The sequence below is a fragment of the Ranitomeya variabilis genome, chromosome 2 (assembly GCF_051348905.1).
Source record: "Ranitomeya variabilis isolate aRanVar5 chromosome 2, aRanVar5.hap1, whole genome shotgun sequence".
NCBI lineage: Eukaryota > Metazoa > Chordata > Amphibia > Anura > Dendrobatidae > Ranitomeya > Ranitomeya variabilis.
In genome coordinates this window covers 132,179,691-133,333,123 of record NC_135233.1, presented here as the reverse complement: position 1 = coordinate 133,333,123, position 1,153,433 = coordinate 132,179,691, and the positions used below count along the sequence as shown (strand labels likewise).

The window sequence follows — 1,153,433 nt, the reverse complement described above, 5'->3', positions numbered from 1 at the left end:
GTTTCATCCTCGATTTTCTTCTGGTCAGTTGGAATCTTCGGATTGTCCTGGAGTGGATGCTGTGGTGGAGAGGTTGCATCAGATTTGGGGGCAGGTAGTGGACAATTTGAAGTTGTCCCAGGAGAAGACTCAGCTTTTTGCCAACCGCCGGCGTCGGGTTGGTCCTCGGCTTTGTGTTGGGGACTTGGTGTGGTTGTCTTCTCGTTTTGTCCCTATGAGGGTTTCTTCTCCTAAGTTTAAGCCTCGGTTCATCGGCCCGTACAAGATATTGGAGATTCTTAACCCTGTGTCCTTCCGTTTGGACCTCCCTGCATCTTTTTCTATTCATAATGTTTTTCATCGGTCATTATTGCGCAGGTATGAGGTACCGGTTGTGCCTTCCGTTGAGCCTCCTGCTCCGGTGTTGGTTGAGGGCGAGTTGGAGTACGTTGTGGAAAAAATCTTGGACTCCCGTGTTTCCAGACGGAAACTCCAGTATCTGGTCAAATGGAAGGGATACGGTCAGGAGGATAATTCTTGGGTGACTGCCTCTGATGTTCATGCCTCCGATCTGGTCCGTGCCTTTCATAGGGCTCATCCTGATCGCCCTGGTGGTTCTGGTGAGGGTTCGGTGCCCCCTCCTTGAGGGGGGGGTACTGTTGTGAATTTGGATTTTGGGCTCCCCCGGTGGCCACTGGTGGAATTGAACTGGTGTGCATCATCCCCTCTGTTCACCTGTTTCCATCAGGATGTGGGAGTCGCTATTTAGCCTTGCTCCTCTGTCACTTCCATGCCGGTCAACATTGTAATCAGAAGCCTTTCTGTGCATGTTCCTGCTGCTAGACAACTCCCAGCTAAGTTGGACTTTGTCCTCGTTTGTTTTTGCATTTTGTTCCAGTTCACAGCTGTAGTTTCGTTTCTGTGTCTGGAAAGCTCTTGTGATCTGAAATTGCCACTCTGATGTTATGAGTAGTGTTGAGCATTCCGATGCTGCAAGTATCGGGTATCGGCCGATACTTGCTGTATCGGAATTCCGATACCGGGATTCCGATACTCTTGTGGTATCGGGTATCGGGTATCGGAACAACATTAATGTTAAAATGTGTAAAAGAGAGAATTAAAATAAAAAATATCGCTATACTCACCTGTCCGACGCAGCCGGGACTTCAGCGCAGGAACCGGCAGCGTTGTTTGTTTAAAATTCCCGCTTTTACATGGTTACGCGAAGTCCCGGCTTGTGATTGGTCAGGGCGGCCATGTTGCCGGGCCGCGGACCAATCACAGCAAGCCGTGACGAAAATACGTCACGGCTTGCTGTGATTGGTCCGCGTCCCGGCAACATGGCCGCCATTAACCAATCACAAGCCGTGACGTCACGGGAGGCTGGAAACGCGCTCATTTTAAAAAGGGCGCGTGTCCAGCCTCCCGGCTTGTGATTGGTTGACCGCGGCGCAACCAATCACAAGCCGTGACGTCACGGGAGGCTGGACACGCGCCCATTTTAAAATGAGCGCGTCCAGCCTCCCGGCTTGTGATTGGTTGACCGCGGCGCAACCAATCACAAGCCGTGACGTCACGGGAGGCTGGACACGCGCCCATTTTAAAATGAGCGCGTGTCCAGCCTCCCGTGACGTCACGGCTTGTGATTGGTCAGGGCGGCCATATTGCCGGGACGCGGACCAATCACAGCAAGCCGTGACGTAATTTCGTCACGGCTTGCTGTGATTGGTCCGCGTCCCGGCAACATGGCCGACCTGACCAATCACAAGCCGGGAATTGACGTAACCAAGTAATAGCGCGATTTTTAAACAAACAACGCTGCCGGTTCCCTCGCTGAAGTCCCGGCTGCGTCGGACAGGTGAGTATAGCGATATTTTTTATTTTACTTCTTTCTTTTACACATTTATATGGTTCCCAGGGCCTGAAGGAGAGTTTCCTCTCCTTCAGACCCTGGGAACCATCAGGAATACCGTCCGATACTTGAGTCCCATTGACTTGCATTGGGATCGGGTATCGGTATCGGATTGGATTCCGATACTGTGACGGTATCGGCCGATACTTTCCGATACCGATACTTTCCGATATCGGAAAGTATCGCTCAACACTAGTTATGAGTTAATACTAGAGTCTTAAAGTAATTTCAGGATGGTGTTTTGATAGGGTTTTCAGCTGACCATGAAAGTGCCCTTTCTGTCTTCCTGCTATCTAGTAAGCGGACCTCAATTTTGCTAAACCTATTTTCATACTACGTTTGTCTTTTTCATCTTAAATCACCGCCAATATATGTGGGGGCCTCTGTCTGCCTTTCGGGGAAATTTCTCTAGAGGTGAGCCAGGACTATATTTTCCTCTGCCAGGATTAGTTAGTCCTCCGGCCGGCGCTGGGCGTCTAGGGATAAAACGTAGGCAACGCTACCCGGCTACTGTTAATTGTGCGGCAGGTTTAGTTCATGGTCAGTTTAGTTTCCATCTTTCCAAGAGCTAGTTCTTATGTTTGCTGGGCTATGTTCTCTTGCCATTGAGAACCATAACACTGAGGCCTTGTATTGATTATCGTCTCCTGAATAAAATTACAGTCAAATATCAGTATCCGTTGCCTTTGCTGACTGATTTGTTTGCTCGCATAAGGGGGGCTAAGTGGTTCTCTAAGATTGATCTTCGTGGGGCGTATAATTTGGTGCGAATTAAGCAGGGGGATGAGTGGAAGACCGCATTTAATACGCCTGAGGGCCATTTTGAGTATTTGGTAATGCCTTTCGGCCTTTCTAATGCACCTTCTGTCTTTCAGTCCTTAATGCATGATATTTTCCGTGAATATTTGGATAAATTTATGATTGTGTACTTGGATGATATTTTGATTTTTTCTGATGACTGGGAGTCTCATGTTCAGCAGGTCAGGAGGGTTTTTCAGGTTTTGCGGGAGAATTCTTTGTGTGTAAAGGGTTCAAAGTGTGTTTTTGGGGTTCAAAAAATTTCATTTTTGGGGTATATTTTTTCCCCTTCTTCTATTGAGATGGACCCTGTCAAGGTTCGGGCTATTTACGACTGGACGCAGCCTACTTCTGTGAAGAGTCTCCAGAAATTCTTGGGCTTTGCTAATTTTTATCGTCGATTTATAGCTGGTTTTTCTGGCGTTGCTAAACCTCTGACGGATTTGACTAAAAAGGGTGCTGATGTTGCCAATTGGTCCCCTGCTGCCGTGGAGGCCTTTCGGGAGCTTAAGCGCCGCTTTTTGTCTGCCCCTGTGTTGCGCCAGCCTGATGTTTCTCTTCCCTTTCAGGTTGAGGTCGATGCTTCCGAGATCGGAGCGGGGGCGGTTTTGTCGCAGAAAAGTTCCGACTGCTCAGTGATGAGACCTTGTGCGTTCTTTTCACGAAAATTTTCGGCCGCCGAGCGAAACTATGATGTTGGTAATCGGGAGCTTTTGGCCATGAAGTGGGCATTTGAGGAGTGGCGTCATTGGCTTGAGGGGGCCAGACATCAGGTGGTAGTTTTGACTGATCACAAGAATTTAATTTATTTGGAGTCTGCCAGGCGCCTGAATCCTAGACAGGCACGTTGGTCGTTGTTCTTTTCCCGGTTTAATTTTGTGGTCTCGTACTTACCGGGTTCTAGGAATGTGAAAGCAGATGCTCTTTCTAGGAGTTTTGAGCCTGACTCTCCTGGGAATTCTGAACCTGCTGGTGTCCTTAAGGATGGAGTGGTTTTGTCTGCTGTCTCTCCAGATTTGCGACGTGCTTTGCAAGAATTTCAGGCGGATAGACCTGATCGTTGTCCGTCTGGTAGACTGTTTGTTCCTGACGAGTGGACCACTAGAGTCATCTCGGAAGTTCATTCTTCTACTCTGGCAGGTCATCCGGGAATTTTTGGCACCAGAGATTTGGTGGCTAGATCCTTCTGGTGGCCTTCCCTGTCTCGAGATGTGCGTGTTTTTGTGCAGTCTTGCGATGTGTGTGCTCGGGCCAAGCCTTGTTGTTCTAGGGCTAGTGGGTTGTTGTTGCCCTTGCCTATTCCGAAGAGGCCTTGGACGCACATCTCTATGGACTTTATCTCGGATCTCCCTGTTTCTCAGAAGATGTCTGTCATCTGGGTGGTGTGTGACCGTTTTTCTAAAATGGTTCCTTTGGTGCCATTGCCTAAGTTGCCTTCCTCATCTGAGTTGGTCCCTCTGTTTTTTCAAAATGTGGTTCGCTTGCATGGTATTCCGGAAAACATCGTTTCTGACAGGGGTACCCAGTTCGTGTCTAGATTTTGGCGGGCAGTCTGTGCCAGGTTGGGCATTGATTTGTCCTTTTCGTCTGCATTCCATCCTCAGACCAATGGCCAGACGGAGCGAACTAATCAAACTTTGGAGACTTATTTGAGGTGTTTTGTGTCTGCGGATCAGGATGATTGGGTTGCCTTTCTGCCGTTGGCGGAGTTTGCTCTTAATAATCGGGCTAGTTCTGCCACTTTGGTTTCTCCTTTCTTTTGCAATTCAGGGTTTCATCCGCGTTTTTCATCTGGTCAGGTTGAATCTTCGGATTGTCCTGGAGTGGATGCGGTGGTGGATCGGTTGCATCGGATTTGGGGACAAGTGGTGGATAATTTGGAATTGTCCCAGGAGAGGACTCAGCAGTTTGCTAACCGTCGTCGTCGTGTTGGTCCCCACCTTCGCGTTGGGGACTTGGTGTGGTTGTCTTCCCGTTTTGTCCCTATGAGGGTTTCTTCTCCCAAATTTAAGCCTCGGTTCATCGGTCCTTATAGGATTTTGGAGATTCTTAACCCTGTTTCCTTTCGTTTGGACCTCCCGGCATCTTTCGCTATCCATAATGTGTTCCATCGGTCGTTGTTGCGGAGATATGAGGTACCGGTGGTTCCTTCTACTGAACCTCCTGCTCCTGTGCTGGTGGAGGGTGAATTGGAGTACGTCGTAGAGAAGATCTTGGACTCCCGTATTTCCAGATGGAGACTTCAATATCTGGTTAAATGGAAAGGCTATGGTCAGGAAGATAATTCTTGGGTAACTGCCTCTGATGTTCATGCCTCGGATTTGGTTCGTGCCTTTCATAGGGCTCATCCAGATCGCCCTGGCGGTTCTTGTGAGGGTTCGGTGCCCCCTCCTTAAGGGGAGGGTACTGTTGTGTATCCGCTTTTTGGGCTCCCCTGGTGGTTGCTGGTGGTACTGGTGACTTGTTTGCACTTTGCTTCTTCTGTTCACCTGCTTCCATCAGTGTTTGGGAGTTTCCTATTTAGCCTTGCTCTCCAGTCATTTCCTTGCCGGTCATCATTGTAACCAGAGCCTTCGGTTGCATGTTCCTGCTACTAGTCTGCTGATCAGCTAAGTGGACTTTGTCCTTTTGTTTTGTACCTTTTGTCCAGTTTGCAGTTTTTGTAATTCTCTGTAGCTGGAAGCTCTTGCGGGCTGAAATTGCCACTCCTGTGTCATGAGTTGACACAGGAGTCTTAAAGTAATTTCAGGATGGTTTTTGAAAGGGTTTTCAGTTGACCGTGAGGTCCTCTTTTGTATCCTTCTGCTATCTGGTAGGTGGACCTCTCTTTGCTAGATCTACTCTCATGCTGTGTGTGTCTTTTCCTCTTAGTTCACCGTTGTTACGTGTGGGGGGCTGCTATCATCTTTTGGGGTATTTCCCTGGAGGTAAGCCAGGTCTGTTTCTTCCTCTACCGGGCGTGGTTAGTCCTCCGGCTGGCGCGTGGCATATAGGAAGCCGTAGGTATGCTCCCTGGCTACTGTTAGTTGTGTGGTAGATTTAGCTCACGGTCAACTCGAGTTTCCATCACCCGAGAGCTCGTTCGTTACTTATATGTTTCTTACGTTCCCTTGCCATTGGGAACCATGACAGGTTAGGCTATGGGTTGAACTAGATGGACTGAAAGTCTTCCTTCAAACTTAATAACTATGTAACTATGTAACTATGATGCCACACAAAGAAGCAGTGTGTTTTAGGTGTGCATTGGAATACATTATTATTATTATAATTTATTATATTAGCTCCATTTATTCTATGGCACTTTACATGTGAGGAAGGGTATACATTATAAAAGACAAGTACAGTAATATTAAACAATACAAGTCACGACTGGTACAGAAGGAGAGGACCCTGCCTGCGAGGGCTCACAATCTACAGTCCACACTTGTGTCTCTAATTAAATCAGATGCTGCCAAAAAATGTTTCAGACACTTCAAAACACATGACATCATCATATGAGCAATCCAGAATTGTTTAACCCCTTCCCGACATCTGACGTTATAGTACGTCAGATGTCGGGTCCCCTGCTTTGATGTGCGTTTCGGCGGTGAGCGCACATCAAAGTCGCGACATGTCAGCTGTTTTTTACAGCTGACATGTGCGCGCAATAGCGGCGGGTGAAATCGTGATCACCCGCCGCTATTAACTAGTTAAATGCCGCTGTCAAACGCAGACAGCGGCATTTAACTACCGCATCCGGCCGTGCGGCCGGATATGAGCGCATCGCCGACCTCCGTCACATGATCGGGGGTCGTCGATGCTTGTATATTGTAACCATAGAGGTCCTGGAGACCTCTATGGTTACTGATCGCCGGTGGCTGTGAGCGCCACCCTGTGGTCGGCGCTCACAGCACACCGGCATTTCTGCTGTGTAGCAGCGATCTTATGATTGCTGCTGCATAGCAGAGCCGATCGCGTTGTGCCTGCTTCTAGCCTCCCATGGAGGCTATAGAAGCATGGCAAAAGTAAAAAAAAAAAGTTAAAAAAAATGTGAAAAAAATAAAAAACATATAAAAGTTTAAATCACCCCCCTTTCGCCCCAATCAAAATAAATCAATAAAAAAAAAACCCAACCTACACATATTTGGTATCGCCGCGTTCAGAATCGCCCGATCTATCAACAAAAAAAAAGCATTAACCTGATCGCAAAACGGCGTAATGAGAAAAAAAATCGAAACGCCAGATTTACGTTTTTTTGGTCGCCACGACATTGCATTAAAATGCAATAACGGGCGATCAAAAGAACGTATCTGCACCAAAATGCTATCATTAAAAATGCCAGCTCGGCACGCAAAAAATAAGCCCTCACCTGACCCCAGATCACGAAAAATGGAGACGCTACGAGTATCAGAAAATGGCGCAATTTTGTTTTGTTTTGTTTTTTGCAAAGTTTGGAATTTTTTTTCACCACTTAGGTGAAAAATAACCTAGTCATGTTAGGTGTCTATGAACTCGTACTGACCTGTAGAATCATAATGGCAGGTCAGTTTTAGCATTTAGTGAACCTAGCAAAATAGGCAAGCAAAAAACCAGTGTGGGATTGCACTTTTTTTGCAATTTCACTGCACTTGGAATTTTTTTCCCGTTTTCTAGTACATGACATGGTAAAACCAATGATGTCGTTCAAACGTACAACTCGTCCCGCAAAAAATAAGCCCTCACATGGCCAAATTGACGGAAAAATAAAAAAGTTATGGCTCTGGGAAGGAGGGGAGCGAAAAACGAAAACGGAAAAACGGAAAAAGCTCCGGGGGTGAAGGGGTTAAAGACATAGTAATCTTTGTGTATGTAAACCTTTGCAGTAAGTAATAAAAATGCCTTGAAACATTCTCTCTCATTATTCTGACATTTGGCAAATATTAATATTTATGGTAATCCTAATTGACATAACATGGGAAAAATGTAATGATTTCCTGTCAGAAATTGAGAAAAACATGCATATGTGTCTTTTCATGTAGTGTATGTAAACTTCTAGTTTCAACTCTAGGTCCATCACATCAGACCACTACCATAACTTTGCCTGTAATTTTCTTTGTAATGGCCAGGGATAAAGAAGGTGAACAAAACTTTGCCAGAAAGGAAACAGAAGGCTGTACCACTAAGGCAACACTTCCTAAAAAACTGACACCTTACGAATGCTGTCAGTCATAATGCCAAATTAAACTTTTGTTCAAGAGCAAATATTATCAAAACAAGAGTTAAATGATAGTTATACAACATCATAGAATAGAACCATGATAAAATTATAGACACATTATAATTTGTTTATAATTATATATACATAACAATATTGTCTTTTTGAATTTAAGAAGGAGAATCTCCCCAAAAAGTATTATATTTGAGGAGATGGAATAACAAAGGAAGTCCTTTTTCATTATATTTTTGGTCCATGTAAGTTTCATTTAGCAACAGGACTGACAGATCTGTATAAAGTTTCAACTTTTTATCCCTTCCTTTTCACTTACACTGGTTAATGATGTCTAATGACAAAAAGGATATTTATACATAGGATCTCTGACACCCATCAGCCTATGGTGATATTAATCATGGCAAGATCCTAGCTACACATATAAATGTAGGCTATCATCCCAGGAGAGGTATCATATTAAGTTGGTTCCCAGCAAAGATGATCTGCTTGTCGTTGGCTGCTGGGCACACGTGAATTGGCCAATTTATATGCTTACGACAGTCGGGTTTCACAAAACCCGACTCGACCCTAAAAAACTAAAGGTCGCTCAACCCTAGTTAGCGCTATATAAAAAATAAAGATTATTATTATTATTATTATTATCCAGTGTATTCAAATCTGTCATCTGTGTAACAGTGGGAGAAACTCCTGCTCTGATCGTCAGTAAGTTCTTTACTGTCGGTCATAGCGCTGATACTCCCACACAGTCACACAGATGACATAGTGTGAGCCAGCAGCTCTGAAAGGCGATAAAAAGGTTACTGCTGGTCACAGTTGTTGGCTGATGAGAGTACAACTCTCATCATCATAGGCCTGGTCTTGCTGATAGCAGCGAGAACAAGCTTATGATGATGAGAGTATTCACCAGCCTGCAGCTGTTCAAAAAATAAATAAATAAAAGACAAAGCAACTTGACAACAAATGCAGGTAAAGCTGACAGCACTCAGCTGTCAGCTTTATATTGGCTGGTTATCGAAAATAGAGGGGTCATACGCCATTTTCTTAATTATTTAAATAAGATTTAAAATAACAGAGTGGGATAGCCCCATTTTTGACAACCAGCTAAGCTAAACCAGACAGCCAGGGGCTGAAATTCTCATACTGGTACAGGGCCATGGATATTGGCCCTCCCCAGCCTAAAAATAGCAGCCCGCATTCACCCAAGAAAAGGAACATCTATTAGATGTGCCAATTCTTGCACTTTGCCCGGCTCTTCACACTTGCCCTGTTGGGGTGACAAGTGATCTAATATTTGTAGGGTTGATGTCAGATGACATCAATCCCACAGCTTAGTAATGGAGAGGTGTTTATGAGACTCCCCATTACTAACCCCATAGTCAAATGCAATACAAATATACACAGAGTATATTTGTGTGTTTTTATTACATTTGATTGACTATAGGGTTAGTAATGGGGGTGTATTATCCAGACAAATCTCAGATGCCCTTTAACTCCTGTATAGGGATCTGGTTTTACAACAGGACCCAGTGGAATGCTACCACAGAAGGACTGATATGAAAAGGCAGGAATAGTATCCAAATAGGGTCAGAACGGAGAGATCACGTCAAGGACAAAATCAGGATCCATAAGGATAGTCAGAAACATAAGCGTAAGTGGAAACAAGAAAACACTAAAACCAAGCAGGAGCAGAAGACACACATAACCATGGAAGGACAATGATATATCTGGCAGTTTTCAGCAGCAAACTGTAAGCTTTAGTAGGGCGTGGTGATTTCCAATTGGCTGGAACAGGGAGTTGATAACTTCAGCTAGACAGCATGCACAACCACACTGTCACACTGAACAGCATTGCAGGTGGCAGGTGCCATCCACGACACTTATATGGAGCAATGACCTGCTGTTTTTTTAAATTAGTCTTTTATAGTGGACATCATTGCAAACTATAGGATCTGATCTCCATCAACTGGTTAACTGATACTAACAAGATCTTAACTAAAAAAAAAGATGTATTTTGGTGAGTTAATCATTTCACCTATAACTAACAGTAGCTATAAGTGGTACTACTAAATGTGGTAGGTCCTCTGTAACAGCCAGTGGCACATTTAAGCAGTTAAGAACTTATATGAGGTCCTTTCAACCTATATGAGGTCAATGGATGATGGTGCAGTATAGGACACAAATATGGCATGAAAAGCAAAGAAGTTCACTTCAACTGAGTCAGGAAAGTACAGTATAATGGCCTATCATATGATGATGTACATCTTAAAGGGTTTTCTATTTTCTAGAAAATTGCCCAGGCATGGTTTGTTATAAAAAAAAAGCAAATGGTGTTTTACTGCACTGCAGATAACAACGGGCAGCGGGGCTAGGACTGAGACAGTGCAGGACACAGGGAAAGTGCATATTGCACAGTTGTTTTATTGTAACTAACTTCACATGGTAACCCAATTTTCCTGTACATGGAACATTTTTGTATTAACTAAACATCAGGGTTGAAATAGTTCTTCATGGATAAACTTCAAATTTGAGGCACTAATCTTTGCATAAGCACAATAATTGCGAGTCAGCGATAGCAGCTTAAAAGAACAATCTGTTGAGCACAAACAGCAGACAGTTTCTGCTTGCAACAAACACAACCCAGCAGCTTTGGGTCCGAAGCAGTTATAAAGAAACAATTTGCACTAAATGATACCCAGAAAAATTAGTAGCTGCTCTCTCATAGTAGTAATCTGTAGTGATGAGTAGGGTTGAGCGAAACGGATCGTTCATTTTCATAAGTCGCCGACTTTTGGCAAAGTCGGCATCTCATGAAACCCGACCCGATCCCTGTGTGGGGTCGGCCATGCGGTACACGACTTTCGCGCCAAAGTCGCATTTCAATGACGCTAAAAGCGCCATTTCTCAGCCAATGAAGGTGGACGCAGAGTGTGGGCAGCGTGATGACATAGATCTCAGTCCCCACCATCTTAGAGAAGGGCATTGCAGTGATTGGCTTGCTTTCTGCGGCGTCACAGGGGCTATAAAGGGGCGTTCCCGCCGACCGCCATCTTACTGCTGCTGATCTTAGCGTAGGGAGAGGTGCCGCTTCGTCAGAAGCAGGGATAGTGTTTTGCAGGGTACATTCACCCCCAAACCGCTTGTGCTGTAGCGATTTCCACTGTCCAACACCACCTTTTGTTTGCAGGGACAGTGGAAGCTACATTTTTTTTCCTCAGCGCTGTAGCTCATTGGGCTGCCCTAGAAGGCTCCCTGATAGCTGCATTGCTGTGTGTGTACGCCGCTGTGCAAACCAACTGCTTTTTTCAAAGCACAAATCCTGTTGTTCCTTCCTTTCTGCACAGCTATCTTGTTTGTTTGTCCACACTTTTGTGTGCAGCAGTCCTTTTTATAGCTGCCTGCCATACTTTTCTGAGATTACTGCAGGGAGATAAAGATTGGCAAGTCTGCCTCTGTGCCAGTGCTGTGTGTGGCATCTGTCTCTCATTGTGTGCCACAGAAAACCTAGTGTGTAATACTGGCCCTTTTTTTTTTTTTTTTTTTAATTCTCCCTGAAAAAAAAAATAAAAAAATAGTGGGAGATAAAGATTGGCAAGTCTGCCTCTGTGCAATTGCTGTGTGTTAATGTCAGCTTGAAGAGTGTAACCCAATGTATTAAAACATAACTTTTACTAACATCATTAAAATTGGACAAACAAAGAAACACAAAAGTGCTCACGCCGATAACAGTGCAGATAAAAATCTGGTTGAGTCTCACCAATTGCAGACTGGGGATACCCACGTAGATGAAAGAGGGTCCCAGGGAGGGTCCAGAAAAAATGGAGCAATGTGTGAGGGGGTGGGGACCTACTTCCTACTCCCCTGTCGTGCCCCAGCATTTACTCCTGTCCTAACAAGGACAGGCCCAGATGAGCCTTACACTGGACACCCCCCACCAAATGTGTTGTAGCAAATGCCTCCCAACGCGTTTCTTCTCCGATCACGGAGATTCATCAGGGGAGTTCCATAAGTCCATGAGCTCGATTTTGCCCAAATACACAGAGTTGAGGATATCAGCAGTGGCTGTATGTCCTCTGATAATCAGAGAGATTATGTGTGGCCATCTGCCACAATCGGTGAGTAAACCAGAAGTGGCACCCGCTGTCTGTTTATAAAGGTAATGGGCAACAACCCACCAGGAAGTTACAATACACAACCCCCTGTGTCGTTCCCCCATGACTCACTGTGCCTCGCTGTGCTCCACACTCCTGGAATGCATGCCGGTCCCATACTCATGCCTAACATCCGGCCGCCGCTTGTTCCCAGCGTGCCGGATGACCGGAAGTACCTCGCTGCGCTCCACATTCCTGGAACGCACGCCGGTCCTGTACAGATGCATAGCATCCGGCCGCCGCTTGTACCAAGCGTGCCGGATAACCAGAAGTGCCGGCGCCATATTGGAAAAACAACTTCCGGTGCGCCGATGCTAATATGCGTTCCAGAGAGGAACGTACAGCGTGACGCTGAAGTGTATGCGCCAACTAAATATCTGACTGGCGGTACCTCCCTGTTGTTGTGCGCTCCAGCCTAGGACGCAGTAGCGAGATGCACCTGAGAATATGTACACCGCCATCTGTCTCACTATAAAGCGCCACTGATTGGAACATCAAACAGCACCAAAATGGTGGCAAAGCTTAAAAGGTGGTACAGTGGTACAATGGTCCAGACACAGCGGTACAGTAATACAGATGGTCTAATGAAAAACACATTACCCATAGCCTCAAAATCAGATGGGGGCAATACAATGGTACAGATACAGCGGTACAGTAATACAGATGGTATAATGAAAAACACATTACCCATAACCTCAAAATCAAATGGAGGCAAAAGATCACAAGAGGGATGTTTCATTAGCAGCATTTACTGTAAGGCCATTAATATATATACCATAAGGTGCCGATATTTGCATACCCATCCATACTCTTCAGAGACCCTAAATGGCTGGAAGTGTCCAGATCAAGTATATATATATCTGACGAGTACACATCACATCAGGGATTTATCTAGCGGCAAGAATGGGGGAAGAGGGAAAAGGGGGGTGTTTCATCAGAGTAGATACATGCCCACAAAGAAGCAGATAAAATAGCAAAAAATGACAGCAACAATATTACTCATTTGTCCAAAAATAGATATATGCATCCCTCATCCACTGGAAAATATCCCGATGTAATTAGCAATGTTTATTGCCCATCGGTACCAGACTTATTCAAAAGAGGGAAGCCATAAAGCAGAATAGTGATCCTGCCCTGTCAAATTGCAAATGTTTTGTTTACTACGACCGTTTTAAAGGACTGGTCCAGACACTGGTATGCATCAATCAAAGTAATAGTGGGTAGATGCAAGTATGAGGATATCAGAATAAAGGACATATGGTAAACAAACCACAAGAGAGAGGTAAGATACTACATCGGGGAAAACGTGGGACAGAAAGGAGGGCACTATGGGGTACATATCAGACCTACAAAAAACAGCCAAAATTGAGCTGTTCATTAAGTCCATGCGGATGACAGGTGTCCAACAAGAAAATCCATCTTGCCTCTCTTTGTAACAAAATTTTGTCAAAGTCACCTCCCCTGGATGGAAAGGACACCTTGTCAATCCCCATGAAACCCATAGCCTTCACATCTCCACCATGCTGGGTGTTCACATGTCTGGCAATGGGGGTATCCCTCTGATTACAGATATCCCCCAGATGCCCCCCTACCCGTCTTCGGAATTCACGTGTAGTTTTGCCAATATAGGAGATACCACAAGTGCACACAGCCCGATACACAACCCCTTTGGACTTACAGTTGATGAATTCCTTGATGGTATATGTTTTCTGCATGCGAATATTATGGAATTCCTTGGCCACCTGTATTGATTCACATGCAACACATCTACCACACCTGTAGCAGCCCCTGGGCCTATTGGGCAACCAGGTGGAGTGAACAGGTGTAGTAAGATGACTGTGTACCAGTCAATCCCCTAGTGTTTTACACTTTCTGTAAGTCACCTGAGGTACCGTACCCACCGCCTCCTTAAGGTCCTCATCCATCGCTAAAATGCCCCAATGCTTATTTAGAATGGCTCTAACCAGAGGGGCCCCATTGTCAAATGCACAGACCATTCTGATAATATTAGAGTTATTATTCTCCCTCCTTCGTGGTATCAGAAGATCATTTCTGACCCTAGTCACAGCATGCTGATATGCCTCCCTCAGCACCCGATCAGGGTACCCTCTCTCCAAAAACCTGGATCTGATATCCCTTGCTTTGATCCTAAAGTCAGCCTCGTCAGAGCAGTTCCTTCTCAGGCGGAGGTATTGGCCCTTGGGGATGCCTTTTTTAAGGGAGTATGGGTGATCACTATCCCATCTTAATACAGAGTTCGTGGAGGTAGGTTTTCTGAAAATTGTGGTATCCAAACCATCCCGACTATTTTTGGAGATCAGGATATCAAGAAATGGCAAACTTTTTTCTTCCAGCTCCGAGGTGAACCTTAAACCCAGATTGATACGATTTAGTGATGACAAGAATTCATGGAAGGTTTCTTTGGTACCCTTCCACAAAACAAAAACATCGTCTATATAACGGACCCAAAGGTCAATATAGACGGTAAAGTGTTCATTAGCCTCGGTGAATATGGTAGTGTCCTCCCACCAGCCCAGGAACAGGTTGGCGTAGCTAGGTGCACATGGGCTACCCATAGCAGTGCCCCTGAGCTGGTGGAGGACCTTCCCGTCAAATAGGAAATAGTTGTTATTGAGGACATAATCAAGAAGGGTCAGCAAGAACTCGTTATGAGGAACGAACTGTTGTCCCCTCGTCCTCAAGAAATACTGTACCCCCTGTATCCCACAGTTATGTGGGATAGAGGAGTACAGTGACTCCACGTCAATACTTGCTAAAAACAACCCAGGTTCAACAGAGTTCCCCTCAAGTCTGCGCAACAAGTCCATGGTATCCCTGATATACGAAGGGAGGGATATCACAAATGGTCTTAGAATCTGATCAATATAGGTGCCCACATTCTGGCATATACTGCCTATCCCAGACACAATCGGTCTTCCCTTTAAAGGAACCGTGCCTTTGTGAACCTTTGGGAGGGCACAGAATGTAGCCGTGGTCGGGTGCTGAGGGAGGAGAAAATGATATTCCTCTTGGCTTATAAGGTTATCAGCTCTTGCTTTTTGTAGAATACTTTCAAGATCTCTAATACACCGTGCTGCTGGATTCTGCAAGACTCGAGTATAAGTGGTCTGGTCGTTTAATAGGGTAAGACACATATCCTTATATTGTTCCACATCCATAACTACCACATTGCCCCCTTTATCAGAGGGCTTGAAGATGACTGTCTTATCTGTTTCCAGATTGTGGAGTGCTGTAATCTGCGCTTTACTAAGGTTGTGCCTTGATTTATTACCCGTCAGCTGTTTGATGTCCCTAATAGCCAAATTAAGGAAAACGTCAATGGCTGACACATCCGCCCCCACTGGTGCCATCCTCTTACTTGGGTTCCTCAGTTGTGTAAATGGGCCTAACCCCCTTGAAGTTTAAGTTATAGACTCAAGACCCGCTAGTAATTGGATGTCTTGTATCATATCAAGAGGGATCCCCAAGTCAGCTGCAGTTTTTTTGTCCTTCTGTTTAAAGAGTTTGTGCCACCTTAATCTCCTGACAAAAAGATGTAAATCTTTTACCATGTCAAAAAGAGCAAAATTAGTGGTTGGTATAAAAGAGAGTCCTTTGGACAGAACTGACATTTCCATACCATCCAGATTTCTACTAGACAAATTAATGACCTGTGGAGCTAGTCCCTGTTGTATGTGTTGTGACTCCTCAATTGGTAGGGACGGTCTAAAAAACCAGGCCTTGGTGTGGTAGAATGAAATCTACCTACTCTCTGATAACCCCTGTTCCTCCCTCGTTGTCGTCCTCTGGATGATCCAACCCTGCCCTCAGTGTCAGACAGGTCAGTCTCTGTAGACGAGAAGTCCGTCTCCCTATCCACCCTCTCCTGTCGTTCAGCCACCACCTGGTATATTTTATTGTCCTTAAAGTCTTGTAGGTCTCTAAGATATTGTTTGTGTTTCCTTTCCTTGAGATTATATTGAAATTTTTCAATTGTATTCTGTAACTGACTCTCCTTAGTAACAAAATCACTTTCTGTACTAAATTTTTTTGTAATCTCAATTTGATCTTTGAGTTTGAGATTTAGTCTCTCCAGGTTGGCCTTTTCCTCGCTCACCAATAATTGCATAAGTCTAAGGGAGCTGAAGGTAGCCTCTTTTTCCCACAGACTCATAAGTTGTGGTGTTCTACAACGTGCAGCCGGTAATAGTGAGATCCGGAGCCCCCTGGGTACAATGCTATTAGCTAAACAGTTCTCAAGGCTTTGCAGTTCCCACCATGAAACTATCTGTTCTTTATAGGTTCTGGTGAGATCCTTAAAGACCGTATTGTACGTAGGTGTATACTTTTTCTGAGCAAAAGTTTTCTCAGAGAAAATATCTTTGGCTTCTGTCAGCCACAAGTCAGTGTCTGGCCCTGACGCCAAAAAAACCAGCCATAACAAAACTGAAAATATAGATATACAGCTGCAGCTTGGAACAACCAAACTGTTGCACAACTCTTAGGGAAAACAGTTAATGTCAGCTTGAAGAGTGTAACCCAATGTATTAAAACATAACTTTTACTAACATCATTAAAATTGGACAAACAAAGAAACACAAAAGTGCTCACGCCGATAACAGTGCAGATAAAAAACTGGTTGAATCTCACCAATTGCAGACTGGGGATACCCACGTAGATGAAAGAGGGTCCCAGGGAGGGTCCAGAAAAAATGGAGCAATGTGTGAGGGGGTGGGGACCTACTTCCTACTCCCCTGTCGTGCCCCAGCATTTACTCCTGTCCTAACAAGGACAGGCCCAGATGAGCCTTACACTGGACACCCCCCACCAAATGTGTTGTAGCAAATGCCTCCCAACGCGTTTCTTCTCCGATCACGGAGATTCATCAGGGGAGTTCCGTAAGTCCATGAGCTCGATTTTGCCCAAATACACAGAGTTGAGGATATCAGCAGTGGCTGTATGTCCTCTGGTAATCAGAGAGATTATGTGTGGCCGTCTGCCACAATCGGTGAGTAAACCAGAAGTGGCACCCGCTGTCTGTTTATAAAGGTAATGGGCAACAACCCACCAGGAAGTTACAATACACAACCCCCTGTGTCGTTCCCCCATGACTCACTGTGCCTCGCTGCGCTCCACACTCCTGGAACGCACGCCGGTCCCATACTCATGCCTAACATCCGGCCGCCGCTTGTTCCCAGCGTGCCGGATGACCGGAAGTACCTGGCTGCGCTCCACATTCCTGGAACGCACGCCGGGCCAGTACAGATGCATAGCATCCGGCCGCCGCTTGTACCAAGCGTGCCGGATAACCAGAAGGTGCCGATATTTGCATACCCATCCATACTCTTCAGAGACCCTAAATGGCTGGAAGTGTCCAGATCAAGTATATATATATCTGACGAGTACACATCACATCAGGGATTTATCTAGAGGCAAGAATGGGAAAAGAGGGAAAAGGGGGTGTTTCATCAGAGTAGATACATGCCCACAAAGAAGCAATTAAAATAGCAAAAAATGACAGCAACAATATTACTCATTTGTCCAAAAATAGATATATGCATCCCTCATCCACTGGAAAATATCCCGATGTAATTAGCAATGTTTATAGCCCATCGGTACCAGACTTATTCAAAAGAGGGAAGCCATAAAGCTGTGTGTGGCATCTGTCTCTCATTGTGTGCCACCGAAAACCAGTGTGTAATACTGGGCTATTTTTTTTTTTTGTAAATTCTCCCTGTAAAAAAATAAATAAATAGTGGGAGATAAAGATTGGCAAGTCTGCCTCTGTGCCATTGCTGTGTGTGGCATCTGTCTCTCAGTGTGTGCCACCAAAAACCAGTGTGTAATACTGGGCCATTTTTTTTTTTTTGTAAATTCTCCCTGTAAAAAAATAAATAAATAGTGGGAGATAAAGATTGGCAAGTCTGCCTCTGTGCCAGTGCTGTGTGTGGCATCTGTCTCTCATTGTGTGCCACAGAAAACCTAGTGTGTAATACTGGGCCTTTTTTTTTTTTTTTTTTAATTCTCCCTGAAAAAAAAAAAAATAAATAGTGGGAGATAAAGATTGGCAAGTCTGCCTCTGTGCCATTGCTGTCTGTGGCATCTGTCTCTCATTGTGTGCCACCGAAAACCAGTGTGTAATACTGGGCCTTTTTTATTTTTTTTGTAAATTCTCCCTGTAAAAAAATAAATAAATAGTGGGAGATAAAGATTGGCAAGTCTGCCTCTGTGCCATTGCTGTCTGTGGCATCTGTCTCTCATTGTGTGCCACAGAATACCAGTGTGTAATACTGGGCCATTTTTTTTTTTTGTAAATTCTCCCTGTAAAAAAAAAAATAAATAGTGGGAGATAAAGATTGGCAAGTCTGCCTCTGTGCCAGTGCTGTGTGTGGCATCTGTCTCTCATTGTGTGCCACAGAAAACCAGTGTGTAATACTGGGCCATTTTTTTTTTTTGTAAATTCTCCCTGTAAAAAAAAAAATAAATAGTGGGAGATAAAGATTGGCAAGTCTGCCTCTGTGCCATTGCTGTGTGTGGCATCTGTCTCTCATTGTGTGCCACCGAAAACCAGTGTGTAATACTGGGCCTTTTTTTTTTGTAAATTCTCCCTGTAAAAAAAATAAATAAATAGTGGGAGATAAAGATTGGCAAGTCTGCCTCTGTGCCAGTGCTGTGTGTGGCATCTGTCTCTCATTGTGTGCCACAGAAAACCTAGTGTGTAATACTGGGCCTTTTTTTTTTTTTTTTATTTCTCCCTGAAAAAAAAAAAAATAAATAGTGGGAGATAAAGATTGGCAAGTCTGCCTCTGTGCCATTGCTGTGTGTGGCATCTGTCTCTCATTGTGTGCCACCGAAAACCAGTGTGTAATACTGGGCCTTTTTTATTTTTTTTGTAAATTCTCCCTGTAAAAAAATAAATAAATAGTGGGAGATAAAGATTGGCAAGTCTGCCTCTGTGCCATTGCTGTCTGTGGCATCTGTCTCTCATTGTGTGCCACAGAATACCAGTGTGTAATACTGGGCCATTTTTTTTTTTTTGTAAATTCTCCCTGTAAAAAAAAAAATAAATAGTGGGAGATACAGATTGGCAAGTCTGCCTCTGTGCCAGTGCTGTGTGTGGCATCTGTCTCTCATTGTGTGCCACAGAAAACCAGTGTGTAATACTGGGCCTTTTTTTTTTTTGTAAATTCTCCCTGTAAAAAAAAAAAAATAAATAGTGGGAGATAAAGATTGGCAAGTCTGCCTCTGTGCCAGTGCTGTGTGTGGCATCTGTCTCTCATTGTGTGCCACCGAAAACCAGTGTGTAATACTGGGCCTTTTTTTTTTTTTTTGTAAATTCTCACTGTAAAAAAATAAATAAATAGCGGGAGATAAAGATTGGCAAGTCTGCCTCTGTGCCAGTGCTGTGTGTGGCATCTGTCTCTCATTGTGTGCCACAGAAAACCAGTGTGTAATACTGGGCCTTTTTTTTTTTGGGCTAAATTCTACCTGAAAAAAAAAATAGTGGAAGATTAAGATTGGCATTTCTGCTTGAGTGCCGGTCGTGTTTGTGCCATCTGTCTCAAATTATTGGGGCACAGAAAACCTAGTGTGTAACATTGGGCCTGGTTTTCCTTTCAGTGTCAGCCACCTATAAAGGTGTATATAAATCCTACAGAAGTTAGAGTTCACCTTATAAGTTGTTTTACAGTAACAAATACCGTTACTTTGGTTATGTTTTGCAAACAATGAGGAAGTCTGGTGGAAGAGGTCGTGGCCGTGGGCGGTCATTGTCAGCTGGTAATGATGGTAGTGGTGGTGGAGCATCAGGTGGTCGTGGTAAAAGCAGTACAGCACCTAAGTCTCGAGTTGTTGAGCCAGGTTCGTCGTCTGGCTACACAAGGCCTCGAACGCTCCCTTTTCTGGGAGTAGGAAAACCGCTTTTAAAGCCGGAGCAGCAAGAACAATTTTTGGCTTTCCTTGCTGACTCAGCCTCTAGCTCTTTTGCCTCCTCTTCTGAAAGTGCAAAATGTAAAAGCAGCTCGTCGTTAGTGGATGTTCATGGTCAGGGACAAGTCGCTTCCTTGTCTTCTTCACCCAGAACAAGAGAGAAGGATGCGTCAGGAGACACAACGGGTTACTCCATGGAGCTCTTTACACATACTGTTCCTGGGTTAGACAGTGAAACAGTTAACAGGCCATGCCCATTAGAAGTTGAATCGGACATGGAGTGCACTGATGCACAGCCACAGCCAGATTACTATGCTGTTCCTTTGACTCAGACCAGAACATTGCCCTCGCAGTGTACTGAGCCAGAATCAAACCCAGCTGAGACTATGGTGCCCCGTCACGAACGCTCTACCACCGGCTTACACGGTGACACAGACGAAGTTGCACACGAGATAGAAGAGGAGGTCATAGATGACCCAGTTGTTGACCCCGATTGGCAGCCATTGGGGAACAGGGTGCAGGCGGCAGTAGTTCTGAAGTGGAGGAGGAGGAGGAGCCGCAGCAGGCATCAACATCACAACAGGTTCCATCTGCCGGGCCCGTATCTGGCCAAAAACGCGTGGCAAAACCAAAACCAGTTGGAGGACAGCGTGGCCATCCGGTTAAAGAAGCTCAGTCTGCAATGCCTGAAAAGGTATCCGATAGTAAAAAAAAGTGCAGTCTGGCATTCTTTTAAACAACATCCAAATGATCAGCGCAAAGTCATCTGTCAAAAATGTTCAACTACCTTAAGCAGAGGTCAGAATCTTAAAAGTCTAAATACAAGTTGCATGCATAGACATTTATCCACCATGCATTTGCAAGCCTGGACTAACTACCAAACGTGCCTAAAGGTTGCAGCACCCTCGGCCAATGAAGCTAGTCAGCAACGCTACATCCCTTCCCTCACTGTAAGCCCACCATTTCCCGCAACACCTGCAGTATCTGTGCAGCTTTTGTCTCTAGGCCAAAGCAGTCAGGGAATCACCAGGTTCGTAGTAGGAAACACTGCATGTAGGGCACCGGCAAGAATACCATCTCCTACCCTCTCTCAGTCTGCCATGTCCACCGGCACCACCGCTAGTTCCACGATCTCCAGCTCTCCAGTCCAGCTCACCCTACATGAGACTCTTGTTAGGAAAAGGAAGTACTCATCCTCGCATCCGCGTACACAGGGTTTGAACGCCCACATTGCTAGACTAATCTCATTAGAGATGATGCCCTACCGGTTAGTTGAAAGCGAAGCTTTCAAAGCGCTGATGGACTACGCTGTACCACGCTACGCGCCACCCAGTCGACACTTCTTTTCTAGAAAAGCCATCCCAGCCCTCCAACAGCATGTTAAAGACCGCATCGTCCATGCAGTCAGGCAGTCTGTGACTACAAAGGTGCACCTGACAACAGATGCATGGACCAGTAGGCACGGCCAGGGACGTTACGTGTCCATCACGGCACACTGGGTGAATGTGGTGGATGCAGGGTCCACAGGGGCCAGCAATATTTGGACAGTTCTGCCTAGCCCACAGTCAAGGAAAGAGTTGGCTGTAGGCGTTCGCCCCCCCCTCCTCTTCCTCGTCCTCCTGCAGAAGCGAGAGCTCATCCACAGACCGCAGTCGCACATCCACTCCATCTGCAGCTGCCACTGTTGCACACCAGGGGTGCCATTATGGGACAGCTAGTGGCAAGCGTCAGCAGGCTGTATTGGCAATGAAGTGTTTGGGCGACAACAGACACACCGCGGAAGTTCTGTCCGAGTTCTTGCACCAAGAAACTTAGTCATGGCTGGGCACTGTACATCTTGAGGCAGGCAAGGTAGTGAGTGATAACGGAAGGAATTTCATGGCTGCCATAGCCCTTTCCCAACTGAAACACATTCCTTGCCTGGCTCACACCTTAAACCTGGTGGTGCAGTGCTTCTTGAAAAGTTATACGGGGTTACCCGACCTGCTCCTCAAAGTGCGCAGATTTTGCTCGCATATCCGCCGTTCGCCCGTACACTCCAGCCGTATGCAGAACTATCAGCGGTCTTTGAACCTTCCCCAGCATCGCCTAATCATCGACGTTTCAACAAGGTGGAACTCCACACTGCACATGCTTCAGAGACTGTGCGAACAGAGGCATGCTGTTATGTATTTGTGGGAGGATACACGGGCAGGCAGTTGGATGGCAGACATGGAGTTGTCAGGTGTGCAGTGGTCGAAGCTACAAGACCTGTGTCAAGTCCTTCAGTGTTTTGAGGAATGCACACGGCTGGTTAGTGCAGACAATGCCATAATAAGCATGAGCATCCCCCTAATGTGTCTGCTGATGCAAAGTTTGACGCACATAACGGAGCAGGCGCCTGCACCCGAGGAAGAGGAAAGCCTTGATGACAGTCAGCCATTGTCTGGTCAGGGCCGTGTAGAGGACGCGGTAGCGGGCAAAGAGGAGGAGGAGGACGAGGAGGATGAAGGGGATGAGTACTTTTTTAATGAGGAAGCTTCTCCTGGGCCAACAGAAATTAGTGGCGTTGCAAGGCCGGGTTCTGTTTTTTTAAGGGAGACAAGTGAAGTAGATTTGCCTGTAACTGCCCCTCAAACCAGCACAACCGCAGATTTGACAACTGGAACTTTGGCCCACATGGCGGATTATGCCTTACGTATCCTCAAAAGGGACCCACGCATTATTAAAATGATGAGCGATGACGATTACTGGTTGGCCTGCATCATTGACCCTCGCTATAAAGGCAAATTGCAAAATATTATGCCACATGAGAACCTCGAACAAATATTAGCAACCAAACAAGCTACTCTTGTAGACCGTTTGATTCAGGCATTCCCAGCACACAGCGCCGGTGATGGTTCTCACACGAGCTGCAGGGGGCTACAGGGCAGAGGTGTTAGAGGTGCACAAATCAGAAGTGGCGTTGGACAGAGGGGTTTTCTGACCAGGTTGTGGAGTGATTTCGCAATGACCGCAGACAGGACAGGTACTGAAGCATCTATTCAAAGTGACAGGAGACAACATTTGTCCAGTATGGTTACTAACTATTTTTCATCCCTTATGGATGTTCTCCCTCAACCGTCATTCCCATTTGATTACTGGGCATCCAAATTAGACACCTGGCCTGAATTGGCAGAATATGCATTGCAGGAGCTTGCTTGCCCAGCAGCTAGTGTGCTATCAGAAAGAGTATTCAGTGCTGCTGGTTCAATATTAACCGAAAAAAAGGACTCGTCTGGCTACCCAAAATGTGGATGATCTAACCTTCATTAAAATGAACCACTCCTGGATTTCAAATTATTTTGCCCCACCTTTCCCGGCTGACACCTAGCTTTCCTATAAAAAGGTCTTGCTTGTGGACTGGTCTTACTGAGTGTTCCAATCTCTTAATTTGCAGCAGCTGTTTGTCCAGCATACGACATGTTTACACCTCCCTCAATGGGAAAACTCCCCCCACGGGGCCGTGGTCTCGCCACTTGGCGCAAGCAACCGTTAGAGTGCCGTTTGTCTGAAGAGGTGGGTGTGCCCGCTTTTGGTCGATGGCACTGCCACTGGGTCCCTCATAGTACAATAAAGTGTCTCTGGCGGTGGTGGCGCGCACCCAACGTCAGACACACCGTTGTAACATGAGGGGCCCTGGGACGGTACCGCCGGCCACAAGAGAGTTCACCCCCCCCCAGCTCAAACTGTGCTCTACTGTGCTCAAAATTATCTCTCACAGCTCCACCAATGTTTAGTCTATGCGCTGACATCATTCAATGCCTGGCACTGACAATACCAATTTGTTGACATCTATGATGCTAGTTAAAGTAGTCTGGGTCAGTGTCCTATATTGGCACCAGTAAATACTTACTGCCAAATTACTATGTCAGAAACTCAGCAGATGAGCCCACCCCTGTACCTAAGTATGCCAATTTATTTTTTTGTTGTTGTTGTTTTGCGAGACATTAACATCTATTTATTTTTTGTGAGTACTAACTGTGTCAGACACTCCTTGCAATCGTCCTCCGCTGACCACACCAATGCTGCCTGTGTACCCCTGCGAGATAACTTTAAGTGCCTTGAGCCTATATTTAGCTATTTTAGGCCTAGTAAGCCTGTCTGCGGTCCCTCCTTGCAATCCTCCTCCACTGACCACAATGCTGCCTGTGTATCCATGTAACCTATTTAAAACTGCCTTAAGTCTATTTTTAGTTATTTTAGGCCTAGTAAGCCTGTCTGCGGTCCCTCCTTGCAATCCTCCTCCACTGACCACAACAATGCTGCCTGTGTACCCCTGCGAGATAACTCTAAGTGCCTTGAGCCTATTTTTATTTATTTTAGGCCTAGTAAGCCTGTCTGCGGTCCCTCCTTGCAATCCGCCTCCACTGACCACAACAATGCTGCCTGTGTACCCATGTAACCTATTTAAAACTGCATAGAGCCTATTTTTATTTATTTTAGGCCTAGTAAGCCTGTCTGCGGTCCCTCCTTGCAATCCTCCTCCACTGACCACAACAATGCTGCCTGTGTACCCCTGCGAGATAACTCTAAGTGCCTTGAGCCTATTTTTATTTATTTTAGGCCTAGTAAGCCTGCCTGCGGTCCCTCCTTGCAATCCTCCTCCGCTGACCACACCAATGCTGCCCGTGTACCCCTGGAACCTATTTAAAAGTTCATAGAGCCTATTTATATATTTTATTTAATATTAATAAAGCCATGATGGACTACGCTGTACCACGCTACAAGCTAACCAGTCGACACTTCTTTTGCGAGAAAAGCCATCCCAACCCTCCACCAGCATGTAAAAGACCGCATTGTCCATGCACTCTGGCAATCTGTGAGTACAAAGGTGCACCTGACAACAGACGCATGGACCTGTAGGCATGGCCACGGAATTTTACGTGTCCATTACGGCGCAGTGGGTTAATGTGGTGGATGCATGGTCCACAGGGGACAGCCTACTAAGTCTGTCTGCAGTCCCTAATTCAAATTGTCCTCCACTGTATAAATCTGAGCTTCAACCTTCTGGCTCTCATTAAGTGCTTTTTAAAAAAAAATTGGTGGTTAGGGCATACTAACGGTGTCTGCCGCTCCCTGGTGTTGTCCTCCACTGTATAAATCTGAGCTTCAACCTTCTGGCTCTCATTAAGTGCTTTTTAAAAAAAATTTGGTGGTTGGGGCATACTAACGGTGTCTGCCGCTCCCTGGTGTTGTCCTCCACTGTATAAATCTGAGCTTCAACCTTCTGGCTCTCATTAAGTGCTTTTAAAAAAAAAATTGGTGGTTAGGGCCTACTAACGGTGTCTGCCGCTCCCTGGTGTTGTCCTCCACTGTATAAATCTGAGCTTCAACCTTCTGGCTCTCATTAAGTGCTTTTTAAAAAAAATTTGGTGGTTGGGGCCTACTAACGGTGTCTGCCGCTCCTGGGTGATGTCCTCCTCCTGAGTGTTCTCCTCCTCCTTGGTGTTCTCCTCCAGGTTGCCTTGTCTGAGCTTCAACCTTCTGGCTCACATTAAGTGCTTTTTTAACAAAAAATTGGTGGTTACGGCCTACTAACGGCGTCTGCCGCTCTGTGGTGTTGTCCTCCACTATCTAAATCTGAGCTTCAACCTTCTGGCTCTAATTAAGTGCTTTCTTTAAATAAATTGGTGGTTAGGGCCTACTAACGGTGTCTGCCGCTCCCTGGTGTTGTCCTCCACTGTCTAAATCTGAGCTTCAACCTTCTGGCTCTCATTAAGTGCTGTTTTTTAAAAAATTGGTGGTTAGGGCCTACTAACGGTGTCTGCCGCTCCCTGGTGTTGTCCTCCACTGTCTAAATCTGAGCTTCAACCTTCTGGCTCTCATTAAGTGCTTTCTTTAAATAAATTGGTGGTTAGGGCCTACTAACGGTGTCTGCCGCTCCTGGGTGTTGTCCTCCTCCTGAGTGTTCTCCTCCTCCTTGGTGTTCTCCTCCAGGTTGCCTTGTCTGAGCTTCAACCTTCTGGCTCTCATTAAGTGCTGTTTTAACTAAAAATTGGTGGTTAGGGCCTACTAATGGTGTCTGCCGCTCCCTGGTGTTGTCCTCCACTGTCTAAATCTGTGCTTCAACCTTCTGGCTCTCATTAAGTGCTTTCTTTAAATAAATTGGTGGTTAGGGCCTACTAACGGTGTCTGCCGCTCCCTGGTGTTGTCCTCCACTGTATAAATCTGAGCTTCAACCTTCTGGCTCTCATTAAGTGCTGTTTTTCAAAAAAATTGGAGGTTAGGGCCTACTAACGGTGTCTGCCGCTCCCTGGCGTTTTCCTCCACTGTCTAAATCTGAGCTTCAACCTTCTGGCTCTCATTAAGTGCTTTCTTTAAATAAATTGGTGGTTAGGGCCTACTAACGGTGTCTGCCGCTCCTGGGTGTTGTCCTCCTCCTGAGTGTTCTCCTCCTCCTTGGTGTTCTCCTCCAGGTTGCCTTGTCTGAGCTTCAACCTTCTGGCTCTCATTAAGTGCTTTTTTAACTAAAAATTGGTGGTTAGGGCCTACTAATGGTGTCTGCCGCTCCTGGGTGTTTTCCTCCTCCTGAGTGTTCTCCTCCTCCTTGGTGTTCTCCTCCAGGTTGCCTTGTCTTAGCTTCAACCTTCTGGCTCTCATTAAGTGCTTTTTTAACAAAAAATTGGTGGTTGCGGCCTACTAACGGTGTCTGCTGCTCCCTGGTGTTGTCCTCCACTGTCTAAATCTGAGCTTCAACCTTCTGGCTCTCATTAAGTGCTTTCTTTAAATAAATTGGTGGTTAGGGCCTACTAACGGTGTCTGCCGCTCCTGGGTGTTGTCCTCCTCCTGAGTGTTCTCCTCCTCCTTGGTGTTCTCCTCCAGGTTGCCTTGTCTGAGCTTCAACCTTCTGGCTCTCATTAAGTGCTTTTTTAACTAAAAATTGGTGGTTAGGGCCTACTAATGGTGTCTGCCGCTCCCTAGTGTTGTCCTCCACTGTCTAAATCTGAGCTTCAACCTTCTGGCTCTCATTAAGTGCTTTCTTTAAATAAATTGGTTGTTAGGGCCTACTAACTGTGTCTGCCGCTCCCTGGTGTTGTCCTCCACTGTATAAATCTGAGCTTCAACCTTCTGGCTCTCATTAAGTGCTGTTTTTAAAAAAATTGGAGGTTAGGGCCTACTAACGGTGTCTGCCGCTCCCTGGCATTTTCCTCCACTGTCTAAATTTGAGCTTCAACCTGCTGGCTCTCATTAAGTGCTTTCTTTAAATAAATTGGTGGTTAGGGCCTACTAACGGTGTCTGCCGCTCCCTGGTGTTGTCCTCCACTATATAAATCTGAGCTTCAACCTTCTGGCTCTCATTAAGTGCTGTTTTTAAAAAAAATTGGCGGTTAGGGCCTACTAACGGTGTCTGCCGCTCCCTGGTGTTGTCCTCCACTGTCTAAATCTGAGCTTCAACCTTCTGGCTCTCATTAAGTGCTTTCATTAAATAAATTGGTGGTTAGGGCCTACTAACGGTGTCTGCCGCTCCTGGGTGTTTTCCTCCTCCTGAGTGTTCTCCTCCTCCTTGGTGTTCTCCTCCAGGTTGCCTTGTCTTAGCTTCAACCTTCTGGCTCTCATTAAGTGCTTTTTTAACAAAAAATTGGTGGTTACGGCCTACTAACGGTGTCTGCCGCTCCCTGGTGCTGTCCTCCACTGTCTAAATCTGAGCTTCAACCTTCTGGCTCTCATTAAGTGCTGTTTCTTAAAAAATTGGTGGTTAGGGCCTACTAACGGTGTCTGCCGCTCCCTGGTGTTTTCCTCCACTGTCTAAATCTGAGCTTCAACCTTCTGGCTCTCATTAAGTGCTTTCTTTAAATAAATTGGTGGTTAGGGCCTACTAACGGTGTCTGCCGCTCCCTGGTGTTGTCCTCCACTGTCTAAATCTGAGGTTCAACCTTCTGGCTCTCATTAAGTGCTGTTTCTTAAAAAATTGGTGGTTAGGGCCTACTAACGGTGTCTGCCGCTCCCTGGTGTTGTCCTCCACTGTATAAATCTGAGCTTCAACCTTCTGGCTCTCATTAAGTGCTTTTTTAACAAAAAATTGGTGGTTAGGGCCTGCTAACGGTGTCTGCCGCTCCCTGGTGTTGTCCTCCACTGTATAAAGCTGAGCTTCAGTCTTTAGGCTTTCGGCCTATAGTATCAGATATTAAACTGCATTTGACCTTCAACTTTGGTTACGGCCTACTAACGGTGTCTGCCGCTCCCTGGTGTTGTCCTCCACTGTCTAAATCTGAGCTTCAACCTTCTGGCTCTCATTAAGTGCTTTCTTTAAATAAATTGGTGGTTAGGGCCTACTAACGGTGTCTGCGGCTCCTGGGGGTTGTCCTCCTACTGAGTGTTCTCCTCCTCCTTGGTGTTCTCCTCCAGGTTGCCTTGTCTGAGCTTCAACCTTCTGGCTCTCATTAAGTGCTTTTTAACAAAAAATTGGTGGTTATGGCCTACTAACGGTGTCTGCCGCTCCCTGGTGTTGTCCTCCACTGTATAAAGCTGAGCTTCAGTCTTTAGGCTTTTGGCCTATAGTAGCAGATATTAAACTGCATTTGGCCTACTAGTGTGGTTGGGCCCTTAAAACAGTGTCTGCTGCTCCTGGGTTTGCTACTCCACTGAACAAAGCAATGCCGCCTGTTTAGTCCTGTTACCAATTTTGAACTGCATTTAGCCTACTTTATTCTTTGGCACTATATCTGTGTTTCCTCCTCATCCTGCCCATTGCCCAGCCACTGCTAGATGAGTCTGCTGGTACATTGACCTAGACCACTACATTCCCCTTGCACTCTACACAGCCAGAATCTGACCCTGCTGAAAGTAAGGTTCCCCTTCCTGCATGTTATACCACCTTACACAGGGACAAAGAGGAAGGTGCAGATGAACGTGCAGGTTCCTTCATCAGGTGGGGTGGCATACTCGTTGGTGACGTCACTGGCACAGGGCCCCTCAGAGTAAGCAAAAGTGTCGCTGCTGGTGGGAGGCGCCCCCGCCGTGCAAACACACCGCTGTACTTTGAGGGGCCCTGTGCCAGTGCCAATGCCAACGAGTGGGCCCCCCCTGCTTGCTTAGGATCACAGCACTTGCAAACTTGACATACTTACCTCTCACTGCTCCACCGCCGTGACGTAGTCCACGTTTCCTGGGCCCACTAAAACCTTGAACCAGCCCTACCCCCCACAACTTTTGCCAAATGACCCCCAATTTCCAATGCCCAACTATTATTATAAAGTTAATTAAGATTGACAAGCTTCAGAAACAAGAATGGATGTTTTTGGCATTAAAATGGGCACTGTAGGTGTTTTCCTGGCCTCCACTCACTGCCGACTATGCTTCCCCATTGACTTGCATTGGGTTTCGTGTTTCGGTCGATCCCCGACTTTTAGCGATAATCGGCCGACTGCACTCGACTCGACTTTGGACAAAGTCGGGTTTCGCAAAACCCGACTCGATCTTAAAAAAATGAAAGTCGCTCAACCCTAGTGATGAGCGGTATCATTCGAGTATCTGCATGCTCGGATGTGCTCAACACTGGACGAGCATTGTCTGGTGCTCAGATATAATGCTTGAATCCCCTGCCCGCATGTTTGGTGCTTGTCACACAGCTAATAAACATGCAGGGATTGCCTGCCAGTCACCGTAATGCCATAGTCATCTTGGTAGTGGCATTACTGTGATTGACTGGCTGCGTTGCCTCATCAGAAATTGTAAAAGGACTGGCACTGCCACACTCGACACACTGATGCCATTACACATCTCAGGGGCAAATCAGATTAGAAGGAGAGAGCTGTTGTCCAGGTACAGTTCAAAAATCAGAGTCCTCTAGTAGTGATAATGTTGCTGAATCACCATACTTAAAGTCCTTCTAAGTGCTATCCTTGTTCTTTTCTGTCTCAATGTATTATATCCTGCATTTAGCCTAGGGACAGCTGCTGGAGTAGGGAAAGTGGATGAATACAGCCTCTATGAAAGGCTTATAAAATACAGTTTTTGTAAGACAATAAGACGCACTTTTTGCTTCCAAAATTTGGGAGGAAAGTTGGGGGTGCATCTTATAGTCCAGATGTACCTTATTTTATAGTCTGGCCCTGGATGGGGGGCAGCAGAGGCAGAGCAGCGGGTTTCAGGAAGCAGGAGTCGGCGGCTACAGCTAACACTGTGCCCGCTGCTAAAGAAAACAAATATTCACTGCTCCCTATGCCCATAGTCCCTCCCACCTCTATGCACTGAAGATGGTGCCGAGGTGTGAGGGACTATGGGTGGGGGGATCATTGAATATTAACCCCTTTCTGACCTCGGACAGGATAGTACGTCCGACGTCAGAAGCCCCGCTTTGATGCGGGCTCCGGCGGTGAGCCCGCATCAAAGCCGGGACATGTCAGCTGCTTTGAACAGCTGACATGTGCCCGCAATAGCAGCAGGTGAAATCGCAATTCACCCGCCGCTATTAACTAGTTAAATGCCACTGTCAAACGCAGACAGCGGTATTTAACCGGCGCTTCCAGCCGGGCGCCCGGAAATGAGCGCATCGCCGACCCCCGTCACATGATCGGGGGTCAGCGATGCTTCTGCATTGTAACCATAGAGGTCCTTGAGACCTCTATGGTTACTGATCGCCGGTAGCTGCGAGCGCCACCCTGTGGTCGGCGCTCATAGCACACCTGCATTTCTGCTGCATAGCAGCGATCTAATGATCGCTGCTATGTAGCAGAGCTGATCGCGTTGTGCCAGCTTCTAGCCTCCCATGGAGGCTATTGAAGCATGGCAAAAGTAAAAAAAAAGTTAAAAAAATGTGAAAAAAATAAAAAAAATATAAAAGTTTTAATCACCCCCCTTTTGCCCCAATCAAAATAAATCAATAAAAAAAAATCAAACCTACACATATTTGGTATCGCCGCATTCAGAATTGCCCGATCTATCAATAAAAAAAGCATTAACCTGATCGCTAAATGGCGTAGCGAGAAAAAAATTTGAAACGCCAGAATTACATTTTTTGGTTGCCGCGACATTGCATTAAAATGCAATAACGGGCGATCAAAAGAACGTATCTGCACCAAAATGGTATCATTAAAAATGCCAGCTTGGCACGCAAAAAATAAGCCCTCAACTGACCCAGATCATGAAAAATGGAGACGCTACGAATATCGGAAAATGGCGCAATTTTTTTTTTTTTTTTTTTTTTTTTTTAGCAAAGTTTGGAATTTTTTTTCACCACTTAGATAAAAAATACTGACATGGAGAATCATAATGGCAGGTCAGTTTTAGCATTTAGTGAACCTAGCAAAAAAGCCAAACAAAAAACAAGTGTTGGACTGCACTTTTTTTGCAATTTCACCTCACTTGGAATTTTTTTCCTGTTTTCTAGTACATGACATGGTAAAACCAATGATGTCATTCAAAAGTACAACTCGTCCCGCAAAAAATAAGCCCTCACATGGCCAAATTGACAGAAAAATAAAAAAGTAATGGCTTTGGGAAGGAGGGGAGCAAAAAACTAACACGGAAAAATGGAAAATCCCAAGGTCATGAAGGGGTTAATTCTAATTAATAGCACGCACATTGGTATCCGCAGCTGAAGGCTTCCTGCAGGGGCTGGGTGATCACATATGCATATTAAAGAGTATGAATATTCACTCTTCCTCATGTACATGGGAGTGAAGAGCAGTGAATATGCATTCTCTTTAATAGCGGAAATACGTGATCGCCCTAGCCGCTGTAGGAAGCCAGTGGCTGTGACTAACAGTGTGCCCCCTATTAAACAGAAAGAATATTCACTGCTCCCCATGCCCATAGTGACGGGTTTGGGGAGTAGTAGATATTTCAGCAGCTGATCTCAGTGTGTGAAGGCGCATGGCAGTGATGATAAAATCAGCTGGCATCAGTGTAGGACACAGCACTGGGAGGGACATGAATACCAGGATGGGAATGGGGCCATGTATACCTGGATTGAGGGCTATATATACCTGGGTGGGGACACATATTCCAGGATGGGGATCATATACAGGTCCTTCTCAAAAAATTAGCATATAGTGTTAAATTTCATTATTTACCATAATGTAATGATTACAATTAAACTTTCATATATTATAGATTCATTATCCACCAACTGAAATTTGTCAGGTCTTTTATTGTTTTAATACTGATGATTTTGGCATACAACTCCTGATAACCCAAAAAACCTGTCTCAATAAATTAGCATATCAAGAAAAGGTTCTCTAAACGACCTATTACCCTAATCTTCTGAATCAACTAATTAACTCTAAACACATGCAAAAGATACCTGAGGCTTTTAAAAACTCCCTGCCTGGTTCATTACTCAAAACCCCCATCATAGGTAAGACTAGCGACCTGACAGATGTCAAGAAGGCCATCATTGACACCCTCAAGCAAGAGGGTAAGACCCAGAAAGAAATTTCTCAACAAATAGGCTGTTCCCAGAGTGCTGTATCAAGGCACCTCAATGGTAAGTCTGTTGGAAGGAAAAAATGTGGCAGAAAACGCTGTACAACGAGAAGAGGTGACCGGACCCTGAGGAAGATTGCTGAGGAAGCAGTGGACTGAGTCTGGTGTGGAAACATCCAGAGCCACCGTGCACAGGCGTGTGCAGGAAATGGGCTACAGGTGCCGCATTCCCCAGGTAAAGCCACTTTTGAACCATAAACAGCGGCAGAAGCGCCTGACCTGGGCTACAGAGAAGCAGCACTGGACTGTTGCTAAGTGGTCCCAAGTACTTTTTTCTGATGAAAGCAAATTTTGCATGTCATTCGGAAATCAAGGTGCCAGAGTCTGGAGGAAGACTGGGGAGAAGGAAATGCCAAAATGCCTGAAGTCCAGTGTCAAGTACCCACAGTCAGTGATGGTGTGGGGTGTCATGTCAGCTGCTGGTGTTGGTCCACTGTGTTTCATCAAGGGCAGGGTCAATGCAGCTAGCTATCAGGAGATTTTGGAGCACTTCATGCTTCCATCGGCTGAAATGCTTTATGGAGATGAAGATTTCATTTTTCAGCACGACCTGGCACCTGCTCACAGTGCCAAAACCACTGGTAAATGGTTTACTGACCATGGTATTACTGTGCTCAATTGGCCTGCCAACTCTCCTGACCTGAACCCCATAGAGAATCTGTGGGATATTGTGAAGAGAAAGTTGAGAGACGCAAGACCCAACACTCTGGATGAGCTTATGGCCGCTATTGAAGCATCCTGGGCCTCCATAACATCTCAGCAGTGTCACAGGCTGATTGCCTCCATGCCACGCCGCATTGAAGCAGTCATTTCTGCCAAAGGATTCCCGACCAAGTATTGAGTGCATAACTGAACATTATTATTTGTTGGTTTTTTGGTTTGTTATTAAAAAACACTTTTATTTGATAGGACGGGTGAAATATGCTAATTTATTGAGACAGGTTTTTTTGGTTATCAGGAGTTGTATGCCAAAATCATCAGTATTAAAACAATAAAAGACCTGACAAATTTCAGTTGGTGGATAATGAATCTATAATATATGAAAGTTTAATTGTAATCATTACATTATGGTAAATAATGAAATTTAACACTATATGCTAATTTTTTGAGAAGGACCTGTATACCAGGATGGGAACATATATATACAAGGATGGGGGATATTAGTACAGAGTTGGGAGACATTAGCCCTATAATAATGTCAGCAGCAGATATGTCCCCCACAATAGTGCATCATGACCCCATATTTTGCTTCAATATTTTTCCCTCCTAGGTGTGTCTTATGGTCTGGTGCATCTTATAGTCCAAAAAATATGGTATAAAGCTGCTGCAGATGACTACATTTTGATTTTTATTGTGAAAAATTTGACTATATTGTCATCTATACAGAATAACCTGCTTTGTTTTAAATTACAGTGGTTTTAGAGTAAAAGAAAAACGCTTTGCCTGCTGAAAGTTGCCAATTTTTTTTGTGAAAAAATTTACTGCATTGCCATCCATACAGTTTAACCTTTTTGTGTTAAATTACGATGGTTTTAAACTAAAACAAAATGACTGTATTGTCATCCATACAGTTTAACTGCTTTGTGTTAAACTATGGTGGTTTTAACCCTTTTACCCCCAAGGGTGGTTTGCATGTTAATGACTAGGCCAATTTTTACAATTCTGACCACTGTCCTTTTATGTGGTTATAATTCTGGAACACTTCAACAAATCTCTGTCATTCTGACAATGTTTTCTCGTGACATATTGTACTTCATTGTAGTTGTACAATTTATTTGATACGACTTGCGTTTATTTGTGAACAAAACAGAAATTTGGTGAAAATTTTGAACATTTTGCACATATCCAAATTTGAATTTTCATGCCCTTAATTCACAGAGATAGCCACACAAAATACTTAACAAGTAACATTTCCCACATGTCTACTTTACATCAGCACAATTGTGGAACCAACATTTTTTTTGTTAGGGAGTTATAAGGGTTAAAAGTTGACCAGCGAGTTCTCATTTTTTACAACACCATTTTTTTTTAAGGACCACATCACATTTGAAGTCACTTTGAGGGGTCTATATGATAGAAAATATGCAAATGTGACACCATTTTAAAAACTGCACCCCTCATGGTGCTCATAACCACATTTACGAAGCTTATTAACCCTTCAGATGCTTCTCAGGTATTTTTGGAATGTTTAAAAAAATGAACATTTAACTTTTTTTCACAAAAAAATTATTTCCGATCCAATTTGTTTTATTTCACCAAGGGTAATATAGAAATTGGACCACAAAAGTTGTTGTACAATTTGTCCTGAGTATGCTGATATCACATATGTGGGGGTAAAACCACTGTTTTGGCGCATGGCAGAGCTAGGAAGGGAAGGAGTGCCATTTGACTTTTCAATACAAAATTGGCTGGAATTGAGATCGGACACCATGTCGCGTTTGGAGACCTCCTGATGTGCCAAAACAGTGGAAACCCTCACAATTGACACCATTTTGGAAAGTTGACCCCCTAAGGAACTTTTCTAGATTTGTGGTGAGCACTTTAAACCCCCAAGTGCTTCACAGAAGTATTTAATGTAGAGCTGTAAAAATTAAAAATCATATTTTTTTCACAAAAATGATCTTTTCGCCCCCAATTTTCAATTTTCCCAAGGGTAACAGGAGAAATTGGACTCCAAAAGTTCTTGTCCAATTTGTCCTGAGTATGCTGATACCCCATATGTGGGAGTAAACCACTGTTTGGTCGCATGGCTGAGCTCGGAAGGGAAGGAGCACCTTTTTACTTTTTCAACGCAGAATTGGCTGGAATTGAGATCAGATGCTATGTGGCGTTTGGAGAGCCCCTGATGTGCCTAAACAGTGGAAACCCCACACAAGTGACCCCATTTTGGAAAACTAGACCACCAAAGGAACTTATCTAGATGTGTGGTGAGCACTTTGAACCCCCAATTTATTCACAGAAGTATATAATGTACAGTCGTGAACATAAAAAAATCATTTTTTTCCAGAAAAAATTATTTTTAGCCTGCAATATTTTAATTTCCCAAGGGTGAAAGGTGAAACTGGACCCCAAAAGTTGTGGTTCAATTTGTCCTGAGTATTCATGATACCCCATATGAGCCATGAGCACGGCTGATCACACGTGACGTAATATTCCATCCATGGGGTTTAAGTGCCAGGTCACAAGGACGGAATAGTACATCGGATGGCAGAAAGGGGTTAAACAACACTAAAAAAAATGCTTTGCCTGCCGGAGGAGACCATTTTTTTGTGAAAAAATTGACTGTATTGTCATTTATACAATTTAACCTCCTTTTTTTTGTTCAATGACTATGGTTTTAAACTAAAAAATAACCCTTAAAAATTTACTGTTTTGTAATCCTTACGGTTTAATCTGCTTCGTGTTAAATTATGGTGGTGCTAAACAAAAAAAACTTCAAAAAAATTGTCATCCATATAGTTAAACCAGCTTTGTGTTAACTTACAGTGGTTTTAAACTAAAAAAAAAACACTTTGCAGCAGGCCACATTTTTCATGTGAAAAAGATTCAAAGGATTGTTGTCATCCATACAGTTTAAGCTGCTTTGTGTTAAATTACGGTGGCTTTAAACCTAACAAAAAAAACCCTCTGCCTGCTGCAAGTGACCAAAGTTTTATTTTTCATAAAAGAATTCTCAATTAATCAAGGAAACTTGGTTTCCAGAGATCTAGAAATTAGAAAATTTGTAAGGTGTGCGGCAAGTGATGAGGAAGTGGAAGTGCTGATAATGGTGCATGCAGATATCGAAGACATGGGGTAGGTGTTACAGCTCCTGTTGCTGTAGCACAAGAAACACATTCATCTATGGCACATTACTTTCTGTCCAATTTTGCATAGAGGCACTGGACATCACTTCGGAAGCCAGACCAGTGGGAACAGGTGGTTGGTTGGATAGAAGATAATGCTTCCAGCATGCTTGCCAGCCCCATCCTGTCTTCCACAGTCTCACCACCTAAGAGTCTGGATCACTAAATCCTCACCCAGTCCCAGGAGAACAGTGATCCCACACTAAAACACTCCGAGGAGCTCTTTACATCATCATTTCTTGATTGTAGTCTCTTGTCCTGCATGTTCCAAGAGGGACAAAAGGACATGCTGTTTTGTAATACACAAAACTTAGTGCAGCCTTGGTCACAGAAAGATAATGGTGGGAAATAGAAAATTTTGTCTAAGGAGGTAGATGATGATGAGACACGGTTGCCAATCAGTCATGTTGTTGTTAAACCACCAAGTCAGGAGGACCAGGGTGTGGCGGTGGAAAACAATGTGGTGGATGACAAAGTTACTGATCCAACCTGGGAAGATGGCATACAGAGTGAGATCAGCAGCACTGAAGGGGAAGAATAAGCAGAACCAAAAAAAGCCAGGAAGACACAGTGGGGTGACAAGAGGGAGAAGGCGGGCAACTATTCTGCAGACATGTGAATTTATCCGCTAAAGCTTTAGGTGTTCCTCAGTCTGGGACTTTTTTAAAGAAAGTTCTTAGACAAAAAAAGTGATAATTTGCAACATATGCCTTGCCAAAATCTGCAGGTGCCTGACCACTAAGAGACTAACCACCACCAGCATGATCTGGGTCGGACTGGCCTGGTGGGGTACCAGTGATTTCCCCGGTGGGACCTCCGCTATGGGAAGGAGAGGAGGAGAAGAAGAAGAAGGATAAGAAAAGTCTGCAGTTTTTAGGGGCACAGGCCCTTTAAAAGCACAGGCCGCGTATGTGCAGCGGCGCAAGCACACAGCGTTCATTACCTGAACCGCAGCCGCACACATCCTGATTAATGAAGAATGTGAGCTCGTCGTCACTGGCGAATTACATCAGTGTCATGCGCCGCATGTGATGGGCGCACTCATTCACCGCCAGCCTCTGCTATGTCGATGGCCATTTTAATATGAGCGTGCCAGACCTGCAGGGGAGGATGGATACACATACGGGGTACAGGATGGATACACATACGGGGATGCAGCAAGGATACACATATGGGGGAGCAGGATGGATACACATACAAGGGGGCAGGATGGATGCACATACAGGGTGCCAGGGGAAGGACAAAAGGCCCGGATGAATACACATGGGGGGCCAGGATGGAGATATGGGGGGCAGCACAAGGGTCCCAATGGATACATATGGGGAGTCAGGATGGAGATATGGGGGGCAGGGCAAGGGGCCGGATGGATACATATGGGGGGCCAGGATGGATATATGGGGGGCAGGACAATGAACCAGGATTTATGGGGTGCCAAGATGGATATATGGGGAGCCAGGATGCATATATATGGGGGGCAAGCATGGATTTATGGGGGACAAGACAAAGGACCAGGATGCATATATATGGGGGGCAAGGATGCATATATATGGCAGGTCAGGATTCATATATGGGGAGACAAGGATGGATACATGAGGGGGCAAGGATGGATATATGGAGGATGGGCAGGATGGATATATATGAAGGGGCCAGAATGCATATATGGTGGGCCAGGATGGATATATGGGGGAGGAGCAAGACAAGGGACCAGGATTGATATATGGGGAGGCAGGATGCATATACAGTGGGGAAAAAAAGCATTTAGTCAGCCACCAATTGTGCAAGTTCTCACAGTTAAAAGATGAGAGAGGCCTGTAAATTGACATCATAGTTAGACCACAACTATGAAAGTCAAAATGAGAAAACAAATCTTAATAATAATCTTTATTTTTTTATATAGTGCTAACATATTCCGCAGCGCTTTACAGTTTGCACACATTATCATCTCTGTCCCCAATGGGGCTCACAATCTAGAATCCCTATCAGTATGTCTTTGGAATGTTGGAGGAAACCAGTGTACCTGGAGGAAACCCATGCAAACATGGGGAGAACATACAAACTCCTTGCAGATGTTGTCCTTGGTAGGATTTTAACCCAGGACTCCAGCGCTGCAGTGCTAACCACTGAGCCACCGTGCCACCCACAAATAGAGAAAATCACCTTGTCTGCTTTGGCAAGATTTATTTTGGAAATTGTGGTGGAAAATAAGCATTTTGTCACCTAAAAACATGCAAAATTTATGGCTCACACATACCTGTAACTTCTTCTTTAAGAGGCTGCTCTGTCATCCAAGTATTACCTGTAGTAATGGCACCAGTTTGAACTTATCAGTATAAAGACCACAACCTCAAACAGTCACACTCCAAACTCCACTATGATGAAGACCAAAGATCTTTCGAAGGACATCAGAAACAAAATTTTAGCCCTCCACCAGGCTGGGAAGACTGAATCTGCAATAGGCAAGCAGATTAGTGTGATGAAATCAACTGTGGAAGCAATAATAAGAAAATTGAAGACATACAAGACCACTGATAATTTCCCTCAATCTGGGGCTCTAGGCAAGATCTCACCCTGTGGGGTCAAAATGATCACAAGAACGGTGAGCAAAAATCCCAGAAGCACACGGGGGACCTAGTGAATGACCTGCATAGAGCTGGAACCACCGTAAAAAAGGCTACCATCACTAACACACCACGCCACCAGGGACTCAGATCCTGCAGTACCAGACGTGTCCACTTGCTTAAGCCAGTACATGTCCGGGCCCATATGAAGTTTGCTAGAGAGCATTTGGATTATCCAGAAGAGTATTGGGAGAATGTCATATGGCTTGATGAAACCAAAATAGAACTGATTGGTAGAAACAAAACTTGTCGTGTTTGGAGGAGACAGACTGCTGAGTTGCATCCAAAGAACACCATACCTACTGTGAAGAATGGAAGTAGCAACATCATTCTTTGGGGCTCTTTCTCTGCAAAGGGACCAGGACGACTGATTCGTGTACATGAAAGAATGAATGGGGCCATGCATCGTGAGATTATGAGTGCAAACCTCCTTCCATCAGCAAGGGCATTGAAGATGAAGCGTGAAACGTGGATGGGTCTTTCAGCATGATAATGATCCCAAGCAGTGTGTGCCAACCTTGTGAAGACTAGTGTTGAGCATTCCGATACCGCAAGTATCGGGTATCGGCCGATATTTGCTGTATCGGAAATCCGATACCGAGATCCGATACTTTTGTGATATCGGGAATCGGTATCTGGATCGATATTAATGTGTAAAATAAAGAATAAAAATAAAAAATATTGATATACTCACCTCTCCGACGCAGCCTGGACCTTACCGATGTAACCGGCAGCTTCCGTTCCTAAGAATGAGCGCTTGAAAGACCTTAGATGACGTCACGGCCTGTGATTGGTCGCGTGAGTGGTCACGTGACCGCCACGCGACCAATCACAAGCCGTGACGTCATCTAAGGTCTTTCAAGCGCTCATTCTTAGGAACGGAAGCTGCCGGTTACATCGGTAAGGTCTAGGCTGCGTCGGAGAGGTGAGTATATCAATATTTTTTATTTTTATTCTTTACTTTACACATTAATATGGATCCCAGGGCCTGAAGGAGAGTTTCCTCTCCTTCAGACCCTGGGAACCATACAGGATACCTTCCGATACTTGGTGTCCCTTTGACTTGTATTGGTATCGGGTATTGGTATCGGCGATATCCAATACTTTTCGGGTATCGGCCGATACTATCCGATACCGATACTTTCAAGTATCGGACGGTATCGCTCAACACTAGTGAAGACTGACAGAAAATGTTTGACCTCTGTCATTGCCAACAAAGGATATATAACAAAATATTGAGATGAACTTTTGTTAAGGACCAAATACTTATTTTCCACCATAATTTGCTAAATAAATCTTGCCAAATCAGACAAGATGATTTTCTGGATTTGTTTTCTCATTTTGACTCTCATAGTTGTGGTCTACCTATGATGTCAATTACAGGCCTCTCTCATCTTTTTAAGTGGAAGAACTTGCACAATTGGTGGCTGACTAAATACTATTTTTCTCCACTATGTATTGTACAGCCAGGATGCATATACAGTATATGGGGGGCCAAGATTAATTTATGGGGGAGGGGAGAAGGACAAGGGACTAGGATTCATATATATGGGGGGCAGGGTGGATATATATGGGGGAGCCAGGTTGCATATATGTGGGGCCAGGATAGATATATGAGGGCAGGACAAGAGACCAGGAAGCATATATTGGGGGGCCAGGATGGATATATGAGGGAGACAGGACAAGGGACCAGGAAGGATATATGGGGGTCCAGGAGACATATATGATGGGGCAGGACAAAGGACATATGAGGGCCATTAAGTATAGCTGGGGAAGCGGCATGGATATCAGGGGGCCAGGCTGGACAAGGGATATAGGGGGCCAGGCTGGGGCATATTATAAAATAAAGGGAGCCAGGCTGGGGCATTTTATAAAATATAGGAGGACAGGCTGGGCGAGACTATTAAATAATAGGGGGCCAGGAATGAGGGACTTAATTACTGTTCGAGGGCCAGAATGAGGAAAATGCTATATTTGTTTATGGTGACAAGTGGGGAACATAATTTCCTTAGGGTCCAATTAGGGACATTATTACTACTGTAATATAATTTACTTTTTAGGAAACGGTTTGCCATGGAGCAAACAAAATGGGGGTCCTGTTACTGTGCAGGGCCGAACTGCGTCGCTTTTCTTCTTCAACTGATGTAGTGTAGAAGTGAGGGAAAAAGTAGGGAAAGCGCTTTGGAAGCAATCAGCTATTGATAACTTGTGTTATTTTTTGCAGAGGCGAGTCCTGGCTGGAAGAAGTGATGGCAGTCTGTGATGGTTGAAGAAGAAAAGCGAAAATGAAGGACTTCAACTACAGATGTCACTGGTGAGTCAGTGTATTACAGGATTACATGTACATGCACACTTTACACTATTTACTATGTACAGAGCTCATGTGTATAATGTCACTTACTCACTGGTGATCACTGTATTGGCTGTACACCATATGATATATACAAAGGTCCTATGTATAATGTCACCGGTGATCACTGTAGTCCCTGTACACTGACACTATATACAGATCTCCTGTGTATAATGTCACTGGTGAGCTCTGTATTACCTATACACTGACACTATATACAGAGCTCCTGTGTATAATATCACTGGTGATCACTGTATTACTTGTACACTGACACTATATACAGATCTTCTGTGTGTAATGTCACTGGTGATCCCTGTATTACCTATACACTGATACTATATATTGAGCTCCTGTATATATTACTGGTGATCCCTATATTACCTGTACACTGACACTATATACAGAGCTCCTGTGTATAATATCAGTGGTGATCACTGTATTAGCTGTACACTGACACTATAAACAGAGTTCCTGTGTATAATGTCACTAGTGATCAGTGTATTATCTGTACACTGACACTATATAAAGAGCTACTGTGTATAATGTCACCAGTGGTCACTGTACAGTATTACCTGTACACTGACACTATATACAGAGCTCCTGTGTATAATGTCACTAGTGGTCACTGTATTACCTGTACACTGACACTATATACAGAGCTATTGTGTATAATGTCACCTGTGATCACTGTATTACCTATACACTCACCCTATATACAGAGCTCCTGTGTATAATGTCACTGGTGGTCACTGTATTACCTGTATACTGACATTATATACATAGGTACTGTATATAATGTCACTGGTGGTAATAACAGTGTTGTTAGTATTGTGGTTTGTATTTATAATCAGTGTTGTAGTATTCGGTCAATATGTGGTGGTAGGGGATTGTGTTGTGTATGGCGGTCATTTGTTCTCTCTGATATTAATTAGGAGAAGATTATTTATTTCCATTAGAGCTTAAAGGGAACCTGTCACCCCCCTCAAGCATTTGTAACTAAAAGAGCCACCTTGTGCAGCACAAATGCTGCATTCTGACAAGGTGGCTCTTTTAGTTATGATGCCTGCGCACGCTGAAATAAATGTTTATAAAATGTGCCCCCTCATACCGTGAAACCGTCCCGGAGGTGGGACTTTCCTTCCTAATCAGCAGCAGGACAGCCGTCACTCCGGGCCAGTGCGCGCCGGGCGCCGCCTCCTCTTGCAGCATTATCATCCCCGGTGCCTGCGCATTAAGTTTTTTCGGGCATACGCAGTTGCGCTGCCCTTTGTACTTACAGCGCCAGTGCCTGGGATGATAATGCAGCAAGAGGAGGCACAGGCCCGGAGAGACAGCTGTGCTGCGTCTGATTAGGAAGGAAAGTCCCGCCTCCGGGACGGTTTCGCAGTATGAGGGGGCACATTTTAGCCATATCTGGCTGTTTCCATTGTTCTCCTCTGTACACGGATGGCTGCATCAGTAACCAACAAGGTAGAAGCTGTGTGTATTGTGGAACTGTGGCTGGCAGTGGTTGCATTAGATTCATGTCCATGGGTGCGTCGTATCACTGGTATCCATTTAGGAGTTGCATGTACCTGTAGGGGGATGTACGTAGTAGTGGCAGATTCGGGTGCTGATCCAGCGCTGCATGTCCAGAGGCAGTTGGTTGTATGGATGAATGGTTTCCGCCTTCCCACAATGGTCTGTCATACAGGAACAGTGTGATCCACAGAGTATAAACCATCCATCAATCCGCGGTTACAAATTAGGAGTCCATAAAGGTACCAAATCCAGTAGAAAGTCCAAACGAAAGTCCAAAAGAACAGACAACATACAGAGAAAAAAGAAATGAAAGAGTAGCTGCTGCTGCTGCTGCAATGGGCTGCCAGCAGCATGGCGCTGTGTTATCATGGTTGGACCTAAGTGATCACCCATCCTGTAGAGCCCATGGATCGGTGATAACTTGTTTTAGCCAAAGAACCCCATTAATGGAAACTATCATAATTATACATCCCAGTTATGGGGGCGCACAGTAGATGTGCAGGAGCCATCTATGTTTTACAACCAATGCTCCACTATAATGGGGATAGTGACCAACAGATATTTGCATATAGCTGTAGGGTGGGCCCCTAGGGTCCATTCCCCCCGTGGGCCCCAGACACCCCAGTCCGACCCTGTGATCAGGTACATGTCATCTAAGCACCTGACTAGGTGGGCCAAAAGCCTGTTGATAGCACTGCCTCTTCCCCTGTGCTAGTTGCAAATTCCCTATCCATGACACTGGCACAGATACCTCATGTCCTGCACCTGTTCATGCACATTCTGATGCAACATCATTAGGCACTATTAAATCTTTGTCTCAGCAAATAATTCAGTTGTCTCTACGCCAGGCCTTGGAATGAAAAAGAAAGTTCCCAGCGACCTACAGGCCCAAACACTAAATAGTCACATTTCCAGGGTCATTACCATGGAAATGTTGCTGTTAGGGCTTGTGGTCAAGGAGGATTTCCATTGATTCATGTTGGCAGCCATTCATCGGTATTTGTTAAATTCATCTTGGCTAAAAAAGAGTACTTGTTCACCATGCTAAACACACACTACAAGGAGAAACTTGTAGAAAGGTCTACTAAAATGGTGCAATACCAGAAGGCCATTGTGGAAAATATGTTAAAAAAATCACAATGCTAGCAGCAGGAGGCAAGCTTCCAACAAAGGAGGAGAGGTGAGTGAGACAGACACCATGCACAGCCAATTTCATGACACCCTCGCCGTATCCAGGCCCTGATGACCGGGTATTTTTGACAAGGAGGGAGATGTTTTTAAAAATGGTCAGGCAATACCTGGCTGTCCAAACCAGCATACTCCATAATTTCTCTGTGATCTTCAATTATTGGATCCCAAAGCTGGACATCTGGCATGTGCTGTCCCTCTATGCCTTGGAGGTGTTGTGCTGCCCTGCAACTCGCACCTTGTCTGAGTGGGTTTTTAGTGCTGCAGGGGGGTCATAACAGACAGATGTTTTAACCTGTCAACAGAAAATGCTGACATGCCCACTCTGATACAAATGAACAAAGCCTGGATTAGCCCCACTTTTCCACACCAGCCATGGCAGCAGCACATAAAATGTTTATTTTAATGTTCAATATTTGAATGAGGCCCTCCATATGTTACCCTCAAGGGTCTATGGATGACCCTGCTTGTAATTTTTGACTGGTTTTGCACTGGGTGCAGAGCCTTTATGAGTATAGGTGTACCACATCTACACTTTCTTCTCAATGTTTAAATTATGCCCTTCAGTTGTTATCTTTAAGGGTCTATGGATGATTCTGCTTGCAATTTTTGTCTGGCTTTGCACAGGGTGGAGATCTTTTATGAGTGTAGGAGTACAACAACTACACTTTCTTCACAATTTTTGAATGAGGCACTACAGTTGGTGCCTTTAAAGTTAAATAGATGACCCTACTTGTAATTGTTGGCAGACTTTGCAAATAGTGCATAGCATTTAGGAGTTTAGGAGTACCACAACATGACTATTTGAAAAGAATGTGTATGAGGCCCTCCTTTTTGTCTAATGCAAAGTGTATCTGAGTCCCTCTTCTATCTAATTTTTGGTACCTCTTGCTTGCTTCATTCAAAAATTACACCGAACACTGACGTTTCTAGTTTTTTAACCCCTTAATCCCATATGACGTACTATCCCGTCAAGGTGACCTGGGACTTACTTCCCAGTGACAGGTTAGTACGTCATATGCGATCGGCCGCGCTCACGGGGGGAGCGCGGCCGATCGCGGCCGGGTGTCAGCTAACTATCGCAGCTGACATCCGGCACTATGTGCCAGGAGCGGTCACGGACCGCCCCCGGCACATTAACCCCCATGTACCGGCAGTACAGGGAAGCATCGCGCAGGGAGGGGGCTCCCTGTTTGCTTCCCTGAGACGATCGGTACAAGGCGATGTACTCACCTTGTACGGAGCATCTCCTCCCTGCAGTCCCCGGATCCAAAATGGCCGCGGGGCTGCATCCGGGTACTGCAGGGAGTACTCCTGGGTCCACAGCAGGCGCTGGTAAGCCTGCAGCGCTGTCAGTCAGATTGCTGATCTGACAGAGTGCTGTGCAAACTGTCAGATCAGTAATCTGTTATGTCCCCCGGGACAAAGTAAAAAACTAAAAAAAAAATTTCCACATGTGTAAAAAAAAAAAAAAAATCCTAAATAAAGAAAAAAAAAATATTATTCCCATAAATACATTTCTTTATCTAAATAATAAAAAAACAATAAAAGTACACATATTTAGTATCTCCGCATCCGTAACGACCCAAACTATAAAACTGTCCCACTAGTTAACCCCTTCAGTGAACACTGTAAGAAAAGAAAAAAAAAAACGAGCCAAAAAAGAAAAAAAAAGATGGATATAAATAACCATGATACCGCTGAAAACGTCATCTTGTCCCGCAAAAAACAAGCTGCCATACATCATCATAAGCAAAAAAATATAAAAGTTATAGTCCTCAGAATAAAGTGATGCCAAAATAATTATTTTTTCTATAAAATAGCTTTTATCGTATAAAAGCGCCAAAACATAAAAAAATGATATAAATGAGATATCGCAGTAATCGTACTGACCCAACGAATAAAACTGCTTTATCAATTTTACCAAACGTGGAATGGTATAAACGCCTCCCCCAAAAGAAATTCATGAACAGCTGGTTTTTGGTCATTCTGCCTCACAAAAATAGGAATAAAAAGCGATCAACAAAATTTCAAGTGCACGAAAATGTTACCAATAAAAACGTCAACTCGTCCCACAAAAATCAAGACCTCACATGACTCTGTGGACCAAAATATGGAAAAATTATAGGTCTCAAAATGTGGAGACGCAAAAACTTTTTTGCTATAAAAAGCGTCTTTTAGTGTGTGACAGCTGCCAATCATAAAAATCCGATATAAAAAACGCTATAAAAGTAAATCAAAACCCACTTCATCACCCCCTTAGTTAGGAAAAAATAATAAAATTAAAAAAATGTATTTATTTCCATGTTCCCATTAGGATTAGTGCTAGGGTTAGGGTTAGGGCTAGGGTTAGGGTTAGGGCTTGGGTTGGGGCTAGGGTTAGGGCTAGGGTTAGGGTTAGGTCTAGGGTTAGGGCTAGGGTTAGGGCTAGGGTTGGAGCTAAAGTTAGGGTTAGGGTTGGGGCTAAAGTTAGGGTTAGGGTTGGGGGTAAAGTTAGGGTTAAGTTTGGGGCTAAAGTTAGGGTTAGGGTTTGGATTACATTTACGGTTGGGATTACGGTTAGGGGTGTGTCAGGGTTAGGGGTGTGGTTAGGGTTACCGTTGGGATTAGGGTTAGGGGTGTGTTTGGATTAGGGTGTCCGGTAGAATTGGGGAGTTCCCACTGTTCAGGCACATCAGGGGCTCTCCAAACGCGACATGGCGTCCGATCTCAATTCCAGCCAATTCTGCGTTGAAAAAGTAAAACAGTGCTCCTTCCCTTCCGAGTTCTCCCGTGCGCCCAAAAAGGGGTTTACCCCAACATATGGGGTATCAGCGTACTTGGGACAAATTGTACAACAACTTTTGGTGTCCAAGTTCTCTTGTTATGCTTGGGAAAATAAAAATTTGGGGGGCTAAAAATCATTTTTGTGGGAAAAAAATGATTTTTTTATTTTCACGGCTCTGCGTTGTAAACTGTAGTGAAACACTTGGGGGTTCAAAGTTCTCAAATCATATCTAGATAAGTTCCTTGGGAGGTCTAGTTTCCAATATGGTGTCACTTGTGGGGGGTTTCTACTGTCTGGGTACATCAGGGGCTCTACAAATGCAACGTGACGCCTGCAGACCAATCCATCTAAGTCTGCATTCCAAATGGCGCTCCTTCCCTTCCGAGCTCTGCCATGCGCCCAAACAGTCGTTCCCCCCACATATGGGGTATTAGGGTACTCAGGACAAATTGGGGAACAACTTTTGGGGTCCAATTTATCCTGTTACCCTTGTGAAAATACAAAACTGGGGGCTAAAAAATCATTTTTGTGAAAAAAATTTATTTTCACGGCTCTGTGTAATAAACGGTAGTGAAACACTTGGGGGTTCAAAGTTCTCACAACACATCTAGATAAGTTCCTTGCGAGGTCTAGTTTCCAATATGGGGTCACTTGTGGGGGGTTTGTACTGTTTGGGTACATCAGGGGCTCTGCAAATGCAACGTGATGCCTGCAGACCAATCAATCTAAGTCTGCATTCCAAATGGCGCTCCTTCCCTTCCGAGCTCTGCCATGCTCCCAAACAGTAGTTCCCCCCCACATACTGGGTATCAGCATAATCAGGACAAATTGGACAACAACTTTTGGGGTCCAATTTCTCCTGTTACCCTTGGGAAAATACAAAACTGGGGGCTAATAAATCATTTTTGTGAAAAAAAAGAAAGAATTTTTATTTTCACAGCTCTGCGTTATAAACTGTAGTGAAACACTTGGGGGTTCAAAGCTCTCAAAACACATCTAGATAAGTTCCTTAGGGGGCCTACTTTCCAAAATGGTGTCACTTGTGGGGGGTTTTAATGTTTAGGCACATCAGGGGCTCTCCAAATGCGACATGGTGGCCCATCTCAATTCCAGTCAATTTTGCATTGAAAAGTCAAACGGCGCTCCTTCCCTTCCAAGCTCTGCCTGTGCGCCCAAACAGTCGTTTACCCCCATATATGGGGTATCAGCGTACTCAGGACAAATTGCACAACAACTTTTGGGGTCCAATTTCTTCTCTTACCCTTGGGAAAATGAAAAATTGGGGGCGAAAAGACCATTTTTTTGAAACAATATGATTTTTTATTTTTACGGCTCTGCATTATAAACTTCTGTGAAGCACTTGTTGGGTCAAAGTGCTCACCACACATCTAGATAAGTTCCTTAAGGGGTCTACTTTCCAAAATGGTGTCACTTGTGGGGGGTTTCAATGTTTAGGCACTTTAGGGGCTCTCCAAACGCAACATGGCGTCCCATCTTAATTCCAGTCAATTTTGCATTGAAAAGTAAAATGGCGCTCCTTCCCTTCCGAGCTCCGCTATGCGCCCAAACAGTGGTTTACCCCCACATATGGGATATCAGCATACTCAGGACAAATTGTACAACAACTTTTGGGGTCCATTTTCTCCTGTTACCCTTGGTAAAATAAGACAAATTGGAGCTGAAATAAATTTTGTGTGAAAAAAAGTTAAATGTTCATTTTTATTTAAACATTCCAAAAATTCCTGTGAAACACCTGAAGGGTTAATAAACTTCTTGAATGTGGTTTTGAGCACCTTGAGGGGTGCAGTTTTTAGAATGGTGTCACACTTGGGTATTTTCTATCATATAGACCCCTCAAAATGACTTCAAATGAGATGTGGTCCCTAAAAAAAAATGGTGTTGTGTTATGACCCCAGTGGACAGGGTCTCAGAGGAACGTGTAAGTCTGCGAGATACAAAAATCCAGCTCATAGGGCTGTGGTAACTGGGTTGACCAAATAGCTACTCCTAACGCCAACACTAGAAGTAGCCGGGGATCATGCCTACGGTGATCGCTAGATGACTCGCGCCAGCCGGAGAATCTAACTACCCCTAGGAGAAGAAAACAAAGACCTCTCTTGCCTCCAGAGAAAGGGACCCCAAAGCAAGATACAAGCCCCCCACAAATAATAACGGTGAGGTAAGAGGAAATGACAAACACAGATATGAACCAGGTTCAGCAAAGAGAGGCCAGCTTACTAATAGCAGAATAAAGCAAGATAACTTATCTGGTCAACAAAAACCCTATAAAAATCCACGCTGGAGATTCAAGAACCCCCGAACCGTCTAACGGTCCGGGGGGAGAACACCAGCCCCCTAGAGCTTCCAGCAAAGGTCATAATACAGATTGGAACAAGCTGGACAAAAATACAAAACAAAACAAAAGAAAAAGCAATGAAGCAGACTTAGCTTGAAAAACAGGAACCAGGATCAGAGGACAAGAGCACAACAGATTACCTCTGATTTCAACTATGCCAGGCATTGAACTGAAGGTCCAGGGAGCTTATATAGCAACGCCCCTAACTAACGGCCCAGGTGAGGATATAGGAAAAAACAGACGCTCCAGAGTCAAATCACTAATGACCACTAGAGGGAGCAAAAAGCAAAATCACAACAGTACCCCCCCCCTTAGTGAGGGGTCACCGAACCCTCACCACGACCACCAGGGCGATCAGGATGAGCGGCGTGAAAGGCACGAACTAAATCGGCTGCATGAACATCAGAGGCGACCACCCAGGAATTATCTTCCTGACCATAGCCCTTCCACTTGACCAGGTACTGAAGCCTCCGCCTGGAGAGACGAGAATCCAAGATCTTCTCCACCACGTACTCCAACTCGCCTTCAACCAACACCGGAGCAGGAGGCTCAGCAGAAGGAACCACAGGCACAACGTACCGCCGCAATAAGGACCTATGAAACACGTTGTGGATAGCAAACGACACAGGAAGATCCAGGCGAAAGGATACAGGATTAAGAATTTCCAATATCCTGTAAGGACCAATAAAACGAGGCTTAAATTTGGGAGAGGAAACCTTCATAGGAACAAAGCGGGAAGAAAGCCACACCAAATCCCCAACACGCAGTCGGGGACCCACACCGCGGCGGCGGTTGGCAAAGCGCTGAGCCCTTTCCTGTGACAACTTCAAGTTGTCCACCACAAGATTCCAGATCCGCTGCAACCTATCCACCACAGAATCCACCCCAGGGCAGTCAGAAGGTTCCACATGACCCGAAGAAAAACGAGGGTGGAAACCAGAGTTGCAGAAAAACGGCGAAACCAAAGTGGCGGAACTAGCCCGATTATTAAGGGCAAACTCAGCTAACGGCAAGAAGGTCACCCAATCGTCCTGATCGGCAGAGACAAAACACCTCAAATAAGCCTCCAAAGTCTGATTAGTTCGCTCCGTCTGTCCATTAGTCTGAGGATGGAAAGCAGACGAAAACGACAAGTCAATGCCCATCCTACTACAAAAGGATCGCCAGAATCTGGAAACGAACTGGGATCCTCTGTCTGACACAATATTCTCAGGGATGCCGTGCAAACGAACCACGTTCTGGAAAAACACAGGAACCAGATCGGAAGAGGAAGGCAGCTTAGGCAGAGGAACCAAATGGACCATCTTGGAGAAGCGATCACATATAACCCAGATAACAGACATGCCTTGAGACACCGGAAGATCAGAAATGAAATCCATGGAGATATGTGTCCAAGGTCTCTTAGGGACAGGCAAGGGCAAGAGCAAGCCGCTGGCACGAGAACAGCAAGGCTTAGCTCGAGCACAAGTCCCACAGGACTGTACAAATGACCGCACATCCCTAGACAAGGAAGGCCACCAAAAGGATCTGGCCACCAGATCTCTGGTGCCAAAAATTCCTGGGTGACCTGCCAACACCGAGGAATGAACCTCGGAAATGACTCTGCTGGTCCACTTATCAGGCACAAACAGTCTGTCAGGTGGACAAGAATCAGGCCTATCAGTCTGAAATCTCTGCAACACACGTCGCAGATCTGGAGAAATAGCTGACAAGATAATACCATCTTTAAGAATACCAACAGGTTCAGCGACTCCAGGAGCATCAGGCACAAAGCTCCTGGAAAGAGCATCGGCCTTCACATTCTTTGAACCTGGTAAATACGAGACAACAAAGTCAAAACGGGAGAAAAACAATGACCAGCGGGCCTGTCTAGGATTCAGGCGTTTAGCAGACTCGAGATACATCAGATTTTTGTGATCAGTTAAGACCACCACACGATGCTTAGCACCCTCGAGCCAATGACGCCACTCCTCAAATGCCCATTTCATGGACAACAACTCCCGATTGCCCACATCATAATTTCGCTCCGCAGGCGAAAACTTCCTAGAGAAAAAGGCGCAAGGTCTCATAACAGAGCAACCAGGGCCTCTCTGTGACAAAACGGCCCCTGCTCCATTCTCTGAAGCATCCACCTCAACTTGAAAGGGAAGCGAGACATCAGGCTGGCACAAAACAGGCGCCGAAGTAAATCGACGTTTCAACTCCTGGAAAGCCTCCACGGCAGCAGGAGCCCAATTAACCACATCGGAGCCCTTCTTGGTCATATCCGTCAAAGGTTTCACAATGCTAGAAAAGTTAGCGATAAAACGACGGTAGAAGTTAGCGAAACCCAAGAACTTCTGAAGACTCTTAACTGACGAGGGCTGAGTCCAATCAAGAATAGCTCGGACCTTGACTGGGTCCATCTCCACAGCAGAAGGGGAAAAAATGAACCCCAAAAAGGGAACCTTCTGTACACCAAAAAGACACTTTGAGCCCTTGACAAACAAAGAATTTTCACGCAAAATTTTAAAGACCATCCTGACCTGCTCCACATGCGAGTCCCAATTATCAGAAAAAAACAGAATATCATCCAGATAAACGATCAAAAATTTATCCAGATAGTTCCGGAAAATGTCATGCATAAAGGACTGAAAAACTGAAGGGGCATTAGAGAGCCCAAAAGGCATCACCAAGTACTCAAAATGACCTTCGGGCGTATTGAATGCGGTTTTCCATTCATCCCCTTGCTTAATGCGCACAAGGTTGTACGCACCACGAAGGTCTATCTTGGTAAACCACTTGGCACCCTTAATCCGGGCAAACAAGTCAGACAACAGCGGCAAAGGATACTGAAATTTGACAGTGATCTTATTTAAAAGCCGATAGTCAATACAAGGCCTCAAAGATCCGTCCTTTTTAGCCACAAAAAAGAATCCCGCACCAAGAGGGGAAGAAGACGGACGGATGTGTCCTTTCTCCAGAGACTCCTTGATATATGAACGCATAGCGGTATGTTCAGGTATCGACAGATTAAACAGTCTTCCCTTAGGAAATTTACTGCCTGGAATCAAATCTATTGCACAGTCACATTCCCTATGAGGAGGCAATGCACTGGACCTGGACTCGCTAAAGACATCCTGATAATCAGACAAATACTCCGGAACTTCCGAAGGCGTAGAAGAAGCAATAGACACAGGCAGGGAATCCTCATGAATACCAAGACAGCCCCAACTAGACACTGACATAGCCTTCCAGTCAAGGACTGGATTATGGGTCTGTAACCATGGCAGCCCCAAAACAACCAAATCATGCATTTTATGTAGAACGAGAAAACGTATCACCTCGCGGTGTTCAGGAGTCATACACATGGTAACCTGTGTCCAATACTGCGGCTTATTTTCTGCCAATGGCGTAGCATCAATACCCCTAAGAGGGATAGGATTTTCTAATGGTTCAAGAATAAAACCACAGCGCTTAGCAAATGAAAGATCCATAAGACTCAGGGCAGCACCTGAATCTACAAACGCCATGACAGGATAAGATGACAATGAGCAAATCAAAGTTACAGACAGAATAAACTTAGGATGCAAATTACCAACGGTGACAGGACTAACAACCTTAGATATACGTTTAGAGCATGCTGAGATAACATGTGTAGAATCACCACAGTAGTAGCACAAGCCATTCCGGCGTCTATGAATTTTCCTCTCATTTCTAGTCAGGATTCTATCACATTGCATCAAATCAGGTGTCCGTTCAGACAACACCATGGGGGAATTTGCGGTTTTTCTATCACATTGCATCACATCAGGTGTCTGTTCAGACAACAACATGAGGGAATTTGCGGTTTTGCGCTCCCGCAACCGCCGGTCAATTTGAATAGCCAGGGACATGGTATCATTCAGACCTGTGGGAATGGGAAAACCCACCATAACATTCTTAATGGCCTCAGAAAGGCCATTTCTAAAATTAGCGGCCAGTGCACACTCGTTCCAATGTGTCAGCACGGACCATTTCCGAAATTTTTGGCAATACACCTCAGCCTCGTCCTGGCCCTGAGACATAGCCAGCAAGGCTTTCTCTGCCTGAATCTCAAGATTGGGTTCCTCATAAAGTAAACCGAGCGCCAGAAAAAACGCATCAATATCAGCCAATGCCGGATTTCCTGGCGCCAGCAAAAAAGCCCAATCTTGAGGGTCACCCCGTAAGAATGAAATAACAATTTTTACTTGTTGAGCAGAGTCTCCAGAGGAACAAGGTTTCAGGGACAAAAACAATTTACAATTATTCCTGAAATTCCTAAACTTAAATCGGTCTCCTGAAAACAGTTCAGGAATCGGAATCTTGGGTTCAGACCTAGGATTTCTGATAACATAATCTTGTATACCCTGCACACGAGCGGCAAGCTGGTCCACACTTGTAATCAAGGTCTGGACATTCATGTCTGCAGCAAGCTTAAGCCACTCTGAGGTAAAGGGGAAAAGAAAAAAAAAAATGAGAGAGGAAAAAAAAAACTCAAAATTTTCTTTCTTATAATCCCACTTCTGCAATGCATTAAACATTTAATACTGGCCTGGCATACTGTTATGACCCCAGTGGACAGGGTCTCAGAGGAACGTGTAAGTCTGCGAGATACAAAAATCCAGCTCATAGGGCTGTGGTAACTGGGTTGACCAAATAGCTACTCCTAACGCCAACACTAGAAGTAGCCGGGGATCATGCCTACGGTGATCGCTAGATGACTCGCGCCAGCCGGAGAATCTAACTACCCCTAGGAGAAGAAAACAAAGACCTCTCTTGCCTCCAGAGAAAGGGACCCCAAAGCAAGATACAAGCCCCCCACAAATAATAACGGTGAGGTAAGAGGAAATGACAAACACAGAAATGAACCAGGTTCAGCAAAGAGAGGCCAGCTTACTAATAGCAGAATAAAGCAAGATAACTTATCTGGTCAACAAAAACCCTATAAAAATCCACGCTGGAGATTCAAGAACCCCCGAACCGTCTAACGGTCCGGGGGGAGAACACCAGCCCCCTAGAGCTTCCAGCAAAGGTCATAATACAGATTGGAACAAGCTGGACAAAAATACAAAACAAAACAAAAGAAAAAGCAATGAAGCAGACTTAGCTTGAAAAACAGGAACCAGGATCAGAGGACAAGAGCACAACAGATTAGCTCTGATTTCAACGATGCCAGGCATTGAACTGAAGGTCCAGGGAGCTTATATAGCAACGCCCCTAACTAACGGCCCAGGTGAGGATATAGGAAAAAACAGACGCTCCAGAGTCAAATCACTAATGACCACTAGAGGGAGCAAAAAGCAAAATCACAACAGTGTTGTAAAAATGAGAAATTGCTGGTCGACTTTTAACCCTTATAACTCCCTAACAAAAAACAATTTTGGTTCCAAAATTGTGCTGATGTAAAGTAGACATGTGGGAAATGTTAGTTATTAAGTATTTTGCATGACATATCTCTGTGATTTAAGGGCATAACAATTCAAAGTTGGAAAATTGCAAAATTTTCGCCAAATTTCCATTTTTTTCACAAATAAACGCAAGTTATAGCAAATAAATTTTACCACTATCATGAAGTACAATATGTCACAAGAAAACAGTGTCAGAATCGCCAAGATCCGTTGAAGCGTTCCAGAGTTATAAACTCATAAAGGATCAGTGGTCAGAATTGTAAAAATTGGCCCGGTCATTAACGTGCAAACCACTCTCGGGGCTTAAGGGGTTAATAAGAAATTCAATTTTTGTTTATTTACATTTTATTTTTTAATTCTTGTTAAATTTTGCCTTATATACAAGTCATTAATTATATAAGAAAAAATGTTTCTTAACATTTTCTTTCCTATAAACTCCAATTTTTCTTCGATTTTGAATGTTTTAAAATCAGTCCTTAAAGTGGAGTGTGTTAAAGTGTGAAGCTAAAGTGTGACACCATTGTTCTCAGCAGTGATCTGTAAGTCAGAGATGTTTTCAGGTGTCTCCTCCATACTGTTCTCTTACTAGTCAGAATTTTTTCCATCAATTTTATTATTTTCACTGTCCTTCCAAAGCTTCTTGTAGGGTCTTGTAAAATGCTCAGATTTCTCATTGACTACCATTGCACTCGTTACTTGAAACGACCATCTGAGCATTAGGAATTGCTTGGTCAGTGTTATGAGCATCCAGGCATTTTAGTGCTCAACTATCACTAGGAATCTATAATATTTAGTAATAGACAAAGGGTAAAACAGAACTTTGAGATGCCGAAACTCCCATCAGGTCTTCTTTATTGCCTCAGGCCATAATAGGCCCACAGCCCAGGCCACAAATAACTTCACAGTGCCAAACTACTTAATTGACTACTGGTATCAGCAGTTTATCGTTTAACTTTCACCATTACAGACACTGTATATAGTCTACAATCAGAAGTGACGCTTCTCAGCACATGATTTGTGTGTGGGGGACACACATCTGACCACAGAGTGGTGTTGGGGAAATACATTTGAGTGTGCCCTTAATCAGGTAACCATGCTTATCACTATGGTGGAGCATCATAATGTTGAGTATAATGGGAACCTCAGTAGATGACTATGTTATTACTGTCAATCAATCACTATACAAAGGCCAACACTGATATAACTGCCAGATTGTGACTGTATAGTGGTAGATACCAGTTCTGCAAAACATGTAAGAGATTACAGCAAAGTTATAAATAGTGACTTACAGCTGTCGTTCTAACTGATGGAGTCATTCATGTTTCCCGTCTTTTCAATTTGGCTCAGACCGCCATGACAACTTCTTCATACATGACTAATCTGCAGAGTTTACAACAAAGATACATGTGACTTTTCATATTTCCTTCACCATCCATATTTTTTCAACCTATGGAAACTCAGCATCCTACTGTCACTTGAATGCTAAGCTTTCAGATGCTGTACTTTGTCCTGTTCCCAATGGCAGGGAATTAAACACATAACACGGGCAAAAACAGGACGAGCTCTAGGGTGATGGAACCTGAGCTGACCGCGATCCTGAACCTCAACACTCAACTAACAGCAGCCGGGGAACGTTCCTGGGGGGACTCTAGACGTCTCGCGCCAGCCGGAGATCTAGCTACCCCTATCAGAAGAATCACAGACCTATCTTGCCTCCAGAGAAATACTCCCACAGAAATAGCAGCCCCCCACATATAATGACGGTGAAATGAGAGGAAGGCACAAACGTAGTCATGAAAACAGATTCAGAAAAATGAGGCCCGCTTAAGCTAGATAGCAGAGGATACAAAAGGTGAACTGCGCGGTCAGCTTAAAACCCTTCAAAATACCATCCTGAAATTACTTGAACTCATGTGCCAACTCATGGTACATGAGTGGTAATTTCAGCCCACTAGAGCAACCAGCAGCAGAGAATTACATATCTGCAAGCTGGACTAAAAACATGAAAGCAAACATGAAACAGGGAAATCCAGACTTAGCTTGTCTTGAAGGCCTAGGAGCAGGTAGCAAAGGTAACAGAGACACACTGATACATTGATAGCCGGCAAGGGAATGACAGGAAAGCCAGGTTAAATAGGAAACACCCAGCCTCTGATGGACAGGTGGAAACCAGAGACCGCAACCCACCAAAGTCACCCAGTACCAGCTGTAACCACCAGAGGGAGCCCAAAAACAGAGTCCACAACAGTACTTGTCCTTGTTACCAGACATGCTGTATGGCACCAAATCAGTGCTTCTCTTAGTGACCCAAATATTAATTCCCACTCCTGTGCCATGCCCCTTACAAAATAAAATGCCTACCTTATGCCATCTAGATTGTAAAATTGCCTCATAGAAACAATTAATACCGTCTGCAAGTACCCTAAAAATCAGTACCAACATTGTGCCCCCCTCAGAAAGTAATGACTTCCCCAAAACTATAATACTTGTTAAGTACCCACGTAGTATGTAAATGTCCCCTGATTCCCACCCATGTACAGCAATAATATCTCAGGAGTCACCCCATGTGCAGCTCTCCTATACACAGTATGATGCATTGATAGCTCCTAAACTAAATACAGAAAAAGGGTGCACCACTATCACTAATGTATTTGTTACTAATCCCAAATGAGGTGCATAAACTAGTCTGTGAAAACTGAATAAATCGAACAAAGAGAAAAGACTAGACTAATAAGGTACGTTCATCCACAATATAATGACAAAAAATAGAACAATCTTTATTTACACCTCAAACAAGACAATATTAAAAACCATTAAAAGGACATATACATATGACCAATCAACAAACACCCTCCAGGCTATATGAGCCATAAATATAACATTGCACAGTTGGCATAACGAACTAACTACAAGTATAAGTATAAACACATATATATGATAGATTGTAGCCAATGGGAACTGTGTAAATTGTTCCCACAATTCTAAGACACACTAAATTGCAATAAACTGGCCAGCAAAATAAGTAGAGCCTATAATGAGGTACAATAAGATATAATAAATCCCATTGCTGCAATAAATATCCCTATTACTGTGGAAAAAATTCTCCCACAATATCAAAAGCCCATGCAAACAATTGGCCACAAGGACGTATGTCAAGAAGTATGTCAAGATGACAATAATATCGCAAGCCTGGGAAGATGAATCAAAGCAGACATCCTGACCAACAATCACTGAATGTGATGCAGAGCAAGAGAGGCTGCAATAGCCTATAGGCTGTCCATAGATTTTAAGTATAATACCAGTCCTTAAAGTGATGAATAAAGCCAAGTTGACTTAGAAGATTCCAAAATGGAGGAGTGAGGTAAAGACCCCACGCGTATCGCTGCTACCGCAGCTTCATCAGGGGAAGTTAACAGAAGGAGACCTCATGAGGTATAAATAGAAGTACATAATGATTGTAGGTATCCTACCGGTGTGGGATCATGTGAGGAGGGGAGCGGAGTATCCACGCCAACAATCTCAGAACGCCAGAGCGTTTGTAATGGACCCGGCTGAAACCCGGAAATGTTGCCATTGCCATAGCGCTGTATGCGCATGCGCCGTACCAATGTCACTGGCTGCAAAGTACAACACTCAAATCTATTCAAGTAAATTGTCAGGCAGCAATACAACTATACAAGGGCAATATGTACTGCTGCCGAATGTAAGGTTTAAATTCAGAATAATATTGCCGGTACCATTGCGCTACATGAGCATGCGCAGTGACAATGTCACTGACCATACAGCACAAACATTGATACCCATGGAATAGATAATCAAGTTGCAATACAAGGGCAATAATGCCCGCTGTCATATGCAAAATAGGGGGGTGAAAAGAACAGGAGCCGCAACAGGCAAAAAAACATAAATGTACACCATGACAAAGTCCAGAGAAAAAAGCCCAAATAGTATTTGTGTAATGATGTTATTTGATCAGTGGCCACTGAATGTATGGAATGTGTGTGTATGATGTCACCAATAGATATAAAGGAAAATAGAAAAATTATATCCTAAAAAATTCTGGTACTCTGCAGTTATTTATTCATCATTGGATTGACGTCCAGTATGGTAATTTTCAAAAATCATAACGCTACTCATAAGTAGTGTTGAGCATTCCGATACCGCAAGTATCGGGTATCGGCCGATACTTGCGGTATCGGAATTCCGATACCGGGATTCCGATACTTGCCGCGTATCGGATACCGGAATCGGAAGTTCCCAGATTCAAACTGCACAAATTCAGCCAATGAGAATGATTCCAAGTGTGGGCACATCCTGTTCAGCATGGAGGGCATGAAACTACTGGCATGGCTGTGATTGGCTGCTGAAATGATGTCATGATGCAGTTTAAAAGTCGCTGGCGCCATTTTGCGCTCACTCTGCTGTGAATTCAGTTAGTGAAAGGACGCTGTTTGCTGACTGAGGGCCAGTTTAGAGATAGCGATTTGCTTCTTTGTGCTTTTCAAAGGCTAATTTAGCAACCGCTGTGTTCACGTACTATTCACCTTGCTTTTGCCTTGTAGCGCTGTTTTCACAGCGATCTGCAAGGTCTGTGTGTGTGTGTGTGTGAGTGCAGCCCACTCTCTAGTCTGAGTGCAGCCATAGGCCATCCATAGCTGGTTGCATTCAGTTCAGGGAGGGTGGTTCATTGCCTCATACTGTTTTTTTTTTTTTTTTTTTCAAGTAGTGTAGTCTGCTGCTCATTTTTTCAAAAAATTCCTATTAGTGTCTTTCCACCCGTCTCCAGCTAACTTGTGGAAAAACACTACGTAGGATAAAGTAGAGGAGGGTTTTTGGGCCTTGCAGCGCCGTTTACGGCTGTCTGCACGGTCTCCGTGTGACTGCAGCTCGCCCTGTAGTCTGTGAGCAGCCATAGCCTGGTTGTCTCCAGCTCAGGGTTCTTCACTGCGTCATACCGTAAAATCAATTTTCCTTTTGTTTTAAGTAGTGCAGGCTGCTGCACATTTTTTCAAAAAATTCCTATTAGTGTCTTTCCACCCGTCTCCAGCTAACTTGTGGAAAAACACTACATAGGATAAAGTAGAGGAGGGTTTTTGGGCCTTGCAGCGCCGTTTACGGCTGTCTGCACGGTCTCCGTGTGACTGCAGCTCGCCCTGTAGTCTGTGAGCAGCCATAGCCTGGTTGTCTCCAGCTCAGGGTTCTTCACTGCGTCATACCGTAAAATCAATTTTCCTTTTGTTTTAAGTAGTGCAGGCTGCTGCACATTTTTTCAAAAAATTCCTATTAGTGTCTTTCCACCCGTCTCCAGCTAACTTGTGGAAAAACACTACATAGGATAACGTAGAGGAGGGTTTTTGGGCCTTGCAGCGCCGTTTACGGCTGTCTGCGCGGTCTCCGTGTGACTGCAGCTCTCTCTGTTGTCAGTTCAGTCCCCAAAAAATAAATAAATAATGAAGTTCACCAAACACACCAGTGACACCACTTAACATTTGTGTAGGCCACATTAGCTCATATTAAAATCTAGTCCACACTTTAGAAAATTAGTGTTTCTTATACCTGTTAGGAGTTGTTCAGGAATAAGCACACAAAGCCTTTAGTACTTTTCTGCTTATCTTTATCAGTCAACCAAGATGAAGAAGGCAGTGAGTAAGGCACGTGGGCGTGGGCGCGGAGCAGGGAGAGGATGTGGGGATTCTGTGCCTGCTGCGGGCACCGGTGACTCATCAGCACCCACTTTCACCAGGGAACAGTCCTTCATGCGCAGCTTTGTCGCAGAGCGCCGTACACCACTGCTGCGTGAAGAACAAATTGAAGCCGTTGTCGGATGGATGGCAGCTAACGCATTGACTTCAATTAGTGCCACATCCTCTCAGGCACAGAGCACTGGAGAGCACCCATCTGTCTCTTCACCACCTGCCAAATTACCCAGGCAGTCAGAGAGCCCAGGACAGGAGCCATCTCTACTTCTGTTCTCTGAATCTCTTGGCTTGGAAACAGGGGGCCAGCCAAGCAGCATTGGAGAAATGGAAGAAGAGGCAGGGTGCAGTGATGCCCAACAGCTTTTTCTCTCTTCCTCTGAAGAGGCGGGTGGGCCAGTGCTTCCGGTCACCACATCGCAGGCCGCATCCGCTGATGATGACACTCAGGTGCCACTTTCTGGTGCGTGCTCTGCTCCTGAGACTACCCAGGAGGAGCAGTTGGGGGCAGAGGGTAGTGTAGATGATGAGGTCCTTGACCCATCTTGGCGTGAGGGACAGGAAGGTGGTGGGAGCAGCTCTGAGGAAGAGATTCCCCGTACGGCCCAAAGAGGGAGAGGGAGGGGGAAGACTGCGGATCCTGCAGCCTCCGCTTTGGCACCCGTTAGGAGCATGTCTCTTCCAAAAGCCAAAAAGGGCGCTCCCAAGACTTGCAGTGCCTGGTCCTTTTTTGACACAGTTGCAGATGACATTTGCTATGTCAAATGCAAGGTGTGTCATCACAAAGTAAAAAGAGGTCGAAATGTCAGCAACCTCAATACCTCCAACATGTGGAAACATGTGCGCAACAGGCACGCGGCGGAGTTACAAAAACACACTGAAGAGCTAGGCCAAACAACAGCGGCAGCTACCACCTCTTCAGCTCGTGTTGCCTCTTCCTCCAGCTCACACGCAGCTGGTTCGGCTTCCTCCCAGGATCGCCGTGGAAGAACCTCTGGCCCTGTTGTCCAGAGACCCGCTGTAAATCCACCCGCAGCACCACGTTCCCAGTCATCCACACACTCCCAGCCCAGTGTACAGCCATCGGTAGTACAGGCATGGGAGAAAAGGCGGCCTTTCTCGTCAAACCACCCATGAGCACAGGCTCTGACTGCAGGCATTGTCAAACTTCTGTCACTGGAAATGCTGTCATTCAGGCTGGTGGAGACTGACAGCTTCCATGACTTGATGTCATTGGCAGTCCCACAGTACAATGTGCCCAGCCGCTTTTACTTCAGCAGGCAAGCCGTCCCTGCCCTGCACAAGCATGTGGAGGGACACATAATACACGTGCTACTGAATGCCGTCAGTAGCAAGGTCCACCTCACCACAGATGCATGGACCAGTCAACATGGACAGGGGCGATACCTTTCCCTCACTGCCCATTGGGTTAATGTCGTTGAGCGGGGTACAGATCGTGCGAGTGGCGCAGGACGTGTCCTGCTCACTCCAAGGATTGCAGGAATCCATTCTGTACGCATTGACTCCTCCTCTTACACCAGTTCCTCAGAATCATCGCTGCAGGAGCCGTCACAGTCCACCTCCACATGGACCCGTGATGAACGTTTACCTGTTATGACCGACATGAGCACAGCCATGGCCAAACGTCAACAGGCCGTCTTGAAATTAATTTCTTTGGGGAATCGAAGCCACACAGCGCAGGAGCTCTGGAATGCCATCAAGCAGGAGAGCGATGTGTGGTTTGTGCCAGTGAATCTCCAGCCAGGCATGGTAGTGTGTGATAATGGCCGAAATCTGGTGGCAGCTCTGGGCCTCGGCAACCTCACTCACATCCCATGTCTGGCACATGTGCTCAATTTGGTCGTGCAGAGTTTTTTGAGGGACTGTCCGGATCTTGATGCACTGCTGCACAAGGTCCGCCTAGAGTGTGCTCACTTGCGGCGTTCCAGCACGGCAAAAGCGCGCATTGCGGCTCTGCAGCGCCGACACCACCTGCCGGAACATCGCATCATATGTGACCTACCTACCAGGTGGAATTCCACGTTACATATGTTGGAGCGGTTGTGTGAGCAGCAGCAAGCTGTAATGGAGTACCAGCTGCATCAGGCGCAAAGAAGTCGCACTCCGCGCCGTTCAGACTTCACAACCACAGAGTGGGCCACTATGAATGACGTCTGCCAGGTTTTGCGTCCCTTCGATTATTCCACGCGGATGGCGAGTGCAGATGATGCACTAGTCAGCATGACTGTCCCCCTTATCTGCCTGCTTGAAAAATCACTGCAAGCGCTAAGGGATGATGTTGTGGAAGAGGTGGAGGATGAGGATTCAACATTTCCATCATCTTCTGGACAGTCAGCGCCACGTGGTTCCTCACAAACGCGTAGGCAGGGGACAGTTTGTGAGGAGGATGAGGAGGAGTCAATGGAGGAGGAAGACATCCGTCCAGAGGAGGGAGTTACACAATTGTCCAGTACTCAGTGTGTACAGCGAGGGTGGGGTGATGATGAGCGGGCAGAGATCACGCCTCCAGCAGGGGACAGCGTTTCTTGGGCAGTTGGCAGTCTGCAGCACATGGTGGATTACATGCTGCAGTGCCTAAGAAACGACCGCCGCATCGCCCACATTCTCAACATGTCTGAATATTGGGTGTTCACCCTCCTCGATCCTCGCTACCGGGACAACGTAGAAAGCCTCATCACACCGTTGAACCGGGAGCGAAAAATGCGGGAGTACCAAGACACACTGGTGAATTCCATCATCTTCTCCATTCCAACTGAGAGAAGTGCTGCTAGTGCATTACAAAGCAGCTCAGTGCGGCCAGGCAGTGGTGGAGGCTCTGCACAAAGAGGGAGCAGAAGCAGTGCCTCTGCCCAAGGCAAGAGCAGTATGGCCCAACTGTGGCACAGTTTTCTGTGCCCGCCACAAAAGTCAACACCATCACAGACGGCTCCAGTCAGCAGGAGGCAACGGTTCCGTCAGATGGTGACAGACTACATGTCTTGCCATCTTGCTGTACTCCCAGATGGCTCTTCACCTTTCAAGTTTTGGGTCTCAAAGCTGGATACATGGCCAGAGCTAAGCCAGTATGCATTGGAGGTGCTGGCTTGCCCTGCGGCTAGTGTATTATCGGAACGCGTCTTTAGTGCTGCAGGTGGTGTACTAACTGACCGTCGCATGCGACTATCCTCCGATAACGTTGACCGGCTTACTTTCCTGAAAATGAACAAGGCCTGGATCTCGCCGGAATTTGCCACTCCTCTTCCTGATTAAATAATTAGGTGACTGTCTACGTTATCCAGGTCTCCTGTTGTGTTCATCTTTCTACCACCTGAACTTAAATTCCTGGGCTCCAACACCGCCAGTTTAGGCTCAGAAGTGCCATCTGCACAGTCAAAACATATGACCCAGTGTTATTGGGTGTCAGTAACGTCAGCTGATCCCCAGCTGTGTAGCCGGCAATGTGTCCTGCGACCGCCACGCTGACACAACAACTGAAATGTAAGGGAACCTGTCCCCCCCCCAAGGCGTTTGTTACTGAAGGAGCCACCTTGTGCAGCAGTAATGCTGCACAAGGAAAAGGTAGCTATTTTTGTTTAGCTCCTTGCACACGCAGAACTTAACACTTATAAAATGTGTCCACTGATACCGTAAAACCGTCCCGGAGGTGGGATTTCCTTCGTAATGTGACGCAGCACAGCCGTCATTCTTACCCCCCCGGCGCGGTGCGCCGGCTGCTCAGCGTTGTTTGATTCCATCCCAGAGCCTGCGCTGTTATGTTATCCCTTGGCCAGGCACACTTAGCGCTGCCCATCTTCTGACATCATTTGTGTCAGGCTGGCTGCGCCTGTGTGGCCGCGCTGGCCGAGAGCCCGCCTCGCAGTGTCTTCTGATTTAATCCCACTGGGGGCCTGAGATCCATGGACATGCGCAGTGCATATCTGAACCTCCACCTCTCACTCATCTCCCTACGGCTTCTTCAGACTGTGCGGTGTCAGCTGGTCCCTAATAGCATGCCACGGCCGTGACACCGCACAGTCTGAAGAAGCCGTAGGGAGGGGAGTGATAGGCAAGGATATGCACTGCGCATGGCCATGGATCCCAGGCCCGCGGTGGGATTACATTAGACGACACTGCGAGGCGGGCTCTCGGCCAGCACGTCCGCACAGGCGCAGCCAGCCTGACACCAAATGATGCCAGAAGATGGGCAGCGCTAAGTGTGCCTGGCCAAGGGATAACATAACAGCGCAGGCTCCGGGAAGGAATCAAACAACGCTGAGGAGCCGGGGCACGGCGCCGGGGGGGTAAGAATGATGGCTGTGCTGCGTCATATTACGAAGGAAAGTCCCACCTCCGAGACGGTCTCACGGTATCAGGGGACACATTTTATAAGTGTTCAGTTCTGTGTTTGCAAGGAGCATAATGAAAAGAGCCACCTTTTCCTTTTGCATCCTTTGTGCTGCACAAGCTGGCTCTTTCAGCTACAAAAGCCTTGGGGGGGGTTAAAGGTTCCCTTTAGACTTTCTCCAATCAGGCTTCGGCCTACACTGTGTTCCTCTCCTCCTCCTCCTGTCCCTGGGCTCCAACACCGCTAGTTGTTGCCTGGTAGTGCTGTACGCACAGTCAACAGTCGCTCCTCTGTTATTGGGGTTCAGTAACGTCAGCTGATCCCCAGCTGTGTGTGTGGCAATCCCTCCTATCTCCTCCACCTCCTCCTCCTCCTCCTGTCCCTGGGCTCCAACACCGCTAGTTGCCGTCCAGAAGTGCTGTACGCACAGTCAACAGTCGCTCCTCTGTTATTGGGGTTCAGTAACGTCAGCTGTTCCCCAGCTGTGTGTGTGGCAATCCCTCCTATCTCCTCCACCTCCTCCTCCTCCTCCTGTCCCTGGGCTCCAACACCGCTAGTTGCCGTCCAGAAGTGCTGTCCGCACAGTCCCTACAGTCCCTCCTCTGTTATTGGGGTTCAGTAACGTCAGCTGTTCCCCAGCTGTGTGTGTGGCAATCCCTCCTATCTCCTCCACCTCCTCCTCCTCCTGTCCCTGGGCTCCAACACCGCTAGTTGCCGTCCAGAAGTGCTGTCCGCACAGTCCCTGCAGTCCCTCCTCTGTTATTGGGGTTCAGTAACGTCAGCTGTTCCCCAGCTGTGTGTGTGGCAATCCCTCCTATCTCCTCCACCTCCTCCTCCTCCTCCTGTCCCTGGGCTCCAACACCGCTAGTTGCCGTCCAGAAGTGCTGTCCGCACAGTCCCTACAGTCCCTCCTCTGTTATTGGGGTTCAGTAACGTCAGCTGTTCCCCAGCTGTGTGTGTGGCAATCCCTCCTATCTCCTCCACCTCCTCCTCCTCCTCCTGTCCCTGGGCTCCAACACCGCTAGTTGCCGTCCAGAAGTGCTGTCCGCACAGTCCCTGCAGTCCCTCCTCTGTTATTGGGGTTCAGTAACGTCAGCTGTTCCCAAGCTGTGTGTGTGGCAATCCCTCCTATCTCCTCCACTTCCTCCTCCTCCTCCTGTCCCTGGGCTCCAACACCGCTAGTTGCCGTCCAGAAGTGCTGTCCGCACAGTCCCTACAGTCCCTCCTCTGTTATTGGGGTTCAGTAACGTCAGCTGTTCCCCAGCTGTGTGTGTGGCAATCCCTCCTATCTCCTCCACCTCCTCCTCCTCCTCCTGTCCCTGGGCTCCAACACCGCTAGTTGTTGCCTGGTAGTGCTGTACGCACAGTCAACAGTCCCTCCTCTGTTAGTGGGGTTCAGTAACGTCAGCTGTTCCCCAGCTGTGTGTGTGGCAATCCCTCCTATCTCCTCCACCTCCTCCTCCTCCTCCTGTCCCTGGGCTCCAACACCGCTAGTTGCCGTCCAGAAGTGCTGTCCGCACAGAGCCAAACACCTCGCCAATGTGTTAGTGGGGTTCAGCACCGCCAGCTGTTCCCCTGCTGTGTATATGGCAATGTGTACTGTGACCGCCACGCAGGCACAACAAGTTAAATTTAAGGGAACCTGTCCCCCCCCCAGGCGTTTGTTACTGAAGGAGCCACCTTGTGCAGCAGTAATGATGCAAAGTGAAAAAGTGCCTCTTTTCGTGGTGCTCCTTGCCCATGCTGAACCTAACACTTATGAAATGTGTCCCCTCCTACCGTGATACCGTCCGGTAGGTGGAACTTTCCTTTGTGATGTGACGTAGCACAGCCGTCATTCTTACCCCCTTGGCGCCGTGCGCCGCCTCCTCAGCGTTGTTTGAATCAGTCCCGGAGCCTGCGCTGTTAGGTTAGCCCTTGGCCATGCACACATTTTGCCCTGCCCGTCTTCTGACATCATTTGGTGTCAGGCTGGCTGCGCCTGTGCGGCCGCGCTGGACAAGATCCCGCCTCGTAGTGTCTTCTGATTTAATCCCACTGGGGGCCTGAGATCCATGGACATGCGCAGTGCATATCTGAACCTCCACCTCTCACTCATCTCCCTACGGCTTCTTCAGACTGTGCGGTGTCAGCTGATCCCTAATAGCATGCCACGGCCGTGACACCGCCCAGTCTGAAGAAGCCGTAGTGAGGGGAGTGAGAGGTGAGGATATGCACTGCGCATGGCCTTGGATCCCAGGCCCGCAGTGGGATTACATTAGACGACACTGCGAGGCGGGATCTCGGCCAGCGCAGCCGCACAGGCGCAGCCAGTCTGACACCAAATGATGTCAGAAGACGGGCAGCGCAAAATGTGTGCATGGCCAAGGGCTAACCTAACAGCGCAGGCTCCGGGACTGATTCAAACAACGCTGAGGAGGCGGCGCACGGCGCCAGGGGGGTAAGAATGACGGCTGTGCTGTGTCACATCACAAAGGAAAGTTCCACCAACCGGACGGTATCACGGTAGGAGGGGACACTTTTCATAAGTGTTAGGTTCAGCATGTGCAAGGACCATAATTAAAAGAGCTAAGTTTACCTTTTCCAGCATTAGTGCTGTACACGATGGCTCTTTCAGCTACAAACGCCTGGGGGGGGGGTTAAAGTTTCCCTTTCAACTTGCTCCAGTGCAGGCTTCGGCCTACACTCTGCTCCCTCTCCTCCTCCTGCTGACCCTGGGCTCTAACACCGCCAGTTGGGGCCCAGATGTGCTAGCTGCACAGAGCCAAACACCAGCCAATGTGTCAGTGGGGTTCAGCACCGCCAGCTGTTCCCCTGCTGTGTAGCCGGCAACGTGTCCTGCAACAGCCATGCAGACACAAGAACTGAAATTGAAGGAAACCTGTCCCCCCTCCCCCAGGCGTTTCTACGTTTTACAGCCACCTTGTACGACAGTAATGCTGCATGTGTGCAAGGTGGCTCAGAAACTTATTCTCCTTGCCCATGTTGAACTGAACACGTCTAAAATGAGTCCTCTGCGACCATTAAAACGTCCCTCAGGTGTGATTTTCCTTTGTATTGACACGCAACAAGCTCCTTGGTAGCGCTGCCCGTCTTCTGGCATCATTGTTTGGCTGCCTGCGCCTCTGCGGCCGCCTTGCCCCACACAACGCCCCTCGGTGTCTTATTTATTTGGACTGCGAGGGTGTGATTGATGGGCATGAACGGTGCATTTCTTCGCCTGTCCCTCATCTCCTTCCGCCTTCTTCGGACTGTGCGTCTTCATGGCCGTGGCATGCGATAAGGGATCAGCTGACGCCGCATAGTCTGAAGCGGGTGTAAGAACCCAAGCGAGAGGCGAACATGTGTACTGCGCCAGGCCATGAATCCCAGCCCCGCAGTGTTTTAACAATGTTAAGACACTGCGGGGCTGGGATTCATGGTCATCGCAAACCGCAACGGCCGACATTACATGATGTCAGAGGATGGGCAGCGCTAACAGCGCAAGGCCAAGGGATAACACGAAAGCGCAGACTCCTGTGCAACAAATAACGATGCTCAGGAGGCCGCGCAAAGCACCAAGGTGGCATTTTTGCCAGCTGTACTGCGTCTCTTTACGAAGGGAACTCACGCCTCAAAATCAGTTTGACTGTGTAAGGGCCTAAATGTTATACGTGTTCCTTTCAGCGTGTGCAAGGAGCAAAATTAAAAGAGCAACCTTTGACTTGTGCAGCATTACTGCTGCATAAGCTGTGGCTCTTCTAGTTTGTAACACCTGAGGGGGGGTTAAAGGTTACCTTTGAAATTGGTTCAATTAGGCTTCGGCCTACACTCCACTCCCTCTCCTCCTCCTGCTGACCCTGGGCTCTAACACCGCCAGTTGGGGCCCAGATGTGCTGGCTGCACAGAGCCAAACACCTCGCCAATGTGTCAGTGGGGTTCAGCACTGCCAGCTGTTCCCCTGCTGTGTAGCCGGCAACGTGTCCTGCAACTGCCACGCAAACACAACAGACCCAAAGCTGCCGCCAGTGCAGGCTTCGGCCTACACTCTGCTCCCTCTCCTCCTCCTGCTGACCCTGGGCTCTAACACCGCCATTTGGGGCCCAGATGTGCTAGCTGCACAGAGAAAAACACCAGCCAATGTGTCAGTGGGGTTCAGCACCGCCAGCTGTTCCCCTGCTGTGCAGCCGGCAACGTGTCCTGCAACAGCCACGCAGACACAAGAACTGAAATTGAAGGGAACCTGTCCCCCCTCCCCCAGGCGTTTGTATGTTTTACAGCCACCTTGTACAGCAGTAATGCTGCATGTGTGCAAGGTGGCTCATAAACTTATTCTCCTCGCACATGTGGAACTGAAAACACGTCTAAAATGTGTCCTCTGTGTGACCATTTAACCGTCCCGGAGGTGTGACTTTCCTTTGTAATGACACGCTGCAACCCCCTTGGTAGCGCTGCCTGTCTTCTGTCATCATTGTTTGGCTGGCTGCGCCTCTGCGGCCGCCCTGACCCACACAACGCCCCTCGGTGTCTTATTTATTTGGACTGCGAGGGTGTGATTGATGGGCATGAGCAGTGCATAAGTTCGCCTGTCCCTCATCTCCTTCCGCCTTCTTCAGACTGTGCGGCTTCATGGCCGTGGCATGCGATAAGGGATCAGCTGACGCCGCACAGTCTGAAGCAGGAGTAAGGACCCGAGTGTGAGAGGCGAACCTATGTACTGCGCCAGGCCATGAATCCCAGCCCCGCAGTGTTTTAACTATGTAAAGACACTGCGGGGCTCGGATTCATGGTCATCGAAAACCGCAACAGCCGACATGAAATGATGTCAGAAGATGGGCAGCGCTAACAGCGCAAGGCCAAGGGATAACACGACAGCGCAGACTCCTGTACAGCAAATAACAATGCTCAGGAGGCTGCGCCCAGCACCAAGGTGGGATTCTTGACATCTGTGCTGCGTCTCATTACGAAGGGAACTCTCGCCTCCAACACAGTTTGACTGTGTAAGGGCCTAAATGTTATACGTGTTCCTTTCAGCGTGTGCAAGGAGAAAAATTAAAAGAGCAACCTTTGACTTGTGCAGCACTACTGCTGCATAAGCTGTGGCTCTTCTAGTTTGTAACACCTGAGGGGGGGTTAAAGGTTACCTTTAAAATTGGTTCAATTAGGCTTCGGCCTACACTCTGCTCCCCCTGCAGAGCCTGGGCTCTAACACCGCCAGTTGGTGCCCGGTACTGCTAGCTGCACAGAGAAAAACACCAGCCAAAGTGTCAGTGGGGTTCAGCAACGCCAGCTGTTCCCCTGCTGTGCAGCCGGCAACGTGTCCTGCAACAGCCACGCAGGCACAACAGACCCAAAGCTGCCGCCAGTGCAGGCTTCGGCCTACACTCTGCTCCCTCTCCTCCTCCTGCTGACCCTGGGCTCTAACACCGCCAGTTGGTGCCCGGTACTGCTAGCTGCACAGAGAAAAACACCAGCCAATGTGTCAGTGGGGTTCAGCACCGCCAGCTGTTCCCCTGCTGTGTAGCCGGCATCGTGTCCTGCAAAAGCCACGCAGACACAAGAACTGAAATTGAAGGGATCCTGTCGCTCCACCCCCAGGTGTTTGTGTGTTTTACAGCCACCTTGTACAGCAGTAATGCTGCATGTGTGCAAGGTGGCTCATAAACTTATTCTCCTTGCACACGTGGAACGGAACACGTCTACAATGTGTCCCCTGAGACCATTAAAACATCCCTGAGGTGTGACTTTCCTTTGTAATGACACGCAGCAACCCCCTTGGTAGCGCTGCCCATCTTCTCACATCATTGTTTGGCTGGCTGCGCCTCTGCGGCAGCCCTGCCCGACACAACGCCCCTCGGTGTCTAATTTATTTTGACTGCGAGGGTGTGATTGACGGGCATGAGCAGTGCATATCTTCGTCAGGCTATCACTCATCTCCTTCCGCCTTCTTCAGACTGTGCGGCTTCATGGCCGTGGCATGCGATAAGGGATCAGCTGATGCCGCACAGTCTGTAGCAGGTGTAAGGACACGAGCGAGAGGCGAACCTATGTACTGCGCCAGGCCATGAATCCCAGCCCCGCAGTGTGAAACACTGTAAAGACACTGCGGGGCTGGGATTCATGGGCATCGCAAACCGCACTAGCCGACATGAAATGATGTCAGAAGATGGGCAGCGCATGGCCAAGGGATAACGCAACAACGCAGACTCCTGTACATCAAAATGCGATGCTCAGGAGGCCGCGCCAAGCACCAAGGTGGTATTTTTGCCAGCTGTGCTGTGTCTCATTACGAAGGGAACTCCCGCCTCCAAGACAGATTGACTGTATAAGAGCCAAAATGTTGTACGTGTTTCATTCAGCTTGTGCAAGGAACAAAATTAAAAGAGCAACCTTTGACTTGTGCAGCACTACTGCTGCATAAGGCGTGGCTCTTCTACTTTGTAACACCTGAGGGGGGTTTAAAGGTTACCTTTAAAATTGGTTCAATTAGGCTTCGGCCTACACTCTGCTCCCCCTGCAGATCCTGGGCTCTAACACCGCCAGTTGGTGCCCCGAAGTGCTGGCTGCACAGAGCAAAACACCAGCCAATGTGTCAGTGGGGTTCAGCACCGCCAGCTGTTCCCCTGCTGTGTAGCCGGCATTGTGTCCTGCAACATCCAGGCAGACACAAAGCTGCCACCAGTGCAGGCTTCGGCCTACACTCTGCTCCCTCTCCTCCTCCTGCTGACCCTGGGCTCTAACACCGCCAGTTGGTGCCCGGTACTGCTAGCTGCACAGAGAAAAACACCAGCCAATGTGTCAGTGGGGTTCAGCACCGCCAGCTGTTCCCCTGCTGTGCAGCCGGCAACGTGTCCTGCAACAGCCACGCAGACACAAGAACTGAAATTGAAGGGAACCTGTCCCCCCTCCCCCAGGCGTTTGTATGTTTTACAGCCACCTTGTACAGCGGTAATGCTGCATGTGTGCAAGGTGGCTCATAAACTTATTCTCCTTGCACACGTGGAACGGAACACGTCTACAATGTGTCCCCTGAGACCATTAAACCGTCCCTGAGGTGTGACTTTCCTTTGTAATGACACGCTGCAACCCCCTTGGTAGCGCTGCCCGTCTTCTGACATCATTGTTTGGCTGGCTGCGCCTCTGCGGCCTCCCTGCCCGACACAACGCCCCTCGGTGTCTTATTTATTTTGACTGCGAGGGTGTGATTGACGGGCATGAGCAGTGCATATCTTCGCCTGTTGTCACTCATCTCCTTCCGTCTTCTTCAGACTGTGCGGCTTCATGGCCGTGGCATGCGATAAGGGATCAGCTGACGCCGCACAGTCTGTAGCAGGTGTAAGGACCCGAGCGAGAGGCGAACATATGTACTGCGCCAGGCCATGAATCCCAGCCCCGCAGTGTGAAACACTGTAAAGGCACTGCGGGGCTGGGATTCATGGTCATCGCGAACCGCACCGGCCGACATTAAATGATGTCAGGAGACGGGCAGCGCTAACAGCGCAAGGCCAAGGGATAACACGACAGCGCAGACTCCTGTACAGCAAATAACAACGCTTAGGAGGCTGCACCCAGCAACAAGGTGGGATTTTTGACATCTGTGCTGCGTCTCATTACGAAGGGAACTCTCGCCTCCAACACAGTTTGACTGTATAAAGGGCTAACTGTTATACGTGTTTCATTCAGCGTGTGCAAGGAGAAAAATTAAAAGAGCAACCTTTGACTTGTGCAGCACTACTGCTGCATAAGGTGTGGCTCTTCTAGTTTGTAACCCCTGAGGGGGGGTTAAAGGTTACCTTTAAAATTGGTTCAATTAGGCTTCGGCCTACACTCTGCTCCCTATCCTCCTCCTGCTGACCCTGGGCTCTAACACCGCCAGTTGGTGCCCGGTACTGCTGGCTGCACAGAGAAAAACACCAGCCAATGTGTCAGTGGGGTTCAGCACCGCCAGCTGTTCCCCTGCTGTGTAGCCGGCATCGTGTCCTGCAAAAGCCACGCAGACACAAGAACTGAAATTGAAGGGATCCTGTCGCCCCACCCCCAGGTGTTTGTATGTTTTACAGCCACCTTGTACAGCGGTAATGCTGCATGTGTGCAAGGTGGCTCATAAACTTATTCTCCTTGCACATGTGGAACTGAACACGTCAAAAATGTGTCCTCTGTGACCATTTAACTGTCCCGGAGGTGTGACTTTCCTTTGTAATGACACGCTGCAACCCCCTTGGTAGTGCTGCCCGTCCTCTGTCATCATTGTTTGGCTGGCTGCGCCTCTGCGGCCGCCCTGACCCACACAACGCCCCTCGGTGTCTTATTTATTTTGACTGCAAGGATGTGATTGATGGGCATGAGCAGTGCATATGTTCGCCTGTCCCTCATCTCCTTCCACCTTCTTCAGACTGTGCGGCTTCATGGCCGTGGCATGCGATAAGGGATCAGCTGACGCCGCACAGTCTGTAGCAGGTGTAAGGACACGAGCGAGAGGCGAACCTATGTACTGCGCCAGGCCATGAATCCCAGCCCCGCAGTGTTTTAACTATGTAAAGACACTGCGGGGCTGGCATTCATGGGCATCGCGAACCGCACCAGCCGACATGAAATGATGTCAGAAGATGGGCAGCGCATGGCCAAGGGATAACGCAACAACGCAGACTCCTGTACAGCAAAATGCGATGCTCAGGAGGCCGCGCCCAGCACCAAGGTGGTGTTTTTGCCAGCTGTGCTGCGTCTCATTATGAAGGGAACTCCCGCCTCCAAGACAGATTGACTGTATAAGGGCCAAAATGTTGTACGTGTTTCATTCAGCTTGTGCAAGGAACAAAATTAAAAGAGCAACCTTTGACTTGTGCAGCACTACTGCTGCATAAGGCGTGGCTCTTCTACTTTGTAACACCTGAGGGGGGTTTAAAGGTTACCTTTAAAATTGGTTCAATTGGGCTTCGGCCTACACTCTGCTCCCCCTGCAGATCCTGGGCTCTAACACCGCCAGTTGGTGCCCGGTACTGCTAGCTGCACAGAGAAAAACACCAGCCAATGTGTCAGTGGGGTTCAGCACCGCCAGCTGTTCCCCTGCTGTGTAGCCGGCAACGTGTCCTGCAAATGCCACACAGACACAAAGCTGCCGCCAGTGCAGGCTTCGGCCTACACTCTGCTCCCTCTCCTCCTGCTGACCCTGGGCTCTAACACCGCCAGTTGGGGCCCGGTACTGCTAGCTGCACAGAGAAAAACACCAGCCAATGTGTCAGTGGGGTTCAGCACCGCCAGCTGTTCCCCTGCTGTGTAGCCGGCAACGTGTCCTGCAACAGCCACGCAGACACAAGAACTGAAATTGAAGGGAACCTGTCCCCCCTCCCCCAGGTGTTTGTATGTTTTCCAGCCACCTTGTACAGCAGTAATGCTGCATGTGTGCAAGGTGGCTCATAAACTTATTCTCCTTGCACACGTGGAACAGAACACGTCTACAATGTGTCCCCTGAGACCATTAAAACGTCCCTGAGGTGTGACTTTACTTTGTAATGACATGCAACAACCCCCTTGGTAGCACAGCCCTTCTTCTGACATCATTGTTTGGCTGGCTGCGCCTCTGCGGCCGCCCTGCCCGACACAACGCCCCTCGGTGTCTTATTTATTTTGACTGCGAGGGTGTGATTGACGGGCATGAGCAGTGCATATCTTCGCCAGGCTGTCACTCAGCTCCTTCCGCCTTCTTCAGACGGTGCGGCTTCATGGCCGCGGCATGCAATAAGGGATCAGCTGACGCCGCACAGTCTGTAGCAGGTGTAAGGACACGAGCGAGAGGCGAACATATGTACTGCGCCAGGCCATGAATCCCAGCCCCGCAGTGTGAAACACTGTAAAGACACTGCGGGGCTGGGATTCATGGGCATCGCGAACCGCACCAGCCGACATGAAATGATGTCAGAAGATGGGCAGCGCATGGCCAAGGGATAACGCAACAACGCAGACTCCTGTACAGCAAAATGCGATGCTCAGGAGGCCGCGCCAAGCACCAAGGTGGGATTTTTGACATCTGTGCTGCGTCTCATTACGAAGGGAACTCTCGCCTCCAACACAGTTTGACTGTATAAAGGGCTAAATGTTATACGTGTTTCATTCAGCGTGTGCAAGGACAAAAATTAAAAGAGCAACCTTTGACTTGTGCAGCACTACTGCTGCATAAGGTGTGGCTCTTCTAGTTTGTAACCCCTGAGGGGGGGTTAAAGGTTACCTTTAAAATTGGTTCAATTAGGCTTCGGCCTACACTCTGCTCACCCTGCAGAGCCTGGGCTCTAACACCGCCAGTTGGGGCCCGGTACTGCTAGCTGCACAGAGAAAAACACCAGCCAATGTGTCAGTGGGGTTCAGCACCGCCAGCTGTTCCCCTGCTGTGTAGCCGGCAACGTGTCCTGCAACAGCCACGCAGACACAAAGCTGCCACCAGTGCAGGCTTCGGCCTACACTCTGCTCCCTCTCCTCCTCCTGCTGACCCTGGGCTCTAACACCGCCAGTTGGGGCCCGCTACTGCTAGCTGCACAGAGATAAACACCAGCCAATGTGTCAGTGGGGTTCAGCACCGCCAGCTGTTCCCCTGCTGTGTAGCCGGCAACGTGTTCTGCAACAGCCACGCAGACACAACAGACCTACAAATGCCTCCAGTGCAGGCTTCGGCCTACACTCTTCTCCCCCTGCTGACCCTTTGCTCCAACACCGCTAGTTGGGGCTCTAGGAAGACAAGCTTGAATAGGTCCCCATCCTGGTTCCAGCACCGTCAGCTGGTTCCGGGCAGAGCCTTTGGCTTAGGTGCCTCCCTCTGGGTATCCGAGTTCCACCAACGTCAGGTGGTCCTTGGTAGTGCTTTCAGGCATGGGTACCTCCTGCTTAGTAACCGGGTTCCAGTAACGTCAGCTGGTCCTCGGTAGTTCCATTGGCTCTTGGACCTTCGGCTACCCATCCGGGTTCCAGTACCGTCAGCTGGTTCTCGGCAGTGTCTTTTGCTCTTGTACCTTCTGCTCCCCATCCTGGTTCCAGTACCGTCAGCTGGTTCCGGGCAGAGCCTTTGGCTTAGGTGCCTCCCTCTGGGTATCTGAGTTCCACCAACGTCAGGTGGTCCTTGGTAGTGCTTTCAGCACGGGTACCTCCTGCTTAGTAACCGGGTTCCAGTAACGTCAGCTGGTCCTCGGTAGTTCCATTGGCTCTTGGACCTTCGGCTACCCATCCGGGTTCCAGTACCGTCAGCTGGTTCTCGGCAGTGTCTTTTTCTCTTGTACCTTCTGCTCCCCATCCTGGTTCCAGTACCGTCAGCTGGTTCCGGGCAGAGCCTTTGGCTTAGGTGCCTCCCTCTGGGTATCCGAGTTCCACCAACGTCAGGTGGTCCTTGGTAGTGCTTTCAGACACGGGTACCTCCTGCTTAGTAACCGGGTTCCAGTAACGTCAGCTGGTCCTCGGTAGTTCCATTGGCTCTTGGACCTTCGGGTAGCCATCCGAGTTCCAGTTCCATCAGCTGTTTCTCGGCATTTTCTCAGCCTTCTTGTACCTTCTGCTACATTTCCAAGTTCAAGACCCTAAAGACGACGACCCGGAAGACCACCCCTAAGATGACGACGACACCAGAGATGACGACCACTGAGATGACGACGACCCTGGAGACGATGACCCTGAAGACCACCCCGATGACGACGACCCCGGAGACGACGACCCTGGAGACGACGACCCTGGAGACGACGACGACATGGGAGACCGAGAAGCAGAAGAACAAGAGGCTGCAGAACAAAGAGCAGAAGAACATTAAGCATAAGACTAAATATCAGAGCAAAAGATATTATCTAAATTATAAGCAGAAGAAGACTAAGCAGTGTATGGGGGTGAGTCCATTCCTCCTCGTGGTGCCCCTGGATAAAGCCTGATGCTGCAGGCCAAACTGAACGCGGACAAATGTAACTCTTTTGTGACAGGCAGAACGGAAGGTGTAATCTTCAAACTTTTATAGATAACAACTACGGGAATGCCTGTCACAAATAAGAATATGATGAAGAAGTTGAATATGAAAAAGATAATAGTTAAATAAAAAGAATATGAACAATGTAAAAAAAAAAAAATATAGGTAGAAGAAGAAGAAGATGAATAAGGTGAAGATAGTTGATGTCAAAGAAGCTGATGATGAGGATAATGAAGAAGAAAGTGTGGGAGAAGTAAAAAAGAAGGTGAAGGACGTGGAAGTAGTGAAACATCAATATCTGAAAAAAAAAAAAAATAACATAGTCAAAATCTTTCTAACGCCGAACGTCATAAAAAAAAAACAAAAAAAACTGCTATTCTATTTGTTTGGGCTAGACCTCTGTGCCTTTAATGTCTCCGCCACCTCCCCCAATACATCCTACATTATTCTTAGTTGTTTTCCTTCATGTAGAATGAACCTACAAGGAAAGAAAGGGTTTATTTTAATTCTGATATTTTCGTCCCATTGACTTGCATTGGGATCGGGTATCGGTATCGGATTAGATCCGATACTTTGACGGTATCGGCCGATACTTTCCGATACCGATACTTTCCGATATCGGAAGGTATCGCTCAACACTACTCATACGTTATCAGTCAAGATCATAAAGAACATGCTATAATTATAACAGACACCAATACAGAAGATATGTGGATATATATACTAGAGCATGGCATGATTTCTGAGTCAAAACAGACCAATGAAAAAAGAGGATATATAAACTTGATAATCAAAAAAGGGGAAAAAAAGAAGAGTCAGCCCCAATATCAATGAAATAAAGATTAACACAAAAGAACCACATAGATGAGACATACATCTCCTATGTTGCTTATATTGAATTGTGTAATACAACCAGAAGGCCCATAGAATGGTAAAAGGGAAAAAAAAATAAATGAAAAAAAAAAAAATACACACACCGTACATAATTCCTATATATCTTAGCGTTAACCATACTCAAATAGGGTATCCAATGTCAGTATTATCACATAGCGGCCTGTTTTATTCTTGCTTTTCCAGTCAATTTTATATTGAACAACCACATTCATGTGATCCAAAAAGGATAATACATATAAGGATCTCCTCAGATGAATCCAGGCACATATCCACCGATGAATAGATGAACACTAGATCACGGGACAGTATATAGATCCAAGAGAAAGTCCACACAAAGTATCATCCAGTGGCTCTTGTTCAAGAAGAGACCAACCACATTCACATGATCCTCCAAGGATAATGTACATAAATGTCCCCTCAAATGAATTCTGGCACTTCTCTACTGTTGGATACATTGACGCCAAGGCAAGAAACCGGATATAGTGCAGACATGAAATCCGCACAAAATATCCTCCATTATTTCCTGTTTAAGAGAAAGAGAGGACACTTCATTAGCATCCTACACGCCCCATATAGGTATTTAGCCCAAAAAAACAGTAAAAAGAAGCTCCTCATTCAATCCTAATGGTGCCACAGATTGTAATACAAAGATCCATCTAGATTCGATCTGCAATAAACGCTTTTGTAAACATCCACCCCTACCACCATAAGAAACTTTCTGTAGTCCCAAGATCCGGATATTTGCAGTAGAACCCCCATGCACTGCTAAAAAGTGAGCAGCTACAGGAGTGAGGGTTTTGCCTTTCTTTTGATCAGCAGCCGCCAAATGGATGGTCGATATATGCTTTTGAGCCCTCTTCCTCAGTTCTTGTGACATTTGGCCCACATATGGTTTATTGCATGGGCAAATTATAACATATATAATGTCTCTAGACTTGCAATTAATGTAGGTTCTGAGTGGGTGGCTGCTTGCATCAACTGGATTTACAAAAGTATCACGTGTAGGTACCATAAAGGGGCAGATGGCTCCTCAATGCACAGTATAATGTCCCTACACTTCCAGTATGTACAGTATAGTGCCCCCACAGCTCCCGTCTACACAGTATAATATCCACAAAGTACCCCTTTATAGAGTATTATGGTTCCACAGCTTCTCTATACATAGAATAGTACCCCTAGAACTCCCTTATGCAATGTAGGACTGAGGTGCCAAGGGCTAACCAGTAACAATAATTCAAGGGACCACCTTTTCAGCTACATGCAAATATGACTTTACCCTCATTTACAAATTTCTATTGCAATAAAATGGGTTGACTGTTGAATAAAAATGGATCCTGCCTTTATCTGTGCATAGTAAATGAAGTGTCTTGTGACAAGTATTACATATAAGAGTGTGGTGGTCCACTTCTACACAGGGGATTGTCCTGTTTTCCTGTGGGCTAGTCCAAACCTGCACAATATAATGGCCCTATATTTTCCCTATGCACAGTATAATCTCTCCACAGCTTCCCTATTAACAGTATGATAGGCACACAGCTATCCTATACACAGTTTGATGGACCTAAAGCTCCCCTATACACATTATGATGAGCCAGCTGCTCCTCTCTGCACAGTATGAAGGATCCACAGCTCCTATACATTGTATGTTGTCCCCACTTCTTTCCTATATACAGTTTAATGTCTATACAGCACCTTATATACTGTCCAATGTCCCCACTGCTCCCCTATATAGAGTGATAGTACTTATAACTAGTGTTGAGCGATACCGTCCGATACTTGAAAGTATCGGTATCGGATAGTATCGGCCGATACCCGAAAAATATCGGATATCGCGGATACCGATACCCGATACCAATGCATTTCAATGGGACGCAAAGTATCGGAATGGTTCCCAGGGTCTGAAGGAGAGGAAACTCTCCTTCAGGCCCTGGGATCCATATTCATGTGTAAAATAAAGAATTAAAATAAAAAATATGGATATACTCACCTCTCCGGTGGCCCCTGGATCTTACCGCTGTAACCGGGAGCCTCCGTTATTAAGAATGAGCGCGTGAAGGGCCTTCGATTACGTCGCGGCTTCTGATTGGTCGCGTGACCGCTCATGTGACAGCTCACGCGACCAATCAGAAGCCGCGACATCAGCCGCGACGTCATCGAAGGTCCTTCACGGGCTCATTCTTAGGAACGGAGACTCCCGGTTACAGCGGTAAGGTCCAGGGGCCGCCGGAGAGGTGAGTATATGGATATATATGGATATACTCACCTCTCCGGTGGCCCCTGGACCTTACCGCTGTAACCGGGAGCCTCCGTTCCTAAGAATGAGCCCGTGAAGGACCTTCGGTGACGTCGCGGCTGACGTCGCGGCTTCTGATTGGTCGCGTGAGCGGTCACATGAGCGGTCACGCGACCAATCAGAAGCCGCAACATCATCGAAGGCCCTTCACGCGCTCATTCTTACGAACGGAGGCTCCCGGTTACAGCGGTAAGATCCAGGGGCCACCGGAGAGGTGAGTATATCCATATTTTTTATTTTAATTCTTTATTTTACACATGAATATGGTTCCGATACCGACTCCCGATACCACAAAAGTATCGGAACTCGGTATCGGAATTCCGATACCGCAAGTATCGGCCGATACCCGATACTTGCGGTATCGGAATGCTCAACACTACTTATAACCCCTCTATAAACAGTACAATGTACCCCACAATGTATGAGGGTCTCAACTATATTTTTCACATAGTATAATGCCCCAAAAGCCATCAATACATAGTATAAAGCCCATAAAACCACCTAAACACCATATAATGTCCAAAAGGCCCTGAATGATGGTGCCATAGTCCCTCTACAAGTACTATTAAAATAAACATCATATACTCTCAATATCTTCCCTCACGTAATCTCCGGTCCTCCCAAGACCTCCTCCTTTCCTCCATGCTTATTCGCTCCTCACCCAATCGCATCCAAGACTTCTCCCGAATATCACCCATCCTCTGGAATTCAGTGCCCCAACACATCCGGTTATCCACTACTTTTGGATCCTTCAAAAGAAACCTGAAAACCCATCTCTTCAAAGAAGCTTACAGCCTGTAAAGACTACACGGCCACCTCAACACCACTGGAGCTACTGCAACCCTTGACCTACTGTCTCCTTCCCCACAATCCTGTAGATTGTAAGCCCGCAAGGGCAGGGTCCTCTTCCCGCTGTACCAGTCTGTCATTGTTAGCTTTGTTTACTGTAAGTGATATTTGTATTTTGATGTAACCCCTTCTCATGTACAGCACCATGGAATTAATGGTGCTATATAAATAAACAATAATAATAATAATAATAATACTTATCTAAACCAATATTCTGTTGAGTTTTTTAGCACACAGCAACAAGCCACAGATAGATCAAAGTGTTGACATCATCGCGCTGGGGCATGCACAGGACATCTTAGTCCCAGCATTATGAACTGAACTGCATCGGCATATTGTAAAAATTGATACAGGTAAGAGTGGAGGTTGCTCCAGATGAGGCCTCGCTAAGTGAGAAGGCCCAGCGTGTCCGCCCCTTCTGCTTCCCGGTAATTTCACTACTGTCTGGATTCATGATCCTGAAATCAATAACACACTTTTCTTGCAAAAAAAATTATTGGAACAAATTGCATATAGTAAATATGATGTGTTTCATAATGAGGGCTTAAAAGCAATTGCATATTACTGCTCTTGATCTACAAAACTAAAAGCATGATAAAGGGAAATACAGAAATCAATTGGGACAGTAACTGTGAAGTGATTCTAAGAGTAAGTGGCATTTCTTGCAAGCAGTCACAAACGCTAAAAGCAGGCTATTGCCTGTTCTATCCCCCAATGCTACTTTACCTGATAAATTACATGATTGATATTTTTTTTACCTTTCGACCTCTCAGTTGCTAAGAAGCTGAACATGTCTCCTGGTGACTTTGCTTTACAACCAAATGAGACTAAAGAGCACAGAGTAAGTGAATGTCATGAAATTGTCAAAAAAAGGCATCTTCTCATGCAAGATTAACTGTATTTTTATATATTTAATTGTCAACCTAACCTTTGTCACTTTGTTTTTAAATGTTTAAAATATTTCCCTAAAGGAAACTCACATAATTGCTCATACCTGTTTTACTAACCTGTGATGTTCTGAAGTGTCTTGTGAAATTACGCTAATCAAACTGTGTAATGTTTAGAAAACACCAGATGAAGGGTCACTGTTTGTATACTGATTTCAATGGTTTATTAATGACTACAGTTGGGCGAACCCAAACAGTAAAGTTTGGCATCCGTACCGAACACGAACTGTTCTGACACGGACGCCGAATACGGACTTCACATGGAAGTTCATGTTACTGTTCAGGTTCAACCCCACAAACACTGTGTGTTTGTTGCACTGTCATGTGCATAACACTGCAGCAAACACTGCTTCTGATCGGCTGTAAAATCATTACCGAAGGTCAGACAGCCATCGTTCCCACTCTGTCAAATGACCACATGAGCCCACAACTGTGATCAAAGGTAAAAAGTTTACCTCCGGTCACTGGCGTATCCTGATGGGACTACTGCTCCTATCGGCCTATGCTTGCTGCCGCTAATAACAGCAAGAGCAGGCACGGCTGATGGGAGTATTCATCAGCCATCGTCTGCGCTCTAAATAAATAATTTAAAAACTCGGTGTGGTGTGGCAAGTCCTCAGCTGTCAGTGTTAGCAAGACTAGTTATCAAAAATAGAGGAGTCCCCATGCTGTTATTTTAATTATTTAAATAAATTATTTTAAAAAACAGCATGGGGTCCCCTCATTTTTGACAAACAGCTTTGCTAATGCAGACAGCTGGGGGTTAGTATTCTCAGGCAGGTAAGGGGCCATGGATATTGCCCACCCCAGATTAAAAATAGCAGCCTGCAGTCACACCAGAAAAGGCACACTTATTAGATGTGCCAATTCTGGCTCTTGACATGCTCTTCCCACTTACTATGTAGCGGTGGCAAGTGGGGTTCATAGTTGTAGGGTTGATTTCACCTTTGTACTGTCTGGTGACATCAAGCCCAGAAATTAGTAATGGAGAGGTGCCTATATGACTGGTATTTTTTTTTATTACAGGAGATCGAGGGCGTTGCATGGATTAGCAGAAAAAATAAAATGGTCAAACTTTGTTGTGTTTTATTTCATTAAAAGACTTTATTCTGGCTGTGTATTTAACCCTTTACCAACTATAGGATTAGTAATGGATGGTTGTCTTATTGACACCTCTCCATTACTAAGCTGGGCTTTAAATGCAAAGGTGACGTTAACCCCACAACTATTACCCCATTTCCACTGCTACAGGGCAAGTGGGAAGAGCGAGGCTAAGTGCCAGAATTGGCGCATCTTATAGATGCACCTGTTCTGGGGTGGCTGAGTGCTGATGCTTTTAGCCAGGGTGAGCCAATATCCATGGCTTCTTCCTAGGCTATTAATATCAGCCTGCAGCTGTCTGCATAGCCTTTGCTGATTATTAATTATGGGGGAACCCCACATCTTTTTTTGGGGGGTCCCTCATTTTAATAGCCAGTAAAGGCTAATTATACAGCTGTGAGCTGATATTAATAGCCTGAGAAGCTCCATGGGTATTACCCCCTTCCCAGGCTATAAACATCGGCCCCCAGTTGCTGGCTTTCCCTCTGCTGGTTTTGAAAATTGTGTGTGAGCCCACGCATTTTTTTCCATAAAATAATCTTTTATTAATAAAATACATGTCCAGTAATTTACACACACACTGTACTAATTGTATTTGCCACTGACATCTATATATCTACCTATTTTATATGCAATTACTGTACGTAATCGAACGCTTCTATCCTGTCGGCTCCTGCATTGATTCTACAGAAGCCGGCAGATGAATTACCGGCTTTTCTTCTATCTATCTTTCAGTTCAATATAAATACATATTTACAGTACAGACCAAAAGTTTGGACACACCTTCTCATTTAAAGATTTTCCTGCATTTTCATGACTATGAAAATTGTACATTCACACTGAAGGCATCAAAACTATGAATTAACACATGTGGAATTATATACTTAACCAAAAAGTGTGAAACAACTGAAATTATGTATTATATTCTAGGTTATTCAAAGTAGCCACCTTTTGCTTTGATGACTGCTTTGCACACTCTTGACATTCTCTTGATGCGCTTCAAGAGGTAGTCACCGGGAATGGTCTTCCAACAATCTTGAAGGAGTTTCCAGAGATGCTTAGCACTTGTTGGCCCTTTTGCCTTCACTCTGCGGTCCAGCTCACCCCAAACTATCTCAATTGGGTTCAGGTCTGGTGACTGTGGAGGCCAGGTCATCTGGCGTAGCACTCCATCACTCTCCACAGCTTGGAGGTGTGTTTGTGGTCATTGTCCTGTTGAAAAATAAATGATGGTCCAACTAAATGCAAACTGGATGGAATAGCATGCCGCTGCAAGATGCTGTGGTAGCCATGCTGGTTCAGTATGCCTTCAATTTTGAATAAATCCCCAACAGTGTCACCAGCAAAACCCCTCACCCACCATCACACCTCCTCCTCCATGCTTCATGGTGGGAACCAGGCATGTAGAGTCCATCCGTTTACCTTTTCTGCGTCGCACAGAGACACGGTGGTTGGAACCAAAGATCTCAAATTTGGACTCATCAGACCAAAGCACAGATTTCCACTGGTCTAATGTCCATTCCTTGTGATCTTTAGCCCAAAAAAGTCTCTTCTGCTTGTTGCCTGTCCTTAGCAGTGTTTTCCTAGCAGGTATTTTACCATGAAGGCCTGCTGCACAAAGTCTCCTCTTAACAGTTGTTGTAGAGATGTGTCTGCTGCTAGAACTCTGTGTGGCATTGACCTGGCCTCTAATCTGAGCTGCTGTTATCCTGCGATTTCAGAGGCTGGTGACTCGGATAAACTTATCCTCAGAAGCAGAGGTGACTCTTGGTCTTCCTTTCCTGGGGCGGTCCTCATGTGAGCCAGTTTCTTTGTAGCGCTTGATGGTTTTTGCCACTGCACTTGCGGACACTTTCAAAGTTTTCCCAATTTTTCGGACTGTCTGACCTTCATTCCTTGAAGTAATGATGGCCACTAATTTTTTGTTGCTTAGAATTTGTATTATGGCAAGAAAAAAGCAGCTAACAGTCTATTCAGTAGGACCATCCGCTGTGTATCCACCAGACTTCTGCACAACACAACTGATGGTCCCAACCTCATTTATAAGGCAAGAAATCCCACTTATTAAACCTGTCAGGGCACACCTGTGAAGTGAAAACCATTCCCGGCGACTACCTCTTGAAGCTCATCAAGAGAATGGCAAGAGTGTGCAAAGCAGTCATCAAAGCAAAAGGTGGCTACTTTGAAGAACCTAGAATATAAGACATAATTTCAGTTGTTTCACACTTTTCTGTTAAGTATATAATACCACATGTGTTAATTCATAGTTTTGATGCCTTCAGTGTGAATGTACATTTTTCATAGTCATGAAAATACAGAAAAATCTTTAAATGAGAAGGTGTGTCCAAACTTTTGGTCTGTACTGTATGTACAGTATGTGTGTGTGTTACTGACATATATATATATATATATATATATATATATATATATATATATATATATATATATATTCTATGTGTATATTTCTATTCAATCTATTCTACTCTAACCTGTTACTGTGATTTTTACAGTAGCCGCATATGAATTGCCGGCTTTTCAAAGGACACCAGTGGTGCATGGTATGAGTGCTGTGCATTTTTCCTCACATCCATTGACTTGCATTGGCGAATTTCATCAGAGATATGCAGCAAATTACAGCATGTTGCGGTTTTTTCCTCAGCCCGATTTCAGCTGAAAAAAAAATCTCAGATGAGATGTAGCCATTGAATAACATTGGTCTGAGTGCAATCTGATTTGTTATCGGATTGCACTCTTCCGTTTTTCTCGCAAGTGAGTATGAGCTCATACTCTGCAATGCTGACATTACATCAGCAGTACGGCAGCCAAAAACTGAGCTTTAGCGGCTCTTGCCTGGATTGACAGTACAGGCCATTTAGAGTTGCAGAGTTCAGTTATTTACTGCAGTGCTGTCGGCATAACATCAGTGCTGCAGACAATGGCAGACACTGCGAGAAGCAGAGAACACTCAGACCTGGATTCATAGTGGGTGAGTTAAGTATGGTTTGTTTTTTAAACAAAATGCAGCAAGGAAAAATTATACCAGAGCAACAATTGTGTAATTCACTATGTTTTTACATATTTTTTCTCAATTTTTTGTTCATGTTATGGTTAAATAAATGATGGTATTCAAAATTAAAATTATTCTAACAGAAAACACAAGCCTTCTTACGGCTATGTCAATAAAAAAAGATATTTGACTCTTGAAAGACATTGAGGAGAAAATAAAAGCAAAAAAAGAGCAATAACTGTCATTGACAGAAGGTCTTAGACAATAAAAATCGGACTATTTTTGTGTTACGATTAAAATAACTCAAATACAGTGCATAAAATTGTTATGAACTTTTAAATATCTGAGTGATATTGCTTCTCCCTACTACACCCTGTAGAGTACAAAAAGCTGACAGAAAACAGGTGGTGGAAATGGAATTATCTTGTGCCTGACAGCGAAGTAACAGTGAATTAACTAGTGCATCATCTATTCTTTGTGCCAATTAAGCTTTTTATCATGAGGCCATCATTTTTAATTCATAGTTTTGGAACATTACTTTTCTTCTTATTAACTTTATTCATTTAATTTAGTTACAGAATATCAGGGATAATATAAAAGTGAATTATTTTATGCAAGCCAAAGAAAACCAAAGTAGAGAACGTCAAGCATACACTCCATAAACTCTAGACAGAAAGTTCATGAAAAGGCAAACCACTTATAACCAGTGACTATATGACTATATTTCTCAGAAAATTTAACAATGGTGAGCATTTAAACTGAATTAAGCCTTTATGGCTTTTCCTTACTTGTGTTTTCCGGAAAAAGCACCCATCTTTTCTATAGACAGCGCCACGCAGCCATAATTAAGGAACATGGTCAAGAGTGTTCTCCTCTTCTAGGTATACAATAACAAATTGTATTGTGGTACCGTGTTAGCCAGAAAAATAGATGTGAATACTTTTCTTCCCAATGATGACAAAAGTATTCTAGGAGTGATACCTTTATTGGCTAACCAGAAAATAATATGTTTGCAAGCTTTCAGAGCACAGTGGCTCCTTCTTCAGGCAGGATTACAAATAGATTACTACGAAAAAAGCACAACATTTAAAGAATACTACAGTAGGACATTTGTTCAGGGGGGTGGGAAGTGTGATGCCTTCTAAAGATAAGCCAAGGAAATCAAATTAGGCATTTTCTTACAAATGGAGAGGCAGTGGGAATAATGTTCTTAGTTATCTGGAGTCCGTCTGGTGGAGGTGTGAATTGTATTAATGTAGTGACTCATAAATCCAGGTGTTAAATTGAGTCCTAGTGTCAAAGAATTGAACATCTTCATTAGTTTGAATTCCCAAATTTTTCTTTCCTCATCCTTAAAATGACCTTTTAGTATTAACCTGGACACAGTATGACAGATTTAAAAGTCTTAATACTAAAAGGTCATCTAGCGGATCATCATACCTTGTACAGGGGTGGTCAGTACATGGGTCATCATAAATCAGCAGCTCTCAGTGGAGCACAGTTTGTATGGCAGATTAATTTCTGATCACCAGAGTCACCAGGTAACTATCTCACTCTCATGTGGAGTGCAAGCTCTTATGATCAGTGGGATCCTCTTGCTTCTGTGGTATGAAATGTTTTATGGTCATCAGGGTCCTCTCTTTCTCTTTCTCTTGTAGAGTGTAAGCTCTTATGGTCAGTGGGGTATTTTCTCTCTCTTTTTCTCCTTCTTTGCAAATATATTGGTTTATAAATATCCTTAAATAAGCTTCACCCTCTACTTAAGAAACAAACATTCCCACAGAACATTACATAACTTGTGACCTGAATTTTACCCTTGTTTTCCCTCTGCAGGCTCTATTTTGTTATTATCAGTTGTCTCTGAGCTACTGGAGGAGACCAGCTGCTATTATGTTTTGTAGCCATAGAAAGTACACACAGATATTAGGCATACATGGTCTCCTGAATTTATGTTGCACATGTTCAAAAGCAGCAGCAACAAGTCAGATATTATATATCAGTACTGTGCAATGTAGCTCAGAATCCATCATTATGTGATGTTTCTAGTTGTTCCCCTACTGAATTTCTTTTTGCTACTTTGCTGTCATATATGTACTGATTTGGTTCAATAAAAAGTGTATTTATATCTTTTTTACAAAAAAGATTTGGACGAGTACTCTATTTTTTTATGGTATTTATCTTCTTGTCAACTGAGCATGCCCGTGGGACGAGCTCTCATTGGAGGTTGGGGGTCACATGCTCAGGTCCTGAAGCGGCCCTTATTAGACCACTGGGAAGGTCCAGGAAGGACGCAGCTATAAAAGGTTAACATGGCCGCTCGGCCATGCGCTAGTATAAATCTAAAATCGTGCATGTGTGTGTTAGGTGTCGAGTTCCCGCCGCTGCACAGGAAGAATCTCGAACCATGTCCACTGCAGTCTCCCATTCTTTCCAGCCACAGTGGAACCTGTTAAGCGGAGACATCGGTCCCAGCGTCTGACTCATGCTGATGTTGTGCGACTGGTTACTGCTGCCTTTCCAGGCTCTGCCTTTGTAGCCAGTACTGATCAGCAGCAAGCAGGCCTTTCTGGGACTAAGTGCCGCTTTTCTCATACTGAGCATGCCACCGGGACGACCTCCCATTGGAGGTCAGGGATCACATGTTCAGGTCCTTTTGCGCTTCCTATTGGACCATCTGGAAGGTCCCGGTCTGCTACTGCTATAAAAGGTTTGCATGGCTGCTTGGCCATGCGCTAGTGTATACCTCCTAATGTGTGTGTGTAGATGAATGTCTGTCGATGGATGAAAGCTCCTTCCCATTCCTTGTGTTGATTACTGCTCGCGAATGGTGGAAGCTACCTAGCGCCTGACAGTGCTAACCTGCACACTCAGCACATGTTACAGCATCACTTCGCAGTGCCCGCCAGTGCGGCACCATGCGCTATCAGTGCGCTTTCCTGACAACCAGTCAGTGTAGGGTGGGAATTTGTTGTGATTCGGTTCGTGGGCTCCCCCGGTGGTCTCTTGTGGTACTGGTGTCCTGCAAGCTTTGCCTTCTCAGCTCACCTGTTCCTATCAGGATGTGGGAGTATCCTATTTAACCTTGCTCCTCAGTCATTCTAATGCTGGCCATCAATGTATCCAGAGTGATTCTGTTGCATGTTCCTGCTCCCAGTTTTCTGCTCAGCTAAGTTGGACACTTTAGTCCTTAAGTCTATTTTTGTATGTTTTGTCCAGTTTGCACTTATGTGAATATCTGCAGCTGGAAGCTCTTGTTGGGCTGAAATTACCACTCCAGTGGCATGAGTTGTCACATGAGTTAAGGTAATTTCAGGATGGTGTTTTGAAGGGTTTTGCAGCTGACCGCGAAGTCCTCTGTTGTATCTTTCTGCTATTTAGTTAGCGGGCCTCTCTGTGCTAAATCTGCTTTCATACTACGTGTGTCTTTTCATCTGCTCTCACCGTTATTATATGTGGGGGGCTGCTATCTCCTGTGGGGATATTCTCTGGAGGCAAGCCAGGACTGTGTTTTCTTCTACCAGGGGTAGTTAGTTCTCCGGCTGGCGCGCGGCATCTAGAGTCAACGCAGGAATGCCCCCTGGCTACTTCTAGTGTGGTGTGTAGGTTTAGCATCGCGGTCAGCTCTAGTTTCCATCACCCGAGAGCTTGTCCGTTTATTCTATGCTTCTGATGTTTCCTTGCCATTGGAAACCATAACAGTTGCAATTAGAGCTGGAGTGCAACTTCAGAGGAAGGAAAAAAGAAAAAAAAAAAAAAAAAGGTTTCACACAGTTCCTTTTCTCTCCTGCTTCAGCCTATAGATTAAACATTTTGGGCTGGCCATACTGTTATGGTTTCCAATGGCAAGGAAACATCAGAAGCATAGAATAAACGGACAAGCTCTCGGGTGATGGAAACTAGAGCTGACCGCGATGCTAAACCTACACACCACACTAGAAGTAGCCAGGGGGCATTCCTGCGTTGTCTCTAGATGCCGCGCGCCAGCCAGGGAGCTAACTACCCCTGGTAGAAGAAAACACAGTCCTGGCTTGCCTCCAGAGAATGTCCCCACAGGAGATAGCAGCCCCTGCATATAATAACGGTGAGAGCAGATGAAAAGACACACGTAGTATGAAAGCAGATTTAGCACAGAGAGGCCCGCTAACTAAATAGCAGAAAGATACAACAGAGGACTTCGCGGTCAGCTGCAAAACCCTTCAAAACACCATCCTGAAATTACCTTAACTCATGTGACAACTCATGCCACTGGAGTGGTAATTTCAGCCCAACAAGAGCTTCCAGCTGCAGAGATTCACATAAGTGCAAACTGGACAAAACATACAAAAATAGACTTAAGGACTAAAGTGTCCAACTTAGCTGAGCAGAAAACTGGGAGCAGGAACATGCAACAGAATCACTCTGGATACATTGATGGCCAGCATTAGAATGACTGAGGAGCAAGGTTAAATAGGATACTCCCACATCCTGATAGGAACAGGTGAGCTGAGAAGGCAAAGCTTGCAGGACACCAGTACCACAAGAGACCACCGGGGGAGCCCACGAACCGAATCACAACAGGAATTCCCACTTGGACTCAGCATCTGACTCAAGGCGTCCTCAGGCGCGGGCTCAAAAACCACCGAGGGTCAGAGCGAGTCCAATCACCAGTTTAGTGGGGTTGATTCATAGGGATCCCACTAGTGTCTTTCAGCTGCACCCTATGACTGCTAACAGGGCACAGCGTATATTGGCGACTCTGTGAAGCAACAGAGTTCATGTCCATTCACACTGGGTGAGGTCTAAACCCACGTGTGAGCAAGCGTCCATCCGCCATTATTCAGCAGCAGGTGTCATCTCTGCACGGTGGACCCCGGACTGTGAACGCACCTCATATTCTCTATTATCATTATTTGGTGCGTTCTGCCAGTCCTAACAGTGTGGATGTGTGTATGCAATCTGATGAAAGCTCCTAATTTATCCCCTTCCCTAATGTTGTTGTCTGAGTGTGGGTGATTGGAGCTAACTAGCACCAGATTGTGCCATCCAGCACAAGACATGACAGTACTGTGTCTATAGCAGCATCTGTTATAGCGGTGCCGTGCGCAAATGGTGTGCTTTCCTGGCCCAAGCTTAGGGTGGTTAGTGGTGTCTGCCAGAGTGGCGCTGTATGCACATAGTGCGGTAAATCTTTAGTTCAGTTTCTCCTTGGCACCGCAGTTGCGGGGCTGAACGCTAGTGGGTCTAGAGGGACTCTAACCCTGTGTCCTGGGGGCAGGGTCCAGTGACCAAAACACTAGCATTCACTCTGCGGTGTTGTGGCCCTGTGGCGCACCAGGGTTTGCCTCCTTACATACTGGGTGAAGCTAACCCGTGTGTGTTCACATTATACCGCCATATACTGTCCACCATTACTGAGCAACAGGTGTCATCTGTGGACCCTGGGCTGCGAACGCCCCTTATATCTTTCTTAATATGATTTGGTGCATTCCGTCAGTCCTAACAGTCACCCTGGCTAGAGCAATTAAGGATGTCTCATCAATTAACAGGAACAATCTATTAGATCCTCCCAATGATAATTCACAGTGTCAACCCAGCCAGGTCCTGTCCAATAATAATACCACCAAGAATGTGATAAATTTTTCTACGAAATTTTGCACTCAATATTACAATGTGATAAGCATTATTAAGAAATAGAATCTTAAGCCAAATCAGGACAGTTAATTACATGACATTGTAGATTGTAAGCTCTCACGAGCAGGGTCGTGTTATTTTGCTTTAATTATTGTATTGTTAACATTGTTACTTATGACTGTTGTGTTTGAAACTGTTAAACTGTAAAGCGCTGCGGAATATGTTGGCGCTATAAATAAAGTCTATTATTATTATGACGTTATAGAAAAAATGGACATCAGATATGTGCAGTGGCGTAACTACAAAGTTATGGGCCCCGGTGCGAACTTCCAAATGGCCCCCCCCCCCTGCAGCCCTGCCATACAATTCAATGTAACCCCCATAGAATACAATGCAGCCTCCCTCATAGTATAATGCAGCCCCTCCATACAGGGGCAGTGAGAAAGACACGAGCAAATGGTGACGAGGGGGCAGGGGAGAGGGCACAAGGGGGTTAGGGGAGACAGGCACAAGGGTAACATAGGGGGGCTAGGGAGCAAGGAAGACAGGCACAAGGGGACACATGGGGAGGCAGGGGAGAAGGTTACAAGGGGAATAGTGGGCAAGGGAGACTGATACAAGGGGACAAGGGAGACTGACACAAGGGGACTAGTGGGCAAGGGAGCCTTACACAAGGGGCACACGGGGACAAGTGGGCAAGGGAGACTGACACAAGGGGCACACGGAGACTAGTGGACAAGGGAGACTGGCACAAGGGGACACAGGGACTAGTGGTCAAGGGAGACTGACACAAGGGGACACACGGGGACTAGTGGGCAAGGGAGACTGATACAAGGGGACTAGTGGGCAATGGAGACTGACACAAGGGGACACACGGGGACAAGGGACAAGCACAAGGGGACACACAGGGACTAGTGGGCAAGAGAGACTGACACAAGGAGACACACGGGGACAAGGGATACAAGAACAAGGGGACACACAGGGACAAGTGGGAAAGGGAGACTGACACACAGGGACTAGTGGGCAAGGGAGACTGACACAAGCACAAGGGGACAAAGGAGACAGGCACATGGGGACACACGGGCCCCTGACCGGCCAGAGCCGCTTGTAGCGGCGACCGCTGCGACCGTGGTAGTTATGCCCCTGTCTCACACACACACACTACAGATATCACACACACACACTACAGATATCACACACATACTACAGATATCACACACACACACACTACAGATATCACGCACACACACACACACACACAGATACTACAGAAATCACACACACACACTACAGATATCACACACACACTACAGATATCACACACACACACATACTACAGATATCACACACACACACTACAGATATCACACACACACACTACAGATATCACACACACACACAACAGATATCACACACACACACACATACTACAGATATCACACACACACACTACAGATATCACACACACACACTACAGATATCACACACACACACGCCCCCATACTACAGATATCACACACACACACACTATAGATATCACACACACATACTACAGATATCACACACACACACTACAGATATCACACACACACACATACTACAGATATCACACACACTACAGATATCACACACACACACACACACACACACACTACAGATATCAGACACACACACCAGATACCAGCTAATATACACAACTCACAATCTCCTCTCTGGTACAGGGGTGGCTGATGTAAACCGGCTGCAGCTCCTCAGCTTCTCCTGACTAAAGCGGCTCTGTCCCGCACCTCCCCCCTGCTCTCAAATTCTGTCCCGGGGCTGCACAGTGCAGAGCAGGAGAATCTGTCTCACCGTGATGCCTGGAGCTGCTTCCTGTCTCTCACGTGCCCCGGCTGCCCCCTCCCCCTAGATACGCCTCGGACTGTTGCCGTGCAGGGGGAATCTCCTGCACTGCAACGTGCCTCTGACCTGCCCGGCCCCTGACCAGCCGGGCCCGGTTGCACTGGCGACCGCTGCGACCGGGGTAGTTACGCCCCTGGATATGTGGCTAGCAAAGCACCTAACTTCCATTCCATTCTGTCACCTAGCATTTACATACATACTCAATACAGTCCTTCAGACACTTGGCTGACTATGAAAGGTTTTTTTTCAAATGCCAGAGCTCTAAGTGTATTTCCTGCAAACATGTGCACAAATCCCAGACTTTCTCAGCACAAGCGACAAGTAAAACCTATAACATAAAAAAACGTTCCTAACTGTCACAGCAAAGGTTTCATCTACCTAATTGATTACACTTTGTGCAAAACACAGTATGTGGGATGTACCATAGGTGAACTTAAAAACGCATCCGAAGACACTTATTGGATGCAGTTAGTACAACCGCACTTAGTATTTCCGCGGTGTCTAAACACTTTTCACAGGCACATGATGGGGATTTGACCTAATTTAAATTTAAAGCCATTGAGCAAGTTTATAATCCCATCAGAAGGGGTAACTCCAGAAGAAAGCTCCTCAACAGGGAATCATTTGGGATTTTTTAAATTTGATACTAGATTTTCAACAAGACTGAATTTTCGAAATGACTTGATTCTACAATATATCTAATATTGTCCCCTGTCTTTCTTTGTTAGCTCCTCTTGTTTGAATTTAACATTCTTTCACAAAATCAAGCAGTGTTCAGATTGTTACCTGCTCACTATGTTTTAGCATGTTTCTGTATATTCTTTTTGTCCTTGTATTGCAATGTAAGGGGTTAACATCCCAACAGGTGGGTTAATTGAACCCTATGTTACCGTAATTGATCCACGTGGAAAATGAATGTGTGTGTTTGCTTCTCTTGGACATTCTATAGAAGACATGCTTCTCTGCACTTTTTTATAACCAGGATTAATGACCTGAAATGCGTTGCTCTCTATTTACACTGGTTGGAGCCACCTGTTATCACGGTTTTATATTCATAATTTCTACAATAAACTCTGGATTTTATTTGACGCACCTGCTATCACGCTAGATTTCATCCTAAATTCTAAATATAAGTAATTAAACAATCATTAAGGAAAGGGCTTTTCATACTATGAGAAAACACATGCGAATGATATGCTAATACGACTACTAGTTAAAGTTTGCCACCATTTCCCGACATACCTAGTTGTGCTGTGTCGCTCTGCAAAGCGGAGATCAACTCCATGTTAAAGCTTATGAATGTTGAATTGGGATATAAGGCTCCAGGAGATGTGATGTTTAGACTGCCCCAATGTTTTCCTCCATTTTGTGCACGTAGAGTAAAGTTATCACATTATTTATATTGTCACATCTTTCTCGTAAAAAATACAATAAAAATAAACTATATAAAATACGCTGCTTTATTAAATATACCATCTATTTGTTTACAAGTTAATTTAGTAATACTATCTTTTGACACTTTCACACTATTTTTACATGGTTTTATGCTGCATCAATTTCACATTATTGCTTATGTGGTATAACCTTGACATTCATGCTAGATAACCTTTTGATGGTCTTTATGATTGAGGCAAAATAAGCTGGTTAACAGAAAAGGGTGACGTTGTGAATTGTTTCTTTATGAGTGTGGATACAGTATCTGCAGACTGAGTGTAACCTTGCTTGCCCTTTGTACCAAATATTTATTATTTTATTTTTTGCTTCAATTCTGTATAAAAAAAACTGTAAAAAGACAAAATAACATCATACAGTCTTGCCTATAGCAGCTGAAATTGATGAGATTAAGAGTTATATCAATATAATATTCCCGCACTGATGACTGAATAATAATGATATTTAAGGCTTGATATATTTGTCATTTAGCGAAACATTGTATAGTTTTTTAATTGTTTGAAAATCACATAACAATTGTATTGAAATTATAGAACTGAACATACACTACATCTGTATTAGCTTAGCTCACCTGTAGCCTCTTAAAAACCCATACAAGAGCATTAGATTCAGAAAGTATTGTGACTTGGAAAGATAGTGATATTCACACTGAGAGATACAGTACAACCCACAGCATTGGCTACCCATATGGCTGTACAGGAGATACCGCTGTTAGAGGTCCAGTTCAATATATTGCCCAATTGTCTAGTTTTTATCTGATTTCCATTAGTCATCTCACTGGGCCTTCTTAATAAATACACACTCCCTATTTACAGGGGGTTGTCTGGTGAAAACATAGAATGTCAGAGCTGGAAAGGACCTCAAGGGTCATCGTGTCCAACCCACTTCTCATTGCAGGATTGACTAAACCATCTCAGACAGATGCCTGTCCAGCCTCTGTTTGAAGACTTCCATTGAAGGAGAACTCACCACCTCTCGTGGCAGCCTGTTCCACTCATTGATCACCCTCAGTGCCAAAAAGTTTTTTCTAATATAAAATCTGTATCTGTAACATGTTATCATCTATCAACTGGATAGGTGTTAATAACTTACTGATCGGTGAGGGCTTGACTGCGGCGACTCCCCACTGTCCATTTATTCTCTATGGGGATACATAGGTAAGTTGAGCACAATGCTCGGCAGCCCCATAGGGAATGAATGGAGCAGCTGTCCAGCATGCACACTCTTGCTCATTTCCAATGAGGATAAAGATTCCACGTTTTGTTAATTGACATGCGTCCAACAGGTCGTAACCCCATGATCAACAAGTTATCATCTATCTGTGGCTAAGTATTAACTTGTTTTCACTGGGCAACCTCTTTAATAGGGAATAATATGACAAATGAGGTCAATTATTTCATATATACTTGAAACGACACAAACCCCTTACTGACCCACCAAATAAGTGGCTATGAATCTCACAGATAGTTAACATTATTCGGAAGGTTAGTCATTTTTTTCTTAAAAGGTGCTATTCAAGGTGCTATTAAAGGTGCTTCATTGTGTCAATGCTGCACAATGAAGATTATGACAGATCATATCCTGCATAGAAATGTATAGAAAGGAACCAAGGTAGCCTTAAAGGGAATCTATCAGCAAATTTTTGCTTTGGAATATGAGAGTAGCATGATGGAAGGATGGATACCCTGATTCTAGTGATGTATTACTTCATGGACTGCTTGACACGGTTTTGATAGAATCTCTGTTTTATGCTGTAGAAGTAGCAGTGCACTAAATCTTGAACTGTTTTAATCCCCACCCACACCTCTTATTAGCTGCTTTCTGTGTTCCCTGCACATTGTCAGCAAGCTGCCACTCAGTGTTGGAGCCAGGGAAACACAGATTAACTGATCTGGCTTGCACACTACACCTAGTACTCTAGTGATAATCTTCTGCTGATAAAACAGTGATTGTATTGAATCTATAGTAAGCAGGCCAGTAAGTGACACATCTCTGGAATTGGGCTCTCTGCCTCTACAATATGCCGCTTTCAGATTAAATGGCAAAAGTCTGCTGACAGATTCCCTTTAACCATTCAAATGTATGGTGTCTACATGCTTCTTGAGAATGCTTAGAGCATAAATAGGCCAATTCATGTGCACACAGCAGTCCCAATAAGGTGAATCTCATTAAGGAAAAACTTTCTCAATTGCAGACATTTTTTAATAAATATCAAGGTTGGCTTCTGGAGGTAAATAGTGCTCCGTCCCTCCCGAGATTCGCCATATGGCTAAGCAGTACTGTACAGCCACATATATTGGGCATTTCTATATTCAGCAGAAATTGTGGGACAAATTTTGGTGCAATTTTTACCCATTTCTCCTTGTGAAAATGTAAAATCTGAGGCTAAAACATCATTTTTGTGGTAAAAATGTAATTATTTTTTCTTCACTGCCCACTTGTAGACAGTTCTGTGATACACCCGTGGTCTTAATATAATCACTGCAACTCTAGATTAATTCATCAAGAAGAGGTTTAGTTTGTAAAGAGGTGTCGCTCTCCCAGCGGGTCATGGCACCCACAAACCATAACAGTAAAATCATCACTGTAGTATGGTGCTCCTTCCTTTCTGAGCTTTGCACTGTGCCTGAAAAGTATTTCCCGTTTACATGTAGTGTATTGGCACACTCAGGAGAAACAGGTCCATTTTTAACTATTAGACCTTATAAAAATTAAAAACCTGAGGCTAAAACAACATTTTAGTGGTAAAAAATGTAATTATTCTTTCTTTCGCCACCCAATAGTATAAAATTCAGTGAGGCACATGTGGTGCCAATATTATCACTGCACCCCTAAATCAATTCTTTGAGGAGTGTAGTTTGTAAAAAAGGGTCATATATGGGGGGGATCTGCTGTTCTGGATCATCAGTGGCTCTGCCAATGTGAAACAGCACCCTCACACCATTCTAGCAAAATCGGAACTACAAATTGGCATTTATTCCCCTCTGACCTTTGCAATGTGCCTCAATAGTAATTTTTGACAAGATATGGGGTATCGGCGTACCAAGGAGAAGTTGAACAAAAAATGTTGGTGTCCATTTTTTCCTGATATGCTTGTGAAAATGAGAACATTTGGGGCTAAAACAACAGTTTTTTGGAATTTTAATTTTCACAGATCAACATTGTAAAATGTGAAGACTTTGGGGTTCAAGGTGCCCACCACACATCTAGATAAATAAAGGGTCTAGTTTCAAAATTGTGGTCACTTGTGGGGGTTTTCCACTGTTTGAGGACATCAGGGGCTTTCCAAAAGGGATATGGCGTTCGCTTATGTTTCCAGCAAATTTTAAGTTTAATTAGTCAAACAGTGCTCATTTCCTTTGAGCTCTGCGGTACACCCAAGCAGGAGTTTTCCCCCACATATGGGGAATTGGTGTACTCAGGAGAAATTGCACAACAATTGGTATAGTGCAATTTTTCCTGTTACTCTTGTGAAAATAAAAACATTGGGGCTAAAATAACTTTTTTGTTGGAAAAATGTGATGATTATTTTCACAGCTCAACATTATAAACTTCTGTGAAGTGCCAGGGGATTGAAGGTGCTCATCACACACCTAAATACAGGGGTCTAGTTTCCAAAATAGGGTCACTTGTATGGGAATTTCTACTGTTTAGGCACATCAGGGGTTCTCCCAATGAGACATGAAGTCCACTAATGATTCCAGGAAATTTTGCATTCAAAAAGTCAAATGACACTCTGTTACAGCTGGCGGAATGCACCGAGTAAATATATGAGTTGTTATAGGTGCGTTCGCAACCCGGGGTCCACCGTTTCTCCTGTTACCCTTGAGGAAATAAAAAATGTGGGGCTAAAAGAACATTTTTGTGGAAAAGTGATCTTTTTTTGTGTTTGCAGCTGTGAAGCACCTGGGGGTTCAAAGTACTCACCACACATCTAGATAAGTTCCATGAGGGGTTTAGCTTCCTATGTGGAGTCACTTGTTGAGGGGGTTCCACTGGTTTAGGCACAAAAAGGCTTTCCAAAAGGGACGTGGTGTCTGCTTTTGATTCCAGCAAATTTTGCGTTCAAAGAGTCAAACGGTGCATCTTCCCTTCTGAGTCCTATCATTATCCCAGACAGTACAAACAGTACTTTTCTCCCACATATGGGGAATAAAAGTGCTTAGGAGAAATTGCACAACAAATTTTGAGGTCCATTTTTTTAATTCTAATAATAAAGGAAACTTGGGTCTAAATTAAAATGTTTGTAAAAAAAAGGTAAAAGTTCATTTTTTCCGTCCACATTCCATTAATTCTGTAAAGCACCTAAAGGTTAATATACTTTCTTGAATGTGGTTTTGAGCACCTTGAGTTGTTCAGCTTTTAGAATGATGTCACCTTTGGGTATTTTCTGTCATATAGGTGTTAGGGTTTGCGGAACGCACCGAATAAATTTATTGATGTGATTGGGGCGTTCGCAACCCGGGATCCACCGTGCAGGAAATATCCTGCCGCTAAGTAAATGGCAGCACTATATGGCGGTATTAACCAGCTCTGTTAGCTTCACAGAGTGGCAGAGAAAGCAAAGCTCTGTGCCCTGATAACTCTCACAGAGACACAGGATAACTACCCAGAAGAGAGCAGTCAGTGGTCATGCATGCACACAACATTCCTCGCCGGAGGTGCCAGCATTCTAGGGGCTTATTTCAGCCGGGTCCCTGAATACTCTCATACACAAACTCCTCGCCTGAGGTGCCAGCATTCTAGGGGCTTATTTCAGCCGGGTCCCTGAACACATTCACGCATATGACCACAGTGGCGCAAAGCATGTAACTTTAGAAGATACTAGCGCATGGCCGTGCGGCCATGCGAGCCTTAAATCGCTGCAGCACGTACAGGACCTTAAAGAAGAGGACCAATGAGAGATTGCTACTGAGTCTGTGTACCTACAGGACCTTCCTAGAAAGACCAATAGACTTGGCTGCAGTACCTGAACATGTGACCCTTGATCTCCACTGAGAGATCTTACCCTGGGCATGCTCAGTGTGTGCAAAGCAGGACTTAGTCCCAGAAAAGCCTGTTCGCCGTAGATCAGTGCAGGGTACAATAGCAGAGCCTGGAGAGGCAGCAAAAACCCTTTGCACTGAATCAGACTCAGTGAGACGCTGGGACCGACGTCTCCGCTGAGCAGGCTCCACTGCGGCCGAAGGAGAATGGGAGACTGCAGCAGAGACGGATCGAGATTCCCCCTGGGCAGCAGAGGAAACTCGACTCCTAACAATAGGTCCCTTGAATTCTCCTCAAATATGATGTGGTCTCTAAAAAATGGTTTTGTAAATTTCAGTGGAAAAATGAGAAATTGCTTGTTAACTTTGAACTCTTCTTGCTTCCTACCCAAAAAAAAATATTTAAAAAATTGTGCTGATGTAAAGTGGACATGTGGTAACTGTTATTTAATAACTATTTTCTAAGACATAACTCTCTGATTTAAAGGGAACCTGTCACCTGAATTTGGCGGGACCGGTTTTGGGTCATATGGGCGGGGTTTTCGGGTGTTTGATTCACCCATTCCTTACCCGCTGGCTGCATGCTGGCCGCAATATTGGATTGAAGTTCATTCTCTGTCCTCGGGAGTACACGCCAGCGCAAGTCAATATTGCCTTGCGCAGGCGTGTACTCCGGAGGACAGAGAATGAACTTCAATCCAATATTGCGGCCAGCATGCAGCCAGCGGGTAAGGAAAGGGTGAATCAAACACCCCAAAACCCCGCCCATATGACCCAAAACCAGTCCTGCCAAATTCAGGTGACAGGTTCCCTTTAAGGGCATAAAAATAAAATTTTGAAAATTGTTACATTTTCAATAATTTCGTCATTTCCGATTTTTTTCATAAATAAATACAAGTCAAATCAAATAAATTTTACAACTATCGTGAAGTACAATATGAAACAAAAAAACTTTTTCAGAATCAGTGGGATCTGCTGAAGCAGTATTACCTCATAAAGTGACAGTGGTCATAATTGTAAAATTTGGCCTGGTCATGAAGGTGCAAACAGGCTTGGGAGATAAAGGGGTTAATGTTGGAAAAGGAAGGTGATTTGTTATGCTTTATTTAATAAATTTTTTCAAACTTTGTTCTTAAACTGTATTTATTAGTCCCCTTTGGGGGCTTGAACCTACGATTGTCTGATCAATTGTACTGCATGCAGCAATGCCATAGTATTCCTGTTTATAGTAAAAATCATGGTCTTCTTTGAGGCCCGGTTTCAAGGAAGCTTCATAATGACAGGTAAGGAGGTCTTCAATGGACCCTGGCAGTCATGTCAATTCATTGGCACACCACGATTGTGTCATGGGCCAATGAGCGCATAGGATGACATGCTCCCATGTCAGTACGCTGTTAGTTCTGCTGTCAGAGTTTGACATTGATATTTAACAAGTCAACAGTCATGGGCAGAGCTTTACTCCACTCCCTGCTATTAGAAGCACATCCTGGTGGTAACACACAGCTGAGTATGATGAACCTGTTCCATACACCCACTATCGACTTACGCCGTACATGTGCAGCATATGTTGGTAAGGGCTTAAAAAGCCAAGGCATCTCTGGCATCTGAAGCACTGATTAGAACTCGTGATGTCCTTCTGTTGGTGACATACTTCATAACTCTATATAAATGGCTCATGTGATGAAATAATTTGCATAAGCAGTGCAAATTGAGACATCATTGAGCTTAGTGTACTCTTGAGGTACTGAAAATGCCAGTTCCCCGAGGAAGAGACTACACCAAACCAGAAGTAAACATCTTGGTTGCACAGGAAGGTTTGGGCTGAGTGAGTATAATTTCTTTTCTATGTTATTCTGTTTTTATCTATATTTATTATCTTCTGGTGTCTGAAGAGGAGACAAAGCATAATAATTCCCATTTGTATTATATTGAATATATTTTCATGTGAGTACAATGTCTTAGCCTAGTTCGAGCATGAATTTTGGCAAATTCTCTGATTCTTAAAACGAATAATAAGCTGCTACCTGAATGAGCATGTACAACCAATAGTTATCTTATATGTTTGGTCTGCTTAAGTGTCTGACAGAATCCAGATATTTTGCTTTAAAAGTATTGTGGAAATGTCTTGCTTTTTAAAGTGCTATCAGAATTGAATACATAATGATGCTTCAAGTTGTAGAATTTACCTACAGTTGCATTTTATGAAGAATTATATTAAATACCCCTAATCCATAGCATAAAAAGTTTTATCTCTCTGCAAAGTATATGTTCTGTATAACTAAATAAATTGAAATCTTTTTGTATCTTTTTGTATTCTTTTTATTCAAGTTTCTTAAATTGGTTACAACAAGTGTTATAAATAAGAAAAAATAAGAACTGTAGGTACAGGCAATAAATTGTTCAGTAAATCAGGCTTACATCTATGAAAAGTATATTAGTTAACCTGTAATGGGAGGATTATAAGATGTATATAACAGTTTTTAACAGTAAATCAGCAGGGGTGTAAGGACAGGTGGGAGGGTGATAGGGAATAAGAGGATGGAGGGTAAGGGGGGTGTAAGTCCAGTTCTTTTTCATCAGCAATATTCAAGTGTACAATAGAGAAGTATTAAGGTTTAGTGCTAGTGTGTGGCTGGAAAAGGGCGATCCATTGGTGGGTTTACTAAAAAGTAGCCAGGGAGCTCAAATTTTTTTGCAGTTTGTGTGCCTTGAGTTCCCAACTTGAGAGTTCTTCAAGTCTAAATTTGTTTCACTTTGGAGATCCATTGGGCAGTATAGGGGGAGAGTTGGATTTCCATAGAGTAGCAATCAAAATTCTTGCTGATGAAAGTAGTTGTCTAAGAGGAGAAAATTTATTTTTTGGTATTTTGGGGGGAAGAGGTGTAATAGATTTATTTCTGGGCTAACAGCCAGTTTCAATGTGAGGATCTGGTTAATAAGGAGCAGGATCATGGACTAGAATGTTTTAATTTTGGGGCAGCTCCACTACATCTGATAGTACATACTGATTTCAGAGAGGCATCTCCAGCATAGTGGGCTATACGTTTTGTTAAATCTGTGAAGTTTGGCCAGAGTGATATGCAAATCAAGTTTGGACTTTATATCCATTTCTTATATACGGGATGCACTTTGAGGTGAGCTTCGAGGCAAGTATTATTTAATCCCTCTATGTGTTTAAGAAAGATCTGCTATGCTCCTGTTCCCATTTGCTAAGAAATAGGAGTTTTTTAGGTGCTCGGAGGAAGATTAATTGGTTCTATAGAGTTGCAGCAATCTTTTTTGAGGCTTTGTTTGAGACAAAAGTGTTTTGAACTTTTTTGTTAAGTGTCAGTTTCAGTCCTGGTTATTTGCGATAAATTTGAAGAAAAGTGAGAATTCATAGAAATGAAGCGCGTTCAATGGTAGAGTATTTAGGAATTTTTCCAGTCCCTTTCTGAATGGTCTAATGACAAAACATACTTGGTAATTCTTATCAACGTGTAGATAATCTCAGCTAATGTATTAGGTAAAACATAGATTTTTAGGTTCATGTGTAGCAATGAGGCCTTACATTAGCTGAGATAATTGCTTCTTTCCTATTTAGAGCTCCTGCACTAAGATACCATAACTGATGCCGGCTAGTCACATCCTATTAGTACAATCCTTTTATTGAATTTATACACACAAACAATTTATTTAATTTTGTTGAAAAATATTAACAGTTCTGATAAATTTTTGCTTTCTTTCCTGATTGTGTTTGCTTTTGAAACTTTATCTAATTTTACATGTGCATATTAATGTGAATTGTGTTCTGTGTGAATATCGCCTTGTTAGGCAAATTTACCTCTGGTCAGAATAACATTTACTTCTTTTAATGTTCTCTAGTGTATATCATTCATTGCATCAGAATATTATTGAAGCCTTCACATGGCCATATTGATGTAAAAAAAAAAAGTTATTGCTCTGGGAAGAAGGGGAGCAAATAACAAAAACTCAAAAATGGAAAAACCCAAGGTGGTGAAGGGGTTAATATTATTGATCTGTACCATGGTGATACTAACTCCAGCTTTAAAAATAGATGCGCTAGTTGATCAAATTTCATAATTTCTTCTTGAATAGGTGATTTAGAGATATAGCCACAAGGGAAAGAGATGTCCTATCATCTGAAAATCCCTCCAGATTACGTTGTCATTTATAGGTATTATATGAAAAACTTTAATAAACTGCCAGTATACCTGATGATTGATATAATTTCATAAGTAATTTGTTGCTTGTGAAGAGTTGTGAGACAATCTTCTGAAATTCGATTTCAGCAATTTGCTCAAATTTTGCAAGGAAATTCGATATGCATCAATTTGATGTGAATGGAATTAATTGAACATGTCCTATTAGGATCTGTAGGTCTTTACCAACTCCAGAGCATAATAAATGTTAAAAATAAAAAATACTATACTCACTTCGTAGCTCAGCTGACTCACTTGCACAGCTCTTCGACTGGTTCTTGACTGATTCCCTTCTGCTGTGATTCTTCAGGTGACATTCTTTTCTACATCTTTGTTCATTCACTCACAGTGCATTGGAACTTTCTGTGCTGTTTAGGCCTTGGGAAACACAAAGAAAAAACACAAAAATTGAGCTTCACTTAAGTTGGTACACATGCAGCACAAAAGTGCATGTTCACAATGGCCATAAAACATATAAAACCTACAAGAGAAAAAATGAGCAAAAACCCTGCTGTAACTAAGTAAATAAAAAGCAAAAAGTGTATTAAACTAGCACAGAATTTTTAGTAATACTGTTTATGATCAAAAATAGCATAAAAGCCATCCAACCATGACAAGGTAACTCGGATCGGGAAGGTCCTACACTGTCTAATATTAAAACCTTACCATGTGTCAATATTGACCTCAGTGTGAATAAGGGCAGACAAAAGGATTGGGCCCAACCAGTGAAATTCCAGTCTGGAGAAGCCTTATATACAATCTCTAGCTCAGAAACATGGAGGCCACACCCCGGCTTGCACAGAATGCAATAATACAAAAAAAACTTGGGAAACGCAAGTCACGATGACCTGGCATTCTGACATCACAGCGTGTATTTCCAGAGGCATATTCAGTGCAAGATTCCAAGACACAAAGAGAAAAGATGACTGCAATGAAGATAAGAAGAGACTAAAGTGAGAGAGAGTCAGTTGTGGACTGGGAGGAGAGCTGCAAGCAACAAAAAATTCAGTTTCAATCACGTTTTTGTTTTTTTCAAAGAAGCACTCCCATCAAAGGTTTTATCCTCTTAATATATTGCAATCATTATATTATAAAGCACTGTGTACCTACAACTGCTCATTTTGCCTTCCTACCCAGTAAATTATTCTCTTTTCGCTGCTCTTTATAAAAATGGGATGTCTCTTTTCTCTGTAAAAATATTCCTCTCTATAACTCTTAACCTAACTGCTCATCTTCCATCCTACAAAGGACTTCTGTAGTGACTCATGAGTCATGCCAGGGAAAATTGACCTTTTGTTTCCACATAGAGCTTAGAAGAATTCAGCTAGTCAGTTTTAATAACATGATCTCATATACTTAATGGAAAGCAGAAGAATAAACTAGGTAGAAAGGCAAAATGAGCAATTGTAAGCACACACTATATAACATGCCATATAATGTGATGACTGCAAAATATTAAGAGGATAAAAACTTTTATGGCAGTGCTTTTTTATTAAAAATTGAGTTGAATTTGATTCACTTTGACACCTCAAAGTGATTCACTCTTCTATACTTGACAAGACTGCAATAACGAACATTTTAAGGCTTTGTGACGTTACTCTTACTGTAAGGCCCTGTTTCCACCGGTCTTCCAATTGTAAATATAGTTAAAATGACAATGATTTCTTAAAATGAGTTATTCATAAATTAAGAAAAATTGACAGTGCAATTAAAAACTTCTTAGAAGAACATTATAAAAAGTTTGCAGGCCTGTTCTAATTGCTTCCAAATTTACCTGAATTGGCCCTAAATATAAAACCTCTACATTTTACAAAGACTGAAGCTAAATCCTGAGCTGACTATAACAACACGGCATTGCCATTGGGAAATCTTGTAGGAGCATCATATAGATGTGACAGACACCATGATTTCAATGGTTTATTTATGTGCTGCAAATTTTAAAGTGCAACTTTTTATCTCTGAGTATTTGCCTAGTAAATAGTCCATTCTGCGGGAAGGAGTTCATCCCCCAACAACAGAATAACTGCATAGTAAAATGAAACACTATGAATGAAACTATCAATCAGTGTGGAACATCCCTTTACTGCATCTATTTTCAATATGTTTCAAACAAAGTTGGTTAAACTTTCATGTTCTTGTTTCATACAGCATATCCACCTTATCCATATTCTCAATGAAAAGTCCATATAACGTGTCTGTTGGCAATAACCTATGACCAATATAACACATTTTAATATGTGATATACCTTTAAATCTTGCAGAATATTTGGTGGTTATTTTAATTTCTATGCAAGAATAATCTTTCAATCAACTAAATAATTAGACATTAACTCTCATTCTAGCTGGAATTAGTCAATGTGTTTTCTTCTCAGCTCTTTTCTAGACAGATGGCTCTACTGGCAGAGATAACTTTATGCACATCATGAAGAACCCTCAAGGCTTGGCATTCTAATATAAAGAAGATGTTTCCTGAAGCATAACATGCTAAAGAGTAATCATTTGAAGCAAACATTTAGCGGCAGAAGGTAGGACAACATGATGCATTTAAAATATCCTATTTTCAAAATAAAGTCATGAATGGAATGGACAAGGGAAATAATCTAATTTCATGGTGGTTCTGTTTTTGCCATTGCTGGATCTAATAAAACTGTTAATGAAAAATAAAATTTGAAAACTTAAAAGGTCACTTTAGAATAACCACTGAATGGAAAAAAATGACTTTGTCATATTGAAGTGTGCTAAAACTTAGAGAAAGTAAGTCTATGCAGTATCTACAGTATCTATCTATCTATTAAAAAAAAATCTGTGCAAACTTGTTGTCCATTATATAATCAATGCAATAAAGAAGTCATTGTACTCTATTAATAGATTTGTAAGATTGAGCCTTTAGTTGTGCGTTTGTGTCTTTAAATATTTGTTGTTCTCCTTCACTTATGATGGCGGTATGGCGCATCCTCTTTTTTCTTTTATTATAATGTGTTTGTACTTCCTGATATGCATAATTATGAAAATAGGCTGCTCTAATCAGAGCTAAGTATGAGTGTGGTGAGTCATGATTAATAATTCTCTACAGCTATGTACTGCTGATCAATTGAGATATTAACTAATTTTGTATAACTATAATGGTTGTTTATAATTTTCCGTTTTTTACAAGTGATATGGGCTTCAATGGAATAGGCGTATGGTGAGTATAACTGTGCTTTTTTTTATTTCAAATAAAGGAGTCTGTGTCTTTCTTTAATTTAATGAATTTTATTCTGGCAGTGTCTGTCTTACAATCCAACTATGGGGTTAGTAATGGGGGTGTCTTACAGATGCCTCTTTGCTTCTGACCTGTAGGCTTGATTTCAGTGGCCTTTAAACAGCTGACATCAGCCCCACAACCATTACCGTACTTTCCACTTCACCACGGAAAGTAGGAAGATCCGGGCAAAGTGCGAGAATTGGCACATCTAATAGATGCAGGTGTGTGCTGCTATTTTTAGGCTATGGGAGCCAATATCCATGGCCCCTTACCAGTCTGAGAATACCAACCTCAAGCTGTTTTCTTTAGCTCTGCTGGTCGTCAAAAATGGGAGGACCCCATGACATTTTTTAAAGGATTTATTTAAATAATATAAAAAAACTGTGTAGGACATCACTGCTTTTGATAACCAGCCATGATAAAGCTGACAGCTAAGCTGTCAGTTTTGCCTGGTTATGAAAAGTAGAAGAGACTTAAAAAAAAAAAATATATATTTATAGCACAGGCGCCACCTGATGAATACTCTTATCAGAGGCACCTGCTCTCACTGTTATTAGCGACAGCAGACATAGGCTAAAGGGAGTAATACTCTCTCATCAGCCAATGTGTGTGACTGGAGGTAATCTTTTTACCACTGGCCACCTCTCCTGACTCATGCTGTCATCTGACAGCATGGGATCCCCAGCTCTCTGACCAGTGGTAATGTTCTTACCAGTGGTAATGTTCAGAGCCCGTGTTTGCTGCACTGTCATGCACATGGTAGCATGGCAATCAATGGATGTTTGGGCCCCCCATTCATCTGAATGGGGTTTGTGCTTGGGTTTGGGTATTGTTCTGTACCCAAACCAAACTTTTTTTTAGATGTTCTGCCGAACACGCTGCACCCGAACATCCACAGATTCACCCATCATTAATCTTCAACTATTTAAGTTTCTAGCTATTATTTATTGAACATGAATATATATGTATATATTGTATATTCCAAACTTTCAAAAAATAAATATCATACAAGTAAATTTATGAAAATTTTGTGGACTTTAAGACCTACTGGACCATAATACACACTCCAAATTTTTGGAGGAGAATAGGCAAACATTTTTTTTAATAAAATGATGGGTTATCTTATCTTATAGTCCAGTTATATGGTAACTTACCAGAGGGGGTGGCTGCAGTGGAGTAGGGTCACAGGATGCAGGGTCACTGCTGCAAGACGTCGGCGGCAGTGGGAGTGGAGTGATGCTGCTAGCCCCACCCCGGTAGGACAATGTGTCATAGAGCTGCATTGCTGCAGACCCTAAGCTGTCAGGAAATGTCAGAGTTGAGCAGAGTCCCCGCACTTTTCCAATGATTTCCCTGTTGTGAGCTTGAGGAAAATGACTGCCAGAGGCAACTCATGTACAGATTGAGATTTTGGGAGATGATATCTTGGGAGCAAGGATTCCAATCTGTGCATGTGCTGCAGCATCCTTCCTCTGCTGCCACCGGCCTCCTGCAGCAGCGACTCTGCTTCCTGTGACTCGGCTCCATCGCAGCCAACCCCCTCCATCCCCGGTAAGCTACATTCAGATTATAAGACGCACTCACATTTTACTCTCAAATTTGGGGGGAGGAGAGTGCATTTTACAATCCGAAAAATAAGGTACAATTTTTATTACTTTTTAAACACCAATCCAGCACCAAAATAAATTTCAATCTGCAGCAGAAGTACTGCTGCCCCCAGAAGAAGAGTTGGAAATTGCATGTCGGGGTGGGAGATGCAGCTGACTTTTTGCCTATCATGGTTCTTACCAGGTGAATAGATGCACTAGAATTAATTATAATATGGTATTAACTTAAAATGTACTTTACTGCAAGTGTGTGATTATCTATGGCACTGTGCTGTCTCATGGAGTTTGATTATCTACATACTGAATTTCTTACCGATTGAGATACAGGTATTTTCCTTTAATCTACGTGCACTATAGCACCTTGCTGCAGTTTGTTTAATGCTCTTGCCACTCTGTTACAAATACATTTATGTTTTTTGTGTGATAGCGGGGTTTGTGAATTTTTCACCTCTAAGCAAAAAGTAATTTTATTGAATTACCACAGAGTCAAACTCCATTAAACTATACAGTTGTTGTGAAATTCATCTTTATACTTGTTTCTATGACTTAATATGTCTTGCTCCTTCCCTTTTGTTGACACAGGGCATCTGGTTTTAATTTGTATGTGATTAATTAATAAAGAATTGTTTACTATTCTATTTCTTGATGTACGCTTCTTGACCTTAGATTTATCCTGGGGTTTGGTTCTATACAGCACGTGTACTGTAGGGAATGTATATTTCATTTAGGCCATGTTCACACTTTCAGTATTTGGTCAGTATTTCACATCTGTATTTGTAAGCCAAAACGAGGAGTGGAATAATCAAAAGAAAAGTATAAAACACGTGCAACACTTTTGCATTTTTCTTCCATTCCTGGTGTTGGATTACAAATATTGATGTAAAATTGGAAAATAGCGACGAATATTGTTTTTGCAATATTCGCTGAACACAGCTGAACGTCATTGGAGTCAATGGGAGTAGAAATGAATGAATATGTTCAGAACTGATCATCATTAAGTTGTCATTATGATTTATAATAGAAAACACAGTAGTTTGACAATAAATGGATTCACCCAACCTCTAACCATGAGTGGAGAAAAAGATTTGGTGTTATCATTCATATTCTCTGAAAAAAGGCCAAGAAAGCAGAAATTCTGACAGGGGGTATGTAAACTTGTGAGTACAGCTGTACGACTCATCACCATTGCAACCAGACATTTCAAATTATTTAACCCCTTAAGCCCCGAGGGTGGTTTGCACGTTAATGACGGGCCAATTTTTACAATTCTGACCACTGTCCCTTTCTGAGGTTATAACTCTGGAATGCTTCAACGGATCTTGGCGATTCTGACATTGTTTTCTTGAGACATATTGTACTTCATTATAGTGGTAAAATTTCTTCGATATAACTTGCGTTTATTTGTGAAAAAAATGGAAATTTGGCGAAAATTTTGAAAATTTCATAAACCACTGTTTGGGCGCATGGCAGAGCTCGGAAGGGAAGGAGCGCCATTTGACTTTTCAATGCAAAATTGACAGGAATTGAGATGGGATGCCATGTTGCGTTTGGAGAGCCCCTGATGTGCCTAAACATTGAAACCCCACACAAGTGACACCATTTTGGAAAGTAGACCCCTAAAGGAACTTATCTAGATGTGTGGTGAGCACTTTGACCCACCAAGTGCTTCACAGAAGTTTATAATGCAGAGCCGTAAAAATAAAAAATCATATTTTTTCACAAAAATGATCTTTTCGCCCCCAATTTTTTTATTTTCCCAAAGGTAAGAGAAGAAATTAGACCACAGAAGTTGTTGTGCAATTTGTCCTGAGTACGCCGATACCCCATATGTGGGGGTAAACAACTATTTGGGCACATGGCAGAGCTCGGATGGGAAGGAGCGCCATTTGACTTTTCAATGCAAAATTGACTGGAATTAAGATGGGATGCCATGTTGCATTTGGAGAGCCTCTGATGTGCCTAAACATTGAAACCCCCCACAAGTGACACCATTTTGGAAAGTAAACCCCTAAAGGAACTTACCTAGATGTGTGGTGAGCACTTTGACCCACCAAGTGCTTCACAGAAGTTTATAATGCAGAGCCGTAAAAATAAAAAATCATATTTTTTCACAAAAATGATTTTTTTGCCCCCAATTTTTTATTTTCCCAAGGGTAAAAGAAGAAATTGGACCACAAAAGTTGTTGTGCAATTTGTCCTGAGTACGCTGATACCTGATATGTGGGGGTAAACGACTGTTTGAGCGCATGGCAGAGCTCGGAAGGGAAGGAGCGCCGTTTGACTTTACAATGCAAAATTGACTGGAATTGAGATGGGACACTGTTATGATCCTTAGTGGTTGAGGATCACGAATTACTCCAGCTAAGTAACAAACATAGGACAAGCTCTAGGGAAGTGGCAAACTGGACTGACCGCAAATCTGAACCTATCCAAACACACTAGAAGTAGCCGGTGAACGTGCCTAAAAAATCCTAGACGTCTCGAGCCAGCTTGAGGAACTAACTACCCCTAGAGAGAAAGAAAGACCTCTCTTGCCTCCAGAGAAATAATCCCCAAAGATATAGAAGCCCCCAACAAATAATAACGGTGAGGTAAGAGGAAGGCACATACACAGGGGTGAAAACAGATTCAGCAAATGAGGCCCACTAATACTAGATAGCAGAAAATAGTAAGGGGTCTGTGTGGTCAGTAAAAAACCCTAACAAAATATCCACACTGAGATTTCAAGAACCCCCGCACCAACTAACGGTGTGGGGGGAGAAACTCAGTCCCCTAGAGCAACCAGCAAGCGAGGAGATCACATCTTAGCAAGCTGGACAAGAAACATGATGAATGCTGACAATCAAAAAATGAACGGACAAAAACTTAGCTTGTCTTGGAGAGGCTGGGAGCAAGGTAATCACAAGGAATCTGAAGAGCACTGAATACATTGATAGCAGGCAAGGAACTGAGTATCCAGGTGAGTTAAATAGGAAACGAACCAAGGATAACGAACCAGCTGATGTAGCCAACCTGCAGAAGACAACACTACACAGTACCGCTTGTGACCACTAGAGGGAGCCCAAAAATAGAGTTCACAACAGTACCCCCCCTTGAGGAGGGGTCACCGAACCCTCATCAAGACCCCCAGGGCGATCAGGATGAGCCGCGTGAAAGGCACGAACCAAATCGGCCGCATGAACATCAGAGGCGACAACCCAGGAAATATCCTCCTGACCATAGCCCTTCCACTTCACCAAATACTGAAGCCTCCGCCTAGAGATACGAGAATCCAAAATCTTCTCCACCACGTACTCCAATTCACCCTCGACCAGCACCGGAGCAGGAGGCTCAACAGAAGGAACCACAGGTACCACATACCTCCGCAACAAAGACCTATGGAACACATTATGAATGGCAAACGATGCTGGGAGATCCAAACGAAAAGACACCGGGTTAAGGTTTTCCAAGATCTTATAAGGACCGATGAAGCGAGGCTTGAATTTAGAAGAGGAGACCTTCATAGGAACATACCGAGAAGACAGCCACACCAAATCCCCAACACGAAGTCGGGGACCCACACCGCGGCGGCGGTTGGCAAAGCGCTGAGCCTTCTCCTGTGACAACCTCAAATTGTTCACCACATGGTTCCAAATCTGCTGCAACCTATCCACCACAGAATCCACCCCAGGACAGTCAGAAGACTCAACCTGACCCGAGGAAAAACGAGGATGGAAACCAGAATTGCAGAAAAAAGGCGAAACCAAAGTAGCAGAACTAGCCCGATTATTAAGGGCAAACTCGGCCAATGGCAAAAAAGTCACCCAATCATCCTGATCAGCAGAAACAAAACATCTCAAATAAGTTTCCAACGTCTGATTAGTTCGCTCGGTTTGGCCATTAGTCTGAGGATGGAAGGCCGACGAAAAAGATAAATTAATGCCCATCTTAGCACAAAAAGTCCACCAAAACCTGGACACAAACTGGGATCCTCTATCAGACACAATATTTTCAGGAATGCCGTGCAAGCGAACCACATTCTGAAAAAATAGAGGAACCAAATCGGAGGAGGAAGGCAACTTAGACAAGGGCACCAAATGTACCATCTTGGAAAAATGATCACACACCACCCAGATGACAGACATTTTCTGAGATACTGGAAGATCCGAAATAAAATCCATGGAAATGTGCGTCCAAGGCCTTTTCGGGACAGGCAAAGGCAAAAGTAAACCGCTGGCACGAGAACAGCAAGGCTTAGCCCGAGCACAAATCCCACAAGACTGCACAAAGGAACGCACATCCGGTGACAAGGAAGGCCACCAGAAGGACCTAGCCACCAAATCTCTGGTACCAAAAATCCCAGGATGACCCGCCAACACCGAAGAATGAACCTCAGAAATAACTCTGCTGGTCCATCTATCCGGGACAAACAGTCTCTCTGGTGGACAACGGTCAGGTCTATCCGCCTGAAATTTCTGCAGCACTCGTCACAAATCTGGGGAAATGGCAGACAAAATCACTCCCTCTCTGAGAATACCAGCCGGCTCAGAAACTCCCGGAGAGTCAGGCACAAAACTCCTAGAAAGTGCATCAGCCTTCACGTTCTTCGAACCAGGCAGGTATGAGACCACAAAGTTGAAACGGGAGAAAAACAGCGACCAATGAGCTTGTCTAGGATTCAGGCGCTTGGCAGATTCGAGGTAAATCAGGTTTTTGTGATCAGTCAAGACCACCACACGATGTTTAGCTCCTTCGAGCCAATGTCGCCACTCCTCAAATGCCCACTTCATAGCCAACAACTCCCGATTACCAACATCATAATTCCGCTCGGCAGGCGAAAACTTTCTTGAAAAGAAAGCACATGGCTTCATCACAGAGCCATCAGAGCTTCTCTGCGACAAAACAGCCCCTGTTCCAATCTCAGAAGCATCAACCTCGACCTGGAAGGGGAGAGAGACATCTGGTTGATATAAGACTGGAGCTGAAGAAAACCGGTGCTTCAGTTCCCGAAAGGCCTCCACGGCCGCAGGAGACCAATTAGTCACATCAGAACCCTTCTTGGTCAAATCCGTCAAAGGTTTAACCACGCTAGAAAAATTAGCGATGAAACGACGGTAAAAATTAGCAAAACCCAAGAACTTCTGAAGACTCTTAACAGACGTAGGCTGAGTCCAGTCATGAATAGCCTGGACCTTGACAGGGTCCATCTCCACAGTAGAAGGAGAAAAAATAAAACCCAAAAAGGAGACCTTCTGTACTCCGAAGAGGCATTTTGAGCCCTTCACAAATAAAGCATTAGCACGCAGGACCTGAAACACCATCCTGACCTGCTTCACATGGGACTCCCAATCATCAGAAAAGACCAAAATGTCATCCAGATAAACAATCATAAATTTATCCAGATATTCTCGGAAGATGTCATGCATGAAGGACTGAAACACAGAAGGAGCATTAGAGAGTCCAAAAGGCATCACTAAGTACTCAAAATGGCCTTCGGGCGTATTAAATGCTGTTTTCCATTCATCTCCCTGCTTAATGCGCACAAGGTTATACGCACCACGGAGATCTATCTTAGTGAACCAACTGGCCCCCTTAATCCGAGCAAACAAATCAGACAATAGTGGCAAAGGATACTGAAATTTGACTGTGATTTTATTCAGAAGACGATAATCTATACAAGGTCTCAAAGAACCGTCCTTCTTGGACACAAAAAAAAATCCTGCACCAAGAGGGGAAGAGGATGGGCGAATATGTCCCTTCTCCAAAGACTCCTTTATATAACTCCGCATCGCGGCATGCTCTGGTATAGACAAATTAAAAAGTCGTCCCTTAGGGAATTTACCACCAGGAATTAAATTTATAGCACAGTCACAATCCCTATAAGGGGGCAGGGCACTGGACCTGGGCTCATTAAATACATCCTGGTAGTCAGAAAAAACTCAGGGACCTCAGAAGGAGTGGAAGAAGCAATAGACACCAACGGAGTATCGCCATGAATTCTCTGACAACCCCAACTTGACACAGACATAGCTTTCCAATCTAAAACTGGATTATGAGCCTGCAGCCATGGCAGACCCAAAACGACAACATCATGCAAATTATGCAGAACGAGAAAGCGAATTACCTCCTGATGTACGGGAGTCATGCACATGGTCATTTGCATCCAATACGGAGGCTTATTCTCAGCCAATGGCGTAGCATCAATTCCCCTCAGAGGAATAGGAAATTTCAAAGGCTCCAGGACAAAACCACAGCGCCTGGCAAACGACAAATCCATCAGATTCAGGGCAGCACCCGAATCCACAAAAGCCATAACCGGGTAGGACGACAAAGAACAAATCAAAGTAACAGACAAAATAAATGTAGGCTGTATCGTACCAATGGTGACAGGTTTAGCGATTTTTTTTAAACGTTTAGAGCATGCTGAGATAACATGAGTAGAATCACCACAGTAAAAGCACAACCCATTTTGACGTCTATGACTTTGTCGCTCAATTCTGGTCTGAGTTCGGTCACATTGCATAGACTCAGGTCTCTGTTCAGAAAATACCGCCAAAGGATGAAAAGATTTGTGCTCCCACAAACGCCGATCAACTTGAATGGCTAAAGCCATAGAATCACTCAGACTTGTAGGGGTGGGAAACCCCACCATAACATTCTTAACGGCCTCAGAAAGACCTTCTCTGAAATTTGCAGCCAGGGCACACTCATTCCATTGCGTAAGCACCGACCATTTCCGAAATTTTTGACAATACACCTCTGCTTCATCCAGACCTTGAGAGATAGCCAGCAACGCTTTTTCTGCCTGATTCTGAAGATTAGGCTCCTCATAAAGCAGTTCAAGAGCCAGAAAAAATGCATCTACATTAAGCAATGCAGGATCTCCTGGCGCCAGAGAGTAGGCCCAATCTTGAGGGTCGCCGCGCAACAAGGAGATAACAATTTTATCTTGCTGAGCGGAATCACCAGAGGAACGAGGTCTCAGAGACAGAAATAACTTAAAATTATTCTTAAAATTCTGAAACCTAGATCTATCTCCAGAAAACAACTCAGGAATGGGTATCTTTGGTTCTGACATAGGGCTATGAATAACAAAATCCTGAATACTTTGCACCCGTGCAGTAAGATGATCCACACTAGAAGTCAGAGTCTGAATATTCATGTCTGCAGCTGAGCTCAAAACCACCCAGAGTTCAAGGGGATGAAAGAAACTAAACAGACTGCAGCAAAGGAAAAGCGGGAAAAAAAAATGTACTCAGGTCTTCTTTTTATCCCACTTCTGCGATGCATTAAACACTTTTTTGGCCTGCTATACTGTTACGATCCTTAGTGGTTGAGGATCACGAATTACTCCAGCTAAGTAACAAACATAGGACAAGCTCTAGGGAGGTGGCAAACTGGACTGACCGCAAATCTGAACCTATCCAAACACACTAGAAGTAGCCGGTGAACGTGCCTAAAAAATCCTAGACGTCTCGAGCCAGCCTGAGGAACTAACTACCCCTAGAGAGAAAGAAAGACCTCTCTTGCCTCCAGAGAAATAATCCCCAAAGATATAGAAGCCCCCAACAAATAATAACGGTGAGGTAAGAGGAAGGCACATACACAGGGGTGAAAACAGATTCAGCAAATGAGGCCCACTAATACTAGATAGCAGAAAATAGTAAGGGGTCTGTGCGGTCAGTAAAAAACCCTAACAAAATATCCACACTGAGATTTCAAGAACCCCCGCACCAACTAACGGTGTGGGGGGAGAAACTCAGTCCCCTAGAGCAACCAGCAAGCAAGGAGATCACATCTTAGCAAGCTGGACAAGAAACATGATGAATGCTGATAATCAAAAAATGAACGGACAAAAACTTAGCTTGTCTTGGAGAGGCTGGGAGCAAGGTAATCACAAGGAATCTGAAGAGCACTGAATACATTGATAGCAGGCAAGGAACTGAGTATCCAGGTGAGTTAAATAGGAAACGAACCAAGGATAACGAACCAGCTGATGCAGCCAACCTGCAGAAGACAACACTACACAGTACCGCTTGTGACCACTAGAGGGAGCCCAAAAATAGAGTTCACAACAGTACCCCCCCTTGAGGAGGGGTCACCGAACCCTCATCAAGACCCCCAGGGCGATCAGGATGAGCCGCGTGAAAGGCACAAACCAAATCGGCCGCATGAACATCAGAGGCGACAACCCAGGAATTATCCTCCTGACCATAGCCCTTCCACTTCACCAAATACTGAAGCCTCCGTCTAGAGATACAAGAATCCAAAATCTTCTCCACCACGTACTCCAATTCACCCTCGACCAGCACCGGAGCAGGAGGCTCAACAGAAGGAACCACAGGTACCACATACCTCCGCAACAAAGACCTATGGAACACATTATGAATGGCAAACGATGCTAGGAGATCCAAATGAAAAGACACCGGGTTAAGGATTTCCAAGATCTTATAAGGACCGATGAAGCGAGGCTTGAATTTAGGAGAGGAGACCTTCATAGGAACATACCGAGAAGACAGCCACACCAAATCCCCAACACGAAGTCGGGGACCCACACCGCGGCGGCGGTTGGCAAAGCGCTGAGCCTTCTCCTGTGACAACCTCAAATTGTCCACCACAGGGTTCCAAATCTGCTGCAACCTATCCACCACAGAATCCACCCCAGGACAGTCAGAAGACTCAACCTGACCCGAGGAAAAACGAGGATGGAAACCAGAATTGCAGAAAAAAGGCGAAACCAAAGTAGCAGAACTAGCCCGATTATTAAGGGCAAACTCGGCCAATGGCAAAAAAGTCACCCAATCATCCTGATCAGCAGAAACAAAACATCTCAAATAAGTTTCCAACGTCTGATTAGTTCGCTCGGTTTGGCCATTAGTCTGAGGATGGAAGGCCGACGAAAAAGATAAATTAATGCCCATCTTAGCACAAAAAGTCCGCCAAAACCTGGACACAAACTGGGATCCTCTATCAGACACAATATTTTCAGGAATGCCGTGCAAGCGAACCACATTCTGAAAAAATAGAGGAACCAAATCGGAGGAGGAAGGCAACTTAGACAAGGGCACCAAATGTACCATCTTGGAAAAATGATCACACACCACCCAGATGACAGACATTTTCTGAGATACTGGAAGATCCGAAATAAAATCCATGGAAATGTGCATCCAAGGCCTTTTCGGGACAGGCAAAGGCAAAAGTAAACCGCTGGCACGAGAACAGCAAGGCTTAGCCAGAGCACAAATCCCACAAGACTGCACAAAGGAACGCACATCCGGCGACAAGGAAGGCCACCAGAAGGACCTAGCCACCAAATCTCTGGTACCAAAAATCCCAGGATGACCCGCCAACACCGAAGAATGAACCTCAGAAATAACTCTGCTGGTCCATCTATCCGGGACAAACAGTCTCTCTGGTGGACAACGGTCAGGTCTATCCGCCTGAAATTTCTGCAGCACTCGTCACAAATCTGGGGAAATGGCAGACAAAATCACTCCCTCTCTGAGAATACCAGCCGGCTCAGAAACTCCCGGAGAGTCAGGCACAAAACTCCTAGAAAGTGCATCAGCCTTCACGTTCTTCGAACCAGGCAGGTATGAGACCACAAAGTTGAAACGGGAGAAAAACAGCGACCAATGAGCTTGTCTAGGATTCAGGCGCTTGGCAGATTCGAGGTAAATCAGGTTTTTGTGATCAGTCAAGACCACCACACGATGTTTAGCTCCTTCGAGCCAATGTCGCCACTCCTCAAATGCCCACTTCATAGCCAACAACTCCCGATTACCAACATCATAATTCCGCTCGGCAGGCGAAAACTTTCTTGAAAAGAAAGCACATGGCTTCATCACAGAGCCATCAGAGCTTCTCTGCGACAAAACAGCCCCTGTTCCAATCTCAGAAGCATCAACCTCGACCTGGAAGGGGAGAGAGACATCTGGTTGATATAAGACTGGAGCTGAAGAAAACCGGTGCTTCAGTTCCCAAAAGGCCTCCACGGCCGCAGGAGACCAATTAGTCACATCAGAACCCTTCTTGGTCAAATCCGTCAAAGGTTTAACCACGCTAGAAAAATTAGCGATGAAACGACGGTAAAAATTAGCAAAACCCAAGAACTTCTGAAGACTCTTAACAGACGTAGGCTGAGTCCAGTCATGAATAGCCTGGACCTTGACAGGGTCCATCTCCACAGTAGAAGGAGAAAAAATAAAACCCAAAAAGGAGACCTTCTGTACTCCGAAGAGGCATTTTGAGCCCTTCACAAATAAAGCATTAGCACGCAGGACCTGAAACACCATCCTGACCTGCTTCACATGGGACTCCCAATCATCAGAAAAGACCAAAATGTCATCCAGATAAACAATCATAAATTTATCCAGATATTCTCGGAAGATGTCATGCATGAAGGACTGAAACACAGAAGGAGCATTAGAGAGTCCAAAAGGCATCACTAAGTACTCAAAATGGCCTTCGGGCGTATTAAATGCTGTTTTCCATTCATCTCCCTGCTTAATGCGCACAAGGTTATACGCACCACGGAGATCTATCTTAGTGAACCAACTGGCCCCCTTAATCCGAGCAAACAAATCAGACAATAGTGGCAAAGGATACTGAAATTTGACTGTGATTTTATTCAGAAGACGATAATCTATACAAGGTCTCAAAGAACCGTCCTTCTTGGACACAAAAAAAAATCCTGCACCAAGAGGGGAAGAGGATGGGCGAATATGTCCCTTCTCCAAAGACTCCTTTATATAACTCCGCATCGCGGCATGCTCTGGTATAGACAAATTAAAAAGTCGTCCCTTAGGGAATTTACCACCAGGAATTAAATTTATAGCACAGTCACAATCCCTATAAGGGGGCAGGGCACTGGACCTGGGCTCATTAAATACATCCTGGTAGTCAGAAAAAACTCAGGGACCTCAGAAGGAGTGGAAGAAGCAATAGACACCAACGGAGTATCGCCATGAATTCTCTGACAACCCCAACTTGACACAGACATAGCTTTCCAATCTAAAACTGGATTATGAGCCTGCAGCCATGGCAGACCCAAAACGACAACATCATGCAAATTATGCAGAACGAGAAAGCGAATTACCTCCTGATGTACGGGAGTCATGCACATGGTCATTTGCATCCAATACGGAGGCTTATTCTCAGCCAATGGCGTAGCATCAATTCCCCTCAGAGGAATAGGAAATTCCAAAGGCTCCAGGACAAAACCACAGCGCCTGGCAAACGACAAATCCATCAGATTCAGGGCAGCACCCGAATCCACAAAAGCCATAACCGGGTAGGACGACAAAGAACAAATCAAAGTAACAGACAAAATAAATGTAGGCTGTATCGTACCAATGGTGACAGGTTTAGCGATTTTTTTTAAACGTTTAGAGCATGCTGAGATAACATGAGTAGAATCACCACAGTAAAAGCACAACCCATTTTGACGTCTATGACTTTGTCGCTCAATTCTGGTCTGAGTTCGGTCACATTGCATAGACTCAGGTCTCTGTTCAGAAAATACCGCCAAAGGATGAAAAGATTTGTGCTCCCGCAAACGCCGATCAACTTGAATGGCTAAAGCCATAGAATCACTCAGACTTGTAGGGGTGGGAAACCCCACCATAACATTCTTAACGGCCTCAGAAAGACCTTCTCTGAAATTTGCAGCCAGGGCACACTCATTCCATTGCGTAAGCACCGACCATTTCCGAAATTTTTGACAATACACCTCTGCTTCATCCAGACCTTGAGAGATAGCCAGCAACGCTTTTTCTGCCTGATTCTGAAGATTAGGCTCCTCATAAAGCAGTCCAAGAGCCAGAAAAAATGCATCTACATTAAGAAATGCAGGATCTCCTGGCGCCAGAGAGTAGGCCCAATCTTGAGGGTCGCCGCGCAACAAGGAGATAACAATTTTATCTTGCTGAGCGGAATCACCAGAGGAACGAGGTCTCAGAGACAGAAATAACTTAAAATTATTCTTAAAATTCTGAAACCTAGATCTATCTCCAGAAAACAACTCAGGAATGGGTATCTTTGGTTCTGACATAGGGCTATGAATAACAAAATCCTGAATACTTTGCACCCGTGCAGTAAGATGATCCACACTAGAAGTCAGAGTCTGAATATTCATGTCTGCAGCTGAGCTCAAAACCACCCAGAGTTCAAGGGGATGAAAGAAACTAAACAGACTGCAGCAAAGGAAAAGCGGGAAAAAAAATGTACTCAGGTCTTCTTTTTATCCCACTTCTGCGATGCATTAAACACTTTTTTGGCCTGCTATACTGTTACGATCCTTAGTGGTTGAGGATCACGAATTACTCCAGCTAAGTAACAAACATAGGACAAGCTCTAGGGAGGTGGCAAACTGGACTGACCGCAAATCTGAACCTATCCAAACACACTAGAAGTAGCCGGTGAACGTGCCTAAAAAATCCTAGACGTCTCGAGCCAGCCTGAGGAACTAACTACCCCTAGAGAGAAAGAAAGACCTCTCTTGCCTCCAGAGAAATAATCCCCAAAGATATAGAAGCCCCCAACAAATAATAACGGTGAGGTAAGAGGAAGGCACATACACAGGGGTGAAAACAGATTCAGCAAATGAGGCCCACTAATACTAGATAGCAGAAAATAGTAAGGGGTCTGTGCGGTCAGTAAAAAACCATAACAAAATATCCACACTGAGATTTCAAGAACCCCCGCACCAACTAACGGTGTGGGGGGAGAAACTCAGTCCCCTAGAGCAACCAGCAAGCGAGGAGATCACATCTTAGCAAGCTGGACAAGAAACATGATGAATGCTGATAATCAAAAAATGAACGGACAAAAACTTAGCTTGTCTTGGAGAGGCTGGGAGCAAGGTAATCACAAGGAATCTGAAGAGCACTGAATACATTGATAGCAGGCAAGGAACTGAGTATCCAGGTGAGTTAAATAGGAAACGAACCAAGGATAACGAACCAGCTGATGCAGCCAACCTGCAGAAGACAACACTACACAGTACCGCTTGTGACCACTAGAGGGAGCCCAAAAATAGAGTTCACAACAGTACCCCCCCTTGAGGAGGGGTCACCGAACCCTCATCAAGACCCCCAGGGCGATCAGGATGAGCCGCGTGAAAGGCACAAACCAAATCGGCCGCATGAACATCAGAGGCGACAACCCAGGAATTATCCTCCTGACCATAGCCCTTCCACTTCACCAAATACTGAAGCCTCCGTCTAGAGATACAAGAATCCAAAATCTTCTCCACCACGTACTCCAATTCACCCTCGACCAGCACCGGAGCAGGAGGCTCAACAGAAGGAACCACAGGTACCACATACCTCCGCAACAAAGACCTATGGAACACATTATGAATGGCAAACGATGCTAGGAGATCCAAATGAAAAGACACCGGGTTAAGGATTTCCAAGATCTTATAAGGACCGATGAAGCGAGGCTTGAATTTAGGAGATGAGACCTTCATAGGAATATACCGAGAAGACAGCCACACCAAATCCCCAACACGAAGTCGGGGACCCACACCGCGGCGGCGGTTGGCAAAGCGCTGAGCCTTCTCCTGTGACAACCTCAAATTGTCCACCACATGGTTCCAAATCTGCTGCAACCTATCCACCACAGAATCCACCCCAGGACAGTCAGAAGACTCAACCTGACCCGAGGAAAAACGAGGATGGAAACCAGAATTGCAGAAAAAAGGCGAAACCAAAGTAGCAGAACTAGCCCGATTATTAAGGGCAAACTCGGCCAATGGCAAAAAAGTCACCCAATCATCCTGATCAGCAGAAACAAAACATCTCAAATAAGTTTCCAACGTCTGATTAGTTCGCTCGGTTTGGCCATTAGTCTGAGGATGGAAGGCCGACGAAAAAGATAAATTAATGCCCATCTTAGCACAAAAAGTCCGCCAAAACCTGGACACAAACTGGGATCCTCTATCAGACACAATATTTTCAGGAATGCCGTGCAAGCGAACCACATTCTGAAAAAATAGAGGAACCAAATCGGAGGAGGAAGGCAACTTAGACAAGGGCACCAAATGTACCATCTTGGAAAAATGATCACACACCACCCAGATGACAGACATTTTCTGAGATACTGGAAGATCCGAAATAAAATCCATGGAAATGTGCGTCCAAGGCCTTTTCGGGACAGGCAAAGGCAAAAGTAAACCGCTGGCACGAGAACAGCAAGGCTTAGCCAGAGCACAAATCCCACAAGACTGCACAAAGGAACGCACATCCGGCGACAAGGAAGGCCACCAGAAGGACCTAGCCACCAAATCTCTGGTACCAAAAATCCCAGGATGACCCGCCAACACCGAAGAATGAACCTCAGAAATAACTCTGCTGGTCCATCTATCCGGGACAAACAGTCTCTCTGGTGGACAACGGTCAGGTCTATCCGCCTGAAATTTCTGCAGCACTCGTCACAAATCTGGGGAAATGGCAGACAAAATCACTCCCTCTCTGAGAATACCAGCCGGCTCAGAAACTCCCGGAGAGTCAGGCACAAAACTCCTAGAAAGTGCATCAGCCTTCACGTTCTTCGAACCAGGCAGGTATGAGACCACAAAGTTGAAACGGGAGAAAAACAGCGACCAATGAGCTTGTCTAGGATTCAGGCGCTTGGCAGATTCGAGGTAAATCAGGTTTTTGTGATCAGTCAAGACCACCACACGATGTTTAGCTCCTTCGAGCCAATGTCGCCACTCCTCAAATGCCCACTTCATAGCCAACAACTCCCGATTACCAACATCATAATTCCGCTCGGCAGGCGAAAACTTTCTTGAAAAGAAAGCACATGGCTTCATCACAGAGCCATCAGAGCTTCTCTGCGACAAAACAGCCCCTGTTCCAATCTCAGAAGCATCAACCTCGACCTGGAAGGGGAGAGAGACATCTGGTTGATATAAGACTGGAGCTGAAGAAAACCGGTGCTTCAGTTCCCAAAAGGCCTCCACGGCCGCAGGAGACCAATTAGTCACATCAGAACCCTTCTTGGTCAAATCCGTCAAAGGTTTAACCACGCTAGAAAAATTAGCGATGAAACGACGGTAAAAATTAGCAAAACCCAAGAACTTCTGAAGACTCTTAACAGACGTAGGCTGAGTCCAGTCATGAATAGCCTGGACCTTGACAGGGTCCATCTCCACAGTAGAAGGAGAAAAAATAAAACCCAAAAAGGAGACCTTCTGTACTCCGAAGAGGCATTTTGAGCCCTTCACAAATAAAGCATTAGCACGCAGGACCTGAAACACCATCCTGACCTGCTTCACATGGGACTCCCAATCATCAGAAAAGACCAAAATGTCATCCAGATAAACAATCATAAATTTATCCAGATATTCTCGGAAGATGTCATGCATGAAGGACTGAAACACAGAAGGAGCATTAGAGAGTCCAAAAGGCATCACTAAGTACTCAAAATGGCCTTCGGGCGTATTAAATGCTGTTTTCCATTCATCTCCCTGCTTAATGCGCACAAGGTTATACGCACCACGGAGATCTATCTTAGTGAACCAACTGGCCCCCTTAATCCGAGCAAACAAATCAGACAATAGTGGCAAAGGATACTGAAATTTGACTGTGATTTTATTCAGAAGACGATAATCTATACAAGGTCTCAAAGAACCGTCCTTCTTGGACACAAAAAAAAATCCTGCACCAAGAGGGGAAGAGGATGGGCGAATATGTCCCTTCTCCAAAGACTCCTTTATATAACTCCGCATCGCGGCATGCTCTGGTATAGACAAATTAAAAAGTCGTCCCTTAGGGAATTTACCACCAGGAATTAAATTTATAGCACAGTCACAATCCCTATAAGGGGGCAGGGCACTGGACCTGGGCTCATTAAATACATCCTGGTAGTCAGAAAAAACTCAGGGACCTCAGAAGGAGTGGAAGAAGCAATAGACACCAACGGAGTATCGCCATGAATTCTCTGACAACCCCAACTTGACACAGACATAGCTTTCCAATCTAAAACTGGATTATGAGCCTGCAGCCATGGCAGACCCAAAACGACAACATCATGCAAATTATGCAGAACGAGAAAGCGAATTACCTCCTGATGTACGGGAGTCATGCACATGGTCATTTGCATCCAATACGGAGGCTTATTCTCAGCCAATGGCGTAGCATCAATTCCCCTCAGAGGAATAGGAAATTCCAAAGGCTCCAGGACAAAACCACAGCGCCTGGCAAACGACAAATCCATCAGATTCAGGGCAGCACCCGAATCCACAAAAGCCATAACCGGGTAGGACGACAAAGAACAAATCAAAGTAACAGACAAAATAAATGTAGGCTGTATCGTACCAATGGTGACAGGTTTAGCGATTTTTTTTAAACGTTTAGAGCATGCTGAGATAACATGAGTAGAATCACCACAGTAAAAGCACAACCCATTTTGACGTCTATGACTTTGTCGCTCAATTCTGGTCTGAGTTCGGTCACATTGCATAGACTCAGGTCTCTGTTCAGAAAATACCGCCAAAGGATGAAAAGATTTGTGCTCCCGCAAACGCCGATCAACTTGAATGGCTAAAGCCATAGAATCACTCAGACTTGTAGGGGTGGGAAACCCCACCATAACATTCTTAACGGCCTCAGAAAGACCTTCTCTGAAATTTGCAGCCAGGGCACACTCATTCCATTGCGTAAGCACCGACCATTTCCGAAATTTTTGACAATACACCTCTGCTTCATCCAGACCTTGAGAGATAGCCAGCAACGCTTTTTCTGCCTGATTCTGAAGATTAGGCTCCTCATAAAGCAGTCCAAGAGCCAGAAAAAATGCATCTACATTAAGAAATGCAGGATCTCCTGGCGCCAGAGAGTAGGCCCAATCTTGAGGGTCGCCGCGCAACAAGGAGATAACAATTTTATCTTGCTGAGCGGAATCACCAGAGGAACGAGGTCTCAGAGACAGAAATAACTTAAAATTATTCTTAAAATTCTGAAACCTAGATCTATCTCCAGAAAACAACTCAGGAATGGGTATCTTTGGTTCTGACATAGGGCTATGAATAACAAAATCCTGAATACTTTGCACCCGTGCAGTAAGATGATCCACACTAGAAGTCAGAGTCTGAATATTCATGTCTGCAGCTGAGCTCAAAACCACCCAGAGTTCAAGGGGATGAAAGAAACTAAACAGACTGCAGCAAAGGAAAAGCGGGAAAAAAAATGTACTCAGGTCTTCTTTTTATCCCACTTCTGCGATGCATTAAACACTTTTTTGGCCTGCTATACTGTTACGATCCTTAGTGGTTGAGGATCACGAATTACTCCAGCTAAGTAACAAACATAGGACAAGCTCTAGGGAGGTGGCAAACTGGACTGACCGCAAATCTGAACCTATCCAAACACACTAGAAGTAGCCGGTGAACGTGCCTAAAAAATCCTAGACGTCTCGAGCCAGCCTGAGGAACTAACTACCCCTAGAGAGAAAGAAAGACCTCTCTTGCCTCCAGAGAAATAATCCCCAAAGATATAGAAGCCCCCAACAAATAATAACGGTGAGGTAAGAGGAAGGCACATACACAGGGGTGAAAACAGATTCAGCAAATGAGGCCCACTAATACTAGATAGCAGAAAATAGTAAGGGGTCTGTGCGGTCAGTAAAAAACCCTAACAAAATATCCACACTGAGATTTCAAGAACCCCCGCACCAACTAACGGTGTGGGGGGAGAAACTCAGTCCCCTAGAGCAACCAGCAAGCGAGGAGATCACATCTTAGCAAGCTGGACAAGAAACATGATGAATGCTGATAATCAAAAAATGAACGGACAAAAACTTAGCTTGTCTTGGAGAGGCTGGGAGCAAGGTAATCACAAGGAATCTGAAGAGCACTGAATACATTGATAGCAGGCAAGGAACTGAGTATCCAGGTGAGTTAAATAGGAAACGAACCAAGGATAACGAACCAGCTGATGCAGCCAACCTGCAGAAGACAACACTACACAGTACCGCTTGTGACCACTAGAGGGAGCCCAAAAATAGAGTTCACAACAGTACCCCCCCTTGAGGAGGGGTCACCGAACCCTCATCAAGACCCCCAGGGCGATCAGGATGAGCCGCGTGAAAGGCACAAACCAAATCGGCCGCATGAACATCAGAGGCGACAACCCAGGAATTATCCTCCTGACCATAGCCCTTCCACTTCACCAAATACTGAAGCCTCCGTCTAGAGATACAAGAATCCAAAATCTTCTCCACCACGTACTCCAATTCACCCTCGACCAGCACCGGAGCAGGAGGCTCAACAGAAGGAACCACAGGTACCACATACCTCCGCAACAAAGACCTATGGAACACATTATGAATGGCAAACGATGCTAGGAGATCCAAATGAAAAGACACCGGGTTAAGGATTTCCAAGATCTTATAAGGACCGATGAAGCGAGGCTTGAATTTAGGAGATGAGACCTTCATAGGAATATACCGAGAAGACAGCCACACCAAATCCCCAACACGAAGTCGGGGACCCACACCGCGGCGGCGGTTGGCAAAGCGCTGAGCCTTCTCCTGTGACAACCTCAAATTGTCCACCACATGGTTCCAAATCTGCTGCAACCTATCCACCACAGAATCCACCCCAGGACAGTCAGAAGACTCAACCTGACCCGAGGAAAAACGAGGATGGAAACCAGAATTGCAGAAAAAAGGCGAAACCAAAGTAGCAGAACTAGCCCGATTATTAAGGGCAAACTCGGCCAATGGCAAAAAAGTCACCCAATCATCCTGATCAGCAGAAACAAAACATCTCAAATAAGTTTCCAACGTCTGATTAGTTCGCTCGGTTTGGCCATTAGTCTGAGGATGGAAGGCCGACGAAAAAGATAAATCAATGCCCATCTTAGCACAAAAAGTCCGCCAAAACCTGGACACAAACTGGGATCCTCTATCAGACACAATATTTTCAGGAATGCCGTGCAAGCGAGCCACATTCTGAAAAAATAGAGGAACCAAATCGGAGGAGGAAGGCAACTTAGGCAAGGGCACCAAATGGACCATCTTGGAAAAATGATCACACACCACCCAGATGACAGACATTTTCTGAGATACTGGAAGATCCGAAATAAAATCCATGGAAATGTGCGTCCAAGGCCTTTTCGGGACAGGCAAAGGCAAAAGTAAACCGCTGGCACGAGAACAGCAAGGCTTAGCCCGAGCACAAATCCCACAAGACTGCACAAAGGAACGCACATCCGGCGACAAGGAAGGCCACCAGAAGGACCTAGCCACCAAATCTCTGGTACCAAAAATCCCAGGATGACCCGCCAACACCGAAGAATGAACCTCAGAAATAACTCTGCTGGTCCATCTATCCGGGACAAACAGTCTCTCTGGTGGACAACGGTCAGGTCTATCCGCCTGAAATTTCTGCAGCACTCGTCACAAATCTGGGGAAATGGCAGACAAAATCACTCCCTCTCTGAGAATACCAGCCGGCTCAGAAACTCCCGGAGAGTCAGGCACAAAACTCCTAGAAAGTGCATCAGCCTTCACGTTCTTCGAACCAGGCAGGTATGAGACCACAAAGTTGAAACGGGAGAAAAACAGCGACCAACGAGCTTGTCTAGGATTCAGGCGCTTGGCAGATTCGAGGTAAATCAGGTTTTTGTGATCAGTCAAGACCACCACACGATGTTTAGCTCCTTCGAGCCAATGTCGCCACTCCTCAAATGCCCACTTCATAGCCAACAACTCCCGATTACCAACATCATAATTCCGCTCGGCAGGCGAAAACTTTCTTGAAAAGAAAGCACATGGCTTCATCACAGAGCCATCAGAGCTGCTCTGCGACAAAACAGCCCCTGCTCCAATCTCAGAAGCATCAACCTCGACCTGGAAGGGGAGAGAGACATCTGGTTGATATAAGACTGGAGCTGAAGAAAACCGGTGCTTCAGTTCCCGAAAGGCCTCCACGGCCGCAGGAGACCAATTAGTCACATCAGAACCCTTCTTGGTCAAATCCGTCAAAGGTTTAACCACGCTAGAAAAATTAGCGATGAAACGACGGTAAAAATTAGCAAAACCCAAGAACTTCTGAAGACTCTTAACAGACGTAGGCTGAGTCCAGTCATGAATAGCCTGGACCTTGACAGGGTCCATCTCCACAGTAGAAGGAGAAAAAATAAAACCCAAAAAGGAGACCTTCTGTACTCCGAAGAGGCATTTTGAGCCCTTCACAAATAAAGCATTAGCACGCAGGACCTGAAACACCATCCTGACCTGCTTCACATGGGACTCCCAATCATCAGAAAAGACCAAAATGTCATCCAGATAAACAATCATAAATTTATCCAGATATTCTCGGAAGATGTCATGCATGAAGGACTGAAACACAGAAGGAGCATTAGAGAGTCCAAAAGGCATCACTAAGTACTCAAAATGGCCTTCGGGCGTATTAAATGCTGTTTTCCATTCATCTCCCTGCTTAATGCGCACAAGGTTATACGCACCACGGAGATCTATCTTAGTGAACCAACTGGCCCCCTTATTCCGAGCAAACAAATCAGACAATAGTGGCAAAGGATACTGAAATTTGACTGTGATTTTATTCAGAAGACGATAATCTATACAAGGTCTCAAAGAACCGTCCTTCTTGGCCACAAAAAAAAATCCTGCTCCAAGAGGGTAAGAGGATGGGCGAATATGTCCCTTCTCCAAAGACTCCTTTATATAACTCCGCATCGCGGCATGCTCTGGTATAGACAAATTAAAAAGTCGTCCCTTAGGGAATTTACCACCAGGAATTAAATTTATAGCACAGTCACAATCCCTATGAGGGGGCAGGGCACTGGACCTGGGCTCATTAAATACATCCTGGTAGTCAGAAAAAACTCAGGGACCTCAGAAGGAGTGGAAGAAGCAATAGACACCAACGGAGTATCGCCATGAATTCTCTGACAACCCCAACTTGACACAGACATAGCTTTCCAATCTAAAACTGGATTATGAGCCTGCAGCCATGGCAGACCCAAAACGACAACATCATGCAAATTTTGCAGAACGAGAAAGCGAATCACCTCCTGATGTACGGGAGTCATGCACATGGTCATTTGCATCCAATACTGAGGCTTATTCTCAGCCAATGGCGTAGCATCAATTTCCCTCAGAGGAATAGGAAATTCCAAAGGCTCCAGGACAAAACCACAGCGCCTGGCAAACGACAAATCCATCAGATTCAGGGCAGCATCCGAATCCACAAAAGCCATAACCGGGTAGGACGACAAAGAACAAATCAAAGTAACAGACAAAATAAATTTAGGCTGTATCGTACCAATGGTGACAGGTTTAGCGATTTTTTTTAAACATTTAGAGCATGCTGAGATAACATGAGTAGAATCACCACAGTAAAAGCACAACCCATTTTGATGTCTATGACTTTGTTGCTCAATTCTGGTCAGAGTTCGGTCACATTGCATAGACTCAGGTCTCTGTTCAGAAAATACCGCCAAAGGATGAACAGATTTGTGCTCCCGCAAACGCCGATCAACTTGAATGGCTAAAGCCATAGAATCACTCAGACTTGTAGGGGTGGGAAACCCCACCATAACATTCTTAACGGCCTCAGAAAGACCTTCTCTGAAATTTGCAGCCAGGGCACACTCATTCCATTGCGTAAGCACCGACCATTTCCGAAATTTTTGACAATACACCTCTGCTTCATCCAGACCTTGAGAGATAGCCAGCAACGCTTTTTCTGCCTGATTCTGAAGATTAGGCTCCTCATAAAGCAGTCCAAGAGCCAGAAAAAATGCATCTACATTAAGCAATGCAGGATCTCCTGGCGCCAGAGAGAAGGCCCAATCTTGAGGGTCGCCGCGCAACAAGGAGATAACAATTTTAACTTGCTGAGCGGAATCACCAGAGGAACGAGGTCTCAGAGACAGAAATAACTTAAAATTATTCTTAAAATTCTGAAACCTAGATCTATCTCCAGAAAACAACTCAGGAATGGGTATCTTTGGTTCTGACATAGGGCTATGAATAACAAAATCCTGAATACTTTGCACCCGTGCAGTAAGATGATCCACACTAGAAGTCAGAGTCTGAATATTCATGTCTGCAGCTGAGCTCAAAACCACCCAGAGTTCAAGGGGATGAAAGAAACTAAACAGACTGCAGCAAAGGAAAAGCGGGAAAAAAAAAATGTACTCAGGTCTTCTTTTTATCCCACTTCTGCGATGCATTAAACACTTTTTTGGCCTGCTATACTGTTATGATCCTTAGTGGTTGAGGATCACGAATTACTCCAGCTAAGTAACAAACATAGGACAAGCTCTAGGGAGGTGGCAAACTGGACTGACCGCAAATCTGAACCTATCCAAACACACTAGAAGTAGCCGGTGAACGTGCCTAAAAAATCCTAGACGTCTCGAGCCAGCCTGAGGAACTAACTACCCCTAGAGAGAAAGAAAGACCTCTCTTGCCTCCAGAGAAATAATCCCCAAAGATATAGAAGCCCCAAACAAATAATAACGGTGAGGTAAGAGGAAGGCACATACACAGGGGTGAAAACAGATTCAGCAAATGAGGCCCACTAATACTAGATAGCAGAAAATAGTAAGGGGTCTGTGTGGTCAGTAAAAAACCCTAACAAAATATCCACACTGAGATTTCAAGAACCCCCGCACCAACTAACGGTGTGGGGGGAGAAACTCAGTCCCCTAGAGCAACCAGCAAGCGAGGAGATCACATCTTAGCAAGCTGGACAAGAAACATGATGAATGCTGACAATCAAAAAATGAACGGACAAAAACTTAGCTTGTCTTGGAGAGGCTGGGAGCAAGGTAATCACAAGGAATCTGAAGAGCACTGAATACATTGATAGCAGGCAAGGAACTGAGTATCCAGGTGAGTTAAATAGGAAACGAACCAAGGATAACAAACCAGCTGATGCAGCCAACCTGCAGAACACAACACTACACAGTACCGCTTGTGACCACTAGAGGGAGCCCAAAATAGAGTTCACAACAGGACACCATGTCGCGTTTGGAGAGCCCCTGATATGCCTAAACATTAAAACCCCCACAAGTGACACCATTTTGGAAAGTAGACCCCCTAAGGAAATTATCTAGATGTGTTTTGAGAGCTTTGATCCCCCAAGTGAGTCACTACAGTTTATAACGCAGAGCCGTGAAAATAAAAATTCTTTTTTTTTTTCACAAAAATGATTTTTAGCCCCCAGTTTTGTATTTTCACAAGGGTAACAGGATAAATTGGACCCCAAAAGTTGTTGCCCAATTTGTCCCGAGTACGCTGATGCCCCATATTTTAGGGTAAACCCCTGTTTGGGCACACGGGAAAGCTCGGAAGGGAAGGAGCACTGTTTTGCTTTTTCAATGCAGAATTGGCTGGAATTGAGATCGGACGCCATGTCACGTTTGGAGAGCCCCTGATGTGCCTAAACAGTGGAAACTCCCCAATTCTAACTGAAACCCTAATCCAAACACACCCCTAACCCTAAACCCAATGGTTACCCTAACCACACCCCTAACCCTGACACACCCCTATCTCTAATCCTAACCTTAATCCCAACCGTAAATGTAATCCAAACCCTAACCCTAACTTTAGCCTCAACCCTAACCCTAACTTTAGCCCCAACCCTAATCCTAACTTTAGCTCCTACCCTAACCCTAACCCTAACCCTAGCCCTAACCCTCGCCCTAACCCTAACCCTAACCGTAACCCTAGCCCTAACCCTAGCCCTAACCCTAGCCCTATCCCTAACTGTAACCTTAGACACTAACCCTAGCCCTAACCCTAACCCTTGCCCTAACCCTAACCCTAACAATAACCCTAGCCCTAACCCTAACACTAGTCCTAACCCTAGCCCTAACCATAACCGTAACCCTAGCCCTAACCCTAACCCTAACCCAAACTCTAACCCTAGCCCTAACTTTAACCCTAACCATAGCCCTAACACTAACCCTAGCTCTAACCCTAACCCTAGCTCTAAACCTAACCTTAATGGGAAAATGGAAATAAATACATTTTTTTTATTTTATTATTTTTCCCTAACTAAGGGGGTGATGAAGAGGGATTTGATTTACTTTTATAGCGTTTTTATAGCGGATTTTTATGATTGGCAGCTGTCACACACTAAAAGAAGCTTTTTATAGCAAAAAAGTTTTTGCGTCTCCACATTTTGAGACCTATAATTTTTCCAAATTTTGGTCCACAGAGTCATGTGAGGTCTTGTTTTTTGCAGGACGATTTGTCGTTTTTATTGGTAACATTTTTGGACACGTGACGGTTTTTGATCGCTTTTTATTCCGATTTTTGTGACGCAGAATGACCAAAAACCAGCTATTCATGAATTTCTTTTGGGGGGGGGCGTTTATACTGTTCCACGTTTGGTAAAATTGATAAAGCATTTTTATTCTTCGGGTCAGTATGATTACAGCGGTACCTCATTTATATCATTTTTTTATGTTTTGGCACTTTTATACGATAAAAACTTTATAGAATAAATATTTTGGCATCGCTTTATTCTGAGGACTATAACTTTTTTATTTTTTCTTTGATGACGCTGTATTGTGGCTTGTTTTTTGCGGGACAAGATGACGTTTTTAGCGGTACCATGGTTATTTATATCCGTCTTTTTGATCGCGTGTTATTCCACTTTTTGTTCGGCGGTATGATAATAAAGCGTTGTTTTTTGCCTCTTTTTTTTTTCCTATGGTGTTCATTGAAGGGGTTAACTAGTGGGACAGTTTTATAGGTTGGGTCGTTACGGACGCGGTGATACTAAATATGTGTACTTTTATTGTTTTCTTTTTATTTAGATAAAGAAATGTATTTATGGGAATAATACTGTATATATTTTTTTTATTTAGGAATTTTTTTTTTTTTTTTACACAGGTGGAAAATTTTGGGGGGACATTTTTACTTTGTCCCAGGGGGGACATCACAGATCGCTGATCTGACATTTTGCACAGCACTCAGTGCTGCAGGCTTACCAAGCGCTTGCTTTGAGCAGGCACTTGGTAAGCCATTCCCTGCAGGACCCGGATGCAGCCCCGTGGCCATTTTGGATCCGGGGACTGCAGGGAGAGGAGGTAAGAGATGCTTGGAGCAACGCGATCACATCGCATTGCTCCGAGGGTCTCAGGGAAGCTCGCAGGGAGCCCCCTCCCTGCGCGATGCTTCCCTATACCGCCGGAACACTGTGATCATGTTTGATCGCAGTATGCCGGTGGTTAATGTGCCGGGGCGGTCCGTGACCGCTCCTGGCACATAGTGCCAGATGTCAGCTGTGATAGTCAGCTGACACCCGGCTGCGATCGGCCGCGCTCCCCCCGTGAGCATGGCCGATTGCATATGACGTACTATCCCGTCGGTGGGAATTAAGGCCCACCCCACCTTGACGGGATAGTACGTCATATGGGATTAAGGGGTTAAAGCAAGATGCACACTTCGCAAGGTAAACAATTGTATTTACGGTTCAGAATAATGTAGTTTTCTCTTAAAAAAAGGCCACTTGCTTTACAATGCAGGATGGGACCAGAAAATTTTGATAGAATCACATCCCAAAAGCTTGCATTACATAGCAATAGCATTTTACACAACAAGCACATTTTCTGGAAATAATGGAGGGTCACAAAGCACCACTTTCATCTGCATACAGAATCAAGCCTTGAATTCAGAATTTGGATTTAGTTGCAAAATCTGCAATACTGCAATAAGTTGTTTAATACTACTATTCACTTTCATTTTATATTTCTATTCACAGACTGAGACTATTACTTCCATTTTCAATCTAGTACAGTAGCAATGAACTAATGCACCACAATCGCATTAGACATTTTTCTATCCCTATGCTGTGCGCTCTTAGCCAGAGGTCCTCAACATGTAGCTCGGGAGCCAAATGTGGCTTGCGGCCCCATGAATTGTGGCTTATGGCTACCTGCTGGATAGATGCATTAGCTCCAGGTCTAGCAAACAGGTTCAAAGAGCACATCTCAAAATTGTGAATTTTGTGAGTAGCACTGCACTAAAGATCAGATATGGATGCGCATAAACTGGTCTAAGGGCTTTAGAGATAGGAGGTGCTTGAAGCTGGATGCAACAATGTGTTGGGAGAGCTTGATGAGAGAATGCTGAATGGGGCTATTGTGAGAACTCCTAGATCTAGGTATACTGCTTTGGGATGATTTCTGTGCAAAAGCTTTGGTTATTTTTATACACGTAAGGGTGGCCCTGGTTGCCACTACTGTGAGATGGGTGGGAGCTGGATGTGGCTTGCGACCCTCTCTAAGAGTTGAATGTAGTTCACAACCCTCTCTCAGAGCTGAATGTGTCTCTTACGGTTGGAAAGGTTGGGGACCACTGCTCTAAGCGCTCTTAGCTCCACACAATACAAGCATAAAATTGCATTCCTATCTTTCATATTGCCTATTATATTTTCTCTGATTGTGCTATACCATGTAGTTGGATTGCTGTAGAGCTTTATAAAGAAGCCCATGCTGCGGCGCCTGATGCCATGAGACCATTCACTGAGTGTGCAGTGTGTGTTAAATGGTGCAGGCCATTTTTTTGCTGATCCTATTGAATGGCAAATTGTTCGAATTCACATGGCACTGTGTTTTAGGAAATTTGACTTGAATTTGACCTTCTGTAGATAAATCCGCTCATCTCCATATAGGTAATAAACTATTGTGGTACAGTATACCTTTAAATCGCAATAACATTAGCTCCGAAAGTCATGATTTTTCCCTAAGACAACATAAGAAAATCAGTCTAATTGTGGCAAAATATTTTTGAGTGTTTTTGATTTAAGACAGACATTCTGTTGACAACTGAGTATATTTTTTACGATTCATCAAGATTAGAGATTTTCTCACTGATATTGATGAGAGGGTACAGTTGTGTCTGATGCTTCTAATTCATGAATAAATGCACACCTTTGTTTGAATCTGGAGCGTCTGATGAGTGTTGTGCTCCTTGCTGGAGTAAGATTTCTGGCACAGGGAAAGTCATAGTTCAACATGAATTAGATAAGTTGTGGCATCATGCCTTGCTGCTCCCTTATTCCACCCCAGCTCTGACCATTTTAGCAGAGCTGAGAGAATGTCTTGTGAAAATGTTCTAAGTTTTGACAAAATTTAGCAAATTTTCCAAGGTTTTATGCCACTGTTTTGGGGTAAAATCTTTGGTGAATTGTGGCCATTGTTCCTGCTTTAGGGTTATTAATTTCAAGGCAGTTACTTTCATGTTTAAAAAATTAGCTACGATGTGTAAAGGAATTTTGAATAAAATGTATATTAATTTATTTTATACTAAACTTCTTGAAGTCGACTTACTGAATCTAATGAAAGACCATTTCATTATCATTTATTTTGGCTGAACATTGTACTTTCATCTGTAGCAGTAGGAATAATTGGGTATAACAGGTTTCATATCACCTGTAGATATGAGTGAGACCTAACTGTAAAGTTTGGGGGTTGTACCTGTTGGTGTTGAACTTCAAATACAGAAGTCCGTTTTCATGCTCGAAAGCTGAGGAGAGAGAGAAAAAGAGTTTTGCAGACCCTAGCCCTTACTGCAACTATTTTACAGCACCAAAGTTCGTGTTCCCTTTGACTTCTATGGGGTTCGGGTCCGGGTTCAAGTTCGGGTAGAGTTCTGGTAACCAAATTGAACTTTGGACTAAAGTTTGCTCAAACTGGACAAACCCGAACGTCCATGGGTCTTCTCATCACTAGTCACCTGTTACATACTTTATATTCATTCAACTGACTACAGAAAATTTCACGATAATTTTGGGGTTGAAAGTTTTGTAAGTTTGCAGAAATTAAAAGCTGCATTATTGTGTGCATTTCCAATAATGTAGAAAACTACATATCCTGCCTGATATGGAAAACTAATTTTGGCAGATACAGCCAGAAATATAAAAAGTCTCCTTGCCTAAGCATCAGTTTGATGCCTGGAGCCTCTCCGGCAAAGCTGCATAGGAGGACAGATTTCTAGAGTTCTATGGTTGACTACACAACAAAACTACCAACTGCACCTTTCACTAACTGTCATTAGTTTTAAACTTCTTGGAGAAGAACTAGCTGTCACCTTTACTGCAGATACAATGTAATGTTTTTTGATGAGGGGACAGTGGAGCACATTTATCAAATCTATCTAAAATAAAAACTGTCTTTGCTGCTCAAAGCAATCAGTCAAAGCTCAGATTTCAACTGTAAATGGTTGCAATGTACAACTAAGACAGGTTTCCTTTTAAACAATTTTGATTAATAAAGCCCAATGTGCTTGGTTTGAAATTAAACAACAAGCATTCTCATATCTGATTATTCATCTAATAGCAGTTATGTGTCTAGGGCATAAGCTATTTCGTTAAATTTTGTAAGGTCCAAAATAAATGGAAACATATTTGCATTTTTCAATGCCGTCATTATGTGTTTATGTCTTGAAAATATGATAAGCTGGTAAATCACACCTAATGCACAGATTTAAGATTTTCCATAATCTTTTGAAAAGAAAATTTCTTCAAACCACATCTTTATATCTGTTCTATGTTATTATTTTCTTTGTCTTACTTGTGATAATAATCACACACTCCACAGGTATTCTTGCATGTTTCTGAATGTGTAAAGCTTATGATGCATTTTTACATTTTCATGTAATTTCATATTCTGGTATAAGGGTGGAATGAGAGCAAAATTGGTTTTGCTAGAAAACTGCTTATGTATGGATAGAGATTTAACTCGTGGTATGATAAGCTGAGCCATCTCAATATCGTTTTTATTTTCATGAATTTTATTATAGTGTTTACTTATGAGAAAATGCATTGCAGTGACGTATCACATCATCTTCATCTATCATCACTACATAGCCAAAGAATATTATTCCTATTCATAGATTTCTGCTGTAAATATTTGTAGATGTCCCCCATTCTATTATTTTCTTATGAACCATTTAAAGAAATGAAAATGGATGAGAGAGAAAGGCTTTAATGTATGATCAATTTAAGGCATAAAATGGCCATTAAAACATCAAAGACAAGAAAAAAATGTATATTCGCAATCAATTGAAAGTGGAAGGTTTATATAATATTTTTTTAATTTCAAGCATCTTAAAGCATTTTATTAGCAATTATATAATTTCATGATAAACTTATATTAGTTTGAAAATGTACAATAAGAAATGTATTAGTACATTATTAATAGTAAACAAAATGGCTATGACGATCAACAGACTTTAAAAAGCTACTTGCACCTTGAATTAAACTGTGTGTATATATATATACATACTGTATATATATATTGTATTGTGACAAAGTCGCTGGCAAAGTGCTGGAGGGGAGATATGGTTCGCTGAGTCAATTGGCGACAGTGATTTGAAACCCAGAAGTTTTGCTCCAGCACACTAAGTATTGAGAGGGGTTAATGGCTGGGTTTTTATGAACAACCATAGAGCGGATGGGAGGTTGTCCACCTTATCTCCACCTTAGGGTGTGGTCTGGGGGTTAAATAATCAGCTTTCAGAGGTATTCAGTGTTCCTTAGGCCTGGAGAGTTGAGCTCCAATGCTTTGTGTCCTGTAAAGGAATTCTGAACCTTTGGATGCTGAATTCTCATGAGAAAGCAGATCCCCACAGATGTATGAGTGTTCGAAAGCCTACCTCTATGTAAGCTGAGTGAGCTGCTTTGCCACAATATATACACTGCTCAAAAAAATTAAAGAAACATTTAAACAACACAATGTAACTCCAAGTCAATTACACTTGTGTTAAATCAACCTGGTCAGTTATGAAACAACACTGATTGTGAATCAGTTTTTCATGCTGTTGTGCAAATGGCACAGACAACAGGTAGAAATGATGGGCAATTAGCAAGAGAAACCCTATAAAGGAGTGGTTCTGCAGGTGGTGACCACAGATAATTTCTCTGTTCTGTTGTTTTGGTCACTTTTGCATTTTTCTCTCCCCCTAGTGGTACAGTAGTATGAGGCGGTGTTTACAACCCACCGAAGTTGCTCAGGTAGACCTGCTCAACCAGGTTGGCACATCAATACGAGCTGTGGCAAGAAGGGTAGCTGTATTTGTCTTCACGGTGTCCAGAGCATGGAGCAGATTCTAGGAAACGGGTCAGTACACCAGGAGGGGCCATAGGAGAGCAACAACACAGCAACAGGACCAATAACTCTTCCTTTGTGCAAGGAAAAAAGGAGGACCAGTGACAAAGCCCTGCAAAAATACCTCCAGCAGGCCATTAACATCCATGTATCTGCTCAATTTGTCATAAACAGACTCCATGAGGGTGGTATGAGGGCTCGACGTCCACAAGTGGGTGTTGTGCTTACAACCCCACACCATGCAGAGCATTTAGCATTTTCAAGAAAAAAACAAGATTGGCAGATTTGACATTGGCACCCTGTGCTCTTCATGGATGAGAGCAGGTTCATACTGAGCACATATGACAGATGTGACAGAGTCTGGAGATGCCGTTGAGAACATTCTGCTGCCTGCAACATTCTCTAGCATGACTGGTTTGCCAGTGGGTCAGTAATGGTGTGGGGAGGCATTCTTTAACACCACACAGCCCTCTGTGCTAGCCAGAGCTACCCTGACTGCTATTATGTACCGGAATGAGATCCTAAGACCCATTGTGAGACCATATGCAGGTGCAGAGGGCCCTGAGTTCCTTCTAATGCATGACAATGCTAGGCCTCATGTGGCTGAAGTGAGTCAGCAGTTACTACATAATGAAGGCATTAATGCTATGGACTGGCCTGCCCGTTCCCCAAACCTGAATCCAATCAAGCACATCTGGGACACCATGTATTTTTCTATCCACCAACTCCACTCCACAGACTGTCCAGGAGGTGACTGATGCTTTAATCCAGATCTGGGATTATATCACTCAAGATAACTTCCATCATCTCATCAGGAGCATGTCCAGGCTTTGAAGGAAGGTCATATAGGCACTTGGAGACCACACACACACTACTGTGCATTAATTCCTTGTCTTGAGGTATTTCCACTGAAGTTGGATCAGTGTTCCCTTTTTTTGAGCAGTGTATACACCATTTATGAGAATCTGTTTAAGATTTAAGTCAATTACACTGTTCTTGTTCATCAATGGTCTTGAATCTCAGCCAATTAAAAACTGCCAAAATATCATCCGAAAAATCAATTAATTTTAAGCAACTGCTTCACACAAATTAATATTAATATGATTATAAAAAGAAATCTAAAGGTGACTAAATTGACCTAAATTTTCTGCTAACATAAAGGAACAATGTGTTAGGTGTTGAGTTCCCACCGCTGCAGTCTCCCATTCTCCTAGAGCCACAGTGGAGCCTGCTCAGTGGAGACATCAGTCCCAGAGTCTGGCTCTGCCTGATACTGTGTGAATGGTTACTGCTGCCTTTCCAGGCTCTGCCTTTGTAGCCAGCACTGGTCAGAAGCGAGCAGGCTTTTCTGGGACTAAGTCCTGCTTTTCACGCACTGAGCATGCCCACGGGAGGTCCTCTCATTGGAGGTCGGGGGTCACATGCCCAGGCCCTGTAGCAGCTCCTATTGGTCCACCAGGAAGATCCTGAAGAGCTGCAACTATAAAAGGTTCGCATGGCCACACGGCCATGCGCTAGTATCAAATGTGTTTGGCTTATGCCAGTGGATACTATTCCACTCTATACATATGTGGTGTGAGGCTGTAGCTTTGGGACTGTACACTCAGGCAGGCAGCTAGCGTCAATGGGGGCAATTAGCCTTGGCTTAGCATCTGGTTCATTCATGTGTGCGGTTAGCACAGAAGAGTTCCAGAGCAAGCACAACCCTAGGTAGGGTAATAGTTTTGTGTACAGCGCGACTCTGTGAGGCAACAGAGATCGCTTAAAGTTCACACGGGGTGAAGCTTAACCCACGTGTGAGCTCAGAGTTTATCCGCCGTTACTTTGCAGCAGATATCTCTGCACGGTGGACCCCGAGCTGTGATCGCACCTTGTAGCTTACCTATCTATACTCGGTGCTTTCCGCTAGCCCTAACACAATGTATCATGAAAAAAAATTCAGAATAACTGGGAAATATAGAAGCATTCAAGAGTTATTACCACATAAAGTGACATTAGTAAGATTTGAAAATAAGGTATAGACAGTAACTTAGAAACTGTCTCAGACCTTAAGGGGTTAAATGGGAGAATTACGTTGAAAGGAAAATAGTACGACTCTTTGAGCAGTTTGGGGGGCTGTGGTTGATGCTGCCCAAAATTTTGCTTGCCAATAAATTAAGAAACTGACAGGTTCCAAGGATGGAAGGCTTATGACTAGTGTTGAGCATTCCGATACTGCAAGTATCGGGTATCGGCCGATACTTGCTGTATCGGAATTTCCGATACCGAGATCCGATATTTTTGTGATATCGGGTATCGGTATCGAAACAACATTAATTTAAAAATGTGTAAAAGAAAGAATTAAAATAAAAAATATCGCTATACTCACCTCTCCGACGCAGCCTGGACCTCAGCGAAGGAACCGGCAGCGTTGTTTGTTTAAAATTCGCGCTTTTACTTGGTTACGTGAATTCCCGGCTTGTGATTGGTCAGGGCGGCCATGTTGCCGGGACGCGGACCAATCACAGCAAGCCGTGACGAAATTACGTCACGGCTTGCTGTGATTGGTCCGCGTCCCGGCAACATGGCCGCCATTAACCAATCACAAGCCGTGACGTCACGGGAGGCTGGACTTGCGCGTTTTTTAAAAAGCGCGCGTGTCCAGCCTCCAGTGACGTCCCGGCTTATGATTGGTCACGGCGCCATGTTGCCGGGACGCGGACCAATCACAGCAAGCCGTGACGAAATTACGTCACGGCTTGCTGTGATTGGTCCGCGTCCCGGCAACATGGCCGCCATTAACCAATCACAAGCCGTGACGTCACGGGAGGCTGGACTTGCGCGTTTTTTAAAAAGCGCGCATGTCCAGCCTCCAGTGACGTCCCGGCTTATGATTGGTCACGGCGCCATGTTGCCGGGACGCGGACCAATCAAAGCAAGCCGTGACGAAATTACGTCACGGCTTGCTGTGATTGGTCCGCGTCCCGGCAACATGGCCGCCATTAACCAATCACAAGCCGTGACGTCACGGGAGGCTGGACACGCGTGCTTTTTAAAAAACGCGCAAGTCCAGCCTCCCGTGACGTCACGGCTTGTGATTGGTTAATGGCGGCCATGTTGCCGGGACGCGGACCAATCACAGCAAGCCGTGACGTAATTTCGTCACGGCTTGCTGTGATTGGTCCGCGTCCCGGCAACATGGCCGCCCTGACCAATCACAAGCCGGGAATTCACGTAACCAAGTAAAAGCGCAAATTTTAAACAAACAACGCTGCCGGTTCCCTCGCTGAGGTCCCGGCTGCGTCGGAGAGGTGAGTATAGCGATATTTTTTATTTTAATTCTTTCTTTTACACATTTATATGGTTCCCAGGGCCTGAAGGAGAGTTTCCTCTCCTTCAGACCCTGGGAACCATCAGGGATACCGTCCGATACATGAGTCCCATTGACTTGTATTGGTATCGGGTATCGGTATCGGATTGGATCCGATACTTTGCCGGTATCGGCCGATACTTTCCGATACCGATACTTTCAAGTATCGGACGGTATCGCTCAACACTACTTATGACTATTATTGACAAGAAATGTCACTGTATTAGTCACTAATATTTTTTTATGTCAGAAATGTATCTGTGTACATTTAGAGTTGTTTCTTTATTATTCTCACTTTAACAGATGAAAATAAACAATTAAGAAGGGAAAATTTATGTTTTTCATTTATGGACATAATCATTTTGCAACCTAATAGTTACACACATAGATATTTTCCTTAGAATGACAAAACCTCACTTTTACTTTCTTAAATATTCAGTTTTTTTCATTTAGAATAAGCTACAGCAGTGTACTTGTTAAATAATAATAATAATAATAATGAATTATCAAAAATACAAATTGTCTAATTGTGCACACAGAGTAGCCCATTTAGTAATATATGCTATTATGTAAGTAAAAAAAAATTGAAAAAGAAAGACAAACTTTACAAAGCAAAGTACACATTTAACTCTTTGTATATTTTTTTTTAACCTTTTTATTTTACAGTCTTTTTGTCAAGAAGAGAAAAATAGGATTGAAGAGGATCTTTCAGCACCTTTTTGCTTTGTATTCTGACAAAAATGAGGTAGGAACAGAGACTCAGATTTCAGCAATATATCACTTTGTTTTCATGATGCAGTAGTTAGGAAGGAATCACAGTTTTCTCAGATGCATATTTAGCAGAGCTGAAATGTTGAGCTGGGTATATCCCCGCCCACACCACTGATTAGCAGCTCAGACTACTTTCACACTTCCATCTTTTTGCCTCTGTCGCAATCCGTCGTTATGGCAAAAAAACGGATCCTGCAAATGTGCTCGCAGGATGTTTTTTTGCCATACACTTTAATGGATGACGGATTGTGATATATGGCCACACATCGCATCCGTCGTACGACGGATGCGTCGTGTTTTAGCGGTCCGTCGTGACAAAAAAACGTTCAATGTAACGGTTTTTTGTCCATTGGATCCGCCATTTCCTACCCCTCCTCCCCGCTCATCACAATGGGCAGCGGATGCGTTGTAAAACTGCATCCGCTGCTCACGTTGTGCTAAATTTAGCACAACGTCCGTCGGTATGTCGGGCCGACGGTTTGCGATGGCCTCGTACCGACGGATGTGTGAATGTAGCCTCACTGTGTACATTGTATAGTGACAGAAATCTGCTGATCAGTGCTGGGTTGGATTTGGAGGCACTAAGCAGCTTGCCCTGTAATGATAATCTCCCGCTGATAAAACACATTGTATTAAAACAGAAAAACACAGTCCAGTAAGTGACACATTGCTGTAACCAAGCTCTCTTTTACTACATCAGGGGGCTCTCTGGTTACATTGCAAATCTTACTGACAGATTCCCTTTAAAAAATAAAATATGTAATGTTTTTAATCGGTTAGTTCCTTTTGCTATCCGGGTGTGTGCCTACTAGGGTTGAGCGAAAAGGGTCGACCATTTTCAGAAGTCGCCGACTTTTGGCAAAGTCGGGTTTCATGAAACCCGACCCGACCCCTGTGTGGGGTCGGCCATGAGGTCGGCGATCTTCTGAATCTGGTATCGGAATTCCAATACCGAGTTCCGATATGTTTGCGATATTGGAAATCGGTATCGGAATCCACATTTAAGTGTAAAATAAAGAATTAAAATAAAAAATATTGATATACTCACCTCTCCGACGAGCCCTGGTAGTAATCGGCATCTTCCGTTCCTAAGAATGAGCGCGTTCAGGGCCTTAGAAGACGTCACGGCTTTGTGATTGGTCGCGGCGGCCCACGTGACCGCTCAGCGACCAATCACAAGCCGTGACGTAATTCTCTCAGGTCCTAAATTCCTCATTCTAGGAGTTTAGGCCATGAGAATTACGTCACGGCTTGTGATTGGTCGCTGAGCGGTCACGTGGGCCGCCGCGACCAATCACAAAGCCGTGACGTCATCTAAGGCCCTGAACGCGCTCATTCTTAAGAAGAAAGGCTGCCGGAAAGAAGCCGAGGGTGAGTATATTCATATTAGGTATATACTCACCCTCGTACGTGCCCTGCTTCTTTCCGGCAGCCTTCCTTCTTAAGAATGAGCATGTTCAGGGCCTTAGATGACGTCACTGCTTTGTGATTGGTCGCGGCGGCCCACGTGACCGCTCAGCGACCAATCACAAGCTGTGACGTAATTCTCATGGCCTAAATTCCTAGAATGAGGAATTTAGGACCTGAGAGAATTACGTCATGGCTTGTGATTGGTCGCTGAGCGGTCACGTGGGTCACCGCGACCAATCACAAAGCCGTGACGTCATCTAAGGCCCTGAACGCGCTCATTCTTAGGAACGGAAGATGCCGATTACTATCAGGGCTCGTCAGAGGGTGAGTATATCAATATTTTTTATTTTAATTCTTTATTTTACACTTAAATATGGATCCCAGGGCCTGAAGGAGAGTTTCCTCTCCTTCAGACCCTGGGAACCATAGTATCCCATTGCACTGCATTGGGTTTCGCGTTTCGGCCGACCCCGACCCCGACTTTTTTATAGGATCGGCCGATTTCACTCGACCCGACTTTTGAGAAAGTCGGGTTTCGTGAAACCCGACCCGATCCTATAAAAATAAAAGTCGCTCAACCCTAGTGCCTACCAATGCAGCATTTTTTATCAAGGGGGGTAACAGTGTTAAAAAAAGGTTCTGATCAGATCACAGGTTCTGATTAGATCACATGGCTAGCCTGCACAGAACCAGGCTAGCTGTTCACCTAAGGCAGTCAGCTCAGGGAAGTTTATGAGAAGAATAATGGAATATATATGGTACATCGCTCATCACAGTCACAGCAGGATGACGTTATCTCTGACAGCAACACTATCAGTTTAAAGTTAGATTTCTTCACACCTCCTCTGCCGCTGTAACACTTAATCTTTTACGTTGCAGGCTTTCAATTTTGTTAATGATACTAGTGTGCCCATTTCAGAAGATGGAATGTTGTTATTTTTTAACTGAGCATAGCTTTTAATAACCGTAAATTTCAAAAACATTTATTTAAACATTTTCTGCTTAATTAAATGTATCCTTTATGGTGGCATAACCCCTTTCAGTTGATTTATTGGATGAGATGATGTCACGCTGGAGCAAGGAAATTCCCAACTTGCAGCGTAAACAAGAGAAATAAGGTAGAATGATGCCCTAGCGATAGCAAAAAGGGAGAAGGGACAACCCAAAACACTCACTTAAGACTGCACTCTGCGCTCTATATTGTCCCTATACATGTCCTTAATCCCGTGCATGATCACGTGCATAAGCCTTGTCTCCCCCTGAGCTAGCCCTAACAAGTGATCAGGATAGTTACTACTAAAGTAAGAGGACACAGGGAGGGAGACAAATAGGGAGAAATCAAACAACAACTGGAACTAAACAACTTATCTGGAACAACTTCTCCAGGAACCTGAACAACAAAGTGCAGCACACTCATGACAAATGAACAGTCTTCTTTTGTACACAGATGACATGGAGCCATAGTAGATAAAGGACACAATTCAAATTCCTAAAATTCCTAGCTACTGTATGTTGCTGGATTTTTCAGCCAGGGTGGTAGGCACTGGCATTATTTGCAACACTCTAAGTTAGGACAAATCTCAAGGATAAAATCAGGCAGGGGCATGGCAAGTAGCTATGGGTATATCAAAATGTCAGCCTAGTCCGGAATGCTGAAGATCATGATAATGATGTTTGTTGTGTAGAGGACAATAATAATAATAATCTTTTTTATATAGCAACAATATATTCCGCAACACTATACAGTTTAACAGTTCATACCCGAATCATAAGTAACAAAGTTAAAAATAAGCAAAGCAAAATTTAATGACTCTGCTCGAGAGAGCTTACAATCTACAATGAGGTGGGGGGGAGACAAAGCATAGTAGCTTATTTACAATGATGGTCCAGACTGTTATGAACTGGTGGTTTAGGAGCAACATGGGACGAGCTCTGGAGGAGGTGGTACCTGTACTAACCGCAGTTCCTGAGCTTATCACAACACTAGAAGTAGCCGTGGGATGTTCCTGTCACTCCCTAGACACCTTGTCACAGCCGGAGGACTTACTACCCCTAAAGATGGAAACAGGAAAGCTATCTTGCCTCAGAGAAAATCCCCAAAGGAAAGGCAGCCCCCCACAAATATTGACTGTGAGTGGAGAGGGAAATGACATATGCAGAATGAAATCAGAATGTAGCAAAGGAGGCCAGTCTAGCTAGATAGATAGAACAGGACAGAATACTGTGCGGTCAGTATAAAAAAACTAGAAAAATCCACCACAGAGTTTACAACAATCTCCACACCTGACTAAAGGTGTGGAGGGTAAATCTGCTTCCCAGAGCTTCCAGCTTAACTGAATAAATCCATATAGACAAGATGGACAAGAAAAAACATAGAAAGAGCTGAACGATTAAGTCCACAATATGTGGACAGCAAAAGAACAAGCAAGGACTTATCTTTGCTGAACTGGTCAGAATATCAGGGAAATCCAAGCAGAGATGTGAATCCAACCAGGAACCATTGACAACTGGCCCATGCTGAAGGATAGAGCCAGGATAAATAGCCGAGCCAGAAAGACGATCAGTGGAAGCAGCTGCTGACTGCTAAATAAAAGGAGCAGCAGTTCCACTCAAAACCACCGGAGGGAGCCCAAGGGCAGAACTCACAAAAGTGCCACTTACAACCACCGGAGTGAGCCCAAGAGCGGAATTCACAACAGTACCCCCCCTTGAGGAGGGGTCACCGAACCCTCACCAGAGCCCCCAGGCCGATCAGGGCGAGCCAAGTGAAAGGCACGAACCAAATCGGCGGCATGGACATCGGAGGCAACAACCCAAGAATTATCCTCCTGGCCATAACCCTTCCACTTGACAAGATACTGAAGCCTCCGCCTCGAAAAACGAGAATCCAAAATTTTCTCCACCAAATATTCCAACTCCACCTCAACCAACACCGGGGCAGGAGGATCAACCGAGGGAACAACGGGCACCACATATCTCCGCAACAAAGATCTATGGAAAACACTATGGATGGCAAAACAGGCTGGAAGGGCCAAACGAAAAGACACCGGATTGATAATCTCAGAAATCTTATAAGGACCAATAAACCGAGGCTTGAACTTAGGGGAAGAAACCTTCATAGGAACATGACGAGAAGATAACCAGACTAAATCCCCCACCCGAAGCCGGGGACCAACACACCGACGGCGGTTAGCAAAACGTTGAGCCTTTTCCTGAGACAACGTCAAATTGTCTACCATATGAGTCCAAATCTGCTGTAACCTGTCCACTACAGAATCCACACCTGGACAATCAGAAGGCTCAACCTGCCCCGAAGAAAAACGAGGATGAAAACCAAAATTACAAAAGAAAGGCGAAACCAAAGTAGCCGAACTAGCCCGATTATTAAGGGCAAACTCGGCCAACGGCAAGATAGCCACCCAATCATCCTGATCAGCAGACACAAAGCATCTCAAATAGGTTTCCAAGGTCTGATTAGTTCGCTCAGTTTGGCCATTTGTCTGAGGATGGAACGCTGAAGAAAAAGACAAATCAATGCCCATCCTAGCACAAAAGGCCCGCCAAAACCTAGAAACAAACTGGGAACCTCTGTCAGACACAATATTCTCTGGAATGCCATGCAAACGAACCACATGCTGAAAAAACAATGGAACCAAATCAGAGGAGGAAGGCAGTTTAGGCAAAGGTACCAAATGGACCATTTTAGAGAACCGGTCACAAACCACCCAGATAACAGACATCTTCTGGGAAGCAGGAAGATCCAAAATAAAATCCATGGAAATATGCATCCAGGGCCTCTCAGGGACCGGCAAAGGCAAAAGCAACCCACTAGCGCGGGAACAGCAAGGCTTGGCCCGGGCACAAGTCCCACAGGACTGCACAAAAGAGCGCACATCCCGCGACAAGGAAGGCCACCAAAAGGACCTAGCAACCAAATCTCTGGTACCAAAAATCCCAGGATGACCAGCCAACACTGAAGAATGAACCTCAGAAATTACCTTACTAGTCCATCTATCAGGAACAAACAGCTTCCCCACTGGACAGCGGTCAGGTTTATCAGCCTGAAATTCCTGAAGCACCCGCCGCAAATCAGGGGAGATGGCAGAAAGAATCACCCCTTCTTTAAGAATGCCAACCGGCTCAAGGACTCCAGGAGAATCAGGCAAAAACTCCTAGAGAGGTCATCAGCCTTAACATTCTTAGATCCCGGAAGATACGAGACCACAAAATCAAAACGGGAGAAAAACAGGGACCATCGAGCCTGTCTAGGGTTCAGCTGCTTGGCCGACTCGAGGTAAATCAGATTCTTATGATTGGTCAAGACCACAACGCGATGCTTGGCTCCCTCAAGCCAATGTCGCCACTCCTCAAATGCCCACTTCATAGCCAACAACTCCCGATTGCCAACGTCATAATTGTGCTCCGCAGGCGAAAACTTTCTGGACAAAAAGGCACACGGTTTCATCAAAGAACCATCAGAATTCCTCTGAGACAAAACGGCCCCTGCCCCAATCTCAGAAGCGTCAACCTCAACCTGAAAAGGAAGAGAAACATCCGGCTGACGCAACACAGGGGCAGAAGTAAATCGGCGTTTAAGCTCCTGAAAGGCCTTAACCGCCGCAGAGGACCAATTCGTCACATCAGCGCCTTTCTTCGTCAAATCGGTCAGGGGCTTAACCACACTGGAAAAGTTGGCAATGAAACGGCGATAAAAATTAGCAAAACCCAAAAATTTCTGAAGGCTCTTCACAGATGTGGGTTGAATCCAGTCATGAATGGCTTGGACCTTAACAGGATCCATTTCAATAGATGAGGGAGAAAAAATAAAACCCAAAAAAGAGACCTTCTGAACTCCAAATAGGCACTTAGACCCCTTCACAAATAAAGCATTATCAAGAAGGATCTGGAATACCATCCTGACCTGCTTCACATGAGACTCCCAATCATCGGAAAAAAATCAAAATATCATCCAAATACACAATCATGAATTTATCAAGATTATTGCGGAAAATATCATGCATGAAGGACTGAAATACAGAAGGAGCATTAGAAAGCCCGAAAGGCATCACAAGGTATTCAAAATGGCCTTCGGGTGTATTAAATGCAGTTTTCCATTCGTCACCCTGTTTAATACGAACAAGATTATATGCCCCTCGAAGGTCAATCTTAGTAAACCAACTAGCCCCCTTAATCCGAGCAAACACATCAGAAAGCAAAGGTAAAGGGTATTGGAATTTGACCGTGATCTTATTAAGAAGGCGATAATCAATACAGGGTCTCAAGGAGCCATCCTTCTTGGCAACAAAAAAGAATCCCGCTCCCAATGGTGACGAAAACGGCCGAATATGCCCCTTTTCCAAAGACTCCTTGACATAACTCCGCATAGCGGCATGCTCTGGCACAGACAGATTGAAAAGTCGGCCCTTAGGGAACTTACAACCAGGAATCAAGTTAATAGCACAATCACAGTCCCTATGTGGAGGAAGGGAACTGGACTTGGGCTCATCAAATACATCCTGGAAATCCGACAAAAACTCAGGGACTTCAGAAGAGGGGGAAAAGGAAATTGACATCAAAGGAACGTCACAATGTACCCCTTGACAACCCCAACTAGTCACAGACATAGATTTCCAATCCAGCACCGGATTATGTTCCTGTAACCATGGAAAACCCAGTACAACAACATCATGCAAGTTATGCAACACCAGAAAACGGCAATCTTCCTGATGTGCTGGAGCCATACACATGGTCAGCTGAGTCCAATACTGAGGTTTATTCTTGGCCAATGGTGTAGCATCAATGCCCCTCAAAGGAATAGGGCTCTGCAAAGGCTGCAAGGAAAAACCACAGCGCCTGGCGAATTCCAAGTCCATTAAGTTCAGGGCAGCGCCTGAATCCACAAATGCCATGACAGAAAAGGACGATAATGAGCAAATCAGGGTCACAGATAAGAGAAATTTAGGCTGTACAGTACTGATGGTAACAGACCTAGCGACCCTCTTAGTACGCTTAGGGCAATCAGAAATAACATGAGCAGAATCACCACAGTAAAAACACAGCTTATTCTGACGTCTGAATCCCTGCCGTTCTGCTCTAGTCAAAATCCTATCACATTGCATAGGCTCAGGACTCCGCTCAGAGGACACTGCCATATGGTGCACAACTTTGCGCTCGCGCAGGCGCCGATCAATCAGAATGGCTAGAGACATAGATTCGCTCAAACCAGCGGGTGTGGGGAACCCCACCATAACATCTTTAAGGGCTTCAGAAAGACCCTTTCTGAAAATTGCTGCCAGAGCATCCTCATTCCATTTAGTGAGCACAGACCATTTTCTAAATTTCTGGCAGTATAATTCTGCCGCTTCCTGACCCTGACATAGGGCCAACAAGGTTTTTTCTGCATGATCCACAGAATTAGGTTCGTCATACAATAATCCGAGCGCTTGAAAAAATGCATCTACATTAAGCAATGCCGGATTCCCTGATTCAAGGGAGAATGGCCAGTCCTGAGGGTCACCATGCAGCAGAGAGATGACAATCTTAACCTGCTGAATGGGATCACCAGAGGAACGGGGTTTCAAAGCAAAAAACAATTTGCAGTTATTTTTAAAGTTCAAAATCTTAGATCTGTCCCCAAAAAACAAATCAGGAGTAGGAATTTTAGGCTCTAAAGCTGGAGTCTGGACAACATAATCTTGGATACTCTGTACTCTTGCAGCAAGTTGATCCACACAAGAAAACAAACCCTGAACATCCATGCCAGCGCCAAAATCCTGAACCACCCAGAGATTAAGAGGAAAAAAAAGACAAAACAGACTGCAAAAAAAAAAATGGCTCTGAACTTTTTTTTTCTTCTTTTGAGATGCATTTAATTTATTTTTGGCCAGTTATACTGTTATGAACTGGTGGTTTAGGAGCAACATGGGACGAGCTCTGGAGGAGGTGGTACCTGTGCTAACCACAGTTCCTGAGCTTATCACAACACTAGAAGTAGCCGTGGGATGTTCCTGTCACTCCCTAGACACCTCGTCACAGCCGGAGGACTTACTACCCCTAAAGATGGAAACAGGAAAGCTATCTTGCCTCAGAGAAAATCCCCAAAGGAAAGGCAGCCCCCCACAAATATTGACTGAGTGGAGAGGGAAATGAGAGATGCAGAATGAAATCAGAATGTAGCAAAGGAGGCCAGTCTAGCTAGATAGATAGAACAGGACAGAATACTGTGCGGTCAGTATAAAAAAACTAGAAAAATCCACCACAGAGTTTACAACAATCTCCACACCTGACTAAAGGTGTGGAGGGTAAATCTGCTTCCCAGAGCTTCCAGCTTAACTGAACAAATCCATATAGACAAGCTGGACAAGAAAAAACATAGAAAGAGCTGAACGATTAAGTCCACAATATGTGGACAGCAAAAGAACAAGCAAGGACTTATCTTTGCTGAACTGGTCAGAATATCACGGAAATCCAAGCAGAGATGTGAATCCAACCAGGAACCATTGACAACTGGCCCAGGCTGAAGGATAGAGCCAGGATAAATAGCCGAGCCAGAAAGACGATCAGTGGAAGCAGCTGCTGACTGCTAAATCCAAGGAGCAGCAGTTCCACTCAAAACCACCGGAGGGAGCCCAAGAGCAGAACTCACAAAAGTGCCACTTACAACCACCGGAGGGAGACCAAGAGCGGAATTCACAACACCAGACATCTTGAGGGAATGGGCGATAGATAGATAAAGGCTGCATGAGCTGGTCACCAGCCAGTGTTTGTGGTGTTGTTGGGTGCGCTGGAGTTTGATGGAAGGTTATTCTCAGAAAATGAATGAGCTACACACACATACACAAATATATACATACACATACATAAACAAAAGGATTTTGATTAGGGAACAAGATAGGCCACCCTAAACAGATGTGTTTTTAGGAGGGGCCTAAAACTGTGTAAGTTATGGATAGTCCTAATTTCTTGGGGTACAGCATTCCAGAGGATTGATGCAGCCCAGGAGAAGTCTAGGAGATGGGAGTGTGAGGTATGGATTAGTGCAGAGGTTAGTAGATAAACAGAAATTAGGGAGGAGATGTAGGGGGTGTCTCACTGTGGAGAGTTTTGTGGGTGAGAACAAGCAGTTTAAATTGGATCCTATAATGAATGGGCAGCCAGTGCAATGACTGGTGAAGAGCGGACCAATTAGCCAGATGGACAACCCTGGCTGCTGCATTAAAGATGGACTGGAGAAGGAATGCATCAGGGCAACAGTGAGGGTCTTTGTTGTTTCCACGGTGAGAAAGGGGCAAATTCTGAAGATGTTATTTAGGTGTAAGAGGCAATAGCGGGCAAGCGATTGTATATAGGAGGTGAAGGAAAGATTGGTGTCAAGCGTAACACCCAGACAGTGCACCTGCTGCTTAGGTGTTATTATGGTGCCACCCACGTACAGGGAGATGTCAGATTTAGGGAGGTTAGTAGACGCTTGGAGCAGAAGAAGTTCAGTTTCGGAAAGGTTGAGTTTCGTAACTTGGAACCAGATCTGGGTGCCAAGGAGGTGAGGTTATAAAAAGAGGTGGGTATTGGCCTCGCAGATAAAAGAAGAGGAGATGTGGGACTAAGAGGTCCTCTGAGACAAAATATTCTTCTTCTAGAATCAGTTCAGGAGCAAACGATGCCACAAGTGCTGCTGCTGGTGGAGACTCATCAGAGCCTGAAAGCACTGGTTGTGGTTAAAGTGGTGACAAATCCTTCTTCTTCTGGGCATCATGGGTGTAGTAGTTCTTTTCCATGTTGCTGACAAATGAATGTTTGACAGTCTGCAGGAAGAAAATAAGCTGTGGATGTCTAGGCTCGAATAAACTAGGAGCTATGGTTCTCCATCAGCACGTTAAGTAATATTGCTTGCTTGTTTAGGAACAGCAAATTGTTCTTTCACTCCTTTTCCTCATGCTCATCTTTCTGTTTGCCAGGCTGTATCTTCAAGTAGTAAACTGGTCAGTGTTATTATCAATATCATCATAATAACTTCTACTTGTTGTACCTTGACTATTCCTCCCTATTTTCCATTGCACCACCAAATACGCATCTCTGATTGCATGTCAAGTAAACAGATGTACACTCCCAGTCATCTATTTGTGTGTCAAGCCAACTCCCATCTGGTCAAGTTGCTAGTAGTGCAGTTGCTACCATACCTCTGCCTTTCAAGAAATTATGGTGTGCACTCAACCACACTTAACCCCTTCACCCCCAAGGTTGGTTTGCACATTAATGACCAGGCCAATTTTTACAATTCTGACCACTGTCCATTTATGAGGTTATAACTCTGGAATGCTTCAACGGATCCTGGTAATTATGACACTGTTTTCTCATGACATATTGTACTTCATGATAGTGGTAACATTTCTTTGATACTACCTGCATTTATTTGTGAAAAAAATGGAAATCTTGAAAATTATGCACTTTTCCAACTTTGAATTTTTATGCAATTAAATCACAGAGATATGTCACACAAAATACTTAATAAGTAACATTTCCCACATATCTACTTTACATCAGCACAATTTTGGAACCAACATTTTTTTTTGTTAGGGAGTTATAAGGGTTAAAAGTTGACCAGCAATTTCTCATTTTTACAACACCATTTTTTTTTAGGGACCACATCTCATTTGAAGTCATTTTGAGGGGTCTATATGATAGAAAATTCCCAAGTGTGACACCATTCTAAAACCTTCACCCCTCAAGGTACTCAAAACCACATTCAAGAAGTTTATTAACCCTTCAGGTGTTTAACAGGAATTTTTGGAATGTTTAAATAAAAATGAACATTTAACTTTTTTTCACACAAAATTTTTTTCAGCTCCAATTTGTTTTATTTTACCAAGGGTAACAGGAGAAAATAGACGCCAAAAGATGTTGTACAATTTGTCCTGAGTACGCTGATACCCCATATGTGTGGGTAAACCACTGTTTGGGCACATGACAGAGCTCGGAAGCGAAGGAGCGCCATTTGACTTTTCAATGCAAAATTGACTGGAATTGAGATGGGATGCCATGTTGCGTTTGGAGAGCCCCTGATGTGCCTAAGCATTGAAACCCCCCACAAGTGACACTATTTTGGAAAGTAGACCCCCTAAGGAACTATCTAGTGGTGTGGTGAGCACTTTGACCCACCAAGTGCTTCACAGAAGTTTATAATGCAGAGCCGTAAAAATAAAAAATCATATTTTTTTCACAAAAATTATCTTTTTGCCCCCTATTTTTTATTTTCCTAAGGGTAAGAGAAGAAATTGGACCCCAAAAGTTGTTGTACAATTTGTCCTGAGTATGCTGATACCCCATATGTGGGGGTAAACCACTGTTTGGGCACATGGGAGAGCTCGGAAGGGAAGGAGCGCCGTTTGACTTTTCACTGCAAAATTGACAGGAATTGAGATGGGACGCCATGTTGCAATTGGAGAGCCACTGATGTGCCTAAACATTAAAACCCCACAATTGACACCATTTTGGAAAGTAGACCCCCTAAGGAACTTATCTAGAGGTGTGGTGAGCACTTTGACCCACTAAGTGCTTCACAGAAGTTTATAATGTAGAGCTGAAAAAATAAAACAAACATTTTTTCCCACAAAAATTATATTTTAGCCCCCAGTTTTGTATTTTCCCGAGGGTAACAGGAGAAATTGGACCACAAACGTTTTTGGCCAATTTATCCTGAGTATGCTGATACCCCATATGTGGGGGGGAACCACTGTTTGGGCACATGGGAGGGCTCGGAAGGGATGGATTTGGAATGCAGACTTAGATGGAATGGTCTGCAGGCGTCATATTGCGTTTGCAGAGCCCCTAATGTACCTAAACAGTAGAAACCCCCACAAGTGACACCATTTTGGAAAGTAGACCCCCTAAGGAACTCATCTAGATGTGTTGTGAGAGCTTTGAACTCCCAAATGTTTCACTACAGTTCATAACGCAGAGCCGTGAAAATAAAAAAAATAATTTCCCCCAAAAATTATATTTAGCCCCCAGTTTTGAATTTTTCCAAGGGTAACAGGAGAAATTGGACCACAAAAGTTGGTGTCCAATTTGTCTTGAGTACACTGATACCCCATATGTGGGGGGGAACCACCGATTGGGCGCATGGGAGGGCTCGGAGGGGAAGGAGTGCCATTTGGAATGCAGACTTAGATGGAATGGTCTGCAGGCATCACATTGCGTTTGCAGAGCCCCTAATGTACCTAAACAGTAGAAACCCCCCATAATTGACACCATTTTGGAAAGTAAACCCCCTAAGGAACTCATCTAGATGTGTTGTGAGAGCTTTGAACCCCCAAGTGTTTCAGTACAGCTTATAACGCAGAGCCGTGAAAATAAAAAATATTTTTTTCCACAAAAATTATATTTTAGCCCCCAGTTTTGTATTTTCCCAAGGGTAACGGGAGAAATTTGACCCCAAAAGTTGTTCTCCAATGTGTTCCGAGTATGCTGATACCCCATATGTTGGGGTAAACCCGTGTTTGGGTGCACGGGAGAGCTCGGAAGGGAAGGAGCACTGTTTTACTTTTTCAACGCAGAATTGGCTGGAATTGAGATCGGACGCCATGTCACGTTTGGAGAGCCCCTGATGTGCCTAAACAGTGGAAACCCCCCAATTATAGCTGAAACCCTAATCCAAACACACCCCTAACCCTAATCCCAACGGTAACCCTAACCACACCTCTAACCCAGACACACCCCTAACCCTAATCCCAACCCTATTCCCAACCTTAAATGTAATCCAAACCCTAACCCTAACTTTAGCCCCAACCCTATCCCTAACTTTAGCCCAAACCCTAACTGTAGCCTTAACCCTAGCCCTAACCCTAGCCCTAACCCTAGCCCTAACCCTAACCCTAGCCCTAACCCTAGCCCTAACCCTAGCCCTAACCCTAATAGGAAAATGGAAATAAATACATTTTTTTTATTTTTTTATTTTTCCTTAACTAAGCGGATGATGAAGGGGGGTTTGATTTACTTTTATAGCGGGTTTTTTTAGCGGATTTTTATGATTGGCAGCCGTCACACACTGAAAGACTCTTTTTATTGCAAAAAATATTTTTTGCTTTACCACATTTTGAAAACTATAATTTTTCCATATTTGAGTCCACAGAGTCATGTGAGGTCTTGTTTTTTGCGGGACGAGTTGATGTTTTTATTGGTAACATGTTCGGGCACGGGAGATTTTTTGATCGCTTTTTATTCTGATTTTTGTGAGGCAAAATGACCAAAAACCAGCTATTCATGAATTTCTTTTGGGGGAGGCGTTTATACCATTCTGCATTTGGTAAAATTGATAAAGCAGTATTATTCTTCGGGTCAGTACGATTACAGCGATACCTCATTTATATCATTTTTTTAATGTTTTGGCGCTTTTATATGATAAAAACTATTTTATAGAAAAAATAATTATTTTGGCATCACTTTATTCTGAGGACTATAACTTTCTTTATTTTTTTGCTGATGATGCTGTATGGCAGCTCATTTTTTGCGGGACAAGATGACGTTTTCAGCAGCACCATGGTTATTTATATCCGTCTTTTTGATCGCGTGTTATTCCACTTTTTGTTTGGCGGTATGAGAATAAAGTGTTGTTTTTTGCCTCGTTTTTTTTTTTCTTTTACGGTGTTCACTGAAGGGGTTAACTAGTGTTATAGTTTTATAGGTTGGGTCATTACGGACGCGGCGATACTAAATATGTGTACTTTTATTGTTTCATTTTTTTTTATTTAAAGAAATGTATTTATGGGAATAATATTTTTTTTTTCTTTATTTAGGATCTTTTTTTTCTTTTTTTTTTACACATGTGGAATTTTTTTTTTTTACTTTGTCCTGGGGGGACATAACAGATCGCTGATCTGACAGTTTGCACAGCAGTTTGCACACCGATCTGAGTTCCAGTGCTGCAGGCTTACCAGAGCCTGGTCTGCACCCGGAAGTATTCCCTGCAGGACCCGGATGCAGCCCCACGGCCATTTTGGATCCGGGGCCTGCAGGGATAGGAGGTAAGAGACCCACACAGCAATGCGATCACATCGCGTAGCTCCGGGGGTCTCAGGGAAGCCCGCAGGGAGCCCCCTCCCTGCGCTATGCTTTCCTGTACCGCTGGCACACCGCGATCATGTTTGATTGCAGTGTGCCGGGGGTTAATGTGCCGGGGGTGGTCCGTGACCGCTCCTGGCACATAGTGCCGGATGTCAGCTGCGATATGCAGCTGACACCCAGCCGCGATCGGCCGCGCTCCCCCCGTGAGCACGGCCGATCGCGCTGGACGTACTATTCCGTCCTTGGGAATTAGGGCCCACCCCACATGGACGGAATAGTACGTCCAATGGCAGAAAGGTGGTTAAAGATTTCCCTCTGCCATTATCTCTCAAGGAAAGGGGTGCCTGTTTTGTGCTTTCATGTGCAGGAAAATGTGGGCCACTCTCTCAACTTTTTTTTTAGCTTGAAATTGCACTGCACCACAGAGTGGTGCAAAGGCAACTAGGGATGTTCATCATAATACATGACTTTTATGACCAGAACATGTCTTGGAGTCTACACAATTGGGCACTTCATCTTCGTCCACCGCCAGGCAGCAGTTATCTACCTATTCCTGCATCTCCTCAGCACCCTCCTCAAAAAACATGACCCCATCTACAAAAGCCATGGGACTCATTATTTCATCTATTTTATAATATATCTCTAATTTAGAAGGCAAAAAAACAAGTTACTTTCAAATAGATCCATGTTTGCTACATATTTTGAAAAGATCTTAACACCTTTGGGGACATTTTTGTTTACAAAATGTATGTAGAGTAGTGTTGAGCATTCCGATGCTGCAAGTATCGGGTATCGGCCGATACTTGCTGTATCGGAATTCCGATACCGGGATTCCGATACTCTTGTGGTATCGGGTATCGGGTATCGCAACAACATTAATGTTAAAATGTGTAAAAGAGAGAATTAAAATAAAAAATATCGCTATACTCACCTCTCCGACGCAGCCTGGACCTCAGCGAAGGAACCGGCAGCGTTGTTTGTTTAAAATTCGCGCTTTTACTTGGTTACGTGAAGTCCCGGCTTGTGATTGGTCAGGGCGGCCATGTTGCCGGGACGCGGACCAATCACAGCAAGCCGTGACGAAAATACGTCACGGCTTGCTGTGATTGGTCCGCGTCCCGGCAACATGGCCGCCATTAACCAATCACAAGCCGTGACGTCACGGGAGGCTGGACACGCGTTCATTTTAAAAAGGGCGCGTGTCCAGCCTCCCGTGACGTCACGGCTTGTGATTGGTTGCGTCGCGGTCAACCAATCACAAGCCGGGAGGCTGGACACGCGCCCATTTCAAAATGAGCGCGTCCAGCCTCCCGGCTTGTGATTGGTTGACCGCGGCGCAACCAATCACAAGCCGTGACGTCACGGGAGGCTGGACACGCGCCCATTTTAAAATGAGCGCGTGTCCAGCCTCCCGTGACGTCACGGCTTGTGATTGGTCAGGGCGGCCATATTGCTGGGTCGCGGACCAATCACAGCAAGCCGTGACGTAATTTCGTCACGGCTTGCTGTGATTGGTCCGCGTCCCGGCAACATGGCCGACCTGACCAATCACAAGCCGGGAATTCACGTAACCAAGTAATAGCGCGAATTTTAAACAAACAACGCTGCCGGTTCCCTCGCTGAAGTCCCGGCTGCGTCGGACAGGTGAGTATAGCGATATTTTTTATTTTAATTCTTTCTTTTACACATTTATATGGTTCCCAGGGCCTGAAGGAGAGTTTCCTCTCCTTCAGACCCTGGGAACCATCAGGGATACCGTCCGATACATGAGTCCCATTGACTTGTATTGGTATCGGGTATCGGTATCGGATTGGATCCGATATTTTGCCGGTATCGGCCGATACTTTCCGATACCGATACTTTCAAGTATCGGACGGTATCGCTCAACACTAATGTAGAGATGTAAAAGTAATTGCACATATTATTAGAATCAGAATTTAGTTTTTTTTATATATGTATGTCTTGAACATTAGCCTATTCCATCTGTCCAACTCACTCATACCTAACCCCTAACGATGCACTTTGATCACCAAGAGAAGTTTCAGGTAACTGTACATCTCTCCCACAGTGGCTATTGCTTGAGAAGTTAGATACTGCATATTTTCAATTCAAATGACAGGAAAACCCTAACGTGGTAGCTATCCTTTTAAGACGATTCTTCTGAAAACACTGGATGCACTAGATCTTTTTCATATATGATACTATGACAAATGTATTTTACAGATTTCTTTTGAAACTTGAACTCAATTTATTTTAAAATATTGCTTTCAACTTTGCCTGGAACTCAATAAAAGGATTTATGATAATGTATAAATGTATATCTTACTCATTTATATATTTGTAATTAAAGTATCCACAAGTTTTCATAAACCATGTCTAATTACACAATGTTAATTGGAAAATCATGCCATTAATCTCAGTTTATTCTAGTTCATCTTATCAGTATGGCAGAAAATGTGTTCTCTTTATTTGATTAGCTGAAAAACATACCAGCTAGCATAATTGATGTCTCATATTTCAATCAATGTAACTGTCACACAAAGCACTGGCTTAGAAAAATATTCTATTAAATGTCTTTAGTAATTTGAATTGAAAATACAAAATATCAGATAAATGATAGTAAAATAGACAAAATCTGTTTTTATTCACTTTATTGTGTAATAGGGTACCTGAAATGATAACGCTATTAACCTGGAGATACAGTCTTATCTATAGGGTTTGGCACTCGGAAGAAAATGTATACACGCGCTATCATTTTGACTACAGTTGGCTTTGTACTGATGCATTGCAGAGCTAGCTGTCAATCAAAATGCTGGGGCATGCTGAAAGCCACTGCTCACAATATAGTGAGCGGTGACTGAAACTGCATTGGCATGCCTGTATGACTAAAAGACGGTGGATTTTAGGAGGAACAAAGTTAATTATCTCCCGGGTGATGCTTTTTTCACTACAGTGGCTGGTACCTCCACAGCATTATTAACCTGCAGAATATTCCTATATTTGCAGGTTAGTTGCATTATCAGACATGATACATTCCCTTTAACCCCTTCCTGACCAGGCCAATTTTTACAATTCTGACCACTGTCAATGTATGAGGCCATAACTCTGGAACACTTCAATGGATACCACTGATTCTGAGAATGTTTTCTAATGACATATTGTACTTCATGACAGAGATAGATACTTCATCTTTGAAATGACTTGCGTTTATTCGTGAAAAAAATAGAAAATTGGCAAAAATTTAGAAAATGTTGCAATTTTTAAACTTTTAATTGTTATGCCCTTAAACCAGAGAGTCATATTTCACAAAATAGTTAATAAATAAAATTACCCATATGTCTACTTTACATCAGCACAATTTTTGAAACATATATTTTTTTTGTTAGGAAGTTATAAGGGTTAAAAGTTGACCAGTGATTTCTAATTTTTACAACAAAATTTGCAAAATCATTTTTTTTAGGGACCACCTCAAATTTGAAGTGACTTTTAGGGGCCTATATGACATAAAATACCCCAAAGTGACACCATTCTAAAAACAATAGCCCTCAAGGTACTCAATACCACATATAAGAAGTTTATTAACCCTTCAGGTGCTTCACGGGAATTTTTGGAATGTTGAATTAAAAAATAAACATTTACTTTACTTTCACAAAAAATTTCCTTTACACCTATTTTTATTTTTACTTTTGCAAGGGTAACAGGAGAAAATGGACCATACAATTTGGTGAGCAATTTCTCCTGAGCATGCCGATACCCCATATGTGGAGGAATACTACTGTTTGGGCGCATGGCAGGGCTCGGAAGGGAAGGAGCGCCATTTCACTTTTTTAATGTAAAATTTGCTGGCATAATTAGCATTTGCCATGTCATGTTTGGAGTGCCCTGATGTGCATAAACAGTGGAAACCCCCAACAAGTCACAAAATTTGGGAAATTAGACACGTTAGGGAACTTATCTAGATGTGTTTTGAGCACCTTGAACCCACAGGTGCTTCGCAAAGGTTTATGAAGTAAAGCCGCAAAAATATAATCAATTACATTTTTCCCATATAAATCTATTTTAGCATCAAATTTTGCATTTTCATAAAGGTAACAGGAGAAATTGCTCCATAAAATTTGTTGTGTAATTTTTCCTGAGTACGCTGATACCCAATATGTGGAGGAAAACAACTGTTTGGGCGCAAGGCAAGGCTTGGAAGGGAAGGAACACCATTTTACTTTTTGAATGCAAAATTGCTGAAATAGTTAGCGGACTCCTTGTCATGGATGGAGAGCCCCGAGATGTGCCTGAACAGTGGAAACCCCCCCACAAGTGACACCATTTTTGAAACTAGACCTCTTTGGGAACTTATCTAGATGTGTATTGAACACCTTGAACCCCCAGGTGCTTCAAAGAAGTTTATAATATTAAGCTGCGGAAATTTAAACAAAACACATTTTTCCAGCAAAAAATGTTTTTTAGCTACAAATTTTGTATTTTCACCGGAGTAACAGAAGAAAATGGACAGCAAAGTTTGTTGTGCAACTTCTCCTGAGTTTACTGTTACCCCATATGTTGTCAAAAACTATTTTTGACACACAGTAAAAGGTCAGAATGGATGAAACACCATATTATAGTGCAGATTTTGATGCAATTGTTTGTGTGACCTCATTTTACAAACTAAACCTCTCAATGAATTCATCTAGGGGTGCAGTGATTATATTAACATCACAGGTACTGTATGTCACAGATTTTTATACCATTGGGCAGTGAAGATAAAATAATCTACATCTTCACAACCTAGATTGTGTGTTGGCCCCAAGTTTTACATTTTCTTCCTGGGAAATGGGTAAAAATGCCACCACAATTTGTCCACACCTTCTAATGAGTGTGGCAATACCACATATGTGGCTGTACAGTACTACTTAGCCATATGGAGAGATTCGGGATGGGCAGAACGCTATTTTCCTCCTGGAATGCAGCCTAGTTTGTGGATTCCACATAAAGAGCCCCTAAGTGATAGAAAAGCTGAATCTCCCCTCAAGTGACCCCTTTTTGAAATTATAACCCTTTGGGAATTTTGCATACATATGAAGTGACAATTTTGACTTCATGGGTGTTTTCCAGAAGCAAGCAGAAGTGGATGTTGCTGAGAGAAAATTGCAAACTACCGTTGTAGTGAGCAGTACATTATGTCCAGCTCATGCTTCTGGAGACACACACCTGTAAATTAGGCTGGCTCTTATCACTACAGAAATGCCAAACATGTGGGCACTAAATGTGTTTTAGGCACTGTGAGATAGCACTCACTAACGGGTTGGGGAATACTCGCTTGGCAACGGGATACACTCAGACAGGCACAGTTTTTCACTTTAACAGTCTATGCAGTTTATTAAAGAATCATAAACCGTACCACGAACAGTCCATAACACACTGTATCAGGACATCACATTAAGTTGCGGTCACTAATCATGCGCTGGACCTCAGTCCGTCCAGTTACCATGGGTGACCGCACAGTTCATAACGCTTCTTAGTACTCGGTCTCTAAATACGTCAGACTTCTCTGCCCAGTTTCCGCAGGAGACCACATGCTGAACAGTTCATTATGTCCACTGGAGAAGCTACCTAATGGGGATCACCAACTTGCCTGACAGACATACACCAGTCGGTTCCAGACCCACTGAAGGACGGTATCTTCCCCCACACAGTAGTTGTCACCGGTAGTGTTGAGCGATACCATCCGATACTTGAAAGTATCGGTATCGGAAAGTATCGGCCGATACCGGCAAAGTATCGGATCCAATCCGATACCGATACCCGATACCAATACAAGTCAATGGGACTCATGTATTGGACGGTATCCCTGATGGTTCCCAGGGTCTGAAGGAGAGGAAACTCTCCTTCAGGCCCTGGGAACCATATTAATGTGTAAAATAAAGAATTAAAATAAAAAATATTGCTATACTCACCTCTCCGACGCAGCCTGCACCTTACCGAGGGAACCGGCAGCGTTGTTTGCTTAAAATTCGCGCTTTAACTTCCTTACGCGAAGTCCCGGCTTGTGATTGGTCGCGCGCCGCCCATGTGGCCGGGACGCAACCAATCACAGCAAGCCGTGATGTAATTTCAGGTCCTTCAGGATTTTAAAATTACGTTCCGGCGTTGTGATTGGTTGCGTTGCGGTCACATGGGCGACGCAACCAATCACAAGCCGTGACGTCACGGGAGGCTGGACACGCGCGCATTTTAAAATGCGCGCGTCTCCTGCCTCCCGTGACGTCACGGCTTGTGATTGGTTGCGTCGCCCATGTGACCGCGACGCAACCAATCACAATGCTGGAACGTAATTTTAAAATCCTGAAGGACCTGAAATTACGTCACGGCTTGCTGTGATTGGTTGCGTCCCGGCCACATGGGCGGCGCGCGACCAATCACAAGCCGGGACTTCGCGTAAGGAAGTTAAAGCGCGAATTTTAAGCAAACAACGCTGCCGGTTCCCTCGGTAAGGTGCAGGCTGCGTCGGAGAGGTGAGTATAGCAATATTTTTTATTTTAATTCTTTATTTTACACATTAATGTTGTTTCGATACCGATACCCGATACCACAAAAGTATCGGAATACCGGTATCGGAATTCCGATACAGCAAATATCGGCCGATACCCGATACTTGCGGTATCGGAATGCTCAACACTAGTCACCGGCTCTGCAGATCCATGGCCTCACCTCGTGCTCTTCAGGGATCCAGTCCTACTCCCAGGACCTCCCAACACAGAGACCACTCAGGATCACGGCCTTACCAGGTGCTATTCAGGGATCCGGTCCCCACTCTGGACCTCCAAACACCCAGGCCACTCAGGATCACGGCCTCACCAGGTGCTATTCAGGGATGTGGTCCCCACTCTGGACCTCCCAACACCCAGACCTCTCCTTCCACAGGACCTTCCAGCCCAGATCCATTCAGGTCCATACACAGGAACCAAAGACAGGAACAATGTAACCCACACCCTGGTGACATTTCATACTTGTAACCACTCCCATAAATGGGTGGTTTGTGTGGCTAGTTCAACCCGCCCAGCTCTCAGAACTAGCCCTGCCAGCCTCCCTCTAAAACAGCACAATAACTTCAGGACTACAGGTCCCAGAACATCCTTACTTCAGGCTGACAGTGCAGAGTATCTTCCTCTGCGACACACATATCAGCCATTTACAATAATGCCGGACTTTGACTAATCACCACAGTTATGCCTGCGATTGCCATGCATTCCTATGGCCTCAATACACCTCCATGCGTATTCTGTGGAGTCCATGCAGTGCCCCCTACCTGTAACAGGGGTCACTGCATCACATATCCCCCCTCTGTTCAATATTGTGGGGTTGAACATTTGTCACACACCAGGGGTCACGAGACCGGGTACCCAAGTCACCTTGCCCTACCAGTCGAGAGGGCCCTCTCAGACGGGTTTGAGCATCCCTCATCATCACACCATTGCTAGGTTTTTCCCGCCCCCAGCAGTCAACATGTAGGCATTGAGCTTTGGCCCTTAAGTCACAATCTGTCTGTGTCACTAGACCTTTAGTCACCACATTTTTCCAGTACGCCCCCTCACCCGACCTTTCTCTCCATGGCATGTCATGAGACCCACTTACAGTCGAGCCTGCTGTCTGGTCTGGGTCTGAGTCTGAGTCTGGCCCATCTAACATTTGACATGGGCTACTGTCCAGGTCTCTCAGCCTTGTACTGGGAATAGAACTGCCACTTGCAGATTTTTGGCATCCTAGTCTTGGCTGTCAACCATTCCATTCCTTGGAGGGCCCCTTCCGTTCCCTGTAACTTGGATTGAAGGTGGATGCCATCTTCCATCAATTCGGCGCAGCAGTCCTGTAAGGCTCCATCTATCAAGCCTTAGCTGCTCTAACTCTATGGGCGGCACGGTGGCAGCGCTGGAGTCCTGGGTTCAAACCCCACCAAGGACAACATCTGCAAAGAGTTTGTATGTTCTCACTGTGTTTGCATGGGTTTCCTCCAGGTTCTCCGGTTTCCTCCCACATTCCAAAGACATACTGATTGGGAATTTAGATTGTGAGCCACATCGGGGACAGAGGTGATAATGTGTGGAAACTGTAAAAGCGCTGCAGAATATGTTAGCGCTATATAAAAATAAAGATTATTATTTTTATTATTATATCTCCCTTAGATACGCCACACAGTACTCCAGCAGAGTCTGTACATTTCCAAGACTCTCCTCTGTTCCCACAACAAACAAGGCTGACCTTCTTCTCCATAGAGATGGGCAACTGTATTACACCTTTCTGAAGACTCAGAGCTTTCCTCATAGGCTCCAGCCGCCTAGCAGTGTCTTCATTCCTCAATTGGACCATCCACTTTGTATGCACATATCTCAAGTGTATGTCACTAAGGGTAGCTACTCTCTTCGCTGTGACATCAGTTGTGGACAGTATCACTAACTGACTAGTTTCTGGGGTCCAGTTTACCTTACACACCCCACAGCCATCTTGAACCCTTCAGGCATAGATTTCCTGGCACATGCCTCTCTGTGGTCTTCTGGAATGTCTAGAAAGCATTTAAACAGAGAAGTCTCTTTCCCTCCTGCTGTCATTAGACACCCATCTTGTTCAGCTTTCAGAGCCAACTTCCTCTGAATGTTACCAGCCTCCCCATGTTTGGCCAGGATAGACACCTGCTGCTCCATCTTCCTCAAGGCTGTCATATTCATCTGCTGGATTTCTGCCAGGCGACCTCTGAGTTCAGACACCTCTTTCTCAAAGGCACCCACTCGGCACTCAGCAGCCTGTTTTCGAAGCTCCTCTTGCTTCAACCGGGCTTCTACACTTTCCTGGACCCTCCTTAACTTGCTTCCTCCATCCTCTGGATTGGTTGAGCTTTCATCACTTGAGGAGGTATCTGTGTCAGTCCCCACTTTTTTGGTGGCTTTCTCCACTTCTGCACCCTCGGTCTTCACCTAGGACTCAGCAATGGCAGCTTCAGCCCTCTCTTGGGTAACCGGGTATCCCAGCTCCACTGTTTCATGTACTATGGAGCCTTCACCACACTCCGCTATTTTACCCCTCTCTGTCACTGCAGATGTGGGTTTACAACAGGTCAGTTCCTCATGACCTCCATGGATTCTCAATCCACCAGCGCTCTCCAGGTTTTCTTCTCCTACAGCGCCATCAAGTGGCCGGTCATCTGACTCCAATCTAGCAGTTGCTTGGGGCAACATGAGTGCATCCATCTTCCTGGTACAGTCTGGAAGAGAATTCACATCTTGAACAAAAGCACAAGACACTGTTTTTCCTTTATTCCTTTCTTCACCAGGTGCAACTGGTTCAACTTCTTTGCGTCCTTTACATCTCTGGCATCAGGAGGACTTGCCCTTCTTGTGGGGCTCTTCTTTACTGTACTCCCTTACTTCCTCAGAGTCACAGTCACCCCCGGAGTCTGTGTCACACCCCACAGTATGGTGGATCCCCAAGTCACACTCTATCTGGGTGTCAGCTCCACTCTGTTTAACAACCACATCCTTATCAGTCACATTGTGGTACACTTTAGGGGACCTCTAGTAAGTAAGTTAGGCAGGCTTAAAAAATTGTGCCATTTCAGGGCTCCATTGCATTTTTTTTGCTGTGTCTTAACTTAGTTATTGCCACCAGATTGCTGAAGCAAAAATACAGGTCATGTCACTCTCCTGCAATGCAGGTAGGTGTAGGCTCCACTAGATGGCAGTAGAGTGGAAGCAGGGCTAAACAGAGCTGGCCTGCAGTGCTGCAGTGAGGCTACCACAGGTGGCAGCAGAATAGTCAAACAAGCCAGATGAAATCCTAGACTGTAGTGCAGTACTAAAGAAATAAGCAAACTCAAGGTAAGAGACAAGCCAGGGAGTCAGTAATGGTCAGGAGACGGATAAGCCAAAAGACAAAAGACAGAAGCAAGTCAGGATACATGCTAAGTCAAAACCAGGGAGTCAGCATACCAAAGGGAAACAAGGAGTCAAGACAGGAATAGAGGAAAACAGAGACACGGGTTCAGACAGCAAAAGCAGCAGGACAAATCGGAGCAATCAGAGTCAGCTGCAGCAGCACTAGGAAAAAACTATAACTGACATCGCCTGCAGGAAGCAGCCGTAATAAATAGCCAATATGAACCCAGACAGAGGCTGAGAAAGGTTAACTCTTGACCAAGACCAGACCGGGAAAAAAAGAAAACAGGACTCAAAACCTCGCCTGGATCATGACAGCACCCTCCTCTCAAGAGAGGGGTACTAGACCCTCAGGTTTCCCAGTATACCGCACATGAAATGCCCAAACAAATCGATCAGCATGAACCAATCAAGCCTGGAACCAGGATCAATCTTCAGGAAGGCAACCCCTCCAATGGACCAAATACTGCAGCAAACTGCTGACCATGCGTGAATCCACAATCCGTTCCACCTCATACTCCATCTGCCTATCCACAGAAACTGGAGGCAGAGGGAATGGAGAACCATCAGAGAAAGGTACAAATGGCTTCAGGAGAGATTTATGGAACACATTGGGGATCCAAAGCGACGGAGGTAGACTCAAGCGAAAGGCAACTGGACTGACAACCCCAATAACCTCATAAAGAACTATAAACCTGAGTCTTAGCTTAGTGGAATTTACTTTCAGCCAAATGTTCTTGGACAACCATACTTTATCTCTTACCAGGAATATGTAGATCGTTGCTTATCCGCAAACTGTTTATGTTTACCTTGAGCTTCCCCAATGTTACTCTGGACCTCGCTCCATACCTCCCTCAGCCACTGAATGGCTGAATCAGCCCATGGACACCCTGAGTCCACCCTGGAAAACTCACCAAAAAGGTGGTGAAAGCCATAATTACAAAAGAAAGGAGAGGTGCCTGTGGACTGATTAATATGACTATTAAAGGTAAACTCAGCCACTGGTAACAAAGAACACAACAAAATTTGTTAAAGGGACTGATTGGTCCTCTCCGTCTGACCACTGCTTTCAGGATGATAGACGGAGTGGAAGCCCAAAGTAATACCTAACCTTTTACAAAAAGACCTCCAAAATTTGGACACAAATTGTACCCCCTTATCTGAAACCACATTCAAAGGCATACCTTGCAATCGCACAATGTGCTCAACAAACAACCTAGAAAGTGTTTCAGCATTGGGCAGTCCCGACAAAGGTACAAAATGTGCCTGTTTACTGAATCTATCCACCACCCAGACCACAGTTTTGCCATTGGAAGGAGGGAGATCAGTGATAAAGTCCATGGACAAATGAGTCCAAGGTCTATCCGGAATTGGCAGTGGCACCAAATCCCCTGCCGGCCAGTTATGAGAACTTTTAGCACAGGCACAAGTATCACAGGAAGACATGAACATGGTGACATCAGAAGCCATAGAGGACCACCAAAACAGCCTAGCAATAGCTCTACGAGTGGCCAAGATTCCAGGATGCCCACTAAGAGCAGAATCATGGAAATCCTGGAGCACCCTCAACCAGTACTGAACGGGGATGAAGAGCTTGTTGTCAGGCAAAGACGGAGGAGCAAGGGAATGACCCTTATGAATCTCCTTCTCCAATTCTGAGGACATTGCTGCCACAACCACCCCATGCTGAAGAATGGAGGAAGGAGGTTCTGGAGGTGATATTGGATCCAAGCTGCGAGATAAGGCATCCTCATTGACATTCTTGGAACCAGGCCGAAAGGTGATAGAAAAATTACAGCGTGAAAAAAAGTGATCATCTCGCCTGTCTGGGAGTCAAATATTTGTCTGACTTAATGTAAGACAGATTCTTGTGGTCCATAATCACCGTGATTCGATGAACAGCCCCCTCCAAAAGTCCATTCTTCAAAGGCCAACTTGATAGCTAAAAGCACCCGATTCCCAACATCGTAATTTCTCTCAACAGGAGAGATTTTTTTCAAGAAGAAGGCACAGGGCCTCAGGTAAGTCAAAGTGGTGGGTCCTTGGGATAACACCACCAAAACCCCCACCTCCAACACATCCACCTCAATGATGAACGGCTCAGATGGTTCAGCCTGGACCAAAACAGGGGCAGACATAAAGCATTTCTGTAATAAAGCAGATGCCTCCACAGCTGGAGCTGACCAGTTTTTGAGATCAGCCCCCTTACGAGTCAGATCAGTAAAGGGCTTCACCACCTGTGGAAACTCCTTAAAGAATTTCCTATTATAGTTTGCAAACCCAAGAAAACGCTGAAGAGCCTTTAAGTCTTTGGGTTGCAACCAATAGACAATGGCCCGTACCTTCCCAGGGTCCATACAAAACCCCTTGTCAGACAGAATAAACCCCAGAAAGGACAAAAAATGTGCATTTTTCAGGTTTCGCAGAGAGCGAGTTCTCCCGAAACCTCTGGAGAAGTGCACGTAGATGATCCATGTGAACTTGTTTGTTAGATGAAAACACAAGGATATCATCTAAATACACCACCATAAAGTGTCCAATAAAATCAGAAAATACAGTACATGGTTGATAAAATTCTGAAAAGCAGCTGGCGCATTAGTGAGGCAAAAAGGCACAACCACAACCATAACTCAAATAACCCTTCAGAAGTGAGAAATGCCATATTTCACTCATTCTCCTCCCCAATACGGATAAGATTATATGGTCCCCTGAGGGTCAATTTAGAAAACCATTTGGCCCTCGAAAATTGATTGTACAAATCAGGGATGATCTTATTTAATTCCCGAAAATTAAGGCACAGGTGCAAACAACCATCTTTCTTTTTTTTTTTTTACAAAAAAGAATCCAGACACCATAGGACAGACAAAGGGACAGATGTGACTTTTACGTAGGCTTTCAGAAACATACTACTTCACAGTGGCTCGCTCCGGTCCAGAGAGGTTGTACAAAGGGGCCTTGGGCAATTTAGCACCCGGAACCAGATTAATAGTACAGTCAAAAGGGTGGTGTGGTGGTAAGACCTCGGCCTCCTTTTTGGAAAAAAACATCCTCAAAATCCTTTAGGTACCTTCCAGATTAACAGATGACACAAGTACAGTAGTAAAGCACCTTTTGACACAATTAGGACCACATTTGACAGTGCCCCAAGATTCCCAATCTATCACAGGGCTATGTAACTGTAACCAAGGGAACCCCAACAGCAGTCCCGCAGGCAGATTGTCCAGAACAAAACATGAAATAAGTTCCTGGTGCAAGTAACCCACTTTAAGGAGAAACTCCTCCAAGACAAATTTAATGACATTCTTAGCCAGCGGTGTTTTGTCAATGGCAATAATATGAATAGGAGTCTTCAGCCTAACTATCACTAACTTACACTTGGTCACCTAGTCAGAGTCAATAAAGTTCATGGATGACCCTCAGTCCACAAAAGCAGAAGTGGGCATGAAGCAACTCCCACAACTAAGTTCCACTTCCAACAATACTTTAGAGAATGAGGAAAAAGGTACCTGAGAGTCTGGATGACCTCCTTCACAATCACCCAAACTCAGCTGCTTGTTAGTCGGTGGGCAGGAGGAACAGTTCTTTTTCCAATGGCCGTGATCTCCGCAGTTAAAGCACAGCTTTCCTTCACATTGCCGTCTCCTCTCCTTCTCCTTGAGGTTGGTGGCCCCCACTTTCATAGGTTCAGACGGTGTCAAAACAACAGGATTAGCAGGGAGCAACGAAACCTATTGTTTTGTAACACCTGTCTCCCACAGCCTCCGATCTATATGGATAGCTTAAGTCATAGCCTCCTCCAATGTGCTGGGTGGTGGATGGAGAGCCAGAGTGTCCTTCAGGTGATCCGACAGTCCTCTCCTGAGCTGCCATCACACTGCAGAGTTATCCCAGGTCACCTCAGTGGACCATCGACGGAACTCGGAGCTATGCCATTCAGCCGAGAGCTTACCCTGAAAGAGACTCATAATTGTGTCCTCTGCCACTCTGACCTGGTCAGGCTCATCAAAAATAAGTCCTAGGGCCTCAAAGAACCTGTCAACAGACACCCGTTCAGGGGCAGAAGCAAGTAAAGAGAAAGCCCATGACTGAGGTCCCTCCTGAAGTAAGGAAATGATTATCCCCACTCGCTGAGTCTCATCTCCAGAAGATTGGGGTCTAAGAGAAAACAATAGCTTGCAACTCTCCTTAAACATATGGAACCTTCCCCGGAGAATGTATCTAGGAGCCTGCCCATAAATTCAAGAGAGTACAATGAGACATCAACAGTGTCAGAGTGCTTACAGACAGACTGGTAAGAAGATCCCTGCAAAGATTTCACCATGTCAGAAAGCTCTCTTTGCAGGTGGTTATGAGACGCGGCCAAGGCCCTATGTTCCTCAGACAGATCCTGCATCATTTGTGTCACACTAGTCATATGATCTGCCAAGGTATGGAGCGGATCCATAGAAAGCAGAGCAGAGAAAAAAACTGTTTCTGGTCAGTTATAATGTCATGCTGCTGCAAAGCAGGAAGGTCATGCTCCACTAGATGGCAGTAGAGAGGAAGCAGGACTGCACGAAAGAGAGCTGGCCTGCAGTGCAGAAGTGAGGCTTCCACAGGTGGCAGCAGAATAGTCAAACAAGTCGGGTTAAATCATAGACTGTAACGCAGTACCAAAGGAATAAGCAACCTCAGAGACAAGCCAGGGAGTCAGTAACGGTCAGGAGCGGATAAGACAATAGACAGAAGCAGGTCAGGATACAAGCCAAGTCAAAACCAGGGAGTCAGCACATCAAAGAGAAACACAGAGTCAAGATGGGTATAGAAGAAAACAGAGACAAGGGTTCAGACAGCAAATGCACCAGGACAAATCAGAGCAATCAGAGTCAGCTACAGCAGCACTAGGCAAAAGCTATAACTGACATCACCTGCAGGAAGCAGCTGCGATACATAACCAACCTGAACGCAGAAAGAGGCTGAGAAAGGTTAACTCTTGACATGACCCAACTGGGAAAAAGGGAAAGCAGGACTCAAAACATAGTCTGGATCATGGCAGGCCAGATTTTTAAAAGTGGGTTACCTCCATCACAGGCCTCACATATCAGTGTGCTCGAAATTGTGCCATTTCAGGGCTCCATTGCATTTTTTTTGCTGTGTCTTAGCCTAGTTATTGACACCCATTTGCTGCTAGAACAAAATTGTTACTTACAGGCCTGATATTTTAAACTGTCTTTTTCCCATACACGGATCACACATAAGTTCACTCCAAATTCAGCCATTTGTTCTGAACGTGGAAAATATTGTACTCCATTTAAAAAGGGCAAGGCGCGTGACAAGGGAAGGGGAAGTGGACGTGATGGTGATGATGCATGCAGAGGCTGAGGCCGTGGGCAAGCTGAAATTGTGTCACAACAAACACCTACATCTTCTCACCTGATCTCCCTGTCCCAATTACTGAGGGACTGCAGCAGTAAACCACTATTGAACCCAGAGCAGTGTTAAAAGGTTGCTGGTTGGATAGCAGATAATGCTTCCAGTCATATTGCCGCCATCACCACCACCACCCTGTCTGGATCGCATATTCTTCACCATGCCGAGCACCCGGAGACAACTGATCCTACACTTGGACACAAAGAAGAGCTGTTAACTTTTCCATTAATAGATTCTGGCCTCTCACCTGGTCCAGTTGAAGCGGGGCAAGAGAAGATCGCATGTAGCAATGCCCAAATATTTGAACAACCATAGTCACACAAAGGCAATGGTGGGAAAGTGTCAGAAGAAGTGGGTGATGATAAGACACAATTGCCAGAAAGTCAGGGGGAGGACCAGGGTGAGGAACTGAAGGATGAGATGGTGGATGATATAGTAACTGACCCAAGCTGGCAGGTGGGAATGCAGGGCGAGGACAGCAGCACACAGGGGGAGGGAGGCGTAGCACCCCAACAGGCAAGAAGAAGCAGTGTGGTGGCCACAGACAGAAGGTGGGGAACCGTTTCCCATAACACCAACACGACACCGTTAGGTCTTCCTGAGTCTGGTTGTTTTTAAAGACTTTGCCGATAACCCCAAAAAAGCCATTTTCACCACCTGCCATGCCAGCATCAGCAGGGGTAGCAAAACTACCAGCCTCACCACCACCAGCATGATCAGGCACATGGCAGCAATGCACCTGACTTTGTGGGCCAAACTATAGGGTCCAAGAACAGTGTCTGCGGGTGACACCACTGCTTCTTCTGCAGTTGTGTGTGCAAGTCAATCCCCTGGTGCAAGCAAAGATGGTGCAAGCAAAGATGCCTCTTGACCTGCACCTGTTATTGCACACACTCAACTAACACCATCAGCAAGCACATTTACGTCCTTGTCCCAGCGCAGTGTTCAGTTGTCCATGCCCCACAGGCCACAATACTAAATTCACACATTCTCGTCTGCTTGCTCTTGAAATGTTGCCCTTTAGGCTCATGGAGACGAAAGCTTTCCACAACCTGATTGCGGTGGCCATCCCTCTGTACTCAGTCCCCAGCCACCACTACTTTGGTTTCATGTGCCCATCCTGTATGTGTGTTCAAAAGGTTATTGGGGTGCGTGTAACTTTGAGGCAGGTCAGGCATTGCATTCAATACATAAGCAAACAGCATGGGAGTACCAAATGAGTAATAATGGGAACTTTGGTTTCAGGTGGCCATCCAGGATGTATGTTCAATGAATTATTGGGGTGTGTCCAAATTTGGAGCAGGCCTTGCATTCACTTTATTGGGCAAACAGTATGGGAGTACCAAATGAGTATTAATGGGAACTTTGGTTTCATGTGGCCATCCTGTACATGTGGTCAAAGGGTTAATGGGGTGCGTGTAACATTGGGGCAGGGCAGGCCTTGCATTCGATACATAAGCAAACAGTATGGGAGTACTAAATGAGTAATAAAGGGAATTTTGGTTTCAAGTGGCCATCCTGGATGTCTGTTCAAAGGGTTATTGGGGTGTGTGTACCTTTGAGACAGGGCAGGCCTTGCATTCAATGCATAGGCAAACAGTATGGGATTAAAAAACGAGTAATAATGGGAACATTGTTTTCATGTGGCTATTCAGGACGTCTGTGCAAAGGGTTATTGGGGTGCGTCAAAATTTGGGGCAGGCCTTGCTTTCAATGCACTGGCAATAACAGTATATGAGGCCCACTGTTTAATAATGGGAACAACAAAGCATAGCTGGCTGATGGCTCTCTAAGAATAGTGAGGACTGACTGCTGAACCTTTAAGAATAGTAAAGGACACCTGATGGCCCTATAAAAATAGGCTTTGTCACTTTCAGAGTCCCTCCTTAATAAATAAAACAGGATGTGTCAGATGATGTTTCACGCACCACATGGCCAGATGAGGCTGTAAAATGCTAAAATGACATTTCCCATTGAACGCATTTGTCTTGGTTGAAGGTAATTCTAAAGTTGAAAAACGTATCAAAAATGCTACATGTGAATGTGGCGCCCCTGAAGGTCTAGTCGCTACAGAAGTACTGCATCTCAGCCAGATGTGTGGTGCCCCAACTCTCTGGTAAAGAGGGGACACTATACAGAAACCTAACACTTGCACCCATCGCTAGACCTCTCAAGGCCAGGGAGGGATTAGGTAGAAGGTGTGGGTGGAGAAAGTGGACAAGGGGAGGAGAGAGTTAGGACGTGAGATGAGTGAGTGGGAAGAAGTGGAGCAGAGCAGACGTGTTGGTTTGAAGCTCCTGACAGTCTGAAGATAGAGAGAAAAGAGAGAAGATCTCAGGAGGAACGAAGGGGTCCTAGGGGTACAGGAAGTGTGGAAACCACCCGTGGGGCCCGCATCCACGCTGACCATCGCCAGGTGGAGGGACCATGTCGCAGTAGGGGAACCGGCCCCTGATCTAGTGGAGAAACTACAAGTCCCAGCTAGGAACCTGTAGGCTGTCATGTCTGCAAGGATGGCAGCCACATGCACACCTATTTCACCGAAAAGATAGACATGGAGGGTCAAGGGGACAGTGAAGACGTCGCTCGCCAGGACCCACGACTACCGGATTGGGATACTGGGAGTGAAGCGCAGGGCAGCAGAGGTGAGAGCCAGCGCAGTGAGTCGGCCATGGAAGGCTCATACAAAGGGGGTTCTGGACAAGTGCCCCAAGTTACTGGAAAGTTGGCTGGACTTCTGACCTGGAGGAAACAGCACCCTGGCTGGGGAATAACATCCGAACTGTAAGAAAAATGTGACGACTGCACCCTGCTGTGTCCTCTCCATTCTTTACGGCTTCACCTGCCATGCAACACAACATTCTCCATTTCAATTAACACCTTTAACTGCCCTGGGGTCAAGCTCTGCCTGTGGAGAGCTGTAACAACTTTGCTGCCTCCCCTCTGCCTCAGAGGACCTGAACTGCAGCGTCGGCTATTTCTGGCAGAATACCACAGGTGGCATCACGAATAGTGTTGAGCATTCCGATACCGCAAGTATCGGGTATCGGCCGATACTTGCGGTATCGGAATTCCGATACCGGGATTCCGATACTTGCCGCGTATCGGATACCGGAATCGGAAGTTCCCAGATTCAAACTGCACGAATTCAGCCAATGAGAATGATTCCAAGTGTGGGCACATCCTGTCCAGCATGGAGGGCATGAAACTACTGGCAAGGCTGTGATTGGCTGCTGAAATGATGTCATGCTGCAGTTTAAAAGTCGCTGGCGCCATTTTGCGCTCACTCTGCTGTGAATTCAGTTAGTGACAGGACGCTGTTTGCTGACTGAGGGCCAGTTTAGAGATAGCGATTTGCTTCATTGTTCTTTTCCAAGGCTAATTTAGCAACCGCTGTGTTCACCTACTAATCACCTTGCTTTTGCCTTGCAGCGCTGTTTTCACAGCGATCTGCAAGGTCTCTGTGTGTGTGTGTGTGTGTGTGTGTGCAGCCCACTCTCTAGTCTGTGTGCAGCCATAGGCCATAGCTGGTTGTATTCAGTTCAGGGAGGGTGGGTCACTGCCTCATACTGTTCAAATTTTTTTTTTTTCAAGTAGTGCAGCCTGCTGCACATATTTTCAAAAAATTCCTATTAGTGTCTTTCCACCCGTATCCAGCTCACTTGTGGAAAAACACTACATAGGACAACGTAGAGGAGTGTTTTTGGGCCTTGCAGCGCCGTTTACGGCTGTCTGCATGGTCTCTGTGTGACTGCAGCTCGCCCGGTAGTCTGTGTGCAGCCATAGCCGGTTGTATCCAGCTCAGGGTTCTTCGCTGCGTCATACCGTAAAATCAATTTTCCTTTTGTTTTAAGTAGTGCAGGCTGCTGCACATTTTTTAAAAAAATTCCTATTAGTGTCTTTCCACCCGTATCCAGCTAACTTGTGGAAAAACACTACATAGGATAACGTAGAGGAGTGTTTTTGGGCCTTGCAGCGCCGTTTACGGCTGTCTGCATGGTCTCCGTGTGACTGCAGCTCGCCCTGTAGTCTGTGTGCAGCCATAGCCGGTTGTATCTAGCTCAGGGTTCTTCACTGCGTCATACCGTAAAATCAATTTTCCTTTTGTTTTAAGTAGTGCAGGCTGCTGCACATTTTTTCAAAAAATTCCTATTAGTGTCTTTCCACCCGTATCCAGCTAACTTGTGGAAAAACACTACATAGGATAACGTAGAGGAGTGTTTTTGGGCCTTGCAGCGCCGTTTACGGCTGTCTGCACGGTCTCCGTGTGACTGCAGCTCGCCCTGTTGTTTGTGAGCAGCCATAGCCGGTTGTATCTAGCTCAGGGTTCTTCACTGCGTCATACCGTAAAATCAATTTTCCTTTTGTTTTAAGTAGTGTAGGCTGCTGCACATTTTTTCAAAAAATTCCTATTAGTGTCTTTCCACCCGTATCCAGCTAACTTGTGGAAAAACACTATGTAGGACAACGTAGAGGAGTGTTTTTGGGCCTTGCAGCGCCGTTTACGGCTGTCTGCACGGTCTCCGTGTGACTGCAGCTCTCCCTGTTGTCAGTTCAGCCCCCCAAAAATAAATAAATAATACAGTTCACCAAACACACCACTTTACATTTGTGTAGGCCACATTAGCTCATATTAAAGTCTAGTCCACACTTTAGAAAATTAGTGTTTCTTATACCTGTTAGGAGCTGTTCAGGAATAAGCACACAAAGCCGTTAGTACTTTTCTGCTTATCTTTATCAGTCAACCAAGATGAAGAAGGCAGGGAGTAAGGCACGTGGGCGTGGGCGCGGAGCAGGGAGAGGACGTGGGGATTCTGAGCCTGCTGCGGGCACCGGTGACTCATCAGCACCCACTTTCAGCAGGGAACAGTCGTTCATTCGCAGCTTTGTCGGAGAGCGCCGTACACCACTGCTGCGTGAAGACCAAATTGAAGCCGTTGTTGGATGGATGGCAGCTAATGCATCGACTTCAATTAGTGCCACATCCTCTCAGACACAGAGCACTGGAGAGCAACCATCTGTCTCTTCACCACTTGCCAAATTGCCCAGGCAGACAGAGAGCCCAGGACAGGAGCCGTCTCTACTTCTGTTCTCTGAAGCTCTTGGCTTGGAAACAGGGGGCCAGCCAAGCAGCATTGGAGAAATGGAAGAAGAGGCAGGGTGCAGTGATGCCCATTAGCTTTTTCTCTCTGAGTCTGAAGAGGCGGGTGGGCCAGTGCCTCCGGTCACCACATCGCAGGACGCATCCGCTGATGACACTCAGGTGCCACTTTCTGGTGCGTGCTCTGCTGCTGAGACTACCCAGGAGGAGCAGTTGGTGGCAGAGGGTAGTGTAGATGATGAGGTCCTTGACCCATCTTGGCGTGAGGTTCAGGAAGGTGGTGGGAGCAGCTCTGAGGAAGAGAATCCCCGAACGGGCCGGAGAGGGAGGGGGAAGACTGCGGATCCTGCCGCATCCACTTTGGCACCCGTTAGGAGCATGTCTCTTTCAAAAGCCAAAAAGGGCGCTCCCAAGACTTGCAGTGCCTGGTCCTTTTTTGACACAGTTGCAGATGACATTTGCTATGTCAAATGCAAGGTGTGTCATCACAAAGTCAAAAGAGGTCGAAATGTCAGCAACCTCAATACCTCCAACATGTGGAAACATGTGCGGACCAGGCACGTGGCGGAGTTAGAAAAACACACTGAAGAGCTAGGCCAACCAACAGCGGCAGCTACCACCTCTTCAGCTCGTGTTGCCTCTTCCTCCAGCTCACACGCAGCTGGTTCGGCTTCCTCCCAGGATCGCCGTGGAAGAATCTCTGGCACTGTTGTCCAGAGACCCACTGTAATTCCACCCGCAGCACCACGTTCCCAGTTATCCTCACACTCCCAGGCCAGTCTACAGCCATTGGTAGTACAGGCATGGGAGAAAAGGCGGCCATTCTCGGCAAACCACCCACGAGCACAGGCTCTGACTGCAGGCATTGCCAAACTTCTGTCACAGGAAATGCTGTCATTCAGGCTGGTGGAGACTGACAGCTTCCGTGACTTGATGTCATTGGCAGTCCCACAGTACAATGTGCCCAGCCGCTTTTACTTCAGCAGGCAAGCTGTCCCTGCCCTGCACAAGCATGTGGAGGGACACATAAAGCACGCGCTACTGAACGCCGTCAGTAGCAAGGTCCACCTCACCACCGATGCGTGGACCAGTCAACATGGACAGGGGCGATACCTTTCCCTCACTGCACATTGGGTTAATGTTGTTGAGCCGGGTACAGATCGTGCGAGTGGCGCAGGACGTGTCCTTACCACTCCAAGGATTGCAGGAATCCAGTCTGTACGCATTGACTCCTCCTCTTACACCAGTTCCTCAGAATCATCGCTGCAGGAGCCATCACAGTCCACCTCCACATGGACCCGTGAACGTTTACCTGTTACGACTGACATGAGCACAGCCGTGGCCAAACGTCAACAGGCCGTCTTGAAATTAATTTATTTGGGGAATCGAAGCCACACAGCGCAGGAGCTCTGGAATGCCATCAAGCAGGAGAGCGATGTGTGGTTTGTGGCAGCGAATCTCCAGCCAGGCATGGTAGTGTGTGATAATGGCCGAAATCTGGTGGCAGCTCTGGGCCTCGGCAACCTCACTCACATCACATGTCTGGCACATGTGCTCAATTTGGTCGTGCAGAGTTTTTTGAGGGACTATCCGGATCTTGATGCACTGCTGCACAAGGTCCGCCTAGAGTGTGCTCACTTGCGGCGTTCCAGCACGGCAAAATCGCGCATTGCGGCTCTGCAGCGCCGATTCCGCCTTCCGGAACATTGCATCATATGTGACCTACCTACCAGGTGGAATTCCACGTTACATATGTTGGAGCGGTTGTGTGAGCAGCAGCAAGCAGTAATGGAGTACCAGCTGCATCAGGCGCAAAGAAGTCGCACTCCGCGCCGTTCAGACTTCACAACCACAGAGTGGGCCACTATGAAGGACGTCTGCCAGGTTTTGCGTCCCTTCGATTATTCCACGCGGATGGCGAGTGCAGATGATGCACTAGTCAGCATGACTGTCCCCCTTATCTGCCTGCTTGAAAAATCACTGCAAGCGCTAAGGGATGATGTTGTGGAAGAGGTGGAGGATGAGGATTCACCATTTCCATCATCTTCTGGACAGTCAGCGCCACGTGGTTCCTCACAAACGCGTAGGCAGGGGACACTTTGTGAGGAGAATGAGGAGGAGTCAATGGAGGAGGAAGACATCCGTCCAGAGGAGGGAGTTACACAATTGTCCAGTAGTCAGTGTGTACAGCGAGGGTGGGGTGATGACAAGCGGGCAGAGATCACGCCTCAAGCAGGGGACAGCGTTTCTTGGCCAGTTGGCAGTCTGCAGCACATGGTGGATTACATGCTGCAGTGCCTGAGAAACGACCGCCGCATCGCCCACATTCTCAACATGTCTGATTATTGGGTGTTCACCCTCCTCGATCCTCGCTACCGGGACAACGTAGAAAGCCTCATCACACCGTTGAACCGGGAGCGAAAAATGCAGGAGTACCAAGAGACACTGGTGAATTCCATCATCTTCTCCATTCCAACTGAGAGAAGTGCTGCTAGTGCATTACAAAGCAGCTCAGTGCGTCCAGGCAGTGGAGGAGGCTCTGCACAAACAGGGAGCAGAAGCAGTGCCTCTGCCCAAGGCAAGACCAGTATGGCCCAACTGTGGCACAGTTTTGTGTGCCCGCCACAAAAGTCTACACCATCACAGACGGCTCCAGTCAGCAGGAGGCAACGGTTCCGTCAGATGGTGACAGACTACATGTCTTGCCCTCTTGCTGTACTCCCAGACGGCTCTTCCCCTTTCAAGTTTTGGGTCTCAAAGCTGGATACATGGCCAGAGCTAAGCCAGTATGCATTGGAGGTGCTGGCTTGCCCTGCGGCTAGTGTACTATCGGAACACGTCTTTAGTGCTGCAGGTGGTGTACTAACTGACCGTCGCATGCGACTATCCTCCGATAACGTTGACCGGCTTACTTTCCTGAAAATGAACCAGGCCTGGATCTCGCAGGAATTTGCCACTCCTCTTCCTGATTAAATAATTAGGTGACTGTCTACAGTATCCAGGTCTCCAGTTGTGTTCATCTTTCTACCACCTGAACTTTAATTCCTGGGCTCCAACACCGCCAGTTGAGGCTCAGAAGTGCCGTCTGCACAGTCAAAACATACGACCCAGTGTTATTGGGTGTCAGTAACGTCAGCTGATCCCCAGCTGTGTAGCCGGCAATGTGTCCTGCGACCGCCACGCTGACACAACAACTGAAATGTAAGGGAACCTGTCCCCCCCCACAAGGTATTTGTTACTGAAAGAGCCATCTTGTGCAGCAGTAATGCTGCACAAGGAAAAGGTAGCTATTATTGTTTAGCTCCTTGCACACGCAGAACTTAAAACTTATAAAATGTGTTCACTGATACCGTAAAACCCGTTTCAACCACCATTATATACCTGTAGACACACCCATTAGCTGAACACCACCCAATGGAATGACCACTTCCCTTGAAAAACACAATATATTAAAATACAACAATATAAATATAAAAACAGTCCCACAAAGGCAGTCCCACATAGGTCCCATCAACTAACAGAGTTCAACTATACCTGATCGCTCCCACCAATGTATATACATCCATAAAACCCACACGACATACCCAGCTCCCAAAATGTAAACAGAATACATCGCACCAATCAGAATAATGCATCAGCAATTGCCATAGCGATATAGGCGTGTATAAGGCAAGAGTCACCAATCATACGGATAAGGGGCCATATCCGCTGACCGGCCCACAGCCGGCATGCAGTGCGCAGCACCGCGTCAGCTCCTAGGGCATTTACCCAGTCAGTTCATCCTTAGTGCCGGAAATGACGGCGCCTCATCAAAGGGATCCTATTGCGCATGTCAAAGACTCCTTCCTTAGCGCACATATCCATAAACTTCTCCTACTCCAGCGCTAAACTGCGCATGTCCGCGTCGTCATGGAAACATGATGTTGTTTCGCCGGAGGGAGTCCCAGTACGCATATCGGAAGTACATCTATTAATCATGCCGCACAAATCCATAGGTTTCTCCTGTCCAGGGGTTGTACAGCGTCTCCCATCATATGTACGCTCCATAGCACGTATGTCCATAATTCATGTAACCCCATTGCCAATGCACATGACAATAGTTGTCTATAATAGAACATATTGCACATATCCCAATTAGGCCAATATTCATGCAAATATCCCCGCTGATCCCCATACAAAAGAGGGGGCATTCCATACATAATATATCACGGAGATGCATCAAGTATTCATCTGGGGCAAAAAAGCATGTCATATAATAGGGCATATAGCAGGATCATATCAGATAGCAGTTGGATCTCATTACACATTCCAATATGTCGCAGGCTTCCATATTTAGGGTGCCCTCATAATACACAAACATATAAATAAACAAGGCTCACTCCTCGCAGGACACAGATCCACCCGTAATATAATATTACATATTGACCTAAAATTATAACAGTCAACACATAAATAAAGAAGAAAAAAAGGAAAAAAATATTTAGACATTAACACTTCAGGAGACTGTCTAATCCGGGACAACAATTCTCAAATAAAAACACTATAAGAGGTTAAAAACGATATACCGACTTGTGCAACACCGAAACCATATGACACTATAGTAGACAACTTTGTGGATATTCCATATTTAATCCCCTAGGGAAAAGTGTATCAAGTTCATAGATCCATTTCAGTTCTTTTTTCTTAAGCATAGCAACACGATCCCCTCCCCGTCTCAATATAGGGACGTCATCCACAATTCTAAACCTGAGCTGATTCACTGAATGTTTATACTCAAAAAAATGCTTTGGTACCGGAAGATCAATGAGCTTTGTCCTAATTGTACTTTTGTGTTTAGAGATCCTCGTCCTGATCTCCTTTGTGGTCTCGCCCACATAGTATAGACCACAAGGACAACTCAAAACATAGATCACAAAACTACTCTTGCATGTGTACCGTTTATGTATCATATACTTTTTACCGGTATGGGGATGATAAAAACATGCCCCTTTCACCATATTGTTACAACATGCGCATCCGAGACATGGAAAATTACCCAAGCTCGGACGACTAAGAGTAGTTTGCAGATCCCTCTTAGAGCTCCCTACATCCGAACACACCAATGCATCCTTCAAGTTTTTATTCCTCCTATAGGAAAAGAGTGGAGATTTCTGAAATTCCTTTACATTCACATGTCCCTTACTGAGCAAAGGCCAGTATTTACGTATAATACCCGAAATTTGGTAACTTTGACCATTAAAAGCTGTAACGAAGGGTATCCTTTTTTCCGACTCGACAGCAACCCTAGGGGTCAGAAGCTCATCCCTATCCTTAGATAGTACTTTAGACTTAAATTTGTCCAAATCAGACCTGGGGTACCCTCTCGCAAGAAATTTTTGGCACATTTCATCTAGCCTAGTGTCGATCAGAGCGTCATATAGACAGGCTGTCCTGGAGGACGAGTACGTGTACAGGTCTCGGTTTTGGGGTCATGTTAGGGGCTGGCGGCGCTACATTGATGACGTCTTCTTGATATGGGACGGTGATCGCGATAAATTAGAGCTTTTTCATCTATTTTTGAACAATATATACCCTGGGTTGGGTTTCACAATGGAGTGTTCTCAGACCAGGATGCAGTTCCTGGACACTAGTGTGTATAAAAGTGATGGGGTATTATGCACTGATCTGTTCGTCAAGCAGACGGATAGGAACAATTTGCTGCTTTTTTCAAGTGAACATCCGCGACGAATGGTAGAGTCCCTTCCATGGAGCCAGCTCCTGAGGGTCAGGAGAATTGTTTCTAATGACGCTCTGATCGACACTAGGCTAGATGAAATGTGCCAAAAATTTCTTGCGAGAGGGTACCCCAGGTCTGATTTGGACAAATTTAAGTCTAAAGTACTATCTAAGGATAGGGATGAGCTTCTGACCCCTAGGGTTGCTGTCGAGTCGGAAAAAAGGATACCCTTCGTTACAGCTTTTAATGGTCAAAGTTACCAAATTTCGGGTATTATACGTAAATACTGGCCTTTGCTCAGTAAGGGACATGTGAATGTAAAGGAATTTCAGAAATCTCCACTCTTTTCCTATAGGAGGAATAAAAACTTGAAGGATGCATTGGTGTGTTCGGATGTAGGGAGCTCTAAGAGGGATCTGCAAACTACTCTTAGTCGTCCGAGCTTGGGTAATTTTCCATGTCTCGGATGCGCATGTTGTAACAATATGGTGAAAGGGGCATGTTTTTATCATCCCCATACCGGTAAAAAGTATATGATACATAAACGGTACACATGCAAGAGTAGTTTTGTGATCTATGTTTTGAGTTGTCCTTGTGGTCTATACTATGTGGGCGAGACCACAAAGGAGATCAGGACGAGGATCTCTAAACACAAAAGTACAATTAGGACAAAGCTCATTGATCTTCCGGTACCAAAGCATTTTTTTGAGTATAAACATTCAGTGAATCAGCTCAGGTTTAGAATTGTGGATGACGTCCCTATATTGAGACGGGGAGGGGATCGTGTTGCTATGCTTAAGAAAAAAGAACTGAAATGGATCTATGAACTTGATACACTTTTCCCTAGGGGATTAAATATGGAATATCCACAAAGTTGTCTACTATAGTGTCATATGGTTTCGGTGTTGCACAAGTCGGTATATCGTTTTTAACCTCTTATAGTGTTTTTATTTGAGAATTGTTGTCCCGGATTAGACAGTCTCCTGAAGTGTTAATGTCTAAATATTTTTTTCCTTTTTTTCTTCTTTATTTATGTGTTGACTGTTATAATTTTAGGTCAATATGTAATATTATATTACGGGTGGATCTGTGTCCTGCGAGGAGTGAGCCTTGTTTATTTATATGTTTGTGTATTATGAGGGCACCCTAAATATGGAAGCCTGCGACATATTGGAATGTGTAATGAGATCCAACTGCTATCTGATATGATCCTGCTATATGCCCTATTATATGACATGCTTTTTTGCCCCAGATGAATACTTGATGCATCTCCGTGATATATTATGTATGGAATGCCCCCTCTTTTGTATGGGGATCAGCGGGGATATTTGCATGAATATTGGCCTAATTGGGATATGTGCAATATGTTCTATTATAGACAACTATTGTCATGTGCATTGGCAATGGGGTTACATGAATTATGGACATACGTGCTATGGAGCGTACATATGATGGGAGACGCTGTACAACCCCTGGACAGGAGAAACCTATGGATTTGTGCGGCATGATTAATAGATGTACTTCCGATATGCGTACTGGGACTCCCTCCGGCGAAACAACATCATGTTTCCATGACGACGCGGACATGCGCAGTTTAGCGCTGGAGTAGGAGAAGTTTATGGATATGTGCGCTAAGGAAGGAGTCTTTGACATGCGCAATAGGATCCCTTTGATGAGGCGCCGTCATTTCCGGCACTAAGGATGAACTGACTGGGTAAATGCCCTAGGAGCTGACGCGGTGCTGCGCACTGCATGCCGGCTGTGGGCCAGTCAGCGGATATGGCCCCTTATCCGTATGATTGGTGACTCTTGCCTTATACACGCCTATATCGCTATGGCAATTGCTGATGCATTATTCTGATTGGTGCGATGTATTCTGTTTACATTTTGGGAGCTGGGTATGTCGTGTGGGTTTTATGGATGTATATACATTGGTGGGAGCGATCAGGTATAGTTGAACTCTGTTAGTTGATGGGACCTATGTGGGACTGCCTTTGTGGGACTGTTTTTATATTTATATTGTTGTATTTTAATATATTGTGTTTTTCAAGGGAAGTGGTCATTCCATTGGGTGGTGTTCAGCTAATGGGTGTGTCTACAGGTATATAATGGTGGTTGAAACGTGTTTTGTATTGTGCTTGAAAAAGGTCGTATGACCGAAACGTTGCCACAAGAGGCGGATTAAAGATGTAACTGGTCTTCTTCACATCTTGGAGTGGCGCTGTCCTTTCTTTATTTACATTTTGGTACTGTGGACTGGGTTGGACCCCCTGGTAAGGACGTGCGCTTCTGAGTCCAGAGAGACTATGGTGCTTTAGGGTGCGGCCCTACAACTATTGATATATATGATACCGTAAAACCGTCCCGGAGGTGGGACTTTCCTTCGTAATGTGATGCAGCACAGACGTCATTCTTACCTCCCCGGCGCCGTGCGCCGGCTCCTCAGCGTTGTTTGATTCTGTCTCGAAGCCTGCGCTGTTATGTTATCCCTTGGCCAGGCACACTTAGCGCTGCCCCTCTTCTGACATCATTTGGTGTCATGCTGACTGCGCCTGTGCGGCCGCGCTGGCCGAGATCCCGCCTCGCAGTGTCTTCTGATTTAAACACACTGCGGGCCTGGGATCCATGGGCATGCGCAGTGCATATCTTCACCTCCGCCTCTCACTCATCTCCCTTCGCCTTCTTCAGACTGTGCGCCGTCAGCTGATCCCTAATAGCATACCACGGCCATGACACCGCACAGTCTGAAGAAGCCGGAGGGAGGGGAGTGAGAGGCGAGGATATGCACTGTGCATGGCCACGGATCCCAGGCCCGCGGTTGGATTACATTAGACGACACTGCGAGGCGGGATCTCGGCCAGCGCGGACGCACAGGCGCAGCCAGACTGACACCAAATGATGTCAGAAGATGGGCAGCGCTAAGTGTGCCTGGCCAAGGGATAACATAACAGCGCAGGCTCCGGGACGGAATTAAGCAACGCTGAGGAGCCGGGGCACGGCGCCAAGGGGGTAGGAATGACGGCTGTGCTGCGTCATATTACGAAGGAAAGTCCCACCTCTGGGACGGTCTCACGGTATCAGGGGACACATTTTATAAGTGTTTAGTTCTGTGTTTGCAAGGAGCATAATGAAAAGAGCCACCTTTTCCTTTTGCATCCTTTGTGCTGCACAAGCTGGCTCTTTCAGCTACAAACGCCTTGGGGGCGGTTAAAGGTTCCCTTTCGACTTTCTCCAATCAGGCTTCGGCCTACACTGTGTTCCTCTGCTCCTCCTGCTGTCCCTGGGCTCCAACACTGCTAGTTGGTGCCTGGAAGTGCTGTCCGCACAGTCAACACTTGCTGCCATGTTATTGGGGTTCAGTAACGTGAGCTGTTCCCCAGCTGTGTGTGTGGCAATCCCTCCTATCTCCTCCACCTCCTCCTCCTGCTGTCCCTGGGCTCCAACACCGCTAGTTGTTGCCTGGTAGTGCTGTCTGCACAGTCAACAGTTGCTCCTCTGTTATTGGGGTTCAGTAACGTCAGCTGTTCCCCAGCTGTGTGTGTGGCAATCCCTCCTCTCTCCTCCACCTCCTCCTCCTTCTGTCCCTGGGCTCCAACACCGCTAGTTGTTGTCTGTAAGTGCTATCCGCACAGTCAACAGTTGCTCCTCTGTTATTGGGGTTCAGTAACATCAGCTGTTCCCCAGCTGTGTGTGTGGCAATCCCTCCTCTCTCCTCCACCTCCTCCTCCTTCTGTCCCTGGGCTCCAACACCGCTAGTTGTTGTCTGGAAGTGCTGTCCGCACAGTCAACAGTCGCTCCTCTGTTATTGGGGTTCAGTAATGTCAGCTGTTCCCCAGCTGTGTGTGTGGCAATCCCTCCTATCTCCTCCACCTCCTCCTCCTGCTGTCCCTGGGCTCCAGCACCGCTAGTTGTTGCCTAATAGTGCTGTCCGAACAATCAACAGTCGCTCCTCTGTTATTGGGGTTCAGTAACGTCAGCTGTTCCCCAGCTGTGTGTGTGGAAATCCCTCCTATCTCCTCCACCTCCTCCTCCTTCTGTCCCTGGGCTCCAACACCACTAGTTGTTGTCTGGAAGTGCTGTCCGCACAGTCAACAGTCACTCCTCTGTTATTGGGGTTCAGTAACGTCAGCTGTTCCCCAGCTGTGTGTGTGGCAATCCCTCCTATCTCCTCCACCTCCTCCTCCTGCTGTCCCTGGGCTCCAGCACCGCTAGTTGTTGCCTGCTAGTGCTGTCCACACAGTCAACAGTCGCTCCTCTGTTATTGGGGTTCAGTAACATCAGCTGTTCCCCAGCTGTGTGTGTGGCAATCCCTGCTATCTCCTCCACCTCCTCCTCCTGCTGTCCCTGGGCTCCAACACCGCTAGTTGTTGCCTGGTAGTGCTGTCCGCACAGTCAACAGTCGCTCCTCTGTTATTGGGGTTCAGTAACGTCAGCTGTTCCCCAGATGTGTGTGTGGCAATCCCTCCTCTCTCCTCCACCTCCTCCTCCTTCTGTCCCTGGGCTCCAACACCGCTAGTTGTTGTCTGGAAGTGCTGTCCGCACAGTCAACAGTCGCTCCTCTGTTATTGGGGTTCAGTAACGTCAGCTGTTCCCCAGCTGTGTGTGTGGCAATCCCTCCTATCTCCTCCACCTCCTCCTCCTGCTGTCCCTGGGCTCCAACACCGCTAGTTGTTGCCTGGTAGTGCTGTCCGCACAGTCAACAGTCGCTCCTCTGTAATTGGGGTTCAGTAACGTCAGCTGTTCCCCAGCTGTGTGTGTGGCAATCCCTCCTCTCTCCTCCACCTCCTCCTCCTGCTGTCCCTGGGCTCCAACACCGCTAGTTGTTGCCTGGTAGTGCTGTCCGCACAGTCAACAGTCGCTCCTCTGTTATTGGGTTCAGTAACATCAGCTGTTCCCCAGCTGTGTGTGTGGCAATCCCTCCTCTCTCCTCCACCTCCTCCTCCTTCTGTCCCTGGGCTCCAACACCGCTAGTTGTAGTCTGGAAGTGCTGTCCGCACAGTCAACAGTCGCTCCTCTGTTATTGGGGTTCAGTAAAGTCAGCTGTTCCCCAGCTGTGTGTGTGGCAATCCCTCCTATCTCCTCCACCTCCTCCTCCTGCTGTCCCTGGGCTCCAACACCGCTAGTTGTTGCCTGGTAGTGCTGTCCGCACAGTCAACAGTCGCTCCTCTGTTATTGGGGTTCAGTAACGTCAGCTGTTCCCCAGCTGTGTGTGTGGCAATCCCTCCTCTCTCCTCCACCTCCTCCTCCTTCTGTCCCTGGGCTCCAACACCGCTAGTTGTTGTCCGGAAGTGCTGTCCGCACAGAGCCAAACACCTCGCCAATGTGTTAGTGGGGTTCAGTAATGCCTGCTGCTCCCCTGCTGTGTATACGGCAACGTGTCATGCGACCGCCACGCAGGCACAACAACTTAAATTTAAGGGAACCTGTCCCCCCCCCAGGCGTTTCTTACTGAAAGAGCCACCTTGTGCAGCAGTAATGATGCAAAAGGAAAAAGTGCCTGTTTTCGTGGTGCTCCTTGCACATGCTGAACCTAACACTTATGAAATGTGTCCCCTCCCACCGTTAAACTGTCCGGTAGGTGGAACTTTCCTTCGAAATGTGACGCAGCACAACCGTCATTCCTACCCCCTTGGCGCCGTGCGCCGCCTCCTCAGCATTGTTTGAATCTGTCCCGGAGCCTGCGCTGGTATGTTAGCCCTTGGACATGCACACTTAGCGCTGCCCGTCTTCTGACATTATTTGGTGTCAGGCTGGCTGCGCCTGTGCGGCCGCGCTGGCCGAGATCCCGCCTCGTAGTGTCTTCTGATTTAATCCCACTGCGGGCCTGTGATCCATGGACATGCGCAGTGCATATCTTAACATCCGCCTCTCACTCATCTCCCTACGCCTTCTTCAGACTGTGCAACGTCAGCTGATCCCTAATAGCATGCCACGGCCGTTACGCCGCACAGTCTGAAGAAGCCGTAGGGAGGGGAGTGAGAGGCGAGGATATGCACTGCTCATGCCCATGGATCACAGGTCCGCAGAGTGATTACATTAGATGACACAGCGAGGCGGGATATTGGCCAGCGCGGCCGCACAGGCGCAGCCAGCCTGACACCAAATGATGTCAGAAGACGGGCAGCGCAAAATGTGTGCATTGCCAAGGGCTAACATACCAGCACAGGCTCCGGGACAGATTCAAACAACGCTGGGGAGGCGGCGCACGGCGCCAAGGGGGTAAGAATGATGGCTGTGCTGCGTCACATTACGAAGGAAAGTTCCACCTACTGGACGGTTTAACGGTGGGAGGGGACACATTTCATAAGTGTCAAGTACAGCGTTTGCAAGGACCATAATTAAAAGAGCTAACTTTACCTTTTCCAGCAATAGTGCTGTACAAGATGGCTCTTTCAGCTACAAACGCCTTGTGGGGGGGTTAAAGGTTCCCTTTCAACTTGCTCCACTGCAGGCTTCGGCTTACACTCTGCTCCTCCTGCTGACCCTGGGCTCTAACACCGCCAGTTGGTGCCCGGTACTGCTGGCTGCACAGAGCCAAACACCTCGCCAATGTGTCAGTGGGGTTCAGCACCGCCAGCTGTTCCCCTGCTGTGTAGCCGGCATCGTGTCCTGCAAAAGCCACGCAGACACAAGAACTGAAATTGAAGGGAACCTGTCGCCCCTCCCCCAGGTGTTTGTATGTTTTACAGCCACCTTGTACAGCAGTAATGCTGCATGTGTGCAAGGTGGCTCATAAACTTATTCTCCTTGCACACGTGGAACAGAACACGTCTACAATGTGTCCCCTGAGACCATTAAAATGTCCCTGAGGTGTGACTTTCCTTTGTAATGACACGCAACAACCCCCTTGGTAGCACAGCCCTTCTTCTGACATCATTGTTTGGCTGGCTGCGCCTCTGCGGCCGCCCTGCCCAACACAACGCCCCTCGGTGTCTTATTTATTTTGACTGCGAGGGTGTGATTGATGGGCATGAGCAGTGCATATCTTCGCCAGGCTGTCACTCAGCTCCTTCCGCCTTCTTCAGACTGTGCGGCTTCATGGCCGTGGCATGCGATAAGGGATCAGCTGACACCGCACAGTCTGTAGCAGGTGTAAGGACACGAGCGAGAGGCGAACATATGCAATGCGCCAGGCCATGAATCCCAGCCCCGCAGTGTGAAACACTGTAAAGACACTGCGGGGCTGGGATTCATGGGCATCGCGAACCGCACCGGCCGACATGAAATGATATCAGAAGACGGGCAGCGCATGGCCAAGGGATAACGCAACAACGCAGACTCCTGTACAGCAAAATGCGATGCTCAGGAGGCTGCGCCAAGCACCAAGGTGGTATTTTTGCCAGCTGTGCTGCGTCTCATTACGAAGGGAACTCCCGCCTCCAAGACAGATTGACTGTATAAGGGGCAAAATGTTGTACGTGTTTTATTCAGCTTGTGCAAGGAAGAAAATTAAAAGAGCAACCTTTGACTGGTGCAGCACTACTGCTGCATAAGGTGTGGCTCTTCTAGTTTGTAACCCCTGAGGGGGGGTTAAAGGTTACCTTTAAAATTGGTTCAATTAGGCTTCGGCCTACACTCTGCTCCCCCTGCAGAGCCTGGGCTCTAACACCGCCAGTTGGTGCCCCGAAGTGCTGGCTGCACAGAGCCAAACACCTCGCCAATGTGTCAGTGGGGTTCAGCACCGCCAGCTGTTCCCCTGCTGTGTAGCCGGCAACGTGTCCTGCAACAGCCACGCAGACACAAAGCTGCCGCCAGTGCAGGCTTCGGCCTATACTCTGCTCCCTCTCCTCCTGCTGACCCTGGGCTCTAACACCGCCAGTTGGTGCCCGGTACTGCTGGCTGCACAGAGCCAAACACCTCGCCAATGTGTCAGTGGGGTTCAGCACCGCCAGTTGTTCCCCTCCTGTGTAGCCGGCAACGTGTCCTGCAACAGCCACGCAGACACAAAGCTGCCGCCAGTGCAGGCTTCGGCCTACACTCTGCTCCCTCTCCTCCTGCTGACCCTGGGCTCTAACACCGCCAGTTGGCGCCCGGTACTGCTAGCTGCACAGAGAAAAACACCAGCCAATGTGTCAGTGGGGTTCAGCACCGCCAGCTGTTCCCCTGCTGTGTGGCCGGCATCGTGTCCTGCAAAAACCACGCAGACACAAGAACTGAAATTGAAGGGAACTTGTCGCCCCTCCCCCAGGTGTTTGTATGTTTTACAGCCACCTTGTACAGCAGTAATGCTGCATGTGTGCAAGGTGGCTCATAAACTTATTCTCCTTGCACACGTGGAACAGAACACGTCTACAATGTGTCCCCTGAGACCATTAAAACGTCCCTGAGGTGTGACTTTCCTTTGTAATGACACGCAACAACCCCCTTGGTAGCACAGCCCTTCTTCTGACATCATTATTTGGCTGGCTGCGCCTCTGCGGCCGCCCTGCCCAACACAACGCCCCTCGGTGTCTTATTTATTTTGACTGCGAGGGTCTGATTGACGGGCATGAGCAGTGCATATCTTCGCCAGGCTGTCACTCAGCTCCTTCCGCCTTCTTCAGACTGTGCGGCTTCATGGCCGTGGCATGCGATAAGGGATCAGCTGACGCCGCACAGTCTGTAGCAGGTGTAAGGACCCTAGCGAGAGGCAAACATATGCAATGCGCCAGGCCATGAATCCCAGCCACGCAGTGTGAAACACTGTAAAGACACTGCGGGGCTGGGATTCATGGGCATCGCGAACCGCACCGGCCGACATGAAATGATGTCAGAAGACGGGCAGCGCATGGCCAAGGGATAACGCAACAACGCAGACTCCTGTACAGCAAAATGCGATGCTCAGGAGGCCGCGCCAAGCACCAAGGTGGTATTTTTGCCAGCTGTGCTGCGTCTCATTACGAAGGGAACTCCCGCCTCCAAGACAGATTGACTGTATAAGGGGCAAAATGTTGTATGTGTTTCATTCAGCTTGTGCAAGGAACAAAATTAAAAGAGCAACCTTTGACTGGTGCAGCACTACTGCTGCATAAGGTGTGGCTCTTCTAGTTTGTAACCCCTGAGGGGGGGTTAAAGGTTACCTTTAAAATTGGTTCAATTAGGCTTCGGCCTACACTCTGCTCCCCCTGCAGAGCCTGGGCTCTAACACCGCCAGTTGGTGCCCCGAATTGCTGGCTGCACAGAGCCAAACACCTCGCCAATGTGTCAGTGGGGTTCAGCACCGCCAGCTGTTCCCCTGCTGTGTAGCCGGCAACGTGTCCTGCAACAGCCAAGCAGACACAAAGCTGCCGCCAGTGCAGGCTTCGGCCTACACTCTGCTCCCTCTCCTCCTGCTGACCCTGGGCTCTAACACCGCCAGTTGGTGCCCGGTACTGCTGGCTGCACAGAGCCAAACACCTCGCCAATGTGTCAGTGGGGTTCAGCACCGCCAGCTGTTCCCCTGCTGTGTAGCCGGCAACGTGTCCTGCAACAGCCACGCAGACACAAAGCTGCCGCCAGTGCAGGCTTCGGCCTACACTCTGCTCCCTCTCCTCCTGCTGACCCTGGGCTCTAACACCACCAGTTGGCGCCCGGTACTGCTAGCTGCCCAGAGAAAAACACCAGCCAATGTGTCAGTGGGGTTCAGCACCGCCAGCTGTTCCCCTGCTGTGTAGCCGGCCTCGTGTCCTGCAAAAGCCATGCAGACACAAGAACTGAAATTGAAGGGAACCTGTCGCCCCTCCCCCAGGTGTTTGTATGTTTTACAGCCACCTTGTACAGCAGTAATGCTGCATGTGTGAAGGTGGCTCATAAACTTATTCTCCTTGCACACGTGGAACAGAACACGTCTACAATGTGTCCCCTGAGACCATTAAAACATCCCTGAGGTGTGACTTTCCTTTGTAATGACACGCAACAACCCCCTTGGTAGCACAGCCCTTCTTCTGACATCATTGTTTGGCTGGCTGCGCCTCTGCGGCCGCCCTGCCCGACACAATGCCCCTCGGTGTCTTATTTATTTTGACTGCGAGGGTCTGATTGACGGGCATGAGCAGTGCATATCTTCGCCAGGCTGTCACTCAGCTCCTTCCGCCTTCTTCAGACTGTGCGGCTTCATGGCCGTGGCATGCGATAAGGGATCAGCTGACGCCGCACAGTCTGTAGCAGGTGTAAGGACCCGAGCGAGAGGCGAACATATGTACTGCGCCAGGCCATGAATCTCAGCCCCACAGTGTGAAACACTGTAAAGACACTGCGGGGCTGGGATTCATGGGCATCGCAAACCGCACCGGCCGACATGAAATGATGTCAGAAGACGGGCAGCACATGGCCAAGGGATAACGCAACAACGCAGACTCCTGTACAGCAAAATGCGATGCTCAGGAGGCCGCGCCAAGCACCAAGGTGGTATTTTTGCCAGCTGTGCTGCGTCTCATTACGAAGGGAACTCCCGCCTCCAAGACAGATTGACTGTATAAGGGGCAAAATGTTGTACGTGTTTTATTCAGCTTGTGCAAGGAACAAAATTAAAAGAGCAACCTTTGACTGGTGCAGCACTACTGCTGCATAAGGTGTGGCTCTTCTAGTTTGTAACCCCTGAGGGGGGGTTAAAGGTTACCTTTAAAATTGGTTCAATTAGGCTTCGGCCTACACTCTGCTCCCCCTGCAGAGCCTGGGCTCTAACACCGCCAGTTGGTGCCCCGAAGTACTGGCTGCACAGAGCCAAACACCTCGCCAATGTGTCAGTGGGGTTCAACACCGCCAGCTGTTCCCCTGCTGTGTAGCCGGCAACGTGTCCTGCAACAGCCACGCAGACACTAAGCTGCCGCCAGTGCAGGCTTCGGCCTACACTCTGCTCCCTCTCCTCCTGCTGACCCTGGGCTCTAACACCGCCAGTTGGTGCCCGGTACTGCTGGCTGCACAGAGCCAAACACCTCGCCAATGTGTCAGTGGGGTTCAGCACCGCCAGCTGTTCCCCTGCTGTGTAGCCGGCAACGTGTCCTGCAACAGCCACGCAGACACAAAGCTGCCGCCAGTGCAGGCTTCAGCCTACACTCTGCTCCCTCTCCTCCTGCTGACCCTGGGCTCTAACACCGCCAGTTGGTGCCCGGTACTGCTGGCTGCACAGAGCCAATCACCTCGCCAATGTGTCAGTGGGGTTCAGCACCGCCAGCTGTTCCCCTGCTGTGTAGCCGGCAACATGTCCTGCAACAGCCACGCAGACACAAAGCTGCCGCCAGTGCAGGCTTCGGCCTACACTCTGCTCTCTCTCCTCCTGCTGACCCTGGGCTCTAACACTGCCAGTTGGTGCCCGGTACTGCTGGCTGCACAGAGCCAAACACCTCGCCAATGTGTCAGTGGGGTTCAGCACCGCCAGCTGTTCCCCTGCTGTGTAGCCGGCAACGTGTCCTGCATCAGCCACGCAGACACAAAGCTGCCGCCAGTGCAGGCTTCGGCCTACACTCTGCTCCCCCTCCTCCTGCTGACCCTGGGCTCTAACACCACCAGTTGGTGCCCGGTACTGCTGGCTGCACAGAGCCAAACACCTCGCCAATGTGTCAGTGGGGTTCAGCACCGCCAGCTGTTCCCCTGCTGTGTAGCCGGCAACGTGTCCTGCAACAGCCACGCAGACACAACAGACCTACAAATGCCTCCAGTGCAGGCTTCGGCCTACACTCTGCTCCCCCTGCTGACCCTTTGCTCCAACACCGCTAGTTGGGGCTCTAGGAAGACAAGCTTTAATAGGTCCCCATCCTGGTTCCAGCACCGTCAGCTGGTTCCGGGCAGAGCCTTTGGCTTAGGTGCCTCCTTCTGGGTATCCGAGTTCCACCAACGTCAGGTGGTCCTTGGTAGTGCTTTCAGGCACGGGTACCTCCTGCTTAGTAACCGGGTTCCAGTAACGTCAGCTGGTCCTCGGTAGTTCCATTGGCTCTTGGACCTTCGGCTACCCATCCGGGTTCCAGTACCGTCAGCTGGTTCTCGGCAGTGTCTTTTGCTCTTGTACCTTCTGCTCCCCATCCTGGTTCCAGTACCGTCAGCTGGTTCCGGGCAGATCCTTTGGCTTAGGTGCCTCCCTCTGGGTATCCGAGTTCCACCAACGTCAGGTGGTCCTTGGTAGTGCTTTCAGGCACGGGTACCTCCTGCTTAGTAACCGGGTTCCAGTAACGTCAGCTGGTCCTCGGTAGTTCCATTGGCTCTTGGACCTTCGGCTACCCATCCGGGTTCCAGTACCGTCAGCTGGTTCTCGGCAGTGTCTTTTGCTCTTGTACCTTCTGCTCCCCATCATGGTTCCAGTACCGTCAGCTGGTTCCGGGCAGAGCCTTTGGCTTAGGTGCCTCCCTCTGGGTATCCGAGTTCCACCAACGTCAGGTGGTCCTTGGTAGTGCTTTCAGGCACGAGTACCTCCTGCTTTGTAACCGGGTTCCAGTAACGTCAGCTGGTCCTTGGTAGTTCCATTGGCTCTTGGACCTTCGGGTAGCCATCCGAGTTCCAGTTCCATCAGCTGTTTCTCGGCATTTTCTCAGCCTTCTTGTACCTTCTGCTACATTTCCAAGTTCAAGACCCTAAAGACAACGACCCGGAAGACCACCCCTAAGATGACGACGACACCAGAGACGACAACCGCTGAGATGACGACGACCCTGGAGACGATGACCCTGAAGACCACCCCGATGACGACGACCCCGGAGACGACGACCCTGGAGACGATGACGACATGGGAGACCGAGAAGCAGAAGAACAAGAGGCTGCAGAACAAAGAGCAGAAGAACATTAAGCATAACACTAAATATCAGAGCAAAAGATATTATCTAAATTATAAGCAGAAGAAGACTAAGCAGTGTATGGAGGTGAGTCCGTTCCTCCTCGTGGTGCCCCTGGATAAAGCCTGATGCTGCAGGCCAAACTGAACGCGGACAAATGTAACTCTTTTGTGACAGGCAAAACGGAAGGTGTAATCTTCAAACTTTTATAGATAACAACTACGGGAATGCCTGTCACAAATAAGAATATGATGAAGAAGTTGAATATGAAGAAGAATAATAGTTAAATAAAAAGAATATGAGCAATGTAAAAAAAAAAAAATATAGGTAAAAGATGAAGAAGATGAATAAGGTGAAGAAGAAGTTGATGTCAAAGATGCTGATGATGATGATGATGAAGAAGAAAGTGTGGGAGAAGTAAAAAAGAGGGTGAAGGGCGTGGAAGTAGTGAAACATCAATATCTGACAAAATAAAAAAAATCTTAACATAGTCAATATCTTTGTAACTCCGAACGTCTTTAATAAAAATTAAAATTCCTGCTATTCTATTTGATTGGGCTAAACCTCTATGCCTTTAATGTCTCCGCCACCTCCCCCAATACATCCTACATTATTCTTAGTTGTTTTCCTTCATGTAGAATGAACCTACAAGGAAAGAAAGGGTTTATTTTAATTCCGATATTTTCGTCCCATTGACTTGCATTGGGATCGGGTATCGGAATCGGCGAGATCCGATACTTTGAAGGTATCGGCCGATACTTTCCGATACCGATACTTTCCGATATCGGAAGGTATCGCTCAACACTAATCACGAACAATCCCCTTTTCTTATATAAACTTTATTCTTATTTTCCCTTATCTAATACATCCCTTATTTGGCAGCCCAGGGCCAAGGACCGGGTCACCGCCACCAAGACCACCCCTCTAAGAATCGTCTGACCCGGTTCCAAGTACCCCACGGCCCTAGCAGGTGTCGCATGAACATAGCCCAAGTGGTGGAGGTGCATTTTTGTTTTGGGTTATGTATTTTGCCTTATATACAAATCATTATCCTGGACAGGATGTTACTAAACACATTTCACAGGAAAATGCATTTTGGTTTCGTTTTTGTTTGTTTTATTGTGTGCCTGTAAAAGTGGCGTAAGACTCTGACAACATTGTTCACAGCAGTGACCTGGGAGTCAGAAATGCTTCCACGGGTCTTCCCCATTATGTTCCCATGTCATTTGAGCACCGTTCCCATCGATTTACACCAGTTTTAGACCCTATAAAGACTCTCCGGGGGGCCGTGTCAAAAATGCTCGAGTTTCATATAAACTTACATTTGGCTCTTTGCTCGCGTTCCAATTTGCTTGACCCAAGCAACGCGCAACCGAGCATTTTAGTGCTTGCCCAACACTAGTTGTTAAAGCTCTGTTGGAAATGTTATTTCTGTGGGATATGAAAATGCATTTTAACAGATCATAACAAAGTCTAACTGATCATATTAGATAATCAACAATAATATACTTGGCACTCAGGAGAACTTTGTAGTGAAGTCAAAACATCATTTATTCAGTGCATCCAGTTCAACATGAACGTTTTCGGTCCAAACATAGGACCTTCATCAGACAGGATTTTTGAATACTGGAATACACAGTGTGTCTGTATGGGCCCACGGATGGTGCCAGAGTAAGACAAAATCCAGGAGGTGTTGTACCGCCTTGTACAGTATGTGAGAATGCGCTGCCAAAGGGCGAGATGCTCGCTGATGCAGAGAGCGCTTGTGTAATAGACGGATCTGGGCTGCAGATAGGCGAGGTACTCGCTGTTGAGGAGGGTGCTGATGCTGCAGAGGAGAAAAGGCGCCGTGCAGAGGGACCTCCCGGAGACGTCTCCGGGAGGTCCCTCTGCACGGCGCCTTTTCTCCTCTGCAGCATCAGCACCCTCCTCAACAGCGAGTACCTCGCCTATCTGCAGCCCAGATCCGTCTATTACACAAGCGCTCTCTGCATCAGCGAGCATCTCGCCCTTTGGCAGCGCATTCTCACATACTGTACAAGGCGGTACAACACCTCCTGGATTTTGTCTTACTCTGGCACCATCCGTGGGCCCATACAGACACACTGTGTATTCCAGTATTCAAAAATCCTGTCTGATGAAGGTCCTATGTTTGGACCGAAAACGTTCATGTTGAACTGGATGCACTGAATAAATGATGTTTTGACTTCACTACAAAGTTCTCCTGAGTGCCAAGTATATTATTGTTGATTTACTACGGGTTGGATACCTAACTTGAGCACCTCTCAGATACCCAGAGTGCCGTGTTCTACTATACTGATCATATTAGATATACAATGTCCTTATTTAATGTTGTAATAGCAATAATTCTCTTGAGATTTCATATTTGTCTCAAATTGCCCTACAAACTCTTAAACAATAATATTTGTATATTTAGTTTTAAATACTTTCAGGAATGATTTAGTGCAGTACTGGTATAAATTACATACTTAATATTTAAAAAAGAGGAAGAAGGAATGAGAAAGGAGGCTGCAGAGAAAAAAAAGAGGATCTTCAATAGATTCCAAAGCAGAGTAATCATCTTAAACATTTAATGTATTCTGCAGACCCGTGCAAATTTTATTGTTCGCAACTATAGCATATTGAAACCTATTAGTGTGTCTCAGACATACTGTTAGAATTCTGATCTGTAGGCCTGTTTTCTGTTCCAATGGTAATATAATGGTTGGTCATACGCGATTTGCATCCTTACGTCCACGTGCCAACTAACTTCATCCAGACAAGCTTGTGTACCTGCCTTTCTCAATAAATATTGAAATTAGCAGTGAAACAAACTAGTCATCACATGACAGCATGTATGCAAAATGCATATAAGCAGTCAAATAATTGCTAATTAAGCTGGCATTCAGAGCGGAATCCTAACAAGGTGAGTAATAAATAATGATAGATTTTGGTATGGTACAATGTTGGATGCAAAGCTAGTAAAACAAAACAAAAAAACTAGATAAAAAAGTACAAATGCAGTAATTATTTGGGCTCAATATCTCGGGAGAGGGCTTTTGTTATTGGATGTATAGAAGGGAAGTGCCCCAAATGTACATCTTTAAATAGAGATGTGTATAGTTGTGTATATATCTATATATAATTCCCCCACATGTGTTTCCAGAGGCCCCCTCCTCCAGCTTGCTGTAAAACAAAGCTGCCATGTGCTGGTAAAAAGGTTTCACTCAGGATTGAGGGAGTGCATCTTAGCCAGTAGACCATACATTCGTGACATCATTCCCCACAGGTGGGGTTGGACACACCTCTTTTTAGCAGGACATAAATAGACAAGTCATGATCTTTGCTCTCTCTCATGCCTCTCTTGCTTCCTGGACAACAACATGAGGGCCAAATGGCTGAGTATAATCTGTAGCATCTTAGGCCTTAGGGATAGTGGGCCATAGTCGGGAGCGTTGATATTGCATGCGTGTGATTTGGGTAATTCGGGCAGTTTTTTTACTGTGTGATATTATTGTGATATTACTGTATTAGTGTTGTAGTACATGTATATGTGTGTGCGTGTGTATATATATATATATATATATATATATATATATATATATATATATACCGTATATACTCGAGTATAAGCCAACCCGAGTATAAGCCGACCCCCCTAATTTTGCAACAAAAAACTGGGAAAACATATTGACTCGAGTATAAGCCTAGGGTGTAAAATGCAGCAGCTACCGGTAAATTTCAAAAATAAAAATAGATACCAATAAAAGTAAAATTAATTGAGACATCAGTAGGTTAAGTGTTTTTGAATATCCATATTGAATCAGGAGCCCCATATAATGCTCCATGCAGTTATGGCCCCATAGATGCCCCATATAATGCTCCATGCAGTTTTTTATGGCCCCATAGATGCCCCATATAATACTCCATGCAGTTCTTTATGGCCCCATAGATGCCCCATATAATACTCCATGCAGTTCTTTATGGCCCCATAGATGCCCCATATAATGCTCCATGCAGTTATGGCCACATAGATGCTCCATATTATGCTCCATGCAGTTATGGCCCATATAATGTCAAATATAATGCTCCATGCAGTTCATTATGGCCCCATAGACACTCCATATAATGCTCCATGCAGTTATGGCCCCATAGATGCCGCATATAATGCTCCATGCAGTTATGGCCCCATAGATGCTCCATATAAAGCTCCATGCAGTTATGGCCCCATAGATGCCCCATATAATGCTCCATGCAGTTATGGCCCCATAGATGCTCCATATAATGCTCCATGCAGTTATGGCCCCATAGATGCCCCATATAATGCTCCATGCAGCTATGGCCCCATAGATGCTCCATATAATGCTCCATGCAGTTATGGCCCCATATAATGCCCCATAAAATGCTCCATGCAGTTATGGCCCCATATAGTGTCCCATATAATGCTCCATGAAGTTCATTATGGTCCCATAGACACTCCATATAATAATCATTGCAGTTATGGCCCCATAGATGCCTCATATAATGCTCCATGCAGTTATGGCCCCATAGATGCTCCATATAATGCTCCATGCAGTTATGGCTGCATAGATGCCCCATATAATGCTCCATGCAGTTATGGCCCCATAGATGCTCCATATAATGCTCCATGCAGTTATGGCCCCATAGATGCCCCATATAATGCTCCATGCAGTTATGGCCCCACAGATGCTCCATATAATGCTCCATGCAGTTATGGCCCCATATAATGCCCCATATAATGCTCCATGCAGTTATGGCCCCATATAATGTCCCATATAATGCCCCAGGCAGATCATTATGGCCCCATAGATGCCCAATATAATGCTCCATGCAGTTATAGCCACTTATAATGTCCCATATAATGCTCCATGCAGTTCATTATAGCCCCATAGATGCTCCATATAATGCTCCATGCAGTTATGGCCCCATATAATGCCCCATATAATGCTCCATGCAGTTATGGCCCCATATAGTGTCCCATATAATGCTCCATGAAGTTCATTATGGCCCCATAGACACTCCATATAATGCTCATTGCAGTTATGGCCCCATAGATGCCTCATATAATGCTCCATGCAGTTATGGCCCCATAGATGCTCCATATAATGCTCCATGCAGTTATGGCTGCAAAGATGCCCCATATAATGCTCCATGCAGTTATGGCCCCATAGATGCTCCATATAATGCTCCATGCAGTTATGGCCCCAGAGATGCCCCATATAATGCTCCTTGCAGTTATGGCCCCACAGATGCTCCATATAATGCTCCATGCAGTTATGGCCCCATATAATGCCCCATATAATGCTCCATGCAGTTATGGCCCCATATAATGTCCCATATAATTCTCTATGCAGTTCATTATGGCCCCATAGATGCCCCATAAAATGCTCCATGCAGTTATGGCCCCATAGATGCTCCATATAATGCTCCATGCAGTTATGGCCTCATATAATGCCCCATATAATGCTCCATGCAGTTATGGCCCCATAGAATGTCCCATATAATGCTCCATGCAGTTATGGCCCCATAGATGCCCCATATAATGCTCAATGCAGTTATGGCCGCATAGATGCCCCACATAATGCTCCATGCAGTTATGGCCCCATAGAATGTCCAATATAATGCTTCATGCAGTTATGGCCCCATAGATGCTCCATATAATGTTCCATGCAGTAATTGCCCCATAGATGCCCCATATAATGCTCCATGCATTTATGGCCCCATAGATCCTCCATAAAATGCTCCATGCAGTTGTGGCCCCACAGATGCTCAATATAGTGCTTCATGCAGTTATGGCCCCATAGATGCCCCATATAATGCTCCATGCAGTTATGGCCCCATAGATGCTCCATATAATGCTCCATGCAGTTATAGCCCCATATAATGTCCCATATAATGCTCCATGCAGTTCATTATAGCCCCATAGATGCTCCATATAATGTTCCATGCAGTTATTGCCCCATAGATGCCCCATATAATGCTCCATGCATTTATGGCCCCATAGATGCTGCATAAAATGCTCCATGCAGTTATGGCCCCACAGATGCTCCATATAATGCTCCATGCAGCTATGGCCCCATATAATGCCCCATATAATGCTCCATGCAGTTATGGCCCCATATAGTGCCCCATATAATGCCCCAGGCAGATCATTATGGCCCCATAGATGCCCCATATAATGCTCCATGCAGTTATAGCCCCATATAATGTCCCATATAATGCTCCATGCAGTTCATCATAGCCCCATAGATGCTCCATATAATGCTCCATGCAGTTATGGCCCCATATAATGCCCCATATAATGCTCTATGCAGTTATGGCCCCTTATAGTGTCACATATAATGCTCCATGAAGTTCATTATGGCCCCATAGACACTCCATATAATGCTCATTGCAGTTATGGCCCCATAGATGCCTCATATAATGCTCCATGCAGTTATGGCCCCATAGATGCTCCATATAATGCTCCATGCAGTTATGGCTGCATAGATGCCCCATATAATGCTCCATGCAGTTATGGCCCCATAGATGCTCCATATAATGCTCCATGCAGTTATGGCCCCATAGATGCCCCATATAATGCTCCATGCAGCTATAGCCCCACAGATGCTCCATATAATGCTCCATGCAGTTATGGCCCCATATAATGCCCCATATAATGCTCCATGCAGTTATGGCCCCATATAATGTCCCATATAATGCTCCATGCAGTTCATTATGGCCCCATAGATGCCCCATATAATGCTCCATGCAGTTATGGCCCCATAGATGCTCCATATAATGCTCCATGCAGTTATGGCCTCATATAATGCCCCATATAATGCTCCATGCAGTTATGGCCCCATAGAATGTCCCATATAATGCTCCATGCAGTTATGGCCCCATAGATGCCCCATATAATGCTCCATGCAGTCATGGCCGCATAGATGCCCCACATAATGCTCCATGCAGTTATGGCCCCATAGAATGTCCCATATAATGCTCCATGCAGTTATGGCCCCATAGATGCTCCATATAATGTTCCATGCAGTTATTGCCCCATAGATGCCCCATATAATGCTCCATGCATTTATGGCCCCATAGATGCTCCATAAAATGCTCCATGCAGTTGTGGCCCCACAGATGCTCAATATAGTGCTTCATGCAGTTATGGCCCCATAGATGCCCCATATAATGCTCCATGCAGTTATGGCCCCATAGATGCTCCATATAATGCTCCATGCAGTTATGGCCCCATATAATGCCCCATATAATGCTCCATGCAGTTATGGCCCCTTATAGTGTCACATATAATGCTCCATGAAGTTCATTATGGCCCCATAGACACTCCATATAATGCTCCATGCAGTTATGGCCCCATAGATGCTCCCTATAATGCTCCATGCAGTTATGGCTGCATAGATGCCCCATATAATGCTCCATGCAGTTATGGCCCCATAGATGCTCCATATAATGCTCCATGCAGTTATGGCCCCATAGATGCCCCATATAATGCTCCATGCAGTTATGGCCCCACAGATGCTCCATATAATGCTCCATGCAGTTATGGCCCCATATAATGCCCCATATAATGCTCCATGCAGTTATGGCCCCATTTAATGTCCCATATAATGCTCCATGCAGTTCATTATGGCCCCATAGATGCCCCATATAATGCTCCATGCAGTTATGGCCCCATAGATGCTCCATATAATGCTCCATGCAGTTATGGCCTCATATAATGCCCCATATAATGCTCCATGCAGTTATGGCCCCATAGAATGTCCCATATAATGCTCCATGCAGTTATGGCCCCATAGATGCCCCATATAATGCTCCATGCAGTTATGGCCGCATAGATGCACCACATAATGCTCCATGCAGTTATTGCCCCATAGAATGTCCCATATAATGCTCCATGCAGTTATGGACCCATAGATGCTCCATATAATGTTCCATGCAGTTATTGCCCCATAGATGCCCCATATAATGCTCCATGCATTTATGGCCCCATAGATGCTCCATAAAATGCTCCATGCAGTTGTGGCCCCACAGATGCTCAATATAGTGCTTCATGCAGTTATGGCCCCATAGATGCCCCATATAATGCTCCATGCAGTTATGGCCCCATAGATGCTCCATATAATGCTCCATGCAGTTATGGCCCCATATAATGCCCCATATAATGCTCCATGCAGTTATGGCCCCATATAATGTCCCAATAATGTCCCATATAATGCTCCATGCAGTTCGTTATGGCCCCTGTTATGACCCCAATGGCGAGGGTCTCAGAGGAACGTGGAAGTCTGCAGAATACAAAAATCCAGCTCATAGGGCAGTGGTAACTGGGTTGACCATATATCTACTCCTAACGCCAACACTAGAAGTAGCCGGGGATCATTCCTACGTTGATTCTAGATGACACGCGCCAGCCGGAGAATCTAGCTACCCCTAGTAGAGGAAAACAAAGACCTTTCTTGCCTCCAGAGAAGGGGACCCCAAAGCTGGATAGAAGCCCCCCACAAATAATAACGGTGAGGTAAGAGGAAATGACAAACACAGAAATGAACCAGGTTTAGCACAGAGAGGCCCGCTTACTGATAGCAGAATAAAGAAAGGTAACTTATATGGTCAACAAAAACCCTATCAAAATCCACACTGGAAATTCAAGAACCCCCGAACCGTCTAACGGTCCGGGGGGAGAACACCAGCCCCCTAGAGCTTCCAGCAAAGGTCAGGATATAGATTAGGAACAAGCTGGACAAAAATACAAAACCAAAACAAATAGCAAAAAGCAAAAGGCAGACTTAGCTGATATAACTGGAACCAGGATCAGTAGACAAGAGCACAGCAGACTAGCTCTGATAACTACGTTGCCAGGCATTGAACTGAAGGTCCAGGGAGCTTATATAGCAACACCCCTAACTAACGACCCAGGTGCGGATAAAAGGAATGACAGAAAAACCAGAGTCAAAAAACTAGTAACCACTAGAGGGAGCAAAAAGCAAATTCACAACAGTACCCCCCCCTTAGTGAGGGGTCACCGAACCCTCACCACGACCACCAGGGCGATCAGGATGAGCGGCATGAAAGGCACGAACTAAATCGGCCGCATGAACATCAGAGGCGACCACCCAGGAATTATCCTCCTGACCATAGCCCTTCCACTTGACCAGGTACTGAAGCCTCCGCCTGGAGAGGCGAGAATCCAAGATCTTCTCCACCACGTACTCCAACTCGCCCTCAACCAACACCGGAGCAGGAGGCTCAGCAGAAGGAACTACAGGCACAATGTACCGCCGCAACAAGGACCTATGAAATACATTGTGAATAGCAAACGACACAGGAAGATCCAGACGAAAAGATACAGGATTAAGGATTTCCAATATCTTGTAAGGCCCAATAAAACGAGGTTTAAATTTGGGAGAGGAGACCTTCATAGGAACAAAGCGGGAAGAAAGCCATACCAAATCCCCAACGCGTAGTCGGGGACCCACACCGCGGCGGCGGTTGGCAAAGCGCTGAGCCCTCTCCTGTGACAACTTCAAGTTGTCCACCACATGATTCCAGATCCGCTGCAACCTATCCACCACAGAATCCACCCCAGGACAGTCAGAAGGCTCCACATGACCCGAAGAAAAGCGAGGATGGAAACCAGAGTTGCAGAAAAAAGGCGAAACCAAGGTGGCGGAACTAGCCCGATTGTTAAGGGCAAACTCAGCCAACGGCAAGAATGTCACCCAATCGTCCTGATCAGCAGAGACAAAACACCTCAAATAAGCCTCCAAAGTCTGATTGGTTCGCTCCGTCTGTCCATTAGTCTGAGGATGGAAAGCCGACGAAAACGACAAATCAATGCCCATCCTACTACAAAAGGATCGCCAGAACCTGGAAACGAACTGGGATCCTCTGTCTGACACAATATTCTCAGGGATGCCGTGCAAACGAACCACGTTCTGGAAAAACACAGGAACCAGATCGGAAGAGGAAGGCAGCTTAGGCAAAGGAACCAAATGGACCATCTTGGAGAAGCGATCACATATGACCCAGATAACGGACATGCCCTGAGATAGCGGAAGATCAGAAATGAAATCCATGGAGATATGTGTCCAAGGTCTCTTCGGGACAGGCAAGGGCAAGAGCAAACCGCTGGCACGAGAACAGCAAGGCTTAGCTCGAGCACAAGTCCCACAGGACTGCACAAATGACCGCACATCCCTTGACAAGGAAGGCCACCAAAAGGACCTGGCCACCAGATCTCTGGTGCCAAAAATTCCCGGGTGACCTGCCAACACCGAGGAATGAACCTCGGAAATGACTCTGCTGGTCCACCTATCCGGGACAAACAGTCTGTCAGGTGGACAAAACTCAGGCCTATCAGCCTGAAATCTCTGCAACACACGTCGCAGATCCGGAGAAATAGCTGACAAGATAACTCCATCTTTAAGAATACCAACAGGATCAGCGACTTCAGGAGCATCAGGCACAAAGCTCCTAGAAAGAGCATCGGCCTTCACATTCTTTGAACCTGGTAAATACGAGACAACAAAATCAAAGCGGGAGAAAAACAATGACCAGCGGGCCTGTCTCGGATTAAGGCGTTTAGCAGACTCGAGATACATCAGATTTTTGTGATCAGTCAAGACCACCACACGATGCTTAGCACCCTCGAGCCAATGACGCCACTCCTCAAATGCCCATTTCATGGCCAACAACTCCCGATTGCCCACATCATAATTTCGCTCGGCAGGCGAAAACTTCCTAGAGAAAAAGGCACAAGGTTTCATAACAGAGCAACCAGGGCCTCTCTGCGACAAAACGGCCCCTGCTCCAATCTCTGAAGCATCCACCTCAACCTGAAAGGGAAGTGAGACATCGGGCTGGCACAAAACAGGCGCCGAAGTAAACCGGCGTTTCAACTCCTGGAAAGCCTCCACGGCAGCAGGAGCCCAGTTAGCTACATCGGAGCCCTTCTTGGTCATATCCGTCAAAGGTTTCACAATGCTAGAAAAATTAGCGATAAAACGACGGTAGAAGTTAGCGAAACCCTAAAACTTCTGAAGACTCTTAACTGACGAGGGCTGAGTCCAATCAAGAATAGCTCGGACCTTGACTGGGTCCATCTCCACAGCAGAAGGGGAAGAAATGAACCCCAAATGGGAACCTTCTGTACACCAAAGAGACACTTAGAGCCCTTGACAAACAAAGAATTTTCACGTAAAATTTTAAAGACCAACCTGACCTGCTCCACATGCGAATCCCAATTATCAGAAAAAACCAAAATATCATCCAGATAAACAATCAAAAATTTATCCAGATACTTCCGGAAAATGTCATGCATAAAGGACTGAAAAACTGAAGGCGCATTGGAGAGCCCAAAAGGCATCACCAAGTACTCAAAATGACCTTCGGGCGTATTGAATGCGGTTTTCCATTCATCACCTTGCTTAATGCGCACAAGGTTGTACGCACCACGAAGGTCTATCTTGGTGAACCACTTGGCACCTTTAATCCGGGCAAACAAGTCAGACAACAGCGGTAAAGGATACTGAAATTTGACAGTGATCTTATTTAAAAGCCGATAATCAATACAAGGCCTCAAAGATCCGTCCTTTTTTGCCACAAAAAAGAATCCCGCACCAAGAGGGGAAGAAGACGGACGAATACGTCCTTTCTCCAGAGACTCCTTGATATATGAACGCATAGCGGTATGTTCAGGTACCGACAGATTAAACAGTCTTCCCTTGGGAAATTTACTGCCTGGGATCAAATCTATAGCACAGTCACAGTCCCTATGAGGAGGCAGTGCACTGGACTCAGACTCACTGAAGACATCCTGATAATCAGACAAATACTCAGGAACTTCCGAAGGCGTAGAAGAAGCAATAGACACAGGCAGGGAATCCCCATGAATACCACGACAGCCCCAACTAGAGATTGACATAGCCTTCCAGTCCAGGACTGGATTATGGGTCTGTAACCATGGCAGCCCTAAAACAACCAAATCATGCATTTTATGTAAAACCAGGAAACGTATCACCTCGCGGTGTTCAGGAGTCATGCACATGGTAACCTGTGTCCAATACTGCGGTTTATTTGCTGCCAATGGCGTAGCATCAATACCCCTAAGAGGAATAGGATTTTCTAATGGTTCAAGAGTAAAACCACAGCGCTTAGCAAATGACAGATCCATAAGACTCAGGGCAGCACCTGAATCAACAAACGCCATGACAGGATAAGACGACAGTGAGCAAATCAAAGTTACAGACAGAATAAATTTAGGTTGCAAATTACCAACGGTGACAGGACTAACAACCTTAGCTATACGTTTAGAGCATGCTGAGATAACATGTGTAGAATCACCACAGTAGTAGCACAAGCCATTCCGGCGTCTATGAATTTTCCGCTCATTTCTAGTCAGGATTCTATCACATTGCATTAAATCAGGTGTCTGTTCAGACAACACCATGAGGGAATTTGCGGTTTTTCTATCACATTGCACCGAATTAGGAGTCTGTTCAGACAACACCATGAGGGAATTTGCGGTTTTGCGCTCCCGCAACCGCCGGTCAATTTGAATAGCCAGTGCCATAGTATCATTCAGACCTGTGGGAATGGGAAAACCCACCATAACATTCTTAATGGCTTCAGAAAGGCCATTTCTAAAATTAGCGGCCAGTGCACACTCGTTCCAATGTGTCAGCACGGACCATTTCCGAAATTTTTGGCAATACACTTCAGCCTCGTCCTGCCCCTGAGACATAGCCAGCAAGGCCTTTTCTGCCTGAATCTCAAGATTGGGTTCCTCATAAAGTAAACCGAGCGCCAGAAAAAACGCATCAATATCAGCCAATGCCGGATCTCCTGGCGCCAGCGAAAAAGCCCAATCCTGAGGGTCGCCCCGTAAGAACGAAATAACAATTTTTACTTGCTGAGCAGAGTCTCCAGATGAACAGGGTCTCAGGGACAAAAACAATTTACAATTATTCCTGAAATTCCTAAACTTAAACCTGTCTCCGGAAAACAGTTCAGGAATCGGTATTTTAGGTTCTGACCTAGGATTTCTGATAACATAGTCTTGTATGCCCTGCACACGAGTAGCCAGCTGGTCCACACTTGTAATCAAGGTCTGGACATTCATGTCTGCAGCAAGCATAGCCACTCTGAGGTAAAGGGGAAGAAGAAAAAAAAAAAAACTCAGAATCTTCTTTCTTATAATCCCTCTTCTGCAATGCATTAAACATTTAATACTGGCCTGGCAAACTGTTATGACCCCAATGGCGAGGGTCTCAGAGGAACGTGGAAGTCTGCAGAATACAAAAATCCAGCTCATAGGGCAGTGGTAACTGGGTTGACCATATATCTACTCCTAACGCCAACACTAGAAGTAGCCGGGGATCATTCCTACGTTGATTCTAGATGACACGCGCCAGCCGGAGAATCTAGCTACCCCTAGTAGAGGAAAACAAAGACCTTTCTTGCCTCCAGAGAAGGGGACCCCAAAGCTGGATAGAAGCCCCCCACAAATAATAACGGTGAGGTAAGAGGAAATGACAAACACAGAAATGAACCAGGTTTAGCACAGAGAGGCCCGCTTACTGATAGCAGAATAAAGAAAGGTAACTTATATGGTCAACAAAAACCCTATCAAAATCCACACTGGAAATTCAAGAACCCCCGAACCGTCTAACGGTCCGGGGGGAGAACACCAGCCCCCTAGAGCTTCCAGCAAAGGTCAGGATATAGATTAGGAACAAGCTGGACAAAAATACAAAACCAAAACAAATAGCAAAAAGCAAAAGGCAGACTTAGCTGATATAACTGGAACCAGGATCAGTAGACAAGAGCACAGCAGACTAGCTCTGATAACTACGTTGCCAGGCATTGAACTGAAGGTCCAGGGAGCTTATATAGCAACACCCCTAACTAACGACCCAGGTGCGGATAAAAGGAATGACAGAAAAACCAGAGTCAAAAAACTAGTAACCACTAGAGGGAGCAAAAAGCAAATTCACAACAGGCCCCATAGTTGCTCCATAAAATGCGCCATGCAGTTATGGCCCCATAGATGCCCCATATAATGCTCCATGCAGTTATGGCCCCATAGATGCTCCATATAATGCTCCATGCAGTTATGGCCCCATATAATGTCCCATGTAATGTTCCATGCAGTTCATTATGGATCCATAGTTGCTCCATATAATGCTCCATGCAGTTATGGCCCCATAGATGCTCCATATAATGCTCCATGCAGTTCTGTATGGCCCCAAAGATGCCCCATATAATGCTCCATGCAGTTCTTTATGGCCCCATAGATACCCCATATAATACTCCATGCAGTTCTTTATGGCCCCATAGATGCCACATATAATGCTCCATGCAGTTATGGCCCCATAGATGCTCCATATAATGCTCCATGCAGTTATGGCCCCATAGATGCTTAATATAGTGCTCCATGCAGTTATGGCCCCATAGATGCCCCATATAATGCTCCATGCAGTTATGGCCCCATAGATGCTCCATATAATGCTCCATGCAGTTGTGGCCCCATATAATGCCCCATATAATGCTCCATGTAGTTATGGCCCCATATAATGTCCCATATAATGCTCCATGCAGTTCACTATGGCCCCATGGATGCTCCATTTAATGCTCCATGCAGTTATGGCCCCATAGATGCCCCATATAATGATCCATGCAGTTATGGCCCCATATAATGCCCATATAATGCTCCATGCAGTTCATTATGGCCCCATAGACACTCCATATAATGCTCCATGCAGTTATGGCCCCATAGATGCCTCATATAATGCTCCATGCAGTTATGGCCCCATAGATGCTCCATATAATGCTCCATGCAGTTATGGCCCCATAGATGCCCCATATAATGCTCCATGCAGTTATGGCCCCATAGATGCTCCATATAATGCTCCATGCAGTTATGGCCCCATATAATGCCCCATATAATGCCCATGCAGTTATAGCCCCATATATTGTCCCATATAATGCTCCATGCAGTTCATTATGGCCCCATAGATGCTCCATTTAATGCTCCATGCAGTTATGGCCCCATATAATGCCCCATATAATGCCCATGCAGTTATAGCCCCATATATTGTCCCATATAATGCTCCATGCAGTTCATTATGGCCCCATAGACATTCCATATAATGTTCCATGCAGTTATGGCTCCATAGATGCCCCATATAATGCTCCATGCAGTTATGGCCCCATATAATGTCCTATATAATGCTCCATGCAGTTCATTTTGGCCCCATAGACACTCCATATAATGCTCCATGCAGTTATGGCCCCTTGATGCCCCATATAATGCTCCATGCAGTTATGGCCCCATAGATGCTCCATATAATGCTCCATGCAGTTATGGCCCCATAGATGCTTAATATAGTGCTCCATGCAGTTATGGCCCCATAGATGCCCCATATAATGCTCCATGCAGTTATGGCCCCATAGATGCTCCATATAATGCTCCATGCAGTTGTGGCCCCATATAATGCCCCATATAATGCTCCATGTAGTTATGGCCCCATATAATGTCCCATATAATGCTCCATGCAGTTCACTATGGCCCCATAGATGCTCCATTTAATGCTCCATGCAGTTATGGCCCCATAGATGCCCCATATAATGATCCATGCAGTTATGGCCCCATATAATGCCCATATAATGCTCCATGCAGTTCATTATGGCCCCATAGACACTCCATATAATACTCCATGCAGTTATTTCCCCATAGATGCCTCATATAATGCTCCATGCAGTTATGGCCCCATAGATGCTCCACATAATGCTCCATGCAGTTATGGCCCCATAGATGTCCCATATAATGCTCCATGCAGTTATGGCCCCATAGATGCTCCATATAATGCTCCATGCAGTTATGGCCCCATATAATGCCCCATATAATGCCCATGCAGTTATAGCCCCATATATTGTCCCATATAATGCTCCATGCAGTTCATTATGGCCCCATAGATGCTCCATTTAATGCTCCATGCAGTTATGGCCCCATATAATGCCCCATATAATGCCCATGCAGTTGTAGCCCCATATATTGTCCCATATAATGCTCCATGCAGTTCATTATGGCCCCATAGACACTCCATATAATGTTCCATGCAGTTATGGCTCCATAGATGCCCCATATTATGCTCCATGCAGTTATGGCCCCATATAATGTCCTATATAATGCTCCATGCAGTTCATTTTGGCCCCATAGACACTCCATATAATGCTCCATGCAGTTATGGCCCCATAGATGCCTCATATAATGCTGCATGCAGTTATGGCCCCATAGATGCTCCATACAATGCTCCATGCAGTTATGGCCCAATAGATGCCCCATATAATGCTCCATGCAGTTATGGCCCCATAGATGCTCAATATAATGCTCCATGCAGTTATGGCCCCATAGATGCCCCATATAATGCTTCATGCAGTTATGGCCCCATATAATGCCCCATATAATGCTCCATGCAGTTAAAGCCCCATATATTGTCCCATATAATGCTCCATGCAGTTCATTATGGCCCCATAGACACTCCATATAATGTTCCATGCAGTTATGGCCCCATAGATGCCTCATATAATGCTCCATGCAGTTATGGCCCCATAGATGCTCCATTTAATGCTCCATGCAGTTATGGCCCCATAGATGCCCCATATAATGCTCCATGCAGCTATGGCCCCATAGATGCTCCATATAATGCTCCATGCAGTTGTGGCCCCATAGATGCTCAATATAATGCTCCATGCAGTTATGGCCCGATATAATGCCACATATAATGCTCCATGCAGTTATGGCCCCATAGATGCCCCATATAATGCTCCATGCAGTTATGGCCCCATATAATGTCCCATATAATGCTCCATGCAGTTCATTATGGCCCCATAGACACTCCATATAATGTTCCATGCAGTTATGGCCCCATAGATGCCTCATATAATGCTCCATGCAGTTATGGCCCCATAGATGCTCCATATAATGCTCCATGCAGTTATGGCCCCATAGATGCCCCATATAATGCTCCATGCAGCTATGGCCCCATAGATGCCCCATATAATGCTCCATGCAGTTATGGCCCCATAGATGCTCCATATAATGCTCCATGCAGTTATGGCCCCATGTAATGCCACATATAATGCTCCATGCAGTTATGGCCCCATAGATGGCCCATATAATGCTCCATGCAGCTATGGCCCCATATAATGCCCCATATAATGCTCCATGCAGTTATAGCCCCATATATTGTCCCATATAATGCTCCATGCAGTTCATTATGGCCCCATAGACACTCCATATAATGTTCCATGCAGTTATGGCCCCATAGATGCCTCATATAATGCTCCATGCAGTTATGGCCCCATATATGCTCCGTATAATGCTCCATGCAGTTATGGCCCCATAGATGCCCCATATAATGCTCCATGCAGTTATGGCCCCATAGATGCCCCATTTAATGCTCCATGCAGTTATGGCCCCATAGATGCTCCATATAATGCTCCATGCAGTTATGGCACCATATAATGCCCCATATAATGTTCCATGCAGGTATGGCCCCATATAATGCCCCATGCAGTTCATTATGGCCCCATAGTTGCCCTATATAATGCTCCATGCAGTTATAGCCCCATATAATGTCCCATATAATGCTCCATGCAGTTCATTATGGTCCCATAGATGCTCCATATAATGCTCCATGCAGTTATGGCCCTATAGATTCTCAATATAGTGCTCCATGCAGTTATGGCCCCATAGATGCCCCATATAATGCTCCATGCAGTTCATTATGGCCCCATAGTTGCTCCATATAAAGCTCCATGCAGTTATGGCCCCATAGATGCTAAATATAGTGCTCCATGTAGTTATGGCCCCAAAGATGCCCCATATAATGCTCCATGCAGGTATGGCCCCATATAATGCCCCATATAATGCTCCATGCAGTTATGGCCCCATAAAATGTCCCATATAATGCTCCATGCAGTTCATTATGGCCCCATAGATGCTCCATAGAATGCTCCATGCAGTTTTGGCCCCATAGATGCTCAATATAGTGCTCCATGCAGTTATGGCCCCATAGATGCCCCATATAATGCTCCATGCAGGTATGGCCCCATATAATGCCCCATATAATGCTCCATGCAGTTATGGCCCCATAAAATGTCCCATATAATACTCCATGCAGTTTCTTATGGCCCCATAGTTGCTCCATATAATGCTCCATGCAGTTATGGCCCCATAGATGCCCCATATAATGCTCCATGCAGTTATGGCCCCATAGGTGCTCCATATAATGCTCCATGCAGTTATGGCCCCATAGATGCCCCATATAATGCTCCATGCAGTTTTGGCCCTATAGATGCTCAATATAGTGCTCCATGCAGTTATGGCCCCATAGATGCCCCATATAATGCTCCATGCAGTTATGGCCCCATATAATGCCCGATATAATGCTCCATGCAGTTAAAGCCCCATATATTGTCCCATATAATGCTCCATACAGTTCATTATGGCCCCACAGTTGCTCCATAAAATGCTCCATGCAGTTATGGCCCAATAGATGCCCCATATAATGCTCCATGCAGTTATGGCCCCATAGATGCTCCATATAATGCTCCATGCAGTTATGGCCCCAAATAATGCCCCATATAATGCTCCATGCAGTTATGGCCCCATATAATGTCCCATATAATGCTCCATGCAGTTCATTATGGCCCCATAGTTGCTCCATAAAATGCTCCATGCAGTTATGGCCCCATAGATGCCCCATATAATGCTCCATGCAGTTATGGCCCCTTATAATGTCCCATGTAATGCTCCATGCAGTTCATTATGGATCCATAGATGCTCCATATAATGCTCCATGCAGGTATGGCCCCATAGATGCTCCATATAATGCTCCATGCAGTTCTGTATGGCCCCATAGATGCCCCATATAATGCTTCATGCAGTTCTTTATGGCCCCATAGATGCCCCATATAATGCTCCATGCAGTTATGGCCCCATAGATGCTCCATATAATGCTCCATGCAGTTATGGCCCCATAGATGCCCCATATAATACTCCATGCAGTTATGGCCCCATAGATGCTCAATATAATGCTCCATGCAGTTGTGGCCCCATATAATGCCCCATATAATGCTCCATGTAGTTATGGCCCCATATAATGTCCCATATAATGCTCCATGCAGTTTTGGCCCTATAGATGCTCAATATAGTGCTCCATGCAGTTATGGCCCCATAGATGCCCCATATAATGCTCCATGCAGTTATGGCCCCATATAATGCCCGATATAATGCTCCATGCAGTTAAAGCCCCATATATTGTCCCATATAATGCTCCATACAGTTCATTATGGCCCCACAGTTGCTCCATAAAATGCTCCATGCAGTTATGGCCCAATAGATGCCCCATATAATGCTCCATGCAGTTATGGCCCCATAGATGCTCCATATAATGCTCCATGCAGTTATGGCCCCAAATAATGCCCCATATAATGCTCCATGCAGTTATGGCCCCATATAATGTCCCATATAATGCTCCATGCAGTTCATTATGGCCCCATAGTTGCTCCATAAAATGCTCCATGCAGTTATGGCCCCATAGATGCCCCATATAATGCTCCATGCAGTTATGGCCCCTTATAATGTCCCATATAATGCTCCATGCAGTTTATTATGGCCCCATAGTTGCTCCATATAATGCTCCATGCAGTTATGGCCCCAAATAATGCCCCATATAATGCTCCATGCAGTTATGGCCCCATATAATGTCCCATATAATGCTCCATGCAGTTCATTATGGCCCCATAGTTGCTCCATAAAATGCTCCATGCAGTTATGGCCCCATAGATGCCCCATATAATGCTCCATGCAGTTATGGCCCCTTATAATGTCCCATGTAATGCTCCATGCAGTTCATTATGGATCCATAGATGCTCCATATAATGCTCCATGCAGGTATGGCCCCATAGATGCTCCATATAATGCTCCATGCAGTTCTGTATGGCCCCATAGATGCCCCATATAATGCTTCATGCAGTTCTTTATGGCCCCATAGATGCCCCATATAATGCTCCATGCAGTTATGGCCCCATAGATGCTCCATATAATGCTCCATGCAGTTATGGCCCCATAGATGCCCCATATAATACTCCATGCAGTTATGGCCCCATAGATGCTCAATATAATGCTCCATGCAGTTGTGGCCCCATATAATGCCCCATATAATGCTCCATGTAGTTATGGCCCCATATAATGTCCCATATAATGCTCCATGCAGTTCATTATGGCCCCATAGATGCTCCATATAATGCTCCATGCAGTTATGGCCCCATAGATGCCCCATATAGTGATCCATGCAGTTATGGCCCCATAGATGCCCCATATAATGCTCCATGCAGTTCATTATGGCCCCATAGTTGCTCCATATAAAGCTCCATGCAGTTATGGCCCCATAGATGCTAAATATAGTGCTCCATGCAGTTATGGCCCCATAGATGCCCCATGTAATGCTCCATGCAGGTATGGCCCCATATAATGCCCCATATAATGCTCCATGCAGTTATGGCCCCATAAAATGTCCCATATAATGCTCCATGCAGTTCATTATGGCCCCATAGATGCTCCATATAATGCTCCATGCAGTTTTGGCCCCATAGATGCTCAATATAGTGCTCCATGCAGTTATGGCCCCATAGATGCCCCATATAATGCTCCATGCAGGTATGGCCCCATATAATGCCCCATATAATGCTCCATGCAGTTATGGCCCCATAAAATGTCCCATATAATACTCCATGCAGTTTCTTATGGCCCCATAGTTGCTCCATATAATGCTCCATGCAGTTATGGCCCCATAGATGCCCCATATAATGCTCCATGCAGTTATGGCCCCATAGGTGCTCCATATAATGCTCCATGCAGTTATGGCCCCATAGATGCCCCATATAATGCTCCATGCAGTTTTGGCCCTATAGATGCTCAATATAGTGCTCCATGCAGTTATGGCCCCATAGATGCCCCATATAATGCTCCATGCAGTTATGGCCCCATATAATGCCCGATATAATGCTCCATGCAGTTAAAGCCCCATATATTGTCCCATATAATGCTCCATACAGTTCATTATGGCCCCACAGTTGCTCCATAAAATGCTCCATGCAGTTATGGCCCAATAGATGCCCCATATAATGCTCCATGCAGTTATGGCCCCATAGATGCTCCATATAATGCTCCATGCAGTTATGGCCCCAAATAATGCCCCATATAATGCTCCATGCAGTTATGGCCCCATATAATGTCCCATATAATGCTCCATGCAGTTCATTATGGCCCCATAGTTGCTCCATAAAATGCTCCATGCAGTTATGGCCCCATAGATGCCCCATATAATGCTCCATGCAGTTATGGCCCCTTATAATGTCCCATGTAATGCTCCATGCAGTTCATTATGGATCCATAGATGCTCCATATAATGCTCCATGCAGGTATGGCCCCATAGATGCTCCATATAATGCTCCATGCAGTTCTGTATGGCCCCATAGATGCCCAATATAATGCTTCATGCAGTTCTTTATGGCCCCATAGATGCCCCATATAATGCTCCATGCAGTTATGGCCCCATAGATGCTCCATATAATGCTCCATGCAGTTATGGCCCCATAGATGCCCCATATAATACTCCATGCAGTTATGGCCCCATAGATGCTCAATATAATGCTCCATGCAGTTGTGGCCCCATATAATGCCCCATATAATGCTCCATGTAGTTATGGCCCCATATAATGTCCCATATAATGCTCCATGCAGTTATGGCCCCATAGATGCTCCATATAATGCTCCATGCAGTTATGGCCCCAAATAATGCCCCATATAATGCTCCATGCAGTTATGGCCCCATATAATGTCCCATATAATGCTCCATGCAGTTCATTATGGCCCCAGAGTTGCTCCATAAAATGCTCCATGCAGTTATGGCCCCATAGATGCCCCATATAATGCTCCATGCAGTTATGGCCCCTTATAATGTCCCATGTAATGCTCCATGCAGTTCATTATGGATCCATAGATGCTCCATATAATGCTCCATGCAGGTATGGCCCCATAGATGCTCCATATAATGCTCCATGCAGTTCTGTATGGCCCCATAGATGCCCAATATAATGCTTCATGCAGTTCTTTATGGCCCCATAGATGCCCCATATAATGCTCCATGCAGTTATGGCCCCATAGATGCTCCATATAATGCTCCATGCAGTTATGGCCCCATAGATGCCCCATATAATACTCCATGCAGTTATGGCCCCATAGATGCTCAATATAATGCTCCATGCAGTTGTGGCCCCATATAATGCCCCATATAATGCTCCATGTAGTTATGGCCCCATATAATGTCCCATATAATGCTCCATGCAGTTCATTATGGCCCCATAGATGCTCCATATAATGCTCCATGCAGTTATGGCCCCATAGATGCCCCATATAGTGATCCATGCAGTTATGGCTTCATATAATGCCCATATAATGCTCCATGCAGTTCATTATGGCCCCATAGACACTCCATATAATGCTCCATGCAGTTATGGCCCCATAGATGCCGCATATAATGCTCCATGCAGTTATGGCCCCATAGATGCTCCATATAATGATCCATGCAGTTATGGCCCCATGGATGCCTCATATAATGCTCCATGCAGTTATGGCCCCATAGATGCTCAATATAGTGCTCCATGCAGTTATGGCCCCATAGATGCCCCATATAATGCCCCATGCAGTTATGGCCCCATATAATGCCCCATATAATGCTCCATGCAGTTATAGCCCCATAGATGCTCCATATAATGCTCCATGCAGTTGTGGCCCCATATAATGTCCCATATAATGCTCCATGCAGTTCATTATGGCCCCATAGATGCCCCATATAATGCTCCATGCAGTTATGGCCCCATAGATGCTCCATATAATGCTCCATGCAGTTATGGCCCCATATATTGTCCCATATAATGCTCCATGCAGTTATGGCCCCATAGATGCTCCATATAATGCTCCATGCAGTTGTGGCCCCATATAATGTCCCATATAATGCTCCATGCAGTTCATTATGGCCCCATAGATGCCCCATATAATGCTCCATGCAGTTATGGCCCCATAGATGCTCCATATAATGCTCCATGCAGTTATGGCCCCATAGATGCCCCATATAATGCTCCATGCAGTTATGGCCCCACAGATGCTCCATATAATGCTCCATGCAGTTGTGGCCCCATATAATGCCCCATATAATGCTCCATGTAGTTATGGCCCCATATAATGTCCCATATAATGCTCCATGCAGTTCATTATGGCCCCATAGATGCTCCATATAATGCTCCATGCAGTTATGGCCCCATAGATGCCCCATATAGTGATCCATGCAGTTATGGCTTCATATAATGCCCATATAATGCTCCATGCAGTTCATTATGGCCCCATAGACACTCCATATAATGCTCCATGCAGTTATGGCCCCATAGATGCCGCATATAATGCTCCATGCAGTTATGGCCCTATAGATGCTCCATATAATGATCCATGCAGTTATGGCCCCATGGATGCCTCATATAATGCTCCATGCAGTTATGGCCCAATAGATGCTCAATATAGTGCTCCATGCAGTTATGGCCCCATAGATGCCCCATATAATGCTCCATGCAGTTATGGCCCCATATAATGCCCCATATAATGCTCCATGCAGTTATAGCCCCATATATTGTCCCATATAATGCTCCATGCAGTTATGGCCCCATAGATGCTCCATATATTGCTCCATGCAGTTGTGGCCCCATATAATGCCCCATATAATGCTCCATGTAGTTATGGCCCCATATAATGTCCCATATAATGCTCCATGCAGTTCATTATGGCCCCATAGATGCCCCATATAATGCTCCATGCAGTTATGGCCCCATAGATGCTCCATATAATGCTCCATGCAGTTTTGGCCCCATATAATGCCCTATATAATGCTCCATGTAGTTATGGCCCCATATGATGTCCCATATAATGCTCCATGCAGTTCATTATGGCCCCATAGATGCTCCATATAATGCTCCATGCAGTTATGGCCCCATAGATGCCCCATATAATGGTCCATGCAGTTATGGCCCCATATAATGCCCATATAATGATCCATGCAGTTCATTATGGCCCCATAGACACTCCATATAATGCTCCATGCAGTTATGGCCCCATACATGCCTCATATAATGCTCCATGCAGTTATGGCCCCATAGATGCTCCATATAATGCTCCATGCAGTTATGGCCCCATAGATGCCCCATATAATGCTCCATGCAGTTATGGCCCCATAGATGCTCAATATAATGCTCCATGCAGTTATGGCCCCATAGATGCCCCATATAATGCTCCATGCAGTTATGGCCCCATATAATGCCCCATATAATGCTCCATGCAGTTATAGCCCCATATATTGTCCCATATAATGCTCCATGCAGTTCATTATGGCCCCATAGACACTCCATATAATGTTCCATGCAGTTATGGCCCCATAGATTCCTCATATAATGCTCCATGCAGTTATGGCCCCATAGATGCTCCATATAATGCTCCATGCAGTTATGGCCCCATAGATGCCCCATATAATGCTCCATGCAGTTATGGCCCCATAGATGCTCCATATAATGCTCCATGCAGTTATGGCCCCATAGATGCTCAATATAATGCTCCATGCAGTTATGGCCCCATAGATGCTCCATATAATGCTCCATGCAGTTATGGCCCCATATAATGCCACATATAATGCTCCATGCAGTTATGGCCCCATAGATGCCCCATATAATGCTCCATGCAGTTATGGCCCCATATAATGCCCCATATAATGCTCCATGCAGTTATAGCCCCATATATTGTCCCATATAATGCTCCATGCAGTTCATTATGGCCCCATTGACACTCCATATAATGTTCCATGCAGTTATGGCCCCATAGATGCCTCATATAGTGCTCCATGCAGTTATGGCCCCATAGATGCTCCGTATAATGCTCCATGCAGTTATGGCCCAATGATGCCCCATATAATGCTCCATGCAGTTATGGCCCCATAGATGCCCCATATAATGCTCCATGCAGTTATGGCCCCATAGATGCTCCATATAATGCTCCATGCAGTTATGGCCCCATATAATGCCCCATATAATGCTCCATGCAGTTATGGCACCATATAATGTCCCATATAATGCCCCATGCAGTTTATTATGGCCCCATAGATGCCCCATATAATGCTCCATGCAGTTATACCCCCATATAATGTCCCATATAATGCTCCATGCAGTTCATTATGGTCCCATAGATGCTCCATATAATGCTCCATGCAGTTATGGCCCCATAGATGCTCAATATAGTGCTCCATGCAGTTATGGCCCCATAGATGCCCCATATAATGTTCCATGCAGTTCATTATGGCCCCATAGTTGCTCCATAAAATGCTCCATGCAGTTATGGCCCCATATATGCTCAATATAGTGCTCCATGCAGTTATGGCCCCATAGATGCCCCATATAATGCTCCATGCAGTTATGGCCCCATGTAATGCCCCATATTTTGCTCCATGCAGTTATGGCCCCATAAAATGTCCCATATAATGCTCCATGCAGCTCATTATGGCCCCATAGATGCTCCATATAATGCTCCATGCAGTTATGGCCCCATAGATGCTCAATATAGTGCTCCATGCAGATATGGCCCCATAGATGCCCCATATAATGCTCCATGCAGGTATGGCCCCATATAATGCCCCATATAATGCTCCATGCAGTTATGGCCCCATAAAATGTCCCATATAATGCTCCATGCAGTTCATTATGGCCCCATAGTTGCTCCATATAATGCTCCATGCAGTTATGGCCCCATATAATGCCCCATATAATGCTCCATGCAGTTATGGCACCATATAATGTCCCATATAATGCCCCATGCAGTTTATTATGGCCCCATAGATGCCCCATATAATGCTCCATGCAGTTATACCCCCATATAATGTCCCATATAATGCTCCATGCAGTTCATTATGGTCCCATAGATGCTCCATATAATGCTCCATGCAGTTATGGCCCCATAGATGCTCAATATAGTGCTCCATGCAGTTATGGCCCCATAGATGCCCCATATAATGTTCCATGCAGTTCATTATGGCCCCATAGTTGCTCCATATAATGCTCCATGCAGTTATGGCCCCATATATGCTCAATATAGTGCTCCATGCAGTTATGGCCCCATAGATGCCCCATATAATGCTCCATGCAGGTATGGCCCCATATAATGCCCCATATATTGCTCCATGCAGTTATGGCCCCATAAAATGTCCCATATAATGCTCCATGCAGCTCATTATGGCCCCATAGATGCTCCATATAATGCTCCATGCAGTTATGGCCCCATAGATGCTCAATATAGTGCTCCATGCAGATATGGCCCCATAGATGCCCCATATAATGCTCCATGCAGGTATGGCCCCATATAATGCCCCATATAATGCTCCATGCAGTTATGGCCCCATAAAATGTCCCATATAATGCTCCATGCAGTTCATTATGGCCCCATAGTTGCTCCATATAATGCTCCATGCAGTTATGGCCCCATAGATGCCCCATATAATGCTCCATGCAGTTATGGCCCCATATAATGTCCCACATAATGCTCCATGCAGTTCATTATGGCCCCATAGATGCTCCACATATTGCTCCATGCAGTTCTTTATGGCCCCATAGACGCTCCATATAGCATTGTGCCACATGTAATGCTGCTGCAAAAAAAATAAAAATAACATACCTCTCGTCGCTGCCCGCTGCTCCTCAGCGTCCTGTCTCTCCGCACTGACTGACTGTTCAGGCAGAGGGCTGCGTGCACACTCATACGTCATCGCGCCCTCTGACCTGCACAGTTTTAGCAAGAGCACGGGAAGACGGAACGGCGCCCGGCGGATGGAACGCGGACAGGGGAATATGAAATACTCACCTGCTCCTGGCGCTCCAGACGCTGTCCCTGCCTGTCCCATAGTACCGCAGCTTCTTCCTGTAATGAGCGGTCACTGGTACCGCTCATTACAGTAATGAATATGCGGCTCCACCCCTATGGGAGTGGAGTCCATATTCATTACTTTAATGAGCGGTACCACGTGACCGCTGAATAGAGGAAGAGCTGCAGCGGGGGAGACCATGGGACAGGCTGGGACAGCGTTAGGAGCACCAGGAGCAGGCGAGTATGCAACAGTCCTCTCTCCCTCTCACCCGCCAACCCCGCCGCCGACCATGACTCGAGTGTAAGTCGCCAGCTTGGGAATAAATATATATGTATGTAATAGACTGTAGACTTGTATGTGTAATAAATATCCTTTATTGATACACTGTTTTGTCTCAGCTAGTATATAATATAGGAAAAGAACTTTAAGGCATTACTGAGTGGATATTAATTATTAGTAGTCCAGTTTGGCGTTAATAGTTAATATCAGACCTCAATAGAGGTGCAGGGAGAGTTCCCCTTTGATAACTATATTTTAGTATTTTAGAAAGGAATCCCGTCCTTTTACATAAGTATGTAAATGTTCAGATGACTGAGTATGATACAGTATGTCCTATAGGTTCCATCACAACTTTCAATTCTTTTACAGCAGAAAGCGAACAGAGACTTTTTAAATTTAATTTAAAGTTCAGAAGAGAAACTTGGATTCTGAAGGCATGTTTCTGCAGATGGAGCATTTTCTAACATGAAATTCATACCAGGATGTGGAAAGATTTTCTGATGAAGAAAATTGTCCTTGACACCTAAATTGACATACCTTGGCTTTTGCTGTGCTAGTTGTCCAGTAAGATTTAGAATCATAGAATGTTAGTGTTGGAAGGGACCTCAAGAGTCATCGTGTCCAAACCCCCTGCTTAATACAGGATTCACTAAACCATCTCAGACAGATTTCTTAGTTGTCCAGTTATATTTTTGTCTTTTTTGTGTCATGATGTAGATTCTTTGAAGATGTATGGATTTTAATTTAAGAAAGTTTAAGAAACTAGCTGAACATGGAGTGATGGCTAGTGTTGAGCATTCTGATACCGCAAGTATCGGGTATCGGAATTCCGATACCGAGTTCCGATACTTTTGTGATATCGGAAATCGGAATCGGATCCATATTCATGTAAAAAATAAAGAATTAAAATAAAAAATATGGATATACTCACCTCTCCGGCGGCCCCTGGACCTTACCGCTGTAACCGGCAGCCTCCATTCCTAAGAATGAGCGCGTGAAGGGCCTTCGATGACGTCGCGGCTTCTGATTGGTCGCGTGCCGCTCATGTGACCGCTCACGCGACCAATCACAGGTCGCGACGTCATCGCAGGTCCTAAACTCCTCATTGAGGTCCAGGCTGCATCGGAGAGGTGAGTATATCAATATTTTTTATTTTTATTCTTTATTTTACACATTAATATCGATCCCGATACCGATTTCTGATATCACAAAAGTATCGGATCTCGGTATCGGAATTCCGATACAGCAAATATCGGCCGATACCCGATACTTGCGGTATCGGAATGCTCAACACTAGTTATGTGAGTTAGCTAAAAGCAGTGATGAAAGTAATGACATTACCTAAAAGGTTGTCACAGATGTGGTTTGTGGAACCACTGTGCCACGGACCATGGAGAGCCTAGAGGGGCATGACTCAGTGAACACCTGACTGTTCACTAAAGCCTCTGATGGTGAGGTTAGACTTGGCTCCCGATGAACACCAGGTGTCACTCCAGGACAGACCAATGGACGCGCAGCAGCTGGACTCAAAGGACAGACTGGAGGAAGCAGCTGGCAGAGTTTGTATTAGAATGCAGCAGACAGTTTGCATCTGAGTGCAGCAGGCAGTGTTTGCATCAGAATGCAGTAGACAGAGTTCGTATCAGACTGCAGCAAGTGTTGTGTTTGTATCAGAGTGCAGCAGGCAGTGTTTGTATCAGAGTGCAGCTGACAGGATCTGCAGTAGAGTGCAGCAGGCAAGGACTGTATTAGAGTGCAGCAGGCAGGATCTGCAGTTGACTGCAGCAGGCAGGATCTGCAGTTGAGTGTACCAGGCAAGGTCAGCATTAGATTGCAGCAGGCAGTGTTTGCATCAGAGTGCAGCTGACAGGATCTGCAGTAGAGTGCAGCAGGCAGGGTCTGCATTAGAGTGCAGCAGGCAGGATATGCAGATGAGTGCAGCAGGCAGAATCTGCAGTTGAGTGCAGCAGGCAGGATCTGCAGCTGAGTGCAGCAGGCAGGATCTGCAGCTGAGTGCAGCAGGCAGGATCTGCAGCTGAGTGCAGCAATCAGGGTCTGCAGTTGAGTGCAGCGGGGACTGGTATGCAGCCTTACACAACTTAGACTTCAAAACATGAAGGTTGCTCAGGCACCTTCCCAATGGGGAGGAAGCAATATATACATAATGTCCCACAGCCATTGGCTGGGGGGTAAATAGTAAGTGCACGTGCTGGCCCTTTAAGAGGGTGGGAGCTCACACGCGTGTGCCCTAAGGACATGGCTAGAGGACTGGCTGGAAGCATGTAGAGCATGGAGAAGGGAAGAACTGTCCGCAGCATGGGTGAGTGAAGAGACACGCCGAAGATCCTGCCTGTCAGAGCAGGGATCCGGCATGGTGCTAACAAAGGTACATGGAGATTAATAGGAAAAAACCATTAATGTCATGTTGTGTCATTGTATGCTTTGTTCTAAAATACATATTTTTCTCTGCACTATGAGGTTATCATGTGTACATGCTTTTCCGCAGTCTGTAGTTTCCTTTTGTCTAAACCACATATAAAAAGCCCCTGATACTGTTGTTTGGGGTCACACAATCGCCAGACCATGGCCAAACCATTGCCAGATATCCCAGCGTTACTTTACTTGTCTAAAACACTTGCAAGTTGCTGTATGTTGGAACACACTGCCTTCTGAACGTGCTTTGTTGTACTTCACTTAATAAACTCCAGCCTCTGCTGCAAAGAGAATTGTGTACAGTGTCTTCTTGGCTCTTCCTGTTCTCAGTAAGGACTTTCTTTCAATAATGTCTGGCTTTTTAGAGGAAATCTGTCACCAGGTTTTTGCTCTGTGAGCACATTGATGTAGGCTCAGATACCGCGATTCAGGCGATGTATTACTTGCTTTATGGGTTGTTACAGTTATGATTAAAAAACTTTATATCTGCTGCAAATCTATCAATTCCCCGAATGTTGAGCTCTATTTACCCCCCCGAATGTTGAGCTCTATTTACCCCCCCACATACCAGTGATAGCTTTTTGTACACTGTGCATAGGTAAATAGCTGCCAGTCAGTGGCAGGGATGGGGTTATTCATTGTGCATGAATATGGAGGACTGCCTTGGACCCGATTTGTAAGTCCATTAGTATTGATCTTATCAAAAACTTTAACAAGCAAACAAGTAAGTGACACACAACTGAATTCAGGGTTTTTGTCTCTACATTAGACAGCTCTCAGAATAGGTAGCAAAAAGCTGGTGATGGATTACGTTTAGGCCGGAATCACACACAGCGAGATACGGCCGAGTTTCGCAGGTTAAAACCAAGCTCTGGCACTGACACTCCAGAGCGGAGCGTGCGGCCGCATAGCAATACATGGAGCTGCACGCTCCGCTCCGGAGTGCCGGTGCCAGAGCTTGGTTTTAACCTGCGAGACTCGGCCGTATCTCGCTGTAGTGTGACTCCGGCCTTCAAAAGTTATTCAACATAACCAAGTAAATAAGTGAAGCCAGAAACTCATTTACAGACAGAGATTTTAATGTGCTTACCTCTCATCAATGTACAGCAGAGTCAGGCTGGCTGAGATGATGCTGAAGCAACTTTTAAGATGTAATAGTCCTATTTAAAAAAATTAATTGCGTATCGAGCCTTATTGACAATGCTTCATGGAAAAAATATCACATAGTATAGTTAACTTTTTATATGTTAGGTTAATAAATTATACATCTGTACGTGTCTTTAAGTACATACAGTATAAATTCCTCACTAAACAAGATCTTGTCTTCTGAGGTCAAATGAATTTCTTAGATCACCGAGAATGGTAATTTTTTTGTCATAATATAGGTCATAGCTGAATTGGATCCACTGAGTTAGGGCCAAAGACTGTATACCACAATGAATGTTGCAACCATGTATATAAAATATAGTGAGGTAATAGCATTCTGTGATTTTTAAATCTAATTAGTAAAGTAGTGGGTGGCTAATCTATGTCCTAAAGTTTCATATTTTTTCAACTACATGGAGCAGTTATATAATTTTTACATTTTCTACTCTCATCAAATTCTTGTGACACCTCTACGTCAAAAAACATATGTTCAAAAAAGTTCCATGATACAACAAAATATAAAGAAAATCTCTTACATGGCTAAATTGTGACAAGGACAGAAATATATAAAAAGTAGGCAAATGGTCTTTCAAGACAAATGTCATCACATCACTTAAAATACCGATTTGATGCCAAAGGCAAAGTACTTCAGAATCATAATGTGTCCTCCATTGACATGCTGGATTCAGGATTGAGTACAGTCATTAATAAATCAGATGATTTCCCTCAGTATTTCAGGGATATAAGTTTTACTTTAATTTTACAGGAGTGAGTGCAAATTATTGTGAGATTCTCTTACCTGGGAGACACCAATCATGGGATCGAGAGTGGTAGGTTTTCAACTTCTAAAAGGTAAATGCAGACTTGTGCTCAGAACTGGTAGAATTAATCTTGGATTCATCAGTTTTATGTTATGCTGTTTTGTAATGTTATAGCTGTTTTGTTTTGATCCAAAGTCAGATTGCCGAATCACCAGAGAGGCTGACTTAAAAGATTAGACCCACCAAATATTGAGCTCTTGGAGAAAAGAATGCATACTTGTGAGCAAATCAATTCTATTTATTATTCTGTGAATACTTCTTTTATCATTTACAGACAATGTTATTCTCATTTAGAAATCTCCACCCACAGCCCCCTCTGTAAACAGATCAAGATTAGTGATGGGTGAACCCCCCGATGTTTGGGATCGGAGGGTTCGCTCAAGTTTTTTGCAAAGTTCGAGTTCGGGGCTGGACATGACACGAAATTGCATTTGAACCACACACTCGGACTTTACATATATGGGATGGGGTGGGGGCTGTAAAAAAAGCAGAAAATTAATAATAAACATTAGAATTATACTTACCTGTCCAGAGACGCATCCTCCCATCCTGCTGTCTCCCGGCCGCATCTGCTTCCAGGGCCGTTCATTAACTGCTGGCAATATTCACTGCACTCAGCAGTCTTCGGCTTTTTCCGGCAGTGTTCGCGCAGTGATGTCCCAGGGCCTATCCACCACCGGCAGGGGGTACAATAAGCCAGCAGGCCATTGCCGAGGAGACCGATTCTTGGCGCAGGAGTCACATGCCCGAATATAGTCTCCGACGTCACAGGCCATATGCGCCCACCAGTACGTCCTTGCCAGGAGCTCAGATGTCCTCTTGGTCCCGAAATGTCCCCCCACTCTGGACGAATGAACCCAAGAAAGAACCTCTGGTCACAAATTAGGAGGAACAAAAGTGTTGCCTGGAGGCACAGACTCTAACGAAACCGGAGCCACGGTTCTCAGGCTCTCTGAAGGGTCAATAAGCCAAGACTCCTCTCCCTCCTCAAATGACACTATAGAGCGTGAGAGAGCATTGGCATGAGTGTTCTTCTCCCCAGAGAGAAAGTGGAGGGTAAAGTTGAAACGAGAGAAGAACAGGAACCATCTGGCTTGACGAGAGTTCAGCAGCTGGGCTGTCTGCAAATACAGCAAATTCTTGTGGTTGGTGTAAACCTGGAAGGGGTAACGGGCCCCCTCCAAGAGATGTCTCCACTGAGAAAAGGCCAACTTCAATGCTAGCAACTCCCTATCCCCGATGGAATAATTCCTCTCTGCCGGTGAAAAGGTCTTGGAGAAGAAGAAGCAAGGATGCTTCTGACCTTGAGCATCCTTCTGAAAGAGGACAGCTCCAGCACCGATGGAAGAGGCATCCACCTCCAAGATAAATGGCTTATCGACATCGGGGCAATGTAAAATGGGAGCACTAGTGAAGTGTGTCTTTATGGACAGAAAGGCTATAAACATAATGATGAATGACCTCGGGGAGATCAAAACATCCAACACCGCAAAGACACCATCACGTGTTTCTCAACGCAGTGATCCAGAACACTGCCCCCATCCCTTATGGGAAATATGCAAATGCATGTAGAAAAGCTGCAGAGACACCGTCACGTGTTTCTCAATGCAAGCAATGAATAGCCAGGTCTTTCACCGGGAAGGAACAACCACGGGAAGGGCAGCATCCAATAAAGGAAAACCTCCTATGCCAAAACATGGTATCCATCCACAGACAGCTGTTTCGGGGTATTTGCCCCTCATCAGTGTGGAGTAGGAAACTGGCTATTAGGAGCAGTGCCTAGTGAAAAGGCTATAAACATAAGGATGAATGACCTCGGGGAGATCAAAACATCCAACACCGTGGAGACACCATCACTTGTTTCTCAACGCAGTGATCCAGAACACTGCCCCCATCCCTTATGGGAAATATGCAAATGCATGTAGAAAAGCTGCGGAGACACCATCACGTGTTTCTCAACGCAAGCAATGAATAGCCAGGTCTTTCACCAGGAAGGAACAACCACGGGAAGGGCAGCATCCAATAAAGGAAAACCACCTATGCCAAAACATGGTATCCATCCACAGACAGCTGTTTCGGGGTATTTGCCCCTCAGTGTGGAGTAGGAAACTGGCTATTAGGAGCAGTGCCTAGTGAAAAGGCAGTTTTCCTTTATTGGATGATGCCCTTCCCGTGGTTGTTCCTTCCCGGTGAAAGACCTGGCTTTTCATTTCTTGCGTTAAGAAACACGTGATGGTGTCTCCACAGCTTTTCTACATGCATTTGAATATTTCCCATAAGGGATGGGGGCAGTGTTCTGGATCACTGCATTGAGAAACACGTGATGGTGTCTCCGCGGTGTTGGATGTTTTGATCTCCCCGAGGTCATTCATCCTTATGTTTATAGCCTTTTCACTAGGCACTGCTCCTAATAGCCAGTTTCCTACTGCACACTGATGAGGGGTAAATACCCCGAAACAGCTGTCTGTGGATGGATACCATGTTTTGGCATAGGTGGTTTTCCTTTATTGGATGCTGCCCTTCCCATGGTTGTTCCTTCCCGGTGAAAGACCTGGCTATTCATTGCTTGCATTGAGAAACACGTGATGGTGTCTCCGCAGCTTTTCTACATGCATTTATGGACAGAAAGGCCTTGGAGACCTCTTCCGACCACAATTAGGGGTTAGCTCCCTTCTTTGTGAGGGCAACCGGGGGTGCTACCAAATTTGAGAAGTGGGGAATGAACTGGTGATAATAATTGATGAACACCATAAAGAGCTGCACCGCTTTAAGAGAATGGGTTCCTGCCAGTTCTTTACAGACTCTAGTTTGGCTGGATCCATGGCCAAGCCCTGGGCCGAGATGATATAGCCCAGGAAAGGCAAGGACTCCTGCTCAAACACACACTTCTCCAACTTGGCATAGAGAGAGCTTGCCCGTAGGAGGTCGAAGACTTTGCAAACATCTCTTTGGTGGGAGTCTATATCTGGAGAGTAGATGAGAATATCATCGAGATAGACTACGACCAAGGTTGATAGCATATCCCAGAAGATATCATTCACAAAGTCTTGGAAAATGACAGGGGCATTACAGAGCCTGAAGGGCATCACCAGGTATTCATAGTGTTTGGGGAGAAAGGATAGATCTGCAGGCACTGCTGTAGAAGCCATCTGAACACACTCCCTCTGACATCTACCCTGTTGTGAATTCGGTTTGTGGGCTCCCCCGGTGGTTTGTTATGGTAGTGTCTCTTATGTGCCTTCTTCCATCTCTGATTACCTGTCGCCACCCTCTAGGGGAGTTTCCTATTTAAGGCTGCTTGGCTGTTAGTCATATGCCGGCCAACAATGTGCTAGTAGCATTCTGTTGCATTCACCTGCTTCAAGTCCCAGTTCAGCTAAGTTGAATTTGGTTTCTTGTTTTGCTATTTTTGTCCAGCTATCTGCAATGTTACCTTTCAGTGCTGGAAGCTCTTGTGGACAGAAAATTACTACTCCAGTGGCATGAGTTGTCACTGGAGTTTAAAGTAGTTTCTGGATGGTGTTTTTGAATAGTGTTTTTAGGTTGACCGTGAAGTAACACTTTCCTGTCCTTCTGCTATCTAGTAAGCGGACCTCACTGTGCTAAATCTGCTGTTCATCCTACGTATGTCATTTCCTCTGAACTCACCGTCAATATCTGTGGGGGGCTACTATCACCTTTTGGGGTTCATCTGGAGGTAAGGCAGGCCTGTATATTCCTCTTATAGGGGTAGTTAGATCTCCGGCTGGCGCGTGATGTCTAGGGCATCGTAGGTACATTCCCCGGCTACTGTAAGTGTTGGGTCAGGTTCAGGTCACGGTCGACCTTAGTTTCCATCACCCGAGAGCTAGTCCGTTTTGTATTTTTATTCCCCTGGTCATTGGGGTAACCATAACAGTTTGGCCGGCCAGTAAAAAATCTATGTGTTAAAATATGCACTAAAGCAGGAAGGAGGAGAAAAGGTTTTTTTTTTTTTTTTTTTCTGTGTTTGAAAGTGCACCTTAGTTTGCTCATTTGTATTCCTTGCTTAAACTGCAGTCTTCAGCCTTTTTTTTTCTCCTCTCCTCTTAACCTCTGAATGCTTGGGTTACACCCATTTGAATCATGGATTCACAGAGTTTAGTTGCAGGTTTGAATAACCTCGCGACAAAAGTACAGAACCTACAAGATTTTGTTATACGTGCTCCAATGTCTGAACCTAAGATTCCTCTGCCTGAATACTTTACCGGAGACAGATCCCGGTTTTTGAGTTTCAGGGAAAATTGCAAATTGTTTTTGTCTCTGAGATCTCACTCTGCTGGTGATCATACTCAACAAGTTAAAATTGTTATCTCTCTACTGCGCGGCGACCCACAAAGTTGGGCATTTGCATTATCGCCAGGGGATCCTGCGTTGTTAAATGTAGATGCGTTTTTTCAGGCTTTGGGGTTGCTTTATGAAGAGCCTAATTTGGAGATTTTGGCTGAGAAAGCCTTGATAGCTCTTTCCCAAGGGCAAGATGAAGCTGAGATATACTGCCAGAAATTCCGTAAATGGTCGGTGCTTACTAGATGGAATGAGTGCGCTTTAGCAGCCAATTTCAGAGAAGGTCTCTCTGATGCCGTGAAGGATGTCATGGTGGGGTTCCCTGTGCCTACAGGTCTGAATGATGCCATGAAATTGGCTATCCAGATTGATCGGCGTTTGCGGGAGCGCAAATCTGTGCACCATATGGCGGGGTCTTCTGAGGAAAAATCTGTGCACCATATGGCGGTATCTTCTGAGCAAAAACCTGTGCACCATATGGCGGTGTCTTCTGAGCAAAGACCTGTGCACCATTTGGCGGTGACCTCTGAAAAGGCATTAGAGCATATGCAATGCGATCGTGTTTTGTCTAGAGGCGAACGTCAAAATTACAGGCGCAAAAATGGATTGTGCTTCTACTGTGGTGATCCAGCTCATGTTATATCAGCATGCTCTAAACGTATAAATAAGGTTGATAAAAAGGTTGATAAATCTTTTTCTACAGGTACCTTGCAGTCAAAATTTCTTTTGTCCGTGACATTGATTTGTACCTTATCATCTGTTACTGTGAATGCTTATGTGGATTCTGGCGCCGCTCTGAGTCTCATGGATTGGTCCTTTGCCAAGCGTTGTGGGTTTGATTTGGAGCCGTTGGAAGTTTCTATTCCCCTGAAGGGTATTGATTCTACACCTTTGGCTAGCAATAAACCACAATATTGGACACAAGTGACTATGCGTCTTACCCCAGACCATCAGGAGATTATTCGTTTCCTTGTATTATATAACCTACATGATGTCTTAGTGCTTGGATTACCATGGTTACAGATTCATAATCCCGTCTTGGACTGGAAATCTATGTCTGTGTTGAGCTGGGGATGTCGGGGTATTCATGGGGATGCACCTTTGGTTCCTATTTCTTCATCTACTCCCTCTGAGATCCCAGCATTTCTGTCAGATTTTTATGATGTCTTTCAAGAGCCTAAAGTTGATTCTCTCCCTCCCCACAGAGAGTGTGACTGCGCTATTGAATTGATCCCCGGTAGTAAGTTTCCTAAGGGTCGCTTGTTTAATTTGTCTGTGCCCGAACATACTGCTATGCGGGAGTATATCAGAGAATCCTTGGAAAAGGGTCATATTCGCCCCTCGTTGTCTCCACTAGGGGCAGGATTTTTCTTTGTAGGTAAAAAGGATGGTTCATTGAGACCTTGTATCGACTATCGACTTTTGAATAAGATTACAGTTAAATACCAGTACCCGTTACCTTTACTGACTGATCTGTTTGCTCGCATAAAGGGGGCTAAGTGGTTCACTAAGATCGATCTACGTGGTGCGTATAATTTGGTGCGGATTAAGCAGGGGGATGAGTGGAAGACCGCATTTAATACGCCTGAAGGCCATTTTGAGTATTTGGTAATGCCTTTCGGTCTCGCAAATGCCCCTTCCGTTTTTCAGTCCTTTATGCACGATATTTTCCGTGAATATCTGGATAAGTTTATGATTGTGTATTTGGATGATATTCTTGTTTTTTCGGAGGACTGGGAATCTCACGTTCAACAGGTCAGGAGAGTTTTTCAGGTTTTGCGAGCTAATTCTCTTTTTGTAAAGGGCTCAAAGTGTAGTTTTGGAGTTCAGAGAATTTCCTTTTTGGGATATATTTTTTCCCCTTCATCTATTGAGATGGACCCTGTCAAGGTCCAGGCTATTTGTGATTGGATGCAACCTACTTCTTTGAAGAGTCTGCAAAAGTTCTTGGGTTTTGCTAATTTCTATCGCCGATTTATAGCGGGTTTTTCTGCCATTGCTAAACCTTTGACTGATTTGACCAAAAAGGGTGCTGATGTTGCTAATTGGTCCTCTGCGGCTGTGGAGGCCTTTCAAGAGCTTAAGCGCCGCTTTTCTTCCGCTCCTGTGTTGCGCCAACCTGATGTGTTACTTCCGTTCCAGGTTGAGGTGGATGCTTCGGAGATCGGAGCAGGTGCAGTTTTGTCGCAGAAAGATCCTGACTGCTCAGTAATGAGACCATGTGCGTTTTTCTCCCGAAAGTTTTCGCCCGCTGAGCGAAATTATGATGTGGGAAATCGGGAACTTCTGGCCATGAAGTGGGCGTTTGAGGAGTGGCGTCATTGGCTTGAGGGTGCTAGACACCAGGTGGTGGTCCTCACTGACCACAAGAATCTAATTTATCTTGAGTCGGCCAGGCGTCTGAATCCTAGACAGGCGCGCTGGTCGTTGTTTTTCTCCCGATTTAACTTTGTGGTGTCATATCTGCCTGGGTCCAAGAATGTGAAGGCGGATGCCCTCTCTAGGAGTTTTGAGCCTGACTCGCCTGGTGATTCCGAACCTACCGGCATCCTGAAGGATGGGGTGATATTGTCAGCTGTCTCCCCAGACCTGCGGCGTTCTTTGCAGGAGTTTCAGGTGGATAGGCCTGATCGCTGTCCGCCTGGTAGACTGTTTGTCCCTGATGATTGGACCAGTAGAGTTATCTCGGAGGTTCATTCTTCCGCGTTGACAGGTCATCCTGGAATTTTTGGCACCAGGGATTTGGTGTCTAGGTCCTTCTGGTGGCCTTCTTTGTCTCGAGATGTGCGCATGTTTGTGCAGTCTTGTGATGTTTGTGTTCGGGCCAAGCCCTGCTGTTCTAGGGCCAGTGGGTTGTTGTTGCCCTTGCCTATTCCTAAGAGGCCTTGGACGCACATCTCTATGGACTTTATTTCTGACCTTCCGGTTTCTCGTAGGATGTCTGTCATCTGGGTGATTTGTGACCGTTTTTCTAAGATGGTTCATTTGGTACCTTTACCCAAATTGCCCTCCTCCTCTGAGTTGGTTCCTCTATTTTTTCAGAATGTGGTGCGTTTGCATGGTATTCCTGAGAATATAGTGTCTGACAGGGGTACTCAGTTTGTGTCTAGATTTTGGCGGACGTTCTGTGCCAGGATGGGTATCGATTTGTCTTTTTCGTCTGCATTCCATCCTCAGACTAATGGCCAGACTGAGCGTACTAATCAGACCTTGGAGACTTACTTGAGGTGTTTTGTGTCCGCTGATCAGGATGATTGGCTTGACTTTTTGCCGTTGGCAGAGTTTGCCCTTAACAATCGGGCCAGTTCTGCCACTTTGGTTTCTCCTTTTTTTTGTAATTCAGGGTTTCACCCTCGGTTTTCGTCCGGTCAATTGGAGTCTTCGGATTGTCCTGGAGTGGATGCTGTGGTTGATAGGATGCATCGGATTTGGGGACAGGTTGTGGACAATCTGAAGTTGTCCCAGGAGAAGACTCAACAGTTCACTAATCGTCATCGGCGTATTGGTCCTCGTCTTTGTGTTGGGGACCTGGTGTGGCTGTCTTCTCGATTTGTTCCTATGAAGGTCTCGTCTCCTAAGTTTAAGCCTCGGTTTATCGGCCCTTATAGGATTCTGGAGGTTCTTAATCCTGTGTCCTTTCGTTTGGACCTCCCAGCATCTTTTAATATCCATAATGTTTTCCATCGGTCATTGTTGCGGAGGTATGAGGTACCGGTTGTTCCTTCTGCTGATCCACCTGCTCCTGTGTTGGTTGAGGGTGAATTGGAGTATGTGGTGGAAAAGATCTTGGACTCCCGTGTTTCCAGACGGAAACTTCAGTATCTGGTTAAGTGGAAAGGTTATGGCCAGGAGGATAATTCTTGGGTGACAGCATCCGATGTTCATGCTCCCGATTTGGTTCGTGCATTTCATAGTGCTCATCCAGATCGCCCTGGTGGTTCTGGTGAGGGTTCGGTGCCCCCTCCTTAAGGGGGGGGTACTGTTGTGAATTCGGTTTGTGGGCTCCCCCGGTGGTTTGTTATGGTAGTGTCTCTTATGTGCCTTCTTCCATCTCTGATTACCTGTCGCCACCCTCTAGGGGAGTTTCCTATTTAAGGCTGCTTGGCTGTTAGTCATATGCCGGCCAACAATGTGCTAGTAGCATTCTGTTGCATTCACCTGCTTCAAGTCCCAGTTCAGCTAAGTTGAATTTTGTTTCTTGTTTTGCTATTTTTGTCCAGCTATCTGCAATGTTACCTTTCAGTGCTGGAAGCTCTTGTGGACAGAAAATTACTACTCCAGTGGCATGAGTTGTCACTGGAGTTTAAAGTAGTTTCTGGATGGTGTTTTTGAATAGTGTTTTTAGGTTGACCGTGAAGTAACACTTTCCTGTCCTTCTGCTATCTAGTAAGCGGACCTCACTGTGCTAAATCTGCTGTTCATCCTACGTATGTCATTTCCTCTGAACTCACCGTCAATATCTGTGGGGGGCTACTATCACCTTTTGGGGTTCATCTGGAGGTAAGGCAGGCCTGTATATTCCTCTTATAGGGGTAGTTAGATCTCCGGCTGGCGCGTGATGTCTAGGGCATCGTAGGTACATTCCCCGGCTACTGTAAGTGTTGGGTCAGGTTCAGGTCACGGTCGACCTTAGTTTCCATCACCCGAGAGCTAGTCCGTTTTGTATTTTTATTCCCCTGGTCATTGGGGTAACCATAACACTACCCTCACAAGACTCACTCCATCCTCAAATTCTCCCTGAGGACCACTCAATATGAGGAGAATGGTGGCGTAACCAAGGTACCCCTAAAAGGACCTCATCAATACCCTCGGATATGACTAATAGGGAGATTATCTCCTGATGGGGTGGAGACATGGTGAGAGTAAGTGGGCTGGTCTGGTGTGTGATCTGTGAGGGCAGTGTCCACCCATTTACCACTCGTACAGTCACTGGCTTGGTGAGCATCACCTGAGGTATTGTGGGCCATTGGGGGAAGGCAGAAGACATGCAATTGACCTCCGCTCCGGAATCCACACAAACTTCTACCGCGTGACTGGATGGGCCTATTGTAAGGGTCCCCTTAAAGGACAATTTGGAAGAAAACGCCGCTGTGTCTAGTGAACCTCCTCCTACAGCCACTTGACGCAGATGTTTTCCTGACTGCTGATTACATCTGGAGGCAAAATGTCCTGACTGCCGACAGACATGGCAGACCATGGATGCGCGAGCGAGCCAAGACTTAAATCCCGCATGTGATACCTCCATGACCTCCTGAGGCTCGGATGCCTGGACCGGGGATTCCAGAGGCCCGGCGAAGATAGGAGCCAGCCAAAACCTCTGCCGACACTGGGCTTGCTCCAACCCTCGCTCAGAGAAATGAAGGTCAATGTGAGTGGAGATGGATATTAGCTCCTCCAGTGTGGCTGGAATCTCCCTAGTGTCCAGAGCGTCTTTCACATGGTCAGCCAGCCCCCTCCAAAAGACAGGGATGAGGACTTTATCCTACCACTCCAGCTCAGATGCTAAAGTCTGGAAGTGGAGGGCAAAATGACTGACCATGGATGAGCCCTGTGTCGATGCCAGCAGTTGGTGCAACGTATCATGGGTGACTCGTGGCCCCAAGAAGACCTGCTTCAAAGTGCTCAGAAACTGCGGAGCACGCTGCACCACATGATTGTCATGGTCCCCCAACGGTGTAGCCCACTCCAATGTCCTCTCCAATAGAAGGTGTATCGCACACTGGTTCACAAATCCCCTACATGACTTGCTATCACCTGAGAACCTCTCAGGCAGCGGGAGGCGGGATAAGGTAGGAACAGGGGTGGCAGCGGCCATGTGCAGCACCATGTGACCCCTCATGTGCAGCACCATGTCACCCCCCATGTGCAGCACTATGTCACCTCCATGTGCAGCACCATGTCACCCCACATGTGCAGCACCATTTCATGCCCCATGTGCAGCACCATGTCACCCCACAATGTTCAGTGCCATATGCACCAACTTATCACTCCCCCATGTGCAGCACCATGTCACCCCCATGTGTAGCACCATGTCATGCCCCCATGTGCAGCACCATGTGCAGCACCATGTCACCCTTCATGTGCAGCCCCATGTGCAGCACCATGTCACCCCCATAGCCTCCCCATGCCCACCTACACATCTCATACACATGAAAAAAAGACCACCACATACTCACCTCATTCCCGTTACTTGGCTCTCTGCTTCTCTCTCTGCCTCCGGTGCGTGGACTCTCCGGAGTACACAACTGATGGAATGACATCATCACGTCAGCTGTTTCACAAGCTGTTTGGTGGAGGAAGTGAACGGAGGCCCCTCCTCCACAAAAGGAGTCAGAGGCGCAGCGCAGATGGAAACAGCGAGTGGGCAGGCACCGTGCGGCCCATGGACCTCTAATTTTTAGCCCAACGGCTGTCTTGATAATTTTATTAATATTAATTGTTTCACTTAATATTGAGCAGAATTAAATATGCTGACATCCCCTATATATTTTATGAGCCCTCAACAGCCCCTTATATGCAGCATGAGCCCCACACAGCCTACCCCATATGCGGCATGAGCCCCACACAGCCTCCCTATATACACTGCATGAGCTCCACACAACCTCCCAATATACTGCATGAGCCCCACACAGCCTCTCTATATACACTGCATGAGCCCCACACTGCCTCCCTATATACACTGAATGAGCCCCACACAACCACCCTATATAAACTGCATGAGCCCTACACTGCCTCCCTATATGCACTGCATGAGCCCCATACAGCCTTCCTATATACACTGCATGTTGCCCCATAGCCTCCCCATGTGCAACATGTTGCCCCCATGTGCAGCACCATGTCACCCCATGTGCAGCACCATGTCACCCCCATGTGCAGCACCATGTCACCCCCCATGTGCAGCACCATGTCACCCCCATGTGCAGCACCATGTCACCCCCCCATGTGCAGCACCATGTCACCCCCCCATGTGCAGCAACATGTCACCCCCCATGTGCAGCACCATGTCACCCCCATGTTTAATACCATATCACCCCCATGTGCAGCATCACGTCACCCCATGTGCAGCACCATGTCACCCCCTCATGTGCAGCACCATGTGCACCACCTTATCACTCCCCCATGTGCAGCACCATGTCACCCCCCATGTGTAGCATGATGTCACACCCCCATGTGCAGCACCATGTGCAGCACCATGTCAGCCCTCATGTGCAGCACCTTGTGCAGCACCATGTCACCCCCATAGCCTCCCCATGCCAACCCAAACATCCCATACACATGAAAAAAAGACCACCACATACTCACCTCGTTCCCGTTCTGCTTCTCTCTCTGCTTCCGGTGCATGGACTCTCCGGAGTACACAGCTGATGAAATGACATCATCACGTCAGCTGTTTCACAAGCTGATTGGTGGAGAAAGTGAACGGAGGCCCCTCCTCCACCAAAGGAGTCAGAGGCGCAGCGCAGATGGAAACAGTGAGTGGGCAGGCACCGTGCGGCCCATGGACCCCTGATTTCCAGCCCCGCGGCTGTCTTGATAATATTATTATTAATTGCATCACTTAATAGTGAGCAGAATTAAATATGCTGACATCCTCCTATATATTGTATGAGCCCCACACAGCCTCCGTATATACACTGCATACCAAATAAACCCTCGACTACAAACACGGAGGACCATGAGAACAAGGACAACCTACAAAATAGTCCTCCAAAAAAAGAGATCATATAAAAGTAATTTTTTATTGAGCAATATTAAAACATGATTAAAAAAGGGATGACATTTGTACAAAATGGACAAGCAAACATTGGGCAGAAATATGCACAAGGTCCAACAGTAGTAATATTCAATAATGAGCCATCATAGATAAATAGCACAATGCTAGAAAGTAAAACAAGTGATAAAGTGCATATGCATTTGGACCCATAGCAAAACAAAGATCTGGGTGCAACTACTTCAATAATGAAATGCAGTATATAATAAGCACAGTTGCTCAGACGTCCTATATAGAGATACTCTTCTGCACATCATAATCATATATGCACTATGGTCTAGTCCATATATGATTACCGGTATATTATGATGTGCAGAGGAATATCTCTATATAGGATGTCTGAGCAACTGTGCTTATTATATACTGTATTTCATTATTGAAGTAGTTGCACCCAGATCTTTTGCTATGGGTCCAAATGCATATCCACTTTATCACTTGTTTTACTTTCTAGCATTGTGCTATTTATCTATAAAGAATAAAAAATGGTTCCAGCTTCTTGTAAATTGTAAAACTTTAATCCAACATGGTAAAATCAGAGTAACTCCTGGGACAACACCATAGCACTGTATGAGGCAAGCGACGCGTTTCGACTGACACAGCGGTCTTTGTCACAGCTGTACTGCATGAGCCCCTCACAGCCTCCCTATATACACTGCATGAGCCCCACACAGCCTCCCTATATACACTGAATGATCCCCACACAACCACCCTATATAAACTGTATGAGCCATACACAGCCTCCCTATATGCATTGCATGAGCCCCATACAGCCTTCCTATATACACTGCATGTTGCCTCCATAGCCTCCCCATGTTCAACATGTTGCCCCCATGTGCAACACCATGTCACTCCATATGCAGCACCATGTCACCCCATGTGCAGCACCATGTCTTCCTCCTCCATGTACAGCGCCATGTCACCCCCCATGTGCAGCACCATGTCACCCTCCATGTGTAGCACCATGTCACCCCCCATGTGCAGCACCATGTCACCCCCATGTGCAGCACCATGTCACCCCATGTGCAGCACCATGTTACCCCCTCATGTGCAGCACCATGTGCACCACCTTATCACTCCCCCATGTTCAGCACCATGTCACCCCCACATGTAGCACCATGTCACGCCCCCATGTGCAGCACCAGGTGCAGCACATAATCCCCCATGTGCAGCACCATGTCACCCCCCCATAGCCTTCCCATGCCCACCCAAACATCCATTACACATGAAAAAAAAGACCACCATATACTCACCTTTGTCCTGTTACTTGGCTCTCTGCTTCTCTCACTGCCTCCAGTGCATGGACTCTCCGGAGTACACAGCTGATGAAATGATATCATCGCAGGCCGGACTGAGACAGCCAGAGGGCCGGATGTGGCCCGCGGGCCACACTTTGCCCAGGTCTGCTCTAGACAGTCATTGACTGCAAATGTAAGAGGTGGAGATGAGGATAGCCTCACTTTGGGAACAAATTCCTTCAAAAGGGATCTATGGAAGACATTAGGGATGCAGAGTGATGGAGGAAGCTTAAACCAAAATATCACCGGATTGACCACTTCCAGGATCTCATTGGGACTGATGAATTTCGAACCTAACTTCGCCGATGGTACCTTAAGTTTAATGTTTCTGGATGCTAGCCAGAACCTATCGCTCACCTTAAAAACCGGAACCACATAACGTCTTTTATCAGCTTTCTGTTTTTGGTGAACTTGAGCAACCCCAATATTCTTTTCAACATCCCCAAGTGTCAGGACTCTAAACATTTTTATTACCTTTTGTGCATTACTGCCCTTTTTCAAGATGGCGACTTTGGTCTCATGTGCACTCTGTCTTCCTGCTATAAAACTCCACCCCAGCCTTCAGTCTGTGCTAGAGTATTCTGCCTTGCATCCAGCTCCTGACTCTGATGACTCCCTGGCTATATACCTGCTCCTGTGAACCTGTGTGGTTATCCTGCTACTCTGCTCTGAGTTCCTGCTGCATACACCAGTTTCCAGTAATCCTCCTTCATCTGCTGCTCATGTTTACTTCCATCTGCATTTGCTGGACATGTAAGCTGTTGCTGCTCTGCTTAAACCTGAGATTATCACCCAGGCCTTCCTGGTTGAGATAAGACATTGCTTGAACTGCCTTATAAGCATATCTATCTATGTTTGGACTAAAACAAGGACTTATTCGTGTCAAGTATCCTCAAGAATAACTGTGCTTCATAGACTTTCTGCGTGATTGCATTTTCCTCTGAAGTTCCCTATAGACTGTTTAAGCTGGGTTTAATCTTTACACCAAGTGTTGTGGACTTGAGTTTCTCTCTCTGCACCTGTTTGAATCACCGTGTGATAATATAGACTTTACCACTTATAAAACTGTGTCCTGTAGTTGTCTTGTTCCACGCAAAGAGTCTCCTGAGTTATCCCCTATAATTATTACACCAAACTTCTGTATAACAACATCCACCACAGGTCGCTCAGAACTTATTCTGGAAAACTAATCAAAATGAGGATGAAAACAATAATTACAGAAAAATGGCAAAGTTACTGCTGATTGATTGACCTGACTATTAAAGGCGAACTCTGTAAGAGGTAAGAATGAGGACCAGTCCACCTGCTGAGCCATAACAAAACACCTCAAAATTTGGTCCAAAGATTGATTTGTCCTTTTTTTCTGACTCTTGTTTTCATGGTGGTAAGCAGAAGAAAATGATAAATCAATCCCTAGTTTCTTACACAAAACTCTTCAGAACTTGGATACAAATTGTTCTCCCCTATCAGACACAATATTAAAAGGAATTCCATGCAACCTTACCACTTGACGAATAACAACCTGGAGGTTGTTACTACCGAAACAGTCTACTAATACCCAGGTAATGTTTTTCCCATCTGACAGAGTGCAAATCCATGGACAGATGAGTCCACATTCTTTCCAAAATTGGCAATGGAACCAATTCCCTGGCTGGCCGGTTATGACAAACTTTAATGAGTGCTCATACTTCACAAGCGGAAACAAAATCTTTAATATCCAAAGTTATAGACAGCAACCAAAAGAGTCAAGAAATATCTATCTGCATAACTGTGACCCCAGGGTGGCCACTCAAGACAGAATCATAAAACTCCCTGAACAGGCAGAATTTTAAGTACACTGGTACAAATAGCTTGGACCCTGGAGTGGCGGACAGGGCCAATGGCTACATTTTACAGATCTTTGCTTCCAACTCTGAGGATACCACAGGAACCTCAATACCCTTCGGAAGAATGGAGGATAGAGGTTCTAGAGGTGAAACTGAATCAAGACTGTGTGACAGTGCATCAGCCTTCACATTTTTACACACTGGCGTGAATGTGATAGATAACTTTAATCTAGAGAAAAATAAGAACCATCTGACCTGTCTAGGAGTTAACTATTTAGTTGATTCAATTTAAGCTAAATTTTTATGGTCAGTGACCACAGCAATTTGATGAACTGCCTCCACCAAAAAATGCCTCCATTATTCAAAAGCTAATTTAACAGTAAGTAGCTCACTATTCCCGACATCATGATTTCTTTCCACAGAGGAAAATTTCATTGAGAAAAATGCACATGACCTCAAATTAGTCAGATTTTTGCCCCCTGAGACAAAACAGCCTCAATTTCTGAAACATCCACCTCTATAATGAATGGTTCCTGAAGACTGGGTTGGATTAGAACAGGAGAAGACATAAAATACTTTATCAATTTTTCAAAATCCCCAATAGCAACTGAGGATAAAACAATGAGGTTGGCCCCCTTACTTGTGAGGTCCGTTAGAGGTTTAATAATGTGAGAAAATCCCTTACTGAATTTGCTATAATTGTTGGAAAATCCTAGAAAATTTTGCAACGCCTTTAGGTCACTAGGTGGAACCCAATCGATTATAGCTTGTACATTTCCAGGATCCATTTTAAAACCATTAGCAGACAAAATCCCAGAAATGAAACATCATGAACAAAAAAAATACTTTTCTTAATTTTATCAATCAAAGAACTTACTCTCAACCTTTGTAATGCAACCCAAACATGTTCCTGGTGAGAATCCAAATCAGATGAGAAAATGAAAATATTATCAAGGTAAATAACAGCAAATCTCCCAACGCAATCAGAAAAGATATACTTTATAAAGTTTTGAAACACTGCTCATGCATCTGTTAATCCAAAAGGCATGACAAGATTTTCTAAAATCAGAGTCAATGTAAGGCGGTCATTTAGGAGCGCTGAGGAGGCAGCCCCAGGGATAAGGGAAGTGCCAGGAACCGCCACAGCTCCAGCCCAAGACCTCCAAAGGAGGATAGATACAGGGTTAAAGGTTGAGATCGGTCACAGGAGCGCTGAAAGGAGACAATGACACTGGATGCAGTTTAGCCACAACGCGTTTCAACGGACATGCCATCTTCATCAGGTGGAGTCACCTGATGAAGACGGTATGTCCGTTTAAACGCATTGTGGCTAAACTGCATCCAGTGTCAGTGCTTCCTTTCAGTGCTCCTGTGACCGATTTCTACCTTTAACCCCAAGATTTTCTAATAGACCTTTCAACGTTAAAAATGCTGTTTTCCACTCATCACCCTTCCAAATGCATATAAAATTGTAAGGCCTGCTAAGATCCAGTTTATAAAGCTGATTATAGAGGTTCAGGGTGAGTGGAAGTGGATATATATTCTTAACCGTGATCTTGCTCAGTCCTCATATATTGAGGCAAGGATGGAGACCCCCATCTTTCTTTTTTACGAAGAAGAGCCCAGCAGCCACAGGGGAGGAGGAAGGACAAATATGACCCTTTTGTAATCTTTCGTTTACGCAACTTTTCATGGCGGTACATTCAGGCCTAGATAAATTATACAGGTGAGCTTTTGATAGTTTAGCACCAGGGACAAAATCAATCGCATAGTCAAAAGGTCGATGAGGAGGTAATATCTTTGCCTCTTTTTCCGAGAACACATCTCCGAAGTCTTTCAGGTCCTCTGGTAGACCCTCCAGACTTGCAGAGCATACTTACACAGAGCTTTGACAGTAGTAGAAAAAAGTCCGCTAGAACACAAGCACATAAGACATCAGGATCAAGTGACCAGAAATATGCAGGTCACATGACCGGAAGCACGAGGGTTATAATGTTCCTCTGCCAGCTATTAGATGTGCAGATGCATTCCACCTCAGAACAAATGGCTAGAGGGGAGGGTTTGGGTGACCCCTAACAGTCAAACAGGATTATGTCACCCTCTTTCTAATATCCTGCCTATGTTATTTGTCGTAACTGATTATTTAAAAGCCCCCGTTTTAAAATATTTTTTGATTAAAATAAATGATATAGTTAGTTGGTTTATTTTAGTGTTGTTGAGAAAAATTAGTAACCTGCAATAACCATCAATTGATGTTTTCATCATTTAATAACATTTTGATAGAAGAGTGCACTGCGAATCTTAGCTATTTGTTCATGGCGTATGACTGCTGATTTATTTTTACTGATCGGTCACAGTAGCACTCCTGGTGTTTTGATGCTTTGGTGCATTCTACCATGGAACAATTGAATATTTTGAAAAGTGTCTCTGGAGGAAGAAGGGATGAACGGTTAACATTTATTTATAGTGACAACTAAACACAAATTCAAATAGAAATTTTGCCTCATTGGGGAAAAACCTAACAAGACTAACAAGGGCAAAGAAGAGAATGAGAAAATAAAATACCTTATTGTAACTTTAATTAAATGCTTACTGTACTTTCAACAACCTTTGCATAAATTAATAATAGAATACAATATAGGAAACTTTGTATTAAAACTTATGAAAGAGTACTGCATCTATTGCTCTTTCATATGAACTACTTTGCTTTTTTCATTTATGAGGTTTGCAAAAAGAAGGCCTAAATATGATCGTGGTATAATACTGCAGTACTAAAAAACACTGAAAATGTGTGTGATAGTCTCAGTATATGGCCGGCGTCACACTTAATGTATTAAAAATTGGTCCGATTCTCTCGTCTGAGAGTCGCACAAGCGTCCTCCGTATGGCCATCCATGTGTAATCCGTTTGCAATGCGATGATGTGATTTCCTCACATCTATGTATCCTTATGACATCCGCATGCAATGTGAATTTAACATACAGCAGTTCTGTCAGTTACACATCATTTTAAAATGAAATATTCTTCAAACCACACACATATATATTAGATAGAGAGATAGATAGATAGATAGATAGATAGATAGATAGATAGATAGATAGATAGATAGATAGATAGATAAAAAGCCGGCAAATGATCTGCTATGTACAGTATAATCACAGAGTGACAGGTTAGAAAAGGATAGAATAGAAATATACACATAAAATACATATATATACATATCAGCAACACACACATATATATATACAGGGTGGACCATTTATATGGATACACCTAAATAAAATGGGAATGGTTGGTTATATCAACTTCCTGTCTGTGGCACATTAGTATATGGGAGGGGGAAAATTTTCAAGATGGGTGGTGACCATGGCGGCCATTTTGAAGTCGGCCAATTTGGATCCAGCTTTATTTTTTCAATGGGAAGAGGGTCATGCGACACATCAAACTTATTGAGAATTTCACAAGAAAAACAATGGTGTAGTTGGTTTTAACATAAATTTATTTATTTCATGAGTTATTTACAAGTTTATGACCACTTATAAAATGTCTAGGAAATAGCACTGGCGCTTACCACAGGAGGGATAAGGGGGAAAAAATTGAGTTCAGGAGCAGCTGGCGATTGAAACAGGTTCTGTGTAGGTACCTGTTAAAGAGCAAAAAGACTAGTAGATAAAGTGAGATAATCGCCGCGCTAGCTGAACTGAGAGGTAGCAGGGTGAATAGTCCCAAAAGATATATATGATATGTAATGATCCAGTACTCACTTGTTTGCTACAAAAAGATCTGACATGCATAGGTTGATCTGGAAATCCTGCTTGTTGATGCCACTGTTGGGAGAGCTGAAATAGTGGTTCAAGTAATTTGGGAGTAGCTAAATAAATATATGGTGCAATTAGGGTGTAGGGATGTACTTACAGGTGCTACTGCATGCAATGCACTGTAAGAATGAATAGTCCACTAAAGTTGTGCCGGGTTATTTGGCGTTTTGGGAATTGCTGCCAGTGAGAAGAGGTACCAATACAGTATTAATGGTGTAGCATGGAGTCGCTGTAATATGCAAACAAACACACATATGGTGTAATTGCAATATCCTGGATAATTAGCAGGTGTATGTACCCCAATGCAGCATGCTTTAAAATAGTTGGTAAACAGGCACACTTACTTGCGAGGTTGTAGGTAAAGGGGAGGACTGTGCAGGACCCACCGGGTACTAGAAGGAACCACGCTGGAGTGTGGTATTCGAGAGTTACTGCCTTGGAGGCGGAGTAATTAGCGTGTGAAGTGCTATGGTTGGGGGCCTCGGGAGTACACGGGAGGTGCCCGCTGCCTGCGTGCTCCGGCCATGAGCAACGCTGGGATGCGGCGCGCGAAGGGGGCGGAGCTAAAATGTGACGTCACAGATGAGCGAGGACGGAGGCTCGGTTAGGGAAATTGACCTACGCGTTTCGAGAGGTATCTCTTCTCTTCATCAGGGCTGTCTCCACAACCGGCTGTTCGCCTCAATATATATACCCGAGGCTCCCCAATGTTCCATATTGTTTAATTGACTAATGTTTATTTGATAAGTGGATAATGAGGTGAGGCTTTAGAAGGCTTGATTACAAATTGATGGCAGGCTAAAAGATTAATTGTATGTACTTTAGTACAAAGAGGCCAAGCCATAAAAGGAAAATAATCAATTGAATGGTGGGTAGTGTTGAGCGATACCGTCCGATACTTGAAAGTATCGGTATCGGAAAGTATCGGCCGATACCGGCAAAGTATCGGATCCAATCCGATACCGATACCCGATACCAATACAAGTCAATGGGACTCAAGTATCGGACGGTATTCCTGATGGTTCCCAGGGTCTGAAGGAGAGGAAACTCTCCTTCAGGCCCTGGGATCCATATAAATGTGTAAAAGAAAGAATTAAAATAAAAAATATCGCTATACTCACCTCTCCGACGCAGCCTGGACCTCAGCGAGGGAACCGGCAGCGTTGTTTGTTTAAAATTCGCGCTTTTACTTGGTTACGTGAAGTCCCGGCTTCTGATTGGTCAGGGCGGCCATGTTGCCGGGACGCGGACCAATCACAGCAAGCCGTGACGAAATTACGTCACGGCTTGCTGTGATTGGTCCGCGTCCCGGCAACATGGCCGCCATTCACCAATCACAAGCCGGGACGTCACGGGAGGCTGGACACGCGCCCATTTTAAAAAGCGCGCGTGTCCAGCCTCCAGTGACGTCCCGGCTTATGATTGGTCACGGCGCCCATGTTGCCGGGACGCGGACCAATCACAGCAAGCCGTGACGTAATTTCGTCACGGCTTGCTGTGATTGGTCCGCGTCCCGGCAACATGGCCGCCCTGACCAATCACAAGCCGTGACGTCACGGGAGGCTGGACACGCGCGCTTTTTAAAATGGGCGCGTGTCCAGCCTCCCGTGACGTCCCGGCTTGTGATTGGTTGCGCCGCGATCAACCAATCACAAGCCGGGAGGCTGGACACGCGCGCATTTTAAAATTTTAAAATGGGCGCGTGTCCAGCCTCCCGTGACGTCCCGGCTTGTGATTGGTTGCGCCGCGGTCAACCAATCACAAGCCGGGAGGCTGGACACGCGCGCATTTTAAAATTTTAAAATGCGCGCGTGTCCAGCCTCCCGTGACGTCACGGCTTGTGATTGGTTGCGTCTCCCATGTGACTGCGACGCAACCAATCACAAAGCCGGGACGTAATTTTAAAATCCTTAAGGACCTGAAATTACGTCACGGCTTGCTGTGATTGGTTGCGTCGCCCATGTGACTGCGACGCAACCAATCACAACGCCGGAACGTAATTTTAAAATCCTGAAGGACCTGAAATTACGTCACGGCTTGCTGTGATTGGTTGCGTCCCGGTCACATGGGCGGCACGCAACCAATCACAAGCCGGGACTCACGTAAATGAAAGAAAAGCGCAAAGTTTAAACAAAGAACACTGCCGCTTCCCTCGGTAAGGTGCAGGCTGCGTCGGAGAGGTGAGTATAGCAATATTTTTTATTTTAATTCTCTCTTTTACACATTTTTACATTAATGTTGTTTCGATACCGATACCCGATATCACAAAAATATCGGATCTCGGTATCGGAATTCCGATACAGCAAGTATCGGCCGATACCCGATACTTGCAGTATCGGAATGCTCAACACTAATGGTGGGCCCATAAAGGTTACTAAGTGTGCATGGGGGATAGCAAGTAAGTGTGCCTGTTTACCAACTATTTTAAAGCATGCTGCATTGGGGTACATACACCTGCTAATTATCCAGGATATTGTAATTACCGTATTTTTCGGACTATAAGACACACTTTTTTTCCTCCAAATTTGGGAGGAAAGTGTGGGTGCGTCTTATAGTACAGATATAGCATGTGGGGAGGGGGGCAGCAGCGAGTGGGATCGCACTGTTATCCCACTTCAGGATGTCCCCGCTGCCCGGAATCAGCTGCTGGGGAAAGCACATGGCCCCGCTGATTAAGTGCAGTGAATATTTATTAGCTGCTCCCCGCCCACCGATCAGCTGAGCGGTGAGCCGGGAGCAGCAAATGAATGCTGCACTTAAGCAGGGACACACAGTTTCCCCAGCACTGATTCTGGGGAGAATCTGTGTGTCCAGGGGAGGAGGCAGCAGCAGCAGGGGCCAGGAGATCGCTGCATACCTGCCTGTGCTGGACGCTGAGCTGTCTGGTGCACAGGGAGGACCTGTGTGATGTCAGAAGTGGGCGGGCTGGAGCATCACATGGCAGCTCAGAGCCCTCCCTCTTCTGACATCATCACAGGTCCTTCAGACTCCCACCTAGAATCTGCAGCTTCCTCTTATGTCCTGCGCTGTGGAAAGGCAACAACAAGAGAGAGGGCTCTGTGTGTGCAGCCATGGGATGCTCCAGCTTTTACCTCACAACAGTGTGGCTGGCTGCCACAATTAAGAGGTCAGTCTTTACAAAACACAATAAAGCACTCTGCCACTCCTTTGGTGAACTATAACTCCCAGCATGTCATAGGATCTGCAGGACATGCTGGGAGTTATAGTTCTCCCATGGGATTTTAAAGCAGCACTCCAGTGTTATTTTGCAGTGCTGGAGTGGTGCTTTCACTATAAGCCCTGTGCCCCCATTCTTAGGGCTCATTTCCACATGCGAGGCACACGTCCGTATCTCGCATGTGGAAACCAAGCTGTGGAGTTGGCACTCCAGAGCGGAGCGTGCGGCCGCATAGGAACAAATGGAGCTGCACAGCTCCGCTCCAAAGTGCCGGCGCCAGAGCTTGGTTTCCACATGCGAGATACGGACGTGTGCCTCGCATGTGGAAATTAGCCCTTATACTCACCCTCCAGCGTCTTCATATCGTACTTCACAGACACCACACTGGTCCCGCAGCTTCCAACATAATAACATACTATTATATATAATAACACCACATATGTTATGTTATTAAATATTTTACCACATTTTTTTTGCTTCAAATATTTTTTTCCCTATTTTCCACCTCTAAAACCTGGGTGCGCCTTATAGTCCGAAAAATACGGTACACCATATGTGTGTTTGTTTGCATATTACAGCGACTCCATGCTACACCGGTAATACGGTATTGGTACCTCTTCTCACTGGCAGCAATTCCCAAAACGCCAAATAACCCGGCACAACTTTAGTGGACTATTCATTCTTACAGTGCATTGCATGCAGTAGCACCTGTAAGTACATCCCTACACCCTAATTGCACCATATATTTATTTAGCTACTCCCAAATTACTTGAACCACTATTTAAGCTCTCCCAACAGTGGCATCAACAAGCAGGATTTCCAGATCAACCTACGCATGTCAGATCTTTTTGTAGCAAACAAGTGAGTACTGGATCATTATATATCATATATATCTTTTGGGACTATTCACCCTGCTACCTCTCAGTTCAGCTAGCGCGGCGATTATCTCACTTTATCGACTTATAAAATGTGTTCAAAGTGCTGCCAACAAAGAATAAAGTTATGCTAACACCAACTACACCATTGTTTTTCTTGTGAAATTCTCAATAAGTTTGATGTGTCGCCTGACCCTCTTCCCATTGGAAAAAATAAAGTTGGATCCAAAATGGCCGACTTCAAAATGGCCACCATGGACACCACCAATCTTGAAAAGTTTCCCTCTCCGATATACTAATGCCCTACAAACAGGAAGTTGATATCATCAATAGTGTTGAGCATTCCGATACCGCAAGTATCGGGTATCGGCCGATACTTGCCAGTATCGGAATTCCGATACCGAGATCCGATACTTTTGTTGTATCGGGAATCGGTATCGGGATTAATATCAATGTGTAAAAGAAAGAATTAAAATAAAAAATAGGGATATACTCACCTCTCCGGCGCAGCCTGGACTTTACCGCCGTAACCGGGAGCCGTTGTACCTAAGAATGCGCGCTTGAAGGGCCTTAGATGAGGTCACTGCGCTCTGATTGGTCCGTAGCGGTCACGTGACCGCTACGCGACCAATGACAAAGCTGTGACGTCACCTAAGGTCTTTCAAGCGCGGACGTCTTTTAAGGTATTTCAAGCGCTTGAAAGACCTTAGGTGACGTCATTGACATTGATATGGATCCCAGGGCCTGAAGGAGAGTTTCCTCTCCTTCAGACCCTGGGAACCATACAGGATACCGTCCGATACTTGGTGTCCTATTGACTTGTATTGGTATCGGGTATCGGTATCGGATTAGATCCGATACTTTGCCGGTATCGGCCGATACATTCCGATACCGATACTTTCAAGTATCGGACGGTATCGCTCAACACTAATCATCAACCATTCCCATTTTATTTAGGTGTAATAAATAACCCACCCTGTATATGTATTTATATTGCACAGAAAGATAGAAAAAAGTCGCCAATTCGTCTGCCGGCTTCTGTAAAATCATTGTAGGAGCCGACATGATAGAAGACATGGTTTACATACAGTACATAGATGCAGAATAGGCAGATACATAGATGTCAGTGACCAATAGTAATATGTGTGTGCAAATTATGGGACATGTATGCAATTAATAAAATACTTTTTTGGGGAAAAAAAATGGCGTGGGCTCCCATGCAATTTTGGGAATCAGCAGATGGAAAGCCAGGGCCTGGGGGCTGATATCAGTAACCTAGGAAGTAGCCATGGTTATTGGCCCCTTCCTGGCTGAAAACATCAGCTCCCAGCCACCCCAGAATAGGCGCATCTCTAAGATGCGCCAATTCTAGCACCTAGTCTTCCTCAACCCAGTAGCCCTATAGTTGTGGCAACTGGGGTAATAGTTGTAGGGTTGATGTCACCTTTGCATTGTAAGGTGACATCAAGCCCACGGCTTAGTAATGGAGAGGTGTCAATAGGACACCTATCCATTACTAATCCTATAGTTGTTACATGTTAAATAAAGACTCAGCCAGAATAAAGTCATTAAATTAAATAAAACACATCACAGTTTTCCCATTTTATTCTTACTCCTAATCCATTCAACGCCCTCGATCTCCTGTAATAAAAATAAAAATACCAAACCAACAATATACCATACCTATCCATCATTGTGTCCCACACAGCAAACCATATCTGGGGAATACACAGAAATGGACGGGGCCAAGATGTTCCAGAGTTCAGCGCATTTCCGGCTGTGAGGGAGCGCAGCTTCAGTGACATCACCGCTAGTCCCTGAAGCTCCACTCCCAGCATCTCCTCATTCACCAGTAGTTTTCAGCTGAGGCGGTTGATCCTGTATGAGCTACAACTCAAAAGTACAAGTGTACCCTGAAACATATTGTCAGAACTCTGAACATTTTTTACCTTTTGTGCATTACTGCCCTTTTCCAAGATGGCGTCTTTGGTCTTATGTGCACTGTCTTCCTGCTATAAAACTCCACCCCAACCTTCAGTCTGTGCTAGAGTATTCTGCCTTGCATCCAGCTCCTGACCTCTGATTACTCCCTGGCTATATACCTGCTCCTGTGAACCTGTGTGTTGATCCTGCTACTCTGCTCTGAGTTCCTGCTGCATACACAAGGTTCCAGTAATCCTCCTTCATCTGCTGCTCGTGTTTACTTCCATCTGCATTTGCTGGACATGTGATCTGTTGCTGCTTTGCAATAACCTGAGACTTTTAACCAGGCCTCCCTGGTTGAGCTAAGATATGATTTGAACTGCCTTATAAGCATATCTATGCAGATTAGAGCAGGTCTTTGACATAATTAGATCACTGCAGAAAGATGTGGATGGCCTGCAAAAGAAGTTTGGAAGCTTTGAACACAATCAACAAGTGTTTGGACAAACTTTGCAGGACTTGAGCAACTGCGTGGCAGCCCAGGAAAACAAACTTGCTGGCATAGAGTCCCAGTATGGACGGGCTTTTCAGAACATAAGCACGCAAATAGCTGCACAAGTGACTTTACCCTCTGGGCAACCGCCACCAGCTAGCCCACCTAAGTTGCCCCCATTCAGATTTAATGGTGATCGCGACAAATTTTGTGGCTTTGTGAATCAATGTATGCTATATTTTGATGTGCATGCTTACCGTTTTCCTACTGATAGATCCAAAGTATTGTGTGTAATAATGCTACTGACCTCATGAGCGCTCGCCTGGGCAAATCCGATGATTGAGTCTCGTGACCCTCGGTTAAATGACTTGGATGATTTCTTGGCCGCTATGGCATTAATGTTTGATGACCCTAATCGCTGTGCAACCGCTGAATCTGCTTTGTTGTCTTTACGCCAGGCTAAACGTTCTGTTATTGAGTATGCCACTGAATTCAGGAGATTGGCGGTGGATACCAATTGGGACAGTTATGCACAATTGCCTATTTTTAAAAGGGGTCTGTCTAGTATTATAAAAGATGAACTAGCTCGCTCTGAGTCACCACAAGAGCTAGAAACATTTATACAGCATTGTGTGCGCATAGACATTCGCCTTACTGAGCGTAGGCAGGAGAAATTTGCTGCATATAACCGTGTTTCTAACTTTTCCCTTCCTTCCAAAGAGCCTGCAGGTAAAACCTCTCAGGAGGTGGAGGAGGTGCCCATGCAAATTGATTCCATTCAGAGGCATTAGATCAATGAGTGCCGGGAGCATTGCCTTCGTGAAAGTCTATGTTTCTACTGTGGCCAGTCTGACCACTTCTTGATCAATTGTCCTAAGTGTCCTAGACGGCCTAACAAGGTGCTAGCAGCAATAGGGGAGTATGACAACTGTGATGATGAATCTGACATCTCTGAATGTAGCCTGCCTTTAAATGCTGAATTCCATTCACTTTCTATGACTTCACCCCCCAAGGAGCTGAAGGAAAAGAACTCTCACTGTTCTCTCTCTATTAACATCCTGTTTTCAGGACAGTGGATCTCCAGTTCAGCTATGATTGACTCTGGTGCAGGTGGCAATTTCATGGATATCGTATTTGCCAAGGAACATGGTATTAAAATTCAGCAAAGAGCCTCTCCAATTACCATGGAAACAGTGGATGGGTCACCTTTAATCTCTGGGCCTGTGGATCAGGAGACCGTACCCCTTGAAATTTTGTTGGAGCCTAATCATCAGGAGCAACTTTCTTTCTTGCTAATTTCTTCTCCTCATTTTCCTGTGATTTTAGGCATTCCTTGGTTGCGTTCTCAGAACCCAATTATCAACTAGGAGACCAAGGAGATTATCTTCCCAACAAGGAGCAACTCAGCATTAACAGAAGCTGTCCTTGAGTCCACGGCTACGGAACCACATGTACAGGTATTTTCTTTACCTCCAGCTTATAAAGAGTTCTCTGACATTTGTGACAAGAAGAATGCAGATCAGCTTCCTCCACACAGGCATTATGACTGACCCATTGAGCTGCTTCCCGGGCCAGCCATTCCTTTTGGTAACATATACCCTTTGGCGGCACCTGAGCTTCAAGCCTTAAAAGAGTATATTGATTAAAATCTGGCCAAAGGCTTCATACGTCCTTCTTCCTCACCAGCAGGGGCACCTATCTTTTTTGTAAAGAAGAAGGATGGGACCCTGAGACCCTGTGTTGACTATCGAGAACTTAATAAGGTAACCGTATGAAACCGTTACCCTTTGCCTCTGATTGCCGAATTACTGGAAAGAGTCCGCCATGCTAAGGTGTTCTCTAAACTGAATCTTCGTGGGGCTTATAATTTGGTGCGTATTCGTCCAGGGGATGAGTGGAAGACAGCATTCAGATGCCGGTATGGACACTTTGAATCTCTTGTGATGCCCTTCGGGCTTTGTAATGCCCCTGCAACATTTCAACACCTTGCTAATGACATTTTCAGAGATTTGTTGGACCAGTTTGTAGTGATCTATTTGGACGATATACTAATCTTTTCTGACTCTCTACAGGAACATGAAGAACATGTCAAAACTGTTTTAAGACGTCTGAAAGAGAACCATCTGTATATTAAGCCGGAGAAATGTGAGTTCCATCATTCTGAGATACAGTTCTTAGGTTATATCATCTCTGCCCAGGGGCTGAACATGGAATCTGGTAAGATTCAGGCTATCCTTGACTGGCCGGTACCCAAGAACGTTAAGGAGGTCCAACATTTTATTGGTTTTGCAAATTTCTACAGACGCTTCATTCGAAATTTTTCTGATATTGTCCGTCCCATTACTTCCTTGACAAAGAAGGAAAAGCCCTTTAAGTGGTCATCACAGGCTCAAGAAGCTTTTGATCGGCTTAATATCTGTTTCACATCAGCACCGCTGTTGATACACCCAGATCCAACACTTTCTTTCATTGTGGAGGTGGACGCTTCTGATAATGCTTTGGGGGCTATTCTCTCCCAAAGAACTGGAGAGAAGGGTCTTCTACATCCTTGTGCTTTCTTTTCCCGTAGACTAACCTCAACAGAGAAGAATTACGATGGGGGAGACAAGGAATTGCTGGCTATTATTGCGGCTTTCAAAGAATGGAGGCATCATCTGCAAGGAGCTGCACAACAGATCATAGTGCTAACTGACCATCGCAATCTAGAGTTCCTTAGATCCGCTAGATGTCTTTCTCCTCGTCAGGCTTGTTGGAACTTATTTTTAAATCATTTTAACTTTGTTATCTCGTACCATCCAGGTTCTCGTAATGGGAAGGCTGATGCTTTATCCCGAATCCATGCTGCGGATTCCGTACCTGGAGCCCCGTCCAAGACCATTCTATCTGATGCCAATTTCATTGGAGTTATCCACCATCAGGACTTGTGGAAGGAGTGCAGGGAGGCCTATGAAGGTGATGTATTTCTGGCCAACCCACCTGTGGATATTAATCTTGTCTTTAAGGGTGGCATGTGGTTCAGAGATCGACGTATCTACGTCCCGGAGGTCGTCTGTCTGCAGATCCTCAAGTTGGTACATGACTCCAAGTTGGCTGGTCACAGGGGGGTATAGAAGACACAAGAGTTCCTGAGCCGATTCTTCTGGTGGCCAAATTGCCTGAAGGATACCAAGGACTATGTTCTCTCTTGCGAGGTATGTGCCCTTTACAAGACTCCTCATGTGGCACCTACGGGTCTTCTACAACCATTACCTGTTCCGTCCCGCCCTTGGGGGTCTATATCAATGGACTTTATTGTGGAGCTGCCTACATCGGGGGGCATGAATACAATCATGGTGGTAGTTGATCGCCTGACTAAAGCTGCTCATTTTGTTCCATGCACCAGCCTCCCCTCAGCTAAAGATACAGTGAACTTGGTTATACAGACTGTTTTTCGGTTGCACGGGTGTTGTGAACTATACTTTTTGGCTCCCTCTTGTGGTCACTAGTGATTTGGCACTTGGATTGTCTTTTACCAGGTTGGTGCTCACCTGCTTCGTTAGGCCTGGGGTGTTGCTATTTAAACTTCCTGGATTCTCAGTCCAGTGCCTGGCATCGTTGTAATCAGTTCACTTCTGTTTGCTCCTGTCTTCAGGTCCTGGTTCTTTGCAAGATAAGCTAAGTCCTGCTTTCGTACTCTTGATAATTTGCATAGTTCATATTTTTTGTCCAGCTTGTACAATATGTGATTCCTGATATCGCTGAAAGCTCTAGGGGGCTGATATTCTCCCCCCTCACCGTCAGTCGGTTTGGGGGTTCTTGGATATTCAGCGTGGATATTTTGCAGGGTTTTTTGCTGACCATATAAGTCTTCTTACTATATTCTGCTATTAGTCAGTGGGCCTCTCTTAAATCTAGAACTAAATCTAGTTCATTCTTACGTTTGTCTTTTCTTCTTACCTCACCGTTATTATTTGTTGGGGGCTTGTATTACTTTGGGGTCTTTTCTCTGGAGGCAAGAGAGGTCTTATTTTCCCTGATAGGGGTAGTTAGTTCTCCGGCTGGCGCGAGACGTCTAGAATCAACGTAGGCACGTTCCCCGGCTGCTGTTAGTGTTTGCGCTAGGATCAGGTATATGGTCAGCCTAGTTACCACTTCCCTATGAGCTGGTATTTATGTTTTGCAGACTTTGCTGTAATCTTTGAGGTCCCCTGCCATTGGGATCATAACAGTATGCCAGGCCTATAAATAGTTAATGCATTGCTGAAGTGGGATTAAAAGAAAAGAAGTTCTGAGTTGTTTTTTTGTTTTTTTTTCTTCCTCTCCTTTATCTCTGAGTGGCTTGAAGCTTTGCTGCAGACATGAATGTTCAGACCTTGATTACTAGTGTGGATCAGCTTGCTGCACGTGTGCAGGGCATTCAGGATTTTGTTGTTAGCAGTCCTATGTCAGAGCCTAAGATACCTATTCCTGAGCTGTTCTCTGGAGATCGATTTAAATTTAGGAATTTTAGGAATAATTGTAAATTGTTTCTATCTTTGAAACCTCGTTCGTCTGGAGATTCAGCTCAGCAAGTTAAAATTATTATCTCCTTCTTGCGTGGCGACCCTCAGGATTGGGCTTTCTTTCTTTAGCGCCAGGAGATCCTGCATTGGCGGATGTTGATGCGTTTTTTCTGGCGCTCGGATTGCTTTATGAGGAGCCTAATCTTGAAATTCAGGCAGAAAAATCTCTACTGGCCATCTCTCAGGGCCAGGATGAAGCTGAGGTGTACTGCCAAAAATTTCGGAAATGGTCCGTGCTTACTCGATGGAATGAATGTGCTCTGGCCGCAAATTTCAGAAATGGCCTTTCTGAAGCCATTAAGAATGTGATGTTGGGTTTTACAATTCCTACAAGTCTGAATGATTCTATGGCGCTGGCTATTCAGATTGATCGGCATTTGCGGGAGCGCAAATCCGCTAAACCTCTGGCGGTGTTCTCTGAACAGACACCTGTCTCAATGCAATGCGATAGAATCCTGACTAGAACCGAACGACAAAATCATAGACGTCAGAATGGGCTGTGTTTTTACTGTGGTGATTCTACACATGTTATATCAGCATGCTCTAAACACCTAACCAAGGTTGTCAGTCCTGTCACCATTGGTAATTTGCAGCCTAAATGTATTTTGTCTGTGACTTTAATTTGTTCATTGTCTTCCTACCCTGTTATGGCATTTGTGGATTCAGGTGCTGCCCTGAGTCTTATGGACTTGTCGTTTGCCAAGCGCTGCGGTTTTGTCCTGGAGCCTTTAAAGGTTCCGATTCCTCTCAGAGGAATTGATGCTACGCCACTGGCGGAAAATAAACCGCAGTATTGGACACAAGTGACCATGTGCATGACTCCTGAACATCGGGAGGTGATTTGTTTTCTTGTTCTGCATAAAATGAATGATTTGGTCATTTTAGGTCTGCCATGGTTACAGACCCATAATCCTGTTTTGGATTGGAAGGCTATGTCTGTCTCAAGTTGGGGTTGTCAGGGAATTCATTGCGATTCTTCGCCGGTGTCTATTGCTACTTCTACTCCTTCAGAAGTTCCTGAGTATTTGTGTGACTATCAGGATGTATTCAGTGAGTCCAGGTCCAGTGCTCTTCCTCCTCATAGGGACTGTGACTGCGCTATAGATTTGATTCCTGGCAGTAAATTTCCTAAGGGATGATTATTTAATTTGTCTGTACCCGAGCATGCCGCGATGCGTTCTTATGTCAAGGAGTCTTTGGAGAAGGGGCATATTCGTCCATCCTCTTCCCCTCTCGGTGCGGGATTCTTTTTTGTGGCCAAGAAAGACGGGTCTTTGAGACCTTGTATAGACTATCGGCTTCTGAATAAAATCACTGTTAAGTTTCAGTATCCGTTGCCACTATTGTCAGACTTGTTTGCTTGGATAAAGGGCGCCAAGTGGTTCACCAAGATAGATCTTCGTGGTGCGCACAACCTTGTGTGCATTAGGCAGGGAGATGAATGGAAAACTGCATTCAATACGCCCGAAGGTCATTTTGAATACTTGGTGATGCCCTTTGGGCTCTCTAATGCCCCTTCAGTGTTTTAGTCCTTTATGCATGATATCTTCCGGAAGTATCTGGATAAATTTTTGATTGTGTATCTTGATGATATTCTAGTTTTCTCGGATGATTGGGATTCTCATGTAAAGCAGGTCAGGATGGTGTTTCAGGTTTTGCGTGATAACTAGTGTTGAGCATTCCGATGCTGCAAGTATCGGGTATCGGCCGATACTTGCTGTATCGGAATTTCCGATACCGAGATCCGATATTTTTGTGATATCGGGTATCGGTATCGAAACAACATTAATGTAAAAATGTGTAAAAGAAAGAATTAAAATAAAAAATATCGCTATACTCACCTGTCCGACGCAGCCTGGACCTCAGCGAAGGAACCGGCAGCGTTGTTTGTTTAAAATTCGCGCTTTTACTTGGTTACGTGAATTCCCGGCTTGTGATTGGTCAGGGCGGCCATGTTGCCGGGACGCGGACCAATCACAGCAAGCCGTGACGAAATTACGTCACGGCTTGCTGTGATTGGTCCGCGTCCCGGCAACATGGACGCCATTAACCAATCACAAGCTGTGACGTCACGGGAGGCTGGACTTGCGCACTTTTTAAAAAACGCGCGTGTCCAGCCTCCAGTGACGTCCCGGCTTATGATTGGTCAAGGCGCCATGTTGCCGGGACGCGGACCAATCACAGTAAGCCGTGACGAAATTACGTCACGGCTTGCTGTGATTGGTCCGCGTCCCGGCAACATGGACGCCATTAACCAATCACAAGCCGTGACGTCACGGGAGGCTGGACTTACGCACTTTTTAAAAAACGCGCGTGTCCAGCCTCCAGTGACGTCCCGGCTTATGATTGGTCAAGGCGCCATGTTGCCGGGACGCGGACCAATCACAGTAAGCCGTGACGAAATTACGTCACGGCTTGCTGTGATTGGTCCGCGTCCCGGCAACATGGACGCCATTAACCAATCACAAGCCGTGACGTCACGGGAGGCTGGACACGCGCGTTTTTTAAAAAGTGCGCAAGTCCAGCCTCCCGTGACGTCACGGCTTGTGATTGGTTAATGGCGGCCATGTTGCCGGGACGCGGACCAATCACAGCAAGCCGTGACGTAATTTCGTCACGGCTTGCTGTGATTGGTCCGCGTCCCGGCAACATGGCCGCCCTGACCAATCACAAGCCGGGAATTCACGTAACCAAGTAAAAGCGCGAATTTTAAACAAACAACGCTGCCGGTTCCCTCGCTGAGGTCCAGGCTGCGTCGGAGAGGTGAGTATAGCGATATTTTTTATTTTAATTCTTTCTTTTACACATTTATATGGTTCCCAGGGCCTGAAGGAGAGTTTCCTCTCCTTCAGACCCTGGGAACCATCAGGAATACCGTCCGATACTTGAGTCCCATTGACTTGTATTGGTATCGGGTATCGGTATCGGATTGGATCCGATACTTTGCCGGTATCGGCCGATACTTTCCGATACCGATACTTTCAAGTATCGGACGGTATCGCTCAACACTAGTGATAACGCTTTGTTTGTGAAGGGCTCAAAGTGTCTCTTTGGAGTGCAGAAGGTTTCCTTTTTGGGTTTTATTTTCTCCCCTTCTGCCGTGGAGATGGACCCAGTCAAGGTCCGAGCTATTCATGATTGGACTCAGCCCACATCTGTTAAGAGTCTTCAGAAGTTCTTGGGGTTCGCTAATTTCTACCGTCGCTTTATCGCTAATTTTTCTAGCGTTGTTAAACCTTTGACGGATATGACCAAGAAAGGTTCTGATGTGGCTAATTGGGCTCCTGCAGCCGTGGAGGCCTTCCAGGAGCTGAAGCGCCGGTTTACTTCGGCGCCTGTTTTGTGCCAGCCTGATGTCTCACTTCCCTTTCAGGTTGAAGTGGATGCTTCTGAGATCGGTGCTGGGGCTGTTTTGTCGCAGAGAGGCTCTGGTTGTTCTGTGATGAGACCATGTGCCTTTTTCTCTAGGAAGTTTTCGCCTGCTGAGTGGAACTATGATGTTGGTAATCGGGAGTTGTTGGCCATGAAGTGGGCATTTGAGGAGTGGCGTCATTGGCTCGAGGGTGCTAAGCATCGTGTGGTGGTCTTGACTGATCACAAAAATCTGATGTATCTCGAGTCTGCTAAGCGCCTGAATCCTAGACAGGCTCGTTGGTCATTGTTTTTCTCTCGTTTTGACTTTGTGGTCTCATACCTGCCTGGTTCGAAGAATGTTAAGGCTGATGCTCTCTCTAGGAGCTTTGTGCCTGACTCTCCTGGAGTCTCGGAGCCAGCTGGTATTCTTAAAGAGGGAGTGATTGTGTCGGCCATATCTCCGGATTTGCGACGTGTGTTGCAGAGATTTCAGGCTGGTAGACCTGACTCGTGTCCACCCGACAGACTGTTTGTTCCTGATAAATGGACCAGCAGAGTCATTTCCGAGGTTCATTCCTCGGTGTTGGCAGGGCATCCGGGAATTTTTGGTACCCGAGATTTGGTGGCTAGGTCCTTTTGGTGGCCTTCCTTGTCACGGGATGTGCGGTCATTTGTGCAGTCCTGTGGGACTTGTGCTCGGGCTAAGCCTTGTTGTTCTCGTGCTAGCAGGTTGCTTTTGCCCTTGCCCGTCCCGAAGAGGCCTTGGACGCACATTTCCATGGATTTCATTTCTGATCTTCCGGTGTCTCGGGGAATGTCTGTCATCTGGGTGGTGTGTGATCGTTTTTCCAAGATGGTCCATTTGGTACCCTTGCCTAAGTTGCCTTCCTCTTCAGATCTGGTTCCTTTGTTTTTTCAGAATGGCATTCCGGAGAATATCGTGTCCGACAGAGGATCCCAGTTTGTGTCCAGATTCTGGCGATCTTTTTGTGCTAAGATGGGCATTGATTTGTCGTTTTCATCTGCCTTCCATCCTCAGACTAATGGTCAAACGGAGCAAACTAATCAGACACTGGAGGCTTATTTGAGATGTTTTGTTTCTGCGGACCAGGATGATTGGGTGACCTTCTTGCCATTGGCGGAGTTTGCCCTTAATAATCGGGCTAGTTCCGCTACTTTGGTTTCGCCATTCTTCTGCAACTCTGGTTTTCATCCTCGTTTCTCCTCGGGTCATGTTGAGTCTTCTGACTGTCCTGGGGTGGATTCCGTGGTGGATAGGTTGCAGCGGATTTGGAATCATGTGGTGGACAACTTGAAGTTGTCATAGGAGAAGGCTCAGTGTTTTGCCAACCGCCGCCGCGGTGTGGGCCCCCGACTTCGTGTTGGGGATTTGGTTTGGTTGTCTTCTCGGTATGTCCCTCTGAAGGTTTCCTCTCCTAAGTTTAAGCCCCGCTTTATTGGTCCTTATAAAATTTTGGAAGTTCTTAACCCGGTTTCTTTTCGTTTGGATCTTCCGGTGTCGTTTGCCATTCACAACGTGTTCCATAGGTCTTTGTTACGGCGGTATGTTGTGCCTGCGGTTCCTGCTGTTGAGCCTCCTGCTCCGGTGTTGGTTGAGGGCGAGTTGGAGTACGTGGTGGAGAAGATCTTGGATTCTCGTCTCTCTAGACGGAGGCTCCAGTATTTGGTCAAATGGAAGGGCTATGGTCAGGAGGATAATTCCTGGGTGGCCGCCTCTGATGTTCATGCGGCCGATTTGGTTCGTGCCTTCCACGCTGCTCATCCTGGTCGCCCTGGTGGTCTTGGTGAGGGTTCGGTGACCCCTCCTTAAAGGGGGGGTACTGTTGTGAACTATACTTTTTGGCTCCCTCTTGTGGTCACTAGTGATTTGGCACTTGGATTGTCTTTTACCAGGTTGGTGCTCACCTGCTTCGTTAGGCCTGGGGTGTTGCTATTTAAACTTCCTGGATTCTCAGTCCAGTGCCTGGCATCGTTGTAATCAGTTCACTTCTGTTTGCTCCTGTCTTCAGGTCCTGGTTCTTTGCAAGATAAGCTAAGTCCTGCTTTCGTACTCTTGATCATTTGCATTGTTCATATTTTTTGTCCAGCTTGTACAATATGTGATTCCTGATATCGCTGGAAGCTCTAGGGGGCTGATATTCTCCCCCCTCACCAGGTTTGGGGGTTCTTGGATATTCAGCGTGGATATTTTGCAGGGTTTTTTGCTGACCATATAAGTCTTCTTACTATATTCTGCTATTAGTCAGTGGGCCTCTCTTTGCTAAATCTAGTTCATTCTTACGTTTGTCTTTTCTTCTTACCTCACCGTTATTATTTGTTGGGTGCTTGTATTACTTTGGGGTCTTATCTCTGGAGGCAAGAGAGGTCTTATTTTCCCTGATAGGGGTAGTTAGTTCTCCGGCTGGCGCGAGACGTCTAGAATCAACGTAGGCACGTTCCCCGGCTGCTGTTAGTGTTTGCGCTAGGATCAGGTATATGGTCAGCCTAGTTACCACTTCCCTATGAGCTGGTATTTATGTTTTGCAGACTTTGCTGTAATCTTTGAGGTCCCCTGCCATTGGGATCATAACACACGGGGTTCCAGATGAGATCATCTCTGACCGTGGAGTACAGTTCACTTCAAGATTCTGGAAGGGGTTTTGCTCTGCACTCCATATTAATGTCTGTCTCTCTTCTGCTTACCATCCCCAGACAAATGGTCAGACTGAGCGTACCAACCAGATGCTGGAACAATATCTAAGATGCTATGTCAGCCATGTCCAGGATGATTGGTTGGAGATGTTGCCGTTAGCCGAATTTTCATATAATAATTCTCAGAGCGCCTCCACTAAATTTACACCTTTCTTTGCCAATCTGGGTTATCATCCGTGTATTTTACCTAGGTCTCCAGTTAATTCTCCAGTTCCAGCAGTGGAGGAAAGGCTGACTGCGATGAGACAAAATCTGGAGGTTCTGAAGGAATCCCTGACCACAGCTCAAGAACGTTATAAGAGATCGGCTGATAGATTCCGTAAACCTGCACCCATGTTCAAGGTAGAAGATTACATGTGGTTAGCAGCTAAGAATCAGAAGTTAAATGTTCCTTCACAAAAACTTGGACAGAAATTCATTGGCCCTTTCAAGATCAATGGTATTGTGAGCTCTGTGGCCTGCCGGCTGAAGCTGCCTAGGACAATGAAGGTACACCCAGTTTTTCATGTATCTTTACTAAAGCCTGTATCTCCTAATACCTTCCAGGGACATGTTGTGCCACCCCCGCAGCCTGTGGTGATTGATGGGCAAGAACAATTTGTGGTGGAGGAAATTATTGATTCCAGGATTCGCAGGAATCGGCTCCAATATCTGATAAGATGGCAGGGATATCCCCCGAGGAAGACTCTTGGGAACCTGTGGAAAACATCAATGCCCAACAAAAGATTTCTCATTTTCATCAGTGATTCCCTGAGAAACCAGGTCCAGGATCATCCTGAGGCCGCTTCTAAGGAGGGAGTAATGTCAGGACTCTGAACATTTTTTACCTTTTGTGCATTACTGACCTTTTCCAAGATGGTGTCTTTGGTCTCATGTGCACTGTGTCTTCCTGCTATAAAACTCCACCCCAGCCTTCAGTCTGTGCTAGGGTATTCTGCCTTGCATCCAGCTCCTGACCTCTGATTACTCCCTGGCTATACACCTGCTCCTGTGAACCTGTGTGGTGATCCTGCTACTCTGCTCTGAGTTCCTGCTGCATACACAAGGTTCCAGTAATCATCCTTCATCTGCTGCTCATGTTTACTTCCATCTGCATTTGCTGGACATGTGATCTGTTGCTGCTTTGCAATAACCTGAGACTATTAACCAGGCCTCCCTGGTTGAGCTAAGATATGATTTGAACTGCCATATAAGCATATCTATCTGTGTCTGGACTAAGACAAGGATTTATTCGTGTCAAGTATCCTCAAGAATAACTGTGCTTCATAGACTTTCTGCTTGATTGCATTTTCCTCTGAAGTTTCCTATAGACTGCTAAGCTGCGTTTATTATTTGCACCAAGTGTTGTGGACTTGCATTTCTCTCTGCACCTGTTTGAATCACTGTGTGATAATATAGACTTTACCACTTATAAAACTGTGTCCTGTAGTTGTCTTGTTCCATGCAGAGTCTCCTGAGTTATCCCCTATAATTATTACACATATTAAAGTATTGATAAGTATTCAACACGTCACCAATTTTCTAAGCAAATATATTTCTGAAGTTTCTACTGAAATTCTCACCAGATGTCTGCATCAACCCATCCAATTTACACAGGCAAAGAAATCAAACCATAAATGGCCATAAATTATGTGTAATAATGAGAAAGAACACAAGGAAAAAGTATTGAGCACACTTACCAAAATTTATTTAATACTTACCTACTGTATGGAGAAAGTAGTCGCATGCACTGCTAAGGTTTGAATTTTGCCCATTCTTGTCCCCTGAAAAAAAATTTCAAAAATGTAGGTCAGGGAGGAGGGATGTCTGACAGCAGCAGCCTGAGCCCAGTAGTCAACTATTCCACAGGTATTATCCTCACGTGCAATAGCTGATTTCAGTCTGGTACTTTCCTTATGGTATTAACCCCTTGATAGTGATTCCTCTGACTCCTTTTGCATATTTGCACTGGCACTTTAGTTACTTGGTTTTTGATGGTACACTAAGAGTTTACAGGCTATATACATATACCATTTGCTGTTTACACTTTTTCCATAAATATGACCCAGTATTAATGTTTAACAATATATGTTTTATATTTTTATTGCATATTGTTTGAGCTCAGCTCACTGGTGTTGTGACTGGCCTACTATTGCTGCTTTTGTCTGATGTCCCCCACACTCTGAGGCATTTTGATTATGTATCTATTTTTAAACACTTTTCTGATACATATTTTTTAAAACTATTTTTTTAAACACCATTTATAAGGCAAGAAATCCCACTTATTAAACCTGACAGGGTACACCTGTGAAGTGAAAACCATTCCCGGAGACTACCTCTTGACGCTCATTAAGGGAATGCCAAGAGTGTGCAAAGCAGTCATCAAAGCAAAAGGTGGCTACTTTGAAGAACCTAGAATATAAGACATAATTTGAGTTGTTTCACACTTTTTTGTTAAGTATATAATTCCACATGTGTTAATTCATAGCTTTGATGCCTTCAGTGTGAATGTACAATTTTCATAGTCATGAAAATACAGAAAAATCTTTAAATGAGAAGGCGTGTCCAAACTTTTGCTCTGTACTGTATACAAACAATTTAACTGAATCAATAGAGGTATAGCATACAGGAAACACCACCATTTCAATATTAGAAAATATAGCCACATTTCATCAAATCCATCAAAGACTTTGGGATGGGCCCTGAAGAGGAGGAAGAGGTAAAGCCAATTAACCCTATGGGATATAAAGCTGTGTTTCTTTGTCTGTGTATTGTGGTTGTATTTTAGGCTGGAGAAAGAGCAGTTGGCAGAAACATTGCTCTGCTTTTCTATCCTCACTGCTGTGATATTTTACATATTTTGGAATAAAGATTGGATTTTTATAAGGATCTCTATGGTGGCTCAGATACCTATGGATTAGCTGCTGTTTTTCACCTGATGGGAGGCCCTGCCGAGTAGCACATACTCATCAATGGTGCATGGAAATTCTGTACTGAACTGAGTAAGTGCTTACTCTAAAACACTGCAGCATTTCAGAGAAAACGCTCTTTGGAAAACCAGATAGGGACTATGAGTCTCAAGTGATTAGTCTGAACCCAGTGCCCAGTGGCTTTTCCCTGTCCTGCTCCCTATGTCTGTTAGGTCTTTCCCTATGTGTGTAAAGAGACCTATAAGTATCGTCCTATATACAAGCATGTTTTCTCTGAGACAGCACTTCAGAGTAAAATATACACAGCTGCAATAATCATGGTTTTCTTTAAAGTTTATTTCATAAGATATAGTTTACCTTTTTGATCTTGTAAGCTCTGTTTGTTCCTTATTCTTGTTAAGGTATTTACTAGGCTTGCAAGAATTATATGACAAAAGTTAGGGTGTACCAACAGAGTTGTTTTTTAGCCTTCCATAATAAAGATATTTTTGCCAGCAAAGGAGATGCATAGACAAAACAAAGAGAAATTTGCAGATTGTTTGCAAAATTTTCCTTAGCTATTACATTTAGACACAGTTCATCAATAGTGAAGTGTTGCAATTGGCTCATAATGATATCCTTTATGGAAACTGTCCAACGGATCATTTATATGTGATATATAGAGAGGAGCAGATCGATCTGCGGAGGATTGAGCTTGAGTTGAATTTTATGAAATTTGTGGTTTCACAGGAATTCGAGATTTTGAGATTCGATTTGCAAGAAAAAAACTTGTTCTGCAACATTTCCCACACCACTGAGGCATCAGAAAGTGGCCTAATGTAATTTTGCTTTCTTGTAATGCCCTGCAGGTATGACATCTTATACATAATCATACCAGTGGTGGTACCTGAGCCATCACAGATCAGCGGTTTCCAGTAGAGCACAGCTTGTCATTTTCAATCTGCAGAGTCACTGGGTAAGTCTCTTTCCCATTTACAGTGTAAGCTTTTATAATCAGCAAGGTCCTCTATGTCACTGGTATAGTGTAAGTTCTTATGGTTAGCAAGATCTTCTCGTTCTTTTTCTCCTGTAGTGTGAATCGTCTTCTGTAGAGTTCTCTTTCTCTCTCCTGTAGAGTATAATCTCTTATGGTCAGTGGTTTTCTCACTCTCTGTCTCTCCTCTCCTCCACATATTTTCAGAGCAATTGCAAGTTTTCAAGTAATGAGATTTTCACAAAATTATTCTTTGCAAATTAAATTTTTGAGGAAAATTTAGTGAAGTTGTCAAATTTTAATTTCTAATTTTTGCTCATCTCTAGTAATGTACCTGTACTGTAGGTGCGAAGCAGCAAGAGTCTGCATCTGGAACTCAAACTATACTATACTTATGAACTAGAACTTTTCATTTCAGGTTAAATTAAGTGTACATTACTTTTAATAGGTTTTGTAATTGAACTTTGAGAAGCTCTGCTAGAGATGACATACACATATTTTCTTGAATAATTTAATTAGTACGCCCCAGTTATTCAAAGCTACAGAAAACTAGATAAATCATTTTTTTGGTCTCACAAATGCAAGTTCATTGTTCTGAAGCTGGTTCCATTAATTTTTACATTATTTTTCTGGAATAAATTATAGCATTAGAGATAGCAAAGAATTCACAAAGACAGAAAACAACCTTATTTGAAATTTGACAGGTTGGAAAATGAATGAATGAATTTAGAAAAATGTTCAACATGTAACTACAACTTTATGCTTCTCATTTTCTCAGCTGGATAATGGTTAAATGGATTTTCTATATTCAGGAAAGTTGTCTCCCAAGGTGCAGAAAATAGTGTTTTACTCACCTTCCCTGAGTCCAGCACAGAGTATCCACTGATGCGTCTATCCAGCATCTGATATTTTCTGCAGCACTGCTATCAAACCCTTAGTGGGGCATCCAATCATTGACCCCTGTGGCTGTGCTGTCAATGTGGTGTCAGTGTTGCAAATAACAACAGACACCAGGAACAGTAGCAGAGACCACAGTGTTGGACTTGGGGAGAGTGAATAAACTGTACTTGGAGACACAACTTTACTGAAAACTTCTTACCAAAATCACATGGTAAGATGAGACTACACACCTGGCAAGAAGATTAATTGGCCAGTTGTATGCCAAAATATCGTGTCGATATATCGGTGAGAGAGCGCACAGTATTTGTGCACATAGAAAAATGACGGAGGAGGGAGTAGCCTAGCTCCTTTAATGAAGATCATCGATGATGCTGTTAGGGTTGGCAGAACGCACCAAATAAATATAATAACAATAAGGTGCATTCGCAACCTGGGGTCCACTGTGCAGAGATGGTAACTGCTGCTCAGCAATGGCAGACACTAATGGCGGTATCGCACCGAACTCACACGGGTTAACCGTCACCCTGTGTGTACTGTGGCGAGCTCTGTTACCCTGAGCCGCTGTACCGTAGTAAAATCATGTTGTACCCTGCTGGCTGTCACAGTGCACAGCAGATTAAGCACAAGTGAGGTCACAAGACTCAGACCCTAGGACGCGGGGGTAAGAGTATATCCTGACCCACTATGCGAGCAGCGTCGCACTGGCGATCGTGTTGTGAATTTGCTTTTTGCTCCCTCTAGTGGTTACTAGTTTTTTGACTCTGGTTTTTCTGTCATTCCTTTTATCCGCACCTGGGTCGTTAGTTAGGGGTGTTGCTATTTAAGCTCCCTGGACCTTCAGTTCAATGCCTGGCAACGTAGTTATCAGAGCTAGTCTGCTGTGCTCTTGTCTACTGATCCTGGTTCCAGTTATATCAGCTAAGTCTGCCTTTTGCTTTTTGCTATTTGTTTTGGTTTTGTATTTTTGTCCAGCTTGTTCCAAATCTATATCCTGACCTTTACTGGAAGCTCTAGGGGGCTGGTGTTCTCCCCCCGGACCGTTAGACGGTTCGGGGGTTCTTGAATTTCCAGTGTGGATTTTGATAGGGTTTTTGTTGACCATATAAGTTACCTTTCTTTATTCTGCTATCAGTAAGCGGGCCTCTCTGTGCTAAACCTGGTTCATTTCTGTGTTTGTCATTTCCTCTTACCTCACCGTCATTATTTGTGGGGGGCTTCTATCCAGCTTTGGGGTCCCCTTCTCTGGAGGCAAGAAAGGTCTTTGTTTTCCTCTACTAGGGGTAGCTAGATTCTCCGGCTGGCGCGTGTCATCTAGAATCAACGTAGGAATGATCCCCGGCTACTTCTAGTGTTGGCGTTAGGAGTAGATATATGGTCAACCCAGTTACCACTGCCCTATGAGCTGGATTTTTGTATTCTGCAGACTTCCACATTCCTCTGAGACCCTCGCCATTGGGGTCATAACAGTTTCCCAGGCCCGTATTAAATGTTTAATGCATTGCAGAAGAGGGATTATAAGAAAGAAGATTCTGAGTTTTTTTTTTTTCTCCTTCCCCTTTACCTCAGAGTGGCTATGCTTGCTGCAGACATGAATGTCCAGACCTTGATTACAAGTGTGGACCAGCTGGCTACTCGTGTGCAGGGCATACAAGACTATGTTATCAGAAATCCTAGGTCAGAACCTAAAATACCGATTCCTGAACTGTTTTCCGGAGACAGGTTTAAGTTTAGGAATTTTGTGAATAATTGTAAATTGTTTTTGTCCCTGAGACCCTGTTCATCAGGAGATTCTGCTCAGCAAGTAAAAATTGTTATTTCGTTCTTACGGGGCGACCCTCAGGATTGGGCTTTTTCGCTGGCGCCAGGAGATCCGGCATTGGCTGATCTTGATGCGTTTTTTCTGGCGCTCGGTTTACTTTATGAGGAACCCAATCTTGAGATTCAGGCAGAAAAGGCCTTGCTGTCTATGTCTCAGGGGCAGGACGAGGCTGAAGTGTATTGCCAAAAATTTCGGAAATGGTCCGTGCTGACACATTGGAACGAGTGTGCACTGGCCGCTAATTTTAGAAATGGCCTTTCTGAAGCCATTAAGAATGTTATGGTGGGTTTTCCCATTCCCACAGGTCTGAATGATACCATGGCACTGGCTATTCAAATTGACCGGCGGTTGCGGGAGCGCAAAACCGCAAATTCCCTCATGGTGTTGTCTGAACAGACACCTAATTCGGTGCAATGTGATAGAAAAACCGCAAATTCCCTCATGGTGTTGTCTGAACAGACACCTGATTTAATGCAATGTGATAGAATCCTGACTAGAAATGAGCGGAAAATTCATAGACGCCGGAATGGCTTGTGCTACTACTGTGGTGATTCTACACATGTTATCTCAGCATGCTCTAAACGTATAGCTAAGGTTGTTAGTCCTGTCACCGTTGGTAATTTGCAACCTAAATTTATTCTGTCTGTAACTTTGATTTGCTCACTGTCATCTTATCCTGTCATGGCGTTTGTAGATTCAGGTGCTGCCCTGAGTCTCATGGATCTCTCATTTGCTAAGCGCTGTGGATTTACTCTTGAACCATTAGAAAATCCTATTCCTCTTAGGGGTATTGATGCTACACCATTGGCAGCAAATAAACCGCAGTATTGGACTCAGGTTACCATGTGCATGACTCCTGAACACCGCGAGGTGATACGTTTCCTGGTTTTACATAAAATGCATGATTTGGTCATTTTAGGGCTGCCATGGTTACAGACCCATAATCCAGTCCTGGACTGGAAGGCTATGTCAGTCTCAAGTTGGGGCTGTCGTGGTATTCATGAGGATTCTCTGCCTGTGTCTATTGCTTCTTCTACGCCTTCGGAAGTTCCGGAGTATTTGTCTGATTATCAGGATGTCTTCAGTGAGTCTGAGTCCAGTGCACTGCCTCCTCATAGGGACTGTGACTGTGCTATAGATTTGATCCCAGGCAGTAAATTTCCTAAGGGAAGACTGTTTAATCTGTCGGTACCTGAACATACCGCTATGCGTTCATATATCAAGGAGTCTCTGGAAAAAGGACATATTCGTCCGTCTTCTTCCCCTCTTGGTGCGGGATTCTTTTTTGTGGCAAAAAAGGACGGATCTTTGAGACCTTGTATTGATTATCGGCTTTTAAATAAGATCACTGTCAAATTTCAGTATCCTTTACCGCTGTTGTCTGACTTGTTTGCCCGGATTAAGGGTGCCAAGTGGTTCACCAAGATAGACCTTCGTGGTGCGTACAACCTTGTGCGCATTAAGCAAGGTGATGAATGGAAAACCGCATTCAATACGCCCGAAGGTCATTTTGAGTACTTGGTGATGCCTTTTGGGCTCTCCAATGCGCCTTCAGTTTTTCAGTCCTTTATGCATGACATTTTCCGGAAGTATCTGGATAAATTTTTGATTGTTTATCTGGATGATATTTTGGTTTTTTCTGATAATTGGGATTCGCATGTGGAGCAGGTCAGGTTGGTCTTTAAAATTTTGCGTGAAAATTCTTTGTTTGTCAAGGGCTCAAAGTGTCTCTTTGGTGTACAGAAGGTTCCCTTTTTGGGGTTCATTTTTTCCCCTTCTGCTGTGGAGATGGACCCAGTCAAGGTCCGAGCTATTCTTGATTGGACTCAGCCCTCGTCAGTTAAGAGTCTTCAGAAGTTCTTGGGCTTCGCTAACTTCTACCGTCGTTTTATCGCTAATTTTTCTAGCATTGTGAAACCTTTGACGGATATGACCAAGAAGGGCTCCGATGTAGCTAACTGGGCTCCTGCTGCCGTGGAGGCTTTCCAGGAGTTGAAACGCCGGTTTACTTCGGCGCCTGTTTTGTGCCAGCCTGACGTCTCACTTCCCTTTCAGGTTGAGGTGGATGCTTCGGAGATTGGGGCAGGGGCCGTTTTGTCGCAGAGAGGCCCTGGTTGCTCTGTTATGAAACCTTGTGCCTTTTTCTCTAGGAAGTTTTCGCCTGCCGAGCGAAATTATGATGTGGGCAATCGGGAGTTGTTGGCCATGAAATGGGCATTTGAGGAGTGGCGTCATTGGCTCGAGGGTGCTAAGCATCGTGTGGTGGTCTTGACTGATCACAAAAATCTGATGTATCTCGAGTCTGCTAAACGCCTTAATCCGAGACAGGCCCGCTGGTCATTGTTTTTCTCCCGCTTTGATTTTGTTGTCTCGTATTTACCAGGTTCAAAGAATGTGAAGGCCGATGCTCTTTCTAGGAGCTTTGTGCCTGATGCTCCTGGAGTCGCTGATCCTGTTGGTATTCTTAAAGATGGAGTTATCTTGTCAGCTATTTCTCCGGATCTGCAACATGTGTTGCAGAGATTTCAGGCTGATAGGCCTGAGTCTTGTCCACCTGACAGACTGTTTGTCCCGGACAAGTGGACCAGCAGAGTCATTTCCGAGGTTCATTCCTCGGTGTTGGCAGGTCACCCGGGAATTTTTGGCACCAGAGATCTGGTGGCCAGGTCCTTTTGGTGGCCTTCCTTGTCAAGGGATGTGCGGTCATTTGTGCAGTCCTGTGGGACTTGTGCTCGAGCTAAGCCTTGCTGTTTTCATGCCGCTCATCCTGATCGCCCTGGTGGTCGTGGTGAGGGTTCGGTGACCCCTCACTAAGGGGGGGGTACTGTTGTGAATTTGCTTTTTGCTCCCTCTAGTGGTTACTAGTTTTTTGACTCTGGTTTTTCTGTCATTCCTTTTATCCGCACCTGGGTCGTTAGTTAGGGGTGTTGCTATTTAAGCTCCCTGGACCTTCAGTTCAATGCCTGGCAACGTAGTTATCAGAGCTAGTCTGCTGTGCTCTTGTCTACTGATCCTGGTTCCAGTTATATCAGCTAAGTCTGCCTTTTGCTTTTTGCTATTTGTTTTGGTTTTGTATTTTTGTCCAGCTTGTTCCAAATCTATATCCTGACCTTTACTGGAAGCTCTAGGGGGCTGGTGTTCTCCCCCCGGACCGTTAGACGGTTCGGGGGTTCTTGAATTTCCAGTGTGGATTTTGATAGGGTTTTTGTTGACCATATAAGTTACCTTTCTTTATTCTGCTATCAGTAAGCGGGCCTCTCTGTGCTAAACCTGGTTCATTTCTGTGTTTGTCATTTCCTCTTACCTCACCGTCATTATTTGTGGGGGGCTTCTATCCAGCTTTGGGGTCCCCTTCTCTGGAGGCAAGAAAGGTCTTTGTTTTCCTCTACTAGGGGTAGCTAGATTCTCCGGCTGGCGCGTGTCATCTAGAATCAACGTAGGAATGATCCCCGGCTACTTCTAGTGTTGGCGTTAGGAGTAGATATATGGTCAACCCAGTTACCACTGCCCTATGAGCTGGATTTTTGTATTCTGCAGACTTCCACGTTCCTCTGAGACCCTCGCCATTGGGGTCATAACACGATCGCCACTAACAGATACTAACTGACGTGGATTAGTGCACGGCGGTGAACTGGCAAAGCCACATCTCGGCACTGTCTCAAACTCCAGTCACCCTATTTACATACATAACCAGAGGGTAGGGGATAATTAAGAGCTTGCACCAGAGACATTCACACTTGCACACCCACACCACGATTTTTGGATATACTAGCACATGGCTGTGCAGCAGTGCGATCCTTTTATAGCCGCCGTCTTCCGGGACCTTACCAAAGGACCAATCCGAGCTGAATGAGGACCTGGGCATGTGCCCTCGGACCACCAATGATTGGTCGTCTCACGGGCATGCTCAGAAGTAAAAAAAAGCAGGACTTAGTCCTAGGAGCGTCTGCTCACTGCTGACTAATGTTGGTTGCTATAGCTGGACCTGGGGAGGCAGCAGCAACAAAACGCACAGCATTACTCTGAGCCAGAGGATGGGACCGACATCTCTGCTGAGCAGGATCCTCTGTGGCTGAGGAAGAATAGGAGACCACAGAAGACATGGCTTGAGATTACCCCTGTGCAGTGGTGCAGTGGCAGGAACTCGACGCCTTAGGCTACTTTCACACTTGCGTTTTTTGCAATCCGTCGCAATCCGTCATTTTGGGCAAAAAACGGATCCTGCAAATGTGCCCGCAGAATATGTTTTTTGCCCATAGACTTGTATTAGCGACGGATCTCGATGGATGGCCACATGTCGCATCCGTCGTGCAACAGATCCGTCGTGTTTTGGCGGACAGTCGGAACAAAAACGTTCAAGTGAACTTTTTTTGTCCGTCGTGTCCGCCATTTTCGACCGTGCTTGCATGGCCGAAACTCCACCCCGGACTTCAGAATGGGCAGTGGATGCGTTGAAAAACTGCATCCGCTGCCCACATCTTGCACAAATTTCACAATGTGCGTCAGTACGTTGGCCCGACGCATAGCGACAGACCTGTACCGACGCAAGTGTGAAAGAGGCCTAACAGATGTACTGAGATTCTCAAATGAAGCGTCATCAAAAAGGAAGCAGGAAAAATTTTAACAAAGCAGTTATATAGTGTAGTTAGTGACAGATAGGAATTTTTTAATTAAGTTAGAAAATATTTTAAATTATAGCACTCAATAGAAAAGGATTAAAGATGAAAATAAATTTTATCATAAGAACATACAATAAAGTAGGGATTCTTAAACTTTGCACCGGCACCTATCCAGAGTGATAAGATAATGTCCAGGCTTCTGTAGGCAGACCAAGATGATGCCTCACTGTCTCTAATGAAGGTCCAAACTAAAATAAATAATAACTCTTCATTTTCCTTTTTATTATCTTCTAAACACAATACAACATTATAATAAGTACAAAGTTAGTTATTTAGGTGGCTAAACTAGAGATTGAGGAAGAAACCTGCATTCCCAGCTTCTCCTCACCAACATAGTTGGTGTCTCACTGGTGAGTAAAGCCTCACATTTTGAGTAGCACTGCAACACAGTAATTTTCAGAAGAATCAGTAAGTGATAAAAAAGGACAAATTAAGAAGTCGACAACAGATAGAAGAATATAAGATTCCCTTTAGCCATGTCTACTACAAAAGTGTGCACTAATTGGAAGGCAAGTCAATATGTAAAATATAGGAGACATTTCTTAGTGATCCATGTTGATTTTTATGAGATAGGAGCTCAAATTAGGATTTCAAAAGTTCCAGAAATATGGTCCACCCCAAAACTTTTATCCTTGCCTTTCTTTTTATGTATTCTTAAAAAATGTGAAACTTTGAAGAATTGCCTTGTTTTTCAGTTCATAGAACAAGGTTGTAAAGAATTCACCTTTATGAAGTTTGAATGATAAAAAAATTTAGTTGCTGTTTTCTAAATTGGTAGAGGGTATAAAAATATGTAAAAGTGCCTCTGCTTTATCGAGTTTCTATTGTTGTAATATAAATGATCAGATGTTTGTATCTCTTGTCTTCCATAATTTTGCTGACTTATCCAATCATGCAAAATAATAAAATAGATTATTTACATGCAGTGGATTTGAAAAAGGTGCAATGTTTTCTGAATAGCAACATAAAGCTATTATGAAATAGTGAATATAAAGCGCTTTTTTTTCTGCAAGCAGTTTAAATCCCATTTTGCAAGACCTCTTTCAATTTTCTATCAAAGACAAATGAGACAAGCCAGAAGATTCAGTTAGCGGCAAAAGCAGTTTGGCAGTGCTTTAGCAAAAGGGATTACATATTTATACCATGGAGGGAACTAAAATAATACAGTCTTATATTTTATGCATTTGCAATACTTCTGTGCTTTGTGAAAGTCTACATGCTTGAACATCACAGGAGGATATGTTATGTGGTTACTATAGACACAGAGGAAAGCGTCTTAACAAGATGGAAGGTTTGGAGGCACAGTGCATGGGGACTTAGGTATTTTAAGGATAAATTCATGAGATTAGTTTTATCAACCAACATGAACCAGTACTGACATCTGTACTTTTCTTTAATATGCAATTTTCATTTGTTTTATAGCACAAATGGTAAAAACGTATAAAACTATTACTAAGAACAACTAATAGCAGAAGTTTTTTACAAAAAGTGCCTATTGAATAAGTGTGTCTAATTTACCGTAATCCGTTGCTAATGTTATTTTTAGCCATTTTGGATTTCTTTCATTAATGTTGAGGATCTATGTGAGGGCCTATGTGAGGATTTTTGAGTGACGAGTTGTACTTTTGAGTTACATCATTAATGTTATCATATAATGTACTTACATTGTAAACATATCTAAGTTTGGTGAATGTAAGAAAATGTCAATTCTGCTGTTGATTTTTGTCTTTACAAAGTTCAGTTGATAATCACCTGGCAATGCCATTCCATATTCTGAGACTGATAACATTTTTAATGTTTACTTTCGTGAACCTGATTGCGGGCTTGTCTTTTGTGTGGTAAGCTGCTATCTTTATAATATTTTCAGATAAATTCTTCATTTTGATAGTTTTGCATAACATTTTTTGTGGAGTTGAAGCGGCCAAAAAAATAGCATTTCTGACATCTCAATAATTTTTGTCTTTTACAGCATTTATCGTTTGGTTTACTTATTTTTATATTTTCATAGATCAGACTTTTGTGGATACCAAAATATTGAATATATATATTTTTTACATTTCTTTATCTTAGCAGTATAGAAGAGGCTGATTCAAATTTTTATGTTTTTTTCTCTTTATTTTCTATTTTTTTTCTATTTTTTTAGTCCCCTTAGGGTAAATGAGCATACGATTGTTTGATCACTTGCTCTATACTGTACATTGCAATGGTGATAGTATTGCAGTATATAGGCTAAATGATTATCTCCTATGACACCCCATGACATTCACTGGCCCTGGATCTTCTGGTAAAGGTCCTTGGATCCTCCTCTTCTTTTAAAGTACCTCAAGATTGCCAGCGCCTATTCAGAAACTTCCTACCAAATCCTAACCTAGTCTTTAGTGATGAGCGAATATACTCGTTAATCGAGCACGCTTGGGGGTCCTCCGAGTATTTTTAGTGCTCAAAGATTTAGTTTTTCTTGCCGCAGCTGAATGATTTACATCTGTTAGCCAGCATAAGTACATGTGGGGATTCCCTAGCAACCAGGCAACCCCCACATGTACTTATGCTGGCTAACAGATGTAAATCATTCAGCTGCGGCAAGAAAAACTAAATCTCTGAGCACTAAAAATACTCGTACTACCCCGAGCATGCTCGAGAAATCTCAAGTAACGAGTATATTCGCTCATCACTACTAGTCTTATAACAATGTGACCTATAGCTGCATCTCACTCCCCTTCCATTTACACTTGTTAAATTGCCAAACACCATATTAACCCTTTTCCTCGCCTTCACTTTTACAAACCCTGTCATGTACCCTGTCATTCCAGCTATGCCCGTTGTGGCCCTGTCTGGATAAGAAACAATTAATAAATGGTTTTAGAACTAAAAAGGATATTGGAAACCACAAAACTATCATTGCTTGTCCTGGCTTCATTACTAATTGCTACACCTCTATGTCTGTATATGACTGTCTTATGGCAGGTACAGATAGATGTACATTCCCTTTACATTATCTTGATCCCTAATTACAACAATCTTTTTATTGGAAACAGTCAATAGGCTTGTTGGCGGACAACCCTAACAGGTTAACTAAAAGTGAGGCAGAGCTAACTGTCTGCATAATACTGCCAATAGTATGTCCACATAATAGTCAATTATAATTTATCATGTTACCTAAAAAATCAATAATCACACAGATACCAGAATTTCAAGAACTTTGTATATTTTCAAGAAGTGATAGTGTGATTTTAAATTAAGTATGAATTTTATTGAGTTTTTATACACTATGAACAGCTGCACAAGGCTTTTAAAGAAGCTTTTATACTACAAATGATGTACACTTGACAAAGCTGGCAGGCAAAGATGGTCATGCATCATCTGTGACTCATTTATGTGATATAAACCAAAGTGTTTGTTTAGTAAGTGAATACAAATATCTTGGAATCCTTTTAATCAGAATGCACACAGTGCATCTTTTATTTTTTTATATTCCTAAGGTTCTGCTGGCAATAGTTAGGGTGTGTGCACACGTTGCGGATTTGGCAGTTTTCCATGCGGTTTACAGTACCATGCAAACCTATGGAAAACAAAATCTGCGGTTTATTTTCCACAGCATGTCAATTCTTTGTGCAGATTCTGCAGCGTTTTACAGCTATTCCTTTATAGGAATCCGCAGGAGTAAAAACGCCGGTGAATTCCGCACAAAATCCGCGGTACATCGCATTTCACCTGCGGATTTTTCAGAATCCGCGCAGAAAAATCTGCAATGGAATCCGCAACATGTGCACATATCCTAAGGTCATGGAAGAAAAGTTGATGTTTTATAGAGACTTTTCTGTGTGAGGAGATTTGGCAGCTAAGGGCTTCCATTCGCCAACAAACAGGAGAGCACGTTCCTTTTGAATAGGAGGATGTACTGCAGCCCTTTGCTGTTTTTTTTAATTGCCATTTACATTTTGGGGTTTGAGGTTCAAAAATTAAAAGTTAATTCTAGTGTGGTCAACAATGTATGATAAAAAAAAATGTGGATGGGGTAGTATAAAACTAACCAAACACCATTCTACAGCATCTGGCAATAGGCACACGCATTTGACTGCATATTCCAGTAGTACCTGGTTGGTGTCCTCATCACCACCATCATCTACTCCTTTTCATGCTCCTTTTTTCTCCACTAGTGCATACTTGAGCCTGAATCGTCATTTGTGCATCTCCTGCCTGTTAATCGTGCTCTTTACTGTGCTGTTGCTGCCAGTTCCAATAGACAGCCACACATTTCCTGCCTGCCCATTTTGTTCTATAACTCTACTGTACTGCTGTTGAGAACCCTACCTTGCAGAAAATAAATGTAAGAAACTTCAAACTGATCCTAAAAAACGGGATAATTTTTGAATTGGCTTTTTAAAAATCTGTTGACTCTTCACTTTCCAAATAACAAACCATTTTTCCCCCCCACCCACATCCACTCAAAAAAGAAAATTTGGATTGCTTGTTAAAAGCTATCGCTTCTTCATTGTCCTTACTATCTTTGTTCAGTGAGCAAGAAATTTTACAATCTTGACAACAAAGATGTAATTTCTGCAAAAAATATTTCAAGTTTGTTGTCATACTTAAAACAATTCATGGCTTCTTCTTTCTCCCACCAAAATTGAATATAAGTTTTTTTATTCCCTCTGAAAAAATAAATAGAAACATTTTAAAATTGTCACAGGTCAGCTATATTAAATCTGTCCCAAAAATGTTCATTTTTTTCCAAGCAAGAGTTTACTGCTTTGCTATGCTATAATTTTAGTGTTGTTGTCACTTGCTGCTGAAATATGCAATTGATTTGCCATCATCTTTTTCATTATCATTGCTGGTGAAGCTATGGAAAAAAATACGTTACTGTTGCCTCAAAAATAAGGGCCATGCTAAAATAATAAGCCATTTGGCCATAATTCTAGGCCCCTTTTTTGGTGCTTCCATTAATTGTCCATTGGCCATTTTGTCTCGTCCCTAGTAATTTTCCATTGCTTATGTACTTTACGAAAAAACACCAAGCATGTTGATACTCCCCCAAAAAGGTCATTTTTGGCTCACAGTTGTTAAAAAAAGTTTTCTTCCATATGCACCACATCCATATGTACTCCAGCCGAGCAGCCATGTGGCCACAAAAAGGGATCAATTTTGAATTTTTATTTCTAAAATACCTAAAAAGTTTGACAGTACACTGTACTATTAAACACTGTTGATTACTACCAGCTACTCTCAGATTACTTTTACCATATAGCATATAATATGTTGAGGTCATTTTGACATTTCTACGGCCATGTTAGTATTGAAGAGCCAGGAAAGAGTGGCGTACAGTCATAAGAGAGCAGATAGTGTCATTGGTGCCTTTTCAGAGCAGGGAGTACTTTCTGTTCACTGCAATTCGATAAATTGCTAATTTGCTTTCCTGACAAAACTTGTCAAAATTTGCAAATTTGATATTCAAAAGATTCTTCTTTAGTGTCCAGATAAAGACATGTGGCTAAGAGTGCTTGGAAAAAAAATGTCAAATTAACTAGAGGTGTACTTCATTTTTTTTAAGCAGCTTAAATGTAAGCAAACTGTCAGGATGTTAAACTGAACCTAGACAGTCTAAGAAATATCTTTATCATCCAGCATCAGCTGATTGAAGAGTGTTTAGTAGCCTTTTTAAACAGGTGCAATTGAATTTACTTGGGCAGCATGATCATTAACACAATCATTATATGCCCAGAGATTATTGTTCTTGGTAGCTCATGTTTTATGTACAGAGGACATAATGCTGTTGAAATCGATAATTTTTAACCAAACTTACAGTAGCTATGACTAGAGAATTTTAATTATGAAATCGTAAGAAGATATACTGATGTGTATGTTTAATGTTGTCTATACATATGATTTTTGAATACAGAGCAAGAGTTCATCTAGAAGGTCGGAGTACGGACTTTTTCATCAGCTGCAGTTAAAAATAATTTCACTCAATGAAAAAGTCGATTTCCTTTTCATTGGGTGACTGACAGGATGTTTAAACAGGCAGATAAATGGGAATGAGCATTCTAGATGAAGGCAGTGTATCGAACGTGTGTTGGCATTATTCCAGCACAAGAAATCTTTAATGGGTATGCTCTCGTTTGATCATTGAGTTTCAGATTGGTTCGTCTATGCTATGGTAAATCCTTTTACTGACATTGATTATCGCTTAATATCTTTTAGGATTATACTGCACTTTTTCTATTTATGTTTTTGATATCTAGCAATTATTTTTCACATCAGTCTCATCCTTTGCATCCAGTGCTCATGCTGTATGTGCTGCTTTTTATTGCAGGACTTTGACAATGATGTGTCCATTTAATGAAGTTTGTATATTTCCTAGACATTGTTTTATTTGTGGGCTTATTACCAATCTTTTCATTGCCCCCTTTTGTTTTTGGAGTTTTATTGTCATGGGGGTGCTGATACGGAGTAGTGCAAGAAGATTGCAGTATTTGGTTACACGTAAATTTGCGCTTCACTTTCCTAACAGTATTCCTATTATCCTACTCACTAATCAGGTTGGTACATAATATAAGACAAAGATAAGAATGTGATCGCCGACAGGGTGGAAAAACTCATCTAGGGAGGCTAGGAAGCTCAGAGTGGTGTAGTGGCCCCTTTGTATCCATCCATAGTGGCAGAGTTTCCTTACCCTTCTGTATCGCCTTGTGCCATCTTGCTTTGGGTAGAAGCATGACATTTGGCTTACCATTGTATTTAGTGCCTATGTCAATATCCATCAACTTTATGTCATTTGACTACATATTGTTTTTTTCAGATTTCTGAGGGTTTTTTCTTCTAGTTTATTTATTTATAGGCTGCTGACTACTAACTGCACTGCTATGGTACGCCGGTCAACAAACATATAGACTAATTTGAACATGAAGAATGTTGCAACTCATGATCAAGATAAGTAAATTAATTAAACTAAATCCTTTTTTGCTTGTAGCTTATATCTTTATATAAAATCACACTCAAAATTTTAGAGGGGACCTGTCACATGATTCATGCTGCCAAACGACAAGTAGCTTGACTTAGAAACCAACTCCCTCATTACAAATATATTTTTAAGCTGGGATCATGATTTTCTCATACAAGAGAATCGACTTGATTATGCTAATGACACTTGGCTCAAACTCTGTTAGAGTTTGACTCTAAATAGTAAGTTAACCTTTGGCACTGAATACATGATAGTTTAAGATGCAGTTTTATTCACAACTGACATATGGGAATGATAGCAATAACATCCAATGTTTCAGCGCTATGCCTTTATCGAGGTTATCTGTTCATTTGTTCGTCTGCACCAAGTGAGTCCACCTGTTGGGCTGTGTGGTGGAGTGTCCACTCGAGCATGAAGCACAGCATGTAGACTCGATTGTCCATGTGCAAAACTTCTAACTCTGTATACTGAATTTTTTCAGAGTTTGAGCAGAGTGTCATCTTACGTTGTTCTGATTCTCTCACATTTGAGAATCATTTCACAGGTGTGGAGAAGATGGAGAGCTTAATTTCTCCATTTTCTCCAGTGTCTGAATTTGCGGATGCCGGACTGCTCTTGTATGGGTGGGTGTGATCTGAATTTTAGAGCCACTCGCAGCATGCTGTGATTTTTCTTATGTTGAATTTTGCATGAGTAAAAATAGCAGATCTGCTCTGCCCCATAGTATAACATTAAGCCGAGTTCTATCCAATAAAACACTGGATAGTACTCGGGAGTGTTATACCCTCATATCAGTGTTACCTTAATTTGAAACTCTGCTGTGCTTCAGAGGAAAAATAGTCAAAAGTGAGGCCCAGGGTGAGGTGGTTATGCTTCCATTTCACTCAGCTTGATTGACAGGTCTTTCACTATGCACCATTTCAGAGTAAAATACACATGTTTGTAATAAAGAAGTAGCATGATTCAATTAAGTTTTCCAAATGTCAATTCCAATAAAATATTCTCATACATTTTATTTTATGAATGAAACAAAAGGATATTTTATTTCACTTTTCTATTAAATGTAACAAGGTGAAAACTGCTTCAAAGTAATTTTCTTCAGCTGCAGATTCTCATTAAAGAATCAGCTATAGACTTTTGCTTGAATGTAAGATGCTTCACTGATTTTGCCATTTGTCTTGAGAAAAATGAAATGTATTCTCTGGATTTTGATGAAAAAACGGCAGTACTTTTCTTCTGATTTTATTTTTGCTATTCAGCATTTTTGTTATAGGAGACATAATTGGTTTCCTTAAGGCTGAAAAGTCCCTCTTTATCTGCATGCCATTTACTATAAGTATTTCCTTAATCCTCATTTTAATTTGCATATTTTTGTATTTATACATTTTAACATTGCAGTCTGATGCCTCTCCTGCATAATTACCTTCTTCTCAGTCTGTGCAGTATAGAGGACATTGCTACACTTCATCTGAAGGTTTTACTTGTTGTCCCAGGGTCGCGTATGTCATATACGACTGCAAAGGGAAAAGTTTCAGCTGTGCAAAAATCTTGTCTGTGCAATGTATGGATATCTAGCATATTAATAATAATCTATGGAGAAACAGAGTTCAATATGACACAAGTAAGAACATTGTATTTAATTTAATAACTGCAAACATGATTAAAATAAGAATGGTGCGATTCTAATGTGCATCAGTGTGTCCATGTGTACGGTATGTGCGCCCATAAGGATTTACAGGTTTTTTTTTCACTTCTTAATATATGTTTCCACCACATTTCATACTAACATGTTCCATGTTTTATTCTTAGCTTATATTCTCATATTTTTTTATATTCTGTTCCATACACAATTTATCATTCATTACATACAAGTGCTTCTCACAAAATTAGAATGGAAGCCCAAGTTGCTTTGATAGCAGCCTTCAGCCCGTCTGCATTGTTGAGTCTGGTGTCTCTCATCTTCCTCTTGACAACACCCCATAGATTCTCTATTGGGTTAAGGTCAGGTGAGTTTGTTGGCCAATCAAGCACAGTGATACTGTTGTTTATAAGCCTGGTTTTGGTACTTTTGGCCAGGTGTGGACAGGTGCCTGCCAAGTCCTGCTGGAGAGTGAAATTTCCATCTCCAAAAAACTTGTTGGCAGAGGGAAGCATGAAGTGCTCTAAAATTTCCTGGTAGATGGCTGTGCTGACTTTGGTCTTGATAAAACAAAGTGAACCTACACCAGCAGATGACATGGCTCCCCAAACCATCACTGATTGTGGAAACCTCACACTAGACCTCAAGCAGCTTGGATTGTGGCCTCTCCACCCTTCCTCCAGACTCTGGGACCTTAATTTCCACATGAAATGCAAAATTTATTTTCATCTGAAAACAACACCTTGGACCACTGAGCAACAGTCCAGTTCTTTTTCTACTTTGCCCAGGTAAGATGCTTCATGCTTCAGGCGTTGTCTGTTGGTCATGAGTGGCTTGACGTAACTCATGTCATGGACAAGTCTGTGTCTGGTGGCTCTTGAAGCAATGACTCCAGCAGCAGTCCAGTCCTTGTTAATCTCCCCCCAATTTTTAAATGGTCTTTTCTTAACAATCCTTTCAAGGCTGCAGTTATACCAGTTGCTTGTGCACCTTTTTCTACCACGCTTTTTCATTCCACTCAACTTTCCATTAAAATGCTTGGATACAGCACTCTGTGAACAGCCAGCTTCTTTAGCAATTACCTTTTGTGACTTACCCTCCTTGTGAAGTGTATTAATGACTGCCTTCTGGACATCTGTCAAGTTAGCAGTCTTCCCTATATTTGTGGAGCCTACTGAAACCGACAAAGGGACCTTTCTGAATGCTTAGGAAGCCTTTGCAGGTGTTTTTATTTTGTTAATTTTTCTAATTTACTGAGATAATGACTTTTGGGTTTTCATTGGCTGTAAGCCATAATCATCAACATAAACAGAAATAAACATTTGAAATAGATCACTCTGTTTGTAATGACTCTGCATATGAGTTTCACTTTTTGTATTGAAGAATTGAAATAAATTAACTTATTGATGATATATATTCTAATTTTGTGAGAAGCACCTGAATATAAAAATAATTACTCACCACTAGGGTTGAGCAAAACGGGTCGGCAATTTTCAGAAGTCGCCGACTTTTGGCAAAGTCGGGTTTCATGAAACCCGACCCGACCCCTGTGTGGGGTCGGCCATGAAGTCGGCGATCTTCTGAATCTGGAATCGGAATTCCGATACCGATTCCCGATATGTTTAAGATATCGGGAATTGGTATCGGAATTCAGATTTAAGTGTAAAATAAAGAATTAAAATAAAAAATATCGCTATACTTACCATCTGACGGGCCCTGGTACTAACCGGGAACCTTCGTTCCTTAGAATCAGCCTTCCAGGACCTCGCGGTGACGTCACGGTGACGTCGCGGCTTGTGATTGGTCGCGCGGCCGCCCATGTGACCGCTCGCGCGACCAATCACAAGCCGCGACATCACCGTGACGTCACCGAAGGTCCTGGAAGGGCTGATTCTTAGGAAGGAAGGCTGCCGGAACGAAGCAGGGCGTGTCCGAGGGTGAGTATATACCTAATAGGAATATACTCACCCTCGGCTTCGTTCCGGCAGCCTTCCTTCCTAAGAATCAGCCCTTCCAGGACCTTCGGTGACGTCACGGTGACGTCGCGGCTTGGGATTGGTCGCGCGAGCGGTCACATGGGCGGCCGCGCAACAAATCACAAGCCGCGACGTCACCGTGACGTCACCGCGAGGTCCTGGAAGGCTGATTCTAAGGAAGGAAGGTTCCCGGTTAGTACCAGGGCCCGTCAGATGGTAAGTATAGCGATATTTTTTATTTTAATTCTTTATTTTACACTTAAATATGGATCCCAGGGCCTGAAGGAGAGTTTCCGCTCCTTCAGACCCTGGGAACCATTGGAAACCCAATGCACTGCATTGGGTTTTGAGTTTCGGCCGATTTCACTCGACCCGACTTTTGAAAAAGTCGGGTTTCGTGAAACCCGACCCGATCCTATAAAAGTAAAGGTCGCTCAACCCTACTCACCACACACTATTAATTAATTTAATTTAATGCCTTTTTTTTTTATTATTTGACTTTTTTATTTTTCATTAACTTCATAATCACTTACACCTTGTTCCTTTTCTTAAGTTATGTTCGATATCATTCCTGCTGCCATGATTGCATGTGTCTGTCCAGTCATTCTTCTCTTCTGTTTTGGCATCTTTTTGCAGTTGATCTTGCATTATTGGAGACCTGTGGGTGATGCGATTGATGTAATCTCATTGCTTCTCCCCCTCCCCTCTACCTCTTTTACTTGAATGATGTCGAATCCAGAAGTGCTTGAGCTGTGGAGCGGGAGTATCGGTCACATGACGGTCATGACCTCAGTGCTCTCCTGTGACCCGATAGGGCTAGCGGCATATGATTAATGTGTCCATTTGTGTTGATGCTGCACCCTGAAGAAGGCAGTGCAAAAAAAAACATGTTGTGACTGACATTATTACAGGGACAAAGGAGAATTTCAGTATGGAATCCTTCCAATATCTGATCATTATCATACTTCTTATTTTCAATTATTTTTTTCTAATTGCAATAGTCACTTTATGTTTCTCTTCATATGTGGTGAATCATGTTGAATTGATGTCTGATTAATTTTGCATCTACTCCCTTTACTTTGATCCTCCCAACTACATTATTAAAGCAGTCATAACTATCTAACTCTTATACGCAAGAATATGCAAATTATACATTCTATATATTGGGGTTTAGTTTTTATACCTGTTATACAATATATTTCACATGATAATTAGTGATGGGCAAGCACTGAAATGCTTGGGTACTCATTTCTCGGGTAGAACAAATTGGAATACTCGGGTACTTGACCAGAGCAACGAGCCCAATGTAAGTCTATGGGAAACCCGAGTATTTTTACCGCGACCCCCCCCCCAGGTGTTCATTTAAGGTCTAAAAACGTCTGAAAATGATGCCAACACTGCTAAAATGACACAGGAACATCATGGGGATCACCCCTGGAAGCATTTTTGACTCCTTGGTCACAGCAGTAAGCAATGTTGTCAGAATTTCACGACATTTTTAGAGGTGCACCAAAAAACATACAAAAACAAAACCAAAATGGATTTTGCTGGGAAATATGATAAGGTACATCCTTTCCAGGGCAATGACTTGTATGTAAGTTAAAATAATTAACCCCAGACCAAAATGTTCCTCCACTACTTGGGCTATGTTCACAAGCAGCGTTTTTGATGCGTTTTTCAACTTTAAAATTGCTTTCAACCAATTCAAATGCATTCACTGGGACATGTCATTGTAACATTTAACAACCCTAGCTGGCCATGTTGTGTGTGACACATAAGGAGACACATCTTGTGTCATTTATGAAGAAAGGAATTCTTAAAGTCATAAGCCTATTTTTAGAGGGGCATCAGGGGGCATTAAGATTCTTAAAGGGCCATTATTAAACAGTGGGTCTCCTGTTCTGTTATTGCCTATGCAGCGAGTGGCTGGGCTGCCAAGAATTACAACGCACCCCAATACCCTTTCATGAGAGGTACAGGAGGGCTTCCTGAAAAAATGTTGCATTGAATGCAAGGCCTGCCCTGCTATCAAGTCATATGCACCTCAAGAATCCTTTTAACCCAGATACTGGATGGCCACAGGAAAATCCACTCCACATTCTTCAATTGGTCTTGCCATACTGTTTTCTTATGTATTAACTGCAAGGCCTGCCCTGCTACCAAGTGATATGCACCCCAATAAGCCTTTGAACCCAGGTACTGGATGACCACAGGAAAACTCACTTAACATTATTCAGTTGGTCCTGCCATACTGTTTCCTTATGCACTTAATGTAAGGGCCGCCTGACCCAAATTTGCACGCACCCCAATCCCCCCTTTGAAGAAACATGGAGGAGGGCCTCATAAAAGAAACTGCCCCATTACAAAGGAGCGGGTCTCCTAGACTCATAATGCCCACTTACATTTCCTCATGTGGGGTACATTTATTAAAAATATTTTATGGGGATCATAGACACCCTTGCCCAAAAATTGACTGGCTGTAGCAGAAAGGAACATGTTAAACTTGGTGATCTAGTGGCAGAAAATGATGAGACGTTGAGGAAGGCCTCAATAAAAACTAGGCCCAATTTAATGAAGTGGGTCCCTAGACTTGTAATGCCTATACATTAAGTGCATGGGCTGACAAACATTTCCCCATGCAGGGTACATTTTTAAAAAATATTCCAAGGGGATCATAGACACCCTTGCCCAAAAATTGACTAGCTGTAACAGAAAGCAACTTGTTAACCCTGGTGATCTAGTGGCGGAGAGTGATGAGACATTGGGGAAAGCTTCATTAAAAACTAGGCACAATATAAAGGAGTGGGTCTCCTTGACTTGTAATGCCCATACACTATGTGCATGGGCTGACAAACATTTCCCCCTGGGGTAGTAAAACTTTTTTTGGTTTCAAATTAGTAATGGGCATCATAAAAACACCCTTGCACAAAAAATGTTGTGACTTTTGCATCACGGAATACGTTCACCTTGGTGTTCTAGTGGTTGGGGATGATGAGGATGAGGATAAGGAGGAGGATAACACCAAACAGACCAAATCAGGAAGCATATAACCATGTGTGGTTGTGAAGAGGTGCATGAGAATACACCTCCACAAAAATGACAATGTATTTGAGGTTATGTTTCGCTGTTTTCATTCAGTAGTGTACAGAAGTCTTGCCCAAGCCAGCCCTTGTTCATTTCTATAAGAGTCAGCCTGTCAGCATTTTCAGTTGACAGGCGGATGCGCTTATCTGTTATAATTCCACCAGTGGCACTAACAACCCGCTCTGACAGAAAGCTAGCAGCAGGGCAGTCCAGGACCTCCAAGGCATAGAGAGGCAGTTCATGCCACGTGTCCAGCTTGGATACCCAATAATTAAAAGGCACAGAGGAATCCCAGAGGACATTTGTACGATCATCAAGGTACTCCCTCAGCATCTTCCTAAACATTGCACTTCTTGTGACAGCACCCCTTGCCTCTGTGCCGGCACCATGGGAGGGTGTGAGAAAACTGTCCCAGAACTTTGCCATTGTTCCCCTGCCTGTGCTGGATTGTTCTTCTGTCTCTCTCGCTTGGACTCCTTGGTTTTACAACAAACTCTGACGTCTGCTGCCAGCATTCTCAGATGGTAACTTTTTTAGTAAGTCCGCTACAAGGGCCCTCTGGAATGGCAAGATTTTATTACACCTGTCTGCCTCTGGAAGAAGAGATTGAAAGTTCTCCTTGTAGCATGGGTCTAGAAGTGTCATCAACCAGGCAATAGTGTTGAGCGATACTTTCCGATATCGGAAAGTATCGGTATCGGAAAGTATCGGCCGATACCGTCAAAATATCGGATCCAATCCGATACCGATACCCGATCCCAATGCAAGTCAATGGGACGAAAATATCGGAATTAAAATAAACCCTTTATAAACTTGTAGGTTCATTCTACATGAAGGAAAACAACTAAGAATAATGTAGGATGTATTGGGGGACGTGGCGGAGACATTAAAGGCACAGAGGTTTAGCCCAATGTAATAGAATAGCAGGATTTTGTTTTGTTTTTTATGACGTTCGGCGGTAGAAAGATTTTGACTATGTTAATTTTTTTTTTATTTTGTCAGATATTGATGTTTCACTACTTCCACGCCCTTCACCTTCTTTTTTACTTCTCCCACACTTTCTTCTTCATTATCTTCATCATCAGCTTCTTTGACATCAACTTCTTCACCTTATTCATCTTCTTCTTCATCTTCTACCTATTATTTTTTTGGTTACATTGTTCATATTCTTTTTATTTTACTATTATCTTCATCATATTCTACTTCTTCATCATATTCTTATTTGTGACAGGCATTCCCGTAGTTGTTATCTATAAAAGTTTGAAGATTACACCTTCCGTTCTGCCTGTCACAAAACAGTTACATTTGTCCGCGTTCAGTTTGGCCTGCAGCATCAGGCTTTATCCAGGGGCACCACGAGGAGGAACGGACTCACCCCCATACACTGCTTAGTCTTCTTCTGCTTATAATTTAGATAATATTTTTTGCTCTGATATTTAGTGTTATGCTTAATGTTCTTCTGCTCTTTGTTCTGCAGCCTCTTGTTCTTCTGCTTCTCGGTCTTCCAGGTCGTCGTCGTCTCCAGGGTCGTCGTCTCCGGGGTCGTCGTCATCGGGGTGGTCTTCAGGGTCGTCGTCTCCGGGGTCGTCGTCATCGGGGTGGTCTTCGGGGTCATCGTCTCCAGGGTCGTCGTCATCACAGTGGTTGTCGTCTCTGGTGTCGTCGTCATCTTAGGGGTGGTCTTCCGGGTCATCGTGTTTAGTCTCTTGAACTTGGAAATGTAGCAGAAGGTACAAGAAGGCTGAGAAAATGCCGAGAACCAGCTGATGGAACTGGAACTCGGATGGCTACCCGAAGGTCCAAGAGCCAATGGAACTACCGAGGACCAGCTGACGTTACTGGAACCCGGTTACTAAGCAGGAGGTACCCGTGCCTGAAAGCACTACCAAGGACCACCTGACGTTGGTGGAACTCGGATACCCAGAGGGAGGCACCTAAGCCAAAGGCTCTGCCCGGAACCAGCTGACGGTACTGGAACCAGGATGGGGAGCAGAAGGTACAAGAGCAAAAGACACTGCCGAGAACCAGCTGACGGTGCTGGAACCCGGATGGGTAGCCGAAGGTCCAAGAGCCAATGGAACTACCGAGGACCAGCTGACGTTACTGGAACCCGGTTACTAAGCAGGAGGTACCCGTGCCTGAAAGCACTACCAAGGACCACCTGACGTTGGTGGAACTCGGATACCCAGAGGGAGGCACCTAAGCCAAAGGCTCTGCCCGGAACCAGCTGACGGTACTGGAACCAGGATGGGGAGCAGAAGGTACAAGAGCAAGTGTCTGCGTGGCTTTTGCAGGACACGATGCCGGCTGCACAGCAGGGGAACAGCTGGCGGTGCTGAACCCCACTGACACATTGGCTGGTGTTTTTCTCTGTGCAGCTAGCAGTACCGGGCCCCAACTGGCGGTGTTGGAGCCCAGGGCTCTGCAGGGGGAGCAGAGTGTAGGCCGAAGCCTAATTGAACCAATTTCAAAGGTAACCTTTAACCCCCCCTCAGGGGTTACAAAGTAGAAGAGCCACAGCTTATGCAGCAGTAGTGCTGCACAAGTCAAAGGTTGCTCTTTTAATTTCGCTCCTTGCACACGCTGAATGAAACACGTATAACATTTAGCCCTTTAAACAGTCAAACTGTGTTGGAGGCGCGAGTTCCCTTTGTAATGAGACGCAGCACAGATGTCAAGAATCCCACCTTGGTGCTGGGTGCAGCCTCCTGAGCGTTGTTATTTGCTGTACAGGAGTCTGCGCTGTCGTGTGATCCCCTGGCCTAGCGCTGTTAGCGCTGCCCATGTTCTGGCATCATTTAATGTCGGCCGGTGCGGTTCGCGATGACCATGAATCCCAGCCCCGCAGTGTCTTAACATTGTTAAAACACTGCGGGGCTGGGATTCAGGGCCTGGCGCAGCACATATGTTCGCCTCTGACACTCGGGTCCTTACACCCGCTTCAGACTGTGCGGCGTCATCTGATCCCTTATCGCATGCCACGGCCATGAAGCCGCACAGTCCGCAGAAGGCGGAAGGAGATGAGGGACAGGCGAACTGATGCACTGATCATGCCCGTCAATCACACCCTCGCAGTCCCAATAAATAAGACAACGAGGGGCGTTGTGTGGGTCAGGGCGGCCGCGGAGGCGCAGGCAGCCAAACAATGATGCCAGAAGACGGGCAGCGCTACCAAGGGGGTTGCAGCGTGTCATTACAAAGGAAAGTCACACCACCGAGATGGTTAAATGGTCACACAGAGGACACATTTTAGACGTGTTTTCAGTTCCACCTGTGCGAGGAGAATACGTTTATGAGCCACCTTGCACACATGCAGCATTACCGCTGTACAAGGTGGCCTTTAAAACGTACAAACGCCTGGGGGAGGGGGGACAGGTTCCCTTCAATTTCAGTTCTTGTGTCTGCGTGGCTTTTGCAGGACACGATGCCGGCTGCACAGCAGGGGAACAGCTGGCGGTGCTGAACCCCACTGACACATTGGCTGGTGTTTTTCTCTGTGCAGCTAGCAGTACCGGGCCCCAACTGGCGGTGTTGGAGCCCGGGGTCAGCAGGAGGAGGAGATGGAGCAGAGTGTAGGCCGAAGCCTGCACTGGCGGCAGCTTTTGGGTCTGTTGTGCCTGCGTGGCAGTTGCAGGACACGTTGCCGGCTGCACAGCAGGGGAACAGCTGGCGGTGCTGAACCCCACTGACACATTGGCTGGTGTTTTTCTCTGTGCAGCTAGCAGTACCGGGCCCCAACTGGCGGTGTTGGAGGCCAGGGCTCTGCAGGGGGAGCAGAGTGTAGGCCGAAGCCTAATTGAACCAATTTCAAAGGTAACCTTTAACCCCCCCTCAGGGGTTACAAAGTAGAAGAGCCACAGCTTATGCAGCAGTAGTGCTGCACAAGTCAAAGGTTGCTCTTTTAATTTCGCTCCTTGCACACGCTGAATGAAACACGTATAACATTTAGCCCTTTAAACAGTCAAACTGTGTTGGAGGCGCGAGTTCCCTTTGTAATGAGACGCAGCACAGATGTCAAGAATCCCACCTTGGTGCTGGGTGCAGCCTCCTGAGCGTTATTTGCTGTACAGGAGTCTGCGCTGTCGTGTGATCCCCTGGCCTAGCGCTGTTAGCGCTGCCCATGTTCTGGCATCATTTAATGTCGGCCGGTGCGGTTCGCGATGACCATGAATCCCAGCCCCGCAGTGTCTTAACATTGTTAAAACACTGCGGGGCTGGGATTCAGGGCCTGGCGCAGCACATATGTCCATTACAGCTTGCTGCTGCTCACACAACCGCTCCAACATATGTAACGTGGAATTCCACCTGGTAGGTAGGTCACATATGATGCGATGTTCCGGCAGGCGGTGTCGGCGCTGCAGAGCCGCAATGCGCGCTTTTGCCGTGCTGGAACGCCGCAAGTGAGCACACTCTAGGCGGACCTTGTGCAGCAGTGCATCAAGATCCGGATAGTCCCTCAAAAAACTCTGCACGACCAAATTGAGCACATGTGCCAGACATGGGATGTGAGTGAGGTTGCCGAGGCCCAGAGCTGCCACCAGATTTCGGCCATTATCACACACTACCATGCCTGGCTGGAGATTCGCTGGCACAAACCACACATCGCTCTCCTGCTTGATGGCATTCCAGAGCTCCTGCGCTGTGTGGCTACGATTCCCCAAAAAAATTAATTTCAACACGGCCTGTTGACGTTTGGCCACGGCTGTGCTCATGTCGGTCGTAACAGGTACACGTTCATCACGGGTCCATGTGGAGGTGGACTGTGACGGCTCCTGCAGCGATGATTCTCAGGAACTGGTGTAAGAGGAGGAGTCAATGCGTACAGAATGGATTCCTGCAATCCTTGGAGTGGGCAGGACACGTCCTGCGCCACTCGCACGGTCTGTACCCGGCTCAACGACATTAACCCAATGGGCAGTGAGGGAAAGGTATCGCCCCTGTCCATGTTGACTGGTCCACGCATCGGTGGTGAGGTGGACCTTGCTACTGACGGCGTTCAGTAGCGCGTGTTTTATGTGTCCCTCCACATGCTTGTGCAGGGCAGGGACGGCTTGCCTGCTGAAGTAAAAGCGGCTGGGCACATTGTACTGTGGGACTGCCAATGACATCAAGTCACGGAAGCTGTCAGTCTCCACCAGCCTGAATGACAGCATTTCCAGTGACAGAAGTTTGGCAATGCCTGCAGTCAGAGCCTGTGCTCGTGGGTGGTTTGACGAGAAAGGCCGCCTTTTCTCCCATGCCTGTACTACCGATGGCTGTAGACTGGGCTGGGAGTGTGTGGATGACTGGGAAAGTGGTGCTGCGGGTGGAATTACAGCGGGTCTCTGGACAACAGGGCCAGAGGTTCTTCCACGGCGATCCTGGGAGGAAGCCGAACCAGCTGCGTGTGAGCTAGAGGAAGAGGCAACACGAGCTGAAGAGGTGGTAGCTGCCGCAGTTGGTTGGCCTACCTCTTCAGTGTGTTTTTCTAACTCCGCCGGGTGCCTGTTGCGCACATGTTTCCACATGTTGGAGGTATTGAGGTTGCTGACATTTTTCCCTCTTTTGACTTTTTGATGACACACGTTGCATCTGACATAGCAAATGTCATCTGCAACTGTGTCAAAAAAGGACCAGGCACTGCAAGTCTTGGGAGCGCCCTTTTTGGCTTTTGGAAGAGACATGCTCCTAACGGGTGCCAAAGCGGAGGCTGCAGGATCCGCAGTCTTCCCCCTCCCTCTCCCTCTTTGGGCCGTACGGGGAATCTCTTCCTCAGAGCTGCTCCCACCACCTTCCTGTCCCTCACGCCAAGATGGGTCGAGGACCTCATCATCTACACTACCCTCTGCCCCCAACTGCTCCTCCTGGGTAGTCTCAGCAGCAGAGCACGCACCAGTAAGTGGCACCTGAGTGTCATCATCAGCTGATGCAGCCTGCGATGTGGTGACCGGAGCCACTGGCCCACCCGCCTCTTCAGAGGAAGACAGAAAAAGCTGTTGGGCATCACTGCACCCTGCCTCTTCTTCCATTTCTCCAATGCTGCTTGGCTGGCCCCCTGTTTCCAAGCCAAGAGATTCAGAGAACAGAAGTAGAGACAGCTCCTGTCCTGGGCTCTCTGTCTGCCTGGGCAATTTGGCAGGTGGTGAAGAGACAGATGGCTGCTCTCCAGTGCTCTGTGTCTGAGAGGATGTGGCACTAATGGAAGTTGATGCATTAGCTGCCATCCATCCGACAACAGCTTCAATTTGTTCTTGACGCAGCAGCGGTGTACGGCGCTCTGACACAAAGCTGCGCATGAACGACTGTTGCCTGGTGAAAGTGGGTGCTGATGAGTCACCGGTGCCCGCAGCAGGCACAGAATCCCCACGTCCCCTCCCTGCTCCGCGCCCACGCCCACGCCCACGTGCCTTACTCACTGCCTTCTTCATCTTGGTTGACTGATAAAGATAAGCAGAAAAGTACTAACGGATTTGTGTGCTTATTCCTGAGCAACTCCTCCTAACAGGTATAAGAAACACTAATTTTCTAAAGTGTGGACTAGACTTTAATATGAGCTAATGTGGCCTACACAAATGTAAAGTGGTGTAACTGGTGTGTTTGGTGAACTTTATTATTTATTTATTTTTTGGGGGCTGAACTGACAACAGATAGAGCTGCAGTCACACGGAGACCGTGCAGACAGACGTAAACGGCGCTGCAAGGCCCAAAAACCCTCCTCTACTTTATCCTATGTAGTGTTTTTCCACAAGTTAGCTGGAGACGGGTGGAAAGACACTAATAGGATTTTTTTAAATAAATTAGCAGCAACCTACACTACTTGAAAAAAAAAGAAAATTGATTTGGCGGTATGACGCAGTGAACAACCCTGAGCTGGAGACAACCAGGCTATGGCTGCTCACAGACTACAGGGCGAGCTGCAATCACACGGAGACCGTGCAGACAGCCATAAACGGCGCTGCAAGGCCCAAAAACCCTCCTCTACTTTATCCTATGTAGTGTTTTTCCACAAATTAGCTGGAGACGGGTGGAAAGACACTAATAGGATTTTTTTAAATAAATTAGCAGCAGACTACACTACTTTAAAAAAAAATAAAATTGATTTGGCGGTATGACGCAGTGAACAACCCTGAGCTGGAGACAACCAGGCTATGGCTGCTCACAGACTACAGGGCGAGCTGCAGTCACACGGAGACCGTGCAGACAGCCGTAAACGGCGCTGCAAGGCCCAAAAACCCTCCTCTACTTTATCCTATGTAGTGTTTTTCCACAAATTAGCTGGAGACGGGTGGAAAGACACTAATAGGATTTTTTTGAATAAATTAGCAGCAGACTACACTACTTGAAAAAAAAAAAAAAAAAAAAGAACAGTATGAGGCAATGAACCACCCTCCCTGAACTGAATACAACCAGCTATGGATGGCCTATGTGGCTGCACTCAGACTAGAGAGTGGGCTGCACTCACACACACACACACACACAGACCTTGCAGATCGCTGTGAAAACAGCGCTACAAGGCAAAAGCAAGGTGAATAGTAGGTGAACACAGCGGTTGCTAAATTAGCCTTTGGAAAGCACAAAGAAGCAAATCGCTATCTCTAAACTGTCCCTCAGTCAGCAAACAGCGTCCTGTCACTAACTGAATTCACAGCAGAGTGATCGCAAAATGGCGCCAGCGACTTTTAAACTGCAGCATGACATCATTTCAGCAGCCAATCACAGCCTTGCCAGTAGTTTCATGCCCTCCATGCTAAACAGGATGTGCCCACACTTGGAATCATTCTCATTGGCTGAATTTCTGCATTTTGAATCTTTGAACTTCCGATTCCGGTATCCGATACGCGGCAAGTATCGGAATCCCGGTATCGGAATTCCGATACCGCAAGTATCGGCCGATACCCGATACTTGCGGTATCGGAATGCTCAACACTACCAGGCAACATTTTGAGCCCAAGCAGATGAGAAATGTGAGAATTTAGTACTGTGGCTCGTGGGGCATTGGCTGCGTATTTCCACTTGCATTTCAATGACTGGGGTATAGACAACTGAAGGCTGCACTAGGACAAGGACATGGATGGGCTTGATGATGGTGCTGGTTGACTATGGACAACAACAGGTGCAGGGCATGAGGCATCTTCAACAAACCATAAAGCAAGTACCAACGGAATCCTAGACTACAAAAACAACCCAAAACACAAGGATTCCTAAAATATAACTTTTAATAGCTAAAGTTAAAACCACTCAGTTCCAAAATTGGGGACATAACACAATAAACATGAGGCATCTTCATATGCACCGTGGACTGGGATTGGCTTCTACATAAAACAATGGAAGAAGCAGTGGTGTCACCTGCAGACAGTGTTCCTGGAGCCTGGGGTTCGGCCAACAAAGTCGAGTGCTTTGCTGCCATGTGCATGATCCCGCTGGTGGTAGTCAGGCTGGTAGTTTTGCTACCACTGCTTATGCAGGCATGGCAGGTGCTGCAAATGGCCTGTTTGGGGTTATCAGCAGAGTCTTTAAAAAATAACCAGACTCAGGAAGATCTTCCATCATGTTGGTGTTACGCGGAACAGATGCGATGCATACCTTCTGTCTGCAGCCATCACACTGCTTCTTCCTGCCTGTTGGGGTGCTATGCCTCCTTCCCCATGTGTGCTGCTGTCCTCACTCTTCATGTCCTCCTGCCAGGTTGGGTCAGTTACTACTTGCCCCACTTCAAGATGACTGGCCAAGAGTCCGGAATCTTTAAAGGGAAGAGTGAACAGCTCTTCGAAGTGTCCAAGTGTGGGATCAGTTGTCTCAGAGCACTCGGCATGGTGGGAGGAAGGAGGATCAGGGTGAGGAAATTGTGGTCCAGACTTGACTGTGTGGAAGACAGGGTACTGGTGGGGGGGGCAAAGTGACTGGTGGTGAAAAAGTGACTGGAAGCATTATCTGTTATCCAACCAACAACCTTTTGACACTGCTGTGGGTTCAATACGTTGCTTGTTGATGCGTTCCCCTAGTAATTGGCACAGGAAGGTCGAGCGAGAATATGTGGGTGTTTGGTTAGGCCCAATTTCAGCTTGCCAACAGCCTCAGCCTCTGTATGCACCATCACCATCACGTCCACTTCCACGTCCCTTGCCACATGCCGTGCCTATATGAGTAACATGCGGTCCACACTCTCGGCTACTCAGACTTGACCGTGTGGAAGACATGTTGGTGGTGGTGGCTAAGTGACTGGAAGCATTATCCGCTATCTAACCAACAATCATTTTACACTGCTCTGGCTTCAATAGTGGTGTGCTGCGGTCCCCTAGAAACTGGGACAGGAAGGTCGAGCAAGAAGATGTGGGTCAATGTTGTGGCCCACTTTCAGCTTGGCCACGGACTCGTCCTCTGCATGCACCATCAGCATCACGTCCACTTTCACGTCCCTTGCCCCTTGCCTTGCCCATTTTAAATGGAATACTGAAATATTTTAAAATTTCAATATAAATGGATACATTTTGAGAAAACTTATATGTGATCAGTATGCCTGAAAAGCAAGTATTTGGAAACCACAGATAGACCAGGCGTCTGACTGAGATAACAGGCTGTTTCAATATGTGGCCTGTATTTTTTAACCACAAAATACTGTATAGACCAAGGTTAGCAGACAAAAAAGTGGAATACATGCCTGAAAAGCAAGGATTTGGAGACCACAGATAGACCAGGCGTCTGTCGGAGATAACAGACTGTTTCAATATGTGGCCTGTATTTTTTAACCACCAAATACTGTATAGACCAAGGATAGCAGACCAAAAAGTGGAATGTATGCCTGAAAAGTAAGGATTTTGAGACCACAGATCGACCAGGCGTCTGACGGAGATAGCAGACTGATCAAAATGTGGCCTTGATTTTTTTTGTCTTACTAAAATTGTGTCAATAAGTAGGCTATGAGACTAAAAAATAAAATTGGAGAACTAAAATTGTTAAATATTTTGCGCAATGATTTGTGATGCGTGTGGCAGACAAATCACAGTGATAAATATAAGAACTGTAGCTAAATATTTTTGTGCCAGCTACAGATTTTTTGGTCAGCAAAATGGTGTCCAAAATTGTTATAAGACACTTCAAAAAAATACTATAGTACAAAAAAAAGACTTTTCTGCGCACTCACATCTGATGCCTGGGACAAAAAAAATAGTTAGATTTTCACTTTCTTGTATTGAAATGACCTGGCTGTAGTCTGCAGTGTGACCAAGCAAATTAATGTTGACAAAAGGGGGCTATTGATTGCTTTGTAATAAAATTAGCAGGTATAAGGTGCAAAAAAAAAAAATAATAGCCACGGATAACAGCAGCCAGGTATATATAAAATATGCAGCAGTAGACAGTAATGGAGCCTTTTGATGTATGCAGTGAGATCTATATACTCACATACAGTGCCTGCATGCCTTGCACTGATGTGGATATGTGCACATAGACTCCCCTGCCTACCTAGCGCTGCAATCTACAGTATGTACCCCCGAATTAGCCCTAAAAAGGACTGTTGGTTTATCAGGATTTGTGGATTGAACACTAGTAGACCCACACTAACTAATAAAAGAAAGATTCTGACCATATCTCAGCAGCAGCTCTCCCTACACTAGCTGAGTCCAGAGCAGAATGTGGCGAGCAGGGCGGCGCTGGGTCTCTTATAGGCCTGATGACGCTGTGTGGCCAGCCAATCACTGTAATACTACAACAAAGTTGGCTGCGGTATTACAGCGCATGGCAGACAATCCCTGCATGTTGATTGGCGCTCTAAAAAGCCCAAAATTAAAAGGAGACCTGAGCTCCCGTAGAATAATCCCGGAAATGCTCGGTGCTCGCCAAGTACACCGAGCACAGTGATACTCTGGCGAGTACCGAATAGTGGCGAGCACGTTTGCTCATCACATGATAATGATAGTATTCATCTCCCTTTCCTATGAATTGTACTAAACATTGTAAGATTATTCTATGTTCCATTAATTGTTGTGGTGATGTTGATTTTATGTCCATTGTGTTTTTCATTATTTTGTTCTTAATTTAATCATGTTTGTATTTAATAAAGTATATACAGTTTTCTTACTTGTGTAGTAATGAAAACTCTTTTTTCTATAGGTTATTATTATTGTTTTGAGTTTGCATTTATCACTATATATTACATTACAGTGCCATAATAGTATTACTGCATATACTGTGACAGGGTCACTAGTGCTGTATGTGAGGGGAGATATGTATCACAAAGATTTCTTTCTTCTATTATCTGAAAACAATAAGTATCTCTCCAGCATGCTATGCGCTGAAGGAGTTAACAAGCCAGAACAAGGGTCTGGGTTTTTGAGAGTAGGTGAGAGATAACTAGAATGCCTACTTACCATATTTCCACCTCAAGTGTGTGGTTGGCAGATTTAAATGTCTACGCTAGAATATCACAATATGGATATAAGGGACCGCGCTCGGGGGTGCGTGTTCAGTAATAGTGGGCAGTAGGGGTTAACACCAATATGTAATAGGAAGTGTCCAGATAACTATCCACTATAGACCTGCTGTGTGTAACATGCGGGCTTGATACCTTGCATATATATGTCTATACGGGTTAGACGCCACCCCCTTTTTGGCTCCAACGCCGCTCTGTACCGTAGTGACGTCACTGTTCAGGCACCCACGAGCCGGCGTTAGCGGCCATTTTTTCTTCTCCTCGCGGTTACCAGGGACGCCTTCGGCCGGGGCTCCCAGGTACCGCTACTGCTGCAATACCCGCTGCTATCATCCCCCGTCCTTCATGAACGCCGCACCTCACTCCACAGCGGACGCCAGTCAGGACGTTGGAGCGGCTTAGCAAGTACAATTAGGTAAGCACCGTCTATACAGCCCGTATAGACATATATATGCAGGTCTATAGTGGATAGTTATCTGGACACTTCCTATTACATATTGGTGTTAACCCCTACTGCCCACTATTACTGAACACGCACCCCCGAGCGCGGTCCCTTATATCCATATTGTGATATTCTAGCGTACATATTTCCTCCCAGGATAGGCATAGATCCTGTGTGGTCCAGCAGCTAGGGGTGCTCATTCCTCTCATCATCCCACCGCCCATTCCCCCTGCCATCTACTGCCATTTCCTTCCCCCTTTCCTCCTTGCGGCGAGCGCCATAGTGTGTGTAATTACTCTTCAGATTTAAATGTCTATCTACTGTGTTTTTTTCTCTGCTGAATGTTGGGAGGAAGAAAGTCTCCAGACTCAAGCTCCATTGGGAGCTGAAGTGTGTTGTGTCCCAGAGGGCTGAAGCCACACTGGGGAAAACTTTTTTGTATGGACTTTTTATTTTCATTTGTGCCATAAAGGCTGTTTTGTGTTATTACTTTGCTTTTTGGTTTATGAATCAAAAAACCACCCAAAGACTTTTATACCAAGTGTTCCTGTGACTACCGTGGGGAGCAGCTGAGTGAGAACATGTGCAACAAGTGGTGGGGAATGTGGGCAACTTTCTAGGAACACGGGTAGCGGCTGTGGAAAAATCGCATGTCCTGGGTAAAGTCGGCCATAAGCCAGGAGACGATAGACAGCATGATGGACCTGATCAGGCATCTGGTGAAAGCACAGCAGCAGCAACAGCTGGCCCATCAGGAGACGAGTAACAGCAGCAAAAGATTTAGTTGCTTGCTGAGGCAGTTCCGGGGGGCCGGAAGCCCATTCCACATGTCCGGGTGAAGACCCCAGAGCAGTGGGTGGAGGGGCTGGCCCCCTATCTGACTGGTGAACCCCAAAAAGCTTATCATGATTTGGCCTTACAAGATGCTGTGAGTATGCCAAGTTAAAAACAGAGATATTGGCACACTCAGGGGTCACTATGTCTGTCAGAGCCAAAAGGGTTCATCACTGAGGGTGTATAATGGTGACAAACCTCCCCACTCTCAGGCGTTTGACTTACTGTATTTGGCTCAGAAATAGTGGCAGCCAGAGTCCTCCACTCCAGTCCACATAGTCATGCGGGTGGTAATGGACATATTTATTTACTCCCTCCCTAGGCCGGTGCAGACCTGGATTGCCCAGGGAGACCCCCCCCGGAATACAAATGACGTGGTGAGTACCAGGTGGTTGAGAGGTCCCTAAGTAGCAGAAGTGGGCTCTGTGTAAACTGATTTTATTTGCACCGGACTTCAGCAAAGAATTCGTGGTCCAGACAGATGTATCAGAAGTCAGTTTGGGAGCCGAGCTGTCTCAAGAAATAAATGGGGAAGAACATCCCATCCTGTATCTGAGCCGGAAGCTCTCTTCATGCAAGAGAAAGTATGCCATTGTCAAGAAGGAGTGCTTAAAATGGGCCATAAATACACTGAAAAATTACCTGCTAGGCCATAGGTTTAAGCTAGTTTAAAACCATGCCCCTCTGAGATGGTAGAGGGAAAAGAAGGTTAAGAATAGCCTGGTGACTAGTTGGTCTCCAAGATTTCAGTTTTCACGTAGAACAGTGATATACTCTCTTCCGAATTCCCTGTTTGGTGTCTGAAGGTGCCAAATTCCCTGGCTTTGGGCAGGGGGAGGGGATTTGTGACAGGATCACTGGCACTGTATGTGAGGGGAGATATGTATCACAAATATTGCTTTCTTCCATGATCTGAAACCCATAAGTTTCTCTCCAGCATGCTATGTGCTGAAAGGGTCAACCAGCTATAACAAGGGTCTGGTTTTTTGTGAGTAGGTGAGAGATGGTCCGGACACCTACTCACCATATCTCCACCTCAAGTGTGTGATTGGCAGAGTTAAATGTCCAGCTACTGTTTTTTTTCTCTGCTGTATGATTGGAGGAAGGAAATCTTCAGACTCAAGCTCCAATGGAAGCTGAAGTGTGGTGTGCTCCAGAGGGCTATTGCCATACTGGGGAGGACTTTTTGTTTATGGACTTTTTATTTTCTGTTTTGTTTTATTACTTTGCTTTGTGGTTTATGAAGCAATAAACCACCCAGAGTCTATTTTATAAGTGTTCCTGTGTCTACCTCGGGGAGCAGCTGAGTGAGCTGATTTGCCACAATATATACACTCACCGGCCACTTTATTAGGTACACCTGTCCAACTTCTTGTTAACACTTAATTTCTAATCAGCCAATCACATGGCGGCAACTCAGTGCATTTAGGCATGTAGACATGGTCAAGACAATCTCCTGCAGTTCAAACCGAGCATCAGTATGGGGAAGAAAGGTGATTTGAGTGCCTTTGAACGTGGCATGGTTGTTGGTGCCAGAAGGGCTGGTCTGAGTATTTCAGAAACTGCTGATCTACTGGGATTTTCACGCACAACCATCTCTAGGGTTTACAGAGAATGGTCCGAAAAAGAAAAAAAATCCAGTGAGCGGCAGTTCTGTGGGCGGAAATGCCTTGTTGATGCCAGAGGTCAGAGGAGAATGGGCAGACTGGTTCGAGCTGATAGAAAGGCAACAGTGACTCAAATCGCCACCCGTTACAACCAAGGTAGGCCTAAGAGCATCTCTGAACGCACAGTGCGTCGAACTTTGAGGCAGATGGGCTACAGCAGCAGAAGACCACACCGGGTACCACTCCTTTCAGCTAAGAACAGGAAACTGAGGCTACAATTTGTACAAGCTCATCGAAATTGGACAGTAGAAGATTGGAAAAACGTTGCTTGGTCTGATGAGTCTCGATTTCTGCTGCGACATTCGGATGGTAGGGTCAGAATTTGGCGTAAACAACATGAAAGCATGGATCCATCCTGCCTTGTATGGAGCATCTTTGGGATGTGCAGCCGACAAATCTGCGGCAACTGTGTGATGCCATCATGTCAATATGGACCAAAATCTCTGAGGAATGCTTCCAGCACCTTGTTGAATCTATGCCACGAAGAATTGAGGCAGTTCTGAAGGCAAAAGGGGGTTCAACCCGTTACTAGCATGGTGTACCTAATAAAGTGGCCGGTGAGTGTATATTTGCATGCATAACAATGTTCTTCATTGTAGTATATGTTTTTGTACATTGCACAGACTGTAAGGATGGGAGGATGAATTAACTAGAGCTTTCCTGCCAAGTTTAGAGGGAAACCAAGTGATGGAGAGGATTTTCATAAAGAATATTCAATACTTATACATAAATATTCTCGGCCAATTAAAACAATATATAAACCTACTGTAGGTCACTACCTGAAGGACAAATATTTTGTTTTAAAGGGGTTTATTGCCACAGGATGCTCTATTAATCTAAGATCCACTAAAAAAATTGTCTGACCACCGTTGTGCCCAACTTCCAAGACATTTCTTGTGTTCTCATATAACAAGTGCTGCGTGCGAAGGGGATTGACTAGAGCCAGACAGTTTTTTGTCATGGCATAGATTTAGAAGCTAGTTGGCTTGGCCTTTATCATCAGTGTGAGAAAGCGTCGAGAAACGGCAACTTTTTACCACACAGATACACAAACATACCTCTGTGTGTGTGTCTATAAGCCCGGTGAGTATACCAAAGTCACTGCTTATGGGTGAGTGAGCTGGAAGGACAATAGCACAATAGGGTCTTCGCTGGGTAAAAAAAATGTCAGTACTGTATATCTGCTTACCTGACAGGGTTGTGATAACACAACAACTTAAAGCACTTAGATATAGGCTGTTGCAGACCCACAGGATGAAAGAACAATCAAAGGTGGAACCTAATGGATTAATTGCTGTGCTGGCTGGACAGGGAGACCGTAGACAGATGTAGTGAAAGCCCCATGATGATTAAATGTGGTTTATTTCTCAACGCGCTTTGAAGTAACACACTCCTTCAAGACAAACCACAGTGACCATAGTTCAGAGCAGCAGCCCTTCATTCTTAGAAGTATGTAGTTGCGCCAGGTCACAACCCAGGCAGGTGAGAATATACAATCCTTTACTCACTGTGTCTTATATTGAAGGTAACACATTTGGAGTTACTGTTCTCGTTTTTAATTTTTTTTTGTCAGGTAAACTCAGCCTACCTTGTGTCTACCATTTGCCTCCTGCTGTCTCCGCAGCTGAGACCAGTGTTCTGGTCCTCAAGCATCAAATTTTGCCATTACACTGGCATAGGGGGCAGTGCCAAGTATAAATCATACACAGCACAGGAAAGGCAGGATAGGCATGGTTCAGAATTACTACTGTGCCCCTCATGACACTGAAGGATTAGAAGGCCAGTCTCTGTGGAGGAGGCCGTGGAAAGCAGAGGGTACTTGCAAAGGGCAACTCAGAGAGTTCCAGCCAAAACATCAGAACTGCTTCTTAACTGAGCCAATTCAAACATGGGTGTGAAGTCTAATGCATTAAATATCAATACAGCAAAAAATGTAGATTAGACAATAAGTGTTGATTGAACAATAGTTACAAACTGTAGAAAAAAAGAGTTTGGTCTTCTAACTAGAATTTTCTCTGCCAGCCAAGCCATTGCCTTACAGAGGCTGCAGTCGCTCTATGTCACTCTTGGTGACTGCAGACTTGTGAATGCTCACATTGCACGCACTATGAGGATTTTCCGGTGCCATTGCCAGGAGCAGACAGTCATGTGTTACTGTATGTATGCAAGTTACATACTTCCAGCCTCATTCTGAAAAGACTGTGTCTGGCTTGCGGAATCATATACTTTCGATTTCATGCCTGCCACTTTCGGCATCGGCAGCAGAAAAGCCTCACAGCAGACACTGCATACAATGTGAGGGTTCATAAATTTGCAGTTACATGCAGTGACTGCAGACTTGTAGCCTAATGCCAAATAATCCCTAACACTCATAGATTAGCTGAGGTAACCAATGCTTTTTCCCTCTCATATAACTATTTTATTTACACCGTGAATGCTAGCTAGGCTATCTAGGTTTTGATGAACAATTCATTTTTTTTTACAGTTAAACAGCATTGTTTTTTTTCTATCTTAGTCAAGATGTAGTGAGCAAATGTGTTACAATGCAGAGCATATTCAGATATTCTTAATCTTGTCATGTGATACTATAATCAGAATCAATGGATAATCATAGAGCCACAGCATAGAACCTGGAACACATACTGGTATGAATAGTATATTACAATGAAATATCATTAAAGACATTTGGCTAAGCTACTTTGCAATAATCCATGTAGTGTAATAACAAAATCTTAACATGTCTATATTGTAACAAACTGGTGGTTATTTGCTCAATATTTCTCTTAGTTTTACTTGTCACAAGATGTGCTATTAAATATATTAGGGCATGTTTTATAAATTTGTCTACAGACCATAAGTTTATTACATTTTTGGGAAAATAGTTCAGACCTAGTGATGGGCGAACCCCTGGATGTTCGGATCTGGCGGGTTTGGCCAAATATTTAAGCAAAGTTTGTTATGGGTACCAGTACTACTCCCATCAGCCTACGCCTGCTGTCGCTGATAACAGCGAGGCCGCTGACATCAATCCCACAAACATTATCCCACTTGCCACAGCCACAGGGCAAGTGGGAAGAGCCGGGCAATGCATCACAATTAGCTCATCTAATAGATGCGCCTTTACTGGGGTGGCTGAGGGCTGCTAATTTTAGGTGTGTGGGGGGGTAATATCAATAGCCCTTTACCAGCCTGAGAATACCAACCCCCAGGTGTCTTGGATGGTTGTCAAAAATGGGTGGACCCCACACCATTTTTTTTCAATTATTTATTTAAATAATTTTAAAAAAATTGATTGAGGACCCCTCTATTCTTGATTACCAGCTATTATACAACTGACAGCTGAGGGATTGAGCCTGCAGCTATAAGTTTTGCCAGCACAACTTATCAAGTTTAGAACAAACCACATGTCATTTTTCTTATTTCATTATTTTTTTTTTATAGCACAGGTGCCAGCTGATTAATACTTTCTGCTGTCATCAGCAACAGCAGGCATACGCTGATGGGAGTAGTACTCCCTCATTAGCCGATACCTGTGACTGGACGTAAACTTTTTACCACCAGTCACAGCTGCTGGTTCATGCATGGGTACCACAGCCCTCTCACTGGTAGTAATAATCTTACCTCCGATCAGATCCAAAAGGTGTTTCTCATGCTGTCATGCAGATGAAACACCTGATGTTGCTGGTGTCAAACCGGAACAGTGACACAGACTTCCTGGGGAAGTACATGCTTGGGGTCCGTTCCCAAACACTAGGTGTTCTGTATGGACCGGAAACTTTTTTGAAACTTTTTTGCTCCGGTTCACCCATCTATTGCAGACTTCATTAGATGTGTGTCATTTTTAGGGAAATGGACACCTGTCCACCTCCTGTTGCCTCCAACTCCAAAATATTTCCAGAATTCACCCTTTCTTCAACTCTGAAAATTCTAAATGTTAGTGCATGCCATCATCATCTCCTGCCTCGACTACTACAATATCTTCCTGTTGCCTCCAAATTAGCACTCTTCCACCTCTCAAGTCAGTCCTTAATTCTGGTGCCCAATTAATCCACCTTTCCCTTCGCTATTCCTCCATCTCTCCCCTATCCTTATCCCCTCACTGACTTCTCCAGCGAATCCAGTTTAAATGAAAGACTTACAAGGCAGTCCATAATGTATCTCTTCCAAATATCTGCAAATGTATCTCCTCTTACATCCCCATGCATAATCTCTAGTCCTAATAAGATTTCCTTATCTCCTCCACTCTGATACATTTCTCACCCAATCACCTGCAAAATTTTTACTGAGCATCCCTCATTCTCTTGAATTTAGTGCTTCAACACATTCAATTGTCTCCTACATTGAGAATCTACAGGCACAACCTGAAAATTAATCTCTTCAGAAAAGCCTACACCCTACAGTAGCCCGGGCTCCCTCACTATCACTGAATCTGCAACTCTCCGAACTACTCTTTTCTTCCCCTATACTCTGTAGAATGCATGCATATGAGGACAGGGTCCTCTCTCCTCTGTTGTAGTCTGTCAGTTTGCTTATTTTATGTATATAATATGTATGTAATACTGCTCAAATGTACAGTACCATTGGATTATTAGCGCAAAAATAATCTATAACAATAATAATAGTACACAAATTTGGAATTAGTTGGTTTAATGACTTTCATTGTGGGTTTCTTCAGTCTTCAGTAGCTTTTTTCACATCACTGACTGCCGGCTGCGACTTTTTAATCTTGAAAGAATAAAGCTAAGACATTTTTTTTAAATTTGGAATAGTTAAAAGGAAGTGATGGAATGGAAATTATTACTAAACCTATGTAAATTGAGGAAGCAAGAGAGATAAAAGAGGAACAGGATACTTAGAAGACTGGTTTGAGTGGGATATAAGCAAGCTTGTACTGGCCAACAGGGGAACCGGACCATAGCTCATTTACATATTAATAAAAAGGTTTACTTATATCATATTTTTCAGCTTCCTATGACCTACATGCCCATAAATATGGCTTAGGAAGGTTGATCCTACTGGCAGATTATTTTTAAGATTTTGAACTATTATTACAGAGAGAAAGAGCAGGGTTTCATATTAGTAACTCTAACTCCAGGAACTGCACTGTTTGCTTATATCTAACACATCCCACATATTTCCTGTTAATATAGGCAAAAGTCCATTTTCCTTTTTTGGTCCTTGTGTACTAAAACAAAGAATCTATAATATAACCAAATATGTGTCCTTCTTTCCAAAGCCTCGACATCTGTGCAATGCGGCACCAGAGTGAGCGCATGCAGCACTATGGTGCCATTTTGTTAAAGAGTGTCTTCCATAAAATGGCACCGTAGTGCAGTCATCGCCGCTGGGCACATGGTAGTGACGCTGGAGTCAGCACATGCGCATAAAACACTACAGCACCATTTTATTGAAAGTGTCATAAATAAAATGATGACATAGTGCAGATGCCACCATGACTGGGGGCATGGCAGTGACATCATGTGCCCCCATTTGTCATGATCTCCATGGCCAGAGAACTAGCATAAGCCTCAATAGGAACAAGCTCTTGGAAGATGTAACTGTACTGACCATGAACTAAACCTACCGCATCATCTAGAAGTAGCCAGGTAGCATGTCCTACTTTTTATCCCTATATGCCCAGCGCCGGCCGGAGAACTAAATAATGCTAGCAGAGGGAAATATAAGACCTGACTCACCTCTAGAGAAATGCCCAAAAAGGAGACAGAAGCCCCCCACATATATTGGCGGTGATATGAGATGAAACAACAAACGCAGCAGGAAAATAGTTTTAGCAAATTTGAGGTCCGCTTTCTAGATAGCAGAAGACAGAAAGCATACTTTCATGGTCAGTAGAAAACCCTAACAAAACACATCCAGAAATTACTTTAGGACTCTGGCATTAACTCATAATACCAGAGTGGCAATTCCTGATCAACAAGAGCTTTCCAGACACAGTAACGAAACTGCAGCTGTGAACTGGAACCAAAATACAAAAACAAAACATGGACGAATGTCCAACTTATCTAGTAGATGTCTGGGAGCAGGAACAAGCACAGAGAGGCTTCTGATAACATTGTTGACCGGCAAGCATCTAACAGAGAAGCCAGGTTATATAGCGACACCCAGATCTAATCAGAACAGGTGAACAGGGAAGATGATGTCACAAGTTCAATTCCACCAGTAGCCACCGGGGGAGCCCAGAATCCAAATTCACAACAGTACCCCCCCCTCAAGGAGGGGGCACCGAACCCTCACCAGAACCACCAGGGCGATCAGGATGGGCCCTATGAAAGGCACGAACCAGATCAGAGGCATGAACATCAGATGCAGTGACCCAAGAATTATCCTCCTGGCCGTATCCCTTCCACTTGACCAGATACTGGAGTCTCCGTCTGGAAACACGGGAGTCTAGGATTTTTTCCACAACGTACTCCAACTCACCCTCAACCAACACCGGAGCAGGAGGCTCAACGGAAGGCACAACCGGTGCCTCATACCTGCGCAATAACGACCGATGAAAAACGTTATGAATAGAAAAGGATGCAGGGAGGTCCAAACGGAAGGAAACAGGGTTAAGAATCTCCAATATTTTATACGGACCGATGAACCGAGGCTTAAACTTAGGAGATGAGACCCTCATAGGGACAAAACGAGAAGACAACCACACCAAATCTCCAACACAAAGCCGAGGACCAACACGACGGTGACGGTTGGCAAAAAGCTGAGTCTTCTCCTGGGACAACTTTAAATTGTCCATCACCTGCCCCCAGATATGATGCAATCTCTCCACCACCGCATCCACTCCAGGACAATCCGAGGATTCCATCTGACCGGAGGAAAATCGAGGGTGGAACCCCGAATTACAGAAAAACGGGGACACCAAAGTGGCAGAGCTGGCCCGATTATTGAGGGCGAACTCCGCCAATGGCAAAAAAGCAACCCAATCATCCTGGTCAGCAGACACAAAACACCTCAGATATGTCTCCAGGGTCTGATTAGTCCGCTCGGTCTGGCCATTAGTCTGAGGGTGAAAAGCAGACGAAAAAGACAAATCTATGCCCATCCTAGCACAGAATGCCCGCCAAAATCTAGACACAAATTGGGTTCCTCTGTCAGAAACGATATTCTCAGGAATACCATGCAAACGAACAACATTTTGAAAAAACAGGGGCACCAACTCGGAAGAAGAAGGCAATTTGGGCAGGGGAACCAAATGGACCATCTTAGAAAAACGGTCACACACCACCCAGATGACAGACATCTTCTGAGAAACAGGCAGATCTGAAATAAAATCCATCGAGATGTGTGTCCAAGGCCTCTTAGGAATAGGCAAGGGCAACAATAATCCACTAGCCCGAGAACAACAAGGCTTGGCCCGAGCACAAACGTCACAAGACTGCACAAAGCCTCGCACATCTCGTGACAGGGAAGGCCACCAGAAGGATCTTGCCACCAAATCCCTGGTACCAAAAATTCCAGGATGACCTGCCAATGCAGAAGAATGTACCTCAGAGATGACTCTACTGGTCCAATCATCAGGAACAAACAACCTATCAGGCGGACAACGATCCGGTCTATCCGCCTGAAACTCCTGCAAGGCCCGCCGCAGGTCTGGAGAAACGGCTGACAAGATAACTCCCTCCTTAAGAATACCTGTGGGGTCAGAGTTGCCGGGTGAATCAGGCTCAAAACTCCTAGAAAGGGCATCCGCCTTAACATTCTTAGAACCCGGTAGGTACGATACCACAAAATTAAACCGAGAGAAAAATAATGACCAGCGCGCCTGTCTAGGATTCAGGCGCCTGGCGGTCTCAAGATAGATCAAATTTTTGTGGTCAGTCAATACCACCACCTGATGTCTGGCCCCCTCGAGCCAATGGCGCCACTCCTCAAACGCCCACTTCATGGCCAAAAGCTCCCGATTCCCAACATCATAATTCCGCTCAGCGGGCGAAAATTTACGGGAAAAGAAGGCACAAGGCCTCATCACGGCGCAGTCAGAACTTTTCTGCGACAACACTGCCCCAGCCCCGATCTCAGAAGCGTCGACCTCAACCTGAAAAGGAAGAGTCACATCAGGCTGACGCAACACAGGGGCAGAAGAAAAACGGCGCTTAAGCTCCTGAAAGGCCTCCACAGCATCAGGGGACCAATTAGCAACATCAGCACCCTGTCTAGTCAAATCGGTCAATGGCTTAACGACATCCGAAAAACCAGAAATAAATCGACGATAAAAGTTGGCAAAGCCCAAAAATTTCTGAAGACTTTTAAGAGAAGAGGGCTGCGTCCAATCACAAATAGCTTGAACCTTGACAGGATCCATCTCAATGGAAGAGGGAGAAAAAATATATCCCAAAAAGGAAATTCTCTGAACCCCAAAAACGCACTTAGAACCCTTGACACACAGAGAATTAGACCGCAAAACCTGAAAAACCCTCTTAACTTGCCGGACATGAGAGTCCCAATCATCCGAAAAAATCAGAATATCATCCAGATACACTATCATAAATTTATCCAAAAAATCGCGGAAAATATCATGCATAAAGGACTGGAAGACTGAAGGGGCATTAGAAAGACCAAAAGGCATCACCAAATACTCAAAGTGGCCCTCGGGCGTATTAAATGCGGTTTTCCACTCATCCCCCTGCCTGATCCGCACCAAATTATACGCCCCACGGAGATCAATCTTAGAGAACCACTTGGCCCCCTTTATGCGAGCAAACAAATCAGTCAGCAACGGCAATGGGTATTGATATTTAACCGTGATTTTATTCAAAAGCCGATAATCAATACATGGTCTCAAAGAGCCGTCTTTTTTTGACACAAAGAAAAAACCGGCTCCTAAGGGAGATGACGATGGACGAATATGTCCCTTTTCCAAGGACTCCTTTATATATTCTCGCATAGCAGTATGTTCAGGCACAGACAGATTAAATAAACGACCCTTTGGGTATTTACTACCCGGAATTAAATCTATAGCACAATCGCACTCACGGTGCGGAGGTAGCGAACCCAGCTTGGGTTCTTCAAAGACGTCACGATAATCAGACAGGAACTCAGGGATTTCAGAGGGAATAGATGATGAAATGGACACCAAAGGTACGTCCCCATGAGTCCCCTTACATCCCCAGCTCAACACAGACATAGCTCTCCAGTCAAGGACTGGGTTGTGAGACTGCAGCCATGGCAATCCTAGCACCAAATCATCATGTAGATTATACAGCACCAGAAAACGAATAGTCTCCTGGTGATCCGGATTAATACACATAGTCACTTGTGTCCAGTATTGTGGTTTATTATTAGCCAATGGGGTGGAGTCAATCCCCTTCAGAGGAATAAGAGTTTCCAAAGGCTCTAAATCATACCCACAACGATTGGCAAAGGACCAATCCATAAGACTCAAAGCGGCGCCAGAGTCGATATAGGCGTCCGTAGTAATAGATGACAAAGAGCAAATCAGGGTCACAGACAAAATAAATTTAGACTGTAAAGTGCCAATGGGAACGGATTTATCAAGCTTTTTAGTACGCTTAGAGCATGCTGATATAACATGAGTAGAATCCCCACAATAGAAACACAACCCATTTTTCCGTCTAAAATTCTGCCGCTCGCTTCTGGACAGAATTCTATCACACTGCATGTTTTCTGGCGTCTTCTCAGTGGACACCGCCAGATGGTGCACTGGTTTGCGCTCCCGCAGATGCCTATCGATCTGAATGGCCATTGTCATGGACTCATTCAGACTTGCAGGCACAGGGAACCCCACCATAACATCCTTAATGGCATCAGAAAGACCCTCTCTGAAAGTAGCCGCCAAGGCACACTCATTCCACTGAGTAAGCACAGACCATTTACGGAATCTTTGGCAGTAAATTTCAGCTTCATCTTGCCCCTGCGATAGGGACATCAAAGTTTTTTCTGCCTGAAGTTCCAAATGAGGTTCCTCATAAAGCAAGCCCAAGGCCAGAAAAAACGCATCCACATTGCGCAACGCAGGATCCCCTGGTGCCAATGCAAAAGCCCAATCTTGAGGGTCGCCGCGGAGCAAGGAAATCACAATCCCAACCTGCTGTGCAGGGTCTCCAGCAGAACGAGATTTCAGGGACAAAAATAACTTACAATTATTTCTAAAATTCTGAAAGCTAGATCTATTCCCTGAGAAGAATTCCGGCAAAGGAATTCTCGGCTCTGATACCGGAGCATGAACAACAAAATCTTGCAAACTTTGTACTTTCGTGGCGAGATTATTCAAACCTGCAGTTACACTCTGTAGATCCATTATAGACAGGTGAACACAAAGCCATTCAAAGATTAGAAGGAGAGAGAAAAAAAAGAAAGACTGCAGCATAGACAGACTGGCAAGTGATCCAATTAAGAGCACACTAACTACTAGAGAAAAAAAAAAAAAAAAAAAAAAAATTTTCAGCAGACTTCTTATTTCTCTCCTTTCTCAGCCAAGGATTTTAACCCTTTAGTGGGCCGGTCAAACTGTCATGATCTCCATGGCCAGAGAACTAGCATAAGCCTCAATAGGAACAAGCTCTTGGAAGATGTAACTGTACTGACCATGAACTAAACCTACCGCATCATCTAGAAGTAGCCAGGTAGCATGTCCTACTTTTTATCCCTATATGCCCAGCGCCGGCCGGAGAACTAAATAATGCTAGCAGAGGGAAATATAAGACCTGACTCACCTCTAGAGAAATGCCCAAAAAGGAGACAGAAGCCCCCCACATATATTGGCGGTGATATGAGATGAAACAACAAACGCAGAAGGAAAATAGTTTTAGCAAATTTGAGGTCCGCTTTCTAGATAGCAGAAGACAGAAAGCATACTTTCATGGTCAGTAGAAAACCCTAACAAAACACATCCAGAAATTACTTTAGGACTCTGGCATTAACTCATAATACCAGAGTGGCAATTCCTGATCAACAAGAGCTTTCCAGACACAGTAACGAAACTGCAGCTGTGAACTGGAACCAAAATACAAAAACAAAACATGGACGAATGTCCAACTTATCTAGTAGATGTCTGGGAGCAGGAACAAGCACAGAGAGGCTTCTGATAACATTGTTGACCGGCAAGCATCTAACAGAGAAGCCAGGTTATATAGCGACACCCAGATCTAATCAGAACAGGTGAACAGGGAAGATGATGTCACAAGTTCAATTCCACCAGTAGCCACCGGGGGAGCCCAGAATCCAAATTCACAACACCCATTGCTTTGATGCTGAAGTCAGCCGCTGGCTTCCAAAATCATGGACACTCTTGCAGAGAAGAGGGGGAAAGGTGAGAAGGAGTATTTATTGTTTTTTTTCTGTGTATTGAACAACAGCAGAGCAGGCAGGATGTGGAAGCATATATCAGGATGGAGGAGCATATATCAGGATGGGGGACATATATTAGGATGTGGGGTGCATATAGCAAGATTGGGAAAGCATATTCCAGAATAGAGGCATATACAAATATGGGGTACCATAATGCAAGATGAAGGGACAAATACTAGGATGGAGGGACATATACCAGGATGGAGGGGCAAACACCAGGATGGAGGTGCATATACCAAGATGTGGGGGAAATATACCTGGATGGGTGAGCATATACCATGTTGTGGGAGGATATAACGGGATGGGGAAGCATATACCGACCAATAGCAGTGCTAGCAGGATGGGCAAGCATATACTGGAATGAAGGGACATATACCAGGATGGAGGGACATATACCAAGATAGTGGAGCATTTCCTTTATATCTGCAGTCTGGTACCACTGCTCCTGTCTGTGGCTACACTTTGTTGCCCCTGCCTTCTCTCTGTTGCACCTGCCTGCTCTCTGTTGCCCCTGCCTGCTCTGCTGCCCCCATCTGCTCTCTGCTTGAGTTGTTTTTTCTAAACTAAAACCTCAGTATTCAGGTGACATTGCTGTGTTGGCACTTTGCAATAAACAAGTGGGTTTTGGGTTGCAGTTTGGGCACTCGGTCATAAAAAGTTTCACCATAACTGTTGTAGTACTTCAATAAAATGGTGAACCATACTCAAATTAAAGTATATATTACAGCTGGCGCAAGTAACAAATATTTCCAAAAGTCCCCAGCATGAAGTTAATTCCAGACATTATATACGGAAACAAATCAGATCCTCAATTACAATCTATCTATGGGGTTAGTAATGGGGACGTCTTATAGACGCCTCACCTTACTAAACTTAGGACTTGATGTCAGCAGCCATAAAATAGCTGACATCAATCCCACAACCACTACCCCACTTGCCACAGCCACAGGGCAAGTGGGAAGAGAGCCGGGCAAAGGGGCCAGAATTGTGGCCTCTAATAGATGCGCCTTTTCTGGGGTGGCTCCAGGCTGCTATTTTTAGGATGTGGGGGCAATATCCAAAAATAATCAAATTTCAATGAACTTTGAATATTAAAGAAGTTGTCCACTACTTGAAAAATCACTTCTAAAATACTATATTCCCCAGTTTAAAAATGACAGAATCTTACCTCACCAGCAACATTCCAAAGATGTCTACGTCTGGTCTCTCAAGGTTTGATCATTAGCTTATGGGTTGCTTTGCTCCTTTAGGACTCGCTCCCACTTTCGCTTAAATCTGACTAATGCAATCTGATTAAAAATCTGATTGCATTCGTGCCAATTTAATGTTGTGGTTCTGCTCTCTATTGCATTTTTTTTTTTCGCACATCAGACAGGAAAAGAAAAAATCACAGCATGCTATGATTGTATGCCGAATTCTATGGGTGCGTGTTAAACATTGCACTGCACTCTGATATCAAGCAAGTGCAGTGTGATTCCCACCGATGCCGGCAGCAGAAGAGATGGAGAAATTAATTTCTCTGTCTCCTCCACAGCTGTGCTGCGATCTTCACAGCAGAGCAGAAGCCAAGTGTTATTAGCATATCGCATCAGATGCTCTGGCATCAGATGTGATTCGCTATCGGGACCCGGGCCTCACTCACAGTTCCTTCTGTCAAATCTCTAATGTCCATATGAAGGTGAGAACTGCAACTCAATATCAATCACTGATTGGCTATTGGCTGCAGTGCTCACGTGATGTCACAATATCACATGAACCTCGGGAGATCAGACGCATATATCATTGGCATGGCACCAGTGCAGAATGTGACTACATGTTTTTTTTTTTTTTTTTTTTTAACATTGGTGAATAAAAGCAATTCACTGAAAAGAACATGAAATCCAAACATCACAGAGAAAAAGCAGCCATACTAATCAATACCTAGTCACAATACTGATGTAATGCAAGACGCAGCAAGCTCCCAGGATGAAGGGCAGAGGCAGCGAAGGAAGAAAACATTAATAAAACAATATTTACACACCTACCAATCATAGCAGGCAGAGCGTTGCCTAATATTTCAAATGCACACAGATGAGGCTTATATAGGGCTCAGCTATACTGTTACGCTTAGTGCGCCATGCCGCCTCACAGTCCATTCATCCTGCCTATACCAATAGATCAGGCAGGCTTCACATCACTCTGCAAGTGCACCCCACAAACACCCCAATTCACACCACAGATACTAAAAGAATTGGCTGCATCCTGTCGAAGTTGAGAAAATACATAAATTGTTGGTTGATATTTTGGTCAAAGTATAGGAATATAGTATTTAAGGTTTGATGAGCAGTGAACAGCCCTTTTAATATTCACCGTTATTGTTATTTTTGCTAACTGTTTTATTTATTAACTTTAAAACAGTGAGGATAACTAAGAAAAAAGAAGTCTTGTCTTCGCCCTCTCTCAACGATAGGAGACAATAATTTGGGTTTTTCTACGGGCTCAGGGAAGGAGTTGTTTTCAATCGGTTTCCATAATCATAATTTAGAAAGCGTTCAGAATTATTGGTGATGACTAATATTCCTAACTGAGCATGCTGGAGAACAGGGACTGTATTAATCAGTATTTCTGGAAGTCTCCTCTAATTAAAAGAGACCACTTAAGTGTAATTTTTATTCATATTTGGCACGGCTTGTAACGTGACAGGTTTGGCAATGAATGTGACATCACTCTAAGCTATTCATGAACTTTAAATGACCCTGTTACAATTAGGTAGCTGTCATGCTAAAAAAATGGCAAGCATTGTGTCTCCAATAAATGTTACAAATGAAAGATACATCACAGGACTCAATAGTATGTAACTTGATAAATGGTAATAATAAATTATTTGTAAAGGTTCTTTAATATATCCCCTTATGCCCTATCATGGTTGTCCTGAGCTTTTCTCACATAAGAAAATAATGTATGGAACAAAAAATGAATATGTAACAATTAAAATGAGGAGATCAAGCAAACATTGTGAAATACAGATACTATATTTACAAATTACTGCGTTTTAGATAGAAAAAAGGAAGAAAAGTCAGCGTAATGTTTCCTACATCTTATCTTACCAGCGTGGCTTAGTCCTCTTCTACTGACTCTTTGACCACGATTCATGTAATGCTCCATACAGTATAATAGTCCCCATATATTGCTCCATACAGTACATTGGACCCTATATAATGCTCCATACAGTATAATGGTCCCCGTATAATGCTCCATACAGTATAATGGGCCTCATATAATGCTCCATACAGTATAATGGGCTCCATACAGTTTAATGGGCCCCATATATTGCTCCATACAGTATAATGGGCCCCATATAATGCTCCATATAGAATAATGACCCCATATAATGCTCCATACAGTATAATGGTCCCCATGTAATGCTCCATACATTAAAATTTGCCCCATATAATGCTTCATATAGTATAATGGGCTCCATATAATGCTCTAATGCTCTATACCCCTTTATCATGGGGGACCTGCTGCATCTGGTGTGTGCATTTTGTTCCTGGAAATGGCATTGCAAGTATGGCTGCTGTTTCTCTCTTTCACTGATGTTTTAATTGATTTTTAGTCCTTTTTCAGTGAATTCTCATTAAGATTGACATGGAAAATGCCATTCTGAACGAATCAAGGAAATTGTGTTTCAATCACTTTCCTTTGATAATTGTACTAGTGTTTTTCAACTGTCTGGTGCGCAGCTACAATAAATATAGGAACTAAATAGATACATTACATAACAATAAATATGCTAAATAATATTACATATAATCATACTAAACACATGAACAGATGTTATTATTTAATTCAACAGGGGCAACATTTTGTATGTTTTCTCATTGCTTGCTTAGGCTTCCTCTGGGTACTCAATTCTACCTTTCTGCTCCTAATCACACTTGTAATGTACATTTCCTTTTAAAGCTGCAGTAAAGTCCATGAGGAATACTGTGACAAAACTACAGCAAATCAGGTACGGAATAGATTTTTTCATATTTGTAAGCTTGAAGTACAGTTAACTGCTATTTGTAGCTGAGTGAATCTGAACAAATTTGTCTTGTCAATACTCTGATCTTCTGGTTTCCTTCACTGTGAACAATATTTTTTTAATTAAAGCAATAGAGCTAATATATGAACTCCCATTATTGCTTCAATAGCCCTTTGTCTATCATCAACAATCCCTAAAAGAGGGAAGAATATGTAGCATTTCAGGAAACCAGGATGGATGAACACAGAAATTAAATACATGCCAAAAAGGAAGAAAGAAATGTTTATCAAGTGGAAATAGGGAGGCATACAGTTGTGTGAAAAAGTTTTTATGCTCACTTCCTGATTTCCTATTCTTCTGCATGTTTGTCACACTTAAATGTTTCAGATCACCAAACAAATGTAAATATTAGACAAAGATAACACAAGTAAACACAAAACACAGTTTTATTATTAAGGGAAAAGGAAATCCAAACCTACAGGGCCCTGTGTGAAAAAGTAATTGCCTCCTAAATATAACAACTAGTTGCGCCACCCTTATCAGCAACAACTGCAATCAAGTGTTAGCGATAACTGTCAATGAGTCTTTTACAAACCTCAGGACAAATTTTGGCCCACTCATCTTTGCCGAATTGTTGTAATTGATCCCCATTGGATGGTGTCCGAGAATGAACCACCTTTTTAAGGTCAGGACTTTGACTATGCCCCTTCAAACTCTTAATTTTGTTTTCCTTGAGCCATTCAGAGGTGGACTTGCTGGTGTGTTTTGGATCATTGTCCTGCTGCATAACCCAATTGCGCTTCAGCTTGTGGTCACGAACAGATAGGATATTATTATAATTATATAATTATATATTATGATATTTGGGTAGACAGAAGAATTCATGCTTCCTTTTACCACAGCAAGTCTTCCAGGTCTTCAAGCAGCAAAACAGCCCAAGAACATCACACTACCACCATCATATTTTACTGTTGGTATAATATTCCTTGCTGCTGTGTTACTTTTAAGCCAGATGTAATGGGACATACACCTGCCAAAAAGTTAAACTTTTGTCTCGTCAGTCCACATAGTATTCTCCCGAAAGTCTTGGGGGTCACTACGTTTTCTGGCAATACTGAGATGATCCTTTATGTTCTTATTGCTCAGCAGTGGTGTTCATCTTGGAACTCTCCCATGCAGGCCATTTTTGCATAGTTTCTTTCTTATGGTGGAGTCATGAATAGTGTTGAGCATTCCGATACCGCAAGTATCGGGTATCGGCCGATACTTGCGGTATCGGAATTCCGATACCGGTATTCCGATACTTGCCGCGTATCGGATACCGGAATCGGAAGTTCCAAGATTCAAAATTCAGAAATTCAGCCAATGAGAATGATTCCAAGTGTGGGCACATCCTGTTTAGCATGGAGGGCATGAAAGTACTGGCAAGGCTGTGATTGGCTGCTGAAATGATGTCATGATGCAGTTTAAAAGTCGCTGGCGCCATTTTGCGATCACTCTGCTGTGAATTCAGTTAGTGACAGGACGCTGTTTGCTGACTGAGGGACAGTTTAGAGATAGCGATTTGCTTCTTTGTGCTTTCCAAAGGCTAATTTAGCAACCGCTGTGTTCACCTACTAGTCACCTTGCTTTTGCCTTGTAGCGCTGTTTTCACAGCGATCTGCAAGGTCTGTGTGTGTGTGTGTGTGAGTGCAGCCCACTCTCTAGTCTGAGTGCAGCCACATAGGCCATCCATAGCTGGTTGTATTCAGTTCAGGGAGGGTGGTTCATTGCCTCATACTGTTTTTTTTTTTTTTTTTTTTTTTTCAAGTAGTGTAGTCTGCTGCTAATTTATTAAAAAAAATCCTATTAGTGTCTTTCCACCCATCTCCAGCTAATTTGTGGAAAAACACTACATAGGATAAAGTAGAGGAGGGTTTTTGGGCCTTGCAGCGCCGTTTACGGCTGTCTGCACGGTCTCCGTGTGACTGCAGCTCGCCCTGTAGTCTGTGAGCAGCCGTAGCCTGGTTGTCTGCAGCTCAGGGTTGTTCACTGCGTCATACCGCCAAATCAATTTTAATTTTTTTTCAAGTAGTGTAGTCTGCTGCTAATTAATTTTAAAAAATCCTATTAGTGTCTTTCCACCCGTCTCCAGCTAATTTGTGGAAAAACACTACATAGGATAAAGTAGAGGAGGGTTTTTGGGCCTTGCAGCGCCGTTTACGGCTGTCTGCACGGTCTCCGTGTGACTGCAGCTCGCCCTGTAGTCTGTGAGCAGCCGTAGCCTGGTTGTCTGCAGCTCAGGGTTGTTCACTGCGTCATACCGCCAAATCAATTTTAATTTTTTTTCAAGTAGTGTAGTCTGCTGCTAATTAATTTAAAAAAATCCTATTAGTGTCTTTCCACCCGTCTCCAGCTAATTTGTGGAAAAACACTACATAGGATAAAGTAGAGGAGGGTTTTTGGGCCTTGCAGCGCCGTTTACGGCTGTCTGCACGGTCTCTGTGTGACTGCAGCTCTATCTGTTGTCAGTTCAGCCCCCAAAAAAGAAATAAATAATAAAGTTCACCAAACACACCAGTTACACCACTTTACATTTGTGTAGGCCACATTAGCTCATATTAAAGTCTAGTCCACACTTTAGAAAATTAGTGTTTCTTATACCTGTTAGGAGGAGTTGCTCAGGAATAAGCACACAAATCCGTTAGTACTTTTCTGCTTATCTTTATCAGTCAACCAAGATGAAGAAGGCAGTGAGTAAGGCACGTGGGCGTGGGCGCGGAGCAGGGAGGGGACGTGGGGATTCTGTGCCTGCTGCGGGCACCGGTGACTCATCAGCACCCACTTTCACCAGGCAACAGTCGTTCATGCGCAGCTTTGTGTCAGAGCGCCGTACACCGCTGCTGCGTGAAGACCAAATTGAAGCCGTTGTCGGATGGATGGCAGCTAATGCATCAACTTCCATTAGTGCCACATCCTCTCAGACACAGAGCACTGGAGAGCAGCAATCTGTCTCTTCACCACCTGCCAAATTGCCCAGGCAGACAGAGAGCCCAGGACAGGAGCCGTCTCTACTTCTGTTCTCTGAATCTCTTGGCTTGGAAACAGGGGGCCAGCCAAGCAGCATTGGAGAAATGGAAGAAGAGGCAGGGTGCAGTGATGCCCAACAGCTTTTTCTGTCTTCCTCTGAAGAGGCGGGTGGGCCAGTGGCTCCGGTCACCACATCGCAGGCCGCATCAGCTGATGATGACACTCAGGTGCCACTTACTGGTGCGTGCTCTGCTGCTGAGACTACCCAGGAGGAGCAGTTGGGGGCAGAGGGTAGTGTAGATGATGAGGTCCTCGACCCATCTTGGCGTGAGGGACAGGAAGGTGGTGGGAGCAGCTCTGAGGAAGAGATTCCCCGTACGGCCCAAAGAGGGAGAGGGAGGGGGAAGACTGCGGATCCTGCAGCCTCCGCTTTGGCACCCGTTAGGAGCATGTCTCTTCCAAAAGCCAAAAAGGGCGCTCCCAAGACTTGCAGTGCCTGGTCCTTTTTTGACACAGTTGCAGATGACATTTGCTATGTCAGATGCAACGTGTGTCATCACAAAGTCAAAAGAGGTCGAAATGTCAGCAGCCTCAATACCTCCAACATGTGGAAACATGTGCGCACCAGGCACCCGGCGTTGTTAGAAAAACACACTGAAGAGGTAGGCCAACCAACAGCGGCAGCTACCACCTCTTCAGCTCGTGTTGCCTCTTCCTCTAGCTCACACGCAGCTGGTTCGGCTTCCTCCCAGGATCGCCGTGGAAGAACCTCTGGCCCTGTTGTCCAGAGACCCGCTGTAATTCCACCCACAGCACCACTTTCCCAGTCATCCACACACTCCCAGCCCAGTCTACAGCCATCGGTAGTACAGGCATGGGAGAAAAGGCGGCCTTTCTCGTCAAACCACCCACGAGCACAGGCTCTGACTGCAGGCATTGCCAAACTTCTTTCACTGGAAATGCTGTCATTCAGGCTGGTGGAGACTGACAGCTTCCGTGACTTGATGTCATTGGCAGTCCCACAGTACAATGTGCCCAGCCGCTTTTACTTCAGCAGGCAAGCCGTCCCTGCCCTGCACAAGCATGTGGAGGGACACATAAAACACGCGCTACTGAATGCCGTCAGTAGCAAGGTCCACCTCACCACCGATGCGTGGACCAGTCAACATGGACAGGGGCGATACCTTTCCCTCACTGCCCATTGGGTTAATGTCGTTGAGCCGGGTACAGACCGTGCGAGTGGCGCAGGACGTGTCCTGCCCACTCCAAGGATTGCAGGAATCCATTCTGTACGCATTGACTCCTCCTCTTACACCAGTTCCTCAGAATCATCGCTGCAGGAGCCGTCACAGTCCACCTCCACATGGACCCGTGATGAACGTGTACCTGTTACGACCGACATGAGCACAGCCGTGGCCAAACGTCAACAGGCCGTCTTGAAATTAATTTTTTTGGGGAATCGTAGCCACACAGCGCAGGAGCTCTGGAATGCCATCAAGCAGGAGAGCGATGTGTGGTTTGTGCCAGCGAATCTCCAGCCAGGCATGGTAGTGTGTGATAATGGCCGAAATCTGGTGGCAGCTCTGGGCCTCGGCAACCTCACTCACATCCCATGTCTGGCACATGTGCTCAATTTGGTCGTGCAGAGCTTTTTGAGGGACTATCCGGATCTTGATGCACTGCTGCACAAGGTCCGCCTAGAGTGTGCTCACTTGCGGCGTTCCAGCACGGCAAAAGCGCGCATTGCGGCTCTGCAGCGCCGACACCGCCTGCCGGAACATCGCATCATATGTGACCTACCTACCAGGTGGAATTCCACGTTACATATGTTGGAGCGGTTGTGTGAGCAGCAGCAAGCTGTAATGGAGTACCAGCTGCTTCAGGCGCAAAGAAGTCGCACTCAGCGCCGTACAGACTTCACAACCACAGAGTGGGCCACTATGAATGACGTCTGCCAGGTTTTGCGTCCCTTTGATTATTCCACGCGGATGGCGAGTGCAGATGATGCACTAGTCAGCATGACTGTCCCCCTTATCTGCCTGCTTGAAAAATCACTGCAAGCGCTAAGGGATGATGTTGTGGAAGAGGTGGAGGATGAGGATTCACCATTTCCATCATCTTCTGGACAGTCAGCGCCACGTGGTTCCTCACAAACGCTTAGGCAGGGGACAGTTTGTGAGGAGGATGAGGAGGAGTCAATGGAGGAGGAAGACATCCGTCCAGAGGAGGGAGTTACCGAATTGTCCAGTACTCAGTGTGTACAGCGAGGGTGGGGTGATGACGAGCGGGCAGAGATCACGCCTCCAGCAGGGGACAGCGTTTCTTGGGCAGTTGGCAGTCTGCAGCACATGGTGGATTACATGCTGCAGTGCCTGAGAAACGACCGCCGCATCGCCCACATTCTCAACATGTCTGATTATTGGGTGTTCACCCTCCTCGATCCTCGCTACCGGGACAACGTAGAAAGCCTCATCACACCGTTGAACCGTGAGCGAAAAATGCGGGAGTACCAAGACACACTGGTCAATTCCATCATCTTCTCCATTCCAACTGAGAGAAGTGCTGCTAGTGCATTCCAAAGCAGCTCAGTGCGTCCAGGCAGTGGTGGAGGCTCTGCACAAAGAGGGAGCAGAAGCAGTGCCTCTGCCCAAGGCAAGACCAGTATGGCCCAACTGTGGCACAGTTTTCTGTGCCCCCCACAAAAGTCTACACCATCACAGACGGCTCCAGTCAGCAGGAGGCAACGGTTCCGTCAGATGGTGACAGACTACATGTCTTGCCCTCTTGCTGTACTCCCAGACGGCTCTTCCCCTTTCAAGTTTTGGGTCTCAAAGCTGGATACATGGCCAGAGCTAAGCCAGTATGCATTGGAGGTGCTGTCTTGCCCTGCGGCCAGTGTATTATCGGAACGTGTCTTTAGTGCTGCAGGTGGTGTACTAACTGACCGTCGCATGCGACTATCCTCCGATAACGTTGACCGGCTTACTTTCCTGAAAATGAACAAGGCCTGGATCTCGCAGGAATTTGCCACTCCTCCTCCTGATTAAATAATTAGGTCACTGTATACGTTATCCAGGTCTCCTGTTGTGTTCATCTTTCTACCACCTGAACTTAAATTCCTGTGCTCCAACACCGCCAGTTGAGGCTCAGAAGTGCCGTCTGCACAGTCAAAACATACGACCCAGTGTTGTTGGGTTTCAGTAACGTCAGCTGATCCCCAGCTGTGTAGCCGGCAATGTGTCATGCGACCGCCACGCTGACACAACAACTGAAATGTAAGGGAATCTGTCCCCCCCCCCCAAGGCGTTTGTTACTGAAAGAGCCACCTTGTGCAGCAGTAATGCTGCACAAGGAAAAGGTAGCTATTTTTGTTTAGCTCCTTGCACACGCAGAACTTAACACTTATAAAATGTGTCCCCTGCAACCGTAAAACCGTCCCGGAGGTGGGACTTTCCTTCGTAATGTGACGCAGCACAGCCGTCATTCCTACCCCCCCGGCGCCGCGCACCGGCTCCTCAGCGTTGTTTTATTCCGTCCCGGAGCCTGCGCTGTTATGTTATCCCGTGGCCAGGCACACTTAGCGCTGCCCGTCTTCTGGCATCATTTGGTGTCAGGATGGCTGCGCCTGTGCGGCCGCGCTGGCAGAGAGCCCGCCTCGCAGTGTCTTCTGATTTAATCCCACTGGGGGCCTGGGATCCATGGACATGCGCAGTGCATATCTGAACCTCCACCTCTCACTCATTTCCCTATGGCTTCTTCAGACTGTTCGGTGTCAGCTGGTCCCTAATAGCATGCCACGGCCGTGACACCGCACAGTCTTAAGAAGCCGTAGGGAGGGGAGTGAGAGGCGAGGATATGCACTGCGCATGTCCATGGATCCCAGGCCCCCAGTGGGATTAAATCAGAAGACACTGCGAGGCGGGCTCTCTGCCAGCGCGGCCGCACAGGCGCAGCCATCCTGACACCAAATGATGCCAGAAGACGGGCAGCGCTAAGTGTGCCTGGCCACGGGATAACATAACAGCGCAGGCTCCGGGACGGAATAAAACAACGCTGAGGAGCCGGTGCGCGGCGCCGGGGGGGTAGGAATGACGGCTGTGCTGCATCACATTACGAAGGAAAGTCCCACCTCCGGGACGGTTTTACGGTTGCAGGGGACACATTTTATAAGTGTTTAGTTCTGTGTTTGCAAGGAGCATGATGAAAAGAGCCACCTTTTCCTTTTGCATCTTTTGTGCTGCACAAGCTGGCTCTTTCAGCTACAAACGCCTTGGGGGGGTTAAAGGTTCCCTTTTGACTTTCTCAGGCTTCGGCCTACATTGTGTTCCTCTGCTTTTCCACCTGTCCCTGGGCTCCAACACCGCCAGTTGCCGTCCAGAAGTGCTGTACGCACAGTCAACAGTCCCTCCTCTGTTATTGGGGTTCAGTAACGTCAGCTGTTCCCCTGCTGTGTGTGTGGCAATCCCTCCTACCTCCTCCAACCTCCTCCAACCTCCTCCTCCTCCACCTGTCCCTGGGCTCCAACACCGCCAGTTGCCGTCCAGAAGTGCTGTACGCACAGTCAACAGTCCCTCCTCTGTTATTGGGGTTCAGTAACGTCAGCTGTTCCCCTGCTGTGTGTGTGGCAATCCCTCCTACCTCCTCCAACCTCCTCCAACCTCCTCCTCCTCCACCTGTCCCTGGGCTCCAACACCGCCAGTTGCCGTCCAGAAGTGCTGTACGCACAGTCAACAGTCCCTCCTCTGTTATTGGGGTTCAGTAACGTCAGCTGTTCCCCTGCTGTGTGTGTGGCAATCCCTCCTACCTCCTCCAACCTCCTCCAACCTCCTCCTCCTCCACCTGTCCCTGGGCTCCAACACCGCCAGTTGCCGTCCAGAAGTGCTGTACGCACAGTCAACAGTCCCTCCTCTGTTATTGGGGTTCAGTAACGTCAGCTGTTCCCCTGCTGTGTGTGTGGCAATCCCTCCTACCTCCTCCAACCTCCTCCAGCCTCCTCCTCCTCCACCTGTCCCTGGGCTCCAACACCGCCAGTTGCCGTCCAGAAGTGCTGTACGCACAGTCAACAGTCCCTCCTCTGTTATTGGGGTTCAGTAACGTCAGCTGTTCCCCTGCTGTGTGTGTGGCAATCCCTCCTACCTCCTCCAACCTCCTCCTCCTCCACCTGTCCCTGGGGCTCCAACACCGCCAGTTGCCGTCCAGAAGTGCTGTACGCACAGTCAACAGTCGCTCCTCTGTTATTGGGGTTCAGTAACGTCAGCTGTTCCCCTGCTGTGTGTGTGGCAATCCCTCCTACCTCCTCCAACCTCCTCCTCCTCCACCTGTCCCTGGGCTCCAACACCGCCAGTTGCCGTCCAGAAGTGCTGTACGCACAGTCAACAGTCGCTCCTCTGTTATTGGGGTTCAGTAACGTCAGCTGTTCCCCTGCTGTGTGTGTGGCAATCCCTCCTACCTCCTCCAACCTCCTCCTCCTCCACCTGTCCCTGGGCTCCAACACCGCCAGTTGCCGTCCAGAAGTGCTGTACGCACAGTCAACAGTCCCTCCTCTGTTATTGGGGTTCAGTAACGTCAGCTGTTCCCCTGCTGTGTGTGTGGCAATCCCTCCTACCTCCTCCAACCTCCTCCAACCTCCTCCTCCTCCACCTGTCCCTGGGCTCCAACACCGCCAGTTGCCGTCCAGAAGTGCTGTACGCACAGTCAACAGTCCCTCCTCTGTTATTGGGGTTCAGTAACGTCAGCTGTTCCTCTGCTGTGTGTGTGGCAATCCCTCCTACCTCCTCCAACCTCCTCCAACCTCCTCCTCCTCCACCTGTCCCTGGGCTCCAACACCGCCAGTTGCCGTCCAGAAGTGCTGTACGCACAGTCAACAGTCCCTCCTCTGTTATTGGGGTTCAGTAACGTCAGCTGTTCCCCTGCTGTGTGTGTGGCAATCCCTCCTACCTCCTCCAACCTCCTCCAACCTCCTCCTCCTCCACCTGTCCCTGGGCTCCAACACCGCCAGTTGCCGTCCAGAAGTGCTGTACGCACAGTCAACAGTCCCTCCTCTGTTATTGGGGTTCAGTAATGTCAGCTGTTCCCCTGCTGTGTGTGTGGCAATCCCTCCTACCTCCTCCAACCTCCTCCTCCTCCACCTGTCCCTGGGGCTCCAACACCGCCAGTTGCCGTCCAGAAGTGCTGTACGCACAGTCAACAGTCGCTCCTCTGTTATTGGGGTTCAGTAACGTCAGCTGTTCCCCTGCTGTGTGTGTGGCAATCCCTCCTACCTCCTCCAACCTCCTCCTCCTCCACCTGTCCCTGGGCTCCAACACCGCCAGTTGCCGTCCAGAAGTGCTGTACGCACAGAGCCAAACACCTCGCCAATGTGTTAGTGGGGTTCAGCACCGCCAGCTGTTCCCCTGCTGTGTATACGGCAACGTGTACTGCGACCGCCACGCAGTCACAACAAGTTTACTTTAAGGGAACCTGTCCCCCCCCCCCCCCAGGCGTTTGTTACTGAAGGAGCCACCTTGTGCAGCAGTAATGATGCAAAGGGAAAAAGTGCCTCTTTTCGTGGTGCTCCTTGCACATGCGGAACCTAACAGTTATGAAATGTGTCCCATCACAGCGTTAAACCGTCCGGTAGGTGGAACTTTCCTTTGTCGTGTGACGCAGCACAGCCATCATTTTTACCCCCTTGGCGCCGTGCGCCGCCTCCTCAGCGTTGTTTGAATCTGTCCCGGAGCCTGCGCTGTTAGGTTAGCCCTTGGCCATGCACACATTTTGCGCTGCCCGTCTTCTGACATCATTTGGTGTCAGGCTGGCTGCGCCTGTGCGGGTGCGCTGGCTGAGATCCCGCCTCGCAGTGTCGTCTAATGTAATCCCACCGCGGGCCTGTGATCCGTGCCCGTGCGCAGTGCATATCCTCGCCTCTCACTCCCCTCCCTACGGCTTCTTCAGACTGTGCGATGTCAGCTGGTCCCTAATAGCATGCCACGGCCGTGACACCGCACAGTCTGAAAAAGCCGTAGGGAGGGGAGTGAGAGGCGAGGATATGCACTGCGCACGGGCACGGATCACAGGCCCGCGGTGGGATTACATTAGACGACACTGCGAGGCGGGATCTCGGCCAGCGCACCCGCACAGGCGCAGCCAGCCTGACACCAAATGATGTCAGAAGACGGGCAGCGCAAAATGTGTGCATGGCCAAGGGCTAACCTAACAGCGCAGGCTCCGGGACAGATTCAAACAACGCTGAGGAGGCGGCGCACGGCGCCAAGGGGGTAAAAATGATGGCTGTGCTGCGTCACACGACAAAGGAAAGTTCCACCTACCGGACGGTTTTACGCTGTGAGGGGACACATTTCATAACTGTTAGGTTCCGCATGTGCAAGGACCATAATTAAAAGAGCTAAGTTTACCTTTTCCAGCATTAGTGCTGTACACAATGGCTCTTTCAGCTACAAACGCCTGGGGGGGGGGTTAAAGGTTTCCTTTCAACTTGCTCGAGTGCAGGCTTCGGCCTACACTCCGCTCCCCCTGCTCCTCCTGCTGACCCTGGGCTCTAACACCGCCAGTTGGGGCCCGGTACTGCTAGCTGCACAGAGAAAAACACCAGCCAATGTGTCAGTGGGGTCCAGCACCGCCAGCTGTTCCCCTGCTGTGTAGCCGGCAACGTGTCCTGCGACCGCCACGCAGACACAACAGACCCAAAGCTGCCGCCAGTGCAGGCTTCGGCCTACACTCCCCTCCCCCTGCTCCTGCTCCTCCTCCTCCTGCTGACCCTGGGCTCTAACAAACCGCCAGTTGGGGCCCAGATGTGCTAGCTGCACAGAGAAAAACACCAGCCAATGTGTCAGTGGGGTCCAGCACCGCCAGCTGTTCCCCTGCTGTGCAGCCGGCAACGTGTCCTGCAAAAGCCACGCAGACACAAGAACTGAAATTGAAGGGAACCTGTCCCCCCTCCCCCAGGCGTTTTTACGTTATCCAGCCACCTTGTACAGCGGTAATGCTGCATGTGTGCAAGGTGGCTCAGAAACGTATTCTCCTCGCACATGTGGAACTGAAAACACGTTTGCAATGTGTCCTCTGTGTGACCATTTAACCGTCCCGGTGGTGTGACTTTCCTTTGTAATGACACGCTGCAACCCCCTTGGTAGCGCTGCCCGTCTTCTGGCATCATTGTTTGGCTGGCTGCGCCTCTGCGGCCGCCCTGACCCACACAACGCCCCTCGGTGTCTTATTTATTGGGACTGCGAGGGTGTGATTGATGGGCAGGATCAGTGCATCAGTTCGCCTGTCCCTCCTCTCCTTCCGCCTTCTTCGGACTGTGCGGCTTCATGGCCGTGGCATGCGATAAGGGATCAGATGACGCCGCACAGTCTGAAGCGGGTGTAAGGACCCGAGTGTGAGAGGCCAACATATGTGCTGCGCCAGGCCCTGAATCCCAGCCCCGCAGTGTTTTTACAATGTTAAGACACTGCGGGGCTGGGATTCATGGTCATCGCGAACCGCACCGGCCGACATTAAATGATGTCAGAAGATGGGCAGCGCTAACAGCGCTAGGCCAGGGGATAACACGACAGCGCAGACTCCTGTACAGCAAATAACAACGCTCAGGAGGCTGCACCCAGCACCAAGGTGGGATTCTTGACATCTGTGCTGCGTCTCATTACAAAGGGAACTCGCGCCTCCAACACAGTTTGACTGTATAAAGGGCTAAATGTTATACGTGTTTCATTCAGCGTGTGCAAGGAGCGAAATTAAAAGAGCAACCTTTGACTTGTGCAGCACTACTGCTGCATAAGCTGTGGCTCTTCTACTTTCTAACCCCTGAGGGGGGGTTAAAGGTTACCTTTGAAATCGGTTCAAGTAGGCTTCGGCCTACACTCTGCTCCCCCTGCAGAGCCCGGGCTCCAACACCGCTAGTTGCTGTCCGGAAGTGCTGGCTGCACAGAGCCAAACACCTCGCCAATGTGTCAGTGGGGTCCAGCACCGCCAGCTGTTCCCCTGCTGTGTAGCCGGCAACGTGTCCTGCGACCGCCACGCAGACACAACAGACCCAAAGCTGCCGCCAGTGCAGGCTTCGGCCTACACTCCCCTCCCCCTGCTCCTGCTCCTCCTCCTCCTGCTGACCCTGGGCTCTAACAAACCGCCAGTTGGGGCCCAGATGTGCTAGCTGCACAGAGAAAAACACCAGCCAATGTGTCAGTGGGGTCCAGCACCGCCAGCTGTTCCCCTGCTGTGCAGCCGGCAACGTGTCCTGCAAAAGCCACGCAGACACAAGAACTGAAATTGAAGGGAACCTGTCCCCCCTCCCCCAGGCGTTTTTACGTTATCCAGCCACCTTGTACAGCGGTAATGCTGCATGTGTGCAAGGTGGCTCAGAAACGTATTCTCCTCGCACATGTGGAACTGAAAACACGTCTGCAATGTGTCCTCTGTGTGACCATTTAACCGTCCCGGTGGTGTGACTTTCCTTTGTAATGACACGCTGCAACCCCCTTGGTAGCGCTGCCCGTCTTCTGGCATCATTGTTTGGCTGGCTGCGCCTCTGCGGCCGCCCTGACCCACACAACGCCCCTCGGTGTCTTATTTATTGGGACTGCGAGGGTGTGATTGATGGGCAGGATCAGTGCATCAGTTCGCCTGTCCCTCCTCTCCTTCCGCCTTCTTCGGACTGTGCGGCTTCATGGCCGTGGCATGCGATAAGGGATCAGATGACGCCGCACAGTCTGAAGCGGGTGTAAGGACCCGAGTGTGAGAGGCCAACATATGTGCTGCGCCAGGCCCTGAATCCCAGCCCCGCAGTGTTTTTACAATGTTAAGACACTGCGGGGCTGGGATTCATGGTCATCGCGAACCGCACCGGCCGACATTAAATGATGTCAGAAGATGGGCAGCGCTAACAGCGCTAGGCCAGGGGATAACACGACAGCGCAGACTCCTGTACAGCAAATAACAACGCTCAGGAGGCTGCACCCAGCACCAAGGTGGGATTCTTGACATCTGTGCTGCGTCTCATTACAAAGGGAACTCGCGCCTCCAACACAGTTTGACTGTATAAAGGGCTAAATGTTATACGTGTTTCATTCAGCGTGTGCAAGGAGCGAAATTAAAAGAGCAACCTTTGACTTGTGCAGCACTACTGCTGCATAAGCTGTGGCTCTTCTACTTTCTAACCCCTGAGGGGGGGTTAAAGGTTACCTTTGAAATTGGTTCAAGTAGGCTTCGGCCTACACTCTGCTCCCCCTGCAGAGCCCAGGCTCCAACACCGCTAGTTGCTGTCCGGAAGTGCTGGCTGCACAGAGCCAAACACCTCGCCAATGTGTCAGTGGGGTCCAGCACCGCCAGCTGTTCCCCTGCTGTGTAGCCGGCAACGTGTCCTGCGACCGCCACGCAGACACAACAGACCCAAAGCTGCCGCCAGTGCAGGCTTCGGCCTACACTCCCCTCCCCCTGCTCCTGCTCCTCCTCCTCCTGCTGACCCTGGGCTCTAACAAACCACCAGTTGGGGCCCAGATGTGCTAGCTGCACAGAGAAAAACACCAGCCAATGTGTCAGTGGGGTCCAGCACCGCCAGCTGTTCCCCTGCTGTGCAGCCGGCAACGTGTCCTGCAAAAGCCACGCAGACACTTGCTCTTGGACTTTCTGCTCCCCATCCTGGTTCCAGTACCGTCAGCTGGTTCCGGGCAGAGCCTTTGGCTTAGGTGCCTCCCTTTGGTATCCGAGTTCCACCAACGTCAGGTGGTCCTTGGTAGTGCTTTCAGCACAGGTACCTCCTGCTTAGTAACCGGGTTCCAGTAACGTCAGCTGGTCCTCGGTAGTTCCATTGGCTCTTGGACCTTCGGCTACCCATCCGGGTTCCAGCACCGTCAGCTGGTTCTCGGCAGTGTCTTTTGCTCTTGTACCTTCTGCTCCCCATCCTGGTTCCAGTACCGTCAGCTGGTTCCGGGCAGAGCCTTTGGCTTAGGTGCCTCCCTCTGGGTATCTGAGTTCCACCAACGTCAGGTGGTCCTTGGTAGTGCTTTCAGCACAGGTACCTCCTGCTTAGTAACCGGGTTCCAGTAACGTCAGCTGGTCCTCGGTCGTTCCATTGGCTCTTGGACCTTCGGGTAGCCATCCGAGTTCCAGTTCCATCAGCTGGTTCTCGGCATTTTCTCAGCCTTCTTGTACCTTCTGCTACATTTCCAAGTTCAAGAGACTAAACACGATGACCCGGAAGACCACCCCTAAGATGACGACGACACCAGAGACGACAACCACCGTGATGACGACGACCCTGGAGACGATGACCCTGAAGACCACCCCGATGACGACGACCCCGGAGACCACCCCGATGACGACGACCCCGGAGACGACGACCCTGGAGACGACGACGACCTGGAAGACCGAGAAGCAGAAGAACAAGAGGCTGCAGAACAAAGAGCAGAAGGACATTAAGCATAACACAAAATATCAGAGCAAAAAATATTATGTAAATTATAAGCAGAAGAAGACTAAGCAGTGTATGGGGGTGAGTCCGTTCCTCCTCGTGGTGCCCCTGGATAAAGCCTGATGCTGCAGGCCAAACTGAACGCGGACAAATGTAACTGTTTTGTGACAGGCAGAACGGAAGGTGTAATCTTCAAACTTTTATAGATAACAACTACGGGAATGCCTGTCACAAATAAGAATATGATGAAGAAGTAGAATATGATGAAGATAATAGTAAACTAAAAACAATATGAACAATGTAACCCAAAAAATAATAGGTAGAAGATGAAGAAGAAGATGAATAAGGTGAAGAAGTTGATGTCAAAGAAGCTGATGATGAGGGTAATTAAGAAGAAAGCGTGGGAGAAGTAAAAAAAAAGGTGAAGGGCGTGGAAGCAGTGAAACATCAATATCTGACATTAAAAAAAAAATTAACATAGTCAAATTCTTTCTAACACCGAACGTCATAAAAAAAAACGCAAAATCCTGCTATTCTATTACATTGGGCTAAACCTCTGTGCCTTTAATATCTCCGCCACGTCCCCCAATACATCCTACATTATTCTTAGTTGTTTTCCTTCATGTAGAATGAACCTACAAGTGTATAAAGGGTTTCTTTTAATTCCGATATTTTCGTCCCATTGACTTGCATTGGGATCGGGTATCGGTATCGGATTGGATCCGATATTTTGACGGTATCGGCCGATACTTTCCGATACCGATACTTTCCGATATCGGAAAGTATCGCTCAACACTAGTCATGAACACTGACCTTAACTGAGGCAAGTGAGTCCTGCAGTTCTTTGGATGTTGTTGGGTCTTTTTTAACCTCTTGAATGAGTCATCGCTGCATTTTTGGGGTAATGTTAGTTGGCCAGCCACTCCTGGGAAGGTTCACCACTGTTCTATGTTTTTGACATTTGGGGATAATGACTCTAACTGTGGTTCGCTGGAGTCCCAAAAGCTTTAGAAATGGCTATATAAAACTTTTCCTGAGTGATAGATCTCAAATAATTAATTTCTCATTTGTTCCAGAATTTCTTTGGATTGTAATATGATATCTAGCTTTTGAGGAGCTTTTGGTCTAGTTTACTTTGTCAGGCAGGTCCTATTTATTATTATTATTATTATTATTATTATTATTTATTTATATAGCACCATTAATTCCATGGTGCTGTACATGAGAAAGGGGTTACATACAGAGTTATAGATATCATTTACAGTAAACAGGTTTACAGTGACACACTGGTACAGAGGGGAGAGGACCCTGTCCTTGCGAACTTACATTCTATTTAAGTGATTTATTGAAGGAGAACAGGTGTGGCAGTAATCAGACCTGGGTGTGGCTAGAGAATATGAAGTTAGCTTCCCAAAGATATGATAAACCACAGTTAATTTATGTTTTAAGGAAGGCAATCACAGAGCACTGTAGGTTTGGATTTCATTTTCCATTTATTAACTGTTTACTTTGGTTATCTTTGTCTAATATTTACATTTGTTTGGTGACCTGAAACATTTAAGTATGAGAAACATGCAAAAGAATAGGAAATCAGGAAGGGGCAACACTTTTTCACACAACCATATCTAGAAAAGAATATAATGCTGTGTGCAGAACATGCATGCCACATATCAGATTAGCTAAAGCTTAGAATGAATTAATGCTTGCAAGGGATGTCAAAAGCAATAAGAAAGGATTTTGCGAGTATGTCAAAAATAAAAGAAAAGTCAAAGAAGCTATAGGAATTTTAGAGGATAAAAATGGTAAAATGATAAAAAATGATGTTGAGGACTAAATTTTAAATTTTTTTATCTGTTTTCTCTAAGAATGTAAATGTAACATCAACCGATCTTCAGATCCGCTCCTCATCAAGTTTATACCGACACTTAACACTTTACATATATTAAACTTCCCTATGCTTCCCTATGATTGTTAATAGCACTGTTTGCACTTTATAAACCAAATCTTTTAGGATATAGACATAATTAATACCATTCCTCTCATTTACCTTTTTGCTGTTTCATAATATGTGATTTCTTTTGTTGTGTGCACCTTTTGTGCCACCATTTACCCTTATACTTGTTTCAATAAAGCCTTTAGAAATACCCTGGTTTAGAGAAAGAGGGGAAAAAAAGACAAATGTGGTGCTTCCTCTGAGCATAATACATTTTTACCAACAGTAAAAAAAATCTTTAAAATTAAATTAAATTTTGGGGGGGAGAAATTTTTTTTAAAGTTTTTTTTTTTTTTGCTTTTTAATGGGATGAATTGATTCATGTAGAGATGAGAGTAGTATTTTTGATAAAGTATTAGAGTGAATTATATTTATAATTATATTCATACTTATACATTTACTTATACTTTCAAATATTTTTATGTTTGTTTGCAACAATGTAACACCATGTATTTAAAAGCTCATTTTGGATAGAATACAAGTACTATACTGTTATATCATTTTATACATATAAGAAAACTGAGTCTCTTTAGATGCCACCATGTAGATATGTGTCAGAGAGCAGAACACGAGGGACATATTTCGGGTCCTGCCCTGTTAATCCCTTCTAGGAATCTTCATAAATAAGAATGCTTTGCGGTTGTAACCACTTTATAGTGATTTTGTGTGCTGTTTGTTTTTTTGCTACCTGATAAAGGATGCACTGTAAAAATAGCAGCCGAAATGCGTTGTACTGTATTTTTAAAAATATTTTTTTCTTTTTTTTGAGAAAAAAACTGTGCTTTTAGTAATAGTTTTTCACTGGAAGTGGATGTATTAAAAAAATCCTAAGGTGATTAGCGCCGCATTCGCTTGGCGTTTCTTCTCCATTTGTTTCAATAAAGGCAATTTATACAATATTTTTGTCCTGTTATTTCAAAATACAATCTAAACCACTTCTTGACTTTTTTTTCCTCTTTTCCTAATTTTTGAACAATGGATGGACATTTAATCTGCCACATCTGTCAGAAGCCACAGTCTAAAAAAGGCTGTCTTGACTTCCCAAGCCAATCGATCTGGCAGATGTCAGAGCAACCCCGATCTCCACCCTTAACCCCTGTACAGGCATCTGGTCTTACAATGGGACCCAATGAATTATTTCTACAGTAAGGTTACCAACCAGAGGAGTGAACTAGAAGGAAGAAGAGTCATCATGCGAGGTCAATGCCAAAAAGTCATTTCAGGGACAAGATCAGAAAACAAGTGGGTAGTCAAGATTCAAGACAAGGTCAAAAATCTGAAGAAATCATGAAGCCAACACAAGATGAAAGACTAGAACTGCAAGTCAGGAAATAAGAAATCATTAACTGGCAGTAGAAGTCAGAGACCCAGTGTTAGGGCTAGCGGAACGCACCAAATAATTAGAGAGATGGTATAAGGTGCGTTTGCAGCCCGGGGTCCACTGTGCAGAGATGGAACCTGCTGCTGAGTAATGATGGACTATATGGTGGAACAATGAGGATACACACACGGGTTTGCTTCACCCGTATGAAAAAAGCGAAATCTGTTGCGTCACAGGGCTGCGGTACCGCACAGAGAGCGCAAGCAAAGAGTCACAGAACTCAATCCCAAAACTCAGGATTAGAGTTCGTCTAGACCACTTGCGCTCGACACTGCTACTGGGTGTCAGAGTATAATTTAAATAATAATTTTATGCACAAGAGTGCAAGCAGTGCCGCTCTGGCGGACGCCACTAACCACCCAGACTTGGGTCAGGAAAGCGCTCTAATAGCGCGCGGCGCCACACTGGCGGTCACAGCAATAGACGCTGTATCGTGTGTTCAGTACTGATGGCTCTGTCGGGCGCTAGATAGCAAACATCCACCTTATGCGAGCAGACATACACAAGGGAGGGGATGATTAATGACCGACTTTCACACATCAACACACACATTTTCAAGTATACACTAGCGCATGGCCGTGCGATCCTTTTATAGCAGCAGTGCTACAAGACCTTCCAGATGTTCCAATAGGAGCTGCAACAGGACCTGAGCATGTGACCCCCTGTTAGGGCTAGCGGAACACACCAAATAATTAGAGAAAAGGAATAAGGTGTGTTTGCAGCCCGGGGTCCAACGTGCAGAGATGAAACCTGCTGCTTAGCAATGATGGACTATATGGCGGTACAATGAGCATACACACTGGATAGCTTCACCCTGTGTGAAATAGGCGAACCCTGTTGCGTCAAAGGGCCGCAGTACCGCACATAACAAAACTAATAATTAAATAGCAAGAGAGTGCATGCGATGCCGCACTGGTGGATGCCACTAACCACCCAGACTTGGGTTTGGAAAGTGTGGTGATAGCGCACGACACCACACTGGCGGTCACAGCAATAGACGCTGTTTGTGTACCAGTGTTGGTTACTAGTCGGGCGCTAGATTACAATTATCCTGCTTACGCGAGCATTCAAACACAAGGGAGGGGATGATTAAGAGCGACTTTCACTCACGGCACACACACATAAACAAGAGTATACTAGCGCATGGCCGTGCGGCCATACAAACCTTTTATAGCTGCAGCATGCACAGGACCTTCCCAGAAGGACCAATGGGAGGCTGCCACAGAAGTTGAGCACCTTCAGGACCTTCCTGGAGGACCAAAGGGATCTGCTGCTCAGAAGGGGAAAAGCAGGACTTAGTCCCAAAAGCGTCTGTTCGCCGCTGCCCAGCACTGGCTTCCATGGCAGAAGCTGGAAAAGCAGCAGTAACCCTTTGCACAGAGTGAGACTGAGCAAGACGCTGGGACTGACGTCTCCGCTGAGCAGGCTCCACTGCGGCTGATGCAGAATGAGAGACTGCAGCAGACATGGTTTGAGATTCCCCCTGCACAGCAGCGGGAACTCGACTCCCAATATTACCCCCCCCCAGGGCCCCCCCCGGGCCCCGCCACGTCCAAAGGCTGCAATGAGCAGCAGAGCCCGAATGTTCTCTACAGGTTCCCAGGTTCTGTCCTCAGGGCCGTGGCCCTTCCAGTCCACCAGATAGTATTTTTTGCCACGTACTACCTTGCACCCCATGATAGCATTCACCTCGTACTCATCCGTGGACAAACCCAATGTCCCGGCAGATGACTCAGAAAACCAGGACATATAGATGGGCTTTAAGAGGGAAATGTGGAAGGTGTCGGTGATACCAAGGCACAGAGGAATAGCCAAATGGTAGACCACAGGGTTAACCTGTTCCAGAACCTTGAAAGGACCAATGTAGCGAGGTGCAAACTTAGAGGACTCAACTTGCAGCCTGATGTTACGGGCAGAGAGCCACACTATGTCGCCAGGAGCAAAGGTCAGAGCGGGGCGCCGGTGAGCATCAGCAGAAACCCTCATTCTCTCCTTGGAAGCCCGAATGGCATCCTGTGTGCAGTCCCAAATGTCACGTGCCTCCACCGACCAGTCTGCCACCCTGGAATCAGTGGATGACACGGGCATGGGCACAGGGACACGCTGATGCTGGCCGTAATTGAGGAGAAAAGGAGTCTGCCCAGTGGAATCGGCTACGGCGTTGTTCAGAGCAAATTGTGCCCAAGGTAGCAAAGATGCCCAGTCATCCTGCCTAGCAGAGACAAAATGTCGCAAATATGTCACCAGAGTCTGGTTGGCTATCTCTACCAACCCATTCGTCTCGGGATGATATGCAGAGGAGAGATTTAGTTCTATGCTGAGTAAACTACAGAGCTCTCTCCAAAACCGAGACGCGAACTGGGGACCCCGGTCACTGACAATTTTATCAGGCATGCAATGTAAACGGAAAATATGTTTAATGAACAATGCCGCCAAGGCCCGTGCAGAAGGTAACCGTGGAAGCGGCACCAAGTGCACCATCTTAGAGAAATGATCGGTGACAACCCAGATAACGGTGCAGTTATGAGACTTGGGTAAGCCCACCACAAAGTCCATCCTGACCATCTCCCAGGGCCTGTCTGCCACCGGCAGGGGGTAAAGTTGCCCAGCAGGCCGTTGCCGAGGAGACCGATTCTTGGCGCAGGAGACACATGCCCGAATATAGTCCCCGACATCACGGGCCATATGCGGCCACCAGTATGTCCTCGCCAAAAGCTCAGATGTCCTCTTGGTCCCAAAATGTCCACCCACCCTGGACGAGTGAGCCCAAGAGAGTACCTCCGGTCGCAAATTATATGGAACAAAAGTCTTGCCTGGGGGCACAGACTCTAGCGAAACCAGAGCCACAGTTCTCAGGCTCTCAGAAGGGACAATAAGCCGAGGCTCCTCTTCCTCAGATGACACTACAGAGCGAGAGAGAGCATCGGCACGAATGTTCTTCTCCCCGGAGAGAAAATGGAGAGTAAAATGGAACCGGGAGAAGAACAGGGACCATCTAGCCTGGCGAGAATTCAGCCGCTGGGCCGTCTGTAAGTACACCAAGTTCTTGTGGTCTGTGAACACTTGGAAGGGAAAGCGAGCTCCCTCCAAGAGGTGTCTCCACTCTGAGAAAGCCAACTTCATGGCTAGCATCTCCATTTCCCCGATGGAATAATTCCTCTCCGCTGGTGAAAAGGTCTTGGAGAAGAAGAAGCAAGGGTACTTCTGACCTTGAGCATCCTTTTGGAAGAGGACTGCTCCAGCACCAACGGATGAGGCATCCACCTCCATAATAAATGGCTTATCTACATCGGGGCGATGTAGGATGGGAGCACTAGCGAAGTGTGAATTAATCAAGAGAAAGGCCTTGGAGACCTCCTCTGACCACAACTTGGGATTTGCTCCCTTCTTGGTGAGAGCAACCAAGGGAGCTACCAAAGTTGAGAAGTGTGGGATGAACTGGTGATAGTAACTAATGAACCCCATAAAGCGCTGCACCGCTTTAGGAGAATGGGGTTCTTGCCAGTCCATCACAGCCTGTAGCTTGGCAGAATCCATAGCCAATCCCTGGGCAGAGATGATATAGCCAAGGAAAGGCAAGGACTCCTGCTCAAACACACACTTCTCCAACTTGGCATAGAGGGAGTTTGCCCGTAAGAGGTCAAAAACTTTGCGAATATCTCTCCAATGGGAGTCAATATCTGGAGAGTAGATGAGAATATCATCCAGATAGACTACGACCGAGGTGGTGAGAATCTCCCAGAAGATGTCGTTCTCAAAGTCTTGGAAAACGGCTGGGACATTACAGAGCCCGAAGGGAATCACCAGATATTCATAGTGCCCATCCCTGGTATTAAAAGCCGTCTTCCATTCATCCCCTCACGGATGTGAATCAGGTTCTAAGCACCCCACAGATCTAACTTAGTAAATACCCTTGCTCCCTGTAGCCTATCAAAAAGCTCAGATATCAGGGGTAGTGGGTATTCATTCTTAACGGTGATGGCGTTAAGACCCCTGTAGTCTATACATGGACGTTGTTCTCCATTCTTCTTCTGCACAAAGAAGAACCCAGCCCCTGCAGGTGACACTGACTTCCTAATGAATCCTCTTGCCAGATTCTCTTGAATGTACTGAGACATTGCCTCCGTCTCCGGGAGAGATAACGGATAGACTCGACCCCGGGGAGGCTCTGCACCAGGCAAGAGGTCAATAGGACAGTCATAGGGGCGGTGAGGAGGAAGAGTCTCCGCAGCCCTTTTGGAGAACACGTCTGCATAGTACCAATAGTGCTTGGGGACAGAGGAAAGATCTGCGGGTACCTCTGTAGAAGTAACCTGAATGCACTCCCTCTGACATCTTCCCTCACATGATTTACTCCATCCCAAAATTCTCCCTGAGGACCACTCTATATGAGGAGAATGATAGCGAAGCCATGGTATCCCCAACAGGACCTCATCAATTCCCTCAGGAATGACTAATAGGGAGATTATCTCCTGATGTGATGGAGACATAGAAAGAGTGAATGGAATCGTCTGATGTGTAATCTGTGAGGGTAGTGTCGACCCATTTACCACTCGAACAGTCACAGGTTTGGCGAGCATCACCAGGGGTATTGCGTGACGCTGGGCGAAAGCAGATGACATGAAATTGCCTTCCACCCCGGAGTCCAGGCAAAGCTCTACCATAAGAGTGGATGGGCCTATGGTTATTGTCCCCTTGAAGGACAATTTAAAGGAAAACGTCTCCGTGTCTAGTGTACCTCCTCCAACTACCACTAGACGCCGATGTTCCCCCGACCGCTGAGAACACTTGGAAGCAAGATGTCCTGACTGCCGGTAAACATGACAGACCATAGGTGCACGAGCGGACCGGGACTTAGATCCCGTACGCAACGCCTCTATGGCCTCATGTGTCTCAGATGCCTGGACGAGAGATTCCTGAGGTTTGGCGAATGTGGGAGCCAGCCAAAACCTCTGCCTACACTGGGCACACTCCAACCCTCCCTCGTGAAAATGAAGGTTGATGCGGGTTGATATAGCTATGAGCTCCTCCAGTGTGGCGGGAATCTCCCTAGTGGCCAAAGTGTCCTTCACATCGTCAGCCAGCCCTCTCCAAAATACCGGGATAAGGGCCTTATCCGACCATTCCAGCTCAGACGCTAATGTCCGGAAGTGGACGGCAAAATGGCTGACCATGAACAAACCCTGAGTCAATGCCAGCAGTTGGAGCGCTGTATCATGGGTGACTTGGGGTCCTAAAAAGACCTGTTTCAGAGTGCTCAAAAACCGAGGCGCACTCTGCACTACATGATCGTCGCGCTCCCACGGTGGTGTAGCCCACTCCAATGCCCTGTCTGACAGCAGAGAAATTATGAATCCCACCTTTGCCCGCTCTGTGGGAAAACGTGCAGCCAGGAGCTCGAGGTGTATACCGCACTGGCTCACGAAACCCCTACAGGATTTACTGTCACCAGAGTATTTTTCTGGCAGCGGGAGGTGAGATAAGGTTGGAACAGAGATGGCAGTGGGTAAAGCTGCCGCAGCCACGCTAGCAGCCTGAACAGCTATTGCTGTAACATCCACAGCTGAGAGCTGCCAACCTGCCCTCCAGCAGCTGGATGTACCCCTGCAATCGCTGTTTGTCCGTCATTACTTAGCCAGACCCTGGCGCTAGTATAATGTTAGGGCTAGCGGAACACACCAAATAATTAGAGAAAAGGAATAAGGTGCTTTCGCAGCCCGGGGTCCACCGTGCAGAGATGGAACCTGCTGCTAAGCAATGACAGAATATATGGCGGTACAATGAGGATGCACACTGGTTAGCTTCACCCTGTGTGAAATAGGCGAACCCTGTTGTGTCACAGGGCCGCAGTACCGCACGTAACAAAACTAATAATTAAATAGCACGAGAGTGCATGCGATGCCGCACTGGCGGACGCCACTAACTACCCAGACTTGGGTTTGGAAAGCACGGTGATAGCGCACGGTGCCGCACTGATGACGCTGTGTGTGTACCAGTGTTGGTTACTAGTCGGGCGCTAGATTACAATCATCCTCCTTACGCGAGCATTCAAACACAAGGGAGGGGATGATTAAGAGTGACTTTTACTCACAACACACACACATAAACAAGTGTATACTAGCGCATGGCCGTGCGGCCATGCAAACCTCTTATAGCTGCAGCATGTACAGGACCTTCCCAGAAGGACCAATGGGAGGCTGACACAGAAGTTGATCACCTTCAGGACCTTCCTGGAGGACCAATGGGATCTGCTGCAGTATCTGAGCATGTGACCCTCGATCTCCAATGGGAGATCTTGCCGTGGGCATGCTCAGAAGGGGAAAAGCAGGACTTAGTCCCAAAAGCGTCTGCTCGCTGCTGCCCAGCACTGGCTTCCATGGCAGAAGCTGGAAAAGCAGCAGTAACCCTTTGCACAGAGTGAGACTGAGCAAGACGCTGGAACCAACGTCTCCGCTGAGAAGGCTCCACTGCGGCTGATGCAGAATGAGAGACCACAGCAGACATGGTTCGAGATTCCCCCTGCACAGCAGCAGGAACTCGACTCCTAACATTCCCGACCTCCAATGGGAGGTTGTCCCGTGGGCATGCTCAGTATGGGAAAAGCAGGTCTTAGTCCTGGAAAGACCTGCTCACTGCTGATCAGTGCTGGCTACAAAGGCAGAGCCTGGAAGGGCAGCAGTAACCAGTCGCACAGTATCAGCCTGAGCCAGACGCTGGGACAGACGTCTCCGCTGAGCAGACTCCCTGCAGCTGGAGAAGAATGGGAGAACACAGCAGAGATAGTTCGAGACTCCCTCTGTGCAGAGGCAGGAAATCGACACCTAACACCCAGAGGTTTAAATATCCTTCAGTCTTGCACAGGGCTCTCAGAAAGGAGTAATCAAAACAAAAAAATTTATCTCATAGCTCCCTGATTTAAAATCAAAAGTCTCAGGAATAAAACAGGACTGATGGAGTCACGCATCACTTGGTCAAAACAGAATCAGAGAGTACAGGAACAAGCACAAATGTTACTGAAATCTGATAAAGAATGATCCTTGTCTGAGAGCCAAAGTGAATAAGAATGATACATATAGAGAAACATTAATAATAAGGTCAATAGCAAAAAGAGGTATAGTTGGATTTCCATTTTGCAGTGATTAAAGATTTAGCAAATAAAAGAATATGACAAACATTATGTTCATGTTTAAACGGGAGGGACTGTATTTTGAGAAAGGATGAGGGCCACCATTTTCAGTTTCTGAGCTGATAATGAAGCAAAGGTGTAAGAATTAACAATACTTTTGACCTCTGGCACCAGATGGTAAATGGTGGAACTTCTGCTTTAGCTAGTTATCACACAGCCAGATTCATGATTGTGATAAGGTGAACTAGATGATCTTCTGACATACATACTGGAAAATTCTTTGTATATTTATCATGTGTGAATGCTGAGAGAAGGAGATTATGGAATTAATTGCACGTGTATTTTTAGATTTATTTTTAGATTTTTTTTATTTAGAGTTATTTTCATATGGTTTTAGCTACTAGGCCTATTTATACATTGGATCATAATAATTACTAAGCCTCATCATTAATGATCATAATCTTCATCATTACAAATTATCCTTTGCCACTAAATATTTATTAGAAAGGATGCCTATTAGGTTAAAATGTAATTTGCTAAAGAAATGATAAAGCAAATTAATTTTAACTTAATAACACTCCTTTTTTGCCAGGATGCTTTGTTCATTAAATTGCATTTAAGCAGCTGAATAATTCATGCAATTATTGTAATCATGTTGATTACTGACCCTTCTAATCTACTTTGTGTTGTTACCTGTGAATCTAATGCTAATTGCTTGCAGTAAACTGCACCATGGCATAAATATATCTCAGTTTAAGAGGTTTTTTTTGCCACACGTAATATTTCTGATTGCAGATTAATTGCTGGAAATATGTTTAACATGTATTACAAGAATATGAGTTGAAGATGTTATAATTAGACAGTCACTACAGCAAACATATAAACATTATCGGAAATAAAAGTGGAGTATTGAGATTTAAGGCCCCGTCTCACATAGCGAGATCGCTAGCGAGATCGCTGCTGAGTCACAAGTTTTGTGACGCAACAGCGACCTCCATAGCGATCTCGCTATGTGTGACACGTACCAGCGATCAGGCCCCTGCTGCGAGATCGCTGGTCGTGTCGGAATGGCCTGGACCTTTTTTTGGTCGTTGAGGCCCCGCTGACATTGCTGAATCGGTCTGTGTGACACCGATCCAGCGATGTCTTCACTGGTAACCAGGGTAAACATCGGGTTACTAAGCGCAGGGCCGCGCTTAGTAACCCGATGTTTACCCTGGTTACCAGTGTAAATGTAAAAAAAAAAAAACAGTACATACTCGCCTTCTGATGTCCGTCAGGTCCCTTGCCGTCTGCTTCCTGCTCTCACTGACTGCCGGCCGTACAGTGAGAAGTGAGAGCACAGCAGTGACGTCACCGCTGCTCTCACTTCTCACTGTACGGCGGCTCAGTCAGAGCAGGAAGCAGACGGCAAGGGACCTGGACACCGAAAGGCGAGTATGTAGTGTTTGTTTTTTTTGGTAACCAGGGTAAACATCGGGTTACTAAGCGCGGCCCTGCGCTTAGTAACCCGATGTTTACCCTGGTTACCCGGGTGCTGCAGGGGGACTTCGGCATCGTTGAAGACAGTTTCAACGATGCCGAAGTCGTTCCCCTGATCGTTGGTCGCTGGGGAGAGCTGTCTGTGTGACAGCTCCCCAGCGACCACACAGCGACTTACCAACGATCACGGCCAGGTCATATCGCTGGTCGTGATCGTTGGTAAATCGCTTAGTGAGACGGGGCCTTTAGTCACCATCTACATCACAGTGTTTTTTTCCCAAGGCTCAGTTGATATCTCCTGAATCTAATGTACAAGTGCCATCAATGTCAATAGAATCAAACTGATGGGGGATTGTCAGATATTGCTGTGGTATCTGTAACTTAGATTGTAGAATGTCATTGTATTCAATGCAGCACATCCTGGAATTTGTGAGAAATGTCTCCAAACAAGCCTGCAACACAACCGTAGTGTTTACTAGATCAGTTTTTTGCTCATCAGGCTAATTTTTGGACCACCATTGTACTTTTTTAAATGGATTAATAAATCAACAACAATCCCTGCAGATAGGTAAGAAAAATATATGATTGATGGGAGTTTTTGCACTAGAAACCCCACAGATCATTAGAATGGTGGTCTCATGTCTTTCTGTGAATGGAGAGAGAGAACGTAAGCATAACTAACACACCAAGTACTGTCTTTCAGTGGTTTCACATGTGCATTACCACCTTATAAACCCATAGAATTGAAAAGAATTGTGGTCATGTGTACACACTGCTGCTCGACTGCACATACAAAACGTAGGGGTCCTACTTCTCAGGATCTGTGAGGGTTCTAGTAGTCGAACCAACACAAACCATGGATTTATCAATGGGCGGACACTGACAGCTTGGAGCCCCTGTGCAAGAAATGTGTCTGGGCCCCCTCCTTTTATGGCGACAAAGCTATATATATATATATATATATATATATATATATATATATATATATATAGTCACACACACATATATATTTATATATCTTACGCAGTCTCCTTTATTATATTATGTAAACTGCCAACCCTTATTACACAATGCCCCCACTTATGTGCTGCACCGTCCCTTACATATCTGATCATATAGAGCCTTGTCTTTATTACATTCCGTCCTCTCTTGTTAGGCCGGTTTCACATGTTAGTGGCTCCGGTACGTATAGTGACAGTTTTCTCATGTACCGGAGACACTGACACACGTAGACCCATTAAAATTAATGAGTCTATGCACATGCCTGCGTATTTTCATGGACCGTGTGTCCATGTGCAAAACACAGAGACATGTCTGCTTTTCTCCGGCAGCACGGTCCGCAAAGTGTCCCGCACACATGCACATGGAGAACAGTGTGCACTCTCATCCGTGTGCACAGTGCTACAGTTAACCACTGTCCCCTGCTTGTGGTGCTGAAGCCGGCTTTCATCCCTTCTGTCCTGCTCAGCTTCTGTCCTGCTCACTTGCAGGACAGAAGGGATGAAAGATCAAGATTTGTTCTGTTAAAAATAAAGTTTGGGGTCGCCTCCCACGTCTCACCCCTCCCCACCCCCCGCGCACCCGGATTTCTCCGGTACCGGAATTATCTGGACGTGTGAGACTGGCCTTAGATATATAATGCAATGATGGCTAATGGAGCATGGGAAAGCTTCTTTTCTAATGGAGGAAATGTTGGACTTGTCTTCTGATCTCCAGCTGCTCCATCAGCAGCCATTTTATATTCTAACAAGAGAGAGGACTATGTAATAAAAGAGGGCACTGTAATAACAAAAATAACAAGAATACACTATGTAAGAAAAGATGCTGTACAAAACAGCAGAGGAATCTATATAATAAGGGATGCCATTATACATAACTAGACAGGATGATACTTAATAAGGGACGATATTCTACATAATAAAAGAGGAAGCTATATAACTAAAGACAGCACTATATAAGTGAGTACACTATATACTAAGGGATTGTACAATACATAATAAGTGAGTACACTATATACTAAGGGACTGTGCTACATATAATAAGGCTACATTTCTGTATCCATGTGCAGTGTTGGTGAGCTGCCCGCTTTTACAAGTGCATTGAGCATGTCCTACTCTGATCCTCAAAATCGGATCAGAAGAGGACATTCTCTGACCCTCATGGATTTCATTCTCAGATCCGTGATTTTCACGGATGTGTGAGAGGACCTATAAAACTCTACGAGTCCATGTGCCATCCGATAAAAAAATCTGGAAGCACACAGATATTTCATACAAATGCGAGAATATAGAATAAGGGATTTTACAGATAATATTATTACTCCAAGTCACACAGAACAGATACAGAATAATATTTACATCCAGGCACTTACTGCTGATGTCTCGTCTAATTAGAGCCCTTTTCTGCTGTTCTGGTTAGGCTTTTATGTCGACATCTCCCATCCGCGACTCGTCTTTTCACGATGATCATCGCAGCACTGAAAATAACAAGGTCACATATATTGTATACATACTTGTGTCTCCCCACTGAATACAGATATGTAACCCACCATAAAAATATGAAGGAATAGGCAGCACTGTGTCCCATTTAACTACTTTTTCTGCTGCTCAATAATATAAATTACTCAGTCTGTGACTCTCTAATTAACCGTAAGGCTATGTGCACACGGAAAATGTGCAGGGTTTTACAGTACAGATTGTGAATGAGATAACTAAAGTTTCATGTACACATTGCTTATTTTTTCAGCAAAATGAAATCTGTATAATGTCAATTCTTGCAGATTATTCCACCCATACTAATGAGTGGGGAAAAAAGCAACAAAAGCATGGCAAAAATATGGAAAAAAAGAATTTTTTTTGCAGCGTTCTTCTTGTCAACACATTATGATATGCAGCAGCATTTTCTCCTGCAAATCCTGAAATGGTGCACATAGCCTTAGTCCTGTGTCCTTCCAAATTCATTATAAGTCCTTGATAGCATCATAATGAATTTGGGGGTGGGAGAAGACGCTATCAGTTACTGAGTATCCTCCTATACCTCCCAATTCATTACAAGTCCCTGACAGCATCTTCTCTCTCCTTTCAGTTCATTATATGCAGCTTTCCCCCTCCTCTCCCACTCCCAATAAATTTTGAGTCCCTGATAGCATCACTATGAGTTGTGAGATGAAGAAAGACACTATCAGGGGCTTAGCACCCTCCTCCACCGCACAATTAATTTTACAGCCATATTTAATGTCCTCCTTCCCATCCCCTGTTCATAAGTCCATTATAAATCCATTATTGCTCTCTCCAAAATCCCAACTTATTGTTCTTCTCCACCTCCCCCACCATTGCCCTCTCCACCACCTCCATCATTGTCATCTCCGTCATCTCCATCATAGCCCCCTCCACCACCCCAACTTATTGATCTCTCCCACCACCCCATCAATGCCCTCTCCACCACCTCCATCATTGTCTTCTCCACTAACTCCATCATTGCCCTCTCCATAACCCCAACCATTGTTCTCCCTCACCACCTCCATCATTGCCCTCTCCATGACCTCAATCATAGTTCTTCCCAACCCCCTCCATCATTGATCTCTCCACCACCTCAATCATTGCCCTCTTAACTATCCCAATCATTGTTCTCCCCAACACCTCCATAATTTCCTTCCCGATCACCCCATCATTGTCCTCTCCACCACCTAAACTTATTGTTCTCCCCACCACCCTATCATTGCCCTCTTCACCACCTCCATCATTGTCCTCTCCACCACCTCCATCATTTCCCTCTACTTGACCACAATCATTGTTCTCCCCACCACCTCCATCACTGCCCTCTCCACCACCTCTATTTATACCTGTAGGCAGCAGAGCTGCAGGGATCGCTCCCTGGCCACCATACATGACAGCAATCTGGCCATGGCCCCCCAGAGCCTCGGGGCCAGAGAAACAGATCAGATTGCCATCATTATTAGCCACACTGCCGGGACCCCCTTGCACCTCAGGGCCCTGATGCAGCTGCATCGGCTGCACCAGCAGTATGTCAGCCCCTGGATATACCATCTATACTCATAGGTGATACATTTTGTTTCTAAATATTAAAGTTAAGTTGCGTTATGCAACCTTAAAACCCATCTCTTTAATAAGTCTAAACTTACATTAACTCTTATGCCATTGCACTGACATATGCTGTATACGCATGGCATTGCAGGAGCTGTGTTCATGCAAACCGCCCTACATATACTTATTAATGATTGCATGGCCATATGCTGAGCACCACTGCAATAAAATGCAGGTGTCAGTTCTGTATGAGAGTTGACACCTTGCAGCAATGACTGCGATCGTTGCTTAATACTGAAGGGTTCATACACTTTTTGAATGTGGTTTTAAGCACATTGAGGGTTGCAGTTTTTAGAATTGTGTCACATTTGGGTATTTTCTGTAATCTAGACCAATTAATCTCACTTCAAATGTGATCAATTCTATGAAACATGAAGCTGTGGTCCAGTATCTAAGACTGCTGTGTTATAAAAATTGTTTCTAGATATGCTGTCTCTGATACATTTTTGAGAAGATAGGGGGCAAACATATGTCTTGGGCCTTATTCAGATGTTTGTTTTTGACATACACTGTGTTCCAAATTATTATGCACAAAGAGTTTAGGAGTGATAAGGTTAGAATTTTTTTGTTTGTCATTTAAACTCATTGATGGTGATGTGTGTCAGGGCTCTTTATATCACTGAAAGCAATTGCAGATACCTGTGCAAATTAGTTTGGCAGGTGTGTCCAAATAAAGGCAAGACTACTTAAGAAGGCTGTTCCACATTATTAAGCAGCCTACATTTTTTGCCAAAATGGGAAAGAAAAAGGATGTGTCGGCTGCTGAGAAGCAACAAATTGTGGAGTATTTAGGTCAAGGCATGACTACAATCAACATTGCCAAGACACTTCATCGTGATCATCGCACAATCAAGAAGTATGTAGCTGATTCCCCCACACAAGTGTGCGTGCTGATAAGGAAAAATTGAGGACTCTTTCCAACAGGCAATTGCGTAAGGTTAAAAGAGCAGCTGCAAAAATGCCTTGTCATAGCAGCAGACAAGTTTTGAAGCTGCTGGTGCCTCCAACGTCTCCAGAACAACAAGATCCAGGGTCCTTCAGAGGTTTGCAGCTGTGCGTAAGCCATCCTGTCGACCACCTCTATCCACTGCACATAAGCAGAAACAGCTGCAGTGGGCCAAACAATACACGAAGACTGACTTACCAACTGTTTTGTTCACCGATGAGTGCCGTGCAACGCTCGATGGTCCAGATGGATGGAGTGGAGGATGGCTGGTTGATGGACACCCCATGAAAATACGGCTAAGGCGCCAACAAGGAGGAGGTGGAGTAATGTTTTGGGCTGGAATCATGGGGAGAGAGATTGTCGGCCCCTTTATGATCCCTGAAGGGGTAAATATGAACTCCATAATCAATGTGGAGTTTCTAAAACAACACTTCCTGCCATGGTTCAAGAGGAAGAACCGTGCTTTCCGCAGCAAGATCATTTTCATGCATGATAATGCACCGTCTCATGCCGCAAAAAACACATCTGCATCTCTGGCTGCTATGGGCATAAAAGAGGACAAACTTATGGTGTGGCCACCATCTTCCCCTGACCTCAACCCCATTGAGAACCTCTGGAGCATCATCAAAAGGAGTGTCTATGATGGCGGGAGGCAGTTCACATGTAAGCAACAGCTCTGGGAGGGTATTCTGTCCACATGCAAAACAATTGAAGCAGAAACCATCCAAAAACTGACAAATTCAATGGACGAGAGAGTTCAGAAGCTTCTTTCGAACAAGGGGTCCTTTGTGCAAATGTAACATCACCTAGAATAAAGTTTTCACTTGAAAACTGTTTGATTTCATTTTGTAATAAGCTGATAATGCTTATAACTTCACAATTGACCATTTTTTGTTCAAAATTAAAAAAAAGGTTGAAAACTCTGCTGTGCATAATTTGGAACATGCATTTTGTGTGTTTATTTCTTTTAAAAAGATAGTGTTTTCATAGGCAGTTTGTTTTAAAACATTGCAATTATACTAGAATAGTAGATGACTGGAAAATAACAATGCAGTAAAGTAAATGTTCAGCACAGCCCAAGGTGGAGATGCATGAGAATAGGTGCCCAGACCTTATAGACATAATATAGAATATATTTAGCACACTCCAGGGAGTCTGATGCAAAAGGGGGTGTTTAATACATACAGTGTAAATTCACAAACGTTTCGGTCTGTGAAGACCTTCATAAGTGTGCTAGCACAAAAGATGACAAGGGGAGTCTTGAGAATAGAGGGATGAGCAAGCCGATCACGCCCGCAGGGGGCTGGAGGGTAGGAGAGGAGACGCGGTATCCACCGCAAGTCCAAAACGTGGATACCGCGTCTCCTCTCCTAGCCTCCAGCCTCCTGTGGGCGTGATCGGCTTGCTCAGCCCTCTATTCTCAAGATTCCCCTTGTCATCTTTTGTGCTCGCACACTGATGAAGGTCTTCACAGACCGAAACATTTGTGAATTTACACTGTATGTATTAAACACCCCCTTTTGCATCAGACTCCCTGGAGTTTGGAAAATAACAATGACTGCAATTCAGATAGGTAATTTAGAGAAAATATGAGGAAATATTATTTGCATAATAATTTGGAACACAGTGTACATGTTCCATACATGTTTTTAATGGATAGGACACGTACCTACTATGAAAATCAAAGGAACATATCCATTTTGATCTGTGTCATGGATCAAAATTACCAGTACAAGTCTCTTGGTCTATACAAATGACATCAAAGTGCAGTCTGTGTGCTGTCCATGATTAACATTATAAAGTTTAGTAGAAGTTTTATAATTTAGTCATTGTCATGATTCAGACCAGGTTTTGAGTCCCATTTTCACTTTTTCCTGGTCTGGTCATGTCAAGAGTTAAAGGGAACCTGTCACCCCCCTCAGGCGTTTGTAACTAAAAGAGCCACCTTGTGCAGCACAAATGCTGCATTCTGACAAGGTGGCTCTTTTAGTTATGATGTCTGCAAACGCTGAAATAAGCACTTATAAAATGTGCCCCCTTTTACCCTGAAATCGCCAGGGAGGCGGGTCTTTCCTTTCTAATAAGACGGAGCACAGACGCCACTCCGGGCCTGTGCGTGCCGGGTGCCACCTCCTCTTGCTTCATTATCGTCCCTGGCACCTGCACTCTAAGTACAAAGGGCAGCGCAACTGTGCACGCCCCCCAAAAAAACTTAATGCGCAGGCACCGGGGATGATAATGAAGCAAGAGGAGGCGGCACCTGGCGCACACAGGCTCAGAGTGACTGCTGTACTGCGTCTGATTAGAAAGGAAAGACCCGCCTCCCTGGCGATTTCAAGATAAGAGGGGGCACATTTTATAAGTGATTATTTCAGTGTGTGCAGAAATCATAACTAAAAGAGCCACCTTGTCAGAATGCAGCATTTGTGCTGCACAAGGTGGCTCTTTTAGTTACAAATACCTGAGGGGGGTGACAAGTTCCTTTTAACCTTTCTCAGCCTCTATCTATGTTCAGGTTGGCTATTTATCACCGCTGCTTCCTGCAGGCGATGTCAGTTATAGTTTTTGCCTAGAGCTGCTGCAGCTGACTCTGATTGCTCTGATTGGTCCTGCTGCATCTGCTGTCTGAACCCTTGTCTCTGTTTTCCCCTATTCCCATCTTGACTCAGTATTTCTCTTTAGTGTATAGACTTCCTGGTTTTGACTTGGCTTGTTTCTGTCCTTTGTCTTTTGGCTTATCAGCTCCTGACCGTTACTGACTCCCTGACTTGTCTCTGACCGTGAGTTTGTTTATTCCTTTGGTACTGCGCTACAGTCTAGTGTTTGACCAAGCTTCTTTAACTATTCTGCTGCCACCTGTGGTAGCCTCACTGCTGCACTGCAGATCAGCTCTGTTTAGGTGCAGACCTGATTCCTCTCTTCTGCCATCTAGTGAAGCCTGCACCTACCTGCATCGCAGCAGCATGTCAAAATCACTGATTGTAAAAAAAACTGTCCAAATACTGATGAAAATTGGATCCAAAACAGTGATGAATAATGGTCCGAGTTTTTACATATGACAACAATTGACTTCTGAATGAGGCATTAGAACTTGGATTCCTGATGTTTTTCAACAATATAACAGCTGGGACCAAGTATTTTGTAGAAAAGAGAAATAAACCAGCTCACCCGTGATGCATCAGTTGAACTTCGGGAGCACGGACCCGCTCTGCAAATATGTAAAGTCCAAAAAAAGAAGAATGTCCAGCTCCACCGAATCCGTGAAGATAAAATGTCTTTATTCACAAACTTGTAGCATAGAGGATACAAACTTAGCACAAACCATGTGGGTGTGAATCTCAACTACTGGTGTGGGGTGTGGGCATAGAATAGACAAGTGAAGAGATTACCTGATATATTTTTATACTTATCTTTGTTGCTCTTGATTTTTTTACATGTTCATGTTGTTTTAAGAGATTACTATGTCAGGTAATCTCTTCATTTGTCTATTCTATGCCCACACCCTACACCAGTAGTATTAACCCCTTCATGACCTTGGGATTTTCCATTTTCCCGTGTTCGTTTTTTGCTCCCCTTGTTCCCAGAGCCATAACTTTTTTATTTTTCTGTCAATATAGCCATGTGAGGGCTTATATTTTGCTAAACAAGTTGTACTTTTGAACGACGTCATTGGTTTTAGCATGTCGTGTACTAGAAAACGGGAAAAAAATTGCGGTGAAATTGCAAAAAAAGTGCAATCCCACACTTGTTTTTTGATTGGCTTTTTTTTACTAGGTTCACTAAATGCTAAAACTGACCAGCCACTATGATTATCCAGGTCAGTACGAGTTCATAGACACCAAACATGTCTAGGTTCTTTTTTATCTAAGTGGTGAAAAAAAATTCCAAACTTTGCTAAAAAAAAAAAAATTGTGCCATTTTCTGATACCCGAATCATCTCCATTTTTCAGGATCTGGGGTCGGGTGGGGGCTTATTTTTTGCATGCTGAGCTGCCATTTTTAATGATAGTATTTTGGTGCAGATACGTTCTTTTGGTCGCCCGTTATTGCATTTTAATGCAATGTCACAGCGAACAAAAACACGTAATTCTGGCGTTTCAAATTTTTTTCTCACTACGCCGCTTAGCGGTCAGGTTAATCCTTTCTTTTTTTGATAGATCGGGCGAATCTGAGCGCGGCGATACCAAATATGTGTAGGTTTGATTTTTTTTATTGATTTATTTTGAATGGGGAGAAAGGAGGGTGATTCAAACTTTTATATTTTTTTATTTTTTTCACATTTTTTTACTTTTTTTTACTTTTGCCATGCTTCAATAGCCTCCATAGGAGGCTAGAAGCTGGCGCAACACGATTGGCTCTGCTACATAGCAGCGATCATCAGATCACTGCTATGCAGCAGAAATGCAGGTGTGCTAAGAGCGCTGACCACAGGGTGGCGCTCACAGCAGGCCGGCATCAGTAACCATAGAAGTCTCAAAGACCTCTATGGTTACAATGCAGAAGCATCGCTGACCCCCTGATCATGTGACGGGGTCGGCGATGCGCTCATTTCCAGCCGTCTGGCCGGAAGCACCGGTTAAATGCCACTGTCAGCGTTTGACAGCGGCATTTAACTAGTTAATAGCAGCGGGTGAATCGCGATTTCACCCACCGCTATTGTAGGCACATGTCAGATGTTCAAAACAGCTGACATGCCCCGGCTTTGATGCGGGGTCAACGCCGAAGCCCTGCATCAAAGCGCGGTAACTGACCTCGGACGTACTATCCCGTCCGAAGTCAGAAAGAGGTTAATTACTTATTCTACCGGTGTGCTCACCGACCTAGGGCTATTTAAGTGGGATACATGGGTTATCTAGAATGTCATGATTAAGGGAGCTTAGTCTCCAGAAACTCATTGAGATTCACACCCACATGGTTTGTGCTTATCTTCACGGATTCGGTGGAGCTTGACATTCTTCTTTTTTTAGACCAAATATTTTGTGAAAAGCGATGAACTTTTACAGTGAAAACATCAAGTGGATTAAGTGGTTTTATCCACACATTCAATGAAAAAAAAGTTGTTGTTCCATCTTGTGGTAAAATAGTTCTTTATTTTAAGTCCATTAAAAATTCACAAAAATTACAATGGTTGCATAGACTGGGCTCCCTTGCCCTGTCTATGTAACCATTGTAATTTTTGTAATTTTTTAATGGACTTAAGGCCTGTTTCACATGTCAGTGGCTCCGATACGTGTGGTGACAGTTTTCTCACATACCGGAGACACTGGCTCACATAGACACATTAAAATCAATGTGTCTCTGCACATGTCAGCGTGTTTTCACGGACCGTGTGTCCGTGTGAAAAACACATAGACATGTCAGTGTTAAAGTCAATGGGTCCGTGTAAAACACGTACCGCACACGGATGCTGTCCGTGTGGCGTCCGTGTGCCGTGCAGGAGACAGCGCTACAGTAAGCGCTGTCCCCCCAGCTTGTGGTGCTGAAGCCGCCATTCATCCCTTCTCTCCAGCAGCATTCGCTGGAGAGAAGGAATGAAAAATCAATGTTTTTTTATTATTTTTGTCTTTAAAATCAAGTTCCTTGTCACCTCCCCCTCCCACCCCCTGTGCGCCCGCCCGCTGGAAATAAAATACTCACCCAGCTCCCTCGATGCTTCCTCTCAGCATCGCAGCTTGTCCTGTATGAGCGGTCAAGTGGTGCCACTCATTACAGGGATGAATATGCGGCTCCACCTCCCATAGGGAGCGGAAGCATTGAGGGAGCTGGGTGAGTATTTTATTTCCAGCGGGTGGGCGCACAGGGGGTGGGAGGGGGGTGGTTGCCGGGAAGTTTATTTTAACCATAAAAAAAAACAAACATTGATTTTTCATTCCTTCTCTCCAGCGAACGCTGCTGAAGAGAAGGGATGAATGGCGGCTTAAGCACCACGCTGGGGACAGCGCTTACTGTAGCGCTGTCTCCTGCACGGTCCGTGTGGTACTCAGTCGGCACACGGGCTTCACACGGCTGCCGCACGTGTGCCACACTGATGTGCCATGTGAGCTCACGGACACACGGACACGGATAACTCTGGTACCGATTTTTCCGGTGCCGGAATTATCTGGACGTGTGAGACTGGCCTAAAATAAAGAAAGAACTTTTTTACCAGACGCTGGAACAACTTTTTTTTTCTTGAGCATATTATCTGGTGTGGATCCACCTGGTTCCGTGCAAGCTGGACTTCAAGTACTAGGTGAGAAGGCTTTCTCTTTACTATATGGTGAACCACACATTCACGTATGCATTTTATAGCTGCCACTCTGTTGCAATGGCAACTAATTGTAGCTGTCTAATTCTTATGATACCTCAATTAACAGTGCATCTCTTTGCCTCATGAATAGTGCATCTCTCTGATTGAAAACTGTACGATTGTTTAAAGGGACAGGTGTATGTATTCTAATATAATACATTTATTTGAAAAGAAAACATAAGCTAGGTAGCACGATCCATTAGTAGTTAGCATTATTGCTGTGCAGTGCTGGTGTCCTGGGTTCAAATCCCATCAAGGACAATATATGCAAGGAGTTTGCATGTTTTTCCCATGTTTGAGGGTTTTTCTCTGGGTTCTCCGATTTCCTCCCACATTCCAAAAATATACTGATAAGGAATATAGATTGTGAGCCCCAATGGGGACAGTGATGACAATGTCTGTAAAGTACCAAGGAATATGATGGTGCTACATAGGCAGAGCAAAATAAAATAAATAATAAGTCATAAAATCTTAAGCATATTTAACTGCTTCAAACCATCTAATAAATTAAAAACAATTTAGAGAACTAAAAAAACATGTTTTATTTTTTTGCACATCCAGCTTGAATTAATAGCAAAAGTATAAAATTATGTTTAGTTAATAATTAATTATCAAAATTAAATGCATCATAAAATGCAAAAACAAGGAATTCACAGACTGTAGGTAAAGAACATTTTACAAAAAAAATATTACTGTACGAATGCATTGCGCAAAAATGAAAAAATCTGCTGTGTCTAAAAGGACAAAACAAGTTGTATTGTTAAGAGGTAAAAAATTGGGCATCTGCAAAACAAAGTATATATAAAGATTTTTGTACAATGTTTGTAAGTATTAGACACAAAAAAATGGTACCGAAGGGAAAAAAACGAACAGAGAAAAGATTATGTGGAACTGAAGAGCTAACAATGTTGCAGACTTCTTACCACCCATGGAATTCTATTTAAAAACACAAGATACCTTTAGGTAAATTACTACCTGTGGTGTACAATTATGGGCAAGGTAAATTAGTTCCTCGGCAAAGCTAAATGAAAGAAATTAGTTGTCAGCAGCCACAGGCATTTAAAAAAGCAAGAGCAATAGATAAAGATTAGCAGACCAGCAAGCAGTGTATCAGTCAGAAAATGAGTCATTTGGGTCTGGTAGAACTGCTACATTCTGACAAAGTGAATTATGTAAATGAGACAGAAGATTCTAATAGTCTCCAAATGGCTCATTTAACAGCTCTACTCTAAGGCTCTGAATATAGATTTAAGGAGCCATTGGCTGTTTTCTACTCCTTGTATTTACCGATTTCTCCATGATTTTTGAATAGTTACTTTCATGTCCGCATGTGGAATATCCTTATTATTAAATATAAGATATCAAGATGGAACAAGCGACCAATCCATACTATAAAAAATTGTAAGGTCCCCGACACTATCATAATCAATATCCATAGTCATGCAAGTTAAAGAAAAGTTGATATTTGATCATGATAGCATTTAAATGATAATATTTAGATTAAAGATTCATCCACACCTCTCTTTTTATGAGTAGTTGTTCTTGATCTCCTCGCCCTTTATTACAGCAAACGTTTTCAATTCATAAACTTGAAACAAATAAGTATCACCTTTGTGACATTTAATATAATGTTTTGATGACTGTGGCATTTCTGGTATTATCCGTGTTTATGATAATTAGGTGCTCCGTTATACATATTTTTAATATGTTACCAACATGGCAATTTGTTGGCTATTTTTAACCTAAAGCTAGCCTAATGCTTTAAGATCCCAAGTCCAGTCTTACTAATATTGTATGTGCTGCCTAAAGCACAAAAGGGTATTACTTCTCCACCAATGCATCACATTGCGTCTGTCATTGGTTCTCTGAACAAGAGGCTTGGAGAATGACTTTGATGGACTGCTGAAACCCTGGTTTTATCTAAGAATCTTGTTATATCTTATGTGCATTTTATAATATTAAATGATTGTCCATCTTTCATAGCTTAGTTGTGATGTTGTATTATTATATACATATATTCCTCATAAAGTAGGTTTATATGCCCATGACCGCTCATGTGACCGCTCACGCGACCAATCAGAAGCCGCGACGTCAGCCGCAACGTCATCGAAGGTCCTTCACGGGCTCATTCTTAGGAACGGAGGCTCCCGGTTACAGCGGTAAGGTCCAGGGGCCGCCGGAGAGGTGAGTATATGGATATATATGGATATACTCACCTCTCCGGTGGCCCCTGGATCTTACCGCTGTAACCGGGAGCCTCCGTTCCTAAGAATGAGCCCATGAAGGACCTTCGATGACGTCGCGGCTGACGTCGCGGCTTCTGATTGGTCGCGTGAGCGGTCACATGAGCGGTCACGCGACCAATCAGAAGCCTCGACGTCATCGAAGGCCCTTCACGCGCTCATTCTTAGGAACAAAGGCTCCCGGTTACAGCGGTAAGATCCAGGGGCCACCGGAGAGGTGAGTATATCCATATTTTTTATTTTGATTCTTTATTTTACACATAAATATGGATCCCAGGGCCTGAAGGAGAGTTTCCTCTCCTTCAGACCCTGGGAACCATTCCGATACTTTGCATCCCATTGAAATGCATTGGTATCGGGTATCGGTATCGGCGATATCCGATATTTTTCGGGTATCGGCCGATACTATCCGATACCGATACTTTCAAGTATCGGACGGTATCGCTCAACACTAGAGATAAGTGAATTTGTTCTGGTCTCTCCTTATGAGACAAACTATATCGCTTACCGAATAAGCTGCAAAGGCAACCTGGCTACCTGGATCGCTCCTGCTGATCAACTGTCCAGCATTGCAGCTGCGTGTACAGCGGCTGTTTCACTGTCACAACACATACATAGACAAACTTGCACAACAAACAGGCTCTCCATGCATGTGTTGTGACTGTCACATCTGCGACACATGCAGCTGCATCGCCGAACAGCTGATTATCGGGAGCACTCCAGGTAGCCGGATTCCCTCTGCAGCTTATTCGTAAGCGCTATAGCTTGCTGAATAAGTGCCACAAACCAGATTTACCCTGGAGGGGCATGACTAAGCTCCTACCTTAGTGTTTGCTGGAGCCTTTAGTGATGAGGTCAGGCTTGTACGGCAGGTAGCCGCGGTGCCTCAGCGGTGGTGAGAAAGCAAATGTTCATATTCTATCCTGGTCACTACCTGATGAGGAAGTCTCTCTGGCATGAGGGTAGGATGTATCAGCAGTCTGGCTAGCTGGGGGGTATAGGCACAGCTAGTAGGCATGGGTTTGTGAAGAGGGAGTTAACTGTCTTACTACTCACAAGCTCGGTCCCCACCAAATGTCCCATCTTCCCACTCAAACTGCTATTTATGTCGGAGCCGCCCTCTTCAGTCAAGTGCCTTGAACTGCTCCAGTCCACAATCCCTTCCCTTGAAACACTGGTGACAACCCCGATGGTTCCGGCTCAGATACACAGGAAAGACCGTTAGCTTGGCTCTCCACCCTATACTCCCCTGCTCTTTTTCCTCACCATTCCACGGGCGAGACTCTTCAAGAAGTGTGTGACCATCTTCTCTTTTTCTGTGTGAATTGTTGCCGGACAAAATTCTCTTGGTCATAGCAATTTGGGGGCTTGCCAGCTGTTGTTCTCTAGGAGCATCTCAGTTCAGAAGAAGTAGTGGAGTCCTCTTGTGGGGCCGAATCTGGATGTGGGGAAATGCCATGGGGGAGCTTGCATCCTCTGGTTCTAACCTCTCGGAGCTTAATCCTTCACCCCTTCTTCGCCCTCTGTTTCTACCGGCTTATCCACCAACTCATGAGCCTCGGGCTCCTCTTCTACTCGAACAGGGTTCTTAGACAAGCTGGGTCAGAGCATACTCCAGTGAATTCAAGTGGGGGCATCTTCTTTTCCTTCAGGTTGAACTTTGTAGACAGGTCCCTCTGGACTAACTCTTCACCCGATATGGGTCTTTCTCCCACCAATTTTCCAGCTTGTCTCGAGGGCGCTTCTCCTGTACATGGTCTCTAGCTCTAAACTCTGTTGCTCCGGACGAGGTCCTCTCTGCATGTTCTAACTCCTGTTATCTCGTCTGGACCAACCGGTGTAAGTCCGTGGGTAGTCCTCTTCTGGGTCCAATGCCAACTCAGTGATTCCTTTTCCGTCCCAGCAGAATAGAAGGGAGTAAGATGTATATCCTGTGGTTCAGTGTATTCGATTGTTATACACCCACACCAGTTCAGAAACGTACTCTGGCCACCAGGCCTTCCGACCTTTCTCTAGAGTCCTTAACATCTGAATCAGTGTACGGTTGAATCGTTCACATGCACTATTACTTTGAGGGTGGTACGGTGTGTTGTGTGATTTGTCAATCTGGTACAGACGGTGCAATTCATCCATTACTTTTCCCAAGAAACAAGTTCTCTGATCAGAGTGAATTCTCTTTGGACACCCATAGGGTTGAATGAAGCTCTTACATATTGCATACGCAGAAGACTCTGCAGTCTGCTTTCGTGTCGGAGTCACCACGGTGAATTTTGTAAAATGATCCACCATTAACAGGCAATGTTCGTAGCCCTGATGGGCCAGGCCAATGGTTAGATAGTGTATTGTCAAGAGTTCCAGAGGAGCGGAGGTTATAATGGACTGAACAGGAGACTTCTGTTCTGGCAGCTTAGCCGGCTCACATGTCCGGCACTTTCTACAGGCCTCGTCAACTTTCGCTTTCAACTGAGGATGGAAGATGAACTGTTGTAGCCAAAATCATCTTCTTGGTGGGCGAAGACTTCCTTATGCTTCCCCAGCAGAGCTTCTATCTGTGGCACCTGAGTGGGTTCGAGTTTGGCCAGTTCAGGAAGGCATATTGAGAAGGTCAGACACAGCAGGGAAGGTAAAGATTCAGACTTGGATACAAACAGGTTCAGAAATAGGTACTAATTCAGACAGGGACAGACACAAGAAAAAGTTGAGGATTAAGGCCTGGGCACTCAGCCTACAGAGTCGAGTAAACAAGACAGGTCAAGTACAGGTAAAGACTCAGGCACAGGCTTGGGTAAAAATCACCCAGGGTGGCAGAAACAAGAAAAGAAACAGGAAAGGACTTGGCAAATAAGTAGTTGACCACAGACTGAAAGAGAATGTTACTCAGGTATCTTCCCTTTGTTGGAGATGCCGTAAGTACCAGGTGCCTCTTAGCAATAGGCTGGGGACACATTAGGACTGCACACCCTGTCTCTTTAAGAATCAGGAAGGGCAGGTGCAGCCTAAGCATACAGCTAGGAAGTATGTATACAGCAAGCAGAGGACACGTGGTTTACAGCATACAGCAAGCAGAGGACAGAACTCACTGCATGGCCAGGAGTGGTGAGAAAATTGGTGTACACACATGGTGGGGGGATGGGGAGCCATGCAGCGATACTGACAGAAATGTTACAGCGCATTTTAAAAGTATTCGGTCCCTGGAACTTTTCAACCTTTTTCCACATATCATGCTTCAAACATAAAGATACCAAATGTAAATATTTGGTGAAGAATCAACAATAAGTGGAACACAATTGTGAAGTTGAATGAAATGTATTGGTTATTTAAATTTTTTGTGGAAATTCAAAAACTGAAAAGTGGGGCGTGCAATATTATTCGACCCCTTTACTTTTAGTGCAGTAAACTCATATAATCCACCTGTGTGTAATCAAGTCTCTGTATAAATGCTCCTGCTCTGTGGTAGTCTCAGGGTTCTGTTTGAAGCACAGAGAACATCATGAAGACCAAAGAACACAACAGGCAGGTCCGTGATACTGTTGTGGAGAAGTTTAAAGCTGGATCTGGATACAAAATTATTTCCAAAGCTTTATACATCCCAAGGAGCACCGTACAAGCACTCCTTCTGGTGATTCTCCTGCTTCTGATAACATCATGTCTATAGAACAGGTTATTCTCTTCCATTCTGCTCTGCCCACGTGGCATCACTGCCAATGCCACACTGACAGCCGGTTCCCTGCTACCTAACTGTGGAGATACAGCTGTGAATCTGTATGATGTCAGCAGTGATGCCCTGTGGACAGAGCAAACCAGGAGAGAAAGACTTACTCAGTTGACGTGAGGTTAAAAGAAACAGAAGAGTCATTGTTTGAGTCAGCTGAGAACATTGCCAGGCAGAACAGGCAGGTAGTTAGCAACTACCCGCTGCTAAGTTCCTAGACCGAAGCCAAACCAAAGTCCCTGATAACATATTTAAGTCTTGTGCTGATCTTAATTAATTTGATGCATGGTATTCCAGTGAGATTTTGATCAAGACTAGCTTTTTAAATGTGTCTTAAGTAAATGTCTTATTCATTACCTATCAGCCAATAATGCTGATCCTTAGTGGAGGGTGTGGGCTGCCATAGAGGATCAGCACATTCCTTAGCCAAGCCAAGTAATTTGTACAGAAAAGCAATGCTCAGAAAAACTTGCCTGAACCCCATGATCCACAGAAAACACTACTCCCTCTGTGACTAATACATCATGCTTATCTAGGCAATAATTAACCATTTAATCAGTGCATCTGCTGTTTCTGTAATTCTGCAATGTGTTTTGCAGCATCTTGTACTTTTTCTTATGCAATATGTGAAACGAGAAGTGCATCATCTCAAGAGATTTTCCAGAGGTTTAGAAATGTACTCTATTCAGGGATAGAATTCCCACCCATAGATGAACTGCACTGAAACATTGCACAAAGGCCAATGTCTACAGAGGACCCATTGCTCATTTGGAAGGCAAAATGGACTGTTTACCGCAAGTCCTGAAAAAATGCAAATCAAAAGTACCCATGTTGCTGATAGATTTCTCTGATGCAGAAAGATGGCAATCAGTGGCTGGTAAGAGAGGGAGCTTCTTCAATACATATAACTTTTACTTCACAAAACTTGCCATATGCTGCAAAAACTGAACTGTGAGGGTATTATGAGGAAGATTACAGATTCTTTTTAACAGCCTGTGCTATTATAACTAATAAAAAATAATAAAATGCTACAATTTTTATTCTATGTGTCAAACCACATAGAGAATAAATTATTTGTTAAATCAATTGCTGTTATAGCAATTTTTACATTTGTATTGTCGCAATTATTACTACTTTTGTACTTTATAAAAAAAAGTTAAGTGTAAAGTATTCTATAACACAGCAAATGACATAAAAAAAATTGTAATGTTTTCCATTTGCTGTATAACCAGAAAAGAAATGTATTCTTCGAAAAATGAGCATGTAACTATTCTATTCCTGACAATAACAGCTACAAAATGCAATGGCTTGCTCAGTAAGGACTCATAACTATATTCATTTTTTGACAAAAGAGAATATGATGCAAGAGGAGACTGGAAAAGCACAGTCAAAAGTAAACTGTTAAAAACAAGCAGCTGCAATGTAATTTTATGTAAAGCAGTCGGATCACACACTTTTCTGTGGGAGTATAGTAGATTGCATTCATGTCTTTTTGCAGCATTTTTTTAGACACTTTTTATGTTAATTTTTCATAACTGAATTAAAATTAAAAAATATACGGTATGTTATTTTGAAAAAGAAAAAAATGACTTGGTTTTACATACAATAAAAAAGGGAATTCTAATTTTTACAAACTCATGCAAACATAGAATAAAGGTGGCTATGGCCTATGAGGTCTTAAAATTCTGGACAAGACACCTGCAGCTGGTCTGTGCATCGTAGTCTATATTCAGACTCGGAAACACAGATGTGTGAATCCCCTTAGATCAGAAGCTATGAACACAGAGCAACCAGTCTAGGGCCACCCGTGTGACATATTAATTTTGCTACTGATTTTGCTTTGACACTTTCATGTGAAAATCTTTAAAGAGAACCTATCAGCAGGATTGTGCTCAGTAACTTACAGACTCTATCAGGTTGGTGCCATTACAATGATACCTTGGATGATAAAATGCATCTTGTGGTTGTTGGTTAATCTTTATTTTAAGTTTTGAGTTAATGATATGCTTGTGCTCCGGGGCGGCCTGTGGGGGGTCTTCAGGTGGTGCTCTGATTAGGTATTCATAATGAAGACAGCTGACAGGTCACTGATCTCTCAGTAATCTGCCCCCTAGTTTACATAATAAATATCTATAATATAACGCTGGGAGTATCACTCTGTCCAAAGCCTTTATAGACTCTGCAAGGACGACTCGCCTGCGCAGTCTGAATCCAACAGAGTGACGCAGCCCAGGAGATTGCGGTATGCGTAAGCACTGACCGCATACTGCGATCTCTCTGGCGCCTGCAGCTCTTCCTGTGTTCAGCGGTCACGTGGTACTGCTCATTAAAGTAATGAATATGGACGCATGTTCATTACTTTAATGAGCGGTACCATGTGACTGCTCAGCACTGGAAGGCGCTACCAGCCCGGGACAACTGAGAAGATGGGACATGCCAGGATGGGCTGAGTATGACGGGGAAGGGTGAGCCATGCTATATTCACCTGTCCCCATTCCACCGCCGCGTTGTGTCTTCCATGTCCTCTGGCTGTGACGTTCATGTCAGAGGGCACGATGACGTTACTGCGCGCCCTCTGACTGAACAGTCACAGCGAGATGACCCAGAAGACACAGCAGCGCATGGCGGTGGAACAGGGACAGGTGAATATCTCAAGTGCTGGGGCCTGAGCCAACAGCGACACCGGCACCTGATCCCCATAGCACGCCAGTGTCCCCTGCTGCTCAGACCCCTGGCACCTCTCCCCCTGCGATGAGAGGTGAGTGTGTCATTTTTGCTTTCTTAATTGCAGCAGCAGTAGCATACGGGCCATATTATGCTATGAAGCATCTTATGGGGCCATCAACCGGTATGGAGCAGTATACAGGGCATATTATGCTATGGAGCATCTTATGTGGCCATCATCTTTTGTGGAGCAGCATACAGGGCATATTATGCTATGGAGCATCTTATGGGGCCATCAACTTTTATGGAGCATTTTATGGGGCACATTATGCTATGGAGCATCTTATGGGGCCATCAACCTTTATGGAACAGCATAAGGGGCAAATTATCCTATGGAGCATCTTATGGGGCCATCAACCTTTATGGAGCAGCATACGGGGCATATCATGCTATGGAGCATCTTATGGAGGCCACCAACCTTTATGGAGCAGCATACGGGGCATATTATGCTATGGAGCATCTTATAGGGTCATCAACCTTTATGGAGCAGCATACAGGGCATATTATGCTATGGAGCATCTTATAGGGTCATCATCCTTTATGGAGCAGCATATGGGGCATATTATGCTATGGAGCATCTTATAGGGTCATCATCCTTTATGGAGCAGCATACGGGGCATATAATGCTATGGAGCATGTTATGGAGCCATCAATCTTTATGGAGCAACATATGGGGCATATTATGCTATAGAGCATCTTATAGGGCCATCAACCTTTATGGAGCAGCATATGGGGCACATTATTTTATGGAGCATCTTATTGGGCCATCATTAACCTTTGTGCAGCACTGTATGGGGCATATTTTAATATGGAGCATCTTATGGAGCCATTATTAACCTTTGTGCAGCATTATATGGGGTATATTTTTGTATGGAGCATCTTATGGGGCCCATCATGAACTTTACGGAGCATTATATGGAGCATATTTTGTATGGAGCATCTTATAGGGCTCCTGATTCAATATGGATATACAAAAACATTTAACCTACTGATGATTCAGTGAATTTCACTTTTATTTATATCTATTTTTATTTTTTAAATTTACCAGCAGCTGCTGCATTTCCCACCCTAGGATTATACTCTAGTCAATACATTTTCCCAGTTTTTTATGGCAAAATTAGGGGTCTCGGCTTATACTCGGGTCATCTTATACTCGAGTATATACAGTACCTATCCGGTATTGCCGCGGGGTCCCTTCAGGCCAGAGGCCGGGACATAAATCCTCCATAGGAAATGGAGCATGCGTATAGCGCACTTCAGGCGCCATTTTGTAAGTTACGCATCCGCGCTTTCCGGCGCCATTTTTATATACTGAATCTATATATAAATTACATCAGCGGAGCAATCCAGCTACTTTCTACTGAATATATGTATATATATATATATATATATATATATATATATATATATACACACATATATATATATATATATATATATATATATAATAATAATAATAATAATTTTATTTATATAGCGCCAACATATTCCGCAGCGCTTTACAACTTATAGAGGGGACTTATACAGACAACAGACATTACAGCATAACAGAAATCACAGTTCAAAACAGATACCAGGAGGAATGAGGGCCCTGCTGCTCGCAAGCTTACAATCTATGAGGAAAAGGGGAGACACAAGAGGTGGATGGTAACAATTGCTTTAGTTATTTGGACCAGCCATAGTGTAAGGCTCGGGTGTTCATGTAAAGCTGCATGAACCAGTTAACTGCCTAAGTATGTAACAGTACAGACACAGAGGCTATTAACTGCATAAAGTGTATGAGAACATGATGGAGGAACGTGATTATGTTGTTGTTTTTTATTAATAGGCCACACAGGGATGTGATAGAAATATATATATCATGTAGATCTCACTTGCATGTATACTCCTCTATAATCAAATATATACTTATATGCTCACAGCAAATATATACATTATAATCAATGGTTTAAAATGGCTGACACGAACTGAACTGATATAACCCAGACAGATCGTATGGGGTTTTCCACCCCTAAAAGCAGAAGAGAGTCAGATGTTTGGTGACTGCTGGTCAGGTGTCTCCACTTTGTCCTAGACAGAGAACTCGAGTTTAGTTGCTTGATCAGCAGTCATATGAGCATTAATCACAATATTCCATATATGTTTAGATAACCAATGACAGAGGAGCTAGACAATATGATAATTAACTAACCACCCCTGACAACCCCTAACCACTCCTTTCTATGTGAAAATATAAAACTATGTATGTACAATAAAGTATCAGTATTGATGGAATGTTGTTCTGTCACAGTTGTGTACAGTCCATTCTTGATGAGCGCTCAAAATACTCAGTCTAATTGGGAGCGGCCGCAGCACACACAGGGATATATTTATCCAACCCTAATATTTCCATAACATTAATGGCCCCCAACAGCGAGGCACGGATGAACGCACGGGATCCTTCTCACCGGAGATACGGAGGCTGTGGGCGTGGCCTGGGCACAGGGACAGGAGACTGCGCAGCTCCATAAGTAAGGTAAGAAAATGTTATCATCTTACCTGAAAGTCCCCTGTGCCCGGTCCTTGTCTATGCCTCTTGCCGGTCAGGTGTGGTCACGAATTCCCAGGTAGTGTAAAAAATCCGTAGCCACGAATCCACCCTGGGAGGTGTCTGCTGTGGACCGTGTATGTGTTTGTGTAAAATCCGAGAGAGGAAGGAAAAAGTGACTTTTGTTTGTGGTTGCTGAGAAACGGACCGCAGGAGGCCAAATCGCTCGATAAGTTATTGCAGGATTCCCGTGCATAGGAGGAACACGCAGAGTTCCGGGGCAGGTAGTCCCATGTTCCAGGCACGGGTAGTGATAACTTAAGAGGGCTACTGCAGATTCCCGTAGTGCCGGCGATCCATTCAGGACGTCCGGACCGGGGTGGTAGATTTCCCGCTTGTTGTGCTTCTCAAGCACTCAGGTGGCCCGGGCGCAGGTGCGTCCAGTGCGATTGGCAGTAGTCTGTTCCCAGCGCAACCTGCATGTGTCACAGAATTTAAAAGGGCATCTCTCGGATTGTCTATCTGTCTGTTTGTGTCATGTACTATTGCCGCTTTAAGAAGCAGAAATAGTTCTCTTAAACTTCCTCTTTTTTCAGCTGAAGCGGAGATATGCATTGTAAATCACACTGTCATATCTGTTTTTTTCTTTTTCTTTTGCAATGCTGGCTATGTGTAGTTTTTTTTGTGAAGAAGTGAAATTTAAATTGTATCTATCATTTTTTGATGTGACCTAAAGAGATTCTAAAGGAAAAAAAAGAGAAAAGCCGTTTTCATTTTTAATTTTTTTTACTCTCTTAAAGGGTCTTTCTTTTTGCGGCATTTTAAAGTTTTTAATTAAGTTTTCCTCAATCTTCAATCTCTTTACCTTTTATTTTTTTTATTTATTTATTTTTGAAAAAAGTTTTTTTTTTTTTACTCTTGTATCAAAGTTTTGAGTTTTTGGTTGTGAACTAAGTTTTTGAAGGTTTTTCTTATCGTTTTGAGTTTTACTTAGTGTTTTATATACTCATTTTTAGAAGTTTTTTTTAGTACTGTTTTCTTTTCTCATTTTTGTGTTTTTCATTTTCATTTTTTGCTTTTGCCATGGGGAACAAAGTGGCCGAGCAACAGGAAAGTCTTTTTACTTCCTGATGAGAAAACAGCCCCTAGATAGTGGCAGAATACGAAGGTGTTAAGTATGTGTAGATTTTGGAAGGTATAAAGTACGTGAAATTCATTAGAATGGCAGACTTCAAGCTGCAGAGTGGCATGACGTAGAAAGGAAAATAAGGGAAGTTAGCTGATGTTAGATTGCTGAATACTAATACATGGTATGAAGTGGCAGCAGAGCTTACATCGTTTAGGTGGAACAGAAAGTTATGTGAGCAAATCAGGAAGTGATTTTTTGTGGGTATGAGACAGGAGAATCTGCGCAGTCTGCTTTTAGCAGAATCCATGGTGTAGGTAGTTATTTTTGCACAGTATGTGGTGCGCCCCGTCTCTCCCTACAGGGAGAAGGCATAATTGCTCCTCTCTATTATTCTTGTTGTTCTAATCTATCCTCTTTTTCCTCTGTCAGTCTTTTCTCTCCGCACTCTCTCTCTCTCTCTCTCTCTCTCTCCTTTCCTCTTCCTCCACATTTTTTCTCTTCTCTCTCTTCCCCTCTTTCTCCACTCCTCTCTTCTCCTCCCTCTCTCCTCCCTCCACCCTCCATCTTCTCCTCCCTCCTTATCCACTCCCCCACCACACCTTTCTTCTCTCTCTCTCCACATTCTCTCTCCCCTCCTACTATTCCTTTGTCTCACTCATCACCCCCTCCTCCTTCTTCTTCCTTTTTTTTCCTCCGTGTTGCCGGCTGGGCCAACGCCCAATTCAAACAATATGGTGCTTACAGCACAAGGTGTCCCTGGCACAGTCTAGCCATTGCCATTTGTGATATCGGGGAGAGAAGGTGAAAGCCCCCCCTAGCCAACAGTGGGCAGCCCTAGACACATCAGGTAGCAGACAGCTCAGCCCTGGGTGCAGAGGGGGAGGAGTGATATCAGAACGAGCTCACTGACAGATCCTCCGTTACCTCATTTCACAGTCAACAATATTGTAACCCTTAAGGTTTTACATGAACTTTGATATCACTATGTATTGATAATGTACAGCTTCAGCACCGGTCAGAGCTGCCTACATCCACATTCACACCAACATGAAACTATAATCCTAATCCATCATAGCTTCAGCAAGGGGGGAGACATCCTCACATAAAAAAAAAAAAAGCAACTTCTAAGTCCAAAATCAGTCAGTGTACGACCCCAGTACAAGCTATCACAACTATTCCTCTGATGAAGATGAAGAGGGAACATCATACATGCTGTCTAGTACTAGAAAAGAAACCCACAGGCACCAAGAATGCAGGGGCAGATAGAGGCACCACCATTACACTATGTGCACTGCACTTCAAGTCAGATGACAATCTTCCAGACCCAGGGATGCATCCCATGCCATTTTACCGAAGAATGTAGCAGAAGCAGCAAACATATGCAGCCAGCTGGAATGATCTCTGGGCCATGAATGAAAATAGAAGCAGGTGATGCACTCTGGCCAATCATGAAGGAACAATTCAAACTTCCAGCAGAATCAGACGTACACGCTTGGGAGTCAGGGCCACAGCTAATTGAACAGCTCAGAGAGTGAGCCATGACATGAGCCAAGAAAAGACAGAGTCTGTAAAGAAGTTTCATTGCAGAGTAATGCAAGTATTCAAGACTTGGGCTTCACCATTCATGACCAGATACACAGGCCTTTGGGCATGGACTGAGACAGCCAATCAGGAAACCACTGATAGTGGCTAGGCCTAGGAACAGGTCAATAGCAGTGGACTGACCCAGAAAAAATGTTTTATGTGTGCCTAGGAGACTGTCTATTGCCGATTGTCACCAAAACTGCCACCATTATAGCACCACAAAGAGCGCGAAGAAGGAAACGGGTGCCGTGCTGCTGAGAACGCTGGAAGGGGAGCCAGAGGTGAAGACGCTGCAAAGTGCCGACCAACACACCACCAGAAGAACCGCTGCAGACTCCAGAGAGGAGACACCGACCTCAATAAGGTTAGCAAAGGGGAGAAGCTATGTCGGAGCAGGGGGAAGAAGTGATGGCAGATGCAGCCACAGCCCCTGTAACGCCCCAAGACCTTGGGTTGGATGCAGCCGCCGGTCTCATGGCACCCCGGGCCTCGCCACGAATGCACCTGCAGGCCCCGTCTTACCACCGCAGCTTCAATCAGCAGGCCGGACCCCGCTGCCGCTACAGTACCCATCATGCCGTTGTCCACAGTAGCCAAAGGGATTGAGTCCCAACCAGGGGTGCAGAAGACAGCCCCTCTCATGGTGACCACTGACCTGAAAGCGCAACCACCCTACAAAGACAGAAAAAGTGTCAAGTGTTACATCTGTGGCAAGTTTGGCCATTTCCAGAACCAGTGCAAAGCACTCACGCCCCCGAAGAGACTGGACCCATGCAATCCAAGAGTTGGTCCAGAGAAACAGGTCAAGGAGGAAGTGCAGAAAGCAGTGAAGTACCCCGTCCATAGGACAGAGGCAAGCAAGCCAGGTCTGCAAGACACTACGCTCCTGACATGTAAAACTTCATCTGCAAGACCAGTACCTCAAATTACCCTTAAAATGGATGGCGTTGTCAGATCCAAAGTGGTGCAGCCAGAAGTGTGATGACACCTGTGGAACTCGCTGATCCCACCTGCCTATCAGAATTCTCTGTGTCTCGCATGGGCATTGATGGTCAAGTCAGACCTTCTCAGCTTACAAAGCCACTGAGCGTGTGCACTCAGCCAGGACACTCTATCCTGTCCCAGTTTGTGGTGTCAAGGAACTTCCACTCAACCTGCTGGGAGCGAACCTACTGCAGAAGCTGAAGGCAACCACAGTGTTCCACGAAGATGGGACAGTGACACTTTCTTCATCCCTGACCCAAGAAGAGTCATGCTGGCGGCCCTACAAGAACATTAACCAACCAATGAGGCCTACCCAAGGAGGTACTGGATGTAGTACCAGAAAGTCTATGGTCTAAGGGACCCCAGCACGTGAGAAAACCTCAAGTTGCCCCAGTACGGGTGTCACTCAAGACAGATACCCCGTACCCTCGTAAGGCCCAGGCCAGGCCTAGAGTCAAGCTGCCTCTTACCGACTGAAGGTCTACCTGGAAATAGGAATCATTGTTCCTCGCAAATCGCCTTGCAATACCCCGCTTTTCCCCGTCAAGAAAAAGACTGTAAAAGGAGCGCCAGCCAAGTTCAGAATGGTATATAACCTGAGAGCTGTGAATGACGCCACAGTGTTTGAAACTGCAATTATGCCGAATCCGCACACTCTGCTCTCGAATGTGCCTGCCACAGCAAAAGTGTTCACAGTGACCGACCTGGCGAAGGTTTTCTTCAGTGTTCCCCCTCATCCGGAAGACCAGTTCCTGTTTGCCTTAATGCACCAGGGGGGACACCACACATGGACAGTGATGCCACAGTGGGCCCAGAACAGCCCTTCACAGTTCACCAAAGCAATGTCCACAGTTCTCACCAACTGAGTCACAGAACAAGCAGAAGTAACCCTGCTACAATACATGGACAATCTACTCCTTTGTGCAGTTGACTTTGACACGTGTAAAGCCCATTCCTTGTATCTCCTACTCTACCTGGCGGAGCAGCACTGCAAGATCTCAAAGAACAAAGTCCAGTGGTGTCTGAAGCAAGTTACGTTCCAGAGACACTGTATTGCTCACCAGGTGAAACACCTGACAGATGACCGGAAGACCACAGTGGAGAAGATGGTCCCTCCGACAACTCCAAAGGTGCTACAGGCCTTCCTTGGTCTAGTTTCATATTGCAGAGCCTGGATCCCTGATGCTTCCGTCCTAATGCAGCCTCTGTGTGAATACGTCAGTGTGACCCCGTTCCTCCAGACAGATGTGGCCTTCAGTTCGTTTAAAAAGTTAAAAGGCTCTGTAGTCTCAGCGCCAGCACTAGGCCTATCTGACTACAAGAAGCAATTCCGTCTCTACTTGATGAGAAGAGAAGGCCTTGCTACTGGAGTCCTGACACAGCTTCAGGGGGGAAAGCAGAGACTTTCGGACTACTTTTCAGCTTGCCTGGATCCAGTTGCAAGGGAAGCCTCTTTCTCCCGCATGAGAGCAGCAGTTGCAGCACACGCCCTCCTGGACAGGACTACTGACATCAGTGGAAAAACCATTGGAAATCCTGGCTCTGCATGACATCTCAGCAATCCTCAACCAAACCCAGCTAAAACATCTCTCCACCGCCAGGCATCTTCGCCTCCAGTGCTCTCTACTCCTGCCCAACAATGTCACCATCTCCAGATGCACAGTCCTCAATCCGCCCACTCTACTCCCACTCCCAAGGGGGGATACAGATACGGATCCTCAGATAAAAAGTCTGATCAAAATCGGCATGATACCTTCTGCAGGGATCTGAATTTGCTCCGGACGGATGACCATGATTGCTTCAGCATCATGCAACAGGAAACAGCAGGACTACCCAAGGTGGCAGAAGAGCCACTGACCAACCCAGAGTTGATCCTCTATGTGGATGGCTCCAGATTTGCAGATGATGAAGGAAGATTCCACACGGGAGGTGCAGCGACCAGCAATCAAGAGATCCTGTGGTCCAGAAGTCTGCCGCCCAGTCTGTCAGCCCAGGAAGCAGAACTGATAGCGCTGATGAAGGCCTACCAGATGGCAGAAGACAAGACTGAGAAAATGTTTACCGATTCAAGGTACTTGCATGGCATAGCACACGACTTTGGACCCATCTGGGCTGCAAGGGACTTCCTCACAGCAAGCGGAACAACCGTGAAGCATCAATGGAGCCATTAAGGACCTGCTGAACACACTTCAACTTCCAAAAGTGGTGACAATGCTAAAAGTCAAAGCGCATGGAAAACTGAACACAGTAGGGGCACGAGGCAACAACATGGCGGATATGGCAGCCAAAGAAACAGTCAAGGGAAGACAATATGGACAAGTGGAAGAGGTCGTAGAGCCGGACGGCTACTACAGGACGGCTGAAGACAGGAAACCTGACAAGATGACATCCTGGGATCTGCTCAAAAAAGTTGCAAGAGCAAGCCCCAAAGGACAAGAAGGAATGCTGGGTGCAGAAGTGAGCAACACATGAAGAAGGAAGGGTATACTAAATGGACTACAAACCCTGTTTACCCCGAAGCATGTACCCTATGGTGGTCCAGTGGGCACATGGGCCCACACACAGATTAAAGACACAGATGAATGATCCGATTGGTGCTTACTGGTTCGCTCCAGAAATCTCCACCCTAACAGCCAAGTTCATAAACAGCTGTCTAACCTGTGGCAAATGCAACCCTGGAAGAATGAAGAAAGTTCCCACACACCAACTTGCCAGACCACTGTACCCCCTTCCAGAGGATCCAGATAGACCACATCCAGATGCCGCCAAGTGGAGGATTCGAATATGCCCTTGTGGTCGCGGACGTGTTCTCAGGATGGCCAGAAGCTTTCCCAGTGAGGAACCAGTCAGCAAAGACTACTGCAAAGAAGCTACTCTCAGAGACGAGATATGCAGCTATGGGGTCCCAGAAGTGATAGAGAGTGACCAGGGACCTGCATTCACAGCAAACCTCACATGAGAGATCTAGTCAGCAGTAGGGTCAGACTTAGGCCTACACACTCCCAATCACACTACTCAGTGTTAGGCACACTCCCAGAGGCCCAGAAAAGCTGTCACCATGTGAAATTTTGTTTGTGTCTAGTCCCAGGTTAGGGGTATCCTTTCCCTTAGCAGCTGATTATGCAATATGATACTTTGTCTGCTTATGTAATTGAAATCACCAAGAAACTTGCTAACATCCATTCTCGAGTTTTTTTCTTCATTGCCAGATCCAGATTCAGTGTCCGGTATGCACTCCTAGAAGCCAGGAGACTGGGTGTTGGTGAAAAAGCTTGTAAGGAGAACACCACTCGATCCCAGATTTGATGGTCCTGCTCAAGTGCTGCTGATGACACCAAACTCTGTGAAACTGGAGGGAAGACTCGCTTGGATCCACTCATCGCATGGCAAGAAAGCTCCCCTACCAGAAGATGACACCCAAGCCAGAATGATGTTGCGGCCTGACCGAAAAGATGACCTACCTGATAAAGACTACACATCGCTCACTACACATGCTATTGACTAAGAGACTGATTGCAACGAACCCCCGTTAGGGACAGATCTCCTGACCGCCCATTTGCGAAAAGTCTGTATGGAGTGGGGCACAGGCGTTAGGCTTGTGTCAGTTCGCCAACAGCACAAAAGAGTTGCAGCGCTTTGGGACAGGAGGCTAGGATTAGGGCAAGTGATATCTAAGGGGGGCTTGTGATAGAAATATATATATCATGTAGATCTCACTTGCATGTATACTCCTCTATAATCAAATATATACTTATATGCTCACAGCAAATATATACATTATAATCAATGGTTTAAAATGGCTGACACGAACTGAACTGATATAACCCAGACAGATCGTATGGGGTTTTCCACCCCTAAAAGCAGAAGAGAGTCAGATGTTTGGTGACTGCTGGTCAGGTGTCTCCACTTTGTCCTAGACAGAGAACTCGAGTTTAGTTGCTTGATCAGCAGTCATATGAGCATTAATCACAATATTCCATATATGTTTAGATAACCAATGACAGAGGAGCTAGACAATATGATAATTAACTAACCACCCCTGACAACCCCTAACCACTCCTTTCTATGTGAAAATATAAAACTATGTATGTACAATAAAGTATCAGTATTGATGGAATGTTGTTCTGTCACAGTTGTGTACAGTCCATTCTTGATGAGCGCTCAAAATACTCAGTCTAATTGGGAGCGGCCGCAGCACACACAGGGATATATTTATCCAACCCTAATATTTCCATAACAGGGATAATTAGGTTAATGCGTTGAGGCGGTAGGCCAATCTGAACAAATGAGTTTTTAGTGCACGCTTAAAACTGTGGGGATTGGGGATTAATTGTATTAACCTAGGTAGTGCATTCCAAAGAATCGGCGCCGCACGTGTAAAGTCTTGGAGACGGGAGTGGGAGGTTCTGATTATTGAGGATGCTAACCTGAGGTCATTAGCAGAGCGGAGGGCATATATATATATATAAAATATGTCAGCGCAGCAAGCCAGTCACTTTTTACTGCACATGACAGAATGGGGCGCAGGATGGGAGCAACACATTACGGAATGGGGGCACAGGATGGGAGCAGACATGATAGAATGTGGGCACAGGATGGGAAAGGCACATGACAGAATGGGAGCACGAGATGGGAGCAGCCCATGACAGGATGGGGGCGCAGAATTGGAGTAGCATATACAAGGATGGGGGAAGCACATACCAGAATGGGGCACAGGATGGGAGCAGCACATAACAGAATGGGGCGCAGGATGGGAGCAGCACATGACAGGATGGGGGTGCAGGAAGGGAGCAGCACATTACAGAATAAGCGTACAGGATGGGAGCAGAACATGACAGAATGGAGGTGCAGGATGAGAGCAGCACATGACAGAATGGGGGCACATGATGGGAGCAGCAGATTACAGAGTGAGGGCGCAGGATGGGAGCAACATGGCAGGATAGGGACACAGGATGAGAGCACCACATGACAGGATGGTAGTGCAGGCTGGAAGCAGCACATTACAGAATGGGGGCGCAGGATGGGAGCAGCATGACAGAATGGGGATGCAGGATAAGAGCACCATATGACAGAATGGGGGTGCAGGATGGGAGCAGCACATTACAGAATGGGGGTGCAGGATGGGAGCAGCACATTACAGAATGAGGGCGTATGATGGTAACAGCACATGACAGGATGGGGGCTCTGGATAGGAGCACCACATGACAAGATGGGGGTGCAGAATGGGAGCAGCACATGACAGAATGGGGGTGCAGGATGGGAGCAGCACATGACCGGATGGGGGTGCAGGATGGCATCAGCACAAGACAGGATGTGAGCACCACATGACAGGATGGGGACGCAGGATGAAAGCACCACATGACAGGATGGCGGTGCAGGATGAGAGCACCGCATGACAGCATGTGGAAGAAGGATGAGAGCACCACATGACAGGGTGGTGGCACAGAACTGGAGTAGCACATACCAGGATGGGGGCAACACATACCAGAATAGGGGCGCAGGATGGAAGCATCACATGACAGCATGAGGGCACAGGATGGAGGCTGCACATGACAGGAAAGGGGCGCAGGATGGGAGCAGCATATGACAGGATGGGGGCGCAAGAGTATTTGTAACTGCTCGGAGACCACCCATGGGGAGAGCAGTAACAGCTGTGACTGATGTGATTGCTCTCCAAATCATCTGGATCGTCGTGGGACAGTATGAATTATCTTCACATCAGACAGGTGAGGCATATGGTTGTTTATTATTTTCTGTTTTTTCCATGGGACATGGGCATCAGTGGATTAAACATAAGGTGAGCATATGGTAGTTTATTATTTTCAGTTTTTTACAGGTGACATGGACATCGGTGGTTTAGGCGTTGGGTGAGAATAACTTGACTATTTTATTTTTATTTCAAATAAAGGAGTCTGTGTTTTTCTTTCAATTAAAGAATTTTCTTCTGTCTGATAGAAATGGGGGTTTCGTATAGACGTCTTGTTATTACTAACCTGTGATCTTAATGTCAGCAGCCATTAAACAGCTAACATCAACCCCAAAACAATAACCTCATTTGCCACTGCACCATGGCAAGAGCCAGACAAAGCACCAGATTTGCTCATCTAATAGATGTACCTTTTCTGGGGTGGCTGCTGGCTGTTATTTTTAGGCTAGGAGAGCCAATATCCATGGCTCCGTACCAGTCTGAGAATACCAGCCCCCAGCTGTTAGTTCTAGTTTTAATGCTTGTCAAAAATGGGGTGGACCACATGCATTTTTTCAAAATTACTATTTTAAATAATTTAAAAAAAGGCGTGGAACCCCTTTATTCATGATAACCAACCATAATAAAGCTGACAGCTGAGGGTTGCAGCCCACAGCTTTCAGTTTTGTTTGTCTTGGTTATCACAAATAGAAGAGACCCCATGTCATTTTTTCTATTTATTTATATATAGCACAGGTGCTGGCTGATAAATACTTCCATCAGCAGTGCCTGCTCTCGCTGATATCCGTGACAGCAGGCATAGGCTAATAGGAGTAGTACTCCTGTGACCGGAGGTAACCTTTTACCACCACTCACAGCTACTGGCTCAAGCAGTGATTTGAGTGAGAGGGATCACAGCTCTCTGACCGGTAGTAATGATATTACTGTTGAATAGTGTTGAGCGATACCTTCCGATATTTGAAAGTATCGGTATCGGATTGGATCGGCCGATATCCAAAAAATATCGGATATCGCCGATACCGATACCCGATACCAATACAAGTCAATGAAACACAAATATCGGAAGTGATCCTGGATGGTTCCCAGGGTCTGAACTCTCCTTCAGGCCCTGGGATCCATATTCATGTAAAAAATAAAGAATAAAAATAAAAAATATGGATATACTCACCCTCGGACGAGCCCTGGCTGTCACAGCTGCAAGCATCTGCCTCCGTTCCTAAGAATGCAGAGAGTGAAGGACCTTCGATGACATCACGATCATGTGAGCGGTCACATGAGCGGTCACGCGACCAATCACAAGACCGCGACGTCATCGCAGGTCCTACACTCACTGCATTCTTAGGAATGGAGGCTGCCAGTTGCACCGCTGCGAGCCGGGGGCCGTCAGAGGGGTGAGTATATCCATATTTTTTATTTTTAATCTTTATTTTTTACATGATTATGGATCCTGATCCCGATTCCCGATATCGCAAAAATATCGGAACTCGGTATCGGAATTCTGATACAGTGAATATCGGCCGATATCCGATACAGCGAATATCGGCCGATACCCGATATTTGCAGTATCGGAATGCTCAACACTACTGTTGAACAGAGACCATGCAAATGACAGCGTGGCAAACAATGGATATTTGGGCCCCCCATTCATGTGAATGGGTTTCGAGTACCATTGCGGTATACAAACTAAACTTTTTTTTAGATGTGCAGCTGAACCCGCCGGACCCGAACATTTATGGGTTTGTCCAACACTGTCCGTAAACTACTTTTATTAAGCACAGGTGCTTTTCCCAGAATTAGAATATCATAAAAAGTTAATTTATTTCAGTTATTCAATACAAAAAGTGAAACTCATACATTATATAGAGTCATTACAAACAGAGTGATCTATTTCAGTGTTTATTTCTGTTAATGTTGATGATTATGGCATACAGACAAAGAAAACCTAAAAGTTTTTATCCCAGTAAATTAGAAGAATTAACAAAAAACACCTGTAAAAGCTTACCAAGCATCTAAAAAAGTCCCTTAGTCTGTTTCAATCATGAGGAAGACTGCTGACTTGACAGATGTTCAGAAGGCAGTCATTGACACACACCACAAGGAGGGTAAGCCACAAAAGTTCATTGCTAAAGAAGCTGGCTGTTCAGAGTGCTGTAGCCAAGCATATTAATGGAAAATTTAGTGGAAGGAAAAAGTGTGGTAGAAAAAGGTGCACAAGCAACCGCCATGAATGCAGCCTTAAAAGGGTTGTTAACAAAAGGCCATTCAAATATTTGGGGGAGATTCAAAGGAGGGGTCTGCTGCTGGAGTCATTGCTTGAAGAGCCACCACACACAGATGTATCCAGGACATGGGCTACAAGTGTCACATTCCTTGTGTCAAGCCACTCATGACCAATAGACGATGCCAGAAGCGTCTTACCTGGGCCAAGGAGAAAGAACTGGACTGTTGCTCAGTGGTCCAAGGTGTTGTTTTCAAATGAAAGTAATTTGGAAATCAAGGTCCCTGAGTCAGGAGGAAGAGTGGAGAGGCACACAATCCAAGCTGCTTGAGGTCTAGTGTGAAGTTTCCACAATCAGTGTTGGTTTGGGGAGCCATGTCATCTGCTGGTGTAGGTTCACTGTCTTGAAGACTAGACTAGACTAGTGACTAGAGATGAGCAAATATGTTTGACTCCCTCCTTATTCGTTAAGCTATAGTACTTACTGAATAAGCTGCAGAGGGAACCCGGCTACCTGGATCGCTCCTGCTGATCAGCTGTCCGATGCCGCAGCTGCACGTGACGTGGCTGTTTCAAACTCACAGTCGCAACACATACATGGGGAGCCCAACAGGCAGCTGTTGCGCAGAACCGCTGATCAGCAGGAGCGACCAGGTAGCCAGGTTCCCTCTGCAGCTTACTAGGTAAGCGCCATAGCTTAGTAACCCCTATAGCCGAACATATTCACTCATCTCTAATCAAGACGAAAGTCAGTGCAGCTATCTACCAGGAAATTTTAGAGAACTTCATGCTTCCCTCAGCCGACAAGCTTTTAGGAGGTGGAAATTTCATTCTTCAGCAGGACTTGGCACCTGTGAACACTGCCAAAAGTACCAATACCTGGTTTAAAAACAATAGTATCACTGTGCTTGATTGGCCAGCAAACTCGCCTGACTTTAATCCCATAGAGAATCTATGGGGTATTGTCAAGAGGAAGATGAGAGACACCAGACTCAACAATGCAGATGAGCTAAAGGCTGCTATCAAAGCAACCTGGGCTTCCATAACACCTCAACAGTGCCACAGGCTGATCACCTCTCTGCCACGGCACATTGATGCAGTAATTGATGCAAAAGGATACCCGACCAAATATTGAGTGCATTTACTGACCATACATTTCAGAGATAATGACTTTCAAGTTTTTATTGGCTGTAATCCACATGTCACGGAGGCTGCAGACCATTTCTCTGCATCTGGTTGCAGAGGGTCACAGCAATTTGCTATATAGACTTCTGCCTGGTACTTCTGATGCCAGGACCCAATGGCCACCTCCTCGGCTCTAATGGTCACACTTCGATCTGGGTGTTTGTAACTCCCAACTTCCTGTTGGGAGTTGGGGGTGATATTTTCTAATTTTCACTTCCCTGTTGAGGCTTGTAGCTGCTGCAGTTGGCTAGCATCTTCTTTGGAGTTTTGAGGACATTGGTGTTTCTCTTTGAATCTACTTAAGCTAAGTGCTCCCTTTATTTTTTTGAGCAGTGTATATATATATATATATATATATATATATATATATATATATATATATATATCTACTATATAATTGTCTAAGGGTCATGTCCATCTTTCTGTCTGTCTTTCTGTCTGTCTGTCATGGATATTCATTGGTCGCGGCCTCTGTCTGTCATGGAATCCAAGTCGCTGATTGGTCTCGCCAGCTGCCTGTCATGGCTGCCACGACCAATCAGCGACAGCCACAGTCCGATTAGTCCCTCCCTACTCCCTTGCAGTCAGTGCCCGGTGCCCGCTCCATACTCCCCTCCAGTCATGGCTCACACAGCCGGCGGTAATGGACTGTGTTATGCCGCGGGTAACTCACTCCGTTACCACCGCTATTAACCCTGTGTGACCAAGTTTTTACTATTGATGCTGCCTTAAAAAAATAAAAAATCATTATATACTCACCTTTCCCGCTCCTCGCGACACTCCGGTGACCGCTCCATGCAAGCGGCAGGTTCCGGTGGCAAGGATGGTCTGCGAGAAGGACCTGCCATGATGTCACAGTCATGTGACTGTGACGTCATCACAGGTCCTGCGTGCCAGCGTGAGAAGGACCTGCTGTGACGTCACGGTCCTGTGACAGCGACACGGCCATGTGACCGCGACACGGCCATGTGACCGCGATGTCATCACAGGTCCTGCGCGCCTGTGCGAGAGTGAGGCGACAGGACTACAACGGTCCCTGGAAGGTGAGTATATGTTTATTTTTTATTTTTTAACCTGTGACATACGTGGCTGGGCAATATACTACGTAGCTGGGCAATATACTATGTGACTGGCCAATATACTACATGGCTCTGTGCTGTATACTACGTCGCTGTGCAATATACTACATGGCTCTGTGCTGTATACTACATCACTGGGCAATATACTACATAACTGGGCAATATACTACGTGGCTGGGCAATATACTACGTAACTGGGCAATATACTACGTGGCTCTGTGCTGTATACTACGTCGCTGTGCAATATACTACATGGTTGGGCAATATATTACATGGCTGGGCAATATACTAAGTAGCTGGGCAATATACTACGTGACTGGCCAATATGCTACGTGGCTGGGCAATATACTATGTGGCTCTGTGCTGTATACTATGTCACTGGGCAATATACTACGTGGCTCTGTGCTGTATACTATGTCACTGGGCAATATACTACGTTACTGGGAAATATACTATGTGGCTGGGCAATATACTACATCCCTGGGCAATATACTACATCACTGGGTAATATACTACGTGGCTGGGCAATATACTACGTGGGCTGGGCAATATACTACATGGGCTGGGCAATATACTACATGGACATGCATATTCTAGAATACCCGATACGTTAGAATCGGGCCACCATCTAGTATATATATATATATATATATATATATATATATATATATATATATATATATATATATACAGCACAGACCAACAGATTGGACACACCTTCTCATTTAAAGATTTTTCAGTATTTTCATGTCTATGAAAATTGTACATTCACACTGACGGCATCAAAACTATGAGTTAACACATGTGGAATTGTATACTTAACAAAAAAGTATGAAATAGCTGAAAATATGTCTTATATTCTAGGTTCTTCAAAGTAACCACTTTTTGCTTTGATGACTGCTTTGCACACTCTTGGCATTCCCTTGATGAGCTTCAAGAGGTAGTCACCGGAAATGGTCTTCCAACAATCTTCAAGGAGTTCCCAGAGATGCTTAGCACCTGTTGGCCCTTTTGCCTTCACTCTGCGGTCCAGCTCACCCCAAACCATCTCGATTGGGTTCAGGTCTGGTGACTGTGGAGGCCAGGTCATCTGGCGTAGCACCCCATCACTCTCCTTCTTAGTCAAAAAGCCCTTACACAGCCTGGAGGTGTGTTTGGGGTCATTGTCCTGTGGAAAAATAAATGATGGTCCAACTAAATGCAAACCGGATGGAATAGCATGCCACTGCAAGATGCTGTGGTAGCCATGCTGTTTCAGTATGCCTTCAATTTTAAATAAATCCCCAACAGTGTCACCAGCAAAGCACCCCCACCCCATCACACCTCCTCCTCCATACTTCACGGTGGGAACCAGGCATGTAGAGTCCACCAGTTCACCTTTTCTGCATCGCACAAAGACACGGTGGTTGGAACCAAAGATCTCAAATTTAGACTCATCAGACCAAAGCACAGATTTCCACTGACCAAACCATTTCCAGTGACTACCTCTTGAAGCTCATCAAGAGAATGCCAAGAGTGTGCAAAGCAGTCATCAAAGCAAAAGGTGGCTACTTTGAAGAACCTAGAATATAAGACATATTTTCAGCTGTTTCACGCTTCTTTGTTAAGTATATAATTCCACATGTGTTAATTCATAGTTTTGATGCCTTCAGTGTGAATTTACAATTTTCATAGTCATGAAAATACAGAAAAAACTTTAAATGAGAAGGTGTGTTCAAACTTTTGGTCTGTACTATATACAGTATGTATATATATATATATATATATATATATATATATATATATATATACATATATATATATATATATATATATATATATATATATATATATATATATATATATATATACGCTCACCGGCCACTTTATTAGGTACACCTGTCCAACTTCTTGTTAACACTTAATTTCTAATCAGCCAATCACATGGCGGCAACTCAGTGCATTTAGGCATGTAGACATGGTCAAGACAATCTCCTGCAGTTCAAACCGAGCATCAGTATGGGGAAGAAAGGTGATTTGAGTGCCTTTGAACGTGGCATGGTTGTTGGTGCCAGAAGGGCTGGTCTGAGTATTTCAGAAACTGCTGATCTACTGGGATTTTCACGCACAACCATCTCTAGGGTTTACAGAAAATGGTCCGAAAAAGAAAAAAAATCCAGTGAGCAGCAGTTCTGTGGGCGGAAATGCCTTGTTGATGCCAGAGGTCAGAGGAGAATGGGCAGACTGGTTCGAGCTGATAGAAAGGCAACAGTGACTCAAATCGCCACCCGTTACAACCAAGGTAGGCCTAAGAGCATCTCTGAACGCACAGTGCGTCGAACTTTGAGGCAGATGGGCTACAGCAGCAGAAGACCACACCGGGTACCACTCCTTTCAGCTAAGAACAGGAAACTGAGGCTACAATTTGTACAAGCTCATCGAAATTGGACAGTAGAAGATTGGAAAAACGTTGCTTGGTCTGATGAGTCTCGATTTCTGCTGCGACATTCGGATGGTAGGGTCAGAATTTGGCGTAAACAACATGAAAGCATGGATCCATCCTGCCTTGTATGGAGCATCTTTGGGATGTGCAGCCGACAAATCTGCGGCAACTGTGTGATGCCATCATGTCACTATGGACCAAAATCTCTGAGGAATGCTTCCAGCACCTTGTTGAATCTATGCCACGAAGAATTGAGGCAGTTCTGAAGGCAAAAGGGGGTCCAACCCGTTACTAGCATGGTGTACCTAATAAAGTGGCCAGTGAGTGTATATATATTATATTTATATGGACTGTATATGACACTAGGCACCAACATGGAATGTGCTGAGAGGTGTTTTAATGGACAGGATTTTGGGTCCGGGTTTTAGGTATGGCCACTAGAGCTGGATGGGGCAAGCCGTTCCCATACCTCTAGTTCCAGGCCTTGGAATGACCTATTTAAAGGGTACCTGCCACAACAAAAAATGCTATTAACCTGCAGATTTAGGGTTAATCTATAGGTTAATTGCTTAAGGAGGAAATTAACTTTATTGCCCTGGCAGAGTTCTGCTTTCAGTCATAGGTGTTTCACTGGCATGGATTCAGTTACTGATCTCAGTATGCAGAGCATTGGTTATAACTGCACCCCCGCCCCTGATTGACACTTTCTCTACATTAAGTGCAGACACCGGGCAGGTTGATAATGCTATTAAATTGCAGATTAACCCTATATCTGCAGGTTAATAGCATTTTTTTCTGGTGAAAGGTTTCCTTTTATGCTGTCAGGCTGCCATCGAATGGAAAGAACATGGTACCACCACAAACATGCCAAGAGAGGGCTGTTCATCAAAACTCTCAGCCCTGGTAAGGCGAGCATTAGTCAGAAAGGCAGTGCAGACACTAAAACTCTGAAAGGATACAGAGTTCCCAAGCAGAGACTGGAGTATCTGTTTATACAACCACAATGAGCTGGGAATGGGAAGAAAATGCCTTTATTTACAGACAAAAATTGTAAGGCTTGTTTTGAATTATCTAAAAGACATGTGGGTGACTCCCCAAATCTATAGAGTAAGATGCTGTCAGATCAAAATGTATCTTTTTTGGCCATCAAGGTAAACGCTATGTCTACCACCAAACCAAAACAGCTCATCACCCCAAGAACACCTACCCCCACAATGAAAGATGGTTGTGACAGCATCATGCAGTGAGGATGTTTTTTGGCAGCAGGGAAAGGGAAAATGGTCTGAGTCGAGGGAAGGATGGATGGTGCAAAATACAAGGATAGTCCTAAGCAAAATCTGTTTCTGTCTGTCAGTGATTTCATGCTAGGAAGGAGGTTCAACTTCCAACTATGCAATGACCAAAAGTGTACTGCTAAAGGAACACTCAAGTGGTTTAAGGGGAAATGTGTGTTTTGGAGTGGCATAGTCAATACCCAGACCTTAATCCAATTTGGAATCTGCTGCCAGACTTGAAGATTGCTGTTCATCAGAGGAAATCATCTAACTTGAAGGAGCTGGAGAAGTTTTACTTTGAGGAATGGACAAAAATCACAGTGGCAAGATGTGGAAATCTCATAGAGACTTATCCAAATTGGCCTGCAGCTGTAATTGCCTCAAAAGGAGGCTCTACAAAGAACTGACTTTAGGGGATGAATAGTTGTTCACAGTTGCAGGCACTTTCTTTATATGAACTGATGAAAACCCTCAAAAAGTGCAGTGAAATTCCAGGATGTGAGGTAGCAAAATTGACATAAAAACCGAAGTAAACAGTAGGTCAGTTTTTAATTGCACAATTCTTAATTAAAATTTACACCAAAGTTTTATTATCTTTGAACTGCTTTTACTCGGTTTATGCTAGAAACTGCAATTTGGTGAATTAATCTGTAAAATCTTTCTCAAAATAAAATATGCATTGTTTTAAACTGTGTTTTTTGTTTGTATCATTAGAAGTTATTTATCTTCTAAAAGAATGCAAAGAAACACAATCACGAATTTACAAGTGTTATTTTTCCTACTGCGCATAGTAAAACAAACTATCAAGAGATAATTGTACAAATTTTACAGAAAAAGAAACAGTTTTCTCAGTGACAGTAATGGAACCTGAGCGAAACAAAAATTACATTTACATTTGTAATGTAGAAAGAAGTTTGATTAATTTCCCCACAGTGATTTTGTTGACTTCCAATTAAAAAGATTCATGCCTCTGCAGTTATGACACAGCCATATCAATCTTCATAAGTATTCACTACGAAAATCTTTAATTACTGAATACAAAAAGCTGTGACTTAAAGAAAAGTCTATAGAGGAGAAGGCAGTCATCGCCTGGAAGAAGATCATAGGAAACAAAAGATTACAGTTTTGGAACAGCAACTTTATTTTAACAGCAAAATGTAACTCAAGTGCAAAGAGCAGCATCTATTGCATTAAAATAAAACCTACAAGCACAACTGGTGCACAACTTTTCACTCATAAAACTTTTTTCTTTCTATATTCAGAGTTAAAATTAAAGCGCAAAACCCAAAAGAAACAATGTCCTGCAAGTTGTATTGTAATGGTTAATGTCTAGACAGCCTGGATAACTGATATGTTAGTCTGATGTTTGCAGCAGCTAACTGTGTATATTTTAATACCTGCATTTTTTCTATAAAACTATATATCTTCCTAAAGTTCCCCCATATATTACATTTGTGGGGTATTGAAGCATTTCAGTCCAAAAGATTAAGTCTAACATATGGTTCACCCTTTATGGCACACCAGCTCCTGTCCTTTCGCAAATGTTAAACACCTTCTTACAGGACTTTTTATGTAAACTGCATTTTACTGACAATTACTCCATCGCCCACTAAATATAACAGTACCAGGGGAGGATTCCTAATTGTCGCCATTGCAAAAGAAGAGTAATTGTATTCTTATTAATTTCATCAATGCAACTCCACTATGCCCAATAAATGGTCTTAGTATATGTCCCTGAGAAAATCTCAAGCATGAACTCATGCCCCTTATTTTTTTATATGTTTAAGGCCAAAATCTTGAGAGCCAAGCTCAGGATCCCCATGTAAGTAAAAAGTAATTTTATTAAAAATAATGAAATAGAACAAGACAATACCACGAGACAAGGTAACTCAAGGAAGGGATGAACAGTGGTGATGAGCGAATACATTTGGCACTGCTCGTTACTCACATGAATAGTACGCTATTCAGACTATTCATTACTCGGTGAGTAATTAGGTATTCGCCTACGTATATTCAAGTGACCCACCCAGCCTGTTTGGCTCTTTATTTGCAGCCAATAAACAATCTTGGCTGGCTTGCCAATCACATTAATGCCAGTGCCATCTTTGCAGTGGCATTACTGTGATTGACTGTCTTTACAGCCTCATAGGAGATATTTACAGGCTGCTGTTGTTCAGGAATTGACAGGGTCCGATGAAGAGAAAATAATTTGTTACTGCAAGATTTTTTTCCTTTCGGATATTTTGAAATGTTGGGTGTACAGTAACAAGCCATGAATATTACTGGCACTCTGAGAGAACGTAGTGAGAAATTCAGGCTATGACCGCAGATGTCCTACAGAATACATTCAACAATATGGAACAGCATGTGCGGGAGTCCTAGAATGCAAACAGTGGACATTTTTTGTTCACTGTATATACTCGTGTATAAGCCAAGTTTTCCAGCACATTTTTTTGTGCTGAAAATGCCCCCCTCGGCTTATACAGGAGTCATTGTGACAGAAGACAGTGGGGGAGCAGCGGGTAATGGGGGCAGGAGCCGGTGGCTGCAACTAAAAGCCTGTGCCCTCTGTTAAAAAGAAATTAATATTAACTGCACTGGCAATGAATATTTATTTCTCTTAAAGGGCACACAGTAACAGCCACAGCCACCGTGTTCCAGCAGCTGCTGGGCTATCACGTGTGCTTGCTCATTAAGGAAATGAATATTCACCTCTCTCCATGCCCATAGGCATGGAGAGTGGTAATTATTCATTCCCTTAATGAGTGGGGACACATAATCACCTGGCCACAGTAGCTGCTGGCACTGGAAAAAGATGCTGTGAGGGCATGCAGGGAAGGTAAGTAGGATTTTTTTAATGCTTTTCTCATGGGGAGCACGCATGCAAGAATAGGAATGAGGAACCATGCATACCAGGAAAGGAATGAGGAGCCATACATGCAAGGATAGGGATAAGGAGCCATGCATGGATTGATATGGATAGGTAGCCATGCAGCCAAGGATGGGAATAAGGATCCATGCAAACAAGGATGGGAATAAGGAGCCATGCAGACAAGGATGGGAATAAGGATCAATGCAAACAAGGATGGGAATAAGGAGCCATGCAGACAAGGATGGGGATAAGGAGCCATGCATACAAGGATGGGAATAAGAGCCATGCATACAAGGATGGGAATAAGGAGCCATGCAGACAAGGATAGGGGATAAGGAGCCATACAGACAAGGATGGGAATAAGGAGCCATGCATACAAGGATGGGAATAAGGATCAATGCAAACAAGGATGGGAATAAGGAGCCATGCAGACAAGGATGGGAATAAGGAGCCATGCATGCAAGGATGGGGATGAGGAACCATGCATACCAGGATAGGGATGAGGGGACAATGCATACCCAGCTTATATTCAAGTCAATAAGTTTTCCCCGTTTTTCGTGGCAAAATTAGGTGCCTCGGCTTATTCTCGGGTCCGCTTATACGGTACTTTAAAACCGTTTCTCACGAACCAAGTTACTGTATGTACAGTCCTAATTTCAGTATAATAGATAATCTCTTTTAGAAGTTAAAGCAATTTTTCAAAGTAAACTAGAGAGGAAATCATCCTGTATAATCTATGTAGTAGTAATGCAATAAAAACTGAATGTTAAAGGTTTCAGATGTCTACAAGTTTCTCATACTTGCTATAAAACTTCTTTCAGAACGCACTTGTTCAATCTGACTGAAGCCAAATGAGATCAAATGATTTTTTCAGCACGTCTCAAATGCTCTATGTCATTGACATCTTGGGAATTTGGAGGCCAAATCAACACATTGACTTTTATTTTACATAAAACATTCTTCAACAATATTTCACCATGGGAGATTACGTTATCCTGTTAAAATAGGCCACTGCCATTAGGGAATTCCATTAAAAGTGTATACAATGATATGCAGCAATGTTTTGGTATATGGTATATCCAAAAGTAATATCCAGGTGAATGCTAGGACTCAGACTTTGGCCACGTTCAGTCATTCAATATTTGGTCAGTTTTTTACCTCACTACTTATAAGCCAAAACCAGGAGTGGGTGATAAATACAGAAGTGGAGCATATGTTTCTATTATACTTTTCCTCTGATTGTTCCACTCCTGATTTTGGCTTACAATTACTGATGTAAAATACTGACCACACACTGAAATTTCCCAGCAAAACATTGCCACCACCTCGCTTTTCTTACTTCCATTCTATTTCTATTAATTCACTAATATACGACAGTTTTCATTTTTGACTGGAAACACTCTGTAAAAAAACATCAGTTTCACATGGTTCCAGTAAATATTATTTGATTTAAGAACGCAATTGAGTGAAATCAGAACAAAAAGTTAACATTTATCATAAAATGTGGTTTTGTTGGTCATGTAAATACAAAGTTGCAAAACAATTCTAGCTATGCTATCTTCCCAAGCCAAATAATTCTGAAGTGCTAAAATGATCCTTTAATGGCTTTCTTGATTGGATGATGTGCAGATAATGAAGTGCCTCAGATTGAGAATAGGTAATTTACAATTCAAGTGGTTCATCAGCATCTCATAAAAAAACATTTTATGCAAACTTCACTAAAAGAGTAGAACACTTCCGTATGTTTTCTTATAATCCCTATATGATATGTCTTTTCTAATGAAAGTTTAGTGTCAATAATGTCTATGAGGTCTTTACTACAAAATGGAGTACAGAGTAATTTTAGAAGCCCATACAAAGGAAATAGGTTAACCTCTAACTGCTCAAAGACTTTTCATTTTGAGTGTCCAGTGTCTTTTTGGAAGTGTTGCAACTTACGTAAAAATTAACCCCTAAGTGACCTGGCCAATTTTTTTAAATCTGACAATGTCACTTTCGGTGGTAATAACTCTGGAATACTTCAACATATCCCATTGATTCTGAGATTATTTTTTGTGAAATAATTTATTTATTATAATGTTAAATTTAGGTCGATATGTTTTATCTTTACTTATAAAACATATCAGAAAGTTAACAAAAATGAATAAAAATGTGCAATTTTCAGACTTTGAATGATTATCACTTTAAGGTCGAAGTTACACTAGAGCGTAATACGGACGAGTGCTATGCGATAAAAAATCGCATAGCACTCGGACCAATGTTAGTTGGGGCAGCTCCTATCATACGTTATCTTCTTGGTTGTATTATACATGTGAGGGAAATCGCAGCATGCTGCGATTTGCACCGTATATTGGCCGAGAATCGCCAATGAAAGTCTATGGGTGAGAGAAAATTGCGCACACCACACCATCAGTGTGACTTGCGAGAAATACACACCAGTGTCCTTTAGAAAAGCTGTCAATTCACTGCGGTGTAATGTAAAATCACACTGACAGGCTAAAATAGAATAGGTAAAATAAATGTCTACACATAGTATAGGTAGATATATATATGTCATTGACACACACATATATATATATATATATATATATATATAAAAGTGACGTTAGCGGTAGTCACTGAGGCTGCGCAGACTCCCCGCCTGATGCGGTGAACTTGACAGCGTGGGAAAATGTTCAGAAACTTTCCCACACTAATGAGTTCACGTCCAGTCAGGTGGGGAGGCTGCGCAGGCATCTTTTCATTCATTCCTCCTTGGTTTACAGCCAGGCCTGTAGCATTAGCACTGCTCCCGGTTGTAAACTATTTAACCCCTTGCGATGGATTGCAGCGTGGGACTTGGCTGTTCGGCGGACAGGTATGGGATATTGTTGCTTTTTTATTTTGGATTTTTTTAAAGAAGAACTAGTGCTTCGCTTGGATTGAGAGTGTAATAAGGATGGTAAACCTGGGTGTTTAATTATTTCATTGAAAGACTTTATTTTTAACTGTGTGTGTAATTTTTTTAACCCATTCATACTATTGGATTAATAATGGATAGGTGTCTGATTGACACCTCTCCATTATTAACCAGGCTTAAAATAGCAAGGTGATATTAACCCCTTATTACCCCATATGCCATCACTACAGGGCAATGGGAAGAGAGAGACTAGGTGCCCAAATAGGCACATCTTACAGATGCGCTTTTTCTGGGGTGGCTGGGGGCAGATGTTTTTAGCCAAGGTGGGGCAATAGCCATGGTTAACCAATAACCATGGTCCCTCTCTAGGCTATTAATATCTGCCCTCAGTGACTGGCTTTCTCTCTCTGGCAGACAAAATTGCGCAGGAGCCCACGCCAGTTTTTTCCGTGAATTAATCTTTAGTTTAACACCTACAGCTCCAAAATTTTGCACACATACATTACTAACATTATTACTGAGGGACATATATAAATCTAATGGATATGCAATGGTTTACTGTAGGTAAACCATATCTCACATCCTGTCGGGTTCTGTAATGATTTAGCAAAAGCCGACAAATGAATTACCAGCTATTCTACTAACTAGCTCTGTATGAAATATATACATATATATATGTATATATATTGTATATATATACAGACTGTATATATGTTTTCATGAATATTTGAGCCAATGGATCCATTCTATGTCCATTTTGCAAGCCGGCGAGAAAATCTCGCCATACGAATGTCATATGGATGTCACATGGATGTCACACAGATGCTTACATGCGAGAAAATCGCCTCCTCGCACTGCACACGGAAGACATATGGATCACTGTTCAGGGAATATTTCTGCGAAAGGAAATTTGTAAAATTTATTTTTTGAGGGACCTATCCAGGTTTGAAGTGACTTTGGAGGTCCTAGATATTGGAAAACCTCCAAAGGTGATATAATTTTGAAAACAGCACCCCCTGACATATTGAAAACTGCGGTCAGGTAGTTTATTAACCCTTCAGGTGATTTTCAGGAATTAATATAAAGTGACATGACAGAAATGAAAAAGTGTAGTTTTGCAACCTAAATGTCGCTAACTTCTGAACAGGCCACTGTAGCAGGCAGGCTCTAAGGCCTTTATTTGGACTTGAATTGCCTTGGCAAACATCAGGACCACACAATCATGATCTCAGGGTGCGGGGTTAAAGAGGAAGCCCCACACTCTGTTAACCAGTTATATGATGTAGTCACTATTGACAGCAGCATTTAAGGGGTTAAAGAGATATGGATGGTGCCAACACTGATCGTGGCTGATACAGCAAGTTGTCAGCTATAGTGGACAGCCAACAGCTGCTGGATTGTCATCTGCATGGGGAGGCTATACTGTTATATCTCAGGTTAATAAAAAGATGTATTGGCAGTCAATAAGGGGATACACTGGCATGGAGAGGTTAACACCAATCTACAGATGAAAACAAGGATTAATGGGACCATTGATGAAGCGGCATTTGTATCTCCTTTAAAATGGACTAGTAATGCACATACTAGACTGTCACTCCATTCATTCCCTATGCAAGTCTCATAGAAGGAGAATGAATGGAGTGGCAGTGAAGCATGCACACTGTCACTCTTTTCTAATGACTATAAAAGTAACCTATTCTGGTGATCAGTTCCTTAGAAGTGCTTAGATGTTTCATCAGTCTAGAAGACTTCATCTATAATGTGGATAGATGATTAACTTTTACCTACTGGAATACCCATTACCGACTATGGCTGTAAAAACATTATTGCAACTACAGGTCAATGTCCTTGCTGTCTTTGATTGTGTATACATCATAAAGATCACATAACTGTTTAGATAATCGCCAAAGTGTCAGCACTATGTTAAGAGATGTTGTTAGATGACACAATATAATGTGATGTTCATGAAGTGGTACATAGATTGGGAATATGGAATCGATGATCAGTGCTATATAAATCTGGCATTATGGACACTGCAATCTAACTAGAGATGAGCGGTGTTCGAGTCGAACTGTTCGCCAATTTCAAATTCGAGCTGTTTTGGGCGGTGTTTGAATCGTTCGACGAACCCGAACAATTTGCTTAAAATTTGGCTGTTCGAGTTTCTGTTCGATAACTGTACGTTCACCAAAAGCCTAGCTTGATTTGCACATTAAAACTGTTTATCATTATTAATAGACTGTTTCAGTGTATAGTGGGCGGGGGGGGGGGATAAATCTGTGCTGAAATAATGCCGATCTCCATTTTTTTTTCTTTCCCGCATTTACAGAGGGGCGGTGCAGTCTCTCAGCCTATCAGCAGTGCGCACACACACAGCAATGTGCATGTGATGCACACAAGCAAGGGCATGTGTCATTGGCTGTGTATGTCACATGTCCTTGCCCTATAAGAACCAGCCATTTGCCCCGTCGCCACCATTTCCTCACTGCTGCATCTTAGAGATAGACGGCACCGCTGCTGCTGTTAGCGCTATACAGACTTAGAGTGTTTTTTTTGGAGCGAATTGTCAGACAGATAGGTTTAGGGAGTTGGGACTAGTTGTAATATCAGCCCTTTTCAGGGTAGCTTACAGCAGTTCATAGCACTGTTTACCAGGCAGGTCTGAGCCAGTGCTGTGCAAGTGTTAGTCACAGCATTTGGTGTAATCTAGCTCAGCCAAACCTTTTGGGCTAGTAGCATTGTCTGATAGTCATCTGAGTAGCCCACCTGTGAAGCTAGCTACACCGCCTGTGTATCTCAATTTTTACTGCATCTAATCCAGTTAATAGTTTTGGAGTTTTGGGCTTAGTAGCAGTGTTTGCACGTCAGCAGACTAGCCCGCCTGTGAAACTAACTACACCGCCTGTGTATCTCTATTTTCACTGCATCTAATCCAGTTAACAGATTTGGGCCTAGGAGCAGTGTCTGCACGTCAGCAGAGTAGCCCGCCTGTGAAACAAACTATACTTCCTGTGAATCTCAATTTTTACTGCATCTAATCCAGTTAATAGTTTTGGGCCTAGGAGCAGTGTCTGCACATCAGCAGAGTAGCCCGCTTGTGAAACAAACTATACCGCCTGTGTATTTCAATTTTTACTGCATCTAATCCAGTTAACAGTTTTTGGCCTAGGAGCAGTGTCTGCATGTCAGCAGAGTAGCCCGCCTGTGAAACAAACTATACCGCCTGTGTATCTCAATTTTTACTGCATCTAATCCAGTTAATAGTTTTGGGGTTTTGGGCTTAGTAGCAGTGTTTGCACGTCAGCAGAGTAGCCTGCCTGTGAAACTAACTACACCGCCTGTGTATCTCTATTTTCACTGCATCTAATCCAGTTAACAGTTTTTGGCCTAGGAGCAGTGTCTGCATGTCAGCAGAGTAGCCCGCCTGTGAAACAAACTATACCGCCTGTGTATCTCAATTTTTACTGCATCTAATCCAGTTAATAGTTTTGGGGTTTTGGGCTTAGTAGCAGTGTTTGCATGTCAGCAGAGTAGCCTGCCTGTGAAACTAACTACACCGCCTGTGTATCTCTATTTTCACTGCATCTAATCCAGTTAACAGTTTTGGGCCTAGTACCACAGTTTGGCCACTCAGTTCTGCTTGGTTTTCATCCATCGGTTGTTGTGCCAACAACTACAGATACAGAGTTGCCAATTAGTTAAGCACTAAAATGAGTGGCAAAAGGCCTGCTGCTGGTGGAAAGGGGAATAGGCGTGTTGGAAAGGGAAAAAAAGGTTGTGTCCGTGGGGTAGGTGGTAAAGCAACAGTAACATCTGCAAAAGAAAGACCATCTTCCAGCCAAAGTAAGATATCTACTTCTTTTCGTAGACAATCTGATATGATCCCTTTCTTACGACCATCGCTACAAGCATCGCCAAAAATTCCAGATGAGGCACAAAAACAGCAGGTGCTTGAACGGATATCAAGTGCTCGTTCAAGTGGGATCTCCTCCATGTCAACTTCAACATCACAACTACTCCAGTCCTGAGAGATGTCACCCCAATCGCACTTGCTTCCTCACAGCTCCCAAATCTCCAGCTGCCCGTCTGAGCAAGGGGTGACACACACGGTTGAGTTTGTAGAGTTGTTTGTGCATACTATAGCCTGGGAATCAGAGGTCTGCTCCAGAACTTCTGTGAATCCAAACAAGGAAATGATCTGCACTGATGCCCAGAATCTTTGTGAGTCAGATCCAGGCCCAGATGAAGAAGGTTCTGAGCATAATGTAGACCCTTGTTCCCAAACTGTAACTCCTGTTGGTGGAGACAATGAGGAAGATGATGGTGAGACTGAGATACCTGATTGGAACGAAAACTTGACTTTTTGGTCGGGGCAGGAAGAGGTTGGCTCTGAGGACGATGGGTGTGAGAACACACAGGATGATGATGACGAGGTTGTAGACCCCACTTACTGTCAACCCACAGTCCGCCAGTCCATGAGGTCAGCAGAGGAGGTGGAGGAGGATGCTAGTGATGAGTCTGATGACAAGGTAACATTGCACCTTCCTGGACAGAGATGGAGTACTGGAAGCACGTCATCAACTGCATCCTCAACCCCAACTGTGCCTCAGACCAGAAGTCGTGTTGGCTCTTCAGATCGCACGGGCTCTAAGCCTTGCATAGCCTGGGCATTTTTTGACATCGCAAAGGATGACCCAACTCATGTTGTCTGTAAGATTTGTCAACAAAATCTCAGTAGAGGCCAAAAAATCACTAGCTTGAGTACTTCATGCATGAACCGTCACATGGATATGAGGCATAAGTTGAAGTGGGAAGCTCACTGTGCTACAATGCGGCCTAGCGGGCCGGGTCAACCACCGTCTGCCCCATCAAGTGCATCCGCATCCTCTTCATCCTCTATTGACTGTAGGGACAGCAGTCACACTTGGTTTTGGATGCATACCTTCCACCTCTTTACCCGCAACAGCCAGTGTGATTGGCAGGTTGTCAGGACATTTGCAACTGAAAACATCTGCTGGTGTTGAGCGCTCTCCGACATCGACACCACATTTTGATCAAGGCAACATAACATCTCCGCCTGCACATTCCTCACAGACCAGCAGTTTGCCGGGGACACCCTACTCAACTCCGTCTAAGCAAGGCAGCCAGCCCTCAGTCCCTCAGATGTGGACAAGTAAAAGACCATTTTCTCCTAGCCATGACAAAGCTAAGAGGTTGAATTTCTCCATATGCAAGCTGTTGGCTACAAAAATGCTGTCTTTCTGCCTGGTGGACACAGAGGATTTTCGAGACCTTATGTCTGTCGCAGTGCCTCAGTACCAGATGCTCAGTCGCCGCTACTTCTCAAAGAAAGCTGTGCCTGCGCTACACCAGCATGTCGCACACACATCACCGCTTCTTTGAGAAACTCTGTGTGTGACAGGGTGCATTTCACCACAAACACTTGGACAAGTAGACATGGACAGGGACGTTACATCTCGGTGACTGGGCACTGGGTAACTACGGCGACATCAGGAAAAGGGGCTGCTGTCCAAGTCTTGCCATCCCCATGAGTTGCTCGTCGATCCTCTGCATCTAGAAGTTCCTCCAATACTTCTGCCTCCTCAACCTCCTCTCGGACCTCCACCTGCACCCAAAGCCTGTCTGGTAATGCCACCCGCGTTGTAACTGCACAGAAGGAATCCTGCACACCTCCTCACTATGCTGTTACCAGGGCTCAACGGCATCAGGCAGTGTTTACATTGAAATGTCTGGGAAATGTGAGTCACACAGCTGAGGAGTTGTAGTCAACTCTGGAGACCAAGTTCCATCAATGGTTGTCTCCACTCAACCTGCAGCCAGGGAAGGCTGTGTGCGACAATGCTGCAAACCTGGGTGCGGCCCTTCGCCGGGGCAATGTCACACACGTGCCTTGTATGGCTCATGTTTTGAACCTGGTTGTCCAGCAATTTTTATCCCACTATCCCAGACTAGATGGGCTTCTCCAGAGGGCACGGTTGCTGTGTGCTCACTTCCGCGGTTCGCATCCCGCAGCTTGACAACTTGCATCTCTACAGAAGTCGTTGGGCCTGCCAGTTCACCGGCTGAAATGCGATGTGCCTACACGGTGGAATTCAACTCTGCACGTGTTGCAGCGACTGTGGCAGCACCAACGAGCCCTGGTGCAATACGTTATGACGTATAGACTGGGCCAATGAGATCAAGAGGTGGGGCAAATCACGCTGCAGGAGTGGTCTCAGATCAGGGACCTATGCACCCCTCTGCACAGTTTTGAAATAGCAACAAAGATGTTTAGTGCTGACGATGCCATTATCAGCATGACCATTCTGGTGATTTACATGCTGGAGCACACCTTATATAGTGTCCGGAGTCAGGTGGTGGAACAAGAGGAGAAGGAGGAGGAACAGGAGGAGTCGTATGCGGAAGGGATCATATTTCCAAAGTCAAGAAGGTTGGCAGCACCAAGGCGGCTGGCATTGGAGGCTGGAGGAGAGGGATTACCGAGGGCGCATGGTAGCAGCCAAACTGTTGAGGAAGGTGCAGGAGGCGAGGAAGAAGTGGAGGGCGAACTGGCGCTGGGCATGGAAGACTCATAAGATGAGGGAGACCTTGATCAAATTTCTGTTGTGCGAGGTTGGGGCGAGAGGGCAGACGAAGGAAGCAGGCGAGAGGGCAGACGAAGGAAGCATTATTCTCACCTCACCACCACCAAGACAACAAGGACTTGGTTCTCCTGGATGTGCAAGATACATGAGTGCCTTCTTGCAGCACTACCTGCAACATGACCCTCGGATTGTCAGAATCTGAAGTAGTGCTGGCTACTGGGTTGCAACACTCTTAGATCCCGGTACAAAAGCAAATTTGGTGAAATAATTCCTGCCATAGAAAGGGATTCACGCATGCAGGAGTATCAGCAGAGACTGTTACAGAATCTAACATCTGCTTTTCCACAAAACACCAGTGGTGCACGTAGTCAATCTCTGAGTTCTAACTTGCCAACCGTGGGACTATCGAGTCATCACTCTAACCGTAACAGTAACATCATATCTGGTGGTAACATCAATTTTTTCCAATCGTTTCAAGATTTTTTTAGACCATCCTTTGCAAGGCCACAGGAAACAAGAAGTCTGACGCACAGCCAATGCCTAGAGAGGATGGTACTAGAGTATCTCCAAGTTAACATCAATGCCATGACTGTGGAACTGGACCCTTGCTCATTTTGGGCTTCCAATCTTGGAAAATGGCCTGAGCTCGCCACTCACGCCTTGGAGATCTTGTCGTGCCCCGCAGCCAGCGTTCTCTCTGAACGTGTGTTCAGCGCTGCTGGTGGTGTGCTGACAGATAAGCGCACGCGGCTGTCCAGTGACAATGTAGACAAACTAATGTTCATCAAGATGAACAAATCCTGGATCCACAAGGACTTTTCGACCCCTGTGTCATCTTGAGTAGACTAAAAGCTTGATGATTTTTGAAAATCACCTCACCAACCGTTTTAAAAAACTCTGGCGAAATTGATGCCACTTAAGTGGTGTCTGTGACCGAATTTTTGGAAAAAATGGAGACTCTTTTATTTAGTTCCCTTGCTGAGTTTTACATGACGTTGCCATCGTCAATTCCAGGTGGGTGGGGTCATCTGCAGAGTTGTTTACTCATACTATGGCCTGGGATTCAGAAGTCTGCTCCAAAGCTTCAGTGTCTGCTAGTCAGCAGAGTAGCCCAGCCACCCACCGCCTGTTTACCTAAGTACTAATTTTAACGGCATCTGGCCCAGGAAATCCTTTTTGGCCTAGTAGAATTTAGTGCTACTCAGCAGCGTACCCCACCCATGAAGCAAGCTACACCGCCTGTTTACCTAACTACTATTTTTTAATGGCAACTGGCCCAGAAAATCCTTTTGGGCCTAGTAGAATTTGGTGCTACTCAGCAGCATACCCCACCCATGAAGCAAGCTACACCGCCTGTTTACCTAAGTACTATTTTGTAACGGCATCTGGCCCAGGAAATCCTTTTGGGCCTAGTAGAATTTAGTGCTACTCAGCAGCGTACCCCACCCATGAAGCACGTTACACCGCCTGTTTAACTAACTACTATTTTTTTAATGGCATCTGGCCCAGGAAATCCTTTTGGGCCTAGTAGAATTTGGTGCTACTCAGCAGCGTACTTCACCCATGAAGCAAGCTACACCACCTGTTGATCTAATCTTTAATTTTTAACTGCATCTAGCCCAAGAAATCTATTTGTACCTAATAGCATTTTGTGCTACTCAGCACAGTACCCCACCCATGAAGCAAGCTACACCGCCTGTTTACCTAAGTACTATTATTTTTTAACGGCATCTGGCCAAGGAAATCCTTTTGGGCCTTGTATAATTTGGTGCTACTCAGCAGCGTACTTCACCCATGAAGCAAGCTACACCGCCTGTTTACCTAACTACTATTTTTTAACGGCATCTAGCCCGGGAAATCCTTTTGGGCCTAGTAGAATTTAGTGCTACTCAGCAGCGTAACCCACCCATGAAGCAAGCTACACCGCCTGTTTACCTAAGTACTATTTTGTAATGGCATCTGGCCCAGAAAATCCTTTTGGGCCCAGTAGAATTTAGTGCTACTCAGCAGCGTACCCCACCCATGAAGCAAGCTACACCGCCTGTTTACCTAAGTACTATTTCTTAACTGCATCTAGCCCAGGAAATCCTTTTGGGCCTAGCGGAATTTAGTGCTACTCAGCAGCGTACCCTGTTGTGAATTAGACTTTTTTGGCTCCCTCTTGTGGTCACTAGTGATATGACTCTGGGATTGTCTTTCCTCAGTTTGGCACCCACCTGGGTCGTTAGTCCAGGGGTGTTGCTATATAAACTTCCTTAATTCTCAGTCTGGTGCCTGGCATCGTTGTAATCAGTTCCTTTCTGTTTGCTCCTGTCTGCTGGTCCTGGATCTTGCAAAATTAAGCTAAGTCCTGCTTCTTGGTTTTTTGGTTATTTGCATTGCTCTTATTTTTTTGTCCAGCTTGTACTAAATGTGATTCCTGATTTTTGCTGGAAGCTCTAGGGGGCTGGTATTCTCCCCCCGGGCCGTTAGACGGTTCGGGGGTTCTTGAATATCCAGCGTGGAAATTTTGATAGGGTTTTTGCTGACCGTATAAGTCATCTTACTATATTCTGCTATTAGTCAGTGGGCCTCTCTTTGCTAAATATCTAGTTCATTCTTACGCTTGTCTTTTCTTCTTACCTCACCGTTATTATTTGATGGGGGCTTGTATCCAACTTTTGGGGTCTTTTCTCTGGAGGCAAGAAAGGTCTATCTTTTCCCTTCTAGGGTTAGTTAGTTCTCCGGCTGGCGCGAGACGTCTAGAACCAACGTAGGCACGTTCCACGGCTGCTGCTATTTGTGGTGCTAGGATTAGATATATGGTCAGCCCAGTTACCACTGCCCTATGAGCTGGTTTTTTGTGTTTGCAGACTTGGTATGTACTTTTGAGACCCTCTGCCATTGGGGTCATAACAGTATGCCAGGCCAAAGTTGAATGTTTAATGCATTGCAGAAGTGGGATAATAAGAAAGGAAATTCTGAGTTTTTTTTTTCCTCTCTTTCTTCCTCCCCTTTACCTCTGAGTGGCTTGAGCTTGCTGCAGACATGAATGTCCAGACCTTGATTACAAGTGTAGATCAGCTTGATGCTCGTGTGCAGGGCATACAAGATTTTGTTACCAGTAGTCCAATGTCTGAACCTAAAATACCTATTCCTGAACTGTTCTCTGGAGACCGATTTAAGTTTAGGAATTTCAGAAATAATTGTAAATTGTTTCTATCTCTGAGACCCCGTTCATCTGGAGACTCAGCTCAGCAAGTTAAAATTGTTATCTCTTTCTTACGGGGCGACCCTCAGGATTGGGCTTTCTCGCTAGCGCCAGGAGATCCGGCATTGGCAAATATTGATGCGTTTTTTCTGGCGCTCGGATTGCTTTACGAGGAACCCAATCTTGAAATTCAGGCAGAAAAAGCCTTGCTGGCTATTTCTCAGGGCCAGGATGAAGCTGAAGTGTATTGCCAAAAATTTCGGAAATGGTCCGTGCTTACTCAGTGGAATGAGTGTGCTCTGGCCGCAAATTTCAGAAATGGCCTTTCTGAAGCCATTAAGAATGTGATGGTGAGTTTCCCCATTCCTACAAGTCTGAATGATTCCATGGCGCTGGCTATTCAAATTGACCGGCGTTTGCGGGAGCGCAAAGCCGCTAATCCTCTGGTGGTGTTGTCTGAACAAACACCTGATTTAATACAATGTGGTAGAATTCAGACTAGAAATGAACGGAAAAATCATAGACGTCAGAATGGGTTGTGTTTTTACTGTGGTGATTCTACACATGTTATATCAGCATGCTCTAAACGCCTAATAAGGGTTGTTAGTCCAGTCGCCATTGGTAATTTGCAACCTAAATTTATTTTGTCTGTGACTTTAATTTGCTCATTGTCCTCCTACCCTGTTATGGCATTTGTGGATTCAGGTGCTGCCCTGAGTCTTATGGATCTGTCATTTGCCAAGCGCTGTGGTTTTGTTCTTGAGCCGTTGGTAAATCCTATCCCTCTTAGAGGTATTGATGCTACGCCATTGGCAGAAAATAAACCGCAGTTTTGGACACAGGTAACCATGTGCATGACTCCTGAACATCGGGAGGTGATTTGTTTTCTTGTTCTGCATAAAATGCATGATTTGGTCGTTTTGGGTCTGCCATGGTTACAGACCCATAATCCAGTCTTGGATTGGAAGGCAATGTCTGTGTCAAGTTGGGGCTGTCAGGGAATTCATGTTGATTCCCCGCCGGTGTCTATTGCTTCCTCTACTCCTTCGGAAGTTCCTGAGTATTTGTCTGATTATCAGGATGTATTCAGCGAGTCCAGGTCCAGTGCTCTGCCTCCTCATAGGGACTGTGACTGCGCTATAGATTTGATTCCAGGTAGTAAATTTCCTAAGGGAAGATTATTTAATCTGTCTGTACCTGAGCATAACGCAATGCGTTCGTATATCAAGGAATCTCTGGAGAAGGGGCATATCCGTCCATCCTCTTCCCCTCTTGGTGCGGGATTCTTTTTTGTGGCCAAGAAGGACGGATCTTTGAGACCTTGTATTGACTATCGGCTTCTGAATAAAATCACTGTTAAATTTCAGTATCCTTTGCCTCTGTTGTCGGACTTGTTTGCCCGGATTAAAGGTGCCAAGTGGTTCACCAAGATAGATCTTCGTGGTGCGTACAACCTTGTGCGCATTAAGCAAGGAGATGAATGGAAAACTGCATTTAATACGCCCGAAGGTCATTTTGAGTACTTGGTGATGCCTTTTGGGCTCTCTAATGCTCCTTCAGTGTTTCAGTCCTTTATGCATGATATTTTCCGGAAGTATCTGGATAAATTTATGATTGTTTATCTGGATGATATTTTGTTTTTTTCTGATGATTGGGACTCGCATGTAGAGCAGGTCAGGATGGTGTTTCAGGTTTTGCGTGAGAATGCTTTGTTTGTTAAGGGCTCAAAGTGTCTCTTTGGAGTACAGAAGGTTCCCTTTTTGGGTTTTATTTTTTCTCCTTCTGCGGTGGAGATGGACCCAGTCAAGGTCCGAGCTATTCATGATTGGACTCAACCCACGTCAGTTAAGAGTCTTCAGAAGTTCTTGGGTTTTGCTAACTTCTACCGTCGTTTTATCGCTAACTTTTCTAGCGTTGTTAAACCTTTGACGGATATGACCAAGAAAGGTTCAGATGTTTCTAACTGGGCTCCTGCAGCCGTGGAAGCTTTCCAAGAGTTGAAGCGCCGGTTTACTTCGGCGCCTGTTTTGTGCCAGCCCGATGTCTCACTTCCCTTTCAGGTTGAAGTGGATGCTTCTGAGATTGGGGCAGGGGCCGTTTTGTCGCAGAGAGGCCCTGGTTGCTCTGTAATGAGACCATGTGCTTTTTTCTCTAGGAAGTTTTCGCCTGCTGAGCGGAATTATGATGTTGGCAATCGGGAGTTGTTGGCCATGAAGTGGGCATTTGAGGAGTGGCGTCATTGGCTCGAGGGTGCTAAGCATCGTGTGGTGGTCTTGACTGATCACAAAAATCTGATGTATCTCGAGTCTGCTAAACGCCTGAATCCTAGACAGGCCCGTTGGTCATTGTTTTTCTCCCGTTTTGACTTTGTGGTCTCGTATTTACCAGGTTCAAAGAATGTGAAGGCTGATGCTCTTTCAAGGAGCTTTGTGCCTGACTCTCCTGGAGTCGCAGAACCAGTTGGTATTCTTAAAGAGGGAGTTATTTTGTCAGCCATTTCTCCGGATTTGCGACGTGTGTTGCAGAGATTTCAGGCTGGTAGACCTGACTCTTGTCCACCTGACAGACTGTTTGTTCCTGATAAGTGGACCAGCAGAGTCATTTCCGAGGTTCATTCCTCGGTGTTGGCAGGGCATCCGGGAATTTTTGGCACCAGAGATTTGGTGGCTAGGTCCTTTTGGTGGCCTTCCTTGTCGCGGGATGTGCGGTCTTTTGTGCAGTCCTGTGGGACTTGTGCTCGAGCTAAGCCTTGCTGTTCTCGTGCCAGCGGGTTGCTCTTGCCCTTGCCTGTCCCAAAGAGGCCTTGGACACACATTTCCATGGATTTCATTTCAGATCTTCCGGTGTCACAGGGCATGTCTGTCATCTGGGTGGTATGTGATCGCTTTTCCAAGATGGTCCATTTGGTATCTTTGCCTAAGCTGCCTTCCTCTTCCGATCTGGTTCCTTTGTTCTTTCAGAATGTGGTTCATTTACACGGCATTCCTGAGAATATTGTGTCTGACAGAGGATCCCAGTTTGTTTCCAGGTTCTGGCGATCCTTTTGTGCTAAGATGGGCATTGATTTGTCGTTTTCGTCTGCCTTTCATCCTCAGACTAATGGACAAATGGAGCGAACTAATCAGACTCTGGAGGCTTATTTGAGGTGTTTTGTTTCTGCTGATCAGGATGATTGGGTGACCTTCTTGCCGTTGGCTGAGTTTGCCCTTAATAATCGGGCTAGTTCCGCTACTTTAGTTTCGCCATTTTTCTGCAACTCTGGTTTCCATCCTCATTTTTCCTCGGGACATGTGGAGCCTTCTGACTGTCCTGGGGTAGATTCTGTGGTGGATAGGTTGCAGCAGATTTGGAATCATGTGGTGGACAACTTAAAGTTGTCAAAGGAGAAGGCTCAGCGTTTTGCCAACCGCCGCCGCGGTGTGGGTCCCCGACTTCGTGTTGCGGATTTGGTATGGATGTCTTCTCGATTTGTTCCTATGAAGGTCTCCTCTCCTAAATTTAAGCCTCGCTTCATCGGTCCTTACAAGATATTGGAAATCCTTAATCCTGTGTCCTTTCGCTTGGATCTTCCGGTGTCGTTTGCCATTCACAACGTGTTCCATAGGTCTTTGTTGCGGCGGTACGTTGTGCCTGTGGTTCCTTCTGTTGAGCCTCCTGCTCCGGTGTTGGTTGAGGGCGAGGTGGAGTATGTGGTGGAGAAGATCTTGGATTCTCGTCTCTCCAGGCGGAGGCTTCAGTATCTGGTCAAGTGGAAGGGCTATGGTCAGGAGGATAATTCCTGGGTGGTTGCCTCTGATGTGCATGCGGCCGATTTAGTTCGTGCCTTTCACGCTGCTCATCCTGATCGCCCTGGTGGTCTTGGTGAGGGTTCGGTGACCCCTCCTTAAAGGGGGGGTACTGTTGTGAATTAGACTTTTTTGGCTCCCTCTTGTGGTCACTAGTGATATGACTCTGGGATTGTCTTTCCTCAGTTTGGCACCCACCTGGGTCGTTAGTCCAGGGGTGTTGCTATATAAACTTCCTTAATTCTCAGTCTGGTGCCTGGCATCGTTGTAATCAGTTCCTTTCTGTTTGCTCCTGTCTGCTGGTCCTGGATCTTGCAAAATTAAGCTAAGTCCTGCTTCTTGGTTTTTTGGTTATTTGCATTGCTCTTATTTTTTTGTCCAGCTTGTACTAAATGTGATTCCTGATTTTTGCTGGAAGCTCTAGGGGGCTGGTATTCTCCCCCCGGGCCGTTAGATGGTTCGGGGGTTCTTGAATATCCAGCGTGGAAATTTTGATAGGGTTTTTACTGACCGTATAAGTCATCTTACTATATTCTGCTATTAGTCAGTGGGCCTCTCTTTGCTAAATATCTAGTTCATTCTTATGTTTGTCTTTTCTTCTTACCTCACCGTTATTATTTGTTGGGGGCTTGTATCCAACTTTTGGGGTCTTTTCTCTGGAGGCAAGAAAGGTCTATCTTTTCCCTTCTAGGGTTAGTTAGTTCTCCGGCTGGTGCGAGACGTCTAGAACCAACGTAGGCACGTTCCCCGGCTGCTGCTATTTGTGGTGCTAGGATTAGACATACGGTCAGCCCAGTTACCACTGCCCTATGAGCTGGTTTTTTGTGTTTGCAGACTTGGTATTCACTTTTGAGACCCTCTGCCATTGGGGTCATAACAGTACCCCACCTATGAAGCAAGCTACACCGCCTGTTTACCTAACTACTATTTTGTAACGGCATCTGGCCCAGGAAATCCTTTTGGGCTTTGTAGCAATTTCTGCTACTCAGCAGAGTACCCCACCCATGAAGCAAGCTACACTGCCTTCTTTCTTTCTCAATCTAACCCCTCGACTCTGGGGTGTCCACTCTCCCTCCAGCTCTCTCCTTCTCACAGGTGGACTACCGCGTGTTTTCACACTGTGGCAAATCTTTTGGGCCCAGGCATAAGAAGTTGTCGAGGTAATGGATAATATGTGCCGCCTTACAAACGTCCATGATGACACATTCGAGGAAGCAACTAAATGCTTTAAATAGTGAGCAGGATATGGAGCACCTCATGGGCAAACAGTGATCTATGTAGTATGCTCCTTCACAGAAGCAGCCCAATGGGAAGACACTATTCGGAGGCACAGGTAGTAACCGGAACTCCCCCTCAATGTCTGTTTTGGCCATTAGGGTGCTCCTTACCAACTTCTTGACCCGCCTGATTGCCTCATCAAAGGAGGTACTGTACATAGTACTGTACTTGGTTCCGCGTCGATGTTGTCGTTTATTGACCTGCCCCTTGGATATGACAAATGGTGGATTAGTCTGAAAGTATTGGGTTCATTTTTGGCACAACTCCCAATGGGGTACCACTGTTGTGAATTCTGCTCTTGGGCTCCCTCCGGTGGTTATAAGTGGTAGCACTGCTGTCTTTGGATCGCTGCATTCATCAGGTGTGTCCACTTATTGCAAGTCTGACTGGGCTATTTAGTCTTGCTTGACCCTTTAGTCAGTGCCAGTTGTCCATTGTTCCTGGAGGATTCACATCCCTGCCTGGTCTCTCTTGCTTTGCTGTTCATTTCAACAAAGATAAGTTCTGGCTTTGTTTTTTGCAGTCCACATGCTGTGGGCCTTATTGTTCAGTTCTTTTCCATGTTTTGTCTTGTCCAGCTAGGTCTGCATAAGGATTTGTTCAGCCAAGCTGGTATCTCTGGAGATGCAGATATACCCTCCATGTCTTTAGTTAGATGTGGAGATTTTGTATTTTCTGTGGTGGATATTTTTTAGTGTTTTAATACTGACCGCATAGTACTCTGTCCTATCCTTTCTATTTAGCTAGAGTGGCCTCCTTTGCTAAATCCTGATTTCAGTCTGCATATGTTATTTCCCTCTCCTCTCACAGTCAATATTTGTGGGGGGCTGTCTATCCTTTGGTGATTTTCTCTGAGGCAAGATAGTTTTCCCTTTTCTATCTCTAGGGGTATTTAGTCCTCCGGCTGTGTCGAGATGTCTAGGGAGTGTTAGGTACATTCCACGGCTACTTCTAGTTGCGGTGTTAAGTTCAGGGTCTGCGGTCAGTACAGGTACCACCTTCTCCAGAGTATGTCTCATGCTGCTCCTAGGCCACCAGATCATAACATACCACTACGTCTTCTAAGGAAAGTGTTCTGTATGGACCCGCCGCCATTCTACCTAAAGTTATTTCTTTTTTTCTTTTTTTGTCAAGACGTCTGGGTGTTGGTAGAGTGAGTTTAGATATTTACTCCAGCCTTTCTTGATTTTAGAAGGGCATGACATGCCTATATCTGTGTCTCCCCCTCCTTTTACTCCTCCACCTCTTTTCTTTTCACATGACTATATGTAGTTGTGACTTTTCCATGTGTTTGTTGTGTCTTCTGAGCAGTTTGTCAGCTTTTGGACACCTTTTAAGGTGTTTTCTATGTGTTTTCCATGTGTTTGTATGTGTTTGTGTTTGCCTGCCATTGGTTTCAATGGGGTTCGACGGTGTTGGTCGAACGTTTGATGAACAGTTCGTCGAACACATCCCTGTTCGACGAACCGAACCCGAACACTAGGGATGTGGCTCATCTCTAAATCTAACCTAAAACTGTGGAACCTACACTGAAACTATCACTAAGATTCTTGCTCATATGAAGTTGACATTATACTCATGACAAAATTTTGGCACTATATAAATATATGCGATGCTCTGGACATAACATGAATCTATACTAACTTTTTTGTTGTGGTTGTTGAAATTTCCATTTTAACTTCCAAATGACTAAAACAAATTGATGAAAAACACATCCTGTATGAAAAAACAGGGATCCAAGGGGAATCCTTTCTCCTTGCGGAGAGTGACATGTCAAGCATTCTCTGCAAGAAGAAACGATACATCTTGGATCCTGGTCAGATGAATCTCATACAGCCAAACCAGATCTCACACTTTGCACTGACGAAGGGCAGAACCCCGAAACACAGTATCTGCAAATTGAGAAGATTCTGATTTTGGCTTTTATCTTACTTCATGTGACAAGGCTCGTTAAAGGTTTGACATTGACTTCTAGGATTGCTACTTCCAATAGGTGGCACTAGAATTCTAGTCCTCTTCCTCTCTGAAGAGACAATTTGATTATGTAAAAACACAATGCATAAGATAATGGTAAAACAATACAAGAACCCATATATTATCTCAGCCCAAAATGTAGTGCCAGTAGTACAATAACTAAACAAAAATATTTGTACTATTTTTACCTTAAAATTTTGTACTGGACTCCCTACATTTATGATATTGGTAAACTATATTAATGAATGACCTATCTAAGGATAGGTAATCGGTATCTCAAGTTTAGAAAACCCCATACAGATACAGATTTCAGCTATCTGTCACTTAGGCTGTGTGCTTTTGCTTCAAGGCTATGAATGTTTTATCACCAGGAGATTATCACTGTCTAGACTACAGTTCAAGTGAGCCCAGATCCAACCTTGCCCCCTCCTCTGATAAGCAGGTGGTGTGGTGTGAGAAGGGTTAGTTTTTGGAGCTCTGCTGCATTTGACACCTAAAGGCTATGTGCACACAGTGCAGATTATTTGCGGTTTTTTAGCGTTTTTGCGCTATAAAAACGCTATAAAACCGCAAATAATCTGCATACATTAAGCATCCTATCATTTTTAATGAAATCCGCACTTTCTGTGCACATGATGTGCGTTTTTCCGCATGAAAAACGCATTGCAGTAAAAAACCGGACATGCTCATTAATTTTGCGGTTTTTTCGCGGTTTTCCCACTGTCTAATGCATTGGGAAATGTTTGGGAAAAACCGCGTCAAAAACGCGTCAAAAACGCGTCAAAACCGCGTCAAAAACGCGCAAAAAACGCGCAAAAAAACGCATGCGGTTTTTATGCGGAAATCTGGCAGAAATGTCCGGATTTTCACAGGAATTTTCTGCATCAATTCCTGAACGTGTGTATGGGGCCAAAAAGTCTAATTGTGTCGCAATCTGTGCGCTAAATAAACTAAGTGATATACCATTGGAATTAGGGTCTCTTTTCCTACATTATGCTGCTCTCTCATATGGCGAAACGCATGTAGGGGCAACTGGCTGGGGGATTTGGTCCTGACTTTCATTTGTAAGTACCTGCTCACTGTATGCACTTTATGTCATAGCAATATCCATGCACATGATACACTTTATATATCTTAAGCTACTAATTCTGGCCACTTACATAATTGACGCCTCTCCATTATTAATCTGGCTTAATGTCACCTTACAATAGCAAGTTGGCATTAACCCTTCATTACCCCATATCCCACCGCTACACGGGAGTGGGAAGAGAGTGGCCAAGTGCCAGAATAGGCGCATCTTCCAGATGTGCCTTTTCTGGGGTGGCTGGGGGCAGATGTTTGTAGCCAGGGGGGGCCAATAACCATGGACCCTCTCTAGGCTATTAATATCTGCCCTCAGTCACTGGCTTTACCACTCTGGCGGAGAAAATTGCGCGGGAGCCCACGCCAATTTTTTCCGCGATTTAACCCTTAAATTTAATAGCTACTGCGCCGAAACTTTGCACATACACACTACTAACATTAGTAGTGTGGAATATGCAAAAAAAAAGGGGGATATGACATGGTTTACTGTATGTAAACCATGTCTCATATCCTGTCGGGTTTAGGCAGGAGAAATGAAAAGCCGGCAATTGAGTTACCGGCTTTTCACATATATCGCGCTGATGTAAATATAAAAATATATAGATTTTCCATTAACTTGCATTGGGTTTCGTGTTTCGGCCGATCCCCGACCCCGACTTTTCAAGAAGATCGGCCGATTTCACTTGACTCGACTTTTGAGAAAGTCGGGTTTCATGAAACCCGACTCGACCTCAAAAAAGGAAAAGTCGCTCAACCCTAGTGAAGAGTATTTGCTGTAGTAAAAGAGACCAAAGTCTTTTGCGTCACCACATCTTATTCCATCTCCATTTTTATTGCAATCCATTTCTGTGTAGATCTAAGTGATCAGACTGAAACCTTGTAAATGTTGCTTTGGATTGCTAAAATTTGAACAAACTCTCCATGAAATTGCACTTTTTGTGATGCTGAGGTCTCTCTAGGTCAATCTCATTGACGTGGTAGTAATAGTGGAACACCTAGCAATACCCATATTAACAATCCAACCATTCTGAGCCTCTGAGTAACTAAAAAGTTACTAAGCTTCTGTTCTGACTGGAGTCATGATCATTAGTAAATATATAATGGTGTGCACTCAGTCGGTAAAGGTGAGGTGCAGGTGTAATGGACTGTGAAAGTCCCAAATAGTAAGAGGATTTGTAATACACCGCTCATTCTATAAGATTAATATGCAAAATAAAGGTTTTTATTCACAAAACATTATTAAGGGAGCAGATAAGGTATTATATACAGAAAGCGACTAGGATATTTGACGTTTCGACCCTCCCAGGTCTTACTCATAAACGTCGCTGGAAAATAAACAGAGATAAGTATAAATAACAAAACATGGGTATTAATTTATACAAATAAAGCAAAATATAGGATAGATGCAAAAAGAGTACAAAATAAACAAATTTCCACATATTGCAATGTGATTACACCAAATAACAGAGTACAGTAAGTACTAAATGATCACCAAAAAGGGGAGAAATGAGAAAGGGGGTGTAGACTTAGACACTCTAAGTCTACAGGTAACACCACCCCCCCTTTAATAAGCTCCTATCATCATGGTTGTCTTGTATCTGCTTATGCTTTCATTTAAACATAGGTCTGTTTCTTTTAATAAGGTGGTTCCTTGGTATTTTTCAAGATTCTACACACCCTTTCTCATGCTTTGTGTAAATTAATACTTTGTTATTTAAACGTATCTCTGTTTATTTTTCAGCGATGTTTATTAGTAAGACCCGGGAGGGTTGAAAGGTCAAATATCATAGTGATGAGCGAGTATGCTCATTACTCGAGATTTCTCGACCACGCTCGGGTGACCTCCGAGTATTTTTTAGTGCTCGGAGATTTTGTTTTCTTCACCGCAGCTGAATGATTTACATCTGTTATCCAGCATAAGTACATGTGGGGGTTGTCTGGTTGCTAGGGAATCCCCACATGTGATCCAGCTGGCTAACAGATGTAAATCATTCAGCTGAGGTGATGAAAACTAAATCTCCAAGCAAGTATATTCACTCATCACTAATCCTAGTCGCTTTCTGTATATAATACCTTATCTGCTCTCTTAATGATATTTTGTGAATAAAAACCTTTATTTTGCATATTAATCCTATAGGGTGTGCGGTGTATTACAAATCCTCTTGGAGTCATGATCATCACATGCCACATTTTGGAAAAGCATGACAAGATAATAGATGTTTGACTGTGTAATATCTGTGATTCGCCAATGACAAGCACATTCATCATAGAATCTTGTTATTTTTATATAACCATTCTAAACTGAAAGTACATGCCCTCATCAGATCACAGACATTGCGCAGCCTGAGGTCTAGCAACTACCATACTGAAAGACTAGCTGGAAATCGCTGGCTGCAATTGATTTATTTGTTGAAGTGGGAATACACTTTAGAGATTAGAGTCCCAGTCAATTTTTGACAATTTAAAGACTTATCATGGCATAATCAAACCTACAAATAAACTCCAATTTGAGATAATTCATAGTTTTTATTCAGATGTTATTTTACAGTACTTTCAAGATCTTACACATCAAAAGGCACAAAGTCATTTTATTAGTTACATGGTTAACACATTTAGCATTATTTTTATATTTTTAAACCCTTTGGTTTTCTTTGATTGCAATCATTCCATATGCTCACATGCCGCTGGGCCCAGCAGAATATTAATAACATGTTCAAATGATTTCAAGTACTAAGCAGAGAAACAAAATATAAGGATTTTTAATGAAACAATATTTTTTTTTGTGGTTCTTTATATACTAATCTTTTTCCTACCAATTATTCTTCATTGACGATCACCTTAGGGAGTTCAGTGGGTATTTCACTGATCCACCTTCACAAAAAGAAATAAAAGGAAATGTGTTATTCCAATAATTACACATGTAAAGCACAGAACAGTTTAATACAGGAAGGAGCAGTCCATAATAATAATGATAATCTGCCTGTGTAACAATACCGCATTTGACTTTGTTTAAAAGGAGTCTCATTCATTTCATTATATCGAATATCGCTGTATTTATTGTATTTGCCCTGTGATGCACTTAAAGGGAATCTGTCCCAGTTTTTGCCTCCTAATCCGAGGGCTGCATAATGTATAGACAAAGACTCAGATTCTAGCTATGTATAAAAAGAAAAATCACTATTTCACTGTTTTATGAAGAGGGTATTATAAATAGAGAGTAAGTAAACCTGCTGCCCTGTAATCCTCCATATTCATAAGTTCAGCATAATCACACCCAGCCACTGATTGGCAGCTTTCTGCCTATGCACAGTGCACACAGAAAGCTGTCAATCAGTGGTGTGAGCGGGGTTATAGAAAGCTCAATCATAGAACTGGTAGATCTGGAGCTGATAAAAACAGTGATTTTAGCAAAACAACATAAAGCCGCCCAGTAATTGACACAATGCTGAAATCAGGATTTCTGTCCCTACATCAGGCTGCTTTCAGATGGGATGACAGAAGCATGGAGACAGATTCCCTTTAGAGGGGACCTGTAAATTCATGCTGCCAGATATAGTAGGATAAAAAAAGGACAGGCTCCTAAATTATATAAAGCACAAGGGGAAGTTCCCATCCAGGTTCTCTAAACCTGATTTTGTTTGATTGACAGGGCTCTCCATATTTGAGTACAAGGAGAGACCTGCAATCGCTTCAAGTTCAGTGGGGAGAAGATGGTAGCAAGCGACTCATCTCTCTGGCCCTAGTGGTTTATATTGAGAGAGACTGTCCTTGATTTATGCTTCCTGTGGGTCAGGCAGCAGATTCCTCTTTAACTCCTTTACCCTAAAGGTGGTTTGCATGTTAATGACTAGGCAAATTTTTACAATTCTGACCACTGTCCCTTTATTCTAACTCTTGAGCGCTTCCATGGATCCCGGTGATTCTGACAGTGTTTTCTTGTGACATATTGTACTTCATGTTAGTGGTAAAATTTCTTTCATATGACTTGCGTTTATTTGTAAAAAAAAAAAACGGAAATTTGGCGAAAATTTAGAAAATTTTTCAAATTTCCAAATTTGAATTTTCATGCCCTTAAATCACTCAGATATGTCACACAAAATACTTAATAAGTAACATTTCGCACATGTATACTTTACATCAGCACAATTTTGGAACAAACTTTTTTTTTAGGGAGTTATAAAGGTTAAAAGTTAACCAGTGATTTCTCATTTTTGCAACACCATTTTTTTTATGGACCACCTCACATTTGAAGTCACTTTGAGGGTTCTATATGATAGAAAATACCCAAAAGTAACACCATTCTAAAAACTGCACCCCTCAAGGTACGCAAAACCACATTCAAGAAATGTATTAACCCTTCTGGTGCAGGAATTTTTGGAATGTTTTTAAAAAATAAACATTTAACTTTTTTTCACAAAAAAATTAATTCAGATCCAATTTTTTTATTTTCCCAAGGAAAACAGGAGAAATAGGACCCCAAAAATGATTGTGCAATTTGTTCTGAGCATGCCAATACCTCATATGTGGGTGTAAATATGTAAGGGAAGGAGCGCTGTTTGACTTTTTCAATGCTAAATTGGCTGGAATTGAGATCAGAAGACATGTCGTGTTTGGAGAGCCCCTGATGTGCCTAATCAGTGGAAACCCCCCATAAGTGACCCCATTTTGGAAACTAGACCTCCCAGGGAACTGACCTAGATGAGTGGTGAGAACCTTTAACCCCCAAGGGCTTCACAGAAGTTTATAACGTAGAGCCATAAAATTATAAAATCATATTTTTTCTACAAAAATGATCTTTTCACCCCCAATTTTAAATTTCCCAAGGGTAACAAAACCCCAAAAGTTATTTTGCAATTTGTCCTGAGTATGATAATACCCCTTATGTGGGGGTAAACCACTGTTTTAGCGCATGGCAGAGCTCAGAAGGGAAGGAGCACCGTTTGACTTTTTCAACGCAAAATTGGCTGGAATTGAGATAAGACGCCATGCCGCGTTTGGAGAGCCCCTGATGTGCTTAAACAGTGAAACCCCCCCACAAGTGACCCCATTTTGGAAACTAGACCCCCAAGGAACTTATTTAGATGTGTGGTGAGAACTTTGAACCACCAGGTGTTTCACTAAAGTTTATAACGCCCGGGCATGAAAATAAAAAATCATATTTTTTCCACAAGCATGATATTTTAGTCCCCAATTTTTTATTTCTCAAGGGTAATAAGAGAAATTGGACCACAAAGTTTGTTGTCCAATTTGTCCTGAGTACGCTGATACCCCATATGTGGGAGAAAACTACTGAATGGGCACACGTTGGGGCTCGGAAGGGAAGTAGTGACATTTTGGAATGCAGACTTTGATGAAATTGTCTGCGAGCGTCATGTCGTGTTTGGAGAGCCCCTGATGTGCCTAACCAATGGAAACCCCCCACAAGTGACCCCATTTTGGAAACTACACCCCCCAATAATTTATCTAGATGTGTGGTGAGAACTTTGAACCCCCAGGTGTTTCACTAAAGTTTATAGCGCCCGAGAGTGAAAATAAAAAAATCATATTTTTTCCACAAACATGATCCGTAGTCCTCATAAATAGGCATCCGCAACCTTTAGGCTTGCACAACTTTGGACTTGACTATTTATGAGGACTATGGATTAGTTTAAATTTTTCAGTAAGTTGTTCTGTCATTGGACTTTGTGTTTTTATTAATAGTCTGTCTGTATGGCTTTTTTATCCCCCTCCTTACTCCAGTTATAGCAACGTTAATAAGGTTCCTCTTCCTGTCTGTGTTATTAACTTCTTCCCCAGTGAGAGGGGAAGTGTATCTAATAAGTTGGGATTTGTGCAATTGTTGTTTGAACCAAGTGATATCTTGTTTATCCATCATAAACCTATTTTAACCTTAAAATCATTGCACATAAAGCCTAACTTACTATCAAAAATAAGCACACTGTCCAAGTGGGGTCAAGTGCTAATAATAAAGGGGCATCTTGCCATCTTTCTGTCTGTATAGTAGCATACTAATCCCAGTAAACAAATTGATTATTCTCCATAAAGGTCCCATTTTGTGCAATTATATTACCAATAAAAAATAGTTTTTGCATCACCATATTTTGAGAGCTATAATTTTTCCATATTTTGGTTCACAGAGTCATGTGCAGGCTTGTTTTTTGCGGGACGAGTTGATGTTTTTATTGGTACCATTTTTGGGCACATGACATTTTTTGATCTCTTTTTATTGCGATTTTTGTGAGGCAGAATGAACAGAAACCAGCAATTCATGAATTTCTTTTTTTGGGGGGGGGGCGTTTATACCATTCCGTGTGTGGTAAAATTGATAAAGCAGTTTTATTTTTCGCGTCAGTATGATGAAAGCGATACCTCATTTATATTTTTTTAAGTTTTGGTGCTTTTATACCATAAAAACTATTTTATTTAAAAAAAATAATTATTTTTGCATTACTTTATTCTGAGAGCTATAACTTTTTTATTTTTCTGGTGATAGAGCTATATAGTGGCTTGTTTTTTACGGGACAAGATGACATTTTCAGCGGTACCACATTTATTTATATCCATCTTTTTGATCGGGGGTTATTCCACTTTTTGTTTTGCGATATGTTGATAAAGCATTGGTTTTTTGCCTTGTTTTTTTTTTTAACGGTGTTCATTAAAGGGGTTAACTAGTGGGGTAGTTTTATAGGTTGGGTTGTTAGGGACGCGGTGATGCTAAATATGTGTACTTTTATTGTTTAGATTTTTTTTATTCAAATGTTTATTTATTGATGGAATAAATATTGATTTTTAGTAATAAAAGACTGAGTGGCGCCGAGTATTATAGGGGTAATTGCTCCTGCTGCGAATATAACAATCGCCACCAATGATTGTGTAAAAAACAATAATAAGTCTAAAGTGGATAATCAATATCCGTATTCGCGCTGATAAAAAACCCCAATAGCAAGAAATAAAATGAAATGAATCAGTGCACACAATGCTAAAACATCAAAGTTCATCTCATATGGACACCTATTTGGATCTAAATAAGTAATAACAGGCCTGATACTGGGTAGAAAAATAGCGGAGTGTTCTAATTGTCAATAGAGATCTTACCCAGAGAAGGCATTCATGTCAGAAGGGAGGCTGCTTGATTGAAGACTGTAATCCCCAGCAGCGGTTGGTACTGTTGTACTGAAGACTGTGGTAAACGATTCTGCTCTCATGCGGCAGCTGCCCCGGCCGATGGCAGCGTGACGCTTAGCTGAGCTAACACATGTAGCGGTGTGCACTCATGCAGGCAGGACAATGTCCTCCTAGGTGCGCGGGGTGAACGCGGCGCTGGGAAAGGACCTGCGTGCCGGTGTGTGTAATGTGACCGCTCACGTGACTAGAGGTGCAGTACGGCTTATTCTTGGTCCCTACCGCCATCCATACTGCACCTCTAGTCACGTGAGCGGTCACATTACACACACCGGCACGCAGGTCCTTTCCCAGCGCCGCGTTCACCCCGCGCACCTAGGAGGACATTGGCCTGCCTGCATGAGTGCACACCGCTACATGTGTTAGCTCAGCTAAGCGTCACGCTGCCACCAGCCGGGGCAGCTGCCGCATGAGAGCAGAATCGTTTACCACAGTCTTCAGTACAACAGTACCAACCGCTGCTGGGGATTACAGTCTTCAATCAAGCAGCCTCCCTTCTGACATGAATGCCTTCTCTGGGTAAGACCTCTATTGACAATTAGAACACTCCGCTATTTTTCTACCCAGTATCAGGCCTGTTTTTACTTATTTAGATCCAAATAGGTGTCCATATGAGATGAACTTTGATGTTTTAGCATTGTGTGCACTGATTCATTTCATTTTATTTCTTGCTATTGGGGTTTTTTATCAGCGCGAATACGGATATTGATTATCCACTTTAGACTTATAAATATTGATTTTTGTATTATTTTTTTTTTTAAACATTTTGACAATTATTAAAAAAAATATATATATTCTTTCTTTTAGACTTTGTCCAACTATGGGACAATCATTTTGTGCAGGCTGATTGCTTCTATAGCATGCAGATCTGCATGCTACAGAAGCTGCAGTTTCTATTACACTGGCCTGAGAGACTTCCTGGTCATCAGTGCGCATGACAGGAAGACTCTCAGGTCTGGAGACCCGGATGCCATCATGATGACATCGGGTCTCAACGGCAGTGATTGGGACCCCGCATCATGCTGTGGGGTCTCCGATCCAAAGGCAGAGGGGCTGTCATCCCCTCTGCCGGCTCTGGAATGCTGTGATCATGTTTGATCGCAGTGTTCCGGCGGTTAAAGTGCCAGGAGGAGTTGACATGTGCGCCAAACAGCTGTGGGTGGAATCGAAATCCACCCGCAGCTGTTAACATGGTAAATACTGCTGTCAATCTCCTACAGCGACATTTAACATGGCCGCACCGGAAGTGCATCACTAATCCTGCCAATCGGCACCCTTGTCACATAATCAAGGGGCGCTGATGGGTTGGAATGACAACCCAGGGTCTGCAGGAGACACCTGTGGGTTGTCATGGCCGCTCTACTATGAGCACTGCCCAGTTTACCCAAAAACGGAAAATCCCAAGGTCATGAAGGAGTTAAAGTTGCTGTTTTGAAGGCATCCTTCAAATATGAGAGACCTGGGGCAAAAAGAAGAGTGGTCCAAAATTCCAGTTGAAACCATTAAAAGGAACCTGAAGACCTTCCTCTTCTGACAAGCCTACAACCTGCAGTAACCCTCGTTTTACCATACCTCTACCCTTACCTACTGTATCCTCACCCATCCCTTGCAGTCTGAGCCCTCACAGGCAGGGTCATCTCCACTCCTGTAACAGTGGGTGACTTGTATTGTTTAAAATTATTGTGCTTATTTTTTATTATGTATACCATTTTCACATGAAAAGTGCCATGGAATGAATAGCGCTATAACAATAATAATAATAATAGCAACTGGTTAACACAGAGAGATCACCTTTAGATTCATATTGAAAAGCAATAAACACTCTTAACATCTATTTATTTTTACAATCATATATTTAATTAACGTTTAATATAGAGTCACACTTAGTAATTCATGTTGTAAATGCAAAAGCTATGAGAGCTAATCAAGAAAATTATTTATTTTCAATAGAACCCTCATTCCATGAAAATTAAGCTATAATTCTAAGTTCCCCCAGATGCTCTAGACAGGAAAAAGCAATAGCAACTGTAAAATAAGCCCTCAATTAGAGATGGGCGAACCTGAACAGTAAATTTTCGGGGTCCGTACCAAACACCAACTGTTCGGGTATGGACCCTGAACATGGACTAAACCAGGAAATTCTTGTTACTGTTCGAGTTCGGCACCCAAAGCCTGGGTGTTTCTCGCTCTGTCATCTGCATGAGAGCGTGAGAAACACCGGTGACTCCTGAGGAAGGTAGTCGCCGAAACGCACGTCGGGGTGGACGGGAATGGTGTGCATATGTGCTGTGATTTCCCACTGTGGTATGTATATGGATTACATTTACATTTATATTTAGGTCACATAGGTCCATGGCACTAGTCTAATATTGTGGTAAACTTGCATGATCTAGGTACATGCTGTATATGGACCTTTGGACAATGATTAAGTGATAGTTATATGCACCCTGACCTGTCCTTGTGTATGTGCTGGGCTTGATAGAGGGGATTTCCCATTCGCTATGTTTTATACCTGTTAAATCTAAATAAAGTTTTGCACGTTTGTATACTTTTGGACTTTTTTGACTGCCCCGTCTTTTATGAATATATTCGATATGAATTTGCAGTTGTTCAAGTATGGTCCTATTCTGCCCTATTAATACTGAGGTCAAATATTATTGATTATGTAATAACTGATAATAAGAGGCAGATTATGTATTCCACTTGCTATTTATGAAAACCATGGTAGAATGAGCTGCCGCGAGCTCAGCCTCAGTGATTAGCGGTGATGTTACCTTTGGTCACAGCTGCATGCTCACACTGCCATCTGACAGAGTGGGAGCCGTGTCTCTATGACTGGCAGTAATGATCTTATTGCCGATCAGAGGCAGTGTTTGCTGTGCTGTCATGCACATGACAGAGTACCAAACACTGAATGTTTGGGCTCCCCATTCATGTGAATGGGGTTCGGGTTTGGATTTGGGTTCTATTCTGTTACCTTAACCAAACTATTTTTAACTGCTCTGCCGAACCTGGTGGCAAATACTGGATCAGTGTCTCTGTTGGATGACAGGTCGTATGGTCGCATCATGCAACCTGCCATCTAGATGTAGCAGAGCTAGAAACGTCGCATGACAAATGGATTATTATCTTCTCTGCAGAAAAGTGCAGAATATTGTTTTTTTAATTCTCTTGCAGGAGATAATAGCGTCACTGGAATGGGCGACGCAGAGAGTATGGTTTATGTATAGACACCTCTCCATTACTAACCTCTGGGCTTGATATCACCTGCGAATACAAAGGTGACATCAACCCCCCCCAACTATCACCCCACTTGCCACTGCTACAGGACAAGTGGGAAGAGCAAGGCTAAGTGCCAATTCTTGGTACATCGTGCAGATGCACCTTTTCTGGGGTGGCTGTTTTTAGCCTGGGGGCAATAGCCATGGCCCCATCCTAGGCTATTAACATCAGCCCACAGCTGGTTATTAATTATAGGAGGACCCTATGTCATTTTTTGGGGGGTCCCCCATTTTAATAGCCAGTAGAGGCAAAGTATACAGCTGTTAGCTGATATTAATAGCCTGGGAAGCTCAATGTGTATTACCCCCTTCCCAGGCTATAAACATCTGCCCCAGCCATCGGCTTTCCCTCTGCTGGTTAAGAAAGTTATGAAGGAGCCCACTCCATTTTTTTTCAGAAAAATAATCTTATAATAATTAAATACATGTACAGTAAGCTGTACACACACTGTACTAATTGCGTATGTCACTGACATCTATATCTATTCTATATGTATATACTGTATGTAATCCATCTATTCTATCATGTCGGGTCCTGCTGTGATTTTACTGTACACAACTGCTGAATCACTGGCTTTTTATCTATCTATATATTATCTACTTTAAAATACTTTATATTACCAAACAGGGCCAAACAATTATAGCTCTACCACAAAACATGTAATATAACCGAGAAAAAAAAGGGGCCTCAGATAAATTAATTATATATTAATGACTATCTTATTACAAATGATATACAAATCAGAAACCATCGAAAATAAATACATAGAATAAGGTAAGGTCATAGTGACACCATAGTGCCGCGTCCGATAAGGTGAGTACATGCAAAAATTCAGTGTCATAAATTATCCAAGAAGTGCTACAAAAAACCCAAAATAACTATCTCAAATAATAATTCGATCATATAGAAAGGAAATACAAGCAATAAATAATAAGGGAATGGCAGGGATAGTGGAACTGAATATAAAAACTCCGAAGTATAAAGTGCAAGTGCAATAAATAATACAACAAAATTGTTGTAATTAATTATATATTAATGATTAACTGCTCTGAGGCCCTATTTTTTCTCTGTTATATTTTTTAAAATACTTTAGTGGCAAAGCAATTATTTTCACTCACTTTTAACGAATTTTATTGACATTTTCCGATTTTATGTTGGGCGATCGTTTTCCAAACATATTCGCTCAGCTCTAGTTTAGAGTCCGTACGGGAAAAAAACACTGTTTTTTTTTGTTTAGAGTTCTTCTTGCTAGTGTTTGGAGGCAATTGGAAGGTGGAGCTTGATTGTGACAGGCAGCCTGGGAAAATAACCAATCCAACTCACAAGACAGGGGGGAGGGACTTTCAGTCATCCAATCTACAGTGAGCTCACTCTCCTGCAGCAATACAAGCTGGCATCATCAACTAAAAGCAGGGCAAAGACTCCAGACAGGTTCCAGGCAGCAGAGGTGAGAGTGATACTGTCAGTAAGTATAGTAGCCGGCTCACTGAAGATACTGCCAGGTTCTGACCCCTTTCTGTACTTTAGCTATACATCTTGATAACCTGTATTCTGTGCCGGTGACCTTTTTATCACCCTTGCAGAGAAGGAATCCCTATCTGACCCATGAAAGGACCCAGCAATTCCAGTGCAGGAAAGATCTCGGTCACATAGCTATATATCCTGTAAAGCTGACCGTGCTAAGGTGTATATATAAATATAGTAATATATACAGTATATATATACTTTTTATTTCAAAATGGTGTGCTACCTTCTTCTTTAAAAAAAAAATATAGATTTAGTATATACAGTATATACAGTTGCTTCTCACAAAATTAGAATATCATCAAAAAGTTATTTCATTTCAGTTCTTCAATACAAAAAGTGAAACTTATATATTATGTAGAGTCATTGCAAATAGAGTGATCTATTTCAAGAGTTTATTTCTGTTAATGTTGATGATGTTTAAAACAGCTGACATGTGCTGGAAAAGATGTGGGCTCACCGCCAGAACCCACACCAAAGGGAGGGTGTCCGACATTGGCGTATTATTATGCCTGATGTCGGAAATGGGGTAAACTGGATTTTTTGCTCAGCCACACTCTGGTGCCATATACATCAGTTTCGTAGACTAGAATTGGTTGAAAAAATTAAGAATAGTAACACAATTAGTTGACTGATCAATTCATCCACAGTATAAATTTGATAATGGCACAGCAGCCATGGCCTTGGGCCATGCCTGAGGTATTTGGGTTTGGGTCAGCATTTAAAGCTTTTACTTTATGTTTAAATTAAGGTGAGGTGGGTTAGAGACCGGTGTAAGCCTGCTTTGCTGGGAGCCCTGATACCTCATGCAATAGCTCAAACTGCTTCTCTGCTCAGCCACACTCAGGTGGCACAAATTTCAGCCTCATAGACTACTCTTGTTATAAACATTTAAGGATAGTAACACAGGTAGTAGACTGAAAATAAGTGCAGGCCTGCTGGTCTGGGAGCACTAATGCTACAGGTAACATACATGAAGGAGACCCAACTTGGAGTCTCCACAATTCTAAATATTATTGGCACACACCAATAGAGTGGCATCAATTTCCCCAGAGTAGAAGTAGTATAATGCACCCCTGACATACCTTTCACTGCAGACAACCCACCAGATGGAGACCCATATTTGTGTCTCCACATTTCCAAAAATTGTTAATAACAACAGCAGCAGTAACAGCATGCCCAGAGGCCACAACAAAGGTGTCACAGACTACAATAAGGAGAGAGTAGAGTGCATTACACTATATGGAGGACTTGTGGCTGGTACTCATAGGAGATCATCATTTCTGCTAAAAATAGCAGTCCTAAGCACTGCTATGTATAACACAGGCAATCGGACGAACTTTTACATACAGTAAAAAGTGAGGAAAGAAAAGTTTCCCCATTTAAAATACAACAATAAAAAATACTAATATTTCGTATCTCTGTCTTCAGAAATATCCTATCTATCAAAATATAAAGTAAGTTAATCAGATTGATAACAGCATAACAAGAAAAAAATAGAAATGCCAGAATTATGTTTTTTTGGCCACCGCAACATTGAGGTAATTAAAACATTGTATCTAACGTAAAAGGTATAAATAAAAATGTCACTTCAGGGCCCAAAAACTATCCATAACCCAGCCCCAGGTACTTAAAAATAAAAACACTATGGGTCTTGGAAAATGGTAACAAACGAGAAAACCTTTCTCATACAATTTCAGAATTTTTTTTCACCACTTAAATTAAAAATAAAGTAGACATGTTTAACATATCATATTGCCAGGTCAGTTTTACCATACAGAGAACATGTGTTAGAGGTCGAGTTCCCACCTCTGCACAGGGGGAATCTCGAGCTATCTCCTCTGCAGTCTCCCATTCCTCTCCAGCCAAGGTGGAGCCTGCTCAGCGGAGATGTCGGTCCCAGCATCTGGCTCAGCCTGATACTGTGCAGATGGTTTCTGCTGCCATCCCAGGCTCAGGCTTTGTAGCCAGTACTGGTCAGTAGCGAGCAGACGTCTCTGGGACTAAATCCTGTTTTTTCCCTTCTGAGCATGCTCAAGGTAAGACCTCTCATTGGAGGTCAGGGGTCACATGCTCAGGTACTGCTGCAGCTCCCATTGGTCCTCTAGGAAGGTCCTGAAGTTGCTCTGGTATTGTAGCAGCTTCCATTGGTCCTCTAGGAAGGTCCTGAAGCTGCTGCAGCTATAAAAGGTTTGCATGGCAGCACGGCCATTCGCTAGTATCACTTAATGTTATGAGCTTGCTAATTGTGTTCACGCCTGTATGATTGTATTCAGGGACACAGCTGAAATAAGCCCCTAGAATACCGGCACCTCCGGTGAGGAGTTTGTATAATTGTAATCAGGGACCTGGCTGAAATAAACCCCTAGAATACCGGCACCTCCGGTGAGGAGTTTTTGTGTGCTTCTCTGTGTGCGTGACTACTGATTGCCATCAGCTCTGCAGTTAGTTGTGTTCCCCTGTGATGCTAACAGGGCACTGCATGTTCTTTTCTGTGTGACTCAATGAAGTAACTGAGTTCACTTATACCGCCATATAGTGCCATCATTTTCTAGCAGCAGGTTGTCTCCTGCACGTTGGACCCCAGGCTGCGAACCCACCAATTATAACATACATATTAATTTGGTGCGTTCCGCCAGTCCTTACAACATGGTAAATAAAAAGAAACAATTGCGGAATTGCAATTCTTTTTGTAATTTCAATGCGCTTGAATTTTTTTCCCATTTTTCAGTACATTATATGGTAAAAACAATGGTGCCATTCAAAAGTACAACTTGTCCTGCAATAAACAAGCCCTCATTCAGCTATATTGATGAAAATATAAAAAGAAGTTACAGCTATTGGAAGAAAGGGAGGAAAAAATGAAAATGATTAAAAAAAACCCAGAAAATGGCCAGGGCAGGAAGGGGTTAATGAAGAATAAAGTAGAGTTAAACTTTACAAAATACACTCTCTTAGAAAATACTACCCCTTTTGTGTAAACTTTTCTTGCAGTGATTACCAGATGATCCATTAAATTAAAAACACTGCATATTGCCCTCTTTTGAGGGATCACTATTTTTTGAGCAAATGTCAGTGTAGGTATACAATGATTAAAACCACTTACTAGTAAAGTGAAAAACATAGATTATGTTGAGACAATGACACATGTTAAGAGAAGAGATATATTAGACAAAAAGTATACAGTTAGTTCTTGAAGATGATGTGTTGAAGCCAAGAAAAATTGACAAGCATAGGGATTTAAGTAACTTTAGGAAAGTTCAAATTTTGATGGAAAGATGACTGAGAAAAAGCATATTTAAAATGACAGGTCTAGTTGGGTGGTTCTGAATAGACTAGTTGGTACCAAAAGTAGACCAAGAAAGGAAAACATGTGAACATGTAAAACTGTGATGGGTACCCAAAGCTCATAGAGGTGTATCGGAAGTGAACGTTATACCATCTCATACAATACTACCAAACAGTTATAGACACAGTGATTGGCAAATGAAATATGATGCAGCAGATGCAAAACACATTATGCTTACTTCCATTTGAAATCAGAATATTTCTAGCAGTGCTATCAGGTCAGACCTATCAGAAACCATTGGGACTCAGTTACAACAGGGCAACATGGTGGTTCGATGGTTAACATTGTTGCTTTGCAGTGTTAGAGTTTTGGGTTCAAATTCCACCAAGTACAACATCTGCAAGGAGTTTGTATGTTCCACCCTTGTTTACATGGATTTTCTCAAAGTGTCCGCACATCTTTGTAGTCATGAAATGAAATGTAGCTCTCCAACACCAGCAGCTTTTACTTCGCCCACCATAAGGACACTGTCACCACAGCATTTCAATAAAATATATATATACAGTGCCTACAAGTAGTATTCAACCCCCTGCAGATTTAGCAGGTTTACACATTTGGAATTAACTTGGCATTGTGACATTTGGACTGTAGATCAGCCTGGAAGTGTGAAATGCACTGCAGCAAAAAAGAATGTTATTTCTTTGTTTATTTTTTTTTTAAATTGTGAAAAGTTGTTTCAGAGGGTCATTTATTATTCAACCCCTCAACCCACCAGAATTCTGTTTGGTTCTCCTAAAGTATTAAGAAGTAGTTCAGGCACAAAGAACAATGAGCTTCACATGTTTGGATTAATTATCTCTTTTTCCAGTCTTTTCTGACTATTTAAGACCCTCCCCAAACTTGTGAACAGCACTCATACATGGTCAACATGGGAAAGACAAAGGAGCATTCCAAGGCCATCAGAGACAAGATCGTGGAGGGTCACAAGGCTGGCAAGGGGTACAAAACCCTTTCCAAGGAGTTGGGCCTACCTGTCTCCACTGTTGGGAGCATCATCCGGAAGTGGAAGGCTTATGGAACTACTGTTAGCCTTCCACGGCCTGGACAGCCTTTGAAAGTTTCCTCACGTGCCGAAGGCCAGGCTTGTCCGAAGAGTCAAGGCTAACCCAAGGACAACAAGGAAGGAGCTCCGGGAAGATCTCATGGCAGTGGGGACATTGGTTTCAGTCAATACCATAAGTAACGTACTCCACCGCAATGGTCTCCATTCCAGACGAGCCTGTAAGGTACCTTTACTTTCAAAGCGTCATGTCAAGGCTCGTCTACAGTTTGCTCATGATCACTTGGAGGACTCTGAGACTGACTGGTTCAAGGTTCTCTGGTCTGATGAGACCAAGATTGAGATCTTTGGTGCCAACCACACACGTGACGTTTGGAGACTGGATGGCACTGCATATGACCCCAAGAATACCATCCCTACAGTCAAGCATGGTGGTGGCAGCATCATGCTGTGGGGCTGTTTCTCAGCCAAGGGGCCTGGCCATCTGGTCCGCATCCATGGGAAGATGGATAGCACGGCCTACCTGGAGATTTTGGCCAAGAACCTCCGCTCCTCCATCAAGGATCTTAAGATGGGTCGTCATTTCATCTTCCAACAAGACAATGACCCAAAGCACACAGCCAAGAAAACCAAGGCCTGGTTCAAGAGGCAAAAAATCAAGGTGTTGCAGTGGCCTAGTCAGTCTCCTGACCTTAACCCAATTGAAAACTTGTGGAAGGAGCTCAAGATTAAAGTCCACATGAGACACCCAAAGAACCTAGATAACTTGGAGAAGATCTGCATGGAGGAGTGGGCCAAGATAACTCCAGAGACCTGTGCCGGCCTGATCAGGTCTTAGAAAAGACGATTATTAGCTGTAATTGCAAACAAAGGTTATTCCACAAAATATTAAACCTAGGGGTTGAATAATAATTGACCCACACTTTTATGTTTAAAATTTATAAAAATTTTACTGAGCAACAAAACTTTTTGGTTTGTAAGATTTATGCATCTGTTAATAAATCCTGCTCTTGTTTGAAGTTTGAAGGCTCTAACTTATTTGCATCTTATTAAACCTGCTAAATCTGCAGGGGGTTGTATACTACTTGTAGGCACTGTATATATTTTGCTTACCTTAGAGCTCACCTCTCCAGCCCCACTGCTCCTCACCATCACTAGTCTAGTCCTCAATGTATCTTCTTATGACAACTGTTAGTGCTGAAATCCTTTCATCAGAGCCAGAAGTCCCAGCCTACTGTGAGGTACTGCACCTCATCCACAGGTTTGATATCCCACTCTCAGGTAAGGAAGGAGCACTGCCCAGGGCTATAACACTCACATCCAACACACACTAGTTCAGTAGGGGCACCTGTGTGTACCCTTAGGATGGAAGGCTTCATCCCAGGCTGGATAGGAATGTGTGTTGGGAGTGGGTGTGGTAGGTAGAGTAGGCAGGAGCTAATGAGGAGAGAAAGTTAGTCAGATTGTGCGAGGAAGGAGATGCTGTAAGACATGCTGAATAGGAGCTCCCAGTCAGAGTGAGCTAGAGTGAGATTGTGAGAGTAGTGGAGCTGGTACTGGTCTGCAGCTCCTGACAAGCAGAAGAGAGGCCTACATTGGAGGTTTGAGACAGATCCCCCATATTGCGCTAAAGAGTGGGATGCCCCAGTTTGGGATCCCATTGAAACCTACTGAACTCGATAAGCAATGTTTTATGAAACTGATATGAAGATGATTTATTGAAAATGTTTTATTGCACTTAATACAAAAATTTTGTATTACACTTAAGAAGGAACATGTTGTGCTTATCTTTTACTACCTCTAGCTAAAACTAATAGTAAACATAGTTATTAAGGTTGAAGGAAGACTTTAAGTCCATCTAGTTCAACCCATATCCTAACCTAACATGCCCGCTGATTATAGCTTGTGTCTTGTGCCTGGTGATCTCGGTCTGGAGTGGTGGTCTAGGAGAAGAAATATTGTATCTGGTGGTGTATTATCCTTTGTCATATTTCTCCTTCCTATATTTGTATTTGTTTTGTCCTGTGCACATTATAGTGTTTTCCTGTGTGTCTGCGGCGTGGTGCGTTTTTAGTTTTCCCTGTCTGTGCTTTCTGTAGGGGTTGGTGTGTGGTCTAATCACTGGGTGGCGGGTGGAGGTTTCAGCATAGGACTGAAGCAGGAGTCAGGGTCAGGCCTGGCGGCCCAGACAAGCACAACATCAGTGTAAATTCTGGGAGAGGGAGAGACAGGGTTTTCCCTAGTCTGAGGGATATCGCAGGGGCCTGGGTAATCAGCTGTAGTCTACCCAGTATCCGAATGACATTATAATTGGCCCAAATAAATTTTGGATGCCATGGATCCCATGATTTCCATAACCTGCCAGTTGGAGGCGCTGTCCTTACAGGTCACTGAGTTGAAGGGGGCAGTTCAGCAACAGGGTCTTGTAGTATCTAATGTGCAAGCTGAAAATGCAGGTAGAGTTGCAGAGCCAAAGATTCCTTTACCTGCGAGGTTTGCTGGGGAACGCAGTAAATTTGTTGTTTTTCGTGAAGCTTGCAAACTATATTTTCGTATGCGCCCGGTTTCCTCAGGTAATGAGGCTCAGCGTGTGGGCCTGGTATTGTCATTACTGAACGGAGACCCCCAAGCATGGGCATTTTCATTACCATCTGATTCAGCTGCATTTAATTCAGTGGAGATTTTTTTTCTGCTCTTGGGCTCATATATGATGATCCTGACAGATTGGCTGTAGCAGAATCTAAAATACGCGCTCTCCGCCAGGGGGAGCGAATGGCAGAGGATTACTGTTCTGAATTTCGCCGCTGGGCGATGGACACACAATGGAATGACCCGGCGCTGCGGAGTCAGTTTGTACATGGGGTTTTGAGAAGGGTTAAACAAACCCTCATGATGTATGAGACTCCTGCTTCTCTAGAGTCTGCTATGAGTCTTGTTGTCCGCATTGATCGCCGTTTGCATCAGGGGGTGCAAGAGACGCCGCTTATGGGGGAGGGTGTAGGTGCTCATGAGGTTGCTGCAGGTGAGCCCACGGAGCCTATGCAAATCGCAGGGGTGTCACATCATCGAGCCCCCTCACTCAGGAAGCAGGGAGCCTGTTTTTGCTGTGGTAAAAAAGGGCATTATGTTAATGCTTGTCCTCTGTTTTCTAAGAAAAGCGCAACAGCGGAAAACTACTAAGCTCAGAGGGTGTGGAGGAAGCCAATATGAGCTTATGCATATCCTCCATGGTGGTCTCTCAATGTATGCTTCCTGCCAGAGTTATGGTCACTGGCAGAGAGCTGCCAATCACTGTTTTTGTGGATAGTGGGTCGGCCACTAATCTCATTGATGAGGAGTTTGCGCGCACGGTCGGGTTCAAGGTCGAAAAACTGTCTCATCCTATCCGGGTGGTCACATCAATGCTACTCCACTCCCACAGGGGGAGATTACTGAGTTTGTGGCTGAGGTTAAACTCCACATTGGGGTCCTACATTCTGAGCAAGTTACATGTAGGGTGCTCAGTAATCTTCCTGCACAAATGGTTCTGGGTTTTTCATGGTTGTCTATGCACAACCCGGTGATTGACTGGAAAACTCAGGACATAATTCAGTGGAGCGGATTCTGCCAGGAGAATTGCCTGGCCACATGTGTGTCCGCTGTGATGCCTAGCATTCCTGAGTCACTGCTGGATTTCGTAGATGTGTTCTCTGAGAAGGGTTGCTCAGAATTGCCACCACATCGACCTTATGACTGTACTATTAGGTTTAAACCAAGGGCCAAATTGCCGAAAGCTAGGATGTTTAACATCTCTGGTCCTGAGAGGCAAGCTTTAACCCCTTCACCCCCAAGGGTGGTTTGCACGTTAATGACAGGGCCAATTTTTACAATTCTGACCACTGTCCCTTTATGAGGTTATAACTCTGGAACGCTTCAACGGATCTTGGCGATTCTGACATTGTTTTCTCGTGACATATTGTACTTCATGAAAGTGGTAAAATTTATTCGATATAAGTTGCGTTTATTTGTGAAAAAAATGAATATTTGGCGAAAATTTTGAAAATTTTGCAATTTTCCAACTTTTAATTTTTATGCCCTTAAATCACAGACATATGTCACGCAAAATACTTCATAAGTAACATTTCCCACATGTCTACTTTACATCAGCACAATTTTGGAACCAAAATTTTTTTTTGTGACGGAGTTATAAGGGTTAAAAGTTGACCAGCAATTTCTCATTTTTACAACACCATTTTTTTTTAGGGACCACATCTCATTTGAAGTCATTTTGAGGGGTCTATATGATAGAAAATACCCAAGTGTGACACCATTCTAAAAACTGCACCCCTCAAGGTACTCAAAACCACTTTCAAAAAGTTTATTAACCCTTCAGGTGTTTCACAGGAATTTTTGGAATGTTTAAATAAAAATGAACATTTAACTTTTTTTCACACAAAATTTATTTCAGATCCAATTTGTTTTATTTTACCAAGGGTAACAGGAGAAAATAGACCCCAAAATTTGTTATACAATTTGTCCTGAGTATGCTGATACCCCATATGTGGGGGTAATCCACTGTTTGGGCGCATGGCAGAGCTCGGAAGGAAAGGAGCGCCATTTGACTTTTCAATGCAAAATTGACTGGAATTGAGATGGGACGCCATGTTGCATTTGGAGAGCCCCTGATGTGCCTAAACATTGAAACCCCCCACAAGTGACACCATTTTGGAAAGTAGACCCCCTAAGGAACTTATCTAGATGTGTGGTGAGCACTTTGACCCAACAAGTGCTTCACAGAAGTTTATAATGCAGAGCGGTAAAAATACAAAATCATATTTTTTCACAAAAATGATCTTTTCGCCCCCAATTTTTTATTTTCCCAAGGGTAAGAGAAGAAATTGGACCCCAAAAATTGTTGTGCAATTTGTCCTGAGTACGCTGATACTCCATATGTGGGTGTAAACCATTGTTTGGGCGCAGGGCAGAGCTCAGAAGGGAAGGAGCGCCATTTTACTTTTCAATGCAAAATTGACTGGAATTGAGATGGGACGCCATGTTGCATTTGGAGAGCCCCTGATGTGCCTAAACATTGAAACCCCCCACAAGTGACACCATTTTGTAAAGTAGACCCCCTAAGGAACTTATCTAGATGTGTGGTGAGCACTTTGACCCAACAAGTGCTTCACAGAAGTTTATAATGCAGAGCCGTAAAAATAAAAAATCATATTTTTTCACAAAAATGATCTTTTCGCCCCCATTTTTTTATTTCCCCAAGGGTAAGAGAAGAAATTAGAGCACAAAAGTTGTTGTGCAATTTGTCCTGAGTACGACGATACCCCATATGTGGGGGTAAACCACTGTTTGGGCGCATAGCAGAGCTCGGAAGGGAAGGAGCGCTATTTTACTTTTCAATGCAAAATTGACTGGAATTAAGATGGGATGCCATGTTGCGTTTGCAGAGCCCCTGATGTGCCTAAACATTAAAAACCCCCACAAGTGACACCATTTTGGAAAGTAGACCCCCTAAGGAACTTATCTAGATGTGTTTTGAGAGCTTTGAACCCCCAAGTGTTTCACTACAGTTTATAACGCAGAGCCGTGAAAATAAATTCTTTTTTTTTTTTCACAAAAATGATTTTTTAGCCCCCAGTTTTGTATTTTCACAAGGGTAACAGGATAAATTGGACCCCAAAATTTGTTGTCCAATTTGTCCTGAGTATGCTGATACCCGATATGTGGGGGGGAACCACTGTTTGGGCGCATGACAGAGCTCGGAAGGGAAGGAGCGCCATTTGGAATGCAGACTTAAATGGATTGGTCTGCAGGCGTCACGTTGCATTTGCAGAGCCCCTGATGTACCCAAACAGTACAAACCCCCCACAAGTGACCCCATATTGGAAACTAGACCCCCCAAGGAACTTATCTAGATGTGTTGTGAGAACTTTGAACCCCCAAGTGTTTCACTACAGTTTATAATGCAGAGCCGTGAAAATAAATCCTTTTTTTCTTTCACAAAAATGATTTTTTAGCCCCCAGTTTTGTATTTTCACAAGGGTAACAGGATAAATTGGACCCCAAAATTTGTTGTCCAATTTGTCCTGAGTATGCTGATACCTGATATGTGGGGGGGAACCACTGTTTGGGCGCATGACAGAGCTCGGAAGGGAAGGAGCGCCATTTGGAATGCAGACTTAAATGGATTGGTCTGCAGGCGTCATGTTGCATTTGCAGAGCCCCTGATGTACCCAAACAGTACAAACCCCCCACAAGTGACCCCATATTGGAAACTAGACCCCCCAAGGAACTTATCTAGATGTGTTGTGAGAACTTTGAACCCCCAAGTGTTTCACTACAGTTTATAATGCAGAGCCGTGAAAATAAAAATTCTTTTTTTTTTCACAAAAATGATTTTTTTAGCCCCCAGTTTTGTATTTTCACAAGGGTATCAGGATAAATTGGACCCAAAAAGTTGTTGTCTAATTTGTCCTGAGTATGCTGATACCCCATATGTGGGGGGGAACCACTGTTTGGGCGCATGACAGAGCTCGGAAGGGAAGGAGCGCCATTTGGAATGCAGACTTAAATGGATTGGTCTGCAGGCGTGACGTTGCATTTGCAGAGCCCCTGATGTACGCAAACAGTACAAACCCCCCACAAGTGACCCCATATCGGAAATTAGACCCCCCAAGGAACTTATCTAGATGTGTTGTGAGAACTTTGAACCCCCAAGTGTTTCACTACAGTTTACAACGCAGAGCCGTGAAAATAAAAAATCTTTTTTTTCCCACAAAACTTATTTTTTGGCCCCCAGTTTTGTATTTTCCCAAGGGTAGCAGGAGAAATTGGACCCCAAAAGATGATGTCCAATTTGTCCTGAGTACGCTGATACCCCATATGTTGGGGTAAACCCCTGTTTGGGCACACGGGAGAGCTCGGAAGGGAAGGAGCACTGTTTTCCTTTTTCAACGCAGAATTGGCTGGAATTCAGATCGGATGCCATATCCCGTTTGGAAAGCCCCTGATGTGCCCGAACAGTGGAAACCCCCCAATTATAACTGAAACCCTAATCCAAACACACCCCTTACCCTAATCCCAACAGTAACCCTAACCACTCCTCTAACCCAGACACACCCAACCCTATTCCCAACCGTAAATGTAATCCAAACCCTAACCCTATCTTTAGCCCCAACCCTAACTGTAGCCCCAACCCTAGCCCCAACCCTAGCCCTAACCCTAGCAATAACCCTAGCCCTAACACTAGCCGTAACACTAGCCCTGACCCTAGCCCTAACCCTAGCCCTAACCCTAGCCCCAACCCTAGCCCCAACCCTAGCCCCAACCCTAGCCCCAACCCTAACCCCAGCCCTAGCCCTAACCCTAGCCCTAACCCTAGCAATAACACTAGCCCTAACTCTAGTCCTAACTCTAGCCCTAACCCTAACCCTAATGGGAAAATGGAAATAAATACATTTTTTAATTTTTTTATTTTTCCCTAACTAAGGGGGTGATGAAGGGGGGTTTGATTTACTTTTATAGCGGGTTATTTAGCAGATTTTTATGATTGGCAGCTGTCACACACTGAAAGACGCTTTTCATTGCAAAAAATATTTTTTGCGTTACCACATTTTGAGAGCTGTAATTTTTCCATATTTGAGTCCACAGAGTCATGTGAGATCTTATTTTTTGCGGGATGCGTTGACGTTTTTATTGGTAACATTTTCGGACACGTGACATTTTTTGATCGCTTTTTATTCCGATTTTTGTGAGGCAGAGTGATCAAAAGCCAGCTATTCATGAATTTCTTTTGGGGAGGCGTTTATACCGTTCCACGTTTGGTAAAATTGATAAAGCAGTTTTTTTCTTCGGGTCAGTACGATTACAGCGATATCTCATTTATATAATTTTTTTTCTGTTTTGGCGCTTTTATACGATAAAAACTATTTTATAGAAAAAATAATTATTTTGGTATCGCTTTATTCTCAGGACTATAACTTTTTTATTTTTTTGCTGATGATGCTGTATGGCGGCTCTTTTTTTGCGGGATAAGATGACGTTTTTAGCGGTACCATGGTTATTTATATCAGTCTTTTTGATCGCGTGTTATTCCACTTTTTGTTCGGCGGTATGATAATAAAGCGTTGTTTTTTGCCTCGTTTTTTTTTTTTTTTCTTACGGTGTTTACTGAAGGGGTTAACTAGTGGGCCAGTTTTATAGGTCGGGTCGTTACGGACGCGGCGATACTAAATATGTGTACTTTTATTGTTTTTTTTATTTTATTTAGATAAAGAAATGTATTTATGGGAATAATATTTTTATTTTTTTTTCATTATTTTGGAATATTTTTTTTTTATTTTTTTTACACATTTGGAAATTTTTTTTTTTACTTTTTTACTTTGCCCCAGGGGGGGACAATACAGATCGGTGATCTGCCAGTTTGCATAGCACTCTGACAGATCACCGATCTGAGAGAAGTGCACGCTGCTTCACAGTGCCTGCTCTGAGCAGGCTTCTGTGAAGCCACCTCCCTCCCTGCAGGACCCGGATCCGCGGCCATCTTGGATCCGGGTCTGGAGCAGGCAGGGAGGGAGGTAAGACCCTCGCAGCAACGCGATCACATCGCGTTGCTGCGGGGGGCTCAGGGAAGCCCGCAGGGAGCCCCCTCCCTGCGCGATGCTTCCCTGCACCGCCGGCACATCGCGATCATGTTTGATCGCGGTGTGCCGGGGGTTAATGTGCCGGGAGCGGTCCGTGACCGCTCCTGGCACATAGTGCCGGATGTCAGCTGCGATATGCAGCTGACACCCGGCCGCGATCGGCCGCGCTCCCCCCGTGAGCGCGGCCGATCGCGTATGACGTACTATTCCGTCCTTGGGAAGTAGGGCCCACCCCACATGGACGGAATAGTACGTCTAATGACAGAAAGGGGTTAAAAGACTACATTCTTGAGAGTTTGAGCAAAGGGCACATCAGGCCTTCGTCCTCACCGGTGGCAGCAGGGTTCTTCTTCGTTAAGAAGAAAGATGGCAGACTACGCCCGTGTCTGGATTACAGGGAGTTAAACCAGATTACGGTTCGTGATCCATACCCTATGCCACTGATACCTGATTTGTTCAACCAGGTGGCTGATGCTAAGTAGTTTTCCAAGCTTGACCTCAGGGGGGCGTACAACCTCATAAGAGTCCGTCAAGGTGATGAGTGGAAGACGGCTTTTAATACTCCTGAGGGTCATTTTGAAAATTTGGTGATGCCATTTGGGTTGACAAACGCGCCTGCTGTATTTCAACATTTCATAAATGATGTGTTCTCGCATGTACTGGGGAAATTCGTTATTGTGTACCTAGATGACATTCTCATTTATTCATGCGACCGTGATACTCATTTAGAGCATGTGAGGCAGGTGTCACAGCTACTCAGAGAAAATAAGCTCTATGCAAAACTGGAGAAATGTGTTTTTTCGGTTCAGGAGTTGCCTTTCTTGGGTTATATTGTGTCTGCTTCAGGGTTTAAAATGGACGCCGCTAAGGTGCAAGCGGTGCTGCATTGGGAACAGCCTGATAACCTAAAAGCACTCCAGCGGTTCCTTGGATTTTCTAATTATTATAGAAAATGTATCAAAGATTTTTCTACCATTGCTAAACCGCTTACTGACATGACGAAAAAGGGTACCAATTTCTCCACCTGGCCTGAGGCTGCTGTGCGCGCATTCGAATTTCTGAAGAACAGTTTTGCTTCGGCCCCCATTCTGGTGCAACCGGACGTATCAAAACCGTTTACCGTGGAAGTCGATGCGTCTGAGGTTGGAGTTGGGGCGGTGCTGTCACAAGGCTCATCCTTGGGCGAGTTGCGTCCATGCGCCTACTTTTCCAAGAAGCTGTCGCCCACCGAACGTAACTATGATATCGGCAACAGGGAGTTGTTGGCTATCAAGTTGGCTTTTGAGGAATGGCGACACTTCTTGGAGGGGTCGGTCCACCAGGTTACAGTTATCACCGACCATAAAAATCTGCTTTATTTAGAGTCAGCCAAGCGTCTGTCCCCCAGGCAGACTCGCTGGGCATTGTTTTTCACGCGATTCAACTTTTTTGTTACGTACCGACCGGGGTCTAAGAACACTAAGGCAGATGCTTTATCCAGGTGTTTTCCAGGGGGGAGAACCTCGGGAAGATCCGGTACCCATCCTCCAAAAGGGTGTAGTGGTCTCGGCTCTCACGACAGAGGTTGAGGCTGAGATTGCTGAGGCTCAGGAGGAAGTACCACCAGAGCTTCCTATTAACAAATCATTTGTACTGCTCCATCTTCGCCTAAAGGTGTTGGGTGAGCATCATGATGCTGTTCTGGCTGGCCATCCAGGGGTTAGGGGTACCTTGGAGTTGGTGTAGCATCGGTTTTGGTGGCCCAAAATCCGACAGGACGTGGTCTCGTACGTATCAGCATGTACCACGTGTGCTAGGGCTAAGACGCCTCGCTCCCGTCCTGCTGGCTCGTTACATCCTCTAGGGGTACCCAGTAGGCCATGGACAGAGATCTCCATGGATTTTATTACAGACCTGCCCTCCTCAGCTGGGCACACGGTCATCTTGGTGGTTGTTGATTGGTTCTCAAAGATGTCGAACTTTGTGTCCTTGCCTTCGTTGCCTAACGCGAAGACTCTGGCTCTGGTTTTTGTGCAGGAGGTGGTCAGACTTCACAGGGTCCCATCTGACATAGTGTCGGATATGGGTACTCAGTTTGTGGCAAAGTTTTGGAAAGCATTTTGCTCACGGCTGGGGATCAAGTTGTCGCATTCTTCGGCATTTCATCCTCAGTCCAATGGTCAGACCAAGCGTATGAACCAGAATTTGGAGCACTATTTGCTTTGTTTCTGACAATCAGGAGGAGTGGTCGACATTCCTTCCTTTGGCTGAGTTTGCCATTAATAATCACCGCCAGGAATTGTCTGGGGAGTCCCCGTTCTTTTGTGTTTATGGGTACCATCCTCAATTTTGTACTCTGCATCAGGGTGGCTCTGCTGGCGTTCCGGAGGAGGACCAGCTAGGAGCACAACTGTCATCCGTTTGGAGGAGAGTGAAACAGCGCTTGCTGAGCGTGGGTGCAAGGTACAAACGAGTTGCTGACAGTAGACGTGTGCCAGGTCCGGACCTGAGTGTGGATGATTGGGTGTGGTTGTCCACAAAAAACATAAAACTCAAAGTACCATCCCTTAACCCCTTAGTGACAGAGCCAATTTGGTACTTAATGACCGAGCCAATTTTTACAATTCTGACCAGTGTCACTTTATGAGGTTATAACTCTGGAACGCTTTATCGGATCCCGCTGATTCTGAGACTGTTTTTTCGTGACATGTTGTACTTCAAGTTAGTGGTAACATTTCTTCGATATTACTTGCGATTATTTATGAAAAAAATGGAAATATGGCGAAAATTTTTAAAATTTTGCAATTTTCAAATTTTGTATTTTTATGCCCTTAAATCAGAGAGATATGTCACAAAAAATAGTTAATAAATAACATTTCTCACATGTCTACTTTACATCAGCACAATTTTGGAAACAATTTTTTTTTTTGTTAGGGAGTTATAAGGGTTAAAAGTTGACCAGCAATTTCTCATTTTTACAACACCATGTTTTTTTTAGGGACCACATCACCTTTGAAGTGATTTTGAGGGGTCTATATGATAGAAAATAACCAAGTTTGACACCATTCTAAAAACTGCACCCCTCAAGCTGCTCAAAACCACATTCAAGAAGTTTATTAACCCTTTACGTACTTCACAGGAACTAAAACAATGTGGAAGAAAAAAATTAACATTTTACTTTTTTTTGCAAACATTTTACTTCAGAACCATTTTTTTTAATTTTCACAAGTGTAAAAACAGAAATTTAACCACAAATTTTGTTGTGCAATTTTTCCTGAGTACGCCGATACCCCATATGTGGAGGTAAACCACTGTTTGGGCGCACCGCAGAGCTTGGAAGTGAAGGAGCACCGTTTGACTTTTTCAATGCAGAATTGGCTGGAATTGAGATCGGACGCCATGTCGCGTTTGGAGAGCCCCTAATGTGCCTAAACAGTGGAAACCCCCCACAAGTGACACCATTTTGGAAACTAGACCCCCCAAGGAACTTATCTAGATGTGTGGTGAGCACTTTGAACCCCCAAGTGCTTCACAGAAGTTTATAACGTAGAGCCGTGAAAATAAAAAATCGCATTTGTTTTCACAAAAATTATTTTTTCGCCCACAAATTCTTATTTTCACAAGGGTAACAGGAGAAATTAGACCACAAAAGTTGTTGTGCAATTTCTCCTGAGTACGTCGATACCCCATATGTGGAGGTAAACCACTGTTTGGGCGCACCGCAGAGCTTGGAAGTGAAGGAGCACCGTTTGACTTTTTCAATGCAGAATTGGCTGGAATTGAGATCGGATGCCATGTCGCGTTTGGAGAGTCCCTGATGTGCCTAAACAGTGGAAACCCCCCACAAGTGATACCATTTTGGAAACTAGACCCCCCAAGGAACTTATCTAGATGTGTGGTGAGCACTTTGAACCCCCAAGTGCTTCACAGAAGTTTATAACGTAGAGCCGTGAAAATAAAAAATCTCATTTTTTCTACAAAAATGATCTTTTTGCCCCCAAATTTTTATTTTCACAAGGGTAACAGGAGAAATTAGACCACAAAAGTTGTTGTGCAATTTCTCCTGAGTACGTCGATACCCCATATGTGGAGGTAAACCACTGTTTGGGCGCACCGCAGAGCTTGGAAGTGAAGGAGCACCGTTTGACTTTTTCAATGCAGAATTGGCTGGAATTGAGATCGGATGCCATGTCGCGTTTGGAGAGTCCCTGATGTGCCTAAACAGTGGAAACCCCCCACAAGTGATACCATTTTGGAAACTAGACCCCCCAAGGAACTTATCTAGATGTGTGGTGAGCACTTTGAACCCCCAAGTGCTTCACAGAAGTTTATAACGTAGAGCCGTGAAAATAAAAAATCTCATTTTTTCTACAAAAATGATCTTTTTGCCCCCAAATTTTTATTTTCACAAGGGTAACAGGAGAAATTAGACCACAAAAGTTGTTGTGCAATTTCTCCTGAGTACGTCGATACCCCATATATGGGGGTAAACCACTGTTTGGGCGCACCGCAGAGCTTGGAAGAGAAGGAGTGTCGTTTTACTTTTTCAATGTAGAATTGGCTGGAATTGAGATCGGACGCTATGTCACGTTTGGAGAGCCGCTGATGTGCCTAAACAGTAGAGACCGCCCACATATGACACCATTTTGGAAACTAGACCCCTTAAGGAACTTATCTAGATGTGTGGTGAGCACTTTAAACCCCCAGGTGCTTCACAGAAGTTTATAACGTAGAGCCGTGAAAATAAAAAAATCGCATTTTTTCTACAAAAATGATCTTTTTGCCTCCAAATTTTTATTTTACCAAGGGTAACAGGAGAAAATGGACCCCAGAAGCTGTTGTACAATTTGTCTTGAGTACGCCGACACCCCATATGTGGGGGTAAACCACTGTTTGGGCGCATGGCTGAGCTCGGAAGCAAAGGAGCGCCATTTGACTTTTCAATGCAAAATTGACTGGAATTGAGATCGGACGCCATGTCGCGTTTGGAGAGCCCCTGATGTGCCTAAACAGCAGAAACCCCCCAAAAGTGACCCCATTTTGGAAACTAGACCCCCCATGGAACTTATCTAGATGTGTAGTGAGAACTTTGAATGCCCAAGTGCATCACAGAAGTTTATAATGCAGAGTCGTGAAAATAAAAAATATATATTTTTTAACAATAAAGATTTTTTAGCCCCCAAGTTTTTATTTTCACAAGGGTAACAAGAGAAATTGGACCCCAAAAGTTGTTGTCCAATTTGTCCTGAGTATGCTGGTACCCCATATGTGGGGGTAAACCACTGTTTGGGCGCATGGCAGAGCTCGGAAGGGAAGGAGTGCCATTTTGGAATGCAGACTTTGATAGAATTGTCTGCGGGCGTTATGTTGCCTTTGCAGACCCCTAATGTAACAAAACAGTAGAAACCCCCAACAAGTGACCCCATTTTGGAAAATAGACCCCCCAAGGAACTTATCTAGATATGTGGTGAGAACTTTGAATGCCCAAGTGCTTCACAGAAGTTTATAATGCAGAGTAGTGAAAATAAAAAATATTTTTTTTCCCACAAAAAAGATTTTTTTAGCCCCCAAATTTTTATTTTCACAAGGGTAACAAGAGAAATTGGACCCCAAAAGTTGTTGTCCAATTTGTCCTGAGTATGCTGGTACCCCATATGTGGGGGTAAACCACTGTTTGGGCGCACGGCAGAGCTCGGAAGGGAAGGAGCGCCATTTTGCAATGCAGACTTTGATAGAATTGTCTGCGGGCGTTATGTTGCGTTTGCAGACCCCTAATGTACCTAAACAGTAGAAACCCCCACAAGTGACCAAATTTTGGAAACTAGACCCCCTAAGGAACTTATCTAGATATGTGGTGAGAACTTTGAAAGCTCAAGTGCTTCACAGAAATTTATAATGCAGAGTAGTGAAAATAAAAAAATATTTTTTTTTCCAACAAAAAAGATTTTTAGCCCCCAAGTTTTTATTTTCACAAGGGTAACAGGAGAAATTGGACCCCAAAAGTTGTTGTCCAATTTATCCCGAGTACGCTGATGCCCCATATGTGGGGGTAAACCACTGTTTGGGCGCACGGCAGAGCTCAGAAGGGAGGGAGTACCATTTGACTTTTTTAGCGCAAAATTGGCTGTCGTGTTTGGAGACCCCCTGATGTACCTAAACAGTGGAAACCCCCCAATTCTAACTCCAACCCTAACCCCAACACAGCCCTAACCCTAATCTCAACCCGATCCATAATCCTAATCACAACCCTAACGATAATCACAACCCTAACCCCAAAACAGCCCTAATCTCAACCCTAACCATAACCCTAATCAAAACCCTAAATCCAACACACCCCTAACCCTAATCCCAACCCTAACCCTAATCCCAACCCTAATCCGAAACGTAACACTAATCCCAACCCTAATCCAAACCCTAACCCTAATCCCAACTCTAACCCTAACTTTAGCCCCAACCCTAACTTTAGCCCCAACCCTAACCATAACTTTAGCCCCCGTCGTCACAAAAAAAGTTCAATGTAACCTTTTTTTTGTACGTCGCGTCCGCCATTTCCGTGGATGCGTGGCCGTAACTCTGCCCCCTCCTCCCCAGGACATAGACTGGGCAGCGGATGCGTTGAAAAACTGCATCCGCTGCCCACGTTGTGCACAATTTTCACAACGTGCGTCGGTACATCGGGCCGACGCATTGCGACCGCCCCGTACCGACGCAAGTGTGAAAGAAGCCTTAGGCTACTTTCAGACATAGCGCATTTTTGAGCGCTATTTTGCGGGCGCTTTTCAAAAATGCGCAATGTCATTTTCGTCTGCCGGCAAAGTGAATGAGAAATTCACTTTGCCGTTCAGACACACCGCAAAAAAACGCGGCGCTTTTGTCTGCAAACACGCCGGCGTAAAAAGAATTGACATGTCAATTCTTTACGCAGCGGCGTGTCTGCGTATCCCCCTAGGGCCCCATATTACCTTCCACACACAGCGCCTTTGTCCTGGGTGTCGGCGTCTTTGTACGGAGGGGTTGACACCCAGGACCGGACGTGACGTCGGACAGGAAGAGGGAAGCCCCCGCCCCCCCAGTGAAGCAGCATGGAGTCCTTCTGTGTGTGTGTGTGTGTGCGTGTGTGTGCGTGTGTGTATCCCCATGCGACGCTAGTGCCACCATTGTGCTAAGTCGCCGTATGGGACTACTACTCCCATCCGGTATTAGGATGGGAGAGTTGTCCCTGTGTCCGGCGACTTAGCACAATTGTAAAGTTACACAAAACACCTACACACAATACACATACATGACACACCGTACATACAACATATAACACAGAGTATATACTCACCAACAGCACACTTGTAGGCGAAGCCCTCGATCCTCCAGGAAAAAATCCAAAAATAATAAACCAAATTCATACTCCCTGTCCGCAGAATCCATAAAACGAGTGTCCCACGCCGATCGGCTGCTCTCCGGCGATACACTGCCAGGAGCGAAGCTCCTAGCAGTGTATCGCGTACTGTTCCGGAGTTCAATGACTCCGGCGTCTCGGTTAACAGCAGTATAGCTGCGTTGAACTTTCCCACACAGCACTGCCGTTAAGCGAGAGTGCCGGGGTCAATGACCGCCGGTAAACTCGCTCGCGCATGCGCAGTGACACACCGACAGGAACTATGGCTCCTGTCAGTGTGTTGCTGCAGCCGTGGAGAGCAGACATATCTCTGGATGTGTCTGTTCTCCATGGAAAATCTTGATACGTGGCACTTAAATATGTGGCAATTAAATACGTGACACGTGGCACTTATACGTGATACGTGTCACTTAAATACGTGGCACTGAAATACGTGATACGTGGCACTTTGATACGTGGCACGTGTCACTTAAATACGTGGCACTGAAATATGTGGCACGTGGCACTTTGATACGTGGCACGTGTCTCTTAAATACGTGGCACGTGGCACTGAAAGATGTGGCACGTGGCACTTTGATACGTGGCACGTGGCACTTTGATACGTGGCACTGAAATATGTGGCACGTGGCACTTTGATACGTGGCACGTGGCACTTTGATACGTGGCACGTGGCACTTTGATACGTGGTACGTGGCACTTTGATACGTGGCACTGAAATATGTGGCACGTGGCACTTTGATACGTGGCACGTGTCACTTAAATACGTGGCACGTGGCACTGAAATATGTGGCACGTGGCACTTTGATACGTGGCACGTGTCTCTTAAATACGTGGCACGTGGCACTGAAAGATGTGGCACGTGGCACTTTGATACGTGGCACGTGGCACTTTGATACGTGGCACGTGGCACTGAAATATGTGGCACGTGGCACTTTGATACGTGGCACGTGGCACTTTGATACGTGGCATGTGGCACTTTGATACGTGGCACGTGGCACTTTGATACGTGGCACTGAAATATGTGGCACGTGGCACTTTGATACGTGGCACGTGTCACTTAAATACGTGGCACGTGGCACTGAAATATGTAGGACACGTCGCACAAAAAAGTTACATGTAGTTTTTTTTGTGTCGACGGTCCGCCGAAGCACGACGCATCCGTCGCACGACGGATGCGACATGTGGCAATCCGTCGCAATGCGTCGCTAATGCAAGCCAATGGAGAAAAAACGCATCCTGCAAGCACTTTTGCAGGATGCGTTTTTTCTCCAACGACGCATTGCGACGGAAGCCAAAAAACGCCCTAACCCTAACCCTAAATTTAGCCCCAACCCTAACCCTAACTCTAACCCTAACCCTAACTCTAACCCTAACCCTAACCCTAACCCTAACCTTAATTTTAGCCCCAACTTGTCTTCTCCTGCCGGCCGGCAGATGGCAGCAGATGGCGGGCGCACTGCGCATGCGCCCGCCATGATGAAAAAGCCGGCTGGCAGGAGAAGACAGAAGAGGACCCAGGGACCCCGGGTGAGTATGATAGGGTCCCCGAATCCCCCTATTTCTCTGTCCTCTGATGTGCGATCACATCAGAGGACAGAGAAATAACTGATCGCTTTTTTTTTTTTTTTTTTTTTTTTGCGGTCGCCGGTAAACTGTTAATTACCGGCGATCGCAAAGCAGGGGTCGGTGCAAATCGACCCCGATCATGTTCTTTGGGGTCTCGGCTACCCCCGGCAGCCGAGACCCCAAAGAACATCCGGGTGCCGGGCGGCGGGCGTACTGCGCGTGCGCCCGCCATTTTTTCCCGGAAAAAAGATGGCGGCGCCCATGGGGAGACACGAGGAGCACCGGGGGAGGTAGGTAAGTATTAGGGGGCTATTGGGGGCCATCGGGGACCACATTTCTCTGTCCTCCGATGTGCGATCACATCGGAGGACAGAGAAATTAAACGGCAAATCGCGTTTTGTTTTTTTTTGTTGCGACCGCCGGTAAACGGATAATTACCGGCGATCGCAACTCGGGGGTCGGTAAAAACCCCCCGAATCATGTTCTCTGGGGTCTCGGCCACCCTCGGCAACCGAGACCCCAGAGAAAATCCGACTCTGGGGGGCGCTATTCACTTTTTCCACAGCGCCGTTAATTAACGGCGCTGTGGTTTAAGTACCCTTAGCGGCCGCCGTTAAAAGGCGTATCGGCGGTCGTTAAGGGGTTAAATTGGGTCCAAGGTTTATTGGTCCATTTAGGGTCGCCGCCATCATTAACCCGGTAGCCTACCGATTGGAGCTTCCTACGGTTTATAAGATACACAACGTGTTTCACAGATCTCTTTTAAAGTAGGTGGTGGGTTCCGTGGACGCGGCGCTGATGCCACCTTCAGTCTTGGTAGATGGCAATTTGGAGTTTGAAGTCTCCAAGGTGGTTGACTCTCGTATAGTGTGGGTACCAGCTTCGGACATACATGTGGACCGGCTGGTCAGTATGTTTCACCGCCGCCATCCGGACAAGCCGGGTCCTGTAAGTCGTGAGGGCCCTGGGGTCCCCCGTAGAAATCGGGGTACTGTCATGTCACACGCTATTCACACTAGGGCGTCCGACAGACAGCGGTAATTCCACATTAATCCACTATACGCTCAGTGGCGCCGGCTAGACTTTATCCAGGTTGTCCGGGGTTAATCTAGCTGGTAATCAGGTTGGAGGCTGGGTCATGCCCGTGGCCTTTAAATAGTCATTCTGGACTTTGGGCGTCACCGATTATAGCTTGCGTCTTGTGCCTGGTGATCTCGGTCTGGAGTGGTGGTCTAGGAGAAGAAATATTGTATCTGGTGGTGTATTATCCTTTGTCATATTTCTCCTTCCTATATTTGTATTTGTTTTGCCCTGTGCACATTATAGTGTTTTCCTGTGTGTCTGCGGCGTGGTGCGTTTTTAGTTTTCCCTGTCTGTGCTTTCTGTAGGGGTTGGTGTGTGGTCTAATCACTGGGTGGCGGGTGGAGGTTTCAGCATAGGACTGAAGCAGGAGTCAGGGTCAGGCCTGGCGGCCCAGACAAGCACACCATCAGTGTAAATTCTGGGAGAGGGACAGACAGGGTTTTCCTTAGTCTGAGGGATATCGCAGGGGCCCGGGTAATCAGCTGTAGTCTACCCAGTATCCGCATGACACTAGTGACTTGTATAGAGGTAAAATTATGTTCTCCTCATGAGCATCTATGCCTCTTTTAATGCATCCCATTATTTTATTTGCCTTTGTAGAAGCTGCCTGACACTGGCCACTAAATGTCAGTTTGTCATCCACCCATACACCCAGGTCTTTTTCATTGACGGTTTTGCCCAGAGTTTTAGAATTAAGCACATAGTTATACATCTTATTACTTCTACCCAAGTGCATGACCTTACATTTATCCCCATTAAAGCTCATTTGCCATTTATCAGCCCCAGCTTCTAGTTTACATAAATCATCCTGTAAATATAAAATTGTCCTCCTCTGTATTGATTACCCTGCAGAGTTTAGTGTCATCTGCAAACTGACCTTGTGAGCTCAAGGAAGGAGAGTTCATTGATAACAGTGTTAATGTTTATTGCAGATATGCTAAAACTTTAATGGTTAAAGATGTTTTATACAAAACTTGGTAGTATTGTTATTTTAATAGTAACGTTTACATTTGGAGTGCCTCCCATAAAGGGAAAAGAGTTATTTGACTGTTTCACCTGTTGAAATGCGCATTTCCAAAAATGTATTGCAAGTTTCTTTGTAACACCTGTATTTACTATGTTTTAGTCGGCGGATGGGGTCCAGTCACCACAGAGGTACTGCACCTCACCCAGAGGTGTGGTATCCCACTCTCAGGTAAGGAGGGAGCACTACCCAGGATGCTAACACTCACATCCAACACAAACTAGTTCAGTTGGGGCACCTGGGCGTACCCTTAGGGAGGAAGGCCTCATCCCAGGCTGGTTAGGAATGTGTGGGAGTGGATGGGGTAGGTAGAGTAGGGGAGGAGCTAATTACGAGGAAAAGTTAGTCCAATTGTGCGAGGATAAAGATGCTGTAAGACGTGCTGAGAAGGAGCTCCCAGTCAGAGGGAGCTAGCGTGAGATTGTGAGAGTAGTGGCAATGAGCAGATGTGCTGGTCTGCGGCTCCTGACAAGCAGAAGAGATAACTGAGAGGGAGAGACAGAAGGAAGGTCCCAGAATGACAGAAGGGGTCCTAGGGGCACGGGAAGTGCAGAAGCTACATGTGGGGCCAGCATCCAGACGTGGAGGGACCAGGTCGCAGACAGGTGCTTGGCCCAAACTTAGTTGAATACTTCAAGTTCAGCTAAGAAACCAGAGGCTGTGGCTTTTGCAAGAATTACAGTCACATCCATCCATACTTCACCAAAAAGGCAGCCGTATAGAATACAGGGGACTCATAGGACGTCACCTGACCAGGTTCGAGGCTGCTGGCTTGGGACACTGTGGGTAAGGCGCTAGGCAGGAGAAGAGGAGTGCCAGTGTAGTGAGATGGCTAGAGAAAGGCATATGAAAGGAGTCCTGGAAAGGTGTATCCCAATCTACCTGGGAGTTTGCTGGACCACTGGCCTGAAGAACACAGCATCAGGCTGACATTTGTAGACTGGAGAACAGTGAGTAAATGTGGAAGCTGCATCTTACTGTTTCCTTTGCGTTCTGCATCTTACTGTTTCCTTTGCGTTATTTCTATAACACCTGCCCGGTCTACCACACCTACCATCATCCCACCATTTAACACTACAGTTGCCCTGGGGTCTGGCTCTACCTATGGAGAGCTGTACCAACTCTGCTGCATCACCACCAGCCCCAGCAGACTCTGAAGCAGCATTGGCTAACACCTTTATTGCCGAGTACCACAGGTAGTGTCACGAACAATTCCCTTATAAACTTTATCCCATTCCCCTTCAATTTCAATTGACTATTTTATTGGATGCCCAGGGTAACGAACTGGGTCACTGCTGCCATGACACATCACTTCAAGAACCGGCCCAGTACCGAGGGCCCCATGGCCCTTAGGGGCGCTCCACATGCATGTGCAAGATTTGACTTCATATTTTTGTGCACGCTTGTACAGAACTATTCCAGTTCTGATGATTGGAGCTGTAAGTCCCAGTCTATTGAGCGGAGGCCTGGGAGAACCGAAGATGTGATGAGGTCAGGAAAAAAAAAAAAAAAAACATAATCAGGTTCCTCGCATCATGTTCTCATACACTTTATGCAGTTAATAGCACTCTGTGTCTGTACTGCTACACACTTAGGCAGTTAACTGGTTCATACAGCTTTACAGCCGAGATGCGAACTCTGCTTCAGGAAAATGGCCGCCGCGATCTCCATCTGCGCACGCGCGGCATCCCGCGGCCATTTTCCTGAAGCCGCGGCCAGCAGAGCGCCGCTTCTGCGCATGCGCGGCCAAAGGAAGATGGCCGCCCCCACCGATCAGCAATGAAATAGTGCACATCGCGCTCTTTTAACTCCCCTGTGCAGTGGATTCGGGACCTTGGGCATGCGCAAACCACTACGCCACCCATGGAAAACTAAGCAAGATCTGGGGGAAGACACCACGCCCTTTTCACCAGACCAGCCTGATTGACAGGCGAAAAACGGCTACTTTGGTAACGTATTTTGGCAGCATAGGTGGGGAATCGGGGTCCACAAAATACACTGTTGTAATGCACAGCTCAGGCCCTATTTAACAGTATTTTTATCTCATATGGAAAAAACGGGGTGACAGGTGCCCTTTAAACACCCTTGACATAATATTATGGATCCTTCCAACTCAATGTAGGAATATTTCAAATCCCATTGTAGTTCACTCACTTAAACTTTGGGACTCACTGAAATATTCCTTGCAATTAATATCACCATTCCTGCCCTTGGCCCCCCTCTGGGGTAATACCCAGTTTCTCCCGGGGGTAGAGTACCTCAGGAACATTCGCTTATGGGTCGTGGCAGGAATATCCAGAGTACATCATCTTTTCAATGTTGATGGGATTATTCCCTTTTCGGTCCTGTGTGAAAAATATCATTTCCCCCCTAGAGAAATATTTAGCTATTTACAGCTTAAAAATTTTGTCCAATCTTTATTAAAAAATTCTACCCCTCCTTACTCCTTCACTCCCTTTGAACAGAGATGTCACCAAAATCCACATGCCCCTGGCATTATATCTCTCCTCTATTCACACATCAACTCCCCATCTCATAGGCGCTGCCTGGGTTATACATCTCGCTGGGAGTCAGATTTTGGCTCTATCTTATCAGACTCAGAATGGTCTCAAATTTGGTCCTCCTCTACTGGAGGAATGTTAAATGCCCTCATGTTGGAAACAAACTACAAAGTACTAACCAGATGTTACCTGACCCCAGCTAGAGTGGCAAAGGCAGTTGCTAATTATTCTCCAAATTGTTTTAGAGGATGCAATTCCACAGGAGATATGCTTCATATTTGGTGGCTATGCCCAATTGTACGCAGATTATGGACCAGGATATATCACCTGATCCTTTCCATAACAAACATCAACCTCAAAAAAATCCTTGGGAAGCACTATTAAACAAACATATTCCCAATATCTCGAAACATTCTCGTGTCCTCATTTCATTCATATTCTTAGCAGCCAAACAAACCATAGCGTCATCTTGGAAAAAAACAAATTTAGACTTATCTGCAGTTAAATCACGTCTTTCTTGGTACATGATAAATTAAAAACTATCAGCCATACTCACAGACAAAGTTGGCAAATTTGAACGTATTTGGCTTCCATGGGCAGAATATGCAAAACATACCCCATTTGCTATACCAGTATTTCACCTGACTAATCCTTACCCTCAGAACTCTGATTGAATTTCAACAAGAACCGGACGTATTGTATTTCATTCTCGGGTCCCTTCCCCTCCCTCCTCCCTTTCACCCTCCTCCCCATTCCGTTGTTTGTTTGGTTGTTTGTTTGTGTTTGGGTTAAATGGGTATTTCCCCTTTTTTGCATATTGCAATGCATGATTATATTACAGTTTTTCTTTTGTACTATATATGCAAACTTCAATAAAAATGTATTGCTAAAAAAAAATGTGTAATTTAGCAACTTTAAAACCCCTTCCCGACCTTTGACGCAGCGTATGCGTCATGAAAACCTGTGCCAATCCAACATGTGACGCAGCATATGCGTCATGGTCGGATCGCGTCCCTGCAGGCCGGGTGAAAGGGTTAACTCCAATTTCACCCGACATGCAGGGACAGGGGGAGTGGTACTACAGCCCAGGGGGGGTGGCTTCGCCCCCCCCGTGGCTACGGTCGCTCTGATTGGCTGTTGAAAGTGAAACAGCCAATGATAGCAATCTGTAATATTTCACCTATGAAAATTGGTGAAATATTACAATCCAGCCATGGCCGATGCTGCAATAGCATCGGCCATGGCTGGAGACCCCGTTCTGGCCCTCCCACCGACTGACGGCGGCGATCTGCAGCTGCCGTCAGTGTTCCGTACCCCTCCGTCCTGTCCTAAGCACCTTCCTCTCCCCTCCGCCCCTCCCCCGTCCTCCCCGCCGTGGTCCCTAAAAAAAATGGTTTTGGAAATTATGTTGTAAAAATGAGAAATCACTGGTCAAATTTTAACCCTTATAACTTCCTAGCAATAAAAAAATTTGTTTCCAAAATTGTGCTGATGTAAAGTAGACATGTGGGAAATGTTATTTATTAACTATTTTGTGTCACATAACTCTCTGGTTTAACAGAATAAAAATTCAAAATGTGAAAATTGCGAAATTTTCAATTTTTTTTTCCAAATCTCCATTTTTTTCACAAATAAACGCAGAAATTATCGACCTAAATTTACCACTAACATGAAGCCCAATAAGTTGCAAAAAAACAATCTCAGAATCGCTAGGATCCGTTGAAGCGTTCCTGAGTTATTACCTCATAAAGGGACACTGGTCAGAATTGCAAAAAATGGCCAGGTCATTAAGGTCAAAATAGGCTGGGTCATGAAGGGGTTAAAGCATGGCAGAACCATTTATCTCAATATTAAATACTGTGGAAAAGTTTTAGGCAGTTGCAGAAAATGGTGCAAAGTAGAAATGTTTTCAATAGAAGTGTTAATAATTAATTTTTTTATCAATTAACAAAATGCAAAGCGAATAAACAAAATGGAAAATTGAATAGATTATTGTACAGCTGAACTATGACTGCAAAGATACAGCCAATGTTTTTAAGGACTTCTGCATAAATAGGAGCAAGGAGTCCCAGAAGTGGTTATATGGCCCCCACAAAAACTGATCTTAACCCCTTCACTCCCAAGGGTGGTTTGCACGTTATGGACCGGGCCAATTTTTACAATTCTGACCACTGTCCCTTTATGAGGTTATAACTCTGGAACGCTTCAACGGAACCTGGTGATTCTGACACAGATTTCTCGTGACATATTGTACTTCATGACAGTGGTAAAATTTCTTTGATATTACCTGCGTTTATTTGTGAAAAAAATGGAAATTTGGTGAAAATTTTGAAAATTTCGCAATTTTCGAAATTTTAATTTTTATGCAATTAAATCACAGTGATATGTCACACAAAATACTTAATAAGTAACATTTCCCACATGTCTACTTTACATCAGCATCATTTTGGAACCAAAATTTTTTTTGTTAGGGAGTTATAAGGGTTAAAAGTTGACCAGCAATTTCTCATTTTTACAACACCATTTTTTTTTAGGGACCACATCTCATTTGAAGTCATTTTGAGGGGTCTATATGATAGAAAATACCCAAGTGTGACACCATTCTAAAAACTGCACCCCTCAAGGTGCTCAAAACCACATTCAAAAAGTTTATTAACCCTTCAGGTGTTTCACAGGAATTTTTGGAATGTTTAAATAAAAATGAACATTTAACTTTTTTTCACACAAAATTTAATTCAGCTCCAAATTTTTATTTTACCAAGGGTAACAGGAGAAATTGGACCCCAAAAGATGTTATACAATTTGTCCTGAGTACGCTGATACCCGATATGTGGGGGTAAACCACTGTTTGGGCGCATGACAGAGCTCGGAAGCGAAGGAGCGCCATTTGACTTTTCAATGCAAAATTGACTGGAATTGAGATGGGACGCCATGTTGCGTTTGGAGAGCCACTGATGTGCCTAAACATTGAACCCCCCCACAAGTGACACCATTTTGGAAAGTAGACCCCCTAAGGAACTTATCTAGAGGTGTGGTGAGCACTTTGACCCACCAAGTGCTTCACAGAAGTTTATAATGCAGAACCGTAAAAATAAAAAATCATATTTTTTCACAAAAATGATCTTTTCGCCCCCAATTTTTTATTTTTCCCAAGGGTAAGAGAAGAAATTGGACCCCAAAAGTTGTTGTACAATTTGTCCTGAGTACTCTGATACCCCATATGTGGGGGTAAACCACTGTTTGGGCGCATGGGAGAGCTCGGAAGGGAAGGAGCGCCGTTTGACTTTTCACTGCAAAATTGACAGGAATTGAGATGGGACACCATGTTGCCTTTGGAGAGCCACTGATGTGCCTAAACATTGAAAACCCCCACAAGTGACACCATTTTGGAAAGTAGACCCCCTAAGGAACTTATCTAGAGGTGTGGTGAGCAGTTTGACCCACCAAGTGCTTCACAGAAGTTTATAATGCTGAGACGTAAAAATAAAACAAAAATTATTTCCCACAAAAATTATATTTTAGCCCCCAGTTTTGTATTTTCCCGAGGGTAACAGGAGAAATTGGACCACAAAAGTTGTTGTCCAATTTGTCCTGAGTACGCTGATACCCATATGTGGGGGGGAACCACCGTTTGGGCGCATGGGAGGGCTCGGAAGGGATGGAGCGCCATTTGGAATGCAGACTTAGATGGAATGGTCTGCAGGCGTCATATTGCGTTTGCAGAGCCCCTAATGTACCTAAACAGTAAAAAAAAACCACAACTGACACCATTTTGGAAAGTAGACCCCCTAAGGAACTCATCTAGATGTGTTGTGAGAGATTTGAACCCCTAAGTGTTTCACTACAGTTTATAACGCAGAGCCGTGCAAATAAAAAATTTTTTTTTTCCACAAAAATTATTTTTTAGCCCCCAGTTTTGTATTTTTCCAAGGGTAACAGGAGAAATTAGACCCTATATATTGTTGTCCAATTTGTCCTGAGTACGCTGATACCTGATATCTGGGGGGGAACCACCGTTTGAGCGCATGGCAGAGCTCGGAAGGGAAGGAGCGCCATTTGGAATGCAGACTTTAGATGAAATGGTCTGCAGGCGTCACATTGCGTTTGCAGAGCCCCTAATGTACCTAAACAGTAGAAACCCCCCACAAGTGACCCAATATTGGAAACTAGACCCCCCAAAGAACTTATCTAGTTGTGTTGTGAGAACTTTGAACCCCCAAGTGTTTCACTACAGTTTATAACGCAGAGCCGTGAAAAATAAAAAATAAAAAATTTCCCCCCAAAATTATATTTTAGCCCCCAGTTTTTTATTTTCCCAATGGTAACAGGAGAAATTGGACCCCAAAAGTTGTTTTCCAATTTGTCTTGAGTATGCTGATACCCCATATGTGGGGGGGAACCACCGTTTGGGCGCATGGGAGGGCTCGGAAGGGAAGGAGCGCCATTTGGAATGCAGACTTAGATGGAATGGTCTGCAGGCGTCACATTGCGTTTGCAGAGCCCCTAATGTACCTAAACAGTAGAAACCCCCCACAAGTGACACCATTTTGGAAAGTAGACCCCCTAAGGAACTCATCTAGATGTGTTGTGAGAGCTTTGAACCCCCTAGTGTTTCACTACAGTTTATAACGCAGAGCCATGCAAATAAAAAATATTTTTTTTTTCCACAAAAATTATCTTTTAGCCCCAGTTTTGTAATTTCCCAAGGGTAACAGGAGAAATTGGACCCCAAAAGTTGTTCTACAATGTGTTCCGAGTATGCTGATACCCCATATGTTGGGGTAAACCCCTGTTTGGGCGCACGGGAGAGCTTGGAAGGGAAGGAGCACTGTTTTACTTTTTCAACGCAGAATTGGCTGGAATTGAAATGGGACGCCATGTCACGTTTGGAGAGCCCCTGATGTGCCTAAACAGTGGAAACCCCCCAATTATAACTGAAACCCTAATCCACACACACCCCTAACCCTAATCCCAACGGTAACCCTAACTACACCTCTAACCCAGACACACCCCTAACCCTAATCCCAACCCTATTCCCAACCGTAAATGTAATCCAAACCCTAACCCTAACTTTAGCCCCAACCCTAAATGTAGCCCTAACCCAAGCCCTAGCCCTAACCCTAACCCTAATGGGAAAATGGAAATAAATACATTTTTTAAATTTTTTTAATTTTTCCCTAAGTAAGGCTACGTTCACATTAGCGTTATGCGCCGCAGCGTCAGGCGCCGCAGCGTCGCCGCATGCGTCATGCGCCCCTATATTTAACAAGGGGGCGCATGGACATGCGTTGCACTTGCGTTTTGCGACGCATGCGTCACTGCGGCGCACGCGTCATGGCGCAGAGGACGCAGCAAGTTGCATTTTTTGTGCGTACAAAATCAAGCAAAAAAAGGACGCATGCGTCGCAAAACGCAGCGTTGTGCATGCGTTGTGCATGCGGTGTTCCTGCATTGTGCGTTGCGTCGCCGACGCTGCGGCGCACAACGCAAATGTGAACGTAGCCTAAGCGGGTGATGAAGGGGGGTTTGATTTACTTTTATAGCGGGTTATTTAGCGGATGTTTATGATTGGCAGCCGTCACACACTGAAAGACGGTTTTTATTGCAAAAAATATTTTTTGCGTTACCACATTTTGAGAGCTATAATTTTTCCATATTTGAGTCCACAGAGTCATGTGAGGTCTTGTTTTTTGCGGAACGAGTTGACGTTTTTATTGGTAACATGTTCGGGCACGGGAGATTTTTTGATCGCTTTTTATTCCGATTTTTGTGAGGCAGAATGACCAAAAACCAGCTATTCATTAATTTCTTTTGGGGGAGGCGTTTATACCGTTCCGCGTTTGGTAAAATTGATAAAGCAGTTTTATTCTTCGGGTCAGCACGATTACAGCGATATCTCATTTACATCATTTTTTTATGTTTTGGCGCTTTTATACGATAAAAGCTATTTTATAGAAAAAATAATTATTTTGGCATCGCTTTATTCTGAGGACTATAACTTTTTAATTTTTTCGCTGATGATGGTGTATTGCACCTCGTTTTTTGTGGGACAAGATGACATTTTCAGCGGTACCATGGTTATTTATATCCGTCTTTTTGATCGCGTGTTATTCCACTTTTTGATTGGCGGTATGAGAATAAAGCGTTGTTTTTTGCCTCGTTTTTTTTTTTTTTTTTTTACGGTGTTCACTGAAGGGGTTAACTAGTTATGTAGTTTTATAGGTGGGGTCGTTACGGACGCGGCGATACTAAATATGTGTACTTTTATTGTTTGATTTTTTTTATTTAGAAAAAGAAATGTATTTATGGGAATAATTTTTTTTTTAAATTTATTTATTTAGGAATTTTTTTTTAATTTTTTTTTACACATGTGGAAATTTTTTTTAACTTTTTTACTTTGTCCCAGGGGGGGACATCACAGATCGGTGATTTGACAGTGTGCACAGCACTCTGTCATATCACCGATCTCACTGACAGGGCTGCAGGCTTACCAGCGTCTGCACTGAGCAGACACTCGGTAAGCCACCTCCCTCCCTGCAGGACCCGGATGCCGCGGCCATCTTGGATCCGGGACCTGCAGCGAGAAATTAGGTAGGAGACCCTCGGAGCAACGCGATCACATCGCGTTGCTCCGGGGGTCTCAGGGAAGCATGCAGGGAGCCCCCTCCCTGCGCGATGCTTCCCTATACCGCCGGTACACCGCGATCATGTTTGATCGCGGTGTGCCGGGGGTTAATGTGCCGGGGGCGGTCCGTGACCGCTCCTGGCACATAGTGCCGGATGTCAGCTGCGATAGTCAGCTGACACCCGGCCGCGATCGGCCGCGCTCCCCCCGTGAGCGCGGCCGATCGTGCTGGACATACTATTCTGTCCTTGGGAAGTAGGGCCCACCCCACATGGATGGAATAGTACGTCCAATGACAGAAAGGGGTTAACATCATAGAGTTTGTCTAAGATTAAATTAAGAAATAGAAGGATTTTCACAAACCAACATCTACAGAAAGTCTGTAGTTAGTCCTCTAAGATATTTGGAACAACATCCATGCTTAACCCGGACCGCCCCGGCACATTAACCCCCGGCACACCGCGATCAAACATGATCGCGGTGTGCCGGCGGTATAGGGAAGCATCGCACAGGGAGGGGGCTCCCTGCGGGCTTCCCTGAGACCCCTGGAGCAACGCGATGTGATCGCGTTGCTGCGAGGGTCTCTTACCTCCTATCCCTGCAGGCCCCGGATCTAAAATGGCTGCGGGACTGCATCCGGGTCCTGCAGGGATTACTTCTGGGTGCAGACCAGGCTCTGGTAAGCCTGCAGCACTGGAACTCAGATCGGTGATCTGTCAGAGTGCTGTGCAAACTGTCAGATCAGCGATCTGTGATGTCCCCCCCTGACACAAAGTAAAAAAGTAAAAAAAAAAATGTCCACATCTGTAAAAAAAAAATAAAAAAAAAATTCCTAAATAAAGAAAAAAAATATATATTATTCCCATAAATACATTTCTTTATCTAAATAAAAAAAATCAAACAATAAAAGTACACATATTTAGTATCGCCGTGTCTGTAACGACCCCACCTATAAAACTATATCACTAGTTAACCCCTTCAGTGAACACCGTAAAAAAAGAGGCAAAAAACAACGCTTTATTCTCATACCACCAAACAAAAAGTGGAATAACACGCGATCAAAAAGATGGATATAAATAACCATGGTACCACTGAAATTGTCATCTTGTCCCGCAAAAAATGAGCCACCATTCAGCATCATCAGTGAAAAAATAAAAAAGTTATAGTCCTCAGAATAAAGCGATGCCAAAATAATTATTTTTTCTATAAAATAGTTTTTATCATATAAAAGCGCCAAAACAAAAAAAATGATATAAATGAGGTATCGCTGTAATTGTACTGACCCGAAGAATAAAACTGCTTTATCAATTTTACCAAACGCGGAACGGTATAAACGCCTCCCCCAATAGAAATTCATGAATAGCTGGTTTTTGGTCATTCTGCCTCACAAAAATCATAATAAAAAGCGATCAAAAAATCTCTTGTGCCCGATCATGTTACCAATAAAAACGTCAACTCGTCCCGCAAAAAACAAGACCTCACATGACTCTGTGGACTCAAATATGGAAAAATTATAGCTCTCAAAATGTGGTAACGCAAAAAATATTTTTTGCAATAAAAAGCGTCTTTCAGTGTGTGACGGCTGCCAATCATAAAAATCCGCTAAAAAACCCGCTATAAAAGTAAATCAAACCCCCCTTCATCACCCGCTTAGTTAGGGAAAAATTAAAAAATTTAAAAAATGTACTTATTTCCATTATCCCATTAGGGTTAGAGCTAGGGTTAGGGCTAGGGCTAGGGTTAGGGCTAGGGTTAGGGTTAGGGCTAGGGTTAGGGCTAGGGTTAGGGCTAGGGTTAGGGCTAGGGTTAGGGCTAGGGCTAGGGTTAGGGTTAGGGCTAGGGTTATGTCTAGGGCTAGGGTTAGGGTTAGGGCTAGGGTTAGGGCTAGGGTTAGGGCTAGGTTTAGGGCTAGGGTTAGGGCTAGGGTTAGGGTTGGGGCTAGGGTTGGGGCTAGGGTTAAGGCTACAGTTAGCGTTGGGGCTAAAGTTAGGGTTAGGGTTGGGGCCAAAGTTAGGGTTAGGGTTTGGATTACATTTACGGTTGGGAATAGGGTTGGGATTAGGGTTAGGGGTGTGTCTGGGTTAGAGGTGTGGTTAGGGTTACCATTGGTATTAGGGTTAGGGGTGTGTTTGGATTAGGGTTTCAGTTATAATTGGGGGTTTCCACTTGTGGGTTCAAAGCTCTCACAACACATGTAGATGAGTTCCTTAGGGGGTCTACTTTCCAAAATGGTGTCATTTGTTTGTTTTTTTACTGTTTAGGTACATTAGGGGCCCTGCAAACGCAATGTGACGCCTGCAGACCATTCCATCTAAGTCTGCATTCCAAATGGCGCTCCATCCCTTACGAGCCCTCCCATGCGCCCAAACAGTGGTTCCCCCCACATATGGGGTATCAGCGTACTCAGGACAAATTGGACAACAACTTTTGGCATCCAATTTCTCCTGTTACCCTCGGGGAAATACAAAACTGAGGGCTAAAAAATCATTTTTGTGAGAAAAAAGTTTTGTTTTATTTTTACGGCTTTGCATTATAAACTTCTGTGAAGCACTTGGTGGGTCAAAGTGCTCACCACACCTCTAGATAAGTTCCTTAGGGGGTCTACTTTTCAAAATCGTGTCACTTGTGGGGGGGTTTCAATGTTTAGGCACATCAGTGGCTCTCCAAACGCAACATGGCGTCCCATCTCAATTCCTGTCAATTTTGCAGTGAAAAGTCAAATGGCGCTCCTTCCCTTCCGAGCTCTCCCATGTGCCCAAACAGTGGTTTACCCCCACATATGGGGTATCAGCGTACTCAGGACAAATTGTACAACAACGTTTGGGGTCCAATTTCTTCTCTTACCCTTGGGAAAATAAAAAATTGGGGGTGAAAATATAATTTTTGTGAATAAATATGATTTTTTATTTTTACGGTTCTGCATTATAAACTTCTGTAAAGCACTTGGTGGGTCAAAGTGCTCACCACACCTCTAGATAAGTTCCTTAGGGGTCTACTTTCCAAAATGGTGTCAGTTGTGGGGGGTTTCAATGTTTAGGCACATCAGGGGCTCTCCAAACGCAACATGGCGTCCCATCTCAATTCCAGTCAATTTTGCATTGAAAAGTCAAATGGCGCTCCTTCGCTTCCGAGCTCTGTCATGCGCCCAAACAGTGGTTTACCCCCACATATGGGGAATCGGCATACTCAGGACAAATTGTACAACATCTTTTGGGGTCCATTTTCTCCTGTTACCCTTGGTAAAATAAAACAAATTGGAGCTGAAGTAAATTTTGTGTGAAAAAAAGTTAAATGCTCATTTTTATTTAAACATTCCAAAAATTCCTGTGAAACACCTGAAGGGTTAATAAACTTCATAAATGTGGTTTTGAGCATCTTGAGGGGTGCAGTTTTTAGAATGGTGTCACACTTGGGTATTTTCTATCATATAGACCCCTCAAAATGACTTCAAATGAGATGTGGTCCCTAAAAAAAAATGGTGTTGTAAAAATGAGAAATTGCTGGTCAACTTTTAACCCTTATAACTCCCTAACAAAAAAAAATTGTGGTTCCAAAATTGTGCTGATGTAAAGTAGACTTGTGAGAAATGTTACTTATTAAGTATTTTGTGTGACATATCACTGTGATTTAATTGCATAAAAATTCAAAGTTGGAAAATTGCGAAATTTTAAAAATTTTTGCCAAATTTCCATTTTTTTCACAAATAAACGCAGGAAATATCAAAGAAATTTTACCACTATCATGAAGTACAATATGACTCGAGAAAATATTGTCAGAATCACCAGGATCCGTTGAAGCGTTCCAGAGTTATAACCTCATAAAGGGACAGTGGTCAGAATTGTAAAAATTGGCCTGGTCATTAACGTGCAAACCACCCTTGGGGGTGAAGGGGTTAAAAAACCTATGCAAGTGTACCTAAAAGAATTCATGCTGTTTTGAAACAAATGGGTATTATATTCTGACTTTAATAGCACTTGCAAATCACACAAGCATAAAGAAAATGAGGAATCAGATGTGATTAAATGTAAATTTCTTTAAATACAGAAACAAATATGGATGTGCATTATTAAACATCAAAGACATACACAGGGGTTTTGGGTTTTTTTGCCAGATTTTAAAATCATTGAACTATTTATGGTACAATAGAGATAAAATGTAAAATAAATTAATGTTTTTTTACATTTATACACTGCTGCAGAACAACAATTCACCCTAAAATACCTATTCACCCTATTTTGCATATTTTCCAAAGCATTTCTTTGCAGCAGCTGGGTACATTTAATGTTTCAACCCAAAAATATGCTGCTCTGTGTTCCACATCAAAATGATAGGTATGGAAGCAGAACAAAGACAAATGAGCTTGTTCAGTAGCAAAGAAAACAGTATTCGAGTAAATTACATGTTAGTCAATTTCAAGTTGCATTTTCAAGTATAATTGTTGGCTTGATTGATATGGGTGCTTGATATTGTTTAATACTTGGAGATGCTCATATTTCAGTAGACAACTCCTGTAATTATCACACTAACATCAATGCTTTCTTTCTAAATGGAAAAGGATCTAAGGCTAAGGATGGATTCACATACATGGGGAGAATTATCAAATGAAAAGCAGTAGAATTCTAATGCAAAAAAACAAAAAAAACTTCCTTTTTTCTTTCACCATATTTAGTGTTTTAGACACTTTTCCTTCATTGTCTGACAAGAGACATGACCACATCAAAATGATATTGTTTAAAAAAAAAAAAAGCATGGTTTAACATTAGTGATGAGTAGTGTTGAGCATTCCGATACTGCAAGTATCGGGTATCGGCCGATACTTGCTGTATCGGAATTTCCGATACCGAGATCCGATACTTTTGTGGTATCGGGTATCGCAACAACATTAATGTAATAATGTGTAAAAAAGAGAATTAAAATAAAAAATATCGCTATACTCACCTGTCCGACGCAGCCGGGACCTCAGCGAGGGAACCGGCAGCGTTGTTTGTTTAAATTTCGCGCTTTTACTTGGTTACGTGAAGTCCCGGCTTGTGATTGGTCAGGGCGGCCATGTTGCCGGGACGCGGACCAATCACAGCAAGCCGTGACGAAATTACGTCACGGCTTGCTGTGATTGGTCCGCGTCCCGGCAACATGGCCGCCATTAACCAATCACAAGCCGGGACGTCACGGGAGGCTGGACATGCGCGTATTTTGAAAAGCGCGCGTGTCCAGCCTCCCGTGACGTCACGGCTTGTGATTGGTTAATGGCGGCCATGTTGCCGGGACGCGGACCAATCACAGCAAGCCGTGACGTAATTTCGTCACGGCTTGCTGTGATTGGTCCGCGTCCCGGCAACATGGCCGCCATTAACCAATCACAAGCCGTGACGTCACGGGAGGCTGGACACGCGCGCTTTTCAAAATACGCGCATGTCCAGCCTCCCGTGACGTCACGGCTTGTGATTGGTTAATGGCGGCCATGTTGCCGGGACGCGGACCAATCACAGCAAGCCGTGACGTAATTTCGTCACGGCTTGCTGTGATTGGTCCGCGTCCCGGCAACATGGCCGCCCTGACCAATCACAAGCCGGGACCTCACGTAACCAAGTAAAAGCGCGAATTTTAAACAAACAACGCTGCCGGTTCCCTCGCTGAGGTCCCGGCTGCGTCGGACAGGTGAGTATAGCGATATTTTTTATTTTAATTCTTTCTTTTACACATTAATATGGTTCCCAGGGCCTGAAGGAGAGTTTCCTCTCCTTCAGACCCTGGGAACCATCAGGAATACCGTCCGATACCTGAGTCCCATTGACTTGTATTGGTATCGGGTATCGGTATCGGATTGGATCTGATACTTTGCCGGTATCGGCCGATACTTTCCGATACCGATACTTTCAAGTATCGGACGGTATCGCTCAACACTAGTGATGAGCAAATAGTGAAATATTTGTATTAGGGAAAATCAGCACAAATAATTTCTAATATCCATGTATTCATACCGAATCCAATGCAAGTCAATGAGAAAGATGAATATTTTTCTGCTGAACCCAACAAACTGGAGTCTGGGGGCTTGGGAAAATAGTTGAAATGGATGGGAAAGAGATTAAACTAAATGGGATCATGGAGAAGATGCCTGCATGCCTTTCTGACTCACATATGGTATCTGGAAATAATATTGCGCCGGTTTTATGGATTTTTAAAAAGACCTACCAAACCAATCCCAAAAGCTAAGAAACATTTTTCCTTCACAATTATATATATATATATATATATATATATATATATATATATATATATATATATACACTCACCGGCCACTTTATTAGGTACACCTGTCCAACTTCTTGTTAACACTTAATTTCTAATCAGCCAATCACATGGCGGCAACTCAGTGCATTTAGCCATGTAGACATGGTCAAGACAATCTCCTGCAGTTCAAACCGAGCATCAGTATGGGGAAGAAAGGTAATTTGAGTGCCTTTGAACGTGGCATGGTTGTTGGTGCCAGAAGGGCTGGTCTGAGTATTTCAGAAACTGCTGATCTACTGGGATTTTCACGCACAACCATCTCTAGGGTTTACAGAGAATGGTACGAAAAAGAAAAAAAATCCAGTGAGCGGCAGTTCTGTGGGCGGAAATGCCTTGTTGATGCCAGAGGTCAGAGGAGAATGGGCAGACTGGTTCGAGCTGATAGAAAGGCAACAGTGACTCAAATCGCCACCCGTTACAACCAAGGTAGGCCTAAGAGCATCTCTGAACGCACAGTGCGTCGAACTTTGAGGCAGATGGGCTACAGCAGCAGAAGACCACACCGGGTACCACTCCTTTCAGCTAAGAACAGGAAACTGAGGCTACAATTTGTACAAGCTCATCGAAATTGGACAGTAGAAGATTGGAAAAACGTTGCTTGGTCTGATGAGTCTCGATTTCTGCTGCGACATTCGGATGGTAGGGTCAGAATTTGGCGTAAACAACATGAAAGCATGGATCCATCCTGCCTTGTATGGAGCATCTTTGGGATGTGCAGCTGACAAATCTGCGGCAACTGTGTGATGCCATCATGTCAATATGGACCAAAATCTCTGAGGAATGCTTCCAGCACCTTGTTGAATCTATGCCACGAAGAATTGAGGCAGTTCTGAAGGCAAAAGGGGGTCCAACCCGTTACTAGCATGGTGTACATAATAAAGTGGCCGGTGAGTGTATATATATATAACACAAAAAGATATATATACCTTCCCTTTAGAATATGTTCACACGGAGCATTTTGGCTTTAGTTTTTCCTTTAACATTTGTAAAAGCTCTCAGTCCTACATTTGGGAGGACCCTACCTCATGCCAAATAGTTAGCAAGATAGTGGAACACATGTTCCCCATGCCTTTACAATGCCATTTTAAGCATGACCATTTGAATTTTGGGCATAGCCCGCCACCATCACCATGTCCACCGCCATGTTATTATGCGGCCCTCGCTTACAATTTGCAAAGTACCAGAAGATGCAGTGAAACCTGACTTTTGTAAAGACCCTCATGTGGCCCTGTATAATACATTTGGGAGAGTTCTCACTCCTACATTTGGGAGTTCCATCTCTCATGCCAAATAGTTATCAAGATAGTGGAATACATATTCCTAATCCCTTTACAATGCCATTTCAATCATGCCCATTTGAATTTTTGGGCTCTGCCCACCACCACCATCATATCCAGCGCCATGTCATTATATGGCCCTCGCTTACAATTTCCAGAGTGCCAGCAGGTGCCATGAAACCCGAGTTTGGTAATGGCCCTCAGGTGGCCGTGTATCATACATTTGGGAGAGCTCTCACTTCTACATTTGGGAGGTCCCTCCCTCATGTCAAATAGTTGGCAAGAGAGTGGAATACATATTCCTCATCTCTTAACAATGCAATTTCAAACATGCCCATTTGAATTTTGGACTTTACCTGCTAGCACCATGTCCACTGCTATGTCATTATGAGGCCCTCACTTACAATTTGCAGAGTGCCAACTGCTGCCGTGAAACCTGAATTTGGTAAGGACCCTCAGGTGGCCCTGTATCATACATTTTGGAGAGCTCTCACTCTATAAATAAATAAATAAATAATTAAATAAATAATTGAAAAAAATAGTGGGGTCTCTTCTATTTTTGATAACCAGCCAGGCAAAACTGACAGCTGCAGCCTGCAACCCTCAGCTGACAGCTTTATCATGGTTGGTTATCAAGAATAGGGGTCCCCATGCCGTTTTTTAACCTCTTAGTGACGGAGCCAAATTTTTGAAATCTGACCAGTGTCACTTTATGTGGTAATAACTCTGGAATACTTCAACAAATCCCAGTGATTTTGAGACTGTTTCTTCGTGACACATTATACTTTCTATAACGGCAAATTTATAAAAAAAAACACTTGAGAAAAATGTACAAAAATTTGCAATTTTCAAAGTGTGAATGATTATCCCTTTAATCCAGATAGTCATACCACAGCAAAACATTAATAAATTACATTTCCCTCATGTCTGCTTTACATCAGCACCATTTGTGAAATGTTATTTTATTTTGTTAGCATTTTAGGAGGTTTTACAATGTACCAGTAATTTTTCATTTTTTCAAGGAAATTTGCAAAATTTATTTTTTAAGGGACATATCCATGTTTGAAGTGCCTTCAGGGGTCCCATATATTGGGAAACCCCCAAAAGTTATACCATTTTAAAAACGGCACCCCCTGACATATTAAAAACTGCTGTCAAGTAGTTTATTAACCCTTCACGCGCTTTTCAGGAATTAATGCAAAGTGGCATAATGGGAATGAAAATGTGTATTTTTACCATCTAAATGCCTCTAACTTCTGAACAGGTTACTATAGCTGTCAGACTCTAAGGCCTCTATTTGGTCATGAATTGCCACGGTAAACATCAGGACCACAAAATGATGATCGGAGGGCACCTATTGGGGTAAAGAGGAAGACCCCGCACTATGTTAACCATTTATATGATGTAGTCACCATTGACAGCAGCATCTAAGGGGTTAAACAGATTTGGACGGTGCAAACACTGATCGTGGCTAATGCAGCAAGTTGTCAGCTATAATGTACAGCCAATGGCTGCTGGATTGTCACCTGTATGGGGATACTATTCTCTTATATCTCAGGTCAGTTAAAAGGCATATTGATGGTCATTAAGGGGTTACAATTATTTAAATAAATAATTTTAACAAGCATGATGGGGTCCCACTTATTTTTGACAACCAGCCAAGCTAAAGCATAAGCTGGGGAGTGGTATTCTCAGGCTGGTAAGGGGCCATGGATATTGCCCCCTGCAGTCTAAAAATAGCAGTCCCAGAAAAGGCGCTTTGCCCAGCTCTTTCCCCTTGTGCAGGAGTGGTGACAAGGGGGTAATATTTGTGGAGTGAATGTTAGCTGTCCACTGAAATCAAGCCTTATAGATGCCTCTCCATTACTAACCCCATAGTTAGATTGTAAAAAAGACACAGCGAGAATAACATCCTTTATTTGAAAGCTTGACTGATTCCTTTGTTTAAAATACAAATAAAAAGCACAGTAATGCTCACCTTACAAATAAAAAAAGATTAGCCAGCTCAGTCCAGCTAGGCATCCCAGGAGGCCCGGATCTACAATGAAAAAAGATGATCCAGTTTCCAAGATTGCAAAAAGTTTTTGGATTAAAAAATATTAATAGATTCCATCAAAAGTGTAGACACAGCTGCAAGTTAAAGAATGCAATGGATGTTCAAAACGCGCAGCTGTGTCTACACTCTTGATGAAATCTATTAATATTTTTTAATCCAATACATTTTTGCAAGCTTGGAAGCTGGATCATCTTTTTTCATACTCACCTTATGCCTTTTCCATTGAAGCCCTTGTCCCATGTAAAAAAAGAAAAATAATAAACAACCATTTCCCCTCACCTGTTCGACGTGAGGATAATCCATACTGTCCCACAATGATTTGGATGATTTGAAGAGCAGTGACCGCTCTCCCCTCCAGTTGGAACATACTGAAAGGGGCGTAATCGCTCCTGTGTGTCTAGCGCTGACCTCCTTCGAGAAAGTTGACTGGAGTACAAATGTGATAAACCTCGGTGAACTTACTTATGGCACTACTGGTGCAACGTGGATGTTTGGGCCCTCATTCATCTGAATGTGGTCTGGATTCAGGTAGCGTTCTGGTACCTGAACCAAACTTTTTTTAAATGTTCAGCCAAACCTGCAGGACCCAAACATCTCTACTAGGGTTGAGCGACTTTTATTTTTATAGGATCGGGTCGGGTTTCACAAAACCCGACTTTCTCAAAAGTCGGGTCGAGTGAAATCGGCCGATCCTATAAAAAAGTCGGGGTCGGCCGAAACACGAAACCCAATGCAGTGCAATATGATACTATGGTTCCCAGGGTCTGAAGGAGAGGAAACTCTCCTTCAGGCCCTGGGATCCATATTAATGTGTAAAATAAAGAATCAAAATAAAAAATATTGATATACTCACCCTCGGACGTGCCCTGGTACTAACCGGCAGCCTTCCTTCCTAAGAATGAGCGCGTGAATGACCTGCGGTGACGTCGCGGCTTGTGATTGGTCGCGTGGCGGTCACATGGGCGGTATATCAATATTTTTTATTTTGATTCTTTATTTTACACTTAAATATGGATTCTGATACCGATTCCCGATATCGCAAACATATCGGAACTCGGTATCGGAATTCCGATACCAGATTCAGAAGATCGCTGACCTCATGGCCGACCCCACACAGGGGTCGGGTCTCATGAAACCCGACTTTGCCAAAAGTCGGTGACTTCTAAAAATGGCCGACCCGTTTCGCTCAACCCTAATCTCTACACTTTAAGCTTCAATTTGCGAGTTGCAAAAAACTTGCAGCTGTGCAGAAGCATTAAGTAAGCTAATATTGCTTTATGTGGCTGCACTGGCTTCTCTATAATGTCCTGTAGCTGTGACATCTAGTGGATTATACATTGTACACCATTGGTCAGTCAAAGATCAGCGTTCACAATTTATCTCTCTTAGTGGAATCGATCCATCAGTAAATTAATGATAGATGATTTAGTGGGGAATAAGTGTTGAATAGTTTGAATGTAAACACCCAACATTTTTTGTTTTTTTTTCCCAAACTGTCTGACATAGCTTTTTCCGCTCTCTTCATAAAAGTCAAATAATAGCTTGACTGTGTCGAAGGCTCATGTGTTACAGTTGAATTGTAGTGATGAGCGAATGTGCTTGCCACCACTCGGTACTCGCCGGAGTATCACTGTGCTCAGTGTAATCGGCGCACACCGAGCATTTCTGGGATTATTCGGCGGGAGCTCGGGTCTCCTCCTTTTAATTTTGGCGCTTTTTAGAGCACCAATCAACATGCAGGGATTGTCTCCCATGCACTGTTATACCGCAGCCATCTTTGTTGTGGTAATACAGTGATTGGCACAGTGTCATCAGGTCTATAAGAGACAAGGCGCCGCACTGCTCGCCGCATTCTGCTCCGGAGTCAGCTAGTGTAGGGAGAGCTGCAGCTGAGATGGGGTCAGATTCTTACTTTTATTAGATAGTGTGGGTCTACTAGTGTTTAATCCACAAATCCTGATAAACTAACAGTCATTTTTAGGGCTAATTTGGGGGTACATAGATTGCAGCACAAGGTAGGCAGGGGAGTCTATGTGCATATATGTACATCAGTGCAAGGCATGCAGGCACTGTATGTGAGTATATAGATCTCACTGCATTCATCAAAAGGCTCCATTACTGTCTGCTGCTAAGTATTTTATATATACCTAGCTGCTGCTATCCGTGGCTAGTATTTATTTTTTTTGCACCTTATACCTGCAAATTTTATTACAAAGCAATCCATAGCCCCCTTTTTCTACATTAATTTGCTTGGTCACACTGCAGACTAGAGCCAGGTCATTTCAATACAGTAAAAATATAACTATTTATTTTTTTTCTGTCCCAGGCATCAGATGTGAGTGTGCAGAAAATTCTGACTTTTTCTTTTGTACTATAGCATTTTTTGAAGTGTCTTACAACATTTTTGGACACCATTTGGCTGACAAAAAATCTTTAGCTGGCCCAAAAATATTTAGCTATAGTTCTTATATTTATCACTGTGATTTGTACGCCACGGGCATCGCATATCATTATGCAAAATATTTAACAATATTAGTACTCCAATTTTACTTTTTAGTGTCATAGCCTACTTATTGACACAATTTTGAAGGGCAAAAAAAATCAAGGTCACATTATAATCAGTCTGGTATTTCCGTCAGATGCCTGGTCTATCTGTGGTGTCCAAATCCTCGCTTTACAAGCATGCATTCCACTTTTTTGTTTGCTACCCTTGGTCTATAAAGTATATTGTGGTTAAAAAATGCAGGCCACATATTGAAACAGTCTGTTATCTCAGTCAGACGCCTTGTTTATCTGTGGTTTTCAAATCCTTGCTTTTCAGGCATACATTCCAGTTTTTTGTCTGCTACCCTTGGTCTACAAAGTATTTTGTGGTTAAAAAAATACAGGCCACATATTGAAACAGACTGTCATCTCAGTCAGACGCCTGGTCTATCTGTGGTGTCCAAATCCTTGATTTTCAGGTGTACATTCCAGTTTTTTGTCTGCTATCCTTGGTTTATACAGTATTTGTGTAATAATTATAGGGGATATTTCAGGAGACTCTTTGCGTGGAACAAGACAACAAGACACAGTTTTTTAAGTGGTAAAGTTTATATTATCACACGGTGATTCAAGCAGATGCAGAGAGAAACTCAAGTCCACAACACTTGGTGCAAATAATAAATGCAGCTTAGCAGTCAATAGGAAACTTCAGAGGTAGATGCAAACAAACAGAAAATCTATGAAGCACAGCTATACTTGAGGAAACTTGACACGAATAGATTGTTGACTTAGTCCAGACACAGATAGATATGCTATTAGGCAGTTCAAATCATATCTTAGCTCAACCAGGGAGGCCTGGTTAATAGTCTCAGGTTTTGCAGAGCAGAAACAGCTTACATGTCCAGCAAATGCAGATGGAAGTAACACGAGCAGCAGATGAAGGAGGATTAATGAACACTGGTGTATGCAGCAGGAACTCAGAGCAGAGTGGCAGGATCTCCAACACAAGTTCACAGGAGCAGGTGCAGGTGCAAGGCCAGGGAGTAATCAGGAGCTGGATGCAAAGCAGAATAATCTAGCACAGACTGAAGGCTGGGGTGGAGTTTTATAGCAGGAAGACAAGTGTACATGAGACCAAAGACGCCATGTTGGAAAAGGGCAGTAATGCACAAAAGGTAAAAAATGTTCAGAGTCCTGACAATTTGGTGGTTATTTTTTTTTTTTTTTAACACAGGCCACATATTAAACAGTCTGTTATCTCAGTCAGATGCCTGGTCTACAGTATCTGTGGTGTCCAAATCCTTGCTATTCAGGCCTACATTCCAGTTTTTTGCCTGCTACCCTTGGTCTATAAAGTATTTTGTGGTTAAAAAAATACAGGCCACATATTGAAACAGTCTGTTATCTCAGACAGATGCCTGGTTTATCTGTGGTTTTCAAATCCTTGCTTTTCAGGCATACATTCCAGTTTTTTGTCTGCTACCCTTGATTTACATAGTATTTTGTGGTTAAAAAAATACAGGCCACATATTGAAACAGTCTGCTATCTCCATCAGACGCCTGGTCTATCTGTGGTCTCCAAATCCTTGCTTTTCAGGCATACATTCCACTTTTTTGTCTGCTACCATTGGTCTGTACAGTATTTTGTGGTTACAAAAATACAGGCCACATATTGATACAGTCTATTATCTCAGTCAGATGCCTGGTCTATCTGTGGTCTCCAAATCCTTGCTTTTCATGCATACATTCCACTTTTTGGTCCTTTATCCTTGGTCTATACAGTATTTGGTGGTTAAAAAAATTAAAATAAATACAGGCCACAGACTGAAACAGTTTGTTATCTCAGTCAGACGCCTGTTCTGCAGTATCTGTGGTGTCCAAATCCTTGCCTTTCAGGCCTACATTCCAGTTTTTTGTCTGCTACCCTTGGTCTATAAAGTATTTTGTGGTTAAAAAAATAAAGGCCACATATTGAAACTGTCTGTTATCTCAGTCAGATGCCTGGTCTATCTGTGTTTCCCAAATCATATCTGTGGTGTCCAAATCCTTGCTTTTCAGGCGTGCATTCCACTTTTTTGTCTGTTACCCTCGGTCTATGCAGTATTTGGTGGTTAAAAAAAATTAACAAAAAATACAGGCCACATATTGAAACAGTCTGTTATCTCTGTCAGATGCCTGATCTATCTGTGGTGTCCAAATCCTTGCTTTTAGGCATACATTCCACTTTTTTGTCTGCTACCATTGGTCTATACAGTATTTTGTGGTTACAAAAATACAGGCCACATATTGAAACAGTCTAATATCTCAGTCAGACGCCTGGTCTATCTGTGGTCTCCAAATCCTTGCTTTTCAGGCATGCATTCCACTTTTTCATCTGCTATCATTGCTCTATACAGTATTTGGTGGTTAAAAAAATACAGACCACATATTCAAACAGTATCTTACCTCAGTCAGACACCTCATCTATCTGTGGTCTCCAAATCCTTGCTTTTCAGGCATACATTCTATTTTTTGGTCTGCTGTCCTTGGTCTATACAGTATTTGGTGGTTATTTTTTTTTTTTTAAATACAGGCCACATAATGAAACAGTCTGTTATCTCTGTCAAACGCCTAGTCTATCTGTGGTCTCCAAATCCTTGGTGGTGTCTAAGTGACTGGAAGCATTATCCGCTATCCAAGCAGATAATGCTTCCAGCCACTTACACACGAAGGCGATGGTGGAAAAGTGTCACAAGAGGTGGACGATGATGAGACATAATTGCCAGAATGTCAGGAGGTGGAGCATGGTGCGGATGTAGAAGACGAGGTGGGGGATGACATAGTTACTGACCCAACCTGGCAGGAGGACATGCAGAGTGAGGACATGCAGAGTGAGGACAGCAGCACACATGGGGAAGGAGGCAGAGCAACCCAGCAGGCAGAAAGAAGCAGTGTCTTGGCACCAGACAGAAGGCGTGTATCAGTTCCACGTAACACCAACATGACGGAAGTTGCCATTTCAACTGTTAGATCAAACAGAGTCTGGTTATATTTTAAAGACTCTGCCAATAACCCCAAACAGGCCATTTGCAGCACTTGCCATGCCCACATCAATAGGGGTAGCAAAACTACCAGCCTGACCACCACCAGCATGATCAGGCACATGGCAGCAAAGCACCTGACTTTGTGGGCTGTACTCCAGGCTCCAGGAACACTGTCTGCAGATGATTCCACTGCTTCTTCCACTGTTTTGTGAAGAAGCCAATCTCCAGTAGACGGTGCATGTGAAGTTGCCTCCTACCCTGCAACTGTTGTTGCCCACAGTTAACCAGCACCATCATCAAGCCCGTCCATGTCCTTGTCCCAGCGCAACATTGAGTTGTCTATACCCCAGTCATTGGAACCCAATCAGAAATATGCAACCAACGCCCCACAGGCCACAGTACTAAATTCTAACATTTCTCATCTGCTTGCGCTCAAAATGTTACCTTTTAGGCTCATTGAGATGGAAAACTTCTGCAACCTGATGGTGGCCATCCAAAGTTACTCGGTCCCCAGTCGTCACTATCTCTCCCAGTGTGCCGTACCGGCATTACACCAGCATGTGTCCCACAACATTACCTGTGCCCTTAACAATGCTATTACTGGGAAAGTCCACCTAACCATGGAAACGTGGACAAGTACTTGTGGGCAGGGATGGTACATCTCACTGACGGCACACTGGGTTAACATAGTGGAAGTCAGGACCCAGTCGGACCTTGGGATGGAACACATCCTCCCAATGCTGAGGATTGTGGGACCTACATCAATCAGGGTTGCCCCCACAGTCTAGAGCTCATGCATCTCCTCCTCCTCTTCAGCCTCCATCTCTGAAATGAGCACATTAGTCAGAAGCTGGAAGCACTGCATCAGCCAAGCGGCAACAGGCTGTGCTGAAGCTAATTTGCTTAGGTGATAAACCGCACAATGCTGAAGAGTTGTGGACAGTGCTGAAAGAGCAGTCAGATTTTTGGATGACACCGCTGAACCTACAGCCAGGCATGGTTGTGTGTGACAATGGCTGGAACCTAGTGGCAGCTCTGAGGCAAGGTGAGCTCACACACGTACCTTGCTTAGCCCATGTGCTTAACCTCATGGTTCAAAGTTTTCTGAAAAGCTACCCAGAGCTGCCGGATCTGCTAGTAAAAGTATGCCATCTGTCTGCCCATCTTAGAAAGTCAGCTACAGCATCAGCTGCCCTTGCCATGCTTCAGCACCATTTGCAGCTTCCGGCTCATCGACTGGTGTGTGATGTCCCCATGTGTTGGAACTCTACACTGCATATGTTGGAAAGGATTTGTGAGCAGAAGAGGGCAGTTGTTGAGTACCAGTATCAACATGGCCATCGTTATTCAGTTCTGACTCCACACATAAGACCTCAGGAGTGGATATGGATGTCAGACATATGTACCATCTTCAAACACTTTGAGGACTGCACCAAGATGGTGAGCGGCATTACATCATAATTAGAATCACCATCCCACTTCCCTGCATTCTGAAAATCTCTCTGCTCACAATTAAAGAGGATGCATTGCAGGCGGAGCACGAGGACATTGTGCAAGGAACCATACATGTGGATTACCCTCAGCCCAGCCTCATGTCATCCCAATCTGGATTGGTAGACAATGAGGAAGAGGAGGAGGAGGAAGAACATGAGCTACTGTCATGTGCTATAGACGCTACTACAAGCACAGCTGTCATACCGTCTGTTCAGCATGGATGGCCTGAGGACAGGGAGGAGGAGGACAGCATGGTCAGTCATCCTGTTTGTGAGGACACGGAAGTCTTGCCTGTTAGCAGTCTGGCACGCATGGCTGACTTTATGTTGTGCTGCGTTTCCTGTGACCCTCGCATTATTAAAATTTTCAGTGACACTCATTACTGGTTGGTGACACTTCTAGACCCACGCTACAAGGAAAACTTTCAATCTCTTCTTCCAGAGGCGGACAGGTGTACTAAAATGTTGCAGTACCAGATGGCCCTTGTAACAGAATTACTAAAAAAAATTCCCATCTGAGAATGCTGGCAGCAGACGTCAGAGTTTGTTGTACAACCAAGGAGTCCAAGCGAGAGATACAGAAGGACAATCCTGCACAGGCAGGGGAACAATGGCAAAGTTCTGGGACAGTTTTCTCAGATCCTCCCATCATGCCAGCACAGAGGCAAGGGGTGCTGTCACAAGAAGTGCAATTTTTGTGAAGAAGCTGAAGGAGTGCCTTGCTGATTGTACAAACCTCCTCTGTGATTCCTCTGTGCCTTTTAATTATTGAGTATCCAAGCTGAACACGTGGCATGAACTGGCTCTACACCTTGGAAGTCCTGGCCTGCCCTGCTGCTGGCATTCTGTCAGAGGGGTTTTTTAGTGCCCCTGGTGGAATTATAACAGATAAGTGCATCCGCCTGTCAACTTAGTATGCTGACAGGCTGACTCTTATAAAAATGAACAACAACTGGATTGGGCAAGACTTCTGTACACCACCGAATGAAAACAGCGAAACATAATCTCAAATACATTGTCATTTTTGTGGAGGTTTATTCTCATGCACCTCTTCACAACCACACATGGGTATATGCTTCCTGATTTGGTCTGTTTGGTGTTATCCTCCTTCTTATCCTCATCCTCATCATCCACAACCACTAGAACACCAGGGTGAACGTATTCTGTGATGCAAAAGTCACTCAATTTTTGTGCAAGAGTGTTTTTATGATGCCTGTTACCAATTTGAAACCAAAAAATATTTTACTCCCCCAGGGGGAAATTTTTGTCAGCCCATACACTTAGCGTATGGGCATGACAAGTCAAGGAGACTCGCTCCTTTAAACTTGGCATAGTTTCTAATGAGGCCTTCCTCCACATCTCATCATCCACCTCCACTAGATCACCAGGGTTAATGTGTTCCTTTCTGCTACAGCCAGTCAATTTTTGGGCAAGGGTGTCTATGATCCCCATTAAATATTTTTAAAAAGTGTACCCCACATGAGGAAATGTTTGTCAGCCCATGCACTTAGTGTATGGGCATTTCGAGTCTAGGAGACCCCTTCCTTTGTAATGGGACAGTTTTTTTTATGAGGCCCTCCTCCATATTTCTTCCAAGGGTGGATTGGGGTGTGTGAAAATTTGGTTCAAGGCGGCCCTTGCATTCAATGCATAAGGAAACAGTATGGCAGGACCAACTGAAGAATGTGAAGTGTTTTTTTCTGTGGCCATCCAGTACCTGAATTCAAAGGCTTATTGGGGTGCATATGACTTGGTAACAGGGCAGGCCTTGCTGTTAATACATAAAAAAAAAGTATGGCAGGACCAACTGAATAATGTGAAGTGGCTTTCCTGTGGCCATCCAGTACCTGGGTTCAAAGGCTTATTGGTGTGCATATGACTTGGTAGCAGGGCAGGCCTTGCAGTTAATACATAAGAAAACAATATGGCAGGACCAACTGAATAATGCGAAATGGGTTTTCCTGTGGCCATCAAAAAAGTCAAAACAATGAATTTGCCTAAATAATACCGTTTATAGAAAGTTTGGGTTACATTGGGAACAATGGTATTTTAGGAATGAGGGAGGGCCTAAAATTTCACCCAAAATCATATTGAAAAGATACAATTGTTTTAACTTTTCAATCGTAAACCAATACCCTATTAAAAGGTAGTTACACACAGCAGCTTTTTGGGAAAAAAACTTTACTGCAGTTTGTGATGCAGATTTCTTGCCCAAAGCCTGAAGTGGATTAAGAAATAATGGAAAATATAAAGAAACGCCTGTTTTCCTAAAAAAAAAAAAAAAACTGCTTCAAAACTGATATTTTTCTTCCAATTACTTCTGTGTGTGAAACAAGCCTATAGCAGACTTTTTTGTCACCGGTCATCAATATGCATCCCCTAAATTTCTGTAGTGTCTGATTGTGAGACTATATCTGTATTCTGAAAGAACCAGGAAATTCAAGTAAACTAAGTATAGTGATGCAGCACATAAGGAACACTTTTGCTAAGCAATACATTGAAAGTATTCATTTCCGGAAGAGCTTTATAATTAAATTTCAAGTTAGAGTTATTTTTATTATTATTTATTATTATAGCACCATTTATTCCATGGCGCTTTATATGTGAGGAGGGGTATACATAATAAAAACAAGTACAATAATTTTAGTCAATGCAAGTCACGACTGGTACTGGAGGAGAGAGGACCCTGCCCGCGAGGGCTCACAATCTACAAGGCGTGGGTGAGGATACAACAGGATAGGGCAGAGCTGGTCGTGAAGCGATTTGGTGGATTGGTGGTTACTGCAGGTTGTAGGCTTATCAGAAAGAGTAAGTCTTCAGGTTTCCACAGTAGGCGAGAGTCTTATATATTGAGGTAGTGAGTTCCTGAGAAGGGGGGATGTGCTGGAGAAATCTTGTATGCGATTGTGGGAAGAAGAGATAAGAGGGGAGTCGAGAAGGAGATCTTGTGAGGATCAGAGATTGCATGCTGGTAAGCACAGGGCGACAAAGTCACAGATGTATGGAGCAGACAGGTTGTGGATGGCTTTGTATGCCATGGCTAGAGTTTTGAACTGGAGTCTCTGGGTAATGGGGAGCCAGTGAAGGGATTGACAGTGAGGAGAAGCTGAGGAATAGCAGGGGGATGGGTAAATTAGTTGGGCAGTAGACTTTAAGATAGATTGGAGGGGCACGTGAGTGTTAGAGGGGAGGCCACACAGCAGGAGGTTGTAGTAGTCAAGATGGGACATGATGAGGGCATGGACTAGGGTTTTTGAAGATTCTTGGTTGAGGAATATAAGGATCCATGAGATGTTTTGAGTTGAATTTGGCAGGAAGTGGAAAGCGCTTGGATATGTGGTTTGAAGGAGAGATAAGAGTCAAGGATTACACCAAGGCAACGAGCTTCTGGGACTGGGGAGAGTGAGCAGCCATTTACTTTAATGTATAGGTTTGTTGGGAGAGTCGAATAAGATGGGGAAAAATGATGAATTCTGTTGTCCACTTTGCTTATTGCTAATGGTCGATCCTATGCTATCTGCCTCCAACTTTTTAATATTATCATTGTAATGCTCCAGTGGATCAAAGTAAGATTCCAGCAAGTATCAGCCTTTTTTTGAAACCTCAGTGGCCACCGTGAAAACTGCCATACTTCAGGATTTTTTTGTTGTATGGCTAGAAAACAATTTAAACACTAAATAACTTCTTGAATGTTTACACTTTCATGGTATTCTGAGAAATTTCATTTAGAAAGGTTTTCCCATTAAGTCTATTCAGTTAAAGATTGCTGAACTTAAGTTGTATCACACACTACACTGTAGATATGTAGCCTTTTACTTTTCTCTCCTGTCATTTTCAGTTTGTCAGTTTTCTGCATCAATGATCAAAACTTTCAGAAATAACAGTCTAGCATTGTTGCCTTAGGCTTGCCAGTGGCACACATTATATATATATATATATATATATATATATATATATATATATATATATACACACAATGCCTTGAAAAAGTATTTGCCCCCCTGGAACTTTTCAACCTTTTCCCACATATCATGCATCAAACATAAAGATACCAAATGTAAATTTTTGGTGAAGAATCAACAACAAGTGGAACACAATTGTGAAATTGAATGAAATGTATTGGTTATTTTAAATTTTGAGGGAAATTCTAAAACTAAAAAGTGGGGCGTGCAATATTATTCCGCCCCTTTACTTTCAGTGCAGCAAACTCACTCCAGAAGTTTATTGTGGATCTCCGAATGATCCAATGTTGTTCTAAATGCCTGATGATGATAAATATAATCTACCTGTGTGTAATCAAGTCTCTGTATAAATGCCCCTGCTCTGTGATAGTCTCAGGGTTCTGTTTGAAGCACAGAGAGCATCACGAAGACCAAGGAACACAACAGGCAGGTCCGTGATAATGTTGTGGAGAAGTTTAAAGCCGGATTTGGATACAAAATGATTTCAAAAACTTGAAACATCCCAAGGAGCACTGTGCAAGCGATCATATTGAAATGGAAGGAGTATCATACCACTGCAAATCTACCAAGGCCCAGACGTTCCTCTAAACTTTCATCTCAAACAAGGATAAGACTGATCAGAAATGCAGCCAAGAGGCCCATGATCACTTTGGATGAACTGCAGAGATCTACAGCTGAGGTGGGACAGTCTGTCCAAAGGACAACAATCAGTCGCACACTGCACAAATCTAGCCTTTATGGAAGAGTGGCAAGAAGAAAGCCATTTCTCAAAGATAGCCATAAAAAGTGTTGTTTAAAGTTTGCAACAAGCCACCTGGGAGACACATCAAACATGTGGAAGAAGGTGCTCTGGTCAGATGAAACCAAAATCAAACTTTTTGTCAACAATGCCAAACGATATGTTTGGCGTAAAGACAACACAGCTCATCACCCTGAACACACCATCCCCACTGTCAAACATGGTGGTGGCAGCATCATGGTTTGGGTCTGCTTTTCTTCAGCAGGGACAAGAAAGATGGTGAAAATTAATGGGAAGATGGATGGAGCCAAATACAGGACCATTCTTGAAGAAAACCTGTTGGGGTCTGCAAAAGACCTGAGACTGGGATGAAGATTTGTCTTCCAACAAAACAATGATCACAAACATAAAGCAAAATCTACAATGGAATGGTTCACAAATAAATGTATCCAGGTGTTTGAATGGCCAAGTTAAAGTCCAGACCTCAATTCAATAGGGTATCTGTGGAAAGAGCTGAAAACTGCTGTTCACAAACGATCTCCATCAAACCTCGCTGAGCTCGAGCTGTTTGCCAAGGAAGAAAGGGCAAGAATTTCAGTCTCTCGATGTACAAAATTGATAGAGAAATACCACAAGCGACTTGCAGCTGCAATTGCAGCAAAAGGTGGCGCAACAAAGTATTAAGTTCAAGGGGCCGAATAATTTTGCACGCCCCACTTTTCAGTTTTTTAATTTCCACAAAAATTTTAAATAACCAATAAATTTCGTTCAACTTCACAATTGTGTTCCACTATGCTTGGTTAAAAAAGTAACCATTACTGACTACCACATCTTTTGTTCTTGATTTCTGTTAAGGTTTCTTAAAGCCAGAAAGATGCCATTTGAAATGACTTTAGTTTTCTGCCATGTCTGTGATCTGCTTTTTTTCTACAAAATTTAACAACTGAATGAACATCCTCCAAGGCCGGTGGTTCCATAATTTTTGCCAGGGGTTGTATATATACACACACACAGTAGCCTGCAAAATCATTCACACACTTTACCTATTTTGTTACGTTACAACCTTTGTTTAAATATTTTTGTAATCCTGTAATCTGAAATCTATGATGCAGGGAAGTTGAACGCTCTATTAAATTAATAACAGGTATTCTTTATTAGTACAAAAAACAAACATGATAAAATAGTGTAAAAAAAACAGGGAAAACACATAAAGAGACTACCACAGGTATCAGGACCATAGCAAATGGCCATTCAGAGATAGGCTTGACCAGTGTCAATAAAGTCCTTATGGTGCTAATAAATGCTGTCTGAACAAAAACAAGGAAAAGGATCCTAAAGACTTAAATCTAACAACACATGTACTGAGCAATGATCGCAGTGATCAAACGATAAAGGTACAATAAGTACAATAGGAGTGCATATGATAAGTAAATCATCCAACAGAAATCCTCTGCCTGCTCCCGAAATGCTGCGATCGTGTGCGATTGCAGCGTTTTGGAGGTTAAAGTGCCATTTCGGGGGGTTAAAGATACAGGAGCAGTCTGTGACCGCTCCTGGTACCTAGTGTTGGGTGTCAGCTGTGAAAATCAGCTGACACCCAGATAACCCCCTGTGTGCGCAGCCGATTGCGATGATGTACTATGCCGTCCATGGTTAGACAGGTCCAGGTCACATGGACTGTATAGTATGTCAGATGGCAGAGAGTGGTTAAAGAAAATGCCAGAACTTCAACAGAAAGCTTATAGGCCCCATTTTAAGTCAATAAGGTAATCAAGATTTATCAGAATTTGAAAGCAGATCCATCAAAGCAGACATGGCTTTGATTGTAAGGGAGTAAACCCTCCAATGGAATGCCAAAGACTCTTTTTGTTGCCAAAGAAGCAGGATCAATTTTTATAATACAGAGGCTCAAGAAGCTTAGTTGTTACTGTCACTTTAAGGGGATGCTTAGTAAGTAGATTCAGAATTTCACTACAACTGTGTCTTAAATAGTCTATTACTGGTTCTGAAGGATTTTGGCCCATGCCACATGAGGGAGTTTGTACACTGACATCTCTTTCCTGAATTTACAGTTGTTATAGGACTTTGAAAGGCTATCTTTACCATAGCTTTCCCTACCACGTCATTATTTCTGGGGTTCACCACACATACAGTAGCTGCTTAAATACAGCATGTACTTCGGCAACACTTATGTTAAAGAGAACCTGAGAGATGACACATGTATTCTGCTGAGTTTCATCTAAACACCTACTTTATTACCTACCAGGGACAGAGCCGTGCTGCTGAATAGTTGGACAAGCTGTTCCCCAGCGGCTTTTTTTCACCAGCTGTCCTAGATTGACAGGTGTGTACCTATATGCACACTTAGGCAAAGATCTGTCAATTCAGGGCTAGTAAAGTACAGTTAGGTTCAGAAATATTTGGACCATACCACAACTTTTAGCTGTTTACCAAAACATATTCAAGATACAATTATATAATTAATATGTGCATTAAAATGCTAAATCTCTGTTTTAATTTGAGTTATTGGAGTAAGGTTTCAGGAATTACAGTTCTTTAATATATAGCTACCTAATTTTAAAGGGATCAAAAGTTGTTTGACATATATCTCAAAAGCTCTTGAATGGGCTACATTGGCTATTTTTCTATGCCTTACTAATCCATCATCAATTAAAAAGGTAAAAAGTATGGAGCTAATTCCAGGTGGACATTTGCATTTTAAAGTAAATACTTCAACTAGCAGTAAGAACAAGGCCTTAGTCACGCATCGGAATTTCTCATGTACGAGAAAAATGTACCCATTATTTTGATCACACTCTATTCAGAGTTTGATCAGAGTATGATCAGTGTGTGGTTAAAGAGTCATCAGTTTTTCTCACACGTGAAGTGAAAAAAAAATATTTCTTCACCTTATACTTTCTGATGGTCTATGAACATCGATTTTATTCAAAGACTGCCAGGAATCATCCAGGGGATCATGCAGATATGCCAAAACTGCCACCAATTTCTCTCGAACCAGCACTTCTCTGCCTTCAATGGTCAGGGAAATCAAACAATTGACTGACTATTGATGGACGAGGCCATGACTGCTTTCAATACTAGGCAGGTTATTGAGTCCTTCCTAGTGAATATATAACATAAACTCATCCAATTCCAACCCATGGAATATCACTTATAAGAAAAGTCACTCCGGTTGGGCGACTGGTGGTAACTAAGTGTCAGAAAAGGCTTGTACGACGTCAACAGTGGAATTGGTCAAGTGTCAAATTTCAAAGAGAAACAGCAAGATTCTCTTCCTGTAGCCTAGCTCCTCCTCTATCCACATCTCCTCTGTCAAGTGACCCAGCAATGGATTAAAACAAAATTTTCAGGATAATAGCATTATGAAGGTGCCCGGCTGCTTTACTGAAAGTGCTGCACCCGTGAGAAAATTAATGTTACGCTTCTTTTACACTTACTGTGGTTTTTGCGGCCCGTTATTGCCGGCCAATTTTCATGGTTTGCTGCAATAACGGACCGCAAAAAACTTGCGGATTGCCATTTTCAGGTTTCCAATACTATGGCAAAAGTATTGGGAAAACAATAGCGTTCCGCCAAACCGGAAGTCACAATGCACCGCAAAAACAAGCTTCTGTTGTTTTTTGCAGCCCCATTGATTTTCAATGGGGGCCATATCCGTAAGCCGTGAAAAATATTGAGCAGGCTCGATATTTTTTCACAGCCATAAATACGGCCCTCACGGCCATATGGCATACGGTGCTCTGTTGAATTATTGGGGACCGTTTTTGTGGCACCATAAAAATCAATTGGGGCCGCAAAAATAGGACAAAAAACCACGGTAAGTGTAAAAGAAGCCTTATTCCTCCCAGGAGCTGTCAGATATCAATCATACAGGTGTACTGGCATGGCTGGAATCTCTGCTCACAGTTCAGTGTATGGCGACTATAAGCAAGAATCAGCCCTGACTGACACTTGGTTCTGCACTGATGCATTGAGAGCAAGACTGTCAGTCAGTGTTAGAGCATGCTCATTGTAGCAGTGACAAATAGATGGATGGATAGATAGATAGATAGATAGATAGATAGATAGATAGATAGATAGATAGATAGATAGGGTGCTAAATAGATATATGATAATATAGATTTTTATATTTCTTTTTTTAGCATAATTTGCCCCCCAAGAAATCATAGCAAATCTCTGGGAGACATTTTTTCTTTTTTTCTTTACTGTACATACATTCCACCATAGCTGAAGCATTTCTAGGAGCCCGATGTACAAAAAAACCTTTCAGTTATAAGTCACTGGCAGACTTGATCTGGATGAGTTAGGACTCAGCTGCTCTGTGTGTGTCAGGCAGTCAGGCACCGACCCAGTGTTCATGTGATTGCAGGGTCTCATACAGTAGAAGTTTCTATTTACCACACAGAGATAATTGAGCTATATGTGTCTGCAGGAGAAAAGACAGATAGCAGTCATAAACCAATTCTGTCTTCTCAGGGAACAATCAGTGCTGTGCAGTGTGAGCTCTGCTTGTCAGTGATTCTGTGATATGCTGATGAGAGCAGGGTGAAACAGGTGGCTCACCAACCAGGACAGAGGGAAAGAGACCCAAAAAAGGAGACAAGAAGAGGGACAAATGGGAGCTATGCTTATAGTGTCTATGAAGGTATGCTGTCTCACCCATTCTGGCAATTGGCAAATAGTGTTATGAGTGCATGCTGATCAGGCTACCATGCAACACCCAGCTAGTATCATGTTTAGGCCCTATTCAAATTAGTAGGACCTATGTAAGATGCTCATCAGACCCGTTTTTTGGCTGGTTCCGTTTTTGATTATCGGGTATACAATTTGGACCTCCTGTTCTGGGGAAGAGAGAGAATTTCTGTACAAAAACTGGTTCCGGCGGCCGGATTCGGCAATTTCTTCTTGCGTTTCATACATTTATGGCCGGTTCAGTCGTGCGGTTTACCATCGGAACCTATGGACCTTTTCTGCGTCCGTTGGAAAATAACTTTTGGAAGGATCCGTCTAAAAACGTATGAAATGTTGGTACATTAGGCACAATCTGGCGCTAATGCAACTCTATGGGAAAAATGGATCCGGCGGAAAAAAAACCTGATGTGTGAAAGTAGCCTAAAGTTGTATTAGTGTAATGAGCAGAAAGGAGACAGGGAGGAGAATGTGCCAGGCCACTATGTGCACACATGGCTGGACATAGGGATTGTCGGTGTGCATGCATACATATTCTGACAGCATTCAGACAGTGCTCACTCTGTGAAGCAATCACTGTATATCAGAGGCTGAGGAAGGCCCTTGATAAGCAAATGAGAAGTAACAATTGTTGGCAAAACTCTTATCCACTCCAAGTGTGCAATGAGGCCCCTTCAATTCCATACAATTGGTCCCAGTAAGATTGTGTATAGGTCCCACCTATCACTGTACAGCTCATTAAAAAATGCATTTTGGGGGTGACAGACTCCCGTTAAGCACAGATGCTGTGAATATACCCATCAAATATTCAAAACTGTCAAATGTACAGTAAAATACATCTGCATGTGTAATACATGGATTTTACTAAAGAATAAACACAGATTTCACCAGAAATAAACTGAAATGTGTTCATTCTGCAGTGTAAAAATATGTTACAATATCTTTTTTTAATTATTTGTGATTATTTTATTAAACTTACTACACACAAAATAATGACAAATGTGATAATAATAAAAATGTCTTCATCAATTGTAGGCTCATTTCAATACCGCTAAAAATGTTGGAAATTGCCAATATTTCAACCATAAATATAAACATAAATATTGTTTAAAAGCATAGAATTAATTAGAACAAAATAAATAAAGCCTAAAAAATATTTTAATATCTGCATTTTACTGCATATGCAACATTCTGACAATTTTTGAAAATGTTATATTTTCCGCTTGATGGCAGAAAGTGCTATGGAACTAGACATAGCATAATAAAGGCTGACAGAAGCTTTAATGATATTTGTATTGATGTAATTAGCAGTGATGTTGGCAATGATTAAAGCTGACACATTAACATATTGATAGTGTATTCATATTAATCAAGCTACTATACTAAACTGTGACAAGTCAACCTTTCTAATTAAATTCCAGCAAGAGACTATTGCATTTGAAGTGCTATGTCTAGTAGGTAGAGCTCAATTTAAACGTCTTGGCATGAGATCTCCAAATGTAATACACAGTGCTTTATTCTTAATAACTATATCAATGAATTACATGCATCAAATATATTTAAAAGCTCCTGTACAGAATCTGAAGCTATAAGGCTGGAACTACGTGAGTATTTGCAAGTGAATACAAAAGAGGTATCAATTGTCTCTTTTTTTCTTTTTGTTCTTTTAATTATACTTTTACTTCTTGGAATTAGAAGTAGGAGAAATGGAACAAAGCTAAATAAAAACAGACAGTCCTGTTAGGCTACTGTAGAAACTAAGGGGGAAGTTTGCAAGAAAAAATGTTCACAGGATGGTTATATCCATGCAGTCCAAAGAAGCTTGTTGAAGTTAAGTTTTTACATTTTTCTTTGTCCGTAATTGGATATCTTTGGAGATCTTTATTGAACAGAGTAAATGGCTCAGGATTAGGGATGAGTGAGCACTAAAATCATTGGATGATCATTACTTGAACCAATCAAATTGCTAGGGCTATGGCCGCCCAGTCCCCCGCTACCCCCGCTACTTACTTTCTCCCTTCCACTCCTGCATCACGGTGTTTTGCTGGATGGGGGTCGTGGAGTGTTTCTTCTGCACTGTCGGTCCCGCGGTCGGCAGTGGTACTCCCGTGTTCGCACATGTGCGCCTCGCCCGAAATTCTGCTTCTGCAGTGTCCTCACCCGGAAGCGCCTCCCAGCCTATGGAACTGAGGTATCAGGTATATCAGGATGCCCTCTCCTTGTAGAGGTGCCTGATTATTGTGTGCTTCACAGCATATGTGCTTAGGCCCCTTTTTGCATGTTTTCTCCATGTTCCTGCATACCTCGTGATGATTCATTTTTGTCCCTCATTAGCATCCATCCACTCCATCCGTATGTGGAGGTCACCTGCTCCCGCTCTTCCGCATGGTTATCCCTGTCTGCCAACCAGTCCTCCTGCCCATACTCTTCTCTTACTCCAGGCTTTCTGTATTCCCCTGATCCCTCTCCGCCTCATGGTTATTCCTGTCCACCGACCCAGTTCTTCCATTTATGCCCCTCTCCTATTCTAGACCTCCTGTATACCACTTTGCCGTTTTTCCTCTGTTTTACCTGTTCCCCTAGACCAGTTTGTTATCGCTATCTCCCATCCTGTTTGTTCCCTACTAGCCACCCTCTTGGCACCGGCTGTTGAGATGTTTGAGACCCTGGGTCTGCCTCTAACTATCCCTGTATAGGGGTCGGTGTCACCTGGTTAGCTCACCCAGGGGAAGTTTGATACCACGACCCAGAGGGTCAACTCTAGCTTCCCTCTAGTGTTACAAAATAATCAGGCCATGGATCCCGCCAGTGCAGGTTTCTCAGCTCAGAAAGAATTGGCCTTCCTACGTGAGAACCAAAATCACATAATGTCTTTTATGCAGTCTATGGAGACTAGATTAAATTCACTTTAGGCCTCAGACCCAGTAAATGCTACCCAGCTTACTAGTCTTCAGCAGGAGTTCTTGCAGCAGCATGATATGCAATTGCGCATGCTGAGTTAGGGTTATGGTTTTTGATGAAAAGAGCCGGCTGGCTTCTACTTCTGAGTCTCTCTTTAACTTTCATCAGGGTGACCTCACAGTTGGGCAATACGTTATTCATGTTTGTACCTTGTCCTCTGAATTGAGGTGGAATAATGAGGCACTGGTTTAAACTCTTGGCCTGGGTTTTCTGGAAAAATTAAGGATGAACTTGCTGGTCGGGATACCCCAACTTATTTAGAGGATTTAATCTATTTATTCACATGCACTGATCTGCGGTTCCAGGAGCACTCTATTGAGTCAACTAGGGAGAAGAGATCTTTCAGATAATCTTCTTCCTTTTTCAGGCCTTCCAGTCCGCGTCCAACTGTAGCTTACTCTGTCTCCGCATCGGAGCCTATGAAGTGGACCGACTCAAGGTAGCTGAGTTACGTTGGAAGGAGAGACTAGCACAGGGCTTGTGCTTTTATTGTAGAGGAGCTTCTCATTTAATCCATTCCTGTCGTGAGCGGCTGGGAAACTGTTCCACCTAGGCCAGATAAGAGAGGCCTCTTTAGGTGTGTGACTCCTCTCTGCCTCTTACTCTGTCTGTTCTTCTTGTCCCAGGTCAGAGACATGGTTCTGAGGTAGTTTATGTGGATTCTGGTGCAGCAGGGAACTTTATTAGGTGCAAGAAGGTTAATAAATATCGGATCCCTGTCGTTACCCTGAAGACACCTTGTATGTTTGGTTCGGTGGATGGCAAGACCTTGCAAGAGTTGATCACTATGGTTACCAAGGAGGTTGTGCTGTAAGTGGGCGTTCTGCATCAGGAGAAGATAGCCTGCTACGTGCTGCCTAACCTATCTTACATGCTGCTTCTTGTTCTTCCTTGGTTAAGGGCACATGAGCCAGTCCACGACTGGCGTTCAGGTGAAGTGCTTCGTTGGGGACACTTTTGCCACCGATGGTGTCTGCTCTCTGTCCATCCAGCAAGTTTTCTTCGTTCTTCTTCTGTTCCTACTGAGCTGCATTCCGCCTACTGGACGTTTGCTGATGTTTTTGACAAGAAGGAAGCTGAGCGTCTTCCTCCTCATCGGCCATATGATTGCCTGATTGAACTAATCCCCGACATCACTCTTCCTAGGGGTAGAATCTTCCCCCTGTCTCTTGCAGAATCTTTGGCCATGTCTGAATATATCCAGGAAAAATCTTGCCAAGGGGTTTATACTGAAGCTTTCCTCTCCTGCAAGTGCTGGATTCTTCCTTGTCAAAAAGAAGGACGGATCTCTTCGGCCATATATAGACTGCAGAGGTCTGAATTACATCACGGTCAAGAACAAGTATCCCCTGGCACTGATTCTGGAACTTTTTGATGACTTGAGAGGAGCCCAAGTTTTCGCCATACTGAATCTTCATGGTGCTTACAATCTAATCCGTATTTGCACCTGGGATTAGCAGAAGACTGCCTTTAAGACGTGGGATGGACATTACAAATATTTAGCCATGTCTTTCCGCCTCTGCAATTCTCCCCCGGTGTTTCAGGAGTTTGTTAATGACATCTTCTGGGATCTACTATATTCGTCTGTCGTGGTGTACCTGGATGACATTCTCATCTTTTTTCCTGATCTCTCTTCCCATAGAAGAAGTGTTCGCCTGGTATTGCAGCGACTGCGAGAGAATCGCCTATATGCCAAGATCGAGAAATACCTTTTTGAACAAATTTCCCTACCTTTTTTGGGATATATTGTCTCAAATTCTCAAATGGCCTCACCCTGTTGGAGTCAAGTCCATTCAATGATTCATTGGCTTTGCAAATTATTACAGGCAGTTTATTCCTCATTTTTCCTCAATATCCAAGTTTATCTCTGCACTCATCCGAAAGGGGGCTAATACCAACATCTGGTCTTCGGAGGCTGAGAATGCCTTTCAGATCATGAAGGAATCCTTTGCTGCAGCTCCTGTGCTACATCATCAAGAGGCCAGCAGACCATTCATTCTAGAGGTGGATGCTTCTTCCACAGGAGCCGATGCCGCACTCTCCCAGAGATCTTCTTCTGGTCGGTTAGTCACCTGCGGATTTTTCTCCAAAGCATTTACTGCATCAGAATGCAACTACTCTATCAGATATCGTGAGTTACTAACCATTAAATTGACCCTCAAAGAGGGGCGATACCTTCTCAAAGGAGCTTTTCATTTCTTTATAATCTTTACCGACCATAAAAATCTGGTTTATATCCAGTCCGCTCAGAGGCTAAGTCCTCGGCAAGCAAGATGGTCCCTCTTCTTTGCCCGTTTTGACTATGAGCTTTATTTCCGGCCAGGCAATAAAAATGTCAAGGCTGAAGCGCTGTTGAGATCCCGCCAGCCATCCGATATAGGTGAAGAGCCGTCGCACATTATTGATCCTACCAAAATCATCACTGTGGCTCCCTTGAATCTTGTTAATCCACCTCCAGGTAAAACCTTTGTGTCTGAGGATGACAGAGGAAGAGTGCTATGCTGGGGACATTTCTTTAATGACAGCGGCATCTAACTAGTTAATGGGCACGGGCGGATCGCGATTTCGCTTGCGCCCATTGCGGGCACATGTCAGCTGTTGAAAACAGCTGAAATGTCATGGCTTTGAGGTGGTCTCACCGCCGTAGCCCACCTCAAGGCCGGGGGATACTGCCAGCTGACATACTATTCCATCAGCTGGCAGAAAGGGATTAAAGTAAACCAAAATTTAAATTTTTATTTAACAAAATGGAAATTTTAGTGCAATTTATGAAGAAAGCAAGAACTGCCAAAAAATTGATGTAAGATACATCCTATATTAGACATAAAGGAGGGTCTCATGCATTTTCTGTTCAAATTGTCATGTAGTGGTACTCCTAGACTCATAAAGGCTATGCACTAAGTGCAAAGCCTGCCAAAAATTACAATGACAATCATCCATACACCCTTTAAGGCCCCAACTGTAGTACCTCATTCAAAGATTGGGAACAAAGTGTAGTTGTGGTACTCTTACACCCATAAAAACTATGTACACAGTGCAAAGTCTGTTAAAAAATACAGGGAGAGCATCCATACACCCTTGAAAATATCACCTGGAGTGCCCCATTTTAATATCAAGAAAGTGTAGTTGTGGTACTTTTACACTCACAAAGGCTCTGCACACAATGCGAAGCCAGAAAAAATGATAAGAAGGGTCATCCATGCACCCTTGAAGGTAGCAACTTGAGGGCCTCTTTAACCCCTTAACGACCAGAGATATTTTTCGTTTTGCATTTTCATTTTTTGTTCCCCTTCTTCCCAGAGTCATATTTTTTTTTCTTTTTTGGTCAAAATGACCATGTGAGGGTTTTTTGTGGGACAAGTTGTAGTATTGAATTACACCATTGGTTTTATCATATCGTGTAAAGGAAAACGGGAAAAAAATTCCAAGAGCGATGAAATTGCAAAAAAGTGCAATTACTCAATTGTTTTTTCTAGGTTTACTTAATGCTAAAACTCACCTGCCATTATGATTCTCAAGGTCATTTAAAGTTCATAGACATCAAACAAGTCTAGGTTCTTTATTATCTTTTAAATGGTGAAAAAAATTCCAAAGTTTGTAAAAAAAAATTGTGCCATTTTCTGATACATAGCGTCTCCATCTTTCGTTATCTCGGTTTGGGTGAAGGTTTATTTTATGCGTACCAAGCTGACATTTTTAAAGATACTATTTTGGTTCAGATACAATCTTTTGATCTGCCATTATTGCATTTTAATACCATGTTGCGGAGATCAAAAAAATATCATATTGACATTATTTCTTGTTACGCCATTTAGCTGGTTAATTTTTTTATATTGATAGATTGGGCAATTTTGAATGCGGCAATACCAAATATGTGTGTGTTTGATTTCTTCTATTGTTTTATTTTGAATGGGGTGAAAGGGGGGTGATTGTTATATTTGGGTGGGATGCACAGAGTTTAACAGTGGCATTTAATGAGTTAACAGATACGGGTGAATTGGGATTCCACCAGCGGCTGTTAGAGGCATTATGTTGAGTGTGGCAATGTCAGTCATTTTATAAATTCATTTGAGGTAATGCAACCCAGACAATCACCGTAATGCCACTACCACGATGGCTACAGCATTACAGTGATTGTGATACCTATATGAACAAAAGAGGGGAGTTCAAGACTCATAAAAAAGGGCCAACCACAATGCTAAAAAAGTATAAATTTTATTGGACATAACAAAAATGAGCAAAAACAAAGGCCCAATAGACATATGAATACATGTTTTACATAATGGACGGATGTCTCAAGAGAGGAGCAATACAAAAGCCACATGCACAGGGACTGTGACGAAATGCTGCTGGGAGATAGGCTAGATACAAATGCCACATCTACCAAGGTGCTAGTGCTAAAGTGACATTGTACAAACAGCAGCAGTTATAAGAGTAACACTGCCCCCCGTAGAAGCCTACAACGCGAAACGCGCGTCGGGGCACGCTGCATGCACAGTAACTGCATCACTACTCCCTAATATGGGTAAGTTACTCTTATAACTGCTGCTGTTTGTACAATGTCACTTTAGCACTAGCACCTTGGTAGATGTGGCATTTGTATCACTGAATACTCCTGCCCCTTCTTTTGGCCAGACATCTATTGATATTTGAGTTGCACTGGGTCTGTAAGGCAATCTTCTGAGGTTGTGTGATTCATTGTATGGGCTTTGGACCAAAGATTGTTGGTATATTGCTTTCCTAGCCTATCTCCCAGCAGCATTTCGTCACAGTCCCTGTGCATGTGGCTTTTGTATTGCTCCTCTCTTGAGACATTCGTCCATTATGTAAAACATGTATTCATATGTCTATTGGGCCTTTTTTTTGTATTTTGTGCTCATTTTTGTTATGTCCAATAAAATTTATACTTTTTTAGCATTGTGGCTGGCCCTTTTTTATGAGTCTTGAACTCCCCTCTTTTGTTCATATAGGTATCATGTTCTCATTGGGAGTGACTCTCAATTGATATAAGGAGATATCCGCTATGTCAGTTATTGTTAAGCATTACAGTGATTGTCAGGCAATCCTGGATGTTTATTTGCTATGTAACATGATAAAAACATGCGAGGTGGGGATACGAGCATTAAATCTGCGCACCAGCCAATGCTAAATGAGTGCTGAGCATATCCAAGCAGCCTATTACTCGAGTGATATCCAAGTTTTACAGAACACGTTCGCTCATCATTACTCTGGATGTAACCAGAGAGCCCATTATTGCAGTCGTTTTTCACATTAATGTTTTCTTGAAATTAGAGATATTTTTTTTTTAATTCTAATTTGTTGGTTTTGTTTAATTTTACCCCAAAATATGATGTGCTGCGAATAAATTTGCAGTAATTCGCTTAACTAAAAATTCTCTAATCGCCTGGAAAATATGGGTATAACAATAGGTTCCTCTTGGAGTCTATTGCACTTGTTTCAAATTCCATAACCCAACCACAGCTTTTATAATATCCAAGAGACATCAATCTATCAGGTTAAGGGAAAAAGGATGGTAAGCAGTTTATTAACCAAACACCATAGTTTTTGTCTCTGTAGGCTACTTATATTGTAGAAAAGGTAAAAATATATAAATCCACCAGTTGCACTGAATATCTTCTGACATAACACTGAAGGCTGGACATGATACTATGCCCATAGCATACTGGACCAGTCCTTGCCACTCATCTAATTTGCTAACACAGAGGTCCATAGGATAAAGACTCAATGTATCTGTCTGAAAAAGGACACATTCAATGCATGACTGAACATGGCTGTTCTGTTGGTGCACCTGAGTTTGCAGAAGTTCACCAGGTTGTTGCTATGGTAGATAAGTGAGGTTGTCCATCATGTTAATCATACAAAATGTGCTACTGCTGCTGCCTTGGCTACTTTTTGCAGTGCTAAAGCTGCCAGAGGTATGGGATCATGTCGACATGGATCAAAGAGTGCTTTGACCCCGGCCAGTCTGTCATATGGGAAGAAGACATTAGCTCAGCAAAAGCTTTACTGAATAGGTGACAGAGAAAATATTGGTAATAAGCCATTTTGAACTCCCTTTTGGAAGCTGTAAAAAAAATTCTCCCATTTTGATTTATGGCGAGGTTCCAAAAGTGTGTTTATCCAGTACTTGTCACTTTGCTTCATGTAAACAATGTGCCTATACTCCCAGAAGCATTGTAAAACACATCTTTCCATTATCACCAGTATGACCAAGGTCCCCACTGTTTTCCCTTGCTGTGATGTTTGGTTGTAACTAGAGTTGAGCGACTTTTACTTTTTTCGGATTGAGTCGGGTTTCGCGAAACCCGACTTTGTCAAAAGTCGGGTCGGGTGAAATCGGCCGATTATTGCGAAAAGTTGGGGGCCGACTGAAACACAAAACCCAATGCAAGTCAATGGGGAATCAAAGTCGGCAGTGAGTGGAGGACAGGAAAACAGCTACAGTGCCCATTTTAATGCCAAAAACATCAATTCTTATTACTTAAGCTTGTCAATCTTAATTTGCTTTATAATAATAGTTAGGCATTGAAAACTGGGGGCTATTTGGCTAAAGTTGTGGGGGTGTAGGGCTGGCTCAAGATTTTCGTGGGCCCAGGAAACGCAGAATACGTCACGGCGGTGGTGAAGGGAGAGATAAGTATTTCAACTTTGCAAGTGCTGTGATCCTGAGCAAGCAGGGGGGAGCCACTCATTGGCACTGGCACAGGGCCCCTCATAGTACGGCGGTGTGTTTGACGGCGGGTGGCGCCTCCCACTGGCAGAGACACTTTTGCGTACTATGAGGGGCCCTGTGCCAGTGACGTCGCCAACGAGTATGCCCCCCTCAACTGATGAAGGAACCTACACTTTCATCTGCACCTTCCTCTTTGTCCCCATGTAAGGTGGTATAGTATGCAGGAAGGGGAACCTGACTTTCAACAGGGTCAGATTCTGGCTGTGTAAAGTGCAAGGGGAATGTAGTGGTCTGGGTCAATGTACCAGCAGACTCATCTAGCAGTGTCTGGGCAATGGGCAGGATGAGGAGGAAACACAGATATAGGCCCAAATAATAAAGTAGGCTAAATGCAGTTCAAAATTGGTAACAGGACTAAACAGGCGGCATTGCTTTGTTCAGTGGAGGAAAACTGTAATGAATGGCAGACACAGTTAGTAGGCCCAAATAATAAAGTGGGCTAAATGTCTGCCCAAAAATTGTTCATAAATAAACAGGTGGCATAGCTAGGTACAGGGGTGTGCTCCTCTGCTGAGTAGCAGACAGTGGTAGTAGGCGCAAAGTATTAACTGGTCTAAATGGAGGCCAGGGCCCCTGTATATTTTAACTTTCATCTATCATTTCAACAAATTTGTATTGGCAGTGCCATTTAAGGATTTAACAGCACAGACTACACAGTGGTGGAGCAGGGAGAGGTAAGTATTGCAAGTGGTAGAGCACTGTTCGAGCTGGGGAAACACTCTCTCATGGGCGGCGGTACTGGCACAGGGCCCCTCATATTACGATGGTGTGTCTGACGTTTGTTGTGCACCACCACCATCAGAGACACTTCATTGTACTATGAGGGACCCTGTGCCAGTGCCGTCGCCCAAGAGTGGGCCCACCCACCTGTCAAGGCGAATGGCACTCGCACGGGTGCTTGCGCCAGGTGGTGACCACGGCCCTGTGGGGGGAGTCAGCCCATTTAGGGAGGTATAAAAATGGCCTATGGTGGACATTCAGCAGCTGCAAATGGAGGAATTGGAGAAGTCAGTAAGAAGAGGCCAAAAGCAAGACATTTTTCAGGCAAGCTACGTGTCAGCATGGGAAGATTCTTCTGAAGAGGAGGCGAAAGAGCTAGAGGCTGAGTCAGCAAGGAGAGCCAAAACTTTTTCCTGCTGCTCCAGCTTTAAAAGCTGTTTTCCTACTCCCAGATAAGGGAGCCTTTGAGGCCTTGTGTAGCCAGACGATGACGCTGGCTCAACACCTCCAGCCTTTGGTGCTATTGTGCTTTTGCCACTCTTCCACCAGACTTCCTCATTTTTTTGAAAATCTAACCTAAATAACAACCGTTATATGGTACTGTAAAACAAGGTAGAAGGTGTATATAAACTTGTTAAGAATTTAAATCTCCCTTTTTTTGGGAGGCTGAACCAAAACTCAGGCCCTGTGCATAAAACAACACAATGTAAGTGGCAGAAAGTGGCTGGCTGATATACGACAAACTAACAGGACTGAAGTATATCCACTTTGTGAGAATTTGAATCTCACTTTTTTTTGGGAGACTGAACGAAAACTCAGGCCCAGTGTACATAACAACGCAATCTAAGTGGCAGAAAGTGGCTGGCTGACATACGACAAACTAACAGGACTGAAGTATATCCACTTTGTGAGAATTTGAATCTCACTTTTTTTTGGGAGACTGAACCAAAACTCAGGCCCAGTGTATATAACAACGCAATCTATGTGGCAGAAAGTGGCTGGCTGACATACGACAAACTAACAGGACTTAAGTATATCCACTTAGTGAGAATTTGAATCTCACTTTTTTTTTTTTTTGGAGACTGAACCAAAACTCAGGCCCAGTGTATAAAACAACACAATGTAAGTGGCAGAAAGTGACTGGAAGATATATGAAAAAATACAAGGACTATAGTACAATTTCAATCTCCCTACAATGATCTCAGGACAAGTATGGCAGCAATAAAAAGGACTGCTGCACACAAAAGTGTGGACAAATAAACAAGATAACTGTGCAGAAAGGAGCAACAGGATTTTTGCTTTTAAAAAAGCAGTTGGTTTGCACAGCAGCATGCAAACAGCAATGCAGCTATCAGGGAGCCTTATAAGGCAGCCTGATAAGCTACAGAGCTGATGCACAAAAATATAGCCTCCACTGTCCCTGCATAATAAAGGTGGTGTTGGACAGTGGAAATCGCTACAGCACAAGCCGTTTGGGGGTTAATCTTCCCTCCCTAACTATATCCCTTCTTCTGATGAAGCTGCAGCAACCTCTCCCTATGCTAAGATCGGCAGAAGTAAGGTGGCGGTCGGCGTGCATGCCCTTTAATAGCCCCTGTGACGCCGCAGAAAGCAAGCCAATCACTGTCATGCCCTTCTCTAAGATGGTGGGGACCGAGACCTATGTCATCACGCTGCCCACACTCTGCGTCCTCCTTCATTGGCTGAAAAATGGTGCTGAAAGCGTCATATGAAGTGCGACTTTTGCGCGCTGATCGGCAACCTCATGGCCGATTCCACACTAGGATCGGGTCGGGTTTCATGAAACCCGACTTTGCTGAAAGTCGGCGATTTTTGAATTTGTCCGATCTGTTTCGCTCAACCCTAGTTGTAACGGCCAAAGTCGTCATCATCATTTTCATTCTAACTGCATGCCTCATCCCTGCCTACACCAAGTTTATGACCCCCTCTACATCCTCCTGATAAATGTCCTCATTTGCTTCCTCCCTCTCCTCCAAATCCTGCAGCTTGTGACATAGATTTGAAAGCCCCCAACAAACACAGCACCCTCTCAGTTGCAAAGCTATTAGCAACTCAAAGTATTCTTCCTCTTTCTGAAGCTGGCCAATCATAAGTAGGCAATAACACACTGGGGAAAGAAGAACTCACCCCCACAATAACATTGACAAATAGTCTGCTTTCTACACTGCGGAGAAATGACACATGTTGGGGCACAGCAGACCTCAGTGTGATTAACTGACAGCTGTCAGCTCTCATCTCTGGCTGTAAGTGTGAAATCAGAAGGGTGGTACTACAGAATTGAGTCTAATTACAAGCACTTCTAGTAGATCTTCTCACAAATTCACATGAGCTTTATTGCTGGAGCACAGCAGACCTGAGTGTGATTAACACCTTTCTTCTTTCATCTCTTTCATGGAGGTGGGGGTCAATACAGCAGCTGTCATTTTTGCTGACTCCACATGGAAGTGAATTACACAAAAATTCTCATTTTGATGAATGCAAATTTTCATAAAATTTAACTATAGTTTAAAAAGCTCTCCATCAAAGTGTTTATAGTGCAATCATCATAATATACAGAGAGAGAGAGACCAGAATGGAAAATTCTTGATTTGAATGGAAAATGCATGATTTGTGTACAAAACACGGATTTAGTCGCCGGATTCCATCATTTCACCTCACGTTTGATACGTTTTTCGCCGGACCCATCGCTGTGCATTTTTCCAATGGACAGAAAAAACGTTACTCTGTACGTTTTCTCCAGGCTACCTGAAAACATATTTTAGACAGATCCGACAAAAAACGGATGAAACATGAGGCCATCCATCGCAATCCGGCATGAATACAAGTCTATGAGAAAAAAACGGATCCGTCGACAACTTTTGCCAGATTCCTTTTCTTCCAAAATTCGCCGGATTCTGCCTGATGGCAAAAAACTGATGTGTGAAAGGGGCCTTAGGCCTGTGACATCACATCATTAAAAACTGACTAGCTGAATCCTTAAAAGCTCTATGTAGAACCAGGAGGTCAATATTTGTCTGCACAAGTCATGAGTCACTGCAAAAGTCCCTGGCAAGTGGGAGAAGTGGAGCAACTGACTCAGGAGTTGGAGAGCTGGATGATTAATGCAGAGAAAATACACTTCCTGTTTCTACATAGAGCAGAGAAAAGAGAATAATAATAATATTGATAGGCATGGAGGGTTTTGCAGCACACAGCATGAGCGGTGACATTTGCATATGCATGTGCAGAACCCTCCCAGGCCTATCAAATCGAAATCCTCAGCCTAGCATAAGAGGCCAAAGATTTTGGTTAGGTCGATAATATTCAACATATTCAAAACTGCTGTCAGGTAGTTTATTAACCCTTCAGGTGCTTTTCAGGATGTCGACCATGGTGAGCTGGACTTTGTTTGATTACACTGGTATACAAAAAAAAAAATTCTGGCATGGACTTTAAGAACAGTTTTAGACTAATTTGAGGGTGCTTAATTCAAATCTGATCTTATAATTTCTCTATCACATCACATTTTTGTGCTACAGGTATATAGCCCATTTCCAAGAATTCCATGATAAATATAAGTAGTGTATGAAAAGTGCCGGTTTATACGGTTCACTAAGGTAAATTTAGTTTTCATTTAGTCTCCCTATAAATGTGAGAACATTAGTGTTGAGCATTCCGATACCGCAAGTATCGGGTATCGGCCGATACTTGCGGTATCGGAATTCCGATACCGAGATCCGATACTTTTGTGGTATCGGGAATCGGAAGTTTCCAGTGTATGGTTCCCAGGGTCTGAAGGAGAGGAAACTCTCCTTCAGGCCCTGGGATCCATATGAATGTGTAAAATAAAGAATTAAAATAAAAAATATTGATATACCCACCTGTCCGGAGGCCCCTGGACATCACCGCTGGTAACCGGCAGCCTTCTTTGTTTAAAATGAGTGCGTTCAGCACCTTCCATGACGTCACGGCTTCTGATTGGTCGCGTGCCGCTCATGTGACCGCCACGCGACCAATCACAAGCCGCAATGTCATCCCTCAGGTCCTAAATTTCCTTCTAGGAATTTAGGACCTGAGGGATGACATCACGGCTTCTGATTGGTCGTGTGGCGGTCACATGAGCGGCACACGACCAATCAGAAGCCGTGACATCATGGAAGGTGCTGAACGTGCTCATTTTAAGCAAAGAAGGCTGCCGGTTCACAGCGGTAAGGTCCAGGCTGCGTCGGAGAGGTGAATATATCAATATTTTTTATTTTAATTCTTTATTTTACACATTAATATGGATCCCAGGGCCTGAAGGAGAGTTTCCTCTCCTTCAGACCCTGGGAACCATCAGGGATACTTTCCGATACTTGAGTCCCATTGACTTGTATTGGTATCGGGTATCGGTATCGGATCAGATCCGATACTTTGCCGCTATCGGCCGATACTTTCCGATACCGATACTTTCAAGTATCGGACGGTATCGCTCAACACTAGAGAACATCTTTGTTTTCTTTGAACATGCATAATTCCCATTTGTTATGTTAACACCCTTGCTTTCTGTGCTACAGTAGAGCTACAGCAGAGCATTGGGTGAAAACTGAATGGCCTCAGCGACAGAGTTTGGCATCTGGCGATAAGAATGTCACCCATGATCCTCTAGTGGATAGGAAGGACATTGTCTTTCCTCCCTTACACATAAAACTTCGATTGATGAAGCAGTTCGTCAAAGCTCTCAATCACAGTAGAGGATGATTTAATTATATATGTTCAACTTTTCCTGGTCTTAGTGAAGAGAAGAAAAAGGCTGGAATATTTGATGGACCTCAAATAAGAACACTTATGAGAGACACAAATTTTATCACATCAATGAATGAGACAGAAGAAAGAGCTTGGAATGCATTTTGTAATGTGGTGCAGAATTTTCTAGGGAATAAGAAAGCAGAAAACTATGAAGAGATTGTGGAAGAGCTACTAATGAGTCTGCAAAATCTTGGATGTAGAATGAGTATCAAGATTCACTATTTACACAGCCATTTGGACTTTTTTCCAGAGAACCTTGGGGATGTGAGCGAGAAACAAGGGGAGCATTTTCATCAGGGCATTAAAACAATGGAAGAACGGTATCAAGGCCGGTGGGACTCACATATGATGGCTGACTATTGCTGGAGCTTGATGAGAGACAACCCAGAAGCTGTACATCACAGATCAGCCAAGAAAAGAAAGATCAAATAACTGCCATTTGTCATTCATCTGTGTGCCATATATATGTTTTTATATTTTGTAGTTTAATTCTGTAAGTATATTTGATTTGCTGTACATAGAATTTGTAATTTTTGTGTTATGTATGTTTATTTAATTCTTCCTCATCAGTTCTACTGTATAGACTCCATTGATGTCAGAACTGGTTCTGTACAGTTTCTTTAAGTTGACAGCAATAAGTTTTTGTTTCATTTGATTGGTTTTGTTTATTACGCTCTAGGGAGTCTCCTGAAGCAAAACCTCTATAGAGCTACTAACAACAAGCCTATTGTTATGGTTTCTAAGCACTTATAGGAGACACAATAATAACGGAGACAAAATGAAATACTTTTTTTTTCTAATAACTTTGTTGTATTTGAACACTGGTGGTTTGATTTCTCTAAGCTACATAACTTACATTAACTCTATGTCTCTGTATTAATAATAAGATTTCTTACAGGTAATTTCTTTTATTGTCATCTACTTACCGTATATACTCGAGTATAAGCCGAGATTTTCAGCCCAAATTTTTGGGCTGAAAGTGCCCCTCTCGGCTTATACTCGAGTCATGATCGGTGGTGGGGTCGGCGGGTGAGGACTGTCATATACTCACCTAGTTCCGGCATTCCTGTCGCTCCCCCTGCCCGTCCCAAGGTCTCCGGGTGCCGCAGCCTCTTCCCCTGAGCGGTCACATGGGACCGCTCATTAGAGAAGTGAATAGGCGGCTCCACCTCCCATAGGGGCGGAGCCGCCTATTCATTTCTCTAATGAAGCGGTGCCGGTGACCGCTGATAGAGGAAGAGGCTGCGGCACCGAAGACCAGCTGTCCGGGGGAAGGAGCGGGACGCCGGGAGCAGGTAAGTATCGCATATTTACCTTCCCTCGTTCCACACGCCAGGCGCCGCGCCATCTTCCCGGCGTCCCTCCGCACTGACTGTACAGGTCAGAGGGCGCGATGACGCATATAGTGTGCGCGCCGCTCTCTGCCTGATCAGTCAGTGCAGAGAGACGCCGGGACCGGACGCTGAGGAGCTGCAGGCAAGAGAGGTGAGTATGTCTTTTTTTTTTTTATTGCAGCAGCACAGCTTTATGTGGAGTATCTATGGGGCAACGGTGCAGAGCACTATATGGCACAGCTATGGGGCAACGGTGCAGAGCATATATGGCACAGCTATGGGGCAACAGTGCAGAGCACTATATGGCACAGCTATGGGGCAATGGTGCAGAGCACTATATGGCACAGGTATGGGGCAATGGTGCAGAGCATTATATATATGGCACAGCTATGGGGCAATGGTGCAGAGCACTATATATATGGCACAGCTATGGGGCAATGGTGCAGAGCACTATATGGCACAGGTATGGGGCAATGGTGCAGAGCATTATATATATGGCACAGGTATGGGGCAACGGTGCAGAGCATATATGGCACAGCTATGGGGCAACGGTGCAGAACACTATATGGCACAGCTATGGGGCAATGGTGCAGAGCATATATGGCACAGCTATGGGTCAATGGTGCAGAGCACTATATGGCACAGGTATGGGGCAATGGTGCAGAGCATTATATATATGGCACAGGTATGGGGCAACGGTGCAGAGCACTATATGGCACAGCTATGGGGCAACGGTGCAGAGCATATATGGCACAGGTATGGGGCAATGGTGCAGAGCATTATATATATATGGCACAGCTATCTATGGGGCAACGGTGCAGAGCATTGTATATATGGCACAGCTTTATGTGGAGCATCTATGGGGCCATAATGAACGGTGCAGAGCATTATATGTGGCACAGCTTTATGTGGAGCATCTATGGGGCCATAATGAACGGTATGGAGTATCTATTTTTAATTTTGAAATTCACCGGTACCTGCTGCATTTTCCACCCTAGGCTTATATTCAAGTCAATAAGTTTTCCCAGTTTTTTGTGGCAAAATTAGGGGGGTCGGCTTATACTCGGGTCGGCTTATACTCGAGTATATACGGTAATTGTTTTTTTAATCATTTATTGTATATACAGTATTTTTAATATCTCTCTGTTTCTACCTGTCTATATTTATATCAATCAAAGGCTGGTTTATTATCCATCCAGCCTCTTCCTCCTAGTTGACATTCTGCTTCTGCGGGAACCTCAGGTACCATCTCTATATACAAGCATTAACGCCTAGACTCTTAAAGGGCCAGCATGCAAACTAGTCGTCTTCCAAATACTCTCCTAAGCCAGACTAATTAAAGAGTAACCAAACTTTTTAAAAAAAATAAGTTTTCCTTCAAGCATTGCAAATTTATTAGATGTTGAAATATTTATCATTACCATATTTTGATGCCTTCTCTCATAATCAATATGTTAGTATACAGTAATAAGATACCTCAGAGTGTTACACATGTATTTTCAGGACAATTTGAGGATTTACAGCATTGCAATTTTTGGTCACATGATTCATCACTGCAAGTCAAATTTTTGGGAAAAATTTGTTGAACCATATAAAACTCTATGGGCTCAATACATCAAGACTGACATAATTTACTCATTCCTTGATGAGGAGGTGTGCAGAGATAAGACGCTTCTGATTAGTGAAGATTCATGCATGCTACCCTTTAATATTCAGGATTGCTGCACAAGTGGCTAACACCTGTCGGAGTAAGATTTATTGAATAGCGAATGTTGCCTCTTGTCATTAATTTGATGAGTAGTGGTCTCAACACTTCCATCCTGTCTGAACGCTGAATACTTTGTCAGAGCTGGGAGAACATGGCATGAGAGTGTCAAAAGTCGCATAATTTTAGCGTACCCGCAAGTTGAGCCAAAATTATACAACTTTTCAAAAATGTTTACAGAATATATTTGTAAAAGCTTTGATTAATCAGAAACTTTATTTTTATTTAAATATTAAACAGAGTGATACACAGAGAATGGAAAATACAACTTCTTTAAAAAACAAATCTTAAAAAAAACATTTTTATTCATCATATGGACTATTAAATTAGGGAAATAATTTCAAAATTTCAATTTACAACTTGGCATAAAATGAAAAAAGCAAACAAACATGGGGAATTCTGAAACTATCTTAATATTCTTTAGAGTTGCAGAACAAGACTATAACTGACTGGTTTTCAACGTATAATACACACTATATTCATAGTTGCGTATAATCTTTGAGAACTGCGTATATAAGTCAATATCCCTAATTTCTTATTACGATCTTTATCTATAATTACTTTTGATACATGTTAGTTATTGGAAAAATGTATTTTATGGATTTTGATGGGGACACAGAAAGGTAAAGTAATAAAGCAAATGTGAAAAGGGTGAAAAAGACGAGTGGACTAGTTGCAAGCAAAGGAAGAATCAGGGCTTGTCACTAAACAACCATACTTGACATACACTGTTTCATCTTTTAAAAGCAATGAGGAAACAGTAACTGAAGATATCATAAACCGTACCACTTTCTCTTTATGCATCACCTATAAAATCGTGTAATAATATATTAACTTTCAAGCTATGTGCAAAACCTTTACATCTCTTTGTGTAAATATAAACATAAAACTGATTTATTCTGAAGAAAGGGTGAGAGTCAAGGAAAAAAAAAGCAGGCAATAAAAACTTTTTTTTTCAAAGATAGAAGTATGGAAAACAAATGCATATGACACGTTTAATTCTAAGGGGTTTAGGTACACTTTTTAAATTACTGTTATTCTAAAAAATAAATCTAAATTTGTAATTTCATCAAGAATAGTATTATTCTTTGTCCCAATTATCTACAGAATTCCTCCTGTATTAAAGTTTAGCCCAAAAGCAAATGCTAAAAAGTGAAAAAGCGCTTCCTACTATTTTCTATTGGTAAATATGGAAAGGTGAAGCAATAGACTGTATGCGTTCAAAAATGTTGCATCACTTCTGAGAAGAAATCATACACAAGAAATCAAATAATATTTTATGCCAGGGTTTTCATTCTAAAGAAAAGGCACAAGGCAGACATAAACATATTTTACGTGGGTATACTTTATTATTGATTTCTTAGAAGTACCCCGTATTGCTAAGTTGAGATGAGCGAACTTGTTTTCAAAATGTTCACCAATATTAAATTCGACACAAACGTAGCACATTTGGATTTATGTTTGGTTTCCCAAGCATTTTTTCTCAACATCAGCAAAATTTGATTAAAAATAGGTAAATAATCACATTTCCACTAATGCTTTTGTTTTGACTTTGTCTAGGATAGTGGTGATATATGATGTGCCGGGGAGAGTCAGAGGAACGGCAGAGTATAGTATTTTTTCTTTTTTTTTTTTAATAACTTAATTTGTGTACAATACAGCAGCCAATCAGGGTGTAGGAACCATCCACAAAGACATGACACAGGAGGTTCTGTGATTGGCTTCAGAAGTCACATGTCCCTCTCCATATAAAAAGCGGACATCTTGTTTTGCTGGCATCATTTTCTCAGTGTAACAGGTCAGTTAGGCCGCTCCTGCTGCTTCTACAAGTGAACTTGTCATTTAGTTAGTTAGCTGTTTGAAATTGATTTTCCACCATCTAACTAGTTTGTGCTAATAGTGTTGTGCAGGCAGAATTCCACATTTCATACTCAAAATCATTTGGGATAAAACTGTGTTGCAGTCAGGAATCAGGAGACTCCATTTGCCAATCAAAATCTTTAGGTCTAATATTGGGGTTCAGCCATGAGGCCCCATTTGCTAATCAAAATAGTTAGGTCTCATATTGGGGTTCAAGGAGGACATATTTGATATTACAAATCACTTGGGCTATAATAGTGTTGCAGCTAGGAGGCTCCATTTGCGATTCCAAATTGTTTGACCGAAAACTGTGTTGCAGTCAGGAATCAGGAGGTCCCATTTGCCAATCAAAATCTTTAGGTCTAATATTGGGGTTCAACCATGAGGCCCCATTTGCTAATCCAAATAGTTAGGTCTAATATTATTGTTCAGGCATATTATCTAAGAAAATAAAATAGTGATTGTTCATTTAGTGACAGGTGACTGACAGTTGTGAGCCTAAGGTCGTGAAGCAGCAGGTTAAAAGAGGGGAAAAAGCGACATCATGGAGGAAGTGCGAATAGACTTGGTGTTCGACGTGTATGGGGGTTAGGTGGTAATGTTACTGAAAGCTGTACTAAACAAGCATTGTCTCATCTTATCCAAAGACAATTAACAACATATGTTACTGGATGGGCTATTCAACTCATAGTACGCCTTGTAGATGAGGGTCAAAAAGAGCATATGCTCCAGTGTATGGCCTCTCCTCCTCTTTCTCCACCTTAACATCACACACAGTACAATCCTCAGAGGTGGCACCCCAATTACCCTTGTTTCTCCCAGCGTCACAACTTTCAAAGCGCCAAATTTACTGTTGAGAACAGATGGGCCAGTCTGCAGAGATGATCACACATTCTATTCCATGGGCATTAGAGGTCTGCTCCAAACTTTCACAGAATTAAGAAGAGGAAAGCATCAACACCAATGCCTCAAATGTTTTCTTTTTGGATCTGGGGCTATACAAAGTAGGGTCTGAGTAGAATCCAGACCCTTATCAGGAGACGATAACCAGCAGAGGAGGTGGAGGAGGAACATGAGGAGGTTACATTGCGATTTCCTGCACAGACACAAAGTGATGCAACCACAACACTGCATCCTCAGCCACAACTGTGGCCTGCACCAGTTGTGAGCCTGCAGTTCACTGGGGCTGCAAGGGTTACCTAGCCTGGGCTTTTTTGAGACCGCAAAGGATGACCCAACCCAAGGTATCTGCCAACTTTGCAAAAAATGACTCAGTAGAAGCAAAAATTGCAATAATTTGACTACTACATGCATGACCACCACATGTGCAATTAATATGCCTAAGTCTGGGAATCACACTGCTCTGAAAAGCAGACTAGTGGGCCTCGCCGACCATAGGCCGTCCCATCACCTGCATCTGTTGCTTCTCTTCTGCCTACATTAACGTGGCAAATGTTTTCACACAGGTCCTATCTACACATGCCAAAGTAAGGCCACAGTAAGAGCTTGAATTGCTCCATCTTTAAAATGCTGCCTTTCCACCTGGTGGGTACAGACAGTTTCTGAAAGTTGATGGTTGTCGCAGTTCCCCAGTATTAGTACCAGTTGCCTAGTTGGGCGTGTGTGAACAGATGGACATGTAAGCAGAATACCACATAAAGCCCCGCCTACAGGCCACCAGGAAGCACAAGAATCTCATTAACTAAAAACTGCAAATGAAGATTAAACAATAACCACAAGATGGATTTCATCAACCAAGGTATCATTTTAATCAGAATAACAGCGCCAACCTGCCAGTGTCTGTAGTTTATCTAGCAAAATCCTGCTGACAGGTGCACTTTAAGAAGTTCATCACAATCAATGGAGCAGTGTTTCAGTAGTTTAGTTTCTTTGTGGCTGAAGAACAACATATATGTATATATTGGATCCAAACCCTACTCACAAATGCCCTCAGAATAAGGAGTATCATAAGGCTCGGTTATATCACCAATGCTGCTTGCAATTTATATGATACCATTAGGCAAAATAATCAAGAGCTACAATCTGACATACCATTGCAATGTCAATGATACCTAACTATACATGATATTTAATCCCGGACTCAATGACCCTTTCCCAGCTATAAATTCCAGCTTAGTTGAATCTCTAGAATGGATGAATGTCATCTGTCAAAAAGATTGAGTACAGAGTCATTCTGTTATTCCATTCTTTATTAAACAAACTCTATTGAGATTTTAACTTTAAAAGGGAGAAGGAAAAAATGGGGATAAAAGAAATGAAAGAAAAGGGAAGGGAAACTGGGAGGAAGGGAAGGAAAGAAAAGGGAAAAGAAAGGAGTGAGAAGACAATTGTGATATACAAAAACAAGTAATCACATTTACAAGAAAGTACCACATAAACGCATACCAATATAAACAAAACTTCCAAACGAACGAATCTCCAGTAATCGAAACAAAGGTTCAAATAACATTGTATTATGGGAAGACCTCTGACCAACATGACCATTTATCAGAAAAAATTTTAAAGCTATCATTAGCAATCGAGAACTTTTGTTCATATGTTTTATGAAGAGCGATATTTTTCATTATCTCCTGGATGGAAGGAGGTGTAGGGTTCTTCCAATTGTATGCAATAGCATTTTTTGTTACCAGTAAAATATGTATAACAATAGCCCTAAGAGAAAAATGTATATAATTTAAACCAATAGAAAGCAATGCCATCTGAGGGGAGAGGACAATATTTCCTCTGATCAAGACATTGATCATGTCAGAAATATTTGTCCATGACGGTTTTATCTCAGGGCAATTCCAGAAAATGTGAAGCAAACTACCCCCTATGACCGCAATTTCTCCAACAGTCCGAGGAATTATGATTGCCAATCAAAGACAGCCTTGCAGGAGTCAAATACCACCGAGAAACCATTTTAAAATATGACCCTTGTAGGGTCATTGAGATAGTAGAGGAATAAGTACGGGCAAGAGCCTTTTCCCACTCTTCTGCAATGATTGTTAGTTGAAGCTCCTCTTCCCATTTTAACATACTAGAGGATTTAGTAAATTCAATGTTGTGGTTAAACCATCCATATATATACTTGTAGCTCCACAAGATGTTATGATCAGGGTTACAAATGAGATTTTGTGCTGCTTCGGAAAAAAAGGGTCTATTGGAAAGGAATTTTTGGATTTGATCTTTTATGATGTGGTATTCGCAAAAAGCAGAAGAAGGAACACCAAAACTATTTTTTAGAGTGTTAAAGGGTAAAAAAAAATTCCCATCAAATATGTCTTTTAATTTTTTTATTTTATTCTCTGTCCATAGAGGATTGACTACTCTATTATATAGTTCAAAAATAACAGAGATAGAAAGATTACCTAGAGATTCAAATCTATCCAAGCCTCTCTTTGGCCTGGCCAATTTAGACCAGGCCTTGCTAGCTGCTATAAATATTAGGTGTGATTTATTACTAACATTTTATTGTTCATTAATTGTTTAAGAATAAGTTCCTTAGGTGCATTATTTAGGTTTAACGTGGTCTCAAGATCTAGCCATGCAGGGGTTTCCCCTTTGGACCACCAGTGGAAACTCTGTTTAATTAAATTGGTGCAATAATGAGCCGTAATGTTAGGTAAGCCCATTCCTCCCGTTAGTTTATTTTTGTGAAGTGTTCCTGCAGCAACTCTCACTCTTTTATTGTTCCACAGGTAGGTATTGATTAGTGATTGAATATTATTTAAATACGATGTAGGAATTGGAATAGGGATGGATCTAAAAATGAATAGAATTTTTGGGATAATGAAAGTTTTGACTGATAAATCTGTTATTCCATTCTAAGAAACTAGTTACCTGAATCAATTTGTCAGAAAAAGTCCCTGGACATATTTAAATCACTGCGCAAAATGCAACTGTTCATTTTGTCATTTGTTGACCAATAGCACCCTTGTTCTCTACACATGACATTGCTATAAATTGATCAAATCAAAGAGTGGGTGAGCACACCAAGCTTTGCAGCTCAAGCAGATGCACACCTTCCCTTCATAAAAATGTTTCCACTTAGACCACCCACATTACAGTGCATACATGTCAGAAGAATGCCAATTTATCTTTATATAAAGGATCACAGTTATCCTTTCCATTGGATAAGGGATAACTTTTCAATTGCTGCGAGTGCTATGGCTCCCATGTTTCCCGAGAACTGGGTTTCTGAAGAGCATTGGCTAAATGGAGAGGAGGACGATCATGCACAATTTATTCTTAATGGGTGCATCGGAGATTGCCGAGCATGCCATGCTCAGCTGATCTTTGTCACTCCTGTTAGAATAAATAGAGAGGCAGTGTGCAGGATCAATCTCTGCTCCATTGAGCAGGGACACTTCAGTGCCCCAGTTTTTGAGATCGATGGTGCCATGGCATTCAGACCCCAAGCGATCAGAAAGTTATCCCATATTCTTTGGATAATGGATAAACTTGATAAACTCTCTATAAGACTTAGATCCCACGATGAGCATTTGGTGTGTTTTTGATTCTGCAGATTTTCTGTCCCAATTAACTAAATTAGGTTGATTGCATTTTTCATAGTGTTTTTGAGAGTCTTTTTAATGTGTATCCTGTTCTTTTATTGCAGTTTTTGTCTCCTTTGGTATGTCATACTTTACATAAAAAAGCTTTGTTTTGGATACATTTTTTTACTTCTTTTTGTGAAAACTTCATTAATAAAGTCTTTTGCAGATTACATGCATTTTTAAAGAATTTCCGCTATGGAAACACAGTAGAAACGTATATACTTTTTATCTGGATTTTTCTCATCTCATTCAACTCTATTGGAAAATTGCAAATAAAATGCATATTTACCACAAGAAAAATTGACATGTTCCGCTTACGCTGCAGGAAAAAAAAGCACAGTGTGATTGAGATTTAGAGAAATTCCATCAACTTTGCTATAATTGTAATATGCGGACTGCATTTTTTGTGAAGTGAAAATATGCAGCATCAAAGATGCACCAAATACTCATCATGGGAACTTAGCCTAAGGGCTCATGCCTACGATCGTATTTTCTCGATTGAGAGAAAATATGGATGTGTTCCCCTAGCGTAGCACATCACCATTGCAGCTATTTTGAGCTCTGTCTTATTTTTAAATTTATGGATTGTAATATATTGATCATTTATCTCCCAATGCACCTATTGTGAGAAAAGAGCATTAGAGATGTTAACATAAAAAAATGATACCTCTTGAAGAGCTCAAGATCAAGATCGATTAAAGAAGTACCGAGGACATGTTTTTCTTATATATGGATTAAACTGCCTCCCAGAATGAGAATCTACACTCTATCCTAATGGAAACCTATTTTCTTTAAGCTTCAGGAACGAGGGGGGCATTATTATTTTGTTGTTTCCATTGCACATGTTTATCATTGTTATTGTAAAACCTAATGCCTGTTCTTGATTAAATAATTTAATCAATAACAATTCTTTTTTTCACAAATGGCTTACAATAGTCTAAAATGACACTGGTCACTTTATTTAATGTAGAAAACTTCCATGTCAGTTCTACTTTAGTTATTTTAGAGCATTTAAGCTGTCTATAAAAAAGTCATAGGGTTGGACAATCCCTTTAATGTTCTGATCAGATTGCTGTGTATTCATACCACCAGAACACATCACAGGTATTGCTTTGACTAAAACTCTTTGTGTATAAACTCAACCTTTTTACCCTTGATTTACAGCAGGATTGCTCTAAGAATTGTGAATTATTGGATGTGACCCCTGTAGTACATCTCGATTAACCTTTGACTTCTCCATTTTGATACACATTTTCCAAGACATTCAGAAAATGAAATACTTCTGACACAGAAAGGATAGAAAACAATAATCATATTAAATAACTAGAAAACAGAACATGTAGAAAACAAAAAAAGAAATAAAAACTATGCTAAAAGTCTTGGTGTACTAATAAATATATAGTTCATGTATTTGATTTCATTTACATTTTATCATATGCAGTCTCAACCTTTGATACTTTGAGAGCCACATAAAGCTCCGAGGGATCATGGCAAGACATAATCTTTGGGAAAAAATCATAAAAGCCGTATTGCATCCAATGATTGAAAAACTAGTAATAAGCGGATTTTCACTTGTAATTAAAGGGTCATTCTGACTCCGCTTACCTCTGTACTTGGGAGACAAGCAACACTGGCGATATCATATCTACAGATACATGCAGTGGCGTGTGTGATTGGCAGGTATTATTCTAATGAGGACTTCTGAATGACACCTGCCATCTGCCATTGGCACATACATCCTGTCAAGCAACTCTAGACATGACATCACCAGTATGTGTCACCTCCTGATATGTGAGTAGAGACTAGACATTTAAGGCTGTCCAAATGGCACATAACTTACAATTAACTCAGATTCATGTTTAAAATTATTAATCTAAATCTGCCCACTTCTACTGGGCACCTGTTGTAGTAAATACATCAGTTGAATAAATTCTGCCAATCATACAGGATTCCATGCAGGTATCCATTGACGTGATACACAACCTCTCGATACAGAAGTGAGCAGAGCAGGAATAATCATTTAACAAATAATAGTAATTCTGTAAAACAACCATTTTTATTACCACTTCTGCTTACTTCATTGCACTCATTGCAGTACCTACACAGTAACTTTGCTTCTATTAAAGCCATGCAGTGTTCTCACCCACTACTACTACCTATTTCATGGTCCTAATAAATGATTATGGCCCCCAAAATATCCCCCACAGAAAACATGATAACCCCAAAGTGAATTCCAATACCATACCCTAGCGCACATAGTATAATGACTCCACCGTGCTCCTGAAAATTAGGATACCCCACAGTATCTCCAACACTGTTTGATGTCCCCACAGAGACTGAGGTCCTCATTATTCCTCCACACCTTATAAGGCCACTAAAGTGAACCCTGCCAACAGTTTGATGTCATGACCTCCCACATTGGGCCCCATGATGTCATTCTACATAGTATGCTGACCCTAAAATATGATATGACAACAGACCACCCAAAATGGTGCCGCTATGACCCCCCACAAAAAGGGATGGGCGAACACCCTGATCATCAGGATCAGCGGGTTCACCCAAGGTTTATTGTAAAGTTTGAGTTCGGGGTCCAAGATGACGCGAACTTGTGTCCGAACCCCGAACTTGGACTTTACAGATATAGGATGGGGCGGGGGGCTGTAAAAGAAATAATAAAATTAATAATAAACATTCTAATTATACTTGCCTGTCCAGTGACCCGTCCTCCCTTCCTGCTGTCTCCCAGCCGCATCTACTTCCGGATCCGCTCATTACCTTTCGGCGGTATTCACTGCAATCGGCAGTCTTTGTTTTTTTCTGGCAGTGATCGTGCATTGACGTCACTGCATGAACACTGCCAGAAAAAGCCAAAGACTGCCGAATGCAGTGAATACCGCTGGAAGGTAATGAGTGGCCCCGGAAGCAGATGCGGCCGGGAGAGAGTGGCACGGGACGACGTGTCGCTGGACAGTGAAGTATTATATTTAAAATATTTATTATTAATTTTATTCTTTCTTTTACAGGCCCTGAACCCAAACTGGACGTGAACTGTAAACTGGAACTGTGTTCGGGACCTTGTAACCAAACACTATATGTTCGGTACGGGTCCCAAACTTTACAGTTCTGGTTCACCCATCAATATCCATAAAGTATGAAGCCCCCAGTCCAGCCCACAGTATGATGCCCCCACAGTATGATGGCTCCCATAGTTTCTACACCCAAGCCATAATGGCCCCCACAGCCCTCACACAGTATAATGCCCCGCCACAGTCACCATCAAATAATATGATGCCCTCACACACCCCACACAATATTGTAGTATAACAGCCCTGACAAGCACCATAAAATATGTATGGTTGTCCTGAAGAAGGAGTCAGTATGACTCTGAAACACATTAACAATAAACCAGAATATTATATCCAATTTTGGATTTCTTCCTTCCAGTAGGCGCAGAATAATTTCATTCCCCAGCCATCTTTTTCTCACCCACACATGCAGTAAGATGCCCCCTTCCACATATCACGATGGTCCCTAACCTCCTGCCAAATCATCACATAGGGTGATTAAATCATCATCTCCCCACAAAATAGAATAGTTCCCACAGCGCCCACCTCATAATATGGTGCCCTCACAAACTCTTTATACTAGGATGCTGTCATAGCCCACCCTCACACAATATGATGCCCCAACGGCCCTGCACACAATTGGATGCTTCCACAGTTTCCTCCAAGTTCTCAGCTATCAAACATAAAAATAAAAAACAATAACCTACCCTGATTCCCCTGATATGCTGTTACAGTCTGTACCTCATTTGGACTGAGGCTGCATGCAGCAGATGTGAATTATTGTTGTAATCATACCTGTTGCACTGAGGCACAGATACACAGTCAATGATGAAACAGAGCCATCAGCTCCCTGTTCCGCCATGGTATTAATCATTGAACGTCAACATTGAAATTGATATGCCTGGTGGGGAGACACTTGCAGGACCCCATAGTGAATGCGTGATCTGTCACTATTAGCATAACACCACTGCTGTGAGCCACAAGTACAATGGAGATCAAAGAAAAAAGATATGCACAAAATGGGATCAACCATACAAATTAGTCTTTATTATGACAAATCTCTTAACACAGAGGCAATGAAAAAAGACACACAATTAAAAACATTTAAAACCAAAAGACGGACCAACCCACATCCCCCAGGACATAGCAATACGAATACATATAATAATATGACAAAGCACACAATGTGTTCAAATGGTACAGGGGGAATAAGATCAGACAGCAGTTTCACAATAACAGTGGAATTACTCAATGCCCCGTACTGCCAGCTGACCTAACCCCTGATCACACCAATTCAAATGCAGCCAGCAATCCTTTAACTATAAAGCAGACATCTGGAGAGATGTGTACCCACACATACAGATAATATAATGTGCCTGCTAATCCCCTTGAAGCTCACACCCCAAACCATACGTCACCTGATGCAAAGTGGAACGCTGGCCACTGGAGAGCTAATAACCTGATGGTGAAAATGTGCGGGTGTGCCCTATAGAAAGGGTTGCCAAAGGAAGGTAAACACACAAAGTCGTGTGCCCCTGGGCCCAGCCGGGATGTATTAAGGGATTGCCGAAAAAAAGTCCAAAGAGGGGGATGGAGGCCCCACGCGTATCGACGCTCCTAGAGCGTCTTCGTCAGGGAAAGGTCAACATGCTATATATGGCTTGTAAACCACATGTTGACGACCTTAGTTGTACAGCTAAAAGCTTTCATTCATTATTATAAATTAGTGAAATTATAATTAACATAATTACAAGTTAATTAGCAAAGGGATATTACTATATTGCTAGCAGAATTGTATTTCAAATTAGGTTCCAGGTGTAAGATTTCTTAGCAGCTCAGAGATAATGAAGATCACAAATTATTTCCCTAGGTAAGGGACACCTAACTACTTTTTCAAATGCAGATCCAACACCTATGATGCCAATAAGTACAAATGAAATAAAAGATTGTCCAGGAGAGACAACCCCTCTTAGTACTTTCTTGAATTTACCATTATTTTTGCTTCCTTGACATCAATCTTTCCTTTCCCAGGGCTTCCTAGAAAATACCATTATCTTTTTTTATTCTACTCTAACTGAATTATTTAGGTTTTCTCATCATCTCTTGGCTCTCTTGTGATATCGCAATAGAAATTTCTACTTCTTTTATGCTACCTGATCACAATCTTTTCACTGTTCATTAATCTCTGACAATATCCTTCCTTCGTTTATGATTTACCAATAGGAATTGTGCTTTATTTCCTACGTTTCATACAGTAATCTTGCTTTTTTATTTGCTTCTATGACAATAATCTGGCCAACTTTATGCTTCAAAGAGAGTAAATTTGTGATGGCTTCCATTAATGTACATTGGGCAAACAGTAAAAAGCAAAGATTTGCTGTTGAGCACTGGTCAGGACAAGAATGAACAAACATAAATGATGGTTACTCTAATATATTGGAATGTGGAGTACCATAGAAAATGGTATTTATCTCAGTATAAATTTGGCACCAGGTGATACCGAAGACTAATATGATCATGCTTCATGATTTTCCTTTCCTCTAAGTGTGTAAGTACAAATATATATGCCTAACGAGGAATAAAGTTTTTAGATGGATGTCAAGCCTTCTAAGAAATATACTAGTAATTTCACTATTTATATCTCTAAAATTTTAGTTAATATATTGGAAATTCAAATTTAATTATTACATTTTGAAGAACACTAATTGAAGAAGTGGTAAAAAAAAAAATATATATATATATATATATATAAGATTTACATGGTATACAACTATATCCAACTTCTAACAAGGTTCAATAGTCCAATCTTTGTACTGCAGAAAATAAAGCATACTGGGCTTAATTATCTATTTCCTCCCTTGGAGTTTGGTAGTATGCATGTTATATTCTACAGCTGCATTGATCTCTTCACTAATTAACCTTACACTATTATTCCAAACCATTACCCTTCTCTTTAAGTGAGGATTACTTCTACCTAGTTTAGAACTACAGATGGCAACTGCACTTTTGGGCCATCTGACCACTATTCAGTGATAAGAATGCTAGTGCCAGAAGGAAACTGTTCTACTGATTGAATTTTAAAGAAAAAAAAACCTGTATGCAAGATTTTTTAATTTAAATTGTAAAAAGCGACTCAATCACTTAAGTATTTGATATCATGTCAAAACTATGTGCTAGACATTTCTGAAATGTAAGAAAAATATAACTAACCTAATATACAAATACAGTTATATTTCTTATGTGAGATTCTATGATGCAGAATTATATCTAATCTTTAATTGTTATTGACAGCATACACAACAAATAAGAGTAACTAATTAAATTTTAAAATATTTTAACAAAGTTTAATATGGTATAAAAGTCTGTTTCATCCTTCAATGCAGTGTTAGAAACATTTAAAATAATATTCCCTGCACAGAAGAAAATCCAGCTCACCACCTGCAATTTCACACTTCTAGAGCATGGATAGGGTGCAACATCCAATGGAGAAAGCAGAAGAATCCAGCTTACAGATGAAATCCAAAAAAGAGCATTGTATTATCCAAGGTACATGAAGCAAAGATTAAAATTGTGTGTTCACAAAAAAGTGAATATAGGCATCTTTTGATGCGTTTCGAGCGACATGCGCTCTTTGTCAAGAACTTAATCTTGACAAAGAGCGCATGTCGCTCGAAATGCATCAAAAGATGCCTGTATTCTCTTTTTGTGAACACACAATTTTAATCTTTGCTTCATGTACCTTGGATAATAAAATGCACTTTTAGGATTTCATTTGTGAACTGGATTCTTCTGCTCTCTCAATATTCGCTGCGCCCTACGCTCGTGCAACATGTACAACTCCATGACCCCCTATACTCTGACTTAGTGTAATGTTTCAAAATATGACATATCTTATTCTTTTGTTTGTTGGTTTGTTTGTTTTTTAATCCTGAAAAAATAGCCTCTTTATGCTGACAGAAGTATAGTATGGGTCCAAAAAAGTTTACAAAACCACTTCAAGGATCTATTAAATACAGATCCATAATACAGGGTGGGCCATTTATATAGCTACATATAAATAAAATGGGAATGGGTGGTGATATCAACTTCCTGTTTGTGGCACATTAGTATATGGGAGGGGGAAAACTTTTCAAGATGGGTGGTGACCATGATGGCCATTTTGAAGTTGGTCATTTTGGATCCAACTTTATTTTTTACAATGGGAAGAGGGTCATGTGACATATCAAACTTATTGAGAAATTCACAAGAAAACCAATGGTGTGCTTGATTTTAGTGTAACTTTATTCTTTCATGAGTTATTTACAAGTTCATGGCCACTTATAAAATGTGTTCAAATTGCTGCCAATTATGTTGGATTGTCAATGCAACCCTCTTCTCCCACTGTTGACACACTGATAGCAACACAGCAGAAGAAATGCTAGCACAGGATTCTAGTATCCATTGTTTCAAATGCTGCACATCTCGCATCTTCACAGCATAGACAATTGCAGAGGGTTGCATTGACAATCCAACACAATGGGCAGCACTTTGAACACATTTTATAAGTGGTCATAAAATTGAAAATAACTCATGAAATAATGAAGTTACGTTAAAACCAAGCACACAATTGTTTTTCTTGTGAAATTCTTAATAAGTTTGATATGTCACATGACCCTCTTCCCATTGGAAAAAATAAAGTTGGATCCAAAATGACCAACTTCAAAATGGCAGCCATGGCCATGAAAAGTTTTCCCCCTCCCATATACTAATGTGCCATAAACAGGAAGTTGATATCACCAACCATTCCCATTTTATTTAGATGTATCCATATAAATGGACTACCCTGTATAACTATTTTCTGGGGTCCTAAGAATAATAAGTACCATAACTATGTCAAAGTTATATAAATATATTGCAAAGCTACCATAGAATAACTAACTGTTTAAAAAAAGAATAAAAATACTGAAAACTTGCTGAAATACAAAGGTAATAGCAGACAGATTATTTTAGTGATAAAATAAGGGTTTATACATCTAAAGGAAATGAGGGTGCTTAAAGGAAGATCATTACTATTGCCTTTTTTTAAATATTTACAATAAAAAAGTATATAAGCTTGGCCATAAAGAAAACATACATGCGATTACGTGTATATTACCAGTGATTTCAATTTGAAGGTTGCTTGTGGACTATTTTTATTCCAATAATATAAAAAATTCATATTTACCAGATAAATAACTGGTAAAATATCGAGGCTAAGGCAAAAATAGATAAAATTTATATTTTTATTAACAATTATATAAAATCTCACATAAAACAAAACAAGGAGGTTTCAAAGATTGAAATGACCAATGGTAAAACATGTGTAAGAATTAAGAGATGCTGGGAATACACAGTTTATAAAGTTCCAGGAATATTATAAATATATACAAAATTACATCCTGCAAAATTCATTAAGCCCCTAAAGTAAGATGCATCATGCCAAAACATTTATTTATATTGGGCAAATAAATAATGAATATTGTTATCTACAGCAAATTCTTTGAGACCTGAAAAATCTCCATATAGAATGGATATGTGTACTCTGACTAGATATATGTAAAGAGAACAGAGGTGCATAGTACTGTGCAAAAATGCATATAATTTAATTGGACTAGCAGCGCAAGTAAAAAGCACTATATAAAGTGCATTAATGCTGTGCAAATATGCATATTACAGTGAGACTAACAGCAGTTCTAAAGTGCAATCAGGAAAAAATGAGTGAGTGTATACCAGCATATGAATTCTATTACTTACATATGTGAAACCATTAGTGACCCCGACAGCGCCGTTTCGCCATGTTGGCTTCCTCAAATGGGGGCGTGTATGTGTGCTGTAGTGTGTCCATCTATTTAAACCCTTTTTGTGAGCGCATAGACAGCTGATTTATATGTCAGCGTCTACGGTGTGCCATTGCGCATGCGTTGTTTTCCGGGCTTCCTCTATTGTAAAAGTGACTTCCTTAGCCGCACGCCTGTAACGCAGGCGTGGAACGCACTGCATCCAGCAGAGGGCGGGGCAGGAAATCACGGAGTTGCCCCAAACTGCGCATGCGCTAACCGTGCGCTGAGATGAGCAGATGAAGAAAAAAAGAGAAATGAGGAGGAGACTAAAGCGGATTTCATTAATGCATAACAATAAATCGAAAAAGGTGTGTAATAGGTGCAAAAGTGAAAAAAGAAAAAAAATGAAATGTAGAAAGAAAGAGATATAAAATTAATAATCGTATATAAATTGAATAAATACATTCTAATGAACATAAATACAAATCCTCAAGAATACAATAATTAGAGAATAAGTGGGAATAAATAAGGCATATAGAAATACCGATAACTATGATAAATATCGCATAGAATAATATGTGAAAATATAAAAAAATAAATGTGCCGATACATAGACATATATATATATATGTGCACCTTCATACACGGATATATACATATTCAGAATTGCATATGAAAAGCTACCAAAAAACATTGTGCAACTAATAATAATAGTATATATAAAATGAAAACAGAATTAACAGGCTAAAAAGCCAAGAATAATGTGAAATAAATGACATAGTGAACACAAGTATATGGAAGATATATGGCTCCCTATAGATATATTGTTTCAGAAAATGATGAATTCAGATGATCCATGTATTTGTAAGATGAGCCATTCTGCGTATGCCTTCATGGACTGGACAAGCACTTCAAATGAAACAATCCTCACTGTATAATAATAGACAATAAATAAAGAAATAAACATAACGTTTAAAATTATCACATACTAACACGGAATAAAAATGAAACATTTAAAAACAGGAAGATAGGGGAGAATTGAATAATATTTTATATTTTACAAAGGATCCAGAACCTGCAATTTTTTATAAAAAAGCCATAAATCCTAAATTTTCATTTAGGCCACGTGGAGCCATGGTACCTCGGAGATAAATCCATTTGCTCTCTCTCTGTGCTAGAGCTTTACTCAAATTACCTCCTCTGGGTCCTAAATGGACTTGATCAATAGCCTGTATCCTTAAGGCCCCGTCTCACATAGCGAGATCGCTAGCGAGATCGCTGCTGAGTCACAAGTTTTGTGACGCAACAGCGACCTCCATAGCGATCTCGCTATGTGTGACACGTACCAGCGATCAGGCCCCTGCTGCGAGATCGCTGGTCGTGTCGGAATGGCCTGGACCTTTTTTTGGTCGTTGAGGTCCCGCTGACATTGCTGAATCGGTGTGTGTGACACCGATCCAGCGATGTCTTCACTGGTAACCAGGATAAACATCGGGTTACTAAGCGCAGAGCCGCGCTTAGTAACCCGATGTTTACCCTGGTTACCAGCGTAAATGTAAAAAAAAACAAACAGTACATACTCGCCTTCTGATGTCCGTCAGGTCCCTTGCCGTCTGCTTCCTGCTCTCACTGACTGCCGGCCGTACAGTGAGAAGTGAGAGCACAGCAGTGACGTCACCGCTGCGCTCTGCTCTCAGTGTACGGCGGTTCAGTCAGTGAGAGCAGGAAGCAGACGGCAAGGGACCTGGACACCGAAAGGCGAGTATGTACTGTTTGTTTTTTTTGGTAACCAGGGTAAACATCGGGTTACTAAGCGCGGCCCTGCGCTTAGTAACCCGATGTTTACCCTGGTTACCCGGGTGCTGCAGGGGGACTTCAGCATCGTTGAAGACAGTTTCAACGATGCCGAAGTCGTTCCCCTGATCGTTGGTCGCTGGGGAGAGCGGTCTGTGTGACAGCTCCCCAGCGACCACACAGCGACTTACCAACGATCACGGCCAGGTCATATCGCTGGTCGTGATCGTTGGTAAATCGCTTAGTGAGACGGGGCCTTTAGGCCAGAAGGATCACATTTATGGTGGAGCTTAAAGTGCTTCAGAAGAGTTTTTAGTGTGGTAATCTCTTCCACTGTGGATGCTTTCTCTATGTCCCTCACGTGTTCTCTAGTTCTTGTTCTAAGTTCACGAGTGGTAAGGCCTACATATACCTTCTTGCATGGACAACATGCGTGGTAAACTACTCCTTTTGAGAAGCAGGTAAGTTTTTTCCAGATATTAAAGGTCCTAGTACCATCGTGAGTGTGAAAAACTGTGCTTTTAAAGTGATTGCTGCATGCTTTACAAGCATTGCAGGGAAAGATTCCTTGGATTTTTGATTCCATTCTCTCTTTATGTGGATTTAAATAGTGACTATGTACTAGAAAGTCGCCAAGGTTCTTAGATCGTCTGGGAGTCATTAATGGTCATTGGGGCAAATTTTTTTTCAAAATCGGATCCGATTGCAGAATACCCCAGTGTTTTTCTACAATTGTAACCAATTCTGGCCATTGCTTGTTGTATTCAGTAATAAATCTGACATGATTGGTAGTCACTGTTTTTTCTTTTTTATTTATACTCTGACTATACAAAAGCTCCTCCCTAGTGAACTTGTTTGATTTTTTAAACCCTTTTTTTTTTTTAAAGCAAACAAGGGTTTAAAAAAGCAAACAAGTTCACTAGGGAGGAGCTTTTGTATAGTCAGAGTATAAAGAAAAAAGAAAAAACAGTGACTACCAATCATGTCAGATTTATTACTGAATACAACAAGCAATGGCCAGAATTGGTTACAATTGTAGAAAAACACTGGGGTATTCTGCAATCGGATCCGATTTTGAAAAAAAATTTGCCCCAATGACCATTAATGACTCCCAGACGATCTAAGAACCTTGGCGACTTTCTAGTACATAGTCACTATTTAAATCCACATAAAGAGAGAATGGAATAAAAAATCCAAGGAATCTTTCCCTGCAATGCTTGTAAAGCATGCAGCAATCACTTTAAAAGCACAGTTTTTCATAATCACGATGGTACTAGGACCTTTAATATCTGGAAAAAACTTACCTGCTCCTCAAAAGGAGTAGTTTACCACGCATGTTGTCCATGCAAGAAGGTATATGTAGGCCTTACCACTCATGAACTTAGAACAAGAACTAGAGAACACGTGAGGGACATAGAGAAAGCATCCACAGTGGAAGAGATTACCACACTAAAAACTCTTCCGAAGCACTTTAAGCTCCACCATAAATGTGATCCTTCTGGCCTAAGGATACAGGCTATTGATCAAGTCCATTTAGGACCCAGAGGAGGTAATTTGAGTAAAGCTCTAGCACAGAGAGAGAGCAAATGGATTTATCTCCTAGGTACCATGGCTCCACGTGGCCTAAATGAAAATTTAGGATTTATGGCTTTTTTATAAAAAATTGCAGGTTCTGGATCCTTTGTAAAATATAAAATATTATTCAATTCTCCCCTATCTTCCTGTTTTTAAATGTTTCATTTTTATTCCGTGTTTGTGTGTGATAATTTTAAACGTTATGTTTATTTATTTATTGTCTATTATTATACAGTGAGGATTGTTTCATTTGAAGTGCTTGTCCAGTCCATGAAGGCATACGCAGAATGGCTCATCTTACAAATACATGGATCATCTGAATTCATCATTTTCTGAAACAATATATCGATAGGGAGCCATATATCTTCCATATACTTGTGTTCACTATGTCATTTATTTCACATTATTCTTGGCTTTTTAGCCTGTTAATTCTGTTTTCATTTTATATATACTATTATTATTAGTTGCACAATGTTTTTTGGTAGCTTTTCATATGCAATTCTGAATATGTATATATCCGTGTATGAAGATGCACATATATATATGTCTATGTTTCGGCACATTTATTTTTTTATATTTTCACATATTATTCTATGCGATATTTATCATAGTTATCGGTATTTCTATATGCCTTATTTATTCCCACTTATTCTCTAATTATTGTATTCTTGAGGATTTGTATTTATGTTCATTAGAATGTATTTATTCAATTTATATACGATTATTAATTTTATATCTCTTTCTTTCTACATTTCATTTATTTTCTTTTTTCACTTTTGCACCTATTACACACCTTTTTCGATTTATTGTTATGCATTAATGAAATCCACTTTAGTCTCCTCCTCATTTCTCTTTTTTTCTTCATCTGCTCATCTCAGCGCACGGTTAGCGCATGCGCAGTTTGGGGCAACTCCGTGATTTCCTGCCCCGCCCTCTGCTGGATGCAGTGCGTTCCATGCCTGCGTTACAGGCGTGCGGCTAAGGCTACTTTCACACTGGCGTTAACTGCAATACGTCGCTATGCGTCGTTTTGCCGAAAAATCGCATCCTGCAAAAGTGCTTGCAGGATGCATTTTTTCTGCATTGACTAACATTAGTGACGCATTTGCGACGCATTGACACACATCGCAACCGTCGTGCGATGGTTGCGCCGTGTTGTGGCGGACCGTCGGGAGCAAAAAACGTTACATGTAAAGTTTTTTGCTCCCGACGGTCCACTTTTTCCGACCGCGCATGCGCGGCCGGAACTCCGCCCCCACCTCCCCGCACCTCACAATGGGGCAGCGAATGCTCTGGAAAAATGCATCCGCTGCCCCCGTTGTACGGCGCAGAGAACGCTAGCGTCGGTAACCTCGGCCTGACGCACTGTGACGGGCCGAGCCCGACGCTAGTGTGAAAGTAGCCTAAGGAAGTCACTTTTACAATAGAGGAAGCCCGGAAAATGGCGCATGCGCAATGGCACACCGTAGACGCTGACATATAAATCAGCTGTCTATGCGCTCACAAAAAGGGTTTAAATAGATGGACACACTACAGCACACATACACGCCCCCATTTGAGGAAGCCAACATGGCGAAACGGCGCTGTCGGGGTCACTAATGGTTTCACATATGTAAGTAATAGAATTCATATGCTGGTATACACTCACTCATTTTTTCCTGATTGCACTTTAGAACTGCTGCTAGTCTCACTGTAATATGCATATTTGCACAACATTAATGCACTTTATATAGTGCTTTTTACTTGCGCTGCTAGTCCAATTAAATTATATGCATTTTTGCACAGTACTATGCACCTCTGTTCTCTTTACATATATCTAGTCAGAGTACACATATCCATTCTCTATGGAGATTTTTCAGGTCTCAAAGAATTTGCTGTAGATAACAATATTCATTCTCTATTTATTTGCCCAATATAAATAAATGTTTTGGCACGATGCATCTTACTTTAGGGGCTTAATGAATTTTGCAGGATGTAATTTTGTATATATTTATAATATTCCTGAAACTTTATAAACTGTGTATTCCCAGCATCTCTTAATTCTTACACATGTTTTACCATTGGTCATTTCAATCTTTGAAACCTCCTTGTTTTGTTTTATGTGAGATTTTATATAATTGTTAATAAAAATATACATTTTATCTATTTTTGCCTTAGCCTCGATATTTTACCAGTTATTTATCTGGTAAATATGAATTTATTATATTGATTGGAGGTGGCCATTCCACTATTGGACCTTCTTTGGTAATGTATTTTTATTCCAATCCAAGAAATATAGCTGTCGCTAAAATCTAAATGAAGTGAGTCCACCTAAAATGATCAACATATTTTCCTTTTCAAAATATGAAAAATATAAGTGTGATCATATATTGACCAATAATTCTTTATATTGAATAAAGTGTTTAAAGTAAGGAGAGTAGCATACATCAGTGGAAGACAATAAACAATCCAATAATCTAATTATGCAAAAATTGTTAGTTATGATGAGGCTTGGTCAATCAAGGCTAATATCTTCTAGCACAGGCCATGTAGGTAAGTGCATTGCTGCACCATTTCCTTTGGCCTCTTTGTTTCTGAAGGTATTGTCTCCTACAAGCAACACTTCTTGAGTGGAAGACTTTTTTTCAAGTTACATTCATAGAACTGACTTTGAGGACATTCAGATTTTGCAATAGAGTTACACTGGAGTAGAAAAGAGCTAAATAGATGAATACATTTTATTTCTAAGCTCTTCCTGCATATGGACATATATATTGTATTTATGTCCTACTGTGAGATCTGTTCCCACATCAGAATATATATATTTTTTTACAAAGTTGCAAGCAAATAAGTTTGGCTTATGCCATCTGCAGCCGGGAGATGGCTCTAATATGCAGCTGAGCTTCAGTAATAATGCTAGAACCCGAACTAGCTCCAATCCTGGCAGTTTAATTCCTCATATGCCCTTATCAATAGCACCCATAGCAGTCAAGAAGTTTTAGGCATATCGCTCCTTCTGTAAGCTATCACCCTACCACAACAACGCGATGTCAGGGTGTCGACAGATTGCTATGGCAACTAGAGCCTGCAATATAGCAAATCCTATTAGATTCTGCTAGCAATAGTTTTCTAATTAGCTACTTGTTAGTAAAACAATGAAAGACTGAAATAATCAGTGCAGCACACACTGTTATCTATTACCTTGTGGGACTAATAAATATAACAAATATTCTTAAGTGCTTAAAAGATGTCAATAAAAATCCCAGTTTTTCTAATAAAGAGGGGCTTAATTTAAAAAAGAAAAAAATGACGTATCCCAAAAATGCAGAATATTTAAGTTTTCGTTCATCTCATTGCATAAAAAAAGGAAATTGATAAAAAAATGCTAAGTATCCCAAAATTATATATAAAACCTGAAACTCATCATGCAAAAACCAAGTCTTTCATAGCTTTGTAAACAGAAAAGTGAAAAAGAGATAATTATAATGACCTAAGACATACATTGTTATATTTAAGCATTTTCTTCTACAAAAGTGGTAAAATATATACATATATATATATATATATATATATATATATATATATATATATGTATATATATATATAATATGTTGAGTATCACTGTAATTGCATTAGTTTTGTAAATTGTAAATAAACCCTCACGCAGCTAGGTCTAACTAAAAAGTTATGGGTCTTAGAATATGGAAAATTTTCAAAAAATTTTTTGGGTAGTGTTACATTAGCGTATATTCTCTCAGAGTGTGATTATTATAATGGATCCGATCCTCTCAGAGGTTGAGCCGCATGTAAGCACAGTGTGATCTGATTCTCTCAGAAGAGAGAATCGTGGCACACTGTGAGAAGAAAATGAAGATTGAAATGTCTCCGATTTCTCCAAAGTGTGAGTCCGTGGAAATCGGATGTCATTTGAGTGCAGTTCGATAGTTTCCACACACCCATAGACTTAAATCGGTGTGTGCCATCTGGTTTGAGCTACAAATTGCAGCATGCTGTGGTTTTTTCTCATGCTGAATCGAAATAAGAAAATGCTGACCAGCACTGCCCCTTAGGCCGGCGTCACACTAGCGTATTGCATCCGATGCGAGAGCATCGGTTGCGATATGCTAATGACACTCGGCTCCTGCTTGCAGCAGAGCAGGAGCCGAGTGTCATGCGTCTGTGCTCCGATTCTCTTGCACAGGGAGGATCGGAGCACAGCTGCGGAGGAGGCGGAGAAATGAATTTCTCCATCTCTTCCATTGCTGGGGTCCGCTTTTAACGCACGTCACTCGGATGATGGCCGAGTGGTGTACGCTGTGTCACTCGCACCCATAGGCTTATATGGGTGCGAGTGAGCCCAGAGTTTTCCTCGGTCCGAGACAATCGCAGCATGCTGCGATTGTCTCGGACCGAAGAAAAAGGCCGACAAAAAGTCGGCTGCTGGGAGCTGCCCCATAGCTGAACATTGGTCCGAGTGCAATGCGATTTTTTATCGCATTGCACTCGGCCGTTTAAAACGCCAGTGTGACGCCGGCCTTAGAATAACATTGGCTCGAGTCCTATCTGATAAAACATTGGATAGTACTCGTCCTAAGTATGCGCTCATGTGAGGGAGCCCTTTAAGCGATTTTTTAATTTTTTTTCAAAAGTATCAAAGCTCATAAATACATATAGATGTACTACTGTTATTATTGTACTAACACAAAAATGTAATTTGTGATTTGCATGTGAGTTATTCTGAATGATGAAATGTCTGTGATAACGCACCATATGGAAACACCAAGTCTTTTTATTATTATTACTATTATTATTATTATTATTTATTGTTATAGCGCCATTTATTCCATGGTGCTTTACATGTGAGGAGGGGTATACATAACAATTTTTGTGGCAGTTTATAGATTAAGTGTTCATAGCCTAAGACCAAGTTAGTGATTGGTGTGATTTTATATGTATTTTATATGTATGTAAATAAATTACATATCAAACTCATAGGTTTCTATAGACCAAATGTGCCAAAATGTGTGCTTTTGACATGCAGTGGCCAAGTCTGACATACTAAAAACAGGATTGTGATGAAAACACTTTTCTTTATATGAAAAATTGGATTTGTTAAATAGTTGCAATGTGTACACATTTTTGACAGATTCTCAAATGTTTATTTGTGTAAAAATAATAGAACAACTAAAGATCTCTTACATTTGCTTTGTGATTCATTTTATTTAGCCATCTTTGCATGAATATTAAGAACGGGTCTGCCGTTCTCAAAGTTTGAATACACTGCATCACCATTCATTTTCATTTTATGAAAAATGTTACATTCTGTTTTTATCCTTTTTTACATCTAGTTTAATGAGAAAAAATTATGAAGATATGTCTCCTAGATTTGTCTTTCTAGGACATTTCTTTTCTGCAATATAACAGCATGTAATTTTTCTTCTTCGTTTATTCTCCCGTTGGACAGCTTTGCTAAAAATACTGTCAGGAAACATAACAGAAAACTTCAATTACAACCCTAATTAAAGCTATTTTAATTCTTCTGTTTTCAATAAACTTTTAGCCTTTTTAAAATTAGTAGTTTATATCTGATACATCTGTATACATCTGAAAAGGTACAAATTATTTTGTCCTGATTCATAAGGACTGGTCTTGGCTTTGTTACACCTTATGCCACTCTAGTTTCCCCCACTATTGCAGAGCTGACTGAAAATGTTGTGCTAACTCCTAAAGTCACTATTTTTTGCACAGATTCATACTGGAATGGTTAAAAGAGGAGAGACAACATACATTATTCAAGATGACATCGCCTCCGCACCTCAGGTAAGATACCTTAAATTCGGACTATAAGATGGGGGTCTTTTTTTCCTATATTCCTACCCCAAATTTGGGGTGCATCTTATGGTCCATGCACCTTATAGTCTGAAAAATATGGCAAGCTTAATGTGAAACTCTCTCTTTCATTCCAATAAGAACCAGAATGCTGGTAAAATGCCATTGTCTTACGGGCTCTACCAGGGCCAGGACAATGTATTTTGGTGCCCTAGGCAAATGAAGCCAATGCTGCCCCCCCTTCTGTCCACTGCCCAAAGCGAAGGAATGGGTCAGACAGTATGGTAACAGGGCTTCTAACGCACTCTCCACCCCTCTGATGGGTTAGGTATCAAGCTCTGAAAGCTAGAATTGCTTCCTGTTTCATCAAAGCTTACAAGCAAAAGTAAAAATAAAAGTGATGTACTCTAGGGATGAGGCTCAAAAGGGGGCAATATCAAAGTTAGGTGCAAATACACAATCATTCATTGTTTTCGGACCGCTTACACAGTACGAGGGACAAATAGTGACATTCTTCCCTGACAGCCTATATTTTAAATGTCAGACACAAGGAAAGTCACGGAAAAGTAATACAGCTTAGGCTACTTTCACACTAGCGTCGGGAACAACCCGTCGCTGTGCGTCGGGCCGACGTTCCCGACGCTAGCGTGGTCTCCGCCGCACAACGGGGGCAGCGGATGCATTTTTCCCACGCATCCGCTGCCCCATTGTGAGGTGCGGGGAAGTGCGGGGAGGTGGGGGCGGAGTTCCAGCCGCGCATGCGCGGTCGGAAAAAGCGGACCGTCGGGAGCAAAAAACGTTACATGTAACGTTTTTTTCTCCCGACGGTCCGATACCACACGCCAAAGCGTCGCAAAACGGACGCACCGTTTGGCAATGCGTCGCAAATGCGTCGCTAATGTTAGTCTATGACGAAAAAACGTATCCAGCAAGAACTTTTGCTGGATGCGTAGTTTCGGCAAAACGACGCATTTGCGACGTATTGCAGTTAACGCTAGTGTGAAAGTAGCCTTAGCTATAATGGTGGCCGTTTGGTTTCAATTACAGTGGTTGCTCACTTCAAATCAATAAGTCTGCAATCACCCTGTGTGACTGCAAACTTATGAATCTTCACAGTGCACACACTGTGCGCTGCGGGGATTTACCAAGTTTCTGACCCAGGACCGGAGGGTATGTATGGGTTATGCATACTGTCAGCCAGTGGGTGTGGCCTCGCTCTCCATACATTTGTATGGAGCGAGGCCCACCCTCTAGCAGGACATGTCCACTGGTAGGCAGCATTACAAGATGGGGTGTGGCCTCAGATCAATATAAATGTATGGATCGAGGCCACGCCCTCAGGCCGGGAGTATGAATAATGCACACATGCCCTCTTGTCCCGGGTCAGAAACGGGCTAATCCCTGAAGCTCACAGTGCACTGCAGGGATTCATAAGTCTGCAGTCACACAGAGTGACTGCAGTCTTATTGATTTGCACCAGACAACCCAATTAAGGTGTCGAGCATTTGGCAGCTACCCCAATGTAAACTAAACAGACCCTCATTATGAATAAAGGATTGCATATGATTTTTTTGTATCCGTCATGTGACAAATATAGTTTGCACAAAATTGATGGTTGTCCTAGTGATGTATTTATGAACTGAGTCTCATCCGATTTCCAGAGGAAAATCGTGCATGCTCCAATTTTTTTTTCGCACACAGATTTGATCAGTGAAAAAAATTGGTCATCACCACTTCTCCATTGGTCTGAATGCCATGCTCACAAGTTCAGCATTTTACAACAGTATTTGTAAGCAAAAATCAGTAGAGGACCAATCAGAGGAAAAGTACATATATTTATACTCCCTCTTTTCTTAATCATAGATGTTTGGAAGAGGATCATGTCATTAGGAATCAGCAGCCTGAGGGAACCCTCATCAGCCCTGCACATCTCCCTGTCCCAGCGGCTGAGCTGCTAAAAACATTATAGGACGGAGGGAGCTCCATTGTGTGAATAACAGAAAAAAAGACTGTAGTTCCTCCCCTCATGGATAACATTTTTCTCTCATCTGCCCAGTACTGTTTTTCCCCTCTTCTCAGCACTGGCTGTCACGTTCATCCTACATACCTGGTCCTACCCACATCTTCCTTTTCTCCCTCATTGACACTGTTTCTGCATTGATGCCAATTTATTTTCTTAACCTAAACTGCATTTCGGAGGGTTTCAGCTTTCAAAAGAATCTACTATATAATTGTCTAAGGGTCACTTCCGTCTTTCTGTCCTTCTGTCCTTCTATCTTTCTTTCTGTCAAGGATATTCTGTCTGTTATGGAATCCAAGTTGCTGATTCGTCTCGCCAGCTGCCTGTCATCGCTGCTGCAACCAATTAGCGACAGCCACAGTCCGATTAGTCCGACCCTAATCCCCTGCAGTCAGTGCCCGGCGCCTGCTCCATACTCCCCTCCAGTCATCGCTCATACAAGGTTAATGCCGGCGGTAATGGACTGCGTTATGCCGTGGGTAACTCACTCCGTTACCGCCTCTATTAACCCTGTGTGACCAAGTTTTTACTATTGATGCTGCCTATGCAGCGTCAATAGTAAAAACATCTAATGTTAAAAATAATAATAAACAAAACAATCATTATATACTCACCTTTCCTGCTCCTCACGACGCTCTGGTGACCGCTCCATGCAAGCGGCAGATCCGGTGGCAAGGATGGTCTGCGAGAAGGACCTGCCATGACGTCACGGTATACTACGTGGCTCTGTGCTGTATATTACATCACTGGGCAATATACTACGTAACTGGGCAATATACTACGTGACTGGGCAATATGCTACGTGGCTGGGCAATATACTACGTGGCTGGGCAATATACTACGTGGCTCTGTGCTGTATACTACGTCGCTGTGCAATATACTACATGACTGGGCAATATACTACGTGGCTCGGCAATATACTACGTGGCTGGGCAATATACTACGTGGCTGGGCAATATACTACGTGGCTCTGTGCTGTATACTACATCGCTGTGCAATACACGATGTGGCTCTGTGCTGTATACTACATCACTGGGCAATATACTACGTTACTGGGCAATATACTATGTGGCTGGGCAATATACTACGTCACTGGGCAATATACTATGTCACTGGGCAATATACTGTGTGGCTGGGCAATATACTATGTGACTGGCCAATATGCTACGTGGCTGAGCAATATACTACGTGGGCTGTGCAATATACTACGTGGTCATGCATATTCTAGAATACCCGATATGTTAGAATCAGGCCACCATCTAGTAATTTATACAACCAATGGATGAATTTAACGTCAGGTTATAAGCTTTTATTTACATAACATGGATATGCGACATAACTTCTATCAGGGAGTGTATGGTGAACAGTGGGCTGGAGATGAGATGCAACGGGGGATTGTAGGACCGTACAGCAGGTGACATGATGCATGGCAGCCTGAGAGGTGAGCAGTCAGGTGAGGTTTTTTTTTCTATCTACATCTTCTGTTTGTTATGCTCTGGGCTCTCGCGAAACCTCAGAGCATAATGGGCAACAATTAATTAATCTAAAATAACTTCATGTTCCTGTGTTCCTTTTATTTGCTCTAGTGGAATCTATGTGCAAAAAAAGCTAGGCATTTGATTAATGTCAACTTGAATCATGGACTACAGCCATGATGTTAATCAGGACAGGATAGACATAGTAATAAGCTGAGTATTACTGATTGCGCATAGGAGGTCTCCAATGTTAGTAATCATTGCAAGATTGCAAAGATTGGAATAATATAGGTTCACTTCAGTAATTTTAATTATAAACCACTTTTTAATTGAAGTCAATAAAAGTCAAGTTTTAGTGTATCCTTTAAATAGGGCTTATTTACTCCTTTGAGGTAATCTGTTAGAATTATTCATTAATAAAGGGCTGCCCACACCTTATAATCCAGCTGAAACTGTATCACGTGGAACGGGCTGCCAAAAGGTTTTATTTCACTGATGTATCACTGGTTGCTGTTAGACAAGACTTAGACTAGAGTTATTACATTTGAATCAAATTATGCTCTCTCTGGAATGCCAGAAGCATAATAAAAAATGTAGTCTGCTACAGAAGAGCAATATCTGGGGAAAGGAATGATAACATGTAAGAGGAAGAACCAGTACGGGGGTACCTTGCTCACGCCGGCTCTGGAACTGCTGGGACTGTCACCCATGTTGCAGGGGAAGACATTCATTCCAGGACAAACCCTTGCATTTGACTGTAGTAGGTGGGGCTGACATAAATAGCGCTGTGTGTGGGAGAGGAGACAGAGGCCGGGCAGGATAGCTGAGCGGTGATTCGGGTGCTGTGTCTGCTGACAGGGCAGACCGAAACGTTTGTGCAGACCGACCCATCATTATCCAAGCATACAGGTCCTCCACTGGTGGATGACTAACCAGCAATCCCCTGTCATCCTCTGAGCCTGGAGGTGACTCAGACTTGACTCCAGAGACTGCACAGGGTGTGTTACACCATGAGAGACAGGTGTCCAAGCCCATGTTCCGTTGCCCAGGATTAGTGTACACCACGGAGCAAAGTCTTATTCTGGCAGTTTCATATGTTGGACTCAGTACCATGCCGGACACACGTGGGCACGGGAAAGTTACTCTCTCCTCAAAGACTACATCAAGATGCCACGCACTGCTGTTGTTGGTGCCAACGTTGGATCCTCGTTCGTCACAGACTTCATTATGACATGAAGTGCTGCTGCTGTCGGTGTCACCATTGAAACCCTGAGACACCGCACAAAAGAAGACTACAGTCTGATAAATTTTCACCTCTCTAGCTTCTGAACTATCATTCGTCCCTGTCCTAACCTGCCACTCTCCCCGTTAAGCCCTACTCTCAATCACTACCCTGCAATCTATTTCTCCCTGCGTGGAGTGTGTTTACTGTTGAATAAAACTGTTAACTCTTGATCTGCCTCCTGTCCATGATGACATCCCACGTTCCTGCGATTTCTACAAATACATGGTGAACAACCTGAAAGTGGATCATCAACTAAGACAAGAGTACATTAGACATACACAAGAGTATTTACATAATTCTTTTTTTAGTTGCTTAGTCTGCTCTTTAAAGGAAATAATGCTTTAGTGTCTTTCTTAGCTCTCTCTGGTGGTGATAGCATGGTATTTTTAAGAATGATATGCTGTTAGGATATATTAACAAATTAACCAGTACAAAAGAAGAGAATGTACTGTATGCCTACAAAGTATTTTAATAATATGTAACTTTGCCATATAGTAACACGAATGGTTATCAGCATATCGTGATCTTCAGCAACCAAACCATAATGGAAAATTATATCTGTACATTTCGTAGGTATTTATATGATTACTAAATTCTGTGGACAACATTTTAATGAGACAAATTGGTTAATTAGGTATAATTTTCAAGGAACATTGATCATTATTTTAGTAGTCATCTCAAATGACGGAGAAAAATAGCTCTAGACCAAGCCACCAGCTGTAACTTGTTTTGAGAGTCTAGATATCAATTCTTGTAAATACTGTACTCATTCTTGTATGTAAGAGAAACACATTTATTGTTGAAAAGGAATAAATTTGGCAAAAAAGATTAATGACCAATTTAGAACAACATACATGCAATATACAAACACCTGTCCCTCTAAACGTTATAGATTGCACATAAGAGAATTAATAGTATTTTAGATTGGGTATGATATAGCCTATCATGAATAGCTCAACATTCCCTTACTCATAAACATGTTTCTTCCAGGATCCTATAATTTATTAAATATATCCAAAGTATTTGAGCCAAGAATAAAGTATTTAAGGCTATCAATTACACAATTTACTGGTAAGTGGAATATTTATCATAATTTGTATCCGTACACAGACAAACAAGGAAACAAGTACGATTTTAATAGGACAATGCTCTGCAATCTAGGGAGTGAAGAAAGTAAGATATAGCTTAAACTATCCAGGTTGCTAGCACTAAGGAATTCAGTATCTAAATTGTACAAGTAGAAACAGCGACATGTCATTTTCTGTAATTAAATATAGCTGTGCAGTACAGGATTGATGGTTGAAAAAGTTGACTTTTGAGCCTTCAGATTCACCATTTGTTATTATTCAGGTGCTGTTATTATTACTATTGACCATCTACCTCTCTCCATACTATTTCCACAGGTACAAGAATCATCGTCCAGCTTGACGGTCAATCACACAATTCATAGTTCTGTTTCCTGGACAACAGTGAATATGATGTAGGAGCATAAAAGTGATAAGGGAATTGGTTGCATGTTGCAGATCTAATCTTTCAGCAGAATCATCAGCACTCAGACATTGGGAAAGAATTTACAGTTTACAGCAGCCAGTATTTTCATAATCGACAACATTGAGTATACAGGTGTAAAGGAGTGTCAAAAATTGCAACACCTTCAGAACATTGTGATTAAATGGGAACTTGTCACCAGGTTATTCTCATGTGAGATAAGGCCTGTACCTGTAAGCCCTCATATACAGCATTCTAATATGCAGTATAAATAGCCCCAATGTGGCCTGCAAAACAAGAAAAAGACCTTTTATTATACTCTTCTACAGGGGGGTCTGGTCAGATGGGCATCTCTGGTTTTGATTCAGCGCCTCTTCACTTCTTGCGGTCACCATCCTCCTTCTCTGCTTTGTGTGGGTAATGTTACCTATGTTATCCACATAGTGTCCAGCATCATAATTCTACACATGAGTATTTACCCCTGCCCTGTTGATGGCAGAACAAAGTACTGCAGTGAAAAGCTGCAGGAAAAGGCCAAAGAACGTCAGTGAATGCGCACCGCAGTACTTTACTCTGCCCACGACAGGGTAGAGAGAAGTAAGCCAACATAGGAACATGATGCTGGGCACTGTGTGGATGACATAGGAGGCATCATGCACTTAAAGCAGAGAAGGAAGATGGCGACAGCAAGAAGAGATGAGGCGCTGAATCAAATCCAGAGATGCCCATTGGACCGGACCCCCTTGAAGAAGAGTATAATAAAAGGTCTTTTTCTTGTTTTGCAGGCCGGATTGGGGGTATATATACAGATTATAATGATGTATATGAGGGCTTACAGGTACAGGCCTTACCTCATATGAGAAAAAAACGATGACCGGTTCCTTTTGATGCAGTTTCGATAAATATTACATTGAACTTTTGATAATGCCCTCATGAACACACTGTATTGCACTATGAAATAGAAGTTCCTAAATGGATATGTTAAGTATGATACATGATAATTTCTGTACATAACATTTTTTAAAATGAATTTTAGATATAAGAGAATTAACTGGTTAAACCTTTCAAGATCAGAAATGGCTTAGCTGATATAAGGGATTTTGGTGGTCTGTAGACCCTAAGTAGACAAAGCAAATGGAAGAGTTAGTGATTAAATGTTAGAGAGAGTAAGATTGAGAGTTTCAGAAGACCTAGTTACAGATTGAAGTGAGTATATCTGAACTGGAGTACAACTGAGGTGGGGCATAGGGGAGTAAAGAAAGGAGATGCCCCAAAAGGAACATCATTGAGTCAAAACGGCTCACCAGGAGTCATAAGATCGTTGTGAGTTTGAGTGTGTTAGGGCCCCTTCACACTGGTCGATTCTGCTACGATTACGACGCATTTGCGTCATATTCGACATCGCAGTACGAGCTCGTAGCCAGCGGTCACACTCTACGATGTTAACGCTTTTTCTGACGTAGTTGCGATGTGAACGTCACGCGTCGCAATCGTACGCTACCCTTCACACCGCCATAGTCCTACGACTCCGAGCGTGACGTATTACCAGCATGGGCGTGCTAAAACGTCACGCCCAATCAGGAGACAGGTATGCGGAAGCCCAACCCACGTAGTCGCATTACGAGCTCGTATGACCGCCGTCACATACTACGATTTCGACCGCCACAGCGAGACATTTACGACGAAAGAAAGTTCTGCTCTTTCTTTCACATCGTACGATGCTGGGCTGCGTCGCAGATCGTAACGCCATGTCACACTTTGCAACCTCGGAACGAGGACGGATAAACGTCACAAATCGAACGCTCGTTCAGACTTTGATTGCACAGTGTGAAGGGGCCCTTACTTTATAACAGTGAGTGGACTCATAGCAGCCAGTCTGGTAAGAGAAATTAGAGAAAGATGTCTGGCCTCATGTGAGCATCAGAGAAGGAAGCTGCTCTAGATGGATTGCTATTCATGCCAGGGAATGGCACGCGGCTGCAGAATCTGTATCTGTAAGATTAAGCTGAATTTAGCCATAGCCATTTTGCTGTGCAAAAAAAGTGAGAATTTAAGTTGCCTACCCTGCAAAAACTTGAATGTACAGCAGTTCATCCTTATCTACCGAAGTGCAAGGAATCTACATGCTGACAGGGCATCAAATAAAATGGAGAACAACTATCATGCAATTTAAAAAGTGTAAATAATTCTTTTATTTCATTCTGATTATGTCTATGTCATCATTTTTTTTATAAAATAAAGAATTTATTTACGATTTTTAAAGAATGACTGGATTTTGTGATTTTTTTTCTCTATTTCATTATGCTGAAACCTCTATCATTGTCATATGTAAGAAGTATTAAGTGTTGTACCTGCTATCTATTTTGATTACTTATTTTTGAAGAATACAGTAAAAACATCTGTTTTTAACTATAATGGTCTCTCCTGTTTCTTTGTCTGCAATCTTCACTGGGAAACACATTAGGCCGCTGCCACTGGCCAACAAGGAGGAAGTATAATCATAGTGAAAAAAGGAAATGAGAAAATAGTCTACTTATCATTTTTGTTGAGTTTCCAGACAGGATTTGAAAATTCAGGATTTGAAAATTACGTCACGGCTTGTGATTGGTCGCGTGCCGCCCATGTGACCGCGACGCGACCAATCACAACAAGCCGTGACGTAATTTTCAGGTCCTGAATGCCTAATTCACATGGGCGGCACGCGACCAATCACAAGCCGTGATGTAATTTTCAAATCCTGAATGCCTAGAATTAGGCATTCAGGACCTGAAATTACATCACGGCTTGTTGTGATTGGTCGCGTCGCGGTCACATGGGCGGCACGCGACCAATCAGAAGCCGTGACGTCACGGAAGGCAGTAAACGTGCGCATTTTAAGCAAAGAAGGCTGCCGGTTCCCTCGGTGAGGTGCAGGCTGCGTCGGAGAGGTGAGTATAGCAATATTTTTTATTTTAATTCTTTATTTTACACATTGCTATTAATCCCGATACCGATTCCCGATATCACAAAAGTATCGGATCTCGGTATCGGAATTCCGATACCCGCAAGTATCGGCCGATACCCGATACTTGCGGTATCGGAATGCTCAACACTATTCATAAAACTTTAACTCCTTCCAGCTATTGGATTTAACTCTATGTCATAATAAGATGTCAATTATGACATCAACATTTATATTGTCATGACAGAGATTGAACAAGCAGGAGCCATTTTACAGAGGGTGATCACTCCCTCTACCTGCCCACTTCACCACTGCCCCCTATCATTAAGTCAGTTGGTTACAATGGGCTGCTATAGCAATCAAAAGCCAAACAATGACCTCAATTTCCACCATATAATGAAGACTGTCAGCAACTGTGGATTATAATGAGAGCAATCTGGGCAATCACCCAGGTACAAGACACAGAGGGTGGAGGTGGTGGTGGAGGGTGGTTACCATACACAATGTGCTCTCATCATAATCTATGTCATCATTGTTAGCAGTGCACATCACTTGGCAGAGAGCATTTATGCAGCTCTACTGACTGCAATATAAAATAGCTGCATGCCTAAAGGAAGCCTTTCCCGCCCACCTGTCAAGCTGTTTCTCTATGATGCCAGTGGCTCAATGATATTTTCGCACTGCCTGCAAAATGGGATACAGTACAAGGAGGAAGGAGAAGAGGACACAAGACAATGGCTTGCAATGAATTTAATGGGGAGAGTAGCAGAATGGAGTGGAATTGATGGGACATGAGCGCAGTGCATAAAGAGAGGACACAAGAGTGGGCAGTGACTTGTAAAGAATTGGGGAAGAGGAGCATTGGGGCGGGGAACACAAGACAGTGACTAGTATTGAATTGGGAGAAGTGAAGTAAAATTGATACTGAGTTGGGAAAATAAGACAGTGACTTATTAACTTATTTTTTACTGAGTGGGGAAATGTGGCTAATTATAGTTCATGGAATCACAGTGCTGCATTTTGAATTGATATTTTGAATGGTGGGTTGCACAGTGGCTAATTATACATTAATGGTGTGGAATATATTTGTATTTAGGGGTGCAACATGGGAGATTTTTTATTTAGGTGGCATATACTATATATGCAGTTGTGTGAAAAAGTGCCCCCTTCCTGATTTCCTATTCTTTTGCATGTTTGTCACACTTAAATGTTTCGGCTCACCAAAATGAATTAAAATATTAGACAAAGTTAACACAAATAAACACAAAATGCAATGCTTAAATTAAGGTCTTTATTATTATGGGAAATAGAAATTCAGACCTACAGGGCCCTGAATGAAAAAAGGAATTGCACCTTCACCCCTTAAAACAGAAATTAACTGTGATTTATCACATCTTTCGGAAGCTGAGTTCAAATTCCCTAGAAACACCCAAACCTGATTACTGACACACCTGTTCTCAAACAAGAAATAACTGAAAAAGGATCTGCCTGACAAAGTGAAGCAGACCAAATGATCCTCAAAAGCTAGACATCATTCCGCAATCCAAAGAAATTCTGTAATAAATTAGAATTAAAGTAATTGTGATCTATCAGTCTGGAAAAGGTTATAAAGCTATTTCTAATGCAGCGACTACTCATCAAAGAGGTCATAAAAGACCCCACAACAATATAAAAAGAACTGCAGGCTTTAATTGCCTCAGTTAAATACTGCTGTCAGAGAAAAAAGAAAAGTATGTGTATACAAATTAGTATCACTTTCTTTTCCATTGAAAAGACATAGTCATGTCAAGATAAAGTTAGTTACTAAATGCCTTAATTTATGAAAAGTATGAAAAAAAACTATTATAATGACTACTATATTTATATACTACTAATCTAAATATACTACTGATATAAATCTTCGCTTACAGCTATGCTAAACTTTTGCCAAGCCTACACAAAGTATTATTTGCCTCTCAGTTTATGAATTTACATTTGAATGTTTTAGAAAAACCAATGTGTGATGCCTGAAGAATATGTAAACAAATGAAATCCCAAAGCTTTAGTACTTACTGAATCAACACAAAGGTGATTATCTGGAATGCTGCCATAATAACGAAGCACATTCCTGGAAATGTTGATAGTGTTGCTGGATAAATTCCATTAAATATTGCTGCAGCAATAAGTAAACATATAGTTTCGACTGACGCCATTATGGAAAACATTGCACCTAAAGAAAACCATACAGCAAAATATTATATTTAAAATAGTAATGCCATCAGTAGCACTAAACAAGCATATTACTTGAAACTAACATTACACTTTAGAAAGTCTCAAATTAAAGGAGGACAACAATATAAAGTAGTGTGGTTCAGTAGTAGCAGACAGGTAATATATTCTTTTTAGAAGATGCTTAACCCCTTAACGACCGCCGATGCGCCTTTTAACGGCGGCCGCTAAGGGTACTTAAACCACAGCGCCGTTAATTAACGGCACAGTGGAAAAAGTGAATAGCGCCCCCCAGAGTCGGATTTTCTCTGGGGTCTCGGTTACCGGGGGTAGCCGAGACCCCAGAGAACATGATTCGGGTTTTTTTTTACTGACCCCCGAGTTGCGATCGCCGGTAATTAACCGTTTACCGGCGGTCGCAAAAAAAAACAAACACGCAATTTCCCATTTAATTTCTCTGTCCTCCGATGTGATCGCACATCAGAGGACAGAGAAATGGCATCCCCGATCACCTCCCGATACTCATCTGTCTCCCCCGGTGCTCCTCGTGGCTCCCGATGGGCGCCGCCATCTTCTTCCGGCAAAAAAATGGCGGGCGCATGCGCAGTGCGCCCACCGGCCGGCACCCGGGAGATCTTTGGGGTCTCGGCTGCTGGGGGTAGCCGAGACCCCAAAGAACATGATCGGGGTCGGTTTTTACCGACCCCTGTTTTGCGATCGCCGGTAATTAACTGTTTACCGGCGACCGCAAAAAAAAAAAGCGATGTGTAATTCTCTGTCCTCTGATGTGATCGCACATCAGAAGACAGAGAAATATGGGGATTCGGGGACCCTATCATACTTACTGGTGTCCCTGGGTCCTCCTGCGTCCTGTCCTGCCGGCCGGCTTCTTCCTATGGAAAGAAAATGGCGGGCGCATGCGCAGTGTGCCCGCTCTCTGCTGCCATCTGCTGGCCGGCAGGAGAGAGGAGTTGGGGCTAAAATTAGGGTTAGGGTTAGGGTTAGGGCTAGGGTTAGGGCTAGGGTTAGGGCTAGGGTTAGGGCTAGGGTTAGGGCTAAATTTAGGGTTAGGGTTGGGGCTAAATTTAAGGTTAGGGTTGGGGCTAAATTTAGGGTTAGGGCTGGGGCTAAATTTAGGGTTAGGGCTAGGGTTAGAGTTGGGGCTAAAGTTAGGGCTAGAGTTAGAGTTGGGGCTAAAGTTAGGGTTAGGGTTGGGGCTAAAGTTAGGACTAGGGTTGCAGCTAAAGTTAGGGTTAGAGTTGGGATTAGGGTTTGGATTAGGGTTGGCATTAGGGTTACGTTTGGGATTAGGGTTAGGTTTGGGATTAGGGTTAAGGTTAGGGTTGGGATTAGGGGTGTATTGGGATTAGGGTTAGGTTTGAGGTTAGGGTTGAGATTAGGATTAGGGGTGTGTTGGATTTAGGGTTCTGATTAGGGTTATGGTTGTTTTAGGGTTAGGGTTGCGATTATCCTTAGGGTTGTGATTAGGATTATGAATCAGGTTAGCATTAGGGTTAGGCCTCTTTCACACTTAAGTCTTTTGGCGTCAGTCTGAACCCGCCATTTTCGTCAAAAAGCAGATCCGCCATTTTTTTGGCGGATCCGCTATTTTCCCATAGACATGCATTAGCAACGGATTGTGGTGGATGGTCGTCCGTTCCATCCGCCATGCGACAGATCCGTCGAGATTTGGCGGATGTCATCTAGACATTGACGGCCATTGTAACATTTTTTGTCTGCGCCGAAATTGCGGTTCGCGATGGATCCGTCGCGTTCGTCATTCCATAGAATGGCCGCCTATGGGTGACGGATCCGTCGTTACCGTCATTTTGGCAGATCCATCGCCCCAATCCACTTTTTCAATTGCGCATGCTGCAAAAAGTAGATACTTTTCCCAGACAACCCCCAAGTAACAGATCCGTCAAAAAAACGGATCCATTAGAACCGTTTTCTCAACAATTGTGACGGATCCGTCGATCCGTCACTATGTCGGAGCTGACTGACGCCAAACAACTGAAGTGTGAAAGAAGCCTTAGGGGTGTGTTGGGGTTAGGGTTGGAGTTAGATTTGGGGGGTTTCCACTGTTTAGGTACATCAGGGGGTCGCTAAACGCCACAGACAATTTTGCGCTCAAAAAGTCAAATGGTGCTCCCTCCCTTCCGAGCTCTGCCGTGCACCCAAACAGTGGTTTACCCCCACATATGGGGCATCAGCGTACTCGGGAGAAATTGGACAACAACTTTTGGGGTCCAATTTCTCCTGTTACCCTTGTGAAAATAAAAACTTGGGGACTAAAAAATCTTTTTTGTGGAAAAAAAAATATTTTTTATTTTCACGACTCTGCATTATAAACGTCTGTGAAGCACTTGGGCATTCAAAGTTCTCACCACACATCTAGATAAGTTCCTTGGGGGCTCTAGTTTCCAAAATGGGGTCACTTGTGGGGGGTTTCTACTGTTTAGGTACATCAGGGTCTCTGCAAACGCAACATAATGCCCGCAGACCATTCTATCAAAGTCTGCATTCCAAAATGGCATTCCTTCCCTTCCAAGCTCTGCCATGCGCTCAAACAGTGGTCCCCCCCACACAAGGGGTATCAGTGTACTCAGGACAAATTGGACAACAACTTTTGGCATCCAATTTCTCTTGTTACCCTTGTCAAAATAAAAATTTAGGGGCTTAAAAATCTTTTTTGTGGAAAATTTTTTTTATTTTTATTTTCACGACTCTGCATTATAAACTTCTGTGAAGCAGTTGGGCATTCAAAGTTCTCACCACACATCTAGATAAGTTCCTTGGGGGGTCTAGTTTCTAAAATGGGGTCACTTGTGGGTGGTTTCTACTGTTTAGGTACATCAGGGGCTCTGCAAATGCAACATAACACCCGCAGACTATTCTATCAAAGTCTGCATTCCAAAACGGTGCTCCTTCCATTCCGAGCTCTGCCATGCGCCCAAACAGTGGTTTACCCCAACATATGGAGTATCAGCCTACTCAGCATAAATTGCACAATAAATTTTGGGGTCCAATTTCTCCTGTTACCCTTCAGAAAATAAAAAATTGCAGGAATAAAAAATCATTTTTGAGGAAAAAAAAAAGATTTTTTATTTTCACGGCTCTACTTTATAAATTTCTGTGAAGCACTTGGGGGTTTAAAGTGCTCATCACACATCTAGTTAAGTTTCTTAAGTGGTCTAGTTTCCAAAATGGGGTCACTTGTGGGGGGTTTCTACTGTTTAGGCACATCAGGGGCTCTCCAAACGCGACATGGTGTCCGATCTCAATTCCAGCCAATTCTACATTGAAAAAGTAAAACGGCACTCCTTCTCTTCCAAGCTCTGCGGTGCACACAAACAGTGGTTTACTCCCACATATGGGGTATCGACGTACTCAGGAGAAATTGCACAACAACTTTTGTGGTCTAATTTCTCCTGTTACCCTTGTCAAAATAAAAATTTGGGGGCAAAAAGATCATTTCTGTAGAAAAAATGCGACTTTTTATTTTCACGGCTCTACGCTATAAACTTCCTTGAAGCATCTGGGGGTTTAAAGTGCTCACCACACATCTAGTTAAGTTCCGTAAGTGGTCTAGTTTCTAAAATGGGGTCACTTGTGGGGGGTTTCCACTGTTTAGGCACATCAGGGGCTCTCCAAACGCAACATGGCGTCCAATCTCAATTCCAGCCAATTCTGCATTGAAAAAGTAAAACAGCACTCCTTCTCTTCCAAGCTCTGCGGTGCGCCCAAACAGTGGTTTACCCCCACATATGGGGTATTAACATACTCAGGAGAAATTGCACAACAACTTTTGTGGTCTAATTTCTCCTGTTACCCTTGTGAAAATAAGAATTTGTGGGAGAAAAGATCATTTTTGTGTAAACAAATGCGATTTTTTATTTTCACGGCTCTACTTTATAAACTTCTGTGAAGCACTTGGGGGCTCAAAGTGCTCACCACACATCTAGATAAGTTCCTTAAGGGGTCTAGTTTCTAAAATGGTGTCACTTGTGGGGGTTTCCACTGTTTAGGCACATCAGGGGCTCTCTAAACGTGACATGGCATTCGATCTCAATTCCAGCCAATTCTGCATTGAAAAAGTCAAACGGCGCTCCTTCTCTTCCAAGCTCTGCGGTGCGCCCAAACAGTGGTTTACCCCCACATATGGGGTATCGGCGTATTCAGGAGAAATTGCACAACAACATTTATGGTTACATTTCTGTTTTTACACTTGTGAAAATAAAAAAAATGGTTCTGAAGTAAAATGTTTGCAAAAAAAAGTTAAATGTTCATTTTTGCCTTCCACATTGTTTCAGTTCCTGTGAAGCACGTAAAGGGTTAATAAACTTCTTGAATGTGGTTTTGAGCACCTTGAGGGGTGCAGTTTTTAGAATGGTGTCACACTTGGTTATTTTCTATCATATAGACCCCTCAAAATGACTTCAAATGTGATGTGGTCCCTAAAAAAAATGGTGTTGTAAAAATGAGAAATTGCTGGTCAAATTTAACCCTTATAACTCCCTAACAAAAAAAAATATTGTTTCCAAAATTGTGCTGATGTAAAGTAGACATGTGGGAAATGTTATTTATTAACTATTTTTTGTGACATAGCTCTCTGATTTAAGGGCATAAAAATACAAAGTTTGAAAATTGCTAAATTTTAAATATTTTTGCCATATTTCCATTTTTTTCATAAATAATCGCAAGTAATATCGAAGAAATGTTACCAGTAACATGAAGTACAATATGTCATGAAAAAACAATCTCAGAATCAGCAGGATCCGTTGAAGCTTTCCAGAGTTATAACCTCATAAAGTGACAGTTGTCAGAATTGTAAAAATTGGCCTGGTCATTAAGTACCAAATTGGCTCTGTCACTAAGGGGTTAATAATAAGAGGTGGATAGCAAATCTGCTGGAATCATTGAATATTATAGCTTATTTTATATTAAAGCAACACATCTGCAATCATTCACTGAAACGTGTCTGTCACTGTTGAGAATTACATTAGGACATGTGGAGATATGGGAGGATTTTTGCCCCAATGAAAAGAGTGGAAGCATAGCTGTGAATAAACTGGATTTTCTATGCTTTAGTAAATAGAATACATTTTTGTGCCACTTAGACTAATATTAGAGTGGAACTAGAGCATTTGCTTTAATTAGAATAGCAGCTTCAGAGGTAGTTTATATTTTTGTTTGAAATTTTTAGTTAGAAAGTCCATACATTTCACTGGATAATCCATAATTCAATGTATACATCAATAAATAATGAAAATAAAATTCTCTTGAGACATCTCACTTAGCTATAGAAATAAATAAATACATAGACATATATAGTTTGTTATGGGTGAGCGGGCACTAAAATGTTCGGATGCTCATTATTCTAACCAAAAAATTACTAGTGCTCAGATGCTCGTTTCAAGTAAAGAGTATAATGGGAGTCAGTGGGAAATGGGAGCATTTTTCCGGAAGACCTAAAAGGAGGTCTGGGGGGCAGTGAAAATGTTGAAATGGATAAAAAAAAGTGCTGAATGGAAGAAGAAAAGCATGGGGAAGACCCCTGGAAGCATCTCTTGCTCCAAGATCACTGTTAAGAACAATTGTGTCACGCTTTTACTCCATTGGATGAAAATAGAACATTCAAAATTTATGAGAAATTGAAGTTTGCAGAAAAAAAATGTTAAGAAACATTCTTTCCTGTATTACGACTTGTATATAATGCACAATTTAAAGAGGATTAAAGAATAAAAATAATTTAAATAAACTAAAATTTAATTCTATATTTAAAAAAATGGAAATTTCAGTGTAATTTATGAAGGAAGAAAGAACAAAGAAAAATTGAATGGAAGAAGGACTCAGATATACCACGTATTAGATTTGAAGGAGGGCCTCATACACATTCTATTCAAATTGTCATGTAGTGGTACTCTTACATTCATAAAGACTACACACTAAGTGAAAAGGCTGCCAAGATTAAGAAACAGAATCATCCACTCACCCTTCAAGACACAAGCTATAGTATCTCAATCAAATATTGTTAACAAAGTGTAGTTGTTTGATCCCACACTCATAAAAGGACTGGACACAGTGCAAATGCTGCCAAAAATTACAAGCAGTGTCATCCATACAACCTTCAAGGCACCAACTGTAGTATCACATTCAAATATTGTAAGCAAAGTGTAGTTGTGGCACCCTGACACTCATAAAAGATCTACATTAAGTACAAATTCTGCCAAAAATTACAAGCAGGGTCATCCATACACCCTTTAAGGCACCAAGTGTAGTATCAAATGTAGAAAATAATTCAAAATATAAGAAAGTGTAGTTGTGGAACTTTTACACTCACAATGGCTTTGCAAGCAGTGCAAAGCCAGGAAAAAAAATTAACCCCTTGCCGACCTCCACCGTTCTATTACTGCAGAGGTCAGTACCACCGCTTTGATGCGGGCTGCGGCGGTGAGCCCGCATAAAAGCCGTGACATGTCAGCTGTTCAAAACAGCTGACATGTGCCTGCAATAGCGACGGGTGGAATTGCGATTCACCCGCCGCTATTAACTAGTTAAATTCCGCTGTCAAACTCTGACAGCGGCATTTAACCGGTGCTTCCGGCCATCGAGCCGGAAATGAGCGCATTGCCGACCCCGTCACATGATCGGGGGTCAGTGATGCATCGACATAGCAACCAGAGGTCTCCTTGAGACCTCTATGGTTGCTGATGCCGGCTTGCTATGAGCGCCACCCTGTGGTCAGCGCTCATAGAAAGCTTGTAATTTAGCTACATTGGAGCGATCTGAAGATCGCTGCTATGTAGCAGAGACAATCAGGCTATGCCAGCTTCTAGCCTCCCATGGAGGCTATTGAAGCATGGCAAAAGTAAAAAAAAAAGTTTACAAAAATATGAAAAAAATATATAAAAGTTTAAATCACCCCACTTTGGCCCCATTCAAAATAAAACATTTAAAAAAATCAAACCTACATATATTGGGTATCGCCGTGTTCAGAATCACCCAATCTATTAATAAAAAAAAACATTAACCTGATCGCTAAACAGCGTAGAGAGAAAAAAATTAGAAACTCCAGAATTACTTTTTTTTGGTCGCCGCGACATTGCATTAAATTGCAATAACATGCGATCAAAAGAACGAATCTGCATCAAAATGGTATCATTAAAAAACATCAGCTCGGCACGCAAAAAATAAGCCCTCACCTGATCCAGATCACAAAAAATGGAGACGCTACAGGTATCGGAAAATGCCACAATATTTTTTTTTAGCAAAGTATGGAATTTTTTTTATCACTTAGATAAAACGTAACCTAGACATTTTTGGTGTCTATGAACTCAAAATGACCTGGAGAATCAAAGAGGCACGTCAGATTTAGCATTTAGGGAATCTAGCAAAAAAGCCAAACAAAAAACAAGTGTGGAATTGCACTTTCACCGCACTTGCAATTTTTTTCCCGTTTTCTAGTACATGACATGCTAAAACCAATGATGTCGTTCAAAAGTGCAACTTGTCCTGCAAAAAACAAGCCCCACATGGCCATATTGACGGAAAAACAAAAAAGTTATGGCTCTGGGAAGGAGGGGAGCGAAAAATGAGAACGCAAAAAAGGAAAAGGGCAAGGTCTTGAAGGGATTAAGGAGGATCATCAAGTCATCCATAGACCCCTGAAGGCAACAACTGGTGTGCCTCATTAAAATATTTAGAAAGTATAGTTGATGTACTCACATAAATGCTTTGCACAAAATGCAGAGCACAGAAAAAAATGAGGGTAATACAATCATTCATAAACCCTAGAAGACAACAACATGTGGGCCTCATTATAATATTTTAAATGTGTAGTTGATGTACTTCTACACTCATAAAGGATTTGCAAAAAGTGCAATAAGTGCAAAGCCACGAAAAAAATATAAGTAGTATCATCCAGTCATCCAAAGACCCTTGAAGTCAACAACTGGTGGGCCTCATGCAAATATTAAAGATTAAAAACACTTTATGTGCTCCTGTCATCTGGTGGTATGGAAAAGTCAGGGATAAACAAAGGTTTTGTTCTTTTTTTTCAGAGATACCTTTCAGCATCTTCTATTGACTGAAAGAACCTGTCTGTAATGACTCCCCAGCATGTTATGCTCTGGTGGCCTAAGAGCAGCATGAGACGTACTCTGGAGAAGGTGGTACCTGTACTGACCGCAGACCCTGAACTTAACACCGCAACTAGAAGTAGCCGTGGAATGAACCTAGCGCTCCCTAGACATCTCGACACAGCCGGAGGACTAATTACCCCTAGAGATAGAAAAGGGAAAACTATCTTGCCTCAGAGAAAATCCCCAAAGGATAGGCAGCCCCCCACAAATATTGACTGTAAGAGGAGAGGGAAAAAACACAGGCTGAAATGAGAATTTAGCAAAGGAGGCGACTTCTAGCTAAATAGAAAGGATAGGACAGAGTACTATGCGGTCAGTATAAAAACACCAGAAAATATCCACCACAGAAAATACAAAATCTCCACAGCTAACTAAAGATATGGAGGGTATATCTGGATCTCCAGAGATACCAGCTTGGCAAAACAAATCCTTATACAGACCAAGCTGGACAAGACAAAACATAGAAAAGAACTGAACAATAAGGCCACAGCATGTGGACAGCAAAATCAAGGCCAGAACTTATCTTTGTTGAAATGAACTGCAAAGCAGAAGAGACCAGGCAGGAATGTGAATCCTCCAGGAACAATGGACAACTGGCACTGACTAAAGGGTGAAGCAAGACTAAATAGCAAAGTCAAAATTGCAAAAAGTGAACACACCTGATAAATGCTGTGATTCAGAAACAGCAGCGCTACCACTTACAACCACCGGAGGGAGCCCAAGAGCAGAATTCACAACAGTACCCCCCCTTGAGGAGGGGCCACCGAACCCTCACCAGAGCCCCCAGGCCGATCCGGACGAGCCAAATGAAAGGCACGAACCAAATCATCAGCATGAACATCGGAGGCAACAACCCAAGAATTATCCTCCTGGCCATAACCCTTCCATTTGACAAGATACTGAAGCTTCCGCCTCGAAAAACAAGAATCCAATATCTTCTCCACCACATACTCCAACTCCCCATCAATCAACACCGGGGCAGGAAAATCAACAGAGGGAACAACGGGCACCACATATTTCCGCAACAAAGATCTATGAAAAATGTTATGGATGGAAAAAGAGGCTGGAAGGGCCAAACGAAAAGACACTGGATTGATAATCTCTGAAATCCTATAAGGGCCAATAAACCGAGGCTTAAACTTAGGGGAAGAAACCTTCATAGGGACATGACGGGAAGACAACCAGACCAAATCCCCAACCCGAAGCCGGGAACCAACACACCGACGACGGTTAGCAAAACGCTGAGCCCCCTCCTGAGACAACACCAAATTGTCAACAACATGAGCCCAAATTTGCTACAACCTGTCAACCACAGAGTCCACCCCAGGACAATCAGAAGGCTCAACCTGCCCCGAAGAAAAACGAGGATGAAAATCAGAGTTACAAAAGAAGGGTGAAACCAATGTAGCAGAACTAGCCCGATTATTAAGGGCAAACTCGGCCAATGGCAAGAAAGCCACCCAATCATCCTGATCAGCAGACACAAAGCATCTCAAATAAGTTTCCAAAGTCTGATTAGTTCGCTCGGTTTGGCCATTTGTCTGAGGATGAAATGCGGAAGAAAAAGACAAATCAATGCCCAGCCTAGCACAAAAGGCCCGCCAAAACCTAGAAACAAACTGGGAACCTCTATCGGACACAATATTCTCCTGAATGTCATGCAAACGAACCACATGCTGAAAAAACAACGGAACCAAATAAGAAGAGGAAGGCAATTTAGGCAAAGGTACCAAATGAACCATCTTAGAAAACCGGTCACAAACCACCCAGATAACTGACATCCTCTGGGAAACCGGAAGTTCCGAAATAAAATCCATAGAAATATGCGTCCAAGGCCTCTCAGGGACCGGCAAAGGCAAAAGCAACCCACTAGCGCGGGAACAGCAAGGCTTGGCCCGCGCACAAGTCCCACAGGACTGCACAAAAGAACGCACATCCCGTGATAAAGAAGGCCAACAAAGGACCTACCAAAAAAATCTCTGGTACCAAAAATCCCAGGATGACCAGCTAACACAGATCAATGAACCTCCGAAATCACTTTACTAGTCCATCTGTCAGGAACAAACAATTTCCCCACTGGACAGCGTTCAGGTTTATCAGCCTGAAATTCCTGAAGAACCCGTCGTAAATCAGGGGAGATGGCAGAAAGAATCACCCCTTCCTTCAGAATACCGACCGGCTCAAGGACCCCAGAAGAACCAGGCAAAAAGCTCCTAGAGAGGGCATCAGCCTTAACATTCTTAAAACCCGGAAGATACGAGACCACAAAATCAAAACGGGAGAAAAACAGGGACCATCGGGCCTGTCTAGGATTCAGCCGTTTGGCAGACTCGATATAAATCAGATTCTTATGATCGGTCAAGACCACAATTTGGTGCTTGGCCCCCTCAAGCCAATGTCGCCACTCCTCACATGCCCACTTCATAGCCAACAACTCACGATTGCCGACATCATAATTGTGTTCCGCAGGCGAAAACCTTCGAGAAAAGAAGGCACACGGTTTCATCAAGGAACCATCAGAATTCCTCTGAGACAAAACGGCCCCTGCCCCAATCTCAGAAGCGTCAACCTCAACCTGAAAAGGAAGAGAAACATCCGGCTGACGCAACACAGGGGCAGAAGTAAATCGGCATTTAAGCTCCTGAAAGGCAGAAACAGCCGCAGAGGACCAATTCGTCACATCAGCGCCTTTCTTCGTCAAATCGGTCAGGGGTAGTGTTGAGCGATACCTTCAGATATCGGAAAGTATCGGTATCGGAAAGTATCGGCCGATACCGTCAAAGTATCGGATCTAATCCGATACCGATACCCGATCCCAATGCAAGTCAATGGGACGAAAATATCGGAATTAAAATAAACCCTTTCTTTCCTTGTAGGTTAATTCTACATGAAGGAAAACAACTAAGAATAATGTAGGATGTATTGGGGGAGGTGGCGGAGACATTAAAGGCACAGAGGTCTAGCCCAATCAAATAGAATAGCAGGATTTTTATTTTTTTTTATGACGTTCGGCGTTAGAAAGATTTTGACTATGTTAATTTTTTATTTATTTTGTCAGATATTGATGTTTCACTACTTCCACGCCCTTCACCTTCTTTTTTACTTCTCCCACACTTTCCTCTTCATTATCCTCATCATCAGCTTCTTTGACATCAACTTCTTCACCTTATTCATCTTCTTCTTCATCTTCTACCTATTATTTTTTTTCTTACATTGTTCATATTCTTTTTATTTAACTATTATCTTCTTCATATTCAACTTCTTCATCATATCCTTATTTGTGACAGGCATTCCCGTAGTTGTTATCTATAAAAGTTTGAAGATTACACCTTCCGTTCTGCCTGTCACAAAAAAGTTACATTTGTCCGCGTTCAGTTTGGCCTGCAGCATCAGGCTTTATCCAGGGGCACCACGAGGAGGAACGGACTCACCCCCATACACTGCTTAGTCTTCTTCTGCTTATAATTTAGATAATATCTTTTGCTCTGAAATTTAGTCTTATGCTTAATGTTCTTCTGCTCTTTGTTCTGCAGCCTCTTGTTCTTCTGCTTCTCGGTCTTCCAGGTCGTAGTCGTCTCCAGGGTCGTCGTCTCCGGGGTCGTCGTCATCGGGGTGGTCTTCAGGGTCATCGTCTCCAGGGTCGTCGTCATCTCAGTGGGTGTCGTCTCTGGTGTTGTCGTCATCTTAGGGGTGGACTTCCGGGTCATCGTCTTTAGGGTCTTGAACTTGGAAATGTAGCAGAAGGTACAAGAAGGCTGAGAAAATGCCGAGAAACAGCTGATGGAACTGGAACTCGGATGGCTACCCGAAGGTCCAAGAGCCAATGGAACTACCGAGGACCAGCTGACGTTACTGGAACCCGGTTACTAAGCAGGAGGTACCCGTGCCTGATAGCACTACCAAGGACCACCTGACGTTGGTGGAACTCGGATACCCAGAGGGAGGCACCTAAGCCAAAGGCTCTGCCCGGAACCAGCTGACGGTACTGGAACCAGGATGGGGAGCAGAAGGTACAAGAGCAAAAGACACTGCCGAGAACCAGCTGACGGTGCTGGAACCCGGATGGGTAGCCGAAGGTCCAAGAGCCAATGGAACTACCGAGGACCAGCTGACGTTACTGGAACCCGGTTACTAAGCAGGAGGTACCCGTGCCTGAAAGCACTACCAAGGACCACCTGACGTTGGTGGAACTCGGATACCCAGAAGGAGGCACCTAAGCCAAAGGCTCTGCCCGGAACCAGCTGACGGTACTGGAACCAGGATGGGGAGCAGAAGGTACAAGAGCAAAAGACACTGCCGAGAACCAGCTGACAGTGCTGGAACCCGGATGGGTAGCCGAAGGTCCAAGAGCCAATGGAACTACCGAGGACCAGCTGACGTTACTGGAACCCGGTTACTAAGCAGGAGGTACCCGTGCCTGAAAGCACTACAAAGGACCACCTGACGTTGGTGGAACTCGGATACCCAGAGGGAGGCACCTAAGCCAAAGGCTCTGCCCGGAACCAGCTGACGGTACTGGAACCAGGATGGGGAGCAGAAGGTAGAAGAGCAAAAGACACTGCCGAGAACCAGCTGACGGTGCTGGAACCCGGATGGGTAGCCGAAGGTCCAAGAGCCAATGGAACTACCGAGGACCAGCTGACGTTACTGGAACCCGGTTACTAAGCAGGAGGTACCCGTGCCTGAAAGCACTACCAAGGACCACCTGACGTTGGTGGAACTCGGATACCCAGAAGGAGGCACCTAAGCCAAAGGCTCTGCCCGGAACCAGCTGACGGTGCTGGAACCAGGATGGGGACCTATTCAAGCTTGTCTTCCTAGAGCCCCAACTAGCAGTGTTGGAGCAAAGGGTCAGCAGGAGGAGGAGAGGGAGCAGAGTGTAGGCCGAAGCCTGCACTGGTGGCAGCTTTGTGTCTGCGTGGCTGTTGCAGGACACGATGCCGGCTACACAGCAGGGGAACAGCTGGCGGTGCTGAACCCCACTGACTCATTGGCTGGTGTTTTTCTCTGTGCAGCTAGCAGTACCGGGCCCCAACTGGCGGTGTTAGAGCCCAGGCTCTGCAGGGGGAGCAGAGTGTAGGCCGAAGCCTAATTGAACCAATTTTAAAGGTAACCTTTAACCCCCCCTCAGGGGTTACAAACTAGAAGAGCCACACATTATGCAGCAGTAGTGCTGCACAAGTCAAAGGTTGCTCTTTTAATTTTTCTCCTTGCACACGCTGAATGAAACACGTATAACATTTAGCCCTTTATACAGTCAAACTGTGTTGGAGGCGCGAGTTCCCTTCGTAATGAGACGCAGCACAGATGTCAAGAATCCCACCTTGGTGCTGGGTGCAGCCTCCTGAGCGTTGTTATTTGCTGTACAGGAGTCTGCGCTGACGTGATATCCCTTGGCCTAGCGCTGTTAGCGCTACCCATCTTCTGACATCATTTAATGTCGGCCGGTGCGGTTCGCGATGACCATGAATCCCAGCCCCGCAGTGTCTTAACATTGTTAAAACACTGCGGGGCTGGGATTCATGGCCTGGCGCAGTACATATGTTCGCCTCTCACACTCGGGTCCTTACACCCGCTTCAGACTGTGCGGCGTCAGCTGATCCCTTATCGCATGCCACGGCCATGAAGCCGCACAGTCTGAAGAAGGCGGAAGGAGATGAGTGACAACAGGCGAAGATATGCACTGCTCATGCCCGTCAATCACACCCTCGCAGTCCAAATAAATAAGACACCGAGGGGCGTTGTGTGGGTCAGGGCAGCCGCAGAGGCGCAGGCAGCCAAACAATGATGCCAGAAGACGGGCAGCGCTACCAAGGAGCTTGTTGCGTGTCAATACAAAGGAAAATCACACCTGAGGGACGTTTTAATGGTCGCAGAGGACTCATTTTAGACGTGTTCAGTTCAACATGGGCAAGGAGAATAAGTTTCTGAGCCACCTTGCACACATGCAGCATTACTGTCGTACAAGGTGGCTGTAAAACGTAGAAACGCCTGGGGGAGGGGGGACAGGTTTCCTTCAATTTCAGTTCTTGTGTCTGCGTGGCAGTTGCAGGACACGATGCCGGCTACACAGCAGGGGAACAGCTGGCGGTGCTGAACCCCACTGACACATTGGCTGGTGTTTTTCTCTGTGCAGCTAGCAGTACCGGGCACCAACTGGCGGTGTTAGAGCCCAGGGTCAGCAGGAGGAGGAGAGGGAGCAGAGTGTAGGCCGAAGCCTGCACTTGTGGCAGCTTTGTGTCTGTGTGGCTGTTGCAGGACACGATGCCGGCTACACAGCAGGGGAACAGCTGGTGGTGCTGAACCCCACTGACACATTGGCTGGTGTTTGGCTCTGTGCAGCCAGCACATCTGGGCCCCAACTGGTGGTGTTAGAGCCCAGGGTCAGCAGGAGGAGGAGAGGGAGCAGAGTGTAGGCCGAAGCCTGCACTGGAGCAAGTTGAAAGGGAACCTTTAACACCCCCCCAGGCATTTGTAGCTGAAAGAGCCATCGTGTACAGCACTAATGCTGGAAAAGGTAAACTTAGCTCTTTTAATTATGGTCCTTGCACATGCTGAACCTAACACTTATGAAAAGTGTCCCCTCCTACCGTGATACCGTCTGGTTGGTGGAACTTTCCTTTGTGATGTTGACGCAGCACAGCCATCATTCTTACCCCCTTGGCGCCGTGCGCCGCCTCCTCAGCGTTGTTTGAATCAGTCCCGGAGCCTGCGCTGTTAGGTTAGCCCTTGGCCATGCACACATTTTGCGCTGCCCGTCTTCTGACATCATTTGGTGTCAGACTGGCTGCGCCTGTGCGGCTGCGCTGGCCGAGATCCCGCCTCGTAGTGTCGTCTAATGTAATCCCACCGCAGGCCTGGGATCCGTGGCCATGCGCAGTGCATATCCTCACCTCTCACTCCCCTCCCTACGGCTTCTTCAGACTGTGCGGTGTCACGGCCGTGGCATGCTATTAGGGATCAGCTGACACCGCACAGTCTGAAGAAGCCGTAGGGAGATGAGTGAGAGGTGGAGGTTCAGATATGCACTGCGCATGTCCATGGATCTCAGGCCCCCAGTGGGATTAAATCAGAAGACTCTACGAGGCGGGATCTCGTCCAGCGCGGCCGCACAGGCTCAGCCAGTCTGACTCCAAATGATGTCAGAAGACGGGCAGCGCAAAATGTGTGCATGGCTAAGGGCTAACCTAACAGCGCAGGCTCCGGGACTGATTCAAACAACGCTGAGGAGGCGGCGCACGGCGCCAAGGGGGTAAGAATGACGGCTGTGCTGCGTCACATCACAAAGGAAAGTTCCACCAACCGGACGGTATCACGGTAGGAGGGGACACTTTTCATAAGTGTTAGGTTCAGCATGTGCAAGGAGCACCATGAAAAGAGGCACTTTTTCCCTTTGCATCATTACTGCTGCACAAGGTGGCTCCTTCAGTAACAAACGCCTGGGGGGGGGGACAGGTTCCCTTAAATTTAACTTGTTGTGCCTGCGTGGCGGTCGCAGTACACGTTGCCGTATACACAGCAGGGGAACAGCTGGCGCTGCTGAAACCCACTAACACATTGGCGAGGTGTTTGGCTCTGTGCGGACAGCACTTCTGGACGGCAACTAGCGGTGTTGGAGCCCAGGGACAGGAGGAGGAGGAGGAGGTGGAGGAGATAGGAGGGATTGCCACACACACAGCTGGGGAACAGCTGACGTTACTGAACCCCAATAACAGAGGAGGGACTGTTGACTGTGCGTACAGCACTACCAGGCAACAACTAGCGGTGTTGGAGCCCAGGGACAGGAGGAGGAGGAGGAGGTGGAGGAGATAGGAGGGATTGCCACACACACAGCAGGGGAACAGCTGACGTTACTGAACCCCAATAACAGAGGAGGGACTGTTGACTGTGCGTACAGCACTACCAGGCAACAACAAGCGGTGTTGGAGCCCAGGGACAGGAGGAGGAGGAGGTGGAGGAGATAAGGAGGGATTGCCACACACACAGCAGGGGAACAGCTGACGTTACTGAACCCCAATAACAGAGGAGGGACTGTTGACTGTGCGTACAGCACTACCAGGCAACAACTAGCGGTGTTGGAGCCCAGGGACAGGAGGAGGAGGAGGAGGAGGTGGAGGAGATAGGAGGGATTGCCACACACACAGCAGGGGAACAGCTGATGTTACTGAACCCCAATAACAGAGGAGGGACTGTTGACTGTGCGTACAGCACTACCAGGCAACAACTAGCGGTGTTGGAGCCCAGGGACAGGAGGAGGAGGAGGAGGTGGAGGAGATAGGAGGGATTGCCACACACACAGCTGGGGAACAGCTGACGTTACTGAACCCCAATAACAGAGGAGGGACTGTTGACTGTGCGTACATCACTACCAGGCAACAACTAGCGGTGTTGGAGCCCAGGGACAGGAGGAGGAGGAGAGGAACACAGTGTAGGCCGAAGCCTGATTGGAGAAAGTCTAAAGGGAACCTTTAACCCCCCCCCAAGGCGTTTGTAGCTGAAAGAGCCAGCTTGTGCAGCACAAAGGATGCAAAAGGAAAAGGTGGCTCTTTTCATTATGCTCCTTGCAAACACAGAACTAAACACTTATAAAATGTGTCCCCTGAAACCGTGAGACCGTCCCGGAGGTGGGACTTTCCTTCGTAATATGACGCAGTCATTCTTAACCCCCCGGCGCCGTGCCACGGCTCCTCAGCGCTGTTTGATTCCGTCCCGGAGCCTGCGCTGTTATGTTATCCCTTGGCCAGGCACACTTAGCGTTGCCCGTCTTCTGACATCATTTGGTGTCAGGCTGGCTGCGCCTGTGCGGCCGCGCTGGCCGAGAGCCCGCCTCGCAGTGTCTTCTAATGTAATCCCACCGCGGGCCTGGGATCCGTGGCCATGCGCAGTGCATATCCTCGCCTCTCACTCCCCTCCCTACGGCTTCTTAAGACTGTGCGGTGTCACGGCCGTGGCATGCTATTAGGGACCAGCTGACACCACACAGTCTGAAGAAGCCGTAGGGAGATGAGTGAGAGGTGGAGGTTCAGATATGCACTGCGCATGTCCATGGATCTCAGGCCCCCAGTGGGATTAAATCAGAAGACACTGCGAGGCGGGCTCTCGGCCAGCGCGGCGGCACAGGCGCAGCCATCCTGACACCAAATGATGTCAGAAGACGGGCAGCGCTAAGTGTGCCTGGCCAAGGGATAACATAACAGCGCAGGCTCCGGGACGGAATCAAACAACGCTGAGGGGCCGGGGCACGGCGCCAAGGGGGTAGGAATGATGGCTGTGCTGCGTCATATTACGAAGGAAAGTCCCACCTCCGGGACGGTTTTACGGTATCAGTGGACACATTTTATAAGTGTTAAGTTCTGCGTGTGCAAGGAGCTAAACAAAAATAGCTACCTTTTCCTTGTGCAGCATTACTGCTGCACAAGGTAGCTCTTTCAGTAACAAACGCCTTGGGGGGGGGGGACAGGTTCCCTTACATTTCAGTTGTTGTGTCAGCGTGGTGGTCGCAGGACACATTGCCGGCTACACAGCTGGGGATCAGCTGACGTTACTGAAACCCAATAACACTGGGTCGTATGTTTTGACTGTGCAGACGGCACTTCTGAGCCTCAACTGGCGGTGTTGGAGCCCAGGAATTTAAGTTCAGGTGGTAGAAAGATGAACACAACAGGAGACCTGGATAACGTAGACAGTGACCTAAATATTTAATCAGGAAGAGGAGTGGCAAATTCCTGCGAGATCCAGGCCTTGTTCATTTTCAGGAAAGTAAGCCGGTCAACGTTATCGGAGGATAGTCGCATGCGACGGTCAGTTAGTACACCACCTGCAGCACTAAAGACACGTTCCGATAATACACTAGCCGCAGGGCAAGCCAGCACCTCCAATGCATACTGGCTTAGCTCTGGCCATGTATCCAGCTTTGAGACCCAAAACTTGAAAGGGGAAGAGCCGTCTGGGAGTACAGCAAGAGGGCAAGACATGTAGTCTGTCACCATCTGACGGAACCGTTGCCTCCTGCTGACTGGAGCCGTCTGTGATGGTGTAGACTTTTGTGGCGGGCACAGAAAACTGTGCCACAGTTCGGCCATACTGGTCTTGCCTTGGGCAGAGGCACTGCTTCTGCTCCCTCTTTGTGCAGAGCCTCCACCACTGCCTGGACGCACTGAGCTGCTTTGTAATGCACTAGCAGCACTTCTCTCAGTTGGAATGGAGAAGATGATGGAATTCACCAGTGTGTCTTGGTACTCCCGCATTTTCCGCTCCCGGTTCAACGGTGTGATGAGGCTTTCTACGTTGTCCCGGTAGCGAGGATCGAGGAGGGTGAACACCCAATATTCAGACATGTTGAGAATGTGGGCGATGCGGCGGTCGTTTCTCAGGCACTGCAGCATGTAATCCACCATGTGCTGCAGACTGCCAACTGCCCAAGAAACGCTGTCCCCTGCTGGAGGCGTGATCTCTGCCCGCTCGTCATCACCCCACCCTCGCTGTACACACTGAGTACTGGACAATTGTGTAACTCCCTCCTCTGGACGGATGTCTTCCTCCTCCATTGACTCCTCCTCATCCTTCTCACAAACTGTCCCCTGCCTATGCGTTTGTGAGGAACCACGTGGCGCTGACTGTCCAGAAGATGATGGAAATGGTGAATCCTCATCCTCCACCTCTTCCACAACATCATCCCTTAGCGCTTGCAGTGATTTTTCAAGCAGGCAGATAAGGGGGACAGTCATGCTGACTAGTGCATCATCTGCACTCGCCATCCGCGTGGAATAATCGAAGGGACGCAAAACCTGGCAGACGTCCTTCATAGTGGCCCACTCTGTGGTTGTGAAGTCTGAACGGCGCGGAGTGCGACTTCTTTGCGCCTGATGCAGCTGGTACTCCATTACAGCTTGCTGCTGCTCACACAACCGCTCCAACATATGTAACGTGGAATTCCACCCGGTAGGTAGGTCACATATGATGCGATGTTCCGGCAGGCGGTGTCGGCGCTGCAGAGCCGCAATGCGCGCTTTTGCCGTGCTGGAACGCCGCAAGTGAGCACACTCTAGGCGGACCTTGTGCAGCAGTGCATCAAGATCCGGATAGTCCCTCAAAAAACTCTGCACAACCAAATTGAGCACATGTGCCAGACATGGGATGTGAGTGAGGTTGACGAGGCCCAGAGCTGCCACCAGATTTTGGTCATTATCACACACTACCATGCCTGGCTGGAGATTTGCTGGCACAAACCACACATCGCTCTCCTGCTTGATGGCATTCCAGAGCTCCTGCGCTGTGTGGCTTCGATTCCCCAAAGAAATTAATTTCAAGACGGCCTGTTGACGTTTGGCCACGGCTGTGCTCATGTCGGTCGTAACAGGTAAACGTTCACGGGTCCATGTGGAGGTGGACTGTGACGGCTCCTGCAGCGATGATTCTGAGGAACTGGTGTAAGAGGAGGAGTCAATGCGTACAGAATGGATTCCTGCAATCCTTGGAGTGGGCAGGACACGTCCTGCGCCACTCTCACGGTCTGTACCCGGCTCAACGACATTAACCCAATGGGCAGTGAGGGAAAGGTATCGCCCCTGTCCATGTTGACTGGTCCACGCATCGGTGGTGAGGTGGACCTTGCTACTGACGGCATTCAGTAGCGCGTGTTTTATGTGTCCCTCCACATGCTTGTGCAGGGCAGGGACGGCTTGCCTGCTGAAGTAAAAGCGGCTGGGCACATTGTACTGTGGGACTGCCAATGACATCAAGTCACGGAAGCTGTCAGTCTCCACCAGCCTGAATGACAGCATTTCCAGTGACAGAAGTTTGGCAATGCCTGCAGTCAGAGCCTGTGCTCATGGGTGGTTTGATGAGAAAGGCTGCCTTTTCTCCCATGCCTGTACTACCGATGGCTGTACACTGGGCTGGGAGTGTGTGGATGACTGGGAACGTGGTGCTGCGGGTGGAATTACAGCGGGTCTCTGGACAACAGGGCCAGAGGTTCTTCCACGGCGATCCTGGGAGGAAGCCGAACCAGCTGCGTGTGAGCTGGAGGAAGAGGCAACACGAGCTGAAGAGGTGGTAGCTGCCGCTGTTGGTTGGCCTAGCTCTTCAATGTGTTTTTGTAACTCCGCCGCGTGCCTGTTGCGCACATGTTTCCACATGTTGGAGGTATTGAGGTTGCTGACATTTCGACCTCTTTTTACTTTGTGATGACACACCTTGCATTTGACATAGCAAATGTCATCTGCAACTGTGTCAAAAAAGGACCAGGCACTGCAAGTCTTGGGAGCGCCCTTTTTGGCTTTTGGAAGAGACATGCTCCTAACGGGTGCCAAAGCGGAGGCTGCAGGATCCGCAGTCTTCCCCCTCCCTCTCCCTCTTTGGGCCGTACGGGGAATCTCTTCCTCAGAGCTGCTCCCACCACCTTCCTGTCCCTCACGCCAAGATGGGTCAAGGACCTCATCATCTACACTACCCTCTGCCCCCAACTGCTCCTCCTGGGTAGTCTCAGCAGCAGAGCACGCACCAGTAAGTGGTACCTGAGTGTCATCATCAGCTGATGCGGCCTGCGATGTGGTGACCGGAGCCACTGTCCCACCCGCCTCTTCAGAGGAAGAGAGAAAAAGCTGTTGGGCATCACTGCACCCTGCCTCTTCTTCCATTTCTCCAATGCTGCTTGGCTGGCCCCCTGTTTCCAAGCCAAGAGATTCAGAGAACAGAAGTAGAGACGGCTCCTGTCCTGGGCTCTCTGTCTGCCTGGGCAATTTGGCAGGTGGTGAAGAGACAGATGGCTGCTCTCCAGTGCTCTGTGTCTGAGAGGATGTGGCACTAATTGAAGTTGATGCATTAGCTGCCATCCATCCGACAACGGCTTCAATTTGTTCTTCACGCAGCAGCGGTGTACGGTGCTCTGCGACAAAGCTGAGCATGAATGACTGTTCCCTGGTGAAAGTGGGTGCTGATGAGTCACTGGTGCCCGCAGCAGGCACAGAATCCCCACGTCCCCTCCCTGCTCCGCACCCACGCCCACGTGCCTTACTCACTGCCTTCTTCATCTTGGTTGACTGATAAAGATAAGCAGAAAAGTACTAATGGCTTTGTGTGCTTATTCCTGAACAACTCCTAACAGGTATAAGAAACACTAATTTTCTAAAGTGTGGACTAGACTTTAATATGAGCTAATGTGGCCTACACAAATGTAATGTGTTAATCATACGAAAAAATGGAGTTCTATACAAAGTATCTGATATAAAATCAATATTTTATTACAACAATATGATAAAAAACAATATTACAAAAGGTATAGAAAAAAGGGGAGACCCTAGTGCAAGAACATCCACGTCACAGACACATAAATGTATGTACCCCCATGGTAAGTGTCTAGAGAAACATCCGTATTGGCACACAAAGGTGAAGCATAGTTCTAGTTGTCATATAGACCAGTGTCCTCCATATAAACTGCGCAAGAAATCACCAATTGTGATGCACATTAAATAAACAGTTTCTTACCCATGGTGAGATAAAGTGACCAGTACCTGGGACCTTGGAGACCAGACACTTACCATGGGGGTACATACATTTATGTGTCTGTGACGTGGATGTTCTTGCACTAGGGTCTCCCCTTTTTTCTATACCTTTTGTAATATTGTTTTTCATCATATTGTTGTAATAAAATATTGATTTTATATCAGATACTTTGTATAGAACTCCATTTTTTCGTATGATTAATAGTAATTCGGAGTATACAGTACTGTCCTTATATATAAATGGGTAGAGTTAGACAACTTTCTACAACTACACACGGTGTGTGTGGGATCCATGTGATTTCTGTAGGTGTATTTTCACTACAAATGTAAAGTGGTGTCACTGGTGTGTTTGGTGAACTTTATTATTTATTTATTTTTTGGGGGCTGAACTGACAACAGAGAGAGCTGCAGTCACACGGAGACCGTGCAGACAGCCGTAAACGGCGCTGCAAGGCCCAAAAACCCTCCTCTACGTTATCCTATGTAGTGTTTTTCCACAAGTTAGCTGGAGACGGGTGGAAAGACACTAATAGGATTTTTTAGAAAAAATGTGCAGCAGCCTGCACTACTTAAAAGAAAAGGAAAATTGATTTTGCGGTATGACGCAGTGAAGAACCCTGAGCTGGAGACAACCAGGCTATGGCTGCTCACAGACTACAGGGCGAGCTGCAGTCACACGGAGACCGTGCAGACAGCCGTAAACGGCGCTGCAAGGCCCAAAAACCCTCCTCTACGTTATCCTATGTAGTGTTTTTCCACAAATTAGCTGGAGACGGGTGGAAAGTCACTAATAGGATTTTTTTGAAAAAATTAGCAGCAGACTACACTACTTAAAAGAAAAGGAAAATTGATTTTACGGTATGACGCAGTGAAGAACCCTGAGCTGGAGACAACCAGGCTATGGCTGCTCACAGACTACAGGGCGAGCTGCAGTCACACGGAGACCGTGCAGACAGCCGTAAACGGCGCTGCAAGGCCCAAAAACCCTCCTCTACGTTATCCTATGTAGTGTTTTTCCACAAATTAGCTGGAGACGGGTGGAAAGACACTAATAGGATTTTTTTGAAAAAATTAGCAGCAGACTACACTACTTGGAAAAAAAAAAAAAAAAGAACAGTATGAGGCAATGAACCACCCTCCCTGAACTGAATACAACCAGCTATGGATGGCCTATGTGGCTGCACTCAGACTAGAGAGTGGGCTGCACTCACACACACACACACACAGACCTTGCAGATCGCTGTGAAAACAGCGCTACAAGGCAAAAGCAAGGTGATTAGTAGGTGAACACAGCGGTTGCTAAATTAGCCTTTGAAAAGCACAAAGAAGCAAATCGCTATCTCTAAACTGGCCCTCAGTCAGCAAACAGCGTCCTGTCACTAACTGAATTCACAGCAGAGTGATCGCAAAATGGCGCCAGCGACTTTTAAACTGCATCATGACATCATTTCAGCAGCCAATCACAGCCTTGCCAGTAGTTTCATGCCCTCCATGCTGAACAGGATGTGCCCACACTTGGAATCAGTCTCATTGGCTGATTTCGTGCAGTTTGAATCTGGGAACTTCCGATTCCGGTATCCGATACGCGGCAAGTATCGGAATCCCGGTATCGGAATTCCGATACCGCAAGTATCGGCCGATACCCGATACTTGCGGTATCGGATTGCTCAACACTAGTCAGGGGTTTAACCACACTGGAGAAGTTGGCAATGAAACGGCGATAAAAATTAGCAAAGCCCAAAAATTTCTGAAGGCTCTTCACGGATGTGGGCTGGATCCAATCATGAATGGCCTGAACCTTAACTGGATCCATTTCTATAGATGAGGGAGAAAAAATGAAGCCCAAAAAAGAAATCTTCTGTACTCCAAAGAGGCACTTAGACCCCTTCACAAACAAGGCATTATCACGAAGGATCTGAAATACCATCCTGACTTGTTTCACATGAGACTCACAATCATCTGAAAAAATCAAAATATCATCCAAATATACAATCATGAATTTATCAAGATAATTCCGAAATATATCATGCATGAAGGACTGAAACACAGATGGAGCATTAGAGAGTCCGAATGGCATCACAAGGTATTCAAAATGGCCTTCGGGCGTATTAAACGCAGTTTTCCATTCGTCACCCTGCTTAATACGAACAAGATTATATGCCCCTCGAAGGTCAATCTTAGTAAACCAACTAGCCCCCTTAACCCTAGCAAACAGATCAGAAAGTAAAGGCAAAGAGTATTGGAATTTGACCATGATCTTATTCAAGAGGCGATAATCAATACAGGGTCTCAAGGAGCCATCTTTTTTGGCAACAAAAAAACACCTGCTCCCAATGGTGAAGAAGATGGCCGAATATGCCCCTTCTCCAAGGACTCCTTAACATAGCTCCGCATGGCGGTATGTTCTGGCACAGACAGGTTGAAAAGTCGGCCCTTAGGGAACTTGCAGCCTGGAATCAAGTCAATAGCACAATCACAGTCCCTATGCGGTGGAAGGGAACTGGACTTGGGGTCATTGAATACATCCTGGAAGTCTGACAAAAACTCAGGAATTTCAGAAGAGGGGGAGGAGGCAATTGACATCAAAGGAACGTCACCATGAACCCCCTGACAACCCCAACTAGTCACAGACATAGATTTCCAATCTAATACCGGATTATGCACCTGTAACCATAGGAAACCCAGCACAACAGCATCATGCAAATTATGCAACACCAGAAAACGACAATCTTCCTGATGGGCTGGCGCCTTGCACATGGTCAGCTGTGTCCAAAACTGAGGTTTATTTTTAGCCAACGGTGTAGCATCAATACCCCTCAAAGGAATAGGACTCTGCAAAGGCTGCAAGGGAAACCACAACGCCTGGCAAATTCTAAGTCCATTAAATTTAGAGCGGCGCCTGAATCCACAAATGCCATGACAGAAAATTACGAAAATGAGCAGATCGGGGTCACAGATAACAGAAATTTAGGTTGTTCAGTACTGATGGTAACAGAACTAGCGATTCTCTTGGTACACTTAGGGCAATCAGGAATAACATGAGCAGAATCGCCGCAGTAAAAACACAACCTATTCTGACGTCTGAATCCTTGTCGTTCAGCTCCAAACACAATCCTATCACACTGCATAGGCTCAGGACTCCACTCGGAAGACAATGCCATAGTGTGCACAACTCTGCGCTCGCGCAAGCGCCGATCAATCTGAATGGCCAGAGACATAGAATCACTCAGACCAGCAGGCATGGGGAACCCCACCATAACATCTTTAACAGATTCAGAAAGACCCTTTCTGAAGATTGCCACCAAGGCATCCTCATTCCATTTAGTCAGTACAGACCATTTTCTAAACTTCTGGCAATATGATTCTGCCGCTTCTTGACCCTGAGACAGGGCCAACAAGGTCTTCTCAGCATGATCCACTGAATTAGGTTCGTCATACAATAACCCAAGCGCCTGAAAAAAGGTTTCTACATTAAGCAACGCCGGATTCCCAGGTTCCAGGGCAAATGCCAAATCCTGGGGGTCACCACGCAGCAGAGATATAACAATTTTAACCTGCTGGATGGGATCACCAGAGGAACGGGGTTTCAGAGCAAAAAACAGTTTACAGTTATTTTTAAAGCTCAGAAATTTGGACCTATCCCCAAAAAACAAATCAGGAGTTGGAATTCTAGGCTCTAAAACCGGAGTCTGAACGATATAATCGGAAATACCCTGTACTCTAGCAGCAAGTTAATCCACACGAGAAGCCAATCCCTGAACATCCATATCAGCGGCGAACTCCTGAGCCACCCAGAGGTAAAGAGGGAAGAAAAAAAAAAACAACACAACAGACTACAGAAAAAAAAATGACTCAGCACTTTCCTTCCCTTCTTCTGAGATGCGGTTAACTCATTGTTGGCCAGTTGTACTGTTATGCTCTGGTGGCCTAAGAGCAGCATGAGACGTACTCTGGAGAAGGTGGTACCTGTGCTGACCGCAGACCCTGAACTTAACACCGCAACTAGAAGTAGCCGTGGAATGTACCTAGCGCTCCCTAGACATCTCGACACAGCCTGAGGACTAATTACCCCTAGAGATAGAAAAGGGAAAACTATCTTGCCTCAGAGAAAATCCCCAAAGGATAGGCAGCCCCCCACAAATATTGACTGTGAGAGGAGAGGGAAAAAACATACACAGACTGAAATGAGAATTTAGCAAAGGAGGCCACTTCTAGCTAAATAGAAAGGATAGGACAGAGTACTATGCGGTCAGTATAAAAACACCAGAAAATATCCACCACAGAAAATACAAAATCTCCACAGCTAACTAAAGATATGGAGGGTATATCTGGATCTCCAGAGATACCAGCTTGGCTAAACAAATCCTTATACAGACCAAGCTGGACAAGACAAAACATAGAAAAGAACTGAACGATAAGGCCACAGCATGTGGACAGCAAAATCAAGGCCAGAACTTATCTTAGTTGAAATGAACTGCAAAGCAGAAGAGACCAGGCAGGGATGTGAATCCTCCAGGAACAATGGACAACTGGCACTGACTAAAGGGTGAAGCAAGACTAAATAGCCCAGTCAAAATTGCAAAAAGTGAACACACCTGATAAATGCTGCAATTCAGAGACAGCAGCGCTACCACTTACAACCACCGGAGGGAGCCCAAGAACAGAATTCACAACACCAGCAGCACTAAAAACCTGCTCAGACAAGACGCTTGTTGAAGGGCAGCACAACACCTCCAAGGCATAGAGGGCAGCTTTGAGGCCCAATGGATGAAGGTCACAGAAGAATTAGGGAGTATGCTAGTTGCTGGTGGCCAGGTATTGCTTCACCACTATTAAAAACTTTTCCCTCCTTGTCAAAAACACCCAGTCATCAGATCATGGATGCTGGGAGGGTATCATGACATTTTCCCACACCTTTGACAGTGTAGCCTGCCTCTACTTTACCTGGTGTGTGTCTCCCCACCTTTCCTTCTTGGTTGGGCAAGAAATCTTTCCCACTGCTGTTAGCGCTGTAGATGGGAATTTTTTCAAAATATTTTCCACAATGGTCTTCTGCTATAGCACCATTTTAACAGACCTCTCTGCCTCACAGCGTGGCTCTAGTAGGGTGAACATCAGTACTCTTTTTAGCCAAGATGAATTTAATGAGCGGGTCACGGTAAAGGCAGACATACATAAAGTTAACCATATGTGCCAAGTTCCCTACAGCCAACACTTCCTAGTCTCCACCATGATGACTACTCTCCATCTCCTCCGTTTCCTCCTCCTCCATCTCTTCCTGCTCATTCCCCTCCTTTACCCATCCTCATAGGAGAGATGGGATGAAGTTTGTGTCAGTACTAACCTGTGTTGCATTAGTAGCCAGATCCTCTTCAGCCTCCACCTCCTCATTGTTACCCAATCCAAACTGAGCAGATGAGGTGAGGCTGGGTAGAATCTCCTTGTCTCATGTGTTCCTCCATCTCCATCTGGTCCACATGCAAAGAATCAGCCTTTATTGTGAGCATTGACTGTTTAAGTATACACAGAAGCAGGATTGTTGCACTAATTAGGGCATCATTGCCGCTTACCATCTTTGTGGAGGCCTCAAAGTCTTGGAGAACCGCACAAATGTGAGACATCCATGCTCACTCTTCTGTTATTATGTGCCGAGGATGCCCAGAATACCAATGGGTGTGTTGGAGCTGGTTTATGACAACTGGCCTCTGCTGCACACAAAGACTTGAAAGTATATGCAGTGTGGGTTTTCAGCACATGGATATGTTGTACACCAGTCGCTAATATGGCACTTGCATGTGCTGCTGCAGCACTGCAATAGCAGAAGCAGCCATAGCTGACTTGCGGGATTGGGCTCTGACACGGCATACCTTGACAAGAAGCTCAGCTAATCTGGGTAAGTTTGCAGAAACCACTGAACCACCAAGTTATCACTAGGGCCAAGCATGGTACATGTGTGAGCTTGATCGGTGCTACCAATCTTTCTCTCTCAGTCCTGCTGGCCTCTCTCTGCATGCCAACTTCCTATGTTGGGTTCGTGAGTTTGTCATCCACCAGCTCACCTTCCATGGCCGCACCCAGGTACTCTTGACTTGGTGACTTAAAAACAACCTGACTTATCAGCAACTGTGTATCATCATCATCATCTACCTCCTTAGACAACATTTGCTGTTTCAAACTGTCATCTTCTTGTTACCATAGCTGCTTTAATTTTTGTGCAATACTAAAGTATCTCCTCTTGTCTCTCTTGGAATATGCAGGGTGAGATGTCACAATCATTAAATTATTAACATGGTGGGAGGAAGGAGGATCAGAGTGAGGATTAAGTGATCCAGACTGATGGCCGGTGAGACTGTACCGTGTGGAAGACTGGGTGGTGCTGGCAAGTAAGCTGGAAGCATTATCTGCTATCAAACCGACCACCTGTTTGCACAAAGCTTGTGGCTTTAAAAGTGGTGTCCCATGCCTCCTTGCAAAGCAGAACAGGAAGCTATGTCTCATGGATGGGCGTGTTTCTTGTGCATCAGCAACAGGCGTAGTCACACCTTCCCAACTTCCGCATTCCTAAGGAGGCTTCTTAAAACCAAGTTTCCTTTATTAACTGAAACTACAAAAAAATGTGGTCAAATTTAGCAGGCCAAGCAGTTTTTAAAATTTTTAAATTACCCAATTTTTACACAGAGCACGTTAAACTGTATGGATGACTAACTGAATGAAGAAAAAAAGCAACAGTTTTTTTTAGTTTTATAGACCACCATAATGTAACACTAAGCCCATTAAACTGTATGGATGACAATATACAGTAGTTAGTTTTCCCCCCTAAAAAAAAGAATGTGGTCACGTGCAGCAGCTATATATTTAGCAACAGATTGTAAAACCCTAATACCTGCCTAGATATTGTATTCTGCTATTCTCCCTGCTCCTGCAACTGTCCCTAGGATAAATGCAGAATATATTTGCTGCAAACAGCAAAGCACAGGATTAGCTCTTAGAAGGACTGTTTGTATGATGAGCCAGCAACAAAAATGCCAATACCAAGATACGGTATTACAGTGGCTGGCAGGCAATCCCCGCATGCTTATGGACTGTGTAACAGGTGCCAAACATAAAAGGCGTGGATTTGAATTTCAAATCCGTGCACCAACCAATGCTCTTGGAGTGCTGAGCACATCCGAGCACCCATATGTTCAGTGAAGGAAATAATTATTTGATCCTTTGCTGATTTTGTAAGTTTGCCCACTGACAAATACATGAACAATTTATAATTTTAAAGGTAGGTCAATTTTAACATTGAGATAGGATATCAAAAATGAAATCCAGAAAATCACATTGTATAAATTAAATAAATTTAACTGCATTTTGCTGTGAGAAATAAGTATTTGCTTCCTCAGGCAAAATAAAACCTAATACTTGGTGGCAAAACCCTTGTTTTCAAGTACAGCAGTCACACATTTTTTCCAGTTGATGATGAGGTTTGCACACTTGTCAGAAGGAATTTTGGTCCACTCATCTTTGAAGATCATCTCTAAATCATTAAGATTTTGAGGCTGTCGCTTGGGAACTCAGAGCTTCAACTCACTCCATAAGTTTTCTATGTGATTAAGGTCCGTAGACTGGCTAGGCCACTCCATGACCTTAATGTGCTTCTTTTTGAGCCACTCCTTTGTTGCCTTAGCTGCATGTTTTGGGTTTTGGGTCATGTCTTGCTGGAAGACCCAGACACGGTCCATTTTAATGTCCTGGTGGAGGGAAGGAGGTTGTCACTCAAGATTTTACAGTATATGGCTCCATCCATCCATTCTCCCATTGATGCGGTGAAGTAGTCCTGTGCCCTTAGCAGAGAAACACCCCCAAAACATAATGTCTCCACCTCAATGCTTGACAGTGAAGACAGTGTTCTTTGGGTCATAGGCAGCATTTGTCTTCCTCCAAACATGGCGAGTTGAGTTAATGCCAAATACCTCAATTTTTCTCTCATCTGACCACAGCACCTTCTCCCAATCACTCGCAGATTCATCCAGCTGTTCATTGGCACATGTACCTTCTTGAGCAAGTGGACCTTGAGGGCACTGCAGGATTTTAAACCCTCATGGCGTAATGTGTTAGCAATGGTTTTCAGGGTGACTGTGGTCCCAGCTACCTTGAGATCATTAACAAGTTTCCCCCATGTAGTTTTAGGCTGATCTCTCACCTTCCACATGATCAAGGATACCCCACAAGGTGAGATTTTGCATGGTGCCCCAGATCGGTGTCGATTGACAGTCATTTTTTATTTCTTCCATTTTCTTACTATTGCACCAACCGTTGTCTCCTTCTCACCCAGCATCTTACTTATGGTTTTGTAGCCTATTACATCATTGTGCAGGTCTATGATCTTGTCCCTGCCATCCTTTTAAAGCTCTTTAGTCTTGCCCATGTTGTAGAGGATAGAGTCTGACTGACTAATTGAGTCTGTGGACAGGAGTCTGTTATAAAGGTGACTATGTAAGACAGCTGTCTTTAATGCAGGTAACAAGTTGATTAGGAGTGTCTAACTGATCTGTAGGAGCCAGAACTCTTAATGGTTGATTGATAGGGGATCAAATACTAATTTCTGACTGCAAAATGCAAATAAATTTATATAATTTATACAATGTGATTTTCTAGATTTATTTTTGATATTCTATCTCTCAATGTTAAAATTAACCTGCCCTTTTGGCATATCAACCACCTGTTAAGTTTTTATCAGCTATTCAGATCGATTTGAGGTATATTTTATCCTCCAGCTGGTTTTGTGATTTTAACCTGTGACATCTTTTTCATATGTTCCTAGCTGATTGAATAAATTAGATGATATTCCAGCAACTATTCTGTTTGTATTTTAACAGAGGGCTATACACAGTATATATTTGCAATTTAAAACCTAATAGGGTTTGAAGTTAAAAATATGCGGTATGGAGAAAAATTTTAAATGTTTTTGAGTACTTTAGAAATAGAAAATGTATTTATATTTTCTTAACCTGAATTTTATACCACTAATTGATATTTTTATATATACACTCCTCAACATTGAAATTGCAAGCCAAGAAGGAAATGTGGAATTATGGAAATCACAGTATAGACAGACAAGTTAATGATATACCAATGATGAAAAAAGTGGAAATAAAAAAAAGTATCTGTACACACAGAAATACATGCACTTAAATGACTTGGCATACTATCAATGAGGTTATTAATGGCTGTCTGATAAATGTTTTGCTACATTGAATGCACTTGGAAACACAAATCATCAAGATCTACTGCAGGCATCCATCCCTACAATTGTTAACCAGTGATGTGACAAAAATATGCTTGATGGGAGACAAGTTCGGAGAGGCTGAAAGCCATGGCAGCTCGTTTAGACTATGCAGACTGTTTATAGTAGCATAAGCAACAGGTGGCCTAGAATTGTCATGTTAAGAAATACTTCTTGGGACTCTTTGGTAGAGATGAGCGAGTGTACTCGTTGCTCGGGTTTTCCTGCGCACGCTCGGGTGACCTCCGAGTATTTATGACTGCTCGGAGATTTAGTTTTCATTGCAGCAGCTGAATGATTTACAGCTACTAGCCAGGCTGAGTACATGTGGGGATTCCCTAGCAACCAGATAACCCCCACATGCACTCAGGCTGGGTAGTAGCTGTAAATCATTCAGCTGCCGTGATGAATCTCCGAGCAGTTACAAATACTCGGAGGTCACCTGAGCGTGCTCAGGAAAACCCGAGCAATGAGTACACTCGCTCATCACTACTCTTTGGTTAAATGGCCATATCAGTGGTTCCACTATTATATTACTGAGGGGTCAGGTTACCATATGGTCTGCTATTCAATCACTTAATCCTTGGAGTAGGACCTATGTGACATTTATTCATGTAGGATTCTTCATGGTGTTTCCCATATTGTTATCATTGTGTTTAAAACAAATTAGAACTCATATCTGAAGTGGAAGGACCTCCTTCTCAATCTTCAGTATTTATTTGCAGACCAAATGGACAATGCAAGGATGAGGCTAAGACAAGGGAATGTCACACTAGTCCTATCACATGCTTTTGGCAGACACTGTTTGACACCTTAGGCTACGTATATTCAGTATAGAATAGATCAATATTGGCTGTTCTTTGAATCTAACCAGACTATGTGGGCAGCGCCATGAAGAGGCCTTAAGAAGGAACATCACACAGCGCTTACTTGCAGGATTATGGTGTGGGGTTGCATAATGTATGGTAGATGGAACCACTCTTGTCTTCATTTCAGGTGCACTAACATATTGGCAATACATTGATTTTGTCATGGAACCAGTGGTATGGCTATTTCTCCAATGAGCTCCAGTGCTGCTTCTGCTACAACAAGTAGCATTCATGGGCTAAACATGCTACCACGACATCCAGCATCTCTGAACATATTTCACATCGATCACATCTGTGACTTCATTGGTCAGAAATGGCAAATTTAGCTGCCAGCATCAGATCTTGTGGCATACCCAAGTGCATTATGATCCATAAGTACCATATTTCTAGCTTGAAAAATGGTTGTATGTATTTTTTTCTAACTCCTAAAGCACCAATGTAGATTATGCTCCACTAAGATAATACAGATAATACTATACAACGCACTGTGTTTTTTTGCCACCATGCATAACGCCTTTTTGTATTACCAAACAACTCAATCTTGGTTTCATGAGTCCACAGAACCTTCTTCCAAAAAGAAATTGGCTTCTCCAAATGTGTTTTGCATAACTCAGCTGACTCTGTTCTTGCAGAAACGGCTTCTTTCGCATCACTCTCCCATACAGCTTCTCCTTGTGCAAAGTGCATTGTATAGTTGACCGATGCACAGTGACACCATCTACAGCAAGTTGATGCTGCAGATCTCTGGAGGTGGCCTGAGGATTGTCCTTGACTGATCTCACCATTCTTCTTCTCTGCCTTTCTGATGTTTTTCTTGGCCTGCCACTTCTGGCCTTAACAAGAACTGTACCTGTGTTCTTCCATTTCCTTACTATGTTCCTCACAGTGGAAATTGACAGGTTACATCTCTGAGACAGCTTTTTGTAACCTTCCCCTGAACAACTATGTTGAATAATCTTTGTTTTCAGATCATTTGACAGTTGTTTTGAGGAGCCCATGATGCCACTCTTCAGAGGAGATTCAAACAGGAGAACAACTTGCAAGTGGCCACTTTAAGTAGCTTTTCTCATGATTGCATACACCTAGCTATGAAGTTCAAAACTCAATGAGGTTACAAAACTAAAAACAGTGCTTTAGTAAGTCAGTAAAAAATAGGTAGGAGTATTTAAAACAAGAAAATGATAAGGGTGCCCATACTTATGCACCTGTCAAATTTTGTTTGAATGCAGATTGCACATTTTCTGTTAGTACAATAAACCTCATTTCAAGGCAGAAACATTACTGTGTCCAACAGTTATTAGATATATGAAACTGAAATAGCTGTTGCAAAATAAACCATTTTTATAAAACATTAAGCTTAAGATTAATAGGGGTGCCCAAACTTCATATGACTGTATATCTCTTATGTCTTTTCAGCTAAGCATGCACACAATGGAAATGAGGACATTGAGCATCCAACAGATGAACTGCACATCATAGTGAGTGGGTGTGATCAAGCTGGCAATAAGTATTGACCACAATTAGGGTGCCAACCTCCACGGATGGACAGTAATGCATCTAGAAATCAGTCTAGAGTAAAAAAGGTGCCTTCTTGTTGCCTAGTTCTATTTTTTATCAACTTTGCATCTATCTTGCTGGTTGTGTTCTATGTTTGTCGAGTCCTTGCTTCTAATGCATATCTACAATTTTTTTCTATTAAGGGGTTTTGTTCTCTTTGTTAGTCATTCTCATTTGAAACCTGTAGCGGTAATCTCATTTTTGTAGGGTGGAAAATATGAACCTCATTTGCATATAAAATAAAAGTTGATTTTTAATAAAATATTGAGTTAAACTATGCATGCCTAGTATGATCTAAATTGGGACTTGGTTCACTATATATATTTTTAGACAGTTTAACTGCCATTTTGGGAGATGGCAGACTCCCATTAAGGACACTGTTTTAGTTTTACCATTATACAAAATCACTATATTAATGTTTTATGCTAGCAAATCTATTGATATATTTCTCATACATCACAACCATGGGGTGGCCACTAGTGATGGGTGAGTAGCATTTTTCCTCGGGTTTTCCCGAGCATGCCCGGGTGATCTCTGAGTATTTTGGCATGCTCGGAGATTTAGTTTTTGTCCTCTCAGCTGCATGATTTGCAACTTGTAGACAGGCTGAATACATGTGGGAATTCCCTAGCAAACAGGCATTCCACACATATATTTAAGCTGTCTAGGAGTCGCAAATCATGCAGCTGAGGCGAGGAAAACTAAATCTTCAAACACGCCAAAATACTCGAAGACCACCCGAACATGCTCGGGGAGACCTGAGCAACGAGTATACTCGCTCATCACTAGTGGCCACACAAAGTCACATAAGGCATAGATGTCTCGTGATGGAGTTTCGCAAAATCACATTTTCTTTAAAAGCTATAACAAAACTTGGGATACGCTAGGCCAAGACAAAATGCAAGAAAGGACAAATCTGTTCCACACGAAACTTGTAAATTGTATTTTAACAATGTTGTATATTATTTTGTCTTTCACATAATATGATTTCATATATTTTTGATTAAAGGAACTCTAGCTAAGTATTAATTGTAAGCCTTGGTTGCTTATATTTGATTTATTGTATGTATATGAGCTAAAGGTTAATTACTGCTCTGAATTTAATTGAAAAAGATATTTCACTGAAATATTTAGTACAATGTCAAGTTATTTAGCCCTTGTAAGAGAGTTGTTAAAGAACAATTAGAGGTTTGTGTAAGATATATGGAGGTAATTAATCACTTTCCCGTACATTTCATGTAGGACACTAATGCTGACTTTAGAAAATATGTTTCCTCATACATTTAAATTTAGAAGTAGGCAATTTCCATAAATTATTGTAACAATTATTTGTACATAATAGTTTATAGAGACAATCAATCATGCTGTATTTCATCTGATATACGCTTATCATCCCAAAACAAGAAATGATGACAGAATCATATTCCCCTCCCACAATAAATTCTCCTGTAATTTCCGTTCATGGCTTTGGTATAATTGATTGAGGTACAGTATATTGGATGCAAAGGATTGAAGGATGACATTTACTGAAATAATTCATTTGAATAACAATAGATTACTGTGACCTTTTCTCTCAATTTTTAAAAATGCAATGCAACAGCTAACTATAATAATAGTTATAATAATCTGTAAATTGCTTTGGATAGCACTTTTTTTCTCTGAGATTTAGGGGTTGATAACAGCCAACAGTTATATAAAAAATGTATGGACTGATTACAACTATAAACTGAGTAATTCTGATTTTGTTCTGCTGTTAAGGGCCATTAGAATATCTCTATATAGCTTCCATTTTATACAAAATCATGTAATGCGCTATAAAATGTCATATTTTGTATGAATATGCTTTGCAATGCATCTAAAAGAGAATAGCTCCATATGCATCCAGTGGAGTATTGTTTTAGGTACAGACACAGATCCTGCATTAGTGAGAGAAAAAGGTGCTCACGTTCTTGCTAAAAGTTATAGATAAGAGAGAATCGTTGTTAAACAAAGCAATTCAATTATTATGCTACGAATCTCCAAGAAACTTTGATTTTTGCAAATCCAGCAAAATGTTGACCAGCTACCATTTTGCTGATTCTGTGGACATGAAAGATAAAAAGGTTAAAAAAAGCAATGAGCTATTTTACTCACCTCTTCCCGGTCCTCCAAATATCTGTATGCTACTGCCCAGTCTTCCACTCACTCCTATTCACCTCTGCAGTCTCCTTCTTTTTCTGGATTTTCCAGCAGGTAGCATTGCAGGCTAGGTCCCACACATCGCTTCCCAAATGCCCTTTGTGGGCTTCATGCACAGTAAGTTAAGTGCATTGCATCTCATGTGCCCACAGGTAGAATAGTGATCAGTGGCTCACAATGAAAAACCTAGGAGAAGGAGGCTGAAGAGCAGAACAGGAGGGATTGAAAACTCAGAGGCAGTGATGGGGTAGGTATGGAGTGGGCCAGGGCAAGTGTTAGGGGCAGGCAGAAAAGACATTTGCCTAGAGCACCCGCACACCCAGGGGCTCACAACCTGTGGTGTGCTGCAAATAGCAACACACCACAAAGCCACTATAAGGCTTGTGAATCAGGGGGGTCCAGTGTGTGCTTTTTTCTGCAGCTATGACAAAAAATACAGTGTCTACAGCAATTTTTGAAAATTGTTTGAATGCAAAGTTAGTGGTCACTTTCAGTATTAAGTCAGGTAAGTAATAATACTGCTCTGTGAGAGCATTGTATAGAACAAATCACAGAGAAAGTAGATAAAAGTGCCAAAAAGAATCAACCAATTCACCAACATAAAGCACTATTTTGAGCGATAGAATAAACCACAATAAAACTTAACATTTACTAATATTTTAAATAAAAAATACAACATACACATGACCTAAAATCACGTATGGCTGCAAAGATACAGGGTGCACAAAATCCCTGATACACCAACTATCTGTGCCCTACCTTACCGCAGAGGTTGGCACCCTAAATCCTGTGCCATGGTGCCCCCGCTCAACGTAGGCTCTCCCTAACTGACCCTCATAGGCCCTATCGTGCAGAAAAACAGATCAAACAGCAGACCATGTAATTCAGACAAACAAATGTATAGAATCGTCTCTACAGGTAATGTGCTCTTATATTGCACAAAGGCCTGTGCAAAAAATAATGTGCTTCGTTAAATTATAAAGATATTGCACACTTAATTAATTATTGCACATATCCCCAATGGCCCGTGCAAACAATAGCGTTTACTGATATCACAGTTATCGCATATTCACTAATTATTGCACATACTCCATATAATTGCTGAAAACTCTGCACTGTGCCTAGATATACCCTGCATACTTGCGGGGGTTGGCACCCTACAATCCTGCGCAACTGGCGCCCCCACTCCCGTTGTCTGACCCTAATACTCCCTGTCAGACTAATGTAAGTACAAGGCAACAGTGCCCAAAAACTACAACACTCGTGACGATTCAAATCCACATAAAGATTCTTAGTATGAATACTCCAATACTCTAAATATGTTCATCTCGACGCGTTTCCCCGAGATCGGTTCATCAGGAGACATACTTATATAGCAATATAGTGCAACAATCTGGATAGAAAAAGACTTATCTGAATAGAAAAACAGGTGATGAATCACAATGGAGTAGTGTGCCCTAGACCGCAGTGCGGAGCAATGCCCATCCTAGACCCGCAGGTTACTATCAGCCTTGTACTCAGTATGCTAGCCGGGCTTTATATATCCTCACATCAAACTCGTGGTTCCTGACGGTAATTGTAACCCCCGCCTGCTCATATTCCTTCCGGGTCAAAGTCACAACATCCAGCTAGTGGATCACAAAGGCGTTCCACCGTGCGCAGGTGCCGTCAACTCCAGGTAAGATAACGTCACTGCCTTATACTGCACTATAAACTACATCCACTTAGTGGATCGCAAAAGCATTCCACCGTGTGCAGGCGCTGTCAGCTTCCGGATAAGATCACATGACCGCCTTCTACTGCACTACAAACAGTTTATGGCTCACAGTATGCGCTCCACCATGCGCAGGCGCATTAAAAATATACCAGAAGAGGTAGACCAGATGAATTTGTACGATACTCACTCGTTTATGCTAATCCACGATATTAGTATCTTTTAGTATGTGGAACAAAAATATACCTCACAGCACATACCTCATTTCATAGTACACAGGCACTTAGGGGCAATTATTTAGAAATTTCAAGATACCCTATTTATTACTGCACATTAATACATCAGTGCACCACTACAGTACATTCATCCCAGTATATAATAGATCGTGAAAGTAAACCTAATGAAAATATATAATAGTAATAATCACAATATAAGATAATGACCAAACCCTATTTTGAGACAATGGGTCAAGGGATTTATATCCATACAGGACTTTCTTAGGGTAATGGGCTCAAGACCTTTCACACAAAGCAGCCAAATTGCAATTGATCATTAAAGCCCTGTGGTTTAATACTTTTCATGTAAAAAATCTATTTAGCTTCTTTTTGGAGAATCAGTCGATCCCAATCCCCTCCTCTCGCTGATGGTGTCACCACTTCCATCACAGAAAAACTACAACAGTTTAGATCACCTCCATGTACACCCCTCACATGGTTAGAAATGGGGGTATCCCGTCCATTCAAAATGTCCCCAATATGTTCGCATACCCTTCTGCACAGTTCACGTTTCGTTTTGCCCACATAATAAATAGGGCAGCTGCAGTGGAGGGGTAGACAACTCCCTCTGTCTTGCAATTAGCGCAGTGTCTCATCTCATACACCTTTTTTGTGCAAGAACAAACAAAGGTACAGCTTCTAGAGACATATTTGCAAAATTTACATTTACCACATTTAAAAGTGCCATTCTGCCTTTTCTCCAACCAGGTAGGAGACTTTTTCTGAGGAAAAAAGTCACTATTCACCAATTGATCATGGATCGATCTCCCTCTCCTATATGTGATATGACCTGGTGGTTAAGAGGCCACACTGATATGACCTGGTGGCTAAAATGCAACATGGAACGAGCTCTGAGAATGAGGTATCTCTACTTACCGCAGTCCCTAATCCTAACAACAACACTAGTAATAGCTGTGGGATGTTCCTGACTCTCCCTAGACACCTCTTCACAGCCTAAGAACTAACTACCCCTAAAGAAGGAAATAGAAAGCTATCTTGCCTCAGAGAAAACCCCAAAAGGAAAGACAGCCCCCCACAAATATTGACTGTGAGTGGAGAGGGAAATGACGTACACAGAAATGAAATCAGATTTCAGCAAAGGAGGCCAATACTAAACTTGATAGACAGAGAGAAAAGGATACTGTGCGGTCAGTATTAAAAACTAAAAAATCACGCAGAGTTTACAAAAATGAACTCCACACCGACTCACGGTGTGGAGGGGCAAATCTGCTTTCCCAGAGCTTCCAGCTAGCCTGAATATGACATAGTGACAAGCTGGACAAAAAGAGACATATTTGCAGAGCAATAGAGTCCAAGCAAATGGACAAACAAGAACTAGCAAAAACTTATCTTTTGCTGACAAGGACAGGCCATATGAGAAATCCAAGGAGAGAACCAAATCCAACCAAGAACATTGACAGCTGGCATGACCTAAAGCCCAGAGCAGGTTTAAATAACAAACCCAGGCAAGGCGATTAGTGAAGGCAGCTGCTACAGCTACCTAAAGGAGCAGCAGTTCCACTCGAAACCACCAGAGGGAGCCCAAGGGCAGAACTCACAAAAATACCATTAGCAACCACAGGAGGGAGCTCCAGAACGGAATTCACAACAGTACCCCCCTTGAGGAGGGGTCACCGAACCCTCACCAGAGCTCCCAGGCCGATCAGCACGAGCCAAATGGAAAGCACGAACCAAATCGGCAGCATGAACATCGGAGGCAACAACCCAAGAATTATCCTCCTGGACATAACCCTTCCACTTGACCAGATACTGAAGCTTCCGCCTCGAAAAACGAGAATCCAAAATCTTCTCCACCACATATTCTAATTCCCCCTCAACCAACACCAGAGCAGGAGGATCAACGGAGGGAACCATAGGTACCACATATCTCCGCAACAAGGATCTATGGAACACATTATGAATGGAAAAAGAAGCTGGAAGGGCCAAACGAAAAGACACCGGATTGATAATTTCCGAAATCTTATAAGGCCCAATAAAGCGAGGCTTGAACTTAGGGGAAGAAACCTTCATAGGAACATGACGAGAAGACAACCAGACCAAATCCCCAACACGAAGCCGGGGACCAACACACCGACGACGGTTAGCAAAACGTTGAGCCTTTTCCTGAGACAATGTCAAATTGTCCACCACATGAGTCCAAATTTGCTGCAACCTGTCCACCACAGAATCCACACCAGGACAGTCAGAAGGCTCAAGCTGCCCCGAAGAAAAACAAGGATGAAAACCAAAGTTACAAAAAAAAGGCGAAACCAAGGTAGCCAAACTAGCCCGATTATTAAGGGCAAACTCGGCCAACGGCAAGAAGGTCACCCAATCATCCTGATCAGCAGACACGAAGCATCTTAAATAGGTTTCCAAGGTCTGATTGGTTCGCTCCGTTTGGCCATTTGTCTGAGGATGGAATGCTGAATTAAAAGACAAATCAATGCCCATTCTAGCACAAAAGGACCGCCAAAACCTAGAAACGAACTGGGAACCTCTGTCAGACACAATATTCTCCGGAATACCATGCAAACGAACCACATGCTGAAAAAATAATGGAACCAAATCAGAGGAGGAAGGCAACTTAGGCAACGGTACCAAATGGACCATCGTAGAAAACCGGTCACAAACCACCCAGATGACAGACATCTTCTGAGAAACAGGAAGATCAGAAATAAAATCCATGGAAATATGTGTCCAGGGCCTCTCAGGAATATGCAAAGGCAAAAGCAACCCACTGGCACGGGAACAGCAAGGCTTAGCCCGAGCACAGGTCCCACAGGACTGCACAAACGAACGCACATCCCGCGACAAGGAAGGCCACCAAAAGGACCTAGCCACCAAATCTCTGCTGCCGAAAATCCCAGGGTGACCAGCCAACACCGAACAATGAACCTCAGAAATTACCCTGCTAGTCCATCTATCAGGAACAAACAGTTTCCCCACTGGACAGCGGTCAGGTTTATCAGCCTGAAACTCCTGAAGTACCCGCCGCAAATCAGGGGAGATGGCAGAAAGAATCACCCCCTCCTTGAGGATCCCAGCCGGCTCAAGAACTCCCGGAGAATCAGGCAAAAAACTCCTAGAAAGGGCATCAGCCTTCACATTCTTAGATCCCGGAATGTACGAGACCACAAAATCAAAACGTGAGAAAAACAGAGACCACCGAGCTTGTCTAGGATTCAACCGCTTAGCAGACTCGAGGTAAATCAGATTCTTATGATCAGTCAAGAGTCAAGACCACCACGCGATGCTTGGCTCCCTCAAGCCAATGTCGCCACTCCTCAAATGCCCACTTCATAGCCAACAACTCCCAATTGCCAACATCATAATTACGCTCAGCAGGCGAAAACTTTCTGGAGAAGAAAGCACATGCTTTCATCAACGAGCCATCAGAATTTCTCTGAGACAAAACGGCCCCTGCCCCAATCTCAGAAGCATCAACCTCAACCTGAAAAGGGAGAGAAACATCTGGCTGACGCAACACAGGGGCAGAAGTAAAACGACGTTTAAGCTCCTGAATGTCCTCAACAGCCGCAGAGGACCAATTCATCACATCAGCGCCCTTCCTCATCAAATCGGTCAGAGGCTTCACCACACTAGAAAAATTAGCAATAAAGCGGCGATAAAAATTGGCAAAGCCCAAAAATTTCTGAAGGCTCTTTACAGATGTAGGTTGAGTCCAATCATGAATGGCCTGGACTTTAACAGGGTCCATTTCAATAGCCGAGTGAGAAAAAATGAAACCCAAAAAAGAAACCTTCTGAACTCCAAAGAGGCACTTAGACCCCTTCACAAACAACGCATTAGCACGAAGGACCTGAAATACCATCCTAACCTGCTTCACATGAGACTCCCAATCATCGGAGAAAACCAAAATATCATCCAAATACACAATCATGAATTTATCCAGATAATTTTGGAAGTGCATTTGAACAGCAAGGTGGCTTGTTGTTGAAGGGAAATAGAGAAAAAAAAAATCTATAGATCTTCAGTATAGCGAGTGTGAGCGAGCTGAGTGTGACCTGAGCGTAAGTGTGGACGGCGGTAAGTGTGACTTGTGATTCAGTGAGGAGGTATTTGGAAGGCCTTTAACAAATACCTGTGTGAATTTGTGTGAGTTGCTGAATTGGGAGTAGCTATATTCACAAGGGGTTAACTTAGGGTGGGGGCTCATAATCAAGGGTTTATAAGGGGCAGCTGTTTGGGGCTCAAGTCCTTTTTGGAAGTGCATTTGAACAGCAAGGTGGCTTGTTGTTGAAGGGAAATAGAGAAAAAAAAATCTATAAATCTTCAGCATAGCGAGTGTGAGCGAGCTGAGTGTGACCTGAGTGTAAGTGTGGACGGCGGTAAGTGTGACTTGTGATTCAGTGACTTTGGAATCAGGGAGTTTCCAAGGGAGGAATTGCTGTCTGTTTTTAATTAATACTTGTATTTATTTTTTATATAACATTTCTGTGGTGCAATCCCCATTAGGAAATGTGCTCCACTATTGTTAATGCCATCCAGTGCACATCTTGCCTCATGTATGCAGTCCTTGATCAGCCGGTCAAGGGTGCATACTGCTGTGCGAGATGTGAGCACGTTGTGCATTTGGAATCCCAGATTCTGGATCTAAATGTGCAGCTGGCAACACCGAGATCCATAGACAATATGGAGAGGAGTCTTCTGCTCACAGAGCAGACGCTCAATGGGATAGATGAGGAGGGGGATGGTAGGATGGATCTGCAGGACAGTAAGGCAGTTAGCTGGGTGACAGATAGAAGGCGGGGTAGAGGGAAGAGTGCCAGGGAGGCTAGTCCTGATCTGGCACACCCCAATAAGTTCGCTAAGTTGGCAGACGAGGGGGGTGCCAGTACAGGGGTAGCACTGCTGCAACCAGACATGTCCTCTGAAAGCCGGAGGAGTGACTGCTCCAGTAAGGAGGGAAATAGGAGAGCAGGGCAGGCCAGACAGGTGCTAGTAGTGGGGGACTCAATTATTAGGAGAACAGATAGGGCAATCTGTCACAAAGACAGGGATCGTCGAACGGTGTGCTGCCTACCTGGCGCTCGAGTCCGACACATCGCTGATCGGGTGGACAGATTACTGGGAGGGGCTGGTGAGGACCCAGCGGTCATGGTGCACATTGGCACAAATGACAAAGTTAGAGGTAGGTGGAAGGTCCTTAAAGATGATTTCAGGGAATTAGGCTGCAAGCTGAAAGCAAGGACCTCCAACGTGGTATTTTCCGAAATACTGCCTGTACCACGTGCCATGCCAGAGAGGCAACGGGAGATTAGGGAGGTTAATAGGTGGCTCAAGAATTGGTGTAGGAAGGAGGGGTTTGGGTTCCTGCAGAACTGGGCCGACTTCTCAGTTGGCTACAAGCTCTACGCTAGGGACGGGCTGCACCTCAATGGGGAAGGTGCAGCTGTGCTGGGGGAGAAAATGTCTAGAAGGTTGGAGGAGTGTTTAAACTAGGGATTGGGGGGAGGGTATTCATTTTATAGGAGGGGAAGATAGTGCAGATAGAGACCTGGGCACAAATAAGGAAGTTGGGGGTGGCGGTGGCATGGGGGGTGGGGTTAGAACAGCTAATAATTTAAGAAAGAATAGAGGTACAGAGAGGAACATCAAGTGCATATATACTAATGCCAGAAGCCTCGCCAACAAAATGGACGAATTAGAACTAATGTTGTTGGAACATAATTATGACATGGTGGGGATATCTGAAACATGGCTGGATGAGAGCCATGACTGGACTGTTAACTTGCAGGGCTATGCCTTTTCAGAAATAACCGTACAGATAAGTGAGGGGGAGGGGTGTGTCTGTATGTAAAATCCACCTTAAAACCCATCCTGCGTGATAATATAGGTGAATCTAATGAAAATGTAGAGTCCCTGTGGGTGGAGATAAGGGGAGGGGGAAAAAATAATAAATTACTGATAGGTGTTTGTTATAAATCTCCAAAAATAATGGAAGCAATGGAGAATATCCTCGTAAAGCAAATAGATGAAGCTGCGACTCAAGGAGAAGTCATTATTATGGGGGACTTCAACTACCCTGAAATAGATTGGGGAACAGAAACCTGCAGTTCCAGTAAAGGTAATCGGTTTTTGACAACTATGAGAGACAATTACCTTTCACAACTGGTTCAGGACCCAACAAGGAGGGGGGCACTGCTAGACCTAATATTAACCAACAGGCCAGACCGCATATCAAATATAAGGGTTGGGGGTCACTTGGGGAATAGTGATCACAAAATAATAAGTTTTCAGGTCTCCTTTAATAAGATGTGTAGTAGAGGGGTGACAAGGACACTAAACTTCAGGAGGGCAAATTTCCAACGGATGAGAGATGATCTTGGTGCAATTAACTGGGACTATATCCTGAGACATAAAAGTACACAAAGAAAATGGGAAACGTTTATTAGCATCCTGGATAGCACCTGTGCACAGTATATACCGTATGGGAATAAACATACTAGAAATAGGAGGAAACCAATATGGCTAAATAGAGCTGTAAGGGGCGCAATAAGTGACAAAAAGAAAGCATTTAGAGAATTAAAGGAAGTAGGTAGTGAGGAGGCATTAAATAAATACAGAAAATTAAATAAATTCTGTAAAAAGCAAATCAAGGTAGCATAGATTGAGACAGAGAGACTCATTGCCAGAGAGAGCAAAAATAACCCCAAAATATTCTTTAACTACATAAATAGTAAGAAACTAAAAAATGATAGTGTTGGCCCCCTTAAAAATAGTCTGGGTGAAATGGTGGATGAGGATGAGGAAAAAGCCAATATGCTAAATGACTTTTTTTCATCAGTATTTACAAAAGAAAATCCCATGGCAGCCAATATGACTAGTGATAAAAATTCCCAATTAAATGTTACCTGCTTAACCCAGCAGGAAGTACGGCGGCATCTAAAAATCACAAAAATTGACAAATCTCCGGCCCGGATGGGATACACCCCCGAGTACTGCAGGAACTAAGTACAGTCATTGATAGACCGTTATTTTTAATCTTTAAAGAGTCCATAATAACAGGGTCTGTACCACAGGACTGGCGTATAGCAAATGTGGTGCCAATATTTAAAAAGGGGACAAAAACTGAACTCGGAAATTATAGGCCAGTAAGCTTAACCTCTACTGTGGGTAAAATCCTGGAGGGCATTCTAAGGGATGCTATACTGGAGTATCTGAAGAGGAATAACCTCATGACCCAGTATCAGCACGGATTTACTAGGGACCGTTCATGTCAGACTAATTTGATCAGCTTCTATGAAGAGGTAAGTTCCGGACTGGACCAAGGGAGCCCAGTGGATGTAGTGTATATGGACTTTTCAAAAGCTTTTGATACGGTGCCACACAAAAGGTTGATACATAAAATGAGAATAATGGGGATAGGGGAAAATATGTGCAAGTGGGTTGAGAGCCGGCTCAGGGATAGGAAACAAAGGGTGGTTATTAATGGAGCACACTCAGACTGGGTCGCGGTTAGTAGTGGGGTACCACAGGGGTCAGTATTGGGCCCTCTTCTTTTTAACATATTTATTAATGACCTTGTAGGGGGCATTCAGAGTAGAATTTCAATATTTGCAGATGACACTAAACTCTGCAGGGTAATCAATACAGAGGAAGACAATTTTGTATTACAGGATGATTTATGTAAACTAGAAGCTTGGGCTGATAAATGGCAAATGAGCTTTAATGGGGATAAATGTAAGGTCATGCACTTGGGTAGAAGTAATAAGATGTATAACTATGTGCTTAATTCTAAAACTCTGGGTAAAACTGTCAATGAAAAGGACCTGGGTGTATGGGTGGATGACAAACTCATATTCAGTGGCCAGTGTCAGGCAGCTGCTACAAAGGCAAATAAAATAATGGGATGTATTAAAAGAGGCACAGATGCTCATGAGGAGAACATAATTTTACCTCTATACAAGTCACTAGTGCGACCACACTTAGAATACTGTGCACAGTTCTGGTCTCCGGTGTATAAGAAAGACATAGCTGAACTAGAGCGGGTGCAGAGAAGAGCGACCAAGGTTATTAGAGGACTGGGGGGTCTGCAATACCAAGATAGGTTATTACACTTGGGGCTATTTAGTTTGGAAAAACGAAGGCTAAGGGGTGATCTTATGTTAATGTATAAATATATGAGGGGACAGTACAAAGACCTTTCTGATGATCTTTTTAATCATAGACCAGTGACAGGGACAAGGGGGCATCCTCTACGTCTGGAGGACAAAAGGTTTAAGCATAATAACAGACGCGGGTTCTTTACTGTAAGAGCAGTGAGACTATGGAACTCTCTGCCATATGATGTTGTAATGAGTGATTCATTACTTAAATTTAAGAGGGGACTGGATGCCTTTCTGGAAAAGTATAATGTTACAGGGTATATACACTAGATTCCTTGATAGGGCGTTGATCCAGGGAACTAGTCTGATTGCCGTATGTGGGGTCGGGAAGGAATTTTTTTCGCCATGTTGGAGCTTACTCTTACCACATGGGTTTTTTTTGCCTTCCCCTGGATCAACATGTTAGGGCATGTTAGGTTAGGCTATGGGTTGAACTAGATGGACTTAAAGTCTTCCTTCAACCTTAATAACTATATAGCTATGTAACTATGTAATATCATGCATAAAGGACTGAAATACCGATGGAGCATTAGAGAGCCCGAATGGCATCACAAGGTATTCAAAATGGCCTTCGGGCGTATTAAATGCTGTTTTCCATTCATCACCTTGTTTAATACGCACGAGATTATACGCCCCTCGAAGGTCGATTTTAGAAAACCAACTGGCACCCTTAATCCGAGCAAACAAATCAGAAAGTAAAGGTAAAGGGTACTGGAATTTGACAGTGATCTTATTGAGAAGGCGATAATCTATACAGGGTCTCAAGGAGCCATCCTTCTTGGCAACAAAAAAAAAATCCCGCTCCCAACGGTGACGAAGACGGGCGAATATGCCCCTTCTCCAAGGACTCCTTTACATAACTCCGCATAGCGGCATGCTCTGGCACAGACAGATTGAAAAGTCGGCCCTTAGGGAACTTACAGCCAGGAATCAAATTAATGGCACAATCGCAGTCCCTATGAGGAGGCAGGGAACTGGACTTGGGCTCATCAAATATATCCTGGAAATCCGACAAAAACTCAGGAACTTCAGAAGAAGGGGACGAGGAAATGGACATCAAAGGAATATCACTATGTATTCACTGACAACCCCAACCAGTTGCAGACATAGATCTCCAATGCAGCACTGGATTATGTACCTGTAACCATGGAAAACCCAGCACAACAACATCGTGCAAATTATGCAACACCAAAAAGCGAATATTTTCCTGATGTGCTGGAGCCATGTACATGGTTAACTGTGTCCAGTACTGAGGTTTATTCTTGGCCAATGGCGTAGCATCAATCCCCCTTAAGGGATTAGGGCTCTGCAAAGGCTCCAAGGAAAAACCACAGCGCTTGGCAAATTCTAAGTCCATTAAGTTCAGGGCAGCGCCAGAATCCACAAATGCCATAACAGAAAAGGACGACAATGAGCAAATCAGGGTAACAGACAAGAGAAATTTAGGCTGTACAGTACTAATGGTAACAGACCCAGGGACCCTCTTAGTACGCTTAGGGCAATCAGAAATAGCATGAGCAGAATCACCACAGTAAAAACACAGGCCATTCTGATGTCTGAATTTCTGCCTTTCTGCTCTAGTCAAAATCCTATCACATTGCATAGGCTCAGGACTCTGCTCAGAGGACACTGCCATATGGTGCACCACCTTGCGCTCGCGCAAGCGCCGATCAATCTGAATGGCCAAAGACATTGACTCATTCAGACCAGCAGGTGTAGGAAACCCCACCATAATATCTTTAAGGGCTTCAGAAAGACCCTTTCTGAAAATCGCTGCCAGGGCATACTCATTCCATTTTGTGAGCACAGACCACTTTCTAAATTTCTGGCAGTATACTTCTGCTGCTTCCTGACCCTGACACAGAGCCAGCAAAGTTTTTTATGCCTGATCCACAGAATTAGGCTCGTCATACAGCAATCCGAGCGCTTGAAAAAATGCGTCAATATTAAGCAATGCAGGATTTCCTGGCTCAAGGGAGAATGCCCAGTCCTGCGGGTCGCCACGCAGCAAAGAAATAACAATCTTCACCTGCTGAATAGGGTCACCAGAGGAACGGGGTCTCAGAGCAAAAAACAATCTGCAATTATTTTTAAAGTTCAAAAATGTACATCTATCCCCAGAAAATAAATCAGGAATAGGAATTCTAGGCTCTAATACCGGAGTCTGGACAACATAATCTTGGATACTCTGTACCCTTGCAGCGAGTTGATCCACGCGCAAGGACAGACCCTGAACCTCCATATCAGCACCAAAATCCTGAACCACCCAGAGATTAAGGGGAAAAAAAAGACAAAACAAGCTACAAAGGAAAAAAAAATAACTCAGAACTTTCTTTTCCCTCTTTTGAGATGCATTTAACACATTGTGGGCCAGCTGTACTGTTATGACCTGGTGGTTAAGAGGCCACACTGATATGACCTGGTGGCTAAAACGCAACATGGAACGAGCTCTGAGAAGGTGGTATCTCTACTGACCGCAGTCCCTAATCCTAACAACAACACTAGTAATAGCTGTGGGATGTTCCTGACTCTCCCTAGACACCTCTTCACAGCCTAAGAACTAACTACCCCTAAAGAAGGAAATAGAAAGCTATCTTGCCTCAGAGAAAACCGCAAAAGGAAAGACAGCCCCCCACAAATATTGACTGTGAGTGGAGAGGGAAATGACGTACACAGAAATGAAATCAGATTTCAGCAAAGGAGGCCAATACTAAACTTGATAGACAGAGAGAAAAGGATACTGTGCGGTCAGTATTAAAAACTACAAAATCCACGCAGAGTTTACAAAAATGAACTCCACACCGACTCACGGTGTTGAGGGGCAAATCTGCTTTCCCAGAGCTTCCAGCTAGCCTGAATATGACATAGTGACAAGCTGGACAAAAAGAGACATATTTGCAGAGCAATAGAGTCCAAGCAAATGGACAAACAAGAACTAGCAAAAACTTATCTTTTGCTGACAAGGACAGGCCATATGAGAAATCCAAGGAGAGAACCAAATCCAACCAAGAACATTGACAGCTGGCATGAACTAAAGCCCAGAGCCAAATAACAAACCCAGGCAAGGCGAAGGCAGCTGCTACAGCTACCTAAAGGAGCAGCAGTTCCACTCGAAACCACCAGAGGGAGCCCAAGGGCAGAACTCACAAAAATACCATTAGCAACCACAGGAGGGAGCTCCAGAACGGAATTCACAACAATATGTGATAGATGGAGCATCAGGGATTATGTCACATAAGTCAGGGTCCATCTTCAGGATACCCCAATACTTCTGAATCACATTTTTAACCCTATGTGCTTGGTCATCGAATGTACTTATAATTTTAAGATCATTCATATCCTCCTCTTTTGTCTCTTTTACAAGCAATGAAGTTCTTTCTTCAGTGCCTGAAAATTTAAAGGCCTCATTAAGGACACCTAACGGGTGTCCCCTATCCTCAAATTTGTCTCTTAGATCTCTCGCCTGGCGGAATAAACTAGAATCAGTGGAACAATTTCTTCTTATGCGCAAGTATTGGCCTTTCGGTATACCTCTCCTCAAGCTTTCCGGATGATGACTCTCCCAATGTAACAAGTTATTAGTGGCCGTGGGCTTGTAGAAGGTTTCAGTAACAATGAGGCCTGTAATGCTCCTACAGATTTTTAGATCCAAGAAATTAATAGATTCATTTTTAAACTCATAGGTGAGCCTGAGGCCATTCTCATTATCATTTAGTTCTTCCACAATGTTGTAGGACGATGCCGCATCACCTGACCATAGAATTAGTACATCATCTATGTACCTACCCCAGAATAATATCTGGGGTTTCCACCAGTAGGCATCAGCCTCCCCAAAAACTGACTGGTCCTTCCACCAGCCCAGGAATAGGTTTGCATATGTGGGAGCACAAGGGCTCCCCATAACAGTACCCCTGAGCTGATGGAAGAACCCACCCCCAAATGCAAAAAAGTCATGTATGAGCACAAATTCAAGGAGTCCAAGAACACATTGGTTTTGTCGGGACAAGTGTGTGCCCCTTGATCTCAAGAAAAAATTAACCCCCTGTAGTCCCTTGTCATGCGGAATGTTGCTATATAAAGCCTCCACATCAATGGAGGCAAAAAATACATCATCACTAAAAACAATATCCTCCAGCTTGAGGAGGAGATCGGAGGAATCCCTTATATAGGAGGGCAATGAAGTAACAAAAGGTCTTAATACTCTATCGACATAAACACTTACATTCTGAGTAATTGTTTTCAACAATTATATGGGGTATGTGCAATAATTAGTGAATATGCGATAACTGTGAAATCAGTAAATGCACTTGTTTGCACGGGCCATTGGTTATATGTGCAATAATTAATTAAGTGTGCAATATCTTTATAATTTAACGAAGCACGCTATTTTTTGCACAGGCCTTTGTGCAATATAGGAGCACATTACCTGTAGTGATGATTCTATACATTTGTTTGTCTGAATTGCATGGTCTGCTGTTTGATCTGTTTTTCTGCACGATAGGGCCTATTAGAGTCAGTTAGGGAGAGCCTACGTTGAGCGGTGGCGACATTGCGCAGGATTTAGGGTGCCAACCTCTGCGGCAAGGTCGGGTACAGATAGTTGGTGTATCAGGGATTTTGTGCACCCTGTATCTTTGCGGCCATACATGATTTTAGGTTGTGTGTATGTTGTGTTTTTTATTTAAAATATTAGTAAATGTTAAGTTTTACTGTGGTTATTTATTCTATCGCTCAAAATAGTGCTTTATGTTGGTGAATTGAGAGCATTGTATAGAACCATATCTTTCTTATAGCACTTGTCTATTGTTCTGTGTGTGTGCTCAGACAGAAGCTCAGCACTTCTGCCTGCTGATTCATGCACTGTAAATTGAGTTTTGAATGATTAGTGATTTCACTTTAAATACTGATAATGTACTAGGTGCTAGACAAATATTTTATAAGGTTATAGAATATTTGCAGATTACATAACACACTGAGGTAGGATGCACATTTTCCTGTCCAGCTCCAAAGCAAAAAAGTTTAATGCTCCTAACAGAAATACAGAAGTAGTAATACTTAACTTTTCAATTGGCAAACTACACTATCAGCATTATTTGAAAAAATGAGAATAACAGTGCCACAGGATCATACACCATCAATACATAAATACAGCAACTAAACCACCATTGGTACATGATTTCAGTATCAAAACTATCATCAGTAAATGAATACAGCCAAAAAGACCACATTAGTACATAAAAACAATCAAAAAACCATCATCAGTGCATGAGCACAGAAGCAAAAACATCATCAGTACATAAAAACAGTACCAAAATCATAATCAGTACTTGAATGCAGCACCAATTTCACTATTAGTTCCTGAATATTGCACCAAAACCATTATCAGCACCTGAATACTGCACAAGAAGTATCATCATTCCACAAATGCAGTAGTAAACACTAAGGTTTTGAACACTTTGGGGTACAGTTTTTAGAATGGTGCCACTTTTGCATATTTTCAGTCATATAGGTCCCTTATAGTCACTTCAAATGTGAGGTGCTCCTTAAAAAAATGGTTTTGTTGGAAAAATTAGAAATCACTGGTCAACTTAACCCTTCTAACTTCTTAACAAAAAAATTGTTTCGAAAATTGTGCTCATGTAAGGTAGACATATTGGAAATGCTATTTTATTTTGTGTGGCATAACTCTCTGATTTAAGGGCACAAACATTAAAGATTTGAAAATTGCTAAATTTTCAAAAATTTTGGCAAATTTCCATCTTTTTCATAAATAAACACAAGTCATATCGAAGAAATTTTACCACTGCAATGAAGTACAATATGTCTCAAAAAAATCTCTGAATCAGTGAGATCCGTTGAAGAGTTCCAGAGTTATTACCACATAAAGTGATACTGGTCAGAATTGAAAATTTGGCTTGGTCATTAAGGTCAAAATTGGCTCAGTCACTAAGGGGATAATTTAACACTAGTGGATTCTAAATGGATTGGATAGTGTAGCCAGTGTTTTTCAAATATAGATCTTTTTTAAAGGACAATTTACACGTCAGACCTATGTAGAATTTTACTTTCCTGAGGCACGTAAAAATCATATTGATTACCTTACTTTGCCTGGAAGAAAAACAGGATAGAGGCATAAGTGTCGGGGTACAACTGCCAAGGCTACATCCTACTTTATATAATACATCCAGGATATTACACCTGATAGAATATAGCATAATATATTTTTTTTATGTAGAGGAATATGAATTTTGTTTACATATCTATCAAATGGAAAATCAAACTTTATGCCAGTGTGAAAATTGGTGGCATATGGTGTAAAAATCTATAGTGCTACATTATGGCTCATTACAACTCTGAGGTTATACAAAGCTCACATACACATTCAACACAAATTGAAGAAAATCGAGGTGAAATGAATTGTATATTTTACGGACCTCAAATTTTTTCAAAACTTCTGATTCTTTTATCGCTTAAATAAAAACAAATATGCAGCTTTGGTTTTGCAGTAACCATATTATTGTAGAAAATCAAGTTTCAAAGTGATTTTTGTTACATAATGAACACCATAAAGACAACAAGAAAAAAAATTGGCAGAATTGAATTTTTTCCCCATTTCATCCAACTTGAAATTTCTTTACCCTTTTTTTTTAGTACGTTTTATGGTAAAATGAATGATGTTATTCTAAATTACAATTCATCCTGCAAAAAAATCAAATCATTGTATGGCTATTTTTATGGAAAAATAAACAAGAACAAAAGGAAACAACAAAAAGCGGGAAAAACAAAAAAATATGCCCAGAACTGAAGGAGTTAAAATCATTTAAAAATTGGCAAATATTTCTAGCTTACATAATCTTTTTTATATAAAATTAAAAAGTAATACTTTGGTAGATTATTTAGACATATCAAATGTAGTATTTAATGAATCAAGTCTTTGAGCTTTAATTTCATTTTTGTTACTTACTCTCAGAGGAATACTTATTTTTCATTGGAAATTTATCAAATCAATCTCTGCAATTGACTTGTTGACCTCCTGGAAATTCATCAGTTTACAGAAAATGAGTAAGAGCCTTGTACAAATGAGGTTTTCTCACATTTCTAACTAATCATATGAAGTTTGCCAAACTGAATATATTCAGTTGAAAATTAAGTAGCATAGGAAAGTATATTTACTAGAGCAATGCACAATTAAACATTATATCTTGCAGAATTATTTTAAATAAGATTATATTAATTACATTATTTTAATTCTAATCAGACCAGAATAAAATAATGAATATTTAAGGGATCATGCAAACAAACATTGTTATTTTGTACAGTTTGCAAACTGTTGACCTTTAGGAGATTAAATATTTTTAAGAAGAACTTCAAAAAGTTATTAAGACAAAAAAGCATGGTAACCTCTGCTGGTTGTGGCAGGGTTTTATAGGAATATAAAGTAACAGACATATCTTCTACAGGCAATTGCCCATCTGCAATGACAACTGAAAAATGATGTGGGTGACTATGAAACTCCTCGTCATTTCTAACTACTTCAATGATGAGAACATCTCAGGGGTTAAACTTTTTAAGAGAAGCTATTTTTATATAAGAAAATGCCCTACTGTTTAAACAAGGTTTTTGTGTTTATGTTTTGTTTAATAAATTGGAAATGCTTTTTTTTAATTTTTTTAAACATCACAAAATCTCTTAAAAATTAATAATCAAAATCTTGCAATTTTTAAGTCGGTCACTAAGGTTTTTTTTTTTTTTAACTTCCTGCTGTTTCAGGAAACTACACATGTAAATAGCTACAGGGGTCAAACCCAGAAGATGTCTTTTGTATTGAACTATCTTTCTAAAGAGAGGGGGAGACTGGTCAGCTGTGAGATTGCCCGTCATTGTAATCCTGCTCATGAATTTAAGAAGGCTTGCAGAAAACTTTTCATGAAAGTATAAGATGTAAAAGTCTAGAAAAAACAAGTGGCTAGTGTGAAAATTGCAAGATTACTAATTTTGTTATTTTAACAAACATCATGATATGAAAACAAATTGCCATTTTTTTAAATACATGTAACACAAAAAAACTGATTTAAACACTGGGAAGCTTTCAGATGATAGCTTTCCTTTAAGACAGGGAAGCATGGCCATGGCAATACTGTAAACTAATTGTCTAATTGGCTAACGTTAACTAATTGGCTGCTGTCTACCATAAGCTTAATGGTCTTTTAAAACCTTTTGTGCAGCATTGCAGAAATATTTAAAACTCTCTTATACTTCTCAGAGTATGACTGGGGGATATCAAACATTGTTAGTTTGTAGACTGTTAAAATTGGAATTATATCTAATGGTTTTTAAAAGTTTGGAATCACTTAATTGGCGACGTTATCTTTTTTTAACAAAAGTGTTGGTGATGGTGCTGGGAATTTGATTTTATGACAATTACTAATATACAGTATATGCATTACATGTAGAGATTAATACATCTTTTGAAGTTCAAATTCACCAAATTCTATTAAATTAAAAAAAACTTGATTGGAATCGAGTTATTTCGCTGAGACTCACAATACTGCAAAGCTTCCAAGTGCCTTTAAATTCATGTGTAACATTCTAAGGTCTCCTGGAACTGCATTCAAGCCCATCCAAGTTTTTTGACATTGCTAAAGCTGTATTTCTGTTAAGGTAACTTTCCCATAGAAGCATTTTGTAACCCAATAGTAACCAATTGCCCATTTAATAGCTCAGCACCCTGACACAATTTTCATGATTTTTTTATTAAAAAACAATCCAAAAATTATCTATTTAAGGCCGGCTTCACACTTGCATTTGTAGCAGCTGCGGAGGGCTTCGGACTTCCTCTGTGAAGCCCCGCCTTCCACCGCTAGCTCCGCCTATTTCTGCATGCGGCTTGGATGCGGCCTGTGTACCTACTGTATATTTAACATTAGGTGCGCAGGTCGTACGGCTGTATGCGGATGCTTCCGCATACGTCGTTTTGACGATGCGGAGACCAGCGTAGGACGCAGCTTGTAGCTATTTTTTTTTTCCGCATCATCAAAACGACGCATGCGGAAGCATCCGCATACTGCAGCACGACCTGCGTACCTAATGTTAAATATAGGTACACAGGCCACATGCGGGCCGCATGCCGGCCGCATGCAGAAATAGGCGGAGCTAGCGGCAGAGGGTGGGGCTTCACGGAAGAAGTCCGCAGCCTTCTGCAGCTGCTACAAACGCAAGTGTGAAAGTAGCCTTAGTCATTTGTGATCAGGCAGAACATGCTGTGCTGAACACTGACTCAAACGGATGGCATCAGGATTCAAACCCAGCTCCTCTTGTGCACAAGGTGGCAGCTCTTCCCTCTGAGCTATTCAGCTCACTGGACAATTCCTTGGTAAACCCAATACTAGTGACTGTGCTGTTCATGATAGTCTCCACCCTCAGTTCTTGATTGTCTCCACCCTGAGTTCCTGATTGTCTCAATCCTGTGATCTACTGATTGAACAGCTTACTTAAACTCTGCACTGCACTTCCTTCCTTGTGACATTATTGAGCTCCCAGCCTTTAGTCTAGCTTCTTTCCAGCTACTGCTTATCCTCAAGATTCTACTGCTGCTACCGTGTACCTATCTTTGCCTATTTTCTGACTACGATTCCTGCTTATCCTCCAAATTACACTCTGGTGCTGCCCCTAGTGGTTGCAATATAACTACTCCAACTCAGTTCAGTCCATAACAGATGGTCTCAGAGTTAGAGGCAACATTATCTTACTATAACTGAGAGGAATGATAATATGCTATATACTCTATTATGCCCTCTGCTTCCTCCCCAATAGTAAAATTGACAGAGGCGAAGCAGGCCATTCATGAACTGTTTTTTATAATCATACTGCATTAACAGATGGTGTCTATGGTGGCAATGCTTCTGCTGCCTGCAGCTCCCACTTTCTCAGCCACGGTATATTTTTCTTTTCACTTACCCATTAATTGCCAATGTCACTTTTTTATACCATAAATTTTGAACAATGCTATAATTAACTTTTCATAACTTTTTTAAACCCTAATATTCCACCATTATTAAAAGGACAGTACAAGAAATGCCAGGTAGACACTGTATGTACTTTTACTGAAAGCAAAATGGGGAAGCGGGCCGAAGTAAAGGTTTGGTGTATATGGTTCTAGTAAGACAGATTTCCAACAACAGACACACTAAGTTAAACTACAAGCAAAAAAATGAAGACTTTTGGGGCTAAAACTTTTGATTTTTATTAAAAATACAGTGATAAAAGCTTGTTGAATAGTCAAGAAGGTCATATATAAACGTGGGAAAATTAAATTAAGTGTGAACATACAATCACTTAAATTTTTTTTCTTTATTAGTTATACTAATTAAAAAACACCTACCAAGTGTGAAAATTTGTTAGATACCAAAATGTAAACATAGACCAGTAAAAAAAGACCTATAGAACGCTACAATAATCCTATATTGCAACCTGCCTGGCAGTGGAGGTTGGCACCCCAAGAGTATGACTTTTTGGTGTCCCCACTCAATGAGGACTATCCCTCATTCCCCTAGATTTCCCTATCAAAACAGGTGGGAAAACATATAGATGAAAGAAAAGAAATGAAAACCATTTCCCAAAAGGCAGGTCAGCAGAAACTGTAAGAATTCTAAAGCTCTGACAAATATATTGCCAATAAAAACTAAGAAAAAATCCAGCCCAACAAACTGGCTCTCCATACATGTGTTGTGACTGTCACAGAGCCGCGACACATGCAGCTGCAGAGCCAAACAGCTGATTATCGGGAGCGCTCCAGGTATCCAGGTTCCAGATGCAGCTTTTCGGTAAGTGCTATAGCTATTCACATAAGGAGTTATCCAAAGCTATTCGCTGATCCCTACTAATTACATGTTCTCACAACTCTCTTCTACATAAAATGGCTACTGATAAAGGAACATGTTACCAGACATGTCCGTCAGTCTTCTCATATAAAAAACGTTCTTTTTTCACTGAACAGGTTGATAGAACATTTGTAAGAAAATGTATACTTTTATTCAAAAATAAAAAAAAGCTGTATGGAAAATATCATCAAAGCAATGAGAAATAATAAGTTTTGAAAATATTGCTTTAAGCTTTGCTTTCATTTAAGGATCTTCCTAGCAGCAATTCTAACCTGAATGAGTTTTATCATTCTAACTGTCAGTTTGTTAAGATAATCTGCAGAATTGTTATGCCATTTTTCCTCAGGCTTCTGGCAAAAGTCCAATTTGTTTGTTGACTCTTTTTTTATGCGCCACTCCATGCTGCTTTCACAACAATTCAGTAGTAGAGTTATGTATTAGACTCTAATTTTAAATTTTTTTATATTCTTCAGAAAGTACACTTTTTTTGTAATTCGATCTCCATGAGTGCAACAAAATGGTTGCTCACATATGGATAAAAAAATATATAATAATGCATTACCTCTTTGGCCATCTCTGCTGATTGATCTCTTCCATAGAGCCCATGGTGCCTTTTTCTTCCACCACCCTGAACTGAAAGCCTGTGAATTTTCACACTAGGTGACTTCATGACATCATAATGTGTGCCATGATCTTATGACACGTAATCTAGACTTCTAATTCCTCTATTCAGGGCACAGGGATTTCCCACACTTAGTCTTGGCCAGAAGATCTGACTTATTGGAAAGATGCCCAGAGATTAAGTGCATTACGCCAGAAAGAAAAAGTATATAAATCATCCCAAATAAAAAGTGCAAAAAAGACAGCATATAAAATTATTTTTATTGAAAGTATTATAAAGTAAAAAAACTAATATAATCACAAAATATAGCTGATAAATATGAACACAATATAATGGTATGATAGGAGACCAACCAAAATATTACAAAATAATATATTAACCTCCACACTCATATGATATATCCCAGCACTATTCAATAACTGCACAAAGTAAAGAAAGGGAAACTTAATATATAAAAACCATTCAAAAAAGCATAGTGCAAAATTGTGCAAAAAATGTGCAAAAATGCATAAAAATGTGCCACAATTAATGCAGCAAAATAAAAAAACGCACCATAAAGAATGTGCAACAAATGTTGAATAATGTGTGTTAAAAGAATTTTATAACTGTAATCAATACAGAGCAAAGTGCACTAGTGCTATAAAAAGTGCAAAAAATGCAATGACACTGACAGACTATTATTGCACAATATAAGTAATTGGATTGCACTTAAGCCCATAAATACAAAAAATATAGTAGTGCAGCTAGTGCTATAGTAGAAAAGTGCCACAACAGGACTATAAGGTGCAGAAAGTGCCAGTAACTATTAAACCGCTAGCATATTATCACAATAGAGTGGATGAAATAGATAAAATCCAGTAACATTAGATGCTCCATATATGTACATGTGCTCAAACTCTACGCGCGTTTTGGCCCTTGCCTTCTTCCAGGGGGCGTATACAAGAGCTCATAAGGGTGAGTTTATATAGGGTGCTGATTGCTACTGAGTTATCCAAGCTGAGCGGTGTGCAGCAGCGCATGCGCGGCCACCCAGCCAATGGCCACATCTATCCAGCATCACACCGGCAACGCACAACGCCACCCAACCCCGCCCACGTGTAACACGTGACCAGGGAAGGCGGGGAACACGTCGCCAGAGAGAAAGAGGCCGGAATGAATGAGACCAGAAAGCAGGGAAGGCCACGCATGTGCACCACCGCCTAGCTGGAACTCAGAGAATCACAAGAATATAACCGATACAAGAACAAAAAAACCTTAGTATATAAATCCCGCAAAAAATTGCTCATATTAGGACATATGTTTATAAATGCACTGTTTGTGATTCTTTTGGTAAAGTAAACACCACAGAGCAATGCCACAACTGGGAATGTTCTGATCTTTGCCAGCCTTCTACATAGTCAGGTAATCATCCTGAACGAGTGACATCTGGAACAAACCCCACAGGCCTGGCCAGATTTAAAAACTGCTGCCACAACACTGACAGCCCAGCACACCATTCATCCTATAGAGTGGCTGAACTGTCACTCATAGCATCCTTAACCCCTTCGCGCCGCAGCCCATTTTCATTTTTGCATTTCTTTTTTTGCTCCCCTTCTTCCCAGAGACATAACTTTTTTAATTTTCCATCAATGTAGCCATTTGAGGGCTTATTTTTTGAGGGACAAGTTGTACTTTTGAACAATGCCATGGGTTTTACCATATTGTGTACTCAAAAATGGGAAAAAAAATTCCAAGTGCCATGAAATTACAAAAAAAATTCAATTCCACAAAGATTTTCTGAATTTTTTTTACCATGTTGACCAAATGCTAAAACTGACCTACCTGTATGATTCTCTAGGTCATTACAAGTTCATAGACACCAAACATGTCTAGGTTATTTTTATTTAAGTGGTGAAGCAAAAATCCAAAGTTTGTTGAAAACAAAACATTGCGTCATTTTACGAAACCCGTAGAGTCTCCATTTTTCTTGATCTCGCATTGGGTGAGGGCTTATTTTTTGCATGCTGAGCTGACATTTTTAATTATACCATTTTGGTGCAGATATGATCTTTTGATCGCCCGTTATTTAATTTTAAATCAATGTTGCAGCGACCAAAAAAAACATAATTCTGGCGTTTAAAATTTTCTTTCTTGTTACGTCGTTTAGCAATCGGGTTATTTTGCTTTTTTTATATTGATAGATCGGGAGATCCTAAACGTGGTGATACCAAATATGTGTATGTTTGATTTTTTTTACTGTTTTATTTTGAATGGGGCAAAAGGTGGGTGATTTGAATTTATATATATATATTTTTGTAAGATGTAAGATGGGTGGCTTTTCAGCGTGATTGCAAGAAGTGCATGTTAAAGAGTTTCACAGCGGCATTATTATTATTATTTATATAGCATACAAATTACAGATATCACTTACAGTAAGCAAACTAACAATTACAGACTGATACAGAGGGGTGAGGACCCTGCCCTTGCTAGCTTACATTCTGCAGCAGTGTTCCCCAACTCCGGGCCTCAAGAGCCACCAACAGGTCATGTTTTCAGGATTTCCTTAGAGGACAGGTGAATATCGCGCAGTGCTCCCCCTCCCCATAATACTCACCTGCTCCCGGCACGGTCCCTGCACATCCCTGGTTCTTTGGGTGCTGACAGCTTCTTCCAGCGTTGAGCGGTCACCGTTACCGCTCATTACAGTAATGAATATGCAGCTCCACCCCTATGGGAGTGAAGTAGGGTCCATATTCATTACTGTAATGAGTGGTACCACGTGACCGCTCAACGCTGGAAGAAGCTGTCAGCGCCCGGAGAACAAGGGACTTGCAGGGACCATGCCGGGAGCAGGTGAGTATGTCACAGCCGCCGCTCCCCTTCCCCCGCCAACCCCCCTGGGAAAATGACTCGAGTATAAGCCAAAAGGGGCACTTTCAGCCTAAAAAAATGGGCTGAAAATCTCAGCTTATACTCGAGTATATACGGGCAAATGCTCATGTACTGGAAATATGAACAAATGCAATACATTGCAAATAATTAATTTTTATGAAAGGTTACAATCAAAACAGTTCATGTTATTTATTTTCTTTTACCTTGCTCATTTGGATATGCAATTTTTGAAGATATAGATCGTAGCACAGCTACAGTATATCCACTGGGAGCCTGTATTACACCACCTGTAGAAAACATATTGCAATACAAAACTATTTTACCAACAATAAATATAAAGCACCAATATATTCAAGAAATTTTGTAAACTATATAGTAAATTCACTGAATTCAAAAAAATGTGCTGAGACGGTATTGTTAAACAGGTCAGTAATAATTAATAACTGTATTTTTGGCTACTCCCCATTTTTGAAATTAGGAAATGATTTGATATTTGGTCTTAAACTCTAAAAATGTAGTTAGTCTTAAATTTATCTATGAAGAATGTACTATTTTATACCTTTACAGTGTATCTTAATTAAGATTAGTTTCTATAATCTAATATTGTGTTCCATTTAGCATTGCTTTTGTCTACACCAAATTTTACAATTTACAGCAGACATTTCTTTTATACAAGGTCATATTTTCATTTTATTAGCCAAACTGATTATCAACTCAGCAATATTCATGATTGAGAAACAAAGATACATTGTCACAAAGCTGATGTCAGCACAAACGCTTAAGAGAGAGTCTAAAAGAATGATTACCACCTTAAAAGTAGCTCCATGTCTAAAATTTACTGCTATAAATTCACCCACCATTAACCAGCCTTAATATAGCAAAAAGAGGTCATAAAAACTAAAGATTTGACATCAACGAACATCAGAAAGCTATTAGAACTTTATTGCTTTAGAGCCATGTATTAGAAAAGATGTCTAAGATTTAGGAAAGATATATAAAATACTTTCTTCATGGGGTACCCTGAAAAAAGTCACTTATAGTCTCACTTCAGTTCATCTATCTTCATATTTTTATGATCCACACTGAAAATAGTTATCCATCATTCAAAAAGCCTCTTGCTGTGTTTACAAAGTGTCTAATCCACAGTGATACATCCTTAGGGTAGGTCATCAAAATCAGATTGTTTCAGGACCTAAAACCCAGCACCACGACTGATCAGCCATTACCAGGTCCTATGGCCAGAGGAACTACACTATGTTGAGGGTTGGGAATCCACAGCTCCATGAACGATGTAGTGGCCATTTTTTTAGATACTGTAGCTCAGCATATTCTTCATCCACCACAGAGTTGTGATGTTCTAGCTACACACATGAAGTACTTCCAGTTGAGTTGCTCTAGACCTAGGGATAAGTCATCTTTAACTTAGCCTTAAAACAACCCCATTGCACGAGTTCACGACTAGGTTATTTTTTTCATATATATAGTGTAAGAAAAGTTTTATTTTTCTTTCAGACAATTAAATAATTTTGGCTAATTTATTACTATTTATTGGTCCTAATTGTTATGTTGTTTTTACATTCATATGATTAAATTACATTTCTCATAATCAAGGGTAGATGGCACACCTTTGTAGACAGTATGAATTTATACAGAGTGCTGATTTCTTTTGAGACAACCACTGAGCTCCTTTAGATCATCCATAGAAAATAGAAGGAAGGAACTGCGACACACAACTCACTTGACACAATACTTTGCCTGATTTGCTTTTTTTGCTTTGGGAGAAACCCACTCTGTGTTCTGGACTGGATCTCTCTAATATTGAGTGTAATTACACTATGGGGCATGTCTGATGAAGGGTATTGACCTGAAAAGTTCAGTTTTTCCATACTGACTGCAGTTTATTTTATGAATATCAGATATTCTGAAAAAATATTAATCAAGCTCTTCCACATGCATTATGGTGTGCATTTCCTTCCTAGCTTATATTTCCCTCTGTTGTAATTGTTTATATGAATCTTTCTTTTGTTAGGTGTTAGCCATGTTTAAAATGTTACTTATCTATTTTGTGGACTGCAGCAGCTAGCTACAGAGAGGGTTAACTATTGGAATCAGTCCCTGGTGGGAGCAGCTAAGTGGACATGGGAAAAGCAGTTTCATGTTGTTAGGCAGACAGGGGATAGTATAGCAAAGTAGAAGGACTTTTGGTCCCAATGTTAGCAGACCTGCATTGAAATGGGTATTTGTGTGCAAAGAGGGAAGACCATAATATTGGATACCAGGTTATGCAGGAAAAAAGTGGCAGAAGGATCTATCTCAGGCAACTGCATCTAAAGCAAACATTATTTATACTACATAAGAAGCTAGCGTGAAAGCAGACCTGAGGGTCATAGAGGAGAAAATGGCCAGGCTGGGATATGAGTTCTCCTATATAAAGCTATAGATGCAGTGGCACAGTAAGTAGAGTGTGGCCCTCATTGAATGGACTTTTAAGGTACCTTCACACGAAACGACTTTGTAACGATATCGCTAGCGATCCATGACGTTGCAGCGCCCTCGCTAGCGATATCATTTAGTTTGACACACAGCAGCGATCAGGATCCTGCTGTGATGTCGCTGGTCACTGAATAAAGTCCAGAACTTTATTTGGTCGTCCGATCGCCGTGTATCGTTGTGTTTGAAAGCAAAAGCAACGATACCAGCGATGTTTTACACTGGTAACCAGGGTAAACATCGGGTTACCAAGCGCAGGGCCGCGCTTAGTAACCCGAAGTTTACCCTGGTTACCAGCGTAAAAGTAAAAGAAACAAACAGTACATGCTCACCTGCGCGTCCCCCAGCGTCTGCTTCCTGACACTTACTGAGCGCCGGCCCTAAAGTGAAAGTGAAAGCACAGCGGTGACGTCACCGCTGTGCTGTTAGGGCCGGAGCTCAGTCAGTGTCAGGAAGCAGACGCCGGGGGACGCGCAGGTGAGCATGTACTGTTTGTTTTTTTTACTTTTACGCTGGTAACCAGGGTAAACATCGGGTTACTAAACGCGGCCCTGCGCTTAGCAACCTGATGTTTACCCTGGTTACCCGGGGACCTCGGCATCGTTGGTCGCTGGAGAGTGGTCTGTGTGACAGCTCCCCAGCGATCAAACAGCGATGCTGCAGCGATCGGCATCGTTGTCGCTATCGCTGCAGCGTCGCTTAGTGTGACGGTACCTTTAGAGTAGTAGTGATTAGTCGCAGTGACACTCGACAGCCAGATAAGTCCTCACACAAAGGGAAGATGGAGATTCCAATAGTGGTTTGGTAATTTAATGTAACATAAGTATAAATCTGCCATGTGTAACCGTGAAGTTTCTGCTTCTGGATTATGCAGAAGAAACACTCTTTAAGTGTTGTGCCTGCTAACTGATGTATATACTTATCACCAATTTGTTTTAGTAAATAAAAGTTTATTTTTGGATTCTAGCCTCCCTCATTGATCTTTTCCTGATCAGGTCCTGGCCTGTTGTCAAGCTGCAGTATGCGGTCTTCAGAGGTGTATCGCCAAGGTAATTGTAGCATATACTCCCAGCCAGGATCCCCAATTTCCTGTAGCATGGTGGGGTACAGATGTGTAATGTATGCCACACTCGAGTAATAGGGCCAGGAGACGCTATTATGCCCAGGCTTAGGTGTCAAGTGGAGGTATGGCTGTTTTGCAGTGTTGTGCAGTTTGAGTTGTCACGGTGCTCCTACCTGGTTCCTAGTGCTCCAGACATATTTACAGGGTACAACTAGAGAATTTAGAAGTAGATAGGTAGGTCAGAAGTCAGACTAGACCTTGGCATGAACAGTTCAAATGGTTTACTTGATCACAGATGCAGGATTCACAGCTTCTTCAGCATTTAGCTGCAACACTGGCTTTCCATTTAGGTCCCAGCTGGATGGCAATGGGACTGAAACCCAGATGTGGCAAAAGGTTTTGTCTTGCTGCGATGGGCTCTGAAAAGACTGTCTGGCAAGGTACTTAATTGTGCATCTCTTTTACCTACACCTCACCTCTATTTGGGCTTGACTCTCTCCAACTGCTAACTCCCTCTGGTCACTATAGACAGCAGACTATATTAAACATCCTCCAATACAGTCCGTTTCTGACCCTCATACCACCACATGCTGGTGTCCATTAATTTAACAGAATGACACCAGGCAATACATCAAAGCATGAATTACACAGGCTGCCATGAATGCATAAACATTTGTAATGGCCCCTTCTGGGTAAATACAGTTGCTCTCCTTGGCCACAGATGCCACCCCAATGTTACATAGCTCGGGCTGACATTTTAAGTCTAGCCAAAAGACAAACTCAGCCTCTCAAATGCTACTTGGTTCTTAGACACATCAACGTTTACACCTCCCTTGCAACCAGTGATCAAGTTGTTGCTGTGAATAGAAAAAGTCATATTCATACTTGCTTTCCACAAGTTTGACAGCACTTTTTCAGTTTTGCATATATATACACTCACTGGCCACTTTATTAGGTACACCTGTCCAACTTCTTGTTAACACTTAATTTCTAATCAGCCAATCACATGGCGGCAACTCAGTGCATTTAGGCATGTAGACATGGTCAACACAATCTCCTGCAGTTCAAACCGAGCATCAGTATGGGGAAGAAAGGTGATTTGAGTGCCTTTGAACGTGGCATGGTTGTTGGTGCCAGAAGGGCTGGTCTGAGTATTTCAGAAACTGCTGATCTACTGGGATTTTCACGCACAACCATCTCTAGGGTTTACAGAGAATGGTCCGAAAAAGAAAAAAAATCCAGTGAGCGGCAGTTCTGTGGGCGGAAATGCCTTGTTGATGCCAGAGGTCAGAGGAGAATGGGCAGACTGGTTCGAGCTGATAGAAAGGCAACAGTGACTCAAATCGCCACCCGTTACAACCAAGGTAGGCCTAAGAGCATCTCTGAATGCACAGTGCATCGAACTTTGAGGCAGATGGGCTACAGCAGCAGAAGACCACACCGGGTACCACTCCTTTCAGCTAAGAACAGGAAACTGAGGCTACAATTTGTACAAGCTCATCGAAATTGGACAGTAGAAGATAGGAAAAACGTTGCTTGGTCTGATGAGTCTCGATTTCTGCTGCGACATTCGGATGGTAGGGTCAGAATTTGGCATAAACAACATGAAAGAATGGATCCATCCTGCCTTGTATGGAGAATCTTTGGGATGTGCAGCTGACAAATCTGCGGCAACTGTGTGATGCCATCATGTCAATATGGACCAAAATCTCTGAGGAATGCTTCCAGCACCTTGTTGAATCTATGCCACGAAGAATTGAGGCAGTTCTGAAGGCAAAAGGGGTCCAACCCGTTACTAGCATGGTGTACCTAATAAAGTGGCCGGTGAGTGTATATATATATATATAAGAAAGGAAGAGAGGATTTGCCTTCAGTACAGAGATTCTGACTATATTTGACAGTCGGCTTGTTACTGCTCAATTTCAATGATTTCTGAGAGGACATTCTACAGTAACGTATATCAAAAATAATAAGAAAGAAACAAACAAAACAATTCTTACTTAGAAATACCATCCACTTTCTTGTTGAGAAGGCCAGCAGTAGATAAGAAACAGCTCTCACTGTTACTCCAATATTAGCAAGCCATGTTTCTCTAATGTGTTTTAAAAGCCAATGAAAACTGAAGATTATACATATTCCCTGTGAAAGAAGAGAAACATGTCAAACATATATGCATGCATGAATGCTGTTTTTCATATTCATAAGGTTGTTTAACCCTTAAGAGAAAAAATTAAACAGGCTTAAACAGCAATACATGAAAACAGCTGAACATGGGGGTGACAGGTGTCACACTCCAATAATCTAATATTTGTTCTCTTTGTTACATGCATTGTCTATGTCTATTAAATATTACAGGGCAGCACGGTGGCGCAGTGGTTAGCACTGCAGCCTTGCAGCGCTGGAGTCCTGGGTTCCAATCCCACCCAGGACAACATCTGCAAAGAGTTTGTATGTTCTCTCCGTGTTTGCGTGGGTTTCCTCCCACATTCCAAAGACATACTGATAGGGAATTTAGATTGTGAGCCCCATCGGGGACAGTGATGATAATGTGTGCAAACTGTAAAGCGCTGCGGGATATGTTAGCGCTATATAAAAATAAAGATTATTATTATTACATGAGTTGTCATTGCATTGTTTTTTAAAATTATCAACTTGCTTTCTATGGACCCTGAATTTTTAATAATTCTGGACCCACTCTCTACAAAGATGAAAAATTAAAAGACTTATGGCCCCTTTTATAATATATATTAGATATCTGCTTGTTTACAGCTATATCTCCAGACTACCTCATACACAAAATGTTTGTATGGATATGTTCTTTATGAAATTGCCACTACCAGACTCCTCCAGTCTTCAGAAGACCCAATTCTTTTCTCCCTGTCATCATCTGTCAGGGGTGAGCCAAGAGGCCAACATATACCATAGACTATCTGCCGATCCAGCTGATATTGGTAGGTCCAGCCTGACTTTAGTCTCATTTATATGGGGGCATTTAGTTTAAAAAGGGACATTTCCTTCCGAATCAGCCAGACAGATGTAACCTAAGAACTGACAAGTCTGACTTTGAACTTAATTTGTGTAGCTGCCAACCTTTGAATACATTTTCAGTTCCACTGGATATTACAGACTAGGTCACCTCATATTCTTGCTACCCCATAACTTTGGAGCAGTGACCTTCGGAGCCAGACCCTTAGCCTCTAACTTCTGGCCATGTCACATCAAGGTGTTTACTTTTGTCATATTACAATATACATATTTCTGATCTTACAGAATATTTTTCTAAAGTATTTCTCCACTCACAAACAAGTAAAATAAAAAACTGATATACACTGTTTGAACTGTATTGAAAGCAATTACTGGGATTAGGACATAAGCAATCTAATTTCCTGAGCATAAAAATTGAAATAAGTTGTGTTATTGATTTTAATGAAACTCTTTATTGCCTTTTCCCACTAACTAGAACACATTACGTTTCAAAGTAATTTAAAAATGTATCACTTAAGAACACATGGTCCCTATCATTACTGTGCAGTAAGTGTAATACATTTTTGAAGAATTGCACTGTTAGTTTATGTATTTATATTCTTGTACTGTCTATATTATATTCAAATAAATCTTTTTGGAAAAAAAAACTATATTGGTGCCAAATATATTAAAATGAAAAGTAGAAAAACCTATTATGAATGCAAATTCAACTGCAAAAGTGCAGATTTAAGGCCGGTGACCCACTTGTAACTGCAATGCGAGAAACTCATGCAGTCTCTCGCTTCAATACCTGGCACTGCCAACGACGGTTCAGACAGGAGTGTTCAGCTACATAAAAATATACATGCAGCCACACACTGCGGTCCCGAGTGTCGGCAGCAGTTCCGGGTATTGATGTGAGAAACTAGTGCGAGTTTCTCGCATTGCAGTTGCAAGTGGGACACCGGCCTAAGGATGATTATACCCAACACAAGGGACGAGACAAATTAAAAAAAAGATAAAACAAAAAACAATGAACAAGAATATTAAAAGAAAGGGAAAACAAATTCTGAAAAAAAATAAACACTTCTAAAAACCAAGCACTTTATCCATTCATTTTTATTTTAGTGGTTAAATAGAACTTGTCAAATCTGTTTGAGAAAGCACAGTGCATGGCCAAAGCATGAGGATATTTAACCATCACATCTATATCAGCTTATTGAAATTTGCATTCTAAAACCAGGGGTGTTAATTTGCGATGAGCGAATTTGTTTGGAAAATGCTCGCCAAACATAAATTCAGCATCAATATGGCACATTCGGATTCGTGATCGGAAACTCGAGCAAAATTTTATAAAGTCGGAAAAAACGATAACATTAGGTAAAAGTGCAGGAAAATATTTGTGTTGCAACAAAAGATTTTTCAGGACTATAGCAACGATAATGGTGGTGTATCATAAGCCTTTGGCATGTGTTTGATGAGGGAAGGGGGTTTGCAGAGCTCAGAGGAGCAGCATTTTGGTAAAGAGTCATTTTTTCCCATAACTTTATGTGTGCATATTGCAGCTAGCCAATCAGGGTGCAGGAAACACACACAATGTCCTGACACAACGGCTTGTGTCATTGGCTGCTGAAATCACATGTCCCTCTTCATATAAATAGCGGACATCTTGTTTTAGTGCCATTTTCACAGTGTAACAGCACAGATGCTGCTCCTGACACTGGCACTGTTAGCAGCAAGATGTTAGCTAGTTAGCTAGGTGATTGAACATCAGTCAGATAGTCCAAAAAATAACCATAATGGTGGATAATCTTAAATTAGAATTTTATTGAAAAAATTACAATATTACACAATACTGCAAAAGCATTTACCATATATGTAAAATCTTATGAAAAAATCCATGAGTGCATAAAGGACCAGAGATCACGGACCAGGACATTAATGGGTATACCAAAACGTAAGTATGTTTAGATATATGTGACTAGTATACTACCATCAGGTGCATCCACTAATAGGTTAGGCTGTGGTGGTTCAGCTACACATTATGAACTGCATCGTAAATGCCGGTAATATCACCACATGCCTCCATACAAATGATGTGCAAAAATGCGTAAACAGGATAAGCTTTAGTTACCCATTTGATGCGGTAAGTCCCGTCCCGATCTCGGTCAGCTACCCCAATGCGTGTTTCGCGTGTGTTAAATCCCGCTTCCTCAGGGGGCATGGCCTAACTGGAATCTCCATCCGGTTTAAATATAAGTCACCGCCAATGAGGCGACGGCTCTAAATGTGCCAGTGCGCATGCGTGAACCGCATCACTGCGTCTCAGCCCTCAGACTCCTTCAGCAATCCGCCATCACGTGAGCGGGTCAGCGCTAACCACATCACGTGACCAGCGTCCGCCGCTGACTGAGGGGCTGAGAACACAGGAATATACAAGGTGACGAGTGCAAATATATAGTGACAGTGTGCTGTGAGCAAAACTATATATGCTATGTATAACACACAACATCTCCATGATTAACTAACGACGACTAGCGTTCCATATAAAGTCCATAACCCTGCAGCGGGGCACAGTCAAACCCACACCCCACAGACTGAAAACCACCGAAATGCAGGGCATGGAGTAAATGGACACGGTCCACTTGTGTGCAAGTTAGATAATAATAATAATAAATGATGGTGCCAAATGATAATGATGAAAAACAATATGAGAACCCAAAGTGATAAGTGCTAAAGAAGTAATATGGTAATCTAACTCTAATAACTCAATATTAAAAATTATGTCATGACCAACAACATTGACAAGGACAGCATATGACACAAGAATACGTATAAATTTCCATATACATGTATATAAGAGGAATACAAGATAAATATTAGTGTATCAAATACACCAATCAGATTAATATCAAGAACAACCTAATAAGAAATACACATTTATTAGCACTTAGTAGTCTTTAAGTCCATGATGTGCTCTTGCATATACCACATTCCGCATTACAGCATCTTGTAATTCCTCCATCTGAAATGCGCTATTGAAATCCTGTCCCATATTCTTGTAAACGGCCCCGCTTTCGGAAAAACATGTGAATAGGACCACGACATCACCACTCTAAAACACTAATTATAGACAGAGACACAAATTAAAACCGATGGTAAATGGCAGAGACAAAACACAGAGAATTCTCAACAGTGTCTATAAAAAGGATGAGAAGCCCTGGGTTTCATTGAGACCCATAGGAACCACAGTGCCCAATACAGTGATCCAGCAACATTCTCACTGTGCCAATATGCGCTTGATGTCTCCCCCTCTTATACCACATAGGACATGGTCAATTCCTCGTGCCTGGAAAGATTTAGGGCTGCATCCATGGAACTGACTGAAATGACATGGTATCGCTTTCAGAACCGTCGTGTCCGTAATTTTTTTGGCAGCCAATATATTGCGTACATGTTCGCGTATGCGAGTGCCCATACGGCAAGATGTTAACCCTACATAAACCTTTGGGCAGTCGCACACCGCGTAGTATATTACCTGAGTCGTGTTGCAACTTATGTGGTGGTTAATGGAGTAAGTTCTTTCCCCATCAACCGAGTCAAAAGTAGCAACACGACAGATATTCAGGCACGCTATACAGTTTCCACATGGAAAACAGCCATTAGGTGGTCCACCAGAGCCAAAATTATATTTGCTTATCTTTGGAGCATAATGACTAGAAACCAAAAGGTCTTTCAAGTTTTTGCTCCTTCTGGCAGTCATCACGGGGTAATTAGTAAGGCATTTAGAGAGCACTGGGTCACTCTTGAGGATACCCCAATGTCTTTGGAGGCAATTCCTCATTGTAGACCATTCCCCGTTATAGGTTGAGATAAACCGTATAACCTCCTGTTGTTCACTGGTTTTCTGATTTCTCCCCCCTGAGCACAATAGTTCATTACGTGGTGCGTATTTAGCTTTCATATATCCCTTCCTGATACTTCTATTGCTGTACCCCCTTGTTTGAAATCTGACTCTAATGCTTTTGCAGTATTGTGTAATATTGTAATTTTTTCAATAAAATTCTAATTTAAAATTATCCACCATTATGGTTATTTTTTGGACTCTCAGTTCTCCTTGATTATATGATTATGATTAGAGTCGCCATTAAGATATTCTTTAGTTACTTAATTCTGACGTTCTGTTTGTATATCAGTCAGATAGTGTAGCTAGCTAGTGTCCAGTGTGGCTGTAAAATTTACCTTACAGCACTTTCTTTTGCCATTACTGAAGTCCACAGATAAAGGCAGCAGGGCACATGTCCTACGAGTGTGTTGTGAATGGCCTCTATTGTGCTCCATGCACAAGTATAGCATTCTAAATAATATTTTTTCACTAGCTAAATGTGAAAATGCCTGCTGTATCCCAAATTTTAGCTAGCTAGCTAGGTGGTTAAATATCAGTCAGATAGTGTAGCTGTAAAATTTACCTTCCAGCACTTTTTTTTGGGGGGTGGGCATTACTGAGGTCCACAGACAAAGCCAGCAGGACACATGTCCTACAAGTGTGTTGTGCATTGCTTCTATTGTGCTCCATGCACGAGTATAACATTCTAAATAATATTTTTTCAGTAGCTAAACATGAAACATTCAGCTGTATTACACCTTGTCATTTTGTGCTGTGGTGATATGAAACTGTCTGCAGACAAAATTATATTTTTTCAGTTGCAAAAAAGTTAGACAACCCACCGTATCAACTTTGTCATTTTGTTGGGTTGAAATTAAGCTGTAGAGGCCTGATCCAGAGGTCACCAAAAAATCCTTCTGTTCCTAGTGTCATACAGTAGGAGACCTGACTTTCAAATAGTTTGCAGCATCTAGTGTGTTTTTGAGGCCTGATTCAGATGCCACAAAAAATTATTTTGTTCCTAGTGTCATACAGTAGGTGACCTGACTTTCAATTTGTTTGTAGCATAACTGCTTTGTCATACAAGCTTCATCCACACTCAAACAATTCTTTTTTCTGTGACTAACATGATACAGCACGCCATATTTCAACTTGGAATTTCCTGATGATGAAATTCAGCTGTTTACAGAGGTGGTGCAGAGATTAAAATCTATTTTTTGTTGCTAATAAATAGTGTGCTCCTACCACACTATCTAAGAAATGTGACTGGGAAAAAGCAAGGCTGTGGTGGAAGGGGAATTCGGTTTGGTGTTCAAGGTAATGGTAGGTGGTAATGTTTGTGAAAGCATTAGTGAAGCAACATCACGTCCTATGCAAAGACAACTGGCAACTTATGTTACTGGACAGGCTACACAACTACCTTTCTTTGACAGACACACAGCAGTATACCTTGTCGATGATGGCCAGAAAGAGCATGTGCTCGAATGGATGGCAAGTGCAGCTTCAAGTGGCCTCTCCTCCTATTCTTCATCCACTTCAACATCACACTCGGTACTGTCCATAGAGGTGGCACACAAATTCCCCTTGCATCCCCCGTGTCCCAATTCTCCCACCATACAACTGACTGTACGGACTTTTTGGGCTCCCTCTTGTGGTCACAAGTGGTACTGTGTGAGTGCTGTCTTTGGGCTCCCTCTGGTGGCTCTTTGTGTCATTCTGCAGGTCTGAGGCTGGTTCAACTGTCTCGTTATCTGTTAGCTGGTTTCCTGTTTAGCTCACCTGGACTTTCAGTGGTTGCCTGCTGTCGATGTATTCAGTGCTATTTTGATCTCTCCTGAATCCCTTCGTTATCAGTCTCGCCAAGAGAAGCTAAGTTTCTGTTTGGTTATTTTTTGCTCATCAGTGTTCAATATGTTTCTTGGTTATTTATTTGTCCTTGTCCAGCTTGCTAATATGTGATTTCCTTGCTTGCTGGTAGCTCTAGGGGGCTGAGTTTCTCCCCTCACACCGTTAGTTGGTGTGGGGGTTCTTGAATTCTCAGCGTGGATATTTTGTATAGGGTTTTTTACTGACCGCACAGTTCCCTGTCTGTCTTCTGCTATCTAGTATTAGTGGGCCTCATTTGCTGAATCTGTTTTCATTTCTACGTTTGTATTTTCCCCTTACCTCACCGTTATTATTTGTTGGGGGCTTCCTATATCTTTGGGGTTTTTCTCTGAGGCAAGTGAGGTCTTACTTTCTCTATAGGGGTAGCAAGTTTCTCAGGCTGCGTCGAGATGTCCAGGAATTTAGGCACGTTCACCGGCTACCTTTTGTGTGTTTGGTTAGGATCAGGTTGCGGTCAGTGCAGTTACCACCTCCCTAGAGCTTGTTCTATGTTCAGTAACTTAGCTAGTCTATTCTGTGATCCTCAGCCACTAAGGATCATAACAGTACAGCAGGCCAAAAAGTGTTTAATGCATCGCTGAAGTGGGATAAGAGAAGTCCTGAGTACAATTTTTTTTTTCCTCTCCCTTTGCTGCAGTCTGTCCAGCTTCTCTCATCCCCATAATCTCTGGGTGGCTTTGAGTTCAGCTGCAGACATGGATATTCAGAGTTTGACTTCTAGTGTGGATCATCTTGCTGCAAGGGTGCAAAGCATTCAGGATTTTGTTGTTCACAGTCCTATGTCTGAGCCAAAAGTACCTATTCCTGAGTTGTTTTCTGGAGATAGCTCTAGGTTTCTGAATTTTAAGAATAATTGTAAATTATTTCTTTCTTTGAGACCTCGTTCCTCTGGTGATTCCACTCAGCAAGTTAGAATTGTTATCTCCCTGTTACGTGGCGACCCTCAAGATTGGGCTTTCTCCCAGGCGCCAGGAGATCCTGCATTGCTGAATGTGGATGCATTTTTTCTGGCGCTTGGATTGCTTTATGAGGAACCTAATCTTGAGAACCAGGCAGAAAAGGCCTTGCTGGCTCTCTCTCATGGCCAGGATGAAGCAGAGGTGTATTGTCAAAAATTTCGGAAATGATCGGTGCTTACTCAATGGAATGAGTGTGCCCTGGCTGCAAATTTCAGAGAAGGTCTTTCTGAAGCCATTAAGAATGTTATGGTGGGGTTCCCCACGCCTGCAAGTCTGAATGACTCAATGGCTTTGGCCATTCAGATTGATCGGTGTCACGATATGGTATGAAAAATCATAAGTTTAGTTCTCTTGTCAGCCCAGGATGTGGGCTAAGAAACCCCCCTTGTCTTTCACTTCAGAGTTGAGCTTGCCATGCCAATGTATGTGAGAGGGGAGTTTTATTGAAGAAAGGAATTTACGACCGGCATTTCCTGCCGGGTAAGCTCTTGTCAAGCTATCACTGGAATGGACACTTCTAGAACACATGGAAGTTCTTTGTTCCATTTTTGTAAGATATTAGGCGAACGATTTAAAATACGAACACCAAAATATATCGTCATAATCACACTCGGAGGATCTACGCATCACTCTAAATACGGGCGTCTAACTCCACCTGGTGAAGAAGTAGGGATTTCTCTGTAAATATGTATCCCAGACAGGGCATATTTGATCTTATTAGAAAGCCCACGTTACTCCGAGATGAATGCTGGTTATGTTAGGACTATGATAGGTTCAGCAGCGGAATTACAAGTCTTAGAAAGATTTAGCTTATACTTAGTCAGAATGCAGAGAGAGGAGGGACTGGGATAGCCAGCCTTTTTGGTGATGTCACCAGGTTAAGCTATAACTGTTTTGGACGGACTCCAGCAGTCAGTCTGTTGCTGGAAGAACATGTGGGTCTGACCTGAAGAGCTGTACCTCATGCATTGGGATTTTTGGGAGCCCCTCCCCCTAGCATGGTGTTTGCCTGAACTGATATGAACTAAGAACATGTGAGTTATCTTTTCTTCCTTTAATCCTTTTATTTTCATAATTACCTTGTACATATTTGCAATTGTCTCATTTGTAACATCTTTGTAAAATATTTTATAAACACTGCCTAAAAATCATTTATGGGGTATAATATTTAATACTAGTTCGTTCTTCCTGCCCTAAACCGTACCCTGTCTCTGAAGGGAATTACGCTACTGTTTTGGGTTAGCTCCAGACCCGTTCAATTGGAGCTGGTGGCAGCGACCGTGTGCAGGCTTTTGGGGGTCACTGTAGCGACTGCGGCTTGATAATTATTGTTCCTGCCTGAGTGGGAGTAGTTATCGCGTCGCTGCAGTGCACCCAATAGCCAGTACATAGCAGGCAGCGTTTCTGGCGACTAATCACCCTAGGTGCAGTACCTAATCTGACCTGAGAGTAAGGGGGGTGCCAGAGAGCTGCAAGTGTTAAGTGGAACTGTAAGCGGGATAGACACAAATCCCTGCAGTTCATGGTATATTGAAGAGCAGTGGGATACCTAAAATAAGCCCCTGCTGTAAACTAAGAGGTCAATAGCCTCGTGTGTGTTTTTTTTTCATCACATTGTGGCAGTGGAGGGATAACGAGGATAAGCCCCTGCACATGTGATAGCCGTCTGTTGGTTTAAAGTCACCCCAATCCGTGACATATTGTGGGCAGCGGCTAAGGGATCTTGACAGTCACGGTGTGAATCGTGACATATTGGTGGCAAGGCGGTGGGATATTAGAGCATTAGTGATTTGGTTTGAGCAATCATTCCTCTCACTAAAAACTTGCAGAAAGTTCTTGCGAGAACTCTGCGCAAATAAGTTTGGAGAAAGAACTCAGTGTTTATTAGTTGTGAGACAATTGTGTACTGGTAATTATCCCCTCCCTTTCTCTTCGTTTTTCTATTCTATCTTTTATTTGGCAACCATGGCTGCGAAAGGAGAAGCCTGGTACACCCAGCAGAAGAAAGACACTCTTGCTGGGATATGCATGTACCATGGCCTGAAACCCCAGGACAAGTCCAAGGCTCAAATGGTCGCTGAACTGGTGCAATTTGAAGCAGACCAAGCCAGGCCACAGAGCCCAGAGGCCGCAGAAGCGGCACAAGCGAGCATGGTGCTGCCGCAGAGGTCCAACCACTGAATACGGGCCCTACTGGCAACCAAGGGGGCGCAGACCTCCTCCTGCAGCTGGCTCTGCAACAATGCCCCGCAGATGACCTAGAGAGACGTCTGCAGCTGATCCAGCAATACCAAGAGCGAGCCGAGCGAGAGGCCCGAGCGCAGCGGGAGTACCAGCTGCAGATGGCCCAACTGCAAATGCAGGGGTCGTCCCAGTCCAGTCATGAGCCCAGCAGCGCTCAGATACCAAAGCCCCGGCCCGACCACTTTCCTGTTATGGAAAAGGATGGGGACTTGGACACTTTTCTGCGGGCCTTTGAGAAAGCCTGCAGACAGTACCAGCTGCCTACACAAGAATGGGCACGATACCTGACACCAGGGCTGAGAGGAAAAGCTCTGGAGGCGTTTGCTGCCCTCCCTCAAGAACAAGATGGTGACTATGAGGCCATCAAGCAGGCTCTGATAGCCAAGTACCAGCTTACACCCGAGGTGTACCGTAAAAAGTTCCGGACCCTCCAACGTGGCCCACACGACAGTTACAGTGATGTGGTGCATGGACTGGGGATCCACTTTGACCAGTGGACCCAAGGACTGTCAGTGACCACCTTTGCACAGTTGCGAGACCTGATGATCAAAGACCAGTTCTTCCATCTTTGCCCAACTGAGGTGCGACAGTTCGTGACGGACAGAGAACCCAAAGACGTGACGAAAGCAGCGCAGATTGCCGATGCCTATGAGGCCAACCGTAGATCGGAAGTGCGGAAGCCAGTCACCACCAGCTGGAGAGGGGGTAAGCCTGCAGCCAACACCAGTACCCCTGCCAGCCAACCCACCAGAGGTCCTGTCCCCGTGGCCAACAGCACCAGACCAACCACCGAACTTCGCCAGTGTTACCACTGCAGGCAGACTGGACACCTCAGTCACCGATGTCCAGCCAAGCAGAAGAACCCCTCATCCCAGGCCCCAGGGCCTAATGCAGCAGTTCTTTTGGTGGGTGGTGTGGTTGGGAGGGTGTGTGACAACGTACAGCCCGTCACTGTGGGAGGTCGTGTTGCTACAGGCCTCAAGGACACCGGGGCTGAACGAACCCTCATCCGACCCGAACTGGCGGCCCCTGAAGAAATCATTCCGGGGAAAACCCTAACTGTCACTGGGATTGGGGGCATCAGCTGTCCCTTACCGATGGCCCGGGTTTATATTGATTGGGGTGCCGGGAGCGGGGTGAAGGAAGTGGGGCTGTCTGATAATTTGCCCACTGATGTTTTGTTGGGGACTGATTTGGGGAGGTTGTTTGCATACTACGTCCCTGACACCCCTCCCCAATCTACTAATGAGGGTAAAGTTAACCCTGATGATGATGATGATGGGAAATCGCATGTGTTACCTGACCATGCTTTATCTTGTAGTGATGCATCTGCTAACCATTTTTTCCCTAGGATTGATGGTGAAAATGTTGTACCTGTGCCAACTGTATCTGATAATGATGTTTCTGTGAAAGTTGATGTGTCCATAGGTACAGGAGTGCTCAGCCACGTCGCTCTGCGGAGTGAGACGGCTGAGGAAACCCTAGCAGGGGCAAGTGTCGGTGCTACCGGAAATGGGGAAATACATGGGAACCGTGAGGAAGGTGATGCCATGCAATTGACCAGTGCCACCGAGGAAGGTAACTGGCCCATAAGTAGCAATGCTCCTGAGGTAATGGGGGTGGATGGGGAGGTAGAGCCCATAGCAGCGTCGGCTGTTGGGTCTGTAGAAATCCCCGGGGAGACAGCCTACGTAGCTGCTGTCACCCGCAGTCAGAGTGCCCGGAACGCAGATAACTGTCTGCCTCCCGGACCCTCCTCAGTCATCAGTATGACTGAACCAGAGGTGGACCCAGAGCAGGTCCCAGAGGGCTCCCGTGGGGAAGGGACCCTGACGTCGCTTCTGGCTTCCCCTAGCCAGGAGTTTCAGGCCGCTCTGCACACAGATGCGAGCCTAGAGAGTTTGAGACAACTCGCCGGGACGTCATTCTCCGAGACTGATAAGGAGAAGGTGTTCTGGGAAGGAGGAAGGTTGTACCGGGAGACAGTACCCGGAGAATCACAAAAGGAGTGGTTGAGGGAAAGACAGCTGGTCGTCCCGCAGCAATTCCGGGGTGAGTTGTTGCGGATTGCCCATGAGATCCCGCTAGCTGGACACTTGGGGATCACCAAAACTAAGGCCCGGCTGTCTCAACACTTCTATTGGCCTAAGATGGCGACAGATGTGTCAAACTACTGCCGCTCCTGTGTCACCTGTCAAAGAGTGGGGAAGGCGGGGCCTGCTCTTAAGGCTCCCCTGATCCCTTTGCCAGTGATAGAGGAGCCTTTCCAGAGGATTGCGGTGGACATTGTGGGCCCGCTGGCCGTCTCCAGCAGCTCTGGAAAGCGATATATTCTTACTGTGGTAGACTACGCTACCCGGTACCCAGAGGCAGTAGCTCTGTCGTCAACTAGGGCAGATAAGGTGGCGGATGCCCTGTTGGCCATCTTTTCACGGGTAGGATTTCCCAGGGAAATGCTTACTGATCGAGGGACCCAATTTATGTCTCACCTAATGGAGGCTCTCTGTAAGAAAATGCAGGTGAAGCACCTGGTATCAAGTGCGTATCACCCACAGACCAATGGCTTGTGCGAATGCTTCAATGGTACCCTCAAACAGATGCTACGCATGCTGGTTGAGACACAAGGGCGCGACTGGGAGCGGTACCTCCCACACCTGCTATTTGCTTACCGAGAGGTTCCGCAAGCCTCGACGGGGTTCTCCCCCTTCGAGCTCCTGTACGGCAGGCGAGTCCGGGGACCCCTTGGGTTGGTAAGAGAATCCTGGGAAGGGGAGCCGAACCCTTCTGAAGTGTCCATAGTGGAGTATGTCATGCGCTTCCGTGACAAGATGCAGACCTTGACGCAGTTGGTGCATGACAACATGACGCAGGCTCAGGCTGATCAGAAGCACTGGTACGACCAGAACGCCCGAGAGCGGACCTACCACGTGGGTCAAAAGGTGTGGGTGCTGGTTCCTGTACCAACGGATAAGCTTCAGGCAGCCTGGGAGGTCCCGTACGTCGTCCCCCAACAGCTCAACCCGGTCACCTACGTGGTCACGCTTGACCACACTCGGGGTAGGCGAAAGGCCTTTCACGTCAACATGATGAAGGCTCATCATGAACGTGAACCTTTCGTCCTACCGGTCTGCAGCGCACCCGAAGAAGGGGAGGAAGACACCCTCCTGGACATGCTGGCCCAAGCCAAGGCCCGTGGGTCCATTGAGGACGTGGAGGTAAGCGCCTCGCTAGATGAACCACAGCGGTTGCAGTTGCAAAGCACACTGGAACCCTTCCGGGTCGTGTTCTCCAACCGGCCTGGAAGGACTTAGTTAGCCGTCCACGAGGTGGACACCGGGAATCACGCCCCACTACGGCGGACACCCTATCGAATCTCTGACCAGGTGCAGCAGATTATGCGCCAGGAGATCGATGAGATGTTACAGCTGGGGGTGATTCGACGGTCAAAGAGCGCGTGGGCCTCACCTGTAGTTCTCGTGCCAAAGAAGGACCGGACCACCCGGTTCTGCGTGGACTACAGGGGGCTCAACGCCATTACAGCCTCTGACGCGCACCCAATGCCGCGCATCGAGGAGCTGTTTGAGAAGTTAGCTGGCGCAGAATACCTGACAATAATGGATCTGAGTCGCGGATACTGGCAGATTCCCCTGAGCCCCGAGGCACAGGAGAAGTCCGCCTTTATCACCCCCTTTGGACTGTACGAGTCCACGGTCATGCCCTTCGGCATGAAGAATGCCCCTGCCACTTTCCAGCGGATGGTCAATCTCCTGCTTCAGGGACTGGAGAAGTACGCCGTGGCGTACTTAGATGACATTGCCATCTTCAGTCCCTCCTGGGATGAACACCTGCAGCATCTCGAGGAGGTGCTCGGGCGAATTCACCAAGCAGGCCTGACTATCAAGCCGGGAAAGTGCCAGATGGGCATGAGGGAGGTCCACTACCTGGGACACCGGGTAGGCGGAGGCACCCTGAAACCGGAGCCTGACAAAGTGGGCGTGATCGTGAACTGGCCCACTCCTGGGACCAAGAAACAGGTGATGTCCTTCCTGGGCACTGCAGGGTACTATAGGCGCTTCGTGCAGCACTATAGTAGCCTGGCAAAACCTTTGACGGACCTCACCAGGAAGAAGCTACCCCACATCGTCAACTGGACAGATGGCTGTGAGGGGGCCTTCCAGGCGTTGAAGACAGCACTGTGCAACGCCCCTGTGTTGAAAGCAGTCGACAGCAGTCGACCGTTCTTGGTACAGACCGACGCCAGCGAGTTTGGCCTTGGTGCTGTGCTCAGCCAGGTTGACTCGGAGGACCAAGAGCACCCCGTTTTGTAACTGAGCCGGAAACTTTTGCCGAGGGAAGTGGCCTACTCCACCATCGAGAAGGAGTGCCTGGCCATAGTCTGGGCCCTGCAGCGCTTGCAGCCCTACTTGTATGGTCGCACCTTCACGGTGGTGACCGACCACAACCCTCTGCGCTGGCTAAGCACCATGTGTGGAACCAATGGCAGGTTGCTACGCTGGAGCCTTGCCCTTCAGCAATTTGACTTCACCATTAAACACAAAGCGGGCAAAGAGCATGGGAATGCAGATGGACTCTCCCGCCAGGGTGAACCCACGGAGGTGCGCATGGAGGCATACCGAGAGGTTCTGCCGCCGTAGCGCACGCCAAAAGGGGGAGGTGTCACGATATGGTATGAAAAATCATAAGTTTAGTTCTCTTGTCAGCCCAGGATGTGGGCTAAGAAACCCCCCTTGTCTTTCACTTCAGAGTTGAGCTTGCCATGCCAATGTATGTGAGAGGGGAGTTTTATTGAAGAAAGGAATTTACGACCGGCATTTCCTGCCGGGTAAGCTCTTGTCAAGCTATCACTGGAATGGACACTTCTAGAACACATGGAAGTTCTTTGTTCCATTTTTGTAAGATATTAGGCGAACGATTTAAAATACGAACACCAAAATATATCGTCATAATCACACTCGGAGGATCTACGCATCACTCTAAATACGGGCGTCTAACTCCACCTGGTGAAGAAGTAGGGATTTCTCTGTAAATATGTATCCCAGACAGGGCATATTTGATCTTATTAGAAAGCCCACGTTACTCCGAGATGAATGCTGGTTATGTTAGGACTATGATAGGTTCAGCAGCGGAATTACAAGTCTTAGAAAGATTTAGCTTATACTTAGTCAGAATGCAGAGAGAGGAGGGACTGGGATAGCCAGCCTTTTTGGTGATGTCACCAGGTTAAGCTATAACTGTTTTGGACGGACTCCAGCAGTCAGTCTGTTGCTGGAAGAACATGTGGGTCTGACCTGAAGAGCTGTACCTCATGCATTGGGATTTTTGGGAGCCCCTCCCCCTAGCATGGTGTTTGCCTGAACTGATATGAACTAAGAACATGTGAGTTATCTTTTCTTCCTTTAATCCTTTTATTTTCATAATTACCTTGTACATATTTGCAATTGTCTCATTTGTAACATCTTTGTAAAATATTTTATAAACACTGCCTAAAAATCATTTATGGGGTATAATATTTAATACTAGTTCGTTCTTCCTGCCCTAAACCGTACCCTGTCTCTGAAGGGAATTACGCTACTGTTTTGGGTTAGCTCCAGACCCGTTCAATTGGAGCTGGTGGCAGCGACCGTGTGCAGGCTTTTGGGGGTCACTGTAGCGACTGCGGCTTGATAATTATTGTTCCTGCCTGAGTGGGAGTAGTTATCGCGTCGCTGCAGTGCACCCAATAGCCAGTACATAGCAGGCAGCGTTTCTGGCGACTAATCACCCTAGGTGCAGTACCTAATCTGACCTGAGAGTAAGGGGGGCGCCAGAGAGCTGCAAGTGTTAAGTGGAACTGTAAGCGGGATAGACACAAATCCCTGCAGTTCATGGTATATTGAAGAGCAGTGGGATACCTAAAATAAGCCCCTGCTGTAAACTAAGAGGTCAATAGCCTCGTGTGTGTTTTTTTTTTCATCACATTGTGGCAGTGGAGGGATAACGAGGATAAGCCCCTGCACATGTGATAGCCGTCTGTTGGTTTAAAGTCACCCCAATCCGTGACATATTGTGGGCAGCGGCTAAGGGATCTTGACAGTCACGGTGTGAATCGTGACAATCGGCGTTTGCGGGAGCGCAAATCTGCGCACCATCTGGCGGTGTTTTCTGAACAGAGACCTGAGTCTATGCAATGTGACCGAATTCTGACCAGAATTGAGCGGCAAAATCATAGACGTCAAAATGGGTTGTGCTTTTACTGTGGTGATTCAACTCGTGTTATCTCAGCATGCTCTAAGCGCGTAAAAAAAATTGCTAAATCTGTCACCGTTGGTACTATACAGCCTAAATTCATTTTGTCTGTTACTTTAATTTGTTCTTTGTCTTCCTGTTCGGTTATGGCTTTTGTGGATTCAGGTGCTGCCCTGAACCTGATGGATTTGTCGTTTGCCAGGCGCTGTGGTTTGGTCCTGGAGCCTTTGGAATTCCCTATTCCACTGAGGGGAATTGATGCTACACCATTGGCTGAGAATAAGCCTCAGTATTGGACTCAAGTGACCATGTGCATGACTCCTGTACATCAGGAGGTGATTCGCTTTCTTGTGCTGCATAATTTGCATGATGTTGTCGTTTTGGGTCTGCCATGGCTGCAGGCTCATAATCCAGTTCTGGATTGGAAAGCTATGTCTGTTTTAAGTTGGGGTTGCCAGGGGATTCATGGCGATGCTCCTTTGGTGCCAATTGCTTCTTCCACTCCTTCTGAGGTCCCTGAGTTTTTGTTGGACTACCAGGATGTATTTGATGAGCCCAGATCCGGTGCCCTGCCTCCTCACAGGGATTGTGATTGTGCTATAAATTTGATTCCTGGTAGTAAGTTCCCTAAGGGACGACTTTTTAATTTGTCTGTACCAGAACATGCCGCGATGCGGAGTTATATAAAGGAGTCTTTAGAGAAGGGACATATTCGCCCGTCCTCCTCCCCTCCTGGTGCAGGATTCTTTTTTGTGGCCAAGAAGGATGGTTCTCTGAGACCTTGTATAGATTATCATCTTCTAAATAAAATCACGGTCAAATTTCAGTATCCTTTGCCATTATTATCTGATCTGTTTGCTCGGATTAAGGGGTCCAGTTGGTTCACCAAGATAGATCTTCGTGGTGCGTATAACCTTTTGCGTATTAAGCAGGGGGATGAATGGAAAACAGCATTTAATACGCCCGAAGGCCATTTTGAGTACTTGGTGATGCCATTTGGACTCTCTAATGCTCCTTCTGTTTTCCAGTCCTTCATGCATGACATCTTCCGAGAATATCTGGATAAATTTATGATTGTGTATCTGGATGACATTTTGGTCTTTTCTGAGGACTGGGAGTCCCATGTGAAGCAGGTCAGGATGGTATTTCAGGTCCTGCGTGCTAATGCCTTATTTGTGAAGGGCTCAAAATGTCTCTTCGGAGTACAGAAGGTTTCCTTTTTGGGTTTTATTTTTTCTCCTTCTACTATTGAGATGGACCCAGTCAAGGTCCAGGCTATTCATGACTGGACTCAGCCTACATCTGTTAAGAGTCTTCAGAAGTTCTTGGGTTTTGCTAATTTTTACCGTCGCTACATTGCAAATTTTTCTGGCATGGTTAAACCCTTGACGGATTTGACCAAGAAGGGTTCTGATGTGACTAATTGGTCTCCTGCGGCCGTGGAAGCCTTTCGGGAGCTGAAGCGCTGGTTTTCTTCGGCTCCAGTTTTGTGTCAGCCTGATGTCTCTCTTCCTTTTCAGGTCGAGGTTGATGCTTCTGAGATTGGAGCAGGGGCTGTTTTGTCACAGAGAAGCTCTGATTGCTCTGTGATGAAGCCTTGTGCTTTCTTTTCAAGAAAGTTTTCGCCTGCCGAGTGGAATTGTGATGTTGGTAATCGGGAGTTGTTGGCTATGAAGTGGGCATTTGAGGAGTGGCGACATTGGCTCGAGGGAGCTAAGCATCGTGTGGTGGTCTTGACTGATCACAAAAATCTGATTTATCTCGAGTCTGCCAAGCGGCTGAATCCTAGACAGGCTCGTTGGTCATTGTTTTTCTCCCGTTTCGATTTCGTGGTCCCGTACCTGCCTGGTTCGAAGAACGTGAAGGCTGATGCTCTTTCTAGGAGTTTTGTGCCTGATTCTCTGGGAGTTTCAGAGCCGGCTGGTATCCTCAGAGAGGGAGTGATTTTGTCTGCCATTTCCCCAGATTTGCGACGAGTGCTGCAGAAATTTCAGGCGGATAGACCCGACCGTTGCCCACCAGAGAGACTGTTTGTCCCAGATAGATGGACCAGCAGAGTTATTTCCGAGGTTCATTCTTCGGTGTTGGCAGGCCATCCTGGGATTTTTGGTACCAGAGATTTGGTGGCTAGGTCCTTCTGGTGGCCTTCCTTGTCGCGGGATGTGCGTTCCTTTGTGCAGTCCTGTGGGATTTGTGCTCAGGCTAAGCCTTGCTGTTCTCGCGCCAGCGGTTTGCTTTTGCCTTTGCCTGTCCCGAAGAGGCCTTGGACGTACATTTCCATGGATTTTATTTTGGATCTTCCAGTCTCTCAGAGAATGTCTGTCATCTGGGTGGTGTGTGATCGTTTTTCCAAAATGGTCCATTTGGTGCCCTTGCCTAAGTTGCCTTCCTCCTCCGATTTGGTTCCTCTATTTTTTCAGAATGTGGTTCGCTTGCATGGCATCCCTGAAAATATTGTGTCTGACAGAGGATCCCAGTTTGTGTCCAGATTTTGGCGGATCTTTTGTGCTAAGATGGGCATTGATTTGTCTTTTTCGTCGGCCTTTCATCCTCAGACGAATGGCCAAACCGAGCGAACTAATCAGACCTTGGAAACTTATTTAAGATGTTTTGTTTCTGCTGATCAGGATGATTGGGTGACTTTTTTGCCATTGGCCGAGTTTGCCCTTAATAATCGGGCTAGTTCTGCTACTTTGGTTTCGCCTTTTTTCTGCAATTCTGGTTTTCATCCTCATTTTTCCTCAGGTCAGGTCGAGCCTTCTGACTGTCCTGGGGTGGATTCTGTGGTGGATAGGTTGCAGCAGATTTGGAACCATGTGGTGGACAATTTGAAGTTGTCACAGGAGAAGGCTCAGCGCTTTGCCAACCGCCGTCGCGGTGTGGGTCCCCGACTTCGTGTTGGGGATTTGGTATGGCTGTCTTCTCGGTATGTTCCTATGAAGGTCTCCTCTCCTAAATTCAAGCCTCGCTTCATCGGTCCTTATAAGATTTTGGAAATCCTTAACCCGGTGTCATTTCGTTTGGACCTCCCAGCGTCGTTTGCCATTCATAATGTGTTCCATAGGTCTTTGTTTCGGAGGTATGTGGTGCCTGTGGTTCCTTCTGTTGAGCCCCCTGCCCCGGTGCTGGTTGAGGGCGAATTGGAGTACGTGGTGGAGAAGATCTTGGATTCTCGTATTTCTAGAAGGAGGCTTCAGTATTTGGTTAAGTGGAAGGGCTATGGTCAGGAGGATAATTCCTGGGTTGTCGCCTCTGATGGTCATGCGGGCGATTTGGTTCATGCCTTCCATGTGGCTCATCCTGATCGCCCTGGGGGTTTTGATGAGGGTTCGGTGACCCCTCCTCAAGGGGGGGGAACTGTTGTGAACTCTGTTTTTGGGCTCCCTCTTGTGGTCACAAGTGGTACTGTGTGAGTGCTGTCTTTGGGCTCCCTCTGGTGGATCTTTGTGTCATTCTGCAGGTCTGAGGCTGGTTCAGCTGTCTCGTTATCTGTTAGCTGGTTTCCTATTTAGCTCACCTGGACTTTCAGTGGTTGCCTGCTGTCGATGTATTCAGTGCTATTTTGATCTCTCCTGAATCCCTTCGTTATCAGTCTCGCCAAGAGAAGCTAAGTTTCTGTTTGGTTATTTTTTGCTCATCAGTGTTCAATATGTTTCTTGGTTATTTATTTGTTCTTGTCCAGCTTGCTAATATGTGATTTCCTTGCTTGCTGGTAGCTCTAGGGGGCTGAGTTTCTCCCCTCACACCGTTAGTTGGTGTGGGGGTTCTTGAATTCTCAGCGTGGATATTTTGTATAGGGTTTTTTACTGACTGCACAGTTCCCTGTCTGTCTTCTGCTACCTAGTATTAGTGGGCCTCATTTGCTGAATCTGTTTTCATTTCTACGTTTGTATTTTCCCCTTACCTCACCGTTATTATTTGTTGGGGGCTTCCCGTATCTTTGGGGTTTTTCTCTGAGGCAAGTGAGGCCTTACTTTCTCTATAGGGGTAGCAAGTTTCTCAGGCTGCATCGAGACATCCAGGAATTTAGGCACGTTCACCGGCTACCTTTAGTGTGTTTGGTTAGGATCAGGTTGCGGTCAGTCCAGTTACCACCTCCCTAGAGCTTGTTCTATGTTCAGTAACTTAGCTAGTCTATTCTGTGATCCTCAGCCACTAAGGATCATAACAGGAACCACAGATGGGTGAGTCTGAAGAGCTGTTCAAACATTCTATGCCATGGTCATTAGAAGTGTACTCCAAAAGCTTCACAGAGTCAAGAGGAGGAAATCTGCACTGATGTCCAAAATATTTCTAGCTTGAATCCAGGGCAGGACGAAGTAGAATCTGAACAGCATCCTGACCCTCATCATCAGACATTAACCCCTGGGGTGGAGTGATCCTGATGAGACTCAGATATCTCTACTGTGCTATCAGGGCAGGAAGAGGAGGAGGGTGACTCCAAGGGCAAGGAATTTGATAACACAGAGGATGATGATGATGATGATAAGGTGCTAGATCCCAGTTGGTGTGAACATAGAGGCACACAGCTGAGTTGGTCACCTGAGGAGGAAGACAAGAAGGCCATACCTTGCAGACATGTAGTGAAGCAGCCACAATGAGCAATGCAACCTCAGTCACAACTGGGCCTGCGACCAGCAGCATCCGCGGATCTGCAGTTCATAGGGGTGGCAATGGTTGCCTAGCTTAGGCCTTTTTGGCATTGCAAAGGATGAGCCAACTCACGTAATCTGCCAACTTTGCAAAAAAAGAACTGAGTTGAGGTAAAAAGTGGAACTGTGGGAATCCCACTGTGCAAAAATGCGGACCAGCGGACCTCAACAGCCATCAGCCACCCCATCAGTCTCATCTGCTGCTTCTTCCTCCTCCTCTCTTACCATGCCAACTATTGAGATGCAGGTCTTCAACCTCAGAACCTCGGGTTCTTAACCCACTCCAGTCACGCTAACTCAGAGCCCGCCATCAGCTGTAATGGAAGTGGACATGCCTGCTGTGTTTGACCGATCTCAGAGAGCAATCACACTCCAAGTTTCTCAATCCACTGTAACATCTCTGCCTGCACCTCTCTCATGGTCCAGCAGTTTGTCCAGTTCCCTGTACTCCTCCCTCTCTCATCACTGCAGCCAGCCCATGGTTCCACAGTTATAGTCACGTAAAAGATTATTTCCTCCTACCTATGACAAAGCTAAGAGGTTGAACTCCACCATCTCCAATCTGTTGGCCATGGAAATGCTACCTTTCCACCTGGTAGATACAAATGGTTTCCAAAGCTGATGGCAGTCGCAGTCCCCAGCACCAATTGCAATTCTAAGAAAGCTGTGCCTGCGCTACACCAGCATGTCACTGATAACATCACCCGCTCCTTGACTAAATCTCTGCTAGGATGCATTTCACTACAGACACTTTGACGAGTAAGCATGGCCAAGGGCAGTACATCTCGCTGACTGGGCACTGGGTGACTCTGGTGGCTGTGGGGACAGGCGATTCTCCACCATTCTTGGAATACCCAAGGCTTGCAGGACAAACTTCTACATTCAACATTTCCTCCACTGCTTCTGCCTCCTCCTCTCTCTCCTATAGGGCCTCCACCTGTGCCCTCAACCTCTGCCTTAACGAGACATGCATTACAATAGTGCAGAGCAAATCTCCACTACATTCATACTGCGCAGCCAGGGCTCACCTCAATCAGGCAGTATTAAAATTGATATGCCTTGGGGATCACAGTCATACAGCTGAAGAGTTGTGAACAGATCTCCTGACTGAGTTTGATCAATGGCTGTCTTCGCTGAACCTGCATCCAAGGAAGGCCATATCCGATAATGGTGCGAACCTGGTGGTGGCTCTATGGTGAGGCAAGTTTACACACATGCTTTGCATGGTACACCCTTAACCTGGTGGTACAGCATTTTCTCCACCACTATCTTGGCCTGGGTGAGCTGTTCCAGAAAGCATGTAAGCTGTGTGCTAATTTCTGCCGTTTGCACCCCTCAGGTCATCGACTTGCATCGATACTGAGGTCTTTGTCCATGCCAGTTAAGAGGTTGATATGCGAAGTGCCAACAAGGTGGAATTCCACTGTGCACATGTTGCAGCAACTGTGGCTGCAGCCCTGATGCAGTATTTCATGTCGTAAATCCTGAGCCAACGCAGTATGGACGCGACGCATATCACGTTTACAGAGTGGGCAAAGATTAAGGACCTCTGCACCATTCTGCACAGTTTTAAAATGGCTGCTAAGATGGTTAGCGCTGAAGACGCCATCATCAGCATCACAATTCCTTTCATCTATATGCTGCAGCAGACTTTGAATAGCCTGTGGGAGGAGATGGTGGTCCCAGAAGAAGAAGAGGAAGCAGAGGAGGATGTGAAAGGGATAACATTTTCTCTAAGTTCCAGACTGTCATTACACAGGTGGGTGCCAAGGGAGGGTGGATTACTGCGATCTAGGGGGGCTGGTGATAACAAACAAACTGTTTTCAAAGGTGCAAGATCCAAGGAACAAATGGAGGATGAAGAGGTGATGGACGAGCAACTGTCAAATGAAGAGGATAATCCTTCCTTCACTGTTGTTCTTGGTTGGCGGGAGGGGATGGAGGAAACGAGCCTCTTTGTTACCCAGTCACCAACACAGCATGGGCTTGGATCTCAAGGTAGAGCCAGACATATGAGTGCCTTCTTGCTGCATGATCTCCAACATGATCCTCGTAAAGTTATGATTAGGAATACTGCTGACTACTGGGTTGCCACTCTGTTAGATCCACATTATAAAACCAAATTTTGCCAGATTCTTCCCACCCTGGAAAGGGACCCGCGAATGCTGGTGTATCAAAACACGCTTTTACACAACCTTAAGAGAGCTTTTCCCCAAGACAGCAGTGAAGCACACAGTTTGCATTGCAGCTCTAGACTTTCAACCACTGGCACATCAATTCGTCAATGCCAAAACATTAGCAGCAGCAGTAGAGGAAGTGAAAGAAGCTATTTCTGTACGTCCTTTGACACAGTGACTTCGATGCTAGAGGGGATCTCACTGAGGTCACAGCAGTTAGGCCTAACAGGGAATGCAGCCTCAGTGACTGGAGTTAACCTTGATGACGTCACCACCGATCACTAAGGCTGCTCTCGCATCAGTTCAGTCACCAGTGGTTCTCAGTCTGGACGGACCGCACATGTTGAAAATTATTAATCCACAAGACATGGATTATAGCGTGGGACAGAACAACAGACAGGTATGGTATATTGCTGTTTTTTTATTTTAATTTTATTACAGGAGTGCTTCGGTGGAATAGGCGTTAGGTGAGTATAACTGTGTTTGTTATTTTTAAATAAAAATGTAAGTGTGTTTTATTTCAAATAAAGGACTTCATTCAGGCTGTGTCTTTATTTACCATACCACTATAGGATTAGTAATGGATGACTTATAGATGCCTCTCCATTAGTAATCCGTGGGCTTAATGTCATCTGACAATACAAAGGTAATATCAACCCCACAAGTATTAACCCCACTTGCCACCGCTACAACGCTACAAGGCAAGTGGGAAAAGCAGGGCAAAGTGCCAGAATTGGAGCATCTAATAGATGTGCCTTTTCTGGGAGGCTGCAGGCTGCTATTTTTAGGCTGGGGGGCAATATCCATGGCCCCTTACCAGCCTGAGAATACCAGCTGTCTGCTTTAGCAAGGTTGGTTGTCAAAAATATGGGGGACCCCACATCACTTTATTTAATTATTTATTTTAATAATTAAAAAATATGATGTGGGGACCCTCTATTCTTGATAACTAGCCTTGCTGAAGCTGACAGCTGAGGGGTGCAGCCCCCAGCTGTGAGTTTTGCTGGCTGGTTATTAGAACTACAGGAGAAACCAGTTAGTTTTTAAAAAATAAATATTTATTTACAGTGCAGGAGCCGTAAGATGAATACTCCCATCAGCTGCTCCTGCTCTCACTGTTATTAGCGGCAGCAAGCGGCAGATGATGGGAGCTGTTGTCTCATCAGCTAACACCAGTGACCGGAGTTAAACTTTATACTTCCGATCACAGCTGAGCGCTCACGCTGTTTTTTTGACAGCATGGGAAACGCGGCTCTCTGACCAGCGTTATCCTGTGGGATCAAATGGCCACAAGGAGCTTATGTTTCATTATAAAGATTGGTCTCATAATTTTGCATCTGTACTTGTTATTCACTCAGGTTTAGTTTATAAATGTATTTTTTTTTATATTGTGTTTTTTCTGCCTGTTTTGCATTGATTTTATTTCTTCACATGTATGTAATTTTAATTCATTATGCACAAGATCATGTGATTGTAATTGATTCCTTCAATTGGTCAGCCTTTGCATAAATTCTTTGGAGGTCTCACTGCAAGTAGCTTTGAGAAAGGACACTTTGAGTGTTTGAAACGCGTAGCCACACATGATGTGTGCACCTACATTTATTTCTAATTTTTGATCAATAAAACTTGGACTTTTTCAGAAGCTGGACCAAATTTCTTCCTTTTTTCTGATTGTTGCACGTGTGACTACACGGGTTCCATGCTTCAGCACGCCTGCTCTTTTTGATCAATATAATAACAATACAATTTTGAAAGCATTTTTGGAGGGTTATATACCAACAAAGTGTACCCAAGAACACGTAATACTATATAGCTAATAAAAGTAACCCAGCAAAATTTGTACATTTTTTTTGTGTTATATGTCACAAAAATGTACCCCAGAACACGGAATAGTGAATGGGTAAGAAATGTGAAGAAACAAGCTTGATTTTTCAAACTCTTTTCTACTCTTATATACCACAAAAATGTGACATAAACCGCATGGATGAGTAATCTAATCCTAAACTATTTTTCTGCACTTTTTGTACGTTTTACATACCCCCGTAACGCAACACTATTTTTAATGAAAATAATTTGAAAGAGTACTTGATAACAGTAGTGTTCAAAATAATAGCAGCCAATTTGACTAACCAGATTAATCACTGTTTTTGTTATAAATTGTATTACCACATGTCAGACAACTTACCAGTTGGTGAAGCAGATTCTAAGAAAACCAGCAGACTCAGCATTCAGGATATGCATGTTTTTGAGTCCGTGTATTAGAATAATTAATTGAAAGGGTGTGTGTTCAAAATAATAGCTGTGTGGAGTTCAATTAGTGAGGTCAATCATTCTGTGAAGAAACAGGTGTGAATCAGGTGGCCCTTATTTAAGGGTGAAGCCAGGACATGTAATACATGCATTTCTCCTTGAAAGCCTAAGAAATATTGGTCATTTGCAACATTATTCAGAAGAACAGCGTACTTTGATTAAAAAGTTCATTGGAGAGGTTAAATCCCCAATGCTTTAAAATGGAAAGCCAAACCAGTGAAGAAAACTGAATACTAACTTTTGAATGGATGGAAGAATAATCAGAATGGCAAAGGCTCAGCCAATGATCAGCTATAGAATGATTAAAGACCATCTAAAGTTACCTGTGAGTACTATGACAGTTAGAAGACGCCTATGTGAAGCTAGTCCCACAAAGTCGCACTGTTTAAAAAAGATATGTACTGAAGCAGATACATTTTACTGAAGAACACATCAAGTGGCCTAAAAAGGAATGGAGAAACATTTTGTGGACTGATGAAAGTAAAATTGTTGTTGTTTTTGGTTCAAGGGCCGCAGACAGTTCATCAGATGACCCTCAAGTCTGCATTCAAGCCATAGTACACTCTCAAGATAGTGAAGCATGTTGGTGCAAGTGAGTCGCCCGCCAGGGCCATGGGGTACTCGGCACTGGGTCCAGTACTTAAGGGGATGTGTCACTGTGGCGGCGACCCAGTCTCTGGCCCTGGGTGCCCATGTAAAAGGGAAAGTCTTTAAAGGGGTTTGGTGAATAAAGTTTATGTTTGTGACGCCACCTGTGGTATTCAGTCAGTGGGGACTGACGCTGCTTAAAGGGGTCCGCTGGGGTGATGGCAGCTAAGATGGTATAACTTCCCACAAATGAAGTTGGGTCCCCAGGGCTTACTCTGTAGATGAAGATGGTGGATGGTGCAGTAAGGAACAGAGGACACAGATTTGCAGTCTCTTTACCTGATTTACTGAAGGCTTCAGGCAACCGCAGTCCAGGGCACCAGATCACAGGTACAGGCAGGGTCCGGCCGGCTTGAAAGTGAGTTTAGTGTCCCCTTTAACAGGTGGAGTAGAAAGCCTTTCTACTAGCAATTTGGTGTAGTCCCTAACTGCCTGTGGCTTCTGTCAAGGTCCTCACTGTTCTCTCTGTCCTCCATAAAGGTGGAACACTAACCCATATGACAGGTGGCTCAAGCCTTTTTACAAGGTCTTTATCACGACCCAGGCTCTATGCACCACTGTGTCTCCTGGGTATTAGAGTGGACAGGTTACATGTAGTCCAGCTGTCCTGCTGGTTTCTGCTTTGCCTCCTAGAGTCCGACACAACCTCGGTCTTCTGGCTACTGGTATCTGCTCTCTGCCAGGGAGGTAGCCCAGTCGCAGCTGTCCTCCCCTGTTGTCACTCTCCTGTGCTTCGCTCTCCTGCACGCTCACTACACACTGTTCTTCCTTCTCAGTTTCTCTGTCCAGGAGCTGCAGCACCCTCTTGGCAGAATGGCCCCTTTAGTCCTTCTGACTGCTCTCTTCCTTTCTCTTTCTGCCAGGAGCTGCAGACTCCCACGTCTGCTCAGCTCTTCTCCTTTCGTACCAGCTCCGCATCAGCTTAAGTTCCGTGACAAGCTCCTCTCTGGCCTTTTCCAACTCTCCTCTCAGACTACTCCAGTCTGCTGTCTGGCCTTCTCTCTCTCCTCCTACGCACTGACTGACTTTCCCTCCAGAACAGAATCTATATATAGGGAAGTTCCCCTGAAAACCAAGTTCGGAGCTCCCCCTTCTGGCCTGGAGTGTGAATATGACACATGTTTGTGTATACCTGATAGAGTAGATCTTCCTTCACTTCCAAGCGTGACATTACTCTCCCCATGAGGAAAGCAATGCCACTGTGACAACCAGGAAACTGGGGTGTCACGCAAGAATAATGATCTGGTCATGTTTCTCTTACTATGGTGCCAGACCTTTTTACCGCATACCAGGGATCATGGACTAGTTTGCATATATCAAAAAAGAGTTAATTTTTGCCTTATACTGAAGAGGATATGTCCTTGAAATGGTTGTTTCAACAAGGCAATGACCCTAAAAACACCAGTGAACATGCAAAATCTTGATTTCAGTCCAAAAAATTGAGGCTATAGAATGACCAGCCCAATTCCAGGACCTTAATCCGATAGAACACTTGTGGGGTGACATTAAAAATGCAGTTTCTGAGGCAAAGCCAACAAATGTCAAAAAATTGTGGGATGTATTTCCAGCATCCTGGGCGGGAAATGCAGTTGGCATGTCCCAGAAACAGCAGTTGTCATAAGTTAGCAAAAATCCTATGGCAGAAATCCTTGGTGTCTACCAACCTAAATGACAATATTTCCATTGAAAGCAGGGTAGAAATGTGCCACCTTCCCAGGTTTGGTCAGTGACTTCGTCATCCACCACCTCATCTTCCACACCCGTATCTTCCACCCACACACCCTGGTCCTCCTGACTTCGTTACTTAAGATCAACAAGACTTAGTGGCATCTGGGTCTCATCATCATCTTACACCTTAGCCAAAATTTGCTATTCTCCACCATCTTGTTCTTGAGGCCTTGGCTTTGTGCATCACAAAACAGCATCTCATCCTGTCCCTCTTGGAGCATGCAGGTTGAGATGTCACAATCAAGAAATGTAATGGTAAAGATCTCCTCGGAGTGTTCTAGTGTGGGATCACTAGTTTCTTGGGACTCCACACAGTGGGAGGAAGGAGGATCAGGTTGAGGATTAAGTGATCCAGACTTTAGGGTGGTGAGATCATACCGTGTAGAAGACTGTGGTGCTGCCACGCCTGCTGGAATCATTATCTGCTATTCAACCGACCACCTGTTTGCACTGTTCTTGCTTCATAAGTGGTGCACCATGCTTTTCTGGAAACTGTGACAGAAACCTATGTGTCATGGATGGACATGTTTCTTATGAACTACCAACAGGCGTAGTCGCACCCAGCCCCACGGCATCTGTGTGCATCATCACCAGCACTTCCACTTCCCTGTCCCTTAATGCACACCTTACACATTTTGTAATTGCGAGTTCTTTTGAAACCAAATTTATTTTTAATAAAAGAAAAAAAATTAGTCATTTGTAGCAATCTAAGAGGTTTTTGTGATTTTACTCCACTAATTTACCAGAAAAAATGCAAAAGTGTATGGATGACAATCAAATTCAATTCAGAAAAATGTTTAAATGTTTCTTAGTTTTAGAGATCATTTCTAAGCTTTCTAACAGTTTTTGAGAAATGTACTGCACACTAAGGAATAGTATATGGCTGGTAAGTGTAGCCCAGGAAAATGTTTCAATGATTTTTGGGTGTATTATATAACACAAAAAATGACCTCAAACACATCATACTTGCTGGATCAAAATATATTCAATTTTTTGAGCAACCACAAAAAAATGCAGCTATATATTTGCCAATGGACTGCACAGGCCTAATCGCTGTCTACAGACTGAATTCCTTCACTATTCTTGCTCCTGTAACTCCCTCCCTAGATAAAATGCAGATTGTATGTGATGCAAACTATTAGCCCTTAGAAAGGTTGTTAGAATGATGGCTTAGCTTCAGCATCAGTATTAACACTACAGGCCTTTTATTCATTATACTGTGCACACACACAGGCCTAGACAAGCACTCTCTCCTTCCAATACGAAGTGTCAAAGAGCTGTGCAATAGCGTCAGTGTGCAGAGTCGGGCAACGCCTGTCCTTTTATAGCCTCTGATCATGTCACATGGCCAGCCAATCACAATAATGCCACAACCAAGATGGCTACAGCATTACAGTGACTCACAGGCAATCTCTGCATGCTTATTGGCTGCGTAACAGGCGTCAAAGATGCGGGGCAGGTATTCAAGTTTTCAGTAGAGTACCACACATTGCTCTCTAAATAACGAGCACATCTGAGCACTGTGATACTCAAGTGATAACCGAATATCAGCGAGCACATGCACTCGTACCTAATAGAAATGTTGTATATTTCATTGCAAATTAAAACATTTTTTTAAACAGATAACTCCTTATTTTAATGAGGAAAACAGTAAGGTTGCAAAAAAAACACTTAAATCAATTCAGATTCCACTGCTACTGGAAACCTGACCAAATTGCCAAGAAGTTGTGGAGACTAGAGTTGAGCGACTTTTACTTTTTTAGGATCGAGTCAGGTTTCTCAAAAGTCGGGTTGGGTGAAATTGGCCGATTATTGCAAAAAGTCGGGGAGCCGACTGAAACACGAAACCCAATGCAAGTCAATGGGGAAGCAAAGTCGGCAGTGAGTGGAGGACAGGAAAACACCTACAGTGCCCATTTTAATGCCAAAAACATAAATTCTTGTTACTTAAGCTTGTCAATCTTAATTTACCTTATAATAATAGTTATTCATTGAAAACAGGGGGTCATTTGGCTAAAGTTGTGGGGGGGTAGGGCTGGCTCAAGTTTTTCGTGGGCCCAGGAAACGCGGACTACATCACGGCGGTGGAGCAGGGAGAGGTTAGTATTTCAACTTTGCAAGTGCTGTGATGCAGAGCAAGCAGGGGGGCCCACTCGTTCACATTGGCACTGGCACAGGGCCCCTCAAAATACGGCGGTGTGCTTGACGGCGGGGGCGCCTCCCACCAGCAGAGACACTTTTGCGTACTATCAGGGGCCCTGTGCCAGTGATGTTGCCAATGAGTATGCCCCCCACCTGATGAAGGAACCTGCACTTTCATCTGCACCTTCCTCTTTGTCCCCGTGTAGGGTGGTATAGTATGCGGGAAGGGGAACCTGACTTTCAGCAGGGTCAGATTCTGGCTGTGTAGAGTGTAAGGGGAATGTAGTGGTCTGGGTCAATGTACCAGCAGACTCATCTAGCAGTGGCTGGGATATGGGCAGGATGAGGAGGAAACACAGATATAGGCCCAAATAATAAAGTGGGCTAAATGCAGTTCAAATTTGGTAACAGGACTAACCAGGCAGCATTGCTTTGTTCAGTGGAGGACAACTGTAATGAGAGGCTGACACAGTGAGTAGGCCCAAATAAGTAAGTAGGCTAAAATGCAGTTCAAAATTGGTAACAGGAGTAAACAGGCGGCACTGCTTTGTTCAGTGGAGGAGAACACCAAGGAGCGGCAGACATCGTTAGTAGGCCCAACCAAACAAGTAGACCAAATGCAGTTTAATATTTGATATAGGCTGAAAGCCTGAAAATTGAAGCTCAGCTTTTTCAGTGGAGGAGAACAGCAAGGAGCGCCAGACACCTTTAGTAGGCCCAACCAAACAAGTAACCCAAATGCAGTTTAATATCTGATCTAGGCCGAAAGCCTGAAAATTGAAGCTCAACTTTGTTCAGTGGAGGAGAACACCAAGGAGCGGCAGACACCGTTAGTAGGGCCCAACCAAACAAGTAGGCCAAATGCAGTTTCATATTTTCTGCAGGCCGAAAGCCTGAAAATTGAAGCTCAGCTTTGCTCAGTGGAGGAGAAAAGCAAGAAGCGGCAGACACCGTTAGTAGGGCCCAACCAAACAAGTAGGCCAAATGCAGTTTCATATTTTCTGCAGGCCGAAAGCCTGAAAATTGAAGTTCAGCTTTGTTCAGTAGAGAAGAAAGCGAGGAGCGGCAGACACCATTAGTAGGGGCCAACCAAACAAGAAGGCCAAATGCAGTTTAATGTCTGATGTAGGCCGAAAGCCTGAAAATTGAAGCTCAGTTATATTCAGTGGAGGAGACAAGCAAGGAGCAGCAGACACCGTTAGTAGGGCCCAACCAAACAAGTAGGCCAAATGCAGTTTCATATTTTCTGCAGGCCGAAAGCCTGAAAATTGAAGCTCAGCTTTGTTCAGTGGAGGAGAAAAGCAAGGAGCGGCAGACACCGTTAGTAGGGCCCAACCAAACAAGTCGGCCAAATGCAGTTTCATATTTTCTGCAGGCCGAATGCCTGAAAATTGAAGCTCAGCTTTGTTTAGTGGAGGAGAAAAGCAAGGAGTGGCAGACACCGTTCGTAGGGCCCAACCAAACAAGTAGGCCAAATGCAGTTTAATATCTGATCTAGGCCGAAAGCCTGAAAATTGAAGCTCATCTTTGTTCAGTGGAGGAGAAAAGCAAGGAGCGGCAGACACCGTTAGAAGGCCCAACCAAACAAGTAGCCCAAATGCAGTTTAATATCTGATCTAGGCCGAAAGCCTGAAAATTGAAGCTGAGCTTTGTTCAGTGGAGAACAGCAAAGAGCGGCAGACACCGTTAGTAGGCCCAACCAAACAAGTAGCCCAAATGCAGTTTAATATCTGATCTAGGCCGAAAGCCTGAAAATTGAAGCTCAGCTTTGTTCAGTGGAGGAGAACACCAAGGAGCGGCAGACACCGTTAGTAGGGCCCAACCAAACAAGTAGGCCAAATGCAGTTTAATATGTGATGTAGGCTGAAAGCCTGAAAATTGAAGCTCAGCTTTTTTCAGTGGAGGTCAGCTGTATTGAGTGGCGCAGACAGACACAGGTAGTAGGCCTAAAATAAAAAAGTAGGCTCAATGCAGTTTAAAATAGGTTACAGGGGTACACAGGCAGCATTGGTTTGGTCAGCGGAGGACTATTGCAAGAAGTGGCGCAGACAGACTTACTAGGCCTAAAATAAAAAAGTAGGCTCAATGCAGTTTGAAATAGGTTACAGGGGTACACAGGCAGCATTGGTGTGGTCAGCGGAGGACAATTGCAAGGAGTGGCACAGACTTACTAGGCCTAAAATAAAAAAGTAGGCTCAATGCAGTTTAAAATAGGTTACAGGGGTACACAGGCAGCATTGGTTTGGTCAGCGGAGGACGATTGCAAGGAGTGGCACAGACTTACTAGGCCTAAAATAAAAAAGTAGGGTCAAAGCAGTTTAAAATAGGTTACAGGGGTACACAGGCAGCATTGGTTTGGTCAGCGGAGGACTATTGCAAGGAGTGGCGCAGACAGACTTAGTAGGCCTCAAATAAAAATGTAGGCTCTATGCATTTTAAAATAGGTTACAGGGGTACACAGGCAGCATTGGTTTGTTCAGCGGAGGACGATTGTAAGGAGTGGCGCAGACAGACTTAGAAGGCCTAAAATAAAAAAGTAGGCTCTATGCAGTTTAAAATAGGTTACAGGGGTACACAGGCAGCATTGGTCTGGTCAGTGAAGGACGATTGCAAGGAGTGGCGCAGACTTACTAGGCCTAAAATAAAAAAGTAGGCTCAAAGCAGTTTAAAATAGGTTACAGGGGTACACAGGCAGCATTGGTTTGGTCAGCGGTGGACTATTGTAAGGAGTGGCGCAGACAGACTTAGTAGGCCTCAAATAAAAATGTAGGCTCTATGCAGTTTAAAATAGGTTACAGGGGTACACAGGCAGCATTGGTTTGGTCAGCGGAGGACGATTGTAAGGAGTGGTGCAGACAGACTTAGAAGGCCTAAAATAAAAAAGTAGGCTCTATGCAGTTTAAAATAGGTTACAGGGGTACACAGGCAGCATTGGTTTGGTCAGCGGAGGACTATTGCAAGAAGTGGCACAGACTTACTAGGCCTAAAATAAAAAAGTAGGCTCAATGCAGTTTAAAATAGGTTACAGGGGTACACAGGCAGCATTGGTTTGGTCAGCGGAGGACTATTGTAAGGAGTGGCGCAGACAGACTTAGTAGGCCTCAAATAAAAATGTAGGCTCTATGCAGTTTAAAATAGGTTACAGGGGTACACAGGCAGCATTGGTTTGGTCAGCGGAGGACGATTGTAAGGAGTGGTGCAGACAGACTTAGAAGGCCTAAAATAAAAAAGTAGGCTCTATGCAGTTTAAAATAGGTTACAGGGGTACACAGGCAGCATTGGTTTGGTCAGCGGAGGACTATTGCAAGAAGTGGCGCAGACAGACTTACTAGGCCTAAAATAAAAAAGTAGGTTCAATGCAGTTTGAAATAGGTTACAGGGGTACACAGGCAGCATTGGTGTGGTCAGCGGAGGACAATTGCAAGGAGTGGCGCGGACTTACTAGGCCTAAAATAAAAAAGTAGGCTCAATGCAGTTTAAAATAGGTTACAGGGGTACACAGGCAGCATTGGTTTGGTCAGCGGAGGACGATTGTAAGGAGTGGCACAGACTTACTAGGCCTAAAATAAAAAAGTAGGCTCAATGCAGTTTAAAATAGGTTACAGGGGTACACAGGCAGCATTGGTTTGGTCAGCGGAGGACTATTGTAAGGAGTGGCGCAGACAGACTTAGTAGGCCTCAAATAAAAATGTAGGCTCTATGCAGTTTAAAATAGGTTACAGGGGTACACAGGCAGCATTGGTTTGGTCAGCGGAGGACGATTGTAAGGAGTGGTGCAGACAGACTTAGAAGGCCTAAAATAAAAAAGTAGGCTCTATGCAGTTTAAAATAGGTTACAGGGGTACACAGGCAGCATTGGTTTGGTCAGTGGAGGGCTACTGCATGGAGTGGCGCAGACAGACTTAGTAGGCCTCAAATAAAAAAGTAGGCTCTATGCAGTTTAAAATAGGTTACAGGGGTACACAGGCAGCATTGGTTTGTTCAGCGGAGGACGATTGTAAGGAGTGGCACAAACAGACTTAGAAGGCCTAAAATGAAAAAGTAGGCTCTATGCAGTTCAAAACTGGTAACAGGAGTAAACTGGCAGCATAGGTTTGTTCAGTGGAGGACAACTGTAAGGAGTGGATGACACAGTTAGTAGGCCAAAACAATAAAGTGAGGTAAATGTCTGCCAAACAAATTTTCATAAATAAATAGGTGGCATAGCTAGGAACAGGGGTGGTGCTCCTCTGCTGAGTAGCAGACAGTGGTAGTTTGCGCAAAGTATTAACTGATCTAAATGGAGGCCAGGGCCCCTCAATATTTTTACTATCATCTATATTTTCAACACATTTTTATTGGCAGTGCCATTGAATGATTTAACAGCACAGACTACACAGTGGTGGAGCCGGGAGAGGTAAGTTTTGCAAGTGGTAGAGTGCTGTTCGAGCTGGGGGGACACTCTCTCGTGGGCGGCGGTACTGGCCCAGGGCCCCTCAGATTACGATGGTGTGTCTGACGTTGGTTGTGCACCACCACCATCAGAGACACTTCATTGTACTATGAGGGACCCTGTGCCAGTTCCGTCGCCCAAGAGTGGGCACACCCACCTGTCCAGGCAAACGGCACTGGCACGGGTGCTTGCGCTAGGTGGTGACCACAGCCCTGTGGGGGGAGTCAGCCCATTTATGGAGGTAAAAAAATGGCCTATGCTGGACATTCAGCAGCTGCAAATGGAGGAATTGGAGAAGTCAGTAAGAGGAGTCCAAAAGCAAGACATTTTTCAGACAAACTACGTGTCAGCAGGGGAAGGTGGGGCAAAATAATTGGAAATCCATGATTGTTTCATTTTAATGAAGGTTGAATCATCAATATTTTGGTATCCAGACGAGTCCTTTTTTCGGCACTGAAGACTCTTTCTGATAGCACACTAGCAGCTGGGCAAGCGAGCTCCTGTAATGCATATTCTGCCATTTCAGGCCAGGTGTCTATTTTAGATGCCCAGTAATCAAAGGGGAAATGATGTGTGATCGAGAACATCGATAAGGGAGGAAAAATAGTTCGTAACCATACTGGAGAAATGTTGTCTCCTGTCACTTTGAATTGATGCAGCAGTACCTGTCGTGTCAGCGGTCATTGCGAAATCACTCCACAACCTGGTCATAAAACCCCTCTGTCCAATGCCACTTCTGATTTGTGCACCTCTAACACCTCAGCCATGTTGCCCCCTGCAGCTCGTGTGAGAACCATCACCGCCGCTGTGTGCTGGGAATGCCTGAACCAAACGGTCTACAAGAGTTGCTTCTTTATTAGCCAATATTTGCTCAACGTTCTCATGGGGCATGATATTTTGCTATTTCCCTTTATAGCGTGGATCCAGGAGGCAGGCCAACCAGTATTCGTCATCGGTAGTGTTGAGCATTCTGATACCGCAAGTATCGGGTATCGGCCGATACTTGCGGTATCGGAATTCCGATACCGAGTTCCAATATTTTTGTGATATCGGAAATTGGAATCGTAAGTTCCCAGTGTATGGTTCCCAGGGTCTGGAGGAGAGGAGACTCTCCTTCAGGCCCTGGGATCCATATTCATGTAAAAAATAAAGAATTAAAATAAAAAATATGGATATACTCACCCCTCCGGCGGCCCCTGGACCTTACCAATGTAACCGTCAGCCTCCTGCCTCTAAGAATGCAGTGAGTTTAGGACCTTCGATGACGTCGCGGCTTGTGATTGGTCACGTGAGCGGTCACATGAGCGGTCACACGACCAATCACAAGCCGCGACGTCATCGAAGGTCCTTCACTCCTCATTCTTAGGAACGGAGGCTGCCGGTGTCTGTTGTCGCCCAAACACTTCATTTCCAACACAGCCTGCTGACGCTTACCACTAGCTGTTCCATAATGGGACAACTCATGTGCAACACTGGCAGCTGCGGATGGAGTGGTCATGCGACTGCGCTCTGTGGACGAGCTTTTGCTTCTGCTGGAGGAGGAGGAGAGGTGGCAAACGCCTACAGCCAATTGTTTCCTAGACCGTGGGCTAGGCAGAACTGTCCCACTATGGCTGTCCCCTGTGGACCCTGCATCCACCACATTAACCCAGTGTGCCGTGATGGACATGTAACGTCCCTGGCCATGCCTACTGGTCCATGCATCTGTTGTGAGGTGCACCTTTCTACTGACTGATTGCCTGAGTGCATGGACAATGTGGTCTTTGACATGCTGGTGGAGGGTTGGGATGGCTTTTCTCGCAAAGAAGTGTCAACTGGGTAGGTCATAGCATGGTACTGCGTAGGCCATCAGAGCTTTGAAAGCTTCGCTTTCAACCAACCGGTAGGGCATCATCTCTAACGAGATTAGTCTAGCAATGTGGGCTTCAAACCCTGTGTACGTGGATATGAGGATGAGTACTTCCGTTTCCTAACGAGAATCTCTTGTAGGGTGAGCTGGACTGGAGAGCTGCATATGGTGGAACTAGCAGTGGTGGTGGTGGTGGACATGGCAGATTGAGAGAGGGTTGGTGATCGTATTCTTGATGTTGGCCTACATACAGTGTTTCCTACCAATAACCTTGTGATTCCCTGACTGCTTTGGCCTTGCGACGATACCTGTGCATTTGCTGCAGGTGGTGTTCTAAATGGTGGGCTTACAGTGAGGGAAGCAATGTAGTGTTGCTGACTACCTTCATTCTGAGCAGGTGCACCAATGGTACGGGACGTTTGGTAGTTAGTCCAGGGTTGCAAGTGCATGCTGGTTAAATGTCTACGCATTCACGTTTTATTTAAATTTTTGACATTCTGCCCTCTGCTAAAGGTCTTTGAGCATTTCTTACAGATAACTTTGCACTGATCATTCGGATCTTGGTTAAAAAATTGCCACACTGCACTCTTCCTACTATCGAATACCTTTTCAGGCATTGCACGCTGTGCTACTTTCACCGGATGGCCACGCTGTCCTAAAACTGTTTTTTTTTTTTTACACACGTTTTTGTCCTGATACGGGCCTGCCAGATGAAAGCTGTTGCGATGTTGATGACTGCTGCGGCTTATCCTCCTCCGCTTCTGAGCTACTGCCAGCGGCACCCTGTTACTCCAATGGCTGCCAATCTGGGTCAACAACTGGGTCATCTATCACCTCCTCTTCAATGTCCTGTGCACTTTCCTCTGTGTCACCGTGTAAGGTGCTATAGCGTTCGGGACGGGGCACCATAGTCTCATCAGGGTCAGGTTCTGGCTCAGTACACTGCGAGGGCAATGTTATGATCTGAGTCAATGGAACAGCATAATAATCTAGCTGTGGCTGTGCATCTGTGCACTCCATGTCCGATTCATCTTGTAAAGGGCTGTGAACTATTTCCCTTTCTAACCCTGGCACGGTATGTGTAAAGAGCTCCATGGAGTAAACTGTAGTGTCGCCTGCCGCATCCTTCACTTTTGCTTTGGGTGAAGGACACAAGGAAGCGACTTGTTCCTGACCGTGAGCATTCACTGACGACTCGCTGCTTTTAAATTTGGAACTTTCGTAAGAGGAGGCGAAAGAGCTAGAGGCTGAGTCAGCAAGGAAAGCCAAAACTTTTTCCTGCTGCTCCGGCTTTAAAAGCGGTCCCAGAAAAGGGAGCCTTCGAGGCCTTGTGTAGCCATACAATGACGCTGGCTCAACAACTCAAGCCTTAGGTGCTATTTTGCTTTTCCCTCTACCACCAGATGCTCCACCAGCACCACCACCACCACCATCATTAACAGCTGGCAATGACCGCCCACAGCCTCTTCCACCAGACTTCCTCATTCTTGGGAAAATGTAACCAAACTAACAACCATTATATGGTACTGTAAAACAAGGTAGAAGGTGTATGTAAACTTGTTGAGAATTTAAATTTCCCTTTTTATTTGTGGGAGACTACTGCAAAAATCAGGCCCACTGTATTACACTACACAGTGTACGTGGCAGAAAGGGGCTGGCAGATATACGACAAACAGAACTGATGCAGATGCACTTAGCGGCAATTTAAATCTCCCTTTTTATGTGTGGGAGACTACTGCAAAAATCTGGCCCACTGTATTACACTACACAGTGTACGTGGCAGAAAGGGGCTGGCAGATATACGACAAACAGAACTGACGCAGATGCACTTAGCGGCAATTTAAATCTCCTTTCTATGTGTGGGAGACTGCTGGAAAAATCAGGCCCACTGTATTACACTACACAGTGTACGTGGCAGAGAGGGGCTGGCAGATATACGACAAACAGAACTGACGCAGATGCACTTAGCGGCAATTTAAATCTCCCTTTTTATATGTGGGAGACTACTGCAAAAATCAGGCCCACAGTATTACACTGCACAGTGTACGTGGCAGAAATGGGCTGGCAGATATACGACAAACAGAACTGACACAGATGCACTTAGCACCAATTTAAATCTCCTTTTTATGTGTGGGAGACTGCTGAAAAAATCAGGCCCACTGTATTACACCACACAGTGTACGTGGCAGAAAGGGGCTGGCAGATATACGACAAACAGAACTGACGCAGATGCACTTAGCGGCAATTTAAATCTCCCTTTTTATATGTGGGAGACTACTGCAAAAATCAGGCCCACAGTATTACACTGCACAGTGTACGTGGCAGAAATGGGCTGGCAGATATACGACAAACAGAACTGACACAGATGCACTTAGCGGCAATTTAAATCTCCTTTTTATGTGTGGGAGACTGCTGAAAAAATCAGGCCCACTGTATTACACTACACAGTGTACGTGGCAGAAAGGGGCTGGCAGATATACGACAAACAGAACTGACGCAGATGCACTTAGCGGCAATTTAAATCTCCCTTTTTATATGTGGGAGACTACTGCAAAAATCAGGCCCACAGTATTACACTGCACAGTGTACGTGGCAGAAAGGGGCTGGCAGATATACGACAAACAGAACTGACGCAGATGCACTTAGCGGCAATTTAAATCTCCTTTTTATGTGTGGGAGACTACTGCAAAAATCAGGCCCACTGTATTACACTACACAGTGTACATGGCAGAAAGGGGCTGGCAGATATACGACAAACAGAACTGACGCAGATGCACTTAGCGGCAATTTAAATCTCCCTTTTTATGTGTGGGAGACTGCTGCAAAAATCAGGCCCACTGTATTACACTACACAGTGTACGTGGCAGAAAGGGGCTGGCAGATATACGACAAACAGAACTGACGCAGATGCACTTAGCGGCAATTTAAATCTCCCTTTTTATGTGTGGGAGACTACTGCAAAAAACAGGCCCACTGTATTACACTACACAGTGTACGTGGCAGAAAGGGGCTGGAAGATGTATAAAAAAAGGGACTGTACTACAATAAAAATCTCCCTACAATGATCTCAGGACAAGTATGGCAGCCAGCAATAAAAAGGACTGCTGCACACAAAAGTGTGGACAAATAAACAATAGAACTGTGCAGAAAGGAGCAACAGGATTTTTGCTTTTAAAAAAGCAGTTGGTTTGCACAGCAGCGGTGCAAACAGCAATGCAGGTATCAGGAAGCCTTATAAGCTACAGAGCTGATGCACAGAAATCTAGCCTCCACTGTCCCTGCAAAGAAAATGTGGTGTTGGACAGTGGAAATCGCTACAGCACAAGCGGTTTGGGGATTAATCTTTCCTCCCTAACAATATCCCTGCTTCTGACGAAGCTGCAGCAACCTCTCCCTATGCTAAGATCGGCAGAAGTAAGATGGCGGTCAGCGTGCACGCCCCTTTATAGCTCCTGTGATGCCACAGAAAGCAAGCCAATCACTGTCATGCCCTTCTCTAAGATGGTGGGGACCGAGACCTATGTCATCACGCTGCCCACACTCTGCGTCCTCCTTCATTGGCTGAGAAATGGCGCTGAAAGCGTCATACGAAACGCGACTTTGGCGCGAAGATCACCGACAGCATGGCCGATCCCACAATGGGATCGGGTCGGGTTTCACGAAACCCGACTTTGCCGAAAGTCAGCGATTTTTGAATTTGGCCAATCCGTTTCGCTCAACCCTAGTGGAGACCACTATAATAATAATAATAATAATAATCTTTATTTATATAGCGCCAACATATTCCGCAGCGCTTTACAGAATAACAGTTTCAAACGCAAGTCATAAGTAACAACGTTAACAATACAATAATTAAAGCAAAATAAGATGACCCTGCTTGTGAGAGCTTACAATCTACAATTGTGGTGGTGGGGGAGATACAAAGTACAGGAGCTTATTTACAATGATGTATTTCCAATGATGGTCCAGCCATCTTGAGGGAGTGGGAGATACGCCAATACACATAAAATGACTTTGATTAGGGAACATGATAGGCCGCTCTAAACAAATATGTTTTGAGGACGCACCTAAAATTATGCAAATTGTGAATGGTCCTAATTTCTTGGGGTAGAGCATTCCAGAGAATTGGCGCAGCACAGGAGAAGTCTTGGAGGTGGGAGTGGGAGGTACGGATTAGTGCAGAGGTTATTCGAAAGTCATTTGGAGAGCGCAGTGGTCAGATAGGCCAATAGACAGAAATAAGGGAGGAGATGTAAGGGGGTGCTGCACTGTGAAGAGCTTTGTGGGTGAGAATAAGTACTTTGAATTGGATCCTATAATGAATGGGCAGCCAGCGTAATGACTGGCGAAGAGCGGACACGTCTGAATACCGATTAGCCAGGTAAATGACCCTGGCTGCTGCATTAAGGATAGACTGGAGGGGGGAAAGTTGAGTAAGGGGGTGGCCAATTAATAGAGCATTACAGTAGTTGAGGCGGGAGTGGATCAGGGCAACCGTGAGGGTTTTTGTTGTTTTCATGGTGAGAAAAGGGCGGATTCTAGAGATGCTCTTTAGGTGTAAGCAGCAGGAGCGGGCAAGAGATTGTATATGGGAAGTGAAGGAGATAATGGTGTCAAATGTAACACCCAGACAGCGCGCCTGCTGCCGGGGTGTTATTATGGTGCCACCCACGGAGAGGGAGATGTCTGATTTAGGGAGGTTAGTAGACAGTGGAAGCAGAAGAAGTTCAGTTTTGGAGAGGTTGAGTTTCAGATATGATGACATGATGCCGGAGACTGCAGACAGACAGACACTGGCAATCTGTAGTACAGCGGGAGTAAGGTCAGGGATGACTTATATAGTTGTGTGTCATCGGCATAAAGATGGTACTGAAAGCAATATCTGCTGATGGTCTGTCCAATTGGGGCCGTGTAGAGAGAGAAGAGAAGTGGGCCAAGGACTGAACCCTGAGTTACCCGGACAGTGAGAGGAAGAGGGTACTGTAACTTCTAAATTATGTAAGTCCCAAATGAGTATATCAAATTCCAGCAATATTATCTTTTGGCTAGGTGCAACTTTGTGAAGAATGGGGCATAACTAGATTGGGACCAGGCAGGCAGTATATTTTTATATAGCGCTAACATATTGCACAGCACTTTACAGTTTGCACACATTATCATTGCTATCCCTGTTGGGGCTCACAATCTAAATTCCCTATCAGTATGTCTTTGGAGTGTAGGAGGAAACTGGAGTACCCAGAGGAAACCCACTCAAGCACGGGGAGAACATACGGACTCCTTGCAGATGTTTTCCTCGTAGAATTTGAACCGAGGACTAAAGCGCTGTAAGTCTGCTGAGCTAACCACTGAGCCATCATGCTGCCCCATGCTTGACCATACACTCATTCACCTTATTGTTTGTTTAACATGGCTGGGAGTGAAGATCTCAGTGATTCAGTGATTCATGGCAGCCATCAGAGGGAGCACTTGGTGGGCAGTTATGATAGGGGTAGCTCTATCATTAGTATGACAACTCCTATTTCTAACAAACAGTTTTGGTACACAGTAATTTTAGACATAACTCTATTATTGGTATGACAACTCCTAATTCTAAATGCTTCTGTAAAAATTGTGGTTGTTCCGTCAAAGGAAACTGTATGTAGGCCAAAGTGGAGGTACAGTACTCTTGACATATTTGCAACTCCTGAGTTGGCAGCAAGTGACTGGAAACTATATAATGGATTTTTTGCCTACTAATGCTTCATACTAGGATCATTTATCATGTTTTGAGGTTAATAATTTTCTGTTAAATTGCAATTTTTTAAAATTAAGTAAAAATAGTTTAGAATGTTTTAAAAATATGTTAATAAAAAAGCAGGTGTGGCCAATATTTTCTACTTCCATGAAGCGTGTCTGTAATTTTATTTGTCATTGGAGAAAAACAGTTAATGGGTCTTATCTGGATCTACACCCCTATACTTTAGGCAACATGTTACAAGGGATTTTTAAACTATTATAGAGTGGGACTTTTATTTAGAATGTTATTCTTTTATCCATCATATACCGTATTTATTCTCGTTAAAAGAACCTTGCCTGTGGGGGTAGTGACACATATTTTAAAGATCATGTGGGAATTCAAATTGAAATTAATTATAAGTGCCAAATGACTATAATAAATTAAGAGCAATACAATGTTTTTTGAGGGCTGAAGCTAGGTACAACTTTGTGAAGAATTGGGCATGACTGAGCTGGGACTTACTGGACAGCATTAATGAAGGGAGAGAGACAAAAAGGGGTCAGGGAAGACACTTCAACACTCTGTAGGGATCAGTGAGATGGAAAATGACAGTACTATCAGTGCTAAAGTCTAAGGCATATTTTAACCTCTTTCTGACCTCGGACGGGATAGTACGTCTGAGGTCAGATACCGCGCTTTGATGCAGAGCTCCGTCGGTGAGCCCGCATCAAATCCGGGACATGTCAGCTGTTTTGTCGGCGCTCATAGCACACCTGCATTTCTGCTGCATAGCAGCGATCTGATGATTGTTGCTATGTAGCAGAGGTGATTGAGTTGTGCCAGCTTCTAGCCTCCCATGGAGGCTATTGAAGCATGGCAAAAGTTTAAAAAAAAGTAAAAAAAATGTGAAAAAAATAAAAAAAAATATAAAAGTTTAAATCACCCCCCTTTCGCCCCATTCAAAATAAAACAATAAAAAAAATCAAACCTACACATATTTGGTATCGCCGCGTTCAAAATCGCCCGATCTATCAATAAGAAAAAGGATTAACCTGATCACTAAACGGCGTAGCGAGAAAAAATTCGAAATGCCAGAATTACGTTTTTTTGGTCACGGGCGATCAAAGTAACGTATCTGCACAAAAGCAAAAGTGGTATCAATAAAAACGTCTGCTCGGCACGCAAAAAATAAGCCCTCACCCGACCCCAGACCACAAAAAATGAGACGCTATGGGTAGGGTTGAGCGAAACGGATCGGTCATTTTCATAAGTCGCCGACTTTTTGAAAAGTCGGGTTTCATGAAACCCGACCCGATCCCTGTGTGGGGTCGGCCACGCGGTACGCGACTTTCGTGCCAAAGTCGCGTTTCAATGACGCTAAAAGCGCCATTTCTCAGCCAATGAAGGTGGATGCAGAGTGTGGGCAGCGTGATGACATAGATCTCAGTCCCCACCATCTTAGAGAAGGGCATTGCAGTGATTGGCTTGCTTTCTGCGGCGTCACAGGGGCTATAAAGGGGCGTTCCCGCCGACCGCCATCTTACTGCTGCTGATCTGAGCATAGGGAGAGGTTGCTGCCGCTTCGTCAGAAGCAGGGATAGCGTTAGGCAGGGTACCTTCATCCCCAAACCGCTTGTGCTGTAGCGATTTCCACTGTCCAACACCACCTTTTGTTTGCAGGGACAGTGGAAGCTACATTTTTTTTCCTCAGCGCTGTAGCTCATTGGGCTGCACTAGAAGGCTCCCTGATAGCTGCATTGCTGTGTGTACGCTGCTGTGCAAACCAACTGCTTTTTTCAAAGCACAAATCCTGTTGTTCCTTCCTTTCTGCACAGCTATCTTGTTTGTTTGTTTTTTGTGCAGCTGTCCACTCCTTGTTATTGCTGCCTGCCATACCTTGCTGAGATTACTGCAGGGAGATAGTAATTGTAGGACAGTCCCTTTTTTTTTTTTTTTTTTAATTCTCCCTGAAAAAAAAAAAAAAATGTGGGAGATTAAGATTGGCATTTCTGCTTGAGTCCCGGTCCTGTGTGTGCCATCTGTCTCAAATTATTGGGGCACATAAAACCTAGTGTGTCATACTGGGAATTTTTTTTTTTTTTTAATTCTCCCTGAAAAAAAAAAATAGCGGGAGATTAAGATTGGCATTTCTGCTTGAGTGCCGGTCCTGTGTGTGCCATCTGTCTCAAATTATTGGGGCACATAAAACCTAGTGTGTCATACTGGGATATATATTTTTTTTTTTTTTTAATTCTCCCTGAAAAAAAAAATTGTGGGAGATTAAGATTGGCATTTCTGCTTGAGTGCCGGTCCTGTGTGTGCCATCTGTCTCAAATTATTGGGGCACATAAAACCTAGTGTGTCATACTGGGATATATTTTTTTTTTAAATTCTCCCTGAAAAAAAAAAATAGTGGGAGATTAAGATTGGCATTTCTGCTTGAGTGCTGGTCCTGTGTGTGCCATCTGTCTCAAATTATTGGGGCACATAAAACCTAGTGTGTCATACTGGGAATTTTTTTTTTTTAAATTCTCCCTGAATAAAAAAAAATAGTGGGAGATTAAGATTGGCATTTCAGCTTGAGTGCCAGTCCTGTGTGTGCTATCTGTCTCAAATTATTGGGGCACAGAAAACTTAGTGTGTAACATTGGGCCTGATTTTCCTTTCAGTGTCAGCCACCTATAAAGGTATATATAAATCCTACAGAAGTTTGAGTTCACCTTATAAGTTGCTTTACAGTAACAAATACCGTTACTTTGGTTACGTTTTGCAAACAATGAGGAAGTCTGGTGGAAAGGTCGTGGCCGTGGGCGGTCATTGTCAGCTGTAATGATGGTAGTGGTGGTGGAGCATCAGGTGGTTGTGGTAAAAGCAATACAGCACCTAAGTCTCGAGTTGTTGAGCCAGGTTCGTCGTCTGGCTACACAAGGCCTCGAATGCTCCCTTATCTGGGAGTAGGAAAACCGCTTTTAAAGCCGGAGCAGCAAGAAAAAGTTTTGGCTTTCCTTGCTGACTCAGCCTCTAGCTCTTTTGCCTCCTCTTCTGGTACTGGTAAATGTAAAAGCAGCGCGTCCTTAGAGGATGTTCACGGTCAGGGAGAAGTCGCTTCCTTGTCTTCTTCAGCAAGAACAACAGAGAAGGATGGCTCTGGCGACACAACGCTCTGATGGCCTACGCAGTACCACGCTATGACCTACCCAGTTGACACTTCTTTGCGAGAAAAGCCATCCCAACCCTCCACCAGCATGTCAAAGACCGCATTGTCCATGCACTCAGGCAATCAGTCAGTAGAAAGGTGCACCTCACAACAGATGCATGGACCAATAGGCATGGCCAGGGACGTTACGTGTCCATCACGGCACACTGGGTGAATGTGGTGGATGCAGGGTCCACAGGGGACAGCAATATTGGGACAGTTCTGCCTAGCCCACGGTCTAGGAAACAGGTGGCTGTAGGCGTTCGCCCCCCTCCTCCTCCTCCTCGTCCTCCTGCAGAAGCGAGAGCTTGTCCACAGACCGCAGTCGCACAACCACTCCATCCGCAGCTGCCACTGTTGCACACCAGGTGTCCCATTATGGGACAGCTAGTGGCATGCGTCAGCAGGCTGTATTGGCAATGAAGTGTTTGGGCGACAACAGACACACCGCGGAAGTTCTGTCCGAGTTCTTGCAGAAAGAAACTCAGTCATGGCTGGGCACTGTACATCTTGAGGCAGGCAAGGTAGTGAGTGATAACGGAAGGAATTTCATGGCTGCCATAGCCCTTTCCCAACTGAAACACATTCCTTGCCTGGCTCACACCTTAAACCTGGTGGTGCAGTGCTTCCTGAAAAGTTATCCGGGGTTACCCGACCTGCTCCTCAAAGTTCGCAGACTTTGCTCGCATATCCGCCGTTCGCCCGTACACTCTAGCCGTATGCAGAACTATCAGCGGTCTTTGAACCTTCCCCAGCATCGCTTAATCATCGATGTTGCAACAAGGTGGAACTCAACACTGCACATGCTTCAGAGACTGTGCGAACAGAGGCATGCTGTTATGTATTTGTGGGAGGATACACATACACGGGCAGGCAGTTGGATGGCAGACATGGAGTTGTCAGGTGTGCAGTGGTCGAAGGTACAAGACCTGTGTCAAGTCCTTCAGTGTTTTGAGGAATGCACACGGCTGGTTAGTGCAGACAACGCCATAATAAGCGTGAGCTTCCCCCTAATGCGTCTGCTGATGCAAAGTTTGACGCACATAAAGGAGCAGGCATCTGCAGCTAAGGAAGAGGAAAGCCTTGATGACAGTCAGCCATTGTCTGGTCAGGGCAGTCTATAGGACGAGGTAGCGGGCGGAGAGGAGGAGGACGAGGAGGATGATGGGATGAGTATTTTTTAAATGAGGAAGCTTCTCCGGGGCCAATGGAAATTGGTGGCGTGGCAAGGCCGGGTTCAGGTTTTTTGTGGGAGACAAGTGACGTAGATTTGCCTGTAACTGCCCCTCAAACCAGCACAACCGCAGATTTGACAACTGGAACTTTGGCCCACATGGCGGATTATGCCTTACGTATCCTCAAAAGGGACCCACGCATTATTAAAATGATGACCGATGACGATTACTGGTTGGCCTGCCTTCTTGATCCTCGCTATAAAGGCAAATTGCAAAATATTATGCCACATGAGAACCTCGAACAAATATTAGCAACCAAACAAGCAACTCTTGTAGACCGTTTGATTCAGGCATTCCCAGCACACAGCGCCGGTGATGGTTCTCACACGAGCTGCAGGGGGCTACAGGGCAGAGGTGTTAGAGGTGCACAAATCAGAAGTGGCGTTGGACAGAGGGGTTTTCTGACCAGGTTGTGGAGTGATTTCGCAATGACCGCAGACAGGACAGGTACTGCAGCATCTATTCAAAGTGACAGGAGACAACATTTTTCCAGTATGGTTAGTAACTATTTTTCATCCCTTATCGATGTTCTCCCTCAACCGTCATTCCCATTTGATTACTGGGCATCCAAATTAGACACCTGGCCTGAATTGGCAGAATATGCATTGCAGGAGCTTGCTTGCCCAGCAGCTAGTGTGCTATCAGAAAGAGTATTCAGTGCTGCTGGTTCAATATTAACCGAAAAAAGGACTCGTCTGGCTACCCAAAATGTGGATGATCTAACCTTCATTAAAATGAACCACTCCTGGATTTCAAATTATTTTGCCCCACCTTTCCCGGCTGACACCTAGCTTTCCTATGAAAAGGTCTTGCTTGTGGACTGGTCTTACTGAGTGTTCCAATCTCTTAATTTGCAGCAGCTGTTTGTCCAGCATACAACATGTTTACACCTCCCTCAATGGGAAAACTCCCCCCACGGGGCCGTGGTCTCGCCACTTGGCGCAAGCATCCGTTAGAGTGCCGTTTGTCTGAAGAGGTGGGTGTGCCCGCTTTTGGTCGACGGCACTGCCACTCGGTCCCTCATAGTACAATAAAGTGTCTCTGGCGGTGGTGGTGCGCAAACAACGTCAGACACACCGTTGTAACATGAGGGGCCCTGGGCCTGTACCGCCGGCCACAAGAGAGTCCCCCCCCCCAGCTCAAACTGTGCTCTACCACGTGCAAAATTATCTCTCACAGCTCCAACAATGTTTAGTCTATGCGCTGACATCCTTCAATGCCTGGCACTGACAATACCAATTTGTTGACATGTATGATGCTAGTTAAAATTTTCAGGGTCAGCGTCCTATATTGACACCAGTAAATACTTAGTGCCAAATTACTATGTATGAAACTCAGCAGAGTAGCCCACCCCTGTACCTAAGTATGCCACACTTTTGTTTTTTTGTTTTGTTGTTTTGCGAGACATTAACATCTATTTATTTTTTGGGAGTACTAACTGTGTCAGACACTCCTTGCAATCGTCCTCCGCTGACCACACCAATGCTGCCTGTGTACCCCTGCAAGATAATTCAAACTGCATTGAGCCTAATGTTTTTTTATTTTGGGCCTACTAAGTCTGTCTGCGGTCCCTCCTTGCAATCGTCCTCCGCTGACCACACCAATGCTGCCTGTGTACCCATGTAACCTATTTAAAACTGCATAGAGCCTGCTTTTTTATTTTAGGCCTAGTAAATCTGTCTGCGGTCCCTCCTTGCAATCGTCCTCCGCTGACCACACCAATGCTGCCTGTGTACCCCTGCGAGATAACTCTAAGTGCCTTGAGCCTATTTTTATTTATTTTAGGCCTACTAAGTCTGTCTGCGGTCCCTCCTTGCAATCGTCCTCCGCTGACCACACCAATGCTGCCTGTGTACCCATGTAACCTATTTAAAACTGCATAGAGCCTGCTTTTTTATTTTAGGCCTAGTAAGTCTGTCTGAGGTCCCTCCTTGTAATCGTCCTCCGCTGACCACACCAATGCTGCCTGTGCACCCCTGCGAGATAACTCTAAGTGCCTTGAGCCTATTTTTATTTATTTTAAGCCTAGTAAGTCTGTCTGCGGTCCCTCCTTGCAATCGTCCTCCGCTGACCACACCAATGCTGCCTGTGTACCCCTGGGAGATAACTCTAAGTGCCTTGAGCCTATTTTTATTTATTTTAAGCCTAGCAAATATGTCTGCGGTCCCTCCTTGCAATCGTCCTCCGCTGACCACACCAATGCTGCCTGTGTACCCATGTAACCTATTTAAAACTGCATAGAGCCGGCTTTTTTATTTTAGGCCTAGTAAGTCTGTCTGCGGTCCCTCCTTGCAATCGTCCTCCGCTGACCACACCAATGCTGCCTGTGTACCCCTGCGAGATAACTCTAAGTGCCTTGAGCCTATTTTTATTTAATTTAGGCCTAGTAAGTCTGTCTGCGGTCCCTCTTTGCAATCGTCCTCCGCTGACCACACCATTGCTGCCTGTGTACCCATGTAACCTATTTAAAACTGCATAGAGCCTGCTTTTTTATTTTAGGCCTAGTAAGTCTGTCTGCGGTCCCTCCTTGCAATCGTCCTCCGCTGACCACACCAATGCTGCCTGTGTACCCCTGCGAGATAACTCTAAGTGCCTTGAGCCTATTTTTATTTATTTTAGGCCTACTAAGTCTGTCTGCGGTCCCTCCTTGCAATCGTCCTCCGCTGACCACACCAATGCTGCCTGTGTACCCAGGTAACCTATTTAAAACTGCATAGAGCATGCTTTTTTATTTTAGGCCTAGTAAGTCAGTCTGCGGTCCCTCCTTGCAATCGTCCTCTGCTGACCACACCAATGCTGCCTGTGTACCCCTTGCGAGATAACTCTAAGTGCCTTGAGCCTATTTTTATTTATTTTAAGCCTAGCAAATATGTCTGCGGTCCCTCCTTGCAATCGTCCTCCGCTGACCACACCAATGCTGCCTGTGTACCCATGTAACCTATTTAAAACTGCATAGAGCCGGCTTTTTTATTTTAGGCCTAGTAAGTCTGTCTGCGGTCCCTCCTTGCAATCGTCCTCCGCTGACCACACCAATGCTGCCTGTGTACCCCTGCGAGATAACTCTAAGTGCCTTGAGCCTATTTTTATTTAATTTAGGCCTAGTAAGTCTGTCTGCGGTCCCTCTTTGCAATCGTCCTCCGCTGACCACACCATTGCTGCCTGTGTACCCATGTAACCTATTTAAAACTGCATAGAGCCTGCTTTTTTATTTTAGGCCTAGTAAGTCTGTCTGCGGTCCCTCCTTGCAATCGTCCTCCGCTGACCACACCAATGCTGCCTGTGTACCCCTGCGAGATAACTCTAAGTGCCTTGAGCCTATTTTTATTTATTTTAGGCCTACTAAGTCTGTCTGCGGTCCCTCCTTGCAATCGTTCTCCGCTGACCACACCAATGCTGCCTGTGTACCCAGGTAACCTATTTAAAACTGCATAGAGCATGCTTTTTTATTTTAGGCCTAGTAAGTCAGTCTGCGGTCCCTCCTTGCAATCGTCCTCTGCTGACCACACCAATGCTGCCTGTGTACCCATGTAACCTATTTAAAACTGCATAGAGCCTGCTTTTTTATTTTAGGCCTAGTAAGTCTGCGCCACTCCTTCCAATTGTCCTCCGCTGACCACACCAATGCTGCCTGTGTACCCCTGCGAGATAACTCTTAGTGCCTTGAGCCTATTTTTATTTTTTGGTTGGGGCCTACTAGCGGTGTGTGCCGCTGCTTGCTGTTCTCCTACATGACTAGCTTCAATCTTCAGGCTTTCGGGCTATTTTTAAAAATAGGAAACTGCATTTGGGCTACTAGTTTGGTTGGGGCCTACTAGCGGTGTCTGCCGCTGCTTGCTGTTCTCCTACACGACTAGCTTCAATCTTCAGGCTTTCGGGCTATTTTTAAAAATAGGAAACTGCATTTGGGCTACTAGTTTGGTTGGGGCCTACTAACGGTGTCTGCCGCTCCTGGGTGTTCTCCTCCTCCTGGGTGTTCTCCTCCTCCTGGGTGTTCTCCTCCAGGTTTCCTTGTCTGAGCTTCAACCTTCAGGCTCTCATTAAGTAGTTGTTTAGATAACACAGTATTAGGCCTACTAGTTTGGTTGGGGCCTAATAACGGTGTCTGCCGCTCCTGGTTGTTCTTCTCCTCCTGGGTGTTCTCCTCCTCCTGGGTGTTCTCCTCCAGGTTTCCTTGTCTGAGCTTCAACCTTCAGGCTCTCATTAAGTAGTTGTTTAGATAACACAGCATTAGGCCTACTAGTTTGGTTGGGGCCTACTAACGGTGTCTGCCGCTCTTTGCTGTTCGCCTCCACTGAGCAAAGCAGTGTCGCCTGTTTACTACTGTTACCAATTTTGAACTGCATTTAGCCTGCTTACTTATTTGGGCCTACTCACTGTGTCAGCCTCTCATTACAGTTGTCCTCCACTGAACAAAGCAATGCCGCCTGGTTAGTCCTGTTAAAACTTTTGAACTGCATTTAGCCAACTTTATTGTTTGGGCCTATATCTGTGTTTCCTCCTCATCGTGCCCATTGCCCAGCCAGTGCTACATAAGTCTGCTGGTACATTGACCCAGACCACTACATTCCCCTTGCATGCTACACAGCCAGAATGTGTCCCTGCTGAAAGTCAGGTTCCCCTTCCCGCATACTATACCACCTTACACGGGGACAAAGAGGAAGGTGCAGATGAAAGTGCTGGTTCCTTCATCAGGTGGGGGGGGGATTACTCGTTGGTGACATCACTGGCACAGGGCCCCTCATAGTACGCAAAAGTGTCACTGCCGGTGGGAGGCGCCCCCGCCGTGCAAACACACCGCCGTACTTTGAGGGGCCCTGTGCCAGTGCCAATGCCAAAGAGTGGGCCCCCCTGCTTGCTCAGGATCACAGCACTTGCAAAGTTGAAATACTTACCTCTCCCTGAGCCACTGCCGTGACGTGGTCCAGATTTCCTGGGCCCACAAAATACTTGAACCAGCCCTACCCCCAACAACTTTAGCCAAATGACCCCCAATTTCCATTGCCTAACTATTATTATAAGGGAAATTAAGATTGACAAGCTTCATTAACAAGAATGGATGTTTTTGCCATTAAAATGGGCACTCTAGGTGTTTTCCTGGCCCCCACTCACTGCCGACTATGCTGCCCCATTGACTTGCATTGGGTTTCGTGTTTCGGCCGATCCCGACTTTACGAGATAATCGGCCGATTTCACTCGACCCGACTTTTGAGATAGTCGAGTTCCGCGAAACCCGACTCGACCCTAAAAAAGTCAAAGTCGCTCAACCCTAGCTATGGGTAACGGAATATGGCGCAATTTATTTTTTTTTTTTTAGCAAAGTTTGGAATTTTTTTCACCACTTAGATAAAAGATAACCTAGGCATGTTAGGTGTCTATGAACTCATAATGACCTGAAGAATCATAGTGGTTGGTCAGTTTTAGCATTTAGTGAACCTAGTAAAAAAGCCAATCAAAAATCAAGTGTGGGATTGCACTTTTTTTGCAATTGCACCGCACTTGGAATTTTTTTCCCGTTTTCTAGTACATGACATGCTTAAACCAATGATGTCATTCAAAAGTACAACTTATTTCACAAAAAATAAGCCCTCACATGGCCATATTGATGGAAAAATAAAAAAGTTATGGCTCTGGGAAGAAGGGCAGCAAAAAATGAACACGAAAAATGGAAAATCCCAAGGTTATGAAGGGGTTAAAGAACATATTGGGATTGGAAATTGCTATTAAGAATGTATCATAGCCTAAATGGCTCAAATAGAGACAGTATAAGTATATGGCAAAATAAAAAGATGTTAACTGAGGTTTACACAACAATGATCTATTAAAGCATAGAATAGAATGATCAAAGGGATGCAAGCGAAAAACAGCTCCATGATTCTAGCTTGTGCAATTCAGCACTGATAACACTGATAAGAAGTAAACTTCTGAAAACTTTTTCCAAATTTTCTCAAACATTAAATGTTCTTTTAAATAATAGTTCTGCTAATTTTCATTTACGTTGTCAAATGAAAATGGTTCAAATGTAAAAAATTATTTTAATGAAACTTGGCATATTCAGTCATATCATAGGACATGATATTATGTTCCACAATACAATGCACATATTATATTGCGTGAAAAGTTTATTGGATAATACTAGTAATGCAAATATTCATCACCACTTATAAAAGAAAGCCAGAAAATGAAGTTGAACTTAGTATAGAATTTTCATTGTAGAAGCCAAGTAATTAACCTCAGTTCAATTCACTTGGCAGCTACTTGATATAGCAGCAAACTCAATATAATATCCTAGCAATGCTTCAATTGTTTCAATACTGTGTCTGTTTTAAAGATCTCAAACTTCATCTATGCAAGTTTAATTAAACAAGTTATTTTTTTATCAGAAGAGTCATTAACTGGTCTATAAATCAGTTAAATGTAAAAACTTTTAAACTAGAGAAACAAATTAAAAAGCGTGAGAAGGATTTTGAGATAGATTTAAGAATTTGAAGGAAATTTGACACAAGACACTCAAAATTTAACTGTAAGTGTACGCAAATTAGTTACCGTATTTTTCGGATTGTAAGATGCACTTTTGTCCACCCAAAATTTTGGAGGAAAGTGGGGGGTACGTCTTATAATCCCAATCTGTTTGATGTGCTGTGCTGTAGAGGAGGGGGGTGGCTCTGGAGTGGTGTCAGGGGGCTGGAGAGGGCTGGCTGCAGGCTGCAGAGACAGCAGGAGGTCCTGTGCTCCCGCTCATTAGCCTCATGGCTCTGTGCTCCCAGTTCTCCTGTGGCTCTTCCTGTGGCTCTTCCTGTGTCTGTGCCGACATCTGATCATGTGATCGGCACAGCACAGTGATGTCATCACAGTGTGCCCAGGTCACATGATCTGATGCCTGGGAAACAGGAAGTGCAACCGAGGAGCTGGGAGCAGGGAGCTATCATCAGAAGGTGAGTTAAATGTTTGTTATTTTATCATGTGTCTGCCAGCAGGGGGGAATGTAGTGACTGGGGGGCCATGTGTGTGCCTGCAGGGGGGCATGTGGTGACTGGGGGGCATGTGTGTGCCTGCAGGGGGGCATGTAGTGACTGGGGGGTCATATGCGTGCCATATAGAGAGAGGAGGCCATGTGCATGCCAGCAGGGGGGCATATATAGAGAGGGGGGCCATGTGCGTGCCAGCAGGTGGGCTTACAGTGATGGGGGAGCCATATCCGGGATGAGATGGGGGGAGTGTGCCAGCAGCACAGGGGGGCATTGTGCCAGCACAGGGGGGGCCATGTGCCAGGATGGGGATTATATAGATACCAGGATGAGGGACATGTATATGATTTGTAAGACAGACATTGGCATTATAAGACAAACCCCCAATTAACATAAAATTATTTTTTTCTCTTTTTCTTCACCAAATTTGGGGGTGCGTCTTATAATCAAGTGCATCTTATAAAGCGAAAAATATGGTAATTCCTCTGTACTGTAACGATTGCTAATCAGTTAAAATGAGAGAATCACACTACAATGTACACCTAACCTTAAAAGTTTATTCTCAAGTTGTATCTTGAGCACCACACATCTAGTATCCTCACTTCCTGATTGCAGGTAAGTGGGCACAGGTCTGATCAGTTTCCTTCTATTGCTGTTATTCTTCTAAATTGTACACTGTTATCACTATATTTACATAGAAGAGTCAAAATTGGAACAGCATCCAGTATTACCACAATTGTCGTGCAGCGCTTTCCAAACCAATGATCCAATGGCCTCCAATAATAAGAATAAAAAAGGAAAACAGCACAAAAAAATTTGAAAAACGTGGGCTTTTAATGCCTGAACGGCGTGGCAACGTTTTGGATATGATATCCTTTTTCAAGCCAAATTTACATATATAAATATATTTATATTTACATAGAGAGATAAAAGTGCATTTAAACAAGTACAACGCTCAGGAAAATAAGAGCAGCGATTACAAGAACTGCTCTATAATCTGCCAAAGGCGCATGCAATGCTGGCGTTAGGGTGAGGGGGAGGAGAAAACTGGGCAGTTGCCCAGGGCTCCCATTCACTTGGGGGCCTTTAGCATCTATAGTAGGAGCTACACTAATATCTTTTTCAGTGAAGCTTCTGATATAGACTGCTTAAGGACCTTTGGTGACATCATGGTCATGTGACAGTGATGTCACCACAGGTCTTGCACTCTGCGGGACTTCAGGACCTTTGGTGAGATCATGTTCATGTGACTGGTCATATGACTGTGATGTCACCACAGGTCCGGCACTTTGTGGGAGTTGGAAGAAAAGATGGACTGGTGGTAAGTCCTATATTGTCTGAGTCTCTGTTTGCATGACTATTAGAATAATATCTAACTTAGTATCATTATATGACAAAAACACAATAATATTACCTTTTTCAGGGTTACTATTATTACCAGATAAAAAAGAACAGATCTATAATGAATATTAAAAATTACAACAATCTTTATTGAGCATATTTAAAAACATTAAAAATAGAAATAAAAACAGAAATGCCTCTAAGGCAGGGGTGGGCAATTAATTTTCCAGAGGGTCCACATGAGAGACCATGACTGTTGAGGAGGGCTGAACCAATTAGCCAAAATTAATTTTGCTCAATATTAATATTGATATATTATAATTATTGTATTATTGATAATTATACTAATGTTAATTGTATCACTTAATATTGAGGTGAGTTAAGTGTGCTGACATCCCCCTATATATCGTTTGAACCTGAGTACAGCCCCTTCGATATATCGTTTGAGCCCCCCAACAGCCCCTAATATGCTGTATGTTGCCCCCATAGCCTCCCCATGTGCAGTATGTCACCCCATATGCAGCACCATGTGCAGCATGTCTCCTCTATATGCAGCACCATGTGCAGCATGTCGCCCCCATATATAGCACCATGTGCAGAATGTCACCCCCATTGCAGCATGATGTGCAGCATGTCATCACCATATGCAGCACAATGTGCAGCATGTCACCTACATATGAAACACCATGTGCAGAATGTCCCCCCCATATGCAGCACCATGTGCAGCATGTCTCCTCTATATGCAGCACCATGTGCAGCACGTTGCCCCCATATACAGCACCATATTCAGCATGTCACTCCCATATACAGCACGATGTGTAGCATTTCATCCCCATATGCAGCACCATGTGCACTATGTCACCCCCTTATGCAGAACCATGTGCACCATGTTACCCCGTATGCAAAGGGGGCACGGTTAAGTTGAGGTAACTGCAGCGTACGAGTAATCTGACAGTTACGGCGGGTATGTGCAGCATGCAAGATGTCAGAGTAGAGACTCCTAACGAGGAGTATCATGAGAGAGCAGGCCTAAGACTTGAAGGTCAGAGGGCGATAAATGGAGACTATCATCAGCGCCATGTACCGATACCGCTGACACCACAGACTGTCAGCCAAAGGGCCCGTATACAGGACATAGCCTCGTGCCCACGCAGACTTGAGAGACATATCACCCATTGTGAACTTTATCCTGATAAGCTTCTAAACAGAGCCCACATAGGGGAAACCACTGTGCAGGACAGAAAAACTGCCTTGTGTATTCCTTCTCCCTCCAGACCAAAAGCCGGCATCAGGATCACAAGGAAACATCGACCACAACAGGACCCAAGACGCCATCTTCTACAGGACCCAGGATGCCATCCATTCCAGGACAAGACCAAATTTTGACCGCGCCATTGCCTTGGTGCCATCGTTTGCACCCAGGGAATACACTGAGGACTGCGTCGGATTGATAAGTCGATTTCCACTGAACGTAATGTCTTAGTTTCTTGTTTTACTACTGTGTTCCAAGTTACAGTAATTTGTATTCAGAAAATTTCCCTCTACTTCTCCCTGCATGGGGTATCCACTGTAGAATTTAATCCCCTGTTAACCCTTGCTCTGACTACATTCCGTTACTGCATCCTACAAGCCTGCTGTCTCCTTACACTTATATGCAGCACCATGTCACCTCCATGTGCAGCACTATGTGTACCATGTCACCCCTATATGCAGCACCATGTCACCCGCATATGCTGTACCAAGTGCACCATGTCACTCCCATGTGCAGCACCATGTCACTCCCATGTGCAGCATCATGTCACCCCATGTCACCGCCATATGCAGCACCGTGTCATCCGCACATATGCAGAACCATGTGCAGCACCATATCACACTCCCATGTGCAGCACCTTGTTCTGCACCATGTCACCCCCACATGCAGCACCATGTGCAGCACCATGTCCCCCCATAGCCTCCCCATGCCCACCCAAACATCCTATACACATGAATAAAAAGAACACCACATACTCACCTCGGACCCGTTCCCTGGCGCTCTGCTTCTCTCTCTTCCTCCGGTGCACTGACTCTCCACAATACACAGCTAATGCGATGAAATTATGTCATCGCATCAGCTGTTTCACATGCTGATTGGTGGAGGAAGTGGTCGGAGGCCCCTCCTTCACCAAAGGAGTCAGCGATGCAGCGCAGATGGAGACAACAAGCAAGCTGGCACCGTGCGGCCCAAAGATCTCTGGTTTCCAGCCCCACGGCTGTCTTGGTCTGCGGGACGGACTGAGACAGCCAGAGGGCCGGATGTGGCCAACGAGCTGCACTTTGCCCAAGTCTGCTCTAAGGGGCACTCAAAATTCATGTTGGGTCTGCTGACAAGACTATCTAGGCAATAAAGATGCAATATACTGTATTGTTTAACCCCTTAATCCCATATGACGTACTATCCCGTCGAGGTGACCTGGGACTTAATTCCCAGTGATGGGATAGTACGTCATAGTCAATCATCCGCGCTCACTGGGGGAGCGTGGCCGATCGCCGCCGGGTGTCAGCTGATTATTACAGCGGACATCCGGCACTATGTGCCAGGAGTGGTCACGGACCACTCCCGACACATTAACCCCTGGAACACTGCGATCAAACATGATTGCAGCATTCCAGCAGCATAGGGAAGCATCACACAAGGAGGGGGCTCCCTGCGTGCTTCCCTGAGACCCTCGGATCACATCGCGTTGTTCAGAGGGTCTCCTACCTCCTTCTCCCTACAGGCCCCGGATCCAAAATTGCCACGGGGGTCCTTCCGGGTCCTGCAGGGAGGTGGCTTGCAAGCACCTGCTCAGAGCAGGAGCCAGCAAGCCTCCTGCACTGCCTGTCAGATCGCTGATCTGACACAATGTACTGCAAAGTGTCAAATCAGCAATCTGATAATATATAGTGATGTTCCCCCTGGGGCAATGTTTTAAAGTAAAAAAAAATATATATATATATATATATATATATATATATATATATATATATATATTTACATGTGTAAAAAAAAATAAAAAAATTCCTAAATAAAGAAAAAAAATATTGTTCAAATAAATACATTTCTTTATCTAAATAAAAAAAACAATAAAAGTACACATATTTAGTATTGCCGTGTCCGTAATGACCCGACCTATAAAACTGCCCCACTAGTTAACCCCTTCAATGAACACCGTAAAAAAAAACGAGGCAAAAAACGACGCTTTATTATCATACCGCCAAACAAAAAGTGGAATAACACGCAATCAAAAAGACGGATATAAATAACCATGGTACCACTGAAAACGTCACCTAGTTCTGCAAAGAACGAGCTGCCACACAGTGTTATCAGCGAAAAAATAAACAAGTTATAGTCCTCAGAATAAAGCGATGCAAAAATAATTATTTTTTATATAAAATAGTTTTTATTGTATAATAGCGCAAAAACATAAAAAAAGATATAAATGAGGTATCGCTGTAATCGTACTGACCCAGAAAATAAAACTGCTTTATCAATTTTAACAAACGTGGAATGGTATAAACGCCCCCTCAAAAGAAATTCATGAATAGCTGGTTTTTGGTCACTCTGCCTCACAAAAATCGGAATAAAAAGAGATAAAAAAATGTCACATGCCCGAAAATGGTACCAATAAAAACATCAACCCATCCGGCAAAAAACAAGACCTCACTTGTCTCTGTGGACCAAAATATATAAAAATTATATCTCTCAAAATGTGGAGACGCAAAAGCTATTCTTTGAAAAAAAAAAAGCATGTTTTAGTTTGTGACAGCTGCCAATCATAAAAATCTGCTATAAAAGTAAATTAACCCCCCTTCATCACCCCCTTAGTTAGGGAAAAATAATAACATTTTAAAAATGTATTTATTTCCATTTTCGCATTAGGGTTAGGGTTGGGGTTGAGGCTAAAGTTAGGGTTAGGGTTGGGGCTAAAGTTATGGTTAGGGTTGTGGCTAAAGTCAGGGTTTGGGCTAAAGTTAGGGTTAGGGTTGGTGCAAAATATAGGTTTAGGGTTGGGGCTAAAGTTAGGGTTAGGGCTACAGTTAGGGTTGGGGCTAAAGTTAGGGTTAGGGTTGGGGCTAACATTAGGGTTAGGGCTAGGGTTGGGGCTAAAGTTAGGTTAGGGTTGGGGCTAAAGTTAAGGTTTGGATTACATTTACAGTTGGGATTAGGGTTGGGATTAGGGTTAGGGGTGTGGTTAGGGTTATGGTTGGGATTAGGGTTAGGGATGTGTTGGAGTTAGGGGAGTGGTTAGGGTTGGGATTAGGATTAAGGGTGTGTTTGGGTTAGGGTTTAAGTTAAAATTGTGGGGTTTCCACTGTTTAGGCACATCAGGGGTTCTCCAAATGCGACTTGGCATCCGATCTCAATTACAGCCAATTCTGCATTGAAAAAGTAAAACAGACTTTACTGTATTCTTTAGCCTTCTGACTGAGCACTCCTCCTTTTAGCCACAGGTGTTTTTAATCACAGTAGGTCCACTACCCCTCCATAGAGAGAGAGATTTTTAGTCAAAGAGAGGACTCTTTTTTAGGTTCCCATTCAGATGAAGACTTTATTCTCAGAGAGGAAAGGCATTGCTAGGACCTTGTATACGAGAAATGCCTTAACGTGGCTACAACGTAAACATAAATTGGCCAATTTATGCACTAAACTTTCTAAATTTTTTATATTTCTAGTGCAGTAATGCAATTCAATTTTCATGTTTCATGTTTGCAGGTTTTGGCGCCACAGTGTGCTGCCTTATTTATGTGAAAAAGTAAAACAGTGCTCCTTCCCTTCCGAACTCTCCCGTGCACCCAAAAAGGGGTTTACTCTAACATATGGGGTATCAACGTACTCAGGACAAATTGGACAACAACTTTTGTGGTTCAATTTCTCCTGTTACCTTTGGGAAAATACAAAACCGGGGGCTAAAATTTATTTTTGTGGCAAAAAAAGGATTTTTTATTTTCACGGCTCTGCGTTATAAACTGTAGTGAAACACTTGGGGGTTTAAAGTTCTCACAACACATCTAGAAAAGTACCTTGGGGGGTCTAGTTTCCAATATGGGGTCACTTGTGGGGGTTCCTACTGTTTAGGTACATCAGGGGCTCTGCAAATGAAATGTGATGCCTGCAGACCATTCCATCTAAGTCTGTATTCGAAGCTCCTTCCCTTCCGAGCTCTGCCATGCACCCAAGCGGTGGTTAACCCCACATATGGAGTTTCAGCTTACTCAGGACAAATTGGACAATGACTTTTGGGGTCCAATTTCTCTTATTACCCTTGGGAAAATATAAAACTGGGGGCTGAAAAACAATTTTTGTGGAAAAAAAAGATTTTTTTATTTTCACGGCTCTGCGTTATAAACTGTAGTGAAACACTTGGGGGTTCAAAGTTCTCACAACAAATCTAGATAAGTTCCTTGGGGGGTCTAGTATCCAATATGGGGTCACTTGTGGGGGGTTTCTACTGTTTAGGTACTTCAGGGGCTCTGCAAATGCAACGTGACGCCTGCAGACCAATCCATCTAAGTCTGCATTCCAAATGGCGCTCCTTCCCTTCCGAGCTCTGCCATGCGCCCAAACGGTGGTTCCCCCTCACGTATGGGGTATCAGCCTATTCAGGACAAATTGGCAAACATCTTTTGCAGTCCAATTTCTCCTGTTACCCTTGGGAAAATAAAAAACTGGGGGCTAAAAAATAATTTTTGTGGTAGAAAAGTATTTTTATTTTCACGGCTATGTGTTACAAACTGTAGTGAAACACTTGGAGGTTCAAAGTTCTCACAACACAGCTATATAAGTTCCTTAGTGGTCTTCTTTCCAAAGTGGTGTAAATTGTGTGGGGTTTCAATGTTTAGGTACATCAGGGGCTCTCCAAACACGACATGGTGTCCTATCTCAATTCCAATCAATATTGCATTGAAAAGTCAAATGGCGCTCCTTCCCTTCCGAGCTCTGCCATGTGCCAAAACAGTGGTTTACCCCCACATTTCGGGTATCAGCGTACTCAGGACAAATTGCACAACAACTTTTTTTGTCCAATTTCTTCTGCTACCCTTGGGAAAATAAAACATTGGAGCGAAAAGATCATTTTTGTGAAAAAATATCATTTTTTATTTTTACGGCTCTACATTATAAACTTCTGTGAAGCACTTGGTGGGTCAAAGTGCTCACCACACATCTAGATAAGTTCCTTAGGGGGTCTACTTTCCAAAATGGTGTCACTTGTGGGGGGTTTCAATGTTTAGGCACATCAGGGGCTCTCCAAACGCAACATGGCGTCCCATCTCAATTTCAGTAAATTTTGCATTAAAAAGTCAAATGGCGCTCCTTCCCTTCCGAGCTCTGCCATGCGCCAAAACAGTGGTTTACCCCCATATATGGGGTACCAGCGTACTCAGGACAAATTCCACAACAACTTTTGTCATCCAATTTCTTCTGTTACCTTTAGGAATATAAAAAAATTGGAGGGTGAAAAGATCATTTTTGTGAAAAAATATGATTTTTTATTTTTATGGCAGTTAGGGGTACAGCGGGAACCTCGAACCATCTCCGCTGCGGTCTCCCATTCTTCTCCAGCCACAGTGGAGATGTCAGTCCCAGTGTCTGGCTCAACCTGAAATGGTGCGGACGGTTACTGCAGCCTTTCCAGGCTCAACCATTGTAGCCAGTACTGGTCAGCAGCGAGCAGACATCTCTGGGACTAAGTCCTGCTTTTCCCCTTCTGAGCATTCCCAGGGTAAGACCTCTCATTGAAGGTCGAAGGTCAGATGCTCAGGTACTACAGCAGCTCCCATTGGTCCTCTAGGAAGGTCCTGATGTGGCTCAGGTACTGTAGCAGCTCCCATTGGTCCTCTAGGAAAGTCCTGTAGTTGCTGCAGCTATAAAAGGTTTGCATGGCCGCACGGCCATGCGCTTGTATCAACTAAGTTATGTGTTCTGTGCCAGTGTGGTCATATGTATGTGGTTTCAGGGTTTGGCTGAAATAAGCTGCTAGAATACCGGCACCTCCGGTGAGGAGTTTTGTGTGAGTGGATTCAGGGCCCGGATGAAATAAGCCCCTAGAATACCGGTACCTCCGGTGAGGAGTTTTACGTGTGCTGTTCTGACTGCATGACCACTGTTCGCTCTATTTGGTAGCTGTGTTCCTCTGTGAGGTTAACAGGGCACAGCGTTCTCTTGTCTTAAGTGACTCTGTGAAGTAACAGAGTTCACTTATACCGCCAAGTAGTAAAGTCAGTTACTAGCAGCAGGTTTTACTCCTGCACGGTGGACCCCAGGGTTGCGAACGCACCTATTACTCTATAAATATATATTTGGTGCATTCCGTTAAATCCTAACAATGGCTCTACATTATGAACTTCTGTGAAGCACTTGGTGGGTCAAAGTGCTCACCACACATCTAGATAAGTTCCTTAGGGGTCTACTTTCCAAAATGGTGTCACTTGTGGGGTGTTTCAATGTTTAGGCACATCAAGGGCTCTCCAAATGCGACATGGCATCCCATGTCAATTTCAGTAAATTTTACATTGAAAAGTCAAATGGCGCTCCTTCCCTTCCGAGCTCTGCCATGTGCCCAAACAGTGGTTTACTCCCACATATGGGGTATCAGCGTACTCAGGACAAATTTCACAACAATATTTGTGGTCCAATTTCTTCTGTTACTTTTAGGAAAATAAAAAATTGGGGGCGAAAATATCATTTTTGGGAAAAAATATGATTTTTTATTTTTACGGCTCTACATTATAAACTTCTGTGAAGCAATTGGTGGGTCAAAGTGCTCACCACACATCTAGATAAGTTCCTTAGGGGTCTTCTTTCCAAAATTTTGTCACTTTTGTGGTGTTTCAATGTTTAGGCACATCAGGGGCTCTCCAAACGCAGCATAGCGTCCCATCTCAATTCCAGTCAATTTTCCATTGAAAAGTCAAACGGCGCTCCTTCCCTTCCAAGCTCTGCCATGCGCCCAAACAGTGGTTGACCCCCACATATGGGGTATCAACATACTCAGGACAAATTGCATAACAACTTTTGGGGTCCAATTTCTTCTGATACCCTTGGGAAAAAAAAATTGGGGGTGAAATATAATTTTTGTGAAAAAATATGATTTTTTTATTTTTATAGCTCTGCATTATAAACTTCTGTGAAGCACTCGTTGGTTCAAAGTGCTCACCACACAACTAGGTAAGTTCCTTTGGGGGTCTGCTTTCCAAAATGGTTTCACTTGTGGGGGTTTTCAATGTTTAGGCACACCAGGGGCTCTCCAAACGCAACATGGCGTCCCATCTCAATTCCAGTCAATTTCTAATTGAAAAGTCAAACGGCGCTCCTTCCCTTCTGAGCTCTGCCATGAGCCCAAACAGTGGTTTACCCCCACATATGGGGTATCAGCATACTCAGGACAACTTGTACAACAAATTTTGGGGTCCAATTTCTCCTGTTACCCTTGGTAAAATAAAACAAATTGGAGCTAAATTAAATTTTGTGTGAAAAAAAATTAAATGTTCATTTTTTTAACATTCCAAAAATTCCTGTGAAACACCTGAAGGGTTAATAAACTTCTTGAATATGGTTTTAAGCACCTTGAGGGGTGCAGTTTTTAGAATGGTGTCACACTTGGGTATTTTCTATCATACAGATCCTTCAAAGTGACTTCAAATGTGATGTGGTCCCTACAAAAATGGTGTTGTAAAAATGAGAAATTGCAGGTCAAACTTTAACCCTTATAATTCCCTAGCAAAAAAAATTTGGTTCCAAAATTGTGCTGATGTAAAAGAGACATGTGGGAAATGTTACTTATATTGTGTGTTTTGTGACATATCTCTGTGATTTAAGGGCATAAAAATTCAAAGTTGGAAAATTGCAAAATTTTCTAAACTTTCGCAAAATTTCCATTTTTTTCACAAATATACGCAGATAATATCAAAGAAATTTTACCACTATCATGAAGTACAATATGTCATGAGAAAACAATGTCAGAATCATCAGGATCCGTTGAAGTGATAAGAATTGTAAAAATTGGCCCGATCATTAACGTGCAAACCACCCTTGGGGGTAAAGGGGTTAAGCACTTTCACTTTACTATTAGTATTTTTCTAAAAACATTCTCTGGTTCTTGGCATATATCCCATAGCCTTTACGTTGATTTTTTGGATAAGCTAGTCCTCTACCACCTGAGCACTTCTACCGTCCTTATCTGTATATTTATATGTGTAATTGTTCATATACCTGTCTTGTAATCCTTTTGAATAAAATTATGATATATTTTTAAATCAAATTTTTTTTGCTCCATGTGTTTTGGTGAGGAAAAGAAGCAGCGCTCATGCGTGAGGTAAGTATATCACTAGTAACTTATGTTATCTCACCCACAGGGTCCTAATAGCATCTTAATGGACAGGCTAGTCTGGGAACACTAACGCCCCATCAACTTGTTAAAGCCTTCATTTGCATATCATAAATAGACATTCGAAATAATTTTTCTATAGATCTGTCTTTGTATGTAATGTAATAAAGGGACTGTTATGCAGGGCATTTACATATACCCATTTGATTCCTGGAGGTTCTGGGGGCACGGGGGACCTGACAGGTTCCCTTTAAGAATCTATGGATAATGGTGTTAAAGATGGCCTAAATAAATAGCTAAGCCAAAACATTATTCCCAAATAATATAAAAAAATATAATCTTTAAATTTATATATGTATATTTATAATAGTATATATTTATTAGTTAAGTTAAATGACATAAAAGGTTAAAAATAGTAGGAGTACACAAAAAAAGTTGTGCGGAAACATATAACAGCAGTAGGAGATGAGATGAATAAAAGCCAGCATATTATTACAATATGCAGGATTTACTGTATATGTGAAGGGTAAAGTGCTATAATAGTCACAGTCCATGTTTAGATGTCCAAGCAGTGATCAATTCATAGAAGGAAATATAATAGTTGTGGGCTAAGTATTCAAACCTGCAGTCATCTGCTCCTAATGGAATGGCGCCAGGTCTAATTAAATACAGGTGTGTCTCACAAAATTAGAATATCATCATAAAGTTAATTTATTTCAGTTCTTCAATGCAAAAAGTGAAACTCATATATTATATAGAGTCATTACAAACAGAGTGATCTATTTCAAGTGTTTATTTCTGTTAATGTTGATGATTATGGCTTACAGCCAATGAAAACCCTAAAGTCATTATCTCGTAAATTAGCATACTTTATAACACAGCTTGCAGAAATGATTTTAAAATCCGAAATGTTGGCCTTCTGAAATCTATGTTCAGTAAATGCACTCAATTCTTGGTCGGGGGTTCCTTTTGCATCAATTACTGCATCAATGTGGTGTGGCATGGAGGCGATCAGCCTGTGGCACTGCTGAGTTGTTATGGAAGCCCAGAATGCTTTGATAGCAAACTTCAGTTCGTCTGCATTGTGGGGTCTGGTGTCTCTCATCTTCTTCTTTACAATACCCCATAGATTATCTGTGTGGTTAAAGTCAGGCGAGTTTGCTGGCCAATCAAGAACAGTGATACTGTTGTTTTTAAACCAAGTAATGGTACTTTTGGCAGTGTGGATAGTTGCCTAGTCCTAATCTTGCCAAATCAGACAAGGTGATTTTCTGGATTTGTTTTCTCATTTTGACTTTCATAGTTGTGGTCTACCTATGATTAGTGTTGAGCATTCCGATACCGCAAGTATCGGGTATCGGCCGATATTTGCTGTATCGGAATTCCGATACCGAGATCCGATACTTTTGTCGTATCAGGTATCGGTATCGAAACAACATTAACCCCTTCCTGACATCTGACGTACTATCCCGTCGAGGTGGGGTGGGCCCGTATGACCGCCGACGGGATAGTACGTCATACGCGATCAGCGGCGCTCACGGGGGGAGCGCCGCCGATCGCGGCCGGGTGTCAGCTGATTATCACAGCTGACATCCGGCACTATGTGCCAGGAGCGGTCACGGACCGCCCCCGGCACATTAACCCCCGGCACACCGCGATCAAACATGATCGCGATGTGCCGGCGGTGCAGGGAAGCATCGCGCAGGGAGGGGGCTCCCTGCGGGCTTCCCTGAGCCCCCCGCAGCAACGCGATGTGATCGCGTTGCTGCGAGGGTCTTACCTCCCTCCCTGCAGCTCCCAGACCCGGATCCAAGATGGCCGCGGATCCGGGTCCTGCAGGGAGGGAGGTGGCTTCACAGACGCCTGCTCAGAGCAGGCACTGTGAAGCAGCCTGCACTTTCCTCAGATCGGTGATCTGTCAGAGTGCTATGCAAACTGGCAGATCACCGATCTGTATTGTCCCCCCCTGGGGCAAAGTAAAAAAGTTAAAAAAAATTTTTTCCAAATGTGTAAAAAAAAAAAAATATTCCAAAATAATGAAAAAAAAAATAAAATATTATTCCCATAAATACATTTCTTTATCTAAATAAAATAAAAAAAACAATAAAAGTACACATATTTAGTATCGCCGCGTCCGTAACGACCCAACCTATAAAACTGCCCCACTAGTTAACCCCTTCAGTAAACACCGTAAGAAAAAAAAAAAAAAAACGAGGCAAAAAACAACGCTTTATTACCATACCGCCGAACAAAAAGTGGAATAACACGCGATCAAAAAGACGGATATAAATAACCATGGTACCGCTGAAAACGTCATCTTGTCCCGCAAAAAACGAGCCGCCATACAGCATCATCAGCAAAAAAATAAAAAAGTTATAGTCCTCAGAATAAAGCGATACCAAAATAATTATTTTTTCTATAAAATAGTTTTTATCGTATAAAAGCGCCAGAACATAAAAAAATTATATAAATGAGATATCGCTGTAATCGTACTGACCCGACGAATAAAACTGCTTTATCAATTTTACCAAACGCGGAACGGTATAAACGCCTCTCCCAAAAGAAATTCATGAATAGCTGGTTTTTGGTCATTCTGCCTCACAAAAATCGGAATAAAAAGTGATCAAAAATGGTCACGTGTCCGAAAATGTTACCAATAAAAACGTCAACTCGTCCCACAAAAAACAAGACCTCACATGACTCTGTGGACCAAAATGTGGAAAAATTATAGGTCTCAAAATGTGGAGACGCAAAAACTTTTTTGCTATAAAAAGCGTCTTTTAGGCTGGTTTCACACTTGCGTTTTTATCTGCATGCGTTTTTTAAAAAAACGCATGTGTGAAAAAACGCATGTAAACGTGGTAAAACGCATGCGTTTTTAGACGCATGCGTTTTTATAGAAAAACACAAGAAAACAAACAAAAAAAAAAAACCCTACCCCTAACCCTACCCCTAACCTGAAATACGTGGCACTAAAATATACGTTTATATACGTATATAAGTGCCACGATATTTCAGTGGCCACGTATATAAGTGCCACGTATATAAGTGCCACGTACTTAAGTGCCACGTATTTACGTGCCACGTATTTACGTGCCACGTATTTACGTGCCACGTATTTACGTGCCACGTACTTAAGTGCCACGTACTTAAGTGCCACATACTTAAGTGCCACGTACTTAAGTGCCACGTATTTACGTGCCACGATATTTCAGTGCCACGTATAACCATATAGTTATAGTATTTATAGTACGTGGCACTGAAATACGTGGCACTGAAATATCGTGGCACTGAAACACGTGGCACTGAAACACGTGGCACTGAAACACGTGGCACTTAAATACGTGGCACTTAAATATGTGGCACTTAAATACGTGGCACTTAAATACGTGGCACTTATGACTGTCAGAAAATGTTCATTAAACGGTTAGAGGTGAGGTTAGGGGTAGGGTTAGGGTTACCGTTGGGATTAGGGTTAGGGGTGTGTTTGGGTTAGGGTTTCAGGTAGAATTGGGGAGTTTCCACTGTTCAGGCACATCAGGGGCTCTCCAAACGCGACATGGCGTCCGATCTCAATTCCAGCCAATTCTGCGTTGAAAAAGTAAAACAGTGCTCCTTCCCTTCCGAGCTCTCCCGTGCGTCCAAAAAGGGGTTTATCCCAACATATGGGTTATCAGCGTACTCGGGACAAATTGAACAACAACTTCTGGGGTCCAAGTTCTCTTGTTATCCTTGGGAAAATAAAAATTTGGGGGGCTAAAAATCATTTTTGTGGGAAAAAAATATGTTTTATTTTCACGGCTCTGCGTTGTAAACTGTAGTGAAACACTTGGGGGTTCAAAGTTCTCACAACACATCTAGATAAGTTCCTTGGGAGGTCTAGTTTCCAATATGGGGTCACTTGTGGGGGGTTTGTACTGTTTGGGTACATCAGGGGCTCTGCAAATGCAACGTGACGCCTGCAGACCAATCCATTTAAGTCTGCATTCCAAATGGCGCTCCTTCCCTTCCGAGCTCTGTCATGTGCCCAAACAGTGGTTACCCCCCACATAGGGGGTATCAGCGTACTCAGGACAAATTGGACAACAACTTGTAGGGTCCAATTTATTCTGTTACCCTTGTAAAAATACAAAGCTGGGGGCTAAAAAATCATTTTTGTGAAAAAAAAAAAGAATTTTTATTTTCACGGCTTTGCGTTACAAACTGTAGTGAAACACTTGGGGGTTCAAAGTTCTCACAACACATCTAGATAAGTTCCTTGGGAGGTCTAGTTTCCAATATGGGGTCACTTGTGGGGGGTTTGTACTGTTTGGGTACATCAGGGGCTCTGCAAATGCAACGTGACGCCTGCAGACCAATCCATTTAAGTCTGCATTCCAAATGGCGCTCCTTCCCTTCCGAGCTCTGTCATGTGCCCAAACAGTGGTTACCCCCCACATAGGGGGTATCAGCGTACTCAGGACAAATTGGAAAACAACTTTTAGGGTCCAATTTATTCTGTTACCCTTGTAAAAATACAAAGCTGGGGGCTAAAAAATCATTTTTGTAAAAAAAAAAAGAATTTTTATTTTCACGGCTTTGCGTTACAAACTGTAGTGAAACACTTGGGGGTTCAAAGTTCTCACAACACATCTAGATAAGTTCCTTGGGAGGTCTAGTTTCCAATATGGGGTCACTTGTGGGGGGTTTGTACTGTTTGGGTACATCAGGGGCTCTGCAAATGCAACGTGACGCCTGCAGACCAATCCATTTAAGTCTGCATTCCAAATGGCGCTCCTTCCCTTCCGAGCTCTGTCATGTGCCCAAACAGTGGTTACCCCCCACATAGGGGGTATCAGCGTACTCAGGACAAATTGGAAAACAACTTTTAGGGTCCAATTTATTCTGTTACCCTTGTAAAAATACAAAGCTGGGGGCTAAAAAATCATTTTTGTAAAAAAAAAAAGAATTTTTATTTTCACGGCTTTGCGTTACAAACTGTAGTGAAACACTTGGGGGTTCAAAGTTCTCACAACACATCTAGATAAGTTCCTTGGGAGGTCTAGTTTCCAATATGGGGTCACTTGTGGGGGGTTTGTACTGTTTGGGTACATCAGGGGCTCTGCAAATGCAACGTGACGCCTGCAGACCAATCCATTTAAGTCTGCATTCCAAATGGCGCTCCTTCCCTTCCGAGCTCTGTCATGTGCCCAAACAGTGGTTACCCCCCACATAGGGGGTATCAGCGTACTCAGGACAAATTGGAAAACAACTTTTAGGGTCCAATTTATTCTGTTACCCTTGTAAAAATACAAAGCTGGGGGCTAAAAAATCATTTTTGTGAAAAAAAAAAGAATTTTTATTTTCACGGCTTTGCGTTACAAACTGTAGTGAAACACTTGGGGGTTCAAAGTTCTCACAACACATCTAGATAAGTTCCTTGGGAGGTCTAGTTTCCAATATGGGGTCACTTGTGGGGGGTTTGTACTGTTTGGGTACATCAGGGGCTCTGCAAATGCAACGTGACGCCTGCAGACCAATCCATTTAAGTCTGCATTCCAAATGGCGCTCCTTCCCTTCCGAGCTCTGTCATGCGCCCAAACAGTGGTTACCCTCCATATATGGGGTATCAGCGTACTCAGGACAAATTGGACAACAACTTTTGGGGTCCAGTTTATTCTGTTACTCTTGTAAAAATACAAAAGCTGGGGGCTAAAAAATCATTTTTGTGAAAAAAAAAAAAGAATTTTTATTTTCACGGCTCTGCGTTATAATCTGTAGTGAAACACTTGGGGGTGCAAAGCTCTCAAAACACATCTAGATAAGTTCCTTAGGGGGTCTAATTTCCAAAATGGTGTCATTTGTGGGGGGTTTCAATGTTTAGGCACATCAGGGGCTCTCCAAACGCAACATGGCGTCCCATCTCAATTCCAGTCAATTTTGCATTGAAAAGTCAAATGGCGCTCCTTCCCTTCCAAGCTCTGCCATGCGCCCAAACAGTGGTTTACCCCAACATATGGGGTATCTGCGTACTCAGGACAAATTGCACAACATTTTTTGGGGACCAATTTCTTCTCTTACCATTGGGAAAATAAAAAATTGGGGGCGAAAAGATCATTTTTGTGAAAAAATATGATTTTTTATTTTTACGGCTCTGCATTATAAACTTCTGTGAAGCACTTGGTGGGTCAAAGTGCTCACCACACATCTAGATAAGTTCCTTAGGGGGTCTACTTTCCAAAATGGTGTCACTTGTAGGGGGTTTCAATGTTTAGGCACATCAGGGGCTCTCCAAACGCAACATGGCGTCCCATCTCAATTCCAGTCAATTTTGCATTGAAAAGTCAAATGGCGCTCCTTTCCTTCCAAGCTCTGCCATGCGCCCAAACAGTGGTTTACCCCCACATACGGGGTATCAGCGTACTCAGGACAAATTGTACAACAACTTTTGCAGTCTATTTTCTCCTGTTACCCTTGGTAAAATAAAACAAATTGGAGCTGAAATAAATTTTGTGTGAAAAAAAATTAAATGTTCATTTTTATTTAAACATTCCAAAAATTCCTGTGAAACACCTGAAGGGTTAATAAACTTCTTGAGTGTGGTTTTGAGCACCTTGAGGGGTGCAGTTTTTAGAATGGTGTCACACTTGGGTATTTTCTATCATACAGACCCCTCAAAATGACTTCAAATGAGATGTGGTCCCTAAAAAAAATGGTGTTGTAAAAATGAGAAATTTCTGGTCAACTTTTAACCCTTATAACTCCCTAACAAAAAAAAATTTTGGTTCCAAAATTGTGCTGATGTAAAGTAGACATGTGGGAAATGTTACTTATTAAGTATTTTGCGTGACATATGTCTGTGATTTAAGGGCATAAAAATTCAAAGTTGGAAATTTGCAAAATTTTCAAAATTTTCAAAATTTTCGCCAAATTTCCGTTTTTTTCACAAATAAATGCAAGTTATATCGAAGAAATTTTACCACTATCATGAAGTACAATATGTCACAAGAAAACAATGTCAGAATCGCCAAGATCCGTTGAAGCGTTCCAGAGTTATAACCTCCTAAAGGGACAGTGGTCAGAATTGTAAAAATTGGCCCGGTCATTAACGTGCAAACCACCCTTGGGGGTGAAGGGGTTAATGTGTAAAATAAAGAATTAAAATAAAAAATATTGCTATACTCACCTCTCCGACGCAGCCTGCACCTTACCGAGGGAACCGGCAGCGTTGTTTGCTTAAAATTCGCGCTTTAACTTCCTTACTTGAAGTCCCGGCTTGTGATTGGTCGCGCGCCGCCCATGTGACCGCGACGCGACCAATCACAGCAAGCCGTGACGTAATTTTAGGTCCTTCAGGATTTTAAAATTACGTTCCGGCGTTGTGATTGCTTGCGTCACGGTCACATGGGCGACGCGACCAATCACAAGCCGTGACGTCACGGGAGGCAGGAGACGCGCGCATTTTAAAATGCGCGCGTGTCCTGCCTCCCGTGACGTCACGGCTTGTGATTGGTCGCGTCGCCCATGTGACCGCGACGCAACCAATCACAACGCCGGAACGTAATTTTTAAATCCTGAAGGACCTAAAATTACGTCACGGCTTGCATTGATTGGTCGCGTCGCGGTCACATGGGCGGCACGCGACCAATCACAAGCCGGGACATTAAGTAAGGAAGTTAAAGCGCAAATTTTAAGCAAACAACGCTGCTGGTTCCCTCGCTGAAGTCCAGGCTGCGTCGGAGAGGTGAGTATAGCAATATTTTTTATTTTAATTCTTTATTTTACACATTAATATGGTTCCCAGGGCCTGAAGGAGAGTTTCCTCTCCTTCAGACCCTGGGAACCATCAGGAATACCGTCCGATACATGAGTCCCATTGACTTGTATTGGTATCGGGTATCGGTATCGGATTAGATCCGATACTTGCCGGTATCGGTCGATACTTTCCGATACCGATACTTTCAAGTATCGGATGGTATCGCTCAACACTACCTATGATATCAATTACAGGCCTCTCTCATCTTTTTAAGTGGGAGAGCTTGCACAATTGGTGACTGACTAAATACTTTTTTCCCCACAGTACAGCTCTGGAAAAAATTAAGAGACCACTGCAAAATGTTCAGTTTGTCTGATTTTTCTCTTTATAGGTATATGTTTGAGTAAAATGTAAATTGTTCATTTATTCAATAAACTTCTGACAACATGTCTCCGAATTTCCAAGCAGTACATTTTGTATTTTTTTTCTGAAAAGGAGAAATAGTCAAAATTACAAAAAAAACCAGTGCTTTCAGACCTCAAATAATGCAAAGAAAACAAGTTCATAATCATTTAGAAACAACAATACTAATGTTTTAACTCATGAAGAGTTCAGAAATCAATATTTTCTGGAATAACCATAATTTTTAGTCACAGCTTTCATGTGTCTTGGCATGCTTTCCACCAGTCTTTCAGACTTCTCCTGGCACAAAAATGAAAGCAGTTCTTCTTTGATGGTTTGCGACTATCCAACATCCTCTTGATTACATTCCAGAGGTTTTCAATGGAGTTCAAGTCTGGAGATTGGGCTGCCCATGACAGGGTTTTGATGTGTTGGTCTCTTAATTTTTGCCAGAGCTGTATATGTAAGGTTTTACAGTAAAAGCATAGTGAATGAGATCACTGAAGTCTCATACACATGCTGCTTATTTTTTCCTTGCAGGTTTTGAGCACATTAAAATTTGCATAATGTCCATTCTTGCAGCATATATCACCCATACTAATGGGGAAAATACATAAAGCATGGGTAAAAATGAAAAAAAAAAATATATGTTTTACGCAACTTTCTTCCTGCCAACACATTAGGATATGCAGCAGAATTTTCTCCTGCAAATCCTGAAAGTGTGCACATAGCCTTCGTTCCTGTCCTGTGTCCCTCCATTCATTATTGATAGCAACAAAATGAATTTGGAAGTGGGAGAAGATGCTATCAGGTACTGGGCCTCCTCAGCCACCTCCCAATTCAGTCTATGACAGCGTCTTCTTCCACCTTTCAATTCATTTTAAAGGGTCTATGCACCTTATCGCCTCCTCTCTCAATCGCCAATACATTTTAAATTCCTGATTGCATCACAGTGAATTGGGAGATGGAGGAGGATGCTATCAGGAGCATAGCAACCTCCTCCACCACCCAATTCATTTTACATCCATATCTAACATCCTTCTCCCCTCCCTCTGTTCATAAGTCCATTATAAGTCCCCCTTCCTCCCAACCCATATCCACACCCATCATTGTCCTCCAACATCCCATAATTGTCCTCTCCCCCAAATCCATCATTACCCACTCCATCATTACCCTCTCCATCACTACCTTCTCTTTCACCCCATCATTGCCCTCTCCACCACCCCATCATTGCCCTCTCCACCACCCCTATCATTGCCCTCTCCACCACCCCCATCATTGCCCTCTCCACCACCTATATTATTGCTTTCTCCCCCACACCTTCATCATTTCCCTCTGCATTACCTCCATCATTGCCCTCTCCCCACCATACCCATTATTGCCCTCTCCATCATCTACATCATTGCACTCTCCCCACCTCACCCATTATTGCCGTCTCCATCACCTCCATCATTGCCTTCTCCCCCACCACCCCATAATTTCCCTTTCCTCCACCTCTATCATTGCTTTCTCCCCCACCACCTCTATCATTGCCCTCTCCATCACCCCATCTTTGCCCTCTCCACCACCTACACACACACCACTCACCTCTCTGCTCTTCCCCTGCAGCCGCATGCACGCACACACACAAACAGCACCACTCACCTCTCTGCATGTTCCCTGCAGCCACAGCATCATCATTGCTGGCAGCCTTCTTTCTGACACAGCTGCATGCTGAATGCTGATGTCATCCAACCGTGCTGCTGTGTCAGACAGGAAAGGAGGGTAGGAAGCAAGACAGATCCCTGCAACTCTGCTCCACTGCAATTTTCTCTTGTAGGCAGTGGAGCTGCAAGGATCGTTCCCTGCCTGCAGCACTTGACGGCAATCTGGCCAGGGGCCCCCTGAAGCGTCGAGGTCAGATAAACAGGCCAGATTGCCCTCAGTGTTAGCCACCCTGCAGGGGCCCCCCTCCACTTCTGGGCCCCAGTGCAGCTGCATCAGCTGCTCATGCAGTATGTTCACCCCTCCTTATCTCCAAGCATGCAGTAAGTTAGAAAACTTTGTGGCAGAACAGAAACAGGTGTCATGATGGATTGAAAATTTTTCTGTACACAACATTACTCCTTTTGGTGTTGAAGGCAGTGAACTGAGGACAATGCTGACTGATATTGATACTGTCAGAGGCTACACCATTTGGTTACGATTGAGATGATAGATAAGACATATAATCTGTTATGCCCTCCACTTCTTCCTAGCTAGTCTGCTACCCAGAGTTTGCAAAGGAGGCAAGATTATGACTTGAATTTGGTACTACTACTGCTGGGATGGTTGCCTCCAGCACTATCGATTGTGTTAGAGCTGCTGCTAGTAGCAATCACATTATTATCTATGATGTTAGGGTTTTTCTCTATAGCCCTGCCACGTCCATCTCCCGTGCCATGTTTGAGCTGAACTATAACCTTTTATTTGTTTCTAAACTTTATAAGCAAATAAACCAGTTCTTGATAAACAATTCACCCACTCTTGACAAAAACACCTTAACCCTAATTAAAAATGTTGATACGTAAGTACACACATGAAAATTAATTTGCGGCAACAGCCAGTAGTATTTTTATGGGGTCAACTATTGTTAAAACTGACTAGTTAAAAAGTAGCAAAATCTTAACCCCTTATTATTATTTTTATATATTTATTTTAAAATAATGACATTCTGCCAAAATAAAAAGTTAATGAAACCTAAATTACCATATTGCAAAGTTGCTACATATAGTTTCAAGACAAGTAGCAAATAAATGGCAATGACAGCAGTATGACCATGGGGTGTATGGTATCTACAGTAGACAATTGAAACAATTTTTCCAAAAATAAAAACACAGATGGGAACAAAAGATGTAGGCAGAATCATTTGCTACAAGCAAGCACATGCAACTGGCCATTGTGCTAAGATGGAGTATATACAGGTCTAATATTAAACTACCTTATATACTTGAGTCTAAGCTGAACCGATTATAAGCCTAGGCACCTAATTTTATCACAAAAAAACTGGGAAAACTTATTGACTTAAGTATAAGCCTGGTATGCATTGTCCACTCATCACCATCCTGATATGCACAGCCTCCTAATCCCCATCCTTGTATGCATGGCCCCCTCATCCCCATCCTTATACAGGTATGCATGGTCCCTGATCCCTGTCCTGGCATGCATGGCCCTCTCATCCCCATCCTCATAGTCATGGCTCCTCACCTCTATCCTGGATTGCAAGGCTCCTCATCCTTATCCTTGTATGCATTGTCCCCAGCAGAAAACATGAAAAAAAAATATCCTACTTACGGTCCCTGCGCTCCCTCGCAGTATCTTGTTTCCAAGCCAGCAGCTGTGGCAGCAGGGTGATCATGTATGAATGAATGAATATTCACTACACATAGTCGTGGAGGGCAGTGCATATTTATTCCCTTAAGAAGCGGGCACACGTGATCACCCCGCTGCTGTAGGAAGCTGGCTGCTGTACTTACTGTGCCTGCCATTGAAGAGAAATAAATATTCACCACAAGAGCAGTGAATATTAATTTCTCTTTAGCAGCGGACACAGGCTTTAGCCGCATCAGCCAGATCCTGCTTCCTGTGACCTGCTGCTCCGCCGCTGCCACTCCCTCTCCATCTTCTGGGACCCTCTCTCAAGTATAAGCTGAGGGGGGCTTTTTCAACACTAAAAATGTGCTGAAAAACTCAGCTTTTACTAGAGTATATATAGTAATTGTAGCCTTGAAGAGAACTCAAAAAATGATTTCAAACAACACACACATTTCAGTAGGTGAACACTTGAGTTTAAGTTTCAAGATTATGTAGTATTTTCTCTTAAAGGGATTGTCCACTAATAAGATAACCCTTTTTCAATATAAATGTTTGGCCACAATAAAATAAAAAAGCTTACACTCACCTATTGTGCCAGCGCCATTCCAGTAGTGTCAACACTCATGGTCCCAGGGCTCCAGTGCAGTTGCATGACACGTTGTGCCCAGCGCCAATTAGTGCTGGCATCAATGCCCCTGACTTCGAACAAATTGAACATGAAGAGGAAGTCAGGGATCAGCTGCAGCCTGGACTTCCTCTTCATGTTCAATTTGACAGAAGGCGGAACAGTGATACCAGTGTCAGATATATTAATTAACACACTGAGTGGTGATGATGGGACTGCTATAACAGTTCATTGTAGATCACTTGAATCTTGCACTTCTATTCACTGACTGAGACTACCACACCTATTTTAAATATCATACATCAGGACTGAAGTAGAACAATATCATTAGGCCTTTACCTACCCCATGCTCTGTGCTTTGACCACCTCTATCTTGACACAATAAGGTCAAACGGGTGTTCTTTGGCCAGTCCCTATGTTTTATACCTCCTGTGATAGCCCACTGATTGGCTGTGCTATGTCATGTAATGATAATGCCATGTCAAACACTAGTAGCCTGATCCTCCGTGGTTTAAATTGTTCATTTCTGAATGCATTGTAAAGAGAGAGAATTACAATGTAACATCGCTGTGAAAATGCTGGTATTAATGCAGTGTGGGGATAATAGAGATGTTAACTTGATTATTTCAATTCATTATGCTTACATTTTTGTGGCCAATTTTATATGGCTAAAACATGGAGACATGTTCTGATAACTGAGAATTATAATATTTAGGAGCTAAATGCATGTACATTTTTTTGTAGATTTTTTTAACTAATTGGAAAAATATTTTATTAAATACAGACACAATGTATTTGATATCCCAAAAATATAAAATACTACCTTTTTAAACATATTTGTACACTATGTAATTTGTATTCTTAATTACAGGTTGCTTTTTATATGACATCAGGGGCAGAATGATCGCAGGTGTGACCATGACCGGGCCCATGGAATATCCCCTTCATTTGGTTTATTAGTGATATATTAATTTTGGTAAAATGGCTTTGTTTGGTTACTGTATTACAATATTTGTAATTTGATAACTGCACAGGGTGTTCCATTTATATGGATAAACCAGGGTGCATTAAAAAATGGCTGACTTCAAAATGGCCAACATGGTCACCACCCATCTTGAAAAGTTTTCCCCCTCCCATATACTAATGTGCCCCAAACAGGAAGTTGATATCACCAACTATTCCCATTTTATTTAGGTGTATCCACATACAGTACAGACCAAAAGTTTGGACACACCTTCTCATTTAAAGATTTTTCTGTATTTTCATGACTATGAAAATTGTACATTCACATGGAAGGCATCAAAACTATGAATTAACACATGTGGAATTATATAAATAACAAAAAAGTGTGAAACAACTGAAAATATGTCTTATATTCTAGGTTCTTCAAAGTAGCCACCTTTTGCTTTGATGACTGCTTAGCACACTCTTGGCATTCTCTTGATGAGCTTCAAGAGGTAGTCACCAGGAATGGTCTTCCAACAATCTTAGCGTTCCCAGAGATGCTTAGCAGTTGTTGGCCCTTTTCCTTCACTCTGCGGTCCAGCTCACCCCAAACCATCTTGATTGGTTTCAGGTCTGGTTACTGTGGAGGCCAGGTCATCTGGCATAGCGCCCCATCATTCTCCTTCTTGGTTAAATAGCCCTTACCCAGCCTGGAGGTGTGTTTGGGGTCATTGTCCTGTTGAAAAATAAATGATGGTCCAACTAAGCGCAAACCAGATGGAATAGCATGCCGCTGCAAAATGCTGTGGTAGCCATGCTGGTTCAGTATGCCTTCAATTTTGAATAAATTCCCAACAGTGTCAGCAGCAAAGCACCCCCACACCATCACATCTCCTCCTCCATGCTTCACGGCGGGAATCAGGCATGTAGAGTCCATCGGTTAGCCTTTTCTGCGTCGCACAAAGACACGGTGGTTGGAACCAAAGATCATAAATTTGGACTCATCAGATCAAAGCACAGATTTTCACTGGTCTAATGTCCATTCCGTGTGTTCTTTAGCCCAAGCAAGTCTCTTCTGCTTGTTGCCTGTCCTTAGCAGTGGTTTCCTAGCAGCTATTTTACCATGAAGGCCTGCTGCACAAAGTCTCCTCTTAACATTTGTTGTAGAGATGTACCGCTGATAGAACTCTGTGTGGTCTCTAATCTGAGCTGCTGCTAACGTGCGATTTCTGAGGCTGGTGACTCGGGTAAACATCCTCAGAAGCAGAGGTGACTCTTGGTCTTCCTTTCCTGGGGCGGTCCTCATGTGAGCCAGCTGTGTATCCACCAGACTTCTGCACAACACAACTGATGGTCCCAACTCCATTTATAAAGGCAAGAAATCCCACTTATTAAACCTGACAGGGCACACCTGTGAAGTGAAAACCATTTCCGGTGACTACCTCTTGAAGCTCATCAAGAGAATGCCAAGAGTGTGCAAAGCAGTCATCAAAGCAAAAGGTGGCTACTTTGAAGAACCTAGAATATAAGACATTTTCAGTTGTTTCAAACTTTTTTGTTAAGTATATAATTACACATGTGTTAATTCATAGTTTTGATGCCTTCAGTGTGAATGTACAATTTTCATAGTCATGAAAATACAGAAAAATCTTTAAATGAGAAGGTGTGTCCAAACTTTTGGTCTGTACTTTACATGGCCCACCCAGGTGTATCCATATAAATGTCCCACCCTGTATTACTAATATTTAGAAGTATTACTTAAAAATGATCTTATTGCAGTGCTTTCTATGAAATTTAACTCTATGCCCCACTGCAAAAACCGGCGGACAGTGGGATTTCAAGTCACCTGTCCACCATTAACACCCGAAGGCACAGTGACAGATAGAGTCCAGCATCATCCTGAGAGACCCTGTAAAAGGCTCGAGTTACCTGCCATGCGGGTAGTGTCCTACCAACAAGGGGGACAGAGAGAACGTGAGGATCTTGTGTGAGGCCTAAGGCAGCAAGGGACTACAACAAAGCACAGAAGGGAAGGCTTCCAACTCAACCTGGTTAGGGGGATTCCAGATTCACTTCCGAGCCAGCCGGACTATACCAGTACCTGTGATCCAGTACCCTGGACTGTGGCTACCTGAATTCTACAGTAAAAAGATAAAGAGACTGCAACCTTGTGTCCTCTGTTTCTTACTACACCATCTTTATTTACCACCCTGGGGACCCAGCTTCACCTGTGGGAAGCCATACCATCCCTGCTGCCATAACATCACCCCAGTGGACCCCTTTAAGCAGCGTCAGTCACCCCTGATCGAATACCACAGGTGGCATCACGAACAAACTTTATTCAACAAACCCCTTTAAAGACCTTGCCTTGTACTTAGACGCCCAGGGCCACGGACCGGGTCGCTGCCACCATGACCACCCCTTTATTGATGACCGGACACGGTGCTGAGTAGTCCCTAGGCCCTAGCGGGCATTCCATATGCCTATAAAAAGAAAAATCAGACAAACTACACATTTTACAGTGTTCTCTTAATTTTTGCCAGAGCTGTATATATCCGATATATAACACTACGGGGCTTGTACATCTGACCGACATACTGGTGGGGGCCCAGGTCCAAATTTTGCACTGGAGCCCATCTGACTCTAGCAATGCTACTGTATGTCAGTATTGCTTTACTGCTACACATCTTTATATGTTAAAACCTTTGCAGTTGACAGTTAACAATTTGCATAAATGACAAGGTTTCAACATACAAGTGTAGCTTGCCCTCCAGCTAGTAACTAGAGAAGACAGATAATTAACACTATCAAAGAACCAAAAAGACAGCATTTTATTTATTTGACTAGGAAATGATTAGCAATTATTAGACATTTCCAAGATCAGTTAAAATTAGGTCTAGGTCATTTAGTCTGCAGAAACTGAACTGAAAGTAAGGAAGGTTTAACTTGTAAGAATGTGTCTGCAGCCCATTTTTCTGTCTATGGTTAGAGAGGTTACTGAGTAGTGATTGGCTACAGTGGTCATGTGCTATAGTGTAACGCCATGGCAGAGAGATGCCTGACGTGCGATGCAAAGAGAGGGGTTGAGGGAACTGATAAAGGGGAACCCGGATGGAAGTGATAGGGGGAAGATAGTGACCCCGTAATATTCACCTTATGCTGAAACCTGCGCTTCCTATCACCCTAGACGGGTCCTTCATCCCAGGCGTTGTCACGTGCCTAAGGCCTGGGTCATAGTCCTAGATAATGAGCTGGGCAGCTAGACACTAGTTTTGTTCCTACAATAAGACAACACAGGGAAAGGGACAGCCATGAGAAACACACATATCCACATGAATCAAAAGGAACACAAACAACTTTCCCAAGAACACTTTGCCTTCTACAGTAACATCACAGCTACTCCAGGTAAGTAATGCTCAGGATAGTAAAACCTATTTCTGGCATGGGAGGAAGCCAGACTTGAGTTGATGTAGTGAAGGGGAGTGTACCAATAAGCATCATCTCAGCAGACTTAAATCAAGGACTCTTAACCCTTTCTGTACCAAAAAAATAGTAAACCTGCACCATTCATGTGAATGGTCGTTTCAGTTCCGAAGAGGACCTGTGATTAGCTAATCTCTGAGATCTTCTGATCCCAGGTTCAATACAGATCCCAAAAGGGTGCAGCACACTTGTGACATATAGATATGAAGTCCCTGCTACATCCATGTCAAGAAATTACCTGATAAAGAGAGGTTTTCTGAAGGTGCAGAACATAATTAATTCCAATTTTGCTATTTTTACCCTGAGCAAGCCTTTCGGGCATTTTAATATTAAAACAGAAACACCCTATAACTTACTGTAAATCCTAAATGTGAGCATACCCTTTGCTTTTGAAAGACAAGTACTATACTTTTACTGAACACATTTCAATATTCTGCCATAAAGCTGAAAATAATCTACTGTAAAACTAAGTAATCCAGAAATTGAATGCTGAATAATTATAAAAACCTAGGAGATTTTTCACATTTTATTTTGGGCTATATTTCTGTAATTATATATAATTTTGTTTGACCTTCCAGTAACACAGAATATATGATTATTCGGCACTTATTATTTAGCACTTATTCATTAATATTGGATTATAGCTAAAACTATAAATCCAGTTTTAAGAAAAGGAAATGGAGCATATGCACATAGCGAAAATAGACATACACAGCATGTATTGCCTTATCACGAGAGGAATTTTGGTATCAGTTTTTCTGCAGGCTGTGTGTAATATTATTGTAGGAACTCAAGGATTCTGATAGCATGGGGCAATGAACAGACAGAGACGGGTTTCTTTAGTGCAAATAGTGTATTTGTACAACAGCAATAACACCCAAAACAATATACTGATAACCCACAGTGTCCTGAAATGAAACGAGTCCTTGAAATATATACTGCAAATCGGCAGAGTTCTTAAGGCAGAGTCCTCAGCAAGGTGAGTGTGATAGGTGACGTGGTGCATTTCCAAACACTGTCGGTACAGAAAGAGTCAAATCCAGGTATGAAGTAAACACAGGGAAGTCCAGAACAAGTCCACAAGTTCATCCCAGGTGTGATTGAACACGCGTAAGTCCAGAAACTAGTTCACAAGTTGATCCCAGATATGGCATAAACACGGGTAAGTTCAGAAACAGGTTCACCTTAAAGTATTATACTGGTGTTGTTTCCAACAGCTCCCACCAGGGGGAGTAAATGAAGGATTAAATAGCAACACACAGTCCCGAAACAAAGTTTCAAAAACACAGTTCCAAAAACACAGTTCTTAACAGAAGGAGTGAACAGTGAACAGAGGATTAAATTCCAAGTCAGCAGACTAATGATAACATAGAAGTGTAGCTTACATATGCAGGAAATGTCCAGAGCCAGAGGTAGAGACACACTCAGAACCAGCAGCTGAGCTGAAGGAGAACAGAATCAGAATGCTCCAGCAAAGAGACACCTGACCCGGGTTTTAAACAAACAAACAGGAAGTAGGGCAGACAAAAACAGCAAACCCCATCTTAACAAAGGGCAAAATCATTCACAAGGTGACTTAGAAAACCCGGAATACTGACACTGTGTCCCCATCATTTTCATCAAACTCATCAAAGTGTTGCATGAAGTTTAGCGGTTTTGGTAAATGTTAATAGCACTTTTGTCTAAATGTGTTTCTCTGCTTTTTTATGCCACCTCCATATTAGGATGGTGGGAAAAAAAAACATTGGAAGCATTTACTAGGCTTACCATGCCCACTTTCCTGCCCACTTTTCAAAAGTAGTGTAAAGGCCATACATCGCAAAAACAGTTGCAACAGAAAACTGAATAAGGCTACGTTCACAATTGCGTTGTTGGGCGCAGCGTCGGCGACTCGACGCAACCAACAACGCATGTACACAACGCAGCGTTTTGCGACTCATGTGTTGTCATAAGATCCTACAGATCGGGACTTTCGGCGCAGGGAAAACGCTACAAGTAGCGTCCCCTGCGCCCTGTCTTGTGCGTCTATATGACGCATGCGTCATAAAACGCAGTACAGCGCATACCAGAGCATGTCCATGCGCCCCCGATGTTAAAGATAGGGGCGCATGAAGCATGCGTCGGTATGCGTTGACGACGCTGCGCCCAACAAGGCAAATGTGAACGTAGCCTAAAATGTCTTCATAAATTTCTCTTTAGAATGAAAACAATGTGTTTTGCGTGAGGGAAGCGTTTTGCAAGTAAAAACTGGTCTAATGCAACAATAGAGCAATTAATATATATCTTGCACAACAATACAATTAGCATTCTCACAAAATTATAATCTTCCTTTATTTAAAGTGTAAACTACATTATGTAATAGTTTTTAAATATTAAAGGTGCTGTTTAGAGTTTCTGATTACTCGAAGTCTTGGTCTTGAAACCCCCCGATTGGTCAGTCAAAACACCGATCTAAAGTAAGCAGTCACTGAATGGGCCGCATACACAGAACAGTGTATGGTTTAATAAGCAATTCAATGGGTCTTTACATTAATTTTCATAAAGTGGTGAACAAATCTATTGACTCAATATTGAGCCCATACACTGCTTTGTGCACACAATTCATACTTCAGCTGTGAACTTTAGGTTGGAGCTTTAATAGATCGGTGGGGTCTAAGGATCTGTATCCCACAGATCAGAAACACTATCCATTGCTTATGGACAGCACGACAAACTCTGCCTCTGATTAGCAGTAAAAATCAGACATCCGCGGTTCCCATGCTACCCAATGACAGGGTGAGCCTGCACCTGTGAACGGATGTAAGAAGTTTACTTCTGGTCACTGGCATTGGTTGATGAGACTACTGCTCCCATCAGTCGTCGCCTGCTGCCACTAATAACAGTGTGAGCAGGCGGCAGCTGAAAGAAGTATTCATCAGTCAGCGCCTGTACTCTAAATAAATAATTAGAAGAAAAAAAAATGGCATGTGTTCCCCTGGATTTTTGATAACCAACCAAGACGCTTTTTAAAATTATTTAAATAAATAATCATTTTTGACAATCAGCCAAGCTAAAGGGGACAGCTGGGGGCTGGTATTCTCAGGCTGGTAAAGGGCCATGGATGTTGGCCCCACCATCCTAAAAATAGCAGCCTGCAGCTGCCTAGAAGAGGCACATCTATTAGATGCACCCATTCTGGCACTTTTTCCGGCTCTTCCCACTTGCCTTGAGGTGGTGGCAAGTGGGGTTCAAATTTGTGGGGTTGAGATCACCGCTAACACAGTGAGAAAAAAGCAGTACCTCGTTCCTCAGTGGTTCTCAGCTTGGATGGTCACATATTGGAACCTTCCAGGTTGAAAACTGTTTATCCACAGACATGGATTATGGCGTGAAACGGAACGATGAACAAGTGAAGGATATTGTTGTTTTATATTTTGTTTTATTACAGGAGACAAGGGCTTCAATGGAATGGACAATAGGTGAGTAAAAGGTAAGTTCACACTGTGTTTTTGGCTGAATTTTTTGTGCTTATTTTCAGCTGAGTTTTTCAGTACCAGTGTGGAGACATGGGGGTATTGGAGGGTGTCCAGGTCCGCTAGCCGAAACTCCATGGACCAGGGATCATCCTGCCGAATATAAATACATAAATAAAGTGCATATGGTACAAACTGTAATAACCATTAACCCCTCTCTGCCATCTGATGTACTATTCCGTGCATGTGACCTGGGCTTTACTCCCCATGGACAGAATAGTATGTCATTAGTGATCGGCCACGCACACGGGTGGTGTGCGGCCGATCGCAACCAGGTGTCAGGTGATTCTCACAGCTGACACCCGACACTAAGTGCCAGGAGCGGTTACGGACCGCTCCCAGCACTTTAACCTCCAGAAAACTGGGATCGAACACAATAGCAATATTCCGGGAGCAGGCAGAGGGCTGACAGCCCCTCTGCCTTTGGATCGGAGACCCCACGGCGTAACGCGGGGTCCCGATCGCTGCTATGGTAACCCGATGTTGTCATGACAACATCGGGGTTATAAGAGCTGAGAAACTTCCTGTCATGCGCAGTGCATATCAGGAAGTCTCTCAGGTCAGTGTGCAGGGATTGCAGCACTGACAGCTTCTGTAGCATGCAGATGCTGCTTCATTTGCATGCTATAGAAGTGATCAGCCTGCACAAAATAAGTGTCCCATAGCGGAACACAGTGTAAAAGTAAGAATGAAATAAAACATAAAAAAAAAAAATAATTGTAAAAATATTTAAAAAATAAAAATAATAATTAAAAAAATCAATATTTATTATATCATTAAATAAATATTTGAATTAAAAAAATCTAAACAATAAAAGTACACATATTTGGTATCGCCGCGTCCGTAATGAACCAAACTATAAAACTGCTCAACTAGTTAAAAACTTTTGTAAACCCCATAAAAAATAAATAAAAAACGAAGCTCAAAACAATGCTTTATCATCGTACCGCCAAACAAAAAGTAGAATAACACGTGATCAAAAGACCGATATAAATAAACATGGTACCTTTGAAAACGTCATCTTCTCCCACAGAAAATGATCCACTATACAGCATCATGAGTGAAAAAATAAAAAACGTTATAGCTGTCAAAATAAAGTAATGCAAAAATAATTATTTTGTTATGTAAAAAAGTTTTTATTGTATACCCGAATACCCGCTCTCCCTTTAAAATGGGCATACTCTCTTCAGACAACACAAGGTGGGGGTAAAACAGTGTAGCAAAGCTTTATTGAACCACAAAAAGGTAGAACAGTACCAGCAAAATACCCCAAGATGGTGCACAGTACAGAGTCTCACCCTTCCGCTGACTCGCCGGGATAATGGCAGATGTTACTTCAAAGCTCCCAGGGTCGACTACCTTACCTGTGGCATGCACACAGAAAGTAGGTAACAACAAGCATAGGAAGAAGACAGTCCATTCAGTTACAAGGCCAGTTGACCAAAGGGCAACAACCTGGCTTCATCTTCCAGGGTTGACTACCCAACCTGTGGCACACACACAGAGGAGGTAATGACAAGCTTAGGAAGATGACAGTCCATTGAGGTACAAGGCCAGTTGACCCGAGGGTCAGAACCTGGTTTCTCCAAACATCACCATGGAGCCAGGTGACTGGTGGGTCCCAATCCTGGCTTTTTCCAAGTGTATCCATGGTTAAGCGATGGTCTTGGAGCAAATCTGTATTCTTCCAACCAGGGCAAAGGTCCCCTAAGTTGTTTCCTGTAGAATGATAGATTTGTGTCACTTGAGATGGAGCCATGATGTATTGGCAGCAGTTCCGTAGGGCCCCCTGCGTGTTTGGATGTCTTGGCAGAATCTCTGGCTGTCTCTCTCTCTCTCTGTCTCTCTATAGAGGCATGTAACCTCTTTTTATACTTAAGTATCCTTCATTCAGTATTTACATAAAGGCTAAGAATGGAGCTTAGATCAAGCAGCATTGTTTAATTATGTATTCTATTTGCATAGTTTTTCCTCCTCTGTATTCAAAGTTACCAAACTATCTGACCTACACAATGCACAATTAGCATATCAGTAAACATCACTAGTCATCAAGGATAAGAGCACAATATGTTATATGAAATGTCTGCCGCATCACCAACCACCAGAGCTGCCGCCTCACCACCGCCAGAGCTGCCGCTCCCCTGACCTTCTGTCTCCTCCCCATTATCCCGTAGAATGTAAATCCGTAAGGACAGGGTCCTCTCCCCTCTGCACCAGTCTGTCATTGTAAATTTGTTTACTGTAAAAGTTATCTGTAACTTCTTTTCTCATGTACAGCACCATGGAATAAATGGCGCTATATAAATAAATAATAATAATAATAATAATAATAATAATGTCAATATTACAGGGTTGCACAAGCAAAAGAGCCTAGAAAGCGAATATAAATTATCCAGAACACATCACTCAAAGGAGGTATATAAAATAGAAATTTTATTCAATAATTAATACATTAAAGCAGAGAGATATGAATCAAGGGTTACAACATAAAACATGTGGGAGGGATCACTCAATAGAGGAAAGTACTCAAGTAAAAATGAGTGGTATTGCGGAATAGTATCAGGCTTCGGGTAAATAAATAGTAGCACAATAAGTGGGTGCTAAAGAAACCCAGGATGTCAAGCTGGTAATAAAGTGCATATGGTACAAACTGTAATAACCATTAACCCCTCTCTGCCATCTGATGTACTATTCCGTGCATGTGACCTGGGCTTTACTCCCCATGGACAGAATGGACAGAATAGTATGTCATAAGCGATCGGCCGCGCACACGGGTGGTGTGCGGCCGATCGCAGCCAGGTGTCAGCTGATTCTCACAGCTGACACCCGACACTAAGTCCCAGGAGTGGTTACGGACCGCTCCCGGCACTTTAACCTCCGGAAAACTGGGATCGAACACAATAGCAGAATTCCGGGAGCAGGCAGAGGGCTGACAGCCCCTCTGCCTTTGGATCGGAGACCCCACGGCGTAACGCGGGGTCCCGATCGCTGCTATAGTAACCCGATGTCGTCATGACAACATCAGGGTTATAAGAGCTGAGAAACTTCCTGTCATGCACAGTGACAGAGGAAGTCTCTCAGGTCAGTGTGCAGGGATTGCAGCACTGACAGCTTCTGTAGCATACAGATGCTGCTTCATTTGCATGCTATAGAAGCTATCAGCCTGCACAAAATAAGTGTTCCATAGCGGAACCCATTGTTAAAGTAAGAATGAAATGAAAAAAATTTAAAAAAATAATTGTAAAAATATTAAAAAAATAAATAAAAATAATAATAAAAAAATCAATATTTATTATATCATTAAATAAATATTTGAATTAAAAAAATCTAAACAATAAAAGTACACATATTTGGTATCGCCGCGTCCGTAATAACCCAAACTATAAAACTGCTCATCTAGTTAAAAACTTTAGTGAACCCCATAAAGAATAAATAAAAAACGAGGCTCAAAACAATGCTTTATCATCGTACCGCCAAACAAAAAGTAGAATAACACGTGATCAAAAGACCGATATAAATAAAAATGGTACCTTTAACCCCTTCCTGACATCCGACGTACTATCCCGTCGAGGTGGGGTGGGCCCCCATGACCGCCGACGGGATAGTACGTCATAGCCGATCGGCCGCGCTCACGGGGGGAGCGCGGCCGATCGCGGCCGGGTGTCGGCTGCATATCGCAGCTGACATCCGGCACTATGTGCCAGGAGCGGTCACGGACCACTCCCGGCACATTAACCCCCGGCACACCGCGATCAAACATGATCGCGATGTGCCGGCGGTGCAGGGAAGCATCGCGCAGGGAGGGGGCTCCCTGCGGGCTTCCCTGAGCCCCCCGCAGCAACGCGATGTGATCGCGTTGCTGCGAGGGTCTTACCTCCCTCCCTGCCTGCTCCAGACCCGGATCCAAGATGGCCGCGGATCCGGGTCCTGCAGGGAGGGAGGTGGCTTCACAGACGCCTGCTCAGAGCAGGCACTGTGAAGCAGCCTGCACCTCTCGCAGATCGGTGATCTGTCAGAGTGCTATGCAAACTGACAGATCACCGATCTGTATTGTCCCCCCCTGGGGCAAAGTAAAAAAGTAAAAAAAAAAATTTCCAAATGTGTAAAAAAAAATTAAAAAAAATATTCCAAAATAATGAAAAAAAAAAAAAATATTATTCCCATAAATACATTTCTTTATCTAAATAAATAAAAAAAAACAATAAAAGTACACATGTTTAGTATCGCCGCGTCCGTAACGACCCCACCTATAAAACTGCCCCACTAGTTAACCCCTTCAGTAAACACCGTAAGAAAAAAAAAAAAAAAACGAGGCAAAAAACAACGCTTTATTACCATACCGCCGAACAAAAAGTGGAATAACACGCGATCAAAAAGACATATATAAATAACCATGGTACCACTGAAAACGTCATCTTGTCCTGCAAAAAACAAGCTGCCACACAGCATCATCAGCAAAAAAATAAAAAAGTTATAGTCCTGAGAATAAAGCGATACCAAAATAATTATTTTTTCTATAAAATAGTTTTTATCGTATAAAAGCGCCAAAACATAAAAAAATGATATAAATGAGATATCGCTGTAATCGTACTGACCCGAAGAATAAAACTGCTTTATCAATTTTACCAAACGCGGAACGGTATAAACGCCTCTCCCAAAAGAAATTCAGGAATTGCTGGTTTTTGGTCATTCTGCCTCACAAAAATCGGAATAAAAAGCGATCAAAAACGGTCACGTGTCCGAAAATGTTACCAATAAAAACGTCAACTCGTCCCGCAAAAAACAAGACCTCACATGACTCTGTGGAGCAAAATGTGGAAAAATTATAGCTCTCAAAATGTGGAGACGCAAAAACTTTTTTGCTATAAAAAGCGTCGCTGGTTTCACACTTGCGTTTTTGTCTGCAGCGTTTTTTGCACAAAAAAACGCATGCGTTTTTTCCCTATATTTAACATTGAAAACGCATGCGTTTTTTTTGTACACGTTTGGTCGCGTTTTCAAACGCATGCGGTTTTTTTCTGCATGCGTTAATTTTCAGAAATACAACCTGCAGTATTTTCTTGCGTTTTTAAGCACATGCGTTTGTTTGCGTTAAAAACGCATGCATTTTTATCGAAAAAAAAACAGAAAACACACTGAAAAGCCACCCACCACCATCATTGTGATAAAGGGATCCAAACCCTAACCCTAACTCTACCCCTAACCTCACCCCTAACCGTTTAATGAACATTTTCTGACAGTCATAGTGCCACGTATTTCAGTGCCACGTATTTCAGTGCCACGTATTTCAGTGCCATGTATTTCAGTGCCATGTATTTCAGGGCAACGTATCACATATTTCAGTGCCACGTGTTTCAGTGCCACGTATTTCAGTGCCACGTATCACGTATTTCAGTGCCACATATTTTAGTACCACGTATTTCAGTTGCACGTGTTTCAGTGCCACGTATTTCAGTGCCACGTATTTCAGTGCCACGTATTTCAGTGCCACGTATTTCAGTGCCACGTATTTCAGTGCCACGTATCACATATTTCAGTGCCACGTATTTCAGTGCCACGTATTTCAGTGCCACGTATTTCAGTGCCACGTATTTCAGTGCCACGTATCTCGTATTTCAGTGCCACGTGTTTCAGTGCCACGTGTTTCAGTGCCACGTATTTAAGTGCCACGTATCACATATTTCAGTGCCACGTATTTCAGTGCCACGTATTTCAGTGCCACGAATTTAAGTGCCACGAATTTAAGTGCCACGTATTTCAGTGCCACGTATTTCAGTGCCACGTATTTCAGTGCCACGTATTTCAGTGCCACGTATTTCAGTGCCACGTATTTCAGTGCCACGTATTTCAGTCACGTTTAGGGTTAGGGGTAGGGTTAGGGCTAGGGTTGGAGGTAAAGTTAGGGTTGGGGCTAAAGTTAGGGTTGGGGCTAAAGTTAAGGTTGGGGCTAAAGTTAGGGTTAGGGTTTGGATTACATTTACGTTTGGATTAGGGTTGGGATTAGAATTATGGGTGTGTCAGGGCTAGGGGTGTGGTTAGGGTTACCGTTGGGATTAGGGTTAGGGGTGTGTTTGGGTTAGGGTTTCAGGTAGAATTGGGGAGTTTCCACTGTCCAGGCACATCAGGGGCTCTCCAAGCGCGACATGGCGTCCAATCTCAATTCCAGCCAATTCTGCGTTGAAAAAGTAAAACAGTGCTCCTTCCCTTCCGAGCTCTCCCGTGCGCCCAAAAAGGGGTTTACCCCAACATATGTGTTATCAGCGTACTCGGGACAAATTGAACAACAACTTCTGGGGTCCAAGCTCTCTTGTTATCCTTAGGAAAATAAAAATTTGGGGGGCTAAAAATCATTTTTGTGGGAAAAAAAAGATGTTTTATTTTCACGGCTCTGCGTTATAAACTGTAGTGAAACACTTGGGGGTTCAAAGTTCTCACAACACATCTAGATAAGTTCCTTGGGAGGTCTAGTTTCCAATATGGGGTCACTTGTGGGGGGTTTGTACTGTTTGGGTACATCAGGGGCTCTGCAAATGCAACGTGACGCCTGCAGACCAATCCATTTAAGGCTGCATTCCAAATGGTGCTCCTTCCCTTCCGAGCTCTGTCATGCACCCAAACAGTGGTTCCCCCCCACATATGGGGTATCAGCGTACTCAGGACAAATTGGACAACAACTTTTGGGGTCCAATTTATCCTGTTACCCTTGTGAAAATACAAAACTGGGGGCTAAAAAATCATTTTTGTGAAAAAAAAAAAGAATTTTTATTTTCACGGATTTGCGCTATAAACTTTAGTGAAACACTTGGGGGTTCAAAGTTCTCAAAACACATCTAGATAAGTTCCTTGGGAGGTCTAGTTTCCAATATGGGGTCACTTGTGGGGGGTTTGTACTGTTTGGGTACATCAGGGGCTCTGCAAATGCAACGTGACGGCTGCTGACCAATCCATTTAAGTCTGCATTCTAAATGGCGCTCCTTCCCTTCCGAGCTCTGTCATGCGCCCAAACAGTGGTTCCCCCCCACATATGGGGTATCAGCGTACTCAGGACAAATTGGAAAACAAATTTTGGGGTCCAATTTATTCTGTTACCCTTGTAAAAATACAAAGCTGGGGGCTAAAAAATCATTTTTGAGAAAAAAAAAAAAAAATTATTTTCACGGCTCTGCGTTATAATCTGTAGTGAAACACTTGGGGGTTCAAAGCTCTCAAAACACATCTAGATAAGTTCCTTAGGGGGTCTACTTTCCAAAATGGTGTCACTTGTAGGGAGTTTCAATGTTTAGGCACATCAGGGGCTCTCCAAACGCAACATGGCGTCCCATCTCAATTCCAGTCAATTTTGCATTGAAAAGTCAAATGGCGCTCCTTCCCTTCCAAGCTCTGCCATGCGCCAAAACAATGGTTTACACCCACATATGGGGTATCAGCGTACTCAGGACAAATTGCACAACATTTTTTGGGGTCCAATTTCTTCTCTTACCCTTGGGAAAATAAAAAATTGGGGGCGAAAAGATCATTTGTGTGAAAAAATATGATTTTTTATTTTTACGGCTCTGCATTATAAACTTCTGTGAAGCACTTGGTGGGTCAAAGTGCTCACCACACATCTAGATAAGTTCCTTAGGGGGTCTACTTTCCAAAATGGTGTCACTTGTAGGGAGTTTCAATGTTTAGGCACATCAGGGGCTCTCCAAACGCAACATGGCGTCCCATCTCAATTCCAGTCAATTTTGCATTGAAAAGTCAAATGGCGCTCCTTCCCTTCCAAGCTCTGCCATGCGCCCAAACAATGGTTTACACCCACATATGGGGTATCAGCGTACTCAGGACAAATTGCACAACATTTTTTGGGGTCCAATTTCTTCTCTTACCCTTGGGAAAATAAAAAATTGGGGGCGAAAAGATCATTTTTGTGAAAAAATATGATTTTTTATTTTTACGGCTCTGCATTATAAACTTCTGTGAAGCACTTGGTGGGTCAAAGTGCTCACCACACATCTAGATAAGTTCCTTAGGGGGTCTACTTTCCAAAATGGTGTCACTTGTAGGGAGTTTCAATGTTTAGGCACATCAGGGGCTCTCCAAACGCAACATGGCGTCCCATCTCAATTCCAGTCAATTTTGCATTGAAAAGTCAAATGGCGCTCCTTCCCTTCCAAGCTCTGCCATGCGCCCAAACAATGGTTTACCCCCACATATGGGGTATCAGCGTACTCAGGACAAATTATACAACAACTTTGGGGGTCCATTTTCTCCTGTTACCCTTGGTAAAATAAAACAAATTGGAGCTGAAATAAATTTTGTGTGAAAAAAAGTTAAATGTTCATTTTTATTTAAACATTCCAAAAATTCCTGTGAAACACCTGAAGGGTTAATAAACTTCTTGAATGTGGTTTTGAGCACCTTGAGGGGTGCAGTTTTTAGAATGGTGTCACACTTGAGTATTTTCTATCATATAGACCCCTCAAAATGACTTCAAATGAGATGTGGTCCCTAAAAAAAAATGGTGTTGTAAAAATGAGAAATTGCTGGTCAACTTTTAACCCTTATAACTCCGTCACAAAAAAAAATTTTGGTTCCAAAATTGTACTGATGTAAAGTAGACATGTGGGAAATGTTACTTATTAAGTATTTTGCGTGACATATGTCTGTGATTTAAGGGCATAAAAATTCAAAGTTGGAAAATTGCAAAATTTTCATAATTTTCGCCAAATTTCCATTTTTTTCACAAATAAACGCAAGTTATATCGAATAAATTTTACCACTAACATGAAGTACAATATGTCACGAGAAAACAATGTCAGAATCGCCAAGATCCGTCAAAGCGTTCCAGAGTTATAGCCTCATAAAGGGACAGTGGTCAGAATTGTAAAAATTGGCCCGGTCATTAACGTGCAAACCACCCTTGGGGGTGAAGGGGTTAAAAATGTAATCTTCTCCCACAGAAAATGATCCACTATACAGCATCATGAGTGAAAAAATAAAAAAAGTTATAGCTGTCAAAATAAAGTAATGCAAAAATAATTATTTTTAATGTAAAAAAGTTTTTATAGTATTAAAGCTCCAAAACATGAAAAAAATGAGGTATGGCTGTAATCGTACTAATCGGAAGACTAAAACTGCCTTATCAATTTTACCACACATGGAACGGTATAAACGCCCCTCAGAAGAAATTCGTTTATTGCTAGTTTTTGCTCATTCTGTCTCCCAAAATTGGAATAAAAAGCGATCAAAACATGTCATGTGCCCGAAAAAATTATTAATAAACACGTCAACTCTTCCCACAAAAAGCAAGACCTCACATGACTCTGTGGGAGAAAATATGGAAAAATTATAGCTCTAAAAATATGGTGATGCAATACGTGTATCAGACACAATGATGGAGTTCATGCAGCACGTTTCTTCATGGAGATGAGCAGTCTGGACAGACCCCTTGTCAACCTAATACTTGAGCTATAACAATTTGCTCTGAATCATAATATTTTTACTTTGAAGGATTGGTTCTATTTGCAGAAGTGCGGCACTGCCATGGGCACTTTGCCCCCACATACGCAAATCTCTTTCTTGGCTTCTGGGAGAGTGAGATCTTCCACGGCAATGGGGCATGTGCCGTCAACCATGTTCAGTGCTGGCTTCGCTACATAAACAATCTTGTCATCATTTGGCAGGGGTCTGACCTTGAGCTGGATAAGTTTACATCCAACCTTAACAATAATCCCTACAATATCAATCTGACCTACAAATGGCATGAGAAATACATTGATTTTTTGGACATTGCACTGTCGGTTGATAGCCGGGGGTCTGTCCAGACTGACATTCTTCAAAAAGAGACATCTGTCAATTCATTGCTACATTCCTCTTCAGCACACTCACACTCCACCAGTAAGGCTATCCACATTGGCCACTTCTTGAGAGCAAAGCACACTTGCTCTACGGCAGATTGATTTGAGCTACAGGCCAAAGACCTTAGGGACAATTTTCAGGATAGAGGGTATACTCATAGAGTTATTAAAAATACTCCACGTGACAAGCTTCTCAATCCATCTAACAGCAATTCCATCTAACACCTTTAACCCCTTCACCCCGAAGCCTGTTTTCACCTAAGTGACAGGGCCAATTTTTACAATTCTGACCACTGTCAATTTATAAAGTGATAACTCTGAAACGCTTAAACGGATCCTGGTGATTCTGAGACTGTTTTCTCGAGACATATTGTACTTTGTGATAGTGGTAAAACTTCTTCAATATGACTTGCATTTAATTGTGAAAAAAACAGAAACATGATGAAAATTGTGAAAATTTAGCAATTTTCAAACTTTTAGTTTTTATGCTCTTAATTTAGAGAGTTATATCACATAATATAGTTAATAAACAACATTTCCCACATGTCTGCTTTACATCAGCACAATTTTGGAAGCATAATTTTGTTAAGTTGACAGCGATTTCTCATTTTTGCAACAAAATTTGCAAAACCATTTTTTTAGGGACCACCTCACACTCACACTTGAAGTGACTTTGAGGGGTCTACATGACAGAAAATGCCGAAAGTGACACCATTCTAATACCTGCACCCCTCAAGGTGCTCAAAACCACATTTAAAAAGTTTATTAACCCTTCAGGTGCTTCGCAGGAATTTTTGGAATGTTTAAAAAAAAATTGAACATTTAACTTTTTTTCACAAAATTTTTACTTCAGATCCAATTTGTTTTATTTTACCAAGGGTAACAGGAGAAATTGGACCACAAAAGTCGTTGTACAATTTGTCCTGAGTACGCTGATACCCCATATGTTGGGGTAAACCATTGTTTGGGTACATGGCAGAGCTCGGAAGGGAAGGAGCGCCGTTTGACTTTTCAATGCAAAATTGGCTGGAATTGAGATCCGAGCCCATGTCGTGTTTGGAGAGCCCCTGATGTGCCTAAACAGTGGAAACCCCCCACAAGTGACCCGATTTTAGAAAGAAGACCCCCTAAGGAACTTATCTAGATGTGTGGTGAGCACTTTTAACCCCCAATTGTTTCACTAAAGTTTAGAATGAAAATTAAAAAATCATTTCTTCTTTCCACAAAATGATGTTTTAGCCTGCAATTTTTTTCCCAAGGGTAACAGGAGAAATTGGACACCAAAAGTTGTTGTCCAATTTGTCCTGAGTACGCTGATACCCCATATATGGGGGGAAACTACTGTTTGGGTGCACGGCAGAGCTCGGAAGGGAAGGAGCGCCGTTTGAAATGCAGACTTAGATGGATTGGTCTGCAGGCGCCATGTTACATTTGCAGAGCCCCTGATGTACCTAAACAGTAGAACCCCCCCACAAGTGACCCCAAATTGGAAACTAAACCCCCCAAGGAACTTATCTAAGAAGTGTTGTGAGAACTTTGAACCAACAAGTGTTTCACTACAGTTTATAATGCAGAGCCGTGAAAATAAAAAATATATTTTTTTCCACGAAAATGATATTTTAGCCCCCAAATTTTTATTTTCCCAAGGGTAACAGGACAAATTGGACCACAAAAGTTGTTGTCCAATTTGTCCTGAGAACACTGATACCCCATATGTGGGGGTGAACCACTGTTTGGGCGCATGGGAGAACTCGGAAGGGAAGGAGCACTGTTTTAGTTTTTCAACGCAGAATTGGCTGGAATTGAGATCGGATGCCATATCGCGTTTGGAGAGCCCCTGTTGTGCCTAAACAGTGGAAACCCCCAATTCTAACTGAAACCCTAACCCCAGCCCTAACCCTAGCCCTAACCCTAGCCCTAACCCTAGCCCTAACCCTAGCCCTAACCCTAATAAGAAAATGGAAATAAATACATTTTTTAAAATTTTATTATTTTTCCCTAACTAAAGGGGTGATTTACTTTTATAGAGTTTTTTGGCGGATTTTTATGATTGGCAGCCGTCACACACTAAAAGACGCTTTTTATTACAAAAAATAGTTTTTGCATCACCACATTTTGAGAGCTATAATTTATCCATATTTTGGTCCACAGAGTCATGTGAGGTCTTGTTTTTTGCGGGACGAGTTGATGTTTTCATTGGTACCATTTTCGGGCACATGACATTTCTTGATCGCTTTTCATTCTGATTTTTGGGAGGCAGAATGAACAAAAACCAGCAATTCCTGAAATTCTTTTAGGGGGGGCGTTTATACCGTTCCGCGTTTGGTGAAATGGATAAAGCAGCTTTATTCTTCGGGTCAGTACAATTACAGTGATACCTCATTTATATCTTTTTTTATGTTTTGGCGCTTTTACACAATAAAAACTATTTTATATAAAAAAAATAATTGCTTTTGCATCGCTTTATTCTGAGAGCTATAACTTTTTTATTTTTCTGCTGATGATGCTGTATTGTAGCTCGTTTTTTGCGGGACAAGATGACGTTTTCAGCGGTACCATGATTATTTATATCATTCTTTTTGTTCACGTGTTATTCCACTTTTTGTTTGCCTGTATGTTAATTAAGCGTTTTTTTCTTGCCTTGTTTTTTTTTTTTTTTTTTTGCGGTGTTCACTGAAAGGGTTAAAGTGAACCTGTCACCTGAATTTGGCGGGACCAGTTTTGGGTCATATGGGTGGGGTTTTCGGGTGTTTGATTCACCCTTTCCATACCCGCTGGCTGCATGCTGGCCGCAATATTGGATTGAAGTTCATTCTCTGTCCTCCGGAGTACACGCCTATCACACTTTAACTAGTGTGACAGTTTTATAGAGCGGGTCGCTATAGAAGCGGCGATACCAACTATGTGTACTTTTATTGTTTTTTTAATTTACATAAATAAATGGATTTATTGGGAATTTTTTTTTTTTTATACATTCTATTTTTTTTTTAACTTTCTACCATTGTCCCAGCGTGGGACATCACTATATTAGATCAGATGGCTGATCTGACACTGTGCACAGCACTGTGTCAGATCAGTGATCTGACATGCAGTGCAGGAGGCTTTCCGGCGCCTGCTCTCAGCAAGCGCCAGCTAGCCACGTCACTTCATGACCTGGAAGGAGTCCCGTGGCCATCTTGGATCCAGGGACTCCTACCAGATCACCGGAGCAACATGATCGCATCGCGTTGCTCCAGTGGGAGAGTGCAGGGAGCCCCTGTCCCTGTGCGATCCCCCTCTATGACGCTGTCACTATTGAGCATCGTGGGCATTGCTGCGGGGTGTCAGCTGTCATATGCAGCTAACACCCGCACCCGATCACCTCGACGCTCAGCGCGAGAACGCAGTGATCAGAGAGCCGTACTAGTACTGCGGCTGGCACAAATACAGTGCCTGCAGCGCAGTACTAGTACGGCGCATGTCACGAAGGGGTTAATTGTGAGTGGCACACAATCCGTCAAATCTTAATCAAGTACTGACTAGTGCTTAAAACAGACCCCATACTGACTAAAGAGATCTCAGAGACTCCCCTCATGACAGCCAGAAGGGGTAAAAATCTCAAGGGCCATTTGGTGAAACGCCACTATATGGTTTCCACAAAAACCCCTTCGGCGCCAAAAATGAACAAAAACCAGCAATTCCTGAAATTCTTTTAGGGGGGGCGTTTATACCGTTCCGCGTTTGGTGAAATGGATAAAGCAGCTTTATTCTTCGGGTCAGTACAATTACAGCGATACCTCATTTATATCTTTTTTTATGTTTTGGCGCTTTTACACAATAAAAACTATTTTATATAAAAAAAATAATTGCTTTTGCATCGCTTTATTCTGAGAGCTATAACTTTTTTATTTTTCTGCTGATGATGCTGTATAGTAGCTATGACAGCCAGAAGGGGTAAAAATCTCAAGGGCCATTTGGTGAAACGCCACTATATGGTTTCCACAAAAACCCCTTCGGCGCCAAAAAACAGAAATGGAGATGTTTCCCATGTGGAAATTGCCTGGCCTGAAACCATAATAACATCAAATGAGCCAAGTGCTGATGGCACCAGTGAGTTCACAATCACCCATTACATCTCTTGTACTACTTCCTATGTTATCTATTACGCCCAATGCACCTGTTCTAAAATATTTGTAGGCCTAACATCTAGGGAGTTACATGTCAGAACGAGAGAGCACGTTAGGGACATTCCTGCGGCTGGAGAGGTGGATGATTCTTCACTATTAAAGACAGTAGCCAAACATTTCAGACTATACCACAATTCTGATACCTGGGGCTATGGTGACTTTAGAGGAGTAAATCTGATACAAATCCAGGTGCAATTACAAGCAAGATGGATTGTAGATTTGGGCACTATGTCCCCTGTGAGACTTAATGAGAAACTAAGTTTTGCTTCATTTGAGTAATCTCTGCTTTTTTAATTTGAGTCTTCCTGTTTCTTTGCATTCATTTTATTTTTTCCCATTCTAGTAGTTTACTCATACTCATTCTTGTCCTTATAGTTCCTTGTGTCAGTGCCTGGGAATTTTGGACCCCTCCGTTTGACGTGACCAGTCAAGTGTCAGCGTTTGGGAAGCAGGACCCTTCTATTGTGTTGTGGGCACTATTCATTGGGTGAAAAAAAGAAGACTGAGCTGGATATGTCGATGATTTTTCCTATCTAGATTGGAACCCTTTAATTAAAGGACTCTGTGTATCAAGAGACTCTATGTTTCACATTATTTACTATTTTTCATTATTTGTAACCGGTCTCTCTCATTTATTATTGCTTAATCATCATTTATTATGTTTCATCCTTTAACCCTTTTATCATTCCCCTTTATGCTGTGGCCATCATTATTCACCCCACTTACTCCTTTAACCAGTATTTGTTCTTTTGCTCAAACTCTGCTCTTAAGGACTTGTACTCCCTCTCTAGTTAGCACTTTGCACTTTATATACATTTTTGCACTTAGTGCACTTTATTTTTATATACTTTATATATAGACTTGTGTAGTGTTGTCAGATTCAACTGTTTTAAGTTGGACAATTATGCTATAATGCTTCAGCACTTCTTCCACACACCAACACTTCTCCCCTTATTCGGCACAGCAGCCGTATTATTGCATAGTATTCCTTTTTCCTACACACATTCCACTTTTCCTACTTTTCATCTTCACACTTTCATTAATACCTTTATTTCAGTCCATTCATTTTTGGGCTCTTCATTTGTCTTATCTGTCCATTATTACAGCCTCTGCGCTTATTTCATTCACTTTGTTTCTTACTACTTCTTCCCCTGTTCCCATGCTGACAGTGCACCGTAAATATACATTCCAAAATGTCCTTGCATTGCTAAAGGCCTCTTTCAACTACTGGCTTGTGTTACTGACGCCACAGAGTCACACTCTCCATACACAACTGGTTATAAAAGTTACAGGTGAACCCAACTCGTTTTTTTTCTCCTAATTATTTATTTAGAGTGCAGGCGCTGGCTGACTAATACTCCCATCAGCCACCTCCTGCTCTCGCTGGCATTAGTAGCAGAAGGCATAGGCTGATGGAAGCAGTGGTCCCATTAGTTGATGCGAGTAACCGAAGGTAAGCGTTCTACTTCCGATCACAGCTGTGGGTTCACTCTGTCATTTGACAGCGTGGGAACCATGGCTCTCTGACCAGTGGTAAAGATTTTACAGCCTATCAGAGGCAGCATTCGCCACGCTGTCGTGCACATGACAGCGCCAGAAACTACCATTTTTGGGGGGGCCGAATCCAAACAGTAATATGGACCTCCTGGTGAAGTCTGTGTTTGGATCCATGCCCGAAAATGGGTTTCTGTATGGACCCCAAACATTACTGTTCGGGTTCGCCCATCTCTACTTATAATTTTAAAAACTTTAGTAAAATTAAAGTTACATTTTTAGAGCCCTTCCTCTATTTCATAAAAATAATAAATAGAACATTGCTCAAAAACAGTCTAAGATCAAAAGAGTAAATAAAAATGACATTTCACTGCACATTAAAAGAAAACAAGTGCAGAGACTAACAGAATAAGGCTGGAAATAATGAAGTGAGCAGCTAAGTAAGATCGGCGCATTAGCTTAAGTTTTAGTTGTGTTTTATTAATGAATTAATTGTTTACTTTTATTTATTGCATGTCAGCTCTGGTAATATAAGATGAAATTTAGCTTTTTTAGATTGTCCCTTTTAAACGGTAGTAGCTGACAGTGGAGCTTGGTTTAGAACATTTATCCTAGATCTTCTTCGGATTCTGCAGCTACTCAGTTTTCTGCTGCCAAATACATAAATTATCAGCTAAACACTTGGTCGATCATCTAATCATATCCCATAATTCACGTTTATATTGCTGGACTATTGTGAGCTTCATCTATTTTACTATTCATGCTGCTTAAACGGAAATTTTAGGTTGTAACTTAACTTTCATCTCTGTGAATGTTACTTTACCATACATAAATTGGCATAAATATTGCACCCTGATGTGAAATTAATAGTTAAATAATTGGTTAATTTAAACTGCCTGATCTAACATTGTGGACCTCAGAAGCTGACTTTGAATTTTAACCTCTACGAAGGTTTTCACCTTCCTGATCAGGCCAACGCTTCAAAGGATCCCACTGATTGAGACCTTTTTCTCATGACATATTGTACTTCATGATAATGGTAAAATTTCTTTGAAATGACATGCATTTATTTGTGAAATAAATGGAAATTTGGTGAAAATTCTAAAAATGTTTGCAATTTTCAAACTTTTAATGTCTATGTACTTAAATCAAAAAGTCATATCCCACAAAATAGTTAATAAATAACATATCCAACATTTTTTTTTTGTTAGGAAGTTATAAGGGTTAAAATTTGACCAGCGATTTCTCATTTTTACAAGACAATTTGCTAAACCATTTTTTTAGGGCCACCTCACATTTGAAGTGACTTTGAGGGGCCTACATGATAGAAGATACCCAAAAATGACACCATTCTAAAAACTGCACCCCTCAAGGTGCTCAAATCCACATTCAAGAAGTTTATTAACCCTTCTGGTTCTTCACAGGAATTTTTGTAATGTGGAAGAAAAAAATAAGCATTTACTTTTCTTTCACAAAAAATTACTTTAGACCTAATTTATTTACTTTCACAAGGGTAACAGGAGAAAATAGACCACACATTTTGTTGTGCAATTTCTCCTGAGCATGCCAATACCCCATATGTGGGGGAAATTTACTGTTTGGGCACACGGCAGGGCTCGGAAAGGATGAAGCGTCATTTCACTTTTTGAAAGTAAAATTTGCTGGAATAATTAGCGGTTGCCGTGTTGCGTTTGGAGAGCCCGTGATGTGCCTAAACAGACAAAATGTATGATAAAGCAGGGTAGTATTGCTTATTTAAATATAATTTTTAATGATAAATTTTAAAATAGCCCTATAGTGTCACACAAAGGAAGATAAATAATAACAAAAATTAACATAAAAACCTCACTCAGCCGAGGTAAAAATCAGATAAATGTCAGGGTATCCTTATATGCCAATGCTTATATGCCTTTATCATACATTACTATTAGATCGGTGGTCATTGTGTTTTTGATTATCCTTTTTTTGGGGCACGGCTGGTTTTTTGACTAGAGGGATTAATACAGACACATTGGTCGCAGAAGCTAAAGAAGTTTTTCTGATAAAAACTTCACACAACCAAAGTATACACCGTCCTATAACAATGCATTTAAGGAATTAACTAAAAAGTCAAATCTGTAGTTGGTGGGAAGTAGAAAGCCTGGAAAGTTACATAAAAGCAGGTATTGTCCTTCGCCATTTAAGAATCACTTTGCAACTAGGCTTCCGATATAGAAGCTCCACACTTAGTGAACAGTGGAAGAAGGAAGCAACTTTACGTTCCTTGACATTTATGAATCTTCTCTTGAAAGAGGAGAAACACTCCAGAAACACTTGCAGAACACAATAGAACGATATCAATGCGTAAACATTGCAATTTTGCAAGGGACCTACAGGAATTTAAAGATAATAAGGCTTACCAACTCCCCACCAACAGACATCTTCCTAGAAATTTTGAAACAGACATTTCTTCTACAGACACTGACTTGTCTGAATCAGACACACATCCCAAGACAAGCAGAGGGAGATTAAGAGGATGAGGTAATCAAAGGGGATGTCCTAATGACAGATCAGAGAGCACAAGTTTTTTTTAGAACAGGATTACTTTTTAAGGAACAGACCCGGTCCGAACAACAACTAGCCTTCCATGTGCTGCTTAAAACATTAATCTCTCATCTAGAACTCTCAGCAATTTGGAAGTACAAGTTCTCAATAAGGGTCTTAATTTTGTGCCCACCTCTGACTTTCAACTTTTTGAGAGTATTAAAGATCTCCACCTTTTCACAAGAAAATTAAGGCAGAAAAAACATTTCATTAAACAGGATAAACGCATATGCCAGGATATGAATATCCCGTATTCCCTTCTATCAGATGTCAAATTCCTCTATGGCTTTGCAAACTCCACTCTAGAACAAATGGGTGAGGGACCTTTCTCAAAGGTGAAAGAAAAAAGTCAGAAAATGCCCCCAATGCAAGGAAATCAGTCCACTATTGATATGTTTATGGAATTGGTAACTAAGGATCTAGAGAAATTTTAAAATGAGTGGAAAATACAACCTCTCTAGACCCAAAATGGAGACTTAAAAGAAGCTATGAAAAGATTCTAATACTATAATCAAATCTTCCAATAAGAAAGGTAATATTGTCATCTTGGACCCCAAAAATTATGAGGAAATGTGTTAGGGGTTGAGTTCCCGCCTTTGTACAGGGGGAATCTCGGGCCATCTCTGCTGCAGTCTCCCATTCTTCTCCTGCCTCAGTGGAGTCTGCTCAGCGGAGATGTCTGTCCCAGCGTCTCGCTCAGTTTGACTCTGTGCAAAGGGTTACTGCTGCCTTTCCAGCTTCTGCCATTGTAGCCAGTACTGGGCAGCGGTGAGCAGACGTTTTTGGGATGAAGTCCTGCTTTTCCCCATCTGAGCATGCCCAGGGTAAGATCTCTCATTGGAGATCAAGGGTCACATGCTTAGATACTGCAGCTAATCCCATTGGTCCTCTAGGAAGGTCCTGAAGGTGCTCAACTTCTGTGGCAGCCTCCCATTTGTCCTTCTGGGAAGGTCCTGTACTTGCTGCAGCTGTAAAAGTTTCGCAACAGCGCACGGCCATGTGCTGGTATCAATCAAAGTTATGTGCTTTGCGCCAGTATGGTTATGTGTGATTGTATTCAGGGACCCGGCTGAAATAAGCCCCTAGAATACCGGCACCTCCGGTGAGGAGATTGTGTGATTGTATTCAGGGACCCGGCTGAAATAAGCCCCTAGAATACCGGCACCTCCGGTGAGGAGATTGTGTGCGTGCATGACCACTGACTGCTATCAGTTCGGCAGTTAGCTTGTGCTCCTGTGAGTCTACCAGGGCGCAGTGCTTTCATTTCACGGCTACTCTGTGAAGTAACAGAGCTAGCCTATACCGCCAAATAGTGCCACCATTCACTAGCAGCAGGTTTCTCCTGCATGGTGGACCCCGGGCTGCGAACGCATCAATAATAATAAACATCTATATTTACTCGGTGCGTTCCGCTAGCCCTAACAATGTGTCAGATCATCTTAAATGGAAGGTGCCGCAATTTTGTTTTTGTATTAAAAACAATTGTTTATATAAACAATTATTTGTAATACAAAATTATTTTTTTTAACTTTAAGATCTTTTTTATTATGAATTATTTTTTCAGCCACTGGGCGCCATCACTTTGCTTTGCAGGAGTGTAAGAGTCACAGCACGACACTTACACTCTGCAAAGACGGCAGCCCTGGGCATAGGATGCTGCGGCCGGGAGCCGACCGCATACCTATCATTGTGCTGCTCCCTGCTCTGAGGTGGCCACGCCCCCTGGGCTATCTCCACATCACAGCAGAGGCAGGAGGTCAGCGCCATCTTTCTTCAGCCCACAGTGGAGTGTACCTGTGAGCTGCACTGTGACTTGAGAGCCATGCTGTTGGAGGGGCAGCTGTCTACCCTTCACACTGTCAGCGGCCGTTCCCTATCCTCTTCTCTGCTGCCTGGTGCGTGATCTCTAGAATCCCTAGAGATAATGAAGAGCTGTGGCCTGATGTCCTAATCATGCAGGGAGGTAACAGAGGGGGAGGGGGAGAATCTCTGTGCTGCTCCCGCTCTGCCTCTCACTGCAGACACTGATCAAGGGCATCAGACCATGCATCTAATCCTATCCTGTGTGATACTGACTGCACTGCTGTGCATCTAATCCTATCCTGTGTGATACTGACTGCCGCCCTGTGTATCTAATTCTCTCCTGTGTGATACTGACTGCTGAGCCGTGCATCTAATACTATCCTGTGTGATACTGACTGCCGCCCTGTGTATCTAATCCTCTCCTGTGTGATACTGACTGCTATGCTGTGCATCTAATCCTATCCCGTGTGATACTGACTGCCGCCCTGTGTATCTAATCCTCTCCCGTGTGATACTGACTGCTGAGCCATGTATCTAATCCTATCCTGTGTGATACTGACTGCACTGCTGTGCATCTAATCCTATCCTGTGTGATACTGACTGCCGCCCTGTGTATCTAATTCTCTCCTGTGTGATACTGACTGCTGAGCCGTGCATCTAATCCTATCCTGTGTGATACTGACTGCCGCCCTGTGTATCTAATCCTCTCCTGTGTGATACTGACTGCTGAGCCGTGTATCTAATCCTATCCCGTGTGATACTGACTGCTATGCTGTGTATCTAATCCTCTCCTGTGCGATACTGTCTGCTGAGCTGTGAATCTAATCCTCTCCTATGCACTCCTCTTTGCATGTCTTTCCCCACTGCACACCCAGCTCAGTGCGTGCAATAACAGGAGCTGCGGGGGTCATGCTGTATTATGGCATTATGTGTGATTTATATGACTGTATCATATGTGATCTATATGGCGGTATTATGCTTGATCAGTATTGTGGAATGATGTAAAAGCTATATGACGGTGTTATATGAGAACTATATTGTGGGATTATGTGTGATATGTGGCAGTATTATGTGAAAATTATATGGTGATATTGTGTGAGATGTATGTGGCGGTATTATGTGTGATCTATATGGTGGTATTATGTGATCTATATGGTGGCACTATGTGTGATCTATATGGGGGCACTGTGTGATCTATATGGCGGCATTATGTGTGATCTATATGGTGGCATTATGTGTGATCTATATGGCGGCATTATGTGTGATCTATATGACAGCATTATGTGTGATCTATATGGCCGCATTATGTGAGATCTATATGGCGGCATTATGTGTGATCTATATGGCGGTATTATGTGAGAACACTATGGCAGTATTATCTTCAAAAAGGGGACTCATTCTATGGTGGTTCTGGCTGAGTACCTGCACACAGGTCTGGGGTAATAGAGGGGGCAGCATGACCTCCAGTTAGGTGCAGTCAGGGGAAGGCTGGTGAGGCAGCTGAAGAGAGGCGTCTCATTTTTATTGTTACTATATGGCTACATTTCCCCCAGCATCATCCCGTACTGCGTCTGTTGCCTTGCTTTCACACATCGCCAGGACAGGAGCTGAGGAGGGGAACAGGGTCTTTGCATGCAAAGTCTGGATTAGAACAGGCCATCAATCCACAGAAATGTTTCCTGGATTTCTGTGAAGCAGACGGTCCATGCATGTGTATAATAGACAGCGCTCTATGTACAATCCCTGGCTGCTCTGTGCACCAAACAGGGTGCCCACCCATAGACCAGCACACTGCTCTCCTGAAATACTCTGTGCTGCTGTCACCCTGCTCCCTCCACCATATGTCTCCCAGAATCCTTGCTGCCTGCCATCCTCGGTGTCTACTTGTCAGTATAACTTTGCAATCACCAACAAAATGGCTGCTCACTGGGTTCCTGAATATCATCCTCTCTTATCCCTTAGCAAACACCCAGAAGGGGAGGAGAGGAGACATCACACACATGTCAGCAGACTCCGCCCATATTTACTGCAGTGCAGTAATGTGAGCTAATTGTACACTAGGTTTTTGTCAAATTTCAGCAGCTGCTCCACCTAGTGTTTAAAAGTGGAAATGTCAAACCTTTTCAAATTATTTTTCATATTTTACTAAATTATAAACAAATGATAATATTTTTTAAGAAAATGTAAACATTAATTCTTTACATTTTTTCAATTACTGGAAAAAAAAATTTTTTCGATGGCACCTTCCCTTTAAATGATCATGGTTACTATGTGAAAATGCCCTCTAATCCTACTTGCACTTTTGTCAGGTAACTTAAAGAGATTTTGGATAGTAGATGAAGAGAATTCCTTATTGACAAAAACAAATATGATCATCTTGTTCCACAATATCCAGTCACAGCAACCTTCTATTGTCTCCCCAAAATCCATAAAGGTTTAACACCTTTAAAGGGAAGACCAATAGTTTTCAGGATTAATAACATTTGTCATCAAGCAGTGGTTTATTTGGATGAGATACTAAAGCCCCATGTGACATCTTTGAATTCATACACTAGAGATTCAATGGATCTCTTGAGAAAATTGGATGGCTTAATCTTAGAACCAGATGTTATTTTACGTAGCATTGATGTTGAGGCCCTATACTCTTCCATCAATCATCATGATGGGTTGAGGGCAGTCAAATACTTCATCAAAAGCAGAGGCCAACAATTTATCAAACATAACAAATTCGTATTAGATCTGTGAATTTTGACTGACTAAAAATGTTTTTCTTTTCAATGGTTCAGTCTACCACCAGCTCTGAGGCACAGCAATGGGCAATCCATGCGCGCCTTCCTATGCTAATTTGCTCCTGGGCTGGTGGGAATAAGCCATCATATTTAGTGACTCCTATATGGAATAACAGACCAAAATAACACTATGGTCTCAGTACATCGATAATGCTGCCAGACTAATCCACCTGTCCCCCCGCTATTCCCCGGCCCTCCCCTCTGTCAATCCCTTCACTGGCTCCCCATTGCCCAGAGACTCCACTACAAAACCCTAACCATGACGTACAAAGCCATCCACAACCTGTCTCCTCCACACATCTGTGACCTCGTGTCCCGGTACTTACTTACACGCAACCTCCGATCCTCACAAGATCTCCTTCTCTACTCCCCTCTTATCTCCTCTTCCCACAATTGTATACAAGATTTCTCTCACGTATCACTTCTACTCTGGAACCCTCTACCACAACACATCAGACTCTCGCCTACCATCGAAACCTTCAAAAAGAGCCTGAAGACCCACCTCATCCGACAAGCCTACAACCTGCAGTGACCACCGATCGACCAAACTGCTGCATGACCAGCTCTATCCTCACCTACTGTATTCTCACCCATCCCTTTTAGATTGTGGTTTTAATGTAACTTTATTCTTTCAAGAGTTATTTACAAATTTCTCTTTGTTTACAGCCATTGACATATCGCAGAAGTTAACACGTGAGGAGCGGATAGAAATTGTGTTGATGTCTGGTGAACGCAGTACCCAGGTCATTGCAGCAGATTTCAATGCAAGACACCCTAATCAAGAAAACTTTCACCATTCACCATTTTATTTAGGTGTATCCATATAAATGGCCCACCCATAAAAGTTTGCCTCATTCTGAACATAATGTTCTGTGTAAACTGAGGGTCCTGTTAAAATTTTTGTTTTGCCAATTCTGCAAATTCAGCTTGCCGATCTGGGTCACCAACCATTCTTATTTTATTTAGGTGTATCCATATAAATGGCCCACCCTGTATATAGATATAATTGTTATAATTTGTTATAACTAACCACAGTTAAGTTACTATGCCAGGGCAGCGCCAGCTCTTCAGCTAGTTCACTATAATGAGGCAACAGATTTACTCTGGACTCCGTCTGGCCTCTGTTCAGCGGTGTCCTTTTCAGAAGTGCACAAAACTGTGCAATCCTAAAAAGACGGACACCACTGGATCACTGGTTATATGGTGTCCACAGTTACTCCACCTGCCTCATTATAAGAAATTTTCTGCCGGGGTTCAGCCTGAATCATGGATTTCAGAGATTTACACATTATGCAAATTGTCTCTTCAGAGAGGAAGAGAGCTAGAACTCTAGTGCCACCTACAAGTCAATGTCGACCATTTATCGAACCTTGTCAGATGACTTAGGATAATAGCCAAACCAGAATCTCAATGTGCAGACACTGTGTTTCAGGGTAGTGCCCCTCGTCAGTGTAAAGTGGAGATCTGGCTTGGCTGTGTGAGATACATCCAACTGATATACATGAAGAGATTTACACAGAAACCCCGATGTAATCGCTCAGTGTAGAGTGCAGGATAAATGTGTGCAGAGCCTTACTGCGATCTTCGGTAGGCAGAATTTAAAAATCAACAGAATGTGAAGAATTGGTTTTATTTATTTTTTATGCTGCTCCTCGTACAGTATAAGTGATAAGTCAACTTTATCCTTCGGGTCGGTTCGATTGCAGCGATACCAGATTTATATTGGTTTTTATGTTTGACAACTGTCACACACTAAAAGATGCTTTTTATTGTGAAAACTAGTTTTTGCATCACCATATTTTGAGAGCTTTAATCTTTGCGTATTTCGGTCGAAAGAGTCACGTGGTGGCTTGTTTTTTGCGGGATGAGCTGATATTTTTATTGGTACCATTTTCAGGCAAATGACATTTTTTGATCGCATTCTATTCCGATTTTCGCAGAACAGAATTAACAAAAACCAGCAATTCAGGAATTGATTTTTTTGCATGTTAAAAATTGGTAAGACTGTTTTAATTTTCAGGTCAGTACGACTACAGCGATACCTCATTTATATATTTTATGTATTGGCGCTTTTACACAATAAAAAATATTTTGTAGGAAAAGTAATTATATTTACATCGCTTTATTCTGAGAGCTTTTAACTTTTTTTCTTTTTCTGCTGATGGAGCTGTATGATGGCTTGTTTTTTTGTGGGACAAGTGGTAACATTTTTATTTACATCCAGCTTTTTTTATCGCATTTTATTGCATTTTTTGATCGGTTTTATGATGATAAAGCATTGTTTTTTGTCTCTTTTTTATTTTTGTTTATAGTGCTCACTGAAGGGGTTAACTAGTGGGATAGTTTTATAGAGCGGGTCATTATGGATGCGGCAATACCAAATATGTGTACTTTTATTGTTTTTTTTTTATATAAATAAATGTATTTATTGGAAAAATATATTTTTTTCTTTATTTAGGAATTAAAAAAAAATATTGTTACACTTTATAATAGATTTTTTTAATACTTTTTTACATTGTCCCAGTATGGGACATCACTATATAATTTCATATTGCTGATGTGACACTTTGCACTGGTTAGTATCAGATCAGTGATCTGACAGGCAGTGAAGGAGGCTTGCCAGCGCCTACTCTTAGCAGGCACTCACAAGCCACCTCCCTGCAGGAAACAGAAGGACCCTACGGCCATCTTGGTGCCAGGGTGTCTCCATGGAGACCCTCAGGGCAAAGTAATCGCATTGCGTTGTCCTGAGGGAAGCACGCAGGAAACTTATTCCCTGTGTGATGCTTCTCTATGCCGCTGTCACTATTGACAGCGGCATCAGAGGGGTTAAATGCCCACGATCGGTGCTAGCACTGATCATGAGCATTGATGCGGGGTGTCAGCTGTCACATACAGCTGAAACCCGCACCAGATTGCCGCAGCACTCAGCGTGAGGCCGCGCTATCCTTGAGCCATACTAGTTCTGCTGTTTGCGGAAATGCACCTCCCGCAGACCAGTACTAGTACGGCGCATGTCGGGATGGGGTTAATAAGAAAAAAAAATATTTTTTTTGAATTTTCCAAATGGCTGCAATGAAACAAAGAGTGAAACATTTAAAGGGGTCTGAATACTTTCCATACCCATTGTACAGTAAAAACCTCTCCAAAACCCCCTTCATCCAGACCAGATTTCATGTAATAGTTTTTTAATTCCCGCATATATCATGCAAATAAATAATTGAATGTTTTGCATTTTCAATTTGCCAGATTCTTCAAATTGTTTCCAAAAATCCAAACAAATTTGCAGAGAATCAAAAGGTACTTCAATCCGGAAAAGAGGTGCATAACAATTCTGAAGTCTCCTACGACTGAATCTAACCTCTTTTTAATCCATTTAATGAAAACACAGCCCTAGTAATGTCAAAATAATGTCAAAGGAACCTCAACATTGAAACAGATAACAAACAACAGTCCATTTATAAACCAAGTGCACTAACAGACTTATCATGATTTTTAAAATAAACAGTTCAAAAATTATACCTTTTAGTTTTTTTGTAATCAGTGCATTTTGTGGAGATTCACACTGTCATTGTAAAATTATTCTGTTTTGACTGAGACAAGTGTTGTTCCATATATTTCAAAATATCTTATGCTTCCTGCAAGTATTGGGCATACCAGAGTTAAAGAAGGTCAATTTGATAATTCTACTGCCCATTTGGCTTATGATGCTTTTGCTCCCACAATATTTGCTGTGGTATGTTTATTTTTAATTTTATACTAGACCATCTATTGTTTTTGCAGGTTTGTCATCTACAATATATTTTGTACAAGACTATAATTAACTTTGACAATCTTTTCCACCCAAATATTCAACTCTGGCTAAAAAAGATGCAAGAAGATATATTAATTAGGTAGTTACACATAGAGAAAGAAAAATATGACAGCAGGTCTCAGTAAGTGTGTGGCATGCATGGTTTTCAAAGTGTACAAAAATAAACTTGAAACATTTTTTTTTTTAAACTATATGTATATTATATTTTAGAAAATACAACCTCTTTCCCAAAGATTATGTAAGAGGTAATTCTAGTTAGGTACACTTCTAAAAAGCTAACACCTGCAATGTATTGGTGTGGCATGTGTGATCATCTACAGTCTACACTGCTGCTGAAATTAAAATGGCAAATGAAGGTGATTTGGAAAGAAAGATTATTCTGCGAAGACTAGTCACCATCGGAAGTACTAAAGACAGGATGAAATCCTTGAAGAAGACCGAAGATCTGATGTAACTGAAGACTGAATATGTAAGGACCAGACAAGTTGCATTTAAGAGAATGTAAAAGGACAGGAAGAGGTGAGTGTAATTTTAGTATAGATTAGATAGATGGATGGATGGATGGATGGATGGATGGATGGATGGATGGATAGACAGACAGACAAAGGGTGGTCCATGGAAAAGCAGTTTACCCTCTGGCGATAGTATGACATGATTAACGCACAAGTGGATTGTTTTTATTCAATTACTCACAAGTCACAAGAAATGCTAAAAGTGGTCCCCATTCACATTTATGCACCTTTAGGCACATCAGAGCATGTTGGCTGATACTGCTTGAAGCTCTTCAACAGTGATGCTGTAGAACGTGTTTGTGTTGTTTTCCTTGAGTTTATCCATGGTATGTGGATTGTTGGGGTGCACTTTTTATTTAAATTTACTCACAGATAAAAATTCCTTGTTTACATGTACGAGGAATGTGGTGACCATAACCCCTTGCTCATGTTGATGGAAAAGACTTCTTCTGCAGCACCACACTTTTCTCCTTTAGACCTTGTTCACACATTATTTTGTCAGTATTTTTACCTCAGTATTTGTAAGCTAAAACTTGGAATAAAACAATCAAAGGTAAAGTATATTAGAAACATGTCACCACTTCTGTATTTTTCTCCCACTTGTGGTTTTGGCTTAAATATACTGAGGTAAAATACTGACCAAATACTGAACGTGTGAATGTGGCCTTATACACAGCCTCATACTGCAGCAGCACCTCACTTCTCTCATTTTTCCATCCCGCTTCTTATTTTCCCCCTCACATCTCTAATGTTCCCCCTCACATATCTAATGTTCCCCCTCACACCTCTCATTTTCACCTCAAACCTCTGATTTTCACCTCACGCCTCTGATTTTGCCCTCACTCCACTATTTTCCCTTTACTCCTCTCATTTTTCCCTCGCTCCTCTCATTTTGCCCTCACTCCTCTCATTTTCACCTCACTTCCTGTTATGAGCACAGCGGTGTAATCCATGAGGCTCCTCCCTTTCCCTTGACATCATGCCTCACAGCAGCAACTGCATTCTAGACATGTGGAGTGGGCATGGTTTGACACATACACACACACATACATACACACAGCTTTATATATTTAGATACATTAAAAAGAGAAACAAATGAGCAACAATACAATGGCTAGTAAATGGTCACTCACGTAAAACAAAGGCATATTTGCTGCCTAAGGTGGCCCTGCCTAACTGCCAAGGTTGTCACCCTTATCCTGCACAGTGGTGCCCCCGCTCAAACGTAGGCTTTCCCTATATGACCCTATAGGGTCCTATCAGAAAAAAACAGGTACAAACAGGGAAAGTAATTAAATAGTAATCTCCTATAATATAACATGAAACCATAGGACTTAACTGTCCCCTTTGGGGAGTTGTATATTGTACACATTACCATAAGACCCATGCAAGGTTAATAAGAGGAAGCAGAAAAATTTCCTATGTATTTCTGTGTTTGTCCCTTTCTTGCTGTGGAGGTTGACACCCTATACCTTTGCAGTGGCATCCCTGTTCGGACGTCGTCTCTCCCTATCTGGCCCTATCTGGGAAGAGCAGGAAAGGGAGTGACCACTAGAGTGACAGATGGTGTGTGCTAATATCCTATGGTAGTGGAAAAAAAATGTGAGGTAGACAATAGATGGGATGATGAAAAATACACAAAGGGGTGTAAGACTGGACTCTGAAGATAATAAAATAAGATGTATACACAAAAAGATTTATCAGGGATATTGATACCTAAAAAAAGGTTACAGGTCGATTTTATAAATGTAAAGGAATACCTTATCAAAAACTGGTAACAGATAATGCTATAATAATCAGATCCATACAGAAATCATATCCAGTCAATAAAAGATCATATGAAGCCCCCCAAATGAAAATATAACCCAGATAAATGTAAGCTTATATCTCACATATCATAATGGACCAATGGCTCACCCACGTGCATTGATGGTATTTCATGAGAAGTGTGCATCAATAGCACAAATAGAAAGTGTTTCATGAGAAATGTGCATCAACAGCAGAACTCGCATTAAAGTAAATGTGTAGATGCTTGTACAAACCACAAAGTATTCATATAACTCAACGCCCTTCCTCGACAATAGGTTCATCAGGAGACCATACTTAGATATCTAACTGAAGATACAGAGCGCGTGGGAACAGCATCTCTCTGACCAGCAGTAATGATTTTACCGCCAATCTGAGGCAGTGTTTGCTGCGATGTCATGCACATGACAGTGCGGCAAACACTGGATGTTCGAGACCCCCATTCAAGTGATTAGGGTTCGGATTCAGGCCTAGGTACTGTTCTGGTACCTGATCCCAAACTTTTTTTAACTGTTCGGCCAAATCCATTAGACCCAAACATCCAGGGGCCTGCCTATCTCTTGTCTTCAGCCTTCTTCAAGAGTCTCATCCAGGCTTTAATGCCTCCAGCACTGTATAAGCTTTGCAACATCATGAAATTATGCAGCAAGTCATCATGTTTTGTCAGGCCTACCCAGTAACTAAGGCTACTTTCACAGATCAGGCTTTTGCTGTCAGACACAATCCGGGGAGTTTTGAAAAAAACAGATCCGTTTTATTCTCATAGAGTTGTATTAGCGCCAGATTGTGCCTGATGGCCACACGTTTCATCCGTTTTTTGCAGGATCCATCCAAAATTTATTTTCCGGCGGATGGAGAAAACGTCCATATGAACGTTTTTTCTGTCCGACGAAAAAACGCCCTGCGATGGTTCCAGCAATAAACGGATGAAATGAGTCATGTATTGACTGGATCCGGCTACCGATTCCGTTTTTTCGCTCTGGGCATGCCCCGTTCCTGCATTTTCAATTCTGGACTCTCTCTCTCTCTTTCTCTCTCTCTCCTCGGAACAGGAAGTCAGAATTGTGTGCCCAATAAACCAAAACGGATCCAGCAAAAAAAATGGATCTGGCACTTCAGTTTTTCACAATTTGCACCAGATCCGTTTTTTTAAAAAAATAGACGGATTATGCCTGAAGGCAAAAAACTGATGTGTGAAAGTAGCCTAAGTCTTGCATGATGTCATAACGTGCACAAGTTTATCAGATCAGATCTCCTTAGTGTTGGATGTACTAAAGTCTGCACAAGACCTGTGAAGAAAACTGCAGACCTGCTGTGATCAAAGACCAGACCAGAACTGTTAGGACCAGAAGTGGTGCTGCACAAAGAAGAGTCAGGTCAGTAATATATATATATATATATATATATATATATATATATATATATATATATATATATATTTTTAACACTACTTAAATGCAGTTATGTTTGGGCTAAAAATATTTTTTTTGCAGTGGGATTTCATTTAAAATATTGCACTGCTTGCCTTCTGTAGCCTCTGTTTTGCAATATCTATTGCTGTCTGCAGAATGAGTTAACTGAGAATTCATCAGTCAATATGTAAGGAGTAAGACTAGGCTGCAAGTACCTGTATTGAGCCGAGTCCGGAACTGCTGAGACTGCGTCCCCTGTTCCCTGGGGGAAGGAATAGGGGACCAGACAGGCTCCATGACTCAGGAAAAGGGGGCGTGTTTAGAGAGGGAACCTGGCTGGAATATGAGGGGGAAAGCACGTGAAGCTGCAGAGAGGCCCTGGCTGTCAGCGTACGAGCAGCAGGGCAAGCACCGCGCTCCGCACCTGAACCGCCGGCGCTGCGATGGACTGCAGCAGACACCTCTAGCAGGTGGCATAGAAAGGTGCAGGACTGCCATCTGCACCCTGATTCTCCAGGGTATTTCTGCCGGGCCACATCGGGCTCAGACAGTGCCAGAGCTCACCGCAGTAATAAGGAAAGAGCCAGGAGCCCTGTTCAGCTAAGAGCCGAACGCCAGCATAAGAGCCAGGGCAGAGTTCAGGACTGTTCAGTGCCGCTTTAGTTGTCAGACCGTGGTCTGCAGAACCTTGCTGGAGAAGCAGCGCGCCAGTGGTTGTCAGCCCTTCAGTCTTGGCAGGAACAGGCAGTGCACAGCATAGAGAGAAAAGTACAGTGCGCTCATTAGCTGACAGAGATCGAGGTGCCATGTGCTTCATGACCAGGAGTACAGCGCACATGACGCAAAGAGAGAACCGAGTACTGGATAGACTTTTGTAACCCACCTTACCAGCATATATTTTCCCGCCCATGGGAGACCCTGATTGTGCTGCGGTCTTGTTTGCTCCAGCCGCATATGTTCATGGACTAGGGGCTGAGTGGAAGGTAAGATGGACCTTTGTTTGCAGGACCCCACTGGAACAGCACCACATCAGCCATTGTTGGCGTCATTGCCTGCTCCATAACTGCCATGGCCTGGAAGATGACTGACAGGCTAAAGAAAAAAAAGGTTGATTTGCCATTTAATTTCTCTCTCTTCTGATGTGATCGCACATCAGAGGAGAGAGAAATAGGGTCACCGATCCTGCTTCCTCCCATGGCCACCAGCGTTTTCCTGTGGTAGGAAAGATCTGCAGGCCGGCAACAATAGATTTTTCCTATTGGTTCATTTTGATCACTGTGATAGACCCTATCACAGCGATCAAAATAAAAAAAATATAGTAAATAAACAACCCCTTTATCACCCCCTTAGTTATTAATGAAATAAAAAAATATATTTATTTCCATTTTCCATTAGGGTTAGAGTTGGGCTAAAGTGAGTTGGGCTAAAGTTAGGGTTAGGGCAATTTTTAGGGTTAGGGTTGGGATTAGGGTTAAGATTGGGATTGGGATTAGGGTTAGGGATGTGCTAGGGTTAGGATTGGGGCTAAATTTAGGGTTAGGGTTAGGGTGAGGGCTAAAGTAAGGGTTAGGGTTGGGGCAAAAGTTAGGGTTAGGGTTGGGGATAGAGTTGGGGTTGGGTTTAGGGTTTGGATTACATTTACGGTTTGGATTAGGGTTGGGATTAGGGTTAGAGGTGTGTTAGGGGTCGAGTTCCCTCTTCTGCACAGGGGGAATCTTGGTCCATCTCCGCTGAGGTCTCCCATTCTTCTCCTGCCGCAGTGGAGACGTTGGTCCCAGCGTCTCGCTCAGTCTGACTCTGTGCTAAGAGTTACTGCTGCCTTTCCTGCTTCTGTCATTGAAGTCGGTGCTGGGCAGCGGCGAGCAGACGCTTCTGGGTCTAAGTCCTACTTTGCTCGTTCTGAGCATGCCAAGAGTAAGATCTCTCAGTGGAGATCGAGGGTCACATGATCTGATACTGCAGCTAAGTTCATTGGCTCCTTCAGGAAGGTCCTGTAGGTGCTCATGCTCTGGTGTAGCTTCTCATTGGTCCTTCTAGGAAGGTCCTGTACGTGCTGCAGCTATTTAAGGTTCGCATGACCACACGGCCATGCGCTAGTATTCTTCTTTGTTAAGTGCTTTGCGCCAGTGTGGTCACGAGAGTATGTGTTCAGGGACCCGGCTGAAATAAGCCCCTAGAATGCTGGCACCTCCGGCGAGGAGTTTGTGTTTGAATGTGTTCAGGGACCCGGCTGAAATAAGCCCCTAGAATGCTGGCACCTCCGGCGAGGAGTTTTGTGTGCAGGCGTGACCACTGACTGCTCTCTGTGTGGGCAGTTAGCCTGTGCCTCTGTGAAGCCTAAAAGGGCACAGTGATTTTCTTTCACGACTACTCGGTGAAGTAACTGAGTTAGTCCATACCGCCATATCGTGCTAGCCGTTGCTAGCAGCAGGTACTCCTGCACGGTGGACCCCGGGCTGCGAACGCACCAATATCAATAAAAACATCTCTATTTATTCGGTGCGTTCTGCTAGCCGTAACATAATACTAGCGCCAGGGTCTGGCTAGTAAATGGCGGACATTCAGCAAACTTTGCGGTATATCCAGCAGCTGGAAGGTAGGTTGGCGGCTCTCGAGAGCTCAACCCCAGCTGTGGATGTTACCGCAGTTGCTGTACAGGCTGCTAGCATGGCTGCAGCTACCTTGTCCACTGCCACCCCTGTTCCGACATTATCTCACCTCCCGCTGCCAGAAAAATTTTCTGGAGACAGCAAATCTTGTAGGGGTTTTGTGAGTCAGTGCTCTATTCATCTTGAGCTCCTGGCTGCACGTTTCCCTACTGAGCGGGCTAAGGTGGGATTTATTCTGTCTCTCTTGTCAGACAGGGCGTTGGAGTGGGCTACGCTGCTGTGGGAGCGTGGCGATCATGTGGTGCAGAGTGCTCCGCGGTTCCTGAGCACTCTGAAACAGGTCTTTTTAGGACCTCAAGTCACCTATGACACGGCGCTCCAACTGGTGGCATTAACTCAGGGTGAGTCCATGGTCAACCATTTTGCCATCCGATTTTGGACTCTGGCTTCTGAGCTGGAGTGGTCGGATAAAGCCCTTATCCCCATATTTTGGAGAGGCCTGGCTGATCACATTAAGGATGCTCTGGCCACTAGGGAGATTCCTGCCACACTGGAGGAGTTAATATCGGTCTCTACTTGAACTGACCTCTGTTTTAACGAGCGGAGGTTAGAGCGAGCCCAGTGTAGGCAGAGGTTTCGGCTGGCTCCCACCTTCGCCAAACCTCTCGAATCTCCGGTCATGGTACCTGAGTCACATGAGGCCATGGAAGTGTCACGAGCGGGTTCTAAGACCCGGACTGCTCGTGCACTCCAGGTTTGTCATGTTTGCCAGCAGTCAGGACATCTTGCCACCAGATGTTCTCAGCGGTCGAGGAAACGTCTAGTGGTAGTAGGTGGAGGTACACTAGACACGGCAACGTTTGCCTCCAAATTGTCCTTTAAGGGGACAATTATTATTGGCTCATCCTCCCACTCGGTAGAGCTCTGCGTGGATTCTGGGGCAGAGAAAAATAATAAAATAGCTGCCAGACAGTGCTGAGATGGGATTTTACCAGGCACGAGAAGTCCGTGGGGCGGCAGGCAGATAGACTGGACAGGGACCAATGCAGCCCAACGCGTGTCGCCCTTCAGGAGAGGGCTTCGTCAGGGGAAGTGTTTTGACGTGTATCCTAAACCCTGTATAAGTACCACCCAAATAATGAGAAACACGGCACATATGTGACAGAAAGGCGGCGCCGCCGGCCGCACGTGCGCATAACAGCGCAAAACCATAGAGAAAAAAACTAAACTTACCGCCCAGCCATACGGGGAAGTAGAGGGGAGTGACCGCTGGCAGAATATGCGGTGAGAGCCCACAAACGTCAGGCGTGGCCATGGGTGCCAGATGTGCACCTGCTCTGGCAAACCTGTTTTTGGGATGGTGGGAGGCGACGGTGGTCTACCCATCATCCACTTTCAGGAATAGAATTACCCACTGGTCACGTTATATCGACGATGTTTTCTTTGTTTGGGTGGGCACTATGGAGGATTGCAGGAGCTATATTGAGTCTTTGAACGTAAATATGCATAACATTCTACTTACGTACTCTATGTCATCCTCCGTAGCCACGTATCTCGACCTACAGATCAGGATTGAGGAGGGCGGCTCCATCTCTACCAGGTTGTTCCGGAAGCCGACGGCCACAAATAGCCTTTTGGACTACAGAAGTTTCCATCCACGACACATTCGGGATGGAGTGCCTATAGGCCAATTTCTAAGAATCAGAAGGAATTGCACGTCCGATATGGACTTTCGAATGGAAGCACGAAGTCTCACGGATCGCTTCAAGGACAGGCATTATCCACATAGAACCATTTCAAAGGCATTCCAACGAGCAAGACTTCATACCCAGGATTCTTTATTACCAGCGTCTATCAAGGTACGTGAGGACAAACCTAGGTTTATTACGGGTTATAACAACAACTGGGGTGATCTCAAGGCAATATTACACAGGCACTGGGATATTCTGACTACGGACCTCCATACCGCAGATGTGGTCAGTGCACAACCCTTGTTGGTTGCCAGACGGGCTACTAACTTTAGGGATATGTTATCTAGGAGCCACTACAGGAGGCAGACTGTGAGTACCAATCGAGGTATCAAACTCAGAGGTTCGTTTGCCTGTGGGGGTTGTAGTGTCTGCCCACATATGGGGGCCACAAGGGACTTTTTTGTTCATCCTAGGGATGGTAGCCGGCATAGACTTTTGTCATATATTAATTGCAAGACCACGTGCGTTGTTTATGCTCTCATCTGCCCATGTCAGCTCATATACGTGGGTCAAACCTCACAGGAGTTGCGTCGGAGAGTGCAGAAGCACTTCTCCACAATCAATTTGGCCTCCAATGATTCTGCTAAAGGCAAAGTCCTCACCCCGGTGGCGGCCCACTTCCTTATCCATCATGCGGGTAGTGTAGCTAACACTAGGGTGGTCGGCCTGGAACATGTCCGGACTTCCAACAGGGGGGGCCCGCTTAAACCGTCCTTGCTACGCTGCGAATCCCGTTGGATCTTTGACTTGTCTTCTGTTGCCCCAACAGGTCTCAACGAAGAACTTTTATTTACGGGCTTCCTTGGATGAGTTTCGTTCTGACTTCCCCTCCTGCTGTCCATTATATCTACGGACTGGATGGGTCTGGACCTTTCGCCTACTTCTGGAGTCATTTTCTATGGACTTTGGGCACATTCCATCTGTGTGGGAATTATTTTCTTTCTCTGGACAAAATGGATTTTCCTTATTTCAGTGGAACTGCTTTGGATCTCCTTTTATGGGATAATCTGCGCTCTCTATGTGTGCACCTGGACTCGCTCGTTTTTTACAGTTCTGACTTGATTGCCCTATATGCACGGCACCTTATATTTATTGCCGGGATTGGCTATACAAGGGGTATTTTATTCATTATATCCTCTTGTAACTATATGGTTTGGTATGGTACTAGGATTAGGGGTTTGTTTGCAGATTTTGTGTATGGCCTATGGATTGTACATGTACTATAGTTATTTCCGGCTCATGGGACATTGGGTTAGGGTTGGATCTCTTTTACTTTCTATTATATCTTATGGTACTTTGGATACCAGGCAGGCCAGCATTTTGTTGGTTTTCATCCTTACTGCCCAGTAGATATAGGGTTAGGATGGACTAGTATTTCTATCCCTTCCGTCCTTTCTGCCTCGTGCATGTATCTTCCACTGGGCTTTGAGGTCTCCTTATGCATTATACAGGTCTTTGTCCATATGGGCGGATATGACCTCCATCATTGATGTTCTCGTATGGACATCATTACCAATTTTCCATACTTACCCTTTGCACAGCCAACGGTCCATGCATACAACATATATTTATATGGACATCTTTACCAATTTTCCATACTTACCCTTTGCACAACCAACGCTCCATGCATACAACATATATTTATACACCAGTCTTGCTGTATCGTTATTTACTTAATAAAGATTATGGTTAAAATCTCTCTATATATTTCTTACTTTGTCTGTGTTTATCATGGTTGCATGTTTGTTTGCATATATGGCATGGTTAGGTGGTCGTGTGTGTGTGTGTGCGTGTGTGTGTGTGTGTGTGTGTGTGTGTGTGTATGTGTATGCTGGCTGTCTACCACATGTGCATGTTTGCATGCATGTCCCCCGGGGGTTGGCTGTTTTGTGGTTTAATACCCCTGTGGCAATTGGGATCGCCCCTCTTTTCTTATTTTTCTATCTGGCCAACTGTGCATTTTTGTGTTTTTTACCCCTTTTTCCTCTTCTTTGTGTATATTTATTTGCCTTGGGGCTGATCACCTTTCGGCTATACACAATTTTGGGGTTATTACCATCCATCTCTTTCCTTGGTCCTATCTACCATGACTTATATCACCAAGGCACCTGTCTGGTGCTTATTTATTTATTTATGGATTTCTTCCCTGTCTGTACATTCAGCTCCAGTGGGGGCATTTTAATGGGGCTCTTGGCGCTATTGCACTTTTGCAGCTGGTTCCCCTTGATTGTACGCATATGGGCTTGTCCCTGCTGTTCACACTGACAGCGGTTACTCCCTGTCTGTGTCTTTGCTCGGCCGAGCGATGTATTGTTCTCCTCTCATACATTAGCGCTCTTCTGCGCATGTCCAGCTAGTGAGCGCATCAAAGCAGGGCTTCTGACGCTCTTGCGCCTGCGCTGTGGGCTCTCACCACATATTCTGCCAGCGGTCACTCCCCTCTACTTCCCTGTATGGCTGGGCGGTAAGTTTAGTTTTTTTCTCTATGGTTTTGCGCTGTCATGCGCACGTGCGGCCGGCGGCGCCGCCTTTCTGTCACATATGTGCCGTGTTTCTCATTATTTGGGTGGTACTTATACAGGGTTTAGGATACACGTCAAAACACTTCCCCTGACGAAGCCCTCTCCTGAAGGGCGACACGCGTTGGGCTGCATTGGTCCCTGTCCAGTCTATCTGCCTGCCGCCCCACGGACTTCTCGTGCCTGGTAAAATCCCATCTCAGCACTGTCTGGCAGCTATTTTATTATTTTTTTTGCCCTGTGTCTACTTTTTGTGCTCTGGGGCGTTATTTTGCAGCTGGTTTTTCTAGACTCATACCAGTGTCCCATGAGCCGCATATGTGTTCAGGCAGGTGTTAGGTTTTCCAACTGTATATTGGATAGCTTGGTGCCTTTCTTGCTTACCTCATATGGTTTTCACTCAGTCTTGGGTGCAGGCAGGCTTTAAATTACTGTTAATTATTACATGTACTTTAGGTTATATGTACTATTGTATTGTGTTTATATATATCTACATGGATGGGGCTCTTTGCTCACAGTTTTTAAGTATGTTTTATTGTGGTGTGTTAATAAACTCCTGTGTTTTTCCATATATCATGTTTTCATTTTTTGCGTGGTGTGCATTTCTGGAGTGATACTTTTCTCTTTGCTGGCACTACTTGGTTATTTTATCACTTGCTTGCACCCCGTATTACATTTATTTGTTTTCTATAGAGTTGCTTGTTTCTTAGCAGTGCGCCTTGTTTTATAGCTTGATTCTGGGGCAGAGGGCAATTTTATGTCTTCTGCCTTCGCCCAATGTCATGCAATACCTGGTTATGCTAGCTCAGCCAGTGACGGTATGAGTGGTGAATGGGTCGACACTGCCCTCACAGATAACACACCAGACCATCCCTTTTACTCTGTCCATGTCGCCATCCCATCAGGAGATTATATCTCTGCTCGTCATTCCTGAGGGAATTGATGAGGTCCTGTTGGGGATACCTTGGTTACGGTACCACTCTCCTCATATCGAGTGGTCCTCAGGCAGAATTTTGGGATGGCGTGAATCTTGTGGGGGTAGGTGTTAGAGGGAGTGCGTTCAGGTTGCTACTACAGAGGTACCCGCAGATCTATCCTCTCTCCCCAAGCAGTATTGGTCTTATGCGGACGTGTTCTCCAAAAAGGCGGCGGAGACCCTTCTGCCCCATCGCCCCTATGACTGTCCTATTGATCTCTTGCCTGGTGCTGAGCCTCTTCGGGGTCGAGTTTATCCATTATCTCTCCCGGAGACGGAGGCAATGTATAAGTACATTCAAGAGAATCTGGCAAGAGGGTTCATCAGGAAGTCAGTGTCACCTGCTGGGGCTGGGTTCTTCTTCGTGCAGAAGAAGAATGGGGAACTGCGTCCATGCATAGACTACAGGGGTCGTAACGCCATCACCGTTAAGAATAAGTACCCTTTGCCCTTGATATCTGAGCTCTTCGATAGGCTTCGGGGAGCAAGGGTGTTTACTAAACTAGATCTGCGAGGTGCCTACAACCTGATTCGCATCCGTGAGCGGGACGAATGGAAGATGGCTTTTAACACCAGGGATGGGCACTATGAATATCTGGTGATGCTCTTCGGGCTCTGTAATGCCCCAGCCGTTTTCCAAGACTTTGTGAACAACATCTTCCAGGATATGCTCACCACCTCGGTCGTAGTCTATCTGGATGATATTCTCATCTACTCTCCAGATATTGACTCCCACCGGAGAGATGTTTGCAAAGTCTTCGACCTCCTACGGGCAAACTTCCTCTATGCCAAGTTGGAGAAGTGTGTGTTTGAGCAGGAGTCCTTACCTTTCCTGGGCTATATCATCTCCGCCCAGGGATTGGCCATGGATCCTGCCAAACTACAGGCTGTGATGGGCTGGCAGGAACCCCATTCTCTTAAAGCGGTGCAGCGCTTTATGGGGTTCATAAATTATTATTGTCAGTTTATTCCGCACTTCTCGACTTTGGTAGCTCCCTTGGCTGCCCTCACCAAGAAGGGAGCAAATCCCAAATTGTGGTCTGTGGAGTTCTCCAAGGCCTTTAACTCCATAAAGTCTCACTTCGCTAGCGCTCCCATCCTACATCGCCCCGATGTAGATAGGCCATTTATCATGGAGGTGGATGCCTCATCTGTTGGTGCTGGAGCAGTCCTCTTCCAAAAGGATGCTCAAGGTCGGAAGCATCCTTGATTCTTCTTTTCTAAGACCTTCTCACCAGCAGAGAGGAATTATTCCATCGGGGACAGGGAAGGCTAGCCATGAAGTTGGCTGTTGTGAATTCCGTTCTTGGGCTCCATCCTGTGGTTGCGGATGGTATTTTTGGGAGTTCTGCTCTTGGGCTCCCTCTGGTGGTTTCAAGTGGAACTTAGCAGCTGCATTCACTAATCGGTTTCCTGGCCTTGTTATTTAACTGGGCTTTTGGCTTTAGTGGATGCCAGCTGTCAATGTATTTCCTGTGGATTCAGTTCTTTCCTGGAAGTTCTCTGTTGGCCAGTCCATTTTCAGCTTAAGATAAGTCTGCTACTTTTTGGGTGTTTCCCTGCTTATGACCTTCTGTTCAGTTCAATTTATGTCTCTTTTGTCCAGCTTGTCATTATGAAATATTCCGGCTAGTTGGAAGCTCTGGGGTCACAGATTTGCCCCTCCACACCGTGAGTCGGTGTGGTGGTTATTTTTGTAAACTCTGCGTGGACTTTTAGTTTTTATACTGACCGCACAGTAGCCTTTTCTATCTCTGTCTATTTAGGTAGTATTGGCCTCCTTTGCTAAAAAATCTAGTTTCATTTCTGAGTTTGTCATTTTCCCTCTCCACTCACCGTCAATATTTGTGGGGGGCTATTTTCCTTTGGGGGTTTCTCTGAGGCTAGATAGCTTTCCGTTTCCATCTTCAGGGGTAGCTAGTTCTTAGGCTGTGCAGAGGCGTCTAGGCAGAGACAGGAACGCTCCACGGCTATTTCTAGTGTTGGTGTTAGGAGTAGGGATTGCGGTCAGATAAGTTACCACCTCCTCAGAGCTAGTCCTATTTTTGTTTTACCCACCAGGTCATTTCAGTGCGGCTCCTTAGCGAGTTCATGATTGGTTTTGCCCACCAGGTCATCTCAGTACCGCTCCGTACCCACCAGGTCATAACAGTTGGCGTTCTCGGAGTGGAGACATCTCTTGGAGGGAGCTCGTTATCCCTTCCAAGTCTACACAGATCACAAAAATTTGGTGTACCTGCAGACAGCCCAGCGGTTAAATTCTCGCCAGGCCAGATCGTCCTTGTTCTTTTCCCGGTTTCATTTCACCCTCCATTTTCTTTCTGGGGAGAAGAACCTTTGTGCCGACGCTCTCTCTCGCTCCGTTGTGTCATCTGTGGAGGAGGAAGAGGAGCCTCGGCTTATTGTCCCCACCGAGAGCCTGAGAACTGTGGCCCCGGTTTCACTAGAGTCTGTGCCTCCGGGCAAGACTTTTGTACCATCCGGTTTGCAACCAGAGGTTCTCTCTTGGGCACACTCGTCCAGGGTGGGTGGACATTTTGGTTCCAAAAGGACATCTGAGTTACTGGTGAGGACATACTGGTGGCCGCATATGGCTCGTGATGTCGCAGACTATGTTCGGGCGTGTGTCTCCTGCACCAAAATAAGTCTCCTCGACAACGGCCAGCTGGGTTATTATATCCTCTGCCGGTGGCAGATAGGCCCTGGGAGATGGTCAGGATGGACTTTGTGGTGGGTTTGCCAAAGTCTCGTGGCTGTACCATCATTTGGGTTATCACCGATCATTTTTCTAAAATGGTGCACTTGGTGCCGCTTCCATGGCTACCTTCTGCACGGGCCTTGGCAGCGTTGTTTATTAAACACATCTTCCGCCTACACGGTATGCCAGACAAAATTGTCAGTGACTGGGATCCCCAGTTTGTATCTCGGTTCTGGAGAGAGCTTTGTCATCTTCTCAGTATTGAGTTAAATCTCTCTTCTGCTTATCATCCCGAGATGAATGGGTTGATAGAGAGGGCCAACCAGACCTTGGTCACATATCTGCGACATTTTGTCTCAGCCAGGCAGGATGACTGGGCATCCTTGCTATCGTGGGCAGAGTTTGCACTGAACAACGCTGTAGCCGACTCCCCTGGACAGGCGCCATTCCTCCTTAATTATGGTCAACATCCGCGGGTACCTGTGCCCATGCCGTGTCTTCCCGCGACTCCAGGGTGGCAGTCTGGGCTGTGGAGGCATGGGACTTTTGGGACCGCACTCAGGATGCCATTCGGGCCTCCAAGGAGAGAATGAGGTCTTCTGCCGATGCACATCGGCGCCCCGCTCCGACCTTTGCTCCCGTCGATTTAGTGTGGCTCTCCGCCCGTAACATCAGGCTGTGTGTTGAGTGCACTAAGTTTGCTCCTCGCTACTTGGGTCCCTTCAAGGTCCTCGAACAGGTTAATCCTGTGGTCTACCGTCTAGCTCTTCCTCCATGCCTAGGTATCACCTACACCTTTCATGTGTCCCTCCTTAAGCCCGTATACATGTCCCGGTTTTCTGAGTCATCTGCTGGGACATCAGGTTTGTCTACGGACGATTACGAGGTGAACGCTATTTTGGGGTACAAGGTGGTTCGTGGCAAAAAATTTTATTTGGTGGACTGGAAGGGTTACGGTCCTGAGGATAGGTCCTGGGAGCCTGCTGAGCGCATTCGGGCTCTGCAGCTCATTGCTGCCTTCGAACGTAGCGAGGCCCAAGGAGGGGGGCCTAGGAGGGGGGTAATGTTAGGGGTCGAGTTCCCTCCTCTGCACAGGGGAATCTCGGTCCATCTCCGCTGCGGTCTCCCATTCTTCTCCTGCTGCAGTGGAGCCTGCTCAGCGGAGACATCGGTCCCAGCGTCTCGCTCAGTCTGACTCTGTGCTAAGAATGCTGGCACCTCCGGCGAGGAGTTTGTGTTTGAATGTGTTCAGGGACCTGGCTGAAATAAGCCCCTGGAATGCTGGCACCTCCGGCGAGGAGTTTTGTGTGCATGCGTGACCACTGACTGCTCTCTGTGTGGGCAGTTAGCCTGTGCCTCTGTGAAGCCTAACAGGGCACAGTGCTTTTCTTTCACGACAACTCGGTGAAGTAACTGAGTTAGTCCATACCGCCATATCGTGCCGCCGTTGCTAGCAGCAGGTACTCCTGCACGGTGGACCCTGGGATGCGAACGCACCAATATCAATAAAAACATCTCTATTTATTTGGTGCATTCCACTAGCCGTAACAAGGTGTGTCAGTGTTAGGTTTGTGGTTAGAGTTATGGTTAGGGGTGTGTTGAGGTTAGGGTTGGGATAAGGTTTAGGGGTGTGTTGGGGTTAGGGGTGTGGTTAGGGTTATAATTAGGGTTGCGATTAGGGATAGGGGTGTGTTGGGGCTAGGGTTGCAGTTAGAATTGGGGGGTTTCCACTGTTTAGGCACATCAGAGGCTCTCCAAATGCGACATGGCATCCGATCTCAATTCCAGCCAATTCTGCATTGAAAAAGTCAACCAGTGCTCCTTCCATTCCGAGCTTTACCGTGCACCCAAACAGTGGTTTACCCCCACTTATGGGGTATTGGCATACTTAGGACAAACTGCACAATAACTTTTGCAGTCCAATTTTTCCTGTTACACTTGTGAAAATAAAAAACTGGGTTCTAAAAAATCATTTTTGTGGAAAAAAATAGATTTTTTATTTTCATGGCTCTGCAATATTAACTTTAGTGAAACACTTTGGGGTTCAAAGTTCTCACAACACATCTCTATAAGTTCCTCGGGGGGGTCTAGTTTCCAAAATGGGGTCACTTGTGGGGGTTTCTACTGTTTAGGCACATCAGGGGCTCCACAAATGCAACATAACGCCCGCAGATCATTCCATCAAAGTCTGCATTCTAAAACATCACAACTTCCCTTCCGAGCCCGTCATGTGCCCAAACAGTAGTTTTCTCCCACATATCAGGTACCAGCATACTCAGGACAAATTGCACACCACTCTTGGGGTCCAATTTCTCTGTTAAACCCTTGTGAAAAAATATTGGGGGCTAAAAATCATTTTTATGGAAAAAAATATATTTTTTATTTTCATGGCTCTGTTATAAACTTTAATGAAACACTTGGGGGTTCAAAATTCTCACAACACATCTAGATAAGTTTCTTGGGGGTCTAGTTTCCAATTTCGGGTCACTAGTGGGGGGTTTCTACTGTTTAGGCACATCAGGGGTCTTCAAACGCAACATGATGCCCATTAGGCTCCTTCCTTTCCGACCTCTGCCATGCACACAAGCAGTGGTTCCCCCTACTTATGGGGTATGAGTGTACTCAGGACAAATTTCACAACAAATTTTGGTTCCAATTTTTCCGGATACCCTTGGGAAAATAAAAATTTTGGTTAAAAACATAATTTTTGTGGAAAAAAACATAATTTTTTATTTTCACGGCTCTACGTTATAAACTTCTGTGAAGCAATTGGGGGTTACAAGTGCTCACCACACATCTAGGTAAGTTGCTTGGGTAATCTAGTTTCCAAAATAGGGTGACTTGTGGAGGGTTTCCACTGTTTGGGCACATCAGGGCCTCTCCAAACACGACATGGCGTCCGATCTCAATTCCAGCCAATTCTGCATTGAAAAAGTCAAACGATGCTCCTTCCCTTCAGAGCTCTGCCATGCGCCCAAACAGTGGTTTAGCCCCACATATGGGGTATCAGCATATTCAGGAGAAATTGCACAACAAACTTTGTGGTTTATTTTTGCTTTTTACATTTGTGATAATAAAAAACTGGTTCTGAAATAAAATGTTTGTGAAAAAAAGTTAAATGTTTATTTTTCCTTCCACATTGCTTCAGTTCCTGTGAAGCATGTAAAGGGTTAATTAACTTCTTGAATGTGGTTTTGTGCACCTTGAGGGGTGCAGTTTTTAGAATGTATCACTTTTGGGAATTTTCTGTCATGTACACCCCTCAAAGTGACTTCAAATGTGATGTGGTCCCAAAAAAAAATAGTGTTGTAAAAATGAGAAATCGCTGGTCAAATTTTAACCCTTATAACTTTCTAGCAAAAAACTTTTGCTTCCAAAAATTGTGCTGCTGTAAAGTAGACATGTGATAACTGTTATTTGTTAAGTATTTTTTGTGACATATCTCTCTGATTTAAGGGCATAACAATTCAAAGTTTGAAAATTGCTAAATTTTTAAAATTGTAATCATATTTCCATTTTTTCATAAATACACTCAAGTCATATCAAAGAAATTTTACCACTACCATGAAGTACAATATGTCAACAGAAACAGTCTCAGAATCAGCGGGATCCGTTAAAGCGTTCCAGAGTTATAACCTCATAAAGAGACAGTAGTCAGAATTGCAAAAATTGGCCTGGTCATTATGTACAAAATTGGCTCTGTCACTAAGGGGTGAAAGTGGCAGTCCAAGTTTCTGATGAGTCTGCAATCATTCTGTGTTACTGCAGACTTCTGAATTCTCACATTGTGCACTGCACGCTGTCAGGATTCTCTCGTGCCGTCAATTTACATATATACATGCAATCAAATGCCGACGAGACATGCGTAGCCTCACCCAATGAAAATAAATTGAGAGGCCAGACACATCTAGTTGGAATGTGGCCAGAAGTATGCTAATCACATTCTTGTGCTGACATGACCATCCACTCTTGCCACCGGCAAGTGAGAATCCTAAAAGTGTGCAGTGTATGTGCTGTGAGTAGTGTTGAGCATTCCGATGCTGCAAGTATCGGGTATCGGCCGATACTTGCTGTATCGGAATTCCGATACCGGGATTCCGATACTCTTGTGGTATCGGGTATCGGAACAACATTAATGTTAAAATGTGTAAAAGAGAGAATTAAAATAAAAAATATCGCTATACTCACCTGTCCGACGCAGCCGGGACTTCAGCGAGGGAACCGGCAGCGTTGTTTGTTTAAAATTCGCGCTATTACTTGGTTACGTGAATTCCCGGCTTGTGATTGGTCAGGTCGGCCACGTTGCCGGGACGCGGACCAATCACAGCAAGCCGTGACGAAATTACGTCACGGCTTGCTGTGATTGGTCCGCGTCCCGGCAATATGGCCGCCCTGACCAATCACAAGCCGTGACGTCACGGGAGGCTGGACACGCGCCCATTTTAAAATGAGCGCGTCCAGCCTCCCGGCTTGTGATTGGTTGACCGCGGCGCAACCAATCACAAGCCGTGATGTCACGGGAGGCTGGATACGCGCCCATTTTAAAATGAGCGCGTCCAGCCTCCCGGCTTGTGATTGGTTGACCGCGGCGCAACCAATCACAAGCCGTGACGTCACGGGAGGCTGGACACGCGCCCATTTTAAAATGAGCGCGTCCAGCCTCCCGGCTTGTGATTGGTTGACCGCGGCGCAACCAATCACAAGCCGTGACGTCACGGGAGGCTGGACACGCGCCCATTTTAAAATGAGCGCGTGTCCAGCCTCCCGTGACGTCACGGCTTGTGATTGGTCAGGGCGGCCATATTGCCAGGACGCGGACCAATCACAGCAAGCCGTGACGTAATTTCGTCACGGCTTGCTGTGATTGGTCCGCGTCCCGGCAACATGGCCGACCTGACCAATCACAAGCCGGGAATTCACGTAACCAAGTAATAGCGCGAATTTTAAACAAACAACTCTGCCGGTTCCCTCGCTGAAGTCCCGGCTGCGTCGGAGAGGTGAGTATAGCGATATTTTTTATTTTAATTCTTTCTTTTACACATTTATATGGTTCCCAGGGCCTGAAGGAGAGTTTCCTCTCCTTCAGACCCTGGGAACCATCAGGAATACCGTCCGATACATGAGTCCCATTGACTTGTATTGGTATCGGGTATCGGTATCGGATTGGATCCGATATTTTGCCGGTATCGGCCGATACTTTCCGATACCGATACTTTCAAGTATCGGACGGTATCGCTCAACACTAGCTGTGAGATGTTGGAAGCCTGCAGCCACATACAGCTCTGGCAAAAATTAAGAGACCACTGCAAAATGTTCAGTTTGTCTGATTTTTCTCTTTATAGGTATAATTTTGAGTAAAATATAAATTGTTAATTTATTCTGTAAATTTCGGACAACGTCTCCAAATTTCCAAGCAATAAATTTTGTATTTTTTTTCTGATGAAGAAAAATTGTCAAAATTAAAAAAAACAGTGCTTTCAGACCTCAAATAATGCAAAGAAAACAAGTTCATAATCATTTAGAAACAACAATACTAATGTTTTAACTCAGGAAGAGTTCAGAAATCAATATTTTGTGGAATAACCATGATTTTTAATCACAGCTTTCATGCATCTTGGCATGCTTTCCACCAGTCTTTCACACTGCTTCTGGTGCAAATATGTAAGCAGTTCTTCTTTGTTTAATGGCTTGTGACTATCCATCATCCTCTTGATTACATTCCAGAGGATTTCAATGGGGTTCAGGTCTGGAGATTGGGCTGCCCATGACAGGGTTTTGATGTGGTGGTCTCTTAATTTTTGCCAGAGCTGTAGAGTGACTGCAGACTTTGATGTCAAACATGGACAAGGCCTTTAATTATAAAATGAAGCCCTGTAGCATGCCAATCCTAACAGTGTGTAATATAACTACTGTCAGGATTCAGCTCTGCAGTTTCCAGCAATCATCACATGGACATAGTAAAATATAGTAACATAGTTAGTAAGGCCGACAAAAGACATTGGTCCATCCAGTTCAGCATATATTCCATCAGAATAAATCCCCAGATCTACGTCCTTCTAAAGAACCTAATAACTGTAAGATACAATATTGTTACGCTCCAGGAAGACATCCGGGCCTCTCTTGAACCCCTCGACTGAGTTCGCCATCACCACCTCCTCAGGCAAGGAATTCCAGATTCTCACTGCCCTAACAGTAAAGAATCCTCTTCTATGTTGGTGGAAAAACCTTAATTCCTCCAGACACAGAGAATGCCCCCTTGTGAACTTCACCATCCTTGGTATTAACAGATCCTTGCAGAGATATTTGTAGTGTCTCCTTATATACTTATACATGGTTATTAGATCACACCTCAATCGTCCTTTTTCTAGACTAAAAAATCCTAATTTTGCTAATCTCTCTGGGTATTGTTTTTCCCCCATCCCCGTTATTAATTTTGCTGCCCTCCATTGCACTAGCTCCAGTTCTATTATATCCTTCCTGACCACCGGTGCCCAAAACTGTACACAGTATTCCATGTGCGGTCTAACCAGGGATTTGTACAGAGGCAGTATATAATGCTCTCATCATGTGTATCCAGACCTCTTTTAATGCACCCCATGATCCTGTTTGCCTTGGCAGCTGCTGCCAGGCAGTGGCTGCTCCAGGTAAGTTTATCATTAACTAGGATCCCCAAGTCCTTCTCCATGTCAGATTTACCCAGTGGTTTCCCAATCAGTGTGTAATGGAGATATTGATTCCTTCTTCCCATGTGTATAACCTTATATTTATCATTGTTAAATCGCATCTGCCACCTCTCAGCCCACGTTTCCAACTTATCCAGATCCATCTGTAGCAGAATACTATCTTCTCTTGTATTGACTGCTTTACATAGTTTTGTATCATCTGAAAATATTGATATTTTACTGTGTAAACCTTCTACCAGATTGTTAATAAATATGTTGAAGAGAATAGGTCCCAACACCGACCCCTGCAGTACCCCACTGGTCACAGGGACCCAGTTAGAGAATATACCATTTATAACCACGCTCTGCTTTCTATCACTAAGCCAGTCACTTACCATTTACACACATTTTCCCCCAGACCCAGCATTCTCATTTTGTGTACCAACTAGTGTTGAGCGATACCGTCCGATACTTGAAAGTATCGGAAAGTATCGGCCGATACCGGCAAAGTATCGGATCTAATCCGATACCGATACCCGATACCAATACAAGTCAATGGGACTCAAGTATCGGACGGTATCCCTGATGGTTCCCAGGGTCTGAAGGAGAGGAAACTCTCCTTCAGGCCCTGGGATCCATATTAATGTGTAAAAGAAAGAATTAAAATAAAAAATATTGCTATACTCACCTCTCCGACGCAGCCTGGACCTCACCGAGGGAACCGGCAGCGTTCTTTGCTTAAAATGCGCGCGTTTACTTCCTTCTGTGATGTCACGGCTTGTGATTGGTCGCGTGCCGCCCATGTGGCCGCAACGCGACCAATCACAGCAAGCCGTGATGTAATTTTCAGGTCCTCAATGCCTAATTCTAGGCATTCAAGATTTTAAAATTACGTTCCGGCTTGTGATTGGTCGCGTCGCGGTCACATGGGCGACGCGACCAATCACAAGCCGTGACGTCATGGGAGGCAGGAAACGCGCGCATTTTAAAATTACGTCACGGCTTGTGATTGGTTGCGTGCCGCCCATGTGACCGCGACGCGACCAATCACAGCAAGCCATGACGTAATTTCAGGTCCTGAATGCAGAATTAGGCATACAGGACCTGAAATTACGTCACGGCTTGCGTCACGGCTTGCTGTGATTGGTCGCGTCGCGGTCACATGGGCGGCACGCAACCAATCACAAGCCGTGACGTAATTTTAAAATGCGCGCGTTTCCTGCCTCCCGTGATGTCACGGCTTGTGATTGGTCGCATCGCCCATGTGACCGCGACGCGACCAATCACAAGCCGGAACTTAATTTTAAAATCCTGAATGCCTAGAATTAGGCATTGAGGACCTGAAAATTACGTCACGGCTTGCTGTGATTGGTCGCGTCGCGGCCACATGGGCGGCACGCGACCAATCACAAGCCGTGACGTCACGGAAGGAAGTAAACGCGCGCATTTTAAGCAAAGAACGCTGCCGGTTCCCTCGGTGAGGTCCAGGCTGCGTCGGAGAGGTGAGTATAGCAATATTTTTTATTTTAATTCTTTCTTTTACACATTAATGTTGTTTCGATACCGATACCCGATACCACAAAAGTATCGGATCTCGGTATCGGAATTCCGATACCCGCAAGTATCGGCCGATACCTGATACTTGCGGTATCGGAATGCTCAACACTAGTACCAACCTCTTGTGCTGCACGGTATCAAACGCTTTGGAAAAATCAAGATATACCACGTCCAATGACTCACCTTGGTCCAGTCTATAGCTTACTTCTTCATAAAAACTGATTAGATTGGTTTGACAGAAGCGATTTCGCATAAAACCATGCTGATATGGAGTTAAACAGTTATTCTCATTGAGATAATCCAGAATAATATCCCTCAGAAACCCTTCAAATATTTTACCAACAATAGACTTACTGGCCTACAATTTCCAGGTTCACTTTTAGAGCACTTTTTGAATATTGGTACCACATTTGCTATGCGCCAGTCCTGTGGAACAGACCTCGTTGCTATAGAGTCCCTAAATATAAGAAATAATGGTTTGTCTACGTATTACATTACTTAGTTCTCTTAGTACTCGTGGGTGTATGCCATCCAGCCCGTAGATTTATCTATTTTAATCTTATTTAGCCAGTTTCACACCTCTTCTTGGGTTAGATTTGTGACCCTTAATATAGGGTTTCCTTTGTCTCCTGGCATTTCACCTAGTATTTCTTTTTCCACCGTGAATATCGAGGAGAAGAAGGTGTTAAGTATATTAGCTTTTTCCTCATCATCTACAACCATTCTTTCCTCACAATTTTTTAAGGGGCCTACACTTTTATTTATGATTCTTTTACTATTGATATAGTTGAAGAACAGTTTGGGATTAGTTTTACTCTCCTTAGTAATGTGCTTCTCTGTTTCCTTTTTGGCAGCTTTAATTAGTTTTTTAGATAAAGTATTTTTCCCCCTATAGTTTTTTAGAGCTTCAGTGGTGCTGTCCTGCTTTAGTAGTTTAAATGCTTTCTTTTTACTGTCATTTGCCCCTCTTGCCCACATTGAGTTTCTCCTATCTCTTGTCCTTTTATTCCCACAAGGTATAAACTGCATACAGTGCCTATTTAGGATGTTCTTAAACATTTCTCATTTATTATCCGTGTTCTTATTTCTGAGGACATTGTCCCAGTCAACCAGATTAAGGGCAAACTATGCCTTCCTAAAGTTCAGAGTTTTTGCGACTCCCTGACAAGTCCCTCTAGCGAAAAACAAGTGAAAATGTACAATATTGTGGTCGCTATTTCCTAGATGCCCGACGACCTGCAGATTTGTTATTCTGTCAGGTCTATTACATAGTATTAGATCTAAAAGTGCTGCTCCTCTGGTTGGATTCTGCACTAATTGTGAAGGATAAATTTTCTTGGTCATTAGCAGAAACCTGTTGCCTTTATGGGTTTCACAGGTCTCTATTTCCCAGTTAATATCCAAGTAGTTAATGTCCCCCATAACAAGGACCTCATTATGGGTTGCAGCTTCATTTATCTGCCTTAGTAGTAGACTTTCCATGATTTCTGTTATATTTGGGGATTTGTAACAGACCCCAATGAGAATTTTGTTACTATTTTTCCCTCCATGTAGTTCGACCCATATGGACATCCTCATTCCCTTCGCTAATATCCTCCCTTAAAGTGGACTTTAGACAAGACTTTACATAAAGACAAACCCCTCATCCTCTCTGATTTTTACAATCCTTTCTAAACAGACTGTAACCCTGTAAGTTAGCTGCCCAGTCATAGCTTTCATCTAACCATGTCTCAGTTATTCCCGCTATGTCATATTTACCTGTAGACATTCCTGCTCCTAGTTCTTCCATCTTGTTTGTCTGGCGTTTGCAAGCATGCAGTTTAGAGGATTTTTATTGTTCCAATCTCCTCCTTGTGGATTGTTTTAGAAATTTTCTTACCTGCCTTCCTAGTATGTGGTCTTGGGTCTTCTTTGCCGCACCTCATAAATTTCATCAGTTTCTTTTCTCGCTTCACGTTCGAGTCTAACATTTTTCTTCCCGTCCCCTCTTCTTCTAGTTTAACACCCTCCTGATGAGTGTAGTGAGTCTTCTGGCGAATGTGTGTTTCCCAAGTTTGTTGAGGTGTAGTCTGTCTTTGGCGAGGAGTCCGTCGAATAGGTAATTCACACCCTGGTCCAGGAATCCGAATCCTTGTTGTCTGCACCATCATCTTAGCAAGTTGTTTGCATCAAGGATCCTGTTCCATATCCTGGTGTCATGCCCGTCTACCGGAAGGATAGAAGAAAAAACTACCTGTGCATCCAAATCCATTACTTTCTTCCCCAACTCTTCAAAGTCCTTGCAGATTGTTGGTAGGTCCTTCCTTGCCGTGTCATTGGTGCCAACATGTATCAGACCCTTGACTCATATGCGATTTTCATACTGACGGTCACAAGACCTCGAGGTTTTCACACTGCTTCTCTCAGTTTTTCGCTGGACACTGAGAGAATTAGGGAAAGCAGCTCGTTGGCACTTGACTAAGGGTACCGTCACACATTGAAATTTCCATCGCTACGACGTTACGATTCGTGACGTTCTAGCGATATCGTTACGATATCGCTGTGTCTGACACGCTACTGCGATCAGACACCCTGCTGAGAATCGTACGTCGTAGCAGATCGTTTGGAACTTTCTTTCGTCGCTTGATCACCTGCTGACATCGCTGGATCGTTGTGTGTGACAGCGATCCAGCGATGTCTTCGCTTGTAACCAGGGTAAACATCGGGTAACTAAGCGCAGGGCCGCGCGGTGCTGCGCTCTGCTCTCACTGTACGGCTGCACTCAGAGCAGGAAGCAGACGGCAAGGGACCTGAAGGACACCGACGGGTGAGTATGTACTGTTTGTTTTTTTACGTTTACGCTGGTAACCAGGGTAAACATCGGGTTACTAAGCGCGGCCCTGCGCTTAGTTACCCGATGTTTACCCTGGTTACCCGGGGACTTCGGCATCGCTCCAGCGCCGTGATTGCAACGTGTGACCGCAGTCTACGACGCTGGAGCGATGATTATACGACGCTGCGACGTCACGAATCGTGCCGTCGCAGCGATGAAAATTTCAATGTGTAACGGTACCCTAAGTGTGCGAATCACTTATGTGCTTTGGGGAGGCCACCAACTGAATGCCATTACCAAACAAACACTTGTTGAAAGTTAAATTTAATCTCTAGCCACCTATCTTTATTTCCATCTTCAGTGTTCCTCAAGCCTGAAAATTCACACTAATCTATATAAGGCCACGTTCACACAGCAGATGTTTAGTTAGTATTTCACATCAGTATTTGAAAGCCAAAACCCAGGAGTGGAACAATCAGAGTGAGGATCATGGATACACATTATCGCTTCTGCATTTATCACCCTTCATGGTTTTGGCTTCCAAATTATGTGAATTACTGACTAAAATACCATGGTGTCAATGTGGCCCTCACTGCAGCTATCCGTCAGCCTGGGTGGGTTGAGACTTGATACACTTTGACTCATAATAAACTGTTTCAATCTTTAGCAGCATTAAAAAATTCCTACTGTAATATCATGATTAACCCCTTCATGACCCAGCCTATTTTGACCTCAATGACCTGGCCGTTTTTTGCAATTCTGACCAGTGTCCCTTTATGAGGTAATAACTCAGGAACGCTTCAACGGATCCTAGCGATTCTGAGAATGTTTTTTCGTGACATATTGGGCTTCATGATAGGGGTAAATTTAGGTCAATAATTTCTGAGTTTATTTGTGAAAAAAACTGAAATTTGGCGAAAATTTTGAAAATGTTGCAATTTTCACATTTTTTATTTTTATTCTGTTAAACCAGAGAGTTATGTGACACAAAATAGTTAATAAATAACATTTCCCACATGTCTACTTTACATCAGCACAATTTTGGAAACAATTTTTTTTTTTTCTAGGAAGTTATAAGGGTTAAAATTTGACCAGTGATTTCTCATTTTTACAACAAAATTTGCAAAACCATTTTTTTTAGGGACCACCTCACATTTGAAGTCAGTTTGCAAGGTCTATATGGCTGAAAATACCCAAAAATGACACCATTCTAAAAACTGCACCCCTCAAGGTGCTCAAAACCACATTCAAAAAGTTTATTAACCCTTCAGGTGTTTCACAGCAGCAGAAGCAACATGGAAGAAAAAATGAACATTTAACTTTTTAGTCACAAAAATGATCTTTTAGGAACAATTTTTTTATTTTCCCAAGGGTAAAAGGAAAAACTGGACCATGATCATTGTTGTCCAATTTGTCCTGAGTACGGTGATACCTCATATGTGGGGGTAAACCACTGTTTGGGCGCACGGCAGGGCTCGGAAGGGAAGGAGCGCCATTTGACTTTTTGAATGAAAAATTGGCTCCAATCTTTAGCGGACACCATGTCGCGTTTGGAGAGCCCCCGTGTGCCTAAACATTAGAGCTCCCCCACAAGTGACCCAATTTTGGAAACTAGGCCCCCCAAGGAACTTACCTAGAAGCATAGTGAGCACTTTAAACCCCCAGGTGCTTCACAAATTGATCCGAAAAAATGAAAAAGTACTTTTTTTCACAAAAAAATTATTTTAGCCTCAATTTTTTCATTTTCACATTTGCAACAGGATAAAATGGATACTAATATTTGTTGGGCAATTTCTCCTGAGTACAGCGATACCTCACATGTGGGGGTAAACCACTGTTTGGGCACATGGTAAGGCTCGGAAGGGAAGGAGCGCCATTTGACTTTTTGAATGAAAAATTATCTCCATCGTTAGTGGACACCATGTCGCGTTTGAAAAGCCCCTGTGTGCCTAAACATTGGAGCTACCCCACAAGTGAGCCCATTTTGGAAACTAGACCCCCCAAGGAACTTATCTAGAAGCATAGTGAGCACTTTAAATCCTCAGGTGCTTCACAAATTGATCCGTAAAAATGAAAAAGTACTTTTTTTCCACACAAAATTTTTTTAGCCTCAATTTTTTCATTTTCACATGGGCAACAGGATAAAATGGATCCTAAAATATGTTGGGCAATTTCTCCTGAGTACGCCGATACCTCATATGTGGGGGTAAACCACTGTTTGGGTGCACGGCAAGGCTCGGAAGGGAAGGCGCGCCATTTGACTTTTTGAATGGACAATTAGCTCCAATCGTTAGCGGACACCATGTCACGTTTGGAGAGCCCCTGTGTGCCTAAACATTGGAGCTCCCCTACAAGTGACCCCATTTTGGAAACTAGACCCCCCAAGGAACTTATCTAGATGCATAGTGAGCACTTTAAACCCCCAGGTGCTTCACAGAAGATTATACCGCAGAGCCGTGAAAATAAAAAATTATTTTTCTTTCCTCAAAAATGATTTTTAGCCCAGAATGTTTTATTTTCCCAAGGGTAACAGGAGAAATTGGCCCCAAATTTTGTTGTCCAGTTTGTCCTGAGTACGATGATACCCCATATGTTGGGGTAAACCACTGTTTGGGCACACGGCAGGGCTCGGAAGGGAAGGCACACCATTTGGCTCTTAGAATGGCAAATTAGCTCCAATCATTAGCGGACACCATGTCGCGTTTGGAGAGCCCCTGTGTGCCTAAACATTAGAGCTCCCCCACAAGTGACCCCATTTTGGAAACTAGACCTCCCAAGGAACTAATCTAGATGTTTGGTGAGCACTTTGAACCCCCAAGTGCTTCACAGAAGTTTATAACGCAGAGCCATGAAAATAAAAAATAATTTTTCTTTTCTCAAAAATGATTTTTTAGCCCACAATTTTTTATTTTCCCAAGGGTAACAGGAGAAATTGGACCCCAAATGTTGTTTTCCAGTTTCCCTTGAGTACGCTGATACCCCATATGTGGGGGAAAACCACTGTTTGGGCACATGCCGGGGCTCGGAAGGGAAGTAGTGACGTTTTGGAATGCAGACTTTGATGGAATGGTTCGCGGGCATCATGTTACGTTTGCAGAGCCCCTGATGTGCCTAAACAGTAGAAACCCCCCACAAGTGACCCCATTTTGGAAACTAGACCCCCCAAAGAACTTATCTAGATGTGTAGTGAGCACTTAGAACCCCCAAGTGCTTCATAGAAGTTTACAACATAGAGCCGTGAAAATAAAAAATAATTTTTCATTCCTCAAAAATGATGTTTTAGCAAGCAATTTTTTATTTTCACAAGGGTAACAGGAGAAATTGGACCCCAATAGTTGTTGCCCAGTTTGTCCTGAGTACAGTGATACCCCATATGTGGGGGTAAACCACTGTTTGGGCACAAGTCGGGGCTCGGAAGGGAGGTAGTGACGTTTTGAAATGCAGGCTTTGATTGAGTGGTCTGCGGGCGTCACATTCCATTTGCAGAGCCCCTGATGTGCCTAAACAGTAGAAACCCCCCACAAGTGACCCCATTTTGGAAACTAGACCCCCCAAGGAACTTATCTAGATGTGTAGTGACTAGTGAGCACTTAGAATATCCAAGTGCTTCATAGAAGTTTACAACGCAGAGCCGTGAAAATAAAAAATAATTTTTCTTTCCTCAAAAATGATGTTTTAGCAAGCAATTTTTTATTTTCACAAGGGTAACAGGAGAAATTGGACCCCAATAGTTGTTGCCCAGTTTGTCCTGAGTACACTGATACCCCATATGTGGGGGTAAACCACTGTTTGGGCACAAGTCGGGGCTCGGAAGGGAGGTAGTGACGTTTTGAAATGCAGGCTTTGATGGAGTGGTCTGTGGGCGTCACATTCCATTTGCAGAGCCCCTGATGTGCCTAAACAGTAGAAACCCCCCACAAGTTACCCCATTTTGGAAACTAGACCCCCCAAGGAACTTATCTAGATGTGTAGTGAGCACTTAGAACCCCCAAGTTTTAGCAAGCAATTTTTTATTTTTGCCAGGGTAACAGGAGAAATTGGACCCCAATAATTGTTGCCCAGTTTGTCCTGAGTATGCTGGTACCCCATATGTGGAGGTAAACCACTGTTGGGTGCACGTCGGGGCTCGGAAGGGAGGGAGCACCATTTGACTTTTTGAACGCAAGATTGGCTGGAATCAATGGTGGCGCCATGTTGCGTTTGGAGACCCCTGATGTGCCTAAACAGTGGAAACCCCTCAATTCTAACTCCAACACTAACCCCAACACACCCATAACCCTATTCCCAACTCTAGCCATAACCCTAATCACAACCCTAACCCCAACACACCCCTAACCACAACCCTAACCCTAATCCCAACCCTAACCCTAATCCCAACCCTATCCCCAACCCTAACCACAACTTTAACCCCAACACACCCCTAACCCTAACCATAACCCTAACCACAAGCCTATTCTTAACCCTATTTCCAACCCTAGCCTTAATTCCAACCCTAACTCTAATTCCAACCCTAAGGCTATGTGCCCACGTTGCAGATTCATGTGAGATTTTTCCGCACCATTTTTGAAAAATCCGCAGGTAAAAGGCACTGCTTTTACCTGCGGATTTACCGCGGATTTCCAGTGTTTTTTATGCGGATTTCACCTGCGGATTCCTACGGTGCGAAATCCGCACAAAGAATTGACATGCTGCGGAAAATACAACGCAGCATTTCCGCGCTGTATTTTCCGCACCATGGACACAGCGGATTTGGTTTTCCATAGGTTTACATGGTACTGTAAGCCTGATGGAACACTGCTACGAATCTGCAGCAGCCTGGGGAGGAGATCGGTGGTGGTGGGGGGGGGCAGATCTGGATTTCCAGCCATGGCCGATGATATTGCAGCATCGGCCATGGCTGGATTGTAATATTTCACCATTTTCATAGGTGAAATATTGCAAATTGCTCTGATTGGCTGTTGCACTTTCAACAGCCAATCAGAGCGATCATAGCCACGTGGGGGCAAAGCCACCCCCCCGGGCTAAAGTACAACTCCCCCTGTCCCTGCAGATTGGGTGAAATTGGAGTTAACCCTTTCACCCGATCTGCAGGGACGCTACATAGGCGTCATGGGTCGGATTGGCACCGACTTTCATGACGCCTACGTGGCGTCATAGGTCGGGAAGGGGTTAAAAAGGCATTCTGACATTAATTTTCAAAGTAAGAACACCAAGCTCCTTAGTATGCCAGCCTCTTTCCAACACTGTACAGTTTTCATTAAAAAATATTTGCCAAATTCTGCTCATGCATACAAATTTATTAACATACCCTTTTCTATTTAGCTAAAAATACAATACAATTCTCTAAACTGAAATGCAATGTTATATTGCAGCCTACTTACTGAAACCAACATTTTTGAGGATGTGTACCAACCATATAGCTCATTATTGAAACTTCTCGGCGGGTAACTTAAAAACATTAGTGAAATGGACTGTTCTCCTGTAAAAAAACAAGAAAGAGAACAAAGTCATATGATCATTTATGTCATAAAAGAAGATATTCAATTTTGTTTGGTAAATTAAAATGATTTTTTCAAAACAATCCAAGTTGATGCATTTATTCTTGGATTGTCATTCCTAGTTGTATGGCCTATTTTTAATTTGCATCCTGTAAAATTAAAATAAAGCATATTTTTACTATCTGCTGGGGATGTAAGTATTTGCGAGCATGTCAGCGATGCAAGCTGAAAGTCAGAGTCTTATTATAATATGTATGAAGTGAATACATTAGCAAAGACAAATGACTTAATAGACAGCACCTGCTTAGCATGTTATGCAGAGATTTCAGTGTCATATAACGCAACTCTTTAACATTTTTGAAGACTAAGGCAAATAAAAATGAATGGAAATGAACACAGTAAGATTTCTATAATGTGTTTCTTTTGCAGTTAAAATCAACAGCTTTGTAAGTGGTATTAATAGAGATACCGGTACTTGCTATTACATGTATGCCTTGCTTTATGCACTATATACATTAACCGAATCTAGTTATAGGCAACATCTTGATTATAACCAGTGAAAATGCTCGGGTGCTCATTGCTCAGGTCGAGCATCTTGGAATATTCGGGTTCTCGACCCGAGCACCGAGCCCAATGTAAGTCAATAGGAAACCCGAGCATTTTTACCGCGATCCCCGGGGGTGCTTTTAAGGTCTAAAAACGTCTGAAAATGATGGAAGCACTGCTCAAATGACACAGGAACATCATGGGGATTTTGACTCCTACGTCACAGCTGTAAGCAATGTTGTCAGAATTTCACGCCATTTTTACAGGTGCACCAAAAAACATACAAAAACGAAAGCAAAATGGATTTTGCTGTGAAATATGTTAAGGAACATCTTTTCCAGGGTTATGAATTATATAAGGCAAAATAACTAACCCCAACCAAAGATGTTTCTCCACCACTTGGGCTATGTTCACACGCAGTGTTTTTGATGCGTTTTTCAACTTTAGCATTGCTTTCAACCAATACAAATGCATTCACTGGGTAATGTCATTGTAACATTGAACAACCCTAGCTGGCCATGTATTGTGTGACACATAAGCAGAAACATCTTGTTTCATTTATGAAGGAGGGACTCTTAAAATCACAGAACCTATTTTTCAAAGGGCATCAGATGGCATTAATGTTCTTAAAGGGCCATTAAAAAGTGGGTCTCCTATACTGTTATTGCCTATGCAGTGAGTGGCTGGGCTGCCAAAAATGATGACACACTCCAACAAGGGGGAAGTTGCAAGGCCAAGGTTTAAGTGTTCCTGAATCTGGTGCATTTTTAGACAGTCCAGTTAAACCAAAAAAGGTCATTTGCAACATCTGCCATGCCAGCATCAGCAGGGGCAGCACAACTACCAGCCTGACCATCACCAGCATGCGCAGACCCATGACAGCAAAGCACTCGATTGGTTCGGCCGAACGACAAGGTACAGAAACAGTGTCTGTGGGTGACACCACTGCCTCTTCCCTTGTTCTACATCCACGTCAATTCCCTGTCCATGATGCAGACTAAGTTGTCTCCCACCCTGCACCTGTCGTAGCATACTTGCAATGACCGACAGCAACCATGTACTTGTCCCCTTGCAGCTTTTGGTTTCCCTACCCCAGTCCTTGGAATGCAAGCGTGAATACACAGTTACCCACAGGCTACAATGCTAAATGGCCACATTTCCAGACTGCTTGCCCTGGAAATATTGCTGTTTAGACTTGTGGAGACAGAAACTTTCTGCAAACTCATGGCAGAGGCCGTACCTTGGTACTCGGACCCTAGCTGCCACTATTTCTCCTGGTGTGCCGTCCCTGCCTAACACAAGCATGTGTCCCATAACATAAGACGTGCCCTGACCAACGCTGTTAGTTGGTTTCACGTAACCACGGTCATTTGATAAAGTATCTCATAGTATCCTTATTGAAAAAAATGACCAAGTATGGGATCGACAAGGCTACTGTTAGGTGGATTGATAACTGGCTGAGTGATAGTATTCAAGGAGTGGTAATAAATGGTTGCATGACCAATTGGCAGAGTGTTTCAAGTGGGTTTCCAGAAGGGTCTGACCTGGCCCCAGTGTTGTTCAATATTTGTGTAAATTATCTAGGTAAGGAAACTGAAGGTAAACTAATCAAATTTGCAGACAATGCAAAGCTTGGAGGGATAGCTAACAATAGAGAAGACAGAGAAAGGATTCAGAAGAATCTAGAGAAGCTTAAACAATGGGCAACTAATAGCATGATATTTAATAGTGATGACCGAATAGGGAAATATTCGGATTCGGGAAAATCGGCACAAATAATTTCTAATATCCGTGTATTCGTACCGAATAATGAATCCAATGCAAGTCAATAAGAAAGCAGAATATTCTTCTGCTGGACCCAACAATCAGGTCTTGGGGGCATGGGAAAAAAGCTGAAATTGATGGGAAAGAGCTAAAAGTAAATGGGAACAGCATGGAGAAGATGACTGCATGCCTTTATGACTAACACATGGTATCTGCGAAAAATGTCAGATTATTGAGCCAGTTTTACTGATTTTTAAAAAGTTCTACCAAATGAAACGAACAATTTTTTTAAAGGGGAAAAAATGCTTAGAAACATTCAAAATTACATGTATATAATGCAAAGTAAAAATTAAATACAAAAACAAAAAAATTATACCTTCCCTTTAATATATATTCACACGGAGCGTTTTAGCTTTAGTTTTTCCTTTAACATTTGTGAGGGCTCTCACTCCTACATTTGGGAAGTCCCTCCCTCATGCCAAATAGTTAGCAAGATAGTGGAATACATAGTCCCCATCTCTTTACAATGCCATTTCAAACACGCAAAAAATTGAAATTTGGGCTTTGTCCGTCACCACCACCATGTCCACCGCCATGCCATTATGTGGCCCTTGCTTACTATTTGCAGAGTGCCACCAGGTGCCGTGAAACCTGAGTTTGGTAAGGGTCCTCACGTGGCCCTGTGTCATATATTTGAGAGAGCTCTCCTACATTTGGGAGGTCCCTCCCTCATGCCAAATAGTTAGCAAGATAGTGGATCACACATTCCATCCCTTTACAATGCAATTTCAAACATGCACATTTGAATTTTGGGCTTTGCCCCCCCACCACATTCACTGACATGTCATAATGCGGCCCTCTCTTTTAATTTTCTGAGGGCCAACAGGTGCTGTGAAACCTGCATCTTGTAAGGTCCACAGTTCATTTTTGCCACCGGCTCCCAATGAAACCACTATCATAGCAGGTGAAGCTGCTGTAAGGTGAATATAATACAAGAGTTGGGGAGCTGTATGATCAATGTCAGGAAATTGGATTCTACCAGACACCAAAGGCATTAGAATTCCATTCTGAATACAGTGTATACAAGTGATGGCTTGTATTGTGGTCAATGTGGTCAATCTATCAGGTCTGAAACCCATGTCATGAACATGTACAAACCTCATTTTACTTGGAAGCAGCCTCCTCAAGGGAAAGAGACATGAGTGCCATTGACCAGTCTGCACAAGACCAAGCAATTCTTCTGGAAACTATCCAACCAGGCACAATGTATTTTTTTCATGGTTTTCAGCAACAAAACTATTACCCTCATTCACAAAGCGCTCCATGGCTCAGCACCACCCTACATCTCCTCCCAGGTCTCAGTCTACCACACTAACCATGCTCTCCATTCGGCTAATGACCTGAGGTTAGCATCCTCAATAATCAGAACCTCCCACTCCCGGATCCAAGACTTTTCACGTGCTTCACCAATTCTTTGGAATGCACTACCCAGGTTAATATGATTAATCCCCAATCCCCACAGTTTTAAGCATGCCCTAAAAATGCATTTGTTCAGACTGGCCTACCGCCTCAATGCATTAACCTAACTATCTCTGTGTTGCCCATTCATATAAGTTAACGCAAAATCAGGTTCCTCGCATCATGTTCTCATACAATTTATGCAGTTAATAGCCCTCTGTGTCTCTTCTGCTACATACTTAGGCTGTTAAATGGTTCATGCAGCTTTACATGAACAATTGATCCTTACACTTTGGCTGGTCCGAACAACGAAAGCAATTGTTACCATCCACCTCTCGTGTCTCCCCTTTTTCCTCCTTTGTTGTAAGCTTGTGAGCAGGGCCCTCACTCCTCTTGGTATCTATTTTGAAATGTGATTTCTGTTATGCTGTAATGTCTATTGTCTGCACAAATCCCCTCTATAATTTGTAAAGTGCTGCGGAACATGTTGGCGCTGTATAAATAAAATTATTATTGTATTAACAATGAGGTAATTACAGGATATGTCCCAGAGAGTATTGTGGTCTTTGAAGTGTATTACTCAGGTGACAGACAGTGCTACAGAGCTCAGGTAAAGGCCTTAGCGTGGCATTTACCGTGTTCCAGTATGTGAAAGGCTGCACCCTGAATAGGTCTGTGGAGCATATTAATCCAGTCTCTTAGACATGCTTAAAATGTGCAGAAACTGACCAATACCCCACCACCATTTTTTTGTAAGGACCAGAAATTGTAAGGGAAGAAACAGTTTAATAAAGATACAAAAGTTTCATTTAGAAATCTGGAATAGTCAGCAATGGTCTTTGTCCAGCACTGGACAATGTAAACTGCTAAGGAATAGGAATATGTATGCCCTATCTAACTAAAAATTTGTGAACAGACATACAGTATATTCTGACAAGGGACAACTGAACGCTGTGCTGGGACAACAAACTGAATGCAGTTGCTGATTGCTGTGTCTGTGTGTTATGGACAGGAGACCTCAGCGCCTCCTTCCTGGACCGCAGAGTGGTAATGACATAACACAGGGGAAAGGCGAGGGGTTTCACCATCAGACACAGATTTTGTACCCAGGTGTTCTGCCCACATATTAGGGTTCTGCGTTTATGAGCAGTATATGTCGTATGCTAACAGAGGTTTATGTAAAATTTCCCTTTAAAAAGGGATGTGTGGGTAAGATTTTATAACTAGCAGCATATATAGAGCATGTTTCATTACTCATATTATTATTCTGTGTAAGGCTGAAACCTGAAAAATTGTGTGGAGCATATTAAGGCATTCATGTACTAAAATGTCCAAGTGCACAACCAAAAATTAACATCAGGCTATTAGATACACGCTTAAAGAGACCGCGAGAAGAGCAACACAATAAAGAAAAAAATAATAGAATATATTGAGATTGAGAATAGAAATTTGATCTTTGCACAATGAACAAAAATTAACTTAAGGAGTCTGTATCATACATGCTGAAATATGTCAAGATGAGGACTTCACAATACACTTAACAGTTATTTCAAGAGATATAATAAAAAAACATAATTTTTTATTGGTTTAATAAATAACGTATCTTCATCTAGCAGTCATGCGACTGGTGCAAAACCTGCAGAGATACGCAACTGTGATGTGGTGGTGCCCACCAAGGTGATGTTACAGATCAGAATGATGGTGAAGGACTAAAGTGACCATACCAGCATCCTTCTTTATTTTTCAGTGGCCTTTACCTATTGGTTGTCCAAGCTCCACATTTGACCTCTCCTTCCACACCTTGGAGGTGCTGCCATGCTCTGCTGCAAGTGTATTGTCTGAGCAGGTTTTTAGTTTGGCTGGTGCAATCATAATCGATAGGCACACACGCCTGTCAATGGAAAATGCAAACAGGCTGACTCTTCTAAAATTGTACAAGGGCTGGATTTCCAGAGACTTTGTAAGCCCTACGGATGACAGCAATGTAATGTTAAAGCAGCTCAAATGTTTTGTTTGGGAAGCTGTCTTAACAGCCATATCTTACCATCCAAACTTCAAAGCGCGGTATCTGACCTCGGACGTACTATCCCGTCCGAGGTCAAAAAGAGGTTAATATTAATTTTCTTGACTATTCTTCATCCAGAAATTAAATGTGTAGATTCTCTTTGGAAATCTTGCTCAATTAGAGAATAGATGCATTGTTAATTTTTTATGGTATTTAAAACATTGTATTCCCGTATTGAATAAAATTTAGTTATACTGAAACAAAAAATAGATGCTACACTTTTTCTTTCTTTCTTTTTTAGACTAACGGGCTGAAGAAAATTTCAAATATTTCTATTCTGAAAGTCCTTACATTCTTCAAAAGAAAAGAGCAGATTGACTTTATTCACAACATTTTTGCTGAATGCATTCAAGAGAAGATAATTGATTAATCCAAATCTGCCTTATTCCTCTAGGGTAAGGTATTGTTGGAAGCATTTTCCACAGCTCATTATTTTTGGTAACCTTCTACAGGACTTACCATTTGGTAAAGAAAGAAACAATTTATTTTGATTATTGATTCACAAGCCAGCATTCTGTTGCCCGTGAGCATTAAGTGTTTATGAAAATATATGCAATTGTGCTCAACCATTCTGATGAATACAAAAAAGCAAGATCTCTACTACTAACATAATCATAGATAAAGAAAACCGTATCTCAAGTATCTCATAGCTTCATATGGATATGGAAATTCTCCTATTTAATTTTAATAACTTTCTTTTATATATTTATTTTGTTTTGATTATCTCATCTTAGTTCTCATCTTATAGGCAACTGACGATACAGTGTATTGTCTTTGTGTTTCCTCTATATAGTTTCCCTATTTTATTCCACATCCAGTTAAACATATGAAACATTGCTGACATCAAATACTACCCATTTTTTAGTCTATGGAGACATTTCAATCAGCTAGTTCTCCTATGTATATTGTAGAGCAGTAAATACTGTATTTTAGATCATGGCGGTTTCAGTCATAATGTGTAAACTAATACTGTAATTAAAACTTGCGGCTTTTTTCCACTAACAAGATCTGTATAGAAAAAAAAGGTGTAGAAATTGAATTTACTAGATTATTCCTTAAAATATTAGGAAAACTGACTGTCCAACTGGAGATTTAACCCACGCTCAAACTGCATCATCATGTTTTTACTTTTTATTAGAAATTACACTGCAAAAATCAATCTGAAGGTAAAATTCAGATTTCTGCTCCAAATTGACTAACACATTTGTGAGTTTATTAGCTAGTTGTAAGGCCACATTCACATGTTCTGTATTTGTAGAGTGGAAAAGTATAAGGCCGGAGTCACACTATCGTACAATACGGCCGAGTTCTATACGATAAAACAATGCATTGCACTCGGACGAGTGTTATTCAATGAGGCAATCCAGATCAGCGTTTTTTTTTTCCTCAGGCGTATTCAACGTGCGAACAAAATTGCAGCAGGCTGTGATAGTACAAGTATCTCATCCGAGACTCACCAATGCAAGCCTATGGGTGCGACAAAAACTAGAACGCTACACGGACCATTCGCATAGCATGCAACAAATATACACACATCTTTCTGAAGCCAAAAAATTGCATCAGCAAAGAACAGGAAGCTTGGCATGCAGATTGTCCTTAGAAACCTATAAAAAATTCATGAACACGCTTCCACGGATCAACAATCACTGGGTAAGGCTCCCTGAAAGGTTGAGACAAGACCCAATGTAAAAGAACTCGCTCAGTTGTGTTTAAGGTTAACCGGTCGCACATGTTTTTCACAAACCAGGACAAACAAGACATTAGTAGGGCCTCTATTTGAAAGATTTGAGAGCTAAGCTTCTTATGAACCCAATGTATGGCCTTCTGATTAGGTTTTTATTCATTTCTGACCACTGAACCAGTTAATTTAATGGGACGGTACATTGAGAAAATCTGTGAGAAATGTAAGGCAATATGGATGTGATATGGAGAATACTCGTGCGACTCTCAGCAGTGAGAACTGGACTGATTTTTTATACATTTAATGTGACTCCAGCCTGATAGAAACACTTGCATCATTTTTGCATTTTTCACCTACTCCTGGTTCTGGCTTACAAATACTGAGGTAAGAAAGCTCACCAAATACTCAATATGTGAAAGTGGCCTAAGGCCTTGTTCCCACAATGAGGTTTTGATGAGTTTTTACGCTGCACATTTTTTTTTAAATGCAAGTAAGCCAATATACTTAAGCCCTTCACCTCCTAGCCTGTTTATGATTAGTGTAATTTTATGAGGTAATAACTCTGGAACTCTTCAATGTATCAGAATTATTTTGTGAATATTTTTTCATGACATATTGTACTTCATGAAAGTGGTAACATTTGTTCACTATACATTGCATATATTAGTGAAAAGTTGGTGAAAATTTGGAAAATGTCACAATTTTCAAACTTTTAATTGCTATGCCTTTAAATCAGAGACTTTTGCCACACAAATAGTTGATAAATAATATTTCTCATTTGTCTACTTTACATCTGCATCATCTCTGAAACATTTTTATTGTTGGAAGGGTTAAGGTTGATCAGCAATTTTTTCACTCTTCCAACAAAATTTACAAAACCATTTCTTTTAAAGACCACATTAAATTTGAAGTGACTTGGGGACCTATATGACAGAAAATACCGAAAAGTGACACCATTACAAAAACTGCACCTTTAAATGTGCTCAAAATCACATTCAACAAGTTTACCTTCAGGTGCTTCACAGTAAAATGGACAGAAAACTTGAACATTTTATTTTTTTCTTAAAAAATGTTACTTTCACCCCAATTTTTTTTTTCCACAAGGGTAACAAGAAAAAATGGACCCCCAAATTTGTTGTGCAATTTCTCCTGAGTATGCTGATACCTTTTTTGTTGGGAAAACTACAGTTTGGGCAGATGGCAAGGGTCGGAAGGGAAGGAGCACCATTTGAGTTTTTGAATGCAAAATTGGCAAAAATCAAAAGTGGACGCCATGTCATGTTTGGAGAGCCACTGATGTGCGTAAACAGTGGAAACTGTCCACAAGTGACACCATGTAGAAAAATAAACCCATCAAGGAATTATTATATTTGTGTAATGAGCAAAACTTTAACCCCCAGGTGCTGCACAGAAGTTTATAACTTTGAACCGTGAAAATAAAAAATAATATTTGTCCCACAAAAATGTTATTTTAGCCCATTTTTTTTTTTTACAAGGATAACAGGATGAAATCAGCCCCAAAACTAGTTGTGCAATTTCTCCTGAGTACGTTGATACCCCACATGTTGGGGGAAACTATTTTTTGGACTCACGGCAGAGCTCGGAAATCAAGGAGTGACATTTTGGAACTGAGACTTTGATGGAATGGTCTATAGGCATCATGTCACATTTGGAGAGCCCCTGATATTCCTAAACAGTGCAAATCTGCCATAACAGACCGTATTTTGGAAACTAGACCCCTATGACCACCATGAACTCACAGGTGCTTCACAATATTTTACAATGTTGAACTGTGAAAATGAAAAATGTTATTTTTTCCCACAAAAATATTTTAGCCCTATTTTTTTTCATTTTTACAAGGATTGCAGGAGGAAATAGACCCCAAAATGTCCAATGTGTCCTGAGTAACCCGATACCCCTTATGAGATTAAAAACTACTTTTGGAACACAGTGCAAAGCTCAGAAGAAAAATATATAACGCCATATTGGAATTCAGATTTTTCTGGACTGGTATGAGGATGCTATGTCACATCGGCAGAGCCCCTGAGATGCAGCAAGAGCAGAAACCCCATAAGAGTCCTTAGTCTACAAACTACACCCCCAGTGAATTAGTCTAGTAGTGCAGTGAACATGTTGACACCACATGTGTCTCACATAATTTTATACCATTGGACGATGAAGAAAGAATAGCTACATTTTTACCACAAAGATTTTTCTTTATTCTCCAATTTTACATTTTCACATGGGGAAATGGGTTTTAGCCCCAAGTTTTTAATTTTTATTAAGGCTTATAGGAAAAAATTGACTTCTCAATTTGTAGTGCAATTTCTACGAAGTACACCAATATCATACAGGTACAGGTACTTTTCAGGTACAGTGAAAATATCAGAAGGGAAGGAGCCCCATATTATAGTGCAGATTTTACTGTTATGATTTGCGGGTGTCTTGACCCATTGGAAGAGCCACCGAGGTGCCAGAACAGCAGAACCCCCGCATAAATGACCCAATTGTACAAACTACACCTCTCACTAATTTTATACAGGGGTGCACTGATCATATTGACACCACAGGTGTATCACAGAATTTTATACCATTGGGCAGTGAAGAAAAAAAATCACAATTTTACAGCAAAAAGTTTGCTTTAGTCACAGATTTTACATTTTCACATGTGGAAATGGGTAAAAATGGCACCAAAATTTGTCACACAATTTCTGCTGAATGCAGAAACACCCCATTTGTGGCTGTACAGTACTGCAGCACAGCAAGAATTGGGAGATACTGAACGCTATTTTCCTCCTGGAGCGCTAGTTGCCTTCTAGAGTGCAGATTTTCTTAGAACAGTTTGCAGACTCCATATACAGAGCCTAGAAGAGCAGAATACATCCATCAAGTTACTCCATTTTAGAAATTATAACCCTTTGGGAATTTACCCACAAGTGTAGTGATTATTTGAATCCATGAGTGTTTTTCAGAAACAAGCAGCAGTGTTTATTGCTGAGTGAAAACTGCAAATCTGGTATTGTAGTGCCCGTACATTGTAGTGCCCGGTGCATTGCAATGCCAGTACATTGTAATGCCCAGTGCATTATGCCCAGTTCACGCTTCTAGAGATACACACATGGTCAAAATTGTTGGTACCTCTCATTTAATGACAGAAAAACCCACAATGGTCACAGAAATAACTCGAATCTGACAAAAGTAATACTTAATAAAAAAATATATGAAAATGAACAAATGAAAGTCAGCCATGCTTCCACAGATTTTTAAAAAAATAAAACTCATGAAATAGGCCTGGACAGAAATGATGGCACTTAGTTGCCTCGTGTTTGAAGGTTGCCTTTTCCAGACGGCATGTTTCAACTCTTTCCAAAGATGCTCAATAGGATTTAGGTCAGGGCTCATAGAAGGCCACTTCAGAATAGCCCAATGTTTTCCTCTTAACCATTCTTGGGTGTTTTTAGCTGTGTATTTTGGGTCAATATCCTGTTGCAAGACCCTTGATCTGTGACTGAGACCAAGCTTTCTGAGACTGGGCAGCACATTTCTCTCTAGAATACCTCGATAATCTTGAGATTTCATTGTACCATGCACAGATTCTAGACACCATGTGCCAGATGCAGTAAAGCAGCCCCAGAACATAACAGAGCCTCCCCCATGTTTCATGGTAGGGACAGTGTTTTTTTTCTTAGTATGCTTCATTTTTTCCATCTGTGAACATAGAGCTTATGTGACTTGCCAAAAAGTTCCATTTTTGTATCATCTGACCATAGGAACTTCTCCCAGAAGCTTTGTGGCTTGTCAACATGTAGTTTGGCAAATTCCAGTCTGGCTTTCTTATGATTTTATTTCAACAATGGTGTCCTCCTTGGTTGTCCACCATGATGTCCACTTTGGATCTTACAACGATGGATGGTGCAATCTGACAGTGATGTTCCTTGAGTTGGAAGTTCACCTTTAATCTGTGCAGTTTTTCTGGGCTCTTTTGTTACCATTCGTATTATCCATCTCTTTGATTTTTCATCAATTTTCCTCCTGCGGCCACATCCAGGGACGTTGGCTACAGTCCCATGGATCTTAAATTTCTGAATAATATGTGCAACTGTAGTCACAGGAACATCAAGTTGCTTGTAGATGGTCTTATAACTTTTACCTTTAACATGTTTGTCTACACTATTCTTTCTAATCTCCTGAGACAACTCTTTCCCTCGCTTCCTCTGGTCCATATTGAGTGTGATACACACCATGTCACCAAACAACACAGTGAGTATCTGTAGCCCTATATACAGGTCCACTCACTGATTCCATGGTTGTAGACACTTGTGATGCTAGTTAGTGGACACACCTTGATTTACCTTTTTGTCCCTTTTGTCACATTATTTTCAGGGGTTTTATTTTTTTTTTATTCTGTGGATGTATGGTTGAAAAGCAATGTCTGACTTTCATTTGTTCATTCTCATAGATCGTTTATTTATTATTACTTTTGTGGGATTCAAGTTATTTCTGTGACCATTGTGGGTTTTTCTGTCATTAAATGAGGGGTACCAACAATTTTGACCACGTGTGTATAACCTCCGAGGTGCAATGAGGTATTCAGATGATGTTTGCACAACACTGTGTCTCATTTATGTTGTATTGAAGCAACAAGGTTATGCAACATTTAAACAAATTTTTTCATGCAATTAAATGCTTTAGGCACAACAAATGTTAATTTGCTACACCTGTATGCATTCATCAATGTATTGACTCTATAATTGACTGTTTTTGCTATAATCATACAAATAACAGCACACAATATCTGGTACAGACAGATTTTTGACCAAATCTGTGACTATAAATGGCACATATAGGTTTGCTTGAGTGCATAATACATCATTTTCCATATTATTGACAATTGCTTATCCTAATTTATTGCAAATAGTAACCATAATTTATGTTTGATATTAACTGCACCAAAAATGTCAGACATTCTGTGTCTGGTTAAAACAGGCCCCAAGTGATCAAGACTGGCGAGGTTTTCAATGGGGCGTAATAAGTTAAGGGGACAAAATGTAGTCAGACACGCCTAAATAATTAGAAGGAATATGCCTCTTAATAAATTAAGGAAGTCTGACAAGTGTTGTGTGCCTCAGTGTGCCTGTATTAAGTAGCAAATACTACTGCAGTCTGGGAATGTAGCAAGATATCAAGCATAAGGAATACCACAGCTCAAATGAATTAGATGTTGGTGAATGAGTTAGATGTTCATCCCATCACTGTGCTCCCGTCCCACTCCAGCTTCACCCATTCAGAAATTTGCCAAAAATTTGCTTTTGTCACTATTTTTCGAGATTCATAACATTTAGGGCTTATTTTTTGCACTCTCAGCTAACATTTTTGCTAATAAAATGTTGAGGTAGATACAATGTTTTGATTGTCTCCTATTGCATTTTATTCAAATGTTGCCATAAAAACATAAGTAGGGCATTTTGATTATATTCTTGATGCGCCGTTTACCGATTGGATTAATTTATTTTAAATTTTGAAAGAGTGGACTTTTCTGAACTCGGTGATAACAAACGTGTATTTTTTTAATTTGATTTATTTTTAATGGGGCAATAGACTAGTGATTAAAACTTTTGTATTTCTTTCATATTTTTTAAACTTTTGTTTACTTTTCACTGTATTTAATCTTCCTTTAGGTCCCTTAAAACTGCAACCATTTGTTCGTTTGTTCTATTGTTCTACACATAGCAGTGCTTTAGCACAGTTATGTATAGCTAAAATCACAAACTCTTAATCTCTGGCTTTTACAGGAGTATCATAATGACAGGCATGGGGATGTTCAGCAGACACACGACTGTCGTGGGGCACAGATGGGCACGGGGAATGCCGTGCCCCCTACCAGTATATGTTAAATGCCACTGACTGCTGGATTTAACAAACTAACAGCTGTGGCAGAGCTCCACTACACCCGCTGCTGCTGGAGTTAGAGACACAACATAAGACATAACAGTATGCCATATGACATGAAGGAATTAATATGTGGGCTAACTACAAAAGCCTTCTCCCTAGTGTGCCATTCAGTTGAAGACACAAATATTAATTGACAAAAATACTTATGCTTTAAATTTCCTTTTAAAACCTGTTGGATCCTTTACTATGACTAAATTGTCTATAATTATGATGGTGCTAGGTTATGACAGTGTACCAGAGGCAATTTAATGAATGATTGCCCATTCAACAGTTACAATGAAATGTATTGACTAAGAGTAGGGTATGCATTATAAAACCCTGTAAAAGTGTTGCTCTATCATGGATTGAAGTTAAGAAAATTCAAGGTTAATGTAATATATTAATTTACCTAAAAACATAAGTATTTGCCATAACTAATTTTTTATAATAAAGAAGAACTGGAGGAATTAACAACATTGGTTATTGAAGAATAAAAAAGCCATTATACCCCTTCTTCCAATTGCTAGGATGAGTTTAACTGCTAATTTTACTGGAGCCTTTTATTTTTCTTAAATAAAAGCTTAATTTAGTCTACTAGCCAGTTGAAAATAATGCATGGATAATTTAACTGTATTGCTTCTAATGAAACTTGGCTTTTTTCAGAAGAAAGTAAATTGTTAGTCTCAGGAATGAAGAAATATCCAAGCATCCATTTCATGTAATGAGACAGACTTGAAATCAATTTTGCTGCGGTTCAGCACTTTGCCATTATGAAAAGGTTTGCTCGAAATATAATGCCATCTGAGACCAACTCTAAAAGGTTTTTATACAATCGCATAGAAAAGAAAAGAAAATTTAATTACTTAAAAGAATTTACATAACTTTCAGTTATAATTATAACTAATGTATGCTAAACAGTTTATGGAACTTTTGGGTGGAAAAATAATCAGTAGAAATCAAAATTAGTAGTAGCTATTTGAATCATGTGAGAGCTATTGTGGCAATGCTTAGAAATACATTAAAAATAACAACCCAACCAGAGCACTTTCAATCTTCTATTATTAAATTCTAAAATTTATTTCTTGCATTGTTTGCACAAATTGTTTCCCAAACCATAAAGTATTGAAGCAGGAATAGATGGCTCATCTGCTGATAGTGAAGCAGGATGTTATTTTACAAAAATAATATGTTTGGGGGAAAGAAAGTGGTCTGCATGATCTCTGAATAGTAGAAGATCACTAGAGATGATCAAATCTTTTGAAATTCAAATTAACCTGATTTTGAACATTTAAAAGTTTAATCATTCAACGCAAATCGTAGTTGTTCCAATTACCCTGAAAATATAAGTATAACACTTGAGTTTGACTTCCATGGCTTTACCAGACTTATCTCCAAATTTGATTTGTTGCAAATAATCAAAATGACAAAGCTCTTCTCTAAGTGGAAAATATGTGTATAACAATCAGAGGTCTCCTAGGTGTTTATCAAGCCACCCTTTGAACTTTGTGATCCAAACACATCCTTATTAATGCCAAAGTGACCACAAACTATATTACTAGGAAAAATGAATAGTAACAGATGGTATGCCAGCAATCTGTTAACACCCACTGCAATATTAGATTTTGTAGGCTACTTAAAAACTATCAAAAGTTATTTTTTGGGGGGCAGATGTCTGCCTTACTGATGTTTATTCACAGGCAGTGCAAACCTATATTGAATCCACTATTAGAGATGGGCAGAACCCTGGATGTTTGGGTCTGACGGATTTGGGAGAACAGTTGAAAAATGTTTGGGTCCGGGTACCAGAAGAGTACCCAGACCCGAACTAGAACATCCAGTGTTTGCCACACTGTCATGTGCATGAAATCGTGGTAAACACTGCTCCTGATCAGCAGTAAAATCATTACCGCCGGTCAGACAGCCACAGTTCCCACCCTGTCAAATGACAGCGGGAGCCCACAGCTGTGATTGGAGGTAAAATGTATACCTCCAGTCACTGGTGTTGGCTGATGAAGCTACTGCTCCCATCAGCCAATGCCTGCTAATAAGAGCAAGAGCAGGCAGCAGCTGATGAGAGTATTCTTCAGAAGGTGCCGGCACTGTAAATAAATAATTTAAAAAAAAGGCATCAGTTCTTCTGTATTTTTAATAACCAGCAAGGCAAAACTGACAGTTGCAACCCTCAGCTGTCAGCATTAGCAAGGTTGATTATCAAGAATAGATGAGTCCCCATGCCGTTTTTCAAAATTATTTAAATAAACAATTTAAAAAAATTACATGGGGTCCATTTTTGACTACCAACCTTGCTAAAGCAGACAGCTGGGGGATGGTATTCTCAGGCTGGTAAGAGGCCATTGATATTGGCCCTTCCAAGCCTAAAAACAGCAGCCCACAGTAACACATAAAAGGCGCATCTATTAGATGCGCCAATTCAGGTGCTTTGCCCGGATCTTCCCAATTGCACTATAGCGGCGGAACATAGGGTTCATATTTGTGGGGTTGATTCACCTTTATATTGTCCAGTGACATCAAACCCACAGCTTAGTAATGGAGAGGCGTCTATAAGACACCTATCCATTGCTAATTCTATAGTTATATTGGAAATAAACACACAGCAAGAATAAAGTCCTTTAATGGAAAGAATGACACAGACTTTAAATTATTAGTTATTCTAAACTAAACCATACTCACGTCATTGCCCATTCCATTGAAGCCCTTGTTTCTTGTAGTAAAATATAAAAAAAACAACAATGTCCCTCACCTGTTCATCATTCTGAAAAAAATTGTCTGGGTTCAAGGTGCTCACCAGAAGACTAAATAAATTCCTACAGGGGTCTAGTTTTTAAAATGCTGTCACTTATGGGGGGTTCACTGTTTAGGCACATCATTGGCTCTCAATGTGACAAGACATCCGCAGACTATTTCATCAAAGTCTGCATTCCAAAACATCATTCCTTTCATTCTGAGACCTGTTGTGCACGCAAACAGTAGTTTTTCCCCCATACAGGGTATCTGCCTACTCACGAGAAACTGCACAACACATTTTGGAGTCCATCTTCTCTTGTTATCCTTATGATTTTATGAGAAAAATTAGATTTTTTAATTTTTACAAGGTGATCACCACATATCTAGATAAGTCCCCTGAAGGGTCTAGTTTCCAAAATCGTGTCACTTGTGGGGGATTACACTGTTTAGACGCAAAGAGGGCTCTGCAAATACGACATGCCCTCCGCTACTTATTCCATTAATTTTTTTTCATCAAAAAGTCAAATGGCACTTCTTCCCTTCCAAATACTTCTGTGTGCCCAAACAGTGGTTTTAATCCACATAATAGGTATCAGGATACTAAGGAGAAATTTCACAAAAATTTGTATGGTTCAATTTCTCCAGTTACTCTTATGAAAGTGCTAATTTTGAGGCTGTAAAACATATTTGGGGGAAAAATGTGATTTTTTTTGTCTTCAAGGCTCATCTTTATAAACTTCTGTGAAGCACCTGAAGGTTCAAGGTGCTCAGCACATGTATAGATACATTTTTTTTTCTATTTTCCGTAATACAGTCACTTGTGGTTTTTTTACTGTTTAGGCACACCAGGGGCACTCCAAACATGACATGACGCCCTCACACAAATACATCAAAGTCTGCATTCTAAAATGTCACTCCTTCCTTTCTGAGCCCTGTCATGACCGAAATAGTGCTGATTTCAGCAAATTTTGGTTTCAAAAAGTTAAACGGTGCTCATTCTCTTCTGTGCTCTATTGTTCTCCCAAACACTACTTTTCTCCCAGGAGTCCTCAGGAGACTTTGCACAACGTGTGGTGCAATTTTTCATGTTACTCTTGTGAAAATAATATTTTTGTGGGAAAAATTTGATTTTTTATATTCACAGCTTAACGTTATAACCTTCTGTGAATCACCTGGGGGTTCAAGATGCTCACCACACACCTTGATACATTCACTGAGGGGTCTAGTTTCCAAAATGAGGTCACTTAAAATGGTGCACATTCCCTTCCGAGCTCTGCCTTGCGTCCTAACAGTAGTTTTTACCTACATATGGGGTATTAGCATACTCAGGTGAAATTGCACAAAAATTTCAAATATAATAATGCTAATTATGCAAATTGTCTCTTCAGAGCGGAAGAGAGCTAGAACTCTAGTACCACCTATTGGAAGGTAGCAATCCTACAAGTCAATGTCGACCCTTTAAGGAGCCTTGTCACATGACTTAGGATAATAGCCACTCAACTTATATGCATCTGTTGTTTAGGAAGTGATATTATATTGCAGTCCAAAATAAATAAACGTTTCGGTCTTAACACGACCTTCCTCAGTAAACCGACTGCTCTAGTATAGCAACTCAAATGGGTGTCACTGTACCCCAATCAAGGTAAAAGAACATACGGGGGCTCACTCTGTAGAGATATACAGAAGAAAATATCTATGGAAGAAAAAATCTCCCAGATAAATTTTATGTCCTTGTAGGTACAAAGGGTGCAGATCTTCAGATTGTTCGTTGAGGAAAAGGACCACTATGGATAACTTGGCGTAGATGTTAAATGAAAAGGTAAATGAGAATGTACCTTGTGACGTATCAAAGAAGGAAACTTGCTGTTAGGATAACAAGTGGTTAATGGAGCCCACCCAGAAACGGTAACTTGATGGTGAGGTACCCAGTAGTTCAGTGGAGCCGACCCGAGTGTAGTTAAGAGACTAGCGTATCTAACGCGGTGTCCACCGCTGCTGCACGGCACATTGCCACGCTTCCTCCTCACTGATCCGGACACAGCGCTTTGCCTCTGCAACTGATGTTGCCAAATGCCCCGGCGCTTTATCCTCCCTGTGTGATTGGTGTTCCATATCCCAGATCATACCTATTGCAGCAGATTATATATATTGCAACAGGCTGTTATATATTCTGCGGACGCTCCTTATACCTTCTTAGATTGCTTCTACATCCAGTTCACACTAAAGAATTGTCTGATGAAGGTCATTTGCCAGACCGAAAAAGTTTATTCATTAATTTTGTCTGGATGCATTAATAATAAAAAGAAGCAAAATCATTTTCCTCACTACTGAGTGCCAAGTTTTTTCTATTATTGTTCTATGGGTTGGAGACCCTATTTGAGCACCCAGAAAAAACTTTTTTCTATTGAGTGTCGTGTTTTCTTCTACTTTCCCATCAATAAAGTACATTTTAATTAGTAGAACTTATAAAATTAGTGCATAATCACAAATGGGGCATGCTGGAATTATGTGTTGTGTAAGAGCAGTAAAAAGCATATGGACCACTGGCCTAATTTAAATATGTGATAGTAGGATAGAAAACTTTGTATTAATAAATAATACAGATAATAAAATATGATAACAACAAAAGTTCCCCCCAAAACAGTATGATACCCACATAGTAAATTTATCCACAGTACCCTCCACATGCACGGTATGATGACTTCACCAAAGAATGCCACAACTGTAATCCTCACACATAATTCCACAAAGTATAATGGGTCTAAATAGTCCTCCAAACAGTATAATGGGTCCCACATATTCATCCACATAGCATAATGGACCTCACATGTACTGCACACATTAAACCAAAATCCACTATGTAAAAGCAAAGTGGCATGGCTCTGCAATGACAATGGCAGGAGCAGAATGTTAAAGAGTTAAAACAGGGCTGCAAAAGAGATGCTTAGCAGGTTAGAGCCAGCAACAATAGCCCTGGTAACAGCAGTATAGTCCAACACTTTGAAACACAATGGGCAGACAGCCAGTAGAGAGTACAAGGCAGGTAAGGAGATGCTATTATTTTAGGGACAGAAATGGCATCCTTGGCAGTAGCAGAACTGCTCTTTAGAAGGCATGATGGGACTAATAGTAGCAGAATGATGTAAACAACAGTCAAGAGAAGGAATGACAGATAGATGATATGGTCATTATTAGCTATGACTGTCTTCCACCTCCCCCACCTGTGCCAAGTCTATGTCCTCCTACACTTCCACTTGCTATTGCTCCTTTTCCTTTTCCAAATTCTGCAGCATGTGGCATAAAACTTGAGGGACATCAGCAAACACAGGATGTCACTGAAAAGATACAAATTTGTTGTCACTTCAAAGGATTTCAGTAGTGACATGCATACTTCATTAGCTGCCAATGTTGGATCTCAAAGTAAACCAAGCTCCAGTTCCACAGCTGCATGGTTTAATTCCATCACGGCTTTATGCTGTTTGTACAAACGCTGCAACTTACACAGCATTATATTCTAGCGGGTTGCATAGTTGCAAACCAGGTGATACTCTGTAAGTCTATTTTTTTTTTTGCAAAGCCACAAGAGTATGCTTTGCTACATAAGCCCAATTGAAATGGTCTTATACATTTCTAGCTATAGCCACTACCTTTATCAAGCATATATATTTGTGCAAGGGATCTTGCACTATTTAATTCAGGATGTGGGCTATGCATGGAGTGTGAGTTATTTGGCTGACTGCAAGGCTGTTCAGCGCATTGACCTCATTACATTGCCCTCATGAGATTTCTAAGTTGCAGTTCAGAGAGTGGGTGAGTTGTTGTTCTCAGCTGACACCCGGCACTAAGTGCCAGAAGTGGTCACTGACCACTCTTGGCTATTTAACCACTGGAACACTGCGCTCAAACAAGATCACGGTATTCCGGTGGCATAAAAAAGCATCGCGCAGGGAGGGGGCTCCCTGCGTGCATCCCTCAGACCCTCAGAACAATGCGATGTGATAGTGTTGTTCTGAGGGTCTCCCTGCCTGCAGACCCCAGGATTCAAGATGGCCACGGGATCCTTCCAGGTCCCACAGGGAGGTGGCTTCTCAGTGCCTGCCGTGAGCAGGCACAGGCAAGCCTCCTTCACTGACTGTCAGATCGCTGATCTGACACAGTGCTATGCAAAGTGTCAGATCATCAATCAAACTTTATACAGTGATGTCCCACCCTGTGACAATGTAAAAAAGTTAAAAAAAATTATTATACTGTGTAAAAATATATATTTTTAAATTCCTAAATAAAAAAAATATATACTGAACAGACCAAAAGTTTGGACACACTTTCTCATTTAAAGATTTTTCTGTATTTTCATGACTATGAAAATTGTACATTCACACTGAAGGCATCAAAACTATGAATTAACACATGTGGAATTATATACTTAACAAAAAAGTGTGAAACAACTAAAATTATGTCTTATATTCTAGGTTCTTCAAACTAGCCACCTTTTGCTTTGATGACTGCTTTGCACACTCTTGGCATTCTCTTGATGAGCTTCAAGAGGTAGTCACCGGGAATGGTTTTCAATTCACAGGTGTGCCCTTTCTGGTTTAATAAGTGGGATTTCTTGTCTTATAAATGGGGTTGGGACCATCAGTTGTGTTGTTCAGAAGTCTGGTGGATACACAGCTGATAGTCCTACTGAATAGACTGTTAGAATTTGTATTATGGCAAGAAAAAAGCAGCTAAGTAAAGAAAAACAAATGGCCATCATTACTTTAAGAAATGAAGGTCAGTCAGTCTGAAAAATTGGGAAAACTTTGAAAGTGTCCCCAAGTGCAGTGGCAAAAACCATCAAGTGCTACAAAGAAACTGGCTCACATGAGGAACGCCCCAGGAAGGGAAGACCAAGAGTCACCTCTGCTTCTGAGGATAAGTTTATCCAAGTCACCAGCCTCAGAAATCGCAGGTTAACAGCAGCTCAGATTAGAGACCAGTAAATGCCACACAGAGTTCTAGCAGCAGACACATCTCTACAACAACTGTTAAGAGGAGACTTTGTGCAGCAGGCCTTCATGGTAAAATAGCTGCTAGGAAACCACTGCTAAAGACAGGCAACAAGCAGAAAAGACTTGCTTGGGCTAAAGAACACAAGGAATGGACATTAGATCAGTGGAAATCTGTGCTTTGGACTGATGAGTCCAAATTTGAGATCTTTGGTTCCAACCACCGTGTCTTTGTACGACACAGAAAAGGTGAACAGATGGACTCTACATGCCTGGTTCCAACCGCGAAGCGAGGAGTAGGAGGTGTGATGGTGTGGGGGAGCTTTGCTGGTGACACTGTTGGGGATTTATTCAAAATTGAAGGCATACTGAACTAGCATGGTTCATGGCTACCACAGCATCTTGCAGCGGCATGCTATTCCATCCGGTTTGCATTTAGTTGGACAATCATTTATTTTTAAACAGGACAATGACCCCAATCACACCTCCAGGCTGTGTAAGGGCTTTTTGACCAAGAAGGAGAGTGAAGGGGTGCTACGCCAGATGACCTGCCCTCCACAGTCACCAGACCTGAACCCCATCGAGATGGTTTGAGGTGAGCTGGACCGCAGAGTGAAGGCAAAAGGGCCAACAAGTGCTAAGCATCTCTGGGAACTCCTTCAAGATTGTTGGAAGACCATTCCCAGTGACTAACTCTGCAAAGCAGTCATCAAAGCAAAAAGTGGCTACTCTGAAGAACCTAGAATATAAGACATAATTTCAGTTGTTTCACACTTTTTTGTTAAGTATATAATTCCACATGTGTTATTTCATAGTTTTGATGCCTTCAGTGTGAATGTACAATTTGCATAGTCATGAAAATACAGAAGAATCTTTAAATGAGAAGGTGTGTCCAAACTTTTGGTCTGTACTGTATATTGTTCCAATAAATACATTTCTTTATGTAAATAAAAAAAACAATAAAAGTACATATATTTAGTATCACCGCATCCGTAACGACCCGACCTATAAAACTGTCCCACTAGTTAACCCCTTCAGTGAACACCGTAAAAAAAGAGGCAAAAACCAATGCTTTATCATCATACCGCCGAAAAAAAGTAGAATAACACGTGATCAAAAAGACAGATATAAACATGCTACTGCTGAAAACATCATCTTATCCCACAAAAAGCGAGCTGCCTTACAGCTTCATCAGCGAAAAAATAAAAAAGTTATAGCCTTCAGAATAAAGCGAAGCAAAAATAATTATTTTTTATATAAAATAGTTTTTATTGTATAAAAGCACCAAAACCTAAAACAATATAAATGAGATATCGCTGTAATCGTACTGACCCGAAGAATAAAACTGCTTTATCAATTTTACCACATGCAGAACGGTATAAATGCCCCACCCAAAAGAAATTCATGAATTGCTGGTTTTTGTTCATTCTGCCTCCCAAAAACCATAATAAAAAGTGATCAAATAATGTCATGTGCCCGAAAATGGTACCAATAAAAACGTCAACTCATCCTGCAAAAAACATGACCTCACATGACTCTGTGGGCAAAAATATGGAAAATTATAGCTCTCAAAATCTGGTGATGCAAAAACTATTTTTTGCAATAAAAAGCATATTTTAGCATGTGACAACTGCCAAACATAAAAACCTGCTATAAAACCACGCTATAAATAGTAAATCATCCCCCCTTTATCACCCTCTTAGTTAGGGAAAAATTATAAAATAAAAAAGGTATTTATTTCCATTTTCCCATTCGGGTTAGGGTTGGGGCTAAAGTTAGGGTTAGGGTTGGGGCTAAGTTTAGGGTTAGTGCTCTGGCTAAAGTTAGGCTTAGGGTTGTGGCTAAAGTAAGGGTTGGGATTAGGGTTATGGGTGTGTTAGAGTTAAGTTTGTGTTTAGGGTTATGGTTAGGGCTGGGGTTAGTGTTAGGGGTGTGTTGGGGTTAGGGTTTGAGTTAGAATTGGGGGGCTTCCACTTCCACATTGCGAAATTTTCAAAAGTTTTGCAAAATTTCGTTTTTTTTTTTCACAAATAAATGCAAGTCATATTCAAGAAATGTTACCACTAGGGTTGAGCGAAACGGGTCGGCCATTTTCAGAAGTCGCCGACTTTTGGCAAAGTCGGGTTTCATGAAACCCGACCCCTGTGTGGGGTCGGCCATGAGGTCGGCTGTTGTGAACTCTATTTCTGGGCTCCCTCTTGTGGTCACAAGTGGTACTGTGTGAGTGCTGTCTTTCTGCAGGTTTGTGACCGGCATCAGCTGTCTCGATATCTGTGGTCTGGGTTTCTATTTAAGCTCACTTGGACTCTCAGTTCATGCCTGCTGTCGTTGTATTCAGTGCTATTCTGATTGCTCCTGTCTACATCCGTTATCAGTCTCTCCAAGAGAAGCTAAGTTTTGTTTGCTTATTTTTGCTCATCTGTGTTCAAGATGTGTCCTAGTATATGATGTGTTTATCCAGCTTGCTAATATGTGATTTCCCTGCTTGCTGGTGCTCTGGGGTGCTGAGTTGCTCCCCCCACATTGTTAGTTGGTGTGGGGGTTCTCGCATTCTCTGCGTGGATATTTTTGCATAGGGTTTTTTACTGACCACACAGATCCCTTGCTATTTTCTGCTATCTAGCGTTAGCGGGCCTCATTTGCTTAATCTGTTTCATCTCTGCGTTTGACTTTTCCTCTTAACTCACCGTTATTATTTGTGGGGGCTTCTATATCTTTGGGGTTATTTCTCTGAGGCAAGTGAGGTCTGTACTTTCTCTTTAGGGGTATTCAGTTTCTCAAGCCGTGAAGAGACGCCTAGGATTTCAGGATACGTTCCACGGCTACCTTTAGTGTGTTTGGTTAGGATCAGGTTTTGCGGTCAGTCCAGTTACCACATCCCCAGAGCTCGTCCTATTATCTCTGACTTAGCTGGTTAGATTTGTGATCCTAAGCCACTGGGATCATAACAGTACAGCAGGCCCTGAAAAGTGTTTAATGCATCGCAGAAGTGGGATAAGAGAAGTCCTGAGTACAATTTTTTTTTTCCTCTCCCTTTGCTGCAGTCTGTCCAGCTTCTCTCATCCCCTTAATCTCTGGGTGGCTTTGAGTTCAGCTGCAGACATGGATATTCAGAGTCTGACTTCTAGTGTGGATCATCTTGCTGCAAGGGTGCAAAGCATTCAGGATTTTGTTGTTTACAGTCCTATGTCTGAGCCAAAAGTACCTATTCCTGAGTTGTTTTCTGGAGATAGATCTAGGTTTCTGAATTTTAAGAATAATTGTAAATTATTTCTTTCTTTGAGACCTCGTTCCTCTGGTGATTCCGCTCAGCAAGTTAGAATTGTTATCTCCCTGTTACGTGGCGACCCTCAAGATTGGGCTTTCTCCCTGGTGCCGGGAGATCCTGCATTTCTGAATGTGGATGCGTTTTTTCTGGCGCTTGGATTGCTTTATGAGGAACCTAATCTTGAGAACCAGGCAGAAAAGGCCTTGCTAGCTCTCTCTCAGGGCCAGGATGAAGCTGAGGTATATTGTCAAAAATTTCGGAAATGGTCGGTGCTTACTCAATGGAATGAGTGTGCCCTGGCTGCAAATTTCAGAGAAGGTCTGTCTGAAGCCATTAAGAATGTTATGGTGGGGTTCCCCACGCCTGCAAGTCTGAATGACTCAATGGCTTTGGCCATTCAGATTGATCGGCGTTTGCGGGAGCGCAAATATGCGCACCATCTGGCGGTGTTTTCTGAACAGAGACCTGAGTCTATGCAATGTGACCGAATTCTGACCAGAATTGAGCGGCAAAATCATAGACGTCAAAATGAGTTGTGCTTTTACTGTGGTTCGCTTGCATGACATCCCTGAAAATATTGTGTCTGACAGAGGATCCCAGTTTGTGTCCAGATTTTGGCTGATTTTTTGTGCTAAGATGGGCATTGATTTGTCTTTTTCGTCGGCCTTCCATCCTCAGACGAATGGCCAAACCGAGCGAACTAATCAGACGTTGGAAACTTATTTAAGATGTTTTGTTTCTGCTGATCAGGGTGATTGGGTGACTTTTTTGCCATTGGCCGAGTTTGCCCTTAATAATCGGGCTAGTTCTGCTACTTTGGTTTCGCCTTTTTTCTGCAATTCTGGTTTTCATCCTCGTTTTTCCTCGGGTCAGGTTGAGCCTTCTGACTGTCCGGGGGTGGATTCTGTGGTGGATAGGTTGCAGCAGATTTGGAACCATGTGGTGGACAATTTGAAGTTGTCACAGGAGAAGGCTCAGCGCTTTGCCAACCGCCGTCGCGGTGTTGGTCCCCGACTTCGTGTTGGGGATTTGGTATGGCTGTCTTCTCGGTATGTTCCTATGAAGGTTTCCTCTCCTAAATTCAAGCCTCGCTTCATCGGTCCTTATAAGATTTTGGAAATCCTTAACCCGGTGTCTTTTCGTTTGGACCTCCCAGCATCGTTTGCCATTCATAATGTGTTCCATAGGTCTTTGTTGCGGAGGTATGTGGTGCCTGTGGTTCCTTCTGTTGAGCCTCCTGCTCCGGTGCTGGTTGAGGGCGAATTGGAGTACGTGGTGGAGAAGATCTTGGATTCTCGTGTTTCCAGACGGAGGCTTCAGTATTTAGTTAAGTGGAAGGGCTATGGTCAAGAGGATAATTCCTGGGTTGTCGCCTCTGATGTTCATGCGGCCGATTTGGTCCGTGCCTTCCATGCGGCTCATCCTGATCGCCCTGGGGGTCTTGATGAAGGTTCGGTGACCCCTCCTCAAGGGGGGGGTACTGTTGTGAACTCTATTTCTGGGCTCCCTCTTGTGGTCACAAGTGGTACTGTGTGAGTGCTGTCTTTCTGCAGGTTTGTGACCGGCATCAGCTGTCTCGTTATCTGTGGTCTGGGTTTCTATTTAAGCTCACTTGGACTCTCAGTTCATGCCTGCTGTCGTTGTTTTCAGTGCTATTCTGATTGCTCCTGTCTACATCCGTTTTCAGTCTCTCCAAGAGAAGCTAAGTTTTGTTTGCTTATTTTTGCTCATCTGTGTTCAAGATGTGTCCTAGTATATGATGTGTTTATCCAGCTTGCTAATATGTGATTTCCCTGCTTGCTGGTGCTCTGGGGTGCTGAGTTGCTCCCCCCACATCGTTAGTTGGTGTGGGGGATATCGCATTCTCTGCGTGGATATTTTTGCACAGGGTTTTTTACTGACCGCACAGATCCCTTGCTATTTTCTGCTATCTAGCGTTAGCGGGCCTCATTTGCTTAATCTGTTTCATCTCTGCGTTTGTCTTTTCCTCTTAACTCACCGTTATTATTTGTGGGGGCTTCTATATCTTTGGGGTTATTTCTCTGAGGCAAGTGAGGTCTGTACTTTCTCTTTAGGGGTAGTCAGTTTCTCAGGCCGTGAAGAGATGTCTAGGATTTCAGGATACGTTCCACGGCTACCTTTAGTGTGTTTGGTTAGGATCAGGTTTTGCGTTCAGTCCAGTTACCACATCCCCAGAGCTCGTCCTATTATCTCTGACTTAGCTGGTTAGATTTGTGATCCTAAGCCACTGGGATCATAACAGTACAGCAGGCCCTGAAAAGTGTTTAATGCATCGCAGAAGTGGGATAAGAGAAGTCCTGAGTACAATTTTTTTTTTCCTCTCCCTTTGCTGCAGTCTGTCCAGCTTCTCTCATCCCCTTAATCTCTGGGTGGCTTTGAGTTCAGCTGCAGACATGGATATTCAGAGTCTGACTTCTAGTGTGGATCATCTTGCTGCAAGAGTGCAAAGCATTCAGGATTTTGTTGTTTACAGTCCTATGTCTGAGCCAAAAGTACCTATTCCTGAGTTGTTTTCTAGAGATAGATCTAGGTTTCTGAATTTTAAGAATAATTGTAAATTATTTCTTTCTTTGAGACCTTGTTCCTCTGGTGATTCCACTCAGCAAGTTAGAATTGTTATCTCCCTGTTACGTGGCGACCCTCAAGATTGGGCTTTCTCCCTGGTGCCGGGAGATCCTGCATTTCTGAATGTGGAATGCGTTTTTTCTGGCGCTTGGATTGCTTTATGAGGAACCTAATCTTGAGAACCAGGCAGAAAAGGCCTTGCTAGCTCTCTCTCAGGGCCAGGATGAAGCTGAGGTATATTGTCAAAAATTTCGGAAATGGTCGGTGCTTACTCAATGGAATGAGTGTGCCCTGGCTGCAAATTTCAGAGAAGGTCTGTCTGAAGCCATTAAGAATGTTATGGTGGGGTTCCCCACGCCTGCAAGTCTGAATGACTCAATGGCTTTGGCCATTCAGATTGATCGGCGTTTGCGGGAGCGCAAATCTGCGCACCATCTGGCGGTGTTTTCTGAACAGAGACCTGAGTCTATGCAATGTGACCGAATTCTGACCAGAATTGAGCGGCAAAATCATAGACGTCAAAATGGGTTGTGCTTTTACTGTGGTTCGCTTGCATGACATCCCTGAAAATATTGTGTCTGACAGAGGATCCCAGTTTGTGTCCAGATTTTGGCTGATTTTTTGTGCTAAGATGGGCATTGATTTGTCTTTTTCGTCGGCCTTCCATCCTCAGACGAATGGCAAAACCGAGCGAACTAATCAGACGTTGGAAACTTATTTAAGATGTTTTGTTTCTGCTGATCAGGGTGATTGGGTGACTTTTTTGCCATTGGCCGAGTTTGCCCTTAATAATCGGGCTAGTTCTGCTACTTTGGTTTCGCCTTTTTTCTGCAATTCTGGTTTTCATCCTCGTTTTTCCTCGGGTCAGGTTGAGCCTTCTGACTGTCCGGGGGTGGATTCTGTGGTGGATAGGTTGCAGCAGATTTGGAACCATGTGGTGGACAATTTGAAGTTCAATTTGAAGCCACTGGGATCATAACAGTACAGCAGTGTTATGACCCCAATGGCGAGGGTCTCAGAGGAACAAGTAAGTCTGCGACGTACAAAAATCCAGCTCATAGGGCAGTGGTAACTGGGTTGACCATATAACTACTCCTAACGCCAACACTAGAAGTAGCCAGGGAACATGCCTACGTAGGTCGCTAGATGTCTCGCGCCAGCCGGAGGACTAACTACCCCTAAAAGAGGAAAACAAAGACCTCTCTTGCCTCCAGAGAATAGACCCCAAAAGTTGGATACAAGCCCCCCACAAATAATAACGGTGAAGTAAGAGGAAATGACAAACACAGAGATGAACTAGGTTTAGCAAAGAGAGGCCCACTTACTAATAGCAGAATGTAGTAAGATAACTTATATGGTCAACAAAAACCCTAACAAAATTCCACACTGGAGATACAAGAACCCCCAAACCGTTCAACGGCTCGGGGGGAGAACTCCAGCCTCCCTAGAGCTTCCAGCAAGGTTAGGATACAGATTAGGTACAAGCTGGACAAAAATGAAAACAAAAACAAATAGCAAAAAGCAAGAAAGCAGACTTAGCTTAATTTAGCAGGAACCAGGATAAGTAGACAAGAGCACAACAGATTAGCTCTGATTACAACGTTGCCAGGCATTGAACTGAAGGTCCAGGGAGCTTATATAGCAACACCCCTGACCTAACGACCCAGGTGAGCATACAAGGGATGAATGACATACCCAGAGTCAAATCACTAGTAACCACTAGAGGGAGCCAAAAGGTAAATTCACAACAGTACCCCCCTCTTAGTGAGGGGTCACCGAACCCTCACCAAGACCACCAGGGCGATCAGGATGAGCGGCGTGAAAGGCACGAACTAAATCGGCCGCATGCACATCAGAGGCGACCACCCAGGAATTATCCTCCTGACCATAGCCCTTCCACTTGACCAGGTACTGAAGCCTCCGCCTGGAGAGACGAGAATCTAAGATCTTCTCCATCACGTACTCCAACTCGCCCTCAACCAACACCGGAGCAGGAGGCTCAGCAGAAGGAACCACAGGCACAACGTACCGCCGCAACAAGGACCTATGAAATACGTTGTGAATGGCAAACGACACCGGAAGATCCAGGCGAAAGGATACAGGATTAATGATTTCCAATATCTTGTAAGGACCAATGAAGCGAGGCTTAAATTTGGGAGAGGAGACCTTCATAGGAACAAATCGAGAAGACAGCCATACCAAATCCCCAACGCGAAGTCGGGGACCCACACCGCGGCGGCGGTTGGCAAAACGCTGAGCCTTCTCCTGTGACAACTTCAAGTTGTCCACCACATGACTCCAGATCCGCTGCAACCTATCCACCACGGAATCCACCCCAGGACAGTCAGAAGGCTCCACATGTCCCGAGGAAAAACGAGGATGGAAACCAGAGTTGCAGAAAAATGGCGAAACCAAGGTGGCGGAACTAGCCCGATTATTAAGGGCAAATTCAGCCAACGGCAAGAAGGTCACCCAATCATCCTGATCAGAAGAGACAAAACACCTCAAATAAGCCTCCAGAGTCTGATTAGTTCGCTCCGTTTGTCCGTTAGTCTGGGGACGGAAAGCGGACGAAAACGACAAATCAATGCCCATCCTACCACAAAAGGATCGCCAGAACCTGGAAACAAACTGGGATCCTCTGTCCGACACAATATTCTCAGGGATGCCGTGCAAACGAACCACGTTCTGGAAGAACACAGGAACCAGATCAGAAGAGGAAGGCAGCTTAGGCAAAGGAACCAGATGGACCATCTTGGAGAAACGATCACATATCACCCAGATGACAGACATGCCCTGAGACACCGGAAGATCCGAAATGAAATCCATAGAGATGTGAGTCCAAGGTCTCTTCGGGACAGGCAAGGGCAAGAGCAACCCGCTGGCACGAGAGCAACAAGGCTTAGCTCGGGCACAAGTACCACAGGACTGCACAAATGACCGCACATCCCTTGACAAGGAAGGCCACCAAAAGGACCTGGCCACCAGATCTCTGGTGCCAAAAATTCCCGGGTGCCCTGCCAACACCGAGGAATGAACCTCGGAAATGACTCTGCTGGTCCATCTAGCAGGCACAAACAATCTGTCAGGTGGACAAGAGTCAGGCCTACCAGCCTGAAATCTCTGCAACACACGTCGCAGATCTGGAGAAATAGCAGACACGATAACTCCTTCCTTAAGAATACCCACAGGTTCAGCGACTCCAGGAGCATCAGGCACAAAGCTCCTAGACAGAGCATCGGCCTTCACATTCTTAGAACCTGGTAAATACGAGACCACAAAGTCAAAACGGGAGAAAAACAATGACCAGCGGGCCTGTCTAGGATTCAGGCGTTTAGCAGACTCGAGATACATCAGATTTTTGTGATCAGTCAAGACCACCACACGATGCTTAGCACCCTCGAGCCAATGACGCCACTCCTCAAATGCCCACTTCATGGCCAACAACTCCCGATTGCCCACATCATAATTTCACTCTGCCGGCGAAAACTTCCTAGAGAAAAAGGCACAAGGCCTCATAGTAGAGCAACCAGGGCCTCTCTGCGACAAAACGGCCCCTGCCCCAATCTCCGAAGCATCCACCTCAACCTGAAAGGGAAGTGAGACGTCAGGCTGGCACAAAACAGGCGCCGAAGTAAATCGGCGTTTCAACTCCTGGAAAGCCTCCACGGCAGCAGGAGCCCAGTTAGCTACATCAGAGCCTTTCTTGGTCATATCCGTCAGCAGTTTAACAACGCTAGAGAAATTTGCGATAAAACGACGGTAGAAGTTAGCAAAATCCAAGAACTTCTGAAGACTCTTAACTGACGAGGGTTGAGTCCAATCATGAATAGCTCGGACCTTGACTGGATCCATCTCCACAGCAGAAGGGGAAAAAATGAACCCCAAAAAGGGAACCTTCTGTACACCAAAGAGACACTTTGAGCCTTTTACAAACAAAGAATTTTCACGCAGAATCTCAAAAACCATCCTGACCTGCTCCACATGCGAGTCTCAATCATCAGAAAAAACCAGAATATCATCCAGATAAACAATCAAAAATTTATCCAGATACTTCCGGAAAATGTCATGCATGAAGGACTGAAAAACTGAAGGGGCATTAGAGAGCCCAAATGGCATCACCAAGTACTCAAAATGACCTTCGGGCGTACTGAATGCGGTTTTCCATTCATCGCCCTGCCTAATGCGCACAAGGTTGTACGCACCACGAAGGTCTATCTTGGTGAACCACTTGGCACCTTTAATCTGGGCAAACAAATCTGACAACAGCGGCAAAGGATACTGAAATTTGACAGTGATCTTATTTAAAAGCCGATAGTCAATACAAGGCCTCAAAGATCCGTCCTTTTTGGCCACAAAAAAGAATCCCGCACCAAGAGGGGAAGAAGAAGGACGGATATGCCCCTTCTCAAGAGACTCCTTGATATATGAACGCATCGCGGTATGTTCAGGTACCGACAGATTAAACAGTCTCCCCTTAGGAAACTTACTGCCAGGAATCAAATCTATTGCACAGTCACATTCCCTATGAGGAGGCAGTGCACTGGACTTAGACTCGCTGAAGACATCCTGATAAACAGACAAATACGCCGGAACTTCCGAAGGCGTAGAAGAAGCAATAGACAAGGGCAGGGAATCTCCATGAATTCCATGGCAGCCCCAACTTGACACTGACATAGCCTTCCAGTCCAAGACTGGATTATGGGTCTGTAACCATGGCAAACCCAAAACAACCAAATCATGCATTTTATGCAGAACAAGAAAACGTATTACCTCCCGATGTTCGGGAGTCATGCACATGGTAACCTGTGTCCAAAACTGCGGTTTATTTTTTGCCAATGGCGTAGAATCAATACCCCTAAGAGGGATAGGATTTTCCAATAGCTCAAGAATAAATCCGCAGCGCTTGGCAAATGACAGATCCATAAGGCTCAGGGCAGCACCTGAGTCCACAAACGCCATGACAGGATACGATGACAGTGAGCAAATCAAAGTTACAGATAGAATAAACTTAGGTTGCAAATTACCAATGGCGACCGGACTAACAACCTTAGTAAGACGTTTAGAGCATGCTGAGATAACATGTGTAGAATCACCACAGTAGTAACACAAGCCATTCTGGCGTCTATGAATTTTCCGCTCATTTCTAGTCAGGATTCTATCACATTGCATTAAATCAGGTGCCTGTTCAGACAACACCATGAGGGAATTTGCGGTCTTGCGCTCCCGCAACCGCCGGTCGATTTGAATAGCAAGGGCCATAGAATCATTCAGACCTGTGGGAATGGGAAAACCCACCATCACATTCTTAATGGCTTCAGAAAGGCCATTTCTAAAATTTGCAGCCAATGCACACTCGTTCCACTGGGTCAGCACGGACCATTTCCGAAATTTTTGGCAATACACTTCAGCCTCGTCCTGGCCCTGAGACATCGCCAGCAAGGCTTTTTCTGCCTGAATCTCAAGATTGGGTTCCTCATAAAGCAAACCAAGCGCCAGAAAAAACGCATCAATGTCAGCCAATGCCGGATCTCCTGGCGCCAGCGAGAAAGCCCAATCCTGAGGGTCGCCCCGTAAAAAAGAAATAACAATTTTCACTTGCTGAGCGGAGTCTCCAGATGAACAGGGTTTCAGGGACAAAAACAATTTACAATTATTCCTGAAATTTCTAAATTTAAATCGGTCTCCGGAAAACGGTTCAGGAATCGGTATCTTAGGTTCTGACACAGGATTTCTGATAACATACTCTTGTATGCCCTGCACACGAGCAGCAAGCTGGTCCACACTTGTAATCAAGGTCTGGACATTCATGTCTGCAGCAAACACAAGCCACTCAGAGGTAAAGGGGAAAAGAAAAAAAAATGAGAGAGAGAAAAAAAAACTCAGAACTTTCTTTCTTATAATCCCGCTTCTGCAATGCATTTAACATTTAATACTGGCCTGGCAAACTGTTATGACCCCAATGGCGAGGGTCTCAGAGGAACAAGTAAGTCTGCGACGTACAAAAATCCAGCTCATAGGGCAGTGGTAACTGGGTTGACCATATAACTACTCCTAACGCCAACACTAGAAGTAGCCGGGGAACATGCCTACGTAGGTCGCTAGATGTCTCGCGCCAGCCGGAGGACTAACTACCCCTAGAAGAGGAAAACAAAGACCTCTCTTGCCTCCAGAGAATAGACCCCAAAAGTCGGATACAAGCCCCCCACAAATAGTAACGGTGAGGTAAGAGGAAATGACAAACACAGAGATGAACTAGGTTTAGCAAAGAGAGGCCCACTTACTAATAGCAGAATGTAGTAAGATAACTTATATGGTCAACAAAAACCCTAACAAAATTCCACACTGGAGATACAAGAACCCCCGAACCGTCTAACGGCCCGGGGGGAGAACTCCAGCCTCCCTAGAGCTTCCAGCAAGGTTAGGATACAGATTAGGTACAAGCTGGACAAAAATGAAAACAAAAACAAATAGCAAAAAGCAAGAAAGCAGACTTAGCTTAATTTAGCAGGAACCAGGATAAGTAGACAAGAGCACAACAGATTAGCTCTGATTACAACGTTGCCAGGCATTGAACTGAAGGTCCAGGGAGCTTATATAGCAACACCCCTGACCTAACGACCCAGGTGAGCATACAAGGGATGAATGACATACCCAGAGTCAAATCACTAGTAACCACTAGAGGGAGCCAAAAGGTAAATTCACAACACAGCAGGCCCTGAAAAGTGTTTAATGCATCGCAGAAGTGGGATAAGAGAAGTCCTGAGTACAATTTTTTTTTGTTTCCTCTCCCTTTGCTGCAGTCTGTCCAGCTTCTCTCATCCCCTTAATCTCTGGGTGGCTTTGAGTTCAGCTGCAGACATGGATATTCAGAGTCTGACTTCTAGTGTGGATCATCTTGCTGCAAGGGTGCAAAGCATTCAGGATTTTGTTGTTCACAGTCCTATGTCTGAGCCAAAAGTACCTATTCCTGAGTTGTTTTCTGGAGATAGATCTAGGTTTCTGAATTTTAAGAATAATTGTAAATTATTTCTTTCTTTGAGACCTCGTTCCTCTGGTGATTCCGCTCAGCAAGTTAGAATTGTTATCTCCCTGTTACGTGGCGACCCTCAAGATTGGGCTTTCTCCCTGGCGCCGGGAGATCCTGCATTGCTGAATGTGGATGCGTTTTTTCTGGTGCTTGGATTGCTTTATGAGGAACCTAATCTTGAGAACCAGGCAGAAAAGGCCTTGCTAGCTCTCTCTCAGGGCCAGGATGAAGCTGAGGTATATTGTCAAAAATTTCGGAAATGGTCGGTGCTTACTCAATGGAATGAGTGTGCCCTGGCTGCAAATTTCAGAGAAGGTCTGTCTGAAGCCATTAAGAATGTTATGGTGGGGTTCATCACACCTGCAAGTCTGAATGACTCAATGGCTTTGGCCATTCAGATTGATCGGCGTTTGCGGGAGCGCAAATCTGCGCACCATCTGGCGGTGTTTTCTGAACAGAGACCTGAGTCTATGCAATGTGACCGAATTCTGACCAGAATTGAGCGGCAAAGTCATAGACGTCAAAATGGGTTGTGCTTTTACTGTGGTTCGCTTGCACAGCATCCCTGAAAATATTGTGTCTGACAGAGGATCCCAGTTTGTGTCCAGATTTTGGCAGATTTTTTGTGCTAAGATGGGCATTGACTTGTCTTTTTCGTCGGCCTTCCATCCTCAGACGAATGGCCAAACCGAGCGAACTAATCAGACGTTGGAAACTTATTTAAGATGTTTTGTTTCTGCTGATCAGGGTGATTGGGTGACTTTTTTGCCATTGGCCGAGTTTGCCCTTAATAATCGGGCTAGTTCTGCTACTTTGGTTTCGCCTTTTTTCTGCAATTCTGGTTTTCATCCTCGTTTTTCCTCGGGTCAGGTTGAGCCTTCTGACTGTCCGGGGGTGGATTCTGTGGTGGATAGGTTGCAGCAGATTTGGAACCATGTGGTGGACAATTTGAAGTTGTCACAGGAGAAGGCTCAGCGCTTTGCCAACCGCCGTCGCGGTGTTGGTCCCCGACTTCGTGTTGGGGATTTGGTATGGCTGTCTTCTCGGTATGTTCCTATGAAGGTTTCCTCTCCTAAATTCAAGCCTCGCTTCATCGGTCCTTATAAGATTTTGGAAATCCTTAACCCGGTGTCTTTTCGTTTGGACCTCCCAGCATCGTTTGCCATTCATAATGTGTTCCATAGGTCTTTGTTGCGGAGGTATGTGGTGCCTGTGGTTCCTTCTGTTGAGCCTCCTGCTCCGGTGCTGGTTGAGGGCGAATTGGAGTACGTGGTGGAGAAGATCTTGGATTCTCGTGTTTCCAGACGGAGGCTTCAGTATTTAGTTAAGTGGAAGGGCTATGGTCAAGAGGATAATTCCTGGGTTGTCGCCTCTGATGTTCATGCGGCCGATTTGGTCCGTGCCTTCCATGCGGCTCATCCTGATCGCCCTGGGGGTCTTGATGAGGGTTCGGTGACCCCTCCTCAAGGGGGGGTACTGTTGTGAACTCTATTTCTGGGCTCCCTCTTGTGGTCACAAGTGGTACTTTGTGAGTGCTGTCTTTCTGCAGGTTTGTGACCGGCATCAGCTGTCTCGTTATCTGTGGTCTGGGTTTCTATTTAAGCTCACTTGGACTCTCAGTTCATGCCTGCTGTCATTGTATTCAGTGCTATTCTGATTGCTCCTGTCTACATCCGTTATCAGTCTCTCCAATAGAAGCTAAGTTTTGTTTGCTTATTTTTGCTCATCTGTGTTCAAGATGTGTCCTAGTATATGATGTGTTTAGTCCAGCTTGCTAATATGTGATTTCCCTGCTTGCTGGTGCTCTGGGGTGCTGAGTTGCTCCCCCCACATCGTTAGTTGGTGTGGGGGTTCTCGCATTCTCTGCGTGGATATTTTTGCATAGGTTTTTTACTGACCGCACAGATCCCTTGCTATTTTCTGCTATCTAGCGTTAGCGGGCCTCATTTGCTTAATCTGTTTCATCTCTGCGTTTGTCTTTTCCTCTTAACTCACCGTTATTATTTGTGGGGGCTTCTATATCTTTGGGGTTATTTCTCTGAGGCAAGTGAGGTCTGTACTTTCTCTTTAGGGGTAGTCAGTTTCTCAGGCCGTGAAGAGACGTCTAGGATTTCAGGATACGTTCCATGGCTACCTTTAGTGTATTTGGTTAGGATCAGGTTTTGCGGTCAGTCCAGTTACCACATCCCCAGAGCTCGTCCTATTATTATGTTAGATTTGTGATCCTAAGCCACTGGGATCATAACAGTCGGCGATCTTCTGAATCTGGTATCGGAATTCCGATACCGAGTTCCGATATGTTTGCGATATCGGGAATCGGTATCTGAATCCATATTTAAGTGTAAAATAAAGAATCAAAATAAAAAATATTGATATACTCACCCTCGGACGCGCCCTGGTACTAAGCGGCAGGCTTCCTTCCTAAGAATGAGCGCGTGAATGACCTGCCGTGACGTCGCGGCTTGTGATTGGTCGCGAGCGTTCACATGGACAAGCCGCGACGTCATCTAAGGTCCTTCACACGCTCATTCTTAGGAGGGAAGGCTGCCGGAAAGAAGCAGGGCGCGTCCGAGGGTGAGTATATACCTAATAGGAATACTCACCCTCGGACGCGCCCTGCTTCTTTCCAGCAGCCTTCCTTCCTAAGAATGAGCGCGTGAAGGACCTTAGATGACGTCACGGCTTGTCCATGTGACCGCTCGCGACCAATCACAAGCCGCGACGTCACCGCAGGTCATTCACGCGCTCATTCTTAGGAAGGAAGCCTGCCGCTTAGTACCAGAGCGCGTCAGAGGGTGAGTATATCAATATTTTTTATTTTGATTCTTTATTTTACACATTAATATGGATCCCAGGGCCTGAAGGAGAGTTTCCTCTCCTTCAGACCCTGGGAACCATAGTATCCCATTGCACTGCATTGGGTTTCGTGTTTCGGCCGACCCCGACCCCGACTTTTTTACAGGATCGGCCGATTTCACTCGACCCGACTTTTGAGAAAGTCGGGTTTCGTGAAACCCGACCCGATCCTATAAACATAAAAGTTGCTCAACCCTAGTTACCACTAATGGGAAGTAAAACATGTCACAAGAAAACAATGACAGAATCTCTGGAATCCATGGAAGCATTCCAGAGTTATTACAGAGTTCTGACAGTGATCAGAATTGTAAAAATTGGCCTGGTCATTAACATGCAAACCACTCTTGGGGTAAAGGGGTTAAGGTTATATTGCTGCAGTATATTACTGATTTATAAAATTTGCCAGGGCCTCCATCAGAGTACTACTGCCCTTACTGGTGTATGGGGTCCAGTGAGCAGAAGCAAAGAGATGGGGCATACAGTTTATCCTCACTCTTTGCTTCTGCTGACTAGGCCTCAGGGTATAATAATATATCGTGCACTGGCATGCCGCCATCAGTGACGCACATCTCAATGCATGGAGCTTTCCTGGAGCTCTACGGCCATCAAAAGAGAATGTCAGCACAGCTCTAGGGGAGCTCCCTCTGCCTTTTCTGTGATGTGCTGGTGAGGACACCTACTGTTATGAACTGCTGGCCTAGCAGCAGCATGGACGAGCTCTGGAGTAGGTGGCCTCTATACTGACCGCAGACCCTGAACTTAACACATCAACTAGAAGTAGCCGTGGGATGTTCCTGTCACTCCCTAGACACCTCGTCACGACCGGAGGACTAATTACACCTAAAGAAAGAAACAGGAATACTATCTTGCCTCAGAGAAAATTCCCAAAGGAAAGGCAGCCCCCCACAAATATTGACTGTGAGAGGAGAGGGAAATTACAAACGCAGACTGAAAACAGAATTTAGCAAAGGAGGCCACGCTACCTAGAAAGAAAAGACAGGAAAGAGTACTGTGCGGTCAGTATAAAAAATACTACAAAATCCACCACAGAGAATACAAAAATCTCCACACCTAACTAAAGGCATGGAGGGTAACTCTGTGACTCCAGAGCTTCCAACTTGGCTGAGTAAATCTTAACACAGACAAAGCTGGACAAGAAAAAACATAGCAATTCACAGAACTGTTAAGTCCACCGCATGTGGACTGCAAAAACAGAGCCAGGACTTATCTTTGATGATTTGGACAATCCAGAAGGAGAAACCAAGCAGAGATGTGGATCCCTAGAAAACAATGGACAACTGGCACTCAATAAAGGAAGGAGCCAGACTAAATAGCCCCGTCCAAAGTGGAAGCAGCTGATGACTGTTGTGAAGGACAAACAGCAGCACTACCACTTATAACCACCGGAGGGAGCCTAAGAGCAGAACCCACAACAGAATTCACAACAACCTACACCATGAGTAATTGCGCATGCACCAGCATGTATCCGTGCCAGGATACCATAAGTGGAACAGCAGGGGATTATATGAGAATTAAGTATGAGAACTTTTTTACGTGAAATTAATTGAATAGGTGCGCAAATGATGATGATTTAAAGGTGGGAGACAGGGGACAATAAATCATTATGTATTGAGGTGGGGGAGTGCAAATAATGATGAATTGGGGATGGAGGATGGAGTACCTGTACTGTGTAGACTATTTACAGCGCTCCTGTGTATAATGTGACTGGTGATCACTGTATTAGCTGTACACTACACACTATATGCAGAGCACCTGATTATAATGTGACTGGTAATCATTGTATTACCTGTACACTTTACACTATATACAGAGCTCCTGTGTATAATGTCAACAGTGATCACTGTATTACCTCTATACTATACACTATATACAGAGCTCCTGTGTATAATGTCAACAGTGATCACTGTATTACCTCTATACTATACACTATATACAGAGCTCCTGTGTAAAATGTCACTACTGATCACTGTATTACCTGTACACTATACACTATATGCAGCGTAACTGTGTATTATTACACTGGTTATCATTTTACTACCTGTACACTATACTCTATATACAGAGTTTCTGTGTATAATGTCACCAGGGACCATTCTATTGCCTCTACACTATACACTAGATACAGAGCTCAAGTGTATAATGTCACTGGTGATCACTGTATTTCCTGAACATTAGACCGTATACACAGAGCTCTTGTATATAATGTCTCTGGTGATTATGGTATTATCTGTACATTGACACTATATACAGAGCTCCTATTTCTAATGTCACTGATCATTACTGCATTACCTGTTCACTATACTATATAGTGAGATCCTTTGTATAATGTTTCTGGTGATCACTATATTATCTGTACATTGACACTATTTACAGTGCTCTTGTGTATAATGTGCCTGGTGAGTCACTGTATTGCCTGTACACTGACACAATACACTGTATACTATATACAGAGCTCCTGTACATAATGGCATGTATGGTAATAATAGTTTTGTGTTTTTTATTAATGATCAGTAGGTATTGTAGTGTTCAGTCACTATGTGGTGTTAATATGTGGTCTGGCCATGGTGTGGTGATATTTGTTCCTTGTATTGGCATTAATTGGTCACTACTTGGTGGTAATATGTGGTCTGGTCATATTGTAGCTGTATTTGTTCCTTGTATTGGCATTATTCAGTCAATATGTTTTGGTTATATTTGGTCTTGTCATGGTGTGCTGGTATTTGAATCCTGTATGTGGTATTATTCGGTCACTATGCAGTGGTAATGTTGTCTAGTAATGGTGTCATGGATGGTATTTGTTCCTTGTATGTGATATTATTCAGTAATTATGCAGTGGTAATAAGTTAGAGTAGATTAGGGCCCTGCCAAAAGAGTCTACTTTGTCGTGGTGGCGACTTAAAAAATCTTTTAGCCGAATCAAAAGCTGATGGTTATGTATGTGATCTGGTGATCGATGGTAACTGTCAATGTTCAATTGGTGAGAATGTGGTGCAGAAGTGGGGTCTTTCCAAGAGTGAGTGGTGGGACTGTGGAAGTTTTGAAATATGGAGGTGGAACTGGGGTAGAGCCTGGTCAGAGTCTCATGGGGACCTGAAAATGTTGTCAGTATTGGACCCTGAAATTATTGGTGGCAGTCCTGAAATTCACAGTCACAGACTGAGTGATGATGAGATTGATACAACAGATCATGGTATATTACTTGAACCTTAGAGACTGTCACTCTCAATTTCAATCTGGTATAACAGCACTGATGTAGTACACCACTGTCACATTAGAACATTTTTTTCTCATTATGCTGACTACTGTGAGAGCTCTTATCCCCCCACTGTACAAGCATAGAATGGTGTTCCTTGACTGGCCTCTATATTATACATGGACAATGATAATATTGGTGCTGGGCACCTCTCCTACACTATGTGATCAGACTGGCATTATGGAGAAATCCATGCTGCCACGCCTGAAGCCATAAACCCACTCACTGTGCAGCATGTGTAAAATTGCACTTGCCATTTTTTAAATTCCTATCCTTTTGAATTGAATTGCACATTGTTTGAATTTGCCAGCTGTACCAGTGGTGTTGCTGTTACTAGCATCTTCCATATTTTTATCTGTGATCTATTTCTTATCATTCAAGCTACTTTGTTTGTTGCCCAAAACACATTTTGGTTTAACACTGATTTTTTAAACAAGTATAACCTTTAATTTTGTTACCACTCTTATCCATCTCAGGAAAAATATAGAATCAACCGTAAATGCTAGGCACAGTTCAAAAATTATAATTCAACAACAGACTACCCGTAGGTAGGTAGGAAGGTGCAGAGGACCATTTTAATCTTAATTTGAGAAAAACGACCCATTTATGCTAATCACACTCTGATCAGAATTTGATAAGAATGTGATCAGAGTGCGATTTGATTTTCTCAAAGGTGGAGTAAAACAAAAAAGTTTCTCCACCTTCTTCATTATGCCAGTTCATGAAAATCAGTTCACACTCAACTGTCATCTTATTGCGGTCCAATTTATTTCACGGATCCAAAGACATGAATTGGCAAGTGCCATCCAATTCTCGGAAGCAAATTGTGCTTGGTGAGAAGAAAACATTAGATATGTGCACCGCCCCACAGAATAACATAGGTACAAGTGATATCTCTCAAAACCATGCATAGGACTGGTACAGTTAAAACAGCAGCCTGCACAAGCCTTAATATTGGTTTGGCCTGTATTTGTTCATTTAAAAAGGTATGGAAAAAGGGACCTACACATTTAAATGACCAGACTAACTTAAATACCTTGCTTAGAAATTTTGTGTTACAGCACCTTAATCACCCCAGGCCAAAAAGGACCACTTAAAAACAAATGCTAGAATAAAGGAACACCACTTAGAACTGCTGCAATAGACCACAGTATAATTGTGCTGTGTGCTGTTACCAAACTGGAAAATTAAATTGGTATACAAAAGTTAACAAAGTCTCTAACTATGTCGGATTTTTTTACATTTTTTTCCAGGGAGATAGATATTTTTGGGTTTTAAATTCTCTCCCATTTAACAAAAATTGCCTAACCCCCCAAAATAGGTCACTACATAGGCAGACACACTTTGAAAGTAGTTTGTGATAAAAGTAAAAAAAAAAAATTTCTTAACAAACTAATTCAAAACACAAAGAAATTTAAAAAATTTAAGTTATGTAAACCATAAATGCTCCGATGTTAAGTAGCTACATTTAGGTTCAGGACTGGAAATTAAAATGCAACCACAACATTCAATATCACCTTGGGGTCTACACTATGAGCAAAATTATTAGGCAATTCTTATTTTTGATAATTGTCATATTTTGGGGCTATAATATGCACAAAAGCAAAAAAAAATTGTTGCTCATAGTGTTTACATCTTATAGTTTGGAGGAGTCTCTTACTACCCACAGCATGCAGTACCAGACCTTCGCTACAATTTCTCAGTGTTCTGGCTGCGCGCTGAGAATACTGCTTCTCCCCAGGTCACTGAGCACAGTACAGCAATGCAGAGTGATCTCTCCTTGCTGAACATCAACTTGTCTTATCAATGCAGAGCAAGAGAGAAAGCAGATTGTGTAGTCTGCCAGAGACTCCCCTACTCCAGTGCTCTTCTCTCATATGCTCTCACCGGCTGTTTCTTCTTTACCCTCTCCTCTACCTCTGGGTCAGATGAGGCTCAAATGTCAGTGGAGCTGAAAGTAAAAAATGTAAAGCTAGTTGTGTAGCTGCTGTATGGACAGAGAGATAAATTAGGATCCGTGGCAAGTCAAACTTCTAGTTTTATAAAATTAGATTTCATGATACACAGCTCAGCTTTGCTACATCTGTCTAGTACAAAGTGATTTAGCTCTCTCTTTTCATTTTTTTCAAGTTACAGTTAACATTTATTTTGTAGTAGTGAAAGACATGTGTAAGAATCTTCATGTGAATTTCTAGTCTAGTCAGCTAGACATAAAGCAAGAAAGGAGACCTGAAGTAATAGAACCATAGAATCATAGAATGTTACAGTTGGAAGGGACTTTAAGGGTCATTGTGTCCAACCCCCTGCTTAATGCAGGATTAACTAAACCATCTCCAACAAATGTCTCTCCAGGCTCTGAAAACTTCCATTGATGGAGAACTCACCATCGCTTGTGGCAGACTGCTCCACTCATTGATAAACCTCACTGTCAAAAAGTTTTTTCTAATATCTAATTTGTATCTTCTTCCTTTCAGTTTCATTCCATTGCATCTCATGCTTCCATGTGCAAATGAGAATAATGATAATTCCTCTTTACTGTGACATCCCTTCAGATATTTGTAGACAACTACTAAGTCTCCTCTTAGCTTTCTTTTTTGCAGGCTAAACATTCCCATATCCTTTAACAGTTCCTCGTAGGACATACCATCATTGTAGCTCTTCTCTGAACTTACTCCACCTTTTCGATATCTTTTTTAAAATGTGGCGCCCAGAACTGGACCCAGTATTTCAGATGAGGTCTGACCAAAGAGGAGTAGAGTGGGATAATTTATTCCTTTGTTCTATACTCTATGCTTCTTTTAATACATCCTAGAACTGTGTTTGCCTTTTTTATGCTGCTGCATCACAATGTTGATTCATGTGAAGTCTGTGATCTATTAGTATACCCAAGTCTTCTTCACATGTACTGTTGCTTAGTTCTATTCCTCCCATTCTATAGATGTAATTTTCATTTTTCTTGACCAAATGTAGAATCTTGTATTTCTCCCAGTTAAATACCATTCTATTAGTCACTGCCCATTGTTCAAGCTTATCTAGATCCTTCTGAATCCTTTCTCTGTCTCCTCTAGTGTTTGCTATCCCTCCTAGCTTTGCATCCTCTGCAAATGTGATAAGTTTACCTTCAATTTCTTTATCTAGAATCCAATCTTCTGGGACTTCTTTGAGTAAAGGTGCAAAATAGGCACCGGGGACACTAATGAAGAAGAGGAGGCGGCGCCCGGCGCGCAGAGGCCATAATTGATGGCTGGGAGGCATTTGGATTAGCTGGGAAAGACCTGCCTCCCTGGCGATTTCACAGGTATGAGGGACAAACTTCAAAACCGATTATTGCAGCAGTGCCAGGGACCCGAACTAAAACGCTCTTTTAGTTACAAATGTGTTGTGAAATTGGATTCTGGGCTCCCCCGGTGGCCACTTGTGGAATTGTACTTGTGTGCATCATCCCCTCTGTTCACCTGCTCCTATCAGGATGTGGGAGTCGCTATATAACCTTGCTCCTCTGTCAGTTTCTTGCCGGTCAACAATGTAATCAGAAGCCTTCTGTGCTTGTTCCTGCTACTAGACAACTCCCAGCTAAGTTGGACTTTTGTCCTTGTGTGTTTTTGCATTTTGTTCCTGTTCACAGCTGCTGTTTCGTTACTGTGTCTGGAAAGCTCTTGTGATCGGAAATTGCCACTCTGGTGTTATGAGTTAATGCTAGAGTCTTAAAGGAATTTCTGGATGGTGTTTTGATAGGGTTTTCTGCTGACCATGAAAGTGTCCTTTCTGTCTTCCTGCTATCTAGAAAGCGGACCTCGATTTTGCTAAACCTATTTTCATACTACGTTTGTCATTTCATCTAAAATCACCGCCAATATATGTGGGGGCCTCTGTCTGCCTTTTGGGAAAATTTCTCTAGAGGTGAGCCAGGACTGTCTTTTCCTCTGCTAGGATTAGGTAGTTCTCCGGCTGGCGCTGGGCATCTAGGGTTAAAAAACGTAGGCATGCTACCCGGCCACTTCTAGTTGTGCGGCAGGTTTAGTTCATGGTCAGTATAGTTTCCATCTTCCAAGAGCTAGTTCTCATATATGCTGGGCTATGTTCTCTCGCCATTGAGAATCATGACACAAATGCCTGGGGAGGGTGACAGGTTCTCTTTAAAGCTCTCTCCTGATGAGTGCAACAAGTTGTCTACCAAATATGCAATACAAACTTTCATGTTGCTCAAACTTTACTCCATTTTGAGAAACCTTGTAAATTGTCTCTTCAGAGAGGAAGAGGACTAGAACTCTAGTGCCACCTATTGGAAGTAGCAATCCTAACAGTCAATGTCGACCAAATCAGAATCTCAATTTGCAGACACTGTGCTTTGGGGTACTGCCCCTCGTCAGTGCAAAGTGGAGATCTGGTTTGGCTGATTGAGAGGCATCTGACCGGGATCCAAGACGTATCATTTTTCCTAGCGGGGGGTCGACATTGACTGTTAGGATTGCTACTTCCAATAGGTGGCACTAGAGTTCTAGTCCTCTTCCTCTCTGAAGAGACAATTTGCATATTTCCCAGAGGAGCATTGCGACTTTAAGTTTCCTCACCTTGACATGCTTATCATGTCACTCTCCGCAAGGAGAAACAATACTTCTTGGATCCTGGTCAGACGCCTCTCAATCAGCCAAACAAGATCTCATCTTTGCACTGATGAGGGGCAGTACCCCAAAACACAGTGTCTGCAAATTGAGATTCTGGTTTTGGCTATTATCCTAATTCATGTGACAAGGCTCGCTAAAGGGTCAACATTGACTGTTAGGATTGCTACTTCCAATAGGTGGCACTAGAGTTCTAGTCCTCTTTCTCTCTGAAGAGACAATTTGCATATTTCCCAGAGGAGCATTGCGGCTTTAAGTCTCCTCACCTCAACATGCTTATCATGTCACTCTCCGCAAGAAGAAACCTTGTAGAATTTCAAGTGTAAAACTCATGCCAGTAGTGGTATTCAAACTCGCAAGGATACAAATTCATTGGATCTTATGTCCAGTGCCTTAGCCACTCAGTCATCCTGGTGAATGTGAATTTTTAGTCTAGACATAAAGTAAGAGAGGAGGCCTGATGTAATATATGTGCAGTTACATTAACGTTTCTTAGTTGTTTCCTTTTATTGTCTAATAAAGCATTCAAAATTTTCACTAATTTGTGGTGATTTAGATATATTTTCTTATTATGCACATATTCCTTATGCCTTTAAGCAATACTATTTATGACATCTATATTCTCTGTAGTATCCAGTGGCATTTACATTGATTTTAGCATTTTTAGTATCTTTTTCTAAAACAGATTTCATTTTACTTCAACTGTCTAAGGCTAGTTTCACATTAGCGTTTAAATCTGCAGTGTTTAATCCGCATCCGCAAGTGGTGGAAAAAACGGATGTAAACGCGTCCAAACGCGGAGTTTTTTAAACGCATGCGGTAATGCATGCAGTTAAAAAACGCCGCATTTGTACGCGTTTATATGCGTTTTTTCCTGCGTTTGCGTTTTTAGTGCGCATGATGAGAAATTTCACAAGAGAAAAATCAAGATAACCAGACACCGCCAATGGGACTACAGAGGGTGTGTATTATGGGATTTCTTTATATAGACCCCTGACCAGCTGTTATCTTCAGATTTTGCTCCTGTATCCTGTGTCATGATGGATCTTCGCATGGAGAGCTTTTATTGCAACCTGGATTTAAGCATCAAGCTGTTTTTGCCTGTGCTTTCGCTTGGAAGCAAGACAGAAATCGCGAAAGATGGAGAAGGAGACAACGTAGGCGTTTTTGGAGACACCCCATTATCGAACTACGTGAGTGCCGTGGAGCCTATTGTTTAATAAGAATAAACAAGGTAGATTAATATCCATATTGATAAAAGCTTAATTGATAATTCGATTATAATGGAGGGACAAAGTTTGGGAGTAGGGTTGAGCGAAACGGGTCGATCATTTTCAAAAGTCGCCGACTTTTGGCTAAGTCGGCGTCTCATGAAACCCGATCCGACCCCTGTGCTTGTCGGCCATGCGGTACGCGACTTTCGCGCCAAAGTCGCGTTTCAATGACGCGAAAAGCGCCATTTCTCAGCCAATGAAGGTGAACGCAGAGTGTGGGCAGCGTGATGACATAGATCCTGGTCCCCACCATCTTAGAGAAGGGCATTGCAGTGATTGGCTTGCTGTCTGCGGCGTCACAGGGGCTATAAAGGGGCGTTCCCGCCGACCGCCATCTTACTGCTGCTGATCTGAGCTTAGGGACAGGTTGCTGCCGCTTCGTCAGAAGCAGGGAGAGCGTTAGGCAGGGTCCACTAACCACCAAACCGCTTGTGCTGCAGCGATTTCCACTGTCCAACACCACCTTCGGTGTGCAGGGACTGTGGAAGCTATTTTTTTTTTTTTTCCCCTCAGCGCTGTAGCTCATTGGGCTGCCCTAGAAGGCTCCGTGATAGCTGTATTGCTGTGTGTACGCCACTGTGGAAACCAACTGCTTTTTTCAAAGCACATATCCTCTTGTTCCTTCCTTTCTGCACAGCTATCTTTTTTGTTTGTCCACACTTTTTATTTAATTTGTGCATCAGTCCACTCCTATTGCTGCCTGCCATACCTGGCTTACATTACTGCAGGGAGATAGTAATTGTAGGACAGTTTTTTTTTTTTTTTTGTTTTTTTTTGTGGGAGATTAAGATTGGCATTTCTGCTACAGTGCCATCCCTGTGTGTGCCATCTCTCACTGAGTGGGCCATAGAAAGCCTATTTATTTTTTCCGTGATTTGTGTTCTAAAATGTACCTCAACACAAAAACACTACATCAATCAGTGGGAGAAAAATATTGGCCTCAGTCAGGGCTTGTGTGCCACTGCTGTGTGTGCTATCTCTCATTCAGTGGGCTATAGCAAGCCTATTTTTTTTTTTTTTTTTTAATATTATTTGGTTTCTAAAGTCTCCCTGAAAAAAAAAAAAAAAACCTAAAAAAACAGTGGGAGAGTAATATTGCCCTTTCAGCTTGTGTGCCAGTCTTGACTCCTGGGTGTGCCACCTCTCTCCCTCTCATTCAGTGGGCCATAGAAAGCCTATTTATTTTTTTTTTTAAATATTATTGGGTTTCTAAAGTCTCCCTTAAAAAACAAAAAATACATAAAAAAACAGTGGGAGAGTAATATTGCCCTTTCAGCTTGTGTGCCAGTCTTGACTCCTGGGTGTGCCACCTCTCTCCCTTTCATTCAGTGGGCCTATTAGAAAGCCTATTTATTTTTTCCGTGATTTGTGTTCTAAATTCTACCTCAACACAAAATCACTACATCAATCAGTGGGAGAAAAATATTGGCCTCAGTCAGGGCTTGTGTGCCACTGCTGTGTGTGCTATCTCTCATTCAGTGGGCTATAGCAAGCCTATTTTTTTTTTTTTTTTTTTAATATTATTTGGTTTCTAAAGTCTCCCTGAAAAAAAAAAAAAAACCTAAAAAAACAGTGGGAGAGTAATATTGCCCTTTCAGCTTGTGTGCCAGTCTTGACTCCTGGGTGTGCCACCTCTCTCCCTCTCATTCAGTGGGCCATAGAAAGCCTATTTATTTTTTTTTTAAATATTATTGGGTTTCTAAAGTCTCCCTTAAAAAACAAAAAATACATAAAAAAACAGTGGGAGAGTAATATTGCCCTTTCAGCTTGTGTGCCAGTCTTGACTCCTGGGTGTGCCACCTCTCTCCCTTTCATTCAGTGGGCCATAGAAAGCCTATTTATTTTTTTTTTTTAAATATTATTGGGTTTCTAAAGTCTCCCTTAAAAAACAAAAAATACATAAAAAAACAGTGGGAGAGTAATATTGCCCTTTCAGCTTGTGTGCCAGTCTTGACTCCTGGGTGTGCCACCTCTCTCTCTCATTCAGTGGGCCATAGAAAGGCTATTTTTTTTTTGGTTTTTTTAATATTATTTGGTTTCTAAAGTCTCCCTGAAAAAAAAAAAAAAACATACAAAAAACAGTGGGAGAGTAATATTGCCCTTTCAGCTTGTGTGCCAGTCTTGACTCCTGGGTGTGCCACCTCTCTCCCTTTCATTCAGTGGGCCATAGAAAGCCTATTTATTTTTTTAAAAAAATATTATTGGGTTTCTAAAGTCTCCCTTAAAAAACAAAAAATACATAAAAAAACAGTGGGAGAGTAATATTGCCCTTTCAGCTTGTGTGCCAGTCTTGACTCCTGGGTGTGCCACCTCTCTCTCTCATTCAGTGGGCCATAGAAAGGCTATTTTTTTTTGTTTTTTTAATATTATTTGGTTTCTAAAGTCTCCCTGAAAAAAAAAAAAAAACATACAAAAAACAGTGGGAGAGTAATATTGCCCTTTCAGCTTGTGTGCCAGTCCTGACTCCTGGGTGTGCCACCTCTCTCCCTTTCATTCAGTGGGCCATAGAAAGCCTATTTATTTTTTCCGTGATTTGTGTTCTAAATTCTACCTCAACACAAAAACACTACATCAATCAGTGGGAGAAAAATATTGGCCTCAGTCAGGGCTTGTGTGCCACTGCTGTGTGTGCTATCTCTCATTCAGTGGGCTATAGCAAGCCTATTTTTTTTTTTTTTTTAATATTATTTGGTTTCTAAAGTCTCCCTGAAAAAAAAAACAAAACCTAAAAAAACAGTGGGAGAGTAATATTGCCCTTTCAGCTTGTGTGCCAGTCTTGACTCCTGGGTGTGCCACCTCTCTCCCTCTCATTCAGTGGGCCATAGAAAGCCTATTTATTTATTTTTTAAAATATTATTGGGTTTCTAAAGTCTCCCTTAAAAAACAAAAAATACATAAAAAAACAGTGGGAGAGTAATATTGCCCTTTCAGCTTGTGTGCCAGTCTTGACTCCTGGGTGTGCCACCTCTCTCTCTCATTCAGTGGGCCATAGAAAGGCTATTTTTTTTTTTTGTTTTTTTAATATTATTTGGTTTCTAAAGTCTCCCTGAAAAAAAAAAAACATAAAAAAACAGTGGGAGAGTAATATTGCCCTTTCAGCTTGTGTGCCAGTCTTGACTCCTGGGTGTGCCACCTCTCTCTCTCATTCAGTGGGCCATAGAAAGGCTATTTATTTTTTTGGTTTTTTTAATATTATTTGGTTTCTAAAGTCTCCCTGAAAAAAAAAAAACATAAAAAAACAGTGGGAGAGTAATATTGCCCTTTCAGCTTGTGTGCCAGTCTTGACTCCTGGGTGTGCCACCTCTCTCTCTCATTCAGTGGGCCATAGAAAGGCTATTTATTTTTTTGGTTTTTTTAATATTATTTGGTTTCTAAAGTCTCCCTGAAAAAAAAAAAAAACATAAAAAAACAGTGGGAGAGTAATATTGCCCTTTCAGCTTGTGTGCCAGTCTTGACTCCTGGGTGTGCCACCTCTCTCTCTCATTCAGTGGGCCATAGAAAGGCTATTTTTTTTTTGTTTTTTTAATATTATTTGGTTTCTAAAGTCTCCCTGAAAAAAAAAAAAAAAATACAAAAAACAGTGGGAGAGTAATATTGCCCTTTCAGCTTGTGTGCCAGTCTTGACTCCTGGGTGTGCCACCTCTCTCATTCAGTGGGCCATAGAAAGCTTTTTTTTTTTTTTTCCTTGATTTGTGTTCTAAAATCTACCTCAACACAAAAACACTACATCAATCAGTGGGAGAAAAATATTGGCCTCAGTCAGGGCTTGTGTGCCACTGCTGTGTGTGCTATCTCTCATTCAGTGGGCTATAGAAAGCCTATTTATTTATTTATTTTTTTTCTTATTATTTGGTTTCTAAAGTCTCCCTGAAAAAAAAAATACATAAATTAGGTGGGAGATTAATATTGACATTAGTGCTTGAGTGACAGTCCTGCGTGTGTGTCATCTCTGTGATTTTGTGCCACAGAAAACAGAGTGTGTAACATTGTGCCTGATTTTCCTTGTGGTCTCACCAACCTGTTAAGGGATATTGAAATCATACTGAAGTTATAGCTCACCGTGTAAGTTGTTTGACAGCAACAAATAAAGTTACTTTGGTTAAGATTTTAAAACAATGAGGAAGTCTGGTGCAAGAGGTCGTCGTGGGCATTCATTGTCAGCTGGTAATGATGGTAGTGGTAGTGGAGCATCAGGTGGTCGTGGGGATAAAAATATTCCACCTAAGTCTGGAGCTGTGGAGCCAGTTTCGTCGTCAGGCTACACAAGGCCTCGAACGCTCTCTTTTCTGGGAGTAGGAAAACCGCTTTTAAAGGCGGAGCAGCAACAGCAAGTTTTGGCTTACATTGCAGACTCAGCCTCTAGCTCTTTTGCCTCCTCTTCCGAAACTGGTAAATGTAAAAGCAGCGCGTCGCTTGTGGATGTTCACGGTCAGGGACAAGTCGCTTCCTTGTCCTCCTCAGCAAAAACTACAACAAGAGAGAAGGATGCAGCAGGCGACACAACGGGTCACTCCATGGAGCTCTTTACACATACCGTCCCTGGCTTAGAAAGTGAAACATTTAACAGGCCATGCCCATTACAAGTATATTCTGACATGGAGTGCACTGATGCACAGCCACAGCCAGAGTACTATGCTGCTCCTTTGACTCAGACCACCACATTGCCCTCTCAGGGTACAGATCCACAATCAGACCCTGATGAGACTATGTTGCCCCGCCACGAACGCTATACCACCGACCGACACAGTGACACAGACGAAGTTGCACACGAGCTCGAAGAGGAGGTAATAGATGACCCAGTTATTGACCCCGATTGGCAGCCATTGGGGGAACAGGGTGCAGGCGGCAGTAGTTCAGAAGCGGAGGTGGAGGAGGGGCCACAGCAGGCATCAACATCGCAACAGGTTCCATCTGCCGGGCCCGTATCTGGCCCAAAACGCGTGTCAAAGCCAAAACCTGTTGGAGCACAGCGTTGCCATCCGGTTAAAGCTCAGTCTGCAATCCCTGAAAAGGGATCCGAGTCTAGGAAGAGTGCAGTCTGGCATTTTTTTAAACAACATCCAACTGATCAGCGCAAAGTCATCTGTCAAAAATGTTCAACTAGCTTAAGCAGAGGTCAGAATCTGAAAAGTCTAAATACTAGTTGCATGCATAGACACTTAACCACCATGCATTTTCAAGCCTGGACTAACTACCAAACGTCCCTCAAGGTTGTAGCACCCTCGGCCAATGAAGCTAGTCAGCAATGCAACATCCCTTCCGTCACTGTAAGGCCACCATTTTCCGCACCACCGGCAGTATCTGTGCAGGTTTCTTTGCCAGCCAAAAGCAGTCAGGGTCAGGGAATCACCAGTTTTGTAGGAGGAAATATTGCATCTAGGGCACCGGCGGAAACAATACCGTCTCCAACCGTCTCTCAGTCTGCCATGTACACCGGCACACCCGAAAGTTCCACGATCTCCAGCTCTCCAGTCCAGCTCACCCTACATGAGACTCTGGTTAGAAAAAGGAAGTACTTATCCTCGCATCCGCGTACACAGGGTTTTAACGCCCACATAGCTAGACTAATCTCGTTAGAGATGATGCCCTACCGGTTAGTTGAAAGCGAAGCTTTCAAAGCCCTGATGGAGTACGCTGAACCACGATACGAGCTACCCAGTCGACACTTTTTTCCAGAAAAGCCATCCCAGCCCTGCACCAGCATGTTAAACAGCGCATCGTCCATGCACTCAGTCAATCTGTGAGTACAAAGGTGCACCTGACTACAGATGCATGGACCAGTAGGCATGGCCAGGGACGTTATGTGTCCATCACGGCACACTGGGTGAATGTGGTGGATGCAGGGTCCACAGGCGACATCAATTTAGGGACAGTTGTGCCTAGCCCACGGTCTAGGAAACAGTTGGCTGTAGGCGTTCGCACCCCCTCCTCCTCCTCCTCCTCGTCCTCCTGCAGAAGCTACAGCTCTTCCACAGAACGCAGTCTGCCAACCACTCCATCGGCAGATGACACTGTTGCACACCAGTTGTCCCATTATGGGCCAGCTACTGCCAAGCGTCAGCAGGCTGTATTGGCTATGAAGTGCTTGGGCGACAACAGACACACCGCGGAAGTTCTGTCCGAGTTCTTGCAACAAGAAACACAGTCGTGGCTGGGCACAGTAGATCTTGAGGCAGGCAAGGTAGTGAGTGATAACGGAAGGAATTTCATGGCTGCCATCTCCCTTTCCCAACTGAAACACATTCCTTGCCTGGCTCACACCTTAAACCTGGTGGTACAGTGCTTATTGAAAACTTATCCTGGGTTCTCCGACCTGCTCCTCAAAGTGCGTGCACTTTGCTCACATATCCGACGTTCGCCTGTACACGCCAGCCGTATGCAGACCTATCAGCGGTCTTTGAACCTTCCCCAGCATCGCCTAATCATAGACGTTGCAACAAGGTGGAACTCAACACTGCACATGCTTCAGAGACTGTGCGAACAGAGGCGTGCTGTTATTTATTTGTGGGAGGATACACGGGCAGGCAGTAGGATGGCAGACATGGAGTTGTCAGGTGTGCAGTGGTCTAAGATACAAGACATGTGTCAAGTCCTTCAGTGTTTTGAGGAATGCACACGGCTGGTTAGTGCAGACAACGCCGTAATAAGCATGAGCATCCCCCTAATGCGTCTGCTGATGCAAAGTTTGACGCACATAAAGGAGCAGGCGTCTGCACCAGAGGAAGAGGAAAGCCTTGATGACAGTCAGCCATTGTCTGGTCAGGGCAGTGTACAGGACGAGGTAGCGGGCGAAGAGGAGGTGGAGGACGAGGAGGATGATGGGGATGAGTATATTTTTAATGCCGAACCTTTCCCGGGGGCACAGGAAATTGGTTGCGTGTCACGGCCGGGTTCTGGTTTTTTGAGGGACACAAGTGACGTAGATTTGCCTGCAACTGCCCCTCAACCAATCACAACCGGAGATTTGACAACTGGAACTTTGGCCCACATGGCGGATTATGCCTTACGTATCCTAAAAAGGGACACACGCATTACGAAAATGATGAACGATGACGATTACTGGTTGGCCTGCCTCCTTGATCCACGCTATAAAGGCAAATTGCAAAATATTATGCCACATGAGAACTTGGAACTAATATTAGCAACCAAACAATCAACTCTTGTTGACCGTTTGCTTCAGGCATTCCCAGCACACAGCGCACGTGATCGTTCTCACACGAGCTCCAGGGGGCAGCAGACTAGGAGTGTTAGGGGTGCACACATCAGAAGTGGCGTTGGACAGAGGGGTTTTCTGACCAGGTTGTGGAGTGATTTTGCTATGACCGCAGACAGGACAGGTACTGCTGCATCAATTGAAAGTGACAGGAGACAACATTTGTCCAGTATGGTTACTAACTATTTTTCATCCCTTATCGATGTTCTCCCTCAACCGTCATTCCCATTTGATTACTGGGCCTCCAAATTAGACACCTGGCCAGAATTGGCAGAATATGCATTGCAGGAGCTTGCTTGCCCGGCAGCAAGTGTCCTATCAGAAAGAGTATTCAGTGCTGCAGGTTCAATATTAACCGAAAAAAGGACTCGTCTGGCTACCCAAAATGTTGACGATCTAACATTCATTAAAATGAACCACAACTGGATTTCGAAATCTTTTGCCCCACCTTGCCCGGCCGACACCTAGCTTTCCTATGAAAAGCTCTTGCCTGTGAATTACTTTTCTAATGTCTAATTTGCTGCAGCTGATTGTACAGCATACGACATGTTTACACCTCCCTAAATGGCAAAACTCCCCACACGGGGCCGTGGTATCGCGACTTGGCGCAAGCACCCGTGAGACTGCTGTTTGTCTGAAGAGGTGGGTGTGCTCGCTTTTGGTTGACGGCATTGCTACTGGGTCCCTCATAGTACAATGTAGTGTCTCTGGCGGTGGTGGTGCGCACCCAACGTCAGACACACCGTTGTAACATGAGGGGCCCTGGGGCGGTCCCGCCGGCCTCAAGAGAGTTCCCCCCTACCCCAGCTCAAAATGTGCTCTACCACGTCCAAAATTATGTCGCACAGCTCCACCAATCTTTAGTCTATTCGCTGACATCATTCAATGTCTGGCACTGACAATACAAATTTGTAGACATCTATGATGCAACTTAAAGTAGTCTGTGTCTGTGTCCTATATTGGCACCATTAAATAGTTACTGCCAAATTACTATGTCAGAAACTCAGTAGATGAGCCCACCCCTGTACCTAAGTATGCCACCTTTTTTTTTGTTGTGGTTGTTTTGCGAGACATTAACATCTATTTATATTTTGGGAGTACTGGGACAGACACTCCTTGCACTACTCCTCCACTCACCACCAAGCTGCCTGTGTATCCATGTAACCGCTGTAAAGCTGCCATGAGCCTATTGTTTGTTATTTTAGGCCTTTGATAGCCTGTCTGCGGTCCCTACTTTAAATACTCCTCCACTGACCAGACCACTGCTGCCCGTGTACCCCTGGAACCAATTATAAAGTGCCTACAGCCAGCCCATTTTCTTATGTTAGGCCTTTGAAGCCTGTCTGCGGTCCCTACTTTAAATACTCCTCCACTGACCACCAAGCTGCCTGCCCGTGTATCCATGTAACCGCTGTAAAACTGCCATGAGCCTATTGTTTGTTATGTTAGGCCTTTGATAGCCTGTCTGCGGTCCCTACTTTAAATACTCCTCCACTCACCACCACCAAGCTGCCTGCCCGTGTATCCATGTAACCGCTGTAAAACTGCCATGAGCCTATTGTTTGTTATTTTAGGCCTTTGATAGCCTGTCTGCGGTCCCTACTTTAAATACTCCTCCACTCACCACCACCAAGTTGCCTGCCCGTGTATCCATGTAACCGCTGTAAAACTGCCATGAGCCTATTGTTTGTTATGTTAGGCCTTTGATAGCCTGTCTGCGGTCCCTACTTTAAATACTCCTCCACTCACCACCAAGCTGCCTGCCCGTGTATCCATGTAACCGCTGTAAAACTGCCATAAGCCTATTGTTTGTTATTTTAGGCCTTTGATAGCCTGTCTGCGGTCCCTACTTTAAATACTCCTCCACTGACCAGACCACTGCTGCCCGTGTACCCCTGGAACCAATTATAAAGTGCCTACAGCCAGCCCATTTTCTTATGTTAGGCCTTTGAAGCCTGTCTGCGGTCCCTACTTTAAATACTCCTCCACTGACCACCAAGCTGCCTGCCCGTGTATCCATGTAACCGCTGTAAAACTGCCATGAGCCTATTGTTTGTTATTTTAGGCCTTTGAAGCCTGTCTGCGGTCCCTCCTTCCACTAGTCCTCCACTGACCAGACCACTGCTGCCCGTGTACCCCTGGAACCAATTATAAAGTGCCTACAGCCAGCCCATTTTCTTATGTTAGGCCTTTGAAGCCTGTCTGCGGTCCCTACTTTAAATACTCCTCCACTGACCACCAAGCTGCCTGCCCGTGTATCCATGTAACCGCTGTAAAACTGCCATGAGCCTATTGTTTGTTATGTTAGGCCTTTGATAGCCTGTCTGCGGTCCCTACTTTAAATACTCCTCCACTCACCACCAAGCTGCCTGCCCGTCTATCCATGTAACCGCTGTAAAACTGCAATGAGCCTATTGTTTGTTATTTTAGGCCTTTGATAGCCTGTCTGCGGCCCCTACTTGCAATACTCCTCCACTGACCACAATGCTGCCTGGAGTGCCTGCCTGTGTATCCATGTAACCGATGTAAAACTGCCATGACTGCCTACTGTTTGTTATTTTAGGCCTTTGATAGCCTGTCTGCAGCCCCTACTTGCAATACTCCTCCACTGACCACACCAATGCTGCCCGTGTACCCCTGGAACCTATTTAAAAGTTCATAGAGCCTAGTTATATATTTTATTTACTATTAATAAGGCCATGATGGACTACGCTGTACCACGCTACAAGCTAACCAGTCGACACTTCTTTTGCGAGAAAAGCCATCCCAACCCTCCACCAGCATGTAGAAGACCGCATTGTCCATGCACTCTGGCAATCTGTGAGTACAAAGGTGCACCTGACAACAGACGCATGGACCTGTAGGCATGGCCACGGAAGATTACGTGTCCATTACGGCGCAATGGGTTAATGTGGTGGATGCATGGTCCACAGGGGACAGCCTACTAAGTCTGTCTGCAGTCCCTAATTCAAATTGTCCTCCACTGTCTAAATCGGAGCTTCCACCTTCTGGCTTTCGGCCTATAGTATCAGAAATTAAACTGCATTTGGCCTTCAACTTTGGTTAGGGCCTACTAACGGCTTCTGCCCCTCCCTGGTGTTGCCCTCAACTAAATAAAGCTGAGCTTCAACCTTCTGCTCCAAATTACCATTTTGAAAAATGCAATAGGCTTTTCCGGCCTACTAAAGGTGTCTGTCTGTGTGCCCCTGCCTGGTGTTGTCCTCAACTAAATAAAGCTGAGCTTCAACCTTCCGGCTCTCATTAAGTGGTTTTAAAAAAAAAAATGGTGGTTAGGGCCTACTAACGGCTTCTGCCCCTCCCTGGTGTTGTCCTCAACTAAATAAAGCTGAGCTTCAACCTTCCGGCTCTCATTAAGTGGTTTTAAAAAAAAAAATGGTGGTTAGGGCCTACTAACGGCTTCTGCCCCTCCCTGGTGTTGTCCTCAACTAAATAAAGCTGAGCTTCAACCTTCCGGCTCTCATTAAGTGGTTTTAAAAAAAAAAAATGGTGGTTAGGGCCTACTAACGGCTTCTGCCCCTCCCTGGTGTTGCCCTCAACTAAATAAAGCTGAGCTTCAACCTTCTGCTCCAAATTACCATTTTGAAAAATGCAATAGGCTTTTCCGGCCTACTAAAGGTGTCTGTCTGTGTGCCCCTGCCTGGTGTTGTCCTCAACTAAATAAAGCTGAGCTTCAACCTTCTGCTCCAAATTACCATTTTAAAAAATGCAATAGGCTTTTCCGGCCTACTAAAGGTGTCTGTCTGTGTGCCCCTGCCTGGTGTTGCCCTCAACTAAATAAAGCTGAGCTTCAACCTTCTGCTCCAAATTACCATTTTGAAAAATGCAATAGGCTTTTCCGGCCTACTAAAGGTGTCTGTCTGTGTGCCCCTGCCTGGTGTTGTCCTCAACTAAATAAAGCTGAGCTTCAACCTTCCGGCTCTCATTAAGTGGTTTTAAAAAAAAAAAATGGTGGTTAGGGCCTACTAACGGCTTCTGCCCCTCCCTGGTGTTGCCCTCAACTAAATAAAGCTGAGCTTCAACCTTCTGCTCCAAATTACCATTTTGAAAAATGCAATAGGCTTTTCCGGCCTACTAAAGGTGTCTGTCTGTGTGCCCCTGCCTGGTGTTGTCCTCAACTAAATAAAGCTGAGCTTCAACCTTCCGGCTCTCATTAAGTGGTTTTAAAAAAAAAAATGGTGGTTAGGGCCTACTAACGGCTTCTGCCCCTCCCTGGTGTTGCCCTCAACTAAATAAAGCTGAGCTTCAACCTTCTGCTCCAAATTACCATTTTGAAAAATGCAATAGGCTTTTCCGGCCTACTAAAGGTGTCTGTCTGTGTGCCCCTGCCTGGTGTTGTCCTCAACTAAATAAAGCTGAGCTTCAACCTTCTGCTCCAAATTACCATTTTAAAAAATGCAATAGGCTTTTCTGGCCTACTAAAGGTGTCTGTCTGTGTGCCCCTGCCTGGTGTTGCCCTCAACTAAATAAAGCTGAGCTTCAACCTTCTGCTCCAAATTACCATTTTGAAAAATGCAATAGGCTTTTCCGGCCTACTAAAGGTGTCTGTCTGTGTGCCCCTGCCTGGTGTTGTCCTCAACTAAATAAAGCTGAGCTTCAACCTTCCGGCTCTCATTAAGTGGTTTTAAAAAAAAAAATGGTGGTTAGGGCCTACTAACGGCTTCTGCCCCTCCCTGGTGTTGCCCTCAACTAAATAAAGCTGAGCTTCAACCTTCTGCTCCAAATTACCATTTTGAAAAATGCAATAGGCTTTTCCGGCCTACTAAAGGTGTCTGCCCCTCCCTGGTGTTGTCCTCAACTGAACAAAGCTGAGCTTCCACATTCTGGCTTTCGCCCTATACTATCAGATATTAAACTGCATTTGGCCTACTAGTGTGGTTAGGCCCTTGAAACAGTGTCTGCTGCTCTTGGGTTTGCTACTCCACTGAACAAAGCAATGCCGCCTGTTTAGTCCTGTTACCAATTTTGAACTGCATGTAGCCTACTTTATTCTTTGGCCCTATATCTGTTTCCTCCTCATCCTGCCCATTGCCCAGCCACTGCTAAATGAGTCTGCTGGTACATTGACCTAGACCACTACATTCCCCTTGTACTCTACACAGCCAGAATCTGTCCCTGCTGAAAGTAAGGTTCCCCTTCCCGCATGTTATACCACCTTACACAGGGACAAAGAGGAAGGTGCAGATGAAAGTGCAGGTACCTTCATCAGGTGGGGGGGCATACTCGTTGGCGACGTCACTGGCACAGGGCCCCTCAGAGTACGCAAAAGTGTCGCTGCTGGTGGGAGGCGCCCCCGCCATGCAAACACACCGCCGTACTTTGAGGGGCCCTGTGCCAGTGGCAATGCGAACGAGTGGGCCCCCCCCTGCTTGCTCAGGATCACAGCACTTGCAACTTTTAAATACTTACCTTTCCCTGCAACACCGCCGTGACGTAGTCCGCATTTCCTGGGCCCACGAAAAACTTGAGCCAGCCCTACTCCCCCCACAACTTTCCCCCAATTCCCTATGCCCAACTATTATTATACAGTTAATTAAGATTGGCAAGCTTCAGAAACAAGAATGGATGTTTTTGGCATTAAAATGGGCACTGTAGGTGTTTTCCTGGCCTCCACTCACTGCCGACTATGCTTCCCCATTGACTTGCATTGGGTTTCGTGTTTCGGTCGATCCCCGACTTTTAGCGATAATCGGCCGACTGCACTCGACTCGACTCTGGACAAAATCGGGTTTCCCAAAACCCTACTCGATCTTAAAAAAATGAAAGTCGCTCAACCCTATTTGGGAGTACTAACTAAAAAACAAATAGAATATATGACGGTTGTAAATCCAATTCTCCCTATTATACATGGGGTACCTAAAATACATAAAAAAGAAGGCATTCCCCCCATGCGACCAATCGTATCCGGAATTGGTTCATGTAACGAAAAACTCTGTCAGTGGGTGGATTCACTCCTTCAGCCCCTTGTCAAACGAACTCCAGGGTACATAAGAGATTCTAAAGAGGTATTGCGTATTATGAACAATAGAATTTGGCAGGCTAACTATTCCTGGCTAAGATGTGACGTTATATCCCTGTACACATGTATTCCCCATAGTTTAGCAATACGAGCGATACAATATCATTTGGTAAATACAGCAATTATTCAGCAGATTTTATTGAGTACTTGCTGATGGTGATTCAGTTTCTGCTAACTAGTAATTTTTTTTCTTTTGATGGCCAGTTTTATTTACAAAAAATGGGAGTGGCTATGGTTGCTAAATACTCACCCTCCCTTGCAAATCTGGTCATGTCTTTTTGGGAAATGGAATATGTTTTTTCAGTCACCAATCCATATCTGGACTCCGTGGTGTGGTATGGCAGATACATAGATGATACCCTCATAATTTGGGGGGGCGATGTATCTGCCATACCAGCCTTTATGGAATATTTAAATGACAACGAATATGGTATCAAATTTACTTACAAATATGATGGTACAAATATTTCATTTTTGGATTTGGAACTTGGGGGATATATGAACCAAAATATTGTCACCAAGACTCATCACAAACCAGTGAGAGGCAATACGATCCTACATGCTAGTAGTAGCCATAGCAAACACACAATCAAAGCGATCCCAGTGGGAGAGTTCACCAGGATTAAGCGAAATTGTAGCTTGGAAGGTGATTTAAAAGGAGAATTTGACAAATAGAAACTAAATTAAAAAATCGTAAATATCCCCAATGGACAATAAATAGGGCAAAAAAAATTGTAGAGAGAAAGGATCGGAAAGCTATGATAACATAAAAAAAGAACATAGATCTAAATGTGGGGAAGAAGCCCTATATATGTTTACAATATAGTCCTCAAGTCACCAAGATCAAGGATATTATTTATAGATATTTGCCTATCCTTTATGAGGATCACCAATTATGTGATATATTAAAATCAGGCATTAATGTGGTGTCAAGAAGAGCACCGACTATAGGTAACCAAATAGCCCCTAGTATGCTTCGGTCAAATATGACCAGGAGTAAAAAAACATGGTTAAATTATCCTGGTTTTTTTAAATGTGGTACAAATAATTGTAGCACCTGTAAGCATGCTTTTGTAGCTAAAATGTTCCACAATGCGGAGGAAACAATCAAATTTGATATAAAACAATATATTAACTGTAATTCCACCAATATAGTATATAAAATCAACTGCACAGATTGCAATTTGTCCTATGTGGGTTGTACAATGAGGAAACTTAAGACACGCATCCGGGAGCACTTATATGATATAAATAACTTACAGGGTGGTAACAGAAATATGTCGGCGGCTTCCAGACACTTTGTTACTCACCATGCCCGGAGTACTGCAAGCTTCCAAATCCAGGGAATAGAACAGGTTAATATGCCTCCTCGCGGTGGGGACGCCAGGAGGCGTCTCCTTACGCGAGAAGCATATTGGATATTTCACCTCAATACCCGATCCCCGATGGGACTTAATAAACGCAATGAAACTATGCTGCATTATTGTTGAATAAGAAGTGAATATTTTATCATGTATTGTATATTTTATTATGCATTTATATGTATTAATGATTTTATATTAGGACCTGAAGAATTGTCATGTGACCTATTCCGGGAATCTGGTTGGGCGAATCTCTCTATTTAGAGCAACACAGCCAGACTAATTTATGGCTTTGAGAAAGATCGTTTGATCGAAACGCGTTGCCTATTAGTCCCTCATGCTCAGGGGCACCCACCGGAGGGAGACAATCCACCTGTATGTATCGCTTTTAATATTTTCGATATCAATAAATTTTCTATTTTAACCCCTTCCCGACCTTTGACGCATACGCTGCGTCATGAAAGTCTGTGCCAATCCGACCTATGACGCAGCGTATGCGTCATGGAATGATCGCGTCCCTGCAGATCGGGTGAAAGGGTTAACTCCGATTTTACCCGATCTGCAGAGACAGGGGGAGTGGTGCTTCAGCCCAGGGGGGGTGGCTTCACCCCCCCGTGGCTACGATCGCTCTGATTGGCTGTTGAAAGTGAAACTGCCAATCAGAGCGATTTGTAAAATTTCACCTAAAAAACTGGTGAAATATTACAATCCAGCCATGGCCGATGCTGCAATATCATCGGCCATGGCTGGAAATACTCAAGTGACCCCCCCCACACCCACCAATCGCCCCCCCAGTCCTCCGTTATGGGGTCCGGTCCCCTCCGTCCGCCTGCCGGCTCCCCCGTCCTCCTGTCCGCTCCCTCCTTGTTTGTATTCACCCCCCCTGTGCTCCGATTACCCCCCCTGTGCTCCGATCCACCACCCCTTCATACTTACCGATCCTCCCGGTGTCCGCACGTCTCCTCGCTGGGCGGCGCCATCTTCCAAAATGGCGGGCGCATGCTCAGTGCGCCCGCCGAATCTGCCAGCCGGCAGATTCCTTACAGGTACATTTTGATCGCTGTGGTAGGTTCTATCACAGCGATCAAAATAAAAAAAATAATAAATAACCCCCCCTGTCATGAATCCCCAATGGCTAGGGATAGCACAGGACAAGCAAAGTACAAATAAATAACGGACGAGCTCTAGGGTGATGGAACCTGGGCTGACCGCTGCCCTACGCCTGACAAACGCAACTAGAGATAGCCAGGGAGCGTGCCTACGTTGGTTCTAGACGCCACGCACCAGCCTAAGAGCTAACTAGTACTGCAGAGAAAATAAAGACCTCACTTGCCTCCAGAGGAATGAACCCCAAAAGATATAGTTGCCCCCTCACATGTATTGACGGTGAAATGAGAGGAAGGCACACACATAGAGATGATAGATATAGATTTAGCAAATTGAGGCCCGCTGTAAACTAGAAAGCAGAACGATACAAAAGGGGACTGAGCGGTCAGCAAAAAACCCTAATCAAAAAACCATCCTGAGATTACAAGAACCCATGTGCCAACTCATGGCACATGGGGAGAACCTCAGTCCACTAGAGCTACCAGCTAGCATAAAGACATAATAAGCAAGCTGGACAAAAAACCAAACAACTGAAAATCAGCACTTAGCTTATCCTGAAAGATCTGGGAGCAGGTAGGCAGGAACCAAACAGAGCACATCTGAATACATTGATAGCCGGCAAGGGAATGACAGAAAGGCCAGGTAAAATAGGAAACACCCAGCCTCTGATGGACAGGTGGAAACCAAAGGCCGCAACCCACCAAAGTCACCCAGTACCAGCAGTAACCACCAGAGGGAGCCCACAAACAGAATCCACAACAGTACCCCCCCCTTGAGGAGGGGTCACCGAACCCTCACGAGAACCCCCAGGGCGATCAGGGTGAGCTCTATGGAAGGCGCGGACCAAATCAGTCGCATGAACATCGGAGGCGACCACCCAGGAATTATCCTCCTGACCATAACCCTTCCACTTAACCAAATACTGGAGTTTGCGTCTGGAAACACGAGAATCCAAGATCTTCTCAACAACATACTCCAATTCTCCCTCCACCAGCACCGGAGCAGGAGGCTCAACCGAAGGAACAACGGGCACCTCATACCTCCGCAACAACGACCGATGGAACACATTATGAATAGCAAACGATGCTGGGAGATCCAAACGAAAAGATACAGGGTTAAGAATCTCCGAGATCCTATAAGGACCGATGAACCGAGGCTTGAACTTAGGAGAAGAGACCTTCATAGGGACAAAACGAGAAGACAACCACACCAAATCCCCAACAAGAAGTCGGGGACCCACGCGGCGACGGCGATTAGCAAACTGCTGAGTCTTCTCCTGAGATAACTTCAAATTGTCCACCACCTGATTCCAAATCTGATGTAGCCTGTCCACCACCATGTCCACTCCAGGACAATCCGAAGACTCCACCTGACCAGAGGAAAAACGAGGATGAAACCCTGAATTACAAAAAAAAGGAGAGACCAACGTGGCAGAACTAGCCCGATTATTAAGAGCAAATTCGGCCAGTGGCAAAGAAGCAACCCAGTCATCTTGGTCAGCAGAAACAAAACACCTCAAATAAGTTTCCAAGGTCTGATTAGTTCGCTCCGTCTGGCCATTCGTCTGAGGATGGAATGCAGACGAGAAAGACAAATCAATGCCCATCTTGGCACAAAACGTCCGCCAAAATCTAGACACAAACTGGGATCCCCTGTCCGAAACGATATTCTCCGGAATCCCATGCAAACGAACCATGTTCTGAAAAAATAAAGGGACCAACTCAGAGGAGGAAGGCAACTTAGGCAAGGGCACCAAATGAACCATCTTAGAAAAGCGGTCACACACAACCCAGATAACGGACATTTTCTGTGAAACCGGGAGATCAGAAATAAAATCCATAGAAATGTGCGTCCAAGGCCTCTTCGGGATGGGCAAGGATAACAACAACCCACTGGCCCGAGAACAGCAAGGCTTAGCTCGAGCACACACTTCACAAGACTGCACAAAGGTACGCACATCCCTAGACAAGGAAGGCCACCAAAAAGACCTGGCCACCAAGTCTCTAGTACCAAATATTCCAGGATGACCAGCCAACACAGAAGAATGGACCTCGGAGATGACTCTACTGGTCCAATCATCCGGAACAAACAGTCTTTCTGGTGGACAACGATCCGGTTTATCCACCTGAAACTCCTGCAATGCACGTCGCAAGTCTGGGGATACGGCGGACAATATTACCCCATCCCTAAGGATACCAGTAGGCCCAGAGTCTCCAGGAGAGTCAGGCACAAAACTCCTGGAAAGAGCATCTGCCTTCACATTCTTTGAACCTGGCAGGTATGAAACCACGAAATTGAAACGAGAAAAAAACAACGACCAACGAGCCTGTCTAGGATTCAAACGCCTGGCAGACTCAAGGTAAATGAGATTCTTGTGATCAGTCAAGACCACCACACGATGTTTAGCACCCTCAAGCCAATGACGCCACTCCTCAAATGCCCACTTCATGGCCAAAAGCTCCCGATTACCCACATCATAATTGCGCTCGGCGGGCGAGAATTTTCTAGAGAAGAATGCACATGGCTTCATCACCGAGCCATCAGAACTTCTCTGTGACAAAACCGCCCCCGCTCCAATCTCGGAAGCATCAACCTCAACCTGAAAAGGAAGTGAAACATCTGGTTGACACAACACAGGAGCAGAAGAAAACCGGCGCTTAAGTTCCTGAAAGGCCCCCACAGCCGCAGGAGACCAATTAGCAACATCAGCACCCTTTTTAGTCAAATCAGTCAAAGGTTTAACAACACTGGAAAAATTTGCAATGAACCGACGATAAAAATTAGCAAACCCCAAGAACTTCTGTAGGCTCTTAACAGATGTAGGTTGTGTCCAGTCACAAATTGCCTGAACCTTAACGGGATCCATCTCAATAGTAGAAGGAGAAAAAATGTACCCCAAAAAAGAAATCTTCTGGACTCCGAAGAGACACTTTGAGCCCTTCACAAACAGAGAATTGGCCCGCAGAACCTGAAACACCTTCCTGACCTGTAGAACATGAGACTCCCAGTCATCAGAAAACACCAAAATATCATCCAAATACACAATCATAAACTTATCCAGATATTCACGGAAAAAATATTGTGCATAAAGGACTGAAAGACTGACGGAGCATTGGAGAGTCCAAAAGGCATTACCAAATACTCAAAATGGCCCTCAGGCGTATTAAATGCGGTTTTCCACTCATCACCTTGTTTTATCCGCACCAGATTATACGCACCGCGAAGATCTATCTTAGTGAACCACCTAGCCCCCTTAATGCGAGCAAACAAGTCAGTTAATAATGGCAATGGATACTGATATTTGACTGTAATCTTATTTAGAAGGTGATAATCTATACAAGGCCTCAGGGAACCATCTTTTTTTGCCACGAAAAAAAAACCTGCTCCCAGAGGGGATGAAGATGGACGAATATGTCCCTTTTCCAAGGACTCCTTAATATAATTCCGCATAGCAGTATGCTCTGGTAGTGACAGATTAAATAAACGACCCTTAGGGAACTTACTGCCAGGAATTAATTCTATAGCACAGTCACACTCTCTATGAGGAGGGAGCGAATTGAGCTTAGGCTCCTCAAAAACATCCCTATAGTCAGACAAAAATGCAGGGATCTCAGAAGGAGTAGATGAAGCGATAGAAATCGGAGGTGCATCACCATGAACCCCCTGACATCCCCAGCTTAACACAGACATTGTTTTCCAGTCCAGGACAGGATTATGAGTTTGTAACCATGGCAGACCAAGCACTAGTACATCATGTAAATTATACAGTACAAGGAAGCGAATCACCTCCTGATGAACGGGAGTCATGCGCATGGTCACTTGTGTCCAGTACTGCGGTTTATTCATAGCCAATGGTGTAGAGTCAATTCCCTTCAGAGGAATAGGAACTTCCAGAGGCTCCAGACTAAAACCGCAGTGTTTAGCAAATGACCAATCCATAAGACTCAGGGCAGCGCCCGAATCCACATAGGCATCGACGGAAATGGAAGACAGTGAAAAAATCAGAGTCACAGACAAAATGAACTTAGGCTGCAGAGTACCAATGGCAAAGATTTATCAACCCTTTTTGTGCGTTTAGAGCATGCTGATATAACATGAGCTGAATCACCACAATAAAAACACAATCCATTTTTCCGCCTATAATTTTGCCGTTCACTTCTGGACTGAATTCTATCACATTGCATAGTCTCAGGTGCCTGTTCAGAAGACACCGCCAACTGGTGCACGGGTTTGCGCTCCCGTAAACGCCGATCAATCTGAATGGCCATAGCCATATACTCATTCAGACCTGTAGGCGTAGGGAACCCCACCATAATATCCTTAATGGCCTCAGAAAGACCATTTCTGAAGTTTGCAGCCAGGGCGCACTCATTCCACTGAGTAAGCACCGACCATTTCCGAAATTTTTGACAATATATTTCCGCTTCATCATGCCCCTGAGAGAGGGCTAATAAAGCCTTTTCAGCCTGAATCTCCAGGTTAGGTTCCTCATAGAGCAATCCCAATGCCAGAAAAAACGCATCCACACTGAGCAATGCAGGATCCCCTGGTGCCAATGCAAATGCCCAATTCTGAGGGTCGCCCCGCAGGAAAGATATTACAATCTTGACCTGTTGAGCAGGGTCTCCAGAGGAGCGAGATTTTAAAGAAAGAAACAATTTACAATTGTTCCTGAAATTCAGGAAGGTAGATCTATCTCCAGAAAAGAACTCTGGAATAGGAATTCTAGGTTCAGACATGGGAGTGTGAACAACAAAATCCTGTATGTTTTGAACTTTTGCGGTGAGATTACTCAGGCTGGAAGCCAAACTCTGGACATCTATGTTAAACAGCTAAGATCAGAGCCATTCAAGGGTTAAGAGGAGGTAAGAAGCAGCTAGACAGCAATTAAGGGCTAGGCAGCAAAACTCTGAAGGAAAAAAAAAAAATAAATTTCCCTTAAACACTTCTTTTTCTCCTGCTTCAGCCCAAACAATTAACACTTTGTGGGCCGGCTATACTGTCTTGAATCCCCAATGGCTAGGGATAGCACAGGACAAGCAAAGTACAAATAAATAACGGACGAGCTCTAGGGTGATGGAACCTGGGCTGACCGCTGCCCTACGCCTGACAAACGCAACTAGAGATAGCCAGGGAGCGTGCCTACGTTGTTTCTAGACGCCACGCACCAGCCTAAGAGCTAACTAGTACTGCAGAGAAAATAAAGACCTCACTTGCCTCCAGAGGAATGAACCCCAAAAGATATAGTTGCCCCCTCACATGTATTGACGGTGAAATGAGAGGAAGGCACACACATAGAGATGATATATATAGATTTAGCAAATTGAGGCCCACTGTAAACTAGAAAGCAGAACGATACAAAAGGGGACTGAGCGGTCAGCAAAAAACCTTAATCAAAAAACCATCCTGAGATTACAAGAACCCATGTGCCAACTCATGGCACATGGGGAGAACCTCAGTCCACTAGAGCTACCAGCTAGCATAAAGACATAATAAGCAAGCTGGACAAAAAACCAAACAACTGAAAATCAGCACTTAGCTTATCCTGAAAGATCTGGGAGCAGGTAGGCAGGAACCAAACAGAGCACATCTGAATACATTGATAGCCGGCAAGGGAATGACAGAAAGGCCAGGTAAAATAGGAAACACCCAGCCTCTGATGGACAGGTGGAAACCAAAGGCCGCAACCCACCAAAGTCACCCAGTACCAGCAGTAACCACCAGAGGGAGCCCACAAACAGAATTCACAACACCCCCCCCCCTTTATCACCCCCATAGGGACAATAATAAAATAAAGAATTTTTTTTTTTTTTTTTCGTTTTCCACTAGGGTTAGGGTTAGAACTAGGGTTAGAACTAGGGGTAGGGTTAGGGTTAGGGGTAGGGTTAGGGTTACGGGTAGGGTTAGGGTTAGGGGAAGGGTTAGGGTTATGGCATGTGCACACAGTGCGGATTTGGCTGCGGATCCGCAGCGGATTGCCTCGGATCCGCAGCGGATTGGCCGCGGATCCTCAGCGGATTGGCCGCGGATCCGCAGCGGATTGGCCGCGGATCCGCAGCGGATTAGCCGCTGCGAATTCACCGCTGCAAATTCGTAGCAGTTTTCCATCAGGTTTACAGTACCATGTACACCTATGGAAAACCAAATCCGCTGTGCCCATGGTGCGGAAAATTCCGTGCAGAAACGCTGCGTTGTATTTTCCGCAGCATGTCAATTCTTTGTGCGGATTCCGCAGTGTTTTACACCTGTTCCTCAATAGGAATCCGCAGGTGAAATCCGCACAAAAAAACACTGGAAATCTGCTGTAAATCTGCAGGTAAAACGCAGTGCCTTTTACCTGCAGATTTTTCAAAAATCGTGCGGAAAAATCTCACACGAAGCCGCAACGTGGGCACATAGCCTTAGGGTTAGGGTTGGAATTAGAGTTAGGGTTGGAAATAGGGCTAGGGTTGGAAATAGGGTTAAGATTAGGCTTGTGGTTAGGGTTACGGATAGGGTTAGGGGTGTGTTGGGGTTACAGTTGTGGTTAGGGTTGGGATTAGGGTTAGGGTTGGAATTAGGGTTACGGGTGTGTTGCGGTTAGGGTTGTGGTTAGGGGTGTGTTGGGGATAGGGTTGTGATTAGGGTTATGGCTACAGTTGGGATTAGGATTAGGGGTGTGTTGGGGTTAGTGTTAAAGTTAGAATTGAGGGGTTTCCACTGTTTAGGCACATCAGGGGTCTCCAAACGCAACATGGCGCCACCATTGATTCCAGCCAATCTTGCGTTCAAAAAGTCAAATGGTGCTCCCTCCCTTCCAAGCCCCAACGTGCGCCCAAACAGTGGTTTACCCCCACATTTGGGGTACCAGCGTACTCAGGACAAACTGGGCAACAACTGTTGGGGTCCAATTTCTCCTGTTACCCTTGCAAAAATAAAAAATTACTTGCTAAAACATAATTTTTGAGGAAAGAACAATTATTTTTTATTTTCATGGCTCTGCGTTATAAACTTCTGTGAAGCACTTGGGGGTTGAAAGTGCTCACCACACAACTAGATAAGTTCCTTGGGGGGTCTAGTTTCCAAAATGGGGTCACTTGTGGGGTGTTTCTACTGTTTAGGCATATCAGGGGCTCTGCAAATGCAACGTGACGCCCGCAGACCATTCCATCAAAGTCTGCATTTCAAATGCCACTACTTCCCTTCCAAGCCCCGGCATATGCCCAAACAGTGGTCTACCCCCACATATGGGGTATCAGAGTACTCACAACAAACTGGGCAACAAATATTGGGGTCCAATTTCTCCTGTTACCCTTGTGAAAATAAAAAATTGTTTGCTAAAACATCTTTTTTGAGGAAAGAAAAATGATTTTTTTATTTTCACGGCTCTGCGTTGTAAACTTCTGTGAAGCACTTGGGGGTTGAACGTGCTCACCACACATCTAGATAAGTTCCTTGGGGGGTCTAGTTTCCAAAATGGGGTCAATTGTGGGGGGTTTCTACTGTTTAGGCATATCAGGGGCTCTGCACACGTAACATGATGCCCGCAGACCATTCCATCAAAGTCTGCATTCCAAATTCCAAATTCCATTCTGAGCCCCAGCATATGCCCAAACAGTGGTTTACCCCCACATATGGGGTATCAGTGTACTCAGGAGAAACTGGACAATAACTTTTGGGGTCCAATTTCTCCTGTTACTCTTGCAAAAATAAAAAATTCTGGGCTAAAAAATATTTTTGAGGAAAGGAAACACATTTATTATTTTCACGGCTCTGCATTATAAACTTCTGTGAAGCACTTGGGGGTTCAAAGTGCTCACCACACATCTAGATAAGTTCCCTTGGGGGTCTAGTTTCCAAAGTGGAGTCACTTGTGGGGAGTTCCTACTGTTTAGGCACATCAGGGGCTCTGCAAACGCAACCTGACGCCCGCAGAGCATTCCATCAAAGTCTGCATTTCAAAACGTCACTACTTCCCTTCCGAACCCCGACGTGTGCCAAAACAGTGGTTTACCCCCACATATGGGGTATCAGCATACTCAGGAGAAACTGGACAACAACTTTTGGGTCCAATTTCTCCTGTTACCCTTGGGAAAATAAAAAATTGTGGGCTAAAAAATCATTTTTGAGAAAAGAAAAATTATTTTTTTATTTTCATGGCTCTGCGTTATAAACTTCTGTGAAGCACCTTGGGGTTATAAGTGTTCACTATGCATCTAGATAAGTTCCTTGGGGGGTCTAGTTTCCAAAATGGGGTCACTTGTAGGGGAGCTCCAATGTTTAGGCACACAGGGGCTCTCCAAACGCGACATGGTGTCCGCTAGCGATTGGAGCTAATTTTCCATTCAAAAAGTCAAATGGCACGCCTCCCCTTCCGAGCCTTGCCGTGCACCCAAACAGTGGTTTACCCCCACATATGAGGTATCGGCGTACTCAGGAGAAATTGCCCAACAAATTTTAGGATCCATTTTATCCTGTTGCCCATGTGAAAATGAAAGAATTGAGGCTAAAAGAAATTTTGTGTGAAAAAAAAGTACTTTTTCATTTTTGCGGATCAATTTGTGAAGTACCTGGGGGTTTAAAGTGCTCACTATGCCTCTAGATAAGTTCCTTGGGGGGTCTAGTTTCCAAAATGGGGTCACTTGTGGAGGAGCTCCAATGTTTAGGCACACGGGGGCTTTCCAAACGCGACATGGTGTCCGCTAACGATGGAGATAATTTTTCATTCAAAAAGTCAAATGGCGCTCCTTCCCTTCCGAGCCTTACCATGTGCCCAAACAGTGGTTTACCCCCACATGTGAGGTATTGGTGTACTCAGGAGAAATTGTCCAACAAATTTTAGGATCCATTTTATCCTGTTGCCCATGTGAAAATGAAAAAATTGAGGCTAAAATAATTTTTTTGTGAAAAAAAAGTACTTTTTCATTTTTACGGAACAATCTGTGAAGCACCTTGGGGTTATAAGTGCTCACTATGCATCTAGATAAGTTCCTTGGGGGGTCTAGTTTCCAAAATGGGGTCACTTGTAGGGGAGCTCCAATGTTTAGGCACACAGGGGCTCTCCAAACGCGACATGGTGTCCGCTAGCGATTGGAGCTAATTTTCCATTCAAAAAGTCAAATGGCACGCCTCCCCTTCCGAGCCTTGCCGTGCACCCAAACAGTGGTTTACCCCCACATATGAGGTATCGGCGTACTCAGGAGAAATTGCCCAACAAATTTTAGGATCCATTTTATCCTGTTGCCCATGTGAAAATGAAAGAATTGAGGCTAAAAGAAATTTTGTGTGAAAAAAAAGTACTTTTTCATTTTTGCGGATCAATTTGTGAAGTACCTGGGGGTTTAAAGTGCTCACTATGCCTCTAGATAAGTTCCTTGGGGGGTCTAGTTTCCAAAATGGGGTCACTTGCAGAGGAGCTCCAATGTTTAGGCACACGGGGGCTTTCCAAACGCGACATGGTGTCCGCTAACGATGGAGATAATTTTTCATTCAAAAAGTCAAATGGCGCTCCTTCCCTTCCGAGCCTTACCATGTGCCCAAACAGTGGTTTACCCCCACATATGAGGTATCGGCGTACTCAGGAGAAATTGCCCAACAAATTTTAGGATCCATTTTATCCTGTTGCCCATGTGAAAATGAAAGAATTGAGGCTAAAAGAAATTTTGTGTGAAAAAAAAGTACTTTTTCATTTTTACTGAACAATTTGTGAAGCACCTGGGGGTTTAAAGTGCTCACTATGCTTCTAGATAAGTTCCTTGGGGGGTCTAGTTTCCAAAATGGGGTCACTTGTGGGGGAGCTCCAATGTTTAGGCACACGGGGGCTCTCCAAACGCGACATGGTGTCCGCTAAAGGAGCCAATTTTTCATTCAAAAAGTCAAATGGCGCTCCTTCCCTTCCGAGCTCTGCCGTCCGCCCAAACAGTGGTTTACCCCCACATATGAGGTATCAGCGTACTCAGGACAAATTGTACAACAACGTTCATGGTCCAGTTTCTCCTTTTACCTTTGGGAAAATAAAAAAATTGTTGCTAAAAGATCATTTTTGTGACTAAAAAGTTAAATGTTCATTTTTTACTTCCATGTTGCTTCTGCTGCTGTGAAACACTTGAAGGGTTAATAAACTTCTTGAATGTGGTTTTGAGCACCTTGAGGGGTGCAGTTTTTAGAATGGTGTCACTTTTGGGTATTTTCAGCCATATAGAACCCTCAAACTGACTTCAAATGTGAGGTGGTCCCTAAAAAAAATGGTTTTGTAAATTTTGTTGTAAAAATGAGAAATCACTGGTCAAATTTTAACCCTTATAACTTCCTAGCAAAAAAAAATTTGTTTCCAAATATGTGCTGATGTAAAGTAGACATGTGGGAAATGTTATTTATTAACTATTTTGTGTCACATAACTCTCTGGTTTAACAGAATAAAAATTCAAAATGTGAAAATTGCGAAATTTTCAAAATTTTCGCCAAATTTCCATTTTTTTCACAAATAAACTCAGAAATTATCGACCTAAATTTACCACTAACATGAAGCCCAATATGTCTCGAAAAAACAGTCTCAGAATCGCTAGGATCCGTTGAAGTGTTCCGGAGTTATTACCTCATAAAGGGACACTGGTCAGAATTGCAAAAAACGGCAAGGTCATTAAGGCCAAAATAGGCTGGGTCATGAAGGGGTTAAGGAGCTGGAACTCAATTTTTTTTTTTTTTCCTCTGAAGATTAATATCCACCTGTCCTTATTTTGCTATTACATAAAAATCCTGAAACCTACAGTACACTTGTGTGCTTCCTTGCTTGTGGTTCAGACAAGTTATATTTTATTTTATTTTTTTTAAAGCCAAAGGAAAAATTTTCAAATTCCAGAAATTTAAAGACAGCTGTCTACTAGGAATGAGCAGACGTGTGGAAGTTTGGATTCTAGCACCCGACCCGAACTTTATTCCAAAGTTCGATTCAGGTACCAGAAGTATACCAGAACTTGCACAAGAACACGTATCCCATTGAAAACAATGGGGACCCAAACCTTTGAGCTGAAGAAATTTCTCTTTCTCTCCTTCCCCAGCAGCACGGTGGTACAGTGGTTAGCACAGCAGCCTTGCAGCGCTGGAGTCCTGGATTCAATCCCCACTAAGGACAACATCTGCAAAGAGTTTGTATGTTCTCTCCGTGTTTGTGTGGGTTTCCTCCGGTTTCCTCCCACATTCCAAAGACATACTGATAGGGAATTTAGATTGTGAGCCCCATTGGGGACAGCGACGATAATGTGTGCAAACTGTAAAGCGCTGTGGAATATGTTAGCGCTCTATAAAAATAAAGATTATTATTATTATTCCCCCAGAACTTTGAACATTTAGTGAGGGACACTTACTGCCCAGTATGAATCCCGAATGTTTTAATTCAGGTTCACTCATCTCTACTGTCTACCTCACAAATTGTGCATGTTGAGAAAAGCAAACTAATTTTGCTTGCATGCTTTCTTGTTGTAATAGACCAATATTATTCCTATGAACACCTCAATACTCATCTACTATCCATTTTCCCTAGCCTAATAGGTTGAGGTTACATGGATAATAATAAGGCTGTGTTTACTTTAAATAGCTCAAATGACGTTTAATACAATTAACAAATCAAAATTTTCTTGGAAAATAAGGCAAAGTAGGCAAATTTGAAAAGTTCTGCTCATCTCTACTGCATATAACACTAGATCTATCTATCTATCTATCTATCTATCCATATATACACACATATACAGTATATATATGCTTTACATACGTATATATATATATATATATATATATATATATATATTATTGTTTAAGAATAGTCTACATAAATGTACAGTTCAAATTTGTCAAATTTGATATATTGTACGTTTATATTACGTTTCTTAGAACAATATGAAGGCAGTTTGCTTATAAATGATTTGCAAAAAGTGAAATTATTTTTGGAAATGTTCTGCAGAATATAGATATCCTTATAGAATTCATATCTGATAATAGTATTGAAATGTAATACATAAAACAAAGTAACTTACCAACATTGCAGAGATTGATTAGGAAAATGCACAATAAAATCAGGAGTATTTTCTGTCGATTTTGGCCTTCACGCTTTTTAACTATGGTGCTGAAAGAGTCTTTGATGTAGGTTGTAACTGATTTTTTTGCTAGTATTGTTCTTTCTTCACTTTCATCTCCATCAATGAATTCTTCAGAAAGCCTGCTATATCCATTTGAGGGCTTTGATTCTTGCAGCCAAATCAACACATATAGAGCTCCAAACAAATTACAGCCACAGTAGACACCAAATACAATTGTAAATGTGCTATATTCCAATAGAATTCCACTGAGTAGAAAGCCAAATGTTCCTCCAAGAAATATCATAGATTCTGCAATGCCCATTCGAAAAGTGCGATTCATACTTTCTGTTATATCAGCTACGTAGCTGAACACACTTAAGAACATGGAAACATGGCCTCCTGAAATCCCAACCAATGCAGAGGAAGCAAAGGTCCAGTACACAGGCATGCTTTGAACATAGTATATGACAATGTAGAGTGCTCCACTTGCAACAGAGAAAACACAAGGCAGTATCATTCCTACCCTACGACTACCCATATCTGACCATGCACCAAGAATGAGAGCTGGTAAAATTGACATTAGGCTCATAATTGCAATGTGGATTAACATTATGTACGATCCTCTGCTTTGAACAGCTCTGAATTCTTCATTGTTTTCTTGAATATTTCTACATATAGAGTCATTGTACGCTTCCAGGCAAACCTGAAACATAAATACAACTGAAAATTAGAACATAATATTTAAAGTAAATTTTCAGAAACATAAATAGGTATATATGACAACATAAACATATGCTGAATATGTTAGCCAGCAGATTGTAAGCTATCACAAGCAGGGTCATCTTATTTTGCTTTAATTATTGTATTGTTAGGGTTGTTACTTATGACTTGCATTTGAAACTGTTAAACTGTAAAGCGCTGTGGAATATGTTGGCGCTGTATAAATAAAGATTATTATTATTACTATAATAATATGAAGCCAAAAGAGTTTCTTCAAGACCACCTCAGAGGATATATAGGAGAGGTCAATGCGTAAGCTTAAAGAGCAGGGTAAATAAAAGAAAGTGAGCATAAGACTAATAATTAATGATACATTTATTACATCAATAGTAATAATCAGTTCTATATAATTAAGGTGAGGGAGAAGTACGCCTAAAAACACAAATAGGAGAGATGGATATTCCCTAGGATTAGAGGCAAAAAAGAGATACCCTATGTCTATGCTCCAAAAAATAATAATAGTGGATAGTGGATATAAGAGACAAAAAGCAATGTAATATTTGATGTTGAGCATATACAGTATATGTGTATAAATGTTTCTCTCACCGCAGTGTATAAAAGATTATGCTGTGCATAGAAATGAATGCGGTAGAGTACATATTAGCAATACCGAGGTATATACAGTGGGGCAAAAAAGTATTTAGTCATTCAGCAATAGTGCAAGTTCCACCACTTAAAAAGATGAGAGGCGTCTGTAATTTACATCATAGGTAGACCTCAACTATGGGAGACAAACTGAGAAAAAAAAATCCAGAAAATCACATTGTCTGTTTTTTTAATCATTTTATTTGCATATTATGGTGGAAAATAAGTATTTGGTCAGAAAAAAAATTTCATCTCAATACTTTGTAATATATCCTTTGTTGGCAATGACAGAGGTCAAACGTTTTCTGTAAGTCTTCACAAGGTTGCCACACACTGTTGTTGGTATGTTGGCCCATTCCTCCATGCAGATCTCCTCTAGAGTAATGATGTTTTTGGCTTTTCGCTTGGCAACACGGACTTTCAACTCCCTCCAAAGGTTTTCTATAGGGTTGAGATCTGGAGACTGGCTAGGCCACTCCAGGACCTTGAAATGCTTCTTACGAAGCCACTCCTTCGTTGCCCTGGCGGTGTGCTTTGGATCATTGTCATGTTGAAAGACCCAGCCACGTTTCATCTTCAATGCCCTTGCTGATGGAAGGAGGTTTGCACTCAAAATCTCACGATACATGGCCCCATTCATTCTTTCATGTACCCGGATCAGTCGTCCTGGCCCCTTTGCAGAGAAACAGCCCCAAAGCATGATGTTTCCACCACCATGCTTTACAGTAGGTATGGTGTTTGATGGATGCAACTCAGTATTCTTTTTCCTCCAAACACAACAAGTTGTGTTTCTACCAAACAGTTCCAGTTTGGTTTCATCAGACCATAGGACATTCTCCCAAAACTCCTCTGGATCATCCAAATGCTCTCTAGCAAACTTCAGACGGGTCCGGACATGTACTGGCTTAAGCAGTGGGACACGTCTGGCACTGCAGGATCTGAGTCCATGGTGGCGTAGTGTGTTACTTATGGTAGGCCTTGTTACATTGGTACCAGCTCTCTGCAGTTCATTCACTAGGTCCCCCCGCGTGGTTCTGGGATTTTTGGTCACCGTTCTTGTGATCATTCTGACCCCACGGGGTGGGATTTTGCGTGGAGCCCCAGATCGAGGGAGATTATCAGTGGTCTTGAATGTCTTCCATTTTCTAATTATTGCTCCCACTGTTGATTTCTTCACTCCAAGCTGGTTGGCTATTGCAGATTCAGTCTTCCCAGCCTGGTGCAGGGCTACAATTTTGTTTCTGGTGTCCTTTGACAGCTCTTTGGTCTTCACCATAGTGGAGTTTGGAGTCAGACTGTTTGAGGGTGTGCACAGGTGTCTTTTTATACTGATAACAAGTTTAAACAGGTGCCATTACTACAGGTAATGAGTGGAGGAAAGAGGAGACTCTTAAAGAAGAAGTTACAGGTCTGTGAGAGCCAGAAATCTTGATTGTTTGTTTCTGACCAAATACTTATTTTCCACCATAATATGCAAATAAAATGATAAAAAAACAGACAATGTGATTTTCTGGATTTTTTTTTCTCAGTTTGTCTCCCATAGTTGAGGTCTACCTATGATGTAAATTACAGACGCCTCTCATCTTTTTAAGTGGTGGAACTTGCACTATTGCTGACTGACTAAATACTTTTTTGCCCCACTGTATGACCTAAACATTTGCATCTGTGTGCAAAAATGTTCTATAATATATTAGAACAGTCCTTAACCCCTTCACGACCAGAGGTATTTTCGTTTTTTATTTTCATTTTTTGCTCCCCTTCTTCCCAGAGCCATTACTTTTTTATTTTTTGATCAATATGGCCATGTGAGGACTTGTTCTTTGCGGGACAAGTCGTACTTTTGAACAACACCAATTGGTTTTAACATATTGTGTACTGGAAAACGGGAAAAAAAATCCAAGTGAGGTGAAAGTGCAAAAAAGTGAAATTCCACAGTTTTTTTTTTCCATTTTCACTAATTGCTAAAACGAGCCTGCCATTATGATTTTCCAGGTCATTACGAGTTCACAGACACTAAACATGTATAGGTTCTTTTTCATTTAAATGGTAAAAAAAATCCAAAGTTTGGTAAAAAATAAAAATAAAAAATGGCGCCATATTCCGAGACCTGTAGCGTCTCCATTTTTTGTAATCTCGGGTTGGGTGAGGGCTTAATTTTTGGCGCGCCAAGCTGATGTTTTTATTGATAACATTTTGGTGGAGATATAACCTTTTGAATGCCCATTATTGCATTTTATTGCAATGTAGCGGAGACTAAAAAAATCGTATTTCTGACATTTTGAATTTATCGTTGCACCGTTTAGCAATCAGGTTAATTATTTTTTATATTGATAGATTGGGCGATTCTGAACTTTGTGGTGCCAAATATGTGCATATTTTATTTTTGTATTGTTTTATTTTGAATGGGGTGAAAAGGGGGTGATTTGAATTTTTATATTTTTTTAATTTTTGTAATATTTTTAAACTTTTTTTACTTTTTGCATGCTTCAATAGTCTCCATGGGAGACTAGAAGCTGCAGTACTTCAATCTCCTCTGCTACTCACAGGCGATGATCAGATGGCCTGTGCATAGCAGAAATGCTCACGTGCTATGAGTGTCGACCACAGGGCACGGCTATGACAACCATAGAGGTCTGCTGGAGACCTCTGGTTGTCATGCTGATCCATTGGTGATCTGTGATCATTTGAGGGGGTCACCGATGGGTGGGATTATTGATGCAATTCCGGTAAGCGCATGTTAAATGCTGCTGTCAGAAATTGACAGCGGCATTTAACTAATTAACAGCTGCAGTTGAATCGCAATTCCACCCGTGGCTGTAGCACATGTCCGCTGTACAGATCAGCTGTCATGTGCCCGAATATGTGCAGGCTCAGCGCCGGAGCCCACACCAAACAGGGGGAGTCTGACATCGGCATAGTATTACGCCCGATGTTGGTCAGTGGTTAAAGTAGCACTAAAAGCAACAAACCACACAGGAAGGATGTAGAAACACTTATCCAACAATTGCACAAAAAATAACATAAGTTTGGCAAGTATACATAATATTTTGCAATGTAAAAAGTTAATATGTTAAAAGCAAAATGGCTACATGTGCAAAATAGTAAAACAGTAATATGCAAATACAATATCAAATTGCTAATTCAGCACATACAAGAGATCATAAGGAAGCGATGGAATGAAACTGAAAGGGAGAAGATACAGATTAGATATTACAAAACACTTTTTGACAGTGAGGGAGCTCAATAACTGGAACAGTTACTGGAATAACCATAATATATGCCAAGCTCTCTACAGCCAACGCTTCCCTGGCTCCACCATGATGACTATTCTCCATCTCTTCCTCCATCCCCTCCTACATCATTCCCCGCCTCAGCCCATCCATATAGAAGAGAAGAAGCTTGTGTGGGTATTAGCCTCTGTTGCGCTAGCAACCAGCTCCTGTTCCTTCTCCTTAGCATCTTCTCATTGCTACCCAATAACAGCAGATGAGATGAAGCTGGGTCATGAGTCAGCAGAAAATCTCCATGTCTACAAGCTTAAAAGGCAACATTTCCATGGCAAGCAGCCTGGAAATCTGCTCATTTACCATTTAGACCTATGGGTCGGTGGCTGGAAATTTTCTTTTGCATTCCAAGGCCTGGGGTAGGCATAGCTGAATGCTGTGCTGGGACAAGTTTTTGTAAGTGCCTAATGATGGTGCCTCAGAATATGCAAGGACAGGGAAGGGGAGGCATCTGTTCCAGTGTCATGGATAGGGGACTGGAAAGCATCTATCACAGGGGAAGAGGCAGTGATGTCACCTGCTGGCACCAATCGTGGACACAGGTTTGTACCACCGAGTAGGGTGCTTAGATGACATGTTCCCGATCATTCTGGTCGTGGTTAAGCTCTTGGCAGTCAGGTCACTGTTGAGCTTGGCATGGCACAAGTTGCAAATGACCATTTTTGTCTCAGAACTTTCTTTAAAAAAGTCCCGGACTGGGAAACACCTAACTCTTTAATAAACAATTTCACAAGTGTTGGTGCACAGGGGAAGAGGCAGTGATGTCACCTGCTGGCACCAATCGTGGACACAGAGGTTTGTACCACCGAGTAGGGTGCTTAGATGACATGTTCCCAATCATTCTGGTGGTGGTTAAGCTCTTGGCAGTCAGGCCACTGTTGAGCTTGGCATGGCACAAGTTTCAAATGACCATTTTTGTCTCAGAACTTTCTTTAAAAAAGTCCCAGACTGGGAAACGCCAAACTCTTTAATAAACAATTTCACAAGTGTTGGTGCACTACGGAACAGTTGCCTGCCTTTCCCCCTTATCACCTTACTGCCTTTTCCTGTCTGTTTTGCTGCTGGCCTTGCTCTGTATGCCAGCTTCCCACGTTAGGTTGGTGACTTAGTCATCCACCACCTCGTCTTCAACCGCCGCACACTGGTCCTCCTGACTTGGTGACATAACAACCTGAGTTATTAGCAGCTGTGTTTCACCAACATCTACCATCTTAGAAAAAAATTGGCATTCCCCACCTTTATCTTCTTGTGACTGCAGCTCCTCTACGTTTTGTGTATCACTGCATAGCATCTCCTCCTATCCCTCTTGGAACAGGCAGAGTGAGAGGCCACTATCAAGAAATGATGTTGTAAAGAGCTCCTTGGAGTGTCTTAGTGTGTGATCACTAGTCTCCTGGTACTCAACATTGTGGGAGGAAGGAAACTCAGGGTGAGGATTACGTGATGCAGACCCTTGTCTTGTAGGACTGGACCGTTTAGAAGACTGGGTGTTGTTGGTAAGCATGCTGGATGCATTATCTGCTATCCAACTGACCACCTGTTCGGACTAATGTGGCATCAGAAGTGGCGTCCCATGTCTTCCTGCAAAGTTCTACAGGAAGCTATGTGTCATGGATGGGCATGTTTATTGTCCTACAGCAACAAGTGTAGTCGCAAATCACCCACGTTATGGACATCTGCGTGCACCATCATCAGCACTTCCCTGTTGCTCAGTGGTCTAAGGTGTTGTTTTCAGATGAAAGTAAATTTTCAATTTCATTTGGAAATCAAGGTCCCAGAGTATGGAGGTAGAGTGGAGAGGCACACAATCCAAGCTGCTTGATGTCTAGTGTGAAGTTTCCACAATCAGTGATGGTTTGGGAAGCCATGTCATCTGCTGGTGTAGTTCCACTGTGTTTTATCAAGACCAAAGTCAGTGCAGCCTTCAACCAGGAAAGCTTTATGGAGATGGAAATTTCATTCTCCTGCAGGACTTGGCACTTGTCCACACTGCCAAAAGTTCTAATACCTGGTTTAAAAACAACAGTATCGCTGTGCTTGATTGGCCAGTAAAATTGTCTGACCTTAACACTCATAGAGAATCTATGAGGTATTGTCAAGAGGCAGATGAGAGACACCAGACCCAACAATGCAGATGAGCTGAAGGATGCTATCAAAGCAACCTGGGCTGCCATAACACCTCAGCAGTGCCACAGGCAGATCGCCTCCATACCACACCGCATTGATGCAGTAATTGATGCAAAAGGAGCCCTGACCAAGTATTGAGTGCATTTCCTGAACATGCATTTCAGTAGGCCAACATTTCGGATTTTAAAATAATTTTTCAAGCTGTTGTTACAAAGCATTCTAATTTACTGAGATAATGACTTTTGGCTTTTCATTGGCTGTGAGCCATAATCATCAACATTAACAGAAACAACCAGTTGAAATAGATCACTCTGTTTGTAATGACTGTATATCTAATATATAAAGCTGAATGTGTGTGTGTGTGTATGTATGTATGTATGTATGTATGTCCGGGATTGGCATCTGAACCGTAGCAGCTACAGCCACAAAATTTTGCACAGTCACACGTCTGGACCCCGAGAGCGTCATAGGCTATGTTGTGAGGTGAAATTTTAACCCCGCGCTTTCCAATTCACCAAACAATTTTGCCCCTATCTACATAATGGGGAAAAAGTGAAAGGAAAAGTGTTGGAGGCGTCGCAGCTACAGGCACAAAATTTTGCACAGTCACACGTCTGGACCCTGAGAGCGTCAAAGCTATATTGTGAGGTGAAATTTTAACCCCGCGCTTTCCAAGTCACCAAACAATTTTGCCCCTATCTACATAATGGGGAAAAAATGAAAGGAAAAGTGTTGGAGGCAAATTAACAGCTGCCAGATGTGAACAAGGGGGACTTAAAGAATGACAGCGATGGCACCAAAGAGTATATACTGTACAGTTGCTAAGGTGGGGCCCCAACATGGGATAATCACACCACCACGGGGATATGAACACACACACAAAATGCGCCACACACTACCACGTGCTCGAACACATATACCACCCTCAGTGCACATTTCACCACACATACACCAACCTCGCCACATAAAAGTAGAAACACAAAAGTCGCCGCTCAAAACTCGCCACGCGCAAAACTCTCCACATGCAAAACTCGCCACACGTGCAAAACTCGCCACACGCAAAACTTGCACACGCAGAAAAATTGCCACACGCAGAAAAATTGCCACATGCACAAAAGTTGCAACACATGCAAAAGTTGCCTCACACAAAACTTGCACATACTCAAAAGGCACCACACATAAAACTCGCCACGCGCAAAACTCGCCATGCGCAAAACTTGCTGCACACAACTTGCTACACTAACCTGTCACATGCAACTCGACACACAAAAAGTTGCTACACGCATGTCGCCACACAAAACTCATCTCACAAAAGTCCCTACATGCATGTCGCCACACGCAACTCAACACACACAACTTGACACACGAAACTCGCCCTAAAACACACACAAGTCTGGTATCCTTCAAAAATAAAAATCTGATTAATAAGCAGACAAACTACAAGAGCAACAAATGTACCATATAGGAATCCGGCAGCTGTCAGTCACATGACCAGTCTATTATGTGTATGTGTGAGCTAATATATACTGCCAGGGGGTGGGCTTACTGTTGGCTGGGGATTTATCAGGCTGCCATTTTAGCTTACAAATACTGAGGTAAAAATACTGACCAAATAACGTGTGAACGAGGGCTAATACAGGAGGAGATGGCATACAGCTATATACTATATACAGGAGATGACACACAGGTATATACTATTTACAGGGGAGATGACACACAGGTATATACTATATACAGGAGGAGATGACACACAGATATATACTATATACAGGAGAGATGACACACAGGTATATACTATATAGAGGAGGAGATGACATACAGGTACATACTACATACAGGAGGAGATGACATACAGGTATATACTATATACAGGAGGAGATGACACACAGGTATATACTATATACAGGAGCAGATTACCTACAGGTATATAGTATATACAGGAGGAGATGACACAGGTATATGCTATGTATAGGAGGAGATGACATACAGGTATATACTATATACAGGAGATGACACACAGATATATACTATATATAGGTGAGATGACACACAGGTATATACTATATACAGGAGATTACATACAGGTATATCTAATATATAAAGCTGAATGTGTGTATGTATGTATGTGTGTATGTCCGGGATTGGCATCTGTACCGTCGCAGCTACAGCCACAAAATTTTGCACAGTCACACGTCTGGACCCCGAGAGCGTCATAGGCTATGTTGTGAGGTGAAATTTTAACCCCGCGCGTTCCAATTCACCAAACAATTTTGCTCCTATCTACATAATGGGGAAAAAGTGAAGGGAAAAGTGTTGGAGGAAAATTGACAGCTGCCAGATGTGAACAATGAGGACTTAAAGAATGAGAGCGATGGCGACAAAGAGTATATACCGTACAGTTGCTAAGGTGGGGCCCCGACATGGGATACTCACCACACACGGGGATATGAACACAAACACAAAATGCGCCACACACTACCACGTGCTTGAACACATATACCACCCTCAGCACACATTTCACCACACACACACACCAACCTCGCCACATAAAAGTCGAAACACAAAAGTCACCACTCAAAACTCGCTACATGCAAAACTCGCCATATGCAAAACTAGGCTCACGCAAAACTCGCCACACGTGCAAAACTCACCTCATGGAAAACTCACCTCATGCAAAACTTGCACACACAGAAAAATTGCCACATGTACAAAAGTTGCACCACATGCAAAAGTTGCCTCACACAAAACTTGCACATACTCAAAATGCACCACACATAAAACTCGCCACGCGCAAAACTCGCCATGCACAAATCTTGCTGCACACAACTTGCTACACTAACCTGTCACATGCAACTCAACACACAAAATGTTGCTACACGCATGTCGCCACACAAAACTCATCTCACAAAAGTCGCTACATGCATGTCGCCACACGCAACTCAACACACACAACTTGACACATAAAACTCGCCCTAAAACACACACAAGTCTGGTATTGTCCTTCAAAAATAAAAATCTGATTAATAAGCAAACTACAAGAGCAACAAATGTACCATATAGGAAATACGGCAGCTGTCAGTCACATGACCTGTCTATTATGTGTATGTGTGAGCTAATATATACTGCCAGGGGGGAGGGCTTCCTGTTGGCTGGGGATTTATCAGGCTGCCAATAGCAACCAATCACAGCTCAGCTTCTATTTTGCTACAGTTAATTAACCTGAGCTCTGATTGGTTAATATAGGCAACAAAGACATTCTCAGTATAACAAAGCTAATATATGTTGTGAAATGCTTCTATTTGCTTAGTTTTTGCCTTTTAATAATTACATTTCTATCTATTTGTTTTGTGGTTTTTGTGTGCAGAATAAATTTTTGTTAACACATTCTATTTTGCTAACAGCAGTCATTAACCCGGGCGAAGCCGGGTAGTACAGCTAGTAATGTATAAGTTTCACTTTTCATATTGAAGCCAATCCCTGGTTCCTGTCTGAAATGGAAAGAGCAAAATCATATTTAAATATATGCCTGTTATGAAGCTCAAACTAAAATGCATTCCTTCAATAGAAGGCATAAATCAGATAACTACAAATAATCTGAGCAAGTTATTTTTATTCACACAACATTGTGTGCACAGTTGTAAACAATTTGTATTTTTGATGGCAAATTTTATTATTTAACAACTATAGAACTGTTGGTCAATACAAAAGGTTAATAAACCTGAAACATGAATATTTTTTAAAGTAATAGTGAGGTTTACTATTTCTGGGAAGGATATTTATGTGTGCATAATTATTGGGCAACTATTAATGTACAGGATTATTTTCCAATCTTAATTGTTTTTATCTGTTGAAGTGAGTATACTAACTAAACAACTTAAGTTGTACAAAAATACTTTTCTGACATTTGAAAAAAATATCAGTGTCCAATGTAGTCATCCTTCTTTTCAATAAGAGGCATAAGCCTTCCATCCATGGAGTCTATCAGTTTCTTAATCTGCTAACAATCACCATTTTGAGCAGCACCAATCACAGCCTCCTAGACACTGTTCAGAGAAGTACTGATTTCCTTCGCTCTAAATTTCTCACTTTAGCAGGGCCCATAAGTTCTCAATTTGGTATAGGCAAGATGAGGAAGGGCCCGTGTCATTATTTTTAAATCTTGAAGACTTTTACTGGCTAGCCAAACAGTGGACTATTTTGATGTATGCAATTGAGCATTGTCCTGTATAAAAATCATGGTTTTCTTCAAAGATGCAGACTTTTTCCTCTACCACTGCTTGAAGAAAATGTCTTCTAAAAATTGGCAGTAGGTTTGCGAGTTTTTGAGCTCATCCTCAATCTGAAAAGATTCAACTATGTCATCTTTAATAACCCCAGCCCACAGAAATACCACACCTCCACCTTACTGGCTTCTGAGTCATAGAGGAGATCTGTGCCCATTACTTAACCAGCCAAGGACCCATCCATCTGGTCCATCAAGAGTCACTCTCATCTCATTAGACCATAAAACCTTTGAAAAATCAGTCTTCAGATATTTCTTGACCCATTGTTGACATTTCACATTGTGCAGTGGTGGTTGAGTTTCAGCTTTCCTTATCTTGGGCATGTCTCTGAGCAATGAACACCTTGTACTTCTGGGCACTCCAGGAAGGATGTAGTTCTGGAACATGAAAGTACTTGAGGATAATCGATTCCTGTATGATTCTTTTCAAATCTTTGGCAATTAATGTGCATCTTTTTTTCTCTTCTCTTTTTTGTGAACCTATTGACTATTTACAAAAAAGTAATAGCAATTTGAAATGTCCAAAAATACATAATTAGTTTAGCCACAGAAATAGAGCAAAAATGATCTTTATTGAATAATGAATTAAAAAATGTTAGAGTAATGGCACGCCATAAATATGAGCAGGTCAGCTGCTCAAAATACGTAGGCTCTGTACGTTTATTATGTGACTCTGCTACAATACGTTTTTATTCAATAAAAAAGATTTTATGCTTCATTCCTGTGGCTGGACTAAAGATGTATTTTTGGACTTTCATTGCAATGCTACACATGATCATGGATCTCGCCAAGGATTAAACTTACAGTCATGGCCAAAAGTTTTGAGAATGACAACAAAATTATATTTTCACATGATCTGCTGCCCTCTGGTTTTTATTAGTGTTTGTCTGATGTTTATATCACATACAGAAATATAATTGCAATCATATTATGAGTACCAATAGGTTATATTGACAGTTAGAATGAGTTAATGCAGCAAGTCAATATTTGCAGTGTTGACCCTCCTTCTTCAAGACCTCTGCAATTCTCCCTGGCATGCTCTCAATCAACTTCTGGACCAAATCCTGACTGATAGCAGTCCATTCTTGCATAATCAATGCTTGCATTTTGCCTGAATTTGTTGGTTTTTGTTTGTCCATCCGTCTCTTGATGATTGACCACAAGTTCTCAATGGGATTAAGATCTGGGGAGTTTCCAGGCCATGGACCCAAAACCTCTATGTTTTGTTCCATGAGCCATTTAGTTATCTCCTTTGCTTTATGGCAAGGTGCTCCATCATGCTGGAAAAGGCATTGTTGGGCGCCAAACTGCTCTTGGGCGGTTGGGAGAAGCTGCTCTTGGAGGACATTCTGTTACCATTCTTTATTCATGGCTGTGTTTTGTGTTTTTAGGCAAGACTGTGAGTGAGCCGATTCCCTTGGCTGAGAAGCAACCCCACACATGAATGGTTTCAGGATGCTTTACAGTTGGCAAGAGACAAGACTGGTGGTAGCGCTCACCTCTTCTTCTCCGAATAAGCTGTTTTCCAGATGTCCCAAACAATCGAAAAGGGGATTCATCAGAGAAAATGACTTTGCCCCAGTCCTCAGCAGTCCACTCCCTGTACCTTTTGCAGAATATCAGTCGGTCCCTGATGTTTTTTCTGGAGAGAAGTGGCTTCTTTGCTGCCCTCCTTGAAACCAGGCCTTGCTCAAAGAGTCTCCGCCTCACAGTGCGTGCAGAAGCACTCACACCAGCCTGCTGCCATTTCTGAGCAAGCTCGGCACTGCTGGTAGTCCGATCCCGCAGCTGAAACAGTTTTAAGATACGGTCCTGGCGCTTGCTGGTCTTTCTTGGGCGCCCTGGAGCCTTTTTGACAACAATGGAAGCTCTCTCCTTGAAGTTCTTGATGATGCGATAGATTGTTGACTGAGGTGCAATCTTTGTAGCTGCGATACTCTTCCATGTTAGGCCATTTTTGTGCAGTGCAATGATGGCTGCACGTGTTTCTTTAGAGATAACCATGGTAAACTGAAGAGAAACAATGATACCAAGCACCAGCCTCCTTTTAAAGTGTCCAGTGATGTCATTCTTACTTAATCATGACGGATTGATCGCCAGCCCTGTCCTCATCAACACCCACACCTGTGTTAATGGATCAATCACTAAAACGATGTTAGCTGCTCCTTTTAAGGCAGGACTGCAATGATGTTGAAATGTGTTTTGGGGGTTAAAGTTCATTTTCTTGGCAAAATTTGACTTTGCAAGTACAGTAATTGCTGTTAAGCTGATCACTCTGACATTCAGGAGTATATGCAAATTGCCATTAGAAAAAATGAAGCAGTAGACTTTGGAAAAATTAATATTTGTCTCATTCTCAAAATTTTTGGCCATGACTGAATACCTGGTGAGCTGTTGTTTTCTTTTCTTTTTTTTCAATTTTAAATTTTTTCAATCCTCTGCAGGATTTTTAACAATTTTTGACTTTTCAGAGTCAGCTAAATCTCTTTTTTTGCCCATTTTGAATGAGTTAAAAAAAGCTGCCTAGTAATTCTGGGGAGTTGATAATTTTTGTCACCCCATCCCTCAATATTCAAATGGACATCCCCTTACAGTTTCAAACCAATAAGCATTCATGTTAATGCAGCTTAGAGTTAGAAAATATGCATAAAAATTATAATGTGGTCAAAATGCTCACTTGCCAAGTAATTTTGCACACTGTGCATATATTACGTATGTATCCCGACAAAGCAATTTGCATATTTACATTATTACCATGTTAAACACTTCCAATGTTGACATTTTATTGTTTTAATATTCTTTAATGAAAATGTAAACTGCAAATATCAATAGTTTAATAATCATCACTGGTGACTGTTTCTCTGCAAAGGCAAATATTTAATATTATTCCCAGAAGAAACATGTTGCTAACTGTGTTTTATCCTAAAACAATTATTTTATTCACACATAATAGACAAAGTCTATTAGAATAACAAACATACAATATGCCAATATGCACAAATAATTGCCAATATGCACAAGTATAATTTGTACATACATAACAAAAGTTATTGCTTAAACAGGTACTTAGAGAAGACACACATAAACTATTTATTTTACAGATTAATCTTTGTACAATATGAGAATTTATCTGAACAAACCTGAAATTGATATAGTGATGCTAGAACTACTTAATTACTTTCCAAATTCTACATGAAAAACGTGAAGAATACACACAATGTAATTATCAAATATCTTAATATATACTTACCTTGTAATGTCTTCACATCCTATTCCGTCCAGATGTGTCAGGATTCCAGAATTCCAAGCGGCAGAAGTTCACTGACCTCCATATTGGGACACCCAGTTGAAGGGTGTCTCAATATGGAAACTGCTGGTGGTACCGGCTTCTTGCGCGGTACCACCAGCGGAACACTGTTGCACCACACACAAACACACACACACACACACACACACTATATACGCCGTATGCACCACACACACAAACACACTGTATACACCTTACGCAGCCTCTTGCACAGTACCAACAGCGGAACACCGTCACGAACACGCTGCAGCTGGGATCAGCCGAATGATTCACTGACCACCACCATCTTTGTACAGGAGAAGCACATGTCCAGTTTTAATGTGACTGCCGCTATCTGTCTGCACAAAGATGGCGGTGGTCTGTTTTACTGCACCTGCGTGAATTCCATGCAGGCGCAGTGAATCATTTAGCTGATCCCGGTGGCAGATGCTCGACGTGTCTACAGGCAAAGGAAGCCGGTTCACAATAAAGGGGTTTTCCCATAAACAAAAGTTCATTTTAAAAATTGTCTGTGTCTGACCGCGTACGGAGCATACCACATCTCCTGGGCAGGTGAGGAAGCAAAAGTCAATACTGACATTACAGCAGGGGATCACAGAGGATTTCTTTTGTCAGGTAAAATATTTCATTGACTGTTTTTAAACAATATTTTATATCATGAAATGTATCCTCTGCTATCTCCTGCTGTAATGTCAGTATTGTCTTTTGCTTCCTCCCCTGCCCAGGAGCTGTGATATTTTCGGTACACGGTGGGACACAGACAATTTTTAAAATGAACTTAAGTTTGTGGGAAAACCCCTTTAAAAAGCAAATATTAAAGCCAACATGGCTCCTCCTAAAAAGTACGCCAATGACAATGAAAGGAAAGCAGCAAAGACACAACGTCGAAGACAACAATGGGCAAATGAGACTCTTGAAGAGCAACAGCATCGCTGGGACAAAAACAATACATATAAGCATAGCCATCAGGCATATGAGTCCTCCGGATGCAAAAATCATTAGATTGTCACAGGACGCCATTAGGCAACAACAGTGCCGCAAACAGAAATCTGCAGTCTTAACAGCAATACCATGCTCACAAGATGACCCTTTGGAACCAGCACACCACACCGCCGAGTCTACAACTTCAAAGTGTATGAGGTTAACTAAGAAGGCATTTTCCCAACGCAAGCTACTTCAGGAACAATGTCCATTGGCCACAGCAAGAAGACTGTCACACGATGCAGAAGCACACCGTCTACAGCGACAAGCTGAAACACGAAGCCAGAGAAAAGTGCTACTACAACAGCTACGAAAAATAAACATCCACCCACAAATAAGTCACATACAAAAAGAAAGACATGAACTTCAACTACAAGCAAAAAATATAACCCATGATGAAAACACAATTCATGAACACAGCTGCGGTCCCATGAACCATATATGTCAAAGTTGTTATTCTGTGAATTTTGGAGACGCCTTTTGCTTTCGCCTCCATGGGAGCAAGTATTTCAAAACCACCTGGATATAGCCCATGCTGTTTGCACATGGGGGGAGAGATTCTTAATGCTGCAAAGCCTGACCCCATCGTGACATTACCACCCTCCCGATGCGACAGCATCGGGCCTCCATCTAGTCTGTGAATAAAAAGAATCTTTAAGGAACTAAAAATGTAATTTTACTGTTGAGTTGAGTAGATCTTTTGAAATTTGAGTTAGCTAGCTATAACAAAATTTTCCAAATATCACATATACTACAAGGTCTTTGTTGACCCTGACAGACTTCTATGACACTCTGAGGTCTATTAAGACTGTGCTAAACCCTTTTCAAATGCTTTACCACAAAACATTCTTAAGCCTCGTTCAAACAGAAAAACAGATTATTTTGATGAGAGTCTGATCAGACTTTGATCAAAGTTTGAAAAGAGATTGATTAGAATTTGACCAGAGTTTGATTCCGAGTATGACCAGTTTTTCTCGTATGTGGAGGAAAAAAAGTGTCTCCATCTTCTCATTTCTGATAGTCATAGAATCAAAGAATCTTAGAATGTTAGAGTTGGAGGGAACCTTCAATGCTATTGTATCCAACCCCCTGCTCAATGCAGTATTCACTAATGTAGGATATTAAAGTCAAACCTTGACATTACAATATTCTAAAACAATCTGGATAAGATGACTGAATAGGCAAACACTTGGCAAGTGAGGTTTAATAAAGATAAATATAGAGTAAAACACCTAGAATGGAGTAATCCTATTTCTGTAAACACATTAAGGGAACACACTTAGGATTGCAGGGCAGGAGAAAGACTTGGGCATTCTGGTTAGGAGTAAGGGCCCCTTCACACTGGTCGATTCTGCTACGATTACGACGCATTTGCATCATATTCGACATCGCAGTACGAGCTCGTAGCCAGCGGTCACACTCTACGATGTTAACGCTTTTTCTGACGTAGTTGCGATGTGAACGTCACGCGTCGCAATCGTACGCTACCCTTCACACCGCCATAGTCCTACGACTCCGAGCGTGACGTATTACCAGCATGGGCGTGCTAAAACGTCACGCCCAATCAGGAGACAGGTATGCGGAAGCCCAACCCACGTAGTCGCATTACGAGCTCGTATGACCGCCGTCACATACTACGATTTCGACCGCCACAGCGAGACATTTACGACGAAAGAAAGTTCTGCTCTTTCTTTCACATCGTACGATGCTGGGCTGCGTCGCAAATCGTAACGCCATGTCACACTTTGCAACCTCGGAACGAGGACGGATAAACGTCACAAATCGAACGCTCGTTCAGACTTTGATTGCACAGTGTGAAGGGGCCCTAAGTTGAGCAGCAGCACTCAATGTCATGCAGTAGTTGCAAAAGCAAATAAGATTTTCGGATGTTTAAAAAGAGATAGAAAATCCCGCAATCTCAACGTATTGTTACCCTATTATAAATCACTGTAAGGCCACATCTTGAATATGGGATCCCGTTTTGGGCTCTACATTCTAACAAGGATATTTAGATGTTAAAGTCACAAAGGTAGGCAACTAGATTATTACAAGGGATGGAAACTCTCTCGAATGAGGAGAGGTTGGAAAAGTTGGGCTTCTTTAGCTTAGATAAAAGACACCTCAAAGGATATCTCATTTACATGTATAAATATATATGTGGTCAGTAGAAAGGACTTGAACATTGCTCATTCCTTCCAAAGACCATACTAAGACCCAAGGGGCACCCATCACGGGTGGAAGAAAATTAGAGCAGACAGACTGTGGAATGCCCTACCACAAGAGGTATTAATGGCAGACACTGACAGCTTTTAAAAATGGGCTGGATGATTTCATACACATAACCTTCTGGGTTATAGTTAAATTAGTGACAAAATGTACAATTGGTAGAGAGAAAATCCATCCATCAGATGTCTGTCCAGCCTGTGTTTGAAGACTTTCATTGAAGGAAAACTCACCACCTCTGCCTGTTCCACTTGTTGATCACACACACTATCAAAAAGTTTTTAATGATATCTAACCTGTATCTTCTCCCTTTTAGTTTCATTCCATTGTTTCTTGTGTTTCCATGTTCAAATGAGAATAAGGATGATCACTCTACACTGTGCCATCCCTTAAGATATTTGTAGACAGCTATTCCTCTTAGCCTTCTTTTTGGCAAGCTAAAGACGTAACCTAGACTATATGCTTCTCTTAATACATCCCAGAACATGTGCATGTACATGTGCCCCCCATAGTCCCCTATATAGTATATATATGTTGGTTTACCACATATTTGGAAAGTGGAGTTCAAATTCCCTATATACATGCACGCCTGATTATTGCCACACCTGTTCTCAATCAAGAAATCACTTAAATAGAATGTGGCTGACAAAGGGAAGTAGACCAAAAGATCCTCAAAAGCTATACATCATGCAGTGATCCAAAGAAATTCTGGTACAAATGAGAAACAAAGTAATTGAGTTCTATCAGTCTGGAAAAGGTTATAAAGCCATTTATCAAGCTCTGGGACTCCAATACACTGCAGTGAGAGCCTTTATCCACAAATGGCAAAAACATGGGACAGTGGTGAACCTTCCCAGGAGTGGCCGGCCAACCACAATTACCCCAAGCACGCAGCCACTCATCCAAGAGGTCACAAAAGACCCAGAACAACATCCAAAGAACTGCAGGCTTCACTTGCCTCAGTTAAGGTCAGTGTTCATGACTCCACCATAAGAAAGAGAAGAAAAATTCCCAGAATTTTTTTAGTATTGCCATTTTTTCCCAGTTTCTTTCTTATGGTGGAGTCATGAACACTAACCTTATCTGAGGCAAGTGAGGCCTGCAGCTCTTTCCAACATCAAAATGATCCAAAACACACCAGCAATCCACCTCTGAATGGCTTAAGAAAAACAAAATTAAGACTTTGAAGTGGTCTAGTCCATATCATGACCCTAATTCAATGGAAATGCTGTGGCATGACCTTAAAAGGGCGGTTCATGGTCAGAAACCCCCTAATGTGGGTGAATTACAACAATTCTGCACAGATGAGTGAGCCAACATTTCTTCAGAGCATTGTAAAAGACTTATTGAGAGTTATCCCAAATGCTTGACTGCAGTTGATGCTACTAAGGGTGGCCCAACCAATTATTAGATTTAAGGAGGCAATCAGTTTTTCACATAGGGCCCTATATGTTTGGATTTTTTTTTCCTCATTTAAAAACTGCATTTAGTGTTTACCTTTGTTATCTTTGTCTAATATTTAATTTTGTTTGGTGATCTGAAACAATGAAGTGAGAGAAACATGTAAAAAAATAGGAAATCAGGAAAGAGGCAAACACTTTTTCACATGACTGTAATACAATGCACCCCATAGTCCACCATATATGATAATGCAATCTCCATAGTCCTCCATATATAATCCACAACCCATAGTACTCCATATAGTATAATTCCCAGCCCAAAGTCCTCCATGTTAGTATAATTCACAGCCCTTAGTCCTTCATATGGTGTAATGTACAGCCCATATTGCACAGCCCATATTCCTCCATATAATATAATAATAATAATAATAATAATAATTTTATTTATATAGCGCCAACATATTCCGCAGCGCTTTACAACTTATAGAGGGGACTTATACAGACAATAGACATTACAGCATAACAGAAATCACAGTTCAAAACAGATACCAGTAGGAATGAGGGCCCTGCTCGCAAGCTTACAATCTATGAGGAAAAGGGGAGACACGAGAGGTGGATGGTAACAATTGCTTTAGTTATTTGGACCAGCCATAGTGTAAGGCTCGGGTGTTCATGTAAAGCTGCATGAACCAGTTAACTACCTAAGTATGTAACAGTACAGACACAGAGGCTATTAACTGCAATATAATGCACCTTCATATATAATGCACATACCATAGTTAGCCATGTAGTATAATGTACAGCTAATAGTACTTCATGTAGTATAATGCACAGCCCATAGTCATTCATGTATTATAATACACTGCCCATAGTCATCAATGTAGTATAATGCACATAAAATAGTCTTCGAGGTAGTATAATGCACCACGCACAGTCATTCATGTTGTATATTTCATATCCCACAATCATACATGTAGTATAATGCACAGCCCTTAGTCATCTATGTAGTATAATGCACAGCTATAGTCATCCATGTAGTATAAAGCCCACCCCATAGTCATCCATGTAGTATAATGCACAGCCCAAAGTCACACATGTAATATATTTCACAGTCCATAGTCTTACATGTTTTATGATACACAGCCCATAGTTATCCATGTAATATAATACACAGTCCATGGTTATCCATGTAGTATAATACGTGGCCCATATTCATCCATGTACTATAATGCACAGTCCATAGTTTTCCATGTAGTATAATGCACAGCTCACAGTCATCCATATAGTAGTATGGCCACTGTGTAATCATTCATGTATAAAGAAAATAAATATTTGCCATCCCTCCGCTCCCTGCCATGTGACATCCTATTCTAATGCCAACAGCTGACTTCAGCTTGCAAGTGACAGGAGCGCATAACATCAGTGCCATGCACCCACAGTCACATACACACAGATGTCAGTTACTATCCTCTAATTGACCAGCAGTGTGTACTGTCACGCACTGACCCTATGGGTCTGTGTGATGCAATACACTTCAACTGAGTGTGCGTTCGAGGGCACACATCCAGCTGATGTATTTACTGGTGTGGTTGCACCACTGCTGGTTGAGACTTTGGAGTGGCTGGTAACCTAAGTAAAAGCTATACACTATCTTGTTTTCATAAAAAATATACAATTTTACCCATTTATGAATTTGAAACAACCCTGTTAACATTATTGACTATGAGTACATGGACGGTAAGTGGTAGAAGCAATTTGTCATGATCCAGACCTGGTTTTGAGTCCTGTTTTACCTTTTCCCAGTCTGGTCATGTCAAGAGTTAACCTTTCTCAGCCTCTGTCTGGGCTCAGGTTGTCTATTTATTGCCGCTGCTTCCTGTAGGCGATGTCAGTTATAGTTTTTGCCTAGTGCTGCTGTAGCTGACTCTGATTGCTCTGATTTGTCCTGCTGCATTTGCTGTCTGAACCAGTGTCTCTGTTTTTGCCTATTCCTGTCTTGACTCCGTGTTTCCCTTTAGTGTGCCTACTCCCTGGTTTTGACTTGGCTTGTATCCTGACCTGCTTCTGTCTTTTGACTTATCCGCTCCTGACGGTTACTGACTCTTTGGCTTGTCTCTGATCGTGAGTTTGCTTATTACTTTGGTACTGCACTACAGTCTAGGATTTAACCCGGCTTGTTTGACTATTCTGTTGCCATCTGTGGTAGCCATGGAGCGCCCGCTAAGGCCATGGGGTACTCAGGTCGGGTCCAACGGTACTATGGGGGATGTCATGGCAGCATTGACCTGGTTCTTGGCCCAGGACATCCAATAAAGTTGAAAATGAAGGGGAATAAAATTTATAGGGGATTAGTTCATGACACCACCTGTGGTGTTCCACAATGAATGGCCGACGCTGCTTAAGGGGACCGCTGGGGCCGATGGTGATGCAGCTAGGATGGTTCTGCTCCCCACAGGTGGAGCAGGGCCCCTGGGCTACTGATACTGTTGTAAGGGATCATGGATGTTGGGGTGCAGGACTTAGTGTGGAGAAATGACTGGAAGACACAAGGGCTGCCGTTTTCTTTTCCTTTACTTGATGGCTAAAGATGCAGTCCGGAGCACAGGTAACAGATGGTAAAGGAGATCTGGGCAACCTAAAAGCAATTTGGGATCCACCTGGCCAGGTAAGTTTGGAGGTCCTCCTACTGCACTATCCTGTTAGGTCCTTGCTGCTTTAAACTCCGCTCAAGTCCCTCTCACCATCTGGTAGTCAAAGTAAAACAGTACCAGCATGGCAGGCCACTTGAGCCTATTACAGGGGTCGCTCGTTCTTGATGGCTCCAGGCTCTGGGATGCTGCTGTGCCGCTCGGTGTTAGATGGGCCAGGGGACCTGCATTCTCTTTCCCTCCGGATTTAGCTGCTGGGACTTCAGTACCCGAACAACCACGGATTCCAGTGTATGATTTCTGGCGCTCAGCTCTGGGGTGAGCTTGGTTATAGCTCCACTCCCCAGGCTATCCTCGACTTTTGTCCTCTCCTCTCACTCTCTCAGACACAGACTAACTAATTCCTACTCCAGGCCAGAACTTATAGGGAATCTCCCCTGAAACCGGGTGTTAGAGCTTCCCCTTCTTGTCTGGAGTAAGGAAAAGTGTTGGATGCTGGAGTTACCTGGTAAGGGGATTCCTCCTTGCTTCCAGGCATGACATCACCTCCTGTGAGGGAGGCAATGCCACTGTGGCAACCGGACTCCTGGGGTGCCACAGCCTCACTGCTGCATTACAGGCCAGCTCTGTTTAGGTGCAGTCCTGCTTCCACTCTACTGCTAACTAGTGGAGCCTGCACCTACCTTCATTGCAGCAGCGTGACACAATTGCTATTAAAAAAGCTTCCCAGAAATTTGAGATTTTTTTAGACTAATTTCAGAAATATTTATCCTGTGCAGAACAATGTTTGCAGCAGCAGTACAGTATACCTATAGAAAAGAATAGACAGTCAAGAGATTATTCCTGCCTCTAAGCAAATATAGTGGTTGCAACAGCACAATATAACATTTGATGAGAAAGGTTAGGAGACATCTTGTGAGTCGGGCCACCTTCAGCAACTATAGATATCTACAAATATCAATATAACTTTATGAAAAGGCAAGAGATGTCTGACTATTTAGGGGCATCAGCAGTAGCAGCAGCAGCACAGTATAGGATGCAATGGGTAAGCAAGCAGATGCTACATCTTATTTAACCATTGGCATCAGTCATAGATGAATGAAAATTTATACTGATCCAGGTCTGATTAATTTTGACTAACAAAAGATTTTTCCATATATGTGGAGAGCAATCTAGTCTTCTTGTTGAGAAAAAGCCACCTGCTCAGCTGAATACTCTCTCTGACAGTGCACTGGAGGCTGGACATTAATGTTGTCCAATTAAAAACAATGTCACTTCTTTCCACTAGTTCAATCTGCTGTCCCAGAAATCCCTACTGTTGGGGTTCAGGTTATCTTTTGGAGAAAGGACGCAGTCCAGGTATGCTGGCAGAAGATAAAACTTCTGTTCTGTTAAGTCATACAGCGAGTGAAGTAAGTATTGAACCTGTCACCAATTTTTAAGTAAATATATTTCTAAAGGTGAGATTGAGGTGATATTGAGGTAATATTTTCACCAGATGTCGGTAACAACACACCCAATCCAAACAGGCAAATAAATCAAACCATAAATGTCCATAAATTAAATTATGTGTAATAATGAGAAATGACACATGAAAAGTATTGAACACGCTTACTGAAATTTTTTAATACTTAGTTCAAAAGCATTTGTTGATGATGACAGCGTCAAGATGACTCCTGTATGAAGAAACTAGTGGCATGAATTACTCAGGTATGACATTAGCCCACTCACCATCATCATCATCATTTTCATTATCAACACTGACTGACTGCTGACAGTTGTCTCATTGCAGGAAATGACCTGAGCCTCTCATTCCTGTTAACCAGCTCTCGATATGAACTATTGATTTGGCCGCCACTGACAGTTTTCCCACAAGCACAGCTGACAGCGTAACCAAGACAACTAGATGTTTGAGTCATGTTCTTCTCCTGTTCTTATATCTCATTCAAGTAAAAGGGGTGACAATTGTGACTGTTTAAAAAGGCATGAAATTTGGTTCAACTTCATTCCAGTCTTTCTTGGTGTATTTTTGAGTATGTTAGAATTTTGGTGCAATTTTTATGACTTTTGTTGCCCAAAGTTGTAAAAACAGTTCGGACAGAAATGTGCGCCATTTTTATTTGATTTGGCACCAAAAATAGCAACTGATAGCACAAGACAAAAAAGGAAAGTTACTTTAAAAAGCACTAATGATGAATTGGGGCCTATGTGTTACGGCGGCAGAGAAAAAGGAATGAGCAGAACACTCACTCAATATTTTGGTGTTACTGTCAGAGGTGACAAGATTCACCAGTCTATATGAATGCATTAGGTAGCCAAAATGAGAAAAGAATATTTTAAAAGTTTCAGTTCTCTCTAACCTTGTTTACACAAGAATTCTGTAACTATAAAAACATTTTTCAGAAAGGTGGCAGCTGATGCAAAATAAAACATGATTTGAAGAAAACTGAGAAAATGTATATCTCTACAATCCTATGGACCCAAAATTAAAGTAACATCAAAACACCATAATTGCTTTATATACATGAAAAATACAAAATATTGCAAATTGTACAGACATATGCTCATTAAGTATATATATATATACAGCTCTGGCAAAAATTAAGAGACCACTGCACAGTTTTATAAAAATCAGCTTCTCTACATGTCTGACAGCCATTCCATTCCAGTGTCAGTTGAATTCCAACCAGAGTACACCTCATTCTACTTAATGTGCCTCTGATTAGGTGATCACCTGAACCAAATCTTATTTAATGAAGGAAAATATAAAAAAAAAACCTGCTGTGGTGTTCACAATCCTCTTGCAATAGGACAGGATGGATGGCAAAACAAGTGCCAGTAATATCAAAAAAGTATTAGGAATTAAAAAATGCCTTTAAGCATGCCAAAGGAGTTGAAAAGAAAAGTTTTGAGTGAGGAAAAGAAGGGCTCAATTCTGGCTTTAAAGCAGAGGGATACAGTGTCATGTTGCCTCCATCCTTAAAATTTCTAAGATGGCAGTCCATTACAACAAGGTCAAGCAGCAGACATTTGGGACAACAAAGCTACAGACCAGCAGAGGGTGAAATTGATTCTCCATTGGCGGGGATGACTCATCTTATTCGAATATCACTCAGCAACCGCAGGATGACATCAAGTGACCTACAAAAGGAATGGCAAATGGCAGCTGGGGTGCAGTGCATGGCAAGAACAGTTCGTAACAGGCTCCTTGAGGCAGGGCTCAAGTCATGTAAAGGTAGAAACATGCCGTTCATCAATGAGAAGCAAAGGAGAGCCAGACTGAAGTTTGCCAAAGACCATAAGGATTGGACCATAGAGTACTGGAGTAAGGTAATCTTTTCTGATGAGTCTAATTTTCAGCTTTGCCCAACACCTGGTCAATTAATGGTTATAGGGAGACGTGGAGATGCATACAAGCCACAGTGTCTTGCACCCACTGTGAAATTTGGTGGAGGATAAGTGATGATCTGGGGATGCTTCAGCAAGGCTGGAATTGGGCAGGTTAATTTTTGAAAAGCATGTCTGAATCAAGCCGTATACAAGGTTATCCTGGAAAAACAGTTGATTCCTTCTGCTCAGGCAATGTTCCCCAACTCTGAGGACTGGTTTTTCCAGCAGGACAATGCGCCATGCCACACAGCTAGGTCAATTAATGTGTGGATGAAGGACCACGACATTAAATCCCTGTCATGGCCAGCCTAATCTCCAGACCTAAACTCCATTGAAAACCTCTGGAATGCAATCAAGAGGAAGATGGATAGTCACAAGCCATCAAACAAAGAAGAACTGCTTACATTTTTGTACCATGAGTGGCATAATGTCACCAAAAAGCAGCGTGAAAGACTGGTGGAAATCATGCCAAGATGCATGAAAGCTGTGATTAAAAATCATGGTTATTCCACAAAATATTGATTTCTGAACTCTTCCTGAGTTAAAACATTTATACTGTTGTTTCTAAATGATTATGAACTTGATGTCTTAGCATTATTTGAGGTCTACAAGCACTGCATTTTTTTGTTATTTTGACCATTTCTCATTTTCTTAAAATAAATACAAAGTTTAGTGCTTGGAAATACGAAGACATGTTGTCAGTAGTTTATAAAATAAAATAGCAATTTACATTTTACTCAAAAATATACCTATAAAGAGAAAAATCAGACAAACTGAACATTTTGCAGTGGTCTCTTAATTTTTGCCAGAGCTGTATATGTAACACTGACAAGGTAAAAATTGTGTGATGGGGTGTACTTTTCTCCCAGGTTACAGCCTTATAATATGCAAATAAACTAGTCAGGCAGTTTGGTAGCAGGAAAAGTGTATTTTTTATGCTCCATTTAGCCACTTAAAGTGTTTATGATGACCCTAGCTAGTCTCTTGCAATGGCAGACAGTCCACAAGTGGAGGGTGTTAGGTGTCAAGCTCCCGCCACTGCACAGGGGAATCTCAAACCATGTCAACTGCGGTCTCCCATTCTCCTCCAGCCACAGTGGACCCTGCTCTGCAGAGACGTGGATCCCAGCATCTGGCTCAAGCTGTTACAGTGCGCTTGGGTACTGCTACCTTTCCAGGCTCTGCCTTTGTAGCCAGCACTGTTCAGCATTGAGCAGGCATTTCAGAAACTAAGTCCTGCTTTTCCCACAACCATCAGGAAGGTCCTGGAGCGCTACTGCTATAAAAGGTTCGCATGGCCTCTCGGCCATGCGCTAGTATAAACTTATTAACTTGTGTGTGTGTGGATGAATGCCTGTCGATGGATGAAAGCTCCGAATCATTCCCATCCCTAGTATTGTTGCCTGCTTGCGAATGCTAGAGCTACCTAGCGCCTGACAGTGCTATCCTGCACAATTGCACAAGTTGCTGAATGTTGAAGTTGCTGTGTGCTAAATATTTACTTTAGTTTCCCTGGCACCTCAGTAGTGGTGTCGAGCGCAAGAGATCTAGAGGGACTCTTACCCTGAGTCTTGGGGAAGAGTTCTGTGTCACCTTGCTTGCGCTCTCTGTGCAGTATCGCGGCCCTGTGATGCAACAGGGTTCACTTCCTTCATACCAGGTGAAGCTAACTCATGTTTGTACTCACATTATACCGTCATATAGTCCATCATTACCAAGCAGCAGGTGTCTTAGCTGCACGGTGGACCCCGGACTGCGAACGCACCTTATATCATCTCCAATTATTATTTGGTGCTTTCCGCCAGTCCTAACAGAGGGCTTTTCATCTTTCTGCTCCTGGAAAAACTTCTGTGAGCAAAGCATTTATTTGGTTAGGAGCCGTGCATTAGACCCAGCTTCGGTGAGTCAGGACATTGTTTAGTAGGATTTATTTAGTATCTTTTTGTAGCTTTTTGCTTTTGTATGGAACTCATAAAACTGTTTGTCGCTGGTTCTTCCAAATTTGCCTGGTGTGATCTGTGGAATGCCTGAAGTGCCAGTCTAGCCTAGGAGACGGCAATCCATTGAGCTAATTCCCAAAAGTAATAAAGAATAATAATGAAAAATATAATTGCATTAATAAATATAGACCACAGATAAACAAGATATATAATGGACAAGCTCCTAATTGCATGCACTGGTGGCTATGTGTAGGTAGGTGTTTCAAAATAAATAAATTCTAACAATTATTTTTTGTTTCTAATATTTTGTTTTTTCCATTTTGTCTCTGGTCTTCTCTTCGATTCATTCCTAATCACCCCAAACCATGACCAGACCACATATTACCACCACATAGTGCCCGAATAATACCATATACAAGGTACAAAAACGTCCACACCATGGCCGGACCATATATTACCAACACGTAATGACCAATAACACCACATACAAGGGACAAATATGGCCACACCATGGCTGGACCACATATTACAACCACATAGTGACAGAATACAGCAATACTGATCATTAATAAAAACAAATACTGATTTTACCGTAAGCGCCATTATACACACTGTATAGTGTCAGTGTACACGTAATGTCAGTGATCATCGGTGACATTATACACGGAAGCTCTGTATATAGTTTATAGCGTACAGACAATACAGAGATCACCAGTGACATTATACACAGGAGCACTGTATATAGTGTCAGTGTACAGACAATACAGGGATTGCCAGTGACATTATATATAGGTGCTCTGTATATAGTGTCAGTGTACAAGTAATATACAGTGATCATCAGTGACAATATACACAGGAGCTCTGTATATAGTGTCACTGCACATATAATACAGTGATCAATAGTGTTGAGCGATACCGTCCGATACTTGAAAGTATCGGTATCGGAAAGTATCGGCCGATACCGGCAAAGTATCGGATCCAATCCGATACCGATACCCGATACCAATACAAGTCAATGGGACTCAAGTATCGGACGGTATTCCTGATGGTTCTCAGGGTCTGAAGGAGAGGAAACTCTCCTTCAGGCCCTGGGATCCATATTAATGTGTAAAAGAAAGAATTAAAATAAAAAATATTGCTATACTCACCTCTCCGACGCAGCCTGAACCTCAGCGCGGGAAGCGGCAGCGTTCTTTGTTTAAAATTCGCGCTTTTCTTTCCTTACGTGAAGTCCCGGCTTGTGATTGGTCGCGTGCCGCCCATGTGGCGGCGACGCAACCAATCACAGCAAGCCGTGACGTAATTTCAGGTCATTCAGTATTTTAAAATTACGCTCCGGCTTTGTGATTGGTTGCGTCGCAGTCACATGGGCGACGCAACCAATCACAGCAAGCCGTGATGTAATTTCAGGTCCTTAAGGATTTTAAAATTACGTCCCGGCTTTGTGATTGGTTGCGTCGCAGTCACATGGGCGACGCAACCAATCACAAGCCGTGACGTCACGGGAGGCTGGACACGCGCACATTTTAAAATGCCCGGGAGTCCAGCCTCCCGTGACGTCCCGGCTTGTGATTGGTTGCGGCGCGGTCAACCAATCACAAGCCGGGAGGCTGGACACGCGCGCATTTTAAAATGCCCGCGAGTCCAGCCTCCCGTGACGTCCCGGCTTGTGATTGGTTGCGGCGCGGTCAACCAATCACAAGCCGGGACGTCACGGGAGGCTGGACTCGCGGGCATTTTAAAATGCGCGCGTGTCCAGCCTCCCGGCTTGTGATTGGTTGACCGCGCCGCAACCAATCACAAGCCGGGACGTCACGGGAGGCTGGACTCGCGGGCATTTTAAAATGCGCGCGTGTCCAGCCTCCCGTGACGTCACGGCTTGTGATTGGTTGCGTCGCCCATGTGACTGCGACGCAACCAATCACAAAGCCGGGACGTAATTTTAAAATCCTTAAGGACCTGAAATAACGTCACGGCTTGCTGTGATTGGTTGCGTCGCCCATGTGACTGCGACGCAACCAATCACAAAGCCGGAGCGTAATTTTAAAATACTGAATGACCTGAAATTACGTCACGGCTTGCTGTGATTGGTTGCGTCGCCGCCACATGGGCGGCACGTGACCAATCACAAGCCGGGACTTCACGTAAGGAAAGAAAAGCGCGAATTTTAAACAAAGAACGCTGCCGCTTCCCTCGGTAAGGTGCAGGCTGCGTCGGAGAGGTGAGTATAGCAATATTTTTTATTTTAATTCTCTCTTTTACACATTTTTACATTAATGTTGTTTAGATACCGATACCCGATACCACAAAAGTATCGGATCTCGGTATCGGAATTCCGATACCCGCAAGTATCGGCCGATACCCGATACTTGCGGTATCGGAATGCTCAACACTAGTGATCAACGGTGATTTTATACACAGGAGCTCCGTATATAGTGTCAGTTTACAGATAATACAGTGATCATTGGTGACATTATACACAGGAGCTCCATATATAGTGTCAGTGTACAGGTAATATACGGTGATCATCAGTGACATTAAACACAGGAACTCTGTCAATAGTATACAGTGTATCGTGTCAGTGTACAGGTAACACACTGACTCACCTGTGACATCTCTAGTTGAAGTCCTTCATATTCACTTTTCTTCTTCATCCAGTTCAGACTGCCATCACTTCTTCCAGCCATGACTTGTCTCTGCAGAAAATAAAAAAGTTATCTAGAGATAACTGAATGGGTTAATGTGGATATAACCTTAATAATCGCATGTCCAAATGTATGTCACATAAAGAAAGGTGGTTTATTCAATGCGTCTAAGTGACTTCTTCATCAGGAAATACCACAGGAATAGCTCCTAGATAGTGAGATACAGAAGGAAGAACAGCCTTTAGCTAATGTGCCAGAGAGCGAAGCACAGGAGAGTGACAACAAGGGAGAATAGCTGCAACTGGGCTACCTCCCTGATAGAGCGCAGATACCGGTAACTGGAAGACCAAGGTTGTGTCATACTCTAGGAGGCACAGCAGAAACCGGTAGGACAGCTAGACTACACATAACCTGTCCGCCCTAATGCCCAGGAGACACAGTGACACATAGAGCCCGGGTCATGATAGAGACCCTGTAAAAAGGCTCGAGTCACCTGTCAAAGAGGTTTGTGTCCCACTTCAATAAAGGACAGAGATAACTGAGAGGACCTTGCTAAGAAACCACAGGCAGTAAGGGACTATAATACCACCGCGCTAAGAGGAAGGCTTTTAACTCCACCTGGTAAAGCTGGACTCTGAACTTGCTTCCAAGCCGGCCGGACCCTACCTGTACCTTTGACCTGGTGCCCTGGACTGTGGCTGCCTTTTACCATCAGTAAACCAGGTAAAAAGACTGCACAACTGCGTTCTTTGTTCTTAACTGCACCACTCACCATCTTCCATCTATTCACCGGGAGCCCTGGGAACCTACTTCACCTGTGGGAAGTTATACCATCTGGCTGCCATAACATCACCCCAAAGGACCCCTTTAAGCAGCGTTGTCATCCCTGACCGAATACCTAAGGTGGCGTCAAGAACTTTCTTTTTTTCAGGAGTCCCTTTAGAGATTGTCCCTTTAACATGGGCACCCGGGGCCACAGACCGAGTCGCCACCACCGTGGCACATCCCTTTAAGTGCCGGACCCAGTGCCGAGGGCTTCACGGCCCTGGCAGGCATTCCAAAAGCATCCCCAAGTATAATGCACCCCCTTGTCATATATGGTTTTAATGCATTCCCATAGTATAATGCACACCCTTGTCATATATAATATAATTCACCCCCATAGTAGCATAATGCACCCCCTTTTCCTATATAGTATAATGCACCCCATAGTATAATGCACCCCTTTATATATATATATATATATATATATATATATATATATATATATTATAATGCACTCACATAGTATAATGCACCCCCATATTATAATGCACCCTCTTGTCATATATAGTATAATGCACCCCCATATTATAATGCACCCTCTTGTCATATATAGTATAATGCACCCCTATAGTATAATGCACCCCCTTGTCATATGTAGCATAATGCACCCCATAGTATAATGTACCCCCTTGTTATATGTAGTATAATGCACCCCCATAGTATAATGCACCCCATTATCATATATAGTATAATGCACACCCATAGGATAATGCACTCCATACAGTGCATTAACAAAAAACAAAAAAAGTTTCTCCTTACCTGGCCGAGGTCCAGCGGTGTCCTCCCCTACAATTCAGCTGAAGCACGCAGCATCATTCTGTTCTATGACACGTCTTTTACAAACAGAAAAACTGACCAGCACATCCCAACTAGTGAGAACAGCTGCCAGCTAACAGAGCAATTGTAAGAAAATGCAAAGCTGCACTCTGGATTGTTTAGAAGTTAAAGTTCAAAGTTAAACATTTTTTTCATTTAATAAAATTAACTCACTTAGGAATCAATGGCAACAAATCTTGAAAAACTTGGGACAGTTTGCAAAAGGCTGGAAAACTGGTTATACTCATGAAGAATAGATGTGGGCACAATTTCCACATGATTGTGTATAAAAAGAACAGCTTAGAGAGGCAGTGTTTCTAAGAAGCAAAGATGGTTAGAGGTTCAACAATCTGTTAACAACTGTGTCTTAACGCCTTTCCGACATCGGGCATAATAGTATGCTGATGTCGGACTCCCTCCTCTTGATGTTTGCTTCTGCACTGTTAGCTGTTTTGAACAGCTGACATGTGCCTCTAACAGCCCTGGGTGGAATCGCGATCCACCCACAGCTGTTAACTAGTTAAATGCCGCTGTCAAAATCTGACAGCGGCATCTAACACGTGCTTACTGCTAGCACTACAGGAATCCCTCCCATCGTTGCCTGAGTCAATTGACCACAGGTAGCCGATGGGTTGGCATGACAACCAAAGGTCTCCAGCAGACCTCTATGGCTGTCACTGCTGGATTGCTATGAGCGCCACCCAGGAACTTCAGCTCGGCGTGCAAAAAATAAGCCTCCACCCAACCCGAGATCATGAGAAAAGGAGACGTTATGGCTAATGGAATTTAGCGCAATTTTTTTTCTAACAAAATTTTGACTTTTTTTCAACACTTAGATAAAAAAGGACCTAGAGATGTTTTGTGTCTATGAAATCGTAATGACCTGGAGAATCATAATGGCAGGTCATTTTTAGCATTTAATTAACATGGTTAAAAAAAAAAAAAACAACTGTGGGATTTCATTTTTTTGCACTTTTTGATTTTTTTTCCCATTTTCCAGTACACGATATGTTAAAACCAATGGTGTCGTTCAAAAGTACAACTCAAATGAAAATGCAAAAACGAAAATGGAAAACTGTTCTGTGGTCTAATCAATCAAAGCTTTAAATTCTTTATGGATATGACAAATTCCATCTCCTGCGGACTCAAAAAGAAATAGACTGTACAGCTTACTATCAATGCACAGTTCAAAATACTACATCTCTGATGGTTTGAGGTTGCATTAGTGCCAATGAGATGGATATCTTTTACACTTTGACATGCTCTATGAATGCTAATCATTATATAGAGATTTTGAAACTAAATATACTCTTACCCAGATCATATCTATTTCAAGGAAGACCTTGCATATTTCAGCAAGACAATGGTAAACCACATACCCCATCTATCACACCATCAGAAGGCTTTGCAGAAGAAGGTGATGAGCTATCTGCCTGCAGTCCAGACATTTCATCAAAAGAAAGTATTTGGAGTCTTATAAAATATAAAAAATCCAGCAAAGATAAATAAGGTCTGTTGAGCAGCTAGAATCCTACATTAGGCAAAATTATGAGAATATTCCTGTCCCTAAACATTATCAATTAGCCTTTTTACTTCTGAGATGTTTATAAACTGTTATAAAAAGACGAGGTGATACTACACAGTGGTAGACATGGCCCCATTCCAACTTTTTGAAATATGTTAATTTTTTCAAATTAAATGGAAATATGTTTAATTTTCACCCTCTGATCTGTGTTCTATGTTCTGAAATATGGTATAAGAGATTTTACAAAGTGGCCCAACTTTTTGGGAATTGGGGTAGTACATTATATGCCATGTAAGAACGATATGGTATTATAGTTAAAACATGTTTAAAATATTGTTTCATGAAATTAAAAACGTACATGTTGCCTATACATTGAGTTAACAGACAGTTCAAAAATAATTGCTATATATACTTAAAATATTAAATACCGCGCTACGAGGGTGTAAGAACTAATTTGGATCAAACTGCAGGTTGGTTCCCAATACACCTTAACGACACTCACTTGATACAGTGTAATAGATGGTCAGTCCCAATGTCCAAGCAATCGTAGGTTGCCACTACTCCTAACTATGATCGAAGCAAATCGCAGTTAAGTGCGCTGATTTTAGCTAGGGTAAGCAGAACATAAAACACTAGGGTAACCCTGAGGAAGGAGTGCGTTACACTCCGAAACGCGTTGGTTTGCTTTTTGCCCTAGTGAGACTCCGTAGGCCTGTGACGTCACACGCTGCCTGGCAGCGCCGGCCATTCCTTCCAGTACAACCAGGAGCGTCTCCGGCCGGGACGGTTCCTGGCTCTGTACTGTGTATTAGCATCCGGCCCCCCGGCTGGACCACCGTTATTCGGTGTGCTCACCTGATCGACCACCACCGTGAGGACCACCCCAACTAGCAGACCCTGGTCCATTGGTGAGGAGCACCGCGTGCAGCTGGAACTGCATTCAACTCAAAGCTAACAGCAGCACCACCGCGGTATGTGTTTTATGTTCTGCTTACCCTAGCTAAAATCAGCGCACTTAACTGCGATTTGCTTCGATCATAGTTAGGAGTAGTGGCAACCTACGATTGCTTGGACATTGGGACTGACCATCTATTACACTGTATCAAGTGAGTGTCGTTAAGGTGTATTGGGAACCAACCTGCAGTTTGATCCAAATTAGTTCTTACACCCTCGTAGCGCGGTATTTAATATTTTAAGTTGATTATTTGTTTCTTTGGCAGCTTATGCACGGATCTGCATAAATACCTGCAGCACTTAGGTTTATTTTACAGTAGCGCCAGTGTGTTTTATTGTTGTTTAATTGCTATATATAAGTAAAATCATATTTCTTTAGCAGTAGTGCAATGCAGATATAATAAAAAAGGAACTAAATATTTAGAATTATAAATCCCTACAGTGATTTACTTTTTAAAGTTTGCTTAAAGTTTTCTTTTTTATATTAATAATAGAAATAGTAATAATGGCAAAACTGAAGTCACAATTTTCCATTCTCACATGTGAAATGCCTACATTTTCCATCCTTTTGCCAAAAATCTGTCTTGCTTTACTAACAGAGGAAATAAATCACCACATCAAACTTATTACAAAAGAAACTGACAATGTAACAAAAGCACATGATGCCTTTACTATAAGGTCTGTCATTTTGTCATTAGGAACTGGATTTCTAAAGCTTTTTATTTTCATTTACTAGAAAAAAGTAGAGTTTGTTTTAAAATGCAATACTGAATAGCTATTTATCATGAAAAGCTGTCACCCAAGACCTGTAATAAATATGTTAGTGCCAGAGGTAAATTGAGAGAACTAATTTAATTTAAATATATACTGTATTTTCCTTTTAAAGTTATGCATTTAGAGAACTTATTTTCTCCAACCCATTAAGCTAATTTTATACCTATTACTTACACAAATAAATGATACATATTTAACATAGATAAACAATGTTTATTTTTACAATAACCTTTTTATATTTGAATACTGTAAAGATTTTTTAACCTTTTTTTGCAAATCTCGAATATCATGTCAGAACTGTACTGGATAATTAAATAGAGATAAAAGACCCTCCTGTTTAGTGGAGTACATTTGCACAAGGACATGTTTTTTTCTCTTTGAAAGCACTCACCTTTTAGTCTGGTCTTGTGATTAAGCACTCATATGTGGATATTTTATAGGATGGACAATAGAGATGAGTGGATCTTTTCACAAATTTTCACCCCAAAAATGATTTGCTGTGAATAACTTTGAGCAAATCACAATACTGGAAAGCTGGTAATTGCTCAGAATATTCACATGGGGAGAGAAGAGAAAGTGAGAACCTCGCTGACCATAAGAGTTTACACTCCGTAGGAGACAGAGAGAAAAAGAAAGAGGATCCTGGTTATCATAAGGGCTTTCAATCTATGAGAGAGAGGGAGAGTGATAGAGAAGAATGCTGCTGATCATAAAAGATTATATTCTAGAGGAGAAAGAGAGAGAGAGAGAAAAGAGCACCCTGCTGACAATAAGATTTCAGATACTGACCACCACCATTAAGGTACCGTTACACTAAACGACTTACCAACGATCACGACCAGCGATACGACCTGGCCGTGATCGTTGGTAAGTCGTTGTGTGGTCGCTGGGGAGCTGTCACACAGACAGCTCTCTCCAGCGACCAACGATCAGGGGAACGACTTCGGCATCGTTGAAACTGTCTTCAACGATGCCGAAGTCCCCCTGCAGCACCTGGGTAACCAGGGTAAACATCGGGTTACTAAGTGCAGGGCCGCGCTTAGTAACCCGATATTTACCCTGGTTACCATTGTAAAAGTAAAAAAAACAAACAGTACATACTCACATTCTAATGTCTGTCACGTCCCCCGGCATCCACAGGGTTACGCGCTGCTGCTCAGAGCTTCCTGCACTGAATGTGTCAGCGCCGGCAGTAAAGCAGAGCACAGCGGTGATGTCACCAAGAGGAGTGAGGGCCCTGCTCGTAAGATTACAAACTATGAGGAAAAGGGGAGACACGAGAGGTGGATGGTAACAATTGTTTCAGTTATTCGGACCAGCCATAGTGTAAGGCTCGGGTGTTCATGTAAAGCTGCATGAACCAGTTAACTGCCTAAGTGTGTAGCAGTACAGACACAGAGGGCTATTAACTGTATAAAGTGTATGAGGACATGATGCGAGGAACCTGATTATGGTTTAAGTTTTTTTTCTTTTTTTTTTTTTTTTTAATGGGCCACACAGGGATAGTTAGGTTAATGCGTTGAGGCGGTAGGCCAATCTGAACAAATTAGTTTTTAGCCAACACTTACTTTTCTCCACAACGATGACTACTCTCCATTAGACATGAGCAAACCTTTTAAGGTTTGGTTGAGCTATGTTCACCAAACTTCACGATGCTCGCTGAACATGCTCCCAACCAAGCTCACCGAACAGTTTGCCAAACATAGATGAACACCATTCAATTCAATGGGAGGCAAAATCAAATGCATAGACAACACATTTAGGGAGACCTAAAAGCTGCCAAAACAGCTCAAATTGGGGGAAGAATCCAAGGAAAATTGGCATCAATTATCCCATCAATTGTGCTATAAACAAATAATTAAAAAAAAATTAATGCGTGTTCCCCTGTATTTTTGCTAACTAGCCAGGTAAAACTGACAGCTGTGGGCTGCAACCCTCAACTGTCAAGGCTAGTTATCAAGAATAGAGGGTTCCCCATGCTGTTTTTTTAAATTATTTAAATAAATAATTTAAAAAAAATTGCATGGGGTCCCCCTCATTTTTGACAACCAGTTAAGCTAAAGCAGACAACTGTGGGCACTTCTCAGCTGGCAAAGCACCAGAATTTGCGCATCTAATAGATGCGCCTTTTCTGAAGCGGTTGTGAGCTATTTTTAGGCTGGGGGGCCGATTTCTATGGCCCCTTACCAGCCTGAGAATACCAGCCCCAGTCGGTGAACTGGCACTAGCATGCACTGCTGCAGCACTGCAAGACTTGCAGCAGCTGTAGATGACTTACTGAAATGGGTGCTGATGCAATATATCATGATCAGAAGCTTTAGCAAATCTGGGTAGATTTTTGGAAATGACTGAGCTACCAAGTTGAGCACATGGGTCAAGCATGGTACATGCGTGAGGTTGCCAAGTTTCACAGTAACCAGCAGGTTACGGTCTTTATTGCACATGACCATGCCTGATTGGAGGTTCAGTGGTGAGAGCCACAGTTCTGTCTGGTCTGTTATTCCTGTTATTCTTTCAATAACTGCTGCCGTGTGCAGTTTGTCTCCTAGACAAATTAGCCTCAGCAGAGCCAGTTATTGCTTCAATAAAGCAGTGGTGCAGAGCTGGTGTAGGAGTTGGAGTAAACCCTGATAGAAGTTGGGTCAGTAATAATCATTCAGTAGCACATGTACAGTGTCAGGGTAGGACTCGATCCCAGCCTCCACAATGTTAACCCTTTGTGTGATCAGAGAAATGTAGTGTCCCTGGCCACAATCCCTGTCCACATGTCAGTCGTTAAGTGTACAATCCCAGTAATTGCATTAGTAAAGGCAGGGGTGAAGTTCCTGGACACATGCTGGTACAAGGCTGGGACACCACTCCAATAGAAAGAGTGGTGGCTCTGGACCGACTACAGAGTTATGACTGCTGCCATGAGTCAGCGGAAATCCTCCATGTCTACAAGCCTAAATGGCAACATTTCCACTGCAAGCAGCCTGGAAATATGCCCATTTAGCTCTTGGCCCTGTGAGCGGGTGGCTGGGAACTTTCTTTTTCATTCTAAGGCCTGTGGTAGGGACAGCTGAACTCTGTGCTGGGACAATTTTTTGGAAGGGTCTGGACCCCGACATACATCAAGCCCACCGAATCGGGTGTTTAGATGACATGTGCCTGATCTTGCTGTGGTGGTTAGGCTCTCAGTGGTCAAGCCCCTGCTGATCTTGGCATGGCACAGGTTGGGAACACCTATTTGACAGAGAAATTCACTAGTATCTGTGTGCTGCGGATCAGTTGCCTACCTTTTCCCTTTGCCTTTTTCTACCTTTTTTTGGTGCTGGAAATACCTCCCCTTCAGTGTTGCTGGCCTCTCTTCTGTGCCACAGAATTATTATTATTATTTATTGTTATAGCACCATTTATTCCATGGCACTTTATATGTGAAAAGGGAAATACATAACAAAAACAAATACAGTAATCTTAAATCATACAAGTAACTGACTGGTACAGGAGGAGAGAGGACCCTGTCCGCGAGGGCTTACCATCCACAAGGGATGGGTGAGGATACAGAAAGAGAGGGTAGAGCTGGTCGAGCAACGGTATGGTGGATTGACGGTTATGATAGCTAGTAGGCTTGTCTGAAGAGAGGTCTTCGGGTTCCTTTTGAAAGTTTCCAAGGTAAGCAAGAGTCTGATATGTTAAGGTAGAGAGTTCCAGATTTGCACAGAATGTGCAAGAACATGTGAGGGCTGGAGGCATCTGAGCCAGTGTTGTGGACAGATGATTTGGAAGTACCTAGTACAAGAGAAGAGGCAGTGGTGTAACCCGCTAGCACCAATCATGTACCCAGGAGTTCAGCCCACCGAGTCGGGAGTTTAGATACCATGTGCCTGATGTTGCTGTGGTGGTTTGGCTCTTAGTGGTCAGGCCCCTGCTGATCTTGGCATGGCACAGGTTGGGAACACCTATTTGACAGAGAAATTCACTAGTATCTGTGTGCTGCGGAACAGTAGTCTACCTTCTCCCTTTGCCTCTTTCTACCTTTTTTGGTGCTGCAGGTACATCCCCTTCAGTGCTGCTGGCCTCGCTTTGCATTCCAGCTTCCCAAATTGGGTGGGTGACTTCGTCATCCACCACCTCACCTTCCACCACCGCACTCTGGTCCTCCTGAGTTTTTGAGTTAACAAAATAGCATATGTTGTATTTTGATAATTATTGTAATTTACTGAGATAATGACTTTTGGTTTTTCATTGGCTGTAAGCTGTAATCATCAACATTAACAAAAATAAACGCTTGAAATAGATCAGTCTGTTTGCAGTGACTCTATATAATATATGAGTTTCATTTTTTGTATTGAAGAACTGAAATAAATTAAATTTTGATGATATTCTAATTTTGTGAGAAGCACGTGTGTGTGTGTGTGTGTGTGTGTGTGTGTGTGTGTGTGTGTGTGTGTGTGTGTGTGTGTGTGTGTGTGTGTGTGTGTGTGTGTGTGTGTGGTGTGTGTGTGTGTGTGTGTGTGTGTATTTATATATATCCTATGTTTTTATGAATTTCCTTGTATTGTTCATGAGCGAGTGAGTGCTGAAATACTCATTTTTATATTCATAAATAATTGCTAGAGCCCTCATTGTATTTGTGTTCACTCATTTAGTAGACCCTTATTATGTCAAAATGTATTCTTCTGCAGGTTTAAGGAGCAGAAACTGTGACATATTGTTGAAAGCAATGACAAATGGCATTGTAAGAAATTCTGCTGATGTAATTTATCTTTCTGTACATGATAGTTCTGTAACAAGAGCAAAGAAAACTAACAAATATCTCCAAGTTGCTCTGAAGTTATAAGCTTTGACTTAATTTACTACTTTTTGAGGACTTATTTTTATTTATATTCAGACATAATTCATGCTTTAAAATATGTCCTGTTTTACATCATTATTTACTGTATATTACAAAAAAGAAACAATAATGTTATCATACACTACATTGTAGTTTTTATTATTTTTACTGGCTTAAACTTTTAGAAAATATTAACCCCTTAGTGACAGAGCCAATTTGGTACTTAATGACCGAGCCAATTTTTACAATTCTGACCAGTGTCACTTTATGAGGTTATAACTCTGGAACGCTTTATCGGATCCCGCTGATTCTGAGATTGTTTTTTCGTGACATGTTGTACTTCAAGTTAGTGGTAACATTTCTTCGATATTACTTGCGATTATTTATGAAAAAAATGGAAATATGGCGAAAATTTTTAAAATTTTGCAATTTTCAAACTTTGTATTTTTATGCCCTTAAATCAGAGAGATATGTCACAAAAAATAGTTAATAAATAACATTTCTCACATGTCTACTTTACATCAGCACAATTTTGGAAACAATTTTTTTTTTTGTTAGGGAGTTATAAGGGTTAAAAGTTGACCAGCAATTTCTCATTTTTACAACACCATGTTTTTTTTAGGGACCACATCACCTTTGAAGTGATTTTGAGGGGTCTATATGATAGAAAATAACCAAGTGTGACACCATTCTAAAAACTGCACCCCTCAAGCTGCTCAAAACCACATTCAAGAAGTTTATTAACCCTTTACGTACTTCACAGGAACTAAAACAATGTGGAAGAAAAAAATTAACATTTTACTTTTTTTTGCAAACATTTTACTTCAGAACCATTTTTTTTAATTTTCACAAGTGTAAAAACAGAAATTTAACCACAAATTTTGTTGTGCAATTTTTCCTGAGTACGCCGATACCCCATATGTGGAGGTAAACCACTGTTTGGGCGCACCGCAGAGCTTGGAAGTGAAGGAGCACCGTTTGACTGTTTCAATGCAGAATTGGCTGGAATTGAGATCGGACGCCATGTCGCGTTTGGAGAGCCCCTAATGTGCCTAAACAGTGGAAACCCCCCACAAGTGACACCATTTTGGAAACTAGACCCCCCAAGGAACTTATCTAGATGTGTGGTGAGCACTTTGAACCCCCAAGTGCTTCACAGAAGTTTATAACGTAGAGCCGTGAAAATAAAAAATCGCATTTGTTTTCACAAAAATGATTTTTTCGCCCACAAATTCTTATTTTCACAAGGGTAACAGGAGAAATTAGACCACAAAAGTTGTTGTGCAATTTCTCCTGAGTACGTCGATACCCCATATGTGGAGGTAAACCACTGTTTGGGCGCACCGCAGAGCTTGGAAGTGAAGGAGCACCGTTTGACTTTTTCAATGCAGAATTGGCTGGAATTGAGATCGGATGCCATGTCGCGTTTGGAGAGTCCCTGATGTGCCTAAACAGTGGAAACCCCCCACAAGTGATACCATTTTGGAAACTAGACCCCCCAAGGAACTTATCTAGATGTGTGGTGAGCACTTTGAACCCCCAAGTGCTTCACAGAAGTTTATAACGTAGAGCCGTGAAAATAAAAAATCTCTTTCTACAAAAATGATCTTTTTGCCCCCAAATTTTTATTTTCACAAGGGTAACAGGAGAAATTAGACCACAAAAGTTGTTGTGCAATTTCTCCTGAGTACGTCGATACCCCATATGTGGAGGTAAACCACTGTTTGGGCGCACCGCAGAGCTTGGAAGTGAAGGAGCACCGTTTGACTTTTTCAATGCAGAATTGGCTGGAATTGAGATCGGATGCCATGTCGCGTTTGGAGAGTCCCTGATGTGCCTAAACAGTGTAAACCCCCCACAAGTGATACCATTTTGGAAACTAGACCCCCCAAGGAACTTATCTAGATGTGTGGTGAGCACTTTGAACCCCCAAGTGCTTCACAGAAGTTTATAACGTAGAGCCGTGAAAATAAAAAATCTCATTTTTTCTACAAAAATGATCTTTTTGCCCCCAAATTTTTATTTTCACAAGGGTAACAGGAGAAATTAGACCACAAAAGTTGTTGTGCAATTTCTCCTGAGTACGTCGATACCCCATATATGGGGGTAAACCACTGTTTGGGCGCACCGCAGAGCTTGGAAGAGAAGGAGTGTCGTTTTACTTTTTCAATGTAGAATTGGCTGGAATTGAGATCGGACGCCATGTCACGTTTGGAGAGCCGCTGATGTGCCTAAACAGTAGAGACCCCCCACATATGACACCATTTTGGAAACTAGACCCCTTAAGGAACTTATCTAGATGTGTGGTGAGCACTTTAAACCCCCAGGTGCTTCACAGAAGTTTATAACGTAGAGCCGTGAAAATAAAAAAATCGCATTTTTTCTACAAAAATGATTTTTTGCCTCCAAATTTTTATTTTACCAAGGGTAACAGGAGAAAATGGACCCCAGAAGCTGTTGTACAATTTGTCTTGAGTACGCCGACACCCCATATGTGGGGGTAAACCACTGTTTGGGCGCATGGCTGAGCTCGGAAGCAAAGGAGCGCCATTTGACTTTTCAATGCAAAATTGACTGGAATTGAGATCGGACGCCATGTCGCGTTTGGAGAGCCCCTGATGTGCCTAAACAGCAGAAACCCCCCAAAAGTGACCCCATTTTGGAAACTAGACCCCCCATGGAACTTATCTAGATGTGTAGTGAGAACTTTGAACGCCCAAGTGCATCACAGAAGTTTATAATGCAGAGTCGTGAAAATAAAAAATATATATTTTTTAACAATAAAGATTTTTTAGCCCCCAAGTTTTTATTTTCACAAGGGTAACAAGAGAAATTGGACCCCAAAAGTTGTTGTCCAATTTGTCCTGAGTATGCTGGTACCCCATATGTGGGGGTAAACCACTGTTTGGGCGCATGGCAGAGCTCGGAAGGGAAGGAGTGCCATTTTGGAATGCAGACTTTGATAGAATTGTCTGCGGGCGTTATGTTGCCTTTGCAGACCCCTAATGTACCTAAACAGTAGAAACCCCCAACAAGTGACCCCATTTTGGAAAATAGACCCCCCAAGGAACTTATCTAGATATGTGGTGAGAACTTTGAATGCCCAAGTGCTTCACAGAAGTTTATAATGCAGAGTAGTGAAAATAAAAAATATTTTTTTTCCCACAAAAAAGATTTTTTTAGCCCCCAAATTTTTATTTTCACAAGGGTAACAAGAGAAATTGGACCCCAAAAGTTGTTGTCCAATTTGTCCTGAGTATGCTGGTACCCCATATGTGGGGGTAAACCACTGTTTGGGCGCACGGCAGAGCTCGGAAGGGAAGGAGCGCCATTTTGCAATGCAGACTTTGATAGAATTGTCTGCGGGCGTTATGTTGCGTTTGCAGACCCCTAATGTACCTAAACAGTAGAAACCCCCACAAGTGACCAAATTTTGGAAACTAGACCCCCTAAGGAACTTATCTAGATATGTGGTGAGAACTTTGAAAGCTCAAGTGCTTCACAGAAATTTGTAATGCAGAGTAGTGAAAATAAAAAAATATATATTTTTCCAACAAAAAAGATTTTTAGCCCCCAAGTTTTTATTTTCACAAGGGTAACAGGAGAAATTGGACCCCAAAAGTTGTTGTCCAATTTATCCCGAGTACGCTGATGCCCCATATGTGGGGGTAAACCACTGTTTGGGCGCACGGCAGAGCTCAGAAGGGAGGGAGTACCATTTGACTTTTTTAGCGCAAAATTGGCTGTCGTGTTTGGAGACCCCCTGATGTACCTAAACAGTGGAAACCCCCCAATTCTAACTCCAACCCTAACCCCAACACAGCCCTAACCCTAATCTCAACCCGATCCATAATCCTAATCACAACCCTAACGATAATCACAACCCTAACCCCAAAACAGCCCTAATCTCAACCCTAACCATAACCCTAATCAAAACCCTAAATCCAACACACCCCTAACCCTAATCCCAACCCTAACCCTAATCCCAACCCTAATCCCAAACGTAACACTAATCCCAACCCTAATCCAAACCCTAACCCTAATCCCAACTCTAACCCTAACTTTAGCCCCAACCCTAACTTTAGCCCCAACCCTAACCATAACTTTAGCCCCCGTCGTCACAAAAAAAGTTCAATGTAACCTTTTTTTTGTACGTCGCGTCCGCCATTTCCGCGGATGCGTGGCCGTAACTCTGCCCCCTCCTCCCCAGGACATAGACTGGGCAGCGGATGCGTTGAAAAACTGCATCCGCTGCCCACGTTGTGCACAATTTTCACAACGTGCGTCGGTACATCGGGCCGACGCATTGCGACTGCCCCGTACCGACGCAAGTGTGAAAGAAGCCTTAGGCTACTTTCAGACATAGCGCATTTTTGAGCGCTATTTTGCGGGCGCTTTTCAAAAATGCGCAATGTCATTTTCGTCTGCCGGCAAAGTGAATGAGAAATTCACTTTGCCGTTCAGACACACCGCAAAAAAACGCGGCGCTTTTGTCTGCAAACACGCCGGCGTAAAAAGAATTGACATGTCAATTCTTTACGCAGCGGCGTGTCTGCGTATCCCCCTAGGGCCCCATATTACCTTCCACACACAGCGCCTTTGTCCTGGGTGTCGGCGTCTTTGTACGGAGGGGTTGACACCCAGGACCGGACGTGACGTCGGACAGGAAGAGGGAAGCCCCCGCCCCCCAGTGAAGCAGCATGGAGTCCTTCTGTGTGTGTGTGTGTGCGTGTGTGTGCGTGTGTGTGCGTGTGTGTGTCCCCATGCGACGCTAGTGCCACCATTGTGCTAAGTCGCCGTATGGGACTACTACTCCCATCCGGTATTAGGATGGGAGAGTTGTCCCTGTGTCCGGCGACTTAGCACAATTGTAAAGTTACACAAAACACCTACACACAATACATATACATGACACACAGTACATACAACATATAACACAGAGTATATACTCACCAACAGCACACTTGTAGGCGAAGCCCTCGATCCTCCAGGAAAAAATCCAAAAATAATAAACGAAATTCATACTCCCTGTCCGCAGAATCCATAAAACGAGTGTCCCACGCCGATCGGCTGCTCTCCGGCGATACACTGCCAGGAGCGAAGCTCCTAGCAGTGTATCGCGTACTGTTCCGGAGTTCAATGACTCCGGCGTCTCGGTTAACAGCAGTACAGCTGCGTTGAACTTTCCCACGCAGCACTGCCGTTAAGCGAGAGTGCCGGGGTCAATGACCGCCGGTAAACTCGCTCGCGCATGCGCAGTGACACACCGACAGGAACTATGGCTCCTGTCAGTGTGTTGCTGCAGCCGTGGAGAGCAGACATATCTCTGGATGTGTCTGTTCTCCATGGAAAATCTTGATACGTGGCACTTAAATATGTGGCAATTAAATACGTGACACGTGGCACTTATACGTGATACGTGTCACTTAAATACGTGGCACTGAAATACGTGATACGTGGCACTTTGATACGTGGCACGTGTCACTTAAATACGTGGCACGTGGCACTGAAAGATGTGGCACTTTGATACGTGGCACTTTGATACGTGGCACTGAAATATGTGGCACTTTGATACGTGGCACGTGGCACTTTGATACGTGGCACGTGGCACTTTGATACGTGGCACGTGGCACTTTGATACGTGGCACGTGGCACTTTGATACGTGGCACTGAAATATGTGGCACGTGGCACTTTGATACGTGGCACGTGTCACTTAAATACGTGGCACTGAAATATGTGGCACGTGGCACTTTGATACGTGGCACGTGTCTCTTAAATACGTGGCACGTGGCACTGAAAGATGTGGCATGTGGCACTTTGATACGTGGCACGTGGCACTTTGATACGTGGCACGTGGCACTGAAATATGTGGCACGTGGCACTTTGATACGTGGCACGTGGCACTTTGATACATGGCACGTGGCACTTTGATACGTGGCACGTGGCACTTTGATACGTGGCACTGAAATATGTGGCACGTGGCACTTTGATACGTGGCACGTGTCACTTAAATACGTGGCACGTGGCACTGAAATATGTGGGACACGTCGCACAAAAAAGTTACATGTAGTTTTTTTTGTGTCGACGGTCCGCCGAAGCACGACGCATCCGTCGCACGACGGATGCGACATGTGGCAATCCGTCACAATGCGTCGCTAATGCAAGCCAATGGAGAAAAAACGCATCCTGCAAGCACTTTTGCAGGATGCGTTTTTTCTCCAACGACGTATTGCGACGGAAGCCAAAAAACGCTAGTGTGAAAGTAGCCTAACCCTAACCCTAGCCCTAACCCTAACCCTAAATTTAGCCCCAACCCTAACCCTAACTCTAACCCTAACCCTAACTCTAACCCTAACCCTAACCCTAACCCTAATTTTAGCCCCAACTTGTCTTCTCCTGCCGGCCGGCAGATGGCAGCAGATGGCGGGCGCACTGCGCATGCGCCCGCCATGATGAAAAAGCCGGCTGGCAGGAGAAGACAGAAGAGGACCCAGGGACCCTGGGTGAGTATGATAGGGTCCCCGAATCCCCCTATTTCTCTGTCCTCTGATGTGCGATCACATCAGAGGACAGAGAATTACAGATCGCTTTTTTTTTTTTTTTTTTTTTGCGGTCGCCGGTAAACTGTTAATTACCGGCGATCGCAAAGCAGGGGTCGGTGCAAATCGACCCCGATCATGTTCTTTGGGGTCTCGGCTACCCCCGGCAGCCGAGACCCCAAAGAACATCCGGGTGCCGGGCGGCGGGCGCACTGCGCGTGCGCCCGCCATTTTTTCCCGGAAAAAAGATGGCGGCGCCCATGGGGAGACACGAGGAGCACCGGGGGAGGTAGGTAAGTATTGGGGGGCTATTGGGGGCCATCGGGGACCACATTTCTCTGTCCTCCGATGTGCGATCACATCGGAGGACAGAGAAATTAAACGGCAAATCGCGTTTTGTTTTTTTTTGTTGCGACCGCCGGTAAACGGTTAATTACCGGCGATCGCAACTCGGGGGTCGGTAAAAACCCCCCGAATCATGTTCTCTGGGGTCTCGGCTACCCTCGGCAACCGAGACCCCAGAGAAAATCCGACTCTGGGGGGCGCTATTCACTTTTTCCACAGCGCCGTTAATTAACGGCGCTGTGGTTTAAGTACCCTTAGCGGCCGCCGTTAAAAGGCGTATCGGCGGTCGTTAAGGGGTTAAGGAACATAATTATATATACATTACATATTGAACAAAGCTGATTATTTAGAAACTGTTACCAAATTTCCAAGTTTGCAAGTGTTTACAAGTATTCACACATTGCAGAAATGCTGTGTTTTCGTTTTCTGCAGATGTTCGTACAAAACTACAGAAGAACACTTTTCTCTGCCGTATTGGGACATAGAACGTTCTGGCTGTGCTAAAAGCTACAAGTTCTTATCCACAGTTCAGGAAAATTACCTCTCTCAGCTGGTAGATGAACCAATCAAGGGAGATAATTTGCTGGATTTGGTTCTGTCAAATAGGCCAGATACAAGTTCAGATCAAAAGCTCAGGTAGCATTTGAGATGCAGTGACCATAATATGGTAAGTTTCAATGTAATTTTCAATCAAACATTCAAAAGGGGGAAATGCCAATACCTGGAAAATTAGGAAAACTGATATCAACAAAACAAAATTGTGTAGACTGGGACCATATCCAACATAAATGGGGCATTTTTAATTAAATACTACTAGAATCCCACAGAAAACTTATACCCTCTGGAAAAAAAAGTTAGGAATAAAAATAAACCATTATGACAGTACAAAGTTTAATAAGACAAAAGCAAAGAGCATTCAAAATCTTGAAAGCCAAGAATACTGAAAAAGCATTTCAGAAGTATAAAGATCTAAATAAGAAATGTAAAATAGAAATCAAGCTAGCAAAGTTATCTACAGAGAAACAGATCACCCACATTAAAATAAATCCTACATTTTTTTTATAAATACATCAATGCCAAAAAGAAAAACATGGTATCTGCCCCTTAAAAAGCGACAATCACAAAATAATTACAGAGGAGAAAGAAAAGGCTGAGATATTAAACATGCACTTTTCATCCGTGTTCACCAATGAACTGACTGTTACAGGGATGATTCAACAAACCAAGAATCAAAGATCAATACTTGTTGCAACTAGTTTAACACAAGAAGAAATACTTTTATGCCTGAGCAATTTAAACATTGACAAACCCCCAGCCCAGGTGGCATTCATCCACGGATACTGAGGGAATTGAGCTCATTAATTGACAGACCACTGTATCTCATATTCTTAGACTTTCTTTTAACAGTGATGGTGCCACAGGATTGAAGAATGGCTCACATGGTACTGATATTTAAAAAAGGTAAGAAGGTGGATCCAGGCAACTACAGCCCAGTAAGCCTGACATCAGTAGTGTGAACAATTTTTGAGGGCATTATAAGAGATGACCTGCAGGGAGTTATTGTAGATGATCATATAACTGACCACCAGCAAGGATTCATGGAGAATAAGTCATTTCTAACTGACATGTTGGGTTTCTATGTGGAGGTAAGTGCAAATCTGATGTTGGTAATGTGGCTGATATGATTTATCTGGATTTTCCAAAGGCATTTGATACTTTACCACATAACAGCCTTATACTGAAGCTCCATAAGCAGGTACTGGGGAAACTATATGCAGATGGGTAAGGAATTGGCTAAATAACAGGAAATAAAGAGTTGTCATAAATGGTACATTCTCCAAATGGGATGTAGTCATCAGTGGGCTAACGCGGGGATGTGTGCAAGGACCTATTCTTTTTAACCTCTTTATTAATGAAATTGTGGATGGGATTGAGAGTAAATTGTCAGTCTTTGCTGATGACATCAAACTATGTAGAATATTGAAATCTCACCTTGACATTACAATATTAAAAAACGATCTGAATAAGATGTCGGAATGGGCAAACACTTGACAAATGAGATTTAATGTGGATAAATGTAGAGTAATGCACCCAGGACGGAGCAATCCTATTGCTGCATATACATTAAATATGAGTATACTCAGGACTACAGAATAGGAGAAGGATTTGGGTATTCTGGTTACAAGTAAGCTGAGCAGCTGTACTCAATGTCAAGCAGCAGCCACAAAAGCAAACAAGATTTTAGGATGTAAAAAAAGAGATCTAAAATCCTGTGACACCAACGTATTATTACTAGTGTTGAGCATTCCGATACCGCAAATATCGGGTATCGGCCAATACTTGCGGTATTGGAATTCCGATACCGAGTTCTGATACTTTTGTGATATCGGAAATCGGAATCGGATCCATATTCATGTAAAAAATAAAGAATTAAAATAAAAAATATGGATATACTCACCTCTCCGGCGGCCCCTGGACCTTACCGCTGTAACCGGCAGCCTCCATTCCTAAGAATGAGCACGTGAAGGGCCTTCGATGACGTCGCGGCTTCTGAATGGTCGCGTGCCGCTCATGTGACCGCTCACGCGACCAATCACAGGCCGCGACGTCATCGCAGGTCCTAAACTCCTCATTGAGGAGTTTAGGGCCTGCGATGACGTCGCGGCCTGTGATTGGTCGCGTGAGCGGTCACAAGAGCGGCATGTGACCAATCACAAGCCGCGATGTCATCGAAGGTCTTAAACTGCTCATTCTTAGGAACGGAGGCTGCCGGTTACAATCGGTAAGGTCCAGGGGCCCCCGGACGGGTGAGTAAATCCATATTTTTTATTTTAATTCTTTATTTTTTACATGAATATGGATCCCAGGGCCTGAAAGAGAGTTTCCTCTCCTTCAGACCCTGGGAACCATCCAGGATACCTTCTGATACTTGTGTCCCATTGACTTGTATTGGTATCGGGTATCGGTATCGGCGATATCCGATATTTTTCGGATATCGGCCGATACTATCCGATACCGATACTTTCAAGTATCGGAAGGTATCGCTCAACACTAATTATTACTCCTTAATACCTCACTGGCAAGGTCACATATAGAATATGGGATCCGGGTTTGGGGACCACATCTTAAAAAGGATATTTGGAAGTTAGAATCAGTTCAAGATGGGCAACTAAATTATTACAAAGGATTACATCTGTTGAAAGGTTGGAAGAGTTGGGCTTGTTTAGCTTATAAAAAAGATTCCTCAGGGAGATCTTATTTACATGTATGAATATATGTGTGGCCAGTACAAAACACTGGCACATGACTTATTCCTTCCAAAGACCATGCTAAGGACCAGGAGGCACTCACTACATGTGGAAGAAAGGCAATTTTGGCAGCTAAATAGAAAAGGGTTCTTTACAGTTATAACAGTCAGACTTTGGAATGCCCTACCACAGGAGGTAGTAATGGCAGACACTATAACAGCTTTTAAAAAAAGGGCTGGACGATTACCTTGATGCACATAATCAGTACAGGTAAATTAGTGACAAAATACAGTATATAATTGGTGGAGGAAGGTTGAACTTGATGGACCTAGGTCTTTTTTCAATCTATTCAACTATGTACTGTAACTATTTAACTTATTTTATGCTGTTTTGGTGCAGACGTGAAGCTGCTTTTTAAATGTGTCTTTATACTGCAAATAAGCTTTGATTCTGCACTTAAAAAACTAAATGCAGTTTTTTAAATACCTCTTTTTAGGCTCTACAAAGAAGACAACAGAGGAAAAAAGCACCAAAAAAACACAGTTCAGTAGGTTCCTTGGGCGCACAGTGGCACGGTTTTCATGAAATGACATCCATTTTGACAGTTAAACATCAAAATATTTGTGCAAAAAAAGCAGCAGAAAATACACAGCATTTAAGCTACATGTGAACACGGTCTAAATCTTGAACCAAAGTGGACGCAATTCCATGAAATCTCTGCCCTCTGTGGTCTTAATATGATGCTGAATTCTATGGTTTTGATATATTTTTTCTTCATAGGTGAGGACACCTGTGGAAAAAAGCAGCAGATAGAACGCAGCATTTACATTATGTGTGAACACGGCCTCAGCATTACAGTTTTTAAAATTTTTTATGGGTTTAATAGAAAAAATATCAATCACGCCATTTTTTTACCGATTCTCGTAAATAATCTGATCGCTGTTCTGTGAGTGCTTACAATTACAGAGACACAAAATATGTTTGTGTTATTGGCTGATTTGCGATGTTCATTATTTTTTTAAAAACTTTCTAAAATTACAATTTTTTATATTATCAAGTGTTTTCCATTATAATTTTTTTGTCATTTTATAACATGAAATGATCTTTTATTCTCATATATATACATTTTAGCAGTGTATTTATATCATTATAGACCTGGGTAGCCTCACATAAAGTAATTGACATTTTAGTAGTTGCTTATTATTTTTACTACTTTTACAAGAACAAAAAAATGTTTTGTTTCTTCCCCTCAGTATACAGTATGCTTTTGGGTTTGTTGCTTGCAATAAAGGTCAAGACTACCAAAATCTCCTATCTACATCTTTGTGGGTTGTAGCTCATTGGTAGAGCAACAGTCTGCGAACAAGGAGTAAGTGAAGTTGAGTCCCTGGGCATGCTAAACAGCAGAAGAAGCAGAAATTAATCATTCAATTTAATTTATGCACTACACAGAGTTCAGCTTTGCCCCCAGAGGAGGAGCTATGGGGCAATGAAGATGTTGGAGAAGTGAGTATAGAAGCTGGACGAAAGCTCTGACATGATGGGATGCGGGACTGAGCCCTCAAAGTGGATCAGTCCCACTGAATCCTGGACGGTTGGAAGATATGCCTCTATGATAGTAAATTTGAAGCTAAAAAATAAAGTACACAGATGTCCGATCCCTTCTACTAACACACAAGTCCTTAGTGTCAAGGCTCAGAATACATGCTCATAAAAGGACACAATACAAGTATGACTAAACTTGGTTGTACATGAGAATTTCCTTTGCTGATGCGCATCAGGTTGGGACAGAGGATGATAAAGCAACACGTCTATCATGTTCCACAAACTATATTGGCTGCTGCTACTACTACTTGCATTAATGTCTCCCACATTCTTACTGGCAGATGAAAAGGCATGTTTTTTTTTTCCTTTTACATTACCCTGTATGACTGCTACAACTCTTCATATTGCAACTAAGTAACCAAGCATAGACAATAATGGGAAATGTTATGGGATTCTGGGTCTGCTATATCATCGTTGGAGAAAGGAAGCAATAGTAAAACTAAGTTTAGTTCTTTATTATAGTATTTTAAATGAAGTATAATGGCAGCACTCTCCTAGAATCCTATTCCCATTGTAGTGACTCTCTAAATTGTAACAGGCAATATAATGGAAGGTGGTGTTTAACCCCTTAATGACCTTTGACGTATGGATACATCATGGAAATTGTGTGCATGGTCGCCGGGAGCTCAGCTTATATGATAGCTGAGACCAGGTGTTCACTACCAGGAGCGGTGCCCGCTCCGCCCCAGCCATTCAATCCATTAAATGCCACAATTGCAGCATTTGAGAGGTTGGGAGAGCGAGGGGGCTCCCTCTCCCATCTGATCGGTGCCTCCGCGATGTCATCACAAGGACTCGATTGTTGTCATGGCAACTCGAGTTCGTAATGAATGCCTCCAGCTCCATCAGTGGAGAAGTAACTATAGTCAGGCTATAGGGATGCAAATGCAATTCTTAGTTCTATAAAATAGTTTTTTACAGTGTAAAAGTGGAAGAACATTAAAAAATGATCTAAATGTGATTTTTCTGTGTTCGTACTGATCTGGAGAATAAAACAGCCTCATCACTTTTACAAACAGAACAGCATACAAAAAGTCCCCAAGAAACAATTCCTGAATTGATGTTTTTTCCTCATTCTGATTCCCAAAAATCAGAATAGAAAGTGATAAAAAATGTTATGTGAACGAAAATGATAACAATAACATCAACTCTTCCCACAAAGAAACAAGTCCTAACATGACTTTTTTGACAGAAATATAGAAGAATTCTAGCTCTCAAAATATGGCGATGCAAAAACTTGATTTTTTAAAAAAACATTATTTAGTGTGTGGTAGCAGCCGAATTTACACAAAGCTATAAATCTGGTTTTGCTGCAATTGCACCATCTAATCACTTATATTGTGCAAGAAGCTGTGTGAAAAAATAAATAAAACCAATTCTTGAAATGCTGTTGATTTGTTTATTCTGCCTCCGAAATATCGCAGTAAGACGATTTTGATTTGAAAATGTAGCCTGATGCCTGCACAACAATATTAGCCCAAACGATTTTGATTAGGAAATGGGGCCTGGTGCCTAAACAAAATTTTCAACACAAAAAATAACTTTGCTGTCCACTACATCAGCGTAGGGTAAACAACATTAATTACAATTTGCCTAAGGCAACAAAAAAAACCATCTAAAGACCATAAAATATAACTTTTAATTGCTACTCTAAGAAATAAACTATTAAAATAGTAACAAAGGTCAGTGTGCTAAAGGAGCAGATCAGAATATTCCTCTTTCTTACTGATCATAGATACAGTGCTTGTCTCCATATTCATATGTTTGTCCTATACTATGGTTTGTAGGGATTTCATGGTGCAGGATGCTACCTAATTCCCTCAAAGTACACACACACAGGACCAATGCAAATTATAATTACCTTAAAGCCTCCCTGACATGTTTCACCAGAAACCTGATGTCATCAGGGGATAGAGGCTAAATGAACTGAGCACATGTGGGACACGAGCTTTTAAAACCTCTGATTGTGATGTCATCGTATCATATCCAATCAACATGGAGAAACCATTCAGCCAATTATTGACAGCCACTAATTAATTAGTTTAGCCAATTCTTTTCTTCGTTATAGCCCAAATGATTTGGATTAGGGAATGCGGACTTCTGCCTGCACAACACTATTAGGACAAACTACACGGATGCAGGAAGATCGATTTCACACAGGACAGGTTCCTATCTAACTATATGACAGCTTGCAGCAGCAGGAGCAGCCTCTCTGCACTGTTATACTGACAAAACGACACCAGCAAAACAATATGTCCACTTTTTATATGGAGAGATACGTGTGACTTCGGCAGGCAATGACAAAAGCCCTAGTTCTGGACTATGTGTATGGTTTCTGTGCCCTGGTTGGCTGCTGGAATCTATACACATTAAGAAAATTAAAAAAATTACACTCTGCCACTCCTTTGACCTCTACCCACTGCCTCCACTCATAAAACACATCCACCCCGCTCATCATACAGCACCTCTATTTTTGCCAAAGTCCTCACAAAAGCATTAGTGGAAATGCGTTCATATACTGAACTGTTCCCAAATTTTGCCTAATTTGATGGAAAATGATCGTGAATCCGAAGATGACTCAGAATGAGCTACCTTCATGTCGAATTTAGATTGGCAAACGTTTTCCAAGCAAGTTTTCTCATCTCTACGTGTGACGTGCTGTTTTGTTCTCACACCTATAGACTTGCGTTGGTGAGTCTTGGCTCATTTCCAGGTCCACTTGCAGTGATTTTTTGCTCACGCATAATACAGCTGAGAAAGAAAAAGGTAATCTGACCAGCTTCATTGAATTACATTGGTCTGAGTGCCATCCGACTTTTTATTGGCTTACACTCGTCTGATATTTATGCTTGTGTGAGGCTTTGATCATTAAAACGTATCAAACACAGAGGACTCTCAAATTTTAATGTTTTTCTGCCTTTTCTCTCTTCATCTTGTCTGAATTTTAACAAAATGTAACACTTAATTGTCAGCATAGTCATGTCTTCCCATAACTCATTGTGAAGAAACTCCAATAATTTTTACTTAGCTTTGAAATGATGGAATTGATATATTTGGTGCACACTTCTTGCTTACAACATCATTCAGCTCTTGGTGCACCTAAGACATCCTCCAGCATAAGCCATTGTAGCAATTTTGGCACATCTGGTCTAATTCCATGCTATCTAATTTAACCCATTAACAACTGTCAATACACATTAAAATGGTGTTCGCTAAGGGACCTATATTACCTAATCACCATTTTAAAATGGTAATTGGGAAATAATTGGGAATAAGGGTATAGTGCCCTGCAAAGCTACTGGGGGTAGCTGAGATCCTGGAGAGGGCTGTTTTTTCTGGTCCCTGATCGTGTGATCACCGTTATTCAATAAGGCAGCACATGGGCTTTGTCTCTTTCTTCTTTCCTTGTAGTTGTTCTGGGAGGGATGAGAAACACACTACATCCAACTGCTGTCCTGTCACAGAAAAATGTCAAATTTATAGCTGTAAATCCTACCGCAATCTCCGAATATTCACCTTTATCAACCTCTCTGTGTCATCCTCCTTATCAGTTTATTGTTTTTAATTATTTTTATTACTTTCATTCTTTGCAGTTAAGGTTAGGCCTATTAAGGTTAAGTTTAGAGTTAGGTTTATCAGAGTTAGGGTTAGGCTTATTAGGGATAGGGATAGGTTTGTTAGGGTTAGGCTTAGGCTTTCAGTTTTTTAAAGAATAAAAAATAAATATTAAAAAAATGCAAGTGTTAGCTTAGGTTTAGGTCTAGTAGTGTTAAAATATTTTTAAATCTAGTAGTGTTAAATTAGTTTAGGTTTTTTGTTAGGCAGGCATATAAAATATAAAAATGGCCCTCACCAGCATTCGCCCTGCTGTGCTCCAGCTGCTTTGGCAGTGAATCAGAATCTGCTGCTGAAGCAGAGCAGTTTTCAGGGAGTGACAACCATTGTTCATGATGTGATGTGGCTGCAATGCAGTTTAGTGCAACCTCCACCGGCAGTGCTAGTGAGGGAATAGAGGCTGCTCACTCATAGCGTAGCAACACTGAGCAGCTGCACAGGTGCCACAGGTAATGAAAGAGTGGTCAGACGAGCAGGAGAAGAAGTACCTGAGGTAACAGCAATGCACTTAGTCAGAGACAAGCCAGAGGTCACATGTGAGATGTAAGACGAAGTCGGGGTACAAGCCAGAAGTCAAAGCTGGTTGGGGAACGAAGTATCAGAGACAGAAAGCAAGAGACAGGGTTCAGAGATAAGGCCGAGTAATACACTGTAAGTAAAACCACCAGACGAACACTAAGTCAAGGATAGGGAATGGGTCTCACACAAACACGGGAAGTCAGAGGCAGAAGGATCACCAGGGTATACGGGTCAGCTGCTTTTGCCTGGAAGCATGAACTATCACTGATGCTGGCCAGCAGACTGCAGAGGACCAAAACAGCCCAGCCAGCTCCAAAATGAGGCAGAGGGAGTTAACACCCGCATGACCAGTCAAGAGAGAGGATGGGAAAAAACAAACTCTGGACTGGATCATGACAGTACCCCCCTCTCATTGGGGGTAACAGGACCCCCAGGCTTCCCTGGACAACGAGCGTGAAAGGCCCAGACCAACCTATCCACATGGACCGGATGCGCTGGCACCCACGACTGGTCCTCAGGACCGTAACCTTTCCAATGGACCAAATACTGAAGTGAACGGCAGAGCATACGAGAATTCACCACCCGTTCCACCTCATACTTGGGCTGGCCATCCACCACAACAGGCGCCGGGTGTGAGGGAGTCTCACCTGAGAAAGGCACTGACGACTTCAGAAACACCTTATGGAACACACTGGGGATCCGCAACGGTGAAAGCAGGTGTAAGCGAAAGGCCACAGAATTAACCACCTCTAAAATTTCATAAGTGCCAATGAACTTGGGACCCAACTTAGCATAGGGAATCCTCAATCTTATATTCTTGGTCGATAACCATTCCTTATCCCCCACCTGGTATGCCGGCCCCACAGAACGCCATTTATCAGCAACAAATATATATTTTCCCTGAGCCTCCCCAATGTTTCTCTGAACCTCGCTCCAGACATCCCACAACCACAGGAAGGCTGAAACAGCCCTTGGACACCACGAATCCAGCCGGGAAAACTAACCAAAGTGGGGATGAAACCCATAGTTGCAGAAGAACAGGGAAGTATCAGTGGACTGATTGACATGATTATTGAAAACAAATTCCACCATGGGTACCACAGAGCACCAATCATTGTCTAGACATGGCAAGACACCGTAATATGTGCTCCAAAGACTGATTGGTCCTTTCAGTCTGACCGTTGGTCTCGGGATGGTAGGCCAATGAAAATGTCAGCCTGATACACAGCCTCTTACAAAAAACCCTCGAGAATTTTGCCACAATTTGCACCCCTCTATCAGACACCACACTGACAGGCACACCATGCAATCGGACCACATGCTCAATGAATAGTTTTGATAGAGTCTCAGCATTAGGGAGGCCTGCCAACAGTACAAAATTCACCCGTTTCCTGAACCTATCAACAACTACCCAGATCACAGTTTTGCCATTAGAGGGGGGAAGATCGGTGATAAAATCCATGGACAGATGAGTCCACGATCTATCTGGAATTGGCAGTGGCACCAATTCTCTAGCCGGCCAGTTACGGTTTTTTTTGCGCGGGCACAAGTTTCACAGGTGGACACAAACCCAATGTTGTCAGAAGCCAACGAGGGCCACCAAAACAGCCTGGTGATGGCTTTACATGTGGCCCAGATTCCAGGATGCCCACTCAGAGCCGAGCCATGGAACTCCCGAAGCACCCTTAATTGATAATGAACAGGCACAAAGAGCTTATTATCAGGTATGGACAAAGGAGCAAGAGATTAGGCCTCACAAATCTCTTGTTCCAATGCCGAGGACACCTCAGCCACCACCACTCCACGCTGAATAATGGAGGAAGGAGGTTTAGGAGGTGATATTGGATCAAGGCTATGAGATAAAGCATCAGCCTTCACATTCTTGGACCCTGTTCTGAATGTAAACTGAAATCGGGAAAAAAAAGTGACCACCTTGCCTGTCTCGGAGTTAAACTTTTGGTGGACTCGATGTAAGACAGGTTCTTGTGATCCGCAATGACAGTGATACGATGGACAGCCCCCTCCAAAAAAATGCCTCCATTCTTTGAGTGCTAATTTAATGGCCATAACAGAGGGAAACATTTTCGAAAAGATGGCACAGGGTCTTAAGTTAGTCAGTGTGGTTGGCCCCTGAGACAACACACCCCCAACTCCCACATCCGAGGCATCCACCTCTACAATAAATGGTTTAGCCAAATCAAGTTGAACCAATACAGGGCAGTAGTGTTGAGCGATACCGTCCGATACTTGAAAGTATCGGTATCGGAAAGTATCGGCCGATACCGGCAAAGTATCGGATCCAATCCGATACCGATACCTGATACCAATACAAGTCAATGGGACTCAAGTATCGGACGGTATTCCTGATGGTTCCCAGGGTCTGAAGGAGAGGAAACTCTCCTTCAGACCCTGGGATCCATATAAATGTGTAAAATAAAGAATTAAAATAAAAAATATTGCTATACTCACCTGTCCGACGCAGCCTGGACCTCAGCGAGGGAACCGGCAGCGTTGTTTGTTTAAAATTCGCGCTTTTACTTGGTTACGTGAAGTCCCGGCTTGTGATTGGTCAGGGCGGCCATGTTGCCGGGACGCGGACCAATCACAGCAAGCCGTGACGAAATTACGTCACGGCTTGCTGTGATTGGTCCGCGTCCCGGCAACATGGCCGCCATTAACCAATCACAAGCCGTGACGTCACGGGAGGCTGGACACGCGTGCTTTTTAAAATACGCGCATGTCCAGCCTCCCGTGACGTCACGGCTTGTGATTGGTTAATGGCGGCCATGTTGCCGGGACGCGGACCAATCACAGCAAGCCGTGACGTAATTTCGTCACGGCTTGCTGTGATTGGTCCGCGTCCCGGCAACATGGCACCGTGACCAATCATAAGCCGGGACGTCACTGGAGGCTGGACACGCGCGCTTTTTAAAATACGCGCATGTCCAGCCTCCCGTGACGTCACGGCTTGTGATTGGTTAATGGCGGCCATGTTGCCGGGACGCGGACCAATCACAGCAAGCCGTGACGTAATTTCGTCACGGCTTGCTGTGATTGGTCCGCGTCCCGGCAACATGGCGCCGTGACCAATCATAAGCCGGGACGTCACGTAACCAAGTAAAAGCGCGAAATTTAAACAAACAACGCTGCCGGTTCCCTCGCTGAGGTCCAGGCTGCGTCGGAGAGGTGAGTATAGCAATATTTTGTATTTTAATTCTCTCTTTTACACATTATTACATTAATGTTGTTGCGATACCCGATACCCGATACCACAAAAGTATCGGATCTCGGTATCGGAAATTCCGATACAGCAAATATCGGCCGATACCCGATACTTGCAGTATCGGAATGCTCAACACTACAGGGCAGTGATGAAACAGTTCTTCAGGGAGGAAAACGCCGCCACAGCTGGAGCAGACCATTTCTTGAGATCAGCCCCCTTACGAGTTAAATCCGTGAGGGGTTTGACCACCTGTCAAAACCCCTTAATGAATTTTATATAATAATTAGCAAAACCCCTCAGTAGACAAAATGACCCCAAGAAAGGACAATTCTTGAGCAAAAAATGAACACTTCTATGATTTAGCAAATAGTGAGTTCTCCCTAAGCCTTTGAAGAACCACCCGGAGGTGGCCCATGTGACTTTGTCAGAAGAATATATGAGGATGTCAGACAATAAACTACCATGAAACGCCAAATAAAATCTGAGAAAACATGATTCATGAAATTATGGAACACATTATTCAGGCCAAAGGGCATAACCACATTTTCAAACAAACCCTCAAAGGTGAGAAATGCAGTTTTCCACTCATCCCCCTCATGCTTATGGATGAGATTGTATGCTCCCCTGAGGTGTAACTTAGAGAACCACCTGGCCTCTGACAATTGATTGTACAAATCGGGTATAAGTGGGAGGGGATAAGTGTTTCTTATAGTGATTTTATTCAGTTCTTGAAAATCAAGGCATGGGCGTTAACCACCATCCTTTTTCTTCACAAAAAAGAACCCTGCCACCACGGGAGAGACAGATGGCCGAATGTGCCCTTTATGGAGGCAATCAGAGATATACTCCTTCATAGTGACCCACTCAGGGCCGGAAAGGTTGTATAAACAAGCTTTGGGCAATTTGGCACCGAGAACAAGATCAACAGCACAATCGAATGGGTGGTGTTTTGGTAGAACCTCAGCCTCCTTTTCAGAGAACACAACCTCAAAGTCCTTCAGGTACTCCGGAATGCTTACCAGACTGATGGATGACACAAGTACAGTAGTGAGGCAATTTTTACTACAATTAAGACCCCAGTTAACATTGTCCTGAGATTCCCAGTTTATCACAGGATTATGTAATTGTAACCAGGGGAACCCCAACACAATTCCCGCAGGAAGATTGTCCATAACAAAATATAAAATATGTTCCTGGTGCAGGGAACTCACTTTAAGGAGATGCTCCTCTGAAATACATGTAATAACATTCTTAGCCAGTGGTGTTTAGTCAATGGCAACAACATGAATAGGAGTCTCCAGCCTAACTGTCCCTAACTTACACTTGGTAACACTAAGTCAGAGTCAATAAAGTTCAAGGACAACCCGCAATCCACGAAGGCAGAAATAGGTGCGGAGCCACTCCCATAACAAAGTTACACTTCCAAAAGAATTTTTGATGCAGAAAAAGGTACCTGAGAGTCTTGGTGACTTCCACGACAATAACTCAGACTCAGTCGCTTGGTAGTCGGTGGGCAGGACAGGCAGTCCTTTTTTCAATGTCTGGAATCTCCATAGTAAATACAGAGCTTTCCTACATGTCACTGTCTCCTCTTTTTTTCCTCAGGGTTGGGGGCCTTTACTTCCATAGGTTCAGATGGAGGCAAAACAACAGAACCAGCAGGAAGAAATGGAACTTCCTGCTGTGTAATACCTCTCTCCCACAGCCTCTGATCCATACAGATAGCCTGAGTCATAGATTCCTCCAATGAACTGGAGGTGGATGGACAGCTAGAGCATCCTTCTGGTAATCTGACAGTCTACTCCTGAACTGACATCTCAGCATGGAGTCATCCCAAGACACCTCAGTGGACCATCAATTGAACTCGGAGCTGTACCACTCAGCTTAGCGCTTTCCCTGAATCAGACCCATAATAGTGTCCTCTGCCAAAATGACATGGTCAGGTTCATCATAGATAAGTCATAGCGCCTCAAAGAACATATCTACCGACATACATTCAGGAGCAGTAGGGGGCAGTGAGAAAGCCCAGGATTGGGGACTCTTCCTAAGTAAGGGTACTGTCACACAGTGGAACTTTGATTGCTACGATGGTACGATCTGTGACGTTCCAGCGATATCCATACGATATCGCTGTGTCTGACACGCAGCAGCGATCAGGGACCCTGCTGAGAATCGTACGTCGTAGCAGATCGTTTGGAACTTTCTTTCGATCTCCCGCTGTCATCGCTGGATAGTTGTGTGTGACAGCGATCCAGCGATACGTTCGCTTGTAACCAGGGTAAACATCGGGTTACTAAGCTGTCTGCTTCCCACACTGACTGACTGCCGGCCGTAAGGCAGTGGCACAGCACAGCAGTGACGTCACCGCTGTGCTCTGCTTTCACTTTACGGCCGGCAGTCAATCAGTGCGGGAAGCAGACCGCAAGGGACCTGAAGGACACCGGAATGTGAGTATGTACGGTTTTTTTTTTTTAACTTTTACGCTGGTAACCAGGGTAAACATCGGGTTACTAAGCGCGGCCCTGCGCTTAGTAACCCAATGTTTACCCTGGTTACCCGGGGCCTTCGGCATCGTTGGTCGCTGGAGAGCTGTCTGTGTGACAGCTCTCCAGCGACCACACAACGACTTTCCAATGATCACGGCCAGGTCGTATCGCTGGTCGTGATCGTTGGAAAGTTGCAGAGTGTGACAGTACCCTAAGGAGATAATAATCCCTACCTGCTGAGTCTCATTCTTGTCTGATCGGGGTCTAAGAGAAAACTGTAATTTACAACTCTCTCTGAACACACGAAATGTATCTTTTTTTGTCAGAAAAGGTGGCAGGAAGCTTAACCGAGGGTTCGGGAGAGTGCAAAACAACATCTACTGAATCACTAGGTAGACTAACAGCATGGGTGGTGGTTCCCTGCATGGTCTTAGCAGTCTCCATCAGCTGTTTTCTTAAGTGAATATGAGACATGGTAAGGGTCTGATGTTCCCCCGAAAAATCCCACATCATCTGTGTCAAACTGGACCTTTGATCCGCCAAGTTACCAAGCGGATCCATGACCAGAGAAGCGGATCCATGACCACAGAAAAAAAATGCAAAATCCCCTTTTAAATATGTGGTCAGTGATAATATGATGCGGCTGCAATGCAGTTTAGCGCAACCTCCACTCACAGCATAGCAAGACTGAGCAGCCACACAAGTGTCACAGGTAATGAAAGAGTGGTCAGATAAGCAGAGTAAGAAACTGTCAAGAGAAGAAGTACCAGAGGTAACAGTTATGCACATAGACAGAGACAAGCCAGAGGTCAGAGCCAAATGGGAGAGATGTATTCAAAACATTGAGATGTAAGACAAAGTTGGGGTACAAGCCAGAAGTCAAAGCCGGTCAAGGAACTAGGTATCAGAGATGGAAAGCAAAAGATGGGGTTCTGAGATCAGGACGAATCATACACTGTAAGGAAAACCACCAGACGAACAGTAAGTCAAGGATAGGGAATGGGTCTCATACAAATACTCAGAGGCAGAAGGATCACCAGGGTATATGGGTCAGCTGCTCTAGCCTGGAAGCATGAACTATCAATTATGCTGGCCAGCAGACTGCAGAGGACTGAAAAAGCCCGTCAGCTACAAAATGAGGCAGAGGGGGTTAACCCCCGCATGACCAGTCCAGAGAGGATAGGAGAAAACCAACTCCGGACTGGATCATGACACACGAGATCCGACAGCCTGATGGTAGTGGAGTCATCACTGCTGAAGCATTTCCCCCTTCGCTCTGTTATCCCAACAATTCATTTTCTCCACAAATTCTCCCTTTTTTAGCAAGCATAAACGTGGATGTAACCACCTTTGATTTTTTCCAAATTTTCATTACTCCTAAAGTCCTACAAATGATTACCCACCAAACAAATTTTTATGCTCGTTGTGACAGTCATTGGTAAAGTGCTGGAGGGTAATATGTTTCGCTATGCCTTATGGCATCAGTGATATAATACCCAGAGTTTTTCCTCCAGCACACAGTGTGTTAGGGGTTAAGTTAATTTGCATAAAAGGCTGGCTTTTATGTGGACATCCATATAGCAGCTGTGATAATGTCCACCTTATCTCCACCCCAGAGTGTAGTCTGGGGCTTAAGTAGCTGGCCTCCAAAAGCAGCAGTGTTCAGTGTCTGGAGGGGAACACTCCAGGAAAGTTGTTATACTGGAAACAACCTGAACCATGTGTGTTCTCCTAGCGGTGAGTGGAAGGAACCCCCCTCTCAATTGGACTGTGCTTTCTGCTACCATTTTGTTTTGTTTGCCTGTTTTGCCCAGAGGGCTGTATTTGTCTTACTATACCTTGATTATGATTCTCCAATCATACATTTTGTTAGTTATGCATATGTATGCACCTAGACCTCAACAATGAATATAGTAGTGACTCTGCTAAATATACATATAAAGAGAAACATGAGTCCATGCTACTTATAAAAACAAGTATCTTTATTGAAAAAAAACAATGACAATTAAAACACATCAGAAATGGGCAAGGGTAGGAGATGAGAGAAAAACAGTGACATATTAGCCCAGAGTTAAAGAGACCGGTAGCATTACATAAAGGTAATAAACAATGGGTACTGAAAGCGTTCAGTGAAAATGAATAAGAACAGTAACCATCCTGGAAAGAAATTACATTAGATATACAGTTGGAGTTTAGGTAAAGACTACACAGGTAGTAAGTCTGTGATGTATGGTGTGAGTATATATGGAAGTGGGTCTCCAGCAGTCTGTGCACTGTGGCAGAGTTTAACAGAGCTCCACATCCATATTAAACAACACACTTAACTCCTTAGTGACAGAGCTAATTTTGTACTTAATGTAAAGACCAAGCCAATTTTTACAATTTTGACCACTGTCACTTTATGAGGTTATAACCCTGGAATGCTTCAATGGATCCCACTAATTCTAAGAATGCTTTTTCATGGCATATTGTACTTCATGTTAGTGGAAACATTTCTTCCATTTAATTTGCGCTTATGAAAAAAAATGAATTTTTTTTAGTTAGGATGTTATAAGGGTTAAAGTTGACTGCGATTTTTCCCTTTACCAACAAACTTTACAAGATCATTTTTTTAGGGACCACCTCACAATTGAAGTGAGTGTGGGGGGGTCAATAAAACATAAAATACCCAAAAATGACACCATTCTAAAAACTGCACCCCTCAAGGTGCCTAAAACCACATTCAATAAGTTAATTAACCCTTTGTGTACTTCATGAGAACTAAAGTAATGTGGAAGGAAAGAATTAACATTTTACTTTTTTCACCAAAAAATTAATTTGGAACTAAACTTTTTTATTTTCACAAGGGTATCAGGAGGAACCCTAACCCTAGCTCTAACCCTAGCCCCAACCTTAACCCTAGCCCAACCCTAACCCTAGCTCTAACTCAATCCTAACGCTAAACTCCAGTCTGTTGGAAAGATCGATCTCTGCCACGTGTTGATATCTCTGACAGTGGCTTTGAAGCGGCAATCATCCCCGCTACATGTGCGTTGCTAATACAACATCTGTTGGGGAGAAGCCACGCTTTGACACACTAATGTATCATTGCTCCACTGCTGCCACATATTAAAACTGATAGCGGCTGCTAACTGGCGGCAGTGTTAGCTGCACTGCTGGTTTTTTATAATTATGAGCCCACACATGCAGGAGCTATAGACACAAGCGATTATTTTCTCAAAATCGCTGTGTCTATTTATAGGTGAATGTATAACAAAGTGCTGCAATAATAAGCAGTCACTTGCCATCAAACTCATTCTTTGGATGAACAGTGACCTTGTGTCTAAAGACACACACATTTAAATTAGTCACGTGTAAAACACAAATTAATATCTGCCTCTGCCCTTTTGTCACAAGATCTGACTTTATTCATATGGGACTTAATCTAACTAACAAATGTAAGGGATAACAGTCAAAACTCACAATTTACTTCAATTAATTTTCACACAATCCATCATAACCAGGAATTTCTGAGTCACAATCAATATCAACCTGTGACACAATATGCATCCATACTGGGTGTATGTACACACGTCGTCAAAATTGTTGGTATCCTTCGTTTAATGACAGAAAAACCCACAATGGTCACATAAATAACTTGAATCTTACAAAAGTAATAATAAATAAAAAATATATGAAACTGAACAAATGAATGTCAGACATTGTTTTTCAACAGAATTCAAAAGAAAACCTCATAAAATAGGCCTGGACAGAAATGATGGTACCCTTAACTTAATATTAATATTTTGTTGCACAGCCTTTTGAGGCAATCACTGCAATCAAAAGACTCCTGTAACTGTCAATGAGACTTCTGCACCTCTCAACAGGTGTTTTGGCCCACTCTTCAAAAGCAAACTGCTTCAGTTGTCTCATATTTGAAGTTACGTTTTCCATTTGGCATGTTTTAGCTCTTTCCAAAGATGCTCAATAGGATTTAGGTCAGGGCTCATAGAAGGTCACTTCAGAATAGTCCAATGTTTTCCTCTAAGCCATTTTTGGGTGTTTTTAGCTGTATATTTTTGGTCATTATCCTGTTGCAAGACCCATGACCTGCGACTGAGACCAAGCTTTCTGATAATGGGCAGCATATTTCTCTCTAGAATCGCTCGACAGTCTTGAGATTTCCTTGTACCCTGCACAGATTCTAGACACCCTGTGCCAGATGCAGCAATGCAGCTCCAGAACATAACAGCTCCCTCCATGTTTCACAGTAGGGACAGTTTTCATTTCTTGATATGCTTCATTTTTCTGTCTGTGAACATAGAGCTGACATGCCTTGCCAAAAAGTTTCATTTTTGTCTCATCTGTCCATAGGACATTCTCCCAGAGGCTTTGTGGCTTGTCATCAGAAAGTTTGACAAATTCCAGTCTGGATTTTTTATGATTTTTTCAACAATGATGTCCTGCTTGGTGGTCTCCCATGCTGAAGTCCACTTTGGCTCAGATAACCATGAATGGTGCGATCTAACACTAATGTTCCTTGAGTTTGAAGTTTACCTAAGTTTTTCTGAGCTCTTTTGTTACCATTTGTGTTATCCGTCTCTTTGATTTGTCATCAATTTTCCTCCTGCGGCCACGTCCAGGGAGGTTGGCTACAGTCCCATGGCTCTTAAATTTCTGAATAATATGTGCAACTGTAGTCAGAAGAACATCAAGCTGCTTGGAGATGGTCTTATAACTTTTTCCTATAACATGTTTGTCTATCATTTTCTTTATAATCTTCTGAGACAACTCTTTCCTTCACTTCCTCTGGTCCATGTTGAGTGTAATACATCACCAAACAGCACAGTGAGTATCTGTAGCCCTATTTACAGATAGGAACAACCACAGCCAACATATAGAAGTACCCAGAAAAGTCACCAGACAGAGATTAGATATAAAAAATGCCTTTATTATAACTGATTGGCAAAAAATATAACATTAACAATTTGTGCGCACAACAGGACAAATAATAAATTAAAATAGGAATAAATGAATAAGGGAGATAGTAAAAGGCTGACCCGATTATATATTCAAAATATAAGGTTAATACATCCCCTAAAAAAATATATATATGTATATATAAATATATATGTGAACAAAAATCAATGATGTAAACAAATATCCCACTTATGTAAGACAAAAGACTCGGTAGTATATGCCGTTCTAGATAGAAACATGTGCAAAAACCGCAATATATAAAGTGCAAATTTAGCAACTGCTGATATAAGGTGCAAAAAAGTGCACAATTTATACTAATATCGATCAGTTTATATATAAATAAAATATGTGCAACTCCAATATCAATGTGCAAGAACAGCTATGACAACGTGTGAGTCCTATCACATCCACATGTAAGGTGCTAAAAAAATGTGCAACAAGAATTTATAATGTGCAAATGACGCAAAAAATAAAAGATTATTATGTGACTCAAATGTACTGAGAGCACCACCAGGTGCCTAGATTATGTAGTACCAGATACAGAGCCCACTCACTGATTCCAAGATTGTAGACACCTGTGATGCTAATTAGTGGACACACCGTGATTTAACATGTCCCTTTTGTCACATTATTTTCAGGGGTACCATCATTTCTGTCCAGGCCTATTTCATGAGTTTTGTTTTAAAAAATTCTGTGGAAGCATTGTTGAAAAGCAATGTCTGACTTTCAATTGTTCATTTTCATAGATTTTTAATTTATTATTACTTTTGTCAGATTCAAGTTATTTTCTGTGACCATTGTGGGTGTTTCTGTCATTAAACGAGGGGTACCAACAATTTTGACCACGTGTGTACATAATCCCAAAATAATTTTAATCTATATGGAATAAAAGTTAAATTTTAATTACACATTTCTTTTTAATTTTGAACCTTATCTAAATTCATACACCCCTGAGCAAAATATTGCAGTCAACGAGTTCTTGATGAGTTTCAAGGGCCGTCTGTCATTCTGACAATTCCTCCCCTCTAAGAGAGTAAAATGCAGCATCAAGCTGTACAAAATGTGTGAGAGCACATCAGGGTGCACATCCACCTTTATAATATAAGAAGGTAGGGAGCAGCAAATTAACTCATCAAACTGCCCCCAGACAATTGACATCCCAGGTGAATATGTATAGGAACTAATAACAGCTTTTCTTCATCAAGGGTACCACATGTACACAGACAACTACTACATGAGTATCCCCCTATACAAATCCCTCAACACTGCAAATTCAGGGGCCTGTGGTTCAGTGAGGGAAAATTGAATAGGTTTTCGATCAGAGGTGGTGTCCAAACTTTTGGATAAGGGGATGTCATTCTCACTTTGCAAGTGACTAACTACTTGAAGTGAAGTGGAATAACAAGGATGTTTACATGCTGACCACGATGCATGGAGACACCACTGTGACGGTCAGCGACAGGGGCGCCACCAGGGACATGAATAAACCCTATTTTGAAATTTACCCAACTTCCCATTATTAATTTAACGTGAAAAAGACTAAATTATGTGGTAGCACTAATGTTTTGTTTTTATTTATATTAGTTCCAAACATAGTTTTTTTGGCTGCATGTGAACTGTCATAGCGCTCATAAGAAAGTGGTTAACAAACTGTGAGGTCCACTTTTTGGTGTTACCTATTGAAAAAGTAAGAAACTTGGGGCTAAGGTAGGACTTTTGTGAACAAAGTGAATTTTTTCTATATGATGACCTAATGTTTTCAAATTCTGTGACACAACTGTATGTTCAAAATGCTCATTATACCCATGTAAAAATTCTTGAGGGGTGTAGTTTCCAAATGGGGTAAATTGTGGGGGGTTTCTGCTGCTTAGGCAACTTAGGGGCCATGAAAATGCGACATAGTGCCCGCCATCTCTTTCAGAAAAATTTGTGTTTCAAAATTCAAATATTGCTCCTTCTGCTCCAAGCCCTGCTGTTTGTCCAGACAGAACTTATTGACTACATATGAGGTATCGTAGCACTCGTAAGAAAGTAGGTAACAAACTGTGGGGTTCATGTTTTGGTGTTCCATCTTTCAAAAGTGAGAAATTTGAGACTGAATCAAGTTTAGAGGGTTTTTTTGTTTGTTTTCTTTTCAAATAATTTTTGTTGTATCTTTTGAAATTTAGTATTAACATGCAAAGATAGTCATATAATCAGCTCTCAAGGGAATAAGGGTAAGTAGAGGGAGGGAGGTAAGGGAAATGGGACTGGGAAAAGGTAAGTACAACTTTGTGGACACGCTGTCCAGACATAACAGAATTTGATAGTTATTAACAATTTTAACAGATTAACATATTTTATCCTCACAGGTATGCGGTAACCACCATCTTTCCTTTTCTTTCTTTCAACGTTCTTTTTATTGAAAAGCATGTTTATATAAACAAAACAATGAAAACATATTAATATAAGATAATTTTAGCATATAGAATAGAATTACAGAATAACAGGGGTTACTCATTCTTTAAGCGCCACTGACTAGTAAATATGAACACACATACCTACATAGTAAAGTTTGGAAATAATAGAATAAACTGCATTCTTGGCGCACATTTGATAAACAGTTCTGATTTAAGGAGAAATCAACCTGTATATTAGAAGGAAGAAGAGAGGAAGAAGCAAAGGAGTGAAAATTAGGGTCAAAAGAGTAGGTATGGGAGAGGAGGACGGGGAGGGAGGGGGAGACCACGGCACCTGTGATATCAATGAGTAAGTTTATGATGTTGTTTCTGTTATTTCAGAAATAAAGGGTTGTTGCGTTCTGTAGAGAGTCCAAGGTTTCCAGACGCGGTTAAAGTTTTCTAAATTATGATTGACTTTGGCAGCCAATTCTTCGATGTGATATAATTGTTCTATTTTAAGAAGTAGTTGGGTATTAGTGGGTATTGTTTTGGAGTTCCAGTGTTGAGGAATCAAGGATTTCCCAGCTGCTATAATAAATTGAGCTAATTTGTCGGTTGCTTTGTCTTTTGTCACAGTTGGTAAGTGGAGGAATATATTTTCTGGTCCACACTTAATGCGTTTATTTAATAGATTGCATAATAATGAATTAACATCTTTCCAGAGGGGGGCTAATGCCGAGCAGGACCACCATATGTGAAGATAAGTTCCTTCCTCCACTCCACATCTCCAACAGTCTATAGACGCAGCAGGATTCCATTTTTGGATTTGTTCGGGCGTGATATACCATCTAGTGAGTAGTTTAAAAGAATTTTCTTGGATTCTCACACATTTTGAGTGACCATGTGAGTTCCTATAAATGTGTTTGATTTGTGGGTCAGAAAGGGAGCAACCTAGATCTCTCTCCCATCTGGCTAAGTAGGCGCGTTTCAACGTTGTGTCAATTTTGATTAATGATTGATATATGGTTGACAAAATTTTGGTAGGGGGCCTCAGTTCAGCACATAATCTTTCATAAGCGGTTAATGATCTATTAAGATCGGTCTGACAGGCATATTGATTAATTATATGGGAAAGTTTTCTGTGTTGCAGAAATGTGAGGCCTGAGAGACCCGAAATATTGTGCAATTTTTCTAATGTTATAAGGGCACCGTCCTCGAGTATGTGCTCCAATGAGATTTGTGTAGCTTGTTTTGGGAGGGAATCTAGCAAGTCTGCAATTGCTGCCAAGGGAGATATAGGAGGAGCCAAATTATGGCGATATTTTTCCCATACCTTAATTGTGGCTGAGGTGTGAATATTTTGTATTTTTGTTGGGTACTGAACAACGTTTTGTCCTAGTAATATAGAACGTAGAGGAAGAGGTGACATTTCCTGTTCTATATTTAACCATTGTTTGTTTTCAGTATTTCTGATCCAATGAATTGTTCTAGAGATGTGTGTTGCATGATAATATTTTATTATGTCCGGAGCGTTCATCCCTCCCATCTCCTTTGGTAGTATTAGAGTTTTTGAGTTTATTCGTGGCTTATTTTTTCTCCAAATATAACCAAAAAAGAGCGAATGCACTTTAGAGAGGAAGGAGGTAGGGACTTGGATTGGGAGCATGTTAAATACATAAAGAAATTTTGGCAGAACTATGCACTTTAGTATATTTTTCCTGCCCACCCACGACAAATGTGCGTCCTTCCAGGAGTGGAGGGTTCTCGTTGTATTCTTTAATAGCCGATTGAAATTAAGCTCAAATAAGTCCTTTTCCGACGCACTTAATTGTATACCCAAGTATTTAAGGCTTCCGGCTTGCCAAGGGAATGAGTACCTTTGTTTAAGCATATTTTCTACATGCGTGGGGAGGCCTAGATTTAAAAATTCTGACTTTGTTTCATTTATTTTGAAATTTGATAATTTGCTAAACTTTTCTAAAATTGCTAGTATGGCTGGAATAGTCCTCAGTGGTCTAGTGATTATCAACAAGAGGTCGTCCGCAAACGCTACAGTTTTGTAGTGGGCTCCCTGGATCTGTAGGCCTGTTATTTCAGTGCATTGCTGGATGGCTTGTATTAGAGGTTCGATCGACAATACAAATAATAGCGGGGATAGGGGGCATCCCTGCCTCGTGCCGTTGTGTATCTGAAATGAGTCTGTCAAAGAACCATTTAGTTTAATTCTAGCTGAGGGGCATGAGTACATTCCCATGATGGCCGTAATTACTGATAAGGGGAAGCCGAATTGTGACAATGTTTCTTGTAAGAAAATCCAGTCGACCCTGTCGAACGCCTTTTCAGCGTCAATGCCCATTAGTGCCATTGGTAATTTTCTCCATTTAGCGAATTGTATCAAATGTAAAACTTTGTAAGTGTTGTCCTTCCCCTCTCTTCCCTTTACAAACCCAGATTGGTTTAAGGAAATTAATTGGGGGAGCACCGCCGCAACTCTATCCGCCATCATTCTCGCATATATCTTCAGATCCGTATTCAGCAATGATATGGGTCTATAACTGCCACATTGCTCTGGATCTTTACCTTCTTTGTATATCAAAGAGATTCTGGCTTCAAGTAACTGCCGCGGCGCCACCCCTCCCTCCCGGAGACCATTACACATGTTAAGCAGATGAGGAAGTAATAACTCAGAATTGGTGTTGTAATAATGAATCGAAAAGCCGTCTGGGCCTGGAGCTTTCCCTTTAGGACATTTCGACAGGGTCGACCGGAGTTCCGCCATAGTAAACGGCTTAAGTAATCGTTCTTGTTGGGGTTTAGATAGGGTTGGGAGCTTTAAGTGTTTTAGAAAAGACTGTATATCCTGTCTCTTTTGGCTCTTTTCATTTTCACCTTCTTCAGGGCGCAATTGATATAAGGACTTATAGTAGGACAAGAATTCTTTCTCTATTTCAGAGTAATTTTGGGTCTTTAAACCTGACTTTGTTTTAATAACATGAATGAACGTGCGGGCTTGTCTTTTTTTTATTAATGACATAGTTAGCTTTGAAGCCTTATCTCCATGGACATACAATCTGTTTTTAAGTGAGGCAAAAAACTTAACTGATTGCTCCCTCAGAATATCTTTTAGTCTCTGCCTCTTGGTTGTGAGTTCTAACAGGACCTGGGATAGTAGAGTTTTCTTGTGTTGTGACTCTAAGAGCTTTATCTCCACCATCTTTCCTTTTAATGCGATAAGTTGGAGTCTACCTCAACCCACTTCTTCCATTTCCTATCATATTTCTTATAATAATTGTTTGCTATTGCGAAGTTTTCTTCATATGTTTCATGTAGGTTAATTTGGTCTATAATTTCGGTAAAGGCCGGTAAGATCGGATTTTTCCAATGGAAGGCTATAATTTGTTTAACTACAAGACAGATATGAATTATAATAGATCTCACATTTGTGTCCGTGCTTTCCCAGTTCAATGACAACAAGGCCATTGCAGGGGTGACTATAGTGTTGTCTGTTAATAGTTTATTGATTAATTTTATGGCCTGTCTCCATAAGGGTTTCACCCGGGGGCATGTCCAAAACACATGTAGCAAACTTCCGTGTTCTCCACATTCTCTCCAGCACAATGGAGATCCTTCTGACGGTAGATGAGAAAGGCGAGCCGGAGTATAGTACCATCTTGTTATTATTTGATAGTAGGCCTCTTTCAATGTCATGCAGATGTTTGAGGCGTAAGTAAAGTGGATCGCATTTTCCCACTGTTCTGGAGTGAACGTTGTATTCAGATCCCTTTCCCATTTTGTCATGTGAGATATCTTATTAAATTGTGTATCATTGTTAAACCACCGATATATTTGCTTGTTGCTCAAAAATAGATGATGTTTGGGTTTTTTTAGTAATTTAATAATTTCTTCAGATATTTTTGGTTTGTTTGTGATGAAGTTTTGAGCTTGATCCTTCAGTGCCAAATAAGGGAAAAAGGCTGAGGAGGGAATTTAAAATTTTTGTTTTACAGAGCTGAAGCTGAGAAATTTAACCCCATCGTGGATATCATTTAATTTTTTGATCCCATTGTCTCTCCATATGGGAGAGGGGTTAATATTTTGGATAAGCATGATAATCTCTATTGTGGTATTGTGGAGAAGGATTTTCCTGTTGGATCCTCTCTTTCGTTTAGACAGTTTGTCCCAGACATATATAATGGGAGAAAAGATAGGGTGATGAGCGTAGGCATTACAAGGTCTGTTTAGAATATGGTCAAAAACCAATTCTTTAGGTGATTTATTATGGTTATGTGCAATTTCAAGATCAAGCCAGTTCGGAGAGTCTTCTTGCATAAACTAGTACTGGCTTTGTTTTATTAAATTCGATAAATATAAAGCAGTTTTGTTTGGTAGGCCTGTGCCCCCAAATTCCTTGCATTTATATAAAATGTTTGTGGGAATGCGGGCCCTTTTTTTATTCCAAATAAACAGATTAATTGTGGATTGAATACTAGTCAGGTAGGAAGTGTTGACTTTTAGGGGGAGTGTTCTCAATATATAAGAAATTTTTGGGACGATAAAAGTTTTTATTGCCCCACCATGAGAGATCTTTGGTGCCGAGGAAATTTAGGTCCTTGTTTATAGTCTCCAAGAGTTTTTCCAGATTTTTCTTCATTATTGTGTCTAAGTTTTTTGAGATGATTGTACCTAGCTAGTCTAAGTCTCCTTCTGACCAACTTAATGAAGCTATGTCCTCAATTTTCTTTGTTTCTGATTCCGTCAAGTAAAATGGCAATATTTTTGATTTATTTTCATTTATCTTGAAGAAGGTAATATTTGAAAAAATTTGAAGGATTTTTTGTAGCTCAGAAATTGACTCATAGGGACACGTCAGGGTAAACATCAGGTCGTCAGCAAAAAGCCCGATCTTGTAATGACGTGTTCGCATTTGTAAACCTTTTATGTTATTATTTTGCCTAATTGATTGCGCCAGTGGTTCCATTGATAAAATGAAAAGAAGCGGAGATAAGGGGCAACCTTGTCTTGTACCATTTGAAATATCAAATGGTGTAGAGGAATAATTGTTTGCATAAATTTTAGCTTTTGGCCTTGAATAGAGTGCCATGACGCTGTTGATATATTTTTCGTTACACCCAAATTTCCGTAAAACTGATGTTAAGTAAAGCCAGTTTATTCGGTCAAAAGCCTTTTCGGCGTCTAGAGTTATAATTACCGTTGGCACTTTAGAGGAATGAATCAATTTGATTGAGTTAATAAGTCTTCTAGTGCCATCTGGCGCTTGACGACCCGTAATAAAACCCATCTGGTCCCCATGAATCAATGACGGCAAATAGGATTTGAGCCTATTTGCTATTAGCTTGGAGTAAATCTTCAGATCTGTATTAATTAGGGAAATTGGCCTGTAATTTTTTACAAGGGTTAAGTCGGAATTGTGTTTGGGGATCAAAATAATTGTCGATTCTAACATTTCTGCTGGGAAATTACCTGAGGAACTAGCTATATTAAAAAGATTTTGTAGATGTGGGGAGAGTAATTTAATGAAAGTTTTATAATATTCGTTTCCGAAACCATCTGGGCCTGGCGATTTAAAATCCTTGAGTTGGAGGATAGTTTTTTCGATTTCTTCTTGGGAGAATGGGGAAGTTAGGTTTTCTAAATCGTCGTGGGTCAATTTTGGAAGGTCAATTGAGGTCAGAAATTTTTCGATGTCAGAAATATTGGGATGTGGGGTGGAAGGTTGGGAATGTAAATTATACAATTTGCTGTAATAATCTGCGAAGGAGTTGGCTATATCTTGGGGATGAGATACTGTAGTACCATTTTGAGTTTGTATTTTGGTGATCCTGTTTACTTATTTTTTTCATTCTATTAGTCATGTATCGCGTTGGCTTATTAATTGAGGAATACTGCTTCATTTTGGAAATTTTGACCATGGTGTGGTATGATGAAAATATGATTTTCTTGAGCTCCTGCCTGAGTTTTAGTAGCTCTGTTTTAATTTGAGTAGATGGAGGGTTTGAATTTAGTTGTTCGCTTTCTTTATCTTTTATTTTATTTTGAATATCCTCAATCTGGATCCTAAACATTCTTTTCCTTTTTGCAGAGATTTGGATCATGATGCCCCTTATGACCGCTTTATGGGTGAATGGGGTTGTTTCAGTAGGTGAATTTTCTGTGAAATAATTTGTTAATGATTTTTCTATTATTGATCTGTGATCAGGGTTGTGTAATAGATTAGCGTCACATTTCCATAGTGGATTTTTATTAATCGTGTGGCCAATTTGAATTTCCGCTGAAACTGGGGAGTGATCCGAGAAGGTTTTCCTTTCTATAATAATTCTATGGATTTTGGGGAGCGTAAAGATATCTGATGAGATTAAGTCAATTCTTGACGCTGATTGATGAGGGTCAGAGAAATGGGAGAATTCAATTGAAGTGGTGTTTAGGCACCGAAAGATGTCAAATAATTCATTTTGATGTATCCAATTGTCTAAAGTGTGTGGTCTGTATCTATTTGGGTTGGAGGAATCCATATTTGCATTCGGAAACATATTAAAGTCTCCTAACCAAATCATGGCACCTCTCTTGACTGACATGACTTTTTTATTTACTTTGTTCAGGAAACCTATTTGACCCGTGTTGGGGGGCGTAGATTGTTATGATCCGGTGGTAGGATCACAAAACTGACCTGACAGGTAAACCAGAATATTAGGACAAGCTCTGGGGATGTGGGAGCTATACTGACCGCAACACTGATCCTAACCACACACACTAAAAGCAGCCGTGGAGCGTTACCTAAAAACCTAGACGCCTCTTCACAGCCTGAGAAACTAGCTACCCCTAGAGAGAAAGCAAAGACCTCACTTGCCTCAGAGAAATAACCCCAAAGTAATAGAGAGCCCCCCACAAATAATAACGGTGAGTTAAGGGGAAAATAGAAACGTAGAAATGAAACAGGTTAAGCAAATGAGGCCCGCTAACACTAGATAGATAGAAGATAGCAAGGAGTCTGTGCGGTCAGTAAAAAACTATCAAAAACAATCCACGCAGAGAGTACAAGAACCCCCACACCGACTCACGATGTGAGGGGCGCACTCTTGCACCCCAGAGCTACCAGCAAGCAAAAAATCACATTAAAGCAAGCTGGACTGAACTCATTATATACTGAGAAACGTTTTCAAGGAAATAATGAGAAATATGAACAAGCAAGACTTAGCTTCTCCAAGAGGAGACAGGTCACAAGGGAGGTCCAGGAGAGATCAGAACCATTACTGAATACAACGACAGCAGGCAACTAGTGAAGGGCCAGGTGAGTTAAATAGGAGCCAGCCAAGCAGGAAATGAGCAGCTGAGCCCAGCTACAGACCAGCCATATCGCTAAAGGCCACAAGAGGGAGCCCAAGAACAGAACTCACACAGCACCACTCACGACCACAGGAGGGAGCCCGAGAACGGAATTCACAACAAGCCATATCGCTAAAGGCCACCAGAGGGAGCCCAAGAACAGAACTCACACAGTACCACTCATGACCACAGGAGGGAGCCCGAGAACGGAATTCACAACAGTAGATATTAACAATTGTGCAAATCTGGTTATTCAGAGAACAAACAAGAATATGAAATTTCCCTTTAGCATCTTTGATCTCCTCCAGAAATTCAAATGAGATAGTTCCTTTGATGATGGTGACCACTCCGGCTTTCTTTTTTGTGTTGTCAGACTTGTAGATATATGGGAAGTTTTTATGCGAAAATTTGGGGTTATCTGTGTGTTTGAATTTTGATTCCTGTATACAAATTATTTCGGCATGGCTTTTAATTAGTTCTCTCCAAAGGGTGTGTCTTTTGTGTGGGCTATTTAAACCTCTTACGTTGTAAGATAATAATTTTAGACTCATTGTGTACAAGCAAACCTGTGAGGATTAACAAACCTATAAACGTTAAATAAGAGTAAGAACAATAAACAATAAACTGTAATGTCCACTTGAAGTGGTCCACTGCGGTGAACCTGACTTCACCTGTTGGGGGGAAAAAGTCCGTGTTACTCGCTCCTGAGCAACATCCTCTTTGTTGATGAACATAAACTCAATATATTAACCCCTTAACGACCGCCGATACGACTTTTAACGGCGGCCGCTAAGGGTACTTAAACCACAGCGCCGTTAATTAACGGCGCTGTGGAAAAAGTAAATAGCGCCCCCCAGAGTCGGATTTTCTCTGGGGTCTCGGTTGCCGAGGGTAGCCGAGACTCCAGAGAACATGATTCGGGGGGTTATTACCGACCCCCGAGTTGCGATCGCCGGTAATTAACCGTTTACCGGCGGGCGCAACAAAAAAAAAACGCGATTTGCCATTTAATTTCTCTGTCCTCCGATGTGATCGCACATCGGAGGACAGAGAAATAGGGTCCCCGATGGCCTCCGATAGCCCCCCAATACTCACCTACCTCCCCCGGTGCTCCTCGTGGCTCCCGATGGGCGCCGCCATCTTTTTTCTGGGGAAAAGATGGCGGGCGCATGCGCAGTACGCCCGCCGCCCGGCATCCGGAAGATCTTTGTGGTCTCGGCTGCCGGGGGTAGCCGAGACCCCAAAGAACATTATCGGGGTCGGTTTGCACCGACCCCTGTTTTGCGATCGCCGGTAATTAACAGTTTACCGGCGACCGCAAAAAAAAAAAAAAAAGCGATCTGTAATTCTCTATCCTCTGATGTGATCGCACATCAGAGGACAGAGAAATAGGGGGATTCGGGGATCCTATAATACTCACCCGATGTCCTTGGGTCCTCTTCCATCTCCTCCTGCCGGCCGGCTTTTTCCTCATGGCGGGCGCATGCGCAGTGCGCCCGCCATCTGCTGCCATCTGCCGGCCGGCAGGAGAGACGAGTTGGGGCTAAAATTAGGGTTAGGGTTAGGGTTAGGGTTGGGGCTAAATTTAGGGTTAGGGTTAGGGCTAGGGTTAGGGTTAGGGATAGGGTTAGGGTTAGGGTTAAGGTTGGGGCTAAATTTAGGGTTAGGGCTAGGGTTAGGGTTAGGCTACTTTCACACTAGCGTTTTTTGGCTTCCGTCGCAATGCGTTGTTGGAGAATAAACGCATCCTGCAAAAGTGCTTGCAGGATGCGTTTTTTCTCCATTGGCTTGCATTTGCGATGCATTGCGACGGATTGCCACACGTCGCATCCGTTGTGCGACGGATGCGTCGTACTTTGGCGGACCGTCGGCACAAAAAAAGCTACATGTAACTTTTTTGTGCGACGTGTCCGCCTTTTCCGACCGCGCATGCGCGGCCAGAACTCCGCCCCCGCCTCCCCACACCTCACAATGGGGCAGCGGATGCGTTGAAAAAACAGCATCCGCTGCACCCGTTGTGCGGCGCTTACAACACTAGCGTCGGTACGTCGGCCCGACACACTGCGATGGGCCGAGTACGACGCTAGTGTGAAAGTAGCCTTAGGCTTCTTTCACACTTGCGTCGGTACGGGGCGGTTGCAATGCGTCGGCCCGATGTACCGACGCACGTTGTGAAAATTGTGCACAACGTGGGCAGCGGATGCAGTTTTTCAATGCATCCGCTGCCCAGTCTATGTCCTGGGGAGGAGGGGGCAGAGTTACGGCCACGCATGCGCGGAAATGGCGGACGCGACGTACAAAAAAAAGGTTGCACTGAACTTTTTTTGTGATGACGGGGCTAAAGTTATGGTTAGGGTTGGGGCTAAAGTTAGGGTTATGGTTGGGGCTAAAGTTAGGGTTAGAGTTGGGATTAGGGTTAGGGTTTGGATTAGGGTTGGGATTAGGGTTACGTTTGGGATTAGGGTTACGTTTGGGATTAGGGTTGGGATTAGGGTTAGGGTTGGGATTAAAGTTGGGATTAGGGTTAGGGGTGTGTTGGATTTAGGGTTTTGATTAGGGTTATGGTTAGGGTTGAGATTAGGGCTGTTTTGGGGTTAGGGTTGTGATTACCGTTAGGGTTGTGATTAGGATTATGGATCGGGTTGAGATTAGGGTTAGGGGTGTGTTGGAGTTAGGGTTGGAGTTATAATTTGGGGGTTTCCACTGTTTAGGTACATCAGGGGGTCTCCAAACACGACAGCCAATTTTGCGCTAAAAAAGTCAAATGGTGCTCCCTCCCTTCTGAGCTCTGCCGTGCGCCCAAACAGTGGTTTACCCCCACATATGGGGCATCAGCGTACTCGGGATAAATTGGTAAACAACTTTTGGGGTCCAATTTCTCCTGTTACCCTTGTGAAAATAAAAACTTGGGGGCTAAAAATCTTTTTTGTGGGAAAAAAAAATATTTTTTTATTTTCGCTACTCTGCATTATAAACTTCTGTGAAGCACTTGAGCATTCAAAGTTCTTACCACATATCTAGATAAGTTCATTAGGGGGTCTAGTTTCCAAATTTTTGTCACTTGTGGGGGGTTTCTACTGTTTAGGTACATCAGGGGCTCTGCAAACGCAACATAACACCCACAGACAATTCTATCAAAGTCTGAATTCCAAAATGCCGCTCCTTCTCTTCCGAGCTCTGCCGTGTGCCAAAACAGTGGTTTACCCCCACATATGGGGTACCAGCATACTCAGGACAAATTGGAGAACAAATATTGGCATCCAATTTCTCTTGTTACCCTTGTGAAAATAAAAACTTGGGGGCTAAAAAATCTTTTTTGTGGAAAAAAAACAATATTTTCTATTTTCACTACTCTGCATTATAAACTTCTGTGAAGCACTTGGGCATTCAAAGTTCTCACCACATATCTAGATAAGTTCCTTGGGGGGTCTAGTTTTCAAAATGGGGTCACTTGTGGGGGGTTTCTACTGTTTAGGTACATCAGTGGCTCTGCAAACGCAACATAACGCCCGCAGGCCATTCTATCAAAGCCTGCATTTCAAAATGGTGCTCCTTTCCTTCCGAGCTCTGCCGTGCGCCCAAACAGTGGTTTACCCCCACATATTGGGTACCAGCATACTCAGGACAAATTGGACAACAACTTTTGGGGTCCAATTTCTCTTGTTACCCTTGTGAAAATAAAAATTTGGGGGCTAAAAAAATCTTTTTTGTGGGAAAATTTTTTTTTTTTATTTTCACTACTCTGCATTATAAACTTCTGTGAAGCATTTGGGCATTCAAAGTTCTCACCACATGTCTAGATAAGTTCCTTGGGGGGTCCATTTTCCAAAATGGGGTCACTTGTTGGGGGTTTCTACTGTTTAGGTACATTAGGGGTCTGCAAATGCAGCATAACGCCCGCAGACAATTCTATCAAAGTCTGCATTCCAAAATGGCGCTCCTTCCCTTCCGAGCTCTGCCGTGCACCCAAACAGTGGTTTACCCCCACATATGGGGTACCAGCATACTCAGGACAAATTGGACAACAACTTTTGTGGTCCAATTTCTCTTTTTACCCTTGTGAAAATAAAAACTTGGGGGCTAAAAAATCTTTACTGTTAAAAAAAAAATATTTTTTATTATCACGACTCTGCATTATAAACTTCTGTGATGCACTTGGGCATTCAAAGTTCTCACTACACATCTAGATAAGTTCCATGGGGGGTCTAGTTTCCAAAATGGGGTCACTTTTGGGGGGTTTCTACTGTTTAGGCAATCAGGGGCTCTCCAAACGCGACATGGCGTCCGATCTCAATTCCAGTCAATTTTGCATTGAAAAGTCAAATGGCGCTCCTTTGCTTCCGAGCTCAGCCATGCGCCCAAACAGTGATTTACCCCCACATATGGGGTGTCGGCGTACTCAAGACAAATTGTACAACAACTTCTGGTGTCCATTTTCTCCTGTTACCCTTGGTAAAATAAAAATTTGGAGGCAAAAAGATCATTTTTGTAGAAAAAATGCGATTTTTTTATTTTCACGGCTCTACGTTATAAACTTATGTGAAGCACCTGGGGGCTTAAAGTGCTCACCACACATCTAGATAAGTTCCTTAAGGGGTCTAGTTTCCAAAATGGTGTCATTTGTGGGGGGTCTCCACTGTTTAGGCACATCAGGGGCTCTCCAAACGTGACATGGCGTCCGATCTCAATTCCAGCCAATTCTACATTGAAAAAGTAAAACAACACTCCTTCTCTTCCAAGCTCTGCGGTGCGCCCAAACAGTGGTTGACCCCCACATATGAGGTGTCGGCGTACTCAAGACAAATTGTACAACAACTTCTGGTGTCCATTTTCTCCTGTTACCCTTAATAAAATAAAAATTTGGAGGCAAAAAGATCATTTTTGTAGAAAAAATGCGATTTTTTTATTTTCACGGCTCTACGTTATAAACTTCTGTGAAGCACCTGGGGGTTTAAAGTGCTCACCACACATCTAGATAAGTTCCTTAAGGGGTCTAGTTTCCAAAATGGTATCACTTTTGGGGGGTTTCCACTGTTTAGGCACATCAGGGGCTCTCCAAACGCGACATGGCATCCGATCTCAATTCCAGCCAATTCTGCATTGAAAAAGTCAAACGGTGCTCCTTCACTTCCAAGCTCTGCGGTGCGCCCAAACAGTGGTTTACCTCCACATATGGGGTATGGGCATACTCAGGAAAAATTGCACAACAAAATTTGTGGTTAAATTTCTGTTTTTACACTTGTGAAAATTAAAAAAAATGGTTCTGAATTAAAATGTTTGCAAAAAAAAGTTAAATGTTCATTTTTTTCTTCCACATTGTTTCAGTTCCTGTGAAGTACGTAAAGGGTTAATAAACTTCTTGAATGTGGTTTTGAGCAGCTTGAGGGGTGCAGTTTTTAGAATGGTGTCACACTTGGTTATTTTCTATCATATAGACCCCTCAAAATGACTTCAAAGGCGATGTGGTCCCTAAAAAAACCATGGTGTCGTAAAAATGAGAAATTGCTGGTCAACTTTTAACCCTTATAACTCCCTAACAAAAAAAAATATGTTTCCAAAATTGTGCAGATGTAAAGTAGACATGTGGGAAATGTTATTTATGAACTATTTTTTGTGACATATCTCTGTTATTTAAGGGCATAAAAATACAAAGTTTGAAAATTGCTAAATTTTAAAAATTTTCGCCATATTTCCATTTTTTTCATAAATAATCGCAAGTAATATCGAAGAAATGTTACCACTAACTTGAAGTACAATATGTCACGAAAAAGTAATCTCAGAATCAGCAGGATCCGATAAAGCGTTCCAGAGTTATAACCTCTTAAAGTGACAGTGGTCAGAATTGTAAAAATTGGCTCGGTCATTAAGTACCAAATTGGCTCTGTCACTAAGGGGTTAAATACATAAACTCGTTACTAACAATAACAAATTAATAGAATATTTAGACATCCTAGGGTAAGGTTTTGCATTGTACCTAGGTGTTTTCCCATTTAGATCACTCAATATAAATATATCAAAACCCTTTCATGTCTTGCTTTCAGAATCAGGGTGAACTTTGTGTCGTGAATATAATGGGATATTGATGGATTTTAAGAAGTCCCTGCCTTCCTCTGGGGAGTTTAGGGCGATAACATTGCCTCTGTAATTTACTAGTAATTTTAGCGGAAATCCCCACTTATAAGAGATCTCATTGTCTCTGAGAGGTATGGTGATATTCTGGAAAGCTTTCCTCCCTTCGATCGTATCTCTGGAGAGATCGGCATATAATTTGAGTTTTTCTAATGGCTCAGGGAAGTTTTTATTTTCTTTAAAGTAATTTTGAATTTTTTCTTTTGTTTTGAAAAAATGGATTCTCATTAACGTGTCTCTAGGTAGATCTTTAGGAATAGTGGGTGGTTTTCGCAACCTGTGGATTCTGTCTATTTCAAGTTCTTGATCAGTCAGGGTAGGGATTATTTTTCTGAATAACTTCTTGGTGTACTCTTCCAATTTATTTGGGCCTATATTCTCAGGAATCCCCCTAATTTTGATGTTATTTCTCCGATTCCGGTCTTCCAGATCTGCTACCTTAAGCTTTAGCTTATGCATCTCTCTGATGATGTCGTTATTTACTTTTGATATATTATCTGGCCTCTCCTCTATCTTTTTAATTCTATCTTCAAATTTGTCCATCCTATTGCTGAGGAGGGATAATGATTCTTTGAACATTTTATTTTGCTTATCAAACCTTTCGTTCATGCTGTTTTCAAACTTATCCATTTTTTCTGTCAAATTAGACAGAAGTTTCCCAACAGAATTCATATCAAATCCTTGAGTATCGTCGGGGTTTGGATTACTTTTTTTTGGTTTTGGCTTGGCGGGGCTTGTATTAGGAGAGAAGATCTCTGAGACCTCGTCAGATGAATCATTATGAGTGGCGTATTTCTCTCCTATAGCCCCTGGAGTTTTCCTCTTTAAAGATGTAGATGAGTCCATCTCTACAAAAGTGTTTGGGAGGTTCTTTTTTACTCTGTTTGAATTGGGGAGTTTATCATAGTCTAATTCCTCACAGTCTTTTAAAGGAGACCTGGATCTATTGGGACTTATTGTGGTTATTAAATCCTTTGATGGATTGTGCCCAGACCCTTTGTACCTTTGGGGTTTTTGAGGTATAGATGAGGCCATGTTTAAGAATTGGGGTTTAGACGAGTTCTTGCTCATTGTTATCCCCAAGCAATAGCCTGATTTGCAGAGAGTGTCTACTAGGACGGTCTCAGAATAAAGATTAAAGATTTTCCACAAATAGTAGCCCCAAGCAAAGCTGGAATTGTAGACAATGTCCTCTACGTTGATCTCAGGATAATCCTGGTGAGGCTAGCCCTGTGAAATAAAAAATCCCCACAAAGTGGTCTCAAGCTGCAAAAGGGGAGCAACTATGGAACTACCCCTGTGAGTGTGGTAATAGCAAGCATCCGAATATAAACAAGCAATTAGCTGTGTCAACAGGTGGCGTATATAGTTTCACAGTAATTACAGAAGAATATGCTTAGATAATACCTAGCACCTGAGAATTAAAAAGTGCAGATTAACACTGGGGCATACAAATAGATTTTTCCTAACAGAGCATGCTTATATAACACTTTGTGTTTGTTAGTTAAAGTGTGCAGGTTAATTGCCCAAAACAAACAAGTATCTTTCAAGAACTGATTGTTCTCCTAGAGACATGTGCTAATAAGGAAGGAACCAGGGTAGAAATAAAACTCTCCAAATAATATGACTGAATTTAGGACTTCCCAGTCAGCTTCACTAAAATAGCCAGTTACCTGGATTAGATCCTGCGAGAGACTGATATAGTAGGCTATAGCTCTTTTGCTTTGTGAGCCCTGCAGGGCTCCTAGCTGTTTCAACAGCAGTTTATGCTGCACCGGAGTCTTCCTGTCGCTCCTGCAGAGATGGCTGTCTGCGTGGTTCCACCGTTGTCCTGCACGGGAGCCGTCGGTCGTCGCTGTCTTCCTCGCTGGACCGACGGTGTATTTTCGTTCCCAGCAGGGGGCCAGAACTTACCGCTGTTTGAGTCCGGTGGTGCTTGGATCCGGAGCCTGCGATGTGTTGACCAGCGCAGATCTTCTTCTTTGCTGTCGCTGGTGTACGCTGGTCTCTCGCGCCTTCTAATCTGTCGCTGTCCACCAATAAAATGGCGGCCGTCTTTTCCCGCCTTTTGTTCCAAGGTCCGGGGGAGTGTCAGCGTCGGCTTCTGTGTGGAGCTGATATCATGTCACTGTGGGTCTTCCCCCGATGCTTCTGGATCGCTTTCTTCTGCCTCCGTCTTTCAATCCGGGGAGGCTTAGCACTTTCTGCTAATGAGCACAGGGCGGTATATCCCCAGGCAATAGGGGAGGGAGCAGCAGCTGTGCAGAGACCGCTCCACAGTGTGTGCCTGTAGCTGTCACTTCCCTCCTCCTCACTACCAAAGCCAGAGAGGGAGTTTATAATAAAATCTGATGTTTTTTACCTCAGGTCCTTTGGCTTATTAGCTGAGCCACTTGTTAGAAGGTATTAGCTTCCTGAGGCTGGATTACCTCAAACCTGTAGTTTGAAGGCCCAAACTTTCCTAGGGCTGATTTCTAAAATTTATGTGGTAAAATTAAAATAATTTTCGGATCATAGTGACCCAGATGAGGCACTGGATAAGATCCAACTAAAGATTTGACAATAAAAACGTTTTTTAGGCGATTTTAGTTGATTATAGAGGACTTCCCTCAGGAGCTCCAGCACTGCACAACCTACGCCATAGCAGTCCAGGCCACGCCCCTTTTTTGTTTGTTTTCATTCCACTTTGCACTAATTCCTGTGTAGCAACTGAAGGGTTGAAAAACAACAGTTTTGAAGTATTTGAGGGATGCAATTTTTAAAATGTTATCACTTTTGGATTGATTCCAATATATAGACCCCTCAAAGTCCTTATAAATCTCAATAAGTCAATAAGAAACAGGTTTCATAAATTTGTTGAAAAAATGAGATATTGCTGCTAAAGCTTTAACTCCATTTACATTTTGCGTTGGACAACTGCATTATTCAGGAAGTATTGCACCCAAAATCAGCTTAAGTCTGTGCTGCTATCTGTCTTTTCTATTTATATCTTAAGATATTTATTTATTTATTATACTCACCTGGGGTAATTCATATCGGCCAAACCTGGTGACAGGGTTCACTTTCAGGGCAGTCCCCAAGTGTATATCTTATAAACAACCGTACCTCTGGAAAAATCTCTCAAAACGCATTTCAACCTCATTGATGAGGTCTCATCAGAGGAGTCTATTTGCAAGGGAGTGATGGATCATCAGATTTACAGATAGTGAACAAGATTGAGTATAGAGCTGGGCGTGCAGTGGCACCATAAACCGAGCTCATGTATTGGAGAAGTGTGCAGAGTGCTGAGACTTTTTCTCATGGTGCTAGCGGTGATGTTACTGAGGTCACCATAGTTCAGGGGCCTGGTTCACAGTGAAGTGAGCTTGAAATGCATCCTCAGTGACCTGCGGCAATTTTGATGATGTCACTGCTAGTCACTGATGCTGAGCTCACAGCAGCTCATTCCTCAATGGTTCTCAGCCTGGACGGTCGCATCTTGGCACCATCAAGGTTGAAAACTGTTTATCCCCAGACATTGATTATGGTGTGGGACAGTATGTCGGACAGTTGAGGGATATGGTTGTTTTTTAATTATTTTTTTTACAGGAGACCAGGGCTTCAATGTAATGGGTTTTAGGTGTGTATTATTGTTGTCTATTATTTTCGTTTTTTTACAGAGGACGAGGGCTTCAATGGAATGGGCATTATTTGAGTATAACTGTTTTTTATTAAAAAAAGTAAAATCGTGTGTATTTTTATTTCAAATAAATGTCTTTATTTTGGCTGTTTGTTTATTTACAATCTGAATATGGTGTTAGTAATGGATAGGTGTCTTATAGCCGCCTATCTATTACTAACTTCTGGGCTTGATGTCAGCAGCCATAAAACAGATGACATCAACCCCACAAATATGAACCCCACTTGCTGCCACCACACGTCACGTGGGAAGAGCGGGGCAATGTGCCTTGTCTGGGGTGGCTGCTAGCTGCTATTTTTAGGATCTGGGGCCAATATCAATGGCTCCTTACCAGGTTGAGTATACCAGCCACTAACTATATGCTGTTAGGGCTGGCAGAATGCACCGAGTAAATATGGAGATAATATTGGTGTGTTCGCAGCCCGGGGTCCACCGTGCAGGAGTGGAACCTGCTGATAGTAAATGGTGGTACTATATGGTGGTATAACTACTGAACAGACACGGATTCCGTCACCTGGTCTGTATAGGAGCGAACTCTATTGGTTCACAGAGTCGCCGGTATAAAATATAATGCTGTGCCCTGTTAACCTCACAGAGGCTCATAGCTCTCTAACGGAGCAGGTAGCATATAGTGGTCATACAGTCAGCAACAGCACTCAAACAACTCCTTTCCGGAGGTGCCGGAATTATAGTGGCTATATGCCAGCCTTGAATTCATACACACAAACTCCTCTCCAGAGGTGCCGGAATTCTAGTGGCTATATGCCAGCCCTGAATTCATACACACAAACTCCTCTCCGGAGGTGCCAGAATTCTAACAGCTTACAGCCGACCCTGAGCACATGCTGACATAGACCACAAAGTAGCTAAGCTCATACACACATGAACTTAAGTTGAAACTAGTGCATAACCTTTTATAGAGGAAGCTCTCCAGGACCTTCCTAGTGGTCCAATAGGAATTGCTTCAGGACCTGAGCATGTGACCCCCAACCTCCAATGAGAGGTCTTCCCTTGGGCATGCTCAGTAGAGGAAAGGCAGGACTTAGTCCCAGGAGCATCTGCTCGCCACAGAACAGTGCTGGTTACGTGGCTGAGCCTGGAAGATTAGCAGTAACCAACCGCACAGCATCTGCCTGAGCCAGATGCTGGGACCGACGTCTCTGCTGAGCAGGCTCCACTGCGGCTGGAGAAGAATGGGAGACTGCAGATGAGGTGGTTTGAGGCGGTGGGAACTCGACACCTAACAGTCTGCTTTAACTAGGCTGGTTGTCAAACATAAGGGGGACTCTATGATATTTTTTTAAATTATGCATTTCAATCATTTTTAAAAAGACTACGTGGGACCTTTCTATTCTTGATAACCAGACATGTTTAATCTGACAGCTTAGGTTTGCAGCCAACAGCTGTCAGTTTTGCCATGCTGGTTATCAAAAATATATTTTTTTAATGTATTTATTTATAGCACAGGCACCCGCTGATGAAGACTCCCATCAACCACTGCCAGCTCTCAGTTATTATGGACAGCAGGTGTAGGCTGATGGAAGTAGTACTTTCACCAGTCAATGCCTCTTTAACCCCTTCATGACCCGGGGTATTTTCGTTTTCATTTTTCGCTCCCATCCTTCCCAAAGCCATAACTTTTTTATTTTTAAGACAATATGGCCATGTGAGGGCTTATTTTTTGTGGGATGAGCTGTACTTTTGAACGACATCATTGGTTTTAGCCTGTCATGTACTAGAAAATTTAAAAAAAAATTCCAAGTGTGGTGAAATTGCAAAAGAAGTGCAATCCCACACTTGTTTCATGTTTGGCTTTTTTCTAGGTTCACTAAATGCTAAAACTGACCTGCCATTTTGATTCTCCAGGTCATTATGAGTTCATAAACACCAAACATGTCTAGGTTATTTTTTATCTAAGTGGTGAAAAAAATTCCAAACTTTGCGAAAAATAAAATTGTGCCATTTTCTGATACTCGTAGCATCTCCGTTTTTTGTGATCTGGGGTCGGGCTTATTTTGTGCGCACCAAGCTGACATTTTTAATTATACCATTTTGGTGCGGATACATTTTTTTGATAGCCCGTCGCGGCAAGCAAAAAAACGTACTGGCATTTCAAATTTTTTTCTCTCTACGCCGATCAGGTTAATTCTTTTTTATTGACAGATGGGGCGACTCTGAACGCGGTGATACCAAATATGTGTATATTTGATTTTTGTATTGTTTTATTTTGAATGGGGCGAAAGGGGGGTGATTAAAACTTTTATAATTTTTTATTTTTTTCATATTTTTTAAAACATTTTTTTTTTACTTTTGCCATGCTTCAATAACCTCCATGGGAGGCTAGAAGCTGGCACAACTCGATCGGCTCAGCTACATAGGAGCTCAGATCGCTCCTATGTAGCTGAATTCCTGCATTGCTATGAGCGCTGACAGCAGGATGGCGCTCATAGCAATCCGACATCAACAACCATAGAGGTCTCAACGAGACCTCTGGTTGTTATGCCAACACATTGCTGACCCCCGATCACGTGACGGGGTCAGCAATGCTCTCATTTCCGGCCCAATGGTCGGAAGCGGCAGTTAAATGCCGCTGTCAGCATTTGACAGCGGCATTTAACTAGTTAATAGAGGTGGGTGAATCGCGATTCCACCCGCCGCTGTTGCGTGCACATGTCAGCTGTTCAAAACAGCTGACATGTTCCGGGTTTGATGTGGGCTCACCGTTGGAGCCCGCATGGAAGCAGGGGATCTGACCTCAGACGTAATATCCCATCCAAGGTCAGAAAGGGGTAAACTGGAGGTAAACATTTTACCTCTGGTCACAGCTGCTGGCTCACACTGACATCTGACAGTGTGGGAGCTGCTGCTCTCTGACTGCCGATAATGATCTTACCGCTGATCAGAGCCACTGTTTTCCATGTTGTCATGCAGATAACAGCGTGGCAAACAATGGTTGTTTGGGCCCCCCAGTCATCTGAATGGGGTCTGGGTTCAGGTTTGGTCACCCAAGCCAAACTTTTTTTTTAACTGTTCGGCCAATCCCACTGGACTCGACCGTCCACGGGTTTGCTTATCACTACACATGAGTGCATTGTCATGAGCACAGTAAGGGAAAAACAGTCTTATTGACTATGGCAACAAAAACTGTAGACTATGATCAGTATATGTCTATGGTCAGTTTAGTTACTTCTTTCCCTTACATTTAAAATCACTATCTTTTGTACATATGCCCTTCCAGTTTTACATGATTAGTTGATAATGACTTGTAGTTCGATTTCTAGCAGTTATGGATACTGCCTTAATAGCTACTCACTCAGTCTATTGATTTTGACAAGAGGAAATAATTCCATGCTGTTTTCCTTGCATAAAGGTTGGTTGGTTCAACAGCATTAACCAATTTTTTATCCTGACTTAGTATTGATGGGGTTATTGAGTTGCATTACTTTGTAACACCGTACCTTGTACATTACAAAAAAGACAGCTCCACAACCCACAGGCATTTAGAATTAAATCACAAGCATTTAGAATTTGCAGCAAGATCTGTTATTGTGATCATTAAGGCTATGTGTCCACGTTCAGGATTGCATCAGGATTTGGTCAGGATTTTCCATCAGTATTTGTAAGCCAAAACCAGGAGTGGAACAATTAGAGGAAAAGTATAATAGAAACATCTGCACCACTTCTGCATTTATCACCCACTCCTGGTTTTGGCTTACAAATACTGATGAAAAATCCTCACCAAATCCTGATGCAATCCTGAACGTGGACACATACCCTTATTCAACTAATATTAGAAGACATGGAAGTCAGGTGCATCTTGCTACACCTATTATTGAATGCTATTTTAACACTTCCAAAGCCTTCACCTTCCTGACCAGGCCATATTTTTTTAATTCTGACCAGTGTAAATTTATGAGGTAATAACTCTGAAACACTTCAATAAATCCCAGTGAGGCCATGTGCACACGCTTCGGATTCCATTGCTGAATTTTCCGCAGCGGATTTAATAAATCCGCAGTGCAAAACCGCTGCGGTTTTTACTGCGGATTTATCGCGGTTTCTATTGTGGTTTCCTCTGCGGGTTTTCACCTGCAGATTTCTATTGGAGCAGGTATAAACCCGCAGCGGAATCCGCACAAAGAATTGACATGCTGCGGAATATAAATCGCAGCGTTTCCACGCGTTTTTTTCCACAGCATGTGCACTGCAGATTTTGTTTCCCATAGGTTTACATTGTACTGTATACTCATGGGAAACCGTTGTGGACCCGCAGCTGCGGAAACGCTGCGGTTCCGCAGCAAAATCTGCAGTGTGTGCACATACCCTGATTCTGAGACTGTTTAGAGTGACATGTTATACTTTATGCTAGTGGTAAATTTTGGGCAAAATAATTTGCATTTATCTACGAAAATATAGAAAATTTGACAAAAATGAGAAAATGTAGCAATTTTCAAACTTTACATTTTTATGCTGGTAAACCAGAGAGTTATACCAAACAAAAGAAAAATTGTTGTGCAGTTTTTCCTGAGTACACCGATACCCATGTATGTGGTGGAAAACTGTTTGGGTACATGGCAGGGCTCAGAAGGGAAGGAGCGACATTTTGATCGTTGAAGCACAAAACTGGCTTGAACAGATAGTAGATGCTATGTCACATTTTGCAAAGCCCCTGATGTGCCTTAACAGAGGAAAACCCCTAAAAGGGACCCCAAGTTTGGAAACTGCACTTCTCAAGAAATTTATTTAAATGTGTTGTGAGCACCTCGAAGCCACAGGTGCTTTACAGAGCTTTATAAAGTTAAGCAGCAAGAATTTTGTTTTAGCCCTCAATTTTTACTTTTTACAGGAAGAACAGGAGAAAATTGACTGTACAGTTTTTTGTGCAGTTTCTCGGGAGTACATCAATGCCCCATACACAGGGGCGTAACGACCGCGGTCGCAGCGGTCGCCATTGCGACCGGGCCCCGCAGGTCAGGGGCCCCGGGCCGGCAGGTCAGGGCAGGGCCGGGCTGGACATCGGGCACTTCTGGCAAATGCCAGAAGAGCCGATGCCAGTAGTGGGCCGCTGCACTGTTCCTCCCCCCCCCCGCCGCCGCCGCCGCCGCCGCCGCATTTAACTATACCGGCGTCTATGACACCGGTATAGTTCAATGCAATGATGGAGGAGAGCGTCACCTGACGCTCCCTCTCCCATCATTCCCCGCTCTGCCTCTGACAGTACACTGCGGGTGCGCGATGATGTCATATCATCGCGCACCTGCAGTGTCCTGGGCAGACTGCAGCCACCAGGAGCAGCGCGGGCAAAAGGAAAGGTGAGGAGAGTTTTTTTTTTTCTTTTTCACCGGACTGTGGGGCCATTATCGGGGGGGGGGGGGGAGATGAGATGCGGGCTGTGCTCTATATACCCCTGTGCTGGCTGTGCTCTATATACCCCTGTGCTGGCTGTGCTCTATATACCCCTGTGCTGGCTGTGCTCTATATACCCCTGTGCTGGCTGTGCTGCATATACCCCTGTGCGGGCTCTGCTGTATATACCCCTGTGTGGGCTCTGCTGTATATACCCCTGTGCGGGCTGTGCTCTATATACCCCTGTGCGGGCTGTGCTCTATATACCCCTGTGCTGGCTGTGCTCTATATACCCCTGTGCTGGCTGTGCTCTATATACCCCTGTGCTGGCTGTGCTGCATATACCCCTGTGCGGGCTCTGCTGTATATACCCCTGTGTGGGCTCTGCTGTATATACCCCTGTGTGGGCTCTGCTGTATATACCCCTGTGCGGGCTGTGCTCTATATACCCCTGTGCGGGCTGTGCTCTATATACCCCTGTGCGGGCTGTGCTGTATATACCCCTGTGCGGGCTCTGCTGTATATACCCCTGTGCGGGCTGTGCTGTATATACCCCTGTGCGGGCTGTGCTGTATATACCCCTGTGCGGGCTCTGCTGTATATACCCCTGTGCGGGCTCTGCTGTATATATCCCTGTGCGGGCTGTGCTGTATATATCCCTGTGCGGGCTGTGCTCTATATACCCCTGTGCGGGCTGTGCTCTATATACCCCTGTGCGGGCTCTGCTGTATATACCCCTGTGCGGGCTCTGCTGTATATACCCCTGTGCGGGCTGTGCTCTATATACCCCTGTGCGGGCTGTGCTCTATATACCCCTGTGCTGGCTGTGCTCTATATACCCCTGTGCGGGCTGTGCTGTATATACCCCTGTGCGGGCTGTGCTCTATATACCCCTGTGCGGGCTCTGCTGTATATACCCCTGTGCGGGCTGTGCTGTATATACCCCTGTGCGGGCTGTGCTGTATATACCCCTGTGCGGGCTCTGCTGTATATACCCCTGTGCGGGCTCTGCTGTATATATCCCTGTGCGGGCTGTGCTGTATATATCCCTGTGCGGGCTGTGCTCTATATACCCCTGTGCGGGCTGTGCTCTATATACCCCTGTGCGGGCTCTGCTGTATATACCCCTGTGCGGGCTCTGCTGTATATACCCCTGTGCGGGCTGTGCTCTATATACCCCTGTGCGGGCTGTGCTCTATATACCCCTGTGCTGGCTGTGCTCTATATACCCCTGTGCGGGCTGTGCTGTATATACCCCTGTGCGGGCTGTGCTCTATATACCCCTGTGCGGGCTGTGCTGGATATACCACTGTGCGGGCTGTGCTGTATATACCACTGTGCGGGCTGTGCTGCATATACCCCTGTGCGGGCTCTGCTGTATATACCCCTGTGTGGGCTCTGCTGTATATACCCCTGTGCGGGCTGTGCTCTATATACCCCTGTGCGGGCTGTGCTCTATATACCCCTGTGCTGGCTGTGCTCTATATACCCCTGTGCTGGCTGTGCTCTATATACCCCTGTGCTGGCTGTGCTGCATATACCCCTGTGCGGGCTCTGCTGTATATACCCCTGTGTGGGCTCTGCTGTATATACCCCTGTGTGGGCTCTGCTGTATATACCCCTGTGCGGGCTGTGCTCTATATACCCCTGTGCGGGCTGTGCTCTATATACCCCTGTGCGGGCTGTGCTGTATATACCCCTGTGCGGGCTCTGCTGTATATACCCCTGTGCGGGCTGTGCTGTATATACCCCTGTGCGGGCTGTGCTGTATATACCCCTGTGCGGGCTCTGCTGTATATACCCCTGTGCGGGCTCTGCTGTATATATCCCTGTGCGGGCTGTGCTGTATATATCCCTGTGCGGGCTGTGCTCTATATACCCCTGTGCGGGCTGTGCTCTATATACCCCTGTGCGGGCTCTGCTGTATATACCCCTGTGCGGGCTCTGCTGTATATACCCCTGTGCGGGCTGTGCTCTATATACCCCTGTGCGGGCTGTGCTCTATATACCCCTGTGCTGGCTGTGCTCTATATACCCCTGTGCGGGCTGTGCTGTATATACCCCTGTGCGGGCTGTGCTCTATATACCCCTGTGCGGGCTCTGCTGTATATACCCCTGTGCGGGCTGTGCTGTATATACCCCTGTGCGGGCTGTGCTGTATATACCCCTGTGCGGGCTCTGCTGTATATACCCCTGTGCGGGCTCTGCTGTATATATCCCTGTGCGGGCTGTGCTGTATATATCCCTGTGCGGGCTGTGCTCTATATACCCCTGTGCGGGCTGTGCTCTATATACCCCTGTGCGGGCTCTGCTGTATATACCCCTGTGCGGGCTCTGCTGTATATACCCCTGTGCGGGCTGTGCTCTATATACCCCTGTGCGGGCTGTGCTCTATATACCCCTGTGCTGGCTGTGCTCTATATACCCCTGTGCGGGCTGTGCTGTATATACCCCTGTGCGGGCTGTGCTCTATATACCCCTGTGCGGGCTGTGCTGGATATACCACTGTGCGGGCTGTGCTGTATATACCACTGTGCGGGCTCTGCTGTATATACCCCTGTGCGGGCTGTGCTGTATATACCCCTGTGCGGGCTGTGCTGTATATACCCCTGTGTGGGCTGTGCTGGATATACCCCTGTGCGGGCTGTGCTGTATATACCCCTGTGTGGGCTGTGCTCTATATACCCCTGTGCGGGCTGTGCTGTATATACCCCTGTGCGGGCTGTGCTGGATATACCACTGTGCGGGCTGTGCTGTATATACCACTGTGCGGGCTGTGCTGTATATACCACTGTGCGGGCTCTGCTGTATATACCCCTGTGCGGGCTGTGCTGTATATACCCCTGTGCGGGCTGTGCTGTATATACCCCTGTGTGGGCTGTGCTGGATATACCCCTGTGTGGGCTGTGCTGTATATACCCCTGTGCGGGCTGTGCTGTATATACCCCTGTGCGGGCTGTGCTGTATATACCCCTGTGCGGGCTGTGCTGTATATACCCCTGTGCGGGCTGTGCTGTATATACCCCTGTGCGGGCTGTGCTGTATTTACCCCTGTGTGGGCTGTGCTGTATATACCACTGTGCGGGCTGTGCTGTACATACCACTGTGCGGGCTGTGCTGTACATACCACTGTGCGGGCTGTGCTGTATATACCACTGTGCGGGCTGTGCTGGATATACCACTGTGCGGGCTGTGCTGGATATACCACTGTGCGGGCTGTGCTGGATATACCACTGTGCGGGCTGTGCTGGATATACCACTGTGCGGGCTGTGCTGGATATACCACTGTGCGGGCTGTGCTGGCACCCAACACCATGTTGCAGTGCAGGAGATTCCTGCAACAGTCCGAGGCGTATCTAGGGGAAGGGGGTGGGGGGGCGTCACGGAGGTGGGGGGGGGCCCCATTTGGAAGTTCGCACCGGGGCCCATAACTTTGTAGTTACGCCACTGCCCATACATCATGGAAAACTACTGATTGGGCTCATGGCAGGGACTAGAAGGTAAGGAGTACCATTTGACAATTAGAACCCCAAATTGGCTGGAATAGATAGCGGTCGCAATTTTGCATTTAGAGATGTGCCTAAACAGTGGAAATCTCTCAAAAGTGACCACATTTTGAAAACTACACCTCCCAAGTAACTTATCTAGAGGTATGGTGAGCACCTTGAATCTTCAAGTGTTTCACAGAAGTTTAGAAAATTATGTAGATGTCTGAGTCCTCAGTGGTTGATACCTTTTAATGGCTAAAGCCCCCGTCTCACTAAGCGAGATCGCTAGCGAGATCGCTGCTGAGTCACAAGTTTTGTGACGCAACAGCGACCTCAGTAGCGATCTCGCTATGTGTGACACGTAGCAGCGACCAGGCCCCTGCTGTGAGATCGCTGGTCGTGTCGGAATGGCCTGGACCGTTTTCTGATCGTTGAGGTCCCGCTGGGTAGCACACATCGCTGTGTTTGACACCTTACCAACGACCTCGTTGACGACTCAGACACTGAATCGTCATAATAGCTCCCATGTGACATCGTTGTACAGGTCGCTACAGGTCGCTGGTGAGATGTCAAACAGTGAGATCGCAGCAGCGATCGTTGGGAAGATCTCACTGTTTGACATCTCACCAGCGACCACATAGCGACACAGCAACGATCCCTGACAGGTCGTATCGTTGATGGGATCGCTTTAGCGTCGCTAAGTGAGACGGGGCCTTAAATGAAAAGATGGTAACAAATTGCAAGCTTTCGATACTATGCAGGTCCCTTCATCAGGCAAAGACTAAAGCAAGTTCTGAAGAATCACATACTTATATGCAACACAGCACACAGAGAAATAATGCAATAGATAAGACAAGTGAAGTGAAGCAAAATTATCATTATGTGAGAGGGATTGCCAGAAATATTGGAACAGTTAATAGATAAGGAAGTCTTAATGTTTTATGGTCCTCTGAATGGGTCTGGTTCTATGTTGTGATGACCCAGAAGGTCTGAAGAGCAAATTCCTTAATTGATTAATTCCTTAATCCATGCAGAACATTCATTCCTGCACTGAGTGTGTCAAAAGTCCTCATGAGTTTATACTCACAGACTCTTCTATCTTTCTGAGATTTGAAATTACCTTTCAAAACAAGTAATTTCATGTCCATGCTATGTCTTGCTATGACCGGGGATACAAAAATGTTTTGCTATCGGTAGGTCCATTCTTTTTTCTCTTATTGTGTGCCGATGAGTATTCATTCCACTGGTCAATGCAATTTTTCTGGCAAAAGGTTTTAAAACATATTTTAAGTCAATTTTGGCTGCTGATTACAAATATGAACTCTGTTTTTGGCTATCACTTCAGGATTTCGAGATTTTCAATTGTTTATGAAAATTACTCCTATCTATTGTTTTATGATAAAAACACATGATTTTCGATACTACATTGTATATTTTTAATCAAGGAATAACAAAGATTACAAAGTCTATGTACAGCAAATCAAATATACTTACAGAATTAAACTACAAAATATAAAAACACATATATATGGCACACAGATGAATGACAAATGGCAGTTATTTGAACTTTCTTTTCTTGGCTGATCTGTGATGTACAGCTTCTGGGTTGCCTCTCATCAAGCTCCAGCAATAGTCAGCCATCATATGTGAGTCCCACCGGCCTTGATACCGTTCTTCCATTGTTTTAATGTCCTGACGAAAATGCTCCCCTTGTTCCTCTCTCACATCCCCAAGGTTCTCTGGAAAAAAAGTCCAAATGGCTGTGTAAATAGTGAATCTTGATACTCATTCTACATCCAATATTTCGCAGACTCATTAGTAGCTCTTCCACAATCTCTTCATAGTTGTCTGCTTTCTTATTCCCTAGAAAATTCTGCACCACATTACAAAATGCATTCCAAGCTCTTTCTTCTGTCTGATTCATTGATGTGATAAAATTTTGGTCTCTCATATGTGTTCTTATTTGAGGTCCATCAAATATTCCAGCCTTTTTCTTCTCTTCACTAAGACCAGGAAAAAGTTGAACATATATAGTTAAAGCATTCTCCACTGTGATTGGGTTGAGAGCTTTGATGAACTGCTTCATCAATCCAAGTTTTATGTGTAAGGGAGGAAACACAATGTTCTTCCTATCCACTAGAGGATCATGGATGACATTCTTAGCGCCAGATGCCAAACTCTGTTGCTGAGGCCATTCAGTTTTCACCCAATGCTCTGCTGTAGCTCTACTGTCCAGTAGCACAGAAAACAAGGGTATTATCATAACAAATGGGAATTATGCATGTTCAAAGAAAACAAAGATATTCTCACATTTATTGGGAGACTAAATTAAAACTAAATTTACCTTAGTGAATCGTATAAACCGGCACTTTTCATACACTACTTATATTTATCATGGAATTCTTGAAAATGGGCTATATACCTGTAGCGCAAAAACATGATGTGATAGAGAAATGATAAGATCAGATTTGAATTCAGCACCCTCAAATTAGTCTAAGACTGTTCTTAAAGTCCATGCCAAAAAATTTTTTTTTTATGTAGACCAGTGTTCTTTTTCTAAGTTTTTGCCCTGTCTCCCCCACATACTGACCCCCAGTTGGACATTTAGTACAAATAATTAAATACACCATATTAGATGTGATGCAGCTGAAAGTACTTGGGATCTTGGAGTCCTGATGTGAATTGGGGATCTTTCTCTTGTCTGTGGTCATTATAAATGGACAAGTTTTACATTTTTTCTGGTTGCAAGGAATGGTCCCTGCAGCTGTTTGAGAGGACAGGGAGCTTCTGACAATGGTGCTTCTTAAATTTGGGGGCTGTCTAAAGCACAGTAGTGGGGGATCTGGAAAAATGGATTGTAATCGGGCATTTTTTTTAGTAAAGGTTGTAATTTCCATGCAGCTCCCCTTAGCACCTCCAGATTTGGATTGTAGGTGGCTACTAGAGGCACCCGACTATTTTTTTCTTCAGCTTTGTAATGTAGCAGGTGATTCCTTGATATTCTGGTGGCTCTTGTAATTTGGTTTTCAATTGTTCTTGGATAGTAGCCCTGATTCAAAAAAGTCTTCTTGAGACGACCAAGGTGTTTGTCTCTATCCATGGGGTTGGAACATATACGATTGTATCTGATGGCTTGGCTGTAGAGTTTTTTATGTGTTTTGGATGGAAACTGTCCCATTTAATGTATGTTGGACTGTCGATTGGCTTCTGATACAGGGATATCTCTCTGTCATTGTTCTTTAGCTTAATGATGATGTCCAAAAAGTTAATTTCATTGCTGGAGTAGTTGAGTGTTAAGTTGATGGTGGGATGAAATTGATTAAACTGTTCGTGGAACGTCTTTAGTAGGGTTGAGCGAAACGGATCGTTCATTTTCATAAGTCGCCGACTTTTGGCAAAGTCGGCATCTCATGAAACCGACCCGATCCCTGTGTGGGGTCGGCCATGCGGTACGCGACTTTCGCGCCAAAGTCGCGTTTCAATGACGCTAAATGCGCCATTTCTCAGCCAATGAAGGTGGACGCAGAGTGTGGGCAGCGTGATGACATAGATCTCAGTCCCCACCATCTTAGAGAAGGGCATTGCAGTGATTGGCTTGCTTTCTGCGGCGTCACAGGGGCTATAAAGGGGCGTTCCCGCCAACCGCCATCTTACTGCTGCTGATCTGAGCATAGGGAGAGGTGCCGCTTCGTCAGAAGCAGGGATAGTGTTTTTTCAGGGTACATTCACCCCCAAACCGCTTGTGCTGTAGCGATTTCCACTGTCCAACACCACCTTTTGTTTGCAGGGACAGTGGAAGCTACATTTTTTTTCCTCAGTGCTGTAGCTCAATGGGCTGCCCTAGAAGGCTCCCTGATAGCTGTGTTGCTGTGTGTGTAGGTCGCTGTGCAAACCAACTGCTTTTTTCAAAGCACAAATCCTGTTGTTCCTTCCTTTCTGCACAGCTATCTTGTTTGTTTGTCCACAATTTTGTGTGCAGCAGTCCTTTTTATAGCTGCCTGCCATACTTTTCTGAGATTACTGCAGGGAGATAAAGATTGGCAAGTCTGCCTCTGTGCCAGTCCTGTGTGTGGCATCTGTCCCTCATTGTGTGCCACCGAAAACCAGTGTGTAATACTGGGCCATTTTTTTTTGGGGGGGGTAAATTCTCCCTGTAAAAAAAAAATTAATAGTGGGAGTCTGGGAGATAAAGATTGGCAAGTCTGCCTCTGTGTCAGTCCTGTGTGTGGCATCTGTCTCTCATTGTGTGCCACTGAAAACCAGTGTGTAATACTGGGCCATTTTTTTTGGGGGGGTAAATTCTCCCTGTAAAAAAAAAATAATAGTGGGAGTCTGGGAGATAAAGATTGGCAAGTCTGCCTCTGTGCCAGTCCTGTGTGTGGCATCTGTCTCTCATTGTGTGCCACCGAAAACCAGTGTGTAATACTGTGCCATTTTTTTTGGGGGGGTACATTCTCCCTGTAAAAAAAAAATTTAATAGTGGGAGTCTGGGAGATAAAGATTGGCAAGTCTGCCTCTGTGCCAGTCCTGTGTGTGGCATCTGTCTCTCATTGTGTGCCACCGAAAACCAGTGTGTAATACTGGGCCATTTTTTTGGGGGGGGTAAATTCTCCCTGTAAAAAAAAAAATTAATAGTGGGAGTCTGGGAGATATAGATTGGCAAGTCTGCCTCTGTGCCAGTCCTGTGTGTGGCATCTGTCTCTCATTGTGTGCCACTGAAAACCAGTGTGTAATACTGGGCCATTTTTTTGGGGGGCGGTAAATTCTCCCTGTAAAAAAAAAAATAATAGTGGGAGTCTGGGAGATATAGATTGGCAAGTCTGCCTCTGTGCCAGTCCTGTGTGTGGCATCTGTCTCTCATTGTGTGCCACCGAAAACCAGTGTGTAATACTGTGCCATTTTTTTTGGGGGGGTAAATTCTCCCTGTAAAAAAAAAAATTAATAGGGGGAGTCTGGGAGATAAAGATTGGCAAGTCTGCCTCTGTGCCAGTCCTGTGTGTGGCATCTGTCTCTCATTGTGTGCCACCGAAAACCAGTGTGTAATACTGGGCCATTTTTTTGGGGGGGGTAAATTCTCCCTGTAAAAAAAAAAATTAATAGTGGGAGTCTGGGAGATAAAGATTGGCAAGTCTGCCTCTGTGCCAGTCCTGTGTGTGGCATCTGTCTCTCATTGTGTGCCACCGAAAACCAGTGTGTAATACTGGGCCATTTTTTTAGGGGGGGTAAATTCTCCCTGTAAAAAGAAAATTAATAGTGGGAGTCTGGGAGATAAAGATTGGCAAGTCTGCCTCTGTGCCAGTCCTGTGTGTGGCATCTGTCTCTCATTGTGTGCCACCGAAAACCAGTGTGTAATACTGGGCCATTTTTTGGGGGGGGGGTAAATTTTCCCTGTAAAAAAAAAAATAATAGTGGGAGTCTGGGAGATAAAGATTGGCAAGTCTGCCTCTGTGCCAGTCCTGTGTGTGGCATCTGTCTCTCATTGTGTGCCACCGAAAACCAGTGTGTAATACTGGGCCATTTTTTGGGGGTAGTAAGTTCTCCCTGTAAAAAAAAAATTAATAGTGGGAGTCTGGGAGATAAAGATTGGTAAGTCTGCCTCTGTGCTAGTCCTGTGTGTGGCATCTGTCTCTCATTGTGTGCCACCGAAAACCAGTGTGTAATACTGGGCCATTTTTTTTTTTTTTGGTAAATTCTCCCTGAAAAAAAAAAATAAATAGTGGGAGATAAAGATTGGCAAGTCTGCCTCTGTGCCATTGCTGTGTGTGGCATCTGTCTCTCATTGTGTGCCACAGAAAACCTAGTGTGTAATATTGTTTTGGTTTTTTTTTTAAATTCTCCCTGAAAAAAAAAATAGTGGGAGATTAAGATTGGCATTTCTGCTTGAGTGCCGGTCCTGTGTGTGCCATCTGTCTCAAATTATTGGGGCACAGAAAACCTAGTGTGTAACATTGGGCCTGATTTTCCTTTCAGTGTCAGGCACCTATAAAGGTATATATAAATCCTACATAAGTTTGACTTCACCTTATAAGTTGTTTTACAGTAACAAATACCGTTACTTTGGTTATGTTTTGCAAACAATGAGGAAGTCATTGTCAGCTGGTAATGATGGTAGTGGTGGTGGAGCATCAGGTGGTCGTGGTAAAAGCAGTACAGCACCTAAGTCTCGAGTTGTTGAGCCAGGTTCGTTGTCTGGCTACACAAGGCCTCGAACGCTCTCTTTTCTGGGAGTAGGAAAACCACTTTTGAAGCCGGAGCAGGAGGAACAAGTATTGGCTTTCATTGCTAACTCTGCCTCTAGCTCTTTCGCCTCCTCCTCGGAAAGTGCCAAATGTCAGAGCAGTGCATCGTCAGTGGATGCTCCCGGTCAGGAACAAGTCGCTTCCTTGTGTCCTTCACCCAGAACAACAGTGAAGGATGCGTCAGTCGACACAACAGGTTACTCCATGGAGCTCTTTACACATACCGTTCCTGGGTTAGACAGTGAAACAGTTAACAGGCCATGCCCATTAGAAGTTGAATCGGACATGGAGTGCACAGATGCACAGCCACAGCCAGATTACTATGCTGTGACTCAGACCAGAACATTGCCCTCGCAGTGTACTGAGGCAGAATCAAACCCAGCGGAGACTATGGTGCCCCGTCACAAACGCTATACCACCGGCTTACACGGTGACACAGACGAAGTTGCACACGACATAGAAGAGGAGGTCATAGATGACCCAGTTGTTGACCCCGATTGGCAGCCATTGGGGGAACAGGGTGCAGGCGGCAGTAGTTCTGAAGCGGAGGAGGAGGAGCCACAGCAGGCATCAACATCACAACAGGTTCCATCTGCCGTCCCGTATCTGGCCAAAAACGCTTGGCAAAACCAAAACCAGTTGGAGGACAGCGTGGCCATCCGGTTAAAGAAGCTCAGTCTGCAATGCCTGAAAAGGTATCCGATAGTAGAAAGAGTGCAGTCTGGCATTTTTTTAAACAACATCCAAATGATCAGCGCAAAGTCATCTGTCAAAAATGTTCAACTACCTTAAGCAGAGGTCAGAATCTTAAAAGTCTAAATACAAGTTGCATGCATAGACATTTATCCACCATGCATTTGCAAGCCTGGACTAACTACCAAACGTCCCTAAAGGTTGCAGCACCCTCGGCCAATGAAGCTAGTCAGCAACGCTACATCCCTTCCCTCACTGTAAACCCACCATTTCCCGCACCACCTGCAGTATCTGTGCAGCTTTCGTCACCAGGCCAAAGCAGTCAGGGAATCGCCAGGTTTGCAGTAGGAAACACTGCATGTAGGGCACCGGCAAGAATACCATCTCCAACCCTCTCTCACTCACCCATGTCCACCGGCACCACCGCTAGTTCCACGATCTCCAGCTCTCCAGTCCAGCTCACCCTACATGAGACTCTTTTTAGGAAAAGGAAGTACTCATCCTCGCATCCGCATACACAGGGTTTGAACGCCCACATTGCTAGACTAATCTCATTAGAGATGATGCCCTACCGGTTAGTTGAAAGCGAAGCTTTCAAAGCGCTGATGGACTATGCTGTACCACGCTACGAGCTACCCAGTCGACATTTCTTTTCTAGAAAAGCCATCCCAGCCCTCCAACAGCATGTTAAAGACCGCATCGTCCATGCACTCAGGCAGTCTGTGACTACAAAGGTGCACCTGACAACAGATGCATGGACCAGTAGGCATGGCCAGGGACGTTACGTGTCCATCACGGCACACTGGGTGAATGTGGTGGATGCAGGGTCTACAGGGGACAGCAATATTGGGACAGTTCTGGCTAGCCCACGGTCAAGGAAAGAGTTGGCTGTAGGTGTTCTCCCCCCCTCCTCCTCTTCCTCGTCCTCCTGCAGAAGCGAGAGCTCGTCCACAGCCCGCAGTCGCACATCCACTCCATCCGCAGCTGCCACTGTTGCACACCAGGTGTGCCATTATGGGACAGCTAGTGGCAAGCGTCAGCAGGCTGTATTGGCAATGAAGTGTTTGGGTGACAACAGACACACCACAGAAGTTCTGTCCGAGTTCTTGCAGAAAGAAACTCAGTCATGGCTGGGCACTGTACATCTTGAGGCAGGCAAGGTAGTGAGTGATAACGGAAGGAATTTCATGGCTGCCATAGCCCTTTCCCAACTGAAACACATTCCTTGCCTGGCTCACACCTTAAACCTGGTGGTGCAGTGCTTCCTGAAAAGTTATCCGGGGTTACCCGACCTGCTCCTCAAAGTGCGCAGACTTTGCTCGCATATCCGCCGTTCGCCCGTACACTCCAGCCGTATGCAGAACTATCAGCGGTCTTTGAACCTTCCCCAGCATTGCCTAATCATCGACGTTGCAACAAGGTGGAACTCCACACTGCACATGCTTCAGAGACTGTGCGAACAGAGGCGTGCTGTTATGTTTTTGTGGGAGGATACACATACACGGGCAGGCAGTTGGATGGCAGACATGGAGTTGTCAGGTGTGCAGTGGTCGAAGCTACAAGACCTGTGTCAAGTCCTTCAGTGTTTTGAGGAATGCACATGGCTGGTTAGTGCAGACAACGCCATAATAAGCATGAGCATCACCCTAATGCGTCTGCTGATGCAAAGTTTAACGCACATAAAGGAGCAGGCGTCTGCAGCCGAGGAAGAGGAAAGCCTTGATGACAGTCAGCCATTGTCTGGTGAGGGCCGTGTAGAGGACGCGGTAGCGGGCGAAGTGGAGGAGGAGGACGAGGAGGATGATGGGGATGAGTACTTTTTTAATGAGGAAGCTTCTCCTGGGCCAACCGAAATTAGTGGCGTTGCAAGGCTGGGTTCTGTTTTTTTAAGGGAGACAAGTGACGTAGATTTGCCTTTAACTGCCCCTCAAACCAGCACAACCGCAGATTTGACAACTGGAACTTTGGCCCACATGGCGGATTATGCCTTACGTATCCTCAAAAGGGACCCACGCATTATTAAAATGATGAGCGATGATGATTAGTGTTGAGCATTCCGATACCGCAAGTATCGGGTATCGGCCGATACTTGCGGTATCGGAATTCCGATACCGGGATTCCGATACTTGCCGCGTATCGGATACCGGAATCGGAAGTTCTAAGATTCAAAAAGCAGAAATTCAGCCAATGAGATTGATTCCAAGTGTGGGCACATCCTGTTTAGCATGGAGGGCATGAAACTACTGGCAAGGCTGTGATTGGCTGGTGTAATGATGTCATGATGCAGTTTAAAAGTCGCTGGCGCCATTTTGCGATCACTCTGCTGTGAATTCAGTTAGTGACAGGACGCTGTTTGCTGACTGAGGGACAGTTTAGAGATAGCGATTTGCTTCTTTGTGCTTTCCAAAGGCTAATTTAGCAACCGCTGTGTTCACCTACTATTCACCTTGCTTTTGCCTTGTAGCGCTGTTTTCACAGCGATCTGCAGGGTCTGTGTGTGTGTGTGTGTGAGTGCAGCCCAGTCTCCAGTCTGAGTGCAGCCACATAGGCCATCCATAGTTGGTTGTATTCAGTTCAGGGAGGGTGGTTCATTGCCTCATACTGTTCCTTTTTTTTTTTTTTTTCCCAAGTAGTGTAGTCTGCTGCTAATTTATTCAAAAAAATCCTATTAGTGTCTTTCCACCCGTCTCCAGCTAATTTGTGGAAAAACACTACATAGGATAAAGTAGAGGAGGGTTTTTGGGCCTTGCAGCGCCGTTTACGGCTGTCTGCACGGTCTCCGTGTGACTGCAGCTCGCCCTGTAATCTGTGAGCAGCTGTAGCCTGGTTGTCTCCAGCTCAGGGTTTTTCACTGCGTCATACCGCCAAATCAATTTTCTTTTTTTTCAAAGTAGTGTAGTCTGCTGCTAATTAATTTAAAAAAATCCTATTAGTGTCTTTCCACCCGTCTCCAGCTAATTTGTGGAAAAACACTACATAGGATAAAGTAGAGGAGGGTTTTTGGGCCTTGCAGCGCCGTTTACGGCTGTCTGCACGGTCTCCGTGTGACTGCAGCTCGCCCTGTAATCTGTGAGCAGCTGTAGCCTGGTTGTCTCCAGCTCAGGGTTTTTCACTGCGTCATACCGCCAAATCAATTTTCTTTTTTTTCAAAGTAGTGTAGTCTGCTGCTAATTAATTTAAAAAAATCCTATTAGTGTCTTTCCACCCGTCTCCAGCTAATTTGTGGAAAAACACTACATAGGATAAAGTAGAGGAGGGTTTTTGGGCCTTGCAGCGCCGTTTACGGCTGTCTGCACGGTCTCCGTGTGACTGCAGCTCGCCCTGTAATCTGTGAGCAGCTATAGCCTGGTTGTCTCCAGCTCAGGGTTTTTCACTGCGTCATACCGCCAAATCAATTTTCTTTTTTTTCAAAGTAGTGTAGTCTGCTGCTAATTAATTTAAAAAAATCCTATTAGTGTCTTTCCACCCGTCTCCAGCTAATTTGTGGAAAAACACTACATAGGATAAAGTAGAGGAGGGTTTTTGGGCCTTGCAGCGCCGTTTACGGCTGTCTGCACGGTCTCCGTGTGACTGCAGCTCGCCCTGTAATCTGTGAGCAGCTATAGCCTGGTTGTCTCCAGCTCAGGGTTTTTCACTGCGTCATACCGCCAAATCAATTTTCTTTTTTTTCAAAATAGTGTAGTCTGCTGCTAATTTATTCAAAAAAATCCTATTAGTGTCTTTCCACCCGTCTCCAGCTAATTTGTGGAAAAACACTACATAGGATAAAGTAGAGGAGGGTTTTTGGGCCTTGTAGCGCCGTTTACGTCTGTCTGCACGGTCTCCGTGTGACTGCAGCTCTATCTGTTGTCAGTTCAGCCCCCAAAAAATAAATAAATAATAAAGTTCACCAAACACACCAGTTACACCACTTTACATTTCTGTAGGCCACATTAGCTCATATTTGTGTCTAGTCCACACTTTAGATAATTAGTGCTTCTTATACCTGTTAGGAGGAGTTGCTCAGGAATAAGCACACAAATCCGTTAGTACTTTTCTGCTTATCTTTATCAGTCAACCAAGATGAAGAAGGCAGTGAGTAAGGCACGGGGGCGTGGGAGCCGTCGCGGAGCAGGGAGGGGACGTGGGGATTCTGTGCCTGCTGCGGGCACCGGTGACTCATCAGCACCCACTTTCACCAGGCAACAGTCGTTCATGCGAAGCTTTGTGTCCGAGCGCCGTACACCGCTGCTGCGTGAAGAACAAATTGAAGCTGTTGTCGGATGGATGGCAGCTAATGCATCAACTTCCATTAGTGCCACATCCTCTCAGACACAGAGCACTGGAGAGCAGCCATCTGTCTCTTCACCACCTGCCAAATTGCCCAGGCAGACAGAGAGCCCAGGACAGGAGCCGTCTCTACTTCTGTTCTCTGAATCTCTTGGCTTGGAAACAGGGGGCCAGCCAAGCAGCATTGGAGAAATGGAAGAAGAGGCAGGGTGCAGTGATGCCCAACAGCTTTTTCTGTCTTCCTCTGAAGAGGCGGGTGGGCCAGTGGCTCCGGTCACCACATCGCAGGCCGCATCAGCTGATGATGACACTCAGGTGCCACTTACTGGTGCGTGCTCTGCTGCTGAGACTACCCAGGAGGAGCAGTTGGGGGCAGAGGGTAGTGTAGATGATGAGGTCCTCGACCCATCTTGGCGTGAGGGACAGGAAGGTGGTGGGAGCAGCTCTGAGGAAGAGATTCCCCGTACGGCCCAAAGAGGGAGAGGGAGGGGGAAGACTGCGGATCCTGCAGCCTCCGCTTTGGCACCCGTTAGGAGCATGTCTCTTCCAAAAGCCAAAAAGGGCGCTCCCAAGACTTGCAGTGCCTGGTCCTTTTTTGACACAGTTGCAGATGACATTTGCTATGTCAGATGCAACGTGTGTCATCAAAAAGTCAAAAGAGGTCGAAATGTCAGCAACCTCAATACCTCCAACATGTGGAAACATGTGCGCAACAGGCACCCGGCGGAGTTAGAAAAACACACTGAAGAGGTAGGCCAACCAACAGCGGCAGCTACCACCTCTTCAGCTCGTGTTGCCTCTTCCTCTACCTCACACGCAGCTGGTTCGGCGTCCTCCCAGGATCGCCGTGGAAGAACCTCTGCCCCTGTTGTCCAGAGACCCGCTGTAATTCCACCCGCAGCGCCACTTTCCCAGTCATCCACACACTCCCAGCCCAGTCTACAGCCATCGGTAGTACAGGCATGGGAGAAAAGGCGGCCTTTCTCGTCAAACCACCCACGAGCACAGGCTCTGACTGCAGGCATTGCCAAACTTCTGTCACTGGAAATGCTGTCATTCAGGCTGGTGGAGACTGACAGCTTCCGTGACTTCATGTCATTGGCAGTCCCACAGTACAAAGTGCCCAGCCGCTTTTACTTCAGCAGGCAAGCCGTCCCTGCCCTGCAGAAGCATGTGGAGGGACACATAAAACACGCGCTACTGAACGCCGTCAGTAGCAAGGTCCACCTCACCACCGATGCGTGGACCAGTCAACATGGACAGGGGCGATACCTTTCCCTCACTGCCCATTGGGTTAATGTCGTTGAGCCGGGTACAGACCGTGCGAGTGGCGCAGGACGTGTCCTGCCCACTCCAAGGATTGCAGGAATCCATTCTGTACGCATTGACTCCTCCTCTTACACCAGTTCCTCAGAATCATCGCTGCAGGAGCCGTCACAGTCCACCTCCACATGGACCCGTGATGAACGTGTACCTGTTACGACCGACATGAGCACAGCCGTGGCCAAACGTCAACAGGCCGTCTTGAAATTAATTTTCTTGGGGAATCGTAGCCACACAGCGCAGGAGCTCTGGAATGCCATCAAGCAGGAGAGCGATGTGTGGTTTGTGCCAGCGAATCTCCAGCCAGGCATGGTAGTGTGTGATAATGGCCGAAATCTGGTGGCAGCTCTGGGCCTCGGCAACCTCACTCACATCCCATGTCTGGCACATGTGCTCAATTTGGTCGTGCAGAGCTTTTTGAGGGACTATCCGGATCTTGATGCACTGCTGCACAAGGTCCGCCTAGAGTGTGCTCACTTGCGGCGTTCCAGCACGGCAAAAGCGCGCATTGCGGCTCTGCAGCGCCGACACCGCCTGCCGGAACATCGCATCATATGTGACCTACCTACCAGGTGGAATTCCACGTTACATATGTTGGAGCGGTTGTGTGAGCAGCAGCAAGCTGTAATGGAGTACCAGCTGCTTCAGGCGCAAAAAAGTCGCAGTCAGCGCCGTACAGACTTCACAACCACAGAGTGGGCCACTATGAATGACGTCTGCCAGGTTTTGCGTCCCTTTGATTATTCCACGCGGATGGCGAGTGCAGATGATGCACTAGTCAGCATGACTGTCCCCCTTATCTGCCTGCTTGAAAAATCACTGCAAGCGCTAAGGGATGATGTTGTGGAAGAGGTGGAGGATGAGGATTCACCATTTCCATCATCTTCTGGACAGTCAGCGCCACGTGGTTCCTCACAAACGCGTAGGCAGGGGACCGTTTGTGAGGAGGATGAGGAGGAGTCAATGGAGGAGGAAGACATCCGTCCAGAGGAGGGAGTTACACAATTGTCCAGTACTCAGTGTGTACAGCGAGGGTGGGGTGATGACGAGCGGGCAGAGATCACGCCTCCAGCAGGGGACAGCGTTTCTTGGGCAGTTGGCAGTCTGCAGCACATGGTGGATTACATGCTGCAGTGCCTGAGAAACGACCGCCGCATCGCCCACATTCTCAACATGTCTGATTATTGGGTGTTCACCCTCCTCGATCCTCGCTACCGGGACAACGTAGAAAGCCTCATCACACCGTTGAACCGGGAGCGAAAAATGCGGGAGTACCAAGACACACTGGTCAATTCCATCATCTTCTCCATTCCAACTGAGAGAAGTGCTGCTAGTGCATTCCAAAGCAGCTCAGTGCGTCCAGGCCGTGGTGGAGGCTCTGCACAAAGAGGGAGCAGAAGCAGTGCCTCTGCCCAAGGCAAGACCAGTATGGCCGAACTGTGGCACAGTTTTCTGTGCCCGCCACAAAAGTCTACACCATCACAGACGGCTCCAGTCAGCAGGAGGCAACGGTTCCGTCAGATGGTGACAGACTACATGTCTTGCCCTCTTGCTGTACTCCCAGACGGCTCTTCCCCTTTCAAGTTTTGGGTCTCAAAGCTGGATACATGGCCAGAGCTAAGCCAGTATGCATTGGAGGTGCTGTCTTGCCCTGCGGCCAGTGTATTATCGGAACGTGTCTTTAGTGCTGCAGGTGGTGTACTAACTGACCGTCGCATGCGACTATCCTCCGATAACGTTGACCGGCTTACTTTCCTGAAAATGAACAAGGCCTGGATCTCGCCGGAATTTGCCACTCCTCCTCCTGATTGAATAATTAGGTCACTGTATACGTTATCCAGGTCTCCTGTTGTGTTCATCTTTCTACCACCTGAACTTAAATTCCTGGGCTCCAACACCGCCAGTTGAGGCTCAGACGTGCCGTCTGCACAGTCAAAACATACGACCCAGTGTTATTGGGTTTCAGTAATGTCAGCTGATCCCCAGCTGTGTAGCCGGCAATGTGTCATGCGACCGCCACGCTGACACAACAACTGAAATGTAAGGGAATCTGTCCCCCCCCCCCCAAGGCGTTTGTTACTGAAAGAGCCACCTTGTGCAGCAGTAATGCTGCCCAAGGAAAAGGTAGCTATTTTTGTTTAGCTCCTTGCACACGCAGAACTTAACACTTATAAAATGTGTCCACTGATACCGTAAAACCGTCCCGGAGGTGGGACTTTACTTCGTAATGTGACGCAGCCCAGCCGTCATTCCTACCCCCCCGGCGCCGCGCACCGGCTCCTCAGCGTTGTTTTATTCCGTCCTGGAGCCTGCGCTGTTATGTTATCCCGTGGCCAGGCACACTTAGCGCTGCCCGTCTTCTGGCATCATTTGGTGTCTGGATGGCTGCGCCTGTGCGGCCGCGCTGGCAGAGAGCCCGCCTCGCAGTGTCTTCTGATTTAATCCCACTGGGGGCCTGGGATCCATGGACATGCGCAGTGCATATCTGAACCTCCACCTCTCACTCATTTCCCTATGGCTTCTTCAGACTGTTCGGTGTCAGCTGGTCCCTAACAGCATGCCACGGCCGTGACACCGCACAGTCTGAAGAAGCCATAGGGAGATGAGTGAGAGGTGGAGGTTCAGATATGCACTGCGCATGTCCATGGATCCCAGGCCCCCAGTGGGATTAAATCAGAAGACACTGCGAGGCGGGCTCTCTGCCAGCGCGGCCGCACAGGCGCAGCCATCCAGACACCAAATGATGCCAGAAGACGGGCAGCGCTAAGTGTGCCTGGCCACGGGATAACATAACAGCGCAGGCTCCTTGACGGAATAAAACAACGCTGAGGAGCCGGTGCGCGGCGCCGGGGGGGTAGGAATGACGGCTGGGCTGCGTCACATTACGAAGGAAAGTCCCACCTCCGGGACGGTTTTACGGTTGCAGGGGACACATTTTATAAGTGTTTAGTTCTGTGTTTGCAAGGAGCATGATGAAAAGAGCCACCTTTTCCTTTTGCATCTTTTGTGCTGCACAAGCTGGCTCTTTCAGCTACAAACGCCTTGGGGGGGGGTTAAAGGTTCCCTTTCGACTTTCTCAGGCTTCGGCCTACATTGTGTTCCTCTGCTTTTCCACCTGTCCCTGGGCTCCAACACCGCCAGTTGCCGTCCAGAAGTGCTGTACGCACAGTCAACAGTCCCTCCTCTGTTATTGGGGTTCAGTAACGTCAGCTGTTCCCCTGCTGTGTGTGTGGCAATCCCTCCTACCTCCTCCAACCTCCTCCTCCTCCACCCGTCCCTGGGCTCCAACACCGCCAGTTGCCGTCCAGAAGTGCTGTACGCACAGTCAACAGTCCCTCCTCTGTTATTGGGGTTCAGTAACGTCAGCTGTTCCCCTGCTGTGTGTGTGGCAATCCCTCCTACCTCCTCCAACCTCCTCCTCCTCCACCCGTCCCTGGGCTCCAACACCGCCAGTTGCCGTCCAGAAGTGCTGTACGCACAGTCAACAGTCCCTCCTCTGTTATTGGGGTTCAGTAACGTCAGCTGTTCCCCTGCTGTGTGTGTGGCAATCCCTCCTACCTCCTCCAACCTCCTCCTCCTCCACCCGTCCCTGGGCTCCAACACCGCCAGTTGCCGTCCAGAAGTGCTGTACGCACAGTCAACAGTCCCTCCTCTGTTATTGGGGTTCAGTAACGTCAGCTGTTCCCCTGCTGTGTGTGTGGCAATCCCTCCTACCTCCTCCTACCTCCTCCAACCTCCTCCTCCTCCACCTGCCCCTGGGCTCCAACACCGCCAGTTGCCGTCCAGAAGTGCTGTACGCACAGTCAACAGTCCCTCCTCTGTTATTGGGGTTCAGTAACGTCAGCTGTTCCCCTGCTGTGTGTGTGGCAATCCCTCCTACCTCCTCCTACCTCCTCCAACCTCCTCCTCCTCCACCTGCCCCTGGGCTCCAACACCGCCAGTTGCCGTCCAGAAGTGCTGTACGCACAGTCAACAGTCCCTCCTCTGTTATTGGGGTTCAGTAACGTCAGCTGTTCCCCTGCTGTGTGTGTGGCAATCCCTCCTACCTCCTCCAACCTCCTCCTCCTCCACCCGTCCCTGGGCTCCAACACCGCCAGTTGCCGTCCAGAAGTGCTGTACGCACAGTCAACAGTCCCTCCTCTGTTATTGGGGTTCAGTAACGTCAGCTGTTCCCCTGCTGTGTGTGTGGCAATCCCTCCTACCTCCTCCAACCTCCTCCTCCTCCACCCGTCCCTGGGCTCCAACACCGCCAGTTGCCGTCCAGAAGTGCTGTACGCACAGTCAACAGTCCCTCCTCTGTTATTGGGGTTCAGTAACGTCAGCTGTTCCCCTGCTGTGTGTGTGGCAATCCCTCCTACCTCCTCCAACCTCCTCCTCCTCCACCCGTCCCTGGGCTCCAACACCGCCAGTTGCCGTCCAGAAGTGCTGTACGCACAGAGCCAAACACCTCGCCAATGTGTTAGTGGGGTTCAGCACCGCCAGCTGTTCCCCTGCTGTGTATACGGCAACGTGTACTGCGACCGCCACGCAGGCACAACAAGTTAAATGTAAGGGAACCTGACCCCCCCCCCCCCCCAGGCGTTTGTTACTGAAGGAGCCACCTTGTGCAGCAGTAATGATGCAAAGGGAAAAAGTGCCTCTTTTCGTGATGCTCCTTGCACATGCTGAACCAAACACTTATGAAATGTGTCCCCACACAGCGTTAAACCGTCCGGTAGGTGGAACTTTCCTTTGTCGTGTGACGCAGCACAGCCATCATTTTTACCCCCTTGGCGCCGTGCGCCGCCTCCTCAGCGTTGTTTTAATCTGTCCCGGAGCCTGCGCTGTTAGGTTAGCCCTTGGCTATGCACACATGTTGCGCTGCCCGTCTTCTGACCTCATTTGGTGTCAGGCTGGCTGCGCCTGTGCGGGTGCGCTGGCCGAGATCCCGCCTCGCAGTGTCGTCTAATGTAATCCCACCGCGGGCCTGTGATCCGTGCCCGTGCGCAGTGCATATCCTCTCCTCTCACTCCCCTCCCTACGGCTTCTTCAGACTGCGATGTCAGCTGGTCCCTAATAGCATGCCACGGCCGTGACACCGCACAGTCTGAAAAAGCCGTAGGGAGGGGAGTGAGAGGAGAGGATATGCACTGCGCACGGGCACGGATCACAGGCCCGCGGTGGGATTACATTAGACGACACTGCGAGGCGGGATCTCGGCCAGCGCACCCGCACAGGCGCAGCCAGCCTGACACCAAATGATGTCAGAAGACGGGCAGCGCAAAATGTGTGCATGGCCAAGGGCTAACCTAACAGCGCAGGCTCCGGGACAGATTAAAACAACGCTGAGGAGGCGGCGCACGGCGCCAAGGGGGTAAAAATGATGGCTGTGCTGCGTCACACGACAAAGGAAAGTTCCACCTACCGGACGGTTTAACGCTGTGAGGGGACACATTTCATAACTGTTAGGTTCCGCATGTGCAAGGACCATAATTAAAAGAGCTAAGTTTACCTTTTCCAGCATTAGTGCTGTACACAATGGCTCTTTCAGCTACAAACGCCTGGGGGGGGGGGGTTAAAGGTTTCCTTTCAACTTGCTCGAGTGCAGGCTTCGGCCTACACTCCGCTCCCCCTGCTCCTCCTGCTGACCCTGGGCTCCAACACCGCCAGTTGGGGCCCGGTACTGCTAGCTGCACAGAGAAAAACACCTCGCCAATGTGTCAGTGGGGTCCAGCACCGCCAGCTGTTCCCCTGCTGTGTAGCCGGCAACGTGTCCTGCAAAAGTCACGCAGACACAACACACCCAAAGCTGCCGCCTGTGCAGGCTTCGGCCTACACTCCCCTCCCCCTGCTCCTCCTCCTCCTGCTCCTCCTCCTGCTGTCCCTGGGCTCTAACACACCGCCAGTTTTTGCCCAGATGTGCTAGCTGCACAGAGAAAAACACCAGCCAATGTGTCAGTGGGGTCCAGCACCGCCAGCTGTTCCCCTGCTGTGCAGCCGGCAACGTGTCCTGCAAAAGCCACGCAGACACAAGAACTGAAATTGAAGGGAACCTGTCCCCCCTCCCCCAGGCGTTTTTACGTTATCCAGCCACCTTGTACAGCGGTAATGCTGCATGTGTGCAAGGTGGCTCAGAAACGTATTCTCCTCGCACATGTGGAACTGAAAACACGTCTGCAATGTGTCCTCTGTGTGACCATTTAACCGTCCCGGTGGTGTGACTTTCCTTTGTAATGACACGCTGCAACCCCCTTGGTAGCGCTGCCCGTCTTCTGGCATCATGGTTTGGCTGCCTGCGCCTCTGCGGCCGCCCTGACCCACACAACGCCCCTCGGTGTCTTATTTATTGGGACTGCGAGGGTGTGATTGATGGGCAGGATCAGTGCATCAGTTCGCCTGTCCCTCCTCTCCTTCCGCCTTCTTCGGACTGTGCGGCTTCATGGCCGTGGCATGCGATAAGGGATCAGATGACGCCGCATAGTCTGAAGCGGGTGTAAGAACCCAAGCGAGAGGCGAACATATGTACTGCGCCAGGCCATGAATCCCAGCCCCGCAGTGTTTAAACTATGTCAATACACTGCGGGGCTGTGATTCATGGGCATCGCGAACCGCACCGGCCGACATTACATGATGCCAGAAGATGGGCAGCGCTAACGGCGCTAGGCCAGGGGATAACACGACAGCGCAGACTCCTGTACAGCAAATAACAACGCTCGGGAGGCTGCACCCAGCACCAAGGTGGGATTCTTGACACCTGTGCTGCGTCTCATTACAAAGGGAACTCTCGCCTCCATTACACAGTTTGACTGTCTAAAGGGCTGAATGTTATACGTGTTCCATTCAGCGTGTGCAAGGAGAAAAATTACAAGAGCAACCTTTGACTTGCGCAGCACTGCTGCTGCATAAGCTGTGGCTCTTCTACTTTGTAACCCCTGAGGGGGGGTTAAAGGTGACTTTTGAAATCGGTTCAATTAGGCTTCGGCCTACACTCTGCTCCACCTGCAGAGCCCGGGCTCCAACAACGCTAGTTGCTGTCCGGAAGTGCTGGCTGCACAGAGCCAAACACCTCGCCAATGTGTCAGTGGGGTCCAGCACCGCCAGCTGTTCCCCTGCTGTGTAGCCGGCAACGTGTCCTGCAAAAGTCACGCAGACACAACACACCCAAAGCTGCCGCCTGTGCAGGCTTCGGCCTACACTCCCCTCCCCCTGCTCCTCCTCCTCCTGCTCCTCCTCCTGCTGTCCCTGGGCTCTAACACACCGCCAGTTTTTGCCCAGATGTGCTAGCTGCACAGAGAAAAACACCAGCCAATGTGTCAGTGGGGTCCAGCACCGCCAGCTGTTCCCCTGCTGTGCAGCCGGCAACGTGTCCTGCAAAAGCCACGCAGACACAAGAACTGAAATTGAAGGGAACCTGTCCCCCCTCCCCCAGGCGTTTTTACGTTATCCAGCCACCTTGTACAGCGGTAATGCTGCATGTGTGCAAGGTGGCTCAGAAACGTATTCTCCTCGCACATGTGGAACTGAAAACACGTCTGCAATGTGTCCTCTGTGTGACCATTTAACCGTCCCGGTGGTGTGACTTTCCTTTGTAATGACACGCTGCAACCCCCTTGGTAGCGCTGCCCGTCTTCTGGCATCATGGTTTGGCTGCCTGCGCCTCTGCGGCCGCCCTGACCCACACAACGCCCCTCGGTGTCTTATTTATTGGGACTGCGAGGGTGTGATTGATGGGCAGGATCAGTGCATCAGTTCGCCTGTCCCTTCTCTCCTTCCGCCTTCTTCGGACTGTGCGGCTTCATGGCCGTGGCATGCGATAAGGGATCAGATGACGCCGCATAGTCTGAAGCGGGTGTAAGAACCCAAGCGAGAGGCGAACATATGTACTGCGCCAGGCCATGAATCCCAGCCCCGCAGTGTTTAAACTATGTCAATACACTGCGGGGCTGTGATTCATGGGCATCGCGAACCGCACCGGCCGACATTACATGATGCCAGAAGATGGGCAGCGCTAACGGCGCTAGGCCAGGGGATAACACGACAGCGCAGACTCCTGTACAGCAAATAACAACGCTCGGGAGGCTGCACCCAGCACCAAGGTGGGATTCTTGACACCTGTGCTGCGTCTCATTACAAAGGGAACTCTCGCCTCCATTACACAGTTTGACTGTCTAAAGGGCTGAATGTTATACGTGTTCCATTCAGCGTGTGCAAGGAGAAAAATTACAAGAGCAACCTTTGACTTGCGCAGCACTGCTGCTGCATAAGCTGTGGCTCTTCTACTTTGTAACCCCTGAGGGGGGGTTAAAGGTGACTTTTGAAATCGGTTCAATTAGGCTTCGGCCTACACTCTGCTCCACCTGCAGAGCCCGGGCTCCAACAACGCTAGTTGCTGTCCGGAAGTGCTGGCTGCACAGAGCCAAACACCTCGCCAATGTGTCAGTGGGGTCCAGCACCGCCAGCTGTTCCCCTGCTGTGTAGCCGGCAACGTGTCCTGCAAAAGTCACGCAGACACAACACACCCAAAGCTGCCGCCTGTGCAGGCTTCGGCCTACACTCCCCTCCCCCTGCTCCTCCTCCTCCTGCTCCTCCTCCTGCTGTCCCTGGGCTCTAACACACCGCCAGTTTTTGCCCAGATGTGCTAGCTGCACAGAGAAAAACACCAGCCAATGTGTCAGTGGGGTCCAGCACCGCCAGCTGTTCCCCTGCTGTGCAGCCGGCAACGTGTCCTGCAAAAGCCACGCAGACACAAGAACTGAAATTGAAGGGAACCTGTCCCCCCTCCCCCAGGCGTTTTTACGTTATCCAGCCACCTTGTACAGCGGTAATGCTGCATGTGTGCAAGGTGGCTCAGAAACGTATTCTCCTCGCACATGTGGAACTGAAAACACGTCTGCAATGTGTCCTCTGTGTGACCATTTAACCGTCCCGGTGGTGTGACTTTCCTTTGTAATGACACGCTGCAACCCCCTTGGTAGCGCTGCCCGTCTTCTGGCATCATGGTTTGGCTGCCTGCGCCTCTGCGGCCGCCCTGACCCACACAACGCCCCTCGGTGTCTTATTTATTGGGACTGCGAGGGTGTGATTGATGGGCAGGATCAGTGCATCAGTTCGCCTGTCCCTCCTCTCCTTCCGCCTTCTTCGGACTGTGCGGCTTCATGGCCGTGGCATGCGATAAGGGATCAGATGACGCCGCATAGTCTGAAGCGGGTGTAAGAACCCAAGCGAGAGGCGAACATATGTACTGCGCCAGGCCATGAATCCCAGCCCCGCAGTGTTTAAACTATGTCAATACACTGCGGGGCTGTGATTCATGGGCATCGCGAACCGCACCGGCCAACATTAAATGAGGTCAGAAGATGGGCAGCGCTAACGGCGCTAGGCCAGGGGATAACACGACAGCGCAGACTCCTGTACAGCAAATAACAACGCTCAGGAGGCTGCACCCAGCACCAAGGTGGGATTCTTGACATCTGTGCTGCGTCTCATTACAAAGGGAACTCGCGCCTCCAACACAGTTTGACTGTATAAAGGGCTAAATGTTATACGTGTTTCATTCAGCGTGTGCAAGGAGCGAAATTAAAAGAGCAACCTTTGACTTGTGCAGCACTACTGCTGCATAAGCTGTGGCTCTTCTACTTTCTAACCCCTGAGGGGGGGTTAAAGGTTACCTTTGAAATTGGTTCAAGTAGGCTTCGGCCTACACTCTGCTCCCCCTGCAGAGCCCGGGCTACAACACCGCTCGTTGCTGTCCGGAAGTGCTGGCTGCACAGAGCCAAACACCTCGCCAATGTGTCAGTGGGGTCCAGCACCGCCAGCTGTTCCCCTGCTGTGCAGCCGGCAACGTGTCCTGCAAAAGCCACGCAGACACTTGCTCTTGTACCTTCTGCTCCACATCCTGGTTCCAGTACCGTCAGCTGGTTCCGGGCAGAGCCTTTGGCTTAGGTGCCTCCCTCTGGGTATCCGAGTTCCACCAACGTCAGGTGGTCCTTGGTAGTGCTTTCAGGCACGGGTACCTCCTGCTTAGTAACCGGGTTCCAGTAACGTCAGCTGGTCCTCGGTAGTTCCATTGGCTCTTGGACCTTCGGCTACCCATCCGGGTTCCAGCACCGTCAGCTGGTTCTCGGCAGTGTCTTTTGCTCTTGTACCTTCTGCTCCCCATCCTGGTTCCAGTACCGTCAGCTGGTTCCGGGCAGAGCCTTTGGCTTAGGTGCCTCCCTCTGGGTATCCGAGTTCCACCAACGTCAGGTGGTCCTTGGTAGTGCTTTCAGGCACGGGTACCTCCTGCTTAGTAACCGGGTTCCAGTAACGTCAGCTGGTCCTCGGTAGTTCCATTGGCTCTTGGACCTTCGGGTAGCCATCCGAGTTCCAGTTCCATCAGCTGGTTCTCGGCATTTTCTCAGCCTTCTTGTACCTTCTGCTACATTTCCAAGTTCAAGAGACTAAACACGATGACCCGGAAGAACACCCCTAAGATGACGACGACACCAGAGACGACAACCACCGTGATGACGACGACCCTGGAGACGATGACCCTGAAGACCACCCCGATGACGACGACCCCGGAGACCACCCCGATGACGACGACCCCGGAGACGACGACCCTGGAGACGACGACGACCTGGAAGACCGAGAAGCAGAAGAACAAGAGGCTGCAGAACAAAGAGCAGAAGGACATTAAGCATAACACAAAATATCAGAGCAAAAAAATATTATGTAAATTATAAGCAGAAGAAGACTAAGCAGTGTATGGGGGTGAGTCCGTTCCTCCTCGTGGTGCCCCTGGATAAAGCCTGATGCTGCAGGCCAAACTGAACGCGGACAAATGTAACTGGTTTGTGACAGGCAGAACGGAAGGTGTAATCTTCAAACTTTTATAGATAACAACTACGGGAATGCCTGTCACAAATAAGAATATGATGAAGAAGTTGAATATGATGAAGATAATAGTAAAATAAAAAGAATATGAACAATGTAACCCAAAAAATAATAGGTAGAAGATGAAGAAGAAGATGAATAAGGTGAAGAAGTTGATGTCAAAGAAGCTGATGATGAGGATAATTAAGAAGAAAGCGTGGGAGAAGTAAAAAAGAAGGTGAAGGGCGTGGAAGTAGTGAAACATCAATATCTGACATAAAAAAAAAAAAAAATAACATAGTCAAATTCTTTCTAACGCCGAACTTCATAAAAAAAAATTAAAAATCCTGCTATTCTATTACATTGGGCTAAACCTCTGTCCCTTTAATATCTCCGCCACGTCCCCCAATACATCCTACATTATTCTTAGTTGTTTTCCTTCATGTAGAATGAACCTACAAGTTTATAAAGGGTTTATTTTAATTCCGATATTTTCGTCCCATTGACTTGCATTGGGATCGGGTATCGGTATCGGATTGGATCCGATATTTTGACGGTATCGGCCGATACTTTCCGATACCGATACTTTCCGATATCGGAAAGTATCGCTCAACACTAATGATGATTACTGGTTGGCCTGCATCCTTGACCCTCGCTATAAAGGCAAATTGCAAAATATTATGCCACATGAGAACCTCGAACAAATATTAGCAACCAAACAAGCTACTCTTGTAGACCGTTTGATTCAGGCATTCCCAGCACACAGCGCCGGTGATGGTTTTCACACAAGCTGCAGGGGTCTACAGGGCAGAGGTGTTAGAGGTGCACAAATCAGAAGTGGCGTTGGACAGAGGTGTTTTCTGACCAGGTTGTGGAGTGATTTCGCAAAGACCGCAGACAGGACAGGTACTGCAGCATCTATTCAAAGTGACAGGAGACAACATTTGTCCAGTATGGTTACTAACTATTTTTCATCCCTTATCGATGTTCTCCCTCAACCGTCATTCCCATTTGATTACTGGGCATCCAAATTAGACACCTGGCCTGAATTGGCAGAATATGCATTGCAGGAGCTTGCTTGCCCAGCAGCTAATGTGCTATCAGAAAGAGCATTCAGTGCTGCTGGTTCAATATTAACCGAAAAAAGGACTCGTCTGGCTACCCAAAATGTGGATGATCTAACCTTCATTAAAATTAACCACTCCTGGATTTCAAATTATTTTGCCCCACCTTTCCCGACTGACACCTAGCTTTCCTATAAAAAGGTCTTGCTTGTGGACTGGTCTTACCGAGTGTTCCAATCTCTTAATTTGCAGCAGCTGTTTGTCCAGCATACGACATGTTTACACCTCCCTCAATGGGAAAACTTCCCCCACGGGGCCGTGGTCTCGCCACTTGGCGCAAGCACCCGTTAGAGTGCCGTTTGTCTGAAGACGTGGGTGTGCCCGCTTTTGGTCGACGGCACTGCCTCTGGGTCCCTCATAGTACAATAAAGTGTCTCTGGTGGTGGTGGCGCGCACCCAACATCAGACACACCGTTGTAACATGAGGGGCCCTTGGACGGTACCGCCGGCCACAAGAGAGTTCACCCCCCCCAGCTCAAACTGTGCTCTACCACGTGCAAAATTATCTCGCACAGCTCCACCAATGTTTAGTCTGTGCGCTGACATCATTCAATGCCTGGCACTGACAATACCAATTTGTTGACATCTATGATGCTAGTTAAAGTAGTCTGGGTCAGTGTCCTATATTGACACCAGTAAATACTTACTGCCAAATTACTTTGTCAGAAACTCAGCAGATGAGCCCACCCCTGTACCTAAGTATGCCACACTTTTTTTTTTTGTTATTTTGCGAGACATTAACATCTATATATTTTTTGTGAGTACTAACTGTGTCTGACACTCCTTGCAATCGTCCTCCGCTGACCACACCAATGATGCCTGTGTATCCATGTAACCGATTTAAAACTTTCTTGAGCCTATTTTTAGTTATTTTAGGCCTAGTAAGCCTGTCTGCGGTACCTCCTTGCAATCCTCCTCCTCCGCTGACCACAATGCTGCCTTTGTATCCATGTAACCAATTTAAAACTGCCTTGAGGGTATTTTTAGTTATTTTAGGCCTAGTAAGCCTGTCTGCGGTCCCTCCTTGCAATCCTCCTCCTCCGCTGACCACAATGCTGCCTGTGTATCCATGTAACCGATTTAAAACTGCCTTGAGCCTATTTTTAGTTATTTTAGGCCTAGTAATCCTCCTCCTCCGCTGACCACAATGCTGCCTGTGTATCCATGTAACCGATTTAAAACTGTCTTGAGCATATTTTTAGTTATTTTAGGCCTAGTAAGCCTGTCTATGGTCCCTCCTTGCAATCCTCCTCCTCCGCTGACCACCATGCTGCCTGTGTATCCATGTAACCGATTTAAAACTGCCTTGAGTCTATTTTTAGTTATTTTAGGCCTAGTAAGCCTGTCTACGGACCCTCCTTGCAATCCTCCTCCTCCGCTGACCACAATGCTGCCTGTGTATCCATGTAACCGATTTAAAACTGCCTTGAGCCTATTTTTAGTTATTTTACGCCTAGTAAGCCTGTCTGCGGTCCCTACTTGCAATCCTCCTCCTCCTCTGACCACACCAATGCTGCCCGTGTACCCCTGGAACCTATTTTAAAGTGCATAGAGCCTATTTTTAGTTATGTTAGGCCTAGTAAACCTGTCTGCGGTCCCTCCTTGCAATCCTCCTCCTCCGCTGACCACAATGCTGCCTGTGTATCCATGTAACCGACTTAAAACTGCCTTGAGCCTATTTTTAGTTATTTTAGGCCTAGTAAGCCTGTCTGCGGTCCCTCCTTGCAATCCTCCTCCTCCGCTGACCACAATGCTGCCTGTGTATCCATGTAACCGATTTAAAACTGCCTTGAGCCTATTTTTAGTTATTTTAGGCCTAGTAATCCTCCACCTCCGCTGACCACAATGCTGCCTGTGTATCCATGTAACCGATTTAAAACTGTCTTGAGCATATTTTTAGTTATTTTAGGCCTAGTAAACCTGTCTGCGGTCCCTCATTGCAATCCTCCTCCTCCGCTGACCACAATGCTGCCTGTGTATCCATGTAACCGATTTAAAACTGCCTTGAGTCTATTTTTAGTTATTTTAGGCCTAGTAAGCCTGTCTACGGTCCCTCCTTGCAATCCTCCTCCTCCGCTGACCACAATGCTGCCTGTGTATCCATGTAACCGATTTAAAACTGCCTTGAGCCTATTTTTAGTTATTTTAGGCCTAGTAAGCCTGTCTGCGGTCCCTACTTGCAATCCTCCTCCTCCTCTGACCACACCAATGCTGCCCGTGTACCCCTGGAACCTATTTTAAAGTGCATAGAGCCTATTTTTAGTTATTTTAGGCCTAGTAAACCTGTCTGCGGTCCCTCCTTGCAATCCTCCTCCTCCGCTGACCACAATGCTGCCTGTGTATCCATGTAACCGATTTAAAACTGCCTTGAGCCTAATTTTAGTTATTTTAAGGCCTAGTAAGCCGGTCTGCGGTCCCTCCTTGCAATCCTCCTCCTCCGCTGACCACAATGCTGCCTTTGTATCCATGTAACCGATTTAAAACTGCCTTGAGGGTATTTTTAGTTATTTTAGGCCTAGTAAGCCTGTCTTCGGTCCCTCCTTGCAATCCTCCTCCTCCGCTGACCACAATGCTGCCTGTGTATCCATGTAACCGATTTAAAACTGCCTTGAGCCTATTTTTAGTTATTTTAGGCCTAGTAAGCCTGTCTGTGGTCCCTACTTGCAATCCTCCTCCTCCGCTGACCACACCAATGCTGCCCGTGTACCCCTGGAACCTATTTTAAAGTGCATAGAGCCTATTTTTAGTTATTTTAGGCCTAGTAAGCCTGTCTGCGGTCCCTCCTTGCAATCCACCTCCTCCGCTGACCACAATGCTGCCTGTGTATCCATGTAACCGATATAAAACTGCCTTGAGCCTATTTTTAGTTATTTTAGGCCTAGTAAGCCTGTCTACGGTCCCTGGTTGCAATCCTCCTCCTCCGCTGACCACAATGCTGCCTGTGTATCCATGTAACCGATTTAAAACTGCCTTGAGCCTATTTTTAGTTATTTTAGGCCTAGTAAGCCTGTCTACGGTCCCTCCTTGCAATCCTCCTCCTCCGCTGACCACAATGCTGACTGTGTATCCATGTAACCGATTTAAAACTGCCTTGAGCCTATTTTTAGTTATTTTAGGCCTAGTAAGCCTGTCTGCGGTCCCTACTTGCAATCCTCCTCCTCCTCTGACCACACCAATGCTCCCCGTGTACCCCTGGAACCTATTTTAAAGTGCATAGAGCCTATTTTTAGGTATTTTAGGCCTAGTAAACCTGTCTGCGGTCCCTCCTTGCAATCCTCCTCCTCCGCTGACCACAATGCTGCCTGTGTATCCATGTAACCGATTTAAAACTGCCTTGAGCCTATTTTTAGTTATTTTAGGCCTAGTAAGCCTGTCTGTGGTCCCTACTTGCAATCCTCCTCCTCCGCTGACCACACCAATGCTGCCCGTGTACCCCTGGAACCTATTTTAAAGTGCATAGAGCCTATTTTTAGTTATTTTAGGCCTAGTAAGCCTGTCTGCGGTCCCTCCTTGCAATCCACCTCCTCCGCTGACCACAATGCTGCCTGTGTATCCATGTAACCGATATAAAACTGCCTTGAGCCTATTTTTAGTTATTTTAGGCCTAGTAAGCCTGTCTACGGTCCCTGGTTGCAATCCTCCTCCTCCGCTGACCACAATGCTGCCTGTGTATCCATGTAACCGATTTAAAACTGCCTTGAGCCTATTTTTAGTTATTTTAGGCCTAGTAAGCCTGTCTACGGTCCCTCCTTGCAATCCTCCTCCTCCGCTGACCACAATGCTGACTGTGTATCCATGTAACCGATTTAAAACTGCCTTGAGCCTATTTTTAGTTATTTTAGGCCTAGTAAGCCTGTCTGCGGTCCCTACTTGCAATCCTCCTCCTCCTCTGACCACACCAATGCTCCCCGTGTACCCCTGGAACCTATTTTAAAGTGCATAGAGCCTATTTTTAGGTATTTTAGGCCTAGTAAACCTGTCTGCGGTCCCTCCTTGCAATCCTCCTCCTCCGCTGACCACAATGCTGCCTGTGTATCCATGTAACCGACTTAAAACTGCCTTGAGCCTATTTTTAGTTATTTTAGGCCTAGTAAGCCTGTCTGCGGTCCCTCCTTGCAATCCTCCTCCGCTGACCACAATGCTGCCTGTGTATCCATGTAACCGATTTAAAACTGCCTTGAGTCTATTTTTAGTTATTTTAGGCCTAGTAATCCTCCTCCTCCGCTGACCACAATGCTGCCTGTGTATCCATGTAACCGATTTAAAACTGTCTTGAGCATATTTTTAGTTATTTTAGGCCTAGTAAGCCTGTCTACGGTCCCTCCTTGCAATCCTCCTCCTCCGCTGACCACAATGCTGCCTGTGTATCCATGTAACCGATTTAAAACTGCCTTGAGTCTATTTTTAGTTATTTTAGGCCTAGTAAGCCTGTCTACGGTCCCTCCTTGCAATCCTCCTCCTCCGCTGACCACAATGCTGCCTGTGTATCCATGTAACCGATTTAAAACTGCCTTGAGCCTATTTTTAGTTATTTTAGGCCTAGTAAGCCTGTCTGCGGTCCCTACTTGCAATCCTCCTCCTCCTCTGACCACACCAATGCTGCCCGTGTACCCCTGGAACCTATTTTAAAGTGCATAGAGCCTATTTTTAGTTATTTTAGGCCTAGTAAACCTGTCTGCGGTCCCTCCTTGCAATCCTCCTCCTCCGCTGACCACAATGCTGCCTGTGTATCCATGTAACCGATTTAAAACTGCATTGAGCCTAATTTTAATTATTTTAAGGCCTAGTAAGCCTGTCTGCGGTCCCTCCTTGCAATCCTCCTCCTCCACTGACCACAATGCTGCCTGTGTATCCATGTAACCGATTTAAAACTGCCTTGAGCCTATTTTTAGTTATTTTAGGCCTAGTAAGCCTGTCTGCGGTCCCTCCTTGCAATCCTCCTCCTCCGCTGACCACAATGCTGCCTGTGTATCCATGTAACCGATTTAAAACTGCCTTCAGCCTATTTTTAGTTATTTTAGGCCTAGTAAGCCTGTCTGCGGTCCCTACTTGCAATCCTCCTCCTCCGCTGACCACACCAATGCTGCCCGTGTACCCCCCGAAACCCTTTTTTAAAGTGCATAGAGCCTATTTTTAGTTATTTTAGGCCTAGTGAGCCTGTCTGCGGACCCTCCTTGCAATCCTCCTCCTCCGCTGACCACAATGCTGCCTGTGTATCCATGTAACCTATTTAAAACAGCCTTGAGCCTATTTTTAGTTATTTTAGGCCTAGTAAGCCTGTCTGCGGTCCCTCCTTGCAATCCTCCTCCTCCGCTGACCACAATGCTGCCTGTGTATCCATGTAACCGATTTAAAACTGCCTTGAGCCTATTTTTAGTTATTTTAGGCCTAGTAAGCCTGTCTGCGGTCAATCCTTGCAATCGTCCTCCTCCGCTGACCACAATGCTGCCTGTGTATCCATGTAACTGATTTAAAACTGCCTTGAGCCTATTTTTAGTTATTTTAGGCCTAGTAAGCCTGTCTGCGGTCCCTACTTGCAATCCTCCTTCTCCTCTGACCACACCAATGCTGCCCGTGTACCCCTGGAACCTATTTTAAAGTGCATAGAGCCTATTTTTAGTTATTTTAGGCCTAGTAAACCTGTCTGCGGTCCCTCCTTGCAATCCTCCTCCTCCATTGACCACAATGCTGCCTGTGTATCCATGTAACCGATTTAAAACTGCCTTGAGCCTAATTTTAGTTATTTTAGGCCTAGTAAGCCTGTCTGCGGTCCCTCCTTGCAATCCTCCTCCTCCGCTGACCACAATGCTGCCTGTGTATCCATGTAACCGATTTAACACTGCCTTGAGCCTATTTTTAGTTATTTTAGGCCTAGTAAGCCTGTCTGCGGTCCCTACTTGCAATCCTCCTCCTCCGCTGACCACACCAATGCTGCCCGTGTACCCCTGGAACCTATTTTAAAGTGCATAGTGCCTATTTTTAGTTATTTTAGGCCTAGTAAGCCTGTCTGCGGTCCCTCCTTGCAATCCTCCTCCTCCGCTGACCACAATGCTGCCTGTGTATCCATGTAACCGATTTAAAACTGCATTGAGCCTATTTTTAGTTATTTTAGGCCTAGTAAGCCTGTCTGCGGTCCCTCCTTGCAATCCTCCTTCTCCACTGACCACAATGCTGCCTGTGTATCCATGTAACCGATTTAAAACTGCCTTGAGCCTATTTTTAGTTATTTTAGGCCTAGTAAGCCTGTCTGCGGTCCCTCCTTGCAATCCTCCTCCTCCGCTGACCACAATGCTGCCTGTGTATCCATGTAACTGATTTAAAACTGCCTTGAGCCTATTTTTAGTTATTTTAGGCCTAGTAAGCCTGTCTGCGGTCCCTACTTGCAATCCTCCTCCTCCGCTGACCACAATGCTGCCTGTGTATCCATGTAACCGATTTAAAACTGCCTTCAGCCTATTTTTAGTTATTTTAGGCCTAGTAAGCCTGTCTGCGGTCCCTACTTGCAATCCTCCTCCTCCGCTGACCACACCAATGCTGCCCGTGTACCCCTGGAACCCTTTTTTAAAGTGCATAGAGCCTATTTTTAGTTATTTTAGGCCTAGTGAGCCTGTCTGCGGACCCTCCTTGCAATCCTCCTCCTCCACTGACCACAATGCTGCCTGTGTATCCATGTAACCTATTTAAAACAGCCTTGAGCCTATTTTTAGTTATTTTAGGCCTAGTAAGCCTGTCTGCGGTCCCTCCTTGCAATCCTCCTCCTCCGCTGACCACAATGCTGCCTGTGTATCCATGTAACCGATTTAAAACTGCCTTGAGCCTATTTTTAGTTATTTTAGGCCTAGTAAGCCTGTCTGCGGTCAATCCTTGCAATCGTCCTCCTCCGCTGACCACAATGCTGCCTGTGTATCCATGTAACTGATTTAAAACTGCCTTGAGCCTATTTTTAGTTATTTTAGGCCTAGTAAGCCTGTCTGCGGTCCCTACTTGCAATCCTCCTCCTCCTCTGACCACACCAATGCTGCCCGTGTACCCCTGGAACCTATTTTAAAGTGCATAGAGCCTATTTTTAGTTATTTTAGGCCTAGTAAACCTGTCTGCGGTCCCTCCTTGCAATCCTCCTCCTCCATTGACCACAATGCTGCCTGTGTATCCATGTAACCGATTTAAAACTGCCTTGAGCCTAATTTTAGTTATTTTAGGCCTAGTAAGCCTGTCTGCGGTCCCTCCTTGCAATCCTCCTCCTCCGCTGACCACAATGCTGCCTGTGTATCCATGTAACCGATTTAACACTGCCTTGAGCCTATTTTTAGTTATTTTAGGCCTAGTAAGCCTGTCTGCGGTCCCTACTTGCAATCCTCCTCCTCCGCTGACCACACCAATGCTGCCCGTGTACCCCTGGAACCTATTTTAAAGTGCATAGTGCCTATTTTTAGTTATTTTAGGCCTAGTAAGCCTGTCTGCGGTCCCTCCTTGCAATCCTCCTCCTCCGCTGACCACAATGCTGCCTGTGTATCCATGTAACCGATTTAAAACTGCATTGAGCCTATTTTTAGTTATTTTAGGCCTAGTAAGCCTGTCTGCGGTCCCTCCTTGCAATCCTCCTCCTCCGCTGACCACAATGCTGCCTGTGTATCCATGTAACCTATTTAAAACAGCCTTGAGCCTATTTTTAGTTATTTTAGGCCTAGTAAGCCTGTCTGCGGTCCCTCCTTGCAATCCTCCTCCTCCGCTGACCACAATGCTGCCTGTGTATCCATGTAACCGATTTAAAACTGCCTTGAGCCTATTTTTAGTTATTTTAGGCCTAGTAAGCCTGTCTGCGGTCAATCCTTGCAATCGTCCTCCTCCGCTGACCACAATGCTGCCTGTGTATCCATGTAACTGATTTAAAACTGCCTTGAGCCTATTTTTAGTTATTTTAGGCCTAGTAAGCCTGTCTGCGGTCCCTACTTGCAATCCTCCTCCTCCTCTGACCACACCAATGCTGCCCGTGTACCCCTGGAACCTATTTTAAAGTGCATAGTGCCTATTTTTAGTTATTTTAGGCCTAGTAAACCTGTCTGCGGTCCCTCCTTGCAATCCTCCTCCTCCATTGACCACAATGCTGCCTGTGTATCCATGTAACCGATTTAAAACTGCCTTGAGCCTAATTTTAGTTATTTTAGGCCTAGTAAGCCTGTCTGCGGTCCCTCCTTGCAATCCTCCTCCTCCGCTGACCACAATGCTGCCTGTGTATCCATGTAACCGATTTAACACTGCCTTGAGCCTATTTTTAGTTATTTTAGGCCTAGTAAGCCTGTCTGCGGTCCCTACTTGCAATCCTCCTCCTCCGCTGACCACACCAATGCTGCCCGTGTACCCCTGGAACCTATTTTAAAGTGCATAGTGCCTATTTTTAGTTATTTTAGGCCTAGTAAGCCTGTCTGCGGTCCCTCCTTGCAATCCTCCTCCTCCACTGACCACAATGCTGCCTGTGTATCCATGTAACCGATTTAAAACTGCATTGAGCCTATTTTTAGTTATTTTAGGCCTAGTAAGCCTGTCTGCGGTCCCTCCTTGCAATCCTCCTTCTCCACTGACCACAATGCTGCCTGTGTATCCATGTAACCGATTTAAAACTGCCTTGAGCCTATTTTTAGTTATTTTAGGCCTAGTAAGCCTGTCTGCGGTCCCTCCTTGCAATCCTCCTCCTCCGCTGACCACAATGCTGCCTGTGTATCCATGTAACTGATTTAAAACTGCCTTGAGCCTATTTTTAGTTATTTTAGGCCTAGTAAGCCTGTCTGCGGTCCCTACTTGCAATCCTCCTCCTCCGCTGAGCACACCAATGCTGCCCGTGTACCCCAGGAACCTATTTTAAAGTGCATAGAGCCTATTTCTTTATTTTATGTAATATTAAAAAAGCCATGATGGACTACGCTGTCCCACGCTACGAGCTACCCAGTCGACACTTCTTTTGCAAGAAAAGCCATCCCAGCCCTCCACCAGCAACACCTCCATTGTCCATGCACTCTGGCAATCTGTGAGTACAAAGGTGCACCTGACAACAGACGCATGGACCTGTAGGCATGGCCACGGAAGGTTACGTGTCCATTACGGTGCAATGGGTTAATGTGGTGGATGCATGGTCCACAGGGGACAGCCTACTAAGTCTGTCTGCAGTCCCTAATTCAAATTGTCCTCCACTGTCTAAATCTGAGCTTCAACCTTCTGGCTCTCATTAAGTGCTTTTTAAAAAAAACCTGGTGGTTACGGCCTACTAACGGTGTCTGCCGCTCTCTGGTGTTGTCCTCAACTGTATAAAGCTGAGCTTCAGTCTTTAGGCTTTTGGCCTAAAGTATCAGATATTAAACTGCATTTGGCCTTCAACTTTGGTTACGGCCTACTAACGGTGTCTGCCGCTCCCTGGTGTTGTCCTCAAGTGAATAAATCTGAGCTTCAACTTTCTGGCTCTCATTAAGTGCTTTTTTTAAAAAAAATTGGTGGTTGGGGCCTAATAACTCTGTTTGCCGCTCCCTGGTGTTGTCCTCAACTGTATAAAGCTGAGCTTCAACCTTCTGGCTGTCATTAAGTGCTTTTTTAACAAAAAATTGGTGGTTACGGCCTACTAACGGTGTCTGCCGCTCCCTGGTGTTGTCCTCAACTGTATAAATCTGAGCTTCAACCTTCTGGCTCTCATTAAGTTCTTTTTAAAAAAAAAATGGTGGTTAGGGCCCACTAACGGTGTCTGCCGCTCCCTGGTGTTGTCCTCAATTGTATAAAGCTGAGCTTCAGTCTTTAGGGTTTTGGCCTATAGTAGCAGATATTAAACTGCATTTGGCCTTCAACTTTGGTTACGGCCTACTAAAGGTGTCTGCCGCTCCCTGGTGTTGTCCTCAAGTGAATAAATCTGAGCTTCAACCTTCTGGCTCTCATTAAGTGCTTTTTTAAAAAAAATTGGTGGTTGGGGCCTAATAACTCTGTTTGCCGCTCCCTGGTGTTGTCCTCAACTGTATAAAGCTGAGCTTCAACCTTCTGGCTGTCATTATGTGCTTTTTTAACAAAAAATTGGTGGTTACGGCCTACTAACGGTGTCTGCCACTCCCTGGTGTTGTCGTCAACTGTATAAATCTGAGCTTCAACCTTCTGGCTCTCATTAAGTTCTTTTTAAAAAAAAAATGGTGGTTAGGGCCCACTAACGGTGTCTGCCGCTCCCTGGTGTTGTCCTCAATTGTATAAAGCTGAGCTTCAGTCTTTAGGGTTTTGGCCTATATTAGCAGATATTAAACTGCATTTGGCCTTCAACTTTGGTTACGGCCTACTAACGGTGTCTGCCGCTCCCTGGTGTTGTCCTCAAGTGAATAAATCTGAGCTTCAACCTTCTGGCTGTCATTAAGTGCTTTTTTAACAAAAAATTGGTGGTTACGGCCTACTAACGGTGTCTGCCGCTCCCTGGTGTTGTCCTCAACTGTATAAATCTGAGCTTCAACCTTCTGGCTCTCATTAAGTGCTTTTTTTTAAAAAATTGGTGGTTGGGGCCTAATAATTCTGTTTGCCGCTCCCTGGTGTTGTCCTCAACTGAATAAATCTGAGCTTCAACCTTCTGGCTCTCATTAAGTGTTTTTTTAACCAAAAATTGGTGGTTGGGGCCTACTAACGGTGTCTGCCGCTCCCTGGTGTTGTCCTCAACTGTATAAAGCTGAGCTTCAGTCTTTAGGCTTTCGGCCTATAGTATCAGATATTAAACTGCATTTGGCCTTCAACTTTGGTTACGGCCTACTAATGGTGTCTGCCGCTCCCTGGTGTTGTCCTCAACTGTATAAAGCTGAGCTTCAACCTTCTGGCTCTCATTAAGTGCTTTTTTAACAAAAAATTGGTGGTTACGGCCTACTAACGGTGTCTGCCGCTCCCTGGTGTTGTCCTCAACTGTATAAATCTGAGCTTCAACCTTCTGGCTCTCATTAAGTGCTTTTTTTTAAAAAATTGGTGGTTGGGGCCTAATAACTCTGTTTGCCGCTCCCTGGTGTTGTCCTCAACTGAATAAATCTGAGCTTCAACCTTCTGGCTCTCATTAAGTGTTTTTTTAACCAAAAATTGGTGGTTGGGGCCTACTAACGGTGTCTGCCGCTCCCTGGTGTTGTCCTCAACTGTATAAATCTGAGCTTCAACCTTCTGGCTCTCATTAAGTTCTTTTTAAAAAAAAATTGGTGGTTGGGGCCTACTAACAGTGTTTGCCGCTCCCTGGTGTTTTCCTCAACTATATAAATCTGAGCTTCAACCTTCTGGCTCTCATTAAGTTCTTTTTTTTAAAAGATTGGTTGTTAGGGCCTACTAACGGTGTCTGCCGCTCCCTGGTGTTGTCCTCCTCCTGAGTGTTCTCCTCCTCCTTGGTGTTCTCCTCCAGGTTGCCTTGTCTGAGCTTCAACCTTCTGGCTCTCATTAAGTGCTTTTTTAACCAAAAATTGGTGGTTACGGCCTACTAACGGTGTCTGCCGCTCCCTGGTGTTGTCCTCCACTGTATAAAGCTGAGCTTCAGTCTTTAGGCTTTTGGCCTATAGTAGCAGATATTAAACTGCATTTGGCCTACTAGTGTGGTTGGGCCCTGAAAACAGTGTCTGCTGCTCCTGGGTTTGCTACTCCACTGAACAAAGCAATGCCGCCTGTTTAGTCCTGTTACCAATTTTGAACTGCATTTAGCCTACTTTATTCTTTGGCCCTATATCTGTGTTTCCTCCTCATCCTGCTTATTGCCCAGCCACTGCTAGATGAGTCTGCTGGTACATTGACCTAGACCACTACATTCCCCTTGCACTCTACACAGCCAGAATCTGACCCTGCTGAAAGTAAGGTTCCCCTTCCCGCATGTTATACCACCTTACACAGGGACAAAGAGGAAGGTGCAGATGAAAGTACAGGTTCCTTCATCAGGTGGGGGGGCATACTCGTTGGCGACGTCACTGGCACAGGGCCCCTCAGAGTATGCAAAAGTGTCGCTGCTGGTGGGAGGTGCCCCCACCGTGCAAACACACCGCTGTACTTTGAGGGGCCCTGTGGCAGTGCCAATGCCAATGAGTGGGGGCCTGCTTGCTTAGGATCACAGCACTTGCAAACTTGACATACTTACCTCTCACTGCTCCACCGCCATGACGTAGTCCACGTTTCCTGGGCCCACTAAAACCTTGAACCAGCCCTACCCCCCACAACTTTTGCCAAATGACCCCCAATTTCCAATGCCCAGCTATTATTATAAAGTTAATTAAGATTGACAAGCTTCAGAAACAAGAATGGATGTTTTTGGCATTAAAATGGGCACTGTAGGTGTTTTCCTGGCCTCCACTCACTGCCGACTATGCTTCCCCATTGACTTGCATTGGGTTTCGTGTTTCGGTCGATCCCCGACTTTTAGCGATAATCGGCCGACTGCACTCGACTCGACTTTGGACAAAGTCGGGTTTCGCAAAACCCGACTCGATCTTTAAAAATTGAAAGTCGCTCAACCCTAGTCTTTAGCTATTGCTCAGAGTCTGTCCAGATAATTAAAATATAATCAATGTAGTGGTAGTAGGCTAGGGCCTGATGGGACATGAGGACAAAAATTCGCTTTCAAGCTTGGCCATGAAAAGAATTGCATACTGTGGAACCATTTTACTTCCTATAGCTGTACCAGTCTCCTGTAGATAAATCTTTTTGTCAAATTCAAAGTAATTGTGGGTGAGGATGAATTTTGTGAGTTTCACCACAGAATCAGCATCATTCCCTGTATTTTCCATGAAGAATTTGCAGGCATTTAATCCATCCTGGTGTGGGATATTGGAGTACAAAGACTCCACATCCATGGTAGCCAGGATGGTTCCTTCTGGTAGAGGACTTATTGCTGCTAGTTTTGTTGTGGATTCTGTTTGTGGGCTCCCTCTGGTGGTTACTGCTGGTACTGGGTGACTTTGGTGGGTTGCGGCCTTTGGTTTCCACCTGTCCATCAGAGGCTGGGTGTTTCCTATTTTACCTGGCCTTTCTGTCATTCCCTTGCCGGCTATCAATGTATTCAGATGTGCTCTGTTTGGTTCCTGCCTACCTGCTCCCAGATCTTTCAGGATAAGCTAAGTGCTGATTTTCAGTTGTTTGGTTTTTTGTCCAGCTTGCTTATTATGTCTCTATGCTAGCTGGTAGCTCTAGTGGACTGAGGTTCTCCCCATGTGCCATGAGTTGGCACATGGGTTCTTGTAATCTCAGGATGATTTTTTTGATTAGGGTTTTTTGCTGACCGCTCAGTCCCCTTTTGTATCGTTCTGCTTTCTAGTTTACAGCGGGCCTCAATTTGCTAAAACTATATATATCATCTCTATGTGTGTGCCTTCCTCTCATTTCACCGTCAATACATGTGAGGGGGCAACTATATCTTTTGGGGTTCATTTCTCTGGAGGCAAGTGAGGTCTTTATTTTCTCTGCAGTACTAGTTAGCTCTTAGGCTGGTGCGTGGCGTCTAGAACCAACGTAGGCACGCTCCCTGGCTATCTCTAGTTGCGTTTGTCAGGCGTAGGGCAGCGGTCAGCCCAGGTTCCATCACCCTAGAGCTCGTCCGTTATCGATTTGTACTTTGCTTGTCCTGTGCTATCTCTAGCCATTGGGGATTCATGACAGTATAGCCGGCCCACAAAGTGTTAATTGTTTGGGCTGAAGCAGGAGAAAAAGAAGTGTTTAAGGGAAATTTTTTTTTTTTTTTTTTTTTCCCTTCAGAGTTTTGCTGCCTAGCCCTTAATTGCTGTCTAGCTGCTTCTTACCTCCTCTTAACCCTTGAATGGCTCTGATCTTAGCTGTTTAACATGGATGTCCAGAGTTTGGCTTCCAGCCTGAGTAATCTCGCGGCAAAAGTTCAAAACATACAGGATTTTGTTGTTCACACTCCCATGTCTGAACCTAGAATTCCTATTCCAGAGTTCTTTTCTGGAGATAGATCTACCTTCCTGAATTTCAGGAACAATTGTAAATTGTTTCTTTCTTTAAAATCTCGCTCCTCTGGAGACCCTGCTCAACAGGTCAAGATTGTAATATCTTTCCTGCGGGGCGACCCTCAGAATTGGGCATTTGCATTGGCACCAGGGGATCCTGCATTGCTCAGTGTGGATGCGTTTTTTCTGGCATTGGGATTGCTCTATGAGGAACCTAACCTAGAGATTCAGGCTGAAAAGGCTTTATTAGCCCTCTCTCAGGGGCATGATGAAGCGGAAATATATTGTCAAAAATTTCGGAAATGGTCGGTGCTTACTCAGTGGAATAAGTGCGCCCTGGCTGCAAACTTCAGAAATGGTCTTTCTGAGGCCATTAAGGATATTATGGTGGGGTTCCCTACGCCTACAGGTCTGAATGAGTCTATGGCTATGGCCATTCAGATCGATCGGCGTTTACGGGAGCGCAAACCCGTGCACCAGTTGGCGGTGTCTTCTGAACAGGCACCTGAGACTATGCAATGTGATAGAATTCAGTCCAGAAGTGAACGGCAAAATTATAGGCGGAAAAATGGATTGTGTTTTTATTGTGGTGATTCAGCTCATGTTATATCAGCATGCTCTAAACGCACAAAAAGGGTTGATAAATCTTTTGCCATTGGTACTCTGCAGCCTAAGTTCATTTTGTCTGTGACTCTGATTTTTTCACTGTCTTCCATTTCCGTCGATGCCTATGTGGATTCGGGCGCTGCCCTGAGTCTTATGGATTGGTCATTTGCTAAACGTTGCGGTTTTAGTCTGGAGCCTCTGGAAGTTCCTATTCCTCTGAAGGGAATTGACTCTACACCATTGGCTATGAATAAACCGCAGTATTGGACACAAGTGACCATGCGCATGACTCCCGTTCATCAGGAGGTGATTCGCTTCCTTGTACTGTATAATTTACATGATGTACTAGTGCTTGGTCTGCCATGGTTACAAACTCATAATCCTGTCCTGGACTGGAAAACAATGTCTGTGTTAAGCTGGGGATGTCAGGGGGTTCATGATGATGCACCTCCGATTTCAATCGCTTCATCTACTCCTTCTGAGATCCCTGCGTTTTTGTCTGACTATAGGGATGTTTTTGAGGAGCCTAAGCTCAATTCGCTCCCTCCTCATAGAGAGTGTGACTGTGCTATAGAATTGATTCCTGGCAGTAAGTTCCCTAAGGGTCGTTTATTTAATCTGTCACTGCCAGAGCATACTGCTATGCGGAATTATATTAAGGAGTCCTTGGAAAAGGGACATATTCGTCCATCTTCGTCCCCTCTGGGAGCAGGTTTCTTTTTCGTGGCAAAAAAAGATGGTTCCCTGAGGCCTTGTATAGATTATCGCCTTCTGAATAAGATTACAGTCAAATACCAGTATCCATTGCCATTATTAACTGATTTTTTTGCTCGCATTAAGGGGGCTAGGTGGTTCACTAAGATAGATCTTCGCGGTGCGTATAATCTGGTGCGGATAAAACAGGGTGATGAGTGGAAAACCGCATTTAATACGCCTGAGGGCCATTTTGAGTATTTGGTAATGCCTTTTGGACTCTCCAGTGCTCCGTCAGTCTTTCAGTCCTTTATGCACAATATTTTCTGTGAATATCTGGATAAGTTTATGATTGTGTATTTGGATGATATTTTGGTGTTTTCTGATGACTGGGAGTCTCATGTTCTACAGGTCAGGAAGGTGTTTCAGGTTCTGCGGGCCAATTCTCTGTTTGTGAAGGGTTCAAAGTGTCTCTTCGGAGTCCAGAAGATTTCTTTTTTGGGGTACATTTTTTCTCCTTCTACTATTGAGATGGATCCCGTCAAGGTTCAGGCTATTTGTGACTGGACACAACCTACATCTGTTAAGAGCCTTCAGAAGTTCTTGGGGTTTGCTAATTTTTATCGTCGGTTCATTGCTAATTTTTCCAGTATTGTCAAACCTTTGACTGATTTGACTAAAAAGGGTGCTGATGTTGCTGATTGGTCTCCTGCGGCCGTGGAGGCCTTTCAGGAACTTAAGCGCCGGTTTTCTTCTGCTCCTGTGTTGTGTCAACCAGATGTTTCACTTCCTTTTCAGGTTGAGGTTGATGCTTCCGAGATTGGAGCGGGGGCGGTTTTGTCACAGAGAAGTTCTAATGGCTCGGTGATGAAGCCATGTGCATTCTTCTCTAGAAAATTCTCGCCCGCCGAGCGCAATTATGATGTGGGTAATCGGGAGCTTTTGGCCATGAAGTGGGCATTTGAGGAGTGGCGTCATTGGCTTGAGGGTGCTAAACATCGTGTGGTGGTCTTGACTGATCACAAGAATCTCATTTACCTTGAGTCTGCCAGGCGTTTGAATCCTAGACAGGCTCGTTGGTCGTTGTTTTTTTCTCGTTTCAATTTCGTGGTTTCATACCTGCCAGGTTCAAAGAATGTGAAGGCAGATGCTCTTTCCAGGAGTTTTGTGCCTGACTCTCCTGGAGACTCTGGGCCTACTGGTATCCTTAGGGATGGGGTAATATTGTCCGCCGTATCCCCAGACTTGCGACGTGCATTGCAGGAGTTTCAGGTGGATAAACCGGATCGTTGTCCACCAGAAAGACTGTTTGTTCCGGATGATTGGACCAGTAGAGTCATCTCCGAGGTCCATTCTTCTGTGTTGGCTGGTCATCCTGGAATATTTGGTACTAGAGACTTGGTGGCCAGGTCTTTTTGGTGGCCTTCCTTGTCTAGGGATGTGCGTACCTTTGTGCAGTCTTGTGAAGTGTGTGCTCGAGCTAAGCCTTGCTGTTCTCGGGCCAGTGGGTTGTTGTTATCCTTGCCCATCCCGAAGAGGCCTTGGACGCACATTTCCATGGATTTTATTTCTGATCTTCCGGTTTCACAGAAAATGTCCGTTATCTGGGTTGTGTGTGACCGCTTTTCTAAGATGGTTCATTTGGTGCCCTTGCCTAAGTTGCCCTCCTCCTCTGAGTTGGTCCCTTTATGTTTTCAGAACGTGGTCCGTTTGCATGGGATTCCGGAGAATATCGTTTCTGACAGGGGATCCCAGTTTGTGTCTAGATTTTGGCGGACGTTTTGTGCCAAGATGGGCATTGATTTGTCTTTCTCGTCTGCATTCCATCCTCAGACGAATGGCCAGACGGAGCGAACTAATCAGACCTTGGAAACTTATTTGAGGTGTTTTGTTTCTGCTGATCAAGATGACTGGGTTGCTTTTTTGCCACTGGCCGAATTTGCTCTTAATAATCGGGCTAGTTCTGCCACGTTGGTCTCTCCTTTTTTTTGTAATTCGGGGTTTCATCCTCGTTTTTCCTCTGGTCAGGTGGAGTCTTCGGATTGTCCTGGAGTGGACGTGGTGGTGGACAGGCTACATCAGATTTGGAATCAGGTGGTGGACAATTTGAAGTTATCTCAGGAGAAGACTCAGCAGTTTGCTAATCGCTGTCGCCGCGTGGGTCCCCGACTTCTTGTTGGGGATTTGGTGTGGTTGTCTTCTCGTTTTGTCCCTATGAAGGTCTCTTCTCCTAAGTTCAAGCCTCGGTTCATCGGTCCTTATAGGATCTCGGAGATTCTTAACCCTGTATCTTTTCGTTTGGATCTCCCAGCATCGTTTGCTATTCATAATGTGTTCCATCGGTCATTGTTGCGGAGGTATGAGGTGCCCGTTGTTCCTTCGGTTGAGCCTCCTGCTCCGGTGCTGGTGGAGGGAGAATTGGAGTATGTTGTTGAGAAGATCTTGGATTCTCGTGTTTCCAGATGCAAACTCCAGTATTTGGTTAAGTGGAAGGGTTATGGTCAGGAGGATAATTCCTGGGTGGTCGCCTCCGATGTTCATGCGACTGATTTGGTCCGCGCCTTCCATAGAGCTCACCCTGATCGCCCTGGGGGTTCTCGTGAGGGTTCGGTGACCCCTCCTCAAGGGGGGGGTACTGTTGTGGATTCTGTTTGTGGGCTCCCTCTGGTGGTTACTGCTGGTACTGGGTGACTTTGGTGGGTTGCGGCCTTTGGTTTCCACCTGTCCATCAGAGGCTGGGTGTTTCCTATTTTACCTGGCCTTTCTGTCATTCCCTTGCCGGCTATCAATGTATTCAGATGTGCTCTGTTTGGTTCCTGCCTACCTGCTCCCAGATCTTTCAGGATAAGCTAAGTGCTGATTTTCAGTTGTTTGGTTTTTTGTCCAGCTTGCTTATTATGTCTCTATGCTAGCTGGTAGCTCTAGTGGACTGAGGTTCTCCCCATGTGCCATGAGTTGGCACATGGGTTCTTGTAATCTCAGGATGGTTTTTTTGATTAGGGTTTTTTGCTGACCGCTCAGTCCCCTTTTGTATCGTTCTGCTTTCTAGTTTACAGCGGGCCTCAATTTGCTAAAACTATATATATCATCTCTATGTGTGTGCCTTCCTCTCATTTCACCGTCAATACATGTGAGGGGGCAACTATATCTTTTGGGGTTCATTCCTCTGGAGGCAAGTGAGGTCTTTATTTTATCTGCAGTACTAGTTAGCTCTTAGGCTGGTGCGTGGCGTCTAGAACCAACGTAGGCACGCTCCCTGGCTATCTCTAGTTGCGTTTGTCAGGCGTAGGGCAGCGGTCAGCCCAGGTTCCATCACCCTAGAGCTCGTCCGTTATCGATTTGTACTTTGCTTGTCCTGTGCTATCCCTAGCCATTGGGGATTCATGACATAGTTTATTCAGTAGGTCAGTCCTGAATGTAGCTCGGTGTATCCTTTACCAGGGGTTTAAGAATACCCTCTAACCATCCAGATACCTGTTCAGTAAGGGTGCCCACACATGAGATAATTGGCCTCCCTGGATTTCCAGATTTGTGGATTTTGGGAAGCATGTGGAATGTCCCTATTCTTGGACTCTCTGGTATCAGGTCATCAGCTCTTATGGATTCATCAGGCAGACAAGATACCAACTTGTTTTGTTCCTTGTAATAGTCCTGTGTAGGGTCCAACTCCAATTTTTTGTAGCAGTGTGTGTCCATACGTTGTCTGTTTGCTGAAAAGGGAGGTGCAATAGTTATGATGAACACATTAGACTATATGAAAGAAGCAAACAGACAACTTATGGACACACACTACTACAAAAAATTGGAGTAACAATCTCCCGGCTTGACTACTGCAACCTCCTGCTCTGTGGCTTCCCCTCTAACACTCTCACACCCTTCCAATCTAGTCTAAACTCTGCTGCCCTACTAATCCACCTATCCCCTGCAATTCCCCGGCCTCTCCCCTCTGTCAATCTCTGCACTGGCTCCCCATTATCCAAAGACTCCCGTTCAAAACCCTAACCATTGCATACAAGGTCATCCACAACCTGTTTCCTCCATACATCTGTGACCTCATCTTCCATAACTTACCTGCACGCAACCTCCGATCCTCACAAGATCTCCTTCTCTACTACCTTCTTATCTCCTCTTCCAACAATCACAAACAAGAATTCTCCTGTGCATCACCCCTACTCTGAAACTCTGTACTACAACATATCAGACTCGCCTACTGTGGAAACCTTCAAAAAGAACGTGAAGACCTACCTCTTCCAACAAGCCTACAACCTGCAGTAACCTCAAACCACTGCATGACCAGCTCTGCCCTTCTCTTTTGTATCCTCATCCATCCCTTGTAGATTGTGAGGCCTCACGGGCAGGGTCCTCTCTCCTCCTGTACCAGTCATGACTTGTATTGTTTAAGATTATTGTACTTATTTTGTATTATGTATATCCCTCCTCACATGTAAAGTGACATGGAATAAATGGTGCTATAATAATAATAAATAATAATATTGTGGACTGCTGAGGGTTCCCACACTGTCACACAAAAGACACCGAGTGAACCAGGGGCAACAAGGCTACTGCAGTCAGGCGCTGGCTGATGACTGCTACTGTCATCATCCAGTGCCTGGTTTCATTGATAGCAGTGAGAGCAGGCTATGCTGATGAGAATAGTCATCAGCCAACACCTGTGGATAGCAGAAGCTTTACTGCTTTCCACAGACACCATAGACCAAGAAGATGAACGTAGCTTACTTCGTAGGATCATTTGATTATCAAATTGGTAAACAAGTGGCAGTAGGATATTTGTAGGTTGGGAATGGCCCAATAGCCATGGGCATTCCCAGCCTACTAATATAATCTCACAGCTGTTTGCTTTCCCTAAGCTGGAAATTAAAAATAGGGTGGACATAGTGCAATATTTTTCATTTATTTATGTGGTTGGCCTGCGCACATGTAAAAAAAAAATAATAAAATGGCATGGGACACCTCTATTTTTGATAGCCAGCCAAGATAAAGCAGACAGCTGAGGGTTGTAGCCCACAACTGTTATAAAAAGAGGGGGGAATGTGTTTCTTTTTTTCACATGGTGTGCCAACCAATCACAACCATGTGATGGGGCTGGGAGTGCCCACATCGGGAGTGATTGTTGACTGGCTGTGCTGCAGCTTTTTAACAAGCTTTATTCTGGCTGCCAAACTGGAATGGTAGCCTGGACTTCCGTGACATGTCAAAGTTCAGAGTCTGAGCACAGATACTATGTGTCCTGTATGGACCCCGAAATTTAGCGTTCAGGTTCGCCTATCATTAAGCAGGAGGTATTTTTATTGAGGGCTGTTCACATTATGTGCTATGTGTCCAGTTGTGTCAAGTGTCTACACTAGGATGCATGCAGTTTTATCTCCTCTTTGTGTCTGCAGTGTTTCCTTGTTTGCGGATTTCCTTATTACTTGCCCTGTGGGCTTGTACATAGTGAAAAAAAGCTTACCTATTTATAATTTTTAGCTTAATGTCTCATAACTGAACTTGACAACTTTTAAAAATATGTAGAACGTTGTAACAGTTCATGATGCTCAAAGCAAGCAATAGGCTGACCAGCAGACATCAATAGGAGGGTTAGCAAGCAGATCCGTTAGCTTGTAGAAATCACAGCAGTTTGCAAAGATGAATGCAACGCACTATGTAGCTTGTTTGTGATGATTACCTGAAATGGAGGGTTAACCTGCAGGTAGCACGTGTACGATTAACCAACAGGTTTGAAAAAATAATAATAACAGAAGACTCTGGATGGTAGTGAACTCTAAACAACAACTGAACAAATTAAGCCTTAAAAGGTTTTGGAAAATGTTGTTACTGAGGATTGCCAAGTCACTCTCATACACAACATTGAACAAAACAAAGAGTGCTAGCCATAAGAAAATAGAGCGGAGCTCATTCCAGAAGATGAGACATCTGTAACACTAACTTTGTAATGCAACATATAATGCTGCATTTAATGAAAAGAAATCTCCAGGTGCCCTATTATACTGTAAAATCCCAGGCACAATAAAGTAAAATATATTTCCATATTGTGGTATTGAAGGAAACCTTCAGGGTTTTAAAATTAAAGATTCAAATTTTTAGTAGGAGAACTATATAGCTGTACCAAGCATAACCATAGTCATACAGATTGAATGCTGTGCCACTGTACATATTAAAGGGGTAGCAGTATTAAATGGGCTGATGTTAGCAAAATGACCCTTTTATCAAAGTTAATTAAAAACATTTAAGAGGGTCCTCTGTTGTGAATTCCATTCTGGAGCTCCCTCCTGTGGTTGCTAATGGTATTTTTGTGAGTTCTGCTCTTGGGCTCCCTCTGGTGGTTTTGAGTGGAACTGCTGCTCCTTTAGGTAGCTGTAGCAGCTGCCTTCACTAATCGCCTTGCCTGGGTTTGTTATTTAAACCTGCTCTGGGCTTTAGTTCATGCCAGCTGTCAATGTTCTTGGTTGGATTTGGTTCTCTCCTTGGATTTCTCATATGGCCTGTCCTTTTCAGCAAAAGATAAGTTTGTGCTAGTTCTTGTTTGTCCATTTGCTTTGGACTCTATTGCTTTGCAAATATGTCTCTTTTTGTCCAGCTTGTCACTATGTCATATTCAGGCTAGCTGGAAGCTCTGGGGAAGCAGATTTGCCCCTCCACACCGTGAGTCGGTGTGGAGTTCATTTTTGTAAACTCTGCGTGGATTTTTAGTTTTTAATACTGACCGGACAGTGTCCTTTTCTACTCTGTCTATCAAGTTTAGTATTGGCCTCCTTTGCTAAGATCTGATTTCATTTCTGTGTATGTCATTTCCATTCACAGTCAATATTTGTGGGGGGCTATCTTTCCTTTTGGGGTTTTCTCTGAGGCAAGATAGCTTTCTATTTCCTTCTTTAGGGGTAGTTAGTTCTTAGGCTGTGACGAGGTGTCTAGGGAGAGTCAGGAACATCCCACGGCTATTACTAGTGTTGTTGTTAGGATTAGGAACTGCAGTCAGTAGAGTTACCACCTCCTCAGAGCTCGTCCCATGTTGCGTTTTAGCCACCAGGTCATATCAGTGTGGCTCCTTAACCACCAGGTCATAACAGTAAAGCTGGCCCAGTATGTGTTAAATGCATCTCAAAAGAGGGAAAAGAAAGTTCTGAGTCATTTTTTTTCCTTTGTAGCTTGTTTTGTCTTTTTTTTCCCCTTAATCTCTGGGTGGTTCAGGATTCTGGTGCTGATATGGAGGTTCAGGGTCTGTCCTTGCGTGTGGATCAACTCGCTGCAAGGGTACACAGTATCCAAGATTATATTGTCCAGACTCCCGTTTTAGAGCCTAGAATTCCTATTCCTGATTTGTTTTCTGGGGATAGATCAAAATTTTTGAACTTTAAAAATAATTGCAGATTGTTTTTTTGCTCTGAGACCCCGTTCCTCTGGTGACCCCATTCAGCAGGTGAAGATTGTTATTTCTTTGCTGCGTGGCGACCTGCAGGACTGGGAATTCTCCCTTGAGCCAGGAAATCCTGCATTGCTCAATATTGATGCATTTTTTCAAGCGCTCGGATTGCTGTATGACGAGCCTAATTCTGTGAATCAGGCAGAAAAAACTTTGCTGGCTCTGTGTCAGGGTCAGGAAGCAGCAGAAGTATACTGCCAGAAATTTAGAAAGTGGTCTGTGCTCACAAAATGGAATGAGTATGCCCTGGCAGCGATTTTCAGAAAGGGTCTTTCTGAAGCCCTTAAAGATGTTATGGTGGGGTTTCCCACGCCTACTGGTCTGAATGAATCAATGTCTTTGGCCATTCAGATTGATCGGCGCCTGCGCGAGCGCAAGGTGGTGCACCATATGGCAGTGTCCTCTGAGCAGAGTCCTGAGCCTATGCAATGTGATAGGATTTTGACTAGAGCAGAAAGGCAGGAATTCAGACCTCAGAATGGGCTGTGTTTTTACTGTGGTGACTCTACTCATGCTATTTCTGATTGTCCGAAGCGTACTAAGAGGGTCCCTAGGTCTGTTACCATCAGTACTGTACAGCCTAAATTTCTCTTGTCTATTACCCTGATTTGCTCATTGTCATCCTTTTCTGTTATGGCATTTGTGGATTCTGGCGCTGCCCTGAACTTAATGGACTTAGAATTTGCCAAGCGCTGTGGTTTTTCCTTGGAGCCTTTGCAGAGCCCTATTCCCTTAAGGGGGATTGATGCTACGCCATTGGCCAAGAATAAACCTCAGTACTGGACACAGTTAACCATGTACATGGCTCCAGCACATCAGGAAAATATTCGCTTTTTGGTGTTGCATAATTTGCATGATGTTGTTGTGCGGGGTTTTCCATGGTTACAGGTACATAATCCAGTGCTGGATTGGAAATCTATGTCTGTAACTAGTTGGGGTTGTCAAGGGATACATAGTGATATTCCTTTGATGTCAATTTCCTCGTCCCCTTCTTCTGAAGTTCCTGAGTTTTTGTCGGATTTCCAGGATATATTTGATGAGCCCAAGTCCAGTTCCCTGCCTCCTCATAGGGACTGCGATTGTGCCATTAATTTGATTCCTGGCTGTAAGTTCCCTAAGGGCCGACTTTTCAATCTGTCTGTGCCAGAGCATGCCGCTATGCGGAGTTATATAAAGGAGTCCTTGGAGAAGGGGCATATTCGCCCGTCTTCGTCACCGTTGGGAGCGGGATTCTTTTTTGTTGCCAAGAAGGATGGCTCCTTGAGACCCTGTATAGATTATCGCCTTCTCAATAAGATCACGGTCAAATTTCAGTACCCTTTACCTTTACTTTCTGATTTGTTTGCTCGGATTAAGGGTGCTAGTTGGTTTACTAAGATTGACCTTCGAGGGGCGTATAATCTTGTGCGTATTAAACAAGGTGATGAATGGAAAACAGCATTTAATACGCCCGAAGGCCATTTTGAATACCTTGTGATGCCATTCGGGCTCTCTAATGCTCCATCGGTATTTCAGTCCTTTATGCATGATATCTTCCGGAATTATCTGGTTAAATTCATGATTGTATATTTGGATGACATTTTGTTTTTTTCCGATGATTGGGAGTCTCATGTGAAGCAGGTTAGGATGGTATTTCAGGTCCTTCGTGCTAATGCGTTGTTTGTGAAGGGGTCTAAGTGCCTCTTTGGAGTTCAGAAGGTTTCTTTTTTGGGTTTTATTTTTTCTCCCTCGGCTATTGAAATGGACCCTGTTAAAGTCCAGGCCATTCATGATTGGACTCAACCCACATCTGTAAAGAGCCTTCAGAAATTTTTGGGCTTTGCTAATTTTTATCGCCGCTTTATTGCTAATTTTTCTAGTGTGGTGAAGCCTCTGACCGATTTGACGAAGAAAGGCGCTGATGTGATGAATTGGTCTTCTGCGGCTGTTGAGGCCTTTCAGGAGCTTAAACGTCGTTTTACTTCTGCCTCTGTGTTGCATCAGCCAGATGTTTCTCTCCCTTTTCAGGTTGAGGTTGACGCTTCTGAGATTGGGGCAGGGGCCGTTTTGTCTCAGAGAAGTTCTGATGGCTCTTTGATGAAACCGTGTGCTTTCTTCTCCAGAAAGTTTTCGCCTGCTGAGCGTAATTATGATGTCGGCAATCGGGAGTTGTTGGCTATGAAGTGGGCATTTGAGGAGTGGCGACATTGGCTTGAGGGAGCCAAGCATCCCGTGGTGGTCTTGACTGATCATAAGAATCTGATTTACCTCGAGTCTGCTAAGCGGTTGAATCCTAGACAAGCTCGGTGGTCTCTGTTTTTCTCCTGTTTTGATTTTGTGGTCTCGTATATTCCGGGATCTAAGAATGTGAAGGCTGATGACCTTTCTAGGAGTTTTTTGCCTGATTCTCCGGGAGTTCTTGAGCCGGCTGGGATTCTCAAGGAGGGGGTGATTCTTTCTGCCATCTCCCCTGATTTGCGGCGGGTACTTCAGGAGTTTCAGGCTGATAAACCTGACTGCTGTCCAGGGGGGAAACTGTTTGTTCCTGATAGATGGACTAGCAGGGTAATTTCTGAGGTTCATTGTTCGGTATTGGCTGGTCATCCTGGGATTTTTGGTACCAGAGATTTGGTGGCTAGGTCCTTTTGGTGGCCTTCCTTGTCGAGGGATGTGCGTTTGTTTGTGCAGTCCTGTGGGACTTGTGCTCGGGCTAAGCCTTGCTGTTCCCGTGCTAGTGGATTGCTTTTGCCTTTGCCTATTCCTGAGAGGCCCTGGACGCATATTTCCATGGATTTTATTTCTGATCTTCCTGTTTCTCAGAAGATGTCTGTCATCTGGGTGGTTTGTGACCGGTTTTCTAAGATGGTCCATTTGGTACCTTTGCCTAAGTTGCCTTCCTCCTCTGATTTGGTTCCATTATTTTTTCAGCATGTGGTTCGTTTGCATGGTATTCCGGAGAATATTGTGTCTGACAGAGGTTCCCAGTCTGTTTCTAGGTTTTGGCGGTCCTTTTGTGCTAGAATGGGCATTGATTTGTCTTTTTCTTCAGCATTCCATCCTCAGACAAATGGCCAAACGGAGCGAACCAATCAGACCTTGGAAACCTATTTGAGATGCTTCGTGTCTGCTGATCAGGATGATTGGGTGACCTTTTTGCTTTTTGCCGTTTGCCCTTAATAATCGGGCTAGTTCAGCTACCTTGGTTTCGCCTTTCTTTTGTAACTTTGGTTTTCATCCTTGTTTTTCTTCGGGGCAGCTTGAGCCTTCTGACTGTCCTGGTGTGGATTCTGTGGTGGACAGGTTGCAGCAAATTTGGACTCATGTGGTGGACAATTTGACGTTGTCTCAGGAAAAGGCTCAACGTTTTGCTAACCATCGTCGGTGTGTTGGTCCCCGGCTTCGTGTTGGGGATTTGGTCTGGTTGTCTTCTCGTCATGTTCCTATGAAGGTTTCTTCCCCTAAGTTTAAGCCTCTCTTTATTGGGCCTTATAAGATTTCTGAAATTATCAATCCGGTGTCTTTTCGTTTGGCCCTTCCAGCTTCTTTTTCCATTCATAATTAGTGTTGAGCGATACTTTCCGATATCGGAAAGTATCGGTATCGGAAAGTATCGGCCGATACCGTCAAAATATCGGATCCAATCCGATACCGATACCCGATCCCAATGCAAGTCAATGGGACGAAAATATCGGAATTAAAATAAACCCTTTATACACTTGTAGGTTCATTCTACATGAAGGAAAACAACTAAGAATAATGTAGGATGTATTGGGGGACGTGGCGGAGACATTAAAGGCACAGAGGTTTAGCCCAATGTAATAGAATAGCAGGATTTTTTTTTTTTGGATGACGTTCGGCGTTAGAAAGAATTTGACTATGTTAATTTTTTTTTTTTTTTATGCCACATATTGATGTTTCACTACTTCAACGCCCTTCACCTTCTTTTTTTCTTCTCCCACGCTTTCTTCTTCATTATCCTCATCATCAGCTTCTTTGACATCAACTTCTTCACCTTATTCATCTTCTTCTTCATCTTCTACCTATTATTTTTTGGGTTACATTGTTCATATTCTTTTTATTTTACTATTATCTTCATCATATTCTACTTCTTCATCATATTCTTGTTTGTGACAGGCATTCCTGTAGTTGTTATCTATAAAAGTTTGAAGATTACACCTTCCGTTCTGCCTGTCACAAAACAGTTACATTTGTCCGCGTTCAGTTTGGCCTGCAGCATCAGGCTTTATCCAGGGGCACCACGAGGAGGAACGGACTCACCCCCATACACTGCTTAGTCTTCTTCTGCTTATAATTTAGATAATATTTTTTGCTCTGATATTTAGTGTTATGCTTAATGTTCTTCTGCTCTTTGTTCTGCAGCCTCTTGTTCTTCTGCTTCTCGGTCTTCCAGGTCGTCGTCGTCTCCAGGGTCGTCGTCTCCAGGGTCGTCGTCTCCCGGGTCGTCGTCATCGGGGTGGTCTTCAGGGTCGTCGTCTCCGGGGTCGTCGTCATCACGGTGGTCTTCAGGGTCATCGTCTCCAGGGTCGTCGTCATCACGGTGGTTGTCGTCTCTGGTGTCGTCGTCATCTTAGGGGTGTTCTTCCGGGTCATCGTGTTTAGTCTCTTGAACTTGGAAATGTAGCAGAAGGTACAAGAAGGCTGAGAAAATGCCGAGAACCAGCTGATGGAACTGGAACTCGGATGGCTACCCGAAGGTCCAAGAGCCAATGGAACTACCGAGGACCAGCTGACGTTACTGGAACCCGGTTACTAAGCAGGAGGTACCCGTGCCTGAAAGCACTACCAAGGACCACCTGACGTTGGTGGAACTCGGATACCCAGAGGGAGGCACCTAAGCCAAAGGCTCTGCCCGGAACCAGCTGATGGTACTGGAACCAGGATGGGGAGCAGAAGGTACAAGAGCAAAAGACAGTGCCGAGAACCAGCTGACGGTGCTGGAACCCGGATGGGTAGCCGAAGGTAAAAGAGCCAATGGAACTACCGAGGACCAGCTGACGTTACTGGAACCCGGTTACTAAGCAGGAGGTACCCGTGCCTGAAAGCACTACCAAGGACCACCTGACGTTGGTGGAACTCGGATACCCAGAGGGAGGCACCTAAGCCAAAGGCTCTGCCCGGAACCAGCTGACGGTACTGGAACCAGGATGGGGAGCAGAAGGTACAAGAGCAAGTGTCTGCGTGGCTTTTGCAGGACACGATGCCGGCTGCACAGCAGGGGAACAGCTGGCAGTGCTGAACCCCACTGACACATTGGTGAGGTGTTTTTCTCTGTGCAGCTAGCAGTACCGGGCCCCAACTGGCGGTGTTGGAGCCCAGGGTCAGCAGGAGGAGGAGAGGGAGCAGAGTGTAGGCCGAAGCCTGCACTGGCGGCAGCTTTGGGTCTGTTGTGCCTGCGTGGCTGTTGCAGGACACGTTGCCGGCTGCACAGCAGGGGAACAGCTGGCGGTGCTGAACCCCACTGACACATTGGCGAGGTGTTTTTCTCTGTGCAGCTAGCAGTACCGGGCCCCAACTGGCGGTGTTGGAGCCCGGGCTCTGCAGGGGGAGCAGAGTGTAGGCTGAAGCCTAATCGAACCAATTTCAAAGGTAACCTTTATCCCCCCCTCAGGGGTTACAAAGTAGAAGAGCCACAGCTTATGCAGCAGTAGTGGTGCACAAGTCAAAGGTTGCTCTTTTAATTTGGCTCCTTGCACACGCTGAATGGAACACGTATAACATTTAGCCCTTTATACAGTCAAACTGTGTTGGAGGCGCGAGTTCCCTTTGTAATGAGACGCAGCACAGATGTCAAGAATCCCACCTTGGTGCTGGGTGCAGCCTCCTGAGCGTTGTTATTTGCTGTACAGGAGTCTGCGCTGTCGTGTTATCCCCTGGCCTAGCGCTGTTAGCGCTGCCCATCTTCTGACCTCATTTAATGTTGGCTGGTGCGGTTCGCGATGCCCATGAATCACAGCCCCGCAGTGTATTGACATAGTTAAAACACTGCGGGGCTGGGATTCATGGCCTGGCGCAGTACATATGTTCGCCTCTCGCTTGGGTTCTTACACCCGCTTCAGACTGTGCGGCGTCATCTGATCCCTTATCGCATGCCACGGACATGAAGCCGCACAGTCTGAAGAAGGCGGAAGGAGATGAGGGACAGGCGAACTGATGCACTGCTCATGCCCATCAAACACACCCTCGCAGTCCCAAGAAATAAGACACCGAGGGGCGTTGTGTGGGTCAGGGCGGCCGCAGAGGCGCAGGCAGCCAAACAATGATGCCAGAAGACGGGCAGCGCTACCAAGGGGGTTGCAGCGTGTCATTACAAAGGAAAGTCACACCACCGGGACGGTTAAATGGTCACACAGAGGACACATTTTAGACGTGTTTTCCGTTCCACATGTGCGAGGAGAATACGTTTATGAGCCACCTTGCACACATGCAGCATTACCGCTGTACAAGGTGGCCTTAAAAACGTACAAACGCCTGGGGGAGGGGGGACAGGTTCCCTTCAATTTCAGTTCTGGTGTCTGCGTGGCTTTTGCAGGACACGATGCCGGCTGCACAGCAGGGGAACAGCTGGCGGTGCTGAACCCCACTGACACATTGGCGAGGTGTTTTTCTCTGTGCAGCTAGCAGTACCGGGCCCCAACTGGCGGTGTTGGAGCCCGGGGTCAGCAGGAGGAGGAGAGGGAGCAGAGTGTAGGCCGAAGCCTGCACTGGCGGCAGCTTTGGGTCTGTTGTGCCTGCGTGGCTGTTGCAGGACACGTTGCCGGCTGCACAGCAGGGGAACAGCTGGCGGTGCTGAACCCCACTGACACATTGGCGAGGTGTTTTTCTCTGTGCAGCTAGCAGTACCGGGCCCCAACTGGCGGTGTTGGAGCCCGGGCTCTGCAGGGGGAGCAGAGTGTAGGCCGAAGCCTAATCGAACCAATTTCAAAGGTAACCTTTAACCCCCCCTCAGGGGTTACAAAGTAGAAGAGCCACAGCTTATGCAGCAGTAGTGGTGCACAAGTCAAAGGTTGCTCTTTTAATTTGGCTCCTTGCACACGCTGAATGGAACACGTATAACATTTAGCCCTTTATACAGTCAAACTGTGTTGGAGGCGCGAGTTCCCTTTGTAATGAGACGCAGCACAGATGTCAAGAATCCCACCTTGGTGCTGGGTGCAGCCTCCTGAGCGTTGTTATTTGCTGTACAGGAGTCTGCGCTGTCGTGTTATCCCCTGGCCTAGCGCTGTTAGCGCTGCCCATCTTCTGACCTCATTTAATGTTGGCTGGTGCGGTTCGCGATGCCCATGAATCACAGCCCCGCAGTGTATTGACATAGTTAAAACACTGCGGGGCTGGGATTCATGGCCTGGCGCAGTTCATATGTTCGCCTCTCGCTTGGGTTCTTACACCCGCTTCAAACTGTGCGGCGTCATCTGATCCCTTATCGCATGCCACGGCCATGAAGCCGCACAGTCTGAAGAAGGCGGAAGGAGATGAGGGACAGGCGAACTGATGCACTGCTCATGCCCATCAAACACACCCTCGCAGTCCCAAGAAATAAGACACCGAGGGGCGTTGTGTGGGTCAGGGCAGCCGCAGAGGCGCAGGCAGCCAAACAATGATGCCAGAAGACGGGCAGCGCTACCAAGGGGGTTGCAGCGTGTCATTACAAAGGAAAGTCACACCACCGGGACGGTTAAATGGTCACACAGAGGACACATTTTAGACGTGTTTTCCGTTCCACATGTGCGAGGAGAATACGTTTATGAGCCACCTTGCACACATGCAGCATTACCGCTGTACAAGGTGGCCTTAAAAACGTACAAACGCCTGGGGGAGGGGGGACAGGTTCCCTTCAATTTCAGTTCTGGTGTCTGCGTGGCTTTTGCAGGACACGATGCCGGCTGCACAGCAGGGGAACAGCTGGCGGTGCTGAACCCCACTGACACATTGGCGAGGTGTTTTTCTCTGTGCAGCTAGCAGTACCGGGCCCCAACTGGCGGTGTTGGAGCCCGGGGTCAGCAGGAGGAGGAGAGGGAGCAGAGTGTAGGCCGAAGCCTGCACTGGCGGCAGCTTTGGGTCTGTTGTGCCTGCGTGGCTGTTGCAGGACACGTTGCCGGCTGCACAGCAGGGGAACAGCTGGCGGTGCTGAACCCCACTGACACATTGGCGAGGTGTTTTTCTCTGTGCAGCTAGCAGTACCGGGCCCCAACTGGCGGTGTTGGAGCCCGGGCTCTGCAGGGGGAGCAGAGTGTAGGCCGAAGCCTAATCGAACCAATTTCAAAGGTAACCTTTAACCCCCCCTCAGGGGTTACAAAGTAGAAGAGCCACAGCTTATGCAGCAGTAGTGGTGCACAAGTCAAAGGTTGCTCTTTTAATTTGGCTCCTTGCACACGCTGAATGGAACACGTATAACATTTAGCCCTTTATACAGTCAAACTGTGTTGGAGGCGCGAGTTCCCTTTGTAATGAGACGCAGCACAGATGTCAAGAATCCCACCTTGGTGCTGGGTGCAGCCTCCTGAGCGTTGTTATTTGCTGTACAGGAGTCTGCGCTGTCGTGTTATCCCCTGGCCTAGCGCTGTTAGCGCTGCCCATCTTCTGACCTCATTTAATGTTGGCTGGTGCGGTTCGCGATGCCCATGAATCACAGCCCCGCAGTGTATTGACATAGTTAAAACACTGCGGGGCTGGGATTCATGGCCTGGCGCAGTACATATGTTCGCCTCTCGCTTGGGTTCTTACACCCGCTTCAGACTGTGCGGCGTCATCTGATCCCTTATCGCATGCCACGGCCATGAAGCCGCACAGTCTGAAGAAGGCGGAAGGAGATGAGGGACAGGCGAACTGATGCACTGCTCATGCCCATCAAACACACCCTCGCAGTCCCAAGAAATAAGACACCGAGGGGCGTTGTGTGGGTCAGGGCGGCCGCAGAGGCGCAGGCAGCCAAACAATGATGCCAGAAGACGGGCAGCGCTACCAAGGGGGTTGCAGCGTGTCATTACAAAGGAAAGTCACACCACCGGGACGGTTAAATGGTCACACAGAGGACACATTTTAGACGTGTTTTCCGTTCCACATGTGCGAGGAGAATACGTTTATGAGCCACCTTGCACACATGCAGCATTACCGCTGTACAAGGTGGCCTTAAAAACGTACAAACGCCTGGGGGAGGGGGGACAGGTTCCCTTCAATTTCAGTTCTGGTGTCTGCGTGGCTTTTGCAGGACACGATGCCAGCTGCACAGCAGGGGAACAGCTGGCGGTGCTGAACCCCACTGACACATTGGCGAGGTGTTTTTCTCTGTGCAGCTAGCAGTACCGGGCCCCAACTGGCGGTGTTGGAGCCCGGGGTCAGCAGGAGGAGGAGAGGGAGCAGAGTGTAGGCCGAAGCCTGCACTGGCGGCAGCTTTGGGTCTGTTGTGCCTGCGTGGCTGTTGCAGGACACGTTGCCGGCTGCACAGCAGGGGAACAGCTGGCGGTGCTGAACCCCACTGACACATTGGCGAGGTGTTTTTCTCTGTGCAGCTAGCAGTACCGGGCCCCAACTGGCGGTGTTGGAGCCCGGGCTCTGCAGGGGGAGCAGAGTGTAGGCCGAAGCCTAATCGAACCAATTTCAAAGGTAACCTTTAACCCCCCCTCAGGGGTTACAAAGTAGAAGAGCCACAGCTTATGCAGCAGTAGTGGTGCACAAGTCAAAGGTTGCTCTTTTAATTTGGCTCCTTGCACACGCTGAATGGAACACGTATAACATTTAGCCCTTTATACAGTCAAACTGTGTTGGAGGCGCAAGTTCCCTTTGTAATGAGACGCAGCACAGATGTCAAGAATCCCACCTTGGTGCTGGGTGCAGCCTCCTGAGCGTTGTTATTTGCTGTACAGGAGTCTGCGCTGTCGTGTTATCCCCTGGCCTAGCGCTGTTAGCGCTGCCCATCTTCTGACCTCATTTAATGTTGGCTGGTGCGGTTCGCGATGCCCATGAATCACAGCCCCGCAGTGTATTGACATAGTTAAAACACTGCGGGGCTGGGATTCATGGCCTGGCGCAGTACATATGTTCGCCTCTCGCTTGGGTTCTTACACCCGCTTCAGACTGTGCGGCGTCATCTGATCCCTTATCGCATGCCACGGCCATGAAGCCGCACAGTCTGAAGAAGGCGGAAGGAGATGAGGGACAGGCGAACTGATGCACTGCTCATGCCCATCAAACACACCCTCGCAGTCCCAAGAAATAAGACACCAAGGGGCGTTGTGTGGGTCAGGGCGGCCGCAGAGGCGCAGGCAGCCAAACAATGATGCCAGAAGACGGGCAGCGCTACCAAGGGGGTTGCAGCGTGTCATTACAAAGGAAAGTCACACCACCGGGACGGTTAAATGGTCACACAGAGGACACATTTTAGACGTGTTTTCCGTTCCACATGTGCGAGGAGAATACGTTTATGAGCCACCTTGCACACATGCAGCATTACCGCTGTACAAGGTGGCCTTAAAAACGTACAAACGCCTGGGGGAGGGGGGACAGGTTCCCTTCAATTTCAGTTCTGGTGTCTGCGTGGCTTTTGCAGGACACGATGCCGGCTGCACAGCAGGGGAACAGCTGGCGGTGCTGAACCCCACTGACACATTGGCGAGGTGTTTTTCTCTGTGCAGCTAGCAGTACCGGGCCCCAACTGGCGGTGTTAGAGCCCAGGGTCAGCAGGAGGAGCAGGGGGAGCGGAGTGTAGGCCGAAGCCTGCACTGGAGCAAGTTGAAAGGAAACCTTTAAACCCCCCCCAGGCGTTTGTAGCTGGAAGAGCCATCGTGTACAGCACTAATGCTGGAAAAGGTAAACTTAGCTCTTTTAATTATGGTCCTTGCAGATGCTGAACCTAACACTTATGAAATGTGTCCCCTCACAGCGTTCAACCGTCCGGTAGGTGGAACTTTCCTTTGTCATGTGACGCAGCACAGCCGTCATTTTTACCCCCTTGTCGCCGTGCGCCGCCTCCTCAGCGTTGTTTGAATCTGTCCCGGAGCCTGCGCTGTTAGGTTACCCCTTGGCCATGCACACATTTTGCGCTGCCCGTCTTCTGACATCATTTGCTGTCAGGCTGGCTGCGCCTGTGCGGGTGCGCTGTCCGAGATTCAGCCTCGCGGTGTCGTCTAATGTAATCCCACCGCGGTCCTGGGATCCGTGTCCATGCGCAGTGCATATCCTCGCCTCTCACTCCCCTCCCTACGGCTTCTTAAGACTGTGCGGTGTCACGGCCGTGGCATGCTATTAGGGATCAGCTGACACCGAACAGTCTTTAGAAGCCGTAGGGAGGGGAGTGAGAGGCGAGGATATGCACTGCGCATGGACACGGATCCCAGGCCCGCGGTGGGATTACATTAGACGACACCGCGAGGCTGAATCTCGGACAGCGCACCCGCACAGGCGCAGCCAGCCTGACAGCAAATGATGTCAGAAGACGGGCAGCGCAAAATGTGTGCATGGCCAAGGGGTAACCTAACAGCGCAGGCTCCGGGACAGATTCAAACAACGCTGAGGAAGCGGCGCACGGCGACAAGGGGGTAAAAATGACGGCTGTGCTGCGTCACATGACAAAGGAAAGTTCCACCTAGCGGACGGTTGAACGCTGTGAGGGGACACATTTCATAAGTGTTAGGTTCAGCATCTGCAAGGAGCACCACGAAAAGAGGCACTTTTTCCCTTTGCATCATTACTGCTGCACAAGGTGGCTCCTTCAGTAACAAACGCCTGGGGGGGGGGGGACAGGTTCCCTTAAATTTAACTTGTTGTGCCTGCGTGGCGGTCGCAGTACACGTTGCCGTATACACAGCAGGGGAACAGCTGGCGGTGCTGAACCCCACTAACACATTGGCGAGGTGTTTGGCTCTGTGCGTACAGCACTTCTGGACGGCAACTGGCGGTGTTGGAGCCCAGGGACAGGTGGAGGAGGAGGAGGTTGGAGGAGGTAGGAGGGATTGCCACACACACAGCAGGGGAACAGCTGACGTTACTGAACCCCAATAACAGAGGAGCGACTGTTGACTGTGCGTACAGCACTTCTGGACGGCAACTGGCGGTGTTGGAGCCCAGGGACAGGTGGAGGAGGAGGAGGTTGGAGGAGGTAGGAGGGATTGCCACACACACAGCAGGGGAACAGCTGACGTTACTGAACCCCAATAACAGAGGAGGGACTGTTGACTGTGCGTACAGCACTTCTGGACGGCAACTGGCGGTGTTGGAGCCCAGGGACAGGTGGAGGAGGAGGAGGTTGGAGGAGGTAGGAGGGATTGCCACACACACAGCAGGGGAACAGCTGACGTTACTGAACCCCAATAACAGAGGAGCGACTGTTGACTGTGCGTACAGCACTTCTGGACGGCAACTGGCGGTGTTGGAGCCCAGGGACAGGTGGAGGAGGAGGAGGTTGGAGGAGGTAGGAGGGATTGCCACACACACAGCAGGGGAACAGCTGACGTTACTGAACCCCAATAACAGAGGAGGGACTGTTGACTGTGCGTACAGCACTTCTGGACGGCAACTGGCGGTGTTGGAGCCCAGGGACAGGTGGAGGAGGAGGAGGTTGGAGGAGGTAGGAGGGATTGCCACACACACAGCAGGGGAACAGCTGACGTTACTGAACCCCAATAACAGAGGAGCGACTGTTGACTGTGCGTACAGCACTTCTGGACGGCAACTGGCGGTGTTGGAGCCCAGGGACAGGTGGAGGAGGAGGAGGTTGGAGGAGGTAGGAGGGATTGCCACACACACAGCAGGGGAACAGCTGACGTTACTGAACCCCAATAACAGAGGAGGGACTGTTGACTGTGCGTACAGCACTTCTGGATGGCAACTGGCGGTGTTGAAGCCCAGGGGCAGGTGGAGGAGGAGGAGGTTGGAGGAGGTAGGAGGGATTGCCACACACACAGCAGGGGAACAGCTGACGTTACTGAACCCCAATAACAGAGGAGCGACTGTTGACTGTGCGTACAGCACTTCTGGACGGCAACTGGCGGTGTTGGAGCCCAGGGACAGGTGGAGGAGGAGGAGGTTGGAGGAGGTAGGAGGGATTGCCACACACACAGCAGGGGAACAGCTGACGTTACTGAACCCCAATAACAGAGGAGCGACTGTTGACTGTGCGTACAGCACTTCTGGACGGCAACTGGCGGTGTTGGAGCCCAGGGACAGGTGGAGGAGGAGGAGGTTGGAGGAGGTAGGAGGGATTGCCACACACACAGCAGGGGAACAGCTGACGTTACTGAACCCCAATAACAGAGGAGGGACTGTTGACTGTGCGTACAGCACTTCTGGACGGCAACTGGCGGTGTTGGAGCCCAGGGACAGGTGGAGGAGGAGGAGGTTGGAGGAGGTAGGAGGGATTGCCACACACACAGCAGGGGAACAGCTGACGTTACTGAACCCCAATAACAGAGGAGGGACTGTTGACTGTGCGTACAGCACTTCTGGACGGCAACTGGCGGTGTTGGAGCCCAGGGACAGGTGGAGGAGGAGGAGGTTGGAGGAGGTAGGAGGGATTGCCACACACACAGCAGGGGAACAGCTGACGTTACTGAACCCCAATAACAGAGGAGGGACTGTTGACTGTGCGTACAGCACTTCTGGACGGCAACTGGCGGTGTTGGAGCCCAGGGACAGGTGGAGGAGGAGGAGGTTGGAGGAGGTAGGAGGGATTGCCACACACACAGCAGGGGAACAGCTGACGTTACTGAACCCCAATAACAGAGGAGGGACTGTTGACTGTGCGTACAGCACTTCTGGACGGCAACTGGCGGTGTTGGAGCCCAGGGACAGGTGGAGGAGGAGGAGGTTGGAGGAGGTAGGAGGGATTGCCACACACACAGCAGGGGAACAGCTGACGTTACTGAACCCCAATAACAGAGGAGGGACTGTTGACTGTGCGTACAGCACTTCTGGACGGCAACTGGCGGTGTTGGAGCCCAGGGACAGGTGGAGGAGGAGGAGGTTGGAGGAGGTAGGAGGGATTGCCACACACACAGCAGGGGAACAGCTGACGTTACTGAACCCCAATAACAGAGGAGGGACTGTTGACTGTGCGTACAGCACTTCTGGACGGCAACTGGCGGTGTTGGAGCCCAGGGACAGGTGGAGGAGGAGGAGGTTGGAGGAGGTAGGAGGGATTGCCACACACACAGCAGGGGAACAGCTGACGTTACTGAACCCCAATAACAGAGGAGGGACTGTTGACTGTGCGTACAGCACTTCTGGACGGCAACTGGCGGTGTTGGAGCCCAGGGACAGGTGGAGGAGGAGGAGGTTGGAGGAGGTAGGAGGGATTGCCACACACACAGCAGGGGAACAGCTGACGTTACTGAACCCCAATAACAGAGGAGCGACTGTTGACTGTGCGTACAGCACTTCTGGACGGCAACTGGCGGTGTTGGAGCCCAGGGACAGGTGGAGGAGGAGGAGGTTGGAGGAGGTAGGAGGGATTGCCACACACACAGCAGGGGAACAGCTGACGTTACTGAACCCCAATAACAGAGGAGGGACTGTTGACTGTGCGTACAGCACTTCTGGACGGCAACTGGCGGTGTTGGAGCCCAGGGACAGGTGGAAAAGCAGAGGAACACAATGTAGGCCGAAGCCTGAGAAAGTCGAAAGGGAACCTTTAACCCCCCCCCCCCCAAGGCGTTTGTAGCTGAAAGAGCCAGCTTGTGCAGCACAAAAGATGCAAAAGGAAAAGGTGGCTCTTTTCATCATGCTCCTTGCAAACACAGAACTAAACACTTATAAAATGTGTCCCCTGCAACCGTAAAACCGTCCCGGAGGTGGGACTTTCCTTCGTAATGTGACGCAGCACAGCCGTCATTCCTACCCCCCCGGCGCCGCGCACCGGCTCCTCAGCGTTGTTTTATTCCGTCCCAGAGCCTGCGCTGTTATGTTATCCCGTGGCCAGGCACACTTAGCGCTGCCCGTCTTCTGGCATCATTTGGTGTCAGGATGGCTGCGCCTGTGCGGCCGCGCTGGCAGAGAGCCCGCCTCGCAGTGTCTTCTGATTTAATCCCACTGGGGACCTGGGATCCATGGACATGCGCAGTGCATATCCTCGCCTCTCACTCCCCTCCCTACGGCTTCTTAAGACTGTGCGGTGTCACGGCCGTGGCATGCTATTAGGGACCAGCTGACACCGAACAGTCTGAAGAAGCCATAGGGAAATGAGTGAGAGGTGGAGGTTCAGATATGCACTGCGCATGTCCATGGATCCCAGGCCCCCAGTGGGATTAAATCAGAAGACACTGCGAGGCGGGCTCTCTGCCAGCGCGGCCGCACAGGCGCAGCCATCCTGACACCAAATGATGCCAGAAGACGGGCAGCGCTAAGTGTGCCTGGCCACGGGATAACATAACAGCGCAGGCTCCGGGACGGAATAAAACAACGCTGAGGAGCCGGTGCGCGGCGCCGTGGGGGTAGGAATGACGGCTGTGCTGCGTCACATTACGAAGGAAAGTCCCACCTCTGGGACGGTTTTACGGTATCAGTGGACACATTTTATAAGTGTTAAGTTCTGCGTGTGCAAGGAGCTAAACAAAAATAGCTACCTTTTCCTTGTGCAGCATTACTGCTGCACAAGGTGGCTCTTTCAGTAACAAACGCCTTGGGGGGGGGGGGACAGATTCCCTTACATTTCAGTTGTTGTGTCAGCGTGGCGGTCGCATGACACATTGCCGGCTACACAGCTGGGGATCAGCTGACGTTACTGAAACCCAATAACACTGGGTCGTATGTTTTGACTGTGCAGACGGCACTTCTGAGCCTCAACTGGCGGTGTTGGAGCACAGGAATTTAAGTTCAGGTGGTAGAAAGATGAACACAACAGGAGACCTGGATAACGTCTACAGTGACCTAATTATTTAATCAGGAGGAGGAGTGGCAAATTCCTGCGAGATCCAGGCCTTGTTCATTTTCAGGAAAGTAAGCCGGTCAACGTTATCGGAGGATAGTCGCATGCGACGGTCAGTTAGTACACCACCTGCAGCACTAAAGACACGTTCCGATAATACACTGGCCGCAGGGCAAGACAGCACCTCCAATGCATACTGGCTTAGCTCTGGCCATGTATCCAGCTTTGAGACCCAAAACTTGAAAGGGGAAGAGCCGTCTGGGAGTACAGCAAGAGGGCAAGACATGTAGTCTGTCACCATCTGACGGAACCGTTGCCTCCTGCTGACTGGAGCCGTCTGTGATGGTGTAGACTTTTGTGGGGGGCACAGAAAACTGTGCCACAGTTGGGCCATACTGGTCTTGCCTTGGGTAGAGGCACTGCTTCTGCTCCCTCTTTGTGCAGAGCCTCCTCCACTGCCTGGACGCACTGAGCTGCTTTGTAATGCACTAGCAGCACTTCTCTCAGTTGGAATGGAGAAGATGATGGAATTGACCAGTGTGTCTTGGTACTCCCGCATTTTTCGCTCCCGGTTCAACGGTGTGATGAGTAGTGTTGAGCATTCCGATGCTGCAAGTATCGGGTATCGGCCGATACTTGCTGTATCGGAATTTCCGATACCGAGATCCGATATTTTTGTGATATTGGGTATCGGTATCGAAACAACATTAATGTAAAAATGTGTAAAAGAAAGAATTAACATAAAAAATATCGCTATACTCACCTGTCCGACGCAGCCTGGACCTCAGCGAAGGAACCGGCAGCGTTGTTTGTTTAAAATTCGCGCTTTTACTTGGTTACGTGAATTCCCGGCTTGTGATTGGTCAGGGCGGCCATGTTGCCGGGACGCGGACCAATCACAGCAAGCCGTGACGAAATTACGTCACGGCTTGCTGTGATTGGTCCGCGTCCCGGCAACATGGCCGCCATTAACCAATCACAAGCCGTGACGTCACGGGAGGCTGGACTTGCGCGTTTTTTTAAAAAGTGCGCGTGTCCAGCCTCCAGTGACGTCCCGGCTTATGATTGGTCACGGCGCCATGTTGCCGGGACGTGGACCAATCACAGCAAGCCGTGACGAAATTACGTCACGGCTTGCTGTGATTGGTCCGCGTCCCGGCAACATGGCCGCCATTAACCAATCACAAGCCGTGACGTCACGGGAGGCTGGACTTGCGCACTTTTTAAAAAACGCGCGTGTCCAGCCTCCAGTGACGTCCCGGCTTGTGATTGGTCAGGGCGGCCATGTTGCCGGGACGCGGACCAATCACAGCAAGCCGTGACGAAATTACGTCACGGCTTGCTGTGATTGGTCCGCGTCCCGGCAACATGGACGCCATTAACCAATCACAAGCCGTGACGTCACGGGAGGCTGGACACGCGCGTTTTTTAAAAAGTGCGCAAGTCCAGCCTCCCGTGACGTCACGGCTTGTGATTGGTTAATGGCGGCCATGTTGCCGGGACGCGGACCAATCACAGCAAGCCGTGACGTAATTTCGTCACGGCTTGCTGTGATTGGTCCGCGTCCCGGCAACATGGCCGCCCTGACCAATCACAAGCCGGGAATTCACGTAACCAAGTAAAAGCGCAAATTTTAAACAAACAACGCTGCCGGTTCCCTCGCTGAGGTCCCGGCTGCGTCGGACAGGTGAGTATAGCGATATTTTTTATTTTAATTCTTTCTTTTACACATTTATATGGTTCCCAGGGCCTGAAGGAGAGTTTCCTCTCCTTCAGACCCTGGGAACCATCAGGAATACCGTCCGATACTTGAGTCCCATTGACTTGTATTGGTATCGGGTATCGGTATCGGATTGGATCCGATACTTTGCCGGTATCGGCCGATACTTTCCGATACCGATACTTTCAAGTATCGGACGGTATCGCTCAACACTAGTGATGAGGCTTTCTACGTTGTCCCGGTAGCGAGGATCGAGGAGGGTGAACACCCAATAATCAGACATGTTGAGAATGTGGGCGATGCGGCGGTCGTTTCTCAGGCACTGCAGCATGTAATCCACCATGTGCTGCAGACTGCCAACTGCCCAAGAAACGCTGTCCCCTGCTGGAGGCGTGATCTCTGCCTGCTCGTCATCACCCCACCCTCGCTGTACACACTGAGTACTGGACAATTCGGTAACTCCCTCCTCTGGACGGACGTCTTCCTCCTCCATTGACTCCTCCTCATCCTCCTCACAAACTGTCCCCTGCCTACGCGTTTGTGAGGAACCACGTGGCGCTGACTGTCCAGAAGATGATGGAAATGGTGAATCCTCATCCTCCACCTCTTCCACAACATCATCCCTTAGCGCTTGCAGTGATTTTTCAAGCAGGCAGATAAGGGGGACAGTCATGCTGACTAGTGCATCATCTGCACTCGCCATCCGCGTGGAATAATCAAAGGGACGCAAAACCTGGCAGACGTCATTCATAGTGGCCCACTCTGTGGTTGTGAAGTCTGTACGGCGCTGACTGCGACTTTTTTGCGCCTGAAGCAGCTGGTACTCCATTACAGCTTGCTGCTGCTCACACAACCGCTCCAACATATGTAACGTGGAATTCCACCTGGTAGGTAGGTCACATATGATGCGATGTTCCGGCAGGCGGTGTCGGCGCTGCAGAGCCGCAATGCGCGCTTTTGCCGTGCTGGAACGCCGCAAGTGAGCACACTCTAGGCGGACCTTGTGCAGCAGTGCATCAAGATCCGGATAGTCCCTCAAAAAGCTCTGCACGACCAAATTGAGCACATGTGCCAGACATGGGATGTGAGTGAGGTTGCCGAGGCCCAGAGCTGCCACCAGATTTCGGCCATTATCACACACTACCATGCCTGGCTGGAGATTCGCTGGCACAAACCACACATCGCTCTCCTGCTTGATGGCATTCCAGAGCTCCTGCGCTGTGTGGCTACGATTCCCCAAAAAAATTAATTTCAACACGGCCTGTTGACGTTTGGCCACGGCTGTGCTCATGTCGGTCGTAACAGGTACACGTTCATCACGGGTCCATGTGGAGGTGGACTGTGACGGCTCCTGCAGCGATGATTCTGAGGAACTGGTGTAAGAGGAGGAGTCAATGCGTACAGAATGGATTCCTGCAATCCTTGGAGTGGGCAGGACACGTCCTGCGCCACTCGCACGGTCTGTACCTGGCTCAACGACATTAACCCAATGGGCAGTGAGGGAAAGGTATCGCCCCTGTCCATGTTGACTGGTCCACGCATCGGTGGTGAGGTGGACCTTGCTACTGACGGCGTTCAGAAGCGCGTGTTTTATGTGTCCCTCCACATGCTTGTGCAGGGCAGGGACGGCTTGCCTGCTGAAGTAAAAGCGGCTGGGCACATTGTACTGTGGGACTGCCAATGACATCAAGTCACGGAAGCTGTCAGTCTCCACCAGCCTGAATGACAGCATTTCCAGTGACAGCAGTTTGGCAATGCCTGCAGTCAGAGCCTGTGCTCGTAGGTGGTTTGACGAGAAAGGCCGCCTTTTCTCCCATGCCTGTACTACCGATGGCTGTAGACTGGGCTGGGAGTGTGTGGATGACTGGGAAAGTGGTGCTGCGGGTGGAATTACAGCGGGTCTCTGGACAACAGGGCCAGAGGTTCTTCCACGGCGATCCTGGGAGGAAGCCGAACCAGCTGCGTGTGAGCTAGAGGAAGAGGCAACACGAGCTGAAGAGGTGGTAGCTGCCGCTGTTGGTTGGCCTACCTCTTCAGTGTGTTTTTCTAACTCCGCCGGGTGCCTGTTGCGCACATGTTTCCACATGTTGGAGGTATTGAGGTTGCTGACATTTCGACCTCTTTTGACTTTTTGATGACACACGTTGCATCTGACATAGCAAATGTCATCTGCAACTGTGTCAAAAAAGGACCAGGCACTGCAAGTCTTGGGCCCTTTTTGGCTTTTGGAAGAGACATGCTCCTAACGGGTGCCAAAGCGGAGGCTGCAGGATCCGCAGTCTTCCCCCTCCCTCTCCCTCTTTGGGCCGTACGGGGAATCTCTTCCTCAGAGCTGCTCCCACCACCTTCCTGTCCCTCACGCCAAGATGGGTCGAGGACCTCATCATCTACACTACCCTCTGCCCCCAACTGCTCCTCCTGGGTAGTCTCAGCAGTAGAGCACGCACCAGTAAGTGGCACCTGAGTGTCATCATTAGCTGATGCGGCCTGCGATGTGGTGACCGGAGCCACTGGCCCACCCGCCTCTTCAGAGGAAGACAGAAAAAGCTGTTGGGCATCACTGCACCCTGCCTCTTCTTCCATTTCTCCAATGCTGCTTGGCTGGCCCCCTGTTTCCAAGCCAAGAGATTCAGAGAACAGAAGTAGAGACGGCTCCTGTCCTGGGCTCTCTGTCTGCCTGGGCAATTTGGCAGGTGGTGAAGAGACAGATGGCTGCTCTCCAGTGCTCTGTGTCTGAGAGGATGTGGCACTAATGGAAGTTGATGCATTAGCTGCCATCCATCCGACAACAGCTTCAATTTGGTCTTGACGCAGCAGCGGTGTACGGCGCTCTGACACAAAGCTGCGCATGAACGACTGTTGCCTGGTGAAAGTGGGTGCTGATGAGTCACCGGTGCCCGCAGCAGGCACAGAATCCCCACGTCCCCTCCCTGCTCCGCGCCCACGCCCACGCCCACGTGCCTTACTCACTGCCTTCTTCATCTTGGTTGACTGATAAAGATAAGCAGAAAAGTACTAACGGCTTTGTGTGCTTATTCCTGAGCAACTCCTCCTAACAGGTATAAGAAACACTAATTTTCTAAAGTGTGGACTAGACACAAATATGAGCTAATGTGGCCTACAGAAATGTAAAGTGGTGTAACTGGTGTGTTTGGTGAACTTTATTATTTATTTCTTTTTTGGGGGCTGAACTGACAACAGATAGAGCTGCAGTCACACAGAGACCGTGCAGACAGACGTAAACGGCGCTGCAAGGCCCAAAAACCCTCCTCTACTTTATCCTATGTAGTGTTTTTCCACAAATTAGCTGGAGACGGGTGGAAAGACACTAATAGGATTTTTTTAAATTAATTAGCAGCAGACTACACTACTTGAAAAAAAATTAAAATTGATTTGGCGGTATGACGCAGTGAACAACCCTGAGCTGGAGACAACCAGGCTACGGCTGCTCACAGACTACAGGGCGAGCTGCAGTCACACGGAGACCAAGCAGACAGCCCTAAACGGCGCTGCAAGGCCCAAAAACCCTCCTCTACTTTATCCTATGTAGTGTTTTTCCACAAATTAGCTGGAGACGGGTGGAAAGACACTAATAGGATTTTTTTGAATTAATTAGCAGCAGACTACACTACTTGAAAAAAAAATAAAATTGATTTGGCGGTATGACGCAGTGAACAACCCTGAGCTGGAGACAACCAGGCTACGGCTGCTCACAGACTACAGGGCGAGCTGCAGTCACACGGAGACCGTGCAGACAGCCGTAAACGGCGCTGCAAGGCCCAAAAACCCTCCTCTACTTTATCCTATGTAGTGTTTTTCCACAAATTAGCTGGAGACGGGTGGAAAGACACTAATAGGATTTTTTTGAATAAATTAGCAGCAGACTACACTACTTGAAAAAAAAAAAAAAAAGAACAGTATGAGGCAATGAACCACCCTCCCTGAACTGAATACAACCAGCTATGGATGGCCTATGTGGCTGCACTCAGACTAGAGAGTGGGCTGCACTCACACACACACACACACACACACAGACCTTGCAGATCGCTGTGAAAACAGCGCTACAAGGCAAAAGCAAGGTGAATAGTAGGTGAACACAGCGGTTGCTAAATTAGCCTTTGGAAAGCACAAAGAAGCAAATCGCTATCTCTAAACTGTCCCTCAGTCAGCAAACAGCGTCCTGTCACTAACTGAATTCACAGCAGAGTGATCGCAAAATGGCGCCAGCGACTTTTAAACTGCATCATGACATCATTTCAGCAGCCAATCACAGCCTTGCCAGTAGTTTCATGCCCTCCATGCTAAACAGGATGTGCCCACACTTGGAATCATTCTCATTGGCTGAATTTCGGAATTTTGAATCTGGGAACTTCCGATTCCGGTATCCGATACGCGGCAAGTATCGGAATCCCGGTATCGGAATTCCGATACCGCAAGTATCGGCCGATACCCGATACTTGCGGTATCGGAATGCTCAACACTATTCATAATGTGTTCCATAGATCCTTGTTGCAGAGATATGTGGTACCTATGGTTCCCTCCGTTGATCCTCCTGCTCCGGTGTTGGTTGAGGGGGAATTGGAATATGTGGTGCAGAACATTTTGGATTCTCGTTTTTCGAGGCGGAAGCTTCAGTATCTGGTCAAGTGGAAGGGTTATGGCCAGGAGGATAATTCTTGGGTTGTTGCCTCCGATGTTCATGCTGCCGATTTGGTTCGTGCTTTCCATTTGGCTCGTCCTGATCGGCCTGGGAGCTCTGGTGAGGGTTCGTTGACACCTCCTCAAGGGGGGGGGGTACTGTTGTGAATTCCATTCTGGAGCTCCCTCCTGTGGTTGCTAATGGTATTTTTGTGAGTTCTGCTCTTGGGCTCCCTCTGGTGGTTTTGAGTGGAACTGCTGCTCCTTTAGGTAGCTGTAGCAGCTGCCTTCACTAATCGCCTTGCCTGGGTTTGTTATTTGAACCTGCTCTGGGCTTTAGTTCATGCCAGCTGTCAATGTTCTTGGTTGGATTTGGTTCTCTCCTTGGATTTCTCATATGGCCTGTCCTTTTCAGCAAAAGATAAGTTTTTGCTAGTTCTTGTTTGTCCATTTAGTTTGGACTCTATTGCTTTGCAAATATGTCTCTTTTTGTCCAGCTTGTCACTATGTCATATTCAGGCTAGTGGAAGCTCTGGGGAAGCAGATTTGCCCCTCCACACCGTGAGTCGGTGTGGAGTTCATTTTTGTAAACTCTGCGTGGATTTTTAGTTTTTAATACTGACCGCACAGTGTCCTTTTCTACTCTGTCTATCAAGTTTAGTATTTACCTCCTTTGCTAAGATCTGATTTCATTTCTGTGTACGTCATTTCCCTCTCCACTCACAGTCAATATTTGTGGGGGGCTATCTTTCCTTTTGGGGTTTTCTCTGAGGCAAGATAGCTTTCTATTTCCTTCTTTAGGGGTAGTTAGTTCTTAGGCTGTGACGAGGTGTCTAGGGAGAGTCAGGAACATCCCACGGCTATTACTAGTGTTGTTGTTAGGATTAGGAACTGCGGTCAGTAGAGTTACCACCTCCTCAGAGCTCGTCCCATGTTGGGTTTTAGCCACCAGGTCATATCAGTGTGGCTCCTTAACCACCAGGTCATAACAGTCCTCTAGTCAAGTGGATTGGAAAAGTCGATTTTTCCTTTTCACATTTTACATGTATATAGTGTAGAAGAATATAAAACTATTTACTGTAGCTTGCTTCACAATATTTAAAAAGTTGTAGCACCTTTTAAGGAACGATCTCCAGAATGCCTGTGGTGCTTTGACCATGCCGTGCACAATGGAGCAGTCTGTTGGACTTGTGTGTGTTTGTGTGTATCCTTTCTTAGCTTTTGGATTAACTTGCCCAATAGATGGTAGTTTTTTGGGCAGCATTTTAAAAAACAGTCCTTAGTATTATGACCCTTAGTTTATCAGTTCAATCTGATCAGAGATCTAATAGGTGAATATATATACATATATATATATATATATATACAGTTAGGTCCATATATATTTGGACAGAGACAACATTTTTCTCATTTTGGTTATAGACATTACCACAATGAATTTTAAACAAAACAATTCAGATGCAGTTGAAGTTCAGACTTTCAGCTTTCATTTGAGTGTATCCACATTAAAATTGGATGAAGGGTTTAGGAGTTTCTGCTCCTTAATATGTGCCACCCTGTTTTTAAAGGGACCAAAAGTAATTGGACAGATTCAATAATTTTAAATAAAATGTTCATTTTTAATACTTGGCTGAAAACACTTCATTGGGAATGACTGCCTGAAGTCTTGAACTCATGGACATCACCAGACACTGTGTTTCCTCCTTTTTGATGCTCTGCCAGGCCTTGACTGCGGTGGTTTTCAGTTGCTGTTTGTTTGTGGGCCTTTCTGTCTGAAGTTTAGTCTTTAACAAGTGAAATGCATGCTCAATTGGGTTGAGATCAGGTGACTGACTTGGCCATTCAATAATATTCCACTTCTTTGCTTTAATAAACTCCTGGGTTGCTTTGGCTTTATGTTTTGGGCCATTGTCCATCTGTAGTATGAAACGACGACCAATCAGTTTGGCTGCATTTGGCTGGATCTGAGCACACAGTATGGCTCTGAATACCTCAGAATTCATTCTGCTGCTTCTGTCCTGTGTCACATCATCAATAAACACTAGTGACCCAGTGCCACTGGCAGCCATGCATGCCCAAGCCATCACACTGCCTCCGCTGTGTTTTACATATGATGTGGTATGCTTTGGATCATGAGCTGTACCACGCCTTCAACATACTTTTCTCTTTCCATCATTCTGGTAGAGGTTGATCTTGGTTTCATCTGTCCATAGAATGTTCTTCCAGAACTGTGCTGGCTTTTTTAGATGTTTTATAGCAAAGTCCAGTCTAGCCTTTTTATTCTTGACACTTATGAGTGGCTTGCACCGTGCAGTGAACCCTCTGTATTTACTTTCATGCAGTCTTCTCTTTATGGTAGATTTGGATATTGATACTCCTACCTCCTGGAGAGTGCTGTTCACTTGGTTGGCTGTTGTGAAGGGGTTTCTCTTCACCATGGAGATAATTCTGCGATCATCCACTACTGTTGTCTTCCATGGGTGCACAGGTCTTTTTGCATTGATGAGTTCACCAGTGCTTTCTTTCTTTCTCAGGATGTACCAAACTGTACATTTTGCCACTCCTAATATTGTAGCAATTTCTTGGATGGTTTTTTTCTGTTTTCAGAGCTTAAGGATGGCTTGTTTCACCTGCATGGAGAGCGCTTTTGACCGCATGTTTACTTCATAGGAAAACCTTCCAAATGCAAGCACCACACCTCAAATCAACTCCAGGCCTTTTATCTGCTTAATTGAGAATGACATAATGAAGGGATTGCCCACACCTGTCCATGAGATAGCCTTGGAGTCAATTGTCCAATTACTTTTGGTCCCTTTAAAAACAGGGTGGCACAGGTTAAGGAGCTGAAACTCCTAAACTCTTCATCCAATTTTAATATGGATACCCTCAAATGAAAGCTAAAAGTCTGAACTTCAACTGCATCTGAATTGTTTTGTTTAAAATTAATTGTGGTAATGTCTATAACCAAAATGAGAAAAATGTTGTCTCTGTCCAAATATATATGGACCTAACTGTATATATACACTCACTGGCCACTTTATTAGGTACACCTGTCCAACTTCTTGTTAACACTTAATTTCTAATCAGCCAATCACATGGCGGCAACTCAGTGCATTTAGGCATGTAGACATGGTCAAGACAATCTCCTGCAGTTCAAACCGAGCATCAGTATGGGGAAGAAAGGTGATTTGAGTGCCTTTGAACGTGACATGGTTGTTGGTGCCAGAAGGGCTGGTCTGAGTATTTCAGAAACTGCTGATCTACTGGGATTTTCACGCACAACCATCTCTAGGGTTTACAGAGAATGGTCCGAAAAAGAAAAAAAATCCAGTGAGCGGCAGTTCTGTGGGTGGAAATGCCTTGTTGATGCCAGAGGTCAGAGGAGAATGGGAAGACTGGTTCGAGCTGATAGAAAGGCAACAGTGACTCAAATCGCCACCCGTTACAACCAAGGTAGGCCTAAGAGCATCTCTGAACGCACAGTGCGTCGAACTTTGAGGCAGATGGGCTACAGCAGCAGAAGACCACACCGGGTACCACTCCTTTCAGCTAAGAACAGGAAACTGAGGCTACAATTTGCACAAGCTCATCAAAATTGGACAGTAGAAGATTGGAAAAACTTTGCTTGGTCTGATGAGTCTCGATTTCTGCTGCGACATTCGGATGGTAGGGTCAGAATTTGGCGTAAACAACATGAAAGCATGGATCCATCCTGCCTTGTATCAACGGTTCAGGGATGTGCAGCCGACAAATCTGCGGCAACTGTGTGATGCCATCATGTCAATATGGACCAAAATCTCTGAGGAATGCTTCCAGCACCTTGTTGAATCTATGCCACGAAGAATTAAGGCAGTTCTGAAGGCAAAAGGGGGTCCAACCCGTTACTAGCATGGTGTACCTAATAAAGTGGCCAGTGAGTGTATATATATATATACTAGATTGTGGCCCGATTCTAACGCATCGGGTATTCTAGAATATGCATGTCCCCGTAGTATATGGACAATGATGATTCCAGAATTCGCGGCAGACTGTGCCCGTCGCTGATTGGTCGAGGCAACCTTTATGACATCATCGTTGCCATGGCAACCATTATGACATCTACGTCGATACTGTGCCCGTCGCCTGGCGGCCTCGTCCAATCAGAGACGCGGGATTTCCAGGACAGACAGACAGACAGAAAGACAGATAGAAAGACAAACAGACAGACAGACGGAAAAACCCTTAGACAATTATATATATAGATATATAAATAAATCAAAAAAATGGGAATCCCGAAGGATTTCAAATCTCATTTACAAAAACTGCCTCAATGTCATACTGTTCTAGTTGTCCATAGCAACCAATCAGAGCTCAGCTTTCACTTTGTGTCAGCAGGGTCAATGCTGAAATCTGCGCTCTGGTTGTTACAGGTGATCTGTGTTGATCGTTGAGACAAGTGGACCCAAACAAAGTTATTTGTGAATTTTAGAAGTTTAAAAAATGTGTGGAAATGGAAAAAATACTAAAGAGATTATAAAGAACAACCATATCATTCTAAAAAAATGGATATTTCAAGCCAACCAACACATGAGTAAACAGGATTCAAAGTTTGCAAGCACATCGGCAAAAAAATTAAAAACTTCGAAAACTATTGATTTGCCTGTTTCGAAAGACTATTATAAAAGTTCCACCCAGGATAAACCATAACATGACAACTGTCCACTGGGTAAAGGGCGCTGGTACAAGTTGCGTAAAGCCAAAGGTACACTTGCAACCTTTCATCACGATAAACCACCTCTTGTAGTGAAGGCATTGGAGGTAGTAAAGCCAATTTATGAAGAGTTGTCATTGGATGATTTGCTGGAATGTTATATTGGAACAAAAACGCAAAATAACAATGAATCACTCAACTCATTTATTTCGACTTTTGCTCCAATACATCTTCATTTGGGTGCTAAGATTGTAAAAATATCTACTTTTTTGGCAAAAATGATCATTAACGAGATAATTATGCCAATTTTTAAAGTAATAAATGTGATGAGAATGACTATTGGACAGCAAGCGGAGATGAATGCGCACACTCGGGTCGAGGCTTAAGTCACTCGATGCTCCATTTATGTGACTCCATTTGAGATGACAGATCTCATTGCAGAAAAGAGATCAACTCTGCAGGCATTTTATGAACGCGAGGAAGGATCACTGTTTGGTCATGGAATAGCTGATTAAATGTAACTGTGATGCTAGTCACTTCTCATGGCCAAGCAGTGAGTCAGAATGGTCAAGGAGTCCAAGGTCAGAAGCCAGGAGAGTACGTCGTAAACAGAAGGCAGAGACAAAAGCGTGGTCAGGTAACATTCTGAGGCCAGAATACTAGGAGGATAACAGATCAGAACAGAAGGGTTTAAACAGTCAGATGGTCAGAATAAAGTCCAAGTTCAGGCAGCAAATGATCAAGCATACAGAACTCAAGGCACAGGGAGCACAGACCTACTAGATTAATGTACGTCTGGCAGAGGTCTAGGAGAAGCAGCTAATTTAAGTAGCATGGCAATCACCTGGATAGTGAACACTTACAGTCAGCCGATGCCTTCCTGTCACAGATTGGAAAGTCAAGCTGTCAATCAACACACTGACAGATCAGCATGCCCCTGTACCAGATTGGAGGGCCAAGCTGTCAATCAAAGTACTGACAGCTTCAGCACGCCCGTGTACCGGATTGAACGGACAAGCTGTCAGTAACTGCATCCCAGACACACTGAGGGGTGGAATCGTGAAAGTACCCCCTCTTCTAAGGGGCCAAAGGACCCCCAGACTTCCCACAAAATTTTAGATGGATGGCCCTGACTAATTGATCAGCCTTCACATTTTGAGCAAAGACCCAGGATCTTTCCTCTGGTCCTTATCCCCTCCAGTGCATGAGGTACTGGAGGGAATTATGGGCCCTCTGAGAATCCACAGCCCTCTGAACCTCATACTCCAGGCCACTGTCTACTGAAAGCAGAGGTGGTGGGAATAAGGGAGACAATGCAAAAGGGACATATTCCTTTCATAGAAATGTATGTAATACTTTAGGGATGTGAAGGCATGGTGGAACCTTAAATCTAAATGCCACTGGATTGACCCCCTCCAGGATCTCATTGCACCAATAAACTTTGCATGCAACTTTGCTGACAACACTTTAAGTTTAATGTTCCTAGATGACAACCAAACCTTATCCCCAATCTTAAAAGCAGGACCCACCGAATGTCTTCTATCAACCTTTCATTTTTGGAGAATCTCAGCAGTCTCAATATTCTTCTGATCCTCCCTCCAGACATCCCCATGTGTCTGTATGGTGACCTCCACCCCAGGGCATTCAGAACTAATCCTAGAAAATTCACCAAAATGGGGATGAAAACCATTATTACAGGTTAGCTTCTGGTAGATTGATAGATAGATTTGCTTGACTATTAAAAGCAAACTCAGCGAGAGGTAAAAACGAAGATAAGTCCTCCTGTTGAGCTGCCACAACGCACTTTAAAATTTGTTTCAAAAATTGATTTGTCCTCTCAGTATGACTATTGGTTTCAGGGTGATAGGCAGATAAAAATGTCAAATCAATCCCTAGATAATGCAAAAAGCTCTCCAAATTTTAGAGACAAATTGTTCTCCCCTATCTGACACAATGTTCAGAGGGATCCCATGTAACTTTACAATATGAGTAAAAAGCAATCTGGAAAGTGTATCTGTGTTAGGTAATCCTGACAAAGGAACAAAAAGAGCTTGTTTGCTGAATCAATCAACTACCACCCTGATAGCAGTTTTCCCATCAGATAGAGGCCAATCTGTAATGAAATCTGGAATTGGAAATAGAGCCAATTCCCCAGCTGGCCAGCTATGACTGACTTTGGCGCATGTGCAGACTTCACAAGCAGATACAAAATCTTTAATATAATTATACATGGATGGCTACCAAAACAATCTAGCAATGGCTTTCTGTGTAGCAGTAACTCCAAAATGACCCCTTAAAAAAGAATCATGAAATTCCCGTAGCACCCGCAATCTTAGTTACACAGGCACAAATAATTTGGACCCTGAGGAATCAGAAGGAGCCAACGACTGGACTATAAGAATCTCCTCATCCAAATCTGAGGTTACCATAGATGCCACAATGCCCTGGGGAATAATGGAGGATCTGGAGGAGAAATAGAATCTAGACTACGAGATAATGCCAAATCACCAAACCCTGGCTCAGGTAAATGAGACAGACCATTCAGTCCTAGTTAAGTGCCCAGGATGATAGACGCGGTATCCACCGCTTGTCATGAAAAGCGGTGAATACCGTGAGTATACACCTTTCGTACATTGAGGAAGGTCTATATGACCGAAAAGATCGAATTCACTTTTATTCAGATCAGTGACCACGATATCTCCAGAACCAATTGGTCAATTGAGTTGTGCTTGTGCACACACTTTCAGTATATAAGTGTCTATCACCTGTACGATAATCAAGCCAAAATCTTTTTTTGACTTTGACAGGCCTCCAATTGTGCCCCAAAAGTGCCAGAAATCAATACTCAATTTTTAGCATGATGCCATTTATCATTTTCAATTTTTTTTTATTTCAACTGCTGAGGATAGCAACAATTATAGTAATTAAGATTCTGTTTGTTTTTGATTGTTTCAGACAAGTACAACAGCCGGGATTGTGACCACATTCACAAATGTTTTGTTTTCCTTGCCCACTTCACTGCACTTTTACAGTAGTTATATATACTCTTTACATCATATAAAAGTTTGTAAGCATACTTCAAACAGGTGCAAATATACTGTCATTTTTCCACTAAAAAATAGCATAAAAATTGGGTGCCCAGACTAGAAGACCCCTTAAAGTTTCAGTTACACAATAATACAGTTGGTCTGTTGTATATCTGTGTGTTTGTTATAAAATTCCTTTTCACTGATAGAATCTGATATTTTTTTAACCAAACTCTATTTCTCTCACATTATTCACGCAATTTTGTGAATGGTGTCAAAGGCTCATCGAAAATGGTGTCAGACATTAGCCCCATATCCAGGAAAGAGGATAGAAATCATGGGGCCTGGTAGCAGAATTCCTATTTGGGGCTACCCCAAACAACAACAAAAAATAATATTCAGCTGGGTCAAAAAATAACATATCTCACAACTTTGCAGCCTTTACAACCCCCTCAGTGTTATCATGCACTAAGATACCACTTTCATAGCCCCCTAAAAGTATGATGCCAATAAATGAAACCCCAAAACAGTAAGGTACACCCACAGTGAATTCCTCTACAGTATCCTTCACACGTACAGTATGATGACCATAAAAAAACACCACCACCCTCACAAAGTATAATACCTACACAGTGACCCCAACACAGTATGATAGCACTCCTAAGACACCTTACACAGTATTATGGCACTTATGAAGCCATCCACACAATGATGTCCTCAACACAGCCCTCCATAAAGTATGTTGGCTCCCACAACATTCTACCTTGTAAAATGATCCACACACATTATAGTGGCCCATAGCAGCCCTCCAAACAGATTAATGCCCTCCCACATAGCCCTGAAAACATTGTAAACCCCCACACAGCCCCCACACAGTATAATGGCCCTCATACAACCCTCCACACTGTTTAAGGAACCTCACTAGCCCTCCAAACAGTAAAATGGCCCCCAGCAAAGCTCTTCAAGCAGTATAATATCCCACATACAGCCTTCCCACACAGCCCTTCAAACAATGTAACTGATACCCACATAGGCTTCCAAATAGTATAAATGACCCCTAAACAGCCCTCCAAATAATACATTGGTCCCACATAGTCCTTCATGAAGTATGATGGCCCCCTGCACAGCCCTCCAAATAGTATGATTGCTACCCACAAAACCCTACAAATAGGATGATGGTCCCCCAAGTAACTCTCCAAATAGCATGATGACCCCCAAGTAACCCTTCAAATATTATGATGGCAACCAAAAGGTACTTATTGATTTTAAAAAATATATATTTTTCCTCATTCCCCTGCTGCATTGGTCTCAGCAGTGTGTGGTCTGATCCTCTGCACTGCACAGCACATCAGGAGCAAGTAGACACAGTAGTGACGTCAGACTCACAGAAAGATTGATGGCCGAGGGAACATCAGTTGATGGCTCGCTCTTCCATTATTGCTTTCAACCATATCTACATCCAAGATGGGGATACAGTTTAAAGTATGATGCCAGGTGTGGAGGGTCCGATGTCGGAGCTGGCACCGAACCCCCTGACTCATGGGCCCCAAAGTGGCTGCATGGGCTGCAATTTTAATGGCATGTCACTGCCCATAGCTATAAAGTTTCTAAAACCTGTGCATACACAAAAGCTGGATGTGTCAAAAAGTCTTAAGGTACCTTCACAAGAAACGACTTTGTAACGATATCGCTAGCGATTCGTGACGTTGCAGCGTCCTGGCTAGCGATATCGTTTAGTTTGACACGCAGCAGCGATCAGGATCCTGCTGTGATGTTGCTGGTCGCTGAATAAAGTCCAGAACTTTATTTGGTCATCCGATCGCCGTGTATCGTTGTGTTTGACAGCAAAAGCAACGATACCAGCGATATTTTACACTGGTAACCAGGGTAAACATCGGGTTACTAAGCGCAGGGCCGCGCTTAGTAACCCGATGCTTACCCTGATTACCAGCGTAAAATGTAAATAAAAAAAAAACAGTACATACTTACATGCGTCCCCCGGCGTCCGCTTCCTACACTGACTGAGCGCCGCAAAGTGAAAGTGAAAGCACAGCACAGCGGTGACATCACCGCTGTGCCCTGCTATTGCCGGCGCTCACACAGTGCAGGAAGCGGACGCCGGGGGACGCATGTAAGTATGTAGTGTTTGTTTTTTTTTACATTTTACGATGGTAACCAGGGTAAACATCGGGTTACTAAGCGTGGCCCTGCGCTTAGCAACCCGATGTTTACCCTGGTTACCCAGGGACCTCGGCATCGTTGGTCGCTGGAGAGCGGTCTGTGTGACAGCTCTCCAGTGACCAAACAGCGACGCTGCAGCGATCGGCATCGTTGTCGCTATCGCTGCAGCTTCGCTTCGTGTGAAGGTACCTTTAGTGTTGTCTCATTGCCTAATTTATTCTAGTTGTCATTCTTCTTGTTTGCTTCTATTTCAAATGCAAAGTGCTGAAAAATATTTTGGTGCTGGACCAATAAAAAATATTATTATTAATGCAAACCATGTCTAAGTATCACTGTATGAATACTTCCATTGTAATGCATTAACTCAGCATCCAGGATGTGATGCAGAGCTTGATTTGTATAAAGTAAAAAAGGTAAACAAGTTTCAAATAAAACAATTTTTAAAATGTAGCAATTATAATAAGAACTAAAACTGCAGTATAGAATAACATTAAATCATATTCAGCACATAACTTTGTATTTACATTTAGTGCAAAAAGTAGGAAACATCTTACCTTATCCAATATCAGCTGTTGATAGGCTGGTGCTTGCAGAAATATTCCCGTCATAAAGAGAAAAAGCACTGGTTCCACAGTGATTATTGATCGTAACCGGTGACACATTGTCTGCTGCTAAGGAACTTTTGACTGTGTAGTAATATTAACAGTCTAAGACTGAAACTGAGCTAAGTGTAGAATATTTCTCAGTGGAAAAAGGCATAAAAAGCTATATAAGTAGCAATATTATTGTTATTATTCATATGTTCCCGCACATTATACCTGTATTTAACAATAATGTTATAGTACAGTCTTGAGTTGCTGCATTTCTTTCACTGTCAAAGCAAGTATAACACGGAACTAGTAACTTCCTCCTCCACTACATTTTTATGGGAGGTCAAAGATTGAAATCAGCTTTTGACAGTTTCACTTGTCTTTCTCACGGGATCCTTTAACACGCATCCACGATTTATTTATTCATGTAATATACAATGGACAATGTCCAAAATGTTTGAAATAATTGTTTTTTAGAAGTATTTACAATTTCACATTAAGGAATTCTCAGTCACAACACATTACATGGACAATCCATTAATTTGAATATAGTAAGCAATGCTGTACTTAACCAGTGGTGGTGCTGTAGAGAAACTTAATGCTAGATGCTGTGCTTCTCTGTGGATTAATCATTGTGATCAGCTTATTTTTGGTAGACCATTCCTGCAAAAAATGTATTGGACCAAGCAAATGGCCCTGTTAGCAATGGTGCACTACATTCAATTCTAGAAAACTGTGTTTTGGTTATGAAATGCTCAGTTTATAAAAAAATGTAGATAATACGATGAATTGTAAGGTTGCAAAAGACACTCAATCAAGTTCAATTAATTATATGCGGAATTTGTAAAAGAGAAGAAATAAAAAACTACAGCCACCAAAAAGATTTAAGGATAATGATCAAGGGGCCATGTCATTAGCTTGCGGTCACTGACTTATCATAATGTTCTGCATAGCAATACACCTTTCTTTGCCACTTTTTAGATGTATAGTTACCGACAAGGGTATATGGGGGTGTCCTAATTTACTGAAGCATATGTAATTAAGAGGAAAGAAATGTGGAAAAATGAAAGAGGGGGGAGAAAAGTTAGATTAAATATTTTTTTTCCCATAATCGTATTATTTTTCACAAAGCCCATTGAATGGATATTTATTGTTAATATAGAGTCTAAGCTTAATATGAAGTTTCTTTCTGTTACCTTTGTGTATTTTTCAGCTTCATCTGACCAACCCTCATCTGAGGGTGAATCCAGCTTAACATAGCTAGATAGGCTGTTCTATTCATACACTGCTAAAACTACATTTGCAAGCAGCACCTTGCTTCTCCTTAAGGAGAACTGCTGCAGATCCCTCCCTCGCTCTCCTGTTTATTCCTTACAAGTCCCCTCTGAGTTATCAACAAGCCAAACCAAACGTAGAATTCACCTTATACTTACATCTGAGCAGTCTTTGTTCCAGTACAGTACCCTGCCTGACCAACTTTATTTTATCCTCTACAAAATTAATAGTCAGTGCAAAGGAGCTGTGCTTGCTGTCTGCTTCTGAGAATTCAGTGATGTGAAACGGCAAATGCTGCTATGATGATACATATGAGACAGGATTATCTTCTGTCAATGACATCAGCAGAGCAGCATTTCTGTTATTATATAATGGTCTGTAATGGGCAGCCCAAAACACACTGCTTAGCTATCCATTGTATAGTAAACTCCATTGTGGCGGACTGCAGGAAAGTTAAGCTCCGCTAGAAACTAGCTAACAATTATGTAAAACCACACAGGCAGCCATACTGATGTAGCTGGCAGAAAATAAATACAGTAACGAAAGGTACTGTAAAAAAGCAAACAGTGCACAGCGGCATAGAGTGCATTCTAAATGTAGAATACACTTTATGTCAATGCTGGAGGTTGAGGAGATTATGCTGGCTGAAAGAGACTGCACTGTGCATGATCAGCCAGGAGCAATAGCACTACAGCAGGATGGGGCCAATGGCAACTGGAGGGTCAATAGAGCCTATGCAAGGTATATTTTGGAAGGGATATTTTCAAAATCTGGCAGATTTAAAAATGAGCTATATTGGCAGAAAAGGAGAAAAATGTGTATTATTGGAAGACCACATTGTGAATTTCATAATAAACCCATTAAATAATAGTTTAAAAAAGGCAACAAAATGTAACATGTACAATCTAAAAAAGTGTGATAAGTATGTAATGTTTTTTTTTTATTTAAATTGTGCATGTTTAATTCTTGTAGTTATCCTATCATTTTACCCTTTTATTTTAATTTACTATATAAGAGGAAAGTGGAATCTTGCTCATTTCCCAACAGTTTCCTTTTTCCGGACTGCTTAATGTCTGTAAAAGTTCAGAAACTTCCTTGGTCAGTCAAAAGTTCACATAGTAAATTCAGAAACTTCAGTTTCACAAACCACATTTAGTGTGCACTGTTCTCTGCATTTTGGATTCAAACAGAGCAGCCAGATGATAGCAGACTTGATAAACATAATTTTTATTTGTAGTGTCTTAGCCTATTTTCACACAGTAGCTTAGCTACTGGGAAGAAGAGGGTACAGTAGCCCCAGGTCCCGCACTCAGAGGGTCCCACCCAGACTTATGCTACCCTTAACCCTGAGGTGGTGTGGGGAGACACAGTCTTCCTGCACTACCGCTCTCTGTTCTGTAGCCCGCAGGTCACTTTAAACATGTGGTCTACAGAACTGCCAAGTAGAAAGTCAAAGTTCTGACACGGTGACATGTCTCCACTGAATATATACATCTCTTGCAAAAATTAAGAGACCACCACATCAAAACCCTTTCATGGGCAGCCCAATCTCAAGACCTGAACCCCATTGAAAACCTCTGGAATGTAATCAAGTGGATGATGGATATTCACAAGCCATCAAACAAAGAAAAACAGGTTACATTTTTGTGCCAGGAGTAGTCTGAAAGACTGGTGGAAAGCATGCCAAGACGCATGAAAGCTGCGATTAAAAATCATGGTTATTCCACACAATATTGATTTCTGAACTCTTCCTGAGTTAAAACATTAGAGTTGTTTCTAAATGATTATGAACTTGTTTTCTTTGCATTATTTGACGTCTGAAAGCACTGTTTTTTTTTTTTTATTTTGACCACTTATCCTTTTTGGAAAAAAAAAATAAAATGTATTGCTTGGAAATTCGTAGACATGTTGTCAGAAGTTTATAGAATAAAAGAACAATTTACATTTAAGTCAAAAATATACCTATGAAGAGAAAAATCAGATACACTGAACATTTTGCAAGGGTCTCTTAATTTTTGCCAGAGCTGTATTCAGTGGGGGAAATAAGTAAAACAAATCTTGAAAATCACATTGCATGATTTTTACATAATTAAGTTGCATTTTCTTCCATGAAATAAGTATTTGGTCACCTACCAACCAGCAAGAATTCTGTCTCTCTCAGACCTGTAAGTTTTTCTTTAAGAAGCTCTCCTTCTCTGCACTCATTACCTGTATTAATTGCACCTGATTGAACTTGTTACCTGTATAAAAGACACCTGTTTACACACTCAGTTAGTCACACAATGCAACCTCTGAACCATGGCCAAGTCCAGAGGGCTGTCTAGGGACAAAATTGTAGACCTGCCCAAGGCTGGGATTGGCTACAGAATAATAGGCAAGCAGCTTGGTGAGAAGGCAGCAACTGTAGGCACAATTATTAAAAAAATTAAAGCAACACAAGATTACTGTCAATCTTCCTTGATCTGGGGCTCCATGCAAGATCTTGCCTTGAGGGGAATGAATGTTCCTGAGAAAGGTAAGGAAACAGCCTAGAATTACATGGGAGGACCTGGTCAATGACCTGAAGAGAGCTGGGTCCACAGTCTCAAACATTACCATTAGTAACACACTACTGTACACTGTCAAGAATAAATATCCTGCAGGGCATGCAAGGTCCCTCTGCTCATGCCAACACATGTTCAGGCCTGTTTGAAGTACTCCATTGACCATCTGGATGATTCAGAGGAGGCATGGTAAAAGGTGATATGGTCAGATGAGATCAACATAGATCTTTTTGGCATCAACTCCAATTACCCTGTTTGGAATAAGGGTGTACAACCCAAAGAACACTGTGAAAGATGGAAGTGAAACATCATAGTTTGGAGTTACTTTTCCGCAAAGAGGACAGGACGACTGCACTGTATTGAAGGGAGGATGGATGGGGTCGTGTATCAAGAGACTTTGGCCAGCAAAGTTCTTCTCTGAGTAAGAGCATTGAAGATGGGTCATGGCTGGGTCTTCCATCATGACAATGACCCAAAAAACACAGCCAGGTCAACTAAGAAGTGCTCCATAAGAAGTATTTCAAGGTCCTGGAGTGACCTAGTTAGTCTGCAGACTTGAAGACAAGTAGAAGACCTTAGAAGGGAGCTGAAACTCAATGTTGCCCAGTGATATCCCCAAAACCTGAAAGATCTGAAGAAGATATGTATGGAGGAGTCCGACAAAATCCCTGCTGCAGCGTGTGCAAACTTCGTCAAGAACTACAGGAAACGTCTGACCTCTGTAATTGCAAACAAAGGTTTCTGTACCAAATATGAAGTTCTGTTTCTCTATTGCATCAAATACTTTTTCATGCAATAAAATGCTTATTCATTATATAAAAATCATACAATGCGATTTTCTGGATTCTTTTTAAGATTCTGTCTCTCATACTTGAAGTGCACCTACAATAACAATTACAGACCTTTCCATTCTTTGTATGTTGGAAAACTTGGACACCCAACCAAGAGGGTTCACATTCAAACAAATGAGGGCCTAACACCACAGAAGTGTCATCAATTTCACCACAGTAGACATATTATAATAGGGATCGTCAGGTCTTCCACTATACCTAATACAGCAGATAGACACTGAACAAGGAGTGTTCACATTTAAACAAATGAGGGCCTTACACCACAAAAGTGTCATCAATTTCACCACAGTATAGATAGTGTAATAAGAACTGACAGGTCTTCCACTACACCCAATCCAGCTGATGGACACCCAAAAATGAGGCTCATTTCCTCCGTCCCCTTCCTCCAACCATGAACAACAGAGAGGGGAGGATTAACTTGGAGAAATGTTATCCCTTCCGCATCCTTCTCTGCTTCCTCCTCTTCTTCTGGGATCACCATCTCCTCTCAGAGGCTATTAAAAGTTTTCTCCAGCATATAGATGACAGAATTAGTGATGCTGATGATGGCGGCATCAGCGTTAACCATCTTAGTAGCCATTTCGAAACTGTGCAGAAGGGTACAGAGGTCCTTAATCTGTGTCCACTTTATATACGTGATATGTGCCACGTCCAAACTGTGTTGGCCCAGGCTATATGACATGACATACTGTGTCAGGACTCATTGCTGCTGCCACAGTTGCTGCAACATGTGCAGGGTGGAATTCCACCATGTAGGCACATCGCAAATTAACCTGTTAACTGTCATGCACAAAGACCTCTATACCGAAGCAAGGTGATGACTTAAGGGGTGTGAATGGAGGAAATGAGCACACAGCTTACATGCTTTCTGGAACAGCTCACACAGGCCAGGAGAGTGGCAGAGAAAATGCTGCACCAGCAGGTTGAGGATGTGAGCCATGCAAGGCACGTATGTGAGCTTGCATTGCTGCAGGGCCACCACCAAGTTTGCACCATTGTCAGACACAGCCATTCCTGGATGCAGATTCAGTGGAGATAGCCATTGATCAAACTCAGCATGGAGAGCTGTCCATAACTCTTCAGCTGTATGACCGCAATCTCCAATGCATATAATATTTAATACTGAAGTAAGAAAAAACAAAGTCCAGCTCATCATATCGACATTCCCGGAGGCTCGGAGCACGGAACCGCTGTGTCAGGGCGTAGGCAAACATAAAAGGAAAAGAATCCAGCTCAACGATGCAGTGAAAGATCCGTAGCTTTATTTCACTTCAAAATAGCGTGTGAGGACAAAACATCAGCACATTAAAACCAAGATCAACGCGTTTCCGGTGACTGAGCACCCTTAATCATGATTAAGGGTGCTCAGTCACCGGAAACGCGTTGATCTTGGTTTTAATGTGCTGATGTTTTGTCCTCACACGCTATTTTGAAGTGAAATAAAGCTACGGATCTTTCAATATTTAATACTGCCTGATTGTGATGAGTCCTGGCTGCTCAGTACAATGGTGGTGGGGATTTGCACTGCACTGTTGGAACGCGAGTCTCATTAAGGCAGTGGTTGAGGGTGCAGGTGGAGGCCCTAGAGGAGATAGAGAAGGCAGAAGCAGGGGAGGAAGGGTTAAATGTAGAGGTTTGTCCTGGAAGCTTTGGAGATTCCAAGACTTTTGGAGAAACGCCAGCCCCCACAGCCACCAGTGTCACCCAGTGGCCAGTCAGCGAGATGTAACGCCCTTGGCCATGCTTAATTGTCCAAGTGTCTGTGGTGAAATGCACCCTGGCAGACATAGATTTAGTCAAGGAATGGGTAAGGTTGTCTGCAACATGCTGGTGTAGCGCAGGCACAGCTTTCTTAGAAAAGTAATGGTGATTGGGCAATTGGTACTGAGGGACTGCGAAGGCCATCAGCTTTCTGAAACCATCTGTACCTACCAGGCAGAAAGACAGCCTTTCTGTGGCCAACAGATTGGAGATGGTGGAGTTCAACCTCTTACCTTTGTCATGCGTAGGAGAAATCTTTTACGTGACCATAACTGCGGAAGCGTGTGTTGGCTGCAGTGCTGAGAGAGGGTGGAGTATGGTGAACCCGACAAACTATTGGACCATGATAGAGATGTAGGCGGAGATGTTATGGTGGATTGAGAATGTTGTGGTGTGCTCATTCTCTGATATTGGTCAAAAATAGCAGGCATGTCCGCTTCCATTATAGCTGACGGCGGGCTTTCAGTCAGTGTGACTGGAGCAGATAAAGATCCCGAGGTTCTGCAGTTTAAGAACTGCGTCTCAATAGTTGGCACGGTAACAGGGGAGGAGGAAGAAGCAGCAGATGCAATTAATGGGGCAGCTGATGGTTGTTGAGATCCATTGGTCCACAATTTTGTGCAGCGGGATTCCCACAGTAACGCATGTTGATTGCGCATGTAAAGGTTCATACATGTAGTAGTCAAATTATTGCACTTTTTACCTCTACTCAGTTTGTTTTGCAAAATAGTCAGATTATGTGAGTTTGCTCATCCTTTGAAGTGTAAAACCGTATGACACTAAAAAAGAAACATTTTTTGTGGCCTCTGGATCAAGCCTCTATAACACACTAGATGCTGCAAACTATTTGAAAGTCAGGTCTCCTACCGTATGACACTAGGAGCAGAAGAATTGTTGTGGCCTTTGGATCAGGCCTCTATAACACAGTAGATGCTACAAACTATTTTAAAGTCAGGTCCCCTACTGTATGATGTTAGGAACACAAGATTTTTTGGGTGGCCTCTGGATCAGGCCTCTACAGCTTAATTTCAACCCAACAAAATGACAAAATGTGATACGATGGGCTGTCTAACTTTTTTCAACTGAAAAATTATATATACTTTTTTAATGTGTTTTAGGTCTGCAGACAGTTTCATATCACCACAGCACTAAATAACAATGTGGGATACAGCAGGCTGTTTCACATTTAGCTAGTGAAAAAAAATATGTAGAATGCTATACTCGTGCATGGAGCACAATAGAAGCAGGGCAGAACACACTTGAAATGTGCACTGCTGGCTTTGTCTGTGGACCTCAGTAACAGAAAAAAAATGCTGAAAGGTAAATTTAACCCCTTCCCGACATTTGACGTACTATCCCGTCGAGGTGGGGTGGGCCCCCATGACCACGGACGGGATAGTACATCATACTCGATCGGCCGCGCTCACGGGGGGAGCGCGGCCGGGTGTCAGCTGAATATCGCAGCTGACATCCGGCACTATGTGCCAGGAGCGGTCACGGACCGCCCCCAGCACATTAACCCCCGGCACACCGCGATCAAACATGATCGCGATGTGTCGGCGGTGCAGGGAAGCATCGCGCAGGGAGGGGGCTCCCTGCGGGCTTCCCTGAGACCCCCGGAGCAACGCGATGTGATCGCGTTGCTGCGAGGGTCTTACCTCCCTCCCTGCCTGCTCCAGACCCGGATCCAAGATGGCCGCGGATCCGGGTCCTGCAGGGAGGGAGGTGGCTTCACAGAAGCCTGCTCAGAGCAGGCACTGTGAAGCAGCCTGCACTTCTCGCAGATCGGTGATCTGTCAGAGTGCTATGCAAACTGACAGATCACCGATCTGTATTGTCCCCCCCTGGGGCAAAGTAAAAAAGTTAAAAAAAAAATTTCCAAATGTGTAAAAAAAAATAAAAAAAAATATTCCAAAATAATGAAAAAAAAAAAAAAATATTCCCATAAATACATTTCTTTATCTAAACATAAAAAAAAACAATAAAAGTACACATATTTAGTATCGCCGCATCCGTAACGACCCGACCTATAAAACTGGCCCACTAGTTAACCCCTTCAGTAAACACCGTAAGAAAAAAAAAAAAACGAGGCAAATAACAACGCTTCATTATCATACTGCCGAACAAAAAGTGGAATAACACGCGATCAAAAAGACAGATATAAATAAACATGGTACCGCTGAAAGCGTCATCTTGTCCCGCAAATAACGAGCCACCATACAGCATCATCAGCAAAAAAATAAAAAAGTTATAGTCCTGAGAATAAAGCGATGCAAAAATAATTATTTTTTCAATAAAATAGTTTTTATCGTATAAAAGCACCAAAACATAAAAAAATGAGATAAATGAGGTATCGCTGTAATCGTACTGACCCGAAGAATAAAACTGCTTTATCAATTTTACCAAACGCGGAACGGTATAAACGCCTCCCCCAAAAGAAATTCATGAATAGCTGGTTTTTGGTCATTCTGCCTCACAAAAATCGGAATAAAAAGCGATCAAAAAATGTGACGTGCCCAAAAATGTTACCAATAAAAACGTCAACTCGTCCCGCAAAAAACAAGACCTCACATGACTGTGGACCAAAATATGGAAAATTTATAGCTCTCAAAATGTGGCAACGCAAAAAATATTTTTTGCAATAAAAAGCGTCTTTCAGTGTGTGACGGCTGCCAATCATAAAAATCCGCTAAAAAACCCGCTATAAAAGTAAATCAAACACCCCTTCATCACCCCCTTAGTTAGGGAAAAATAAAAAAAAAGTATTTATTTCCATTTTCCCATTAGGGCTAGGGTTGGGGCTAGGGTTAAGGCTACAGTTAGGGTTGGGGCTAAAGTTAGGGTTAGGGTTTGGATTACATTTACGGTTGGGAATAGGGTTGGGATTAGGGTTAGGGGTGTGTCAGGGTTAGAGGTGTGGTTAGGGTTACTGTTGGGATTAGGGTTAGGGGTGTGTTTGGATTAGGGTTTCAGTTATAATTGGGGGGTTTCCACTGTTTCGGCACATCAGGGGCTCTCCAAACGCGACATGGCGTCCGATCTCAATTCCAGCCAATTCTGCGTTGAAAAAGTAAAACAGTGCTCCTTCCCTTCCGAGCTCTCCCGTGTGCCCAAACAGGGGTTTACCCCAACATATGGGGTATCAGCGTACTCAGGACAAATTGGACAGCAACCTTTGGGGTCCAATTTCTCCTGTTACCCCTGGGGAAATACAAAACTGGGGGCTAAAAAATAATTTTTGTGGGAAAAACAAAGATTTTTTATTTTCACGGCTCTGCGTTATAAACTGTAGTGAAACACTTGGGGGTTCAAAGTTCTTACAACACATCTAGATAAGTTCCTTAGGGGGTCTAGTTTCCAAAATGGGGTCACTTGTGTGGGGCTTCTACTGTTTAGGTACATTAGGGGCTCTGCAAACGCAATGTGACGCCTGCAGACCATTCCATCTAAGTCTGCATTCCAAATGGCGCTCCTTCCCTTCCGAGCCCTCCCATGCATCCAAACGGTGGTTCCCCCCACATATGGGGTATCAGCGCACTCAGGACAAATTGGACAACAACTTTTGGGGTCCAATTTCTCCTGTTACCCTCGGGAAAATACAAAACCGGGGGCTGAAAAATATTTTATGTGGGAAAAATTTTTAGTTTTATTTTTACGGCTCTGCATTATAAACTTCTGTGAAGCCCTTGGTGGGTCAAAGTGCTCACCACACATCTAGATAAGTTCCTTAGGGGGTCTACTTTCCAACATGGTGTCACTTGTGGGGGGTTTCTACTGTTTAGGTACATTAGGGGCTCTGCAAACGCAATGTGACGCCTGCAGACCATTCCATCTAAGTCTGCATTCCAAATGGCGCTCCTTCCTTTCTGAGCCCTCCCATGCGCCCAAACAGTGGTTCTCCCCACATATGGTGTATCATCGCACTCAGGACAACTTGGACAACAAATTTTGGGGTCCAATTTCTCCTGCTACCCTCGGGAAAATACAAAATTGGGGGCTAAAAAAATAATTTTTGTGGGAAAAAATTTTTGTTTTATTTTTACGGCTCTGCATTATTAACTTCTGTGAAGCCCTTGGTGGGTCAAAGCGCTCAAAACACATCTAGATAAGTTCCTTATGGGGTCTGCTTTCCAAAATGGTGTCACTTGTGGGGGGTTTCAATGTTTAGGCACATCAGTGGCTCTCCAAACGCAACATGGCGTCCCATCTCAATTCCTGTCAATTTTGCATTGAAAAGTCAAACGGTGCTACTTCCTTTCCGAGCTCTCCCATGCGCCCAAACAGTGGTTTACCCCCACATATGGGGTATCAGCGTACTCAGGACAAATTTTACAACAACTTTTGGGGTCCAATTTCTCCTGCTACCCTTGGAAAAATACAAAACTGGGGGCCAAAAAATAAGTTTTGTGGGAAAAAAAAGATTTTTTATTTTCACGGCTCTGCGTTGTAAACTGTAGTGAAACACTTGGGGGTTCAAAGTTCTCACAACACATCTAGATAAGTTCCTTGGGGGGTCTAATTTCCGATATGGGGTCACTTGTGGGGGGTTTGTACTGTTTGGGTACATCAGGGGCTCTGCAAATGCAACGTGACGCCTGCAGACCAATCCATTTAAGTCTGCATTCCAAATGGCGCTCCTTCCCTTCCGAGCTCTGTCATGCGCCCAAACAGTGGTTCCCCCCCACATATGGGGTATCAGCGTACTCAGGACAAATTGGACAACAACTTTTGGGGTCCAATTTATCCTGATACCCTTGTAAAAATACAAAACTGGGGGCTAAAAAATCATTTTTGTGAAAAAAAAAAGAATTTTTATTTTCACGGCTCTGTGTTATAAACTGTAGTGAAACACTTGGGGGTTCAAAGTTCTCACAACACATCTAGATAAGTTCCTTGGGGGGTCTAGTTTCCAATATGGGGTCACTTGTGGGGGGTTTGTACTGTTTGGGTACATCAGGGGCTCTGCAAATGCAACGTGACGCCTGCAGACCAATCCATTTAAGTCTGCATTCCAAATGGTGCTCCTTCCCTTCTGAGCTCTGTCATGCGCCCAAACAGTGGTTCCCCCCCACATATGGGGTATCAGCATACTCAGGACAAATTGGACAACAACTTTTGAGGTCCAATTTATCCTGATACCTGTCATGATCTCTGCAGGCAGAGATCATAGCAAGCCTATAGAGGGACAAGCTCTCGGAAGATGGAACTATACTGACCATGAACTAAGCCTGCCGCGCAACTAGAAATAGCCAGGTAGCATTTCCTATTTATCGCTAGATGCCCAGCTCTGGCCTAAGACCTAAATAGCTAGCAGAGGGAAATATAAGACCTGGCTCACCTCTAGAGAAATATTCCAAAGAAGACAGTAGCCCCCCACATATAATGACGGTGAGTTCAGATGAAACAACAAACGCAGCAGGAAAATAGTCTTAGCAAATTTGAGGTCCGCTTACTAGATAGCAGAAGACAGATCGTATACTTTCATGGTCAGCAGAAAAACACTAACAAAACACCATCCAGAGATTACCTTAAACTCTGGCATTAACTCATAACGCCAGAGTAGCAATCCCTGATCAACGAGAGCTTTCCAGACACAGTAACAAAACTTCAGCTGTGAACTGGAACAAATAGGCAAAACAAAACATGGACAAAAGTCCAACTTATCTAGTAGTAGTCTAGAAGCAGGAACAAGCACTGAGAGGCATCAGATAACATTGTTGACCGGCAAGAAACCACCAGAGAAATGAGCTTAAATAGCGACACCCACTACTGATGGAACCAGGTGAAACAGGAAAGAGGATGACAAGTCCAATTCCACAAGCGGCCACCGGGGGAGCCCAGAATCCAAATTCACAACAGTACCCCCCCCTCAAGGAGGGGGCACCGAACCCTCACCAGATCCACCAGGGCGACCAGGATGAGCCCTATGGAAGGCACGAACAAGATCAGAAGCATGAACATCAGATGCATTGACCCACGAATTATCCTCCTGGCCGTAACCCTTCCAGTTGACCAGATACTGGAGTCTCCGTCTGGAAACACGAGAGTCCAAAATTTTCTCCACAACGTACTCCAACTCACCCTCAACCAACACCGGAGCAGGAGGCTCAACTGAAGGTACCACAGGTACCTCATACCTGCGCAATAACGACCGATGAAAAACGTTATGAATGGAAAAGGACGCAGGGAGGTCCAAACGGAAAGAAACAGGATTAAGAATCTCCAATATTCTATAAGGGCCGATGAACCGAGGTTTAAACTTAGGAGAAGAGACCCTCATAGGGACAAAACGAGAAGATAACCACACCAAATCTCCAACACAAAGCCGAGAACCAACACGACGATGACGGTTGGCAAAACGCTGAGTCTTCTCCTGGGACAACTTCAAATTGTCCATAACCTGCCCCCAGATGTGATGCAATCTCTCCACCACCGCATCCACTCCAGGACAATCCGAGGATTCCACCTGACCGGAGGAAAATCGAGGGTGAAACCCCGAATTACAGAAAAACGGGGACACCAAGGTGGAAGAGCTGGCCCGATTATTGAGGGCGAACTCTGCCAATGGCAAAAAAGCAACCCAATCATCCTGGTCAGCAGAGACAAAACACCTCAGATATGTCTCCAGGGTCTGATTAGTCCGCTCGGTCTGGCCATTAGTCTGAGGGTGAAAAGCAGATGAAAAAGACAAATCTATGCCCATCCTAGCACAGAATGCCCGCCAAAATCTAGACACAAATTGGGTACCTCTGTCAGAAACAATATTCTCAGGAATACCGTGCAATCGGACAACATTCTGAAAAAACAGAGGAACCAACTCAGAAGAAGAAGGCAACTTGGGCAGAGGAACCAAATGGACCATTTTAGAGAAACGGTCACAGACCACCCAGATGACAGACATCTTCTGGGAAACAGGCAGATCTGAAATAAAATCCATCGAGATGTGTGTCCAAGGCCTCTTAGGAATAGGCAAGGGCAACAGCAGTCCGCTAGCCCGAGAACTACAAGACTTGGCCCGAGCACAAACGTCACATGACTGCACAAAGACTCGCACATCTCGTGACAGGGAAGGCCACCAGAAGGATCTTGCCACCAAATCCCTGGTACCAAAAATTCCGGGATGACCTGCCAATGCAGAAGAATGTACCTCAGAGATGACTCTGCTGGTCCAATCATCCGGAACAAACAGTCTATCAGGCGGACAACGATCCGGTCTATCCGCCTGAAACTCTTGCAAGGACCGCCGCAGATCAGGAGAAACGGCCGACAAAATTACTCCCTCCCTAAGGATACCTGTGGGTTCAGAATTACCAGGAGAGTCCGGGTCAAAACTCCTAGAAAGGGCATCTGCCTTAACATTCTTAGAACCCGGTAGGTATGACACCACAAAATTAAAGCGAGAAAAAAATAAAGACCAGCGCGCCTGTCTAGGATTCAGGCGTCTGGCAGTCTCAAGATAAATCAAATTTTTGTGGTCAGTCAATACCACCACCTGATGCCTAGCCCCCTCGAGCCAATGGCGCCACTCCTCAAACGCCCACTTCATGGCCAAAAGCTCCCGATTCCCAACATCATAATTCCGCTCTGCGGGCGAAAATTTGCGAGAAAAGAAGGCACAAGGCCTAATGACGGAGCAGTCGGAACCTTTCTGCGACAACACTGCCCCAGCTCCGATCTCCGAAGCGTCAACCTCAACCTGAAAAGGCAGATTCACATCAGGCTGACGCAACACAGGGGCAGAGGCAAAACGGCGCTTAAGCTCCTGAAAGGCCTCTACAGCATGAGGGGACCAATTAGCAACATCAGCGCCTTGTCTGGTCAAATCAGTCAGTGGTTTAACGACATCCGAAAAACCAGCAATAAATCGGCGGTAAAAGTTGGCAAAGCCCAAAAATCTCTGAAGACCCTTAAGAGAGGAGGGCTGAGTCCAGTCACAAATAGCTTGCACCTTGACGGGATCCATCTCAATGGAAGAGGGAGAAAAAATATACCCCAAAAAGGAAATTTTCTGGACCCCAAAAACGCACTTAGACCCCTTCACACATAAAGAATTAGACCGCAGAACCTGAAAAACTCTCCTGACCTGCTGGACATGAGAGCCCCAGTCATCAGAAAAAATCAGAATATCATCCAGATATATTATCATAAATTTATCCAGAAAATCGCGGAAAATATCATGCATAAAAGACTGGAAAACTGAAGGGGCATTAGAAAGACCAAAAGGCATGACCAAATACTCAAAGTGGCCCTCGGGCGTATTAAATGCGGTCTTCCACTCATCCCCCTGCCTGATCCGCACCAAATTATACGCCCCACGAAGATCAATTTTAGAGAACCACTTAGCACCCTCTATACGAGCAAACAAATCAGTAAGCAATGGCAATGGGTATTGATACTTAACAGTGATCTTATTCAGAAGCCGATAATCAATACATGGTCTCAAAGAGCCGTCTTTTTTTGAGACAAAGAAAAACCCAGCTCCCAAGGGAGAAGAAGATGGACGAATATGTCCCTTTTCCAAAGACTCCTTTATATATTCCCGCATAGCAGCATGTTCCGGCACAGACAAATTAAACAAACGACCCTTTGGATATTTACAACCCGGTATCAAATCTATGGCACAATCGCACTCACGGTGCGGAGGTAACGACCCAAGCTTGGGTTCGTCAAAGACGTCTTGATAATCAGAGAGGAACTCAGGGACTTCAGAGGGAATGGACGACGAAATAGAAACCAAAGGTACGTCCCCATGAATACCCTTACATCCCCAGCTCAACACAGACATTGCTCTCCAGTCCAAGACTGGGTTGTGAGACTGCAACCATGGCAATCCCAGTACCAAATCGTCATGTAAATTATACAGCACCAGGAAACGAATAATCTCCTGGTGATCCGGATTGATACGCATGGTTACTTGTGTCCAGTATTGTGGTTTGTTATTAGCCAATGGGGTGGAGTCAATCCCCTTCAGAGGAATAAGAGTCTCCAAAGGCTCTAAATCAAAACCACAACGATTGGCAAAGGACCAATCCATAAGACTCAGAGCGGCGCCAGAGTCAACATAGGCGTACGTGGCAATGGATGACAAAGAGCAAATCAGGGTTACAGACAAAATAAACTTAGACTGAATGGTGCCAATGGAAACAGACTTATCAAGCTTCTTTGTACGCCTAGAGCATGCTGATATAACATGAGTAGAATCCCCACAATAGAAACACAATCCATTCTTCCGTCTAAAATTCTGTCGCTCGCTCCTGGACAGAATTCTATCACAACGCATACTTTCTGGCGTCTTTTCCATAGACACCGCCAGATGGTGCACCGGTTTGCGCTCCCGCAGACGCCTATCAATCTGAATAGCCATTGTCATGGACTCATTCAGACCTGCAGGCACAGGGAACCCCACCATAACATCCTTAACGGCATCAGAGAGACCTTCTCTGAAAGTTGCCGCCAAGGCGCACTCATTCCACTGAGTAAGCACAGACCATTTACGGAATTTTTGGCAGAAAACTTCAGCTTCGTCTTGCCCCTGAGATAGTGCCATCAAAGTTTTTTCTGCCTGAAGTTCCAAATGAGGTTCCTCATAAAGCAAGCCCAAGGCCAGAAAAAACGCATCCACATCGCGTAACGCAGGATCCCCTGCTGGCAATGAGAAGGCCCAATCTTGAGGGTCACCCCTGAGCAAGGAAATCACAATCCTAACCTGCTGAGCAGGGTCTCCAGCTGAACGAGACTTCAGGGACAAATAAAGCTTACAATTATTTCGGAAATTCTGGAAGCTAGCTCTATTCCCTGTGAAGAACTCCGGCAAAGGAATTCTCGGCTCAGATACCGGAGCATGTACCACAAAATCTTGTAAATTTTGTACTTTCGTGATGAGATTATTCAAACCCGCAGTTACACTCTGGAGATCCATTATTGTCAGGTGCACACAGAGCCATACAGAGATTAGGAGGAGAGAGAAAAAAAAAAACTGCAGCAAGGCAGACTGGAGGGAAAAAAAAAAAAAAAATTCCAGCAGACTTCTTATAACTCTCCTTTCACAACCTGGGTCTTTAACACTTTAGGGGCCGGTCAAACTGTCATGATCTCTGCAGGCAGAGATCATAGCAAGCCTATAGAGGGACAAGCTCTCGGAAGATGGAACTATACTGACCATGAACTAAGCCTGCCGCGCAACTAGAAATAGCCAGGTAGCATTTCCTATTTATCGCTAGATGCCCAGCTCTGGCCTAAGACCTAAATAGCTAGCAGAGGGAAATATAAGACCTGGCTCACCTCTAGAGAAATATTCCAAAGAAGACAGTAGCCCCCCACATATAATGACGGTGAGTTCAGATGAAACAACAAACGCAGCAGGAAAATAGTCTTAGCAAATTTGAGGTCCGCTTACTAGATAGCAGAAGACAGATCGTATACTTTCATGGTCAGCAGAAAAACACTAACAAAACACCATCCAGAGATTACCTTAAACTCTGGCATTAACTCATAACGCCAGAGTAGCAATCCCTGATCAACGAGAGCTTTCCAGACACAGTAACAAAACTTCAGCTGTGAACTGGAACAAATAGGCAAAACAAAACATGGACAAAAGTCCAACTTATCTAGTAGTAGTCTAGAAGCAGGAACAAGCACTGAGAGGCATCAGATAACATTGTTGACCGGCAAGAAACCACCAGAGAAATGAGCTTAAATAGCGACACCCACTACTGATGGAACCAGGTGAAACAGGAAAGAGGATGACAAGTCCAATTCCACAAGCGGCCACCGGGGGAGCCCAGAATCCAAATTCACAACAGATACCCTTGTGAAAATACAAAACTGGGGGCTAAAAAATCATTTTTGTGAAAAAAAAAAGAATTTTTATTTTTACGGCTCTGCATTATAAACTTCTGTGAAGCACTTGTTGGGTCAAAGTGCTCACCACACATCTAGATAAGTTCCTTAGGGGGTCTACTTTCCAAAATGGTGTCACTTGTGGGGGGTTTCAATGTTTAGGCACATCAGGGGCTCTGCAAACGCAACATGGCATCCCATCTTAATTCCAGCCAATTTTGCATTGAAAAGTAAAATAGCGCTCCTTCCCTTCCGAGCTCTGCTATGCGCCCAAACAGTGGTTTACCCCCACATATGGGGTATCGTCGTACTCAGGACAAATTGCACAACAACTTTTGTGGTCTAATTTCTTCTCTTACCCTTGGGGAAATAAAAAAATGGGGGCGAAAAATCATTTTTGTGAAAAAATATGATTTTTTATTTTTACGGCTCTGCATTATAAACTTCTGTGAAGCACTTGTTGGGTCAAAGTGCTCACCACACATCTAGATAAGTTCCTTAGGGGGTCTACTTTCCAAAATGGTGTCACTTGTGGGGGGTTTTATTGTTTAGGCACATCAGGGGCTCTCCAAATGCAACATGGCGTCCCATCTCAATTCCAGTCAATTTTGCATTGAAAAGTCAAATGGCGCTCCTTCCCTTCCGAGCTCTGCCCTGCGCCCAAACAATGGTTTACACCCACATATGGGGTATCAGCGTACTCAGGACAAATTGCACAACAATTTTTGAGGTCCAATTTCTTCTCTTACCCTTGGGAAAATAAAAAATTGGGGGCGAAAAGATCATTTTTGTGAAAAAATATGATTTTTTATTTTTACCGCTCTGCATTATAAACTTCTGTGAAGCACTTGTTGGGTCAAAGTGCTCACCACACATCTAGATAAGTTCCTTAGGGGGTCTACTTTCCAAAATGGTGTCACTTGTGGGAGGTTTCAATGTTTAGGCACATCAGGGGCTCTCCAAATGCAACTTGGCGTCCCATCTCAATTCCAGTCAATTTTGCATTGAAAAGTCAAATGGTGCTCCTTTCCTTCCGAGCTCTGCCATGCGCCCAAACAGTGGATTAACCCCACATATGGGGTATCAGCGTACTCTAGACAAATTGTACAACAAATTTTGTGGTCTATTTTCTCCTGTTACCCTTGGTAAAATAAAACAAATTGGATCTGAAATAAATTTTGTGTGAAAAAAAGTTAAATGTTCATTTTTATTTAAACATTCCAAAAATTCCTGTGAAACACCTGAAGGGTTAATAAACTTCTTGAAAGTGGTTTTGAGTACCTTGAGGGGTGCAGTTTTTAGAATGGTGTCACACTTGGGTATTTTCTATCATATAGACCCCTCAAAATAACTTCAAATGAGATGTGGTCCCTAAAAAAAAATGGTGTTGTAAAAATGAGAAATTGCTGGTCAACTTTTAACCCTTATAACTCCGTCACAAAAAAAAATTTTGGTTCCAAAATTGTGCTGATGTAAAGTAGACATGTGGGAAATGTTACTTATTAAGTATTTTGCGTGACATATGTCTGTGATTTAAGGGCATAAAAATTAAAAGTTGGAAAATTGCGAAATTTTCAAAATTTTCGCCAAATATTCGTTTTTTTCACAAATAAACACAAGTTATATCGAAGAAATTTTACCACTATCATGAAGTACAATATGTCACGAGAAAACAGTGTCAGAATCGCCAAGATCCGTTGAAGCGTTCCAGAGTTATAACCTCATAAAGGGACAGTGGTCAGAATTGTAAAAATTGGCCCGGTCATTAACGTGCAAACCACCCTTGGTGGTGAAGGGGTTAACAGCCACACTGGAAACTAGCTTGCTACACCAGTTGACTGATATACAACCACCTAGCTAAGTAGCTAAAATCTTGCTGCTAACATTGCCATCATCAGGAGCAGCCTCTTTGCGTTGTTACAGTGTCAAAATGGTGCTAAATCAAGATGTCCGCTATTTATATGGAGAGGGACATGTGATTTGGGCAGCCAATGACACAAGTCATTGTGTCAGGACATTGTGAGTGTTTCCTGCGCCCTGATTGGCTAGCCACAATGTGCACACAAAGTTAGGCAAAAAAACGAGAACAAGAACACCGCTCCTCTGAGCTCTGCAAGCACCCTCCCTGTTGTGAAGTTGGATTTTGGGCTCCCCCGGTGGCCACTGGTGGAATTGAACTGGTGTGCATCATCCCCTCTGTTCACCTGTTTCCATCAGGATGTGGGAGTCGCTATTTAACCTTGCTCCTCTGTCACTTCCTTGCCGGTCAACATTGTAATCAGAAGCCTTTCTGTGCATGTTCCTGCTGCTAGACAACTCCCAGCTAAGTTGGACTTTAGTCCTCGTTTGTTTTTGCATTTTGTTCCAGTTCACAGCTGTAGTTTCGTTTCTGTGTCTGGAAAGCTCTTGTGATCTGAAATTGCCACTCTGATGTTATGAGTTAATACTAGAGTCTTAAAGTAATTTCAGGATGGTATTTTGATAGGGTTTTCAGCTGACCATGAAAGTGCCCTTTCTGTCTTCCTGCTATCTAGAAAGCGGACCTCAATTTTGCTAAACCTATTTTCATACTACGTTTGTCATTTCATCTAAAATCACCGCCAATATATGTGGGGGCCTCTGTCTGCCTATCGGGGAAATTTCTCTAGAGGTGAGCCAGGACTATATTTTCCTCTGCCAGGATTAGTTAGTCCTCCGGCCGGCGCTGGGTGTCTAGGGATAAAAACGTAGGCAACGCTACCCGGCTACTGTTAGTTGTGCGGCAGGTTTAGTTCATGGTCAGTTTAGTTTCCATCCTTCCAAGAGCTAGTACTTATGTTTGCGGGGCTATGTTCTCTTGCCATTGAGAACCATGACAGTTTGACCGGCCAAAAAGGGTTAAATTAATTGACAGAGAAAGGAGAGAAAAGAGAAGTCTGCTGAAGATTTTTTTTTTTTTTTTTTTTTTTCCCTTCCCTTCAGTTCTGAGTGTGCTTGTAATTGAATCTCTTGCAAGTCTGCCTATATTGCAGCCTTTCTCTTTCTCTCTCTCCTTCTAATCCTGGAATGGCTCTGTGTTCACCTGTTTAAAATGGATATTCAGAGTTTAGCTGCAGGTTTGAATAATCTCACCACGAAAGTTCAAAATTTACAAGATTTTGTTGTTCATGTTCCTATATCTGAACCTAGAATTCCTTTGCCTGAATGTTTCTCGGGGAATAGATCTTGCTTTCAAAATTTCAAAAATAATTGCAAGTTGTTTTTGTCCCTGAAATCTCGCTCTGCTGGAGATCCTGCTCAGCAGGTCAGGATTGTGATTTCCTTGCTCCGGGGCGACCCTCAGGATTGGGCTTTTGCATTGGCTCCAGGGGATCCTGCGTTGCTCAATGTGGATGCGTTTTTTCTGGCCTTGGGGTTGCTTTATGAGGAACCTCAGTTAGAACTTCAGGCGGAAAAGGCCTTGATGTCCCTATCTCAGGGGCAAGACGAAGCTGAAATATACTGCCAGAAATTCCGTAAATGGGCTGTGCTTACTCAGTGGAATGAGTGCGCCCTGGCGGCGAATTTCAGAGAGGGTCTCTCTGATGCCATTAAGGATGTTATGGTGGGGTTCCCTGTGCCTGCGGGTCTGAATGAGTCCATGACAATGGCTATCCAGATCGATAGGCGTCTGCGGGAGCGCAAACCTGTGCACCATTTGGCGGTGTCTACTGAGAAGACGCCAGAGAATATGCAATGTGATAGAATTCTGTCCAGAAGTGAACGGCAGAATTTAAGACGAAAAAATGGGTTGTGCTTCTATTGCGGTGATTCAACTCATGTTATATCAGCATGCTCTAAGCGTACTAAGAAGCTTGATAAGTCTGTTTCAATTGGCACTTTACAGTCTAAGTTTATTCTATCTGTGACCCTGATTTGTTCTTTATCATCTATTACCGCGGATGCCTATGTCGACTCTGGCGCCGCTTTGAGTCTTATGGATTGGTCCTTTGCCAAACGCTGTGGGTATGATTTAGAGCCTCTTGAAACTCCTATACCCCTGAAGGGGATTGACTCCACCCCTTTGGCTAGTAATAAACCACAATACTGGACACAAGTAACTATGCGGATTAATCCGGATCATCAGGAGATTATTCGCTTTCTTGTGCTGTATAACCTACATGATGTGTTGGTGCTTGGATTGCCATGGCTGCAATCTCATAACCCAGTCCTTGACTGGAAAGCTATGTCTGTGTTAAGCTGGGGATGTAAGGGGACGCATGGGGACGTACCTGTGGTTTCCATTTCATCATCTATTCCCTCTGAGATTCCTGAATTCTTGACTGAATATCGTGACGTTTTTGAAGAACCTAAGCTTGGTTCATTACCTCCGCACCGGGAGTGCGATTGTGCCATAGATTTGATTCCGGGTAGTAAATACCCTAAGGGTCGTTTATTTAATCTGTCTGTGCCTGAACATGCTGCTATGCGAGAATATATAAAGGAGTCCTTGGAAAAGGGACATATTCGTCCTTCGTCATCTCCCTTAGGAGCCGGTTTTTTCTTTGTGGCTAAGAAAGATGGCTCTTTGAGACCGTGTATTGATTATCGGCTTTTGAATAAAATCACGGTTAAATATCAATATCCGTTGCCACTGCTGACTGATTTGTTTGCTCGCATAAAGGGGGCCAAGTGGTTCTCTAAGATAGATCTCCGTGGGGCGTATAATTTGGTGCGAATTAAGCAGGGGGATGAGTGGAAGACCGCATTTAATACGCCCGAGGGCCACTTTGAGTATTTGGTGATGCCTTTTGGTCTTTCAAATGCCCCTTCAGTCTTTCAGTCCTTTATGCATGACATTTTCCGTGATTATTTGGATAAATTTATGATTGTGTATCTGGATGATATTTTGATTTTTTCGGATGACTGGGACTCTCATGTCCAGCAGGTCAGGAGGGTTTTTCAGGTTTTGCGGTCTAAGTCCTTGTGTGTGAAGGGTTCTAAGTGCGTTTTTGGGGTTCAAAAGATTTCCTTTTTGGGATATATTTTTTCCCCCTCTTCCATCGAGATGGATCCTGTCAAGGTTCAGGCTATTTGTGATTGGACGCAACCCTCTTCTCTTAAGAGTCTTCAGAAATTTTTGGGCTTTGCTAACTTTTATCGTCAATTTATTGCTGGTTTTTCTGATGTTGTTAAACCATTGACTGATTTGACTAAGAAGGGTGCTGATGTTGCTGATTGGTCCCCTGCTGCTGTGGAGGCCTTTCGGGAGCTTAAGCGCCGCTTTTCTTCCGCCCCTGTGTTGCGTCAGCCTGATGTTGCTCTTCCTTTTCAGGTTGAGGTCGACGCTTCTGAAATCGGAGCTGGGGCAGTTTTGTCGCAGAGAAGTTCCGATTGTTCCGTGATGAGACCTTGTGCCTTTTTCTCGCGTAAATTTTCGCCCGCCGAGCGGAATTATGATGTTGGGAATCGGGAGCTTTTGGCCATGAAGTGGGCTTTTGAGGAGTGGCGTCATTGGCTTGAGGGGGCTAGACATCAGGTGGTGGTATTGACTGACCACAAAAATCTAATTTATCTTGAGTCCGCCAGACGCCTGAATCCTAGACAGTCCCAGATAGTTTTTCTCTCGGTTTAATTTTGTGGTGTCCTACCTGCCGGGTTCTAAGAATGTTAAGGCGGATGCCCTTTCTAGGAGTTTTGAGCCTGACTCCCCTGGTAACTCTGAACCTACAGGTATCCTTAAGGATGGAGTGATATTGTCTGCCGTTTCTCCAGACCTGCGGCGGGCCTTGCAGGAGTTTCAGGCGGATAGACCTGATCGTTGCCCACCTGGTAGATTGTTTGTTCCTGATGATTGGACCAGTAAAGTCATTTCTGAGGTTCATTCTTCTGCGTTGACAGGTCATCCTGGAATCTTTGGTACCAGGGATTTGGTGGCAAGGTCCTTCTGGTGGCCTTCCCTGTCTCGAGATGTGCGAGGCTTTGTGCAGTCTTGTGACGTTTGTGCTCGGGCCAAGCCTTGTTGTTCTCGGGCTAGTGGATTGTTGTTGCCCTTGCCTATCCCGAAGAGGCCCTGGATGCACATCTCGATGGATTTTATTTCGGATCTTCCTGTTTCTCAGAAGATGTCTGTCATCTGGGTGGTGTGTGACCGTTTCTCTAAGATGGTCCATTTGGTTCCCCTGCCTAAGTTGCCTTCTTCTTCCGAGTTGGTTCCTCTGTTTTTTCAAAATGTGGTCCGTTTGCATGGTATTCCGGAGAATATCGTTTCTGACAGAGGAACCCAATTCGTGTCTAGATTTTGGCGAGCATTCTGTGCTAGGATGGGCATAGATTTGTCTTTCTCGTCTGCTTTCCATCCTCAGACAAATGGCCAGACCGAGCGGACGAATCAGACCTTGGAGACATATTTGAGGTGTTTTGTGTCTGCAGATCAGGATGATTGGGTTGCTTTTTTGCCTTTAGCGGAGTTTGCCCTCAATAATCGGGCCAGCTCTGCCACCTTGGTGTCTCCTTTTTTCTGTAATTCGGGGTTTCATCCTCGATTTTCTTCTGGTCAGGTGGAATCTTCGGATTGTCCTGGAGTGGATGCTGTGGTGGAGAGGTTGCATCAGATTTGGGGGCAGGTAGTGGACAATTTGAAGTTGTCCCAGGAGAAGACTCAGCTTTTTGCCAACCGCCGGCGTCGGGTTGGTCCTCGGCTTTGTGTTGGGGACTTGGTGTGGTTGTCTTCTCGTTTTGTCCCTATGAGGGTTTCTTCTCCTAAGTTTAAGCCTCGGTTCATCGGCCCGTACAAGATATTGGAGATTCTTAACCCTGTGTCCTTCCGTTTGGACCTCCCTGCATCTTTTTCTATTCATAATGTTTTTCATCGGTCATTGTTGCGCAGGTATGAGGTACCGGTTGTGCCTTCCGTTGAGCCTCCTGCTCCGGTGTTGGTTGAGGGCAAGTTGGAGTACGTTGTGGAAAAAATCTTGGACTCCCGTGTTTCCAGACGGAAACTCCAGTATCTGGTCAAATGGAAGGGATACGGTCAGGAGGATAATTCTTGGGTGACTGCCTCTGATGTTCATGCCTCCGATCTGGTCCGTGCCTTTCATAGGGCTCATCCTGATCGCCCTGGTGGTTCTGGTGAGGGTTCGGTGCCCCCTCCTTGAGGGGGGGGGTACTGTTGTGAAGTTGGATTTTGGGCTCCCCCGGTGGCCACTGGTGGAATTGAACTGGTGTGCATCATCCCCTCTGTTCACCTGTTTCCATCAGGATGTGGGAGTCGCTATTTAACCTTGCTCCTCTGTCACTTCCTTGCCGGTCAACATTGTAATCAGAAGCCTTTCTGTGCATGTTCCTGCTGCTAGACAACTCCCAGCTAAGTTGGACTTTAGTCCTCGTTTGTTTTTGCATTTTGTTCCAGTTCACAGCTGTAGTTTCGTTTCTGTGTCTGGAAAGCTCTTGTGATCTGAAATTGCCACTCTGATGTTATGAGTTAATACTAGAGTCTTAAAGTAATTTCAGGATGGTATTTTGATAGGGTTTTCAGCTGACCATGAAAGTGCCCTTTCTGTCTTCCTGCTATCTAGAAAGCGGACCTCAATTTTGCTAAACCTATTTTCATACTACGTTTGTCATTTCATCTAAAATCACCGCCAATATATGTGGGGGCCTCTGTCTGCCTATCGGGGAAATTTCTCTAGAGGTGAGCCAGGACTATATTTTCCTCTGCCAGGATTAGTTAGTCCTCCGGCCGGCGCTGGGCATCTAGGGATAAAAACGTAGGCAACGCTACCCGGCTACTGTTAGTTGTGCGGCAGATTTAGTTCATGGTCAGTTTAGTTTCCATCCTTCCAAGAGCTAGTACTTATGTTTGCGGGGCTATGTTCTCTTGCCATTGAGAACCATAACACCTCCCCTCATCAAACACATGCCAAACGCTCATGATACACCACCTTTACAGTTGCCAAAGTGCTAAAAATGCTTTTGTGGCAATGAAAATATTTCTCCCACTTTCTACCGAATGTTATCAATTTTTCCGATTTTATAAAATTTAGCTTTTGTTTCCAATCATGTATCCGAATGTGCCAATTTCCAAACAAATTTGCTCATCACTACTCATTATACTATATATCAATATATGGAGTCCATCATACTGTATGGAGAAATATATGGGGCCCATTATACTGTATGGGTCACAATATACTGTATGGAACAATATATGAGGCTAATTTTTCTGTATGGCACAATATATAGGGTCCATTATTCTGTATGGAGCAATATATGGGGCTCAGTATTCTGTGTGGAGCAATATATGGAGCTCATTATACTGTATAGAGCAACATATGGGGTCCATTATACTGTATGGGTCACAATATACTATGTGGAGCAATATACGGGGCTCATTATTCTGTAATGAAATGAGCAATATATGGGGCTCATTGTACTGTAATGAGCAATATATGGAGCTCATTATACTGAATGTAGCAATATATGGAGCTCATTATACTGTATGGAACAATATATGGGGCTCATTTTTTGGTATGGCAAAATATATAGGGTCCATTATTCTGTATGGAGCAATATATGGGGCTCAGTATTCTGTATGGAGCAATACTTGGGGTCCATTAAACAGTATGGAGTAATATATGGAGCTCATTATACTGTATTGAGCAATATATGGGGCTCATTATACTGTTTGGAGCATAATATGGGACTCAATATACTGTATGGAGCAATATATGGGGCTCATTATATTGTTTGGAGCAGTATATTGGGCTTATTATATGGTATGGAGCAATATGTAGGGCTCATTATACTGTATGGAGCAATATATGGGATCCAATACACTGTATCGAGCAATATACGGTGCCCCTTATTCTGTATAGAGCAATATATGGGGTTCATTATACTGTATAGAGCAATATATGGGGTCCATTATACTGTGTGGAGCAATATATGGGCCCATTATACTGAATGGGTCACAATATACTGTGTGGAGCAATATATGGGGCTCATTACTCTGTACTGAGCAATATATGAGGCTCATTGTGCTATAATGAGCAGTCCATGTGTCATGACGCTGACAGGATGGTTACGTCTCCATCCTGGTCAGGTCACAGTTAATTTTAGTCCACCTCTCTTTGGTTCTGGGCAGATATTTAATGTTGGTAGTTCCAGGGTTTGGTGTCGGTGATACTTCCGTATACTCGGTTTGTGGCTGCTGACCCAGGTTACTCATCTGTAATTGTTGTGCCTCTGTGCGTGTGAGCTTTTGCTATGTATGACCCAGTTTGTCCCCTAACTTTTGCCTCTGTATCCTGTATTGTACTGCCCTGTCCTTCCTGGTTATCTGATCCCTTGGCTCATCTCAGTTTACTCTCTGTATTATCCCTAGATGCCTCGCTCTCATCTAGTTTTTGAACCTCAGCTATCCTTTGACTACATTTACGTTCTGTGCCCTGCACTCCATGCTCCCAGCTGCTTTCCCTGGCTTCTTGTGTGGTGACTCCGCCTCCTGTCATCACGTGACTGCATTGTTCCAGGTCCTGTCCTCACTGCTTTGTCTCAGGTCTTTGTGCACTGTGTAACTTGGTCCCACACTCCGTTCATTCACCGTGCCCTCTGATAGCGCCCCCTAAACTGCACCAGTGACACCATCAGTGTCATTACAATATGGAGCTCATTATACTGTGTGGAGCAATATATGGGGCCTATTTTACTGTATATAGCAATATATGGGGCTCATTTTATTGTACAGAGCAATATATGGGGCTCATTATACTGTATGAAGCATTATATGGGGCTAATTATTCTGTATGGCGCAATATATGGGGTTCAGTGTTTTTATTGAGCAATATGTGGGGTCCATTATACTGTATGGAGCAATATAAGGTGCTTATTATACTGTATGGAACAGTATATGGGGCTTATTATACGGTACGGAGCAATATGTGGTGCTCATTAAACTGTATGGAACAATATATGGTGCTCATTATTCTGTATGGAACAGTATATGGGGTCAATTATACTGTATGGAGCAATATATGGTGCTCATTATACTGCATGGAGCAACATATTGGGCTCATTATACTGTATTGAGCAATATATGGGGCTCATTATACTGTATTGAGCAATATATGGGGCTCATTATACTGTTTGGAGCATAATATGGGACTCAATATACTGTATGGAGCAATATATGGGGCTCGTTATATTGTTTGGAGCAGTATATTGGGCTTATTATATGGTATGGAGCAATATGTAGGGCTCATTATACTGTATGGAGCAATATATAGGGCTCATTATGTTTTTGGAGCATTATATGGGGTTCATTATATTGGAAGGAGCAATATACGGGGCTCATTATTCTGTATGGAGCAATATATGGGATCCAATACACTGTATCGAGCAATATACGGTGCCCCTTATTCTGTATAGAGCAATATATGGGGTTCATTATACTGCATAGTGCAATATATGGGGTCCATTATACTGTGTGGAGCAATATATGGGCCCATTATACTGAATGGGTCACAATATACTGTGTGGAGCAATATATGGGGCTCATTACTCTGTACTGAGCAATATATGAGGCTCATTGTGCTATAATGAGCAGTCCATGTGTCATGACGCTGACAGGACGGTTACGCCTCCATCCTGGTCAGGTCACAGTTAATTTTAGTCCACCTCTCTTTGGTTCTGGGCAGATATTTAATGTTGGTAGTTCCAGGGTTTGGTGTCGGTGATACTTCCGTATACTCGGTTTGTGGCTGCTGACCCAGGTTACTCATCTGTAATTGTTGTGCCTCTGTGCGTGTGAGCTTTTGCTATGTATGACCCAGTTTGTCCCCTAACTTTTGCCTCTGTATCCTGTATTGTACTGCCCTGTCCTTCCTGGTTATCTGATCCCTTGGCTCATCTCAGTTTACTCTCTGTATTATCCCTAGATGCCTCGCTCTCATCTAGTTTTTGAACCTCAGCTATCCTTTGACTACATTTACGTTCTGTGCCCTGTACTCCATGCTCCCAGCTGCTTTCCCTGGCTTCTTGTGTGGTGACTCCGCCTCCTGTCATCACGTGACTGCATTGTTCCAGGTCCTGTCCTCACTGCTTTGTCTCAGGTCCTTGTGCACTGTGTAACTTGGTCCCACACTCCGTTCATTCACCGTGCCCTCTGATAGCGCCCCCTAAACTGCACCAGTGACACCATCAGTGTCATTACAATATGGAGCTCATTATACTGTGTGGAGCAATATATGGGGCCTATTTTACTGTATATAGCAATATATGGGGCTCATTTTATTGTACAGAGCAATATATGGGGCTCATTATACTGTATGAAGCATTATATGGGGCTAATTATTCTGTATGGCGCAATATATGGGGTTCAGTGTTTTTATTGAGCAATATGTGGGGTCCATTATACTGTATGGAGCAATATAAGGTGCTTATTATACTGTATGGAACAGTATATGGGGCTTATTATACGGTACGGAGCAATATGTGGTGCTCATTAAACTGTATGGAACAATATATGGTGCTCATTATTCTGTATGGAACAGTATATGGGGTCAATTATACTGTATGGAGCAATATATGGTGCTCATTATACTGCATGGAGCAACATATTGGGCTCATTATACTGTATTGAGCAATATATGGGGCTCATTATTCTGTATGGAGCTCTACACGGGGCTCATTATACTGTACGGAGCAATATAATGGGCTCATTATACTGTATGGAATAATATCTGGGGCTCATTATTCTGTATTGAGCAAAATATGGGTCTGATTATTCTGTTTGGAGCAATATATGGGGCTGATTATCCTGTTTGAAGCAATATCTGGGGCTCAGTATCCTGTATTGAGCAATATATGGGGTTCATTATACTGTGTGAAGAATTATATGGAGTCATTTATTCTGTATGGGTGCGAGTGTGAAGAAATGTCTCATGCAATACTAGTTATAGGTGCCTTTGTAGGTTCCCGCACCATGCCAATAAAATATAATAGACTTGGCACTCAACTTGTACTGATTTTTGGAGTGTTAATGTAGCCAACATATTATTCGTTTTGGCCACACACAGCCTTCTTCAGTAACTACATAAGAAAAGAAAACATAGATGGTTTCTATGGATCATAAAAAGAAATATAACAAACAGAAAAAAAACAAAAGAAAGTATATACAATACAATTTTCATATGGTCATAAAAGAAATCCGACAAATAGTAAAAGGAAACTTACCTTCCCTTCAACATATGAACGGAAGGCAAAAAACACTAATTTGGAGGTAATTAATTTATCCACATATCCCTTGTCTGAGACTCAGAGTGATTTGCTTAAATTGGGTCTAAACTTTGTACCACGTAACGGCTTTGATTTCTTCACAGCATTGAAAGATGTCCATCTTCTATGCCGTAAACTTGTATTAAAGAAACTCCATAATCAGACCAATGCACAGTTGGGTTTTACAAGTACCATTGAGCAACAAGCACTGGCTGCATTGGAGGATCTATTGAATGAACAACAAGCTGAAAATCAAGGTACTTTCTTTCCCTCCTCAATTGTGCCTAGATCGCGTATGTTCCCTTCCTTGTCTGTCTGTCCTCAGGTGGAAATATTTTGTAGATTAGTTGCGGAGGATCTAAAAGGGTTACCACATAAAATATATAATGATAATCTTACCAAAAGGCAAAGACAGGCTTTGGGAGAATTGCAGGCGCTTGATACGGTTGTAATAAAACCGGCAGACAAGGGAGGGAATGTCGTGATCTGGCCAGTTGAGAAATATGAGAAAGAGGCATTTCGCCAGCTGAAGAACAAGGATGTTTACCGTTTGCTCCCACAAAATCCCATGATGAAGTTTCAGACGGAATTGGAATTGATTTTAAACTGCGCCCTTGAGTCTAATATTGTCCCCAAAAAAGTTATAGATGGATTATTACCGAAGTTTCCAAAAGTGGCGACACTGTATTTTTTACCAAAAATACATAAAGACAAATTAAATCCACCTGGACGTCCAATAGTCTCTGGCATAGGAGGGTTGAGTGACAATATATGTAAATTTATTGACTTCTACCTAAAACCTTTGGTTGAGACTCTCCCCTCCTATGTCAGAGACACAACAGACGTTCTCACCAAGATTGATGGCGTCTCAATTGATGAAAATATGCTGCTGGTAACTATCGATATTGAATCGTTGTATACCTCAATAAGACACTCTGATGGATTGCGAGCAGCCCGGTTCTTTCTTGAGACAGCCAACTGGGATGGCCATCTGTCTGATTTGATTTTGGATTTATTGGAATTTATTCTAACACATAACTTTTTTGTTTTTAAAGATCGTTTTTTTTTACAGATACGGGGTACCGCGATGGGCGCGGCCTGTGCCCCGGCTTATGCAAATCTCTTTCTCGGTTTTTGGGAGAGACAAATTTTTCAGGGTGACGGGGCACGGGCCGCGGACCCAGTGATAGGCTGGTTTCGTTACATTGATGATGTGTTGATGATTTGGGAGGGTGACGAGACCAGCCTATCGGGATTCATGCGGTACCTTAATTCCAATTCTTTCAATTTAAAATTTACATATAATTTTCATAAGAAATATATAAATTTTTTGGATATTAGTCTAATTGTCGGGGAGGATGGAAGGATAGAAACAGATCTATATAGGAAAGATACCTCGGTTAATGCACTCCTACATGCCTCCTCGGCACACAGCTACTCTACAATTAAGGCCATCCCAGTTGGTCAGTATCTCAGAAACAAGCGGATTTGCTCTACAACGACACGTTTTGAGAGACAGTCCACAATCTTGGCAGAGAGGTTTAAATCCAGGGGTTACAGTGGTCGTAGTATAAAAGCTGGATATAAACGTGCACGAAAAGTAGAGAGGAGTGAGCTATTAAAACCATCTAAGAAGAAAGATGAAACAACTAATTATGAGATTAGTTATATCTCTACGTCCAACTGCCAATGGGATCGGATCCATGGAATTTTGAAAAAACATTGGCCAGTACTGCTCACGGACTCAGTCCTGGCAGCCCACATACCAAAGGTGCCGCGCATGACACAGAGGAGGAGCAGGAACCTGCGTGACCATTTGGTAAGAAGCCATTATGTGGCGAAGGAAAAGAGATTATTTAATTCTGGTGGTCCGAGAAATGGCTGCTCCCCCTGTGGGTCATGCGTGGCATGTCCAAATATTTTGAGATGTGACACCTTTATGGTGTCTGATGGAAGCAGGGAATTCAAGATTCACGATCGTATTTCTTGTGGGACATCACACGTAGTCTATTATGCGACTTGTCCCTGCTCCCTCATTTATGTTGGGCTGACTTCTAGAGAACTCAGGATTAGAGTCCGTGAGCACGTACGTGATATCAAGGCTGCTAAAGATGAGGTGGATTTATCCATCTTAAAAACTTTACCTAAACATTTTAGGGAATTTCATGGATCCGATCCCCGGGGCCTAAAGGTCAGGGGTATTGACTGCATACACGGTGGTGTGAGAGGTGGAAATTTGAAACAAATCCTGGCCCAGCGTGAGTGCAGATGGATTACGATCCTTGATACCCTATCCCCAAAGGGGTTAAATGAAAAATTGACCTTTGCACCTTTTCTGTGAGGGGTTTTTTGTGTCAAGCTCTTCTTTGGATTAATATAATGGTTGGTGACTTCGATATGCCCTGTTCTTTCCACAGTCTTTTTATAAGAATAGGATATGATAATATTGCTAATTACCTCCTTTGTTGCTTATTTTAATTTTTTTGTTTGTCCTGTTTGTTTATTTAGTGTACATGTTTTTGAGTGTATGAGTTATAGAAGACTGCCTATCCTTCTACAGAGAGTCCGGATTCGAAGGATGAAAGGAGGATGTCATCAAACAGTGAAAGAAGAGGAATATGCCTTTCAGCTGCTACTATATATTTAATATCATTGTCAATGGTTTATTAATTTTGTTTGCACCTATATGATGTGTGATACATTTTTGTATATACGTCATTTTACACCTTATATATCCCCTTTTTTGGGTCTTATTTATATCATAGTTTGCATTTTAATGTAAAATATATTTGTAGAATGGTTTATAATCTATCACCTATTGTATATTGTCCCATTATTTTCTGTGGTTAAGTCTTTTCTAATCTTCACTGTTCTAGGTGGGGAACGTTTGATAATAATTATCTAGTTCACATATCAATTCACTGATATTTGTTATTGTATAGACCATTGCCAACATATATGTGCGCCGTGCCATTTAACACAGTGGATTTATGTAGGGCCATGGGTTGACATGCTATATTGGCTTGTTCTAGTGTTTACCTGGCGCAGTGACTGTTGCTGGAGTGCGTGCGTGCCATGCCCTATCCCAATACATTACGTATTTGGGTGATAATGGGATGGCACAGTACGCATGTTCTCTTTTTTTCTTTCTTCTTCTTTCTTCTCCTTTTTCTTTTCTCTTCATTTTCATTTTCTTCCTCTCTGGACTCAAGCCCCATCATTTCTGATGGTGCGCGTGCGCACCGCGTCTCTCTCTACACAACGTACCTCTGTGTGGCGACAATGTTGCACAGTGCGCCTGCACCTGACGTCACAGGGTATACTTTTACCCGCATGCGCACTGGGCAGATGACGCCAACAGGAAGTGACGTCTTTTACATGTGTGGGGAGGCGCGAGCGCGTGCGCCGACTTTTCATCAGTAATTGGGGGCATTATTTAAGGAAGGGCAAGTGCAGGACTTACTCATATCCCCTTTGAAAAAGCCATCAAAATGCGAAACGCGTGTCAGGGGTCTTAGGGTGGACCACTGCTTTCAGCTGGACCTACAATGGGTAAGCAATGATGTCGTGATCTTTTGTATGCTGCTGGTGACTATGTGGTGTTAATTAGCTTGTGATACAAGCGTGATTCCCTATTTTCTAACACCAATAACAATGATATTCTCTTTTAAATATACGGACACATGCTACACCAGGTCATATTAATGGAGCAGTGATTCCCCCTTTGAGTGCTCAGCTATTGTTCTCCTTTATTGTATAAATCCCTGTTTTACTGTGTTTTATATTGAATATTTAAATAAAACCTGATTTTTTAAAGATCATGTGGCGGTGAATTATATACTCTGGTTCTTTTGGTGTGTAATTTCATATGGTCATAGTATAAATTGTTACATATGGTATAATAGCGAGGTAGTACACATTGCCCATAACAAATTCAATGGTATAAGTAAATTGTTTAGACATACTAGTGCTGTCTAGTGAATCTTTTTATGAAGGGGTTTGTAAAAAAGAAAAGATAACGGACCGGGTAGAAAAAGAAGCTGAATACGTGGTGAACGTAGGCAAACAGGGTAAACACACTTGCTATATAGAAAGTGGAATGCATATGGTTAGGAACCTAATGGCAAAAGTGGTGAACATAATGGTGTTAAATTGGTATTAAAAGCGTACCAGCAATATCTAGACTGGGGGAAAAGGTTTCAACCGGGATGGCCAGTATGTAAGGGAGACCTATAACCGGAAAGTAGTTGTTAAAAATGGAAGTTCTGTAGTAGTGGAAAGGGGTGTTCCTATGATAGGGAACTTACCAAGTGAAGTGACATCCAGGCGTGTAAGGCAGTGAACCGGTATCCACCGTTGGTTAGCTGTCCTGGTGGGCGGATTTTGCAGATTTGCAGGATCCTGCATTTTCCCATAGACTTGTATTAGCGATGGATTGTGACGGATGGCCATCCGTTTCATCCATCGTGCACTGGATCCGCTGCAAAATAGCGGTCCGTCGTGGAGAGAAAACGTTCAGAGGAACTTTTTTCTGCACGTCGGAAAATCGTCCAGCGACGGGTCCTGCGCTGCCCGTCGTTGGCTAAAATGGAAGCCTATGGGCGCAGGATCCGTCGCTGACCGTCAGACACAGGAATCCAGCGACGTATCACAATTTTTCCCTCTGAGCATGCCCAGAAGGATTTTCAAGTCTGGGAAAAATTCTCTCTCTCTCTCTCTCTCGTCCCCGGACATTTGAATCCCTGAAATTACTCCTTTGAAATTGTGGCAACGACGCATCCTTCATTACACTGGATCCGTCACACACGTTTTTCACTATTTTAGTGACATCCGTACGTCATTTTACTGCACAACGACACACAGCAGAAGACGGAAGAGTGAAAGAGGCCTTAGGGGTTTCTGTAGGGATCCAGAGAGGGGAAATATTCAGGAAGGATCAGTATAAATGGCTTTGAAAGAGGAGGATATTATTATTAGTCAAACACAATAGTGGAACCATAACTGAGGATATAATAATACAGAATTAATCATATTCTTTCATACAGTAAACAAGAAATAATTTTTTTGCAAACCAGAAAGAAATCTGTGTATGAAATTAAGTACCAAGGAGGTAGTTATTGTCATACTGAATCAATGTGGTTATATTCAAATAAATGACAGTAAGTCATAATCCCTACTAAGGTCCCGAGGTTGAAGGGTGTACGACATATGGATCCAATAAGCTTCTCTCTGTTTTAATATTTTAATGCGATCTCCGCCTCGTCTAGGGGTAGATACTTGCTCAGTTACTTGAAATTTGAGCTGGGAAATCTTATGGTTATGGGAAATAAAGTGATTTGGGATTGGTAAGAGGAGATTCTTACACCGAATGGTGGATTTAAGTTTTGAGATGTGGTCTTTCACTCGCTGGTTTGTTTCCCCCAAGCATGCTAGGCCACAGGGACATTTTGTAGGGGGTGTCACATGTATAGTAATCTTTTATTTTGAATTTCTTGCCTGAATGGGTGTGGTAAATATTGTTGCCCTTCTGTACACTTCCACATTGGTTGCAGTGTAGACATGGAAAGGTGCCACTTTATGTAAGAAAAGTTGGCGAGATGATATAGGTTCTTTGCCAATCCGCTTTGACCAGTTTATCTCTGATATTCAGTGCCCCTTTAAGACAAGGTAAGAAAGGTTGTTGGAATTCAGGTATATCTGGATGTGCCTCGCTTAGTAGGTGCCAATGATGGGGTATGGTTCTGTATAATACTGTTTATATGCAAAAGGATGATACGAGTGGACAAAAGCGATTCTGTTGATTGTTCTTGTTCTAGGGTTTGGGTTAGTGACAATAGAGTTATTCAATAATGATTCAGGGTATCCTCTGCTCCGGAATTTAGCATTTAATTCACGCAATCGTTGGTCACATAACGTATTGTCAGATACAATACGATTGATTCTTCGAATCTGTGATCTGGGAATGGATTTTTTATAGGTTTGGGATGAAAGCTTTGATAATGTAACAGGCTATTGTGATCAGTACTTTTTGTGTACAGATCCATAGATAATGTGCCTACTGCATCCTTAATTACAAGTGTATCCAAGAAATTGATTTTATGGGCATCAACCAACATAGTAAAGGAGAGTCCTGGCCATGATGAATTGAGTAAATTATTCTGTATGGAGCAAAATATGGGGTCAGTTATACTGTATGGAGCAATATATGGGGCTCAGTATCCTGTATGAAGCAATATATGGGGTTCTGTTGTGAATTTGGATTCTGGGCTCCCCCGGTGGCCGCTTGTGGAATTGGACTTGTCATCCTCTTTCCTGTTTCACCTGGTTCCATCAGTAGTGGGTGTCGCTATTTAAGCTCATTTCTCTGGTGGTTTCTTGCCGGTCAACAATGTTATCTGATGCCTCTCAGTGCTTGTTCCTGCTTCTAGACTACTACTAGATAAGTTGGACTTTTGTCCTTGTTTTGTTTTGCCTATTTGTTCCAGTTCACAGCTGAAGTTTTGTTACTGTGTCTGGAAAGCTCTCGTTGATCAGGGATTGCTACTCTGGCGTTATGAGTTAATGCCAGAGTTTAAGGTAATCTCTGGATGGTGTTTTGTTAGTGTTTTTCTGCTGACCATGAAAGTATACTATCTGTCTTCTGCTATCTAGTAAGCGGACCTCAAATTTGCTAAGACTATTTTCCTGCTGCGTTTGTTGTTTCATCTGAACTCACCGTCATTATATGTGGGGGGCTACTGTCTTCTTTGGAATATTTCTCTAGAGGTGAGCCAGGTCTTATATTTCCCTCTGCTAGCTATTTAGGTCTTAGGCCAGAGCTGGGCATCTAGCGATAAATAGGAAATGCTACCTGGCTATTTCTAGTTGCGCGGCAGGCTTAGTTCATGGTCAGTATAGTTCCATCTTCCGAGAGCTTGTCCCTCTATAGGCTTGCTATGATCTCTGCCTGCAGAGATCATGACAGTTTGACCGGCCACTAAAGTGTTAAAGACCCAGGTTTAGAAAGGAGAGTTATAAGAAGTCTGCTGGAATTTTTTTTTTTTTTTTTTTTTTTTCCTCCAGTCTGCCTTGCTGCAGTCTTTTTTCTCTCTCTCCTCCTAATCTCTGTATGCTCTGTGTGCACCTGACAATAATGGATCTCCAGAGTGTAACTGCGGGTTTGAATAATCTCATCGCGAAAGTACAAAATTTACAAGATTTTGTGGTACATGCTCCGGTATCTGAGCCGAGAATTCCTTTGCCGGAGTTCTTCACAGGGAATAGAGCTAGCTTCCAGAATTTCCGAAATAATTGTAAGCTTTATTTGTCCCTGAAGTCTCGTTCAGCTGGAGACCCTGCTCAGCAGGTTAGGATTGTGATTTCCTTGCTCAGGGGTGACCCTCAAGATTGGGCCTTCTCATTGCCAGCAGGGGATCCTGCGTTACGCGATGTGGATGCGTTTTTTCTGGCCTTGGGCTTGCTTTATGAGGAACCTCATTTGGAACTTCAGGCAGAAAAAACTTTGATGGCACTATCTCAGGGGCAAGACGAAGCTGAGGTTTTCTGCCAAAGATTCCGTAAATGGTCTGTGCTTACTCAGTGGAATGAGTGCGCCTTGGCGGCAACTTTCAGAGAAGGTCTCTCTGATGCCATTAAGGATGTTATGGTGGGGTTCCCTTTGCCTGCAGGTCTGAATGAGTCCATGACAATGGCTATTCAGATTGATAGGCGTCTGCGGGAGCGCAAACCGGTGCACCATCTGGCGGTGTCTATGGAAAAGACGCCAGAAAGTATGCGTTGTGATAGAATTCTGTCCAGGAGCGAGCGACAGAATTTTAGACGGAAGAATGGATTGTGTTTCTATTGTGGGGATTCTACTCATGTTATATCGGCATGCTCTAGGCGTACAAAGAAGCTTGATAAGTCTGTTTCCATTGGCACCATTCAGTCTAAGTTTATTTTGTCTGTAACCCTGATTTGCTCTTTGTCATCCATTGCCACGGACGCCTATGTTGACTCTGGCGCCGCTCTGAGTCTTATGGATTGGTCCTTTGCCAATCGTTGTGGTTTTGATTTAGAGCCTTTGGAGACTCTTATTCCTCTGAAGGGGATTGACTCCACCCCATTGGCTAATAACAAACCACAATACTGGACACAAGTAACCATGCGTATCAATCCGGATCACCAGGAGATTATTCGTTTCCTGGTGCTGTATAATTTACATGACGATTTGGTACTGGGATTGCCATGGTTGCAGTCTCACAACCCAGTCTTGGACTGGAGAGCAATGTCTGTGTTGAGCTGGGGATGTAAGGGTATTCATGGGGACGTACCTTTGGTTTCTATTTCGTCGTCCATTCCCTCTGAAGTCCCTGAGTTCCTCTCTGATTATCAAGACGTCTTTGACGAACCCAAGCTTGGGTCGTTACCTCCGCACCGTGAGTGCGATTGTGCCATAGATTTGATACCGGGTTGTAAATATCCAAAGGGTCGTTTGTTTAATTTGTCTGTGCCGGAACATGCTGCTATGCGGGAATATATAAAGGAGTCTTTGGAAAAGGGACATATTCGTCCATCTTCTTCTCCCTTGGGAGCTGGGTTTTTCTTTGTCTCAAAAAAAGACGGCTCTTTGAGACCATGTATTGATTATCGGCTTCTGAATAAGATCACTGTTAAGTATCAATACCCATTGCCATTGCTTACTGATTTGTTTGCTCGTATAGAGGGTGCTAAGTGGTTCTCTAAAATTGATCTTCGTGGGGCGTATAATTTGGTGCGGATCAGGCAGGGGGATGAGTGGAAGACCGCATTTAATACGCCCGAGGGCCACTTTGAGTATTTGGTCATGCCTTTTGGTCTTTCTAATGCCCCTTCAGTTTTCCAGTCTTTTATGCATGATATTTTCCGCGATTTTCTGGATAAATTTATGATAATATATCTGGATGATATTCTGATTTTTTCTGATGACTGGGGCTCTCATGTCCAGCAGGTCAGGAGAGTTTTTCAGGTTCTGCGGTCTAATTCTTTATGTGTGAAGGGGTCTAAGTGCGTTTTTGGGGTCCAGAAAATTTCCTTTTTGGGGTATATTTTTTCTCCCTCTTCCATTGAGATGGATCCCGTCAAGGTGCAAGCTATTTGTGACTGGACTCAGCCCTCCTCTCTTAAGGGTCTTCAGAGATTTTTGGGCTTTGCCAACTTTTACCGCCGATTTATTGCTGGTTTTTCGGATGTCGTTAAACCACTGACTGATTTGACCAGACAAGGCGCTGATGTTGCTAATTGGTCCCCTCATGCTGTAGAGGCCTTTCAGGAGCTTAAGCGCCGTTTTGCCTCTGCCCCTGTGTTGCGTCAGCCTGATGTGAATCTGCCTTTTCAGGTTGAGGTTGACGCTTCGGAGATCGGAGCTGGGGCAGTGTTGTCGCAGAAAGGTTCCGACTGCTCCGTCATTAGGCCTTGTGCCTTCTTTTCTCGCAAATTTTCGCCCGCAGAGCGGAATTATGATGTTGGGAATCGGGAGCTTTTGGCCATGAAGTGGGCGTTTGAGGAGTGGCGCCATTGGCTCGAGGGGGCTAGGCATCAGGTGGTGGTATTGACTGACCACAAAAATTTGATTTATCTTGAGACTGCCAGACGCCTGAATCCTAGACAGGCGCGCTGGTCTTTATTTTTTTCTCGCTTTAATTTTGTGGTGTCATACCTACCGGGTTCTAAGAATGTTAAGGCAGATGCCCTTTCTAGGAGTTTTGACCCGGACTCTCCTGGTAATTCTGAACCCACAGGTATCCTTAGGGAGGGAGTAATTTTGTCGGCCGTTTCTCCTGATCTGCGGCGGTCCTTGCAAGAGTTTCAGGCGGATAGACCGGATCGTTGTCCGCCTGATAGACTGTTTGTTCCGGATGATTGGACCAGCAGAGTCATCTCTGAGGTACATTCTTCTGCATTGGCAGGTCATCCCGGAATTTTTGGTACCAGGGATTTGGTGGCAAGATCCTTCTGGTGGCCTTCCCTGTCACGAGATGTGCGAGTCTTTGTGCAGTCATGTGACGTTTGTGCTCGGGCCAAGTCTTGTAGTTCTCGGGCTAGCGGACTGCTGTTGCCCTTGCCTATTCCTAAGAGGCCTTGGACACACATCTCGATGGATTTTATTTCAGATCTGCCTGTTTCCCAGAAGATGTCTGTCATCTGGGTGGTCTGTGACCGTTTCTCTAAAATGGTCCATTTGGTTCCTCTGCCCAAGTTGCCTTCTTCTTCTGAGTTGGTTCCTCTGTTTTTTCAGAATGTTGTCCGATTGCACGGTATTCCTGAGAATATTGTTTCTGACAGAGGTACCCAATTTGTGTCTAGATTTTGGCGGGCATTCTGTGCTAGGATGGGCATAGATTTGTCTTTTTCATCTGCTTTTCACCCTCAGACTAATGGCCAGACCGAGCGGACTAATCAGACCCTTGAGACATATCTGAGGTGTTTTGTCTCTGCTGACCAGGATGATTGGGTTGCTTTTTTGCCATTGGCAGAGTTCGCCCTCAATAATCGGGCCAGTTCTTCCACCTTGGTGTCCCCGTTTTTCTGTAATTCGGGGTTTCACCCTCGATTTTCCTCCGGTCAGGTGGAATCCTCGGATTGTCCTGGAGTGGATGCGGTGGTGGAGAGATTGCATCACATCTGGGGGCAGGTTATGGACAATTTGAAGTTGTCCCAGGAGAAGACTCAGCGTTTTGCCAACCGTCATCGTCGTGTTGGTTCTCGGCTTTGTGTTGGAGATTTAGTGTGGTTGTCTTCTCGTTTTGTCCCTATGAGGGTCTCTTCTCCTAAGTTTAAACCTCGGTTCATCGGCCCTTATAGAATATTGGAGATTCTTAATCCTGTTTCTTTCCGTTTGGACCTCCCTGCGTCCTTTTCCATTCATAACGTTTTTCATCGGTCGTTATTGCGCAGGTATGAGGTACCTGTTGTACCTTCAGTTGAGCCTCCTGCTCCGGTGTTGGTTGAGGGTGAGTTGGAGTACGTTGTGGAGAAAATTTTGGACTCTCGTGTTTCCAGACGGAAACTCCAGTATCTGGTTAACTGGAAGGGTTACGGCCAGGAGGATAATTCTTGGGTCAATGCATCTGATGTTCATGCTTCTGATCTTGTTCGTGCCTTCCATAGGGCTCATCCTGGTCGCCCTGGTGGATCTGGTGAGGGTTCGGTGCCCCCTCCTTGAGGGGGGGGTACTGTTGTGAATTTGGATTCTGGGCTCCCCCGGTGGCCGCTTGTGGAATTGGACTTGTCATCCTCTTTCCTGTTTCACCTGGTTCCATCAGTAGTGGGTGTCGCTATTTAAGCTCATTTCTCTGGTGGTTTCTTGCCGGTCAACAATGTTATCTGATGCCTCTCAGTGCTTGTTCCTGCTTCTAGACTACTACTAGATAAGTTGGACTTTTGTCCTTGTTTTGTTTTGCCTATTTGTTCCAGTTCACAGCTGAAGTTTTGTTACTGTGTCTGGAAAGCTCTCGTTGATCAGGGATTGCTACTCTGGCGTTATGAGTTAATGCCAGAGTTTAAGGTAATCTCTGGATGGTGTTTTGTTAGTGTTTTTCTGCTGACCATGAAAGTATACTATCTGTCTTCTGCTATCTAGTAAGCGGACCTCAAATTTGCTAAGACTATTTTCCTGCTGCGTTTGTTGTTTCATCTGAACTCACCGTCATTATATGTGGGGGGCTACTGTCTTCTTTGGAATATTTCTCTAGAGGTGAGCCAGGTCTTATATTTCCCTCTGCTAGCTATTTAGGTCTTAGGCCAGAGCTGGGCATCTAGCGATAAATAGGAAATGCTACCTGGCTATTTCTAGTTGCGCGGCAGGCTTAGTTCATGGTCAGTATAGTTCCATCTTCCGAGAGCTTGTCCCTCTATAGGCTTGCTATGATCTCTGCCTGCAGAGATCATGACAGGGTTCATTATACTGTGTGGAAAATTATATGGAGTCCTTTATTCTGTATGGAGCACTATGTGGTTCCCATAATGCCATATGGAGCAATATATGAGGCTCATTTTTCTGTATATGTAGCACTATGTGGTGCCAATAATACTGTATGGAAGACTATACTGTCCGGTTTCTGAGCTATTATAGAATTTACAATAGATATCATTCATGTAATCTAAGAAGTAAGTGAAATCTATGGCATTGTACGATACCTATATTTCTCTGCCATATCTGTGCATCATGAATCATGCTATGTGTTAAAGGGGCCCACTGAGACTCTTTAGGCCGGAGCACACGAAAAACTGGAGCCGGCCCTGAGCACTGATACCGCTTTCTTTCAGATAAGCTCCTCCAATGTTATCAGTCAATCAAGAAAAGGGAAAGTGCTCGATATGCAAATTTTAGGATGTAACAATGCACTGAGGCTTTTGCCAGATGCTCTGAAGCATCTTTATTTGCATATAAAATACATTTGTATTTCTTTGCCACTAAAAATATTCTGCTGCTATGACTTTTATTGAAACCAAACCCCTTATATAAATGTTTAAATGCAAGTCGTTTACTTGCATTTCGGGGTTGACACACTCACTTTAAGTTCTGAATATTAATGTGCTGCATCATAAAAAGAGTTGCAGAATTCAGTTGAAAAATGAGAATCGAAGGCTGGTAGATGATGTGGATAAAGGTAAAGAGATAAGTTATAAAACTTTGGCTTCAATTCATCAAGACAAGGATGAAGCCTGTCTTGATTACAGGGTGTGCTGCAGTCAGACATTACAGATTAATTAAGAAGTGCATCTGAAAAGCGGGACTGGAGTGAGATTTGTAGCTTAATCTAAATTGCCACTCCAAAAGTCACAAAGTGTGTTACAACTGAACTCTGGTGTAATCGCTTTGATGAATTGGGCCATTGTTCCTCTTATTTATCCCGAGAAAGAAAAATATATATAAGGCATTCTGCTCTAGATGCCAAACATTTCTTTTTCAATTTTGTGTGGCAATTAAACTTAATGCACAGTCAAGCAAGGATTTTATACATCTACATACTGTAAGCATTGCTTTTTACACTCAGACATTTTCAAAGCCTTTTTGAAGCCATGAACTGTTACTGCTTATGCCTGAGATAGTAACAAAGGGATGTGTTTTCAAGAGATTTATTTTTTTCCCAGTTGGAAGGAATGCCCCTTAGTCTTTTGTTGATATTTTCCACAAAATGAATTTTCTCTTTTTTTTCACAGCCTATTTATGTACTTCACTCAGATTGTTTCTCAAGACTAAATGTATTCTTTCAAAATCACCTATTTAGTTGTTGTTCTTCTTATCTTCTCTATTCCCAAGAATTTTATAAGGAGGTTGCCTGTAGTGTACCCCTCCTTAGTCTAACAAATGCACCTTTATATTTGTTTTTTGTTGTTTTCTTCCACCACCCTAAGATATCACTATATTTAAATGCAAACAAAAAGTATATAATTCTAGATTTCACAATGTGACCCTTTCATGAAACTTTTTTATTGTCCCATGTAATCTTACTACAGCATTCTAAGTCCATGCTTGTAGTGCCAGAGTCTCTGCCTCTTTCCCAGCGTACTCACCACCACAGCTCCCGTCCTGCTCTGTCTCCTCATTCCAGGTCTGTAGCTGCCCAGGATATGCGCACCATGCGCAGGTCCCTGGGCACTATGCTTAGGGCATGTGCTTGCACACTTCCTCTCTCTTGAAGGGGCCTTGTGCTTCCTTTTAAAGTGTTCCCAGCCAATGGCTGGTGTACACTTACTATTTATGGCATCTTCTCCAGCATGGAGGTGCCTGAGCACCATTGTAAGTTTGTTTTTAAAACACTCCAGATAGTTTTTAGATCTCAGTGCTCATATTCCTATATACCTACCTGTCTATCAGCCGTGTCAGCCTGCCTTTCTATTAGCTGTGTCAGCCTGCCTGCCTATTAGCAATGCCTGCCTGCCTGTCTTTCTGCCATGCCAGTTCATCTATTCAGTAGGTCCTATCTGCACCAGTGCTCATCTGTTCATTTGCTGGTCCTGTCTGAACATGTGGTTACTGTGCTCCAACAGTGCCTGCATTTCTTCTTTCATGGTCATCCCAGCTATCCATCACTAGAGGGTCAGAGGCCATCTTCCCAAGGTCAGCTTTGGAGTAGCACCTGGTTTCACCTCCTTAATTTTTCCTCGGATCTAGGTATCGCCAGCCGCCATGTATCCAAGGTCAGATTTTCTGTGGCACCTAATTATACCCCCCAAGCTTTCCACCACCCAGCCCTTTCTAGTTTGCACATCCACTGGCTCCTAGGCCTCTCCTTTCGCAAATCTGTACCTGGAGGTCTCCCGCCAGAAGGAGCAGTAAAATAAAATGCTCTCCTACCTATGGACGGTAACTACCCACCTGGATGCATTGACAACCCCGATGGCACCTGCACCTACTCAAGCTCTGACCACCTTGGATGTGACCCAACAGCCTGCTGGCTGTGTACCTGGTTCCGGACTCCATCTATCTGCACCTCTACTCTGTGGGGGGAGACTCTGCCCTATGTCTGGGGTTTATTTATCAGTGCATGCTGAACTTAAAACTCCAGTTTCATCAGTTTGTCTCTGACCAAGCCAAACTGGTTTTCATCATGTCCCATCTCTCTAGTGAAGCTTTAGATTGGCTCAATCACCTATGGGAGAGGGAATCTCCCTGTATCAAAGCTCCAGTCCTTCCTAGAGGCCTTCAGGAAAGTTTTGAATGACCCTGAACATGCATTCATAGCGGCCCCTTCTCTCCTCTGACTACGTCAGAGAAATCTCACAGCGAGCCAGTACACTGCATGTTTTCACACACTCTCATCTGAAGTCACCTAAAAGAGCGAAGCTCTGGTGGCTACATTCTGGGGGGGCCTTTCAGGGTGAATCAATTCTTCACTGGATGACCAGGTATCTCTGGCTACATGGCTTGACATCAGGCTCAAAGAGAGCTCCAGGGAAGTGACCTGTGAGAGAAGACCCTCACATCAGACACCTGGTCTTACAGCAAACCTCAGCCTTGGCAACCTCCTGAGAGTTTATGCATGTGGACCAAGTGATGATGGCCAAACATCACCATGAGGTTTGTCATACCGAGGGTAGGTGCTTCTATTGTGATAGTTTCCAGCATGTTATCCACTTCCCAGAGACTGGGAAACTCCAAAGCCAGGGATCTGTTGGAGTGGCCACTCTGGGAAAGAACTACTCCTCTCACTCACTGTCTCAGACAGTAGCTGTTTCCTGTGGAGACATCCGTTTTGTTGCATCAGCCTACCTAGACTCTGGTTCTGCAGGTAATTTCATCCAACAGGCCCTCGTGGAACAATATAAGATTCCGGTCCAATATCTATAGAATCCATTGGTGGTTTCGTCAGTGGATGGAAGACCCCTCTCCGAGGCCTTCCTTTCTATTACTGAACCAGTGGAACATTTGGTAGGAATGCTGCACTTTGAAAAGATTCCTCTTGATGTGCTGTCCATTAAGTCTCACCCTTTGCTTATAGGTCTGCCATGACTGCAAAAACATGAACCAGTCTTGGACTGTAAGTCCGGAGAAGTACTCTGCTGGTGTTAAGTTGGACACAAGAGTTGCCTTGCACCCATTCGTCCTGCCCTACCTCTGACTTCTCCCATTAATTTGCTTGGTTTACCTGCAGCATATTGGATGTACGCAGACATCTTGGACAAAAAGGAGGTGTAGACTTTGCCACCTCATAGGCCGTATGATTGTCTGATTGACCTTCTGCCTGGCATATCCCCTCCACAAGGCTGAATATACCCCCTGTCACAGGCTGAGACTTGTGCCATGTCCGAATTTATAGAAGAGAACCTTGCCAGTTATTTACTACTTTTGGCAAAATAAGCTGAGTTGCATGGTGTTGCTGCACCTGTAGGTCTGTAGAACTGCAATTTCTGATAAACAATAATGTAAAGTTCAACAAAACATTTTCATACATAGGGTAGTGTTTTTGAATCCTACAGAAAATTCCATATTTCTGCATACATTTGACCTAAAACTAATCAGAGTTTCATAAGTCCTAAAAGTAGATGCAGAGGACCTAATGAAACAAATAAGTAAAAAATATTAGACTTTGTTATTTTTTATCAATGAAATAGTCTGTGAGCTGTATTTTTTTTAACCATACTTTTGTAGCATGACTTATGTGCTTCGGGTTGTTTTCATGTTGCATGACCCATGTTCTGTTGAATACAGAAACTTGGCACTCAACTTGGTAACGTGGAATATGCTTTTTTATTTCAGATAGCAGTCCCAGTATATATAAACGTTTCGGTCTGTTATGGACCTTCTTCAGTACAACTAGGTTGAAAATACATCACAAAGGGTGTTTAACCATTGTATGATAACAACATCAAGTGAAGTTTATACAAATAACAAAAAAATAAAAGGGATAGCTAACAAGGTAAATCTAACAAAAATATTAGTGAGTATGTGATGGATCAAGGGTAGGGGAGGTAAGGAAAGGTAGAATAATTTTATATCATACCCGACTGCTCAAGAACAAAATATAGAAGATGTCTCCGGACATAGCGTTGATCCTTGTATGTAGGGCTACTTGTGGATCGTGCAGAGGACTAAACTGGTCGCTCTATAATATTTGAGAAATACATCCAATTACTAGGTATGTGATATAGTGTTGTAGAACATAGGTATAATGAATATGTTTACTGACCCGGTATATTAGAAAGAATAGTGTTGTTCACAGGTGGCAGTATCAAATAGGATAGCTGCAAGACAATGTAGTAACTGTTATATACTGTCTAATGTAGGGAGGGGTTACAAACACCGTGTAGCTGAGATAATGTGTAAAAGAAGGGGAACTTCCTCACCTACTGTAAGTAATAACATGTGGCAACACTGTATATCTGTAGTAGACGAAGTCGGATTAGATAGCCTGTGGTTAATAAACGATGAAAGTCAATGAGGGTATTAAGATGTAAGTACTAGAGGGCAGAAATGCTGGTCTTACCAAATGAATGGTGGCTTTATCGTATACAATGGTTAAGGTTATGGCCACAAAATAATATCTGCATCTGTGAAGTAACAACAGGAACCAGAAAGTCAGTGATACTACTTGTTTGTAATGATCCCAATTAGGAGGTTGTATCGCATCTCACCCGTAGTATAGGAGTCCCTAGAGCAGTATGGAGTGCAGATGGGACGTGTCAGAGTGGCTGCGTACCTGTAATATACATAGTGCAATAGTCAGGACTGAAGTACATAACGTCAGTAATAAGGTAATTAGTACCGCTTGTGTCTTACCTAAATGATGGACGTAGTGGCGCCATGCAACGCGGTGTCCGCCGCTGGTTGCTGGCATTGTGCAGGGACAGCGTGTATAAATAGGTTGGGGGCGGGATTCGGCATATGGCCGATACCGGAAGTGCGTCAGAGGGTATGACGCTGACTTCCGGTGATCACTGCAGCGCTCGGTTGTCATAGGAACTGACAACAAGAGCGTACAGATAGGAGTAATAGGTATACTGCGCAACCCTGAACAGGAGAATGTAGATAACGGGGAGATGTCATTGGGATTAATTAATTATATTAATTATTTATATTTGAGGCCGGTCCTGTGGTGAGGATGGCGGTCACATGTAATAACAACAGAGGTCACCTGACTTTTGGGTACACTGGACGTCAGAGTTAGTGTATAAAAGTACATGTGGTAGATCATTATGTATACACTATATACCTAAGGAGACAAAATAAATTGCAGTCGGGTAGGGGGAGGAGGAAGGGAGAATCCGAGGGTAAGGAGGAATCAGGAGGTGACTTGAGTGAAGCGATCAGTATAAGCGACTCTGTAGAGAAAGACAAATGTATTAGTAACATCATATGGGTGAACATAATCAGATACAGGTGACATAGACAGAATACTATTAAGGTCGATCTATAGTATAAGTTGCTCTAAATGTCTGTAAAATACATGGAAATAAAGTTAATCATTCCTTAGGGGGTACAAATGGTAATTAAGTGAAAGCTAGTGGATCGTAATCTCTGTTTAGACCTTTGGGTGTTAAGGTCTGCAGTTCATGGATCCAAAAAGCTTCCCTTTTCTTAAGGAGATGTATTCTATTGCCCCCCCTTCTTGATACCGGAATATGTTCCAGAATCTGGAATTTTAATTGGGATATGTTATGCCCCTTAGAAATGAAGTGGAATGGAAGGGGCAGCAGCATATTTTTGCAACGAATCGTCGACTTATGTTTTGAGATACGGGATTTGATGGCCTGTGTGGTTTCCCCGATATACATAAGGCCACAGGGGCATTTAATAGCGTAAACAACAAAGGAGGTATCACAGGTTGAATAGCATTTGATCTCATACCTTTTACCGGAATGCGGGTGATAGAAGTGATCTCCCCTAATGACATTGTTACACTGGTTACAGTGTAGGCACGGGAAAGTGCCTTTCTGTGGTGTACCAAGAAAGCGTTGCACGGAGTCCTCTTTCTTTCCCCCAAAATCTGCTCTAATCAAAGAGTCCCGGATGTTGGCTGGACGTTTGTAACAAGGAAGAAAGTGTTCCTTAAATTCAGGAACGCCTGGATGGGCTATGTGTAGCATATTCCAGTGTCGTCTTATAGTACGGTGTAGAATGTGTACATAAGGATGGTACACATGCACAAAAGGAACTCTGTTATTTGTGGGAGGGCGTGCCGTCATGGGTGGATTAATGGCATCTGTAAGTAAGTCAGGGGGGTAGCCTCGTTCTCTAAATTTGGAGTACATCTCATCTGTTCTGATTTTGATGAGATCGGGTTCAGTGACAATCCTTTGTACTCTTTTGAACTGTGAGCGGGGAATGGACTTCTTGGTGGTACTCGGATGTAAACTCTGATAGTGCAAGAGGCTATTCTTATCAGTTGGTTTTGTGTATAAATCTGTTTTAAGGGTACCCAATTCATCTCTCATGACCAGTGTGTCTAAGAAATTGACATGTTGTGTGCTGCTGGTGATGGTAAAGGATAGACCAGGCCATGCTGTGTTAAGAGTGAGGAAAAACAGATCCAAGGATTGTGATGTGCCTGTCCATAGACAGAACACATCGTCGATATAGCGTTTCCAAAAGGGGCAATAAGCCTGGAATAGTGGGTCCGGATATACAATCTCTTCCTCAAACAGGGCCATGTAGCTGTTAGCATAAGGTGGCGCTACATTTGAGCCCATCGCGGTGCCCTTCGTTTGTAGGAAGAACCGGTCTTCAAACATGAAGAAGTTCTTGGTTAAGACCAATGTCAAGAGGTCCAGGCAAAGATTGATGACACCTGGATTTAGGTCTGATGAGTCGAGTAAGTGTTTTACGCTAAGAATCCCCTGGGAGTGTGGGATAGAGGTATAGAGGTCTTTGACATCAAGGGAGACTAGTAACAGTTCCCCTGGAATGGTGGTAAATTCTCGTAATTGGTGTAAAAAGTCGCCTGTATCCAGTAGGAAAGATGGTAACTTGCGTATCAGAGGAGTGAGAATCTTTTCCAGAAAGATGGCAAGTGGAGATAGGATAGATTCCGTAGAGGCCACGATGGGGCGGCCTGGGGGATGTTCAAGATTTTTGTGGACTTTTGGTAATATGTAAAATACTGGTGTGATAGGATGTGCTTTGGTCAGATATTCTCTTGTTTTTTCATCAATGATACCTCTACTAACATAAGGGATGAGAGTATCCCTAATCAGGTCCCTGATCATGGTGGAGGGGTCAGTAGGTAACAATTGGTAAACTGTATTGTCGTTTAGTTGTCGGTACACTTCCTGAATGTAGTCGGTTTTATTCATCACTACAATCGCCCCGCCTTTGTCGGCTGGCTTAATAATTATATCCTTGTCACTGCGTAGTGACTGTAGTGCCTGGAAATCTAGAGCACTGAGATTAGGGGACGTATGTAGTTTATGTGTCTCGATGTCATGACGAAGTTTACCAAAGGCCTGGTCGACAAAGTTAATAAATGCTTCCACTGCATGGGAACTCTTTGGGGGCCTAAATGTACTCTTATTACGTAGGCCTAGGCTATGCGAGGAAATTATAGGGCCCGTGGAGGTTAAAGAGGAAACATTTGACACATCAGGTTGTTCAAAGTGTACAAGCAATCTTAGTCGGCGGTAAAATCGGTGTAAGTCCATATCCATATCGAAGGTATTCAATTTGTATGAGGGACAGAAGGAGAGTCCCTTCTGTAATACTGTATGCTCAGCAATACTGAGAGTCCTGGATGAAATATTGATTACCAAAGGTGATTTACCTGGGACCGAGTCACTCTGTAAAAATCTGTGTCTCTTTTTCCGTTGGCTCCTGCGGGTCCTCTTCTTCTTTGTGGTTGTCGACGCCTTCTCTGGCCTAAAAAATTCCCGGGTCCGCTGGCGTGGTCTCGTCTGTCGGATTCGGAACCTGAGGTAGAGGGATCGTTAGAGGAATGGTAATCAGACCGGATAATATTGGGACGGAAAGAGGATCGATCTTGCCAGTGGTAGACACGATTGTTATCGTAATCATCCAAGTCTCTCTGAAATTTGATCCTCTTTCTATTTTCCGTGTCCCTTCTATGCTGATCAGTGACAGTTTTGATTCTAGCTTTCAAAGTGTCCCACTCCTCAGAAGTACTTGAGGAGGTCAACTGTGATTCAATGTTTTTGATAGTCTCTTTATTGGAAGCAATTGCTCCTTGAAGGTGCTCAATGGTAAGAGTCATTAAGTCAAATGAGCATTTGTTCAATATTTGTTCATATTTAGAACAGAATTCCTGACAGTCACTGAATAGGGTTGGACGTAGGGGGACTCTAAGTCCTCTTGGTATTCTTTTCACACGTAAATACTCCGTTAGAGTGGCACAATGAAGTTCCAAATTGATCTGGCGTCGCTGTTCGCGCTCCAGATCCCTCCCTCTGGATTCTCTTGGGGGTATTTTAAGGAAATCACTAGAGAGATTTAACTTGGACAGTATATTGTTAGTTTCGTCAAGATTATAAGAAAATGTCAGGGAAGACATATTAGGACAGTGTGCTCACGTAAGGGAAGACAAATAGTGAGGTATATCGTGGCACTACTGTGTTGGTGCACAAGGTAGGTTCCCCAAACCAGTGAACATAGAATACAGAAACTTGGCACTCAACTTGGTAACGTGGAATATGCTTTTTTATTTCAGATAGCAGTCCCAGTATATATAAACGTTTCGGTCTGTTATGGACCTTCTTCAGTACAACTAGGTTGAAAATACAAATCCTTATGTACACATTCTACACCGTACTATAAGACGACACTGGAATATGCTACACATAGCCCATCCAGGCGTTCCTGAATTTAAGGAACACTTTCTTCCTTGTTACAAACGTCCAGCCAACATCCGGGACTCTTTGATTAGAGCAGATTTTGGGGGAAAGAAAGAGGACTCCGTGCAACGCTTTCTTGGTACACCACAGAAAGGCACTTTCCCGTGCCTACACTGTAACCAGTGTAACAATGTCATTAGGGGAGATCACTTCTATCACCCGCATTCCGGTAAAAGGTATGAGATCAAATGCTATTCAACCTGTGATACCTCCTTTGTTGTTTACGCTATTAAATGCCCCTGTGGCCTTATGTATATCGGGGAAACCACACAGGCCATCAAATCCCGTATCTCAAAACATAAGTCGACGATTCGTTGCAAAAATATGCTGCTGCCCCTTCCATTCCACTTCATTTCTAAGGGGCATAACATATCCCAATTAAAATTCCAGATTCTGGAACATATTCCGGTATCAAGAAGGGGGGGCAATAGAATACATCTCCTTAAGAAAAGGGAAGCTTTTTGGATCCATGAACTGCAGACCTTAACACCCAAAGGTCTAAACAGAGATTACGATCCACTAGCTTTCACTTAATTACCATTTGTACCCCCTAAGGAATGATTAACTTTATTTCCATGTATTTTACAGACATTTAGAGCAACTTATACTATAGATCGACCTTAATAGTATTCTGTCTATGTCACCTGTATCTGATTATGTTCACCCATATGATGTTACTAATACATTTGTCTTTCTCTACAGAGTCGCTTATACTGATCGCTTCACTCAAGTCACCTCCTGATTCCTCCTTACCCTCGGATTCTCCCTTCCTCCTCCCCCTACCCGACTGCAATTTATTTTGTCTCCTTAGGTATATAGTGTATACATAATGATCTACCACATGTACTTTTATACACTAACTCTGACGTCCAGTGTACCCAAAAGTCAGGTGACCTCTGTTGTTATTACATGTGACCGCCATCCTCACCACAGGACCGGCCTCAAATATAAATAATTAATATAATTAATTAATCCCAATGACATCTCCCCGTTATCTACATTCTCCTGTTCAGGGTTGCGCAGTATACCTATTACTCCTATCTGTACGCTCTTGTTGTCAGTTCCTATGACAACCGAGCGCTGCAGTGATCACCGGAAGTCAGCGTCATACCCTCTGACGCACTTCCGGTATCGGCCATATGCCGAATCCCGCCCCCAACCTATTTATACACGCTGTCCCTGCACAATGCCAGCAACCAGCGGCGGACACCGCGTTGCATGGCGCCACTACGTCCATCATTTAGGTAAGACACAAGCGGTACTAATTACCTTATTACTGACGTTATGTACTTCAGTCCTGACTATTGCACTATGTATATTACAGGTACGCAGCCACTCTGACACGTCCCATCTGCACTCCATACTGCTCTAGGGACTCCTATACTACGGGTGAGATGCGATACAACCTCCTAATTGGGATCATTACAAACAAGTAGTATCACTGACTTTCTGGTTCCTGTTGTTACTTCACAGATGCAGATATTATTTTGTGGCCATAACCTTAACCATTGTATACGATAAAGCCACCATTCATTTGGTAAGACCAGCATTTCTGCCCTCTAGTACTTACATCTTAATACCCTCATTGACTTTCATCGTTTATTAACCACAGGCTATCTAATCCGACTTCGTCTACTACAGATATACAGTGTTGCCACATGTTATTACTTACAGTAGGTGAGGAAGTTCCCCTTCTTTTACACATTATCTCAGCTACACGGTGTTTGTAACCCCTCCCTACATTAGACAGTATATAACAGTTACTACATTGTCTTGCAGCTATCCTATTTGATACTGCCACCTGTGAACAACACTATTCTTTCTAATATACCGGGTCAGTAAACATATTCATTATACCTATGTTCTACAACACTATATCACATACCTAGTAATTGGATGTATTTCTCAAATATTATAGAGCGACCAGTTTAGTCCTCTGCACGATCCACAAGTAGCCCTACATACAAGGATCAACGCTATGTCCGGAGACATCTTCTATATTTTGTTCTTGAGCAGTCGGGTATGATATAAAATTATTCTACCTTTCCTTACCTCCCCTACCCTTGATCCATCACATACTCACTAATATTTTTGTTAGATTTACCTTGTTAGCTATCCCTTTTATTTTTTTGTTATTTGTATAAACTTCACTTGATGTTGTTATCATACAATGGTTAAACACCCTTTGTGATGTATTTTCAACCTAGTTGTACTGAAGAAGGTCCATAACAGACCGAAACGTTTATATATACTGGGACTGCTATCTGAAATAAAAAAGCATATTCCACGTTACCAAGTTGAGTGCCAAGTTTCTGTATTCTATGTTCACTGGTTTGGGGAACCTACCTTGTGCACCAACACAGTAGTGCCACGATATACCTCACCATGTTCTGTTGAGACTCAGCTCATTGAGAGATATTGAACTATTTTCCTTTAGAATATGCTGAATTATTTCTGAGTTTTTGGTCCATAAATGATTGCAAGACATCCTTGCCAAACATCGATACTGCTACCACCATGATTTACAGGTAGTATGAGAATTGTATACTGTAATGTAATATTTTTCTTTCTTCAAAATTAACACTTCTCATGAAAAGCAAAACGCTCTATTACATCATATCCAACTACAAAACATAATTCCAGTAGCTTTATTGCATGTTCAGGTGACCTTTAGCAAACTGCAGATATGGCTTAGTCCTTGAAATGCAGTCATACATGCCATTGTTGTTCAGTGTTCAGGTAATGATGAACTCATGAATTACACTGGTCAACAGCATTTTTGGTGCCAAAGATATTTCATCGAATTTAGGGTATTTTTGGGGTGCTGATTCTGAATATGTCATCAGTTTTGCCAGATTGGCTCAAGTTTTTGAGATTTTTGGTATCTTATTTATAGCACTTGTTGGTAAATGCGACGCATCATCTCATTAATTTCTTTGGATTAGTACTTGAACTGAGCAGTTCTCAATATAGTTTTGTGTTAATTAGTGTTCTAAAAGTTTGTTCATAGCTTGATTTTTGTACTAACTTTATGTTGTTGTCTGTTTTCCAGTGAAAAGCATGAACTCATCAAGAAGAAGTTGTCTTAACGATCCAGACTCATTCTGTTACATTTGTGGTGAATACACACTGCCAAAACTTAGAAGAAACATAACAGACTTCGTAAAAAAAAGTGTATTTTGCCTATTTTGGGGTTATGCTTGGGGACCAAGACAAGTTTTGGGCACCACACATAGTGTGCAAAGCATGTATCGAATTATTACGAAAATGGAGCAAAGGACAAAGAAAAAGCTTCAAATTTGGTGTTCCAATGGTGTGGAGAGAGCCAAAAAATCATCATGATGACTGTTATTTATGGTAAACACAGGTACAGGCACATCTTCACAATGAGGGACAGGCCTTCTTGCAGATTCCATGTTACTCCCATTTTCGTTTCTTATGCTTATTGAATCCTTGCACTTGCACTGCACAGAAATAACAGTCATCATGATGATTGTTCAAAGCCACATTTTTGCTGAATTTTAAAAAAATTCTGAAGGATTCACAAACTTTCAAGCACCACTGTACATAAGCTAGAGTTACCCTTGAAGGTACGGAACATTGCTTTTGGAAAAACACACAAACATATATTATATTACTTTAAATGAATAATTCACAGAGTAGGAGTTTTGTCAAATGCAAGTTATTTTTGTGACCATTGTGGATTTTTCTATCATTAAAAGAGGGGTGCCAACAATTGTAACCACGTGTGTAAGTACTCAGTGTAGAGTGATAGATAAATGTGATCCTAAATGTTATGTAAAATGTTCCAAATAAAAGCTTCAACTCAGTACACAAAAAAACAAGCCCACACTCATGTCCATCATCTGTTAGTGGAAATATAGAGGGCTTCCACATTACTGGTAATGCAAAGGCTCTAGAAAAGCAAAATGGCTTTGTCCCCCAAAAGAAATGTAGCGAATTCTGCGCTCCCAAATACAAATATACCTTCCCTTCTGAGCCCCCGTGTGCATAAACCAACTTTAGCATCCACATGTTTGGCAGACGTATAATTTCAAAAATGGTGTCACTTGAGGGGAGGGATTCTACTCTCTAGAACATAAGGGATGTGTATATTGAGTGCGCAAACTATTCTAGGAAAATATGCACTTCAGGAAGCAAATAGCTCAAGCTACATATGGGGTATTTAAACGGTCAACAAAAATTGTGGGAGAAATTCTGGTGCCATTATTACCCATTTTCTAAAAATGGCAGTGAAAATGTAAAATCTGAGGCTAAAACAATTATTATTATCGTAAAAATGTAATTTTTTTTCACTGCCCAATGGTATAAAATTCTGTGACACACTTATGGCATCCATATGGTCACTACACTCCTAGATTAATCAAGAGGTGTATTTTGTAAAATGGGGACACATTGGGAGTTCTGCTGTCCTGGGATCTGGAAATTACTGTGACACAACTGTGGTGTTAAAATGCTCACTGCATCTTTGGATGAATTCATTGAGAGGTGTAGTTTGTAAAATGACTTGACTCATGGAGGGTTTCTGATATTCTGGTACCTCAGGGGCCTTGATGATGTGACAATGCACCCTCAAACCATTCCAGCAAAATCTGAACTCAAATATGGCGAATCTTCCTTTGTGAGCTTTGCACTGTGCCTTAAAAGTAGTTTTCACCCAAACGTGGGGTATTGCCACACTCAGGAGAAATTGCATAATACATTTTGAGGTAAATTTCCTCCTTTTTTCCTTGATAAAATAAAAAAGTTGGCGCTAAAAGAAACATTTTGCTGGAAAAATTAGATTTTTTATTTTCTTAGCTCTATGTTATAAACTTCTATAAAGCACCTGGGGGTTCAAAATGCTAAACACACATCTAGATAAGTTCCTTGAGGGGTCTAGTTCCTAAAATGGTGTCACTTGTGGGGGGTTCCTCTGTTTAGGCACATCAGGGCCCCTCCAAACGTGACATGGTGTCTGCTCTAAATTCCAGCCAATTTTGTGTTCAAAAAGTCAAACCTTGCTTCTTCATTTCTGTGTCCTGCTGGGCGCCCAAAGAGTGGTTTTCCTCGACACATGCAGTTTCAGCGTACTCAGGAGAAATTGCACAACAATTTTTGGGGTCCATTTTCTCCTGCTATGCTTTTTAAGATAAAAAAATTGAGGCTAAAAGATGATTTTTGTGGAAAAACTGGAATTTTAATTTTTGCTGATCTACGTAATAAACTTAAATAAAGCACCTGGGGGATCAAGGTGCTCACCAAACATCTAGATAAGTTCATTGAGGGATCTAGTTTCCAAAATAGGGTCATAGCGGTGTGTTTGGGTTAGGGTTGGGGTTAGGGCTGTGAGAGGGCTGGAGTTAGAATTGGGGGGGTTTCCACTGTTTAGGCACTTCACGGCTCTCCAAACAAGACATGTGGTCCGCTCTCGATTCAAACCAATTTTATAATCAAAAAATCAAACAGTGCTCCTTCCCTTCCAAGCCCTGCCGTGTGCCCAAACAGTGGTCTTCCTCCACACATTGGATATTGGCGTACTAGGTAGAAATTGCACAAAATTATTGCAGTTCATTTTCTCCTGATATATAAAAGCGACTACAGGCGCTGCACTCTGTATGTTTGCACTGGTAATTCTACTGCTGCAGATAAACGGACATAACTACCAAAAATGTCCGATATAAAGTGAAAAAACACCAATTGTCTAATGTATATATATATCTGCGCTGTAGGTTCCAGAGGAGAACAATTAATAAAAGAATTTTCTGCATATATTGTCCATAATAAAATATATCCACAGTTGCCTATTTTAAGGTTTATTAGTGCGTTATTAATGCGTTATATATAATGCTTATAAGATGTTGATATTTACCGGGTATCTCACAGTAGAAGTCTCCTGAGTATGTCCACAGTTACCGGGTGTATCACGGTCAAGATCTCCTGAATTAGTGCACAACGGTGATGTTTTCAACCACTTTCCTTCCAGAGGATGTGCAAGGAGAGGGTGAAAAAAACCTGTCCCGGCCAGTGACAGTCACCCCTTACCTCACCGATGATGCTCCTAACTCTTCAGCGTGAGCCTGCGCTCCCACACTAGTTACCGGCGAGGTGCAGTGAAGCTGCAGGACCTCGCGTGACGTCACTTCCACGTGATGTTACACGTGAACGGTTAACGAATTGCACACAGTACCAAAAAGGATCTATCCAACGCGTTTCGAAGTCAGCGGACTCCTTCTTCAGGGATGGTACGGTGCCGGTCAAAGATGCTTTATATATCATATAGCGAGTGGAAGCGCTGGATCCTATTTGTTGAAAGCAAAGAGTTCAATTTCGCTATTTAACCCATTTGGAATCAGTGTATTCATTTCGAAAATCCATTTGCTCTCCTCCCTTGACATCTGGTGGATGAAGTTACCCTTTCGCCAATTTTTTTTAAACAATTTTAATCCCAGTAACTACAATGTCCTTTATAGAGCCCTCATGGTGTTCTTTAAAATGTTGTGATAGAGGATGACCCGCAAATTTTTTATTGATATTCCGTAGATGTTCCCCTATACGTACACTCAAAGGGCGTATAGTGCGCCCTATATACAGTTTATCACATGGACATTTGATGCCATAGATTACTCCACGGGTGGAACAGGTGATATGGTCTTTAATCTCTGCTTCATTATCTTTATGGATAATACTAGATTGCTTTTTTGTATTTACTTCTCTACACGGTAGACATTTTTTGCATGGAAAAAAACCAGATGGGATTTGTGATATGAGTGATGATTTTAACGATACAGGTTTACGAACATGTGGGGCTATGATGTTCCCCAAATTATTCGCCCTCCTATAGACAAATCTTGGACGTTCTGTTAATGTGTCTCCAATCACCCTATCTTCCTTGAGTAAACTCCAATGCTTATTTACGATTTTTTTTAATAAAATGGCTATTAGAATTATATGGCATTATTATAGGTAGTGATGAGCGAACGTGTTCACTCGAACCTGGTGTTCGATCGGACATTAGGGCGTTCGAAGGTGTTCGGTATTCGGCCGAACATCTCGCGGTACTCGAGTGAAATCTCGTTTTTGTTTTTCTCATTTTTGGCGGTTTTTCAAGGAGCCAATCATGTTAGGTGAGCCTTCTAAGCTACTAGCATGACGTAGGGACATGTACAAGACGAGAGCAGTGAGTGGCTGGCCAGATCAGGTGACCTGACCAGCCAATAGACTGCTTTCATTATGTTCGGCGCTTTCAGCCATTTGCAGTGTGAAAGAGCATAGGGACAGACGTGCTGGGGGGACTGGGAATTGATAGGGACTAGAGCAGGGACAAAGACCAGAATTAATCAGGCAGGCAGGGTGCAGAAATCAACAGCCCTTGTCAGGGCTAATCTACGTTTACTACTACTAGTCCTCTCTTGTATTTGCTGGCTAGCTGTGTGGCAGCTGGGACCAGGAGTGCAGCGGCCGCCATCTTAGCTGCGCACTCACTGTCTCAGTGCCAAGTCTCAATCTCAGTCTCCAAGTCAATCTTTATAGGCATTAGGCATTAGGCAGGGATCGTGTGTGCATTAGGCTGGGCTTTATAGTGCGGCGTCCGCCATTTTGGGCGAACGCCGCACTATTAGAATATCGGCTGCTGGATGTTCCTCAGACTCCATTTAGCCTCCAGCACACGCTGTCTGTAACCTCATTTGTGCTGCTGTCTGGGACTTGTAGTGCCTCAGACTCCAGCACACGCTGTAACCTCATTTGTGCTGCTGTCTGGGACTTGTAGTGCCTCAGACTCCAGCACACGCTGTAACCTCATTTGTGCTGCTGTCTGGGACTTGTAGTGCCTCAGACTCCGTAGAGTGGTACAGCACACGCTGTCACCTCATTTAATAATAATAATATTAATTAATAACAATAATTAATAAATTAAAAAAGGAAATATTTGCGGCCTAAAAATAAAACCGCATAAGATATAAAAATGCATTTTTGAGTGATACAGATATACCACACCTGGCCCAAAAATATTTGTTTAGCGTACACATAAGCGCAGTGTACAGAATACGCAATTCTGCCACATATATAGTATATATATATATAGTATAGAATACCCTACATTCTAATCCAAGGTTTTGTGTGTCCAAAAAACCGCATTAGATAAAAATTGCATTTTTATAGCACGCCATATCTAATAGTTAAAGAAATAAAGGGTATTTGATGTGAAGAAATACCACAAATATAAACACAGTTTTATATCTGTTACTGGTACCCAAGTTTTGTGGTTCAAAAATACGCTCTGTATTTAGTGACTAGGCCTGTTGCCAGATTTGTGCACGCCATATCTAATAGTTAAAGAAATAAAGGGTATTTGATGTGAAGAAATACCACAAATATAAACACAGTTTTATATCTGTTACTGGTACCCAAGTTTTGTGGTTCAAAAATACGCTCTGTATTTAGTGACTAGGCCTGTTGCCAGATTTGTGCACGCCATATCTAATAGTTAAAGAAATAAAGGGTATTTGATGTGAAGAAATACCACAAATATAAACACAGTTTTATATCTGTTACTGGTACCCAAGTTTTGTGGTTCAAAAATACGCTCTGTATTTAGTGACTAGGCCTGTTGCCAGATTTGTGCACGCCATATCTAATAGTTAAAGAAATAAAGGGTATTTGATGTGAAGAAATACCACAAATATAAACACAGTTTTATATCTGTTACTGGTACCCAAGTTTTGTGGTTCAAAAATACGCTCTGTATTTAGTGACTAGGCCTGTTGCCAGATTTGTGCACGCCATATCTAATAGTTAAAGAAATAAAGGGTATTTGATGTGAAGAAATACCACAAATATAAACACAGTTTTATATCTGTTACTGGTACCCAAGTTTTGTGGTCCAAAAATAAGCTCTGTATTTAGTGACTAGGCCTGTGGCCAGTTTTGTGCACGCCATATCTAATAGTTACATAAAGAAGGGGTATTTGATCTGAAGAAATACCACAAATATAAAACACAGTTTTATATCTGTTACTGATACACATCAGTTTGCTGTAAACCAAGGTTTGGTTGCATAAAATACGCTCTTTACCGAATAGTCCTTTTTGCAACACGCAATATATCCTCTGTTTGGACAAATAGAGTGTATTTCACCTTCATAACTAGCTTTTCTAGCATAACCTTTACAATGGTGAACCCCAGGGGTAAGGGACGAGGACGAGGACGTGGTCGTGGGCGTCAAAGTGAGGTTGCAGGCAGAGGCCGTAGTCCTGGGCAGGGTGACACAGTACCTGCTTCTGATGGAGCACTGGAACGCCGCAGAGTACCCTTTTCTAGCTTCCTGTCCCAATTTACAGTGTCACGTGGCACACCCCTATTGGATCCCCAGCAGTGCGAACAGGTGATCAACTGGATAGCGGATAATGCATCCAGTAGTTTATCCACCGCCCAGTCTTCCACGCAGTCCACCAACGCTAGCCAAGGGAGTGGACCTCAGGATCTTTCAGCTCAACCTCCTCCCGCCCAGCCTGGCCCCTCCTTGGAAATTAGTGATTCAAATCCTGCATACTCCCAGGAACTGTTTTCCCAACCCTTCCTAGATTCACAAAGCACTGCTGAGCAGCAACCTGACCAGTGGGTCTGTCCCGATGCCCAAAATAGAGAGCTTTCCCAGTCTGTGGGTGATGAAAGTGGGGATTTACAAATAGTCTGTGGAGAGGTGTCTGAGGATGAGACACGGGTGTCAGACAGTGAGGTGCTTGTCAGTGCAGTAATTCCCAGGGGGGAGCAGGCTGATGAATGGGAGGAGGAGGAGCCGGTGGATGATGAGGTGACTGACCCCAGCTGGGTTGTTAGGCCTAGTCAAGAGAGTGCTTCGGAGGGGGAGGCAAGTGTAACATCAGAAAACGTTGCAAGAGGTAGACGTGCGACCAGAGGGAGAGGCAGGGCCAGAGTAATTTCATCAGACAGAGGTTCAACAAGTGAACCAGTTTGGTCGAGGCCTCGGTGTTCTAAAGTCTGGAGCTTCTTTAAAGAAAGTGAGGAGGACCGACGGACTGTGTTGTGCAACCTGTGCCACACCAAGCTCAGTAGGGGAGCCACCACTAGCAACCTAAGCACTACCAGCATGCGCAGGCATATGAGTGCTAAACACCCAACTCATTGGAATCAAGGCCGTTCACCTCCTTCTGGTCGCACCGCTGCTCCTTCCCCTGTGTCACATGCTGGCTCTGCCAGTAACTCCCCAGCCCAGGAGCCCGGCACCAGCGACTCCCGCCATGCAACCACCCCTGCACCTTCACCATCCCCCCCACAATCCACCAATGTGTCCCAGCGCAGTGTTCAGCTGTCTTTGCATGAAACATTTGAGCGCAAGCGCAAATATGCCTCCACCCACCCACATGCACAGGCCTTAAATGTCCACGTCTCCAAACTCCTGAGTTTGGAGATGCTGCCCTACAGGCTGGTGGAGACGGAGGCATTCCGCAACCTGATGGCGGTGGCTGCCCCTCGCTACTCCGTCCCAAGCTGCCACTATTTTTCTCGATGTGCCGTCCCAGCACTACACCAGCACGTGTCTCAGAACATCAACCGTGCCCTGACCAACGCGGTTACAGAAAAGGTCCACTTAACCACGGACACGTGGACCAGTGCTGGGGGGCAGGGACACTATATCTCCCTGACTGCACATTGGATTAATTTGGTTGAGGCTGGGACAGAGTCTGAACCGGGGTCAGCTCATGTGTTGCCCACACCCAGGATTGCGGGGCCTACCTCGGTGACTGTTTCCCAGGATTACTATACTTCTCCCCCCTCCTCCTCCTCCTCCTCCTCCTCCACAAACACCACTTGCAAATTTCCATCCGTGGACACGCCACCTTCAGTCGGCAGCTGCAGTCGCAGCAGGACCGCAGTGGGCAAGCGCCAGCAGGCGGTGCTAAAACTGCTGAGCTTAGGTGACAAGAGGCACACTGCCCAGGAGCTGTTACAGGGCATGACGGCTCAGACGGATCTTTGGCTGGCGCCGCTGAACCTGAAAGCAGGCATGGTCATGTGTGACAATGGGCGTAATCTAGTGGCGGCTCTGCAACTGGGCAGACTCACACACGTTCCATGCCTTGCCCACGTGTTCAATCTGGTGGTTCAGCGGTTCCTCAAGACCTACCCCAATCTGTCAGATTTGCTCACCAAGGTGAGATGCATCTGTGCCCATTTCCGCAAATCCACCACTGATGCTGCCACCCTGAGGGCAGTGCAACGGCGCTTACAACTGCCAGCTCACCGACTGTTGTGCGACGTGCCAACGAGATGGAATTCCACCCTACACATGTTAAACAGGGTTTACCAGCAGCGCAGAGCCATTGTAGACTGTCAGATGACCACTTCCACCAGAACCGGTAGTCAAGTTAGTCAGCTTCCTCAAATCTACAATGAGGAGTGGACGTGGATGTCTGATATATGTAAGGTGTTAAGCCACTTTGACGAGTCAACACTGATGGTCAACGGGGATGACGCCATAATCAGCGTCACCATCCTGCTGCTTTGTCTGCTGAAAAAATCATTGCTCAGCATGAAGTCTGAGGCGCATCGATTGTCACAGGAGATGGGGGAAGAAGAGTTGACTGAGAGCCAGAACACCAGCCAGTCTGTTTCTCAGAGTGTAACTGAGGAGGGGGAGGAGGAAGATGAGGATGAAGAGGAGGAGACTGTGGGCGAGACTGAAGATGGTACCCATTCCCTCTTCTCAGTTCAGCGTGTTTGGGCTGAGGAGGAGGAGTTGGAGGAGGAGGAGGAGGAGGAAATGGAGAGTCGGCCTGTTGCGGAGGGGGAATTCTTACGTGTTGGGACTCTGGCGCACATGGCTGACTTCATGTTAGGCTGCCTTTCCCGTGACCCTCGCGTGAGAAAAATATTTTCCACCAGCGATTACTGGGTGTTCACCCTCTTGGACCCCCGGTACAAGCACAACTTTTCCACTCTAATTCCTATAGAGGAAAGGAGTATGAGACTGCATCAATACCAACTGGCCCTGGTGCACAAGCTGAAAATAGCCTTCCCATCTGACACCGCTAGCGGCAGAGGACGTGGTTCTGAGGGCCAACAAGCGAGGGAGAGGAGGGGAGCAGGCAGCTTGTCAAGCGCTGGCAGAGGATCAATCTCCAAGGCCTTTGCCAGTTTTATGTCACCCATGCAAGAGTATGCCACCAATCCACAGTCTAGACAGAGTAGAGGCGAGATTTACAGAAAGATGGTGAAGGACTACCTAGGTGACCATACCAACGTCCTGCATGATCACTCTGCTCCATACAACTACTGGGTTTCAAAGCTGGACACGTGGCCAGAACTGGCACTGTACGCCTTGGAGGTGCTGGCTTGCCCTGCCGCTAGCGTGTTGTCAGAGCGGGTCTTCAGTGCAGCTGGTGGCATCATCACCGATAAGCGTACACGCCTGTCAACTGACAGCGCTGACAGGCTGGCGCTTATCAAGATGAATAAAGCATGGATTTCTACAGATTTCCACTCGCCACCGTGTTAAAGCAGCTCAAACTGAAGTCTGTCATGTCACCGTGCCACTCTCCGTGCTGACGCTGCTGACGCCTCCACATGCTGGGTCTTCGCTACCTCCAAACTATGTAATTGTGCCACTCTGTGGCCTCAATGTGTAAGGAATGATGCTGCTGCCGCCTCCTCAAGGGTCCGTCACCGTGCCACTCTCCGTGCTGACGCCTCCACATGCTGGGTCTTTGCTACCTCCAAACTATGTAAATGTGCCACTCTGTGGCCTCAATGTGAAAGGAATGATGCTGCTGCCGCCTCCTCAAGGGTCCGTCACCGTGCCACTCTCCGTGCTGACGCCTCCACATGCTGGGTCTTCGCTACCTCCAAACTATGTAATTGTGCCACTCTGTGGCCTCAATGTGTAAGGATTAAGGAATGATGCTGCTGCCGCCTCCTCAAGGGTCCGTCACCGTGCCACTCTCCGTGCTGACGCCTCCACATGCTGGGTCTTCGCTACCTCCAAACTATGTAATTGTGCCACTCTGTGGCCTCAATGTGTAAGGAATGATGCTGCTGCCGCCTCCTCAAGGGTCCGTCACTGTGCCGCTCTCCGGCCTGATGCTGCCTCCGCATGCCGTGCCCATAGCTGCCATGCTATGTGTTTCACCTGCTACCTCATCAAAGTGGGTCACTCTGTCACCACAAAGCTGTTGGCCATAATTTGGCGTAATGGTGCATTTGGGCAGCCTCAGAGGCAACTATGCATGCTGCCCCTGCTGTTTCCTGTCCATTCCAGTGTTGTTTCCATCATTTTCTGAGCTTCCCAGGTTTTTAGGCGACCTTCCCTGTGCAGAGCTTTGGTCCCGCTGAAAAATGTTCGAGTCTCCCATTGACTACAATGGGGTTCGTTATTCGAAACGAACACTCGAACATCGGGAGATGTTCGACTCGAACAACGAGCACCCGAACATTTTAGTGTTCGCTCATCACTAATTATAGGTATCCCCTCATCTTCCATGTTATTACTTTTTTTCTCTTTTGGTTTGAGTAATTTTTGTCTTGATTGTTTCCCTACCTGTTCCTTAACCCATATCAGGGTCTCTTTATCATATCCTTTCTGGCAGAACCTCTCTATCAGGATATTTGACTCCTTATTGAAATCCTCTGATTTGGAGCAATTTCTGTGGGCCCTTATGAATTGGCTTTTGGGGACTGTTGTGATCCGCTTTTTGGGCTCCCCTAGTGGTGGCTGGTGGTACTGGAGACTTGTGTGTTCTTTTCTGCCTCAGCTCACCTGCTTCCATCAGTTTTGGGAGTTCCCTATTTAGCCTTGCTCTCCAGTCACTTCCTTGCCGGTCATCATTGTAACCTGAGTCTTTCAGTTGCATGTTCCTGCTACCAGTCTGCTGATCAGCTAAGTGGACTCTTGTCCTTTTTGTTTTGTATTTTTTGTCCAGTTTACAGTTTGTCATTTCCTGTTACTGGAAGCTCTTGTGGACTGAAATTGCCACTCCTGTGTCATGAGTTGACACAGGAGTCTTAAAGTAATTTCAGGATGGGTTTTTGAAAGGGTTTTTCAGCTGACCGTGAAGTCCTCTTTTGTATCCTTCCTCTATCTAGTAAGTGGACCTCGCTTTGCTAAATCTACCTTCATACTGTGTATGTCTTTTCCTCTGAACTCACCGTTAATATATGTGGGGGCTACTATCATCTTTGGGGAATTTCACTAGAGGTAAGCCAGGTCTGTTCCTTCCTCTTCCAGGCGTAGTTAGTTCTCCGGCTGGCGCATGGCATCTAGGCAGCCGTAGGAATGCTTCCTGGCTACTGTTAGTTGTGTGGTAGATTTAGGTCACGGTCAGCTTGAGTTTCCATCACCCGAGGGCTAGTCTGTTATTTTGTGTTTCTGATGTTCCCATGCCATTGGGGAATCATGACAGTATGACTGGCCACTGTTAAAGTAATTGCCAGAAGAAAGGAGAGTAAAAGAAGTCTGTAGATTTTTTTTTTTTTTTCCTCACATGTTTGCTACTTAGTTGGCTCAGTTGTATTTCTGCTCTATTTACAGCCTTGCCTTTCTCTCCTTCTAATCCTTGAATGGCTCTGATCTCTCTGGTTTAAGGATGGACTCTCAGAGTTTGGCTGCAGGTTTAAATAATCTTGCTACGAAGGTTCAGAATTTACAAGATTATGTTATACGTACTCCTATTTCTGAACCTAAGATTCCTACACCAGAGGTATTTTCCGGAGATAGATCTCGGTTTCTGAATTTCAAATGTAATTGTAAATTATTCCTTTCTCTCAGACCTCACTCCTCTGGAGATCCTGTTCAGCAGGTTAAGATTGTGATTTCTTTGCTGCGAGGTGACCCTCAAAATTGGGCATTTTCATTGACACCAGGGGATCCTGCGTTGCTCAATGTGGATGCGTTTTTTCTGGCTTTAGGGTTGCTGTATGAGGAACCTAATTTGGAGATTCAAGCTGAAAAAGCTTTAATAGCCCTGTCTCAAGGGCAAGATGAAGCTGAGATATACTGCCAAAAATTTCGTAAATGGTCTGTGCTTACTCAGTGGAATGAGTGTGCCCTAGCGGCAATTTTCAGAGAAGGCCTTTCTGATGCCGTTAAGGATGTCATGGTGGGGTTTCCTACGCCCACAGGTCTGAATGAGTCCATCACAATGGCGATTCAGATTGATCGGCGTTTGCGGGAGCGCAAACCCGTGCACCATTTGGCGGTATCTTCTGAAGGGACGCCAGAGAAAATGCAATGTGACAGAATTCTGTCAAGAAGCGAGCGGCAGAATTATAGGCGCAAAAATGGCTTGTGCTTCTACTGTGGTGATTCCGCGCATGTTATATCAGCATGCTCTAAACGTACTAGGAAGGTTGACAAGTCTGTTTCTATTGGCACTTTACAGTCTAAATTTCTTCTGTCTGTAACTCTGATTTGTTCATTATCAGTTATTACCGTGGATGCCTATGTGGACTCTGGCACCGCTCTGAGTCTCATGGATTAGTCCTTCGCCAGGCGCTGTGGGTTTGATTTGGAGCCTCTGGAAGTTCCTATACCTCTGAAGGGTATTGATTCTACACCTCTGGCTTGTAATAGACCACAGTTGTTTTTTTCTCGGTTTAATTTTGTGGTCTCATATCTACCAGGTTCTAAGAATGTGAAGGCAGATGCCCTTTCTAGGAGTTTTGAGCCTGATTCCCCTGGTGATTCGGAACCTACAGGTATCCTTAAGGATGGGGTGATATTATCCGCTATTTCCCCAGATCTGCGACGTGCTTTGCAAGAGTTTCAGGCGGATAGACCTGATCGCTGTCCACCTGGTAGACTGTTTGTTCCTGATGATTGGACCAGTAGAGTCATCTCGGAGGTTCATTCTTCTACGCTGGCGGGTCATCCTGGAATTTTTGGTACCAGGGATTTGGTGGCTAGATCCTTCTGGTGGCCATCTCTGTCTCGAGATGTGCGTGTTTTTGTGCAGTCTTGTGATGTGTGTGCTCGGGCCAAGCCTTGTTGTTCTAGGGCTAGCGGGTTGTTGTTGCCCTTGCCTATTCCGAAGAGGCCTTGGACGCACATCTCGATGGACTTTATTTCTGATCTTCCTGTGTCATGGTTCTCAATGGCAAGAGAACATAGCCCAGCAAACATAAGTACTAGCTCTTTGGAAGGATGGAAACTAAACTGACCATGAACTAAACCTGCCGCACAACTAACAGTAGCCGGGTAGCGTTGCCTACGTTTTTATCCCTAGACGCCCAGCGCCGGCCGGAGGACTAACTAATCCCGGCAGAGGAAAATATAGTCCTGGCTCATCTCCAGAGAAATTTCCCCGATAGGCAGACAGAGGCCCCCACATATACTGGCGGTGATTTTAGATGAAATGACAAACGTAGCATGAAAACAGGTTCAGCAAAATTGAGGTCCGCTCACCAGACAGCAGGAAGACAGAAAGGGCACTTTCATGGTCAGCTGAAAACCCTATCAAAATACCATCCCGAAATTACCCTAAGACTCCAGTATCAACTCATAACATCAGAGTGGCAATTTCAGATCACAAGAGCTTTCCAGACACAGAAACGAAACTACAGCTGTGAACTGGAACAAAATGCAAAAACAAACGAGGACTAAAGTCCAACTTAGCTGGGAGTTGTCTAGCAGCAGGAACATGCACAGAAAGGCTTCTGATTACAATGCTGACCGGCATGGAAGTGACAGAGGAGCAAGGCCAAATAGCGACTCCCACATCCTGATGGAAACAGGTGAACAGAGGGGATGATGCACACCAGTTCAATTCCACCAGTGGCCACCGGGGGAGCCCAAAATCCAATTTCACAACAGTACCCCCCCCTCAAGGAGGGGGCACCGAACCCTCACCAGAACCACCAGGGTGATCAGGATGAGCCCTATGAAAGGCACGGACCAGATCGGAGGCATGAACATCAGAGGCAGTCACCCAAGAATTATCCTCCTGACCGTATCCCTTCCATTTGACCAGATACTGGAGTTTCCGTCTGGAAACACGGGAGTCCAAGATTTTTTCCACAACGTACTCCAACTCGCCCTCAACCAACACCGGAGCAGGAGGCTCAACGGAAGGCACAACCGGTACCTCATACCTGCGCAACAATGACCGATGAAAAACATAATGAATAGAAAAAGATGCAGGGAGGTCCAAACGGAAGGACACAGGGTTAAGAATCTCCAATATCTTGTACGGGCCGATGAACCGAGGCTTAAACTTAGGAGAAGAAACCCTCATAGGGACAAAACGAGAAGACAACCACACCAAGTCCCCAACACAAAACCGAGGACCAACCCGACGCCGGCGGTTGGCAAAAAGCTGAGTCTTCTCCTGGGACAACTTCAAATTGTCCACTACCTGCCCCCAAATCTGATGCAACCTCTCCACCACAGCATCCACTCCAGGACATTCCGAAGATTCCACCTGACCAGAAGAAAATCGAGGATGAAACCCCGAATTACAGAAAAAAGGAGACACCAAGGTGGCAGAGCTGGCCCGATTATTGAGGGCAAACTCCGCTAAAGGCAAAAAAGCAACCCAATCATCCTGATCTGCAGACACAAAACACCTCAAATATGTCTCCAAGGTCTGATTCGTCCGCTCGGTCTGGCCATTTGTCTGAGGATGGAAAGCAGACGAGAAAGACAAATCTATGCCCATCCTAGCACAGAATGCTCGCCAAAATCTAGACACGAATTGGGTTCCTCTGTCAGAAACGATATTCTCCGGAATACCATGCAAACGGACCACATTTTGAAAAAACAGAGGAACCAACTCGGAAGAAGAAGGCAACTTAGGCAGGGGAACCAAATGGACCATCTTAGAGAAACGGTCACACACCACCCAGATGACAGACATCTTCTGAGAAACAGGAAGATCCGAAATAAAATCCATCGAGATGTGCGTCCAGGGCCTCTTCGGGATAGGCAAGGGCAACAACAATCCACTAGCCCGAGAACAACAAGGCTTGGCCCGAGCACAAACGTCACAAGACTGCACAAAGCCTCGCACATCTCGAGACAGGGAAGGCCACCAGAAGGACCTTGCCACCAAATCCCTGGTACCAAAGATTCCAGGATGACCTGTCAACGCAGAAGAATGAATCTCAGAAATGACTTTACTGGTCCAATCATCAGGAACAAACAGTCTACCAGGTGGGCAACGATCAGGTCTATCCGCCTGAAACTCCTGCAAGGCCTGCCGCAGGTCTGGAGAAACGGCAGACAATATCACTCCATCCTTAAGGATACCTGTAGGTTCAGAGTTACCAGGGGAGTCAGGCTCAAAACTCCTAGAAAGGGCATCCGCCTTAACATTCTTAGAACCCGGCAGGTAGGACACCACAAAATTAAACCGAGAGAAAAACAACGACCAGCGCGCCTGTCTAGGATTCAGGCGTCTGGCGGACTCAAGATAAATTAGATTTTTGTGGTCAGTCAATACCACCACCTGATGTCTAGCCCCCTCAAGCCAATGACGCCACTCCTCAAAAGCCCACTTCATGGCCAAAAGCTCCCGATTCCCAACATCATAATTCCGCTCGGCGGGCGAAAATTTACGCGAGAAAAAGGCACAAGGTCTCATCACGGAACAATCGGAACTTCTCTGCGACAAAACTGCCCCAGCTCCGATTTCAGAAGCGTCGACCTCAACCTGAAAAGGAAGAGCAACATCAGGCTGACGCAACACAGGGGCGGAAGAAAAGCGGCGCTTAAGCTCCCGAAAGGCCTCCACAGCAGCAGGGGACCAATCAGCAACATCAGCACCCTTCTTAGTCAAATCAGTCAATGGTTTAACAACATCAGAAAAACCAGCAATAAATCGACGATAAAAGTTAGCAAAGCCCAAAAATTTCTGAAGACTCTTAAGAGAAGAGGGTTGCGTCCAATCACAAATAGCCTGAACCTTGACAGGATCCATCTCGATGGAAGAGGGGGAAAAAATATATCCCAAAAAGGAAATCTTTTGAACCCCAAAAACGCACTTAGAACCCTTCACACACAAGGAATTAGACCGCAAAACCTGAAAAACCCTCCTGACCTGCTGGACATGAGAATCCCAGTCATCCGAAAAAATCAAAATATCATCCAGATACACAATCATAAATTTATCCAAATAATCACGGAAAATGTCATGCATAAAGGACTGAAAGACTGAAGGGGCATTTGAAAGACCAAAAGGCATCACCAAATACTCAAAGTGGCCCTCGGGCGTATTAAATGCGGTCTTCCACTCATCCCCCTGCTTAATTCGCACCAAATTATACGCCCCACGGAGATCTATCTTAGAGAACCACTTGGCCCCCTTTATGCGAGCAAACAAATCAGTCAGCAGTGGCAACGGATATTGATATTTAACCGTGATTTTATTCAAAAGCCGATAATCAATACACGGTCTCAAAGAGCCATCTTTCTTAGCCACAAAGAAAAAACCGGCTCCTAAGGGAGATGACGAAGGACGAATATGTCCCTTTTCCAAGGACTCCTTTATATATTCTCGCATAGCAGCATGTTCAGGCACAGACAGATTAAATAAACGACCCTTAGGGTATTTACTACCCGGAATCAAATCTATGGCACAATCGCACTCCCGGTGCGGAGGTAATGAACCAAGCTTAGGTTCTTCAAAAACGTCACGATATTCAGTCAAGAATTCAGGAATCTCAGAGGGAATAGATGATGAAATGGAAACCACAGGTACGTCCCCATGCGTCCCCTTACATCCCCAGCTTAACACAGACATAGCTTTCCAGTCAAGGACTGGGTTATGAGATTGCAGCCATGGCAATCCAAGCACCAACACATCATGTAGGTTATACAGCACAAGAAAGCGAATAATCTCCTGATGATCCGGATTAATCCGCATAGTTACTTGTGTCCAGTATTGTGGTTTATTACTAGCCAATGGGGTGGAGTCAATCCCCTTCAGGGGTATAGGAATTTCAAGAGGCTCCAAATCATACCCACAGCGTTTGGCAAAGGACCAATCCATAAGACTCAAAGCGGCGCCAGAGTCGACATAGGCATCCACGGTAATAGATGATAAAGAACAAATCAGGGTCACAGATAGAATAAACTTAGACTGTAAAGTGCCAATTGAAACAGACTTATCAAGCTTCTTAGTACGCTTAGAGCATGCTGATATAACATGAGTTGAATCACCGCAATAGAAGCACAACCCATTTTTTCGTCTTAAATTCTGCCGTTCACTTCTGGACAGAATTCTATCACATTGCATATTCTCTGGCGTCTTCTCAGTAGACACCGCCAAATGGTGCACAGGTTTGCGCTCCCGCAGACGCCTATCGATCTGGATAGCCATTGTCATGGACTCATTCAGACCCGCAGGCACAGGGAACCCCACCATAACATCCTTAATGGCATCAGAGAGACCCTCTCTGAAATTCGCCGCCAGGGCGCACTCATTCCACTGAGTAAGCACAGCCCATTTACGGAATTTCTGGCAGTATATTTCAGCTTCGTCTTGCCCCTGAGATAGGGACATCAAGGCCTTTTCCGCCTGAAGCTCTAACTGAGGTTCCTCATAAAGCAACCCCAAGGCCAGAAAAAACGCATCCACATTGAGAAACGCAGGATCCCCTGGAGCCAATGCAAAAGCCCAATCCTGAGGGTCGCCCCGGAGCAAGGAAATCACAATCCTGACCTGCTGAGCAGGATCTCCAGCAGAGCGAGATTTCAGGGACAAAAACAACTTGCAATTATTTTTGAAATTTTGAAAGCAAGATCTATTCCCCGAGAAAAATTCAGGCAAAGGAATTCTAGGTTCAGATATAGGAACATGAACAACAAAATCTTGTAAATTTTGAACTTTCGTGGTGAGATTATTCAAACCTGCAGCTAAGCTCTGAATGTCCATTTTAAACAGGTGAACACAGAGCCATTCCAGGATTAGAAGGAGAGAGAGAGAGAGAAAGGCTGCAATATAGGCAGACTTGCAAGAGATTCAATTACAAGCACACTCAGAACTGAAGGGAAGGGAAAAAAAAAAAAATCTTCAGCAGACTTCTCTTTTCTCTCCTTTCTCTGACAATTAATTTAACCCTTTTTGGGCCGGTCACACTGTCATGGTTCTCAATGGCAAGAGAACATAGCCCAGCAAACATAAGTACTAGCTCTTTGGAAGGATGGAAACTAAACTGACCATGAACTAAACCTGCCGCACAACTAACAGTAGCCGGGTAGCGTTGCCTACGTTTTTATCCCTAGACGCCCAGCGCCGGCCGGAGGACTAACTAATCCCGGCAGAGGAAAATATAGTCCTGGCTCACCTCCAGAGAAATTTCCCCGATAGGCAGACAGAGGCCCCCACATATACTGGTGGTGATTTTAGATGAAATGACAAACGTAGCATGAAAACAGGTTCAGCAAAATTGAGGTCCGCTCACCAGACAGCAGGAAGACAGAAAGGGCACTTTCATGGTCAGCTGAAAACCCTATCAAAATACCATCCCGAAATTACCCTAAGACTCCAGTATCAACTCATAACATCAGAGTGACAATTTCAGATCACAAGAGCTTTCCAGACACAGAAACGAAACTACAGCTGTGAACTGGAACAAAATGCAAAAACAAACGAGGACTAAAGTCCAACTTAGCTGGGAGTTGTCTAGCAGCAGGAACATGCACAGAAAGGCTTCTGATTACAATGCTGACCGGCATGGAAGTGACAGAGGAGCAAGGCCAAATAGCGACTCCCACATCCTGATGGAAACAGGTGAACAGAGGGGATGATGCACACCAGTTCAATTCCACCAGTGGCCACCGGGGGAGCCCAAAATCCAATTTCACAACATTCCTGTCTCTCAGAGGATGTCTGTTATCTGGGTGGTGTGTGACCATTTTTCTAAGATGGTTCATTTGGTGCCATTGCCGAAGTTGCCTTCCTCGTCTGAGTTGGTTCTTTTGTTTTTTCAAAATGTGGTTCGCTTGCATGGTATTCCTGAAAATATCGTTTCTGATAGGGGTACCCAGTTCGTTTCTAGATTTTGGCGGGCATTCTGTGCCAGGTTGGGCATTGATTTGTCTTTTTCGTCTGCCTTTCATCCTCAGACTAATGGCCAGACGGAGCGAACTAATCAGACTTTGGAGACGTATTTGAGGTGTTTTGTGTCTGCGGATCAGGATGATTGGGTTGCCTTTTTGCCGTTGGCGGAGTTTGCTCTTAATAATCGGGCTAGTTCGGCCACTTTGGTTTCCCCTTTCTTTTGCAATTCGGGGTTTCATCCCCGTTTTTCTTCTGGTCAGGCGGAGTCTTCGGATTGTCCTGGAGTAGATGCTGTGGTGGATCGGTTGTATCGGATTTGGGAACAAGTGGTGGACAATTTGAATTTGTCCCAGGAGAGGACTCAGCGGTTTGCTAACCGCCAGCGTCGGGTTGGTCCTCGCCTTCGTGTTGGGGACTTGGTGTGGTTGTCTTCCCGTTTTGTCCCAATGAGGGTTTCTTCTCCTAAATTTAAGCCTCAGTTCATCGGTCCCTATAGGATTTTGCAGATTATGAACCCTGTTTCCTTTCGTTTGGACCTCCCGGCATCTTTCGCTATCCATAATGTGTTCCATCGGTCGTTGTTGCGGAGATACGAGGTGCCGGTGGTTCCTTCTGCTGAGCCTCCTGCTCCTGTGCTGGTTGAGGGTGAATTGGAGTACGTTGTAGAGAAGATCTTGGACTCCCGTATTTCCAGGTGGAGACTCCAGTATCTGGTTAAATGGAAGGGCTATGGTCAGGAAGATAATTCTTGGGTAACTGCCTCTGATGTTCATGCCTCGGATTTGGTTCGTGCCTTTCATAGGGCTCATCCAGGTCGCCCTGGAGGTTCTTGTGAGGGTTCGGTGCCCCCTCCTTAAGGGGGGGGGGGTACTGTTGTGATCCGCTTTTTGGGCTCCCCTAGTGGTGGCTGGTGGTACTGGAGACTTGTGTGTTCTTTTCTGCCTCAGCTCACCTGCTTCCATCAGTTTTGGGAGTTCCCTATTTAGCCTTGCTCTCCAGTCACTTCCTTGCCGGTCATCATTGTAACCTGAGTCTTTCAGTTGCATGTTCCTGCTACCAGTCTGCTGATCAGCTAAGTGGACTCTTGTCCTTTTTGTTTTGTATTTTTTGTCCAGTTTACAGTTTGTCATTTCCCGTTACTGGAAGCTCTTGTGGACTGAAATTGCCACTCCTGTGTCATGAGTTGACACAGGAGTCTTAAAGTAATTTCAGGATGGGTTTTTGAAAGGGTTTTTCAGCTGACCGTGAAGTCCTCTTTTGTATCCTTCCTCTATCTAGTAAGTGGACCTCGCTTTGCTAAATCTACCTTCATACTGTGTATGTCTTTTCCTCTGAACTCACCGTTAATATATGTGGGGGCTACTATCATCTTTGGGGAATTTCACTAGAGGTAAGCCAGGTCTGTTCCTTCCTCTTCCAGGCGTAGTTAGTTCTCCGGCTGGCGCATGGCATCTAGGCAGCCGTAGGAATGCTTCCTGGCTACTGTTAGTTGTGTGGTAGATTTAGGTCACGGTCAGCTTGAGTTTCCATCACCCGAGGGCTAGTCTGTTATTTTGTGTTTCTGATGTTCCCATGCCATTGGGGAATCATGACAGTATGACTGGCCACTGTTAAAGTAATTGGCAGAAGAAAGGAGAGTAAAAGAAGTCTGTAGATTTTTTTTTTTTTCCTCACATGTTTGCTACTTAGTTGGCTCAGTTGTATTTCTGCTCTATTTACAGCCTTGCCTTTCTCTCCTTCTAATCCTTGAATGGCTCTGATCTCTCTGGTTTAAGGATGGACTCTCAGAGTTTGGCTGCAGGTTTAAATAATCTTGCTACGAAGGTTCAGAATTTACAAGATTATGTTATACGTACTCCTATTTCTGAACCTAAGATTCCTACACCAGAGGTATTTTCCGGAGATAGATCTCGGTTTCTGAATTTCAAATGTAATTGTAAATTATTCCTTTCTCTCAGACCTCACTCCTCTGGAGATCCTGTTCAGCAGGTTAAGATTGTGATTTCTTTGCTGCGACGTTCAAGAGCCAACTGGGTAAATGGCAACTATTTAATGAAATATAATTATTTGAATCTGTTGGTTTGTGATATAAGGTGGTTTGAATCTCATTACCCTCTATAAAAAATTTTAAATCTAAAAAATTAATTTCTTTATTACTTATATTGGCTGTAAAGTTTAAAAAATAATTATTTTTATTAAGACCATTAATAAAATCTAATAATAAAACAGGACCCCCTGACCATATAAAAACTATGTCATCTATAAAACGCTGCCATAGGACCAGGTTCGCCCGTAGGAGTCCATCCATGTAGATGTAGTCTTCCTCCCACTTACCGACATATAAATTAGCATAACTAGGGGCGAACCTGGTACCCATGGCAGTACCCCACTGCTGGGAGTAGTAGTCCTTCCCAAAACAAAAATAGTTGTGGGTAAGTATAAAATTTATACATTCAATAATAAAAGAAATTTGATCGCCCGGTAAAGTTCCATCTTTAGATAAAAAATGTTTAGCAGTTTCACAACCTTTCTGATGTTGGATGACTGTATATAGAGAAGTGATGTCGAGAGTGCCGATAATATAATGGTCCTGCCATTGGACAGTTTGTAATATCCGTAAAATCTGTGCACTATCTTTTAGATAGGATGGAAGTAAGGGACATAATTTCTGTAAATGGCAATCGACATATCTCGACAGATTAGTTGTAAGGCCTCCTATGACTGAAATTATTGGCCTACCCGGTGGGTGTAGTAAATCTTTATGTACCTTGGGTAGGTAATAAAAATAAGGGATTCTAGGGTGTGTGATATTGACAAAGTCATATTCAGATTTGTTTAAAAAGCCTTTATGTAATCCCCTTTTTATTAAATTTTGCATTTCATAGATATATCTCTCAGTTGGGTCCGCCTTGAGTATTTTGTATGTACATTCATCTCCCAATAGGCGTAACGATTCTCTGTTATAATCCTCAGTATTCAGAATCACTATTCCGCGCCCTTTATCTGCTGGCCTTATTGTGATTTCTTTATAATTTTGAAGTTGTTTAATTGCCATCCGTTCACAATGAGACAGGTTATACTGGTATTTGGAACAGTTCTTATTTGATATTTTTCTGATGTCATTTATAACATTCTTCTGAAAAGCATTAAAAGCTTCAGAATATTCTTGAATCGGATGGAAATTCGATTTGTTTTTCAGGAAGGTGTGTTGATATGGATCGAATATCGCTTTATTATTGAATGTATAAATTTTATACTTACCCACAACTATTTTTGTTTTGGGAAGGACTACTACTCCCAGCAGTGGGGTACTGCCATGGGTACCAGGTTCGCCCCTAGTTATGCTAATTTATATGTCGGTAAGTGGGAGGAAGACTACATCTACATGGATGGACTCCTACGGGCGAACCTGGTCCTATGGCAGCGTTTTATAGATGACATAGTTTTTATATGGTCAGGGGGTCCTGTTTTATTATTAGATTTTATTAATGGTCTTAATAAAAATAATTATTTTTTAAACTTTACAGCCAATATAAGTAATAAAGAAATTAATTTTTTAGATTTAAAATTTTTTATAGAGGGTAATGAGATTCAAACCACCTTATATCACAAACCAACAGATTCAAATAATTATATTTCATTAAATAGTTGCCATTTACCCAGTTGGCTCTTGAACGTCCCCAAAAGCCAATTCATAAGGGCCCACAGAAATTGCTCCAAATCAGAGGATTTCAATAAAGAGACAAATATCCTGATAGAGAGGTTCTGCCAGAAAGGATATGATAAAGAGACCCTGATATGGGTTAAGGAACAGGTAGGGAAACAATCAAGACAAAAATTACTCAAACCAAAAGAGAAAAAAAGTAATAACATGGAAGATGAGGGGATACCTATAATAATGCCATATAATTCTAATAGCCATTTTATAAAAAAAATCGTAAATAAGCATTGGAGTTTGCTCAAGGAAGATAGGGTTATTGGAGACACATTAACAGAACGTCCAAGATTTGTCTATAGGAGGGCGAATAATTTGGGGAACATCATAGCCCCACATGTTCGTAAACCTGTATCGTTAAAATCATCACTCATATCACAAATCCCGTCTGTTTTTTTTCCATGCAAAAAATGTCTACCGTGTAGAGAAGTAAATACAAAAAAGCAATCTAGTATTATCCATAAAGATAATGAAGCAGAGATTAAAGACCATATCACCTGTTCCACCCGTGGAGTAATCTATGGCATCAAATGTCCATGTGATAAACTGTATATAGGGCGCACTATACGCCCTTTGAGTGTACGTATAGGGGAACATCTACGGAATATCAATAAAAAATTTGCGGGTCATCCTCTATCACAACATTTTAAAGAACACCATGAGGGCTCTATAAAGGACATTGTAGTTACTGGGATTAAAATTGTTAAAAAAAATTGGCGAAAGGGTAACTTCATCCACCAGATGTCAAGGGAGGAGAGCAAATGGATTTTCGAAATGAATACACTGATTCCAAATGGGTTAAATAGCGAAATTGAACTATTTGCTTTCAACAAATAGGATCCAGCGCTTCCACTCGCTATATGATATATAAAGCATCTTTGACCGGCACCGTACCATCCCTGAAGAAGGAGTCCGCTGACTTCGAAACGCGTTGGATAGATCCTTTTTGGTACTGTGTGCAATTCGTTAACCGTTCACGTGTAACATCACGTGGAAGTGACGTCACGCGAGGTCCTGCAGCTTCACTGCACCTCGCCGGTAACTAGTGTGTGGGAGCGCAGGCTCACGCTGAAGAGTTAGGAGCATCATCGGTGAGGTAAGGGGTGACTGTCACCGGCCGGGACAGGTTTTTTTCACCCTCTCCTCGCACATCCTCTGGAGAGAAAGTGGTTGAAAACATCACCGTTGTGCACTAATTCAGGAGATCTTGACCGTGATACACCCGGTAACTGTGGACATACTCAGGAGACTTCTACTGTGAGATACCCGGTAAATATCAACATCTTATAATCATTATATATAACGCATTAATAGCGCACTAATAAACCTTAAACTAGGCAACTGTGGATATATTTTATTATGGACAATATATGCAGAAAATTCTTTTATTAATTGTTCTCCTCTGGAACCTACAGCGCAGATATATATATACATTAGACATTTTCTCCTGATACCCTGGTGAAAATAAAAAAAATTTGTCTGAATTCAAATTTTTGCAAAAAAAGGTAAATGTTCATTTTTTCCTTCCATATTTCTTTAGTTCCTGTAAAGCACCTGAAGGGTTAATAATCTTCTTCAATGTGGTGTTGAGCACCTTGAAGAGTTCAGTTTTAGAATGGTGTTTCTTTTGGGCATTTTGTATCATATAGGCCCCTTAAAGTTATTTCAAATGTTATGTGGTACCTAAAAAAATGGTTTTATAAATTTTGTTGGAAAAATTAGAAATTGCTGGTCAACTTTTAACCCTTATAACTTCCTAACAAAAAAACTATGTTTCAAAAATTGTGCTCATGTAAAGTAGACATAAATCTGTAGGGCATAAAAAGTAAAAGTTTGAAAATTGTGAATTTTTAAAAATGTTTGCCAAATTTACAATTTTTCACAAATAAAAGCTAGTTATCAAAGAAATAATTTTACCACTATCATGAAGTACTATACTGTATGTCATGAAAAAACAGTCCCAGAATCAGTGGGATCCATTGAAGCGTTCCAGAGTTATAACTCCATAAATTAACGCTGGTCAAATTTCAAATTTTAGGGCTGTCATTATCCTACAAAGTGGCTCAGTCCTTAAGGGGTTAAATGCTATATTTTTTGTTTTTCAGATGCAGAAGCAATATGCATATGCATTTTCTGTCTGCTGACTTTTCTTATCTCATTCAAGTCCAAGGAGGAAAATGCATACATAAAATGCATATTTGCAGCAAAACAAATTGGCATGTTACAGATTTCAAAATTTTACTGCAGGTTAATGCAATGTAAAAAGAAAAAGCACAGTGGCATGAGATTTCTCTAAATATCCCATGCACCAAATGATCATCATGGAAACTTAGCTTGTACAAATGGGGGCACCTGAAAAATGTCAGGGGACAAAGATCTGGCATGTCCAATATTGGATTGGCGATGCTTTTGTTCTGTAATAGATAAGCCACTACCAAAGATATCCAAGAGTGGAGTCTGAGTATGGATGAGTCTGCAGAGACAGCTGCACCATTGTTTTGGCCTATCTGTCTCTAAAGAATATGTAACTGCAAGGTCAGCCCCCATCATATATAGCTGTATTGCATAAACCTACCATCCCCAGTATGTCCTTAATAATGATATAAAGTTTGGGAGGTATTGTTATCAGTCATCATCAGGCTGCAGACCATACAGGAGCCATGGTACTAATAAGATGCCAGCAACAGCACTATTAAAAATCTAAATGTATCTATAATTTTGGTAGATTTATATATATAGTTACATATATAGTTACATAGTTTGTAGGTTGAAAAATGACCTAGGTCCATCAAGTTCAACCTTTCTCTGTCAACTGTGCATTTTACCACTAATTTAACAATAACCCGCAGTGTGTATCAATGAAATCATCCAGCCCTTTTTTAAAAGCTGTTATAATGTCTGCCATTACTACCTCTTGTGGTAGGGCATTCCACAGTCTGACTGCTCTAACTGTAAATAATTCTTTACAATGTTGCTGCCGGAATCTCCTTTCTTCCACCCGTAATGAGTGCCCCCTAGTCCTCAGTATTGTATTTGGATGGAATAGGTAATGTGCCAGTGTTTTGTACTGAGGCATCTTTTTTCTAAGCAAAACAAGCCCAACTTTTCCAACCTCTCCTCATATGAGAGGCCGTCCATCCTTTGTAATAATTTAGTTGCCCATCTTTGAACAGGTTTTAACTTCTGAATATCCTTTTTAAAATGTGAAGACCAAAACTGGATCCCATATTCTAGATGTGGCCCCACCAGTGATTTACTGTATAAAGGGGTAATAATACGTTGGGATTGCAGAATTTCATCTCTTTCTTTATACATCCTAAAATCTTGTTTGCTTTTGCAGTTGCTGCTTGATATTGAGTACTGCTGCTCAGCTTACTTGTAACCAGAATACCCAAGTCCTTCTCCTGTTCTGTAGTCCCGAGTATATTCCCATGTAATGTTTATGCAGCAATAGGATTACTCTGTCCTAGGTGCATTACTTTACATTTATCTACGTTAAATCTCATTTGCCAAGTGTTTACCTATTCAGTCATCCTGTTCTGATCGTTTTGCAATATTGTAATGTCAAGGTCAGATTCTAATATCCTACACAGTTTGGTGTTATATGTAGAGACAGAAAAAATAAGCAAAAATAGGAAAACATAATATATAATAAATAGTGTTGAGCATTCCGATACCGCAAGTATCGGGTATCGGCCGATACTTGCGGGTATCGGAATTCCGATACCGAGATCCGATACTTTTGTGGTATCGGGTATCGGTATCGAAACAACATTAATGTGTAAAATTAAGAATTAAAATAAAAAATATTGCTATACTCACCTCTCCGACGCAGCCTGGACCTCACCGAGGGAACCGGCAGCGTTCTTTGCTTAAAATGCGCGCTTTTACTTCCTTCCGTGACGTCACGGCTTGTGATTGGTCGTGTGCCGCCCATGTGGCCGCGACGCGACCAATCACAGCAAGCCGTGACGTAATTTTCAGGTCCTCAATGCCTAATTCTAGGCATTCAGGAATTTAAAATTACGTTCCGGCTTGTAATTGGTCGCGTCGCGGTCACATGGGCGACGCGACCAATCACAAGCCGTGACGTCACGGGAGGCAGGAGACGCGCGCATTTTTAAAATTACGTCACGGCTTGTGATTGGTTGCGTGCCGCCCATGTGACCGCGACGCGACCAATCACAGCAAGCCGTGACGTAATTTCAGGTCCTCAATGCAGAAATAGGCATCAGGACCTGAAATTACATCACGGCTTGCTGTGATTGGTCGCGTCGCGGTCACATGGGCGGCACGCAACCAATCACAAGCCGTGACGTAATTTTAAAAATGCGCGCGTCTCCTGCCTCCCGTGACGTCACGGCTTGTGATTGGTCGCATCGCCCATGTGACCGCGACGGGACCAATCACAAGCCGGAACGTAATTTTAAATTCCTGAATGCCTAAAATTAGGCATTGAGGACCTGAAAATTACGTCACGGCTTGCTGTGATTGGTCACGTCGCGGCCACATGGGCGGCACGCGACCAATCACAAGCCGTGACGTCACGGAAGGAAGTAAAAGCGCGCATTTTAAGCAAAGAAGGCTCCCGGTTCCCTCGGTAAGGTGCAGGCTGCGTCGGAGAGGTGAGTATAGCAATATTTTTTATTTTAATTCTTTATTTTACACATTAATATGGATCCCAGGGCCTGAAGGAGAGTTTCCTCTCCTTCAGACCCTGGGAACCATCAGGGATACCGTCCAATACTTGAGTCCCATTGACTTGTATTGGTATCGGGTATCGGTATCGGATTAGATCCGATACTTTGCCGGTATCGGCCGATACTTTCCGATACCGATACTTTCAAGTATCGGACGGTATCGCTCAACACTAATAATAAACTAAGTAAACCAAACAAAAAGTGGTTAGGCCATGTAACGAGGGAAACAGAGCTAACAGCAACCGTTCACAAAATATACACAGGCAAACAGACCATAGCCGCTATAATACTGTCACATATGTGTGCCATAGTCTATTAAGCCGAAATAGTAAATGCTGCTGCAGCAAGGTACCCACCGCACAGAGGACTGGAGTACTGGAGACGCGCTTCCGCCCCAACGCGCGTTTCGGCGATCACACCTTCGTCAGGGGGCATAGAAAGTGTGTGCACATGGAGTTTAAAAGCACCCGAACCGGAAATGTAAGGGTGCAACGACCAAGAATGTCCGTGTGGCTACGTAGAAGCTAAAGACAGCGTCCGCATACACAGGAAGTAGAGGGGCGTGGCAACCGGAAGTAGTCGCGCGGCACCATGGAAACCACAGCGCCGGCCGCGTCCGAGGAAAGCCGAAGGAAGCCAAAGATCACTGGGGCCCCAAGTGATCCAAAGCGACCAACAGCCACCACGGAAACGCTCAGGCGCATAGGGATCACACGGTCAGCACAACTACAACCGCACCAGGAATATACTGAATTGTATCTACCGTTACATGTTGGCATGACCACCCGCCAGCTAAAAACACGCATCCGTGAACATGTTTTGGGCATTGGCGCAGCGGCTACTGTGGAAGACACATCCACGCTTAAAACAATACCACGCCATTTCAAGATCTTTCATGACTGTAATGCCGGCCTTCTCAGGGCTAGAGGGATTGATTTGCTTGATGTGGGGATTCGTGGTGGTGGTACGTTCCAGAGGCTGGCCCGTGTTGAGTCTAGGTGGATCTGGACTCTGGGCACGGTGCAGCCGGCTGGTTTAAATGACAATATTAGTTTTGCTCCCTTTCTATAATATTAAATTTTTCATTTGAATGTTCATTCCTCAGGTCCATATCTGTGTTTGTTAGGCTTGTCTGTGTAGTGTCATCACTCAGATGCTTTTGTGTTTTTATTTTTGTTTTTAACTTACCTTATTTATTTCCAGCACATGTCGACCTCGTAGTGCTCCGTGGCTTGTTTGAATCTTTGTTCTTCAGCGCTATGATGGGCACATCGTCTGTTCAAGCCTTGGTCAAGATGACAATCTGAGAGAAATGAGGGATTTAGAAGGAATAAAGAATAAATGGACTGCTGCTATAATTAACTAAGTGTTGTATTCCCAATTGTAATAATTACTTTCACATAGATACTGCTATATATGTTATTTTCATTTTTGTTTATAATATTATATTGTTGGTTATTTATAGATACTTTGAGATACTGTCTGCATTATGAATTCGCATTATTGTTTAGTCAGGGCTTTAGTGGGTCGAGCTGGGGCTATTATAGTTATTATTGTAGATGCACTTATTGACACTGGGTTACCATTTATCCAAGCTGTGCCCTCTCTGAATATGTGCTCTTGCCATAATATGGACGCTTTTATTAGGAGGCGTTGTAACTGCCATTTTGGTAAAGGGCAGACCCCATTATGGCTATTTTTACTAAACAATGCTTATAAATACCATTTTCCTATGTGACACTTACTATTCTTTAGTACGGCTGCTTCTCATTGTAACAGTAGATACAATTCAGTATATTCCTGGTGCGGTTGTAGTTGTGCTGACCGTGTGATCCCTATGCGCCTGCGCGTTTCCATGGTGGCTGTTGGTCGCTTTGGATCACTTGGGGCCCCAGTGATCTTCGGCTTCCTTCGGCTTTCCTCGGACGCGGCCGGCGCTGTGGTTTCCATGGTGCCGCGCGACTACTTCCGGTTGCCATGCCCCTCTACTTCCTGTGTATGCGGACGCTGTCTTTAGCTTCTACGTAGCCACACGGACATTCTTGGTCGTTGCACCCTTACATTTCCGGTTCGGGTGCTTTTAAACTCCATGTGCACACACTTTCTATGCCCCCTGACGAAGGTGTGATCGCCGAAACGCGCGTTGGGGCGGAAGCGCGTCTCCAGTACTCCAGTCCTCTGTGCGGTGGGTACCTTGCTGCAGCAGCATTTACTATTTCAGCTTAATAGACTATGGCACACATATGTGACAGTATTATAGCGGCTATGGTCTGTTTGCCTGTGTATATTTTGTGAACGGTTGCTGTTAGCTCTGTTTCCCTCGTTACATGGCCTAACTACTTTTTGTTTGGTTTACTTAGTTTATTATATATTATGTTTTCTTATTTTTGCTTATTTTTTCTGTCTCTACATATACACAATTCTTTAACTAGGAGGACTGTGAGTCCTGGTTGCTCTCTTCCTGCTAATCCTTCAGCAGTGTTTTCTGTGTTGCTACTACCTTCCCTCCCTTCACCTGATTTTTATATTGTCAAATATTCTCAATAAAGTTTATAGTGTTTTTATCACATTTGGTCTGACCAGTTATCATCTTTTTCGGTTTGTTGTTTGTCTATCTTTGATGATAGGTCTTGTTGGTCCTTTTCACATATGGTGCAGACTACTGCTTTATTATGCGCTACCATGGTGACTAGTCATATAAGTTGGTATTCATAGTTTGGTGTTGTGAGCAAAGACTGAAACTTTACTCTCAATCCCATCCACAAGGTCATTAATAAAGAGGTTAAAAAGAATCGGTCTTGTCAAAGATCCCTGCATTACCCCACTGCTGTCTATATCCCATTTAGAGAATGTACCATTTATGATAACTCTTTGTTTCCTGTCATTAAGGCTATGTGCACACGTTGTGGATTGTATGCGTTTTTGCCACATTTTTTTCACCTCGAAAAGAGGCGAAAACGCATACACAGCACAACCCTTTGAATTCAATTAGATTCTGCAATGCTGTGCTAATGCTTCTTATTTTTCCTCGGCGGAATCACATCTCTGAAAAATATTCAGCATGCTCATTCTTTGTGTGGAATCACGGTGATTCCACACACATAGGAATGCATTGATCCGCTTACTTTCAGCATGGGGCTATGCCCACCATGCGCAAAGTAAGAGGATCATGTGCGGATGGTACCCGAGTGTGGATTAGAGGAGACTCTCCTCTAGGCCCTGGGAACCATATACCTGTAAAAAAAAAAATAATTAAAATAAAAAATAGTTATATACTCACCTTCTCGCGGCCCCCAAATCCAGCCCAAACCTTAGCGATGCTCCCGGCAGCTCCTATGCTCCTGTTCCCAGTGATGCCTTGCATCCCTTCACTGGAAACGGGAGCTGCCAAGAGCTTCACGAGGATCAGGAAGGCTGCGGAAGGCTGCAGGGGCCACCAGAAGGTGAGAATATCACGATTTTTTATTTTTTAAATTATTTTTAACATTATACAGTGCAGACCAAAAGTTTGGACACACCTTCTCATTTAAAGATTTTTGTTTTTCATGACTATGAAAATTGTACATTCACTCTGAAGGCATCAAAACTATGAATTAACACATGTGGAATTATATACTTAACAAAAAAGTGTGAAACAGCTGAAAATATGTCTTATATTCTAGGTTCTTCAAAGTAGCCACCTTTTGCTTTGATGACTGTTTTGCACACTCTTGGCATTCTCTTGATGAGCATCAAGAGGTAGTCACCGGAAATGGTCTTCCAACAATCTTGAAGGATTTCCCAGAGATGCTTAGCACTTGTTGGCCCTTTTGCCTTCACTCTGCGGTCCAGCTCACTCCAAACCATCTCGATTGGGTTCAGGTCTGGTGACTGTGGAGGCCAGGTCATCTGGCGCAGCACCCCATCACTCTCCTTCTCGGTCAAATGAGATGGTGTGCCCAAACTTTTGGTCTGTACTATATCTTTTTACTATTGATGCTGCATAGGCAGCATCAATAGTAAAAAGTTGGTCACACTTATCAAACACTATGTTTGACAAGTGTGACCAACCTGTCAATCGGTTTTTCAAGTGATGCTACAGATCGCTTGGAAAATGCTAGCATTCTGCAAGCTAATTACACTTGCAAAACGCTAGTGTTTAGCGAGAATACGCATGCCAATTCCACATGCTTATTTCCCTTGGCAGGGAGCTCCAGAATTGCTGCGGAAATTTCCACTGCAATTCCGCAATGTGTGCACATAGCATTAGCCAATTCCTTACCCATCTGCATAGTTTCCCCCAGTCCTTGTTTCTGTAGCTTCACTATAAGGCTATTATGTGGAACTGTAGCAAATGCCTTTGCAATATGCAGATAAATCACATCAGCTGCATTACCTACATCTAGATTTGCACTTACCTTCTCATAGAAACCCAACATGTTAGTTAGACACAACTTATTCTTCATGAATCCATGCTGGTTGTCGGTTATTATATTATTATCTACAATATATTTCTGCAGGTCATCTCTTATGCGCTAAGAAGGATCCACCTTCTTACGTTTCTTAAATATCGGTACCACCTGAGCCATCCAATCTTGTGGCACCACCCCTGTTACAAGAGAGTCTAAGAATTTGAGATACAGTGGTCTATCAATTATTGAGATCAATTCCCTTAGTATCCATGGATGAATGCCATCTGGCTGGGGGATTTGTCAATGTTTAAACTGCTCAGACATAAATGCACTTCTTTTTGTGTTAAACTAGTTATATCAGGTTGTGAAATTTGATTTTTGCCCCGTTGAATGATCCCTGTAACAGACAGTTCATTGGTGAATATGGATGAAAAGTGCCTGTTTAATATCTCAGCCTTTTCTTTATCCTCTGTGATTATTTTGTTGTTGTCATTTTTTAAGGGGCCGATACCATCAATTTTTTCTTTTTGGCATTGATATATGTATAAAAAGTTTGGGATTTATTTTAACATTGTTGGTGATTTGTCTCTCTGTAGATAACTTTGCTAGCTTGATTTCTTTTTTACATTTCTTATTTAGATCTTTATACTCCTGAAATGCTATTTCAGTATTCTCGGCTTTCAAGTTTTTGAATGCCCTTTGTTTTTTTCTTATTAAGCTTTGTCCTGTCTTATTCATCCATAATATTTTTTTTTTTATTCCTTGACATTTTATTACCAGAGGGTATAAGTTTTCTGCAGGATTCTAGTAGTATTTCCTTAAAAATGCCCCATTTATGTTCAGTATTCCCAATTACCATGACTTGTCCCAGTCTATACGATTCAGTTTTTCCCTTATTTTGTTGAAATCAGCGTTCTTAAAGTTCCAGGTTTTGGCATTTCCCCTTTTGAATGTTTGATTGAAAATTATATTGAAACTTACTATGTTATGGTCACTGCTTCCCAAATGCTTCCTGACCTGTAGATCTGAAATTGTATCTGGTATATTTGATAGAACCAGATCCAGCAGGTTCATCAACCAGCTGAGAGAGGTAATTGTCCTGAACTGTGGATAAGAGATTGCAGCTTTTAGCACATTCAGAAAATTTTATGTCTCATTGAATGTCCGGATAGTTGAAATCTCCCATTATGAGAACCCTATTACTGTTTGCTGCCTTTTTAATTTGCTTCAGCATTTCATCCTTTAGCCGGTTTATCTATATTAGGAGGTTTGTAGCAAACTCCAATGAGCAGCTTTCCATTATTGCCATCCCCATGTACTTTTACCCATATTGACTCTACATTGCTGTGACTCCCCCCAATGTCTTCATTGAGCACAGGTTTTAATGTGGATTTTACAAAAATGCACACCCCACCACCTTTTTTATCTTTCTTGTCTTTTCTAAATGTAATGTAATTATCTACTTTTGTTGCCCAGTCATGGCTCTTGTCAAGCCAGGTTTCCGTAATGCCTACCAAATCGTATTTTGTGACCATCATAAGATTCTCCAGTTCATTCATTTTGCTTGCTGGACTTCTTGCATTTGCCTGTAGAAATTTAATATTATTCACACATTTGTTACTCCTACTCAGCTCCCTACTTTCCCTGCATATCCCAGCCCCCCTAAATCCTCATTTACCCTATTGCCTCTCTCTCTCTGTCTAATCTATCTATACCCTTATTAGCACAACAACCCTCCCTCCCCCCAGATCCTAGTTTAAAAGCTCCTCCATCCGTCTTACCATTTTTTCTCTAAACAGAGCTGCACCCTACCTATTTAGGTGCAGCCCGTCCCTACCGTAGAGCCTGTAGCCAACAGAGAATTTGGCCCAGTTCTCCTTGAACCCAAACCATTCCTTCCTGCACCAGTTTCTAAGCCACTTATTTATCTCCCTAAGCTCCTGCCGTCTTTCTAGCGATGCTCGTGGCACTGACGGTATTCCTGAAAACACCGTCTTGGAGGTCCTGGCCTTCAGCTTCTCTCCTAGTTCTCTGTAATCATTCTTAAGGACCTTTCACCTCCCTCTAACTTTGTCATTGGTACCGATATGTACCATGACTGCCGAATTTTCATCAGCCTTAACGAGCAATCTGTCTGTCCCATCTGCAATATGTCCAACCTGAGCACCCGGCAGACAACAGACTGTTCAGCATTCACTGTCTTGGCGGCAGATAACCCTGTCTATCTGCCTAATTATAGAGTCCCCTATCACCTACATCTATCTGGCTTTGCTGCACTCCTATTTCCCTCCTTCCTACAGCAGTCATTTTCCTGGTTGCTAGGAGCAACGTCCTGCGGCAGTGATTCCAGTCCTGGGCTTGCATTGCTAATATCAGCCAAACAGGCATATTTACTAGGTTGTGGTCAGTGGTCAGCGCTCATAGCAAGTGAGTAATTCTGCTACATACAGGCGATCTGATCATTGCCTGTATGTAGCAAAGCCGATTGGGTTATGGCAGCTTCTAGTCTCCCATGGAGACTATTGAAGCATGCCAAATGTAAAAAACAGTTTTTAAAAATATTAAAAAGCAAAAAAAATATAAAAGTTCAAAATCACCCCCTTTTCACACTATTCAAAATAAAACAATAAAAAAATCAAACATACACATATTTAGTATCGCCACATTCAGAATAAACCGATCTAGCATTTAAAAAAAAGGATTAACCTGATCACTAAACGGCGTAGTGAGAAAAAGTAAAAATGCCAGATTTACGTCTTTTTGGTCTCCACGACAATGCATTAAATTGCAATAACGAGAGATCAAAAGATCGTATCTGCACCAAAATAGTATCATTAAAAATATCAGCTCAAGGTGAAAAACATTAGCCCTCACCAAACCCATGATCACGAGAAATGGAGACACTACGGGTATCGTAAAATGGCACAATTTTTTTGGGTTAGCAAAGTTTGGAATTTTTTTTTACCCCTTAGATAAAAAAGAACCTATACTTGTTTGGTGTCTATGAACTTGTAATGAACTGGAGAATCATAATGGCAGGTCAGTTTTAGCATTAAGTGAGCACAGTAAAAAAGCAAAATGAAAATCAACTGTGGAATTGCACTTTTTTGTAGTTTCATCGCACTTTTTTTTCCCCATTTTCCAGTACATTATATGATAAAATCAATGGAGTTGTTCAATAGTACAACTTGTCCTGCAAAAAACAAGCCCTCACATGGCCATAGTGACTGAAAAATATAAAAGTTATGGCTCTAGGAAGAAGGGGGGCAAAAAATGAAAATGCAAAAACAAAAATATGTCCGGTCATGAAGAGGTTAAAACATGAAACATTTCCAAAAAGCTCTTACTCTTTAAAGTGCATTTACACTATGGACTATCTAAATTGGCTAAAAATCACCTGATGTATGAGCAAAACGTTCATTGGGTAAAATAATTTTGAAGCTTGCTTAAATATCATTGTTACCAGCAGAAGGCGATCCAGGGCATACAATATACAGGTGCTTCTCACAAAATTAGAATATCATCTAAAACTTAATTTATTTCAGTTCTTCAATACAAAAAGTGAAACTCATATATTATATAGAGTCACTACAAACAGAGTGATCTATTTCAAGTGTTTATTTCTGTTAATGTTGATGATTATGGCTTACAGCCAATGAAAACCCAAAAGTCATTATCTCAGTAAATTAGAATACTTTATAACAACAGCTTGAAAAATGATTTTAAAATCCAAAATGTTTGGCTACTGACATGTATGTTCAGTAAATACAATCAATACTTGGTTGGGGCACTTTTTGCATCAATAACTGCATCAATGCAGCATGACGACGATCAGGCTGTGGCACTGCTGAGGTGTTATAGAAGCCGAAGTTGCTTTGATAGCAGCTTTCACCTCGTCTGCATTGTTGGGTCTGGTGTTTCTCATCTTCCTCTTGACAATACCCCATAGATTCTCTCTGGGGTTAAGGTCAGGCGAGTTTGCTGGCCAATAAAGCACAGTGATACTGTTGTTTTTAAACCAGGTATTGGTACTTTTGGCATTGTGGACAGGTGCCAAGTCCTGCTGGGGAATGAAATTTCCATCTCCAAAAAGCTTTTTGGCAGAGGGAAGCATGAAGTGCTCTAAAATTTCCCGCTAGATGGCTGTGATGACTTTGGTCTTGATAAAACACAGTGGACCTACACCAGCAGATGATATGGCTCCCCAAACCATCACTAATTGAGGAAACTTTGCACTAGACCTCAAGCAGCTTGGATTTTGTGCCTCTCCACTCTTCCTCCAGACTCTGGGACCTTGATTTCCAAATGAAATGCAAACACCTTGGACCACTGAGCAACAGTCCAGTTCTTTTTCTCCTTGGCCCAGATAAGAGGCTTCTGGTGTTGCTATATAGTTCCCGGGTTCCTCACATGGTCCTGAGTGATCTCTTGGGCTACCAGTAATGCTATGAATGTATGTATATTTAGGACTATGCCACAATTATTATAATTATTATAACGAGGGGTGATATGTACAATATTGGTCTTCAGCTATATATGCATTATGACTTTTTTGCTGTCACCAGTCTATGTCCCACGTTTTCTCTTGTTAGATTGCACATTTGTCCTGTGGGAGTACCCACTGTTATTTCCTGCTAATTGTTTGTATAATAAAGTTTTTTCTACTTTTTACTATTTTGGCCTCCTTTTGATTGCTTTTTTGTTCTCTAGTTAATTGTTTAGCACCTCAGGCTGTACTGTCCCTCATCTGTTCTTCTGCCTCAGACTGCTCCAGTCTGCTGTCCGGCACCAACTGACTAATTCTTCCCAACTGCCTAGCAACTGCCTAGCAACTAACTCCTCCTCCCGACCAGAGAAAGCAGCTCCCTTAAGTTGGGTGTAGAGCTCCCCCTTCTGGCCTGGAGTCAGAACAGTGTTGTATTTGCAGATTACCTGTCAAAAGGAATCTTCCATCGCTTCCAAGCGTGACATCACTCTCCCCATAAGGAAAGCAATGCCACTGTGACAACCAGGACCCTGGGGTGTCACAGATGACCTGTCTTAAGGATAAGTCATCAGTATTAACATTTCAGAAATTCCTGTCCATCACCCTCAAAATGCATTTTAAATGGGCCCTACAGTGTTGCAGGGTACTTAAGCCTTATAACAACTGATCTATTACTGATACAGTTCCTGAGAAAAGAACTTTTAATTAATATACAAATGAGGAGGCTTCAGTGCATCCTTTGCTAAACCAAGAGTTTGGTGTCTCCTCATTTGCATATTGGGCCCCTTCTCTCACTTCTGATTTACAGTGCTCACTCAATTCGCAGATTGAACACTGTCAGAATGTTGCTGACATTTTTTTTGCATCTGCACACACATGCAGTAGTCGCATGGGTTCTACTCCTTGTCTCATTTCTTCTGCCGCTGCTTGCTGCACTTCCAAGTGTATTAGTGTAGTCCCAATATATAAATCAGGAGTTATTTAAGAATTAAAATTGAGCCAGTATTTAAAACATGTGTTGTACAATGTTACACAAAAAACTCTTACTAGCCAATTAGATTAATTAAAATTGTCAGAAAACAATCGTTCATTTTTTCAATTACTGGTTGCTTGTTAATCAATATTGTAATTACATGTATGTCCAATCTGACTAATTGAGAAATGTGCTCACAAAATTCTGTGGATAAATCTGTTGCCTGGTTGCAAACTAAGAATAAATAGCACTTTTTTTGAATTTACCTTCCTTTTTGGATAGCTAGCTTCAAACTTTTTTATTATACTTCTGCAGCAGAGAAAAAAAAGAGGAATGAAAATGTGTAATTTGTCCAAATGAAAAATGCCATTTCATATGCAGCTGTCATTTTCTCACTTGAATATTCCTTTTCACACAAGTCAAAAGATTGCAAACTTCAAACGATGCCAAATGTGAAACATTTTTCATTTATGTCACACCCTGCCAGATGACTCAATATGATATTTTCAATTATAATAATAAAAAAATGACTTATAGTTAGAAACACTAGGTTTAAAGGGGCAGCTAGTGTGAAGCAGAAAAATAAATATAGTAAAACATTCTGATGGCAATAATTTAATTATTAATAATTCATTAAAAGCAACTTTCTATTTGTATTTTTAATGCAATTACATTACATTTTTTGGCACATAGAACAGGTAAATTAGATGTAAAATTCTGCACATAATATCTTACCATGTATATTCCGTGCCTGAAGCCATAATTACATGTATGTGAGTGTTTATATTGCTTATTTTCTTATATGTATGTATGTGATTATTCATAGAAACCAAAATAGGCCCCTTCCAGATTGGGAATGGCCATTTCCCATACAGCTTTTTTGACTTTTAACAATTTTACACAAATAGAGATCTTTCTATCTAGACGAGCCAGGCAGCAAGAGGCTAGTGAGGTTCCACCGAGATTAATGTAGCAGATGTTCCCAGTTTACCAAAAAGACTGTACTCACTGGTCCTGGTTCCGACATCAGCATCAAGGAGTAAAACATAAATGCTTGTAAATTCCCTTTTCTTGATGCCCCTGGTTTGGAAAACATAAATCACATGACACGTTCTCTTTAATATTGTATTGACTATATTTCTGCAAATGTTTCACACCCTATGAAATGGGGACAGGAACAACTTTCTAGTGTCCTATATCAGTCAAATGGTTTGATTCTACAGCACATACTTCATTAGCCACAGCATAGCTTGCTTGAAAGGGTCAAAAATGTTAAGGAGTATAAAGTTCTATATAATGAATAAATCCAATGGCAAGCGTCAGTTTCTAATAACATTGTATGTTCACCAATGAGACAGCACATTGCAAAGCTTGTAAGCGTAACGGCTGCAATACACATTAGATTATTGTCGGCTAAACCTGTTGACGTGGGTGGGACTGGTTGACCATCTATTACATAATATGGCATCCTCTATCAAGAGAGGGTCTATGGGAATTTTCCAGAAGGGATCCATGCATGTATGCTGCTAATGCCTACTATGACGTATATTTAAAAAAAAAATGGGGGAAATGTTATTTTGTTGTAAAAACTGCCATTTTTTGTTTTTGTTATTTTGTTTCATTTTCTTTTCTCAGGCATTTTCACAAGCTATACATGGCTTCTGCATTACACAGTAAAATTTGATACATGTTCTTCAGTATTAACTTACAGCTAAAATCTGGCCACAATGTGTAAAAGAAATAAAAAGAAACACAAAAATGATAATAAAAGGGCAGAAAATTCATTGTTGGAAAATAAATAAATGTGAAAACATACATTGAGCTTCATTGAATTTTAAAAAATATCTTGATTTTTTTTCAAAAATGTCTTGTCAAACAGAAAAAAAATAAGCAAAGAAGGAGTCATTTATATTTCTCTGTCACAAATTGTGCCTACTTTGGACACATTGTACCATCGAATAACCAATGGAGAAGGACATCATGGCCCGAAGAATAGAAGGAGCAAGGTGATTGGGAAGACCAACAACCCAATATCTTGATACTAACAAAATAACAGTGGAGAAGACCCTGGTAAACCTATCTAGGCTTGCACAAGATCGATCTTCCAACAGAGCGTTCGTCCATAAACTCACTGTGTATTTGTGTAAGTAACTTCTAGGAATGTTAATTATCTTACAACCATTACAGGAGTCATCTCGATCTCCCACCATCTGCCACAAATGTGCCGGCTTATTAAAACCACATGTGTAGATAAACACACTTCTTTGTACATACACAATGTCTCTGGCAACATTCTTTTATGCCATCAATGATACAATATATTTTTCTATAACTTTTAACTCTTGATTTCCCTAACATTTACCTCCTGATTATACAAAATGTATCCCTAATAAGTAATAATATACCATATGAACACTTTGACAGTAACAATTTCCTCAGTGCCCCTACAAGAATAATGCTTCTTAACTGCCCATGTAACATTTAGTAATGTCCACTGATCCCCATTTAAAAAAAATAATGTCCACCAAGTCTCCATGTACAATAATAATGTTTTCTGAGGCCCCTCTATACACAATAATAATGTCCCATGTGCCCCAAGTATAGAGGCCCTATCAGTATGATGTCTCTACAGTTCCTTATACATAGTATAATGCCCCCAAAGTTTCATTATACATAATGTGATGTACTGACAGCTCCCCTATGCACAAATTGGTGGGCCCAAAGCTCCCCTATACACAGTATGATAGAACCACAGCTCCCCTTGGCACAGTATGATGGGCCCACAGCTCACCTGTACATAATATGACTGATCCACAGCTTCTCTATGTACAGAATTATGGAATCATAAATCCGCAACACACAGTATGATATGGATTTTTCTTTGCAGGAAACCTTTGGAGAGAGAAAATTCAGGAATGCTACCTAAGCGCAATAAAAGATGTGTAAAGATCTATATCTATGTGAGTGCTATTCCCCCTCAGCCCTCTCAGACTGGGGCCCATGTGTTTGTTAATATTGATTAGAGAAAAATAGCAAAGAGGAGAAATTCCAAGGGAGAAACTGCACCCACATTAAAATGGAGAGCCATATATAAATTCTCCCACTAGTCATACAGCATTATATACCTGATGAAGGCTGTTTGTGAGCAGAAACACATTGTGTACCTACGCTACATGTCTCCACATTTTTATGACATCTGTCATTTTTAGCAATCTTTTTAATTGACATGTTAGTTTTTTATTTCTAACTTCTGAGAATAAGTAAAACTTTTCCACATTGCAATTGTCTTTCCACCAGTCTGGTTATTCAGCTGGAGATCAAGTTGGACATCAATCTGGGATCAAACCATCAAATGGAAGCGCCTCTGGAATTTTTTTATCCCCAACATACAGTATAATTGGTCCACAGCACCCTTATACACAATATGATATATATATATGTCCCCTATACACTGTAAAATACCTCCAGCTTCCTATGCATAGTATAATTCCTCCACAATGTATGATACCACCAAAGTGGTCCTCACACTATATGATGGTCCTTACAGTACTCCCAACATTGTACAATAGTCCCCACAGTAGTCCCCACACTTTATTATGGCCCTCACAGTGGTCACCACACTGAATGATGGCCTCCATAGTAATTCTCACATTGTATGATGCCCGCACAGTAGTCCTCACACTTTACAACGGCCCACACAGTAGTCCTCATGCTGTATGATGCCTACATACTATATGATGGCCCATCCAGTAGCCCCACAAATCATCATGGCACCCACACTGTATGATGGCCCACACAGTACCCTTACCACTATATGATGACCTCTACAGTAGCTCCCACACTGCATGATGGCCCCCACAGTACCCCTAGAATTGTCCTCACAATGTATGATGGTCCCATCAGTAGTCCCCACACTGTATGATGTCCCCACAGTAGGTCATACACTGTATAATGTCCCCACAGTAGCCTACAAACTTTACTATGGCTCCCATAATAGTCCTAACACTGTATGATGGCTCCCACAGCAGTCACCACACTGAATTATTTCCCCCCTCACAGTATGATGGCCCTTAAAGTAGCCAATGCACTTTTTAATGCCCCCACACTGTATGACGGTCCCTACAATAGTCCAAACTACCTGTCAGTTCCAATTAGCTTAATGGACAACCCCTTTTTTATTGAAAAGGAATGGCCATGTTATGCAAATTGTGCTGATTATGTGGCATCTTACACAATTAAGATGTCACATAATCATGCCCTATAAGGAAGTGAATGCTACATCTGTAAACATACCATACAATCCTCTCATACACAGCTGCTAAAGAAATATAGTAAATATAAGCAACAGGCTATTGACTAACTGAAATATTGGGCCTATCCAGGTGATAGTAATACGAAACATTTCACAAGTAATGAAATAAAATGTTTGTCCTTAAAATTCAAGCAGTTTAATTCAGGATATTATTAGCTGAAATTTGACATGTGTTCCTACTAATAATATTACACTTTTCATGGCTTTCTTCTGCTCTTATTTTGCATTTGAAATGTAAAAACTGTCCCTAACTATTCAAAAATTCTGTATTAGTTCTTAAATTATATGGATACTAAGTGGAAAATGGTGTAATTTAAACAGTATTTACTCAACATTTAAATAATTTGCCTATGTAAAATAGGAAAACATAAAAGTAATAATAGAAAAGTTAATATAGATGTTTATCTTTCCAGAAGTTGAGACGATGGGTGTAGAATACATTTCTTTTTATGGCTATTATCTTTCACCAGCTTGTGGAATAGAATTCTGTGCATCTGAATCATTGCCCAAGTCCCAGGGGAATAATTACTATCCAGACATATTTTATAACAGCAAGACTCTATACAATTATATTTCATCAATGCTGCAGTTGCCAAAATTCTAAAATAGCAAAAGCATTTACTATAGTAAAAGTAATTATAGTGAAAGAGAATAAATTAACTAATAAAAAAGCCAAGTCAAAAAGTCAATCAATATGTACGGTATTATATTGAGATGCTATTCTTAAACATATCTTTTTTTTGTTTGTTTTGTTGGTGGGGGGTGTTTAGTTATAATATTTGTAACATTCATGGCCTTTTTTCAACAGTCATACCTTTAAAACATTTGCTGACTAGAACAATGAAGGCATTGAAACATTTCTGTGATCAATATATAAAAATAATTAAATATTGATGGCCTATTGGCCATCAAAACTACAGTACTGAAGGAAACCTCCTTTAATTTTGGGATCAGAGTTAAAAATAAAATTACTTAATTTAAATACATTGAGACAGATTCACAAAGCAGTATATGCCATTTTTAATGTAAAACTGCTTTAAATGCTATTGATAAATACTGTAAAATATTTGCTTAATTTGTAATGGCAAAAATATTGAGCTTTAGGCTATGGACACACCTTGAGTATTTGATTGCAGACATTTATTCAACGATTTGCATCTCTAGGAATTTGTTGGTAGCAAAAACACAAAGGAAAATACACACATTTTTTATGTGTTTTTGGTGCTTTTTTTCATTTGTTCTTTTATGCGTTTTTGTACAGCAGTGAATGCTTTTTGGAGATAAAGATATTTGAAAAAAAGAAAAAAAAATTTTTATGCCTTAATTTCCTTGTTCAACACCTTCTTTTTCATGCTTATTTGCCTCGTCCCAGGCTAAAAATACAGGCCCTTCGGATGCCCCAGAAACAGCATTTCATCTTTGAACCACCAATTCTAGCATTTCACCAAGGCTCTGCCCTATGTCCTGGTGCAGTCTCATTGGGGTAATGGAATTAGTGGTTGGTGTCAGCAGCTGTCATTGACACTAAGCCCTAGGTTTGGTAATGAAGAGGTGTCAGACAGACACCCTTGTTACTAAACCTGTAAGTAAAGAGTTAAATAAACAGACACACAGAGAATAAAACACTTTATTTGAAATAAAACAGACACATTATTTAATCATTTAAATTAGACCATTAGATTCACCCCAGGTCAGACAGTAATCTAAGAGTTAAAGTGATGCCCATGTTGTCAGCAGCCTATGTAGAAGTGTTCACAGAATTAAACTACATAGGCTGTAACCAAAGAGCAACTGACAGAACTTAGAGCGCACCGCCATACCTGGTGGCGGTGAGGCACATAGGGGTTATTAGGGCTCATAGTCATCTGCGAGAAAAATGGATGAGTGCAATTCGATACAAAGTTGGATTATACTCAGACCAATATTAAACTTTGAGTCCCTGCCCATCTGCAATTTTTTTCTCAGCTGAATTTGGACTGAAGAAAAATCACAGCTTGGTATAATTGTTCTCGAATCTCGGACGAGACTCGCCAATGTAAGTCAAAGGGTCAGAAAAATAAAACAGATGATATTCGGACCATGTGAGTGCCGTCCGATATTTACACACTCATGTCCTAGAAAACCCTACATTTCATCAGCCGTATACAGTAAAATCATGGTGTGACTCGACAAAATGGAATAGATAGAATAGATAAATACACATAGAATAGATTTAACTAGACATATATAATCAATACAGTGCTTGTGTAGCTTACTGTACATGTATTTTATTACACAATAAATTATTTTCTAAAAAAGTGGCGTATGATCCCCTAAAATTTTATTAACCAGCATAGGGAAAGCGGACAGCTGGGGGCAGAGGTTTATAGTCTGGGAAGGGGGTAATACACATGGATCTTCCCAGGCCATTAATATCAATAAAAAAGTTAAGTAGGGTCTCCCTATAATTAGTAACAGCAAAGGATAGGCAGACAGTTGTGGGCTGATGTTAATAGCTTTGGAAGTTTCCATGGATATTGGCCCCGTCGCAAACTAAAAACATCAGCTCTCGGCAGCCCCAGAAATTGCGCATTCATAAGAAGTGCCAAATCTCGCACTTAGCATCGCTCCTCCCACTTGCCATGGTACAGTGGGAAGTGGGGTGATAGTATTGGGATTGATGTCACCTTTGTATTGTCAGGTGTTATCAAGCCCAGGTATTAGTAATGGAGAGGCATCTATAAGACGCCCACATTACAAACTCCATAGTCAAATTGAAAAAAAATACACGGCCAGAATAAAGTCCTTTCTTTGACCAAATGTTAGAGACTTTTTAATTGACTCTTAATTAACCATATACTCACCTCAACGTGATTAATCCTTCACAGTTAGGCTAGGTTCACATTGCGTTAATGTGTGCACGCTAACGGACAGCGTTGCACGGTGAAAATGTCGCAATTAACGCCGTGCAACGGGTCCGTTAGCGCACCCATTGACAGCAATGTAAATTTCGCCTGTAGCGCATCGCTAGCGCGTGCCTTTTTTGGCTCGCGCTAGCGATGTGCCGTTCTTTTGTGACGCGCCGGGGACGCTGCTTGCAGCATCCGTGGCGCGCCCGAGGTCCGTTCCCCGCTCTCGCAGATCGGGGATCTGCTAGAGCGGGGACGTTAACGCGACCCCTAAATGCGGCCCCGAAAAAAACATTGCGTTAGCGCAATCCGCTAGCGCTAAACGGATTGCCCTAACGCAATGTGAACCTAGCCTTAGTAAACAGCAGCATGCACTTTGGCAAGTGGCACACCCCTGAACTCTGTGTTTCAGCCTCTATCTCCTGCTCTCTTCAGATTACATAGCACAAACCTGCTGATAGATTCCCTTTAGGCCATGTGCACACGTTCAGTATTTTTCGCTTTTTTTTGCGTTTTTTCACTATAAAAATGCGAAAAAAATGTGAAAAAAACGCTTACATATGCCTCCTATTATTTTAAGTGTATTCCGCATTTCTTGTGCAAATGTTGCATTTTTTTCTGCGAAAAAATCGCATCGCGGAAAAAAAAGCAACATGTTCATTAAATTTGCGGAATTGCGGGGATTCCGCACACCTAGGAATGTATTGATCTGCTTACTTTCCGCATGTGGCTGTGCCCACCATGCGGGAAGTAAGCAGATCATGTGTGGTTGGTACCCAGGGTGGAGGAGAGGAGACTCTCCTCCACGGACTGGGCACCGTATAATTGGTAAAAAAAAAAGAATTAAAATAAAAAATAGTCATATACTCACCTTCGATGGCCCACGGAGTCTTCCCGCCTCTCAGCGGTGCATGCTGCCGCTTCCGTTCCTATAGATGGTGTGGTGAAGGTGTGGTGACCGCGACGTCATCGAAGGTCCTGCACCACACCATCTAAAGGAACAAACGCCGCTGAGGAGATCGGCTGTCTGCAGGTGAGTATAACCATTTTTTTATTTTTTTAACATAATATCTTTTTACTATTGATGCTGCATAAGCAGCATCTATAGTAAAAAGTTGGTCACACTTGTCAAACACTATGTTTGACAAATGTGACCAACCTGTCAGTCAGTTTTCCAAGCGATGCTACAGATCGCTTGGAAAACTTTAGCATTCTGCAAGCTAATTTCGCTTGCAAAATGCTAAAAAAAACGCGAAAAAAATGGGAAAAAAGCACACAAAAAGAATGCTGATTTCTTGAAGAAAATTTCCGGTTTTCTTCAGGAAATTTCTGCAAGAAATCGTGACGTGTGCACATACCCTTAAAGAGTCAAAACAATATAAAGGTAGGTTATCATACTTGAGATTATTCAGTTTGGAAAAACGAAGGCTCAGGGACCATTGTATTAAAATGTACAAGTTTATGAAGTACAAATGTCTTTCTAATTATCTTTATACAACACAAGGATATCCTCTACATCTGGGGTGGGGAACGTCCGGCCCGCGATATCATCTGCGGGGGCCCACAGCGACTTTGCCTGGTATTGGCGGCGGGCACTTTAATTCTGCAGAGGTGTGCGTGGACAGCCACTCTGTGGCCAGGCTCTGCCCCCATCACTCATTCAACTTATCAGCATCATAGACGCCAATACAGGTGAAAGCAGCAATGGAGGAGAGAGCATCAGACGCTCCCTCTGCCATCACTCCCCCTCTGCTTGTGACTCAGCAGGTGCAGGATAACATCACTTCATGGTGCACCATGCTGTACCAGCAGTGGAGCCAATGACACTGGAGCAGAGCCTGGAGCAGCGCAGAGAAAAAGGAGGAGGGGTGAGTATTGTATGAGTGTGTGTATGCATTTTTGTGTGTGTGAGTGCAGGTGCTTCACTATACTGTGTGTGTGTCTGCACTATACTGTGTATTGGGGGAGCAGCACCTGCACTATACTGTATGTGAGGGGATCTGCACTATACTGTGTGTAGGGAGAGCTGCCCTAGACTGTGTATTGGGGAGCTGTGCCTGCACTATACTGTGTATTGGGAGAGCTGCACTGTACTATGTGTGGGGAGAACTGCACTATACTGTGTGTGGGGGGGAGCTGTACTATACTGTGTGTTGGGGAGCTGCACTACACTGTGTGTTGGGGGAGTTTCACTCTACTGTGTGTGGGGAGAGCTGCATTATACTGTCTATTGGGGAAGCTGCACCTGCACTATACTGTGTGTTGGGGGAGCTGCACTCTACTGAGTGTTGGGGAGCTGCACTATACTGTGTGTTGGGGAGGTACACTGCACTGTGTGTTGGGGGAGCTATGCCTTCACTATACTGTGTGTTGAAGGAAGCTGCACTATACTGTGTATGGGGGGGAACTGCACTCTACTGTGTGTGGGGGAGCTGCACTCTACTGTGTTTGGGAGAGCTGCACTAAACTGTGTGTTGTGGAGCTGCACTATAATGTGTGTGGGAAATGTACTGTACTGTGTGTGTGGGGGAGCTGCACTAGACTGTGTTGGGGAGCTGCACTATACTGTGTGTTTGGGGAGCTGCACTACACTGTGTGCTGGGGGAGCTGTGCCTTCACTATACTGTGTGTTGGGGATGCTGCACTATACTGTGTGTGTGGGGGAACTGCACTCTACTGTGTGTGTGGAGAGCTGCACTATACTGTGTGTTAGGGGAGCTGCATTGGACTGTGTGTTGAGGGGGAGCTGCACTGTACTGTGTGCTGGGGGAGCTGCACTATACTGTTTGTGGGGGTAAACTGCACTATACTGCATGGGGAGTGGAGCTGCACTATACTGTGTGTTGGGGGAGCTGCACTATACTGTGTTTGTGTGTGTGTGTGTGTGTGTGTGTGTGTGTGAGGGAGCTTCACTCTACTGTGTATTGGGGGAGCTGCGCCTGCACTATACTGTGTGTTTGGGAGCTGCACTATACTGTGGGGGATCTGCACTATACAGTGTATTGGGGGAGCTTCAATTCATTTAAATCTTTGAATCAATATAGTTTGTTAATTTTTAAGTTAATATTTTTATAAGGCCCCCTAACTCTATTATAAATATATATATATATATAAATATATATTATAATATTCCATATGGCCCTTGTCAGAAAAGAAGGTTCCCCACATATGCTCTACATGTAGATCAGGGATGTAAAACTCAAATACACAGAGGGGCAAAATTAAAAGTTTGGACAAAGTCGTGGACCAACCTTGATATTCATTAAAAAAAATGTCTACAATTGAGGACGTTTTTCCTAAAAACAATTTTTTTTTTTGGGGGGGGGGGGGTTAGCTCACTAAATGGCATATAAAAATTCACAGCTCCAAAAAAATCTGTATTACAATGCCAGGCAAATTTGCACACCTCAGACAGATGTATCATACTGCAGTATAAATATAGCAATGCTATTGAGATCCAACCAAGTCTGGTAAAAATGGTGTATAATATTTCCCTGCTCAGAACATTTGCAGGATTAAGAACATAAAGATTATTGTTAGCCCTGAGAAGGGGTTTTGGTATGAGTTGCAGGCTGCAGCACAAAGGACTTGCAATTCACCCTATCCTGTCCTACGCAATCCATTCAGCACAATCTCTCCCTAAGTGCTGTTAACATTAGTATTACTATTTATTATAGTTAGCCCCAAGAAGAGCTGTTGTTGTATTTCTTAGGAATACAAATGTGGTTGAATCCCTGGCTAATATGCAGCTACAATTCTGTGCCTTTCTCATCAGCTCCTCTCCATATGCTGCCTGTGTCAGGGTTACAGTGTGCCGAGCATGGGGTCACGGGTCTTATATAGACCTGATTGCTCTATGCGGCCAGCCAATCACAGTAATGCCACAGCAGTCCCCACATGTTCATTGGCGGTCTAAAAAATGACAAACATACAGGGGGAGTCAAGCTCCTGCTCAAGTATTAAAAAAATACTTGCCGAGTAACCAGCATACCAATCACACTGATGCTCGAGCGAGTAACGAATAGTGACGAGCACGCTTGTTCATCACTAGCATTGAATTATGCTGCTTCCTTCACCATCACTCCTTCAAGAAGTAATGTCATGTCTGGGAGATATCATCTAACATGACCATAACAAATCATTGTTTGACCTGGTTAATTTTAGTGTTTTTCATAAATATGCTTGCTCTAAAGGATTCTCTAAATGGAAGATCCTCAACAACAGATGTATTTTTGCAACAGTTGTCCAATAAATATTGCCTAAATGTCAACGTAAACTAATGAATTGTGAGGAAAGATCGCTATGATCCTGTTATTGCTTATAATGTAATTGGATTGGCTCATACGAGTAATGACACAGATCATAAAAGGCCTCTATAATCCAGAGCATAACAAGTCCAGTGAATCCATAATTGTTCAATCTGTTCCAATGAAGAATACTAGATCATTTTTCCTTGACTATTTTCTTGGGCAAATTTCCTTAAAGAAAACAAACAAAGAAAAAACAATATTATACAGTATACTCGGTTAAGAAATTGTCAATTGTTTGTTTTATGATCCCCATCTCTTGTCCAAAGTAGAAAGCAATTATAAAAATCCACTTTTCCCTCTGAAGAATCTGTCTTGTTCTGCAGTACACAAATGACCCTCATACTAGCCAATGTTTAAACCTTAAGTTAGCCAGAGATTGTGCTGCAAAGAAACATACAGCAAAGTTTCCACATAGATTACAGCTGATCACTGCTAGACCCACCTAGATGAGACTTTTTGATCTACTCATGGGTGGACATATCATTGATGCAACCTGTGCAGCAGCACAGGGGCCAAGAGATAAGGGGGGTCATTCTCACCTTTTAAGCAAGTGAAATTATGAATTTTGATGAGCTATTGGACTGCAAAGTGCCAAGATAAGGTTATTGCACAGGGGCCCTGTTAAGATCCCACCAGGGGGTCGGTGAGCAGATGGCACGACACACACACAATGGGATGGAAATGGGGAGAGGAAGGCCCTACTGATAGGGAAATGAGGGATGGAGACCTCCTGAGCTCAAACCTGAGCCTGTCGCTGCACTTCCATAATGCCCTAAGTGGTTCCTTCCCCTCACCGCTGTCAGGAACCTCATCCCTCGCTGTCACCTAGCACTGCCCTGGCTAGTGCACTGGCCTGCAAGGACACTAGCTTCACCACTGCAGATGGTAAAACACAGGGGACAGTGATAAACACAAGATGGAGGAGAAAAGACATCAAACTTAGCTTAATAGCCTTCCGCACAGCAGAAGAAAGGCACCCAGACCATGAACTCCACAAAACCAGCTGATTCACCACTGTAGCCAGCAGGCTCCTTACTTCAGGCTTGGTCAACATAGATTGCTCTATCACTGACAGTCAGCTGATGCATCAGGCAACTACTTAAAGGAAGGTGGGAGTGGTCACTACCAACATCAGCTGAGCTAATGACTCTGCAGTTGCAGCAAGGGAAACTGACATTAATTGCTGCTGGCCTGAAGGGAAAAAAGCTACATTTAAATCATTGTGGAACCAAAGTTGCCACGAATCCAAAAATGGATCATGACAGTACCGCCCTTTCAATGAGGGGCTTCTGGGCCCTCAACACTGGGCCTCATTGGAAATGACATATGGTGAGGATGCCACGATCCAAAAAGTTTCATCTGCACAGTCACCTGATCCTCAGATTTATGGCAAACGCATCCCAATGGAGATGGCAATAATGTAGGCTCTGGAGGTGGAATAAATCTCCAGAGTGTTGACCTGTGGAATATGTTGTGTGCGTGCATTACTGGGGGGTAACTCCAGCTAGCAAGTCCCCGGGCTGAGAATGGCCAACACCCGATATGGCCCGATCACCCTAGAACTCCAGGTCCCAGTAGTGTACTTCCACCTGATGTTTTTTGTGGACACCCACATGTACTCATTCACAAACATGACCGGACCTGAATGTTTATTTCCACGCATGTGTTTGCCAAAGGATGGTGAACTATTTGAGGAACCAAAATCAGAGGCGTCCCCTTGTGTCACCAAATTCATACCCTCACTACATACAGAGGGAACCACCACCCTCCCCTGATCTCTCCTCCTGAGAGGACTGCGAGACTCAGAGTTTACTTGTGGTGAGAGTTCAATCCTGCCCCTATTTCCTGGAAGAACCTTAGCTGCCTCCACCAGAGAAGAAGGGGTAGGTTGGAGAAGGATGGCAGAGATCGTAGCTCCCAGGCAGCAGTTCTTACACGACTGATCCCAACTGACTACTTCTCTGGACTGATGATTTATGACCAGGTTGTGTCTCTTCAGCCAGGAAAAGCCTATGATAATGGGAGTTGGCATACCCTCCAAGATGTAGCATGACAGGGACTCTTTGTGAAGAGTCCCTATTAGTGATGAGCGAGTATACTCGTTGCTCGGGTTTTCCCGAGCATGCTCAGGTGATCTCAGAGTATTTGTTAGTGTTCAGAGATTTAGTTTTCATCACCTCAGCTGAATGATTTACAGCTACTACCCAGCCTGAGTACATGTGGGGGTTGCCTGGTTGCTAGGGAATCCCCACATGTGTTCAAGCTGTCTAGAAGCTGCAAATCATGCTGCTCAGGCGATGAAAACTTAATCTCCGAGCAGTTACAAATATTCGGAGACCACCTGAGCGTGCTCGGGAAAACCTGAGCAACAAGTACACTCGCTCATCACTAGTCCCTATATGCAGGTTAATATTGTCTACACTCCCTGACAGAAGTTATGTTGCTTATCCATGTTATGTAAAAAAAAGCTTATAACCTGACGATAAATTCATTCATTGGTTGTATAAATTATTCTTTTGAAAGCTTAAACGCTCCGAAATGTGGTTTAGGTTAAGAAAATAAATTGGCATCAATGCAGAAATATTGATCAGTTAATGGACACAGAATGGTCAGACTTTGGCAAGACAAAAAAAGTAATGTGATATTCAAACCAATATTTAACTTAAAATACAAATATATCTTTCATAACATTGGTGAATGAAGTTGTGGTGCTATTAGTGTCATATTTAATATTTTGTGTGACTTCCATGAGCTTGAAGGACTGCATCCATGTGGTTCAACAATGATTCATACAATTTATTAATGAAGTCATCAGGAATAGCAAAGAATGCAGTCTTACATGGCTCCCAGAGTTCATCTAGATTCTTTGGTTTTGTCTTCCAAGCTTCCTCTTCCATCCTACACCAAACATGCTCAATGATGTTCATGTCTGGTGACTGGGCTGGTCAGTCCTTGAGCCCCTTGATCTTTTTTGCCTGGAAAAACTTTGATGTAGATAGTTACATAGTTAATAAGGTTAAAGGAAGACTTTAAGTCCATCTAGTTCAACCCATAGCCTAACATGTCCTAACATGTTGATCCAGAGGAAGGCAAAAAAAAAAAACATGTGGCAAAGAGTAAGCTCCACATTGGGGAAAATAATTCCTTCCCGACTCCACATACGGCAATCAGACTAATTCCGTGGATCAACGCCCTATCAAGGAATCTAGTGTATATACCCTGTAACATTATACTTTTCCAGAAAGGTATCCAGTCCCCTCTTAAATTTAAATAACAAATCACTCATTACAACATCATACGGCAGAGAGTTCCATAGTCTCACTGCTCTTACAGTAAAGAATCCATGTCTGTTATTATGCTTAAACCTTCTTTCCTCCAGACATAGAGGATGCCCCCTCGTCCCTGTCTCAGGTCTATGATTAAAAAGATCATCAGAAAGGTCTTTGTACTGTCCCCTCATATATTTATACATTAAAATAAGATCACCCCTTAGTCTTCGTTTTTCCAAACTAAATAGCCCCAAGTGTAATAATCTATCTTGGTATTGCAGACCCCCCAGTCCTCTAATAACCTTGGTCGCTCTTCTCTGCACCCGCTCCAGTTCAGCTATGTCTTTCTTATACACCGGAGACCAGAACTGTGCACAGTATTCAAAGTGTGGTCGAACTAGTGACTTGTATAGAGGTAAAATTATGTTCTCCTCATGAGCATCTATGCCTCTTTTAATGCATCCCATTATTTTATTTGCCTTTGTAGCAGCTACCTGACACTGGCCACTGAATATGAGTTTGTCATCCACCCATACACCCAGGTCTTTTTCATTGACGGTTTTGCCCAGAGTTTTAGAATTAAGCACATAGTTTTACATCTTATTACTGCTACCCAAGTGCATGACCTTACATTTATCCCCATTAAAGCTCATTTGCCATTTATCAACCCAAGCTTCCAGTTTACATAAATCATCCTGTAATATAAAATTGTCCTCCCCAGTATTGATTACCCTGCAGAGTTTAGTGTCATCTGCAAATATTGAAATTCTACTCTGAATGCCCCCTATAAGGTCATTAATAAATATGTTAAAAATAAGAGGGCCCAATACTGACCCCTGTGGTACCCCACTGATAACCGCGACCCAGTCCGAGTGTGCTCCATTAATAACCACCCTTTGTTTCCTATCCCTGAGCCAGCTCTCAACCCACTTACACATATTTTCCCCTATCCCCATTATTCTCATTTTATGTATCAACCTTTTGTGTGGCACCGTATCAAAAGCTTTTGAAAAGTCCATATACACTGCATCTACTGGGTTCCCTTGGTCCAGTCCGGAACTTACCTCTTCATAGAAGCTGGTCAAATTAGTCTGACATGAACGGTCCCTAGTAAACCCATGCTGATACTGGATCATGAGGTTATTCCTCTTCAGATACTCCAGTATAGCATCCCTTAGAATGCCCTCCAGGATTTTACCCACAGTAGAGGTTAAGCTTACTGGCCTATAATTACCGAGTTCAGTTTTTGTCCCCTTTTTGAATATTGGCACCACATTTGCTATACACCAGTCCTGTGGTACAGACCCTGTTATTATGGACTCTTTAAAGATTAAAAATAATGGTCTATCAATGACTGTACTTAATTCCTACAGTACTCGGGGGTGTATCCCATCCGGGCCCGGAGATTTGTCAATTTTAGTTATTTTTAGACGCCGCCGTACTTCCTGCTGGGTTAAGCAGGTGACACTTAATGGGGAATTTTTGTTAGCACTGATCATATTGTCTGCCATAGGATTTTCTTTTGTAAATACTGATGAAAAGAAGTCATTTAGCATATTGGCTTTTTCCTCATCCTCATCCACCATTTCACCCAGACTATTTTTAAGGCGGTCATCACTATCATTTTTTAGTTTTTTACTATTTATGTAGTTAAAGAATATTTTGGGATTATTTTTACTCTCTCTGGCAATGAGTCTCTCTGTCTCAATTTTTGCTGCCTTGATTTGCTTTTTACAGAATTTATTTAATTTTTTGTATTTATTTAATGCCTCATCACTACCTACTTCCTTTAATTCTCTAAATGCTTTCTTTTTGTCACTTATTGCGCACCTTACAGCTCTATTTAGCCATATTGGTTTCCTCCTATTTCTAGTATGTTTATTCCCATACGGTATATACTGTGCACAGGTCCTATCCAGGATGCTAATAAACATCTCCCATTTTCTTTGTGTATTTTTATGTCTCAGGATATCATCCCAGTTAATTGCACCAAGATCATCTATCATCCGTTGGAAATTTGCCCTCCTGAAGTTTAGTGTCCGTGTAACCCCTCTACTACACGTCTTATTAAAGGATACATGAAAACTTATTATTTTGTGATCACTACTCCCCAAGTGACCCGCAACCCTTATATTTGATATGCGGTCTGGTCTGTTGGTTAATATTAGGTCTAGCAGTGCCCCCCTTCTTGTTGGGTCCTGAACCAGTTGTAAAAGGTAATTGTCTCTCATAGTTGTCAAAAACCGATTACCTTTGCTGGAACTACAGGTTTCTGTTCCCCAATCTATTTCAGGGTAGTTGAAGTCCCCCATAATAATGACTTCTCCTTGAATCACAGCTTCATCTATTTGCTTTATGAGGATATTCTCCATTGATTCCATTATTTTTGGAGATTTATAACAAACCCCTATCAGTAATTTATTATTTTTCCCCCTCCGCTTATCTTCACCAACAGGGACTCTACATTTTCATTAAATTCACCTATATTATCACGCCGGATGGGTTTTAAGGACGATTTTACATACAGACACACCTGTTGTGATACGGTTCGTGGGCTCCCCCGGTGGTCTCTTGTGGTACTGGTGTCCTGCAAGCGTTGCCTTCTCAGTTCACCTGTTCCTATCAGGATGTGGGAGTATCCTATTTAACCTTGCTCCTCAGTCATTCTAATGCTGGCCATCAATGTATCCAGAGTGATTCTGTTGCATGTTCCTGCTCCCAGTTTTCTGCTCAGCTAAGTTGGACACTTTAGTCCTTAAGTCTATTTTTGTATGTTTTGTCCAGTTTGCACTTATGTGAATCTCTGCAGCTGGAAGCTCTTGTTGGGCTGAAATTACCACTCCAGTGGCATGAGTTGTCACATGAGTTAAGGTAATTTCAGGATGGTGTTTTGAAGGGTTTTGCAGCTGACCGCGAAGTCCTCTGTTGTATCTTTCTGCTATTTAGTTAGCGGGCCTCTCTGTGCTAAATCTGCTTTCATACTACGTGTGTCTTTTCATCTGCTCTCACCGTTATTATATGTGGGGGGCTGCTATCTCCTGTGGGGACATTCTCTGGAGGCAAGCCAGGACTGTGTTTTCTTCTACCAGGGGTAGTTAGTTCTCCAGCTGGCGCGCGGCATCTAGAGACAACGCAGGAATGCCCCCTGGCTACTTCTAGTGTGGTGTGTAGGTTTAGCATCGCGGTCAGCTCTAGTTTCCATCACCCGAGAGCTTGTCCGTTTATTCTATGCTTCTGATGTTTCCTTGCCATTGGAAACCATAACAGTATGGCCAGCCCAAATGTTTAATCTATAGGCTGAAGCAGGAGAGAAAAGGAACTGTGTGAAACCTTTTTTTTTTTTTTTTCCTTCCTCTGAAGTTGCACTCCAGCTCTAATTGCAGTCTCCTGTTTTCCTCTCCTCTTAACCCCTGAATGGCTCAGACTTTATCTGTTGAAATATGGATCCCCAGAGTCTGGCTACCAATTTGAATAATCTTGCCTCTAAAGTTCAGAATATACAAGATTTTTTGTTACATGCTCCTCGGTCTGAACCTCAAATTCCTATACCAGAGTTTTTTTCTGGAGATCGATCTTGTTTTCTAAATTTTAAATACAATTGTAAATTGTTTCTTTCGCTGAGATCTCATTCTGCTGGAGATCCTGCCCAGCAAGTAAAAATTGTTATTTCTTTACTGCGGGGTGACCCCCAAAATTGGGCATTTTCATTGGCACCAGGGGATCCTGCGTTGCTCAATGTGGATGCGTTTTTTCTGGCTTTGGGGTTGCTTTATGAGGAATCTACTCTTAATTCTCTTCCTCCTCACAGAGATTGCGATTGCGCCATAGATTTGATCCCTGGCAGTAAATTTCCTAAGGGTCGTCTATTCAATCTGTCTGTACCTGAACATGCTGCCATGCGAGAGTATATTAGGGAGTCCTTGGAAAAGGGACATATTCGTCCTTCTTCGTCTCCTCTTGGAGCGGGGTTCTTTTTCGTAGCTAAAAGTGATGGTTCTTTGAGACCTTGTATTGATTATAGACTCTTGAATAAGATCACAGTCAAGTATCAGTATCCTTTGCCATTGCTGACAGATTTATTTGCTCGCATTGAGGGGGCGAAGTGGTTCTCTAAGATTGATCTTCGCGGTGCGTATAATTTGGTGCGAATTAAGCAGGGGGATGAGTGGAAAACCGCATTTAATACGCCCGAGGGCCATTTTGAGTATTTGGTGATGCCTTTTGGTCTGTCAAATGCCCCTTCGGTCTTTCAGTCTTTTATGCACAATATTTTCCGTGAATATCTGGATAAATTTATGATTGTGTATTTGGACGATATCTTGATTTTTTCGGATGACTGGGAATCTCATGTTCAACAAGTTAGGAGGGTTTTTCAGGTTTTGCGGACCAATTCTCTGTTTGTTAAAGGTTCAAAGTGTGTTTTTGGGGTTCAGAAGATTTCTTTTTTGGGGTACATTTTTTCCCCCTCTTCTATTGAGATGGATCCTGTGAAGGTTCGGGCTATTTGTGACTGGACGCAACCGACTTCTCTTAAGGGCCTTCAGAAATTTTGGGGCTTTGCTAACTTTTATCGTCGATTCATAACTGGTTTTTCTAGCGTTGTCAGGCCTTTGACTGATTTGACTAAAAAGGGTGCTGATGTTGCAGATTGGTCTCCTGCTGCTGTGGAGGCCTTTCGGGAGCTTAAGCGCCGTTTTTCTTCTGCTCCGGTGTTGTGTCAGCCTGATGTTTCTCTTCCTTTTCAGGTGGAGGTTGATGCTTCCGAGATCGGAGCGGGGGCGGTTTTGTCGTAGAAAAGTTCAGATTGTTCAGTGATGAGACCTTGTGCGTTCTTTTCTCGAAAATTTTCGCCCGCCGAGCGAAATTATGACGTCGGTAATCGGGAGCTTTTGGCGATGAAGTGGGCATTCGAGGAGTGGCGTCATTGGCTTGAGGGTGCTAAACATCAGGTGGTGGTCTTGACTGATCACAAAAATTTGATTTATCTTGAGTCGGCCAGACGTCTGAATCCTAGACAGGCGCGCTGGTCGTTGTTTTTCTCCCGGTTTAATTTTGTGGTTTCGTATCTGCCAGGTACTAAGAATGTGAAGGCGGATGCCCTTTCTAGGAGTTTTGAACCTGATTCCCCTGGTGATTCTAAACCTATGGGTATACTTAAGGATGGGGTGATATTGTCTGCTGTCTTCCCAGACCTGCGACGTGCTTTACAAGAGTTTCAGGCGGATCGGCCTGATCGTTGTCCGCCTGGTAGATTGTTTGTGCCGGATGAGTGGACCAATAGAGTCATCTCGGAGGTTCATTCTTCTGCGTTGGCAGGTCATCCGGGAATTTTTGGTACCAGAGATTTGGTGACTAGGTCCTTCTGGTGGCCTTCCCTGTCTCGGGACGTGCGTACTTTTGTGCAGTCTTGCGATGTTTGTGCTCGGGCCAAGCCTTGTTGTTCTCGGGCTAGTGGGTTGTTGTTGCCCTTGCCTGTTCCTAAGAGGCCTTGGACACACATCTCTATGGATTTTATTTCTGATCTCCCTGTTTCTCAGAAGATGTCCGTCATTTGGGTGGTGTGTGACCGCTTTTCTAAGATGGTTCATTTGGTGCCCTTGCCCAAGCTGCCTTCCTCATCTGAGTTGGTGCCCCTGTTTTTTCAGAATGTGGTTCGGCTGCATGGTATTCCGGAGAATATCGTTTCCGACAGGGGATCCCAGTTTGTGTCCAGATTTTGGCGGGCGTTTTGTGCCAGGATGGGCATTGATTTGTCTTTTTCGTCTGCATTTCATCCCCAGACAAATGGCCAGACGGAACGTACTAATCAGACCTTGGAGACTTATTTGAGGTGTTTTGTGTCTGCTGATCAGGATGACTGGGTCTCCTTTTTGCCGTTGGCTGAGTTTGCCCTTAATAATCGGGCCAGTTCTGCCACTTTGGTCTCCCCTTTCTTTTGCAATTCAGGGTTCCATCCTCGTTTTTCATCTGGTCAGGTGGAGTCTTCGGATTGTCATGGAGTGGATACCATGGTGGATAGGTTGCATCGTATTTGGGGGCAGGTGGTGGACAATTTGGAGTTGTCCCAGGAGAAGACTCAACGTTTTGCTAATCGCCATCGTCGTGTTGGTCCTCGTCTTCGTGTTGGGGACTTGGTGTGGTTGTCCTCCCGTTTTGTCCCTATGAGGGTCTCTTCTCCTAAGTTTAAGCCTCGGTTCATCGGTCCTTATAAGATTTTGGAAATTCTTAACCCTGTGTCTTTTCGTTTGGACCTCCCAGCATCCTTTGCTATCCATAATGTCTTCCATCGGTCATTATTGCGGAGGTATGAGGTACCACTTGTGCCTTCTGTTGAGCCTCCTGCTCCTGTGCTGGTTGAGGGTGAATTGGAGTACGTGGTGGAGAAAATCTTGGACTCCCGTGTTTCCAGACGGAGACTTCAATATCTGGTGAAATGGAAGGGCTACGGTCAAGAGGATAATTCTTGGGTTACAGCTTCTGATGTTCATGCTTCTGATTTGGTCCGTGCCTTTCATAGGGCTCATCCAGATCGCCCTGGTGGTTCTTGTGAGGGTTCGGTGCCCCCTCCTTAAGGGGGGGGTACTGTTGTGATTCGGTTCGTGGGCTCCCCCGGTGGTCTCTTGTGGTACTGGTGTCCTGCAAGCGTTGCCTTCTCAGTTCACCTGTTCCTATCAGGATGTGGGAGTATCCTATTTAACCTTGCTCCTCAGTCATTCTAATGCTGGCCATCAATGTATCCAGAGTGATTCTGTTGCATGTTCCTGCTCCCAGTTTTCTGCTCAGCTAAGTTGGACACTTTAGTCCTTAAGTCTATTTTTGTATGTTTTGTCCAGTTTGCACTTATGTGAATCTCTGCAGCTGGAAGCTCTTGTTGGGCTGAAATTACCACTCCAGTGGCATGAGTTGTCACATGAGTTAAGGTAATTTCAGGATGGTGTTTTGAAGGGTTTTGCAGCTGACCGCGAAGTCCTCTGTTGTATCTTTCTGCTATTTAGTTAGTGGGCCTCTCTGTGCTAAATCTGCTTTCATACTACGTGTGTCTTTTCATCTGCTCTCACCGTTATTATATGTGGGGGGCTGCTATCTCCTGTGGGGACATTCTCTGGAGGCAAGCCAGGACTGTGTTTTCTTCTACCAGGGGTAGTTAGTTCTCCGGCTGGCGCGCGGCATCTAGAGACAACGCAGGAATGCCCCCTGGCTACTTCTAGTGTGGTGTGTAGGTTTAGCATCGCGGTCAGCTCTAGTTTCCATCACCCGAGAGCTTGTCCGTTTATTCTATGCTTCTGATGTTTCCTTGCCATTGGAAACCATAACACACACCCCTCCCCCTCGCTTATCTGTACGGTCATTTCTGAAAAGGCTATAGCCCTGCAAGTTAACAGCCCAGCCATGGCTCTCATCCTGCCGTGTTTCAGATATCCCCACCATGTCATAATTATGCTCCAACAACATTAATTCTAATTCGTCCATTTTGTTGGCGAGGCTTCTGGCATTAGTATACATTCACTTGATGTTCCTCTCTGTACCTCTATTCTTTCTTAAATTATTAACTGTTCTAACCCCTCCCCCCATGCCACCGCCACCCCCAACTTCCTTATTTGTGCCCAGGTCTCTATCTGCACTATCTTCCCCTCCTATATATTGAATACCCTCCCCCCAATCCCTAGTTTAATCACTCCTCCAACCTTCTAGCCATTTCTCCCCCAGCACAGCTGCACCTTCCCCATTGAGATGCAACCCGTCCCTAGCATAGAGCCTGTAGCCAACTGAGAAGTCGGCCCAGTTCTGCAGGAACCCAAACCCCTCCTTCCTACACCAATTTTTGAGCCACTTATTAACCTCCCTAATCTCCCTTTGCCTCTCTGGCCTGCCCTGCTCTCCTATTTCCCTCCTTACTGGAGCAGTCACTCCTCCGGCTTTCAGAGGACATGCCTGGCTGCAGCAGTGCTACCCCTGTACTGGCACCCCCCTCATCTGCCAACTTAGCAAACTTATTGGGGTGTACCAGATCAGGACTAGCCTCCCTGGCACTCTTCCCTCTACCCGGCCTTCTAACTGTCACCCAGCTTGCTACTTCACTGTCCTGCAGCTCCATCCTACCATCCCCCCCTTATCTATCACATTGAGCGCCTGCTCAGTAAGCAGGAGACTCCTCTCCATATTGTCTATGGAGATGGATGTATGAGATGGAGCACCATCCTGCTGCATAATTTGACCCCTTTTATGATTTCTAAACAGAAAAAACACAAAAAGAGGATTCGGAGATCCTCCAAAAATAGAAAAAACAGCAACAAAAGGCAGAGATTCTCACCTGCCTAGGCCTCCAAACAAATGCACTAACAGGATGCAGTGGACCCATGTGGTTAAAATGGAAAAAACACAGGTGCAGCAAAACCGATGAGGCAGCCACTCACCAGCTACCAAACTAATGGAGGGGGTGGCTGCTTGGCACATTGCTGCACATTTTATGATTTGGAATATAAGAGGTAGCTAATACTTCTTGATATTTTAGGCTATTGATATTGCCTTCCACCTTGCAAATGTTTCACACCCCCCCATACTGAATGTATCCCCAGACCATGATCTTTCCACCACCAAATTTAACTGTTTTCTGGGTGTATTTTGGATCCACATGGGCTCCAGTAGGTCTCCTGCAGTATTTGCGGTGGCTGTGGTGTAATTCTACTGAAGATTCATCAGAGAAATCCACCTTCTGCCACTTTTCAAGTGTCCATCTGTTTAGCAGGCTGTGTGACTTTGCAAATGCCACACGGTTTTTCATATGCCTTTTGTTCAGTGCTTGCTTCTGGGCACTGATTCGACCATGGAGGCCATTTCGAGACAGAATCCTACAAACTGTTCTAGTTGACACAGGGACTTGAGGTGACCAGGTCTGTTGGAGCTCTGCTGCAGTGGAAGAGGGGCTTGCTTTGGATTTTCTAACCAACAAACGTTCCTCCTGCGCAGTTGTCTTGCGGGGCCAGCCGGACCTGGGCTTGTCAAACCATCTCCAGTCTCTTCAAATCTTTTTTTAATTCTTTGTACTTGACGCTGAGACGCATTAAATGTGCCAGCCACCTCTGCAGTGGATCTCTTCTTGAGTCTCTTGATAATCCAGGCTTTGGTCACAAGGTGGATTTTTGGGATGATATCAGAGCTCAAGTTGCAGTTCAAGCGAAGGTCTGGGGTGCTGGGTTTCTTTTTATACACACGCACTAATTAACCGATCATTTACTGAGCACAGGTGAAGATGTAAACTAGGATTGCGTGCATTATATGACCAGGTGACAAAACTTTTGTCTTTCCAAAATCTTACCATTCTGTGTCCATTAAGTGATCAATACTTCTGCATTGATGCCAATCTATTTTCTTAACCTAAACCACATTTCGGAGGGTTTCAGCTTTCAAAAGAATAATTTATACAACCAATGGATGAATTTAGCGTCAGGTTATAAGCTTTTATTTACATAACATGGATAAGCGACATAACTTCTGTCAGGGAGTGTACGACTTGTGTCACATTCCCCTGGCTGAGAGGAAAAGAGTCAATTGGCCGAACGGAAATGGGTATCACCAGCATCCTGCTGATCAGGGCGTGGGTCTGAACAAAGCAAGAATCCACCAGATTGACCCCAGCTCCACTATCCACAATCACCGGTATAGTCTCAGTTACCCCACCAACCACCACCTCAGTCAGAATGGTACACTGAGATGAAAAGATGGAGGAAATGTACACACCCTGGTCACCTCTTTCCACCAGGCTGGTTTTAGACAAATTGGGGCCCTGGGCAAAAGTTTAAAGTGGGCCCCAAATTCTAACATATCGCACCATCACACAGAAACATTTCTGTTGTGTTTACAAGTGCTAAATTCAGGCCGCTAAACGAGCATGATCGACAATATTCAAGTCGTTTGATGCTTAGAAAGCAGTCCCCAGAGTACAATGCAGCCCTATACACAGCATAATGCAGTCCCCCCACAAACACATGCACAGTATAGTGCAGCCACCCACACACAGTATAGTGCAGCCCTGTTATGACCCCAATGGCAGAGGGTCTCAGAAATAAATACCAAGTCTGCAAACACAAAAAACCAGCTCATAGGGCAGTGGTAACTGGGCTGACCGTATAGCTAATCCTAGCACCACAAATAGCAGCAGCCGGGGAACGTGCCTACGTTGGTTCTAGACGTCTCGCGCCAGCCGGAGAACTAACTAACCCTAGAAGGGAAAAGATAGACCTTTCTTGCCTCCAGAGAAAAGACCCCAAAAGTTGGATACAAGCCCCCAACAAATAATAACGGTGAGGTAAGAAGAAAAGACAAACGTAAGAATGAACTAGGTATTTAGCAAAGAGAGGCCCACTGACTAATAGCAGAATATAGTAAGATGACTTATACGGTCAGCAAAAACCCTATCAAAAATATCCACGCTAGATATTCAAGAACCCCTGAACCGTCTAACGGCCCGGGGGGAGAATACCAGCCCCCTAGAGCTTCCAGCAAAATCAGGAATCACATTTAGTACAAGCTGGACAAAAAATAAGAGCAATACAAATAACCAAAAAAACAAGGAAGCAGGACTTAGCTTAATTTTGCAAGAACCAGGACCAGCAGACAGGAGCAAACAGAAAGGACTGATTACAACGATGCCAGGCACCAGACTAAGAATTCAGGAAGTTCATATAGCAACACCCCTGGACTATTGACCCAGGTGGGTGCAAAACTAGGGAAAGACAATCTCAGAGTCATACCACTAGTGACCACAAGAGGGAGCCCAAAAAGTCTAATTCACAACAGTACCCCCCCTTTAAGGAGGGGTCACCGAACCCTCACCAAGACCACCAGGGCGATCAGGATGAGCAGCATGAAAGGCACGAACTAAATCGGCCACATGCACATCAGAGGCAACCACCCAGGAATTATCCTCCTGACCATAGCCCTTCCACTTGACCAGATACTGAAGCCTCCGTCTGGAGAGACGAGAATCCAAGATCTTCTCCACCACGTACTCCAACTCGCCCTCAACCAACACCGGAGCAGGAGGCTCAACAGAAGGAACCACAGGTACAATGTACCGCCGCAACAAAGACCTATGGAACACGTTGTGAATGGCAAACGACACCGGAAGATCCAAGCGAAAGGACACAGGATTAAGGATTTCCAATATCTTGTAAGGACCGATGAAGCGAGGCTTGAATTTAGGAGAGGAGACCTTCATAGGAACAAATCGAGAAGACAGCCATACCAAATCCCCAACACGAAGTCGGGGACCCACACCGCGGCGGCGGTTGGCAAAACGCTGAGCCTTCTCCTGTGACAACTTCAAGTTGTCCACCACATGATTCCAAATCTGCTGCAACCTATCCACCACAGAATCTACCCCAGGACAGTCAGAAGGCTCCACATGTCCCGAGGAAAAACGAGGATGGAAACCAGAGTTGCAGAAAAATGGCGAGACCAAAGTAGCGGAACTAGCCCGATTATTAAGGGCAAACTCAGCCAACGGCAAGAAGGTCACCCAATCATCCTGATCCGCAGAAACAAAACACCTCAAATAAGTCTCCAGAGTTTGATTAGTTCGCTCCGTTTGTCCATTAGTCTGAGGATGAAAGGCAGACGAAAACGACAAATCAATGCCCATCTTAGCACAAAAGGATCGCCAGAACCTGGAAACAAACTGGGATCCTCTGTCAGACACGATATTCTCAGGAATGCCGTGTAAACGAACCACATTCTGAAAGAACAAATGAACCAGATCGGAAGAGGAAGGCAGCTTAGGCAAAGATACCAAATGGACCATCTTGGAAAAGCGATCACATACCACCCAGATGACAGACATGCCCTGAGACACCGGAAGATCTGAAATGAAATCCATGGAAATGTGTGTCCAAGGCCTCTTCGGGACAGGCAAGGGCAAGAGCAACCCGCTGGCACGAGAACAGCAAGGCTTAGCTCGAGCACAAGTCCCACAGGACTGCACAAATGACCGCACATCCCGTGACAAGGAAGGCCACCAAAAGGACCTAGCCACCAAATCTCTGGTGCCAAAAATTCCCGGATGCCCTGCCATCACCGAGGAATGAACCTCGGAAATGACTCTGCTGGTCCATTTAACAGGAACAAACAGTCTGTCAGGTGGACAAGAGTAAGGTCTACCAGCCTGAAATCTCTGCAACACATGTAGCAAATCCGGAGAAATGGCCAACAAGATTACTCCCTCTTTAAGAATACCAACTGGCTCCACGACTCCAGGAGAGTCAGGCACAAAGCTCCTTGAAAGAGCATCAGCCTTCACATTCTTTGAACCTGGTAAATACGAGACCACAAAGTCAAAACGGGAGAAAAACAATGACCAACGGGCCTGTCTAGGATTCAGGCGTTTAGCAGACTCGAGATACATCAGATTTTTGTGATCAGTCAAGACCACCACACGATGCTTAGCACCCTCGAGCCAATGACGCCACTCCTCAAATGCCCACTTCATGGCCAGCAACTCCCGATTGCCAACATCATAATTCCGCTCAGCAGGCGAAAACTTTCTAGAGAAAAAAGCACATGGTCTCATTACAGAGCAACCAGGGCCTCTCTGCGACAAAACGGCCCCTGCCCCAATCTCAGAAGCATCCACTTCAACCTGAAAGGGAAGAGAGACATCATGCTGGCACAAAACAGGCGCTGAAGTAAACCAGCGCTTCAACTCTTGGAAAGCCTCCACGGCTGCAGGAGCCCAGTTAGCAACATCAGAACCTTTCTTGGTCATATCCGTCAAAGGTTTAACAACGCTAGAAAAATTAGCGATAAAGCGACGGTAGAAGTTAGCAAAGCCCAAGAACTTCTGAAGACTTTTAACTGACGTGGGTTGAGTCCAATCATGAATAGCTCGAACCTTGACTGGGTCCATCTCCACCGCAGAAGGGGAGAAAATAAAACCCAAAAAGGGAACCTTCTGTACTCCAAAGAGACACTTTGAGCCCTTAACAAACAAAGCATTCTCACACAAAACCTGAAACACCATCCTGACCTGCTCTACATGCGAGTCCCAATCATCAGAAAAAAACAGAATATCATCCAGATAAACAATCATAAATTTATCCAGATACTTCCGGAAAATATCATGCATAAAGGACTGAAACACTGACGGAGCATTAGAGAGCCCAAAAGGCATCACCAAGTACTCAAAATGACCTTCGGGCGTATTAAATGCAGTTTTCCATTCATCTCCTTGCTTAATGCGCACAAGGTTGTACGCACCACGAAGATCTATCTTGGTGAACCACTTGGCACCTTTAATCCGGGCAAACAAGTCCGACAACAGAGGCAAAGGATACTGAAATTTAACAGTGATTTTATTCAGAAGCCGATAGTCAATACAAGGTCTCAAAGATCCGTCCTTCTTGGCCACAAAAAAGAATCCCGCACCAAGAGGGGAAGAGGATGGACGGATATGCCCCTTCCCCAGAGATTCCTTGATATACGAACGCATTGCGGTATGCTCAGGTACAGACAGATTAAATAATCTTCCCTTAGGAAATTTACTACCCGGAATCAAATCTATAGCGCAGTCACAGTCCCTATGAGGAGGAAGAGCACTGGACCTGGACTCGCTGAATACATCCTGATAATCAGACAAATACTCAGGAACTTCCGAAGGAGTAGAGGAAGCAATAGACACCGGTGGGGAATCACCATGAATTCCCTGACAGCCCCAACTTGACACAGACATTGCCTTCCAATCCAAGACTGGATTATGGGTCTGTAACCATGGCAGACCCAAAACGACCAAATCATGCATTTTATGCAGAACAAGAAAACGAATCACCTCCCGATGTTCAGGAGTCATGCACATGGTTACCTGTGTCCAAAACTGCGGTTTATTTTCTGCCAATGGCGTAGCATCAATACCTCTAAGAGGGATAGGATTTACCAATGGCTCAAGAACAAAACCACAGCGCTTGGCAAATGACAGATCCATAAGACTCAGGGCAGCACCTGAATCCACAAACGCCATAACAGGGTAGGAAGACAATGAGCAAATTAAAGTCACAGACAAAATAAATTTAGGTTGCAAATTACCAATGGCGACAGGGCTAACAATCCTTGTAAGGCGTTTAGAGCATGCTGATATAACATGTGTAGAATCACCACAGTGAAAACACAACCCATTCTGACGTCTATGATTTTTCCGTTCATTTCTAGTCTGAATTCTATCACATTGCATTAAATCAGGCGTCTGTTCAGACAACACCACCAGAGGATTAGCAGTTTTGCGCTCCCGCAAACGCCGGTCAATTTGAATAGCCAGCGCCATGGAATCATTCAGACTTGTAGGAATGGAGAAACCCACCATCACATTCTTAATGGCTTCAGAAAGGCCATTTCTGAAATTTGCGGCCAGAGCACACTCATTCCACTGAGTAAGCACGGACCATTTCCGAAATTTTTGGCAATACACTTCAGCTTCATCCTGGCCCTGAGAAATAGCCAGCAAGGCTTTTTCTGCCTGAATTTCAAGATTGGGTTCCTCGTAAAGCAATCCGAGCGCCAGAAAAAAATGCATCAATATTCGCCAATGCCGGATCTCCTGGCGCTAGCAAGAAAGCCCAATCCTGAGGGTCGCCCCGCAAGAAAGAGATAACAATTTTAACTTGCTGAGCTGAGTCTCCAGACGAACAGGGTCTCAGAGAAAGAAACAATTTACAATTATTCCTGAAATTCCTAAACTTAAATCGATCTCCAGAGAACAGTTCAGGAATAGGTATTTTAGGTTCAGACATTGGACTACTGGTAACTAGTGTTGAGCATTCCGATGCTGCAAGTATCGGGTATCGGCCGATACTTGCTGTATCGGAATTCCGATACCGGGATTCCGATACTCTTGTGGTATCGGATATCGGGTATCGCAACAACATTAATGTTAAAATGTGTAAAAGAGAGAATTAAAATAAAAAATATCGCTATCCTCACCTCTCCGACGCAGCCGGGACTTCAGCGAGGGAACCGGCAGCGTTGTTTGTTTAAAATTCGCGCTATTACTTGGTTACGTGAATTCCCGGCTTGTGATTGGTCAGGTCGGCCATATTGCCGGGACGCGGACCAATCACAGCAAGCCGTGACGAAATTACGTCACGGCTTGCTGTGATTGGTCCGCGTCCCGGCAATATGGCCGCCCTGACCAATCACAAGCCGTGACGTCACGGGAGGCTGGACACGCGCTCATTTTAAAATGGGCGCGTGTCCAGCCTCCCGTGACGTCACGGCTTGTGATTGGTCAGGGCGGCCATATTGCCGGGACGCGGACCAATCACAGCAAGCCGTGACGTAATTTCGTCACAGCTTGCTGTGATTGGTCCGCGTCCCGGCAACATGGCCGACCTGACCAATCACAAGCCGGGAATTCACGTAACCAAGTAATAGCGCAAATTTTAAACAAACAACGCTGCCGGTTCCCTCGCTGAAGTCCCGGCTGCGTCGGACAGGTGAGTATAGCGATATTTTTTATTTTAATTCTTTCTTTTACACATTTATATGGTTCCCAGGGCCTGAAGGAGAGTTTCCTCTCCTTCAGACCCTGGGAACCATCAGGAATACCGTCCGATACATGAGTCCCATTGACTTGTATTGGTATCGGGTATCGGTATCGGATTGGATTCCGATACTGTGACGGTATCGGCCGATACTTTCCGATACCGATACTTTCCGATATCGGAAAGTATCGCTCAACACTACTGGTAACAAAATCTTGTATGCCCTGCACACGAGCAGCAAGCTGATCCACACTTGTAATCAAAGTCTGGACATTCATGTCTGCAGCAAGCTTAAGCCACTCAGAGGTAAAGGGGAGGAAGAAAAAGAGGAAAAAAAAAAAAAACTCAGAATTTCCTTTCTTATTATCCCACTTCTGCAATGCATTAAACATTCAACTTTGGCCTGGCATACTGTTATGACCCCAATGGCAGAGGGTCTCAGAAATAAATACCAAGTCTGCAAACACAAAAAAACAGCTCATAGGGCAGTGGTAACTGGGCTGACCGTATAGCTAATCCTAGCACCACAAATAGCAGCAGCCGGGGAACGTGCCTACGTTGGTTCTAGACGTCTCGTGCCAGCCGGAGAACTAACTAACCCTAGAAGGGAAAAGATAGACCTTTCTTGCCTCCAGAGAAAAGACCCCAAAAGTTGGATACAAGCCCCCAACAAATAATAACGGTGAGGTAAGAAGAAAAGACAAACGTAAGAATGAACTAGGTATTTAGCAAAGAGAGGCCCACTGACTAATAGCAGAATATAGTAAGATGACTTATACGGTCAGCAAAAACCCTATCAAAAATATCCACGCTGGATATTCAAGAATCCTCGAACCGTCTAACGGCCCGGGGGGAGAATACCAGCCCCCTAGAGCTTCCAGCAAAATCAGGAATCACATTTAGTACAAGCTGGACAAAAAATAAGAGCAATACAAATAACTAAAAAAACAAGGAAGCAGGACTTAGCTTAATTTTGCAAGAACCAGGACCAGCAGACAGGAGCAAACAGAAAGGACTGATTACAACGATGCCAGGCACCAGACTAAGAATTCAGGAAGTTCATATAGCAACACCCCTGGACTAACGACCCAGGTGGGTGCAAAACTAGGGAAAGACAATCTCAGAGTCATACCACTAGTGACCACAAGAGGGAGCCCAAAAAGTCTAATTCACAACACAGCCCCACACATAGTACAATGCAGCCCCCCACATACACAGTATAGTGCAGCCCCCCACACACAGTATAGTGCAGTACCCCCCACACACAGTATAGTGCAGTACCCCCCACACATATTATCATGCAGCAGACACACACACATTATAATGCAGACAGACACACACTATAAAGCAGACAGACACACACTATAATGCAGACAGACACACACAATACTTACCTCTCCTGCTCTTTCCCCAGCTGCTCTGACATCTGCAGAGTGTCTCAGCATCTCATCAGCTCCACTGCTGAAACATGCTGAGTCAGAGGCAGAGGGGGAGTAATGGGAGAGGGAGCATCACATGGCGCTCTATCCTCCATCACTGCTTTCAACTTTATCGGCATCTATGATGCCAATAAGTTGAATGCGTGATGCAGGGAAGGGGCAGTGCTGGGCATTTCTTACTCAGAGGCCCCATAGCGGCCACTGGCTGGGGGCCTCTGGAGGAGTGGGGGCCCTAGGCGGCTGCCTGGTCTGCCTGCCCCTAATGCTGGACCTGCCCTCCACATAACCAGGGGGATGCAGCTTTTGAGATGGTGAACATACTTTGGCACAAGCTGGGCAGACTGATGTAATGACCCATAAGTCCACAGTAGAGACATGCCCCATCCCACGGCAAACCGAAGGCAATCCAGTTTGAGAAGACACTCCTCCCACCTGCATAAGTTCATCTGTCTGCACCAGTGTGTCCTCCTCCCCAGAAAGAACAGCAGGGGGCAGATTTGGTGTATGTCTCTCCCTGAGGCATCTATCTACCCAGATAGCAAAGGCCATGGTGGCTTCCAATGATCCAGGAGTAGCATACTGCACCATAGTATCCTGTAGCCTAGGTAACACATGCTGACAAAAATGGCTCCTAAGAGCAGGGTCATTCCACTGCGTGCCAGTGGCCCATCTCCTAAGCTCTGAACAGTACTCCTCAGCCGGCCGGCCCCCCTGCTTGATTTTATGGGGTCTAAACTCAGCCAGGGAGACGCCATCAGAATCCCCATACACAAGCACCAATGCTGTAAAAAACTCATCCACTACCGCAAAGATTGTGAATTGGTCAGCAGGGAGTAGGCTCAGGATTGGGGATCACCCTTGAGAAGGGAGACTATAATCCCCACATGCTGTTCCTCCCTCCCTGAAGAACAAGGGCAAAGCCTGAAATATAGTTTACAGGACTCCTTAAAAAACAAAAATGTATCTTTCTCTCCAGAGAACCTGTCAGGGAGGGATATCTTGAGTTCTAGTTGAGCCTGTACATGAGCCAAGACACAGAACCCCAACACCTACAGAAGCTGCCGCACCACCTGACACCACAGCTCCTTAAAGGGACTCTGTCACCTGAATTTGGAGGGAACAATTTTCAGCCATAGGGGTGGGGTTTTGGGGTGTTTGATTCACCCTTTCCTTACCCGCTGGCTGCATGCTGGCTGCAATATTGGATTGAAGTTCATTCTCTGTCCTCCGTAGTACATGCCTGCACAAGGCAATCTTGCCTTACGCAGGCATGTACTATGGAGGACAGAGAATGAACTTCAATCCAATATTGCAGCCAGCATGCAGCCAGCGGGTAAGGAAAGGGTGAATCAAACACCCCAAAACCCCGCCCCTATGGCTGAAAATTGTTCCCTCCAAATTCAGGTGACAGAGTCCCTTTAACCTCATCTGTGAGGGTCTGGATCAGCTGAGCAAAAGCCTATGCTTGAGCCATCAGTTCACCAAGAAAAAAGTATGGGTCCATGATAATGTCACGATCCCACCAGTGGGTCGGTCAGCAGATGGCACGACACACACACAATGGGATGGAAATGGGGAGATGAAAGCCATACTGATAGGGAAATGATGGATGGAGACCTCCTGAGCTCAAACCTGAGCCTGTTCCTGCACTCCCCTAACACCCTAAGTGTATCCCCCCCCCCACCTCCATCAGGAACCTCATCCCTCGCTGTCACCTAGCACTGCCCTGGCTTGTGCACTGGCCGGAAAGGGCGCTAGCCTCACCACTTTAGGTAGAACAACTCAGGAGACAGTGACAAACTCAAGGCGGATGAGGAAAAATCACCAAACTTAGCTTAATAGCCTTCTCTGCTGCAAAGCAACGGACAGCAGAAGAAAGGCACCCAGACCACCAACTCCACAAAATCAGTTGATTCACCACTGTAGCTAGCGAGCTCCTAACTCCAGGCTTGGTCAACATAGATTGCTCAGTCAGTCAGCTGATACATCACTATTTAAAAGATGGTGGGAGTGGTGACTACCCACATCAGCTGACCTAACAACTCTGCAGTTGCATGAAGGAAACCTGACATTAACCCTTACTGGCCTCAAGGGAAAAAATCTACATTTAAATCATAGTGGAACCAGAGCTGCCACGAATCGAAAAATGAATCATGACAGGCCGTCATCGGTTTGTGTCCGCCAGTGGATCGACTTATTTTGGAGACCTTTCAAGTAAGTCTTGTCCATTGCATTCTCTTTCTCACAGCATGTGAATTGTAGTAAGTATAAAATCTTACTATGCTAATTTTCATTCTAAGTATCATATAGAAGAAATTCTGTCACAGTTGCCAGACTTTACTGTAACATACAGTATGAGTGTGCTTTCTAGTGATTTACTTTTAAACTTTTTATTCATACCACCAACTCTTTGTAATATCTAAGAAAAGTCATATTTCTATACTATACAGTTGTAAGGATTACATCATTTAAATAATAGCTGTCAAGAGATCCAATGATCTCTGTATAAGTCTCCAAGTCATGAGCAGGCGTGACAGATCATTACTAATCTCTTTTATTACAGAGAAAGATTTTTGAAAGCTGCAATCTCAGTATCATATATCTATGCATATTAGAGTGAAGCCCTACATATAACTCCTGGGTTTATTATTATTTCTATGTTGGCTTTCTATTCCATTTTTCTATTCTATTAGTGTAATAAAGAGATGCACACTCAGCTATATAGAATTTTTAGATGGCTTTCTCCCGTTATATAAATCGATTTTGACGCCACAGTCTTATTTTTTGACAAAGGTTCTTTCGGGTATTTATCATATTGATTCTGACACTTTTATTGTTCTCATATTTCCACTGGCAGTGGTGCAAAAATGCATTCCTGACACCTAAAATAATAAATAATCTTGTCTTTAAAAGCAAGATTAAAATACAGAAGTCAGAAAGTATGTCAGTTATATTTCATTGTTTTACAGAGAGCAAGCCTATGAGCCAACACATTAGAAAAAACTTGTTAACTTACTCCTTTTCTCTGTCTCTTCTTTCCAAACTATAATAATTACATATAATCATTACATCACCATTTAAAATAATGCCTTTTTATTTATACAGTATTGTTGTTGTTTTACTTGCCCAATAATTCAATATAAATCTTCAATTACAAATATGCAATATTTCAGATACATACAGAATTAATCACCTCTCAGCCACAAATGATTGCCAAGGCATGATATCACTTCTGGTAGTCTATTAAAATGGAATCAACTTTTGAGTCTGATTTAAGTTTGCAATTTTTTAATGCATCACTATTTCAGATTATTGCCCAGTATTATACCTATTGAACTTCATGATATCAATTTTGCTTCCTATTCTGACTATATCTTGTATATGTCCTGTCTCTGACCATCTACCTTTTAATGATTCTTGGCCATCCAGTCTTTGGCAGAAACTATAACATGCTGAATTATAACAGTATGTATAAATCAGTGTTAGGATTCAGCTCTGCTTGCTGGTTCGACTGGTCATCAGTCATGTGATTTCTTCTATATAATTTGCATATTTATAATCACATAACATCTCTTGCTGCTTCTCTCAGTAGAACATTGAGAGAAGCAAGAAAATAAACTAGTATCCGCTGTATCTAGCATGATCGCCAACTTCGTTTTATATTTTCTTCTGTCTGCTTATCCAAAAATAATGAACAGCTAACATTCATAATGGGCAATTTGTAAAACCGTAATGAATCTTTAAAATTATTAGAAGAGACGAGTGAACGTGTTTGGAAAACATTTGCCAATATCAAATTAGGCACGAACGTAGCACATTCGGATTCGTGTACGCTTTCACGAGCCCTTTTACTCAAAGCCGGCAAAAGGTGGTCACAGTTTGGTAAATCATCGCATTTCCAATTTTGCTTTAGTTATTACTTTGGCTAGGATATGATGAGTGGGGGAGGGAGCATAAGTTTGATGAGGGGAAGGGGTGTGGAGAGGTTAGAGTAGCGTGTGGAGATTATTGGAGCTGCGTGCCCTTTTTTTTTACCTATTAACATTATGTGTGTTGATTCCAGAAACCATTAAGGGAGCATAAACCACCCACAATGTCATGACACAAAGTCTTCTGTGATTTGCTGCCGAAATAACGTCATTGGCCATATAAAAAGCAGACATCTTGTTTTGCTGGCGCCATTTGCTCAGTGTCAAAGTGCAGAGCGGTTGCTCCTGCGCTAGGGCTGATGCTGCTGAAAGTGAGCATGATAGCTAAATAAATAGGATCCAGTCCTGTGTGAAATATATCTTCCAGCATCAAAGTAGATAGTGTAAAAACTGTGTGGCAGTCTCCGGAAACTCCATTTACTACTCCAAATTATTTGTGCTAAAACTGTGTTTCAGTGGCTATTCAGAAGGCCAGCTTTCCACTTAAAAATCATTAGGACTAATATTGTGCTGCAGCCGCAAGGACCAATTAGTTACTTCTAATAGTTTGTGCTAAAACTGTGTTTCAGTAGCAAATTAGAAGGCCAGATTTCCACACAAAAATTGTTAGGTGTAATATAGTGGTGCAGCCATGATGCCCAATTAGCTCCTCCAAATCGTTTGTGGTGCAATTGTGTTTCAGTGGCAAAACAGAAAGCCAGATTTTAACTTAAAAATCATTAGGACTAATATTGTGCTGCAGCCGCAAGGACCAATTAGTTACTTCTAATAGTTAGTGCTAAAACTGTGTTTCAGTGGCAAATTAGATGGCCAGATTTCCACATAAAAATCTTTAGGTGTAATATAGTGGTGAAGCCATAATGCCCAATTAGCTACTCCAAATTGTTTGTGGCACAACTGTGTTTGATTGCAAATCAGAAGGCCATATTTCCTCTTAAAAATTGTTGGGCCTAATATAGTGGTGCAGCCACAAGGCCAAACTAGCTACTTCTAATAGTTTGTGCTAAAACTTGTTTCAGTGGCAAATCAGAAGGCCAGATCTCCACTTAAAAATTGTTAGGCCTAATACTGTAAAGCAGCCACGAGTACCAATTAGCTACTCCAAAACATTTGTTATAAAACTGTGCTTCAGTGGCAAATCAGAAGGCCAGATTTCCACTTAAAAATCTTTAGGCCTAATATTGTGGTGCAGCCTCAAGGCCAATTAGCTACTCCAAATTGTCTGTGCTAAAGCTGTGTTTCAGTGGCAAATCAGAAGGAAAGATTTCCACTTAAAAAATTTTCACATAACAGTGTTGTTCAGGCACACTATCTAAGAAAATAAATAGTGATTGTTCATTTAGTGATAGGTGACTAACAGTTGTGAGCCTAAGGTTGTGAAATAGCAGGTTACAAGAAGGGAAGGGTACTTTTAATATATTTGGGAAAAACTGAGGTTGTGTGGGATAGGCGAATAGGGTTAGTGTTCAACATGTACGTGGGTTAGATGTTAATTAAAGCTCAACTGAACAAACACCATCTCTGTAAGGTTTCCGGATGTTCCATGGAGCCTGTTTTGCCCTCGACCAAGATGGAGTCTGGTACTTCGCCCTGTCCTTGAACTTCCTGTCTGTCCTGTGAATTAAGTCCGGGTCTGGAAATAGTCCTTGCCTGAGTACTTTGTTTGCTGTTGACTTCTGAGCTTCCTCCTGGCTGGCTTCTGGAGTTCCTACTGCTGCTTGTTTACTCTGTGCTCTGCCTCATCACTTCCAGCTGCCTTCAGTCCTTTGTGCTGCTTCTTGATCCAGGCTGTGCTACCTATTGTCCAGACTTCTAAGGAGAAGAGCTACACATCTCTGGAACTGCTGTTGTCTGTAAAACTTTTTGACATTATTATTGTCTGAGCATTTACTCCTGGACTATGTCTGTGCAGGCTGCAGTGCTGGACTTTAGCAGGCTTTTCAGCCCCAAAAGAAGTACATTGGAAAACCTTCTCCATGTAGTTCACCATCTGCATATTTCTGGACTTCCATGAAAGGTGCCGGCTTCACTGTTTGCATATTTCTGGACTACCACGTATGAGTGCACGTTGCACATTGCTGCATATAATTTCTGGACTTGCTTGAGTTAATGGTTGCGCTCGCTAGCACAGTTGCTAGACATTTCCATTTTGTGCTGGTTGCACTTTGCTGTAATTTCAGGAATTTCTGTTAGTTTATATAATATTCTTTGCTTTGTTAATACAGTTTGTTTGACTCAACCTTGGTATCAGATTTGTTTTATCCTATGCCATCAGATTTGGTCCTGTTCAAATTTTTGCCCATTCTGCAAATTCAGTGTGCTGATCTGGCATCAGTCGAACATCCCTTCGGCGGATATTGGCTACTCACAAATGGCACCCTTAGAAAATCCAGCTGCTGCGGCATCTCAACAAGGATGACACAGATCGGCGTGCTGAATTTGCAGAATGGGCAAAACAAAATTGAAACAGGACCCTCAGTTTACACAAAACATTATGTTCAGTGATAAGGCAAACTTTTTTGGAGGAGTCATTTTTATGGATGCACCTAAATAAAATGGGAATAATGTCAGTTTTCTTGCGTAGGGTGTCTTGCATTGAAATCTCCTGCAATGACCAGGTACTGCGTTCACCAGACATCAACACAATCTCTATCCGCTGCTCATGTGTTAACCTCTGCGACATGTCAATGACTGTAAACGAAGAGAAACTTGTAAATAACTCATGAAAGAATAAAGTTATGTTAAAAATAAGCACACCATTGTTTTTCTTGTAAAATTCTCAATAAGTTTGATGTGTCACATGACCCTCTTCCCATTGGAAAAAATAAAGTTGGATCCAAAATGGCAGACTTCAAAATGGCCGCCATGGTCACCACCCATCTTGAAAAGTTTTCCCCCTCCCATATACTAATGTGCCACAAACAGGAAGTTGATATCACCAACCATTCACATTTTAATTTTATGTATCCATATACATGGCCCACCCTCTATATTAAAAAAAAAAAGTTCAAGTCACCCCAATTCAAAATAAAACAATAAAGAAAAAAATCTCAGAAAATAGCGACTTTTTTTGTTGAAATTTATTTTTTTTCACCACTTAAATAAAAAAGAACCTATACATGTTTGGTATCTATGAACTCATAGTGAGCTGTTTTAGCATTTAGTAAACATGGCAAAAAAAAAAACTATTATGGAATTGCACTTTTTTGTCAATTTCACAACACTTTGAATTTGTTTGCCCTTTTCCAGTACACTATATGGCAAAACTATTGGTGTCATTCAAAAGAACAACTCATTCCACAAAAAAGCCCTCATGTGGCCATATTGGTGGAAAAAAAAGCTATAGTTCTGGGAAGAAAAGGAGCAAAAAACAGAAACTTAAAAATGGAAAAACTCAGTGGTGAAGGGGTTTAAATAATCTCTGCCTTCACATTGCCATGTCCTGCCCATAGATATTAATCGCTCATTTGCATGTAAGAAAAACATTGGATTTCTCTGGAATAAGACATAGGATCACAGATATCAATGCATCATTTTATTTAACTTTCCATGGCCTGCATGCCCATATAGATGGCTTTATGGGGTTGATTGTAATGACAGATTCCCTTAAACATGTTCTACAGGTCCCTCTATAAGGCATGTGGTGACTGCTTTCCAACACTGGTGTGCCTCTGGACTCGCAATAAGCACAATGCCTTCCAGGTTGTTTCCAGTGGCTCCTCATACATCAGTTTCTTCCCTCTTCTCTTTTCAGAGCTTTTAGATTACTCTATGGTTGTCTCCTATTTTGTCACAAAACAATCCAAACTAATGTTTAGTCATGCTTCAAGTACCAACATTCAGTTGTACTAGATGGTGCCAAGACCTGTCTCTACAGTGCCCAGCATAGGAAACATGCACTTCACTTACAGCCTATTTTATAAATGGGTTAATTTAATCCGCACTAGCTAAGTCAGTAACCAGGAAGAATCTGTTTTCTGCCCAGCTGCCTACGCTCCAATAGTTATCACATAAAAAGATTACAATTAATAATAGCGTTAAATATTAAATTAGAATACTGTGCATCATTGTCATTAAATAATAGTATATCGTGGACCAGTATACAAACATTAAAAGGAATCTTTCAGTAGGATCATCCCTCCTAAGCCGTCTATATGGGTATACAGGTTATAAAAAGTTGAATAAAATGATATCTTGATGCCTGCTAATTATTGTCTTATTCCAGAGAAATTTAGGGCTTCCTATGTAAATGTGCTGTTGAAATCTATGGGCCAGAAGAGAGATATTAGATAAAGAAGATATTAGATCTCTGCCGGACATCTTTGAGGCACAGCTTATCTGCTTGATAACCAAAGGATGATTAGATGTGAGACATGCTGAAATTTGGGTGTTCAACCTCTATACCTTTAATTGGTTTGGTAAGCTTAACAAACTTACCTAGATAACATAGTGGTTGACTTTATACATGTATTCCTTAGATATAACATTTCTCATGATACCAACTGAGAGCCATCCAGTATAAAAGAATATATAGTAATTTATAAGCTGTTACTGTTTAACATTTAAGCCTATTGGTGATGGGTGGCATCCATCAGAGACATCAGTAACAGAAATCTAGTAAAATCTTTTATGTCACTGTATACTTCTAATATGGTATATTATGTGTGACAAAGGGCCAATGGATTTAATGACTCAGGCATCTGTGGGACAAATTCATTTTTTGACATGATTTACATGAACTTCTACCACACTTCTCAGAAAATGTTGGGCTTAGGAATAAGTTGAGAAGAAATGGTAAAAATAGCTATAAAATAAATTATGGGATTATGCATAAAAAAATGGCGAAATTGGATTTTTAAGTGGCTCGTTTAACAGAATCATTTTGGAAATCACATGACAGTTATACATCAAGCTTCACTTATAATTTTTAGAATATGCTCTTATAATTCTCACCGTTATCTCAGAAACCTCACCTATTTAAAATCACTATAGAGTATGCAGGCTTACAGCATAACCTCACAACTACTAAAGTTATTAAAAAAAAATCATCTTCACACTAGTGCCCATGAAATGAGACAAGATTTCTTACTATGCCAGCAAGATTTAATCTGGTACAGTGCAAAGTAATTTCCACTGGAAAAGTCAGCACCACTTAAGAAGAAATTACCTTCTGCTGTCTCATATTTATTTGTTGTTATCTACTTTTATTTATCATTTTGATTTTTCATTGTCCACATATATTTCCCTTTTTACAGTTATTTTAAGGATCTCTGTCACCTCATACTCACAGAATAAACTAAGCACTTTGCCTTGTTGGGAATACAGCCTCTATAAAAACTTTTTGTGTTCTAAATGCTGCTTCTGTCCTGTAGAAACTGAAGTTTAATCAAATATTCTAACTAGGGTACTCAGTGCTCTCCTTGCATTCCTTAAGTCTTGCTGCACTCTTACACCCACATGCTCATGTGTCTCTTTCAGATGATTGACAGTGCTGGCTTGCCAGAGATTTCTTTACTGACAGTGCTCACTCCAGGCAAGACAGTGCTGCCAATCACCAGTGAGCAAGCAGTGGATACACAAAACAAGTTGGCAGAATGGTGCACTGAGTTTCTTGACCACACTTAGGGAACAAATCCCAACCTCTGCGACAGGACACTATCAGTTATTTATGGCATATCCCATGGATACCCCATTAAAGTCAATATTTCACTAGTTTCAGCAAGTTAAACTATTTAAATCATGGAATAAATGATGTAAATCTGAATGAGACATAATTAGCTTTTTAATTTCTCATCTCCATTGTGGAGATATTAGATTGCAAAGTTTAGATTCTAATTTATGATATGTCCAAGGGAATACTAGCAGAGATTTTTTTTTTCTGGGGGCGTGTATTTTTTCTACTGCATGGCTTTGACAAATCATAAGCAGGAGGTATCATGCAGAAAAAAAGAACACACCCAGAAAAGCTTAGGACAGTGTTTTGTTGTGTGGTATGTTTAATGACACACTGCCCTGCTTTCCTCCATAGTTTTTGCACCTACTGTGTAGAGTTGAACAGAACTATTGTCACTACAAACCCCTCTAGTGAGTGTGAAGGGAGAGTAAAAACAACCTAGTTGACAGTCCCCTGAGATGAAAGCTGCTTTTGGTGTTTGTACTGACACATAACTTTTGCTGCATTCTATACAGTAGATGCAGAGTTAATTGATTAAATTATGGTTGTACGTATGTTATTAAATGTTTCATATAGAAATAGCCTAAGCTTTTCTGTGGCATATTCTTTTTTTCCTTTCTGCTTATGATTGTTGCGATAAGTGTAAAAAGTACATGCTCCCAGAGACATATCTGCTAATTGTCCCTTGGTCTTAGCTTAAGTTAGAATCTAAAACTTTGCTTGCTACTATCTCTGCAACACAGATGAGAAATTAAAAAAAATAAAAATATGTTTATTCAGCTCTACAGCCACTATTCCATGATGATGACCACTTTAACATGATAAAATAGTGAAATGTCATATTTAAATGAAATTAAATGATTTGCTGATATAGAACAGAGAGAAATGACAAATCATAATGCATTTGAGTTTTTCAAAATTATTCTGAAAATTTAATAGCATTTAATCCTTTCTGCTATTTTAGACATTAATAGAAAATACAAATCAGCTAAGTACAAGAAGATTAAATCAGCATACCTAATGAGATTTTACTTGTTTTTCAATTCACATCATTACAAACTGTTTCAGAGCAAAGGCTCATGCAAATAATAGAGCCCAATGCACATGAACAATGTACTCTGCATGTGGTGCCCTACAAACTCAATTAGGTATCATGTGCATTGAGATATTCTCCTTTAAAAGTAACTCTGTACATACAGCATTCACTAGAACATAGTCCATTTATTTGTTCTCTTCTAGATTTGTGAACAATTTGACAGAAAAACCTCTTTATGATTTAAGAGAAAAATCAGGTACACTAGAGGCCTCAACGACCTAGATAGCAATCATGTTGTTGTTCTGTAATTCAGTTATGAGTTTTTTCCAAATGGTTTAAAGGTCTTCTATATTTTACGACTTCTCTACCTTTTTCCAATGCAGCCTCACATACAAAAATAAGTTTTTACTTTGACAACAGTGGAAGAAATCTGTCTAAACATTAAAAATATTGCCTAATTATTTGCGATGACAAAATAGTTCTTAATACACTAGAAGCAGAAGCAAGACATAACTACAATTTTTATAGCAAAAATTAATCTGATATCAGAGTCAGACAGTATACTTGCTTGTCACAAGTGACTATACAGAGTATTTGCATATCTTGTGCAATCATTTTTGTGAAGGAGGAATAATTGTTTTTGTTTTTTAAACACAAAAGAAAATTCAATAAAATCATTGACATTTTTGGGAAAGACATTGAATTTTGTGAAACGAATATAAAAAAAGACATTTAGCTGTGCATGTAAGGCCTCATCTGGAATACAGTTTCGTGTTCTGGGCACCATATTTTAAAAAAGACATTGAAAAACTGGAGCAAGTTTGGGGAAGAGCTACCAGAATGATGAGCGGACTGAAAACTATGTCCTATGAGGAACGATTAAAGGATCTGGAAGTGTTTAGCTTGCAAAAAAGAAGGCTGAGAGGAGACTTAATAGCAGTCTACAATTATCTGAAGAGGGGGGCGTGGTTTGCATGGGACAGGAGCGGACTTGCTTCTGCATAGCTCCTGATAATCCCCTATTTTCAGCTACTTCAGCTTACTTATTTGGGGTATATTTGATCCTAAAACCTGTAAGAATATGCCTGGACTGGGACATAATAAGATAAAAGATGACACATTAAAAAAATTTCCTTTGCTGAGACGGGGAGGTACCGGAGGGAAGCCTAATGGAGGCCTATGTTCTCCTGAGGTAAAAGTGACTGGACATTTACCTCATAAATTGGATCACTGACAATACCTAATGGTATCAAAGCCTTATACAGTTAGGTCCATATATATTTGGACAGAGACAACATTTTTCTAATTTTGGTTATAGACATTACCGCAATAAATTTTAAACAAAACAATTCAGATGCAGTTGAAGTTCAGACTTTCAGCTTTCATTTGAGGGTATCCACATTAAAATTGGATGAAGGGTTTAGGAGTTTCAGCTCCTTAACATGTGCCACCCTGTTTTTAAAGGGACCAAAAGTAATTGGACAGATTCAATAATTTTAAATAAAATGTTCATTTCTAGTACTTGGTTGAAAACCCTTTGTTGGCAAGGACTGCCTGAAGTCTTGAACTCGTTGACATCACCAGACACTGTGTTTCCCCCTTTTTGATGCTCTGCCAGGCCTTCACTGCGGTGGTTTTCAGTTGCTGTTTGTTTGTGGGCCTTTCTGTCTGAAGTTTAGTCTTTAACAAGTGAAATGCATGCTCAATTGGGTTGAGATCAGGTGACTGACTTGGCCATTCAAGAATATTCCACTTCTTTTCTTTAATAAACTCCTGGGTTGCTTTGGCTTTATGTTTTGGGTCATTGTCCATCTGTAGTATGAAACGACGGCCAATCAGTTTTGCTGCATTTGGCTGGATCTGAGCACACAGTATGGCTCTGAATACCTCAGAATTCATTCGGCTGCTTCTGTCCTGTGTCACATCATCAGTAAACACTAGTGACCCAGTGCCACTGGCAGCCATGCATGCCCAAGACATCACACTGCCTCCGCCGTGTTTTACAGATGATGTGGTATGCTTTGGATCATGAGCTGTACCACGCCTTCGCCATACTTTACTCTTTCCATCATTCTGGTAGAGGTTGGTCTTGGTTTCATCTGTCCAAAGAATGTTCTTCCAGAACTGTGCTGGCATTTTCAGACATTTTTTAGCAAAGTCCAGTCTAGCCTTTTTATTCTTGATGCTTATGAGTGGCTTGCACCGTGCAGTGAACCCTCTGTATTTACTTTCATGCAGTCTTCTCTTTATGGTAGATTTGGATATTGATACGCCGACCTCCTGGAGAGTGTTGTTCACTTGGTTGGCTGTTGTGAAGGGGTTTCTCTTCACCATGGAGATTATTCTGCGATCATCCACCACTGTTGTCTTTTGCATTGATGAGTTCACCAGTGCTTTATTTCTTTCTCAGAATGTACCAAACTGTAGATTTTGCCACTCCTAATATTGTAGCAATTTCTCGGATGGGTTTTTTCTGTTTTCACAGCTTAAGGATGGCTTGTTTCACCTGAATGGAGAGCTCCTTGGACCGCATATTTATTTCACAGCAAAACCTTCCAAATGCAAGCACCACACCTCAAATCAACTCCAGGCGTTTTATCTGCTTAATTGAGAATGACATAACGAAGGGATTGCCCACACCTGTCCATGAAATAGCCTTGGAGTCAATTGTCCAATTACTTTTGGTCCCTTTAAAAACAGGGTGGCACATATTAAGGAGCTGAAACTCCTAAACCCTTCATCCAATTTTAATGTGGATACCCTCAAATGAAAGCTGAAAGTCTGAACTTCAACTGCATCTAAATTGTTTTGTTTAGAATTCATTGTGGTAATGTCTATAACCAAAATTAGAAAAATTTTGTCTCTGTCCAAATATATATGGACCTAACTGTAGATCTAAGAAGACCTGTCTGACATCTGTAATAAAGACTCCTGCTCTTATTGTGGCTCCGATATCAGCTGATAGTGACCCGGGGGGAAGGCAAATGAGCATGACGGACACTGAGACTGTGACGCTGCAGATGGGAAAAAACAATGATGCTGCAAAGTTTCCTGACCTTACCGAGGCTCCGGTGCTAGCTCACAGAGATTTGAGGAGGCGACGGCAGACTGTGGTGGTTCCTGGAACTGTGCCAGTTGACACAGACCTGAGGAGATGCCAAGGAGCAGCGAGAATTCCTGGTAATGTGATGCATCAGAGGAGAGAGAGGGATGAATCGCCATCTTCAGCACTACACAGACTCTACAGGTTCTCCTCTGCTTACCATGATTCAGGAGGAAGCCTCAAACATGACGCCCCGGAGTTGATCCCGAAGGTAATAGAATGTGAGGGAGGAGTGGGTCTAACAATGGTTATAAAGAGGGAAGGGAGTGCTGCAAAGCAGCGAAGCCTGTCAAAGGAGTTCCATTCTGACAGGATAATGAGAGAGTCCTCAGAGGCTCATCATATACAGCAGGTCCCAGAGGGGAAGGTTATCTTGTTTACACAAAATGAAGGAAAACAGAGAAAGGTTCTCAGGAATGACACTTCTCACCTACCATCTGATAAGATAAGCAGAATACCAATACTTAAATCCAAAATTCCTCATCAACCACATAATATATTGAGCTATAACACTACTAATGGACACATGACTAAACTACAGTTAAACGGGGCCAATCATCTACCTAATGGGAATGATTTAACTTTGCAACTTGGTTATTTACCAGGAGAAGATAACCTTTCTAATTCCAAACATATTACCAGAGACTACAATTTGGAGAAAATTAAAGGGATGTTTCCCATTGTAACTTCCTGCTCTCCTGAATATGCTAAAGAAACAATAAATACCTTCTCTAAAGATGAATATATTTTATCTCATAAAGATTTAGAAAATAATTCGGATCAATCAAATGGGTCCCTCAACTTATTGGGACATTTGGAGAGTATTCACTCTGAGGAATTTTTTGAAGAGATGGATTCTTTTGGTTATATAGGTGGTTATTCATCCGACGACATGGATCCCGATAATTTCTAATCCTTATATTCATATTCATTTCCTTCCTCAGAAGATTCAAAAAGTTGTGAAAATTCCGAAACCATAAGAGAATTTCCACAAAAAATGATTCTGGAAAATTGGTACAAAGAGAACTAGAAGGGCAATGCGCTTCTCATAATTCATTAATAGACAATGTACGAGCCATTGAGGATCATCCATCAGAAAATTTCATGATCAACATGTGCAAGGCCCTTTTATTATCGGTGAATATTCTAAGAAAAGATTCTATTAAAAATGACAACTCAAAAATATCTTCTGAAAGCGAAACAGAATTTGTTGATTCTACGCATTTGAATATAGCTAAGGCATCCGAGACTTTCATTAAGACACTTTTTAAAGATACTTTTTCGCACATAGCTGATGCTACACTCTCAAATATTAAAGGGGCATCTAACAGATCTTCCATTGTCACAGAAAGAATAAATTCCTAATACAAAATTTTCGAGACTTCACACACTAAAGGAATGTAGGATCTCCCTACAATCTCAGATTCATTGGAAAACATCCAGAAGGATATTACTTATTTCAGAAACAGTCTAGCTAATTTGGAAGACTTCAAAAGGAAAAACAATGTGAAGATCAGAGGGATTCCGAAGTCGGTCCAAAACTTCCAGTTAAGGGATTACATTTCTTCGCTAATTTCTCATCTAATTCCTAACGCCAAAGGGGACAACTTAGTTGAAAAGGCCTTTAGAGTACGCAGGCCATCTGCTCTTCCATCTGATGTTGCTACAGATTTTATTGTCTCATTTTACCCCAACTGGGTAAGAAACACACTACTGGGTATATCAAAAGAGCCAAGATCCTCTCTTCTCCGTAGTATAGTCATATAACCTTTTTTAAAGACCTATCTAAAGAAACTCTGCAAAAGCGGAAATTATTTCAATCCACTACATGTGAGCTTCTTAAAGCCAGAATACCCTACAATTGGACTCAGTTCTCTACGCTACAAATTAAATTTGCATCTAAACTGATTACTATTTCTTCTCCAACAGAAGGAGTTGACTTCCTGAAATGTGCCGGCATAGTTTCCTCCGTGGGCTCTCCTGGTCTCCTTTCTATGTCCAAATCAAACCTATGTCCCAAGTGTAAAAGTACTACAATCAACATTTATTGTAGTCGGTAACTTTATTATTTAAGTTCCTAGAAAAGCTGTTTTCCATTTATTCCTCAATTGTGGCTTGTAAATGAACCGTACTTTGCCCCCACAAAGTCCTAGGATCACCTTTAGGTGATTCCAGACAGGACAGGCCCTTATATACATCATACAATGTACTTACTTTTTTATTGAGAAGCGACAGTTATATTAGGTTTGATACTGAGCTACGTTTAATCTGCTTGAGTAAGCTACAGTCGTTTTCTGTTTGTGTAAGCTACAGTATATATATGTATGCCTGTCTTTTCTTTTCATTTCACCCTTTTTCCCTTACCCTTTACCCTTCACATCTATTAAATTTATAAAATCAATAAAATTTGTTGGAAAAACAATTATTTGAAGAGATGTCACAGTGTAGAGGGATCATCCTTATTCTCATTTGCACATGGAAACACAAGATGCAATGGAATAAAACTGAAAGGGAGAAGATACAGATTTAAATGTTAGAAAAAAACTTTTTGACAGTGAAAGTGATCAACAGAGATGAATGAACTTGTTCTGAAAATGTTCATCAATCTCAAATTCAGCACAAACACAGCTCATTCGGATTCGTATTTGGATTCCCTAGCATTTTTCCTTAAAATCAGCTAAATTCAATAGCAGTTTGTTAAATTAACGTGTTTCCAGTAATGTTTTTGTTGTTAGGACTTTGGCCAGGATAGTGATGCTGTATGATGAGTGGGGGGACATGTGTTATGAGGGGAGGGGGTGGATATAGGTCAGAGGAATGGCAGACTGTAATTTATTTTTTTAATTAACTTAATGTGTGTACATTCTGATAGCCAATCAGGAAGCAGAAACCATCCACAACATCCAGACACAAGTGCTTCTCTCATTGGCTGCCAAAGTCACATATCTCTCTCCATGTAAAAAAAGGATATGTTGTTTTTGCGCCATTTTGTCAGTGTAACAGTGCAGAGAGGCTGCTCCTGCTGCAAGATATCATGTACTTTGATAGGATCCTGTGTGAAACCAACCATCCAGTATCTAACTAGTTTGTTTTAATATTGTTGTGCTGGAAGGAGTCGACATTTCCTAATCAAAATAGTCTGGGCTAATATTGTGGTGCAGGCACGAAGTCACATTTCTCAATCAAAATTATTTGGGCTAATACTCTGGTGCAGGCACCAGGCCTCATTTCATAATCAAAATGATTTGGGTTAATTTTGTGATGCCGCCACCAGTCTACATTGCAGCATCTTAATCCTTAGTGCTAATCATGTGGTCCGGCGACCAGTCCACATTTTGGCATAGAAATCGTTTGTGCTAATTTTCTGGTCCAGTCACATTATCTCAGCCAATAAATACTGATAATTAATTTAGTGACAGTTGACTGACAGGTCTGGGCCTAGGCTTGGGAAACAGCTGGTTAAAAGAGGAGAAAGCTCTACTGAACAACCACTGGCTCATGCTAACCAAAGACAACTGACAACTTCTGTTACTGGATAAGCTACTTGAGTCCACTTCTTTGGCAGCTGCACAGCGGTATGCTTGATAGATAAGGGCTAGAAAGAGCATGTGCTCCAGTGGTTGGCAAACACTGCATCAAGTGGCTTCTCCTCCTATTCCTTAACATCACCCAACTGCCTCAAAGTTCAAATAGCATGGATGTATGGGGCAGGGCCTAAGACAGGGCTTGGACCAACATTTCTAGCTTAAAATAGTAACAGTTGGATGAGTGACAGGTATAGGCCTGGTGCTCTGAGAGCCCTGCAAAATTCAGGCAGCGCACATGAAGGTGTCCCAACTTGGAGTCCAAGCATTTAAAAAAAAATTTACAGACACAACTAAAGTGTAATCAATTTCCCCAAAGTAGAAATAGTATAATTGGGCTCTGACACCCCTTCCACTATAAGCATTCCACCGGATGTAGATCTTGGAATCTCCACATTTCCAAATATTGTTAGTAACATCAGCAGCATTAGCAACAGCAAGTGTAGAAGACTGCAATAATGCGAGATCAATGCAGCACACTAAAAACTACATCACAGTCTATTCTGCCGACTGGGATGCAAAAGTCATTAGAGAGTTATAATTTGTTCATCTTGATGAAAGTTAGAAGGTCTATATTTTCAGGGAACAACTAGATGCGCTTATCCGTCAGGACACTACTTATAGTGCTGAAGACATGTTCTGAGAGAATGCTGGCTGCAAGGCATGACAAAACCTCCAAAGTGTGATAGGTGAGTTCAGGCCAATCTTCCATTTTTTGAAGACCAAAATGCAAAAGGGTCAAATACCCCACTGATGGCATTGATATTGAGCTAGAGTTCCTCCTGCATCACCCTCACCACTCGTTCACAAGGTGTCTGCCTTGTACTCTATTCTGATGTTGCATGGGCTGGTGTAAAAAATGTGTGAAACGAGTCACAGAAATTGCTTCTCCACTTACACTGCTGCTGCTAATATTTTTGCATTGAAGAAACGACATTCCCAGGGTTGGAAATCTATAAGTGTGAAGTAGGCTGTATGCCTGACAGCTGTCATGAGGAAAACCACCCTTAAGATTGTCTACAAATGTGTTTAGAAACTCCAGTGTGTGCACTTCCCAAGTCCATGGTGTGTTGGTGGCAGTGTTACACTGAAGCTTACTTCCTCTTTCCCCACCTGCCAACCACAGAAAACAGAGAGAGGATCATTATCCTCTCAATCTCCTGACTGTTGCGCGCCAATTACCTCTGCCTGTATAGACTAATTATCCTGACATCGCAGTCCCCAGTGGTGCCTGCAGATACAGAGATAGCCGTAACTAAAGAACTATTAGTTCGCAACTTGTGCCTAAACTCCCCAAACGGCGGTCGAATTGCTTCACGATCCTCTTAAAGATTCGAAGGGCAGAGCAGAGTGTGAATAACCACAAGAGGAGAAGGATGCTGAACAAAGGAAAAAGGTTACAGTGGGTAAAAGTAAATAAAATACTAAACAAAGAAAAAAGCAATTACTATAAACAAATATACAGCCTAAATACTAACATTAAACAGAAGAGAGGTGCAAAGTACAGCACAGAAACAACGAGGTCAAAATCCTTATCTCAAAGCTTACAGACTGGCTCAAAATGTCAAAACATTTAAATTAATATATCAGCAGCAGAAAATGGCCACTGGGTGACAAAATATAAAGCTCTATCCCAAAGCGGATAGATGGGCAGATGAAAACACCTGTGTTAAGCTAGACAGACTGCAGCCAGAAAACAGAACCCAAACACCCAGAGAAAAGGTGTGTCTCCTGTGGCTTGGCAGAAAGAAAAGCTAACTGTAATGCAACTGCGGAGCAGTTGCGCTCAGCCACTACCAGGGGGCGATGTTAAAGAAAAAGGGTTGCACTTACTGTGTAGCACTTCGGTGCAGAAGTGCAGGCCTCCACCAGGAGGCGGCACAGTAGTCAGACAGGCCAAAGTCAGCAACAAACAGGGAGACAAAGTACCAGAGGTTACAGCAAAGCACGAGGTCAGAGATGAGCCAAAAGTCAGAGCCAGATGGGAGCATGGTACCCAAAACATGAGATGGAAAGAGGAGTCAAGGTACAAGCCAGAGGGTCAAAAGCCAGTCAGGGAACGCAGTACCAGAGACAGAAAACTGGAGGCGGAGTTCAGAGTTCAAGCTGAGTCATACACTGTAGGGAAATCACCAAACGTACACTGAGTCAGGGATAGTGAACAGGACAGACACACACGGGAAGTCAGAGGCAGAAGGATCACTAGGGTATACGGATCAGCTGCTCTGGCCTGGAAGCATGAACTATCACTGACAAAGGCTGCCTAAAATAGCACCAATAAATAGCCACCCAAGAACCAAAGAGAGGCAGGAAAAGTTAACCTCTCCATGACCAGGCCAGGTAAAGAGAAGCAGGAAGCAAACCCCGACCTGGATCATAACACCAACCACAAATTCAAGGAATCAAATCCTTGAGCAAAATAGTTTTAACATGGTGGAAGAGTATGTGTCCACATGTCTCTACATATTGAGTGATGGTTCTGGCCCATTTAACTTCTGGGTCTCCAAATCAGACACATGGCTTGGGATTGCCCTTTATGCCTTGGAGGTGCTGGCCTACCCTGTGGAAAGTGAATTGCACTGCAGGATGTGAGATCACAGATAGACGCTTGTGCTTGTCCACATTCAATGTGGGCAAATACACATTCATTAAAATGAACCAGGCGTCGATCCCACAGGACTTGTCTGTAGCTTTGGCTGAATATAGAAGTATATCAGCCGCACCCAACCATTATTAGACTCCACCACAGTTTTTTGTTTTATTTTACATTCACAATGTTTTGGGGCCTACTCAACTTAACTTCTTAGTGACAGAGCCAATTTTGTACTTAATGACCAAGCCAATTTTTGCAATTCTGAGCACTGTCACTTTATGTGGCATAGAGATCATACTCACTCAGGTGGTCAGGAGGAAGACAGGAGGAGACCTCTTCTATCTTAATCTCAAACCATTACTAGATTCTACTAATGTCTGTATTAGCTCATGGAAAGACATATTTTTATTCTTGATAGGAAGAAAAAATATCTTAAAAAGTCTAATTCTACCAAAATGTATTTATGTTTTCAATATGCTACCCATTCAAATTCCCACATAATTTCTAGAAAAAGTACAATCTCTGTTTTTCAAATATATTTGGCAAAAATACAAACCTTGTATCAATTCTAAAATGCTCACCTTACCAAAAGAAATGAGCGGGATGGGGGCACCAGACATTATGAAATATTACCAGGCTGCACATCTCGCCAGAACAGTAGACTGCATCAGGGGCACAGTAGATAAACAATGGCTTATAATAGAAGAATCAATGTCTCCATTGCCTCTGTGATCTATCTTGCTGGGTCATACTACAGTAATGTCCCAATACCTTCTGGCCGCTTGCCACAATTAAGATCTGAGAAAAGACATACAAAGCTCTAGCACCCCCTTTTCACCACTAACAAAAATTACTGATTTATTAGAAATCGCATCTCATCAAGCTGCTAAAATCTCGATTGAGCAACTCTTTGAAGATGGTACTCTTCTTTCACTGCAGGAAATGTGTAAAATACCAGGACTATCAAGCCTTACTTTCTTGCAACACGGAAGACTCCAATCTTCTCTGTCAACAAAATCACCTATTGGACCTAGACAGATCTTTAACGCCCTATGAAGTCTTATGTGCCAAAACTAAAGCACCCACCAAAACTGTCTCAATAAATATATCAATCTTTACTCAAGATTGATGTGCTTCTAAAATGAGCATACTTAACTCAATGGGAAAGGGACTTGGGTGCCTCCTTTTCTGAAACAGAAATTAAACAAATCTATAGAAGAACTCACGAGTCCGACCCCTCACACTGTGTATGAATTCAAGAGAATTCATTCAAAATTATTACTAGATGGTATATTACTCCCAACCAGATCCATAGGTGGCACCACACTTCAGCGAATATTTGTTGAAGGTGTGGAAAAAATGTTGGTAGTTATTGTTAGGGCTGGCGGAACGCACCGACTATATTTAGATATAATTATTGGTGCGTTCGCAGCCCGGGGTCCACTGTGCAGGAGACGAACCTGCTGCTAGCAAATGGTGGCACAATATGGCAGTATAAGTGAACTCTGTTACTTCTCAGAGTAGCACAGAAGGGAAAATGCTGTGCCCTGTTAGCGTCACAAGGGAACACAGCTGCCTAACAGAGCAAAAGCAATCAGTGGTCAGGGAGAAGCAAGCACACAAACACCTCCTCTCCGGTGGAGCCAGAATTCTAATGGCTTTACGCCAGACCTGAATTTACCATACAAATCTCCTCACTGGAGGTGCCGGTATTCTAGTGGCTTATTTCAGCCGGACCCTGACCACAAGCAGACAAGACCACTAAATAGCAAAAGCTCATGACATAAGCTGATCCTAGCACATGGCCATGCGGCCATGCAAACCTTTTATAGCTGCAGCAAATTCAGGACCTTCCTAGAGGACCAATGGGAGCTGCCACAGTACCTAAGCAACTTCAGGACCTTCCTAGAGGACCAATGGGAGCTGCTGCAGTGCCTGAGCATGTGACCCCTGACCTCCAATGAGAGGTCTTACCTTGGGCATGCTCAGAAGGGGAAAAGCGGGACTTAGTCCCAGAGACGTCTGCTTGCCGCTGACCAGTACTGGCTACAATGGCTGAGCCTCGAAAGGCAGCAGTAACCATCCGCACAGTATCAGGCTGAGCCAGACACTGAGACCAATGTCTCCGCTGAGCAGGCTCCACTGCAGCTGGAGAAGAATGGGAGACCGCAGCGGAGATGGTTCGAGACTCCCCCTGTGGAGAGGTGGGAACTTGACCCCTAACAGTTATATTCATATTTGGTGGTCCTGCCACTATGGCAGAATAATAAAGATGCTACTAAACTAACACAATATATCCTTGCAGCTGGGAAATCCTTGATCCCTATTAACTTAAATTTTTCAACTCTTCCCACTACTCAACAACTCTATTCTAAAATTGACCAAATCTTCCACAAAGAAGAATTAGCGGCAAGAGTAAATCACAGTACTATCAAATTTCAAGAAATTTGGAAACTCTGGATCCACTTTAGGACTCAATCATCCTTTTACTCAATAATTGCATCATAACTCTATGTTAAACGCATATCCCTGGGTGCTACCCCCCACCCTTCCCTTTCCATATTCAGGGGGAGGTCAATGAGAAGCATAAGCAGGAGCTTCACCAGAAGGAGGATGAGTATCGCTGCCGGGCAGAAGAGCAAGATAAAGTTCTCCGAGAGCTCAAGATACAGCAGGAGGCTAAGCAGAAAGCTAAGGCCCAGCCTCCAGAAGTACATGGAAGGCCAGAAAAATGAGCTCTCTGCTCTACAGAATGAACTGTCATGCCCTTCTGATCTGATTGCAATGAATGGGAGTGAGCTAGAGAGACTGATCAAAGAAGCGGCTTCTAGGGAGGAAGAAATCCAGCAGGGGAAGTGCCACGCAGATGACCTCACAAGGGAGGTAAACGTCTTGGAAAACCGCTCTGACTCTCAGGAAGAGGAGATCAAACACTATATCCAAGAAAGTGAGACTTCACTCTTCCAGTGCGTGATAGAAGTACCCAAAGATGCACAAGAAGCGTGTGTCAGTGAGGCCGTGCATGAGGCATTTAGAAAAGCAGTGCAGGCGTGTAGTGTGAACTGGGCACCAGAGACTCAGCAGTTGGTCATACTGTCGACTAAGGAAGTCACAGTGAAGCGGGTGGCTATCCTGAGTGACATGCACTTACACTACCTCTGCACTAAACAGATGATACTGTTGAGGAATAAGGAAGCCACTCGATGTCTGGAGCATACAAGGAAATCTCAAAATCGGCTGGAGTTTGTGGAAGACATTGTTCAAGTGCCCAGAAGTCTGGTGTGGAAAATCAGTGGGAGACTTGGAAAAGTGATGCAGGAAATCGTGAATAAATCTGGTGTGGCAAGAGTGAGGATTCCGGCTGATGACGAAGCCCAGGTAGCTGGTGAAGATGGGATGTTCCATTCATCATTGTCGGATCAATGGAAAGCTTTAAGAATATTTGAATGCTCCTTGAATATTGGGTGGTGTACCTTAGAGAGGTAGAGCAGCTAAGACTTGAGAGACTGCAAATTAATAAACAGCTGCAGCAAATGCAAAGAAGATGGAAGCCACTTTCAACCCAAGGAATGGAGAGATGAAGGGGTTCTTGAAAGGTTGGAAGTACCCAACCTAAAGATAAATGGAATGACTGCTCTCTGGGTAACAAAGACAATAAGCAAAATTGCCAACAGAGAGATAACCGAAGGTGGCCTGATGGAAGAGTTAGAAGTAGTGACTCCTCTGTTATCTCAGTGCTGAGTGACTAAGGCAAAAGACCTTGTAGCAGACATGGTAACAGAGGGTCAGACCAGACAGAAGGTATGGGACCAACACCATACTGACTGCCGGGGATGGGGGTGGTCCGAAAAAGGGCCAACCCTGTCAGAGTATGTGACAGAATCAAACAACCCTTACAGTGGTTATAACTCTGGAATGCTTTAATGGATCCCTCTGATTCTCAGATTGTTTTACGTGACATATTGTACTTCATGTTAGCGGTAAAATTTCTTAGATATTACTTTCATTTGCTTATGAAAAAAATGGAAATTTGGCAAAAATGTTGAAAATGTAACAATTTTTAAACTTTGAATTTGTATGCTTTTAAATCAGAAAGATATGTCACACAAAATACTTAAAAAACATTATTTCCCACATGTCTACTTTACATGAGCATAAGTTTTTAACCTTTTTTTGTTAGGAAGTTATAAGGGTTAAATTTGACCAGCAATTTCTCATTTTTACAATACAAATTTCCAAAACCATTTTTTTTAGAGACCACATCACATTTGAAGTCACTTTGAGGGGTCTACCTGACATAAAATACCCAAAAGTGACAACATTTTAAAAACTGCACCCCTCAAGGTGCTCAAAACCACATTTAATAAGTTTATTAACCCTTCATGTACTTCACAGGAACTGAAGCAAAGTGGAAAGAAAAAACATTTAACTTTTTTCACAAACATTTTAATTCAGAACCAATTTTTTTTATTTTCACAAGTGTAAAAAGAGAAAATTAACCATAAAATTTGTTGTGCAATTTCTCCTGAATACGCTGATATCCCATATGTGAGGAAAAAACACTGTTTGGGTGCACAGCAGGGTTCAGAAAGGGTTCAACGAAAAATTGGTGGGAATTGAGATCAGACGCCATGTAGCATTTGGAGAGCCCCTGATGTGCCTAAACAGTGGAAACCCCCCACAATTGACACTATTTTGAAAACTAGACCCCCCAAGGAACTTATCTAGATGTGAACCCCCAAGTGTGGGTATAAACCACTGTTTGGAGGCACGACAAAGCTTGGAATGGAAGGAGCTCTGTTAGACTTTTTAATCTCAAAATTGGCTGGAATTGAGAGCAGATGCCATGTCGGGTTTGGAGATGTGCCTAAACAGAAGAAACCCCCCCACAACTGACCCCATTTTGGAAACTACACCCCTCAAAGATTTTTTCCAGGTGTATATTCAGCAATTTGATCTTACAGTTACTACACAGAATTTGATACCATTAGGTCATCATATTGAAAATGTTTATTTCTTTTACAAAAATCTTGTTTTAGATCTGAATTTCTTATTTTTGTCAGAGATTACACCAAAAAATGGATCCCAGAATTTGTTACCCACTTTCTTATGAGCGCGGCGATATTCCATATGTAGTCAAAAATTTCTGTTTGTACAAACAGCAGGACTCGGACAGGAAGGGGCACAATGTGACAAATTTGGCTTTATTTGAAAGAGCTTGTCATATTTGCAGAGCCTGTGTTGTTCAAGAGCAACAGAAATCCCCCATAAATTTCTTTTTTGTAAATTGTACCCTCTAATCTATGTAGGGAGGTAGTGAATAGTTTGATACCATCATTTTTTAATGCAGTTGATGCAACACAAGTTTTAAAATTTACAATTTAAATTTTTTTCACTGTCTCTTTTATGATTTTTTTGTACATTCTGAGGAACACACCTCAAACTTTATTGCACTAGTTTTTATGTGTTGAGAAATATATCCAATATGGCACCACTGTGAGTACTGAACACATGGCTTTGCCTATAATAATAGATGGCACGCAATTTGGTCTTTATGGTAAAATTGAATAAGTTCCGGGACCCATTCGAAGCTTACAGAGACATTTCGCAAAAAAAGAATATCTTTCCAAGAATTATTAGGGTATGTGCACACGTTGCAGATTTCCTGCGGATCTGCAGCGTTTTTTTCCATGCAGAAGCACTGCAAATCCGCAAGTGATTTACAGTACAATGGAAATCAATGGAAAAAAAAATGCTGTGCTAATGGTGCGGAAAATTCCACATGGAAAACACAGCGGATTAGAAGAAGGACAATGTCAATTCTTTGTGCGGATCTGCAGCAGTTCTGCACCAATTCCATAATAGAAATCCACAGGGGTAAAAACGCATGAAATCAGCACAGAATCCGCAGTAAATCCGCAACAAAAACGCTCAAAATCCGCAAAAAAAGCAAGGATTTTGACCTGCGTTTTCTGCCAAGAGATGCAGAATCTGCACAAATAATTCCACAGGCAAATCTGCAATGTGTGCACATTCCCTTACTCACGGAGGGAGGCATGCTCCTAAAAACACTTTGGCTGATTATAAAACTTGGTCTTGCTAACAAAACAGTTGCCCCACATTTGCATATATTACACTGTGTTCCAAATTATTATGCAAATAATATTTCCTCATATTTTCTCTAAATTACCTATCTGAATTGCAGTCACTGTTATTTTCCAGTCTACTATTCTAGTATAATTACAATGTTTTGGAACAAACTGCCTATGAAAAAAGTATCTTTTTAAAAAAAATAAACACTCAAAATGCATGTTCCAAATTAATATGCACAGCAGAGTTTTCAACCTTTTTTTTTATTTTGAACAAAAAAATGGTCAATTGTGAAGTTATAAGCATCATCAGATTATTACAAAATGAAATCAAACAGTTTTCAAGTGAAAACTTTATTCTAGGTGATGTTACATTTGCACATAGGACCCCTTATTCAAAAGAACCTTCTGAACTCTCTCGTCCATTAAAATTTGTCAGTTTTTGGATGGTTTCTGCTTCAATTGTTTTGCATGTGGACAGAATACCCTCCCAGAGCTGTTGCTTAGATGTGAACTGCCTCCCACCATCATAGACACTCCTTTTGATGATGCTCCAGAGGTTCTCAATAGGGTTGAGGTCAGGGGAAGATGGTAGCCACACCATAAGTTTGTCCTCTTTTATGCCCATAGCAGCCAGAGATGCAGATGTGTTTTTTGCAGCATGAGACGGTGCATTATCATGCATGAAAATGATCTTGCTGCGGAAAGCACGGTTCTTCCTCTTGAACCATGGCAGGAAGTGTTGTTTTAGAAACTCCACATAGATTATGGAGTTCATCTTTACCCCTTCAGGGATCATAAAGGGGCTGACAATCTCTCTCCCCATGACTCCAGCCCAAAACATTACTCCACCTCCTCCTTGTTGGCGCCTTAGCCGTGTTTTCATGGGGTGTCCATCAACCAGCCATCCTCCACTCCATCCATCTGGACCATCCAGAGTTACACGGCACTCATCGGTGAACAAAACAGTTTGGAAGTCAGTCTTCATGTATCGTTTGGCCCACTGGAGCCGTTTCTGCTTGTGTGCAGTGGATAGAGGTGGTCGACAGGATGGCTTACGCACAGCTGCAAACCTCTGAAGGACCCTGCATCTTGTTGTTCTGGGGACGTTGGAGGCACCAGCAGCTTCAAAAACTTGTCTGCTGCTATGACAAGGCATTTTTGCAGCTGCTCTTTTAACCTTACGCAATTGCCTGTTGTAAAGAGTCCCCAATTTTTCCTTATCAGCACGCACACGTGTGTACTGGGAATCAGCTACATACTTCTTGATTGTGCGATGATCACGATGAAGTGTCTTGGCAATGTTGATTGTAGTCATGCCTTGACCTAAATACTCCACAATTTGTTGCTTCTCAGCAGTCGACACATCCTTTTTCATTCCCATTTTGGCAAAAAATGTAGGCTGCTTAATAATGTGGAACAGCCTTCTTAAGTGGTCTTGCCTTTATTTGGACACACCTGCCAAACTAATTTGCACAGGTATCTGCAATTGCTTTCAGTGATATAAAGAGCCCTGACACATATCACCATCAATGAGTTTAAATGACAAACAAAAACATTCTAACCTTATCACTCCTAAACTCTTTGTGCATAATAATTTGGAACACAGTGTATATCAGGAAGAATAAACTGTACCGTTATGAAGGGCAAAATGTGAATGAAAATACAGCCAACTATGTGGCAAAGCTGAGTTTCTTCCAAAAGATGAAAGAACACAAGCAGGGCTAGAATGACATACACTTTCAGAGACTGGTTGTACAACATCCGTTTACCTTCATCAATCCCTATATAAGAGACGAGTGTGCCAATAGACATGGTACAGCATAGCAAGGTCCCGCCCGCCAAGGTAGGAACCGCTATATGCACAAAACAACCAATTCTCTACAGAATCCATAAAGTATTGTCTGGTACTAGAAGTTTGACAAGAACCATACAGTAAAGCCCATAGTGTATAAGTACGGAACTTCCTCATTATTAGAGATCCTCCAATAAAATGATCATGCCCATATCCCCAACATAAATATAAGTAATATAAATGGAAACAAATGTTTTGTGTAGTAATCAAGTCCTAGAATTAATTTTCAGATGACGTGACTTTTCAAGACCATTTGTGGTGTTCACACTCTGGAGTGTGCAGACATGGGTACATGGATGAGAATTTTTGGAATAGTAGTTTGGTATGTGATTGATCAAGTCCTGGAATTAATGGTGAAATGGGGTAAAATGGGATTTACTGGTGAAAATATTCTCTTCATTACTTGTTCCATAAAAATTACTCTACTGGGGCACACTAAGCAGAAAATATAAATTAGATGAGATTCTCAACAATTTTTTCCTGGAACTGGAGGAAAGTGAGAGGTCCTTGGAATTTTTTGTACAGTATGAAACTGTTATAGGTAGCAATCTAGATGAGGTAGATTTCTTCCTTTTTGCACCATGCCCTGGTCTTCCACTTCTTCAGTTATGTTTGCAAAACCTGGTCTGACAGGTCAATGCCACCCATAAATTTGTTGTAATCTGTGACACAGATTAGTTTCTTTTTGTTCCTGGTGACGTCCCTGTCTCTGACCATCACAGTGGGGTCTGCATGCAGTGTGGTCAGCATGTAGATGTCCTTCCTGTCATTCCATTTCACTGCAAAAAGTTGGTCACTTGTGAGTGAGAATTATTTCCCCATCTCCAAATGTCTGGACACCAACTGTGACGGAAACCCTACTCAGTTTTTCCTGACTGTCCCACAGGCCCCTGTATTTGCAGCATGGAGGGATTTGAACAGGGGATGCTTGTGTAGTAGTTATCTGTGTACACATGGTACCCAAGATGCAGAAAGGGTGTCATTAGCTCCCAGACAATTTTGCCTGGGATGCCAAATGACTGGGGGCAGTTTGGGGGTTTGATTTGGGGGTCCCTACCTCCATGGATTAGGAAGGTGGAAGTGTACCCTGATGTGCTCTCACATGTTTTATATAGTTTAACACCATATTTGGCTCGCTTGGAGGGGATAAATTGGAGGAATGACAGACGGCCCTTGTAACTCATCAAGGACTCGTCGACTGACACATTTTGCTCTGGGGTGTAGGACTTTAGAAATTAATGTTGTAGGAGATAAATTAGGGGTCTCAGTTTGTTTAACCAATCAAGGGGTAAGTTCTTGGGGGGTTTGAGAATTATCACTGAAGTGGAGGAATCTCATTACGGCTTGATAACGGACTCGGGACATGACAGCTGCACATACCAGGATGCTGCTCCCTGACGAAGCAGCGAGCGAAACGTGCGCTGGAGTGGTGTGTGCGGGGCAGTGGCATCCCTATACTGATTGGTATAATATATTATTTTTTGCACCAGGTTGCGGTACAATTGGCAGCATTGTGGTATAAATAGAATTGTTTTATGGTGATGGATTTTTTATTCACTTTTTGATTGATTGAATTTTATGTGTTTTGTATATAATTCAAATATTTTTCATTGATTGCACTATTGCACTTTATTATGATTAAATATTTGGTTGTAATACACAAGGGGTGTATATATATATATATATATATATATATATATATATATATATATATATATATATATATACTTTTTCACAATTTTATCACATTATTTATTTATATAAATATGGTTTATTTTTATCACATATTATATAATTAAAATTTATTTGCTGCGTATTAAATTATATATTTTCACAAGGAATATAATTTTATATACCAATCAGTTTTGGTTTGCCCTGTCCTGCACATACAGGGTTTATGAAATTTGTAAAATATTGAAACCCCCATAAAACCTCATTTGAGGAGATAATTATACCTGCATGTATATTTTATGTGTTTTTAATAAATATAGTCATCTATTTTAGTTGGTTTTATTTTTATTTCTAATAAAGATTTCTATATATATTTTTGGTGATATTATTGTGATTGTATTTTTAAATATAAATAAAAATTATATTTTTATGGAATAATTTTTGGTCTGATGGAATTTTTTAAGGGTTAATCTTTAAGTTCTTGGGGGGGTTTGAGAATTATCACTGAAGTGGAGGAATCTCATTACGGCTTGATAACGGACTCGGGACATGACAGCTGCACATACCAGGATGCTGTGGACAACTTTTGTTGCCCAGTAGGAGTGGCGTGTGTGTTTTTTTGCCAATCCCATATTCAGGTTAAGGCCCCCCAATTTTTTTTATTTTGGGGACATTTGTAGGGATCCAGGAACGGGAATGAAATTCAGTGGTTTTTAGGAGATATATTGTCGGGCATATAAGTTTGTGTGGTGGTGATCAATTGTCGGATTTCTGGGCTGACGAAAATTTGGAAAAAATAAATGGGAGTAAATTGGTGACATTAAATTTTATTCCAGGGGCTGCAGAAAAAGGGGGAATTTGAGGGGAAAATTAACTGTCATGATATCACAGCGGTGGGGGGACTGCAGTACTTGGTCCTGTCTCTGAAGCTTCAGCAGTGATGCCGACTCCAATTCCATTGGGCTGTGGGATCCCGTGGAGGAAGAGTCATCACCACCACCTGAAAATTGCTGTACTTCAGAGGCTGATTCCGATTCATTGAAAAAGCTGCCAGAGCAAAGCAGGCTGTACACTTGCTCCGTGCTAAATGTTCTGAGGGCCATTTCTTTATTTGCATGCCTAACAAAAAACTAACCCTAATCTTAAACTATCATTTATTGTTCTGGATTAAAAATCAACCTTTATTCAAACCTCTATTAAAATCAATAACACACAAATACAAAAAGTGCAAGGTGCATAAGACAAAACGACACTTATATAACACGTGAGGTACGCACTTCATCAGTGGGGTAGTAAAGATCCCCAATGAAGTATTTCTGGAGTTTATAACCCCCTCTTATACAATGGCACAGCCACCAAATAGTATGGAATACATAAAGTTGTATTACAGAAAAAACTACCAAGAGAATGTTCATCCAGGGTAATGGCACTTTAAAGTGCGACCAACACATAAATTGAGGTATCCGACTCCTGTACTTAACACATCAATACCCAAAAACACGTGAATCTGCAGTGTACACGTACTTAAAATAGAAGTGACCTCCACAGATATAAGGGCCCTATAATTGCATTCGGGTCCAAATACCGTCCACAACCATAACTTTCATCAATATACCCAAAACTTATCACGAATGATGAGGTTACTCTCAAATGTGTCAACGAACGTGGTGTCACCTAATGATGTGGTTATCCAACAAACCAAGAGCATGCTACAGGATTTTTGTCACTACTTTCTCCTTCCACCTATTCGGAGATTGACACCATTAAGACAATAGGCATATTATGAAATTAGAAAGATCTCACCTGCATTCATGCCACTCGGGACATAACCTAAATCCGAGAACCCGTGGTGAACCTTATCAGACCCCTTCCCGACGCGTTTCACTCTGCTCATCAGGGGATATACGTGGGGCCAGCATCGTGGTGCCATTACCAAGCCGCTGTCATTCTCATACGTGAAATGAGATGTTTTGCCTGACTCATCAATTAAGACTTTTCAAAAAATTGGAAATTATTTGTGTCAAATAAACTTCAGTCCCATCATTTATACTTTTATGCAGTTATTTTGATGTAATTTTTTGAGCCATTTTAAAAAAAAAAGTACACTAAAAGGTAGCAAAAAAGATTTAAGACAAAAATAAAGACCAATTTTTTTACTTTGTGTAAAATGTATTAACAGTGTGTGCCATTTTGCTAATTTTCATGAAAAAATGTCAGCGAACACTACTACAGAGCCTTAAAATATTGCAAATAATCAATTAGGCCCAAAATGTTTTTTATTTTGTTAAAAATAATATACAAAGTACTTGCAGGAGATAAAGTGAAGAAAAAAGATTTAATCTATTTATCTGAATTGTGGATAATTTATCCTTAGTAGTGATGAGTAAACGTGCTCAGATAACGTCTTGTCCGAGCATGCTCAGAGTATGTTAGGTACTATCCGAGCATCTGGGAGTGCTCGTATATTGTGTTCGAGTCCCCGAGGCAGCATGATTAGACAGCCTGAACACATGTGGGAATTGCCTGTTTCTTAGGGAATCCCAATATGTGATGAGCCTGTCTAACGGCCGCAAATCATGCAGCCGCGGGGACTCGAACATAATATAGGAGCACTCCCAGATGCTCGGACAGCACCCGAGCGTGTTCGGATAAGATGTTATCTGAGCAGTTTGCTCATCACTAATCTTTAGACCAAATGGTAAAACCTAAGATAGAAAATAAGCTTATGCAATAAAGGCTAGGTTTTTTTGCAGCAAGATATCAAAAAAGTAGAATGTGCGACTTTAATAAAATTGATACATCTTTCCTTCCAGTCAAAATGTTGAAAAACATATGAAGTAAATTTTGAAGGAAAAAAACAAAATGTAGTAAAAGCATCTTTGTCAGAGGCCGTAAAAGTTTCAAATATGCAGATGCAAAAAGCTTTTTGTAATGATATCTATTCTGAAAACTCTGGGTTTAGGTTAGCATCACAAATTCAAAGCAAGGAACATTAAAAAGCTGAAATCTATGTTAAAATGCATGATTCAAGTTGAGATTAATTTTGCTGTGCTCTAAAGTATGGTAACAAAAATATAATTCATACTTTCAAAGCAGAAGGTATCTTATGAAAACGGTTCAGTTATTATCAATGCAAACAGAGAGCAAGGTAACAATTCAGAAATGCAGTAAATCATGTTACATAACATCTGTTTCTTTTAGCCTGTGTCTTGTCTCAAAAGACATAACTTATTTGCTTTGTTTTTATGGGTATTAGTTTTGGATTATGCACAGTATGGGCATTTTAATAAATTATATATTTCATGTGTTTTGTGTTGTTTTATTACTAGTGTAAAATATTGTCACAAATCCATAAAGTAATAAGTCATGTCTTGAGACCTGTCCCCATGTAATCCTGTATAATCTAATACAATACTCTTAAGATAGCTTATGGCTGTTTGCTGGTCTACTGGTTCTCCTCACAGAAATTTTAAAAGTTTATAACTAGTGTTGAGCATTCCGAAACTGCAAATATCGGGTATCGGCCGATATTCGCTGTATTGGAATTCCAATACCGAGTTCCGATATTTTTGTGATATCGGAAATCGGAATCAGAAGTTCCTATAAGTTCCCAGGCGTGTGCGGTGCGTATGGTTCCCAGGGTCTGGAGGAGAGGAGACTCTCCTTCAGGCCCTGGGATCCATATTCATGTAAAAAATAAAGAATAAAAATAAAAAATATGGATATACTCACCCCTCTGACGGACCCTGGCTCTCACCGGTGCAAGCGTCTGCCTCCATTCCTAAGAATTCAGTGAGTATAGGACCTGCAATGACATCGCGGTCTTGTGATTGGTTGCGTGACCGGCGCATGACCACGACATCATCGAAGGTCCTTCACTCACTGCATTCTTAGGAACGGAGGCAGACGTTTGCACCGCTGAGAGCCAGGGTCCGTCAGAGGGGTGAGTATATCCATATTTTTTTATTTTTATTCTTTATTTTTTACATGAATATGGATCACAGGGCCTGAAGGAGAGTTTCCTCTCCTTCAGACCCTGGGAACCATTCAGGATAGCTTCCGATATTTGTGTCCCATTGACTTGTATTGGTATCAGGTATCGGTATCGGCGATATCCGATATTTTTTGGATATCGGCCGATCCAATCCGATACCGATACTTTTGAATATCGGAAGGTATCGCTCAATACTATTTATAACCCTATTCTAAAGCCAAATTGGTTCAGAGACAAAAACTGTTGTACCTAATTTTGTGGTGTTAAATATGAAGATGAAGCTTACATTTGCTGATTGCCTCTTATTTTCAAGATTCAGAGAGGTTTCAATTACTTATGACACCTTTCATGCAATCTTATAGATTAATTGAGTCTTTATTATTTCATTATCAATATTGAACTGAAGTAGCTAGTCTACTACGCTATCTAGTTAGTCTATTGAGCCTTCAGTATTCTATCATCTTATAGTGACTAGTGTTGAGCGATACCGTCCGATACTTGAAAGTATCGGTATCAGAAAGTATCGGCCGATACCGGCAAAGTATCGGATCCAATCCGATACCGATACCCGATACCAATACAAGTCAATGGGACTCAAGTATCGGACGGTATTCCTGATGGTTCCCAGGGTCTGAAGGAGAGGAAACTCTCCTTCAGGCCCTGGGAACCATATTAATGTGTAAAAGAAAGAATTAAAATAAAAAATATTGCTATACTCACCTCTCCGAGGGAACCGGCAGCGTTGTTTGCTTAAAATTTGCGCTTTTCTTTCCTTACGTGAAGTCCCGGCTTGTGATTGGTTGCGTCGCAGTCACATGGGCGACGCAACCAATCACAGCAAGCCGTGACGTAATTTCAGGTCCTTAAGGATTTTAAAATTACGTCCCGGCTTTGTGATTGGTTGCGTCGCAGTCACATGGGCGACGCAACCAATCACAAGCCGGGACGTCACGGGAGGCTGGACAAGCGCGCATTTTAAAATACGCGCGTGTCCAGCCTCCCGGCTTGTGATTTGTTGACCGCGACGCAACCAATCACAAGCCGGGACGTCACGGGAGGCTGGACAAGCGCGCATTTTAAAATGCGCGCGTGTCCAGCCTCCCGTGACGTCACGGCTTGTGATTGGTTGCGTCGCCCATGTGACTGCGACGCAACCAATCACAAAGCCGGGACGTAATTTTAAAATCCTTAAGGGCCTGAAATTACGTCACGGCTTGCTGTGATTGGTTGCGTCGCCCATGTGACTGCGACGCAACCAATCACAAAAGCCGGGATGTAATTTTAAAATCCTTAAGGAAAGAAAAGCGCGAATTTTAAACAAAGAACGCTGCCGCTTCCCTTGGTAAGGTGCAGGCTGCGTCGGAGAGGTGAGTATAGCAATATTTTTTATTTTAATTCTCTCTTTTACACATTTTTACATTAATGTTGTTTCGATACCGATACCCGATACCACAAAAGTATCGGATCTTGGTATCGGAATTCCGATACCCGCAAGTATCGGCCGATACCCGATACTTGCGGTATCGGAATGCTCAACACTAATAGTGACTAATCAAAATACGCCAACTCAGCTCCAATGACGTAATCCTACTTATAGTTGCAACATCTACTTTTAAAAATGCTCTCGTAAGTTATACAGTTTTATGATTTCTTATTTTAGTTTCCTAGCATATTGACATGTTTCAATATGTTTTTTTCAGATATGCTTCATTCTTGCATTAAAAAAGCAAATAGTTTGGCTCTATGGAAATCTGCCTGCAGAGCTTATTTTAACCCCTTAACCACCAAGGGTGGTTTGCATGTTAATGATCGGGCCAATTTTTACAATTTGGACCACTGTCCGTTTATGAGGTTATAACTCTGGAACACTTGCATGGATCCTGGTGATTCTGACAACGTTTTCTCGAGACATATTGCACTTCATGTTCGTGGAAAAATTTCCTCAACATTACTTCATTTTATTTGTGAAAAAAATGGAAATTTGTAGAAAATGTTGAAAATTTCACAATTTTCAAATTTGTACTTTCATGCCCTTAAATCACGGAGATATGTCACACAAAATACTTAATAAGTAACATTTCCCACATGTCTACTTTACATCAGCACAATTTTGGAACCAACATTTTTTATTGTTTGGGAGTTATAAGGGTTAAAAGTTGACCAGGAATTTCTCATTTTTACAGCACCATTTTTTTTTAGCAACCACATCACATTTGAAGTCACTTTGAGGGGTCTATATGATAGAAAATACCCAAGTGTGACACCATTCTAAAAACTGCACCCCATAAGGTGCTCAAAACTACATTCAAGAAGTTTATTAACCCTTCAGATGTTTCACAGGAATTTTTGGAATGTTTAAAAAAAATGAACATTTAACTTTTTTTCACAAAGGGTAACAGGAGAAATTGGACCCCAAAAGTACAATTCATCCTGAGTACGCAGATACACAATATGTGGGGGTGAACCACTGTTTGGGAGCATGGCAGAGCTCAAAGGCACGCCGTTTGGAATGCAGACTTAGATGGAATGGTCTGCCGGCATCATATTGCGTTTGCAGAGCCCCTGATGTACCTAAACAGTAGAAACCCCCATAAGTGACCCCATATTGTTGTCCAATTTGTCCTGAGTATGCTGATACCCGATATGTTGGGGTAAACCCCTATTTGGGCATACGGGAGAGCTCAGAAGGGAAGGAGCACTGTTTAACTTTTTCAATGCAGAATTGGCTGGAATTGAGATTGGACGCCATGTTGCATTTGGAGAGCCCCTGATGTGCCTAAACAGTGGAAACCCCCAATTCTAACTCCAACCCTAACCCGAATACATGCCAAACCCTAATCCCAACCCTAACCATAACCCTAACCACATCGCTAACCCGAATATGCCCCTAACCCTAATCCAAACCCTAACCACACCCCTAACCTCAACATACCCTTAACCCCAACACACCCCTAACCCTAATCCCAACTCTAACCACTCCCCTAACTTCAACACACCCCTAATCCCATCCCTAATCCCAACTGTAAATGTTATCCAAACCCTAACCCTATCTTTATCCCCAACCCTAACTTTAGCCCCAACCCTAACTCTATCTTTAGCCCCAACCCTAACTGTAGTCCCATCCCTAACTTTAGCCCTAACCCTAATGGGAAAACAGAAATAAATATATATTTTTTATTTTATTATTTTTCATAAACTAAAGCAGTGGTAAAGGGGGTTTGATTTACTACTTATAGCGTTTTTTATAGCGGGTTTTTATATTTGGCAGCTTTCACACACAAAAGACGCTTTTTATTGCAAAAAATAGTTTTTGGGTCACCACATTTTGAAAACTATAATTTTTCCATGCTTTGGTCCACAGAGTCATGTGAGGTCTTGTTTTTTGTGGGACGAGTTGAAGTTTTTATTGGTATCATTTTTGGGCACATGACTTTTTTATCGCTTTTTATTCCGATTTTTGTGAGGTAGAATCAACAAAAACAAGCAATTCATGAATTTCTTTGGGGGGGGGCATTTATACTGTTCAGCGTTTGGTAAAATTGATAAAGCAGTTTTATTCTTTGGGTCAGTCGATTACAGTGATATCTCATTTATATCTTTTTTATGCTTTGGCGCTTTTATACAATAAAAACTATTTTATATAAAAAATAATTATTTTTTCATCGCTTTATTCTGAGGGCTATAATATATTATCTGAGGGATATAATATATTATTTTTTCACTCATGATTTTGTATGGCAGCTCGTTTTTTGCAGGACAAGATGCCCTTTTCAGTGGTACCATGTTTATTTATATCCGTCTTTTTGATTACGTGTTATTCCACTTTTTGTTCGGCAGTATGATGATAAAGCAGTTTTTTGCCTCAGTTTTTTTTTTTACAGTGTTCACTGAAGGGGTTAACTAGTGGGACAGTTTTATAGATCGGGTCGATATGGACGCGGCAATACTAAATATATCTACTTTTATTGTTTTTTTTTTTTACATAAAGAAATGTGATTATTAGAACTTATTTTTTTCTTTATTTAGGACTTTTTATATATATTTTTAAACACTGTAATTTTTTTTTTTAACTTTTTTACTTTGTCCCAGGGTGGGACATCACTGTATAGTGTCAGATCGCAGATCTGACACTTTGCAGTGCACTGTGTCAAATCAGCTCTGTGACAGGCAGCGCAGGAGGTTTGCCGTTGCCTGCTCTCAGCAGGCACTCGAAAGCCACATCCCTGCAGGACCCAGAAGGACTCCTGCGGCCATCTTGGCTCCGGGGCCTGCAGGGAGAAGAATGGAGGAGACCCTCGGAAAAATGCGATCACATCGCGTTGTTCAGATGGTCTCAGGGATGCAGGCAGGGAGCCCCCTCCCTGCCCGATGCTTCCCTATGCCACCGGAACTCTGCGATCATGTTTGATCACAGTGGTCTGTGACCGCTCCTGGCACATAGTGCTGAATGTCAGCTGTAGTAATCAGCTGACACCCGGCCACGATCAGCCGCGCTCCCCCCGTGAGTGCGGCTGATCGCCTATGATGTACTATCCCATCCATGGGAATTAAGTCCCAGGTCACATGGACGGGATAGTACAATGGCAGAAAGGGGATAAATTAAAAGTGGTGTTATGAGTGTGATATTTACTGGCCGCTCTTTGCTCTCCTGATCTCACTGCAGAGCTGTGTGTGATAACAGAGCAGGGTCATTGCGTGCTGAGGCATCTTGTGCATAACTGTCTCCAATTTTCTCTTGACTCACTAACTGCATAGTTCCAAACCTCCTCTCTCCTCTAGCATTAATATTAGCACAAAAACTGTTAGTTTGAAGCTTCTTAGCATGGATGTCTATGACCAACCAGTTCCAGGCAGACATTATATCACTAATTACAATGTCATGGAGTGGTGTAAAGAATGTCACCACTTAATTCTGGAGTAACAGAAATGTATTTCAGTAAGTGGCAAATTATGCTTCCCTATCCAGAAGTCTGGTGGATGAGTCTAGGTTAGGAAAATATCAGACAAATGTTACATACCTGACTGCATTGTGCCAACTATAACGTTTGATGGAAGAGGGATAAGGCTATGGGCATGTTTTTTACAAGAAAGCCTAGGCCCCCTATTTCCAGTGAACGTATATATCTTTATGTTTCTGCATGACAAGATATTATTAGAGATGAGCAGATTTGATGAGATTCCAATTTGCCAAATCAACCTGATTTTACCAGTATATTTGACTTCTAAAGGATTTATTCTCCGCAAATTGAATGTCACTTATTATAGGGTGACCTCAGGATACATCAGATGTAGAAGAAAAAAAGTAAAACAAGCAGTACTTGCCTAACTGTTCACCCCATTCTTGGCTAAAAAGGGAGCACAGAAGAACAGCAATAAAAGCTCCTTTAAATTTCACATACAGGTGTCCCAATACCTTTTTCCACGTAGTGTATGTTGCAACATATTGAAAATTTTGATTTGCTGTAGCTTCTTATAAATCTAATTCTTATAGAAGTATCACTAAAATATTTTGGCCACAAAAATTGTAGCTAAGCTTACAACTATTTGGAGTTTTGCCATGTGCTATAAGAGGGGAGGAGTGAGGGGGATGCAGGGCAGGTTTTAGACAAAGTGAGGCCCTGGGCAAAAATTTAAAGTGGGGCCCCAAATGGTTACATATTGCACCATCACACAGAAAAATTTCTGTTATGTTTACAAGCACCAAGTTCAGGCCGGTAAACGAGCATGATTGACAATATTGAAGTTGTTCGACGCTTGTTTCCTGGCCTCATTAGGGGATGTGCACACGTTCAATAATTGGCAGCTCTTTGGAAGCTACACATGTCCTCTGCATCCAAAACACTTCTGTCTATTGAATGCAGATGAATCCGCATGTGATCACTGAATCGTGCGGATTCACCGAGTCCAATACATTGTATAGGTAAAATTTATCTTGCCAAAACTCGCATCTTGACGTGCCACATATCCACCTCCACAGGTGAGCTGCGGGCGTCTGTACACACATAGTGGGCATGGGATTTCTCGAAATCCCATCCACTATGCTGTAACATCTGGACACTGCGCAAGTATGCAGGGTCCAACCTGCATCGTTTACTGACTGTAGAATGTAGAATGACTGAAGAATGATTGCTAGAGCTAGTCCTCGATACAGTATAATGCAGGTCTCATATACTACATATAGTAAAATGCAGTCCCCATGGTCCTTGATAGAGTATAATCCAGGCCCGCTCATAGTATAATGCAGCCCCCCTCAGAGTATACTGCAGCCCCCCAGAGTATACTATAGTCCCCCTCGGAGTATAATGCAGCCCCGCATAGAGTATAATGCAGCCCCCTCAGAGTGTAAAGCAGTCCTCTCAGAGTATAATGCAGCCCCCTCAGAGTATACTGCAGCCCATCTCATAAAGTTTAATGTAGTCCCATCATAGGGCATAATGCAGCCCCTCTCAGAGTATAATCTAGACCCCTCAGAGAATAATGCAGCCCCACACACACATAACATAATGCAGCCCCCTCAGAGTATAATGCAGCCCCCCACACACAGTATAATGCAGCCCCCTCAGAGTATAATGTAGCCCATCACACACAGTGTAATGCAGCCCCCTCAGAGCTTTATGCAGCCCCTTAAGAGTATAATGTAACTGCCACAGAGTATAAAGCAGCCCCCCAGAGTATAATGCAGCACCTTCAGAGTATAATGCAGCCCCTTCAAAGTATAATGCAGCCCCACACACTGTATAATGCAGCCCCCACACATATTATAATGCAGTTCCCTCAGAGTATAATGCAGCCCCCCAGAATATAATGCAGCCCGCTCAGATTATATTGCATCCCCCCACACACAGTATAATGCAGCCCCCCACATACACAGTATAGTGCAGCCCTCACACACATAGTCTAATAGAGCCCCCCACACACAGTATAGTGCAGTGCTCCCAAACACAGTATTGTGCAGCAGACACACGCACAACACAGTATAGTGCAGTCCCTCCACATATAGTATCATGCAAATTTATTAAAAAAGAAAAACTGTTCAGTATTGAGTAGAAGCACCCTTTTGAGTTAGTACAGCGATGAGTCTTCTTGTAAAGTTTTCACACATGGATTTAGGGATCTTCTGCCATTCTTCCTTGCAGATCCTCTCCAGTTCCGTCAGGTTGGATAGTGAATGTTGGTGGACAGCCATTTTCACGTCTCTCCAGAGATGCTCAATTGGGTTTAGGTCAGGGCTCTGGCTGGACCAATCAAGAATGGTCACAGAGTTGTTCTGAAGTCACTCCTTTTTTATTTTAGCTGTGTGCTTATTGTCATAGTCTTGTTGGAAGGTGAACCTTCGGCCAAGTCTAAGGTCCAGAGCACTCTGGAATAAATTTTCATCCGGGATATCTCTGTTTGGCCGCATTCATGTTTCCTTCAATGACAACAAGTCATTGTGCATTGCTATCTCTGCGTTGTTCATGGCCAGCTTCTTGTATCACACCTTGGTTTTTATCATGGCACTGTATGTCTGGAGGACTTGATCAGAGAGATCAACTCCCGCATGTTCTTATTGTACCTCAGTAAATAGTCTGGTTTGGTGATGTGTGTAGAGGTACCACATATAGCGGTGGAGGTGCTTTCATCACTATATATTGTGATCAAGAAAAGGACATCCCTCATCCTTGTACTTGTCCACTAGCATATTGTCCCTACATGGGGCTCTGATCTGACCCTTTCTGAGCAACAGCATCTTCACATCTTAGGGAGGACTCTCTGATTTTTGCAGACAGTACCACCAGCTGTGGTACCTCACGCAGAGAGGGAAATGAACAGTGGGACACTGGTATAAAAGTTATCTTACATAGAGGTGATAGCCTTGATCCAGCAGTGGGTGCACCAAATCCCACACAATTTTCCCACTAACTCCCAGGAAAAGGGGGCATTCAGAGGGTTCAATCTGGGTGTCCTTCCCTTCATAAACCCGAAAATTTGTGGGTGTACCCTGAGGCACTCTCACCCAATTTGTAAAGCTAAATTCTACACCTGAACTTCATATTGTCAGGTATTGCTGGAATTTGAGCCTCAACCTTGAAATGGATTAGGAAGTCATCCACACAAATGTCTCTTTGGGGCATGTACACCTCAACAAACTTGTTTCTGAAGTGATTAATGACCGTCAAACTTTGAAAAGTCAGTCAAAGTTGGGGTCATCTTGGTGAAGACGTTATAATGCAAAAAATTGTTGATTGCCTCAAATCATTTTTAGGGCATAGCCATTGAGAACACTGGCGTGTTATACAAAATGTCAACACTCCAAT

The 1,153,433-nt window shown here is 43.9% G+C and overlaps 1 protein-coding gene, 2 long non-coding RNA genes and 1 pseudogene across 15 annotated transcripts; 2 read left to right on the top strand and 2 right to left on the bottom strand.

The window, feature by feature from the left end:
- Window positions 1–286,241: 286,241 nt before the first annotated feature.
- Window positions 286,242–989,056, bottom strand: LOC143804674 (proton-coupled folate transporter-like). 5 transcript variants are annotated; one of them, XM_077283005.1, is made up of 8 exons: window positions 988,744–989,056; window positions 814,688–815,432; window positions 740,757–740,854; window positions 599,615–599,753; window positions 594,265–594,348; window positions 533,891–534,047; window positions 411,489–411,546; window positions 286,242–286,558 (listed from the first exon to the last, which is right to left on the bottom strand). In XM_077283005.1, exons 1-7 carry the CDS (start codon window positions 988,849–988,851, stop codon window positions 411,492–411,494), a joined length of 1,386 nt encoding a protein of 461 aa, XP_077139120.1. In that variant the 5' UTR covers window positions 988,852–989,056; the 3' UTR covers window positions 286,242–286,558; window positions 411,489–411,491. The 5 variants fall into 5 exon arrangements, with proteins under 5 accessions (XP_077139120.1, XP_077139123.1, XP_077139119.1 ...); XM_077283004.1 differs by lacking the exon at window positions 286,242–286,558 and adding an exon at window positions 411,192–411,405; XM_077283008.1 differs by lacking the exon at window positions 533,891–534,047.
- A 45,420-nt stretch (window positions 989,057–1,034,476) lies between these two features.
- LOC143809186 (uncharacterized) lies at window positions 1,034,477–1,038,765 on the bottom strand. Of its 5 annotated transcripts, XR_013222133.1 has the most exons (6): window positions 1,038,502–1,038,765; window positions 1,035,525–1,036,066; window positions 1,035,380–1,035,444; window positions 1,035,232–1,035,295; window positions 1,035,092–1,035,156; window positions 1,034,477–1,034,989 (listed from the first exon to the last, which is right to left on the bottom strand). It is a non-coding gene; the product is annotated as an uncharacterized LOC143809186 (long non-coding RNA). The 5 variants fall into 5 exon arrangements; XR_013222130.1 differs by having other exon boundaries at window positions 1,034,477–1,034,850; window positions 1,034,935–1,034,989; window positions 1,035,232–1,036,066; XR_013222131.1 differs by having other exon boundaries at window positions 1,035,380–1,036,066.
- Window positions 1,038,766–1,040,357: 1,592 nt separating this feature from the next.
- LOC143809184 (uncharacterized) lies at window positions 1,040,358–1,041,877 on the top strand. Of its 5 annotated transcripts, XR_013222128.1 has the most exons (5): window positions 1,040,358–1,040,829; window positions 1,040,910–1,040,974; window positions 1,041,059–1,041,122; window positions 1,041,198–1,041,262; window positions 1,041,365–1,041,877. It is a non-coding gene; the product is annotated as an uncharacterized LOC143809184 (long non-coding RNA). The 5 variants fall into 5 exon arrangements; XR_013222127.1 differs by having other exon boundaries at window positions 1,040,910–1,041,122; XR_013222126.1 differs by having other exon boundaries at window positions 1,040,358–1,040,974.
- A 92,263-nt stretch (window positions 1,041,878–1,134,140) lies between these two features.
- Window positions 1,134,141–1,135,108, top strand: LOC143803678 (RNA-binding protein FXR1 pseudogene; annotated as a pseudogene).
- The last annotated feature ends 18,325 nt before the right edge of the window (window positions 1,135,109–1,153,433 follow it).

Bases quoted from the DNA above. Each gene is read 5' to 3' on its own strand.
- LOC143804674 (XM_077283005.1), bottom strand. From the start codon at position 988,851: ATGTGTCACCGGTTACGATCAATAATCACTGTGGAACCAGTGCTTTTT. The intron at 594,349-599,614 runs GTAAGAATTGTT...TGTTTTCTACAG, and splicing joins AAAGTGGATGGTATTTCTAA to GTGGTGTAATACAGGCTCCC. The intron at 411,547-533,890 runs GTAAGTACTAAA...CTTTTTGTGAAG, and splicing joins ATCACCTTTGTGTTGATTCA to GTGGATCAGTGAAATACCCA.